This window comes from Aquarana catesbeiana, linkage group LG05 (assembly GCF_042186555.1).
Source record: "Aquarana catesbeiana isolate 2022-GZ linkage group LG05, ASM4218655v1, whole genome shotgun sequence".
In the NCBI taxonomy this organism is placed as follows: Eukaryota; Metazoa; Chordata; class Amphibia; order Anura; family Ranidae; genus Aquarana; species Aquarana catesbeiana.
The window spans coordinates 343,396,760-344,550,192 of NC_133328.1; positions in this window are offsets into that span (position 1 = coordinate 343,396,760).

Consider the following 1,153,433-nt stretch of genomic DNA (forward strand, 5'->3'; position numbering starts at 1 on the left):
GTAAGTCCATAGTATACAGCAAACAAAACATTTGTCCAAGCAACTAATTAAACTGGGCTCAGTACTTTTTGATTACAAACTTTTTTTTTTTTTCAAATATAAAGTTTATTAAACTCCACACAAGGGCGGGGAACCCACCAATACAGACAGTTACATTTGAGAAAAACCCGTGTTACAGTTGTAATGCGTAGAGAAGAGGTATACAGTGCAAAGCAGTACAGGTTTGATGACATAAAGTACACCGACATATGCAATGTCTACTATTAAGGTATGTTTTATGACAATCCTCATCTCATAGTAGAGTTATCTATTGGTGGTGGTCCTCACCCGACTTTCCACTTTACTTTAAAAAAGAAAAAAGAACCAAAGGTACCTATAAGGTAGCTAAGAGGTAAAAAGGAAAATAGAAAAAGAGAGAGAAAGGAAGGGAAAGAGATGTGAGGGGAAGGGTAAAAGGGGGGCGGGGGATACAAAGGGAGTAGAAGGGAAGAGGGGGGGGGGGGGGAAGACACGGCGTGATTACAAACTTTTTATTTGGAAGATCATGTTACACTCAAGATACTATAAGTACCAACCAACAATATACAAGATGTATCAAGTACAAAGAAATATCAAAAATAAAATAAAACACTATATAAAAAAAAACTGGTAATGGCTTGATAGCTGGTAGCAAAATCAGGTAACGGAAGGATAGTCTGTTTGATAGACCAAAACACAGAATGCAATCAATAGGGCACCACTATATCAGGTAAAGCATTGAGCACATACATCATGAAAAAAGGGAACTAGCATGTATTACAAAAAAGGGGTGTCCCAGTTATCCCATTTCTTGTTATAGAGATGCATAGTGTCATACAACGTGTGGTGAATACGTTCTGAGAGTTTGATCATTTCCATTCTATCTAACACCTGGGACCAGGTGACAGAGGCAGAATGCCAGTTTACTGCTGTTACCCAATGAATGGAAACAAAAAGAGTGTGTAATAGTCTTTCACAAGGGGTGGGAATGTCAGGAATTAGAGTAAAAAAAAAAAATCACATTTGCATCATTAGGGTGATAGGACATCCCACTATTAGGGTGGATTTCATGGCCATAATGGTTGGAGATCCTTGCAAATGTGGATAAAGGATCCACGATCTGGGCAGCCACAAAAACAAGATGGGGAAAATGAGGCATAAATAGAGTGGAGCCTAACTGATGTCATGTACCATCTACTGTGCAGTTTGATTGCAGTTTCACAAACTGTAATTGAATATGTGTTCTTAAGCATGTTACTGAGCATCTCTTCCCATTCAGGAGGTGAAAACATGAGACCTGATTCAACTTTCCCTTGGGTCATCGGTTTAGATTCTCTGTGAGAGAGCCTTCATTAAGGTAGCCATAAATACATGATATAATACCACTCTCTCTAGAAAGGGATTCACAAATATGTTCAAATTGAGTATATTGCATATGGGACATTAATGAGTAACCCCTATGGCAAATCATGAAAACTAATATCTCATATTTCTTAAATAAAAAGAAATTGTAAAAAAAATCAACCACTACAAAATGCTTGATTTGGATGTATCTAAACAACTCAGTAGAAGGTAAGTTATATTCTGATTGGAGTTGTGGGAACGTTTTAAAGTGAATATCTGATTTTAGGGATTTTAACGTAGTTAACCCAAGTGAGGACCATAGGGTCTCTGTTTTGAAAGGCTGGGGGAGAAGTTAGGGTCACCCACAAAGGTGGAAAGGGTGCGACTGGAGAGACCAAATTAAACTTCTTTTTGTATAGAGACCAAAGGTGGAGAGTTTGGGCTATGATTCTATTGAGGGGGGAGATGAGGCTTGCCTGTATGGACTTGGACCACAATAGGCCTGAAAGGTGATATAGGGAAATGGAATACATTTCAAATAATAGCCAGGGGATGTCCTTCCAGTTTCCATAGGCGCTTGATCTAGGAAAAATAGGGTGGTAATTACTGTGGAAAAGGGTTTGACAGGTAGGAGTGAGTTGTTGTATCCCAAGGTATAGGAAGGATTGAGTGCACCATGCAAAGGAAAAGTGTTGTTGCAATGAGGCAGTCAATTCCCCTGATATATTTATTGGCATGGCCGAACATTTTGATAGGTTAACACCTAGTCCTGATATATCCTGAAATTAATCCAATAGAGAGACCAAGTTGGGTAGTGCAATTACAGGATTAGATAAGAATAACATAAACTAATCAGCATACAGACTAAGTTTAAATTCTCTTGGGCCTTTGGAATAACATTTAATGTTAACATTCTCTCTGATAGATTTCACTAGGGGCTTTATCGTCAAGGAGAAGAGGAGTGGGGACAAGGGACAGCCTTGTCTGGTGCCTCTTTGCAGTGTAAACAATTGAGAGTTATTGCCTGGAAATTTTTATATGGCTCTGGGGAGCCTGATATAGTGCACAAAAACATTTGAGAAAATTCCCTGTGATACCATATCTCTGTAGCAAATAATCTAAGTATGACCAACTGAAACTGTCAAAGGCCTTGTAAATATCAAGGCTAAGGAGGAGTACTGACTAATGCCCCGTACACATGGTCAGACATTGATCGGACATTCCGACAACAAAATCCTAGGATTTTTTCCGTCGAATGTTGGCTCAAACTTGTCTTGCATACACACGGTCACACAAAGTTGTCGGAAAATCCGATCATTCTGAACGCGGTGACGTAAAACACGTACGTCGGGACTATAAACGGGGCAGTAGCCAATAGCTTTCATCTCTTTATTTATTCTGAGCATGCGTGGCACTTTGTGCATCGGATTTGTGTACACACGATCGGAAATTCCGACAACGGATTTTGTTGTCGGAAAATTTTATAGCCTGCTCTCAAACTTTGTGTGTCGGAAAATCCGATGGAAAATGTGTGATGGAGCCTACACACAGTTGGAATTTCCGACAACAAGGTCCTATCACACATTTTCCATCGGAAAATCCGACCGTGTGTACGGGGCATTAGAGTGCAGGTTTGCATCCTAAATGATATTGGTCACAAGACTTATGTTATCTGTAATCTGTCTACCCTAAATAAATCTGTTCTGCTCTGGGGAGATGATAGAAGTGATAACCAAAACCAATCTGCGTCCAGGGGGGATGACAGTGAACTAATGTCGACAGAATTGGCTAGGTTGTGGCATGATAGGGGTGAGAATTTTTCAGTAGCAGAATACAAAAGAGAAGGGTTAAAGTGGCAAAGGTTTCTACTGGTAATTGTTAGGTGGTTGGAGGGTGAGGAGGTGGAAAACTGGAAGAGAGTGAAACTAATAAGGTGGTGATCAGAGAGAAGAAAAAGTTTGTTGGAATGATTACACAGAGTGCATAAGTAAGAGTGCAAGGTCAAGGGTGTTTTCATCAGTGTGTAAGTAGAAGCATGTATCAATTGCTTCAGGTCAAAAGAGTAGGTTCGTTTCAGAAGTTTAGAGGTAGCTGGAGTGATAGTATTAACATGGATGCTGAAGTCACTGTGGATGATTTTGGGAATTTCAGAAGAGAGAAAGTAGAGTAGCCAGGCAGAGAAATCATCAAGGAAGGTATACCAGTCCAGGGGGGTGGTAAATCACAGCAATCCTTAAAGAAATTGGAGAAAATAGATGTATACAGTGAGCTTTAAATGAGAAGAACCTAAAAGGTGCTTTGTGGGGATAGGGGGATTCCCACTCCACCTCTTTTCTGTCCACTGGGTCTAGAAGAGTGAGTCCAGAGAAGACCACCATGGGAGAGGGAAGTAGGATGAAATTGTATGGATTGCGGCTGCTGCCAGAGGGTGTGGGGTGATTGGTGAATTGGGTGCAATTAATTAGGCTCATTATAAGATTAAATGATCACTGCCACACCACTTCCCATCATAAGACCATCCACAGAATAATCAGTAGTGTTTTCCTGTGCATTTGATGGTTGATGAATATTTCATTGCCTATTCTCCTTGGGGAAACATCTCCCATCTAAGTCACTGTGTTTGTTCTGCAGAGCTGAAAAGCATTCACATAAGTTTTGGGCATTAAAAATTAGAATTAAGCCTAATGTCCCCTTTATGTTCACTGTTGTCAGTTACTTCAAGATAACATTTGAGAGTGTAAAAGGCATATCGTCTAACATTTACTCATTTAAGGTGTCCATTTAATAAACAGTAATAATGCTTGCATTATCAGGGTTCTATCTTTTCACTATCACAGCGGTGTTTCACTACTGCTCTGAGGATGTTTTAACCCTTAATGCTGGCACATCCTGGCCCTTTAAGGGATTTCTGTTGTCAAGAGGCGGGGAGCGAGGTTTCTGATCATGTGACCGCCATGATTGGCTGTCACAGTGGTCACATTATTGGAAAGCTCCCGATCACAAGTAGATATTGGGAGCTTTCCATTAGCCGCCAGCAATTGTGCCAGGATAATACTACAACTGCAGCTGTTGAAAATGCAACAATTTCTGCAGCAAAAAACAAAACCCTCTCATAGAACACAGCTGTCTCTAGTGAGTTGTGTTGCCCTTTTCTGCTCTGTCTGCCAAGGAAATAGGTTTATGACATCTTCCTGGCTCTTTTCTCAGTGTTTCAAAATGTCTGACTTTGTGTTAAATGCAGGGGACTTTACTTCATGTTTATATTGGTGTTAAGACTCTTTTTACTTTTCATCATTTATCAAAGTGATATTAAAGGAAAGTTTTTTTTCTCTTAATAACAAACAAGTTATACTTACCTGCTCTGTGCAGTGGTTTTGCACAGAGCAGCCCCGATTGTCTTCTTCTTGGGTCCACCACCTGTTCTCCTGGCCCCTCCCTCCTGCCAAGTGCCCCAGAGCAAACAACTTGCTCTGGGGGCACCCAAGGAGGCTCACTACCGAGCCACTGCTCTGCGTGTTCATTCACACACAGAGCCGTGGCTCGGCCCCACCCACTCTCTCTCCTCATTGGCTCACTGACTGAGATTGACAGCAGCGGGAGCCAATGGTTCCCATTGCTTTCTCAGCCAATGAGGAGTTAGAGTCCCCAGAGAGCTGAGGTTCTCATGCACATCACTGGATCGGGATGCAGCTCAGGTAAGTATTAGGGGGATTGGGGGCGCTTCGGTACACAGAAGGTTTTTTACTTTCATGCGTAGAATGTTTGAAGGTAAAACACCTTGAGCCTTTAGAACCACTTTTGGCTGGTAAATTCATATTAGTTTTTCAATAGTTATCACAGAGAATACTCTCGGTCAAGAGAAGAGATGAGATATTTAGTTCCTACCTTATCACTGTTTATTAAACAACTCTCTAGGGAATTATCACCATGATTAGCTTAGAAAAGGGTTATCCCTACATTTCACATTTTATTAAATGTACACGAATGCATGCTTTTCTAAAATGTTCTTGTTTTTGCTTTTATTTTATGTAAACATAATACAAATTGACTTATTTTGATTACTTGAGGATAATTTATTTTTATATCTTTTAAAAATAGTTGATATATTAGTATTTGTTTAAGTAATTGAGCTTTAGGGAAACAGTGTTGTTTTTCTCTTATTATATTGTATTGTTAAAAGGTATGTGTCATTATAATTGGGCAAGGTCATTAGAAAAGTCATTTTTTTTAAATAACTGTTAATGAAATATTTATAGTGCTCACAGAGTTGACTCTAATAACCAGTAATTTGTGTGCATGAAATTAAACTGTAATTACTGTTAAATAAACACACATTATTGGTAGTTTAGTATGCTGCAATTATATAAATATTTTAATTGACCACTGTATTTATTAGAATGATAATAAAGCAGTGATTTTAATTATAATCTCATTTTAATTCATTATATGTTGCATTAAACATTTAAACTAGCAAAATCAACTTTTATGGTAACTACTTGTTTTCCTTGCCATTGTGTTAATTTAGAAACTAGCATCATTCCATTTTCATGTATAAATTCCATCTAAATCAATGAGTAAATTCCAAATTGCATAGAATAAAAGTAAGTAGTTTAATAATGATAGTCTAATGGTCACACAATAATTAGAATTTTTCTCCATTACTATAGCAACACCTTCATAGTAAATGGCTAATTAATTGCTTTTGGTAGTCACAGTAAATTATGCCAAAATGACAAATAATTCAAGTAGAATACATTATTATGACTTATAATAGTGGATTGAGTTCCACTAGAATGCATATAGGGACAACTTTGTTCATCTAAACTGAACAAAAGCAATTCATTTGCATCAATTTTCATTTTGTTTGTCCTCTACTTGCACTTGGTAGAAAAGTAAGTAGCATAAGAACCATGAAACATTTGATTTATAAAATAACATGAAAAAACTTCCTTAATATAACATATTGTAATGTACTTGCTTAATAGTTATAGTTACAGATGATAACATGTTCTTGAGTTTGGTTCATGGGCTGTTCATTGGACGAATGGTAAGTTTTAACATTTGGGAGCTTAAATCTGAAGCCCATTGAAGGCTATGGTGGAGAATCTGGAAAATCAATTCTGGACACTTTCAAGAATATTTGACATACAAAGGGCAAGAGAAGCTGGGCACTGAGGAGGTAGAAATGCAAAAATAAAAAAAAACACAATTTGGCAGAGCAAATGGAGCTCCTTTTTATACAACAAGGTTGACATGGGAAAAACACCAATCCTATCAACTAGATCAGGGATATGCAATTAGCGGACCTCCAGCTGTTGTAAAACTACAAGTCCCATCATGCCTCTGCCTCTGGGTGTCATGTTTGTGGCTGCCAGAGTCTTGCTATGCCTCATGGGACTTGTAGTTGTGCAACAGCTGGAGGTCCGCTAATTGCATATCCCTGAACTAGATGGTTGAAAGACACCTATAAGCTGTATTTGGTGTTACAGTACAATAGAATTCTCATGAACAGCGTAAGTGACACCATATTCTGGAATCACATGTTTTTACATGTTTAATTTTACATTATTCCTTGGCTTAAATACAGCAGCAGTATGAACACCTGATCTAAATCATTAAAACTAGAAATATATAGATTGTTAGGTAGCTTTTGCTTGTATCCATTATTCATTCATCCATGAATTAAATGGTAGGAGTAGCAGCCACAATAAATCTAAATGCTATAGGAAAGTTCCTTATTTAAAAAAAAAAAGTTAAAAGCCTCAACTTCATTCCAATTGGCTAGTGGTGTAACAGTTTGAGAGTTTTATTTCTGAGCTCCTTTTATTTCTCAGCACTACACTACATTGTCTTAAATGTTTAATAAATTATGAAAGCAGAGTGCACAAAAAACACTTCAAAGCCAAAATACCAGGTTGCAAGAATCGAATCATCTTCTGTCATAGTATCCCCAAGTTAAAAAAAAAAAAGACTTGAGGTATGTGTTTTGCATCAGGATAGTATGCAAGCCCTCAAATAGATGGCAAATTGAAGGCCCTGAAGTGTGGGGCTTTTTTACGTATATGCTGCCAACAGCACCATTGTGGTCTGCAGTCTCTGCTTGCAGCAGATCAGCCATGGTAAAGGAAGCATTAGCATACCACATGCATGGATGCATGCATGACATTGCACCAAAGAGCTCAGTAGGATCACAATCTCAATGAGACAAGTCAGCTGCAAAAGGCACATCCTCCTCATTTCTCAAGGGCACATAGCAGCCACTTTCTTTTGCTGCTGCTATTGCACCAATTTACTCCTCCTCATTCCTCAAAAGTGCATGCAGCCAGGTTTTTTGGCCTTCTAATATGCCCTTTTACTTCTCCTCCTCCTATGCACATATCAGCCATTTTAAATGAAATCATGTAGGCTGTTTCTACTTTTTCTACTACTCAAGGATGCATAGCAGCCATTTTTTTGAAAGACTGCTAATATGCCTCTTTCCTCCTCCTTTACTTTTGGCAATGAGGAAGAGCATGACACTAGCATTGAGGAGGGATTTATAATGCAAGGGGAAGGACAGTCGGCATTAAGAGAAGGTGGGGGAAATTTTACAGCCAGATGGAAGAGGAGGCAGCAGCAAAAAAGTGTTTAATCCTAAAGCCATAGCCTACCTGCTCTTCTCTAAATCTTTCTATGATGGTAAATTGGCCAGGGGAGTCTGGATCAACCCCTTGGCTGTCATAGACAATATAATGTGTTTGTGGCTGTTATGCACTTTTTTTGATTTGTTATTCAAATATTTCTAAAATGTACATACTACAAAATTATTTGGCTAATTTCTTTGTGCTGCAACCCCTTCCATATAATTTTATGGAACATTCCTGGTGCTTTTTCTTTTACTCTAGGGTGCATAGCAACCATATATTTTGGGCATACTAATGCTCACTTTTCCCACTCCTACCTCTCAGTAGCACATATCAGACATTTTTTTTAAATCTACTGATATTCCATTTGTATTCTCAGGCAACAGCAAATAAAGGGATATCATGCCAAAAGTTGGGAGGAGGAGTGTTGGGATGCTGAATTTTTTTGGGAAGACTTTGTGTACGCATGTATGTATGATCCCTATGTGATACAAAGCAAAAAAAAATGCAATGATCTACTGTGCCCCAGTCTGAGGCAGTCCTAACTCTAACCCTAAGCAGCACCTTGTTCTTATGCAAAAATTTTAACAGTGGGTTCCTTAAAAGATAAGGCCATCTCAGACTCTGGCTCCACACAGCTGATGATAGTGAGGTTTTCTTGACACTATTGGAACATGATTCTCTGATATAATGTAAAGTAGCTTTTTTATTTGGCCTAAAATTAATTTTTTGGCTCTTTTGACAATGTGGAGAGTGGGTATTAGCATTTAGGAAAACGTGGATATCAACATTTCAAAGGAGTTGGAGGTCTTACTCGGGAAACCCAATGAAAGAGAATTGGAAATAATAATTACCACAAAGAAAGAAAGCAGATCACTGAGGAGATTTTTCTTATTAAACCAATGAAATCTAAAGTATGTATCCAGTATGGAATTTAAAAAAAATGATCCACAATATGTGAAGTTAATGTATAGCCAATACACAGTGGGGTTGATTTACTAAAGTATATCATGCAAAATAAATGTTCACTTATCTTAGTAGGTCAGGTGAAGCTGTGTTCACTTTATTCATCTCATCATGTCAAGCAAGCATTTCCTTTGTACATGACTGGTTGTTCACACTTAGAAAATCATCTGCAGTATGTAAAGAATTGTTTGTGTATTTATGAGTGCTTTAATTCAAAACATAGTCAAAAATATTTTACAGACTCAATGAACACTATGGGATCTATTTAAAAAAAAAAACACTTTGGGATTGCCTCATTATTCACACAAATGTAAGAAATAATACTCATAATGTTTCTAATGTGTGATAATATCAGTTTCTATTTGTTGTCTTTTGAGAGCAAATACAAAAATCGATCCTGAGAGGAAAATAGCCATAGAAACGTTCAACCATAACCGTTAAAGAACATTCAGCAACAGAGAAAATAGCCTAACTACATTGGAGAGAACATTTGACCAGCAGGGTAAATATTATAAGGGAGACCTCAGAACTGTGTGCAAAGTATACGGAAAAACTTGTACAAATGGCCAAACAAATGAATGTTCAGCTGAATGAACTTCCAGCTGCAGCATGAAGTGGAACTTTTACCAACAGTGTTACTACTACTGCTAAATGTGACAGCTTCCTGTTCATGGCTACTGGTTGTTAGGGAGACAACACCTGCCAGCATTCTAACAGCCAGTGACTTATGCCCGCCAGGCACATTCAGCTTGCACCCAGGCATTCTGGCTGACATGTAAATGTAAAGAAAGGGCCAGTGTAAAAAAAAAAAACAAACAAAAAAAAAGTCACTTCCGGTCTAGTAAGAATTTTAGGGAGACCCCATATAAAAAAGAGGCCCTTATCATTAGCATAGGGACAAGGTGCTTTGCCAGGTCCTCCATGTTGAGGGCATGTGGCCTGACATGGTTCAAGAGGGTGGAGTGAATGCTTGGCCCCCTTTCCTGACCAGCCTTGAGTAAATGTCTGGAATATATTTTGTGTGGGGCCCCACATTTTCTTGTATTTTAATTTGAGTTCTCCCTTAAAATCTGTTCCAGACATGAATGGTCTAATATGGAGCTTAAGGGGGGACCCAAGTCATTTTGTTTTGTTTTTCTTCACAGGAGCCTCATTAAAATTCATACCAGACCTGTGTTTCCTGTGTAATTTTTTGCACTTTACTTATGTTTACATTGAAATCCCCAGCTGACGGAGATGTAAACAGGAGGAGGGCTCGATGCTTCATATCTGGTGGTCATGCCCTCTAATCCAGAACTTCTGGAAAATGGTTCACGAAACCATTACTACACTCACCTCAGACAACTTAAGTTTTAACCCAGCACAATACCTCCTACACTACAATTCAATCCCCAAAAAACAATACTTAAAATCTCTATCCATGTTTATGATAAATGCAGCAAGACACTGTATCCCCTGCCACTGGCGCTCGAACATCACTCCATCTAAAAAAGAATGGTTCCGGAGAATAAACAATATAGAAAAGATAGAAGAACTTATAAGTATATCACAGGAGAATATATTAAAATTTGCATCAACATGGTATAATTGGACTGAATTCAAAAACACACAGGCCTACAAAGCTGTTATTAATTAATAACAGAACCCTTCCACAAAAATAAATCATACAGTAATGCCAAAGAGACTAACAGACTACTGCAATAAATGAATCATCACTACTCATCACCCCCCTACCCCCCTTTTATATATTTTATATATGTATTAATTTTTTTATTTTTTTTTCCCATTCCCCCTCCCACCCCTTTCAGATAGGAATTTATTTCACCTCAATATTCATTACGCAAGAATGTTTAGATTTATGTTATGTCTATGCTTAGAATCTAGCTATTAATATTATCCAAATTATTTCAATATCAATATCTAATGTAAAGTTCACTACAACCCAAATGTAACTAAGATGATTATGTGATTATACAAATACTATGCTGTATTATGTTTTTATGTTCAACCAATGAAAATTTTGTGAATAAAAAAAAAAAAAAAGAAATCCCCAGCTGACACCTTAGGCTTTATTCACATGGCTGTAAAAAATGCCTATACAAGTTTTTTAAATTATGGATCTGAACACAGCTGCATTGTTTTCAATGGAGTCATTCACACAGGTAAGCATGCACTGCATTCAGATCTGTAACACATAATCCAAAAAATCTACATCTAAGAACATGCACTTTACATGCTTACACCTATAAGTGCATGTATACATGCTTGTAAGCATGTAAATTAGATCTAAACAAAGGGGGAAAACAAATGTTAATTTTTTTATGCATATACATGTAGCACCCTCTTGCGTGTGCTACTAGACGTGTCAGTAAAAGCATTTGTCTGGCTCTGTTCTGGGATAAACCTGAGTCACTGAATCTTGGTCAGGGTTTTTAGCGTTCAGGGCTGGATGACTCATCCTGGCAGATCTCTGGTGCCTTTCTCTGTTTCTAGAATGTTGGAGATTGTTCTGGAACTAATGGGCAGAGGTGAGGACTAGCTGCCTTAAATATTTAGGGGCCATTTTGCCAATCCCCAGGTTGGGGGCCTGGCAGGGAGCTAAAGAATCCCTTAAATAGACATGGGCCATGTCAGCAGGAGGGTTGGGTGGAAGATGGAGAAGCAGTGCTGAGGGAGGCTGTTTGTGGTCCTTGAGGGACCCTCATCAGGGGGTAACCTTCAGCTGGGCTGGAGTTCAGGAGGCTAGCCTGAAAGGATCCCACCAAAGGAGGCAGTTGGAATGATTCAAGCCAGGAAGGCAATGGAGAGAGCAAGGAGAGACAATGAGTAGATCAGCATGGTGCAGGGACAGGCAAGGGGAGAGACTGCTAGCTCTAGCAGTGCTCTTTAGGACAGTGGTGTTCTAAGTCTTTATCAAACCTTGCCCTGGGGAATCTCTATGTGCATGTCAGTCAGGAGTGCATGCAAATTTAGGGTTTGACATGTTGGGTATCTAATTACTCAGTGCAACCTTATCTTTTATATTTTGACAAAAAAATTGGGTATTTTATTGTGTTTGTGTTGCCTAAAATTAACTTTAGTGTATTTTTAACTTAATTTTTTGCATTTTCTAGACCTTTGTGGTAATATTGTGTGACGTAAAAAATGGGAACTACAGTACCACTATTTTTTTTTCTCTAAGGTGTCCATTTTCAGAAAATATATAATGCTTTGGGGATTTTATGTAACCTTCAGGCCTAAAAATTATTTTTTAAGCATGTGTGCAAAAAATTTCAAAAACGGCTATGGCAGCGAAGGGGTTAAATACTTTGAATAGGCCGCATTTTCAATAGGACCCACACACGCCAGCTATATGTAGAAGAAACAACATTACTTATTTCACTGAAAAAAGTTCTTAAAATAACGTAGGTAGTGTAAGCACCAGTGGTGGCCCGTCCATAGGGGGCGCCTGGGCGCCGCCCCCCCCCCCCCCCTCCAGGTAGCAAAAAAAAAAAGTCAAAAAAAAAAAATTTTTTAATACTGGCCCTTTAAAAAAAAAAAAAAAAGGAAAAAAAAGGTCCTTAAGTGCACTGTGTTCGGACGCCGGATACAGTGCGACGCCGGACACAGTGCACTTATAGGAAGCGCCACGTCTATGCAATCACGAGATTGCAGACGTGGCGCTGCATTTGCGGGCGTTTAGCCCGCCTTGGGGCGTTTTCTGAAGCGCCAAGTAGCTTCCGCCTGGCCATAGTAATACATACTACAGGCGCCGGGCGGAAGCTACTTGGCACTTCAGATTTGATTGACATCTGCCCTGAGTCAGATGTCACTTCCTGGTTCTCTCTCTCATTGCGCCCGAGAGAGGAAGCAGGAAGAATGCTGGTGCCAGTGTGAGGAGGAGGACACCGCAGGAGACCCAAGGTAAGTACCGCTGTGTGGAGAATGGGGGGGACACCTGCTGTGGGGGGCTCTGATGGGGGACACCTGCTGTGGGGGGCTCTGATGGGGGACACCTGCTGTGGGGGGCTCTGATGGGGACACCTGCTGTGGGGGGCTCTGATGGAGGACTCTGATGGTGGACACCTGCTGTGGGGGGACTTTGATGGGGACACCTTCTGTGGGGGGACTCTGATGGGGACACCTGCTGTGGGGGGACCCTTATGGGGGACTCTGATGGGGGACACCTGCTGCAGGGGGACTTTGATGGGGACACCTGCTGCGGGGGGACTCTGATAGGGACACCTGCTGTGGGGGGACTCTGATGGAGACACCCTGCTGTGGGGGACACCTGCTGTGGGGGGCTCTAAAGGGGACACCTGCTGTGGGGGGCTCTAAAAGGGACACCTGCTGTGGGGGGCTCTGATGGGGACACCTGCTGTGGGGGGCTCTGATGGGGACACCTGCTGTGGGGGGACTCTGATGGGGACACCTGCTGTTGGGGGCTCTGATGGGGACACCTGCTGTGGGGGGCTCTGATGGGGACACCTGCTGTGGGGGGCTCTGATGGGGGACACCTGCTGTGGGGGGGCTCTGATGGGGGACACCTGCTGTGGGGGGGCTCTGATGGGGGACACCTGCTGTGGGGGGCTTTGATGGGGGACACCTGCTGTGGGGGGCTCTGATGGGGGACACCTGCTGTGGGGGGGCTCTGATGGGGACACCTGCTGTGGGGGGAACTCTGATGGGGGACACCTGCCGTGGGGGGCTTTGATAGGGGACACCTGCTGTGGGGGGACTCTGATGGGGACACCTGCTGTGGGGGGGCTCTGATGGGGACACCTGCTGTGGGGGGACTCTGATGGGGACACCTGCTGCGGGGGGACTTTGATGGGGACACCTGCTGTGGGGGGACTCTGATGGGGACACCTGCTGTGGGGGGACTCTGATGGAGACACCCTGCTGTGGGGGACACCTGCTGTGGGGGGCTCTAAAGGGGACACCTGCTGTGGGGGGCTCTAAAGGGGACACCTGCTGTGGGGGGCTCTGATGGGGACACCTGCTGTGGGGGGACTCTGATGGGGACACCTGCTGTTGGGGGCTCTGATGGGGACACCTGCTGTGGGGGGCTCTGATGGGGACACATGCTGTGGGGGGCTCTGATGGGGGACACCTGCTGTGGGGGGGCTCTGATGGGGACACCTGCTGTGGGGGGGCTCTGATGGGGACACCTGCTGTGGGGGGCTCTGATGGGGACACATGCTGTGGGGGGCTCTGATGGGGGACACCTGCTGTGGGGGGGCTCTGATGGGGGACACCTGCTGTGGGGGGGCTCTGATGGGGGACACCTGCTGTGGGGGGCTCTGATGGGGGACACCTGCTGTGGGGGGCTTTGATGGGGGACACCTGCTGTGGGGGGCTCTGATGGGGGACACCTGCTGTGGGGGGGCTCTGATGGGGACACCTGCTGTGGGGGGACTCTGATGGGGGACACCTGCCGTGGAGGGCTTTGATAGGGGACACCTGCTGTGGGGGGCTCTGATGGGGGACTCTGATGGGGGACACCTGCTGTTGGGGGGCTCTGATGGGGGACACCTGCTGTGGGGGGACCCTGATGGGGGCTCTGATGGGGGACACCTGCTGTGGGGGGACCCTGATGGGGGCTCTGATGGGGGACACCTGCTGTGGGGGGTTTTGATGGGCGACTCCTGTTTTGGTGGGACTCTGATGGGGACACCTGCTGTGGGGGACACCTGTGGGGGGCTCTGATGGGGACACCTGCTGTGGGGGGACTCTAATGGGGGACACCTGCTGTGGGGGGACTCTGATGGGGGACACCTGCTGTGGGGGGCTCTGATGGGGGACACCTGCTGTGGGGGGCTTTGATAGGGGACACCTGCTGTGGGGGGGGCTTTGATAGGGAACACCTGCTGTGGGGGGCTCTGGTGGGGGCTCTGATGGGGGACTCTGATGGGGACACCTGCTGTGGGGGGACTCTGATGGGGACACCTGCTGTGGGGGGACTCTGATGGGGACACCTGCTGTGGGGGGACTCTGATGGGGACACCTGCTGTGGGGGGACTCTGATGGGGACACCTGCTGTGGGGGGACTCTTATGGGGGACACCTGCTGTGGGGGGCTTTGATAGGGGACACCTGCTGTGGGGGGCTCTGGTGGGGGCTCTGATGGGGGACTCTGTTGGGGCTGTGATGGGGGACACCTGCTGTTGGGGGGCTCTGATGGGGGACACCTGCTGTGGGGGGACCCTGATGGGGACACCTGCTGTTGGGGGGCTCTGATGGGGGACACCTGCTGTGGGGGGCTCTGATGGGCGACTCCTGTTTTGGGGGGACTCTGATGGGGACACCTGCTGTGGGGGACACCTGTGGGGGGCTCTGATGGGGGACACCTGCTGTGGGGGGACTCTAATGGGGGACACCTGCTGTGGGGGGACTCTGATGGGGGACACCTGCTGTGGGGGGCTCTGATGGGGGACTCCTGCTGTGGGGGGCTTTGATAGGGGACACCTGCTGTGGGGGGCTCTGGTGGGGGGCTCTGATGGGGGACTCTGATGGGGACACCTGCTGTGGGGGGACTCTGATGGGGACACCTGCTGTGGGGGGACTATGATGGAGACACCTGCTGTGGGGGGACTCTGATGGGGACACCTGCTGTGGGGGGACTCTGATGGAGACACCTGCTGTGGGGGGACTCTGATGGGGACACCTGCTGTGGGGGGACTCTGATGGGGACACCTGCTGTGGGGGGACTCTGATGGGGGACACCTGCTGTGGGGGGCTTTGATAGGGGACACCTGCTGTGGGGGGCTCTGGTGGGGGGCTCTGATGGGGGACTCTGTTGGGGGGCTCTGATGGGGGACACCTGCTGTTGGGGGGCTCTGATGGGGGACACCTGCTGTGGGGGGACCCTGATGGGGACACCTGCTGTGGGGGGACCCTGATGGGGACACCTGCTGTTGGGGGGCTCTGATGGGGGACACCTGCTGTGGGGGGCTCTGATGGGCGACTCCTGTTTTGGGGGGACTCTGATGGGGACACCTGCTGTGGGGGACACCTGTGGGGGGCTCTGATGGGGGACACCTGCTGTGGGGCGACTCTAATGGGGGACACCTGCTGTGGGGGGACTCTAATGGGGGACACCTGCTGTGGGGGGACTCTGATGGGGGACACCTGGTGTGGGGGGCTTTGATAGGGGACACCTGCTGTGGGGGGCTTTGATAGGGGACACCTGCTGTGGGGGGGCTTTGATAGGGGACACCTGCTGTGGGGGGCTCTGATGGGGACACCTGCTGTGGGGGGACTCTGATGGGGACACCTGCCTTGGGGGGACTCTGATGGGGACACCTGCTGTGGGAGGACTCTGATGGGGACACCTGCTGTGGGGGGACTCTGATGGGAGACACCTACTGTGGGGGGCTTTGATAGGGGACACCTGCTGTGGGGGGCTTTGATAGGGGACACCTGCTGTGGGGGCTTTGATAGGGGACACCTGCTGTGGGGGGCTTTGATAGGGGACACCTGCTGTGGGGGGCTCTGGTGGGGGGCTCTGATGGGGGACTCTGATGGGGACACCTGCTGTGGGGGGACTCTGATGTTGACACCTGCTGTGGGGGGACTCTGATGGAGACACCTGCTGTGGGGGGACTCTGATGGGGACACCTGCTGTGGGGGGACTCTGATGGGGACACCTGCTGTGGGGGGACTCTGATGGGGACACCTGCTGTGGGGGGACTCTGATGGAGACACCTGCTGTGGGGGGGACTCTGATGGAGACACCTGCTGTGGGGGGGACTCTGATGGAGAAACCTGCTGTGGGGGGGCTCTGATGGAGACACCCTGCTGTGGGGGACACCTGCTGTGGGGGGACTCTGATGGGGACACCCTGCTGTGGGGGGCTCTGATGGGGACACATGCTGTGGGGGGGCTCTGATGGAGACACCCTGCTGTGGGGGGCTCTGATGGGGACACTTGCTGTGGGGGGCTCTGATGGGGACACCTGCTGTGGGGGGCTCTGATGGGGACACATGCTGTGGGGGACACCTGCTGTGGGGGGCTCTGATGGGGACACATGCTGTGGGGGGGCTCTGATGGAGACACCCTGCTGTGGGGGGCTCTGATGGAGACACCCTGCTGTGGGGGGCTCTGATGGGGACACCTGCTGTGGGGGGCTCTGATGGGGACACATGCTGTGGGGGGACTCTGATGGAGACACCCTGCTGTGGGGGACACCTGCTGTGGGGGGCTCTGATGGGGACACATGCTGTGGGGGGACACTGATGGCAACTCTGATGTAAGGGGACAGAGGCTGTATTTGGGGGGGGGCAGAGGCTGCATTTTGGGGGGGGACAGAGGCTGCATTTGGATTTGGGGGGGAGACAGAGGCTGCATTTGATGTGACAGAGGCTGCATTTGATGTGACAGAGGCTGCATGTAAGAAGGGACTGCTGGGGACACCTGATGGCATCTGGTTGTAGGCGACGTGGCTAGTGACACACTCGGGGCTCCCACTGATTCTGCATTATGGTGAGTTGAACGATTTCATTTTATATTACAATGTAATAATAGTAATAATGAACTTCAATCATCCTGACACCATAACAACCATGGTGCTGGGATGATTGAAGCGCTAACACCAGGTGTTTGCAGTATCTTTATCTGCTGATTGTTAAACTGTCTAGAATACACATTTCTTTTGTTGTGTAGGATCTAGGCCTGCTGTCCCTCTCTCCCTCTCCCTCCATCCCTCGTTCATCTCAGACGCTAACCACACCACCTTAGAGCCACGCCCACTATTTCGCTGAAACCACGCCCATTTTCACCAAGTGGGAGGGGTCAAAAAGGAAGGGCGGGGTCTGGCGCCCCTTCATCCTAAAACTTCACCAGCCGCCACTGGTAAGCACAGTCTTTAAAATCTTTAATTTAGCCATAATATTAACAGGACCCGCACAAGCCAGCATTTAATGATGAAAAAAAATAAAATACAGGACCATAGTGTATTTTGTTTTGTGAAAAAAAACATACCTACATAGATAGTGAGTCTATAAACACTTTGACTAGGATCTACACAAGCATTTTTTAATCAACAAACAAATACAAGTGTACAGTGGGGAAAATAATTTGATCTCCTACAGATTTTGTAAGTTTGCTCACTTACAAAGAAATTACGGGTCTATAATTTTTGTCATAGGTGTATTTTAAAATGATAGAGACAGAATATCAACCAAAAATCCAGAAAAAAACAAATTATACAAATGTTATAAATTGAGTTGCAGTTCAGTGAGTAAAATAAGTATTTGATCAATAAACATCTAAATGATTCAGAGAAGGATTGGGAGAAAGTGCTGTGGTCCAATGAGACCAAAATTAAGCTCTTTAGCATTAACTCGACTCACCATGTTTAGGGTAAGAAAAATGCTGACTATGACCCTAGGAACACCATCCATACAGTCAAGCATAATCCTTTGGGGCTATTTCTCTGCTAAAGGTACAGGCCAACTTTGCCACATTGAGGGGGCCAATGGACTAGGCCATGTATAGGAATATTTTGAACCTTCTTCCCTCAGCCAGAACACTGAAGATGGGTCATGGATGGGTCATTCCAGGATAACAATGACCAAAAACATACCACCAAGGCAGAAAAGGAGTGGCTCAAGAAGAAGCACATTAAGGTTATAGAGTGGCCAAGTCAGTCTCCAGACCTTAATCCTAGAGAAAATTTATGGAGGGGGCTGAAACTTTGAGTTGCCAAGCGACAGCCAAGAAACCTTAAGGATTTAGAGAAGATCTGTAAAGAAGAGTGGACCAAAATCCCTCCTTAGATGTCTGCAAACCTGGTCATTAACTACAAGAAACGTCTTACCTCTGTACTTGCCAGCAAGGGTTTATCCATCAAGTACTAAGTCATGTTTTGTGTGGGGATCAAATACTTATTTTACTCACTGAACTGTAACTTAATTTATAACATTTGTTTCCTGACAGGCTCCATGGCAGCATATGTATGGGTTAGCCCTGCCTCCATAACTACCCTAAAGGACAACTCTACCATAAATCTTTGCTCTGGGCTACCAGTCGTGTTCCTTTTTTTGTCCTCCTCCGTAGGACCAAGTCCTTGGTTCTCCTACCTGAAGACGACTCCCTTGGGATCAGGATCGGCTGAGTGACACGGTGTCACATCCCTCCAATAAGCCTTGACTGTTTAGCAGGGTATGGAGTATATACACAGAGTAGCTCTGAAGAGCTGGAAGCCTGGCCGTGAGCAGGCGAGCACGCACAGGCCTGATTGCCTAGCTGTGACCATTATCTGCCATAAAGTCCGGTGTGTGTATATGGGATTCCCTCGGCTTAAGCAATCATAGGTGGAGAGGTAAGATGGACATTGCCTTCCATGGCAGCAGTGTTTGTATATGTTGTATTGGTTTTTACCTTTTGATCCTGTGTCTGTTTCCCTTCATTTCCTGTTGGTGTCTCTGTGCATGATGGCTGGTTCCTTCTGCGCTCCAGCCGCTGATCTCTCTTCCGAGTCCCGGCGTACGCTCTGCACATGCACGGTCCCGGAATGAAAATTAGGCCTGGTTCGCGCATGTACACGAGCGTCTCATGCCTGGCGCTGACGAAAGGTCAAGCAGTGCCACTTTTAAACCCAGGGGAAGCCTGCAGAGCCTCGGGAATGATCGTGGGCATGTGCGGCGACTTCCCCAGGCATCTGTAGCAGCTACCCCAGGTAGGTACTGACTTTCGGGGGATTGAATAATTCCTACCTGGTGGCTTATACTTTATTTTCCCACCTGCAGTAATCTACTGTGGATAACATGGACCCTTCACTGCCTCCTGGTGGCCAGTCCTCTCACAGCAGGTATGAATGTGGGACTATTCCGGTGTTCTACCTGCTGGGGGGGAGGAGAGTGGGGTACAGGGTACTAACTTTAATGTATTTGTTTTCCCTTTTCCTTTTCTTTCCCACAGCCATTCCAGGTCTGATCCACAGCACAGTTCCTGCAGAAGGAGCGGATCTTCGAAATCACACCAACGGCACTGTTCCTCTAGATCCAGGCACCGTGGATCTCCTAAGTCCAGACACAACAGTAAAGATCCTCACCACCCCCCTCATCTCACCCCAGCAAGGGGGCGGAGAAGTCATGTTGGGGATGTAGGGCCCCGGTCCCTGCCAGCATGACCGCTGTTTCTCCAAAGCAGCTGACAAGAGGGAGGGTACACACTAGGGATGAGCCGAACATCCCCCGGTTCAGTTCGCACCAGAAAATTTGCACGAACGTAAGAACCCCATTGAAGTCTATGGGACTCGAACGTTCAAAATCAAAAGTGCTAATTTTAAAGGCTAATTTGCATGGTATTGTCCTAAAAAGGGTTTGGGGACCCGGGTCCTGCCCCAGGGAACATGTATCAATGCAAAAAAAAGTTTTAAAAACAGCCGTTTTTTCAGGAGCAGTGATTTTAATGATGCTTAAAGTGAAAAAAAAGTGAAATATTCCTTTAAATATCATACCTGGGGGGTGTCTATAGTATGCCTGTAAAGTGGCGCGTGTTTCCCGTGCTTAGAATAGTCCCTGCACAAAATGACATTTTTAAAGTAATAAAAATCATTTAAAATTGCTTACGGCTTTAATGTAATGTCCGGTCCCGGTAATATGGATGAAAATCAGTGAGACAAATGGCATGGGTACCCCCCCAGTCCATTACCAGGTCTTTGGATCTTGTATGGATATTAAGGGGAACCCCGCACCAAAATTAAAAAAAGGAAAGGCGTGGGGCCCCAGGCCCTCTGAACAGCAGTATACAGGCGGTGCAAACAAGACAGGGACTGTAGGTTGTTTGTTAAGTAGAATCTGTTTGTAATTTTGAACTGGTACATTTTTAAAGTGTAGCTCCAGCCAAAAAATCTATTTTTAAGCTTTTTGGAAAACATAGAGAAGGGTTATCACCCCTGTGACATTTGTTTTGCTGTCTGTGCACCTCTTCAGAAGATTTTAACTCACTTTCTGTCCCAATGACAAATGTTTTTTGACAATTTAGGGTCTTTAGTGAAACAAGGATTGGTGATAAAGCATCAGTGGAGAGGAGACACGTTTTTCCCATATTAACTCTTACAGGAGAGAATTTCCCTTCCTAGGGGTAGATTTCATCTCACTTCCTGTTGTCTCCTTCCATTTGCAAGTAGGAGTCGTTTGTAAGTTGGACGTTTGAAAGTAGGGGCCTGCCCTATATACTGTACAGAAATTGCGGCCTTAGGTGTTGGTGTTTCCACAACACTGTAAGCCCTCACAGTTACTCTTGGTGGGCGCAGGAACGGGCTCTGCTGTGAAATATTAGATGAAGAATTGTAATTACATGCACTTGTTGAACAGGGTCAGAAAAATTGGGCCTTTGGTGGTGGTGGTGCTGGTGCCACAACACTGTAAGTCCTCACAGTTACTCTTGGTGGGTGCAGAAATGGGCCCTGCTGTGAAATATTAGATCAAGAATTGTAATTACATGCACCTGTTGAACAGGGGCAGAAAAATTGGGCCTTTGGTGGTGGTGGTGTTGGCACAACACTGTAAGTCCTCACAGTTACTCTTGGTGGGAGCTGGAATGGGCCCTGCTGTGAAATATTAGATCAAGAATTGTAATTATATGCACCTGTTGAATAGGGGCAGAAAAATTGGGCCTTTGGTGGTGGTGGTGCTGGTGCCACAACACTGTAAGTCCTCACAGTTACTCTTGGTGAGTGCACAAACGGGCCCTGCTGTGAAATATTAGATGAAGAATTGTAATTACATGTCCCTGTTGAACAGGGGCAGAAAAATTGGGCCTTAGGCACTGGTGCCACAACACTGCAAACCCTCACAGATACTCTAGTTGGAGCGCAGGAATGAGCCCTGCTGCAAAGTATTGCATCAAAAATTGTAATTACACGCCCCTGTTAAACAGGGGCTGAAAAATTGGGCCTTAGGCACTGGTGCTGGTGCACAGCACTGCAACCCCTCACAAATACTCTAGTTGAGTGCAGCAACGAACCCTCCTTGCAAAATATTGCATCAAAAATTGTAATTACACGCCCCTGTTAAACAGGGGCTGAAAAATTTGGCCTTAGCCACTGGTGGCGGCGCCCAGAACCAAAAATATTCTTACAAGCTATCAGCATGATCATTGAGGAGGAAGAGGATAGTCACTCAGCATAACAGGATAGTCACTCAGCATCAGCATAGGCAGTCTTGAAGGGATCTGACATTTCCAAAAAAATTATTTGGTTACATCAGCATCAGGTGCTTGGTAGCTGGTGGTGATCCAAGACTGGTTAATTTTTATGAAGGTCAGTCGATCGACCGAGTCGGTGGACAGGCGCACCCTGTGATCAGTTGCAAAACCTCCAGCAGCACTGAATGTGCGTTCTGAAAGAACGCTGGATGCAGGACAGGCCAGTAGCTCAATTGCATACTGTGCAAGCTCTGGCCAGTGATCCATCCTCAAGACCCAGTAACCCAGAGGATTTTTGTTGGGAAAGGTGTCCAAGTCAGACCTTGCCCCTAGGTATTCCTGCACCATGTAAAATAGACGCTGGTGAAGGGGGTGGAGTAGAGAGGTGTGGCAGAATCACCGCTAGTAGTATTTTGGAAGCATGGTGGCAGAACAACCTCCAACACTACTGCACCTTGTCCTGCATCCTTCCCAGCTGCCAGAAAAGTCACCCAGTGTGTAGTGAAAGATAGGTAACGTCCCTGTCCATGCCTGCTGGACCATGAGTCAGCGGTAATATGCACCTTACCACTGACCACCCTGTCCAGCGAGGCCAAGACATTGCCTTCCACATGCCGGTAGAGAGCCGGAATCGCCTTCCATGAGAAAAAATGGCGTTTGGGAACCTGCCACTGAGGAACCGCACATTCCACTAACTCACGGAAGGGGGCAGAGTCTACCAACTGAAAAGGCAGCAGTTTAAGTGCTAGCAATTTAGCCAAGCTAGCATTCAACTGCTGGGCATGTGGATGGCTGGGAGCGAACTTCTTTCGGCGGTGCAGCAGTTGGGGCAGGGAAATTTGCCTGGTACAATCTGACGTCAGTGTACCGATAGCAGATTGCCCCCAAGTACTTGGCAGAGCTCTGCGGTGTGATGCAGTCAGTGTGCTGCCCTTAAGCTGGCCCCTGGAGGGCATCCTGCCTCGTTGGTCATGTGCCTCCTCCTCCTCCTCCTCTCTCCTATCAGGCACCCACGTGGAGTCAGTGACCTCATCATCCCCTCCCTCCTCATCACTGTAGCAAAGCTGGCAGTATGCTGCAGCTAGGGGAACATGACTGCCAGATTGCTGTCCTTCTTGGGCACCCCCTCTCTCTGGGCTCACGTTACTGCCTTCCTCTAGCTGGGTACCATCATTGGAGCCTTCAAAACGCTGGGCATCCTCCTGGAGCATGTACCCAACACTGTGGTCAAACAGTTCGAGGGACTCCTCAGGAGGACATGGTGGGGCTAGGGAAGGAGTGACTGATGCCATTGAGCCGAGGGAAGAGGCCACGTTGGCAGCTGCTTTGCCAGACAAAGTACCCTGAACCTGGGTGAGAGAGGATGAGGAGGATGAGGACGGCTTGGTCATCCACTCTACCAAGTCTTCTGCATGTTGCTGCTCAACACGCCCAGCTGCCGAAAAAAAGTACAAGCGTGTCCCATGGCCACGTGCTGATGAGGATGCACCGTCTCCACGACCAGCACTGTTGCCTCTAGACGCAGAGTCTGCTTGCCCTCTTTTATTGGCTTGTGACTGTCTGCCTCTCCTTGTTGGCCTTCCAGACATACTAATGGCCTGCAGTGAGATGAAGCTGCACAAAGCTGGGATGTATATATATATATATACTGATACTGCAGCTAGCAGAATCAACTGCCTGCCTGTAATATTATTAATATGAGAACACCAGCAATTGTCTTCAGGTAGCTTTAGGTGCACACTGTGCAGAGGACACAATACACTAACTGTAAATACTGTAGCTGACTGCCTGTGGTATTAATAGGAGCAGAACAACAGCAATTGTCTTCAGGTAGCTTTAGGTGCACACTGTGCAGAGGACGCAGTACACTAACTGTAAATACTGTAGCTGCCTGCCTGTGATATTAATAGGATCAGAAGAACACCACTAATTTTATTCAGGTAGCTTTAGGTGCACACGGTGCAGAGGACACAGTGCACTAACTATAAATACTGTAGCTGTCTGCCTGTGGTATTAATAGGAGCAGAACAACAGCAATTGTCTCCAGGTAGCTTTAGGTGCACACTGTGCAGAGGACGCACTACACTTACTATAAATACTGTAGCTGCCTGCCTGTGGTATTAATAGGATCAGAAGAACACCACTAATTTTCTTCAGGTAGCTTTAGGTGCACACTGTACAGAGGACACAGTGTACTAACTGTAAATACTGTAGCTGCCTGCCTGTGGTATTAATAGGATCAGAAAAACAGCAATTGTCTCCAGGTAGCTTTAGGGGCACACTGTGCAGAGTACGCACTACACTAACTGTAAATACTGTAGCTGCCTGCCTGTGGTAATAATAGGATCAGAAGAACACCACTAATTTTCTATAGGTAGCTTTAGGTGCACACTGTGCAGAGGACACAGTGCACTAACTGTAAATACTGTAGCTGCCTGCCTGTGGTATTAATAGGAGCAGAACAACAGTGTAACAAGCCCCTGCTAGCTCGGTTCCACTCTCCTAACACTCCTCTGTGGCTATTGAATCAGATTGCAGATCACATCATCTGATGGTTCGGTCATCCGATGCTCCGGGAATCGAACTACAGCTATGTGCCGTTCTAATCCAGTTGTGATAGCTCAGAACAAACACCAAGCAGGCTGTATGTAAGTTGAAACAGGAATCTCACTTTTATTGGGTGCACACAACACACTTATATACAGAGCAGTTTGAACACCCCACCCCCAACAACCACTTTCCTATTGGTCAATTGTAAAGTACACATTAGTCCTCAATTAGGTCCTCTTGGCCATGCAAATGAGGACTTGAAACAGGGTCAGCAGGGATTGGTCTGATAGCTTGAATAGGAGGACTGATATGTGTAATGACACAGAGAAGCCCCAGGGAGTAATTAAAGTACATAAACAAACAGTCAAACACAGAACAATGCATTCCTTTCAGACCATGGAGCCGTCTGGAGGGGGTTAGCCTTAAAACAGGGCAGAAGATCCCTCCCACTGTGTAATAGAATCAAAAGAGAAATAGTTCAGTATTCAAAGATTCATGACAATACTCCCCCCTAGAAAACAGCCCAATAGCCACAGTGGGACCCCGAATGGGTCAACTCAAGGATGTTGGAAAAGTAGTCTTAAGGTTCCAACAGTATGAATGGGTAACACTGTAATATGGCAAGTACAATTTCCCAGAGTCTGTGTCTCTTGGGGGGATATGGACCTGAATCCAAAGTAACACCACCTCAGTGGTCCTCCGGCATACAGCTCACAAAGAGCACTGTTCCCCCAAATGCCAGGGCCCATGATCAGTCGGCAATAGGCTAGCATTCAGTCCTCTCCAAAAGCCTCTGTCCTGGCTCAGTCTGTCACATTTCTCCCTTGTCGACAGATGACTAACACAAGAAGAGACCCCAGACGGATTTACTCCAAAGTTAGTCCATAGTTCCAGTCCCCTAATGCCTGTACCCACACAGTACCCCAAACAAATTGTTCCATACAGAGCATTACTTACCCAGCCAAACTCTGCCTCTCTCAGAGAACACGCCCGCCACTGGGGATAGGCCTGGACTGGCCCTTCTCCCTAGACTCCTTTCAACCGCTGGAGAGAAGACAGGGTGACTGGGCTTACTCCGCCATGCTGTTGGGGATCTGGGCCGACTGCCCAGCATCCCTGGGTTATACAAGTGGGGACTGAAGTCCCATCCACTTTTAGTAGATGAAAATCCCCCAGTGCTTGCAAAGCATGGCTGACATCCTCCTGTCTCAGTGTCGCACCATTTTCTGGGGTTGTGTCAGTGGAGACCGAAGTCCCATCCACTACCACAGGAAATCCCTCTTCTGTTAGTTGAGGGCAGAGGACAGCAGCACTCTGCCCTGTTGCCAGCACTTCTGCTGGGGACTCCACATCTTCCGCTCTGGCTAACCGTTGGGGCAGGAGGCTGGCTTCCTCCACTCCCAAACTGTGTAACTGCCATTGGGGAGGTGAGCCAGCTGCTTCCTTTTCCAATCCCTCATCTGGCTGTTGGGATGATATGTCTGTGGTACTGTTTCCCAGGTGCATGGATCTTTGCTGGGGAGGAAAGGCCGCTTCCTCCACCCTGGCCAACTGCTGGGGAGGGACGAGGAACACCTCCTCTCCCTTCTCCCCATGTATCCTGATCTGCTGCTGGGAAGTGACCACCTCCTTTTCACCCTGAGCCTCCGGAACTGCCACAGATGTGGGGCAGAGGTCTGGGAACCTCTGTCCAGTGACCAGCGCTTCAGCTGGGGAAGTTCCTTGTGACTCCACAGATACTGCTGTTGGTGCTGGGCAGAGCACAGTGAAGATTGGCCTTAATAACAGCTCTTCTTCTGCTGGAGGCTCACCAGGTTGTTCATCCTCAGCAGAAAAGTCTATCAAATCCCCTGTCTCTGCAACTGGTGTCTGGGGATAAAGGTTCACCATCTCCTGTCTGTGGAACCTAGAAGATGCTATCAGTGCTGGGCAGAGGTTAGCAGAGTTCTGCCCTGTTGTCAGCACTTCAGTTTTGGGGATAGCGATCTCCAGATTTTCCACTGCCAATTCTCTGGCATTCTGCTGGACAGGCACATTCCTCCATCCAAGATCATCCAATGCAGAAACAGGTTCATCAATGTCGGTCAGCACTTGCTCCATCCACCATAAGACCTCTGCATCCATAGCTGCGGGGGCAGGTTGGCAAAGCACACTGTTACTCTGCCACATTGTCGACTCTTCAGCCAGGATTTCAGAGTTGTCAACTGGTATTTCCTGATAGTCCCAGGCAAAGGGAGCCCCACCCTGCTGCTGAGCAAAGTCTAGCAGCTCTCTGTAGGCGATCTCCAGCTCCCATTCCTGAATGGCCAGAAACTCCAAATCTTCCTGTGCCCAGTGCACTTCTGAGACATTCAGTCTTTGCTCTCTGTGCTCTATTATTTCCTCCAAACACCACTCCCGATCTTTACCAATGTCAGGGTCCCTGGACAGCCTCCAGTACAACAATCCCAGGCCATCATAGTCACAGCCTTCCGTGGGGCTGTCATCCGCTGTCCACGGGCACACTTGGGCTACATACCACTGGAGGCCTCTGTAGCTCTTGTCCAAACGTGCAATTGTGAAGTACACTTTAGTCCTCAATTAGGTCCTCTTGGCCATGCAAATGAGGACTTGAAACAGGGTCAGCAGGGATTGGTCCGAAAGCTTGAATAGGAGCACTGACATGTGTAATGAAACAGAGAAGCCCCAGGGGGTAATTAAAGTACATAAACAAACAGTCAAACAGAACAATGCATTCCTTCCAGACCATGGAGCCGTCTGGAGGAGGTTAGCCTTAAAACAGGGCAGAAGATCCCCCCCCACTGTGTAATAGAATCAAAGGAGAAATACTTCAGTATTCCAAGATTCATGACAAACAGCAATTGTCTACAGGCAGCTTTAGGTGCACACTGTGCAGAGGACACAGTACACTAACTGTAAATACTGTAGCTGCCTGCCTGTGGTATTAATAGGATCAGAAGAACACCACTAATTTTCTTCAGGTAGCTTTAGATGCACACTGTGCAGAGGACACAGTGCACTAACTGTAAATACTGTAGCTGCCTGCCTGTGGTATTAATAGGAGCAGAACAACAGCAATTGTCTCCAGGTAGCTTTAGGTGCACACTGTGCAGAGGATGCACTATACTAACTGTAAATACTGTAGCTGCCTGTCTGTGGTATAAATATGATCAGAAGAACACCACTAATTTTCTTCAGGTAGCTTTAGGTGCACACTGTGCAGAGGACACAGTGCACTAACTGTAAATACTGTAGCTGCCTGCCTGTGGTATTAATAGGAGCAGAACAACAGCAATTGTCTCCAGGTAGCTTTAGGTGCACACTGTGCAGAGGACGCACTACACTAACTGTAAATGCTGTAGCTGCCTGCCTGTGGTAATAATAGGATCAGAAGAACACCACTAATTTTCTTCAGGTAGCTTTAGGTGCACACTGTGCAGAGGACACAGTACACTAACTGTAAATACTGTAGCTGCCTGCCTGTGGTATTAATAGGATCAGAACAATAGTAATTGTCTCCAGGTAGCTTTAGGTGCACACAGTGCAGAGGACGCACTACACTAACTTTAAATACTGCAGCTGCCTGCAGTACTGTACTAATAGGATCAGAAGAACACCTCTAATTTTGTTTAGGTAGCTTTAGGTGCACACTGTGCAGAGGATGCACTAAACTAACTTGTAAATACTGTAGCTGCCTGCGGTACTGTACTAATGGGATCAGAAGAACACTAATTTTCTTCAGGTAGCTTTAGGTGCACACTGTGCAGAGGACGCACTACACTAACTGTAAATTCTGTAGCTAATAGGACTAATAGGATCAGAAGAACACCAGCAATTTTCTTCAGGTAGCTGTAAATACTGTAAAAACCTGCCTGCCTGTCAGTAGTAGGAAGAGAATAACAGGAACGGATCTAGCTAAACTGAATACAGTGTGTGTGTGTATATATATATATATATATATATATATATATAAATATATATATATATATATTATACATACAACAACTAGGATGTATATTTATATATGCAATACACTGTAAGTGCAGCTAACTGACTCGCCTGCCTACTCTACTTACTCTACCCTACTCTAACTTAAAGAGGAGTTCCACCCAGGGGGCCGTCAAAAAAAAATAAAAATAAAAGTCAGCAGCTACAAATACTGCAGCTTCTGACTTTTAATTGGGCACTCACCTGTCCCTGGGTCCAGCGATGCAGGGGATCGAAGCCCCGCTCGTCCCCCCCTCCGCTCGTCGGCGCCGGCATTTCAACTGTGGGCGCCGGGCTGTGGCTTCACAGCCTGGCACCCACTGCGCATGCGCGAGCGGCGCCGCGTGCCGTGATTGGCCGCTCAATCACCTGGGACCTGTAATGGGTCCCAGATGATTGACAGGAGGGAGGGAGCAGAGCGGAGCCCTTCCTGTGCCTGGGGGGGAAGTGATGTCACCGGCCCAGGCAAAGGAACAGGCAGACTACGAGGGACCACCTAGCAACAGGCATTTAGAGGTAAGTGAAAAAAAAAAATATCCAAATGTTTTTTTGTTTTTTTTTTTAGAATTTTTCCAGGTATTTTTGTTTTTTGGGTGGAACCCCACTTTAAATCAAATGACACTGTCTGTCTATCTATCTCTCTCTCTCAACGCCGGAACACACTACACAGGGCCACCGTGCAGGCGGCCTTATATAGTGTGGGGCGTGTACTAAACCCCCTGAGCCATAATTGGCCAAAGCCACCCTGGCTTTGGCCAATTACAGCTCGCTGTACAGACGGCGCTGTGATTGGTCAAGCATGCGCGGTCATAGTGCATGCTTGGCCAATCATCAGCCAGCAATGCACTGCGATGCTGCAGTGAATTATGGGCCATGGTCACTCGAATTTGGCGCAAACGACCCATATCGTTCGGAATTCGGCGAATGACCGAACAGGCAATGTTCGATTCGAACACGAAGCTCATCCCTAGTGCACACCAGCATCTTGAATCATTGGTTAAACGAGTCATGAGAGAATCCCTGCAGTAGAGAGAGGCTAGCAAGCCTCGTGACCCCCTGTCGGAGCCACTATGCTCTCCAATGGGACAGAGGTAGGCCCACGAGACATGGGAAACTTCCCAGCCAAGCCACTCATCCATTCTTCCCTCAGATAGCGAGTCGGAAGTAGAGGATCCAGGGATGGGCTTAGAGTATGCCCTGGTTGCCTCTTTGATGAGAGCTGTAAAGGAAGCTCTAAATTTGGAGGATCTTGTAACTTCTCCTCAGAAGCAGAAGAATTTCTTCAATCAGCTCAATAAGGAGCGTCAATATTTTCCATTCCTCATTGAAGTAGGTGACATCTCTGAAAAATGGGGCAAAATGGACAAGAAGAGTTCCATGTAGTCTAAAATTCTGAAGCTGTATCCCTAGAGGGAGGAAAAGGTTAAGCATCTAGTGTTGGCTCCCTTGGTGGATGCAGCACTGATGAGACTAGTTAGGTATGTGACTCTTCCTCTGGGAGACATGGTCTCCTTCAAAGATCCCTTGGAAAGGCGGATCGATTCCGATCTGAATCAGATTTACCTAACAGTGGGCATGGCCTGCAAACCGGTCCTGGCCTTGCCCACAGTATCTAAAGCCTTGGAATCTTGGTCGGACAGCGTTAACAAGACCCTCAGAGGTATCTGCAGTGAAGTGACTAGAAGCTCGCCTATTCAGAAAATCAGGCTGACATCCGCCTTTCTGGGGGAGGCTTCCATTGATGTCATCTGCCTGGTGGCTCGGGTTATGCTGGCGGCGGTCACGGCCCATTGTGCCTTATGGCTCCGTCCGTGGTTGGCGGAATCCAGCTTCCAAGCAGGTTTGGTGCCAAATTCCTTTTTGAGGGCACATCCCTTTTCGGCAACACACATGATAGTGCCATAACCCAGGCCACGGGGGTAAATCGTGTTTTCTCCCTCAGGATCAGTGCTTACAGAGCCAGTGAAGCACTTTTCCGAGAAGACAGAATACCAATTGCGCAAGAGAGGCACACAAGATCCTGGAAAGCTAGGCAGTCTTCATCTAAGAAATCCGCAAAGGATGGTTATCCCGGCAACTGGAATTACACTGCTTTTTGAGATTGGGCCCGCTCAGGCATGCCAGGTGGGGGCTTGTCTTCTCTGCCTTCGGCATGTCTGGGCGGCCTCAATCCAGGACTTCTGGACCGTCAAAACGGTCTCCTCAGGTCACACCTGGGTCTTAAGCAGCAGCCCCAGGCTCAGATTCATTCCTACGACTCTTCCATGGTCAGAAGAAAAAAAAGCAAATCCTTTTAGCCTAAGTAAGCTCTTTGTTGGAGCAAGGCGCAGCCATTCCTGTTCCAGATGGCGAACGAGGCAAGGGCATGTGTTCTCCTCTGTTCATGGTACAGAAAAAGAATGGCACATGGAGAAAGGTCATAGATTTGACTCATCTCAACCACTTAATCCGAAAAGAAAAATTCAAGATTAAGTTTTACTTATGATCCAGCAGTCGGTCCATCCAGGAGACTGGTTGGTATCGATCTGAAATACGCCTACTTCCACGCACCGGTAGCAACAGACTTTCAACAATTTCTTCACTTTGCAGTAGGCAAACAGCATTTACAATTCACCTGTCTCCCCTTCGGTCTAACAACATCACCATGTGTCTTCTCCAAGGTCTTGTTAGCTGTTGTGGTTTTGCTCCAAGTCAAAGGGGTTTGTCTTCATCACTACCTAGACGACCTCCTTCTCCTAGCTCAAAACAAAGGTCAACTTTTAGAGCACAAGAGCCTGGTCATCTCCACACTTCAAGAGTTCAGGTGGCTCCTGAGTCACCTGGAACCTACACAGTCCCTCGTGTTTCTCTGAGCTCACTTCAACACAGTGGAGGGCTCCATCTCGCTGCCCAAGGAAAAGATTGTAGTAGTCTGAGACTGAATCCACTCAGCCCTCGCTTTGTCTCATCTCTCCGCTCTCCAGTGTCTGAAGGTGATTGGCACCATGGCAGCTACTATTCCCATGGTGAAGTGGACACAGTGGCACACACAGCCCTTCCAAAAAGGGTTCCTCCATCAATAGAGGTCCGACAGTAAGAGCCAGCACATCCACCTTACTCCAGCTATGAGAGTGTCCCTCCTTTGGCAGCTCCTTGGGAAAAATCTTTGCAATTGCCACTCGATCATTCCCATCACATGGGTCACAATAACCTCAGGTGCCAGCAACAGGGGCTGGGGCGCTCAAAAGTAGCACAGGGCAGATGGAACGCCCCTTCTCTCAGGATTGTGTGCAACATCCTGGAACTACGGGCTGCCTTTCAGGTGCTTCTAGCATTCCATCATCTAACAAAGAACTACTCAGGGATGCTCAGGTTGGAACCCGCAGCTGGTCCCCGCTACAGGAGCTAGAGCCAATCATGAGCTGGGCTCAGAGAAACTTTTCCAACATCTCAGCAGCCTACATACCTGGGATCCAGAATGTACAGGCGGATTTCCTTTCTCATGTTCGGATGAACAATGAGTGTTCTCTCCACGAAGAGGTGTTCGAATGGCTCCTGACCCTGGGGGTATCTCCAGAAGTCAACCTCTTTGCATCCCCGTGCAACTACAGGTTGGCCAAGTACTACTCGAGGTTCCAAGACCCTCAGGCATATGGGATAGATGCTCTCATGGACCAGTGGAGGTTCCACAAGGCTTTACGCTTTTCCTCCGGTTTCCTCCAGTTTCTCCCCTGCATGCCAGAAGACATTGTTAGTCATTACCGTTTCTAAGGCTTCCACAAGGAATTTTCTTTGGGGGGTTTCTTCAATGCCCATCCTGCTGTACAATGTTGGTATATAGGGATTCAACATCCACTGTGACCAACAACGTATGTTCTCCTATCACCATTTCCCTAATTCTATTAATAAGGTCCTTACTATTCTTTAGGTATGCTTTGCCCCTAGTGGCTATAGGCTGCAAAAAGATATCAATATATTCTCCCAACCGAGAGTAAAGGGAGTCTATCCCACTTACAATAGGTCTGCCTGGGGGACTGGACCTTGTGGTGGATATTCCACTACACTCTTGTGCTAATAAAGGCCCTTCCACCATAATAGTATAATGCAGCCTTTTGATCCATGTCTCCCCTGGTTCCCCAGTAAACCTACATTACCACATTCTTACGTTATCAGCTCCATCAGCATGACTGCCTTTCTGAGCAGTCCCCCTTGCTTTTATTTCCAACAACACAAAAGCTATGACAAACAGGAAGTGATGGCTACAACAGCCAATCACTTCCTCAATACAAAATGACATCACAGGAAATGACCATATAAGGGCATGACCAAGTAAGGACATGACTTTCAAAACAGGAAATACAACAACCAATGAACGATGATTACAGGAGTCTTATGGGCCTGTCTGAGCAAAGACAGGCCACATGGATTTTAAACATGGACTCCATCTCCAACCATAACAACACAAAAGACTCCCGTATTTCCGCTGATAGGAATCCTTATTCTGTGCCGTTCCAGAGAACAACGCATACCGGGACTATTCTACTGTCTTTGTGGATGAGAGATTACCCGCATGCACAAACTATGGGTGGGCCAGTTAGCCTGATCCTCTACAGTAAGAGGTAAAGTCTGAGGTAGTGAGATGTGTTTCCTGGAATACAGCTATATCTGCCTTCAGGTGCTTTAGGTGGCGGAGAATCAGCATACGTTTGTTGGGCGAACAAAGCCCTTTAACGTTCCAAGAGACTACTTTCATAAAATTTCAGTAGTGAGGGGGGTCTTAATAGCATGGTGGGGAGTAAAGTAGTGAAAATTATGAATAGATTTATGTTGGCAGTTAGGGTGTCACCATGGAACCAGGGAGGGGGTAGAACAAAATAGAGTTTTAGAGAGGGGGGTTGAGAATGGAGAGCAAGATCACAGTATGCTAGGTAAACAGTACAACAAAAACATACCCAGTGGAGCCTGTACTGTATATCATCGAACAGCGTTACCAGGGGATGTTGCGATTCTCGCCTATGGAATGTGAAGTGAGACTCCATCCTAGAGAGCCAATGGAGTAGATAAATAGTATAGGCACCCTGGGTCAGTGTCGGGTGCGGGTATGGAGGTGTTAAGAGGCCTCTCCTTGCGGCTAAGTGCAGTGCGTTCCTGGATTTGGGAACAAGAAGCGCGGTGCCCAAAGAAGCACGGTTGGCCAGGTGCTTGTTTGCAGTTTGATGAGCTTCAGCCACTGAGGGATGGTCAATGCTGGCAAAGCAGAACTTGCAGTGTTCAGGTAAAAGGAGAAACCAGGAGACAGGCCAGGGGTCATACATGGATAAATCAGTCCAGAGAGAATACAGGGATGAGCCAAGGTCATGCACAGGCAGGGTCCAGGTACGAGCCGAAGGTCAAGCCGGGAGATCAGGATGCAGAAGCGGAGTCCAGAAATAGGCCAAGGGTCAAACCAGGAGATCAGGAAGCAAGGTCAAGGCAAGCCGGGTCACAACGGCTATTTACAGAACAGGAAGCAAGGTCAAGTACACAAGGGAGCTGAGAAGATAATTCAGCAACGTCCTGTGGTCACAGGCTGGTTTAAATAGGGCCACTGGCGCCAGCGTCTGTCACTCCACTTGCGCGCCGTATTGCACATGCGCCAATGCACGCTGATGCGGGGCCCACACTGGTGCACGTCTCAGGATCCTCCGTGGGTATCCATGGCAACATTGCCAATACTAGGACGGCCATGTCCCTGACAGTGCCCCCCCAAGGGGCAGCCTCCGGATGCTTAACCTAGACCATTTTTCAGGGTGCTTGTTACAGAAATTCTCAAAAGTCTTGGAGCATGAATATTAGCCAACGGTTCCCAAGAATTCTCCTCTGAAGAATACCCCTTCCATTTGACAAGAAATTGAGTCTGCCTACCTCTTTTTCGGCAGTCCAGGATGGCTTCGACTTCACATTCAGTGTCATTACCTATGGTGACTGGTGGAGGTGGCAACTCTTCTCTTCCTGAAAATGGACTTGGCACAGCTGGTTTCAGTAGGGAGACATGGAATACCAGATGGGTCTTGTAGCAGGCCGGCAAAGAGAGTTTAAAGGCCACAGGGTTCACTTCCCTCTTGATTTCGAATGGACCCACAAACCTTAAACTAAGCTTCCTGGAAGGACAAGAAAGTTTGAGATTAACAGAAGACAGCCATACCTTGTCACCCACCTTGTAGATGAGATTCTCCTTCTTCCTTCTATCATAGTGTTTTTTAAAGTCTTCCTGAGCCTTTCCCATGGTTCTTTGGAGAACTTGCTAATTAGTTTGGAGAAAAGTTATTCTATCCTGGACAGCTGGTACCGGAGATTCAGAAATGGTGTTGGGTAGAAAGGATGGGTGGAAGCCGTAGTTTGCCCAAAAGGGTGACTGCTTGGTGACTGTGTGAATGGTGTTGTTATAAGCAAAATCGGCACAAGGCAGTAAAGAGGCCCAGTCATCTTAGGAGAAGGAGCAGAAGCATCATAGATACTGTTCCAGAGTTTGGTTTGTCCTCTCAGTCTGGCCATTATTCTGGGGATGATAAGCAGAGGAGAGGCATAACTCGATTGACAAGATTTTGCAGAGATTTTTCCAGAAGCCGGAGGTGAATTGTACCCCTCTATCGGATACTATATTGTCAGGATGTCCATGTAGTCTCATGATCTCCTTTATAAAGATTTTTGCAGTATCCATGGCAGAAGGTGTACCGAGCATGGGTAGGAAGTGGGCCATTTTTTAAAGTCTGCCCACTACTACAAAGATTGTAGTGAAATTCTCTGATGGAGGGAGATCTACGATGAAGTCCATAGAGATATATTCTTCCAAGGCTGCTCTGGGACTGGTAAGGGTCTTAACAGACCCCAAGACTTGGTTTTGGGACCCTTGTTATGTTGGCACACCAAACAGGAATTTAATATATTTTTTGCGGTCAGATCTTAGGGAAGGCCACCACAGGTAACGTTGGGTGAGATCAATAGTCTTCCAGACCCCGAAATGCCTGGCCAGCTAATGGTCATGAAATCTTTTTAAGACCTGTATTCTGACTTCCTGGGAAACAAAAAATTTTGTCCTGATGCCACAGGAACCCTTTGTTTCTCCTTAAAGTTGTACTTCCTGGTTCCGTACACTGGAGAGAGGCTTGAACAATAGATGCTCTTAGGTTAGGCTGAATCAGAAGAAAGTTCTGGGAAGACAGAATTGTACCGAGAGTGGTTTCTTCAGGAGTAACTGGAAACATCAGAGCATCCGACTTTCCATTCTTTGATCCAGGACGATAAGAAATATGAAAATCTTGAAAAGAATAACACCCACCACGCTTGGCGCGGTCTTAAACGTCTGGCAGTCCTAAGGTATTCTAGGTTTTTGTGATCTGTGAAAATCATGATGGGATGTGCTGCACCTTCAAGTAAATACCTCCATTCCTCCAAGGCTGTTTTAATGGCCAAAAGCTCCCGATCTCTGACATCATAATTCCTCTCTGGTTGCATCACTTTCTGAGAGGAAAAAGCTACAGGATGTAATATGATTTAGGGCCTTGACGTTGAGAAAGGATAGCTCCCGTGGCCACTTCAGATGCATCGACTTCTAGCACGTAGGGTAATGTAGGATCAGGATGCTGCAGGACTGGTGCTGAGACAAATACTGTTTTAAGTCCGTCAAAAGCTGCTTGAGCCTGTGGGGTCCACTGGAACCTGGAATTTAAACGGGTTAGTTGGATATTGGGAGATATAATGGCTGAAAAGTTCTTAATAAATCCTCTATAGAAGTTTGAAAAAACGATAAATCTTTGGATGTCCTTTTTGTCTGAGGGGGCAGGCCAATCCAAGATCGCTTTTACTTTCTGGGGATCCATGGCCACTCATTTAGTGGAAATGACCAGACCCAAAAAGTGAAAAGTTTCCTTTTCGAAGTTGCAATTTTCGGCTTTCGCGTACAGTCCATGCGTTCTTAGAATAGTTAGTACCTTCTTCATGTGAACTCGATGGATCTTCAGGGTGGCTGAGAAAACAAGGATGTCATCCAGATATACAATGGGAAAGTTGTCAAGATGGTCTCGAAAAATATCATTCACGAAGTGCTGCAACGTGGCTGGAGCATTGCAGAGTCCGAACGGCATTACCAGGTACTCGAAATGACCGAAACGAGTTTGGAATGCCATTTTCCACTCATCCCCCTCACGGATGCGCACCAAATTGTAAGCACCTCATAAATCCAGTTTGGAAAAGACTCGGGCAGAACGGAAACGTTGGAAGAGTACCGGGAAGAGGGGGAGAGGGTAGCGATTTTTGATGGTAATCTTATTCAACTCTCAGTAGTCTACACAAGGTTTTATCATCTTATCCTTTGTCTTGACCAAAAAGATGCCGGCACCGGCAGGGGATGAAGAGGGACGAATAAATTATTTTTCCAGGTCCTCATTGATATAGGATCATAACGTTTCAAGTTCAATCTCTGATAAAGGGAAAATACGACCAAAGGGAATTTCGGAGCCAGGAAGCAACTCAATAGGGCAGTCGTATGAATGGTGGGGTGGAAGGGAATCTGCCCCTTTCTTATTGAACATGTCCAGGAATTCTTGATAGGCAAGGGGTACATGAGGATTGGCACAAGAAACTGGTTGTATGGACAGGCAGCTGGTAAAGTCCTTGGGTCTAGGGACATAGCAATGCTGCTGACAGTAGGCAGATGAAAACTGAACTTCATTCTTGAGTCAGTCAATTTCGAGGGTTGTGTGCTCGAAGCCAGGGGACTCCCAAAATGACCGGAAACAGGGGAGAGCACAACACATCAAAGCATATCAGTTCCTTATTGTCGGACTTGGTTGTCATAAAAATTGGCAGGGTTTCATGGGTAATCAGTCCAGCACTGGGTAGAGATCCATCAGCCAGATGAATTGTTAACTGCTGATTCTTAATAACCAGGGGAATTCCAAGTTTCTTGGCCAGGGCTAGGTCTAAGAAGCAGCTACAGGCCCTGGAGTCGATGATGGCTGAAAGCCGGATCTCTTCTCTTGCCACTGATAAGGAGATAGGGAGAACGGGGTGAGACCAGGTAAGTCCAGCTACTTGAGAGTGGGCAGGAGGCAGGTAGGGTGATCTCTTTGGCCTGAGGTAGCAATCTTGCAAGAAATGGCCTCTGTCTCCACAGTAGAAGCAACAATTCGCCTGTCGGTGGTAGAGCCTTTCTTCAGGTGACACAGCAGGATGGAACATACTAATCCGTTTGGGTCTGACTTCAGATTCAGGAAAGCTGGAGGGACCGGAAGCCAGGGAAAAGGGAGTTTCAGGCAGTTCTTGGGTTAATTGAAGATTCTGGGATCTTTCAGTGCGACGTTCACGGAGGCGCCTATCCAGTTGTATGGTTAGCTGGATAAGGCCCACTAGGGTATCCGGGATTGCAACCCTGGCCAGCTCATCCTTGAGGGTTTCAGATAAGCCCATATGGTATTGGTATTGGAGAGCAGCTTGGTTCCAGTAAGTGTCTGTAGCCCAGGTGCGGAAGTCCACTGTGTAATCCTCTGCAGGACGCTGTCCCTGCTGTAGGGTGTGCAGAGCATTTTCAGCTGTAACTGTGTGTTGGGGGTCGTCGTATAACTGGGCCATACCCCTGAAGAAAGAATCAACGGATTCAGTAATGGGGCTTTTCTGCTCTAATAGTCCATGGGCCCAAGCCTGGGGGTCTGCCAAAAGCAGGGATATAACGAAACCAACTTTAATATTCTCAAGAGAAAATGTTCTTGGTTGCAGAGCCAGGTATAGCAAACAGGCATCTTTAAAGGCCCTAAATTTTCCTTGGCTCCCCAAGAAGCATTTGGGAATCAGCACATGTGGTTCAGGAGGTGGACCCAACACTGTGAGAGGAGATTCCTGAGGTAGCACGTCAGACGAGGTACAGGTGGGGATAGAACTTGGATCAGGAGACACAGGATCTGAAGGTAAGTGTTGCAGATGACCCTCTAACTGAATGTAGGCACCTTGCAGCTTCTGCACTGCTTGGGTAAGTGCGGAGACCTGTTGGCACATAGCCTCTACAGGGGAAGCGCCTCTGTCGATCTCTGACATGGCTGGATTATACTGTCAGGTGAGGGTATGGAGATCGATATGCTAAGAGGGCTCCCCTTGCGGCTAAGTGCAGCGCGTTCCTGGATTTGGGAAGAGGAAGTGCGGTGCCCAAAGAAGCATGGTTGGCCAGGTGCTTGTTTGTAGTCCGATGAGGTTCAGCCACTAAGGGATGGTCAATGCTGGCAAAGCAGAACTTGCAGTGTTCAGGTAAAAGGAGAAACCAGGAGACAGGCCAGAGGTCATACACGGATAAATCAGTCCAGAGAGAATACAGGGGTGAGCCAAGGTCATGCACAGGCAGGGTCCAGGTACAAGCCAAAGCCAGGAGATCAGGATGCAGAAGCGAAGTCCAGAAACAGGCCAAGGGTCAAACCAGGAGATCAGGAAGCAAGGTCAAGGCAAGCCGGGTCACAACGCATATTCACAGATCAGGGAGCAGGATCAAGTACACAAGGGAGCTGAGAAGATAATCCAGCAATGTCCTGTGGTCACAGGCTGGTTTAAATAGGGCCACTGGCGCCAGCATCTGTCACACCACTTGCGTGCTGTCGTGCATGCACCGTATTGCTTGTGCGCGTGCACCAATGCGCTTCGGCGTGTGCTTGTCTCAAAATCCTCTGTGGGCATCCATGGAGGGTCTGGACAACATTGCCAGTACTAGGACGGCCATGTCCCTGACAGTCAGGTGGAAGTGATCTCAATTTGTGTAGGATAGACCGTGGTTGTGCGTTCCTGGAATAAAACAAAATAACAATGAACAGTAGAAAGGTAAATTTTGCTGGAATTAGGAGCATGCCTATTAGACTCATTTTAAATGCAATGCATTTAAGAGCATGGTTGTGGTAATAAAGAGAAATTAGTAATGCAGAGTGGATGACCCAGGATGGGGATCAACAGATTCTGCCAGATGAATTAGAGGCGTAACTTCTTAGCCAGGTCTTTCCTTGGGCTGCGTTGTTCTCTTGGATCGGTCATGCGGGGAAGGGGTGGGAGGTGCAGAGGTATCCATTGGAATATGGAGATATGCGTGAAGGTATTGCATAGCTTCCTAGTTCCTTCCACAGCTGTGTGATCCATGCAGCTATGGCTCTGTCAACTGCTGCAGTTATTGTGGGAGACAACAGAGCTGCCACTGCCTGGGATAAGCCCGCATATTGCTCCTTGGGTAGAGGGGCACTGCCGCCTTGTGATTAGCAGAGTTTGCAGGGGTTGTAGAGATGCAGGAGGCATCTGCTCAGTCCGCCATGTTGGCTGTGTGGAGGGAGAGCTCTGAGCCAGTGGCTGCAGCGGCATCAGAAGGGCCATGGACAAGGAATTTGTCCATCCACCTGAGACTCTGTGCGGGTGAGGGGCAGACTGGGAATCACTTACCATCCACGGGCGAGAGGGTCCGATTTTGTAAGATGTGTAGTCCGGAGCCACGTTCCTCACTCCCTCACATGAGGCACCAGCAGCCAACTTTACCTGGACCCAAAAAAAAATTTAAATTGTAACAAGCCCCTGCTCGCTCGATTCCACACTCCCGACACTCTTCTGTGGCTATAGAATCAGATTGCAGATCGCAACATCTGATTGTTCGGTCATCCGATGCTCCGGGATTAGAACTACAGCTATGTGCCGTTCAAATCCAGTTGTGATAGCTCAGAACAAACACCAGGCAGGCTGTATGTAAGTTCAAACAGGAATCTCTCTTTTATTGAAAGGAATACAGGCTCTTTTATACAGTAAAAGAAGAGGTGCATACCTCCTGCTCATATTACTCTGAACATACACCTGTGACCAGAAACCTAATTAACATGGGCTAATTAACTAATCCCTTTAGACAGCCTAGATGACTCAGACATGACCTTTAAGCCAGACTGGCTGTCTTGTAGCTCAGAAAACCCAATCAACATTATCACAAATCAACACAGACTCTTCTTCACACAATAGCAGAGTTAATTAACACAAACAACAATGGTGATCTAATGACTCTTAGATCCCATACTAGACTTATTTACAATACACATGCTAGCAGGCAACAGACAGACAGGTGGCTGGAATTGACATCAGCATCTCCTAACAGTTTTTGTCCCAGCATTATGAATCAGCCACTATTTCTAATATGGCAAATCCAGGGTCCCCAGAGTTTGTGTGTCCTGGGGGACCAGGACCCAAATCCACAGTAATACCACCTCAAGGGTCCCCAGGCATACAGCTCACAAAGAGCACTGTTCCCCCAAATGCCAGGGCCCATGATCAATCGGCAAGAGGCTAGCATTCAGTCCCCTCCAAAAGTCTCTCTCCCGGCTAGGTCTGTCACATTTCTCCCCTTTCGGCAGGAGACTAACACAGGAGGAGACCCCAGATGGGTTGACTCCGAAGTTAATCAGTAGTTCCAGTCCTCTAATGCCTGTACCCACACAGTACCCCAAACAAATTGTTCCAAACAAAGCCAACCTCTGTCTCTCTCAGAGAACATATCTGCCACTGGGGAGAGGCCTGGACTGGCCCTTCTCCCTGGAGTCCTTTCTCCCGCTGGAGAGAAGACATGGTGTCTGGGCTCACTCCGTCATGCTGTTGGGGATCTGGGCCGACTGCCCAGCATCCCTGGGGTATACAGGTGGAGACTGAAGTCCCATCCACCTTCACAGGAAATCCATCCTCTGTTAGTTGAGGGCAGAGTCTAGCAGTACTCGGCCCTGTTGCCAGCCCTTCTGCTGGAAACCCCACACCATATGCTCCGGCTAACTGTTTGGGAGTGAGGCCGACTGCCCCGCCTCCCTGGAACTCTGTAGTTGTTGCCGGTGCTGGGCAGAGGTTGGTAGCACTCTGCCCTGTTGCCAGCACTTCTGCTGGGGACTCCGCATCCTCTGCTCCAGCTAACCGTTGGGGCAGGAGGCTGGCTTCCTCCACTCCCAAACTGTGTAGCTGCCATTGGGGAGGTGATCCAGCTGCTTCCTTTTCCATTCCCTCATCTGGATGTTGGGACGATATGTCTGTGGTACTGTCTCCCAGGTGCACGGATCTTTGCTGGGGAGGAAAGGCCACTTCCTCCACCCTGGCCAACTGTTGGGGAGGGACAACACACACCTCCTCTCTCTTCTCCCCCTGTATCTGCTGCTGGGAAGTGATTGCCACCTTCTCACCCTGAGCCTCCGAAACTGCCACAGGTGTGGGGCAGAGGTCTTGGACCCTCTGTCCAGTTGCCAGCACTTAAGCTGGGGAAGTTCCTTGTAACTTTACAGATACTTCTGTTGGTGCTGGGCAGAGCACAGTGAAGTTTGGCCCTAATAACAGCTCTTCTTCTGCTGGAGGCTCACCAGGTTGTTCTTCCTCAGCAAAGTCTATCAAATCCCCTGTCTCTGCAACTGGTGTCTGGGGATAAAGGTTCACCATCTCCTCTCCGTGGAACCCAGAAGATGCTATCAGTGGGCAGAGCACAGTGAAGTTTGGCCCTAATAACAGCCCTTTTTCTGCTGGAGGCTCACCAGGTTGTTCTTCCTCAGCAGAAAAGTCTATCAAATCCCCTGTCTCTGCAACTGGTGTCTGGGGATAAAGGTTCACCATCTCCTCTCCGTGGAACCCAGAAGATGCTATCAGTGCTGGGCAGAGGTTAGCAGAGCTCTGCCCTGTTGTCAGCACTTCAGGTTTGGGGACGGCAATCTTCATATTTTCCACTGCCGATTCTCTGGCATGCTGCTGGACAGGCACATTCCTCCATCCAAGATCATCCAATGCAGAAACAGGTTCATCAAGGTCAGTCAGCACTTGCTGCATCCGCCATAAGACCTCCGCCTCCATAGCTGTGGGGGCAGGTTGGCAAAGCACACTGTTACTCTGCCACATTGTCAACTCTTCAGCCAGGATTTCAGAGTTGTCAACTGGTATTTCCTGATAGTCCCAGGCAAAGGGAGCACCACCCTGCTGCTGAGCAGAGTCTAATAGCTGTCTGTAGGCGATCTCCAGCTCCCATTCCTGAATGGCCAGAAACTCCAAATCTTCCTGTGCCCAGTGCACTTCTGAAACATTCAGTCTTCGCTCTCTGTGCTCCATTATTTCCTCCAAATGCCACTCCCGATCACTCCCAAAGTCAGGGTCCCTGGACAGCCTCCAGTATAACAATCCCAGGCCATTGTAGTCAAAGCCTCCATGGGGCTGTCATCCGCTGTCCACGGGCACACTTGAGCTACATACCACTGGAGGGCTCTGTAGCTCTCGTCCAACTGCATTTCTGCCCGGATCAGCCTGCTTAACTCGGCTGTCCACTCCTGGTTTGGCTGTTCCCCCAATAACAGCATTAGCACTTCATACTGCGACCAGTACCTTACATGGATGGAGGGGAGAACTTTTTCCTGGTTTCGCTGCTCACGGGCTAGCGCTTCCTTCCAGAGTTTGCAGCGGATAGAATCAAACCATCCTAACAGGACCTGCTCTGATACTGGTCCTCTGTGCTGTATCTGCATCTCTCGCAACCTCCTTCTGAATTCCTCTTCCATGGTGGCTGGTATCTGTACCTCTCCTCTCCAGCTATCTGGACCTTGGATCCAGGTGATGGTTTGGATGTGTTCACGGCAAGGAAGCACGATCCCACAGCTCTCAAGTAAGTCTTTCAGCGTGGCTCTCCTGCAGGCTGGTTTGGAGTGCCCCAGTAACTGGAGAGCAAATCCCACGGCTGCCAACCAATGTAACGAGCCCCTGCTCACTCGTTTCCACTCTCCTGACACTCCTCTGTGGCTATAGAATCAGATTGCAGATCACAACATCTGATCGGTCATTCGATGCTCCGGGATTAGAACTACAGCTATGTGCCATTCGAATCCAGTTGTGATAGCTCAGAACAAACACCAGGCAGGCTGTATGTAAATTCAAACAGGAATCTCTCTTTTTTTGAAAGTAATACAGGCTCTTTTATACAGTAAAAGAGGAGGTGCAGACCTCCTGCTCATATTACTATAATCATACGCCTGTGACCAGAAACCTAATTAACATGGGCTAATTAACTAATCCCTTTAGACAGCCTAGATGACTCAGACATGACCTTTAGGCCAGACTGGCTATCTTGTAGCTCAGAAAACCCAATCAACATTATCACAAATCAACACAGACTCTTCTTCACACAATAGCAGAGTTAATTAACACAAACAACAATGGGGATCTAATGACTCTTAGATCCCATACTAGACTTATTTACAATACACATTCTAGCAGGCAACAAACAGACAGGTGGCTGGAATTGACATCAGCATCTCCTAACAGTATTTGTCCCAGCATTATGAATCAGCCACTATTTCTAATATGGCAAATCCAGGGTCCCAAGAGTCTGTGTGTCCTGGGGGACCAGGACCCGAATCCACAGTAATACCACCTCAAGGGTCCCCAGGCATACAGCTCATAAAGAGCACCGTTCCCCCAAATGTCAGGGCCCACGATCGATCGGCAAGAGGCTAGAATTCAGTTCCCTCCAAAAGTCTCTCTCCCGGCTAGGTCTGTCACAAAAATCTAATCAACATTACACTTAATTTTTTTAAACAATAGTATTTTATTAAAATTAGAATATATAATACAAGGTTTAAAAGGGTACAACAGTTCAGAATAAGAATCTAAACATTAGGGTTATACATGATAAAGACAGTTGAAGTACAATTCAACTACATGAGAGAAGCAAAAAAGGTCACCATATATTTGGCGGGAGAGTTCTATTTATAGAATAACTATCATATTGTACACACTTGAATGAGTATAAAATATGTATTGCTAAATTAAGTGGAGAAAAGGGAGAATTTTTTGAAAAATAAAAAAAGGCCCTGGGTGACGTTAGGGGAGTATAGTTATTGTGACCCCCCCCCCCCAAAAAAAAAATTGAGAAGAGTGTTTGTGTGTGTGTATACATGTATGTGTGTATATATATATATATATATATATATATATATATAGATAGATAGATAGATAGATAGATAGATAGATAGATAGATAGATAGATAGATAGATAAGATAAGATAAGATAAGATAAGATAAGATAAGATAAGATAAGATAAGATAAGATAAGATAAGATCTTTTTCAAATAGTTAAACAGCCAAACAATGAGCACAGACCATTTCAAAAAAATGAATCAGCCATTGACCCATTTGTCATATTTCTCAGAGTATTTACATATAAACCAGGTGGTCCAGAGTTTATGGTATTTCTTAATTAACTCAGCAGGTAAAGCCACAGTTTCTTCAATAGCACACACCGATTCTACCTCATATAGCCACTCCCTAATTGATAGTGTATGAGTAGATTAGATTTCCAATGGCGTGGTATTATAGCCTTTGCTGTATTCAGTAAATAACTAACCAGAGAATGCTTATAGTGTTTCAGAGGGTAATCAGAGATATGTAGTAGGTAACAGGCAGGGGTAAGAGAGGGATCTGTGTCAGTAATTTGGACAATCCATTCACATACTTTTTGCCAAAAAGAGGTTTTCAGGGGAAAATCCCTTCATATGTGCAAGAGGGTGCCATTAGCCTGACCACATCTCAAAATGAGGTCCGAGGGAACCATTTTTTGAGTTTAGACGGGGTAGTGTACCAGTTGGTCAATATTTTATAAGAGGTCTCATGCAATCATGTGCTTATAGAGCATTTGTGTGCCAAAATGCAGGCATTGGTCCATTGGCTATCTGAGAATTTAGGCGAAGCATGGTTTCCCGGTGTACTCAAAATCTGTGGGCATCTTTTGTAAGTGAATGTTGAAGCCAGGAATGTTGAAGCCAGGAATTTACCAAGGAGGTAATTTTCCCTACTGGTTCGCCCCGCAGGCATAGGGTTTTAGCTGAGTAAGTGGTCTGAGAAATTATTTTTTGTGTAAAGAGGAATAAGGTTGGAGATAAGTCCAAAAGAGAGGCGCTGCCACCCTAGCTCTGTGGCAAATTTGTTGTATGATTTCAGTTTGCCTGAGGCCATGCAATATATTGTTAAAAGAGGCATAATTTCATCCTGCAGTGGAATGATCTCGGTTCCTATCCCAGAGGGGAAATCTGGGTTGGCTGCAAGGAGGGTGAGGGGGCCAGGGAAAGCAGAGATATTACTCCCTCTGGTAACCCTATGAAAAATTGTTAGAGTGGCTACAATTATAGGGTGTTGTCTAATATGTAGCAGGCATTTATCCCAAGGGATCCAGGATAGAAATCTTAAAGTTGCACCTAGTCCTTGTTACCAGCATGACAGCTCCAGTTGATTATCCTGGCTAAATGAGTGGCACAGTAGTAATATTTATAATTAGGAAGTCCCATCCCACCTTTAACTTTCAGGTGAGAAAAGTAGGTGCAGACTAATGTGGGGTTTACCTTTTTGTCCATCTGAAGTTGCATATGATCAAATGGAGCTGTATAAAAAACAAGCCAGTATCAAAATGGGCAAGGTGTGAAAAAAGTATAGCACTCTGAGCAGGATCGTCATTTTAATTATAATGACCTGTCTGAACCAGGGGAAGGGTTTAGCCATCCAGAGATCCAGGTCTTGTTTTATTCCTCAAAGTAAGGTAATAAAGTTATGCTTAAAAAAGCTCCAGGAGGAGGCGGAGCCTAGCGGAGCAGACATGCATTGTTAGAGCTCCACACCGCTGAGGAGAGAAGAGAAGGACAAAGCGGAGCCTGCAGGCTCAAAAGGTATCCATTTGAACCTTTTTGCCCCAGGGAACAAACTGTGAAAGTTTGGGCAGGAAATATGGTACTGGGAGGAAACCGTGGCAGAAATAAAAATCACCTCACAAAGAGCTCACAGGCACTCACTGCAGCTGAAGCAGCTCCAGTCACCTCACAAGATACAGCATCAGGGCGCTCTCACAGACAGAAAATGTCACAGCAAGACTCTCCATTTGAGTCAGATACAGAACAAATCCTCTCACAAACTTCTCCACAAGCCTCCTCAGTATCCCCAGTAATATTATTACAATTTGAAAAGATGCTTCATAAGGCTTTAAAACAAACCTCAGACCAAATAACAAAAAGCCTAACCAAAGAAATAAGAGAGCTGGGAAACCGCACCGCAGCCTTAGAAATAAAAATGGATGAAATTAAAATTACAACCCAAGAAAATATAACAGAATTGGAACAATTAAAAAAAGAGAATTTAATACTTCAAACTAAGCTCGAAGATTACGAAAATAGAGCCAGACGTTCAAACTTGCGCATAAGGGGAATACCTGAAACTGTGACAGACCTGCAATCTACTATTACTGCTCTATTACAAGAACTAAAGCCAGATATCCCTATTGAACGTTTAGAACTGGACAGAGTAAACAGAGCCCTCACAGCCAAAAAGAAAGATGGACCTCCACGTGATATAATCACAAAATTTCATTATTACAGAACGAAAGAACAAATACTAATTGCTGCAAGAGAAAAAAAGGAACTTAATTTTCAAGGACACAATTATCAAACTTTTGCTGACCTATCCCAACTTACTATTACTAAAAGACGATCCATGAAACCCCAACTAATGGAACTGCAACGCCACAACATTATGTATCAATGGGGCTTCCCCTTTTCAGTCAGATTTAACTACCAAGGTACAATTTACAGAAGCAGATCAGCAGATGAACTACAACAAACCCTTTTAAAATTAAATCTGACAGAACCCACAAGCAGCAACACTCCCACACGCAGAAGAATGGCGTCATCTTCACCTTCAGGCAGCACCCAGAAAATTTCAGAACAAAATGGGAATCATCATTCTCACAAAAGAGGCCGTTATGCCACATCATCCATGGACCAAGAAGATTCAATGGACTGACATCCTAATTCCTGATGTCTCTTCATTTATTATACTAAGAGATGGTTCTCTATAAAAAACCAACATTATAACTGAATGTAACTGCATTCTGATAGTCACACACTGTGTGGGATCATCTTACATTCCAGTTATATTTCTTATTACTTCTGATTCATATAGCCTTAGAATATATAAGTGAAATAAGGAAATTCTTGTTCAGTTATATATTATCAGGTAATAACAATAGATTTATTACTTTTTAGGACAAATATGTTCAATAATCCAGAAGTAATGGAAGCTTTTTCTTTCTTTTCTTAAAACAAATATATTATTACCTAACTAGTTCCTAGAATTATGTTTTTGTTTATTCTAATCTGAAGCAATACAACCTCAATTTTATGAGTTAACATATCTAAACAGTTACATATGAATAAAATATGTAATTGTTTACTCTAAAAGGGTTAAAATCCCAAAATAATTCAAACTATCTTCATCAATACCAAAGTTATTAACAGTACCTTTCTAACTGAATTATTTAGCCTAGGGCAAGACTAACCATATACAACCACCCTGGAATAAATAATTTCAACAAAAACTATATTCTGCACTCCAATTAATGAAACATCATTTTGATGTCTTTTGACATAGCACTTCTCTCCTGTAAGCGGAAGATCCGTGTACCCCCATTAGCCCTCCTCATTCTCCCAACCATATTATGTGGGAGTGTGACGAAGGCACCTATTCCCCTGAGAGAGATATTTATTCTCTTTCACGGGTAAATTGTGATTACTTGCAAAAAATAATTTATACAATGTATCATCTAATCTCATATGTTTTTTGTTTACTCTTTACTCCAGAATTCACTGGTTTCTTTTCTATCTATTCATCTCTTCAGTCCACACAGGTTGATCTGCGCAGTCAGCTCTGCATAACAAAAAGTAAGTCAAAACTATTTGATCTATTGCCATGGCACCACTGAATATACTTTCCCTGAATGTTCAGGGAATAAATGTCCCTCAAAAAAGGACCAAAGCCTTCCGTACTTTCCATAACAAGAAGGCTCACATAGTATGCCTCCAAGAAACACACTTCACCAAAGATTCTACTCCAAAATATATTTCTCCTTTTTATCAACAAATTTACACGGCTTCTGCCTGTACCAAGCAAAGGGGAACTCTAATTGCATTTCACCGATCCACACCATTCACCTTATCATCAGAAATTAAAGACCCAGAAGGTAGATACCTGATACTCATGGGTTATATAATGGATACAGCAATCACGGTGATTTCCTACTACGCTCCTAACAAACAACCTACACCATTCCTCTCACATATATTACAAGTGATTAATACACACAAAATAGGAACAGTAATAATGTGTGGGGATTCGAACCAGGTCCTCCTCCCATTTCTAGATAAATCACCTTTTACACCATCCAAAATAACCTCTAGATTACCTTTTTCTCAACTTCTTTCCAAATACAATCTGGTAGATTCATGGAGAGAAAGTAACCCAATGAAAAAGAAATTCACTTATTTCTCGCACCCTCATCAAACCTTCAACAGAATAGATCATATTTTTCTAACAATAGGAATGATACCAGAAATTATTGCATCAGATATAATTCCGATTCCGTGGTCTGACCATAATGCAGTATACACTACTATAGCCTCAGCCATACCAAAAGCGCATGACCCAACGTGGTACTTACCGGACATAATGCTCAAACACCCACTACATCAGATGGCCATTGAACAAGCTTTAAAGGAATACATATCAATTAATAATACAACAGACATCTCCCCAATAACACTGTGGGAAGCTCATAAGCCTGTCTTGCGTGGTACAATACAAAGACAAATGGCACTATTTAAACGGGAACGCAAAAATCTAGCAAAAAAACTAGAACTCAATTTTAATGCAGCCTACATATCATTTCAAGATAATCCATCTCAGAGTACAAAATCTCATCTGGAAAAATCTAGATTGGAATACGATCTATTTCTCACTGAGTCAGTTGATAAATCCCTCAAACGCTCCAAACACAATTTCTACATGAATACAAACAAACCAGGTACATATTTGGCTCGGGCATTAAATTCAACTAACAAATCTTTCAAACCAATACGTTTGAAATTATCAAAAAATGTTTACACTTGTAATCCAGTTAAAATAGTCCGTAAATTTCACTCACATCTCGCAACTTTATACAAGACAAACAATGAATTTAATCCTACAGAGGCTGAATCCTTCTTCTCAAAAATAACCTTACCTGAGTTATCTCAGAATCAAAAAAGCAGTTTGGATGAGCCTATAACTATAGATGAAGTTGCTAACGCCATAAAAGACCTAAAACTTAACAAAAGACCAGGCCCAGACGGCTACTCGGCTTTATACTATAAAACATTCTCAGAAATACTCTCTCCCATTCTCACTGAAACTTTTAACAAACTTCTAGATGGACATTCTTTTCGGCAAGAAACACTAATGGCAATTGTTTGTATGATCCCAAAACCCCTTTCTGATGATACTTCCTGTGTGAATTATCTGCCTATCTCTCTGTTAAACCTCGATATTAAATTATTAGCAAAAATAATAGCAAAACGCCTCAATAGCATTATAGGAAAATTAATACATAGAGATCAAGTAGGCTTCATGCCAAATAGACAGGCAGGCGATAATATACGCAGGGCAGTGTTATTGGCACATATTGCTAAAAAACGGAAAATCCCTTTATGTTTTCTATCTCTCGATATTAAGAGGGCATTTGACACAGTATCCTGGCAATATATGCAATATTCATTACAAAAATGGGGTTTTGGACCCCACTTTTTAACATGGATCAAAGCATTATATAATAAACCCAAAGCCTATATAAAATATGCTGGATACAAATCTGAAGCCTTTAATATCGAAAGAGGTACCCGACAGGGTTGCCCATTATCTCCCTTATTATTTGCCCTTATACTCAAACCCATGGCCCAATACATCAGAACAAACCAAACTATAACTGGCATTGAAGTAGGAGGTATTACACACAAATTATGTATATTTGCAGATGATATATTACTTTTTCTATCATCACCACAGGTCTCTGGTCCTAACTTAATACCAGCTCTTGATGGATTTGCAGCCCTATCCGGCCTTATGATTAATCCTAAGAAATGCCTAGTGCTTAATATTTCACTCACAAACATGGAATTGATCCCGGCTAGGGCTGCACTCCCATTCACATGGGCAGAAAAATCAATCCCATATCTTGGAATTCATTTAACAGCATCTCATTCTGACTTATTCTCAACCAATTATCCTTCTGTATTAAGACAGATCACAAATCTAATAAAACAATGGTCGCAACTTCCTTTATCCTGGATAGGGAAGATTAATGCAATCAAAATGACTATTCTACCCAAATTGCTTTATCTATTCAGAGTCCTCCCTATTCCAATTCCTTCCTATTTTTTGAGAATAGTACAAAAAAGAGCAACTTCGTTTATATAGGGCTCTTCTAAACCACGTATACCTATACACACACTACATCTTCCCAAAAATAAAGGAGGCCTGGGATACCCTAATTTTACTAACTACTACAGAGCAGCACATTTGGCCAGTCTGTCCAAATACCATGCAAAACAGGAAATCCCATTATGGGTATTTATAGAGGCTTCAGAAAATGACCCTCTATTAATATCAAATTTATTATGGCTTGATCCTAAAGACCGCTTTAAAATTCATAATCCCATAACTAAACACTTCTTATCTCTCTGGGATAAACTAAAAACCAAATATCAGTTACAATCTCCACACAATCCTCTCCTTTCTTTTATCAGAAATCCGGCCTTTTATCCGGCATGGATCTACCCAAATTCTTTTAAAGCTTGGACAACATCAGGCATTCAGACACTAAATGACTTCATAGCATCTAAATCATTCCTTTCATTCCCATCGCTTAGAGAAAAATATGATCTACCAAACTCTGAGATATTTAGATATCTCCAAATCAAAAATTTCTATACACCATTCCTAAAGGGGGATACACCATTATCCCAATTATCCATTTTTGAATCAATCTGTACAAAAGATCCATTTGCTAAAGGTACAATTTCATCACTTTATAATCAATTATATGGAGTAGCAAATCTTAATAGACCCTCTTACGTTCAGAGGTGGGAGGAGGACCTGGGACGAACTTTAGAAGACACGGACTGGTCTAACATATGGCTCACATCTAAGTCATCTTCACCCAACATCTTAGCACTGGAGACAAATTATAAAGTCCTAACTCGCTGGTACCTTGTACCCGCTAGAGTGGCAAAATATTCACCTAATACCTCAGCTCTTTGTTTTCGAGGATGCCCAGAAATAGGCACATATTTACACATATGGTGGACGTGCCCAGTAATCCAAACCTTCTGGAAGGAAGTCTTCGTGATTGCATCTAAAATATTTAAAAAAATAATACAACCAGATCCATATTTAACTTTACTTAATCTAAAACCGGAATGGTTAACACTCTCTCAATTCAAACTTATGATCCAACTAATAACGGCTGCAAAACAAACAGTGGCCAAGGCATGGAAATCTCCTACATTGGTACTAGCAGAAACAATTCACAGAATGAATAATACAATGTCCCATGCTAAGATGGTAGCCATCGATCAAAATCAAGTTCCAAAATTTGAAAAACTTTGGCATCCTTGGATAAAACAACAGTTCCTGTCAAACTTCAATGACTCTGTCCTGTTGCCATGGTAACAGATTAAATGACTTACAGAGACACCCATTCTAAGGCTTCAAAGAGAACTAAAAAGAATAATAAACTGACGAGCGGGACAACCTTGTGGACCATACCTCTACCTTTCAACCCTTTTTCTTCTTTCTCTTTCCTTTTCTCCACCTTACGATTAAAGCTCATTATCAGAATTTATTTGACCTATATACACTCTACTTGTAAACAATATGTATAGTAGGTATAAATCATTTAAATACCTACAAAAGTAACTAAGGAAATGATATATATCTTTAATTTAGGTTTACGTGAACCCAATGTTTAATATTTGAAATTTCATGATATTTACCTATATAAACCCTACTGTAAAACAATGAGCTTACTTTACAGATCCTTGTAAACTTACTTTATGTATCTTTATAACATTGTATACTCAATAAACTTCTTTTGACAAGGAAAAAAAAGCTCCAGGAGCTTTAGTCCTGAAAATACCCCCTTATCTTCTTTACATCCCATTGCAATGCTTTCTCTGAGTGACCTGTATATTAACTCCTTCACCTCTTTATCCTGCACATTAAACCCACTCATCTACATTTTTTCAGTTTGACATGTACATTAACCCTTTCACTTCCGTGACCCTCTGCAAGATCTATAAATTAATATTAACCAAATAAATAAAGACAAATAGTGGCGCTAAAAACTCAAATCTTGTGTTAAATGTTGTGTTAAATGTTGAGACTAAAAAAATGATAACTGAACGTGAATATACTCATATTTTGTGACTAAAAAGTCCTTACATGAGACATGATGTCTCAAACAGTCTTATGCAAAATCTTGATTTCTTCCACCACACCATGTGCACTTGGTGATTCCATTACCCTCTAGATATGAAGACACCAGATGAAGGTGCCTTGCATTTTCATGCTCAGCAAAAACAGCATCAACCCTCATGGGCTTAAACATCCACCAATTGTGAACCAGATGTCATTGGACTCTCCACATAAAATAAAAGTGTTCCAATAGTGTAATAACGTTGTGGTGAATTTATTGGATTAAAAAAACTTCACACATTGCACTTGCATGGAAACAGGTAAGTGAAAGCAGTATGTATCCACTTGCAGCAGAAAGTACTGGCATAATATGGTCACAGCGGACCCAACATGTGTAATCAGTATCGCAAACACACTAGAACGTGAACATCGGAATGCCATGTCCGGTATGCGCCAAACGTCAAATGGTTGCTGTACAGCCACTATCGATGTGTTTTGTCATCACGACTTGTTCATAGGATTGGCTGTACAGTTCGAGTTAGTGTATCCTTGGCGCAGTAGTGGAACCTCAAGTGTGTGTCAGGTACTCACCAAGGCCGGAATGCTGAGAGCGGCTCCCCTAGCAACTAGGTGCGAGATTCCCCTGAAGGTGGTACAGAGGGTATCAGGCATGGAGAGGCACGGGTTGCCAGCAGGTGTGCAGGTCACCAAGGTGTCACTAGACGTGTAGAACCCGTGTAGCATGGACCGGTTGCTAAGCTGGAGAGAAGGCTGGCAGGGACTCCAACACTTGACCTGGAACCAGGAACAGAGCTGAGGAGAAGCACAGGGTTAAGCAAGACAAGTCCTTTGGCAGGCCGAGGGTCAAACACCGGGTAATCATAGTAGCAAGCACAGGTTTAAGCAAGGTAAGTCCTTTGAGCAGGCCGAGGGTCAAACACCAGGTAATCGTAGTACAGGTTTAAGCAAGACAAGTCCGTTTAGCAGGCCGAGAGTCAAACACTGGAGAGAGGATCAGCAGTCGTCAATCAAGCCGGGGGTCAAAACACTGGAGAGAAGATAAGCAGAGAAGTCCTTAATCAAGCTGAGGGTCAAACACTGGAGAGAGGATAAGCAGAGTAGTCAAACGGTCCGGGTCACAATAGGCAGGAACAGGTATGCAGAGGATAAACGGGAACACTGGAAGCTGAGAAGACAAACCAGCAATGAGCACAAGGCATAGCTGCCTTTATATAGGCCCGCCAAGGGGACGTCCCGCTGTACATGCATGCGTTCGTGTGCCCACGTGTGCTAATCCGTTCGGGTCACGCGCTCGTACCCGCCGATCGTGTGCCCGTGCGTCCTGATGTGTAGCTCTACCGCGCAGGTGCACCGGGACGCGCCGATTCTAACAGGCTCTGACTGTGTTAACCCTCTGACAGTGCCCCCTCCCAAGGGGCAGCCTCCGGATACCCAATCTGGGCAAGATTTCTGGTTGTCTTCTGTGAAAATTACATATTAAACGAGGGGCATGTAAGTTGCTGGACGGTTCCCAGGAGTTATCTTCTGGAGGGTAACCTTTCCATTTAACAAGATATTGGATCTGTCCCCCCCTTTTTCTACAGTCCATTATTGCCTCCACTTCATACTCCATTTCACCTTCAATTTCATTTGGAGGAGGTGGTGGTTCCATTCTTCCAGAAAAAGGGCTAGGGACCACTGGCTTTAATAAAGATGCATGGAATACCGGATGTATCTTATATGTGACCGGAAGGGCTAATTCAAAAGCCACGGGGTTCACCACTTTCTTAATTTCAAAAGGGCCAATGAACCTTGGACCTAGTTTGTGGGATGGACAGGGCAGTCTAAGATTAATAGCAGATAGCCATACCTTGTCCCCAATCTTGAAACTTGGGTTTGGTCTTCTCCCTCTGTTATAGTACTTCTCGTAACTGTCTTGAGCCTTTTTTAATGGTTTCCTGGATCTGTAAAAAATTGGTTTGGATAAAGTTAATCCGGTCTTGTACTGCAGGGGTTGACACTTCAGGGAAAGAATCTGGCAAGAAGGAGGGATGGAAGCCGTAATTAGCCCAAAAAGGTGTTTGGTTGATGGCAGAATGAGTGGAATTGTTGTAAGCAAATTCCGCACACGGAAGGAGGGTGGACTAGTTATCTTGGGAACCAGAGCAGAAGCAACGGAGATATTGTTCCAGAGTTTGATTTGTTCTTTCTGTTTGACCGTTGCTTTGTGGGTGGTATGCTGAGGAGAGCGAGGTCTTTATTTCAAGGGATCTGCAGAGGTCCTTCCAAAATTTTGAGGTAAATTAAATACCTCTGTCTGATACGATGTTGTGGGGAACACCATGAAGCCTCACGATTTCTTTGATAAAAATGTTTGCTGTAGCCAGAGCAGAAGGGGTGCCCATCATGAGCAGGAAGTGTGCCATCTTAGAGAGGCGGTCAACCACCACTAAGATGGTAGTACATTTTTCAGAGGGGGGAAGTTCTACAATGAAGTCCATAGAGACCTCCTTCCATGGACGTTCAGGGACAGGCAAAGGTCTCAGGAGCCCCCAAGCCTTAGTGTTCGACCCTTTGTTATGTTGACACGTAATACAGGATTGGACATAGTTTTTACAGTCCTGACTCCAACCCGGCCACCAGTAGGAGCGATGAACTAATTCTGAGGTTTTCCGGATTCCAAAGTGCCCTGCCAACTTATGGTCATGGAAGTTCTGTAATACTTGCAGTCTCACTGGAGAAGGAACAAATATTTTATTTTGGGCCCACAGTAAGCCATCCCTCTTCCTTAATGAGGGTACTTCAGGTTCTGTGCATTGACTGGATGCCTCTTTAATGGCAGTTTTGAGATCAGGCTGGATAAGAAGGAAGTTATGTGGGGATAAGATAGTCCCAGGCTCAGTTGCCTCATTGACTTCTGGAAACATTCGGGAGAGTGCATCCGCTTTTCCGTTCTTGGAACCCGGTCGGTAGGAGATGTGAAAATTAAATCTGGAGAAAAATAATGCCCATCGGGCTTGTCGAGGTCGGAGTCGCTTGGCCGTTCGGAGATATTCCAGATTCTGATGATCAGTAAAGATCATTATGGGTTGGGACGCACCCTCCAGCAAGTACCTCCACTCCTCCAGAGCAAATTTTATAGCCAGTAGTTCTCGGTCACCGACGTCATAGTTCCTTTCAGGTGGGCTTAATTTGTGAGAAGCAAAGGCAACTGGATGAAGAAGGGCCTTCGGACCACACCGTTGGGACAGGATTGCACCTGTCGCTGATTCGGAGGCATCTACTTCCAGTACATATGATAAAGCTGGATCTGGGTGTTGTAGAATAGGAGCCGATGTAAAAAGATCTTTCAATTTATTAAAGGCTTCTTGGGCTTCTTGGGGCCATTGAAACTTGGCTTGCTGGCGGGTGAGTCGAGTAATGGGAGAAATGATTGAAGAGAATCCTCTAATGAACCTGCGGTAAAAATTGTCAAAGCCAACAAACCGCTGGATTCCCTTTTTATCTGAAGGAGCTGGCCACTCCTGGATGGTTCTAACCTTTTGTGGGTCCATTGCAACCCCTTTTGTGGAGATGATGAACCCAAGGAACTGGATAGTGGTCTTTTCAAATTCACATTTCTCCCCTTTTAAGAATAGGCCATGTTTCCTGAGAACCGAGAGTACCTTCTTTACATGGGTGCGATGTACTTCTAGTGAGGTGGAGAAAATCAAAATATCATCAAGATATACAATCACAAAGTTATCTAGGTACTCACGGAAAATGTCGTTGACTAGGTGTTGGAACGTGGCCGGGGCGTTGCAGAGTCCAAAAGGCATCACAAGATATTCAAAGTGCCCAAACCTGGATCTAAAGGCTGTTTTCCACTCATCCCCAGCACGTATCCGAACGAGATTGTATGCTCCCCATAGGTCTAGTTTGGTAAACACTTGGGCAGTTCTGAAGCGCTGAAATAGTTCAGAGATGAGAGGCAACGGGTACCTATTCTTTACAGTGATCTTATTAAGTTCTCTATAGTCTACACAGGGCCTTAAAGATCCATCCTTTTTTTCGACAAAAAAGATACCCGCCCCAGCTGGAGAAGAGGAAGGGCGGATGAACTTCTTCTCCAGGTTTTCGTCAATATAGGAACGAAGCGCTTCTAACTCAGTCTCAGATAGTGGAAATATGCGACCAAAAGGAATCTCGGATCCAGGTAAAAGGTCAATGGAACAATCATAGGAGCGATGAGGTGGTAAGCTGTCGGCCTTTTTTTTATCAAAAATGTCCAGAAATTCAACTGCAGGGACATGCTGAAGATTATCTGGTATTGACTGAAGGGCCAAGCAAGAGGGCGGTGTGCTGGTGGTAGGCACGAAACAATGTTGAGAGCAGTACATAGATGAGAAGCTTGTAACCAGGGGAAACCCAGGAACAGGGAACATAGGTGAGCTGATGATGTTAAAGCAAAGGAATTCTTGGTGGCCAGAGTCTGTGGAGGTGAGAATAGGTTTGGTTTCTTGAGTAACAAGTCCCGAACATGGTAGGGACATGGTAGGGATCCAGTGCTGCCTATCAATATCACCTACCAGTGCCCATCAGTGCCACCTACCAGTGCCCATCAGTGCCACCTACCAGTGTCACCTACAAGTGCCCATCAGTGTCATCTTATCTGTGCCTATCAGTGCCATCTTATCAGTGCCCATCAGTGTCATCTTATCTGTCCCTATCAGTGTTGCCTTATCTGTGCCCATCAGTGCAGCCCATCAGTGCCCATCAGTGCAGCCTCATCAGCAAATATCAAGGAGAAAAATTGCCCCTTTGCAAAATTTTATAACAAACTATTAGACATGTTTTTTTTTTTTTTCAAAAATTTTTGTCTTTTTTTGTTTGTTTGGCAAAAAATAAAAACCCCAGTGGTAATTAAATACTACCAAAAGAAATCTCCATTTGTGTGAAAAAAAAATGATAAAATTTAGTTTGAGTACAATGCAGCATGACCGCACAATTGTCATTCACAGCACTGAAAGCTGAAAATTGGTCTGGGCAGGAGGAGGGTTTAAGTGCCTAGTAAGCAAGTGGTTAAACACATTGATTAGGCTGTTTTGTTAACAGGAGTCACATCATCCAGCTGTGATAGAAAACAGCATTGTAAAAACCCTCCAAATTTCTGTAGGGAATAAGTTGAGAAAAAAGGACAGTGGCGTCAGAAGTAAAGTGCAAACAGTGTGCTATCAATCACAAGATTCTGAACAAAAGTCTATAGTTCATAAGTCCATAAGTGCAAACAATAGTCCAAGTAATGGTATAAAGGTGTATAGGAGGGTGGCTTAGAGCAGCATGAGGGGCAGCACCTTTGAGAGTGAAGCAGGTAACTCTGTGGGTATAAAAGGAAGCATAAAGGGGAGCCAGGCTAAGTGCAGCATTGTTACACCAATTTATTAAAACAAGACAAGGGGCAACTCACATGTTAAGCAAGTCAAGCAGGCATGTAATAAGTGTTGTGTTAGTCCTGGGTAGGTATGAGCCGAACACCCCCCTGTTCAGTTTGCACCAGAACATGCGAACAGGCAAAAAATTAGTTTGAACACGCAAACACCGTTAAAATCTATAGGACTCAAACATGAATAATCAAAAGTGCTAATTTTAAAGGCTTATATGCAAGTTATTGTCATAAAAAGTGTTTGGGGACCTGGGTCCTGTCCCAGGGGACATGTATCAATGAAAAAAAAAGTTTTAAAAACTGACGATTTTTCGGGAGCAGTAATTTTAATAATGCTTAAAGTGAAACAATAAAAGTGTAATATTCCTTTAACTTTCATACCTGGGGGGTGTCTAAAGTATGCCTGTAAAGGGGCGCATGTTTCCCATGTTTAGAACAGTCTGACAGCAAAATGACATTTCAAAGGAAAAAAGTCATTTAAAATTACTTGCGGCTATTAATGAATTGTCGGTCTGACAATACACATAAAAGTTAATTGAAAAAAACAGCATGGGATTTCCCCACAGAGGAACCCCGAACCAAAATTAAAAAAAAAAAATGGTGTGGGGGTCCCTCTAAATTCAATACCAGGCCCTTCAGGTCTGGTATGGATATTAAGGGGAAGCCCAGCCAAATTTTTTTTTTAAAAATGGTGTGAGGTCCCCCTCAAAATCTATACCAGGCCCTTCAGGTCTGGTATGGACTTTAAGGGGAACCCGCGCCAAAATTTAAAAAAAAATGGCGTGGGGGTCCCCCTAAATTCCATACCAGGCCCTTCAGGTCTGGTATGGATATTAAGGGGAACCCCGTGCCAAAATATAAAACAAAATGGTGTGGGGGTCCCCCTCAAAATCCATACCAGACCCTTATCCGAGCACGCAACCTGGCAGGCCCCCCCTCCTGAACCGTACCAGGCCACATGCCCTCAACATTGGGAGGGTGCTTTGAGGTAGCCCCTAAAGCACCTTGTCCCCATGTTGATGAAGACAAGGGCCTTATCCCCACAACCCTTGGCCAGTGGTTGTGGGGGTCTGTGGGCGGGAGGTTATCGGAATCTGGAAGCCCCCTTTAACAAGGGGACCCCCAGATCCCGCCCCCCCGCGCGAATGGTAATGGGGTACAAAAATACCCTTACAATTTCACAAAAAAAGTGTCCAAAATGTTAAAAATGATGAGACAGTTTTTGACAATTCCTTTATTTAAAGTCTTCTTCTTTCCATCTTCTTCGGGTCTTCTTCCTTCCTTCAGTTTCTTCCTCCATCTTCTTCTTCCTCTGGTTCTTCCTCCGATCCTCTGCTTCTTGCTCCGGTGTTCTTGTCCGGCATCTTTCTCCGTGGCGTCTTCCTCCCCGCTTCGTTCTTGGGCTGCTCCGCATCCATGGGAGGGTCCTGCTGTGTGACGCTTCTCTTCTTCTGACACTTCTTTTATAAAGAAGGGCGGGGCCACCTGGTGACCCCGCCCCCTCTGGCACACGGGGACTTTCCTATGGCTTTCCCTGTGACGTCAGAGGGGGCGGGATCACCCGTTATGTAACCGGGTGACCCAACCCCCTCTGATGTCACGGGGAAAGCCATAGGGAAGTCCCTGTGCATCAGAGGGGGGCGGGGTAACCGGGTGGCCCTGCTCTCCATTATTTAAGAAGTGTCAGAAGAAGAGAAGCGTCACACAGCGGGAGCCTCCCATGGATGCGGAGCGGCCCAAGAATGCCGGGCGAGAACACCGGAGCAAGAAGCAGAGGATCGGAGGAAGAACCAGAGGAAGAAGAAGATGGAGGAAGAAGACTTTAAATAAAGGAATTGTCAAAAACTGTCTCATCATTTTTAACATTTTTAACACATTTTTGGGAAATGGTAGGGGTACTTTTGTACCCCATTACCATTTCACACGGGGGGGCAGGATCTGGGGGTCCCCTTGTTAAAGGGGGCTTCCAGATTCCGATAAGCCCCCCACCCGCAGACCCCCACAACCACCAGCCAAGGGTTGTGGGGATGAGGCCCTTGTCCTCATCAACATGGGGACAAGGTGCTTTGGGGGCTACCTAAAAGCACCCTCCCAATGTTGAGGGCATGTGGCCTGGTACAGTTCAGGGGGGGGTGCTCTCTCATCCCCCCTCTTTTCCTGTGGCCTGCCAGGTTGCGTGCTTGGATAAGGGTCTGGTATGGATTTTTGAGGGGACCCCATGCCATTTTTTTATTTTGGTGCAGGGTTCCCCTTAACCACTTACCGACCGGCCACTGTATATATACATCATTACTTTAAAGATGGATATCTCGGTAACGGCAGCAGCCGCTGCCACAACCGAGGTATCCATCTTTAGGGCCGGCGGTTCTGTACACGATAATGGTGGTCTCTGCAGCAGGTTCACTGCAAGATCATCGTTATCAGCGGCGGGAGAGGTGCCACCCCCCTGCCCTCCGCCGCTTGCTGGAGCCATCGGTAGCGGCGGAGGCGATCGGGTCCTCTCACTTCCTCAGTATGGAGACGAGCGAGGCTAAGATGGCGCCCACCTGACTCCATACCATAGGACGGCCGGAGCGATGTCATTACGTCAGCCCACTTGTCTTAAAGGCACATTTTTTTTGTGTCACTGTTTTGAACGACTTTTTTTTGCATTAAAGTCTAAATATGAGATCTGAGGACTTTTTGACTCCAGATCTCATATTTAGGAGGACCTGTCATGCTTTTTTCTATTACAAGGGATTTTTACATTCCTTGTAATAGCAATAAAAGTGATCCATTTTTTTTCTTTAAACAGTGAAAAAATAAATAAAGTAAAATAAATAATAAAAAAAAAATAAACATTTTTTTAAAGCGCCCTGTCCCGACGAGCGCAGAAGCGAACGCATACGCGAATAGCGCCCGCATATGAAAACTGTGGTCAAACCACACATGTGAGGTGTTGCCGCGACCGGTAGAGTGAGAGCAATAATTCTAGCCCTAGACCTCCTCTGTAACGCAAAACATGCAACCTGTAGAATTTTTTAAACGTCGTCTATGGAGATTTTTAAGGGTAAATGTTTGATGCCATTCCACGAGCGGGCGCAATTTTGAAGCGTGACATGTTGGGTATCAATTTACTTGGCGTAACATTATATTTCACAATATAAAAAAAATTGGGCTAACTTTACTGTTGTCTTATTTTTTTATTAAAAAAAGTGATTTTTTTCCAAAAAAAGTACACTTATAAGACCGCTGCGCAAATACGGTGCAAAAAAAGTATTGCAATGACCGCCATTTTATTCTCTATGGTGTTAGAAAAAAAACAATATATAATGTTTGGGGGTTTTAAGTAATTTTCTAGTAAAAAAAACATGTAAACACCTAAAATCCAAAACGAGGCTGGTCTTTAAGTGGTTAATATCCATACCAGACCTGAAAGGCATGGTATGGAATTTAGGGGGACCCCCACGCCATTTTTTAAAAAATTTTGGTTCAGTGTTCCCCTGTGGGGAAATCACATGCTGTTTTTATCAATTAACTTTTTTATGTGTTGTCAGACCGACAATTCATTAATAGTCCCGAGTAGTTTTAAATGACTTTTTTTCCTTTGAAATGTCATTTTGCTGTCAGATTGTTCTAAACACGGGAAACATGTGCCTATTTACAGGCATACTATAGACACCCCCCAGGTACAAAATTGAAAGGAATATTACACTTTTATTGTTTCACTTTAAGCATTATTAAAATCACTGCTCCCGAAAAATAGCCCTTTTTAAAACTTCTTTTTGCGTTGATGCATGTCCCCTGGGGCAGGACCCAGGTTCTCAAACACTTTTTATGACAATACCATGCATATAAGCCTTTAAAATTAGCAATTTTGATTTCTCCCATAGACCTTTAAACGGTGTTCCGTGGCTTTCGAATTTGCCGCAAATACCCCAAATTGTTCGCTATTCAGCGAACTGGCGAACAGCCGACGTTTGAGTTCGACTCATGACTTCGACTCAAACTCGAAGCTTATCCCTAGTCCTGGGACTCTCCCCGGCAGTCCTGGTTGATGAGTGGCACCGGAGCACTGGAGCTGTCAAGCTGTAGTAAATAGTAATTGGCCAATTGCTGCATGGATCAGCAGGGAATGCAAGACAGCAAGATGGTGCCAGGCTGGACATGACATCACTCAGAGGGCCATGCTGATGTAAAAGGGGCAGTAACACATTTCCAAGCGTCCGCTTCTTTTTCAGACCCGGTGGACTGATGGGAAAGTCAATCTAATATAAGGGAAGGAATGGTTGAACTGGGTGGGCCTGGAGAAAGTAAGGTGGTAAAATCATATTCAGTGTATATTCTTGAGTAAAATGCAAAAGAATGTGCATTTGGGTAATTCCTTAATATAAAATAGAGTGTCTTTGTGTATTCTAAAATGTCAAAACCCATGATAGTCATATTATAGTATGAAAAAAACACATACTGTATGATAGGGAAATTGCATATTTCATATTCTTTATTGAGGTTGGCATCATCAATATCTAATAAAGCCTCTAATATCCTGGTTAAGGAGGCCATATAATGGCATAAGCATAGCTTTACCTTATACCAAAGAAATATCATTGTTGCTTACAAGGGGTGTTGGACAGGGGTGGTCTTATCCTTACATTTAAGTCTAAATACCACAGCCCAAACTGAAATAAGTGAGTCTCATCCAGAGCTCCATCATGTAACATGCAAGTGTCTGTGGTCACATGTGTAGCCATGCCCCCGTAGGGGTTGTTGAATGTTGTGGTTCACCTGTCACCCTGCCCAACTCAGTCCATAACAGTTCATAAGCTTTGTTTTTGGATTTGAGGGGATTGAACTTAGATGGGAATAGGACATTATGGGATGCCCAGAAGATTCAGTGTAACTTGATTGGGATTACTATATACACTCCTGTATATACACTCCAGTGTTCTCTCCAGCACAAACACTTGCTTAAGACCTCTTTCCTTCCCTCCTCCAGCACCTCACTTGCTGCATAGCGTTACTCCTCCAGCACTTCCCTTGCTGAAGGCTATTATTCCTCCAGCACTTCCCTTGCTGCAGACTGTTATTCCTCCAGACTAGCTAGCACCACATGGTTAGGCCTGACACTCACCCAGTCAGGCCTATGAATTGCCCTTTGCAGGCAGGGACCGCGTGCCCATATAGTGTAGAAAGTTCATGGTGCTAACTGTCCTCTTCCCCGCTACTAATCCCAGATAGCTCTCTTCAGGCACTGCCAGCCAGCCTGGCTGCACCGACCCCTCTCCATTGCCCTTCAGTCCACTCTCCTGGTTTTGCACCCATCTCAAACTGCAAACTCCCAGTTCTCTCAGGCGTGCATCCCCAGTCCTCCTGACTGTACTTCACTCAGATCTCTTCTCTCCTCCTGGATGCACCCGAGCCCTGGCCCAAGGTCACCCCTCCCAGACTGGGGAGCTCCCTGTGAGCCCCAACAGCCTCCACAATCTCACTCCAGCTCTTCCACCCGATAACTCCCCCCAGCTGGGCTGACCCTGGGTATTTAAGGAGGCCTGCTCCCTGCCATTCCAAGTTGAGGATTGGTCAAGGCTCCTCAAAATACCCCAAGCAGCTCCTCCTCTCTTTCTAGCACCTTCTAGAAAGAAGAGGGAGGTGACAGTGATGCTAATTGTGAGTCATCCAGCCTGGCCCTGAGCCACTCCCAGCTCAGAATGTAAACAAACAGGCCCCCAACTAGGCCTGCCTACATTTTCCTACTCTGCTAGATAAATCCTTGCTTTAGCACCTACCTAACTAAAGGGTGCTACACATGACAAAATACTGTATAACCTTATACAGATGAAATTTAAGTGGGGATGATGTATTTCAGTCAGGTATATGCTAGATTAATCACTTACGGACCGCCCGCCATTATTATACGTAGGATGTTTGAAGAGGGATATTGTTTGTTATGGCAGCAGCTAGCTGCCATAACCCTGGTATCTTCTTCTTCATCCGGCGGTCTGCTTTCATATAAAGGTGGTCTCTGCTGTGAATTTGCTGCAAGATCACTTTTACCGGCGGCGGGAGAGGGGCCCCCTCCTGCCACAGAGAGGGGCCCCCCTCCCGCCGCAGGGAGGGCCACCCTCCGCCGCTTACCGGAGCTGCCAGCAGTGGAGGAGGCGATCATGTCCCTCTCCCTGTTAGGTATGGAGATATGTGAGGAGAAGATGGCCCCCAACTGTCTCCATAGCTTTTAAAGCAACATTTTAAGATCTTATATTTAAGAGGTCCTGTCATGTTTTTTTTCTATAATAATAAAAGTGACACAATTTAAAAAAAAAAAGAGCAGTGTAAAAATAAAAAGATAAAATTAAATAATAAAAAAAAATTTAAACGCGCCCCGTCGCGCCGAGATCGCTTGCAGAAGCAAACGCATACATAAGTAGTGGCCGCATATGAAAATGGTGTTCAAGCCACACATGTGAGGTATCGCTGCTATCAGTAGAGCGAGAGCAATAATTCTAACCCTAGACCTCCTCTGTAACACAAAACATGTGACCTGTAGGATTTTGCTTGTAAGATCACTGTGCAAATACGGTGTGACAAAAAGTATTGCAACGACCGCCATTTTATTCTCTAGGGTGTTAGAGAAAAAATATATAATGTTGGGGGGTCCTAGGTAATTTTCTAGCAAAAAAAAAGATTTTAACTTGTAAACAAGAAGTCTGAAAAATAGGCCTGGTCTTAAAGTGGTTAAAAATGACAAACTGTTTATTTTTTTTTTAATGTAAAAAGTTCCACAATTGTTGCTTATAGTAACTGAGGATATCTGTGATGTATCAAAAAGTGTCTTGACACACTACTGTAGGTTTCTTATACCCCAGTCTGATGCTGAATCTGTGCTTGTTTAGCCTTAAGCAGAAGGTTTGGATTTTGCTTCCAACATACTGCAACCCGCATGAGCAGCTGAGTACATAGATTATAAATTGGGATGAACAAGTGTTAATGGACCATTCAGTGCCAGTGCAGGTGGCAATAACACTATGAGTTCTTCTCTCAAGTTAATGGCATGCCAGGCACTTGAGCACTCCACATTGAAAGCAACCGGTGATAGTCTGAAGTGGTGGTTTGCTATTGAGGGAACGTGTTTCAATGTCTTGTATTCTACTGGGTGCCAAACTGTTTTATTAGAGTGGGTGCTCTGTGGTAGTTGATCTTGGCCTGTGTTGTTAGATCTTTCTTTAAAAGTGGGTTAACTTTAAGCATGTGCCAGTGTTTTTCCAAGATCTTTTAATTGTCTGATGTTGGCCATTGTGGTCATGTGCGTAGTGAGTGGAATTTGTGTTGTTCTTTTCTGCAGACAATTGGCATTTGCTCTGGGTTAGCCATTTCACCTTTCCAAAAGGCTCCTTCCACTATATCCTTTGGATAGTGTTCAGCCAGAAAACAATTCTTCGGTACTTGAGCTAATGTTTCAAAGTCCATCTATAAGAAGTAGTTTCTCATCAGTCTTTTAAATTGACTGACTGGCACATTTTTGACCCATGGTCTGTGGTTGTAAGTCCAGATAGCTGTTGCTATCAACCTTTTTGAAAAAATTTCTAGTTAAAACCCTACAATCTTTGCTGCCCTCTAGTGTCACATCCAAATATTCAATGGTGTTAGGGTGGGCATTACCTGTGAACCAAAGTTAGAATATTTGCAAGATCACCTTCCAAAACTAGAATGTCATTTATATATTGAATCGTAGAATGTAATATTATTGAAAAATTGATTCTTGGAGTGAGGATTTTTATTATGTTCGAAGGGCCCATATACAGATTTGCATAACTGGGTGAACAATATGCTCCCATTGCTGTCCCACGTATTTGGAGATAAGATATGTTCAAGAAAGTGAAGTAGTTGTGGGTGAGGATAAATTTAATACAATCCAATAAGAAGTCAATCTGTTTCGGTGGCATCAGGGAATGTGTGCACAAAAAAGATTTAATTTCTTCTAAGCATTTTGTTTGATGGATATTTGAACTAAGCAGGTACATCAAGTGTTAGCCAATGTGTACTGGTGGACCATTTGATAGAGGCGAGACTATTCAGGAGATGGGGAAGGAAGGGACGTGTTTAATTATGATTTTGCAGGTGGTAGTCAAAGAACTGTGACAGGTTTGAAGTGAATGAGTTTATTCTGGAAAGGATAGCTCTTGCAGGGGGTGGGTTAAAGACATGTGCACTTTTGGTAAATGATAACACTTTTTTTAGCAGGATGAACTCTTCTTTGTATTTTGTGAGGAGGTTGTTTGAAAATACTTCTATAGAATCTATGAATTATTTGACAAAATTGTCTATAGGGTCTGTATCCAATTTTCTGTAATAGATTTTGTCCTCAATGATCTTTGCTGTTTCCACCCTGTAGAATACAAGACATTGAAACAAGTTGCCCCACCTACAAGCCACCACATCAGACCATCACCAGGTGCATCCAATGTGGAGTGCCCAAGTGACTGGCAAGACTCACAGTGGCACTAAATGGTCCATTAACACTTTTTTAAACTGTGCATACCTATTTATAGTCTATGTGCTCAGATCCCCATGCAGGTTGTAGTATGTTGGAAAAACAATCCAAGCATTCCACCAAAGGCTAAACAAGCCCAGATCCAAAATCAGTCTGCGGTATAAGAAACAGTGTATTAAGGCACTTCTTCTGTAAAGGAAATTTGTAAGTTCTGTATATAATTGTATTCTATTTTGTATGTATTGCACACTGCCCTCACTGTGCACAAGGCACTAATAATGTTTTCATTACATGTTTGCAGTCTTTCGAGTCCTGATTAGAATTAGTCTGCTAATGTTACGCCCCTTTCTACCATAAACGAACAATTGTAATATTAATGTGATGCCTACGTAATCATGTGTATAAAAACCTTCAATTGTGTCATAATAAAGCAGAACAGTTATTTGGAAAGATGTGAAGTGTGTCTTTGGTGTCTGATCCCTACTGCAGTAGTTATTAATTTGGAACCACTAATCAATATGAGGATAGGACTTGCCTATCTATAAACTGACCAGGTCAAGGTTTGCCTAGGAGGATTTAGAGGTGACCCTGAGAATCCAAAACGAGGAGCTTGAGACGATCCGGGAATTTCTGATAATCAGTCGGCTGAGGTAAGCCTTTTGCTTACATTTGAGTTATCAGAATTCCTTGATCGGTAAGGCATTTTCGGGTCAAAGGGTACCTATTTTACTCCCCTTAATCAAACTGTATTGATTGGTGGTTATATGTTATGTTGTCCCTGTCTACTGTCTGTACTATCGGAGTGTTATATATAAGAAAGGGAAGAATAGTGCTGTTCACAGGTATATGTAGTACACCTGCTAGATAAAGTAGTTTAGAGGTAAGAGGGTATAGGCACACGTAGAGAAGAGAGAAGACTGGCCAGTCATTATGGGCATTAAATTAAGTAAGGGAATGAAGAGTAAGAGACCCTCAAATGCCCAGCGCAAGAGGAGTGATATAAAAGATATCAACCAAAGGTGCGGTTCTGCCTATACTGAGCCCCTAGATTAATGGTTAAAGAGGACAGGGATCCACAATGGGTAACTGGGTTACCAAAGTCCACAGGGACTCAGAATCATGCGGAATAAACAGCTAGAGAAACATCTATGTGAGCAGGATGGATGAAGGGTGACAATTAACACTAGAAAGAAAGGGACATTTTCATGTTCAGTTGTGGGATGAATTTGGGGTCAGGCACTACAACTAGTTAAGTTAAAACAGAGAAATGAGAGTCAAAACAGAATACTTTATATGTTGTCAGAGAGGGAAGATGGGATGAACACTATGGCTGCCTGTCTGATCATAGAATCGTAAAGGCTAGAGTATGTGAAGTATGGGATTACAATACATGGGATACAAAGGATATCAGAACAAAATAAGGAAAACATAAGTTTAGCAGGGAAATATTAAAGAGTTAAAATTAAGTGAGAGGATGATATGCATGTGTTTTGTATAAATGGGAAAAATATAAGTGATTTTAGAGAGATATTCGTGTATGTGTGTGAATGCTGGAACCTTTAGTTCCATCTCTTGTGTGTGTCATGTATGCAGATGTGACCCCCTCCTTTGCGCTCTCATGAAAGAATTTAGCTGGGATGAGACATAAATGATAAGCTGGAAGGACACCATGCCAATTTCATTTTTTTTTATACAAAACATTTATAAAATAATGTGCTGGGTTAATTAATCTAATGATAAACAATGTGATCACAATTATTTTTTAATCTGTTTTCCAAACATGGTAAAATGAAGGTTACCGTGTATTACACAAATTGAATATCCTTTGATAGTGGAAACTAGTGCATTTAAAAAAGGGAAATTAAGTAAAATTAATTAAAATGTCCTAATTTAAGCAAATATATCTCTGGATATATATTAGAATTAGGGTGTGATATTGAGATTATCCCTTGAGTATTAATTTCTGATATGAGTTTAACAATTTTATCAATAATATAGATATATTGTAACTGGTTTAGACAACCATTGTTTGGAAATTAAATCCAGGTTATTGGGGAAATTTGTAAAAATGGGATTAGTTTAGATTAAGATAATAATTTGGTAATTTTGGTAATTTTTTTTTTTTTCCATCAAAGTTTATTGTGAAAAATCAAGAGATGCATCTGTGGAGACGCAGCTCCACCCAGTACAATACAGTATTAGAAATATCATCAGAAACAACATTGAACTTCAGTTATGTTGCAAGGATTAGTATAAACTGTTTATGATTACACAACTTCAAATTTTAGTAAAGCAGATAACAATGACTGTCATTCGTGAGTTCCGTATTGTCATTCAGAGAAAAAGAATAGTTGGAAAAGAAAGAGAGAGAAGGGTAGTAAGGATTAAACCTTCAGGTTTAATTAATGGGAAATAGTGTTCCTCATTTGACTGTTTTTCAATGCTTAGTTTATCATATGAGAGTTAACTTACAACCAGGTCCTATTTCATAACATCCAGATATGCCTGTGAGTATTTATATATAAGCCAAGGTGACCAAGTTTTGTGAAATCTTTCCACATTTTCTCCTGCTTGTGCAATAGTCTCCTCCATCTCATAGAACTCCACTATCTTATTGAACCATTCCCGTATGGTCGGGATTTTTGTAGATTTCCAGTACAGTGGAATGATAGCTTTGGCCGCATTTAAAAGGTGTTTGGTGAGTGAGTGTTTATACCTCTTAATGGGGAATTCCGTGACATGCAGGAGACATCCCGCTGCGTCCAGCTTTAATTTTGTTTCTGTTATTAAGTATATCATCTCCCTAACCTTTGCCCAGAATTTGTTCAGTACAGGGCACTGCCACCAAATGTGTATCAATGACCCTTTGTCCGAGTTACAACGCCAACAAGTATCCGAGTGGTCTGGAAACCAAGAATGTAGCTTTACTGGTGTGGCATACCATTGAGTGAGTAACTTGTATGCTGTTTCCTGCGTTCTTGTGCTCAGGGAGCATTTATGAGCAAAAACACATGCTTTCTTCCATTGTGAAGTCGACAACGGAATACCTAGTGCTCTCGACCAGCTCTCTCTGAGATCCCTCCCATCCCTGTCCTCCCCATTTTGAATCCAGCGGTATGCTAGTGATGTCACTTTGGAAATAGGTTCCTCTGTCTGACATACTGACTCTAGTTCCGTTAGTGGTCTGTTGAAATTGTGTTTCCTTTGTGTTCTGTTAAGGAAACTACGGCATTGCAAATAAGTCCAAAGCTGTAGATCGGGTAGTTTGTTTGTGTGTTTAAAGTCTGTAAAGTCCCTGAACTCTTGGTTGTGGAAACATTGTAGAGCTAGTAGGGGTTTATTTGTGTCATTTGTTTGTAGTGATCGGTTCCCCATACCCGGTGGGAAATTGGGGTTATTCTGTAATGGAGTTAGCGGGCTAAGGAGTGATGAGAAGTTGGTAAGTTTAGTTAACTTATGGAAAATTGCTAGGGTAGTGCCCACTAAGGGATGTGTCCTCATCTCCACTGGGAGACTGCCCCACTGAATCCATGGTGAGTATTTGATTGGTGTATGGCTTAATATTTCTTCTATTTCTACCCAATCTTTGATTGTAGAGTGACAATTCCAGTCTATTATCCTGGTTATGTGAGTGGCGAGGTAATAAGCACGGAAGTCTGGTATTCCCATTCCCCCTTTGTCTTGGGGCTTAGTAAGTCTGGAAATTCTTACTCTAGGTTTTTTGTGGGCCCAAATAAATTTCGTTTGAGTTGAGTGGAGCACTTTAAAGAAGTTTTGGGGGATTTTTATCGGTAAATTTCTAAATAAATACAGGACTCTTGGTAAAATAACCATTTTACAGATAGCTGCCCGTCCAAACCAGGAGAATCCTTTTGAGTGCCAATTTTGTAAGTCTGAGCATATTGTTTTCAATAGGGGAGTGAAATTATATTCAAACATTTGAGATATTTTGGGGGTCAGCCATATCCCTAGATATTTAAGCGCTGTGCCTACCCATTTAAAGGGGCAATTTGACTTGATAAGATCTAATTTATTTGAAGGGATCGAGATATTTAAAATTTCTGACTTGGCATAATTAATTTTGAGGTTTGAGAGATACCCAAAAATAGAGAATTCCTTCATCAGGGAAGGGAGTGAAATGTGGGGGTTCGTTATGAAGAACAACAAGTCATCCGCGTATGCCGCCACCTTGTATTCTTTTTTCCCTACCTCAAAACCCTGTATTGCCCTCTCTGCTACAATCCGTCTAATGAATGGCTCTAAGGTTAGGATAAATAGCAGGGACGAGAGGGGGCAACCCTGTCTCGTCCCGTTTTTGATCTCAACTGTATTTGAAAGGGAGCCATTGATCTTCAGTTGTGCAGAAGGGTTTTTATAGAGCATAGAGATCCAAGACATCATATTGTTTCCCAAGCCAATGAACCTGCATGTTTCTAGCATGAAATCCCAGGCTACGCGGTCAAAGGCCTTCTCCGCATCCGTGGACAGGAGAAGGCCCTTGAATTTCCGCACCCCGGCAGCATGCATTAAATTGAGCGTTTTGATAACATTATCTCTGGTTTCTCTTCCTGGCATGAATCCTGCTTGCTCACTTCCTATCAATCCGTGAAGTAGAGGTTTCAATCTATTTGCTATTATTTTTTAGATCAATTTCACATCTAGATTCAAGAGCGAAATTGGTCTGTAGCTTGCACATTCTGTCAGGTCTTTGTTTGGCTTGGGAAGGATTGTTATATGTGCCTTGAGGAAATCCGCTGGAATCTCCCTGGGCTCAGACAGATAGTTCAGAGCCCTTAGTAACAGTCCCAGCAGAGTTTCCTGAAATGTTTTGTAATAAATTGCCGTGAAACCGTCTGGCCCCGGACTTTTCCCCGTCTTTAGGTGTTTGATCGCTTGTTGTAGTTCATAAGCTTCTATGGGTCTTTCTAGTTGGGTAATATCTTCCTTTGACAATGTGGGAAGTTTAGAGTCTATCAGATATTGACGTATGGCTTGTAATCTCGATCCTTGAATTACGCTAGGTTTCTGTGGGTTGGGTAAGTTATACAAGGTTGTATAATAATTATGAAAGTGGTGTGCAATTTTTTCGGTAGTGATATCTAGATTCCCTTCTTTTGTTCGTATGCCTGAGATGTTTTGTTGTGTTTTCGCGTTTTTAATGGCTCTTGCTAATAAGCTTCCTGTTTTGTTACCATGTTCATAGTAGATTTTTTTTTTAAAAAACAGGAATCTTTTAGCTCTTGTGTCGAAGATCTGTTGAAGTGCCTTTCTATTATCTAAGAGTTCAATTGCCGTATGTTCTGTCAGGGATTGTTTATGTAGGGATTCCAGAGCGTGAATCCTCTCTGTTAGGGACTTAATTTTGTTTTCCCTCTCCTTTTTGCGGTGAGCGCCCATTCTAATGAGTTCTCCTCTGATTGTGCATTTATGTGCTTCCCATATTGAAAGGGGATTAACATCTGGTGTAGTGTTGGTTTTGAAGTAGTCTGATAGTGATGTCGCTGTTTGAGGGAGTGTAGTTGGGTCTGTTAACAGTGCTGAATTCAATCTCCAAGTATTTGTTTTGGGTCGGTGTTCTGTGAACTTCAACGATATTGAAATTGGGGCATGGTCAGAGAAGGTCTGTATCCCTATTTTAGCTCCTGAGACTATATCCAAGTCTCTTTGTGAAACAAAGACATAATCTATTCTTGAGTATCTGCTGTGGGGTATGGAATAGAAGGTGTAATCTTTCCCTTCGGGATAAATGAATCTCCAAGAATCTATTAGTTGAAGCGAGTTCAGTAGTGTTTTGATTTGTTTGAGTATTTTGTACGTAATATAGGTTTTGCCTGTGGACGTATCACTGAGAGGATTCAATGGGACATTAAAGTCCCCCCCTAAAATGATACATCCCGAACCAAAATCTTTGAGTTGTCCAACAATTTTACGGCAGAAAGTTAGGTGTGCTGTGTTAGGAAAATAAACATTTGCTAGCGTGATAGGCGTACCACAGCAATTCCCTTTCAGGAATATGAACCTTCCCTCTGGATCTATGAGTTTGTCAGTTAGTTCAAAGGAAGCATCCCTACTAATGAGTATGGAAACTCCCCTGGATTTTGCTAAGTCATTTGTTGCATGGTATGCCTGTGTGAAGAAAGAGTCTGTCAGCTTGGGGACTTGTTGAGTTTTGAAGTGTGTTTCCTGTAAAAACACAAAACGAGGTTTACCTTTTTTGAGTTCCTTTAAGAGGGTCTTGCGCTTTTCAGGAATATTCAGGCCCTTCGTGTTGTGAGAGATCACTGTAGGCTCATGTCCCAGGGATGAGTATGCCATCTTGAGGGCCCAGAGAGAGCTGTCGAGGCAATAACTGGAGAGAGAACTGAAGTTTCCAATATATTATACTTTACCCTTTAAAAAGTATAGGTGAGAAGAAATAAGGAAGAGAAAGCGTAGAATGAGTACTTTGAAAGTAAGAGTACTTAAAAAGTAAGAGAGAGATAATGTGATCTCCTTGGAAACCCTATGGGGCCAAGGTAGAATATTAGTGCCTCCTGCCAGGAAAATCCTCCCCTGTCAAGGGGCACTTTGTCGGAGCGCGATTGGCAGCCGCCCAATCACTTTGGTTAATCCAACTAATCAAATTAGATTAAATCAAATATATAACACTCAATTTGTGAGCAAAAACCAGCAGCAGCCATAATAAACATATTGTAAACAGTATTGGTCAACGATGCATCCTAATTGCAACAAGGAAGGTACTTACTACAACCCCTGATCTCTTTGACTCAGTTAATTTTACATGTAGAAATGTCGATGAATTATTTGGCCGTGCCTCTGTTCTCCTGAGAGATTTCAAGGCCCCCCTCCAAGCAGGGGTATCATCTTGTTGTCTGCCCTTTAGAGGTATTTTTAAATTGTATCAATAATTTGCAGTTTTACTTTGCTTTGTTTTTTTTTTTTTTTTTTTAAATTTTAAAGTTATTTCTTTCATCGACATTTCCATAGTCAATGCTTGCTGAAGTGCAATAACAACAGTCGTGCTTTATGAACCACATACTCCTGCTAGTATCATCTACTCTGTTATATTTGCTCTGCAGCAGTATTCTATCTATAAAGTTGGCCTAAGCCCTCATGGGGGGTAATAGCAACAGTCCCCGTAAGCATAAACTCCATCTAAAACTTCTGAACTACAAGAACTGGCCTTTTGTGTGTTGTTGATTCTTGATGTGTAGTTCCGTTCGACCAGATAAGACAAATCTAGCCGAAGTGTCTATGGTTGTTGGCATCAAAAAACTTTGGGGTCACCAATCATGGTATTATTTCAGGAAAGTTGCTCATCTTCCACCACGTAAGGTGTGATTGTCTGTGGACCTTTTCAGGCTTCTTCAAAGCCCCTGGAAGCTTGAGGTCTGTTATTAGGGGTTCCAGCCTGTGACCCTCCAGGGCGTGCTGATTTCATCTTCTTGGAGAGGCGTTTGTTGGGTGATGAGAAGGGGGATCTTTCCAATGGAGGTAGCATAAATTCTTGATACCACTCTGGTAGTTCAACCGGTTCCAGATGTAATGCTTGGCAAAAATCTGGGAGATCTTCTGGCGATCGCAAAGTATGCTGTCTTCCATTGTGGTTCACCAGGAGTGCGAACGGGAATCGCCATGAGTAGCGGAGATCCTTTTCTCTCAGCTTGTCAAGTAACGGTCTAAGAGCCCTACGGTTCTTTAGTGTGATCTGAGACAGATCGTGAAAGAGCATGATGGTTTCTCCATTGAAGACTATCTGGTCATTCCTGCGTGCTTTACGCATGATGTCTTCTTTTAAAGCAAAACTCTGCAAGCAGCATATGATGTCACGTGGTGGCATATTGTCAGGGCCTCTTGCTCTGAGTGCTCTGTGAGCTCTTACAAATTCAATGTCTGTCTCCTCTGGTCTTTCTAGCAGGCTGTTAAAAACCCTCTGTAAAGCTGGGGTTATTTGATCAGCCTCCACAGTCTCTGGGATCCCCCTCACCCTAATATTATTTCTTCTGCCCCTATTATCTAAGTCCTCGAGGTGTTTGTTAATCTCTATAAGTTGTTGGGACTGTGTATGAGTAACTCTGTCCAGGCGATGAAGAGCTTTATCCCTGCATTTGCCTGCGTGTTCTACCGTAGCCATCTTGTCTGTGAGAATCAACATGCTGGAATTTAGATCCGTTATCGCCGCCGAAAAGGTGGCTTTTATGTCAGCTGCAAAGCCTGACATGCCGGCATATGTCAGGGGGAGGTCAGGGTGAGGGGTAATCCTACCGTTCTCCTCAGCCGCAGATTGAGAGTCCTCACTGAAGTCATCCTCCGTTACATGCGGTGGCGCCATCTTGGTTCCTATCAGGCCTTCTCGTGCTGGCGGAGGGTTCCGGAACAAATCCTCAATGTTCCTTCCCTGGTAAGCTGCCGATGTGCGGCGGGATCTTGTGCGGGGTGTCCCTGTGTTCCTTCTGCTCATTATCGAGTGCTTTTGGTGCAAGGTAACGGGCTAAGGCTGCCTGGAAGCCGGAGCTCTTGTATTAAGCGTCCATCGCTGTTGCGCGCCAAGCCACGCCCCATTTTGGTAATTTTACATTTATTGAGTGAAAAAAAAAAAAAAGATTCAGATGAGGTTGTTAATTGGAATACAGCTGCCATAATATTTAACAAAGCCTAGATGGATGGGATACATAAGAAGTTTCTCTACAAAAATTAACTCTAAAGGGCTCATAATAACTTGATGTGCAGTCCATGATGTGAGAGTAATAATAAATAACATTTAAATATAACAGACCCATCACATCAAGTCCACACACCCTGTTAGGATAGATGCCACATGCAGCCAATTGTATAGTTTTTGATGTTGCTGAGAGCTTTCTGTTCTGTCATATACAGATTGTTGGTCCTTTTGTTTTTATTTATTTTTATTTTTGAAATCCAAAGCAGAATGTATGGCTTGTGAAATGATGTGCCCCTTTTCCTTGTAAGTGCCGTGGTATAAGCAGAATAATACTTTGGATTTATGGACATCTCTGCATGACCGCAGGGTATTGTTATCATTTATTATGTTATGACATCAAGAAAATAATGTCACATAGAATCTAAGGATTTGTGTTATCTAGCTAAAACTAACAGAGCAAGCAATGAGAAATTATACTATTGCCAGGAAAAAGTTGTCTTTTTGAAACATGAAACTGGGGTTTTTACATAAACAGCATAATAGAAAACAAGCCATTGTAATATATTTATGCAAGCTGGACCCAGCAATGAAGGGTTCACCCCGATATATCAGAGTCTGTAGCTTTATACAAAGGTGCTATTAGTCAAAGTTAGAGAAATTATTTTGGTCAAATATTTAATTTTAAAATGGTCTCACATTCTGCGCAGCAAATATACAGCTAAATAAATGTTTGTCTAATGAAAGGTTCAAAATATGAATTTGTTTTGTTTATGTACAAATCTAACAATGAAAAATGCATACATTTGAATCCAGCCACCTTATTGAGGAGTTTGGAGACAAAGGAAAACCACATGTGTTAAATTGATGACGTAGGAATCATCTGCTGTGAGCCCAGTGCAGGACACACTCCATGAAGACCCAGATATACATTTTTTTTGTAGATTTGATCCTGGTTTTATCCTGAGAATGGCAATACCCATACTGAGTATGCAGCTTATCACCCAGAAGGATACTCTGTATTCAGAGTCATTGGATCCTTTTTCCCCAGCTCAAGAAGCAGAGCTCCATGTTTTAGCAAAGCCTGTGAGCTATAAAAGAGTGTATATATTTATATAGATAGTCGAGATACAAAGAGCTTTTGGTTCCATTAGCAGGGCCAGAAGTTTGTTTTTTACTTTGACAGGTAAACCAATAAAGCATGCCAAGTTAATTGGCTGTTTCCAGCCTTCCAGCTTCTTGCTGTGGTAGCCATATTAACTTTAAAACTCACACATGGAAGCAGACTAAGCGACTAAGGATGCTGCATTTACAGCCCCGGACACTTGCTGGGTCTGTGCAACTCACAGATTCCATCCTAGTTCTGGCCCAGTATAGCTGGGATTAATAATTAAACTTTAAAGACCCCAGAACGAGAAGAACAAGTGGTCCACAGGGGGAAACTTCTTATGAAACAGGACTTTGGAAAAGGTGATCATTTTATGTCTGCCAGCCACTCTTTTCCCTCCAGCTTGACACATGGACCATGTTATCAGTCACAAGCAATTATGGCTGCCTTAGTAAATGAGCATGGGATAGAGCCAGGGTTCTCCACAGTTGTTTTTTAAATAACATACCACTTCTTGATTTACCTGTTACCAAAGGTGTTACCAAAAGCTGAACATCCCTTTCAGAGATTACAAAAAGATATATCCAGATACCCAAGTCAGGATAATAAGTGTATGCATTTTGTCTGTATGGACATGTTTTCTGGATGTCCAGTGGCAAATGCTACTGCAAAGGCCACAGTAAAAAGTGTTTTCAGAAGTAGTTTGCAAGTACAGAGTGCAGAATCTACAGAGAGTAATAGAGGACATCATTTGTATAGGAGAGTCCTTACTAGAAGTTTTGAGGTTTTATTTTTACACCCCCACTGTCTACAATGTAGCTGCAAAAGTAGAGTAAGAAACTAGAAAACTTTTGCCCGAATGTTTTATTACATTTTATTATGCCCCTCCCTCGACCTAAAAAAAAAAAAAAAAAGATTGGTCGCCGGACTCCCACTTTAACATGGCTAAACTACTTTTCAAATCACATTATATATATATATATATATATACATATATATATATATATATATATATATATATATATATATATATATATATATATATATATATATATATATATATATATATATATATATATATATATATCCCTTACAATTAAAGTAATTGAATCAAAAAGTACCCTTAGAAGTGTGTTTGGAAGTGTGTTACTCACTTGCTTATATTTTGTCTCAGCAGCAGCAGTCCTCCGTTTGGATCTCACAGAGAATGTTGCTGATCTTTTAAGGTTTTTGACAAAGTCATGTATGTGTTTTCTCCCCAATTCCAGATCCTAACAGTTTGGAAGGATCTAAAACTAAAGACAGGTGGCTTTTGGACTGTTAAGAGACATTTATATATAAGCAAATGTTTTGGAGACTCAATACAGCATCTATTTCATGTACAGTTGTGCAAAACTTGAACCTGGATCCACACCAGACACTACAAATGACTACATTAAAAAAAATCTCTGTGTTTGATTTGTTTCCCTCTTGCGATCACAGTCTAGGGTACTTTTTGATTCAATTACTTTAATTGTAAGGGATATATATATATATATATATATATATATATATATATATATATATATATATATATATAATGTAATTTGAAAAGTAGTTTAGCCATGTTAAAGTGGGAGTCCGGCGACCAATCTTTTTTTTTTTTTTTTTAGGTCATTGAGACACTTTGCTAATCCCAAAATAGTACTCACAGTTTGGGTGTAATATTTCCGCCTCTGTCTGTTTTCGTACTGAAGAATAACTTTAAAAATGTGATGCTGGCTGTTTCCATCTTGCTTGTGGGCATGTGAAGCCCACAAGCATTGATTTCCTGGATGCGGTAAATGCTGTTCATTCACAGCTTGTTCACACGCATGATCATTGTTCCCGCACTGAATCTTGGGAAGCCTGACACTAAGCTCCCAGGAGACAGTGCGGCATTTGAACATCTATGCAATTAACTGAAGGGGGTAAGATTATGTTAAAAATTTGAGTGGAACCCCGCTTTAAAGTCATGTTTGTCTTTTGTACGTCTTCCATTTTATGTAGAATTGTCTGTGTTTACATATGCTGATAAGTCAGCATGCCAACAATTAAGCTAGAAGGCCATTCTGGCCACAGGCGTATACAGCCAGTACTCTGTAAATATGTTTTATCAATCATTTGTTTTTCACAATGAAAAGTAATTTTGTAATGAAAAAGCTGCCCTCACTGTGCACACGGCACTAATAATGTTTTCATTACATGTTTGCATTCTTTCGAGTCCTGATTAAAATTAGTCTGCCTATGTCATGCCCCTTGTTACCATAAACGTACAATTGTAATATTAATGTGATACCTACATAATCATGTGTATAAAAACCTTCAATTGCATCATAATAAAGCAGAACAGTTATTTGGAAAGATGCAGAGTGCATCTTTAGTGTCTGTTCCCTACTGCAGTAGTTATTCATTTGGAACCACTAAACAATATGAGGATAGGAGTTGCCTATCTATAAAATGTCCAGGTAACTTCATACATCCCAACAGAGATGCACTGTTACTATCAGCAACGATTACTATTATTTATTTTTTTTATTTCACAATCAGTTCACATTCAATTTGCACCTCAGTGTTTCTGGAATACAGTCATGTTTACATGTGATAGAAATGAGGCAGAGACTAGAAACAAACTGCTCAAGCATTTCTCCCCCTCTCTCTCACAGCACTCACTGATAGCAGGGCCATCTTTAATATTGTTTGGACCCTGGGCAAAATTTTTCTTGGGGGCCCTCCCTGTTGGGGTACATGTATGTTCTAAAAGCAAGTGAACCCTCGTATGATATCCTGATTAGAGTGTACCTCAAAAACCCATTCAGATCTGGAGATCATTCCGAAAAGAAATTATGACACACACAAGGCATGCAATTCAGAAATGATCCACTCCTTTACTTCCCTATTTTCACTTATATAACCAACATGACATCACAACAAAAGTCCAACCCCTTCATTAATATATGCTAAATTTACAGACATTACATATACATAAGATGTTTAAAAAACACCTAAAAATAATACATGATTTCTTCATACAGAAACTATCAACAAGCAAAAACCTTCATGCGTCATTTCGGGGAAATCATGTTATTTACAAGGATTTGAAACTAACTTTTGATAGACGTCACATATACATATTCTTATAGCTAAAATAAAGGACAGCAAGCTAAAATATCCCTACAATCCCCTCTTTGATCACACATGTATATATATATGTATGATCTCACTTCCTTATCATGGCGATATTCTCAGCTTGCTTCTGATGATACATACTGAGATAAGTTTTATTGGGAGATGAGGGATCTAAAATGCGAGTGGCTCTATTAATAAGGCACATAATAAGCTTATACACAAGATAAAGGAAAAGGAAAAAGAACACAATAATGATTAAAATTATGGCAATATCCCTTATCCAAGAGAATATCCCTCCAAATCCAAAATTAACATTTCCAAAAGGACTCAAGGTCTGGGCTATGTTGCGAGCCTCTTGTTGCAGCTTGGCCACCTCTTTTCTATGCTGAGCTATCACATCATAATAATCTGGTACCTCTATACTGGTATTGTGTACCCAAGTACAACATTCATAATCCTCAGTCATTTCACATAATCCTGTAAGGGCTAAACTCATGCTTTCATTGGCTAAGTCATGCAACTCTAGTTGTTTTCTAATAGCCCTAGTTTCAACATTAAGTTAGAAATGTCATCAGAGTTCTTTTCCATTATCTCATCAATAATTCCTAAATAATTATTCAACCTTTTCATCAAAACTATTCCCCATCCTGCCCAGGAACGGAACCATGCCCAGGCCATAAACTTTTCAAGGAATAACTCTCTCTTGTTACGATGTTTTAATGGATACCTTGGGTGTATACTAGCTTCAAGTAAATGACTCCCATCACTATCACCTATCACCCCCATTATGGGCACCAGTGAGGCCAGGTAACACCAGCCTTGGACCTCTTGTGGAATCCAGGGATAACAAGTCTTTCCACAACAAACATAAGTGTGGTTACCAAACGAGAAGGGCGTATTCACAGCAGTCTCTTGATCTACTGCTGTAACTGCTGCTAAAACCTGAAACAAATGCTGTACAGGTTTACTACTTTCATCTTCAGAGGCAAGAATCTTTTCAAAATCAGCCCGTACTCTGACCTCATCGTGGTGTGTTTGATATAAAGAACAAGACTTCCCACTAGGGGCATAGCAATTAGAAATATTCAAAACCGATTGACTACAGGTATGAGCATTTCTAGTAGAATTCCCTAAATTGAAACACCAGGTAGGATTATGACTTCTATTGATGATGTGAAAAGAAATGGTGTCATTAGTTCTTCTGCTGACATTCAGAAGGTCAAGAAGAATCTCTTCTCTCAACAGGGGAGTAATATTTAAAGGTATAGCCATTAGGGGTATCCTAACAGTGCTAGGGTGCAGTTTACTACAGAGCCAACATTTTTGAAATCCTGATTTCTGAGCATAAGCATATTTAAATTTTAACAAAAGCATTTTATCAGCAAAATTATCCTCAATGTCTCTCTTGTTTCTAACTTGTATCACTGTAATGTTCTCCTAGTGGGCGGGAACACTATCAGGGTGATCAGGAACAGGAAGCAAAATGTTTTGCCAGAAGTCTGTGGTGAAATAAGCGAGGTCATCTTCTCTGGTCGGACCTGCTTTTCCAGGAACTCCTCCTTCATCTGCTTGGACTTCTGTTTGGGGGCCTCCTGTATTATGGATCTCCTTCCTGCTCTTGGGGCTTTGGGCAACCTTTTTCACTCGGCTGGCATGGATCCCGGACTAGCAGTTTTCCACCAGGATAGCCGTTCTGATCACTGCAATCACCATAGTAGGAGGTCCAAAGAAATACTCTTGCTTCTTATTTATGTTCAGCTGTTGGACCACCATGGTGTCTCCCTCCTTGAAGAGGTGAGTAGCTTCCTGTGAAGAAAAAAGAGAGGTGCGAGCAACATTTCTTTGACTGTATCCAATATTTCAACCAGTTTTCTTACATATTCTTCCTGTATTAAGTCTAAATCTCCCTTTTCTACCATTAAAGGTGCTCTGGCCTATGGGCCTTTCTTATCTTGTCTTTTATTGTTCTATTCATTCTTTCTACTATTCCTGAACTTGGAGGGTGATAGGGAATGTGAAACTTCCATTCTATCTTGAGAGTTTTTACCAAGTCCTGGCAGACCCTGGCTATAAAAGTTGGACCATTTGAGAACATGTCCACAATTATCAAAAAGATATTCCTGTCTTTTGCCTAGTTTGGGCCTGTATGTGAAATCAGCCGTGACTTGTATACCTGCGTGGCCTATTCCGTGGTACTGTGAATGCACTTGCTGTTGGTATACATGGTTTCCCCTCTTTGCAGACCTTGGATCTCTCTACACACCCTTTCCATTTCAGTCCCTTAACTCATAATTTGATGCATAATCCTAGGGATCTGCAAGTGACTTTTCAAAAGGGGATAGGACAGGTATCAGCATAACAATTTGGATGTCTGCTGTCTGTGAGATAGCAGCTTATTTAGCAGCAGGGTCAGCCAGACCTGCTCATTTCCCCTGGCTTTCTCTGTCTGTTGGCCTATGTATGCTCTGCAGTGTACTATAGCCTAGAGCAAGAACCATCCACAAAAACATTCTGTGTGTCCGGTAGTGCTGTGGACCTGGGTGATGTGTCTTGGTGAATGAGGTTTATGCAGTCATGTTATGGCACAACCTCATCCTGTTCTCCTTTTTAATCCTAAAAGGGCGTTTAAAATCACCTCATATCCGCTCAAACTCTGAGCAGACATGTGCTGTGTATGTACATTTTTCAACAAGACTGACACATTGTAAGTGATGTGAAGTGTGGCGTCATGTCCCAGAGTGAAAGAACCATCTCAACCACCATGGCACAAGACGCTTGAGCGCACCGGGACCATCTTTGAGAAAAAAACTACAGGGCGCAGTCTCCCACTATATTCCTGGGCCAGTACTCCCGCCATGGTTCTGCAATTTTCCCTGGCAAACAAGTGAAACATTTTGCCATATTCAAGGAGGCCGAGGCTCGGGCTGGTAACCATTATACATTTCAACATGGCAAAACATGGCAAAAACATTTAACATTTCATCAGACCATTTTACAGTATCAGACATTTCAGAGACATTGCTTCAAAAACATTGCTTGTCTCAATATATTGTCATTGAAAGAGCAGTCAGGTATCCATTGGCGGCAGTAACCAATCACACCTAGGAAGGTGAGCATGTCCTTCCTATTAAGTGGGCAGGGCAGACCCATTCAGAGCCGCAGCTCTTTTATGACTGACTCTTCTTTCTCCTTTTGTGAGCACAAATACTCAACTGTGGTTTTATTTTTTTTTTTTTTTTTGACAACATTGTAACTTTTCCTTAAACATTTTGTAACCACATACATGTAACCATTTCAATAAAGATAGGCTATCAGCTCGGCAGTCCTCCTCTGAAGAACTACAAATCAAAAAATCACCAACATACTGCAACAGTACAGAACCATGAGGGGCAGTCCAGGGCCCAAGGTTGACTTGGAGTACAGTGGCCATGTCTCCTCATCTACAGGGATGAGAAAAAAAACATTCTTTAAATCAATCACAGTAAAATACTCTGCATCGCATGGTATGGCGGTAAGTATTGATAGCACATCAGGCACTACTTGGGCAATTGGTACCACTAGGCTATTAATGTCCCTTAGGTCTTGTACAAACCTATAGTCACCGTTTGCCTTCTTTACTGGGAGTATTATAAGGCGAGACAATTTCCCTTAAGATTCCTTTCTTTAAAAAATCCTCTTTCTCTGTATGTAACTCCCTCTTTGTCCTTGCCCCTTTTCCTCTTTTTATAAAAATTTCCCCTTTGATTTCCTAAGAAATCATTTTGCTAATGTGTTGATACTGGTGTTTGTTTTAGGATGTCAAAACATCCTGCTGCGTCTTTTTCAATCAACGTTTTTTTTTTTTTTTTCAAGACAGAATTTAATAAGTCTGTATTTAAAGGACTGTGCATTTCATCTTAAGTAGGGATGAGCCGAACACCCCCCTGTTCGGTTCGCACCAGAACATGCGAACAGGAAAAAAGTTCGTTCGAACATGCGAACACCGTTAAAGTCTATGGGACACGAACATGAATAATCAAAAGTGCTAATTTTAAAGGCTTATATGCAAGTTATTGTCATAAAAAGTGTTTGGGGACCTGGGTCCTGCCCCAGGGGACATGGATCAATGCAAAAAAAAGTTTTAAAAACGGCCGTTTTTTCGGGAGCAGTGATTTTAATAATGCTTAAAGTCAAACAATAAAAGTGTAATATCCCTTTAAATTTCGTACCTGGGGGGTGTCTATAGTATGCCTGTAAAGGGGCGCATGTTTCCTGTGTTTAGAACAGTCTGACAGCAAAATGACATTTTGAAGGAAAAAACTCATTTAAAACTACCCGCGGCTATTGCATTGCCGACAATACACATAGAAGTTCATTGATAAAAACGGCATGGGAATTCCCCAAAGGGGAACCCCGAACCAAAATTTAAAAAAAAAAATGACGTGGGAGTCCTCCTAAATTCCATACCAGGCCCTTCAGGTCTGGTATGGATATTAAGGGGAACCCCGGCCAAAATAAAAAAAAAAAAATGACGTGGGGTTCCCCCTAAATTCCATACCAGACCCTTCAGGTCTGGTATGGATTTTAAGGGGAACCCCGCGCCAAAAAAAAAAAAAAAAACGGCGTGGGGTCCCCCCAAAAATCCATACCAGACCCTTATCCGAGCACGCAACCTGGCAGGCCGCAGGAAAAGAGGGGGGGACGAGAGTGCGGCCCCCCCTCCCTCCTGAACCGTACCAGGCCACATGCCCTCAACATTGGGAGGGTGCTTTGGGGTAGCCCCCCAAAACACCTTGTCCCCATGTTGATGAGGACAAGGGCCTCATCCCCACAACCCTGGCCGGTGGTTGTGGGGGTCTGCGGGCGGGGGGCTTATCGGAATCTGGAAGCCCCCTTTAACAAGGTGACCCCCAGATCCCGGCCCCCCCCTGTGTGAAATGGTAAGGGGGTACCCCTACCATTTCACGAAAAAAGTGTCAAAAATGTTAAAAATGACAAGAGACAGTTTTTGACAATTCCTTTATTTAAATGCTTCTTCTTTCTTCTATCTTCCTTCATCTTCTGGTTCTTCTGGTTCTTCTGGCTCTTCTGGTTCTTCTGGTTCTTCCTCCGGCGTTCTCGTCCAGCATCTCCTCCGCGGCGTCTTCTTCTCCTCGGGCCGCTCCGCACCCATGGCATGGGGGGAGGCTCCCGCTCTTCTCTTCTTCTCTTCTTCTCTTCTTCTTTTCTTCTCTTCTTCTCTTCTTCATTTTCTTCTCCGGGCCGCTCCGCAATCCATGCTGGCATGGAGGGAGGCTCCCGCTGTGTGACGGCGCTCCTCGTCTGACAGTTCTTAAATAACGGGGGGGGGGCGGGGCCACCCGGTGACCCCGCCCCCCTCTGACGCACGGTGACTTGACGGGACTTCCCTGTGACGTCACGGGGAATGCCACAGGGAAGTCCCGTCAAGTCACCGTGCGTCAGAGGGGGGCGGGGTCACCGGGTGGCCCTGCCCCCCGTTATTTAAGAACTGTCAGACGAGGAGCGCCGTCACACAGTGGGAGCCTCCCTCCATGCCAGCATGGATTGTGGAGCGGCCCGGAGAAGAAAATGAAGAAGAGAAGAAGAGAAGAAAAGAAGAAGAGAAGAAGAGAAGAAGAGAAGAGCGAGAGCCTCCCCCCCATGCCATGGGTGCGGAGCGGCCCGAGGAGAAGAAGATAGAAGACGCCGCGGAGGAGATGCTGGACGAGAACGCCGGAGGAAGAACCAGAAGAGCCAGAAGAGCCAGAAGAGCCAGAAGAGCCAGAAGAACCAGAAGAACCAGAAGATGAAGGAAGATAGAAGAAGCATTTAAATAAAGGAATTGTCAAAAACTGTCTCTTGTCATTTTTAACATTTTTGACACTTTTTTCGTGAAATGGTAGGGGTACTTATGTACCCCCTTACCATTTCACACAGGGGGGGGGCCGGGATCTGGGGGTCACCTTGTTAAAGGGGGCTTCCAGATTCCGATAAGCCCCCCGCCCGCAGACCCCCACAACCACCGGCCAGGGTTGTGGGGATGAGGCCCTTGTCCTCATCAACATGGGGACAAGGTGTTTTGGGGGGCTACCCCAAAGCACCCTCCCAATGTTGAGGGCATGTGGCCTGGTACGGTTCAGGAGGGAGGGGGGGCCGCACTCTCGTCCCCCCCTCTTTTCCTGCGGCCTGCCAGGTTGCGTGCTCGGATAAGGGTCTGGTATGGATTTTTGGGGGGACCCCACGCCGTTTTTTTTTTTTTTTTTTTTGGCGCGGGGTTCCCCTTAAAATCCATACCAGACCTGAAGGGTCTGGTATGGAATTTAGGGGGAACCCCACGTCATTTTTTTTTTTTAATTTTGGCCGGGGTTCCCCTTAATATCCATACCAGACCTGAAGGGCCTGGTATGGAATTTAGGGGGACCCCCACGTCATTTTTTTTTTTTAATTTTGGTTCGGGGTTCCCCTTTGGGGAATTCCCATGCCGTTTTTATCAATGAACTTCTATGTGTATTGTCGGCAATGCAATAGCCGCGGGTAGTTTTAAATGAGTTTTTTCCTTCAAAATGTCATTTTGCTGTCAGACTGTTCTAAACACAGGAAACATGCGCCCCTTTACAGGCACACTATAGACACCCCCCAGGTACGAAATTTAAAGGGATATTACACTTTTATTGATTGACTTTAAGCATTATTAAAATCACTGCTCCTGAAAAAACGGCCGTTTTTAAAACTTTTTTTTGCATTGATCCATGTCCCCTGGGGCAGGACCCAGGTCCCCAAACACTTTTTATGACAATAACTTGCATATTAGCCTTTAAAATTAGCACTTTTGATTTCTCCCATAGACTTTTAAAGGGTGTTCCGCGGCATTCGAATTTGCCGCGAACACCCCAAATTGTTCGCTGTTCGGTGAACTTGCGAACAGCCAATGTTCGAGTCGAACATGAGTTCGACTCGAACTCAAAGCTCATCCCTAATCTTAAGTGTTAAATCCGGCGTCTTGTGTAATAAAAGGAAAACTTTATATAACTAACTGCGCAGTTACTTCCTCTTTTTTTCCTCCGTGCTTTCTGCTTGTTTTAAAACTACGTGTTTTGTATTCTGACCCTCTACGGCGTGCGCAGCCTCTACAGCTTTCAACTTCTGCGTTGTGGTATGTAAGATTTAACCCTTAATTTACCATCCCATGACTCTGCTAAACCCATCGTGGACAATGTATGGGCTAGGACACTATAGGGAGCCTCGGTCCAGGCGATCTCCACAACACATATATTTATTTTTTCTTTCTAAATTAGATACTGAGTCTCTTTTTTCCTTTTTGCAGTATGCCAACAGGTTCAAACAGTGCCTTCAATTGCAGTAGTACTAATGCCACAAACAATTCCCCACTATCTATTACAGTCAGTGAGATATTAGTACTTGAACCCTGTTGGCAAAAAGCCAAATGTCCAAATTTTGCACCTGACTTCCCCTTTGCAAGAGATGTCAGTAGCAAAAAGAATTATTCAAATAGCATGTTTTAATCAAAAGTTATCCTCACCAATTTATGTATTACCTTAAAAAAGTGTTATTAACGCTCTACCCATATTTTAAATGGTAAAAACGTCCCTAATGTCACAATACTTCAAAGACCGGGGACAGACTTGATAAGTCTCCCCTGCTCTTCCAATAAGTGACATTACTCCCTGCACTGTCAATCCTTCTTAAAACACAAATTTGTGTAAACCAGTAATACAATCAGGACACTTTTGAAACCTTTTCTTTTTTTTTTTTTTTACCCTAAGATGACACTGAACATCTGATTACAGCAAGGCAAATAAAATATTTTTACTCACTGCATCAATGCCAGAATCATCCTGCCAACTATATATATATCTTATACTTTAGAGTCAAAGCATTTATATATAAATCATTAAAAGTCAGCATCAATACATCACCAAATATTGTAACATCACTCTACGTTTCATTATAATACAATGATAATGCAATGCAGTGGAAAGGTATCATCTTACCTTATGACACCTGACAAATTCCACACAGAAAAAAAGATGACCTTATTTTATCTACTTATTTTATTCACACAGGGGGGGGGCCTAAGCGAAAAAAGCAAAGAGGTTTGGGTCTTTCTGGCACACTCCATCAGATATCTTTATAAAACTTCTTACAGTACTGTGGGTTTCTCAGAACCCCTTGGACTATCTCAGAGTCCTTCTTTTTGGAACTATCTCAGAGTTCCTTTGGACTACTCGGAGCCCCTTTGGACTACTCAGAGTCCTTTCTTTTTAGAACTATCTCAGAGTTCCTTTGGACTTCTCAGAGTCCTTTCTTCCGTCACCCGAACGGAATTCTACGAGGTTCATAAATGTCTTTAACACTACACCTTCTGTTAATCCCATATAGGGAAACGGTCTTTTAAACTAAAGTCACGGCAAGAGAAATAATATTAATTAAATCAGACTCACCCGACTTAAATAATGACCATCCCACTTCTGACACCAAGCTGTTGGGGTACATGTATGTTCTAAAAGCAAGTGAACCCTCGTATGATATCCTGATTAGAGTGTACCTCAAAAACCCATTCAGATCTGGAGATCATTCCGACAAGAAATTATGACACACACAAGGCATGCAATTCAGAAATGATCCACTCCTTTACTTCCCTATTTTCACTTATATAACCAACATGACATCACAACAAAAGTCCAACCCCTTCATTAATATATGCTAAATTTACAGACATTACGTATACATAAGATGTTTAAAAAACACCTAAAAATAATACATGATTTCTTCATACAGAAACTATCAACAAGCAAAAACCTTCATGCGTCATTTCGGGGAAATCATGTTATTTACAAGGATTTGAAACTAACTTTTGATAGACGTCACATATACATATTATTCTAAGATGGATACATATTCTTATAGCTAAAATAAAGGACAGCAAGCTAAAATATCCCTACACTCCCCATGCAGTTTTTTCGCTCTGCTCCTGCTCTGAGACCTATAATAAATAGCAGCTGGAGATCAGATCAGGCAGCAATTGCGATTGGCTGTCAGAAGTTACAGTGTATAATTACCGCTCACTGTCTGGTTGCTAGAGGTTACAGCACACATTACGGCTCACTGATCAGTTGCTATAGGTTACAGCACATGATTTCTGCTTGTTGATTGGTTGCTAAAGATTACTGCACACCAATACTGCTCACGGGTTTGTTGCTAGAGGTTACTGCACATCATTACTGCTTACTGATTGGTTGCTAGAAGTTACAGCACATCATCTCCTCACTGCCTGCATACCATGGACTGGGGAGGTGAGGGGACCCATTAATAGACAGAAAACTCCTAGTGATCCTAGGACTCCTGGGATCAGTGGCAGTGCTGGGGGGAGGGGAGGGTTGATCAATGGCAATGCTGATTTTTTTACCGACTACCAATATAAAGAGGAGTTTTAACACTGGCCACCAAGATAATAGGAGTTTACACTGACCACTATTGTAATTGAAGCATTCACAGTAACCACCAATGTAAGGAGGGATTTACACTGACCATCAATGAAAGGGGGGCATTCACAATGGCCACTAGTATGAATGAAAGGATTCTACACCAAGTCCCAATGTAATGAGAAAATTTACACTGACCACCAATGTAACTAAGACATTTAGTCTGTGTTCACATTTGTGTGTGTCAGGAATGCATGCAAAATTGCTTTCCTGAGACCACAGAAATGTGCTGCCCTTTAGCAGATACACAGCAGTGCCATTAATTGTTAATGACACCCTCACGCATCTGCTGGCATGTGCCTTTGCACCGTGTGATTTTGAAAAAGGGTTTGGGACTTTATTCTACATTTGTAGTGCCATTCCACCGCTATTTACATATGAATGCCGTCACTATTTACATATCAATGCCGGTATTTACATGTAAACACAGGGTCTGCAGGTGAGTCATCTATACACAACAATAGGGCAGAGCTGGGCAGCATTAGTAACAGAACTTCACACTGAGATATCAGGACACAGCACAGGACTAAAATCTCAAGGGACGAGGGAATTTAAACTGGGATAGTTGGCAAGTATGAGGCAGCTGCTTTAGGCCTAACAACAATGACAGGGCCCAGGGCAGCTGCCCCTTTTGCTCTGCCTTAAAGACGGCCCTGACTGATAGACAAACACAGCAGGAATGTACAGAAGATCCTAAAATCTGATCACCACTGCAGCTGTCAACAGCTAAGCCTTTATGTAAATTGTAGTGACAGCTGATTGATCAGGTGTGAAGACATTATATCTCCTATCATCTATTTGGATCTGTAGAGGAGGACAGACATATTCATTTTTTTGTTTGTTTTGTTGAAATCAACAATATGTAAAGCAGTCAGCTTATCTGCATAATTGATGCATGATTTTCTGTGCCCCGCAGGGGATAGGAGATTAGGTTGATCTCAGCAGGTAGCACAGACAGCATTGCATTCTGTACCGGGATAAAGTCAGATGCTCCACACTGGCCATTTAATGCTTAGGTCTTGGCTGATTTCAAATTACAATATAATATCCCTATGCTGGCAGAAAACGCTTTTGTGAGTTTACTCCTAGGATGGACACAGAGAAACCTATGGCTGCAGGTCTCATTGTAAGAGAACTATAAGGTGCTTATAACTGCGGAGTCTGATAGTCCAGTATGGATGGTGTGCTACTTTCCGGACCCTGGGACTGCTGGGACATGTAGTTCTATATTGTCTGTGCTGCTTTCCAGACACTAGACCTACCCTTTTCCCAACTTTGTTGACCCTTTTTCTGTGGCAGTCACTTGCGGTCATAACTGGCCCAAGACTGATGTGTTCCTAGAGCCCTCAACGGATAGCCCTGTTTGGTCCCCTCTTCTTTGTGCCCAGAATCCTCCAGGCAACTCCCTGCCTGCCCTCTCTGCTGTATGCCCAGAATCTTCCAAGGATTGCCCTGGCTGTCCTCTCTGCTGTGTTCCCAGAGCCCTTCAAGTATTGCCCTGTCTGCCCTCTCTGCTGTGTTCCCAGAATCCTCCAATGATTGTTCTTCTTGCCTTCTCTGCTGTGTGCCCAGAGCCCTCCAAGGATTGACCTGCCTGCCCTCTCTGCTGTGTGTCCAGGATTCTCCCATTATTGTTTTGCCTTGCCTCTCTGTGCCAAGAATCCTCCAAGGATTGCCCTGTCTGCTCTCAATGCTGTGTGCCTAGAATCATCCAATAATTGTCCTGCCTGCCCTCAATGCTGTGTGCCTAGACTCATAATAATTGACCTGCCTGCTCTCTCTTGTGTGCCCAGAATTCTCAATTGATTGCCCTGCCTGCCTCTCTGCTGGTTTCCCAGAATCCTCCAAAGATTTGCCTGACTACCCTCATTTCTGTGTATCCCGAATCCCCCAAGGATTGTCCTGTCTGCCCTCTCTGCTGTGTGTCCAGAATCCTCCAAGGATTGCCCTGCCTACCCTCTCTGCTGTATGCCCAGTCTTTCCTGCTGCCTGCCCAATGTGTTCCATGTGCGTGCGAGGAACACTGACTGGGCTTGGGCCTCCAGGAGAGACCCTCTGCCTCCCATTGTCAGCTGCCTCTCTGCCTACAGCTCCCACTCCTCTTTTTCCCCTGGATCCAGCTGCGGTTATGGAGACACTGCCTCTATGGTTCCATAAGGAAAAGCCACCCAGCACCCAGACCACTTCACCAATGGCTGGGGCCCCCAAAGTCCTACATGTGAGTCCCTGAATCCTCCTGTCCTCCTCTGCTGTGCCCTACTATCTTCCTGGACACTTAACCCATGCTATATGCTATGCCATACTAACACTCTGAGGACCTCCCTCCCATTTGCTGTACCTGCCTGTGGCTCTGTGGACTGCTTCCTTTTGTGCTGTGGCACATTTCCTCTCTGTGGATGCCTAGCCCTTGCTGTGCCATACTACCGTTTTGAGGACCTGTTACATAGTAGGTGAGGTTGAAAAAAGGCACAAGTCCATCAAGTCCAACCTATGTGTGTGAATATATATCAGTATTACATTGTATATCCCTGCATGTTGCGGTCATTCAGGTGCTTATCTAATCATTTTTTTAAACTATCGATGCCCCCTGCTGAGACCACCGCTTGTGGAAGGGAATTCCACATCCTTGCTTCTCTTACAGTAAAGAACCCTCTACGTAGCTTAAGGTTAAAACTCTTTTCTTCTAATTTTTAATGAGTGGCCACGTGTCTTGTTAAACTGCTTTCCACGAAAAAGTTTTATCACTATTGTGGGGTCACCAGTATGGTATTTGTAAATTGAAATCATATCCCCTCTCAAGTGTCTCTTCTCCAGAGAGAATAAGTTCAGTGCTCGCAACCTTTCTTCATAACTAATGTCCTCCAGACCCTTTATTAGCTTTGTTGTCCTTTGTACTCGCTCCATTTCCAGCACACCCTTCCTGTCAGGGCTGGGCTCAGCCCTTCCTTCTCAGATCTGGCCGCTCAGCTGTCGGCTAATTGCCAGCTCCTATCTCTCCATATTTACTCAGCTGTTGATGATATCCTGCTCATCACTCCTGCCTACTTAAGCTGTTCAGCCCAGTGGATCTCTGCCTTCGCCTTGGTCAACATCACAGAAAGTCCTGCAATCCTGTTCAAGGCTAGGGATGAGCTGAACACCCTCCTGTTCGAGTTGGCAGCAAAACATGCGAACAGGCAAAAAATTCGGCAAGAACACACGAACATCGTTAAAGTCTATTGGACACGAACATGAATAATCAAAAGCAACATAAAAGTATGGTTGAACCATCAAACAATATAAATGTGCAGTCAAATAGAAAGGTGGAGCTCACCTCTCACCACATCCCAAAAACAAACAACAAGAAAATATGGACCCCAAAAGAGGGGTGGTGACCACAGGGATTTTAGGGGGGGCCCCCTAAAATCCCTGGGGTCACCACCCCTCTTTTGAGGTCCATATTTTCTCATGAATAATCAAAAGTGTTCATTTTAAAGGCTTATATGCAAGTTATTGTTATAAAAAGTGTTTGGGGGACCTGGGTACTGTCACAGGGGTCATGTATCAATGTAAAAAAAGTTTTAAAAACGGCCGTTTTTTCAGGAGCAGTGATTTTAATAATACTTAAAGTGAAACAATGAAAGTGAAATATTCCTTTAAATTTCGTACCTGAGGGGTGTCTATAGTATGGTGCATTTTTCTCATGTTTAGAACAGTCCCTGCACAAAATGACATTTCTAAAGGAAAAAAAGTAATTTAAAACTACTCACTGCTATAATGAATTGTCGGGTCCCAGCAATACAGATAAAAGGCATTGAAAAAATGACATGGGTTCCACCCCAGTCCATTACCGGCCCTTTGGGTCTGGTATGAATATTAAGGGAAACCCCGAACCAAAATTTAAAAAAAGATTGCATGGCCCTTCAGGTCTGGTATGGATATTAAGGGGAACCCTGCACCAATTTGTTTAAAAAAATGGCGTAGGGGTCCCCCTCAAAATCCATACCAGAACCTTCAGGTCTGGTATGGATTTTAAGGAGAACTGCGCACCAAAATAAAAAAAAAATGGCGTGGGGTCCCCCCAAAAATCCATACCATACCCTTATCCAAGCACGCAACCTGGCGGGCTGCAAGAAAAGAGGGGGATGATACAGCTCCTCCCCTCCTGAACCGTACCAGGCCCCATGCCCTCAACATGGGGATGTTGCTTTGGGGTAGCCCCCCAAAGCACCTTGTCCCCAAGTTGATGGTGACAAGGGCCTCATCCCCACAAGCCTAGCCCAGTGGTTGTGGGGGTATGTGGGCGGGGGGCTTATCGGAATCTGGAAGCCCAGATCCTGGCCTTCTCCCCTGTGTTAAATGGTAACGGGGTACAAGTACCCCTACCATTTCACAAAAAAAGTGTCAAAATGTTAAAAAAGTAAAGACAGAGCTTGGGGACAAGTCCTTTATTAAAAAAATAAAAAAATAAAATGTCCCACGATGTCCATTCATCTTCTTCTCTCACGCGCCTGAACCGAAAAAGAAGAAAAAAAACCTGAGACTGATCAGCCTCAATGGGAGGCTCCCGCCTTGACGCTTCTGTGCTTGTGACAGTTCTTATATAACGGAGGGCTGGGCCACTCGGTGACATACCGGGTGACCCCATCCCCTCTGATGTCACAGGGACTTCCCTATGGCTTCCTCCATGGTGTCAGAGCCACCCGTTTACGTCACCAGGCAAAGGTAGGGATGAGCCGAACACCCCCCTGTTCGGTTTGCACCAGAACTTGCGAACAGGCAAAAAATTTGTTTGGACACACGAACACCGTTAAAGTCTATGGGACTCGAACATGAATAATCAAAAGTGCTAATTTTAAAGGCTTATTTGCAAGTTATTGTCATAAAAAGTGTTTGGGGACCTGGGTCTGGCCCCACGGGACATGGATCAATGCAAAAAAAAGTTTTAAAAATGGACGTTATTTCAGGAGCAGTGATTTTAATAATGCTTAAAGTGAAGCAATAAAAGTGTAATATTCCTTTAAATTTCATACCTGGGGATTGTCTATAGTATGCCTGTAAAAGGGCGCATGTTTCCCGTGTTTAGAACAGTCTGACAGCAAAATGACATTTCAAAGGAAAAAAAGTCATGTAAAATTACTCGCGGCTATATGAATTGTCGGTCCGACAATACACATAAAAGTTCATTAAAAAGAAATGGCGTGGGGGTCCCCCTAAATTCCATACCAGGCCCTTCAGGTCTGGTATGGATATTAAGGAGAACCCCGCTCCAAAATTTAAAAAAAAAAGGCGTGGGGGTCCACCTCAAAATCCATACTAGACCCTTCAGGTCTGGTATGGATTTTAAGGGGAACCCCGTGCCAAAATTTAAAAGAAAATGGCGTGGGGTCCCCCTAAAAATCCATATCAGACAGTTATCTGAGCACGCAACCTGGCAGGCTGCAGGAAAAAAGGGGGGATGAGAGAGCGCCCCCCTCCTGAAGCATACCAGGCCACATGCCCTCAAAGCACCTCGTCCCCATGTTGATGAGGACAAGGGCCTCATCCCCACAACCCTTGCCCGGTGGTTGTGGGGGTCTGCAGGCGGGGGGACTTATCGGAATCTGGAAGCCCACTTTAACAAGGGGACCCCCAGATCCCAGCCCCTACATGTGAAATGGTAAGGGGTGTAATAGTGAGAGTCCCTGTTACCGTGAAAAGGGATGGAAAATGGACACAGAGTCTGCATGTTGGCAGACTGCAGTGCTACAGAGCATAGCTTTGAAAGGGAGAAAACTGTGTTGGCAGCTTTCTCCAGGTTTTGCTATGTTCCAATGGGGCTTTATAGTTTGGAGATCCCGCAGAGACTTGTGTGGGATGGGATCTCTAACCCTGTGTCCATGTCTTATGGAGAGCCAACAGGTTGTGTGCCCAGGTGCACACAGCCCATATAATGAGGGGCTAGTGAGAGCAGAGAGTGGAGGAAGGTGGAGTGTGTGCAGCTTGCTGCTGCAAGACAGACCTGTGTCTGAAAAGCTGTCTGCCCTGTGTGTGACTACATCCCTGGTAAGAGGGGACTTGGTGTCTGAAGGACTGGGAAGGTTGGGACGGCTAGAAGGGCCTGTGAGACCAGAGAAGGGTCTGGGAGGCTGGGAGAGCCGAGGCGACTAGCAAGTCCAAGGGGGCTGAAGGAAGTCCTGAAGTCTGGGGGACAGTAAGCAAACCCAGGGGTCTGGAGAGTTCTGTTGAGGCCAGGAGTAGGCTGGTTCAGCGGGGAACGGCAAGGCAAAGTAAGCCTAGGAGCCAGGAGGCTTGGCATTTTCGGTTGTATGAATTTACTGGAGAAGAACCCCTGTGTGAAATCCTGTGTATAAACTTTTATTTTGTTCCTGTGAATAAAAATGGGCTGCCATGCCCTCAAACCTGATAACTGACTGCTGTGGACTCACTACGTGAAGATGCATCTACCACTGAGCTAAATACCCCAATATTACAGGGGGTACAAAAGTACCCCTACCAGTTCACAAAAATGTGTCAAAAATGACAAGAGACAGTTTTTGGCAATTCCTTTATTTAAATGCTTCTTCTTTCTTCTATCTTCTTTCTTCTATCTTCCTTCCCATCTTTCCCCATGACGTCAGAGTGGGCGGGATCAGTGGGCGGGATCACCCGTTACGTAACAGGTGACCCCACCCCCTCTTACATCACGGGGAAAGCCTCAGGGAAGTCCCCGTGAAGTCCCCATGCGTCAGAGGGAGGCGGAGTCACCGGGTGGCCCCGCCCTCAGTTATTTAAGAACCATCAGAAGACAAGAAGCGTCACACAGCGGGAGCCTCCCATCATGGTTGCGGCGCGGCCCTAGAATGAAGAAGGGAAGAAGACACCGCGGAGGAAGTTGCCGGACGAGAACACCGGAGCAAGAAGCAGAGGATCGGATGAAGAACCAGAAGAAGAAGAAGAAGGAGGAAGAAACTGAAGGAAGATAGAAGAAAGAAGATGGAAAGAAGAAGCATTTAAATAAAGAAATTGTCAAAAACTGTCTCTTGTCATTTTTAACATTTTTGACACTTTTTTTGTGAAATGGTAGGGGTACTTTTGTACCCCCTTACCATTTCACAAGGGGTGCCAGGATCTGGGGGTCCCCTTGTTAAAGGGGGCTTTCAGTTTTTCATAAGCCCCCCTCCCGCAGACCCCCACAACCACCGGGCAAGGGTTGTGGGGATGAGGCCCTTGTCCTCATCAACATGGGGACAAGGTGCTTTGGGGAGGACCACAAAGCACCCTCCCAATTTTGAGGGCATTTGGCCTGGTACAGTTTTCCTGTGGCCTGCCAGGTTGTATGTTCGGATAAGGATCTTGTATGAATTTTTGGGGGGACCCCACGCCATTTTATTTTTTAATTTTGGTTCTGGGGTCCCCTGTGGGGAAATCCCATGCCGTTTTTATCAATGAACTTATATGTGTATTGTCGGACCGACAATTCATATAGCCGCGAGTACTTTTAAATTACTTTTTTTCCTTTGAAATGTAATTTTGCTGTCAGACTGCTCTAAACACGGGAAACATGCGCCACTTGTTTCACTTTAAGAATTATTAAAATCACTGCTCCTGAAAAAACGGCCGTTTTTAAAACTTTCTTTTGCATTGATCCCCTGGGGTAGGACCCAGGTCCCCAAACACTTTTTATGACAAGACCATGCATATAAGCCTTTAAAATTAGCACTTTTGATTTCTCTCATAGAGTTTTAAAGGGTGTTCCGCGGCTTTCGAATTTGCCACGAACACCCCAAATTGTTCGCTGTTCGGTGAACTTGCGAACAGCCGATGTTCGAGTAGAACACGAGTTCGACTCGCATTTAAAGCTCATGCCTAGGCAAGGGTTGTGGGGATGAGGCCCTTGTCCCCATCATGGGGACAAGGTGCTTTAGGGGGCTACCCCAAAGCACCCTCCCCATGTTGAGGGCATGTGGCCTGGTCAGGTTCAGGAGGGGGGGCTCTCTCATCCCCCTCTTTTCCTGCAGCCTGCCAGGTTGCGTGCTCGGATAAGGGTATGGTATGGATTTTTGGGGGGACCCCCACACAATTTTTTTATTTTGGCGCAGGGTTCCCCTTAAAATCCATACCAGACCTGAAGGGTCTGGTATGGATTTTGAGGGGGACCCCTACGCCATTTTTTTTTAATTTGGCACAGGGTTCCCTTTAATATCCATACCAGACCTAAAGGGCCTGGTATGGAATTTGGGGGGACCCCCACACAATTTTTTTTTAAATTTTGGTTCTGGGTTCCCCTTAATATTCATACCAGACCCAAAGGGCCTGGTAATGGACTGGGGGAACACATGACCATTTTTCTTTCAATTACTTTTATCTGTATTGCCGGGACTCAAAAATTCATTATAGCCGCGAGTGGTTTTAAATTACTTTTTTCCTTTGAAATATCATTTTGCTGTCAGACTGTTCTAAACATGGGAAGCATGCACCCCTTTACAAGCATACTATAGACACCCCCAGGTACGAAATTTAAAGGAATATTTCACTTTTATTGTTTCACTTTAAGCATTATTAAAATCACTGGTCCTGAAAAAACGGCCACTTTTAAAACTTTTTTGCATTGATACATGTCCCCTGGGGCAGGACCCAGGTCCCCAAACACTTTTTATGACAATACCATGCATATAAACCTTTAAAATTAGCACTTTTGATTTCGCCCATAGACTTTTAAAAGGTGTTTTGCGGCTTTCGAATTTGCCGCGAACACCCCAAATTGTTCGCTATTCGGCGAACAGGTGAACATTGAGCTTATCCCTATTCAAGACTTGCTTTGTTGACATCCCTTCTGGCTCCAGATCCTGCTTGCTGTTCCACTACATTGATCCCGGATTTCTGGCTTGCCTGACTATCCTTCCCTATTACTGAACTTTGGCTACATTTTGACTACGTTTGTTCTTTTTACTTTTATTAATAAACAAATGTGATTTAAATGTACTTCTGTCTCGGCCTGATTTCATGGTTTCTGACACTTCCTGAGGATTGGTGCCCAGAACTGGACAGCATACTCCAGGTGCGGCCGGACCAGAGTCTTGTAGAGTGGGAGAATTATCACTTTATCCCTGAAGTTAATCTCTTTTTAATACATGCCAATATTCTGTTTGCTTTGTGAACAGCAGTTTGGCATTGCAAGCCATTGCTGAGCCTACCATTTACTAGGACCCCAGGTCCTTTTCCATCCTAGATTTCCCCAGAGGTTCTCCCCATAGTGTATAGATTGTATTCATAATTTTTGCCCCCCAAATGCATTATTTTAAATTTTTCTACATTAAACCTCATTTGCCATGTAGTTGCCCACCCCATTAATTTGTTCAGATCTTCTTGAAAGTTTTCCACATCCTGCAGAGAAGTTATTGACCTGCTTAGCTTAGTATCATCCACAAACACAGAGATTGAACGTTTACCCCATCCTCCAGGTTGTTTATGAACAAATTAAATAGGATTGGCCCCAGCACAGAACCCTGTGGGATCACACTACCCACCCCGGATCATTCAGAATATTCCCCATTTATCACCACCCTCTGAACTCGCCCCTGTAGCCAGTTTTCAATCCATGTACTCACCCTATGGTCTATGCCAACGGACCTTATTTTGTACAGTAAATGTTTATGAGGAACTGTGTCAAATGCCTTTGCAAAATCCAGATACACCACGTCTACGGGCCTTCCTTTATTTAGATGGCAACTCACCATTCCATAGAAGGTTTATAGATTGGTTTCCCCTTGATGATCCTACTGTGGCCCTGTGGACTGTTTCCTGTGACGTTGTACTACCTGGAGAATCACCTCCCCTTGTCGTGCCTTATCGTTACCTTGTGAATGGTTTACTCGTGGTGTCCCCACTGCTACTCTGTGAGCTGCTTGTCCTCTGTATATTGTTTACCTTTTACCTGCTTAGGAATCATAGGTCCCAGTAAGATGAGGCTGTATTGAGAACTGGGAGTTTGAGGGTGTAGAGCAGAGATATGAAATTAGCGGACCTCCAGCTGTTGCAGAACTACAAGTCCCATGAGGCATAGCAAGACTCTGACAGCCACAAGCATGACACCCAGAGGCAGAGGCATGATGGGACTTGTGGTTTTGCAACAGCTGGAGGTCCGCTAATTGCATATCCCTGGTGTAGAGGAACTCTCAAAAACACATCCTCGGGGGCGTGGCGTGACCTCATCCATGATGGCGGTGTAGTCCCAGAGCTCTGGCACCCAGCGGGATAACACAGCTGCTCGCAGCAATTTCCAGTGACAGAAAATCATCCCACTGCAGCAGTTCAGCTCCTCACACACCTGGCGACATGCCCAGAACAAGGAAGGGCGAGCACCGACCTAGGAAGCTAATGGCATACTTCACTCAGCCACCGTGGCCTCATGGTCAAGATGGTGCTGGCTCTTCTTGTCCTGACACAGTGATCAGATCTCCAGCTAAACACAGTAACACTGCATACCAGAGCGAACGTCGCTCCCTGGGGAACTCACAGGTGTCTACCCCTCTGTATAGAAGCCCTGCTAAGAAAAAGCTCAGAATGGAGGGTACTGGAAAACAGCAATGTGAAATCGAGAACAGCAACCTGTTCTCGATACAACACTCAAGGATTAGGGATGAGCTTCGACTCGAACATTGGCTGTTCGCAAGTTCACCGAACAGCGAACAATTTGGGGTGTTCGCGGCAAATTCGAATGCCGCGGAACACCCTTTAAAAGTCTATGGGAGAAATCAAAAGTGCTAATTTTAAAGGCTAATATGCAAGTTATTGTCATAAAAAGTGTTTGGGGACCTGGGTCCTGCCCCAGGGGACATGGATCAATGCAAAAAAAAGTTTTAAAAACGGCCGTTTTTTCAGGAGCAGTGATTTTAATAATGCTTAAAGTCAATCAATAAAAGTGTAATATCCCTTTAAATTTCATACCTGGGGGGTGTCTATAGTGTGCCTGTAAAGGGGCGCATGTTTCCTGTGTTTAGAACAGTCTGACAGCAAAATGACATTTTGAAGGAAAAAACTCATTTAAAACTACCCGCGGCTATTGCATTGCCGACAATACACATAGAAGTTCATTGATAAAAACGGCATGGGAATTCCCCAAAGGGGAACCCCGAACCAAAATTAAAAAAAAAAAAATGACGTGGGAGTCCCCCTAAATTCCATACCAGGCCCTTCAGGTCTGGTATGGATATTAAGGGGAACCCCGGCCAAAATTAAAAAAAAAAAATGACGTGGGGTTCCCCCTAAATTCCATACCAGACCCTTCAGGTCTGGTATGGATTTTAAGGGGAACCCCGCGCCAAAAAAAAAAAAAAAAAAACGGCGTGGGGTCCCCCCAAAAATCCATACCAGACCCTTATCCGAGCACGCAACCTGGCAGGCCGCAGGAAAAGAGGGGGGGACGAGAGTGCGGCCCCCCCTCCCTCCTGAACCGTACCAGGCCACATGCCCTCAACATTGGGAGGGTGCTTTGGGGTAGCCCCCCAAAACACCTTGTCCCCATGTTGATGAGGACAAGGGCCTCATCCCCACAACCCTGGCCGGTGGTTGTGAGGGTCTGCGGGCGGGGGGCTTATCGGAATCTGGAAGCCCCCTTTAACAAGGTGACCCCCAGATCCCGGCCCCCCCCCCCCTGTGTGAAATGGTAAGGGGGTACATAAGTACCCCTACCATTTCACGAAAAAAGTGTCAAAAATGTTAAAAATGACAAGAGACAGTTTTTGACAATTCCTTTATTTAAATGCTTCTTCTTTCTTCTATCTTCCTTCATCTTCTGGTTCTTCTGGTTCTTCTGGCTCTTCTGGTTCTTCCTCCGGCGTTCTCGTCCAGCATCTCCTCCGCGGCGTCTTCTATCTTCTTCTCCTCGGGCCGCTCCGCACCCATGGCATGGGGGGAGGCTCCCGCTCTTCTCTTCTTCTTTTCTTCTCTTCTTCTCTTCTTCATTTTCTTCTCCGGGCCGCTCCGCAATCCATGCTGGCATGGAGGGAGGCTCCCGCTGTGTGACGGCGCTCCTCGTCTGACAGTTCTTAAATAACGGGGGGCGGGGCCACCCGGTGACCCCGCCCCCCTCTGACGCACGGTGACTTGACGGGACTTCCCTGTGACGTCACGGGGAATGCCACAGGGAAGTCCCGTCAAGTCACCGTGCGTCAGAGGGGGGCGGGGTCACCGGGTGGCCCTGCCCCCCCCGTTATTTAAGAACTGTCAGACGAGGAGCGCCGTCACACAGCGGGAGCCTCCCTCCATGCCAGCATGGATTGCGGAGCAGCCCGGAGAAGAAAATGAAGAAGAGAAGAAGAGAAGAAAAGAAGAAGAGAAGAGCGGGAGCCTCCCCCCCATGCCATGGGTGCGGAGCGGCCCGAGGAGAAGAAGACAGAAGACGCCGCGGAGGAGATGCTGGACGAGAACGCCGGAGGAAGAACCAGAAGAGCCAGAAGAACCAGAAGATGAAGGAAGATAGAAGAAAGAAGAAGCATTTAAATAAAGGAATTGTCAAAAACTGTCTCTTGTCATTTTTAACATTTTTGACACTTTTTTCGTGAAATGGTAGGGGTACCATTTCACACAGGGGGGGGGGCCGGGATCTGGGGGTCACCTTGTTAAAGGGGGCTTCCAGATTCCGATAAGCCCCCCGCCCGCAGACCCCCACAACCACCGGCCAGGGTTGTGGGGATGAGGCCCTTGTCCTCATCAACATGGGGACAAGGTGTTTTGGGGGGCTACCCCAAAGCACCCTCCCAATGTTGAGGGCATGTGGCCTGGTACGGTTCAGGAGGGAGGGGGGGCCGCACTCTCGTCCCCCCCTCTTTTCCTGCGGCCTGCCAGGTTGCGTGCTCGGATAAGGATCTGGTATGGATTTTTGGGGGGACCCCACGCCGTTTTTTTTTTTAAATTTTGGCCGGGGTTCCCCTTAATATCCATACCAGACCTGAAGGGCCTGGTATGGAATTTAGGAGGACTCCCACGTCATTTTTTTTTTTTAATTTTGGTTCAGGGTTCCCCTTTGGGGAATTCCCATGCCGTTTTTATCAATGAACTTCTATGTGTATTGTCGGCAATGCAATAGCCGCGGGTAGTTTTAAATGAGTTTTTTCCTTCAAAATGTCATTTTGCTGTCAGACTGTTCTAAACACAGGAAACATGCGCCCCTTTACAGGCATACTATAGACACCCCCCAGGTACGAAATTTAAAGGGATATTACACTTTTATTGTTTGACTTTAAGCATTATTAAAATCACTGCTCCTGAAAAAACGGCCGTTTCTAAAACTTTTTTTTGCATTGATCCATGTCCCCTGGGGCAGGACCCAGGTCCCCAAACACTTTTTATGACAATAACTTGCATATAAGCCTTTAAAATTAGCACTTTTGATTATTCATGTTCGTGTCCCATAGACTTTAACGGTGTTCGCATGTTCGAACGAACTTTTTTCCTGTTCGCATGTTCTGGTGCGAACCGAACAGGGGGGTGTTCGGCTCATCCCTATTAAGGATATATTCATATCATTAAGGAGCACTATCCATTCACTAGCACTAGCGATTCAGCTCTGATCTTAATGCTGTGAGTGACAGGGTGGATCATGTAGTAATTAAAATGGAGGAATATGCAACAATAAATGATCCAATTGATGCACACGGTAGAAGAAGAACAAAATTGGATAAAGGAAAAATTTACAGACCTAGAGGACAGGTCGAGAAGAAACAATGTGAAGATAAGGGGTATTTCTGAGTCTATAAAACCAGCTGAGCTGCCTTCTTTTGTCACCACATTGCTTTCTACCCTTATGCCAGATCTCTCCTCTATGAAAATCTCCATAGATAGGATCCAGCGCATTCCAAAGCCCACATTTATACTAGAACATATCCCTAGATATGTTATACTCCACATGCATTTTTATTAAACCCAAGATCGACTGATACAACTTACCCAAAATGGAGAACACCGTACTACTCATTATTTTCCAATTTTATGCGGATTTGTTGCAGCACACCCTACAACTCTGCAAAAATCTGAACAAAATCATTAAGTACTGCGGAATCATAACATCGGTTACAAGTGGGGATTCCTGACCAAACTGATCATTACTAAAGAAGGTTCTACACATGTAATTACCTCTCTTAACAAAGGCTTTTGACTTCTGAAAAATTGGAAAATTCTTCCTAGTGAACCATCTCCATCCTCTCCAGCCAGCAGCCCTAGCAGAATCCCATCGGATTGGCAACAAGTGAATGATACCTGAACACCTCCAAAAAGCTATTAAGTTGTTGCTGCTCTGTCATCTGTACTAGCAGCTCTGTTTTATTTCAATTTGGAGCCCTATTTCGGAGTTAACCACTTCAGCCCCGGAAGATTTTACCCCCTTCCTGACCAGAGCACTTTTTACAATTTGGCACTGCGTTGCTTTAACTGACAATTGCGCGGTCATGCAGCGCTGTACTGAAACAAAATTTGCATCCTTTTTTTCCCACAAATAGAGCTTTCTTTTGGTGGTATTTGATCACCTCCTGCGGTTTTTATTTTTTGCTCTATAAACAAAAAAAGCAACAATTTTGAAAAAAAAAAAACAATATTTTTTACTTTTTGCTATAATAAATATCCCCAAATGTAAAAAAAAAAAAAATTATGTCTTCATCAGTTTAGGCTGATATGTATTCTTCCAATAAGTGTCTATTCATTGGTTTGCGCAATGTTATAGCATCTACAAACTATGGGAAAGATTTATGGAATTTTTATGGCTATTTTATTTTTATTTTTTTACTAGTAATGGCGGTGATCTGTGATTTTAGCGGTACGGCGACATTGTAATAGACAGATCGGACACTTTTGACACATTTTTTGGACCACTGACCCTTATACAGGGATCGCCACCGCTGGCCACGTGCATCGGGTCCCCCGCTGTGCAGCACGCATGTGCGCCCTCTGGCGGCTCTTAAAGGGAACCCTGTACCCGTACGGGGTATTGTGCAGGGGTGCCATTCTGCCCCCGTAAAAAGACATGAGCTGGTTGGGAACCAGTTAAGCTCCCACTTACCTGATCAGATATGACCTGCACTTGGATTATTAAAACCCTCCTTTTTAAGTTTTTCTTGTTTATTTTTTCATTTCCTGTTGTTCTTCAGAAATTGTTATTATCATCCCACTCAGGAACTCTGAAATATAAATTGCTATCCAAACTTCTAACTCAAGCTATTTCAACAGACATCATCACTTTAGAGCCTTACGAACTTACTCCTCACTGTATGACCTCCATCTGGATCATATGTAAGTACATTCATCACTTGGAAATTAGCACACTACTGAATATCCACAATGCTGGTTAAAATAATCTAAATGAATGCACATGGATTAAACCTGGCAATTAGATCCTCCCTCTGGCGAGAGGTAGACTCTCTTTACTGTTACGTTATGTGCATCCAGACACATTTTCACAATTGCCTTCATGATTGCCTTTAAGGACTCAATATCATTCCCACCACATTTGGAACTATCAGACCTGATTCCTCATTATAGCATGTGACATCAATGCCACCAGATATACACTAGTTATGGTTTATGTCCCCAGTAAGCACCAAGTTTGTTTCTTGAATGGACTAATGAAGAAGATACAATAGATCCAATAAGGATCCTTACCGATCTGCAGGGATTTTAATGTTACACCTGACCCACAAATGGATTCTACAGCGGCACCCTTTAAGAGGTCTCTGTCCTTGACATCCTTTCTATGAACATGTGATCTATATGACGCATGGTGCTGTATCCATGCTAATGAAAGGGACTACTCCTTTTATTCTCATAGACATTGCAAATGCACTAGAATTGACCTGTTTCTGGCGGATAAGTGGCTTCTCCAAAAAGTTATTCAAACCAAAATCAACAACACAGCATGGTCAGACCATGCTTCTGTTTTTATTAATATTGGGGACACATAACTCCCATATTATCCAAAATCCATTCACCCAAATAATTTTGGAAGACCACCTCTCCGAATTTTTCCAGGTCAATTCCTGTTCTACAGACAACCCATTTGTGCTGTGGAATGCCCACAAGGCATATATACGAGGTTTATTTATCCAGTAAGGTGCAAGAATTAAAAAGCAGAAGCAGTGGCAAATCAATACTCTTTTATCAGAAATAGGTTCCTTAGAGACCCAAAACATAGTGAACCCCACCCTTCTCATTAGCGCAAACCTTTCTAATCTGCGTCATAACCTTACACTTATTCTGCTCCACACTTATGGGAAGAAAGAGAAAAGGATGAAAATGTCCTTTTACTCTACAAGCAATAAAGCAGGGAAAGCACTGGCACATAAATTACAAGGGCAACGTTTTTAGAAAAAGAATTCCACATTTGATAAATCCCACGTCTAAACAAAAGGTAATTGATCCACAAAAAAAAATTGCTGACTCTTTTTTAGTAAATACTATGGGGGTTATTTACTAAAGCTGGAGAGCACAAAGTCTGCTTCAACTCTACATACAAAACAATCCGATTCCAGGTTTTATTGCCAAAGCTTACCTGAAAAAATTAGAAGCTGATTGGCTACCATTCACACCTGCACCAGATTATGAGTGCACCAGCTTTAGTAAATCTTCCCCTATGAACGTCTTTACAATCTAAGCTGAGATAACTCCACTCCTCAACCCCCTCTCGTAGATATAGAATTTCTTTTTGCAGAAATTAAACTACCCCAACTCTCCTCTACCCAACTTTATGACCTAAACACACCCTTTTCCATACCTGAAATTCTAAAAGTAATAGATGGATTAACAAGGGAATACTATAAGAATTTTAAACTGATTCTGGGACCACATCTTTACAGAATATTCGATGCTGCAGCTGCCTCCACATCCTTTCCTTCTGAAATGTTGGAAGCATTAATTGTAACATTGCCTAAACCAGGTAACACACCGGTTGTACCCCAAAATTTCAGGTCCATTTATTTACACTGAAATTGATAGACATTCTGCCTACATTAATTGATCCAGAGCAGTCTGGCTTTACTAAATTCAGGCAAATATCAGACGCCACTAGGTGACTTATTGACATAGCCCACTTAGCGAGAAAACAACAGATCCTTCTCTGCTTCTGGCTTTGGATGCAGAGAAGGCGTTCGATAGGGTGCACTGGCGGTATTTAACAAAAGTGCTGGAGAGGTTGGCTTTTTCAGGACATGTGCTCTCGGCCATACTTGCCCTTTTCACCTCTCCATCGGCCTGGGTGTATACATCTGGCATGATATCCAGACCTTTCAAAATCACAAATGGCACTCGCCAGGGATGGATGCCCATTATCACCCCTGATATTCAACTTACTAATGGAGCCTCTTGCTACTAACATTAGACAAAATCCTAATATCCATGGCTTCTTCATAAAAGGATGTAAACATGCCATAAATCTTTTTGCAGACAACGTAATACTAATGCTTACAAATCTGGTGTCTTCCCTGGAACATGTATCTTGCTGTCAGGTCACCTGAGCCCAGGTGACAGATGCATCCCATTGGGGTCTGGAGTGCACCGCAAGGTAGTGTACCCTACAGCTGACTGCTGTGGATGGAGCTCTAGGATATACAGGAGAAAAGGTACTCTGTAGTACCTACACGGATGACTCTGGGAGCTAGAGCATGAGATTTCCCAGGGCGCGGAGTCTAAGAGCCAGCGGGTGTTTACCAGAAACTCCTAGTGGTGGGAATGGATTTAGCTGCAGTCTGGCTCCAGGTCACGAGCGCTAGGGCCACCCAGCTCATGGTAGACTACAGGGAGGTGGAAGCAGCAGATAGCGACAACAAAGGATAGTCAGGAGATGGCCGCCATAGTCGACCAAAGAAGTTGAGTGCACGTGCTCAGCGTCATATTCAGAGGTTGTCTTTGGGAAATAGACGTATGAGTGCTAACAGCATTGCTGCAGAGGTTGAAGGGGTGGGGGTCAGCCTGTACGCCGCACACTGCATCAAATTGGTCTGCATGGCTGTCGTCCCAGAAGGTAGCCTCTTCTAAAGATGATGCACAAGAAAGCCCACAAACAGTTTGCTGAAGATGAGCATATTAAGGACATGGATTACTGGAACCATGTCTGTGGTCTGATGAGACCAAGATAAACTTATTTGGTTCAGATGGCGTCAAGCATGTGTGGCAGCAAACAGGTGAGGAGTACAAAGACAAGTGTGTCTTGCCTACAGTCAAGCATGGTGGTGGGAGTGTCATGGTCTGGAGCTGCATGAGTGCTGCCGGCACTGCTGCACTACAGTTCATTGAGGGAACCATGAATGCCAACATGTGCTGTGACATACTGAAGCAGAGCATGAGCCCCTCCTTTTGGAGACTGGACTGCAGGGCGTTATTCCAAGATAAGTACCCCAAACACACCTCCAAGATGATCACTGCTTTGCTAAAGAAGCTGAGGGTAAAGGTGATAGACTGGCCAAGCATGTCTCCAGACCTAAACCCTATTGAGCATCTGTGAGGCATCCTCAAATGGAAGGTGGAGGAGCACAAGGTCTCTAATGTGCACCAGCTCCATGATGTCGTCATGGAGGAGTGGAAGAGGACTCCAGTGGCAACCTGTGAAGCTCTGGTGAACTCCATGCCAAAGAGGGTTAAGGCAGTGCTGCAAATAAAATGGTGGCCACACAAAATATTGATACTTTGGGTCCAATTTGGACATTTTCACTTAGGGGTGTACTCGCTTTTGTTGCCAGCAGTTTAGACATTAATGGCTGTGTGTTAAGTTATTTTGAGGGGACAGCATTTCTTCAGTGTTGAAAAGATGAAAAGATGTAATAAAATATTTACAAATATGTGAGGGGTGTACTCACTTTTGTGAGATACTGTATCTTTGAGAAAAACAAATCTATGCTAGATTGGAGAAGATATCTCAGTGTTTTCTTTTCAGATACACAGTGAAGTAAAGCATTACAATATTCATACTCCGCAACAAAATGCACCAATCTTTGGGAGCTCTCCCACAAAATTACTCAAAGATGGTATTTAACACCATATAGAATTGCCAAGTTTAACCCTTCCATATCTCCACTGTGCTGGAGGAACTGTTCCCAAGCAGGCACTATCTTCCACACATGGGCGTCCGCAGCATAAGGCAAGGGGGGGGCAATAGCCCCACCCTGGAATCGTAAGAAGGTGTTGAAGGCAGTTGCCCTGTGTTGCAATGGCCACCGCTGCTGGCCTGGGGCTGCTCTCTTCTCCGACTTATCACAGATACAGACATCCGTCCCTCCCTCCCTCACCCCCAGCCCGATCATCAGATTGGCTCTGCCGCTCGGGCCTCTGCTTGACATCTCGGCTGTTCCGTGATTGGCTGCCTGCCTGTGTATGTACATCACTATGCAGGTCTGGCCGGCGCGGCGCCGGCTCCTCCCATAGGTGTGTGCAACCAATTAGTGGCCGAAAATACGTAGCCAGTGCCTGGGCCCATCGCATCACAGGAGGAAATCCTGAAGAACCACAGGTAACAGCAGTGCTAGTTATATATACATACATACATACATACATGTACATTCTCTAGGCTATATTTATATGGGCATGGTATGCCTGAGACTGAGTAACTTCCATACAAAGTGAAGCTGCATTATCTCAAGAGCTATTTCACACTGCCATCTGGCCGCGTTATCGGTAAAGCGCGACTAGTTTTAACGGGGCTTTACCATGGTTTTAGCGACGCTATTCAGCCGCTAGCGGGGCGCTTTTAGACAATTTACCACTCATCTATTTCTGGCAGCTAAACAAGTAATACTTAGAATATGAAGATCTCCAGATCCACCAAAAGTAAATGATGCTAAACTCATTATACATATGAGCAGGGCTTTTTTTCAGCGGGAACGTGGGGGAACGCAGTTCCGGGACCTCCAACACCAAATGTATGTAATAGCAAGGGATGTGCCGGAGGGTCTATTGATGCTGTCTGCTGGGGGATTTATGGTCACTGGTGGGATCTGTTTTTGTGCGAGGGTCTATTATTGCTTGTGGGGATATGTTGTTGCTGGGGGGGTGTCTTATGGTGCTTGTAGGGATCTACTGTTGAGGGAGAGGTCTATTGTTGCTGGCTACTGGAGGATCTATTAATGCTTACCGCTGGGAGATCTATTGATGCTGCTGGGGGTGGGGTCTAATATTGCTGGGGTGGATCTTTTGTTGCTGAGGTTGGTATTTTGTTGTGGATGGTCCATTGTTTCTGTGTGGGACGGTCTATTGTTGTGTGGAGAACTATTGTTGCTGGGAGGGGGTCTGTTGTTGCTGGGGGGGACTATTGTTACTGGGGTGGGGACCATTGTTGCTGGGGGAGTCTATTGTTGTGTGAGGGATCTATTGTTGCTGAGGTGGGGTCTATTATTGCTGGGTGGGGAACTTTTGCTGCTTGGGAGGACCTATTGTTGTTGGGGTGGGGTCTATTTGTGGAAGGGGAATATATTGTTGCTTGGGAGGATGTATTATTACTGGGGTGGGGTCTATTGTTGCAGGCACCAGTGCATCTATTTTTACTGCTTTTCTTGTTATTAGACAAGAACAAATTCCATACAAATTATTTAGCAAATGATACGTGAGGCAGTACTGGGAGGTGGGTAAGGGGTGGAATCAAGGGACGGTGCTTGGAGGTGGGTAGGGGCGGAGACAAAGGGGGGACTCAGAAGGGGGGAGTTCCTGCACCTATTCTCTGAGAAAAAAAGCCCTGCATATGAGAGCATGTTAGAATCAATAAATGGGAAAAATAGAAACAAACAGTAAGATGGTATGGTCATAAGTTACTATAACCGTAATAAAGAAAGTGGAAAGCCATGGTTGATTGTGTTGTCCTTCCTTTGTGGCACAGTTTGTTCCCAGATGGGGTGTCTAGAGGAGTCGGACAACTCTATTCACCCAATGTTTAGTGCATAAAACTTGGTTTTGGTTTATTTGTATTAGTCATGATATACAGTATATGTATTTATTCATGTAATACTATTTACTATGTTTTGATATATGGCAGTCAATGCACATTTTTCTTGCATCATTGAAAACTTTGAATAAAAATTATTGAACTAAAAACACATCCTCAATCTGCCATTATGAGGTCATGACCCCCATCAGCTTAATATTATCCTTTTTTTTTGCTAGCCTATTTAAAAAAGTGCTGGGTTCTTTTTAAAAAGCTAATCTTGGTCTATGAGCCATTTCATGGCTAAATCCTATTTAAAACATTTCTTTGAAATAAGTATTTTTAAAATAATAAAACAAAAGTTTGATTCAAAAACTTATGTTAAAAAAATAATTAAAATTGATCCTAAACCATTATAGTTTCCCTTTAAAACATGCTGTCATTACAAAAATGTGCAGTAAAATAGAACTAGCAAAACTAGATATTCACAGAAAAACCACTGTAACATGAATAATACCCGTAGCAACAATACAAACTAATTCATGTATAATACAGAAAGTCAAAGTGAAGCTGCCACTTAGGAAATGAGTTAAGCCTCTCAGCAGAAAATCTTTCAATAAAATGACACACAAGTAAAATGCAAAAATTACTGTTTCTGTACTCACAAACAGAATAAAGTATTGAATGAATGCAATGCTAAATAACAGAAGCACAATGTTATAATAGCCCTAAGTCCAGAAAGACTGATATAAATAATTCTATTATATCTGTAGAATATCTTGTGGAGATTCCATCAAGCTAAGCAGCTTTGTTGATTTTCTGAAACCCAAAGTTTTCATTCAGAAATATCTAGGAAATATAATCAAAGGCCAATACTGATAGACCCCTGAAAAGGAACTGCAGATAATACTCATATAACAATATTTCCATTATATATAATTGGTAGTGTGCAAAAAAAAATCATATTGCCCATTTTTAAATTAAAGCAGAGTTCCACCCAAAAATGGAACTTCCACTTTAAGTGACGATGACCCCCTGACATGCCACATTTGGCATGTCATTTTTTTTGGGGGGGGGGGGCGGATACCCTCTTTTTAGAGGCATCAAGCTCCCACTTCCTCCCGGGGCTCTGCGGCACCTGAAGGAAGTTCATCTCTCCCCCCTCCCTCCCTGTAATCTTCTGGAACATGTCACAGGTCCCAGAAGATTGCCCAGCCATTCACAGCACGCATCGTGGCTCGCGCTTGTGCAGTGCGTGCCCAGCTGTGAAGCCATAGCTGGGCTCCCACAGTAAGAATGCCAGCACTGTGGAGAGGAGGGAGAGAGGATCGGGGCTTCGTACACCCGCCTCGCTGGACCATGGGACAAGTGAGTGTCCGATTATTAAAAATCAGTAGCTACACTTTTTTGCAGCTGCTGACTTTAATTTTTTTTTTTTCAGCGGAACTCCGCTTTAAGTAAAAGTGAATATAGTAGCTATCAGCTAGTTTTGAGGGCAAACAGTGTCAGTATTTGTGGATGCAAAAACAAGTGCATCGGTGAACAGAATTATTCAACAAACAGTATTGAGATGTATGAAAGGGGTCTCCTTGTTTCTTAGTGAATTCCTGTTGTGCAATAGAAGGCTACATTCACATAAGCAATATGGCTTGGTGTAAATTGCAATGACAGGAATCTACTGATTGCTGCTGCTGCAGTGAGTGTCTAGCTGCAGCCGCTGAGCTGATTCTCCTAAATGATAGGATGCCTGGTGGCCACAGCGATTTGTGGCCATCTGCACATCCAGCGATTACTTGCAGTGATTGCTACTGGATGCACACAAATGGCATGCAAATGAACACAGCCAAATTGCCTGTGTGAATGTAGCCTTAAGCCCTCGTTCACACTGCTGGTGGGTTTGAAAACGTACAAGTTCAGCTGAACAATTTCAAACCCGCATTTCAGTGTGAGTTAGTGGGTGATTTGAAAGACATCTGTGTGGGTTCATGCAAAAATGTCTATTGAAAATCACCCCCAAAGTCGCTAAAAGTAGTGCAGGAACTACTTTTGGAAACTGGTGCAGTGCCACAAAGTCGGCGTCGCAACGATTGGGACAATGCCGTTGCCGGCAATAGGCTGCGATTTGGCATGTGATTTGACTTGTCAAAACGCTCTGATGTGAATGGGGCTGAGGGAAAAAATTGATCAGGCTAATTATACAGGATGAACTTTCTTAAAAACTGCAATTTTTCTTATAAGGTAAGATAGCCACCGAAGGTGTCTGTTTATTGCACAAACACAACCATTTAGCCAATACATCCATTAATGTGATGTTATGATCATTCTACTGCTGTGTGTGTGTGTGTGTATATATATATATATATATATATATATATATATATATATATTTTTTTTTTTTTTTTTTTACTTTTTTCTTAACTAAGTGATTGAATGATAGAAATCAGCAGAGCTTCCCCTCATTTCAGAGCTTCACCTCAGATCTAGAGCAAATGCACAGTCTATTTTCCTTTAGTGAATCAACCTTCAATCCACAGTTTGACGAACAAATTGGTTGTAATCACCACATGATCTCTCCCACCATTTACACTAACAGCTCACCTTGATGTATTGACCTATGTGTTAAATAGGTCAAAAGCACTTTTCCCCTTTTAGATAGGATTATTTGCTGCAATGACTGGCTCTCCTCCTGATATGCCTAGTAGGACCCAGTTCATCAAGTCAAATAACACTCAAAAGGAACAAAGGAGGACCATAATCATGCTTATTGTTAAAAACTACTATTTTATTAAAATTCTCAAATAATATGCACTTACATGTGTATGCGCACATACAGTAAATCCAGGGCACAGATAAAAGCACAAATATGGCAGATACTGGCCCCTTAAGGAGCTAAAAGATCAATTTCCCCTTTCCTTGATGTGGTTGACCTCACTTCTGGTAAGTGATAACTTCACTTGCTCTGCCTAGATGTGTTTTGTCAGTATCACATTACTTTTTCAAGGGGTTCTACCCCAGTGATATGACAGCACTGCATGACTTCAGCTATGTAACCTAAACAATTAACACTTGCCTAGGCACCATGGTATAACAGTGAGAGAAATATGTAGTTAAAAACTCTTATCTTTTTTAAAAGCTATATATTTTTTTGTTCTGGCTTGTTTTTGGAAAATCAACATCTACCCTGGCACATTCCAAAGTGACTACAGTATATTACCTGCGTGGCTTTAAATCCTGGGGTAAGTTCTTGAATCTTATTAGAACTGAGGAAGTTAATTGAATAATTAGTGAAAAGTCTGCAACATTTCAAAACAAGTCTAGTTGAATGCTGCTAATTACTACTAGGAATACCATGACCCAGACAACCCAGCTACTCTACTTATTTTCAGTGATAATAATGAATAAAAGTCGTATGTGTATAGCCCAGCACTCATATTGTTCTCATACCAAATAAGTGTTCAAACTCTACCACTAAGCCCAGATGGGTGAAATGCATTGAGGGTAGGTCTTTCAAGTGAGAATGTGCATTGTCTGGCTCAATAAAGAAATGTCATCAGAGTATGACCTTCTCTTTCATGTTTGTTTATGCATGAAGCAAGAATGGGATTCAGAGGTCAGCAACCAGCATGTTCACAACAAGGAATGGCTTCATAGCAGTGAGACCTTGGGAGTCAGAAAGGTGAAAAGCAGTATATTGGATTTTAAGGACATGACTGAATATACAGATCTTAAAAAAAAAAAGAAAAAAAAAGTAAGAAAGCTTAAAGCATAGCTTCACTATTGTTGAGAAAAAAAACATTTCCCACTGGGCGATCTATGTACATTGCAGGAATCACTGTTTGTTCCTCTGTGCCTCTGTTCTGAGTGAGTCTAATGGGAGTGGTTTCATAATTATCAACCAGCTGCTGCAGCTGTAGGGCTCTAATGAGGAAAACTGCTGGGCCTGCATCCCTTTAGAAGTCATTTCCTACTGGGAGTATCTTACCAAAAATGACATTTTTGTTGCAGGGGATGCCAAAAATCTGACTTGTATCTTAGTGTAGACTTCTGGGAAAATCAGTGAGCCAATCACACAAACAAGAAATTATGTTTCTGGGGGGCATTCTGTACACATTCTGTGTACAGAACAACTCCAGGTAGCCATATTGCAGAAAATTACAGTGGCTGTAGATTGAAAAGGAAAGGTAATTTTTAATAAAATTCAATTACAATACGACTTGTGTCACAATTGTATACTCTAAATTATTTTTTCTTTATTTGCAATTTTTTTCCCATTAAAGTGGAGTTAACCTTTAATTTAAAGAAGGATCAGGAGGTAAAAAACATCTTAAAATATACAATTGTATCTGGCGCAAACATACAGCTGGATCCAAACTATTAGTAATGATTAAAGTATTAAAAACACACATAAGAGTCCAAAAAACAAATTAGTCCATTGTACATCCATGGTTATAGGGTGAGTGAATGTGTGTATTACCAGTGGTAGGCGGCAGCTGTCCTCAGAGTAATAGCCAGCTCTGTACAAACAAGAAAGAGGGAAAGAAAAGGGGAAGCACCACCTGGGTGCAGAGATTAAAAAGCTTTTAATAGTGCAAGGTAAATGACACTTACAGGATGGAAGTGATTGCAGGCTCAGGGTAGGGCTCCAAGGGTAGGAAAGAGATATCCTTCTGTGTCCATGGGGGTGTAGATGTCACTCTCCAGGCTATGCAGGTGGATGGGTGTTGGATGTACTCAGCCTCCTGTGGCCTCCAGGAAACAGGAACCAACAAACAGATTGGAACATGGCCCGAACGGCTGGAAGTGATGTCACCGGAACGAGTGAGGACCTGGCTGAATGGGAAAGGCAGTGTGGAGATCATAGGATACACGCTCGGAGTGCTAGCTCCTTCTACAGGCCTAGAGAGGAAATAGTCATCCAGGGCTATTTATAAGTGACCGGGAGCCGTGGAACCAAGGGTGCCAGCATGAGGATTTGGACAGTTCTTATAAAACAACAAATTTTGTCTCAAAGGATCAAAGAAGGCTTAAACATATTGTTTAAACCTTCTTTGATCCTTTGAGCCAAAATGTAACTGTAGAAAGAGCTGGAGCTCCGAGCGCCTAGCCTATGATCTCCACACAGCCTTACCCATTCAGCCTGGTTCTCTCTAGTCATTATAGGGTACAACAGGTGTACAAATGGCAAACTACCAAGTAGGAGCCTATTAATACAGTACTACAATTTAAAAACACACAACTCCGGAAAAAAAATTGAAAACCATAGGGGAAAAAACCTGTAAAAAAATACATGGAAAATAAGAAAATTTAATTTAAAGTGTTACTAAATCCACAACAGTAAAATCAGTATGTATATGCAGTAAAGCATGCTTGCTATACTCACTGTGGAACCTAAGGGGTTAATCCTCTGCATTGTGTAAAAATGTCCACTGTATCCAGTTTAGATATATCTGACTGTAGGCCATTCCTGGTGTACTGCTTCTAATATACTTCATATTTATATATAATACACACAGTCAGGTCTATAAATATTGGGACAGCGACACAATTCTAATCTTTTTGGCTCTATACACCACCAAAATGGATTTGAAATGAAACGAACAAGATGTGCTTTAGCTACAGACTTTCAGCTTTAATTTGAGGGTATTTATATCCAAATCAGGTTAACGGTGTAGGAATTACAACAGTTTGTATATGTGCCTCCCACTTTTTAAGGGACCAAAAGTAATGGGACAATTGGCTACTCAGCTGTTCCATGGCCAGGTGTGTGTTATTCCCTCATTATCCCATTTACAAGGAGCAGATAAAAGGTCCAGAGTTCATTTCAAGTGTGCTATTTGAATTTGAAATCTGTTGCTGTCAACTCTCAATATGAGATCCAAAGAGCTGTCACTATCAGTGAAGCAAGCCATCATTAGGCCAAAAAAAACAAAACAAACCTATCAGAGAGATAGCAAAAACATTAGGTGTGGCCAAATCAACTGCTTGGAACATCCTTAAAAAGAGAGAACGCACCGGTGAGCTCAGCAACACCAAAAGACCTGGAAGACCATGGAAAACAACTGTGGTAGATGACTGAAGAATTCTTTCCCTGGTGAAGAAAACACCCTTCACAACAGTTGGCCAGATCAAGAACACTCTTCAGGAGGTAGGTGTATGTGTTTCAAAGTAAACAATCAAGAGAAGACTTCGCCAGAGTGAGTACAGAGGGTTCACCACAAGATGTAAACCATTGGTGAGCCTCAAAAACAGGACGGCCAGATTAGAGTTTGCTAAACAACATCTAAAAAAGCCTGCACAGTTCTGGAACAACATCCTATGGACAGATGAGACCAAGACCAACTTGTACCAGTGATGGGAAGAGAAGAGTATGGAGAAGGAAAGGAACTGCTCATGATCCAAAGCATACCACCTCATCAGTGAAGCATGGTGGTGGTAGTGTCATGGCGTGGGCATGTATGGCTGCCAATGGAACTGGTTCTCTTGTATTTATTGATGATGTGACTACTGACAAAAGCAGCAGGATGAATTCTGAAATGTTTCAGGCAATATAATCTGATCATATTCAGCAAAATGCTTCAGAACTCATTGGACAGCGCTTCACAGTGCAGATGGACAATGACCCGAAGCATACTGCGAAAGCAACCAAAGAGTTTTTTAAGGGAAAGAAGTGGAATGTTATGCAATGGCCAAGTCAATCACGTGACCTGAATTCGATTGAGCATGCATTTCACTTGCTGAAGACAAAACTGAAGGGAAAATGCCCCAAGAACAAGCAGGAACTGAAGACAGTTGCAGTAGAGGCTTGGCAGAGCATCACCAGGGATGAAACCCAGCGTCTGGTGATGTCTATGCATTCCAGACTTCAGGCTATAATTGATGCAAAGGATTTGCAACCAAGTATTAAAAAGTGAAAGTTTGATGGATGATTGTTAATCAGTCCCATTTCTTTTGGTCCCTTAAAAAGTGGGAGGCACATATACAAACTGTTGTAATTCCTACACCGTTCACCTGATTTGGATGTAAATACCCTCAAATTAAAGCTGAAAGTCTGCAGTTAAAGCACATCTTGTTCGTTTCATTTCAAATTGTGGTGGTGTATAGAGCCCAAAAGATTAGATCTCCACTGCATACAGTTTATTTTTATCTGACTGCAGGCCGTTCCTGGTATACTTTTTCTAATATACTTCTGGCAGGCAGGTTATTCAGTTAGCTGCAGTGTATTTAAGATATAGAGATATAGAGATATAGATAGATAGATAGATAGATAGATAGATAGATAGATAGATAGATAGATAGATAGATAGATAGATAGATAGATAGATAGATCTATATATATCTATCTCGTGGCATTGGGGATTGTTCAGCTCAAGTGGATAGATGCGCTTTGGTGCAGTCCACATCAGAGAGGCATTTATAGTTAAGGGCCTGGTAGCCCACGTTTATTAAAGGGAAAAACAAAAGTCCATCCAGGAATCCCACGCAGGGGTCCAAGCTTCAATTAAATACACAAAATCCAAATGAAAATGCTAGCCCACCTGGCTACTCTTCAGCAGTACTGCTGCTATAGGTACAGGCCCCTCAAATGAGCTGCTTGGCTGCACACAGCTTCAAGCCCTTCAACGCACACAGCTTTGGGCTCCTTGGACGCACACAACTTCAAGCCCTTCAATGCACACAGCTTTGGGCTCCTTGGACGCACACAGCTTCAAGCCCTTCAATGCACACAGCATCTATTCTCACACAGAGACACTTACTAGCAGCCACTGTTCCAACTCCACCTTCCTCCTCCTTCTGCTCTCTCCAGCCCTTCATTATATGGGCTGTGTGCACCTGGGCACACACCCTGCTGGCTGTCCACAAGACCCAGACACAGGATTGGAGATCCCGTCCCACCCAAGACTCTGAAGGATCTCCAAACTACAGAGTCCTATAGGGAACTAGAAAAGCCTGGAGGAAACTGCCAGAGCAGTTTTCTCTGCTTCAAATTTACGCTCTGTAGCTCTGCACTTTGCTGATATGCAGACTCTGTGTCCACTTTAACCCCATTTTTTCATAGGGACAGAGCCTTGCTCTGCCACTATATATATATATATATATATATATACAGACAGTCTCATATATATTCGCATTTAGCTATATCTGACTGCAGGCCGTTCCTGGTATACTTTTTATAATATACTTCAGGCAGTGTACACAGTACACAGTACCGTGCACTCCTAGTGCAGTAGCTACTACTTTTCTGGTGGTGTACACAATACAGTACACCCATAGTTGTTATTACACTTCTGTTGCTGTACACGGTACCGTGCACCTCTAGTGCAGTTGCTACTACTTTTCTGGTGGTGTACACAATACACAATACAAAAAGTGCACCCATAGTTGCTATTAGACTTCTGTTGGTGTACACAGTACCATGCACACCTAGTGCAGTTGCTACTACTTTTCTTGTGGTGTACACAATACAGTACACTCATAGTTGTTATTACACTTCTGCTGGTGTGTGTACACAGTGCTGTGCACCCATAGGGCAGTTGCTACTACTTTTCTGGTGGTGTACACAGGATTATTTTTCACAGTACACAATACAAACAGTGCACCCATAGTTGCTATTAGACTTCTGTTGGTGTACACAGTACCGTGCCCCCCTAGTGCAGTTGCTACTACTTTTCTGGTGGTGTACATAGTACACAATACAAACAGTGCACCCATAGTTGCTATTAGACTTCTGTTGGTGTACACAGTACTGTGCACCCATAGTGCAGTTGCTACTACTTTTCTGGTGGTGTACACAGTACACAATACAGTGTAGTGTGGTTTTGCAAAACAAAATCTCCATCATGTCCGGAAGGCTACCAAGGAGAGGCAGACGCTCACAGGCCACTAAAAAAGGGCAAGCAGGCTCTGTGTCTACAGTCCACAGTGCTGGTCCTGGGCATGGTGCATCTTCTGCAGGTGGCCGTGGGGCACACGTGTCCTTTTTTTCTGCTGCTGGGACAAGGGCATAAAAATTGGGCCTTTGGTGGTGGTGGTGCCACAACACTGTAACCCCTCACAGATACTCTTTTAGGGCACAGGAATGGGCCCTGCTGTGAAATATTAGATCAAAAATTGTAATTACATGCCCCTGTTAAACAGGGACAGAAAAATTGGGCCTTAGGCAGTGGCAGTGGTGCCCTAAACCAAAAATATTGTTGTAAGCTAGCATCATCAAGATTGTGGAGGAAAAGGATAGTCACTCAGCATAGGCAGTCTTCAAGGGATCCCACATCCATAGAAAAATCAATCAGTTACATCAGCATCAGGTGCTTGATAGCTGCTGCTGATCCAAGACTGATTGAACCAATCAGACCTTGGCGCTGAAGACTGAAAAATTGTCTAAAGGCATCAAGGATGTGGAATTCCCTTCCACAGGCAGTGGTCTCAGCGAAGGGCATTGATAGTTTCAAGAAACTATTAGATAAGCCCCTTAATGACTGCAAAATATATACAATGTAATACTGACATATAATCATACACATAGGTTGGACTTGATGGACTTATGTCTTTTTTCAATCTCACCTACTATGTAACTATGTAACTCATGCACGGCATCTTTTTGCTTGCGTAGCCCCTTGAATGCTTACGGAGGACCACTGGTTCAGAGAACAAATCTGCAGAAGAGGCCATAGAGGAAGAAGAAGAGGAGGGGGTGGAGGAGAGAGCTGCGGCAGAATCACCGCTAGCATTTTGGAGGCATGGTGGCGGAACAAGCTCCAACAATACTGAACCCTGTCCTGCATCCTTCCCAGCTGCCAGCTGAGTTATCATGCCTGCTAGACCATGAGTCTGCGGTAATATACACCTTACTGCTGACCGCCCTGTCCAACAAGACAAGAACATTGCCTACCACATGTCGGTAGAGAGCTGGAATGGCATTCTGTGAAAAGAAATGGCATTTTGGAACCTTCAACTGAGGTACAGCACATTTCACAAATTCATGAAAGGGGGCAGAGTCTACCAGCTGAAAAGGCAGTAGTTGCAGTGCTAGCAATTTGGCCAAGCTAGCATTCAGACGCTGAGCATGTGGATGGCTTGAACCAAATTTCTTTTTACGGTTTAGTAACTGGGGTAGGGAAATTTGCCTGCTAAAATAACATGGTGGTGCACTGCTAGCAGATTGGCTGCAAGTACTTGGGACACCTATTGCTATTCCTTCATTCCTCACAGTGCAGGTTTTCGAGAGGACAGGAGGTATAGCAGAGTTGGAGATCCCAGATGAGGAGCAAGAAGAAGTCCGCCTTTTTCTTTGATGCGGGTCTTTCAAGTGCTGTTGCCAACGGACTTGTTGCCTTATGAGTTTATGTGAAATTTACATTAATAGCTGTAAAATACTGGAATTTTGAATATATTTAATTTAGCTTGTATCTATGTAGGGCGGAACATATTATCTTCACAGAAATCTCTGGTAGACCAGACAAGTTGGTGCCTAGGCTTGTGTATACAAACAATGGGATCCAAACCTCACTGTTTTACACATGCTCACTTCAAAGGATCCCATGCTGGGATATGCAATGAAGGGAGGCCATCCATAATCAATACTTAACTTCCAGGGAGAATTCAAGTTAAGCTCCTGCTCAAAATAGTCACAAGGATTTGCATTAAAGGAAAAAACTGCGCTATATCATAGATGAAAAAATGCATAGAAATCAATCAATGCAAAAATAAATAAAAAATAGCATCAAATTGCATCAAATCCTAAATGTACAAAATGATAGTAAAGTCCATAACCTCAGAAATCTAAAAAGTCTATAATGGAGATGGAAAGAGTCCCACGATAACTTTTCATAAGAGCCAGTGTGGAAAAGTAAGAAATTGAAAACACCCCCCACAGTGATCCTCCACCACCTAAAATATGCGCTTACCAGATTGCAAGCACAACAGGCACGTATATAAAGCCAAATCAGGGTGTGCGGCTAGCACTGGAGCAATCCTCTAGACAGCGTAATGGATGATACCTAAACAACCACGTAGTAGGCTGTATCCGGATCTCCCGCTATAGTAGAACATCCCTCTCTCCTTTGAAGATTTCATATAACTCTGGCACATTATCCATTTCTTTTTTTTTGCTCCAAATGGTTTACAAGAATGATGGTGTAATCATCTTGTACATGCCGCCATGCCCGTCTCCTCCCACCAGCTACAAGCTCTTGCCGCGCACAAAAGTTATCGTGGGACTCTTTCTATCTCCATTATAGACTTTTTAGATTTCTGAGGTTATGGACTTTACTATCATTTTGTACATTTAGGATTTGATGCAATTTGATGCTATTTTGTATTTATTTTTGCATTGATTGATTTCTATGCCTAGCTTTAATCTATGGTATAGCGCAGTTTTTTCCTTGTTGTTTTTTGTATGTTGTGAATATCTCACAGTTGAACTGCTGCTTTTTGAAGGGGTTTTATGATAGCGCGGTGATTTTTTGTTTTTTTGCATTAAAGGAGACTGACTTATGCAAAGTATAGGGATTGGACATGTAGCCAGTTCTTAACCAGGAATAGGGAAGCTCACCAATCAGAGCCACGCTATGCCAACCAGTGAGGAATCAGCTTGTAATGATATACACAGTCTAGATGGGAGGGAAACACATACTTTTATGAGAGAGCAACCATTAGAATGGAACCTTGGTGCAAAGGGTAATTATGGGAAAGGTCTGCATTTTACGTGTAACTAAATATGTTTGTAGATTAATGCTTTCAGGAATATACTCTATATTCCTTCATGTAATTCTCTTATTTTAACCTAATATTTTCTTCCTTGGTGTAGACTATAGATAGATGGTTGTGTATTAGATAGTAGAGATGGGCAAAAGGTTTGGCTCGAGCATAAGTTCGGGCCGAACTTTAGTTGTTCAGACGTTCGGCAAATAGCCGAACAGGTCATTTGACCGTTTGTTCGGCCCCCCAAACCGACCACAATGCATTGTGGCATTGAACAGTGCATTGCAGGCCCTGATTGGCTGAAGCAGTGAAAGATTCAGCCAATCAGGGCACAGAGCATGATTGGACACTGTCATCATGACTTTATCCAATCATGGCTCATTCCCGCCCCACAGTATAAAAGTATTCTATCAATGGCAGCCATTTTCAGTGTGATTTTGGTGTGGAGAGAGATAGAACAGGTCTCTGTTCATTGCTATTAGTTAGTGTGCTATACTGTGCTATTTTGCTTCAATTGTCAGTGTAGAATATTAGTTTAGTGTCAGTCTAGGGATAGTGTAAGTGTAGTGAGGAGGACCATCATTCAGCTTTTCATAGTATGCAGCTAGAGTAGGGACAGCTCAGATAGTTTCAGTGTAGTGTAGTGAGACTGTGTCATTCATACATACAATAGTGTGGAGTAGGGAGTAGGGACTAGGGAGTGGAGTAGGGACAACTCATATAGTTTCAGTGTAGTGTAGTGTAGTGTAGTGAGACCATGTCAGTAATCGACATTAGTATATAGCTAGAGTAGGGACAGTTCATATAGCTTCAGTATAGTGGCGGTTGAACACTGTCTATTTGATTGCATTACTGCCAGTTTAACACCATATCGTATTGCAAGCATTACTGTCAGTTTAATGCCATATAGTTTTGTGTGCGTTAATGTGTGCGTTAATGCCAGTTTAACGCCATTTAGTTTTGCGTGCGTTACTGCCAGTTTAACGCCATATAGTTTTGCATGCGTTACTGCCAGTTTAACGCCATATTATTTTACGTGTGTTACTGCATGCTTAATAGACATGTGCACACTGAAATATTTTGTTTCAGAATTTCGTTTTCGTCTGAAAAATACATTATTTAGTTACTCCCGAAATTTGTTTTTATTTATTTCGTTTTTCGTTAAATATTGCATTCGTCCGAAAATCCAAATGAATTAAGGTCGAATCTGTCATTGAAGGCTTATGGTGTCTGTCGAATGTTTAAAGAAGATTTGACGGAGCAGCTAAACAGTACGACGCCGTATAGTTTAGCTGCTCAGTCGAATCTTCTTAGAATTTTTGACAGACACCATAATCCAAAGATTCGACGTTTGGATGTTTTTCGCTGTCGAATGTTCTTCGTTCATGTTGAATGTATATAGTTCAAACAGAAAATGGACTGGTGATAGTGATCACTGATCAGACAGGTAACAAGATAGGGTATATAGAATCTATATAGAATCCCAATCTATAATATAGAATCTATAATAATAAATCCCCCCCTACAACACGGGCAGCCTCTGAGGCTATCACAACACTAGCAACACTAGTATCACTATCAAGTTCACTAACACAATAGCAGTAGATTATTATGAAAAAGTTAAGTTGAACTGTAGCTTGCTTCACTATTGTTCTGCTGCTGTGCTTATGCTTAATTACTAAATAATTCAGGTTCTCTGACAAACGAACCAGCTAAGATTGACTGTCTTCTGAAATGATTCAGTGTGTGTGTGTCTCTCTCTGCTAGCAATCGTAAGTGAAAGTAAGTTGGCTGTACGTGTGTACTTAGTTGTAGCTATTTTACTGCTCCTCCTCTTTGGTTACAATCAGCCAACAACATTCATCATTAGCATTATTTTTATTTTACTTCCCCCTCCCAATTCCAGCAGCGATCTTTTCTCTCTTTGTTGAATCTTTTCTCTCTATGTCGAATCTTTTCTCTCCATGTAGAATAATCTTGGACTAATAGAGCTAAGGTTAGGCACATTCAAACACAGGTTCGATGGGCACAGATTGTTATTGTCAGCATCATGTCGAATCTCCTATCTATATCGAACTGTTGTCGCAACAAAAACAAAAATAAAGCATTTGTTTATGTCGGATCTTTTGTTTTTCGGATTCTGCACTTTCGTTATCGTTTGTTAAAATGATAACAAAAATACCTGAAATTCAGACGAAAATGTATGCACATGTCTACTGTTTAATGCTATATAGTTTTGCGTTTGTTACTGCCAGTTTAACGGTATATCGTTTTGCGTGCATTACTGCCTGTTTAACGCCATATAGTTTTGCGTGCATTACTGGCAGTTTAATGCCATATCGTTTTGTGTGCGTTACTGTCAGTTTAACGCCATATTATTTTGCGTGCGTTACTGCCAGTTTAACGCCATACTGTTTTGCGTGCATTACTGCCAGTTTAACGCCATATAGTTCTGCGTGCGTTACTACAAGTTTAACACCATATAGTTTTGTGCGTTACTGCCAGTTTAACGCCATTTACTTCTGTGTGCGTTACTGCCAGTTTAACGCCATATAGTTCTGTACATCACAGTATGTTTGGTGCATTATATTGCAGTATATTATATTGTATCCGTGGATTGTGTCTGTGTAGTGTGAGTACTCAAATTAAAGTGCACCAAACAACTCTTTACAGTGATTAAAGTGCATCTACGTACAGATTTCAACTTCTCCTTTACATTTGCTTATAAGCACTGCCTCCTCCCTCCCAATAATGTCTGGGAGATCAAGAAGGAGAGGCAGACGTTCTCTTGGCACTGTAAGGGGGCCAGCAACAAATGTGTCCACAGGCAAAGGTGGACATGGTGGTCTGTCCTCAGGCAGGGCATCATTTCCTCTGTTTAGTGAGTTTGCCATCCAGCCACAGCATGCAGAGGAGGTGGTGGACTGGCTTACTAAACCTTCCTCATCCTCCTCATCCTCTGTCACACAAGCAGAGACAAGTGTGCAGTCCCTGCAGTTGCCAGAGTGGATAAACCTGCCTCCTTGTCCACATCTGTTCCTGCCATAACCCTAACATCAGCCATTGAGGAGTCAGCTGAGTTATTTGACCACAGCATCAGCCACTTGCTCCTTGATGATGCCAAGACATTACTGGATGCAGATGCTGGTTCTGAGGTTGAGGATGACAGGAACATGAGCCTAGAGAGAAGGAGGAACACTGGTAGACAAATTGGCATTCATGTTCCCCAAGCCTCAGCATATTGCCAAGTTGTCTCCAGTGGTAATGATGAAGATGGAGGAGATGATGATGATGATGAGGTCACTGATGCGACTTGGGTGCCAGATAGAGCAGAGGAGGAAACTGAAGGTGAGGCGGCACAACCCCAAGGAGATCGGCATCAAGAAAAAGTAGAGAGCAGCCACCCTATTCCATCACATTCTGCAGCTGTTATTTCCCGGCCCACTCCCCACAGCTCACCTGTCTGGGCCTTTTTCAGCACATCTGCAGTAGATCGCACTGTTGCTATCTGTAAACTTTGTCACAGGCACATCAAATGTGGCAAAAACACCAACCATTTGGGTACCACATGCCTAACAAGGCATTTAACTTCCAACCACTTAGCCCATTGGCAAGAGCACCTAAAAGCCACACAAAAGGGGCACAAATCTTTCCCTTCGCCTCCTCCTTACCCACTTCAGTCTGCCCGTGCGATACCGAGTCATTACCTTTCAGCATCCTTTGCTGACAGGGATGATGGTATAGCACAGGGTATCCAAGGTCCTAGCAGCTCATCTACCAGCAGCACACCCCCAGCTGTAGACTGTAGCTGGCAAATTTCTCTGCCCCATCTTCTGCAGCAGAAAAAAAAATACAGTCCCTGCCACCCTCATGCCCAGTGCCTGAATGCAAGCTTGTCAAAGATGTTGGCTCTCCAACTTCTGCCTTTCAACCTGGTGGATTCTGCCCCCTTCAGTGAATTTGCATTGTGCTGTACCACAATGACAGGTTCCCAGTCGATACTACTTTTCACGTAAGGCCGTTCCATCTCTCTCCATCTCTGTACCATCACATTTAAGGGAATTTTCTGGCATCGTTGGGCAAGGCAGTCAGTCATAAAATCCACCTTACTGCTGACACGTGGTCCAGGAAGCATAGGCAGGGATGATATATTTCTCTCACAGCAAACTGGGTATTGCTGCTTGCAACTCGAAAGGATGCAGGACAGGGCTGCAGCTTGTTGTGCCATCATGTCTCCATACAGCTGATGGTGATGATGCCAGACCTGTGAGCTCTACCCCCTCCTCCTCCGCCGCCATCTCCATGCCCTCCTCTGCAAAATTGTCCTATGAACATCAGGTACCCCCTAAGTGTTCAGAGGGCTTTTCCCAGAGTCAGGCTAAAAGGTGCCATGCAGTGCTTCAGCTGGTGTGTTTAAGGGACAGAAACCACACCGGAGCAGAGATTCTTGCAGCTCTGCAAGGACAGGCCCAGAGGTGGTTCACAACACGCCAGCTGGAGCCAGGAATTGTGGTGTCCGATAATGGCTCAAACCTCCTGTCCGCCCTTAGACAGGGAAAGTTGACACATGTGCCATGCCTTGCACATGTCCTCAATTTGGTGGTGGTGCAGCGTTTCCTAAGTACCCAGGGTTGCAAGCACTAAAGGGCTGCATGTACTAAAGCAGGCCAGAAGAGTCTGTAGCCATTTCAGGCGGTCATACACAGCCAGTGCTCGGTTGGCTGAAATTCAGCGGGAATTCCAACTGCCCATAAACCGCCTGATTTGTGACATGCCCACCAGGTGGAACTCAACTTTGGGAATGCTGCAGTAGCTATACATGCAGCAGAGGGCCGTCAACGAGTACTTGTGTCAGTACGGCACAACGACAGGCTCAGGCCACCTCAGATTTTTTTTCCCCACGCCAATGGCTGATTATTAAGGATGAATGCACTGTATTGTCACGATTTGAGGAGGCCACAAGGATGGTGAGCAGTGACAGAACATGCATCAGTGACACAATCCTTGTTGTGTTCCTGCTGGAGCAGACTCTGCATGGCATTTTGGACAGGGCACTGGAGGCAGAGCAGCAGGAGGAAGAGGAGGACTTCCTTTCCTCTCAAGGCCCACTTTATGCAGACACCATCTTTCCTATGTCACAGAACACACAGGAGGAGAGAGGGGAGGTGGATGAGGAGGAGGAGGATTCTGGCACTTTCATAGGCTTTGAAGAAGAGGAAGACATGCGTCAATCTGTAAGCAATTGCTTTCCAACCCCAGGACCCTTGGGAGTAGCACGTGGCTGGGAGGAGGAAGTTCCAGATGCTGTCATCCTGAGTGACCCCGAGGAGTCTGCTTCTCAAGCCTCTGCAAATTTGAGGCGCATGGGCAACCTCATGCTTCAAAGCCTGTGAAAGGACCCAAGAATACGTGGAATAAAGGAGAAGGATGATTACTGGTTGGCAACCCTCTTTGACCACCGTTATAAGGGGAAGGTATCTGAATTCATCCCGTCCCCACAGAGTGCAGAGGATAAAATCTCTTGAGGACACATTAAAGAGGATTTTATTGAACGTTTTTCCTGACTCTAGTAGGTTACAGTGTGGTGGAAAACATCCTTTTGAGTCTTCCGTTGGTCAAGAAAGGAGCATTGGAGAAGGCATCCACCTAAGTGAGGCATTTCGGAATTTTTTTAGTCTTCCACATCCCATCGGCAGCATCTGGATCACATGGTGGATGATTGCCTCTTAGCCAAAGCAGAGACGGAGAGCTTTCCAGCTGATGATCCACTGGCTTACTGGGTCATGAGAATAGACCACTAGCCAGAACTTGCCCAGTATGCTATTGAGTTGTTGGGCTGCCCTGCATCCAGTGTGCTTTCAGAACAGGCATTTAGTGCTGCGGGAGGTTTCGTTACTGATTACAGAACGCATCTGTCCACAGACTTTGTGGACCGTTTGACTTTTATAAAAAGCATCAGTCCTGGATTACCAGCTATGAAGTTCCTGATGCCAATGTCACTGAATAAGTCTTTTTGGGATGTGGAATCTCTGTAGGACTTCGAGGCTGCCTAGCTTTGAGGGTGTTTCATCATTTCATCTGGAAGAATGTTTTTGGTATAGGTTTCATGGGCACAATTAACACCCAAAGACCAATTTTTTCTGCACCTGTCTGACAGGTGCATATCATTGCAATTTTACAGCAAGGCAAATTCTTGCTTTCATCAAGAGTACCTCTATAGGGTTACGGTGGGAAGGCACCACCGACACCCAAAGACCAATTTTTCTGCACCTGTTTGACAGGTGCATATCATTGCAATTTTTTACAGCAAGGCAAATTCTTGCTTACATCAAGATTATCTCTATAGGGTTACGGTGGGAGGGCGCCACCGACACCCAAAGACCAATTTTAACGCAACCGTTACTTCTATCCAAAGTCAAAGTGACACCAGAATGTATCCAAGAAATCTCTAATCTTGTTCCCAGTGCACTACATTGTAGCCTCATCAAACACACTCTCTCCCCAGCTGTTGCTGAGCAAAGTAAAGGCAGCTTGCAGGAAAAATGTCATTTTTTTGGCTTTATAAATTCAATTATTGCTACAGCAGATTCTAGACATGGTACAGATCTGCCACTTTACAGTTAGACTAAGGGGACCCCCCTGGCACTATATTGGAAGGAATTTTTCATTTTTAGGCTTTCACTTTAAAAATCAAAAAATCACCGCTCATTTAAAAATTATGTTTTTCACACACTTTTTTTTATTGATCCATGTTCCATAGGGCAGGGCCCGGGCCCCTATAACCATTGTATGCCTATTTACTTTCATTTAAGCCTTCAAAATGGGCACTTTTGATATTTGACATTCTGGTCCCATTGACTTTAATGGGGTTCGTCATTCGGGTCCGAACGTTCGCAATGTTCGGAAGTTCTGGTCCGAACCGAACAGGGGTCCATCGGTCCATCCCTATTAGATAGACGTTCAACTACTCACCAATACATGTTGTTATTGTGTTAAAGCTTTCACTCATGGTCAAAGAACTCTCATTTAACCCAAATCATATCGGAGAGATATTAAATCTCAAATATAGTATACGGCAAAAAGACTGCATGGGAGGTTGTCATATGTCTGGTCAAGCATGTGGTGCCCAAGCGGCTGCTGTTGTGGCCACACTTGATCCGCTTCAGACATAGGTTGCAAACAGCAACGGTGCGATCTGCTGCACACGTGTCCAAAAAGGCCCACACCAAGGAACTTTATAAAATCAGCGGGGAGTCAGCAGCGCCCTGCACCTACGTAACTCTGCAGTGTGATGCAGTAGGGTGGCTGCCCTTAAGCTGCCCCCTAAAGGACATCCTGCCTCGTTGGAGTTGTGCCTCCTCCTCCTCTATTCTATCAGGTGCCCAAGTAGAGTCAGTGACCTCATCATCCCCCCCTCCTCGTCACTGGAGCAAACTTGGCACTATGCTGCAGCTGGGGGAACATGACTGCCAGTTTCTTGTCCTTCTTGGGCACCCCCTCTCTCTAGGCTCACTTTACTCCCTTCCTCAACCTGGGAATCAACATTGGAGCCTTCAAATCGCTGCACATCCTCCAGCAGCATGTACCCGACACTGTGGTCGAATAGTTCGGGGGACTCCTCTGTGCATGATGGTGGGGCTATGGAAGGAGTGACTGTGGACAAGAAACCGGTGGAATAGGCTGCTTTGGCAGCTGCATAGGAAGGAAAACTACTCTGAGCCTGGATGAGGAGGATGAGGATGGCTTTGTTATCCACTCCACCAACTCTTCTGCATGTTCTGGCTCAATAACACGGCCAGCAGCAGAAAAAAAAGGACAAGTGTGCCCCACGGCCACCGGCAGAGGATGCACCATGTCCATGACCAGCACTGTTGACTGTAGACACAGAGCCTGCTTTCCCTCTTTTAGGGGCCTGTGAGCGTCTGCTTCTCCTTGGTGGCCTTCTGAACATGATATATATCTTGTTTTGTAACACCGCAGTACACTGTATTGTATACTGTGTACACCACCAGAAAAGTAGTAGCAACCGCACTACGGCTGCACTGTATTGTAATTACAATTTTTGCTCTAATATTTCACAGCAGGTCCCGTTCCTGCGCTCAACAAGAGTATCTGTGAGGCTTTACAGTGTTGTGCCACCACCACTGCCTAAGGCCCAATTTTTCTGCCCCTGTTTAACAGGGGCATGTAATTACAATTCTTGATATAATATTTCACAGCAGGGCCTGTTCCAGCACCCACCAAGAGTAACTCTGAGGGCTTACAGTGTACTGTGAATAGGGCAGGCCGTATAGAATATACAGGTGGTCCCCTATTTTCAAACATCCGACCTACAAATGACTCCTACTTACAAACTGAGGGAGACAACAGGAAGTGAGAGAAAAGCTACCCCTAGGAAGGGAAATTCTCTCCTGTAAAAGTTAATATGGGGAAAAAGGTGTCTCCCCACTGATGCTTTATCACCAATCCTTGTTTCCCTAATAACCCAAAATTATCCAAATTCAATTGTTATTGGGACAGAAAGTGAAGTGAAATCTGAACAGGGACACAGACAGCAAAACAAATGATAAAGGGGTGACAACCCTTCCCTATATTATCCAAAAAGCTTAAAAATAGATTTTTTTGGCTGGAGCTACACTTAAAAAATGTACCTGTTCCAAATTACAAACAGATTCAACTTAACAACAAACCTACAGTCCCTATCTTGTTTGTAACCTGGGGACCGCCTATATACTGCTGTTCAGAGTATATAGGGCCTGGGGGCCCCATGCCTTTTTTTTTTTTATTTAGGTGCGGGGTTCCCCTTAATATCTATACCAGACCCAAAGGGCCCGGTAATGGGCTGGGGGGGGGGGGGCAACATTACATTACAGCCGCAAGCAGTTTTTTTCCTTTAGAAATGTCATTTTGTGCAGGAACTGTTCTAAACACGTGAAAAATGCGCCACTTTACAGGCATACTATAGACACCCCCCAGGTATGAAATTTAAAGGAATATTTCACTTTTATTGTTTCACTTTAAGCATTATTAAAATCACTGCTCCCAAAAAAGTTTTTAAAACCTTTTTTGCATTGATACATGTCCCCTGTGGCAGGACCCGGGTCCCCAAACACTTTTTATGACAATAACTTACATATTAGCCTTTAAAATTAGCACTTTTGATTTTTCACCGTTGAGTCCCATACACTTTAACGGTGTTCGCACAAATTTTTTGTCTGTTTGCATGTTCTGCCGTGAACCGAACCGGGGGGTGTTCAGCTCATCCCTATACAGCATCACCTTTAAAATATTGAGAAAACTATAGATTACCCATATAAAATAGATTTCACCTGTTAATGGACCAAATATAGAATGGGAAAATACAAAGAGGAAAGGATAACTGGGTCCAACTACCAGGCAGCTGGGACTTGATAGACCTCATATAGAGCCCCTAAACCCAATGCAGGGGAGACCATTAACAGGTCAATGGGCAAACTGGGGAAGATTGGCAGACCCAAGGAAGGACAGTGATGGTGGTGTGGGGGGGGTGACTTTAATTTGCGTTTTGCAGCACAAACCAAACAGAAAACCAATGTGCTGGACCTGAGTTTTAAACCTATATTAATAAATGTAATAATTTTATTGACCATAACAAGTTTGTGGTAAAAAGTATGCTTAAGGATTGGTTGACTTTGGTGGAGTCTTTAAAGTAAAAAATAGGAGACTGTTTAAAATTTGCATTCCTTTCTGGTGAAAAAAAATAAAATAAATAAATTTAAAGTAGCATCTAGAAAATGATTAATATCTCCAACTACAAAAGGTGGGACAGGAGGATGGCTTGTGATAAATTGAAACACACACTTGAGCACCTCCATATTAAAAGGAGGCAGAATGTAGACATTAACCAAGATACAAGTATGGTTATCCCATTAACACAGTATATATATATATATCTTTGGTAAATAGACGTATGAGTGCTGCCAGCGTTGCTGTAGAGTTTGAAGAGGTGGGGGTCAGCCTGTCAATGCTCAGACCATATGCCACACACTGCATCAAATTGGTCTGCATGGCTGTCATCCCAGAAGGAAGCCTCTTCTAAAGATGATGCACAAGAAAGCTCGCAAACAGTTTTCTGAAGACAAGCAGACTAAGGACATCGATTACTGGAACCTGTAATGACCTGTAATGACATTAGACCACCATGTCCTGTGGTGGTCTAATGAGACCAAGATAAACTTATTAGGTTCAGATGGTGTCAAGCGTGTGTGTTGGCAACCAGCAAGGAGTACAAAGACAAATGTGTCTTGCCTACAGTCAAGCATGGTGGTGGGAGTGTCATGGTCAGGGCTGCATGAGTGCTGCTGGCAATGGGAAGCTACAGTTCATTGAGGGAACCATGAATGCCAACATGTATTGTGGCATACTGACGCGGAGCATGATCCCTTCCCTTTGGAGACTGGGCCACAGGGCAGTATTTCAACATGATAATGACCCCAAACACACCTACAAGATGACCATTGCCTTGCTAAAGAAGCTGAGGGTAAAGGTGATGGACTGGCTAAGCATGTCTCCAGACCTAAACCTTATTTAGCATCTCTGGGGCATCCTCAAATGGAAGGTGGAGGAGAGCATGGTCTCCAACATCCACCAGCTCTGTGATGTCATCACGGAGGAGTGGAAGAGGACTCCAGTGGCAACCTGTGAAGCTCTGGTGAACTCCATGCCCAAGAGGGTTAAGGCAGTGCTGGAAAATAATGGTGGCCACACAAAATATTGACACTTTGGGCCCAATTTGGACATTTTCACTTAGGGGTGTACTCACTTTTGTTGCCAGTGGTTTAGACATTTATTGTGTGTTGGGTTATGTTGAGGGGACAGAAAATTTACACTATATAAGCTGTACACTCACTACTTTACATTGTAGGACAGTGTCATTCATTTCTTCAGTGTTGTCACATGAAAAGATAAAATAAAATATTTACAAAAATGTGAAGGGTGTACTCACTTTTGTGAGATACTGTATATATGTGTATATGTATAATTTTTTTTTTTTTTTTTCAGTTTCAGCTTTAGTGTTAGATATTTTGCATTTCTCAACTGCAAAACTGATGGACCAAATTATATGAAATATTTTTAAATCCCATATCCATCCAAATTTATAGTGTCGGTAACACACTCACACACACCACACAAACTGTGTGTATATAGTGTGTAGTGGAGTCCTCTTACACTCCTCCATGATGACATCATGGAGCTGGTGGATGTTAGAGACCTTGCGCTCCTCCACCTTATGTTTGAGGATGCCCCACAGATGCTCAATAGGGTTTAGGTCTGGAGACCTAACCCAATGGCCAGTCCATCACCTTTACCCTCAGCTTCTTTAGCAAGGCAGTGGTCATCTTGGAAGTGTATTTGGGGTCATTATCATGTTGGAATACAGTCTCCGAAGGGGGGGATCATGCTCTTCTTCATTATGTCACAGTACATGTTGGCATTCATGGTTCCCTCAATGAACTGTAGCTCCCCAGTGTCGGCAGCACTCATCCAGCCCTGACCATGACACTCCCACCACCATGCTTGACTTTAGGCAAGACACGCTTGTCTTTGTACTCCTTGCCTGGTTGCCAACACACACGCTTGACACCATCTGAACCAAATAAGTTTATCTCGGTCTCATCCGACCACAGGAAATGGTTCCAGTAATCCATGTCCTTAGTCTGCTTGTCTTCAGCAAACTGTTTGTGGGCTTTCTTGTGCATCACCTTTAGAAAAGGCTTCCTTCTGGGACGACAGCCATGCAGACCAATTTGATGCAGTGTGCGCAGTATGGTCTGAGCACTGACAGGCTGACCCCTTCAACCTCTGCAGCAATGCTGACAGCAATCATACATCTATTTCCCAAAGACAACCTCTGGATATGATGCTGAGCATGTGCACTCAACTCCTTTGGTCGACCATGGTGAGGCCTGTTCTGAGTGGAACCTGTCCTGTTAAACCACTGTATGGTCTTGGCCACCATGCTGCAGCTTAGTTTCAGGGTCTTGGCAATCTTCTTATAGCCTAGGTCATCTTTATGTAGAGCAACAACTCTTTTTTTCAGATCCTCAGAGTTCTTTGCCATGAGGTGCCATGTTGAACTTCCAATGACCAGTATAAGAGAGTGAGAGTGATAGCACCAAATTCAACACCTGCTCCCCATTCACACCTGAGACCTTGTAAAACGGAGTCACATGACACCAAGGAGGGAAAATAGCTAACTAGGCCCAATTTGGACATTTTCACTTAGGGGTGTACTCACTTTTGTTGCCAGTGGTTTAGACATTAATGGCAGCGTGTTGAGTTATTTGGAGGGGACAGCAAATTTGCACTGTTATACAAGCTGTACACTCACTACTTTTTTTTTTTTTTTTCTTTTTTACCACGTCAGAGAATAGTGTCTGGAAACTTATTTAGCTTGGCGTTCATTTACAGACCTCTTAAATTCACATCATAGTGGCAAAATTTTATTATCCCCATCCCCCCCCCCTTCCCCTCAACATGTTTCCTGAGCTTTAAGCTGAAATTACACAGGAACATAAATTAGAAATTAATTCACTGCCACTTGGTATGGACCTGTAGAGTCTCGATGCGGTTACCCTTAGCCAGTCCAGAGCCAATAATAACAGGGACTAAGGCGCTTCCCGCATCCGCTCCTCTATACAGTATATACTTAGTTCCATCACTCTTTCCCCTTACCCTCTCATCCCCCCCTCCCACGTCCCACTCCCCTCTACAGAGTACTCAGGGTTAGACTTACAACACCTTTAGTTAACAAACACAGCTTCTATTAACAATTATTTGTCAGATATAGACGAGCACCCAACAGGTTATATGCTGATAGACCCAATCCCTGGCTGCCTTGGGCTTTCATTGTTAAATACCACACTGTTATATTCTTCACTTCCTATTAAGAGCCTCCTACCTTCTCTAGCCATGGTCTCCACATTTTATTAAATTCCTTAAGATTGCCTCTCTTAATAAATTCTGTTCTTTCCCTACAAAGGGTTTCCTTTAATATAACCATCCAATCTCTCACTGTGGGGGGTTCCTTTGATTGCCATCTTAATGCGATAGTTTTCCTTGCTTGGAATGGACCTCTCAGAATTGCCAGTGTGGTACTCTTCCTCTCCCCCTGTATCTGTCTGTACCCCAAGATGCATACTTTAGCCTCTTTCTCCAGTACGATCCCAAATATATCTCTCAAACTATCAATCACCCCCTCCCAATAGCGAAACAACTTGGGACATCTCCACATCATGTGAATGAGGTCTCCCGTCCCCCAACATCTAGGACATCTATCATCAGATCTTCTTCCAAACTTAAAGAGATGTTGAGGTGTATAATAAGCTCTGTTTAACAACATCAAGTGTGATATCTTCTGTGGGGGGAAGACTGATATCAACGATCCCATCTCTAAGATTCTCTTCCACTGAGGCTGTGTTATAACCCCCACATCCTCTTCCCACCTGGCTTTTACACCGTTGAATAAGTCTTCACTGTTGGCTTCTTCACTCAGTTGATTGTATATCTTGGATATTAACCCCTTAGTCGGGGCTACCTGCAATATACTATGGAGTAGGGGCGTTTCATTCCATACTAAACTATCATTCCTAAATTGAGTTTTAAGAGCGTGTTCTAGCCAAAGGTACGTATAAAAGGAGCCCGGGGATAGGTTGAATTCACTTTCCAACTCTGAGAATTTCTTCAGAGTATTACCATTATACAGTTGTCTCAACTTTTTAATACCTCGGTCTTCCCACTCTCTTACTTTTCCTATCTTATGGATTTCCTGCAAATTTCGGTTGTTCCAAATGGGAGTATATTCATTACACCCATTATATATCATCTGGTTCTTGACTGTTTTCCATACTTTAGTTAACATTATAATTGTTGGATAGGTGTCGGGGAACGAGTTTGCTTCTAGAGCTTCTATTAATGTATTATGTGAGGCTCCCATTAATACGATTCTACCATTTGGGGTACCCCTTTCCGGGGCTCCGCACCCCATTAACTGCTGCAGTTGGGAAGATAGAAAATATCGCTGAGGATGAGGGAGAGCAAATCCACCCTCCCGTAGCGGGAGCTGAAGTATCCGTAGACGTATTATAGCTTGTTTCCCTCTCCATATCAGTTCCCTGAACAGGTTCTCGATTTAGTTGAACCACTTCTTGCAAATCCACACTGGAGAATTATGCAAGACATACAGCAATTGTGGCAGCCAAATCATTTTTATCAAACTGCATCTTCCTGCCACTGATAAAGGAAACCGTTTCCATATCCCTATCTTTTGTTTGAATTTCAACAAGAGTGGGAGAAGGTTTTTACTAATGTATTGGTTAGGATCCCTAGTCATGACGATTCCCAGATATTTCAATGCGTCCACTACTACCAGCTGGCACATTTCTTGCACTGTTATCAAATCAATGGGGTCTATGGGTAATAACTCGGACTTTTCCCAATTTATCTCGAGTCCTGAAAAGCTGCCGAACAACTCCATCATTCTCATTGCCTTTAACAGTGATTTGCTCGTATCCCCCAGAAAAAGCAAGATATCATCCGCGTACAGCGCGATTTTATCCTCACCCGTCCCTCTCTGGAAGCCGACTATCTCAGAACTCGCTCTTATAGAAATAGCCAGGGGTTCCATCACCAAGGCAAAGAGCAGGGGGGATAATGGGCACCCCTGTCTGGTTCCCCTCTCTAGTTCAAACCAGTCTGATAGGTCGTTATTAACTTTTAGTCTTGCCTTGGGTCTATCATAAAGCATTTTAATCCATGCAATAAAAACACTCACTACTTTACATTGTAGCAAAGTGTCATTTCTTCAGTGTTGTCACATGAAAAGATATAATAAAATATTTACAAAAATGTGAGGGGTGTACACCTATATACGCGTGTGTGTGTATGTGTATACATATATATTATTACCAATGGTTTTGGAACGCCTGCCTTTACACGCACATGAACTTTAATAGCATCCCACTCTAAGGCTCGATTCACATCTATGTTTGTTGCTTTTGAGCGTTTCTTCAGTGCTTTATGCGGTGCTTGCCTGGTTTTTGGACACGTGTTTTTACTGCGATTTTACAGTGATTTGCGTTTACATCCCTAACAACCAATGAGTCATCAGCTGTCAGTGGGCTTCTCGCTAACAACTGATGATTCGATTGTTAAGGACACGATGGCTGGCTTCCCGACCCCCTCCTTAGCAACCAGTTATATACAGTGAATGTACAGCTAAAAAAAAAAAAATTGCTAATTGCGGCAAAATCTCAGTAAAAAATGCAATACTTGTGTTTTGGATGCGGGTCCATTGAAATCTGTTACATGCAAAACGCTGCATTTTGTGGGGAAAAAATCCACCACCCTTTCCAAAAATGCACAAACATGCATTGATGTGAACGTTTGCATTGATGTTAAAATTTTTCCCTGCATTTCTGTAAAATGCAAAATGCATCAAAAAACGCATTTGTGTGAATGGAGCCTAAGTCCGTAGGGTTTAATGTGGAGTTGGCCCACCCTTTGCAGCTTCTACTGCTTAAACTCTTCTGGGAAGGCTGTCCACAAGGTTTAGGAGTGTGTCTATGGGAATGTTTGACCATTCTTCCAGAAGCGCATTTGTGAGGTTAGGCACTCATGAGGACGAGAAGGCCTGGCTCGCAGTCTTCACTCTAATTCATCTCAAAGTTGTTCTATCGGGTTGAGGTCAGGACTCTGTGCAGACTAGTCAAGCTCCTCCACCCCAAACTCACTCATCCATGTTGTATGTGTCGATTGAAGGTTTTATGGATGAGTTGAGGAGAGGGTAGAGAGTTGTTGTTCCAATTTTTTGATATAGAGAGTCTAGCTGCAATTCGAATGTGGGTGAGGCCTAGTAGAGCCAGCTGGGGTGTGATTTTTGTGGAGCTTCCAGTAACGTTGGTGAAGAGGGTTTGAACATATTGCCATAAGGGGAAGAGCTTTGGGCAGGACCACCAAATATGTATGGTGGATTCTATGTTGCCGCATTTCCTTCAGCCAGCAGAGGATTGGGAGGAGGAAAACAGACTAGTTTTGCAGGTGTTTGGTACCATTGGTAAAGCGATTTCTCTGTTGTTTCCCAGTGCCTTAGAGACTTTTAAGGTAAGGCGTGATGCTTGGTACCAAGTTGTTAAGTTTGCCGAAAAGGTTAGGGTTTGCTCCCACTTTTCCATAGCTGTTCATTTCTTGGGGCTCTGTATGTTACTAAGCACCTTATAGAAGAATGAGGATCCCTTAATGGGGTATGCAGGGTGTTTGTAGGCTCTGATAATGTCAGCTGTGAGGGGTTTGTCTGACCAAGTGATAAAAGTCATAGCCATGTCATTACTAAGGACGTTGAACTTCTCCTGTAGGTCTTGGAAGATACACAAGGATCCGTTATTTAGGATACTCCCAATTGTGCTGTCCCCAGCTGGTATCCAAGGAGAATATGACATGTCTGTGCATAGAGTTTCTAGTGCTGACAGAGGGAAGGTCCCTATAGTGTCTATTGACAGTCCCTTAGTTTGTTGGCAGATCGAGCTCCAGACTTTGATCTTTGCATTAACTGTGCAAAGGAAGGATGGTGCTGGTCGATGTTGTAACCAGATTGTGGCTAGCAGAGATTTAGTGGGGGAGCTGAAAGAGGTTTCTTCTATCTGAACCCACAGAGGATGAGAGGTGGATGACCACAAGTGTTGGGCTTGGTTTAGGAGGGTGGCTTTGCTGTCCCATATGAAGTTGTTGAGAGTATGCTGGAGCATATCAAGTTGAGAAGATAGTAATGGGACTGGGAGAGTCTGAAACAAGTATAACAGAGGAAGAAGAAATATTTTGGTTAGTGCTATTTTGCCAGCCCACAAGGCAGGGGTGGAGTGGAGAGAGGAGCAGAGGTCTTGCAGCTTCTTGAGAAGAGCTTCCTAATTCTTGTGGAGAGTATTACTTGAGGGGACAGTTAGTTGTACCCCTAGGTAGGTAAGCATCGAGGATGGGGCTCACAAAAATAGAGACAAGTGAGTGAGGGTGGATTTTGTATTATGATTTAGGTAGATGCCAGGCAGGTTGGATTTAGAGCAGTTGACTTTACAAAGAGAGTTTTCCAAACTGTGTGATAAGGTCATGAAGTGCTGGTAGGGACTAAAGAGGATTGGTCATGAATAAAATGACATTGTCAGCGCACAATTCTAACTCATGGGTAGTATCTCCGATTTGTAAGCCTGAGATCAATGGGTGGTGTCTAATAGCTTTTGCGAGGGGTTCCATCACATAGGCAAATATTAGTGGGGAGAGGGGGCATCCGTGTCTTGTACCATTTATAATTGCGAATAGGATGCATGTTATACTGGAGGTCCAAACGTTAGCGACGGATGGGAATATAGAGCACTGCTATGTAGATATTGCCTATGAATCCAAATTTTTGGAGGACAGCTTTAAGGTAGGACCAATGGACTCTGTCAAACACCTTCTCTACCTCCAAAGGAAGGAGCAAGGAAGGCATTTTGTGAAATTTGGCTCATTGTTTGAGATCTATAAACCTCCTTGTGCAATCCGATGCTTGCCATCTTGGGATAAAGCCAACATGGTCAGCGTGTATTAGTGCGGGGATGTACATTGAAATCTGTATAGCGAATATTTTTGCGTATATTTTCATTTGAATATGTTTTTATTGAGAAATAATACACAATAATACATGTAGAGAATGTCACGTATTGATAATAAAGGATAAAACATAGTCTGTTGCCATAATTGTCCTTACCCTGACATCTTTAAACTGATTTTCACGTGAAACAATTCCAGTAGGAAAACAAAACATCGGTATATCGAACTGAAATTTGACAGATATTTGACAAATATGGCCCAGTAAGAAGTCAACTCTGTTAAACATGACTAGCTAAATGTTTGTGATGTATTCCTTGGTATACCAGTTGGACCATGAAGACTATTCCTCTTGAACAGCACAAAGGTGAACTTTGCTGGAGGCAAACATGCATTCATATGTGCAATGCAATTGTGTGAGGGTAACTGCCTCAGAGAATGAAGGGCAGGTAGTAGAGAGACAGTTGCGGATGATGACTAACCTTGCAGATATCAGAATATTTGTAATAATGCACCTGAGTGAGGGAGGGAAATAGTCAATACCCAAATTTAATATGGCTAGCTCAGGCAATGGAATGATTTGGATGTGTGTAACTTTTTGGATTAATCAGAATATATTGGACCAATAGTCCAATAGGGCATTACAGGACCAGAGTATGTGTATGCCATGTGACCCACAGTCCCTCCAATAGAGAGGTGATAAGAATTAATCTATCATATTAAGTGGGGAGTTCTGTATCAGCGGAAGGTATTTTGGTAGGATAGTTCCCATAGACTAGAAGATTTAGAAGCCTTGAAAAGGGCGGTTAGGGTGGCTACCCATTGATCATCTATAAAAGAGGTTCCTAGATCCCGTTCCCATTTGATCTGGGAGTTAGATTTCATGCAGGATAGCTTACCTTTTAATAGTTGATAGAAAAGGGGGGGATGCCTTAGAGAGTTTGTCTGTCCAGAAATTCTGTGTTAGCTTGGGTATGTGTTAAATTATGTTAGGGGAGAGTAAAAGGCAATGAGTTATTTTGATGTACTGGAAGTAGTCAATAGAGGGTAAAGTAAGTTATTTTTGAAGTGTTGGAAATTGTTTCAATATCCCAGAAGCGTATACGTCTGATACCCATGTAATGTCTTTTGCCTGCCACGATTGAGTGTAAGATTGGGAGTCAGTAACATGATGGTGGTTAAGGGGATTGGTAATTGGAACAGAGATGCCTTGTGCTTTGGAGACTAGATGACACAATTCTGACATAGAGGCCATAATGATGGGTGAAAGGGATTTGTCTTTATTATGTAACTGAAGAGTGCTAATAAGCCAGTCATAAAGAGTAAGGCCAGGGACTTGAATAGCTTCTAGATCCCTGTATATACTCTGTAAATGAGGCATAAACCAAGTTTTAAGTTGTGCCAGTAATGAGGCATAATAGTAAACCTTGAGGTCAACATAGCCTAGTGGAGAGAGAGACAGCACGTCCTTGCCGAGGGAAATATGGGGCTCAGGTAAGGAAAAAATGGGGGGCTAGGGGGCCGGTCACTGCCAGGTGTTTTTTCACCTTAATACATAGGATGCATTAAGGTAAAAAATCAAGAGTGTTTACAACCCCTTTAAACTTCTTGAAAGCAGCCAATCTGCCCAGCCAGAATAGAGTCAATTTAGAGAGGTGTGATAGATCTGCTTGTAAGGACTGTAAAAAATGATACAGTTTTCCTGAAATAGAGATTTGGAGTTAGCTGTGACCTGTACTCCTAGATATTTAATGGAGTGTTTTACCCAAACATAAGGTAAGCGCGTAGTGAGGAGGGATTGAATATCTGGTGATATATTGAGTCTCAATATGTAGGATTTGGAACTGTTTACTTTGTAATATGAAATCTGACTTAACTCCCTCAGAATAGAGTGTACAGTATCTAGGAGGGAGGTTGGTGTGGTCAGCATCAAAATCATGTCATCGGCAAATAGGCTGATTTTGTGCTTTCTATCACCGAGTTTGAAACCAGAGATGTTTGAGTGGGAGAAAATGTTTTGGGCCATGGGTTCCATAAGAAGGTTGGAAATAAGAGGGGATAGGGGGCACCCCCTTGAGTGCCATTTGATATAGGAAAGGGGGTGTAAAGCATCGCTGAGCGGCAGACACAGGCTGATGGTTTAGAATAAAGTGCCAGAACTGTGGACAGGATAGGACCCTGAAAACCAAATTTTCTCAGAGTTTGCTCTATATACAACCAGTGGACCCTATCAAGCTCCTTCTCTGCATCCAAGGAGAGATGCAGAGAAGGTATTTTCTGATGGTTGGCAAGACTGATTGATCTGGGTTAATAAGCGTGGCTAGTATACCAATTCTCCTGTTTACTATAATCTTTGCATATAGCTTTAGATCATGGTTCAGTAACGAAATAGGATGAAAATTCTGGGGAGAGTTGGGTTCTTTACCGGGCTTTGGTAAGGTAATTATTTAAGCTGTTAACATTTTGGCAGTGAAAGAGGAAGAGAGTACAGCAGCATTGAACAGCGAAGTGAGAGGTTCCACCAGGATGATGGCAAATTGCTTGTAGTATTCAGCTACAAAGCCATCAGGACCAGGTGCTTTGATACTAGCTGATAATATAGAAAATTATTGCGTTACTCATATAAGGAAAAGTGAGCTGCCAGCACCAGCAATAAGACTAATTGCATATCAAATATGGAGGAAAAAGTGCAGCGTTGAAAACATTTAATGTGCCCTAGATATACACCTAGGGCAAAGTTGAGCACAATAAATGGTTGTGATGAAAAGTGCAAAGAAACTACTCCAAGTTATTTAAAAGTGTTTTTGTGAAAGTGAATATTAAGTGCACCAAAAATAAATCCAATGGGATCACAAATGTCAAAAGGTCGACTGGGGTATGAGCCTGCTGTCACACACTGCGCTATATATATAAGAACAATAATAACTTAAATGGACAAAAATTCAAATGCTTCATTATTAGTCCAACTCTGTAAGCATTTAAATTTTTGTCCAATTAAGTTATTATGGTTCTTGTACATATATTGTACAGGACGCCATGGCTGGGTCCTGGAAGGACGCTATGTTTCCCCCCCGTTTGGATTGTGGTCCCTTTAAGGGAAAAAAAAGGGTTAACTCACCTGTCAGAGGAAGTGGGTTTAAAACAAGACAGGAGGGGGCGTGGCTTGGCGTGTGGCTCGGATGGAAGCACACTAGAAGAGTCCATAAGTCACACAGCCTTACAGCCTGACACCCTGTCGCAGAGCCTTCAATGCCGGGCAGAAAGCTTCACACCACCCCGCAGACACTTTCCCGTCGTGGACAACAGCCATCCGTTGCCAGGAACATCGCCGATTTGTTGAGACAAACGCCGGCGGCGGGCAGCTGCACAGCCGGTCCCAAGATGGCGCCGATGCAACAGGCCGAGCTCCACGAGGAGGATTTCAGCGGTGACTCGGAATCTACTGAGGACACAGGTAGTGAACAAACCCCTGACCTATGCAGATATGTCCGGATTCACGGCGGACATCAAATCCACGTTTTCAGCCGCAATCACAGACCTGAAAACGAATTTAGTGGTTCTCTACTGAGAAACTGGCTGCTACAGAGCACGCAGGGAGGCAGAGAGACAAGGCCCTACACAGACTTGATCAGGTTACAGTCTCTCATGCACAACACTTCATTGACATGAATAGACACGTGGAGGACCTTGACAACAGGGGCAGGAGGAATAATATTAGGGTGCAGGGGATCCCTGAATCGGTAGAGGTGGACCAGATAACCCCAGCCCTTCAAAGGGTCTTCAACAGCCTCCTAGACAGGCAAGGAGAGACAGAAATAGAATTTGTCAGGGCACACAGGGCTCTTCGGCCTAGAGATCCTGATACTGCCCCTCCGTGTGACATAATATGCTGCCTACAGAACTTTCAACTGAAGGAAGATATAATGCGCAGAGCCAGAAGAAATGACAGGATCGGGATCTCAGATACACCTGGTGTTTTCCTTTTGCACTTATTGTGTCAGCGAATGGCCACCAACACGTTCTACGCACTCCAGCGGACCTTCCTGATTTCTGTGCTGGTCTAGGTCTAGACCTAATGGAACTCCCTGACTGGTACGCAGACTTTGCACTACCACCGCATGATAGGAGCCCGCCTCGGTCGCCATTTTGCACGCCAGAAAAGAGACTTTCTAAGAAGATGAAACAGGGGAGACCTGGAGGTTCCAAACTGGGCACCCCGAATCCGAGACCTGGGATGGATCGTGACCATGCAGAAGATTAAGGATCGGCTGATCCTCTTCTTATCTACCTTAGTGACTCAGCACCACTCACCAGTTCACTGACAGTCACAATTTTTCTGCATTTTTTCTTTTGGAACTCTCCACACTTCCTTTTTTTTTTTTTTGTTTTTCTCAGACCCTCCACTCAGCTCCTGCTCAGCTCCAAGTTAGGCTCTCAGCTGGGTGTGGTAATCGCATGGAGATCTAGAGCTCAGTGGAGGCTGTTTGTTAAAATACCAAAGACAAAATGTAATTCAACATTTCACAATACTGGACATTATGTTCTGCAGCCAATGGTGCACTGTTGGAAGAGAAGTTGTAGGTGGTCACGACACTTTGGAGGTGATGACCACGAGGGGAGATGAGATCGCATTATTGCAGTTAATTGTTTAAGAAACTATAATCACCCGTACACACGGTCGGACTTTGTTCGGACATTCCGACAACAAAATCCTAGGATTTTTTCCGACGGATGTTGGCTCAAACTTGTTTTGCGTACACACGGTTGCACAAAGTTGTCGGAATTTCCGATTGCCCAGAACGCGGTGACGTCAAGCATGTACGACGAGACTAGAAAAGGCCAGTTAAGAACCAAGCGCGGCACCCTTTGGGCTCCTTTTGCTAATCTCGTGTTAGTAAAAGTTTGGTGAGAGACGATTCGCACTTTTTCAGACTCGTGGCTTTCAGATCATTTTCTGCCGTTCAGTTTGTGCTTGTGGGTTTGTATCTGCTCTTCAGTGCGTGCAAGCAAGTTCCATGTGACTTTAATTAGTCATTGTATTCTTGTTCATTCGTTACTGTTTTTCAGGTCGCTCTTCACAGTCCTTGCTGTTCTTCAGTGCGTTCTGTTACTTCGTTCTGAGCAGCCGACCGTTTTCTAGCCATGTTGCGTATGCGTACTCCTCGTAGAGTTCGTGCTGTGCGGGGGCTTGATTTTGGGGTCCTGACCTTGACACAAGTCCAGTCCATGAGCAGGGTGGGGAGGAGTTCATGGACCAAGAATTGGTTGCTTCAGCGTGACCAGTTCTCTCATATGCCTTTGCTCCGTGAGATCCGTGAGAATAATCCTGATGATTTCAGGAACTTTCTCAGGATGACGTAATTGGATATGAGTTGAAAGGGGTGTTGCGCTCCCTACGGGGTTAATGGGATAGTGTATGGAAGGGGAAAGGGGTTGTCTGTTGGGTTATATTATGTCCAAAGGTGATATCCCCCAATCATAATCCTAGTAGAGGTACAAAAATTATATATGTATACACACAGCAAAAGTAATTAAACAAGAGGCGATCCACCACAATCCTACAGAGCATCCAGGGTGATTTCCGTAATGTTGAATTAAATTATTCCCAATGGCTCCTTGAAAAATCTCCTTTCCAGGAGATTTTTCAAGGAGCCATTGGGAATAATTTAATTCATAATTTAATTCAACATTACGGAAATCACCCTGGATGCTCTGTAGGATTGTGGTGGAGAGGAGATCGTGACCGTGATACCCCATGCAGCTTGTCTTTTTGGGGTTGGAGGATCTGGGGAGCCATTGGGAATACCTTAAACCAACAGTACGGAAACCATCTTGAATGCCCTATATGATCGTGGAGGAGAGCAGATCGTGATCGAGATACTCTATGCTGTTTGCCCCCCTGGGGTTGTTGGATCCGGTGAGTGGGGACCCAAAAGGGAGCACAAAAGTCACAGAAACCACCTGAGAGCACTCTAGTAACGGTTTTCTCCTGCTAAGAAAATTCCCTGAAACACTGTGTTTGAAGAGTTTTTCCACTTTAAGGACTATGACTATTACTAATTGATTTATATTTGCACCATTTAGGGTGAGGTGCAACCACTTGCTCACTGGACTTTGATCACTTATGTGATAACATTTTGCACTGTTTTAGGCAGAGTACACTATATGCTTAGTATTATCTGCACTGGATAGGTAGAGCACACATTAAGTTTTTTACGTTTATGGTTTGGATAATTATTTCACTTGTGGCGATGTATGGTGCAGACCTATCACAGATATAGGGGTCTCAGCACACATCCTTTACATATAAGGTCTTTTGTATTTGCACACAATCACTGAAGATCGCCTCTTGTTTAATTACTTTTGCTGTGTGTATACATATATAATTTTTGTACCTCTACTAGGATTATGATTGGGGGATATCACCTTTGGACATAATATAACCCAACAGACAACCCCTTTCCCCTTCCATACACTATCCCATTTACCCCGTAGGGAGCGCCACACCCCTTTCAACTCATATCCAATTACTCTGTGGAGGATCCTTAGGGAAACTCCTTTAGGGGGGCTGCACACCTATACGTTTGTTCTAAGCGCAGCTTCCATACTTATTTTTCTCAGGATGACGGACCCCGTGTTTCACCGTCTGTTGGCTTCGCTGACCCCTTATATTAGCAGGCAGGATACCTGCATGAGGCAAGCCATCACTCCGGAGCAGAGGCTCGTTGCTACCCTGCGGTATTTGGCGACAGGGAGAAGTCTGCAGGACTTGAAGTTCTCGACAGGCATCTCCCCCCAGGCTCTGGGGATCATTATCCCAGAGACCTGTTCTGCCATCATACAGGTCCTGCAGAAGGAGTATATTAAGGTAAGATTTTTATCCTTTAATCTCACATTTTTTTGTATTTAATGTTTGATAATATATTGTATTTCTTTCCTCATTCCCTAATGACCATGATTGGAATATGCTGTGAATGTCCCCTTTGTTCTCATGCATGCAGGATTTTTATGTAATTATTTTTTTAGGTCCTTCATACAGATTGGCCTTCAATAACCTCCCCAGCATGTTCTCTCCTGGCCCTATATTCACCTCATGTAGTCACTTAACAATGTATTTTATCAGCTCCATAGTAGTGCTTTACCCCAAACACCCCCTAAAATGTTTAGAAATGTTATTTTACCTTTAAATTCAGGCAGAGTGGCAGAGGCTTTTTTTTTGTGGTGTCCCCAAATCATTTTTAGTAACCCTCCCTCCCCCCAACTGGTAAGTCAGCTGATACCAATTCTCTATCTATCCTCAATCATCTATCTGCTGACTTTGCCAAACCCATACACACTATACCCATCTGTTTTTTGCTCTGATTTATGGATGAATTACCCAAAGCATGTAGTGCAAGGGCCTGCCTGAATACTTTCAAATGGTACTGTTTAAAGTTTTTGTATCCTATTATTATCTTGACAGGTAATAGCATAATGTCCAAATGTCCTCAAATGTGTACAATGTGTATTTATATCTTTGTATTATGACACTTCTTACCTGTCCAGTGGGCTGCCAATAGTGTAACTAAGGAGGGGCTGTTCCAAGTAATACCCTGTATTTAGGCATTCATCTCTCAATGAAGTGAAGAGGGTTACCTGTCCAAGATTTCCACACACCCCATAATGTTAGAAATGGCCCATGAGGGGGGGGGGGATATGATAGGTGTACCTTATACTTTGTCGTTGTTAAATTCCCCTTAATAAATGCTATCTGGAGGTTGCCCCATAATGTTTGTGCCTAATCTGCTTGCCATGTTTCTGAGCAAAAATAGTAATTATTTTTTTTTTCCCTCAACAGTTTCCTTCCACGCCACAGGAATGGCAGACTGTGGCCTCCCACTTTGCCCAGCGGTGGGACTTTCCTAACTGCGGAGGGGCAATTGATGGGAAACACATCCACATCGTCCCACCACCCAACTCGGGGTCATACTATTTCAACTATAAGGGGTTCAATAGTATTGTGATGGTGGTGGTGGTGTCAGCTAATTACGACTTCTTGTATGTGGACGTGGGGAAGAATGGTGGAGTCATCGCCCAGACGAAGTTCTACAGGCATCTCCAGAATGGCAGCTTGGACTTGCCAGCTCCAGAGGACAATGTGGAAGGACTCCCATTCATGTTCGTGGCTGATGAAGCGTTTGCGCTGGGGGACCACCTGATGCGGCCATTCCCGATGAGGACACTCACCCCGGAACAGAGGGTTTTTAATTACCGGCTGGCCAGAGCCCGAAGAGTGGTGGAGAACACATTTGGAATCCTGGCCAGCCGGTTCTGCCTATTTCTGACACCTATCCATATGGCGGAGTATAAACTGAACCATATTATACTGGCGTGCTGTATTCTCCATAACTTTTTAAGGAAACATTCGGCCAACTATGCTGGCTCATTTGCGCCTGAGGCCGGAATGATACATGAAACCACACTGACGGTGCTTGAAAGCGGCCGTCCTGGCTTGCCCTCCCTGAGTGCCCGTGATGTCCGGTTATGATACCTGGAGTTCTTTGCGGGTAGGGGGGCCATCAATATGCCAGCAAATATGTGAAGCCTTTTTATAATAAAAAAAAACAAAAAAAAGACATTCTTTGTGGACATTTACTGCTTGTGTTTGTTTTAGCTGACCCTGACAGAAATGTGTTGAGTCAAGAAAATGGCGTGATTGTGTAACCTTATACAAAGCACTGTTGGCTGTTATTTACTAAATGCAAAGACACATTTCACTACAAGTGCACTTGCAACTGCACTGAAACTACACTTGTAGTGCCAAGAGGATTTGCCCTTAGTAAATAACTCCCATTTGCTCTGCAAACAGCAATGACATCACCCCAAAAGTGTTGTAGCGTTGAGACAATAATCCACACATTCTTGATTAACAAACTTTTTTATACCTGCACAATCACATGTGCATTTACCAAAGGTTTTTCAAACAAACCAACATGTTTGTTGTATAACAATTTTTGGGGTAGCATTATCAAAAATAGAGAAATGTCCATTTACGATAAAACAGGCCTGTGTAAAACCAACAAGAAAGACACAAATCTTGAACTTACAAACTGTAGAACTTGAAGGCAATATCAGACATGAGTATTTACGAACTGTGTTTGATATTGCGTTCAGATGGTGTGAAGTCACCCCAGGAAAAGCCAAATTTGGAAGATGCACACCAATTTACGAATTTCAACATGTGCTAGCTGCCATCACGGGGGATCAAGGGACGTGTTTGGGATGAGAAACCCCTTCCTCTCAGCTACTTTATTATTGAGGAAGGGTTTGCACACCCAAAACGCGTCCATTGATCTCCCGTAATGGCAGATAGCACATGTTGACATACTGTGTGCATCCTCCAAATTTGGCTTTTGGAAAAATCACAAAAACATTTTGCACATTGTAGCACACCAAAAAACAAAGGGATTTGGAGGGGCTTTAAACTCGCCCCAAAACATCAATGATGTTTTTATTTTTTGGAATAACATCATTGATGTTTTTCTTGATGTTTTCCAATTGTAAATTACACCCCATGATCTCCCCGATCAGGATCGGGGCACTTTCGGATGTGAAAGGATCTGGATCCACAACATCACGATCACCTAAAAAGAGAGGAACCCCCCCAAAAAAATTAGGTCTCAAAAATCTGCCGGCATCCATCTCTTACCTGAGCCTGTGGTCGCAGACACTCACCTGTTGTGGTGACTAGTTCCACCACGTCTTCCTCCTCCTGCTCAGCTTGTGTTGGGGGGATTTCCCCTTCTTCCAGAGGGGGGTGGGCTCTGGTCTCCTCGGATGAGGGGTGTCCTCCGAGTCTTTTCTCCCCTATGTAAAACAAAAAGGTATAATTAGCACACAGATATTTGATGGCAGAACTATAAATAGGAAACATTGCTTGGAAGTGGGGTACAATTGGCAAGTTTAGCAGAGTTCCAAAATGTAGCATTTTCAGTGTCCTTTGTCAAGCTGCAATACTTTACCTGTTTGGTACAAGCTTCACAGATGTAGCACCCCCCTATAGTATACACTGGAGAACCTGTGTGGCCCCCTAATAAAAATGGTGTTCTTGTGTCCCACACTAGTGCTCCAGCGTCCAGATGTGTAAGCTGCTGATGAGTGTCCTCTCCTTACACAGAATCTAGTTTGCATTTAATTCTAGTAACAAAGCCATCTACACAACCAAATTCTTTTAAGACAAGTATAGGGCGTAAAAATGGTGGCCAATTGCATATGGCCTAAACAATGGTATTTTATAGTCCGACAGAAAAATGTTTGATGCGAACGAATAATGTGCCCATGAACATGAAAGTTGCCATTTTAAACTGTACAACAGTTCCTAAAAGCACATGGAGCAGCACGAACGTACTAAACATCAAAAGAATAGGAACACAGCACAACTACTTACTTTTTTGCAGCACTCTCCGGATCTTTCTGTACTGCTCATGTTCTCTTAATTTGAGGTCCAACCACCGCTTCCTGAGCTGATCTTTCGATCGTCGTACCCCGAATTTCCGGTGCAGACTCCTGACCATTTTCGCCATGATCTTGGCCTTTCTGATATTGGGGTTGGGGTAAGGTCCATACTTTCCGTCATAGTCGGCCTTCTTCAGGATGTCCACCATCTCCAACATCTCCCCAAAGAACATATTTGTGGCCTTAAATCGTCTCCTTCTGGATCGGGACGTTTCCGGATCCGTGCTTTCCTCCTCCTCCTCCTCCTCCTCCTCGTTGCTACAATTATCACGATCATGCTGTGTATCCGCCATGTGCTCTTCCCCCACTGCGCCGAACAAAAAGGGGCGGGGGAATAGACTAGAAAGAACGTCAGGGGCGGGCGGAGTTACACGCATGCGCAGTGTGTATAAAGCGTAACACGCGTGCGTCTTACGTACGATCTGTGAGCAGAGGAAGGAGCATCAGAGGCGCCGATCGTGATAACAAAGGTAGGATCTAAACTTGGGCCTATACTGCTTCGAAATGGAAGCGTATATTGTAACAAGATTAGGGGAGTTTGGCCTGACATTAGGGTTTGTCTTGTGTTGTGTCTTGCAGAGAAAATGGATGGGTTCAACGACCACAATTTCCTCCCCCTGTTCATAGACAAGTACAGGGATCTGCTCTGTCTGTGGCAGGTGAGACATCCTCATTATAATAATAAACAAAAGAGGCAGGCAGCGCTGGAGAAACTACTGGAGTTGGTGACGCCAGTGGTCCCCACAGCAACCATCCCCTATTTAAAAACCAAAATTGGTGGCCTGAGGAGCACTTATCTTAGGGAGCGCAAGAAGGTCACGGATTCCCAGAGATCCGGAGCTGCAGCAGATGACGTTTATGTCCCCAGGATGTGATACTATGAGAGACTGCGATTTCTGTCAGACCACACTGAAGTCAGGGAATCCCTCTCCACTCTTCCTTCCACTCTTCCTTCCACCGCAGCTGAAGCTTCCGATGTCCAACCTGGGCCTTCCAGCCAGGAAGAAATGGAGGAGCCCAGCTGGAGCCAGGTATAGCATTGTTCTACAGATTTCTGGTCAATAAATAAATTATGTTTATTAGATGTTATTATTGATCACTAATTGCTGATTGCAAAAAGTGTTTTACATATCAATAGACAGTAGTGGGCACCCAAAATTGGGACAAGAATGAAAAATGCTGGGCTCAGAAGGATAGTCTGTTATATTTGGTAACAGTCAATTTGCAACAGTCAGGAGGTGAAAATTGTGTGTGATTGATGAATCAAAAACTAAAACTATGTCCCTTTTTCATACACAGGAAGACCTCAGCCAGGAGGAGGTTGTGGAATGTGGCAGTCAGGAGGAGGCAGGGATTAGTGGCAGCCAGGAGGAGGCGGGGCTAAGTGTCAGCCAAGACAAGCCTGGGACCAGTCGCAGCCTGACAGAATCACAGGTTCCTCCCCTCCGCCTTCCATATAAAAGAGCCAGGAAGACGACTCCCGTGCATGATTCTGCGCTCAGGCTGATTCAGGAGGCTTCTGCGTCCTTCCGAGCCTTACCCACTCCTGAAGAGGCCTTTGCCTGCATGGCTGCCACAAAACTGCAGGGCATGCAGGAGGGTCAACGCAAGCTCTGTGAGGACCTTCTGTATAAAGTCCTACGTAAGGGGGTGAGTGGGGAACTAACACCCAAGAGTGAGTTGGACCATCCTCCTCCTCCTCCTGCTGCCACAACTCCACCACCAGAGCCACCGCGTGGAAGGAAGACAAGAGAGTGATAGCCCTGGGTTCAGTCTGGTCTGACAAAAGCTGCAGTCTCTTGTATGACCACAGCCTGGGGACACAGATGTCATCTGCTGCTTTCCGGATCTCTGGGACTTCTGGACCAGACTGCACTCCCTTAGATAAGGACTCCTCAGGCCACCAATTTTGCTTTAAAATTATTGATGTCTGCCCTGGGGGTCCAAGGCTTCACCCACTTCTGCTGTTTCTCCAGCGTTGCCTCCCTCTTTGTTTAGTTGTGACCCCTTACTAAAATTTTTTTAGGGAAATTCTACTCTCCTGTGTGTGTTTTAATCCAAAAAGGACAGTTTGTTGTTGACGATTCAGGTACATTTCTAACATAAAATGTGAAATTAACAAGGGACACCAACACCAAACAATCTCCGACAGATTAAATAGAACAACATATCAATGGTGTTGTGGTAACTTGACACAAAAAACACACACAAACGTTTACGTTACAAATAAAAATAAAAAAAAAAATAACACCCTTCAAAAAAATACAAACACAAAAGAGAATATACATTAAAGCCAAACAAAAAAAAAAAAATACAACAAAATTATGTTGTCAGATGTGAGAAATCAAAATATATTGAGGGAATCCCAATAAATAGTAACGAAATAAGTTTGTGAGAAGTCTGTGTGAATATGAGCAGCAAAACTACTTTATTCTTGTCACATTATAAAGAAGAAGAGAGTGCACTGTATTAAACCATTTTTAACATTGCAGCGTGACGAAAGTGCTGTATCCATTGCGAACGCTAAGTTTACCAGAACGAGCTGTTCCGTGTCGGAATTTCTTCTGAGCATGCGTGGCACTTTGTGTGTCGGAACAGGCCACACACGGTCGGAATTGATGCGATCGGATTTTGTTGTCGGAAAATTTTATCTCCTGCTCTCCAACTTTGTGTGTCGGAAAATCCAATGGAAAATGTCCGATGGAGCCCACACACGGTCGGAATTTCCGACAACACGCTCCGATCGGACATTTTCCATCGAAAAATCCGGCCGTGTGTACGGGGCATAACAGTTTAGCTGTCCCGCAGTTAGGGGAGCCTGGACCCCCTGTTTGTCAGGGTGAATTCATTATACTCTTATTGTAGCTTATATATAAGGCTGTGTGTTACATGGAGGCACGGTTAGCCAGTTATATTCCTAGACTAAACGTTTCTTTTCTGTGCATTGTTTTAGACGCAGGATAATATTATTTTTGTTCTCATACCGGGCGGCCGCCTCCATTTGCCCCACAAAGTGATCTGGTACTATCTGTAGACCACCAGACTATTTTCTCTAGATAGGGCCCTAGCTAGAGGTTAACCTAAGCTTTTTCATTTTCTCTATTCTTTTTTTTATTTTTTCTTATAGACCTTGACCAATCGCGTTGCCCGCTTTACGAATAAACTGACAGTGTGTTAGTATATATTTCAGGCACAAAGTTCACGGAACCACTTCTGAGTCTGCATCATGGCCTACTCATTCCTGGGACGCAACCCTACAGTAATCTCACATAACGTTCAAGGGTTGAACATACCGGAAAAGCATAACACATTGCTCAGAGAAATTAAAAAAGGTAAGCCACACTTTATACTGTTGCTTTAGACCCATTTTAAGACTGGGCATGTTCCCAGGCTCACTGAATCAACCTTCACAAAGGCATTTCATGCCACCAATGATCAGGCAAAAATGAAGGGGGTATCAATTCTAGTTAATAAGAATGCACCCTTTGAAATGACGGAACAACTGACAGACTCGGAGGGAAGGTACATTTTCCTGAAAGGGACATATGGTGACACACCCATCACCATAGCAAATGTCTATTTCCCAAATAAAGCTCATTTAACCTTCTGTACTCAGATGGTTCAGGAATTCACCTCAGGGTGTCTGATACTGGGGGGGGGGGATTTTAACATACCTTTGAATCCTCTGACAGACACCTCTAACGGATCTACTAGTATCAGATATAGGACACTGAAAAGTATCAAAAACCTTCTCCACTCACTCAAGTTGATAGATTCCTGGAGATTTCTAAACCCGACTGGTAGAGATTATACGTTTTATTCAACGCCCCATGAGAAATACGCACGGTTAGATTATCTTTTTATTTCACAAAATGATCTTCCAACACTCACAGAGGCCTGTATAGGCACTCAATCCATATCAGACCACGCACCAATAGCTTTAACCTTAGACTTGACGAAACGGTCACAAAAAGCCCAGATATGGAGACTTAACTCCTCCATACTTTCAGATCCTACCCATGTACACAAGCTGAGGGAATCCCTGAGAGACTTTTTCGATCGAAATAACACACCTGGAATGGACCCGCTAACACTTTGGGAGGCCCATAAGTGTAGGGGGGAACTGATTTCGATAGGCTCGAAGTGGAAAAAACAAAGAGAGAAAGAGATTACACACTGGATAGATCTCATTCGCTATCTGGAACATTTACACAAACAGTCCCTGTCGGTCAGCACGACCACGGAATTACTAAACACTAGGAAATCCCTGCAGAATCTCTTTGACACGAAGGCCAAACTCTTCTTGTTTTTCAAGAAAAAGATTTATTATGAGGAAGATAACAAACCTGGGAAGACATTAGCAAGGGCTTTAAGAATACACACACATAACACCAACATTTCCGGCATTAAACGAGCGAATGGCACGATAGGTGTCTCTACAGAGGCTATTGCAAAACATTTCCACGACTACTACACAAGTCTCTACAATTTACCGCAACAACACAAACTGCCAGGAATGACAGGTGACAGATCCCAGATCATTAGAGAGTATCTAGACAAAAGTGGGCTCCCGTCATTAGAGGACATAGAGGCCAATACACTTGAATGTCCAATAGACACAACTGAGATTAAACTTGCCATTAAAAATTTGAAACAAGGTAAAAGCCCGGGCCCGGACGGGTCCACGGCAATTTATTATAAAACATTTACAGATCTATTAACGGTCCCATTGGCAGCGGCCTTGAACTCCATGTCGGATTCCAAGGAGATAACACCTGACTTGCTCTCGGCATTCATAACGGTCATCCCAAAAGTGGGCAAGGACCCTCATGAATGTGCAAGCTACCGTCCCATATCCTTGCTGAATATAGACATTAAAATATTCACAAAAATACTTGCCAACAGACTGAAACCCTTCCTTCATAAATGAATTGGACCTGAACAGATAGGCTTCATGCCTGGTCGTGAGGCCAAGGACAATGTCATTAAGATTAGAACAGGCAACACAGAGGGCCGTCTCCTATCCACGGATGCGGAGAAGGCCTTCGATGGAGTGGCTTGGGACTACATGCTGGCCACTTGCAAACATGTGGGTCTGGACGCAAGGATGTTGGCTTGGATTTCAGCACTTTATCAAAAGCCCACGGCAAGATTAAAAATTAATGGCACACTCTCTGAGAGAGTCCACATTGCAAACAGTACAAGACAGGGGTGCCCTTTATCCCCTCTCCTGTTTATAATGTCCTTGGAACCATTCATCAGACAAACCAATTTAAACCCCTCTGTAAGGGGTTGGCATGTGAAGGATCGAGAGTTCAAGATTGCTGCTTATGCAGACGACTTTTTGTTCTTTATATCTAGGCCCCAAATTACTCTCCCCAACCTCATGAAGGAATTTGGACATTATGGTTATGTCTCTAACTTAAAAATAAACTATTCTAAGTCAGGAGCCATGAACATTTCGCTTCCCACCCACTCACTCTCTTCTGTAATGGACAATTCCCCTTTCAAGTGGGACCCTAAAAAACTGAAGTATTTAGGAGTTAATTTAACCCCACAGATCTCTTCATCTTATGATCAAAACTTCCCCCCCACTATTGAAAAATATTGAGAGAGACCTACATAACTGGCACTCAGAAACTTTTTCGTGGTTTGGTAGAGTGGCCATTATCAAAATGACCGTTTTGCCCAGGCTTCTTTACGTAATACATACATTACCGATTAAGTTGCCACCAAGTCTGTTTAGGACCTTAAGAACTTTGTTCTTGAGATTCATCTGGGCACATAAAAAACCAAGAATTACATTTGAATCCTTATTAAAAGTAAAAGAAATGAGGGGGCTCGGAGTACCCAACTTGAGAGATTACTACCTGGCATCACACATAGCGAGGATTATAGACTGGCATTGCCATCGAGACAGTAAAGATTGGGTGAAGTTGAAGATGGATCTCTCTCCCACACCACTTTCTTTTGCCCCATGGTTACAATGGTCAACTTACCCTGATGACCTAAAGCGTCACCCCATAACAGGAACCACTCTTAAATTGATTCATGGTTTACCTAGAGGTACCAAGATAATTTCTGCATTAGGCCTATTAACACCGATGAAAGATAACCCAGAGTTTATCCCAGGGATTAATAATTCTCATCTCAAATCACCTCTCACTGACAGACCTCTTCTGGCAGGTGAGTGCTATCATCAGGATAAAGTAAAGGATTATCAGGTTCTAAAGAGGGAAGATAACGTGACAGATCTACCCTTTTGGGTTTACTTACAAGCAAGAAGTTATCTTAAAGATAACCACAAGGGGGGAGACTTCTCTAGACCCCTGACGGAATTTGAGTCGGTGTGCCATAAGGGGGAACTGGTCAGCAGAACAACTTCCATTTCTTACGCTTGGTTACAGGATGCAAGGGGACCAGCTGATGACAGACTCAGAGGGAGGTGGTCTGATTCAACAATGGAAGAACGCTTGTATTTTATCACATAAGTGCTCCATCAGCACTAAGGTTCAAGAAACAGCGTATAAATTAATGACACAGTGGTTCTTAACACTGGTGAAATTAAACAAGTGGTATCCACAAGCGTCGGACCGATGCTGGAGATGCTTGAAGGATAGTGGTTCCTTGCTGCATATTTGGTGGCAATGCCCACTGATCGCTAGCTACTGGAACAAAGTCTTAGAACTAATCAAACTGATAACGGAGACAACTTTACCTCTGGATGCAGCTTGCTGCCTACTACACATCTCAAATTGGTCTCTAAAAAAATTCAAGCGTTCTCTCACAAGGCATCTACTAAATGCTGCCAAATCGCTTATTCCAATTCACTGGAAATCTAAGCGAGTACCAACAGTCACTAAGTGGCTGCATAGGGTTGCAGATTTCTATGAAATGGAGGATACTCTCGCCCAATCCAATGAGCGGGTAGAAAACTTTCTTGAGAACTGGCATCCCTGGAATGCATTCAAATATTCTAAGACTTTCAATGACATTAACAATGCTCAGACACATGGACTTGTTTAAGAGCGGAATGCATGTTTTTACATCAACAGGCTCTCATTGGCTCTATACAGCTGGGCAATGCGGTTGGTCACCTGTCGATATTTCTCTGATTATACAATGGTCATAAATTCTTTTTCCTTCTGTTTCTTTTTTTTTCACTCTTTCTCTTAAATCTGGCAAACAAATCGGATGACTCTCTTTATTACATCACCTTTGAGAAGAATAGGTCTTGACAAGGATAAGTGTGAGTGACAAGGGTCTTTAACATTGTTAAATTTTATACTAAAGACCACACTTAACAAAATTGAAATTAACTCTATTATATACCATAAGTTGTTTTCTTTCAGAGTTAATGTAAACTAATGTCGACCAAATATTGTTATGTAAGGATACTTGAAACCATTACAGTTTCCCTGATTTGTACTGACTTTTCAACTCATAAATAAACTTTTTGATGTTAAAAAAAAAAAAAAAAAAAACAAGACAGGAAGTTGTAGGTGAGTGTGGAGGAGTGTAGAGGAGACAGGATGGTGGATGATGGTTTTGTGTACAGCAATAAAAGTCAACGGCAGTGTCCTGCCTGGAAGCCTCCTGGCAGGGGAAGTTACCTGCGCCAAAATTCAAGGACTGTTTAACTGCGGTAGCAGTTCTGGACTCTTCAAGTCAGTGAGACTGAAAACTCTTTATTTTGTTTTTGCTGCTGTGAAGCTACTTAAGTTTAAAAAACCTCCTTTTGACTGAAAAGCCTGTGTCCTGCGATCTAGCTGGTTCCCCGAACTTTACAACTGGTGGAGAATGCGGACAGGACAGATTAACAGGCATTTTTCTTGCCGTTGGACTTAAACTGACATTTAAAATGACAGTACATTGGATTTATGTCCTGGGTTAAAGCTGCACAAACCCTGAAGGCTGAAGCAATGGTGGAGCTAATTAAACAGCTGTCCCTGGCTAATATGCAAGCACAGACTCGCCATGAGGAAGCTAATCAGCGCTTGGCAACCCAGCTGGAGGTACAACAAACTCGCCACAAAGAGGAGCTGGCTCTACAGCAAGAAAATACTCGCCTTTTGGTGGCCCAGTTGGCACCCCATCAAGCAACCCAGCAAAGGGTTATGCAGGCTCAGGTGACTGCCTTAAAAGAAGCAGTGCAGCCGCTTTCTCAGGGCCATGAGCAAGCGGCTGTTGCCCCTGCCAACCAGGTGACTGTGAGGGCAAGCCATTTTCTGCAGAAGTTGTCCCTGAGTGATGATGTAGAGGCATTTCTTGCTACATTTGAGAGGACAGGAGAGAGAGAAGAGTGGTCCCAGGACCAGTGGGCCAGCCTAATTGCTCCTTTCCTCACTGGAAATCCTCAAAAAGCTTACTTCGACCTGCCACCGGATGACGCTAAAGATTATCGAAAACTAAAGGCAGAAATACTGACTCATCTGGGGGTGACTACGGCCGTTTGGCCCCAACGAGTGCACCAATAGAAGTATCATCCAGATCAGCCACCCCGGTCTCAAATGCATGACCTGGTGCAACTGGTAAAGAAATGGCTGCAGCCCGAAGTGTTGTCTGGCCCCCAAATCGTGGAGCGGGTTGTGCTGGACCGATACCTAAGGTCACTGCCAGATGACCTTCAACGGTGGCACAGCCATGGATACCCCAGAACAGTGAACCTCCTTGTCGAGATGGTGGAACGATATACAGTGGTGGAGGATCTGCTTGGCCCTACCAAGCGCCATGGGCCCAGTCTGCCCGTGACCTGTTCGATCGACTGCTGCCCTTTGAAAGGACATCCCACGGAGCCCTGGAACCAACACCCCAGAAGGCCAAGAGTCACTCCCGGTACCTCCTCAGCGTTCTGTTCCTGTTTGGAGAGGAGGGGATGTACAATGTTGGCGATGTCATTCCTGGGGCCATACCCAGGCAAACTGCTCACTGCAGGAAGAGTCCATGGAATGCGGGGTTCTTCGGAGGGGGTCTTTTTATGCCCATAAAGCATGTACAACACATCTTGACCTTGGAGAGGGTAAATTTGAGTGTGAAGTCCGAGTGTACCACCTCCCTGCCCGGGCTTTGTTGGATTCCGGAAGCGTGGTAACCCTGCTTCCTAGAGTAATTGGGAAGATCGGACCAGTAAGCAAAACTTTAGGGGTTGTGTGCATTCACGGGGACACTAGAGAGTACCCTCTCATCTCGGTGTCCATCTCCACAGCATGTGGCACTGGTACTCAAGAGGTGGGGGTGGTAAAGAACTTGGTACATGATGTTATCATAGGACGAGACTGTTCATTATTTGCAAAATTGTGGGGACAAGGAGAACTACCTGAATGGTAGTTCCTGTTCCTGTCTGTTCCTGCTGTTGAGGGGAATAATCCTGAAATGCCAAAGGTTCTTAATGTGGATCAACATGATGAAAATACTAATGATTTGGTTAATGGTGATGAAAGTAGTGCTGATACTGTTAAGGATGTTAAGATGTGTGGTTCACAGACCTACCTGAACACTGAGGGGGGAACCTTCCCCACTTCAGGTAATGCTGGGGGAAGGGGATGAGAAAGTGGCCTCTACCCCTGCCCTGCCAGATTTGGGTGTTCCCCAGGGGGCATTTGGTACTGCCCAGATGCAGGACCCCATTTTGGCCCGTGCACGGGAACAGGTTGTAGTAGTAAATGGGGTTCCCCAAGAGCCAGGTGCGAATGAGCGGTGGCAATATGTAAAGAATTGCTTTATCAGGTTACCAAAGTGAGAGAAATGTGGTAGAACAATTATTGGTACCCCAACAGTATAGATGCAATGTTCTGGACCTGGCCCATGACGATGTTTTAGTGGGACACCTGGGAGTTGAAAAGATGGAGGCACGGATCACTGATCAGTTTTACTGGCTAGGTCTGAAAGCAGAGGTAAGGAGATACTGTGCCTCTTGTCCCACCTGTCAGTTGACCACTCCGGTGACCCACTTCCAGAGCCCTTTGGTCCCTCTGCCCATAATTGAGGTCCCATTCAAGGGGATAGCCATGAATATAGTGGGTCCCTTGGTAAAGTCAGCTGGAGGTCACTCCTACATACTGGTGATCCTCGACTATGCCACCCGATATCCTGAGGCGCTACCCCTGCGGAATACCTCCTCTAAGGCTATTGCCCGGGAATTATTCCAGTTGTTTACACGGACTGGTTTTCCCAAGGAAATACTCACGGACCAGGGCACCCCGTTTATGTCAAGGGTTATGGCTGATGTATGCAAGCTGTTCTGGATTAAACAGCTGTGCACATTGGTCTACCATCCCCAAACAGATGGGTTGGTCGAATGTTTTAATAAGAACCTTAAGTCTATGCTCAAGAGAGTGGTACAAAGGGATGGGAAAGACTGGGACTGCCTGTTACCAGCTCTCCTGTTTGCTATCCAGGAAATGCCCCAGGCCTCCACTGGGTTTTCGCCCTTTGAGTTGGTATATGGGCGGAGACCTCACGGACTACTGGACTTTGTTAAAGAGGAATGGCAAAGTGAACCTATTCAGCATAAGAGTGTTCTTGAATATGTCTCCCAAATGCAGGAGAGGATCTGAACTGTGATGCCCCTAGTCAAGGAACATTTGCAAAAAGCCTAGGAGGCTCAACGACGGGTCTATAAAAGGGCTGCTAAAATAAGGAACTTCCAACTGGGGGGTTGAGTAGCAGTGTTGATTCCCACTGTGGAAAGTAAATTCTTGGCAAGATGGCAAGGCCCCTTTGAAGTTGTAGAAAAAGTGGGAGAGGTAAATTATAGAGTCCACCAGCCAGGCAAGAGGAAACCATATCAGATATATCATGTAAAGCACTGGACAGACAGGGAACAGATGACCTCCCTGGCTAGTGCAAGACTTGAGCCTCGGGTTGGGGTGGAGAGTGTCCAAGTAGCAAATACCCTGTCTAAAATCCGAAGTCAGCAGGCAAAGGAGCTCTTGCAGAGAAATAAAGAAAAATTTTCAGACTTGCCAGGGCTCACTATTGTCAGAGCATGATATTGTCACGGAACCAGGAGTCAAAGTTTTTGTCCGGCTCTACCGCATCCCAGAGGCTCAAAGGAAGGCCGTTTCAGAGGATGTGAAGAAGATGTTAGACCTGGAGATTATTGAAGAATCACAGAGTGAGTGGTCAAGCCCGATTGAGTTGGTACCGAAGCCCAACGGGACTCTGTGATTCTGCAATGATTTCCGGAAACTTAATGAAGTTTCACGGTTTGATGCCTACCCCATGCCCCGGGTAGATGAGCTTATTGAGATACTAGGTCCAGCCAGGTATGTCACTACATTAGACCTTACCAAGGGGTATTGGCAAATCCCGTTGACTAAGGCTGCTAGAAAGAAAACTGCTTTTTCTACCCCAGAGGGGAATTTTCAGTACAAAAGAATACCTTTTGGATTGCAAACTGCTCCAGCCACATTCCAGCGAGCAATGGATAGGATTTTACGACCTCACCGGGAGTATGCCTCAGTGTACTTGGATGACATAGTTATTTTTAGCAGAGACTGGGAATTACACTTGCCCAAGGTCCAGGCAGTGCTGGACTCTCTTTGGAAGGGGGGGTTTACAATAAACCCTGAAAAATGTGCTTTGGGAATGAAGGAGGTGAAATACCTGGGCTATGTCGCGGGTAGAGGGGTGGTGAAACCTCAGGTCAGCAAGGTAGAGGCTATACAGAATTGGCCCCGCCCCCTCACAAAAAATCAGGCACGTGCATTCCTGGGCATGGTGGGATACTACAGGAGGTTTGTACCCAACTTTGCCACTTTGATGGCTCCACTGACCGATCTGACTAAGGGTCGGAAATCAGTTATGGTGGAGTGGAATGCAGATGCTGAGAAGGCTTTTTTGGAGCTCGGCACCGTGCTAATAACCTGTCCTACTAGCACCCAATATTTCAAAAGAGTTCATTGTCCATACTGATGCTTTCGATGTAGGATTGGGAGCGGTGGTGTCACAAGTTGTTCATGGCGAGGAGCACCCGGTAGTTTTCCTCAGTAGGAAGTTGACACCAGCGGAGAAAAATGACACTATAATTGAACGAGAGTGTCTGGCCATTAAGTGGGATCTGGAATCCCTCAGATATTACCTCTTGGGGAGGAAGTTTAGGCTGATTTCTGACCATGCCCCTTTAACATGGATGAGACAAGGTAAAGGGAACAATGCCAGGATTACTCAGTGGTTCCTGGCACTCCAGGAATTTAAATTTGTAGTGGAGCATAGGCCCGGGAGACTGCATCAAAATGCAGATGCCCTCTCCCGAGTCCATTGTTTTAGCTCTACTGTTGCCTCCACCTCCTTGGCGTTGTGGCACAGGGGGGGATATGTACAGGACGCCGTGGCTGGGTCCTGGAAGGACGCTATGTTTCCCCTCTGTTTGGACTGTGGTCCTTTTTAAGGGAACAAAAAGAGTTAACTCACCTGTCAGAGGAAGTGGGTTTAAAACAAGACAGGAAGTTGTAGGTGAGCGTGGAGGAGTGAAGAGGAGATTGTGGATGGTGGATGGTGGTTTTGTGTACGGCGATAAAAGTCAATGGCAGTGTCCTGCCTGGAAGCCTCCTGGCAGGGGAAGTTACCTGCGACAAAATCCAAGGACTGTTTAACAACGATAGCAGTTCTGGACTCTGCAAGTCAATGAGACTGAAATCTCTTTCTTTTGTTTTTGCTGCTGTGAAGCTACTTAAGTTTAATAAACCTCCATTTGACTGAAAAGCCTGTGTCCTGCGATCTAGCTGGTTCCCCGAACTTTACAACATATAGCGCAGTGTGTGACAGCAGGCTCATACCCCAGTCGAAGTCCCTTTGGACGAAACGGGTCGGGTACACAGCCTGCTAGACACCTTACACTGCCCCTGTTTTGCTAGTTCCTGTGATCACATTTTATGTACACATCTTGAGTGATGTTTGTACCAATTTTTTATTATTAAATATCATACATTGTTTTAATCTGCGCTATGTTGAGGCCTTCCTTTTTTTCTTTTATGATCCTTATTTTTCCCTGATGTGAGGAGAACTACATATAGCAGAAATATCGTGGTTGAGTCCTTGTTCCCTGAATTGCGGTCCGATCGGATTGCTGCAAGTGTACACTCACATCAGTCCAACTATAGGAGTTTGTGGCTTGTGATCCTGACCTCCATCCATGCCTGTTTGACCAACTGCCGCTGGCGTGTGTGTCCATATCTTAGGGTAAGAGTACCCATCCCTCCCCTGAGTGTTGGAAGCACAGTCCTGGGTGCCGTGTGTGAATATCACCTTGCATGCTTTAGGGACTTACCAATATCTGTGATCCATGCCTTCCTTGAGTCGTGTTGGAAGAATCTACTATGCTGTTTACTGTTTGATGGACTTTTTCATTGTCTCATTGAGTTAAAAGTTTATATGCATAGTCCTCTTTCTGATATAACATCACACCCGTGATTGGTTGCTATACATATATTTGTTGTACGAAAGTATTATTAGATTATGTGGTTATATGAAAGTATCAATAGATCATGCAATGTCATTTGACCTTTTGACATTTTTGATCCTATTGGGTTTATTTTTGGTGCACTTAATATTCACTTTCAGAAAAACACTTTTAAATATTTTTGAGTAGTTTCTTTGCACTTCTCAGCACAACCATTTATTGTGCTAACCTTTGCCCTAGGTGTATATCTAGGCACATTAAACGTTTTCAGCGCTGCATTTTGATATTAGAGACCAATTTAATTGGGGAACTGAGGATCTCTAATTGTGAATCCGACAACATAGTTAGTTGAATGGATTGCAAGAATGAGGCTATGGCAGGGAGAGATGGTTGTTTAGTATTGTAGTCATCCTTCAGATTGTATGAGGAATTACAGTATTCGCTAAAAGCATTAGCTATTTCTTGGGGATTAATCAGGTTTTCCTTAGTGATTAGGTGGTACATATAAGGGATGGTCGTTTTGGTATGTTGGCCTTTAATATGCTTAGATAAGAGTTTGCCTGCTTTGTTGCTGTTAGCATACAAGGTAGATTTAAGGTAGATTTAAAGTGTTTGTGGTTGTATTCAAATGTATCTAGCAATAGAGATCAGAGTTTAAAGGGTGGCCTAGTTTGTTTTTCAAGTGGTCAGTTGCTTGCTGTTTGTTCAATGTGTCCAGATTCTGGATTTCTCTTAAGAGACTGTCAATGCACTGCAATCTCTTTCTCTTAGCCCTGGAACGCTGTTGAATAAGGATGCCACACATACAGGCCTTATGAGCAGCCCATACCATGGGGGAGTTGGATACAGAATTATTTATTGTTGAGAAAGAAAGCTTCTGCATGGTCCTTCAAGACGGTGTTGTAAGGTAAAGATTGTAGAACGTGGGTGTTCTTGCGTCATGGTAAGGTACTGTAGGTGAGGAATGAGGAGAGTCCATGAAAGTGATGCTCACAGGAGAGTGATTAGGCCATGTGATAGAATGAATATGGGAGGTGGATATTTTTTGGAGGATTCACTGATCGGTCAGGAACAAGTAAATTCCTGAATGTGAGTTGTGACAAGGGGAAAAAAAGTATAATCACGCTCTGTAGCATGTTGACATCTCCCTAGTTCTTGTAGTTGGTGTTCTATCATGAAGGAATTGAAGAAGAGATTGTGGCGTCTGGCTGGAACAGAAGTGACCATACTGGTGTTCGGGGTTATATTGAAATCTTTGCACCACATAAGAGCCCCTTTTTGAACTGCGTATATCTTCTTCTTGAGTTTCCGCAAGAAATGCAGTAGATGAATGTTGGGTGCATAACTGTTGACTAGTGTAAAAGCAGAGTTGAGCTGAGAGAACACCAAGATTATAAAGCGACTAGCTTGATCCAGAGTACTATGATGTAGTTGGAATGGGAGAGTAGATTTAATTGCTACTATAACCCCTTTCTTTTTAGAGGTGGCATCAGCCAAGACAACATGGGGGATCTGGTTTTGGAAACAGAGTGGCAGTGACGAGGCATTCCCCTGTTTTCCTGCTGAAAAAATGCCCTAGCGAACATTCAAACAATAGTATAATTGACCTTAACGTGTATGTCCCACTATTGTTTCCTTAGTTTGGCATGCAGTGGGCAAATGATAAGAACCCCTGTCTGATTCTTATTACTGTGCAGGCTCTGTATAAGAGATTTCACCTCTATTCCTGTCCTGCCAACATAAAATTTTAATAAATTATGGATAGGTAGCCAAAAAGCTGCCAGCATAGTATGCTATATGGATTATTGCTGTTAATAGAAGTTGTTAGGAAAGAGCAGCAGTGCAGGCAATTAACTTTAAAACCCCTCCCATATCCAGGTCCCATAGCAACTGCATGGGCTGCTAGGGAGAACTGGGTGAACAGGGAAACCCAAACAATTTACTAAAAGAGTAGAGGCTTTACAAAGCATATATTACTGGTATGTACACCTGGGAACAGGGTTTCTTTCACTTAGTTTGGTGAATCAAAATGAACCCTAATATTTTAATATACTCAAGCATGTGCATGAGAAATTGAAAAAAAAAACACATAGTTTTTAGTTGTAAATAACTAGATGATTATGATCAGCACAGCTTCATCTCATTTACTAACCTAACTAACTCACTAACGTTGCACAGTAAATATGATTTACTCCTGTAGTTGAACTGAAATGAGATAAACAAAAATCATCACTCTAAACTGAATAATCATTGTGGCAAGGGGATACACTCTACTCATTTAATAAATCAACCCCTATTTACTATTAAAGTGAATACTAATAAGAAACTTAAAGGAAAACAACAAATAAGCAGTTGATTATTAAAAGTTTAACTTGTAATTTCTTTAAAAAATGTAAAATAATATGTAAAACTTTGAAAAAATACATAAAACTCTATAAATCACAATTACAAAAAAAGATTACAGAAGACAAACATTGAGGAGGCCCAAACCCGGTCTTCTTACCAGGTCAGAGATCCTGTAATGCTCTGGCAATGTGGCAAAACTGTTTGAAAAATATAGAAAAAGGAAATTATATACATGTTAAGAGCCTCACAACCAGTAAAACATGTTTAAAATAAACAATGCTGTGGTTAGGGTTACAACAAGATTGGTGTTGAAGAAAGAAAGCAGTCTACACCATAAACTTGGCCATGTAAATTCTTACATTGCTTGCCTTCTGGAGGGAAATAGATCTCCTCTAGGCTGGCTCTCTGGCCATTGCTCTCAGGGGAGGGTATGAGAAAAAAAACACAAAACAAAAAATAAATTGCAGTAAAACATTCAGATGAGAAAACAGCAACACAATATTGTGCTGTCTCATTCTAGCTTCACAATTCTTATGACCATTTTAATAAGATAGGTGTGGAGAGAAATAAAATAATATTCCCTCTATTCAGCTTTTATTTAATTTCTTGCATTTTCTTTCTTTCCTCCTCTTTATCCCATTTTCCCCCATCTTGCATGCTCACTCTCCTATAATTCCACCACTATACTATAGTTATTCTTGAGGGAAATTCAACTCAGGACACATAATAAAGATAGATAAGACAACTAGATTCCAAATAAATATTTTAATCTATAGCCAGGGCTCTTAAAATAGATAGTAAGAGGGGGTGGCCATGTGCATTAGTGGGTGGTGGTGGTGAGGAGGGGAACTGGAGCTTGGACATACAGAAGGCTAACAAATATGATATACATGAAGTTGAGGGGACTCTGTGAGACACGGGGTGAGAGGGTCAGGTTACCGCTTTGCATTATATCTTAATCTCTAATTCTATTCTTTTTTTTATTCATCTCTTTTCTGCAGTGTTTTGTTTTTCTCAGATTATCACTTATTATATATTACAGTCTCCTTCCATCTTTCTATTTTGTATCTCCCTTAAATTTTGGAAACATACATTACCATTGAAACAAACCTTCACTCAGATAGCAGTATCCATAAATAGGAAATCAAGCAGAGTTCTACTCTTTCTTAATATTGAATTAAAATGAAGCAGGTTCCACATCCCTGCTGTGGGACAGAGGGAGGAGTCTAGTAATGGCGTTTGTTCACAGCTAGAGCATGCAGGAGTGAACCAGGTCTCGCTCCCTGTTAAGTGAATCGACTATGACCTCCTGTTTTCATCCAGCTGCCCACCCCCCCAGTGGCGGTCCGTTCGCTCTTGCGGACAGGGAGACAACAGCCGAAGGTTCGCGCATGCTAGCCGGAGGTGCGCCGTCTGTGCTGGAGGAGCTCGGAACCTGTGTACCCCAAGTTTGGACTTCACGGGATAGGGCAGTCTCTCCAGCTGTCTGGCTTTGGTGAAGGGAACGAAGCAGAAAGTAAGCCGTCTTAACCTCAGATGCCCCCCACTCCCTGCTTCCCTCAGTAAGCCATACCAGCGACTCGGTCGAGCCACCAGCTTATAGTGAGAGTGGGAGGATGGAGGGCATCAGCTACCCTCCCCCGGGACATTTCTCCTCCTCTCCAGAGAAGGAGAAATGTCCCGGTGTGCAGTGGAGTGGGTAAGAGGAAGCGGATCGGCTTCTCCTGGGGACGTCACAGTGCTGCTTTGGGGAGCAGAGACCAGAGACTTTGGAGACTATCCCGATCCCGAGAGAGGAACCCCGTTCCTTGGCCGGATTAAGCAGTGGAGACAATGGAGACCACGAGTTGGCCACACTCCCCCCACCCTCCTATCCCCCGTCTCTCCTCATGCTCACCTGGACCTAGTAGGCAGTGAAGTGCAGCAAGACTGAAAAGACACACGCCTTGAAGAGCAGTGGTGCGGTGAGTACAGTATAAAACATTTGCAGATATGCTATACTGTAAAATGAACCTATGCTAATCTCATGACTAAGAACTGTTACCATCAATGCAACACCACAGCACCATAATATCACAGACGGGGTCACGTCACATAAGAACAGATATATTATAATTTTTTTATAAAACAAACAACCTTAGACAGACATAGGAGACAAATACAATTAATGGATAGAGCGACAGAGCGATAAAACTTGAAGAAGACAGAAATACTCTCACATCGCAGGAAAAATCCATGAAAACACTGTTTCCCTGGAGTATATAAATAATACATAACTTACCGCAAGGGTGAAGCGAAAGCTATAGGACCCCGGAAGGGTGCAGGATGGGACTGTAAGTTTTTCCTATGGATCAAAAAATGGACTTCACTTGCCTATGATAAATTATTAAACAAAGCAAGAGCAGAGGAGGGGAAGTGGAGAAGGGGGAAGGGAGAGGTGACAGAAGGAGGGAAGAGGGGAAGAGAAACCCACCATCCCTCCACCTGCCTTTCAACGTAAACCAGCTGAAGATCATACCTTATTAACTGAATATATTAATAACAGACTTTAATAAAAATAAGGGGGTTAGAGAAGAACAGTAATTCCCCGGGAACAATGAGGGGAAAGGCGGCCAGAGGAGGAGCAACTCCTAAATCACCCCACCTAAGTTTGACCACCAGCAAAGGGCCCAATGAATAAATATGTCACACAAGTAGGAAATGCAGAGAAGCAATCGACGGAAAATCAACAAACTACTAAAAGCAGTCAGATGGAGAATAAGGAGAAGAGGAAGGAGAAGGAAAAGAAAAAGATGCAAAAGAAAACAACACAAGAGAGTGACACACTTACAGAATCCAAATAGAACAAGAGCCAGATTTAGATTCTGAACCAAGAGATGAACAGCTGCAGCAAGATAACCTATCCTTACCGACTAAAAATTAAATCGAATCTATGTTCGCTGCCCTGGAAAAATCTTTGAAAACTGAAATGGAAAGAATTAATAAAAACTTTGGTCATATTCTTGAACAAGTGGAAGAAGTGGAAAAAATAACTGAAAATAACAGTATCAGTATGGGGAAATTAGAAGCAGAAATTAAATCCTTGAAAAAAGTACAACAAGAACAAGCATATAAAATAGAGGATCAAGAAAATAGGGACAGGAGAAAAAATATAAGGATACACGATGTGCCTGAGACCTCCCATCAAGAAGATCTAACAGAAGTCATAAAAAAGATTTGCAATCCTTTGATGACTAAAGAAATAACAAATCCAAAAAAAAATTGAGAGAACTCATAGGACAAGAAGGCCAAAAGAACTCCCACTGGAGAATCCAATTGGGAAGACAAAAATCAGCTATGGTAAAAACTGAGAGGGAAGTCGCCTATAAAGCATGAAGGAAATCACATTCAACTGTATCAAGACTTATCAGAGGAAACCCTGAAAAGAAGGAGAGCTTTAAAACCTTTATTGGCAACACTATGTGAAAATGAAGTTCATTACAACTGGGGTTTCCCTTCATGTCTAATTGGCAGGAAAAATGGACGAAAGGCCAGATTGAGATTCATAGAGGACACTGCGGGATTCTGGAGAAAATTGAATATCCCCATACCGAAAGACTGCACAGAAAAGAGTCTGGGATAACAATACAGTATAAATGGCTGCAATAGCAAACATTGATCTCAAACAGAAACTTTTTTTTTTCTTCTCTATTCCCACGAGAGACTAGGGAGGTGGGGGGGGCTGGGAGGGGGGGCGGGTCTGGAGGGCAGCATTAAAAGACTAAAATTAAATAACAGGGAGGTAGAGACTTGGACTCTTGGCATGCTTTGGTACCACCTCACTGGTAGTAGGTTGAGAGGAGTCCCGACGACGCCATACAGAACTCCACCTCAGGTCAAAGGGAGCAGGGGACAAGGAGGTCCCCAAGGGAGTGCTTCAGACCATAGGGTCAAGACACCAACTGATGGGGGGGAGGGGGGTAGTGTGATTATGGGGCGAGAGGGGAGGGTTTGGTGGGAGGGGGGTGCTGAGGAGATCTGTTTGTCCTCAATCACCTGTAAAAGTAAGAATACTAAGTAAGCCAAATAATGACAGATGTTAAGCTTATCACATACAATGTAAGAGGGTTGAACTCCCATGAAAAAAGACATATTGTGCTTAAAGAGTTGGAAAGGTACTTTGCGGACATAATTTCCCTACAGGAAACGCATATACCACTTGATTCAAATACTAAATTGTATTCACAGGTGATTCCAACTTGGTATTATGTGGACTCCCCAAATAAGAGGGCAAAAGGAGTCGCTATTGGCATAGCAAAAAAAAACTGTTTCATCCTGTAAGAAAGGAAGGTTGACCCAGAAGGTCGCTTTTTGTTTCTGAATGGGACTCTCCACGGAATTAAGTACACACTAGCAAACGTATATTGTCCTAACAAATGCCCAAAAAAATACTTAAATGGAACCCTGAACACTCTAACAGACTTTAAACAAGGACATTTAATCCTGGCAGGAGATTTTAATTTTTCAATGGATCACGATCTGGATAGTACGTCTTGTGCACCGTATTGAGAAAATAAACAATTAAAATTAATTAAAAAAAAAAATGCACACTCAACAATTACTTGATGTATGGTGAATATTACACCCAAGGAAAAAGGACTATACATTTCACTCTACAGTGCACGACACGTACGCAAGATTGAATTATTTATTAGTGGATCACGAGATACTGGAGCACGTTACGAAGGCAGCGATTGAAATAACCTCTGTCTCTGATCATACTCCGGTAACAATAAAAATAAGATTTAGAGATATGGAGCGGACAAAAGGGCTTTAGAGCCCGAACGAAGATCTTATAGATGATGAAGAAGCAGGAAGAATAATAAAGACTGAGATCGAACAATATTTTAGTATAAATGATATACCAGATGTGTCAAAGGCAACAATTTGGGAGGCCCACAAGGCCTACATCAGGGGGAAATTGATCTCCATCGGAGCTGGGAAAAAAAAAGAAAGAAATAAAAATGAAAAACATAATAAAGGAACTGTATGAACTGGAGCAAAATCACAAAACACAATTAGACACAGAAACACATCAGAAGATTATTATAAAAAGGGGTCAATTAAACGATATGATGGAGCAGGAAACTAGAAAAGTATTTAAGAATGTGGTGAAAGAAAGGTACATATAGGGAAATAAGCCCAGGAAATACCTAGCAAAAATATCAAAGGAAAAAAACTTTAAATTATATTGAAAAGATAAAAAATGAGATGGTGAAATGAAATATAAAACAACGGAGATAGCTCACGCCTTTTGAAACATATTACAGTGCATTATATGCAATTAGAAATGAGACACGAAAAGAGGAGGAAACTAGACAATCTAAAATACAGGAATGCTGCAGAAGTTAACCTACCAGAAATAACAGCAGAAAGTGCAGAACTACTAGATGAACCTATTCCTCAGGACGAAATTTACAAAGCTTTAAAGGAAACACCGGGGGGGGGGGAAGCCCAGGCCCAGACGGGTTTTCAATTAAATATTACAAAAGATTCAAAGAACAATTAGTTTCAGAACTATGTAACTATCTGAATAGAATATTTCAGTTATTCCAAAAACAAGGAAAGATAGAACTATTTGCTCCAACTATCGGCCCATAGCGTTATCAAATGCTGATATAAAATTATACGCAAAGGTTCTGGCATCTGATCTGATAAATGTTGACCAAGCCAGCTTTGTACCAGGAAGAGAGGGTAGGGATAATAGCATAAGAACCATGTCCCTAATGAACAAAGAGAAGGAGTGCAGGTCCCCAATGATTTTAATATTGATCGATGCCGAAAAGGCATTTGATCGAGTTGACTGGGGTTTTATGATGGAAACACTTCGGAGTATAGGGCTGGGACCAAGAATTAGGAGATGGATTAGCAACCTATATAATCACCCTACAGCCAGGGTGGGGGTCAACGGGAGTATGCCGTCTGCTTTTGAGATGTTCAACGAGACAAGGCAAGGTTGCCCGCTCTCGCTACTCCTGTACATAATTGCATTAGAACCACTATTAACAAAAATATGGAACAATGTGGATATAGGGGGAGTAAAAGTTAGAGAGGAAGAGCATAAATTTGCAGCATATGCAGACGACATACAGTAGGCGACCATGATATTGTGTCAATCTCGCCGCTGTTATCAGCGAGATTTGACACCTGCGAGCCCCGTCGCGGGAGCAGGCACTGAGCTGGCTCGCTCATCGGGACAGGAAAACTGTGTTTTTTCCTTTCGCAATGAGCGACAGGCATTGCTGACAGGTGTCTGGTATGAATCATGAGGGGGAACGCCACGCCAAATTTTAAATAGAAAACCGGTCGGTCAGGAAAGGGGGTGGGGATGAGCGAGCGCCCCCCCCCCAAACCGTACCAGGCCGCATGCCCTCAACATGGGGGGTGGGAGCTTTGGGGCAGGGGGGCGCCCTGCGGCCCCCCACCCCAAAGCACCTTGTCCCCATGTTGATGAGGACAAGGGCCTCTTCCCAACAACCCTGGCTGTTGGTTGTCGGGGTCTGCGGGTGGTGGGCTTATCAGAATCTGGGAGCCCCTTTAATAAGGGGGCCCCCAGATCCCGGCCCCCCACCCTATGTGGATGAGTATGGGGTACATCGTACCCCTACCCATTCACCTAGGGGGGAAAATGTCAATAAAAAAACACACTAGATGGGTTTTTAAAGTAATTTATTAGGCAGCTCCGGGGGCCTTCTTCCGACTTTGGGGGTCTTCTTCCGACTTCTCCACTCTCTCCTGTCTCTTCTCCCGGTGTCCGGCTCTTCTCCCACTCTCTGGTTCTTCTGCCGGGCTCCTCCGCTATCTTCTCCTCTTTTGCCACTCTTTTGCTAGCGGTGGCCCGGTCTTCTTCGCCATCTTGTTCCCTCTTCTCTTCTTCCGATCTTGACACAACACTCTGTCCCGCTGTAATGCTGTGTGCGAGGTGCGCAACGACTTTTTGGGAGACCCCCACACCATTTTTTCGGTGTAGAGGGTTCTCCTTAAAATCCATACCAGACCTAAGGGCCTGGTATGCCCATGGAGGGGAACCCATGCTGGTTTTTTATTTAAAATTTGGCGCGGCATTCCCCCTCATGGTTCATACCAGACACCTGTCAGCAATGCCTGTCGCTCATCGCGAAAGGAAAAAACACAGTTTTCCTTTCCCGATGAGCGAGCCAGCACGAGATGTACAGTACCCTGTCGCTGAGAACCAACGCAATGGGATCTCGCTGGAAACACATTCTCGCGGTCGGGTACTGTACTCCTATATATGACCAAACCAAGGCTGTCCTTACCCAGCCTAATAAAAGAGCTGAAAGAATACGGAGCACTTTCAAATTTTAAGATAAATCCCATAAAAACTGTAATATTGAACCTAGGAATAAATAAAATGGAGGACAAAAATTACTACAACAAGAATTCCCCTTTACTTGGGAAAAAGAAGAATTAACATACCTAGGAATTAAAATAACACCCAGTGAAGATAAGCTATACCAAGTCAATTTTATTCCACTACTTAACGAAATTAAAACAGAAATAAAAAATATGGCAAGGAGATCAATTTCATGGATAGGGAGAATAAACATGTTAAAAATGGTGATTTTTACCAAAAATAATATATAAATTTCAGATGCTCCTGATAGGAATACCATTAAACTTTTTTAAAGTAATAAAAACAATACTTTTGAAATACACATGGCAGAATAAAAAACCTAGGGTAAATAATAACTTGCTAACTAGGAAAAAAAAATGGAGGGATGGCACTCTTGGACATGGGAAGGTATTATAAGGCAATTATATTATAAGGCAAGATTAGTTGAACGGGCAAACATAAACACTAAAAAGAGATGGGTCTTAAAGATGGAAGACACACTTTATGAGACACAACTTCAAAAAATTATTTGGCTTCCACCGAAATATAGAACACATGGTAAAAAGACACATGAGATAACTAAAACAGTACTTAACCACTTTACCACTGGGCACTTAAACCCCCTTCCTAACCAGACCAATTTTCAGCTTTCGGTGCTCTCACATTTTGAATGACAATTACTCAGTCATGCAACACTGTACCCATATGAAATTTTCGTCCTTTTTTTCACACAAATAGAGCTTTCTTTTGGTGGTATTTGATCACCTCTGAGTTTTTTATTTTTTGTGCTATAAATGAAAAAAGACCAAAAATTTTGTAAAAAAATTAATTTTTCTTCATTTTTATTATAACATTTTGCAAATAAGTAATTTTTCTTCATAAATTTGGGCCAAAATGTATACTGCTACATATCTTTTGTAAAAATAACCTAAATTAGTGGATATTATTTAGTCTGTATGAAAGTTATAGAGTCTACAAGCTATGGTGCCAATCACTGAAAATTGATCACATCTGATCACACCTGATGTACTGAGGCCTATCTCATTTCTTGAGACCCTAACAAGTCAGGCAAGTACAAATACTCCCCAAATGACCCCTTTTTGGAAAGCAGACATTCCAAGGTATGTAGTAAGAGGCATGGTGAGTTTTTTGAAGTTGTTATTTTTTCCCACAATTCTTTGCAAAATTAAGATTTTTTTAATTTTTATTTTTTTTCACACCAATTTGTCATTATAACAGGTTATTTCTCTCACATGGCATGTCCATTACACAAATGACATCCCAAAATATATTCTGCTAAGTGACCCCATTTTGGAAAGCAAACACCCCAACGTATAATCTATGAGGCATAATGAGTCTTTTGAATGGTTCATTTTTTTCCAGAAGTTTTTGGAAAATGTGGAAAAAAAATGAAAGCGCATTTTTTTTACACAAAGTTGTCCATTTCTAAGATATTTCCAACACATAGCATGTACATAGCAAAAATGACATCCCAAAATATATTCTGCTACTCCTCCTGAGTATGGCGATACCACATATGTGAGACTTTTACACAGCCTGGCTACATACAGAGGCGCAACATTGAAGTAGCACATTCAGGCGTTCTAGGAGCATAAATTACACATCTAATCTCTCAACTACCTATTACACTTTTGAAGGCCCTGGAGCACCAGGACAATGGAAACGCCCACAAAGTGACCCCATTTTGGAAAGCAAACACCCCAACGTATAATCTTTGTGGCATAATGAGTCTTTTAAATGGTTCATTTTTTTCCAGTAGTTTTTGGAAAATGTGGAAAAAAAATGAAAACACATTTTTTTTACACAAAGTTGTCCATTTCTAAGATATTTCCAACACATAGCATGTACATAGCAAAAATGACACCCCAAAATATATTCTGCTACTCCTCCTGAGTATGGCGATACCACATATGTGAGACTTTTACACAGCCTGGCTACATACAGAGGCGCAACATTGAAGTAGCACATTCAGGCGTTCTAGGAGCATAAATTACACATCTAATCTCTCAACTACCTATTACACTTTTGAAGGCCCTGGAGCACCAGGACAATGGAAACGCCCACAAAGTGACCCCATTTTGGAAAGCAAACATCCCAACGTATAATCTATGAGGCATAATGAGTCTTTTGAATGGTTCATTTTTTTCCAGAAGTTTTTGGAAAATGTGGAAAAAAAATGAAAACACATTTTTTTTACACAAAGTTGTCCATTTCTAAGATATTTCCAACATATAGCATGTACATAGCAAAAATGACACCCCAAAATATATTCTGCTACTCCTCCTGAGTATGGCGATACCACATGTGTGAGACTTTTACACAGCCTGGCCACATACAGAGGCCCAACATTGAAGTAGCATATTCAGGCGTTCTAGGAGCATAAATTACACATCTAATTTCCTTACAATCTATCACATTTTTTAAGGCTCTTCATATTTCTAACACATAGCATGAACATACCAAGAATTACACCCTAAAATACATTCTGCTGAGCAAAGGGTAAACAAAAGATTACCTGTGGTTTTAGTAGTGCAGTTGTCCACAGGAGGAGAGCCCTGATCCAGGCAGCTGGCAGGGACATGGTCAGCGACAGTGAATGGAATTGTCCAGGCAGCAGGCAGGAATATTGTCCATAGTACAGGCAGGGATAATGTCCTTGTACAGTCCAGGGTCAGTGCAAGTAGAGACATTGCCAGCAGTGCCAAAATATTGGTCCTGGTAGTAAGCAGGAACATGGTCCAAGTAGCAGGCGAGGAAAGATTGGAGACAGGGGTAGAGGCTTCTCCCACCCAAATCTCTTTGAAGCCTCCGAGTCTCCAGACCCTAAATCTGGGAATGAGAAAACTAAAAAATTAGTTTTCTTCATCCAGAAAAACATTTCTGGAGCCCCTCACATATGTGAGACCCCTGTTTTCCCACTAGCATAGCAGGGTAAATGATCAGTCCAAGAGGCAGGCAAAAAACGTGGTCAAACAGTCCAGGGTCAGTTCCAGAGCAGGCAGAGGTAGGTACAATTTAGCGTTAGGCATAAGCTTGGTCGTATAACAGGCCAGGGTCAGTTCCGGAGAAGGCAGAGGTATGTTTATCGTTAGGCAGAAGCTTGGTCGTATAACAGGGCAGGGTCAGTTCCGGAGAAGGCAGAGGTATGTTTATCGTTAGGCAGAAGCTTGGTCGTATAACAGGCCAGGGTAGATTCCGGAGAAGGCAGAGGTATGTACAGTTCAGCGCAGTGGCATAAGGGGTGTGGAGGAAAATGACAGGAAATGAGAATTACGTTTACCATACTTCCCTAATAATGTAGAGAAGTATGGTAACGGCGGAAACATTCACCTATACAGAGGCCTGGTTGGGAAGGACAATCGGGACAATAAAACGATGTGTCTCTTCTAATTCCTCCTCTGGAGCACACCCGGCATCTCTTCTGACGTCTCTGGCCTGTTTCACGGGGGGATTTTGTCAGGAAAGTGGCGTTCGTGAAGTCTGCTCACGGAATCAGAGCGAATAATTTCTGGTGGGCTTTCAGGGTACAAAAGGGCGGAGATTACTTGTTCCTGGTAGTGCAGATAGGATACGGGGTTCTCTGTAGATTTTTGGTAGATAACATAAGTGTTATACATGGCCAAACTGAAAAAATAAATGGACACTTTTTTATACCAGTGATGGGATTTTCTTGTGGGAAGGTAGGGTTCAATCATCTGATCGTTGAAGTCCACTCCCCCCATAAACAAATTGTAATCATAAATACAAGCAGGTTTCTGGACTGGGCCGTTTCTTCTTGGGACTTCCATGTAGGTGTCATTATGGATTGTCGTCAGCATGTGGACGTTTCGTCTGTCACTCCACTTGACAGCTAATAGCTCCTGGTTCCGCAAAGCCACCATATCTCCTCGGTGTAGCCTTTCATTGACCAGTTTTTGCGGGAAGCCTTTTCTATTCGTTCTTACAGTACCACATGCTGGGGTGTCTCTCTGGTAAAGATTGCGGAAGAGGGGCAAACTTGTATAAAAGTTATCCACATAAAGGTGGTACCCCTTTCCAAGGAGTGGATAAACAAGCTTCCAGACAACTTTGTCGCTGGCTCCAATATATTCTGGACATTCAGGGGGATGCAGTTGGGTGTCCTTCCCTTCGTACACCCGGAAGGAGTAAATGTACCCCGTGGCTCGGTCGCAAAGTTTGTACATTTTTACCCCATATCGGGCCCTTTTGCTGGGGATAAATTGTTTGATGCCGAGCCTGCCGGAGAATTTTACAAGGGACTCATCCACGGAAATATACTGTTTGGGGGTATATAATTGGGGAAATTTTTCAGCGAAATAATTTAGGAGTGGTCGAAGTTTGAATAATTTGTCAAATGCTGGGTCATTTCGGGGAGGGCACTGGGTGTTGTCATTGTAGTGGAGGAAGCGCAAAATCATAAGGTATCTTGATCTTGGCATTATCGAAGAGAAGAGTGGCATGTGGTGGACGGGGTTAGTTGACCAATATGAGTACATTTCGTTTTTTTTGTGAGTCCCATTGTAAAAGTTAGGCCTAAGAAAATTTTAAATTCCTCTATGGTAAGCTCTCTCCACTCAAAGGGACGGGCATAACTAGAGCCAGGGTTGCTTACTATGTACTGCTGTGCATAGAGGTTGCACTGGGCCACAATGGACGATAGTAAGTCATCGGTGAAAATCAAATAAAAAAAATCAAGCATGACAAAATTATCGGTGTTCACCTGGACACCTGGCTGGGTAGTAAAAGGGGGGATATTTGCTGCTCCGGAATGAGCGGGAAGCCACAGGGGGTTTTGAAGGGCATAGGGAAGGGTGGCATGGCCTCTATCCTTTTGTGGCTGAGAGGACACCCTACTGGTACCTGGCCTTTGTTGCGGTGGCACTGCGCTGGAGGTGGACGGCACTGCGCTGGAGGTGGACGGCACTGCGCTGGAGGTGGACGGCACAGCTCTTGAGGTGGACGGCACATCTCTTGAGGTGGACGGCACAGCTCTTGAGGTGGACGGCACTGCGCTCGAGATGGTAGTAGGCTGCTGCTCCATGCCAGAATGCCTTCTTTTCACGGGCACACGTTCCTCTTCCAAATCTGTATCAGACTCGCTGCTTGTCACGGGTTCATAGGCTGAATCCGAATCGGACAAAGACTCAGAGAGCTCCCCGCTGCTCTTATCGGTCATGCTGAGACGCTGGTAGGCCTCCTCGGCCGTAAATAATTTTTTTGCCATACTGGTGGCTGGTGAGGTTGATGTGGCGCAGATGAGCACTGATGGGCACAGGTGGCACTGATGTGGCACTGTAGTGGGACTGGTGTGGCTCTGGTTGCACTGTAGTGGGACTGGTGTGGCTCTGGTTGCACTGATGTGGCTCTGGTTGCACTGGTGTGGCTCTGGTGGCACAGAGGTGGCACTGGTGGGCTCAGGCGGCACTGGTGGGCTCAGGCGGCACTGGTGGGCACTGGTGGCACTGATGTGGCACTGGTGGCACTGATGTGGCACTGCAGTGGCGCAGATGAGCACAGGTGGCACTGATGGGCAAGGGTGGCACTGATGGGCACAGGTGGCACTGATGTGGCACTGGTGTGCACTTTAGTGGTACTGGTGTGCACTGTGGTTGCACTGGTGTGGCTCTGGTTGCACTGGTGTGGCTCTGGTGGCACTGGTGGGCTCAGGCGGCACTGGTGGGCTCAGGCGGCACTGATGTGGCACTGCAGTGGAGCTGATGAGCACAAGTGGCACTGATGGGAACAGGTGGCACTGATGGGCACAGGTGGCACTGGTGTGGTACAGGTGTGGCACTGGTGTGCACTGTATTATCACTGGTGTGGCACAGAGGTGGCACAGGTGGTACAGGTGGCACAGGTGGCACAGATGTGGCACAGATGACCCTGTTGGGCACAGATGACACTGTTGGGCACTGTTGTGGCACTGTTGGGCATTACTGTGGCACTGTTGGGCACTGCTGTGGCACTGTTGGGCACTGCTACAGGTAGAAAAACTCACTGATTTTCACCATAAAGCTCTCCTCTCCTCTCACGCTGCATCGGTGTGAGGAGAGGAGAGCTGTAACCTCCTGATGACCCTGCTTTCCCCTTTTTGTTTACATTTGTGATCGCTCCGTCATTGGACGGAGCGATCACATGGTAAAGGGCCACTGTCATTGGCCCTTTACTGCGATCCGTGTTGCGCTGGGTCCCCTGGACCCGGCGAACACGGATGTTCCTGTGTGCGCGCCCGGGGGGGCGCGCGGGAGCGGTTCTCCGGGATCACGTCATATGACGTGATCCCAGAGTTATCCAGCCGCCCTGCAGCCGTCATTTGGCTGTGGGCGGTTGGCAAGTGGTTAAAATATGGGATACACTTTATCATAAAGAAAAATGGATATATAATTCTCTATTAATCTCATTAGTGGGCACAAATTTTTTCATACCAGGGAATGGGACACGGATGGGAAAGGAAATGGGAAATGCACAATTAAAGGATATCATAACTCACGGGGAAATCACGACAAAGCAGGATTTAATAATGACGCACGGGTGGTCTTCTTTAAAAGAATGGGAGTATCTACAAATAACACACTTTGTAATCCCCCAACCAATTAGAGAGCAGAAAGAGTTAACACCAATGGAAAAGCTCTGTAATGCAAAAAAAAAACCTGTAAAACACAGGATATCCCAAATATATGAAATATTAACTGCATGAGTGCAGCCCCCCCTTTAGCCTGGATAGGAGGAGCAGTGGGGATGGCTGCATATAGAACAATAATTCTTTTCATTTTCCCCCTGCAGTCTCTGAATACCTGCAAGAGGTAGAGGAGAAGCAGGCATTCCAAGACTGCAGGAGGAAGATGGAGAGAATGATTCTTCTATATGAAGCCGCCCCCACCGCTCCTCCTATCCTGCTTCTCTCTGCTGCCCCCCAGGCTCTCCACATTCCCCCATGCTCTCTGCTGCCCCCTGTGCTCTCCACTTCCCCCATGCTCTCTGCCACCCCCTCCCTGTGCTTTCCACATTCCCCCATCCTCTCTGCCACCCCCTCCCTGTGCTCTCCACATTCCCTCATGCTCTCTGCCACCTCCCCCCTGTGCTCTCCACACTCCCCCATGCTCTCTGCTGCCACCCCTTTGCTCTACACATTCCCCCCATGCTCTCTGATGTCCCCTTGTGCTCTCCACCTCCCCCATGCTCTCTGCCACAACCTCCCTGTGCTCTCCACATTCCCCCATGCTCTCTGCTGCCCCCCTGCCTGTGCTCTCCACATTCCCTCATGCTCTCTTCCACCACCCCCCTATGCTCTCTGCTGCCCCCCCCCCCGTGCTCTACACCTCCACCATGCTCTCTGCCACCCCCTCCCTGTGCTCTCCACATTCCCCCATGCTCTCTGCTTTGAGGGGGGTATGCGGGAGAGGGGGGGCGATGCCCTTCCCGGCATTGCAGAGCTATCTACAGGAAGGGATCGGGTGAAACACCCTTGTAGTTTTCATCACTGTACTCTGTGAGTGTTGCTAGCTATGTTGCATGCCCCCCCTCATGTATCTTTGCCGGAATAACTAACAAAAACTTTGCTTGTTAAGTTATTGAGAGGCTGGGGGTCATCCTGTCCCTGAAGAGGAACATGGCTGGGATGGGGGGGACTAATGCACACACATTCCATACCCAGGGAAATACTCAGGTTTACCACGAGCCTCTGAATTCAGCAGACTCTGTCGGGGAGGGAGGAACATTTCATGGTCCACTGACACATAAGGTCATTCATTTATGCTAACTGAAGCCTAATGAGAAGGGATTGTGGGGGATATGCCTAGTCAAGGTTAGGGATGATACCTAGAAAGTTAGCTGCAACTGCTCTGCTGCTCAAAGTTTATTGTTTAAATGTTGGTAAGATTCATACCATTTATTGCCTTATTATATGTTACACATGTTCAAGAATTGTTCAATATTGATTCTGGTCGATTTTCTGTTACAAGATATGACTCTAACAAGAGTCTGGGATGTATGGAGGGACCCGGGAGCTCGCTTCCTGGCTCTGTCTATCCACCAACCCACATAGGACTGCGCTCAATACCCAGTGTTTATCTGGAGAGCGTCTTAGCTAGTTTTATCTATACTAGCACCTTCTCTTGAAGCTGCACAGCTTTGTGATAGCCGTCTAAAGTTTTCCTGTCTCCCCGGGATAGTCTATCCCACTAGTCTACTTCTCCATCTTTGCCTCTTCCTTTTTTGTGCTTGACTGCCCCCACACATACCCCCTGTTCTATATCCCACATCCCCCCCTTTAATTCATGAACATGGATATACTGAATATAGTCTCACTGAATGCAAAAGGGCTGAACACACCTGAAAAGAGGCGAATGCTGCTTCATGATATGCAACGCATGGGGGCAGACATCGTCCTCCTACAGGAGACACACTTCAGGGTAAATACTCTGCCAATCCTAAAAAACAGGTACTACCCCACGGTATATCATTCCAGATAAACCGAAGCAAAATCCAGAGGGGTATCTATACTAATTTCAGCTAAGATACCGTGGAAACACATAGATGTAAAGACTGATAGGGAAGAACGATTTCTATTCCTGAAAGGTCTAATTGGAGACGTGATGATCACCTTAGCAAACCTTTATGTCCCAAACGACCATGAGGATAGATTTCTGAAACAACACTTAGAACATCTCATGCAATATACGGAAGGACAACTTATCATAGGGGGAGACCTAAATATCCCTCTATCTCCAACAGAAGACACCTCCACTGGAATGTCTTCGTCCTCACGGGACGTGCGCAAAAAAATCGCTACATCATTGCATTCTGCACAACTGATAGACGCTTGGCGCCTCTTTCATCCTGGGGAGAGGGATTACACATTCTATTCTAGACCACACCAGACGTATTCACGTATTGGCTAATTCTTGATCCCCCACAGATACCTACAAGCCATCAAAGACACTACAATAGATTCAATCACATGGTCAGACCATGCCCCGATAACCCTACGCTACACCATCTCAGACATTCATAACACACAGGGACAGCCATGGAGGCTGAACGAGAGCCTACTTCAAGACCCAGAAGTAATGACAGATATAGTGAAAGAGATAGGACAATACTTCGACATTAACTGTACCCCTGACTGCTCACCAGGGGTAATATGGGAGGCACACAAGGCTGTAGTCCACAGGGTTCTCATCAAACACGGCTCCCGACTTAAAAAACAAAGGACAGCACAACTGTCCTCGTTACTTCTCAAGCTACAGACACTAGAAACAAAACACAAGCAAGCTCCATCAGGACAAATAAACACTGAACTTGACATCACCCGCAAACAGATCACTGGCCTATTGCATTTTAAAGCCAAGGCCGCAATCCAAATTTGTAGCAAAAGAGTCTACGAATCAGGGAATAAGTATGGGAGACTACTTGCTCAGACCTTATGGGCACAAAAAATAGCATCGTACATCCCCCACATCATATCCCCCAAAGAACAGAAGTTATCCTTACCCAACATATCTCTCTAGAATTCAGATCTTTCTATAACTCCTTATACAACCTGAACACAACATCACCGACTCAAGAGATGACAGCGGAATACATAACCTCCTCCCTCATGCCAACCTTACCGTCAGAAGCTAAGGAATTATTAGATGTACCCATCAACTTATCTGAACTTCAAATGGCATTAAGTAAAACCAAACCGGGCAAGGCACCAGAACCGGACGGGTTCACCACTACATACTACAAAACACTACTCCCCTCCTTAGGTAAGCAAATGGTAGACCTGTTTAATGACCTTAGTTCAGGAGCTAAACTACATAGATCCTGCAAGCGCAGATATCTGTGATACCAAAAGAAGGCAAGGATCCATCCCAGTGCGGGAGTTACCGCCTAATATCCCTATTAAATACTGATCCTAAACTTTTCACCAAGATCATTGCCTCCAGGCTACAGCATCATTTACCCTACCTAATACATTTGGACAAAGTTGGCTTTATACCTACGAGAGAAGCCAGGGACAATACCACCAAAGTCCTAAACCTACTACACATAGCCAATAGTAAAAAAAAGCCCTGTGCATATTCCTTGGTACAGATGCTGAGAAGGCGTTTGACAGGGTGAGTTGGAGATTCATGTTTGCGACATTAAAACATATAGGCCTGGGCGATAAGATGCTAAGTTGGATTTCAGCAGCATACTCAGATCCAACGGCTAGAGTAAGGGCGAATGGCGTGATTTCAGATGCATTCCCGATCATCAACGGGACCAGACAGGAACTGGGATACTTTTTGCGCTGTCCCCGGATCCCTGCCTATACCATGTAAGATTAAATCCAGATATCTCCGGAATAACAGTTGATAAAACACAACACAAGATATCTGCTTATGCAGATGACCTGATGTTCTCAATAACGAAACCCGCCATCTCCCTCCCAAACCTAATGTGTGAATTCGATACTTATGGCAAGCTTTCGAATCTAAAAATTAATTTTAGCAAATCAGAGGCAATGGGGATAGGTATACCACAACTAGCACACCTTCAGGCCAGTTTCCACTTAAAGTGGACAGACAATGTCCTCAAATACTTAGGCACATACATCCCCCCGAAATAGTCCCAGCTCAACTTCCCACCTCTTCTAAAAAAATGTCCAGAAACTACTCAATCAATGGAACAGAGGCCTGCATTCTTGGTTTGGCCACTGTAACATTCTTAAGATGACAATTTTGCCCAAATTTCTCTACCTCTTACAGGCTCTACCTATACATATCCCCGCGGGGTACTTCAAACAAATTTGTTCAATATTCATAACATTCCTGTGTGCAGGTAAAAAACCTAGACTACACAAGAAGATAATCTCTCTTCCAAAACTTTACTGGGGCTTAGCCATGCCAGAATTCCACACCTATTACCATGCGGTACACTTACAGTAGGTGACCGCAATATTGTGTCAATCCGCCGCATTTCTCGGCGAGATTTGACACCTGCGAACCCCGTTGCGGGAGTCAGCGCCGAGATGGCTCACTCATTGGGAAAGGAAAACTTTTTTCCTTTCGCGATGAGTGACAGACAATGCTGACAGCAGGTCTGGTATGAATCCTGACAGGGAACGCCACGCCAAATTTTAAATAAAAAAATGGCATGGGTTCCCCCCCAGGGGCATACTAGGCCCTTAGGTCTGGTATGGATTGTAAGGTGAACCCCCTACGCTGAAAAATCGGCGTGGGGGTCCCCCCAAAATCCATACCAGACCCTTATCCGAGCACGCAGCCCGGCCGGCCAGGAAAGGGGGTAGGGACGAGCGAGCACCCCCCCTCCTGAGCGATACCAGGCCGCATGCCCTCAACATGGGAGTGAGTGCCTTGGGGGAGGGGGGCGCCCTGTGGCCCCCCACCCCAAAGCACCTTGTCCCCATGTTGATGAGGACAAGGGCCTCTTCCCGACAACCCTGGCCGTTGGTTGTCGGGGTCTGCAGGTGGGGGGTTTATCGGAATCCGGGAGCCCTCCTTTAATAAGGGGGCCCCCAGATCCCGGCCCCCCACCCTATGTGAATGAGTATGGGGTACATGGTACCCCTACCCATTCACCTAGGAAAAAAACACAGTACACAGATTTTAAGAATAATTTATTAGGCAGCTCCGGGGTCTTCTTCTGACTTCGGGGGTCTCCTTCCGACTTCTCCTGGTGTTCGGCCTCTTCTCCCGGGCCCCTCCGCTATCTTCTTCCATCTCTTTTGCCAGTGAGTCTGCTGGAGCTGTCTTGTCGCCGCTGTCTCGCCGCTTCTTCTCTTCTTCCGATGTTGACATGACACTCTCTCCGGCTGGAATGCTGTGTGCGCAGGGACTCTGGGATCACGCCCCCTTATGACGCCAGAGTCCCTGCGCATGCTGGGACCGTAATGTCACAAGGGGGCGGGGTCACCGCCTATATAAATGGCTCCGCAGCTCGCACACAGCATACCAGCCGGAGAGAGCGTCGTGTCAACATTGGAAGAAGAGAAGAAGCGACGAGACAGCGGCGACAAGACAGCGGCAGCAGACCGGGCCCCTCGCTGGCAAAAGAGCTGGAAGAAGATAGCAGAGGGGCCCGGGAGAAGAGGCCGAACACCGGGAGAAGAGGCCGAACACCGGGAGAAGTCGAAAGGAGACCCCCCGAAGTCGGAAGAAGACCCCGGAGCTGCCTAATAAATTATTCTTAAAATCTGTGTACTGTGTTTTTTTATTGACACTTTTTTCCCTAGGTGAATGGGTAGGGGTACCATGTACCCCATACTCATTCACATAGGGTGGGGGGCCGGGATCTGGGGGCCCTCTTATTAAAGGGGGGCTCCCGGATTCCGATAAGCCCCCCCGCCCACAGACCACGACAACCAATGGCCAGGGTTGTCGGGAAGAGGCCCTTGTCCTCATCCACATGGGGACAAGGTGCTTTGGGGTGGGGGGGCCGCAGGGAGCCCCCCTCCCCCAAGGCACTCACCCCCCACGTTGAAGGCATGCGGCCTGGTATGGCTCAGGAGGGTGGGTGTCCCCACCCCCCTTCCTGGCCGGCCAGGCTGCGTGCTCGGATAAGGGTCTGGTATGGATTTTGGGGTTGATTTTTTGGCGTAGGGGGTTCCCCTTACAATCCATACCAGACCTAAGGGCTTGGTATGCCCCTGGGGGGGATCCACGCTGGTTTTTTATTTAAAATTTGGCGCGGCATTCCCCCCTCAGGATTCATACCAGACAACTGTCAGCACTGCCTGTCACTCATCACAAGTTTTCCTTTCCCGATGAGCGAGCCAGCGTGACATGCACAGTACCCTGTCGCCGAGAAGCAGCGTGATGGTATCGCGCTGAAAACACAATCTCGCAGTCAGGTACTGTAAGTAGACTTATTGATTGGTGCCGACATAGGTATTCCAAACTTTGGGCGCAGATAGAGCAAGCACAGAGTGAGACCCCTTTGAATAGAGCTCCCTGGTGTCATGTAGATCTACCTTCGGAGGTTAAAAATCAACCGCTGATAGGCAACACCACCAAAATATGTGCACAGTTGATAGCTCAGAACCCTCTATCCTCCAACGATTCACCATTGCGCCCCATTTTAGGCAATCCCAACTTTGAACCGGGCTTTAGAGACATGAATTTCCGAGCCTTGAGAGAATCAGGGGTTATTTCAAGCCTCACATTTTAGTAATACGGGAAGATGAGAACAATCGCAGAACTCTCTGACCCGGCAGGCCAATATAAACTGGACTTCCTGAGAGCTCATCAACTAAGTCATTTTCCTGGCACCATAGCACCCCTTACCGCCACAAATCAACCTCTCATGATCTTGGAAGGGCTTTGTACAGAGACAGGCACTATACTTCATACTCTATCCCTTACTTACAACATGCTAATCACACCATCAGAAGAATATCAACTTCCAAGCCTAAACAAATGGGAAAGAGACTTAAATTGCCACCTGACCAACAAAAAAACTCAACATATTCTCACATTCACACACAAATCATCAATCTGCACTAAAATCCAAGAGACCAACTATAAAATCCTTACACGCTGGTACAGAACCCCATCACTACTAAACAAACTCTTCCCAACAACATCAGACCTATGCTGGCGCTGCAAAAGAGAAAAAGGAACCCTGTTACATATCTTCTGGTCCTGTCCCCGGATACAGAGCTTCTGGGGAGAGGTCCGCCAGATAACACAAAAATTCACTGACCGTGAAATTCCAGATGACCCAGCATACTTCCTACTACATGCAAATGACACCCCGACACGTGTATACAAAAAATCAGTAGTACATCACCTTCTAGACGCAGCTAAAGCAAACTTCGCTGGAAATCACAGTGCCCACCTACCATTGACCTATGGCTTCAAAAAATAGATGACATTAATAAAATGGAAGACCTCATCCTTACCAGCCAAGACAGACAGGAGACATACTCCAAGACATGGCAACTATGGAATATACTCTGAAGAGGGACAAGACCTCAGAGGAGGGGTTTCACCAGCTTAAAAAGACACTCGGTCTATCATTTCTGAAGGACACCGCACTCACTGAGGGAAAACAGGAGTCCATGTTTGTGAATCCCCCCTTCCCTCCTCAAACCCCCCCCTCTCAGTACCATTCACTTATACCCCCCCATCTTCCTCCTCCTTCTCTTCTCTCGCTCTCTAAGAGCACTGCCTACTACTACTACTACCTACTACTACTCTCTTCTATTTCTCAATATTTAGAAAAAGACAGGGAGCTGGGCTCGCGGGCCTATGATGACTTAACCCGCTGCAACTAGGAAACTGGAATAACCCCATATATGTGGGGTCCTGAACCAGGAATCTATAGATATCATATTAAAGTTAGGCATGACTAAGGAAGCCAGCCATACATTAGGACTCCCAATGCCCATCATTAAGGGTAAAGGCTGATGTTCTACCAACGTAACTAAAAGTATTTGCCTATGTACATGTACCTTTATTTATATATTATGTCTTTGTATTGATATCCTTTTAAATGTATTATTGTTGTGGTCATGCGGACCCGTTTCCTGATATAAATAAAAAATTTAAAAAAATTAAAAATTAGTTATGCCCATACAAGGGCAAATGATTAAGGTAGGCTAATGAGTTTCAAGGTGTTCCCTCTTCACCAGAGCCTTGGTAAGTAAAAGAAAGTCTGTAGTATGTGGTAGATATACATAGAGAGGGGTGGCTGATTAGGAGATGCATCCCATAGTGGGTGGTATAGTCTTCTTTACTCCAGAGATATCCACATCACATCACTCTACATACCATAGAATGAATGGTTGGTTTGTTATTTGTTGTTTGTTTGTCATCTGTGTTTGAACTTGTTGTAAGGCTACAGCCCATACACATCAGTTGCAGGCTAAAGGCAGTCTTTCTGGGAATTCTGCGATCCTCCTAGCAGAGTGCTGTCCTGTGTTGCAAGAGAAGTGTTAGCAGACTGCTAGCACTTCTCTTGCAACACAGGACAGACGACAGACAAACAACAAATAACAAACCAACCATTCATTCTATGGTATGTAATGCAATGTGATGTTGATATCTCTGGAGTAAAGGAGAATACATCACCAACTATGGGATACATCTCCTAATCAGCAACCCCTCTCCATGTATATCTACCACATCCTATAGACTTTATTTTACTTTCCAAGGCTCTGATGAAGAAGGAACACCTCAAAATGCGTTAGCCTACCTTGATCATTTGCCTTGTATGGGCATAACTAATTTTTAATGAATATCTTGTAACCTAGTTTGTATGAATTTGTATTAATTTATTTGTACTCATCTATTTTGTTTATGAATAAACTATATTACTTTGATTCATGCGTTAGATCACGCACCTTCCATCCCCTCATTTCCACTCTACTTCATGCCTACTACAGACTACTACCGACAGGAGTGCATTCTCATTTGTCATGGACAAGCTGTATCTCTCACAGACAGTATTTCTGTGAGGGAAACAGCTTGGATTGATGATGAATGCAAATACATTTGTACCTCCACCTCACCCAGATCCACAGTGCACCAGTAAAAAAAAACAACAGCTGAAAATGATGTAGACTTCCAAACCTGAAATGACTGTGTTTTTTTTTTTGTTTTTTTTTCTTCTGTCCTTTTTCTGAAAAGCTTGAAGCTATTTGTTTATGTTTTAAAAAGGATTCTGTTGAATATTGGGACAACTTTACTCCTGTGTTGATTTATCTTTTTAAGAGATGGGAATAAAGATTTGCTCTTACTTTCTATTTTCTTTTTTTTCTATTCTATTTTTTTTTTTATATTCACTTACAAGTAGTTGTGGAAAGTTTTCTGGTGTCATGACTTGCTAAGCTGGTCTATCTTCCTGCTATAGCTTATATTTTGGCTTTTACTCCCTTTTGCTATATAAATATGAGGCATGTCTTAAAATGTAATTCTTACTAACTGCAAGTAGAAATGATAGTTCATACATCTGTTCCTATCTTGCTTCTAATATTGCTACAAGCAAGAATGACAGCAACGTTATAGGCAAGATAGGAACAGATGACCATTGTAACAGTAAAGCTATTTTTCCTTTTTCTTCTTTTTTTTTCCGTAATAGTTTTTATTGAACATTTTCAAGAGTGTTAGAAACCACAACACAGATTACAAGAAAATAATTCAAAAACATGTATAGAGTCTTACTGTTTTGTACAACTAACTTGCAAAGTATATCACAGAGAACTAAAAAAAATAATATGACTGAGCTGTCATAGAGAGGCAAAGAGGAAAATAAAAAAAAGTGGGGGTGAGGAGGGGAGGGCAGTTGAAAAGAGTGTAGGAATGGGAATGCGAAATGGCAAGAAGTGAAAAAAGGTTTCCCCAGCCCGCCTTTGCTCCCCCATTGCAGGTCAGAGAATCAAAATTCATTGGGACATAATATCAGCATACTCAGGCTTTATTTGAAGGAGACTGACACCCTCATTTCTTGATGAAGTCCTCCAATGTGTGAGAATACACATGGGAATGTAAGCAGCACCTCTCCCTCCCTGTATACTAACAGTATTAATTTCTAATAAATAAAGACACTCAACGCTGAAGCTTGGTTAATAATTGGCCACATGTTTATTGCTGCAATATATAAATAAATTAAAATCCATGTAATCACTTTTATTAACCACTTCAGCCGTGGAAAGATTTTCCCCTTAATGACCAGAAAATCTTTTGCGATACGGCACTGCGTCGCTTTAACTAACAATTGCGCAGTCATGCGATGCTCTACCTAAACAAAATTGACCTTCTTTTTTACCCACAAATAGAGCTTTCTTTTGGTGGTATTTTATCACCTCTGCATTTTTATATTTTGCGCTATAAACAAAAAAGGCCTATAATGTTTTTAAAAAATATTTTTTTTTTTTACTTTCTGCTATAATACATATTCAAAAAAATATATATATAAAAAAACTAATTTAATCATCAGTTTAATCCAGATAACAGGTGCATGTGCACATTATTTAGCTGTGGTGTCTTATGATAAGCAATAAAGGTTCCTGGGCACAATCCCCTCACCAGATCCTGTATGCAATCAGCGCTCCTCAGACAGGCAATCGATCGTCTCTCTTGGATACAGGTGAGTCGCAGTGGTGTTCAGTCTCTGAGTTACTGCAGGGCATCCTTCTCCAGCATGGAGAATCTGTTCCTCTGGACTTGAGCTGCAAACGGTGTGCCCCTTGGTAGGCCGTGATCCCCATTTCACAGCAGCCGAGGAGATGCTCCTCTCATGGAGTCCAGGAATGAAGAGAGGCTTCCAGGCCTAGTTCCTGTGTCCTTATTGCCTCTCCCACCAACTTCCTTCTACCTGCAAGGCAGCCTGGGATTTGTAGTCCGCCTACCTACTTCAGTCAGCTAGGCTGCATTGTGCCAAGGGGTTGGGGGGGTGGGGAGCTTGTTGCTGACTTCTGCCAACAGTGGAATATTCCTGCGGGGGGCTAACTTACATAGAGAGAACCCCTTTTCTAGAACACTCCAGCTGATCATATGACCCTCTGGGAATTTTCCCGGTGGTCATGTGACATTCTGGGAAATTCCCCAATGTTACATGACCCCGTTTTTTCCTGCTTAAGAATCTAATAAATTTTTCTTAAAGTGACCCCTTTTTTTTAATATATATAAAAAACAAGTTGGAAGGGGGGCGGCCACATGTCCATGCTGTTCGGGCTCAAATACTTAAGCCCTCTCAGTCCATTCTTGCTAAATTTACCATATGCATGGCCACAGATTTCTGATGATGCTTATCAGGTACGGATGTATGATGCATTGGGTGGGGAGAAATCCACATAATATTGTATGTGGTGATATTCCTAATTATTTGAATTTCTGCGAAAGAAAGAACCCTTTAAGGGTGGGACTATGTAGGCACTAAACAGATGTCAAATACATTAAAAAAATTAATTTATTGGTACAAAAGAATAAAATCTAGTAAGAAATAAAAAGAGCATCATGTAAATATATATGAAGAGGTACAAAACAATCATAAAAATGATCTTTACCACTAATGCCCCGTACACACGGTCGGATTTTACGACGGAAAATGTGTGATAGGACCTTGTTGTCGGAAATTCCGACCGTGTGTAGGCTCCATCACACATTTTCCATCAGATTTTCCGACACACAAAGTTTGAGAGCTTGCTATAAAATTTTCCGACAACAAAATCCGTTGATGGAATTCCCGATCGTGTGTACACAAATCCGACGCACAAGTGCCACGCATGCTCAGAATAAATAAAGAGATGAAAGCTATTGGCTACTGCCCTGTTTATAGTACCGACGTATGTGTTTTACGTCACCGCGTTCAGAATGATCAGATTTTCTGACAACTTTGTGTGACCGTGTGTATGCAAGACAAGTTTGAGCCAACATCCATCAGAAAAAATCCTAGGATTTTGTTGTCGGAATGTCTGATCAATGTCCGACCGTGTGTACGGGGCATAACACGTTTCGATGAATCTTCTTCAGAGGTGTCAGAAATACAATGATACAGATAATTTGTCCAGTCATAAAGATTACAACAATAGTATCCCACTATGTTTTAAAAGTAAGATGGAGGGGCCACCAGACTGTGCTGGTGTTTATGCCCTGCCGGATGCCCACCACTAGGCCACACATGCCCCTGCCCAGGTATCACACTGCAAAAGATCCCCTAGTGGTCGCTGGAGCAGGAGAACACAAGGATCATGTGCAGTCTGTTGTAAAGACACCTAGGAAGCATGGTCCAATATTGTATATGGCGGTTGTAAAGACTAGAAATCTTAATTCCAATGGCAGTCCACTTACAGGATGCATTTATGGGACATAACCACCGCACATGAAGAAGTGTACCTTCATCAATGGCGTTTCGATAATGATGAGTAGAATTTATAAAGGAGGGAGGGCATTCTGTACCAGCATGTACAGAGTTTATGACAATTTTCATGCATATTAACATTTAGGGATGCCTTGTGTATGGAATTATGAAAGCTTTTCCAATCCTCAGAGAGGTGTATCCCCAACTCCTTTTCTAATGTTTCACAGTACTTTCCATTGTTTGCAGGAACATGGAAGGTCATGTAATTGTAGGTGGCAGAGATAATGCCGCATACACACGGCCGGACTTCCCAACAGAAAAAGTCCAATGGGAGCTTTTGGTCGGACATTCTGACCATGTGTATGTCCCATCTGACTTTTTCTGTTGACATTTCCAATGGACTCAGATATAGAACATGTTCTAAGTCTTTCCGTCGGAAATGCCAACGGAGTTTAGCCCGTTGGCAAGTCTGCCGTGTGTACGTGGCATAAGATGTCTTTGTGGTGTGTCTAAGTTAAAAAATAGATTCAAATGAAGTTGTCCTTCCTGAGGAACATGTAAGAAAGAAAAAACTCCATTTAGTGAGGTGCAGGGATTTCAGTAATGCTTTAGGTGAAACATTAAAAATGCAACATTTCTTTAACCACTTCAGCCCTGGAAGGATTTACCGCCTTTCTGACCGGGCCATTTTTTGCGATATGGCATTGCGTTGCTTTAACTGACAATTGAGCAGTCGTAGGATGCTGTACCCAAATAAAATTGACATCCTTTTTTTTCCACAAATAGAGCTTTCTTTGGTGGTATTTGATCACCTCTGCAGTTTTTATTTTTAGCGCCATAAACAAAAAAAGAACAATTTTGAAAAAAAAAACTATATTTTTTACTTTTTGCTATAATAAATATCAAATTTAAAAAAAAAAACAAAAACAAATTTCTTCATCAGTTTCTTCTTCTGTATTCTTCTACATATTTTTGGTAAAAAAACAGCAATAAGTGTATATTGATTGGTTTGCGCAAAAGTTATAGCGTCTACAAAATAGGAAATAGATTTATGGCATTTTTATTATTTTTTTTACTAGTAATGGCAGCAATCAACAATTTTTATCAGGACTGCGACATTGCAGTGGACAGATCGAACATTTTTGACACTTTTTTGGGACCATTGACATTTATACAGCGATTAGTGCTATAAAAATGCACTGATTACTGTTTAAATGTCACTGGCAAGGAAGGGGTTAACACTAGGGGCGATCAAGGTGTTAACTGTGTTCCCTAGGTGTGTTTCTAACTGTGAGGGGATAGGACTGGCTAGAGGAGGAGCCAGATTGATGTTCCTACTTAGTAGGAACAGATGATCTGTCTCTCCTGCCCTGTCAGAACAGAGATTTGTGTATTTACACACACAATTCCAGGTTCTGGCTCTCATGCCAGTGATCGCATGTGGCTGGTGGTGATCGCGCCCACTGGCCACGTGCAGCAGGTCTTCTGATGTGCAGCGGGTGTGCGCCTGCTACGGCTCTTTGAGGAGCCACCATACGGGTATGGCAGTTTGCCCAGCGGTGCCATTATGCTGACGTATATTGGCGTGAGCCTGTTGGCAAATGGTTAAATACTGTACTATGCCTGGAAGATGTCCTGAACCTGTCTGTGATGTGATGGATCTGTATGATGTATACAACCCTTTTACAGCAAAACTGACATTTACAAAAAGAAAAAATGCTTTTTTAAGTTGACAACAAGTGACAGCTTCCACCTGCTTAATTCTATTTATAAATAAAGCAGTGGATATTCCTTTCATCTTTACCAGACCCTTATCCTAGATGAGGGTCTGTTACAGGGACGTGCAGTCAGGGGAGGCAGGTGAGGCAAAGCTATGAACATAAAGAACAAAATAACAAAAAACAATTGAGCTTTGGGGGTTGTAGCTCGGTGACCTGGGGTCACAGAGAACGCAAATTTTTTTGGGGGGTTAGATAGTTGAAGTCCTACCCCACCACTGGTCAAACGACCTATGATTCCAGAGATACGGGGCTCCTTGCGCGGCCTATCAGAAGCTACATATGGAGCGGCCAGTTTAAATACAAGCTGGCAAACTCTGTTTGCAGAAGACTGAGAGGATGAGCTCACCTCACTTCTTGTCAGAGACACTGAGCTCATTGGACAGCTTGGAGTCTTGGACCAATGGTAAAGTATTATTAGTCCAAGCTGTCCAATAAAAATGCTGCAGTGGAGGCATGCCTCTCACTGCAATGTTATAGAAGGGAGCATGTGTCTAAAAGACAAATGTTTCGTTTCAGCCCAGCCCTCTTAACTACAAGGAAAAAACATGGGTTTATGGGTATATGATTTACCCACAATCCCATGTTTTTCTCACACAGTTAAGAGGGAGAATGAGAATCTGCTGCTATTGAAAAGGTACTGTTTTAATCAAGCTAATATGTTCATATGCTATATGTTATAACATAATAATTTATTATTTATCTATTTAATGTGAAATTACTGGTTGGAAGTAATAACTTCAAACTTCAGTAATTTGTCCATTAACCACTTGAGCCCCGGACCATTATGCTGCCTAAAGACCAGAGGTCTTTTTCCAATTTGGCACTGCGTCACTTTAACTTTTAATTGCGCGGTCATGCAATGCTGTACCCAAACGAAATTTGCGTCCTTTTCTTCCCACAAATAGAGCTTTCTTTTGATGGCATTTGATCACCTCTGCCGTTTTTATGTTTTGCGCTATAAACGGAAAAAGACCGAACATTTTGAAAAAAAATGATATTTTCTACTTTTTGTTATAAAAAAAATCCAATAAACTCAATTTTAGTCATACATTTAGGCCAAAATTTATTCGGCCACATGTCTTTGGTAAAAAAAAAGTTAATAAGCGTATATTTATTGGTTTGCGCAAAAGTTATAGCGTCTACAAACTAGGGTACATTTTCTGGAATTTACACAGCTTTTAGTTTATGACTGCCTATGTCATTTCATGAGGTGCTAAAATGGCAGGGCAGTACAAAACCCCCCCAAATGACCCCATTTTGGAAAGTAGACACCCCAAGGAAATTGCTGAGAGGCATGTTGAACCCATTGAATATTTATTTTTTTTGTCCCAAGTGATTGAATAATGACAAAAAAAAAAAAAAATATTTACAAAAAGTTGTCACTAAATGATATATTGCTCACACAGGCCATGGGCCTATGTGGAATTGCACCCCAAAATACATTCAGCTGCTTCTCCTGAGTATGGGGATACCACATGTGTTGGACTTTTTGGGAGCCTAGCCGCGTACGGGGCCCCGAAAACCAATCACCGCCTTCAGGATTTCTAAGGGCATAAATTTTTGATTTCATTCCTCACTACCTATCACAGTTTTGAAGGCCATAAAATGCCCAGATGGCACAACCCCCCCCCAAATGACCCCATTTTGGAAAGTAGACACCCCAAGCTATTTGCTGAGAGGCATGTTGAGTCCATGGAATATTTTATATTTTGACACAAGTTGCGGGAAAGTAACACTTTTTTTTTTTTTTGCACAAAGTTGTCACTAAATGATATATTTCTCACAAAGGACATGGGCATATGTGGAATTGCACCCCAAAATACATTTAGCTGCTTCTCCTGAGTATGGGGATACCACATGTGTGGGACTTTTTGGGAGCCTAGCCGCATACGGGGCCCCGAAAACCAAGCACCGCCTTCAGGATTTCTAAGGGCGTAATGTTGTGATTTGACTCCTCACTACCTATCACAGTTTTGAAGGCCATAAAATGCCAAGATGGCACAAACCCCCCCCAAATGACCCCATTTTGGAAAGTAGACACCCCAAACTATTTGCTGAGAGGCATGTTGAGTCCATGGAATATTTTATATTTTGACACAAGTTGCGGGAAAGTAACACTTTTTTTTTTTTTTTTTTGCACAAAGTTGTCACTAAATGATATATTGCTCAAACATGCCATGGGCATATGTGGAATTACACCCCAAAATACATTCTGCTGCTTCTCCTGAGTATGGGGATACCACATGTTTAGGACTTTTTGGGAGCCTAGCCGCGTACGGGGCCCCGAAAACCAAGCACCGCCTTCAGGATTTCTAAGGGCATAAATTTTTGATTTCACTCCTCACTTCCTATCACAGTTTTGAAGGCCATAAAATGCCAAGATGGCACAAAACCCCCCCAAATGACCCCATTTTGGAAAGTAGACACCCCAAGGTAATTGCTGAGAGGCATGTTGAGTCCATGGAATATTTTATTTTTTGACACAAGTTGCGGGAAAGTGACAATTTTTTTTTTTTTTGCACAAAGTTGTCACTAAATGATATATTTCTCACACAGGCCATGGGCATATGTGGAATTGCACCCCAAAATACATTTAGCTGCTTCTCCTGAGTATGGGGATACCACATGTGTGGGACTTTTTGGGAGCCTAGCCGCATACGGGGCCCCGAAAACCAAGCACCGCCTTCAGGATTTCTAAGGGCGTAAAGTTGTGATTTCACTTCTCACTGCCTATCACAGTTTTGAAAGCCATAAAAAGCCCAGATGGCACAAAACCCCCCCAAATGACCCCATTTTGGAAAGTAGACACCCCAAGCTATTTGCTGAGAGGCATGTTGAGTCCATGGAATATTTTATATTTTGACACAAGTTGCGGGAAAGTGACATTTTTTTTTTTTTTTTTTGCACAAAGTTGTCACTAAATGATATATTGCTCAAACATGCCATGGGCATATGTGGAATTACACCCCAAAATATATTCTGCTGCTTCTCCTGAGTATGGGGATACCACATGTGTGGGACTTTTTGGGAGCCTAGCCGCATACGGGGCCCCGAAAACCAAGCACCGGCTTCAGGATTTCTAAGGGCGTTAAGTTGTGATTCCACTCCTCACTACCTATCACAGTTTTGAAGGCCATAAAATGCCAAGATGGCAAACCCCCCCCCCAAATGACCCCATTTTGGAAAGTAGACACCCCAAGCTATTTGCTGAGAGGCATGGTGAGTATTTTGCAGCTCTCATTTGTTTTTGAAAATGAAGAAAGACAAAAAAAATGTATTTTTTTTTTCTTTTTTCAATTTTCGAAAGTTTGTGACAAAAAGTGAGGTCTGCAAAATACTCACTATACCTCTCAGCAAATAGCTTGGGGTGTCTATTTTCCAAAATGGGGTCATTTGGGGGGGGGTTGTGCTATCTGGGCATTCCATGGCCTCCGAAACTGTGCTAGCCAGTGAAGAGTGAAATCAAAAATTTACGCCCTTAGAAAGCCTGAAGGCGGGGCTTGGTTTTCGGGGTCCCGTACGCGGCTAGGCTCCCAAAAAGTCCCACACATGTGGTATCCCCATACTCAGAAGAAGCAACAGAATGTATTTTGGGGTGTAATTTCACATATTCCCATGGCATGTTTGAGCAATATATCATTTAGTGACATCTTTGTGCAAAAAAAAAAAAAAAAAAAAAAAGATTTGTCTCTTTCCCGCAGCTTGTGTCACAATATAAAATATTCCATGGACTCGACATGCCTCTCAGCAAATAGCTTGGGGTGTCTACTTTCCAAAATGGGGTCATTTGGGGGGGGTTTGAACTGTCCTGGCATTTTATGCACAACATTTAGAAGCTTATGTCACACATCACCCACTCTTCTAACCACTTGAAGACAAAGCCCTTTCTGACACTTTTATGATTAAATGACAAATAATTTTTTTTTGCAAGAAAATTACTTTGAACCCCCAAACATTATATATTTTTTTTAAAGCAAATGCCCTACAGATTAAATTGGTGGGTATTTCATATTTTTTTTTCACACAGTATTTGCGCAGCGATTTTTCAAACGCATTTTTTGGGGAAAAAACACACTTTTTTAAATTTTAATGCACTAAAACACATTATATTGCCCAAATGTTTGATGAAATAAAAAAGATGATCTTAGGCCGAGTACATGGATACCAAACATGACATGCTTTAAAATTGCGCACAAACGCGCAGCGGCGACAAAATAAATACATTTTTAAAAGCCTTTAAAAGCCTTTACAGGTTACCACTTTAGATTTACAGAGGAGGTCTACTGCTAAAATTACTGCCCTCGTTCTGTCCTTCGCGGTGATACCTCACATGCATGGTGCAATTGCTGTTTACATTTGACGCCAGACCGACGCTTGCGTTCGCCTTTGCGCGAGAGCAGGGGGGGACAGGGGTGCTTTTTTTTTTTTTTTCTTTATTATTTTTTTGCTTTTTTTATCTTATTTTTAAACTGTTCCTTTCATTTTTATTTTTTTTTAATTAATTTTATTGTTATCTCAGGGAATGTAAATATCCCCTATGATAGCAATAGGTAGTGACAGGTACTCTTTTTTTTTTAAATTGGGCTCTATTAGACCCTAGATCTCTCCTCTGCCCTCAAAGCATCTGATCACACCAAGATCGGTGTGATAAAATGCTTTCCCAATTTCCCAATGGCGCTGTTTACATTCGGCGAAATCTAAGTCATGAAATGCTCGTAGCTTCCGGTTTCTTAGGCCATAGAGATGTTTGGAGCCATTCTGGTCTCTGATCAGCTCTATGGTCAGCTGGCTGAATGACCGGCTGCATTTTCAGGTTCCCTGTTGGGACAGGAAAGCCAGAGAAAAACATGGAAGACGGTGGGGGAGGGGGGGCATTCCCTCCCACTGCTTGCAAAAGCAGTCTAGAGGCTAATTAGCCGCTAGGATTGCTTTTACATGAAAGCCGACCGCTGGCTGAAAAGAATGATACCAAGATGATACCTAAACCTGCAGGCATCATTCTGGTATAACCACTCAAAATCCAGCAACATACTAGTACGTTGCTGGTCCTTGTTAGGCATATATTGTAAACTTTTTTTTCATGCAGCCTGTGGGCTGAATGAAAAAAAGATATTGATCGGTGGGTATGCCCACCATTACAATACCTCCCTTCATCCACCCACTTCTAATGATGGGCATACATGCACCATTTATATATGCCGAAGCATGGGGGCATCCTCCCGCAAAAGGCAGGAGCAAATTGCTCCTCCACCCACTGCTGCCCCCACGCTTCGGCATATATGCTGAAGTATGTAACTGTGGTGGTGAAATCACCTCCGACAGCGCTGGAGTCACGGCTTTATATATCGTGGGAGCAAACGCTGTTGCTGTCAAGATAAATAAATCCGCGCTGCAACTGAATGGCGTACCTGCTAAGCAAATGATGGTTAACAATAAAACAAAGTAACATTACAGTATAACAGTAAGACTTACCATACCTGCAAAGCAAATACAAAAAAAAAACATAGTAAAAAATAAAACATTTAACGCAACCTGTGCCTAAAATATATATATGCCGAAGCATGGGGGCATCCTCCCGCAAAAGGCAGGAGCAAATTGCTCCTCCACCCACTGCTGCCCCCACGCTTCAGCATATATGCTGAAGTATGTAACTGTGGTGGTGAAATCACCTCCGACAGCGCTGGAGTCACGGCTTTATATATCGTGGGAGCAAACGCTGTTGCTGTCAAGATAAATAAATCCGCGCTGCAACTGAATGGCGTACCTGCTAAACAAATGATGGTTAACAATAAAACAAAGTAACATTACAGTATAACAGTAAGACTTACCATACCTGCAAAGCAAATACAAAAAAAAAACATAGTAAAAAATAAAACATTTAACGCAACCTGTGCCTAAAATATATATATGCCGAAGCATGGGGGCATCCTCCCGCAAAAGGCAGGAGCAAATTGCTCCTCCACCCACTGCTGCCCCCACGCTTCGGCATATATGCTGAAGTATGTAACTGTGGTGGTGAAATCACCTCCGACAGCGCTGGAGTCACGGCTTTAGATATCGTGGGAGCAAACGCTGTTGCTGTCAAGATAAATAAATCCGCGCTGCAACTGAATGGCGTACCTGAAAACAATAAAATGGTTACCAACAAAACAAAGTAAACGGTAAAGTATGAAAAATCTGAAAAGGAAACATGGTAAAACATAATAACAATAAAACATTGCAGAATAGAATAGAGTAAAAAAGAGAAGAACAATAGAGAGAGAATAGAGAGAGAGAGAACAATAAAACAACAACTATTTTTGGTTTTTTTATTTTATATTTTTTTTTGTTTTTATTTTTTTTAATTTTTTTTTAATTTTTTTTTTACACTTTTTTTTAGTAACTTTTAACTTTTGTAACTCGTTCCAGGTTTGGGTCTCTCAAAATGCAATGGCATCTTGGGAGACCCTGTGTTAGTGTGCCTAGTCTGTGCAGTGCTGAACCCTACGCTAATACTCAACTAATGTATGGTAGCGTTCAAAGCATTCACCCATGCAAAGACCAGGATTGCCAGGACAGGAGGGACAATAAGACCGGGTGTCACGCCTAAATCCGCGCTTGCTGCAGACACGACATCTTTTTTGGGGGGCTCGTTGGGTAGGGGTACTCGGGATGGCATAAAGAAAATGCCGCTCATGCAGCCGGCTTACTGCATTTGGTTGGGGAAGGTGAGGTAGAGCACCGTCTGGAAACAGAAGGGCTCTGACGATCTCTTCCTGGAATTTAAGGAAGGATCCAGTCTGTCCTGAAGCTCTGTATAGCACATGAGCATTCAGCAAAGCCAATTGAAATAAGTATACAGACACTTTTTTGTACCAGCGTCTGGCCTTACGGGCAACTAAGTACGGCGCCAACAACTGGTCGTTGAGGTCCACCCCTCCCATATTAAGGTTGTATTCGTGGACACAGAGGGGTTTCTCCACAACACCAGTCGCCGTAGAAATTTGGGTCGTCGTGTCTGCATGAAGGGAGGTGAGAACGAAAACATTCTTCTTATCCCTCCACTTCATAGCGAGCAAATTATTATACTTCAAGCAGGCTCTCTCCCCCAGCCTAAGACGGGAATCTACAAGCCGCTGGGGAAAGCCCCGGCGATTAGGTCGCACGGTGCCACATGCTCCAATCTGCTGATCAAACAAGTGACTAAAAAGTGGCACGCTCGTATAATAATTGTCCACGTACAAGTGGTACCCCTTTCCGAATAAGGGTGACACCAAGTCCCACACTATCTTGCCAGCGCTTCCTATGTAGCCAGGGCAGTTTGTCGGCTCTAGGTGACTATCTTTGCCCTCGTAAACCATAAATCTACATGTATAGCCTGTGGCCCTGTCACAGAGCTTATACATCTTGACCCCGTATCTGGCACGCTTGCTGGGAAGGTACTGTTTGAATGACAAGCGGCCAGAAAACTTAATCAGGGACTCATCAACGCAGACAACTTGATGGGGGGTAAACAAGTCTGCAAAACGTTGGTTGAAGTGGTTTACGAGGGGCCGAATTTTGTAGAGCCGATCGTATGCAGGGTCTCCACGAGGACGACAGAGTTCATTGTCGTTGAAGTGCATGAACCGCAAAATCTGCTCGTATCGTGCCCTGGCCATGGAAGCAGAGAACAAGGGTGAATGGTAAATTGGGTCAGTGGACCAATATGACCGCAACTTACTCTTTTTATTCAACCCCATGAGGAGGGAAAGGCCCAGAAAGGTCTTAAATTCGGAGACCGTAATTGGTCTCCAATCTCTGGCAAGGGAGGACTGGGGATTAGCGGCGATGTGTTGACCAGCGTATAAATTGCTTTGGTCCACAATAGATCTATAGAGATCTTCGGTGAAAAACAGTGAATAAAAATCCAGTGGCGTAAAGTCAACTGTTTCCACCTGAATTCCGGGTTGGCCAGTGAAAGGGGGAAGTACGGGTGCTGCAGAAGTGGAAGGTTCCCAATTCGGATTGGCCAATGCAGCAGGAAGGGCACTATGGGCACGATGGGCCTGTCTTTGTCTTCTTGGTGGCAGCGGGACACTACTAGTGCTTGCCACCTCGCCAGCTTGAACTGCACTTATGGGACTCGCCACGTCACCACGTGATACTGCAGTGCTGGATGTACGACCAGGGTGTACTAGGCCGCTGGTGCTTGCCAGTTCACCAGAAGGAGTAGCGGCGCTAGTACTTCTCTGCTCCATACGAGAGCCCTGCGGTTCTTGCACTTCAAGGACAGAAGAAGAAGAATGGGGTCTGGTACGCCTGACTCTAGCAGGGACCACAACTCTGTCGTCAGAGCTATCTGTCATGGAGCCGCTGTCCTCTACAGGTTCGTATTCTGAGCCTGAACTTGACAGATGAGTGACTTCCTCTTCACTATCTGTCATACTCAGAAACGTGTAGGCCTCTTCACTAGTGTACCTTCGATTTGCCATTTTGGCCTCTAAATTTAGGGGTACACTAGTGAGACTCACAGGCAAAAAAGCTCCTGACTGTTGGCGACTGTATAAAAACGCTACCAAAAAACTGTTAGCGATCGCAGGGATCAGGCCTGACTCTGCGAACGCTGCAGTTATGTGTGCTTAGTGTTTTGTAAGTGTCAGTTATCGATCGATACTGCACTTGGGTGGGCTGGGCAGGGCTGGGCCGAGGAGCAAAACGCAGGTGCTAGCAGGTATCTGGGCTGATCCCGCTAACACTGCGTTTCAGGGAACCCTAAACTGCTGGGGAGTATAGATCTGATCGGATCAGATATCGATCCGTTCAGATACTATAGCACTAAGGGAGGTGTATGCTGCGTGCGTGGGTTTTAGCGGTACTGGCGCTAACCTGACGCTGCCTGGGGCGACGCAGACCTTATCTGATCCTAAAAACTTAACTTCTATCACCGCCGGGCAATTAGGGGGTTAAACCTTTATAGGGTAATAAACGGCGGGTGCCCTAAAACTATAATAAACTATAATAAACTGTAATAAACTGTAATAAACTACAAAAAACAAACTAGCTAACCAGCGTCACCCGTAACAGTTATACGGTGATCGCTGGTGAAAGGGTTAACTAGGGGGCAATCAGGGGGTTAAAACCTTTAGCAGGTAGTATATGGGGGTCCCTGTCGCTATAAAACACTGACAGCGAACCTATATACTTACCTCCCTAACTAGCGTCACCTGTGTCACTAATACAGCGATCAGAAAAACAATCGCTTAGCGACACTGGTGACGGGGGGTAATCAAGGGGTTAACTTTTATTAGGGGGGGTTAGGGGGGTACCCTGGACCTAAGGGGGGGTACCCTAGACCTAAAGGGGGCTAACCTAACTGCCCTAACACTTCTAACTGACACAAACTGACACCAATGCAAAAAAAAAAAAAATGCTATTGGTGTCAGAGTGACAGGGGGTACAGGGGGGTGATCGGGGGGTGATCGGGGGGTGATGGGGGGTGACAAGTGTGCCTGGCGTGTTCTACTGAATGTGTAGTGTTGTGCAGACTTACTTGGATGTCTTCTCTCCTCGGCGTCGGATCAAAAAGACCGACTCGAGGAGAGATTACATCACTTCCTTTCCCTCTGTTTACATTACAGAGGGAAAGGAAGCATTTTCATTCGCCGGGAGCGATCGGGAGGGGGTGGCCAACAATGGATGGCCGCCCCCTCACCTCTCATCGCCCGGGAACAAATGGCGACCGCCTCGGGCACCGGGGGGGGGACCGATCGGACCCCCCACCCGCGGAAGGCAAATCACGTATATGTACGTGATTTTGCCTGTCCGTGCCACCTTGCCGACGTACATCGGCGTGAGGCGGTCGTCAAGTGGTTAAGCCACCTGTTTGAGTACAGATTTTGAAAATATAGTAAATTACCTTAAAAACAATATATAATAATTATTTGTATATTATTTACTTATGATAATTAACCCCTTGCCACCCAGGCCAATTCTGACACTTCTCTTCTACATGTAAAAATCAGAATTTGTTTGCTAGAAAATAACTCAGAACCCCCAAACATTATATATACACCGCTTGACGGTACAAAGCTCGTTTGACTCACCGCCAAGGGCCTGTGAGTCCACCTGATCTGGTAAGGGCATTATATATCTGTTCCTTTTGGGCCAAAGTCACCACTCTAAGGGAGGAATCCTACCTCTGAACAGGGATACGTTCAACAGTCCCTGCTCATCACAGCTTATTGAACTATTTATACCGAGATTGATTTCTAGTAACCCCATATCTAAGATGGTGGACTCTAAATATGTTTGTATTTTTGTATTTACCATCTTGATGGACATTTGATTATATATTTATTTATTTCAGTCTCCCTCTACTTTGGGAGGCATAGTACTTGGTATACATCATTGTATTAGCTTTAATAATATTTCGATTTCTATCTCTATTTTTCCTTAAGCTTCCTTTTTGTTTGATTATAACCTGGAGTTGAACCTCCAAGTACGAGTTTGATAGGTGTTCCATATTTTTCACGATACGGAACACCTACCTCCTAAATCTCCACTTATTTAGCACACAGATATAGACATATCTTTGCACGAATTTCCTCACTAATGTTGAATTCACCCATGGGGAAGTTCGGGTGGGGAAGGTAATATCTCCCTCACTCCAACTCCCCCCCATCCCCTCTTCCTTCTTTTTTGTACACACTTGAGGATTGTACATCCCTATCCCCGTGACAGGTTTAACACTACCTATAACGAGGTATCACCACCAGCGCCACACTTTATTTTATTTTATTTTTCATATTCACACGGGTCAAGTGGTTGTGTTGGCTGCTTTATTTTCTTGAGAGTTGGCGCAAATTTTTTTGTATATCCATATTAATATTTTTAACAGACACCCTAGAGAATAAAACAGTGGTCATTGAAACTTTTTATGTCACACCGTATTTGAGCAGCAATTTTTCAAACATGCTTTTTTTTGGAAAGCAACTGTTTCATGAATTAAAAAAAAACAATAAAGTTAGCACTTTTTTTGTATAATGTGAAAGATGATGTTACGCCGAGTAAATATATACCTAACATGTCAAACTTTAAAAATGTGCACACTGGTGGAATGGCGCCAAACTTTAGTACTTAAAAATCTCCATATGCGACATTGTAATTTTTTTTACAGGTTAATGTTTAGAGTTACATAGGAGGTCTAGTGCTAGAATTATTACTCTCGCTCTAACGATTGCAGCGTATGTAACCTGTGTGTATCAGGCTCTGATACTAGCCAGTGCCTCACCAGCCACTGACTTCGCCACACATTCCTGGTCTGTTATAGATGTTAATGGGGGACCCCACAAAAAAAGGCATGGGGCTTATCCCTAAAAATACATTCCAGGCCCTTATCCTTGATGAGAGTTTGCATGAATGTCAAGGAGGATTCCACACAAAAAAAATCAAGAATCAAAACTAGAGCCTTATCCAAGCATGCAGCCTGAATGGCAAATATAAGGGGGTGACAAGCATGCACCCCAGCCCCCAAAACTTTACCAGGCCAGACACATGACCTCAGCATGGGGGTACATTGTCATGGGAGACCCACCTTGCAAAACACATTGTCCCCATGCTGCTGAGAGCAAGACCTGAACAACAACTTTGGCCCAGTGATTGTGGCAGTCTGCAGGTGCGTGCTTATTGGAATCTGGACGCCAAACAAAAAAGGAGACTCCAGATACTACCACCCTTCATAATTATATACATAGGAGAGGTACCCCTAGGTATTTACACAAAAAAGTAAACAGTAAAAAAAACAGTGACACCTTCTCAAAAGGAGCACCTGTCGCTTATTTTACATTGAATTACATTGACTATGTCCCCATTGTTATAAGAAAACAAAGGGGGAGGGGGGTCTCCCGGGTGATATAATTGATCCAATATGAACTAAACTATTTACTTTTATTTTATTTACTTTCGCACCACCGGGCCAGGGTTGTGGGGAAGAGGTCCATTTTGTTATTAACATAGATATAGGGTGCTTTGCCTGGAGGATCCAATTGGCAAGGTAAAATCCCATCCTAAATAGAGCGGGGCAAATGCTCATATCCTCCCTATCCTGGCCAGCTAGGCTGCATGCTCAGATCAGGGTCTGGTGTGGAGGACCTTACACTTTTTTTTTGTTTGTTTGCGTGGTGTACCCTCTTAAGATCCATAAGTTTAGTATGAATATTGGGGAGGGAAGTTTACATTCTGATGTCAGCCTGGATTCCCAAGTTGATAATTGAATGACATGGGCAGGGATGAGTCATGGTTGTTAAAGGATATGTAAAGCTTCGTTTTTTTTTTTTTTATTGAAAAACAAAAAACAAACATGTCACACTTACTCCCTCTGTGCAGTTGGTTTTTGACAGAGTGGCCCTGATCCTCCTCTTCTGGGGTCCCTCCAAGGTGCTCCTGGTGCCTCCTCTTCTTGAGTGCCCCATTGGAGAGCCGCTCCCCCTTGGGGAACTCCTGCGGGCGCGTTCCCGTGTCCTGCTGCTGCGTCCATTGACACAGACAGCGAGACTTGGCCCCGCCCTGGCTCCTGTGTCATTGAATTTGATTGACAGCAGTGGGAGCCAATAGCTGCTCTGCTATCAATCTATCCAATCACCCCCATCGCTGAAAAGACCGGGTTCAGGTAAGTAAATGATTTTGGGGGGCTGCTGCATCACAGGAGGTTTTTCACCTTAATGCATAGAATGCATTAAGATGAAAAACCTTGTGGGTTTACAACCCCTTTAAGATGAAGGTGGCCACTGGCTTCCCAACAACCAGCTTTAGGGGAAGCTTTTACGCTGAATAGTGATAGTATTACCGCTGCTAAATGTTTCATTTCCAGCTGCAACCAGAGGTTCAACTTCAACTTGATAATCAGTTTAGTTAGGCCATTTGCTGAAGCTCTGCACAAGCAAAATTCAGTATAAATGTTCATACTGAACCGGTAGCTCATTCTCATTTATTAGATTAACTACTTCCTTATGTTGCATGCATTTTTTTCAAATACAAATTAAACTTTCCTAACAAGCTGTATACTGCATTTTAGGAAGGCAAATATTTTGGTGTGTGTGAATTTGATTTATTATGCTCATCTGATATGTACAGTTGAATACAATTGCTCAGTAAAGAATACCAAATAAACTTGTAAAGGAACAGGGAATCACTTCAGTTAAAAAACCTTTTTTTCTTTATTTGGCATGATTTTAGTTAAAACTGCTGACATGCAGGAAATGTCATGTTTTATTGAACCATTTCAAAGTGGCTTTTTGACTTCCAGTAACAAATAATAATTCAGCATTTTAGATAAGACTCTCAAAGCCATAAATGATTGTTTTATTTATTCTCATTTTTGATAAATGTACTTGGCAAACATCCTTCACATCACTTTGCAGTATGAGCCAAAAATCTTGCTTGACATAAAGATTAATTAATGTTCCTTTTGTAAAGCTAGGGATGTCGTTCTTGATGATGATGCATGTTTAGCAATATGGACAACTTGAATACAGTTTCTATATTTGAATAAATGTACTTTCTCATAGTTTGAGGTGACAAATGTTTACACAGCCTTAAAAAGAGAGTTAATGTCTTGAATAAGGATTTTTCCTTTATATTCTTGGCATTTATATTTGAAATTAAGGCCCTAGCAATAATGCAAAACCAACAAAAATGGATTACACATTCAAATTTTGTCATACCAGCAAGCAATGTCGCTATTGATGGCAGTGAAAATTGTACTCTTCCATAACACCACATAAAGCTTGAAGACATATCCCAAGCATGTAATTTAATGGATTAGTGTTTTCCCAATGTAGTATCAAAATGAAGGCCCCCTCTACACTGAACTTTATTTTTTACATTTTTTTGCATTGGTACATGTCCCCCAGGGCAGAACGTGGGTCTGTAAAGCACAGAAGGGTATGAAGTAAAAACCTTTTAAAAGGTTACCTTGGCAAAGCAAGAATGTAGTTGCTATGGGTAACCAAGTAGACAAATGCACTACAAGCAACCAGTTGTTCGGCATGGCACCTGGTAAAGTGACAGGTCCTTCGGTAGCGAGGGGGGTCATTGTTCAACTCCACCCTAGTGGTTGGTATCCAATCGCAACTGGATCTGAACCTGTGTTATGGAGATCTATGGCCAGGTCACATGAGTATGGAAGTGAAGTAGTTAATGAGCATACATGATATCCAAGCTATGTGCTCAACGAGACCCCATTCTGTTACTGGGAGTGAGGTAACAGAGGTACGCTGGCCTGGTGGAGTGGGCACAGGCTCAGCATGTACCTCCTAATACAACATGTATTAGTTACAGTGTGTAGTGACATGGGACAAGTCGCTTTTCAGTGGAACTCTGCACTTTATTACTACACTCAGTGAAAGCTCACCTCTAAATCCAAGAACTGCCTTATTGTTAGATTCTTCACATGACCACAGTCTCCACCTGGTTTCCGGTCATTGAGGAGCACGCTCCACATGAAGGGTACCCCCATATGCACAGGCATAGATGTCCTTGCCCACACCCTATCATCAACACTATTTTTTTACCCTTTGTCTTACACACACTGTCACGTACCTGGTTAGTGATTCTGAAGTGCAGAGGTAGACCTCTTGTACAGCTCTGGCTTTGGAACTACTGATAGCGAGACAGCAGTCACAGGAGCATGGTGATGTATGAGTGCCTGTAATCAGTCCAGTAATCTGTAAGGCTGCAGTGGGCAGGTGGATGCCACAGCAGGCAGGCTGATGGTAGCATAGCTGGCACAGAGCTTGGTAGGCTGAAGTAGACAGCTCAAAGCAAGAAGTCAGATGAGGACTTGCTGGACTAAGAGCTGGTAGCAGGCTGGATGAGCAAGATACAGGGTCAGGCAAGCCGGGTTGGTAACAGTCAGGCAGATCAGACATAGACAGTAAACAGCAGGATAATCAGGTCACAAGCTGGGTCAGTACCAGAGGATCAATCGGGCAGAATCAGGAGGCAGAAGCAGAATCCAAAAGACAAGCCGGGATCAGGGTATGAAGCAGACAAGCATAGGTTAGAGGTAAGCCAGATCAAGATCAGAGGTCACACAGAATCAGGAAGTCACACAGAAGCTGCAAACCAAACAGCAATTTGTCTATGCAGAGGCCCCGTTTAACCACCTCAATACTGGGCACTTTCACCCCCTTCCTTCCCAGACCAATTTTCAGCTTTCAGTGCTCTCTCACTTTGAATGACAATTACTCAGTCATGCTACACTGTACCCAAATGAAATTTGTATCATTTTGTTCACACAAATAGAGCTTTCTTTTGGTGGTATTTATTCACCACTTCATTTTTTATTTTTTGTGATATAAGTGAAAAAAGAGCGAATATTTTGAAAAAAAAAAAAACAACATTTTCTACTTTCTCTTTTAATAGAAACCAAAAAAATTAAATTTTGTTGAAATTTTAGGCAAAAATGTATTCTACCACATGTCTTTGGTAAAAAAATCCTGATAAGTGTATGATCATTGGTTTGTGTGAAAGTTATAGAGTCTACAAGCCATGCTACGCATTATTGAAAATGTATCAATCCTAATGCACTGATGGCCTAATGCACTGATCTCATTTCTTGAGGCCCTAAAATGTGAGGACAGTACAATAACCCCCCAAATGACCCCTTTTTGGAAAGAAGACAGTCTGAGGTATTTAGTAAGAGGCATAGTGAATTTTTTGAAGTTGAAATTTTTTCCCCACAATGCTTTGGAAAATTAAGAAATATCTATATTTTTTTTTTCTTCACTAAATTGTCATATTTACAAGTTATTTCTCACACACGGTGCAGGCATAATTGCAATTACACCACAAAATACATTCTGCTATTCGTCCTGAGTATAGCGATACCCCATGTGTGATACTTTTCCACAGCCTGGCCACATACAGAGGCCCAACATCCATGTAGCACCATCAGGTGTTCTAAAGGCATAAATTACACATTTCATTTCCTGAGTAACTATCACATTTTTGAAGGCCCTGGAGCACCACGACAATGGAATTACCCACAAAATGACCCCATTTTGGAAAGAAAACAACCCAATGTATATTCTATGAGGCATAATGAGTCTTTTGAACATGTCATTTCTTTCCACAAGTTTTTGGAAAATGTGGAAAGAAAATGAAAACCTATCTTTTTCTCACAACGTTGTCAATTCAGAAGATCTTTCTAACACATAGCATGTACATAGCCAAAATGACACCCCAAAATACATTCTGCTATTTGTCCTGAGTATGGCGATACTCCATGTGTGAGACTTTTCCACAGCCTGGCCACATACAGAGGCCCAACATGCAAGTAGCACCTCCAGGCTTCTAACACATAGCATGTACACACCAATAATTGCACCCCAAAATACATTCTGCTGAGCAAAAGGTAAAAAAAAGCTCACCTGTGGTTTTAGCAAGCAGGAATACCATTCCAGAGCAGTCAAAGCATTTGTCCAACCAAAGGAAATGTCCAGGAATTGTCCAGGCAGCAGACAGATATGGAAAAGTATGAACATGGTTCAGTACAGTCCAAGGTTTAGCAGGCAGTTTAAGTAACAGGCATAGGCATGACCAGTCCAGGTAGCAGGCAAAGGCATGGCCAGTTCATGTGGCAGGCAAAGGCATGGCAAGTTCATGTGGCAGGCAAAGGCATGGCCAGTTCAGGTGGCAGGCAGAGGCATGACCAGTTCAGGTGGCAGCAGGCAGCACTTTGTACATTGGGCCTTGGTCAGGTAAGACCTGAGGACAGGGGTAGAGGCTTCTTCCCACCCAAATCTCTACAAAGCCTCTGAGTCTCCAGACCCTAATCCCAGAAAACTAAAAACCCGGAGAAAAATGTTTTCTCCACTCAGAAAACCTTTTCTGGAGCCCCTCACATATGTGAGACCCCTGTGCTGTACAGTGGCAGGGCAAATGATCAGTTCAGGAGGCAGGCAAAAAGCATGGTCATTTAACAGTCTGGGTCAATTCACGTTGAAGGCAGAAAGATGTTTGGCAGAGGCATAGTCGTTGACAGTCCGGGTCAGTTCACGTTGAAGACAGAAAGATGTTTGGCAGAGGCATAGTTGATAACAGTCCGGGTCATTCACAGAAATGGCAGATAGTGGAAACTGGAAAAAAATCATCTTCACTTTACTAATAGTGTAGTGAAGTATAATAGCTCCGATAGCACGTTCCAATACAGAGGCCTGGCTGGCAGGGACATTGGGGACAGTAGTATCGGGTGTCACGGTGAATTCCTCTACTTGAACACACACAACATTTTTGGGGGGGGGGGTTGGGACTGTTTGGGTAAGAGGGAGGATTTCGGGAAAGTGCCTTTCATGGAGTCTGGCTAATGAATCGGAGCAAATTAGTTGAGGGGCGTGGCCTTGGGGATAGAGAAGGGCTGTGACAACATCTTCTTGGAATTTTAGATAGGTTAGGGAACTTTGGGTACACTTAGAAAAAATAATATATTAATTGAATAGGGCAAGTTGCATCAAATAAATGGCGACTTTCTTGTACCAAAACAGTGATCTCCTGGTGGTCAAGTAGGGCTACATCATCTGGTCGTTCATATCCACCCCCCCATGTATAGGTTGTATTCATGCACACATTTTGGCTTCTGTATGGGGCCTCTTCTTCTCTGAAGTTCATCAAGGTGTCATCATGTATTGTGGAAAGGATGTAGACATCTCTTTTTTTATCTCTCCACTTCCCCGCTAGTACCTCTTCAGTCCGCATACTGGCCATTTCACCCTGCTTCAATTTATTGGCGACCAATCTCTGTGGGAAGCCTTTGCGGTTGGTCCGTGCTGTCCCACAGGCCACAGTGTGCTTTAAGTACAAATGGCGGAAAAGTGAGAGACTAGTGTAGAAATTGTCTACATATAGGTGGTAATCTTTCCAAAGCAATGGTTGGATCAGCTGCCAGACAATTTTTCCACTTGTTCCCATGTAGGTAGGACATCCAGGGAGGTTTAGCTGTCTGTCTTTTCCCTCATAAATTATAAAGTCATATGTGTAACCCGTGGCCCTGTCACACGCCTTATAAAATTGTACCCCACGTCTGGCTCTTTTGCTGGGGAGGTATTGTTTTATTCCGAGTCTTCCGGTGAAGTGTACTAGGGATTCATCTACACAAATATTTATATCAGGGGTAAACATCTGCTTGAAGCTGGCGCAAAAAAAAATGATTAGGGGCCAAATTTTGAATAATTTATCGTAACTGGGATGATTTCGAGGAAGGCATTGGGCATTGTTGTTGAAGTGTAAAAATCTCATAATCATCTCATAACGGGTTCTGGGCATCAATGACGAATAGACCAGCATGTGGTGGATAGGTTGGGTAGACCAGTAGGAATGGAGTTCATTTTTTTGTCAGCCCCATGTTGAGGGTTAGGCATTTTAAATTCTTCCATGGTGAGGGGTTTCCAAACAAAAGGATGGGCATATGAAGAACTTGGATTGTTGGCTATATGTTGGCTGGCGTATAGATTACATTGCTCCACAATGTAGGTTAGGAGATCATTGGTAAAAAATAAATGAAAATAATAAAGTGGGGTTACATTTTCCGTCTGCATCTGAGGGCCTGGCTGGGCTGTAAAAAGGGGAATTACAGGTTCTACTGACGTATCGAGCAGCCATGTTGGATACAGTAGAACATCTGGGAGGCTAGTATGGACACTGCCTTGTTGATGGGATGCTCCATTGCTAGCATCTGGCCTATCTTCTAGGAAGGTTGCGGAACTGCTGGTGGATGCCTGCCTATCCCGGAGTGCTGCGCTGCTGGTGGATGCCTGCTGGTGGATGCCCTGGAGTGCTGCGCTGCTGGTGAATGTCTCCTCCTGCTCATTTCTCCTGATTCTCCTTGTTAGGATTCTATCTATCTATCCTCTGTTTCCATCTCAGAGCCACTGCCTTCCACTGGCTCATAGTTGCTATCCAAGTCTGATGGAGAGAATTCCCCACTACTCTCGTCCGACATACTCCGGAGTATTTGGAGAGCCTCCTCTGCGCTGTAAGATCTTTTCGTCATGTTGGCGGGCAGATGTGCCAGATGGCGGGTGGCAGATGTGTCAGATGGCAGGTGGCAGATGTGCCAGATGGTGGGCGGCTGTGCCAGATGGTGGGTGGCTAGATGTGACTGATGTTGGCAGGCAGATGTGCCTGATGTTGGCAGGCAGATGTGCCTGATCGTGGGCAGATGGCGGGTGGCAGATGTGCCAGATGTTGGCAGGTGGCAGATGTGCCACATGTTGGCAGGTGGCAGATGTGTCAGATGGCGGGCGGCAAATGTGTCAGATGGCGGGTGGAAGATGTGCGGGTGGCAGATGTGCCTGATGGTGGGTGGCAGATGTGCCTGATGGTGGGCGGCAGATATACCTGATGTTGGCGGGCAGATGTGCCTGATGATTGGTGGGCAGATGTGCCTGATGATGGCGGGCAGATGTGCCTGATGATGGCGGGTGGCTGATGTGCCAGCTGTTGATGGGCTAATGTGTCAGCTGTTGACGGGCTGATGTGCCAGCTGTTGACGGGCTGATGTGCCTGATCGTGGGCAGATGGCGGGTGGCAGATGTGTCAGATGGCGACTGCAGATGTGCCAGATGGTGACTGGCAGATGTGCCAGATGTTGGCAGGTAGCAGATGTGCCAGATGTTGGCGGGCGGCAGATGTGTCAGATGGCAGGCCGCAAATCTCAGATCGCGGGCGGCAGATGTGCCTGATGGTGGGCAGCAGATGTGCCTGATGATGGGTGGCAGATATGCCTGATGTTGGTGGGCAGATGTGCCTGATGATTGGTGGGCAGATGTGCCTGATGATTGGTGGGCAGATGTGCCTGATGATTGGTGGGCAGATGTGCCTGATGATGGTGGGCAGATGTGCCTGATGATGGTGGCCGGCTGATGTGCCAGCTGTTGACGGGCTGATGTGTCAGCTGTTGACGGGCTAATGTGTCAGCTGTTGACGGGCTGATGTGCCAGCTGTTGACGGACAGATGTGCCTGCTGTTGGCAGACAGATGTGCCAGTTGTTGATGGGCAGATGTTCACTGTATGATAGGTGTTTTTTCACTGTTTTGTGTTTTGGGGACACTGTGTTTTGGGGACACTAGCTGGGTGATCAGTGGGTAAACAGCAGACAAACAGCTATAAAACTCACTGATCTCCCGGCTGCAGCACAGATCTCTCTTCCTCTCCTCACTGACAGGCTCTGTGTGAGGAGAAGAAGAGATGAGAGCAGTTACAACGGCTCTCTATTTACATTACATGGCAACTGTTATTGGACACAGTCGTCATGTGACCAAGTGGGCCAATCACAGGGTCCTCCTGTGTTGTACCACTCCACTGTCTCTGGGGGGCACAGGCAGATTGGGATCGTGCCGCTGCGTGGGCACGTGGCGGCGCGTTCTCCTGTCAAATGCCACCCCTCCCCCCTGTTTACTTTACGATGGCTGTGATTAGACACAGCCATCATGTGGATCAGGAGGGCAAATCACATTGACCTCCTGCCGTTCTGAGATGCGGCATGTCAGGGTGACACACACGCATTGGGATCGCGCAGCTGCGCAGGAGCGCGCCTGCGCGATCCCGCTCCTTCTGAAGGACGTTCGGGAACATCCAGTCAGAAGGAGGAAGCTCCCACCCGGCCTTTTATGTGCAGTGGCCAGGTGGGAAGTGGTTAAATAGCCCACCTGGTGCCAGCATTAGTCGCAAGCGCGTGCATTAATGCGCGAGTGCGCATACGCATGTCATGAACCTTTGTTTGCATTAAGGACCTGCTTTCCCTGACACACACATCTGCACAATATGTATGCTCTTATAGCCTCCTATAAAAATCAATAAGCTTTTCCCTATATAAACAAGCCAAGCATTGGGTGCATCTAATTTCTTTAGTAAATGCTAGAGCATTGTGTTTACAGTCCCCACTACAGGTGCTCCTGGATCAGAACCCCAGAAGCGTATCAATTAATCTCCTGGGATTAGTACTGTCAGCACTGTCTGTGCTACACAGGAGAAGCTAAGTCGAGGTGCTGTTTTAAAGTGAAATTAAAGGCAAAAAAACCCAAACATGTTATACTTACCTTCTCTGTGCAGCGGTTTTGCACAGAGAAGCCTGATCCTCCTCTTCTTGCGTCCCCCCTCTGGGGCACCTGGCCCCTCCCTCCTGTTGAGAGCCCCCAGAGAAAGCAGTTTGCAATGAGGTTACCCAAGCAGAATCGCTCCCAAGTCGCTGCTCTGCATGGCCATTCAGACACAGAGCTGTGGCTCGGCATCACCTCCTCTCTCTTCTCAGTGGCTCACTGGTTGTGATTGACAGCAGCGGGCGCCAATGGCACCCACTGCTGCCCTAGCCAATGAAGAGGGAGAGTTCCCAGAGAACTGATGATCTTGTGCACATTGCTGGATCAACGGGGGAGCTCGGGGGGGCTGGGGGGGAGGCTGCTGTACACAGAGGGTTTTTTACCTTCATACATAGAATGTATGAAGGTAAAAAACCTTCAGCCTTTAGAACCACTTCAAGACAAGGCTGAGACTAATGGCATTTGGGATTCAAGAGGTCGACAAGCCAATACAATAAAACTACATTATTTACCTAATACTTTCTGATATTATTTGAAACTCTGTCAGTATTACACCGTAATTATTCCTTACAGGCAGTTTATCCCTTTCATGACTAAGCCTATTTTTGAAATTTGGTGTTTACAAGTTAAAATCCGTATTTTTTGCTAGAAAATTACTTAGAACCCCCAAACATTATATATATTTTTTTAGAAGAGAATCTAGAGAATAAAATGGCGATTGTTGCAATATTTTTTATCACACGGTATTTGTGCAGCGGTGTTTTAAAAGCAAATTTTTGGAAAAGTGACACTTTCATGAATTTTAAAAAATCCAAACAGTAAAGGTACCCCAATTTTTTTGTATAATGTGAAAGATGATGTTACGCCGAGTAAATAGATACCAAACATGTCACCCTTTATAATTGCACGCACTCGTGGAATGGCGACGAACTACGGTACCTATGAATTTTCATAGGCGACGCTTTAAAAATTTTTTACGGTTACCAGGTTTGAGCTACAGAGGAGGTCTAGGGCTAGAATTATTGCTCTCGCTCTGACGATCGCAGCGATACCTCACATGTGTGGTTTGAACACCGTTTACATATGCGGGCGTGACTTCCGTATGCGTTTTCTTCGCTGCGCGAGCTCGCGGGGACAGGGGCACTTTAAAATTTTTTTTTTTATTATTTATTTTATTTATTTTTGTACTTTTATAAATTGTGTTTAAAAATTTTTTTTTTTTTTTTACTTTTATTGCTGTCACAAGCAATGTAAACATCCCTTGTGACAGTAATAGGTGGTGACAGGTACTCTTTATGGAGGGATGGGGGGTCTAAAAGACCCCCCATCCCTCCTTTACACTTCAAAGTATTCAGATCGCCGAAAACGGCGATTCTGAATACTGTGTACTTTTTTAAATTCGGTGCCATTGGCAGCCGAGTAAATGGGAAGTGACGTCATGACGTCGCTTCCGCGTTTACAACAAGAAGGCTGGAACGAAGCCACTCACAGCTTCGTTCCAGCCCGCCCCCAGCCGCCGAAGATTCCCGATTGGACACCGGGCCTCCCGATCGCACGGGAGGCCCGGTAACAGCGGCGGGAGGCGGCGGGAGGGGGGGGATGTCCCCTCCCGCTCCTCCGGTATAACAACCGAGCGGCTTTTAGCCGCATCGGTTGTTATACTCGGGTAGCCGATCGCCCGCTGAAAACAACGGTACTGGGATGATGCCTGCAGCTGCGGGCATCATCCCGGTATAACCCCGGAAAGCCGAGTACGCATATGTGCGTACGGTCGGTGGGAAGGGGTTAAATATTTCAGGAGGAGACATGTTCAGCTCTTTAGCAGCATCCAGTGGTAGGGACTACCATTCTCAGCCTGGCTTACCTCTCTTAGTTTAAAACCCAACTCCAGCCTGCACAAAAAAGAAAAAAGATTACCCCTAATTCAAAATTAAAATGAAATGCAGCTCTGGCTGCTATACTCACATCCTTTCTGGTTTTATTCCCTTCAAACTCTAAAGGAACCAGCTCCACTAATTTTCAGGTTTCAGTATTATCTATATTAACCACTTACCCATTGGGCACTTAATCCCCCCTCCTAACCAGACCAATTTTCAGCTTTCAGCGCTCTCACATTTTGAATGACAATTGCTCAGTCATGCAACACTGTACCCATATGACATTTGTGTCCTTTTTTTCACACAAATAGAGCTTTCTTTTGGTGGTATTTAATCACTGCTGGGTTTTTTATTTTTTGCGCTATAAATGAAAAAAGGCAGACAATTCTGTTATAAAATTGTACAAATTTGTAATTGTTCTTCATAAATTTTGGCCAAAATTTATACTGCTACATATCCCTGGTAAAAATAACCCCAAATCAGTGTATATTATTTGGTCTTTGTGAAAGTTATAGGGTCTACAAGCTATGGTGCCAATCACTGAAAATTGATCACACCTGATGTACTGATGGCCTATCTCATTTGTTGAGACCCTTATAAGCCAGGAAAGTATAAATACCCCCAAATGACCCCTTTTTGGAAAGTAGATATTTCAATGTATTTAGTAAGAAGCATGGTGAGTTTTTGAAGTTGTCGTTTTTTCCCACAATTCTTTGCAAAGTGAAGATTTTTTTTTTTCCTTTTTTCCCACAAAATTGTCATATTAACAGGTTATTTCTCACACACAGCATATGCATACCATAAATTACACCCCAAAACACATTCTACTCCTTCTTCTGAGTATGGCGATACTACAAGTATGAGACTTTTATACATCATGGCCACATACAGAGGCCTACCATGCAGGGAGCACCATCAGGCATTCTAGTGACATAAATAACAAATTTAATTTCTTGACTTGACTATTTCTTGCACTTTGAAGACCCTGGAGCACCAGGACAATGGAAACACCCAAAAAATGACCCAATTTTGTAAAGAAAACACCCAAACGTATTATTATTTATTTATTTTTTAAATAAATTTTTATTAAAGAAAAGTAGAACAGAGTTGTACTTATATCACAAAATAGATACATTCTTGGAGATAAGACAACATAGGTTCCAGTGCTCACAGATTACAACGGATGTCTATAAGCCAATAAACCAATAAATGTCTCTGAAGATACATAAAGGGGAAATAAGTGGAAATGTGATTACTAAATAGCCAAAGGCTTCTTTCTATGTGAGCACTTGAATCAAAACATAAATAAGAAAAAACATTGCTTTGATTAGAAGAGAGGAATGAAGAAGAAAGAACAGCGAAGAAGGAATAGAGAAAATTAGATGATAGGAAAGAAAATAGATGAGAGAAAGAGGAAAGTAGATATGGTATGGGAAAGGATGTTGGGAGGGGAGGGAGGGGGTTGTTGGCATGCATGTTCATACATTGAAAAGTGTATTATTGAAAATCAGATGGCTATGCTTAATTGATAGGCTTAGGGGGTTTGCATTATAAGGTCCTTATAGGAGGAGGTGGATTGAAATTGTATCCAGGATGCCCAGGTTAACAAATGTTTCTTGGAAGCACCTCTAATATTGTGGGTAATACTTTCCATGAGATGCACTTCATCTACCTTTTGTAGCCAGATTTTTATAGAAGGGATTGTTGGCTGACCCCATAAAGTAGGAATTAAAGCTTTGGCGGTGTTCAGTAGGTGAGGAACGAATGAACGTTTATATAAACTTATGGGGGTTTTAGTAGCATGGAAAAGGATAGTCCATGGGTCATTGGGTATATTGACAACCGAAATCTGTACAGTCAGACTGCAAATGGCATCCCAAAAGGGTCAAATGATTGGGCAAAACCATCAGACGTGTGCATGGGTAGCTTTGTTCCCACAGTTCCTCCAGCATAATGGGGAACTGGCGGGGAACATTTGGTGTAGTCTAGCTGGGGTGTAATGCCACCTGGTAAGCAGTTTATAGTTGACCTCTGCATTTTTGAGGCCAAGGAGAAGGTATGGGCTAATTGTAGGATCTTATCTTTTTGGTTGTCTGTGAGGGAGGAGCCCAGATCTATTTCCCATTTAGCAAGGAAATGAGGAAAGTCAGGATTTTGAAGAGCAATAAGAGCTTTGTAGAATAGAGAAATACCATGTAGAGGGGGGTCTTTTGGATGAAATATTTCTTCTATACCATTTAAATCTTGTATACCTCTAAGCAGATGAGGGAGGGAACTTAAGAAGCATTGTAGTTGGTGGTATCTCTATTTATCAAGAAACGTGGCAGGTTTAGGAGCAAGGATCACATGTAATGGTTTAAGTGCGTTGCCACGGAGAACATGATGTAATAGGAGAGGCTCTTCCGATCCCCATGATTTAAATAAACCCGGTAAAAAATATTTATGGTTGAGGAGAGGTAATAAAGGAGAATCATAACTCCATGAGAATTTTTTGTGTAGGGCATCCCATATATCCAATGAGGATATGGTGAGTGCTGAAGTAGTTCGAACAAGATTCCTGCAAGAACGGGGTATCCAGGGGACTATTGAGAGATCTACACCACTAAAAAAATATTCAAGTTGAACCCATAATTTCGAATTGAAAGCATATTTCCAGTCAGCTAATCTGGACAAAACAACTTGATAGTATGCCTTAAAATTAGGAAGTGCCTATCCCCCAGAGCATTTGGAGTGAAACAATAGCTCTCTAGATATTCTGGAATGACTGTTCCTCCAAATAAATCGGGAAATCATGGTTTGTAAAATAGTGAAGAACCCCACAGGCACACCTAATGGGAGCATTTGAAAGATAAAGAGGATGCGGGGAAGTATATTCATTTTAATGATATTTACTTTCCCTAACCAGGTATGTGACAGGCTGGACCATTTTCGTAAGTCATCCCTAATCCTATTTAGCAAGGGGATATAATTATGCCGAAAAAGAGAGTGGGGATTAGAAGTAAGATAAACACCTAGGTATTTCATGCATTTCGATTCCCACTTAAAGGGAAAAAGGGGTTTAAGGGAAAGTGCCTCGGACTTGGGGATATTAATGTTTAAAATTTCGGATTTGGATAAATTTATTTTAAAGTTAGAGATTGATTGAAAGGCGGGAAATGCAGACATTAAGTTAGGAATTGAAATGTGTGGCTGCTGAATAAAAAATAGTGTGTCATCAGCATAAGCTGCATATTTATGGGAGCTTTTGCCTATTTGTATGCCGTGAATATTAACATTATTCCTAATTGTAGCTAGGAAGGGTTCTAAGGTATTAGTAAAGAGGAGAGGGGACAGGGGATAACCCTGCCTGGTTCCATTATGTAAGATGAAAGGGTCACTCAATGCCCCATTAATTCTAATTTGTGCTGTGGGGTTAGAGTAAAGGGATGAGATACGATGAAACATCTTAGGTCCCAGTCCAAAGTGTCGTAAAGTCATCTTAAGATAGTCCCAGTCCACCCTATCAAAAGCTTTTTCCGCATCAGTGGAAAGGAATAGGGTGGGCTGGGCACATCTCTGAACATATTGGATTAGGGAGATTGATCAAAGGGAGTTATCTTTTGCTTCTCTACTGGGTATGAAACCTGATTGGTCTGCGGAGATCCAACTAGGTAGCAGGGGGAGCAAGCGATTTGCCATTACTTTAGCAAATAATTTAATATCAATATTTATTAATGATATTAGCCTATAACTGTTACACAGTGTGGGGTCCTTATCAGGTTTAGGAATGACAGTGATATGAGTTGAGAGGGATTCTGGGCGTAGGCCTAAAGAGTGAGAGACTGAGTTTGCATAAGCAGTGGAGGTGAGGGAGCAAAATGTCGCTGAATGTTTTGTACTATAAAATAGTGAACCCATCAGGTCCTGGAGTTTTACCAGATGGGGAAGATTTCAGTGCGGCCTGGAATTCCTCAACCGAGAAATCCTCTTCCATTTCTTTAAAGCGGGAGTCCAGCGACCAATCTTTTTTTTTTAGGTCATTGAGACATTTTGCTAACCTCAAAATAATACTCACAGTTTGGGTCTAATATTTCCGCCTCTGTCTGTTTTCGTACTGAAGAATAACTTAAAAAATGTGATGCTGGCTGTTTCCATCTTGCTTGTGGGCATGTGAAGCCCACAAGCATTGATTTCCTGGATACGGTGAATGCTGTTCATTCACAGCTTGTTCACACGAATGATCATTGTTTCCTCATTGAATCTTGGGAAGCCTGACACTAAGTTCCCAGGAGACAGTGCGGCGCCGGGGAAAGGCAATAAACACGCCTACTCCCATGGGAGGAGAGACAGGAAGTGCCACAATAAAGTACAATATAAAGGTAATTACAGCGATAAAAAAAAAATTTGTGCGGCATTTGAACATCTATGCAATTAACTGAAGGGGGTAAGATTAAGGTAAAAATTTGAGTGGAACTCCGCTTTAAGGACAGATATGGGCAATTTAGGTAGGTTGGCGTCTTTCAAGTAGGAGAGCATGTGGCTTCTTCTCTCTTTCAGAGGCAGAGAGGATAAGTCGTTTTTAACATTGTAAAGGTCTGCATAGTACTCTCTAAAGGCCTTAGCCATGTCTGGAGTTGCATGGGCAAGCTCTCATGTTGAAAGTTTGATTTTGGGAATAAATGACTGCGACTGTTTAGCTTTTAATGATCTAGCTAATAGTTTACTTGGTTTGTTCCCCCACTCATAAAATTTCTGTGATAAGCGCTGGAATTTTCTCTTAGTGTCTAAATTGAGAAGGAATTTTAATTCCTCCCGTTTAAGTGTGAGGGATTGGAGGTGCTCCACATGCAGAGAGAGTTTGTGTTGTTTGTCAAGAACCGCTATTTGTTGTAGAACCTGATTAATTTATTGACAATGCTCCCTTTTTTTCCTGGCACCAAGCTCAATGAAACGGCCTCTAATAGTAGCCTTATGAGCTTCCCAAACAATGGAGGAAGAGGTGTCAGAAGGTTTGTTTTCCTTAAAGCATTGTGACAAATAAGAGGACAACATGGAAACCTCAGCTTCATTAGAAAGAAGGGAATCATTAAGTTTCCAGTTGTAAGTACGTCGTGTTAAAGAAGACATGGTCAACGTCATTGATACAGGTGCGTGGTCTGAGACAGATGCGGTGCCTATGTGAGTAGACTGTAGAAAGGGGAGATGAAAATGATCTAGGAACATGTTGTCTATTCTGGAATAAGATTGGTGTGTTGTGAAAAAATGTGAGAAATCCTTCTCCTTAGGATGGAGGAGGCGCCAAACATCCATTAATTGAAGGTCCAGAAGCCTCTTTTTGACAAATTTCAGGCATCTGAAAGAAATATTAGAGCGGCCTTGGGACGTATCCATTGTTGGGTCTAATGCTATGTTTATGTCTCCCGCTAGAATAGTGAGACCCTTGGTGAAGTGTGTCAGTTTAGTTAGGATTTGTGAGAGAAAAGTAGTCTGATTTTGGTTTGGACAATATACATTTGCAAAAGTACATTGAGTGTTACCTATGAAGCCCCTAAGGAAGAGAAAGCGACCATGATCATCTGCTAACATATCAGATAAGCGAAAGGATACACTTCTGCTAAACTCAATGGCCACTCCCTTAGCTTTATTGGTGTCTGATAAGCTGTAGTACCACTGCGGAAAGAGGGGTGAGGTCAATTTAACAGGTGTTGTGTGGGTTAAATGTGTTTCTTGAAGAAAAACAATGGAACATACGGCTTGTTTTAGTTCATGAAATATTTGGTGTCGCTTAGCAGCGACATTAAGACCCCTAACATTGTATAATGTAATCTTTAACGTAGCCATTGTTATAGCAAAGTGGGATCCTTTAGCCTACACTTCCATGCATGCCAACAGGAGGAGGGGAGGGGGGGAGAGAGGAAGAGTATTTGGAGAGAGAAAAAAAGAAAAGAAGAAGAGGATGAACACATATAGAAATCACATACGTGAATTAAAGAACTTGTGGGAAACATATGAATAACACGCAGAAATCTGCAGTGGTCCCATTGGGGAAAGAGAGAGCGAGAGGCCATCCAAATCCCTGAACAGGGATTGAATAGAACAACTGTAAGGTCGCTCGCCCTCGCTAACCCCAGAAGGAAAGGGGGACGGGGTTACGCTGTAGGAGAGGGGTACTGAGGGAAGTGCGCCCCGACAGCACACGGCCTGTGAAAATCAAATAACTTATAACTATAAATAAATAATTGGTTCCAGTTAAATAAGAAAATTATGTATGCAGGAACAGGATCAACTTAAACAATATGTATCCTACAAGGCAACACATGAGTAGACCAAACTGGAACAAGAACCAAATAACAAATGAAAAAAGGAAAAAAAATGGAAAATTGTATACTCACCTTTCCGTAATTTTCCTTTCCTGTCGTATCTTCATGGCAGCATACACTTTGGGTTGTGACTCCGCCCCTCACAACCTGATAGGACCACATAGCTATAAGTTGTAAAGATGGCCCCCACCCCAGTATTCTCCGTATATATATCACCTTAGACGGGTGGGAAATTGTATGCTGCCATGAAGATACGACAGGAAAGGAAAATTACGGAAAGGTGAGTATACAATTTTCCGTTTTCCTGTCGCATCATGGCAGCATACACTTTGGGGAGTAACTCGCAAAGACTGGGTGGGGATTCAAACTAAGTTTATTAATCAGAGAACAGAAGAATTGGCCTGGATAACGGCTCTTCCGAAATCCACTGTGGATAAACAGGCGGAATCCACTTTGTAATGGGTCATAAAGGTGTTCCTGGAAGACCAGGTAGCCGCTCTGCAAATTGTCTCCGCCGAGACTCTACAATATGCCGCCCAGGAGGTTGCCACTGCCCTGGTGGAATGTGCCCTTAAGCCCTTAGGTACTTGCTGACTGCTCAATGAATAGGCCTTTTTTATGGTCTTCACCAGCCATGACGCAATGGTGCGTGAGGATGCCGCTTGACCTCTCCTGAATCCATGCGGAATAATTAGGAGACTTTCCGTTTTCCTGATGGATCTGGTAGCTGAGAGGTACTCCAGGACATTACCCTTGACGTCCAGTGGGTGAGGATCGCCCTGTTCCGTGGTGAGTGCCGGAAGGTTAATCTCTTGGTTGAAGTGAAAGGATGAGGATACCTTGGGTATGAACCGGTCTGAAGGTTTTAAGACTAATCTGTCTGGCAATACTACCAGATATGGATCACTAACCATTAAGGCCTGCATCTCTGACACCCGCTGAGCCGATGTTATGGCTATCAGGAATGAGACTTTTAGCGTCAGATCCCATAAGGATATGTTCTCATTCGGAAAGAAGGGTTCCTTAGATAGAGCTTCCAGTACAACTGAGAGGTCCCAGACTGGGAAGGAAGGTTTCCCAGGAGGTCTCAGCTTTAGACAGGCCCATTGGAACTGAACCACAAGGGGATCTTGTGCCCATCTGACTCCTGTCAGGGCGGACAAGGCCGAGACTTGGACCTTTAGAGTACTTGATCTAAGACCCTTCTCTAGGCCTAGTTGAAGGAACTCCAGGACCTGTGACACCGATGGTGAGGATGAGTCCCAACCTTGCTGTTGAGCGAAGGCGGTAAACTTCTCCCAGACTCGCCTGTAAGTAATATTCGTGGTAGGTCTCCTGGCCTGGAGTAGGGTATCCACCACTCTCTGGGAGCATCCTTGCTCTAGGTACCTAGCCCTTTCAGCCTCCAGGCCATCAAATGTAGCTTCTCCGGGTTCGGGTGAAGAAGATGACCCTGGGAGAGTAGGTCTGGTGACAACGGAAGGGGCAGGGGATCTGCCGTATTCAGCTGTATCAGAGTGGTAAACCATGGCCTCCTCGGCCAGAAGGGAAATACTGCCACCACCAGTGCCGATGACTCCTTGAGTCTCAGGAGAAACCTCGTTATGAGTGGAGTTGGAGGAAAGATGTATCCTAGATGGAAATTCCAGGGGTGCAGGAGACAATCCGTCCCCTCCGCCGAAGGGAATGGTATTCTCGATAGAAATCTCCGACATTTCGCATTCTCTGGGGTTGCCGCCAGGTCTATCTCTGGAGGACCCCAAGTCCTGGATATGAGGGCGTAGGCCTGTGGGTTCAGAGACCACTCGTGATTGGAGGTGAAATTCCTGCTCAGCGAGTCGGCCAGCACATTCTGGACTCCCGGAACATAGACTGCCCTTAAGCTTAACAGGTTCAGTTGTGCCCACTCTAGAACAGGACGGACCTCCTGCATCATGGACCTGCTTCTGGTGCCCCCCTGCCTGTTGATATAGGCAACCGCGACCTTGTTGTCCATTCTTAGAAGAACATGTTTCCCTCTCAAAAGCGAGCCGAAGGACAGGAGCGCTTGGAATGCTGCTCTCATTTCTAACACATTCGACACTGTGTCCTGTGCCCTGAATGGCCAGCGGCCTTGGGCCGCAAAGTGCTGATGGTGGGCTCCCCACCCCTGCAGACTGGCATCTGAGGTCACCGTCTCCTGGTAAGGGGTGATTATGTGCTTGCACCTTCCTAGGTTGCGAGGCCGTATCCACCACAGCAATGACTGCTTCACCTCTTGAGGGATGTGAATCGACTGCGACATCGAAACACCGTTCCACTGGCGCAGGAAGGAAATCTGGAAAGGCCTCGAGTTCCATTGCGCCCACTGAACCATCGGAATGGTGGATGCCAAGGAGCCCAGCATACTGAGGCATGTTCTGGCTGGTAATCTCCTGGCCGAGATGGCCTTCTTCACTTTCTGAATCAGGGGGAAAATCTTCTCCTCTGAAAGTTCCACCGTGTTCTCTCTCGTGTCCAGCTCGGCCCCTAGAAAGACCATCCTCTGAGTGGGATGAATACTGCTCTTCTTCCAGTTTATCAGCCACCCTAGAGACTGTAAAGTGGAGACCAGGATTCCCCGATGCTGGATGAGAGACTCCTTGTTGTTCGAGAGAAGCAGGATGTCGTCCAGGTAATGGTGGACTCTCAATCCCCTCTCTCTCAAGTGGGCTATCACGGGCAATAGGACCTTCGTGAAGCGGAGGAATCTCTGGAACTCTGAGTGGATCGGGATATGTAAGTATGCGTCTTGCAGATCGATCGAGAGCATCCAGTTCCCCCCGATTTATTGCTTGAAGGATCGACTGGAGGCTTTCCATCCTGAATGTTTCTACCCGGATTGACTGGTTGAGTTTCTTTAGGTCCATAACAGGACGGAAGTCCCCTGACTTTTTTCGTACTAGAAAGAGTGGGGAATAGAAACCCTGACCTCTTTGGGATGGTGCGACTTCCACTATTGCCTGTTTCCTTAACAGATCCTGGATGTACTGGACCAAAGACAACCTTTTCTCCCTGGAAGGAGGAAGCCTGGTTGCGCAGAAGTGACCCCTAGGGGGGCGGTTCTTGAACGACCACCTGTGTCCGACCCGGATGGTGGATACTGTCCATGGGTCCTTTATCAATTCCGCCCAAACCAACCCGAATCTTGTGAGCCTGGCGCCCACTACCGCTGGTTGGGCGGACGTACCTTCAAAAAGGTTTCTGTTCATTGGAAGAAGGCGTTTTGGTTTTCTGAAATTTGAGGAAGGACGTCTGAGGGTTCTTCCAAGTTCTCCTGTACTCCTTCCCAGGCCTATAGGACTTTGCATCCCTGTATCTCTCCGGGAGATTGCGCTTGAAGGGAGGCGCTCTTTGTTGTTTTGGTCTTCTGTCTGAGGGAATAAGACCAGACTTCCCGCCTGTCACTTTGGATATTGCTGTATCCAGCTTTGCACCAAAGAGGTTAACTCCATCATATGGAATCCTGCACCAGTTGGACTTTGAGGCCGGGTCGGCCGACCAGGGCTTAAGCCATAACGCCCTCCTGGCCATTACCGTTGCTAGCATAGACCTTGAAGCGGACCTAATGGTGTCCACAGAGGCTTCCGCCACAAAGTCTCCTGCGAGACTGAGTTCCTGTAGGGCTTTAACAATCTGGTCCTGATCTGCGCCTTCAGCAACGAGCTTCGCGGTGTTCAAAGACCACTCGGAAATAGCTTTCCCGACTGCGGCCAAAGCCACTGCTGGTCTGCAGGCGCCTCCTGCAAAAACGTAAGCCCTTTTAAGGTCCGTGTCCACCTTCCTGTCCAGGACATCCCTGAACGTCACTGTGTCTTCAATGGGAAGCATCACATGCCTGGCTAGGCGCATCAAAGAGGCGTCCACCACTGGAGGGGAGACCAGGGGAGCTACTCTGGGCTCTTTCAGAGGATATAGCTTAGTAAGTCTGTTAGAAAGACTAACCTTCTTCTCTGGATTCTGCCATTCTTCCTTAATAAGCTCATCCAGTTCCTCTATAAATGGGAAGGCTTCAGGTACCTTCTTGAGATTCGGGAAATACTTCCTTTGCTTCTGCTGTACCTCCTCAGGTTCCTCCCAGTTAATCGCTTCCTTGACCGATTTTGCAAAGGGTCCTATGAGCGAGAAATCAAAGCCTGCTGCCGCTTCCAGTTCTTCCTCGTCTGATGGAAACTCTTGTTCCCTAGATGTACTAGGATGGGATGGTGAGGCGCTCAGGGCTGTAGCCTCCACATCTGGGGTTGAGATATGCGTAGCAGGGACCCCGGTAGGTTCCACAGTGACTAGCTCCTTCTCCCTGGTGGCTTCGTCCATACACCTGCGGTAGGCCAGCCTGTCTGGTAGAGCTGTGGCCCCGCATAACCAGCAAGCATTCCCCGCTGGATGGGGAGGATGTGCAGGAGACTGGCGTCTACGTGCAGGGGATCTTCTATAATGGGAATGTCTATGCCTGGAGTAGGAACGGCTCCTCCTACGGCTTCCCCTGTGGGCTGAGCGACTTCTGCCACGTGAGCGGCTTCGCCTATGGCTGGAGCGGCTTCTCCTGCGTGAGATCTCTCTTCGCCTTGACTTAGACGATCTTGATGACCTGGTAGGGCTGACCGATTAGGCAGCATTAGTACGATCCTGCTCTCTTTTTCAATCTTCACTACTTACCATGAACCCCCCCCCTTACCTATTGGGCTGATGGTGATCTGCTGGGGCAGCGGTCTCCATAGAAAGGATAACTGTGATATCCTGGAGGGATACAGGCAGGTGTAAACATGCAAGCAAACAAACAGAGGAACCAGGGGGAGAGAGAAACACTTACCCCAAGGAGGGAGCGTCAGAGGTGAGGCAGAGCTGATAGCAGAGTTGATAGCAGCGTCAGATATGCTCAGGAAGCTGGAGGCATCAGAAATGACATCTCTGAGCTTTTTAAATAAACCGTCATGGCCGCCGGGGTCATGAACCGGCCGCACATGTGCAGTAGCACCGAGCCGCTCTCGGCGCCATCTTGGAACCTGGCAAATGTGCCAGGATGCCCTAAAAACGTGTACTGAGCATGTGCGGAAGCGCTGAGACATCCGAGGACACAGGGATTGAGACAGAGGAGAACCACAGAGCCCAGCAAGCTGCACCAAGAGATGGAAAGACAGATGGAGACCGCTGCACACAACTAAGCCTGTTTAAGGCTTATACTGGAGCCGCACATACCCCTGAGACCACCAGAGTGGGGTTCCTTCCATCTAGCTCATTTAGAGGCTGTACAGGCAAGGACTTCCACCCAGGAGAGGCTAGAACCTGGCTGGGGCGAGTTCGGTAAGGGGGTGCTTCTGACATCTTCAGTCCTTCTCAGGTGAGGAAAAATAAGAGAATACTGGGGCGGGGGCCATCTTTACAACTTATAGCTATGTGGTCCTATCAGGTTGTAAGGGGCGGAGTCACAACCCAAAGTGTATGCTGCCATGATGCGACAGGAAAGAACAGTGGTCAATCCAATGGCAGGTCAACTTTGGCCAAGTATAATCATGCAAAAATAGAAAAAACTACGGCCAAAACTTGACTTTGTAGAAATAACCTGTAGGAAAATTAGTATCTACATTAGTAGAATTGGCATGGGTAAAAGAATGCACAATTCAACCATGTTTTTTGTGCAGAGCCTGGGAGAGAGGTTTGTCTTTTCTTTGAAGGGGTTTTTCTCCAAAGTGGATCCACTGGGTTTGAAAATTTGGGGATTGGGTCCTGCCAGCCTGGGAGCTCCATGGATGGGATATTAAGATCCTGCAAGAAGGTTAAAAGTTCCTCTGGAAATCTTAATGTATGAGAACGGCCATTTTTTGTGGCAATCAAACCCCATCTGTATGTTATCCCGTCCGAAAGCAGGTGATCAAGGAGCGGCTTAAGGGCTCTACGGTGGTCCAGATTATCCTTGGAGAGGTCAGGAAATATGGTGATGACTGCCCCGTCAAAGTCTATGTTAGGTAAGCCCCGCATCTTCATCATGATGGCATTTTTGTCTTCAAAGTAATGCAAACGACAGATAACGTCCCTGGGCTGGTCTGAATTAGCATTACGGGGTCTTAGGGCATGATGTACACGGTCAAAGCGCAGTGGTTCAGTGACAGAGTTACCCAGGATGGTATTGAAAATGCCTCATATAGATGGTTCGAGGTCATTATCTCCAGTTGCTTCAGGCAGACCTCTGACACGTATATTATTTCTACGGTTACGGTTCTCGAGGTCTTCGAGCTTGTACAGAGAGGCCCGATGTGCAAATGCCAACTGGGTAACAGTGTCCTGCAGTTCTTTAATGGCTAGGGCGTTTGTGTCCTGCAGTTGCTCCGTTTCCTCTACTCTGACCAGGATGTGTGACATATCAGCTCTAACAGCAGTTATTTCCTTTTTAATGAATTTCTCCAAACTGTGAAACATACCTGTGAGTTTTTTGAGACCGCTCATTAGTGTAGACATTTCTAAACCAGCAGGGGATCCAGGATCGTCCATAAGGTCTGAGCAATATGAGGAGGCCAGAGAGCTCTCCCACACAGAAGCAGCGTGAGATAAAGGAGAGGCGCTTTTTCTCGAGGTTCGGGCCTGGTCACCACGTGCGTTAGCCAAATATTGCTGAATGGAACCTGTGGAAACTGGAATGGACAATGACCTCTTGCCCGATCGTTTACCTGGGGCAGAATGGAGTGTAGGTGTTTTGGTGGGCATAGCTGGAACTATAGGGCCGATAGCTGCAAGGGGCACCTCTTACTCATATCAGTTCAGTGCCATGCATTCATCAAAAGTAGGCCGGAGCTGCGGACTTGCCTAGCAGTAGTGGCCGGCCCGGTGAGTACAGTTTCGTGCAGGCCTCAAGCAACTCCGTATGGGTCCAAATTCTGGGTTGCAGCAATATGTGTATGTCCCAACACTATAGGGGGGAGCCGGCTGAAGGATAGGTAGGTAAGCATCTCAGTACTCACCGCTTCAACAAAGTAAAGAAGGCCGGATCGGAAGGCCGTACAATAGCGTCAGGCCTCCGGAGGTTGGTGTTAGGATAGGGGATCCCCAGATGAGTTACCTCCGATGGATAGGTTCTCTTTGGCTTCGGATGGTAACCCGGTCAAGGAGCAGAAATACAGTTCGTCCGTGGTCTCCGATGCGGGGGAATAAAGAGCGGTGGGCTCCGGGCGTATGGTAGGCCCCAAAATGGCAGTGGATGTCTGAGGCCCGGAGCTGGCCATAGGCCCGAAATAGTTTAGCATAGCCACAAAGAGCAGAGACTCCACAGGGATTGTAGCTGAGGGTGTCCAGTCACTCTTGTTATTAAAAGGAGCTTAGGTGGGGTGGAGAAGAACAAGGATGGCTATGGATCTAAATATACTGAGCGGAGCACAGCTTCCACACGTCCTCCCTGTATCTCGTCCGGACACGCCCCCCCAAACATATTATCTATGAGGCATAATGAGTCTTTTGAACATGTCATTTTTTCCCACAAGTTTTTGGAAAAAGCGAAAAGAAAATGAAAACGCATTTTCTTTTTACACAAAGTTGTTCATTTATACAATATTTCTAACACATAGCATGTACATACCAAAAATTACACCCCAAAATAGATTCTCCTACTTCTCCTGAGTATGGCGATACCACATGTGTGAGACTTTTCCACAGCGTGGCCACATACAGAGGCCCAACATGCAGGGAGAACTGTCAGGTGTTCCAGGGGCAAAGATTTCAAATCTAATTTGACTACCTATTACAATTTTGTGAGGCACAGTAGCGGCACTGTAGTGAGAACTGATGTGGCATGAATGAGCATGAATGAGGCATGAATGAGCATGAATTAGGCATAAATGAGCCATGAATGGGGATAGATGAGCTGTGGATGGGGATGGCTGAGCATAGATGAGCCATGGATGGGAATGGATGAGCCATGGATGGGGAAGGATGAGCCGTGGATGGGGATGGATGAGCATGAATGAGCCATGGATGGGGATGGATGAGCCATGGATGGGGATGGATGAGCCATTAATGGGGATGGATGAGCCGTGCATTGGGATGGCTGAGTATGGCTGAGTATGGATGGGGATGACTGAGCATGAATCAGGATGGCTGAATATAGCTGGGGATGACTGGGCATGAATGAGTATGGCTGAGTTTGGATGGGGATGATTGAGCATGAATCAGGATGGCTGAATATGAATGGGGATGACTGAGCATGAATGAGTATGGCTGGGGATGGAAGGGGATGACTGAGCATGAATCAGGATGGCTGAGTATGGATGAGTATGGACGGGGATGGATGGGATGGCTGAGTATGGATGGATGGATGAGTGCAGGAATTGGCACAGAGCAGCGCTGTGGGCACTACAGATCCAGCCCACAGCGCTGCTGCAACCGATCTCTCCCCATCTCCTCTCACACTGTACCGATCAGTATGGAGAGGGGAAGAGCTAAGCCGGGCATGAGCCAGCTTGTTTGCAACTAATTGCTCCATCATTTGACGGAGCGATCACATGGTAAAGGGCCGCTGTCACCGGCCCTTTACCATGATCCATCCTCTGGACCCGGCGGACACGGATATTACCAGGGGGCGCAGGAGCAAGACTCTGGGAGGACGTCATAGTACGCCCTCCCAGAGTTATCGAGCCACACTGTAGCTGTCATTCGGCTATGGTGCGGTTGTTAAGTGGTTAAAAAGCCATGAACCCCTTTGACTTTTCCTGTTGTCCTTAAAATCTAGGATATTACTCACCTAATCAAGGCCATTGCGAGAATTGTTAAAGACCTAGGGAAATTTTTGGGCAGGCCAAGGAGGGCACTGATGTAGTGTGCATACAATGTCTTTACAATGTTGTTTAGGTATATCCGAATTACACAAGTCAAGGCTGCTATGTTTAGCAAACAAAAGACTAAAGCAGAGGAAGAAAGCCAACATAATAATCTAAGAATTCATGAAAGGAAGATGCAAAGCCTTAAAGGGCAGGTCAGCAGCTATTGCACTTAAGGTTAAAACATTGCAGTTTCTTATGGGGCGTACACACGGTTGGACTTTTCGGCTACAAAAGTCCGACAGCCCGTCCGACAAATTTCAACTGACTTGCGGCAGACTTTCTAACAAACGGACTTGCCTACATATGATCACACAAAAGTCTGACGGATTTGTACGTGATGACGTACACAGACTAAAATAAGGAAGTTGATAGCCAGTAGCCAATAGCTGCCCTAGCGTGGGTTTTTGTCCTTCGGACTAGCATACAGACGAGCGGATTTCTGGGTCCAGCGGAGTTACGACGTAAAGATTTGAAGCAAGTTCCAAATCTAAAGTCCGTCAGATTTGCGACTGGAAAAGTCAGCTGAAAGTCTGGGGAAGCCCACACATGATCGGATTGTCTGCCGGATTTGGTCCATCGGCGTCCGTCGGACTTTTGTAGCCGAAAAGTCCGACCGTGTGTGCGCCCCATAAGAATGAAGGATAATCAAAAAGTACACACAGTGCTCAATATCACGTTTAACGTTTACCTCCAGTCAAGACTTTTTTCTATTATTTTTTTTCAATCGTTTCTATTGAATTTGTCAAGTAACAACAAAGAAAAAGAAAAAAGAAAAAAGCACAAATGTATATACACACATTTTGCGTTATTATGCATTAGAATACACTATTAACGTATAGATGAGAATGGTATTCAATTTCAATTTATACTGTAGACAATCAGGTAGTTATGAGCTTTTATACTTGTTTGTCCATATTACTCAATTCCTGTCAAAATTTGCAAAAGAGGGAATTAATTGCCAATAAGCGTTCAAGGGTGTAGTTTTGTTGGATAGTTTTTGTTACATCAGGGATGTTGATAGTAAGGATATCCTTTCAGTTATGGAGTACTAAAGTTCGAGTAGCTAGGAGGGTGTGGGAGACAACAGATCTAAATGTATGGGGGGGACAGAAATAAAAGGAAAAAAAACTGCGCTAAGGTATATAACTATGTGTGATATACAAATATATACTAAACACCTAAAAACGTTAGGCAAAATGTGAAGAAGCAGCAATTCTCTTATATAGCAGCAATATAATAGAATACATTTAGAAACGTTAGAATCGCACTGACCTGTGAATGTGTATCAACCATAAATAAATAAATAAAATAGTGAATCATTGACAGTTCAATGTAAATAAGTTAAACATAGATAATAGTTCATACATCCCATAAACACCCAATCTCAATGGTTGTGAATGGAAGAACAAATTACTAAAGTGATGGAATTGTGAATCAAACTTAAATATACATAAAAATTAGAATAAAACTAAAAATAAACTGTCTCCGTGAGTGGCTGAAAAGAGCAACGTCCATCCGTGCACAAAATGGGAATCAAGTTCATCAAAATGAGGAAACTCTTCATCTGCTATATGACACAAATTGTGATCCACCTCTGCTATAGAAGAAATTACTTCTTACCAAACGGCCATGATCCTCCACTATAGAGGATCATGGTAAGCATATATGGCTGTGACTCTGGATACACCACACAAGCTGACTGGCTGTTGGGTCCTCAGATCACCTCATTGATAAACAGGCTCATAGGATGTACGCGATTCTAACGTTTCTAAATGTATGGGGGAAGTTTTCTATTCCTATGTGGAGAATTACTAATGCAGGGTTGGGGGAGGTTATGATTCCCGTGATTGATGAGATCAGCTGGAAGTGGTTGGAAAATACTTTGCAAGTCTGTAAGGAGTATATTGCCACCTATTGGTTATCCTAAGCATCATTTCCCAGTAGCCTACACAGTGGGATGCTTTTTGAAATGTTCGGAAGGCAGATTGCCATTCGTCATCTGTAAACATGGTACCCAGGTCTGATTCCCATTTCTTTAATGCTGTGCTTTTGCAGAATGATCATTTATCTTGGAAAAGGTTATAAAATAGTGATATGACTTTAATGTTGGATTTTTGGATTGAAAAATATTGCCATGCTTTGGATGGTACCTTATTGTTGGAATGGGATTTAAGCTTAGAAAATGTGCAATACAGATACATGTAAAAAGCATGTGGTTCGGCAAGTTCTACTCAGTTCTGCTGTTTTGGTTTGGATTCGGTTAATAGATCATGTATTGTTCGGATAACATAAGCTGGGAACTGTTTTACTGACAGCATTGGTATTTTTGCCTCAAGTAAACATAGAGGGAACTTGTATTCTACTGTGATAGTACACATATGGTGTTGGCTAAGGAGGAATCTCCATGCTTGTAAGGATACCAGTGTAGAGGGAGAGAGAGTACGAGCATCCCACAGCTTCCAGATGTCATCCATGAGGAAATTGGGGCTAGGGCTCTCTCAATTTCCACCCACAGCGGAGTGTTGTTAACCTCAAACTAATATTTAAGTTGGTCGAGTCTAACTGCCCACATGTAATCATAGATGTCTGCCAGTCCAACCCCTCCTACTTGCTTGTGTGGGATTAGGTTAGTTCAGGAACATCAAAAATGATAAAATGGAAAAGAGTTGGGACTTTTAGATGAAGCATGCGATTTGGAAACAAAGAAGAGCTAAGAAGGTCAAATGATATAAATTTATTAGTTATTGGACTAATGCGTTGAATGGGGCGCAGTGGTACACATTCCATAACCCATAATCCATCATGATTGGTAAATATATAATTGAAATATTGCACATTAAGAACATCAATCCTATAGCACATACATCAAAGTGGTTAAATTCATGTATAGATATATTGCAGAATAAGAATAAATACAATTATTTAAGTAAAAACATTACATTACAGAGTATATTAACACTGCATGGTGGAATGTGACCGTAGTATCTAAATCTCGATGCGTTTCGTGGCTGTCTTGCCACTCATCAGGCGCTGATGTATGATGAATATTTGTGGGACAAAAAATGATGTTCCAAAAGTTTGGTCAGGTCTACAATTTAAATGAAGGAAGAAAAGGAAAGGGATGTGTCGAAGACACACGCCCATACTTACGGGCCAGGTGATGACATGGGGCGCAGCAGCGGGTATGGAGGTGGCCGAGAGCTTCATCTGGCATGGGAGCTGAGGCGGACATAGCATGTGGTGATGCAGGGAAGCGTGAAGGGAAGCATGAAGGGAAGCGTGATGCCATGAATATAAGCCAAAAAGTGATCCTCACCCCAGGATCAATGGTTGCATGTGTTAATGTCAACTTAAAACGTCTATCACTAAATGTGAATACTATGAATACTATATAACATGTATAGGGTAAAAAAGCTAAAGGGTGTAATTACGTGAGAATAAATGTGAGATGGGGATATTGTGACACAGTGAATGTGATATATGACAGTGAAAACGTGTTGCGAGCATTGTGAGTGCTCCAACAGTGTGAGCACTGTCATGTATAGATAAAAACGAAAAAACAAAAAAATAGGTGTTGTGAAAAAAAGAAGAGAAAAAAAAAAGGAAAACCAAAACAAGTAAAATATGATGTACTGTGAAACAATACCTTGATGTGTTGAACTATATGTTCACTGTGCACTGTGCCGGTAGTGCCTGTTCCTATGTGCCAAAAGTGGTGTGTGCTGCACCGCAGCTGCATGATGCCGCCAACGTCACGCTGGCGACTATAAAAGAGGGGGTGGCGTCATCATCCGGGGAACCACTCCCCGGCGAGAGGCGCCAAAACTCGCTCCCTCCCATAGAACGCCAGGTGGAACATCTAGCTCTTTTGCCTCCCCATATGAACTTCCACATGAGACTCAACAGGAATTAAAGGTAATGGAAAGGAATGGGAATTGGTAACGCCCTGAACACATACAAGATTTGTGGGAGGATCGACACTTTAAATCCCGCTATTTTGCCTAGCCAGGATAATTTCTTCTTAGATATGTCTTTAAGCTATGTTTCCAATTTGGCTAGTAAGGGTTTGATGTTGGCATTAGCTAAGAATAGTGTTGAGTTTGTCAGGATTATGCCTAAATATGGTATGCCATTCTTGCTCCATGTGCAGGGGAGAGTCTGTTGTAGTTTGTTACTGATAATCTTCAGCAAACCCAGATTTAAAATTACAGATTTGGTGAAGTTGACTTTATAATATGAGATGTCGCCAAAGTCTATCAGCAGCTTATGTGCTAGTGGGAGGGAAGTTGGTGTGTTAGAAGGAGGATGACATTGTCTGCAAATACATTTATTACATGTGGATTAGAACCAAATTGGAAACCTGTGATTGAAGGATGTGCTCTAATTGCCTCCGACAGGAGTTCTATCATTAGGTTAAAGATGGTCGGGGGAAGTGGGCATCCCTGGCGAGTCCCATTGGATATGCAGCAGGGAGTGGATAGCATGCTAGAGGTATATACCTGTGCAGAGGGACAGGAATATAGAGCTAGAACCGCATTCAGTATAGGGCCCTGGAAAACAAACTTCAACAGTACCATTGACATAAAAGTCTAGTGAACTCTATCGAATGCCTTCTCTGCATATATAGATAGCAGCAGAGAAGGCATTCAAGTTGTTTCAACATGATGTATAATGTTTATTATCCTCCTGGTGGTGTCTGAGGTTTGCCTCCCCTTCACAAATCCCATCTGGTCGCGCTGAACAAGAGAAGGTATGAAATCTGTCAATCGTTTGGCTAACAATTTTGCATAGACTTTGATATTGGCATTTAAAAGAGATATATGTCTAAAGTTGGATATAGTGGTAGGAACTTTTCCAGGTTTAGGTAGTGTAACTATATACGCTTTCAGCATCTCCGGGGGGAAATATTGGCTTTGGTGCAGCCTTTGTAAAGACTGCTTGCATATATGGTGCTAATGTGCTGCTTTTAAAATATTCGTTAGAGAAGCCATCCGCTCCAGACGATTTACTGTTCAGCAGAGTGGCTATGACTGACTCTATTTCAGAAGTTGTGAATGGGGAGTTTATTTCCCAAATTTGAGTGTCTGAAACAGATGGGAGGTTCAGCCCCTGTAGGAAATTCTGTATATTCTCTGTTGTTGGTTGGGGGGTTGAGGAGTCCCTATGTAGATTGTATAGTCCGTCATAGTAATTAGCGAACTGGTTTGCTATGTCTTGTGGGTTGATGATTTTTTTGGTTGAGGGTAGAATGTATCAAGTGTGCTATTCTTGTTTTTAGTGCAAGATGCTTTGACTTGCCTGCTCTATTAGCATTTTATTAGAAGTTTAATTGTAAACGTCTAAGGTGTTTGTCATATTGCTGTGATAGAAGCTCTTTCAGATTCTCTCTGAGCTGTGAGAGCGTGTTGGCTAGAGTCATGCTGGGTGAAGCTTTGTTTTGGGTTTCTAAATTGCACATTTCTGAAAGTATAGAATTGAGTTTTGAGGTGTATTGTTTTTTCTCACTGAGCCCTATTTGTATCAGTATACCTCTCATGAATGCCTTATGGGCGTTCCATGGGATATAGGGGTCTTCTACAGATGTGTCATTGTTCTTAAAAAAAACCCAGAGGTGCTGAGAGAGATCATGGGGGAAGTTTGTGGTTCTTGCAGTAGCCTAACATTGCAGTGCCAGATGGGTGGGGAGGGGGAGACACCCTGTTCAGTAATAGATAGTGAGATTCCAGCGTGGACAGCCCACGTAATGTCATGTATCTGTGTGGAGGAATCTTTCTGTAGTATCCACTTCTCTGTTAAAAACATGTCAATGCATGAGTATAAGCAATGCCTGTGGGAAAAGAAGGTTTAGTTCCTTTCGTTGGCATGGGGCATCTCCATGCATTGAACAGTTCCTCTGTGTGAAGTAGATTGCGCAGCTATGCAGTGCTGTTTGGTTTGTGGGTTGAAGTGTACATCTTTGGATCAACAATCAGATTAAAGTCTCCACCTATAAGGAGATTGGCATATTGCATGGAGTGGACTCTTTTAGGAAATTTCCTTAGGAATTGGAGCTGATGTGAGTTTGGAGCATAAACCATTAACAGCATGTCTTAAATCTGTCTTAAATCTGCCATAACCAAGGCCTCCGCCTTCTCCTGGGCCCCTCAACTCAGACATGACGTATTTGAGCATTCATTTGACTTCTCCCTCTGCTATGCTCTTCCAGACCAAATTCACAATTTTATTTCAGATTTGAATTTCAAATTCCAGCATAAGATTAAGGAAGGAGACATGAGGATTAGTTAAAGAGAGGAGCATATCGTCTGCATAATCGGATAACTTATATTGCAAGGCTCCCATTTGCAGGCCAGATATATTCTCATTTAACCGGACCCGGCTCAAAAATTGTTCTAGTGTCAGGGCAAATAGGAGTGGGGAGAGGGACAGCCCTGGCGGGTACCATTGGCAATGTAAAAAGGCTCCATTACCATTAACTTTAACTGCAGCCCGTGGGGACGTATATACCCTTGAAATCCACTGAAGCATCTGCTCCCCGAGCTTCACGTGTCACAGAACCACAAACATAAACTCCCAATTACCGTGGTCAAATGGCTTTTTGGCGTCTGTACTTAGGAACACACAGGGGGTCTTAGTGTGATTTGCTAGATGGACCAAGATCTGACTTTAATGGTATTATCTCACACTTCATGAGTTGGGATAAATCCCACTTGGTCTAAATTAATTAACTGGGGAAGATGTAGCTGTAGGCGCCTAGCCAAGAGCTTGTTAAAGAGTTTAAGGTCAACAGTAAGCAACGAAATTGGCCAATAGCTGCTATATGAAGCCTTACCTTCTTTAGGGATAAACGGAAATGTGTGCCAAGAGGGCAGCAGGAGGAAAGGATGAAGATAGTCCTAGTGCATTCAACGTCTTCACAATATGTGGGCCAAGAATCATGAACAAAACGTTGTAATATTGTATGATAACCCCATCTGGACCAGGAGACTTACCCGATTTAGTTGAGCTCACCGCTGTTTGTAGCTCTTCTTTGGTAAAGGGTGCCTCTAGGTGGTGTCAGATAGAAGAAGATAGATGGGCCAAACAGGCTGAGAAGAGATGCTCCTCAATGTTAGATGAAGATGGAGGCGCCGTCGAAAGGTTGTACAGTGAGGAATAGAATTCCCCAAAAGCCAGAGAAATCTGTTTAGCAAGAGAAACCTTTAGACTGCTTGGGCTGACTATGTGAGGGACATAGGATGCCATTCGTTTATCACATAAGGTTTTCACCAGGAACCAACCGCACTTATCATTGAATTCATAGGAAAGTTTTCTGTAGGTCTGTAGAGCTGCTTTGGCTTTATAACGTAAAATATCCAACACTTGCCAATGTAAATGAAGCAGGCCCTTCTCTAGAGAGGGACTAGGTGTGCTCTTAAATTGAACCTCAAATTTTGGTATTCCAGACAGGGAGACTAACTTATATAGGGGGTGGCAAACTAACCAAGTATCCTGTGATTCAGGCAAACTGTGACCAAGCGAAATTTGCTGCAAACCCGAACCTCATTCCCTACTTGGCACGTAATCTGGAACACTAAATCCTAAATTTGAGGATTTGAAGTAATGGTAAATGTAAGGGTGTACATTGGATCAATTTTTTAAATACAATTGCTCCATACAGTTTGAACGTGGATCTAGATCTTTGTTTATATAAACGTTTTAAGAAAGATTCTTTTCCAGTTTTGAGTGTTGGTTGAATAGATTTTTATGTCTATGTATTAAAGCTATATATATATATATATATATATATATATATATATATATATATATATATATATATATATATATATATATATATATATATATATATATATATATATATATATATTGTATATATGTCTTTCAGATTTGATAATAGGATGAACTACAAGAGGATAATGAGATTATTGGTCGTTTTGAATAGCCATTTTCTGAGTCTATGGTATAAAATTAGTACTTGTAAACATTAATTAAATTGAAGTTGAAAATAATTAGCCATATTGATTCCATGTGTGATGATACCTGTGAATACATATAAAGCAAAGGATTGGGGTTAAAACTTTCAGATGTGTTCTGACTGATCTAAGGAAGGGCGTGAACAAACCAGCCCGAAACGTAATCTTCATCTGAACAGATGATTGTAACTATTTTGTCTTGAATGACTTTGTTTGCTTTGTAATCTTCTTTTAACGATTCAATGAAATAAAGCAACACACTTTTAAGTGCAGCAACTTCTTGAACTTTCTTCTTATACTATATATGTATATATATATATATATATATATATATATATATATATATATACACACACACACACACAGTATCTCACAAAAGTGAGTACACCCCTTACATTTTTAAAAATATTTTATTACTTCTTTTCATGTTACAACACTGAAGAAATTACACTTTGCTACAATGTAAAGTAGTGAGTGTACAGCTTGTATAACTGTAAAATTACTGTCCCCTCAAAATAACTCAACAAACAGCCATTAATGTCTAAACCGCTGGCAACAAAAGTGAGTACACTTGTATACATATACACTATACTACCAAAGTATTGGGATGTCTACCTTTACATGCACATGAATTTTAATGGCATCCCAGTCTTAGTCCGTAGCGTTCAATATTGCGTTGGCTCACCCTTTGTAGCTATTACAACTTCATCTCTTGTGGGAAGGCTGTCCACAAGGTTTAGGAGTGTGTCTATGGGAATGTTTGACCATTCTTCCAGGAGCGCATTTGTGAGGTCAGGCACTGATGTGGGGGAGAAGTTACCGTATTTATTGGCGTATAACACGCGCCGGCGTATAACACGCACCCCAAGTTTAGGAGAGAATTTTAAGGAAAAAAACTTTTAGGAGCGAAGTTTAAGGAAAAGAAACTTACATTAAAATGCCCATCAATGCAGCCTCATCAGTGTTCATCTGCAGCTTTGTTAGTGTCATTGCAGCCTTTTCAGTGTCAGTGCAGCCTTGACCCTGTGTCCATTGCAGCCTTGTCAGTGCAGCTTTGCCCCAGTGCAGCCTTGTCAGTGCAGCTTTGCCCCAGTGCAGTCTTGTCAGTGCAGCCTTGCCCCAGTGCAGCCTTGTCAGTGCAGTCTTGTCAGTGTAGCTTTGCCCCAGTGCAGCCTTGTCAGTGCAGCCTTGCCCCAGTGCAGCCTTGTCAGTGCAGCTTTGCCCCAGTGGTCAGTGCAGCCTTGCCCCCAGTGTCCATGCCTACCACCACCACAGCCGCTGCTACCGCCATACACATAGCTGCATGTAGTTTTAAATATGGCACCGCGGAGTTCGGAGGGACTCGGCGCCGGCAGAACTGAACGAACGCCGCCGAGATACACATAGTCGAGTGTATTCGGCTCTTTCCGGCGCCGCTCACAGTCCCGCCCAGTCCCGCCCTATGATGGACATAACACAGGTCCAATGGCGGGACTGGGCGTGAATGTGAGCGGCGCCGGAAAGAGCCGAATACACTCGACTATGTGTATCTAGGCTCTGTGATTTCGGCGGCGCTCGTTCAGCTCCGCCGAGTCCCTCCGAACTCCGCAGCGCCATATTTAAAACTACTCGCTATGTGAATGTCTGCGGCGATCGCCGCCGATAGCTCACAATTAGCGGGGATCGGCGTATAACACCCACCCACGATTTTCCCCTGATTTTAAGGGGAAAAAAGTGCGTGTTATATGCCGATAAATACGGTACTTTAATTCATCCCAAAGGTGTTGAGGTCAGGACTCTGTGCAGGTCAGTCAAGTTTTTCCACCCCAAACTCGCTCATCCATGTCTTTATGGACCTTGTTTGTGCACTGGTTGGTCATATTGGAACAGGAAGGTACCATCCCCAAACTTTTCCCACAAAGTTGGGAGCATGAAATTGCCCAAAATGTCTTGGTATGCTGACTTCTTAAGAGTTCCCTTCACTGGAATTAAGGGGCCAAGCCCATCCCCTGAAGAATAACCCCACACCATAATCCCCCCTCCACCAAATGATTTGGACCAGTGCACAAAGCAAGGTCCATAAAGACATGAATGAACGAGTTTGGGAATGGAGGAACTTGATTGGCCTGCAGAGAGTCCTGACCTCAACCCAAAAGAACACCTTTGGGATGAATTAGAGTGGAGACTGCGAGTCAGGCCTTCTCGCCCACATCAGTGCCTGACCTCACAAATGTACTTCTGGAAGAATGGTCAAACATTCCCATAGACACACTCCCAAACCTAGTGGACAGCCTTCCTAGAAGAGTTGAAGCTCTTATAGCTGCAAAGGGTGGGCCAGCTCAATATTGAACCCTACGGACTAAGACTGGGATGCTATTAAAGTTCATGTGCGTGTGAAGGCAGGCGTCCCAATACTTTTTGTAATATATATATATATATATATATATATATATATATATAAAACCAAGAGATAGTACAAAGGTCAAAGGAAACAGAACATATTGGAAATATGTTATTTGTATTTACACAAAAGGCAGTAGACCAAGAGTCACTGTAAGTGTTTGATGTAAAGAGTATAGCATACATTATTTACTCTCAGTCTCAAATGTCTCTATATCCCAGATGTAATTCATCACAATCCTATTTACAAACATGAAAAAATAATCTCCTATAAAAAAGTACAATTATATTTGACACATCAGCTTTTTGATAGTGCATATAAGTAATCCCAGAGCTCTGCTCATATTCAGCAAAGTAGAAATTTGAATATGATTGCTAAGTTTATATAGCAGCTTTGACCTAAAGTGTTCTTGACTGTTGAAATGATACGTTAAGTAACTGTGTTAAGAAGTATTGGTCATTTTATATAGATCAAAAACAAGTTTTCTAATAATAAAACAAGCCGGATAGAATGTATAAAATTGTATTTTGATGTGAAATAATGATGCTGCTGGACCCTTTTTGTGCCATATATCTGTCAATTAATAATAGACTGGAAATAGAAAATATTACTTTGATTTAACAATAGTGGTTATTGTATTTAGACATAGAAACTATTATTTTATTGAACACTTGATTTCTTATTAGTGAACTGAATGTGGCATGCAAATTATAAGTCAATCAAATACAGTTAGAAAAGTAGTAGCAAGTTATTTAAAAATAGTCTAGCTTGTTACTTTAACCACTTAATGACCGGAGAATTAGCCCCCTTAGTGACCAGGCCATTTTTTGCGATACGGCACTGCGTCGCTTTAACTGATAATTGCGCCGTTGTGCGACACTGTACCCAAACAAAATTGATGTCCTTTTTTTCCCACAAATAGATCTTTCTTTTGCTGGTATTTGATCACCCCTGCGGTTTTTATTGTTTGCGCTATAAACAAAAAAAGACCGACAATTTTGAAAGAAAAAAAGTTTTACTTTTTACTATAATAAATAGAAAAAAAAATGCAGAAAAGCAAATATTTTCATCAGTTTAGGCCAATATGTATTCTTTGATTGATTTGCGCAAAAGTTATAGCGTCTACAAAATAGGAAATAGATTTATGGCATTTTTATTATTACATTTTTTTACTAGTAATGGCAGAGAGCATCGATTTTTAGCAGGACTGTGACATTGCGGTGGACAGATCGGACACTTTTGACACTTATCTGGGACCATTGACATTTATACAGCAATCTGTGCTATAAAAATGCACTGATTACTGTATAATTGTCACTGGCAGGAAAGAAGTTAACACTAGGGGGCGATCAAGGGGTTAAATGTGTTCCCGGGAGGTGTTTCTAATTTTGGGGGGAGGGGACAGACTGGGAGTACAGAGAGATTACTGTTCCTAATCACTAGGAACAGACGATCACTCTGAACTCCCCTGACAGAACAGGGATGTCAGGTTACCTGAGTCCAGGTGACATATGCACCCCGTTGGGGTCTGGAGTGCACCGCAAGGTAGTGGACCCTAACTGCTGCGGATGGAGCTCTAGGTGATACAGGAAAGCAGGTACTCTGTAGTACCAACACGGATGAAACTGGGAGCTAGAGCATGAGATTTTCCAGGGCGCTGAATTGAAGAGCCAGCAGGTGTTCACCAGAGGCCCCTAGTGGTGGGGATGGATTTAGCTGCAGTCTGGCTCCAGATCCTGACCCCTAGGGCCTCCTAGCTTATGCTCACGGTAGACTACAGGGAGGTAGAGAGGAAGCAGCAGACTGCGACAACAAAGGATAGTCAGGAGATAGCCAAAGATCGTGGTAACAAGCAGGTAAGGATAGTCAAGAACAAGCCAAGATCGGTAACCAGAATCAGACGTAGAACACAGAGCAAGTAACACACGAAAGCCAAACACACAATATTGATCAGCAGGGCTGGTTGCATTGCACAGGTTAACCGGTTCCCGACCATGTCACGCAGATATATTGTGGCACAATGGCTCTCTTGGGTGAAATCCTGTACTGGTATGTCCTACGCTTTTCCAGAGGGCGCTGCACAGCAGGGGACCCAATGCGTGTGGCCGGCGGGCACGATCACCACCAGCCACACACGAATGCATGCACGAGCGCCAACACGGGGATTTGTGTGTGTAAACACACAAATCCCTGTCCTGTCAGAGGCCTAAACTGGTGAAGAAATGTGTTTTTTTTTTTTTTAAACGGGGGATATTTATTATAGCAAAAAGTAAAAAATATTTTTTTTTTCAAAATTGTCGCTCTTTTTTTGTTTATAGTACAAAAAATAAAAAACGCAGAGGTGATCAAATACCACCAAAAGAGAGCTATATTTGTGGGAAAAAAAAGGACGCAAATTTAGTTTGGGTACGACCGTGCAATTGTCAGTTAAAGCAACGCAGTGCCAAATTGTAAAAAGTGCTCTGGTCAGGAAGGGAGTAAAATCTCCCGGGGCTGAAGTGGTTAATATAGAGTTCCCTGATAGGGGCTGGGGTGGAGCCATGCTTGAGGAGAGATTACTTAAGCAGCCAGGTGATAGTGGCCTGGCTGGTTCTTAAGCTGAACAAATGGAGAGGTAAGCTGACAGACAAACATTACTGCATATCCATGAGAGGGGATCTGTTTGTTTACATTGACAGATCCCCATTCTGGCTCTCTGTGGAGCGATCGCGGGTGGACGGCGGACATTGCGGCCGCTGGCCACATGCATCAGCTCCTTCACCTTTCTGCTGGCGGGCGCACGCCCGCTGAAGCTATTAAGCGGACCTCTGCACAGCTATGGCGATTCATGGGAATGAGCTGACTCACTGTCGTATAATGACAGTGGCTGGGCGGCAAGTGGTTAATATGATTTTAATCAATATGTATATAAAGTGGTATTTAGGCTTTAGGACACATTTTTCCCAAACATTACATGCAATGCTGAAAATGTCAATTTACTATCCCGTTGTGCCTCAAAAAGCAGAAAAGCTCAGTAAATACTGAATAAAATGGCATTAAAGTTATTTCACAAAAGGAAATACGTAAATAAATGCATGCAGCACATTAGTAGTAGTCCAGGCATTGGGTATTTAAGGAATGGATGACTTTGGCCACCACACCTCAATGGGCAGGGCATGGAAATGTTTAAAAAAGGGAACCAATTCACAATCAAATGAGCAATTGGAGAGTCTTCATTGACATTTGGCAGCTGAACCTAGCATTGTTCTCACTACCCTAATGGAGCTTTTTGAGGCTAATTTGTTGGAATGCCAAGCCATTCAAAGGAGGGCAAGGAGAAGAGTGGTTACAATGTGTCAACATTCATTTAGCCACTTGCTGACCAGTCGCCATCATTATATGGCGGCAGGTCGGCTCATTACCACAAATCGCCGTAGGTGTATGTCGGCTCCTTTAAGAGCCATAGCAGACGCGCATGGGGGACCTGATGCATGTGGCTGCGATGTCCACTGGCCACCTGCAATCGCAGGAAAGAGAGCCAGAACGGGGATCTGTCAATGTAAACAGACAGATCCCCGTTCTGACAGGGGAGGAGAGAGAGATTGTCTGTTCCTAGTGATTAGGAACAGCGATCTCTCTCCTCCTCCAGTCAGTCCCATCCCTTCACAGTTAGAAACACCTCCCAGGGAACACATTTAACCCCTTGATCACCTCCTAGTATTAACCCCTTCCCTGCCAGTGATATTTACACAGTAATTAGTGCATTTTTATAGCACTGATTGCAGTATAAATGTCAATGGTCCCAAAAAAGTGTCAAAAGTGTCTGATCTGTCCGCCACAATGTTGCAGTCCCACTAAAAATTGCAGATCGCCACCATTACTAGGAAAAAAAAATAATAATAATATGAACATGAGACCTTAAATCACCACCAGTTTTTTCCTAGAATAAGTGAAGATAAGCAAACAAGTTAGACTTCATAAGATGTACATTAAGAGAGATGACGTGACATTTACTTGACAGAAAATCAAGACATTTGTAGTCATGCTTTACAATGTCAGTACACACAAACAATCAGACTAACCTTTCCTTCCTGTCCAATTGTCAGAAACCATGAAATCAGGCCGAGACAGAAGTACAGTTAAATCACCATTGTTTAATAATAAAAGTTAAAAATGTCGGGACCAAGCAACTTTTCATATACAAGAACCAGACTTGCTACTAAGCCCACATTTTCTGCATTGCATTGCCAACCATCTGAACATTTCCTCTCCTAGTCAGGGGTAGTGGTAATTTTCTTCACAATGCTATTACTCAAACTTTCTTGCTGTCTACTTTTCTTGGGTCTTGATGTAGGTGGCTTCATGTAACCGACACTGCTGTCACTGCTGTTCATCACCCCAGCGCATGTAAGTTAGGTCTGTAGCGTCATCAATAATTTCAGTACTGCTGATGGAGTTAAATGCTGTTTTCTTCTCTCTTCAGTAGTGGTCCTTTGTGAATCTCATTCTTCGCCATTCTCCAAGATGGTGGAAATTTGTGAAAGACATATCTGCACATTTACATGACATGTTTACTTGTTTGACTTTACCATACTCAAAGATTGATGCTAACCTTGCTTATTTTTCTTCCAGATGAACCAGAGTTTGAGGGCAACCTGCTGATTTCATGATTGGTTCTTCTCTGACAGTGTTGTCATTGGGGCACTATAAAAACCACAAATATTATTTTAAGTTGCTTAGGATTTCGCTTTACTTTTGAGATTCCAACATTCCATCTACTGTTCATACACTTGGCTGGTTTTAAGTATTCCATCTATCCTGCAAAAGTTTTTTGAATGCATCCTTCAACTACAATAGAATCACAAAGTTGAGCACAATTAGTTGGACAAATGTGAAGTATTTTTTATTTGTACATGGGTAAATACCTTCACAATAATAAGTTATGCCACTTACTGTAATTTCCCGTTCTGAGGTGTATTTCCCCTTATACACAGTAAATACTAAGAATAGCCAGCAACTCCAAACGTTTTTGTTGCTTCTTAATTGGTGCATAAGAAAACCAGACACTATTCCAAATGGATCAAACCATCCCAGACAAATGAGGAGCAACAAGAAAATGTAACACAGGTGATTTTCAATGACAATAATGAGGACAATGTCAGGAATGTTGTAAATTTCTCCCACACTGTTTTGTCTGCCTCTGAAACTTCCCTTCTTTCGAAGGTATTGTCTTTTGTGCCTTCCACCAGATTTTTTAACACTTTGTTAGATGTGACTAGATTTGTCCGCAACCTGTTTTTGAGAAAGCATTTTTCCACTGATGATCCTACTGCAATCTACCAGGAAGAAATCTTAAGCACAACTGATGTGACTAGCTTTAACTTTCCAGATATTATAGCTAGATCTAATTTGGAGAGACTGCAGTCGTAGTCTATTGGGGGCTTGTATGGTGTTGAGTCAGACACTTTACAGAAGGGAAATAGGTACTTTTATCCAGTACACACTCACAGTACAGCTGTAGAAACTTTCCAGGCTTTTGTAGAGAGGGATCTTGTCCAATTCAAAGAGAAAGTGAGGGCAGGACCAACACATATGACAAATCATAACTTAACTAGAGATGAAAAGTCTGCTTTAACTAACTTGAAAACCCATAAGGATATTGTAATACGGGAAGAAGACAAAGGAGGGCCTGTTGTCATTCTCTCAGCTGAGGACTACAGGATGGAAGCACTACGACAACTAAGTGATAATACTACATATCGGACTTTGAAAAGTGATCCAACACCTGTCTGTAAGATTCAGTTGTCTGAACTCTTGGACAGAGGGTTGGAAATCAGGGTTTTAACCCCTAAGACAGCAGAATATCTCTTGGTTGACTTAGTGATTAGTAATAATATTCCATCATCTGCCAAAAGATTCATAAAACAGTTTATCCTGTACAGGAATGACCCATAGTGGCAGGTATTGGATTCCTCTTTGAAAGGCTTGGTCAATGGGTTGATCAGTACCTACAACCTTTAGTAACTAGACTGCCAGGGTATATCAAGGACACTTCAGTGTCCTATCACATACACAAGATGTAGCATGGCAGAATAGTTACATTTGGGTCACTATGAATATAAATTGTTGTACTCTTGCATTCCTCATGATCTGGTGATAACTGCATTGGAATTTCATTTGCAGCATTACAGTTGATATGACTTAAATTTGAGGGAACTTATTATTATGTCAGTACGTTTTCTTTTGGAGCACAACTATTTTATGTTTGACCAATCCTATTTCTTACAATGCAAGGGAGCCTCCATGGGCGCTAAATTTTCTCCATCCTTGGCAAATCTCGACATGGGCTGGTGGGAGGAAGAGTTTTTCTTCTCATACACCAACCTATGTAGCATTGCTATTAAATGGTATGGTCATTATATTGATGATCTGATTCTCTGATTCTCATTTGGGGCAGTGCTGTTATGGATCTTGCCTCCCTTGCACGCCACATGAACAACACTTCCCTCAATTTGGAGTTTAATATTGAGAGCAATGCCAATACTATCAATTTTTTGGATATTGTTCTTGTGGGTTATGGCAGTAGTGGAGAGATACATGCACATACATTCTGCAAGGAGTGCGCTGGGAACTCATTGCTTCTTGAGAGCAGTTGTCCCCCAGGGCACACCACTCGGTCAATACCCATTGACAAATGCATTAGAGCCAGACGAAACTGTTCTGACAAGTCCAGCTTTGAGAGGGAATGTAGTAACATCACACACAGGCTCAGAGAGTGTGGATACAAAAGATGGACAGAGCAATTCATATCGTTGCTGCCAAGGACAGATCAAAGCTTTTAGATGGTGCATTACATCGGGGGCGGGGTCCTGTCCACATTGTGCTGGTGGATATAATCCTGTCACCTTTGTGACCACATATTCTCTAGATTTTGGATCTGTAAAAAATATAATTTCAAAACATTTACCTCTTCTAAACATAGATCAGGATTTGGCATCTGTCATTTCTTCAGGGTGTATATTTTCTAGTCGCCGAGTCAGCACCCTGGGCAGCACCCTTGTCCCCTAACTTGAATTGTTCATCCCGTCATACAGGGACTTGGCTGCGTGCTATGGGATCATACTCCTGCAAAACTAGCACCTGCCACTTTTGTGATAAACATGCCAGAAATCACAAAGCTTTTGTCTCTTGTACGACTGGCTAAGAGTTTGTCATAAAAGACTTTATTAACTGCAACAGCAACAATGTAATTTACCTAATAGTATGTACAGCTTGTAAATTACAATATGTTGGCTGTATATATAGACCTATGAGAGTCAGAATCAGTGAGCATATCCATGGGGCCTCTTATGTTAAGGATAAGGGTCTATCCCATATCTGAAGACTTTTTAAATATGAACATTCTGGTGACATGGGATCTTTTTCATTTTGTGGTTTGGAAAAAGTCAGAAAACCACCAAGGGGTGGAGATTTCCACCACAAAATGTTAGAAAGAGAGGTCTGGTAGATTTTCAATCTAGAACACCATCTGGTTTAAACTCAAGATATGATGTAGATTTGTTTCTCAAATAGTCCCTGCATGTGACTACACATTTCAGCAAGACTACATATTCCAGCATGAGACGACATATCCCAGCATGTGACTACATATTCCAAAATGGGACTACATATTTCATTATGACTATATATTCTAGCATGGGACTACATATCTCAGCATAACTACATATCCCAGCATGACTACACATATGGCTTGAACTCAAGATATACTGCAGACTTGTTTCCTATTTAGTTTATTTGGAGGAACCTTTTTGTCTTGTTTTACAAATTTTTTGTCATTGTCTACTGTGTAGGTATTGTGTATAAACACACATCCATTGCTAGAAAGTATTTTCCATGTTTGTATTGCCAAGTGCTACATCTCACTTTCTGTTTTGGGTGTCTCTTAATTGCTGTTTCAACGAGATAATTCATTGGAAGATGTGGTTTGGCAGTATATATGTTCTGTTTTTTAACTTGAAAATTGTGCTGTGATCAAGGCTTTTAAGCTGGAACACATGAGCCGCTTTGTATTTTTACTCACTTTTTTTATGCACCAATAAAGAAGCGACAAGGACATTTGGAGTTGCTAGCTCTATTTTTTGTATTTATATTTGTACTGGTGTGAGAGAGCATCAGAGCCAGAGCACCCACTGTGGATTTTATCAAAAGCCTGCAATGGACTTACACTGATTCTGAGTATTGCATTATCTGATTTTACCAGTGTAATTTCCCCTTGGTCTTTTCTGGAGTGCACAGTTTGGGTGCCTACAAATGAAGAAAGAGTGCATGATTATTTCAACATGAAATTCCCATAAACATATTTGAAGCAAACTATTACATTGTATGTGAGAGAGCATTTAAAGTCGTATGGTTTAGGATTTGAAGGAAGCTATTATAACTTACCTTCAGAACATTATTTCTTGTTCCCCTGTCTTACTCCAGGGCAAACTTATGATGTAGCATCTACTGGACACAATAGAATTATGTTAGTTACAAAATTTGACCATATACATATGTGGGTATGATTAGAAATACATACTTACATTTGACCATGGATATGTCAAGGTTGCAGCAGTTCAGCAGGTGAATTATGTTCTGTGTTTTTGTCCTGTTTTAAAAGAAATACTAAAAAGATTTACAAGGAGAAGCTAAATGATCTCATGCACCTTTAATAAGAGAACAAAAAACAAATGTAATACAGTACATAAGCATGTATTGTATATATCTACCTCTAAGAAAGAAAACAAAGTAGATATGGCGCTGTTCAGTTGTTATAAAAACTGGTTTGAAATTTAAATGTGTGTGCTGCTCCCTTTCATAGGAGAAGAAATTGAGGTAGGAAAGGGGATGGTGTGTAATGATAGGTGTTCCTGGTGAGTGGTAATTAAATGAGTCTTACTCAAAATATATGTGCACAGTTAGTTAAAATATTTAGTATAAAGGCTGGGTATGTGTTCATTAATATGTGTATTCAGTGTGAGCCCACCGAAGGAGATGTATGACCCCAGGAGGGGGTGAGGGATCTGGTGAGTGCAGTCATAATAGAAGCACGAATAAGGCATGCACAGAGTGTTGTTTCACTGGAAAGCTCACCAGAGGATCCCTTCACTGGCACAAGAGCACTTTAGAACTCCATTTTGTTATATAGTAGCTGTTTATATACACCAGCACTTTATACTAATATTATATATTTTTTTTTTTTCCATAATAATTTTTATTGAAAAAAAATATGCAAGGTAGTAGCTTGTACAATAACATGGGTATTATATAGAACTTTTTGTCACAATATTCTCAAATATATATATATTACATAAATACAAACATGTAAATGCCAATTCAGGATTTCAATTAGTTTTTGACAAACTCGTGTGACTCTATACATAACCTTTGATGGGGTGTTCAGAAGGATTCTTATGACCCCTTTATTAGGTTAGGGATCTTAGGTAGGAAATGAGGAAAGGGGAAAAAAAAAAGAAGTGCGTGGGGGATAGGGAGGTAGAATAGAGAAGTGTGGGAACTGGGGAAAAGAATGGCGGGTTGGGTAGGGGAGAGATAGTAGAGTTTTGAGGGGTGGATAGCAACAGAAGTCGTGGTCCATCCAGTCCCCTCTATAGGGCATTGTCACCCCGACCTGACCTGAACTGTTTTTAATTCTTGATGGTCTAATAAAAAGAATATTCAGGAGCTATACGTGTTATAGCGTTGAGATAATTTGAAATGTGTCCAACAGGCCCATGTGGTCGTAAATTTTTGGATTCGTTCTTGTGAAATGTGCACCAGCTCCTCCATCTCCTCTATCTTAGAGATCCTCCGGAACCACTCCCCAATCGTGGGAGTGGAGGTGGATCTCCAATGTGTCGGGATACATAGTCTAGCTGCGTTCACCAGGTGCATAGCTAATGATTTAAAGTACTCGTTTTTAGTCAGGTGAGTGTGATGTAGGAGATATTGGGCAGGGGAATAGGTCAGGGAGTATGTTGGGATATGTGAGATGAGGTTGTGGACTTCTTTCCAGAATGGCTGTATGGAGACGCAGTTCCACCATATGTGCAGCATTGTGCCTTTTGCTTTCCCACATCTCCAGCATGTGTCTGGGATGGTTGGAGAGAATTTATGTAGAAGTGACGGAGTCCTCTACCAGCGTGTTTGAATTTTATAGCCATTCTCCTGAATGGCTACATTAAGAGAGCCCTTATGTATATATTCGTTGATGCGAGATCAATCCTCCTCCGTGAAGGTCATCTGAAGGTCTGCTTCCCATGCTGTGTGTGCGGAGTCTGGAGTGTAAGAGGTATCTTCTATAAGTGTGTTGTACATGTACGAGATTAGGTGTCTTTGTGGGGAGGATCTGGTGCATAGTTCCTCAAATGGAGTTAATTGTCTAGTCCAAGTCAGTGTCGTTCCTTGAGTCGATAAGAAGTGTCTGATCTGTCGGTATGTTCAAAAGGGGAAGGATTTGAGGAGGGAAGAGTCAACTATGTTCTCATATGATCTAGGGGTCTTGTCTACATAGAACTGATAGGCTAACATTCTGTTGTGTGGCCATGTCAGGTTTGGAAAGGATGATGAGAGCCCTGGGGTAAACTCAGGGTTGCCTCTCAATGGGGTTAACGGGCCTGGTACAGAGGAGATTGACCTGATTTTAATTGTTCCTCTAAAGGAACTTAACGACGCTGAGATGAGAGGATGCGTCAATATCTCCTGTGGCACTTGTCTTGGAGCGATCCAGGGGAGAGACTCCAGTGGAAGTTGAGAGATCAATTTCTCCAGGGTAGCCCAAAGCTTACCCGGTTCATGGACATTCCAGTCCATGATTCGGGCAAGGTGGCTCGCTAGGGAGTATTTGTGGAGGTCTGGAAGCCCAATGCCTCCGTTAAGTCTTGGCCGCGTGAGCCTAGCGAATTTGATGCGTGGAGGGGAACCTTTCCATAGGAACAGTGTGCACATCTTTCTATATGCTGCAAAAAAGGATGCTGGAAGATGAATAGGTAGGCACTGAATAATATAAAGAAATCGTGGCAAGGTTATCATTTTTAAAAGAGCGGAGCGGCCAAACCAGGAGACATTAAGGTTCCCCCATTCTTTTAGGTCAAGTTGCGCTTTCTTTAAGACCTTAAGGAAATTAACCCTGTATATGTCCTCTAATTTAGTGGTGATTTGGATACCTAGGTAGGTTATTTCCTGTTGGTTCCACTGGAAGGGAAAGGAAGATTGGCAACATTTAAGTTCCTGTGTTGTAAGGGTGATATTCAAGGCTTGGGATTTCGCATAATTAATCTTTAGATGCGATAAGGTTCCGAAATGCTCTATATCTTTGAGTAAATTAGGTATAGAGGTGGTTGGGGAGGTCAGGGAGAGTAGAATGTCATCTGCAAAGGCAGATACCTTATACTCCTTTCCTTGAATTGTCAGACCTGTGATATCGGAATTGTCTCTTAGTCTGTTAAGGAGAGGTTCCAAGGAGAGTACAAAAATTAATGGTGAAAGGGGGCAGCCTTGCCACGTGCCGTTTCTTATAGGGAAGGCGTCCGACAGGTGGCCATTTACTCTTACAGCTGCACTCGGATTAGAGTACAGCGCTGAGATGTGGGATAACATGCGTGGGTGAAGACCGATCCTCTTCAGGACCTCCCCCATATAATCCCAGGCCACTCTGTCGAACGCCTTCTCAGCATCCAAAGACAGAAAGAACCCTCGGGTTTTTGTGGTCGTGAGCCAGTGGTGGATATTTAATGCTCTAATGGTATTGTCCCTGGCCTCTCGTCCGGGGACAAAACCAACCTGATCTAACGAGATAAGGCTTGGCAAGAAAATGGACATTCTGTTGGCTAAGATTTTGGCGTAAATCTTGATGTCCATATTGAGTAGTGAAATAGGTCTGTAGTTTTGTACTCGTGTAGTGTCCTTTCCCTCCTTAGGGATTACTGTTATGTGTGCCTCCAACATACGTCCCATGTTCATCGTGGGGTCCGCTAAAGAATTAAAGGTGGTTAACTTTTTTGGAGCTAGGGACTGGACGAAGCATTTATAATATTGCAGGGTGAACCCGTCTGGACCCGGACTTTTACCCGATTTCTTCTGTCGTATGGCGGTCTGCAGTTCTTCAGTTGGGAGGGGCTGCTCTAATTCTTCTGCTTGTGTCTGTGAGATTGGTTGTGGGCCATATTGGGTCAAGAAACTCTTTATAGCTTCCGTTCTGCGTAATGCTTGTTCAGAGTTTGAATTGGGGGTCTTAAGGTTATATAGACTTTTGTAGTATTGTTCAAACGCATGGGCTATGTCTTCATTTTTAGATAGTGAAGTGCCCAGTTGGGTCTGTATGTGGTGAATTGTGTTAGACGGGCTAGAGGTACGTACTGCTCTGGCCAGTAATCTACCACACTTGTTGCCTTGTTCATAAAAGACTCGTTGGTGGAGAACATACTGGCGTCTGGTGCGTTTACCTAGTTCTTCTAACAACGTTGAGCGTGAATGCATCAGTTCCTGCAATGTCTGTTGTGAGTGGGATTGTTTATGTATGGTCTCCAGTCGCCTAATGTTGGCGATCAGGTTATCTATGGTGACCTGATGCAACCTTTTTACCTTCACAGCCTGGGCCATCAGCTCCCCCCTGATCACACATTTGTGAGCTTCCCACAAAGTAGTAGGAGATATACCTGGGGTGGAGTTCTCCCTGAAATATGTGTCAATACTTGCTGTCAGGCGTGTGGTGAACTCTGCATCTTTTAGTAGGGAGGAGTTAAGTCTCCATGTTTTTGTTTTGGGGGTCAAGTCCGGGAAGGTCAGGGTAACTGAGATAGGGTGGTGGTCAGAAAGAAACATAGGGTAGATTGTGGCCTGTGTGAGGTAGGTTAAGTCAGGTTGGGAAAGGAAAAGGTAGTCCAGTCTTGAGTATTTTTGAAAAGGGATGGAATAGAAGGTGTAGTCCTTCACGGAGGGGAACATTGTGCGCCATGTGTCGTGCAGCACTAGACCTTGAAGTTGTAATTTAATTTGTCTTAGGGCTCGGTAGGATAGCGTTGAAGTTCCTGAGGAGGTATCAAGATTTGGGTTAAGGGGTACATTGAAGTCACCTCCTAATAGTACAATACCCTCTTTGAAGGAGATCAAAAGGTCGCATACTTTCCTAAAAAAAGATACCTGGTGTTAATTTGGAGCGTATATGTTTGCCAATGTTATCGGCTTAGAAGCATAGGTACCTTTAATAAATACAAATCTACCCTCAGGATCCAGTAGGGAGTCTGAGAGCTTAAATGGGGCCTGTTTAGAAACAAATATGGAAACTCCTTTTGTCTTAGCTATGGGATTGGTGGAATGGAAGGCAGTTTGGTATATGTGATTGGAAATTTTTGGAATGGAGTTAGAGCGAAAATGAGTCTCCTGTAGGAAGATGAATTGGGCCTTTTGCTTGGTAAGAGAGGACAGGACCTGTGAGCGCTTTTCAGATACATTAAGACCTTTTGCGTTGAGAGAAACACACTTCAACGCTAGAGGAGCACGGTGAGGCATTTTCTTTTACTCTTTTTTTTTTTTCCTTTTTTAAATTTGTAAATAAATGGATTTCGAAATAAAGATCAAGACCCGGGTGTTTATTTATCTTCTCTAAAGATTGTCAGTTCACGTCGGGGTGGTCCAGCCAGTAGCTGCGAAGTGTGTTGGGGTAGAGCTTGTGGGGAGTCAAAAAGATAGAGAAAAAAAAAAAAAGGGGGGGGGGGGAGTCCAGAGGTAAAAAAAAAGTTAGAGGGATAGGGAATCAGTGGGGGCAGATAAGGTATAGGGTGGAAAGAAATACCAGAGGTGGAAACAGAGGTACCAATCCACCTATAAAATAGGAAACTGGTTGGTCAGCAGACTAACTCTTAGTGCTGCTGCTGGGGGTTGGTGAGTGTGTCTGGGGTCCTACTCCTTGGCCATAGAGAGGAGTGTGAGTAGATGGTGGTGTAAGAGGGAACAGTGCAAAAATGAAAATAAGAATGGGATGATTGCATCCTGTCAACAGTAAACTCAACATAAATATCCTGAGAGCCTGCCAGTGGGGAACAGATATAGGTCTAATATCTGGAAACTGAAAACTGAAAACTGAGGGAGATTCAGAACATATGTTATACATAAACATAGATATCATGACTCATAGATCCATTTACTCGCCTCCTCATCTAGGTTTTATGGGGGCTTCACATCGTTATGCATGTGCATTCTAATCCCCCCCCCCCGTTCGAAGGTGTATAGGGTCATGTAACCGTAACTCCCCATCTTAGAACTAGACAGTGAGAATAGGGGTATGGGATATGGGACCACCCCACCTCCTGAGGTTTTCGGGGGTTACCTTCTTATTTATATTATACAGGCTTCTGTATTGATGATTCGTATTAACTCTTATGACATTATAGCATTATAGCCCTATGAGCCCCCGAGGCATACTGTGCGGCTTCCTGTTCATGATTATCAGGGTAGTAAGTAATATCCTAGAGTATTGTTCATTTAGTATGTCTCAGTGCCATTGTCATCTACATTGAATGGAAGATAGAGGATAGTTGTGATTATAGAGAAAAAAGGGAGCTGCATGTGTCTGCCTCGGTGACTCCCAATCATCATACGTATTCATATGTTAAGGGTATACTGAGATAGTTAGCACATATATCCGTATGAAAGGGGGTTGGATATTGAGGGATGAGGAAGGGAGGGAGGTATAAAATGGGGAGGAAGGAGGGGGGAGAGGGCCGGGAGAGAGGGTTGGGGTTAAAGGGAGGGAGGGGAAGGGGTGGGAGAAGAGAAAAAAGGGGGTAGGAGGGTCGGGTGAAGAGAGAGGGAGATAATGGGGGAAAGGAAAAATGAGGGAGGGAAGGGGGAAGGTATGGGTAGGAATAGGGGGGAGGACGAAGGTGTCTCTAGGAAGAAAAATGTTAAACCGGTTACTTTACCAATACAGATATACCGAGTCCCAGATATCTAAGAGCAGTGTATGTATTCATCTTACAGAAAAGTTGTCTCCCAAGGTGTTGATGAGTATGCAGTCGTTGAAAGACCCAGTGTATGGGAAGAGTCTCAGGTGTAAGATGTGCTAGCTTCTTAACGTGCTGAGAAACCTCAGCTGTCTTGGGGGAGGCAGGAGAGCACGTCAGCTGTAGACTTGGAGGTTGTGGCAGGTAATGCAGAAGTCTCAAGAGTCTGGTTTAATGGAGGTGTCTCGATTCCTCGCTGCATGGTCAGACAATATTCTTTCCGCGTGGGTCTATAAGGGTTTTTTGCTCTAATTATGAGAGTTCCGGTCAGGTGATTTCTGCAGACCCTTGGTTAGAGTCATAGTGCAAGATTTTTAAAGGGCAAGGCAGCGGCAAGGAAGTCGTGGTCTTCTCTGCATAAATGAGGTTATACACAGTTCTAGCGTGTTTAATGGAGATGAGCCATAAATTCCATAAAATAAAAAGATGAAAACTGTGAACCAAAACAGGAAGATGAATCTCTCTTGATGAAAACAGACCTACTTGGATAGTGTCAGGATATCAAAAAGAAGTGAAAATGGCTTTGTCAGGCCTCCTGGTGATTCCTGCGGGGGGTTACAGGTTGTCCCCTGGCTTGGTATTCCAGGTCCCGTCGGGAGGAATGTGCTCTGGGAGAGGGGGGTCCCGATCTCCTGCGTCTAGAGCGATGTCTCTGTGCTTTGGGTGAGGGGTTGTGTGTTACCAGCTTCCACGGCTCAGATGGGAAATGGAACGCACACCAATCCGGAAGATCTATCGCTGGTAGATCGAGCTGCTCACAGAAAGCCTGAAGGTCGTCTGGTGATCTTAAGAGGGCAGTGCAGCCTCTAGCGGTGGCGGACAGGCAGAACGTGAATTTCCAGCGATATTGTATATTCCGCGCTCTAAGTTGATCCAGCAGGGGGCGCAGGGCACGCCTGTTCTGTAGTATGGTTGGAGAAAGGTCCTGAAAGAGCTTAATTTCAGTGCCATTGTGGTGTAAATGGCCTCTTTCTCTAGCTTTTCTCAGGATTTTTTCCTTGAGCGGGAAGTTCACTACACAACAGATAACATCTCTCGGGGGCTCATTATCTCGGGGGGGGGGGGCGGCCTGAGGGCCCGGTGCAGTCTCTCCATCTCAATTGGGGAATCTGGTGGCCGGTCTAATAAATCATTAAAGATGGCACAGATAGCCTGGGGTAGTGAGCCTGCTTCCAAGTTTTCCGGTACCCCCCTGACATGGATATTATGTCTCCTGCCCCTATTGTCGAGGTCTTCGACTTGGTGGTGTAAATCATAAACATATGAGAGTTGGGCATCATATGTGTGCTGTACTTGCCTGATGGCAGCTGTCTGCTCCACGTCCGTTATGCGGGCCGCCACCGCTTGAATGTCCATCTTGAGGTCTAAAATTGCCGCTTTCAAAGTGCCCGTAATATTGTTGGTGATGTCCATTGCGACATGCTGTAGATCCGACAGGTTAACTGCTGGGCTGGAGCGGAGAGCTCGGGTAATCTCGTCCTCCATCTGAGAGTCTGAGTCCTGACTGAGGCCTGAGGCCTGTGGTGTCTGTTCAGCCTCGTGGTTGCCGGAGCGAAGTGTCCGGAATATCTCCGGGATGTTGCGGCTGAGCTGTGTAATCGTCTCTTTCGGTGTCCGGGAGGCCGAGACACTCCTGTTGGATTTCCCCATCATGGATTAGGGCGATTATTCCCCGTTGAAGGCTGCTTTTACTCCTTGGGTAGCCGGAGCTCTGTATTCAAGCGGCCATTCCGGACTCCAGCCAAGCCACGCCTCCCTAATATTATATTTTTTGTATTATACTATGGTTATTAATTTGGTATTTATTGCATGTTAGAGGCATTATTATTTATTAATATTGCATAGTATTTGCATATTATAGTAATTCAAATTTCATTTGTTGTTTATGACACGTTGCATTTAATATTGTGTCAGGTTCACGGACCACCAGTTTACTGACATTCAAATTCAAGGGCTCATGCACACCGTATGCACATATTAATGAACATATACCCAGCCTTTATACTAAATATTTTAACTAACTGTGCACATATATTTTGAGTAAGACTCATTTAATTACCACTCACCAGGAACACCTATCATTACACACCATCCCCTTTCCTACCTCAATTTCTTCTCCTATCAAAGGGAGCAGCGCACACATTTAAATTTCAAACCATTTTTTTATAACAACTGAACAGCGCCATATCTACTTTGTTTTATTTCTTATTCACTTACTCCACCTAGTGAAAGTAATCGGTAGAGGCAGCAGTTCCTTTAACTATTTCCTACCTCAAGCAGTACTTATTCCTTTGCGCGGTGACTTTCTTCCTTTTCTCATATATTTACCTCTGTTGTAGATGGAAACTCTTGGATGTTTGGAGCTGTAAAAACATAAATAAAAACAAATAATTATATATTTAATGTTACCAAAAGTACTGAGGAATTAGGTGAGAGAGATGTCCTTTTTTCCCCTTTATCTCTTTTTCTTGTGTCCCCCTAGCCATGACAATTGTGTCCTCTTTAATTTGCCATTCCAGTGCAATGGCAAAACATATGCAGAAAAATATCTATTTTCAATAAAATGATTCATAATGCCAGAATGACGCTTTGGGGTTGATTCACTAAAACTGAGGAGTGCAAGATCTGGTGCAGTTCTGCATAGAAACCAATCAGCTTAAAGTTTTTTTTTGTCAAAGCTTAAAGCGGAGTTCCACACAAAAATGGAACTTCCACTTTTCGGAACCCACCCCCCTCCGGTGTGACATTTGGCACCTTTCAGGGGGATCAGATACCTGTCTAATACAGGTATCTTGCTCCCACTTCCGGGCATAGATACCCACACCACCCACGGGTATCTACGCCACCCCCCCCCGCCTTGTGGGAGACACACGGGTCCCAGGAGACAGCAGGGACCAGTGGGAACGTGCAGCGCAAGTTGTGCATGCGCAGTAGGGAACCAGGAAGTGAAGCTTACCGAAGATGGCAGCGGCAGCACCCGAGTCCCGAGGGACAGATTGGGTTTGGGTGCCGACATCGCGGGCGCCCTAGACAGGTAAGAGTCTATATATTTTAAAAGTCAGCAACTGCAGTATTTGTAGCTGCTGACTTAAAAAAAAAAAAAAAAAGTGGAACTCCTCTTTAATTCAACAAGCTAAAGTTCTTCATTTGTAGGCACCCAAACTATGCACTCCAGAAAAGGGGAAATTACACTGGTTAAATCAGATAATGCAATGCTCAAAATCAGTGTAATGCCCTGTACACACGATCGGACATTAATCGGACATTCCGACAATAAAATCCATAGATTTTTTCTGACGGATGTTGGCTCAAACTTGTTTTGCATACACATGGTCACACAAAGTTGTCGGAATTTCCGATCGCCACGAACGCAGTGACGTAAACCACGTATGACGAGACTAGAAAAGGGCAGTTCTGAATCAAACGCGGCACCCTTTGGGCTCCTTTTGCTAATCTCGTGTTAGTAAAAGTTTGGTGAGAGACGATTCGCGTTTTTTCAGACTCGTGGTTTTCAGATCGTTTTCTGCTGTTCAGTTTGTGCTTGTGGGTTTGTATCTGCTCTTCAGTGCGTGCAGCGAGTACAATTGACTTGTCGTTGTGTTTGTTTGTTACTGATTTTCAGGTCGCTCTTCACAGGCCTTGCTGTTCTTCAGTGCGTTCTGTTACTTCGTTCTGAGCAGCCGACCGTTTTCTAGCCATGTTGCGTATACGTACTCCTCGTAGAGTTCTTGCTGTGTGGGGGGTTGGTGTTGGGGTCCTTACCTTGACACAAGTCCAGTCCATGAACAGGGTGGGGAGGAGTTCATGGACCAAGAATTGGTTGTTCCAGCGTGACCAGTTCTGTCATATGCCTTTGCTCCGTGAGATCCGTGAGAATAATCCTGATGATTTCAGGAACTTTCTCCAGATGACAGACCCTGTATTTCACCGTTTGTTGGCTTTGCTGACCCCTTATATCAGCAGGCAGGATACCTGCATGAGGCAAGCCATCACTCCGGAGCAGAGGCTCGTCGCCACCCTGCGGTACTTGGTGATGGGGAGAAGCCTGCAGGACTTGAAGTTCTCGACAGGCATCTCCCCCCAAGCTCTGGGGATCATTATCCCAGAGACCTGTTCTGCCATCATCCAGGTCCTGCAGAAGGAGTATATTAAGGTAAGATTTTTATCCTTTAACATCACATTTTATTGTATTTAATGTTTGATAATATATTGTTTTTTTTCCTCATTCCCTAATTACCATGATTATAATATACTATTATAAAATATATAATATTAAAAAATATTTTTTTTTTTTTAAATGTTGTCCTTCATACATATTTGCCTTCACTTACCTCCCCCAGCATGCTCTCCTGGCCCTATATTCACCTTGTGTAGTCACTTAACAATGTATTTTGTCAGCTCCATAGTAGTGCTTTACCCCAAACACCCCCTAAAATGTGTAAAAATTTGATTTTTGCTTTAAATTCAGGCAGAGTGGCAGAGGCTTTTTTTTGGTGTCCCAAAATCATTTGGAACCCTCCCTCCCGCCAACTGCTAGCTTAGCTGATAACAATCCTCTATCTGCTGACTTTGCCAAACCCATACACACTATACCCACCTCTTTTGTGGTCAGATTTATGGATGAATTCCCCAAAGCATGTAGTGCAAGGGCCTGCCTGAATACTTTCAAATGGTACTGTTTAAAGTTTTTGTATCCTAATATTATCTTGATAGGTAATAGCAGAATGTAAAAATGTGCTAAAATGTGTACAGTGTGTATTTATATCTTTGTATTATGTCACTTCTTACCTGTCCAGTGGGCTGCCAATAGTGTAACTAAGGAGGGGCTGGCCAAAGTAAGACCCATTATTTAGGCATTCATCTCTCAATGAAGTGGAGAGGGTTACCTGTCCAAAACATCTCCCCCCATAAAATTTTACAAATGACCCATGAGAGGGGGGGAATCTGATAGGTGGACCTTATCCCTTCACCTTGATCCCCCGTGATGGCAGCTAGCACATGTTGACAATCGGCAATTTGTGTCTTTAATACTCCCTCAAATAAATGTTATACTGATGTTGGCCAAGAATGTTTGTGTCTAATCTGCTTTCCCTGTTTGTGTGCAAAATGATTAATTTATTTTTCTTGTTTGCAAAATGATTCATTTATAATTAATTTATGTGCAAAATGATTAATTTATTTTTCTTGTTTGACTCCACAGTTTCCTTCCAACCCACAGGAATGGCAGACTGTGGCCTCCCACTTTGCCCAGCGGTGGGACTTTCCTAACTGCGGAGGGGCAATTGATGGGAAACACGTCCACATCATCCCACCACCCAACTCAGGGTCATACTATTATAATTATAAGGGGTTCAATAGTATTGTGATGTTGGCAGTGGTGTCGGCTACTTATGAGTTCCTGTATGTGGACGTGGGGAACAATGGCCGGATGTCCAATGGTGGAGTCATTGCCCAGACGGAGTTCTACAGGCATCTCCAGAATGGCAGCTTGGACTTGCCACCTCCAGAAGGACTCCCATTAGTCTTCGTTGCTGATGAAGCGTTTGCGCTGGGGGACCATCTTATGCGGCCATTCCCGATGAGGACCCTCACCCCGGACCAGAGGGTTTTAATTACCGGCTGGCCAGAGCCAGAAGAGTGGTGGAGAACACATTTGGATCATGGCCAGCCGGTTCTGCCTATTTCTTACACCCATACACATGGCGGAGTATAAACTGAATCATATCATCCTGGCAAGCTGTGTTCTCCACAACTTTTTAAGGTGAAATTCTGCCAACTATGCTGCCTCAGTTGGCCCTGAGGCCGGAATCTAAGTAAATGAACCAACCCTGACAGCGCTTGAAAATGGCCATCCTGGCTTGCCCCCCCTGAGTGCCCGCGAGGTCCGTCTTAGATACCTTGATTACTTTGCGGGTAGGGGGGCCATCAATATGCCAGACAATGTCTGATACATTTTTAAAATAAAAAAATCATTTTAACTTCTAAAATCTACAGTGACATTTACTGCTTGTGTTTCTTTTAGCTGACCCTGACAGAAATGTGGGGAGTCCTGAAAATGTCATGATTGTGTAACCTTAAAAATAACTGTTGGGTGTTATTTACTAAAGGAAAATACACTTTGCACTACAAGTGCACTTGAGCCTGCACTGAAACTGCACTTGTAGTGGAAAGTGGATTTGCCCTTAGGAAATAACCTCCATTGTCACTGAAAACACCAATTTTACCTTAACAGAATTTTAGGAGCATTGAAACAATAATCCACACATTCTTGATTATCAATCTTTTTAATACCAGCACAATCACATGTGCATTTCTAAAAGGTTTTTAAAACAAACCACATGTTTGTTGTATAACAATTTTTTCGGTAACATTAATAAATATTGAAATGTCCATTTAAGGTAAAACAGGCATGTTCAAACAAACAAGAAATACACAAATATGGAACTTACAAAGTTCAACTTTTGTAGAAATTGAAGGCAATATCAGACATGAGTATTTAGAAACTGTGTTTGATATTGCGTTCAGATGGGGTGAAGTCACCCCTGGAAAAGCCAAATTTTGAAGATGTACACAAATTGCCGATTGTCAACATGTGCTAGCTGCCATCACGGGGGATCAAGGTACGTGTTTTGTGGGTGCAACCCCTTCCTCTCAGCTACTTGATTATTGAGGAAGGGGTTGCACCCCCAAAAGGCCTACATTGATCTCCCGTGATGGCAGATAGCACATGTTGACACACTGTGTGCATCTTCAAAATTTGTCTTTTCTATAAAGTAGCAAAAAATGTTAAAAATTTTTACTTAACAAATACCACAAAAAAGGAAGGGATTTGGAGGTGTTTTAAACTCTCCCTAAAACATCAATGATGTTCCTCATTTTGTTTTTAACATCATTGATGTTTTTCTGGATGTTTTCCAAGTTCCTATTACACCCCATGATCTCCCCGATCAGGATCTGTGCACTTTCACTGGTGAAATGACCTGGATCCACAACATCATGATCACCTAAAAATAGAGAAACAAAAACACACCATGTATTATAAATATGCCGGCATCCATCTCTTACCTGAGCCTGTTGTGGTGACTATTTCCACCACGTCTCCTTCCTTCTCTGCTTGGCTTTGGGGGGTTTCACCTTCTTTGTGAAGGCGGGGGGGTCTGTTGTTTCTTCTGCTGAGTGGTGTCCTCCGAGTCTTTTCTCCACCATGTAAAAAAAAAATAGGTATACTTAGCACACAGATATTTGATGATAGAAAGAGGAATATGAAACATTGATTGGAAGTGGGGTACAAGTGTCTATTTTGGCAGAGTTCCAAGATGAATAAATATTGTTTTCCTTTGTCAAGCTTGAATACTTACCTGTTTTGTACAAGCTTCTCAGATGGAGACACCCCTATAGTATACACTGGAGCATCTGTGTGGGCCCCCTAATAAAAAGGGTGTTCTGGTGTCCCCCACTAGTGCTCCAGTGTCCAGATATGTAAACAGCTGCTGAGTGTCCTCTCCTTACACAGAATCTAGTTTGCATTACATTCTAGTTACAAACCCATCTAGACTCCAAAATTATTTTAAGAGAAGTAGGCTAGAAAAAATGTATTCAAATGCATATGGCCAAAACAATGGTGTTTTCTAGGCCGAACGAACAATGTTTCATATGAACGAACAATGTGCCCATGAACATGAAAGTTGCCATTTTAAACTGTACAACAGTAAAGAAAAGCACATGGAGCAGCACGAACGTAATAAAAATAAAAAATAGGAACACAGCACAACTACTTACTTTTTTGCAGCACTCTCCTGATCCTTCTGTACTGCTCGTGCTCCCTGATTTTGAGGTCCGACCACCGCTTCCTGAGCTGATCCTTGGATCGTCATACCCCGAAATTCTTCTGCAGACTTTTGACTACTTTTGCCATGATCTTGGCCTTTCTGACATTGGGGTTGGGGTAAGGTCCATACTTCCCATCATAGTCGGCCCTCTTCAGGATGTCGACCATCTCCAACATCTCCCCAAAGGACATATTTGAGGCCTTAAATCGTCTCTTCCGGGATCGGACGTTTCTGGCTCTGGGCTTTCCTTCTCGTTGCTGTAATTAGCACGCACCTGCTGTGTCTTCACCATGTGCTCTTCCCCCACTGCGCCGAACGAGAAGGGACGGGGAATAGACTAGAAAGAACGTCAGGGCGGGTGGAGTTTCACGCATGAGAAGTGTATATAAAGTGTAACACGCGTGTGTAGTACGCACGATCTGTGAGTGGAGAAAGGAGTATCGGAGGCGCCGATCGTGATAACGAAGGTAAGATCTAAACTTGGGCCTATACTGCTTCTAGATTGAGGCCTATATTCTAACAAGATTAGGAGAGTTTCGCCTGACATTAGGGTTTGTCTTGTGTTGTGAAAAAAAGAGGAAAGAAATAAAACTAGGCTCACTTATCTCCTTCCAACCCAGCGCAATGAGTTTCCAAACAGATTAACACATGCTGGCACTGTGATTAATCACAATAAGAGAGAAATATATTATCTGGCTGCCACTTAAACTAAAAAATAAATGAATGAATATGAGATACAACAGTCTGTCACATTAAACAAACAAATGTGAAAAGACATATAATATCAAAGCGGCGCTCCTGTCAAATTGCTGAGAATTGACACAATTGCATATAGGGTAAATGCACATAAAGTCGCTAAACATTAAATCACAGATCTGACAAGTGCTGAGAATTGACACAATTGCATATAGGATAAATGCACATAAAGTCGCTAAACATTAAATTGCAGATCTGACAAGTGGATAAACGTGAAGGAAAAGTTTGTGGCTAGCTTCATAAGTGAATAAAGAAGTGGAGATGGTTGGATAGTGCACCAGTCACCGTATTCAAACCCGTGCTCCACACGCCCCTCTGGGGTTCAAACTCACCACAAAGTTGCAGATAATAAGCATTCACAATCTCCCACTGAGTTACTGCTGGCCCGGCTTGGAAATCCACATCATCAACGTATATAAGGAAAAAAAAAGACAGGCTCCACATAGAGTAGTACTATTTTCCAAAGGATTTATTAAAGATGTGTGTTGTCCAAGTTGTATATAAAAAAAACCTTTCTGTTTCACATAACTGCCTTCAATATCCTCTCATCCAGTGACTTAGTGTCAGGTTTCCAAGCTGACAGTGCTCAGCCAAAGGAACGAAAATGGATCAGAAATGCCAAAAAGCTGTGCGGGAGACACTGTTAACCAGTGAGCCACTCAGTACAAATCCTTCCCAAAAACTATGCTGGACATTAGAGCGCAGTATAAAGTCGGAAAGACGAAGTCGATCAGGGAATGATCTCATGGCGTATTGAATAGATCTATTTCTACTGGATTTGTACTGAGTGGCAAGTTTTATGTGAAAGAGCAAGTTTTTTTTTTTATATAAAACTTGGACAACACACACCTTTAATAAATCCTTTGGAAAATAGTACTACTCTATGTGGAGCCTGTATTTTTTTTTCCTTATATACGCTGATGATGTGGATTTCCAAGCCGGCCCAGCAGTAAATCAGTGGGAGATCGTGAATGCTTATTATCTGCAACTTTGTGGTGAGTTTGAACCCCAGAGGGGTGTGTGGAGCACGGGTTTGTCTTGTGTTCTGTCTTGCAGATAAAATGGATGGCTTCAATGACCACAACTTCCTCCCCCTGTTCATAGACAAATACAGGGAGCTGCCCTGTCTGTGGCAGGTCAAACACCCCCAATACAATAATAAACAAAAGAGGCAGGCAGCGCTGGAGAAACTGCTGGAGTTGGTGAAGTCGGTGGTCCCCACAGCAACCATCCCCTATTTAAAAGCCAAAATTGGTGGCCTGAGGAGCACTTATCTTAGGGAACGCAAGAAGGTCACGGATTCCCAGAGATCAGGAGCTGCAGCAGATGCCATTTATGTCCCCAGGCTGTGGTACTATGAGAGACTGCAATTTCTGTCAGACCAGACTGAATTCAGGGAATCCCTCTCCACTCTTCCTTCCACTCTTCCTTCCACCCTATCTTCCACCCCAGCTGAGGCTTCCAATGTCCAACCTGGGACTTCCAGCCAGGAAGAAGTGGAGGAGTCCAGCTGGAGCCAGGTATAGCATTCTTCTACAGATTTCTGGTCAATAAATAAATAATCTTTACTAGATGTTATTATTGATCACTAATTGCTGATTTAATAAAGTTTTACATATCAATAGAGAGTAGTGGGCAAAAATAATTGGGACAAGAATGAAAAATGCTGGGCTCAGAATGATCATCAGTTATATTTGTTAACATTCAATTTGCAACAGTCATGAGGTGAAAATTGTGTGTGATTGATGAATAAAAAACTAAAACGATTTCCCTTTTTCATACACAGGAAGACCTCAGCCAGGACGAGGAGGCTGTGGAATGTGGCACACAGGAGGAGGCTGTGGAATGTGGCAGCCAGGAGGAGGCAGGGGTTAGTGGCAGCCAGGAGGAGGCGGGGCTAAGTGGCAGCCAGGAGAAGGCCGGGCCCAGTAGGAGCTTGACAGAATCGCAGGTTCCTCCCCTCCGCTTTCCAACCAAAAGACCCAGGAAGGGGAGTAACGTGCAGGATTCAGCACTCAGGCTGATTCAGGAGGCTTCTGCGTCCCTCAGAGCCACTCCCACTCCTGAAGAGGCCTTTGCCTGCATGACTGCCACAAAACTGCAGGGCATGCAAGAGGGTCAACGCCTCCTGTGTGAGGACCTTCTTTACAAAACACTAACTAAGGGGGTGAGGGGCGAAATCACACACAAAACCCACCTGTGTGAGTTGGACCATCCTCCTCCTCCTCCTGCCACAACTCCACCACCACAGCCACAGCGTGGAAGGAAGACCAGAGAGCGATGGCCTGGGTTCAGTCTGGTCTGACAAAAGATGCAGACTCTTGTATGACCACAGCCTGGGGACATACATGTCATCTGCTGCTGTTCAGGATCTCTTGGACTTCTGGACCAGACTGCACTCCCTTAGATATGGACTCCTCAGGCCACCAATTTTGCAGTAAAATAATTGATGTCTGCCCTGGGGGCCAAAGGCTTCGCCAATTTTTGCTGTTTCTCCAGCGTTGCCTCCCTCTTTGTTTGGTTCTGATCCCTTAATAAAGGATTTTGTGTTTCAATTATAATTTAATAATATGTGTGTTTCCCTTCAAAAAGGACAGTTTGTTTGTAAGGAGGCAGGTACATTTCAAACATACATTCTGAAATTAACAAGAGATACCAACACCATGCAACCTCCTTGAGATTAAATAATACAAGATAATAATGGTGTGGTGGTAACTTGACACACAAAACACACCCAAAAATATTCAGGATGTAAAATCAAAAAGTAAAAAAAAATAAAAACACGATCAGGCTTGAAAACAATACAAACCAAAAAAAAATATATATCTTTTTTGTCAGATGTGATAAATCAAAATATATTGATGAAATCACGATAAATAATAAAGAAAGAAGTTTGTGAGAAGTCTGTGTGAATATCAGCAGCAAAATTATTTAATTCTTCTAGCATTATAAAGAAGAAGAGAGTGCGCTGTATTAAACAATTTTAAATATTGCAGCCTGAGGAAAGTGCTATATCCATTCCGAACGCTAATTTTACCAGACCAAGCTGTTCCGTCTCGGAATTTCTTCTGAGCATGCATGGCACTTTGTGCGTCGGAATTGTCCACACACGGTCGGAATTGATGCGATCGGATTTTGTTGTCAGAAAATTTTATAGCCTGCTCTCAAACTTTGTGTGTCGGAAAATCCGATGGAAAATGTCCGATGGAGCCCAAACACGGTTGGAATTTCTGACAACACGCTCCGATCGCATATTTTCCGTCGGAAAATCCAACCGTGTGTACAGGGCATAAGTCCATTGCAGGCTTGTGATAAAATCCACAGTGGGTACTCTAGCTCTGATGCTCTCTCTCACACCGGTACAAACATAAATACAAAGAATAGAGCTGGCAACTCCAAACGTTCTTGTTGCTTCTTTATTTTTGCATAAAAAAAGGCAGTAAAAATATACAGGGGCTCATGTGTTCCGGCTTAAAAGCCATGATCACAGCACAATGTCAAGAAGCTGATTGGCTACCATGTACAGCTGCACCAGATGTTGCACTCTCCAGTTTTAGTAAACCAACCTCTTTATCTCCAGAGCAATAAATAAAAGAAATGTATCAGATATACAAAATATGCTGTATGTAAACCAAAATTCCTTCAGGATGCAACTGAAAGCTGGTGTTCCTGATAAAATGTAATATGAAAGGTCTACAGCATTTATAACTACTGTGTTTATTAGAAACATTTGGAGTACACTAATCTGTATGCATCTTTATTGACTATATAAACAATTCTGTTTAGCAAATACTTTTGGTGTCCAATGTCACTGCTTATTACAATGTTACATTACCCATTATACAGTTTGACAATTTCACACTCTAATGCCCCGTACACACGATCGGACATTGATTGGACATTCCGACAACAAAATCCATGGATTTTTTCCGATGGATGTTGGCTCAAACTTGTTTTGCGTACACACTGTCGCACAAAGTTGTCGGAATTTCCGCTTGCTAAAGGCCAGTTCAGAAACAAGCACGGCACCCTTTGGGCTCGTTTTGCTAATCTCGTGTTAGTAAAAGTTTGGTGAGAGATGATTCGCACTTTTTCAGACTCGTGGTTTTCAGATCGTTTCTGCTGTTCAGTTTGTGCTTGTGGGTTTGTATCTGCTCTTCAGTGCATGCAGCAAGCTACGCGTGACTCAGTCATTGTGTTCTTGTTCATTCGTTACTGTTTTTCAGGTCACTCTTCACAGGCCTTGCTGTTCTTCAGTGCATTCTGTTACTTCGTTCTGAGCAGCCGACCGTTTTCTAGCCATGTTGCATATACGTACTCCTCATAGAGTTCGTGCTGTGCGGGGGCTTGGTGTTGGGGTCCTTACCTTGACACAAGTCCAGTCCATGAACAGGGTGGGGAGGAGTTCATGGACCAAGAATTGGTTGCTTCAGCGTGACCAGTTCTGTCATATGCCTTTGCTCCGTGAGATCCGTGAGAATAATCCCGATGATTTCAGGAATTTTCTCCGGATGACGGACCCCGTATTTCACTGTTTGTTGGCTTTGCTGACCCCTTATATTAGCATGCAGGATACCTGCATGAGGCAAGCCATCACTCCGGAGCAGAGGCTAGTCGCCACCCTGCGGTACTTGGCGATGGGGAGAAGCCTGCAGGACTTGAAGTTCTCGACAGGCATCTCCCCCAAGGCTCTGGGGATCATTATCCCAGAGACCTGTTCTGCCATCATACAGGTCCTGTAGAAGGAGTATATTAAGGTAAGATTTTTATCTTTTAATATCACATTTTATTGTATTTAATGTTTGATAATATATTGTATTTCTTTCCTCATTCCCTAATTACCATAATTGTAATGTGCTGTGAATGTCCCCTTTGTCCTCATGCATGCAGGATTTTTCTTTATGTAGCGCTGGTAGATTTACAATCTACCGCAGGTTAGGTAAATTTAGTAAATTGTGTGTTAGGAAGGTTAAAGGTTCGCCTCTGTTCCAGCTTGGCTGACGTTGTGTGTGCTTCCGTGCTGACCGCTGGTTGTCGCTGTTACCACTGGTCAGTGTTGGAAAGGCAACGTGTTGAAGTGTATAGATGCTCCTCTGTCTCGGAGACAAGCTCGGTGGAGGTGGTCCTCCGAGTTGCATTCTGGGAAGAGGGTATTTATGGGACAGACGCCATGTTCTAGGGTTCGTTTTTCAGCCACCTGCTGGCCCTCCCGGCCGACAGGTATGTGTTAAGGAGCTACCTCGTGGTCCTCCGATCGGGAGGTCCACGATACATCGGCGCAAGGGTGGGTCCAGAGGCTTGTCTGGGGCCTACCACCGCGGCCGAGGAATGGTCCTGAGCTGTCGGTCATGTGTGACGAAGTTGAATGGCCGAGGAGATCCCAGGGGAGGACCCGTCTTGGAGAGATCATGCAACGTGCTGGTCTATAGAGGGGCCTGGTGACTCGGTCGAAGGACATATCCAAAAGAAGTAACTATACAGCATGGTGTTGCCGGTTCGGCTTAAAGGTTAAGGCACTGTGACTGACTTTCACTGCAGAGAAAATCTGATACATTCTGTGGCAGAGGATCATACAGATTTACCCCCCAAACGAGTCTGTGGCAGAGACTTTTGATTCGTGCTGCGTGCTGGCTGCTAGACCGGTGAGAGAGGCCTATCCAGACGAGCAAGGAGTGTGTCCCACAAGGGGAGCGCATTCCACCTAATTATTTGAATTCTACCAGGACATTTGTCGCTAAGATTCTATAAGAAGATATTTGAGTTTCTCCTGAAAGTTTCCTTTTCCACCTCTTTCCTGCTACTTCCTAAGGTTTGTTTGTTCAATAAAGCATTGAAAACGTACTCCAGTGTTGGTGCGTGTGTCGTCCAGAAGCAAACTCAACGGAACCTCTAGACCAGTGCCGGTGAAACCAAGGGAAGCAAGGTGAAGGTAACAGACCCGCTTAAACTAGCAGCTCCACCGTGAGTTAGTTCTACATTTAATTTTTTTTTGTCCTTCATACATATTTGCCTTCACTTACCTCCCCAGCATGGTCTCCTGGCCCTATATTCACCTCATGTATTCACTTAACAATGTATTTTATCAGATCCATAGTAGTGCTTTACCCCAAACATCCCCTAAAATGTTTTTAAATGTGACTTGTGCTTTAAATTTAGGCAGAGTGCCAGAGGCTTTTTTGGGGGGTCCCCAAATCATTTGAACCCCCCCAACTGCTAAGTCAGCTGATACCAATTCTCTATCTATCCTCAATCATCTATCTGCTGACTTTGCCAAGCCCATACACACTATATCCCATCTCTTTTGTGCTCAGATTTATGGATGAATTCCCCAAAGCATGTAGTGCAAGGGCCTGCCTGCATACTTTCAAATGGTACTGTTAAAAGTTTTTGTATACTATTATTATCTTGATAGGTAATAGCAGAATGTCCAAATGTGCTCAAATGTGTACAATGTGTATTTATACCTTTGTATTATGACACTTCTTACCTGTCCATTGGGCTGCCAATAATGTAACTAAGGAGGGGCTGGCCAAAGTAATACCCATTATTTAGGCATTCATCTCTCAATGAAGTGGAGAGGGTTACCTGTCCAAGAGTCCCCCCCTATAATGTTAGAAATGGCCCATGAGAGGGGGTGGGGGAGGGGGAATCTGATAGGTGTACCTTATACTTTGGTCTTTAAAAACACCCTCAAATAAATGTTATCTTGATGTTGGCCAAGAATGTTTGTGTCTAATCTGCTTTCCCTGTTTATGTGCAAAAAGACTATTTTTTTTTCTTGTTTGACTCCACAGTTTCCTTCCACGCCACAGGAATGGCAGACTGTGGCCTCCCACTTTGCCCAGCAGTGGGACTTTCCTAAATGCGGGGCAATTGATGGGAAACACATCCACATCGTCCCACCACCCAACTCGGGGTCATACTATTTCAACTATAAGGGGTTCAATAGTATTGTGATGTTGGCGGTGGTGTCGGTTACTTGCGAGTTCCTGTATGTGGATGTGGGGAAGAATGGCTGGATGTCCGATGGTGGAGTCATCGCCCAGACAGAGTTCTACAGGCATCTCCAGAATGGCAGCTTGGACTTGCCACCTCCAGAAGACAATGTGGAATGACTCCCATTCGTCTTTGTTGCAGATGAAGCGTTTGTGCTGGGGGACCATCTTATACAGCCATTCCCGATGAGGACCCTCACCCCGGACCAGAGGGTTCTTAATTACCGGCTGGCCAGAAGAGTGGTGGAGAACATGTTTGGAATCATGGCCAGCCGGTTCTGCCTATTTCTTACACCCATACACATGGCGGAGTACAAACTGAATCATATCATCCTGGCCTGCTACGTTCTACACAACTTTTTACGGCAACATTCTGCCAACTATGCTGGCTCAGTTGGGCCTGAGGCTGGAATTCAAAATGAACCAACCCTGACGGCGCTTGAAAGTGGCCATCCTGGCTTGCCCCCCCTGAGTGCCCGTAATCAAATCTTTGGTGACATTTACTGCTTGTGTTTCTTTTAGCTGACCCTGACAGAAATGTGGTGAGTCCTGAAAATGGCGTGATTGTGTAACATTACAAAGCATTGTTGGGTGTTATTTACTAAAGGCAAAGACACTTTGCACTACAAGTTGAAACTGCACTTGTAGTGCAAAGTGAATTTGCCCTTAGGAAATAACCCCCATTGTCACTGAAAACACCAATTAGAGCACAACAAAAGTGTTGAAGCGTTGAAACAATAATCCACACATTCTTGATTAACAATCTTTTTAATACCAGCACAATCACATGTGCATTTAGAAACAGTTTTTAAAACAAACCAACATGTTTGTTGTATAACAATTTTTGGGGTCACATTAGAAAAAGTAGAAATGTCCATTTAAGATAAAACAGGCATGTTTAAAACCAACAATTGGTAGAACTTGAAGGCAATATCAGACATGAGTATTTACAAACTGTGTTTTGATATTGCGTTCAGATGGGGTGAAGTCACCCCTAGAAAAGCCAAATTTTGAAGATGCACACCAATTGCTGAATGTCAACATGTGCTAGCTGCCATCATGGGGGATCAAGGGATGTGTTTTTGGGGTGCAACCCCTTCCTCACAGCTACTTTATTATTGAGGAAGGGGTTGCACCCCCAAAACGCGTCCACTGATCTCCCGTGATGGCAGATAGCACATGTTGACACACTGTGTGCCTCTTCAAAATTTGGCTTTTCGTAAATATGTCAAAAAATGCTTAAAATTTTTAGCTCACAAAAAGTGCAAAAAAAAGGGATTTTGAGGGGTTTTAAACTCTCCCTAAAACATCAATGATGTTCCTCATTTTTTGTTGAACATCATTGATGTTTTTAAGGATGTTTCCAAGTCCCTATTACACCCCATGATCTTCCCAATCAGGATCTGTGCACTTTCCGAGGTGAAATGCCCTGGATCCACAACATCACGATCACCTAAAAAGATAGAAACAAAAACACACCATGTATTATAAATATGCCGGCATCCATCTCTTGCCTGAGCCTGTGGTCTCAGACACTCACCTGTTGTGGTGCCAATTTCCACCACGTCTTTCTCCTCCTGCTTGGCTTGGGTGGATTTCACCTTCCTCCAGTGGTGGGGGGTCTGTGGTCTCCTCGGATGAGGGATGTCCTTCCAGTCTTTTATCCCCTGTGTAAAAAAAAAAAAAAAATAAGTATACTTAGCACACAGATATTTGATGGCAGAAATAGGAATATGAAACATTGCTTGGAAGTGGGGTACAATTGTCTATTTTGGCAGAGTTCCAAGATGTAGAATTTTTAGTGTCCTTTGTCAAGCTTGAATACTTACCTGTTTTGTACAAGCTTCACAGATGGAGACACCCCTATAGTATACACTGGAGCACCTGTGTGGGCCCCCTAATAAAAAGGGTGTTCATGTGTCCCACACTAGTGCTCCAGCGCCCAGATGTGAAAACTGCTGCTGAGTGTCCTCTCCTTACACAGAATCTAGTTTGCATTTCATTCTAGTTACAAACCCATCTACCCAACCAAATTATTTGCAGACAAGTAGGCCATAAAAAATGTGGGTAAATGCATATGACCAAAACAATGGTGTTTTCTAGGCCGAACGAACAATGTTTTATACGAACAAATAATGTGCCCATAAACATGAAAGTTGCCATTTTAAACTGGATAACAGTTAAGAAAAGCACATGGAGCAGCACGAACGTAATAAACATAAAGAATAGGAACACAGCATAACTACTTACTTTTTTGCAGCAATCTCCGGATCTTTCTGAACTGCTCGTGCTCTCTTAATTTGAGGTCCGACCACCGCTTCCTGAGCTGATCTTTCGATCGTCGTACCCCGGTGCAGACTCTTGACCACTTTCACCATGATCTCGGCCTTTCTGACATTGGGGTAAGGTCCATACTTCCCATCATAGTCAGCCCTCTTCAGGATGTCCACCATCTCCAACATCTCCCCAAAGGACATATTTGATGCCTTAAATCATTTCCTTCTGGATCGGGATGTTTCCTCCCCCTCCTCCTCGTTGCTGTAATTAGCACGCACCTGCTGTGTCTCTGCCATGTGCTCTTTCCCCACTGCGCTGAATGAGAAGGGGCAGGGAATAGAATAGAAAGAACGTCAGGGGCGTTCACGCATGCGCAGTGTGTATAAAGCGTAACACGCGTGCGTAGTACGTACGATCTGTGAGCGGAGGAAGGAGTATCAGAGACGCCGATCATGATAACGAAGGTAAGATCTAAACTTGGGCCTATACTGCTTCTACATTGAGGCCTATATTGTAACAAGATTAGGAGAGTTTTGCCTGACATTAGGATTTGTCTTGCGCTGTGTCTTGCAGAGAAAATGGATGGCTTCAATGACCACAACTTCCTCCCCCTGTTCATAGACAAGTACAGGGAGCTGCCCTGTCTGTGGCAGGTGAAACATCCACATTATAATCATAAACAAAAGAGGCAGACAGCGCTGGAGAAACTGCTGAAGTTGGTGAAGCTGGTGGTCCCCACAGCAACCATCCTGCACTGCAATGTTTTAAATAGTTTAATACAGCGCACTCTGTTCATCTTTATAATGTGAGAAGAATAAAGTAGTTTTGCTGCTCATATTCACACAGACTTCTCACAAACTTATTTCTTTATTATTTATCGGGATTCCCTCAATATATTTTGATTTGTCACATCTGACCAAATTTTCTTTTTTTTTTTTATTTTGTATTTTACTCCATAATATTTTTGTGTGTGTTTTGTGTGTCAAGTTACCACAACACCATTATTATCTTGTATTATTTAATCTCAAGGAGATTGTTTGGTGTTGGTGTCTCTTGTTAATTTCACATTGTATTTTTGAAATGTACCTGCCTTCTCACAAACAAACTGTCTTTTTTTAAGGAAAACACACATAGGCAAGTATAATTGAAAGAAAAATTCCTTTATTAAGGGCTCAGAACCAAACAAAGAGGGAGGCAACGCTGGAGAAACAGCAGAAATTGGCAAAGCCTTTGACCTCCAGGGCAGACATCAATTATTTTCCAGATCAGCTCAGGAAGCGGTGGTTGGACCTCAAATTAAGAGAGCATGAGCAGTACAGAAAGATCCGGAGAGTGCTGCAAAACATTAAGTAGTTGTGCTGTGTTCCTATTCTTTATTTTTATTACGTTCATGCTGCTCCATGTGCTTTTCTTAACTGTTGTCCAGTTTAAAATGGCAACTTTCATGTTCATGGGCACATTATTAGTTCGTATCAAACATTGTTCGTTCGGCCCAAAAAACACCATAGTTTTGGCCATATGCATTTGACCACATTTTTTAGGGCCTACTTGTCTGAAACTAATTTGGTTGTGTAGATGGGTTTGTAACTAGAATGAAATGCAAACTAGATTCTGTGTAAGGAGAGGACACTCAGCAGCAGTTTTCACATCTGGACGCTGGAGCACTAGTGTGGGACACAAGAACACCCTTTTTATTAGGGGCCCACACAGGTGCTCCAGTGTATACTATAGGGGTGTCTCCATCTGTGAAGCTTGTACAAGACAGGTAAAGTATTCAAGCTTGACAAAGGACAAGAAAAATGCTACATCTTGGAACTCTGCCCACAAAAAAAATTGTACCCCATTTCCAAACAATGTTTCATATTTATAGTTCTGACATCAAATATCTGTGTGCTAAGTATACCATTTTTTTTTACATAGAGGAGAAAAGACTCGGAGGACACCCCTCATCGAGGAGACCAGAGACCCTCCACCTCTGGAAGAAGGGGAAATCCACCCAAGACAAACAGAGCAGGAGGAGGAAGACGTGGTGGAAATTGGCACCACAACAGGTGAGTGTCTGCGACCACAGGCTCAGGTAAGAGATGGATGCCGGCATATTTATAATACATGTTTTTTTTTGGTTTCTATCTTTTTAGGTGATCGTGATGTTGTGGATCCAGATCCTTTCACCTCAGAAAGTGTACAGATCCTGATTGGGGAGATCATGGGGTGTAATAGGGACTTGGAAAACATCAAGAAAAACATCAATGATGTTCTTCAAAAAAATAAGAACACCATTGATGTTTTAGGGAGAGTTTAAAACCCCTCCAAATCCCTTTGTTTTTTGGTGTGCTACAATTTTTTTACATTTTTTGACAAATTGAAGAAAAGCCAAATTTTGAAGATGCACACAGTGTGTCAACATGTGCTATCTGCCATCACGGGAGATCAATGGACACGTTTTGGGGGTGCAACCCCTTCCTCAATAATAAAGTAGCTGAGAGGAAGGGGTTGCACCCCCAAAACACGTCCCTTGATCCCCCATGATGGCAGCTAGCACATGTTGACATTCGGCTATTTGTGTGCACCTTCAAAATTTGGCTTTTCCTGGGGTGACTTCACCCAAAATCTGAACGCAATATCAAACACAGTTTGTAAATACTCATGTCTGATATTGCCTTCAAGTTCTACCAAATGTGAACTTTGTAAGTTCAAGATTTGTGTCTTTCTTGTTGGTTTTAAACATGCCTGTTTTATCTTAAATGGACATTTCTACTTTTTCTAATGTGACCCCAAAAATTGTTATACAACAAACGTGTTGGTTTGTTTTAAAAACCTTTTCTAAATGCACATGTGATTGTGCTGGTATTAAAAAGATTGTTAATCAAGAATGTGTGGATTATTGTCTCAACGCTACAACACTTTTGTGGTGCTCTAATTGCTGTTTTTTGTGACAATGGGTGTTATTTCCTAAAGGCAAATCAACTTTGCACTACAAGTGCAGTTTCAAGTGCACTTGTAGTGCAAAGTGTCTTTGCCTTTAGTAAATAACACCCAACAGTGCTTTGTAATGTTACACAATCACGCCATTTTCAGGACTCACCACATTTCTCTCAGGGTCAGCTAAAACAAACACAAGCAGTAAATGTCACCAAAGATTTGATTATTTTTTTTTTTATTTGAAAAAGGTTTTAGACATTGTCTGGCATATTGATAGCCCCCTACCCTCAAAGAATTCAAGGTATCTTAGCCAGACATCACAGGCACTCAGGGGGGGCAAACCAGGACGGACCCTTTCAAGCGCCGTCAGGGTTGGTTCATTTTGAATTCCGGCCTCAGGCCCAGCTGAGCCAGCATAGTTGGCAGAATGTTGCCATAAAAAGTTGTGTAGAACACAGCACGCCAGGATAATGTGATTCAGTTTGTACTCCGCCATATGTATGGGTGTAAGAAATAGGCGGAACCGGCTGGCCATGATTCCAAACGTGTTCTCCACCACTCTTCTGGCTCTGGCCAGCCGGTAATTAAAAAACCCTCTGGTCCGGGGTGAGGGTCCTCATCGGGAATGATTGCATAAGATGGTCCCACAGCGCAAATGCTTCATCCGCAAGGAAGATGAATGGGAGTCCTTCCACATTGTCTTCTGGAGGTGGCAAGTCCAAGCTGTCATTCTGGAGATGCCTGTAGAACTCGGTCTGGGCGATGACTCCACCATCGGACATCCAGCCATTGTTCCCCACGTCCACATACAGGAACTCATAAGTAGCCGACACCACCGCCAACATCACAATACTATTGAACCCCTTGTAGTTGTAATAGTAGGACCCCGAGTTGGGTGGTGGGACGATGTGGACGTGTTTCCCATCAATTGCCCCTCCGCAGTTAGGAAAGTCCCACCACTGGGCAAAGTGGGAGGCCACAGTCTGCCCTTCCTGTGGCGTGGAAGGAAACTGTGGAGTCAAAACAAAATAAAGATTAGTCATTTTGCACATAAACAGGGAAAGCAGATTACACACAAACATTCTTGGCCAACATCAAGATAACATTTTTTGGAGGGAGTTTTTAAAGACCAAAGTATAAGGTACAACTATCAGATCCCCCCCCCCCCATGGGCCATTTCTAACATTATGGGGGGGAGCTCTTGGACAGGTAACCCTCTCCACTTCATTGAGAGATGAAAGCCTAAATAATGGGTCTTACTTTGGCCAGCCCCTCCTTAGTTACACTATTGGCAGCCCACTGGACAGGTAAGAAGTGTCATAATACAAAGATATAAATACACACTGTACACATTTTAGCACATTTGGACATTCTGCCATTACCTATCAAGATAATAATAGGATACAAAAACTTTAAACAGTACCATTTGAAAGTATACAGGCGGGCCCTTGCACTACATGCTTTGGGAAATTCTTCCATACATCTGAGCACAAAAGAGATGGGTATAGTGTGTATGGGTTTGGCAAAGTCAGCAGATAGAGGATTGAGGATAGATAGAGAATTGTTATCAGCTGACTTAGCAGTTGGGGGGAGGGAGGATTCCAAATGATTTTGGGACCCCAAAAAAAGCCTCTGGCACTCTGCCTGAATTTCAAGCACAAATCACATTTTTACACATTTTAGGGGGTGTTTAGGGTAAAGCACTACTATGGAGCTGACAAAATACATTGTTAAGTGACTACATGAGGTGAATATAGGGCCAGGAGACCATGCTGGGGAGGTAAGTGAAGGCAAATATGTATGAAGGACAACAAAAATAATTACATACAAATCCAGCATGCATGAGGACAAAGGGGACATTCACAACATATTCCAATCAGGGTAATTAGGGAATGAGGAAATAAATACAATATATTAGCAAACATTAAATACAATGAAATGTGATATTAAAGGATACAAATCTTACCTTAATATACTCCTTCTGCAGGACCTGTATGATGGCAGAACAGGTCTCTGGGATAATGATCCCCAGAGCCTGGGGGGAGATGCCTGTCGAGAACTTCAAGTCCTGCAGGCTTCTCCCCGTCGCCAAGTACCGCAGGGTGGCAACTAACCTCTGCTCTGGAGTGATGGCTTGCCTCATGCAGGTATCCTGCCTGCTGATATAGGAGGTCAACAAAGCCAACAAACGGTGAAATATGCGGTCCATCATCCTGAGAAAGTTCCTGAAATCATCAGGATTATTCTCACGGATCTCACGGAGCAAAGGCATATGACAGAACTGGTTACGCTGAAGCAACAAATTCTTGGTCCATGAACTCCTCCCCACCCTGTTCATGGACTGGGCTTGTGTCAAGGTCAGGACCCCAACACCAAGCCCCCGCACAGCATGAACTCTACGAGGAGTACGTATACGCAACATGGCTAGAAAACGGTCGGCTGCTCAGAACGAAGTAACAGAACGCACTGAAGAACAGCAAGGCCTGTGAAGAGCGACCTGAAAAACAGTAACGAATGAACAAGAACACAATGACTGAGTCATGCGTAGCTTGCTGCATGCACTGAAGAGCAGATACAAACCCACAAGCACAAACTGAACAGCAGAAAACGATCCGAAAACCATGAGTCTGAAAAAGTGCGAATCGTCTCTCACCAAACTTTTACTAACACGAGATTAGCAAAAGGAGCCCAAAGGGTGCCGCGCTTGGTTCTGAACTGGCCTTTAACAAGCGGAAATTCCGACAACTTTGTGCGACAGTGTGTACGCAAAACAAGTTTGAGCCAACATCCGTCTGAAAAAATCCATGTATTTTGTTGTTTGGAATGTCCGATCAATGTCCGATCGTGTGTACGGGGCATTAGAATTCTGGCACCGCAGAGAGGAGGGGAAGAGGAGCGGGGCTTTGTATGCCTGCATGGCTGGACCGTGGAACAGGTAAGTGTCTGATTATTAAAAGTCAGCAGCTACACTTTTTGTAGCAGCTGACATTTAAATGGGTGGAACTCCGCTTTAAAGCCAATTTCAGCAATGGAATGCTATATTCAAGGAAAGTCTATAGGTTTTGCAATTGGAGATAATGAAAATGGCATAAACCATATGCCACACATTTAAATAAGTAGTGGTTTTATGTTGTATAACTACACAGTGATGCAAGGTATTATTAAAAAAAATGCAAACTTGAACTACTATATGTTCATATTGTTTAGGTTGACTTTATCTAGCCTTTCATAGGCTTTGTTATGTAACTACTTTTGAAAAAGCTTATTGAACAAACTATAGCTACTACATTCCATTTTCAGAGAGAATTTTAAACTTAGAATTAAAGGGAAATTAAACTGCCAGTTTTTAGGCACTTTCAGCAGCTGATTTAATCACTTACTTTAGTAAGTGAGCTTCCTTTTCTATTAATCCTTGCCTATTTTCCAGTTTAGGCTGGTGCCAACCTCTGCCCCAGGCTACCGGTTTCAGAGTGTCTCCTTTCTTTTGTAACAGCCTGTGGGGCCACCCTTGAATGCAGGGACTAGAGTTGTGTCTCTGTACACTGTGTGTATCAATAGAAACACACAGCCCCATAGTCTAGGTTGGCCAAGTACTCCCTCTGGCTTCCCACTCAAATTTCCAAGTGAACATACTGACCAAAGACAGCACTGTTAAATGTTACCACTTAGAAATATATGTGAAAATCTCACGCTAATTATAAGTGTAGACTGCTGCACTTTTACCACTCCTTGGATACAAGGAGATAATGGAAAAAAAACTTGAAAATATAAAAGGTTGTGCTGTCTTAGCAATGAAAACAAATTCTTATAAAAAAATAATAACAAACACAGTGTATCAACTGGTGAAAAATAAAAAGTTCAATAAACAAGTGTCCATGTGTACAGTATCAAAAAATTATTCCATTGGTATTCCACCAACTGGATGTGCTATCCACCGTTCCCAGTAATAATTAAGTATATCAATCCAAATGAAAATATAATTGGCCTCTTACCAACTCCCGATGATCTCTAGATTATAAGAGATCATCTAGCGCATGAGGTAAGTAAATGCCCGATGCCTGGCCACATCCTCTGTGTGTCTCCCGAGATGGATGGATGGATGGATGGATGGATGGATGGATCCGACAGCTCCCAGCTCAGCATCCCTACACCACTCACTCGGGAATATTAGGCAGTAGAGAGAGGATGATCCAGCATGGAGATCACCAACAAATCTGGATGCTCACGTCACAGCTCGAAGGAGCTGTGACACGATAAGCATCCAGATTTGTTGGTGATCTCCATGCTGGATCATCTACTCTCTACTGCCTAATATTATTATCTCTGTTGTAAGTGCATATTTTAGCTTAAATAAACCCCTTGTTTTTACATACTATGCGATGAGCCTTCTTTCTCTGTTCCCTTAGCCTGCACACACACCTGAAGCACAGTGATCATCCTAAGTGAGGCAAGCTGTGCTGGGACACTGTGGAGTATACTTTCAGTGTGGAGTCACAGTCCAGAGTGAGCGGTGTGGGGATGCTGAGCCGGGAGCTGTCGGATCCATCCATCTTGGAGGTCAGGAGACACACAGTGGCATCAGGCATTTACTTACTTCATTCATTAGAATGTGTCATTCTTATAATCTAGAGATCATCTGGAGTTGGTAAGAGGCCAATTTAATTTTCATTTGGATTGTTATACTTTATTATCACTGGGAATGGTGGATAGCACTTCCAGTTTGTGGAATACCAATGGAATAATTTTTGATACACATGTACACTTGTATATTGAACTCTATATTTATCACCAGTTGATACACTGTGTTTGTTATTTTGTTATAAGAGTTTTTCTGTTTATGAGACAGCGCAGCCTTTTATATTTTCAAATGTTACCACTTACCGGTGAAGACCAGAAATTTAGGAAAGCTGCACTGTGAGAGCAGGAGCCAACAGCATTTAGTGTTGTAGATTGCATGTGCTGGGGTAAGCTTTTTTAGCAAATAAATACATTACTGTGGAATGTTTTTTTTTTTTGCTCAATGTGTTAAGCTAAAAAATGCTTGGAGTTCAATACTATTTCAAAAACCCCTCATTATAGTGTTTTGTAGATGTTTTGGTTTGGCATTTAATATGTTTTTCACTATATAGTATAACCTGACAAATTAAACATGGTATTTTAAATAATATTTTTTTAAATTATAAGATGGCACTGGAACAGAGAAATACAATGCCCACAACCCTTTACTACATCAAACAAAGTTCTATCTCCTTCCAAAAGCAAAAACCTCTGATTTAAGAAATTAAAGTAGCTGTGTGTTCGCTAAAGCACTAAAAGCTGAACTTCAGCCAAAGAACTAAACAGACAGATAAAATACATTATTGGGAGATGTTTTACCTGCCAAGGACTTTGAACTTATGTCTATCCAGGCATGATATGTACATTTAGCCTTACAGACTATAAAACCAGGTTGGTGACATGACCTGTTTCAACTGCTAAATAGAAATGCAGCCTGGTTGCCTTCCAGCTCCCACTTGTGACTGAACAGCGAAGGAGCATCTGTACATTAATAATATTACACAGAATTTATTTAGCACCAACAGTTTGTGCAGCATATTATACTATAAATGGAGACAGTACAATTGTAATAAAGAGCAATACAAAAGCATTAGGAGGGCCTACACGCTTATAATCTAAAGGGAGGGGTAGGTGGTACAGAATGTATTAGCTGTGGGGGATGATCTAAGATATTACAACCTTTTTTGACATCAAAAGCTTATATTCATATGGGAAAAAGAAGTGTAAGGCCTCTAGATTTATTACAGGAGGGCAAAAATGATTCTTTTACTGTGAGGGTAAAAAATATTCAGTCAAATATTTTATCACTTGTTCCACACAGTTTGTGATTTATGGTTTAAGTTGTCCATGTAGCCTCATCCACATGGACAGGATGATTAGAACCATGCATACCAGGTTTAGAAAACATAGGCGGCTGGTTGAGGATAGAGATCTGGATCATAGTGTCACAAGACATTTTTCTTGATATCATAATAGTAGCACTGAAGGTCTAAATTACTTGGTATTGAGGCGGTTCACAATGTCCTATCAGGAAAAGAAATATTTTATCAACTGTATAGTAGCGAGATGTATTGGATATTCATACCCAAGAGGGGCCTTCTTGTTAACCACTTCAGCCCCAGAAGGTTTTACCCCCTTAATGACCAGGCCATTTTTTGCAATTTGGCACTGCGTTACTTTAAGTGACAATTATGCAGGCGTGCAATGCTGTACCCAAATACAATTTATGTCCTTTTTTCTCACAAATAGAGCTTTCTTTTGGTGGTATTTGATCACCTCTGCGGGTTTTTTTCATGCTATAAACAAAAAAAGAGCAACAGGGGGCATGGCTTGGCGCGTGGCTTGGATGGCAGCACATTGACAGAGCACCGGCATTCACACAGCCTTAACACCTGACACCCGACTCTCTGCCTAACAAATGACGGGCAAACGGCTTTATAATACGCACTGCTCCCACGTTCATGCCTCCTGTACGTTTGTCTCCGAGCTTTGCAATCCCACCCGTGCCTCCCTCACCTCCCATGCCTCCTGATACCGAGTTGGTCAGTGAAGGTGAACCCATGCACTTGGATTTCACACATCTCACTGCAGATGAGAGAACCTTTAGAAGGAGGGAGAGATTGTGCCTTTATTGTGTGCACTTTTTGAAGTCTTGTCCTACCCGTCCAGGGAACACCTGAACCTTGAGGTCCTGTCACAGACAGAGCTTAGGTGGCATTGTTTCATCCCTGGTTTCAGTCACCCTTTCTTGGGCTGAGTTGTCCATCAAGATACAGGCTCTAATCGACTCTGGGGCTGCAGGCCTGTTCATTGATGCTGCCTTTGTATCGAAGCACTCAGTCCCGCTGCAGCTGCGTGACACTCCACTTGCCATTGATGCTCTTGACGGGAGACCTCTACAGCCTGCCCATGTGACTCATGAGACGGTTCCGTTGTCCATGGCCGTAGGGGTTCTTCACCATGAGATAATCCAATTCCAAGTTATTTCTTTACCTAAGTTTCCGCTGGTTATTGGTTATCCTTGGTTACAGAGGCACAACCCCTCTTTTGATTGGCTCAGTGCTGAGGTTCTCTTCTGGTCACCACAATGCAGTGAGACATGCTTCCAGAAGGTATCCAAGGTCCTGTGCACCTCTTCACTCTCCTCCCTGCCAGAGGAGTACCGCAATTTTAGTGATGTCTTTGAAAAAGGTCAAGCCAGTAGTTTGCCTCCACACGGGCCGTATGATTGTGCAATTGACCTTCAACCTGGTGCCATACCCCCTCGTGGCCCAGTTTACCCTTTGTCGGTCTTGGAGTATGTTGCAGATGACCTTTCTCAAGGTTTCATCCACAAATCCCCATCTTCTGTTGGTGCTGGTTTCTTCTTTGTGAAGAAGAAGAGTGGTGAACTGAGACCTTGTATTGATTATAGGGGTCTCAATCATTTCACGATTAAGAATGCCTATCCGATTTAGTTGATTACGGAGTTATTTGACCGCCTCAAGGGAGCAATGGTTTTCATGAAGCTTGATTTTAGAGGGGCATACAATCTCGTGAGGATTAAGGAGGGCGACAAGTGGAAAACTGCGTTTAATACCAAAACAGGCCATTATCAGTACCTCGTAATGCCTTTTGGCCTTTGTAACACCCCAGCAGTTTTCCAGGAATTTATTAATAATGTCCTCTGAGATTTGTTGCAGTTATGTGTGGTGGTTTATCTCAATGATATCCTCATATTTTACAAGTCCCTGGGGAGCCACCACACAGATGTCTGTTGTGTGGTTCAGAAACTAAGAGGGAACAATCTCTATTGTAAACTGAAGAAGTGTGAGTTTCATCGTGAACATGTTAATTTCCTGGGTTATGTCATTTCCACTGCTGTTTTTTTGATGAACCCAGAGAAACTTTCTGCAGTCCTACAGTGGCCCCGACCCATGGGTTTACATCCTGTGCAGCGTTTCCAGGGCTTTGCCAACTATTATTGGAAGTTTATTCATAACTTCTCGTCTCTGGTCAAGCCCCTGACTGATATGACCAGAAAGAACTGTAACCCACAGAGTTGGTCTCCAGAGTCCGTTAAGGCCTTTGAGAATCTCAAGGCCACCTTTGTTTCTGCTACTGTGTTGGCACATCCTGATGCTACGTTACCTTTTATCCTTGAGGTTAATGCTTCTAAGACTGGTGTTGGCGGCCTTCTGTCTCGACGACCTACCTCTGAGAGCGCTATGCATCCTCGTGGCTACTTTTCCAAGAAATTGTCAACTGCAGAGTGCAATTACGAGATTGGTGACAGAGAGCTGTTGGTGATCATTGAAGCCCTGAAAAAATGGAGACATCTCCTCAAAGGTACCACTGTGCTGGTTCTCATTCTTACTGACCATAAGAATTTCACATTCTTGTCTGAGGCTAAACGTCTCTCTCCCAGAAGGGCGCGATGGGCTCTATTCTTGTCAAGTTTCAATTACATTGTCTCATTCTTACCCAGTACTAAGAATGTAAGGGCTGACACTTTGTCATGACAATTTTCCTCCACTTCCATGATGGAGTCGGTTCCGGTTCCTTTGATTCCTCCTCATCGTATTCTGGCTATGGTTCGCACCAGTCTAACTTCCCCTTTGGGTGACAAAATTCCTGCTGTTCAGGTCCATGCTCCTCCTGAGAAACCTTGTGACCGCTGCTTTGTCCCAGAGAGTCTCCATACTGCCGTGCTCCAGACCTACCATTCTCCCAAGGCTACTGGCCCCCCTTGGAAGAATCAACTCTTTTGGGCCATTTCCCAACAATTTTGGTGGCCTAGTCTATGTGCTGATGTAAACGCCTTCATAGCTGCCTGTTCCATGTGTGCTCAGAGTAAGACTCCACAACATCTTCCAGTGGGCCTTCTATAACCCATACCCAATGGAGAGAGGCTTGACCGGTTCTCCAAAATGTCTCATTGTCAGGGCCGGCCTGGGAATAAAAACCCGCCCTGAAAATAATTTCATACCAGCCCCATAGCATCATTATACCAGCACAACATCATAACCATCATAATGTCATTATTTTCTTGTTCATAAAAAGGGAAAACCATGCATTTTAAAGCACATTTGCAGAACGTATTATATAGATAAGAATATATGAAAGCACAGAGGGCTAGGGAGATTATATATATATATATATATATATATATATATATATATATATATACATTAAATTTCAGTTAAAAGTAGTAAAAGTGGAGAAATCATCAAGGGGGACACCTGGGACTCTGGGAATGTGGGGGGAGGACTCTGGTGACCAGAGACCACCGTCCGCAGAAAGAATACACTAGGGTAAGCTGGGGGCGTGGGTTAATGATATAGGGGGGAACCTTTATATCAGTGCCCCCTTACATTATTGTATTTACTCCTCCTTACATCAGTGACCTCCCCTCAGACTGGCCTGGTGGCACTGTCACTGATCTCCTCTCAGGTGCACCTTGCAGGGATCAGTCAGTTGGCTCCAGCTTGGTGGCTCTGGTTTTCCTATAGTCTCCTCTCCACAGTCCACACACGTCTGACTTCTCCCATGATCCTCATCCCAGCAGTGCTCCCATTCTTGAATCGTCTCCAGACTTCCTCAGAGACTGCAGACATGATATAAGACAAGAGATGGTCAGAGGTTTCGGACATGATACAAGAGATGGTAAGAGGCTGCAGGCATAGTACAGGAGATGTCAAGATGTCAGAGGCTGCAGGCATGGTACAGGAGATGGTCAGAGACTTAGGACATGATACTAAAGATGTTAAGAGAATGTAGACATGATACGGGAGGTGGTCAGAGACTGCAGACATGGTACAAGAGATGGTCAGAGACTGCGGACATGATACAAGAGATGGTCAGAGACTGCGGATATGATATAAGAGATCAATGCAGCCTCACCAGTGCCCATCAAATGCAGCCTCACTGTGCCTGTCAATGAAGCCTCACTATGCCTGTCAATGCAGCCTCACTGTGCCCATCATTACAGCCTCAATGTGCCCATAATTGCCGCCTCACCGTGCCCATCATTGCCGCCTCACCGTGTACATCATTGCCGCCTCACCGTGACCATCATTGCCACCTTACTGTGCCCTCATCGGAGCCTCAAAGTGCTCTCATTGCAGCCTCACCATCATTGCAGCCTTACTGTGCCCATCATTGCCGCCTCACCGTGCCCATCATTGCCGCCTCACCGTGCCCATCATTGCAGCCTCATCGTGCCCATCATTGCAGCCTCACATGCCCATCATTGTAGCCTCACCGTGCCCATCATTGCAGCCTCCCTGTGCCCTTCATTGCCACCTTACTGTGCTCTCATTGCAGCCTCCTTCACCATCATTGCAGCCTTACTGTGCCCTCATTGCAGCCTCCCTCACCATCATTGCACCCTTACTGTTCCCTCATTGCAGCTTCCCTCACCATCATTGCAGCCTTACTGTGCCCTCATTGCAGCCTCCCTCACCATCATTGCAGCCTTACTGTGCCCTCATTGCAGCCTCCCTCACCATCATTGCAGCCTTACTGTGCCCTCATTGCAGCCTCACCAGTCAGTGCGTGCATTACACACAGTGGGCATCTCCCGCTGTGTCACGGAGCTGAGTGTGAAAAGTTTGGCCGCGCTGTTATAATAGTCCCGCCTTCCTCCTAGACCAGCTCCTGTGATAGACAGAACACTGCGCCTATCACACGAGCTGGTCTAGGAGGAGGGCGGGACTTTTATCACAGCGTGGCCAAACTTTTCACACTCAGCTCTGTGACACAGCAGTCTCCCGCTGTGTGACAAGTAGGCAGGAGGAGGGGGAGGAGGAGGGAAGGGAGCACTGCAGCCACAGCATAGATCAAAGCGGCCCAAGGGCAGGCAGTCTACTGGGAAATGTCCCGGTATCCCGGTTGGCCAGTCCGGCACTGCTCATTGTATTCCACTTAAGAACTTGTCCACTTCTAAGGAACTGGCTTCCATTTTTGCTCGGGAGCTCTTTCGCTTACATGGGCTAACCAAGGTTGCCTCGGGCAGGGGTAGTAAGTTTGTGTTCTAGTGAGCACTTTGTGCACCGTTGGGAATTCAGCTTGCCTTTTCCTCTGCGTATCACCCGCAGTCTAATGGGGCTGCAGAATGAGCCAACCAGTCCTTGGAGCACTTCCTACGTTGCTATATTTCTGACCATCATAACAATAGACCTATTATCGTGGGCAGAGTTTGCTCACAATAGTGCCTTGAATTCTGCTTCCCGATTGTCCCAGTTTATGATGAAATATGGTTTCCAACCTTCCATGTTGCCTGACTCATTTGTTCCGCAGAGTATTCCTGCATTAGAGGAGCATCTCTTTGGTCTTTGTTCCACTTGGGCACAAATCCAGGAGTCTTTGTGACATGGCAATGATAGGTACAGACTCCATTCTAACCACAGACGCCTGCCTGCGCCCTCCTACCAGGTTGTGGACCGGGTCTGGCTGTCAACTCGCAACCTCCGACTTCGTGTTCCCTCACTGAAGTTCGATTTATTTTCGGTTTATTGGGCCTTTCTGTATTCTTCGCAAGATTAACCCAGTGGCTTACGCATTAGACCTTCCTTCTAATATGCGTATTTCATATGTATTTCATGTTTCCTTATTAAAACCTTTGGTCTGCAACCGCTTTACCACCTCAATGCCACATCCTCACCCTGTACAGGTTGAGAACCATGAGGAGTATGAAGTACAGTCAATTGTTGACTCCCGTAGGTTCCGTGGGTGCATACAGCACCTGGTGCATTGGAAGGGGTACAGTCCGGAGGAACGCTCTTGGGTCTCGTACATGCCCCTGTCCTCCTCCGTGATTTCCATAGACATTTTCTGGTGGTCCTCCAGGCTTGAGGGGCTCAGCCCTTCCTTCTCAGAGCTGGCCACTCAGCTGTCGGCTAATTACCAGCTCCTATCTCTCCACAGTTACACAGCTGTTGATGATATCCTGCTTGTCAGTCCTGCCTACTTAAGCCGTTCAGACCAGTGGATCTCTGCCTTCGCCTCGGTCAACATCACAGAAACTATCTCCTGTGATCCTGTTCAAGACTAGCTTTGTTGACATCCCTTCTGGCTCCAGATCCTACTTGCTGTTCCTCTACATCAATCCCTGACTTCTGGCTTAGCTGACTATCCGTTCCGGTTACTGAACTTTTGGCTATGTTTTGACTACGTTTGTTCTTTTTACTTTTATTATTAAACAAGATTTAACTGTACTTCTGTATCAACCTGATTTCATGGTTTCTGACACTGAGCTGAAGTGTTCTAGGGTCTTTTGGACAACTGGAAGGGATGATTTGAGATTGGTTAAGGTGATGATGATATCATCTGCGAAAAGGCCCAATTTTTTTCTACGTCCCCGATTTTGATAACCGTTATTGCCGCTGTAGACCTGATGGTTTGTGCAAGTGGTTCCATTACCATGGCAAAGATCAAGGGGGAAAGTGGGCACCCTTGTCTTGTGCCATTGGTGATTATAAAGGGGTCTGATGTTATGCACGCTTGGGGAAGAGTATAGATTCAGGATGGCTGATAGTATTGCCCCAGACAAACCAAATTTGTCTAGTACAGTTTCCATGTATGTCCTGTGAACCCTGTCAAATGCCTAATCTGCATCAAGTGACAAGAAGAGAGAAGGCGTTTTGGTTGTGTTCCACCCATTGTGTTAGATCAATGAGGCATCTGGTACCATCTGAGTCTTGCCAGCCTGGTATAAATCCCACCTGGTTTGGGTGGATTATTTGGGGGATAATCAAAGAAAGACACTGTGCTAAGAGTTTCACATGTAGTTTGGTGTGTGTATTTAGGAGTGAGATTGGGCGGTAATTAGCCAAAATGTCAGGGGCTTTGTCGGGTTTCGGTAATGTAATTGGAATAGTGATTGAAAGTGAAAGTGTTAAAGATTGAAAGTGTTACATAGATATGGGGTGATCAGGTCAGAGAATTGTTTGTAGTATTCGTTTGGAAACCCATCTGGTCCAGGGGCCTTATGTAGAGGTAATTGTCTTATGGCTTTAATTATTTCTGTTGAGGATAAAGGTGTTGACAGGGATTCTAGTTGGGTGGAAGAAAGAGGGAAGTTGGATGGACGAGAGGAAAGCTTCAATATCTTCTTTCTTAAGAGGGGCTACCTGTTCTGAGTCTTTAAGATTGTACAGTTTAGCATAAAATGCAGAACTCATTTGCTATCTTATTTATTATTATTATTATTTAATCGTTTACCTTGGGAATTCATGAGGAACTGGATCTTTTTGTTAGCTTACTGTCTTTTTATTTGTTTGGCCAGGAATGCTACCGGTTTGTTGGCTGAGGTGTAAAATTGAAGTTTTAAACGTTTAATATAGTAGTCAAATTTTTCATGAAGGTGTTCACTAAGTTGGTTTCTGAGGTTTTTTTAGATCTAGGGACATTTTGGTGGATGGTGATTGTTTGTTAACATATTCTACGTCTCATATTTGTTTTTATAGGTTTTCTGTAGTGGCTGAGTGATTTTTCTTTTCCTGCGCTCCCAATTTTATGACCAGACCCTGTAAAAAAGCTTTGTGTACATGCCAGATAATCATCAACTGAGTGTAGATTGTGTTCAAAATACCGTAGTTCCTAACCACTTAAGCCCAGGACCATTTGGCTGCCTAAAGTCCAGAGGACTTTTTACAATTTGTCACTGCGCTGCTTTAACTGGTAATTGCGCGGTCATGCAATGCTGTACCCAAACAAAATTTACCTCCTTTTTTCCCACAAATAGAGCTTTCTTTGATGGGATTTGATTGCCTCTGCTATTTTCATTTTTTGCGATATAAATGGGAAAAAAACAAAAATGTTTATGAAAAAAATTATATTTTCTTTTGTTATGAGAAAAATCCAAAAATAAAATACAAACTAGGGTACATTTTCTGGAATTTACACAGCTTTTAGTTTATGACTACCTATCTCATTTCTTGAGGAGTTAAATGGCAGGGCAGTACAACCCCCCCCCCCCCCCAAATGACCCAATTTTGGAAAGTAGACACCCAAAGGAAATTACTGAGAGGCATGTTGAACCCATTGAATATTTTTTTTGTCCCAAGTGATTAAATAATGACAAAAAAAAAATTACAAAAAGTTGTCACTAAATGATATATTGCTCACACATGCCATGGTTATATCAGGAAATAGCTTGGGGTGTCTACTTTCCAAAATGGGGTAATTTGGGGGGTTTGAACTGTCCTGGCATTTTATGCACAACATTTAGAAGCTTATGTTACACATCACCCACTCTTCTAAACACTTGAAGACAGAAAGCTGTTTCTGACACTTTTTGCTTATATGAAAAAATATTTTTTTTTTTTGCAAGAAAATTACTTTGAACCCCCAAACATATATAAACATTATATATTTTTTTAAAGCAAAGGCCCTACAGATTAAAATGGTGGGTGTTTCATTTTTTTTTTTTTCACACAGTATTTGCGCAGCGATTTTTCAAACGTAATTTTTTGGAAAAAACACACCCTTGTTGGGCATATATTGTAATCTTTTTTTTCATGCAGCCTGTGGCCTGAACAAAAAAAAGAGATTGATCGGTGGGTATGTCCACCATTAGAATACCTCCCTTCATCCACCCACTTCTAATAAAGGGCATACATGCACCATTTTGTTTTTAACTGTGGTGGTGAAATCACCTCCTACATCGCTGGAGTCATGGCTTTATGTATTGTGGGAGCAAACGCTGTTGCTGTCAAGATGGATAAATCTGCGCTGCAGCTGAATGGCGTACCTGCTAAGCAAATGATGGTTAACAACAGTAAAACAAAGTAACATTACAGAATAACAGTAAGACATACCATACCTGCAAAGCAAATACAAAAAAATAGTAAAAAATAAAACATTTTTTAACGCAACCTGTGCTTAAAATATATATATGCCAAAGCATGGGGACATCCGCTCCAAAAGTTAGGAGCAAATCGCTCCTCCACCGCTGCCTCCCCCCATGCTTCGGCATATATGCTTTTTTTTTAACTGTGGTGGTGAAATCACCTCCTATAGCTCTGGAGTCATGGCTTTATGTGTCATGGGAGCAAACGCTGTTGCTGTCAAGATAAATAAATCCGCCCTGCAGCTGAATTGCGTACCTGCTAAGCAAATGATGATTAACAATAAAACAAAGTAACATTACAGTATAACAGTTATGCCCCGTACACACGGTCGGACATTGATCGGACATTCCGACAACAAAATCCTAGGATTTTTTTTGATGTTGGCTCAAACTTGTCTTGCATACACACAGTCACACAAAGTTGTCGGAAAATCCGATCATTCTGAACGCGATGACGTAAAACACATACGTCGAGACTATAAACGGGGCAGTAGCCAATAGCTTTCATCTCTTTATTTATTGTGAGCATGCGTGGCACTTTGTGCGTCGGATTTGTGTACACACGATCGGAAATTCCGACAACGGATTTTGTTGTCGGAAAATTTTATAGCAAGCTCTCAAACTTTGTGTGTCGGAAAATCCAATGGAAAATGTGTAATGGAGCCTACACACGGTCAGAATTTCCGACAACAAGGTCCTATCACACATTTTCCTTCGGAAAATCCAACCGTGTGTACAGGGCATAAGACATACCATACCTGCTGTTAGGTACCTGATAGTAGAGCCTGACTGGTAGAAGAAGACCTCTCTTACAACTCTGGTTCAAGAGCCACTGGAGTGGGGACAGTGGTCTCGTGAGCACAGCACGGTAGGAGTGCCTGGGGAAGTTGCAGCAGCTAGTACTGTAGCAGGATGGAGATCCTCCAGGGATGGCTGGGCACACACATAGAGCAAGGCAGCAGAGAGGTCAGACAAGCCGGGTCAAATGAGTAATCAGGCAGGCAGATTCAGCAGGCTTCAGCAGGCAAGCCGGGATCTGGATAGGAGAAAGCAGAGAGGTCAAACAGGAGCCAGGTCCGTAGGTAAGATCAGCAAGCAGGTTGCAGGTTACTAGGCACAGAGCTGCAGATGAAACAGATGAAACAATTCTTTTAAAGGCCCTTTGGCGCCAAACGGTGCTAGTGCGAACCCGCGTGCACTCACTGTGCATGTACACGCACCCGCTGCGCATGCACGCACACCTGGCGTGCGCTGAAGCACACAAAGATACAGGCGCTGATGTTCAAACTGGCCAGGGGCGTGCACGCATGTTCGCCCATTCTGTGCTGGCAGGCCCCTGACACCTGCAAAGCAAATACATAAAAAAGTAAAAAATAAAACATTTTTTAACGCGACCTGTGCCTGTGCTTCGGCATATATGCTCTTTTTTTTAACTGTGGTGGTGAATTCACCTCCTACAGCACTGTAGTCATGGCTTTATGTATCATGGGAGCAAACACTGTCAAGATAAATAAATCCACGCTGCAGCTGAATGGCATACCTGAAAACAAAAAAAGGTTAACAATGAAACACAATAAAACATTGCAGAATAGAATACAGTATAAAAGAGCAGAACAATAGAGAGAGAATAGAGAGAGAGAGAGAGAGAGCAATAAAATGACAACTATTTTTGTTTTTTTTTATTTTATTTTTTTGTGTTTTTTTTTTTTTACTTTTATTTGTAACTGTAATGGTTCGTTTCCAGGTTCGGGTCTCTCAAACTGCGATGGCATCTTGGGAGACCCTGTGAAAGTGTGTCCTAGTCTGTGCAGTGCTGTACCCTACGCTAAAACTCCACTAGTGTATGGTAGCTTTCAAAACATTCACCAATGCAAAGACCAGGATTGTCAGGACAGGAGGGACAAAAATAGCAGGTGTCACGCCTATATCCGTGCTTTCTACAGACACAACATTTTCTTTGGGGGGCTCGTTGGGTAGGGGTACTAGGGAGGACATATGGAAAATGCCTCTCATGCAGCCGGCTTACTGCATTTGGATTGGGATGGTGAGGTGAAGCACCGTCTGGTAACAGAAGGGCTCTGACAATCTCTTCCTAGAATTTAAGGAAGGATCCAGTCCATCCTAAAGCTCTGTATAGCACATGAGCGTTCAGCCAATTGAAATAAGTATACAGACACTTTTTTGTACCAGCGTCTGGCCTTACGGGCAATTGGGTATGGCGCTAACAACTGGTCGTTGAGATCCACCCCTCCCATATTTTGGTTATATTCGTGGACACGGAGGGGTTTCTCCACAATACCAGTCACCGTAGGAATTTGGACTATTGTGTCTGCGTGAAGGGAGGACAGAACGAAAACATTCTTATTATTCCTCCACTTCACAGCTAGCAAATTATTACACTTCAAGCAGGCTCTCTCCCGCAGCCTTATCTGATGATCAAACAAGTGACTAAAAAGTGGCACGCTCGTGTAATAATTGTCCAAATACAAATAGTACCCCTTTCCGAATAAGTGTGACACCAAGTCCCACACAATCTTGCCAGCGCTCCCTATGTATTCTAGGCAGTTCTCTGGCTCTACGTGACTATCACTTCCCTCGTAAACATTAAAACTATATGTATAGCGTGTGGCCCTGTCACAGAGCTTATACATTGTAACGAGCCCCTCTGCTCGCTCGATTCCACTCTCCCGACACTCCTCTGCGGCTATAGAATCAGACTGAAGATCGCAACGTCTGATGATTCAGTGATCCGATGCTCCGGGACTAGAACTACAGCTATGTGCCGTTCTAATCCAGTTGTGTAGCTCAGAACAAACACCAGGCAGGCTGTATGTAAGTTATAACAGGAATCTCACCTTATTGACAGGAATACAGTCTCTTTTATACAGTAAAAGAGGAGGTGCAGACCTCCTGCTCATCTTACTCTAACAATACACCTGTACTAACCTAATTAACATGGGCTAATTAACTAATCCCTTTAGACAGCCTAGATGACTCAGACATGACCTTTAGGCCAGACTGGCCATCTTGTAGCTCAGAAAACCCAATCAACATTATCACAATAGCAGAGTTAATTAACACAAACATCAATGGGGATCTAATGACTCTTACTAGAGACTTATTTACAATACACATTCTAGCAGGCAACAGACAGGTGGCTGGAATTTACATCAGCATCTCCTAACAGTATCTGTCCCAGCATTATGAATCAGCCACTATTTCTAATATGGCAAATCCAGGGTCCCCAGAGTCTTTGTGTCCTGGGGGACCAGGATCCGAATCCACAGTAATACCACCTCAATGGTCCCCAGGCATACAGCTCACAAAGAGCACCGTTCCCCCAAATGCCAGGGCCACGATCATTCGGCAAGAGGCTAGCATTCAGTCCCCTCCAAAAGTCTCTCTCCCGGCTAGGTCTGTCACATACATCTTGACCCCATATCTGGCACGCTTGCTGGGAAGATACTGTTTGAAAGACAAGCGGCCAGAAAATTTAATCAGGGACTCATCAATGCAGACAACTTGATCAGGAGTAAACAAGGCTGCAAAACGTTAGTTGAAGTGGTTTATGTGGGGCCGAATTTTGTAGAGCCAATCGTATCCAGGGTCTCCACGAGCATGACAGAGTTCATTGTCGTTGAAATGTATGAACCACAAGATCTGCTCATATCGTACCCTGGCCATGGAGGCAGAGAACAGGGGCATATGGTAAATTGGGTCAATTGACCAATATGACCGCAATGTACTCATTTTAACGATGCCCATGTCAAGGGATAGGCCCAGTAAGATCCTAAATTCGGAAACCGTAATTGGTTTCCAATCTCTGGTAAGGGACAACTGAGGATTAGAGGTGATGAATTGACCAGCATACAAATTACTTTGGTTCACAATAGATCTATAGAGATCTTCTGTGAAAAACAGCGAATAAAAATCAAGTGATGTAAAATCAACTGTTTCCACCTGAATTCTGGGTTGGCCAGTGAATGGGGGGAAGTACGGGTGCTGCAGAAGTGGTGGGCACCCAATAAGGACAAGGACACTATTGGCACAACGGGCCTGTCTTTGTTTTCTTGGTGGCAGTGGGACACTACTTGTGCTTGCCACCTCACCATCTTGAACTGCACTTATGGGCCTTGCTACGTCACCACGTGATACTGCAGGGCTGGATGTACGACCAGGGTGTACTAGGCTGCTGGTGCTTGCCAGTTCACCAGAAGGATGAGCGGCACTAGTACTTCTCTGCTCCATATGAGACTCCTGTGGTTCTTGCACCTCAACAACAGCAGAAGAAGAACGGGGTCAGGTACGCCTGACCTTGGCAGGGACCACAACTCCATCATCAGAGCTATCTGTCATGGAGCCGCTGTCATCTACAGGATCGTGGAAATCGAATATTCCATGCTTAGGATCAATATCAACAAGGAACTGCAGCCCCCCAGGCAAACTGGAAACACCGAAGTGAAATCCACGTACTACAATGTATTCTATTATGGGAATGGCGCTGTTCACAGACAGTAGAAAAATCAAAAAAACAAAAAAACAAAAAACACCCAAAAAATGTGAATGAGAAAATATTAAAAAATGTGAATAAAATATTAAAAAATATTAAAAAATTATTTTGTTGAAAAAGAAAATGGACAATGTGTGTGGAGTGTGCACCAAAGTCCACAACTGACTAAGTGAGGGATTCTTGCTGAAATCCTGCAAGCTATTCCATTGTGTGTTTTACATAAGATATGAGTCTGCAATTCACTACCACTGGTGAAAGAATTACAAAATCATACAAAGTAAAAAATAGATAAAAGTGACATTGAAAATTATATCAACATTTGAAGATCCCACTCACGTGCCCAGTGACATAAAAAGTACATGTAAATAGACCAAATAATAATGAACATCTGTAATCCCTCTTGACATAAACCGTGAGAAAAAATGTATATAAGTGCAAACAGAATATGTGTATGTAGGAGATGGATTAATCAAAAAATTTATAATGGTGAATAGGTGCAATCAAAATGATATATAAAATAATGTATGTGCTGCAACCAAAATCGTCCAATGTAAATGTCCAATAAATGTGAAGGAGATCCCTCTACACAGATGGTAGGTATATCCAACAGACTTGTAATCCCCAGCGAATTTTCAATAATGATGTGTCCGTGTTTGGCAGGCCCCCACTTGTGCCCTCACTCATCAGAAAGCCCAACCCCTGCAGGGGTGAAGGGCATGAATAGATCCTGTGGCCGGAATCCTGGACGCCCGGAATCCCCCTCTCAGGTTCAGCGAGCTCCTTCCCTCTAGATCCACAGTGTTCTGTCAGCTGACTTTTAAACTTCTAGAAATTGCTACAGTTGATCAGGTGATCCAACGAACCGGATCAGATGGATCTCTGGTTAGGGAGATCAAACATCTACAGGATCGTATTCTGAGCCTGAATGTGACAGATGAGTGACTTCCTCTTCACTATCTGTTATGCTCAGAAACGTGTAGGCCTCTTCATTAGTGTACCTTCGATTTGCCATTTTGGGCTCTAAATTTACTGATACACTAGTGAGTCTCACAGGAAAAAAAGCTCCTAGGCTGGCAGCAACTGTATCAAACGCTACCAAAAAACTGTTAGCGATCAGGTCTGACTCTGTGAACGCTGCAGTTATGTGTTTAGTGTTTTGTCAGTGACAGTGATCGATCGATACTGCACTTTGGTGGGCTGGGCTGGGCGGAGGGGCAAAATGCAGGTGCTAGCAGGTATCTGGGCTGATCTCGCTAACACTGCATTTTTGGGAACCCTAAACTGCTGGGGACGCTAGTATAGATCTGATCCAATCAGATAGTGATCCGTTCAGACACTATACTACTAAGGGAGGCGTATGGTGCGTGCGTGGGTGTTAGCGGCACTGGCACTGATCTGACGCTGCCTGGGGTGACGCAGACCCTGACTGACCCTAAAACCTAAGTGATATCACCCGCCAGGCAATCAGGGGGTTAAACCCCTATTGGGTAATAAACAGCGGGTTCCCTGATGCTGTAAAAAACAAACTAACCAGCGTCACCCGTAACACTTATACGGTGATCACTGGTGACAGGGGGTGAAAGGGTTAACTAGGGGGACAATCAGGGGGTACCTTTATTAGGTAGTATATGGGTGTACCTGATGCTATAAAAAGCTGACGGTGAACCTAAATAACTGACTGGCTACCTAGTGTCACCCGTGACACTAATACGGCCAGAGCAGGTACAAGGGGGGGGCAGAAGGGGGAGATTCCCTGGGTGGTACAATTTATTGGGGCTGGGGGGGTGCAGCAAAGTGTCCTTCTAAAAGGTGGCTAGACTGGAGTGATTGCTCAGAGGCTCCAGCCACTATATCCTGCACTTGTAAAGATGTGCCAAAGGGAGTGCGCTGAGTCCTGCACACCCGACACAAGCCTACACAGACAAGCTTTTGATTTGCCTTGCGCCCTGTCAGCGGAGATTCTCCCCCTGACAGCCACTCTGTACTGTAGTCCCAGCCCAGTGTGATGTCACCAGCTGGGAGGAGCCAATCTCCTCCCACCATGATGGGAGAGAGGAGATCAGACCTCCCACCGTGATGGGGGGAGCAGAGAGCACAGCGTGATGGGAGGAGTAGAGAGTGCAGCTTGAGCCGCAACCTAGAGGAGCCGAGGAGGAGGGACTAAGCTCTGCAACGTGCAAGATCTCAAGTAAGCCCATACTATTAATACATATTAGTAAATCAACTACTTAGTTTGGTTGGAGGGGGCGGGGGGTTGATGGAGGCCAGTCAGTGGGGGGGTGTGGTGGTGCTGGCAGGGTGTCTGGCTGGTCGCTGGCTGAGAGGAGGAGGATTCTAATTAGAACATAGAACATTTAGTGTTCTGACTCTCTACCTAATGGATAATATATTACCTCTGAAAGTATTTCAGCTACAGTCTTCGTTCACATTCAGATGACCAGTGCCAGTAAATGAACCCCTTTGTGCTGCATAAATGGCACCAGTATCAGTGTTACACTGGTGCCACTAATGCAGCACAAAGGGGTTAATTAACTGGCACTGGTCATCTGAATGTGAACGAAGACTGTAGCTGAAATACTTTCAGAGGTAATATATTATCCATTAGGTAGAGAGTCAGAACACTAAATGTTCTATGTTCTAATTAGAATCCTCCTCCTCTCAGCCAGCGACCAGCCAGACACCCTGCCAGCACCACCACACCCCCCCACTGACTGGCCTCCACCAACCCCCCGCCCCCTCCAACCAAACTAAGTAGTTGATTTACTAATATGTATTAATAGTATGGGCTTACTTGAGATCTTGCACATTGCAGAGCTTAGTCCCTCCTCCTCGGCTCCTCTAGGTTGCGGCTCAAGCTGCACTATCAGAAATCATTGGCAATACATTAACCCCCTCATGCTGCATTTTACAAATTGAGTCAAACACCAGTAATAAACACGAAGTCCCAATGTGCTAAAAAAGGTTCTTTGGTAACATCCGCACCATCTCCAGGCGATGTCTCCGTCTTCATTGGATAGATTGATAGCAGTGGCAGCAGGTGCCCCCAGAAGAGGAGGATCTGGGATGCTCTGTGTAAAACCCTTGCACAGAGCAGGTAAGTATAATATGTTTGTTATTTTTATTTGAAATATGTTTTTACAACTCTTTTAAGGTTAGTTGGATAGCCCATCTTGTACTTAAAGTGGATCTTCACGGCATCTGAACACCACAAACCAAAAAAAATATTTAATTAATTTTTAATATTCAAAGCAAACTCACCCATCCATCTATGTCTCTATGCTCTATTTTGGTGAGGAATCTCTTTGAAAAACACCCCCTAGAATTTCTGGCCGTGGCCATCTTTCGTAAGGGCAAATGATTCATGTGGCATTTACTTGTAAATGTAAATAAAAAGAATAAACCAAGTAAATATGGTATATTTTCTTATCTATTTACTAATGCTATCAGCATAAGGATTAAAACTATTAAGTATTGATTGGGAGAGTGAAGTTCCACTTTAACGTTCTTTGGATATTTTAAATGTTGAAGCTGCTTACTATGTTTTATTTTTTTGCACATATACTGTATGTTTTTAGATATTTTAGTCTGAATTCTCTGATTTACCATTGCTGCATGAACATCCAGTTTTGACTGGAGTTTGCTTGGTATTATTGTTCTCTAAAGAATGTCCAAAAAACCATCTGGGGCAGAATTCCGAAAATGAAGAAAATTAGGAGAAGAGGAAGCCACAAAGTTATCTTAACAGTGGCAGAAATGGTTGAAACAAAGCACAAGCAATGTTTCTCTGAATACCACCACATCAGAAGAAGTTGCCAGCACAAGTTCTGCAACTGACAATACTTCAGCCACAAATATCAATGTCATCACCCTAGCTCAAGAGATGATTGCTGTCAGTGAGGCTGATAAAAGTTTGGAGAACATGTTTTGTACAGAAGAGAATGACAGCGAGCCATTTGTTTCTGAAGCCCAAGCAGCAGAAAAGCAAACGTCAAGTGAGCCCTCTTTAGAGGATATTTCGCCTCGATGGTCTTCAAGAGCAAGTGCAATAAAAGCTTTATTTACACAGATCACGATATATGTGAAGCTCTTACGAACATTATAGAAAACTAGTCAAATCCCAAATCCGTATCAACATCTGAAAGTCTTCTGCTGCAGGTTAATTATCGTTTTTTGTGTACGCTGTTTGTGTGGAACAGAATCTTGAATCAGGTTGATCGAGTAAACCAAGCTATCCAGGCCAAAGGGATTTCCATACTACAGGCATCCTATATGATTGATGGCTTAAGATGCACTTTTCAAGAAATGCGTAATATGGATGTCCAGGAAATATTTAATTATGCTGCAGAAGTATGTGAAAAACTTCAGATTCCTGCAACATTTCCACCAAAGAGGCAAAGAAAACCTAAAACCAGAGCTTTTACGATTCCCATGATGCTCAGGTCAACCTGAGTGAAGAAGACCATTTTAGAATCGACTTTAACCAGGTTTTTGATGTTCTAATCGCTGACATGACATGGAAGTCACAAACACTAATGGAAACATCCCAGGACTTTGAATTCCTCTCTGGTCCTGTTCTTGTCACAAGGACTGTGACAGATTTACAGAAAACTGCATTTAACTTGGCTTCCAAGTATAACAAAGATCTGGTTGGCTTGGAAATTTCTGCTGAGATTGAAAGCTTTATATTTTTCATTGAGTCTATACTGTCAAAATTAAAATCTGCGACACCTCTTGATCTGTGTCAGAAAATACACGACTATTCTCTTACTGCTTGTTATCCGAATATTGAAACAGCATTGAACATTTTTTTGACTCTTCCTTTTACTGTTGAATCTTGTGAAAGGATATGTGTTGGGGTGGGGCGAGTGCGAAAATACCATCCCTTCTATAGAGGCACCATCCTGTAAATATATGCAAATGTGTTCCTAAAAAAAGTATATAGAACTGAATGGGACTTTAATTGTGCCTCTTATGCCCTGTACACACGGTCGGATTTTAGTTAATGTTTTATAAAGGATGTCCTCACACATGAGGCGTTGGCCCTCCCGCATGTCCTGCAGTTTTGTGGCAGCCATGGAGGCAAAGGCCTCTTTACAAGTGGGGGTGGCTCTGAGGGACACAGAAGCCTCCAGAATCAGCCTGAGTGCTCAATCCTCCACGTTACTCCCCTTCCTGGGTCTTTTGGTTGGAAAGCGGAGGGGAGGAACCTGCGATTCTGTGAGGCTCCTACTGGGCCCGGCCTTCTCCTGGCTGCCACTTACCCCCGCCTTCTCCTGGCTGCCACTTACCCCCGCCTCCTCCTGGTTGCCACATTCCACAGCCTCCTCCTGTGTGCCACATTCCACAGCCTCCTCCTGGCTGAGATCTTCCTGTGTATGAAAAAGGGACATCATTTTAGTTTTTTCTTCATCAATCACACACAATTTTCACCTCATGACTGTTGCAAATTGAATGTTAACAAATATAACAGACTATCATTCTGAGCCCAGCATTTTTCATTCTTGTCCCAATTATTTTTGCCCACTACTGCCTGTTGATATATAAAACACTTTATTAAATCAGCAAGTAGTGATCAATAATATCTAGTAAGCATCATTTATTTATTGACCAGAAATCTGTAGAACAATGCTATACCTGGCTCCAGCTGGGCTCCTCCACTTCTTCCTGGCTGGAAGTCCCAGGTTGGACATCGGAAGCCTCAGCTGGGGTGGAAGATAGGGTGGAAGGTTGAGTGGAAGGAAGGGTTGAGAGGGATTCCTGACTTCAGTCTGGTCTGACAGAAAACAAAGTCTCTCATAGTACCACAGCCTGGGGACATAAATGGCATCTGCTGCAGCTCCGGATCTGTGGGAATCCTGGACCTTCTTGCGCTCCCTAAGATATGTGCTCCTCAGGCCACCAATTTTGGCTTTTAAATAGGAGATGGTTGCCGTGGGGACCACCGGCTTCACCAACTTCAGCAGTTTCTCCAGCGCTGCCTGCCTCTTTTGTTCATAATTATATTGCGGGTGTTTCACCTGCCACAGACAGGGCAGCTCCTTGTGTTTGTCTATGAACAGGGGGAGGATGTTGTGGTCATTATAGCCATCCATTTTATCTGCAATACACAAGACAAACCCTAATGTCAGGCTAAAGTCTCCTAATCTTGTCCCAATATAGGCCTCAATCTCTAAGCAGTACAGGCCCAAGTTTAAATGTTACCTTCATTATCACGATCGGCGCTTCCGATACTCCTTCCTCCGCTCACAGATCATATGTACTACGCAGGCGTGTTACGCTTTATATAAACTGCGCATGCGTGAAACTCTGCCCACCCCGATGTTCTTTCTAGTCTATTCCTTGCCCCTTCTCGTTCGGCGCAGTGGGGGAAGAGCACATGGTGGAGACACAACAGGTGCGTGCTAATTACAGCAACGAGGAGGAGGAAAGCCTGGAGCCAGAAACATCACGATCCCAAAGGAGACGATTTAAGGCATCAAATATGTCCTTTGTAGAGATGGTGGAGATGGTCGACATACTGAAGAGGGCTGACTATGATGGGAAGTATGGACCTTACCCCAACCCCAATGTCAGAAAGGCCAAGATCATGACTAAAGGTGTGAAGAGTCTGCACCGTAATTTTGGGGTACGTTGATCCAAGGATCAACTGAGGAAGCGGTGGTTGGACCTCAAAATCAGGGAGCACGATCAGTAGAGAAGGATCAGGAGAGTTCTGCAAAAAAGTAAGTAGTTGTCCTGTGTTCCTATTCTTTCCTTGTCAAAAGAAGTTTATTGAGTATACAATGTTATAAAGATACATAAAGATACATAAAGTAAGTTTACAAGAATCTATAAAGTAAGCTCATTGTTTTACAGTAGGGTTTATATAGGTAAATATCATGAAATTTCAAATATTAAACATTGGGTTCACGTAAACCTAAATTAAAGATATATATCATTTCCTTAGTTACTTTTGTAGGTATATAAATGATTTATACCTACTATACTTATTGTTTACAAGTAGAGTGTATATAGGTCAAATAAATTCTGATAATGAGCTTTAATCGTAAGGTGGAGAAAAGGAAAGAGAAAGAAGAAAAAGGGTTGAAAGGTAGAGGTATGGTCCACAAGGTTGTCCCGCTCGTCAGTTTATTATTCTTTTTAGTTCTCTTTGAAGCCTTAGAATGGGCGTCTCTGTAAGTCATTTAATCTGTTACCATGGCAACAGGACAGAGTCATTGAAATTTGACAGGAACTGTTGTTTTATCCAAGGATGCCAAAGTTTTTCAAATTTTGGAATTTGATTTTGATCGATGGCTACCATCTTAGCATGGGACATTGTATTATTCATTCTGTGAATTGTTTCTGCTAGTACCAATGTAGGAGATTTCCATGCCTTGGCCACTGTTTGTTTTGCAGCCGTTATTAGTTGGATCATAAGTTTGAATTGAGAGAGTGTTAACCATTCCGGTTTTAGATTAAGTAAAGTTAAATATGGATCTGGTTGTATTATTTTTTTAAATATTTTAGATGCAATCACGAAGACTTCCTTCCAGAAGGTTTGGATTACTGGGCACGTCCACCATATGTGTAAATATGTGTCTATTTCTGGGCATCCTCGAAAACAAAGAGTTGAGGTATTAGGTGAATATTTTGCCACTCTAGCAGGTACAAGGTACCAGCGAGTTAGGACTTTATAATTTGTCTCCAGTGCTAAGATGTTGGGTGAAGATGACTTAGATGTGAGCCATATATTAGACCAGTCCGTGTCTTCTAAAGTTCGTTCCAGGTCCTCCTCCCACCTCTGAACGTAAGAGGGTCTATTAAGATTTGCTACTCCATATAATTGATTATAAAGTGATGAAATTGTACCTTTAGCAAATGGATCTTTTGTACAGATTGATTCAAAAATGGATAATTGGGATAATGGTGTATCCCCCTTTAGGAATGGTGTATAGAAATTTTTGATTTGGAGATATCTAAATATCTCAGAGTTTGGTAGATCATATTTTTCTCTAAGCGATGGGAATGAAAGGAATGATTTAGATGCTATGAAGTCATTTAGTGTCTGAATGCCTGATGTTGTCCAAGCTTTAAAAGAATTTGGGTAGATCCATGCCGGATAAAAGGCCGGATTTCTGATAAAAGAAAGGAGAGGATTGTGTGGAGATTGTAACTGATATTTGGTTTTTAGTTTATCCCAGAGAGATAAGAAGTGTTTAGTTATGGGATTATGAATTTTAAAGCGGTCTTTAGGATCAAGCCATAATAAATTTGATATTAATAGAGGGTCATTTTCTGAAGCCTCTATAAATACCCATAATGGGATTTCCTGTTTTGCATGGTATTTGGACAGACTGGCCAAATGTGCTGCTCTGTAGTAGTTAGTAAAATTAGGGTATCCCAGGCCTCCTTTATTTTTGGGAAGATGTAGTGTGTGTATAGGTATACGTGGTTTAGAAGAGCCCCATATAAACGAAGTTGCTCTTTTTTGTACTATTCTCAAAAAATAGGAAGGAATTGGAATAGGGAGGACTCTGAATAGATAAAGCAATTTGGGTAGAATAGTCATTTTGATTGCATTAATCTTCCCTATCCAGGATAAAGGAAGTTGCGACCATTGTTTTATTAGATTTGTGATCTGTCTTAATACAGGAGGATAATTGGTTGAGAATAAGTCAGAATGAGATGCTGTTAAATGAATTCCAAGATATGGGATTGATTTTTCTGCCCATGTGAATGGGAGTGCAGCCCTAGCCAGGATCAATTCCATGTTTGCGAGTGAAATATTAAGCACTAGGCATTTCTTAGGATTAATCATAAGGCCGGATAGGGCTGCAAATCCATCAAGAGCTGGTATTAAGTTAGGACCAGAGACCTGTGGTGATGATAGAAAAAGTAATATATCGTCTGCAAATATACATAATTTGTGTGTAATACCTCCTACTTCAATGCCAGTTATAGTTTGGTTTGTTCTGATGTATTGGGCCATGGGTTCGAGTATAAGGGCAAATAATAAGGGAGATAATGGGCAACCCTGTCGGGTACCTCTTTCGATATTAAAGGCTTCAGATTTGTATCCAGCATATTTTATATAGGCTTTGGGTTTATTATATAATGCTTTGATCCATGTTAAAAAGTGGGGTCCATAACCCCATTTTTGTAATGAATATTGCACATATATATATATATATATATATATAATGCTATTGAGGCGTTTTGCTATTATTTTTGCTAATAATTTAATATCGAGGTTTAACAGAGAGATAGGCCGATAATTCACACAGGAAGTATCATCAGAAAGGGGTTTTGGGATCATACAAACAATTGCCATTAGTGTTTCTTGCCGAAAAGAATGTCCATCTAGAAGTTTGTTAAAAGTTTCAGTGAGAATGGGAGAGAGTATTTCTGAGAATGTTTTATAGTATAAAGCCGAGTAGCCGTCTGGGCCTGGTCTTTTGTTAAGTTTTAGGTCTTTTATGGCATTAGCAACTTCATCTATAGTTATAGGCTCATCCAGACTGCTTTTTTGATTCTGAGATAACTCAGGTAAGGTTATTTTTGAGAAGAAGGATTCAGCTTCTGTAGGATTAAATTCATTGTTTGTCTTGTATAAAGTTGCGAGATGTGAGTGAAATTTATGGACTATTTTAACTGGATTACAAGTGTAAACATTTTTTGATAATTTCAAACGTATTGGTTTGAAAGATTTGTTAGTTGAATTTAATGCCCGAGCCAAATATGTACCTGGTTTGTTTGTATTCATGTAGAAATGGTGTTTGGAGCGTTTGAGGGATTTATCAACTGACTCAGTGAGAAATAGATCGTATTCCAATCTAGATTTTTCCAGATGAGATTTTGTACTCTGAGATGGATTATCTTGAAATGATATGTAGGCTGCATTAAAATTGAGTTCTAGTTTTTTTGCTAGATTTTTGCGTTCCCGTTTAAATAGTGCCATTTGTCTTTGTATTGTACCACGCAAGACAGGCTTATGAGCTTCTCACAGTGTTATTGGGGAGATGTCTGTTGTATTATTAATTGATATGTATTCCTTTAAAGCTTGTTCAATGGCCATCTGATGTAGTGGGTGTTTGAGCATTATGTCCGGTAAGTACCACGTTGGGTCATGCGCTTTTGGTATGGCTGAGGCTATAGTAGTGTATACTGCATTATGGTCAGACCACGGAATCGGAATTATATCTGATGCAATAATTTCTGGTATCATTTCTATTGTTAGAAAAATATGATCTATTCTGGTGAAGGTTTGATGAGGGTGCGAGAAATAAGTGAATTTCTTTTTGATTGGGTTACTTTCTCTCCATGAATCTACCAGATTGTATTTGGAAAGAAGTTGAGAAAAAGGTAATCTAGAGGTTATTTTGGATGGTGTAAAAGGTGATTTATCTAGAAATGGGAGGAGGACCTGGTTCGAATCCCCACACATTATCACTGTTCCTATTTTGTGTGTATTAATCACTTGTAATATATGTGAGAGGAATGGTGTAGGTTGTTTGTTAGGAGCGTAGTAGGAAATCACCGTGATTGCTGTATCCATTATATAACCCATGAGTATCAGGTATCTACCTTCTGGGTCTTTAATTTCTGATGATAAGGTGAATGGTGTGGATCGGTGAAATGCAATTAGAGTTCCCCTTTGCTTGGTACAGGCAGAAGCCGTGTAAATTTGTTGATAAAAAGGAGAAATATATTTTGGAGTAGAATCTTTGGTGAAGTGTGTTTCTTGGAGGCATACTATGTGAGCCTTCTTGTTATGGAAAGTACGGAAGGCTTTGGTCCTTTTTTGAGGGACATTTATTCCCTGAACATTCAGGGAAAGTATATTCAGTGGTGCCATGGCAATAGATCAAATAGTTTTGACTTACTTTTTGTTATGCAGAGCTGACTGCGCAGATCAACCTGTGTGGACTGAAGAGATGAATAGATAGAAAAGAAACCAGTGAATTCTGGAGTAAAGAGTAAACAAAAAACATATGAGATTAGATGATACATTGTATAAATTATTTTTTGCAAGTAATCACAATTTACCTGTGAAAGAGAATAAATATCTCTCTCAGGGGAATAAGTGCCTTCGTCACACTCCCACATAATATGGTTGGGAGAATGAGGAGGGCTAATGGGGGTACACGGATCTTCCGCTTACAGGAGAGAAGTGCTATGTCAAAAGACATCAAAATGATGTTTCATTAATTGGAGTGCAGAATATAGTTTTTGTTGAAATTATTTATTCCAGGGTGGTTGTATATGGTTAGTCTTGCCCTAGGCTAAATAATTCAGTTAGAAAGGTACTGTTAATAACTTTGGTATTGATGAAGATAGTTTGAATTATTTTGGGATTTTAACCCTTTTAGAGTAAACAATTACATATTTTATTCATATGTAACTGTTTAGATATGTTAACTTATAAAATTGAGGTTGTATTGCTTCAGATTAGAATAAACAAAAACATAATTCTAGGAACTAGTTAGGTAATATATTTGTTTTAAGAAAAGAAAGAAAAAGCTTCCATTACTTCTGGATTATTGAACATATTTGTCCTAAAAAGTAATAAATCTATTGTTATTACCTGATAATATATAACTGAACAAGAATTTCCTTATTTCACTTATATATTCTAAGGCTATATGAATCAGAAGTAATAAGAAATATAACTGGAATGTAAGATGATCCCACACAGTGTGTGACTATCAGAATGCAGTTACATTCAGTTATAAATACAGGTTTTTTATAGAGAACCATCTCTTAGTATAATAAATGAAGAGATATCAGGAATTAGGATGTCAGTCCATTGAATCTTCTTGGTCCATGGATGATGTGGCATAACGGCCTCTTTTGTGAGAATGATGATTCCCATTTTGTTCTGAAATTTTCTGGGTGCTGCCTGAAGGTGAAGATGATGCCATTCTTCTGCGTGTGGGAGTGTTGCTGCTTGTGGGTTCTGTCAGATTTAATTTTAAAAGGGTTTGTTGTAGTTCATCTGCTGATCTGCTTCTGTAAATTATACCTTGGTAGTTAAATCTGACTGAAAAGGGGAAGCCCCATTGATACATAATGTTGTGGCGTTGCAGTTCCATTAGTTGGGGTTTCATGGATCGTCTTTTAGTAATAGTAAGTTGGGATAGGTCAGCAAAAGTTTGATAATTGTGTCCTTGAAAATTAAGTTCCTTTTTTTCTCTTGCAGCAATTAGTATTTGTTCTTTTCGTTCTGTAATAATGAAATTTTGTGATTATATCACGTGGAGGTCCATCTTTCTTTTTGGCTGTGAGGGCTCTGTGTACTCTGTCCAGTTCTAAACGTTCAATAGGGATATCTGGCTTTAGTTCTTGTAATAGAGCAGTAATAGTAGATTGCAGGTCTGTCACAGTTTCAGGTATTCCCCTTATGCGCAAGTTTGAACGTCTGGCTCTATTTTCGTAATCTTCGAGCTTAGTTTGAAGTATTAAATTCTCTTTTTTTAATTGTTCCAATTCTGTTATATTTTCTTGGGTTGTAATTTCAATTTCATCCATTTTTATTTCTAAGGCTGCGGTGCGGTTTCCCAGCTCTCTTATTTCTTTGGTTAGGCTTTTTGTTATTTGGTCTGAGGTTTGTTTTAAAGCCTTATGAAGCATCTTTTCAAATTGTAATAATATTACTGGGGATACTGAGGAGGCTTGTGGAGAAGTTTGTGAGAGGGTTTGTTCTGTATCTGACTCAAATGGAGAGTCTTGCTGTGACATTTTCTGTCTGTGAGAGCGCCCTGATGCTGTATCTTGTGAGGTGACTGGAGCTGCTTCAGCTGCAGTGAGTGCCTGTGAGCTCTTTGTGAGGTGATTTTTATTTCTGCCACAGCTTCCTCCCAGTACCATATTTCCTGCCCAAACTTTCACAGTTTGTTCCCTGGGGCAAAAAGGTTCAAATGGATACCTTTTGAGCCTGCAGGCTCCGCTTTGTCCTTCTCTTCTCTCCTCAGCGGTGTGGAGCTCTAACAATGCATGTCTGCTCTGCTAGGCTCCGCCTCCTGCCCCCCGTTCCTATTCTTTCTTTGTATTACATTCATGCTGCTCCATGTGCTTTTCTTTACTGTTGTACAGTTTAAAATGACAACTTTCATGTTCATGGACACATTATTCATTCGTAGGAAACATTGTTCGTTCGGCCAATAAAACACCATGTTTTGTCCAGATGCATTTCAATACATTTTTTCTGGCCTACTTCTCTTAAAATAATGTTGTTGTCTAGATGGGTTTGTAACTAGAATGAAATGCAAACTAGATTCTGTGTAAGGAGAGGACACTCAGCAGCTGTTTACACATCTGGACGCTGGGGCACTAGTGTGGGACACCAGTACACCCTTTTTATTAGGGGGCCCACACAGGTGCTCCAGTGTATACTATAGGGGTGTCTCCATCTGTGAAGCTTGTACAAAACAGATAAGTATTCAAGCTTGACAAAGTGAAAAAATATTTCTTCATTTGGAACTCTGCCAAAACAGACAACTGTACCCCACTTCCAAGCAATGTTTCATATTCCTATTTCTGCCATCAAATATCTGTGTGCTAAATATACCTTTTTTTTGTTTACATAGGGGAGAAAAGACTCGGAGGACACTACTCATCAGAGGAGACAACAGACCCCCCACCTCATGAAGAAGGGGAAATCCCACAAACACAACATGAGGAGGAGGAGGGAGACGTGGTGGAAATTGTCACCACAACAGGTGAGTGTCTGCGACCGCAGCCTCAGGTAAGAGATGGATGCTGGCATATTTATAATTGTAATGAGCCCCTGCTCGCTCGGTTCCACTCTCCCGACACTCCTCTGTGGCTATTGAATCAGATTGCAACGTCTGATGGTTCAGTCATCCGATGCTCCGGGAATTGAATTACAGCTATGTGCCGTTCAAATCCAGTTGTGATAGCTCAGAACAAACACCAGGCAGGCTGTATGTAAGTTCAACCAGGAATCTCTTTTATTGAAAGGAATACAGCCTCTTTTATACTGTAAAAGAGGAGGTGCATACCTCCTGCTCATATTACTCTGAACATACACCTGTGACCAGAAACCTAATTAACATGGGCTAATTAACTAATCCGTTTAGACAGCCTAGATGACTCAGTCATGACCTTTAAGCCAGACTGGCCGTCTTGAAGCTCAGAAAACACAATAAACATTATCACAAATCAACACAGAACTCTTCTTCACACAATAGCAGAGTTAATTAACACAAACAACAATGGGGATCTAATGACTCTTAGATCCCATACTAGACTTATTTACAATAAACACATTCTAGCAGGCAGCAGACAGACAGGTGGCTGAAATTGACATCAGCATCTCCTAACAGTATTTGTCCCAGCATTATGAATCAGCCATTATTTCTAATATGGCAAATCCAGGGTCCCCAGAGTCTGTGTGTCCTGGGGGACCAGGACCCAAATCCACAGTAATACCACCTCGAGGGTCCCCAGGCATACAGCTCACAAAGAGCACCATTCCCCCAAATGCCAGGGCCCATAATCGGTCGGCAAAAGGCTTGCATCCAGTCCCCCCCAAAAGCCTCTATCCCGGATGAGTCTGTCACAATAATACATTTTTTTTTAAATATATTTTTAGGTGATCTTGATGCTGTGAATGAAGGTCATTTCACCAGTGAAAGTGTCCAGATCCTGATCGGGTGTAATAGGGACTTGGAAAACATCAAGCAAAACATCAGTGATGTTCAAAACAAAATGAAGAACATCATTGATGTTTTAGGGAGAGTTTAAAACCCCTTGAAATCCCTAATTATTTCTGCTTTTTTTGCCTGAAAATTGTATGCACATTTTTGACATATTCTCGAAAAGCCAAATTTTGAAGATGCACACAGTGTGTTAACGTGCTATCTGCCATCACGGGAGATCAATGAATGCATTTTGGGGGTGCAACCCCTTCCTCAATAATAAAGTAGCTGAGAGGAAGGGCTTGCACCCACAAAACACGTCCATTGATCCCCCATGATGGCATCTAGCACATGTTGACATTCAGCAATTTGTGTGCATCTTCGAAATTTGGCTTTTCCAGGGGTGACTTCACCCCATCTGAACGCAATATCAAACATAGTTTATAAATACTCATGTCTGATATTGCCTTCAATTTCTACAAATGTTGAACTTTGTAAGTTCCAAAAGTTGAACTTTGTGTATTTCTTGTTAGTTTTAAACATGCCTGTTTTACCTTAAAAGGAACTTTCTACTTTTAATGTGACCTAAAAATGTGTTATACAACAAACATGTTGGTTTGTTTTAAAAACCTTTTATAAATGCACATGTGTTTGTGCTTGTATTAAAAAGATTGATAATCAACAATGTGTGGCTTCTTCTTTCAATGTTCAAAAGCATTTTTTGTTGTAAAATTGGTGCTTTCAGTGACAATGGGGGTTATTTACTAAAGGCAAATCCACTTTGCACTACAAGTGCAGTTTCTGTGCAGTCTCAAGTGCACTTGTAGTGCAAAGTGTATTTGCCTTTAGTAAATAAAACCCAACAGTGCTTTATAATTTTACACAATCACGCCATTTTCAGGACTCCCCAAATTTCAGTCATGGTCAGCTAAAAGAAAGACAAGCAGTAAATCTAAGCAAATATTTGTTCAGTTAAAACATTTTTTTTATTTAAAAAATGTCTCAGACATTGTCTGGCATATTGATGGCCCCCCTACCCGCAAAGTATTCCATGGCACACTGGGGGGGCAAGCCAGGACGGCCAGCTTCAAGCGCTGTCAGGGTTGGTTCATTGAGATTAATTCCGGCTTCAGGCCCAACTGAGCCAGCATAGTTCACAGAATTTCTCCCTAAAAAGTTGTGGAGAACACAGCAAGCCAGGATGATGTGATTGAGTTTATATTCCGCCATGTGTATGGGTGTAAGAAATAGGCAGAACTGGCTGGTCATTATTCCAAACGTGTTCTCCATCACTCTTCTGGCTCTGGCCAGTCGGCATTTAAAATCCCTCTGGTCCGGGGTGAGGGTCCTCATAGGGAATGGCCACATAAGATGGTCCCCCAGCACAAATGCTTCATCTGCAACGAAGACGAATGGGAGTCCTTCTGCATTGTCTTCTGGAGGTGGCAAGTCCAAGCTGCCATTCTGGAGACACCTGTAGAACTCTGTGTGGGTGATGACTCCACCATCTGACATCCGGCCATTCTTCCCCACGTCCACATACAGGAACTCGTAAGTAGCCGACACCACCGACAACATCACAATACTATTGAAACCATTGTAGTTGTAATAGTAGGACCCCGAGTTGGGTGGTGGGACGATGACCATCAATTGCCCCTCCGTAGTTAGGAAAGTCCCACCACTGGGCAAATTCGGAGGCCACAGTCTGTCATTCCTGTGGGTTGGAAATAAACTATGGAGTCAAACAAGAAAAATAAATTAATCATTTTGCACATAAACATGGAAAGCAAATTAGACACAAACATTCTTGGCCAACATCAGTATAACATTTATTTTAGGGAGTATTTAAAGACAAAGGTATAAGGTCCACTTATCAGATTCCTCCCCCCCTCTCATGGGCCATTTTATAAAATATGTGGGGGGAAGATGTTTTGGACAGGTAACCCTCTCCACTTCATTGAGAGATGAATGCCTAAATAATGTGTATTACTTAGGATAGCCCCTCCTTACTTACACTATTGGTAGCCCACTGGACAGGTAAGAAGTGTCATAATACAAAGAGATAAATACACTCCGGGAAAGAGGGGGGAAGAGTGAGAAATCCCCAGTTGGTTAATTTTTTGTACCCATCTTTGGGTGTAAGGATTGGAATTATTTGTTGATGATAGGTGACCAACAATTTAGTAGGAAAGCCCCACTTGTAAGTGATTTTCCACTCTTGGGGGATAGAGGTGTCCGGAGTGAGGCTCTTCGCATTTCCATGGTGGCCTTTGAGAGATCACTGAACAGCAGAATATTAGTGTACGGTGCTGGTAATGGTTTAGTGGTTTTGGCTGCATGGAGTACTTGTTCCTTGATATGAACGTGGTGTACTCATGTCAGGATATCTCTTGGGGTTTCTGGGGGAAAGTGTGCAGGCTTAGCAATTCTGTGCACCCGATCAATGGTGATGTCTCATGCATTTAACCAATGTAATAATTGCGAAAACAGTTGCTGTAGGTAAGGAGTGATCTCATTTGTCTTTATTGATTCAGGGACACCTCCAAAATTGATACTGATCCTCTAAATCAGCTAATTTTAATTTAATATGATGTATTTCAGATGCATGGTGGTCATGTGCGTCTAGTAGCTCATTATGTGCTTTAACATGGTCATGCATGTTCTCCTCAAGCACGTCAGCTCTTTCTTTCAAACGGTCCACCCTGTCATGCATCTGGGAGACTGAGATTTGCAGTTCCCTGTGCAGGTCTTTTTGCAGTGTAAGTAGCATGGATTTTAACATTGCTTCTGTTGCAGGGTTATCTGACACAGGGATGGCTGCTAGAGCTGGAGTATGCTCTGTGTCGGTGGCCAGATTAGCCCACAGTTGTTTTTTGGGCTGGGGTTCTTTGCTGGGGGAGAGGGCAGTGGAGTCAAGCCTCCATCGTGGTGCGCAGCAGGCCAATCCCCCCACATTACCCACTTGTGATGTTATATCTGGAATCTTTTTGGAGTGTACTCATCTTTTGATATTATCAAACTTTTAATGAAAAAAAAGAGCAACAATTTTGAAAAAAAAAAAATTTTTTACTTTCTGCTATAATACATATCCAAAAAAATGTAAAAAGAAAAACACATTTCTCCATCAATTTAGGCCAATATGTATTCTTTTACATATTTTTGGTAAAAAAAAATCCCAATAACCGTATATTGATTGGTTTTTACAAACGTTATAGTGTCTACAAACTATGGGATAGATTTATGGACTTTTAATATATATTTTTTTTTTAATCAAAAGTATTTTTAGCTATAAAGGGTACATACGAAAATCACAGTATTGTGGACACAGACGCTATATTAACAGAGGAAAGGAACAAAACAAAAACGGTTTGCAGCTAGGTAGAGAGCTTGTTACTTGTACGTATCATAAAAATTATATTGCGCCGCTAAAAAACAGTCCAAAGAGGTCTGAAGAATGGGAGAAGTCAAATCACCAGATACAGTGTAGATGTAAAAAGGGCACTCATCACCACATGATAATGTAGTCTGCTTACCAGAAGGTAATATGGATTAAGCATGTATGAATATTTCTCAATAGCATCCAGCAAATCCAGCTCCCTCGTTACCACCCCCTCGTTACCACAGACAGCAACCTCCGTGTAACTTCCTTCACAATTCTATAACTCCCAGTAATCGCATCAAAGATGGGGGCTGGAGTTCAGCGTTAACATTAGGTATAAACAGGATTCTTAGCATTGTTTGAGTCCACCTGCCTTCTGCGGTGCACAGCACATAAAAGAACTGGAGATGTCCTCACACCCACCGCCTTTAACATTCACTGAACTCCATGGGCTTAGCTCCCCAAGTGTGCACTGATGCCTAACTGTTTAATCAAGTTTATGAACTTGAGAATATAATTTTTATGTGACTTTTTGTTTGTTATCAATTAACTTTGCTGGCTGCTTGCTTATATATTTAGTTCAGCGCAATTTTTTTTCTTTTATGATTCCACTTGTACATATCAGCCAGTATGTTGGTGTAGTTAAAGTATAGGCAGTATGCCTAGTTTTAGGTTTACTCCTTATCGGAGCATGTCAAACAAAAACAAAACATAAACTTTCAAGAAAGAACTAAATATAGTTGGTTTTAGCAGTTATGTTTGCCTCAACTCATTTGTGGATGTGTTATTCAATGTCTTTATACAGGTGTCCTGAGTGTATATATATGTATTTGCTCTTATTCTTTTTTTAGGGTTGTATCACTGGTGATAAAGGGGAGTGGTGGCAGTGGTTACCGTAGGTTTTGAGAGGGTAGGTGATTTTCTTAGTAGTCATTGTAAGGAGGGGGAGGAAGGGAAGATAAAAGGCCCAGGATACAAGATTATATGCCTGTTGGTTTATTTTGTTAAAGATTAAGCCATAAGTTTGGAATATTCATCAATAGTGATAAAATGTTGCCAGTAGGACCATATTTTCCTGAATTTGGAAGGGGTATCATTCACTTGATGGATGAATTCTTCCATAGCAGAGGTTTTTTGTGTGCATCTTACCCACTCTGTTATGGTTGGAGAGTCTGAGGAGTGCCATTTGGCAGGTATGCACATATTTGCTGCTCTTACAATGTGAATGGCTCGCAAGCGTAAGTATACACCTTTCAGCATAGTAGAATGGTGCAGTAGAAATTGGGCTGGCGTGTAGTTTACAGTAAATGTGGTTATTTGGTTTCTAAGTCTGTGTACTTCTTTCCAAAATGGTTGTATAAGAGGGCAGGACCACCAATTGTGGAGGAGCGATCCCAACTCCTTGCCACAGCGCCATCACTGGGGGGGGAATTCAGGCGATATTTTATGAAGTCTGAGTGGGGTCTTGTACCTTCTGGAGATTTTTTAAAATGCGTTTTCTTGTGCAAAGACAATGACCGTCCCCTTATGGATGTATGTGTAGATATTTTCCCAGTCTATCTCTGAGAGGTCAATGGACAGATCCTGCTCCCATTAGCATCTAGCTAGATTCCTTTTGGGGTTTTGATCTGCAAATAGCAGAGCATACGTGTCAGATATCAGACCTGTTTGGGGTTCTGTTTTTAGGCACATTGCTTCAAAAGGTTTGGTCTTTTGGGACCAGTCTGGTCGGGGATGAGATCTTTTGAGGAAGTCTTGTACTTGAAAATAGTGGGAACGATTGGTTGAGCATCCGGTAGGACAATACCGAAAGAGAAATGAAATGGCCTCTCTCATAGAATTGTTCCACACGGATATTTGGATGTGGCCATGTATCTGCGAGAAAAGTTGCGGATATACCTGGGGAGATGTTTGGATTTTGACGAAGTGGCATCATAGGGCCTAAGGTGGATGAAATGTATTTTCGAAAGGCTGCCTGGAAGGTTATTAACGTGGGATTTATCAATAGGTGGTTCCTGCAGTTTAATGTGATGCATTTGGGGTTAGCCAGGGAAGTTGACGTAGTGGAATTTGGGACATAATATGTTCTAACTGGACCCATGCCTTGACGTCGGAATGTATGTTTCAGTCGATTACTCTTGCTAGTTGACATGCTCTGTAGTATTTCAGAATATCTGGGAGGCCGATTCCACTTTTTAATTTAGGTATCGTCAGTTTCTGGAAGCTTAATCTGGGTTGAGTGGAGCCTCATATAAAGTCTTTACAGGCTCTTCGGTACATGGAGAAAAAGTTAGGAGGTAGTTTTATAGGTATGGTCTGTAGTAGATATAATATTCTGTGAAGGACGTTCATTTTTATAATCGCAGCTCTACCAAACCAGGAAAAGAGACCAGTGGACCATGATTTCAGGTCACGTTGTATGTTCTGTATTAGTGGAAGATAATTTTTGTTGTATAGATCTCAGAGTGCAGAAGGTAGTTGAATACCAATATAGGTAATTGTGTCTCTATTCCACTTGAATGGAAAGTTAATCTGACATTGATTCAGTGTTTCCTGGGGTAGTGTGATGTTTAATGCGTTGGATTTTGAAAAGTTGATTTGCAGATTGGATAGGAGTTTAAAATCAGTGAGGTCTTTAAGCAAATTGGCAATTGTAACTAGTGGTTCAGAGAGAAAAAGCAGGACATCGTCAGCGAATGCCACCAGTTTATAAGTTTGGTGTGCTATCAGTATGCCCTTGATGTCAGGGTTAGTTCTAAGGCGTCTAAGTAGGGGCTTGAGCGTGAATACAAAAATCAGGGGGAAGAGGGGACAGCCTTGGCGTGTTCCATTTGTGATTGAGAAGGCATTTGACGGGTGACCGTTTACTGGAACCCTCGCTGTCGAGGTAGAATAGATCGATAGGATGAAATTCAACATTTGTTTGTGTAATCCAATAGTTTTTAGTGTCTCCTCCATATAGTCCCAGGCCACTTTGTCGAATGCCTTCTCAGCATCCAAGGAAAGGAAGAAGCCCATGTGGCAACTGGAAGATAGCCAGTGATGGATATTGATGGCTTTGATAGTATTATCCTTTGCCTCCCTGCCTGGTATAAAACCAACTTGGTCCAGGGAGATCAGTTGCGGTAGCAAGAGAAGCAAGAAATTTGCTAACATTTTGGCAAACCATTTCAGGTCTATGTTTAGTAGCGAAATGGGTCGGTAATTGGTAAATAAAGACGGATCTTTCCCTGATTTGGGGATCACCGTTATGTGTGCTTCTAGGAGTTCTCTGGGAGGGGCATTTGGTGTGGAGTAGGAGTTAAAAGCTGTCAAGAAGTGGGGGAGTAGGAGGTCTGTATATGTTTTGTAATATCCTGCAGTGAGTCAGTCCGGACCCGGGCTCTTGCCTGGTTTCATTTTTTTGAGAACTAATTTGGCTTCTTCTATTGATAATGGCCATTCTAAGTCTTGCGCTATGGCCGTAGGAATTGGTTCGGGGCTATAATTGTGTAGGAAATCTTTGATAGACTGCTTTCTTGGGGTATTCGCCTCAGGGGAAGTAGGAGGAAAAAGGTTATATAGTTGTGAGTAATATTGAACAAATTGTTTTGCGATGTCAGGATTAGAGCTGTGTTTGTGACCTGAAGAGTCTGTTAAGCAATGTACCATTGAGGCTGCTTTCTTTGCTTGTAATTCCCTGGCTAGGAGCTTGCCTGCTTTGTTTCCATATTCATAAAAGGTTTTTTGAGAGAACATGTAATTATGTTTTATTTTTTGCCCTAGTTCTTCCAGGAGTTCCATCCTGGCATGTAGCAGGGAGTATAAGGTAGAGGTGGCCTGCATTTTTTTTTTTTCTTTTTTGGTGCTCCTTCTAACTCCTGGATGTGAGTAGCTCTGAGATGTGAGCCTGTCTGTCTCGTTTGGCAGCAGCCGCTATTAGAACACCCCGTATGACACATTTGTGCGCGGAGGTTTCAGGGGAGTTATTTTTTGTGAAATATTGTTTGAGACGGAGCGTAACATCAGCTACAACAGCTGAATCTGTGAGAAGTGCGGGATCCAGCCTCCAGGACGTAGGGCAGGTCAGGACGTCTGGAAATGCTGGGTGAGTGAGAAGGGATGGTGGTCAGACAAAAACATTGGGTCAATTGATGCTCAGTGAAGCATTGGTAGGTCATTTTGGGATATAAACAAGTAATCCAGTCTCGTGTAGCGTTGGTGTGGGTTGAAAAAGAAAGTAAAATCTCTGCCGTTCGGGTTTAATGTACACCAGGAATCATGCAACAGCAGTTTGCGTAATGTTCCTTAATTGCTTGTAGGGCTGTGTATGGAAGGGAGGAGGCATCATTGAAGGTGTCTTGGAGCAGGTTCAGGGATACCTTAAAGTCACTCCCTAGAATAAGGGTGCCCTTCTGAAATGTTGTGAGTGTCTGGGCTTTAGAACGAAAGATCGACACTTGATGTCTATTTGGGGCATATATGTTGGCTAAGGTAAGCTGTTTACCATGTCCTTTTCAAAAATAGGTATCTGCCCTCTTTGTCAAGTAGAGTATCAGATATTTTTAAAGGACAATGTTTAGCCAGGAGTATTGAAACACCTTTAGATTTAGACGTTTGGTTAGTTGCGTGATAGATCACGGGATAGTAACGATTCATTAGTTTAGGGATGGAGTCTCTGCCTTATTTCTTTGCATTGTGAGAAGGAGTTGGGATTGTTTTTCGGGGAAGTTGAGGCAGCGTGCGTTGAGCGAGATAATTTTGAGAAGAGTTTTGTTGTTGGTGATTGGTGTAGAGGCCATGGTTCAATTATAAGTTGCTCGCCTGAACTGGAAGTTGGAAAATTGAGATTTCCGTTAGTCTTGCTAATTAAATAAGCTTTCCGTGATAGGGGAAGGAGGGAGCGAGGAGGAAGTAGAGAAGAGAAAGGAGAAAAAAAGAAATGGGGGGAGGGAGAAGTGGGTTCAAGAGGGGGAGTGGGGGTTAGTGAAGGGGGGTTCGGGAGAGTAATATCCGGCGACAGGTGAGCGTCTGCTCACTTGTCCGGGAAGGGTGTTTACCCTGTGAACGTTAGTGCCGGAGGCATTCGGTGGTGTTGATAGACTATGTGTTGATCGTTTGTGCTATAGAGAGCAACCACTGTGTGGGAGGTGGTGTTCTTAGAAGAGTCGAGTCAATAGAGTACCCTGCCAAACAAGAAGCCACTGGAATAATGTAAGAGTAAATTTGAGGAGGTAATGTGTATGGATCTGTTGAAAGCATGTTTGTTCTAAGCGGGGTAGATTAGGGTCGGGGACCACTAGGGCGGGAGTTTCAGTATGTCGGTGTGGTGAGAGGGTAGGCTGAGCCTGATAAGATGGAAGAAAGTAGTAAATATATATATCCTGGATCCTGCGTGACGTGGAAACATTTGTTCCTGTGCATTAAACCTTGTTACACTAGTATCAAAACTATACTATAAAGCATTCAAAGTAGAACCATACATTTACTAATCAGATATCACATATAAACATTAGCTGGTTAACCATAACTATAGTAAATTCCCTGAGGAAGCAGGTGGAAGACTGGGACCACACAGTCAAAGCGCCCATTGATAGTTTAACGTTAAAGCGATAGTTTGTTTCCCTTTCACGCATAGTTACCAGTTTCGTGGTGATCTGGATGAAAGAGCATCTGGTATAAGCTCCTCTATAAAAGTGTTGAGAGGAAGGTGAAATTAGGGTATGCATAGTATCAGAGTGTCAGTTGGGGATTAAGTAAGGCTAAAGAACTAAGAATTACTAGTGTGTCATTAAGCTTATTTGTATAGCAAGGAGACACCTAAATCATATATATAGCACATCTTTAGATTTTAGATTGCGGCCTCTGTGTGAGGATTCTAGATGGTGGGCGCTCTGCGAGTGTAATCCTGCAGGACATGGCTCCCCATTGACTTTCATATTCTTGATATATTTATAGTCACAGGTATATGAGGTATACAAGATTTTGGGGGTTATTTACGAAAGGCAAATCCACTTTGCACTGCAGGTGCACTTGAAAGTGCACTTTCAAGTACAGTCGCTCTAAATCTAAGGGGTAGATCTGAAATGAGGGGAAGCTCTGCTGATTTTATCATCCAATCATGTGCAAGCTAAAATGCTGTTTTTTATTTTCCTTGCATGTCTCCCTTGGATCTACAGCGACTTTACTTCCAAGTGCATTTTCAGTGCACTTTCAAGTGCACTTGCAGTGCAAAGTGGATTTTCCTTTAGTAAATAACCCCCTTTGATAGATGACAATATAGAGTGTTGGTCCATTGTGTAATGCAATAGTATGAACTACTGCCAGAGTAATCCGATGTGTTAACATAGCTATGATAAATCAGTCCCTTTTCTGTTTCTATATGTATACCATGGGTTAACAGTCTCGTCAGGGTCCTTGAGAGCTATGTTATTCTTGTCAAGTCAGTGCGCACAGCTCTTGGTGTCAGTAGGTGGCGCCAGAGGCCTAAAGTATACATGTGCACAGATAGGCAATTGGTTGACTTGAAAGGTGATGTTGGAGAGATTTCCTGATGAGGCTGTTGTAGCCCTCCTGTAATTTTAATTCCAATAGTCTTTGAGTATCAAGACATACAATTAACATCAGTACGGGGCATTAGTAAAATAAAATTTATCCTATACCATTTACCGGTTATATAGAATGCAAAAGCATATCTTGTATCAGCTAAATGTTTCAAGAATGTTTTAAGAATGTTTTAAGATTTGTGTTTTCACTTATATAAACTTAAACCAGAGTATAACATAAGAACATGTGGGGTTATTTACTAAAGGAAAATCCACTTTGCACTACATGTGCAAACTACAAGTGCAAAGTGCACTTGAAATTGCACTTGGAAGTGCAGTCACTGTAGATCCGAAGGCATGCCTCCCAACTTTTTGATATGTGAATGAGGAACACCTATCAGCAAAAGTATGCAGGCATAGGGAATCCCTTGGCACGCCCCCTTAAAGCAGAATTGTACAGAAAAACAAGATTGGTTAAACCCACAAGTGCTTTTTTTTACCACTAGTATTCCTTTATATTGGCTTTTGGAATTTACAAATGCAGCAATTTAGAAATCAGATGAAAGGTTTAGCACTGGGAATCACTTTTTGATGGATAAAAAGTGCATTTTATATACAACTTTATAGATCAGACCAAAATGAGGGACAAATGAGGAGGAAAGAGGGACAGAGGGACATTGCTCCAAATCAGGGACAGTCCCTCAAAATCAGGGACAGTTGGGAGCTATGTCCGAGGGGGACATGCAAGGAAAATAAAAAACAGCATTTTAGCTTGCACATGATTGGATGATAAAATCAGCAGAGCTTCCCCTCATTTCAGATCTACCCCTCATTTCAGATCTACCCCTCAGTGCAATTTCAAGTGCACTTTGCACTTGTAGTTTGCACTTGTAGTGCAAAGTGGATTTGCCTTTCGTAAATAACCCCCATAGTCATACTATTAACTCAGTTAAACTAAAAGATTGAGAAAAGAAAAAGAAGATATAAATATACAGTCTCTGGATCTTAAGTATATTATTGCTTGCTATTACCTTTTGCTAGTCATGTTATACTATTCTACCCATTGGTTCCATCTGGGGCACATACTGTACCTAGGTAGTTACCTTGTGTTGAAGCAAACATCATTTCATATGTAGCATGGATGTTTGTCGTTTCTATTACCTCTGTATTCGGGGGTGGTCTTAGGTCCTTCCAGTGTCTCATAATTGACAATCTAGCACTAAGGAGAATATGCATTACTATGACTCTTGATGCGGCTGGGATGGACTCTATTCCCAAGGATGGAATAGCCACCCCAGCAGAAAGAGGAACCTGTGTCCTTATGAGTAGCGTAATCAGCCTGAATAGCCCTCCTGTAAATTTACCTTACTAGCCACAAGGTAACACCAGAAAGGGTAATTGTGAAAATATTCTTGTCTTTGATTCCTGAGTCAGGACCAAATAATCATACTGCATAAAGGGGGTTGTTTACTACAAGTGCAAACTACAAGTGCAAAGTGCACTTGAAATTGCACTGAAAGTGCACTTGGAGGTGCAGTCGCTGTAAATCTGAGGGATAATTCTGAAATGAGGGGAAGCTCTGCTGATTTTATCATCCAATCATGTGCAAGCTAAAATGCTGTTTTTTACTTTCCTTGCATGCCCCCCTCAGATTTACAGCAACTGCACTTCCAAGTGCACTTTGCACTTGTAGTTTGCACTTGTAGTGCAAAGTTAATTTGCCTTTCATAAATAAACTACAAGTGCAAACTACAAGTGCAAAGTGCACTTGAAATTGCACTGAATGTGCACTTGGAAGTGCAGTCGCTGTAAATCTGAGGGGTAGATCTGAAATGAGGGGAAGCTCTGCTGATTTTATCATTCAATCATGTGCAAGCTAATTGCTATTTCCCTTGCATGTCCCCCTTGGATCTACAGCGATTGCACTTCCAAATGCGTTTTCGGTGCAATTTCAAGTGCACTTTGCACTTGTAGTTTGCACTTGTAGTGCAAAGTGGATTTGCCTTTCGTAAATAACCCCCATAGTGTCATAGATCATGTAGACTTTTCTTTTAACCTTAATTAGGAGGACTCACAGGATTGGGTGTAGAGAACTTACATGGATTTAATATAGACTAGAGAGACTTATTGTCATTGCATAGTCTTATTGTAAGCGTTAGAAATCAATGCGGGATAACGCTTCCCATGTATGGTGTGTAAGTTTGAAATTATCCTCAACCTGAGGGGAAGTACGTTCAATCAGACCGCTAGCACCTGAATTGGCGTGTGATGAATCCTGTGAGCCCACCTGATAATCACGGACCTAAAGACATCTGAGGGAGAAATGAACAAACAAGCAGGTTAATAGTGCCTATGACAATAAAAGGACCTCATAAAGAAAATCTTATTATCCTGAGACTGTACATGGGGGCAGTATGGGAAGGCCACCAGGGTGTCTCGGAGTAGGTTCATGATGGTGATCCTCACACAGGTATGTATGATGGTATACACTGTTCGTGGTGCAAATAGGGCAGTTGTATAGTTCAGCTTGGTTAGGCATTAGGGGAGTATCTGAGGTGGGGTAACATTTCAGTAAGCGAGGAATCAGGGATCGGGGGCAATGGTAGCTTGTTAATACCTGACGTGTTGGTTTCCCTGTAGTAAAAAGGTGGGGGAAGTAGGTGTCCATACCGCAACTGCAGTCAGGAAGGGGAAGCAACTGCATGGCAAAGATTGGCTTGGGGAGAAAGTCTTGTATGTTGCGAGGTAGTCTCTTCATGGTTTGTTGTGGACATAGTGGCTTAGGGGTGAGAGGGGAAGAAGCAAAAAAGGGAGGTATGTTGCATTTTGACACTGTTTCACGCAGCCGCATGTCACATCAGGGTAGAAGGTAAGAAAGAGAGACATAACAAGAAACCTGAGTACTTATCTGATCAGTAAACATGAAGACTGTTGCCGGGATAGTTGTCATGGCGTGCCCTTTGAGATTGTGGGGATTTAGTTGGGCTCAGAGAGTGCTGCAGAGCCATCAAAGCAGGGATGGACCTTGCATCAGAAGGTGAGCGATGTCTCCAGAATCATGTTTCTTGCACCTCCATCTGTTTGCCTCTGGATGAAGGAGGTATTGTGTCAGGTGCACGAAATTCAGCGAACCAGTTGGGAACTTCGACTTGCGGTATGTTAAATGTCACACAGAAAGCATAGTGATCTTCTGGGACCCTTATTAGAGCTGTACAGCCTTGGACCCCTTTGGCCTGTAGGACGTCCAGAAGAGGACGGAGATCCCTGTGGCGTTGGAGGTCGATGGCAGACAGATGTTGAAAAATATGGATTTCATTACCTTCATGAGAAAGCTGGATTCTGTTGCGGTCTTTTTGTAGGATTTCCTCTTTAACCTTGAAGTCTGACAAACAGCATACTATGTCACGGGGTGGGTCTGCATTCCTGCCTTTTGGCTTGAGGGCTCTCTGGATGCGTTCTATCTCTATAGGGGTGGTAGTGGGTCTGTCTAAAAGGTAGTTGAATAGGCCAGATACTGTGGACAGTAGCTGTTCAGGCTCAACCGCTTCAGGGAGGCCCTCAGATTTTGTCTCCTTCCCCGGTTGTCCAGATCTTCCATGTGGCACTGTAAGTCATGCAGCTGCAAGTTGTGTGTATCCACTTTATGATGGATCCGACAGATGGTCATGCTGTGCGCTCTACCTCATGCACTCTCCCTGCCAGCACCTGGATGTCATGACGGAGGTCTGTGATGGCTGCTGACAGCGCATTTTTAATATCCGCCGCTATAGTGAAGAGATCATTTAAGCTGGGCTGCTATCGTGGATGCTGCAGTCCCTTGGCAGGGAGAGAAGGCTGGGCTGTAGGAGTCGAGCTGGCTGCGGTCTGGTCTGGAGGGGAGGGAGAGGTCTGTGACATTCCTGCCATGTTGCTTGCCTGAGTCCTAAAGATTTAGGGGATATTTTAGATTATACGCCCGCTCGTGTCCTGGGGAGAGTGGGAACAGGTAGCGGAGGAGCCGCAGCAAGAGGTCCCCATGGTGGATGGCAGGGATGCTTAAAGTAAAACCTCCGATAGAGCAGGATTATGGCCGAGGTCGGCTGGGGCTCAGCATTCAAGCAGCCATCTTCTTTCATGGCAAACCACGTCCCTCTCAGACTTTTAATTTTTTTATTGTTTTTACTGGTAATGGCAGCGATCAGCGATTTTTTTTTTTTTTTTGTGGTGACACTTTTTGGGGACCAGTGATAACAATAAAGTGATCAGTTCTACAAAAATGCACTGATCACTGTATAAATGACACATACAGGGAAGTGGTTAACATCAGGGGTGATCAAATGCTTAAGTGTGTTCTCTGCAAGTGTTTTCTAACTGTGTGGGGGGTGGACTGACAGGAAGAACCCAGAAATCACTGTTTCTGATTACTAGGAACAGAAGATCTCTGTGTACTTCCCTGTCAGAACGGGGATCTGTCTTGTTTACATCTCTGTGGAGCGAATGAGGGTGGCTCCCCCTCTGTGCAGTGGGCACACGCATGCTCCCACAGTATCTAATGCACAAAACAACATAGAGATATGTTGTTTTGCGCAATAGAGCTGTTGTGCTGCAGCATATATGCGGTGAGAAGTCTTGAAGTGGTTAAAGAAATGTCAGATAGGCAGGTTAACAAATAGTCCCCAGGGGCATCCACGGGCTTGGATGACCAACTGTATAATCCAGGCAATTCTGTGTGCTGTTCTCTGCCATGCTCAGTCTCTGTTCTGTGTAATCTTACAGGTTCAAAGAGAAATGGACAGAATGGCCAAGTTTAAAATGTTTGTTCTTCCCATAATACTTTATTATTTTTGTGCCCTTTCTATACTTTTCTATACCATTACCTAATTATTTTATTGCCCTATTTGCAACACATGTTATCCAAATTTATCTGACTGGGTAAAAGAGCTAGGTGTTCACATAAGCTTTTTATTAAATACAAACAGGCCATAGGCATTGGACTTCCAGATTTTAAGGATTATTTCTCAAATGCTATTTTAGATCATAGTTCTGGTTTACACCGAATGTGGGAAAGAAATCATTTAACACTGAACAAGAGTATGTGGACTTGCAGTCCCTAAAACACCTATTGCTGGCATATTCCCCGACCCATTTCACCTTCCAAACAACCCATTCTACCATCTGTGCTACTCTATAGGCATGGAATCATTTTCAGAAAACTACTATTTCACAACAGTCAATGAACCGCATCCCTCTATCCTTAGGTGTATAACATTTTCTGATTCCCCATCTATCCTTAAGAGGCTGGCCTACAGTGAGCAATGACTACTAGAGATGGGCTGAACACCCCCTGTTCACTTTGCAGCAGAACTCCCGAACAGGGGAAAAGTTCTAACCTCGTTGAAGTCTTATGCCGTGTACACACGACCGGACTGGTCCGACAGATCAAATCCGTCTGACAATCCGACCATGTGTGGGCTTCATCGGACCTTCAGCAGACCTTTTCTGTGTCGAAAATCAGACGGACTTTAGATTTGGAACATGTTTCAAATCTTTCCGACGAACTCGAGTCCGGCCGAAAAATCCGTTCGTCTGTATGCTAGTCCGACAAACAAAAAAGGACGCAAGGGCAGCTATTGGCTACTGGCTATGAACTTCCTTATTGTAGTCCTTTCATACGTCATCACGTTCAAACCAACGGACTTTAGTCCATTCGTGTGCGGGCAAGTCAGGTCGTTCAAAGGTCCGTTGTAACTCCGTTGAAAGTCAGTCGGAAAGACCGTTGAACCTTTGATGCTGAAAAGTCCCCTTGTGTGTAAGCGGCATAAAGGAACCGAACACAAAAATTCAAAAGTGCCCATTTTGAAGGCCTATATGCAAGTAATTGGCCATAAAATGGGTATGGGGGTATGGGTACTGCACTGGGGGACATGTATCAATGCAAAAAAAGTTGTAAAAACAATCATTTTTTCAGGAGCAGTGATTTTAATGATGCTTAAAGTGCAATAATAAAAAATGAAAAATTCCTTTAAATATAGTGCCTGGGTGGTCCCCTCCATCTGTCTGTAAAGTGGCACATCTGTAGCATACATAGAACATGTTGTAGCAAAAATGAAATTTCCAAAGAAAAAAACAAGTCAAATCACATTTAAATTAACTCACATTTGCAATTGCTGGCACCCGGCTAATTAAAAAAAAAAAAAAAAAAAAAGAAAAAACCCAGAAAAAATAAAGAAAACAAGACAGTTGGGACAGGGGGGCAGAGCCCCCCTTCCCCAAAGTACCCACCCCCCCATGTCAAGGACATGTGGCCTGGTATGGTTCGGGGGGGCCCTTGCTCCTGACCTGCCATGCTGCATGCACGCTCCTGCTCCCTGCATTGTTCTCCTATTGAATGGCTGCTGCAAACCTTCCCAGGAAGTTTGTGTGTGCAGGAGGAAGGAGCAAGCAAGTTTCAGGAATCAAAGGAATACGGTTGGGATCTACAGTGTGTATACCCTGGTGGACTGGCGCTCTAGAATACAACAGTCATACGCATTACCCTTGCAGGGGTGATGGGATGCGGTGAGTGGGGACCCTTGAGGGGGAGCACTTAAGTCACCTGGATATCCCTGCAATAATTTAGGTCACTTATGATGATTTCTGCCATCTCTACCACACCACCTGACCAATAACTATATGTGGACTGTTTTTTTACCTACCTTCACTTATATAACCGTGTATACATGGTGTTTGGGGTTCTGGACACTAATTAACTTAAATTTGCATTTCTATTTTTATTTTTAATTTGGTTTTTGTTTTTTTATATTTTTTGGATGCACCACTTCTGGACACCTATATTTATAATTTATGTGCAACAGCACATCATATGCACTTTCCTTTTTTTATATTGTTGAGACATCAGGTCTTGTATATTTTTTTCTGGTGATATTTATGCAATATATGCACTTAGCAATATATATTTGTAATGGTACCCTTGTGATATTATATTTTCTATTCACGTATTTGGATGCACATAGCACATGCACTTTTAGGGTAGACCTTGTGGTTTTGCAATGTAGGAATAAATTATAGCAAGTTTTCATTTTTACCATTCACATGACCTTATAGGTCTGGTGTTAATCACCTTCATACTACCTCTGCTCTGCACAATAGATATTGGGTACAGGATATCAGGTTGTTGGTTAATGTATATGTAGGGCTAGTCCCTATCACACGCTCAATATAGCCCCTTTTCCTTGTATTATATGGGTAAGTGCCACACACTCCCATTTTCTTTTTATTTCTGTTACTGTCTAGAGCTCTTCTTCGGGAAGCTCTAGTAGGGGAGGCAGCTACCTTTAATTCCTCTAAGTTTCTATTCTTTTTTTTAATCTTTACCTTTTTCTCTATTTGTCCTAAGTGCGGCTATCTTCTTTATATTCTTTTATGCTTAGATAAGGGTCTGGTATGGATTTTGGGAGGGACCCCATACAATTTTTTGAGGGAAAAAAAATGTAACCGGCAATTTTTTTTCAGCTGTCAGTGGGGAAACCCATTGACAGCTGATGACTCATCGTTTGTTAAGGAAACCGTGGCTTTCCGGCCCTGTTCCTTACCAACCAGCTTATACTGTGCCCTGATTGGGCAAAGCTTTGCCCAATCAGGGTGTGAAATGCACTGTGTAGTGTGCAAATTCAGGTGTTGGATGAACTCACGCATGGGCCAAACCGTTTGCCCAACACTAATTACTACATCCAAGATACACCTGACCGGAGTATTAGTCCAGTAACGTATTTTGTGTAACAGCCCTTCTTTCCCTCCTCTGAATTTCTAACACACGCCACCTTACAATCCTACTTTAGATACCTTTTAATCATCTCTGTACATTCCTACTAGAGCCTTTGACTCATCCACAGACAATAGATGCTGTAAAAGATGCAGATCCGTAGAATCAATAATTCATGTTATAGGCCTGTCTCATCTATATAGCTATTAGAAGGGGATTTATAGGTTGATTGCCTCCATCACAGGTCTTGTTTTAACACCTGCACCAGAACTAGCCCTCTTAACTAGCCCTCCCACCTGACCTATGACCCATTGTTACGCATGTTCTTCTAGCGGCTAGATTGGCAATTACTAAAGGATGAAAAACGAATGAACCACAAAGTAGTTTAGAAGTTAAACTACACCTGGCTTTCACATTTACATATGAAAAATTATGTATAATTAGTTTCAAATGCAACAATTTCAAAAGATCTGGGCAACATGGGAAAACTTAACAAAGCACCCGTGAATGACAAAACCCAGTAGTAACATCGAAATGAACCTCCTCCCTCTTTAAATGTGTGGTGGGATGCACCACTGAATGCACACAGCAGTTTCCGTTTCCTTTCTTCCTTCCCCTCTCTGTTCACCTTATTTATGTTATTGTTTTTTTCTGCGATATGATATTGTCAGCACTTGAAGTTTGACATCAGGTTTCTTTATGCCAATTGTTATTATTGAGTAGGCATATCTTCCACAAAGCCATGGTTTGTAATGCTGATGACTCCTTTTTTGAGCTTTGTCCAAAGGATTATATCCTTGCATTAATCTGACAGTGTTTTCAAAGGTAAAACCTTAGGATTCCTCCGATTGTAAGGATAGTCCATGAATATCCAGTATAGAGTGAATCATTTTGCAGGAGAGGTTACATCATCACCAAAACAAAAATTAACGGACACACTGGACACCCTTGAGGTGTACCATTGACGATAGAAAAAGAATTAGAACGGGTACTGTTTGCTTTAACTGCAGCGGTGGAATTTGAAAAAAATTACCTGATTCCCTTGCCACATATTGGGACCTAGTCCTTTATACAAAGTGGTTTCTGGATGAAATTCCAGTTCTAGGTTCGAAAGGTATTATTCCTTGCCTCCCTAACAGGGATAAAGCCAAATTGATCAGGATGAATTAAAGAAGGTAGGAGCAGAGGAGAAAATGTGTGATAATTTTGGTAAACAATTTTAAGTATATGCTCAACAGCACTATTAGTTGATAATTGCTACAATCACCATGGTCCCTATCATCCTTTGGTATCGCTGTGATATGTGCTGAAAGAGCATCTCAAAAAGAAGAATAACCTTCAAGATTAAATTATAGGCACCACAAAACTACATTATTAGGATACATTGAAATAATTTATAATACATCAAAGTAAACCCATCAGAACCTGGTACTTTTCTACTAATTATTGCCTTGATTGGGGTAACCAGTTCATCCTCCGAAGATTTACACTTCCAGAACCTCAGCTTTCCTTGTGTATTTTTTGTGTTTGGGATTGTTGGAGTTCCCCCATAATTGATACATAGATGCATAGGTGTGCGCACACTATTGCATTAGGGTGTGCATCCCAAATCTCAAACACACATGCCTTTCTCTGCAGCCTCAGCTGCCCTGGATAATGAATGAATGGGAAGTGATCTGTGCTAACCAGCTTCCTGTTCATTCAGAAACTGAAGCATAGTAAACACAGTTATGAATGGACACAGTGAGTGAGTGTGTTCACTGTATTCATTTAGAAGGGGAAGGGGGTGGTAAATTACATATTTACCAGCCCCTTCCCCCAATCTCCATTCTGAAACATGCCCTGCAGCAGCTGAAAGGAGGGAAGCCAGCAGCACTGTGGGGCGGGTGGGAGCAACATAGGAGGGAGGGGTAGCCCATGGAGTAGTGGGAATCTGCACCACACGTAGTGATTAGGGTGTGCCCAGGCACACCTGGCACACCCCCTGCGCATACCTATGCATAGATGTGTTTTATTTGGAATATTAGTGACATGTTGTGTTTTAATAATGGGAGGAGAACCCAGTCTGCAACAATTTTTCTCTTAGTCATCTTCCAGGATGGCACACCTGAGAGATGAGAGGCTCCTCCCTACAGGAAACACAATCAATCGACAGCTGTTTTAAGTCCCCACCCTGCCCCTTGATCCTCAGTTTTTGATTGTGTTTCTCCCTACAAAGCGAAACCGTTTGTTTTTTTCCAAATGACCTGAAGCCTGAGGCTGGTGGTCCCCCCCTGGGAGCCGGACCAAATGCCTGGGAAGGCCTACGGCCACATCACCCTGAAAGTGAAAGAGGGCGCCGCCTGCCCGATCTCGTATGATCTCAGAGGCTAAGCAGGGTCGGGCCTGGTTAGTACCTGATGAGCCTCTGGGTCTGGCCGGATATATTTATCCTTCCTGGGGGGTTCCCCTATCCTTTCCTCAGGGGGGGCAGCAGAAACTGGAAGAGCCCCCCTGAGAGCTGAAGGCCCCTGGGTACAGTGGTGTCCCCAGAACTTCAGGGGCCTTTTTCCTGTCTCCCCCCCTTACCTGTCCGGGCGTCCGTTCAGACAGGGGTGCTGGCTGTCAGTTCTTTCCAGGGCCCCCGACTCCTGGGCCCCTGGTAGCTCGCGTGGGCTGCTGGGGAGGGCGCCACCTGAACGACCCACGTTCTTACCCAGGAGGGAAGGCTGAGAGTCAGCAGGAGCAGGCGCCCACATCCTCCTTTCGAGGAGGCACCAGTTCACTACGGTGGATGTCTGCCTAAACCACCTCAGAATGGAATGAGGAACGTACGGCATTGCCCCCCCAGGTGTATATATTGACTGACAGGACACAGCCTAACCGTGCAGCTCCCTACGGGGACAGCAGTTGGGGGGGCACTTTAGTGGCTATCCTCCTTGCGTGTGGACCAAAGGATGGAAAAGCAAGCCCGGTGGCTGTGGAAAAAGGGGAAGACGACAACAGTGAGTACTTTCCTTTACCTTGGGAATTTAGCTGCAAAATCCCCAATCCCAGCCAGATGGTTTCTGGGCATTTGAGATCATCTCCCCTGGGATCTGGATTCAAATAGCCCAGAAGCTTCTGCTAAAAACACCAGCTACAGCTCCCTCTTACATCAGAGATGCTGTATGGTGGACAAGTGGTGCAGAGGAGCGAGTGTGCCTAAACCACCTCAGATGGGAAAGAGGTAGGTAAGGCATTTCTTCCCCTTCCCCCTGTACTGAGTGGTACCGTGCAGAACCTGGGGTCTGCATAACAAAATAGCCCAGAAGCTACTGCTAAAACCACCAGCCACAGCTCCCTCTTACAGCAGAGATGCTGTATGGTGGACAAGTGGTGCAGAGGAGCGAGTGTGCCTAAACCACCTCAGATGGGAAAGAGGTAGGTAAGGCATTTCTTCCCCTTCCCCCTGTATATACTGAGTGGTGCAATGCAGGACCTGGGGTCTGCATAACAAAATAGCCCAGAAGCTACTGCTAAAACCACCAGCCACAGCTCCCTCTTACAGCAGAGACACTGTGGTTATCACAACAGTAGGTTGCCAGCCTCTCCCTACATGTCCGGTTGTGGGACATTAGTAGGGATGAATAGAGCGAAGGAGGGGGGCCTGGTAGATACAAAGAGTTCCTTACAGGCCAGGTATACCACTGAACAATTTATGGATTGTGCAATGGTTGAAGGATTCAGGGGTAAGCTCTCCTGGTCAGCAGGTGCACTAGGTTATATGGCCCTATTAGCCCAGCTGCTAGGCTTCTGAAGTCATAAGCTCCAACCTCCCACTCCACCTTTACATTGTGGTTATATTATAGTGCAGGAGGTAAGAAAAACCTTTTTGTTGGTTTGGGCTACAGTCAACTCAGTGACAGATCTAAAGGCAATTTACCATAAATCGCTTCCTATATCCTTTAATTAAGGATTTTCTGTGCAAACATATGCAAGAGCTAGATAGATACATGATTGCTTGTTTAATGCCTGCAGGTGGCTATTTTCCTCCAGGCTAAATTGGTGACCACCTTTTCTAGAGGCTGTCCTAAATTGGTCTCTAGGGCTGGGCTCATTGAGACTTTAGTTTCTGATCAGCCCCACCTGTGTGTGAGCTAGCCAGCGTTTGCTCAGTCTACGGAGGTACTATAGTAAGGTGTCCAACCATTTTAGGATTTGTTCCTTCACTGGGGGTGAAGTGTTAGTATCTACAGCCCAGGCTATGCCTAGGGATCAAATTGCCCTGTTTGGTTATTTCATAAAGGGATACACCATGAATCCTCCTTGGTTGCACACCAGTAGACCTCAGTAGTGAAGGTTTGTCCTTGCTGGGATGTTTTGTGGCACAGCAGAAATGCACATTGAGATATGTGACATTTCTGCTCATAAGGGGTATATTGCTGTACATCAGAAATGCACTGCACTGAAGCTTGGTTGTTGTCTGTTTATATCCTAAAGGTACTGCCTTATTTGGCTACAGATCAGAAAAATACAACAGGGAAGGTGGTCTGTACTTTCTGGTCTTGTGACGCATGGCGGAAATGCACATCATTGAGTCTTGTGACACCTCTGCTCAGATTTGTTATATTGCTGCAAATCAGACATACTCAAAATTGAGTTCTGTCTGGGGTTTTTTGTGTCCTGTATTACTGCCTTATTGGTTGCTTATTAGAAAGGCAGTAGTGAAGATTGATGGTCCTGAATTGTTGGGAAATACAAATTGAACCTGTGCCAGGGGTAGTTTGGTACTGCCTTTGGTAATCGGTGCAGCCCCGCAAAGTGGTGTCGGGCTGACCGTGCTATTAACGGCAAAGGCTGCCGATTTTAGGCATGCGATTTGACATGTTGAGTCGCATGCCAAATCTCTTCAATATGGATGTGCTATCTCTATTCAGATTGTTATATTGTTGCACATCAGATATATACAAGATTGAAGGTTGTCTGTCCTTTTATGTCTTACATTTACTGCCTTATTGGCTGCATATCAGAAGGGACACAGCAGTGAGGTTGCTTGTCCTTTTCTGATTTTGTTTTTGCTGCCTCAGCAGGGAGACACATTGAGGGTGGTGGCGTCTCTGCTCAGTATTGGTATAGTACTACACATCAGACATACACAAAGATTGAAGATTGTTTGTGTCCTGTATGTTCTATATTTACTGCCTTTATCGGCTGCATATCAGAAAGGCACAGCAGTGAGGGGTGTCTTTTCTGTTTCTCATTGTTCTACCTTGCTGCTTCTTAAGGATACACAGCAGGGGGTTGTTGGCTTCACGCCTCCAGGGAGATACAGCATTGGGGACCCCTCCCTTGTTCAACCTGAAAATTGCAAGTTACCTGTGACCTGTGAAATCTTGAGGTCTGTGGATCCAGAAAGCAGGGTCTGCTTGGTGGTGCTGCGACCTGGAGTTGCACAGACACGAATGGTTCCCATTGGAAGCCATAGTGTATGACTTTTCTCTTGTGTTTTGCGGTTGCAGGTTGGGTCGCACAGGTGTGGGAGCCCTAAGTTTTATCTGTCCCTTCTGGTTGAGGTTTTGCTACACAACAAGAATAGACATTATGGAGTTATTGCCTTACTTTGCAATACACCAGAAAGATCGCAGCTAGGAAGGCTGTCTGTTTTTATGTGGCTGCACAGCAGAAATACTCAACATTGAAGCTTGTTGGTGCTTTCTGTTTCAGATTCCCTTACCTTACTGCACTTCAGAAAAACACAATGCTGCAGGTTGCTTGGGTCCTTTCTGTGTTGGTTCTATGTGACTACACTACAGAACTGCATAACAGAAAAAATATTGTCTTGTGTGCCATATTGATCTTATAACTGTATTTGGTGGTTCGTCAGAAATATGCAACATAGAAGTTTGGGTCTTTCTGTCTTATATTTATGGCCCTGTTTTGCTGTACATCAGTAAAACTCCACCGTAAACAGGACTCCTGTCCTTTATGTATATATATCAGTTATGACCTAGCTAGCTGCACTTCAGAAACATGCAGCATTTAGGGTCGGTTCACACTGAGGCAGCACGACCTACAGCGCGACTGCCTCAGGCGACCCAGGACACAACTCAGCGGCGACTTGCGAAACGACTTCTGTATAGAAGTCAATGCAAGTCGCCCCCAAAGTCGTACAGGAACCTTTTTCTAAGTCGGAGCGACTTGCATCGCGCCGATTAGAATGGTTCCATTGCACAGAACAGGACGCTACTTGTCAGGTGACTAGGTCGCCTGACAAGTCGTCCCAGTGTGAACCAAGGCTGAGGGTTTGCGTGTGTCTTAATGTTTTTTCATTGGCTACACATCAGAAAACCAGACTGTGAGGACTGTTTGTCTACATTGAAGTTCAGATTTGGGTCTCTCCCATATTTGATATGTTGGTTTAGCTAGCCACACTCGGATACACATTATTGTCTATGCTTGTGTCCTTTCTGTCTAAATCTATTGTGCTGGGTCCACAATCTATGATCTTTTTTAATTTGTGATATTAATAATGCATGTATCACCTTTTGTATTTCAGCCCTCTTTTCTGTGGAGGGGCCTGGAGTTCTGGCTGCAGACGTCACATGTCAGAAAGCCTCAGCCCCTTACATTCAGGAATGCTGGAACCATTTCCTAGGGTTGAAGCCCAGTAGGGTTATAGGACACTGGAGGAAGGCGATAAAGAATCACCCTGCTTAGTAAGAACTTGGGAAGTTCTGTTCAGAGGAGTATTATGACCTGAAGATGAAGTATAAAGATGTATACCCGACCGAATAGGTTACGGCTCGGTGCATGGCCTTCATCTCACCCTTCTAGCAGAACTAGATGTGGCAGTATAAGTGTTATACTCCTGCTATGAACTTTATTCTCCTGAAGTAGGCACTCAGGCGTAAGTAAAGCCACAGAGTGGGCATGCCTTAAACCCAGGGATCAAGCCTTGGTTAATCTATTACCCTTAAGTAGGCTTCCCTTTAGTCTTTGCTGATGTAAAGATAAAAATGAACAAAAAAGGTTGTCTGTTAGGGACCCACCTTTTTTTGCAGTTTTAATTCCCTGAACAGGGTAGTGTTAAGACAGGCCCTCTTAGTGATCAATGAGTGTCCTTGTCTTACAACACAGGTCTCTGATTAATCTTTAGGGGTTCTAAGTAGCACCTACAGTCACAATAGGCCATGGTTGTTAGATGTGTGAGACAGGCAACATTGCTAACCTACAAGTTTAACATGTTTTCTGATTCCATCTTTAAGAGCCCACTCCACCTAGGTCCTGCATCCGAAGCGGAGAAGGCAGGGACATCGGTGGAGTAGACCTGCAGACCAGCCGCATGATCCAGCTATAATACCTTCATCAAGCATATGGAGTGGAGGTAAAACTCACTGCAGAACCAAGGTCCGCCAAGAGGGTCTTGCAGTGGTCCCACCCTAAGGTAGGCCTGAGGTACTTGATTATCCTCTCAGGTGTGCCGTCCTGGAAGATGACTAAGAGAAAATTGACAGTTACTTACCGGTAACTGTTTTTCTAGGATATCTTCCAGGACGGCAGGCCTACTTCCCGCCCGTTGGAGGAGGGAAAATGGTAGAACACTAGAAGGTGAGTACCTATAAGGAGTGATTTCCCTTGTGAACCAGGTTCAGGAGTTACTTCTCTACAAACTGAGGATCAAGGGGAAGGGTGGGGGCTTAAAACAGCTGTCGATTGATTGTGTTTCCTGTAGGGAGGAGCCTCTCATCTCCCAGGTGTGCCGTCCTGGAAGATATCCTAGAAAAACAGTTACCGGTAAGTAATTGTCAATTTTTACACTATGTAGGCAATGTATGATTTTTACACAAAGGATATTTACCAATAAGAATCATATCTATGACAGTTGTGAAGAAAAAATATTACTGTATTATTTTTGTTTTTACTTTTTGTTGTGGTGGTCCTCTTTAATGTGCCATGTCCCTTTAAGGGATCATATCTGGGATTTCTAGAGTTGGAGTTCACCCTTAACTGATATATAGATGTGTTCCATTTGAAATAATAGAGATAATATATATTGGGAGGAGAGCTCCATCTGCAGCAATTTTTTATATTATGTAGGTGATGTATGGCTTTTATACTGGGGATATGTATCAATGAGAATCTCATGTATGACAGTTGCGAAGTAAAAATAACTATGGTTTTTATTTTTGTGACTTTTTAATTGTTGGTGGAGATCCCCCTAAGGTAGTATGCCCCTTTGAGAGATTGAATTTCTGCAAAAAAAAAAAAAGTTTTTCGGATGCCTATTTACACATGGGGTAAAGGTTTAAGGTGATGTGCTTGCTCAGTGTAGGAAATTATTGTATTGGCATGTAAAACATATGGCTTGACTAACAAGTATATTTACAGTATTTAAAAGGCCTGTGGGATAAGGCATGTGCAATCTGTCCCTGAAAACACCAGAAGGGCTAAACATGTAGGACGTGGTTGGTTTTGGAGCAGAGTCTGACCTGCTGGCAGCTTGTTGTGTGTGGTTGGAGCCCACAGTACCACAGTATTACTGAATATATACAAAAGAGAAGGTGGATTTGAGGAGAAAAGTGGACTGAGTGAACCCATTATTGGCTGGATTAGGCAGATTGTAATGCAAAACCAAAGTTTGCTGCCAAATAGTGTCTTGTGAGTAGCTATTGTTTGCGGTGGAGGAGAACACAACGTGGATACACAAATTGGAGGAGAAATTTATTTTGGAAGAAAGCACTTTTTCCTGAATTAACTTTGTTTGCATGTGGATTTTGTTGCACTTGAGCTTGTTTAACTACATGGGACAGTTTACTCATTGGAATACACTAGACACTTTATTGAATATACACATTTTACTGCACACTGACTACTTTATTATATGAAATTACAGCACTGGACATTTTTTCATGGTATTTATAAAATGTGCACATTATTTTTCATTTTTTGGGACACTTTACTATTTGGATTATTTTTTTTTTGTATTTTACACAAGGAAGTTACACAGTGTATTACATTGCTAAAAGGGGACAGCATAGTTACCATTTATGGGTTATATTCTGAGAGCTTTTTAGTAACATCAGTTTTCCCTTTTCCAGATATTTGTTTTTTTACATTTTTTTTTCACACGGGGCGCAGACTATTGGTTGGTAATCTAGAAGGTTATCAATGGCTGAGTGTCCCCTGCACTCAGTAAAGCCATCCATTTCAGATGAGCAATAGAAGGAGAAATGCCCTCTCACATCATGTAATATACCTATTACCATCATTCTCAGATACTGGCTCATGCATGCCCTAGCTAAGGCTGGGATCCCCTTACTTTCAATGGTACCCAAATTGTGGAGCGAAACTTCTTTTGGATGATGGGCATCCCATGATTCTGTTTGTGTGATTTTGTTGGTCGACAATTGTGACAAAATCTTGCCGTGGTTGGGGTTCCATGCCGTGCGCCGCTAAAGTGTTCTGGTTTGGCTTGAAGAAAAGGTGGCAACCCTATGTAGGAGCCATATATGACACATGTGTAGTTGGAATGCCCTTATTAGATCCTGCAGAATTCCTGAGGTTGAAGACAGTTGAATATCTTTCTTTTTTTAGTGACAATTAATGAATTCCATAACCCTTTTGAGACTCAGAGTGACCGACAAACAAACCTTTCTTAGCAAAAGGTTTCAATTTCATATGCATTTCTTTAGAAAGATGTGGGTTTTCTTTGCTTCCAAAGATTTTAGTGTTTTCAGGTTTCTTTCTATTCCATAGCTCATATGGAGTTTTTTTCCAGGTAAGCGGTTTTGGAGATTGCAGGCTGTCATTGACCTATCCACTCAAAAAAGCATGCTTTTGCCACTTTCACATAATGTGAAGCTCATTTTCTCTCATATTTGTTCTGAAGGAGAAGTTGGCCACACTCCTAAAATTTAATCACTGACAATGCCTCCAAACTTGTGTCAGTCCGATCTGCTTATAACTAGACTGGTGCAAGACAGACAGGATTCCCATGTCAGGCTTTAATAGACTTCAACAAAATGATGACAGTCTGCACACAGACACTGACTTCCTGTTGCATAAATGTGAATGAGATTGATAAAAGATGGCATCAGCTCCTGTTCTCTGCCTGTAGAGAACTCCTTAGATGCATTTCATCCTTTTCAGGGCTTAATTATAGAGCCAATCTGCAGCAAGGACCACTGGCGATTATATAGCATTATAGGCCGCAAATGGACAAAATCTAGACAGATCACTTGTGAGTTCAGCAGCTCCACCTGCTGCTTGGAGGACAAACCTGCAGGATTTTCAATATTATACTAAGTCGGGAAAATCACAGTGTACTGTATGAACTTTCAAAATGGCACATTAGTGCCATCAAAAGAACACAAAGCAAAATGATTGTTAATGGAATTATAAACATTGGGTCAATGAAGAAGTAAATGGCAGGCCATTTTATTGTCAATAGTAAAAACAGAGGGAGGGATTTGAAAGGCATAGGTGGGTCAGCCAGCATCACTGGCCAGCTTGTTAACATTCAGCAGTCAGGCAAGAAAACTGACAGTTGTGGTGTGCGTGCAACAGAAGCAGGATTGCCATGGTTGGGTAATCTTGTTAGTGTCAGTGGGTAATCTGGGATGACATTCATCATTGTGGTTGATGCTGGATCTACATTATTGGACAACATGATCGATGATGAAAGTACACCATGAAACACGTTTTTTTTAATCAATTAAATAAGTTGTCATAGTGTGGACGTGTTTATTTATTCTGTTTGTCTTTTTGTTACTGAGTGACAAGGGTTTTTACCACTTGGCCACTGGGAACTTATACTCCCTTCCTAACCAGTCCAATTTTCAGCTTTCAGTGCTCTCACACTTTGAATGACAATTACTCAGTCATGCAACACTGTACCGATATGACATTTTTGTCCTTTTTTCACACAGAGATTTATTTTGGTGGTATTTAATTACCGATTTTTATTTTTTGCATTATAAAAAAGGACGGACATTTTGTAAAAAATGCATTTACTTTGTTATTGTTATAAAATTTAGCAAATTAGTAATTTGTCTTCATAAATTTTGGCCAAAAGTTATACTGCTACATATCTTTGGTAAAAATAACCCAAATCAGTGTATATTATTTGGTCTTTGTGAAGGCTATAGAGTCTACAAGCTATGGTGCCAATCATTGAAAATTGATTGCACCTGATCACACCTGATGTACTGACAGTCTATTTTATTTCTTGAGACACTAACAAGCCAGGAAAGTACAAATATGACCCTTTTTGGAAATTAGACATTTCAAGGTATGTAGTAAGAGGCATGGTGAGTTTTTTCAAGATGTCAATTTTTCCCACAATTCTTTGCAGAATTGTCATATTAACAGGTTATTTCTCTCACACAGCATATGCATACTTTTAACTACATCCCAAAACACATTCTGATACTTGTCCTGAATATGACAATACCACATGTGTGAGACTTTTAAACAGCCTGGCCACATAGAGAAGTTCAACATGCTGGGAGCACCGTTGGGTGTTCTAGGGGCATAAATGACACCAGTGTTTCTCAACTCTAGTCCTCAAGGCGCCCCAACAGGTCATGTTTTTAGACTTACCATTATTTTGCACAGGTGATTTGATCAATTAGTAATTAGTAATTACCACAGCCATTTCAGCTGAGGGAAATCCTGAAAACATGACCTCTTGGGGCACCTAGAGGACTGGAGTTGAGAAACACTGAATTACACATCTAATTTCTTGACTACTTATTACACTTTTAAAGGCCCTGGAGCACCAGAACAATGGGAGCACCCACAAAATGAGCAAACTCCCCAATGTATAGTCTATGAGACATAGGGGGTCATTTACTATAGAGCTGTGCCGCTAATTAGCGCTAATTGCCAGTAATTAGCGCTAATGAGCTCTAAAACGGTATTCACTGTAGCGCTGGTGAGAAAATACTCCCAAAATCGAATTTACTATAGTTCCCTGAAACCAAATAACGCCCAAACCCTTACTCTGCTAAAACCTGGAGTAGTGCACATGGAAATAATGTTTAGAGCATGATATAATTGCCTAAATAGTACTGAAATATGTGGTGTATTATTTAAAGATAATCTGCTTTTAAACTGTGTGAAAAAGTGATTTCTACGCTGAAATATCTTTAAAACTCTGAGAAGTGAAAAATTCCCTGTTTTGGACAACTAGGCGCCAACACAACTGAGCATGCTCAGAACTGAAAATAACTCTCATTTTAACTCAAGTGTCTTTTTTACCTGGCGCTATAGTAAATACCAAAATGAAAGCTAATTAGAGAGCATTTTTTTGAAGTGAAAATCTGCTCTATTCTAGTCCAAATCAAGTTTCAGCCATTGATTCTAATGGAACAATTCTAACTGTCACAAAAAAAACCTTTTAATGTTGTGATGAAATGTATCTTTCGCTGAAATAAGTTTTCCTTTGCAACATTGTTGCTTCTACTTAAAATATTTTCTTTTTAAGAATACTAGAATGTGGAATGTTTTGATGTTTTGGTAAAATATATTTTTCTCTGTCACTTTCACTTGTTACTCTTCATCTCACAACAATCTTTACCCAAACTCACACAGGTGTCTTTACAATCCACAAACAATACCATTGCTGATGCATAGTTAAAATGAATCACATTTTTTTTTGCTTTTTATTATTTCCAAATATTCATAATTTGAGCCCAAAAAATGTGATATGTGTACCAACATCAGAAAGCAAAATGTAATTCCCAAAAATTTGAGGGTAATATTCTACTCTCACCCACAAAAAAACACCAAATATCACAGAATAAATCAAGAAGAATAACTCTTGAGTAATGTAATTCCATCACCTGTATGTCTAAAGAAATGCAGTATTTATGTGTAGTTATGTGTAGTTATGTGTAGGAGATTCTCACACGTGGCAGCTCTGTGGCTTAGAGGTTAGAACTTCTGATTAGTATCCCTGAGGGTCTGGGTTCAAATCCCAACCATGTTGCTTCATGTAGAGAAGTTGTCTCATTTCCCAGCTCCTATACCTATGTCTAAATGTAGTATTTATGTGTAGGAGGGTTCCACCACCATTGTAAGTCTTTTCCAGATACACTATTTAGCCAAAAGTATTTTTTTTTTTTTTTTACTATTTATTGAAAAATAAATAACAGTACAAAGGTATCAAATTGGCAAAAAAACAAAAGAGATAACACAACAATGTTAATAACATTAGAAGCGAGATATACATGTACCTGCCACAGAGTCGGCTTCAAAATAAAAGTGTAAACGCTGATAAACTCAAGGGCATCATTAAACACTCTATCTCCTAGAAAATGGCTGCCGGAGGTCAGGCTAGGGAAGCTAAAGCTCGCAGGTACCAGGGCTCCTCAAGGGTAGGCCACGCACCCCGAACGGGAACCTGCTGTGCGCAGACCAACCGAGTGGAGCACTGGAGGAACAAAAAGACCTTCCCTGGTCCCATCCTGAACTCACGGACCACCCATCGTTGAACAAAACAAGAACTCTGTCGCAACAATTAGTAATATTATGAGCCCAACAATAATGTAAGAAATAGTATCACTTATACAGGGGGCAATCCCCAAAAAGTAGAGATGGTACATGCTAAACCACTATGTTGTGGATTTTTTCCATTCTTAGGGTGCATAGCCTTAACATGTAATTAAAGGAAGAATAAAGAGTGAAGGAGAGTTCTGCAAGGTACGTTACTCTCAACCTGTGCAAATAACACTTAATGGGATTTAGAAAGAAGACAGTAGGAGGAAAGGGAGAGAAGGAGGAAGAACAGAGGGGTAAAGTGGGGGGAGAGAGGAAGAGGTAGGAGAATGTTAGGAGCAAGAATCCTCGCCGAGAAAGAGGAGGGCCCGGAGCCGTCCAGAACCTAGGGGTTACCAAGACATTATACAGGATCAGGTAAGAGGTGGTATACCCAAGAAACGAGCCCAGGGTTCCCAAATAACTCTGAATTTATCAGAGGTGTCTAAAATTCTGCTTGAGACCTTCTCCTGTGTCATAATCCAGGAAATTTTCTGTTTGGCCTGGCGAAGGGAAACCGAAGGTTTTTTCCAGGCGTGAGCTAGCGTAATCTCGGCCCCAAGCAGGATGAAGTGAATCAGAGACCGAGACAATTTAGGTACCTTCGGGATGTTATCATTTAAGGGGGCTATGGTGGGGCTTTGTTGGACTGCAAAGCCTGTGGATTTGCGGATGAGAGAAAAAATTCCATTCCAAAACCCTCTAATTTTGGGACATTCCCAAAATGTGTGAAGTAGGGAACCTATATGGTCAAAACCTCTGAAACAGAGGGGCGATGAATGTGGATAAAATTTAGTAATTCGGGTGGGTACCAGGTACCACCTGGTTATGACTTCAAGATCCGCCTCCATCAGAGAGGAACTAAGCATGCCCTTAAAGGATCGGGAGACACAAGTATGCCAAGTATCCATGTCCCAATCGAGTAACAGATCCCGCTCCCATTGCAACATATAATTCGCTTTCTCCTGGGGCTCCGCTAGCGCAGAGTAGATTAGGGAAATTCCTCCCCTTACACCCATGGCTGAGGAGCACCAGAATTCGTAGGGAGTAACCGATAGCGGGGCTGTCGAGCTTTTCCAGACCCCACGCAAAAAGTGTGATAATTGGTAATAGCGGAAAGTCTCTGATGCTGGCATCTCCAATTTAGAGATGCAGTACTTAAGTGAAATGGGACCAGAGTTAATGAAGAATTGCCCTATTCTGTAAAGGCCCTTGTCGAGCCACCACCTAAAGGCCTCGATGTTCATGCCCGGCTGGAATTGTGGGTTGTGGAAAATGTGTGCCAGGGGCAACCATGGGGAGGTGAGGTAATGTTTTTTATATAGTGTGTCACACAGGGCCATTGAGTGAGACAAGGAGGGGGAAAGAACCGGGGGTCTGTCCTTTTGTGGTCCCCAAACCAGGAAGTCTAGAGTATGGTTGGGAGTGGCCTGGCGTTCAATATCAACCCAATCAGGCCTAGGGCCTTTAGAGTAAATAGCTGAAAATTGGCAGAGTTGTGCGGCTTGATAATACCACCATAAATTGGGGAGGCCTAGGCCCCCTTTTTTCTTTGGTCGGTATAGCACCTTTTTGGAAAAGCGATGTCCCCCCCCCCCCCCAGATAAATTTGGTGATTGAAGCCTGTAGATTGTCTAGTGTGTGTTTTCGGATGGGAATAGGTAGGGAGCGAAAGAGATATAGAATCCTAGGAAGTAATGTCATTTTGACCGAATTTATTCTACCTAACCAGGACATCTTATACCGGGCCCCATGTGCGAGATCATCGGAGAGTTTCTTGAGCATTGGGGGGTAATTGTGGTGGTAGAGACGTTCTATTTTCGCTGATAAGAAAATACCTAAGTAGGGTAGGGAGGATTCGCAACAGGTGAAGGGAAAGTGGGTCTTGAGCCTCTCCACCAGCTCATGGGGGGTGGAAATATTCAGAGCCATTGATTTGGCCATGTTGACCTGAAGTCCCGAAATGCAGTCAAATGAGTTAAGTAGTTGTAGAATGTTGGGGGTGGAGATGAGGGGGGAGGTGACAAACAGGAGGACGTCATCGGCGAAGAGGGCGCATTTATGAGTCTTTTGGCCACATTGCACTCCATGGATATCAGGGTTTTGTCTTATGGCCAGAGCCAAGGTTTCTATCGCTATTGCGAATAGGATCGGCGAAAGAGGGCAGCCTTGTCTAGTCCCCTGCAAAATAGAGAATTCTTCAGAAAGGTGGCCTTGTATTTTAATACGTGCTTTAGGGGAGGAATAAAGGGACGATATGGTGGTAATGAAGTCCGGGCCAAAGCCCCATTTCCGTAAAACAGTAAAGAGGTATGGCCAGGTGACCGCGTCGAAGGCCTTTTGGAGGTCTATTGAAAGGACATATCCTGGTTGAGAAGGCCCCCCATCCCATGACGATTGCATGAGGGAAATTAAGTCTACCGCTCTCCTAATCTGGTCCGGCCCCTATCTTCCGGGGATAAACCCTACCTGGTCCTTATGGATATAGTTAGCAATGAAGGAAGCCAGTCTGTTTGCCAGAATTTTTGTCATAATCTTTAAATCAATATTAATCAACGAGATTGACCTATAGTTGCATACGTCACTGGGGTCCTTACCCTGTTTGGGGATTACTGATATGTATGCCAAGTTGGCTGTCTGTTCCAGGGGGGACCCTGTGCGAAGAGAATTAAAGAGGCGGGCCAGATAAGGAGAGAGGGTATCTGAAAAAGCTCTATACTAATGTGCGGAGAAGCCATCAGGGCCTGGGGCTGATTCTGTTTTGAGGTTCTTTATGACTTCATGAATTTCCTCCACCCTGAAGGGGGATTCCATAATGGACTTATGGGAGTCCGAAAGTGTAGGAATATCTAGGCTATTCAGGAAGGAATCAATAGAGTCTGAGTTGTTAGGGTCGGGGGCTGAGTATAGCTTAGAATAAAAAGCCTGGAAGGTTTCCAATATCTTTTGGGGGTTTTGGGTGAGAGTTCCCGACTGGGATCTGATCTTGGGCAGTGAGAAGGTTTTTATTTTGGGAGATAGTTTATCAGCCAACTGGGGACCAATTTTATTTGCTTGGATATAGAATCTGCCACTTAGCCAAGTCAGATGTTTGTCTGCATTGGATGTAAGGGCCAGATTGAGCGCTACTCGGGAAGCTTCCAACTTGGTCAGGGTTGTGGAAGATGGGTCAGCTTTATGGGATTTACTGAGGGAATTGAATTCCCTTTCCATTTGCAAAATATCCGCTTTCCTTTCCTTTTTGAGTTGAGACGCCAGTTGGATCATTTTCCCTCTCAGGACGGCCTTGTGTGCTCCCCAGAGAACACTAGGAGAAATGTCTCCTGTATCATTGAGACGGAAAAATTCCTTTTTCTAAAATTATGCAGTGGACAGGGTTGGATAGTAGTGATTTACTTAGGCGCCACTGTGGAGGCCCAGAGGGTGAAAGGGAGCAGGAGATTTTAAGTGTCACTAAGGAGTGGTCTGACCAGGGGACGTCCCTGCGCATGCTGGGACCATAACGTCGTAAGGGGGCGGGGTTACCGCCTATATAAATGGCTCCGCAGCTCGCACACAGCATTCGAGCCCGAGAGAGCGTCGTGTCAACATCGGGGAAGAAGAAAAGAAGAGAAGAAGCGGCGACAAGACAGCGGCGACAAGACAGCGGCGGCAAGACAGCGGCGACAAGACAGCGGCAGCAGACCGGGCCCCTCGCTGGCAATAGAGCTGGAAGAAGATAGCGGCGGGGCCCGGGAGAAGAGGCCGAACACCGGGAGAAGTCGGAAGGAGACCCCATGAAGTCGGAAGAAGACCCCGGAGCTGACTAATAAATTACTCTTAAAACCCGTGTACTGTGTTTTTTTTATATTGACACTTTTCCCTAGGTGAATGGGTAGGGGTACCATGTACCCCAAACTCATTCACACAGGGTGGGGGGCCGGGATCTGGGGGCCCCCTTATTAAGGGGGGCTCCCGGATTCCGATAAGCCCCCCGCCCACAGACCCCGACAACCAACGGCCAGGGTTGTCGGGAAGAGGCCCTTGTCCTCATCAACATGGGGACAAGGTGCTTTGGGGTGGGGGGGCCCGCAGGGCACCCCCCCTCCCCCAAGGCACCCACCCCCCCATGTTGAGGGCATGCGGCCTGGTACGGCTCAGGAGGGGGGGCGCTCGCTCGTCCCCACCCCCTTTCCTGGCCGGCCGGGCTGCGTGCTCGGATAAGGGTCTGGTATGGATTTGGGGGGGACCCCCACGCCGATTTTTCGGCATAGGGGGTTCCCCTTACAATCCATGCCAGACCTAAGGGCCTGGTATGCCCCGAGGGGGGAACCCACGCCGTTTTTTTCATTTAAAATTTGGCGCGGTGTTCCCGCCTCAGCATTCATACTAGACAGCTGTCAGCACTGCCTGTCACTCATCGCGGAAGGAAAACAAAGTTTTCCTTTCCCGATGAGTGAGCCATCTCGGCGCTGGCTCCTGCGACGGGGCTCGTAGGTGTCAAATCTCGCAGAGAAGTGCGGCGAGATTGACACAATATCGCGGTCACCTACTGTAGCTGCTTGTTCCACAGTGGAGTAAGGGGGCTACCCGGGGGGGCCTCTTGGAAGAACCCGGGGTAGGTGTCTCATGCAGAGGAGCCAGGGTCTGTGAGATCAGGCCTAGTTGCAGGAGCAAGTGCTCCCCATCCTGGAAGTTGGAGAAGTGGTAGGGGACATCTTTGAAGTGAAATTGAAGGCGAAAAGGGAACGACCAGCGATATTTGATGGAGTTTTGGGCGAGTATTACCAACAGTGGCTTGAGAGCTCTTCGTTTTTGAACCATGGCTGGCGAGATGTCCGGTGCCGGTTCCGCTCGATCTGAGAGCTCTGGGGAGGATAAGGGCCGGAGCAGTGCGGAGCTCTCGATTAGAGCGTCTCCTCGGGAGTCCCGCGCATGCGCACCCACACACACATGAACTTTAATGGCAGCCCAGTCTTAGTCTGTAGGGTTAAAATTTGATTTGGCCCACCCTTTGCCGCTAGAACAGCTTCTGGGAAGGCTGTCCACAAAGTTTAGTGTGCCTATGGGAATGTTTGATCATTCTTCCAGAAGTGCATTTGTGAGGCCAGGCACTGATGTTGGATGAGAAGGCCTGGCTCGCAGTCTCTACTCTAATTCAGCCAAAGGGTATTCTATCAGGTTGAGGAAAGGACTCTGTGCAGGCCAGTCAAGTTTCTCCACCCCAAACTTGCTCATCCATGTCTTTATGGACCTTGCTTTGTGCACTGGTGTGCAGTTATGTTGGAACAGGAAGGGGCTTTCCCCAAACTGTTCCCACAAAGTTGTGAGCATGAAATTGTCCAAAATGTCTTGGTATGCTGACGCCTTAACTGGAACTAAGAGGCCAAACCCAACCCCTGAAAAACAACCCCACATCATAATCCCCCCTCCACTAAATCATATGGACCAGTGCACAAAGCAAGGTCCATAAAGACATGGATGAGTGATTTTGGGGTGGAGGAACTTGATTGGCCTGGACAGAGTCCTGACCTCAACAGAACACCTTGGAGATGAATTAGAGAGGAGACTGTAGGTCAGGCCTTCTCGTCCAACATCAGTGCCTGACCTCACAAATGCACTTGGAAGAATGGTCAAACATTCCCATAGACACACTCCTAAACCTTGTGGACAGCCTTCCCAGAAGAGTTGAAGCTGTTATAGCTGCAAAGGGTGGGACAAATGAGTTTTGAACCCAATATACTGGGATGCCATTACAGTTCATGTGCGTTTAAAGGCAAGCATTCCAATACTTAGGCCAATATATTGTATATTGCTTGTGACACTAAGCATGGCTATGGACTTAGGGCTGGTTCACACCACAGAGATGCAGAGAACATGTGTGAGGCTGCCTTGTGGCTAAGTGGGTAGCAGTTCTGTCTAGCACCTGGAATGTTGGTTCAATTCCCCAACGTGCTAATCCTTGTGTTGAAGTTTATATGTTCTCTGTGTGGGGTTTCTCACCACAATCCAAAGACATGCTGGCATTTTATTTGTCTCCTGTCAAAATCGGTTCTAATGTAAGAAAGTTTATTTTGGACTTTATATTGGAAGCTGTTGTTGATGTTAATGTTTGTTAGCACTAATCATGCCCAGGGACTTGGACATTTCAGATTTTAGGGTTTACACTGCACAGGTACATATACTTATAAAACAGTTGCTGTGTTTATGTGGATGCAAATAGACTTTGATCTTTGTCCTGTAGTTGGAGATTTGATGCACATAGCCAAGGGCTAACACATAGTATTATGTGTTCCTGCTCATCAGGTGCAATCACTTTAGACATACATGAAGAGATAGATTGAAAGATACTGGTGGGCGTGTACTTGGGGTGTCAGTGTGCTAACAATACATCCTCTCTTATATAAAGGCCCGCAGTAGAGGGGTTTGTTTGGCCTGAGAAGTTCAGGTTTTTTGCTGTGATTTGTGGGGGAGAAGGAATGATATAATGATATTGTACATATTGACAAATGCCCAACTAGGGATATTTGATGAAATTCTTGTGCATTTTTTCAATCAAAAGTGGGTTTATGTTGCCATGCTGTCAATGTTGTATGTGTATTGTTCCTGTCTGATCATGCAAATATCATTTGGAAGAATCTGCTGACCTACTCTTTTTGATCTTGTTGTTTAATCGTGTACACTGAAATGCAGCTTCCAGCAGAACATGGTCACCAATGTATGTATTTGTGGATTTGTGGGCTGGTGGTGGGTGTTTTGAATAAGTCTTTTGTAATATTATGTTGGAATGCTTTGTAAGAATGACTGTTAAGTATGTTTCTATAATCTTGCAGATAAAAATGTGATGTGTTGCCCATTATACACTGAAATTAAAGCTGTGTCCACTCTAAGGTTTTGTCAAATTTTAGATTGAGCAGGACCCTTAAAATCCCATTGCTAAATTTAGCACCATATATCCTGTCCAATTTTTTTTGAAGCTAGTAAATGAATGTAATTTTTTTTTCTGCTGGTAAAATAAAAGTATATTATTGAGCTTTGTTGTGTTTTTTTTTTTTTCTCTTCTACTTTTCTTTCTCTTTAGTTTTTGTCGGTGGTGGTTTTGGGAAAGTGCAATATCTCTTATATTTTATTTCAATATGTATTTCTGCACCAAAAAACTAATCTCTTTGCCTTGGTTCACATTGTTCACATTCACTTGAAGTAGCGTGACTTCAAAGTAGCAAGGTCAGCGTGATTTCAGGTGCTACTTGATAGACATCCGTGTGGCTTCATACACAAATGTCCTATTGAAGTTGCATCTGAAATTGTCAAAAGTAGTGCAGGAACTTTTTTAGCAAATTGGTGCGGTGCCAAAAAATCGGTGTTGCATCGATTGGAACAGTGCCATTGCTGGCAATAGTCATGCGATTTGATCTCTCAAATCACATGACAAATCGCTCCAATGTAAAACTAGGCTTCTGCACACCTGCAAGTAAATGATAAAGGTGGAATCTTTATATATAACAGCTGTGGAGAATTGCAGGTAATGAATGCAGCTGGTGGATGGGCAGTGTTGTATGTGTCAGCTTTAGTTCACATTGGTGCGATTTGACATGTCAAAGCAGTGGCAATTGCACTGTTTTAATTGGTGCAACTTTGGGGTGCAATTTGTATTGATATCACAGATGTCTCTGAAATTCCTCCTGCAGTTGGGACTGACATGCGGGAATGAAATTGTGTGATTTCAGCTTAACGATTTCCTCCCTCTGTCAGTGTAAACCAGGGCTCAAACTGGGACTTTTGTTTTTGTCATTCACCTGCTGCTAACCCAGGGACACCATTTCTTATCGAACGCCTTTAAATATCATAAGTAGAAATACAAATTTGCATATCTGCAAATAAACAAAAATAATAAAATTCTAATTGTGGTTGCGATCAAATATTCGCAGCAGCAATCAAAAAAGTGTGGTTTTGCCTTCTGACCCAGAAATGAGTCATTGTAATCACCCAGAAGTTCCTGTGCTGGTCAGGATTTTCATCTAGGTTGATATGGCGAGGTCCCTCTTAAGCAAAGAGGAGGTGCTGCTCATTTTCCGGATAAGGGTATGATATGTACTTGTGCTTAATCAATGTGGGGTTCATTGATTTGTTTGGCATCCCCACACATTTGCTTCTGGCCCATGTGCACCAGGGATGAGCCAAACACCCCCCGGTTCGGTTCGCACCAAAACATGCGAACAGGCAAAAAATTTGTGCAAACACCATAAAAACCTATGGGACTCGAACATGAATAATCAAAAGTGCTAATTTTAAAGGCGTATATGCAAGTAATTGTCATAAAGTCATTTAAAAGTACTTGCGGCTATATGAATTGTCGGTCCAACAATACACATAAAAGTTAATTGATAAAAACGGCATGGGTTTTTTTTTAAAAATGGCGTGGGGGTCCCCCTAAATTCCATACCGGGCCCTTCAGGTCTGGTATGGATATTAAGGGGAACCCCGCACCAAAAAAAAAAAGGCGTGGGGTCCCCCTCAAAATCGTCTAGTATGGATTTAAAGGGGAAGCCCGCGCCAAAATTTAAAAAAAAATGGTGTGGGGTCCCCCCAAAAATCCATACCAGACCCTTATCCGAGCATGCAACCTGGCAGGCCACAGGAAAAGAGGGGGGACGAGAGAGCGGCCCCCCTCCTGAACCGTACCAGGTCACACGCCCTCAAAATTGGGAGGGTGCTTTGGGGGGTCCCCCCCAAAGCACCTTGTCCCCATGTTGATGAATACAAGGGCCTCATCCCCACAACCCTTGCCCGGTGGTTGTGGGTGTCTGCGGGCAGGGGGCTTATTGGAATCTGGAAGCCCCCTTTTAACAAGGGGACCCCCAGATCCCGGCCCCTCCTGTGTGAAATGGTAAGGGGGTACAAAAGTACCCCTACCATTTCACAAAAAAAGTGTCAAAAATGTTAAAAATGACAAGAGACAGTTTTTGACAATTCCTTTATTTAAATACGTCTTCTTTCTTCTATCTTCTTTCTTCTATCTTCCTTCGCTTTCTTCCTCCATCTTCTTCTTCTTCTTCTGGTTCTTCTGGTTCTTCCTCCGGTGTTCTCATCCGGCATCTTCCTCTGTGGCATCTTCTTTCCTTCTTCTTCTCAGGCCGCTCCGCATCCATGATGGGAAGCTCCCGCTGTGTGACGCTTCTCATCTTCTGACGTTCCTTAAATAACGGAGGGCGAGGCCAGCCAGTGACCCCCACCCCCTCTGATGCATGGGGACTTCCCTGTCTGCCCCCTCTGACATCACGGGGAAAGCCTTGGGAAAGTCCCCGTGAGTCAGAGGGGGCAGGGTCACCGGGTGGCCCCGCCCTCCATTATTTAAGAACCGTCAGAAGACGAGAAGCGTCACACAGCGGGAGCCTCCCATGGATGCAGAGTGGCCCGAGAAGAAGAAGGGAAGAAGACGAGGCGGAGGAAGATGCCGGACAAGAACACTGGGGGAAGAACCAGAAGAACCAGAAGAAGAAGATGGAGGAAGAAACTGAAGGAAGATAGAAGATAGAAGAATGAAGAAGCATTTAAATAAAGGAATTGTCAAAAACTGTCTCTTGTCATTTTTAACATTTTTGACACTTTTTTTGTGAAATGGTAGGGGTACTTATGTACCCCCTTACCATTTCACACAGGGGGGGGCAGGATCTGGGGGTCCCCTTGTTAAAGGGGGCTTCCAGATTCCGATAAGCCCCCCACCCGCAGACCCCCACAACCACCGGGCAAGGGTTGTGGGGATGAGGCCCTTGTCCTCATCAACATGGGGACAAGGTGCTTTGGGGGAACCCCCCAAAGCACCCTCCCAATGTTTAGGGCATGTGGCCTGGTACAGTTCAGGAGGGGGGCACTCTCTCGTCCCCCCCTCTTTTCCTGCGGCCTGCCAGGTTGGTGCTCGGATAAGGGTTTTTTTTTTTTTTTGGTGCGGGGTTCCCCTTAATATCCATACCAGACCTGAAGGGCCTGGTATGGAATTTAGGGGGACCCCAAAGGCATTTTTTTAAAAAATTTGGTTTGGGGTTTCCCGTGGGGAAATCCCATGCCGGTTTTATCAATTAACTTTTATTTGTATTGTCGGACCGACAATTCATATAGCCGCGAGTACTTTTACACTTTTATATTTAAAATTTTTATTGTATTGTAAGAAGAAAAGGGAATACAAAACATCGCCAATTGGGCATACCCTGGCGTTATTATGCACACATAAACAGCAAAAATGGTAAGGGAATACTTATAAGTAGCCTCTATCAATCTGCATCAAATCTAAAGGTTTAGCATTAGATAAACATTTGTATAACAAAGACATGGAAAAGCTTATCATATCATTGTAGCGGTCTGTTGGCCTAGTGAGGAGGTGAACTCCGCTGGGTAATAATGGTACTGGGATAAACAATGGGAATTGCATTGATTAACATAACGAGGTGTTGTAGGGGTATGTGATGGGGAGGGTGAAAGATGTGAGATCCACTCCAGGGAAAGTTAATATTGCTAGCACAGTGGGGAACTTCTCGGGTCAGAGATCCAGGATTTCCAGGTATTATTAAATCTATTAAATCTATTGGCAAAGGAAAACTCCATCTGGAAGTGCAGGTTGAGTAATCGGATGGTATCTTTTATTAAGGGCGGGTCGGTTGATTTCCATTTCTTCGCAATCGTTAGTCTTGCTGCTATTAGGATGTGTGTGACCAGCATTTGTAAGTGTTTCGGCCATGCGGGGATTGAGAGTCCCAGGAGCAGGTCGAGTGGAGACATTGATGGGGATAAACCACACAGAGATCCAATCAGTTTCTGCACTTTCCTCCAAAAATTCCTGACGAGGTGGCACTACCACCATATGTGTGAAAGAGATCCAGTTTTATCACAGCCTCTCCAGCATTTGGGTGAGGTATTCGGGTATATTTTCTCTAGCCTTTCCGGGGTAAAGTACCATTTGTGAAAAAGCTTTTGTAGTGATTCCCAATGGGTAATACAGTGAGATAGGCGTAGAGGCAGTGTGAGGGCTTTCTGCCACTGTAGAACTGGAGGTGGATGATCCAACAAAGAGGACCAATACTGCGTGGAGGAAGATAGGAGGTAGGTAGCTGGCTTGGTGAGCAGTTTATACGCTAAAGAGATTCCTTTGGTCTTGGATGCATCCAGGTTGTAGAACTTGATCAGGGAGAGCAAGACACAGTCCGAGGAGGACCAGCTCAATTTTGACAGGCTGGATCTAATCCGCAAGTAGAGAAAGAAAGTGTGTTTGGATAGACCAAACTGTTGTGTTAGATGTTCGAAGGTATGCAAACCTGAAGGTGAGAAAAGCATATCAAAGCTTGTGATGCCGGCTTTTGTCCATTCCGAAAGGGGTAAGTCTGGGGATATAAGGTGTATCGCCTCCATGGGTAATGTTGTTAGAGTGTCTACTGAAATCGACCAGTGAGTTGCAGTAGTGCGGACCAGACTCTTATGGAGGACGTGATGGTATCGAGAGGGTATCGCTTAGGATGCAGGTTAAGCCATAACGCGGCGAGGAAGACTTTAGTGTTCATAAGCAGTATGGTGGCTTCAATTTGTTTCCAGGTTGTATGATGGTTATCTGACCACCAAGATTTTAATTGACCTAAAATAGTTCCTTGGTGATATGTATCACCGAGGAACTATTTTAGATCAATTAAAATCTTGGTGGTCAGATGCTTGGATGTCTGGTGCACCCAAGCCGCCGTGTTGAACTGGGGTTACAAGTATAGCTTTTTTTACTCTAGGTCATTTTTGTTGCCAAATGAAACATTAATGATCCCTTGGAGTTTCTTGATCTGGTTTTGTGCAAGAGGTAGGGGTATTGTACGAAAAAAATATAAAACATGGAGAAGTAAATACATTTTTGCCTGAGCTACCCTACCAGCCCAAGAGGCTGGAACCTTACTCAGTTCTTTTGCTAGCCATGTGAGCTTGCCCACGAGGTCTTCTAGGTTGGTTCTCAATAGTATCCGGCTAGGGAATGTTAGATGGATTCCCAAATATGGGAGAAAGGAGTTGGGGGCCCAAGCAAATGGCGAGGTAGAGTTAATGGAGTTCACAGTCTGAGGGTCTAGGCCAAGATTAAGCATTAGGGATTTACTGTGATTCAACTTATACATGGATACGGCACTGAACATCTCCAGGACTCTTTGGACTGCAGGAAGGGACAACAAAGGATTGGTTAGGGCTATAATCACGTCATCTGCATATAGGCCAATTTTGTGATCAACGTCTCCAATTTTTATTCCAGAGATCGATGGGTCAGATCTAATGAATTGTGCTAAGGGTTCCATTATCATGGCAAATATTAGAGGGGACAGCGGGCACCCCTGTCTGGTACCATTAGTAATCTGGAAGGGATTGGAGAGGACACCCGAAGTCCAAATGCGTGCAGATGGGTGAGTGTACAAGCCTAATATGGAAGTAAGAAAGGTGCCCAACAGTCCAAATTTGCGGAGCACTGCTTAGATGTACGGCCAATAGACCCTATCGAATGCCTTCTCTGCATCCAAAGATAGGAAGAGAGAAGGCGCTCGAATATGCTCCGTCCATTGGATAAGGTCAGTAAAACGTCTATTTCCATCTGAGGCCTGTCTGCTGGGCACAAATCCCACTTGGTCAGGGTGAATAATCTGGGGGATGATAGTGGAGAGGCGTTGTGCTAGGAGTTTGGCATAAAGTTTAATGTCTGTGTTGAGGAGTGAGATCGGATGGTAATTGGCAGGGTTGTCTGGAGCCTTTCCAGCTTTGGGAATGGTGACCACTAAGGCATCGAGAGATTCCTTAGGGATTATACCTGTGGTAGCAAATTGGTTGTACATGTCACATAGATGGGGGACTAAGGGTTGGGTGAAGCGTTTATAGTACTCATTAGGTAGTCCATCAGGTCCTGGTGCCTTATGTAGTGGTAAGCTTTTTATCAATTTTTAGATTTCATCTTGTGAGAAAGGAGCTGCTAAGAGGTCAAGTTGTTCTGAAGAAATAGAGGGGAGGGAGATAGAGGATAGAAATTTTGTTATGTCAGTTTGGGAGGGAGCAGATTGGGGGTCCGTTTCTGTAAGATTGTAAAGTTTTGTGTAGAAATTGCCAAATTCATTGGCAATATCTAGCGGATTAGTCAGACATTGTTCTCTCTTGTTGGAAATATGTTTTTTAAATTGTCTGGCCATAAATTTCCCTGGTTTATTGGCTGATGAGTAGGTATATAATCGTAGTCTCTTTATGTAATAGTCAAAGTTTTTGCAGAGGTGATCACTGAGCTGGAGTCTAAGATTTTTAAGTTCTAAGGAGATATTACTAGAGGGGGATCTCTTGTTCGTGAGTTCAAGAGATGGAATTTGTTTTAGGAGGGACTCAGTAGTATGGGAGTGTTGTTTTTTTGCTTGGGCCCCAAGTTTTATGAAAAGACCCCTTAGACAAGCCTTATGAGCATTCCAGAGAATAGCGTGATCAGTTACAGAATTTACATTTTGCTGGAAATAATTGTCAATCTCTGACTGTATCTGAGAGTCAAAAGTGGGATTGTTAAGGAGGGAGGTGTTCAATCTCCAAACCGTATGTCTGGTGGTTTGTGAAGGGGATGCTAGCTTTATCGTGACTGGAGCATGATCAGACCACGATATAGTTCCTATATGGGAAGCGGTGATAGACTGTAGTAGATGCTTATCTGTTATAAACATGTCAATACGAGAATAAGATTGATGTGGTGGGGAGAAGTAGGTGTAGTCTCTCTCCATATCGTGCATGCACCTCCAGGAGTAGTATAAGTCCTCCTGTTTAAGAATAGTGGATAACGCTGAGGGCCTACATCGTAAGGGATTGGAAGTATCTAGTGAAGGGTCAATTACTTAATTAAAGTCTCCACAAATTATTAAGGGTGAAGATCTAAAAGGAGTCAATTTGGCAAGGAGATTGGTATAGAATTTATTTTGGGCAGTGTTGGGGGCATAAATGTTGAATAAAGTGAGAGGGCGGTTGTCAAACGTGGCTGATAGGATTAAGAATCTGCCATCCTCGTCACTTTCACAATGGTGGAGTTTGAAATCCATTGCCGCATTAATGGCAATCATCACTCCTCTCTTTTTCTTATAGGCGTTCGCAAAGAAGCAGTGGGGATATTTTTTGTGAATACATTGGGGTTGTTTGAGTTTAGAAAAATGTGTCTCTTGAACACAGATTACATCTGCATGTTGTTGTAATGCTTCCTTCCATAGAAGGTTGCGTTTAAATGGCGAGTTTAGGCCTTTTACATTAAGGGAGGTGATTGAGAGCGTCATGATAGCAGAGCAATTATGAGGGCCTGGGCAGAGGGAGAGAGACTTCACCTACCGCTGACAGTTGGGAGATACACAGACAGATAAATCAATGCTGTATGTGCTACAGGTAGTTAAACAAAAAACTAATCAGTTGCTAAAGTACAAACAATTTTAAAATTCTGAAAAAGAAATAAAACAGTTATTGGGTAATCTGTAATGATATCAAAAGTCAAAGAACCGTGTGCTTAGCACAACTGTAAACCTGAGGGGTGGTGATAACAAAGAGAAAAGTGTTTCGCCCAGGCTGGAGATGAAAGAGACTGGGGACCTGGGCTTATACTTAGGTCATATTTTGTTGGACACTTTAGTTGCCGCTTTTTTAGAATCCAATGGTTTGTATGAGGGGATAGCTTGTTCCATTTCTCTAGGAGGAATGGGGAGGAGACCCCAGTTGGCGAGTTTCTTGTAGCCATCTTTCGGAGTGAGAATAGGGACGATCTTTTGTTGGTGAGTAACCAGCAATTTCGTTGGGAAGCCCCATCTATACACTATTTTTTTCTGCTGGAGAAAAGATGTAACTGGGGCAAAAGCTCTGCGCATTTCCATTGTGGCAGGAGACAGATCAGTGAATAGTTTAATATTAGTGTAAGGGGCCGGCAGGGGTTTCGGAAAGAACTTGTTCCTTGACATGGAAGAAATGTATGCGCGCCAAAACATCTTTAGGGATGTCATCTGAAAGGTGTGGCGGTTTAGCGATTCTGTGGGCCCGGTCAATTAACGTATCACGGGTGTTGAGACGTGGGAGTAAGGCGGAGATGAGTTGCTGCAAGTATAGTGTTATTTCGTTTGGTTTGACCGACTCAGGAATGCCTCTGAATTTGATATTGTTTCGTCTAGAGTGGTCTTCTAAATCCACTAATTTCATTTTAATGTGGTGGATTTTTTCCGTATGGTGATCATGTGCATCTAACAGCGCGTTGTGAGCTTTAGAGCAATCCTGCAAATTTTGTTCCAGAGCATCTGTACACTCTTCTATGCAGTCTATCCTGTCATGCATCTGGGATATTGATAATTGAAGCTCCCTATGTAAATCCTGCTGCAGTGTAAGAAGCATAGATTTCAGTGTTGCTTCAGAGACAGTGTTATCAGTGGCAGGGATAGCAGCCAGGGAGGGAGCAGTTTGGGATCCATGTGTCCCTGCAACAACATGAGACCATAGTTGCTTTTTAGCATGTGGCTCCTTGTTTGGGGAGTGTGCAGGGGAGGTAGCCAGCCTCTTACCTCTGTCAGGATGAAGTCCTCCTAGGGGCTCCTCTGGAGGAGGGTGGGTGTCCATACTTTCTTTTGTGGATGCTGTGGCTGGGTCTCCTTGACGAGGCAGTGCTGTAGGGGCAGCAGGCAGGCAGAGCCATTATAGGAGCCGTTGCTGATACTGGCATCGGCGCCATCTTGGGTCCCTTGCATGGCGGCGGCAGATAATAATCAGTTAGGCGGTGGGGATTCGGCGGCTTGTAATGCCGCAGCGACATCCCCGGTCCTCCCACGCTCCGGTGGTGTAAGCTGTGGGGAGGAAGGTAGCTGAGGGTTGCCGTTCTCCAGGCCGTGGAGCGGAGCTTGGAACTCAGGCAGCCATCCTGGTCCGCAGCAGGCCACGCCCCACAGCCGCGAGTACTTTTAAATTACTTTTTTTCCTTTTGAAATGTAATTTTGCTTTCAGACTGTTCTAGACACGGAAACATGCACCCCTTTACAGGCATACTATAGACACCCCCCAGGTACGAAATTTAAAGGAATATTACACTTCTATTGTTTCACTATAAGCATTATTAAAATCACTGCTCCCGAAAAAACATCCATTTTTAAATTTTTTTTTTTGCATTGATACATGTCCCCTGGGGCAGGACCCAGGTCTCCAAACACTTTTTATGGCAAAGAACTTGCATATAAGCCTTCAGTGAGAACTTTGGATTTTGCAGGTTCGAGCCCCATTGACTTCCACTAATCCAGCATATGTGATCTGACAGGCATTATTGCCGGCAATAGCTCTGCTTTGCATTTGCATTAGCGATGACTTTCTGAGAGTTGAAGTCTTTCTGGCCTTTTTTGAGAGCTATTTTTTGGTACTGCAGGATAATTTTTTGGCGCTATAGTAAATGACCCCCATTATGAGTGTTTTGAACATGTCATTTTTTTTTCCACAAGCTTTTGTTAAATGTGGAAAGAGATAAAAACACATTTTTTACGAATGTTTTACACATTTTTATGGCACTGATGGGCACTGATGAGAATCCACTGATAGGGTGGCACTGATGAGCACTCACTGTTGGGCACTGAAGTGCACTGATGTGCACTATTGGGCACTAATGATCACTAATAGAGCACTATAGTGGCACTGATGAGCACTTTAGTGGCACTGATGAGCACTCGTGGATGGCACTGTAAGGCACTGATGTGCACTGTAGTGGCACTATAAGGCACTGATAAGCACTGTAGGGGCACTGATGAGCACTGTGGTGGCATCGTAGGGAACTGATGAGCACTGTAGTGGCACAGTAGGGCATAGTTGGCACTGTAGTGGCGCTGTAGTGCACTAATAGCACTGTAGGGGCACTGCTATGGCACTAATGGGCACTGTAGAGGCATTGATAGCACTGTAGGGGCACTGATGTGACACTGATGAGACTCCTGTGGCACTGATGGCACTGTGGTGCACTGATGTGACACTGATGAGCACTGTGATGGCACTAATGAGCACTGTGATGGCAATGTGATGGCACACCAAATGCAGCCATCTCAAACTGCTGTACTGTGTCTCCCTCCTAGAGTTAGCTGAACCGGACATGAAGCCGCGGACCCAGCGATCATGGACACTTACGGATGCATGCGAGAAGTGGGTGCACAGGAGGATGTTAATAGACTTCAGCTATAGTGTGGTCGGCAAGTGGTTAAAGAGGGGCTTCCAGATTTCAAAGTCTTCCCCCTTGCAGAACTTCACTGTGTGGGTGAGCACCTTTTTTACATCAACAGCACGGCAATATGCTTTGCCCTGAGACCCCAGCAAGGCACCCTCCCCATGTTGAGGGCATGTGGCCTAGTATAATTCTGAAGGATGAGGTGCACACTGATTGCCACCCTCTTTTCTGGCCATCCAGGCTGAATGTTCAGATAAAGGTTTGATGTGGAATTTGAGGGGGAACCTATGTCTCTTTTATTACAGCCTTTTCTGTGGAGTCCCCCTTAAAATCCATTTCCAGGGCAGAAGCCTATGCTTTTTTTTTAAGGCTGGCATTATTGACTATATACTGTATGGCCATAACATCTATGGTCAATTACATCATCCAGGATTCCTCAGCCTCTTTGCTTACAAACAGAAGCAAGCGGGGAATCTGAATTGTCATTTAGCTGCAAAAGTTTTTTTTTTTTTCTTTCAAGCTGTCACTTTTGCTTTAGTACATCTTCCAGGTGTGTCAATTCATACACAGGTTTAAGGCAACATCAAGCCGGTGTTTTGAAGAAATTGTACATTTTACAATTACCTTTAAACCGTTTTAGAAAAGCTCCTTTCCACTAAACAAAATTTTTTTAATCTTTTTTGGCAATGATTCCCCTGTCTTTCCATGTATTTGTTTGACAACTCTTTGCCTATTAGCCTATTAATAGTTTTGCTTATTAATAATTGGCAAATTGCAGATTTTTAATGAGTTTACCAAATGACTTTGCAATCCCAAACACATTCAACCATCACTACTCCTAATGAGAGTTTGATAGAAATTGGCGAATGGCAGGACAGTTTTATATCAGCAGGGACAGTCTTAAAGAACCACTGACCAATTTATATGCAAGAGTCAAAGCAGACCTATTAGCCCTACAAATGGCCAAAATCTTCTAAAAGAATTCACTATCCCATAGACTACAAAGAAATTTGCCACTTAGTTCCGATTTACGGAGTTTCAAAAATAATTTGCCTAGCGCTCAGTGAATGAAACCCTGGAAGTTTTTGTCCTTCCTGTTCCAACTGAGTGAAGGCACTGCTGGTTATAAGATAATTTGTCCTGTTCTCTCAAATATACTAGAGGCTTTGTATTTTAGTTGCTAAGTATATAAGAGTATATAAGAGGGCTACACTGTAAAAAAAAATTGCATTGCAGAGATCAGGTGGCTGTTAAAGTGATGATTTTTCAAAACGGCAGCTTGACAAACAAGAACCAGGGGACATATCAAGGTTATAACTAGAGTAACAAACATGGTTTGCAATATATGTACAGAAGCTCACAGAGACCAGCAGGAAACTTTTGCTCAATCACAGGTATGGCTCACTGAGTAGTCTTTGTAGTTGCTTTAGATTACAGATTGCTTAGCATTTTCACACTATGATACAAATGAAATTTCAGACATAACATCAGCAAAACACAGTGGTGCTTTAGATATCTATATAGCATATATATAACATTTTCTGTATAGAAACTAAATTTTATACAGCTGCATTACTGATGTGCATCTACCTAGTATAGCCAAAGTCAGTAGCCAGTGTGAAGTTATTTGTAACATATACAGCTATCTTTGTTCTGCAGACCATTTAGAAGTATTTCAGAATTCAATTGCATTGATCACTGTTAACCAGATGTATGTCAAAGGGACAGTTTGTTGGGGCTTGTGTGTCTTGGTCATTAAGATAAGTAAACAATTTAAAAATTTTCTTGAAGTGAGAAAGCATTTAGTATGTAATTCAGTGCCTGATATACTTAAAAATGTGTCTGTACGTACTAAATCCCTAACATCATAATCACAAGCACAGTTTAAAAAGAGCAGATAGGAATCAAATTTTCCTGGCTCTGGAAAAGCTACACTTTGCTGACAGTGTTTTACTAGGATATCCATAGATAATACCAAATAAATAAATACGTAATACGTTTTCTATTTCAATCATTTTTATTGAATTTTCAAAGGAAAAGAAATATATTACAACAGTAAGTTATAATACAAAAAAAGAAGGGAATACTCCATGGAGTGGTTAAAAACGAAATCCCCAAGATGGCGGCCAAACCTCCGGAGCCAGACGACTCCGTGCAGCTCTCTGCAGCAGACCCTGCATCTCCAGTGGGCAGCCTGCACCAGTTCCTAACCGACCTGGTAAGCCCTATGGCCATTGACTCAGATACTCTGATTAATAAATTCCGCTCCATAGTTCGAGATTAAATTACTATGGCCTCTCACAAGCTCTCTGCTAATCTAGTAAAAGGTCTTAAAGAGCTAGGGCACTGCACTAATCAGTTGGAGCACGTATGGACTTAGCAACAACAGTGCTTGAGGGGCACAAAGAGGAAGTTGATAAGTTTAATACTGAACTTGAGAGTTTGCAGGATAAGCTAGAGGATGCAGAAAACAGGGCCCACAGGTCATTACTGACTTGCAATGTACTGCCACTGCCTTTTTTCAGAAACTTGCACCTGAGATTCCCCATGAACGCTTGGAGTTCGACTGCTTTCACAGGTCCCTCGCCCCTAAAAAAACTGAGTGCCCTCCAAGAGATGTTATTATCAAGTTCCACTATTATCGTACCAAAGATAATAGACTCCTGCAGGCAGCAATTGCCTGTCAAGACTTCTCCTTTCAGGGCAACCCTCTTCAACTTTTCGCAAGTTCCCTCTCTGGTTACCATCGCCAAGCGAAGGAACCTGAAACCTTACCTACAGGTCCTACAAACACAAGGAATCAGGTACAGGTGGAGGTTCCCCTTTAAGCTCTCGTTATCCCACCAAGGCCACCAGTACCATGCTTCTTCTCCATCTGACCTGTGGCGGCATTTTCAAGAACTTCAATTTGACTTACCCTCTTCCCAAAAGGAGGCACCATCCTCATCTGCTTGCCCGGGATCCTCTCAGCTCTCTCGCAAGTCCTCCCAGCTGTCTCAATATGGCTCCCAAGTGCTTTGCTCTCTTCAAGCACAACGCTTTCAGGATGTGCCCACCGGATGACAGAGTTGACTAAACCTAATTTGAATGCTTCTTTTCTTCTACTCGGAGTCTGACACTCTTACCTGTCCAACTGCTCTCATCACCCACTATGGGCTCTGATCCATGTTTTGCCACTAGCCTTATTGCGCTGGGGCCTGATGGCCTAAGTACTTCTGCCTTATGCCTTTTCTTTACCAAATGTCATCCACTGCCTCCAGATAACCCCTACCACCCCCTTTTTTTTTTGCTTTTTTGATGAGTAGTGTTACTATATGCAGGTCTCTTACCCTAAGCTGCCCCAATTGTGAGATGGCAGCAATGGGCTATGCCGACCTGGAACTTCATTTTCAATATTGGAACTTGTGTTTGTTATGTTTTTTTGTTTCCGTCTCCCTTTTCTTTTTCTTTTTTTTAATTTAGTTATCTTTTACTGTATATGCTCTTTAAGTGTTATTGGTGGTGGGGGCATTCTGTTGCTTGCATGGGTGATTTACCCTGTGGGAAACTGGATGCCATCACCTAGTTCTTGGTGACTCCTTGCCTATTGTGGGCTACAAGATGTGACCTTTCATCCAAACGTTGAGACCTGGCAGACCCAGGCTTTAATACTTAGTGCATCTCTGATTTATGGCAATCTTTCCCTCGTTAAGGTCATCTTTGCATGTTCAGGTTACCATTGTGGGCTTATTGCCTGTATATTGGCTCCCCACCATGGGTTCCCCTGCCTATGCATGGGTATCCCTGGGCGTTGATAGCCAATCTTAGCTTATTTTGGTTGATACTGTTCTCTGTTTCTGCTGTGCCTTTTAAATAATTTATCCATGTAATATGTGCCTAATTTTCTGTTGTAAGTTTGACTTTAGAAGTTGCCAAGTGGTTCCGATGGGCCACTGCTCCCCAAGATGGGCCGAAACTTGACCAGGACAAACGCCACCCCTCCAGTGGGCCTTTTGTCTCACCACTAGTTACAGCTATGTTGTATAGACCTCTTCTATACCGAGTACCATTCTGTCTTTTCATGTTTTATTACATGATCCTCTCTTCTTGCCTTAAGCTCAATTCCCTTTCTTTCCCACTAGCTTTGTCTTTCCTTGAGTCCATGGGGATTGTGTCCGGAGGAATCGTTTTATATTTTTTTCCCTATTTGCTATGACGCTAAATTGGTTGTCCCTGAATGTTCAGGACATAAATTCTCCTAAAAAACGGGTGAAAGTTTTTAAATATCTCAAGAGACAGCAGATAGATATAGCCTGTCTGTAAGAAACACATTTTTCAACAACCTCTTGTCCTCTTTGGCCTGAATAAACAAAGAGGGGTACTCACTACCTTTTGTAAATTTGTTCCCTTTAGTTGCACTGATCTGGAGGGTAGGTATCTTTTGCTTCAGGGTACCAATCAGGATACAGAGGTTACCATTATGACTTATTATGCCCCTAAATCTACCCTGGGACCTTTTCTGACCCATGTCTGTTGATTGTTGGCGTCCCATCAAAGAGGTACTCTCCTTCTTGCGGGAGACAAATACCCTTTGGAACATGCAGCTCCATCCCCTGATGCCAAGAAGTTTGCTCGTTCTTTACAGTCTCATGATTTGGTTGATCTCTGGAGAGAGCTTCAACCCCTGGGTAAAGATTGCACGTATTATTCCCAACCCATCACTCTCACTCTAGAATAGATCATATGTTTATGCTCAGGAAGCATCTCCCCTTAGTGGTATCCACTTCTATCCTTAGGGCCCTTTCACATTTGCGGACCGTACATTAGATTAGTTCAGTCACTTTTTTTATCATCAGTTGTTGTCAGTAAACATCAGTTTTCATCCATTTTCATTTCCGTTATACATCCGTTGTCATCCGTTTTACATCTGTTGTCATCCGTTTTACATCTGTTGTCATCCGTTTTACATCTGTTGTCATCCATTTTACAACCGTTGTCATCCGTTTTTCATCCGTTTTGCATACGTTTATGTCTGTTTTTCATCCGTTTATGTCCGTTTTTTTTTTTAGAACTGTATTTAATCAGTTTTTCATGAATTATGGGAATTTTCCCATGATTCTTTGTTTTCCCCAGCGTGCATTGTGCTTCCCATGCTGCTTTGTGGTTTCAGCTTGCTTTGTGCTTCCTGATTCCTTGCTGTAGTGTGCGTGCTTATTTACAGCAATGATTCGGGCAGATTTTTTGAGCATGTGACATTATTTGTCATGCTATCTTATTTGAGGAGACAGAAAAGCATGACTAGGAAGATTTCTGCAATAAGACACAGGTACTGGACACATCCCATGCTGCTCAAGAGGCCCACTGAAGGGTTTTTTGCTCTGCACTATGCAGATCTGCGATGTTTCCCACAAATTGTTTTTCATTTTACCCGAATGTCTGTACCAACATTTGAATTTTTATTAGAAATGTTGCATGCCCATTTGGAAAGGATGAATACGGATATGAGATGTTGTGGGCCTCCAGAGGAGCGACTTCTACTTACCCTGAGGTAAGCCAGCCAGCCTTTCTGCTTGATTATGTCCAGCATAATGTAGGATTTCTTTCATCGTTCGTTCTACTCTTCCTAGGTTTCTGGCATCTGGACTATCATATACGTCCCTTAACCACTACTTTTTATTGGGAACCTCTACAATTTCTGGAATTGTGCACAACACCTGTCAAGCAATATGGGAGGAGCTTTGGTGTACTGCAATGCCAGTTCCAGATACATCCATGTGACAGGAAATTGCAAATGGGTTTGGAAGAAGACCCAATTCCCTAATTGTGTTGGAGCCTTGGATGTGAAACATATCCGAATTCAGATGCCACCTGGATCTGGCTCACAATATTTTAACTATAAGAAATGCTTCTCCCTTGTGCTTATGGCAATCTGTGACAGTAATTATAAGTTTGTAGCTGTAGATATTGGGGCGTATGGACGTACTGCAGACTCAAGAGCGTTTACAGCATCAGAAATGGGGAGAAGACTACTTGAGGGCCACTTTCATTTGCCATCAGACAAACCTCTTCCAGGAACTGTAGGGCCAGATATGCCACATGTGCTTGTAGCTGATGAGGCATTTCCGTTTTCTAGGTATCTCCTAAGGCCTTATGCCAGGCACAATCTAACTCCCCCCCAAAAAAATTTTAACTATCGGTTGAGTCGTGCAAGGCGCCTTATTGAATGCACTTTTGGCATTTTGACCAGCAAGTGGCGCATATTCCATACAACAATTCAACTGAGCCTGGAGAATGCCGAACTAGCTATACAAGCATGTTTTGTCCTCCATAACATTATATGTGAGAAAGAAGGAATTACTGTTGAGGAAGAGGACGAGATTGATTCACCTTCTGTGCGGTTTACCGAACTGCGACCCAACAATTCATTCCTTACCATGCGTGATACGTTTGCAAACTATTTCATGTCCCCAGAGGGAGAGGTTCCATGGCAGTATCAACATGTGTAAAAACACTTTCTCTATTAGATACACATTGTTAGTACAATGTTTGACCCCCTTTTGGTACCCTGCATTGTATTTGTTTTCCCACAGAAAATGGAAATTCAATAGTTTGAGCCCGGGTTCACACCTATGCGAATTAGATGTGCATTTCCCCGCATATAATTCGCATAGTAGGAGAATGTGACTGGCTCCCTATGGCGCCGGTTCACATATCTCCGGGGCGGCTGCAGAGCGCACTGCACAAAAGCGCTGTGCATCTTTGGCTCTGTTTCAGGGCCGAATTCAGGCATAGAATTGGCCCTGATTCATCCCTAAAACGGGGGAACAGGGACGCACAGCGCGGCTGTGCGATCCGCAGCACGTTGTAGTGTGAACCCGGGCTTAAGAAATAATACATTTTCACGTTAGCAGTATAGCAGTCGTGTGACTTCTATCAGTGTATAATTAAAGCTTGTAGTTTTCATTCTTCTAGTGCCAACATTGATCATCACTGACCCTATGACCATCACATTCTTTTGTATCAGTTGTTTTTGGTTTATATAGAGTACAATAATAAAATTAAAATTTCCATGCAGTCAATTATTTTTATTAATGGCATAGACAATGACTGCAACATATATCACAAAAATAATTAAACTGTACAAACATATTTTTTAGAAAAATATAACACATAAAAAAACATCTAGTGCTGCAGTGCAAACTTGGTGGCCAACTACAACGGGGCAACTTAAAATGGGGATTCTTGATCCTGATAATAAGGACTGTGGGAAGTGGGATTGGATGACTGGGAGGAATTACCATATGAATTGGCCTGGAAACTGGAGGACTCATAGGTGGGTGCCACTTGAGGTGGGGGTACTACATTTTGGGCAGTGGTGGCTGGTGCACGTTGGTGATGGGGATAATGCCTGGGTGGTATGGATGCTGAAATATATGTTGTGGAGCTTTCTCACTATGGTATGGACATTGGTGATGGCTAATGACTGGTGGAATGGGATCTCCGGACATTGCAGCCCTTATGCACACACCAGTAAAATTAAAGATTGCCATTTTGAACATCCATTTTACGAGCAGTGAGAACTTTAACTAGATGGTGGTACAGATTTTTAACAAAACTAGCATCCTAGTTATTGGGGTCTGAAAATGCGTTGTTGGTATCAGCCCTTCTTATTGCCCTCATCTCCTCCATAAATGTTAACATGGCACCATCCATGTCACGTTTGGGATGTCTATGATGTTTCCTGCCTCTCGATGCGGTAGCTTCAACAGAATGAATCTAAGTGGTGGAACATTTATTAGCACATTTTATTTTGTCAACATTTCAAAATGAGGCATTTTATATAGGATACTTACAGGCACACGTTGTCTTTCAAGCATGGCTGTTGCTGTCGATTGGGAAGACAGGTTTTCTTCTGGACCTTGCTCGTTATGTACAACTCCCATGTCTTCCTCTGGTGCAGGCTGGGTATCCACTGCATCCCCCTCCTCTTCTGTTTCTGAAATGTTGCTGGTGGTACTGTAAAATATTTGTTCATAGGTGGATTACAGGTCAGTACAGTAGAGTTATTACAATACATAGATCCATGTGTGTCATTACTGTTAAAGTAGTTGTAAATCCTTACAGACCACTTTTACCTACAGGTAGGTGCAAGACATATCTCCTAAACCTACACAGTTTAGGATATATTTGCAGAAAACGCATAGACAACGAGACAATGGTGCCTGACTAAGTGTGCCATTTCTGAAGGTGATCGTGCCGTGACTGGTGGCTCCCGTGCGCATGAAGTCATTGCGGCTATGGCCAGTCACAGCACCGGAGCCACGACACCCGGAAGTCACTCCAGGAGTGATGGCGGTGATGGAGGAGGGGAACGAGGACCGCTGCGGGGGCTTCGATCTCAGGTAAGTAATTCATAATGAGCTAGTATGCTATGCATACTAGCTCATTATGCCTTTGTCTTGTAGTTTTTTTTTATGGTTTACTTCCTCTTTGGAGTATATGATTTTTTCTACTAGGCCAAATCATTTAATATAGGGGAGAAATAATGTATTTACTTAACTTCTTAAGTTCATCACACTTCTCAAGAAGTCCAGTATCTCAAAGAAGGGGCTTTTTTTTTTTTGGACGATCCTGCTCCGCTCCGACTTTCTTTAGCTTCCTCATTAAGCTCCCGCCTATAGCAGTCCCTAAGGGATCTCCACCTTGTCATGATTTTTTCGCCTGCATAGGAACAGTAGACACAATGAACTCATAGAACTCCAACATGACAATTAAGTATACTATTTCAAACCCATATGTGGAATACAGTGCTTTTTAACAACTATTTTTGTCAGTTTTACATATATGTAAGCCAATAAAAAGGCTTAACTAGAAGTACTGTAAATATCTCTGCTCCGTTTAGGAGATATTTGCTGTACACTGTGGGATGTCATCGTGGCAGGTGACGTGGCCAGGTGACATGGCCAGGTGATGTGGCAGGTGACGTGGCCAGGTGACATGGCAGGTGATGTGGCAAGTGACATGCTAAATACAAAAACACGCTAAACGAGGCTCAACGCGGCATGAAAATGCGGCAAAACAGGCATTTCTAAATGCCAGTTTCAAGCTTCGTTCAGAACAGTTTGCACCTGTGAAACGTGTACGTGGTGCCTAATGTAGGAGAAGAGTGCTGGAATTTGCATGGTGAGTTGGACTACAATTATCCGGATGTTGACATATGGGTGTACTACAAGTTTAACCATGCCAACCCACCCCCATCCCACAAACTGCTTACCACGTATCCGACGCTGTCTATTACTGAGCGACAACCAGTTCGGTGTGACCTCCTTGAATATTTCTTCCCATTTCATGCTTGTGATGTTTCAGTCACTGTATTCTGCACTTCTTTTGTCCTATAAACCTGGTCTGGCATGCACGAGGTTGATGAGCTGTTCATGGGACACATCTCTGTCCATTTCTTCACTTTCTCCTCTCTCCAGTCACTAGGCAGCACGTGCTTGTGCATGTGACTTTTCTAAAGACCACTACCTGGGTCATAGGTTAATTGTAATGTATGAATATTAAATTACATATTTTGATGAAAAACAGATTTCAGCGGATTGGATGTTAACGGATTGTCAACATATGTTCTTCGTCCAATCCGTTTTTTTCTTACGGAAGAAAAATAGGGTTTTCTTCCGTCCAAATAAATGGAGCTTAATGGAGACGGATGTTAAAGGACATTAGTGGATGATCATCCGCTAACGTCCGCTATCCCATAGAGAAGCATTGATGTCTGTTTTAATCCGTAAACGGATGTATGAAAAAACGGACGAACGGTCCGCACGTGTGAAAGGGCCCTTATGGTATAAATATTTGAAACGTGATCAGTCCTGATGTGCTCAAGAGAAATCTATTTCAGGGGAAGTGGCGCTGTTCTAAAGTGATCAGTAATAAGTGAACCCACTGTGCTATTAAATCTAGACAACTCTCCATAAAAGTGCAAAGTGCTTAAAGCAGATATATAAAATCAATAATATATAAAAGTTTAAAAAATGAAAATTCATGAAAAATAAAAATCCCAATAACAGTGATAATACCCCACATCAAATAATTATATGATGTGACATACTAAATAAAGGGGGGTAACTTAATTAATTAAAAGTGCCCCCATAGTGAATACAAAGAAAAAGCTTAAGGCAGGTGAAAGCCAAAAAATGAAAAAAAAGATGTAAATATGTAAAAAGTGGCATTAATTAATATCAGAAATAACGTAAAAAAAGTCCAAACAATTATACGTGTGTATATAACTATACACCAAAAATAGTGTTCTGTGAGTGATGATCCATGCATAAATAATATTGGTGACTCTTCAATATTCCCCGCCTTCCTCCGCAACACCCACTTGTGCCCGCACTCACCAGAGCGCCTAACCCCTGCAGGGGTAACAGGTGTGTTAGCTGAAATCCAGTAGCGGTGTCCCCTTGTGGTAGATAGCCCCTCAAGTGGGTGCCATAGTCTTCCACCTCTCCACAGAAGTCTTTCTCCTCTTCTGCCACTTCCAACAATGTCTTCTTTCAACTTTGTGCCACATAGAACTTCCAGTCTTTATTCCAGATCACTTGAGAGGGGTGTGGCTGTGGAGTGGCTGTGTGTGAGTGCGGGCACAAGTGAGAGTTGTGGAGGAAGGCGAGGTATAAACATTATTTTTGCATGGATCATCACTCACAGAACACTATTTTTGGTGTATAGTTATATACACATGTATAATTGTTTGGACTTTTTTTACTTTATTTTTGATATTCATTAATGCCACTTTTTACATATTTACATCTTTTTTCATTTTTTGGTTTTCACCTGCCTTAAGCTTTTTCTTTGTATTCACTTTGGGGGCACTTTTTATTCATCAGGTTACCCCCCTTTATTTAGTATGTCACATCATATCATTATTTGATGTGGGGTATTATCACTGTTATTGGGATTTTTATTTTTCATGAATTTTTATTTTTTACACTTTTATATATTATTGGTTTTATATCTACTTTAAGCACTTTGTACTTTTATGGAGAGTTGTCTAGATTTAATAGCACAGTGGGTTCACTTATTACTGATCACTTTTGAACAGCGCCACTTCCCCTGAAATAGATTTCTTTTGACCTCTGAACCTCACTGAGGTGATGTTCCTTGTTAGGGGGGCTGCAGTTCTTTTTTTCTCCTAAGCGCGGAAATTTGGTGTTTTTTTACTGATGTGCTCAAGGCCTATCTCATTTCTTGAGGCACTAAAATGTCAAGACAGTAAAAATAACCCCTAATGATACCCTTTTGGAAAGTAGACAGTCCAAGGTAATTATTGAATTACATCTTAATAATAATTTTGTAAATCAGGAAAAGAAATACAAATACATTTTTTAAAATACTGTAACCATAGCAGTACGGGGTCACTGTATGCATGTGAGTAAAATTATAGGGGTCTGATAATGTTGAGTTATATATACATGTATGAAGCGCCTGTCACTTTAAGAATTGATAATATGCTTGATTTGTTTACTTTCCCTAGATGTTCTCCTTTTTCTTTGTTTCAATTCTTTGGAAAACGAAACTATAGGATATGTGACTGATATATATGACTTCATTATCAAAACCAGTCTGAACCGACCAAATATTGCTGAAATGTCTTTTTTTTGAGAGTCACATGATGTAACCACCCATTTAACTGTTCCCTTGCTACTAAGAAGATATGTAGGCTTAGTGCTTATGCATATTAAAAAAGTATAAATTGTATATCCCGTAGATGTAAGCTCAGAAACACTTTCACTTTTGCTTGCTTATAGTAGCAGAGAACTGTGTTGTATTTCTCCACTGCAGTGAAAAAAAAAGCACCTACTTATCTTATCTGGACTCACTACCTCATCATCTAAATGTTTTGTTTTGAGACCCTTAAACTGGATTTAACACATGTAAAAAAAATGTTTTTTTTTTTTTTAAATGTTTTTTACATACTGTGACAAGAGCAGTGCAGTGCCATAATGACACTGTACTGCTCTGGGAGGTGATCAGGAATTTTTTAAACTATGATAACTCATCACAGTGATGATCACTGTTTCCAACAATGTATTTTTTTTAATGGCATCCATTCATGTGCCATTGTGTATAATTGTGATAGCTCTGACTGGCCACAGCTACCACATGGTACAGGTCCACTGTGATTGGCCCCGTACCATATTTTCACTGTGTCAATCCCAGAGATCACAAAAGTACCCAATAAATATCTATAAATGACAAGCCATTGTATACAATTGACATGTGATCACAGTGATTGGTCACAGTGATTACATGGTACCAGGGCTGGCCCGATACAATGATATGTCTTCGGATCACAGATCACACCCCTTTGCGGCTTCTAGCACACGCACAAGGCGTGCGAGTAGGAGGACGTCATATGATATCCTCCTGGGATAATGGTACTCCTGCCATGCTGTATTATTATAATAGACAGGGCCAGTGGTGGTTAATTTCACTATGAATGCATTAGTGAATAATTCATATAATAATTATCGTGATGATTATTGGTTAGAATCAGTGCTGCAGCTGAGTCCCAGTTTCTAAAATTAGAGATGTGTTTGTAAAAATTAAGAAATATGGAATTTTATTCAAGGCCATGCTGTTATCTTACAGTATATAGTTCATACAGTGCCTTCTCATGTCAAACACACTTTGCACATGTTTTACTCCTGCATAATGCAAACAAACACAAGTCTACATATAAAAATAAACTGTTAAATAGATAAAATGTTATTTTATCTACCTAATAAAGTTATAATTATGTATAGACTTTACAACACTTGAAGTCCTTTTACTTGTGTGGACTCATTATTCTGTTTATTTAATTTATTTTGGTCTTAGGGGTATAGTTATAAAGTAGTGGCTGTGAATTAATTTAAGATTCACTGCAGGTGTTTCTTCCTAGTTGATGTCTTTTAAATAGCAGTGATTGATGTGGTGTTTTGTAAATGTCAAATTTAGCACTGATATTAATGCCTGGTACACATGATGAGATTATCGAATGATCGTCCGTTTTTTTTTTTTTTATGCATGCTAATCTCAGATCGAACCTGAAGAGTTTACTACAGTAATGTAAATTTTAATACAACAGAATAAAAATTTGGAAGTGATGTCATGCGTTGTAGTGTATTTGTATTGCATTTTCGAATGATAACTGTATTGATTAAACGAAACGTTCTTTCATCGTACGAAAAAACATTTTGTGCATACCAAATAATATCAGATGAACTGTCCTGACCAGATCTCAAAAGCTCTGTACTAACGGTCAGATTATTGTACGATCGCTCAGGAATCTGTATTTTTCATATGATTTTCTGATCGTGTGTACGGGGCTTGAGCCCTGGTTCACATTGATGCTACTTTGAAATCATGCCCACTTCACTTGAAGTAGCACGATTTCAAAGTAGCAAGGTCAGCGCGATTTCAGGTGCTACTTGATAGACATCTGTGTGGCTTCATGCACAGATGTCTATTGAAGTTGCACCTGAAATTGGCAAAAGTAGTGCAGGAACTACTTTTACAAATTGGCGTGGTGCCGCAAAATCTGTGTTGCACCGATTGGAACAGTGTCATTGCCTCCAATAGGCTGCAATTTGTCAAGCAATTTGATTTCACAAATCACATGACAAATCACTCCAATGTGAATCTAGGCTAAGGGGCATATATATAAAGAAGTGAATCAGACATTCACCAAACGTTTACTCCAGGTAAATCTTCCAGACTCATGTTTTAAATGACACAGATTGATTCACCACAAGTGAATGTCTGGTGAAAGTTACACTCACTGAATTATACATTATCTCCATATGAGTGATCTGTTAAAAAGCTCTTGTAACATGTGAGTTGTCTGTAACAGACGATAACACCTTCACCATCTCTTACAAAATTGAAGATCATAGGGTTGATTTACTAAACCCGAAGAGAACAAAATCTGGTGCAGCTGTGCATGGTAGCCAATCAGCATCTAACTTTAGCTTGTTCAATTAAGCCTTGGCAATAAAACCCGGAAGCCAATTGTTTTTTTTTTTTTTTTTTGCAGAGCTGCACCAGATTTTGCACTTTCTAGTTTTAGTAAATCAACCTCAATATCTTAACATTTAGGTATGTTTTGGCACCATCTGGGATTTTTGAATACAGCAGCAGAAAAAAACATGTTAAACATTAGCTTTCTTTGAACTGGTTAAACTGTGCAATTTAAAACACTGCTATTTGTGTTAAGCCACTTTCAGCCATTATTACCTTTTCCTCTACCATTTATCTAAAGCCTGGTACACACTATAATTTCTTTTTTGTTCAACCCTGCGGGCTGAACAACAAAAAAAAAAAAGACAGATCGCTGTACTAACACAAGTGATGTTAGTACAGTGAGCTCCCCTGCTGTGCTATTGTGTTCTGACCGCCCACCCCCGCCAGGATACACTGATTAGCCCTTACAGCCATTGGCTACTAGCGCTGATCAGATGTCAATCGGATGCTAGTTTTCCAGCATTCCTGTTTGACAGAAGCCAGTTGTGAGACTGGCTTCTGTCGGACAGGGAGCTGTACACACTGGCTGAAAGTTGATCCTTCCAAACTGACCTTTTTTGAATGAATGAATGAATGAATGAATGATTTATAAATGAATGAATGAATGATTTATAAAGCGCTGCAAATGCGAACTGAATCGCGAACAACGATCACCCTCACTGAACCAAAGCAAAAAGAGGATATCGACACAAACATCACTCAACCACCGAATTTCTTTTTGTCCCCAATCACCATAGACACAACCAAAAACATCATCAGAAGCCTTCGAGACAGCACATCACCGAACGACATCATCCCCACTAAACTGCTTAAAGAATGTTCCGACATCTTGGCCCCTATCCTAACACAGCTCATAAATCAATCATTCAAAGAAGGGTCTGTGCCAACCTCCCTCAAGCAAGGCATCGTCAAACCTCTGCTAAAGAAAGCCAATCTCGACCCTAAGGACCCTAACTGCCGCAGACCAATAACTAGCCTCAACGCCATCTCCAAGATTATGGAGAAAGCGGTAGTACAACAGCTACAACACCACCTGGACACACACCTCCTCCTGGACCCTCTGCAATCAGGCTTCCGCCCAGGCCATGGCACAGAAACAGCACTTCTCAAAATATGGGACAACGCCCTTGAAGCAGCAGATGACGGAGAACAGAGCCTCCTGGTACTGTTAGACCTCAGCGCAGCATTCGACACAGTGAACCACAATACTTTACTTGTCCGCCTCGCTGAAGTAGCTGGAGCTACAGGTTCTACTCTAAAATGGTTTACATCCTTCCTAGAGAATCGCTCCCAGACAGTGAAACTAGGAACATTCACCTCGGAAACCCGGGCAGTCTCCTGCGGAGTCCCTCAAGGATCACCCTTGTCACCAGTACTATTCAACATATACATCTGCCCACTTCTCAATATCATCAGGAAAACCGATCTTTGCTTCCACTCATACGCTGACGACACCCAACTCTACCTTCGTATCAACGGACATAAAGACCTTCATCAGCAATTACAGAAATGCCTCTCCTTAATAGACGACTGGATGACCACTAGCTCCCTCAAACTCAACGGATCAAAAACAGAACTTCTTCTCCTACAGGCTAACAAAAATTCCAAAATAAAGACTACATGGACACCTCCCACCATCCTTGGACAGACCATCTCCCCAAGCACCAAAGCCAAGAGTCTCGGAGTCATTTTTGACTCAGGAATGACAATGGATGCACAAATAGGATCAGTGGTGAGCGGATCCCACCATCTCCTCCGCCAACTACGTAGACTCATCCCCTTCATTCCAGAAGAGGACAGAGCGGCAGTTGTAGGAACAATCATCAATTCCCGACTCGACTACGCAAATTCGCTCTACGTAGGACTACCCCAATATCAGCTTGTGCGCTTACAACTCATCCAAAACATGGCGGCAAGACTGTTAACAGGAAAAAAACCCTGGGAATCCATCTCCCCCTCTCTAAAGAGCCTACACTGGCTAACCGTGAAGAATCGGATCACATTCAAGACCCTCTGTCTCACCCACAAATGCGTACAAGGAAACGCCCCACCATATCTCCGCGAGAAAATAAAACACTACACACCGAATCGCAGTCTTCGATCAGCTAACCAAAACCTCCTTACCATTCCCAAATACCGCTACAAAGCAAAGGGAGAATGAAGATTCGCAGTCCAAGGATCTCGACTATGGAACGCTCTTCCTACCAACATCCGCATGGAAGAAAACCACCAGGCCTTCAGAAAAAAACTAAAGACCTTCCTTTTCTGAGAAACTGACATCAGAGAATGCATCCAGCACCTTGAATGTGTACTCAGCATTGGTCATACGTGAACCAATTCCCCTATCTACACGTTCAATGTGGATGGGGGGAATCCTCCCTGCTGTGCATTTGTATTCTGGCAGGGAGCCTTCCCACTGGCAGAGTACAATGATCAACAATAGCTGAGAGATTGGTTTTACTATCTATTGGTTGACTTGTGCACAACCAGCTAGCCCACACATGGATCAAAATTCAGCTGGTCCCTGCTGAAACAGTCTAATTTTGATCCATGTATGGCTGGCTTAAGAATAATCCTTTAACCTCATTTTAATTAGTGGGTCCAATATTCACCATGAAGACACTGTTTACAGTTCTTTAAAATGTGGGCTAGAGCTGGGAAACTGGAAAAAACAAATACTTAAGGCCTATTAAAAACTTTTTTTTATAAGGCGTTTTAGGCATTATGTACACATGTAACATGGCTGTATTTATGTTTTAAGAACACCAGGGAGAAGAGAAGAGACACATAATAAATGAATAGATTAGATCAGATCGATAGATAGATATCCTAATTAAATAATATAAATGTTAAAAAGCAAAAACACAAAAAAAGTAAAAGTGTGATTGTATGGAATATAGGTTTAATGATCTGCATCTTATCATAATAACATGATGCTGGACCATTAATTTTATCGCTTTCTGCACAAAGTAGTTATATTTTCAAACCGTGCAAAATATATCCCCTTCTTATTACACTAGCTAAGAGCATAAAGTAATTTTAAATCTGATGAGATTTAATGCCCTTCGTTGGCCAAAGAAACAATATGTATAAAAAAAAAAAAAAAAAAAGTTCAAAGCAGAATATTATTTTATTGAATATCAAAACAATGCAGTTTCTGCATTTAATATATACACAAAAATAAGTTAACCACTTTGCTGCCACCAATGTAAGGGTTCTGATAGCAAAGAACTGCTTGCAACGGGTCAGCACTTAGTAACCATAACATCAGCAGCATTTTCTAAGCCTGCAAGCTCATGGTCGCTTTAGCAACCATGAACTTATTCTCAAATAGTACCTGGCATATTAGTATTTTACTGAGTGGATGTAATCAGCAGTTAAAAATAATTCATACACGTAAAGCATCAAAGTAATGCATAAACTTGGCTGCTCTATTGCAGCTCTCTGCACGAAGTTGTGAATGAGATCAGGCAGTTGAATGCCTGCTGATCACATACAAAATGTCCTTCTTTTTCCTGTCCTGTGTCCCCTTCAGTGCCTTCCTCCAGTGTCCCTTTCTCTGCTTCCTCCCATCAGTTAACACTCCTTCTAATTGGTGATCACAGTACCTGTCCTGTCACAGGTTCAATCTTACTGATTGCTTAAACAATCAGTGTGCTTTCAGCGTGCAAAAGGTAAACACCTCTGTGAATATGATCTGGTAGCCAAACAGCTACTGAATCCCATTCACAACCCTCCAGTGCACTGGCTGAAACATCTGTGCAGCTCTGTAGATGTAATCTGGCAGCCAAATATGCCAAGAAGGTTGTGGCTGTCCCACTTTAACCTCTGTCACTTGACCCTCTTGCAGTTCTCCGCAGTTTTTACCTGAAATTCCTGACCATCAAAATGGCACTCTGATGTGATTTAGAAAAAATACCATTATTACTGTATATAAAGTACCATTATTATCTTGTATTTACTATCATTCATATTGAAGATCAAAGGAGTTACCATTTATCTGCATATATGATATCAGTCAAAGGTATTTTACAAAAGTTTTGAAATACATTTTGTTCCTATTTAACCCCTTTTAAACCTTTAATTAACCTTAATCAGCTCTGATGAACCCCTTTGCAGTTTTGCTTTCTTCTTTCTTTTTTTTTCTTTCAATTTTACCATTTCATAAAAAGGCACATAGTTGTCTTGGTCCGTACTTGGAGACTCTAAGACAACTCTTAATCTACTGTTAACAATCTTAATTTACTGTTATACGTCCATGACCTATAGATTCTAAAATTTGAATGTTTGCACCTGAAGTCTTAGACAAACCCCCTTAACCTGAAAACCCTTTTTCTTAAAAAGATACCCATATTTATCAGTGTATAACACGCACCCTAATTTTAAGAGGGGAGTTCCAGGAAAAAAACTTTCCACAGCACACGGACCCCCTGCACAGCACACGGACCCCCCGCACAGCACACGGACCCCCTGCATGGCACACGGACCCCCTGCACAGCACAGTTCACAGCCCCCTTTCATTATAATTTCTGCCCCCCTGCACTCCCAGGAGACCCCCAGCCTCCTGGGACAGCATTGCCAGCCTGCTCTAAAGTTGAGAAAATATTACGGCCAGCCCCTTCTTATACACCGCTCACCCTGTGTCACTGTCATTGTAAAACAAAGCTTCTATATACCTCAATTAACACCGCTCTCTCGTGCACCCAGTCATGTGACTCTCCTCTGCTGTTTCATTGATGGTCACATGACCGCTCTCCTCCTCCAATCAAAAGCTACACTGGAGGAGGCAGAGCGGGAGGAGGAGAGCGGCCAGAATGTGCGGCGTTACTTGAGTTATTACAGTCTTCCATTTATATTGAGATTGACACAGGAGGAGCATTTTATGAGAAAGGGCTGACAATGATGTTTTCTAAAGTTTTTAAAGTATGGCAGCGCTGTCCCAGAGCCAGGAGAGACAGGGCGGCCAGCCTGACACCCTCCCAATGGGTGGCACCCGGGGCAGACAGACAGATTCCCACCCCCACGTAGGTAAAAATAAATATATTGGTGTATAACCAAGGCAAGGTTTACCCTCTATTTTTAAGGTAAAAAGGTAAATGTTATATGCCGATAAATATGGTATTTAACCACTTCCCGCCCGCCCTATAGCGGATTGACGTCCGGGAAGTGGTTCTGTTATCCTGACTGGGCGTCATATGACGTCCAGCAGGATAACATGCCGCAGCGCGCCCCCGGGGGCACGCATCGCGGCGATCGGTGGAGCGGTGTGTCAGTCTGACACACCGCTACACTGATCTTGGTAAAAAGCCTCCGGCGGAGGCTCTTTACCACGTGATCAGCCGTGTCCAATCACGGCTGATCACGCTAACAATAGGAAGAGCCGTTGATCGTCTCTTCCTCACTCGCGTCTGACAGACGCAAGTAGAGGAGAGCCGATCGGCGGCTCTCCTGGCAGGGGGGGTCTGCGTTGATTGTTTATCAGCGCAGCCCCCCCTCAGATCACCCCACTGGACTACCAGGGATGCCACTAGGACCACCAGGGAAGGGGCAACGTGGATGGCCAGGTATGTACCCCATGGCCATCCACATGTGCCCAATCTGTGCCAATCAGTGCCCACAAATGGGCACAGATTGGCACTATTATGTCAATGATCTGCCCAGCAATGCCCAGATCTGCCCAGCAATGCTTTATCAGTGCCACCTGTCATTGCCCATCTGTGCCACCTGTCATTGCCCATCGGTGCCACCTGTCAGTGCCCATCTGTGCCCATCAGTGCCCACCTATCAGTGCCCATCAGTGCCACACATCAGTGCCACACATAAGTACCCATCAGTGCCACCCATATATACCAATCAATGCCACCTACGAGTGCCCATCAGTGCCGCCTATGTGTGCCCATCGGTGCCACCTATGAGTGCCCATCAGTGCCGCATACCAGTGCCGCCTATCAGTGCCCATCATCAGTGCCCGTTAGTGCCACCTCATCAGTGCCACCTCATTGGTGCCACCTCATCGGTGCCCATCAGTGCCGCCATATCAGTGCCCATCAGTGCAGCCATATCAGTGCCCATTATTGAAGGAGAAAGCGTACTTATTTACAAAAAAATTTAACAGAAACAAAGAAAAACTTGTTTTTTTTCGAAATTTTCGGTCTTTTTTTATTTGTTGCGCAAAAAATAAAAACCGCAGAGGTGATCAAATACCACCAAAAGAAAGCTCTATTTGTGGGAACAAAATGATAAAAAATTTGTTTGGGTACAGTGTAGCATGATTGCGCAATTGTCATTCAAATTGCAACAGCGCTGAAAGGTGAAAATTGGGCTGGGCGGGAAGGTGTCTAAGTGCCTGGTATTGAAGTGGTTAATGTCTAAAGTTCTTCATTTTCGATATCGCACAAATTTGCTTAGAGAACTGGTGGTGCTGGTGGTATGACCGGTATCGCCTATATGTTGTGGATCTACTTTTACCCACTGTTTCTACAGTTTGGTTTTACTTTTCATGTACTGTCTACATTGACTATGTCAAGTCACACTCCCATCTATCTACCCTTATATTGACAGAAATTGGACAATGTTCTATTTCAATGTTTGTATTGCTTATTCTCTGAAAATCTTCAATAAAAAATATGGAAAAAAAAGAAAGAAAGAAAAGGCACAGTTTTAAATTCACAAATATTTATATTTTACTAACATTACCACTTGACCTCTGGAGGATTTCCCCCCTTTATGACCAGGCCATTGTTTGCGATACGGCGGTGTTACTTTAACCCTTTCATGACTAAGCCTATTTTTGAAATTTGGTGTTTACAAGTTAAAATCCGTATCTTTTGCTAGAAAATTACTTAGAGCCCCCAAACATTATATATTTTTTTTAGCAGAGAATCTAGAGAATAAAATGGCGATTGTTGCAATACTTTATGTCACACGGTATTTGTGCAGTGGTGTTTTAAATGCAACTTTTTGGGAAAAGGTACACTTTCATGAATTAAAAAAAAAACAAACAGAAAAGTTAGCCAAATTTTTTTGTATAATGTGAAAGATGATGTTACACCGAGTAAATAGATACCAAATATGTCATGCTTTATAATTGCACACACTCGTGGCGACAAACTACGGTACCTAAAAATCTCCATAGGCGACATTTTAAATTTTTTTTTTTGCAGTTATCAGGTTAGAGTTACAGAGGAGGTCTAGTGCTGGAATTATTGCTCTCGCTCTGACGATTGCGGTGATACCTCACATGTGTGATTTGAACACCGTTTACATATGCGGGCGTGACTTCCGTATGCGTCTTCTTTGCTGCGCGAGCTCGCGGGGAAGGGGGCACTTTAAAAAAAAAAAATTTTGTATTTATTTTATTTATTTTTATATTTATTAATTGTGTTTTAAAAAAAAAACTTTGATCACTTTTATTGCTGTCACAAAGAATGTAAACATCCCTTGTGACAGTAATAGGTGGTGACAGGTCCTCTTTATGGAGGGATCGGGGGTCTAAAAGACCCCCGATCCCTCCTTTGCACTTAAAAGTATACAGATCGGTGATTCTGAATACTGTATATTTTTTTTAAACCGGCGCCATTGGCAGCCTAGTAAACAGGAAGTGACGTCATGACGTCACTTCCGTGTTTACGATTAGGAGGCTGGAACAAAGCCGCTCACAGCTTCGTTCCAGTCCGTCCCCAGCCGCTGGAGGCGGCTGATTTGTCATCGGGCCTCCCGATGGAACGGGAGGCCCGGTAAGAGAGGGGGGACGTCCCCTCCTGTTCCTCCGATATAACAGCCGAGCGGCTTTTAGCCACATTGGTTGTTATACCAGGAAAGCCGATCACCCGCTCTACAAAACAGTACTGGGATGATGCCTGCAGCTGCGGGCATCATCCTGGTATAACCCCCGAAAGCCGAATACGCACATCTGCGTACGCTCGGCGGGAAGGGGTTAACTGACAATTGTGCAGTCATGCAAAGATGTACCCAAAAAACATTTATGTGCTTTTCTCCCACAAATAGAGCTTTGTTTTGATGGTATTTGATCACCTCTGCATTTTTATTTTTTGCGCTATAAAGCCTATTCAATAAAAAAAAATAAATAAATAAAAATGTATTTATTGTCTTCTTGTCTGCCTTTAGCAATCTTCTCTCCTTTCTCTGGCCAAGAACTGGATTATTTACCATCCGTCTGGAACCCCTCTATCCAGGCACACATGGCTAAGCTTTTATCCAAGTTTAGAGGGATGAATCCGCTTCTTCTTCTCCCCTCACTCCATGTGGGATCAGACTGTGAAAGGAAGAGTCGGATTAGCTCTCATTCATCAGCTCATTTGGTAGTGAGAAACCCCCAGATTTTGGAGAAACCTATGCAACCACAACTGATCGATATTGTAGCACTGCTAATGTCTATGCATGGCAAGAATGGGGAACTGCCCATTTATTAACTATAGCAAAACAAGTGTCCTCACGTAGGGCGCTCTAACAAGGGGCAAAGCACAAACAAGGGAAGTGGGTAGAGGGAGGGTGAGGCGGGAAAAAGAAAAGGTGGGGAAAGAGAGAAGGGTGTGCTGTCTATTGGTCAGACCTCGTAGGAGAATGTTATGGTTGATTTGTGCACGGAAAGTTGCCCACTCCCATATATTTGGCCCAGGGATCCCAAGTCTCCCGGAACTGGGTTGAGGTGTCCAGTATGGAGCTCACCAGCTTCTCTTTGGACATTATCCAAGATATTTTGCATTTAGCTGCCACAAATTAGCTATGGTGAGTTTAGTGCCTAGTAATATAAAAAATATTAGTTTTTGAGAAAATTTTGGGACCCTGGGGATTGTCTGGTTAAGAAGAGCTGTCAAGGGAGACTTGGGAACCGTCAGTTCCGTTACTTTGGAAATTGTTTGGACAATTTTGTTCCAGAAGCTTCTGATTTTGGGACAATCCCACCAGATGTGCATCATGGTTCCCCTCATTTGGCACCCTTGGAAGCATAAAGGGGAAACTGATGGGAACATGGTGGAGAGCCTGGAGGGGGTCATATACCATCTGGAGATTACCTTCAGACTGGCTTCTTTTAGTGATACATGTAACGAGCCCCTTGCTCGCTCGGTTCCACTCTCCTGACACTCCTCTGCAGCTATAGAATCAGATTGCAGATCGCAACATCTGATTGTTCGGTCATCCAATGTTCCGGGATTAGAACTACAGCTATGTGCCATTCTAACCCAGTTGTAATAGCTCAGAACAAACACCAGGCAGGCTGTATGTAAGTTCAAACAGGAATCTAACTTTATTGCAAAATACAGGCTTTTATACCCTAAAAGTGGAGGTGCAGACCTCCTGCTTATATTACTCTAACAGTACAGCTGTAACCTAATTAACCTAATTAATATGAGCTAATTAACTAATCCCTTTAGACAGCCTAGATGACTCAGACATGACTTTTAGGCCAGACTGGCCATCTTGTAGTTCAGAAAATCCAATCAACATTATCACAATCAACATAGACTCTTCACACAATAGCAGAGTTAATTAACACAAACAACAATGGGAATCTAATGACTCTTAGATCCCATACTATAGACTTATTTACAATACACATTTTATAAGACAACAGACAGACAGGTGCTGGAATTTACATCAGCATCTCTTAACAGTATCTGTCCCAGCATTATGAATCAGCCACTATTCCAATATGGCAAATCCAGGGTCCCCAGAGTCTGTGTGTCCTGGGGGACCAGGACCCAAATCCACAGTAATACCACCTCAAGGGTCCCCAGGCATACAGCTCACAAAGAGCACCGTTCCCCCAAATGCAAGGGCCCCCGATCGATCGGCAAGAGGCTAGCATACAGTCCCCTCCAAAAGTCTCTCTCCCGGCTAGGTCTGTCACATTTCTCCCCTTTTGGCAGGAGACTAACACAGGAGGAGACCCCAGATGGGTTGACTCCGAAATTAGTCAGTAGTTCCAGTCCTCTAATGCCTGTACCCACACAGTACCCCAAACAAATTGTTCCAAACAAAGCATTACTCACCCAGCCAACCTCTGCCTCTCTCAGAGAACATATCTGCTGCTGGGGAGAGGCCTGGACTGGCCCTTCTCCCTGGAGTCCTTTCTGCCGCTGGAGAGAAGACAGGGTGTCTGGGCTCACTCCGTCATGCTGTTGGGGATCTGGGCCGATTGCCCAGCATCCCTGGGGTATACAGGTGGAGACTGAAGTCCCATCCACCTTCACAGGACATCCATGCTCTGTTAGTTGAGGGAAAAGTCCAGCAGTACTCGGCCCTGTTGCCAGCCCTTCTGCTGGAAACCCCACACCATCTGCTCCGGCTAACTGTTGGGGAGGGACGACGAACACCTCCTCTCCCTTCTCCCCCTGTATCCTGATCTGCTGCTGGGAAGCGACCACCTCCTTCTCACCCTGAGCCTCCAGAACCGCCGCAGGTGTAGGGCAGAGATCTTGGACCCTCTGTCCGGTTGCCAGCGCTTCAGCTGGGGAAGTTCCTTGTAACTTCTCAGATACTTCTGTTGGTGCTTGGCAGAGCATAGTGAAGTTTGGCCCTAATAACAGCTCCTCTTCTGCTGGAGGCTCACCAGGTTGTTCTTCCTCAGCAGAAAAGTCTATCAAATCCCCTGTCTCTGCAACTGGTGTCTGGGGATAAAGGTTCACCATCTCCTCTCCCTGGAACCCAGAAGATGCTATCAGTGCGGGGCAGAGCGCAGTAAAGTTTGGCCCTAATAACAGCTCTTCTTCTGCTGAAGGCTCACCAGGTTGTTCTTCCTCAGCAGAAAAGTCTATCAAATCCCCTGTCTCTGCAACTGGTGTCTGGGGATAAAGGTTCACCATCTCCTCTCCATGGAACCAAGAAGATGCTATCAGTGCTGGGCAGAGGTTAGCAGAGCTCTGCCCTGTTGTCAGCACTTCAGGTTTGGGGACAGCAATGTTCAGATTTTCCACTGCCGATTCTCTGGCATTCTGCTGGACAGGCACATTCCTCCATCCAAGATCATCCAATGCAGAAACAGGTTCATCAAGGTCAGTCAGCACTTGCTGCATCCGCCATAAGACCTCCCCTCCATAGCTGCAGGGGCAGGTTGGCAAAGCACACGTTACTCTGCCACATTGTCAACTCTTCAGCCAGGATTTCAGAGTTGTCAACTGGTATTTCATGATAGTCCCAGGCAAAGGGAGCACCACCCTGCTGCTGAGCAGAGTCTAACAGCTGTTTGTAGGCGATCTCCAACTCCCATTCCTGAATGGCCAGAAACTCCAAATCTTCCAGTGCCCAGTGCACTTCTGAGACATTCAGTCTCCGCTCTCTGTGCTCCATTATTTCCTCCAAACGCCACTCCCGATCACTTCCAAAGTCAGGGTCCCTGGACAGCCTCCAGCATAACAATCCCAGGCCATCATAGTCAAAGCTATCTGTGGGGCTGTCATCCGCTGTCCATGGGCACACTTGGGCTACATACCACTGGAGGGCTCTGTAGCTCTCGTCCAACCGCATTTCTGCCTGGATCAGCCTGCTTAACTCGGCTGTCCACTCCTGGTTCGGCTGTTCCCCCAAAAACAGCATTCGCACTTCATACTGCGACCAGTACCTCACATGGATGGAGGGGAGAACTTTTCCCTGGTGTGGCTGCTCACGGGCTAGCGCTTCCTTCCAGAGTTCACAGCGGATAGAATCAAACCATCCTAGCAGGACCTGCTCTGATACTGGTCCTCTGTGCTGTATCTCCTCTCGCAACCTCCTTCTGAATTCCTCATCCATGGTGGCTGGTATTTCTCCTCTCCTGCTATCCTGCTACCTTGGATCCAGGTGATGGTTTGGATGTGTTCACGGCAAGGAAGCACGATCCCACCATTCCCTCCATGGCTCTCAAGTAAGTCTTTCAGCGTGGCTCTCCTGCAGGCTGGTTTGGAGTTTCCCAGTAACTGGAGAGCAAATCCCACGGCTGCCAACCAATGTAACGAGCCCCTTGCTCGCTCGGTTCCACTCTCCCGACACTCCTCTGCAGCTATAGAATCAGATTGCAGATCGCAACATCTGATTGTTCGGTCATCCAATGTTCTGGGATTAGAACTACAGCTATGTGCCGTTCTAACCCAGTTGTGATAGCTCAGAACAAACACCAGGCAGGCTGTATGTAAGTTCAAACAGGAATCTCACTTTATTGCAAAATACAGGCTTTTATACCCTAAAAGTGGAGGTGCAGACCTCCTGCTCATATTACTCTAACAATACAGCTGTAACCTAATTAACCTAATTAACATGAGCTAATTAACTAATCCCTTTAGACAGCCTAGATGACTCAGACATGACTTTTAGGCCAGACTGGCCGTCTTGTAGTTCAGAAAATCCAATCAACATTATCACAATCAACATAGACTCTTCACACAATAGCAGAGTTAATTAACACAAACAACAATGGGAATCTAATGACTCTTAGATCCCATACAATAGACTTATTTACAATACACATTTTTTCAGACAACAGACAGACAGGTGCTGGAATTTACATCAGCATCTCCTAACAGTATCTGTCCCAGCATTATGAATCAGCCACTATTCCAATATGGCAAATCCAGGGTCCACAGAGTATATGTGTCCTGGGGGGCCAGGACCCAAATCCACAGTAATACCACCTCAAGGGTCCCCAGGCATACAGCTCACAAAGAGCACCGTTCCCCCAAATGCAAGGGCCCCCCCATCGATCGGCAAGAGGCTAGCATACAGTCCCCTCCAAAAGTCTCTCTCCCGGCTAGGTCTGTCACACTTTGAGGATACCTTTGAAAGATCTAAAAAATGCTCTGTGCCAGGATTCCTGTGCATCCTCCTCCCATGCCAGCATATACAGAGATTTCCGGTCATTAAGAGCAAGTGACAAATAGATTATGGAAATCCCACCCCTCTGCTCCATGAGTTGTCCGCACCATTGTTCATAATGGGTTAAGTGAGGTGGTTAAGGTTTCGTACTCCAGATTGAGTGTAGATAATGTGATAATTGTCGGAATCTAAACCTCTCTGAATTGGGGAGATCTAGAGTCTTAATACAGTGGGTAAGGGAGATAGGTCCTGCAGAAGTGAAATAGTGCCCGATCTGGTACATTCCCTTATCCAGCCACCATCTAAATGCTCTGATGTCCATGCCTGGATGAAAATCAGGGTTATGGAAAATGTGTGCTAGGGGTTTACATTGTGAGATCAGTAAGGGGGAGTTCCGGAGCATGTCCCATATCGCTAAGGCATGTAACAGGGAAGGTGATCGGATGGGAGGCCTGGTTTTAGGAGGGCACCAGAGGAGAAAGTCCAGGGTGAAGGATGGAACAGCTTGCCTTTCCATAACTACCCAGTCAGGTTTAGCCGTTTTAGAGTATACTGTGGATATCTGGGCTAGTCTAGCTGCCTGGTAATACCAGAAAAGATTAGGGAGGCCCAATCCCCCCTTATTCCTCAGTCTGTATAGGGTTTGTCATGCAAGGTGGTGCCCAGACTTGCTCCAGATAAATTTAATCACTTTACTTTGGAACGCTGAGAGGTGGTCCTTTCTAATGCAAATTGGGAGAAGTCTAGGGAGAAGGGTCATTTTGATGGAATTTATCCTGCCCAACCAGGCGAGTTGATATGGAGACCACTGTTTGAGATCCGATTCAAGTTTTTTATAGATAGGGGGATAATTAGCTTGGTATAATTGTTCAAATTTGGGTGTGAGATTTATTCCGAGATAACGTATAGAGGATTCACTCCATGAAAAGCGAAAGGAATCCTTCAGCTGGGCTACCAGAGACGGAGAGAGATGTTGAGCGCTTGTCACTTAGTGTAGTTAACTTGTAAACCCAAGATCCTAGCGAAGTTATCCAGGAGTTTACATATAACTGGTAAGGATGTGGCAGGGGAGGTGACGAAGAGGATGAGATCGTTAGAAAATAGGGCACATTTGTGGATTTTAGGTCCACATCTAACCCCTGCTATGTCTGGGGTTAGCAATTTCTAGAGATTCGATTGCTATAGCGAAGATTAGCGGCGACAGGGGACATCCCTGTCGTGTTCCTCTCGCTATTTTGATGGGATCCGAAAACAATCCTTGTATTTTGATCCTAGCCTCGGGAGTAGAATAGAGAGATCTGAGGAGCCCAGAGAATCGAGGGCCGAAGCCCCAAATTTCTAGGATGGTAAACAGGTAGGACCAAGAGACAGAGTTGAATGCCTTTTGTAGGTCTAATGCCCCGTACACACAGTCGGATTTTCCGATGGACAATGTCCGATCAGAGCGTGTTGTCGGAAATTCCGACCGTGTGTGGGCGCCATCGGACATTTTCCATCGGATTTTCCGACACACAAAGTTGGACAGCAGGAGATAAAATTTTCCGACAACAAAATCCGATCGCGTCAATTCCGACTGTGTGTGGCCTGTTCCGACGCACAAAGTGCCACGCATGCTCAGAAGAAATTCCGAGACGGGACAGCTCGTTCTGGTAAACTTAGCGTTCGCAATGGATACAGCACTTTCGTCACGCTGCAATGTTCAAAATGGTTTAATACAGCGCACTCTCTTCTTCTTTATAATGTAACAAGAATTAAGTCGTTTTGCTGCTCATATTCACACACACTTCTCACAAACTTTTATTTGTGTTTTTTTAGTGGGATTCCCTGAATATATTGTTATTAGTTGTCACATCTGACTTTTTTTTTTTTTTTTTTTTGTATTTTCAGCCTTTTTTTTTCTTTAATGTTTGGATTTTTTCCAAGGCTGATCTTTGTTCAATGTTATTTTTATTTTTACTCCAGAATATTTTTGTGTGTGTTTTGTGTGTCAAGTTACCCCAACACCATTGATATCTTGTATTATTTAATCTCCAGGAGATTGTTTGGTGTTGGAGTCCCTTGTTCATTTCACATTGTATATTTGAAATGTACCTGAATCCTCACAAACAAACTGTCCTTTTTGAAGTAAAACACATAGTAGAGTATAATTCAAAACAAAAATCCTTTATTAAGGGATCAGAACCAAACAAAGAGGAAGGCAACACTGGATCAACAGGAGAAATTAGCGAAGCCTGGGACCCCCACGGCAGACATCAATTCTTCAACATCAAAATTGGTGGCCTGAGGAGTCCATATGTAAGGGAGGGCAGTCTGGTCCAGAATTCGCAGAGATCTGGAAAGCAGCAGATGACATCTATGTTCCCAGGCTGTGGTACCACAAGAGGCTGCATTTTTTGGCCGACCAGACTGGATCCAGGGCAATCACTGTCTGGTCTTCCTTCCACGCTTCCTTCCGGGCTGTGGCTGTGCAGTTGGAGATGTGGCAGGAGGAGGAGTAGGACCTGGAGGAGGAGGAGGACTGGGGGGACCTGGAGGAGGACTGGGGGGACCTGGAGGAGAGGGAGGAGGAGGAGGAGGACCTGCAGGAGGAGGAGGACCAACGCAAAGGTGTGTCTGAGGTGTAATTTGGCCCCTCATACCTTTCTCCAGAGCCTCCGATATGAGGGCCTCACACATGACTTTTTGGCCCTCCTCCATCCTCTGCATTTTATATGCTATGAAGGCAGCAATGTTCTCCTCCATGGTGTGGGGTGCTCCAAGGACCTCTGTAGCCCTCCAAAAGAATCCTATAGCAGCCTCCTCTAGGGTACTCCTCCTACTGCCACTTTCTCTTTTCAGGGGGGGTGGAGGGACCTGCAGATCAGCCAGCCGGCTCGGCCCGGCCACCTCCTGGCTGAGACTTCCCTGTGTATGAAAAAGAGACATGGTTTTAGTTTTTGCTTCATCAATCACAATCCTAAATTACTACTCCAAACTAACATCTAGTTAACATCATTGATTGTACAAGCAGAAATATTTACAGAAATGCTATACCTGGCTCAATCTGGGCTCCTCCACATGTGGCCTGGAAGGCCCAGGTTGGGCGTCAGAAGCCTCAGCCGGAGGGGGAAGGAAGCGTGAAAGGAAGACTGGAGAGGGATGACCTGGGTTCAGTCTGGCCTGCCAGAAAGTGCAGCCTGTCATAGTACCACATCCTGGGGACATAGATGTCATCTGCTGCTCTGGATCTCTGTGAATCCTGGACTTTCTTGCGCTCCCTTAGATATGTGCTCCTCAGGCCACCAATTAATATCTTTAAATAGGTGATGTCTGCCGTGGGGATCACCTGCTTCACAATTTCACACAATTGCTCCAGTGCTGCCTTCCTCTTTGCTTGGTTCTTGAAATGGGGGTGTTTAATCTCCCACAGACAGGGCAGCTCCCTTAGCATCTCTAGGAATACTGACATGAAGTCATTACCTTTGAGTAGCATATCCATGTTCACTGCAAGACACAACACAAGACAAAGCCTAATGTCAGACAAAACTCTCCTAATCTTGTTACAATATAGGCCTCAATCTAGAAGCAGTATAGGCACAAGTTTGTCTCTTACCTTCGTTCTTACGATCGGCGCATCCAATGCTCCTTCCTCCGCTCACAGATCATACGTAATACGCATGCGTGTTACACTTTATACACACTGCGCATGCGTGTAACTCTGCCCGCCCCTGACATTCTTTCTAGTCTATTCCCCGCCCCTTTTCGTTCGGCGCAGTGGGTGAAGAGCATGATGGCGGATTTAGAGCAGGTGTGTGCTAATTATAGCAACGAGGAGGAGGAGGAGGAAAGCCCAGATCCAGGCACGTCCCGATCCAGAAGGAGACGTTTTAAGGCCACAAATATGTCCTTTGGGGAGATGTTGGAGATGGTCGACATCATGAGGAAGTCCGACTATGACGGAAAATATGGGCCTTACCCACACCCCAACATCCGAAAGGCAAAAATCATTGCTAAAGTGATCAAAAGCCTTCACAGGAATTTCGGGGTACGAAGATCTAAAGATCAGCTCAGGAAGCGGTGGTCAGACCTGAATTTGAGAGAGCCAGAGCAGTACCGAAAGATCCGGAGAGTGCTGCAAAAAAGTAAGTAGTTGTGCTGTGTTCCTATTCTTTCTGTCTTTAGTCCGTTCGTTCTGCTCCATATGCTTTTATTAATTGTAACGTTTAAAAGGGCAACTTTAATGTTCATGGGCCCATTATTCGTTCGTATCAAACATTTTTCTTTCGGCCTCTAGAACACCATTGTTTAGGCCATATGCATTTTAACACATTTTTTGGGGCCTACTTGGATGCCAAATATTTGTTTGTGTAGATGGGTTTGTTACTAGAATGAAATGCCAACTAGATTGTGTGTAAGGAGAGGACACTGAGCAGCTGTTTTCACATCTGGACACTGGAGCACTAGTGTGGGACCCCAGAACACCAGTTTTATTAGGGGGGCTACACAGGTGCTCCAGTGTATACTATAGGGGGGGCTACATCTGTGAAGCTTGTATTAAACAGGTAAAGTATTGCAGCTTGACAAAGGGCAATAAAAAATATACATCTTGGAACTCGGCTAAAATAGACAATTGTACCCCACTTCCAAGCAATGTTTCCTATTTCTAGTTCTGCCATCAAATATCTGTGTGCTAATTATACCATTTTTGTTTTATATAGGGGAGAAAAGACTCGGAGGACACCCCTCATCCCAGGGGAACACAGACCCCCCACCTATGGAAGAAGGTGAAATACCCCAAACCCAAGAAGAAGAGCAGGAGGAAGAAGAAGATGTGGTGGAGATTGGCACCACAACAGGTGAGTGTCTGCGACCACAGGCTCAGGTAAAAGAGATGGATGGTGGCAGATTTTTGAGACCTTTTTTTTTGTTCTTTATCTCTTTTTAGGTGATCGTGATGTGAGGGATAGAGAACGCTTTACTTCTGAAAGTGCCCAGATCCTGATCGGGGAGATCATGGGGTGTAATGCCGAACTCCAAAACATCCAGCAAAAAATCAATGATGTGATTAAAAAAAATAATAACATCATTGATGTTTTGGGGCGAATTTAAACCCCACAAAATCACTTGTTTTATTGTGGTCCAATCTTTAAAAAATTTTTTCAATGTTTTGAAAAGCCAAATTTGGAGGATGCACACAGTGTGCCAACATGTGCTATCTGCCATCACGGGAGATCAATGGACGCGTTTTGGGGGTGCAACCCCTTCCTCAATTATAAAGTCGCGGTGAGGAAGGGCTTGCTCCCCCAAAACACGTCCCTTGATCCCCCCTGATGGCAGATAGCACATGTTGACATTCTGAACTTGGTGTGCATCTTCCAAATTTGGCTTTTCCAGGGGTGATTTCCCCCCATCTGAACGCTATATCAAACCCAGTTCCTAAATACTGATGTCTGATATAGCCTTCAGGTTTTACCTAATGTGAACTTTGTAAGTTCAAGTTTTTTGGCTTTCTTGTTGGTTTTACACAGGCCTGTTTTATCTGAAATGGATATTTCGATTTTTGATAATGCTACTGCAAAAATTGTTATACAACAAACATGTTGGTTTGTTTTAAAAACCTTTGGTAAATGCACATGTGATTGTGCAGGTATAAAAAAGTGGCTTACTCAAGGGGCGTGGCTTAGCGCATGGAGGAGTAGGACGCTCGTTCCTGGAGCTCCCGCACACGCCGCACATACTGAGGCTCTCAGCGCTTCCCAGCACATCCATCCAAGCCTGATATGGGGAGGAGAGGTGGGGGAGACAATCAACGTTCCTCCGATCCACATCTTTCAGGTGACATTGACCGTTTTTTCACCCATTTGGGCCACAATCGCTCCGACCCCCCCCCCGTCCAAGATGGCGCCGGCCCGGACCCCAGGCACACATGCGGCCTCACAGGGAGCAGGATCACAGCGCTCCTCACCCCATATGAAGACCAGGCAACGTGCCAGATCCCCCCCTGACTCAGAGACAGGCTCGGTCCGCTCTGCAGGGCATTCCCCTGAATCCCACAGATCCTATGGATGGGACATGGAGGCATACATTAAAGCACTCCCCACCAGACATGATTTTGAGGCCTGTGTGCAAAGACTGGAACGTTCATACAAACAAGAAATGACTGAACTGCGCAGAGATTTCACCAATAGAATTGAGGAAGCGGAACACAATATAGAAGAAAATACATCCACCCTGCATGCGCATGACACCATCCTACATGAACATACCCTCCAGATCCAACAGCTGATGTACCATCAAGACGACCAGGAAAATAGGGCCAGACGTAACAACATACGCATACGCGGCCTACCCGAATCGGTTGATACTAAGGACTTAGCCCCTGCAGTAACTGCCTTGTTCAATGAGCTACTCCAGAAAGACAAAGACGCCCCTCTGGAACTTGACCGAATCCACAGAGCTCTAGGCCCCAAGAATCCAAATTTAGAGCACCCTAGAGATGTGATCTGCAGAGTTCACTTTTATGCAGTTAAAGACGCCATCATGCAAGCCGCACGCTCTCAAGCCGCAATACACTTCAATGGCACCGCTGTGTCCCTGCTTCCTGATATATCCAAGCTGACTCTGGACATGCGACGTGCCTTAAAACCCCTTACCGGAGCCCTACAAGCAAAACAAATCAAGTATCGTTGGGGTTTCCCCTTTAATCTGTTTGCATCTCATGAAGGGAAATCGGCGACTTTTCGCACGCTGGGGGATCTCCCCCGGTTCCTCGGAACTTTTGAATTACCACAGATCTCCATCCCAGATTGGCCACTTCACGCAGCCACCCCTGGCTTCAAACCTGCAGCAGGATGGCAGAAACGCACGAAGACGAACAAGAGATCCAGATCAGATTTCCCTACTGCAACAGATGGATGAAATCAGTTTAAGGATGTCTGACTTATTTCCATAGTTTTCTCACAGGTCCCAGACCAGTGCAGATGTACCTGATTGCAGCTACTGTTGGAACATTTTATTATTAACCTATTTTCTTCTTCCCTACACACAGGTTTTGTGTCAATGTTCCATTCCTTTTGCCCCCTGAGAGGGGGGATTGCATGTGATACAAGCCACATGCCCCTCCAGCCCTTAATCATCCTCAACCTTACCTCCTCCCCCCCCATCCCCACCACCCTTCCCCTCTCCCCCCTCCCCTCAAATATCCCTTGTTGAATCTGTTCATACTTTATAGCTGGATATGAAAGCCCTCTGGGTTGCTTACAAGCTGAGTTGTTATAGGAGATAGGTCCTCCTTAACTGAAATGTGTACCTATTCAATATTTACATAGCAGCACAGAGTTCTGAGAAGTTATGATTATAGTTTTTATTTTCTGCATTTTTGATAAACGTGGCCCGGCGTGTGCGGACTCCTCTGTGCATAAGCCGCTGTACCCCCCAATTAGGCCCTTCAGCGCCCACAGCGGTTTTGGCTGAAATGTTGTTAACAACACTACTAGTGAGGCTTTTTCGGCCTCGTTTTTCTCTTTTTTCCTCTACATATCTTTTCTTATTACTCCACTTAATTTTCTTCTCTGGTTTCGCCACTAGAGGTCTCCCCTTTCCCCCTTTCTCTCTCACCTCCCTTCCTTTCGAGACAGCGAGCTTCTATGGTCCCCATTATTATACACATAGTAAACTTACTCCTACATGGCAATACAACCCTCCCTAAAGATATCCTCGCTGAACTGCAGGGGGCTTAATATCCCAGAGAAGAGACGACAAATATTATATCATTTTCATAAAATAAAAACCCAAATCCTCCTCCTGCAGGAAACTCACTTTAGAACAGACAAATGCCCACAAATTTTCCATAAACAATTTCCTGTTTGGTTTCATAGCACCAATCCCTCCGCAAAATCTAAAGGTGTCTCTATAGCATTTCACGCCTCCTTCGCTCCAGATGTCCTTGATACTAATATTGACCCCTTGGGAAAATATATCTTTCTTAAATTGTCCTATCTGATTACCATTTATACTGTCATTAACATATACTCTCCTAACCAGAATCAACAACAATTCCTTTCTTCGGTGATCTCCCGTCTGAAAAGATTCTGCACGGTCAACATGATCCTGGGAGGGGACCTCAATGCTGCCCTCATACCTCGTCTTGATTCATCCACTGGTAAGTCCTCGATCTCCCCGACCTCCCTGACCAACATCAGAACACTTCTATCTGATTTATCCTTAGTAGACACCTGGAGGACGCTACATCCCAACACTAAAGACTACACATTTTTCTCTCCCGCACATAATTCTTACAGTAGACTGGACTACCTCTTCGTATCCCAATCACTCTTAGACTACTCACCTTCAGCCTCTATTGGTCTCACCCTTTGGTCAGACCATGCCCCCATACACTTGAGTTTAGGATATATTCCAACACGCAAACAGAACTCCTCCTGGAGACTCAACGATAATTTATTATTTGATCCCGTATGCTCGCAGGACATTATACAGACCATTAGACACTTTATCATAGACCATGCCCAAGACACCACTAACTCGCTCACCAAATGGGAGGCACTCAAATGCGTACTCAGGGGCAAACTAATCCAACATGGAGCTCGACTGAAACATGCCCGCACTGCGGATATAACACGACTTCTCTCCACTATCGCCAAACTAGAAGAATCGCACAAAACAGACCCAACTAACTCATCCCTCCTAGAACTCTCCAATGCGAGAAGAGACCTCCTGCTTATTTTCGCAGAAAAGTCCCTAATCGCCAAAGGACGGTTCAACCACTACTCACAAGCCAATAAATGTGGTAGACACCTAGCGAACACCCTCCAACCCCACCAAACCAGACGAACTATACCATTAATAAACTCCCCTGTTAAAGGTAAACTCATGCAGAACTCAGCAATAGCCGAGGAATTCCGTAGATACTATTCCACTCTTTATAATCTCACCCCACAGAACCCACGTACCACACCCACCCCACAGGACCTGTCCTCATATATTCAAGAGACAGCACTCCCATCTCTCCCACCCTCAGATACGGAGGACCTGGAGGCCTCCCTGGAGGCCTCCCTCTCCGAGGAGGAATTTCTAACCGCTATTAAAAATCTCAAAAATGGCAAAAGTCCGGGTCCAGACGGATTCTCTCCCCGCTTCTATAAAACGTTTGCGCCACAACTATCCCCACTACTAGCAAAAGCATTTAATGCCATTGATCAAAACGTTGCCCTTTCCCCATCCATACTCCAAGCCCAGATTGTTGTTATCCACAAACCCGGAAAAGACCCCTCCATTTGCCCTAATTATAGACCGATATCCCTTCTAAATATTGATCTAAAACTATATGCTAAGATCTTGGCAAACCGCCTCTCCCCTCTGTTACCACAAACTATACATAGAGACCAAGTAGGCTTCGTTCCTGGCCGTGAAGCCAGGGACAATACCACCAAGACCATACATCTAATCACATATGCTCACCGCCATCACATACCTGCTTGCCTTCTCTCCTGTGATGCAGAGAAGGCCTTTGATAGGGTCAGCTGGCCTTTCCTTCACGCTACCCTTTCCCAACTAGGTCTTGGCCCGAAAATGCTGACACGTATCATGTCCCTTTATTCGACACCCTCCGCCACAGTACTAGTAAATGGAATCCAATCAGAAAAATTTATGATATCTAACGGTACCAGACAGGGCTGCCCCCTTTCCCCCCTCCTATTCGCCCTAGTAATAGAGCACCTAGCACAAGCCATAAGATCTAACCCCAATATACAGGGGATACAAACCCCCTCGTCCCACTGTAAGCTCTCCTTATATGCCGACGATCTCCTTCTCTACGTCACACAACCCCATATCAGCATACCCTCCATATTGGCTGAGTTAGACAGATTTGGTAGTCTTAGTAATTATAAGCTAAACATCTCTAAAACAGAAGCCCTAAACCTTTCATTATCACACGCTACCCTCACCTCCCTCAAATCAAACTTTTCATTTCAATGGCGACCTACCTCCATCTCATATTTAGGCACAGCTATACCCAAACAAACCTCTGACATATACGCCCTGAACTTCAGCCCCTTAATACAAAAACTTAGGAAGTTGACCGAAGAACGGACAGACCTGCCTATATCCTGGATGGGACGTATCAACACATTAAAAATGGATATACCCCCCAAATTATTATACCTATTCCAAGCCCTACCCATAGCACTCCCCTCTACGTATTTCCGTGCCCTCCGCTCTATGGCTATCAAATTCATCTGGAAGGGCAATCACCCAAGATTGAAACACAAACTCTTATGCTCTCCTATCACAAAGGGAGGTTTGGGCCTACCTGACTTTGAAACATATCATACGTCAGCAGTCCTATCCCGTATCCTAGAGTGGTTCCCTCGCCCTATAGCCAAAGCCGCCACGACAGTTGAGCAGGATTTATCTACATACGACCTACGAGCACTTCTTTGGGGCTATGACAGGATATACAAATCCCTATCGACGTTATCCCCCCTTACTAGGGACGCACTGACAATTTGGTACCGCAAAAGGGACACATACTCACTATCCTCGGAACCTAGTCCCCTTACTTCCTTGTTTGACAACCCAAACCTTCCTGAAGGACACTCAACCCACTCTTTAGACATATACAATAGGGACTTATGGCCCACTGCACGCCAATTTGTCGACCACACCCTAAGCACTTTTATTTCCACCCCAACAGTCGTCAATCCCAAGATAACATGGCTCACTCGAAGTCACCTAAACTCCTATTGCAAAACCCTACACGATTCCAGACAAACTCATAGACCCCTGACCGGGTTCGAACAACTGTGTACCCTCTCCGAGACTCCACGTCATACCTTATCACTGATATATAAATCAATTATAGACCATACCCACGAAGCGTTACCTAACTACACTACTAAATGGTCAGTGGATGTCGGGAAAGACATAACTGAGGCAGAATGGGGAAAAGCCTTCCTTTTCACGAACAAAACCTCCGTATCAAGCTATACACAAGAGAAAAGCTACAAATTGTTGTCGAGGTGGTATCGAGTCCCATCCACTCTCAGGATCATGTTCCCATCGAACTCAGACAGATGCTGGAGATGCAACACAATGGAAGGTACTTATATACACATCTGGTGGGAATGTGATGTTCTTCTCCAATTTTGGACTCAAATTTTCCAAATTTACTCTGACGTCTATAACAAACCACTATTACCATCACCCTCTATCGCCCTCCTATCCATTCTCCCAGGGACAATCAAATCACAAAAAAACGGCCTTCTGAAATTTTTTGTTAGCGCTGGTAGACAGCTCATACCTAGACACTGGAAAACCACTACGCCCCCCTCCCTGATTGAATGGGTGGGAGAGGTAAACAACTACATGCTAATGGAGGAAATGCAGGCCAAAGCCCTAGACAAGTATGCTAAATTCTCCTTCGTCTGGAGTATCTGGAGGACTTACTCTACCTCAGACAAATTCAAACAAAGGCTTTCGACTAAGAACCCCACATAGGAAATGAAAAAATCATACCCATTATACCTATTATTTACAGTAAAGACCTTATACATAGACAGAAGCTCGCTGTCTCCCCTATCCCCCACCCCCCCCTCCCCTTTTATCACTTTTCTATCCTACACCTATCTTGCCTTCTTCTATTCTGTCTTCCTTTCTTCTCCCTTTTTTCTTTTTTAGGTCTCCGATATAATCTCTCTAGATGCAATATAAACATAAGATCTCCCATGGAAATGGAGATCTGAATTTCTGTTACTAACCAAACTGTTGAAACTTTTGTACACATTGATTATTCTAGACTGCCTATGTCCAGGGATGCAGCAGGCTCCCAAAGGGGCATCCCAGCATAGCTTAGTCAATATTGATATGTAAACAATCACTTGGTATACGAGTTTACTGTAATACTTCACTTATAATAACCTTGACGCCTGTAAACGTTTGCACTAATTTAATACTTAAAAGATATAACTGTTTATTAGGAGACTATATGTCAGGTTACTGACAATGTTTACACTACTTTATTCTGTTTTTTTTTTGTATTTTTATATTTTTGTGAAACATCAATAAAAACTTATTGAACCATAAAAAAGTGGCTTACTCAAGAATGTGTGGATTATTGTCTCAACACTACAACACTTTTGGGGTGATGTAATTGCTGTTTTATGCAAAAATGGGGGTTATTTCCTAAGGGCAAATCCACTTTGCACTACAAGTGCAGTTTCAGTGCAGTTGCAAGTGCACTTGGAGTGAAATGTGTTTTTGCATTTAGGAAATACCAGCCAACAGTGCTTTGTATAATAAGGTTACACAATCACGACATTTTCTGGACTCCACACATTTCTGTCAGGGTCAGCTAAAACAAACCCAAGCAGTAAATGTCCACAAAGAATTTCTTTTTTTTTTTTTATTTGAAAAAGGCTTCACATATTGTCTGACATATTGATAGCCCCCCTACCTGCAAAGAACTCCAGGTATCGTAACCGGACATCACGGGCACTCAGGGAGGGCAAGCCAGGACGGCCACTTTCAAGCGCCGTCAGTGTTGTTGGATGTAGGATTCCGGCCTCAGGCCCAACTGAGCCAGCATAGTTGGCAGAATGTTTTCTTAAAAAATTATGGAGAACACAGCACGCCAGTATTATATGGTTCAGTTTATACTCCGCCATATGGATGGGTGTCAGAAATAGTCGGAACCGGCTGGCCAGGATTCCAAATGTGTTCTCCACCACTCTTCGGGCTCTGGCCAGCCGGTAATTAAAAACCCTCTGTTCCGGGGTGAGGGTCCTCATCGGGAATGGCCGCATCAGGTGGTCCCCCAGCGCAAACGCTTCATCAGCAACAAACACAAATGGGAGACCTTCCACATTGTCCTCTGGAGTTGGCAAGTCCAAGCTGCCATTCTGGAGACGCCTGTAGAACTCCGTCTGGGCGATGACTCCACCATCGGACATCCGGCCATTCTTCCCCACGTCCACATACAAGAAGTCATAATTAGCCGACACCACCGCCAACATCACTATACTATTAAACCCTCTTATAATAGTACGACCCCAAGTTGGGTGGTGGGACGATGTGGACGTGTTTCCCATCAATTGCCCCTCTGCAGTTAGGAAAGTCCCACCGCTGGGCAAAGTGGGAGGCCACAGTCTGCCATTCCTGTGGCGTGGAAGGAAACTGTTGAGGAAAAAACAATAAACATTACTATTTTTTCACAGTAAACATGGCAAGCAGATTATACACAAACATTATGGGGCAACCTCCAGATAGCATTTATTAAGGGGAATTTAACAAGGCCAAAGTATAAGGTACACCTATCATATTCCCCCTCCCCCCTCTCATGGGCCATTTCTAACATTATAGGGGGGGGGACTCTTGGACAGGTAACCCTCTTCACTTCATTGAGAGATGAATGCCTAAATACAGGGTATTACTTGGAACATTCCCTCCTTAGTTACACTATTGGCAGACCACTGGACAGGTAAGAAGTGTCATAATACAAAGATATAAATACACATTGTACACATTTGAGGACATTTGGACATTCTGCTATTACAAAAACTTTAAACAGTACCATTGAAAAGTATACAGGCAGGCCCTTGCACTACATGCTTTGGGGAATTCATCCATACATCTGAGCACTAAAGAGATGGGTATAGTGTGTATGGGTTTGGCAAAGTCAGCAGATAGATGATTGAGGATAGAGAATTGGGATCAGCTGACTTAACAGTTGGGGGGAGGGAGGGTTACTAAAAATTATTTTGGGACACCACAAAAAAAGCCTCTGCCACTCTGCCTGAATTTAAATCAAAAATAACATTACCAAACATTTTAGGGGGTGTTTGGGGTAAAGCACTACTATAGAGCTGATAAAATACATTGTTAAGTGACTACATGAGGTGAATATAGGGCAGGAGACACCATGCTGGGGAGGTTATTGAAGGGCAAATATGTATGAAGGACCGAAAATAATAATTACATAAAAATCCAGCATGCATGAGGACAAAGGGGACATTCACAGCATATTCCAATCATGGTAATTAGGGAATGAGGAGAGAAATACAATATATTATCAAACATTCAATACAATAAAATGTGATATAAAAGGATAAAAATCTTACCTTCATATACTCCTTCTGTAGGACCTGGATGATGGCAGAACAGGTCTCTGGGATAATGATTCCCAGAGCCTGGGGGGAGATGCCTGTTGAGAACTTCAAGTCCTGCAGGCTTCTCCCTGTCGCCAAATACCGCAGGGTAGTGACCAACCTCTGCTCCGGAGTGATGGCTTGCCTCATGCAGGTATCCTGCCTGCTAATATAGGGGGTCAGAGAAGCCAACAAACGGTGAAATACGGGGTCCGTCATCCTGAGAAAGTTCCTGAAATCATCAGGATTATTCTCATGGATCTCACGGAGCAAAGGCATATGAGAGAACTGGTCATGCTGAAGCAACCAATTCTTGGTCCATGAACTCCTCCCCACCTTGTTCATGGACTGGACTTGTGTCAAGGTCAGGACCCCAACACCAAACCCCCGCACAGCACGAACACTATGAGGAGTACGCATACGAAACATGGCTAGAAAACGGTCGGCTGCTCAGAACGAAGTAACAGAACGCACTGAAGAACAGCAAGGCCTGTGAAGAGCGACCTGAAAAACAGCAACGAGCAGGCAAGATCACACAGAAAACTCTGATACGGACTGACTGCACGCACTGAAGAGCAGATACAAACCCACAAGCACAAACTGAACGGCAAAAAACGATCTGAAAGCCATGAGTCTGAAAAAGCGCGAATCGTCTCTCACCAAACTTTTACTAACACGAGATTAGCAAAAGGAGCCCAAAGGGTGCCGTACTTGGTTCTGAACCGGCCTTTTCTAGTCTCGTCGTACGTGGTGTACTGACCGCGTGGTTGTCAATCGGAAATTCCGACAACTTTGTGCAACCGTGTGTAGGCAAAACAAGTTTGAGCCAACAAAGTCCGACCGTGTGTACGCCCTATAACGACATCAGCATACCAGCTTGTGCATGACCGCCATCCCACCCAGATTGTAAGATAGAAACCACACCCACTGCTCTTCTGATTTGATCAGGGCCTTGCCTTCCGGGTATGAACACTACTTGGTCCTTGTGAATATAAGTTCCAATGAAAGATGCTAGATGATCGGCCATGATTTTAGTCATTATTTTTAGATCGGTATTAATCAAGGATATAGGCCTATAGTTCGCCTGGGTCCTTATCTGGTTTTGGGATGACGGTCATGAATGCAGCATTTAGCTGCGTGTCTAGGGGTTTCCTTTTGGTTTTGAAATTAATTAATTTAGCCAAATATGGTGCTATGGTATGAGCGAAGGCTTTATAGTAGGGTATCGAGAACCCGTCTGGGCCTGGGGCAGAATTTCTCTTTAAGTTTTTAATCACCTCTAAGACTTCCTCCGTAGTGACTGATCCTCCAATAGGGTGGGTATAGGTAGATTTTCTAGGAATTTAGGTAAATCAAGGGGTTCTTTTGTCCTTTGTTCGCTGTATAGGTTAGCATAGAATTTGTGAAAGGCTTCCATTATTTTAATGGGGATAGCCGTAGGTGGTTGACCCGCTATTTTTATTCTGGGGAAGGTGTATGTGCCGGTGCCCGGAGTGAGTTTGGAGGCCAAGAGAGATCCTGGTCTATCCTTCTGATGGTAGTATTTCGCCCCTTGCCAACTGATACTTTTTTCTGCATTAGCTGTTAGTGCTAAATTAAGTTCAAGGCCAGCTGTTTTGAGGTGGGACATAGGATCGAAGGCTACATTTGAGTCCCCGCCAAAAATTATGGAGCCCTCTAACAGGGGGCCCAGTGTCTTGAATAGGGATGAGCCGAACACCCCCCCTGTATGGTTCGCACCAGAACATGCGAACAGGAAAAAAGTTCGTTCGAACACGCGAACACTTTTAGTCTATGGGACACGAACATGAATAATCAAAAGTGCTAATTTTAAAGGCTTATATGCAAGTTATTGTCATAAAAATTGTTTGGGGACTTGGGTCCTGCCCCAGGGGACATGGATCAATGCAAAAAAAAGTTTTAAAAATGGACGTTTTTTCAGGAGCAGTGATTTTAATAATGCTTAAAGTCAAACAATAAAAGTGTAATATCCCTTTAAATTTCGTAGCTGGGGGGTGTCTATAGTATGCCTGTAAAGGGGCGCATGTTTCCTGTGTTTAGAACAGTCTGACAGCAAAATGACATTTCAAAGGAATAAAGCCATTTAAAACTACTCACGGCTATTGCATTGCCGGTCCGACAATACACATAGATGTTCATTGATAAAAATGGCATGGGAATTCCCCACAGGGGAACCCTGAACCAAAATTAAAAAAAAAAAAATGACGTGGGGGTCCCCCTAAATTCCATACCGGGCCCTTCAGGTCTGGTATGGATTTTAAGGGGAACCCCGCGCCAAAAAAAAAAAAACGGCGTGGGGTCCCCCCAAAAATCCATACCAGATGTCATTTTGCTGTCAGACTGTTCTAAACACGGGAAACATGCGCCCCTTTACAGGCATACTATAGACACCCCCCAGCTACAAAATTTAAAGGGATATTACACTTTTATTGTTTGACTTTAAGCATTATTAAAATCACTGCTCCTGAAAAAACGGCTGTTTTTAAAACTTTTTTTTTGCATTGATCCATGTCCCCTGGGGCAGGACCCAGGTCCCCAAACACTTTTTATGACAATAACTTGCATATAAGCCTTTAAAATTAGCACTTTTGATTTCTCTCATAGACTTTTAAAGGGTGTTCCGCGGCATTCGAATTTGCCGCGAACACCCCAAACTGTTCGGTGTTCGGCGAACTTGCGAACAGCCAATGTTCGAGTCGAACATGAGTTCGACTCGAACTCGAAGCTCATCCCTAGTCTTGAATAGGTTACTGAAGAATCTCAATTGTCCTGAGTTGGGGGCGTAATAAGACACCAAGGAGTAGAGATGGCCTTCAATTGTGCCTTTGATTAGAACATATCTCCCCTCTGGGTCCCGCAGCTCCGAGTGCAGAGAAAATCTGCAGTTCTTTGATATAAGAACAGCTACCCCTCTGGTTTTATCTTATGCATTAGCAAGATAAAACAGGGGGAACTGGGCATGCATGAATGTGGGTTGGTACCGGATCGGGAAGTGGGTTTCCTGTAGGAAAAGGACATCTATTTTGCGTGATTTCATATAGTCCAGTACTTTCCTATGTTTAGAGGGTGAGTTTAATCCCTTGGCATTGTGGGTTGCTACTCTTAATGAAGTAGGTGGTGGTTCAGAACTAGCCATGGCCATCCATTGTCACTTACCTGGTGGAGGTATTTACATTGATCTAGAGACTGTACAGGGATGGGGATGAGTAGCTTCCTGTAGGAGGAGTGAGCACCAAAGGTCCGACAGCTAACTGCAAGAGAAAGAGCTGAATAGAAAGGAGAAGGGGGAAGAAGGGGGGAGGTAAGGAGGGGAGCCCAAGCCCTTTAGGGGCCTGAGTGAGCAGTGAGTGGAGTTAATCCCACTGCCCAACAACATGGTAATCATATCTAATCCCTGCTGACAGGGTGGACACCTAACCCAGGGAGGAGGTGTAACCAAATCTGTGGGGTATGGGGAGGCGCGGCCTCACTGCCCTAACCTCGGTGCACCTTTGATTTAACCACTAAATGAAAAAAAACAGCATCTCAATTTGGGGGACCAGGAAGACCCGGGAGCCCACCCCCCAGTGGCCCTCCCCCCCAAGAAAGAAATAGGAGGGAGGAACGGGCCATCCAGGCATCCACCACTGGGAGACCGGTCCACAACTGTGTGCTGAGTAAATACACTTTGAGTATGAAAAAACAACAGAACATCATCATTAACCTCTGCGAACTCAAACTGAAGCCTGGAAAAAGTAACAACAGAAAAAAAAAAAAAATTTGGAAAATGAGCAATGAAAAATAGAAAGTCTTAAGTAGGCTGTAAATGGCTGGCTGAACTGTGACAATAGCTCTTGGCGTGGATGCTCACTCAGGAGTTAATGAGGAGATGGCTAGAGAAATGAGCAATAAAAATATCAAATAAAAATCTTTAAAAATGAGAAGGAAAAAAAACCCAGGACAGATTAGAGGATAGTCCGCCCCAGTATCTCCTGGAGTACAGGAGGGGTACTACTGAGGAAGTCCATTTGGAACGAAACCCAAAAGCTTGACTCGGAGTGTCATGGAGGTCTGGTGCCCTTGGGATGTTTGAATTTAGGTTTGTCCCAAACATTTGTTAAAGGGCTCGCTGGAGAGGGACGCTTGGTTGATCCTGCCAGGGAGTTGGAGAGGTCCATTGCTGCTTCTTGTGAGAAAAGGCAAAGTTCTAGAAAGAGTCGTTCACCTTCCTGGAAGCTGTGAAAGGAGTGCGTTTTGCCTTTATAGTCAAACCTCAGTGCAAAGGGAAAGGCCCACCTGTATTTAATATCACGTTGTGACAGGATGATAAGTAGGGGTTTCAGGGCTTTCCTTTTTTGTATCGTGGTCGGTGAGAGATCTGTAAACACTTGAATGGCATGACTGCGGCATGTGAGAGGGTGTTGATATCTACACCTCTTCATTATCTCTTTTTTCACCAAAAAATAGTGGAGTTTTACCACGATATCCCTGGGTGTACCATCCTTCCTCGGGGGGTCCTAGAGTTATGTGAGCCCGATTGATTTCCAATTTGTGCGAGGAAATATCAGGGATCAGCTGTTTGATGAAATCCTGCACCACAGATATGGTGTCAGTGATCGATTCTGGGAGTCCCCTGATCCTAAAGTTTTCCCTTCTAGATCTGTTCTCCAGGTCATAGATCTGGGATAGTGCAATATCCAGTTGATCTTGCAGTACCTGGATGTGGTCAGAGTTCTGTCTGGTTTTTGATATTGTTTGGTCAAGTTTATTTTCGATAACTTCCATCCTGGAGCCTAGGATCTGGAAGTCCTCCCTGATGTCCCTTGTAATTTTGGCAGCAGTCTGAGCCAAGCCCTTGTCTAGTAGTGCTGAAAGTTGAGAGAAGAGATCAGGGGCTAAAAGCATTGTGTAGGGGGTTATGTCTGTCAGGGCAGGCCTGATGGCAGTGTGAGGTGATGTAGGCCCAAGGGGACAGTGCAGGAGATCCTCCATGGATTGCTCAATAAAGGTTCCGTGAAGGCTGGGGAGTGAGCCATGGGCATCATGGTACTCACGGGTGTCCCAGGAAGGTGGGTTCTGACCACTGAGGCATATGATTGCCTATCTCACGGGGTCTCCTCTGTGTTCAGTGCGTGTGGCTGCATGACGCCTACCATCTTGGATTTGGCCAGCTCCGTAATGGCCCTGAATTGTGGCTCCAGATCTCTCCTGAAAGCTCCCGCTGACATGAGTGTGCTCTCCGATCATTCCACCGGTGGATGGGGTCGGAATCACAGCCTCCGGAGCGCTAGGTGCACGGGTGGTTAAGGCAGCGTGGAGCTCCTGGCTTAAGCGGCCATCTTGGAGTGGTCCGCGCATGCGCCTCGTAATATCACAATCTTATGTACATAATACATATACCAGCAAAAATCAAGTAAAAGAAGCGTGGTATGTGGAGCCAAGCAGGGGTACATAGCCTTCTTTTAACCACGCTTCTTTTACTTGATTTTTGTGATCACGCTATGTACACATCTTGAATGATGTTTTGTACGTTTTTTTATCTATTTTATTTGATAAAATTTTTATCTTGGAATCATCTGCACTATGTGGAGGCTTTTTTGTTTTATCGTTTTCCCATGACTCATGTGGTCGTTTGGATGACAGCAAACATTCACCTGCTGGAGCCCTTACTGTGACAACTTATCACCGACCCTCTTGGACGCCGATGCGGGTATACATCATCTTATCTGCAGGAGTTCTGGGTGGAGAGTTCGTTTTGGAAGATTGTTTCATGCTCGATTGACCCACCGCCTCTGGTGAGTGTGTCCACATTTTGGGGTAAGAGTACCCATCGCCCCCCCGGTGTTGGATGCACATACCAGATTGTTGTGTGTGGAACTCACTCCCTACAATGCATATTTACCATCTTTTTTCACAAAAACGATTGCATCTTTATAGTTATCTTTAAGAGATTATATACCTTTCATTAGATGTCTCCATGGACTTTTTCTATGTTCATTATAGACACATTGTGATACTGATTAACATTCATGTGTAATCATTATATGGGCTATATGCATTCTATATGATTGTGCCATGCATATATGAGCTTACCCTTTGTCTCCATTTATGCACTTAGTACTTTCATTGTTATTTATGCACTGAGCACTCTCATTGTTATTCATTAATGTACATTCACAGTACCATTTACCACTCACCAGTGAATATCCACCCCAGAGGTTACCCTTGGGGTGTTATATTCTCTCAGCTCTGCAATTTTTTATTCTATACACATTTGTCTGCTAGTTTTTTTTTTTTTTATATTAGTAGCGCAACTTTTTCCTTTATATATTTTGATACATTGAAGGCACAAACCTGTCTTTGATGCTGCATATTATGTGAGATCATGGTGTCCAGGTGAGAGTATATCTGGTGATTACACAGAAAGTTGGATGAAGTATGAGCACACACTGATGATTTTTCACAGAGAAGCATCATACAGGATACAAGATATATGTTTAAGAGACTGTTAAGGAGATCAATGTTTATTTATTAATGGTATATGTATTATACACATAAGATTGTGATATTGGTTGAAATCTAGAAAGCGCGGCACTACATTGGTTAACTTTGGCTGTTAACGCACATACATGAGAGTGGGTAATGTGCAAGCTGCTTTTTTTATTTATTTATTTATATTTTTTGCGAATTTGATAGCAGCTCACCAGGCAACAATTGATATAAGTTCCAATGGTCCACAGTCAGTTTTCTTAACTGATACATATAATAAATTAATAGCTGCAAATTACCCAGCTATGCTTGGCAATTTAAAGTCAATTTTTCTTGCCACTAGGGATAAATTTAATCTTTTCTTATTTGCATTGCGGAAGTCAAAATGACCATCCTGGGGGGTGTAGCTTCACTGCATAGTGTGCTGGCCTTTCAAAGAAGGATTCAAAAACTCATAGCGACTCCAGCTACCTGCTCTCACTGTTGCAGACACAACAAGCAACTTGGGCCCTGCAGACTCAAAGACTTCTTCTCAAAATCTGTATCTGAGGATTCTTAAGATGGTGCATGAATAAAGAGTCGATCACCACTCTCAGAATCCCCGACTCCTGACAACATAGCAAATCTTACAATGAGCCTGTAGATGCTCATGATGATTACTCTGAGAAACTTCAACAACTCAGAGATAAAATTGCTGATCTGGAAGACCAGTCTAGGATGAATAAAACGAAGCTTAGGGGCATTCCTGAATAAGTAAACCCTTTTGAACTGGTATCATATACCTGCTTCTTTACAGAAAGGTTTTCTGGTTTATAAACATTTTTTGACGTTATAGAGCAAATAATGTCAACAGCCAGAACTCACTACCTGATCCACATGCTCATCTTTCTCTGTTTACAGGAATTTTGGTTAAAACAGCTCTTTTTTGTTTTCTGTTCTAAGTTCTTGCTGGTATTACTAATGTACAGTATATGGTATGGTATACTCTCTAATTCCTATAAAATGCAATCCCATCTGTTTGTAATCTATCCTCATTGGTGTTGTCCCTCTCCAGTGTCTTAAATACAAATTAGCCTATTTATATCATATCCTCCTTCAAAAAGCAGTGGCAATCAAAATAACCTCAACCAATGTCAAGGCACGCAACACTCCCCAATGCTCCAGAAGTCCTTTTGTCAAAAATTACATCATTTGTGTACAGGAAACACATTTTAACAACCTCAACCCCCCCAAAAAGTGTCAACACAAGAATTTATCACATCATTTTTTTGCTAATGCAGTTAAAGAACAAGAAAGGAGTGATGATGGCTATACAGAATATGATTTCCTTCCTTTCAACTACACCATCTGGAAATTGATGTTAATGGCTGGTATATCATTCTATCAGCCTATTTAAAAACCAATATATAACCATAGTTATTCTATTTGCACCCTTCAGACATAAAAAGAATCGCCGGGGGCGTGATATAGCTCTGTTCCATGATGGCCACTTGAACTGAATCCTCCTGCACAACGAGCTCCACTAGCACCACAAACATGGGGAAGAACGATCCGATCATCCCGGCTTCCCGCAGCCTCAAGGACCCACTCTCCCAATCCACCAGTAACATACCAGCCATGATCTGCATTGCCTCAGGAGATGGCCATGCAACCTCAGGGATGGAGCAGCCTTGCATAGCAAGCAAACCTGCACCAGCTCAGTGGGAAATCTGAAGTACAGCTAACTCAGTCACACAGTCTTTATGCCTCACAGACTTACAGGCTGTAGCAGAGTACATCAAAGCAACCTTATCAATGGCGATTACAGATTTAAGAGCAGATATTCATTCCATTGCAGCTCAGATGGGGATAATCAAGCAGACTGCTACCCCCAATGCCGATGCCATCAGGCAAGCACAAAGGTCCTCAGACACAAACCTCTCCCACATTCTAGAAATTCAAAGGCACCTGGAAGACCTCAATAATTGGGGTCACAGTCACAACATTTGCATCAGAGGGGTCCCAGTGACAGTAGATCAGCAGCTCATTGAGAAAACTGTCACAGGTGTCTTCAATGATTTAATGGACAGACCAGCAGACTCCCCCATTGAGGTAGAGAGAATACACAGACCCAGGGGACGCAAAAATGATCCACCTAGGGACATAATATGCTGCCTAGTGAATTTTCCACTAAAAGAAGCAATACTTAGAAAAGCAAGGGAGCATAACTGTGTTCTCCTAAATGGGTCTGAAATCAAATTATTTCAGGACCTATCCACCATTACTCTTCAACACAGAAGAGCTTTACGCCCCCTGCTGGATGAACTCTGCACCAAAGGAATGCCATACAGATAGAAATTCCCCTTTTGTCTGTCGGGTACATGGAGGGGTCACACAGCTAACCTCCGTACGCCTAATGACCTACAAGCATTCTGCAACTTGCTGAGTATTCCCCTAATTGAAGTGCCAGATTGGTACAGTTAATTTTCCATCTCTGAAACTTGGAAACTTGGATTGAGGTATCCAACAACTGCACCCCAAGAGAACAAAGACACCAAGACCGACAACTGAATATATAGTCAAAGATATCTTAACTGGTATAGCTTATGACTGTTCCAAGATATGCTAATACCAGACACTAACTTATACTTTCAGTTATCTTTCTTTCTAGCAAAGCATGAAGATGACCCTAGAAGAACTCTGAAGCCCTTTAGGACTCACAGGAGTAATTTCGCAATTCACTAAGTAGTCCGCAGTGAATTCATACTATGCATAGCAAGTATATTTTGTCTACCCATTTCCTTTCTTCAAACTCTATGTATAATTAGATAAACCACTGCCAGCTTTACTGTTCAATATTGACAAAGCTGTCGGAATCTATCCAAAAAAGAAACAAACCCTAGATCCTATTTATCAAGATCTCATAGTATATACTTGGCACATAATTGTTATCAATAGAGGGCATTACTCCTCATTAGGTTTTGCGATGCCCATAATAAAACTTCACGACTGATCATTAAGAGGTCTGTTGTAGATTCAGGATAGTACTAGTTTTCTTCATATCTTATCATCCCATGACATTTACAAGGGAGCAGTCCTCACTCAAACCATCCCCCTTCTCTTATCTAAAGGAGAAGGGGAGAGAGGGAAAAGGAGGGGGTGGAGGGGAATAAGGGGAGTTGATGAAGGTAACCCCAGATATCAAATACCTTTCAATTGTTATTATTCCTTCTCAACCTCATCTTTCTACCCCTCCACTAAAATAATGCTCTTTAATTGCATTCTTCCCCAAAGGTTACATAAAGTATACAGTAACTACACTAAAATTAACAATAATAAGAATGGCTCCTTTGTTCCATTTGATATATATCTTGTATAACTTCCTACTGGTTTGTAATGATTTACCAGTCATGACTGACATATTTAGTTATTATAGAGCGTAAGGTAGACCCCAAGTTCTGTTAGCAAAAATTATATAGTATACCTCATCACCACTTAAAGCCTTATACATTTGTTAAAGTTTAACCTTAGAATGTTGAAAAGTTAAGTCATTAAGCTCACTAGAGTAAAACTAATACTCTATTCTTATGAAATATTGTAGTTGAATAACTCTTTTCTGGTTAAGATTTTTTAGAATATTTGACTGGTTGTCCAGTTATGTTTTACATATTTCATCACTGACGGGGGGTAAGAGAAGTTTTTATTTATTACCACCCACCTTCAGTAGGTTATATCTTACGGTTTCATACTAAGTATTCCATATGTTATCAGTTTTTTGTTCACTTCTTATATCAAGAGTACTATTCAATATACACTGCCCTAGTGGTCAAAATCTCACGTTCTCTAACAGAACCCATTCCAAGAACTGGCTAAAGGGTGTTTAGGTAAAACCAAATGACTAAATTACCTTCCATATGACTATAATATGGTTGACTTCATATATCTATAAAGGTCTCTTCAGCAACACTGCTTAAGTATTTTGCCTTCTTTCAAAGTAAACTGCTGACTACAGGTTAACAAAACTTACCAAACCACAGACTCATCACTCATACCTTGTAAATACTAACCCAACTTACTACTTCTACTTGCTAACTCCCGATTACCCTTTTTTACCCTTATCCATATGCCCAGCTCCAATCTTGCAGGAATCTGTTCCCTATCGGACTTAACTAGAACCCGAACCCACCCAGAGGGATACAACTATCTTCTCTGACCCGTCCGGATCATTAACCCTCTTTTTACACTTTCCATACACTAGGCAGAATAGCCGGCTTATCTCTGCATCCGGTTTAGACTCCCCTGCCCTCTCTATTCTCCTAGTAAGCACCTTTTTTTCAACCTTGTTCCCTCTCTTTCATCCTCTCACACCCCCCTCTATTTTTTCTCTTCTCTCTTTTCCTCTCCCCTTCCCACCTGATACCCCTCTTTCTCTGAAAATAAGAATAAATTTAACAAATGCAGTCTCCTAATCTAGGAAAAACCCACACCTGAGTTCTTACTTGACAATATAAGCTAACCAACTTACCAATCCTCACAATGTCTTCACAAAATCTCCAATCCACTAGTCTTTCATTGAAAATGGTATCCGTTAGCACCAAAGGCTTAAACATTCCTGAAAAACGCTCTCTCTTTCTCCGAGAATTTCATAAACTCAAGGCAATATTGTTTGCATTCAGGAAACACTTTTTGACAGACAAAATTCCCAAACTCTCAGACAGGGAATTTCAACTTGTATTCCATGCTACAAAGAATCTAAAACAAAAGGTGTTTCCATTCTTATGTCAAAATGAAGACCCTTTCAACTAGTAGATTCAATGTACGATCAGGCAGGTATATATATTTTTCTTAAGGGAAATATCGGTTAACGGCCTATCACAATCGCCAACATCTATGCTCCTAATATTAAACAAGTCACATTTTTTCGCCAAATTGGGGACTTGCTGTCCTCATTTTCAACTGGGATTCTTATTCTCTGGGGAAATTTTAACACCCCTCTTAATCCACTCCTAGACACATCCTCAGGAACCTCAGCCATGCCCCACAGAATGCTAAAACAAATTAAACGGCAACTTCAAAATCTCATGCTACATGATACTTGGAGAACATTGTATCCACAAGACAAAGACTATACATTCTTCCCATTCCTACACCAGAAATACTCACAAATCGATTACTTTTTCATATCTCAAGCTGACATTCCCTTTTTACAAAAAGCTACAATAGAGCCCATGACACTCTCAGACCATCACCCGATCACCATTCAACTAGTCTTCCCATAAACTATCTCTAGAATGAAAACCTGGAGACTCAATACCTCCCTACTCAAAGATCCAGTAGATACACTAAGATTCACTACAAGCCTCAGAGAATACTTCTCTTTAAATGAATCCACAGAGACATCACACCTTACTCAGCACACAAATGTGCCACGTGTGGTGAGTTTCTAAAAGTTGCTTCCAAAATTAAGAAAGAACGCCAGGCTAAAATTCTGTCCCTTATAACTTGCATACGTACACTAGAAATTACTCATAAACTAAATATAGCTTCTGAGACCCACCTTGTCCAAACAAGACTTCTCCTTCTTGAGGAAGTCAATATAAAAACCAAAAGACAATACATTCTATGACACAAAATCTACTATGAGCAAGGTAATAAAAGTGGTAGACTCCTTGCCAAATCAGTACAAAATAAAAAGTGTAGTGCCACAGTTCATCATATAAAAGACAACCAGGGAAATCTACACTCCTCCAATGAGGATATAGCACACCAATTCGAACAATACTACCAATCGTTACACAATATCCCTTCCATACCCAAATGCCCATACAACACTGAAACAAGAACCCTCACTATCCAAGACTTCCTTAAAAAATACGGCTCCTCTCCAATCTCTATGGATTCCTCTCGTAAACTTAATGTCCCCCTTTCAGAAGAGGAATTTGAAAAAGCTCTCAAAGACATGAAAGTCGGTAAAGCACCCGGCCTCCCGCTACAATATTACAATATGACGGGACCAACGCTTTCTTTTATGCTTGTATTTTACCTTGCAAATGTGAGTACATTATTTTATCAGCTTTAATAAAGTTTCCTTATACGGTTTTACACTATGGGCATTCCTCCTCTCTTTTATATGTAAAAAGGGTAAAACAACATTTAAAAGTACAGACCGGGGACACCCAGGAGTGCTACACAGTGGCAAATACTGTGACTGCCTGCACCCCTGCAGGGGGAAGCAAATCCGGTGAGTGCAAGCAGAATAAGAGCACGCTGTTGAAGCACAATTACCAAGCCAGCACCTGGACAAGAAGTTTCCCATATAAATTTGTTTTCTTATCCAACAATACTGGTTTTCAAGCACACAAGTCACTTTTTTGTATAATTCAGCACAAGTCACTTTGATGTAACACCAGCACATCTTATGCACTATTTGCACGTTGTTATTTTTCATATAGATAATGTAATATAAGACTGTGGCACTTTATTCTGAAATTTCATCCACATTACGATGAGGTAAAAATAGGCATTATGCCCAGTACACACGGTCGGATTTTCCGACGGAAAATGTGTGATAGGACCTTGTTGTCGGAAATTCCGACCATGTGTAGGCTCCATCACACATTTTCCATCAGATTTTCCGACACACAAAGTTTGAGAGCAGACTATAAAATTTTCCGACAACAAAATCCGTTGTCGGAATTTCCGATCGTGTGTACACAAATCAGACGCACAAAGTGCCACGCATGCTCAGAATAAATAAAGAGATGAAAGCTATTGGCTACTGCCCCATTTATAGTCCCAACGTACGTGTTTTACGTCACCGCGTTCAGAACGATCGGCTTTTCTGACAACTTTGTGTGACTGTGTGTATGCAAGACAAGTTTGAGCCAACATCCGTCGGAGAAAATCCTAGGATTTTGTTGTCGGAATGTCCGATCAATGTCCGACCGTGTGTATGGGGCATTAGAGTGAGATTAGAACTAACAACTGTTTATTGACATAAACACAGATTTTAACCAAAATTATTCAAGCATTTAATTTTGGAACACACTCCGACAAGAAACCATTATTATTTATTTTCAAGTATACACAGGAATTTTTGGAATTTACACATACTATTGAGGATCCTCACAAATAAAGCAATCACATCAAGCACCAAATAGGGTAATTGTCTATTACAGAAAATTTCATCCCATAAGGGCAGCGCCATTTCTACTCTTGCTTTCCACACACTTTCTAATACACCCCACCTAGGTGGAACTGTATTCGTAGAGGCAGCAGCTCCATATCTCAGGAGTGCCTTAGCCACTGCACGGATTTGCCATATACATTCTGGAAGTACTATGTACCCAAAAAAAACCCCAAAGACACCTCATTTCAGAATTGTGTTCCTCATTATTCAAAGACTACTCAGCATTTTTTAGCAACTCATGTTTAGTTTGGGACCAAGATCTTAACATAAACTTCACCGATCTTGAATGGAAATATATCTGCTTTCACATACACAAGGGCTCCCTTAATGTATTCATTCAAGAATATGGATTTAAAGTCCTCTCGAGATGGTACAGAAAGCAGGAGCTGCTTAAAAAATCTTAAAATTCAATTCCTAATAGATGGGTGCGATGCAATGCCGAGGATGGATCAATGTTACACATATGGTGGTCAAGCCCGATAATCCAAACATTTTGGAAACTAAAACATAACACTATTCTTTTGGTCACTTTAGAAAATATTGAATTCTCCCGGGCCAATACCTGCTTCATCATACTGTCATCCCAAAGAGGCGTTACCTCAAATCACTTGCAATGTTTATGATAAATGCAGCTAAACATTGCATACCCTCCCACTGGCTGTCAGGTCACCTGAGTCCAGGTGACAGATGCACTCCGTAGGAGTAAGAAGTGCTCCGCTAAGGTAGTGGACCCTAGGACTGACTGCTGCGGATTGAACTCTGGGAGGTTCAAGAAGCAGGTCTACTGGAGCACCAACACAGATCCCACTGGGAGCTAGAGCACAGAATCCCCAGGGCGCGGAGTCTATGAGCCAGCAGGTGTTCACCAGAGCCTCTAGTGGTGAGGATGGACTGTGCTGCAGTCTGGCTCCAGGTTGCGGCCCCCAGGGTCTCACAGCTCACACTCACGGTAGACTACAGAAGAAAGAGAAAGGAAGCAGCAGGCTAGAACAACATGGATAGTAAAGAAATAAGCCAAAGGTCGGGACAACTAGCAGACAAGGATAAATATAGAACACACCAAAGGTTAGGGTCACAAGCAGACAGGGATAGTTGAGAACAGGCCAAGTTCGGTAATTGGAATCAGATGTAGGAGACACAGCAAGTTGCACACGAAAGCTAAACACACAATGGTTGATCAGCAAGGTTGGCTTGCAATGCACAAAAAAGAAAGGAGACATAAGATGATACATTACCCACACAGCCCATATGTGACCATGTTATCCAGACCATGAGGCTAGGAGAAAAACCAAATAATCTGTTTTCCAATTTATACACACTTGTAAAATCCAACCCCTCCTCACCCCCCTTCATTGCCACATTCCTTCAAGGGTGAGGGGTTGCACATAAGCCAGGTGGTCACACTTGGCCAACTGGAGGTCTTTACATGTCATAAACCCCTCTCTGCCCAACCCCATTTAAGTAAAACAAGTTTGGTAACATTACTTTTCCCAGTCAGCCTCACAACCCCCAAGTGATTCCCTCCAGGCAAGGGAGAGTACATCTATAAACCAGGTGGTAAACTGACACTATAAACAGAGCTTAAACCAGAGCTGTTTTATGATGTCAGCTGTTCTCAGAATGTCCAGGCAATTTCCTGACACACTGCTTTAAGTCATATTGCATGTCCATTTATGAATGTTGATTATCATTGAAGGTAAAAATCATAGGCCTCACATTTCCAGATCAGTTCCCCCTGAAGTTCATTCTTGAACTGATGCCCTCCCTCAATGATCTTGCACCCACCCACAACAGCCCAGAAGGCCCAACTCCCTAACCACCACCACTGCGGCCTCCTCTTCTTGTCTTGAGCAGGACGAAACCCATCAAGGTAGACTTGAGACAGCAACGAAATCCTGGTGCCTTTGAGACTTCACATTCGACCCATGAATGCCTGTACTGTAATGTTTCTTCGCCCCTCTGCCTTGGAAGAGCAGAACTCCAACATTGATGGCGGGATCCTGGCATCTTTTAGTCCCATAACTTGGGAATGCTGTGTGATGTTTGCAAAGATTGGATCGGACCACGAGACAACACTGTTCAGCATGGTGAAGGAAAGTCAAGGACAGTCTAGTCATTGTCCCTTGGTCTTAAGATATGTTGTGGTGGTTTTTGTTGCTTCTTCAGGTGGTGGTAGGGCGGGCCTCCAGACAGTCGTGCATGAATACAAAAAAAAAAAGAGAATTTCAGTATACAGTTATTGAAGGACTGCCAGACAGGAGTAGTGTGGCCATTAAGGCTAAATACTTATAAGGGGTATAATGTGGATGAGAAGAGTGGGATCCCCACAGGGTACAGAGTCTAAGCAACAGCCAGTATCATCCATGGCTCTTGATGGTAGGGATAGTCAACACTGCCTGCTATTGCCAGGGCCCTAGGTTCACCACACCTGCTCACAGGGCTCAGGTTAAGGCAGTAGGTGGACTAGGGGAGGTAGAATTACATTAAGACATAAAAACTGAATGTCCAGGGATACTTTGGTTAAAATATGGTACTGGCGGGCAGGAAAAGTCTTTTTTAAACAAAAATGATATGACTGATGTCTTAGTTACATTATCTTGAGAAGATAGATGATAGAAATCAAAGAAAAAAACCTAGAGATCATAATATTAAAGAAGAAAAAGGAACGGAAGAGAGATGAGTAATGAAAATGAACAGGAAAAATAGTGGAAATAATGAAAAAAGAAACAAAAAACTACAGATTTAATGCTGCGCCAACCAAGACGGTTAAAGAGCCTTGAATCTGTATTAAAAAAAACGAATACATCGGTTGAAATAAATAAATAAAATAAAAAAAAAATAAAAAATAAAAAAATAAAAAAAAATAACAAATGTAGTTCCTTTAAAAAAAAAAAAACTCCTCTGCCATACTAGTAATTAGCAGTATTTTTGCAGGTCAGGTCACAGATATTAACAAGAGGGATAAAATAAAAAATAATAAAAAATGATTCAAACTTTTAGAATTTAGGTAAGCCTGACTGCACTTTATTACTCCAAATGGAAGAGGCTTATCCCTAGAACACAAAAAAACAAGAAAAATATAGTTCTAGGGTCCTCTCTTAAATGCGCAAATTCTTTGTACTGGTCTGGATTGGATCAGGCTTCCTCAGAGATTTGTTTCTGAGTTAGTGGCCTTTCTGTTCCTTGAGAGAAGATACGTCGTTGAGGTACACATTCTCATAGCTTTGGTGTTCATTCTCCTGATAGTAATGCACATTATTACTTGCATCAGGAAAAGCAATAAGGCTGCACAGATTAGGACAACAACAGGGTGGAGAAAAATGTTTAGGAAAGCTGTAGCGTTAGGACTGTATCCACATAAACTTTCCCACCAGGAAATCTTAACGGCTGCGTCTAAAGCACAGGATACTTGGATCAATCTAGTTTGATCATGGGTTAGTTGTATGGTGGCTTGTTTCTCAGCATCTCTTAGCACATTTAATATTTCATCCTGTTGTCCGAAATCCATCAGCCAAGCTTTTAACTCAGCCCCAAATCCCAGAGGAAGTTTCTGTAAATGTATGGGGGTATCAGGTTTGATATCAAGACTTTTCTCTGGGGTGATAATGGTCCGCCCTTGTGTCCCTGCTATATCTATTCCAAGGACAGGGGAAGATGTGCAGTAGACTCCCTGAGGTAGTGTACCACGCTGATTACAGTTCAACCCACATGTAGAATATAGGGCGTCACTGGACGTTTGATACCAGCACCAGTACCCTGGTCTCAGGTCTCAAGTATTTTAACTTTATTTAAGACCAGTTGGTACACTACCCCGGCATCCACTAGACGTGACCCCCTCTGTGCCAGCATTGTTGCCTTTTCCCATAGCACAACACCTTCCTTTCTCCAGCACTCATCAGTACCTGTCATCTGAGGCTGTCCAGACTCAAACCATCAGAACAAGATGGACTCCAAGGTGTAACCCAGTAGAGTCTGATAGGATAGTACCCAGATTGACCGTGATATCTGCACAATGTTCCATCCCTGCCATTAGGGATGAGAACAGTGCAAGTTAGATTTTTGACGATCCTGGAACTGAGTCATCCACCAATCTATTACGACTCATAGGCAGCCTGGATACTACCCCCACCTGCCTGTCCTTGCAAAATGATGCTGGACAGAGCAAGTTGGCTTTCCTAACCCCTTCCCTGATATGTAGCACAAGACCCCTCAATGTGATCCTGAGTATCTCCATAGTGTTTTAAGGTACCCAGTGCCCCACCTCCAGCTCCAAAGACAGTCTCCATTAAGCCTCTCTTTCCTAAGGATGGGAAATACTGAAAACCACCTGCCACCAGGTACACTTGTTTCTTTATAGAGGCTGCACACCTTATGGGGCACTGGTCTTCCTGTCATACAGGACACAGACCACTAGTTAAGGTACGCAAGGAGTCTAGGACAGGAAGGACACCTATGGGTATTAACTGAGGAGAATACAGCATGCCCACACAACTCCATCCCTGTGCCTGGATTTCAGAGACCATGCCCAGGGTATACAATGCACCTCTACCTATGGTTAGGTTCAAGGAACACTCTAGTTCCATGACTAACGTTACATCGGTATTCTTTAGGACACAGAAACAAACTCGTTTATGTCCCAAATAATACCCAGGTGCTTCCTTCCCAGCAATGACCTCTCCATCCAGAACACAGAGTGCAATATCTTCCCAACATTTTTCGCTCACCACCATGTATTGACCTGGCCTATAAAGGACATCATGGTCATGCTTCCGACAGAGGGAAGTATCAACTTGCCTCCAGCTTCCATCTTCTCTGATCCCATGTGGGTAATTTAGCCTCAAATGAAACAAGATAGAATCCTCAGTCAGTAAGCCCATTGATGCCACCAAATATACAGACCGAGTCTGCACTTCTGTATATGGGATCATACAGCATAACACCTTTCACAATCCAAACTAGTACAGCCCATACAGGCATTCGACCACCACTTTGGATTAGTGTAAGCAACGTGTTTTGGCAAAGTCTTATTAAGCGGTGATGCTAACTCATCAGGCTACTGCCCTTAATACAGAGACTGTACAATCAGCTTAATGCTGTTTAAAAATTCCGCCTGCCGCTGCGTGCACGCCAGAGCCAATGAAAGATTTCTGTCCTATTCCATCACACTCTCTACCAACCTCTCAATACGGTTGAGAAAATCGGGAGCCACTTTACCCTGGGTATTTATGTGACTTTGTTGAATGTTATCAAGGATGCCACCAATCTCTCTGAGTAACAAAGCCCAGCTTACTGTCTGAAGCTATGGCTGCAATTTTGTTCCTCAGGAGGCCGATGTCCACTCCATTAACAACACCCATCCCATCTCCTATTCCCCCAATATAGTGCTGAATACATCCCTCCTCTTCAGGTTACTCCTCAGACATACGCATCCTGCATGAACCTCATTCTGTGTCTGCACATCTCTGGGAGTAAGTCACTGGTACAATGACCGTACTTGATTCAGTGTATACTCAGCACATATAGGGTAATAGGTTTCTAGCAACCACTGTGAGATGTTGCAGCGCCATGTGGTGAAGGCATACTGTACCCTGGTAGCCAACGTTTGTTCCCTTTATCTAACGGAGCATGCTCCTATGTGTATTCACTGGCATTACCTGTGCAGCGTTTCAACCTCTCAGGTGAGACATCAACCAGGCTCATCTCCCCCATGTCCAGTAACCGAGAACTTCTCTGTAGGACTGATAAGACTGAAATACCGCCCCCACAAGGAAGTTTTCACCCTGTTGATGTGTCACCTGGCACCCTCTAGTCTGGCGAACCTACACCTTATTATGCATAAGTGCCAGTCTCCTGGGTACCTGCACAATATTACTTCCGTTATGTCAATACATGTCATACATTAAAACTTTTCTTCTTTCAACTTTTTATCGGAAGTGAGGGCCCTTGGAACAGCCAAGAGCTGGGAACACCCCATACAATACGTGCACAACTCTTCTCCAGACTTACTCAAAACTCTGCAGGAAATTGGAAAACAAAAATTGTATAATGTGTATCCAGCTCGAAGAACTGCTGCTACCAAACACAAAGAAAAATCCCTTGCAGCACTGAGGCGCCGGGATTACTGAACAGTAGCGGGTACATGAGCCGATCGCTGTGCCTTGAAACTCACAGATATTAGTGACAGATATGCCACAGACACATTAGACAATTGGTAACACATAGCCACTTAAAAACAGTGTCACTGGGCAGGAAGCAGGTTTCAAATACACTTGGGGACACATAGATCGCTAGGGACATTAACATACTTTAGCCTAAGGCAAAGAGCCACTCTTGAAAAGTAAGCACTGGCTGGGTGTGTAACTAATTACAATAACCGGAGGGGGGGGGTTAAGCAGTTTTAAACAAATCTACTCAAAAGTCAGCATAGCCACTGTTTTTCTAGAATTGGATCAGAACATACAACACTTAGGTAGTCAAAAACACAGCTGAATGGGCTGACAAATAGAAGAATCAACTAGGTAATGGTGCTGAAACCAGAAAAAAATAAAAAAATTGTCTATGGAGGGTGTGATATTCTTTGTTCTGAAAGCCATGAAACCCAATTATCGAATCTGAGGGATAAAACACCAATACAATTTAGTAATAAACATTCAATTTTTCGCCTAGAAACAACAAATCAATATTTATATACCTGTAACAAGACATTAGCCTATAACACCCAAATATACATTACATAAACAGTGCACTTTTTTTAAAATACCAAAAAATTGTTGAGCTCAACTTATCATTAATATGTATTACTTAATACACATTAATACCAAGTGGATTTTTGTTTTTTTATGGTATACCAATAATTCCCCCCCCCCCAAAAAAAAAAAATTATTCACCATGGTGAGAAAAAAAATGAGCAACCCATAATAAATCTTTTAGCAGTACCATTTATCTACAGGTTATTAATACCTCACCACCAACCTCTTGCAGAACTGACTCTGGAAAACAAACACATAGATAATTATCTTGGCTCAGGTAATTTGCATGTCAATACAGTTTGCTTTACACTTTCACTGACCTGGTCAGAAAGAAGGGGGGTCATTTGGATGGGCTGTTAGCAGCTGAGAACAAATGTCACACAACACGACATATATTGCATATTCCACACACACACTCACACAATTAGCTAGGTCAAAGATGACCTCTAGACATCACACATATCAGCATGTTTTCTATAATAACCTGTACTTCTTCTTAAACCCATAACATCTGTTTGGTAAGGTTGAAATTCTTTCAGAGATCCTTCCCATTTCATTAGCCTCTTCTCCGCCTGTATGGATGCATTCTCAGGATTTTGGAATGGGACCCATGATGTAGGCGGTTCATGCTTTGTACACCTAGGCCACTTTGCAAAGCGCACTGAGTACACTTCGTAATCACATCTTGTGGTCCTGTTTAGATTATGCTTACCAACTTTTTGACTGGAACTGGATAGACAGAATCTCGCGATGTGGCCAAATAAACCACATAAGTGACATTTTATCTTATTTAAAGTGGTACAACATCTCTTAACAAAAGGCTTTGTTTTAGATGACTGTGGCATGGCCTTTTCTGGATTAGTAGTTTTTACCTGCGGCTTACAAAGTACAGGGGCAATTTTTAAAGAGCTCTTACCTTCCTGGGATTTATTCTTGTTGGTACATACCTTAGGTGTGGAGGACGTCCCTCTGAATTCAACCCTACCCAAATCAGTTACCCTGTTATCTTCTCTATCTGAAAACTGAGCCCATGGCTCCTGGCAGCCGACAGATAATGGTTTCATTTCACCTTCTGCATCCTTTATGGGGCGTACACACGGTCAGACTTTTTGGCTACAAAAGTCTGACAGCCTGTCTGACAGACTTTCGACAGACTTTTGGTGGACTTTAAACTGACTTTCTAACGACCGAACTTGCCTACACACGATCGCACCAAAGTCCAATGGATTTGTACGTGATGACGTACACCGGACTAAAATAAGGAAGTTGATAGCCAATAGCCAATAACTGTCCTAGTGTTGTTTTTGACCGTTGGACTAGCATACAGATGAGCGGATTTCTGGGTCCGGCGGAGTTAGGACGTAAAGATTTAAAGCAAGTTTCAAATCTAAAGTCCATCAGATTTGCGACTGGAAAAGTCAGCTTAAAGTCGGGGGAAGCCAAAAAGTCCAACTGTGTGTAAGCCCCATTAGTCTTTTTCCCAACTGATGAATGTCCTCCTGTAATATTTTGTTTTCTAGTACTAATTGCTGATGGATAGCCTCAGAATTTGACATAGAAGCATCTAAAGTATGGATGTTACCTTGGGTTATTTCTAGCGCTTCGTTTAGGGATTTAATTTGCACTTTCAAATGTTCATACTGTTTTGCTAACCACCTGGCCCCAAAGATTAGCGGTGTTTTTCCCGTGCGCTTACTACAGCTTCTTTCAGTGAAATTTTATTTCACATCCTCTCCCGTCTGTGGGATAGAAAGTGTCCCTTCTGCCTGAAGACTTTCCTCCCTTAATGCCAGCATGGCCATTTCCTCTCCATGTCGTGGTGGCCTACTGTGTCTTGGAGCTCTACACTCCTTCTTGAAGTGTCTGGGTCTGTGGCAGTTGAAGCAAACCAGTTTCCCTTTTGGTTTTTGGTCGAGATCTGCACTGTTCAACTGATCAGTGACAATGCAGATCCTTTGAGGTTTCTGTAACTCCCAATCTGCTATATTCCTTTCAATAGCAGTTGCAAGTGACAACAAAGAGGAGAGGGGCTTATCTCTCCAGTCTGGATTTGCAGTCATCAATTTTTCTCTGATGTTTCCTCTCAACCCGGTCATGAAGCAATGTATCAATACGGATAATAGGGCACTGTTAGTAATGTCGTCACCTGCCGATTCCATGGCTTGTTTAAAGTGATTGTAGTATGTCATACAATCTTCCTGTGGACCTTGGATCACTCCTGACACCTTGGTCCAAGACTGGGGACGATAGACTGTTTTAATCAACTGCACCAATTGCATAGTGGGTATATCTCCTAGATGGCTGGATTCAACATACAGGGTCCGTGGGATATAAGTTTTACTGAGGATTTCATCCAAGTCCCCATCTCCACAAATCCTTTTCATTATTTGAAGCATATCACCCCAGTTTGCATTGTAGCTTGCCTGGATATCCAGCAGCTCTCTGGCAAATTTAATGGGATCTGTCCTTGGATGGGGGATAACACTCAGAAATCCCTTCATCTCAGAGGGAGTCCACGGCACATAATGTGTCATCTTTCCCGTGGATCTCCCACTGTTGTCATAAACCACCTGTTCTCTTACAGGATACAAAAATAAGCCCCTTTGAAGACGTCTACTAATGACGAAACATGTAGGGCGTGGCTACGTTGTAAGCCGTCACGATTGCCCCATGTTATGCACGGGTTATTACGATTTTTATATGCCGGCTTGTTTTTAATTGTATTTTCACCTCACGGAGCGTGCACTCTCCGTTGCGGTCTGTACTTTTATTTAATAAATTCCGAAACTTTTTACACTATTGGAGCTCCGCTCTTTTGTTTTTTCCTTTGCCACACTGGGAGCAAGAGAGCTTTCCTTCCCCCCCTCTCCAGGCGTTTCACTTGGACCAGCCCGGATCGGAGACAACATTCCTAACAGCTGCTGGGGAGATCTTCTCATTACATGGTCCCTGCAGAGGGCAAAAATCTGCATGCCTGATAGACCCTGCCAAGGAGGGGGTCCAACACGGAGGGTAAGAGTCCACCTTTATCACTTTCTCACTTATTGGAGTCACCGCCAGTGGATTTGCACCATCCTGCACATCTCTCTCCTTTGTCAATCCACTCATAGGGGGATTAGTTGCTGCTGAGCTGTATAGTGGATGGAAGCTTTTTTTCACTGATGAACTTTTTATATTTGAACCCATGGACTGAGTTTGTTTGATTTTCAGATTTTCACGCTATTAATATCATTGTATTTCACATTAACACATTTTTTGTTTCTTCTTTTTATTTGAGTTTTTATGTTTTGCACTTATATATTTTTACCACTCATGGAGTCATTTACTTGCTCTCAGTAGATTGTGGTTTTTACTACTACCCACATGTATTCACATCTATGTGTGTATTTTCATATAATTAGCGCACTTTATTTATTTTTTATTTCTCTTACAGGATAGACAGATGCGTCATCTGAAAATGATATCAGTTGTGGATTGGTCTTTTGGGATTCCGTCTCAGAATCCCAATAAGACTATGGAAGACTGTTGCTGCCAGGTGGGGGCACTTTATCCAACTGTAAAGTGCCATGTAGCGTGGCATCAACAGTCCCATGGTACACCGGTGTACCCACATTGGGTGATATCCTTTCACCCTTAGAGTGACACCACACAAGTCCTTGCTGTGGGGTGCTAGTTACTTGGGGGTATAAAGGTACATAGGCCGTGTACTCTGTAGCAGAACTGCCCATATTGCTTACAGCAGCGGAATGGCTAGTTAACTGCCGTCTAGGGGAGAATGCTGGCTTGCGGTCAGTAATATGGTCTCTGGAACTAGGGAAACTTTTCTCCCTTGATTTCAGCATTCCCTTCCCCTGGCTTGCTGCGCTATCTCTTTCCTTTTGTTTCAATTCTTCACATGACGTGTTTTTCTGTGATTCATTGGGGGTTTTAAATGGGGTATTAAACTTGGCAGCAAGTTGTGGCCTCCTCTTTTTGTCATCTGTTGATAGATGACAATTCCTATCAGTTTCTGTGTATTTTGCCAACAAGGACTGGGCGATTGTATAAGGCCCCAATCCTGACAATTCCTCATCACCCCCCTGTTTATCACTGTCACTACTCTGGGGATGTGGGTCTTGTGGCTGTCCCTGCTTGTTAATACTACTCAGCATCATTTGGTGTGTTTTCTCCTTAACTCCCATTGTAAAAACATTAATTTCCTCCATCTTATTCACCGACTCAAGCATCCATATAACCCAAGTATCTTTTTCTGTTTCAATGTTTTTATTGAAATTTTGCAATACAAGTATATTATGAACAAAACATACCACTTAATACTCCTCGATGACCAAGGCAGTCAAAAGAGGGAGATACATAGCAGGAACAACATAGCACTTACACAGAAGATGTATCAAGGTAGAGCAAAGTTCCTGGCTAGTTTACTGTCTTAGAAAAGAATTGTTAATTTCCGTTAGAAGAACGGACAACCTGAGAAGAATTTTAAACTGGGGACTTCCCCCAGGAAGGCCCCCGAGATCATCACTCCACCCCCATGGGAGCACACTGTGGAGCGCGAGAGCTTCAGGGTTCCTACCAAAGGGGATGTCTCCCCACCTCCTGTCAGATCCCCCGGGAAAGTGCTCGCACTGGAAAGAAACCCAGGCGCAGAAGCCCCCCGGACGGAGCTGACAGACACATCGTCCAGGATAGCATCCTAAGGGTAACTGGCTGCCATCTGGGCTGATACACTATGTGAGTAGTTTAGGACAACCTAAAAGAACAAATGAGGAAGTTTTGGCCTAGGAAGACCGTTATTAGCCATTAGCTGGAATAAGAGAGATGAGGGTAGAGCATGAAAAGAAAGAGTAGAGAGGAAAGATGAAGAGAAGAAAGGGAGCCAAAAGTAGAGAGAGGGAGGGAGGTGGGGTGGGATCAATGGAGAGAGGTGGTAATCTTGCCGGACTCTCCCCTACATTAGCAGATGACCTGGGTAAAGTGAAATACCGACATACCTAGCCCAAGGTTCCCAAATCCCTTCAAAACGTGGGACCGTGTCACGCAGTTTAGCGACTATTTGTTCCTGTGACATTATCCAAGAGATCTTCCGTTTGGTGGCCGATATGGACACCGAAGGAGTTTTCCAGGCTTTCGCTAGAGTAACTTTGGCTCCCAAGCACATAAAGAATATAAGTTGTTGTGTGTTTTTTGAAGTGTTGGGTATTTTGCAATTCAATAGAATGTATGTGGGGTCCTGTGGAACCACTGCCCCAGATACTTTCCTTAGGATATGGAGGAATTTGTTCCAGAAACTCCGTATGTGGGGGCAGGTCCACCAGATGTGATGCATCGTGCCAATATGGCCGCAACCTCTGTAGCAGAGGGGGGAGGAGTCCGGGAATATCCTGGCAAGCCTGGCCGGGACGTAGTACCATCTAGTAAAGATTTTAATGTTAGCTTCAATCAAGGCTATATTTAAGATACCTTTCGATGATCTGCTGAAGGCTTGGAACCACTTCGCAGGGTCCCACTGGATGTCCAGGTCCGATTCCCAGGATCGAGCGTATACCGGGGTGTCCGTCCTATCTGCCAGGGACGCGTAGATAATGGATATCCCACCCCTTTGGAGGGCAGACGAAGAGCACCATAGCTCATACATCGTGGCCTTAGGAGTGTTCGTCTTGTCAGTACAAAGTGAGTGGAGAAAGTGGCGTATTTGTGATAGTCGAAACTTTTCTGAGGTAGGCATTTCCAGAGAACTCAAACAATGGCCTAATAAAATAGGGCCATTGGGAGTAAAGAAGTGTCCTATTCGAAAAAGGCCCTTGTTCAGCCACCAATGAAATGCATGAATGTTCATCCCAGGGGGAAAGTCAGGGTTGTGAAATAGGTGTGTGAGAGGCCTTAAGGGGGAAATCAAGTTGGCGTGGGTATGCAATTGGTCGCAGAGGGCTAGGGAGTGGGACAAAGTGGGGGCTAAGATGGCCGGTCTGTGTTTGGGAGGTCTCCATGTTAAGAAGTCGAGAGTGAAATGTGGTACCGCTTGTCTCTCAATGGAGATCCAATCTGGTCTGCAGGATTTAGTGTAAATGGCTGAGAACTGTGCTAACTGTGCTGCCTGGTAATATAGCGACAAGTTTGGTAGTCCCAGGCCCCCTTGTGACCGAAGTCTGAATAATATTTCTTTAGCAAAGCGGTGGCCCCTGTCCCCCCAGACAAACCTAATCACCCCGGACTGAAATTTGGTCAAGACCGATTTTTTAATCGGTATTGGAAGTGATCTGAACAGGTATAGTAGGCGAGGCAGGAGAGTCATTTTGACTGCGTTGAGTCTACCTAACCATGTCAGGCCCTCCCCCGACCATTTCCGTAGGTCCTGCTCTAGGGAGCGGAGCATGGGGGGGTAGTTAGCGGCATATAGGTCTCCAATGTTTTTCGTCAGCTTGATACCCAAATAGGGGATTGAGTGGCTAGCCCATGTGAAAGGAAAGTGTGGTCGGAGTTGGTCTATGAGAGGTACTGGGACCGAAACATTTAGGGCCACCGATTTAGTCACATTCACCTGAAGACCAGAGATGAGACCGAAGTCTCTCAAAAGTCTAAGGACATTAGGTGTGGATGTGAGAGGAGCAGTGAGCAACAAGAGCATGTCGTCAGCAAATAGGGCGCATTTGTGAACGTCAGGACCACATTTCACTCCCTGGATATTCTCGTTCGATCTGATGGCAATAGCCAGTGTCTCGATTGCAATAGCAAAAATCAAGGGTGAAAGGGGACAGCCCTGTCTAGTTCCCCTACGAATATTGAAGGGTTCCGAGTAATGGCCCATTAGTCGCACCTGTGCTGAGGGTGAGGAATATAAAGTGTTAATAATCGTGCGGAAACCGTCGCCAAACCCCCAGCGTTCTAGAATGTCAAAAATGTAGGGCCACGACACGGAATCGAAGGCCTTCTGCAGGTCCAGCGACAGCAAGAAGCCCTCTTGTCCAGGGCCTCCGTCCCACCGGGACTGCAGAAGGGAAATCAAGTCGATAGCTCTGCGAACCTGGTCCGGTCCCTGTCTCCCCGGGATGAAGCCCACTTGGTCCCTATGTATATAATTAACAATAAAGTTAGACATCCTGTTTGCCAGGATTTTAGTCATTATTTTGAGATCGTTATTGATTAAAGAAATAGGGCGGTAGTTGCCCACCTCGCCTGGGTCTTTACCCTGTTTAGGTATGACCGAGATAAAAGCCGAGTTTAAGTCGCTAGGGATAGGGGTTCCATCCCGGAGGGAGTTGAAGAACCGGGCCATGTAAGGAGCCAGACGAGGGCCAAATTTCTTGTAATAACATACCGAAAAACCGTCTGGACCCGGGGCAGAGTTTATTTTCAAGGATTTAATCGTTTCTAAGATTTCGTCGGAGGAGAAGGGGGCGTCTAGCAGGTCGCGGTGTGTTTGCTGTAGTTGGGGTAGGTTAATGTCTTGGAGAAACCGCTCTCTGGCCTTGGAATGAGTGTGGGGTACTGTCTCATAAAGATGTGAGTAATAATCGTGGAATGATTTCATAATGATGGTAGGATTTTGCGTTATATTACCCGATGAGGCACGAATTTTGGGAAATACCAAGGTACGGATCCTCGGGCTAAGTTTAGTAGCTAGCCTAGCGCCTATCCTATCCGATTGGTAATAGAAATGCGCGCCGGACCACCGTAAGTGTTTCTCTGCGGAAGTGGTGAGCGAGAGATTGAGTTTCACTCTAGCTGAGTCAAGTTTGGCCAAGTTATCCGGAGTAGGGTGTTGTTTGTGGGCTTTACTCAGCAAGCGGAAATCCGCAGTGAGGCGCGAGACCTCCGCCCTGCTTTCTTTTTTAAGTTGTGAGGAGAGTTGTAGGATCCTGCCCCTCAACACCACCTTGTGTGCAGCCCAAAGACATCCCGGGGAGACTGACCCCGTGTCATTCTCACTGAAGTAGTCGGAAAGGGCTTTGTCTAGAAGCGTGCAATGGGTTGGGTTGCTTAGAAGAGTTTCATTAAGGCGCCATCGGAAGGAGCCCTTCTAGCCCGACCCACCCTTGAGTGACATAGACATTATCGAGTGGTCGGACAGTGGAGTGTCATAAATTTTGGAGGAGGTTACTCTCGGGATTACGTGTGGTGGGACAAATATGTGGTCAATCCTAGAGAAGGTGTGGTGGGGGACCGAGTAGTGCGTGCAGTCTCTAGTTTGGGGGTTAATTTCCCTCCAGATATCGATCAGGCCAAAAGATCGGACTATTTGCGCCACCCGAAGGCTACGTTTGGGGGGCCGTTTCGATTTGGGCCGCAGGGGGTTTGATTTGTCAGAGGAGTAGTCAAATGGGGTATTGGAGTCTCCCCCCAATATTACTGTGCCCACGTAATGCGGTTTGAGTACCTTCAGTGTGGTGTCAAAAAAGGCGTCTTGGTGTGTGTTGGGCGTGTAGTATGAGACAAACGTGTAGGCCTCACCATTAATCATACCAGAAACTAGTATGTAGCGTCCCTCTGGATCTTTGATAGTGCTTGCATGTACGAATTGAGTTCTGTTGGAGAAGCAGACTGCCACTCCTCTCGTTTTGTTGTCAGCATTGGCAATGTGGAAGTTCATGAAGCTTTTGTGCAGGAATTTGGGCTGATAGGAGGCGGGGAAATGAGTTTCCTGAAGCAGAACTACATCAGCCTTCAGAGTGTGAAGCTGTTGCAGTATTTTGCGTCTCTTCACAGGGGAGTTAAGGCCTTGTACGTTGTGGGAGAGGATCTTAAGTGTCCCAATCAGTGTGGTGGAGTCAGTCATGGGGAGGCCATGTGTGTGGTGCTAAGTGTTTGTGATTCTCACCTGATGTCCCAAATGTCCCTGGCAGATAGGAGACATCCCCAGCAGCAAGACGGGCTCGACCAGTGGTGCAGCAGACGGGAGATCCCGTGGGAACCTGTAGCTGAGGAGGAGGAGGGAGGAGAGGGGGAGGGGATGAGAAAGGAGAGAAGAGCAGAGAAAAGAGGTAGAGAGGAGTGAAAAAGAGAACCATTAGATATCGTGACCAAAAGTTTTTACCCATAACCCAACGGACCAGCGAGGGGCCCTCCCCTGCCTGGACCGGCACCCAGAACAAAGCAAAAATTCTGCGACCCAAGGGTCGAGAGAGTCTGGGTCCGATAGGTGAGTGAACAAGGGTTCAGCTATCGGAGCCAGAGAGAGGCACACTACGACCACTCCGGTCAACGCCGCCTCTGATTGAAATCGTGGCAGTACATAAACAATGCAATGCAAGCCCTGCTATCACATGGTAATAGTGATCAAAAAGCTTCGAATATTTTGGGAGGATAAGAGAAATAGGAAAACAAAAAAGAAAACATTATAAAAAACGGAACAGAACAACCTATTCCCTGGAAAATCTGGACCCATGGGGATCCGAAAGGAAGTCCTGGGGAGAACTCAGAAGAGGAAAGTCACCAAAAAGCTGACATCAAGTTAGTCGTCAGCATCGACCCAGGGGAGGATCAAGAGCAGAGACTGTTGATGCTGCGGGACCACTCATGGGGGGAAGGACTCTTTCGATCGCTTGGAAAGCTGTTTCTGCCACACCGGCGAGACTGGGCTGGTGGGGGATGTTCTCTTGACAGACGATGCTCCTCGGGAGGCAGAAGACTGTGGGACGTCCTGAGTGATCAGACCCAGATGAAGAAGCAGACGTTCCCCTTCTTGGAACGTTGAAAAATTGTATGGTTTGTTGCGGTATGAGAAGTTTAATCTCAGCGGGAAGGCCCATCTGTAGGTGATCTCTTTGTTCGACAGAACTTGTAGGAGCGGTTTCAGGGCTCTTCTCTTTTGAACGGTATATGGAGATATATCAGCGAAGATTTGGACCTGATGACCTTGGAACATCAGTTTCTCTGCTGACCTGGAGAGCTTCATCACTTCTTCCTTGACTGCATAGAAATGCGGTTTCACGATGATGTCTCGTGGCAGACCGTCTGAGCGAGGTGGTTGTAGCGCCCTGTGGGCTCTGTCGAGCTCTAAGCGATGAGCCGGAATATTGGGGATTAAACTTTTGATGAAGTCCTGAACTGCCGTGTGGGTGTCTTTGATAGATTCGGGGAGCCCCCTGAGGCGAAAATTGTAACGTCTCGACCTGTTCTCGAGGTCATCAATTTTGGAGGTGGCGGATTCCAGTTGGTCCTGGAGATCCTGGATTCTGGAAATATTTTGGTTAAGTCTCAGTATGGCCTGGTCAGATTTTTGTTCGATCGCTTCAATCCTGGCACCAATCTGCTGCAGATCTGCATGTATGGAAGCAGTGATCTGTGTAGCTGTGTGGGATAGGCCCTTAGATAACATCTGGGAAAAAGCAGCCATCATGGAGGGGAAATCAGTAGGGGAGGGAGGGAGATCTCTGGCCTGTATGTCCCAGGAGTCCGGACTGTGAGGTAAATCCAGCTGAGGGGTGAGAGCTGCCCCTCCAAATGTCCTCCGTAACAAAGAGTCAGTGGATGCTGGAGAGGGGAACCCCGGGAGAGTACTCACTGTGGCATCCGATGCTTGTGAGGACGGTGGGGCCCCTTCATCCTGATCTGCAATAGATTCTGACAGGCTGGGCAGGCCGTGTGAGGAGACGGCCGCCATTTTGGGATGGCCGGGCCGCTCCAGGGATCCGTTCAGGGCGTCTATGAGATTCCGCCTGGAGGAAGAAAGAGACATCCAGGTGTGGCTAGAGGTGTCCCCAAGCTGCTGGGACAGGAGCCGGGCCGGAACGAGGGCTTGCACCGCTGCTATAGACGGCGTTAGATCAGGGTGGCGCGGAGCTCCCGGGCTAAGCGGCCATCTTGGACGCTGCCGCGCATGCGCCTCTCACCAAGTATCTTTTTCATATGGCCATGTCATCTTTTTGTGGTGAGCACGGTACAGACTTTCCCATTCTTTAAGTTTAAATGTACCTTTCTTAGAAAAACTTGTTTTTGTCCATCTATCCCATTCACAAATACATTTTACAACCCAGGGCCCATATTTATCTATCATCTCTTCCCTTGGGGTCATTTGATAGGGTTTACCCCATTCAGACCCCCTCTGTGAAGCGATTCGATTACCCATCCTTATGGATACTGGACCTTGAACTGATTCCCCAACCTTTTTACAGGTTGCCTTTACTCCAGAGGTAGCTACTCTCTGGCCAAGAATTGGGGGGACAGGTCCCGCCCCTGTCAATGTTGCTGCTTTTTTTATTTCACTACTTGCCAGAACAATATTTTCCCTGTCCTGGCTATAGTCCTTTAAAAAATGAGCCTGGAGATTTCCCAAACTAAATAATAGTTTAATCCCCCCCGTGGACTTTTCTGAAGTACTCTAAAAGAAATGCTTAACGAAAGGCTATTGCTAATGATTAGCACAAACTTGGATAATCAGGACCCTATGCATGCTTGTAGTACAGGAGGCAGTAAACTGATGCACACCTAATTGCAATATGATTTGTATCTGTTACATTATAGCCACTGTTCCCAGGTTTACTTACAAAGCTTACAATCCCCAGTTAGTAATTGCAAAGAGGAAAGATTCATACCTAAGATCATTCAGTGTGATTTAGTCTCTGTTTCCACTGATGCAATTTGTCATGCAAATTTGGACACAAAGTCGCATTACAAGTAGCAGCCCATTGAGTTCAATAGCACCCGTTCCAATCTATGCGACTCAAAGATGTAGCGACTCTGAAAGGGTACCTGCACCACTCTGATGCGACTCTGGACCACAGTCACATTAAAGTCGCACCTCAGTCACATTCAATCGTGCGACCTTAGAGTTGCATCCGTGGAAACGTAGCTCTATGTCCACCGGTGCATTTCAATCACAATGATTGGCCTAATCTCATTCAAAGGGTCAACTGAAATTGCTTTTTGGCAGTGAGCACATTTCCTTTTCCACTGCCTCCAAGATTCCAAATGGAGCACTCATCATTCGCACTTACAATTTCATTTTATATATACACAATATTCAAAATCAGTCTCATCAAAATATTCACATAGACAAAAGGTAAAAAAAGGAAAGTTCTGAGAAGGTTTTTTAGTCTGGGTATTCAGATGGGAGAAAGGTAAACACAAAACCAGCTCTGTCTTCCATACAAGAAATCACATTCACCCCAACATTAAACTTCCTCACACAGGGCACCATCTGACATGGCTACTTTTACCTACCTCACTTAAATGGAGTGATTAAACCTTTGTCTATGCAAGAATTCAAAACAAATGATAACAGTGTGAAAAGGGATAACAATCTAATTTATTCAAACTTACTATTGTACAGAAAAGAAGCTTGTAATATTGTTATAAAGGACATTCAAGTGCTATCAGTACATCAGAACAAATTGTAGGATAGGAAAAGTTATAGAAAAGAAAAGAGACATAAGATGATACATTACCCACACAGCCCATATGTGACCATGTTATCCAGACCATGAGGCTAGGAGAAAAACCAAATGATCTGTTTTCCAATAAATACACTTGTAAAACCCAACCCCTCCTCACCCCCCTTCATTGCCACATTCCTTCAAGGGTGGGGGTTGCACATAAGCCAGGTGGCCACACTTGGCCAACTGGAGGTCTTTACATGTCATAAACCCCTCACTGCCCAACCCCATTTAAGTAAAACAAGTTTGGTAACATTACTGCTCCCAGTCAGCATCACAACCCCCAAGTGATTCCTTCCAGGCAAGGGAGAATACATCTATAAACCAGGTGGTAAACTGACACTATAAACAGAGCTTAAACCAGAGCTGTTTTATGATGTCAGCTGTTCTCAGAATGTCCAGGCAATTTCCCGACACCCTGCTTTAAGTCATATTGCATGTCCATTTATGAATGTTGATTATCATTGAAGGTAAAAATCATAGGCCTCACATTTCCACATCATCTTTCAATTGAAATAGATACTAAATAAACACCTTTTCCGCTAATTCTCCTCATGGTCCTTAAGGGGCCTTGGTTGAATTGAGGGACCAATCATTTCACCTAGTAATAAATGTTAACCCCAAAATGTTTTACTTCACCTTTACTTCACTTGTACATGCTCTAGCAGAGAGAGAGGGGATTCTGGAACCCCCTTCCCTTCCCACCTCTGTCTCCCTCTCCCTCCTCCTCCCTTTCCCCCTACTCTGTCTTCTACAATTTTACCTCTTCCTCCTCGCTTTATTAAAAAAAACAAAACAAAAAAAAACAAACCCATCACCCTTTTTTTCAAACAATATCTTTAAAAAAATGATATAGCCCTAGATTTTATATTGATATTAACAAACCAACCCTATTTCATGGTTATTTCTGAGTAGAGAATAATACATTGAGCAAAACCGTCATGAATATCAATGTTCTTTACTAAATGCTCTTTTCTAATCCTCTAAACTCATGGGATTCAATCAACTACCTGTCAAAGTCATGTTGTATTAGACAAGGTTCACATTGGAGTGATTTGTCGCGCACAGCCTATTGGAGGCAATGACACTGTCCAATCGGTGCAACACCAATTTTGCGGCGCCGCACCGATTTACAAAAGTAGTTCCTGCACTATTTTTGCCAATTTCAGGTGTGACTTCAATAGACATCTGTGCAGGAAGCCGCACACATGTCTATGAAGTAGCACCTGAAATTGCGCTGAACTTGCTACTTTGAAATCGTGCTACTTCAAGTGAATTGGGCGCAATTTCAAAGTAGCAACAATGTGAACCAGGGCTTAATGTCAAATTGTGAGATTTGTTACATGTATGTATCTTTAACTTTAATAAAAACTTTATGGAAAAAAAAAATAATCCTATGCTTGTCTCATGCACACACTCCGAAAACACAAAACTAAGCACTGAATTATCTTTGACATTTCAAAAGTTGTTGAAGCTGCTATAGACTCCCCCAGTAAATCTTAAAAATGTTCCATTGTCCTTTTTCTTTCCAACTTAGCTCAAAAGATCTATATGACTTATGACATTGTCTTCATGACACCTTTTATTTAAATGCTCAAAATGACCATCCCACCTAAAATCTGTTATCTTTTGAGCATCTAACTGAGGTATTTTGCACTTATTTTATAGATATAACAAAACACTTATATATATTTAAAGCAGTAGTAAACTCTGCCTCCCTAATCCTTCAAAAACATAAGACCAATAGTGTAACTCTTCATATGACAAATTGCAATGTTATTTTCTACTAAATCTTCCATTTCAATGTTTTTTTTTTTTGCTGTTTTTCTTAATGTGTTTTTGCGCCATATTGGTTGTGGTTTTTCACTTCAAGTATGATTATATTTCATCCCTTTATATAGCATGAGTGTCTGTATTTCACAAATGTACATTAGGAATTAGCCAAGCCATTACAACAATGGGTCAACAATCTTGCGATATTGCAAAGCAATTTCAAGAAAGCTGATGACGGAGGCATGGCAAAAGGATGTGTGGATTGACGGCACACTGAGGGTGTCATGCCTGGGAGACAAAATGAACATGCACCAATGACGTTAGTACACTAAGGGCACTTTCACACTGAGCAGCGCCGAGCGTCATTGGTAAAGCGCCGCTATTTTGCTGTCGTCTTTGCGGCAATTTTTGGCCATTAGTGGGCTGCTTTTAACCCCTGCTAATGGCTGAAAAAGGGTTAGGCGCTTTGTCGGCACTTCGGCGGTGCTGTCCATTGATTTCAATGGGCATGGGTGCTTTAGGAGCGGTGTATACACCGCTCCTACTGCGCCCCAAAAGATGCTGCTTGCAGGACTTTTTTGATTGACCTGCCAGCTCACCGCTCCAATCTGAAAGCCCTGGGGCTTTCAGATTGGAGTGAAAGGAGAGGCGCTTTATAAGCTCCTTGCAGGTGCTATTTTTAGCTCTATAGCACCTGTAAAGTGCCTAAGTGTGAAAGTGTCCTTAAGATCAGGGTAGTAAGGTGTAAGTAAGAGCACACTGCTTAACATGGAGACATTTTTGGAATGAAGGTTTACTACCGCTTTAACAACAAAATGTGGAAAATAAGGAAAATTAATTGTTAGAATTTACATACACTTTAAATGTATCTAATTGTGCTTGCAAGCAGTGTAACTACCTGCTTAGTGTCACCCCTGTGCAGCAAAGCTCACACTGGTGAAAAGAGAAATAACACAAGGAGCCAATTATTTTTGCTTTTGTGCAAGCAGTATAGAAAAATAGAAGAGGAACAGCAGAAAAAAAACAAAAATTGGTTCATTGAAGGGTTCATGCATGGCCGCAGGATGTGTATGGCTCTCTAACCTGTTCTGCACCCCTCAAGCACTATTATCTTGAAAATAGCACTCCTTCAACTCCGTACTGACTCCCATCCACAAGACAGCTTACCGAAGTTAGTGTAGATCTCCTCTATGCTGTCAAAATCAGCGGGTAAGTCCCAAGGCAATGGCCCAAACTCCTCTCATTATACCCATGGCAGCTCCTTCATCCCCACACGTGGGAGCTGTGCATCATGCTTTGCCATCTCTACATATCCCGCCAAGTTTAGAGGTTGTACAGGTAAGCTCTCTGCTTTTATGTAGCCCTGTCCATCTCCCCCACAGCCTTCAATACACCCTGAGAAAAAGAGTGCTTGTAATGTAAATATAGATATGGCTAATAATACTTTAATTAATCAGCAATATAACCAGCCTCTGAATCCTATTGATTTCCTTACTTCAGCTTTCACACCACCAGCTCTTTTCACCCATTCAGGGGATTCTCTTTTATTTGCCGATTTGCTAAGTTATTACAGCACGAGCTGCACATAATGGCCTCTGACTTGACGACGAAATTAAAACAAGACTTTCATGGGCTAGGCCAATGATTTGATGCCTTTGAGCTGAAAATAGATGAGTTGTTCAGAATTCATCTCCAATCTCAGTGCTACAACTTGAAGAAGCTTATGCTAAAATAGAAGATTTGGAGAATCGTTCACGACGCTATAATTTTCGCATTCAAAGTGTATCAGTATCTGTTAATCATATTGACGACGCAGCACAATTCTTAATGCACAGTGCTCTTCAGGATGCAGATAATCTTCATTTGGAGATTGAAAGGACCCATAAAGCCCTGATAGTACTAAAACCTGCAGGTCCACCCAGGGACATTATTGTAAAACAACATTTCTACCGAACCAAAGAAGCAGTTATGCATTATGCAAGAGACAATCCAGAGCTGGAATTCCAGGAACATAAAAAAAAAAAAAGTATTTTCAAACCTTGCACCTATAATGATCTAAACGAGAAAGATCTTAAAACCTCTCCTACTACCACTGACTTCTCGCAATATACGCTATTGCTGGATGTATTCTATCAAACTCTCATTCACCTTTAAAGGACAAACTCACTCCTTTTCCACACTGTCTGAAGGTGAACTATTACTAACTGATTTAATCTTCATTTCCACCTCCCCAACCAATCATGTCTAATGGATCTGCACTGTTACATACTACTCTGGTTGCCTACTTCAAAATAATTCACCATTACTTATTCTCTGACTTGACTAATACCAGTCGACCTCTTTTTTGGAAAACTTTGCTCTTGCTGGAATTGCTGGAACTCTTAATTGACTTGTCATTTTGCTGAATAATTATTTCCATGATTTTTTTTTTATATATACTGTGTGTATATATATATTATATATACACACACAGTATCTCACAAAAGTGAGTACACCCCTCATATTTTTGGAAATTTTTTTTATATCTTTTCATGTGATAACACAGAAGAAATTACACTTTGCTACAATGTAAAGTAGTGAGTGTACAGCTTGTATAACAGTGCAAATTTGCTGCCCCCTCAAAATAACTTAACACACAGCCATTAATGTTTAAACCACTTGCAACAAAAGTGAGTACACCCCAAAGTGAAAATGTCCAAATTGGCCCCAATTAGCCATTTTCCCTCCCTGGTGTCATGTGACTTGTTAGTGTTACAAGGTCCCAGGTGTGAATGGGGAACAGGTGTGTTAAATTTGGTGTTATCGCTCTCCCTCTCTCATACTGGTCATTGGAAGTTCAACATGGCACCTCATGGCAAAGACCTCTCTGAGGATCTGAAAAAAAGAATTGTTGCTCTACATCAAGATGGCCTAGGCTATAAGAAGATTGCCAAGACCCTGAAACTGAGCTGCAGCACAGTGGCCAAGACCATACAGTGGTTTAACAGGACAGGTTCCGCTCAGAACAGGCCTCACCACGGTCGACCAAAGGAGTTGAGTGCACATGCTCTGCATCATATCCAGAGGGTGTCTTTGGGAAATAGACGTATGAGTTCTGCCAGCATGGCTGCAGAGGTTCAAGGGGTGGGGGGTCAGCCTGTCAGTGCTCACACCATATGCACACACTGCATAAATTGGTCTGCATGGCTGTCGTCCCAGAAGGATGATGCACAAGAAAGCCCGCAAATAGTTTGCTGAAGACAAGCAGACTAAGGACATGGATTACTGGAACCATGCCCTGTGGTCTGATGAGACCAAGATAAAATTATTTGGTTCAGATGGCATCAAGCGTGTGTGGCGGCAACCAGGTGAGGAGTACAAAGACAAGTGTGTCTTGCCTACAGTTAAGCATGGTGGTGGGAGTGTCATGGTCTGGGGCTGCATGAGTGCTGACGGAACTGGGGAGCTACAGTTCATTGAGGGAACCATGAATGCCAACATGTACTGGGACATATTGAAGCAGAGCATGATCCCCTCCCTTCAGGGACTGGGCCGCAGGGCAGTATTCCAACATAACGACCCCAAACACACCTCCAAGACCACCACTGCCTTGCTAAAGAAGCTGATTGTAAAGGTGATGGATTGGCCATGCATGTCTCCAGACCTAAACCCTATTGAGCATCTGTGGGGCATCCTCAAGCGGAAGGTGGAGAAGCGCAAGGTCTCTAACATCCACCAGCTCTGTGATGTTGTCATGGAGGAGTGGAAGAGGACTCCAGTGTCAACCTGTGAACCTCTGGTGAACTCCATGCCCAAGAGGGTTGAGGCAGTGCTGGAAAATAATGGTGGCCACACAAAATATTGACACTTTGTGTCCGAATTTTCACTTAGCAGTGTACTCACTTTAGTTGCCTGCGGTTTAGATATTAATGGCTGTGTGTTGAGATATTTTTAGGGTACAGCAAATTTACACTGTTATACAAGCTGTACACTCACTACTTTACATTGTAGCAAAGTGTCATTTCTTCAGTGTTGACACATGAAAAGATATAAAAAAGTTAGCAAAAATGTAAGGGGAGTACTCACTTTTGTGAGATACTGTATATACTGTATATATTCAGTTATTATACTTCTTATGATTTTATTATTTATTTATTTTATCACTATTATGATTTTATTATTTGTTATTATTTTTTTGTAAAATGAAGAGAGAAGGAAAAAGACAAAAGGAGAAGAAGGAAGGGAGGAGGAAGAGAAAGGCTCCAAGATCCACTCTTCCCCTCCCCTCCATCATTCTACAGCTGCCCCACACCCCACAGTTTACAGTCTTTTATGAACCCCCACAAATGAGAAAGGCAGATATGGTCTCTCTCAAAGTGCATTTATTGTGGAAACAGTCATTTGTGGGTAAACCAATATGCTGCTAGTTTCTATCATACTGAATGTTTTTGAAAAAGCCCCACAATGGCTGCTGTCAGTCCCATCAGCAGAATAATTGGCAGAAACCAGTGGGAACCAAGTACACCAATCAAGTTTTTCTCATGGAAGAATTACGGTCAAAAAGCCATCCCTCCCACATGAAAACAAGGCTAAGTGACTCAACTATGCATGAAAACACAGGAACTGGGGTGTAGAAAAATGGCAGCAGGTGCTCTGGACCGATGAATAAAAATTTGGCTGTAGCAGGAGGCAGTTTGTCTGCTAAAGAGCTGGAGAGTGGTACAATTATGAGTGTATGCAGGCAACAGTGAAACATGGTGTAGGTTCCTTGCAAGTTTGGGGGTGCATTCCTGTGCTGGACATACAGCCAATGTCATTAAGAACTATCATTATTATTATTACCACTATACAGGATTTATATAGCATCGACAGTTTGTGCAGTGCTTTACAACAGTAGGGCAGACAGTACAATTACAATTCAATTCAATACAGGATGAATCAGAGGGCCCTGCTCATTATAGCTTACAGTCTAGGAGGGAGCGTCAAGTGATACAAAAGGGTAATAACTGTGGGGCATGAGCTGATGAAGAGAATAAAAGAACAGTTTCTAGGCGGAGGCAGGGTAGGCTTCTCCGAAGAGAAAAGTTTTCAGGGATTGCCTAAAAGTAGACTGACAGATTAGGGTAGGGTATTCCAGAGGATAGGAGAGGCTCGGGAGAAGTCCTGGAGGCGAATATGGGCGGAAGTAATGAGGGAGCTAGAGAGAAGGAGGTATTGGGAGGAACGAAGCTGACGATTAGGTTGGTGTTTTGAGATTAGACTAGTAATGTTGCTGGGGGCAGAGTTGTGGATGGTTTGTTATTCATTGTTAGTATTTTGAATTTAATTTGTTGGGTGAGTGGCAGCCAATGGAGGGATTGGCAGAGAGGGGTAGCAGACACTGAGCGGTTTGTAAGGTGGGTGAGTCTGGCAGCAGTATTCATGATGAACTGAAGAGGGGAAAGTCTATTTAAATGTAAACCAATGAGGAGGGAGTTGCAGTAGTCGAGGCGAGAGATAACCAGGGAGTGAATCAGGAGCTTTGTGGTTTCATTGGTTAGGAAGGGACGTAGTTTGGAGATGTTGCAGATGTTGAGGTGGCACACTTTGGAAAGGGATTGGATGTGGGGCTGAAAGGAAAGTTCATAGTCCAGAATAACACCTAGCACCCTGACTTATGGGTTGTGCCATTGCTCTTGACAGAGAAGTCAGAGGAAGAGGCACATGGGGGAGGAAATATTATGAGCTCGGTTTTGGACAAGTTGAGTTTGAGGAAGTGGTGTGACGTCCAGACAGATATGTCTGTTAGGAAGTTAGTGACTTGTGAGGAGACCAATGGAGTGAGTTGAGGGGTGGAGAGATTGATTTGGGTGTTGTCAGCGTAGATCATAATTGTAAGGAAGAACAGGGATTCCTGGAAGTGATGGTTTGGCCTCCACAGAGCCCTAATCTCAACATTATGACGTCTGTCTGGGTGTCAGGTCACCTTGAGGCTGGGTGACAGATGCACACCGTAGGGATCAGTAGTGCACCACAAGGCAGTGGACTCTACGGCTGACTGCTGCGGATGGGAATCCAGGTGGTAAGGAAGGCAGGGCCGCTGGAACACCAACACGGATCCCACCAGGGTTAGAGCGTAGGATTCCCTGGGGAGTCTAAGAGCCAGCAGGTGCTCACCAGAGCCTCTAGTGGTGAGGATGGACTGGGCTGCAACTGGCTCCAGGTCGCGACCCCCAGGGTCCCCCAGCTCACACCCACAGTAGGCAACAGGAGGATAGGGATAGTAAAGGAATAAGCCAAGGTCAGGGCCACAAGCAGACAAGGACAACAGAGTTCACGCCAAGGTTCAGGGTCACAGGCAAACAGGGATAGTCGGGGAAACGCCAAAGGTCAGGGTCACGAGCAGACAGGAATAGTAGAGAACACGCCAAGGTTGGTAACAGAAACAAACGTAAAGCACACAGCAGGCAGGAACAGGAAGCCAAACACACAAGGGTTGAACAGCAGGGCTGGCCTGCAGTGCAGAGGTTAATATAGAGTTCTCTGATAGGAGCTGGGGTGGAGCCATGCCAGAGGAGAGTTAATAAAAGCAGTCAGGTGAGAGTCAGCTGGTCTTTAGAGATGAACACATGGAGACAGGTAAGCTGATAGACAAAACTCTATTGCATAACCATGACACTGGGATTACATGAAGAGACAGAAAGATATGAAGAAGCCCACATCTTCATAAGATCTGTGGTTAGGTCTCCAAGATGTTTGGAAAAAACGACCTCCCGAGTTTCTTCAAAAACTTTGTGTAAGAATATCTAGAAGAATTGATGCTGTTTTGAAAGCAAAGGGTGGTCACACTAAACATTGATTTGATTTGATTTGAGTTTCCGTTCTGTTCATTTACTTTTTATTTTGTTAATTGATATAAAAAAATAACTATTAACAGTTCTATTTCTATTTTATTACACACAGATGCAATGTATCAGCAATTTTTTGTAAAATATCAAATTTGAGGTTGCTTCAAGTAAAAAGATACAAACATGTCAAGCCCTAAAATTGAGAATGCTCATAAAGGTGAATAACTGGTATATAAAATTTTCCGGAGGCCCTTAGCCTTTAAAGGCCATTAGTTTAGAGTTAACTAAAATTGATTGCCCCAGAATTATTGCTCTCACTTTGGCATATATGTGTAGTGCAGTCAATGTTTTCATATGTAGGCACTCCTGGCTGTGTGTTTACATTTGTAAATATTGTGTATATGTGAGGCAGGAGGGGATCTACATTTTTTTGGGGGCTGCTGACTTTTAAAATAACGACACTCACCTGTCCCCGAATCCAGCAGTGTCAGCATCCGAGGCCAAACTGTCCCCCGGTCCTCGGCAGCTGCCGCCACCATTCTCTGTGAGGAAATCAGGAAGTGAAGCACTGCGGCTTCACTTCCCGATTCCCTACTGTGCATGCGCCTCCTAACTGGTCCCCACTATCTCCTGGGACCCACGTGTGTCCCAACAGACAGCGCAGGGGGACAGGAAGAGGCATAGACTCCCATGGGAGTCTATGCCGGAAGTGGGTGCAAATACCTGTCTCAGGTATCTGCACCCCCCTCCCCCCTGAAAGGGGCCAAATGTGACACCGGAGGGGGGGGGTCCCGAAAAGCAGAGGTTCAATTTTTGTGTGAACCTCCACTTTAAATACATTTTGACTTGATATATAAGTGATGGCTTGATATACAAGTAGCGTCATGTCACAATTGAGTATAAAAGAGAAGAGAGGCACCTCTAAGTGTAGCAATATGGTTACATTTAATGAAGGTACAACACTTAGCAACTCCCATGGTTGAATAAAAGAGGCACATCTAAGTATGCAGGAATCTGGGGTGTAGCTGTCCACATAAACCATCCTCATCACCGCCATCGACATCATCCCTTCCACTCTACACTCCACGAGCGGTTCAAGCCACGCTTTCAGATCGCTCTACTGCAGGGTAGTCTTTATGGTCATGATTGCAGACTGACAGTGGTGAGAGCCGGCGGTGCAGGGGATGGTCTATGTGGCCAGCTTTACCCCGGATGCCTGTATACTTAGATGTGCCTCTTTTAATCATCAACCATGTGAGTTGCTAAATGTTGTTTCCTTCATTAAATGTAACCATATTGCTACACTTATACCCTGTACACACGATTGGATTTTCTAATAGAAAAAGTGCGATTGGATTGTGTTGTCAGAAATTCCGATCGCGTGGGCTCCATCTGACTTTTTCCATCTGAATTTCCGACACACAAAGTTTGAGAGCAGGATATAAAATTTTCAGACAACAAAATCCGATCGTTTAAATTCGGATCTTGTGTACACAAATCTGACGCACAAATAAATTAAGAGATGAAAGCTATTGGCTACTGCCCTGTTTATAGTCCCGACGTATGTGTTTTACGTCACCGCGTTTAGAACGATCACATTTTCCGACAACTTTGTGCGACCGTGTGTATGCAAGACAAGTTTGAGCCAACATCCGTTGGAAAAAATCCATGGATTTTGTTGTCGGAATGTCCGATCAATGTCCCATCGTGTGTACAGGGCATTAGAGGTGACGCTCTTCTCTTTTATACTCTGTAGCTTCTGATGGATTTTGCTTCTAATCCCCTTGCGAAGGCGTCCATTTGTGGATGGACATTTTTTGGTTACGCAACCTGGTCACATTGCTATAATCTTTTTATATGGACTATAAACTGAAGGACCTATGAATAAATGGTTGTTGAACGAATCATGTGAATTTTCCATTATTTCTTATGGGGAAATTTGCTTTAATATACAAGCGCGCTGGATTACAAGCATGTTTCTGGAACGAATTATGCTCGCAATCCAAGGTTTTACTGTATATTTAAAAAGTATGTTGTGTATGCTTCCAAATATCTATTTTCATGCAGACTCATGTCTTCACTATAGTTGAGTACAATATTTTCAATAAATACGTGTAAAAGTTGTTGGTTTGCACATATCATTCTCACAGGTGTTAGCAAGTTTTATAAAGTATCCATAAATGTTTATTTTCTCCTTGTTAGTAAACTGCTTTTCATATACGCATTTATAAAAAAAAAAAAAAAACTCAATTAAACAATTTCACATGGCTTTAGTACATTAGAATCATTTTGATTGACTGCAACAAAGTGCTTGTTCCTAAACAAAGGTTAAAAGCTTTTAGTATGACAGTGGATTGCATCTCAGTATGGGGCTTGAAAGTAGCAAGAAAAAAAAAATAAGAACACAAAATACAGTGATTTTACCAGAGGGAGGTCAAAAGTATTCTTTTAAGTTGTGAAAAAATAGGTAAATTATTGTTGTTAGTGGTTCTCATTCATCTGAAATGCCATGTCATTACCAAGACATTTTTAATCAATTTTTTAATTTTAATTCTTAATGTTTCTTTATGTTTTGCACTCACACATTTATTTAATATCTTGTGAAATAACCCACCACCTATATTAAACAGAATAATAAGCTGGTGAGCGGTGATGCATTTAACCCAAAGTGGAATTCATAGTGGAAGGGACCATTATGCCGAAGGTGAAATCTTACAAAGTTTATGAACTTTAAATCACTATACTTTGTACCATTGTGAAATGATTTGCTCAGTTTTGCGTGCTTTAGAACGTCCTACTTAAAAACCACTTAAGGACTAGCCTCGTTTTGGATTTTAGGTGTTTACATGTTTAAAACAGGTTTTGAAATACTTGTTTTTGCACCGTATTTGCACAGTGGTCTTATAAGCGCACTTTTTTTTGAAAAAATTCACGTTTTAAATAAAAAAATAAGACAACAGTAAAGTTAGCCTAATTTTTTTTATATTGTGAAGTATAATGTTACACCAAGTAAATTCATACCCAACATGTCACGCTTCAAAATTGCGCCCGCTCGTGGAATGGCGTCAAACATTTACCCTTAAAAATCTCCATAGGCGATGTTTAAAAAATTCTACAGGTTGCATGTTTTGTGCTACAGAGGAGGTCTAGGGCTAGAATTATTGCTCTCACTCTACTGGTTGTGGCGATACCTCACATGTGTGGTTTGACCAACGTTTTCATATGCAGGCGCTACTCACGTATGCGTTCGCTTCTGCGCACAAGCTCGTCGGGACAGGGCACTTTGAAAATTTTTTTTTTTTATTATTAATTTTACTTTATTATATTTATTTTTGCACTGTTTTTTTTTTTCTTTTAAATTTGGATCACTTTTATTCCTATTACAAGGAATGTAAACATTGTAATAGAAAAAAGCATGACAGGTCCTCTTAAATATGAGATCTGGGGTCAAAAAGTCCTCAGATCTCATATTTGGACTAAAATGCAAAAAAAAAGAAAAAAAAAATTGTTTGAAAAAATTACAAAAGAAAAATATGCCTTTAAGACATATGGGCGGAGCTGACGTCATGACGTCACTTCCGCCCTCCTATGGTATGGAGATGGGTAGCGGCCATCTTAGCCTTACTCGTCTCCATACCTCAGCAGTGAGAGGACCCGTTCTCCTCCGCCGCTACTGACAGCTCTGGTAAGCGGCGGCGCGGGAGAGCGGCGGGAGGGGGGTGGCACCTCTCCCGCCGCCAATAACGGTGATCTCGCAGCGAACCCACTGCAGAGACCACCATTATCGTACACAGAACCGGCTCCTGTAAAGATGGATACCTCAGTTGTGGCAGCAACTGCTGCCGTTACCGAGATATCCATCTTCAAAGTGCCGACGTATATGTACAGGAGCCGGTCGGTAAGTGGTTAAAAAAAAATGGATATCACAAATAGGTTTGAACTTTGAATTCTGGTAGACCATGAGTTTGACCTGAACTGTAGCTAATTACCAATAATGCATTTCCTGACCTTTGAACTCTTTTTTTCCTAAGGTGATATAGACCATATTAATGTTAATTTATCTAACAGAAAGGATTTGAAACTCAAAGCATCATTCACACCCAGAGGGTATTTAGCTTTCAAGGTTTGAATCCAGCATGTTTTACACAGCAACATCCTTTTACTGAATTTTGAGCGTGCAACATAGTGTTGACTGCAGTGGGCTTATAGTGTATTGGCTGGAGTGCTAAATTGTTGAATAAAGATTTCTGCATCCAGAAAATAAATCATATTCTTGTCATAATTCATTGTACGTTTCAGGTTCAAAGTGTTAATACTTATTGTTCTCATAAGGGCATTGTCTATGTACTTGTACCAGGCTAAAATGTGTCACAGGTACATAGACAAGGCCTCATCAGAAAAAAGGCTACGCTCTCACCCTCCCAGGAAAAGGTTGGCATACAATTCAGTACAGCAAATCCCCATCCCTACCCCCTGCACTTGGAGGTAGTGGGGTTCCATAAACATGAACACGTTCCATGTTAATATATGTCTTAATAGTTTCAGAATGAATTGATTAAAGGGCCAGGAGAATTCCTCCTGTTCCCTCAAAAAATACTCCACTGTTCTAATGCCCTGCTTGTGAGGTATTCTAGAATAAAGGGCCTCAGAGTCTATAGCCACTAGCAGGGCATTCTCAGGAAAGTTTATATATAGTTTTCAATAATTCTATGGTGTCCCTCACATACAGTATGAGGATAACCCTCTTACATGTGGGATTAAATCAAAATCATTGAGAATATTATTATTATTATACAGGATTTATATTGCACCGACAGTTTATGCAGCACTTTACATCTTGAGGGTAGACAGTACAAACAAAATACATTTTAATACAGTGGCAATCAGAGGGCTCCACTTGTTAGAGCTTACAATCTAAGAGGGAGGGTCAAGAGATACAAGAGGTAATAGCTGTGGGGGATGTGCTAATGTAGAAAATAAATGTACAGATGTTAGGTGGGGGCCAGATAGGCTTCTCTGAAGACATGAGTTTTCAGGGATCGTCTGAAAGTAGACTAAGTAGGAAATAGTCGGACAGATTGGGGTAGAGCATTCCAGAGGATGGGAGAGGCTTGTAAGAAGTCCTTGAGGCGAGCATGGAATGAGGTAACAAGGGAGCTAGAGAGCAGGAGGTCTTGGGAGGAGCGAAGAGGATGATTTGGTTGATATTTTGAGACCAGGTTAGAGATGTAGCTGGTGGCCAGGTTGTGGATGGCTTTGTAAGTTACTGTTAGTATCTTGAATTTCATTTTTTGGTTGAGTGGCAGCCAATGGAGGGATTGGAAGAGAGGCTGTCTGGGCTGGGCTCTCAGCCCTTCCTTCTCTGTGCTCAGGTTGCTCAGCTGTCGGTTAATTGCCAGTACTCATTGTTCCACAGTGGCTCACTTGTTGATCATCTCCTGCTCATCAGTCAAGCCCACAGCCAGCCCCTTCTGGCTATTTAAACGGCACAGTTCATTTCTTCAATGCCTTCGCCTTGGTCAACATATATAGAGGCTCTCTGCTGTGTTCCTGTTGAAGACTTGCCTGGCTGATGACCCTTCTGGTTCCTGAGCCTGTCTGCTGCCTCTGACTATGCTGATCTCTGGCTTCCTGATTTCCTGGCTTGTTTTGACTACTCATTTTGACTACTGAACCCTGGCTATGTTTTGATTACGTTTACCAGTGGTACCATATTTACCATTCAATTAGAAAGTGTGATTTTTACTGCATTTTCTGTCTCCGCCTGTTTCATGGTTCCTGACAGAGGCATAGCAGACACCGAGCAGTTTGTAAGGTGGATGAGGCTGGCAGCAGTGTTCATGATGGACTGAAGGGGGTATAGCCTATTTAGAGGTTTTTGTGAAGTATTGCTGTGTGTATAAGACACCGCTGGACATAAATAAACATGACGTGTAACTGCACTTTTGTTAAGGAGAATATTATCATGTTATATTAGTATTTTGTACCAAAGGGTAATTATAAAATATCATACATTGAGTTTTATATGTTCTTTACATATGCACTTTTAACATTTTACCTAATATTATTGTATGATTTAGCTAATCTTGCAATTTTGTATATCTAGGATATCTATAATATTTACATACTGTTTGTGCTGTTCTAAAAGGCCCTGATGAATCGAGGTTCCCGCAAAACACGTAGGCCACACTTCCTATATTCCCAGGAGTTGCACAAGCTTGGTCAACTTAACAGTAAATTGTATCTTTATTCAGATTGTCATGTTTTTATTATCTCCATCTAAGGATGGCAAATAAAGAATTTGTATATCTTTTTAAAAAAACATTGGGTTAAAAATCATTATTCACTTTCCACCGAGGCACATGCAAAGTCCTACTCCATGTCCTTCCAATTTGCTATTTAGAGGTAAGCCAATATGGAGGGAATTGCAATAGTTGAGGCGAGAGATGACCAGGGAGTTGATTAAAAGCTTTGTGGTGACATTGGTTAGGAAGGGGCATACCTTGGAGATGTTGAGGATGTTGCGGCAGCAAGCTTCGGACATTGATTGGATGTGAGGCCAAAAGGATAGTCCAGAGTCAAGAATTACACCTAGGACCTTGGCATGGGGGGATGGGTTGATAGCTAAGCTGTTGATTTTGACAGAGAAATCCGTAAGGTGGCATGTGGGGGGGGGGGTATCATGAGCTCAGTTTTGGATAGGTTGAGTTTGAGGAAGTGATGTGACATCCAGTCTGATATATCTGTTAGTAAGTTGGTGATGCATGAGGAGACAGATGGACTGAGTTGGGGGTGGAGAGGTAGATTTGGATGTAATCTGCATAGAGATGATATTGAAAGCCATGGGAGGCAATCAACTGAACCAGGGAGGAGGTGTAGATTGAGAATAGGAGAGGTCCAATAACAGAACTATGGGGGACCCCGACAGAGAAAGGAAGAGGAGAGGAGGAAGTAAAGTTGTAAGTGACACTGAAGGAGCGGTGGAATAGGAAGGATGAGAACCAGCGAAGAGTGCAGTCATGAAGACCAAAGGAGTGAAGTTTTTTTTTGAGGAGGGAGTTATCCATTGTATCACTCTGTCCTCCGACCATGTACATGACAATTAGTTTTAGGAAAAGTAGGACTGTTAGGAAACCTGCTGGATGTATATGATCTGAAAACATATAGTCCCTTTGGTCTCAACATAGATTAGGACATTACCTGCTTCATTAATAACAGTTAAGTTTATTGAAATAAGGTAAGTTAATTGTCCTGCCTTCATTTTAATGTTTATAATTTTTAATATTATTTTGCAATATTTGTATATGTGTATATTTTTTATATTATTTTGCAATATATTTGTATTTTTATACTGTAATGTAATTTTATGCAATTTTTAACGATATTGTCTTTATGTAATTTTTGCAATTGGGGGATTCTGGCTGTCTTGTTTGTTTTTAGTTTAGGTGAGCCATGTTTGCTGTTTATTTTTATATAACATTATAGAGTGGCCTAAAAATGAGTACAATGCAAAAAAAACAAAGGAAAAGAAAAAAATGTCTCCATAAGATAGTAAAGCCCAGGTTATGGTGCTGACAAGTAATATACATACAGTACATCAGATTCTCTCAGGAGAAAATATACTTGCATTACATACAGAGAAATAGTAAAGCAGGTAACTTGACACACAAATATAAACCTGTCTTTTGCCAAACCATTATGCAAGTATGAATGTGTATAAATTGAGGTCCAAGATCCCTGCACCTCTAGCAACGAGCTTGTCCTATGTGCTACCAATCAAAGGTACACTAAGGCACTTACAGTCTCCATTGAGTCTAATATGCCTCTCCCTTTACTGGTTGTCACAAGTTTATGTATGGTGACCTGGAACTTAAAAAAAAAAGTCTGCACACAGAAAATCCGATACAGTGTAAGCATTGCCAATTTTTGCAAGAGTACTAAAGAAATATGCGATTAAAATACCATAGGTTAAATATATATATATATATATATATATATATATATATATATATATATATATATATATATATATATACAGTATCTCACAAAAGTGAGTACACCCCTCACAGTCTTGTAAATATTTTATTTATATCTTTTCACGTGACAACACTGAAATTACACTTTGCTACAATGTAAAATAATGAGTGTACAGCTTGTATAACAGTATAAATGTGCTGTCCCCTCAAAATAACTCAACACACAGCCATTAATATTTAAACCGCAGGCAACAAAAGTGAGTACACTGCTAAGTGAAAATGTCCAAATTGGACCCAAAGTGTCAATATTTTGTGTGGCCACCATTATTTTCCAGCACTGCCTTAACCCACTTGGGCATGGAGTTCACCAGAGCTTCACAGGTTGCCACTGAAGTCCTCTTCCACTCCTCCATGACGACATCACAGAGCTGGTGGATGTTAGAGACCTTGCGCTTCTCCACCTTCTGTTTGAGGATGCCCCACAAATGCTCAATAGGGTTTAGGGCTGAAACATGCCTGGCCACTCTATCACCTTTACCTTTACCTTTATTTCAGCTTCTTTAGCAAGGCAGTGGTGGTCTTGGATGTGTGTTTGGGGTCGTTATCATGTTGGAATACTGCCTGTGGCCCAGTCCCTGAAGGGAGGGGATCATGCTCTGATTCAGTATGTCACAGTACATGTTGGCATTCATGGTTTCCTCAATGAAGTGCAGCTCCCCGGTGCACTCATGCAGCCCCAGGCCATGACATTCCCACCACCATGCTTGACTGTAGGCAAGACACACTTGTCTTTGTACTCCTCACCTGATTGCCGCCACACACACTTGACACCATCTGAACTAAATAATTTTATCTTGATCTCATCAGACCACAGGGAATAGTTCCAGTAATCCATGTCCTTAGTCCGCTTGTCTTCAGCAAACTGTTTGCGGGCTTTCTTGTGCATCATCCTTCTGGGATGACAGCCATGAAGACCAATTTAATGCAGTGTGTGCATATGGTGTGAGCACTGACAGGCTGACCCCCCACCCCTTCAACCTCTGCAGCAATGCTGGCAGCACTTATTTGTCTATTTCCCAAAGATAACCTCTGGATATGACACAGAGCACGTGCACTCAACTTCTTTGGTCGACTGTGGTGAGGCCTGTTCTGAGCAGAACCTGTCCTGTTAAACCGCTGTATGGTCTTGGCCACCATGCTGCAGCTCAGTTTCAGGGTCTTGGTGATCTTCTTATAGCCTAGGCCATCTTTATGCAGAGCAACAATTCTTTTTTTCAGATCCTCAGAGAGTTCTTTGTCATGAGGTGTCATGTTGAACTTCCAATGACCAGTATGAGAGAGGGAGAGCAATAACACCAAATTTAACACACCTGTTCCCCATTCACACCTGAGACCTTGTAACACGAATGAGTCACATGACACCAGGGAGGGAAAATGGGTAATTGGGCCCAATTTGGACATTTTCACTTTGGGGTGTACTCACTTTTGTTGCCAGTGGTTTAGACATTAATAGCTGTGTGTTGAATTATTTTGAGGGGACAGCAAATTTACACTGTTATACAAGCTGTACACTCACTACTTTACATTGTAGTAAAGTGTAATTTCTTCCGTGTTGTCACATGAAATTATATAATAACATATTTACAAAAATGTGAGGGGTGTATTCACTTTTGTGAGATACTGTATATATCTTGGCTTAGGTGTCGGCCCTGAATAAACTGTGTAGAGACCATCCCCGTGGTCTCCAACCAGTTACCCCACAGCTTTGTAAATTTAGCAGGGCATTCACTATGCTTGTATACTAGATGTTCCCACATTACAATTTAACTTACCACGTTCACCCATAAGGAATGAATTAGGTGGGCTGGGGAAATTCACTTCTGGGCAATGAGCTTGCATGCTATGAACAGTAAACAAAGGATAGCCATAAATATCTGTGGGGTGTAGAGTTCCTCACCCAGCTATCCCAGTATGCATACAGTATCTTGGGGTCGGGCAGCAGGTTAGTAAAAATATCATATTATTAGGGGGAGAGTCCCTTCTGTGCAAGTTTAAAAGTTTCTGAAGGGTGTGGTAGATTCAGTGTATAATAAAGAGATGTGTAAGTTTCTGTGTTGCAGAAAGAGATACCTGCAATACATTATTAAGAATATTGGTCCAACCAGCATCAGTTAAAGGTCCGTTATCCATTTGCCAGAGATCTCTACATTTTAGAGTTAGAGATTTTGATGATTTTTGTAATAATGAGCTATAAACAGCTGAGATTTGTCCCCACTTAGATATTGTAGACAGTGTTTGGTTAAGAATAGTGGGTGTAATGAGTATCCAGGTAGTCAACTTAGCTTGTGCCTGAATAGCATGGCAGAACTATAGGTACTGAAAAAAGAACTCTCTAAGAAAAACCTTCAACATATATCAAACAACAATGGAGGAAGCCGAGTGTCTGTTATCAATTTAAAAGCCTTGTCTTTGCAGCGCTATATGTTTACTATTTTTTTAAAGAAACAACCAAAAGTGACTTAACTTCCATAGAGTCTAGGGGCATGTAGGATGCAAAGTTATAGATTTATTTAGTATTACTGGGGAGTGATTCGATAACCCTCTAGGAAGGTAATAAACCTGGGGCAGAAATGAGAGTGTCAGATTGTTACCAAAAATCAATTCATGATAAGGAGAGATGCATGCATAAGAAGCAAGAGAATTGGGCATCTAATGGGTGACATAGTCTCCACAAATCTATTTAAATATTTATTTACTCCAATTTCAGAGATATGTTAAGCAAATAGTGTGGGTTTCCTGGGATCCTAAGGTTGAAATTGTTTAAAATTTAAAGTAGCATCTAGAAAATGATTAATATCTCCAACTATAAAAGGTGGGACAGGAGGATGGCTTGTGATAAATTGAAACACACACCTGAGCACCTCCATATTAAAAGGAGGCAGAATGTAGACATTAACCAAGATACAAGTATGGTTATCCCATTAACACAGTATATATATATATATATATATATATATATATATATATATATATGGAAGAATGGTCAAACATTCCCATAGACACACTCCTAAACCTTGTGAACAGCCTTCCCAGATGAAGCTGTTATAGCTGCAAAGGGTGGGCCAACTCAATATGGAACCCTATGGACTAATACTAGGATGCCATTAAAGTTCATGAGCATATAAAGGCAGGTGTCCAAATACTTTTGACAATATAGTGTATAACTATCTAAGAGAGCATTTCTCTTATTTTAGATAGATGCCCTTTCATGTCCTGTTGGATCATAAACCTTAAAGTGAAGGAAATACTTCAAATCTGACACAGGAAGGAAAAATAATTATCTTGACAGGGGTTTTAAGCAATGTTTATATATATATTTAAATACAAATCATGGCAACAAACCTATAGCTAACTTGTAGTAAGATATTTACTCATTAAGTCACTAATGCAGTGCTCTTTGTCATATGGATCTTCAGCAGCCCTCTAAACTTTTGTAAGTATGCCCAAATGCCATTTTGATGTGGAGAATTCTGACACTTTTTGCTAGTTGTGAAGTTTTGCACTCCCTCCATGCACCACATTTTTCTAAATGCCTATTGCTATTATAAGCTGTCATACTGGCTAATAGGAATACAAAGACAGGAAGGACTTGGCAAGCCTCAACTTCCCCAGGGAGTGCCAAAGATTTGCCCATTAGAATGACCTAACATCTGTGCTTAATATCAGGAGCATAGATATGTCTGCCACATGGACTGTTGAGATATAAAGACATTCCAACATTTCCAACTAACATATATTGAGGTATCCATCACTATTTGTATACTGATTGCCACATACAAGCAGACTTTGCACTTGAGTAGACATTATTTACGCATTTTTTTATGCTGCACAGCACAGGCTCTGACATAGAGTTACCAGACTGTTACAGCTCTTTAAACATTTATTTAGGTTTGTCCACCTGCTGAACTTCCAGCATCTGCAGATGGAAGTTATAAATGTATAAGAAGTATCACACCTGCCACCCATGGTGCCTACCGCAAAAAAAAAAAATAAACTAGACTTAAAAAACAGGAAAAAATGGCATGGCACCCCCCAGAAAATCCATACTAGTCCCTTTTATAAGCATGCATCAAGGCCTGATGTGTGGGGAAGGAGCCTGAACATGGCATCAGTAAGGAGCTTAGGCTAGGAACGCCAGGAGATCCCATCCTTTTCATGTCCATGTAGAAGCAAGATATTCATCTCTACAAGCTCTAACATCCTCATCATCCATACCATGCTGTAGACCCATGGAAGACCTTACCTCCACATCGGTGGCCAGAGTCCTGGAAGAGGGTGTCGGTGGAGGAAGAAAGAAAAGCTGACGCGGCCATATACCCCGTTCTGAGCTTGTGTGTGAGAGATACTGTCTCGGCATGCAGGACACGAGTGAAAGGAGCTCGGCCGGGTGAGAAGGGACTCACGAAGTTCGGAGGAGCTGACGGAGGATTGAGGCGGGGCCACTCTGAGGGTCAGCTGGGGAGCACTAGGTAGCTCCAGGCCGACCAAAGAAGGGAGACCTGGCAGCATGGCTCAATAAGTGGGTGAGGACTGGTGTGAAGGCAGCCACACACTGAAGATTGCCCCCCATAATACACCATAAAACATCTAAAAGCCCATCTCCCTATATAGGGGTAGGATAAACGAAGGAACCCTACAGTAGTGGAAAAACAAAAAGCCCCCACCTAAAGAGTCAATCCTCACATATAAGGAGTGGTGAGTGATCTATTTTCTTTGATCTTTTTGCTGTATATAAACTGTGAACTTGTTTTTAGCTGTATATAAATGCGGTACATAGCTGCCTAAAATATCTGAAAAGGGGGTCTCACCCATATACACCAAAGGGGAGTGCCATGGAGTTAGGGAATTGGCTAAAGCAAGCAAACAAGGGGTGGAAAAAGGGACTTTATCCTGGGGTATAGAAGGCGATAGTTTAAATATATGAGAGACGAAAATAAAAATGGTGTGTGGCTGAAGAAGTGAAGAAGAGGAGATAAAAAGGGACACATACTAATATCTGGACTAGTTCAATAGTATGCTAACCACTAGAAAGAAGTTTACAGGAGTAAAAGGGAAGGAAAACCACAATGAAGGGGAAACCAGAAAAAGGAAGTGGAGGCATAAAATCACCCAAAATAAGTGCTAGCCCTGGAACAATAAAATAATACACGTCCCAAAAAGAAAACAACAACAAGTAAATCACTGAAAAACAGTTGGGAGCCAGTGGGAAATGGGACAGGAAATAACAAAAGTGGACAAAATAGGACTTGGGGGGGGGGATAAGCACGGAAACATATCTAGAGATGGAAAGTGACTTTGAAATTGGAGGCATGGAAGAAAAAGGGTTAAAAGCTCAATTGCCTACAAAGTTAGAAATGGCGGATATGTTTGCAAAATTAGAGCACGCCTTAAAAACTGAAATGCTTCATGGTGACATGAGTCAGAAACTGACATGAGTAGAAGACACAGAAAAGAGACTGGACACTCATAATCAAGTAATAAATAAACTACAAGATGAATTGAAAATCTTAGAAATAGAACAAAGGAATGTGGCATATAAATTATATATAAATTAGAAGATCAGGAAAACCAAAACAGTAGGAAAAAAACTTGAGAATCTGAGGCCTACCAGAAGTGACACAAGGAGAGAATTTAGTTCATATAATGAGGAAAATATTTAACCCTCTATTAGGCAAACCAGTGTCTGAACCATTAATAAAAAAAAAGAGTGCATAGGACAAGAAGACCTCAAAGTGTAGCCATGGAAACCCCAAGAGATATAATAGTGAGGTTTCACTATTATGAAGACTAAGCACAAATATTGGGAAGCCTGAGGGACATGTCTCCATTAAAATATGAACGTGTGAATCTTCAAATCTTTGCTGATTTATCACCTGAAACACTAATAAGAATGAGGCGCCTTAAACCACTTCTGGAATAGATGCATAAGCATGACATACATTATAATTGGGCCATGCAGTTAATCTAAAAAAATGAAAGCTTCCTGTTATGGATATTCCTGGCTGGTTGGATACAAGAAAAGAAGGACTACAACTGGAAGATCAATGGCAATTAGCCCCTAAAAGGTGTGTTGCATCAAAGAGACAATAAGATGGGGACATAAAATGTGGAAATTAAGTAGATAGGATATATACAAGGACAAGAGGCAATTGGTTCCCAAGAAGAATGTGCCATCAAAAAGACTATAGGAAAGGGACTCTAAATAAGGGAATGGAAATTGATAGGAAATATACAGGTATAAGGTCTTGATAAAAATCATTGAGAAGAAATAGAGAGAGAATAAAATATTATGTAAATAAAGAGATGGGGTACCTGAGCAACTGGCGGGCTCAAGACCTTCACTCCTGAAGGGGTAAGGAGGGTGGGCGTAGCAAGGGCGCCAGACAGAGCATCACCCAAAATAGGAGTAGATAAATGAGAAGATACTATAGAAGAATGAATGAAAAAAAAACAAAGATCTACTCTGGGACCATGACTGGGTCTGAATTCCTGAAGTATAAGATCATGAGTTTGGGGACGAGGGGAGGAAGAGGGTGGGCAAAAAGGAAAAATAAATTGTAAACTATGCTGAAAACTCCACATTGTCAGAATCTCCGCTCTTCCCTCTTCCTGGTTATACTCAATTATTCCGAGTGAGTTACCCTAACATCGGAGCATGCCTATGGGTGAGTACAGCGGAAGGGGAATGTAGAGGTGGGGAAGAGAATGGAGAGGAAAGGATAACATGGCAACATTTCAAATTTTTTAACTTATAATATGCATGGATTAAATACCCTACAAAAAGACTCTAGATCTTAAAAGAAATGAAACACTATTCAGCGAGTATAGTCTTCTTACAGGAATCACATATCTCACAGGACACACATGTAAAATTGTATACAAAACATCACCCGAAACGGTTCTACAGATATTCTATAACTAAAAATGCAAAAGGAGTAGCAATAGGGTTTGCAAAAGAATTAAAATTCTCAATAGAGGATAGAAAAATTGATCCAGAAGGATGGTATATGTTTCTGAAGTGGAAGTTACAGGAGATGGAGTGTACATTAGCTAATATATATATAGCCCTAATAAAAACCCATCAAGATTTTTAAAAGGTGTCCTGGAAAAGTTAATGGATTTCAAGAAAGGTAAATTGATTGTGGCAGGGCACTTGAATTTCTGCATGGATCCACAGGTAGATAGTACCTCACAGGAATGGAACTCATCAACTCTCGATGGTGAAGAAAAAATTGCACCAATGTCAACTGGTGGATGTTTGGAGAGTTCAACATCCTAGCGTAAAAGATTATATATTTCACTCCCAGGTACATGGGACTTACTCTAGGTTAGACTATATAATGATGGAGCATAGATTGCTGGACTTAGTTGTGAAATCATCTATTGGCCACCCCCAGTGATAATGGAAATTATGGGAACCCAAAGTAAAAAGAGTACATGGAAGTTAAATGAGGAACTAATACAAGATAAAGAGGTAGAAGATAAAATAAAAAAAGAACTAGAGCAATTTCCTGTTGAACAAAACCCCAGGTGTCAAAGGCCACAATATGGGAAGCCCATAAGTTTTACATTAGGGGCATTCTGATCATAATAGGGACAAAAAAAGAGATAAAGGAAAATTATTATGAGGAGGTTAATAACAGAAATATATGAGCTGGAAAAATCACATAAAAAGAAAATAGACCCAGAGGTCCAGCAGGCTCTGGTGTTAAAAAGAGAGGAATTAAAAGAACTAATGGAACAAGAGATGAGACAGGTGTTTAATAGAGTGGCGAGGGAAAGATACCAATGTGGGAATAAATCAGGAAAATATTTAGCAAGAATATTAAAAAATAAAAAATATGTAAATTATATAGAAAGGATGAAAAATATTAAAGGAGAGGCTGTATATTGGACATCAGAAATAGGAAGGGTATTCTATAGTTTTTATAGCGCACTGTATTCAGTGAGGCAAAAGGGATCAAAGGAAGCTGAGACAAAAAGAGCACAAAAAATACAAGAATATCTTAAAGATGCAGGCCTTCCTAAAACTCCAACGTAAAGATTACAAGCTTTAGAAAATCCAATAACACAGGATGAAATTAAAATAGCTTTAAAAAACACAGCAACAGGGAAAAGTCTGGGACCTGATGGGGTCACAATTCGTTACTATAAAAAGTTTAAAGAGTAATTAATAGTAAGTTGATACCTGAATGGATCCCTGCATATCAGACCAGGTTTATCCCGGGAAGGGAAGGTAAAAACAATGGGATAAGAACACTGCTTCTGTTGCAAAACTTGAGAGCTGAAAGGTCCCCAGTGTTACTCCTGTTAATAGATGCCGAAAAGGCATTTGACAGGGGATTTATGATGGAAACAATAGAGGCAGTGGGACTAGGCCCAAAGATGGTTGACTGGATTAAAACATTATACAACCATCCTACACCTGTAAAGGTAAATGGGAGTCTGTCTCCACCCTTTGAATTGTTTTTAGACCTGGTAATGGGATACAATTTGGGGATTGGATTAAAGATAAATACGCACAATTAAAAGACATAATGAAAAAAGGGGAGTTTTGCACATATCTGGAATTGAAACAGAGAAGGGAAGTAATGGTTTTGAATGAATGGAGGTATTTGCAATTAAAACACTTTCCTATAACATTACCTCAACCAATTAGAACTGAGGAGGACTTATTACCATTTAAACCACTGTGTAATTCACAGACAAACTTAAAACATTGTATTTCCTAGATCTATAAAATATCAATGGAGATGGTGGAACCGAGAATACATTCATTCATTTAAAAATGGGAAAAAGAATTAGGATCACGTTTAAAAGGGTATCAATTAGGTAAAATACTGAGAGCTGTATATGGATTGGCGACGGATATAAACACAATAGAAATGAATTATAAATGCCTGGCAAGGTGGTATATAAAACATGCTAAAACACAAAAATACCAACCAGTTGAAATCAGCAATGTGCTTGGAGGGGGTGTAACCAGAAGGGCACTATGGCCCACATATGGTGGTACTGCCCAAAGATATGGGCCTAATGGCAACAAATACAGCAATATATAGGTGAGATTACGAGCATAGATATCCCAGATTATCCTTGGTTATGTTTATTTCACAACACTAAAAACACAATAAAGCAATATAAGAAGTCAGTAATATCTTATTTAATAAACGCTGCAAAAGAAGCCATCCTAAAAAGGTGGTTAGACTCAGAAAGTCCTACAATAGAAGACTGGCTTAAAAGAGTAGAACATATATATATAAAATTGAATACTTGAGTTGTAGTGAAGAAGATCAGATAGAGAGATTTGCTATCCCATGGGAAACATGGGAAAAATACAAGAAAACAAGGAAGTACCCTGAGATATAGATATAGTAGGGGAGGGGATGGTCAGGAAAGAGAGTGAGGGTTGGAGTAAAAAAATAGTAGTACCAGAGTGGAGGATGGGGGGGGGGTTTAAGAGAACGAGGGAGGGGGAGGGGGATGGTAAATGGGGGTTATTGTCATATGAATGTTTGAAATATGGTATGTTTTATTCTTTTCTTGAATTTTGTAAATGGAATATTTAATAAAGAAGTTAAATAAAAATAAAAAAATAAGCATGCATCAAGGATAAGGGTCTGGTTTGGATGTTGAAGGGGATCCCAGCCTCTAGCTACTTTGCTTACAAACAGAACAAAGCATCTGGAAAATGTAATTTAGTGAAAATATTTTTTTTTCTTTACAGGTATGCCATTCCACATGCAGGTTTTCAGGCATCCATCCCCCCCAAGCATGTTATGCAAAGACATAAAATACAAATGTACTCTAGTGCAAAAAAGTGAACTAGTACTCATGACTAGGGATGAGCCGAACACCCCCCTGTTCGGTTCGCACCAGAACATGCGAACAGGAAAAAAGTTCGTTCGAACATGCGAACACCGTTAAAGTCTATGGGACACGAACATGAATAATCAAAAGTGCTAATTTTAAAGGCTTATATGCAAGTTATTGTCATAAAAAGTGTTTGGGGACCTGGGTCCTGCCCCAGGGGACATGGATCAATGCAAAAAAAAGTTTTAAAAACGGCCGTTTTTTCAGGAGCAGTGATTTTAATAATGCTTAAAGTCAAACAATAAAAGTGTAATATCCCTTTAAATTTCGTACCTGGGGGGTGTCTATAGTATGCCTGTAAAGGGGCGCATGTTTCCTGTGTTTAGAACAGTCTGACAGCAAAATGACATTTTGAAGGAAAAAACTCATTTAAAACTACCCGCGGCTATTGCATTGCCGACAATACACATAGAAGTTCATTGATAAAAACGGCATGGGAATTCCCCAAAGGGGAACCCCGAACCAAAATTTAAAAAAAAAAATGACGTGGGAGTCCCCCTAAATTCCATACCAGGCCCTTCAGGTCTGGTATGGATATTAAGGGGAACCCCGGCCAAAATTTAAAAAAAAAATGACGTGGGGTTCCCCCTAAATTCCATACCAGACCCTTCAGGTCTGGTATGGATTTTAAGGGGAACCCCGCGCCAAAAAAAAAAAAAAAAAAAACGGCGTGGGGTCCCCCCAAAAATCCATACCAGACCCTTATCCGAGCACGCAACCTGGCAGGCCGCAGGAAAAGAGGGGGGGACGAGAGTGCGCCCCCCCCTCCTGAACCGTACCAGGCCACATGCCCTCAACATTGGGATGGTGCTTTGGGGTAGCCCCCCAAAACACCTTGTCCCCATGTTGATGAGGACAAGGGCCTCATCCCCACAACCCTGGCCGGTGGTTGTGGGGGTCTGCGGGCGGGGGGCTTATCGGAATCTGGAAGCCCCCTTTAACAAGGTGACCCCCAGATCCCGGCCCCCCCCTGTGTGAAATGGTAAGGGGGTACATAAGTACCCCTACCATTTCACGAAAAAAGTGTCAAAAATGTTAAAAATGACGGGCCGCTCCACAATCCATGCTGGCATGGAGGGAGGCTCCCGCTGTGTGACGGCGCTCCTCGTCTGACAGTTCTTAAATAAGGGGGGGGGGGAGGGGCCACCCGGTGACCCCGCCCTCCTCTGACGCACGGTGACTTGACGGGACTTCCCTGTGGCATTCCCCGTGACGTCACAGGGAAGTCCCGTCAAGTCACCGTGCGTCAGAGGGGGGCGGGGTCACCGGGTGGCCCCGCCCCCCTTATTTAAGAACTGTCAGACGAGGAGCGCCGTCACACAGCGGGAGCCTCCCTCCATGCCAGCATGGATTGCGGAGCGGCCCGGAGAAGAAAATGAAGAAGAGAAGAAGAGAAGAAAAGAAGAAGAGAAGAGCGGGAGCCTCCCCCCCATGCCATGGGTGCGGAGCGGCCCGAGGAGAAGAAGATAGAAGACGCCGCGGAGGAGATGCTGGACGAGAACGCCGGAGGAAGAACCAGAAGAGCCAGAAGAACCAGAAGAACCAGAAGATGAAGGAAGATAGAAGAAAGAAGAAGCATTTAAATAAAGGAATTGTCAAAAACTGTCTCTTGTCATTTTTAACATTTTTGACACTTTTTTCGTGAAATGGTAGGGGTACTTATGTACCCCCTTACCATTTCACACAGGGGGGGGCCGGGATCTGGGGGTCACCTTGTTAAAGGGGGCTTCCAGATTCCGATAAGCCCCCCGCCCGCAGACCCCCACAACCACCGGCCAGGGTTGTGGGGATGAGGCCCTTGTCCTCATCAACATGGGGACAAGGTGTTTTGGGGGGCTACCCCAAAGCACCCTCCCAATGTTGAGGGCATGTGGCCTGGTACGGTTCAGGAGGGGGGTGGGCCGCACTCTCGTCCCCCCCTCTTTTCCTGCGGCCTGCCAGGTTGTGTGCTCGGATAAGGGTCTGGTATGGATTTTTGGGGGGACCCCACGCCGTTTTTTTTTTTTTTTTTTGGCGCGGGGTTCCCCTTAAAATCCATACCAGACCTGAAGGGTCTGGTATGGAATTTAGAGGGAACCCCACGTCATTTTTTTTTTTAAATTTTGGCCGGGGTTCCCCTTAATATCCATACCAGACCTGAAGGGCCTGGTATGGAATTTAGGGGGACTCCCACGTCATTTTTTTTTTTTAATTTTGGTTCGGGGTTCCCCTTTGGGGAATTTCCATGCCGTTTTTATCAATGAACTTCTATGTGTATTGTCGGCAATGCAATAGCCGCGGGTAGTTTTAAATGAGTTTTTTCCTTCAAAATGTCATTTTGCTGTCAGACTGTTCTAAACACAGGAAACATGCGCCCCTTTACAGGCACACTATAGACACCCCCCAGGTACGAAATTTAAAGGGATATTACACTTTTATTGATTGACTTTAAGCATTATTAAAATCACTGCTCCTGAAAAAACGGCCGTTTTTAAAACTTTTTTTTGCATTGATCCATGTCCCCTGGGGCAGGACCCAGGTCCCCAAACACTTTTTATGACAATAACTTGCATATTAGCCTTTAAAATTAGCACTTTTGATTTCTCCCATAGACTTTTAAAGGGTGTTCCGCGGCATTCGAATTTGCCGCAAACACCCCAAATTGTTCGCTGTTCGGTGAACTTGCGAACAGCCAATGTTCGAGTCGAACATGAGTTCGACTCGAACTCGAAGCTCATCCCTACTCATGACCCAGAAAGAAAATGGTAAGTTTGGAGAGACTGGATTATACCATTAAAAGTCCTGCAACAGTTCTTAAAGTGTTACTAAACCCACAACAGTAAAATCAGTCTGTATATGCAGTAAAGCATGCTTGTTATACTCTCTGTGGAACCTAAGGGGTTAATCCTGTGCATTGTGTAAAAAGACTGTTTGATCCTGTATGCACAGATCCTCCTCTTCTTCCACTGACTCCGGAACAGGTCCAGCTAAGACATAGTTACTGGAGTCAGGCTGCACATGTTCAGTTTGTTGTGTACTGCTAGAGAGTTGTTTTTTTGTGTGTGTGATTAGCACAGGGCCAATCAGCACTGTCCGGACAGAAGGTTTAGGGGTCCTGCATCCTGATAGGACAGCTCAGTGCAGTATGAAAACTCCTCCTACTGGCATTACCAGGAACTGATAGAAATCACAAGACTGCTATAAACTGCTATATACACTGCTGATGGGAAAAGGTATTAAGCAGTTTATATTTATTAAAATAATTGCATTCATGTGTTCTGCATACTTTGGGAGACCAGATATAGTGAATGCAGGGTCTTGGGTTTAGTAACACTTTAATATTTCAAGAAGTTGTCCATAGAATGATGTCTATAAAAAAAAACATGATCATATAGATGAAATTGGCTAAGTGATGTATTCACTCCAGAGTCACATAAATCCAGCTGGCATAGACATTAGGAAACACAAGCACAGAGTGCAGGAAGGTGTCAGTATATGAAGCGTTTAATAAACAATAAAAAATATATATCCAATTACACGGTGAACTGAATAAAGCAGCATAGTAACTCAGCAGTGTGTGGTAATCCTTATCAAACACCTCTACAGAAGCAGCAGCAAGACAGAAGCAGGAGGGATCCACAGTTTGAAGCCAGCTGACTCTCCAGCAAAGCCAGCACTGGCTGCAGAACTGCAGGAGCAAAAATGGAAGCAATGTGAAATCAGGCAATGAGCTTCTGAACAATATGACCCTTTCTCAGATTGGATGAGAGGAACTCAGTTAAGGAGACAAATAGTAAGAATAATAATAAAAACACACAAGTACATACATTACTGCTAAAGGAGGATGTAGGCAATAAGGAATCCATCCATCATCACATAGAGGCAGTGCATAGTCCATACCATGCCGCCTCCTCCCCAGTGCCCTTCCTGTTAGACAGGAGCAGACTGGGAAACACATGGGATGCATCCATAGCATCTAGTGAGCGTTGTGGAACGCACGCTAGATCGCCATCTTGAATACACCGGAAGTATTTTCCACACGTGCTGCAATGGTTTGTGGGCTTGGCTCTCATGATGGGGGTCATATCTTTTATAAATATGTGAGGAGCAGCAGTGGAGGGACACCCCAGACGATGTCCGTGGAGACAAAACGCATCGGGACGATCCCCACTACTGCCTAATTGATTTTATATCAGCGCTGTTTTTCCGCACATCTATGTGAGTTATTTTCATTTATTAAATTTATTCTTGTTTTACGGAATTACGCTATGGTCCTTTTTCGTTTTCCTCTTTGATACTCTCTATATGCCCATGGATTTTTGAGCTTCGGTCTGTCTGTGGTACTACATTTCTCGTGATTCCACCTGGCTGCCATCTGCATACAACTGTCTGACGACATTGATCCAGGGTCCATCCAATTATACTCAAGCCTGTTTGACACGCAGAGCGTATGCTCTGACGTGTTCAAACTATCTGGTAAGCCTCCCCTTTACTTGGTGGTGGTTTTTCTTCACAAGTGTATACATTCACTGTGTGCAAGATTTCCTCGCACTCAGACTGGGAATAGATTCACATCTACTATTACTTATGGACTTTTTTATTTAAAGAGTATTGATTGTGCATATTATTTTTATTTAGCACTTTTATGCTGTTATTCCAGTGTTATTTGCATTTATGTATGGCCTGCACTTGGCACATCATTATTTAGTGCTACACTTTTTTATATTTGTATAGGCAATAAGAAATAAAAATGGAAATTACAAAAAATAAATAAAAGCAATAGTGCAAATATTCAAAACCATGACATAGGGCATACAGGACCAGACCTCAATAATACAAATACACATAATAGTGTAGTAAAAAGTTGGTCAAATCAAGCCATGACATATAAAAACATTATATAAAACTGTGTATATACTAATGCTAATATATGTTAATATAATATACTGTAAATATACACAGTTTTATCCACAGCTGCTGCCGTAAGGACCTCTCTGTCCACTTGGCCATGTCTTACAACTGGTAAGGAAGGGAGCACAGGATGTCCCTGAGCTCATTGTCATCCACCCAGGTGCTGAGGAACTGATGCTTCAGAGGACTCTGACACAGGTTCTTTAGGAGCTTCAGGGTGGGCAACGCTGATGCAGAACGTGCCTTGGTGGCTGTTTGAAAAGAAAAGCCTGCAATCATGGAGCTCTGATTATCTTGCTAGCCTGATGTGGGCATGCAAACATGGGCCATCTTGTCCAAGTTCTGCTTTGAGCATGTGGAATTCTCCTTGATCAAATAGTGATCATTTCCTGCAGTTCCATGGTGTCCTTGGTTTTTCTCTATTTGGACATGAGTGAAAATACGGTCTTCTTTTCTTTTATTACTACTGTAAAAGCCTGTGGTGGTGCAGGGTTGTAGGAATTGGTGCCCTTCTATCTGTTTTTAATTGAGGAATATTACCTGTTTCCTGCCAAACTGCCTACCCAAAAACAAATGCAAGTATACAGATTTCCACATATTATATTTGTTACTTACATTTAAAATGTTTCTTTAACCACCTTCAATATCCAAACTACTTTTATTAACCTACACAGTAGGCTTTTAACCTTTGTATTACTTAAAGGAGAACTGAACTGTTTAGAATGCCTTGTTCTGCACTATGTGTCTTTGTGTGGAGGGAAAGTGAAGTGAAAATACTGCGCCAACTTTAAATGTAAGCAGCCAACACAACAATCAGACTGATTGTGGATAAGATGTGTAATAAAAGTGCAGCGCTAGTGGTGTGTATGCTACACATATGCTTAACCAGAATACAAATCTGGAAGCAAAATGTGCTGCAGATACACTGATGAAACACTCTATAAAAGTGTATAAGTGTTATAAAAAACACCCAATGGTCATCCAATTACGGTGACCATAAGAGAACAACTATACAAATGAACTTATATATAGTGCAAAAAAATATAGTGACAAACAATATAATAAAATAAAATAATAAAATATGTGGATCTTAATCCAACTATAAAGTGATATAGAGCGAAACGTGTTCAACATGTGTAAATTTAAAAGTGTGAACAAGGTGAGTCAAATAATAAATCTAAATTAAAAAGAATAAAAAATATGGGCAACCTGGATGTCATAAAAACTGAAATCCTAATCCTGAAATCCTAATGGATCTTCGACTGGGGTATATCTATATATCTATATATATATATATACCTATACCCCAGTCAAAGTCTCCTAAGATGAAACGCGTAGGGTTGCTATGCTCGCTGAGCCACAAATTTATTGCGCTTTTTATCTGTCTATGATACCGGACTTTTATTATAAGGCCCCTGCCTTTGGGTGTTAAAATTTTATTTTAAATACATTTTTTTACTATACTTGGATTTACACTATCTGGAGGCATTCTCTTTTTTCAATTCTATAGCATCATTACCACCACGGAGAGGACTAAAGCATGATGACCGGTATTTGAAACCCTGCGGATCGCTGATATGAATAAGAGTTCTACTCATGTCCATTATATTTCGGTGGTGAGTAAGAACCTATGATCAAAATATCGACCATCTGATGATAAGCTTATCCATCACACCCTCCTGGACCTCATCTATACTACCTTTATTCCGGTTCTTCCGGTACAAGCTCATTTGACTCACCACCAGCGGCCTGTGAGTCCACCAGTTCTGGTAAGAGTACCATATCTGTTTTCATTTACTCTTGGATGTTGATCGTATCACCTGGGACTCCAGTTTGATAGTAGTATATATTAAAATACTACTATCAAACTGGAGTCCCAGGTGATACGATCAACATATACAAATACAGCATATACACCTATCAGTCTGCCTTCACCCGCAGGAACTTTAATTTCATTGTAACAGTATGGACTTTCGACCGTCCCAAACCTAGGACATTTTATTTACATTTTATTCAATGCTAGTGGGTAGTCAAATAATATTGTGTGATATACTTGCATTGACAACCCAGTGTACTGACCCCATAGGTCATTTGAACCACACATCAATATACAACCTGGTTTGGGTTCACAGGACAATTGAATATTGTTTTGTTACATTTATTCATTGTTGCATTGTTTAGTTATCACCCAATTTATGTAACATCCAGCCTTTGCAGATAAGGATTTAAGTTTTTTTTTTTTTTGGTTTGTTTAATATCTTTTTATTGAACAAAAGGCATATAGACATAAGAAAGATACAATGACATAATAAGTCATTAGAAATAGGAAATAGGGAGCCTGGTCCCCTGCCAGGCTACCACAAAAGACATAAGGGCTGTTTGGACTATCGCGGTACAGTAAAACAATACATTATGATTATATAACAAATAGACAATTGTAAAAGATAAAAATGATTTATTTATACAAAAATGTTGGTCAGTGACAAAATAAAAGCATAACAATAATTAATATGTGAAATGAAAGTTGAATCCGCACAATGAAAATAGGTACAGGTGGAGTATAGAACTGTTGCCTCTACAGGTGCAAGTCCACCTGAGTGGAATGTACTGAATTAAGAGAAAAATGGATGTAGGTGTGGCGCTGTTCTGGTAGGGTGAATAATTAGTGATAAACCACTATTAACTGGCAATGTGTTGTGATAATATCTAGGTGGTGTTACAACCTCTGGTGGCTATTTAGAAATGTGGTAACAATAGATAAAGGGACTAATTTGTTACTAATATTCCATGTGTGAATTGTCCCGTGTGAATAGCAACCAAATATTTGATCAATACTAATATCTACAAAAATATATGAAAAATTATTTAAAATATGCCCAATATAACATACTATACATTAGTGGACCTGGTAACAAAGTGCATATACAGAAAAGTGCTTAGTGAAAAAAAAAGGGGGGGGTGCTAATTAGCAGATTGACAAAGTGATTTGTGCTCAAAACAATAAAAGCCAGTGCTTGCTGGAAAAACAATATTGCTTTAAAAAGTCTTATTGTGTGCACAAATAGTTTTGTGCTTAGAAAGAATGAATCCCTCTAGAAAAACAATATTGTTAAAAGCGGATCTTCTTGTTCCAGTACTGGCTCGTGATGGTGCTGCTTAATCGTGCTCCTAATGTGCATACACTCACCAAATAGCTTCACATCTACAGGGGTATTGCACTGTCACAGTATTTGCTACTGTGTAGCAACTCCTGGCAGTTCCGGTTCGTGCTTTTAATGTTGTTTTATCGATTTATGGTGTGTTCTCCATGGTAATGGTAAACAGCAATGGAGATGGGTGTGGTTGGAGATTATATAACATGGCTCCTAAGTGCCCATAGGGTAAACATTAGAATTAATACAAATAGAAATATAGGCCAATAGTGGTGCGAAATCTTAGGGAGACTGGCATGAGAAATTGGCCCTTGAGTTGGTATGGGAATAGGCGGGCCCATAATTCTGCATATATCTGAAGGATAAATGACTTGGTAACACTTGCAAGAAGAAAAAAAATTGTAATATTGATATAAAGAAAGGGGGAAGTAAAATAAGAAGAAAGAAGAAAGGAGAGGAGGAAAGAGGGAGGAGATGGGGGAGGGGAGGGAGGGGTGGGAGGCTGGCGAACATGATAGCATATCTATAATCAGCTCAAAAATGAGTACAAGGAAGCAACTGAAAATTCAAGGAGGTAAACCTTAGGTTGGACTGACCCGAATAGGGTGGTTAAGAACTCTGGGGTGTCGAAGAGATGATGTCTTTATAACAAAAGGAGGTGAGGAAAGAAGACCAAGGGGCCCATGTTAGGGCAGGACTTTCAGTGGTTCCCCTTGCTATATGGGTGAGTTTTTCCATGAGATTTACTTCGGTCATCTTTTGTAACCAGGTTTTCATGGAAGGGGTTGTAGGTTGGCTCCAGAGAGTAGGAATGAGGGCCTTAGCCGCATTTAGCATGTGGGGAATAAGCAAGCGTTTGTATCTTCCAATGGGATTTGGGGTGGCGTGAAAAAGTATGATCCAAGGGTCCAGAGGGAGGAGAACGTTAGTGATCTGGTGGATCAGATCTATTACCTTAAACCAAAATGGGCGTATGAGGGGGCAAGACCACCAAATGTGTGCGTGGGTGGCAACCTCTCCACAATTCCTCCAGCATAGTGGGAAAGTGGTTGGGAACATTCGATGGAGTTTGGCTGGCATGTGGTGCCATCTGGTGAGAAGCTTGTAGTTGGACTCCATCATAATCAAGGCAATTGAAGAGATATGTGCAAGTTGAAGGATTTTATCTTTCCTCTTGTCTGAAATAATGGATCTGAGGTCATCTTCCCATTTGGTCAGGTACGCAGGGTATTGGGTGCTTTGAAGATCAGTAAGGGCCCTGTAGAACTGTGAGATACAGTGTATTGGAGGGTCCTCGTGGGCGAATACGGATTCAATTCCATTGAGATCTTGGATGCTTTGTAAGGGCTGAGGGAGGGGAAGAAGGAAACATTGCAGTTGGTTGTGCCTCCACTTGTCCATGAACGTGGGTGGTTTGGATTTCAAAATTTCAGACAATGGTTTAATAGTATTTGAAAGAAGAACATGGTGTAGCAATAGGGGAACCTTTGGTGACCAAGATTTAAATCCTGGATCCAAGAGGCCAGGCATAAAGTGTTTATGATGAAGGAGAGGCATCAGAGGAGAGTTGTGAGACCAGTTACTTTTCTTATAAAGTCCATCCCACACATCCAGGGAGGATACGGTGAGGGGTGAGGAGTTGTGGGAGAGTTTTCTAGAGGATTGGGGTATCCAGGGAGCGGTGGATAGGTCAGCACCGCATAGAGAATATTCTAACTGTACCCAGAGTTTGGATGTGATGGCATATTTCCAGTCTGCAATACGTGATAAAACTACAGCGTGATAATAAGCTTTAAAATTAGGGAGGGCAGAATAAATATCATAAAAATGGATATACTCCCCAAAATATTATATATTCTACAAGCGATACCCATTTTCCCCTCAACAATTATTGTGAAAAAACTGCACAGGGTGATAGGGCAGTTTGTCTGGGCGGGTAAGACTCCCAGAATTAGCAGAGCAGTGTTAAACAAAACTAAGAAAGACGGGGGTCTCGCTCTCCCAGACATAGCAATGTATCTCAGAGCAATACTGGTAACTAGAATAGTAGATTGGTTCCACAATAGGGATAGTAAACAGTGGGTGAGGCTTGAAGAAGAGATCAAAGTCCTAAAACTGAAATCATTACCTTGGATTAAAAGAGAGCAAAGACCGCTGGATGGCGATATGCCCTCTTTAGTTGTATCAACACTTAAAGCATGGGATATCATGATAAAGAGGGGGTTCGGATCTACCTATAGAGGTCCTATGACCCCACTATTTAGCAACCCAGAATTTTCACTGGCACTGGAATCCAAAACATTTCTTAAATGGAAGAGATGTGGTGATACTAGGATAGTAGAAACGATGGAAGAGAATAGAATCCTTCCATTGGAGGCTATGGGAGTGGAACACAAAAAAGAGTGGATGCAACATGGGCTACTCCAAAGGTATATTTCATCTCTGATAAAGGATTCCGTAATAGATAGGCCCCTGACAGTCTTAGAAAAAATCTTTCTACAAGAACATAGACCTGTTCATATCTTATCTAAGGTTTATAAATATTTGATTTCAGAAAAAAAGGTCAGGAGATAACCTATATCAAGAAATGGGAGGTAGAGCTTGGGATAGAAATCCCCAGGAAAAGATGGGAAAAGGCAATTATAGTAACTCACAAACTTTCAATATCTGCCAAACATCAGGAAAGAAACTATAAAATTTTAGCCAGATGGTATAAGTGTCCTGTGGATTTACATAAAATAAATCCCGATAATATGGAAGTTTGCTGGAGGTGTCATGAAGCTCAGGGCACAATGTCACATATCTGGTACTATTGCTCTGAAGTCCAACCATTTTGGCAAAAAATATTTGAGATTTATAGAGCTACGACTGGGATCGATTTATATCCAGATATACAAGTGACAGTATTATCTATGATCCCAGGATCAGTGAAAAACATAAAGAAGGGATTATTGAAATATTTCTTGATAGCAGCAAGAACTATTATAGTGAGAAAATGGAAAAGCACAAGGGTGCCCTCTGTGGTAGAGTGGGAATGTGAGATGGCGGAGATGCGTGCCTTGGAGGAAAGAATGGTGATAGAAGAGGGGTAAAAAAAACAAATATTAAGAACCTGGTCCAGATGGGAAGAGTTTAGAGCCTCCTCGCTGCTTCTGAGGGTGATAGAGAAGCCTAATGAAGCAAAATAGGATGGGACCCCTTTGTTTTTTTTTTTTTGTATGAATGTGTATGATGGGGGTGGGTGGGGGAAGGGTGGTGGGATGGTTGGATAAATAGCATGGGATACACATCCTCGAATTAATCTTGTAATGAGTTAAAAAGAGATATGAAAAAGGTTCTGATAATGAAATATAGGTTCATGTAATGTCTTGGATGTGTATATTTTTTATAAAAAATTGTAAAATTGTTTTGATAAATAAAGATCATAAAAAAAAATAAAAATTAGGGAGAGCCAGCCCTCCTTAGGATTTGGAGCGAAAAAGAACTGCCCTGGAAACTCTAGGGTGGCTGTCCCTCCAAATAAAGCGCGCGATCATGGTCTGAAGTAAAGTAAAGAAGCCTATGGGGACCTTCAAAGGGATCATTTATAAAATGAAAAGAATACGGGGTAGGATGTTCATCTTGATTATATTAACTTTGCTTAACCAGGAATGAAAAAGGGAGGGCCATTTCCTGAGGTCCGTTCTAATGCTATTCAACAGTCGGATATAATTATGCTTAAAAAGGGAGTGAAGGTTGGAAGTGAGATAAATACCTAGATATTTCCTTGTCAAAAGAAGTTTATTGAGTATACAATGTTATAAAGATACATAAAGTAAGTTTACAAGGATCTATAAAGTAAGCTCATTGTTTTACAGTAGGGTTTATATAGGTAAATATCATGAAATTTCAAATATTAAACATTGGGTTCACGTAAACCTAAATTAAAGATATATATCATTTCCTTAGTTACTTTTGTAGGTATTTAAATGAATTATACCTACTATACATATTGTTTACAAGTAGAGTGTATATAGGTCAAATAAATTCTGATAATGAGCTTTAATCGTAAGGTGGAGAAAAGGAAAGAGAAAGAAGAAAAGGGTTGAAAGGTAGAGGTATGGTCCACAAGGTTGTCCCGCTCGTCAGTTTATTATTCTTTTTAGTTCTCTTTGAAGCCTTAGAATGGGTGTCTCTGTAAGTCATTTAATCTGTTACCATGGCAACAGGACAGAGTCATTGAAGTTTGACAGGAACTGTTGTTTTATCCAAGGATGCCAAAGTTTTTCAAATTTTGGAATTTGATTTTGATCGATGGCTACCATCTTAGCATGGGACATTGTATTATTCATTCTGTGAATTGTTTCTGCTAGTACCAATGTAGGAGATTTCCATGCCTTGGCCACTGTTTGTTTTGCAGCCGTTATTAGTTGGATCATAAGTTTGAATTGAGAGAGTGTTAACCATTCCGGTTTTAGATTAAGTAAAGTTAAATATGGATCTGGTTGTATTATTTTAATACCTAGATATTTCATATGTTTGGTTTCACAGCGAAAGGGGAAGAGGGGCTTCAGCTGGTCGGCAATTTACTGGGGAACGGTTATGTTCAATATCTCAGATTTTGATAAATTAATTTTGAAGTTGGAAATGGTTCGGAAGTCAGAGAAGGCTGACATTAGATTTGGAAGTGAAATACGTGGCTGTTGAGTGAAAAATAATATATCATCAGCATAGGCTGCATATTTGTGTAAACTGTTTCCTATTTGGATGCCATAAATATTCTTATTGTGTCTAATTGTGACCAGAAGGGTGCAAGGGAGATGGCAAAAAGAAGGGGGGGGCAGCCCTGTCTGATTCCATTGTGTAATATGAAAGGATCACTTAATGAGCCATTTCAACGGATCTGTGCGGGGGGGTTAGAGTAAACAGAAGAAATGCGGTGATACATCTTGGGGCCCAGACCAAAGCGAAGGGTTGTTTTAAGGTATTCCCAGTCCACCCTGTCAAACGCTTTTTCAGCATCTGTAGAAAGGAGGAGGGTGGCCTGGGAATATCTGCACAAATAGTGTATCAGAGACAGGGATCGTAAGGAATTGTCTCTGGCTTTTCTATTGGGTATAAAACCCGTTTGGTCAGCTGTTATCCAGTGGGGGAGTAGGGGGAGCAGTCTATTTGCCATGACTTTTGCGTAAAGTTTAGTGTCAATGTTTAAAAGAGATAAGGGCCTATAACTACCACAAAAGGGTGGGATCCTTACCAGGTTTAGGGATGACGGTGATATGGGCAGAAAGAGATTCTGGGCATAGGCCAGAGGCGTGTGAAATGGAATTGGCATATGCTGTGAGACGGGTAAGGAGGGTATCACTGAACGTTTTGCAATATAAGATGGTGAAACCATTGGGTCCTGAAGGGGAGAATTTTAATGTGTTTTTAAACTCTTCAATGGTAAAGTCAGCTTCCATGTCTTTAAGTGCCGTGCATGATAATTTTGGGAGATTACCCGCTTTCAGGTAGGAGAGTATGTGTTTGCGTTTATCTGATTGTGGTAGGGTTGCTAGGCTACCTTCAACATTATATAGTTCACCGTAGAATTATCTAAATGCTTTAGTGATTTGTGGCATAGCATGTACCAGCTCGCCTGACGGGAGTTTGATTTTAGGTGTAAAAGATAAGGTTTTTTTTTGCTCTGAGGGATCTGGCCAACTGTTTACCTGGTTTGTTTCCACATTCATAAACCTTTTGTGAAATTAAATGGAATTTCCTTTTAGTATCAAGGTTGAGAAGGACTTTAAGTTCTGCTCTTTTAAGAGTAAGAGCTTCAAGATGTGCTGCTTGCATTGAAAATTTATGAAAATGTATAATTTATCAAGATCAGCAATCTGGTCTAGGATCTGTTTGAGTTGTTGGCCATGCTGTCTCTTTTTCCTCACACCGAGTTCAATGAAACAACCCCTCATAGAAGCTTTATGAGCTTCCCAAAGAACAGAGGGCGAGGTTTCTGAGATTGCGTTCTCCCTGAAATACTTGGTCAGGGAGGTGGATAACATGGAGACCTCTGTTGAATTTTAGAGGAGGGAGGCATTAAGTTTCCAATTGTTGGTGCGTTGAGGTATAGTGGGCCAGGTCAAGCAACCAAAACAGGAACATGGTCTGAGATGGATGCTAAACCTATACTAGGGGAACGTAAAAGGGGAGGTGGTAAGTGGTCTAGAAAAATGTTGTCTATTCTGGAGTAGGATAAGTGTGTTTAAGAAAAGTGGGAGTAATCTTTATCTTTGGGATGAAGTAAGCGCCAGATGTCTATAAGTTGTAAGTCTAATGCCCTGTACACACGGTCGGACATTCCGACGACAAAATCCGTCTGATTTTTTCCGACGGATTTTGGGCCAAACTTGTCTTGCATACACGCGGGCGTACACAGTTGTCGGAAAATCCGATCGTTCTGAACGTGGTAATGTAAAACACGTACGTCGGGACTATAAAAGGGGCAGTAGCCAATAGCTTTCGTCTCTTAATTTATTCTGAGCATGCGTGGCACTTTGTGCGTCAGATTTGTGTACACACGATCGGAATTTAAACGATTGGATTTTGTTGTCGGAAAATTTTATATCCTGCTCTCAAACTTTGTGTGTCGGAAATTCCGACGGAAAAAGTCAGATGGAGCCCACACACGATCGGAATTTCCGACAACACAATCCGATCGCACTTTTTCCGTCGGAAAATCCAACCGTGTGTACAGGGCATAAGAGTTTTTTTTGACCTGCGCAATTCGCTTAAACAGGATATTAGAGCGGCCCTTTGAGGTGTCAATAATGGGGTCTAGGGGTATATTTATGTCCCCTGCCAAAACAATCAGACCTTCCGCAAAATGTGATAGTTTTGTGAGAAATTGGGTAAAGAAAGAGGGTTGGTTGTGGTTGGGGCAATACATTCACTAAGGTACACTGAGTGGTGCCTATGTAACCTCTGAGGAAGAGGAAGCGACCATGATCGTCCGCTAACATTGTGGTGAGGTGAAAAGATGCACTGTTACTGAACCCAATGGCTACTCCTTTGGCTTTATTGGTGTCAGACAAACTGTAGTACCATTGTGGAAACTGTTGCGAGTAGGGCTTAACGGGTGTTGAGTGGGTCAAATGCGTTTCCTGGAGGAAAGAAATTGAACAGTGTGAGTTTTTCAATTTGCGCAAGACTTGATGCCTCTTTGCAGCCACATTGAGGCCCCTTACATTATAGGAGAGAATCGTTAGAGTAGCCATTGCATCAGTTAACAGCGAATATTCAGCCTACATAACCACGTTTGCCAGCAGGAAGGGGGGAAGGGGATATAGGATAGGGAAGAAAAGGGAAGACCAATGAGAAGAAAAAGAAAAAGAAGGACATGTACAGAAGGAACAATTACATTCTGTAATACTGAAGGGAATAAGGGGATATTCATGCAGAAATCTGCAGTGGTCCCAGTGGGGAGAGTGAGCAGCTATTATGGACTCTATCATGAGGCCAATAACAAAAGCACAGAACCTGCCCATTCTTGCCAACCCCAGGAGGAAAGGGGCAGGGGACATATGCCCTAATAAAGGCATGAGTAAAGAGCAGTAGGTTCCATCAGTATACAGCCTCTGAGGAGTATTATTTATAAATCAAAACATAAACTTTAGCAATGCAAACCAAAAAACAAATTAACCTTACAAAGCGGTTCCGAGATCATCACTGTGTGACCGCATATTGGGGGGTAAAACAGAAAGTCAGAACAGTGTTTAAACTGGTCATAATAGTGTGTTGGTAGACCGAGCACAGGAAAGTCCAGGATAGGGGTTCAACATCAAAACATGGACTGAGGTGAAACTAAGGTAGAGCTACAGTCAATACAAAACAAGGTGTAGGAGAGAAAAACAAAATAAAATTAGGTGTGGATATGCGTGTATCTCACCCATTTTTCTGAGAGGAGCCTGGGATAGAAGCACGCTTCTGCTTAAAAGGAGTTTTCTGCCATTGGGAGGCCTGAGGGGCTGAAAAAGTAGGTATGGGGTTTTGCCACCCCGGAAGCTCCATTGGTTGTAGGTTCAAATCGTGAAGGAAGGTAGGTAGTTCTTCGGGGAACCGGAGCGTGCAGGAGCGGCCATTTTTGGTAGCTATCAGACTCGCGGGGAAGCCCCATTTGTATGTAATCCCGTCTCCCCTCAGGTGGTCTAGAAGAGGTTTTAGTGCTCGGCGGCGGTCAAGGGTTTCCTTGGAGATGTCAGGGTAGATATTGAGTACTGCCCCATCAAAATCAATGTTAGGAGTGCTTCTCAGCTTGGTCATGAGTCATTTTTATCTTCAAAATAATGAAGGCGGCAAATAACGCCCCTGGGCTGGTCAGATGTGACATTGCGTGGCCTCAGAGCACGATGAACCTAATCTCAGATCGGCAGTGACAGGGTTGCCCAAAATGGTGTTGGGAACGAGATCGAGGGTTCTAAATCATTGTTCCTAGTGGCAGACCGCGGATGCGTAGATTGTTTCTATGATTGCGGTTCTCGAGGTCTTCGAGTTTGTACAATGAGGCCCTGTGAGCAAATGCTAGTTGAGTGACAGTGTCCTGCAGTTCTTTAATGGCTATCACATGTGAGTCCTGGCGCTGCTCTGTCTCCTCAAGTCTGACCAGGAAATGTCAGCTCTCACACCAGAGATGTCTTTTTTGATGGATTTCTCCATGCTGCGGAACATACCAGCCATCTCTTTTTTTAGTTCACTAACCAGTGAGGACATCTCGGAACCTGCAGGGGATCCAGGGTCGTCCATCAGCTCCGAACAGCAGGAGGAGGCAGGGGAGCTTTCACGGATGGAGGAGGCGTGTAAGGATGGTGAGATAATCGACCTTGCGGTTTTGGCCTGTCCGCTATGTGTGCTGGGACTGGCTCTCTACTAGGGATGAGCTTCGAGTTCGAGTCAAACTCATGTTCGACTCGAACATTGGCTGTTCGCAAGTTCGCCGAACAGCGAACAATTTGGGGTGTTCGCGGCAAATTCGAATGCCGCGGAACACCCTTTAAAAGTCTATGGGAGAAATCAAAAGTTCTAATTTTAAAGGCTAATATGCAAGTTATTGTCATAAAAAGTGTTTGGGGACCCAGGTCCTGCCCCAGGGGACATGGATCAATGTAAAAAAAAGTTTTAAAAACGGCCGTTTTTTCAGGAGCAGTGATTTTAATAATGCTTAAAGTCAAACAATAAAAGTGTAATATCCCTTTAAATTTCGTACCTGGGGGGTGTCTATAGTATGCCTGTAAAGGGGCGCATGTTTCCTGTGTTTAGAACAGTCTGACAGCAAAATGACATTTTGAAGGAAAAAACTCATTTAAAACTACCCGTGGCTATTGCATTGCCGACAATACACATAGAAGTTCATTGATAAAAACGGCATGGGAATTCCCAAAGGGGAACCCCGAACCAAAATTAAAAAAAAAAAAATGACGTGGGAGTCCCCCTAAATTCCATACCAGGCCCTTCAAGTCTGATATGGATATTAAGGGGAACCCCGGCCAAAATTTTAAAAAAAAAATGACGTGGGGTTCCCCCTAAATTCCATACCAGACCCTTATCCGAGCACACAACCTGGCAGGCCGCAGGAAAAGAGGGGGGGACGAGAGTGCGGCCCCCCCCTCCTGAACCGTACCAGGCCACATGCCCTCAACATTGGGAGGGTGCTTTGGGGTAGCCCCCACAACACCTTGTCCCCATGTTGATGAGGACAAGGGCCTCATCCCCACAACCCTGGCCGGTGGTTGTGGGGGTCTGCGGGCGGGGGGCTTATCGGAATCTGGAAGCCCCCTTTAACAAGGGGACCCCCAGATCCCGCCCCCCCTGTGTGAAATGGTAAGGGGGTACAAAAGTACCCCTACCATTTCACTAAAAAACTGTCAAAAATGTTAAAAATGACAAGAGACAGTTTTTGACAATTCCTTTATTTAAATACTTCTTCTTTCTTCTATCTTCCTTCATCTTCTGGTTCTTCTGGTTCTTCTGGCTCTTCTGGTTCTTCCTCCGGCGTTCTCGTCCAGCATCTCCTCCGCGGCGTCTTCTATCTTCTTCTCCTCGGGCCGCTCCGCACCCATGGCATGGGGGGGAGGCTCCCGCTCTTCTCTTCATCTTCTTCATCTTCTTCTCTTCTTCTTTTCTTCTCTTCCTCTCTTCTTCTCTTCTTCATTTTCTTCTCCGGGCCGCTCCGCACCCATGCTGGCATGGAGGGAGGCTCCCGCTGTGTGACGGCGCTCCTCGTCTGACAGTTCTTAAATAACGGGGGGCGGGGCCACCCGGTGACCCCGCCCCCCTCTGACGCACGGTGACTTGACGGGACTTCCCTGTGACGTCACGGGGAATGCCACAGGGAAGTCCCGTCATGTCCCGTGCATCAGAGGGGGGCGGGGTCACCGGGTGGCCCCGCCCCCCGTTATTTAAGAACTGTCAGACGAGGAGCGCCATCACACAGCGGGAGCCTCCCTCCATGCCAGCATGGGTGCGGAGCGGCCCGGAGAAGAAAATGAAGAAGAGAAGAAGAGAGGAAGAGAAGAAAAGAAGAAGAGAAGAAGATGAAGAAGATGAAGAGAAGAGCGGGAGCCTCCCCCCCATGCCATGGGTGCGGAGCGGCCCGAGGAGAAGAAGATAGAAGACGCCGCAGAGGAGATGCTGGACGAGAACGCCGGAGGAAGAACCAGAAGAGCCAGAAGAACCAGAAGAACCAGAAGATGAAGGAAGATAGAAGAAAGAAGAAGTATTTAAATAAAGGAATTGTCAAAAACTGTCTCTTGTCATTTTTAACATTTTTGACAGTTTTTTAGTGAAATGGTAGGGGTACTTTTGTACCCCCTTACCATTTCACACAGGGGGGGGGCCGGGATCTGGGGGTCCCCTTGTTAAAGGGGGCTTCCAGGTTCCGATAAGCCCCCCGCCCGCAGACCCCCACAACCACCGGCCAGGGTTGTGGGGATGAGGCCCTTGTCCTCATCAACATGGGGACAAGGTGTTTTGGGGGGCTACCCCAAAGCACCCTCCCAATGTTGAGGGCATGTGGCCTGGTACGGTTCAGGAGGGGGGGGCCGCACTCTCGTCCCCCCCTCTTTTCCTGCGGCCTGCCAGGTTGCGTGCTCGGATAAGGGTCTGGTATGGATTTTTGGGGGGAACCCACGCCGTTTTTTTTTTTTTTTTTTTTTGGCGCGGGGTTCCCCTTAAAATCCATACCAGACCTGAAGGGTCTGGTATGGAATTTAGGGGGAACCCCACGTCATTTTTTTTTTTAAATTTTGGCCGGGGTTCCCCTTAATATCCATACCAGACCTGAAGGGCCTGGTATGGAATTTAGGGGGACTCCCACGTCATTTTTTTTTTTTAATTTTGGTTCGGGGTTCCCCTTTGGGGAATTCCCATGCCGTTTTTATCAATGAACTTCTATGTGTATTGTCGGCAATGCAATAGCCGCGGGTAGTTTTAAATGAGTTTTTTCCTTCAAAATGTCATTTTGCTGTCAGACTGTTCTAAACACAGGAAACATGCGCCCCTTTACAGGCATACTATAGACACCCCCCAGGTACGAAATTTAAAGGGATATTACACTTTTATTGTTTGACTTTAAGCATTATTAAAATCACTTCTCCTGAAAAAACGGCCGTTTTTAAAACTTTTTTTTGCATTGATCCATGTCCCCTGGGGCAGGACCCAGGTCCTCAAACACTTTTTATGACAATAACTTGCATATTAGCCTTTAAAATTAGCACTTTTGATTATTCATGTTCGTGTCCCATAGACTTTAACGGTGTTCGCATGTTCGAACAAACTTTTTTCCTGTTCGCATGTTCTGGTGCGAACCGAACAGGGGGGTGTTTGGCTCATCCCTACTCTCTACGTGGCGAGGAATCATTTGATGGAGCCGATCGCAGCCTGGTGTGAAGCTGATGACTTACCGAGTGTTGAGCATGATTCGGGTGTTTTAGAAGGCATTGCTAGAAGCTTTTAGGCCGATGGATTTTTCTGCAGACTGTTTGAACTATAATGATGTTCTTTTTTATGAATTTAATGATAAATTTAGATGCATAGTGAATTTCCCTGAAGAAACGGAGGCACATCTCTGCAAAATGTGTTGGATTACCGTGCATCGATAAAATCCATCAATGCTTTTATTGCAAATAAGTAGCACTGGCTCACTGTTAGACTGATGTTATTTTTCTTATGCTTAAACATATGTATACATACCCATATTATTTATTTTACCTATTTTTGTACAATACAAATATCTTTTTCAAAATTTATTTTGTTTTGTGACCACCTCACTGACTACCTCATATACTTAAAATTCCTAATTGTTTTAGGATAGGGGGTATCCCCCTCCCATCTCTTGTTCTTCTAATATATATATATCCAGGATATAGATAAGGTGTGTCCCTAGATCTGGCTTAATATGATTTAGCTACTTACTCTAAATCTTCCCAGACCAACTGTCAGAGGTAGCAGTGCCTTAGATCTAACTATGCAGATATACAGCTATGAGGCTGTAGGGACTAGAATGCTTAGGCACACTCAGATACCAGGAAGCAATGGTAATTTTTTAGAGCACTGCTTAGGTACAATTAATATGATGATGCCTATATGATCCATATAACACAGAAAATCCTTTTAAGTTCAGGTCCACTTTACAAAGTTAATATCTGCTAAAGGTGACCATGAACTCCCATGTGCTGCACAGCTAATTGACTGAGGCAAAGAGATGGTTCAAGGAAGATTCCTACCCATTTTGTGTAGGTCTTGAATCAACATGGCCAATGTACACTTTGTAGGAGGGAACATTTTTATGAATGAACAAGTCAAAATGCACACATCATATATGCATTGGTGTGCAGATTTTGGTTTATTTTTTTAATTCAAATTTTGTAAAGGAATGTTGCTATACAAAGATTGTTTATAAAACATTACAGAATTGTGCAATATATAATGTATCAAGGAACATGCAGATGTCCTTTTTTCTGTTTTGTGACATATAATGTATCAAAAGAGTATATTTTGCGCTAACCATATGTAAAAAAACAACAAAACGGTGCAGCTGCTCGTGTAGGTCAAAAATACAAAAAGGACCCAAACAAAGTAACAAAAAAATACAAGCGCGCCACCAATAACTATGTATCTGAATACAATGTATACAACTACATTTCCGTGATTCACCACTATTCTCATGAAGAAATGTTTTAAAAAAATAGATACATTTTTCAAACTAGATGAAATATCTTGTTTATGCAAAGTGTTTATATGTCATAAATAAGGAGCAACTAATTTACTCCATTTACTTTTACTTATACCAATGGGTTAAACGAAGAACTACTCAAATGGTGAAATATAAGTAAAAAGTTACCAAGTGCCTATTAAAACTAGTGCTTATGTGAAAAAAATCAATTGTATTGATCTATGCGTTCATAATCTTTCAACACACCAATTAAATTACTTGTTCCTCTTTAAAAAAATAGCAGAAATAAACACCCTTGTGATGTGTCATAAAAGATAAAGTCCATATGAGGATATCTTGTATTGTAGATCAATCATGAATCTTCTGTTTTGGAACAAACAAATAAATGATCTTCCCGCTATAGGTAAAGTAGAAATGCCCGCTTACCGAATCTGTAGGATCTCAAATTATAGAGATCTTAAAGGCTTAAAGGGGGGTTGTGACCAGTCCACACTGTTTTAACAGAGAGCACCAACATGCCTCCATCCCAATATATGCAAAAAAATACTAATAAGAGGATAGAAGCAGGACTTTGCATGAGGCATGTGGGTGAATATGTTGGACTGAATGGTGAGTGTTGTAGTGTAAGAGATAAAAATGAATGTAATCTCCACAGATGGTCGTATAAGATAGTCATGGTATAAGAGTTTTAATGGCATAGGTACTTGAGCCAAATACAGTCATAAAAGAACACATTTAAGACCATAGTAAAACGTGTAGACAACAGTATATAAACAAGCAAAGTTCATAAATTAGTTGTACAGTTGCAAGAAAACATATACATTGTACAATAAATAGGTGCATCAATAGGTCTAAACTCAACGCGTTTCTTGGCTTGAAACCAGTCATCAGGAGTCCGATGCATTTTAACTGTATTGAAACAATAAGATATCTATTACTGTATGAACAGATGTTTGTAGGAAAGATATACTGAAAATGTAATTTTCTGTATACTCACAAGTTATGCATTAATTAATGATTATCTATGTGTTACAATGTGGTATTTTATCTGGGTCCATAGAGTCTCCCCCGGGGTTGAGGCAGAGAGCACACCCCCCAATGAGCCGCCAGCCACGGCAGCCCAAGTGACACAAGCACCCATGAAACCGGCAGGCAGGGACATCTGGCGAGGCCAAGGAATGTAGATGAACTGGGGAAAAAATATATAGTGGTAAGGAAGGGTATGTGAGCTGATGTATAGGTGGTGATGGAGATGGAATAGGTGAAAGCAACATAGCATAGCCCTGAATGTATGAAGAGGAACTGGAACGTAACAGGTGTGAGAGTTGTTGGTGAGATAGGGAGTATGTACAGCAGTGAGCCATTGCTGAGATGGATGAGCCAGAGTGGCAGAATGTGAGGAAAATTACCTGTGTGGTGAGTGCCAAGCCGGACCAGATGTCTGACATGCATGACGGGATCGCAGGGTGCCCAGCCAGAGACTGCCTTTTGTTGCCGCGGATCAGAGGCGTGCTCCCGCCAACGTCATGCGCGGGCGTAATGACGTGGTAAGAGGAGGGAAGGGATAGCCAATCAATGCGGCCCCCCACCATCCCATACAGCGCCTAAGCCCGGAGGAGGAAAACCACTGAGCATCCCGTGTGCGGCGGCATGGACGCCGCAGGCGGGATGTAGGGAGCATGACGCCGATGCGCTGAGGCCAGGGCCCACCCATGTCGTAGACAAGAGGGTGATGGGTCCTGGGCTGGGCGCGTCGCAACCCCGGGGAGTGGACAAGACGGATCCCAGCAACACAAGTGTATAGAAAATAAATGGATGACAAGTATATAAACTGGGAAAAGGAAAAAGAAAGCCAAAGCAACTCAAGAGTAAGTGCAAAAGCAAAAGCAAAAACAGGCATTTCTTTGCCTTGAATAAAAACAATATAACAAAGAAGACAATAAGGTGACATATTCAATCATTGCACAGGATACACTCTCTGTGCAAAGAAATATAAGTTATAAAAAACTTTAGCCCTGAATTGAATCAGTATTTGTCTGACTAAAGGAAAGCAACAAAAATAATAAGTAATTACAAATAAAGATAAAGATAAAAATAAAAAATATTTGCCCTGAATTGAATCAGTTATTTGTTTGGCTAAAGGGAAAAAAAAAAGGAACTTTAGCCCTGAATTGAATCAGTGATTATTTGACTAAAGGAAAACAAAATGAACAAAAATGAAAGAAAACAAAAGCAGTTTTAGCCCTGAATTAAATCAGTGTGAGTTTGGCTAAGGGAGGATAGCAGAACCAAGGCAAGAGGAAAATAATTGCGAAAAGTAAACATATATGTATCAATTATGGAAAAAACTATGAGACGTAGGGAACAAACCAAGGGCGGAATTGTGTTATACTGTGTTGAAACAGTATGATGTAAAGAAGAAGGCCTATTGACCTATTGATGCACCTATTTATTGTACAATGTATATGTTTTCTTGCAACTGTACAACTAATTTATGAACTTTGCTTGTTTATATACTGTTGTCTACACGTTTTACTATGGTCTTAAATGTGTTCTTTTATGACTGTATTTGGCTCAAGTACCTATGCCATTAAAACTCTTATACCATGACTATCTTATACGACCATCTGTGGAGATTACATTCATTTTTATCTATTACACTACAACACTCACCATTCAGTCCAACATATTCACCCACATGCCTCATGCAAAGTCCTGCTTCTATCCTCTTATTAGTATTTTTTTGCATATATTGGGATGGAGGCATGTTGGTTCTCTCTGTTAAAACAGTGTGGACTGGTCACAACCCCCCTTTACACATGATAACCAGGGTGGCAGACACCCGCTTTCTGTGACCAGACTATTCCACCTATCCATGCCCACACATATTCACCACAATTTACCCCTCACTCATGCTTTGTTTTCTTGTCCCATTCCCTATCCCACTGTTCACTAGATACATTGCTAGTCTCTGTTTCTTTTCTTTCTTTTCTCCTTCTCTCTTTTCCTTTCTGGTTATATCTTTAATCATTTCATAGAGACCTATGGTCCTCCTCTTGTTCATTGACTGATCTCAAAGCAAGAGTCGTATATATACAATCTTTTGTTTATACATTTTCATTCTTTGTAACTGCATTCGCATATTGATCTTATACAGTATACATCATTAGCTCTTTCTTCTGTCCTATCCATCGCTTCACAATTTCCCCCCTTCTTCTTTACATCATACTGTTTCAACACAGTATAACACAATTCCGCCCTTGGTTTGTTCCCTACGTCTCATAGTTTTTTCCATAATTGATACATATATGTTTACTTTTCACAATTATATTCCTCTTGCCTCGGTTCTGCTATCCTCCCTTAGCCAAACTCACACTGATTTAATTCAGGGCTAAAACTGCTTTTGTTTTCTTTCATTTTTGTTCATTTTGTTTTCCTTTAGTTAAATAATCACTGATTCAATTCAGGGCTAAAGTTCCTTTTTTTTTTTTTTTTTTTTTTTCCCTTTAGCCAAACAAATAACTGATTCAATTCAGGGCAAATATTTTTTATTTTTATCTTTTTCTTAATTTGTAATTACTTATTATTTTTGTTGCTTTCCTTTAGTCAGACAAATACTGATTCAATTCAGGGCTAAAGTTTTTTATAACTTATATTTCTTTGCACAGAGAGTGTATCCTGTGCAATGATTGAATATGTCACCTTATTGTCTTCTTTGTTATATTGTTTTTATTCAAGGCAAAGAAATGCCTGTTTTTGCTTTTGCTTTTGCACTTACTCTCGAGTTGCTTTGGCTTTCTTTTTCCTTTTCCCAGTTTATATACTTGTCATCCATTTATTTTCTATACACTTGTGTTGCTGGGATCTGTCTTGTCCACTCCCCGGGGTTGCGACGCGCCCAGCCCAGGACCCATCACCCTCTTGTCTACGACGTGGGCGGGCCCTGGCCTCAGCGCATCGGCGTCATGCTCCCTACATCCCGCCTGCGGCGTCCATGCCGCCGCACACGGGATGCTCAGTGGTTTTCCTCCTCCGGGCTTAGGCGCTGTATGGGATGGTGGGGGGCTGCATTGATTGGCTATCCCTTCCCTCCTCTTACCAAGTCATTACGCCCGCGCACGACGTTGGCGGGAGCACGCCTCTGACCCGCGGCAACAAAAGGCAGTCTCTGGCCGGGCACCCTGCGATCCCGTCATGCATGTCAGACATCTGGTCCGGCTTGGCACTCACCACACAGGTAATTTTCCTCACATTCTGCCACTCTGGCTCATCCATCTCAGCAATGGCTCACTGCTGTACATACTACCTATCTCACCAACAACTCTCACACCTGTTACGTTCCAGTTCCTCTTCATACATTCAGGGCTATGCTATGTTGCTTTCACCTATTCCATCTCCATCACCACCTATACATCAGCTCACATACCCTTCCTTACCACTATATGTTTTTTCCCCAGTTCATCTACATTCCTTGGCCTCGCCAGATGTCCCTGCCTGCCGGTTTCATGGGTGCTTGTGTCACTTGGGCTGCCGTGGCTGGTGGCTCATTGGGGGGTGTGCTCTCTGCCTCAACCCCGGGGGAGACTCTATGGACCCAGATAAAATACCACATTACATTCATTTTTATCTCTTACACTACAACACTCACCATTCAGTCCAACATATTCACCCACATGCCTCATGCAAAGTCCTGCTTCTATCCTCTTATTAGTATTTTTTTGCATCTTAAAGGCTTGTTGCATTCGCCTGCCGACATCTGTGATCTCCACCTGGGTAGTAATCCAGAAAGTTTTTCCTGTTTTTTTTCAATGGAATAACCAAAAGACACTTTCTTTGGGTTCAGGTGTTAAACTTCCACAACTGTGGGAGGGAAGGTCAATTATCTTCCCTCAATCCTCCACACATCCAGACCCCTCTGTGAAAACAAAACGGGGGAAACTCCATAGTGTAGATGTAAAAATGTATTAAAAGTCACTTGTAATTCCACAGCAATTGCACACAGCACTAAGAACACAGCATTTTGGAAACTGCAAGCCAAAAAGTCAAATCAAATTGCACAGCAACATCACCGCAAATAGTGCACAGCAAAGGGAACTGGATAAAAATGTTTCACAGGCAGTAGAGGGTTGAGCCTTCTCACTGCATAGGGAAAAAATGAATAAAACGTGATGGCATCACAGCCACTTGCTCCATCTGATGCGCGTTTCCCCTCAACAGGCTTCCACTGGGAACGGAGACATGAATATGCTCTGACACAGCACGCCTGTATATTCAAATGGCAGGAGAGACACCGGAAGTAGCAATTAAGCTTATCATCCAGTTGTCATTTAGCACACCTTTGCTTTTCTTTCCACCTAGTTCAAAAATTGACTAAAAAAATACATTTAGAAATATCTAAAAAATATCCTATTTATCCTCAAATAAAAACATAACTGGAAAAAAGAAATAAAAACCAAAAATCCTAAAAAATCCCAAAAAAATACATAGTTACATAGTTACATAGTAGGTGAGGTTGAAAAAAGACACAAGTCCATCAAGTCTAAACTATGTGTGTGATTATGTGTCAGTATTTCGACAATACATTACATACACTTTTCCGGGGCAGCATTTAAAAATGTGTCTGTTGGATATATTTGATTTTTCTCTTTAACTTTGCATTTCCGGTTTATTATACATATACATATACCTGAACAACACCTGAATTCTAGTTCCAAAGATCCACTTCAGATAATATATTAATTACATATCAGATATATAATCAGGAACTCAGTTGAAAGTTGTGCAGCAGTCCATTTCCCCTGATCCTGAATTCACAGTATATACATATGAATTATTCATAAATTTTGAAAAAAATGAAAAAATATATATTTTTTTTTTTTTTTTGTGAAAAAATTATTATTTTATTATTACAATTCTAAAAAATCAAAACAAATTTTTATTAAAAATATTTATCAACATGAAAAAAGCAACACTGTTGTTATCTCAGTAAAATCAGTTTTTACCCACAAAATCCCATTAATGAAGTCTACCAGAGAGTAAATGTCTTGTACAAAATATATGACTAACATTGAGAAGTTCTTTATTCATCTATTATCAATGTAACAATTAATGTCCCATTCTACATTGAGTCCTAGGGGATTGTAACACTGGAGGTCATATATCCACCTAGTTTCACGACGAGAGATAAACCTTCTGAGATTGCTTCCTCTCCAGTGGGGGTATATTTTTCTATTGCTATTACTTTAAGAAGAGTTGTGTTTCTATTATAGTTACATAGTTACATAGTAGGTGAGGTTGAAAAAAGACACACGTCCATCAAGTCCAACCTATGTGTGTGATTATGTGTCAGTATTACCTTACATATCCCTGTATGTTGCGGTCATTCAGGTGATTATCTAATAGTTTCTTGAAGCTATCAATGCTCCCCGCTGAGACCACCGCCTGTGGAAGGGAATTCCACATCCTTACCGCTCTTACAGTAAAGAACCCTCTACATAGTTTAAGGTTAAACCTCTTTTCTTCTAATTGTAATGAGTGGCCCCAAGTCTTATTAAACTCTCTTCTGCGAAAAAGTTTTATCCCTATTGTGGGGTCACCAGTACAGTATTTGTAAATTGAAATCATATCCCCTCTCAAGCGTCTCTTCTGCAGAGAGAATAAGTTCAACGCTCGCAACCTTTCCTCATAACTAAGATCCTCCAGACCCTTTATTAGCTTTGTTGCCCTTCTTTGTACTCGCTCCATTTCCAGTACATCCTTCCTGAGGACTGGTGCCCAGAACTGGACAGCATACGGTGTGTTCTAAAATGTTTTGACACACTATGTCCTAAAAAGCCTCTTCTAATATTGCTCAGATGCTCTCCTATTCTGATATTGAGAGCGCGGGTTGTCCTCCCAACATACCGTAACCCGCATGGGCAAATGAGCAAATAAACCACTCCCACAGTTCCACATGTGACGAATTCCTTAATATTATATACCTTATTTGTAACATTGGATGCAAAAGTAGAAGTTTTTATCGTTTGGGAGGTTTTACACACCTTACACCTCTTGCATGGATAGAAACCCCTAAGATCACCAAACATGCTGATCCTTGGGGGTCGATCAATTGCACTAGGTGCCAATTTGTCCTTTAAGGTCTTATTTCTTCTATAGACAATATTGGGTCTGCTAGGTAAAAGAGGGCCTAGAATTGCATCTCCCTTAAGGACATTCTAATGTTTCTTCATTATTCTATTCACCCACCAGTGCTGGGAGGAAAAGGTGGTGATAAATGCCCATTCAAAGCCATTCTTTTTACCATCTTTCAGGTTTTTGTTTATGGGCTTTTGGAGTTGCTCTCTTTCCATGTTCGCTGTTTTAAGAAGCTCTTCTTCCAATATTTTAGAATCATATCCCTTATCTTCAAACCGTTTTTTTAGAACCTTGGCCTGAGTATAAAAATCCCCAATAAGTGAACAGTTTCTTCTAATCTGCTGAAATTGGCTTTTTGGTATAGCCTTAAGCCAATTAGGGTGATGGCAGCTCCCGATAGGAATGTACCCATTCCTATCGGTCACTTTAAAAAACGTTTTTGTAAATAGTTGCCCCGCGTTTTTAGTGATCGTGAGATCAAGGAAGTTAATAGAAGTTTCACTATACTCATACGTAAAACCAATACCCCATAGGTTGGAATTAACTTTATTCATAAAGGACTTCAATGTTTCCGCATCCCCTTTCCAGAGGAAGAAGGCTTCATCAATGAATCTATGCCAAAACAATAGGCGGGTATGTTCACCTGTGAAAATTTGGTCATTTTCCCATAATGCCATAAAAAGATTGGCGTGGCTGGGGGCAAATTTTGCCCCCATCGCCACACCAGTACATTGTAAAAAATATTGCCCATCATAATAAAAATAATTATGTTCCATTGCAAATTTTAGTAATCTTAAAATAAGATCTCTCAGGGGATGTTCTATCAATTCTTCTTTGCTTAAGAAATATCTAGCTGCCATAAAGCCCAGGTCATGATGAATATTGGTGTAGAGTGAAGAGATGTCTGCTGTCACCAATAAGACATCATCCTCTATTTTTAGCTGTGATATTTCATTGATGATCTGTAATGAGTCCTTTAAGAATGCTGGGGTCCTCATTACTAACGGTTGTAGAAAAAAATCTACAAACTTACCTATCCTCGATGTAAGCGAATCAATGCCACTTACTATCGGTCTACCTGGTGGCCGTGATGGATTTTTATGTATTTTGGGTAGATAATAGATAATTGTCATTTTTGGTGCCAGCGGAATCAAGAATTCCATTTCCTTTTTGTTAATAATACCTCTCCGGAAGCCTTCCTGAATCAATATATTTATTTATTATTAAAATTCTAAAAAATCAAAAAAAAATTTTATTAAAAATATTTATCAACATAAAAAAGGCAACACTGTTGTTATCTCAGTAAAATCAGTTTTTACCCACAAAAATCCCATTAATGAAGTCTACCAGAGAGTAAATGTCTTGTACAAAATATATGACTAAAATTGAGAAGTTCTTTATTCATCTATTATCAATGTAGCAATTAATGTCCCATTCTACATTGAGTCCTAGGGGATTGTAACACTGGAGGTCATATATCCACCTAGTTTTACGACGAGAGATAAACCTTCTGAGATTGCTTCCTCTCCAGTGGGGGGTATATTTTTCTATTGCTATTACTTTAAGAAGAGTTGTGTTTCTATTATGGTGTGTTCTAAAATGTTTTGACACACTATGTCCTAAAAAGCCTCTTCTAATATTGCTCAGATGCTCTCCTAGTCTGATATTGAGAGCACGGGTTGTCCTCCCAACATACTGTAACCCGCATGGGCAAATGAGCAAATAAACCACTCCCACAGTTCCACATGTGATGAATTCCTTAATATTATATACCTTATTTGTAACATTGGATGCAAAAGTAGAAGTTTTTATCGTTTGGGAGGTTTTACACACCTTACACCTCTTGCATGGATAGAAACCCCTAAGATCACCAAACATGCTGATCCTTGGGGGTCAATCAATTGCACTAGAAGCCAATTTGTCCTTTAAGGTCTTATTTCTTCTATAGACAATATCAGGTCTGCTAGGTAAAAGAGGGCCTAGAATTGCATCTCCCTTAAGGACATTCTAATGTTTCTTCATTATTCTATTCATCCACCAGTGCTGGGAGGAAAAGGTGGTGATAAATGCCCATTCAAAGCCATTCTTTTTACCATCTTTCAGGTTTTTGTTTATGGGCTTTTGGAGTTGCTCTCTTTCCATGTTCGCTGTTTTAAGTAGCTCTTCTTCCAATATTTTAGAATCATATCCCTTATCTTCAAACCGTTTTTTTAGAACCTTGGCCTGAGTATAAAAATCCCCAATATGTGAACAGTTTCTTCTAATCCGCTGAAATTGGCTTTTTGGTATAGCCTTAAGCCTTAAGAAACAAACCAGGGAGTTTTTTAGGGTGATATCAAAGCAGAAAAGGAAGACTAAAAGAGGATGCAGGGGAGGAAAACAGATCACCCAAAAAAAGAAAGAGGTAGATAACGGAGGAATTTGAGTGGCATAACTCTAACTGAAACTGAACAAAAAACTTTAAATTTAGGACTTAAATTTGCTCCTAAGCAGGGTAAATTCCAAATGTTCATAGATCTTCAAAAATACGTAAGGAAATTAAGCATAAAGCAATATTTTTTGTCCAATCCTATCGTTAGAAACTCTGCATCTCAGGTAAATACTGGGAGCAGGGCTGCTAGGGGGACGGGATTAAGAAATGCTTCTCTTTTTAACACCCCTGGTAAACCAGCTCCCAGTGTTGCAGTTTTTAAAAATTTGGTGATGCAAGACCTACAAAAAGCACATTTTAAAAACACTAAACAGACTGATATCAGTAGAGGAATAGAAACCTTATGTGAAAAAAAAGAACTTATAATACGCCCAGCGGACAAGGGAGGAGGCATTGTCCTCCTCAGGAAACAAGATTATCTGGAGGAAATGAACCACCTACTATCTGATAGGGAAATCTATACTATCCTGAAATGTGACCCCACTTTGGGATACAAAAAGCAATTAAATATATTGATTCAGGAAGGCTTCCGGAGAGGTATTATTAACAAAAAGGAAATGGAATTCTTGATTCCGCTGGCACCAAAAATGCCAATTATCTATTATCTACCCAAAATACATAAAAATCCATCACGGCCACTAGGTAGACCGATAGTAAGTGGCATTGATTCGCTTACATCGAGGATAGGTAAGTTTGTAGATTTTTTTCTACAACCGTTAGTAATGAGGATCCCAGCATTCTTAAAGGACTCATTACAGATCATCAATGAAATATCGCAGCTAAAAATAGAGGATGATGTCTTATTGGTGACAGCAGACGTCTCTTCACTCTACACCAATATTCGTCATGACCTGGGCTTTATGGCAGCTAGATATTTCTTAAGCAAAGAAGAATCGATAGAACATCCCCTGAGAGATCTTATTTTAAGATTACTAAAATTTGCAATGGAACATAATTATTTTTATTATGATGGGCAATATTTTTTACAATGTACTGGTGTGGCGATTGGGGCAAAATTTGCCCCCAGCCTCGCCAATCTTTTTATGGCATTATGGGAAAATGACCATATTTTCACAGGTGAACATACCCGCCTATTGTTTTGGCGTAGATTCATTGATGATGCCTTCTTCCTCTGGAAAGGGGATGCGGAAACATTGAAGTCCTTTATGAATAAAGTTAATTCCAATCTATGGGGTATTAGTTTTACGTATGAGTATAGTGAAACTTCTATTAACTTCCTTGATCTCACGATCACTAAAAACGCAGGGCAACTATCTACAAAAACGTTTTTTAAAGTGACCGATAGGAATGGGTACATTCCTATCGGGAGCTGCCATCACCCTAATTGGCTTAAGGCTATACCAAAAAGCCAATTTCAGCGGATTAGAAGAAACTGTTCACATATTGGGGATTTTTATACTCAGGCCAAGGTTCTAAAAAAACGGTTTGAAGATAAGGGATATGATTCTAAAATATTGGAAGAAGAGCTTCTTAAAACAGCGAACATGGAAAGAGAGCAACTCCTGAAGCCCAAAAACAAAAACCTGAAAGATGGTAAAAAGAATGGCTTTGAATGGGCATTTGTCACCACATTTTCCTCCCAGCACTGGTGGGTAAATAGAATAATGAAGAAATATTGGAACGTCCTTAAGGGAGATGCAATTCTAGGCCCTCTTTTACCTAGCAGACCCAATATTGTCTATAGAAGAAATAAGACCTTAAAGGACAAATTGGCTTCTAGTGCAATTGATTGACCCCCAAGGATCAGCATGTTTGGTGATCTTAGGGGTTTCTATCCATGCAAGAGGTGTAAGGTGTGTAAAACCTCCCAAACGATAAAAACTTCTACTTTTGCATCCAATGTTACCAATAAGGTATATAATATTAAGGAATTTGTCACATGTGGAACTGTGGAAGTGGTTTATTTGTTCATTTGCCCATGCGGGCTACAGTATGTTGGGAGGACAACCCGCGCTCTCAATATCAGAATAGGAGAGCATCTGAGCAATATTAGAAGAGGCTTTTTAGGACATAGTGTGTCAAAACATTTTATAACACACCATAATAGAAACACAACTCTTCTTAAAGTAATAGCAATAGAAAAATATACCCCCCCACTGGAGAGGAAGCAATCTCAGAAGGTTTATCTCTCGTCGTGAAACTAGGTGGATATATGACCTCCAGTGTTACAATTCCCTAGGGCTCAATGTAGAATGGGACATTAATTGCTACATTGATAATAGATGAATAAAGAACTTCTCAATTTTAGTCATATATTTTGTACAAGACATTTACTCTCTGGTAGACTTCATTAATGGGATTTTTGTGGGTAAAAACTGATTTTACTGAGATAACAGTGTTGCCTTTTTCATGTTGATAAATATTTTTTATAAAAAATTTTTTTTATTTTTTAGAATTTTAATAATAAAATAATATTTTTTTCACAAAAAAAAATATTTTTTCATTTTTTTCAAAATGTATGAATAATTCATATATATATATACTGTGAATTCAGGATCAGGGGAGTTGGACTGCTGCACAACTTTCAACTAAGTTCCTGATTATATATCTGATATGTAATTAATATATTATCTGAAGTGGATCTTTGGAACTAGAATTCAGGTGTTGTTCAGGTATATGTATATGTATAATAAACTGGAAATGCAAAGCTAAAGAGAAAAATCAAATATATCCAACAGACACATTTTTAAATGCTGTCCCAGAAAAGTGTATGTAATGTATTTTTTTGGGATTTTTTAGGATTTTTGGTTTTTATTTCTTTATTCCGGTTATGTTTTTATTTGAGGATAAATAGGATATTTTTTAGATATTTTTAAATGTATTTTTTTAGTCAATTTTTGAACTAGGTGGAAAGAAAAGCAAAGGTGTGCTAAATGACAACTGGATGATAAGCTTAATTGCTACTTCCGGTGTCTCTCCTGCCATTTGAATATATAGGCGTGCTGTGTCAGAGCATATTCATGTCTCTGTTCCCAGTGGAAGCCTGTTGAGGGGAAATGCGCATCGGATGGAGCAAGTGGCTGTGATGCCATCACGTTTTATTCATTTTTTCCCTATGCAGTGAGAAGGCTCAACCCTCTGCTGCCTGTGAAACATTTTTATCCAGTTCCCTTTGCTGTGCACTATTTGCGGTGATGTTGCTGTGTAATTTGATTTGAATTTTTGGCTTGCAGTTTCCGAAATGCTGTGTTCTTAGTGCTGTGTGCAATTGCTGTGGAATTACAAGTGACTTTTAATAAATTTTTACATCTACACTATGGAGTTTTCCCCGTTTTGTTTTCATAGAGGGGTCTGGATGTGTGGAGGATTGAGGGAAGATAATTGACCTTCCCTCCCACAGCTGTGGAAGTTTAACACCTGAACCCAAAGAAAGTGTCTTTTGGTTATTCCATTGAAGAAAAACAGGAAAAACTTTCTGGATTACTACCCAGGTGGAGATAACAGATGTCGGCAGGCGAATGCAACAAGCCTTTAAGATCTCTATAATTTGAGATCCTACAGATTCGGTAAGCGAGCATTTCTACTTTACCTATAGCGGGAAGATCATTTATTTGTTTGTTCCAAAGCAGAAGATTCATGATTGATCTACAATACAAGATATCCTCATATGGACTTTATCTTTTATGACACATCACAAGGGTGTTTATTTCTGCTATTTTTTTAAAGAGGAAAAAGTAATTTAATTGGTGTGTTGAAAGATTATGAACGCATAGATCAATACAATTGATTTTTTTCACATAAGCACCAGTTTTAATAGGCACTTGGTAACTTTTTACTTATATTTCACCATTTGAATAGTTCTTCGTTTAACCCATTGGTATAAGTAAAAGGAAATGGAGTAAATTAGTTGCTCCTTATTTATGACATATAAACACTTTGCATAAACAAGATATTTCAGCTAGTTTGAAAAATGTATCTATTTTTTTAAAACATTTCTTCACGAGAATAGTGGTGAATCACGGAAATGTAGTTGTATACATTGTATTCAGATACATAGTTATTGGTGGCGTGCTTGCATTTTTTTGTTACTTGTGACATATAATAACATAATAAATCTCAAATTATACCCACCATTGTCACATTGTCATATTTTGTTAGGACTATGTTGAGAAACCTTACCCATTTTCACTTTTCACAGAGAGTGGGCATGGTGTGGGTACAGGGGAAGGGAATGAAAGATATAGAAGACAGATGGAAAGGTGGGGGGGACAGAAATATTAAGCAGGGAGAGGGAAGATAGAGGGTGGGGGGTGGGGAAGGGGACATTTAAAGGAACCTGGAATAGGTGGGGAGAAAGGAATTATGTTTTTAGACATCTATGGTGGGTTACAGTCAGCATGCACTTTGCTCCAATGCAGGGAGGAGAAGGGAGAGTGATCAGTCCTCTGTGATGAAGGCTTTATACTCTCAGGACCTGGATCACCTGTTGGTGACAAGGTGCTTCCTAGAGTAAGAGGTTGTTGTTCCAGTGTCCACCAGCATGTGTCTCCCAGGAGCCCCCAGATTCCAGTAATCAGTCTCCGCCTGATGCTGGTTGCTGGGAGGGTATTTATTCCCTCCTCTACTATAACACTTCACTTCAGTGTTTTGCTTTGCTGCAAGATACTGCTTGTCACTTATCCCGAACCTAGATTCTGATCTTGCTCCTGCCCTGCATCCTGAAATTTGCTGCCTATTTTTTTGTTCCCTGCATCTCCAGTTTTGATTTTTATCCATGTTCCCCACTTTTGCACATATTGTTTATAGTTAATTTGTTAGGCTTTTCCTGTTTCTTGTTAGGCATTTCAGTTATATGGTGGTGGTTTGCTTGTATCTTCATGTTTGCTGTGTTTCCTGTTTGCTGGTGTTTGGTTGTTTGTTTGTTTTTTTACCATTAATAAATGTGTATATATATATATATATATATATATATATATATATATATATATATATATATATATATATATATATATATATATATATATATTGGCCATCCCTGCTGCTGATTCCTAACATAACACTGAAGCCTACTAACAACCAGATCAGCTGCAACTGGGAACTGAGAGGTATTTGCTGTCCTTTCTGTTAAGATGCAAGAAGGGAAGGCTTTTTGTTGTGTGAAATTGGCATTGAAGAACAAAGATTATTGCTGCCAGATTTTGAAGAATTGCACTAGTCAAAGCCTGTTGGAATACATTCAGGTAGCGCATGCCTTAGCTGATCAGAACACATTTTCAGCTGGAGAAATACAGTCTTTGGTTCGGGTTTGTTCTGAATTAGCTTTGCCTGCTACATCCTATGGCCATGATGATTTCACCATTTCCTTTAATATGCCTTAGGTTGAGTTGCTGGTATGGTTGCTGGAAGATGACACAGCTTACTTCTTTGAGCACTACTATACTACTATAGTATTTATATACTGTATAGCCTAATAGACAGTGCTACAACTGTCAATGTAAATTAATAATATACACTGGGATTTTTTGGAAAAGGTCTGACAGCTGCACTAGGGAGTTCAGTGTGAAGGCATGGCCATCATTCTGAACCTGCAGGTGGAACAGAAATCCTAGCGAAACACTGACCCTGCACGTTGTATCTTTTCCAAGAGAGTTTTGAGCATATGGCATCTCTGAAGAGTACACATTGAGATGTCTGAAAATATGTATACATATGCCTTATCAAAATCTATAGGCCCTGTGAAGTGTTCCACCTAGTATGCTTCTGTGATCCAGAAAATAAGGCTGGGCCTTGTGTGAAGCTGGCACAGTATTACACTCCAGGCTTGGCGTGGTATGCGGTTGGAGCCAAAGTAGTCTGTGATTGCAGGACCCTAGAGCATCTGGTTCTGGAATATTTTTCCTTTGCAATGGGTAATATGGGTGAATAAAGACTGTTTTTCATTTCTTATAGGCCAACTGATGCAGATCTTTATGAAGGTGCATTCTCACATCACCATAGTTGACCACAACATTTCTTGTGTACCATTACCAAAAATATGAAAGTTTGTGCCAACCCTAATAAACTGCAAAAAAGTTAGTTAATCTATGGCAGCGTATTCTATCTCACATGCCCGAGGTCCAGCCACCATTCTGTCTCAGGGTGGTGGCACCTGATGTAAGTTGTTTCGTACCAGAATTTATTCTGACATATGAGGATGTTATGAACTACTGTGATACCCCTGAGATCCAGCCGCCATTCTTCCTGTAGTTTGGCGGCATCAGATGTAAGTTGCTGTGACCCAGCAGCATATGTCATAGCATTTTATTTTTGTGGACCACTGTGTGTTTTTAATTGTTTTATATAATTTTCCTTGTCAAAAGAAGTTTATTGAGTATACAATGTTATAAAGATACATAAAGTAAGTTTACAAGGATCTATAAAGTAAGCTCATTGTTTTACTGTAGGGTTTATATAGGTAAATATCATGAAATTTCAAATATTAAACATTGGGTTCACGTAAACCTAAATTAAAGATATATATCATTTCCTTAGTTACTTTTGTAGGTATTTAAATGATTTATACCTACTATACATATTGTTTACAAGTAGAGTGTATATAGGTCAAATAAATTCTGATAATGAGCTTTAATCGTAAGGTGGAGAAAAGGAAAGAGAAAGAAGAAAAAGGGTTGAAAGGTAGAGGTATGGTCCACAAGGTTGTCCCGCTCGTCAGTTTATTATTCTTTTTAGTTCTCTTTGAAGCCTTAGAATGGGTGTCTCTGTAAGTCATTTAATCTGTTACCATGGCAACAGGACAGAGTCATTGAAGTTTGACAGGAACTGTTGTTTTATCCAAGGATGCCAAAGTTTTTCAAATTTTGGAATTTGATTTTGATCGATGGCTACCATCTTAGCATGGGACATTGTATTATTCATTCTGTGAATTGTTTCTGCTAGTACCAATGTAGGAGATTTCCATGCCTTGGCCACTGTTTGTTTTGCAGCCGTTATTAGTTGGATCATAAGTTTGAATTGAGAGAGTGTTAACCATTCCGGTTTTAGATTAAGTAAAGTTAAATATGGATCTGGTTGTATTATTTTTTTAAATATTTTAGATGCAATCATGAAGACTTCCTTCCAGAAGGTTTGGATTACAGGGCACGTCCACCATATGTGTAAATATGTGCCTATTTCTGGGCATCCTCGAAAACAAAGAGCTGAGGTATTAGGTGAATATTTTGCCACTCTAGCGGGTACAAGGTACCAGCGAGTTAGGACTTCATAATTTGTCTCCAGTGCTAAGATGTTGGGTGAAGATGACTTAGATGTGAGCCATATGTTAGACCAGTCCGTGTCTTCTAAAGTTCGTCCCAGGTCCTCCTCCCACCTCTGAACGTAAGAGGGTCTATTAAGATTTGCTACTCCATATAATTGATTATAAAGTGATGAAATTGTACCTTTAGCAAATGGATCTTTTGTACAGATTGATTCAAAAATGGATAATTGGGATAATGGTGTATCCCCCTTTAGGAATGGTGTATAGAAATTTTTGATTTGGAGATATCTAAATATCTCAGAGTTTGGTAGATCATATTTTTCTCTAAGCGATGGGAATGAAAGGAATGATTTAGATGCTATGAAGTCATTTAGTGTCTGAATGCCTGATGTTGTCCAAGCTTTAAAAGAATTTGGGTAGATCCATGCCGGATAAAAGGCCGGATTTCTGATAAAAGAAAGGAGAGGATTGTGTGGAGATTGTAACTGATATTTGGTTTTTAGTTTATCCCAGAGAGATAAGAAGTGTTTAGTTATGGGATTATGAATTTTAAAGCGGTCTTTAGGATCAAGCCATAATAAATTTGATATTAATAGAGGGTCATTTTCTGAAGCCTCTATAAATACCCATAATGGGATTTCCTGTTTTGCATGGTATTTGGACAGACTGGCCAAATGTGCTGCTCTGTAGTAGTTAGTAAAATTAGGGTATCCCAGGCCTCCTTTATTTTTGGGAAGATGTAGTGTGTGTATAGGTATACGTGGTTTAGTAGAGCCCCATATAAACGAAGTTGCTCTTTTTTGTACTATTCTCAAAAAATAGGAAGGAATTGGAATAGGGAGGACTCTGAATAGATAAAGCAATTTGGGTAGAATAGTCATTTTGATTGCATTAATCTTCCCTATCCAGGATAAAGGAAGTTGCGACCATTGTTTTATTAGATTTGTGATCTGTCTTAATACAGGAGGATAATTGGTTGAGAATAAGTCAGAATGAGATGCTGTTAAATGAATTCCAAGATATGGGATTGATTTTTCTGCCCATGTGAATGGGAGTGCAGCCCTAGCCGGGATCAATTCCATGTTTGTGAGTGAAATATTAAGCACTAGGCATTTCTTAGGATTAATCATAAGGCCGGATAGGGCTGCAAATCCATCAAGAGCTGGTATTAAGTTAGGACCAGAGACCTGTGATGATGATAGAAAAAGTAATATATCGTCTGCAAATATACATAATTTGTGTGTAATACCTCCTACTTCAATGCCAGTTATAGTTTGGTTTGTTCTGATGTATTGGGCCATGGGTTCGAGTATAAGGGCAAATAATAAGGGAGATAATGGGCAACCCTGTCGGGTACCTCTTTCGATATTAAAGGCTTCAGATTTGTATCCAGCATATTTTATATAGGCTTTGGGTTTATTATATAATGCTTTGATCCATGTTAAAAAGTGGGGTCCAAAACCCCATTTTTGTAATGAATATTGCATATATTGCCAGGATACTGTGTCAAATGCCCTCTTAATATCGAGAGATAGAAAACATAAAGGGATTTTCCGTTTTTTAGCAATATGTGCCAATAACACTGCCCTGCGTATATTATCGCCTGCCTGTCTATTTGGCATGAAGCCTACTTGATCTCTATGTATTAATTTTCCTATAATGCTATTGAGGCGTTTTGCTATTATTTTTGCTAATAATTTAATATCGAGGTTTAACAGAGAGATAGGCCGATAATTCACACAGGAAGTATCATCAGAAAGGGGTTTTGGGATCATACAAACAATTGCCATTAGTGTTTCTTGCCGAAAAGAATGTCCATCTAGAAGTTTGTTAAAAGTTTCAGTGAGAATGGGAGAGAGTATTTCTGAGAATGTTTTATAGTATAAAGCCGAGTAGCCGTCTGGGCCTGGTCTTTTGTTAAGTTTTAGGTCTTTTATGGCGTTAGCAACTTCATCTATAGTTATAGGCTCATCCAAACTGCTTTTTTGATTCTGAGATAACTCAGGTAAGGTTATTTTTGAGAAGAAGGATTCAGCTTCTGTAGGATTAAATTCATTGTTTGTCTTGTATAAAGTTGCGAGATGTGAGTGAAATTTATGGACTATTTTAACTGGATTACAAGTGTAAACATTTTTTGATAATTTCAAACGTATTGGTTTGAAAGATTTGTTAGTTGAATTTAATGCCCGAGCCAAATATGTACCTGGTTTGTTTGTATTCATGTAGAAATTGTGTTTGGAGCGTTTGAGGGATTTATCAACTGACTCAGTGAGAAATAGATCGTATTCCAATCTAGATTTTTCCAGATAAGATTTTGTACTCTGAGATGGATTATCTTAAAATGATATGTAGGCTGCATTAAAATTGAGTTCTAGTTTTTTTGCTAGATTTTTGCGTTCCCGTTTAAATAGTGCCCTTTGTCTATGTATTGTACCACGCAAGACAGGCTTATGAGCTTCCCACAGTGTTATTGGGGAGATGTCTGTTGCATTATTAATTGATATGTATTCCTTTAAAGCTTGTTCAATGGCCATCTGATGTAGTGGGTGTTTGAGCATTATGTCCAGTAAGTACCACGTTGGGTCATGCGCTTTTGGTATGGCTGAGGCTATAGTAGTGTATACTGCATTATGGTCAGACCACGGAATCGGAGTTATATCTGATGCAATAATTTCTGGTATCATTCCTATTGTTAGAAAAATATGATCTATTCTGGTGAAGGTTTGATGAGGGTGCGAGAAATAAGTGAATTTCTTTTTCATTGGGTTACTTTCTCTCCATGAATCTACCAGATTGTATTTGGAAAGAAGTTGAGAAAAAGGTAATCTAGAGGTTATTTTGGATGGTGTAAAAGGTGATTTATCTAGAAATGGGAGGAGGACCTGGTTCGAATCCCCACATATTATCACTGTTCCTATTTTGTGTGTATTAATCACTTGTAATATATGTGAGAGGAATGGTATAGGTTGTTTGTTAGGAGCGTAGTAGGAAATCACCGTGATTGCTGTATCCATTATATAACCCATGAGTATCAGGTATCTACCTTCTGGGTCTTTAATTTCTGATGATAAGGTGAATGGTGTGGATCGGTGAAATGCAATTAGAGTTCCCCTTTGCTTGGTACAGGCAGAAGCCGTGTAAATTTGTTGATAAAAAGGAGAAATATATTTTGGAGTAGAATCTTTGGTGAAGTGTGTTTCTTGGAGGCATACTATGTGAGCCTTCTTGTTATGGAAAGTACGGAAGGCTTTGGTCCTTTTTTGAGGGACATTTATTCCCTGAACATTCAGGGAAAGTATATTCAGTGGTGCCATGGTAACAGATCAAACAGTTTTGACTTACTTTTTGTTATGCAGAGCTGACTGCGCAGATCAACCTGTGTGGACTGAAGAGATGAATAGATAGAAAAGAAACCAGTGAATTCTGGAGTAAAGAGTAAACAAAAAACATATGAGATTATATGATACATTGTATAAATAATTTTTTGCAAGTAATCACAATTTACCTGTGAAAGAGAATAAATATCTCTCTCAGGGGAATAAGTGCCTTTGTCACACTCCCACATAATATGGTTGGGAGAATGAGGAGGGCTAATGGGGGTACATGGATCTTCCGCTTACAGGAGAGAATTGCTATGTCAAAAGACATCAAAATGATGTTTCATTAATTGGAGTGCAGAATATAGTTTTTGTTGAAATTATTTATTCCAGGGTGGTTGTATATGGTTAGTCTTGCCCTAGGCTAAATAATTCAATTAGAAAGGTACTGTTAATAACTTTGGTATTGATGAAGATAGTTTGAATTATTTTGGGATTTTAACCCTTTTAGAGTAAACAATTACATATTTTATTCATATGTAACTGTTTAGATATGTTAACTCATAAAATTGAGGTTGTATTGCTTCAGATTAGAATAAACAAAAACATAATTCTAGGAACTAGTTAGGTAATAATATATTTGTTTTAAGAAAAGAAAGAAAAAGCTTCCATTACTTCTGGATTATTGAACATATTTGTCCTAAAAAGTAATAAATCTATTGTTATTACCTGATAATATATAACTGAACAAGAATTTCCTTATTTCACTTATATATTCTAAGGCTATATGAATCAGAAGTAATAAGAAACATAACTGGAATGTAACATGATCCCACACATTGTGTGACTATCAGAATGCAGTTACATTCAGTTATAAATATAGGTTTTTTATAGAGAACCATCTCTTAGTATAATAAATGAAGAGATATCAGGAATTAGGATGTCAGTCCATTGAATCTTCTTGGTCCATGGATGATGTGGCATAATGGCCTCTTTTGTGAGAACGATGATTCCCATTTTGTTCTGAAATTTTCTGGGTGCTGCCTGAAGGTGAAGATGACGCCATTCTTCTGCGTGTGGGAGTGTTGCTGCTTGTGGGTTCTGTCAGATTTAATTTTAAAAGGGTTTGTTGTAGTTCATCTGCTGATCTGCTTCTGTGAATTGTACCTTGGTAGTTAAATCTGACTGAAAAGGGGAAGCCCCATTGATACATAATGTTGTGGCATTGCAGTTCCATTAGTTGGGGTTTCATGGATCATCTTTTAGTAATAGTAAGTTGGGATAGGTCAGCAAAAATTTGATAATTGTGTCCTTGAAAATTAAGTTCCTTTTTTCTCTTGCAGCAATTAGTATTTGTTCTTTCATTCTGTAATAATGAAATTTTGTGATTATATCACGTGGGGGTCCATCTTTCTTTTTGGCTGTGAGGGCTCTGTGTACTCTGTCCAGTTCTAAACGTTCAATAGGGATATCTGGCTTTAGTTCTTGTAATAGAGCAGTAATAGTAGATTGCAGGTCTGTCACAGTTTCAGGTATTCCCCTTATGCGCAAGTTTCAATGTCTGGCTCTATTTTCGTAATCTTCAAGCTTAGTTTGAAGTATTAAATTCTCTTTTTTTAATTGTTCCAATTCTGTTATATTTTCTTGGGTTGTAATTTCAATTTCATCCATTTTTATTTCTAAGGCTGCGGTGCGGTTTCCCAGCTCTCTTATTTCTTTGGTTAGGCTTTTTGTTATTTGGTCTGAGGTTTGTTTTAAAGCCTTATGAAGCATCTTTTCAAATTGTAATAATATTACTGGAGACACTGAGGGGGCTTGTGGAGAAGTTTGTGAGAGGATTAGTTCTGTATCTGACTCAAATGGAGAGTCTTGCTGTGACATTTTCTGTCTGTGAGAGCGCCCTGATGCTGTATCTTGTGAGGTGACTGGAGCTGCTTCAGCTGCAGTGAGTGCCTGTGAGCTCTTTGTGAGGTGATTTTTATTTCTGCCACGGTTTCCTCCCAGTACCATATTTCCTGCCCAAACTTTCACAGTTTGTTCCCTGTGGCAAAAAGGTTCAAATGGATACCTTTTGAGCCAGCAGGCTCCGCTTTGTCCTTCTCTTCTCTCCTCAGCGGTGTGGAGCTCTAACAATGCATGTCTGCTCCGCTAGGCTCCGCCTCCTGCCCCCCCGTTTTATATAATTTTAATCTCTTGTTGGAAATAAATACTACACTATAAGCCTTTTCTCTCTGGTATTGGCGATTCACTGTCCGGATGGATCCAAATGAGTTTTCCTTCTGTCCATGTCTAAAGTCGGAAGAATATTCATATTCAGTAAATGCTGCATATACCCCTTGAAAGGAGGAACAGAAAGTAATTAACAAGTTTTGCTGTTCTATATGCTAGACAGTAATTGGCTCTGGTGAGTTTGCACTCTTTATGTTTAGTGGAGGCAAGAATACCAAGGTGGAGGTTCCCACATTGCTGATCACCTCTGTTTTCCTATGAACTTTATTATCTGTCAACGTTTTAAAGGTCACTTTTTTTCTTGCACCATATATATATGGTGTAACACTACGTCACTAATGTTTTTGACTACATCAGTGATTATTATTCACTTGATTCTTTATTTATACTTTTTTGATACATAAGGGATCATTTTAATTATTTGAGTACTGCATTTATTTACACCTAACCCTAAAAAAGTCATGGGGGTCTATTGACCAATGTTTGCACCCAAGATTAACACAAATTTTACCCAAGATTTTCTTATTTTTTTATTGAATCTTCATGTGAAAAATAAGTGAATTATGGGTGGAAGTTTGGTGACACTTGTGTGAAAACATTTACTGTAAAATATACACATGGCTAGTATGCCTATTTGATTGTATTTATTAAATAAATTTGGCTTTTTGTTTTTTATTTATAAAACACAAAATCACATTTTTATCTTTGTGTCCATTAGACTCTACAAACAGACAATTGCTCCGCTATTAGTCCTGAAAGTAACTTTGCTGTTCCATTTATTACAGAATAGAAATATCAATTTGTTTATTCTAAAGCAAAAAATCCCTGTGAAAGCAGTAACAACCCTAAAATGTAAACATTTGTCCCTGTAATTAAGGAGTAATTGAGAAATGTTGTTCAACTGTGAAGTGGATAAATAAATCAAATATGATATAGCAACTGTATAAATATTGTAGGTATTACACATCGATTGTGAAATGCTTAAAGTAAAATATCTATCATTCTTTGATTGGAATGTTTAGACTGCACTTACCTGAAGTGAAAAAGAAAAGTGGATTGCCAAAAAATCCATAGTGAGAGCAGTGCTTATTTTATTCTTTTTTCCTTCTTCTGCTGATGAATGTTTGGATATTGAATTTCAGATCTCTGCCAATATGGACTTTCCACTGTTCTATGAAGAATAATTATATTTTTTTCCTGTAGCTTGCATTTTTTATTCTTTTCATTCTTGAGTTTCGTATTTGTACAATATATTGAACTTTTATATAAATATTGGAGATTTGTCACGGCAAGGGCAATTCTGTAAAAACATGGTAGAGAAGGAAGAAAAACATCCATATCTATGAAAGAAAAGAAAGCAAATTCAATTGCAGTTCAAGTATTCCATCTAAGAATTGCTCTAGATCTGTATTGCTATATTCGAGGAGACACTTAATCCTTTTTTTTCTCCTTGGTTTCAGAGAACATTCTTAAAATGAGAAACTGTTCTTTCATGTTATGGGCTGTGACTTTTTCTACCTTAAAATATTATATACAATTTTTCCTTCATATTATATAGTTTAAATGATACTGCCTTATGCAAAACAGAAAAAAATGCACATGCACATGTACAGAAACATACTTAATGCTTATATTGCAATATATACTGTATAATGTCTGTATTTTGTTGGGTGAAGAAAAAAAATCCAGGAGAATCCTACATATTCGTTACACTGAAACAAAATATTCATTAAAGTGGAGTTCCAGCCACAAACATTTTTTTTTTTTAAAGTCAGCAGCTACAAACACTGTAGCTGCTGACTTTTAATAAGGACAGTTACCTGTCCTGGGAGCTCACGATGTTGCCCCCCCAGGCCGATTCGTCCATTGGATTGAGTGCAGGCACAGCTATTCTAACTAAGGGAAACCGGCAAGGGAGCCTTGTGGCTTCATACCCCGATTCCTACTGCGCATGTGCAAGTCACGCGGTGCTTTGAGATTGGCCAGCTTGTCTTCTGGGGACACAAAGGTCCCAGAAGACAGGGGGACTCGCTGCACAAGAGGACATGATGTCCTGCGTCTAAAAGTGGGCGGAACTCCACTTTAAATAAGTTTTTGACAACTGAAAAAATAAATCAAACCAAAAAAAAAAAAATACTGTATAACTGGACTGTTAGGCTTGGTACACACTGCTGTGACATGGGATCTGACTTGTGAGATCTCCAGTCACATGACATGTCAAATTCAATGTTTCCCTACAAGAGTCGTCTTAACTGATACTAAACAAGACACTCTGGCTTTAGAAAAAATTCCTGCACTTCTTTATTTCCTGCACTTCTTTGGTCTGACTTGGGTGCGATTTCAGTCCTTGTACAAGCTCCTGAATAGCATCAGATTATGTCAGAAAGAAGTCACAGGGCAAAGCCACAGGCAAAGTTATACGACTTTGCCATTGCAGCAGTATGAACCGAGCCTTACTATCTGAAAATATTACAGCAGGGGGGCAGGAGGCGGAGCCTAGCGGAGCAGACATGCATTGTTAGAGCTCCACACCGCTGAGGAGAGAAGAGAAGGACAAAGCGGAGCCTGCAGGCTCAAAAGGTATCGATTTGAACCTTTTTGCCCCAGGGAACAAACTGTGAAAGTTTGGGCAGGAAATATGGTACTGGGAGGAAACCGTGGCAGAAATAAAAATCACCTCACAAAGAGCTCACAGGCACTCACTGCAACTGAAGCAGCTCCAGTCACCTCACAAGATACAGCATCAGGGCGCTCTCACAGACAGAAAATGTCACAGCAAGACTCTCCATTTGAGTCAGATACAGAACAAATCCTCTCACAAACTTCTCCACATGTCTCCTCAGCATCCCCAGTAATATTATTACAATTTGAAAAGATGCTTCATAAGGCTTTAAAACAAACCTCAGACCAAATAACAAACAGCCTAACCAAAGAAATAAGAGAGCTGGGAAACCGCACAGCAGCCTTAGAAATAAAAATGGATGAAATTGAAATTACAACCCAAGAAAATATAACAGAATTGGAACAATTAAAAAAAGAGAATTTAATACTTCAAACTAAGCTCGAAGATTACGAAAATAGAGCCAGACGTTCAAACTTGCGCATAAGGGGAATACCTGAAACTGTGACAGACCTGCAATCTACTATTACTGCTCTATTACAAGAACTAAAGCCAGATATCCCTATTGAACGTTTAGAACTGGACAGAGTACACAGAGCCCTCACAGCCAAAAAGAAAGACGGACCCCCACGTGATATAATCACAAAATTTCATTATTACAGAACGAAAGAACAAATACTAATTGCTGCAAGAGAAAAAAAGGAACTTAATTTTCAAGGACACAATTATCAAATTTTTGCTGACCTATCCCAACTTACTATTACTAAAAGACGATCCATGAAACCCCAACTAATGGAACTGCAACGCCACAACATTATGTATCAATGGGACTTCCCCTTTTCAGTCAGATTTAACTACCAAGGTACAATTTACAGAAGCAGATCAGCAGATGAACTACAACAAACCCTTTTAAAATTAAATCTGACAGAACCCACAAGCAGCAACACTCCCACACGCAGAAGAATGGCATCATCTTCACCTTCAGGCAGCACCCAGAAAATTCCAGAACAAAATGGGAATCATCATTCTCACAAAAGAGGCCGTTATGCCACATCATCCATGGACCAAGAAGATTCAATGGACTGACATCCTAATTCCTGATATCTCTTCATTTATTATACTAAGAGATGGTTCTCTATAAAAAACCTATATTTATAACTGAATGTAACTGCATTCTGATAGTCACACACTGTGTGGGATCATGTTACATTCCAGTTATATTTCTTATTACTTCTGATTCATATAGCCTTAGAATATATAAGTGAAATAAGGAAATTCTTGTTCAGTTATATATTATCAGGTAATAACAATAGATTTATTACTTTTTAGGACAAATATGTTCAATAATCCAGAAGTAATGGAAGCTTTTTTTTTTTTTTCTTTCTTTTCTTAAAACAAATATATTATTACCTAACTAGTTCCTAGAATTATGTTTTTGTTTATTCTAATCTGAAGCAATACAACCTCAATTTTATGAATTAACATATCTAAACAGTTACATATGAATAAAATATGTAATTGTTTACTCTAAAAGGGTTAAAATCCCAAAATAATTCAAACTATCTTCATCAATACCAAAGTTATTAACAGTACCTTTCTAACTAAATTATTTTGCCTAGGGCAATACTAACCATATACAACCACCCTGGAATAAATAATTTCAACAAAAACTATATTCTGCACTCCAACTAATAAAACATCATTTTGATGTCTTTTGACATAGCACTTCTCTCCTGTAAGCGGAAGATCCGTGTACCCCCATTAGCCCTCCTCATTCTCCCAACCATATTATGTGGGAGTGTGACGAAGGCACTTATTCCCCTGAGAGAGATATTTATTCTCTTTCACGGGTAAATTGTGATTACTTGCAAAAAATAATTTATCCAATGTATCATCTAATCTCATATGTTTTTTGTTTACTCTTTACTCCAGAATTCACTGGTTTCTTTTCTATCTATTCATCTCTTCAGTCCACACAGGTTGATCTGCGCAGTCAGCTCTGCATAACAAAAAGTAAGTCAAAACTATTTGATCTATTGCCATGGCACCACTGAATATACTTTCCCTGAATGTTCAGGGAATAAATGTCCCTCAAAAAAGGACCAAAGCCTTCCGTACTTTCCATAACAAGAAGGCTCACATAGTATGCCTCCAAGAAACACACTTCACCAAAGATTCTACTCCAAAATATATTTCTCCTTTTTATCAACAAATTTACACGGCTTCTGCCTGTACCAAGCAAAGGGGAACTCTAATTGCATTTCACTGATCCACACCATTCACCTTATCATCAGAAATTAAAGACCCAGAAGGTAGATACCTGATACTCATGGGTTATATAATGGATACAGCAATCATGGTGATTTCCTACTACGCTCCTAACAAACAACCTACACCATTCCTCTCACATATATTACAAGTGATTAATACACACAAAATAGGAACAGTGATAATGTGTGGGGATTCGAACCAGGTCCTCCTCCCATTTCTAGATAAATCACCTTTTACACCATCCAAAATAACCTCTAGATTACCTTTTTCTCAACTTCTTTCCAAATACAATCTGGTAGATTCATGGAGAGAAAGTAACCCAATGAAAAAGAAATTCACTTATTTCTCGCACCCTCATCAAACCTTCACCAGAATAGATCATATTTTTCTAACAATAGGAATGATACCAGAAATTATTGCATCAGATATAATTCCGATTCCGTGGTCTGATCATAATGCAGTATACACTACTATAGCCTCAGCCATACCAAAAGCGCATGACCCAACGTGGTAGTTACCGGACATAATGCTCAAACACCCACTACATCAGATGGCCATTGAACAAGCTTTAAAGGAATACATATCAATTAATAATACAACAGACATCTCCCCAATAACACTGTGGGAAGCTCATAAGCCTGTCTTGCGTGGTACAATACAAAGACAAATGGCACTATTTAAACGGGAACGCAAAAATCTAGCAAAAAAACTAGAACTCAATTTTAATGCAGCCTACATATCATTTCAAGATAATCCATCTCAGAGTACAAAATCTCATCTGGAAAAATCTAGATTGGAATACGATCTATTTCTCACTGAGTCAGTTGATAAATCCCTCAAACGCTCCAAACACAATTTCTACATGAATACAAACAAACCAGGTACATATTTGGCTCGGGCATTAAATTCAACTAACAAATCTTTCAAACCAATACGTTTGAAATTATCAAAAAATGTTTACACTTGTAATCCAGTTAAAATAGTCCATAAATTTCACTCACATCTCGCAACTTTATACAAGACAAACAATGAATTTAATCCTACAGAGGCTGAATCCTTCTTCACAAAAATAACCTTACCTGAGTTATCTCAGAATCAAAAAAGCAGTTTGGATGAGCCTATAACTATAGATGAAGTTGCTAACGCCATAAAAGACCTAAAACTTAACAAAAGACCAGGCCCAGACGGCTACTCGGCTTTATACTATAAAACATTCTCAGAAATACTCTCTCCCATTCTCACTGAAACTTTTAACAAACTTCTAGATGGACATTCTTTTCGGCAAGAAACACTAATGGCAATTGTTTGTATGATCCCAAAACCCCTTTCTGATGATACTTCCTGTGTGAATTATCGGCCTATCTCTCTGTTAAACCTCGATATTAAATTATTAGCAAAAATAATAGCAAAACGCCTCAATAGCATTATAGGAAAATTAATACATAGAGATCAAGTAGGCTTCATGCCAAATAGACAGGCAGGCGATAATATACGCAGGGCAGTGTTATTGGCACATATTGCTAAAAAACGGAAAATCCCTTTATGTTTTCTATCTCTCGATATTAAGAGGGCATTTGACACAGTATCCTGGCAATATATGCAATATTCATTACAAAAATGGGGTTTTGGACCCCACTTTTTAACATGGATCAAAGCATTATATAATAAACCCAAAGCCTATATAAAATATGCTGGATACAAATCTGAAGCCTTTAATATCGAAAGAGGTACCCGACAGGGTTGCCCATTATCTCCCTTATTATTTGCCCTTATACTCGAACCCATGGCCCAATATATCAGAACAAACCAAACTATAACTGGCATTGAAGTAGGAGGTATTACACACAAATTATGTATATTTGCAGACGATATATTACTTTTTCTATCATCACCACAGGTCTCTGGTCCTAACTTATTACCAGCTCTTGATGGATTTGCAGCCCTATCCGGCCTTATGATTAATCCTAAGAAATGCCTAGTGCTTAATATTTCACTCACAAACATGGAATTGATCCCGGCTAGGGCTGCACTCCCATTCACATGGGCAGAAAAATCAATCCCATATCTTGGAATTCATTTAACAGCCTCTCATTCTGACTTATTCTCAACCAATTATCCTCCTGTATTAAGACAGATCACAAATCTAATAAAACAATGGTCGCAACTTCCTTTATCCTGGATGGGGAAGATTAATGCAATCAAAATGACTATTCTACCCAAATTGCTTTATCTATTCAGAGTCCTCCCTATTCCAATTCCTTCCTATTTTTTGAGAATAGTACAAAAAAGAGCAACTTCGTTTATATGGGGCTCTTCTAAACCACGTATACCTATACACACACTACATCTTCCCAAAAATAAAGGAGGCCTGGGATACCCTAATTTTACTAACTACTACAGAGCGGCACATTTGGCCAGTCTGTCCAAATACCATGCAAAACAGGAAATCCCATTATGGGTATTTATAGAGGCTTCAGAAATTGACCCTCTATTAATATCAAATTTATTATGGCTTGATCCTAAAGACCGCTTTAAAATTCATAATCCCATAACTAAACACTTCTTATCTCTCTGGGATAAACTAAAAACCAAATATCAGTTACAATCTCCACACAATCCTCTCCTTTCTTTTATCAGAAATCCGGCCTTTTATCCGGCATGGATCTACCCAAATTCTTTTAAAGCTTGGACAACATCAGGCATTCAGACACTAAATGACTTCATAGCATCTAAATCATTCCTTTCATTCCCATCGCTTAGAGAAAAATATGATCTACCAAACTCTGAGATATTTAGATATCTCCAAATCAAAAATTTCTATACACCATTCCTAAAGGGGGATACACCATTATCCCAATTATCCATTTTTGAATCAATCTGTACAAAAGATCCATTTGCTAAAGGTACAATTTCATCACTTTATAATCAATTATATGGAGTACCAAATCTTAATAGACCCTCTTACATTCAGAGGTGGGAAGAGGACCTGGGACGAACTTTAGAAGACACGGACTGGTCTAACATATGGCTCACATCTAAGTCATCTTCACCCAACATCTTAGCACTGGAGACAAATTATAAAGTCCTAACTCGCTGGTACCTTGTACCCGCTAGAGTGGCAAAATATTCACCTAATACCTCAGCTCTTTGTTTTCGAGGATGCCCAGAAATAGGCACATATTTACACATATGGTGGACGTGCCCAGTAATCCAAACCTTCTGGAAGGAAGTCTTCGTGATTGCATCTAAAATATTTAAAAAAATAATACAACCACATCCATATTTAACTTTACTTAATCTAAAACCGGAATGGTTAACACTCTCTCAATTCAAACTTATGATCCAACTAATAACGGCTGCAAAACAAACAGTGGCCAAGGCATGGAAATCTCCTACATTGGTACTAGCAGAAACAATTCACAGAATGAATAATACAATGTCCCATGCTAAGATGGTAGCCATCGATCAAAATCAAATTCCAAAATTTGAAAAACTTTGGCATCCTTGGATAAAACAACAGTTCCTGTCAAACTTCAATGACTCTGTCCTGTTGCCATGGTAACAGATTAAATGACTTACAGAGACACCCATTCTAAGGCTTCAAAGAGAACTAAAAAGAATAATAAACTGACGAGCGGGACAACCTTGTGGACCATACCTCTACCTTTCAACCCTTTTTCTTCTTTCTCTTTCCTTTTCTCCACCTTACGATTAAAGCTCATTATCAGAATTTATTTGACCTATATACACTCTACTTGTAAACAATATGTATAGTAGGTATAAATCATTTAAATGCCTACAAAAGTAACTAAGGAAATGATATATATCTTTAATTTAGGTTTACGTGAACCCAATGTTTAATATTTGAAATTTCATGATATTTACCTATATAAACCCTACTGTAAAACAATGAGCTTACTTTATAGATCCTTTAAACTTACTTTATGTATCTTTATAACATTGTATACTCAATAAACTTCTTTTGACAAGGAAAATATTACAGCAAAATATATTAAAAACATGTCAACAGCTATATTCCCTTACTGAAAATTTAATTGAGCTGTATAAAACTTGCATGTGTACCTATCCCCAATAAGTGCCCCATATCATCTCCATATCTTGGGACATCCCCATAATACACATTGATAACAATGTTACAAACAGTTTTTTTAGAAAAGCTTATGTCCTCAACTCAGCAGAGGGAAGGGGTTTAATATCCCTCTATAGCTCTCATCATAACTTACAGAATAAAATATAAAAAATAGAGCAATTAATCCAAAAGGATCAATTTTATATTAGGTTTACATTGCTGAACAAAGAGCTTTAAAGTGGTTGTAAAGTCACAAATCTCAAATCCTGGAAGCCCCTCTGTGTCAGGAATCATGAATCAGATGGAGACAGAAAATTCAATAAAAATCACACCTTTTAATATAGTGGTAAAAATGGTAAAAATAGCAAACATACTCAAAACATAGCCAGGGTTCCATAATAAAAGTGGTTAGTCAGTGCAAGCCAGTAAATCAGGAAGCCAGAGATCAGCATAGTCTGAGACAGCAAACAGCATCAAGAACCAGAAGGGATGTCAGCCAGGCAAGTCTTTAACAGGAACACATCAGAAAATCTTCAGATATGTTGACCAAGGCGAAGGCATGGGAGAAATGAACCAGGCCATTTAAATAGCCAGAAGGGGCTGGCTGACGAGCAGGAGATGATCACCAGGTTAGGCACTGTGGAACGATGAGTGCTGGCAAGTAACTGACAGCTGAGCACTGAGAAGAGAGGGCTGAGCCCAGCCCTAACACCTTGTTACAGAAAGATATACTGTGCTGTATCAGTTTTTTAAAATTATGCAGCAAAATACCTTATTTCATAGTGCCGCTGTGTGCTCATGTGACCTAACGCTCAGCTTCCCCGATCTGAGGACTACAGTGGGAGGGGCCGAGATTCCCCATTGACAGCAGTTGGTAGGATAGGAGGAGAGTGGCAGGAGGTCATGTGAGCTCAAAGTAACACTCTGAAATAAGGTATTTTACTGCAAAATTTTTAAGACACACAGCACAGTAACAGAGGGGCCTCCAGGATTTGGAATGCGTGATTTTACAGCCATAGCAGTGGGAGGGGAGTGGCAGGAAGTTGATGGCTAACACCAGTGGAGGGTGACGCTCCATTTTCTTGGGGGGGGGGGGCGGCCTGCGGCCTTCCCAGCCAGCCACCCACCCAGTCAGCCGATCTCTCCCCCGACACTCGCTCAATCAATCAATCACCGCTCCCTCATCACTCAATCGCTGCATCGCTTGCCCGTCACCTGCCAGGCCCCCTGCCAACCCGCACTTACCCCATCCAGATTGTGGCTTTGTCGGCTTCCCCCCTCCTCCTGGCCAATCATGACTTAGGACTCACATCCAATCTGGGTCTTAGGACTCCCAGCCAATCGGGTCTCAGAACCCGCTTCCTGATTGGCAGAAGGAGAAACAGGAAGAAATTAATTAATATTAATTTGCTAATGTCAAACAACTGGGTGGGCTCTGGGCGCAGTGATCTGCACTCCAAGCCCACCCTTTTTAAAGCTAATTAGAGCCTCAGGCTCTAATCATGTGCTTCAAAAAAAAAAAATTGAATTCAATGCGCCTGATGCCCTGCATGTAGATTAGGGTCCGGGCTCATGGATTAGGGGGGTGGCACCTTTGCACCCTGCATGAGTGGTTACCACTGGCTAACACACAGACTCCAGAGCTGACAGGCAGACAGAGAGGGAGAGGGGGAGAGGGAAAGAATAGGCTGGTGGAGGCACACAAACTGGTCACTGTATCAAGGATCAACAGCCATGATTACCGTGATCAGCACACTAATGGGGGCACAGGAACAAGCAGAATCAACCAGGTATTTTACAACATAGAGAGGGACAAATTACAACACACAAGCACTATGCTGTATATCCTGCTTTAAAGAAACAGGATTTTTTTTTGTTATAACCACTTTAAGGCTTATGTCAGTCCATTTGGAGGTTAATAAATGCGGGTGTATGTCTTGAACAGTAAGTTGCCATTCTACTGAAAATCCACAAATGAACAAAGTAGATATAATATCACTGGGCTTTCAAAGGTCCAAGGCTTTTTTTTCTCAGAATATAGTACCAATGATTTTTTCAGAGATCCAGAGTTTCATTTCCATGCAGGTAAGAAGAAGAATAAAGTGTAATCCAACAACTATTTACACACAATTACTGATTATAAATGAACCAATTCTCATTAGAACCAAAAATGGATGCTGCAATATAAATCATACTAAATATTTGCATTCATGGAGTAAAAAGGAAGTATTCACTATGTACAGTATGCTAAAAATCTGAATCTTTTGAATGACTATACTAGGTCAAGCAGATCTCCAAGGTTCTATTTCAAAAGCAAATGGTTTCAAACAGATTCCAAGGAACACTGTTGATGTGCAATATCCACCTTTAAATGTGCTTGCAAAAATGTGCTTTGTGCAAAAATGCACCCATAAAATAAACATCAAATGTCTCTAGCTGCTATGGCCATCCTTAGTGGGTGTCTGCATGTCCCACACCTCTAATTCCCTGTACACACGGTTGGACATTGATCGAACATTCCGACAACAAAATCCTAGGATTTTTTCCGACGGATGTTGGCTCAAACTTGTCTTGCATACACACGGTCACACAAAGTTGTCAGAAAATCCGACCATTCTGAACGCGGTGACGTAAAACACGTACGTCGGGACTATAAACAGGGCAGTAGCCAATAGCTTTCATCTCTTTATTTATTCTGAGCATGCGTGGCACTTTGTGCGTTGGATTTGTGTACACACGATCGGAAATTCCGACAACGGGTTTTGTTGTCGGAAAATTTTATAGCCTGCTCTCAAACTTTGTGTGTCGGAAAATCCGATGGAGAGTGTGTGATGGAGCCTACACACGGTCGGAATTTCCGACAACAAGGTCCTATCACAGATTTTCCGTCTGAAAATCTGACCGTGTGTACGGGGCATTACACTGAGGGAAACAAAATAACACTTCAGCCCCAAAGCAAGATTATTAGTAAAACTTGCAGAAATCCTAAAACACCCATTTTAGAGACTATAGGGTTCAATGATTCTTCCCCACATACTGCTACTTATTTGCTTCTACACAATTGTCCTATTAGTGAAATTATTTTATTTAGGAATAGCCATTTTAGTACCAGACTGTAATATCACTTCATTACTAAGCCATATTGTAGTTTTCAGTGCTGCGGTAGTTTACTAGAAATTACTTGGCCATGCTTTACCCACATAGAGCCTTATTTTATAGTATTTAAAAGAGAAGTGTGGGGGAAAAAAAAAAACATTCATACTCATCTATGTTGAACGATGCTGCAACTGTCCCTTGCTGGCTCTGAGCCTGAGAACTGAGTGATCATATCACTGCTGATCGCTCAGTTCTTGGTTTCAGTGAGCAGACATTGGTGACTGTCAGTCACCAGCTCCCCGTTCTGCCCCTTCAGCACTCACTGGCGCACCTGGCTGGAGAGGTGGCAGGAATGGCTCTCTCAAGCTGGTTAGGCACCTGGGTGGATCCCAGCATTATTGTCAGGATCCCTGCAGAGCTTGGACTGGCTCTGTGATATTACTGGGTCTAGGTCACAGGAGTGCAGAACCAAGTGAGCTTTGGCCATACATAAGCTTAAAATTTCTGAAAAAAATTAAATATTTTTTTCTGCTTTGGCACATGTCCCCCAGGAGGGCAGTGCATACCCCCATGTATTTTTTGTCAATCTCTTGCCTATTAGCCTAGATAATGACCAGAACTGTTTTTTAACATTTGGCTTCAATGAGGTTTGGATTGCTTGAACTGAACCCAGGTTTACTATGATTGCTTTTTACAGTGATCATCTGATTACTGAAATAAGCAATCATTTTAATGAATGACATCCATTCATGTGCCGTTGTGCACTATTGTAATTGGCCACAGCTATCACATGATACAGGTCTGCTGTGTTGGCCCTATCTGTACCATGTGATCGCTGTGACCAATCACAGAAATCATAATAGTACATAATGAATGGCTATCAATATAAAGGCACTGTGAACTATTAACATATAATCGCTGTAATTGATCACAGTGATCCCATGGCATAAAGGCTGGCCCGGTAAAATGATCTGTGTTTTGCTTTGTCCAGTGCTATGAGGTGCACACCTGGAGTGTGTCAAATGACATCCACCCAGGATAACACTGCTCCCGTCCCCGACCATCATTTTACATTAGACCGGATGGGAAGTGATTAATGTTATATACATTAATTAACTTTTAGAATCGACTTTTTCATTTCAAAAAAGTTTCATAAAAAGACTTCTGCAAAAGCTGTGGTATGTCCCACTTATCAAGATACAGTAAGTAAACCAGTGTAACGAGCCCCTTGCTCGCTCGGTTCCACTCTCCCGACACTCCTCTGCTGCTATAGAATCAGATTGCAGATTGCAACATCTGATTGCTCAGTCATCCAATGCTCCGGGATTAGAACCACAGCTATGTGCCGTTCCAACCCAGTTGTGATAGCTCAGAACAAACACTAGGCAGGCTGTATGTAAGTTCAACCAGGAATCTCTTTTATTGCACAATACAGGCTCTTTTATACACTAAAAGTGGAGGTGCAGACCTCCTGCTCATATTACTCTAACAATACAGCTGTAACCTAATTAACCTAATTAACATGAGCTAATTAACTAATCCCTTTAGACAGCCTAGATGACTCAGACATGACCTTTAGGCCAGACTGGCTGTCTTGTAGTTCAGAAAATCCAATCAACAGTATCACAATAGCAGAGTTAATTAAACACAAACCACAATGGGGATCTAATGACTCTTAGATCCCATGCTAGAGACTTATTTACAATACACATTTTAGCAGACAACAGACAGGTAGCTGGAATTGATGACATTAGCATTTAACAGTAGGAGTCCCAACGGTATGAATCAGTCACTATTCCAATATAGCAAATCCAGGGTCCCCAGAGTCTGTGTGTCCTGGGGGACCAGGACCCCAATCCACAGTAATACCACCTCAAGGGTCCCCAGGCATACAGTTCACAAAGAGCACCATTCCCCCAAATGCAAGGGCCCACGATCGATCGGCAAGAGGCTAGCATACAGTCCCCTCCAAAAGTCTCTCTCCCGGCTAGGTCTGTCACATTTCTCCCCTTTCGGCAGGAGACTAACACAGGAGGAGACCCCAGACGGGTTGACTTGGAAGTTAGTCAGTAGTTCCAGTCCTCTAATGCCTGTACCCACACAGTACCCCAAACAAATTGTTCCAAACAGAGTATTACTCACCCAGCCAACCTCTGCCTCTCTCAGAGAACATATCTGCCACTGGGGAGAGGCCTGGACTGGCCCTTCTCCCTGGAGTCCTTTCTGCCACTGGAGAGAAGACAGGGTGTCTGGGCTCACTCCGTCATGCTGTTGGGGATCTGGGCCGACTGCCCAGCATCCCTGGGGTATATAGGTGGAGACTGAAGTCCCATCCACCTTCACAGGAAATCCATCCTCTGTAAGTTGAGGGCAGAGGCCAGCAGTACTCGGCCCTGTTGCCAGCCCTTCTGCTGGAAACCCCACACCATCTGCTCCAGCTAACTGTTGGGGAGGGACGACGAACACCTCCTCTCCCTTCTCCCCCTGTATCCTGATCTGCTGCTGGGAAGTGACCACCTCCTTCTCACCCTGAGCCTCCGGAACTGACGCAGGTGTAGGGCAGAGATCTTGGACCCTCTGTCCGGTTGCCAGCGCTTCAGCTGGGGAAGTTCCTTGTAACTTCACAGATACTTCTGTTGGTGCTGGGCAGAGCACAGTGAAGTTTGGCCCTAATAACAGCTCTTCTTCTGCTGGAGGCTCACCAGGTTGTTCTTCCTCAGCAGAAAAGTCTATCAAATCCCCTGTCTCTGCAACTGGTGTCTGGGGATAAATGTTACCCATCTCCTCTCTGTGGAACCCAGAAGATGCTATCAGTGCTGGGCAGAGGTTAGCAGAGCTCTGCCCTGTTGTCAGCACTTCAGGTTTGGGGACGGCAATCTTCAGATTTTCCACTGCTGATTCTCTGGCATTCTGCTGGACAGGCACATTCCTCCATCCAAGATCATCCAATGCAGAAACAGGTTCATCAAGGTCAGTCAGCACTTGCTGCATCCGCCATAAGACCTCCGCCTTCATAGCTGCGGGTGCAGGTTGGCAAAGCACACCATTACTCTGCCACATTGTCAACTCTTCAGCCAGGATTTCAGAGTTGTCAACTGGTATTTCCTGATAGTCCCAGGCAAAGGGAGCCCCACCATGCTGCTGAGCAGAGTCTAACAGCTGTCTGTAGGCAATCTCAAGCTCCCATTCCTGAACGGCCAGAAACTCCAAATCTTCCTGTGCCCAGTGCACTTCCGAGACATTCAGTCTTCATTCTCTGTGCTCCATTATTTCTTCCAAACGCCACTCCCGATCACTCCCAAAGTCAGGGTCCCTGGACAGCCTCCAGTATAACAATCCCAGGCCATCGTAGTCAAAGCCTTCCATGGGGCTGTCATCCGCTGTCCACGGGCACACTTGGGCTACATACCACTGGAGGGCTCTGTAGCTCTCGTCCAACCGCATTTCTGCCCGGATTAGCCTGCTTAACTCAGCTGTCCACTCCTGGTTCGGCTGCTCCCCCAAAAACAGCATTCGCACTTCATACTGCGACCAGTACCTCACATGGATGGAGGGGAGAACTTTTCCCTGGTGTTGCTGCTCACTGGCTAGCGCTTCCTTCCAGAGTTCACAGCGGATAGAATCAAACCATCCTAGCAGGACCTGCTTTGATACTGGTCCTCTGTGCTGTATCTGCATCTCTCGCAACCTCCTTCTGAATTCCTCATCCATGGTGGCTGGTATCTCTCCTCTCCTGCTATCCTGCTACCTTGGATCCAGGTGATGGTTTGGATGTGTTCACGGCAAGGAAGCATGATCCCACCATTCCCTCCACGGCTCTCAAGTAAGTCTTTCAGCGTGGCTCTCCTGCAGGCTGGTTTGGAGTGTCCCAGTAACTGGAGAGCAAATCCCACGGCTGCCAACCAATGTACCGAGCCCCTTGCTCGCTCGGTTCCACTCTCCCGACACTCTTCTGCTGCTATAGAATCAGATTGCAGATCACAACATCTGATTACTCGGTCATCAAATGCTCCGGGATTAGAACCACAGCTATGTGCTGTTCCAACCCAGTTGTGATAGCTCAGAACAAACACCAGGCAGGCTGTATGTAAGTTCAACCAGGAATCTCTTTTATTGCACAATACAGGCTCTTTTATACACTAAAAGTGGAGGTGCAGACCTCCTGCTCATATTACTCTAACAATACAGCTGTAACCTAATTAACCTAATTAACATGAGCTAATTAACTAATCCCTTTAGACAGCCTAGATGATTCAGACATGACCTTTAGGCCAGACTGGCCGTCTTGTAGTTCAGAAAATCCAATCAACAGTATCACAATAGCAGAGTTAATTAAACACAAACCACAATGGGGATCTAATGACTCTTAGATCCCATGCTAGAGACTTATTTACAATACACATTTTAGCAGACAACAGACAGGTAGCTGGAATTGATGACATTAGCATTTAACAGTAGAAGTCCCAACGGTATGAATCAGTCACTATTCCAATATGGCAAATCCAGGGTCCCCAGAGTCTGTGTGTCCTGGGGGACCAGGACCCCAATCCACAGTAATACCACCTCAAGGGTCCCCAGGCATACAGCTCACAAAGAGCACTGTTCCCCCAAATGCAAGGGCCCACGATCGATCGGCAAGAGGCTAGCATACAGTCCCCTCCAAAAGTCTCTCTCCCGGCTACGTCTGTCACAACCAGTAACTTGGAAAAGCTACAAAGCATCTTAAACATTACTGAAGAAACAGACTAACTACTACTAAATGAAATATGGCATGGATAAATATCAACCTAGTGTTGAACATCCTACAACTTCTCTTAATACATTTCTTTGGCTAGTCCTTACAATAAGTTATTTTTCATAGAACTTGTTACAAGCTTAAAGTGGTTCTAAAGGCAGACTTTTTTTTACCTTAATGCAATCTCTGCATTAAAGTAAAAAACCTTCTGCATGCAGCCAATACTGGGGCAAGGTCTTCCAGCACCCAGGATGAAGACGAAGAATGCAGAAAAGAGCCTTTCTAAAAATCACACTGCACTAAAATGCATGGTACTTTGTTATTATGCATTTAACCACAGGTGAATGAGTGCAAAAACAAGACATGTGTTGTGCCAATAAGCATTAACATTGCCAATGCACACGTGTAAAAGGGCTGTGTGTGTTTGTGTATTGCAGGAATTTTGCACACATTCCTGCAATGCACAAATGTCTACCTAGGGAAGGAGGAATTCATCCAAATTCAAAGAGATCTGGTTGCTAAAATTTGCTGAGTTCCAAATCTCTCTCTAAAAAAACATTACAGTAGGCCAATCACATTCACATTTTAAGTAAAATAAAATAAAACCACTTAACATAATGTGTCCTTATCAGTGTCCCCCTTTACATCAGGAGTCGGCCTTTTTTTTTCCAATAGACTTTATTGAAGAAATTAAGCAATACAAGGCATAGTGAATGTGACAGGTCATTGTCCCATGTCACCAGAATTGAACGTTTAAAAAAATAAGTAGTGTTTACAAAAATGAAGAGCAAGAAACAGGATTTGTCTAGCATAGCGCAGAGGTGCACCGGGGGAGTACAGGGTGGATTATAGTGTAGAAGTAGTGAAAGAATATCTGGGATATTCATTGTACCCCAATCTCCCATATCTGAGGGGAGGGGGGATCAAAGAAAAAAGACAGAAGGCAGAAAGTATAATGGGCGGCACAGTGGTGTAGTGGGTAGTACTCTCGCCTAGCAGTAAGAAGGGTCACTGGTTCAAATCCCAACCACGACACTACCTGCCTGGAGTATGCATGTTCTCCCTGTGCCTGTGGGTTTCCTCCGGGTTCTCTGGTTTCCTCCCACACTCCAAATATATGCAGATAGGTTAATTGGATCCTGTCTAAATTGTCCCTAGTATGTATGAATGTGAGTTAGGGACCTTAGATTGTAAGCTCCTTGAGAGTAGGGACTGATGTGAATGTACAATGTATATGTAAAGCATTGCATAAATTGACAGCGCTATATAAGTACCTGAAATAAATAAATAAATAAATAATAAACAGAATTCACATCAAACAGAAAATAAACCATCAACAATTGAGAACTGGATGGATTCTGCTAGCTGAAAATAAATCGAACATTTTGTGAGGGGTGGAGTGGAATAGTACACCTGTTTCTCCGAGATGAAACACCTGTAGCTGAAGTATAGATCAGGGGCAACGTGCTATCCTCTAATTTAAATGAGAGAAGAGAGAGCTTAAAGTGATTGTAAAGGATCTTTTTTTTAAATAACAAACATGTCATACATACCTCCACTGTGCAGATCGTTTTGCACAGAGTGGCCCTGAACATCCTCTTCTGGGGGGACCCCCAGAGGCTCTCGCGGCTCCTCACCACATCAGATAACCCCCAAGGAGAAGCGCTCTTCCGAGGGGGTTACCTTGCTGGCGCGCTCCCAAGTCCTGCATTAGCATCCACAGACACGAATGCCGGACTCGGCCCAACCTCCGGCGCACGCGTCATTGGATTTGATTGACAGCAGTGGGAGCCAATGGCTGTGCTGCTATCAATCTATCCAATCAAGATATGGGACAGCGCGACCCCGCTGATGAGATGAAGGGGCTCAGGTAAGTAAAACTGGGGGGGCTGGGGGACCAGTGACTACCAGGTGTTTTTTCACCTTAATGCATAGGATGCATTAAGGTGAAAAAACACGAGGGTTTACTGCCCCTTTAAGGGGAATCTTCCTTGCCATAGAGCATTTGCGAGACCTTGTGATATGAGAATGAGCTATCAAATGCCTCTATTTCCTCCTTAGTAGGGACGAGCTTTTGAGTTCGAGTCGAACCCATGTTTGACTCGAACATTGTATGTTCGACCGTTCGTTGAATTTCGAACATTATGGACTGTTCGCGCCAAATTCGAGTGGCGCGTCACGGCCTATAATTCACTGTGGCATCGCAGTGCATTGCTGGCTGATGATTGACAAAGCATGCACTATGATCCGCATGCTTGGCCAATCACAGCGCTGTCTGTACAGAGAGCCATAATTGGCCCAAGCCAGGGTGGCTCACGGGGTTTAGTACACGCCCCACACTATATGAGGCCGCCTACATGGCAGTCTTGTGTAGTGTGTTGGGGCGGCAGCGGAGAGATAGACAGAGAGACAGTGTCATTTGATTTAAGTTAGATAAAGGAGGCGGGTGAGTCAGTTAGCTGCACTTACAGTGTATTGTGTATATATATGCATCCTATATCCTATATATGCACCCTAGGTGTTGTGTGTATATATATATATATATATATATATATATATATATATATATATATATATAAATATATATACACTGTATTCAGTTTAGTTAGATCCGTTCTTGTTATACTCTTCCTACCGACAGGTAGGCAGGTGTTTTTACAGTATTTACAGCTACCTGTTGGTGTTCTTCTGATCCTATTAGTACCACAGGCAGCTGCAGTATTTACAGTTAGTGTAGTGCGTCCTCTGCACAGTGTGCACCTAAAGCTAACTAAAGAAAATTGGTGGTGTTATTCTAATCCTAGTAGTACCGCAGGCAGCTGCAGTATTTGCAGTTATTGTAGTGTGTCCTCTGCACAGTGTGCACCTAAAGCTACCTAAAGAAAATTAGCGGTGTTCTTCTGAACCTATAAGTACCGCAGGCAGCTTCAGTATTTACAGTTAGTGTAGTGCGTCCTCTGCACAGTGTGCATCTAAAGCCCCCTGAAGAAAATTGGTGGAGTTCTTCTGATCCTATTAGTACCACAGGCAGGCAGCTACAGTATTTACAGTTAGTGTACTGTGTCCTCCGCACAGTGTGCACCTAAATCTACCTGAAGAAAATTGGTGGTGTTCTTCTGATCCTATCAGTACCACAGGCAGGAAGCTGCAGTATTTACAGTTAGTGTACTGCGTCCTCTGCACTGTGTGCAGCTAAAGCTACCTGAAGACAATTGCTGTTGTTCTGATCCTATTAATACCACAGGCAGGCAGCTACAGTATTTAGTTAGTGTACTGTGTCCTCTGCACAGTGTGCACCTAAAGCTACCTGAAGAAAATTGATGGTGTCCTTCTGATCCTATTAGTACCACAGGCAGGCAGCTACAGCATTTACAATTAGTGTACTGTGTTCTCTGCACAGTGTGCACCTAAAGCTACCTGAAGAGAATTGGTGGTGTTCTTCTGATCCTATTAGTAACGCAGGCAGCTGCAGTATTTACAGCTAGTGTAGTGCGTCCTCTGCACAGTGTGCACTTAAATCTAACTGAAGAAAATTGGTGGTGTTCTTCTGATCCTATTAGTACCTCAGGCAGCTGCAGTATTTACAGTTAGTGTAGTGCGTCCTCTGCACAGTGTGCATCTAAAGCCCCCTGAGGAAAATTGGTGGTGTTCTTCTGATCCTACTAGTACCACAGGCAGGCAGCTACAGTATTTACAGTTAGTGTACTGTGTCCTTTGTACAGTGTGCACCTAAAGCTACCTGAAGAAAATTGGTGGTGTTCTTCTGATCCTATTAGTACCACAGGCAGGAAGCTGCAGTATTTACAGTTAGTGTACTGCGTCCTCTGCACTGTGTGCAGCTAAAGCTACCTGAAGACAATTGCTGTTGTTCTGATCCTATTAATACCACAGGCAGCTACAGTATTTAGTTAGTGTACTGTGTCCTCTGCACAGTGTGCACCTAAAGATACCTGAAGAAAATTGATGGTGTCCTTCTGATCCTATTAGTACCACAGGCAGGCAGCTACAGTATTTACAATTAGTGTACTGTGTTCTCTGCACAGTGTGCACCTAAAGCTACCTGAAGAAAATTGGTGGTGTTCTTCTGATCCTATTAGTAATGCAGGCAGCTGCAGTATTTACAGCTAGTGTAGTGCGTCCTCTGCACAGTGTGCACTTAAAGCTAACTGAAGAAAATTGGTGGTGTTCTCCTGATCCTATTAGTACCGTAGGCAGCTGCAGTATTTACAGTTAGTGTAGTGCGTCCTCTGCACAGTGTGCACCTAAAGCTACCTGAAGAAAATTGGTGGTGTTCTTCTGATTCTATTAGTACCACAGGCAGGCAGCTGTAGTATTTACAGTTAGTGTAGTGCGTCCTCTGCACAGTGTGCACCTAAAGCTACCTGAAGAGAATTGGTGGTGTTCTTCTGATTCTATTAGTACCACAGGCAGGCAGCTGCAGTATTTACAGTTAGTGTACTGTGTCCTCTGCACAGTATGCACCTAAAGCTACCTGAAGAGAATTGGATGGTGTTCTTCTGATCCTATTAGTACCACAGGCAGGCAGCTACGGTATTTACAGTTAGTGTACTGTGTCCTCTGCACAGTGTGCACCTAAAGCTACCTGAAGAAAATTGGTGGTGTTCTCCTGATCCTATTAGTACCACAGGCAGGCAGCTACAGTATTTACAGTTAGTGTACTGTGTCTTCTGCACAGTGTGCACCTAAAGCTACCTGAAGAAAATTGATGGTGTTCTTCTGATCCTATTAGTACGACAAGCAGGCAGCTGCAGTATTTACAGATAGGGTACTGCGTCCTCTGCACAGTGTGCACCTAAAGCTACTTGAAGACATTTGCTGTTGTTCTGATCCTATTAATGCCACAGGCAGGCAGCTACAGTATTTACAGTTAGTGTACTGTGGCCACAGCACAGTGTTAAACTAAAGTTACCTGAAGACAATTGCTGTTGTTCTGATCCTGTTAATACCACAGGCAGGCAGCTGCAGTATTTACAGTTAGTGTACTGTGTCATCTACACAGTGTGCACCTAAAGCTACTTGAAGAAAATTGGAGGTATTGTTCTGATCCTATTAGTAACGCAGGCAGCTGCAGTATTTACAGTTAGTGTAGTGCGTCCTCTGCACAGTGCGCACTTAAAGCTAACTGAAGAAAATTGGTGGTGTTCTTCTGATCCTATTAATACCTCAGGCAGCTGCAGTATTTACAGTTAGTGTACTGTGTCCTCTGCACAGTATGCACCTAAAGCTACCTAAAGAAAATTGGCGGTGTTCTTCTGATCCTATTAGTATCACTTGCAGGCAGCTGCAGTGTTTACAGTTAGTGTACTGCGTCCTCTGCACAGTGTGCACCTAAAGCTACCTGAAGGCAATTGATTTTGTTCTGATCCTATTAATACCACAGGCAGGCAGCTACAGTATTTACAGTTAGTGTACTGTGTCCTTTGTACAGTGTGCACCTAAAGCTACCTTAAGAAAATTGGTGGTGTTCTTCTGATCCTATTAGTACCACAGGCAGGCAGCTGCAGTATTTACAGTTAGTGTACAGTGTGCACCTAAAGCTACCTGAAGACAATTGCTGTTGTTCTGATCCTATTAATACCACAGGCAGGCAGCTGCAGTATTTAGTGTACTGTGTCTTCTGCACAGTGTGCACCTAAAGCTACCTGAAGAAAATTGGTGGTATTCTTCTGATCCTATTAGTAACGCAGGCAGCTGCAGTATATACAGTTAGTGTATTGCGTCCTCTGCACAGTGTGCACCTAAAGCTAACTTAAGAAAATTGGTGGTGTTCTTCTGTTCCTATTAGTACCGCAGGTAGCTGAAGTATTTACAGTTAGTGTAGTGCGTCATCTGCACAGTGTGCACCTAAAGCTAACTGTAGAAAATAGGTGGTGTTCTTCTGATCCTATTAGAACTGCAGGCAGCTACAGTATTTACGGTTAGTGTACTGTGTCCTCTGCACAGTGTGCACCTAAATCTACCTGAAGAAAATTGGTGGTATTCTTCTGATCCTATTAATACTGCAGGCAGCTGCAAAGTTTACAGTTATGCCCCGTACACACGGTCGGATTTTCCGATGGACAATGTCCGATCGGAGCGTTTTGTCGGAAATTCCGACCGTGTGTGGTCTCCATCGGACATTTTCCATCGGATTTTCCGACACACAAAGTTGGAGAGCAGGAGATAAAATTTTCCGACAACAAAATCCGATCGCATCAATTCCGACCGTGTGTGGCCTGTTCCGACGCACAAAGTGCCACGCATGCTCAGAAGAAATTCCGACACGGGACAGCTCGTTCTGGTAAACATAGCGTTCGCAATGGATACAGCACTTTCGTCACGCTGCAATGTTAAAAATGGTTTAATACAGCGCACTCTCTTCTTCTTTATAATGTGACAAGAATTAAGTAGTTTTGCTGCTCATATTCACACACACTTCTCACAAACTTTTATTTGTGTTTTTTTAGTGGGATTCCCTGAATATATTGTTATTAGTTGTCACATCTGACAGTTTTATATTTTTTTTATTTTTTTTTTTTTTTGGATTTTCAGCCTTTTTTTTGTTTTAATATTTGGATTTTTTCCAAGGCTGATCTTTTTCAATTGTTATTTTTATTTTTACTCCAGAATATTTTTGTCTGTGTTTTGATATCTTGTATTATTTAATCTCAAGGAGATTGTTTGTTGTTGGTGTCCCTTGTTCATTTCACATTGTATATTTGAAATGTACCTGATTCCTCACAAACCAACTGTCATTATTGAAGTAAAACACATAGGAGAGTATAATTCAAAACAAAAATCCTTTATTAAGGGATCAGAACCAAACAAAGAGGAAGGCAACACTGGATCAACAGGAGAAATTAGCGAAGCCTGGGACCCCCACGGCAGACATCAATTCTTCAACATCAAAATTGGTGGCCTGAGGAGTCCATATCTAAGGGAGGGCAGTCTGGTCCGGGATTCGCAGAGATCCGGATAGCAGCAGATGACATCTGTGTCCCCAGGCTGTGGTACCACAAGAGGCTGCATCTTTTGGCCGACCAGACTGAACACAGGGCAATCGCAGTCTGGTCTTCCTTCCACGCTTCCTTCCGGGCTGTGGCTGTGCAGTTGGAGATGTGGCAGGAAGAGGAGTAGGACCTTGAGGAGGAGGAGGACTGGGGGGACCTGGAGGAGGACTGGGAGGACCTGGAGGAGAGGGAGGAGGAGGAGCAGGACCTGCAGGAGGAGGAGGAGGACCATCCCAAAGATGTGTGTGAGGTGTAATTTGGCCCCTCATACCTTTCTCCAGAGCCTCCGATATGAGGGCCTCACACAAGACTTTTTGGCCCTCCACCATCCTCTGCATTTTATAGGCTATGAAGGCAGCAATGTTCTCCTGCATGGTGTGGGGTGCTCCCAGGACCTCTGTAGCCCTCCAAAAGAATGCTATAGCAGCCTCCTCTAGGGTACTCCTCCTACTGCCACTTTCTGTTTTCAGGGGGGTGGAGGGACCTTGATATCAGCCAGCCGGCTCGGCCCAGCCACCTCCTGGCTGAGACTTCCCTGTGTATGAAAAAGGGACATAGTTGTAATGTTTTGCATCATCAATCACAATCCTAAATTAGTACTCCCAACTAACATCTAGTTAACATCATTGATTGGACAAGCAGAAATATTTAGAGGAATGCTATACCTGGCTCAATCTGGGCTCCTCCACATGTAGCCTGGAAGGCCCAGGTTGGGCGTCAGAAGCCTCAGCCGGGGGGGAAGGAAGCGTGGAAGGAAGACTGGAGAGAGATGACCTGGGTTCAGTCTGGCCTGCCAGAAAATGCAGCCTGTCGTAGTACAACATCCTGGGGACATAGATGTCATCTGCTGCTCCGGATCTCTGTGAATCCAGGACTTTCTTGCGCTCCCTCAGATATGTGCTCCTCAGGCCACCAATGAAATCTTTAAATAAGTGATGTCTGCCGTGGGGATCACCTGCTTCACAATTTCACACAATTGCTCCAGTGCTGCCTTCCTCTTTGCTTGGTTCTTGAAATGGGGGTGGGTAATCTCCCACAGACAGGGCAGCTCACTTAGCATCTCTACGAATACTGACATGAAGTCATTGTCTTTCATTAAGATATCCATGTTCACTGCAAGACACAACACAAGACAAAGCCTAATGTCAGACAAAACTCTCCTAATCTTGTTACAATATAGGCCTCAATCTAGAAGCAGTATAGGCACAAGTTTGTCTCTTACCTTCGTTCTTACGATCGGCGCGTCCAATGCTCCTTCCTCCGCTTACAGATCGTACGTAATACGCACGCGTGTTATGCTTTATACACACTGCGCATGCGTGTAACTCCACCCGCCCCTGACGTTCTTTCTAGTCTATTCCCCGCCCCTTTTCGTTCGGCGCAGTGGGTGAAGAGCATGATGGCGGAGTTACAGCAGGTGCATGCTAATTCTAGCAACGAGGAGGAGGAGGAGGAAAGGCCGGATCCAGGCACGTCCCGATCCAGAAGGAGACGTTTTAAGGCCACAAATATGTCGTTTGTGGAGATGTTGGAAATGGTCGACATCATGAGGAAGTCCAACTATGATGGAAAATATGGGCCTTACCCCAACCCCAACATCCGAAAGGCCAAGATCATGGCGAAAGTGGTCAGGAGTCTTGAGAGGAATTTCGGGGTACGAAGATCGAAAGATCAGCTCAGGAAGCGGTGGTCGGACCTGAAGTTGAGAGAGCCAGAGCAGTACCGAAAGATCCGGAGAGTGCTGCAAAAAAGTAAGTAGTTGTGCTGTGTTCCTATTCTTTCTGTTTTTATTACGTTCGTTCTGCTCCATATGCTTTTATTAATTGTAACGTTTAAAAGGGCAACTTTAATGTTCATGGGCCCATTATTCGTTCGTATCAAACATTTTTCTTTCGGCCTCTAGAACACCATTGTTTAGGCCATATGCATTTTCCTACATTTTTTTTGGGCCTACTTGGATGCCAAATATTTGTTTGTGTAGATGGGTTTGTTACTAGAATGAAACACAGGCAGCTGCTGTATTTACAGTTACTGTAGTGCGACCTCTGCACAGTGTGCACCTAAAGCTACCTGAAGAAAATTGGTGGTGTTCTTCTGATACTATTAGTACCACAGGATGCTGCAGTATTTACAGTTAGTGTAGTGCGCCCTTTGCACAGTGTGCACCTAAAGCTACCTGAAGAAAATTGTTGTTGTTTTTCTGATCCTATTAGTACCGAAGGCAGCTGCAGTATTTACAGTTAGTTTACTGAGTCCTATGTACAGTGTGCACCTAAAGCTACCTGAAGAAAATTGGTGGTGTTCTTCTGATCCTATTAGTACCACAGGCAGGCAGCTGCAGTGTTTACAGTTAGTGTACTATGTTCTCTTCACAGTGTGCACCTAAAACTACCTGAAGAAAATAGGTGGTTTTCTTCTTATCCTGTTAGTACCACAGGCAGGCAGCTGCAGTGTTTACAGTTAGTGTACAGCGTCCTCTGCACAGTGTGCACCTAAAGCTGCCTAAAGACAATTGCTGTTGTTCTGATCCTAATAATACCACAGGCAGGCAGCTGCAGTGTTTACAGTTAGTTTACTGTGTCCTCTTCACAGCGTGCACCTAAAACTACCTGAAGAAAATTGGTGGTGTTCTTCTGATCCTATGAGTACCACAGGCAGGTAGCTACAGTATTTACAGTTAGTGTACTGTGTCCTCTGTACAGTGTGCACCTAAAGATACCTGAAGAAAATTGGTGGTGTTCTTCTTATTTTATTAGTATCGCAGGAAGCTGCAGTATTTACAGTTAATGCACTTTGTCCTCTGTACAGTGTGCACCTAAATATACCTGAATAATATTGTTTGTGTTCTTCTGATCCTATTAGTACCACAGGCAGGCAGCTACAGTATTTACAGTTAGTGTACAGTGTCCTCTGTACCGTGTGTACCTAAAGATACCTGAAGAAAATTTGTGGTGTTCTTCTATTCCTGTTAGTACCACAGACAGACAGCTACAGTATTTACAGTTAGTGTACTGCGTCCTCTGCACAGTGTGCACCTAAAGCTACCTAAAAACAATTGCTGTTGTTCTGATCCTATTAATACCACAGGTAGGCAGCTGCAGTATTTACAGTTAGTGTACTGTGTCCTCTGCACAGTGTGCACCTAAAGCTACCTGAAGAAAATTGGTGCTGTTCTTCTGATCCTATTAGTACCGCAGGCAGCTGCAGTATTTACAGTTAGTGTAGTGCGTCCTATGCACAGTGTGCACCTAAAGCTCCCTGAAGAAAATTGGTGTTGTTCTTCTGATCCTATTAGTACCACAGGCAACTGCAGAAATTACAAGTTAGTGTAGTTCGTCCTCTGCACAGTGTGCACCTAAAGCTACCTGAAGAAAATTGGTGGTGATCTTCTGACCCTATTAGTACCGCAGGCAGCTGCAGTACTTACAGTTAGTTTACTGTGTCCTCTGTACAGTTTGCACCTAAATCTACCTGAAGAAAATTGGTGGTGTTCTTCTGATCCTATTAGTACCACAGGCAGGCATCTGCAGTGTTTACAGTTAGTGTACCGTGTCCGCTGCACAGTGTGCACCTAAAACTACCTGAAGAAAATTGGTGGTGTTCTTCTGATCCTATTAGTACCACAGGCAGGCAGCTACAGTGTTTACAGTTAGTGTACTGTGTCCTCTGCACAGTGTGTACAAAAAGCTACCTGAAGAAAATTGGTGGTGTTCTGATCCTATTAGTTCCACGGGCAGGCAGCTGCAGTATTGACAGTTAGTGTACATTTTCCTCTGTACAGTGTGTACCTAAAGCTACCTGAAGAAAATTGGTGGTGTTCTTCTATTTCTGTTAGTACCACAGGCAGGCAGCTGCAGTATTTACAGATAGTGTAGTACGTCCTCTGCACAGTGTGCACATAAAGCTACCTGAAGAAAATTGGTGGTGTTCTTCTGATCCTATTACTACCACAGGCAGGCAGCTGCAGTGTTTAGGGTTAGTGTACTGTGTCCTATGCACAGTGTGCACCTAAAGCTACCTGAAGACAATTGCTGTTGTTCTGATCCTATTAATAGCATAGGCAGGCAGCTACAGTATTTACAGTTTGTGTACTGTGTCCTCTGCACAGTGTGCACCTAAAGATACCTGAAGAAAATTGGTGGTGTTCTTCTATTCCTGTTAGTACCACAGACAGACAGCTACAGTATTTACAGTTAGTGTACTGCGTCCTCTGCACAGTGTGCACCTAAAGCTACCTAAAAACAATTGCTGTTGTTCTAAACCAATTAATACCACAGGTAGGCAGCTGCAGTATTTACAGTTAGTGTACTGTGTCCTCTGCACAGTGTGCACCTAAAGCTACCTGAAGAAAATTGGTGCTGTTCTTCTGATCCTATTAGTACCGCAGGCAGCTGCAGTATTTACAGTTAGTGTAGTGCGTCCTATGCACAGTGTGCACCTAAAGCTCCCTGAAGAAAATTGGTGTTGTTCTTCTGATCCTATTAGTACCGCAGGCAACTGCAGAAATTACAAGCTAGTGTAGTTTGTCCTCTGCACAGTGTGCACCTAAAGCTACCTGAAGAAAATTGGTGGTGATCTTCTGATCCTATTAGTACCGCAGGCAGCTGCAGTACTTACAGTTAGTTTACTGTGTCCTCTGTACAGTTTGCACCTAAAGCTACCTGAAGAAAATTGGTGGTGTTCTTCTGATCCTATTAGTACCACAGGCAGGCATCTGCAGTGTTTACAGTTAGTGTACCGTGTCCGCTGCACAGTGTGCACCTAAAACTACCTGAAGAAAATTGGTGGTGTTCTTCTGATCCTATTAGTACCACAGGCAGGCAGCTACAGTGTTTACAGTTAGTGTACTGCGTCCTCTGCACAGTGTGTACAAAAAGCTACCTGAAGAAAATTGGTGGTGTTCTGATCCTATTAGTTCCACGGGCAGGCAGCTGCAGTATTGACAGTTAGTGTACATTTTCCTCTGTACAGTGTGTACCTAAAGCTACCTGAAGAAAATTGGTGGTGTTCTTCTATTTCTGTTAGTACCACAGGCAGGCAGCTGCAGTATTTACAGATAGTGTAGTACGTCCTCTGCACAGTGTGCACATAAAGCTACCTGAAGAAAATTGGTGGTGTTCTTCTGATCCTATTACTACCACAGACAGGCAGCTGCAGTGTTTAGGGTTAGTGTACTGTGTCCTATGCACAGTGTGCACCTAAAGCTACCTGAAGACAATTGCTGTTGTTCTGATCTTAATAATAGCATAGGCAGGCAGCTACAGTATTTACAGTTTGTGTACTGTGTCCTCTGCACAGTGTGCACCTAAAGCTACCTGAGGAAAATTGGTGGTTTTCTTCTGATCCTATTAGTACCACAGGCAGGCAGATGCAGTATTTACTGTTAGTGTACTGCGCCTCTGTACTGTGTGCACCTAAAGCTACCTGAAGACAATTGCTGTTGTTCTGATCCTATTAATAGCATAGGCAGGCAGCTACAGTATTTACAGTTTGTGTACTGTGTCCTCTGCACAGTGTGCACCTAAAGATACCTGAAGAAAATTGGTGGTGTTCTTCTATTCCTGTTAGTACCACAGACAGACAGCTACAGTATTTACAGTTAGTGTACTGCGTCCTCTGCACAGTGTGCACCTAAAGCTACCTAAAAACAATTGCTGTTGTTCTAAACCTATTAATACCACAGGTAGGCAGCTGCAGTATTTACAGTTAGTGTACTGTGTCCTCTGCACAGTGTGCACCTAAAGCTACCTGAAGAAAATTGGTGCTGTTCTTCTGATCCTATTAGTACCGCAGGCAGCTGCAGTATTTACAGTTAGTGTAGTGCGTCCTATGCACAGTGTGCACCTAAAGCTCCCTGAAGAAAATTGGTGTTGTTCTTCTGATCCTATTAGTACCGCAGGCAACTGCAGAAATTACAAGCTAGTGTAGTTTGTCCTCTGCACAGTGTGCACCTAAAGCTACCTGAAGAAAATTGGTGGTGATCTTCTGATCCTATTAGTACCGCAGGCAGCTGCAGTACTTACAGTTAGTTTACTGTGTCCTCTGTACAGTTTGCACCTAAAGCTACCTGAAGAAAATTGGTGGTGTTCTTCTGATCCTATTAGTACCACAGGCAGGCATCTGCAGTGTTTACAGTTAGTGTACCGTGTCCGCTGCACAGTGTGCACCTAAAACTACCTGAAGAAAATTGGTGGTGTTCTTCTGATCCTATTAGTACCACAGGCAGGCAGCTACAGTGTTTACAGTTAGTGTACTGCGTCCTCTGCACAGTGTGTACAAAAAGCTACCTGAAGAAAATTGGTGGTGTTCTGATCCTATTAGTTCCACGGGCAGGCAGCTGCAGTATTGACAGTTAGTGTACATTTTCCTCTGTACAGTGTGTACCTAAAGCTACCTGAAGAAAATTGGTGGTGTTCTTCTATTTCTGTTAGTACCACAGGCAGGCAGCTGCAGTATTTACAGATAGTGTAGTACGTCCTCTGCACAGTGTGCACATAAAGCTACCTGAAGAAAATTGGTGGTGTTCTTCTGATCCTATTACTACCACAGACAGGCAGCTGCAGTGTTTAGGGTTAGTGTACTGTGTCCTATGCACAGTGTGCACCTAAAGCTACCTGAAGACAATTGCTGTTGTTCTGATCCTATTAATACCACAGGAAGGCAGCTACAGTATTTACAGGCAGTGTACTGTGTCCTCTGCACAGTGTGCACCTAAAGCAACCTGAGGAAAATTGGTGGTTTTCTTCTGATCCTATTAGTACCACAGGCAGGCAGATGCAGTATTTACAGTTAGTGTACTGCGCCTCTGTACTGTGTGCACCTAAAGCTACCTGAAGACAATTGCTGTTGTTCTGATCCTATTAATACCACAGGAAGGCAGCTACAGTATTTACAGGCAGTGTACTGTGTCCTCTGCACAGTGTGCACCTAAAGCTACCTGAAAACAATTGCTGTTGTTCTAATTCTGTTAATACCACCGGCAGGCAGCTGCAGTATTTATAGTTAGTGTACTGTGTCCTCTGCACAGTGTGCACCTAAAGCTACCTGAAGAAAATTGGTGGTGTTCCTCTGATCCTATTAGTACCGCATACAGCCGCAGTATTTACAGTTAATGTAGTGCGTCCTCTGCAGAGTGGGCACCTAAAGCTACCTGAAGAAAATTGGTGGTGTTCTTCTGATCCTATTAGTAACACAGGCAGGCAGCTGCAGTATTTACAGGTAGTGTAGTGCATCCTCTGCACAGTGTACACCTAAAGCTAACTGAAAAAAATTGGTGGTGTTCTTCTGATCCTATTAGTACCACAGGCAGCTGCAGTATTTACAGTTAGTATAGTGCGTCCTCTGCACAGTTGGCACCTAAAGCTATCTGAAGAAAATTGGTGGTGTTCTTCTGATCCTATTAGTACCACAGGCAGCTGCAGAATTTACAGTTAGTGTAGAGCATCCTCTGCACAGTGTGCACCTAAAGCTACCTGAAGAAAATTTGTGGTGTTCTTCTGATCCTATTAGTGCCACAGGCAGGCAGCTGCACTATTTACAGTTAGTGTAGTGCGTCCTCTGCACAGTGTGCACCTAAAAGCTACCTGAAGAAAATTGGTTGTGTTCTTCTGGTCCTATCAGTACCGCAGGCAGCTGCAGTATTTACAGTTAGTGTAGTGTGTCCTCTGCACAGTCGGCACCGAAAGCTACCTGAAGAAAATTGGTGGTGTTCTTCTGATCCTATTAGTACCCCAGGCAGATGCAGTATTTACAGTTAGTGTAGTGCGTCCTCTGCACAGTGTGCACCTAAAGCTACCTGAAGAAAATTTGTGGTGTTCTTCTGATCCTATTAGTGCCATGGGCAGGCAGCTGCAGTATTTACAGTTAGTGCGGTGCTTCCTCTGCACAGTGTGCACCTAAAGCTACCTGAAGAAAATTGGTGGTGTTCTTCTGATCCTATTAGTTCCACAGGCAGGCAGCTGCACTATTTACAGTTAGTGTACTGTGTCCTCTGCACAGTGTGCACCTAAAGCTACCTGAAGAAAATTTGCGGTATTCTTCTAATCCTATTAGTACCGCAGGCAGCTGCAGTATTTACAGTTACTGTAGTGCGTCCTCTTCACAGTGTGCACCTAAAGCTACCTGAAGAAAATTGGTGGTGTTCTTCTGATCCTATTAGTACCACAGGACGCTGCAGTATTTACAGTAATGCCCCGTACAAACTGTCGGATTTTCCGATGGACAATGTCTGATCGGACCGTGTTGTCGGACATTCCGACCGTGTGTGGGCTCCATCGGACATTTTCCATCGGATTTTCTGACACACAAAGTTTGAGAGCAGGCTATAAAATTTTCCGACAACAAAATCCGATCGCGTCAATTCTGACCGCGTGTGGCCTGTTCCGACGCACAAAGTGCCACGCATGCTCAGAAGAAATTCAGAGACGGAACAGCTCGGTCTGGTAAACTTAGCGTTCGCAATGGATACAACACTTTCGTCACTGTGCAATGTTAAAAATGGTTTAATACAGCGCACTCTCTTCTTCTTTATAATTTGTGAAGAATTAAGTAGTTTTGCTGCTCATATTCATACAGACTTCTCACAAACTTCTTTCTTTTTTATTTAGCGGGATTCCCTTAACATATTTAGATTTGTCACATCTGACAACATTTTTTTTGTGTTGGTATTTTTTGTTTTGTTTTTAAGGCAGATTATTGTTTTTTTGGTTTGTCTTTTTTTCAAAGCTGATCTTTGTTTAATTGTATTTTTAGTTTTACTCCAGAATATTTTTGTGTGTGTTTTGTGTGTCAAGTTACCACAACACCATTGATATCTTGTATTATTTAATCTGTAGGAGATTGTTTGGTGTTGTTGTCTCTTGTTAATTGCACATTGTACTTTAGAAATTTGCCAGAATCGTCACCAACAAACTGTCCTTTTTGGATGAAAACACACATAGGAGAGTATAATTTTCCCAAAAAATTCCTTTATTAAGGGCTCACAACTAAACAAAGAGGGAGGAAACGCTGGAGAAACAGCAGAAATGGGTGAAGCCTTGAACCCCCAGGGCACACATCAAGTATTTTCAAGCAAAATTGGTGGCCTGAGGAGTCCTTATCTAAAAGGGAGTGCAGTCTGGTCCAGAAGTCCCAGAGATCCGGAAAGCAGCAGATGACATCTGTGTCCCCAGGCTGTGGTCATACAAGAGACTGCATCTTTTGCCAGACCAGACTGAACCCAGGGCCATCACTCTCTGGTCTTCTTTCAACGCTTCCTTCCACGCTGTGGCTGTGGTGGTGGAGTTGTGGCAGCAGGAGGAGGAGGAGGAGCATGGTCCAACTCAATCACGTCGGTCTTGGGTGTTAGTTCCCCACTCACCCCTTTACTTAGGACTTTATAAAGCAGGTCCTCACATAGCTTGCGTTGACCCTCCTGCATACCCTGCAGTTTTGTGGCAGCCATGCAGGCAAAGGCCTTTTCAGGAGTGGGGAAGTCTCTGAGGGACGCAAAAGCCTCCTGAATAAGCCTGAGTGCAGAATCCTGCATGTGAGTCGCCTTCCTCGCTCTTTTGTATGGAAGGTGGAGGGGAGGAAACTGCGATTCAGGCTGCGACTTGTCCCAGGCTTCTCCTGGCTGACACTTAGCCCCGCCTCCTCCTGTCTGCCACTAACCCCCGCCTCCTCCTGGCTGCCACATTCCACAGCCTCCTCCTGGCTGAGGTCTTCCTGTGTATGAAAAGGGGACATAGTTTTAGTTTTTTTATTCATCAATCACACACAATTTTCACCTCCTGACTGTTGCAAATTGAATGTTAACAAATATAACAGACTATCATTCTGAGCCCAGCATTTTACATTCTTGTCCCAATTTTGGGTGCCCACTACTGTCTATTGATATGAAAAACACTTTTTTCAATCAGCAATTAGTGAGCAATAATAACATCTAATAAACATCATTTATTTATTGACCAGAAATCTGTAGAACAATGCTATACCTGACTCCAGCTGGGCTCCTCCACTTCTTCCTGGCTGGAAGGCCAAGGTTGGACATTGGAAGCCTCAGCTGGGATGGAAGGAAGAGTGGAAGGAAGAGTGGAGAGGGATTCCCTGACTTCAGTCTGGTCTGACAGAAAACGAAGTCTCTCATAGTACCACAGCCTGGGGACATAAACATCATCTGCTGCAGCTCCTGATCTCTGGGAATCTGTGACCTTCTTGCGCTCCCTAAGATAAGTGCTAAGCAGGCCATCAATTTTGGCTTTTAAATAGGGGATGGTTGCTGTAGGGACCACCGGCTTCACCAACTCCAGCAGTTTCTCCAGCGCTGCCTGCCTCTTTTGTTTATTATTGTAATGGGGGTGTCTCACCTGCCACAGACAGGGCAGCTCCCTGTATTTGTCTATGAACAGGGGGAGGAAGTTGAAGCCATCCATTTTCTCTGCAAGACACAACACAAGACAAACCCTAAGGTCAGGCCAAACTCTCCTAATCTTGTTACAATATAGGCTTCAATTTCGAAGCTGTATAGGCCCAAGTTTAGATCTTACCTTCGTTATCACGATCGGCGCCTCCGATGCTCCTTCCTCCACTCACAGATCGTACGCACTACGCACGTGTGTTACGCTTCATACACACTGTGCATGCGTGTAACTCTGCCCACCCCTGACGTTCTTTCTGGTCTATTCCCCGCCCCTTTTCGTTCGGTGCAGTGGGGGAAGAGCACATGTCGGATACACAGCAGGTGTGTGCTAATTATAGCAACGAGGAGGAGGAGGAGGAAAGCCTGGATCCGGAAACGTCCCGATCCAGAAGGAGACGATTTAAGGCATCAAATATGTCCTTTGGGGAGATGTTGGAGATGGTCGACATCCTGAAGAAGGCTGACTATGACGGGAAGTATGGACCTTACCCCAACCACAATGTCAGAAAGGCCAAGATCATGACGAAAGTGGTCAAGAGTCTGCACCGGCATTTCGGGGTACGACGATCGAAAGATCAGCTCAGGAAGCGGTGGTCGGACTTCAAATTAAGAGAGCATGAGCAGTACAGAAAGATCCGGAGAGTGCTGCAAAAAAGTAAGTAGTTGTCCTGTGTTCCTATTCTTTATGTTTCTTACGTTCGTGCTGCTCCATGTGCTTTTCTTACAAGTGTACATTTTTAAATGGCAACTTTCATGTTCATGGGCACATTATTCGTTCGTATCAAACATTTTTCTTTCAGCCTATAAAACACCATTGTTTTGGCCATATGCATTTGGCCACATTTTTTACACCCTACTTGTATGAAACTAATTTGGTTGTGTAGATGGGTTTGTTACTAGAATGAAATGCAAACTAGATTCTGTGTAAGGAGAGGACACTCAGCAGCAGTTTTCACATCTGAACGCTGGAGCACTAGTGTGGGACCCCAGAACACCCCTTTTATTAGGGGGCCCACACAGGTGCTCCAGTGTATACTATAGGGGTGTCTCCATCTGTGAAGCTTGTACAAAACAGGTAAGTATTCAAGCTTGACAAAGGACACAGAAAATGCTACATTTTGGAACTCTGCCAAAATAGACAATTGTACCCCACTTCCAAGCAATGTTTCCTATTTATAGTTCTGCCATCAAATATCTGTGTGCTAAGTATAGCATTTTTGTTTTACATAGGGGAGAAAAGACTCGGAGGACACCCCTCATCCGAGGAGACCACAGACCCCCACCTCGGGAAGAAGGGGAAATACCCCCAACCCAAGAAGAGCAGGAGGAGGAAGACGTGGTGGAAATTGTCACCACAACAGGTGAGTGTCTGCGACCACAGGCTCAGGTAAGAGATGGATGCCGGCATATTTTTGATACCTGTTTTTTTTTGGTTTCTCTCTTTTTAGGTGATCATGATGTTGTGGATCCAGATCCTTTCACATCAGAAAGTGCCCAGATCCTGATCGGGGAGATCATCTGCTGTAATTTACAATTGGAAAACCTCAAGAAAAACATCAATGATGTTATTAAAAAAAATAAAAACATCATTGATGTTTTGGGGCGAGTTTAAAACCCCTCCAAATCCCTTTGTTTTTTTGTGTGCTACAATGTTAAAAATGCTTTAGCGATTTTTAGAAAAGCCAAATTTTGAGGATGCACACAGTGTGTCAACATTTGCTATCTGTCATCACGGGAGATCAATGGACGCGTTTTGGGGGTGCAACCCCTTCCTCAATAATAAAGTAGCTGAGATGAATTGGTTTCTCCCCCAAAACACGTCCCTTGATCCCCTGTGATGGCATCTAGCACATGTTGACATTGGGAAATTTGTGTGCATCTTCCAAATTTGGCTTTTCCTGGGGTGACTTCACCCCATCTGAACGCAATATCAAACACAGTTCCTAAATACTCATGTCTGATATTGCCTTCAAGTTCTACCAAATGTGAACTTTGTACGTTCTAGATTTGTGTCTTTCTTGTTGGTTTTACACATGCCTGTTTTATCTTAAATGGACATTTATCTTTTTTCTAATGCTACCCCAAAAATTGTTATACAACAAACATGTTGGTTTGTTTTAAAAACCTTTTCTAAATGCACATGTGATTGTGCAGGTATTAAAAAGATTGTTAATCAAGAATGTGTGGATTATTGTCTCAACGCTACAACACTTTTGTGATTAAGTAATTGCTGCTTTATGTGAAAATGGGGGTTATTTCCTAATGGCAAATCCTCTTTTCACTACAAGTGCAGTTTCAGTGCAGTTTCAAGTGCACTTGTAGTGCAAAGTGTCTTGCCTTTAGTAAATAACACCCAACAGTGCTTTGTAAGGTTACACAATCACACCATTTTCAGGACTCCCCACATTGCTGTCAGGGTCAGCTAAAACAAACACAAGCAGTAAATGTCAACAAAGATTAGCTTTTTTTGGTTTTTATTTGATAAAGGCTTCACAAATTTGCTGGCATATTGATGGCCCCCCTACCCGCAAAGAACTCAAGGTATCTTAACCGGACATCACGGGCACTCAGGGAGGGCAAGCCAGGACGGCCACTTTCAAGCGCCGTCAGGGTTGTTTCATTGATCATTCTGGCCTCAGGCCCAACAGAGCCAGCATAGTTGGCAGAATGTTGGTGTAAAAAGTTATGTAGAACACAGCACGCCAGGATTATATGATTAAGTTTATACTCTGCCATATGGATGGGTGTCAGAAATAGGCGGAACCGGCTGGCCATGATTCCAAATGTGTTCTCCACCACTCTTCTGGCTCTGGCCAGCCGGTAATTAAAAACCCTCTCTTCCGGGGTGAGGGTCCTCATCGGGAATGGCCACATAAGATGGTCCCCCAGCGCAAATGCTTCATCTGCAACGAAGACGAATGGGAGTCCTTCCACATTCTCTTCTGGAGGTGGCAAATCCAAGCTGCCAGTCTGGAGATGCCTGTAAAACTCCGTCTGGGGGATGACTCCACCATCGGACATCCGGCCATTCTTCCCCACATCCACATACAGGAAGTCTTAATTAGCCGACACCACCGCCAACATCACAATACTATTGAACCCCTTGTAATTATAATAGTACGACCCCGAGTTGGGTGGTGGGACGAAGTGGACGTGTTTCCCATCAATTGCCCCTCCGCAGTTAGGAAAGTCCCACCGCTGGGCAAAGTGGGAGGCCACAGTCTGCCATTCCTGTGGCGTGGAAGGAAACTGTTGAGGAAAACAAAAAAAACTTAGTATTTTTGCACATAAACATAGAAAGCAGATTAGACACAAACATTCTTGGCCAACATCCAGATAACATTTATTAAGGGGAATTTTACAACACCAAAGTATACACCTATCATACCCCCCCTCTCATGGGCCATTTCTAACATTATAGGGGGGGAATCTTGGACAGGTAACCCTCTCCACTTCATTGAGAGATGAATGCCTAAATACAGGGTATTACTTGGAACAGCCCCTCCTTAGTTACATTATTGGCAGCCCACTGGACAGGTAAGAAGTGTCCTAATACAAAGATATAAATACACACTGTACACATTTGAGCACATTTGGACATTCTGCTATTACCTATCAAGATAATAAAAGTATCCAAAAACTTGAAACAGTACCATTTGAAAGTATACAGGCAGGCCCTTGCACTACATGCTTTGGGGAATTCATCCATACATCTGACCACAAAAGAGATGGGTATAGTGTGTATGGGTTTGGCAAAGTCAGCAAATAGATGATTGAGGATAGATAGAGAATTGGGATCAGCTGACTTAGCAGTTGGGGGGAGGGAGGGTTACTGTCACGGAACGTCCCACACTCCGCTTGAGGGAGGGACATGCTTGGGATACATGCCACCGGAGGGCTTTGTAGCTCTCATCCAGCTTTATCTCTGCCCAGACCAGCCTGCTTAATTCATCTGTCTGCTTCTTGTGTGGTTTTTCTCCCAAAAACCGCACCCGCAGTCCGTACTGCGACCAGTACCTTTCCTCGATGGAGGGGAGAACTTTTCCCTGGTGTTGCTGCTCACGGGGGCTAGCGCTTCCTTCCAGAGTTTGCAGCGAATAGAATCACACCATCCCAGCAGGACCTGCTCCGATACTGGTCCTCTGTGCTGTATCTGCATCTCTAACAACCTCCTTCTGAATTCCTCATCCATGGTGACTGGTATCTGTACCTCTCCTCTCCTGCTATCTGGACCTTGGATCCAGATGGAAGTTTGGATGTCCCAGACTGCAGGAAGCTTTCCCGCTGAATGCCACCAATGTCACGGAACGTCCCACACTCTGCTTGAGTGCTTCCATCATCTACCACTTCCTCCCAGTCTGTATACAGATATCAGATATTCCAACCTCTCTGAGCACAAAACAAGGCGACACTTGCTTGTTGCTACCATGAACTGTTTATTTAGAATCAAAATTACAAGACTTTATATGTCGTTGGAACCTCCTCTAACAATACAACTGTAACCTAATTAACATGAGCTAATTAACTAAAAAATTTACCCAGACCAGATGACAGACTTGTGGGCACCGAGCTTCACACAGTAGTATAAACACAATAGCTGGAGCTAATTACAATTAACAATACAAACAACAATCTCCCCCCTCCTCAGCCTAGTCATCAACAGTTCATCTCCTAGCCAGTCCTGGAGGCTAATGTGATCAGCTCACTCAATTAACAGGTTGAGTTCAGAATCAACCAAACCAATAATAGTCTCTACATACATCCTGGGAGATATTGTGGACAAATATTACTGTCCCCTTTTAAGTAGTCCAAGATATATTTTCTCACTCACCCTGTGCCAGGATGGCACAGTATGACTTAGACATAAGATGTATTCTGAGTTCCACGGGCCCTCCCGTCACAGTTACTAAAAATGATTTGGGGACACCACAAAAAAAAGCCTCTGGCACTCTGCCTGAATTTAAAGCACAAATCACATTTCTAAACACTACTATGGAGCTGATAAAATACATTGTGAAGTGACTACATGAGGTGAATATAGGGGCAGGAGAGCATGCTGGGGAGGTTAGTGAAGGCAAATATGTATGAAGGACTAAAAAAATAATTACATAACAATCCAGCATGCATGAGAACAAAGGGGACATTCACAGCATATTACAATCATGGTAATTTGGGAATGAGGAGAGAAATACAATATATTAGCAAACATTCAATACAATAAAATGTGATATTAAAGGATAAAAATCTTACCTTCATATACTCCTTCTGCAGGACCTGGATGATGGCAGAACAGGTCTCTGGGATAATGATACCCAGAGCCTGGGGGGAGATGCCTGTCGAGAATTTCAAGTCCTGCAGGCTTCTCCCTGTCGCCAAGTATCGCAGGGTAGCGACGAGCCTCTGCTCCGCAGTGATGGCTTGCCTCATGCAGGTATCCTGCCTGCTGATATGGGGGTCAGCAAAGCCAGCAGACGGTGAAATATGGGGTCCGTCATCCGGAGAAAGTTCCTGAAATCATCAGGATCTCACGGAGCAAAGGCATGTGACAGAACTGGTCACGCTGAAGCAACCAATTCTTGGTCCATGAACTCCTCCCCACCCTGTTCATGGACTGGACTTGTGTCAAGGTCAGGACCCCAACACCAAGCCCCCGCACAGCACGAACTCTACGAGGAGTACGTATACACAACATGGCTAGAAAACGGTCGGCTGCTCAGAACGCAGTAACAGAACGCACTGAAGAACAGCAAGGCCTGTGAAGAGCGACCTGAAAAACGACCTGAAAAACAGCAACGAGCGGGCAAGATCGCACAGAAAACTCCAATAGGAACTGACTGCACACACTGAAGAGCAGATACAAACCCACAAGCACAAACTGAACCGCAGAAAACGATCTGAAAGCCACGAGTCTGAAAAAGCGCAAATCGTCTCTCACCAAACTTTTACTAACACGACATTAGCAAAAGGAGCCCAAAGGGTGCCGCGCTTGGTTCTTTTCTAGTCTCGTCGGACGTGGTTGACGTCACCGCGTTGTTGGCGATCAGAAATTCCGACAACTTTGTGCGACCATGTGTACGCAAAACAAGTTTGAGCCAAAATCCTAGGATTTTGTTGTTGGAATGTCCAATCAATGTCCTACCATGTGTACAGGGCATTAGTGTAGTGTGTCCTTTGCACAGTGTGCACCAAAAGCTACCTGAAGAAAATTGGTGGTGTTCTTCTGATCCTATTAGTACCGCAGGCAGCTGCAGTATTTACAGTTAGTGTAGTGCGTCCTCTGCAGAGTGGGCACCTAAAGCTACCTGAAGAAAATTGGTGGTGTTCTTCTGATCCTATTAGTACCGCAGGCAGCTGCAGTATTTACAGTTAGTGTGGTGCTTCCTCTGCACAATGTGCACATAAAGCTACCTGAAGAAGGTTGGTGGTGTTCTTCTGATCCTATTAGTACCACAGGCAGGCAGCTGCACTATTTACAGTTAGTCTACTGTGTCCTCTGCACAGTGTGCACCTAAAGCTACCTGAAGAAATTTGGTGGTATTCTTCTGCTCCTTTTAGTACTACAGGCAGCTGCAGTATTTACAGTTAGTGTAGTGCGTCCTCTGCACAGTGTACACCTAAAGCTAACTGAAGAAAATTGGTGGTGTTCTTCTGATCCTATTAGTACCGCAGGCATCTGCAGTATTTACAGTTAGTGTAGTGCATCCTCTGCACAGTGTGCGCCTAAAGCTACCTGAAGAAAATTGGTGGTGTTCTTCTGATCCTATTAGTACCGCAGGCAGCTGCAGTATTTACAGTTAGTGTAGTGCGTCCTCTGCACAGTGGGCACCTAAAGCTACCTGAAAAAAATTGGTGGTGTTCTTCTGATCCTATTAGTACCACAGGCAGCTGCAGAATTTACAGTTAGTGTGGTGCTTCCTCTGCACAGTGTGCATCTAAAGCTACCTGAATAAAATTGGTGGTGTTCTTCTGATCCTATTAGTACCACAGGCAGGCAGCTGCACTATTTACAGTTAGTGTACTGTGTCCTCTGCACAGTGTGTACCTAAAGCTACCTGATTGGTGGTATTCTTCTTTTTTTTTTTCTTTTTGTTGCTACTTCAGCGATTTCCTTGAGAGGTATTAAAAATCACCATTTAGCTTATTTTTGTCCCCTCTCATTATCATCACATCATAGTAGCGTGGCCTTTTAATAATTTTTATAAATTTAAAAAAAAATCTTTGTTTATTCTTTACAAAATTAACCAAACACACCACCAAAAACCATCCCATAGTATGCTTCGTGGCATCTCAACCCCATCCCCCCCCCCCCTGCAGTCGTGCTTCCAATAAAACATGTATCATTGCAAGAACTTCTCAGCAAATCTCCCTGTTTTTTTAAAGAATCTCCACTTTGCCCACTTATCTCTATCCAGGTCTGTTTCAATTTCAGGCCAAGTGTCTTCAAACTCCCCAGCCTCTAAAATATAGGTTTCAATAATCCTTATTAACCATTCTCAGATATTAGGGCCCTCAACCTCTTGCCATTTTTTGGGGATTAGAATTTTTGCAGAGTTAAGTAATACTGGAATTAGAGATCTATTGTTTTTTCTAGCGTGGCCTTCTGTCCCATGGAACAAACACACCCAGGGGTCCACCTTAACCTCACTACCCGTTATCTCCTGTATGATCTTTATCACCTCCTGCCAGAATTTTTTTATAATTGGACACTCCCACCAGAGGTGGGCCATCGTTCCCCTAATCACGCACCCCCTCCAACAGTTTCCGGAAGTTTCCGGTTGAAGCTTATTTATTCTATCTGGTGTCATGTACCATCTGGCAAGACATTTGAAATTAGCTTCTGTCATTCTCGTGTCCATGGCTATTTATGTGTTGCGTTAAAAATGGCCTCCCAAGTCACTCCGCTAGGTGCAGATCCCAGTTCGGATTCCCATTTAATGCAATATGACGGTTCCACTGCTTCCCCTTCCTCCCGCAATAATTTATATAGTTCTGTTATGTTCCTTATTGTTCTATTCTTCAGGAATCATTTCTCCAATGGCCTGAGGTTATTCTTATCTCTAATGGGACCAGGGAGGCTTTTAATAAAGTACGCAAGCTGGTTATATTGCCACGTGTCTATTTTCATTAAGTCCTTGAGCAAGTCTAACTCCTGAAAAGTGACAATTTTACCATTTTTCATTATATCTATCAATTGTGTGTCCTTATTTTTTATCTAATTCCCTCCCACTTCCCTCATCCCTGGCTGAAAAAACTCATTATCTTTTAAATAATTAAATGGCAAGTTAAACTCCCATGCATTTTGTTTGTGTAACTGATCCCATATCTTCAAAGTGTATCTTGTTATATTGTGTGCCTTGGGGCCTAACTTCCTAAAGAGTGGGGGATTTCAAATTAATTGGTGTAGTTTTGCATTACTCAACTCTTTTTCTAAGTTTACCCATCTTTTATCTATCAATTCCTTTCCCCAATCTATCACCATGATAATACTATCGCTCTGTGATATTTTTTAAAGTCTGGAAGAGCCAGACCACCCTGTGCTTTACCCCTGGTCAGGACTTTGAAAGCAATCCGTGGCTTCTTATTTTTCCATATAAATCTAGTGATAATATTATTCAATACCCTGAAAAAGGTCTGTGCTAATGGGATTGGGAGTAGCTGCATTTTATACAGGATCTTCAGGGCCAGGGTCATTTTAACCATATTTACTCAACCGATCCAAGAGATCGGAAGATGCATACTTTTTTAGTTTCCTGCTGGATCTCATCAAGGAGTGGGATATAGTTTAAGAGATACATTTTCCTTTGGGAATTTGCTAAGGTAACTCCCAGATAACTAATTTTTTTACTCCACGGAAAATGGAATATTTCCTTAAGTTGAATTACTTCTTGTCTATCAACATTGATATTTAAAACTACTGATTACTAAGGTTAACCTTATAATTTGATAGCTCTCTGTATCTCCTTAGGGTAGCAAGTAAGTTGGGGATCGAGATTCTCGGCTTAACAATGTAGAACAATATATTGTCGGCAAAAGCAGAAAGCTTGTGTTCATCACTCCCCACTACGCAAACGCCTATGTCCGGGTTCTTACGGATCGAGGCCAGTAGAGGTTCCAGGGTCAGGACAAACAGGAGGGGGGACAGAGGACACCCCTGCCTGGTCCCGTTTTCCATTTTAAACTCCGCCGATGGTGTCCCATTTACTCTAACAAATGCCGAGGGAGATTTATACAGTGCATTAATCCAGTTCAGCATAGAATCAGCCAGACCCACTGCCCTCAACGTCCTCAGCATGAATCCCCAGTCTACTCTGTCGAAGGCTTTCTCAGTGTCAATCGACAGAAGCAGACCGGGGGTCCCATTCGCTTTCATCGCATCCATAACCAGGAGCGACCGGACACCATTGTCCCTCCCCTCTCTCCCAAGAACAAAACCCGTCTGATCTGGATGGATCCAATACGACATTTTCTCCTTTAATCTACTGGCTAATACCTTGGCGTATAATTTAATATCTGCATTCAGCAGTGCTATCGGCCTATAGCTTGAACACAGCGAGCTATCTTTCCCTTCCTTAGGTATTAGTGTTACTGACGCAGTCAGTGCCCCCTCACATAACTCTTCCTGACCCCCAACCCATTCCAAATCTGGCATAGCTTAGGAATCAAAGACTCCTTGAATTTTTTATAAAAATAGGTTGTGAAGCCATCTGGCCCTGGACTCTTACCAGAGGAGGAAGCTTTCAAGGCCCTCTCGATCTCTTCAACAGTGATCAGCCCCTCCAGTTCTTTTGCAACACTGTCTGGGAGACTTGGTAAACCTGCCTCCTTTATAAACTCATCCATCTTATCCTCTCTTTCCATGATACCTATCCCACCTTGATTAACCTTATAAAGGGATGCATAATAACTTTAAAACTCTTCGGCTATGTCTCTGGAAGTATATTTCAGTACCCCCTTTTTGTTTTGGATACTATCTATATAATTGGCCCCTCCTTTCCTCTTCAAAACTGATGCCAAGTGCTTCCCCGCCTTATTACTCCATCTGAATCTCTCTTTTAAATTTGTTTAAAATATGCTTAGATTCTATCCCCATTAGGTCTTTTAGTTCTTATCTTTTTATTATTAGTTGATGTAAGAGCACATTATGACTCCCTCGAGCGGCCTTATGTATCTGTTCAAGGTGATGTATTTCTTCTATGAGATCTATTTTCCTTTTTGAGCTTGCTTTTTTCTCATTTGCCCCTACTGAGATCAGAATGCCCCTTATGTAACCTTTAAACGCCTCCCACTGATCCAGAAATCTCACCATTGTCGTTAAGCGAGAAAAAAACATCGATTTCTTCCTGTATTTTGCGACTGATGTCCGGGTTATCGATGAGCTTTTCATCCAAATGCCATGAAAATGGGGACCTCCGGAAACCCGGGATCCCCACCCTCATCAAGACTGGGGCATGGTCAGACAATGTGATGACTTCGATCTTTGTATCCTTGACATATTCTAACAATCTATGATCAACCATAAAATAATCGAGCCAAGAGTAGGACCCGTGGACTGAAGAAAAAAAAGTGTAGTCCCTGTCCTTCGCATGCTGTACTCTCCATGCGTCGATCATTTGGCAGTTATGCAACTTGTGCCCAATTTTTTTTAATAACTTCTCACTTACTCCCTGTACTCTGGCTGTACTGTCCAATATTGGATCTATGCAGAAATTGAGATCTCCTGCCAGAATCACCTCGCCTGCCCTAAAATTCATCAACTTGTTCAAGACCTGGGACAGGTATTCGATTGGATTTTTATTAGGGCAATATATATTTGCCAGAGTAAAAATCCTTTCTCCAACCCTAACCTTTAAAAAGAGGTAGCAACCCTCCAGATCTGCACTCCTCTCCAAGAGCGCAAAGTTGGTCTTTTTGGAGAACCCAATTGCCACCCCTTTGGCCCTCTTTATCGGAGAATCACTATAGAACCAATTAGAGAAGCAGTTGGAAAACAATTTAATGTGTGTGTCCTGTGAAAGGTGGGTCTCTTGTAGAAACACCATATCTGCATTGAGGTGCTCCAATTCTCTTAGAACCTTCTGTCTCTTGTGCGGGGAATTCAACCCTTTTACGTTATAAGTCAAGCAAGTGAACTCGGTCATTTATTCTTTGGGTATAACTTCATTGCAATGACGCATGAAGCACTTTGGACCCCTCTGCGGAACCTCTGCAGGACCAGATCCCACCCCCCCAAACCCCCCCACATCCCAAACCCACCTCCCCCCCGACGAATATCCAGCTCCTGTGGACCCTATCTATCTTCAGTTCTTCCTCTGGACCTCTGTCTAAGATTGGGTTGAAGATAGTTTTTATTTTGGTGGGCAGGTCTTCACCATGTTGTTCCGGTAGGGCACGCACTCTTAAGTTTTGTCTGCACTTTGATTTTCTTGCTCTTCTATTTTGTAGAGTATTGGGCCAATTGTAAATACCTTATTTGCTGTTTCAACTCAATTATTTCATGATTCTGTTTCTCTGTGCCATCCTCCACTTCTTCCACACGTTTTAGCAAGTGGCCCATATCAGTTCTGACATTGAGAATCTCAGATTTAATAAAATTTTCCAATTTGGCGAACATTTCTAACATTTCAGTTTTTGTTGGTAAAGGTTCCATTGTGCTTCCTTCCACCAGGCTATTATCTGTCCCTACCTCGCCGTGTGACCCCCCGAGAGCGCCTTTCTATTTCCCGGGATCTTTCTTCTTATCCTTCTCTCCCTGCTGTTTGGTTTCTTGAGCTGGGCTCCTAGGGCTTCCCAGGTTTGCCTCCTTCAGATATTTTTGAATGGAGCTTGAGTTGAGACTTTCTCTTGGTTTCTTTGCTTCCGCCCCTTTTTGAGGGCGCCCTCGCATGATCACCACCACTCGCCAACCTTTACTCTCTCTCTGGTACTATTGAGCTCTTTCCCTTCTCTTTCTGCTCTCCCCCCTCTCCACTCTCCGCACTCCGTGCCCACCTCACTCTCCTTGGTACGCACGTGTCGCAGAGCCGTGCGATTCTCAGTGATCAATTTTTCACTCTAGTGCCTATAGAAAATCATTTAGCACTTATATCACTAAGTGGCATTAAACAGTTCAAGGCTAGCCATTTTTACATATTCATTTGGTAGGAAAAAGTTCCAGCAGAAGGCAAAACATTCCAGCATTGATAATATTTAAAAGCCTTTTTTTTTTTTTTTTTTTACAGTGGGTATCTTATTGCCTACTTTAGCACGGTCACCTCCATGCACCAATTTACCATCGAGCCTCCGTATAATCACTAGACAATACACATATATTTATGCAGACCTCTGCGACCGATGCCCGGCATAATAAAATCCTCCTTAAGTCCTGCTTAAGGTTGCTACAGATCTCTACAAGTAATCTACATGTTACCTTAAGAGATGCAGGTCGTCTCACCCGTAGGGACCCTGTAGGGCATCACTTACAGCTACAGTACTGGCCAACTTCTCAGGTTAGACTTTGCTGGAAAACTCCAGCCCACCTCCGACCCTGGCGAATCCTTGGCTGTATTTAGGGAGCAGGGAAAGTAGCCTCCATCAAAGCACTACCACGCGCTGCTTTTTTTTCTTTTTTTTTTTTGGGGTACCATACGACTGACGGTGTAGCTAGGGTGGCGGCTCCAACCAAACCACAATCTGGAGGGAGGTGGGGGAACGTCCGGCCAGCTCATGGACGGCTCTGGGAGATCCTCACCCCAGGAATAGGTCCAGTGAGGCAGGGGGAGAGGGGGAAGAAGAGCGCACTCGACCCGCACGCGGCTCCTGGGAAAGCCCGGGTTCCTCGGTTGCACTGGTCACCCTACCTAGATCTCCGGCAAGGCAGTTGGCTCTCCGCTTCGTGTGCAGCTGTTTTTTCTCCCATCTCGAGCGGATCAGCCGCTCTCTTCCACATCGCCGCCATCAGGCCCTCCCCCACATTGTGTGCATCTGCTGCAGCTCTGAATCTCTGGGAATCCTGGACTTTCTTGTGCTCCCTAATATATGTGCTCCTCAGGCCACTAATTTTGGCTTTTAAATAGGGGATGGTTGCCGTGGGGACCACCAGCTTCACCAACTCCAGCAGTTTCTCCAGCACTGCCTGCCTCTTTTGTTTATGATTATATTGCGGGTGTTTGACCTGCCACAGACAGGGCAGCTCCCTGTACTTGTCGATGAACAGGGGGAGGAAGTTGTGGTCATTGAAGCCATCCATTTTATCTGCAATACACAAGACAAACCCTAATGTCAGGCTAAAGTCTCCTAATCTTGTCTCAATATAGGCCTCAATCTATAAGCTGTATAGGCCCAAGTTTAAATGTTACCTTCATTATCACGATTGCCGGTTCCGATACTCCTTCCTCCGCTCACAGATCATACATACGACGCATACGTGTTATACTTTATGTACACTGCGCATGCATGAAACTCCACTCGCCCCTGACATTCTTTCTAGTCTATTCTGGAGACACAACAGGTGCGTGATAATTACAGCAACGAGGAGGAGGAGGAAAGCCCGGAGCAAGAAACATCACAATCCCGCAGGAGAAGATTTAAGGCCTCAAATATGGCCTTTGTTGAGATGGTGAAGATGGTTGACATATTGAAAAGGGCCGACTATGATGGGACTATGATGTGAGAAAGGCCAAGATCATGGCGAAAGTTGTGAAGAGTCTGCACCGGAATTTTTGGGGTACGACAATCCAAGGATCTACTGAGGAAGCGGTGGTCGGACCTCAAATTAAGGGAACATGATCAGTATAGAAGGATCAGGAGAGTGCTGCAAAAAAGTAAGTAGTTGTCCTGTATTCCTATTCTTTCTTTTTATTACATTTGTGTTGCTCCATGTCCTTTTCTTTACTATTGTACAGTTTAAAATGGCAACTTTTATGTTCATGGACACATTATTCGTTCGTAGGAAACATTGTTTGTTCGGCCACTAAAACACCATGTTTTGTCCAGATACAGTTCAATACATTTTTTATGCCCTACTTCTCTTAAAATAAGTTTGTTGTCTAGATGGGTTTGTAACTAGAATAAAATGCAAACTAGATTCTGTGTAAAGAGAGGACACTCAGCAGCTGTTTACACATCTGGGCGCTGGAGCACTAGTGTGGGACACCAGAACACCCTTTTTATTAGGGGACCCACGCAGGTGCTCCAGTGTATACTATAGGGTTGTCTCCATCTGTGAAGCTTGCACAAAACAGGTAAGTATTCAAGCTTTACAAAGGAAAATATTTCTTCATCTTGCAAAATAGACAATTGTACCCCACTTCCAAGCAATGTTTCACATTCCTATTTCTGCTATCAAATATCTGTGCTAAGTATACCTATTTTTTCACATAGGAGAGAAAAGACTCGGAGTACACCACTCATCAGAGGAGACCATGGACCCCCCACCTCCAGAAGAAGGGGTAATCCCCCAAACCCAAGGAGGAGGGAGACGTTATAGAAATTGTCACCACAACAGGTGAGTGTCTGCGACCACAGGCTCAGGTAAGAGATGGATGCCTGCATATTTATAATACATGGTGTGTTTTTTTTTTTTTTTCTTTTAGGTGATCGTGATGTTGTGGAAGACAAATGTAATTTCACAAGTGAAAGTGCCCAGATCCTCATCGGGGAGATAATGGGGTGTAATAGGGATTTAGAAAACATACAGCAAAACATCAATGATGTTCAAAACTAAATGAAGAACATCATTGGTGTTTTAGGGAGAATATAAAACACCCAGAAAACCCTAACTTATTGCAGGTTTATTGTTGTTTTTATGACTAATTTTTGACATATTATAGAAAAGCCAAATTTTGAAGATGCACACAGTGTGTCAACATGTGCTATCTGCCATCACGGAAGATTAATGTTCGCGTTTTATGGGTGCAACCCCTTTCTCAATAATAAAGTAGCTGAGAGGAAGGGGTTGCACCCATAAAACATGTCCATTGATCCCCCATGATGGCAGCTAGCACATGTTGACATTAGGAAATTTGTGTGCATCTTCAAAATTTGGCTTTTCCAGGGGTGACATCACCCCATCTGATGAACGCAATATCAAACACAGTTTATAAATACTCATGTCTGATATTGCCTTCACTTTCTATAAATTTGAATTTTGTAAGTTCCAGAGTTGTGTATTTTTTTATTGTTTAAAACATGCCTGTTTTAACTTAAAAGGCAATTTCTACTTATTATTATTGTGACAAAATTGAAAAATTGTTATACAACAAACATGTTGGTTTGTTCAAAAACCCTTTTAGAAACGCACATGTGATTGTGCTTTGATTAAAAAGATTGATAATCAACAATGTGTGGCTTCTTCTTTCAATGCTCAAAAGCATTTTTTGTAGTATTAAGTTGTTGTTTTCAGTGGCAATGGGGGTTATTTACTAAAGGCAAATCCACTTTGCACTACAAGTGCAGTTTCAGTGCAGTCTCAAGTGCACTTGTAGTGCAAAAAGTATTTTCCTTTAGTAAATAAGACCCAACAGTGCTTTCTAATTTTACACAATCACGCCATTTTCAGGACTCCCCAAATTTTGGTCATGGTCAGCTAAAAGAAAGCCAAGCAGTAAATCAAAGCAAATGTTTGTTCAGTTTAAAATATATTTTTATTTAAAAAATGTCTCAGACATTGTCTGGCATATCAATGGCCCCCCCACCCGCAAAGAATTCCATGTATCTTAGATGGACCTCACGGGCACTCTAGGGGGGCAAGCCAGGACGGCCAGCTTCAAGCGCCACCAGGGTTGTTTCATTAATATAAATTCCGGCCTCAGGTCCAACTGAGGCAGCATAGTTCACAGAGTTTCTCCTTAAAAAAATGTGGAGAACACAGCAAGCCAGGATGATGTGATTGAGTTTATATTCCGCCATGTGTATGGGTGTAAGAAATAAGCGGAACCGGCTGGCCATTATTCCAAACATGTTCTCCACCACTCTTCAGGCTCTGGCCAGCTGGTAATTAAAAACCCTCTGGTCCGGGGTGAGGATCCTCATAGGGAATGGCCGCATAAGATGGTCCCCCAGTGCAAACGCTTCATCCGCAACAAAGACGAATGGAAGTCCTTCCGCATTGTCTTCTGGAGGTGGCAAGCCCAAGCTGCCATTCTGGAAATGCCTGTAGAACTCCGTCTGGGCGATGACTCCACAATCCGACATCCGGCCATTCTTCTCCACGTCCACATACAGGAACTTGTAAGTAGCCGACATCACCGCCAACATCACAATACTATTGAACCCCTTGTAATTATAATATAATATAGTTGGGAAAGTCCCACCGCTGGGCAAAGTGGGAGGCCACAGTCTGCCATTCCTGTGGGTTGGAAGGAAACTGTGGCGTCAAACAAGAAAAAACATTTTAATCATTTTGCACATAAACATTGAAAGCAGATTAGACAAAAACATTCTTGGCCATCATCAGTATAACATTTATTTTAGGGAGTATTTAAAGACAAAGGTATAAGGTCCACCTATCAGATTTACTCACCCCTCTCATGGGCCATTTTAAAAATTTTAGGGGGGGAGATGTTTTGGACAGGTAACCCTCTCCACTTCATTGAGAGATGAATGCCTAAATAATGTGTATTACTTTGGCCAGCCCACTGGACAGGTAAGAAGTGTCATAATACAAAGATATAAATACACACTGTACACATTTTAGCACATTTTTACATTCTGCTATTACCTATCAAGATAATAATAGGATACAAAAACTTTTAACATTACCATTTGAAAGTATTCAGGCAGGCCCTTGCACTACATGCTTTGGGGAACTCATCCATAAATCTGACCACAAAAGAGGTGGGTATATAGTGTGTATGGGTTGGGCAAAGTCAGCAGATAGAGGATTGGTATCAGCTGACTCAGCAGTTGGGGGGGAGGGTTCCAAATGATTTTGGGACCCAAAATAGAACCTCTAGCATGCTGCCTGAATTTAAAGCACAAATCACATTTTACACATTTCAGGGGGTATTTAGGGTAAAGCACCACTATGGAGCTGACAAAATACATTGTTAAATGACTAGACAAAGTGGATATAGGCCCAGGAGAGCATGCTGGGGAGGTAAGTGAAGGCAAATATGTATGAAGGACAAAATAAAAAAAAAAAAAATCCAGCATGCATGAGGACAAAGGGGACATTCGCAGCATATTACAATCATGATAATTAGAGAATGAGGAAACACAAACAATATATTATCAAACAATATATACAATAAAATGTGATGTTAAAGGATAAAAATCTTACCTTAATATACTCCTTCTGCAGGACCTGAATGATGGCAGAACAGGTCTCCGGGATAATGATCCCCAGAGCCTGGGGGGAGATGCCTGTCGAGAACTTGAGGTCCGGCAGACTTTTCCCCATTGCCAAGTACCACAACGTGGCGACTAGCCTCTGCTCCGGAGTGATGGCTTGCCTCATGCAGGTATCCTGCCTGCTGATATAAGGGGTCAGCAAAGTCAAAAAACTGTGAAAAATGGGGTCCGTCATCCTGAGAAAGTTCCTGAAATCATTAGGATTATTCTCACGGATCTCAAGGAGAAAAGGCATGTGGCAGAATTGGTCATGCTGGAGCAACCAATTTTATGGTCCATGAACTCCTCCTCGTCCTGTTCATGGACTGGGCTTGTGTCAAAGTAAGAACCCCAACACCAAGCCCCCGCACAGCATCAACTCTACGATGAGTACGTACACGCAACATGGCTGGAAAACGGTCGACTGGTCAGAAAGGGGTAACAGGACGCATTGAAGAACAGCAAGGCCTGTGAAGAGTGACCTGAAAATCAGTAACGAACGGACAAGAACACAATGAAAAATCAATGGGAACTCACTGCACGCACTGAAGAACAGATACAAACCCACAAGCACAAAGTGAACACCGGAAATACGATCTGAAAACCACAAGTCTCAAAAAGCGTGAATCGTCTCTCACCAAACTTTTACTAACACAAGATTGGCAAAAGGAGCCCAAAGGGTGCCGCGCTTGGTATTGAACTGCCCTTTTATAGTCCCGTCGTACGTGGTGTACGTCACCGCGTTCTTGACATTCGGAAATTCCGACAACTTTGTGTGACCGTGTGTATGCAAGACAAGGTTGAGCCAACATCCGTCAGAAAAAAACGATGCATTTTGTTGTCGGAATTTCCAATCAATGTCCGACCGTGTGTACAGGGCATAACTGTGAGGGCTTACAATGTTGTGGCAACACCAACACCTAAGGTCCCAATTTCTGCAGAGTATATAGGGCAGGCCCCTACTTTCAAACATCCAACTTACAAACAACTCCTACTTGCAAACAGAAGGAGACAACAGGAAGTGAGATGAAATCTACCCCTAGGAAGGGAAATTCTCTCCTGTAAGAGTTAATATGGGAATAACATGTCTCCTCTTCACTGATGCTTTATCACCAATCTTTGTTTCACTAAAAACCCCAAATTTTCAAAAAACATTTGCCATTAGACAGAAAGTGAGGTGAAATCTTCTGAAGAGGTTCACAGGCAGCAAAATAAATGGTACAGGGGTGATAACCCTTCCCTATGTTTTCCAAAAAGCTCAAAAATAGTTTTTTTGGCTGGAGCTACACTTTAAAAATGTACCAGTTCAAAATTACAAACAGATTCTACTTAACAACAAACCTACAGTCCCTGTCTTGTTTGCACCACCTGTTTACTGTTGTTCAGAGTATATAGGGCCTGGGGGCCCCACGCCTTTCCTTTTTTAAATTTGGGTGCGTGGTTCCTCTTTATTTCCATACAAGACCCAAAGGGCCTGGTAATTGACTGGGGGGTGGGGGGTACCCATGCTGTTTATCTCACTGATTTTCATGCATATTGCCAGGACCCAACATTATATTAAAGCTGCAAGCAGTTTTAAATTACTTTTATTCCTTTAAAAATGTCATTTTGTGTAGGGACTGTTCTAAGCATGGGAAACATGTGCCACTTTACAGGCATACTATAGACACCCCCAGGTACGATATTTAAAGGAATATTTAACTTTTTTTTCACTTTAAGTATCATTAAAATCACTGCTCCCAAAAAAAGGCATTTTTTAAAACTTTTTTTTGCATTGACACATGTCCCCTGGGGCAGGACCCGGGTCCCCAAACTCTTTTTAGGACAGTAACTTGCATATTAGCCTTTAAAATTAGTACGTTTGATTTTGAACGTACGAGTCCCGTAGACTTTAATGGGGTTCTAACGTTCGCGTGAACTTTCAGTCCGTTCGCAGGTTCTGGTGCAAACCGAACCGGGGGTGTTTGGCTCATTCCTTCTCCTGAGAGAAAGTGGAGCACATGAAGGCCTGCCATCTTAGGTAGAATCGTTTCCTGGAAGTATTGTGATTTAGGTCTGTGGTGAGTTTTTCCTTGTATAGTAACATCAATAGTTCCAGTTTCATCTGTGAAACTTTTTATAAATAGGAAGAGGTCCAGTTTTTTAACCACTTCCATACCAGGCACTTTCCCCCCTTCCTGCCCAGGACAATTTTTAGCTTTCAGCACTGTCACACTTTGAATGACAATTGCAACATTGTACTCAAACTAAATTTTTATCATTTTCTTCCCACAAATAGAGATTTCTTTTGCTGGTATTTGATCACTTCTGCGGTTTTTAATTTTTGTGCTATAAATGAAAAAAGACTGACAATTTAAAAAAAAACTGATGGGCACTTATGGGCACTGACAGGCAGCACTGATGGCACTGATAGGCTGCATTGATGGGCACTGATAGGCGGCACTGGATAGGCAGCACTGATGAGGAACTACTGACAGGCATTACTGAGTGGCACTGATTGGCATTTTGATGGGGCACTGACAGGCATTACTGATGGGGCACTGATTGGCACTGTTGTGGACACTGATCGGCACTGTTGTGGGCACTGACAGGCGTTTGTTATGGGAACTGAGGAAATCCGCTTACCAGAATTCCCTGGTTCACGCGATGATCAGCTCTGATTGGTCACATCTGATCACGTGGCAAGAAGCCTCTGTCAGAGGCTCCATACCATGATCAGAGTTGCGGTGTGTCAGACATTCACACAGCACCTCCAAACGCCGCACTGCGTGTCCCCGCGGGGGCGCGCTGGCTGTGTTATCCTGATCATGTCATATGACGTCTGGTCAGGATATTACAAGCACTTTGCTTGCCATCATTTTGCTAAATGGCGGGCGGCAAGTGGTTGAAATAGGTCTCCTGCCCACTAAGAGGCAGACTAAACTCCAGTCCTTGTGTCGGGTATGAATGTTTGGGGACCACGTCAGGAGTTCTTTGTCCCTGAAACCGAAAATTAGAAGGCGGGGATCTTTGGCAAGTTGAAGCAAGGTTATCCCATGGATGTAGGATATGACTTGGACCCAGAAAGTAGATCTATATATTTGCAAGCCTAAAAGTGGTGAGTTAGGGAAGGTTTTGGCTGGTGGCAGAGAGGGCAGGAGGCAGCCTGAGGATTTTTTTTTACCGACAGGAAGGGTATGTGGGCACGATGAAGTATTTTCAGGTGAGATTCTCTCCAAGACTCGGGGTCAGCTGAAGGATTTTGTTGTAACTTTACAGTAGTTTGTCAAGAAATTCTGCGTCTGGAAAGTCTTTTCCCCAATTTTGCCACTGATTTTGAGGCAAGAGGCGGAGTAGTGTCAAGGATCAAGGGTTTTTAAATGTCTGAGATAGTTTATGATCCTTCTGTAAGTAGACGATCTAGTAAAGTTATTCAAAATCTCTTACTGCCTACCTCGCACGTGGTACAAATGAAGCTGATGCATTGCCAGTAGTAAAAAAACATGAGTCTTAGGTAGGGAGAATCTTTCTGCTATGACCGTGAAGGCGTGAGGTGTTCCAGATTCCAGGTCACACAGAGACGAGAATTCAGTAAGACCTTTTTGTTGCCATAGAGAGAAGACTTTGTTGTCCATCCTCTTTCGTGTCTCTCTCCAGGCTATGACTGTATCTCTCAGAAGTAGGTTGTGTTGAAGGTCTAGGTGGATAGTTTTCCATTTGCAGTGTAGTAGAGCCACTAGAGAGTATGGGTGGGCCATTACAGACACCATAGGGTAGTTCGAGTAGCGGGAAGCCTTTGAAATCCAGTCTAGGCCTATACGGAGCAAGCAGGCTAGGTTATACATCCTGACATTTGGGAGGCTAATACCACCTTCTCTTCTGGGAGGTAACGTTTTCGAATTGCTATGCGTGGCTTTTTTTTCCACCAAATAAATTTAGAGATATTTCTGTTCAGCAGCTGGATGTCTTTATGTTTTAGAAGTAGGGGAATTGTTTGTAATGGATACAAGAGCCAGACGAAACTGACCATCTTACATAAATTACATCTCCCCTGAAGTGAAAGAGGTAGATCCATCCAGTTCTCCAATTCTTGAGGAATTAGAGGGGGAGAAAAGTAGAGGGGGATAATTTAGAGTGTATAATGAGGATAGGAGTTTACCTCTCTTGATGCCCAGGTTATGTGTGATCTGGCTATGGTGAAGGGTGAGTGGTGGGTCCAATGAGGGTTTGGTGAGGCGCCTAAAGAGAGAATTTCACTCTTGTTATAATTGATGCGAAGGCCCGAGCAGAGTTTAAATTCATCAAAGGTTTCCTTAATAGTGGTCATGTCAGAAGCGGGGTTTGCTGAAAATATGAGCATGTCATCCGCGAATAATGCAGTATGCAGTTCGCAGTCACATACAGTATATGTATTCCATGTAAAGGGGCCTGTCCATTTAAATATCTGGAGAGTGGTTGTAATTCTCAATTGAAGAGCAATGGTGAAAGGATGTACCCTTGTCTCGCTCCGTTGTAGAGGCAGAATTCATCAGTGAGGAGGCCTGCCATGATCAGCCTGGCCGCAGGAGAGGTGTACATTTATTTTACAAGGTGGTTAAAAAGAACCAGTAAAGCCTATTTTTGATAATACCAATGAAAGCCAGCCAAAACTGAAGTTATCAAAGGCTTTCTCCGCGTCTAGAGTGATGATGGCAAAGTACCCCCTGGTTCGATTTAGGCTTGTTCCAAAACCATCATGACTTTCCAAATATTTAGTGTGGCTGTTCTCCCTTTCACAAAACCTGACTGGGCAGGGTGTATTAAGGATGGAATAATGGTGGGGAGTCTGGTGGCAGTAATTTTTGAGAGAATTTTGATGTCTAGGTTTAAGAGTGATATAGGCCTGTATGAGCTTGGCTCAAGGGGGTCTTTACCTTTTTTTGAGAGGAGCTTGATTCCCTGTAGGAAGGTAAGGGCCTCCTGCCCATATGCCGTTATTTACACTGAGAAGGGTAGGCTTGACCGTTTCTCTGAGGGTCCTATAGAATTCACCTCTGAATCAGTCAGGGCCGGGTGCTTTGTTAGGGGCTAAGTGTCGGATAGTCATGGAGAGTTCTGGCAGAGATATTTAGAGTTTCTAGTTGGGAGGGAGAGATTTTTTGGTAACTAGCTTATCTAGGAATTTTTGAGCTATACTTTTGTCAATAGGATCAGGGGCGTATAGGAAGGAATATAAATGTAGCATAACCTTGTTGACTTCTGAAGGTGTGGCTTTAATGGTACCTGAGGTGTTTCGTAAAGAGGTGATGTGGGTGGGGCTATGTGGACCTATGCAAAGCCTCGCTAGAAGCTTACCTGCTTTGTTACCGTACTTATATAATGTGGCATCTATATGTGCATGTTTGGGCAGCTCTAGAGTGTCTGCCCAAGAGTTGAAGGCCCGTTTGGCTGTGTGCCATACAGCCTTATTTGCTGGGTAGTCTTCTGTGGAGAAGGAGCGCTGAGCAAGCTTGAGGCGGGAGCTTGCTTCCCCATAACTTGTGAATGCATGTTTCTTGTATGAGGCGGCATTTGAAATGACCCTACCCCGGATATAGGCCTTTCTTGCTTCCCAGAATAAGTTGGGGTTGTCCGTGTGAGTTGAGTTGTCAGAGGAATATTCTTTCCAGGCCTTATATGACTGAAAATCAGTAATGTTATGTAAGTAGGATGGAAATAGCCATAAGCGGGGATTGGATTGGGAGTTTGAGAGTTCAAGTAATACTGAGATTGGGCCATGATCCAATATAGCAATATCATGGATCTCTGTCCCTGAAATAGTCGAGTCCCTGTCCCTGATGCTGTCAGTGCAGAAAAAGTAGATTCTAGTAAATACGTTATGGGGAGGAATAAAACGTATATTCTCTGTCAACCAGGTGGAAGAGCTGCCACACTTTGTTGAGGTGGAGGGAGGACATTGTATAGGCAAAATAGGTTTGATTGAGTTCTCTGGTGGTTTTATGTAGACTTTTGAGTGTGGATATATTGTCTGTAGGGTGCAGAATAGAATTAAAGTACCCACCTATTATGTGTGAGATATGTGGTGATTTTAGCACTCTGGTCAAAAGATCCCCAAATAATTGTTTCCCAGGGCTGTTGGGTGCATACACGTTTGAAATCAGAAGTTCTCTATTACTGAAGCGTACATGGGCTGTAAGAAAGTGTCCCTGATTATCAGAATCCACAGAAAGAATTTCTCAGGGGAGGTTCTTGTGGATCAGGATGAGCACCCTGGCCTTTCGGGCCGACTGCGTCAGAGCCCAATACCGTGCCAACCCAGACTTTCTTCATACGATGGAAGTTAAAAGATGTTAATGGGATTCCTGTTACAGGGCAATGTCAGTTTTTAGTCTCTGGAGGTGTCTTAAAACCTTAGTCTCTTAACTGGGACCTAAGCCCTTTCACATTCCATGAAGTTACTCTCATGGGGGGTTTTCTTGAAAAGGGATATGAGCAGATATTGAGGATGGATAGGCATTACCTGGTGTGAGGGTGGTTGTTTTGATGGATAATAGTGAGGAAGGATCCTTATGTGGATTGGTTATACTCCGGGTATTGATCTGATGTGAAGGAGTAGGAATTGTAGGTGCATCGTGAGGGGGTTAACACGAGGGAAAAACAACGTAAATAAACCATACAAAAGAGCATCCATGAGACTGCTCTTTTTTCCATATGGATCACTGTATGAGCCAGCTTCTCTTGACTGACCCAGTGCAAGGTACATGGATATGCCAGTTTGATCAGGGGTATATGTGTAGCGGACTTGGGTCATTAGGAAAGGAAGCATAGCAGGAGCATGCAGTGGGACCCGTAAGGAAAGATTGTGATTCAAAGTCTGGAAGGGTAACAATAGCATGTCGGTTGGCGATGCAAGGCCACTGAAGAAAGAAAAGTAACAAGTATAACATTGAAAATTGCCATAATAAAAACAAGCAGCGGTTATTCATTTACCCTTACGATATTTGAATAGAGTCACCATGAGCAAGGTGTCAGCGATGATTGTAGCGAATATTTGGACCAGAATATCTTAAGCATTTTGGGGAGTCCTTGCGTGGTTGGGTTGGGCTTCCGCGTGTAATGATCGCAGGTACATCTCAGCCTCTGATGGGTCATGAAAAGAGAGCTGATCTCTGTTCGGTGCCTTGAGGCAGAGAGTGGCGAGAAAGGCCAGGGTGAATTTGCCTTGTTACTGGTGAAGAGCCGTGCAGATCTTTTGGAAGGCTTTCCTTTGCTTGGAGACTTTGATGGAATAATCGGCAAAAATCAGGATCTTTATTCCGTCGGTTTGTAGGGACCTGGAGTGCCTGTATTTTTGCAAGATGGCAGCTTTGTCAGCATAATTTAGGTATTTGGGGATGATTGAGTGGGGAGATGTGTGGTCCGCAAAGTATACTCCCATGCAATGAGCCCATTCACTGTATAGGGGCCTGGTAAGCCTAGCACTTCAGGAATGCGCCAGGCACAACATTCTGTAATGGCGGCCGATTGCAAAGACTCTGGGACCCCCACAAAGTGCAGATTACTGCGTCGCTATCTTTTCCAGGTCTTCCAGCTCCTGGAGTATATATTGATTTGTTTTATCCTGTGCCTGTTCTGTAGATTGAGCCTGGTACAGCTCCTCTTCCATAGAGGAAATTCTCTGCTCAGCCTCATTAAGCCAAGTGGCATGTTCCAGTAATTCTTCTTTATGAAGTGGTATCCCTGCGCTGACAGCCTTCTCAACTGTGAATGTTATGGTGGGGGCAAGGAGTTCAGCCACATCCTGAGCGATCCTTTCCATGTTGCTGTCCTCTTGGTGCTGGAAGGGAGGGGCAGAGTTGACACTCACCTCCATGACAGGCGCCTCCGCCATGTTTGAGAGCGGATCCGCGATGTCAGACGAGCATTGGGCGGAGTGTGATCGCGGACCGCTTTTATCTAAAAAACGGTCCATTCATGTGGGGAGGCTCTGCTGGGCAGATTTAGGGGCAGAGTCACAGAAGCTGTCGTGGAGCACAGCTACCTCATGTGGCGCCAGAACTGGAAGTAGAGGAGCCTCCTTTACATCAGATGTCCCAGTCAGAGTCCCCCTTTACATTAGGTGTCCCCATCAGCACCCCTCTTCAAAATTTGGTGTCTCAATCAGAGCCCTCCTTTACATCAGGGGTCCCCTTTACATCAGGTGTCTCAGATTCCCCCACCCTATCAGGTGCGCCAATGAGAGTCCCCTTAAACATCAGGTGTCCACATCAGCATCCCCCTTTACATCAGGTGTCTCAGTCAGAATCCCAACTTACATCAGTGCTCCCCTATCAGTATGCCTCCATATATCAGCGGGCCAATCCCAGTGCCCCCTTACACAATGTGCCCTCATCAGAGTGCCCCCTTACATCAATTGTAACCCCCATTCCCACTTATACTCACAGTACTCCTGGAATGAAGGCAGCTTCTCCTTCCTCTCTCCAGACAAGGGGAGAAAGGAAGGATAGTCTGCCTTCACTCCTCAGTGCTGCGCTGAGCCTGAGATGAGTTCTCAGTGTCAGCTGTCTATTGCCCCCTGCAGACTGGAGGGAGGAGAAAGCCTAATCTTCTTTCCAGCAAGTGTCAGCAGCTTCTCCTTGTGACAGGAGTGAAATCACAATCACTCCAATCAGTGTAGTGCAGAACCAGGAGTGCCCCCACCCTCAACACAGCATCTGGGTCCTACAAGCAGCTTCTCCCACCCTTGTACTGGTCCTACATGCAGCTCTCACCCAGCCCCTTCTTATACTTACCTGAGCCCGATTTTAATCAACTGATGTGCATGAGAGCAGCAGCCCTCCCTCCCTCCTTATTGGCTCAGAGACCGCAGTGGAAGCCATTAGCCCTTGCTGCTGTCAACTACAGACAGTGAGGAGAGACCATGGGTGGGGCCAAGCCATGCTCTGTGTGTCAATGTATACATAGAGTGAGGCTCTGGAGCAAGCATGCATGAGTGCCCCCAAAGCAAGCTGCTTGCTATAAGGGCACTCGGTGAGGGGAGGAGCCAAGAAAACCGTCGGGAGACCCAAGAAGAGGCGTTTTAGGGCTACTCTGTGCAAAACCATTGCACATAGCAGGTAAGAATACCATGTTTGTTATTTTAATTAAAAAATTAGCACTTTAACCCATTGCAGCCTGGCCTATAGTAAATTGAAGGCCGGGTGGGCCTCTCATTGATCCAGGTGGACATCCACCAGGCACAGCAGATGACTGTTCACTGTACCGACCAGCTGCTGGTACCATGTGACCACTGTAACCAATCACAGGAGGTCACATGACAGTTGTAAACAATGGATGGCTTCCTTTTAAGCCATCCATTATATACAATTGTGTTGCTAGCTGTGATTGGTCACATTGATCACATGGTACAGACTGGACCAATCATGACTCGTCTGTGCCATGTGTTAATCTGTGCCATGTGAGACAAAACAAACTAAATGAATTCAGTAACATGCTTGCATATAGCAATGACATTCATTCCACATTCAACCACTGGCTACAAAAGTGAGTACACTGCTAAGTGAAAATGTCTAAATTGAGCCCAATATTTTGTGTGGCCACCATTATTTTCCATAACTGCCTTAACCCTCTTGGGCATGGAGTTCAGGAGACATGCTTGGCCAGTCCATCACCTTTAACCTCAGCTTCTTTAGCAAGGCAGTGGTTGTCTTGGAGGTGTGTTTGGGGTCGTTATCATGTTGGAACACTGCTCTGCGGCCCAGTCTCTGAAGAGAGGGGATCATGCTCTGCTTCAGTATGTCACAGTACATGTTGGCATTCATGGTTCCCTCAATGAACTGTAGCTCCCCAGTGCCGGCAGCACTCATGCAGCCCCAGACCATGACACTCCCACCATGCTTGACTGTAGGTAAGACAAATTTGTCTTTGTACTCCTCATCTGGTTGCTGCCACACACGCTCAACACCATCTGAACCAAATAAGTTTTTCTTGGTCTCTTAAGACCACAGGACATGTCTTAAGCAAACTGTTTGCTGGCTTTTTTGTGCATCATCTTTAGAAGAGGCTTCCCTCTGGGACGACAGCCATGCAGACCAATTTGATGCAGTGTGCGGCGTATGGTCTGAGCACTGACAGGCTGACCTCTTCAACCACTGCAGCAATGCTGGCAGCACTCATATGTCTATTTTCCAAAGACAACCTCTGGATATGACACTGAGCACGTGCACTCAACTCCTTTGGTCGACCATGGTGAGGACTGTTCTGTGTGAAACCTGTCCTGTTAATTCGCTGTATGGTCTTGGTCACCATCCTGCTGCTCAGTTTCAGGGTCTTGGCAATCTTCTTATAGCCTAGGCTATCTTTATGTAGAGCAACAATTCTTTTTTTCAGATCCTCAGAGAGTGCTTTGTCATTAGGTGCCATGTTGAACTTCCAGTGACCAGTATGAGAGAGTGAGAGTGATAACACCACATTTAACACACCTGCTCCCCATTCACACCTGAGACCTTGTAACACTAACAAGTCACATGACACCGGGGAGGAAAAATAGCTAATTGGGCCCAATTTGGACATTTTTACTTAGGGGTGTACTCACTTTTGTTGCCAGCGGTTTAGACGTTAATGGATGTGTGTTGAGATTATTTTGAGGGGACAGCAAATTCACACTGTTATGCCCCGTACACACGGTCGGATTTTCCGATGGAAAATGTCCGATCGGAGCGTGTTGTCGGAAATTCCGACCGTGTGTGGGCTCCATCGGACATTTTCCATCGGATTTTCCGACACACAAAGTTGGAGAGCAGGAGATAAAATTTTCCGACAACAAAATCCGTTGTCGGAAATTCCGATCGTGTGTACACAAATCCGACGGACAAAGTGCCACGCATGCTCAGAATAAATAAAGAGATGAAAGCTATTGGCCACTGCCCCGTTTATAGTCCCGACGTACGTGTTTTACGTCACCGCGTTCAGAACGATCGGATTTTCTGACAACTTTGTGTGACCGTGTGTATGCAAGACAAGTTTGAGCCAACATCTGTCGGAAAAAATCCTAGGATTTTGTTGTCAGAATGTCCGAACAAAGTCCGACCGTGTGTACGGGCTATACAAGCTATACACTCACTACTTTACATTGTAGCAAAGTGTCGTTTTCTCAGTGTTGTCACATGAAAAGATATAATAAAATATTTACAAAAATGTTAGGGGTGTACCTACTTTTGTGAGCTACTGTATATGCAAACAAAATGTGTAAAAAAAATACTGAACACTTTCCCAGAGTAGTACAATGTTACTATAGTAATTTAGCGCTGGTAGATTTTAATCTACCGCTGAAAGGTTAATCTTGTGGGGTTACTTGTTAGAGGAAGTTAGATTTGCCTCTGTTCCAGCTTGGCTGAGTTGCATGTGATTCCACACTGTGCCGGTGGGTGTCGTTGTCACCATTGGCTGGTGTTGGAAGAGCAACGTGTTGAAGCGTATGAGTGCTCCTCTGTCCCGGAGACAACTCGGTGGAGGTGGTTCTCCGAGTTGCATTCTGGGAGAGGGTATTTATGGGACAGACGTCATGTTTGGGAGTTTGTTTTCCAGCCACCTGCTGGCCCTCCTGGCCGACAGGTATGCGTTAAGAGTACCACCTCATGGTCCTCCGTTCCGGAGGCCCGCGTTGCTGCGGCGTGTGGGTGGGCCCAGAAGCCTGTCTGGGGCCTACCACAGCAGCAAAGGAACGTTCCTGAGCTGTCTATCCTGAGTGAAGAAGCTGGACAACTGGGGAGATCCCAGGGGAGGACCCGTCATGGAAGGATCATGCAGAGTGCTGGTCTGGAGAGGGGCCTGGTGACTCGGTTGGAGGACGTATCCTGAAGTAATCTTACTGCATAGTACTGCCGGGTTGGCTTAAAGGTTCAAGTTCTGTGTCTGAATTTCATCTTAAACCAATACATCCTGTGGCAGAGGATCGTACGGGTTTTATTCCAAACAAGTCTGTGGCAGAGACTTTTGTTCATGCTACATACTGGCTGCTAGACAAGTGAAAGAGGTCTATCCAGGCGGGCAAAGATTGGGTCCCACAAGGGGGAACGCATTCAACCATTCAACCGCAAGTGTTCAGCTCCAGAGAATGTCCTAAAGAGTATCAAGAAAAGGTATCTGAGCTTCCCTGCGACTTTCCTTCTGCCTCTTTCCTGCTACTTCCTTTATTGTTTGTTCATTAAAGCACTGGAAAATCTACTCAAGTGTTAGTGTCTACATCGTCCAGAGGTAAATTCAACAGGACCCTAGACTTGGTGCCGGTGAAACAGAGGTGTCAAGAGTGAAGGTAACAGCCCACTTTAAACCAGCAGCTCCACTGAGAGTTAGTGCTACAGCAACATTATATTGCTCTGGTCAAAGTGTGTTAAAAAAAAATGAAAAAAAACCCACCACACCCATTATATGTCGACGCTGTACTGCACTGACAAAAAATTACAACTTCAAAAAACTTGCCATGCCTCTTACTAAATACCTTGGGGTGTCAACATTCCAAAAAGGGGTTGTTTGGTGGATATCTGTACTGTCCTGACATTTTTGGGCCTCAAGAAATTAGATTATCAGTACATCAGGATTGATTAATCTTCAGATAAATACCTTAGTTTGTGGACTCTTTAACTTTTCTACAGTCTAAATAATATACATTGATTTGGGTTATTTTCACCAAAGAAATGTAGCAGAACACATTTTGGCCTACATTTATGAAGAAGGATTATTTATTTGCAAAATTTTATAACAGAAACAAAGAAAAACTTTTTTTTTCAAAAATTTTTTTTTATTATTTATTTAGCAAAAAATAAAAAAAATCCAGTGGTGTCTAAATACCACCAAAAGAAAGCTCTATTTGTGTAAACAAAACAATGAAAATTTAGTTTGGGTACAGTGTCGCAAGACTGCACAATTGTCATTCAAAGTGCGACAGCACTGAAAGCCAAAAATTGGCCTGGGCAGAAAGGGGGTAACAGTGCCTGGTATTGAAGTGGTTAAAAACTAAGTCCACCTTTTTTTCTTCTAAATTCCAGCTGCCTTATGTACCAATATATCATTAATGTATCTATTGTAGAAAAGAATATATTTTTTTTTAATTATATGACATGATTTACCTCAGCCTCCAGTGTCTCCTATAGAAAACTCCTCGAGGGGCGTGTCCGGACGTGCAGCTGGAGAGACGTGTGTGAGCCAAGCTCCTCACGGCCCACAATAATCTGGAGCCATCCTTTGTCTCTGCTCATCCCATCACAGACACAAACTGCACGTTTTGCTCCCAGACCACTGCCAATCGGTCCTGGGGGTATATTTCTGCCTAATATCAGCCAGATCCTCTCCATTTTTCCCTTTGTCACCGGGACCCTCCGCCGCCATCTTGGGGCCTGCAAGCAGGCTCTCCGCCCTGTACCTCTGGAGAGGTGGATAGATAGATCGAGTGGTCTGGTGGATCGTGTGGTCTCTGAGGGACGGGCGGATTGCATTGTGGACACGGAGAGGCCGCGGGGTTCCGTCCGGCGGCCGATCTGAGCAAATTGCGGCCTATCAATCAGACGCGGACCGCGGCCTGGATTACGGACGCTCTCCCGGGACACTGTGAGTAAGACATCCTGCAATATCCCTTACAACCGGGTCCCCAGGAGACAAAGGCCTACCTGATCCTCTGTTCCCACATCCCCGGGGGAGTTCTGGAGACCCGGGGCGGCCGTGCACACATCCCCGGCGGCCGTCCCTTAGGATAGTCCGCGGCTTCGGCCTACCTCTGGAAGCCGGCGGCCATATTGGGACTCCAATCTGTTCCCAGTGTCACCCATCTCACCCCTTAGGCTGCACAGGATCACACAGAGTGCGGGGGACTGTGAATATTATCTCCTCTCTCCCAGTAAAATGATGGGGAGGAGGGGAGGTGCAAACAGGGGGATTTGAAGATCCAGATGAAGCTTGCTACCACATATGAAAAAGATCCAGCTTAAATAATCTCGGCGCATGCGCGGCCGGCGATGATGGTGGACGCTCATTAGAGAAGCTCCGGACCCGCTCCTTCCATCCCCGGATCCTGCTCCACAACACTAGCATTAATAGATCCAGGATCCACTGGAAAAGACCCCGGAATACCCCGGGCACCTCATGGGGAAAATAGGATCCCAGCGACACGGATACCAGGGGTTTGTCCCGCCTCCGACCTCCCGGCCGGCTCAAAACATGGAGCGGTTCCTGTATAGGCCGCAATCCCCGGCCTCAAGTAGCCAGACGGCTACAGCGCTCGCCGCGGAGCGAACAGCAGATGCAGTGGCCACTGCACCGGATCGCTCTGCACACAGCCCCCTATCCCAGGAGACACCCTCCTTTGCACAGCAACAGAGAAGGGAGACTTCACACAGCAACTATAGAGAAACAGAAGAACATACTGCAGACCTCCTTGCTGATCATCCTGCATCATCCACAGGTACTTCCATATCTACCCCCCCATTCCCAGACAACTCAGTCACAGTTACAGTTGCGGTGCTGGACTCAAAGCTACAGTCCCTGCTACAGGACCTGACTCGTAACTTTACAGTAGCAGTAGGGAAACTGGCCCAGGAGTTACGAGGGGAAATCGATCAACTTGGTGATCGAACAGATACCTTAGAATCCAAATTTGACGAACTGGTGAAATACGTACACGTGCTTGAAGAAGACAACGTGACACTCAAACAAAGCATTTTTCAGGTCCAATCACAGCAGGAGGACCTTGAGAACAGGGAGAGACGTCAAAATGTGAGAATACGTGGAATTCCGGAAACAGTCCCTGACAAAGAAATACGTCCCTATCTCCTAGGACTGTTTGTCGCTATGGCTCCACACATTCCGGATATCGATTGGAGGCTAGATAGGGCCCATAGATCCCTAGCTCCGAAACCACCCCCTGGCACCAACCCGAGAGATGTAATCGCTCGCCTCCACTACTACGAAAGCAAAGAAGCTCTCATGACGGCCACGCGAAATAAACATCGCATTGAATATAAAGGCGCTAAACTCCAAATATTTAGTGACCTATCTCCCATCACTCTCGCCAAAAGACGCGACTTACGGCCAGTGACCATGCACCTACAACAACATCAAGTCGCCTACAGATGGGGTTTCCCCTTTCGCCTCTCAGCCTCGAGAGATGGCACTCAATATTCAATGCGAGCCTTACACGAGTGTGAGGCCTTTGTCCGTAACTTGGGACTGCCGCCCATCCCTGAAGAGGAACTTCCCCCACCACCACTAAACACGACCCCCGGCCCTCTTCAACCACTTACAACGATCTGGACCCCGGTTCATCGGAGACGTCAAAGAAACCTTTCCACTCCTCAACGTCCGGCCTCAGCTAGACTACCTACCTGAATTTATCCCACACAAGGAGAAACAGCTCCTCAACATTTCACTCCTTTTTTGGCTGCCGTCTTCCTCGACACCTCGAGGGTTTGATAGCGGCACTATCCTGGTATCCGCAGAGAGAGACCTCCCCATTTCAGTCCTTGATGGCCTAGGTTAACGGCAACTGTTCCAGTCTTGGACTTCCATTCCTCGGCCGAGAAGATCCCATCTCTCTCTTTGATTTTCTTTTACTCTCCCCCAGAATTTAAAGTTTAAAGCTTGCGTACACAATTTTCTTTTCCTTTTGGAGGGAGCGGGTACCATCCCGCCCTTGTCGCTGACCGACATGCTCCTCTACAGGTCTATGGCTGCTAGCCAAGACTTCCTGAAGATTTTTACACCTTCAGGCTTACAAAATGTTTTTTTTTTATTTTTATTATTATTATTGTTATTTTTTGGACCTTTTTTTATAGTTCATATTTTTCCTTTCCTCTTTTTTCCTTTTTTCAAACCTAGGCCCTTTTTTGGCCTGAATATATACTTAACATTTTCTGGTTATTTTGTTATTGTATATTTGCTCACTGTCTACATGCTAATTGAGAAATGTGCAAAGATTTTACTAACTAATTTACACTGGTTAAACATGCTGTTACTTATTACTAAGATTTCACTAGCTGTAAATTGCTTGTCCTCCTTATGGCTCTGAAGGTCTTCTCTTCTCTTCGGAGACACACTTCCGAACGGGTGGCTCCTTTAAGTTCACTTCTAAATTATTTCCCAACACATTTGTAGCCTCTGACCCATCTGGGAAAGCAGGAGTAGCAATTTTGCTCAAGAACTCATGCCCTATAAGAGTAATTGACTCCAAATTAGACCCCCAGGGACGATTTGTCATCCTGAACTGTGTTCATTTGCAAACAAAACTCAAGTTAGTTAACGTATATGCACCCAACTCTGGACAGATAGGATTTCTCACTAAAGTCCTTGAGGAGGTACAAAACTCCCCTCACCCATTTACGATTGTGGGAGGAGATTTTAACATGTGTATGTCTGCCAACAAAGATAGACTAAATCTTTTAATCTTTATAGGTTATCTACCTCTTTCCGCAAATTAATTCGCACCCACAACCTGTTTGACTCTTGGAGAGTGAAACATCCCACTGGTAAACAATTCACCTTCTACTCCCCCCCACACAAAGGATACTCTCGCCTTGATTATTTCCTACTCTCCGCACCCTTACTATCTCACTTAGTAGTCTCTGAAATTGGCCCAATTACATGGTCTGACCATGCACCCATAACTTTAGACATATCCCTACATGTAGCATCCCCCAAGACATGTCACTGGAGACTTAATGAATCTCTCCTGAAAGACGAAGGCACCAAACAACGTCTCCAATCAAAATTGATTGAATACTTCAAGTTTAATGAAGGCTCTGTCTCAGACACTTCCATAATGTGGGAGGCCCACAAGGCCTTCTTCAGGGGTGAGTGCATCTCTGCTGGATCGCATAGGAAGCGTGATTCGCTCCAACAAAAATCTGAGCTACTGACCCAGCTGCGTTCAGCCGAGGTGCACTTGCTTCGAGCCCCCACAACTGCCCGTTTAAAGGAGGTGATAAATATCCGTAACAAAATTAAGTCCTTAGACATGAATAAAATATCCAAGGCCATTCTATGGTCGAGGCAAAAATTTTACGAGTATGCTGACAAACCCCACAGAATGCTAGTGAACAAACTGAAGCCACGTCCAAGTCTCTCTATCCCTGATCATTTAACACAACTGGATGGAACTCCCACCTACTGTCCCCAATCCATGTCTAGGGTCTTTGGAGATTTTTACAACAAATTATATAACTGTTTAAACTCTGACCCACATACCCAATTCACACAAGAGAAATTTGATTCTTTTATCTCATCTTTGAAGCTCCCACAAATATCATCAGACCAGTGCTCCTCATTAAATGCTCCCATTACCACTGAAGAATTAACCGAAGTGACTAAACTGCTCCCTTTACATAAATCCCCAGGCCCAGATGGACTCCCCTACTCTTACTACAAAACCTTCCTTCCTATCCTATCTCCACATATGCTAAATTTGTATGCCTCCTTACTAAAAGGTACAATACCCCACCCCCAATTTCTTCATGCCCATATCATAGTCATACCAAAACCAGATCAAGATCCTGCTGTCCCTGACAACTATCGTCCTATAGCCCTACTAAATTCCGACTATAAAATTTTCACCAAAATCCTGGCAAACAGACTCTCCAAAATTTTACCATTTTTGATAAATAGAGATCAGGTAGGATTTGTCCCCCTGAGACACGCAGGGGACAACACCAGACGCACCATAGATCTTGTCGATTTACTAACTAGAACTAAAACCCCGGCAGTAATACTTAGCTTAGATGCACAGAAAGCATTTGATCGCCTTAGCTGGCCTTTCATGTTTGCGATCCTGTCCAAATATGGTTTCTCAGGTCCCTTTATACAGGCCCTTAGATCCCTATACTCATACCCTACCTCCCAAGTACAACTTGCATCCTACTTATCTCCCACATTCCCCCTCAGCAACGGTACTAGACAAGGGTGCCCTTTGTCACCCCTACTTTTTATACTTAGCTTAGAACCCCTAGCCACAACAATCCGCGAAAGTCCCTCCATTACAGGAGTACGCTTACGTCAGTTAGAATATAAATTATCCCTTTTTGCAGATGATATCCTTCTAACACTTACTCAACCACACACGTCCCTACCCTCGTTACATAAAATTTTAAACACTTTCAGTGAAATCTCTGGGTTTAAAATTAATACCACCAAAACAGAAGCTCTCCCCATAAATATCATACCAACTAATCTGAACACCCTTAAACAGAACTACAACTATCACTGGAGCTCCACATCCTTAAAATACTTAGGTGTCCGGATTACAGCATCATACTCCTCACTATATCAGGCGAATTTCCCCCCCCTATTCCAAGAAATTAACCGCCTATTGAATCACTGGACCGCTTTGCCCATCTCTCTCCTGGGACGTATAAATATTCTAAAAATGTCTATCCTTCCTAAACTACTGTATTTATTCGAGACACTCCCAGTGGCAATACCAATGTCTCAGTTGAAAACGCTTCAAAGAAGAAGCCTCCGTTTTATATGGAACAACGCCTCACATAGGGTGGCGGGCTCAGTGGTCATGGCACGTAAGCTTAAAGGGGGCCTAGGTGCCCCTGACTTCATCAAATACTACTATGCTTCTCACCTAAGGGTTCTTACCTCGTGGACCAACAGAACTGCCCCAAACAGATGGGCGGACATAGAAATGAGCATAACAGCCCCAGTACATCCGTGCTACATGCTCTGGCCGTCCACGACCAAATATATGCCCCAGCTGAGAACTCTATGCCTGGCCCCAATGCTCTTTACACTGGCAATATGGAAGAAATGCTCCGCTAAATACTCACTATCATCCACAAGTTCACCTCTTACTAATATCCTTTTTAATCCAGACATCCCAGACAGTCTGTCCTATGAACGTATGATGCCCTGGACTAAGGCCGGGATTTTTCAACTACGACAACTAGTCAATCCAGCCACAAGACACTTACTATCCTTCGAGGACCTTAACAAACAACACTAATTACCCAAAACAATATTTTATTCATACCTCCAAATCAAACACTTCTTTTCTACCAAAAACCCCACACTATCTTTAGATAAACCTACCCAATTCGAAATGCTATGTGCTACAGGCCCTCATGAACCCCAACTGATATCCACCATTTATAGAATACTCCATGAGGCCAACCCCCTAAAAATAGATACGCATTATTATATGAAAAAATGGTCACAGATTCTCCAACATGACATATCTCTCCTAGACTGGGACAAGATTTGGATCTCCATCTCCAAGAGTTCCAGATGTATTTCCCACAAAGAAATAGGTTACAAAGTACTTATGTTTTGGTATAAAACTCCAGAAAGACTACATGCGGCGGATCCGTCCATATCCCAAATATGCTGGAGATGTAATAAGAAAGTAGGCTCCCATTTTCATATCTTTTGGGAATGCTCTTTGGTTACGCAACTTTGGGAGCAGATCCAAAAGTTATTAGAGAAACTGGTGGGAATCCTCGTTCCCCTGGATCCCATATATTATCTACTTGGTCTTCCCTATCAAGGTCTTCACAAAACAAAACAGAAACTGATGTCATACGTATTACTAGCAGCTAAAAAAACTATCCCCAAACTTTGGCTATCCACTTCCCCTCCCACCCTACCACATACTCTAACCATCTTAATGGATATGCGTAGAATGGAACATCTAACTGCCATTGTTGAAGGTTCCATACAGAAATTTTCTATCATCTGGCAACCTTGGGACGACTATGATGACAATAGTACGACAAATGAAACAGGATGAAATGATAGACGTCTATGGCAATAAACATTTTATATCTCTTGGGCTAACACACACCTTACCCCTCTGTTTGTGCAAATTCTCCTCAACAAGATTTCCTTTTCCTATAGGACAAGTAATGTAATCACAGTAGATTCGCCTAATTAATAACCAAAGGTTCTTATCACTTGTTATTCCTAACCTTACAGTTGTAGTGTAAGATATCCTATGGTTCCTGATAAGGTCATGCACTCTCGATAGACAGTATTGAAGCCTCATGTTTTCCTTTTTTTTTCTGAATGTGACAACGATGTTATTATAAATGTCATGAAAAATGTTAAATAAACAATTTAAAAAAAAAAAAAAAAGAAAACTCCTCTATTACTACCTGCTGTCCATCCTGGTATTTGGGATGGGAAAACTGTTGGTGTACTAAAGAAGTAGTTCAGTAGCTGACCTTATTAACACACACCCTGTACCTCCCCCCTTCCAGGAGGTTGCTCTTGCCCACCTCTGCAGTTTCATGCTTCTCCAAAGCAAGAAATGTCTGTGAGCATTGTCAGTGAGCATTGATTGTTCCTTTGGCAGAGTGTGCAGTGGCTGAGTGATCACATAACATCCTATATTGAGCAGGGCTGTAGCATTGAAAACAGAAGTGTGCCTCTTGGAAATCTGTAAAGCTTACCATACACTACACAATCTGATTATACAATATGCAATGCATGGAGCCTATCCAATTGGATGCAGAGTGATTGGATAGATAGGTGTGTCCTCCTATTATATAGTTTTGGTAAATCTAAAGGTGATTGTACAGAGATTGTGCCATCTGATTGTATGGTGTATGACCACCTTTATACACCTAAAATGAACTAGTTGCGCTAGTTAAGCCTGACATTTATTAGAATAAGTCATATGAAAGGTCTGTAGGGCTGTAGAATATGTGATATATTAAATAAAAGGAAATTACCCTTTCAAGCAATTATACAAATATTATATATATTTTGAAAAAACTTAGATGTGGTTAAAAAATAACATTAGGATTCTAAACATTATGCCAATTCCACCTTTTCTTTTTACTGTAGAACAGTTTTCATAAATGTCTGTCAATGTGTCTTTAAGCCAGCTAATAGAAAATGAGCTATTTGCATAACTGTGCCACATTTTCCTTTTAGATAAGCCTTTGTTCATATCATATACTAATTCCTTTTTTTTGTCACAATATTTTAGCCATTGACTAAACATGACACTCATTGTCATTAGACTGACAAAGACAAATCATTGCTAGAATGCATTATATGAAGTTAATAAATGAATTACTCATCTTTATACAATAATGGACATTTAATAGGGGTAAGCTGCTGGAAATTGCTTTCTGGCATAGAGCTGCATAGTAAACACAGAGCCAACTTGTCTCATTATCTTTACCATTAATTGTGCAGCTAAAAGCTTGAGTTAATGAAAAACAGAAACTGCAAAAACAATCAAATATGGAGACTATATTGACTGCAGTGAGATAATAATCATTGGAAAGCCTATACCAAGATAACCACTCTGCAAGAAATTAGATTTAAAGAGGTAAAACAGATGCAGCAAATAAAATATTTCGTCAGCAGTTTGCATCATTGTAAAACGTACATCTTTGTGTAATTTAAAATGTCACTGTATGTTAAAACTACAGCTTAATTAAATGGCTTGTTTTTAGAACTTCTATAATACCTGTAAATTTTGTGTTATAATAATTTTATAAATAAACAAACGGAATATTTTATACATAAATGACTGATATGAAATCTTATTTCATCTCTGTATGTGGCATGTGTAATTGTAAAATTAGGTGTTACATTTTTAATGTGGTTGCAGTTGCTGAATGAGCTGTCAAGTGTTCATGCTATGCATCACCAATGAGACAAGTGGGTGAAATCAAATTTTAATTAGAGAAGCATACATAATGACTACAAATAGTATAATTACTTCCACTCCAAGGTTTTGACAATGGCTGCTTGTAATCTATGTAAAAATAAATCATGATCTTACAGCACTAGGAAAAAGGTAATAAAGTAACTTCAGTAATTGTGTTTTTCACCTTAAACAGTTAATATTACAGTATTTAAGAAGACATTACTGTTTGAAATAATCAACACACCCAGTTGCCTTGTTAGCTTCAACACCAGTGATGGCTGGTGGTATTTTTGGTGGGGCGGAAAACAGTTAACCCCCCCCCCCCCCGGATGGGTCAGATCAGGTCGGGTTGGTTGGTGCACTTACCTCAACCATGGGTGGCTTCCCTGGCTCTCCTCCGTGGGCATCATGAGCTGCCATCTCCTTCCCCTGCTCAGCGGCTTCTGTCTCCTCCCTCCTCCTCGGACTGCCAATCAGAATGCTTCTCTTTTTGGCCAATCGGGAAATGCGTCTCGCACCTGCGCTTCCTGATTGTCGTGATTCAGTGTAAGAATAGAGAATTTTCATTCCCTACTCTAACACACCTGGGTGGGCTCTGAGCGCAATGCTCTGCGTCCAGAGCCCACCCTATTTTGAAGCCTATTAGAGCCTCTGGCTCTAATCAGGTGCTAAAAAAAAGGTTGCTGTAATTCATGCACCTGGCGTCCTGAAAAGGGCCGGACGCATGAATTAGGGGTGGTGGCAGTGAAGGGAAGGGGAGGCGGCTCCGTACGCCCTTAATGGACAGGCCGCCCCTGTTCAACACATTACTGTAACCCTGTAAATATCTGACAAAGAGGATGTGTAATCAAGATGAAGTGAAAGAGTGATGCCCCGTACACACGGTCGGACATTGATTGGACATTCCGACAACAAAATCCTAGGATTTTTTCCGACGCATGTTGGCTCAAACTTGATTTGCGTACACATGGTCGCACAAAGTTGTCGGAATTTCCGATCGCCAACAACGCGGTGACGTCAACCACGTACGACGAGACTAGAAAAGGCCAGTTCAGAACCAAGCGTGGCACCCTTTGGGCTAATCTCGTGTTAGTAAAAGTTTGGTGAGAGACGATTTGCGCTTTTTCAGACTCGTGGCTTTCAGATCGTTTTCTGCGGTTCAGTTTGTGCTTGTGGGTTTGTATCTGCTCTTCAGTGCGTGCAAGCAAGCTACGCGTGACTTTGTCATTGTGTTCTTGTTCGTTCGTTACTGTTTTTCAGGTCACTCTTCACAGGCCTTGCTGTTCTTCAGTGCATTCTGTTACTTCGTTCTGAGCAGCCGACCGTTTTCTAGCCATGTTGCGTATATGTGCTCCTCGTAGAGTTCGTGCTGTGCAGGGGCTTGGTGTTGGGGTCCTGACCTTGACACATATCCAGTCCATGAACAGGGTGGGGAGGAGTTCATGGATGAATTGGTTGCTTCAGCGTGACCAGTTTTCTCATATGCCTTTGCTCCGTGAGATCTGTGAGAATAATCCTGATGATTTCAGGAACTTTCTCCGGATGACGGACCCCGTATTTCACCATTTGTTGGCTTCACTGACCCCCTATATCAGCAGGCAGGATACCTGCATAAGGCAAGCCATCACTGCGGAGCAGAGGCTCGTCGCTACCCTGCTGTACTTGGCGATGGGGAGAAGCCTGCAGGACTTGAAGTTCTCAACAGGCATCTCCCCCCAGGCTCTGGGTTCATTATCCCAGAGACCTGTTCTGCCATCATCCACCTCCTGCAGAAGGAGTATATGAAGGTAAGATTTTTATCCTTTAATATCACATTTTATTGTATTGAATGTTTGATAATATATTGTATTTCCTTCCTCATTTCCTAATTACCATGATTGTAATATGCTGTGAATGTCCCCTTTGTCCTCATGCATGCTGGATTTTTATGTAATTATTTTTTTAGTCCTTCATACATATTTGCCTTCACTTACCTCCCCAGCATGCTCTCCTGGCCCTATATTCACCTCATGTAGTCACTTAACAATGTATTTTATCAGCTCCATAGTAGTGCTTTACCCCAAACACCCCCTAAAATGTTTAGAAATGTGATTTGTGCTTTAAATTCAGGCAGAGTGCCAGAGGCTTTTTTTGTCTTGTCCCCAAATCATTTGGAACCCTCCCTCCCCCCAACTGCTAAGTCAGCTGATACCAATTCTCTATCTATCCTCAATCATCTATCTGCTGACTTTACCAAACCCATACACACTATACCCATCTCTTTTGTGGTCAGATTTATGGATGAATTCCCCAAAGCATGTAGTACAAGGGCCTGCCTGTATACTTTCAAATGGTACTGTTTAAAGTTTTTGTATCCTATTATTATCTTGCTAGTTAATAGCAGAATGTCCAAATGTGCTCAAATGTGTACAGTGTGTATTTATATCTTTGTATTATGACACTTCTTACCTGTCCAAGATTCCCCCCCCCATAATGTTAGAAATGGCCCATGAGGGGGGGGAGGGGGAATATGATAGGTGTACCTTATACTTTGGTGTTGTAAAATTCCCCTTAATAAATGTTATCTGGATGTTGGCCAAGAATGTTTGTGTCTAATCTGCTTTCCATGTTTATGTGCAAAATTACTAAGTTTTCTTTGTTTTCCTCAACAGTTTCCTTCCACGCCACAGGAATGGCAGACTGTGGCCTCCCACTTTGCCCAGCGGTGGGACTTTCCTAACTGTGGAGGGGCAATTGATGGGAAACACATCCACATTGTCCCACCACCCAACTCGGGGTCATACTATTATAATTACAAGGGGTTCAATAGTATTGTGATGTTGGCGGTGGTGTCGGCTAATTACGACTTCCTGTATGTGGATGTGGGGAAGAATGGCCGGATGTCCGATGGTGGAGTCATCGCCCAGACGGAGTTTTACAGGCATCTCCAGAATGGCAGCTTGGACTTGCCACCTCCAGAAGACAATGTGGAAGTACTCCCATTCGTCTTCATTGCGGATGAAGCATTTGCGCTGGGGGACCATCTTATGCGGCCATTCCCGATGAGGACCCTCACCCCGGAACAGAGGGTTTTTAATTACCGGCTGGCCAGAGCCAGAAGAGTGGTGGAGAACACATTTGGAATCATGGCCAGCCGGTTCCGCCTATTTCTGACACCCATCCATATGGCGGAGTATAAACTTAATCATATAATCCTGGCGTGCTGCGTTCCACATAACTTTTTACGCCAACATTCTGCCAACTATGCTGGCTCAGTTGGGCCTGAGGCCAGAATTCTAAATGAAACAACCCTGATGGCGCTTGAAAGTGGCCGTCCTGGCTTGCCCTCCCTGAGTGCCCGTGATGTCCGGTTAAGTTACCTTGAGTTCTTTGCGGGTAGGGGGGCCATCAATATGCCAGACAATTTGTGAAGCCTTTATCAAATAGAAAAAAAAAGCAAATATTTGGTGACATTTACTGCTTGTGTTTGTTTTAGCTGACCCTGACAGCAATGTGGGGAGTCCTGAAAATGGCGTGATTGTGTAACCTTATACAAAGCACTGTTGGGTGTTATTTACTAAAGGTGTAGACACTTTGTTTATGTGCAAAATTACTAAGTTTTCTTTGTTTTCCTCAACAGTTTCCTTCCACCCCACAGGAATGGCAGACTGTGGCCTCCCACTTTGCCCAGCGGTGGGACTTTCCTAACTGTGGAGGGGCAATTGATGGGAAACACATCCACATTGTCCCACCACCCAACTCGGGGTCATACTATTATGACCCCGAGAAACTGCACTGAAACTGCACTTGTAGTGCAAAGAGGATTTGCCCTTAGGAAATAACCCCCATTTTCACAGAAAGCAGCAATTACATCACCACAAAAATGTTGTAGCGTTGAGACAATAATCCACACATTCTTAATTAACAATCTTTTTAATACCTGCACAATCACATGTGCATTTACAAAAGGTTTTTAAAACAAACCAACATGTTTGTTGTATAACAATTTTTGGGGTGGCATTATCAAAAATAGAAATGTCCATTTAAGATAAAACAGGCATGTATAAAACCAACAAGAAAGACACAAAACTTGAACTTACAAAGTTCACATATGGTAAAACTTGAAGGCAATATCAGACATGAGTATTTAGGAACCGTGTTTGATATTGCCTTCAGATGGGGTGAAGTCACCCCTGGAAAAGCCAAATTTTGAAGATGCACACCAATTTACGAATGTCAACATGTGCTAGCTGCCATCACGGGGGATCAAGGGACATGTTTTGGGGGAGCAACCCCTTCCTCACAGCTACTTTATTATTGAGGAAGGGGTTGCACCACCAAAATGCGTCCATTCATCTCCCATGATGGCAGATAGAACATGTTGGCACACTGTGTGCATCCTCAAAATTTGGCTTTTCTAAAAATTGCTAAAACATTTTTAAGATTGTAGCACACAAAAAAACAAAGTGATTTGGAGGGGTTTTAAACTCACCCCAAAACATCAATGATGTTATTATTTTTTTGAATAACATCATTGATTTTTTTCTTGAGGTTTTCCAATTCTAAATTACACCCCATGAATGCCCCGATCAGGATCTGGGCACTTTCTGATGTGAAAGGATCTGGATCCACAACATCACGATCACCTAAAAAGAGAGAAACCAAACAAAAACAGGTATCAAAAATCTGCCGGCATCCATCTCTTACCTGAGTCTGTGGTCGCAGACACTCACCTGTTGTGGTGCCAATTTCCACAACGTCTTCTTCCTCCTCCTGCTCTGCTTGGGTTGGGGGTATTTCCCCTTCTTCCCGAGGTGGGGGGTCTGTGGTCTCCTCAGATGAGGGGTGCCCTCCGAGTCTTTTCTCCCCTATGGTATAATTAGCACACAGATATTTGATGTAGCATTTTTATTGTCCGTTGTCAAGCTTCAAGACTTTACCTGTCTTGTACAAGCTTCACAGATGGAGACCCCCCTATAGTATACACTGGAGCACCTGTGTGGCCCCCCTAATAAAAAGTGTGTTCTTGTGTCCCACACTAGTGCTCCAGTGTCCAGATGTGAAAACAGCTTCTGAGTGTCCTCTCCTTACACAGAATCTAGTTTGCATTTCATTCTAGTAACAAACCCATCTACACAACCAAATATTTTTCATACAAGTAGGCCCTAAAAAATGTTGGCAAATGCATATGGCCTAAACAATGGTGTTTTATAGGCTGAAAGAAAAATGTTTGATACGAACGAATAATGGGCCCATGAACATGAAAGTTGCCATTTTAAACTGTACAACACTTAAGAAAAGCATATGGAGCAGCACGAACATAATAAAGACAAAAAGAATAGGAACACAGCACAACTACTTACTTTTTTGCAGCACTCTCCGGATCTTTCTGTACTGCTCGGGCTCTCTTAATTTCAGGTCCGACCACCGCTTCCTGAGCTGATCTTTTGATCGTTGTACCCCGAAATTCCGGTGCAGACTCTTGACCACTTTTGCCATGATCTTGGCCTTTCTGATATTGGGGTTGGGGTAAGATCCATACTTCCCGTCATAGTCGGCCTTCTTCAGGATGTCGACCATCTCCAACATCTCCCCAAAGGACATATTTGAGGCCTTAAATCGTCTCCTTCTGGATCGGGACGTTTCCCGATCCAGTCTTTCCTCCTCCTCATTGCTATAATTAGCACGCACCTGCTCTGACTCCGCCATGTGCTCTTCACCCACTGCGCCGAATGAAAAGGGGCGGGGAATAGACTAAAAAGAACATCAGGGGTGGGCAGAGTTACACGCATGCGCAGTGTGTATAAAACGTAACACGCGTGCGTAGTACGTAATATCTGTGAGCGGAGGAAGGAGTATCGGAGGCGCCGATCGTGATAATGAAGGTAACAGCCAAACTTGGGCCTATACTGCTTCTAGATTGAGGCCTATATTGTAACTAGATTAGGAGAGTTTTGCCTGACATTAGGGTTTGTCTTGTGTTGTGTCTTGCAGTGAAAATGGATATCTTGAACGATACCGACTTCATGGCAATCTTCATTGACATGTTCAGAGAGCTGCCTTGTCTGTAGGAGATCGACCACCCACATTATAGGAACCAAACAAAGAGGAAGGCAGCGCTGGATCAGTTGTTTGAAATTGTGAAGCAGGTGATCCCCACGGCAGACATGACCTATTTGAAGATCCTAATTGGTGGCCTGAGGAGCACATATCTAAGGGAGCGCAAGAAAGTCCAGTATTCGCAGAGATCTGGAGCAGCAGATGACATCTATGTCCCCAGGATGTGGTACTATGACAGGCTGCATTTTCTGGCAGGAAAAGACTGAACCCAGGTCATCACTCTCCAGTCTTCCTTCCACGCTTCCTTCCCCCCCAGCTGAGGCTTCTGATGCCCAGCCTGGGCCTTCCAGGCAGCAACATGTGAAGGAGCCCAGCTTGAGCCAGGTATAGCATTTCTCTAAATATTTCTGGTTGTCCAATCAATGATGTTAACTAGATGTTAGTTTGGAGTACTAATTTATGATTGTGATTGATGATGCAGAAACTAAAACCATGTCCCTTTTTCATACACAGGGAAGTCTTTGCCAGGAGGTGGCCGGGCCGAGCAGGCTGCCTGATATGCAGGTCCCTCCCCTACACCTGCAAAGAGAAAGTGGCAGGAAGAGGAGTACCCTAGAGGAGGCTGCCATAGGCCTCTTTTGGAAGGCTACAGAGGTCCTGGGAGCACCACACACTGTGGAGGAGGACTTTGCTGGCATAATTGCGTGTAAAATGCAGCGGATGGAGGAGGGCCAACAACTCATGTGTGAGTCCTTAATTTTGGAAGCTCTCAATAAGGAGTTGAGGGGCCAAATAACATCTGCTACCCACATTTGTGACCTCACACATGGTCCTCCTCCTCCAGGTCCTTCTACTTCCCTCCTCCTTCTCCTCCAGGTCCTACTAGTCCTCCTCCTCTTCCAGGTCCTACTCCTCCTCCTGCAACATCTCCAACAGCAGAGCCACAGCCGGGAATGAAGCGTGGAAGGAAGACCAGAAAGTGATGACCCTGGATCCAGTCTGGTCTGCCAAAAGATGCAGCCTCTTGTGGTACCACAGCCTGGGGACACAGATGTCATCTGCTGCTTTCCGGATCTCTGGGACTTCTGGACCAGACTGCACTCCCTTACATATGGACTCCTGAGGCCACCAATTTTGATGTTCAAGAATTGATGTCTGCCCTGGGGGTCCAAGGCTTTCCTTATTTCTGCTGTTTCTCCAGCGTTGCCTCCCTCTTTGTTTGGTTCTGAGCCCTTAATAAAGGATTTTTGGTTTCAAATATACTTGCCTATGTGTGTTTTCCTTCAAAAAGGACAGTTTTTTGTGAGGATTCAGGTACATTCCAAAAATACAATGTGAAATTAACAGGAGACACCAACACCAAGCAATCTCCTTGAGATTAAATAATACAAGATATCAATGGTGTGGTGGTAACTTGACACACAAAACACACACAAAAATATTCTGGAGTAAAACTAAAAATAAAATAAAACAAAGATCAGCCTTGGAAAAAATACAAACCTAAAATATAAAAAAAATCTGCCTTTAAAAAAAAAAAAAATAATAAAAATATTTTTGTCAGATGTGACAAATCAAAATATATTAAGGGAATCCCGATAAATAATAAAGAAAGAAGTTTGTGAGAAGTCTGTGTGAATATGAGCAGCAAAACTACTTCATTCTTCTCACATTATAAAGAAGAAGAGAGTGCGCTGTATTAAACCATTTTTAACATTGCACCGTGACGAAAGTGTTGTATCCATTGCGAACGCTAATTTTACCCGACCGAGCTGTTCCGTCTCGGAATTTATTCTGAGCATGCGTGGCACTTTGTGCATTGGAACAGGCCAAACACTGTCGGAATTGACGCAATTGGATTTTGTTGTTTTATTTTATAGTCTGCTCTCAAACTTTGTGTGTCGGAAAATCCGATGGAAAATGTCCGATGGAGCCCACACACGGTCGGAATGTCCGACAACACGCTCTGATCGGACATTTTCCATCGGAAAATCCGACCGTGTGTATGGGGCATTAGAGTTCTATTTTTTTAAAGTATATCTTAAAATTTTGAATAAAACATGGGAGGGGAAAACTGCTGCCAGTTTTTTTGGGACCTATGGCTCAGACAGATTTACCTTCACTCTCTGTCCTGAAGACTTAACATGAAGTTAAATGATGTATTTCCCTTTTAGCTGTCACAGAAACAAGTGCCCTCATTACCCCATGGGAAAATGTACCTTTTATTCTTTTTTGGTGGCAACTGAAAATTTTGGATGTATCCTCATTTTAATTCCCAGTGATATTGGTCATCAGGAGAATTAAAAGGAGTGAATCTCCCTAACGGGAACACAGACAACAAAAAAAGCCCAACAGTGGTGGGTTGAGGGATATCATTTTTATCCTGGTTCCAAGACCCAGTGAGTCACTAAAAGTAAGATAGTTAGAAGACAATCAGTGATTAATGATTTTATTAGATACTACTATATATACGCAGTGAAAAATGGGATAGTCATACTCCAGATGATGTCTTATCAGACAAAACATATCAAGTTGATGTTCATCCAACAACTGCATTCGATTACTATGATTATTGGATTTTATGATGACATGCCTGTTTTCTTCCCATTGGATGTAAGTGTAATATTCTTTTAATAAATTCAATATAAATGGTTTTATGACAATTGACCTACTGAGTGAGAAGTTTACCTTGACTGATGTGGGAATGGATGTTGGATCCGTTTTAAAATCTGTGAGAACTTAGTCTCCTGATGCCCGTCTGAGTCTGATGCCCACAGTTTTAAAGGCTGTGAGAGCTTAGTCTCCTGATGCCCATTTGATGCTATGTTAATAACATTTGAGTCCACACTAACCTATATACTGGTGACGGCTTACACACCGTGGTGATCTTCGGAATATAAAGGCTTTCTTCAGTCAGTATGGGAGTTTGATACACTTTGGGCTTATTACATTTTTCTTTTTGATGTCACGTATGGACTATAATTTATATACATAAGTGAATGGTCCAATCTAGATAGGATTGTATGATACACCATATGTCTGATCAATATGTGTCACTTTCTGAATAAGTCACTGTATATTAATGTACATGTATAGCATAGCAGTTTTAAACTTTCTATAAACATGCATGATATTTGTCAAATTGTGGTGTTTGCAGCTGTTTAATCTGTAGGTCTATAACGCAGTATACTATTGTAACTTACTAAAAAGTAAATAAGATCCATTTTGCATCCTTGTTCAAGGTCCTTGACTCAACAGAATGTGTCCAGGATCATAATTACATTGCTAGAACCTGTTTAGTTAAAAACAGTTATAATTGGTCATTTCTAGGGTCCCGACCCGTACTTATCATTTTGTCTATAATTGTGCTTGCTAGTCTAAGCAGCATCAGCTTTAGCAAGCATTTACCAAGCATTTGAAAAGCTTTGAACAGTTCCCTAAGCACTTACAGCATCAGCTCTAACCAAGTTGCAATGCATGCAAATCTTAAAACTAGTAATAGGGATAAGCCGATGTTTGAGTTGAACATCGGGTGTTCGCCCATTCGCAGAATTTAGAAAATGATGGGGCATTCGTGGTAAATTTGAGCGCCCGTGGAACGCCCCATAGTGCACTGCGTGATCGTCAATGCACTGCGAGATAGCAGTACATTAACGGCTGCTGATTGGCCAAAGCATGCTCCTGACCTACATGCTTTGACCAATCACAGCATGCCCTGCTGTGAGAGCCATGATTGGCCAAAGGCAGGAAAAGATGCGCTACTTTACAGGCAGACTGAGGAGACCCCCCCAGGCATGATATTTAAAGCAATATTTAATTTTTATTGTTTCACTTTAAGCATTATTAAAATCACTTCTCCTGAAAAAATTTCACTTTTTAAAACATTTTTGCATTGATACATGTCCCCTGTGGCAGAACCCAGGCCCCAATACACTTTTTATGGCAATAACTTGCATATAAGCCTTTAAAATGAGCACTTTTGATTTTTCATGTTCGTGTCCCATAGACTTTAATGGTGTCCGTACAAATTTTTTGCCTGTTCGCATGTTCTGCTGTGAACCGAACTGGGGGGTGTTCAGCTCATCCCTAGCTATTCACATTTAACTTGACTTGTCCTGTACTGTTGAACATGTTTTTATTCTTCTTCCATCAGCTTTTTTCAGTTCTTAGAAGTGTCTGAAACATACCCTAGCATCTAAAGATACACAGTTACTCTGATTACCATGATTTTGTCAAGGGAAATGTTGATTATTAAAGAACATGATGTTCTTTGAATGTTTTTGAAAACCCCCTGTTAGTGACTGAAGGTGTGTATTGCAAAATCACCAGGGTGGAGATGTTAAAGGGGTTGTAAAGGTTCCTGTTTTTTCACCTTAATGCATCCTATGCATTAAGATGAAAAAACATCTGACGATTACCGGCCCCCCCCAGCCCCTCAATTTACTTACCTGAGCCCTGGAAAGTCCTGTGTCGCAAACGCACTGGTTCTTTGCCCGGGGTTCTTGGCTCTTCATTGGATAGATTGATAGCAGCACAGCCATTGGCTCACGCTGCTGTCAATCGAATCCAATGACGCGGACACCGGGGGGGCGGGGCCAAGTCCTGCACTCAGCGGCTATGGATGCAGAATGCAGGACTCGGGAGCACACCCGCAAAGTTACCCCCCGGGAGAGGGGGGATAAGCAGTGTCTTATGTCTTAACCACTTCAGCCCCGGAAGGATTTACCCCCTTCCTGACCATAGCACTTTTTACAATTTGGCACTGCGTCGCTTTAACTGCTAATTGCGCGGTCATGCAATGCTGTACCCAAACGAAATTTGCGTCCTTTTCTTCCCACAAATAGAGCTTTCTTTTGATGGTATTTGATCACCTCTGCCATTTTTATTTTTTGCGCTATACACGGAAAAAGACTGAAAATTTGGAAAAAAAATGATATTTTCTACTTTTTGTTCTAAAAAAAATCCAATAAACTCAATTTTAGTCATACATTTAGGCCAAAATGTATTCGGCCACATATCTTTGGTAAAAAAAATGTCAATAAGTATATATTTATTGGTTTGCGCAAAAGTTATAGCGCCTACAAACTAGGGTACATTTTCTGGAATTTACACAGCCTTTAATTTATGACTGCCTATGTCGTTTCTTGAGGTGCTAAAATGGCAGGGCAGTACAAAACCCCCACAAATGACCCCATTTTGGAAAGTAGACACCCCAAGGAAATTGCTGAGAGGCATGTTGAGCCCATTGAATATTCATTTTTTTTGTCCCAAGTGATTGAATAATGACAAAAAAAAAAAAGTTGTCACTAATTGATATATTGCTCACACAGGCCATGGGCATATGTGGAATTGCACCCCAAAATACATTTAGCTGCTTCTCCTGAGTGTGGGGATACCACATGTGTGGGAATTTTTGGGAGCCTAGCTGCATACGGGGCCCCGAAAACCAATCACTGCCTTCAGGAATTCTAAGGGCGTACATTTTTGATTTTACTCCTCACTACCTATAACAGTTTTGAAGGCCATAAAATGCCCAGATGGCATAAACCCCCCCCAAATGACCCCATTTTAGAAAGTAGACACCCCAAGCTATTTGCTGAGAAGCATGTTGAGTCCATGGAATATTTTATATTTTGACACAAGTTGCGGGAAAGTGACAATTTTTTTTTTTTTTTTGCACAAAGTTGTCACTAAATGATATATTGCTCACACAGGCCATGGGCATATGTGGAATTGCACCCCAAAATACATTTAGCTGCTTCTCCTGAGTATGGGGATACCACATGTGTGGGACTTTTTAGGAGCCTAGCCGCGTACGGGGCCCCGAAAACCAAGCACCGCCTTCAGGATTTCTAAGGGTGTAAATTTTTGATTTCACTCTTCACTGCCTATCACAGTTTCGGAGGCCATGGAATGCCCAGGTGGCACAAACCCCCCCAAATGACCCCATTTTGGAAAGTAGACACCCCAAGCTATTTGCTGAGAGGCATGGTGAGTATTTTGCAGCTCTCATTTGTTTTTGAAAATGAAGAAAGACAACAAAACATTTTTTTTTTCTTTTTTTAATTTTCAAAACTTTGTGACAAAAAGTGAGGTCTGCAAAATACTCACTATACCGCTCAGCAAATAGCTTGGGGTGTCTACTTTCCAAAATGGGGTCGTTTGGGGGGGGTTTGTGCCACCTGGGCATTCCATGGCCTCCGAAACTGTGATAGGCAGTGAAGAGCGAAATCAAAAATTTACGCCCTTAGAAAGCCTGAAGGCGGTGCTTGGTTTTCGGGGTCCCGTGCGCGGCTAGGCTCCCAAAAAGTCCCACACATGTGGTATCCCCATACTCAGGAGAAGCAACAGAATGTATTTTGGGGTGTAATTTCACATATTCCCATGGCATGTTTGAGCAATATATCATTTAGTGACAACTTTGTGCAAAAAAAAAAAAATTGTCTCTTTCCCGCAACTTGTGTCACAATATAAAATATTCCATGGACTCGACATGCCTCTCAGCAAATAGCTTGGGGTGTCTACTTTCCAAAATGGGGTCATTTGGGGGGGTTTGAACTGTCCTGGCATTTTATGCACAACATTTAGAAGCTTATGTCACACATCACCCACTCTTCTAACCACTTGAAGACAAAGCCCTTTCTGACACTTTTTGATTACATGAAAAAATTATTTTTTTTTGCAAGAAAATTACTTTGAACCCCCAAACATTATATATTTTTTGAAAGCAACTGCCCTACAAATTAAAATGGTGGGTGTTTCATTTTTTTTTTTTTTTCACACAGTATTTGCGCAGCAATTTTTCAAACGCATTTTTTGGGGAAAAAACACACTTTTTAAAATTTGAATGCACTAAAACACACTATATTGCCCAAATGTTTGAAGTCGTGAATGGCGTACCTGAAGACAAAAAAAGGTTAACAATTAAGCACAGTAAACGGTAAAGTATAAAAAATTGCATACCTGAAAAGCAAACATGATAAAACATAATAACAATAAAACATTGCAGAATAGAATACAGTAAAAAAGAGCAGAACAATAGAGAGAGAATAGAGAGAGAGAGAACAATGAAACGACAACTATTTTTTTTTATTTTATATTTTTGTTTGTGGTTTTTTTTTTTTTTTTTTTTACACTTTTTTTGTAACTGTAACTGTAACTTTTATAACTGTAACCGGTTCCAGGTTCGGGTCTCTCAAAATGCGATGGCATCTTGGGAGACCCTGTGAAAGTGTGCCTAGTCTGTGGAATGCTGTACCCTACGCTAATACTCAACTAGTGAATGGTAGCGTTCAAAACATTCACCAATGTAAAGACCAGGATTGTCAGGACAGGAGGGACAATAATAGCGGGTGTCACGTCTATATCCGCGCTTGCTGCAGACACAACATCTTTTTTGGGGGGGTTAGTTGGGTAGGGGTACTCGGGAGGACATAAAGAAAATTAATCTCATGCAGCCGACTGATTTGGTTGGGGATGTGAATGGGGGAAGTACGGGTGCTGCAGAAGCGGTGGGTTCCCAATTAGGATTGGCGAATGCAGCAGGAAGGGCATTATGGGCACGACGGGCTTGTGTTTGTCTTCTTGGTGGCAGTGGGACACTACTTGTGCTTGCCACCTCACCAGCTTGAACTGCACTTATGGGACTCGCCACGTCACCAAGTGTTACTGCAGTGCTGGTTTGACTACGACCGGGGTGTACTAGGCCGCTGGTGCTTGCCAGTTCAATAAAAAGCTACCAAAAAAACTGTTAGCGATCACAGGGATCAGGCCTGACTCTGCGAACGCTGCAGTTATGTGTTTAGTGTTTTGTAAGTGTCAGTGATCGATCGATACTGCACTTGGGTGGGCTGGGCTGGGCTGGGCGGAGGGGCAAAACGCAGGTGCTAGCAGGTATCTGGGCTGATCCCGCTAACACTGCGTTTTTGGGAACCCTAAACTGCTGGAGATGCTAGTATAGATCTGATCGGATCAGATATTGATCCGTTCAGATACTTTACCACTAAGGGAGGTGTACGGTGCGTGCATGGGTGTTAGCGCTACTGGCGCTAACCTGACGCTGCTTGGGGCTGGTGCTTGCTAGTTCATCAAAATGCTACCAAAAAAACTGTTAGCGATCGCAGGGATCAGGCCTGACTCTGCGAACGCTGCAGTTATGCGTTTAGTGTTTTGTAAGTGACAGTGATCGATCGATACTGCACTTGGGTGGGCTGGGCTGGGCCAGGCGGAGGGGCAAAACGCAGGTGTTAGCAGGTATCTGGGCTGATCCCGCTAACACTGCATTTTTGGGAACCCTAAACTGCTGGAGACGCTAGTATAGATCTGATCGGATCAGATATTGATCCGTTCAGATACTATACCACTAAGGGAGGCGTATGCTGCGTGTGTGGTTGTTAGCGGTACTGGCGCTAATCTGACGCTGCCTGGGGTGACGCATATCACCGCCGGCGATCAGGGGGCTACACCTTTATTCGGTAATAAACGGCGGGTGCCCTGACACTATAAAAAATAAACTAACTAACCAGCGTCACCCGTAACAGTTATATGGTGATCAGTGGTGAAAGGGTTAACTAGGGGGCAATCAAGGGGTTAAAACATTTATTAGATAGTATATGGGGGTCCCTGTTGCTATAAATCGCTGACGGCGAACCTAAATATTTACGTTCCTAACTAGCGTCACCAGCGACACTAATACAGCGATCAGAAAAATGATTGCTTAGCCACACTGGTGACGGGGGTGATCAAGGGGTTAAAACTTTATTGGGGGGGTTAGGGGGGTACCCTAGACCTAAAGGGGGCTAACCCTAACTGTACTAACACAGTAACTGTCACAAACTGACACCATGCAGTAATCAGAAAAAAAACAAAAAACAAAAAAAAACCTGCTTGGTGTCAGTGTGACAGGGAGGGGGGTGGGGTGATTGGGGGGGATCGGGGGGTAATCGGGGGGGATCGGGGGTGTAATGTGTGCCTGGCATGTTCTACTGTGTGTGTGTTGTGCACTCACATTACAGTCTTCTCTACTCGGCGCCGGAACGGAAAATGCCGAGCCGAGGAGAGATGACATCATTTCCTCTGCCTCTGTGTACAATACAGAGGCAGGGAAATGATTTGATTGGCCAGGAGTGATCACGAGGGGGGTGCCACGAATGGATGGCCTCCCCCTCACCACCAATCGCTGGGGAGGATTTGCCGACCGCCGCAGGCACCGGGGGGGGTCCGATCGGACCCCCCCACCCGCGGGCAGGCAAGGACGTACCTGTAAGTCCTTTTGCCTGCCCGTGCCGCTCTGAGGACGTATATAGTCGTGCGGCGGTCAGCAGCTGGTTAAAGTGACACTAAAGGTTTGAATATTTTTTTTTTTTTAAATAACTAACATGTCTTACTTACCTCCACTGTGCAGCTCGTTTTGCACAGAGTGGCCCCCGATCCTCATCTTCTGGGGTCCCTCGGCAGCTGTCTCGGCTCCTTCCCGCTTCTGATAACCCCCTCTGGGAAGCGCTCTCCCAAGGGGGTTACCTTGCAGGCAAGCTCCCGAGTCCTATATTCTGCGACCATGGCCGCCGACTACAGGACTCGGCCCTGCCCCCTGGCCCTTGCATCATTGGACTTGATTGACAGCAGCGCGAGCCAATGGCTGTGCTGCTATCAATCTATCCAATGAAGACCCGAGAAGACCGAGCAAAGGAAGAGTGCACTTGTGACGCAGGACTTTCCAGGGCTCAGGTAAGTAAAATGGGGGGCTGGGGGGCCAGTGATCGTAAGATGTTTTTTCACCTTAGTGCATAGGATGCATTAAGGTGAAAAAACATGAACATTTACAACCCATTTAAAGCTAAACTCCAACTTTCTTTTCACTAGAAGTGAATGGAATGATCAGTCACAGCATAGATCATACCTCTGTGCCATGTTGCTCTGTTGTCTGCAAATCCTCTGATATTCTGGGTTTAGTTGTGGCTTTGTACCATGTGACAGGCTGTGTAGTCTGATTGTAGACTGAAGGCCTTTCAGACATTTCATGCTTCATCTCTAGCCTAGAACACACCCCTCTTGTAGTCTGCAAATTATGTAACTTCCTTCACAGCTCGGATGGTGGGTGGGAATGAATACATTCTAATTAACATTCAGTCCCACCCAGTCACATGTACAGGAAGAGTACAAACCTCCTAAGTTCCTCCTCACAGATAACAGCATTATTCAAAAAACAGGAAAGCCCTCCATATAATATATACAGCCTTTTGCAAAAGCTAGGTGTACTGCTGCTGAGAGGGATGAGTAGATAGCCCTGGTACACACAGCACCACATGAAAGTCACGTGATTTCCAGCGCAACTATCACTATCACACAGAAAATGTATTCTTTTTCTTGCAAATTGCCCTGTATTCGGAAACTCGCAGATGTGAATGAATGGTAACTCAAGCACGACGTGCATTGCCACGTGTTTTTGAAATGCACAGCAAAGCACAAGTTTTCTGTGCGGGTTGCCACTCGTTTGGAAATGCACAGAAGAGCATACATTTCCTTGCGGCTTGCTGTGCATTTGGAAACATGCAGAGGCAAACAAATGGTAACGCAAGCACGATGAGCATTGCTGTGTGTTTAGGAAAAGCATGGCATGGTATGCATTTTCTTGTGGGTTGCAATGCATTTAAAAACATGAAAATGCAAAAAAAAAACCTTGCAAATGCAAAAAAAAGAAATGCGCAGATGCAAAAGAAAATTACTGCAAGCGTGCTGCGTGTTTGCGCGATGCGCAATCTCATTTGGTTTTGAAATGCATGACAAAGCACATATTTTCTTTCCTGGTTGCTGTGCGTTTTTGATATGCATGAAAAAGCAGGCTTTTTTATTGCAGGTTGCTGAGTGTTCAGAAATACGCAGATGCAAACAGGTGGTAATGCAAGCGAACCATACATTCTCATTCTCTGTTTTCAAAATGCTCACCAAAGCGTGCATTTTCTTGTGAGTTGCCTGCATTCGGAAATGCACAGATTATTATTATTATACAGGATTTATATAGCACCAACAGTTTGCGCAGCAATTTACAATGTTAGGGCACAGATGCAAACAAATGGCAATATAAGTGTGATGTGCATTGCCGTGTGTTTTCAAAATGTGTGGCAAAGTGTGTGTTTTTGTGCGGGTTTCCGTGCATGTGTTGCTATGTGTTTTTGAATCGTACAACAAAGTGCATGTTTTCTGTGCTGGTTACATTTGGAAATGCGTAAATGAGAGTGCAGCCTAAATGGTAAAGCAAGCATGACATACATTGCTGCTCATTTTCAAAACACATGGCAAAGCATGCATTTTTTAATTGCAGGTTGCCCTGCGTTTGGAAACAGGCAGATGCGCATGAATGGAAACGCAAATGTGATGCGCATTGCCACGCATTTTTGAAACACTCGGCAAAGCGTGCATTTTCTTTTGGGTTGTAATGAATTCAGAAACACACAGATGAGAACACAGCCTAAATAGGAAGTGGGACATGTATTGCCACGCATTTTAAAAAAGGCACAACAAAGCATGTGTTTTCTGTGTGGGTTGCCATGCATTTAGAAACATGCAGATGCGAACTCGGCCTATGTGGCATTGTGTGAGCGACACATGTTTGGTGGGTGTTGCCATGGGTTTTTTCTGTGTGGGTTGCATGAGCAAGCAAGCTGGAGTGCCCTCTTAGCAAGTTGCAGTGGAGGAAGAGGATGATCTGGGCTGCTCCATTATACAGAGCAGGGAAGTATAACAAACCATTACACAGAGCAGGGATGTATAACACACCATTACACAGAGCAGGGAAGTATAACACAATATTACACAGAGCAGGGAAGTATAACAAACCATTGCACAGAGCAGGGAAGTATAACACACCATTACACAGAGCAGGGAAGTATAACACACCATTACACAGAGCAGGGAAGTATAACAAACCATTACACAGAGAAGGGAAGTATAACACACCATTACACAGAGCAGGGAATTATAACACACCATTACACAGAGCAGGGAAGTATAACACACCATTACACAGAGCAGGGAAATATAACCAGGGCTTTTTTTCTCAGAAAATAGGTGCAGGAATTCAACCATGACCCCCAAAACCCCCCCCCCACACAAACAAACACCCTCCAAACTGCATAAAATAGTGGGTGTGGTCACATCTTACGTCAAACAGTGGAAGGGTCTAAAAGGGACATTAAATACCAGGGGCGCCTTATGTACAGGTGGCACAGTTCATGGGGGAAGTGTTACCCACAGATTGCAGAGTTCAGCCTTCTTCCACAGCTGCTTACCTCTGCATGTAACCCCCCACCACCACCGCCCTGATCTTCTCCCTTCCTGCTTAAAAGCTCCACCATCTTCCACATATCTTGTCTTATTAGGCTGAAACACCCAGCCAGCTCTAGTACCTCCTTGCACATTGTAGGTGGCTCTGTCTCTCTCACTTGCAGGGAGATCATCCAGTGGGGGTGTCAGGATATGCACTGCACCCAAGGCACCTGCATCTCCCTTGTCCCCATCCTGCACTCAGTGGGAGCCACGCAAGAAATTGGATCTGTGGGAGTCATTGGGAGACAAGCTGTCACTTGTAAACACAGAAGACAGACTTCTGTGATTTCAAGTGATAGTGGTGAGTCAGGATGGGCTTGGGCATGTTCACACAGCCCACGTGCAAAGCCCACCAGGAAGTCGGCACAGCACTGCACTAATCACAGGCAGTGAGACATTTCCCGATCTCTGCAGCCGCACATCGGGAAAATGTCTTAATGCCTGTGATTAGCACAGCGCCATACCGACTTCCTGGTGGGCTCTGCACATGGGCTGTGCGAACATGCCTGAGCCCATCCTTAGTGGTGAGCAGAGGGCCTGAGCCAGAGGTAGTGGATCTGAGTGGAGTTCTGCTATAAGTCCAATTAAATGTGACTAGCTACTACTAGCTATACTATGTGCTGAATAAATGAGAATCTCGCAGATTTACAAATATTAAAATGTAAGTCTTAATAGAAAGATAGAGGCAGCCATTGCTGACCTCAATTTTAAATAGGTAGCTTTTTTGGCTGTTAATCTGACCCATTAACTCCATTACTTTGAGACGGTTCCCAGAAAAAGCGTGTAGATTGGTAATGTGGGAGAAAGTCAAAAATATGTAAAGTAGAAATTAAGGCAAAACCTTGTTAATTTCATTTTGGATAAAGTAAAAGAGGGCTATAACCCATGTCAGTTTTTTTTTAATTTTTTTTATTTGCCATCTGTGTTCTATTGGGGAGATTTTCCTTCACTTTCTGTTCCATAGACAAAACAGGAAGTGAAGAAGAAAATTTCTTCAATATGTGTGTCACCACAGTCACCAGAACTAGTGTTACCTTTGGAAGATTTCTCCTTCATGGTGTTCTGTCCACCAGATGTCTTGCTGATGTTTTATACTGGTTATTTGTACCTGTGTTGTTAAATTTACATGCAAAACATGTAATTTACTTAAGACAATCATATGTGATGTGCAGGCTCCATCTAGCGTCCCTTTTTGGTATTGCTGCAGTTCTGTTAATTGTTGTATGTGTAAATAGGAAGTTGTCAGCATGCAGGGAATTCTGGGAAGACAGGAAGTCAGCCATCCACCATTCTTTTAACACATTGCAAGAAGCAAGTCACGCATTTCTCTATCTATCACCATCACCCCTTAGAGAACTTAAAAAGTAAGTTTTTATTATCTCATCTTGTACTGTATATCATTGTTTATGCAATGTATGCTGTATTGTATGCAATATTGTCTATTTCTGTTATTCTTTAGTTTCACCTGGCTTGTCCTAATAAAACTGAGATCAAAGAAATATGGTATTTACAGTTATTGGGATGAGAACGTTTAGCTTTCTGCTCCTTGAGACAGAACAGTGAAATTTTGAAGCTGACCTCTGAAGGGAACATAAGCTGAATTCGGAAGTCTGTACAGCCCGTGGCTACGCAGTACCCATACAGTCAGAAGCCTTAAAGATACAGGCCTGCGGCAGGCGAAGCAAGCAGCCACACTACACAGAGACGTGCTCTGTCAAGCAGCAACAACACTAGAACGGTCTCTATACAGCAAAACAGCTTCTTCCCTGCAGTCATGTCTCACAGTGGGACATCTTCTTACAAAACAAGTTCACGAGCAAGCTCATCTAAGTCATCTGTCGCAAATGCAGCAGCTATTGCCCATTCAAAAGCCGAAGCAGTGAAAGCCAGGGCCGCATCCGCAGACCAAGAGTTGTAGATGAAAAAAGAAAAGGCCCGCCTTGATGCAGAAAAGGTGAGACAGGAACAAGAGAGAGAGAAGGAAAGAGTACACATTGAACAAGAGAGAGAGAGGGAAAGAATACGCCTGGAAGAACAGCTAGCCCAGCAGGAAGCATCTCTGAAATTGCAGCAAGCTATCTTAGAAGCTAACATGGAGAAGCTGGCAGTAGAAAGAGACACTGCCGCCACCATTGCAGAAGCAGAAGCTTTAGAAGCAGCCGTCTACGATGAGCCAAGACTAGGCAGCAGCATACCGGGTCTAGAAGAGGACCAACAAGATTCTTTGCAATGCACGTCAGATTATGTCTACCAGAACTGGGACCCAAGCAGCATCCCACAACAAGAAATTAAATATGACGTCAGTGAGTCACATCAAATAAAGCAGCAACAAGATGACCTGGGACCACAGCACTACAAGCAAGAAAAATCTGACAGAGTCCCAGACTTTCCAGTCCCAACCAAACCTTCTACTCCACAAGGTACCCAGCCTTCATACAAGCATCAAACTCCAGTCTCCACTCCAAAGGTGTAGGCAACGAGCAGGTACGAACTGCCAACCTTAAGCAAGTTTGAACCCAGCACGCCTAAAGAAGAGACTTTTACCAGGTATGTCTTTACACAGCACCACAATACACCAGCAGCCTACCCCAATGCCAATCAGGCTACTGTAGACTTTGCCATGTCCCTGGCCAAAAGAGAGTTAGTTACCCAAGGACTTGTCAAATTTAGTGATCACCCTCAACACTACAGGGCATGGCGATCCGCTTTCCAGAGTGTCATTCAAGGTCTAGATCTATCCTGCAGGGAACAGATAGAACTCCTCGTAAAGTGGCTTGGCAATGATTCTGCTGAACATGCCAAAAGGATCAGAGACATCAATATAAACCACCCTGAGATAGGCCTTACAAACATCTGGAACAGACTGGATAGATGTTATGGCTCACCAGAAGCTATAGAAAGTACACTGTTTAAAAGGATAGAAGACTTCCCAAAAATACCTAGCAGAGGTTACCAAAGACTCAGAGAATTCAGTGACCTGTGTATGGAGTTACAAGTTGCTAAAGCAGAAGGAGATCTACCTGGCCTTTCTTATCTTGACTCTGCTAGAGGTATTAACTCCTTAGCACAAAAACTTCCTTATGAGTTACACGAAAGATGGATTACTCATGGCTGTAACTACAAACGAGAACACAATGTGCCTTTTCCACCCTTTAGTGAGTTTGTGGACTTTGTAGACAGACAAGCAGGAATGGAAGATGACCCCAGCTTCATTTTTCCAGTGTCTTATACCACTTCTTCTGGCCCTAAACAGCTCAGAGCTCCAGTAGCAGTGCACAAAACTAACATTTCTTCCCACAGATTTGCAGAGCCTCAGCGAGAAGATCAAGACAGCGACCCTGCTAAGTTCTGCCCTCTACATAAGATGCCACATCCTCTTCCAGAATGCAGAGCCTTCAGGACAAAGACCATCAAGGATCGTAAAGCTCTCCTCAAAGAGAACAACATCTGTTACAAGTGCTGCTCGTCTTCCACACATTTCGCCAAGGACTGTAAGGTCAGCGTCAAATATACAGAATGTGACAGCAGAGAGCACAACACAGCTCTACACCCAAGGTCCACTCCAAGAACTTTCCCACCTGTTCATAGGGACAAGGAGCAAGACGGGGAGACTAAAGTATATATAAGACTAAAATATATATATATAATGTCTTGGGGCTCTGAGTAATTTTCTAACAAATAAAATATGATTTTTACTTGTAGTAGAGAAGTGTCAGAATTGGCCTGGATGGAAAGGGGTTAATTACCATAAGTAATAAACAAATAATTATTATATATTGTTTTTAAGGTAATTTACTATATTTTCAAAAACTGTACTCAAGCAGGTGGCTTAATGGACAAATTACTGTTACAAATTATAACTTCAAACCAGTAATTTTGCAGTAAATAGATAAATAATACATTATTATGTTATAACATATAGCATATAAATATATGATTTAGCTTGATTAAAGCAGTGCCTTTTCATCAGCTGATTCTCATTCTCCCTCTTAACTGTGGAGAAAAACATGGGATTGTGGGTAAATATTATACCCATAAACCCATGTTTCTTCCTTGTAGTTAAAAGGGCTGGGCTTGAAATGAGCATTTGTCTTTTATGCCCCGTACACACGGTCAGATTTTCCGATGGAAAATGTCCCATCGGAGCGTGTTGTCGGAAATTCCGACCGTGTGTGGGCTCCATCGGACATTTTTCATCGGATTTTCCGACACACAAAGTTAGAGAGCAGGCTATAAAATTTTCCGACAACAAAATCTGATAGCGTCAATTCCGACCGTGTGTGGCCTGTTCCGACGCACAAAGTGCCACGCATGCTCAGAAGAAATTCCGAGACAGAACAGCTCGGTCGGGTAAAATTAGCGTTCGGAATGGATACAGCACTTTTGTCACGCTGCAATGTTAAAAATGGTTTAATACAGCGCACTCTCTTCTTCTTTATAATGTGAGAAGAATGAAGTAGTTTTTGCTGCTCATATTCACACCAACTTCTCACAAACTTATTTCTTTATTATTTATCGGGATTCCCTTAATTTATTTTGATTTGTCACATCTGACAAAAATATGTTTGTGTTGTTTTTTTTTTTTTTAAAGGCAGATTTATTTTTTATTTTAGGTTTGTATTTTTTCAAAGGCTGATCTTTGTTTTATTTTAGTTTTAGTTTTACTCCAGAATATTTCTGTGTGTGTTTTGTGTGTCAAGTTACCACAACACCATTATTATCTTGTATTATTTAATCTCAAGGGGATTGTTTGGTGTTGGTGTCCCTTGTTAATTTCACATAGTATTTTTGAAATGTACCTGAATCCTCACAAACAAACTGTCCTTTTAGAAGGAAAACACACATAGGCAAGTATAATTGAAACCAAAAATCCTTTATTGAGGGATCAGAACCAAACAAAGAGGGAGGCAACGCTGGATAAACAGGAGAAATTAGCGAAGTCTTGGACCCCCAGGGCAGACATCAATTCTTGAACATCAAAATTGGTGGCCTGAGGAGTCCATATGTAAGGAAGTGCAGTCTGGTCCAGAAGTCCCAGAGATCCGGAAAGCAGCAGATGACATCTTTGTCCCCAGGCTGTGGTACCACAAGAGGCTACATCTTTTGGCCGACCAGACTGAACCCATGGCCATCACTTTCTGGTCTTCCTTCCATTCTTTCTTTCCAGGCTGTGGCTCTGCTGTTGGAGATGTGGCAGGAGGAGGAGTAGGACCTGGAGGAGGAGGAGGACTAGTAGGACCTGGAGGAGGAGGAGGAGGACCTGGAGGTGGAGGAGGACCATGTGTGAGGTCACAAAGGTGGGTATCAGATGTTATTTGGGCCCTCAACCCCTTATTGAGAGCCTCCAAAATTAATGACTCACACATGAGTTGTTGGCCCTCCTCCATCCGCTGCATTTTACACGCAATTATGCCAGCAAAGTCCTCCTCCACAGTGTGTGGTGCTCTCAGGGCCTCTGTAGCCTTCCAAAAGAGGCCTATGGCAGCCTCCTCTAGGGTACTCCTCCTCCTGCCACTTTCTCTTTGCGGGTGTAGGGGAGGGACCTGCATATCAGGCAGCCTGCTCGGCCCGGCCACCTCCTGGCTGAGACTTCCCTGTGTATGAAAAAGGGACATCGTTTAATGTTTTGCATCATCAATCACAATCCTAAATTAGTACTCCAAACTAACATCTAGTTAACATCATTGATTGGACAACCTGAACTATTTAGAGGAATGCTATACCTGGCTCAATCTGGGCTCCTCCACATGTTGTTGCCTGGAAGGCCCAGGTTGGGCGTCAGACGCCTCAGCTGGGGGGGGAAGGAAGCCTGGAAGGAAGACTAGAGAGTGATGGCCTGGGTTCAGTCTGACCTGCCAGAAAATGCAGCCTGTCATAGTACCACATCCTGGGGACATAGATGTCATCTGCTGCTCTGGATCTCTGCGAATCCTGGACTTTCTGGTGCTCCCTTAGATATGTGCTCCTCAGGCCACCAATTAGGATCTTCAAATATGTGATGTCTGCCGAGGGGAACACCTGCTTCACAATTTCCAACAATTGATCCAGCGCTGCCTTCCTCTTTGTTTGGTTCCTATAATGTGGGTGGTTGATCTCCCACAGACAAGGCAGCTCCCTGAACATGTCAATGAATATTGTCATGAAGTCTGTATCATTCAAGATATCCATTTTAACTGCAAGACACAACACAAGACAAACCCTAATGTCAGCCAAAACTCTTCTAATCTTGTTACAATATAGGCCTCAATCTGGAAGCAGTATAGGCCCAAGTTTGTCTCTTACCTTCGTTATTACGATCGGCGCCTCCAATGCTCCTTCCTCCGCTCACAGATCGTACCTTTATACACACTGTGCATGCGTGTAACTCGGCCCGCCCCTGCCGTTCTTTCTAGTCTATTCCCCACCCCTTTTCATTCGGCGCAGTGGGTGAAGAGCACATGGCGGAGTCAGAGCAGGTGCGTGCTAATTGTAGCAACGAGGAGGAGGAGGAGGAGGAGGAGGAAAGCCCGGATCCAGAAATGTCCAGATCCAGAAGGAGACGATTTAAGGCCACAAATATGTCCTTTGGGGAGATGTTGGAGATGGTGGACATCCTGAAGAAGGCCAATTATGACGGGACGTATGGACCTTACCCCAACCCCAATATCAGAAACGCCAAGATCATGGCGAAAGTGGTCAAAAGTCTGCACCGGAATTTCGGGGTACGCCGATCGAAAGATCAGCTCAGGAAGCGGTGGTCGGACCTGAAATTGAAGAGAGCCTGAGCAGTACAGAAAGATCCAGAGAGTGCTGCAAAAAAGTAAGTAGTTGTGCTGTGTTCCTATTCTTTTTGTCTTTATTACGTTCGTGCTGCTCCATATGCTTTTCTTAAGTGTTGTACAGTTTAAAATGGCAAATTTAATGTTCATGGGCCCATTATTCGTTCGTATCAAACATTTTTCTTTCGGCCTATAAAACACCATTGTTTAGGCCATATGCATTTGCCAACATTTTTTAGGGCCTACTTGTATGAAAAATATTTGGTTGTGTAGATGGGTTTGTTACTAGAATGAAATGCAAACTAGATTCTGTGTAAGGAGAGGACACTCAGCAGCTGTTTAGACATCTGGATGCTGGAGCACTAGTGGGGGACACAAGAACACCCTTTTTATTAGGGGGCCCACACAGGTGCTCCAGTGTATACTATAGGGGTGTCTCCATCTGTGAAGCTTGTACAAAACAGGTAAAGTATTGAAGCTTGACAAAGGACAATAAAAATGCTACATCTTGGAACTCTGCCCAAATAGACAATTGTACCCCACTTCCAAGCAATGTTTCATCTTTAGATTTCGGCCATCAAATATCTGTGTGCTAATTATACCATTTTTGTTTTACATAGGGGAGAAAAGACTTGGAGGACACCCCTCATCCGAGGAGACCACAGACCCCCTACCTCTGGAAGAAGGGGAAATACCCCCAACCCAAGATGAGCAGGAGGAGGAAGAAGACGTGGTGGAAATTGACACCACAACAGGTGAGTGTCTGCGACCACAGACTCAGGTAAGAGATGGATGCCGGCAGATTTTTGATACCTGTTTTTGTTTGGTTTCTCTCTTTTTAGGTGATCGTGATGTTGTGGATCCAGATCCTTTCACATCAGAAAGTGCCCAGATCCTGATCGGGGAGATCATGGGGTGTAATTTAGAATTGGAAAACCTCAAGAAAAAAATCAATGATGTTATTCAAAAAAATAATAACATCATTGATGTTTTGGGGCGAATTTAAAACCCTGCAAAATCACTTTGTTTTTTGTGTGCTACAATCTTAAAAATGTTTTAGCGATGTTTAGAAAAGCCAAATTTTGAGGATGCACACAGTGTGCCAACATGTGCTATCTGCCATCACGGGAGATCAATGGACGAATTTTGGGGGTGCAACCCTTTCCTCAATAAAAAGTAGCTGTGAGGAAGGGGTTTCTCCCCCAAAACACGTCCCTTGATCCCCCATGATGGCAGCTAGCACATGTTGACATTCGTAAATTGGTGTGCATCTTCCAAATTTGGCTTTTCAAGGGGTGACTTCACCCCATCTGAACGCAATATCAAACACAGTTCCTAAATACTCATGTCTGATATTGCCTTCAAGTTTTACCATATGTGAACTTTGTAAGTTCAAGATTTTTGTCTTTCTTGTTGGTTTTACACAGGCCTGTTTTATCTTAAATGGACATTTCTATTTTTGATAATGCCACCCCAAAAATTGTTATACAACAAACATGTTGGTTTGTTTTAAAAACCTTTTCTAAATGTACATGTGATTGTGCAGGTATTAAAAAGATTGTTAATCAAGAATATGTGGATTATTGTCTCAACGCTACAACACTTTTGTGGTGATGTAATTGCTGTTTTCTGTGAAAATGGGGGTTATTTCCTCAGGGCAAATCCTCTTTGCACTACAAGTGCAGTTTCAGTGCAGTTTCAAGTGCACTTGTAGTGCAAAGTGTCTACGCCTTTAGTAAATAACACCCAACAGTGCTTTGTATAAGGTTACACAATCATGCCATTTTCAGGACTCCCCACATTGCTGTCAGGGTCAGCTAAAACAAACACAAGCAGTAAATGTCACCAAAGATTAGCTTTTTTTTATTTGATAAAGGCTTCACAAATTGTTTGGCATATTGATGGCCCTCCTACCCGCAAAGAACTCAAGGTATCTTAACCGGACATCACGGGCACTCAGGGAGGGCAAGCCAGGACGGCCACTTTCAAGCGCCATCAGGGTTGTTTCATGTAGAATTCTGGCCTCAGGCCCAACTGAGCCAGCATAGTTGGCAGAATGTTGGCGTAAAAATTTATGTAGAACACAGCACACCAGGATTATATGATTAAGTTTATACTCTGCCATATGGATGGGTGTCAGAAATAGGAGGAACCGGCTGGCCATAATTCCAAATGTGTTCTCCACCACTCTTCTGGCTCTGGCCAGCCGGTAATTAAAAACCCTCTGTTTCGGGGTGAGGGTCCTCATCAGGAATGGCTGCATAAGATGGTCCCCAGCGCAAATGCTTCACCCGCAACGAAGATGAATGGGAGTCCTTCCACATTGTCTTCTGGAGGTGGCAAGTCCAAGCTGCCATTCTGGAGATGCCTGTAAAACTCCATCTGTGCGATGACTCCACCATCGAACATCCGGCCATTCTTCCCCACGTCCACATACAAGAAGTTGTAATTAGCCGACACCACCGTCAACATTACAATACTATTGAACCCCTTGTAATTATAATAGTACGACCCCGAGTTGGGTGGTGGGACGATGTGGACGATGTGGACGTGTTTCCCATCAATTGCCCCTCCGCAGTTAGGAAAGTCCCACTGCTGGGCAAAGTGGGAGGCCACAGTCTGCCATTCCTGTGGCGTGGAAGGAAACTGTTGAGGAAAACAAAAAAAATTTGTATTTTTGCACATAAACATGGCAAGCAGATTAGACACAAACATTCTTGGCCAACCTCCAGATAACATTTATTAAGGGGAATTTTACAACACCAAAGTATAAGGTTCACCTATCATATCCCTCCCCCCCCCTCATGGGCCATTTCTAACATTATAGGGGGGGGAATCTTGGACAGGTAAACCTCTCCACTTCATTGAGAGATGAATGCCTAAATACAGGGTATTACTTGGAACAGCCCCTCCTTAGTTACACTATTGGCAGCCCACTGGACAGGTAAGAAGTGTCATAATACAAAGATATAAATACACACTGTACACATTTGAGCACATTTGGACATTCTGCTATTACCTATCAAGATAATAATAGAATACAAAAACTTTCAACAGTACCATTTGAAAGTATACAGGCAGGCCCTTGCACTACATGCTTTGGGTAATTCATCCATACATCTGACCACAAAAGAGATGGGTATAGTGTGTATGGGTTTGGCAAAGTCAGCAGATAGATGATTGAGGATAGATAGAGAATTGGGATCAGCTGACTTAGCAGTTGGGGGAAGGAAGGGTTAATAAAAATGATTTGGGGACACCTCTTGCACTCTGCCTGAATTTAAAGCACAAATCACATTTCAAAACATTTTAGGGGGTGTTTGGGGTAAAGCACTACTATGGAGCTGACAAAATACATTGTTAAGTGACTACATGAGGTGAATATAGGGCAGGAGAGCATGCTGGGGAGGTTAGTGAAGGCAAATATGTATGAAGGACAAAAAAAATAATGACATAAAAATCCAGCATGCATGAGAACAAAGGGGACATTCACAGCATATTACAATCATGGTAATTAGGTTTATGAGGAGAGAAATACAATATATTAGCAAACATTATATACAATAAAATGTTATATTAAAGGATAAAAATCTTACCTTCATATACTCCTTCTGCAGGACCTGAATGATGGCAGAACAGGTCTCCGGGATAATGATACCCAGAGCCTGGGGTGAGATGCCTGTCCAGAACTTCAAGTCCTGCAGACTTCTCCCTGTCGCCAAGTACCGCAGGGTAGCGATGAGCCTCTGCTTCGCAGTGATAGCTTGCCTCATGCAGGTGTCCTGCCTGCTGATATAGGGGGTCAGCGAAGCCAGCAGATGGTGAAATATGGGGTCCGTCATCCTGAGAAAGTTCCTGAAATCATCAGGATTATTCTCACGGATCTCACGGAGCAAAGGCATATGACAGAACTGGTCACGCTGAAGCAACCAATTCTTGGTCCATGAACTCCTCCCCACCCAGTTCATGGACTGGACTTGTGTCAAGGTCAGGACCCCAACACCAAGCCCCCGCACAGCACGAACTCTACGAGGAGTACGTATACGCAACATGGCTAGAAAATGGTCGGCTGCTCAGAACGAAGTAACAGAATGCACTGAAGAACAGCAAGGCCTGTGAAGAGTGACCTGAAAAACAGTAACGAACAAACAAGAACACAATGACTAAGTCAAGCGGAACTTGCTTGCACACACTGAAGAGCAGATACAAACCCACAAGCACAAACTGAACCACAGAAAACGATCTGAAAGCCACGAGTCTGAAAAAGCGCGAATCGTCTCTACTTTTACTAACACGAGATTAGCAAAAGGAGCCCAAAGGGTTCCACGCTTGGTTCTGAACTGGCCTTTTCTAGTCTCGTCGTACGTGGTTGACGTCACCGCGTTGTTGCCGATCGGAAATTCCGACAACCTTGTGCGACCGTGTGTACGCAAAACAAGTTTGAGCCAACATCCGTCGGAAAAAATCCTAGGATTTTGTTGTCGGAATGTCCGATCAATGTCCGACTGTGTGTACGGGGCATTAGACACATGCCCCCCTTCTATGACACTGCAGTGAGAGGCGTACCTCCACTGCAGCATTTTTTTGGGCAGCTGGTCCAAGACTCCAAGCTGTCCAGTGAGCTCAGTGCTTCTGACAAGAAGTGAGAGGCACTGTAAGCTCAACCTCTCAGTCTGCTGCAAACAGAGTGTGTCAGCTTGTATTTAAACTGGCCTCTCTGTATGTAGCTTCTGACAGAGGCTGCACAAGGAGCCCCGTATCTGTGGAACCATAAGTTGTAGGAGCCCCAAATTCTGACCAATGGTTGGGGTTCTGTGACCCCCATGGCAGGAGAGGTTCTACCTCACCTGCCTCCCTTGACTGCACGTCCCTGCCCTGACCCCTACACTCTATGCATTACACATCCCTGACCAGTAAACTGTGTGTTATACAGTACATTATTGATGCGCTTTAAATAAATAGTGCACAATATGCTGCTGCGACTAAGCTTAAATCCAGGAATAAAAAATGCATACATGTAAATAAAATAGATAAATAATTATGGTGCTAATACATGTGTTAAAATTGCCAAAATAAATCTTCAAATTGGTGATGTGACGGTGAATATAGATAAAATAATAATGACAATCTGAGTACAATGTCCAGGCAGAGATAAATAGTGGGGGAAAGTAAAAATAATTAAACAGTTCCTTCCCTTAATCCAGATTGATTGACTCACTGGGTTAGATCGTTTGTATCAGGATATTTAGTTTTTCTTGCATCCCACTTTAGCCATAATACTGCTGGTGATTCGGCTCTCAGGATAAAGGTTTTATGCAAAGCAAGCAAAGAAAAAATAGATAATTGTGCAGTGAACTTACTAGATAGTACACAAGCAAAACAGGGACAAGAGATACACTCACAAACTCCCGGTCTATTAGAAGCATTCAAATATGCAGATTGCAGTCAGCCGCTGTGGACGAGGTTTCCCATAGAGAAACAGCTGCTGTTAACCTTCAGGTGTATTGCAGCACTGAACGTCCTAAGCTCCTCCCACACGTTGCATCACTGACACGTGACTTTCTCAAGGTTCCTTGAGAAAGTCACATGTCAGTGATGCAACGCGTGGGAGAAGCTTAGGACGTTCAGTGCTGCAATACACCTGAAGGTTAACAGCAGCTGTTTCTCTATGGGAAACCTCGTCCACCTTCCCCCCACACACACACATATCAGTTCCCTCTGTACCCCCCTGCACATCTGTCCCACTCTGTACACAGTGCAATGCACTATAAACTTGACAGCAGAGTAAATGTTTTTTTTCATATGATTGGTTGCAGCACTGAGCGTTTTGCCTGTGTTTTCACTATACCTGAGCCAGAGTCAGTGATGGCTTCACCTCCAGGTGAACGGCGCTGCTGCCTGTGTCTACAACAGATCCCTGACCATTAAAGAAGACGGGGGAGCGGATATTGTGGCAAGCCCAGAGTTACATGCAGGGCTTCCATCTCACCTTCCCCGGCCGGTTTCATTGCCCATACAGCACTTCCAGCCGGCTGATCTTTGTCCCGTCTCTCTCCCCTCCTCTTCTCACTGCCGCTGCTAGGGTGGCACTGCAGGCTGGGTATAGAGTGGTCCGGGATGTCTTCACAGATGCAACAGCTCCCTAGCCTGGTGCCATAAGGCAGGTTTTTTCCAAAATGACGGTCCTGCAGGTATTTTAATAATCCGAATCCCCAGCGAGTGGCTGGGGATCCAGATTTTGCCGCCTCCCCTACCCTGGCGCCCTAGGAAGCCACCTGACCTGCCTATTGCTAGCGCTGGCCCTGACCATCAGTCATTACTTCCTTAGTATCCCTGAAACAAACAGGTTTTATACCCTCTAGAGAAATCACAGAAAATATTCATTTAGCAACTAATTCCATTCAAGATGCAACTATTTGGGGCGTGGTTGAAAGTCGACACCTCAACAGTACCAATCTACACTTTTCTTGGCCCTGGTACAGTCCTATGAGTACGGTCCAATTGTTATTTCACCCCTAGTTAATAGACGTGGTACATACAGCTCATGCAGAGTTGTTTTTACTGTTTTTTTCTTTTTCTATTTTTGTGTTATAAGCTTGCACTGAAGCTATGCTGTTGTAGCGTCTAATCAAGACTTACATAATATTGCTTCTACTTTTCACCACAACTTCTTATCCATTTTAGTTTCTCTCTTAAAGCGGAGTTCCAATGTATAAAACTTTTTTTTTTTTTTTGCTAAATGACAAAGATGATGTAATCAAAATTTAATACTCACGTTTGTTGTTTAAAATAAATCATGATGCCCATTTTATTTTAAAAAAGCAACTTAAAAATTGTCATCCTGAATGTTCTCATCTTTCCTGTGTGCATGTGAAGCCCACAGGCATCCTCTTCCGGGATACGGTGCTGCTGATCAATCAGCACGTTCTATCCCCGATCTCGCGCATGCGCAATCACCCTTTATCGGAGCGCCGTCAACTGCTCAGGTTGCCATCACAATGGGCGTTGGCGTCAGAAGTGCCTACCCCCATTGTGATGGCAACAAAGCCCTCGACGCTGCCCACTGACTCCTGGGAAATGATGACACACGTCTCCCAGAAGCAGTAGCGAGCGGAGGCGCCGAGGGAAGTGACATCAGGAGCCCAGGCACTGAAGAAGGCAGATTTCATGGGACCACATAGCAACATGGAAAAAAAGGTAAGTAAAAAAAAAATTTGCAATTTTTTTAAATTGATTTCATGCACATTCATGACATTTTGTTTTTTGGGGTGGAACTCCACTTTAACCTCCATTCAACTCCCTTCTTCAACTGCCGCAATGACCCTCGATTGATGCAACATCCCCAAATACCTCCATCAGCAAACACCTAAGGGACTTTTTCTAAATTAATGCCTCCCTGAACACTAATCCAATCCTACTTTGGTCTACACACAAGGCCTACATTTGAGACACCCTAATCGAACTTAGTTCCAAGGCCAAAATTTTAGACACAATCAACACTTTAGAACTAACAAACAAATCTAACCATACGCCACACACTAGTGACAAAATATTCCAAGCAATGGAATATGCCCTTAGGACACTCCTGTCCTCACAACATGCTAAATTACTACAAAAAGTACTAGCTAACTTTTATGCTTCAGGAAACAAAGCAGGAAAATTACTAGCAGCACAAATTAAACAACACAAATTTTACCCTCTTAAAGCCTATTATAGTACATTGAACAATCTTAAGGATGACTGTAATGACTCAACCCACTGATTCGGGCATCGCAAGCTTTCTAAATTCCCTACAGTTACCTCAACTGACTAAACACCATCTAGATAACCTCAATGCTCCTTTCTCAGTTCAGGAAATTGAAAAAGCTATCATATCACTTCCTAATGGTAAAGCTCCAGGCCCAGATGGCTTTTCAGGCGAGTATTATAAAATATTTTCTACTGTTTTAATCCCACACCTACGCCAGACATTCAATGCTGCTGTGTCCTCAGGCAAATTTCCAAATGAAATGCTTACTACATCATCACCCTTCCTAAACCAGGGAAGGAGTCGGTAACCCCACAAAATTTCTGCCCAATCTCCTACTAAACACAGATTTTAAACTATATGCAAAAATAGTGGCACAGAGACTGGCCCTATTATACCACAATTAATACACACAGACCAAGTTGGTTTCAGATTAGGAAGCCAAGCACCTGACACTACTCACAAGATCATCAACCTGCTACATTACACTGAATCAAAGAATGCTCCAGCCTTGTTACTAACACTCGATGCAGAAAAGGCATTTGATAGAATCCACTGGGGATATCTGAGACAAACTTTCAAAAAGTTTGGCTTTCAAGGCAACATTCTTTCCGCTATCACGGCCTTATATACCACACCCACAGCTAGAGTTTTCTCAGATGGGGTTCTATGGGACGCCTTCAAAATCTCCAATGGGACAAGACAGTGGTTCCCCCTCTCCCCCTTAATATTCACCCTATTAATGGAACCATTGGCACAAAAGATATGTAGCAATGGCTCCATTTTAGGTATCTCCATAGCAGGCCATAAATTCAAATATACGCTATTTGCAGATGACATCATTTTGACTCTAATGGAACCGACTTCTTCCCTACCAGCAGTTTGTGATATACTAGATATGTTTAATTCTTGTTCATATTATAAAGTCAATGATTCCAAGTCAAACGTTCTCTATGTAAATGTACAAGACTCTACCAAACTTCTTCAATCCAAATTCCCCTTTCAATGGGTACCATCCTCTATGCCGTATCTGGGCATCTCCCTGACCTCTTCTTCCTCCAAGCTGTTCACGCACAACTATGTTCCCTTTTTAAATACATGTAAACAAGAACTTTACAACATAAACAAACATTATCTTTTATTGGCAAGCAGAATGGCGGCATTTAAAAAGGTTTACGCTACCTAAACTTCTGTACCTATTCAGAGCTTTACCGATCAGGATTCCACCATACTTTTTTAAATCTCTTAAAAAAAATTCTAAATGCCTACGTCTGGCTTAACAAAAAACCATGCCACAAATACGCCATCCTTATCCGACACAAAAATGCGGGAGGCGTGGGCTTCCCAGACATGAAAGACTATCATACAGCAGTGATACTAGACCAACTTAGACATTGGTTCACACCCGCATTTAATAAACAGTGGAGGCACATAGAGCAGGCATTTTTTACAAGAGGAGATCTGAGTACACTCCTTGCAAACTTTATATCAAAAACTCACACCAAACTGGACCACCCAACTATATCAGCAGCAATTTCAGCGTGGAGACTTTTACACAAAGATACGGATGTTGACAAGCCTAGCACGTGTATCCCTGTACTGCTGGAACTATTCTCATTCATATTGCCCACCCAATTTATCCCTCAAACACTGGTCAACACTTAGATGCACCCCAAAAGTGCCCACCCCAACAACACTGGTGCAGAACAACAAACTCCTCCCATTCTCAGTTCTTCAAACTGAACACAACATACCCTCACAAGGTTTATTCACATATAGACAAATCACCTCATACCTTGAAAAAAAAAAAACACCCCAACAATAACCATACCAAAAAAGCTTGGGCCTTTTGGTCTTCTGAGTCCATTAAGCAGAAAGGTATTTCTCTCTTCTACAACCTCCTACAGACCAAAGATGTGTTTGTGAAAGATTCAGCCCTCAAAAGATGGGAGCGAGACCTAAATGTCTCATTCACAGAAAACCAATGGCAGCAAGCCATCCAATACAACTACAGCTCTTCTAAATGCATATCCCAAAAACTCCATCATAAATTGTATCTAACCCCTGTACAGATGTGCAAATTTGCAAATTTAGACAATGACAAATGCTGGTGGGGTTGTTCTCAAACGGGCTCCTTACCAAATATTTTGTGGGGCTGACGCACTTTTTGGAAAAAAGTTTTTTCTTTCATATCTGAGGTCACAGGATGTTTAAAAATCCCCTTCCCCAGCCCTAGCTATACTCAGTATAGAAATCAACAATTTCCCAAATAATCACAGAACCTTGGTCATGCATATATTGTTTGCAGCTAGATTTATGATCAAACGTAAATGGAGATGCACTTTGGTCCCAAATCTTTCAGATGTAAAACTCCAACTGAACCTCACTAAGGAATCTGAAAAATGCTCAGCTCTTCAGTCTGGCACATTGCAAAGTTTTTAATAGCACGTGGGAAACATGGCTTCACTTTCAAAGAGACAATGATTAGACTATAACTGACATAAATTAACAAATTTCTTACATGACATTGATTGTTGATTGCTTGATAACTCCCCAGTTGTTCCCTCCCCAGATGAGTCCATACAACTACCAAGAAATGTTCTGCAACTGTGTTTATGCTCTTTCCTTTTTTGAATGTTATTTACGAATTACTGATAAGACTATGCTGTGTAAATCTGTATGCCACTTTATTATTGCTACTTCCATGTTTTGTTCCTTCTCAAGAAACTCAATAAAGAATATGTTAATAAAAGATGCTGGTTTCACTTGAATCTTTGATTAAGGATTCTCCCTTTTGCTCTTTCTTCAAACCCGAACAACAATGTAACCTCCTATAATCCAGAATATTTTCTGATGCACGAGGGCACCACAATACCTCCACGGAATAGGATATACAGGAGACATCTATCACAGCAAGTGGAGAGTCCCATCCACAATCCACTGCAGGTGGACCACCCCTGTAAGGGTCCCGGGAGCTGGACATACTGGAGACATCCAATGCAAAAAACAGCTAGCGGAAAGTTCCATCTATAACATACTACAGGCACACTACCCCTGCAGGGGTTCCGGGAGCTGGATAGCACAATAATTTTTTGCACCTTCTAAAGAAGTCCTGGATTTGCTACAACAGGAAGGGAGCAGAGCCCAGCAGAAGCCAGCCAAAAACGCAGACCCAAGGAACGAGTTAGCTCTAACTAGCAGCTAGCAGCTAACTAGCACATACCAACCTGCTTCCCCATTGAGAACGTCAATGTATGACGAAACGCGTCTGGGAGGGACGTGCTGACATCACCACGTTGCCATATTGAGGACGGGAGAGTGTCTGAAGTGCCGGCCGGCTCCGTTTTACCTTCGTTTTATACTTTTCATGTTCTTGTAAGTGCTACTTTATTTTTAATAAATCAAGAAGTTATACAGTATTACGCTATTGGCTCCTTTCTATCATATGTGCACTGCTGAGCCTGGATCCACTGTAGCAGGATGTATCCTCACCATTCCTAATAGGAGCTCGTTTGTGATTTCGTTACATCTGTCTATCCCATTTGGGGTTCTGGTAAGCAGGATCTCCCTAAGGTTTGCTGCTGCCTTTATTTGGTGTTTTCCATGTATGGTGATCAGTCTCTGGCTAGATTTACTCTGCTCACAATGTTTTTCTCATCTGGTAAGTAGCTTGCACATGTGATTTGCTGCACCTAGAGAGATTTATATCTTTTCCTGGTGACTATTACAGGCTTTTTTCCTTCTATATCTAGTAAGCAGAACTGGGTGTCATTCACGTTTTTTAACTTATTCATTCTGGTAGCTACATTTTGCATGTTTGCCTGACACTCATACAATCACCCCCAGTTGTTGTCACTTACACTAGATTTCTTATGATCACATATGATTTTTTGGGATAAGATTGAGTGTTGCACATTTTTAGTTTTTGAACTGTTTTACATATCAGTATTACGCTATGTTTGTGTCATATTTTTTGCTAACCTCTGTGGACTGAATACGCGGGACGAGTGTGTTTATCCTGCCTCACCGGGATCGATCATCTCAAGGCCCAGGCTGGGTTTAAGCCACTTGCCCCGATTTGGCTTACTTCTGGTAAGCACATTACCTCACGAAGTGTTCCAGATTTATGCCTTTTCATCACATATTTATTTTGGATGAATTCCACGTCACTCATTTATGATAAGACTTATTTTGATTCATACAAGGGACTATTAATTGCACACGGGACTACACTTCACAATATTGGTTTTCATTATGTTGTTCGTTTATAGCGCGGTTTCTCTGTTATAAATTTTGTTTTGGTGTGCCTCACTTGTAACCACAGCTTGTTATATAATTTTTTTTTCCAAGCGCAGTTTTTTTCTTTTAATAGTAAAAATATGCCTTCCAAAACACCCAACTGGTTGAAACTCAGGGTGTGGAGGCTAAGCTGCTGTTTAAAAAACAATAAATACACACAATAGTATATAAACATATGATTCATAGATAAAATAGTCATATACTAAAAACAGATGACAAAAAACAGTTAGCTGTTAAATACAAACAAACAGTTCTAAAAAGAAATAAAACCAGTGCTGGGTAATCTACATTGCAATCAAAAATCAGAAAAACATGTGCTTAGCACAACTTTAAACCTGAGGGGTGGTGAGGAGAAGGGATAGGTGTTTCGCCCAGGCTGGATATAAGTAGATCTAGGGACCTGGGCTTAAACCATGGTCAAGTTTTTTGGGATGTTTTAGCCGCCGCATTTCTGGAATCAGATGTCTTGTGGGAGGGAGTAGCTTGGTCCACTTCTCTGGGAGCGATGGGGAGTAGACCCCAGTTGGCAAGCTTTTTGTAGCCATCTTTTGGAGAGAGAATAGGGATGATCTTTTGTTGGTGGGTGACCAGCAGCTTCGTAGGGAAGCCCCATTTGTACACTATGTTTTTCTGTTGAAGAATGGAAGTAACAGGGGAAAAAGATCTGCACATCTCCATTGTGGCAGGAGACAGGTCAGTGAACAGGTTGATATTAACGTAAGGGGCTGGCAGGGGTTTCGAGGATCTGGCGGCGGAGAGAACTTGCTTCTTAACATGGAAGAAATGTACATCTCTAGGAATGTCATCTGAGAGGTGTGGCCATTTAGCAATTCTGTGGGCCCGGTCAATTAGACTGTCGCGGTCGTTTAGGCGTGGAAGTAAGGCGGAGATAAGTTGTTGAAAGTAAGGTGTTATTTCATTCGGTTTGACCGATTTCAGGGCTGCCTCTGAATTTGATGTTGTTTCGCCTTGAGCGGTCTTCTAAATCCGCTAATTTCATTTTAATAAGGTGGATTTCTTCCGTGTGATGTTCATTCGCATCTAACAGTTCATTGTGCGCATTAGAGTAATCTTGCAGATTTTCTTCTAGAGCGTTTGTGCACTCTTCTAAGCAGTCTATTTTGTCATGCATCTGGGATAATGACATCTGGAGCTCTCTATGCAAATCCTGCTGCAGTGTAATAAGCATAGATTTCAACATTGCTTCAGAAACAGTGTTTTCAGTAATAGGGATAACAGCCAGGGAGGGAGCATTTTGGGATCCGTGTGTCCCTGCAACAACATGGGACCATAATTGCTTCTTTGCATGTGGCTCCTTGTTTGGGGAGTGTGCAGGGGAAGTAGCCAGCCTCTTACCTCTGTCAGGGTGAAGACCTCCTGGGAATTCCTCTGAAGGGGATGAGTGTCCATGTTGTCCCTATTAGAAGCTGTGTCTGTATTTCCCTGAACAGGAAGCGCTGAAGAGGCAGCAGACAGGCACTCTGTGTTGTTGTGAGGGAGATCGCCGTTGCTTTCGTCTGCGCCATCTTGGGATCTCTGCATGGCGGTGGCCGTCGGATAGTAGTCTGTCAGACGGCGGAGATTCGGCGGCTTGTATCGCTGCATCGACATGCCCTGGAGTCTGCCCAGTCCTCCCCTGCTTTGGCAGTGTAAGCAGTGGGGAGGAAAGTAGCATAGGGTTGACAGTATCCAGGCCGTGGAGCGGAGCTCGGAGTTCAGGCAGCCATCCTGATCCACAGCAGGCCATGCCCCAAGAAGGTTGTTTTTAATGAGGTGGTCACTCAGTTGGTTGTAAACCAGGCGTTCAAGGAGTTTAGAGGAAAAGGGGATCAAGGAGATAGGGTGTAGGTTGTTAAGATTGGTAGGGTCCAAGGACGGCTTTTTAAGTATGGGGGTGACCAGTGCATGTTTTAGAGCATTGGGGAAGATGCCAGAGGTGAGGGAGAGATTGAAGATGTGGGTTAGAGAGTGTAGGATGGAGTCAGAGGGCGACCGTAGCATATGAGAGGGAATAGGGTCCAGGGGACAGGTGGTTAGGTGGGCGATAGAAAGGAGTTTAGCAACTTCGTCTGTAGTAGCAAATTTGAATAGGGGGAGTGTCAGTTGTACCTGTTGACATGGGGTCTTAGCTGGGGGAGATACCTGTAGAGTGGAGAATTAATCATGGATTGTATCAATCTTGTTTTTGAAGTGATTAGCGATCTCCTGGGCAATGAGTGAGTCAGTGGGTGGAGGCGGTGGAGGACAAAGTAGAGAGTTGAAGGTAGAGAAGAGTTTACGGGGACTGTATGAGATGGTGTTAATAAGAGCTGTAAAATAGGTTTGCTTGGCAGTGTGGAGAAAAGAATAGTATTTTTGGAGGGCAGATTTGTATTGGTTGAAGACTTATGCCCCGTACACACGGTCGGATTTTACGATGGAAAATGTCCGATCGGAGCGTGTTGTCGGAAATTCCGACCGTGTGTGGGCTCCATCTGACATTTTCCATCGGATTTTCCGACACACAAAGTTGGAGAGCAGGAGATAAAATTTTCCGACAACAAAATCCCTTGTCGGAAATTCCGATCGTGTGTACACAAATCCGACGGACAAAGTGCCACGCATGCTCAGAATAAATAAAGAGATGAAAGCTATTGGCCACTGCCCCGTTTATAGTCCCGACGTACATGTTTTACGTCACCGCGTTTAAAACGATCGGATTTTCCGACAACTTTGTGTGACCGTGTGTATGCAAGACAAGTTTGAGCCAACATCTGTCGGAAAAAATCCTAGGATTTTGTTGTCGGAATGTCCGAACAAAGTCCGACCGTGTGTACGGGGCATTAGTCTTGTGCCACAGATGCTCAAGAGCGTGACTACGTTTTTTGAGAATTTTAGTGTTATCTGTTTGCCAGGGTTGTAGGGGTCGAGGCCTGATTCTGCGTGTAGTGAGGGTAGCGAGCTTGTCCAGGGTGGAGGACAGGGATTTATTGTAGATGGACATGGCTTGGTTGGGGCAGGACAGGGGAGAGATTTTGTCATAGAGGTGGTCAGTAGCAGAATAGAGGAGAAAGGAGTTGAAGTTGCGAAAATTTCTACGGATGATGGTTAGGCGATTGGAGGGAAAGGTGGTGGAAAACAGGGGGAGAGAGAAACTAATAAGGTGATGGTCGGAGAGAGGAAAAGGATTGTTTGAGAAGTTGCATGGAGTGCATAGGTAGGAGAATACAAGGTCAAGGATGTTGCCATCAGAGTGAGTAGAAGCCTGTACCCATTGCTTCAGGTCAAATGAAGAGGTTAGACTAAGAAGTTTAGAAGTAGCAGGAGTGTTTGTATTAGCAGGGATGTTGAAATCAACGAGAAGGATTGTGGGAATTTCTGAAGAGAGAAAGTAGGGTAGCCAGGCAGAAAACTCATCAAGGAAAGTCGATAATGGTCCAGGGGGGCCGGTAGATCACAGCAATTCTTAGGGAAGTAGGAGAGAATAGATGTATACAGTGGGCTTCGAATGATGAGAGGGAAAAAGAGGGAGGAGAGTGAATAACCTGGAAGGTGCTCTGGGGGATAGGAGGAATCCCACTCCACCTCCCTTGCATCCATTAGGCCTAGGGGAGTGAGTCCAGTGAAGGCCACCCTGGGATAGGGAAGCAGGAGAAGGGGTGTCAGATTTGTGGAGCCAGGTTTCGGTGAGAGCAAGTAGATTAAAGGAATTAGTGACAAAGAGGTCATGAACAGCAGTGAGTTTGTTGCAGACAGTGCGGGCATTCCAGAGGGGAAGAAGAGGAATGGAGACTAAAATGCGTAGATTGCAACTACTGCCAGAGGGTGTAGGGTGATGGGTGTGTTGGGCACAGTTAAATAAGGGAGGCCCAGGGTTTGGGGAAATATCTCCAGCGGTTAGGAGAAACAGAAGAGTAAGGGAGGTAATATGAGAATGTGATTTGTATGAGGAGACATGCTTCAGTATCTATTCATTTACTTTACATTGGAGTTGAATTCAGTGTGTGGCAAGACCTGCATGCAATATTATATTTTGGAGTGAGTTGTGCTCTATCTCTGCCAGCACCTGAATACAGAGTGTAAACCTGGTAGACTGATACTGCAGGCTTTGTTATAGTATTTGATTAAAATTAATTTGCCACATATGGGGCACATTTACCCCTTTCCTGCACAGGCCAATTTTCAGCTTTCTGCACTATTGCGCTGTCACACTTTAAAAAAAAATTGCTGTCGTGCTTATGAGAATACTTTTTCCGCACGATAATAATGAATGAGTAACTTTTAACCACTTTAAGACCGTACTTATTTTTCAAACTTGTTTACAAGTTAAAATCTTTTTTTTGCTAGAAAATTACTTAGCATCCGCAAACATTATATATTTTTTTTTCTAACACCCTAGAGAATAAAAAAGCGGTTGTTGCAATACTTTCTGTCACACCGTATTTGCACAGTGGTTTTACAAGCGCACTTTTTTTTTTAAAAAATACACTTTTTGAATTAAAAGTAAAGTTAGCCCAATTTTTTTTTTTATATTGTGAAAGGTGATATTACACCAAGTAAATTGATACCCAACATGTCACGCTTCAAAGTTGCGCCCGCTCGTGGAATGGCGACAAACTTTTACCCTTACCCTGTAAACATCTCTTGTAATAGAAAAAAGCATGACAGGACCTATTAAATATGAGATCTGGGGTCAAAAAGACCTCAGACTTCATATTTACACTTAAATACAATAAAAAAAATGAATAAATAAAAATGTTTGGAAAATTTTTTTTAAAAAATTTGCTTTAAGAGCTATGGGCGGAAGTGACATTTTGACATCGCTTCTGCCCTGCAATGGTATGGAGCCGGGTGGGGGCCAGTTTCCCCTCACTCAGCTCCATGTCTAACATGGAAGAGGAAACGATCGCCTCTGCCGCGATCTGAAAGCAGACTGTATGCTTAAGAAAAGGACACCGGGGTTATGGCAGCTATCTGCTGTCATAACAACGATATTCCTCTTCAAAGTACCACCAGGCGGTCCGGAAGTGGTTAAGCGATAATATTTTTTACGATACAAGATCAATCAATATGAACACAGACTAAAAATAGGAGATTTATTCACCAGAATTCACACCAAATAGTTATATTTATTGATTGACAGAAACAAACGTTACACAAAATATTAAAAACCAATTGAAACACCCGCTAATGGGGGTGTTGTACTTTTTAATTGACACAGAAATTATAAAAATTCCCTGTAGTGTCAATAACCGTTTATATATGATGATAAGACAGAGGTATCACCACGATCGTGAGATCAAGAGCACTAATTCTAGCCCTTAATCCTCTTGTATTTTATTGTATTATAACTGTATTGTCTCCCTTTTATATTGTAAAGCGCTGCGTAAACTGTTGGCTCTATATGTCTGTATTCCACAAATTCAACCACTACTATACTGCAGGTAAGTAAGTGATCAACAACGTGAAAAAAAAATAGACGCCTGCTATGTCAACAAAAAGAAAAAAAATTGTATGAAATGAAGCTATAGAAAAATCTACAAGGTGGCTATCAACTCAAGAGAAATAGATGTTTAACTGTTTAATCAAAATCAATAATGAATATTTTAAAATAAAACAATTGAATATAAAGTAAAAATCAACACAATATAATTACCCTTTCCAAAACGGCTGCTAGTCTAAAATGGTGGTTACCAGAGTTTTAAAATGGCTGTGGTGGTTTCCAAGATGGTACCTGCTTAAGGCAGAGCTGCATCTTGCGTCCTCAGCATTTCAGAGTATAAGGCATCAAGGAATCTTCATGAATTTGGGTGGGATTACAAGTATGGTTAAGTTTATGGAATGTATGAAGTTGATGGATGAAGTGTCTGTGTGTGTCCGAGTCCCCCCCTTGGGTAATGGTCAGTGGTCTTAAATACCACTTTGAACAATGGACTGAATTTTCATAAACCTGGCCCAGAAGGTGCAACTTCTTTTTCATTGGTGGAAAGATCTATTGATTACCTTTTTGTAGATTTAGGTAATACCTCTTTCAACCATCAAGTGTGTGGAAAATGTTCAATGGGAGCTTGATGTCAGAAATTCCGACAATGTGTAGGCTGTGTAGGCTCCATCAGACATTTTCCGTCGGAATTTCCGACACACAAAATTTTAGATCTGGATCTCAAATTTTCCGACAACAAAATCCGTTGTCGTAAATTCCGATCGTGTGCACTCAATTCCGATGCACAAAGTTCCACACATGCTCGGAATCAAGCAGAAGACCCACTATTGAACTTCATTTTTCTCGGCTCGTGGTACGTGTTGTACGTCACCGCGTACTTGGCGATCGGCATTTCCAACAAGATTTGTGTGACCGTGTGTACACAAGACAAGTTTGAGCCAACATCCATCGGAAAAAATCCATGGATTTTGTTGTCGGAATGTCCGACCATGTGTACGCGGCATAACATTAAGCAGTCATGCAACATTGTACCCAGACTACATTTTTAGAATTTTGTTCTCACAATTAGAGCTTTCTTTTAGTGGTATTAACCACTTGGCATCCGTGCTATAGCCGAATTACGGCCACAGCACTGACCTGAATTTCCGGGAGGCCGTCATATGACGGCCTCCCCTTTGCACACTCCCTGCACGCTGTGATCACCGAGTCACTGAGACTCGGGTGATCACAGATCCAAGTAAGGGACCGATACCGGCCCCTTACCACATGATCAGCTGTCAGCCAATGAGAGCTGATCACATGATGTAAATAAAAGCTCGGTAATGGTTTGCCAGTGCCCCCCTTGCCAGTGCCACCTGCCATTGCCACCTGCCAGTGCCCACAGTGCTGACCAGTGCCACCTATCAATGCCCACAAGTGCCACCTATCAATGCCCACCAGTGGTGCCAATCAGTGCAACCTAGCAGTGCTGCCTATTAGTGTAACCAACCAGTGCCGATCAGTACCCATTATTGCCACCCATCAGTGCCCATCACTGCCACCCATCAGTGCCCACCACTGCCACCTATCGGTGCCCATCAGTGCCGCCTCATCAGCATACATCAATGAAGGAGAAAAATTACCTGTTTGCAAAATTTTATAATATTTAAATATATAAATATATATTTTTTAAATTCTGTATTTTTAAATTTTTTTAACAAAAAATAAAGACTGCAGAGGTGATCAAATAACACCAAAAGAAATCTCTAACAAATCTTAGCCCTAAAATTTGTACCTTATCCTTCCCCAAAATCCTATTAAGATCATCGAAACGTTCCATGATTTTTACTTTAAGATGTATATTGCTATAAATTTTCTCCTACGAAGACCCACTATCCTAGCTCCCACGCTTTCCCACTCCCTAGTACTCTGTGACGGGTTACATAAACAAGCTTAGAGAAATGGAGGCGCCTCTGGGTGCAGACTTTTAAATCAAATTAATAAAAAGGCAACAACAAGGTTTGTACTCACATTTTCGAAGAGGGTATCAAGCATAAAAACAATCCCAAAGCAATCAAGGGGGTCTGTGAGGTCATCTCTCCCAGCCATGGATATGTATCTTCTGTCTTGTTCCCGAAGCGCTGGATGTATGTTGGCCGACAGCGAGGGAGAACGCCAGAGCGAGGCTTGAGAAGCAAACAGTGATCCGGGCACGGGGTGATGACGTCACACACAGTGCGACGCGTTTCCTGAGCTGGCTAGCCGTGAGTGACGTGATGGCTGCGCTCCTTTGTCAAGCTGATACAACATGATCGCAAATCCCTGGTTTCTCATATATCTATTTATATATATACGTATATATATATATATATATATCTATATATATATATATATATATTTCCATTTATATATTTTTTTCCATCTATTTTTTTCTATTTCTTATCTAACCGTCCCCCTCTGTTTTCTTTTCTTTCTCCTTTCTCCTTTTTTTATTTCACTTCTCTCCTTTATTATTTTTATGCCCCCTGTCATTGCTGACACTTCCATGCACAGCTTCTCTGGCCACTCCTCCCCTTCCTCTTTTTCCTCTGTTCCCCTCTGTTCCCCTCCCCACTGTTTTACATATATACCTCCTCCATAGCCCCTTGCCAATCAGCTTGACAAAGGAGCACAGCCGTCACGTCACTCACGGCTAGCCAGCTCAGGAAACGTGTTGCACAGTGTGTGATGTCATCACCCCGTGCCCGGATCACTGTTTGCTTCTCAAGCCTCACTCTGGCGTTCTCCCTGGCTGTCGGCCGACATACATCCAGCGCTTCAGGAACAAGACAGAGGATACATATCCACGGCTGGGAGAAATGACCTCACGGACCCCCTTGATTGCTTTGGGACTGTTTTTATGCTTGATACCTTCTTCGCAAATGTGAGTGCAAACCTTGTTGTTGCCTTTTTATTAAATTGTTTTAAAAGTCTGCACCCAGAGGCGCCTCCGTTTCTCCTTGTTTTACAGTGTCTTTTTGGGATCATGGTTTTCACTCCCACCGGAAGGCTGCCATGAATGTGGACTATACATTTTACTTCCATCACCCATTTTGCTGTGTCATATCATGGACTCCATCTTCATATATAAAGGGGGCTTCCAGATTCCGATAAGCCTCCAGCCCACAGACCCCCACAACCACCGGGCAAAGATTGTGGGGATGAGGCCCTTGTCCCCATCAACATGGGGACAAAGTGTTTTGGGGGCTACCCCAAAGCACCCTCCCAATGTTGAGGGCATGTGGCCTAGTACGGTTCAGGAGGGGGGGCACTCTCTCATCCCCCCCTCTTTTCCTGCGGCCTGCCAGGTTGCATGCTCGGATAAGGGTCTGGTATGGATTTTTGGGGGGACCCCACGCCGTTTTTTTTCTTAATTGTGGCACTTGGTTCCCCTTAATATCCATACCAGACCTGAAGGGCCTGGTATGGAATTTAGGGGGACCCCCCATGTAATTTTTTTTTTTTTAATTTTGGTTTGGGGTTCCCCTGTGGGGAATTCCCATGCCATTTTTATCAATGAACTTCTTATGTATTGTCGGACTGGCAATGCATTAATAGCAACGAGTAGTTTTAAATGACTTTTTTTACTTTGCAATGTCATTTTGCTGTCAGACTGTTCTAAACACGGGAAACATGCGCCCCTTTACAGGCATACTATAGACACCCCCCAGCTATGAAATTTAAAGGGATATAACACTTTTATTGTTTCGCTTTAATCATTATTAAAATCACTGCTCCCAAAAAAAGTCAGTTTTTAAAACTTTTTTTGCATTGATACATGTCCCCTGGGGCAGATCCCAGGTCCCCAAAAACTTTTTATGACAATAACTTGCATATAAGCCTTTAAAATGAGCACTTTTGATTATTCATGTTTGTGTCCCATAGACTTTAACGGTGTACGCGTGTTCGAACACATTTTTTGCCGGTTCGCATGTTCTGGTGCAAACCGAACAGGGGGGTGCTCGGCTCATCCCTACTCCAGACACTATCCTGTCTCCAGGGAATTTTCTTCTGCTTCAGGGAAATCTGCTCTCACAAATTAAGCAAGCTTCCACAGGTCTAGGATCTTCCGTTGGGTCAGAACTACAGATTAGAGATGGGTTGTGTCAGGGATCTACCAGCGTCAGACCTGGGCGCTTGCATGCGCCTATGCGCCGGCACGCCCCTGTGCAAACACGGCAACAAACTGCTACTGTTTCCATGCATCAGCGTGGCGCTCGGGCGCAGGCGGGTGCGTGGTGCATGTGCGCGCGCGTTAGTGCTGTTTTGGCGCCAAAGAGCGCACAAGAGTTCCCCTCTTCCATGGGTGCATTGCTGCTTCATCTCAGCTCTGTGATTCCTGTTAAACCTGCATCTGAGTGACTATTACCTGATTTGACCCGGCTTGTCTGACCATCCGTCCTGCTCCAACTCGACCCGGCCTGCCTGACTACTCTGCTGCCTCTACCAGATACTGTTGCCAACCTCTGCTTGACTACCAACTCTGCCTCTGCCTGCCGTGATTACCTGTCTCATCTACCTGCCGATCCGGACTGTCTGACTCTGCTTGTGTCTGCTGTTTGCTCTTGCTGTTGCACCTCCAGCTCCTGTGTTCTCTGCAACTCCAGTGTGTCAGCCTGCTGCTTCCAGTCACCACCTTACCTGCAGTCCAGCCATCCCTGGAGGGATCTCTACCTCTATCAAGCATCATAGACTACACTCCAACAGGCACTCCTACCCCACTGCACACAGGAGACCACTGTCCCCACTCCAGTGGCTCCTGAACCAGCGTTGTATGAGAGGTCTTCTCCTACAAGTCAGGCTCTACTACCAGGTACCTAGCAGTATGAAGCAGCCATGACTGAGCCTGCAGGAGACACCTCTCCGATGAAGGAATTATGCACACACCTCGCGGCCCTTACTCAAGCTGTGCAATCCCTTCAGGATAACTATAACAGATTGGAAGGACAAGTTCAGAATCTTGCAGGGTCTAACCCTCCGGCCTCCTCTTCAGCCGCAGCTCCTGTACAGACTGCTCCAGCCCCGTCAGTTGTGATGCTTCCACCTGAACCAAGGGTCCCCATCCCTGAGAGATTCTCTGGAGACCGGGCTAAGTTTCAGGCCTTTCGCAACGCCTGCCAGCTCTTTTTTGCACTACAGCCCCAAACCTTCTCGCTGGAAGTCACCAAGGTGGGGTTCATGATTTCCCTCCTACAAGGGGAACCTCAGACCTGGGCTCATCGATTACTTGAGGGGGACTCAGTTCTAACCCAATCTTTGTCATCCTTTTTTGAAGCCATGGCGCAACTATACAAGGACCCTCAACAGACTGCCACAGCTGAATCAGCTCTGTTTGCGCTCCAGCAAGGCCGCAGACCAGCTGAGGACTATGTCACTGGCTTCAGATGCTGGAACGCGGACACTCAGTGGAATGATGCGGCCCTGCGTCACCAGTTCCGCATGGGTCTATCTGAAGGATTAAAAGATGAACTTGCCCGAGTGGGTATACCAAATACCCTTGAGGCCTTGATCTCCTTGACCATTCAAATTGACCATCGCCTCCGGGAGCGTCGGTCTGAACGCTCTGCTCTACAATCCCGCTCGGCCTGGATGACAGCAAGAGCACCGGTTCCTGCGGCACGCTACTTACCCTCACCTAGTATGAATCCAGTTAATGCCACGCCTGACACTTTGGAACCTATGCAATTAGGACTGATGCCACCTGCCTTGTCATCCGAAGAACGTGCTCGACGTCGGCAACTTAATCTGTGCCTCTATTGTGGTGGAACCGGGCACTATGTCCTTAATTGTCCAGTTAAAATAAGTAAGTGCCCATCTCCTGTGTATACCAGTCTCTCTGCTCTGTCTGCGAATTCTACCCACCTTGCCCTTCCTCTCTCATTACAGCTCCAAGAAGAGATAATCCCGGTCAATGCCATCATTGACTCCGGAGCGTGCAGCTGCTTAATTGATTTAACTTTTGCCAGCCAACATAACATCCCGTTATGGACTAAGACCCATGGACTCTCTGTATTCCTAGCTGATGGTTCCCGCATTCGATCTGGACAAGTTACTCAGGAAACCCTGCCTTTGTCTGCTACCACTTCCTCCCAACATAAGGAACTGCTGGTTCTTGATGCCATCACCTCTCCTATGTTTCCCATTATCCTGGGCATTCCCTGGCTGCAGGCTCACAATCCACACATTCACTGGGCGTCTGGAGAAGTAAAATTCCTGTCATCCTACTGTCAAGAACACTGTTTAAAGAAAGATCTGGATCCTCCAGCCACTCTGCTTTGTCTGGACACCGAACAGAAAATTTTCCAGGCCATACCTAAACAATATCATGAATACATTGATGTTTTCAGTAAGAAGGGGACAGACTCTCTTCCACCTCTTCGCCCCTACGATTGCCCCATCGAGTTGCTGCCAGGATCCAAAATTCCTTTCGGACACATCTTTCCTTTATCAGAAAAGGAACAAGAAGTACTAAAGACGTATATAGATGAAAACCTGGCCAAGGGCTTCATACGCCACTCCACCTCCCCAGCTGGTGCCGGAATATTTTTTGTCACCAAAAAGGACAAATCTCTCTGTAACGAGCCCCTTGCTCGCTCGGTTCCACTCTCCCGACACTCCTCTGCTGCTATAGAGTCAGATTGCAGATCGCACCATCTGATTGCTCGGTCATCCGATGCTGCGGGATTAGAACTACAGCTCTGTGCCGTTCTAACCCAGTTGTGATAGCTCAGAACAAACACCAGGCAGGCTGTATGTAAGTTCAACCAGGAATCTATCTTTATTGACAAAATACAGGCTTTTATACACTCAAAGTGGAGGTGCAGACCTCCTGCTCATATTACTCTAACAATACAGCTGTAACCTAATTAACCTAATTAACATGAGCTAATTAACTAATCCCTTTAGACAGCCTAGATGACTCAGGCATGACCGTTAGGCCAGACTGGCCATCTTGTAGCTCAGAAAATCCAATCAACATTATCACAATCAACATAGACTCTTCTTCACACAATAGCAGAGTTAATTAACACAAATAACAATGGGGATCTAATGACTCTTAGATCCCATAGTAGACTTATTTACAATACACATTTTAGCAGACAATAGACAGACAGGTGTTGCAATTTACATCAGCATCTCCTAACAGTATCTGTCCCAGCATTATGAATCAGCCACTATTCCAATACGGCAAATCCAGGGTCCCCAGACATACAGCTCACAAAGAGCACCGTTCCCCCAAATGCAAGGGCCCCCGATCGATCGGCAAGAGGCTAGCATGCAGTCCCCTCCAAAAGTCTCTTTCCCGGCTAGGTCTGTCACACTCTCCGCCCATGTATAGACTACCGAGAACTGAATAAAATCACGGTCAAGAATCGGTATCCCCTACCCTTGATACCTGAACTATTCCAGAAATTAAGGACTGCCGTCATTTTTACTAAACTTTTTACTAGACCTAAGAGGGGCATATAATCTGATCCGTATCCGGGCCGGGCACGAATGGAAAACAGCGTTCCGAACCCGATTCGGGCATTATGAATACTTAGTTATGCCCTTCGGACTCTGCAACGCCCCTGCGACTTTCCAACACCTGATTAACGATGTTCTCAAGGATTTTCTAGATGTGTTTGTGATCACATACCTGGATGATATCTTGATTTTTTTGGAATCTCTTGATCTGCATCGAGAACATGTCTGCAGAGTGTTGGGTCGTCTCCGCTTACACAGACTTTATGCAAAAGCGGAGAAATGTGAGTTCGAGAAACAGAGCATTCAATTTCTGGGGTTAATTATCTCTTCAACTGGCATCAAGATGGACCCGCAGAAGGTTTCCGCTGTTCTGGACTGGCCGGTACCCCTGGACAAGAAGGGAATTCAGCGGTTTGTCGGGTTTGCAAATAGGAAGTTCATCAGGGGGTTCTCAGCCATAATTGCACCCATCACGCAGTTGACCAAACAAAATACCCGTTTTTCCTGGAATCAACTAGCCCAAGATGCTTTCGAAAACCTCAAAAGACTGTTTACCTCAGCACCAATCCTCAGTCATCCTGAACCATCTTTATCGTTTATTTTAGAGGTTGATGCCTCTGAGATAGCGGTAGGTGCAATACTTTCGCAATGTAAAGGTAGCAAAGATGTAATGCATCCTGTAGGGTTCTTCTCCCGAAAACTCTCCCCTGCGGAGAAAAACTATGATGTTGGTGATCAAGAACTTCTTGCTATTAAGACTGCACTGGAGGAGTGGAGGTACCTGTTGGAGGGGGCTATGCATCCAGTACTAATTTACACTGACCATAAGAACCTGGAATATTTACGATCTGCTAAACGGCTAAAGCCTCGACAAGCTCGCTGGGCCCTGTTTTTCTCACGTTTTTCCTTTCATATTACTTATCGGCCAGGTTAAAAAAATATTAAACCAGATGCACTATCACGAATGCATGACAATCCTAAGGACTTATCTACTCCTGACACCATCTTACCTGCAAACAATTTCTTGCTCCTACAAACAGATTTACTCTCCCAGATTAAGGAAGCATCCTCTGATTCAGCCAGGCCTACAGGGATTACTCTGATAAACAGAGATGGACTGTTCTGGAAAGGAAGCCAAATTTTTGTCCCTGAAGAGGTTCGGGTCAAGGTTTTGATGCTTCTTCATGATCATCCACTGGCGGGCCACTTTGGAGTTCGCAAAACCCTGGAACTTGTGCAGCGTACATTCTGGTGGCCCAATCTGAAACCTTAAAACCTTTACCTGTACCCGATAGACTGTGGAAAATGATTTCTATGGATTTTATTGTGGAGCTTCCATGTTCTGAGGGGTGTTCAGCCATCTTTGTGGTGGTGGACCGTTTAACCAAGATGGCTCATTTTCTGCCTTTAAGGGGAACCCCGTCTGCCATCGAAACTGCTCGTATATTTGTCAAGGAGATCGTCAGACTTCATGGAGTTCCTGTAAACATAGTTTCAGATAGAGGGGTACAATTCACCTCACATTTCTGGAGAGCCCTGTGTGAAACCCTAAAAATTGAATTGGCCTTATCCTCGGCTTATCACCCTCAAACTAACGGGCAAACTGAAAGGACCAATCAGACCCTTGAACAATACATCAGATGCTTTACATCCTTCACACAGGACGTTTGGGTATCCCTGTTGCCTTTAGCAGAATTTGCTTACAATAATGCCAAACATTCTGCCACCGGTCAATCCCCTTTTTTCGCCAATAATGACTTTCATTTAACCTATCTACCCGATTTCCTTTCAGAGTCTTCAGTTCCGGCAGTACAGAGTACAGTGGATTTCCTCAGTCACAACAACTGGATGTTGCAGGAAACAGTGTCCAAGGCTCAGGCAGATGGTAAGAGAATCTTCGACCGAAAAAGAAGAGGGGAGTTGAACTTACAGATCGGCGATCAGGTATGGCTTTCTACCAATAATATCAAATTAGCACGTCCTTCTAAGAAGTTGGCACCTAGATTTATGGGACCTTTTCCGGTCAAGAGAAAAATTTAAAAAACAAAGTCTCTTATGAACTGACCTTACCTGATTCACTTAAAATACACCCGGTATTCCATGTATCTCTGCTTAAACTTGCTATACCTGATCCCTTCCCTGGTAGAGGAACTAGACCTCCTGAACCTATTGTAATTGATGGCAGCGAGGAATTTGAGGTTGAGGCTATCCTTGATTGTAGGAGAAGGCAAGGACAAAATCAATTCTTAATCAAGTGGAAATGCTACGGCCCAGAAAGTAACTCGTGGGAACCAGACAGTAATGTTCATGCTAGGCGTTTAGTTCGCGCCTATTTCTCTACCCATCCTGAGAAAAGAAGGTTTATGGGCATCCGGAGGCTGCTCTTTGGGGGGGCAATGTCAGGGATCTACCAGCGCCAGACCTGGGCGCTTGCATGCGCCTATGCGCCGGCGCGCCCCTGTGCAAACACGGCAACAAACTGCTACTGTTTCCATGCATCAGCGCGGCGCTCGGGCGCGCGCGCGTTCGCGCCGTTTTGGCGCCAAAGAGCGCATAAGAGTTGCCCTCTTCCATGGGTGCATTGCTGCTTCGTCTCAGCTCTGTGATTCCTGTTAAACCTGCATCTAAGTGACTATTACCTGATTTGACCCGGCTTGTCTGACCATCCGTCCCGGCCTGCCTGACTACTCTGCTGCCTCTACCAGATACCGTTGCCAACCTCTGCTTGACTACCGACTCTGCCTCTGCCTACCGTGATTACCTGTCTCATCTACCTGCCGATCCGGACTGTCTGACTCTGCTTGTGTCTGCTGTTTGCTCTTGCTGTTGCACCTCCAGCTCCTGTGTTCTCTGCAACTCCAGTGTGTCAGCCTGCTGCTTCCAGTCACCACCTTACCTGCAGTCCAGCCATCCCTGGAGGGATCTCTACCTCTATCCAGCATCAGAGACTACACTCCAACAGGCACTCCTACCCCACTGCACTCAGGAAACCACTGTCCCCACTCCAGTGGCTCCTGAACCAGCGTTGTATGAGAGGTCTTCTCCTACAAGTCAGGCTCTACTACCAGGTACCTAATAGTATGAAGCAACCATGACTGAGCCTGCAGGAGACACCTCTCCGATGAAGGAAATATGCACACACCTCGCGGCCCTTACTCAAGCTGTGCAATCCCTTCAGGATAACTATAACAGATTGGAAGGACAAGTTCAGAATCTTGCAGGGTCTAACCCTCCGGCCTCCTCTTCAGCCGCAGCTAATGTACAGACTGCTCCAGCCCCGTCAGTTGTGATGCTTCCACCTGAACCAAGGGTCCCCATGCCTGAGAGATTCTCTGGAGACCGGGCTAAGTTTCAGGCCTTTCGCAACGCCTGCCAGCTCTTTTTTGCACTACAGCCCCGAACCTTCTCGCTGGAAGTCACCAAGGTGGGGTTCGTGATTTCCCTCCTACAAGGGGAACCTCAGACCTGGGCTCATCGATTACTTGAGGGGGACTCAGTTCTAACCCAATCCTTGTCATCCTTTTTTGAAGCCATGGCGCAACTATACGAGGACCCTCAACAGACTGCCACAGCTGAATCAGCTCTGTTTGCGCTCCAGCAAGGCCGCAGACCAGCTGAGGACTATGTCACTGACTTCAGATGCTGGAGCGCGGACACTCAGTGGAATGATGCGGCCCTGCATCACCAGTTCCGCATGGGTCTATCTGAAGGATTAAAAGGTGAACTTGCCCGAGTGGGTATACCAAATACCCTTGAGGCCTTGATCTCCTTGACCATTCAAATTGACCGTCGCCTCCGGGAGCGTCGGTCTGAACGCTCTGCTCTACAATCCCGCTCGGCCTGGATGACAGCACGAGCACCGGTTCCTGCGGCACGCTACTTACCCTCACCTAGTATGAATCCAGTTAATGCCACGCCTAACACTTCGGAACCTATGCAATTAGGACTGATGCGACCTGCCTTGTCATCCGAAGAACGTGCTCGATATCGGCAACTTAATCTGTGCCTCTATTGTGGTGGAACCGGGCACTATGTCCTTAATTGTCCAGTTAAAATAAGTAAGTGCCCATCTCCTGTGTATACCAGTCTCTCTGCTCTGTCTACGAATTCTACCCACCTTGCCCTTCCTCTCTCATTACAGCTCCAAGAAGAGATAATCCCGGTCAACGCCATCATTGACTCCGGAGCGTGCAGCTGCTTAATTGATTTAACTTTTGCCAGCCAACATAACATCCCGTTACGGACTAAGACCCATGGACTCTCTGTATTTCTAGCTGATGGTTCCCGCATTCGATCTGGACAAGTAACTCAGGAAACCCTGCCTTTGTCTGCTACCACTTCCTCCCAACATAAGGAACTGCTGGTTCTTGATGCTATCACCTCTCCTATGTTTCCCATTATCCTGGGCATTCCCTGGCTGCAGGCTCACAATCCACACATTCACTGGGCGTCTGGAGAAGTAAAATTCCTGTCATCCTACTGTCAAGAACACTGTTTAAAGAAAGATCCTCCAGCCACTCTGCTTTGTCTGGACACCGACCAGAAAATTTTCCAGGCCATACCTAAACAATATCATGAATACATTGATGTTTTCAGTAAGAAGGGGACAGACTCTCTTCCACCTCATCGCCCCTACGATTGCCCCATCGAGTTGCTGCCAGGATCCAAAATTCCTTTCGGACGCATCTTTCCTTTATCAGAAAAGGAACAAGAAGTACTAAAGACGTATATAGATGAAAACCTGGCCAAGGGCTTCATACGCCACTCCACCTCCCCAGCTGGTGCCGGAATATTTTTTGTCACCAAAAAGGACAAATCTCTCTGTAACGAGCCCCTTGCTCGCTCGGTTCCACTCTCCCGACACTCCTCTGCTGCTATAGAGTCAGATTGCAGATCGCACCATCTGATTGCTCGGTCATCTGATGCTCCGGGATTAGAACTACAGCTCTGTGCCATTCTAACTCAGTTGTGATAGCTCAGAACAAACACCAGGCAGGCTGTATGTAAGTTCAACCAGGAATCTATCTTTATTGACAAAATACAGGCTTTTATACACTCAAAGTGGAGGTGCAGACCTCCTGCTCATATTACTCTAACAATACAGCTGTAACCTAATTAACCTAATTAACATGAGCTAATTAACTAATCCCTTTAGACAGCCTAGATGACTCAGACATGACCGTTAGGCCAGACTGGCCGTCTTGTAGCTCAGAAAATCCAATCAACATTATCACAATCAACATAGACTCTTCTTCACACAATAGCAGATTAATCAACACAAATAACAATGGGGATCTAATGACTCTTAGATCCCATAGTAGACTTATTTACAATACACATTTTAGCAGACAATAGACAGACAGGTGTTGCAATTTACATCAGCATCTCCTAACAGTATCTGTCCCAGCATTATGAATCAGCCACTATTCCAATATGGCGAATCCAAAGTCCCCAGACATACAGCTCACAAAGAGCACCGTTCCCCCAAATGCAAGGGCCCCTGATCGATCGTCAAGAGGCTAGCATACAGTCCCCTCCAAAAGTCGCTTTCCCAGCTAGGTCTGTCACATTTCTCCCCTTTTGGCAGGAGACTAACACAGGAGGAGACCCCAGACGGGTTGACTCCGAAGTTAGTCAGTAGTTCCAGTCCTTTAATGCCTGTACCCACACAGTACCCCAAACAAATTGTTCCAAACAAAGTATTACTCACCCAGCCAACCTCTGCCTCTCTCAGAGAACATATCTGCCGCTGGGGAGAGGCCTGGACCGGCCCTTCTCCCTGGAGTCCTTTCTGCCACTGGAGAGAAGACAGGGTGTCTGGGCTCACTCCGTCATGCTGTTGTGGATCTGGGCTGACTACCCAGCATCCCTGGGGTATACAGGTGGAGACTGAAGTCCCATCCACCTTCACAGGACATCCATCCTCTGTTATTTGAGGGCAGAGTCTAGCAGTACTCGGCCCTGTTGCCGGCCCTTCTGCTGGAAACCCCACACCATCTGCTCCGGCTAACTGTTGGGGAGGGATGGCGAACACCTCCTCTCCCTTCTCCCCCTGTATCCTGATCTGCTGCTGGGACGTGACCACCTCCTTCTCACCCTGAGCCTCCGGAACCGCCGCAGGTGTAGGGCAGAGATCTTGGACCCTCTGTCCGGTTGCCAGCGCTTCAGCTGTTGAAGTTCCTTGTGACTTCACAGATACTTCTGTTGGTGCTGGGCAGAACATAGTGAAGTTTGGCCCTAATAACAGCTCTTCTTCTGCTGGAGGCTCACCAGGTTGTTCTTCCTCAGCAGAAAAGTCTATCAAATCCCCTGTCTCTGCAACTGGTGTCTGGGGATAAATGTTCACCATCTCCTCTCCGTGGAACCCAGAAGATGCTATCAGTGCTGGGCAGAGGTTAGCAGAGCTCTGCCCTGTTGTCAGCACTTCAGGTTTGGGAATTTTCAGACTTTCCACTGCCGATTCTCTGGCATTCTGCTGGACAGGCACATTCCTCCATCCAAGATCATCCAATGCAGAAACAGGTTCATCAAGGTCAGTCAGCACTTGCTGCATCTGCCATAAGACCTCCGCCTCCATAGCTGCGGGTGCAGGTTGTCAAAGCACACCGTTACTCTGCCACATTGTCAACTCTTCAGCCAGGATTTCAGAGTTGTCAACTGGTATTTCCTGATAGTCCCAAGCAAAGGGAGCATCACCCTGCTGCTGAGCAGAGTCTAACAGCCGTTTGTAGGCGATCTCCAACTCCCATTCCTGAACGGCCAGAAACTCCAAATCTTCCAGTGCCCAGTGCACTTCTGAGACATTCAGTCTCTGCTCTCTGTGCTCCATTATTTCCTTCAAACACCACTCCCGATCACTTCCAAAGTCAGGGTCCCTGGACAGCCTCCAGTATAACAATCCCAGGTCATCGTAGTCAAAGCCTTCCGTGGGGCTGTCATCCGCTGTTCATGGGCACACTTGGGCTACATACCACTGGAGGGCTCTGTAGCTCTCGTCCAACCGCATTTCTGCCTGGATCAGCCTGCTTAACTCGGCTGTCCACTCCTGGTTCGGCTGTTCCCCAAGAACAGCATTCGCACTTCATACTGCGACCAGTACCTCACATGGACGGAGGGGAGAACTTTTCCCTGGTGTCGCTGCTCGCGGGCTAGTGCTTCCTTCCAGAGCTCACAGCGGACAGAATCAAACCATCCTAGCAGGACCTGCTCTGATACTGGTCCTCTGTGCTGTATCTCCTCTCGCAACCTCCTTCTGAATTCCTCATCCATGGTGGCTGGTATTTCTCCTCTCCTGCTATCCTGCTACCTTGGATCCAGGTGATGGTTTGGATGTGTTCACGGCAAGGAAGCACGATCCCACCATTCCCTCCACGACTCTCAAGTAAGTCTTTCAGCGTGGCTCTCCTGCAGGCTGGTTTGGAGTGTCCCAGTAACTGGAGAGCAAATCCCACGGCTGCCAACCAATGTAACGAGCCCCTTGCTCATTCGGTTCCACTCTCCCGACACTCCTCTGCTGCTATAGAGTCAGATTGCAGATCGCACCATCTGATTGCTCGGTCATCCGATGCTCCGGGATTAGAACTACAGCTCTGTGCCGTTCTAACCCAGTTGTGATAGCTCAGAACAAACACCAGGCAGGCTGTATGTAAGTTCAACCAGGAATCTATCTTTATTGACAAAATACAAGCTTTTATACACTCAAAGTGGAGGTGCAGACCTCCTGCTCATATTACTCTAACAATACAGCTGTAACCTAATTAACCTAATTAACATGAGCTAATTAACTAATCCCTTTAGACAGCCTAGATGACTCAGACATGACCGTTAGGCCAGACTGGCCATCTTGTAGCTCAGAAAATCCAATCAACATTATCACAATCAACATAGATTCTTCTTCACACAATAGCAGAGTTAATTAACACAAATAACAATGGGGATCTAATGACTCTTAGATCCCATAGTAGACTTATTTACAATACACATTTTAGCAGACAATAGACAGACAGGTGTTGCAATTTACATCAGCATCTCCTAACAGTATCTGTCCCAGCATTATGAATCAGCCACTATTCCAATACGGCAAATCCAGGGTCCCCAGACATACAGCTCACAAAGAGCACCGTTCCCCCAAATGCAAGGGCCCCTGATCGATCGGCAAGAGGCTAGCATACAGTCCCCTCCAAAAGTCTCTTTCCCGGCTAGGTCATTCACACTCTCCGCCCATGTATAGACTACCGAGAACTGAATAAAATCACGGTCAAGAATCGGTATCCCCTACCCTTGATACCTGAACTATTCCAGAAATTAAGGACTGCCGTCATTTTTACTAAACTTGACCTAAGAGGGGCATATAATCTGATCCGTATCCAGGCCGGGCACGAATGGAAAAAAGCGTTCCGAACCCGATTCGGGCAATATGAATACTTAGTTATGCCCTTCGGACTCTGCAACGCCCCTGCGACTTTCCAACACCTGATTAACGATGTTCTCAAGGATTTTCTAGATGTGTTTGTGATCGCATACCTGGATGATATCTTGATCTTTTCGGAATCTCTTGATCTGCATCGAGAACATGTCTGCAGAGTGTTGGGTCGTCTCCGCTTACACAGACTTTATGCAAAAGCGGAGAAATGTGAGTTCGAGAAACAGAGCATTCAATTTCTGGAGTTAATTATCTCTTCAACTGGCATCAAGATGGACCCGCAGAAGGTTTCCGCTGTTCTGGACTGGCCGGTACCCCTGGACAAGAAGGGAATTCAGCGGTTTGTCGGGTTTGCAAATAGGAAGTTCATCAGGGGGTTCTCAGTCATAATTGCACCCATCACGCAGTTGACCAAACAAAATACCCGTTTTTCCTGGAATCAACTAGCCCAAGATGCTTTCGAAAACCTCAAAAGACTGTTTACCTCAGCACCAATCCTCAGTCATCCTGAACCATCTTTACCGTTTATTTTAGAGGTTGATGCCTCTGAGATAGCGGTAGGTGCAATACTTTCGCAATGTAAAGGTAGCAAAGATGTAATGCATCCTGTAGGGTTCTTCTCCCGAAAACTCTCCCCTGCGGAGAAAAACTATGATGTTGGTGATCAAGAACTTCTTGCTTTTAAGACTGCACTGGAGGAGTGGAGGTACCTGTTGGAGGGGGCTATGCATCCAGTACTAATTTACACTGACCATAAGAACCTGGAATATTTACGATCTGCTAAACGGCTAAAGCCTCGACAAGCTCGTTGGGCCCTGTTTTTCTCACGTTTTTCCTTTCATATTACTTATCGGCCAGGTTAAAAAAATATTAAACCAGATGCACTATCACGAATGCATGACAATCCTAAGGACTTATCTACTCCTGACATCATCTTACCTGCAAACAATTTCTTGCTCCTACAAACAGATTTACTCTCCCAGATTAAGGAAGCATCCTCTGATTCAGCCAGGCCTACAGGGATTACTCTGATAAACAGAGATGGACTGTTCTGGAAAGGAAGCCAAATTTTTGTCCCTGAAGAGGTTCTGGTCAAGGTTTTGATGCTTCTTCACGATCATCCACTGGCGGGCCACTTTGGAGTTCGAAAAACCCTGGAACTTGTGCAGCGTACATTCTGGTGGCCCAATCTGAAAGACTTTTGCGAAAAATATGTCAGCTCCTGCCCTATCTGTACCCAGAATAAGACATCCAGGAATCGAGCTTGGGGCCTGTTAAAACCTTTACCTGTACCCGATAGACTGTGGAAAATGATTTCTATGGATTTTATTGTGGAGCTTCCATGTTCTGAGGGGTGTTCAGCCATCTTTGTGGTGGTGGACCGTTTAACCAAGATGGCTCATTTTCTGCCTTTAAGGGGAACCCCGTCTGCCATCGAAACTGCTCGTATATTTGTCAAGGAGATCGTCAGACTTCATGGAGTTCCTGTAAACATAGTTTCTGATAGAGGGGTACAATTCACCTCACATTTCTGGAGAGCCTTGTGTGAAACCCTAAAAATTGAATTGGCCTTATCCTCGGCTTATCACCCTCAAACTAACGGGCAAACTGAAAGGACCAATCAGACCCTTGAACAATACATCAGATGCTTTACATCCTTCACACAGGACGATTGGGTATCCCTATTGCCTTTAGCAGAATTTGCTTACAATAATGCCAAACATTCTGCCACCGGTCAATCCCCTTTTTTCGCCAATAATGACTTTCATTTAACCTATCTACCCGATTTCCTTTCAGAGTCTTCAGTTCTGGCAGTACAGAGTACAGTGGATTTCCTCAGTCACAACAACTGGATGTTGCAGGAAACAGTGTCCAAGGCTCAGGCAGATGGTAAGAGAATCTTCGACCGAAAAAGAAGAGGGGAGTTGAACTTACAGATCGGCGATCAGGTATGGCTTTCTACCAATAATATCAAATTAGCATGTCCTTCTAAGAAGTTGGCACTTAGATTTATGGGACCTTTTCCGGTCAAGAGAAAAATTTTAAAAACTAAGTCTCTTATGAACTGACCTTACCTGATTCGCTTAAAATACACCCGGTATTCCATGTATCTCTGCTTAAACCTGCTATACCTGATCCCTTCCCTGGTAGAGGAACTAGACCTCCTGAACCTATTGTAATTGATGGCAGCGAGGAATTTGAGGTTGAGGCTATCCTTGATTGTAGGAGAAGGCAAGGACAAAATCAATTCTTAATCAAGTGGAAATGCTATGGCCCAGAAAGTAACTCGTGGGAACCAGACAGTAATGTTCATGCTAGGCGTTTAGTTCGCGCCTATTTCTCTACCCATCCTAAGAAAAGAAGGTTTATGGGCATCCGGAGGCTCCCCTTTGGGGGGGCAATGTCAGGGATCTACCAGCGCCAGACCTGGGCGCTTGCATGCGCCTATGCACCGGCGCGCCCCTGTGCAAACACGGCAACAAACTGCTACTGTTTCTATGCATCAGCGCGGTGCTCGGACGCGCGCGTTCGCGTTAGTGCCGTTTTGGCGCAAAAGAGCGCATAAGAGTTCCCCTCTTCCATGGGTGCATTGCTGCTTCGTCTCAGCTCTGTGATTCCTGTTAAACCTGCATCTGAGTGACTATTACCTGATTTGACCCGGCTTGTCTGACCATCCGTCCTGCTCCAACCCGACCCGGCCTGCCTGACTACTCTGCTGCCTCTACCAGATACCGTTGCCAACCTCTGCTTGACTACCGACTCTGCCTCTGCCTGCCGTGATTACCTGTCTCATCTACCTGACGACCTGGACTGTCTGACTCTGCTTGTGTCTGCTGTTTGCTCTTGCTGTTGCACCTCCAGCTCCTGTGTTCACTGCAACTCCAGTGTGTCAGCCTGCTGCTTCCAGTCACCACCTTACCTGCAGTCCAGCCATCCCTGGAGGGATCTCTACCTCTATCCAGCATCAGAGACTACACTCCAACAGGCACTCCTACCCCACTGCGCTCAGGAGACCACTGTCCCCACTCCAGTGGCTCCTGAACCAGCGTTGTATGAGAGGTCTTCTCCTACAAGTCAGGCTCTACTACCAGGTACCTAACAGGTTGCTTTGGCACGAAGACAATATTGACATACCCGAAAGCCTACGAGTGCCCATATTGGAGCTCTGTCATGATCACGCACTGGCTGTGCATTTCGGTATAACCAAGACCACTGACCTGGTACAGCGTCCTTTTTGGTGGCCTCAGGTACGTGAGGACTGCAAGAAATTTGTGGAATCCTGTACAACCTGCATTAGGAGTAAGGGTTACAAAACCAAGGCTTGGGGGCTACTAAGACCTCTACCTGTCCCAGACAGGCCATGGAAGATGTTATCCATAGATTTTATTGTCGAGCTGCCCCCGGCGGGGGGCCACACCATCGACTGTCAAAGATGGCCCATTTTGTTCCAATGATGGGTACTCCCTCAACTTCAGAAACAGCACAAGTGTTCATTAAAGAAATCATCAGACTCCACAGGATGCCAGCCAATATTGTCTCAGATCGGGGGGTACGGTTTACCTCACGATTCTGGAGGTCTTTGTGCAAAGCCCTGAATATTGAAATGTCGTTCTCTTCTGCCTATCATCCCCAGACTAATGGGCAAACAGAGAGAACAAATCAAACTCTCGAACAATATCTACGTTGTTTCTTCCCTTCCTGAATGTACAGTACCTGCAGTTCTGGAAAAATTTTATTTCTTTGCCACCAACAACCAAATATTACAGGAAACCAGGACCCAGGAACACAACAAAATAACGTTTGACAAGAAAAGACGAGGCGAACTGTTACTTGCACCCGGTGACCGGGTATGGTTATCTACAGTGAACCTTAGGTTGGCCTGCCCTTCAAAGAAATTGGGTCCCAAGTTTTTGGGGCCATTCCCTTTCAGAAGGAAGATTAATGAGGTGGCATATGAACTAGAACTTCCTGACTCACTTAAGATCCAGTGACATCTTGTCAGTAATGACAAGATGTGTCATTACTAAAACCTTCCATTTTCAATTCATTTCCAGGTCGAAGTACGGATCCCCCTGATCCTGTTTTGGTAGATGGTGAGGAGGAATTCGAGGTAGAGTCCATCTTGGACTACAGAAGGAGAAATAATCAAGATCAATTCCTGATTAAATGGAAGAGGCTTGGACCCGAATAAAATTCTTGGGAGCCCGAGGGTAATATCCATGCTGAGAATCTGTTGCAATCCTTCAAGAGATCTCATCCCGAAAGGATTGCCCGAAGAGGCATCCGGAGGCTGCCCCTTGGGGGGGCAATATCAGGAAGATCCTGCCATTAATTGGCATCCCAGGCTCACTGGTGCGCGTTTTGTGGGCGCCATTGCACACGCACGTGCGCACATGTGCACGTGCATGCACGGGTGCGTGCACGCGCATCCCTGTTGGTGCCAGGCAGGCTATTTAAACCTATCAAAACAAGGGGGAGAGAAAAAAAGCAGTTCATCAAGGAGGAACAGGCAATTACCAAAATATAAGTAATGTTTATTGAAAATTCACTTTAACACCCATCAAAAAAATATGGTTTAAAACCGGGTACCACCACCAATTCTAAAAAATGACAACATTGTCATGGAGAAACACAGATGGCCATCACACACATGTACCATGCACACCTCCTATCATATAGATACAAAATGATGTCTCCTAATAGGTCATCAAACATGAAGCTGATGGTCCTGATGGGTATCAGAGTTACAGCTAATAATAAGTGGGGAGAAGGTGGATGGAAATGTAGCCATTAAGGAATCGTGTCCACTATGTGAATGTCAATGGAAAGGGGAAGTGACGGTAACCAGATTGCTGGTGGGGCAGTAAACACTGCTGTCCTTGTCTATAAAAGTTCACCATGAACATTCAATACTGTGGGACACAGATAGCAAGGAAGGGAAGTTCCTGTGTGTGAGGAGCTATGAGCCCAGAATGCAGTACATTGTCCACTACACTTCCCAGGTCTAACACCATGTTTCCCAAATACCATCATTGGGACCTCACTGATGACACCATCCCTATGGGCGGAAGATAGCCTGATTAGCCAGCTGGAGATGATATGAGCACAACACAGCTCTCCTTTTTGATCGGTGTGAACATGCCAGTGCTCAGTCACCTGCGCTCCCCTTGTCTCTCCCCTTGGATGGCCGGACTCCCGGGTCGGCCGCCCACGGGCGTGATTACCCTGCCGGCGGCATCCCTCATCACCTTCGGACATTGCGTGCGGGGTGGGCGCATGTGCGGGTCGCATGTGCGTGCGGCCTCATGATGTCACGTATTTTACGGCGAAGGTGACGACAGATGTCGGGGCTTCGCCTTGATGGATGCCGAGGGAGCCACACGAGGCCTGCCAATGGCGGCCACAGTCTCCCTCTACACTCCGGGGTTAAGGGGCGGAAGAAACGATACCTGTTGTTAATTTCAGTACTAATTAAGGACACTATTTAATGAGGGTGGATTTGGGTGTTATCCCTCCACTTCCTCCTTGGATGGCCAGACTCTTTTCCTCAACAGTAGGAGTGAGTAAGAACTTATGATACATCTGATTAGCAATGCTTTGTCAGACCCCATAGAATAATATTTTACTTATATTTAATTTTGATTTATGTGCACACCAGCTCTGGATGCCGTAGACTTAGATACTTGGCAATATCATGCACTTTTTCCTCAAATTCACACATCACACATACACTCTTTTTTGTTTTGTGTTGGTTTTTATTTTATTCATTTATTTATTTATTTTTTGTTTCTCTGCTGTTCAAACACTCACTTGCATCATTTTCATGCACATTCTTTTTTTCACATAGACTTAGATATTTGGCAATATCATGCACTTTTTCCTCCAGCATTTAAGGACAAGGTCATCCCTGACATATTCTATATTGGTTATACCAACATAGTCACTTTACTCATTTTATTATCCTTCACATGATCAATTCAAGCTGTAATAGATTATTACAACACTTTCTGACCGCCCAACAGTTAAATCTAACTACTAACCTATATGGGTATATTCAGGAGCTAACGCTCTGACAATTTTCGTAGGTTCCGGCCCCACCCCCCCAGTGGTGTGTTGGTGGGGGGGCAATTATACGTGTGACTCCTTGCAAGCCATATCAAGTGGATTCCTGTTCCCTATTCTTCCTGGAGTGCTGCTACAGGCGGGCACACTGGATGGTCTGGCTGCTGTGTGGGGAGGCTCTGATCGAGGGGTACATCCAAACTCAGTGGTAATTATGTGCAAAGTGCTGCTAAACAAACTTGCCTATGCTGTAATTCTTTTAAATAAGCTGGACATACTGTTATAAAAAAAAAAAAAAATTTTTCTTTTTTCTGTAGCAAACTCATCCTCTGAAGAGACCCCAAAATTCATGGGTCGAAACGCGTCAGGATTGTTATGCAATAGCCTTATCATATGCTGTGTATAACCTATGTTTGCTATTATATGTATTTGGTATGGGTATTTTCCCACTGGAGCTCCCAATTTATATTTATATGTTGTTACATTCATTCATTACCCTTCAATAAAGCACTTTAATATTTTATTTAATGCCTTGTTCATATCTATGGTTAGCTGCCTAAAAACCCCGCTCGGGGGACCTTTTCCCATTTTTCTTGTCCATATTGGGGTGAGCAGCATTGACTCCTTAATGTGTCTTCCCTCTTTGCTATACAAATTTGGGTGGTTAAACACCCCTTCCCCCATTTGACACATGGGAGTTAGACATGAGCTGTGCACTGTCTGTTCTCCTGTATATATCCCTCTGTGTTAATCCTAGATACCACATTAGATTATATCCATATATTTTCCAAAAATGTGTTAAATCGCATGTTAAATCGCACATTAGGATTTTAAGTAGACTCTCAATAAGAGGACTAAATTGGAATTATATTTCTTCCCTTGAGCTCACTAAATCAGTTACGCTCTTGTATTGTGAGTCTGTATTATTATTATACTTAATCGAGTCTATAATCCATAGCCTTGTTCGTGGTTGCGAATAGAGTAAAATCGCATCGCAACCGTGAGCAATGAGGGATCCACTGGATCCGATGCAAATTTCCTTATCTGGGTTGTTATACATTTACTATTTTGTGTATCTGGGAGATATTTTTGTGTATTTGAGAGTTATGTCCTTTCAAACAAATCTATTTAAACGTTGAAATTATGTTGCCATTTCTGGGTTGTTGTGGTTCTTACATACTTTTGGGAATATTGTTAGAATTGTCAGTGCGCAGTTTCTAATGTTTACTTTGTATTATCAATAAGTAATTATGTAGAAAACTTTTGTTATTTGTTGTTTTTCACAAATCGCATATGTGAGCTCGTTTGTGTGTCTCTCGATCGGCGCCTCCCCGCTTGCAGCTTGCGCCATCGGGGCCCCTGTGATGCCTGCACTGTCGCATGCTCCCTGGGTCGGGGATCATGTTCCCTGATGTGTCTTCCCGGCAGGGTGGGGAGCTCAGTCACCTGCGCTCCCCTTGTCTCTCCCCTTGGATGGGCGGACTCCCGGGTCGGCCGCCCACGGGCGTGATTACCCTGCCGGCGGCATCCCTCATCACCTTCGGACATTGCGTGCGGTGTGCGCGCATGTGCGGGTCGCATGTGCGTGCGGCCTCATGATGTCACGTATTTTACGGCGAAGGTGACGACAGATGTCGGGGCTTCCCCTTGATGGATGCCGAGGGAGCCACACGAGGCCTGCCAATGGCGGCCACAGTCTCCCTCTACACTCCGGGGTTAAGGGGCGGAAGAAACGATACCTGTTGTTAATTTCAGTACTAATTAAGGACACTATTTAATGAGGGTGGATTTGGGTGTTATCCCTCCACTTCCTCCTTGGACGGCCAGACTCTTTTCCTCAACAGTAGGAGTGAGTAAGAACTTATGATACATCTGATTATCGATGCTTTGTCAGACCCCATAGAATAATATTTTACTTATATTTAATTTTGATTTATGTGCACACCAGCTCTGGATGCCGTAGACTTAGATACTTGGCAATATCATGCACTTTTTCCTCAAATTCACACATCACACATACACTCTTTTTTGTTTTGTGTTGGTTTTTATTTTATTCATTTATTTATTTATTTTTTGTTTCTCTGCTGTTCAAACACTCACTTGCATCATTTTCATGCACATTCTTTTTTTCACATAGACTTAGATATTTGGCAATATCATGCACTTTTTCCTCAAATTCACACATTACACATACACTCATTTGTTTTTTTTTTGTTTTTTTTTTTTTCTGTTTCAAACACTCACTCGCATCATTTTCATGCACATTCCTGTTTTCACACATATTTTACATGTCATTATTCACTGTGCACATCCTTCACTTCTCTTCCTATCACTGCCATTGTCAGCATTTAAGGACAAGGTCATCCCTGACATATTCTATATTGGTTATACCAATATAGTCACTTTACTCATTTTATTATCCTTCACATGATCAATTCAAGCTGTAATAGATTATTACAACACTTTCTGACCGCCCAACAGTTAAATCTAACTACTAACCTGTATGGGTATATTCAGGAGCTAACGCTCTGACAATTTTCGTAGGTTCCGGCCCCACCCCCCAGTGGTGTGTTGGTGGGGGGGCAATTATACGTGTGACTCCTTGCAAGCCATATCAAGTGGATTCCTGTTCCCCATTCTTCCTGGGGTGCTGCTACAGGCAGGCACACTGGATGGTCTGGCTGCTGTGTGGGGAGGCTCTGATCGAGGGGTACATCCAAACTCAGTGGTAATTATGTGCAAAGTGCTGCTAAACAAACTTGCCTATGCTGTAATTCTTTTAAATAAGCTGGACATACTGTTATAAAAAAAAAAAAAAATTTTTCTTTTTTCTGTAGCAAACTCATCCTCTGAAGAGACCCCAAAATTCATGGGTCGAAACGCGTCAGGATTGTTATGCAATAGCCTTATCATATGCTGTGTATAACCTATGTTTGCTATTATATGTATTTGGTATGGGTATTTTCCCACTGGAGCTCCCAATTTATATTTATATGTTGTTACATTCATTCATTACCCTTCAATAAAGCACTTTAATATTTTATTTAATGCCTTGTTCATATCTATGGTTAGCTGCCTAAAAACCCCGCTCGGGGGACCTTTTCCCATTTTTCTTGTCCATATTGGGGTGAGCAGCATTGACTCCTTAATGTGTCTTCCCTCTTTGCTAACATGCCAGTGCTTATACTCGGGTGAGATCTCTCCTTTTTCATATCCTGTATAGAACTGCTTTCTCAATTTGCAATGTGCACTCCACGCATGAGCACTGATGGTTTACCCATACAGCCATACTTCCAAGCCTGCTCTAACCTTCCAGGGCTCATAGCTCCTCACACACAGGAACTTGCCTTCCTTGCTATCTGTGTCCCGCAGTATTGAATGTTCATCGTGAACTTTTATAGACAAGGAAAGCAGTGTTTACTGCCCCACCAGCAATCTGGTTACCGTCATTTCCCCTTTCCATTGACATTCACATAGTGGACATGATTCCTTAACGGCTACATTTCCATCCACCTTCTCCCCACTTATTATTAGCTGTAACTGATACCCATCAGGACCATCAGCTTCATGTTTTATGACCTATTAGGAGACATCATTTTGTATCTATATGATAGGAGGTGTGCATAGTACATGTGTGTGGTGGCCATCTGTGTTTGTCCATGACAACGTTGTCATTTTTTAAAATTGGTGGTGGTACCCGGTTTTAAACCATATTTTTTGATTGGTATTAAAGTGAATTTTCAATAAACATTACTTATATTTTGGTAATTGCCTGTTCCTCCTTGACGAACTGCTTTTTTTCTCTCTCCCCTTGTTTTGATATGCGTAATTAATCTAGAGGAACGCAGCTATACTATGACCTGAGTGCCATTTGTGCAAGCAATTATCCTCATCACTCACAGGCACAGAAACTATTGAATCTCTGCTTGCTCTTACTATACTGTTTAGCAGAGCCCTCAGTTTTGTTTTTATTTTCGTGTTGTTTTCTAAGTGGGCTATTTAAACCTGCCTGTCACACTCAGTCTCCGCTGTCTGCTCTACAGCGTTCTGTGTGTGTTACCTGATCTCATCTGAGACTACCTGTTAATTGACCCGACTACCTGTTTGTGACCAACCCAGCTATCTGCCTGCATCTGACCTCCGGCTTGCCCTGACTATTCTCTTGTGTTATCCTTGGTACCTTTGCTGTCCGTCTGATACCGATCACTGGCCTGTTTGATGATCCTTCTGCCTGATTCCTGATATCTGCCTACTTGCCTGCTGTGTTCCTGGTTCCAGTCCACCATCCAGCCTTCAGTCTGCTTATCTGCTGTTTGATCCTGGTTCCAGTCCAGCATCCAGACTCCGGTCTGCTCACCTGCTGTTGTTCTTGGTTCCACTCCAGCATCCAGTCTCCAGTCTACTTGCCTGCTGTGTTCCTGGTTCCAGTTCTGCATCCAGTCTCCAGTCTACTTGCCTTCTGTATTCCTGGCTCCAGTCCAGCATCCAGTCTCCAGTCTACTTGCCTGCTGTGTTCCTGGTTCCAGTCCAGCATCCAGTCTCCAGTCTACCTGCCTGCAGTTGTTCCTGGTTCCAGTCCAGCACTCCAGTCTTCTGCCTACTCACCTGCTGTTGATCCTGCCAGGCACCCATACCGCTCGTCACTCCTGTGCTCCCTGTCCCCATTCCAGAGGGTCGTGCGTGGGAGCCGTAAGGGAGGTCTCTCTCTGCAGTTCGGGCACAAAACCCACCAGGTACTTGACAAAAGTCCTCTGGGTCACTAAGGACGACATGATCCGCAGCCACCTCCTCCCAGCCACGTACAAGTCCATGGGTTTCTTTGGACCGTAAATGATCCCTTGAAGACTGCTGCTGATGCTGAGTGCCAGGCTCCACCTTCATGCAGACACAATACTCCTTCTCCTCCTCCTCATCCTCTTCCTGTGTGATCGGCGGGCACGCAGGAACACTGTCTGGATAAAGGGGATCTTGAGAGGTAAGGAAATCCTCCTCTTCCTCCCTCTGTTCTGCCTCAAGTGCCCTGTCCATTATTCCACGCAGCATGTGCTCCAACAGGTGGACAAGAGGGACAGTGTCACTGATGCATGCATTGTCACTGCTCACCATCCTTGTGGCCTCCTCAAATGGTGAGAGGACAGTGCATGCATCCCTGATCATAGCCCACTGGCGTGGGGAAAAAAACAAGGTCCCCTGACCCTGTCCTGGTGCCATAGTCGCATAGGTACTCATTGATGGCACTCTGCTGCATGTGCAGCCACTGCAGCATGGCCAACGTTGAGTTCCACCTGGTGGGCATGTCACAGATTAGGCATTTTTTGGGCAGGTTAAATTCCTTTTGGAGGTCAGCCAGCCGAGCACTGGCATTATATGACCTGTAGAAATGCACACAGACTTTCCTGGCCTGCCTCAGGACATCCTGTAAGCCCAGGTACCTGCCCAAGAACCTCTGCACCACCAAGTTAAGGACGTGAGCCAAAAAGGGCACATGGGTCAGTTATCCCTGTCGGAGGGTGGAGAGGAGGTTGGTGCCATTGTCGCAAACCACCATACCTACCTTAAGCTGGCATGGCATCAACCACCTCTGAACCTGCCCATGCAGAGTTGACAGAATCTCTGCCCCAGTGTGGCTCCTGTCCCCCAAGCACACCAGTTCAAGCACCGCATGGCAACTTTTTGCCTGCGTGCTTACGTAGCCCCTTGAACGCCTACGGGGCACCGCTGGTTCCGAGGACAAATCAGCACAGGAAGAGGCAATGGAGGAAGAAGAAAAGGGGAGGTGGAGGAGAGAGGTGTGGCAGAATCCCCACTAGTAGAATTTTGGAGGCCTGGTGGCGGAACAACCTCCAACACTACTGCACCCTGACCTGCATCCTTCCCAGCTGCCAGAAGAGTCACCCAGTATGCGGTGAAAGATAGGTAATGTCCCTGTCCATGACTGCTGGACCATGAGTCAGCAGTAATATGCACCTTACCGCTGACCCCCCTGTCCAGCAAGGCCAAGACATTGCCTTCCACATGCTGGTAGAGAGCCGGAATCGCCTTCCATGAGAAAAAGTGGCATTTGGGAACCTGCCACTGAGGAACCGCACATTCCACAAACTCACAGAAGGGGGCAGAGTCTACCAACTGAAAAGGCAGCAGTTGAAGTGCTAGCAATTTAGCCAAGCTAGCATTCAACCGCTGGGCATGTGGATGGCTGGGAGCAAACTTCTTTCAGTGGTGCAGCAGCTGGGGCAGGGAAATTTGCCTGATACAATCTGACGTCGGTGTACAGATAGCAGATTCCCCGGAAATACTTGGCTGTGACACACCTAATTCTACACCTTCATTCCTCTCAGTGCAGGATTCAGAGAGGACTGAAGGTATAGTGGGGTTGGAGATCCCAGCTGATGAGGAGCAAGGAGAGGTCTGCTTTGTTCTTTGGTGTGGGTCTTGTAGGTACACTTGCCAACGAACTGCATGGCAGGTCGACATATGTCTGGTCAAGCATGTGGTGCCCAAACAGGTGATGTTCTGGCCATGCGAGATACGCTTGAGACATATGTTACAAATAGCAGCAGTGGGATCTGATGCACTCATCTCAAAAAAGGCCCACACCAAAGAACTTTTGGAATAACACGCAGAGACAGCAGCACCCTGCACATGCGGAGCTCTGCGGTGTGATGCAGTCGGTGTGCTGCCCTTAAGCTGGCCCCTGGAGGGCATCCTGCCTCGTTAGAGATGTGCGTCCTCCTCCACATTTCTCCTATCAGGCACCCACATGGAGTCAGTGACCTCATCATCCCCTCCCTCCTCATCACTGGAGCAAAGCCGGAAGTATGCTGCAGCTGGGGGAAAATGATAGCCAGATTTCTGTCCTTCTTGGGCACCCCCTCTCTCTGGGCTCACGTTTATGCCTTCCTCTAGCTGGGTACCATCATCGGAGCCTTAAAAACACTGGGCATCCTCCTGGAGTATGTACCCAACACTGTGGTCAACAGTTTGGGGGACTCCTCAGGAGGACATGGTGGGGCTAGGGAAGGAGTAACTGATGCCATTGAGCCAAGGAAAGAGGCTGCGTTGGCAGCTGCTTTGAAGGACAAAGTACCCTGAGCCTGGGTGAGAGAGGATGAGGAGGTTGAGGACGGCTTGGTCATCCACTCTACCAAGTCTTCCACATGTTGCGGCTCAACATGGCCAGCTGCCAAAAAAAAGGACAAGCGTGTCCCACGGCCACATGCTGATGAGGATGCACCGTCTCCACGACCAGCACTGTTGCTTCTAGACACAGAGCCTGCTTGCCCTCTTTTATTGGCTTGTGACTGTCTGCCTCTCCTTGTTGGCCTTCCAGACATACTAATGGCCTGCAGTGAGATGTAGCTGTACAAAGCTGGGATGTATATATATACTGATACTACAGCTAGCAGAATCAACTGCCTGCCTGTGGAACTAATAGGATCAGAAGAACACCACCAATTTTCTTCAGGTAGCTTTAGATGCACACTGTGCAGAGGAAACAGTACACTAACTGTAAATACTGTAGATGCCTGTCTGGGGTATTAATAGGAGCAGAACAACAGCATTTGTCTTCAGGTAGCTTTAGGTGCACACTGTGCAGAGGACGCAGTACACTAACTATAAATACTGCAGCTGCCTGCCTGTGGTATTCATAGGAGCAGAACAACAGCAATTGTCTTCAGGTAGCTTTAGGTGCACACTGTGCAGAGGACGCAGTACACTAACTGTAAATACTGCAGCTGCCTGCCTGTGGTACTAATAGGTTTAGAAGAACACCACCAATTTTCTTCAGGTAGCTTTAGGTGCACACTGTGCAGAGGACGCAGTACACTAACTTTAAATACTCTAGCTGCCTGCCTGTGGTATTAATAGGATCAGAACAATAGCGATTGTCTTCAGGTAGCTTTAGGTGCACACTGTGACGAGGACGCAGTACACTAACTGTAAATACTAGAGCTGCCTGCCTGTGGTACTAATAGGATCAGAAGAACACCACCAATTTTCTTCAGGTAGCTAAAGGTGCACACTGTGCAGAGGACACAGTGCACTAACTGTAAATACTGCAGCTGCCTGCCTGTGGTATTAATAGGAGCAGAACAATAGCAATTGCCTTCAGGTAGCTTTAGGTGCACACTGTGCAGAGGACGCAGTACACTAACTGTAAATATTGAAGCTGCCGGCCTGTGGTATTAATAGGATCAGAACAACATAAATTGTCTTCAGGTAGCTTTAGGTGCACACTGTGCAGAGGACGCAGTACACTAACTGTAAATACTGCAGCTGCCTGCCTATTTTACTAATAGGATCAGAAGAACACCACCAATTTTCTTCAGGTAGCTTTAGGTGCACACTGTGCAGAGGACACAGTACACTAACTGTAAATACTGTAGCTGCCTGCCTGTGGAATTAATAGGAGCAGAACACCACCAATTTTCTTCAGGTAGCTTTAGGTGCACACTGTGCAGAGGACGCACTACACTAACTTGTAAATATTGCAGCTGCCTGTGGTACTAATAGGATCAGAAGAACACCACCAATTTTCTTGAGGTAGCTTTAGGTGCACACTGTGCAGAGGACACAGTACACTAAGCGTAAATACTGCAGCTGCCTGCCTGTGGTACTAATAGGATCAGAAGAACACCACCAATTTTCTTCAGGTAGCTTTAGGTGCACACTGTGCAGAGGACACAGTACTCTAACTGTAAATACTGTAGCTGCTTGCCTGTGGTATTAAAAGGAGCAGAACAACAGCAATTGTCTTCAGGTACCTTTAGGTGCACACTGTTCAGAGGATGCAGTACACTAACTGTAAATACTGCAGCTGCCTGCCTGTGGTACTAATAGGTTTAGAAGAACACCACCAATTTTCTTCAGGTAGCTTTAGGTGCACACTGTTCAGAGGATGCAGTACACTAACTGTAAATACTGCAGCTGCCTGCCTGTGGTACTAATAGGTTTAGAAGAACACCACCAATTTTCTTCAGGTAGCTTTAGGTGCACACTGTGCAGAGGACACAGTACACTAACTGTAAATACTGTAGCTGCCTGCCTGTGGTATTAATAGGAGCAGAACAACAGCAATTGTCTTAAGTAAATAATAAAAATTTTCCTTCGCGCTGGTGGATGTGGGAAAAAAAAATAATACTAAATGGTGTAAAATAATAAATGTAAATATTGCAGCAAAATAAGAGTGCTCACACAACCACTTAATAGAGTAAATGTTCAAATAAATTTGGAGCAATATTATCAATGGTGATGTGAAAACTAATATATAGTGGTGGCTGTAATAGTAGTCGCTAGGATAAACGATCTCTGTGTTAGAACATATGTCAGTTACCACTATTTGACAATAAAGTGATGGTGCTGTAATAAAGTGAAAACGTGCAAGTATCTAAATTGCCAAAAAAATGATCATAAAGTGCAGGCAAGCTGGGATACCATAAATGAATTATCGTGAATAAATACTGGTGAATAAAAAATCCTTATAAAAATCCTTATAAAAACTGATTAATTAATATAAAATCCTTATAAAAAATCCTTATAATTATCTTTTTGATGGGTTGCACTTTATATTAATCAGTTTTTATAAGGATTTTTTATAAGGATTTTTTATTCACCAGTATTTATTCACGATAATTTATTTATGGTATCCCAGCTTGCCTGCACTTTATGATCATTTTTTTGGCAATTTAGATACTTGCACGTTTTCACTTTATTACAGCACCATCACTTTATTGTCAAATAGTGGTAACTGACATATGTTCTAACACAGAGATCGTTGATCCTAGCGACTACTATTACAGCCACCACTATATATTAGTTTTGTCCCTATCCCACCATTTTTCACATCACCATTGATAATATTGCGCAAAATTTATTTGAACAATTGTCTTAAGTAGCTTTAGGTGCACACTGTGCAGAGGACACAGTACACTAACTGTAAATACTGAAGCTGCCTGCCTATGGTATTAATAGGAGCAGAACAACATCAATTGTCTTCAGGTAGCTTTAGGTGCACACTGTGCAGAGGACACAGTACACTAACTGTAAATACTGAAGCTGCCTGCCTATGGTATTAATAGGAGCAGAACAACATCAATTGTCTTCAGGTAGCTTTAGGTGCACACTGTGCAGAAGACGCAGTACACTAACTGTAAATATTGCAGTTTCCTGCCTGTGGTAATAGTTTTAAAAGAACACCACCAATTGTCTTCAGTTAGCTTTAGGTGCACACTGTGCAGAGGACACAGTACACTAACTGTAAATACTGTAGCTACCTGCCTGTGGTATTAATAGGATCAGAGCAACAGCAATTGTAAATTTGTAAATACTGCAGCTGCCTGCAGTACTAATAGGATCAGAAGAACACCAACAATTTTCTTCAGGGAGCTTTAGGTGCACACTGTGCAGAGGAGGCACTACACTAACTTGTAAATACTGCAGCTGTCTGCGGTACTAATAGGATCAGAAGAACAGCACTAATTTTCTTCAGGTAGCTTTAGGTGCACACTGTGCAGAGGACGCACTACACTATTTTGAAAATACTGCAGCTGTCTGCGGTACTAATAGGATCAGAAGAACACCTCCAATTTTCTTCATGTAGCTTTAGGTTCACACTGTGCAGAGGACGCATTACACTAAAATATAAATACTGCAGCTGCCTGCGATACTAATAGGATCATAAGAACACCACCAATTTTCTTCAGGTAGCTTTAGGTGCACACTGTGCATAGGACGCACTACACTAACTTGTAAATATTGCAGTTTCCTGAGGTACTAATAGGATCAGAAGAACACCACCAATTTTCTTCAAGTAGCTTCAGGTGCACACTGTGCAAAGGACGCACTACACTAACTTGTAAATACTCCAGCTTTCTGCGGTACTAATAGCATCAGAGAAACACCACCACTTTTCTTAAGGTAGCTTTAGGTGTACACTGTGCAGAGGACGCACTATACTATTTTGAAAATGCTGTAGCTGTCTACAGTACTAAAAGGATCAGAAGAACACCAACAATTTTATTCAGGTAGCTTTAGGTTCACACTGTGCAGAGGACGCACTACACAAACTTGCATATATTTTAGCTGCCTGTGGTACGGATAGGATCGGAAGAACACCACCAAATTTCTACAGGTAGCTTTTTAGGTTCACACTGTGCAGAGGACACACTACACTAACTTGTAAATTCTGCAGCTGCCTGTAATACTAATAGGATCAGAAGAACACCACCAATTTTCTTCTTGGTAGCTTTAGGTGCACACTGTGCATAGGACGCACTACACTAACTTGTAAATATTGCAGCTACCTGCGGTACTATTAGGATCAGAAGAACACCACCAATTTTCTTCAAGTAGCTTCAGGTGCACACTGTGCAATGGACGCACTACACTATTTTGAAAATACTACAGCTTCCTGCGGTACTAATAGGATCAGAAGAACACCACCAATTTTCTTCAGGTAGCTTTAGGTGCACACTGTACAGAGGACGCACTACACTAACTTTTAAATATTGCAGCTGCCTGCAGTATTAATAGGATCAGAAGAACACCACCAATTTTCTTCAGGTAGCTTTAGGTGCACACTGTGCAGAGGACGCACTACACTATTTTGAAAATACTGCATCTGCCTGCAGTACTAATAGGATCAGAAGAACACCACCAATTTTCTTCAGGTAATTTTAGGTGCACACTGTGCTGAGGACGCATTACACTAAATTATAAATAATGCAGCTGCCTGCAGTACTAATAGGATCAGAAGAACACCACCAATTTTCTTCAGGTAGCTTTAGGTTCACACTGTGCAGAGGACGCACTAAACTAACTTGTAAATACTGCAGCTGCCTGCGGTACTAATTAGTTTAGAAGAACACCATCAATTTTCTTCAGGTAGCTTTAGGTGCACACTGTGCACAGGAAGCACTACAATAACTTATAAATTCTGCAGCTGCCTGCGATACTAATAGGATCAGAAAAACACCACTAAATTTCTTCAGGTAGCTTTAGGTGCACACTGTGCAGAGGACGCATTACACTAACTTATAAATACTGCGGCTGTCTGTGGTACCAATAGGATCAGAAGAACACCACCAATTTTCTTCAGGTAGCTTTAGGTGCACACTGTGCAGAGGACGCACTACACTATTTTGAAAATACTGCATCTGCCTGCAGTACTAATAGGATCAGAAGAACAACAACAATTTTCTTCAGGTAGCTTTAGGTGCACACTGTGCAGAGGATGCACTACACTCACTTTTAAATATTGCAGCTGCCTGCAGTACTAATAGGATCAGAAGAACACCACCAATTTTCGTCAGGTAGCTTTAAGTGCACACTGTGCAGAGGACACACTACATAAACTTGTAAATACTGCAGCTGCCTGCGGTACTAATAGGATCAGAAGAACACCACCAATTTTCTTCAGGTAGCTTTAGGTGCACACTGTGCTGAGGACACATTACACTAAATTATAAATACTGAAGTTGCCTGCGGTACTAATAGGATCAAAAGAACACCACCAATTTTCTTCAGGTAGCTTTAAGTGGACACTGTGCAGAGGACGCTCTGCACTAACTTGCAAATATTGCAGCTGCCTGCGGTACTAATAGAATCAGAAGAACACTACCAATTTTCTTCAGGTAGCTTTAAGTGCACACTGTGCACAGGACGCGCTACATTAACTTGTAAATACTGCAGCTTCCTTAGATACTAATAGGATTAGAAGAACACCACCAATTTTCTTCAGGTAGCTTTAGGTGTACACTGTGCAGAGGAAGCACTACACTAGTATGAAAATACTGCAGCTGCCTGTGCTACTAATAGGATCAGAAGAACACCACCAAATTTCTTCAGGTAGCTTTAGATGCACACTGTGCAGAGGACGCACTACACTAACTTTTAAATACTGCAGCTTCCTGCTGTACTAATAGGATCAGAACAACACCACCAATTTTCTTCAGGTATCTTTAGGTGCACACTGTGCAGAGGACGCACTACACCGTTTTGGAAATACTGCAGCTGCCTGCGGTACTAATAGGATCAGAGGAACATCACCAATTTTCTTCAGGTAGCTTTAGGTGCACACTGTGCTGAGTACGCATTACACTAAATTATAAATACTGCAGTTGCCTTCGGTACTAATAGGATCAGAAGAACACCAACAATTTTCTTCAGGTAGCTTTAAGTGCACACTGTGCAGAGGACGCTCTACATTAACTTGTAAATACTGCAGCTGCCTGTAATACTAATAGGATCAGAAGAACACAACCAATTTTCTTCAGGTAGCTTTAAGTGCACACTGTGCAGAGGACGCACTACATTAACTTGTAAATACTGCAGCTGCCTGCGGTACTAATAGGATCAGAAGAACACCACCAATTTTCTTTAGGTAGCTTTATGTGCACACTGCGCAGAGGACGCACTACACTATTTTGAAAATACTGCAGCTGTCTGCAGTACTAATAGGATCAGAAGAACAACAACAATTTTCTTCAGGTAGCTTTAGGTGCACACTGTGCAGAGGACGCACTACACTCACTTTTAAATATTGCAGCTGCCTGCGGTACTAATAGGATAAGAAGAACACCACCAATATTCGTCAGGTAGCTTTAAGTGCACACTGTGCAGAGGACACACTACATTTTACTTGTAAATACTGCAGCTGCCTGCGGTACTAAGAGGATCAGAAGAACCCCACCAATTTTCCTCAGGTAGCTTTATGTGCACACTGCGCAGAGGACGCACTACACTATTTTGAAAATACTGCAGCTGTCTGCAGTACTAATAGGATCAGAAGAACAACAACAATTTTCTTCAGGTAGCTTTAGGTGCACACTGTGCAGAGGACGCACTACACTCACTTTTAAATATTGCAGCTGCCTGCGGTACAAATAGGATCAGAAAAACACCACCAAGTTTCTTCAGGTAGCTTTAGGTGCACACTGTGAAGAGGACACACTACACTAACTTGTAAATACTACTGCTGCCTGTGGTAATAATAGGATCAGAAGAACACCACCAATTTTCTTCAGGTAGCTTTAGGTGCACACTGTGCAGAGGACGCACTACACTAAATTGAAAAAAATGCTGCTGCCTGCAGTACTAATAGGATCAAAAGAACACCACCACTTTTCTTCAGGTAGCTTTAGGTGCACACTGTGCAGAGGACGCACTACACCGTTTTGAAAATACTTCAGCTGCCTGCGGTACTAATAGGATCAGAAGAACACAACCAATTTTCATCAGGTAGCTTTAGGTGCACACTGTGCAGAGGATGCACTACACTAACTTGTAAATATTGCAGCTGCCTGCAGTACTAATAGGATCAGAAGAACACCATCAATTTTCTTCAGGTAGCTTTAGGTGCACACTGTGCTGAGGACACATTACACTAACTTGTAAATATTGCAGCTGCCTGCGGTACTAATAGGATCAGAAGAATACTATCAATTTTCTTCAGGTAGCTTTAAGTGCACACTGTGCACAGGACGCACTACATTAACTGTAAATACTGCAGCATCCTTAGATACTAATAGGATTAGAACACCACCAATTTTCTCCAGATAGCTTTAGGTGTACACTGTGCAGAGGAAGCACTACACTATTATGAAATTACTGCAGCTGCCTGTGGTACTAATAGGATCAAAAGAACACCACCAAATTTCTTCAGGTAGCTTTAGGTGCACACTGTGCAGAGGACGCACTACACTATTTTGAAAATACTGCAGCTGCCTGCGGAACTAATCGGATCAGAAGAACACCACCAATTTTCTTCAGATAGCCTTAGGTGCACACTGTGCAGAGGATGCACTACACTAACTTGTAAATACTGCAGCTTCCTGCGGTACTAATATGATCAGAAGAACACCACCACTTTTCCTCAGGTAGCTTTAGGTCTACACTGTGCAGAGGACACACTGCACTATTTTGAAAATACTGTAGCTGTCTGCAGTACTAATATGATCAGAAGAACACCACCAATTTTCTTCTTGGTAGCTTTAGGTGCACACTGTGCAGAGGACGCACTACACTATTTTGAAAATACTGCAGCTGCCTGTGGTACTAATAGGATCAGAAGAACACCACCAATTTTCTTCAGGTAGCTTTAGGTGCACACTGTGCAGATGACGCACTAAACTATTTTGAAAATACTGCAGCTGCCTGCAGTACTAATAGGATCATAAGAACACCACCAATTTTCTTCATGTAGCTTTAGGTGCACACTGTGCAGAGGTGGCAGTACACTCACTTGTAAATACCATAGCTTTCAGCTTTACTGATAGGATCAGAACACCACCTATTTTCTTCAGTTAGCTTTAGGTGTACACCGTGCAGAGGACACACTACACTATTTTAAAAATACCGTAGCTGTCTGCAGTACTAATAGGATCAGAAGAACACCAACAATTTTCTTCGGGTAGCTTTAGGTTCACACTGTGCAGAGGACACACTACACTAACTTGTAAATACTGCAGCTGACTGTAATACTAATAGGATCAGAAGAACACAACCAATTTTCTTCAGGTAGCTTTAAGTGCACACTGTGCAGAGGACGCACTACATTAACTTGTAAATACTGCAGCTGCCTGCGGTACTAATAGGATCAGAAGAACACCACCAATTTTCCTCAGGTAGCTTTATGTGCACACTGCGCAGAGGACGCACTACACTATTTTGAAAATACTGCAGCTGTCTGCAGTACTAATAGGATCAGAAGAACAACAACAATTTTCTTCAGGTAGCTTTAGGTGCACACTGTGCAGAGGACGCACTACACTCACTTTTAAATATTGCAGCTGCCTGCGGTACTAATAGGATAAGAAGAACACCACCAATTTTCGTCAGGTAGCTTTAAGTGCACACTGTGCAGAGGACACACTACATTTTACTTGTAAATACTGCAGCTGCCTGCGGTACTAAGAGGATCAGAAGAACACCGCCAATTTTCTTCAGGTAGCTTTAGGTGCTCACTGTGAAGAGGACACACTACACTAACTTTTAATACTACTGCTGCCTGTGGTAATAATAGGATCAGAAGAACACCACCAATTTTCTTCAGGTAGCTTTAGGTGCACACTGTGCAGAGAACGCACTACACTAACTTGAAAATACTGCTGCTGCCTGCAGTACTAATAGGATCAAAAGAACACCACCACTTTTCTTCAGGTAGCTTTAGGTGCACACTCTGCAGAGGACGCACTACACCGTTTTGAAAATACTGCAGCTGCCTGCGGTACTAATAGGATCAGAAGAACACCACCAATTTTCATCACGTAGCTTTAGGTGCACACTGTGCAGAGGATGCACTACACTAACTTGTAAATATTGCAGCTGCCTGCAGTACTAATAGGATCAGAAGAACACCTCCAATTTTCTTAGGGTAGCTTTAGGTGCACACTGTGCTGAGTACGCATTACACTAAATTATAAATACTGCAGTTGCCTGTGGTACTATAGGATCAGAAGAACACCACCAATTTTCTTCAGTTAGCTTTAGGTGCACCCTGTGCAGAAGACGCACTGCACTAACTTTTAAATACTGCAGCTGCCTGCGGTATTATTAGATTTAGAAGAACACCATCAATTTTCTTCAGGTAGCTTTAGGTGCACATTGTGCACAGGACGCTCTACAATAACTTGTAAATTCAGTAGCTGCCTGCGGTACCAATAGGATTAGAAGAACACCACCAATTTTCTTCAGGTAGCTTTAGGTGCATACTATGCAGAAGATGCACTACACTATTTTGAAAATACTGCAGCTGCCTGCAGTACTAATAGGATCAGAAGAACACCACCAATTTTCTTCATGTAGCTTTAGGTGCACACTGTGCAGAGGACGCACTACACTAACTTGTAAATATTGCAGCTGCCTGCCGTACTAATAGGATCAGAAAAACACCATCAATTTTCTTCAGGTAGCTTTAGTTGCACACTGCAGAGGTGGCAGTACACTCACTTGTATACACCATAGCTTTCAGCTTTACTAATAGGATCAGAAGAACACCACCAATTTTCTTCAGGTAGCTTTAGGTGCACACTGTGAAGAGGACACACTACACTAACTTGTAAATACCACTGCTGCCTGCGGTACTAATATGTTCAGAAGAACACCACAAATTTTCTTCAGGTAGCTTTAGGTGCACACTGTGCAGAGGATGCACTACTCTAACTTGTAAATATTGCAGCTGCCTGCAGTACTAATAGAATCAGAAGAACACCACCAATTTTCTTCAGGTAGCTTTAGGTGCACACTGCGCTAAGGACGCATTACACTAAATTATAAATACTGCAGTTGCCTGCAGTACTAATATGTTCAGAAGAACACCACCAATTTTCTTCAGGTAGCTTTAGGTGCACCCTGTGCAGAGGACCCACTACACTAACTTGTAAATACTGTAGCTGCCTGCGGTATTATTAGGTTAAAAGAACACCATCAATTTTCTTCAGGTAGCTTTAGGTGCACACTGTGCACAGGACGCACTACAATAACTTGTAAATTCAGTAGCTGCCTGCGGTACTAATATTATCAGATGAACACCACCAATTTTCTTCATGTAGCTTTAGGTGCACACTGTGCAGAGGATACAGTACACTAACTTATAAATACTGCGGCTGCCTGCGGTACCAATAGGATCAGAAGAACACCACCAATTTTCTTCAGGTAGCTTTAAGTGCACACTGTGTAGAGGACGCACTACATTAACTTGTAAATACTGCAGCTGCCTGCGGTACTAATAGGATCAGAAGAACACCACTAATTTTCTTCAGGTAGCTTTAGGTGCATACTATGCAGAGGATGCACTACACTATTTTGAAAATACTGCAGCTGCCTGCAGTACTAATAGGATCAGAAGAACACCACCAATTTTCTTCAGGTAGCTTTAGGTGCACACTGTGCAGAGGATGCACTACACTAACTTGTAAATATTGCAGCTGCCTGCGGTACTAATAGGATCAGAAGAACACCATCAATTTTCTTCAGGTAGCTTTAGTTGCACACTGTGCAGAGGTGGCAGTACACTCACTTGTATACACCATAGCTTTCAGCTTTACTAATAGGATCAGAAGAACACCACCAATTTTCTTCAGGTAGCTTTAGGTGCACACTGTGAAGAGGACACACTACACTAACTGGTAAATACTACTGCTGCCTGCGGTACTAATAGGATCAGAAGAACACCACCAATTTTCTTCAGGTAGCTTTAGGTGCACACTGTGCAGAGGACGCATTACACTAACTTATAAATACTGCAGCTGCCTGCGGTACTAATAGGATCAGAAGAACACCACCACTTCTCTTCAGGTAGCTTTAGGTGCACACTGTGCAGAGGATGCACTACATCGTTTTGAAAATACTTCATCTGCCTGCGATACTAATAGGATCAGAAGAATACCACAAATTTTCTTCAGGTAGCTTTAGGTGCACACTGTGCAGAGAATGCACTACTCTAACTTGTAAATATTGCAGCTGCCTGCAGTACCAATAGAATTAGAAGAACACCACCAATTTTCTTCAGGTAGCTTTAGGTGCACACTGCGCTGAGGACGCATTACACTAAATTATAAATACTGCAGTTGACTGCGGTACTAATATGTTCAGAAGAACACCACCAATTTTCTTCAGGTAGCTTTAGGTGCACACTGTGCAGAGGACACACAACACTAACTTGTAAATATTGCAGCTTCCTGCGGTACTAATAGGATCAGAAGAACACCACCACTTTTCTTCAGTTAGCTTTAGTTGTACACTGTGCAGAGGTCACACTACACTATTTTGAAAATACTGTAGCTGTCTGCAGTACTAATAGGATCAGAAGAACACCAACAATTTTCTTCAGGTAACTTTAGGTTAACACTGTGCAGAGGATGCACTACAATAAATTGTAAATACTGCAGATGCCTGCGGTACTAATAGGATCAGAAGAACACCACCACTTTTCTTCAGGTAGCTTAAGGTGCACACTGTGCAGAAGATGCACTGCACTAACTTGTAAATATTGCAGCTGTCTGTGGTACTAATAGGATGAGAAGAACACCACCAATTTTCTTCAGGTAGCTTTAGGTTCACACTGTGCAGAGGACGGACTACACTAACTTGTAAATACTGCAGCTGCCTGTGATACTATTAGGATCAGATGAACAACACCAATTTTCTTCAGGTAGCTTTAGGTTCACACTGTGCAGAGGACGCACCACACTAACTTGTAAATACTGCAGCTTCCTGCGGTACTAATAGGATCAGAAGAACACCACCAATTTTCTTCAGGTAGCTTTAGGTGCACACTGTGCAGAGGACACACTACACAAACTTATAAATTCTTCAGCTGTCTGTGGTACTAATAGGATCGGAAGAACACCACCAATTTTCTTCAGGTAGCTTTAGGTTCACACTGTGCAGAGGACGCACTACACTAACTTGTAAATGCTACTGCTGCCTGCGGTACTAATAGGATCAGAAGAACACCACCACTTTTCTTCAGGTAGCTTTAGGTTCACACTGTGCAGAGGACGCACCACACTAACTTGTAAATACTGCAGCTTCCTGCTGTACTAATAGGATCAGAAGAACACCACCAATTTTCTTCAGGTAGCTTTAGGTGCACACTGTGCAGAGGACTCATTACACTAACTTATAAATACTGCAGCTGCCTGCGGTACTAATAGGATCAGAAGAACACCACCACTTTTCTTCAGGTAGCTTTAGGTGCACACTGTGCAGAGGACGCACTACACCGTTTTGAAAATAGTGCAGCTGCCTGCGGTACTAATAGGATCAGAAGAACACCACTAATTTTCTTCAGGTAGCTTTAGGTGCACACTGTTCAGAGGATGCACTACACTAACTTGTAAATATTACAGCTGCCTGCAGTACTAATAGGATCAGAAGAACACCACTAATTTTCTTCAGGTAGCTTTAGGTGCACACTGTTCAGAGGATGCACTACACTAACTTGTAAATATTACAGCTGCCTGCAGTACTAATATGTTCAGAAGAACACCACCAATTTTCTTCAGGTAGCTTTAGGTGCACACTGTGCAGAGGACACACAACACTAACTTGTAAATATTGCAGCTTCCTGCGGTACTAATAGGATCAGAAGAACACCACCACTTTTCTTCAGTTAGCTTTAGTTGTACACTGTGCAGAGGTCACACTACACTATTTTGAAAATACTGTAGCTGTCTGCAGTACTAATAGGATCAGAAGAACACCAACAATTTTCTTCAGGTAACTTTAGGTTAACACTGTGCAGAGGATGCACTACAATAAATTGTAAATACTGCAGATGCCTGCGGTACTAATAGGATCAGAAGAACACCACCACTTTTCTTCAGGTAGCTTAAGGTGCACACTGTGCAGAAGATGCACTGCACTAACTTGTAAATATTGCAGCTGTCTGTGGTACTAATAGGATGAGAAGAACACCACCAATTTTCTTCAGGTAGCTTTAGGTTCACACTGTGCAGAGGACGGACTACACTAACTTGTAAATACTGCAGCTGCCTGTGATACTATTAGGATCAGATGAACAACACCAATTTTCTTCAGGTAGCTTTAGGTTCACACTGTGCAGAGGACGCACCACACTAACTTGTAAATACTGCAGCTTCCTGCGGTACTAATAGGATCAGAAGAACACCACCAATTTTCTTCAGGTAGCTTTAGGTGCACACTGTGCAGAGGACACACTACACAAACTTATAAATTCTTCAGCTGTCTGTGGTACTAATAGGATCGGAAGAACACCACCAATTTTCTTCAGGTAGCTTTAGGTTCACACTGTGCAGAGGACGCACTACACTAACTTGTAATGCTACTGCTGCCTGCGGTACTAATAGGATCAGAAGAACACCACCACTTTTCTTCAGGTAGCTTTAGGTTCACACTGTGCAGAGGACGCACCACACTAACTTGTAAATACTGCAGCTTCCTGCTGTACTAATAGGATCAGAAGAACACCACCAATTTTCTTCAGGTAGCTTTAGGTGCACACTGTGCAGAGGACTCATTACACTAACTTATAAATACTGCAGCTGCCTGCGGTACTAATAGGATCAGAAGAACACCACCACTTTTCTTCAGGTAGCTTTAGGTGCACACTGTGCAGAGGACGCACTACACCGTTTTGAAAATAGTGCAGCTGCCTGCGGTACTAATAGGATCAGAAGAACACCACTAATTTTCTTCAGGTAGCTTTAGGTGCACACTGTTCAGAGGATGCACTACACTAACTTGTAAATATTACAGCTGCCTGCAGTACTAATAGGATCAGAAGAACACCACTAATTTTCTTCAGGTAGCTTTAGGTGCACACTGTTCAGAGGATGCACTACACTAACTTGTAAATATTACAGCTGCCTGCAGTACTAATATGTTCAGAAGAACACCACCAATTTTCTTCAGGTAGCTTTAGGTGCACACTGTGCAGAGGACACACAACACTAACTTGTAAATATTGCAGCTTCCTGCGGTACTAATAGGATCAGAAGAACACCACCACTTTTCTTCAGTTAGCTTTAGTTGTACACTGTGCAGAGGTCACACTACACTATTTTGAAAATACTGTAGCTGTCTGCAGTACTAATAGGATCAGAAGAACACCAACAATTTTCTTCAGGTAACTTTAGGTTAACACTGTGCAGAGGATGCACTACAATAAATTGTAAATACTGCAGATGCCTGCGGTACTAATAGGATCAGAAGAACACCACCACTTTTCTTCAGGTAGCTTAAGGTGCACACTGTGCAGAAGATGCACTGCACTAACTTGTAAATATTGCAGCTGTCTGTGGTACTAATAGGATGAGAAGAACACCACCAATTTTCTTCAGGTAGCTTTAGGTTCACACTGTGCAGAGGACGGACTACACTAACTTGTAAATACTGCAGCTGCCTGTGATACTATTAGGATCAGATGAACAACACCAATTTTCTTCAGGTAGCTTTAGGTTCACACTGTGCAGAGGACGCACCACACTAACTTGTAAATACTGCAGCTTCCTGCGGTACTAATAGGATCAGAAGAACACCACCAATTTTCTTCAGGTAGCTTTAGGTGCACACTGTGCAGAGGACACACTACACAAACTTATAAATTCTTCAGCTGTCTGTGGTACTAATAGGATCGGAAGAACACCACCAATTTTCTTCAGGTAGCTTTAGGTTCACACTGTGCAGAGGACGCACTACACTAACTTGTAAATGCTACTGCTGCCTGCGGTACTAATAGGATCAGAAGAACACCACCACTTTTCTTCAGGTAGCTTTAGGTTCACACTGTGCAGAGGACGCACCACACTAACTTGTAAATACTGCAGCTTCCTGCTGTACTAATAGGATCAGAAGAACACCACCAATTTTCTTCAGGTAGCTTTAGGTGCACACTGTGCAGAGGACTCATTACACTAACTTATAAATACTGCAGCTGCCTGCGGTACTAATAGGATCAGAAGAACACCACCACTTTTCTTCAGGTAGCTTTAGGTGCACACTGTGCAGAGGACGCACTACACCGTTTTGAAAATAGTGCAGCTGCCTGCGGTACTAATAGGATCAGAAGAACACCACTAATTTTCTTCAGGTAGCTTTAGGTGCACACTGTTCAGAGGATGCACTACACTAACTTGTAAATATTACAGCTGCCTGCAGTACTAATAGGATCAGAAGAACACCACCAATTTTCTTCAGGTAGCTTTAGGTGCACACTGTGCAGAGGACGCACTACACTAACTTGTAAATATTGCAGCTGCCTGCGGTACTAATAGGATCAGAAGAACACCACCAATTTTCTTCAGGTAGCTTTAGGTGCACACTGTGCAGAGGACGCATTACACTAACTTGTAAATACTGCAGCTTCCTGCGGTACTAATAGGATCAGAAGAACACCACCAATTTTCTTCAAGTAGCTTTAGGTGCACAATGTGCAGAGGACACACTACACTATTTTGAAAATACTGCAGCTGCCTGCGGTACTAATAGGATCAGAAGAACACCACCAATTTTCTTCAGGTAGCTTTAGGTGCACAATGTTCAGAGGATGCACTACACTAACTTGTAAATATTGCAGCTGCCTGCGGTACTAATAGGATCAGAAGAACACCACCACTTTTTTTCAGGTAGCTTTAGGTGCACACTGTGCAGAGGACGCACTGCACTATTTTTAAAATACTGCAACTGCCTGCGGTACTAATAGGATCAGAAGAACACCACGAATTTTCTTCAGGTAGCTTTAGGTGCACACTGTGCAGAGAACACACTACACTAACTTGTAAATTCCATGTGTAGTAAGCACCGTGCTACTTTCGTTTATGGCAATGTCAGTATGTTTTCCAACCAAGAAAATGGCTGCGCACATGACCTTTCAAAAAATGGCCGACATAATATTACACTGTGCTATAAGAAAATGGCCGCCCATTAGGAACAATGCTAGAGACTATTTAAAGACATGATTGTGCCTCCCCTGTATCCCCTGATGAAGTCACGTGATTGGGTGATGTCACGCGTAGGGACGGGATAGGCACTGACACTGACCGAGATTGACGAGCTCACCGCTCGTAGGAGATAGATGCGATGTCTGTTTACTCAATGTGAGTACATGCTTTTAATCTTTAATAAAAACTACTTTGCTTGAAATACTACACTATCCGTTACCCCTCTGTTCTTTTAACATCTGTTCTGCTGTCACTGAGGTATCAAGGCACAGGAAGCATCCACTTTGGTCCAGGGACCCCAAGGAGAGACAACCTCCTCCAGTATTTGCTTTTAATGCGATTTTCCCATTACCGCAAGGTAAGGGGCCACTACCCACCTGTGTGTGTTTATGCACGAAGAGGATACACACCCTCTCTCCTTCAGCACCCCACTTTTGCTATTTTTCACATTGGACTTTTTTTTAAAGGATTATTATCACTGAATGTTTTAATCATTTTCATTTCCCTGGTACACACGTTTGTTTGTGTTTGGATTGTTTTTTTTTTTTATTATTTTACCCATTATGGTGGTATCTTTTGCAATGTGACTGATAGATTTATGTCACACAACACCTTGCACATTTTATGTGATTTTGCACAGTACATAGGATTTTCATATCGTTGTGGTTTTCACATTTACTTATTGGCACTTTATGCTTAGAATTGCACATGTTGCTATAGTATCACATATGTATAATGATTATTATTTTTTTGTTTGGTCCCTGCATATATATTTTTGCTGTTTTTTGCATACATCTGTATTTAAGTTCAGGTTTGCATATTATTAGATATTTATGATTTTGCACCATATTTTTCTTACACGGCTTCAGAAGATATTGTGCGTGAGACCTGCATTATCAACATTTTTTGTTTTCCTTATATGATCCTGTAGCTAATAGCTTTTAGTTTTCATAATACATCTACCTTATGCTGCCACCTGTTATTATATTCTCTCACTCCACCAGGTTAGCGCAGCACCTATTTTTATGTTTTTATTCACTCATGGGCTTTGTTTGACCCCATTCGGTGCTTATAGCTGTCCATGTGTGTATCTCTTTCCCACGGTAGCGCAGGAATAACCCACACTATAATTTTCTTCAAGTAGCTTTAGGTGCACACTGTGCAGAGGACGCACTACACTAACTTGTAAATACTGCAGCTGCCTGTGGTACTAATAGGATCAGAACACCTCCAATTTTCTTTGGGTAGCTTTAGGTGGACACTGTGCAGAGAACGCACTACACTAACTGTAAATACTGTAGCTAATAGGACTAATAGGATCAGGAGAACACCAGCAATTTTCTTCAGGTAGCTGTAAATACTGTAAAAACACCTGCCTGCCTGTCAGTAGGAAGAGAATAACAGGAACGGATCTACCCTGTTTCCCCGAAAATAAGACCTAGCATGATTGTCTGTGATGGCTGCAACATAAGCCCTACCCCCCAAATAAGCTCTAGTTAAAGTCTTTGTAGGTCTTATTTTCAGGGTAGGGCTTATTTTCAGGGAAACAGGGTAGGGCTTATTTGGGGGGTAGGGCTTATATTGCAGCCATCACCGACAATCACTCTAGGTCTTATTTTCGGGGAAACAGGGTAGCTAAATTGAATACAGTGTATATATCTATACAGATATATATATATATCTATATAGATATCTATATCTATATCTATATCTATATCTATATCTATATCTATATGTAGATAGATATAGATATCTATATAGATATAGATAGATATAGATATCTATATAGATATAGAGATATATATATATATACAACACCTAGGGTGCATATATATATACACAATATACTGTAAGTGCAGCTAACTGACTCGCCTGCCTACTCTATCTAACTTAAAATAAATGACACTGTCTCTCTGTCTATCTCGCTCAACACACTACACAAGGCCGCCACGCAGTTCATTATTCCATCATTCACACAGTCACACCTATGCAATATTAAACACTATTAAACACTTTCTCTATCAATTATTTCCATTATTATCATGATTATTTTTTCCTCTTTTTTACCATTTTTATTTTTATTTTTATTTTTAGTATTAACTTCCGATTTTATCCTATTTTTAATTTTTTTACCTTTTTATCTTTATTTTTATTCATATTTCCCATTTATTTAAGTTTATTTTATTTTATTTCCACCTTTATCTCATCTTATTTTATTTTGTTTATTTTCTTATTTTTTTCTTCCTTCTCTTTCTTCTTTTTATTCTAACCTTTATCTCACTTGTTCTTACCTTATCTTTATCTACTTTTCCTTTTCCCCCTTTCTCTATCAAGGTATGAATTTTTATCATTACGAATTTTTATCATTATATGTTATTCTAGTCATGTATTTTTTTCATCACATGCCACTTTTAATTGCTATCACTTGCTCAACATTATTCCCCTAAATACTTAATATTGTTAGTACTTCCCGCTGACGCCACTGCTTAGCGATGAGCGCCAGCCTATATATATGATGCAGATCCCATCAGCCTATTAGATATGAAGAAATTGCGGATGCATTGAAACGCGTCATCTGACACGTCCAGACGCCATTTCCGCTGCCTCCACTCCAGTGCATTGTGTGCTTCATGCAGGTCCTCTTCCCATTCTGGCTTCCGGCGTCTGAAATGATCCCTGCACCACCTTGCTGACACCAGGGTCTCCAGGTTCCCTCCATGGTAGAGCCTCCACCGAATGGGAACAGCACATCATGGACAGCCTCTGAACATCTACTACAGCACTTTTTTTACCACCTTGGGACCTTTCACTGTGAGCCGCCGCGGTCTTGTTAATGGGCTATCCTCATGCCTTTACATGCTTTACCCTCATTGAGCCTTTGTGAGTAGCCATTTGGCCGTTCTTTTTTACATTTATTTATTAAAGTTTTACTGGATACTGCACTTAGATTGCCTCACCTTGTTTTTTCTCCACATTGCCTTCCAGAGTTTTTGCTTCTTCTCCCAAGGGAGCTGCCACTGGTGCCAAGTGTCATTTCCTTTTGAACTTTCCATCACCATTTGGGACTTTACTTTCTTAGCGTATATGCGTTTATATATTAACATTATTCTTTCATATACGCATACACCACGGTTTTAGACCTTCATGTTTGGACACTAACTTGTTTATATTATCCTTATTGTCTTCCATGTTTGGCTGGTTCCTTGCGCCATTTTTCTTTTGTTGTTATTACATCTTACTTTATAAATGACATTTCGGCCCGCATGCCATCTATGTGTGCTGTTAGGGTGGTTTGGCACATGTATATGGCCTCCATTATTTGTTTCAGGGAGGGCTCCCCTTCTCCTTCCGCCAGCGCTGCATCCCCCAGATCTGTGTGGGACAGCCTGTCCAAGGAGAGGCCCCTTCTCAGTCCTCTAGGTCTGCAGGGCAGTGGGCTTACCTCAATGGAGGTAGTGGGGGATTGAGTTGCTCCACTCTGCTGTGTGCTGCCTGGGCCCTGGTCTGTCTCCTCATGGCGGCCGCCATCTCGGGACTCCCATGCAAAGCGTGACAAACGTTCTGCAGCCGAATCAATGGGTGCCAGCACATATTTTACCATCTCCCACTGTTCTGCCCACTTCCAGGGTGTATTAGAGTGCTGGTGTTGATCACGATCCATGTCTCTGACACTCAGGTTGATCGTGGGAGAATTTGTCCCAGCCGGAGCTCTCACTCAGTGCTGCTTACATGTCCGTCGCTTGCTCCACCCCCCATGTTGGTTCAATTTAGACACAGTGTTTTCCATTGTGTGTTCCATGTCTTCCAACCTTCCATCAAGGTCTTTGCGGAGATCAGAGATTTTGCTGCTTATATGAATGTTCAAGCTTTTAAAAATAGGCCTCACATTTTTGGCGGTTCAAAAGATGAGAGTGCTGGGAGCTGTGAGAATCCCAATGAAAGCAAGAGCCGAGACCATCATCCTATTGCTGCATGCACTCATCCATGTTCACTTGGAGGGATTTGTAAAATGATGCTAAGAAAACCAGTTATACCCCTTCTGCACTTTAAAAAAGTTAATTGTGCCCTCCACCTATGTTATAGGGTCACTGGAATGAAAGGTACATGATTTGTCAATTTTGAAAATAAGGAAGCTTCCTATTGATTTTTGATGGTGCTACTTTATTGGTGTTTCCCAACTTGGTCAGGGAAATCTTGAAACATCGTAAAGCACTGTAACAGCTCCTGGACAAACAATGTTCAACTAATATTCCATACTACTGGTGGCTTCCATCTTGCCTCATTGCAGGCAAAGATGGAAGCACCTATACTCATTGTCTCCTTGAAGGCCTAGAAGATACTGAGGACCCTGCGCTTCCTGGTAAGATATTATCTCTACTCTCTTTATGCTTCCAGAGGACCAATGACACAAATAGTGGACAGTGCCCAAATGCGTCACTTTTCCATGATTAAAATACTACCCTGAGAGGAAAACACTTTTCACTGTACTGTTCTGTGCTGCCTGTTGCTGAGTCCAGTGTCTAGGCACCCTCATACTGAAATTAGGTTTCATCATAGTTTGACATTTGATTCACTCAAATATACGTTGCATTATCTCAACTATACGTTGCACTCATGGTCAATGATGCCTCCCTACTGAAGACTTCGGGACTTAGGGCTTTACTTTAAAGTGGTTCTAAAGGCAGGTTTTTTTCCTTAATGCATTCTATGCATTAAGATAAAAAGCCTTCTGTGTGCAGCAGCACATCTCAGCCCCTCTAATACTTACTTGAGATCCATCTCTATCCAGTGATGTTGCAGGAGTGTCTCAACTGCCTGAGACTCTCCCTCCCCATTGGCTGAGATGGCAGCACAGTACCATTGGCTTGCGCTACTGTCAATCAAATTTAGTGAGCCAATGAGAAGAGAGGCCCGGCCACGGCTCCATGTCTGAAGCTGCTTGCTGGGGGGGCACTCGGCAGGATGGGGGGGCATGGAGCACTGAAGAGGGACCCGAGAAGAGGAGGATCTTGGCTGCTCTGTACAAAACCACTGCACAGAGCAGGTAAGTATAACATGTTTGTTATTTTTAACAAAAAAAAATTACTTTACAATTACTTTAAGCGAACACAGCACCAAATATCAATGTATTATGTTCATATTGTTTGTACCCTTTACTTTATGCTTCTCTCCTATCCTGGTTTTATTTTCTGTTCTGACTCTATTCCTGCTTGCTCTTACTCCTAAAAGGAGTCTGTATTTCTACTTGACTATGAAAACCATGAAATTTGCCCTGTATAATGTAAGGTGACTGGATATCCAAGGTAAGAGACACCAAGTGTTCAGAGAATAAAACTGTCTCTCTGTGATATGGCTTGTCTGCAAGAAACCTATCTCACTCATAACAGCAAGATTTAACTCAGTATACTAACCCTATTGGTATTACTGTATAGCCTATCAGATATGAACAAAGCCAAAGGAGACCCCATAAGTATTCATGGAAAAACTCCCTTTGTTTTATTGGATATTGTTGCTGATATTGATGGGAGATATACAGTATGTTTCTGAGGGATTCTATTGTGAATTTGATATGTACATTAGCCAATTCTTATTTTCTAAACCAACACTAAAGTACATTTCTCTCACAAGGCTTATTTAAATGAACAGACTCCATCTTAGGATATTTTTCCCATGTGTCCTCAAATAATTTGCAAGTTGAGTATAAAACTTAAATTTTTTTCATACAAAGTATATAAAAATCGAGTATCAAGATACAAATTTAAAAACATTGTTCTCATTTTGGGACCCAGTATTGTAGAGCAAACAATTGCATGTTACACTTATGCTTGGTATCCTCCAAGATTGGAGATGGAGAGATAGTTAATCCTCAGTAAATGGTAAGTCCTCTACATATTTTGCAGAAATCGCTATATCAGGAGGAGTAATATTAAACAAAGTCTGTAACAGAAATATAATGACATGAGAACAAATGAACATATAGCAAATGATACAACAAAAATGTGGGGAGACATAATAGCAACACTGTCCCTTACCAATGAGGACCAACACAACTACAAATGTACCCCTACCATTTCACAAAAACGTGTCAAAATGTTAAAAATGACAAGACACAGCTTGGGTACAAGTCCTTTATTAAAAAATAAAAAAATAAAAAGTCCCATGATGTCCATTTATCTTCTTATATCGCTCCGCCGACGGACCAAAAAAGAAAAAAAAAATCCACCACCGATCTGCCTCCATGGGAGGCTCCTGACATGTGAGGCTATATTGCCTTTGACAGTTCTTAAATAACTGAAGGCGGGGCCACTCGGTGACGTACCCTGGTGACCCTGCGGCCTCTAATGCCACAGGGACTTTTCTATGGCTTTCCTGTGGCGTCAGAGTTGGCAGGACCACATGGGACATTTTTATTTTTTATTTTTTATTAAAGGACTTGTACCCAAGCTGTGTTTTGTTGTTTTTAACATTTTGACACATTTTTTGTAAAATGGTAGGGGTACATTTGTAGCCCATTACCATTTCACACAGGGGGGCCAAGATCTGGGGGTCCCCTTGTTAAAGGGGGCTTCCAGATTCCGATAAACCCCCCACCCACAGACCCCCACAACCACTGGGCAAGTTTTAAATGACAATTCTTCCTTTAGAAATGTAATTTTTCTGTGGTACTGTTCTAAACATGGGAAAAATGCGCCACTTTACAGGCCTACTATAGACACCTCCCAGGCATTATATTTAAAGGAATATTTCATTTTTATTGTTTCACTTTAAGCATTAAAAAAATCACTGCTCCCAAAAAAAAAAAGAATTTTTTTTGCCACATGTCCCCTGGGGCAGGACCCAGGTCCCCAAACACTTTTTATGACAATAACTTGCATATAAGCCTTTAAAATGAGCACTTTTGATTATTCACGTTCGTGGCCCATAGACTTTAATGGTGTTCGTGTGTTCTGCCAAATTTATTGCCTGTTCGGTATGTTCTGGTGCAAACCGAACCAGGGGGTCTTCGGCTCATCCCTACTCAGGATCTCATGAAAAGCAGACAGCTTCCTGAAGACGCTTGATTGGATGCAAAACATGTAGAGGCTTCTGACGTCACTTTCTGCCCCAACCCGCACCATATCGAAGCTTGGACCACATGCCGATCCCGGGAGATGGAACAGCGCTAGCTAGCCCCAAAAACACTGATGGAAAGACCCTGTGCCGGTCTATAGGCACTGCATTTGTGAGTGTAAATTTTATTTACCTAATTTATTGATTGAATACATTTTAAACATGTTGCGCAATGATGGCTGTGTGCTTTTCATGCGATCCTGAGATTAATGTGGTGGTGCATTGAGTGATCACTGGCAACCAATTTGGGAATATTCAGACATACTTATATGAGTGGAGTGGTTAACCCAGCATAAACCAAAGGTGCATTTTTTCCGTGTTTCTGGTGAGTGTCCATTTTAGAAGGCGGTGGTGTCTCACGAATTGGTGAAAAGTTTTCCAATCACGTATGTGAATTTGTACATGTGGGATTTGGATAATCAGCTTCTGAAGAGGATTATTGGAACTGTTTGTTGAACACATGATGAGTTATTAGATTTTTTTAGATTAAGAATAATTTGTTTTGACAAATTAATTTATTTATAATTTTTGATGAATCACAGATAAAAATTGTTCACGGTTGTTTGTGGTAAGATACATATATTATTGAGGGTTAGCGCATTTTTCTATATATCTACATTATTGCTGGAGCTGGTCTATTTGCATACATGGAGCATGGAGTATGGAATGAGTGTACCCCTATATGGATGTGGCAGACCCCGGCTATAAATGGCTGATTTGTATTTGTGTCCACTACCATGAAGCCTTCTAATTCTATATATATGGGCATTCATTTTTGAGCAGACTTATCAGCCTTCCTAGAATACTTGTTTATACATGTTGAATGCTAACATTTAGAGTGCTTACTGGTACCAGTAGGTTTTTTGTTAATTCTTGGTCAAAATGTTTTACTTTGCCCATGCTTTTAACATTTTACCAATAAAGATAGTTGTATTTGATTTACTTTTGTTTCATGTTCCAATGACTCCTCCCAACGTATATTATTTTTTTCATTATTTACTTTCTTCATTGTTGTCACTGTTCTCTTTTGGTACTAGGCATCTGTTTTAAGGATGTTTTTATCAGTGCTGTCCATAATAAACACTTAAATTAATTTGAGTGCATTTTTCTACAAATAATATAGATTTGATAAACAATAGCACAATTATTGTGTGACATAAGCAATTGCCATGATTTTCTTCTACAGGGTTGTTGCTTTCAGAAAACACTGTATATAAAATTGTGTGGGTTTTAAGTAATCGTAAGGCCTAAAATGTGCATGTTAACATGTGTGTAACAACAACAAAAAAAAGGCTCCTGCAGTCAAAAGGTTGAATCTGTTAAAAAAGGTTAAAAAAAATTGCAAGTGTGTTACTGGCAGGACCATGAAGAAAAAATTAAGAAAAACATGTCTCATAAAAAGAAAACAAATGCAGCCACTACATCTAAGGACAAGTAGGTTGTAATATATTATATATGTTTTTCTCTTGGGTTTTGATTGCTTTAAATACAGTACATAGGCAAAAGTAGTCTGTATGTAGAAATGTAAAATGAGCCAATGTGATTCTATGCACAATGACAGGTGAACTGCTCAGCCCATCTTTAAACTTAATCTCTAGACATATATCCTTGGAGGAAAAGTATGTGAAGATTTAAGCATCACTTGCTATTTCTAGAATGCGTAAAGAAGCAAATGCTTATTGAATTGATAAAGGTAAAGGTTATTTTCCTAACAGTAGAAAAGGACTCTGAAACACCTTCAAATTTTAACCATGTCATTTACCTTTGTAATCTTCCAATCAAATTGACAGAATTTCTCTTTGGACACTGGGGTTTGGACATTTTGTCTTTTCTTTTTGATTTGTGGGTTCTGTGAAACTGGGATAAGCACCTGTCAGAGTTGAAAGTTTATATTTTTTTCTTTTATATAAAACATATACATGGCTTGTGTAGTGAGCATATCTTTAAAGCATCACTTCTGGCAGGTGAATTTTAGTTAGTCATTGCCATATAGGAAAAGAAAAAGCTGTATTAGTTGCATCCTGAAAACACTACAGAATCCTTATAGGGCTTCTTTTAGTTTTTGATCTCTATGAGCAGGAAGCTTTTGCAACTCCATTAGGCTCTAAAACCTTTCTCCATAGCTTTCTCAGAAGAAAAGAAATATATACTTTATAGAAATCAAGCAGAGTGTGCATGTCTCCTATTTTCCTCAAACACAAAGGATGGTCAGAATTATACCTGCAAACTATTTCTACCCTGAAAGCCTAAAGCTGAACAGCTGTGGTCTAAAAACTTTGTACGACAAATAACACTTCTGTTTTACGTATTTCCAAAGTCTATCACTTAAGTTGCTTCTACTGTTAAAGTCACAGAAGCTTGTAAACATTACAACTCTACAACTCTTGCAATATGGATTTCAGATCAGAAAAGGACTAGAGATTTTACCTGGGGGCTTAGAGCTCAATTGTCATTATTGTGATTAATTTTTTTTCAATCATCGATTCTGTATTAGGTTTTTATTTAATGTACAAAAAAAGAATAATGAATACAAGGAATTGTTAATCATTTGTTACAAGGTGTCACCAATATACAGCCATACAGCAGCAAAATGAAAGCATACCTCTGATAACTCATCACAATAGTTAACAAATGTTTACCATTAACTATTACCAGTAATCATTTCCACAGATAGACAGTGAAATCCTGTCTAGAAGTAATCACATCTATGTAGCACACAGTGGTTAGTCAAGTAAAACAGATAAGGAAAGAGGTTACATCTAGAATGTTTAGGCCATGCAATCCACTTATAGATACATTTATCATAGGTATTGAATTTAATAGCCACCGATCCTCCCATGGAGAATTGGATGTTAAATTGGTTTTAAACCCTTACCTACAGGTAAGCCTATAATAAGAGCAGTGTGCCGGGACCATTGTGGGGGCTTCGATCTAAGGTGAGTATTTCATAATGAGCTAGTATGCTATGCATACTAGCTCATTATGCCTTTTTTTTGTTTTTGATTTTATTATTATTATACAGGATTTATATAGCGCTAACAGTTTGCGCAGCGCTTTACAACATGAGGGCAGATAGTACACTTATGCCCCGTACACACGGTCGGATTTTCCAACGGAAAATGTGCGATCAGAGCGTGTTGTCGGAAATTCCGACCGTGTGTGGGCTCCATCGGACATTTTCCATCGGATTTTCCGACACACAATGTTTGAGAGCAGGCTATAAAATTTTCCGACAACAAAATCCGATCGCGTCAATTCCGACCGTGTGTGGACAATTCTGACGCACAAAGTGCCACGCATGCTCAGAAGAAATTCCGAGAGGGAACAGCTCAGTCTGGTAAAATTAGCGTTCGCAATGGATACAGCACTTTCATCACGCTGCAATGCAAAAAATGGTTTAATACAGCGCACCCTCTTCTTCTTTATAATGTGAGAAGAATAAAGTAGTTTTACTGCTCATATTCACACAGACTTCTCACAAACTTCTTTCTTTATTATTTATTGTGATTCCCTCAATATATTTTGATTTGTCACATCTGACAAAATTTCTTTTTTGTTGTTTTTTTTTTTTCAAGGCTTTTTTTTTTTTTTTTTTGGGTTTGTATTTTTTTCAAGGCTGATCTTTGTTTTTTTATTTTTAGTTTTACTCCATAATATTTTTGTGTGTGTTTTGTGTGTCAAGTTACCACAACACCATTATTATCTTGTATTATTTAATCTCTTAGAGATTGCTTAGTGTTGGTGTCCCTTGTTAATTTCACATTGTATTTTTGAAATGTACCTGAATCCTCACAAACAAACTGTCCTTTTTTAAGGAAAACACACATAGGCGAGTATAATTGAAACAAAAAATCCTTTATTAAGGGCTCAGAACCAAACAAAGAGGGAGGCAACGCTGGGGAAACATCATAAATTGGTGAAGCCTTGGACCCCCAGGGCACACATCAATTCTTTTACTGCAAAATTGGTGGCCTGAGGAGTCCATATCTAAGGGAGTGCAGTCTGGTCCAGAAGTCCCAGAGATCATGAAAGCAGCAGATGACATCTATGTCCCCAGGCTGTGGTACTACAAGAGGCTGCATCTTTTGCCAGACCAGACTGGACCCAGGGTCATCACTCTCTGGTCTTCTTTCCACGCTTCCTTCCCGGCTGTGGCTCTGGTGTTGGAGAAGTGGCAGGAGGAGGAGTAGGACCTGGAGGAGGAGGAGGAGTATGACCTGGAGGAGGAGGAGGAGGAGGACTATGTGTGAGGTTACAAATGTGGGTAGCACATGGTATTTGGCCCCTCAACCCCTTATTGAGAGCTTCCAAAATTAAGGACTCACACAGGAGTCATTGGCCCTCCTCCATCTGCAGCATTTTGCAGGCAGTTATGCCAGCAAAGTCCTCCTCCACACTGTGGGGGCTTCTCAGGGCCTCTGTAGTCTTCCAAAAGAGGCCTATGACAGCCACCTCCAGGTTACTCCTCTTCTAGTTAACATCATTGATTGGACAACCATGAAGATTTAGAGGAATGGTATACCTGGCTCAAGCTGGGCTCCTCCACATGTTGCTGCCTGGAAGGCCCAGTTTGGGCTTCAGAAGCCTCAGCTGGGGGGAAGGAAGCATGGAAGGAAGACTGGAGAGTGCTGGCCTGGGTTCAGTCTGACCTGCCAGAAAATGCAGCCTGTCATAGCACCACAGCCTGGGGACATAAATGTCATCTGCAGGTGCTGATCTCTGGGAATCCTGGACCTTCTTGTGCTCCCTTAGATAAGTGCTCCTCAGACCACCAATTAGGATCTTCAAATAGGTGATGTCTGCCGTGGGGATCACCGTCTTCTCAAATTCCAGCAATTGATCCAGCGCTGCCTTCCTCTTTGTTTGGTTCTTATATTCAGGGTGGTTTATCTCCCATAGACAGGGCAGCTCCCTGAACATATTATTATTATTATTATTATACAGGATTTATATAGCGCCAACAGTTTACTTAGCGCTTTACAACTTGAGGGTAGACAGTACAAATACAATACACTTTGATACAGAAGGAATCAGAGGGCCCTGCTCCTTAGAGATTACAATCTAAGAGGGAAGGTCAAGAGATACAAGAGGTAATAACTGTGGGTGATGTGCTGATTGAGAAAATAAATGTACAGTTGTTAGGTGGGGGCCAGATAGGCTTCTCTGAAGAGATGAGTTTTCAGGGATCGTCTGAAAGTGAATAAAGTAGGAGAAAATCGGACGGTTTGGGGTAGAGCATTCCAGAGGATGGGGGAGGCTCTGGAGAAGTCCTGAAGGCGAGCATTGGATGAGGTGACAAGGGAGTTTGAGAGCAGGAGGTCTTGGGAGGAGCAAAGAGAGCGATTAGGTTGGTATTTTGTGACTAGGTTAGAGATGTAGCTGGGGGCCAGGTTGTGGATGGCTTTGTAAGTTATAGTTAGTATCTTGAATTTAATTTGGTGACTGAGTGGCAGCCAATGGAGGGATTGGCAGAGGGGTGTAGCAGACGCTGAACGGTTTGTGAGGTGGATGAGCCTGGCAGCAGCATTCATGATGGACTGAAGTGGGGATAGCCTATTTAGAGGTAAACCAATGAGGAGGGAGTTGCAATAGTCAAGGCGGGAGATGACCAGGGAGTGGATTAGAAGCTTTGTGGTGACATTGGTTAGGAAGGGACATATCTTAGAGATGTTGTGGAGATTGAGGTGGCAAGTTTTGGATAGTGATAGAATGTGGGGTCGAAAGGTTAGTTCAGAGTCCAGGATTACACCTAGGACCTTGGCGTGGGGAGATGGGTTGATAGTTGAGCCGTTGATATTGACAGGGAAATCAGGGGAAGTGGCACCTGAGGGAGGAAATATCATGAGCTCGGTTTTGGACAGGTTGAGTTTGAGGAAGTGATGTGACATCCAGGCTGATATGTCTGCTAGTAAGTTGGTAATGCGTAAGGAGACAGATGGATGATATTTAAAGCCGTGGGAGGCAATCAATTGACCCAGGGAGGTGGTGTAGATTGAGAAAAGGAGAGGTCCAAGAACAGAACCTTGGGGGACCCCAACGGAGAAAGGAAGAGGAGAGGAGGAAGTAGAGTTGTAAGTGACACTGAAGGAGCGGTGGGATAGGTAGGATGAGAACCAGCGAAGAGTACAGTCACGGAGACCAAAGGAGTGGAGTTTTTTGAGGAGGAGGGGGTGGTCCACTGTGTCAAAGGCAGCAGAGAGATCCAGGAGAAGTAGTACAGAATAGTGTCCATTGGCTTTAGCCATTAGTAGGTCATTTGAGAGTTTAAGGAGAGCAGTATTATCAATAAACATATCAATGAAGATTGGCATAAAGTCCTTATCTTTCAAGATATCCATTTTCACTGCAAGACACAACACAAGATAAACCCTAATGTCAGCCTAAAGTCTTCTAAACTTGTGCAAATACAGGCCTCAATCTAGAAGCAGTATAGGCCCAATGTTAAATCTTACCTTCGTTATCATGATCGGTGCCTCCGTTACTCCTTCCTCCGCTCACAGATCGTACGTACTACGCACGCGTGTTACACTTTACGACATCCTGAAGAGGGCTGACTATGATGGGAAGTATGGACCTTACCCCAACCCCAATGTCCGAAAGGCCAAGATCATGGCAAAAGTGGTCAAAAGTCTGCACCGGAATTTCGGGGTACGTCGATCGAAAGATCAGCTCAGGAAGCGGTGGTCGGACCTAAAATTAAGAGAGCACGAGCAGTACAGAAAGATCCAGAGAGTGTTGTAAAAAAGTAAGTAGTTGTGCTGTGTTCCTAGTCTTTTTGTGTTTATTACATTCGTGCTGCTCCATGCGCTTTTCTTAACTGTTATCCAGTTTAAAATGTCAACTTTCATGTTCATGGGCACATTATTCGTTCGTATCAAACATTTTTCTTTCGGCCTATAAAACACCATTGTTTTGGCCATATGCATTTGCCCACATTTTTTAGGGCCTACTTGTCTGAAAATAATTTGGTTGTGTAGATGGGTTTGTAACTAGAATGAAATGCAAACTAGATTCTGTGTAAGGAGAGGACACTCAGCAGCTGTTTACACATCTGGATGCTGGAGCACTAGTGTGGGACACAAGAACACCCTTTTTATTAGGGGGCCACACAGGTGCTCCAGTGTATACTATAGGGGTGTCTCCATCTGTGAAGTTTGTACAAAACAGGTAAGTATTGAAGCGTCACAAAGGACAAGAAAAATGCAACATCTTGGAACTCTGCCAAAACAAACAATTTTACCCCACTTCCAAGCAATGTTTCATATTTATAGTTCTGACATCAAATATCTGTGTGCTAAGTAGACCTATTTTTTTTTACATAGGGGAGAAAAGACTCGGAGGACACCCCTCATCCGAGGAGACCAGAGACCCACCACCTCTGGAAGAAGGTGAAATCCACCCAAAACAAGCACAGCAGGAGGAGGAAGACGTGGTAGAAATTGGCACCACAACAGGTGAGTGTCTGCGACCACAGGCTCAGGTAAGAGATGGATGTCAGCATATTTATAATACATGGTGTTTTTTGGTTTCTATCTTTTTAGGTGATCGTGATGTTGTGGATCCAGATCCTTTCATCTCAGAAAGTGCACAGATCCTGATCGGGGAGATCATGGGGTATAATAGGGACTTGGAAAACATCAATGATGTTATTCAAAAAATGAAGAACATCATTGATGTTCTAGGGGGAGTTTAAAACCCCTCAAAATCCCTTTGTTTTTAGTGTGCTAAAAATTTTTGACATTTTTGACAAATGTGAGAAAAGCCATATTTTGACGATGCACACAGTGTGTCAACATGTGCTATCTGCCATCACGGGAGATCAATGGACACGTTTTGGGGGTGCAACCTCTTCCTCAATAATCAAGTAGCTGTGAGGAAGGGGTTGCGCCCCCAAAACACGTCCCTTGATCCCCTGTGATGGCAGGTAGCACATGTTGACATTGGCTTTTCCTGGGGTGACTTCACCCCATCTGAACACAATATCAAACAGTTTGTAAATACTCATGTCTGATATTGCCTTCAAGTTCTACCAAATGTGAACTTTGTAAGTTCAAGATTTGTGTCTTTTTTGTTGGTTTTAAACATGCCTGTTTTATCTTAAATGGACATTTCTACTTTTTCTAATGTGACCACAAAAATTGTTATACAACAAACATGTTGGTTTGTTTTAAAAACCTTTTCTAAATGCACATGTGATTGTGCTGGTATTAAAAAGATTGTTAATCAAGAATGTGTGGATTATTGTCTCAACGCTACAACGCTTTTGTGGTGCTCTAATTGCTGTTTTCTATGACAATGGGTGTTATTTCCTAAGGGCAAATCCACTTTGCACTACAAGTGCAGTTTCAGTGCAGTTGTAGTGCAAAGTATCTTTGCCTTTAGTAAATAACACCCAACAGTGCTTTGTACGGTTACACAATCACGCCATTTTCAGGACTCACCACATTTCTGTCAGGGTCAGCTAAAACAAACACAAGCAGTAAATGTCACCAAAGATTTGAGTTTTTTTATTTGAAAAAAGTTTTAGACATTGTCTGGCATATTTATAGCCCCCTACCCGCAAAGAATTAAAGGTATCTTAGCCGGGCATCATGGGCACTCGGGGGGGCAAGCCAGGACGGCCACTTTCAAGCGCCATCAGGGTTGGTTCATTTGGAATTCCAGCCTCAGGCCCAACTGAACCAGCATAGTTTGCAGAATGTTGCCGTAAAAAGTTGTGTAGAACACAGCACGCCAGGATAATATGATTCAGTTTGTACGCCACCATATGTATGGGTATAAGAAATAGGCGGAACCGGCTGGCCATGATTCCAAACATGTTGTCCACCACTCTTCTGGCTCTGGCCAGCCAGTAATTAAAAACTCTCTGGTCCGGGGTGAGGGTCCTCATCGGGAATGGCCACATAAGATGGTCCCCCAGCGCAAATGCTTCATCCGCAACAAAGACAAATGGGAGTCCTTCCACATTGTCTTCTTGAGGTGGCAAGTCCAAGCTGCCATTCTGGAGACTCCTGTAGAACTCTGTCTGGGTGATGACTCCACCATTGGACATCCGGCCATTCTTCCCCACGTCCACATACAGGAACTCATAAGTAGCCGACACCACCGCCAACATCACAATACTATTGAACCCCTTGTAGTTGTAATAGTACGACCCCGAGTTGGGTGGTGGGATGATGTGGACGTGTTTCCCATCAATTGCCACTCCATAGTTAGAAAAGTCCCACCGCTGGGCAAAGTGGGAGGCCACAGTCTGCCATTCCTGTGGCATGGAAGGAAACTGTGGAGTCAAACCAAAAAATAAAAATTATTCATTTTGCACATAAACAGGGAAAGCAGATTACACACAAACATTCTTGGCCAACATCAAGATACCATTTATTTGAGGGAGTTTTAAAAGACCAAAGTATAAGGTACACCTATCAGATTCCCCCTCCCCCCTCTCATTGGCCATTTCTAACATTATAGGGGGGGCTCTTGGACAGGTAACCCTCTCCACTTCATTGAGAGATGAATGCCTAAATGGGTATTACTTGGAACAGCCCCTCCTTAGTTACACTATTGGCAGCCCACTGGACAGGTAAGAAGTATCATAATACAAAGATATAAATACACACTGTACACATTTTAGCACATTTGGACATTCTGCTATTACCTATCAAGATAATAATAGGATTCAAATACTTTAAACAGTACCATTTGAAAGTATTCAGGCAGGCCCTTGCAATACATGCTTTGGGGAATTCATCCATACATCTGACCACAAAAGAGATGGGTATAGTGTGTATGGGTTTGGCAAAGTCAGCAGATAGATGATTGAGGATAGATAGACAATTGGTATCAGCTGACTTAGCAGTTGGGGGGAGGGAGGGTTACAAATGATTTAGGGACCCCCCCAAAAAAGCCTCTGGCACTCTGCCTGAATTTAAAGCACAAATCACATTTAAAAACATTTTAGGGGGTATTTAGGGTAAAGCACTACTATGGAGCTGACAAAATACATAGTTAAGTGACTACATGAGGTGAATATAGGACCAGGAGACCATGCTGGGGAGGTAAGTGAAGGCAAATAGGTATGAAGGACAACAAAAATAATTACATAAAAATCCAGCATGCATGAGGACAAAGGAGACAATCACAGCATATTCCAATCATGGTAATTAGGGAATGAGGAAAAAATACAATATATTATCAAACATTAAATACAATAAAATGTGATATTAAAGGATAAATCTTATCTTAATATACTCCTTCTGCAGGACCTGGATGATGGCAGAACAGGTCTCTGGGATAATGATCCCCAGAGCCTGGGGGGAGATGCCTGTCGAGAACTTGAGGTCCTACAGGCTTCTCCCCCTCGCCAAGTACCGCAGGGTGGCGACGAGCCTCTGCTCCGGAGTGATGACTTGCCTCATGCAGGTATCCTGCCTGCTGATCTAGGGGGTCAGCAAAGCCAACAAACTGTGAAATACGGGGTCCGTCATCCGGAGAAAGTTCCTGAAATCATCAGGATTATTCTCACGGATCTCACGGAGCAAAGGCATATGACAGAACTGGTCACGCTGAAGCAACCAATTCTTTGTCAATGAACTCCTCCCCACTCTGTTCATGGACTGGACTTGTGTCAAGGTCAGGACCCCAACACCAAGCCCCCACACAGCAGGAACTCTACGAGGAGTACGTATACGCAACATGGCTAGAAAATGGTCGGCTGCTCAGAACGAAGTAACAGAACGCACTAAAGAACAGCAAGGCCTGTTAAGAGCGACCTGAAAAACAGTAACGAACGAACAAGAACACAATGACAAAGTCACGCGTAGCTTGCTGCACGCACTTAAGAGCAGATACAAACCCACAAGCACAAACTGAACAGCAGAAATGATCTGAAAACCACAACTCTGAAAAAGAGCGAATCGTCTCTCACCAAACTTTTACTAACACAAGATTAGCAAAAGGAGCCCAAAGGGTGCCGCACTTGGTTCTGAACTGGACTTTTCTAGTCTCATCGTACGTAGTGTACGTCACCGCGTTCTTGGTGATCGGAAATTCCGACAACTTTGTGCAACTGTGTGTATGCAAAACAAGTTTGAGCTAACATCCGTCTGAAAAAATCCATGGATTTTGTACTCAGAATGTCCGATCAATGTCCGACCATGTGTATGGGGCATTACAATACAAATCAATACAGGAGGGATCAGAGGGCCCTGCTAATTAGAGCTTACAATCTAGAAGGGAGGGTCAATTGGAACAAAAGGTATTAACTGCGGGGGGGTGAGCTGATGGAGAAAATGAAAATACAGTTGTTAGGTATGGGTATGGTTGGCTTCTCTGAAGAGAAGGGTTTTCAGGGATCGTCTAAAAGCTAATAGAGTAGGAGTTAAGCGGACAGGTTGGAGTAAGGCATTCCATAGGATTGGAGAGGCTTTGGAAAAGTCCTGGAGGCAAGCATGGGAGGAGCTAGAAAGCAGAAGGTCTTGAGAGGAACAAAGAGAACGAGTTGGTTGGTATTTAGAGACTAGGCTAGTGATGTAGCTGGGGGCTAAATTGTGTATGGTTTTGTAAGTAGTTGTTAGTATTTTGAATCTAATTCGTTTGGTGAGCGGAAGCCAGTTGAGTGATTGACAGAGAGGGGTAGCAGACACAGAGCAATTGGTAAGGTGGAAGAGTCTGGCAGCAGCATTCATGGTGTATTGAAGAGGTGATAGACTATGTAGAGGTAAGCCAATGAGAAGGGAGCTGCAGTAGTCGAGGCAAAAGATGACCAGTGAGTGAATTAGGAGCTTGTTATGTCATTGTGTCAGGTGAGGGTATGGAGATCGAGATGCTAAGAGGGCTCCCCTTGCAGCTACGTGCAGAGTGCCCCTGGAGTTGGGAACAGAGAGCGCGGTGCTCAGAGAAGCATGGTTTACCAGGTACTTTCTTGTAGTCAGATGAGCTGGCTACTGAGGGATGACTGCAACAGGCTGAGTTGAACTTGCTGTGTTTGGAAATTTGAGGAACCAGGAGCCAGGCCAGAGGTCATACAGGATAAGTCAACCCAGAGCATAAAAAGGTGACGAGCCAAGGTCATACACAGAACAAAGCAAAGTCCAGATGTAAGCCAAGGGTCAAACAGGATGATCAGGAATTGAAGCAGAGTCCAGATGCAAGCCAAAGGTCAAACCGGGTGCTCAGGAACAGAAGCAGGGTCCAGATGCAAGCCAAAGGTCAAACCGGGAGATCAGGAAGCGGGATCAAGGAAAGCTGGGTCAACAATGGGTAATCCACAGATCAGGAAACAGAATCACAAGGCACACAGGGAAGCTGAGATAATCCAGCAATGTTCTGTTGCTAATGGCTGGCTTAAATAGCTGCGTTGGCGCAAGCATCTGTCAAGCAACTTGCGTGCCGGTGTTCGCCAGTGCGCGCTGATGCACGGCGAGTGTTCCTCCATGTCTCAGAACTCTCTGTGGGCGTCCATGTTGGTTCTGGGCAACATTGCCAGTTCTGTGATGACCATGTCCCAGACACATTGGTTAGAAAGGGGTGTATTTTGGAGATGTTGTGGAGGTTGAGGCAGCAAGATTTGGACAGTGATTGGACATGGTGCTTAAAGGAGAGTTTAGAGTCCAGAACTACACCTAGAACCGTGGCATGTGGGGATGGGTTTATAGTTGTGCTATCGATTTTGACAGAGAGATCAGGGCAGGGGGAAAGGGGCATATGGGGGAGGAAAAATTATAAGTTTTGTTTTGGATAAACTGAGTATGAGGAAGTGGTGTGACATCCAGACTGATATATCTGATAGTAAATTAGTGATATGTGAGGAGACAGCTGAGGGGTAGAGAAATAGATTTGGGTGTTGTCAGCCTAGAAGTGGTATTGGAAGCCATGGGAGGCTGACCAAGGGAGGATACATATTTGTTTTTTTTGTGGGTTTACAACTATTTTATCATCACTAGTCAATCCATTTGGTGTAAGGGACTTCTACTTTCTAGTAATATTTATTTTTGTGGCTAATAGTAAGCAGTGGCAGTATGTCCATTAAGGGTGCATGGGCGCCACCCCCTCTCTCCAGTCACCCCCTCTATGACTAATGGATAGATTCATGCATTACATAAATCGATTCATGGCCACGCCACCACCCCCTATTCAGGCATCCGGCCCCTTTTTTGGATGCTGGGCACCTGAATTACAGCAGTGGGGTGTATTTTTGAAGCTTCTGATTAGAGCCATAGGCTCTAATAGTGTCAGAAATGACAAAATCAGGCCGAGACAGAAGTACAGTTAAATCACACTTGTTTAATAATAAAAGTACAAAGAACAAACGTAGTCAAAACATTGCCAAAGTTCAGTAATCGGAACGGAAAGTCAGCCAAGCCAGAAGTCAGGGATCAATGTAGTGGAGCAACAAGCAGGATCTGGAGCCAGAAGGGATGTCAGCAAAGCAAGTCTTGAACAGGAACGCAGGAGATAGTTTCTGTGATGTTGACCAAGGCAAAGGCAGAGATCCACTGGGCTTAACAGCTTAAGTAGGCAGGGCTGACGAGCAGGATATCAACAACAGCTGAGTAACTGTGGAGAAATAGGAGCTGGCAATTAGCCGACAGCTGAGTGGCCAGCTCTGAGAAGGAAGGGATGAGCCCAGCCCTGACAGTACCCCCTCCTCAACAACCCCTTCCCCCTCAAGGGACCACCAGGCTTGAGGGGAAAACCTCTATGGTAATCACGGAGGAGGACAGGGACATGTACATCTGAGGATGAGACCCAAGAGCGTTCCTCCGGACCGTACCCTTTCCAACACACCAGGTACTTATGCACCCATGGAACCTACGGGAGTCAGCAATGGACTGTACTTCATACTCCCCATGGTTCTCAACCAGTATAGTGTGAGGACGTGGCACCGAGGTGGTAAAGCAGTTGCAGACAAAAGGTTTTAACCACTAAGCTACCGCCCACCATCATATGACGGCGGGACGAGGCAGCTCTTATTCTGGGCGGACGTCATATGACGTGATCGCCCTCCCGAGCCACTAGGGGGGTGCGCGCCCGCTGCATCGCTCGGGGCCCGGTGCGCGTGCCCGGCAGCCGCGATGTCCGCCGGGCACCTGTAATTGCCGGGTAACAGAGCAGGACCGTGGATCTGTGTATGTAAACACAGATCCACGTCCTGTCAGAGAGGAGAGGAGAACAATGGCGTGTCCCTTGTACATAGGGACACCGATCGGTCACCTCCCCCAGTCAGTCCCCTCCCCCCACAGTTAGAGTCACCTCCCTAGGACACACATTAACCCCTCGATCGCCCCCTAGTGTTAACCCCTTCCCTGCCAGTCACATTTACACAGTAATCAATGCATTTTTGTAGCACGTATCGCTGTATAAATGTGAATGGTCCCAAAAATGTGTCAAAAGTGTCCGATATGTCCGCCGCAATATCACAGTCACAATAAAAATCACAGATCGCCGCCATTACTAGTAAAAAATAAATAAATAAATTTAAATGCTATAAATCTATCCCCTATTTTGTAGACGCTATAACTTTTGCGCAAACCAATCAATATACGCTTATCGCAATTTTTTTTAACCAAAAATATGTAGAAGAATACATATTGGCCTAAACTGAGGAAAAAATTTGTTTAAATTAAAAAAAAAATTGGATATTTATTATAGCAAAAAGTTAAAAATATTGTGTTTTTTCAAAATTGTCCCTCTTCTTTTGTTTATAGCGCAATAAATAAAAAACACAGATGTGATCAAATACCACCAAAAGAAAGATCTATTTGTGGGGAAAAAATGATAAAAATTTCATTAGGGTGCAGTGTAACATGACCGCGCAATTGTCATTCAAAATGCGACAGCACTGAAAACTGAAAAATGGCTTGGGCAGGAAGGGGGTGAAAGTGCCCTGTATTGAGGTGGTTAATAAGGAGACATGAAATACATTCGAAATACGCATATTAGAAGGAAGGTCTAATGCTTAAGCCACTGGGTTAATCCTGCAAAGAATACAGAAAGGCCCAATAAACCAAGGTGCGAACTTCAGTGAGGGAACACAAAGTCGGAGGTTTGTGAGATGACAGCCAGACCCTGTCCCCAACCTGGTAGGAAGGTGCAGGCAGGCGTCTGCGGTCAGCATGGAGTCTGTATATACCATTAACATGTCGCAAAGCCTCCTGGACCTGTGCCCAAGTGGAACGAAGACCACGGAAATGCTCCTCTAACACAGGAATACTCTGCGGAACAAATGAGTCAGGCAACATGGAAGGTTGGAAACCATAATTCACCATAAACTGGGCAATCGGGAAGCAGAATTCAAATCACTGTTGTGAGCAAACTCTGCCCACGGTAATAGGTCTGACCAGTTGTTATGATGGTCAGAAATATAGCAATGTAGGAATTGCTCCAAGGACTGATTGGCTCATTCTGTGGCCCCATTAGGCTGCAGGTGATACACAGAGGAGAAAGCAAGCTGATGAATTCCCAACTGTGAACAAAATGCTCGCCAGAACCGGGACACAAACTGACTACCCCTGTAGAAGACAATCACCTTGAGTAGCCCATGTAAGCGAAAGATCTCCCGAGCAAAAATGGAAGCCAGTTCCTTATAAGTGGGCAACTTCTTAAGTGGAATACAATGACACATCTTTGAGAACCGGTTAACCACCATAAGGACAACAGTGTTGCCTTGGGAGTTGGGTAACTCCACAATATAATCCATAGACAGGTGGGTCCAGGGCCTCTCTCCATTGGGTATGGGTTGTATGAGGCCCACTGGAAGGTGTTGTGGAGTCTTACTGTGAGCACACACAGAACAGGCAGCTATGAAGGCAGTTACATCAGCATGTAGACTAGGCCACCAGAATTGTTGGGAAATGGCCCAAACAAGTTGATTTTTCCTAGGGTGGCCAGCTGCCTTGGGAGAATGTTAAGTCTGGAGCACGGCAGTACGGAGACTCTCTGGGACAAAGCTGCAGTCACAAGGTTTCTCAGGAGGAGCATGGACCTGAGCAGCAGGAATTTTGTCACCCAAAGGAGAATACGATCAGGAGGAATCACAAGAACCGGAATCGACTCTAACTTGGAAGTGGAGGAAAACTGTTGTGACAAGGCGTCAGCCCTTACATTCTTAGTACCGAATGAGACAATGTAATTGAAACTTGACAAGAAAAAAGCCCATTGTGTCTTTTTGGGAGAGAGGCATTTAGCCTCAGACAAGAATGTGAGATTCTTATGGTCAGTAAGAATGAGAACCGACACAGTGGTACCTTCGAGGAGATGTCTCCATTCTTTCAGGGCTAAAATGATCGCCAACAGATCTCTGTCACCAATCTCCTAATTGCACTCCTCAGGTGACAATTTCTTGGAAAAGTAGCCACAAGGATGCATAGCGCTCTCAGAGGTAGGACGCTGAGATAGAAGGGCACCAACACCAGTCTCAGAAGCATCAACCTCAAGGATAAAGTGTAACGTAGAATCAGGATGTGCCAACACAGGAGCAGAGACAAAGGCAGCCTTGAGACTCTCAAAGGCCTTAACGGACTCCGGAGACCAACTCTTTGGATTACCCTCCTTTCTGGTTATATCAGTCAGGGGCTTGACCAGAGATGAGAAGTTACGAATAAACTTCCGATAATAGTTGGCAAAACCCAGGAAACTGCAGAGGGCATAAACCCATGGGTCAGGGCCACTGTAGGACTTCAGAAAGTTTCTCTGGGTCCATCGAAAAACCAGCAGTGGAAATGATAAAGCCCAGGAATTTAACCTGTTCACGATGGAACTCGCATTTCTCCAATTTACAATAGAGATTGTTCTCTCTTAGTTTCTGAAGCACACGACAGACATCGGTGTGGTGGCTCTCCAGGGACTTGGAAAATATGAGGATATCATCGAGATAAACCACCACCTATAACTGCAACAAATCGCAGAGGACATTATTAATAAATACCTGGAAAGCTGCCGGGGCGTTACAAAGGCCAAAAGGCATTACGAGGTACTCATAATGGCCTGTTCTGGTATTAAACACAGTCTTCCACTCGTCGCCTTCCTTAATCCTCACGAGATTTTATGCCCCTCTCAAATCAAGCTTTGTGAAAACCGTTGCTCCCTTGAGGCGGTCAAATAACTCCATAATCAACGGAATTGGATAGGCATTCTTAATCGTGAAACGACTGAGGCCCCTATAATCAGTACAAGGTCTCAGTTCACCACTTTTCTTCTTCACGAAGAAGAAACCAGCACCAACAGAAGACGAGGATTTGCAGATGAAACCTTGAGAAAGTGTGTGTGCAACCTACTCCTCCATGGCCTTATCCTCCAAGAACGACAAAGGGTAAACCCGGCCACAAGGGGGTATGGCACCAGGTTGAAGGTCAATTGCACAATCATATGGCTGGTGTGGAGGCAAACTACCGGCTTGACCTTTGTTAAAGACATCGGTAAAACCGCGGTACTCCTCCGGCAGGGAGGAGAGTGAAGAGGTGCACAGGACCTTGGCTACCTTCTGGAAGCATGTCTTACTGCATTGTGGCAACCAAGAGAGAACGAGAAGGGGGAAAGAGGGGTTGTGCCTCTCTAACCAAGAATAAACAATAACCAGCGGAAACTTAGGACAATGGAACGTCTCATGAGTCACATGGGCAGGCTTTAGAGGTCTCCCGTCAGGAGCCTCAATGGCAAGTGGAGTGTCATGCAGCTGCAGGGGAATTGAGTGCTTCAATACAAAGGCAGCATCAATAAACAGGCCTGCAGCCCCAGAGTCGATTAGAGCCTGTATCTCAACAGACGACTCAGCCCAAAAAAGGGTGACCAAAACCAGGGTCTTATCCTTCTTGATAACTGGGGACGAAACAACGCCACCTAAGGTCTGTCTGTGACAGGACCTCAAGGTTCGGGTGTTCCCTGGACGGGTAGGACAAGACTTCAAAAAGTGACCTGTCTGAACACAATAAAGGCACAATCTCTCCCTCCTCCTAAAGGTTCTTTCATCTGCAGAGAGACGCGTGAAACCCAAGTGCATGGGTTCATCTTCACTGACTGACTCGGTACCAGGAGGGATGGGAGGTGAGGGAGGCACGGGTGGGACTGCAAAGCTCAGAGGTAAATGTACAGGAGGCTTCCGCAAGCTCAGAGAAAGAGAGTCTTTCTCTGAGTCTGGAGTCAATGAGGATGGCAAACGCGATCAACTTCTCAAGCTCAGTGGGTATATCCCAGGCTGCTATCTCATCCTTGATGGAATCTGAGAGACCATGAGAAAAAGCAACCACAAGGGCCTCATTGTTCCAAGCAACTTCTGCTGACAGAGTATGGAATTCAATGGCATAGTCGGCAACAGTTCTCGTACTCTGTTTGATGGACATGAGGCATTTGGCATCAGAAGCGGAGCATGCGGGAACATCAAATACCCTTTTAAAGGAGGCCACAAGCTCAGGGTAACTCAAGACAACAGGTTTCTGCGTCTTCCACAGAGGGTTTGCCCAGGGGCCAAGGCTCTCTCAGAAAGCAAAGATATCATGAAACCTACTTTGCTTCTGTCCATGGGAAACGCCTGGGGCAGCATCTCAAAGTACATCTCAACCTGGTTGAAAAACCCTCTGCATTGGACTGGATCGCCCCCAAATCACTGGGGAAGCAGAGCGGAACCAGACATATCTCTTATAGCCTGCACAGAGACTGGCGCAGCAGCAGGGATGGTCTGCAAGACAGGTTGTACCAAAGCAGCCACAGGGGAAGATTCCAGGTGAGCCTTGCGACTCAGGAGCATTTGTAACGCCATAGTAAACTGATCCATGAGGTGATCTTGCTCATCCAATCTGGAAAAAATATTAACAACAAGTGTATTGACTGTATCTTCTGAATTCATCGCCTTCGCCTACTGTCAGAAACCGTGAAATCCGACTGAAAAAGAAGTACAGTTAAATCACACTTGTTTAGTAAAAGTAAACAAAACAAACATAGTCAAAACATAGCCAGAGTTCAGGAACCAGAATGGATAGCCAGACAAGCCAAACATCAGGGAGCCCGAGATGAGCTTAGTAAAACAGCAAGCAGAATCTGGAGCCAGAAGGGATGTCAGCCAAGCAAGTCTTTAACAGGAATGCAAGAAAGCGTCCCTGTGATGATGACCAAAGGCTAAGACAGAGATCCTCGGGACTGGATAGCTTAAGTAGGCAGGACTGACGAGCAGGATATCATCAACAGCTGAGTAACTCTGGAGCGATATGAGCTGGCAATTAGCCATCAGCTGAGCGGCCAGCTCAGTGAAGGAAGGGCTGAGCCTGTCAGCTCCGGTCCTTTAACAACAGTGTCAAAGATAGCGCAATCAGCACCATTCAGCCGACAACATCTCGCATAAAGGCAGAGACAACCGAGACAGCAGAGTTTGTGAGGTACATACTTCACAGAGAGCTCACAGAGACTGGTCTTACAAGTTTTGATGACAAACCTGAGAGCTATAGAAGTTGGAAATGTGCTTTCAGAACTACAATCAGTGATCTTGGTATTACAGCTGCTGAAGAATTGGATTTGCTGATCAGATGGCTTGGTCCTTTAGCTGCTGCATGTGTTAAACCATTAAGATTGGTTTTCATGGACAATCCTACAGCAGGCCTCACAGCTGCATGGGATCGACTAGAGCAAAGTTGTGGCAGTCCAGAAGCTATAGAAAATGCTTTGTTCATGCCTTTGGAAAGTTTCCCAAGGATATCTGGTAAGGACAACAAGGAGTTCCAGAGACTGAGTGACCTTCTCCTTGAGCTTCAGCTAGCCAAGACAGACCTAAAACTACCTGGACTCAGTTACCTTGACACTGCAAGAGGGGTAAACCCAATCGTCTCCAAGCTCCCGTATGGTTTACAAGAGAAATGGTCTGCACTAGGGTCATCATACAAAAAGGAGAACAAGGTTTCTTTCTCTCCATTCTCTTTCTTCTGCAAATTCATCAGGAAAATTGCAGAGACCAAGAATGATCCAAGTTTTTCCTATGGTGAGTACAGTCTCTTCTCACCCTTTCCTAAGAGTACCAGTCTTTAGGGCAACTATAGAAGCCGCAGAGGACCAGTATCTGTGAAAAAGACTGACATCCTTCCCACTCCTACCACAGTTGTGGCCACAAACAAACAGTAGGAAGAATGAAAACCCTAACAGACAGAATCCCATTCACACGAAGCCACACCCCCTCAAAAAATGTATTGACTTTAGGAAAAAGCCTCTTGAAGAGCATAAGGAGCTTATAAAGACATTTAGGGTGTGTTTCAGGTGCTGTGCTTCTACAGAACATTTTGCAAAGGACTGTAATGTGTTCACCAAGTGCATAGAGTGTGGCTCTGAAAAACTTGTGCAAGCCCTCAAGGTTGTGCCGAGCCCAGCTCAGCACAACCTGCTCCTCCCAGGTTAAGGTATGGAAGGGAGAATACAGACCAAGTACCTAATTCTACCATAATTTCTTCATCCTGCACTGAAGTTTGTGGAGAAGACTGCTGTTATAATTCCTGTGCTAAAATATGCTTGGTGAACATATACTACAAGGATCAACCAGAAAAGACTCTAAAGGCGTATGCTATCTTAGACGATCAGAACAATAGATCACTTGCAAAATCAGAACCGTTTAATCTATTTGATATAAAAGTCAAAGCTCATCCTTATACCTTGGGTACCTGTAGTGAAACTACAGAGGTTTCTGGAAGAAGGGCTCGTGGACTCATGGTGTCTTCTCTCAAATGTAACTTGCAATTACCCCTACCTACACTTGTTGAGTGCAATCAGATACCTGCTAACAGGGAAAAAATCCCTACTCCAGCTGCTGCTTTCCATCACCCTCGCCTGAAGGTAATAACAAATGAGATACCACCGCTGCTCAGATCCTTCTTCAGTTAGGAAAAGACATTCAAATGTCGTGTACACACGGTCAGAATTTCCGACAACAAATGTTTGATGTGAGCTTGTTGTCAGAAATTCCGATCGTGTGTAGGCTCCATCGGACATTTGTTGTCGGACTTTCCGACAACAAAAAATTGAGAGCTGTCGGAAATTCCGATCGTGTGTACACAATTCCGATACACAAAATTCCATGCATGCTTGGAATCAAGCAGAAGAGCCGCACTGGCTATTGAACTTCATTTTTCTCGGCTCGTCATACATGTTGTACGTCACCGCGTTCTTGACGTTCTGAATTTCTGACAACATTTGTGCGACCATGTGTATGCAAGACAAGTTTGAGCCAACATCCGGAAAAAAATCCAGGATTTTGTTGTTGGAGTGTCTGATCGCGTGTACGTGGCATAAGGGTTCACAAGGTAAACAGACAAGTCAGTGGACCCCCAGATGCCCCATTTGCTCAGCGCACAGATCTAGGTTGGGTCATCATAGGCAATGTCTGCATAGTCAAAATGAAGAGACCTACCAACATGTCATCATTCAAGACAAATGTTCTGCCAAATGGCCGAAACACTTACTTTGAGCCATGCCCACATCACTACTGGGTGAAGGAGAAGATATCCAGCCACGAATGGCAACATGGTATCTAAGGTAACACAAGCCCTTTCTCCTGCCACGATGATGACTTTGGCTCTACAGTGTTTAATGCAACCAGTGAAGATGACATACTGGCTCCTTCAATGGAAGACAAAGGATTTCTTCAAGGTAATGGACAATAGGTTCTTTCAAAACTACTCCAATAACTGGGTAGCACCCCTACCTTTTTGTCGCCCAAGAGAGATAGTGTCCAACAACTTGCAGCGGGCCATCAGTAGATTCTCCTCCTTAAAGTTGAACTTAAGAAGGAAACCAGAGATGCAAAAGCACTTTGTGGATATTATGCAAAATATATTTGACAGAGATCATGCAGAGCCTGCACCCCCACTAAAGGTGGGAGAAAATGCTGTCAAACCTTAGACTGCAGTCAGGAACAGTCAGGAACTTAGAATGCCTTTCACTCTGAGGACTATGCCACTAGTCTAAAAAAAACTTGATTTAGGTACAGATGTGCCTCCTGCACAGTGAAGTCTGGGGTTGTTGTGGAACATCAAACAAGACACATTCACTTTCCAAGTGTCAACTTGTGACAAACCCAATGGGAAAGAAAAAACACATATGGGAGAGATATGGAGGCTGCACACCCCGAAACGAGTAATAAAAGAAGATTCCCCCAAGGGGTTTTTTAGCAGCAATATAACAAGGTCCAAAATGAAATGAGTAAGAACATTCTTTATTAAAAAATTCAAATGTCATGTTGCAATTAAAATATAAGAATACCGGCTATAGGATACATTACATATTCCATGGTACAGTGATGCAAATACAATTATACACAGTATTCCATTGTTGACTGTTTAACTGTGTAGGGAACCCAATGCATTTCGACCTTTGCAATTATGGTCTTCCTCAGGGGGATGATTTGCTCTAAAAAGATACACATGAAAATCTCAAAATTTTTTACATATTAAGTTATGCACCAAAATAATTATAAATAGTAGTGCTATATTTACCACTTGAGAATGGGATGGGTGATTTCATAGGCGAGAATATTTCTAAAAGATAGGTGAGTGATGCGGGAGGCTCTGTGGTTCTGCCCGTTTCACCCAAGGAAGAAGGACCCAGCAACAAAAGGGCTTGCAAGGAGCCAAACTCTGGACACCCTCAGAGAGGCAGAAGAAGCGGCACCTGCGGCAAATTCCCATGCGACAATAGTATGTTAGATAAAGAAGATCAAGCAAAATAGTAAATAACTGGAATATAAATAGGCTGGAAAGTGCCTATTAAATTATGTATAAATAATGTCAGTGTATAAGCTCATTGTCAATGTTAATTAATATTATATAGACTCATATTTAAAAATCATAATAAAAAATGAAGGTTGATAAATATTATCATATAGGTAGTGATTGTTGTATTTAATAAGGGGAAAATGAAAATTATGTGATAATATTGATGAAGGTGAAGATGTCAACCATTTAAGGACTATCAAATGTAGTAGTCAAAAAAATGAAATAGTGTAAAAATAAATACAAGTAAAAATAAAAAAATAGAAATAAATATAAAATGGTGAAGTGATAAACCTAATTGTGTGAGTAGGTGATGACCACCCACTGTGTGCTGGTGGAAATATTAAGACAATACATTAAGTAAGCAACAGCTACCATGTATTGTGACAATACAAAAATTACAAAAAGTGGCCCTAAACCAAATGCAATATAAGGAAAGAGTTTTGTATATATTTATTTATGTATTAAATTACTTATTAATTCTTATGCCCTGTACACATGACCGGTTTTCCCGTTGGAATAAACTCTGAAGGTTTTTCCGACGGAGTTCTGATGGAATTCCACTGAAACTGTCTTGTGTACACACGATCACACCAAAGTCCGACCGTCAAGAAAGCGGTGACGTACAACACGTACGACGGGACTAGAAAAAGTAAGTTCAATACCCAGTGCACCACCCTTTGGGCTCCTTCTGCTAATCTTGTGTTAGTAGAAGTTTGGTGAGAGACGCTTTGCGCTCTTCAGACTCCTGCTTTTTCAGATGGTTTTACTGCTGTTCAGTTTGTGCTTGTGGGTTTGTATCTGGTTTTCAGTGCGTGCAGTCAGTTCGTATCTGTTTTTCAGTGCGTTCTTGTCTGCTCATATTCAGCTCGCTCTTCACAGGCCTTGCTGTTCTTCAGTGGGTTCTGTTAAGTTCGTTCTGACCAGCTGACCATTTTGAAACCATGTTGCGGGTACGTACTCGTCGTAGAGTTCATGCTGTGTGGGGGCTTGGTGTTGGTGTTTATACTTTGACTCAAGCCCAGTCCATAAACAGGGTGAGGAGGAGTTCATGGACCAAGAATTGGTTGCTCCAGCGTGAACGATTCTCTCATATGCCTGTGCTGCGTGAGATCCAGGAGAATAATCCTGATGATTTCAGGAACTTTCTCCGGATGACGGACCCTGTTTTTCACCATCTGTTGGCTTTGCTCACCCCTTATATTATGAAGCAGGACACCTGCATGTAGCAAGCCATCACTCCACAGCAGAGGCTAGTCACCACCTTGTGGTACTTGGCAACTGGGAGAAGTCTACAAGACCTCAAGTTCTCTACAGGCATCTCCTCCCAGGCTCTGGGGATCATTATTCCAGAGACCTGTTCTGCCATCATTCAGGTCCTGCAGAAGGACTATATTAGGGTAAGTTTTATCCTTTAACATCACATTCTATATATTTAATGTTTGCTAATGTATTGTATTTATTTCATCATTCCCTAATTACCATGATTGGAATATGCTGTGAATGTCCCCTTTATCCTCATGCATGCTTAAATCTTTTAATGCTCCTTTTTTGGCCTACATGCATATTTGCCTTCACTAACCTCCCCAGCATGCTATCCTGGGCCCATTTACACCTAGCCTAGTCACTTAACAATGTATTTTGTCAGCTCCATTGTAGTGCTTCACCCAAAACACACCCTAAAATGTGTACAAATGTTATGTGTGTCCTTAAATTCAGGCAGAGTGCCAGAGGCTTTTTTTGGCTCCCAAAGTCACCTCAAACCCTCCCCCCTAAAATTTTTACAATGGGCCATCAGAGGGGTGAGGAATCTGATAAGTGGACCTCATATTTTTGTGTTTAAATACTCCTTAAAAAAAAAGTTATACTGATGTCAGCCAAGAATGTTTTTGTTTAATCTGCTTGCAATGTTATGTGCAAAAATACTTATTTTTTTTTCTGTTTCGACTCCACAGTTTCCTTCAATGCCACAGGAATAGCAGACTGTGGCCTCCCATTTTGCCAACCGTTGGGACTTTCCCAAGTGTGGAGGGGCTATAGATGGGAAGCACATCCACATTGTGCCACCACCCTATTCGAGGTCTTACTATTATAACTATAAGGGGTTTAATAGTATAGTGTTAATGGCAATGGTGTCGGCACAATATGAGTTCCTCTATATGGATGTGGGGAAGAATGGCTGGATGTCGGATGGAGGAGTTGGAGTGGCATTGCCACCTGATGCAGACAATGTGGAAGGACTCCCATTCGTCTTTATTGCTGATGAAGCGTTCAGTCTGGGCGAGCACCTGATGAGGCCAATTCCCCCAAAGGACCCTCATCCCGGAGAGGAGGGTTTTTAACTACCAGCTGGCCAGAGTGAGAAGAATTGTTGAGAATACCTTCGGGATAATGGCCAGCTGGTTCCGCCTGTTTCTGACAGCAACACAAAATTACTTCAAAAACTGGTATTGACCATTGAAAGAAAAAGCCACACATTGTTGATTAGCAAAGTTTTTACTGTGTGCACATTCACATGTGCATTCTAAAATTTTTGGGTAAAATAATTTTTGATATTTTTTCAATTTTTTTACTTTTTTTTGTTCTAAATAGGCACGTTTAGTTTAATAACATAACATACAAAACTCTGGAACTTACAAAGTTCAATGTAGAAAAACAGAAGGCAATATCAGACATTATAGTATGTCCAAAATGTCTGGATATTGCCTTCATCAGATGGGGTGATGTCACCCCTGTAAAAGCCAAATTCTGAAGATGCACACAATTTGGGAGTCAAAATGGGTATTTCCCTCCTGATCCCATGCCTAATGTCAGCATGTGCTATCTGCCATCATGGGGGATCAATGGAAGTGTTTTGGGGGTGCAACCCCTTCCTCTCACCTACTTCATTTGGGAGGAAGGGGTTGCACCCACAAAACTCATACATTGATATCCCCTGATGGCAGATAGCACATGTTGACACACTGTGTGCATCTTCAAAATTTGGCATTTACTAATCACAAAAAATTGTGTTTTTATAACAGCAATAATTCTTAAAATGGTTGCATTTTGAAGATCTTTTAAATTCGCCCTAACATTTCAATCATGTTCTTCATTTGTTGTTCAAGAAAATTTAGTTTATTTCTTATGATGTCGATTTCACGATTCCGTGTCATGATGTCCTGGATTAGGAGTTGTGCACTTACACTTGAAATGTCGAGCTCGTCATACAGCAAAAATTTCTGTGCAGACTTTTCACAACTTTCGCCATGATTTTGGCCTTTCTCACATTTGGTTTTAGATACGGTCCATTCTTCCCATCATAGTCGGTCGTTCTCAAGATGTCCACCATCTCCACCATCTCACCAAAGGACATATTTGAAGCCTTAAATCTTCGCCTCCGAGATCGGGACGTTTCTGCCTCCGGGCTTTTCTCCTCCTCATTACTGGAATTACTAACACACACCTGCTGTGTCTCTGCCATGTTGCTCCTACTGCGTGCCAAAGAGAAAGGGTGGGGAATACACTAGAAAGAATGTCCGGGGCAGGCGACGTGGGCAACGCATGCGCAGTGTATATAAAGTAACACGTGTGTGTCGTACGTACATTTGGTGTGCTGAGAAATAAGGATGAACGTTCTAACGAAGGTAAATTCTTAACTTTGGTACATCAGTGGCATATACTGCCTCAAGATTGAGGCCTATATTGGGATAAGATTATAAGAGTTTAGGCTGACATTAGTGTTTTTGTCTTGTGTATTGTCTTACAGAAAATATGAATCACTTTAAGGACCCAGAATTTATGGCCAGTTTTATTGACAAGTACAGGGAGATGCGGAATTTGTGGGAGGTAAAACGCAGCTTATATTATAATAACCGAGCTAGGAGGTCAAAACTGGAGAAACTTCTGGAATTTGTGAAGACTTGGGTCCCCGATGCAACCATCGCGTTCTTGGAAAAGAAAATTGGGATCTTGAGGAACATGTATAAGAAGGAGCATAATAAGATCCAGAAATCACTCAGATCAGGAGCATCAGCAGCGCAAGTGTATGTACCCAGGCTGTGGTACTTCAACAAACGGTTTCTGGATGACCAGATTGAAGCCAGGAAATCACTTTCTACCCTTCCCTGCAGCCTTCCCTTCACCCTTCCCTCAACCCCAGCAGAGGCTGACGAGGAACAACCTGGGCCTTCCATCTTGGAAGAAGTGGATGCGCCCAGCTGGAGCCAGGTATATTATTTTTAGACATATTTATTGTCCTAATATTAATGATGTTAACTAGATGTTATAATTGATAACAAATTAACAGTTTAAAAAAAGTGATGTATACATATCAATAGACAGTAGTGGCCAAAAATGTTTGCGACAAGAATGAAAAATGCTGGGGTCAGAATGATAGTCTTTTCTATTTATTAACATTCAATTTGCAAGTCATGAGCTGAAAATTGTGTGTGATTGATGAACCAAAAACTAAAACTATGTCCCTTTTTAATACACAGGATGAGCTCAGCCAGGAGGAGGATCTGAAAAGTGACAGCCAGGAGGAGGCCATGCCCAGTGGCAGCCAGGATGTGGCCGTGCCCAGTGTCAACCAGGAGGAGGGCGGGCCCAGTGTCAGCCAGGAGGAGGACGGGCCCAGTAGGAGCCTCACACAATCCCAGGTGCCTCCCCTCCGCCTTACAACAAAAAGGCCCAGGAAGGGGACGATGATGGAGATGGCAGCACTGGGCCTCATTAAGGAAGCAAGCGATGTCCTCAGGAGCCACCCCGACGCTGAAGATGCCTATAGCTGCTATCTAGACACCAGATTGCTTAAATTGGAGGAGGACCAATGCCTCCTCTGTGAGGGAATTATTGGTGAGGCCCTAAAGAAGGGGTTGAGGGGCCAGCTGACAGAGAACAGCCACGTATGTGAGCTTGCCCATCCTCCTCCTCCTTCCACAAGTCCACCACCAGAGCCACAGCCTCCAAGGAAGGCTGCAGGGAAGGCTGCAGGGAAGGCTGCAGGGAAGCATGGAGGGAAGGCTGCAGTGAAGAGAAGAAAGTGATGACCTGGCTTCATTCTGATCTGAAAAAAGATGCAGGCTGGTGTAGTACCACAGCCTGGGGACATATATGTCATCTGCTGCTGGTCCTAATCTCTGGGATTCCTGGACCAGATTGTGCTCTAAATTTTATGGACTCCTCAAGCTACCAATTTTCTTTTCCACAGACTTTATGTGTGCCCTGGGGGCCAAAAGGCTTTGCAAATTCCAAAAGTTTCTCTCCAGCGTTGCCTCCTTCTTTATTTTGTTACCCAGAATAAATGGAGATTTTATTTTCTGAAAATACTTGCCTATGTGTTTTTATTCAAATAGGATAGTTTGTTTGTGAGTAGGCAGGTACATTTCTAAAAGACAATGTCAAATTAACACCAATCTCCTTGACACACCAATCTCCTTAAGGTTAATAAAAAATACAAGATAATAATGTTATTGTGGTAACTTGACACCTACAAAATAAAATTATATATGTAGATCACTAGAAAATAATTTTTCAATAATCCAAAAAAAGGAGATCTTGATGAAATAAAAAAAATAAAAGATGACTATAAAAAATAATTGTAAACATTATTATGGAGATCAGGCTTTTAAAAAATACAATGTTATTCATGAGATCAGGATAAATAATCAAGAAATAAGTTTGTGAATATCAGCAGCAAAACAACTTCATTCTTCGAGCATTATAAAGAACAATAGAGTGTGCTGCATTAAAAGATCACAGAATTTGCTGCGTGAGGAATGTGCTAGCTCCATTCCGAATGCTAGTTTTACCGCACCGAGCGCTTCCGTCTTGTACTTGCTTCAGAGCATGCATCGTTTTTGGTACATCGAAACCGCATACAGATGAGCGGTTTTCCCGATAGGAATTGGTTCCGTCTGAAATATTTAGAACATGTTCTCTTTCTAGGTCCGTCAGAATTTTTGATGGAAAAAGTCCGATGAGGCATACACATGATCAGAATATACGATGAAAAGGTCCCGTCGGACTTTTTCTGTCAGACATTCCGCTCGTGTGTACCGGGCATAAAATGCTAACATAGTTATAACAGGTCATAAGTTCAATGTAGTCCAATACCCAGGTGCAAATGTGCATGAGGGGATAATAGCTATATAGGTAAATAAAATTGAGTAATTATATTAGGTATAGTTAGAATTGGATATAATACAAAGAACATGATCTAAACTGACCCAAAAGCAACTTGAGCAAAGGGCCAGTTGATCTGCTATGATTGGATTCTTACATTGGACCATGCATGAGTAGTGACTGTCCATTCGGGCTTGCATGGGGTCATGAATTGATCCTCATGCTGCCATGTATTTATATGTTGTTTCTATATTTAGCAGATTGGGTAAATGCCTGCAGGTGCCGCCCCCCTCCCCCCCAAAGGTTAAGGTGTCCTGGCAGCCAAAAGGATGTCGGCCACCGATAGAGCGTAACCCCCGGAGTCTATACCAAACCTACATACATAAGTATAAGTATATTGTCAGTGACATCAAACATACAAAATTAATTCACGTTATGCAAGTTGTATTAAATTTACTTTAGTATTCCAAGAATCCTGTACTTGTTTCGTACTCTACCTGTGGCACTTAATAGATCAGACCTGTTGTTATTTCAGAAAAAGCTATTGCAGTATGTATGGGGTGACAAGAGGCCCAGGGTGAACAAGCACACTCTCTTCGCACCTAAACAGAAGGGAGGCCTAGGACTCCCTAACCTACAAAAATACTTTTATGCGGCCCAATTGGCCCAACTCACTAAATTCCACTCCCAACAACCTCAGACAATCTGGATGGCTATAGAATCATATTCCTGTCATCCCAAACCAATCTAGCATATGATGTGGCTGCCGATGAGAGAAAGGCTGATGATCTTGTGCCCTTCCCTCTCTCTATCCCTAGGTATATGGGATAGACTGACAAGGACCCAAAAATTTAAGTCACCCCACAATCCATTAGCACCCCTCTTGCGAAATGGAGAGTTCACCCCAGGTCTCACCCCCTCCGTATTTGAATGGTGGTCTAATAAGGGTCTTTTGCAGATTGCAAATCTCTGCGATCACAAGGGAATGCTATCCAAACAAGTGCTGATAGAAAAATACCAACTACTGAACTCTTCAGATATAACCAAATCTACCATTATATGCAGACCCTTTCACGCAAAGGTGATCTTACAACCATGTCACCTATGGAAAATACGTGCCGCTAATTTGATAAAATTCGAGGCCATATATCCGCCATATACACCATTTTGACACACACCATTGCAAACCTGCCTTATATGACCCAATGAGAACTAGATATCGAGGAAAACCTGGAAATAGAACAATGGCATTTGTTGGCACTGGCTGCTTCCAGGTCACTGATTAATACTTCAATAATAGAGCAAATTACAAGGTGTTATTAAGGTGGTGCTTGGTGCCGACCAGACTGGCCACCTTTGTTCCCGAGGCATCCTCCAAGTGCTTTCGGGGATGTGGTCGGGAAGGGATGGCATATCATATCTGGTGGCAATGCCCCAAAGTACGGAGATTTTGGATCAGAGTTTATAACTTTATATACTCCCTTACACAGATCAACCTGACCAAATCTCCAAAACATGCACTCTTAGGTTGGAAGATTGAAGAAGTTTCCAAAACCCAAAGACGCTCCTTACGCTTATATTCATAGCAGCCAAAATTACAATAGCTAGGAACTGGAAGTCAGCAGTCCTATCGTTTGACCAAATGAAACATAAACTTTCTTGGCTCATGTTAAATGAAAGACTGACAGCAATTGTGCAGGACAGTCTCCTAAGGGGCCTAGCACAGAGCACGGAGTCCTTCCTCCCCCTCTTCTTTTTTCTCCCCCCTTCGGTCTCCTTTTTTCTCAGAGACTCTGGTGTTCTTGGGCTGGGGTCCACCACTCTGCGGTCTGGGGGGGCGAGGTATCCTCGAATTTCTGTTGGGGTGACCTGCTTTCCCTGGTGTTGGGAGTGTGCCCTAGAGCCCTAACTATATAAATGTTATAGGATAACAAGATATGATATGAAGCTCAACTCGGAGGGCTTATACCATAAAAAGTTGACAGTTTTTACAAATAAGATGCAAATCGAGGATAAGAAGACAAAAGAGAAAGTGTTATCCTCCCTCCTCTGAGGGGGAGGAGGGTTATCCGGGATTGTGAGAAATGCTTCTCCTGTTTATGAAAATCATACACTGTAGAAATCAATGCCATGGTCCTTACTCTTTATTGTGAAAAACTTGAATAAAAATCATTTAAAGATAAATTTACTTTAGTCATATCTACTGCAATAGAGATGACCAACGTAGGTATATTTGCACAGAAGCTGTGTGTTGGTGCAATATCACCATCTCTTAGAGGGTATAGTTAAAATTAATTATATAATCATAGTAGATAATGCAATACAGGAGACTACTTTAGGTTTTCCTGATGCATAAGGGGCAAAGAGATTCAATGGAATCTGGTCCCCCTACTCGAGGTCAGGTTTGTTCCCTGACACAAGGTTTGACCGTTACTCCTGAGAGTTACTCATTGTGGATAAGCGGTCTACACTATAGAGATGGAGAGATTGGAAAACACCACACAGCTAATGGCCTTGTCTCTCATGTGTCGTGGGGGATGGGGTGTTTAACCACCCGAAAACATACAAAATGGGAAAGAAAAAACACATATGGGAGAGATATGGAGGCTGCACACCCCAAAACAAGTAATAAAGGAAGATTTCCCCCAAGGGGCTTTTTAGCAGCAATATAACAAGGTTCAAGATGAAATGAGTAAGAACATTCTTTATTAAAAAATTCAAATGTCATGTTGCAATTAAAATATAAGAATACCGTCTATAGAATACATGACATATTCCATGGTACAGTTATGCAAATACAGTTATACACAGTATTCCATTGTTGAATGTTTAACTGTGTAGAGAAACTGACGTGTTTCGACCTTTGCAATTATGGTCTTCCTCAGGGGGATGATTTGCTCTAAAAAGATACATGTGAAAATCTCAAATTTTTTTACATATTAAGTTATGCACCAAAATAATTATACATAGTAGTGCTATATTTACCACTTGAGAATGGAATGGGTGATCTCATAGGCGGGAATATTTCTAAAATATAGGTGAGGGATCCAAGAGGCTCTGTGGTTCTGCCCGTTTCACCCAAGGAAGAAGGACAAAGCAACAAAAGGGCTTGCAAGGAGCCAAACTCTGGACACCCTCAGAGAGGCAGAAGAAGCGGCACCTGCGCCAAATTCCCATGTGACAATAGTATGTAAAGAAGATTAATCAAAATAGTAAATAATTGGAATATAAATAGGCTGGAAAGTGCCTAGTAAATTATGCATAAATAATGTCAGTGTATAAGCTCATTGTCAATGTTAATTCATATTATATAGACTCATATTTAAAAATCATAATAATAAATGAAGGTTGATAAATATTATCACATAGGTAGTGATTGTTGTATTTAATTAGGGGAAATGAAAATTATGTGATAATATTGATGAAGGTGAAGATGTCAACCATTTAAGGACTTTAAAATGTGGTAGTCAAAAAAATGAAATAGTGTTTCAAATGCAATATAAGGAAAGAGTTTGTATATATTTATTTATGTATTAAATGGCGTATTAATTCTTAAATGCTAACATAGTTATAATAGGTATTAAGTTCAATGTAGTCCGATACCCAGCTGCAAATGTGCATTAGGGGATAATAGCTATATAGATAAATAAAATTGAGTAATTATATTAGGTATAGTTAGAATTGGATATAATACAAAGAACATGATCTAAACTGACCCAAAAGCAACTTGAGCAAAGGGCCAGTTGATCTGCTATGATTGGATTCTGTACTTACATTGGACCATGCATGAGTAGTGACTGTCCATTCGGGCTTGCATGGGGTCATGAATTGATCTTCATGCAGCCATGTATTTATATATTGCTTCTATATTTAGCAGATTGGGAAATTGCCTGCAGGTGCCGCCTTCTCCCCTCAAAGGTTATGATGTCCTGGCCACCAGGATAAGCGGCTCACGTGTGGCTCCCTCGGTGTCCCAGAAGGTGAGGCCCCGACCAATGTCCTCACCTCCGCTGCAATGCGCATGATGTCACAGCACTGTGAGCACGTCGGGTGAGACCCTTGCATGCGCACTTCACTGCAAACAGTCCATAGGTGATCAAAGGATGCCGCTGGCAAGGTATTGCTCACCCTGGCAGCCAAAAGGATGTCGGCCACCTATAGAGCGTATGCAGGGAGATGCGGACCAGTTCCACATCCCCCACTTTGGAAGTCCAAAGTGATGCCAGAATCCATCCAAGGGGGCAGGCAAGAAAAACACAAACCCTTGTGACAAACCCTTCACTAAGAGAGGAGTCCTGTCAGTGGTGAATAGCATCTATGATTCACAGGGTTTCCTTGCTCCAGTTAACATTCAAGGTAAGGTTCTGCTAAGACAATTATCTACTGAGAACATAGACTGGGATACTCCTTTGCCCAGTGAGAATCAACACAAGTGGGAAAGGTGGATATATTCTTTGAAGTCACTAGAAAAACTTCAGATCTCCTGTTGCTGTGTTCTAGGTCTCATTTCAACTGCTAACGGGAGAGAGATTCATATTTTCTCCGATGCATCAGTTGAAGCTATTGCTACAGTAGCCTATTTGAAGACCTCTGAAATGCATGGAGAATCCATGCATTTCAGAGTAGTTCTGTATATTTCCCTAATCTTCCTGTCTCTGATTTATTTGCTCAGTATACCACATTGCTGTAACCTCTTTCCATGTGGCTTACAACACCAACGTTTTTCTACCTATGAATATCCATTAAACAGAACATTCAAAAGGATTCATCTTCTATCGCTCCTCACAGTGAGTTTATAAATTAAGTTAAGCTGTCTGAATTGATACAAGGGATAAATAGAACATCAGATCATGTAAGCCCTATATGAAGCTGGAGATAAAGTTTATGGCCTTGTAGTTGAGTCAGAACATCTACACAGAGTATGCCTGCAAGCCACTAACTGCCTAATCTAGCACAAGTTATCTCTAGCTCTGTCCACTCCAACACGTTACATACGGCCGCAGTGTAAGCAGCCTTATATAGTGTGGGGCATGGACTTAGCCCCCTGAGCCATGATTGGCTAAAGGCACCCTGCCTTTGACCAATAATAGCTCTCACATCAGAGAGTGCTGGGATTGGCCAAAGCATGCAGGTCAGGTGCATGCTTTGGCCAATCATCAGATATCAATGCACTCGCAGTGCCTAATGGGGTGTTCTGCGGCATGCAAACCCCCCAATGATGTTCGGAATTTGGCCGATGTTTGAGTCTAACTAACATTCGACTCGAACCGTGGGACCATCCCTACTGCCTTGACCTAGAGACATTCAATATAATTGAATCATGTATATTCTTATGTGTTTGCCCATTATTTGAATGTGAGTCCATATATTTATATTTCTCATAAAATTACTTTTTCATTACCATGATTATTTGTATACATTGCATGTATTGATTGATGTATATTTTACAGAGATCCTTCTAAACTTCTAAACTATGTAATTGATGCTCACCCCCTAAGGAAGACATATATCGTAAAAACACGTTAGAGTTCCATGCGTTTGCATCATTTAACGACATCATACAGTTCATATATTGCCTTTTCATACCTGGCAGCTTTTTTTAGCTACTAATTAAGTGTTCTTGCATAGCAAGACCACTTACTGTTATCTCACATATATATTATTATTCTTATTAAGTGTTCTTGCATAGCAAGACCACTTACTGTTATCTCACATATATATTATTCTTCTTATTATAGCCAAATTTACCACCCTAACTCCTCCCACAGTTTTTACACTACATAGACAAGTAATATACCGAAACGTGCGGATTGTTCCCGAATGGTGTGCTATTACTTTGTGGAACGTTTCGCCGAATGGTTCACGAAATATCGTCATTTTTGCGGCGAAATTGGTCCCATAGGAATGAATGGGGAAACTAGAGTGGGAGATGACAAAAGCTGGAAAATCAGAACATGATTTCTAAACTGCCGCCACTCCCTCATTTTCAAGCCCACCTACACAAATCTTATATCAAAACGTTCAGCTATCCCTGCTGCCACTAAACATGTCCACGGCTAAGCCATAGTCCTGATAGTTTTCACAATATGACCATTTGTTTGCAACTCACGCCGTCCATTGACATTCATTGAAACTACACTCTAGCCCCCTCCAAATTTGAAGGGCAATTTCTAAACTGCGACTGTGCCTTCATTTTTAATATTTCAGAGACATACTATACATCAAAATCTAGGTCTGGGTCTTGTGATTCTCACAATATAAAGATCTTCGCTGTAGGATGTATAGTTTTTAAAATACGGCCATTTGTTTAGAGGTCATTTCAGGAAATTTTAGCCATTAATCAGAGTGTACTGTTAGTGTTTGTTTTGTTGCCATGGTTACCAAAGCTTCTGTTATACACAGGGGGGAAGGTGGCTGGAGCATCTCAGCTGATTACAGAGCCGGGGGGAGGGGACAGACACACCATGTACTGATTTATAATAGAGGAATATGATGGGGCAGTTTTGATGGGGTAATTCTGATGGGGCAGTTTTGATGAAGCAGTATTTGGGAAGCATAAACAGGGCATGAGCGTTGCTAGGAAACAGTGGTTGTAAACACAAGATGCTGAGACACTCCAAATGCATGTGACTTCATCTGCTAGACTTGATAATGCTTGTAGACTCCTCCCACAGTTTTCACACTACAGAGACAAATAATATACCGAAACGAGCGGATTGTTCCCGATTGGTGTGTTATTACTTTGTGGAATGTTTTGCCGAATGGTCCACGAAATGACGTTTTTGCGGCGAAATTGGTCCCATAGGAATGAATGGCGAAATGTTCAAAACTAGAGTGGGAAGTGACAAAAGCTGACAACCCCATGATCAGCCAAAACATTATGACCACCCCATGATCAGCCAAAACATTATGACCGCCCCATGTAAAAAAAAAAATATTTTTGAAAAAAAAAAAAATTTTTTTGAAAAAAGTAAAAAAATAATTTTTGAAAAAAAAAAAATCATTTTTGATAAAAAAAAAATATATTTTTGAAAAAAAAAATATTTTTGAAAAAAAAAATTATTTTTGAAAAAAAAAAATATTTTTGAAAAAAAAATTTCTTTTAAAAAAAAAATTATTTTTGAAAAAAAAATATATTTGAAAAAAAAATATTTTTGAAAAAAAATTATTTTTGAAAAAAAAATTACTTTAAAAAAAATAATAATTTCGAAAAAAAAATTATTTTTGAAATAAAAAAATTCATTTTTGAAAAAAAAAATTACCTTTGAAAAAAAAAATTACTTTTGAAAAAAAAAATCATTTTTGAAGAAAAAAAAATCATTTTTGATTAAAAAAAATTCATTTTTGAAAAAAAAAAATTACTTTTGAAAAAAATGTTCAGCTCTTTCAGCGAATGATGGAACTTTTTTACTACTATTTATACTTTTTAAAATATTAAGCTTTTTAACACTTTTCACAGTTACTCAAGCCACTCCACCCCACCCAGTTACTCCACCCACTCCAGTTGTAGAGGCAAGAACACTTTCACAATTTCCCCAGAAATTGTACCTCTTCTAGTATTAAGTGTTCTTGCATAGCAAGACCACTTACTGTTATCTCACATATATATTATTCTTATTATTATAGCCAAATTTACCACCCTAACTCCTCCCACAGTTTTTACACTACATAGACAAGTAATATACCGAAACGTGCGGATTGTTCCCGAATGGTGTGCTATTACTTTGTGGAACGTTTCGCCGAATGGTTCACGAAATATCGTTGTTTTTGCGGCGAAATTGGTCCCATAGGAATGAATGGGGAAACTAGAGTGGGAGATGACAAAAGCTGGAAAATCAGAACATGATTTCTAAACTGCCGCCACTCCCTCATTTTCAAGCCCACCTACACAAATCTTATATCAAAACGTTCAGCTATCCCTGCTGCCACTAAACATGTCCACGGCTAAGCCATAGTCCTGATAGTTTTCACAATATGACCATTTGTTTGCAACTCACGCCGTCCATTGACATTCATTGAAACTACACTCTAGCCCCCTCCAAATTTGAAGGGCAATTTCTAAACTGCGACTGTGCCTTCATTTTTAATATTTCAGAGACATACTATACATCAAAATCTAGGTCTGGGTCTTGTGATTCTCACAATATAAAGATCTTCGCTGTAGGATGTATAGTTTTTAAAATACGGCCATTTGTTTAGAGGTCATTTCAGGAAATTTTAGCCATTAATCAGAGTGTACTGTTAGTGTTTGTTTTGTTGCCATGGTTACCAAAGCTTCTGTTATACACAGGGGGGAAGGTGGCTGGAGCATCTCAGCTGATTACAGAGCCCGGGGGAGGGGACAGACACACCATGTACTGATTTATAATAGAGGAATATGATGGGGCAGTTTTGATGGGGTAATTCTGATGGGGCAGTTTTGATGAAGCAGTATTTGGGAAGCATAAACAGGGCATGAGCGTTGCTAGGAAACAGTGGTTGTAAACACAAGATGCTGAGACACTCCAAATGCATGTGACTTCATCTGCTAGACTTGATAATGCTTGTAGACTCCTCCCACAGTTTTCACACTACAGAGACAAATAATATACCGAAACGAGCGGATTGTTCCCGATTGGTGTGTTATTACTTTGTGGAATGTTTTGCCGAATGGTCCACGAAATGACGTTTTTGCGGCGAAATTGGTCCCATAGGAATGAATGGCGAAATGTTCAAAACTAGAGTGGGAAGTGACAAAAGCTGACAACCCCATGATCAGCCAAAACATTATGACCACCCCATGATCAGCCAAAACATTATGACCGCCCCATGTAAAAAAAAAAATATTTTTGAAAAAAAAAAAAATTTTTTGAAAAAAGTAAAAAAATAATTTTTGAAAAAAAAAAAATCATTTTTGAAAAAAAAAAATATATATTTTTGAAAAAAAAAATATTTTTGAAAAAAAAAATTATTTTTGAAAAAAAAAAATATTTTTGAAAAAAAAATTTCTTTTAAAAAAAAAATTATTTTTGAAAAAAAAATATATTTGAAAAAAAAAATATTTTTGAAAAAAAAAATTATTTTTGAAAAAAAAATTACTTTAAAAAAAATAATAATTTCGAAAAAAAAATTATTTTTGAAATAAAAAAATTCATTTTTGAAAAAAAAATTACCTTTGAAAAAAAAAATTACTTTTGAAAAAAAAAATCATTTTTGAAGAAAAAAAAATCATTTTTGATTAAAAAAAATTCATTTTTGAAAAAAAAAATTACTTTTGAAAAAAATGTTCAGCTCTTTCAGCGAATGATGGAACTTTTTTACTACTATTTATACTTTTTAAAATATTAAGCTTTTTAACACTTTTCACAGTTACTCAAGCCACTCCACCCCACCCAGTTACTCCACCCACTCCAGTTGTAGAGGCAAGAACACTTTCACAATTTCCCCAGAAATTGTACCTTTTCTAGTTAAGTGTTCTTGCATAGCAAGACCACTTACTGTTATCTCACATATATATTATTCTTATTATTATAGCCAAATTTACCACCCTAACTCCTCCCACAGTTTTTACACTACATAGACAAGTAATATACCGAAACGTGCGGATTGTTCCCGAATGGTGTGCTATTACTTTGTGGAACGTTTCGCCGAATGGTTCATGAAATATCGTCGTTTTTGCGGCGAAATTGGTCCCATAGGAATGAATGGGGAAACTAGAGTGGGAGATGACAAAAGCTGAAAAATCAGAACATGATTTCTAAACTGCCGCCACTCCCTCATTTTCAAGCCCACCTACACAAATCTTATATCAAAACGTTCAGCTATCCCTGCTGCCACTAAACATGTCCACGGCTAAGCCATAGTCCTGATAGTTTTCACAATATGACCATTTGTTTGCAACTCACGCCGTCCATTGACATTCATTGAAACTACACTCTAGCCCCCTCCAAATTTGAAGGGCAATTTCTAAACTGCGACTGTGCCTTCATTTTTAATATTTCAGAGACATACTATACATCAAAATCTAGGTCTGGGTCTTGTGATTCTCACAATATAAAGATCTTCACTGTAGAAACACAAGATGCTGAGACACTCCAAATGCATGTGACTTCATCTGCTAGACTTGATAATGCTTGTAGACTCCTCCCACAGTTTTCACACTACAGAGACAAATAATATACCGAAACGAGCGGATTGTTCCCGATTGGCGTGTTATTACTTTGTGGAATGTTTTGCCGAATGGTCCACGAAATGACGTTTTTGCGGCGAAATTGGTCCCATAGGAATGAATGGCGAAATGTTCAAAACTAGAGTGGGAAGTGACAAAAGCTGACAACCCCATGATCAGCCAAAACATTATGACCACCCCATGATCAGCCAAAACATTATGACCGCCCCATGTAAAAAAAAAAATATTTTTGAAAAAAAAAGTAATTTTTGAAAAAAGTAAAAAAATAATTTTTGAAAAAAAAAATCATTTTTGAAAAAAAAAAAATATATTTTTGAAAAAAAAAATATTTTTGAAAAAAAAAAAATTATTTTTGAAAAAAAAAATATTTTTGAAAAAAAAATTACTTTTAAAAAAAAAATTATTTTTGAAAAAAAAATATATTTGAAAAAAAAAATATTTTTGAAAAAAAAAATTATTTTTGAAAAAAAAATTACTTTAAAAAAAATTATTTTTGAAATAAAAAAATTCATTTTTGAAAAAAAAAATTACCTTTGAAAAAAAAAAATTACTTTTGAAAAAAAAAATCATTTTTGAAGAAAAAAAAATCATTTTTGATTAAAAAAAATTCATTTTTGAAAAAAAAAATTACTTTTGAAAAAAATGTTCAGCTCTTTCAGCGAATGATGGAACTTTTTTACTACTATTTATACTTTTTAAAATATTAAGCTTTTTAACACTTTTCACAGTTACTCAAGCCACTCCACCCCACCCAGTTACTCCGCCCACTCCAGTTGTAGAGGCAAGAACACTTTTCACAATTTCCCCAGAAATTGTAGCTTTTCTAGTTATTCTTATTATTATAGCCAAATTTACCACCCTAACTCCTCCCACAGTTTTTACACTACATAGACAAGTAATATACCGAAACGTGCGGATTTTTCCCGATTGGTGTGCTATTACTTTGTGGAACGTTTCGCCGAATGGTCCACGAAATATCGTTGTTTTTGCGGCAAAATTGGTCCCATAGGAATGAATGGCGAAATGTTCAAAACTAGAGTGGGAGGTGACAAAAGCTGACAACCCCATGATCAGCCAAAACATTATGACCACCCCATGATCAGCCAAAACATTATGACCGCCCCATGTAAAAAAAAAAATATTTTTGAAAAAAATAAAAATTAATTTTTGAAAAAAAAAATATTTTTGAAAAAAAAATATTTTTGAAAAAAAAATATATTTTTGAAAAAAAAATTACTTTTGAAAAAAAAAAATTAAAAAAAAAATCATTTTTGAAAAAAACAAAATTCATTTTTGAAAAAAAAAATTTCATTTTTGAAAAAAAAAATCATTTAAAAAAATCATTTTTGAAAAAACAAAAAAACAAAATCATTTTTGAAAAAACAAAAAAACAAAATCATTTTTGAAAAAAAAAAATCACAAAGCTCTGAGGGGAATTATAGCTCCTCTCACACAGCTCTAAGGACAATTATAGCATTATAGCTCCTCCCACACAGCTTGGAGGGAAGTTATAGCTCCTCCAATACAGCTTTGAGGGGAATTATAGCTCCTCCCACACAGCTCAAAGGGGAATTATAGCATTATAGCTTAGCATTATAGCTCCTCCCACACAACTCTGAGGGGAATTATAGTTTCTCCCACACCGCTGTGAGGGGAATTATAGCTCCTCCTACACAGCTCTGAGGGGAATTACAGCTTAGCATTATAGCTCCTCCCACACAGCTGAGGAGAATTAGAGCTCCTCCCACACAACTCTGAGAGGAATTATAGTTTCTTCCACACCGCTGTGAGGGGAATTATAGCTCCTTTTAAACAGCTCTGAGGGGAATTATAGCTTCTCCCACACAACTCTGATGGGAAATGTAGCTTCTCCCACACAGCTCTGAGGGGAAATATAGCTTCTCCCACACAGCTCTAAGGGGAATTATAGCTCCTCCCACACAACACTAAGGGGAATTGTATCTCCTCCCACACAGCTCTGAGGGGAATTATAGCATTATTGCTCCTCCCACACAGCTCAGAGGGGAGTTATAGCTCCTCCCACACAGCTCTGAGGCGAATTATAGCTCCTCCTCCAACACAACTCTGAGGGGAATTATAGCTCTTCGAACAAAGCTCTGAGGAGAATTATAGCTCCTTCCACAAATATCATCATGCCATCTAAAGGAAAGAGATCTAAAGCTGCAAAGATACGCTGGACTAAACTGGATCCGGAGCCCCACAGCAGCATAGTGGATATGGAGGTTTGTGACAGTGAATGTGCCCAGGAGGTACATAGTGAACCTGTGGTGTCATTTTCATGTTCAACTCAGTGTCAAGTTCAAGAGCACAGTGACAGTGTGATGGGCACTTCTGAAAACCATGGCATGCAAGAACCATGTGTACCAAGTGAGATTTCTGTGCAGGCATCATTTCATCAGGGTCATCATGGCTATGGAAGGTTAAGGAACAAACAGTGTACATGCATGGCTCTGACATTTTTGGCATACCACAGTGAGCTTGATGATGTGAGAAAGGGTGATCTTGATCAAATACTGAAGAAGGGCAACAGCTTGTATGGCTCAACAATAAAACAGCTAAAACAAAGAAATGTCTATCAGCATCAACACTTGACAATGGAAGAAGTGCCCCTCAGAGTCAACACTGACAAATATGAGTATAACGTTGTTAAATCTCCAGTGTTATCGGGATGTATGAGAGACACGGTAGACGGTGACAACCAAGGTTGGTTTGTTGACCTCTCCACAAGACTTCAGTGCCTCAATGCAGATGTTACACATGCACTTTTTATAGTAGTGCCATATTGCATTGCATTGTTCAGAGACAAGTCTGGGAGATATGGACTGTTTGATTCTCATAGTCGAAATAAGGATGGACTTCCTGCCACTGGAAAAGGAAAAGCTGTTATGATCACTTTTACACATTTGAGTGATATGGGGGCAAGGATTTATAAGTTGTATGAATTGCTCCTTACAGACACCAGAGGCCCTATTGATGGACTGCAGTATGACTTCATGCCAGTCTCATTTCATCGTGCAAGACGTCTGTCAGATGGTTTACTGTCCCCACTGGTGCAATCTGACAAACCACATAATGCAAAGCATGTGGAGAACAAAGTGACACAGATGACCAAAGATGTAACACACACTGGATTCCCAGCCAGCAAGCATTCTCCACGGTCAGTTGATGCGAAATCCTCACAGGGCATATGGAAGGACAGTAAGGCATTGTCCAAATTAAATGCACAGAGACGACAAAAACTGAAGACAAGACACAGAAATGAAAGAAGGCGTGATTTCAAGGCTACAAAGATGTCTGTCACCAATAAGAAAAGGACATACATCACCAGCCGATACAGAGCAGATGCTGATTTTAAGTTGAAGCAGAAGCAATATATCATTCGCAAATATGCAACAGATGCCAATTTCAACTTGAAGCAGAAGCAATACATCACCAGAAAATATGCGACAAATGCAGATTTCAACTTGAAACAGAAGCAGTACACCACCAGAAAATATGCGACAAATGCAGATTACAACTTGAAGAAGAAGCAATACATCACCAGAAAATATGCCACAAATGTCGATTTCAAGTTGAAGCAGAAGCAATACATCACCAGAAAATATCATAATGATCCTGCTTTCAGAAAACGTCACTTGCAACATTGCATGAGTTACATGAAAATGAAGCGTCAAACTCAAGCAGATTTTCGCATAACCCATAAGATGCAATGTGCCTTCAAAATAAGAATGAAATACAGACGATGGACTCGTGTCATGCGGGAATGCAGTCAACCAGTGGACAACAGCCTAATGCAGACAGCTATATCCACTTTCCATGAATGCATTAAAGCTGGGCCAACATTTGTGTGCACGATGTGTCATCGCACCCTTTTCCCTAACCAAGTGAAACATTGCATTCACAGCAATTACAAGAAGAATCTACACATTGTTGCTGCCTGTTTGACAGGGAAATATGTCCATGTGTGCAACAATCACTGTCAAGGACCTGAACAATGCACCGTACCAGATGAAAGGACCAAAGAATGGATTTGTCACAACTGTGATTTACAGTTAAAAGCAGGACACAAATCATCCATCGCTGTAGCTAACAACATGGAGCTGGCGCCCATTCCCCCAGAGCTCTGCGATTTGAATGTGCTGGAAAGACAACTTTTGGCCAAAATACTGCCATTTGCCAAGATCATCACACTTCCCAAAGGTCGACAGGCAGCTATACATGGCGCTGTAGTGTGTGTGCCATCCGAGGTGGAAACCACGGTCAATACTCTACCAAGATCGCACACCAAATCCCAGTTACACAGAGTGAAGCTGAAAAGACGTCTGACTTACAAAGGCCACCAGCTGTTTCATTATGTCAACATGGGAAATGTAGTAGCAGGTCTGTCAAAACTCATTGACACACACCCCGACTACAGTGACATTTCAATTAGAGTGGATGAGACAATCGCTGATGATGATGATAATGATGATGGGATGGAACTCGACAGTTGTGACGAAACTGAAATGATGGAGATACTTGAACGCATCGAAAATTGTGATCCATCAGAGGTACAGTCTGCATGCTGCTTCTGAGCAACAGGAAGGCCATGACCAACAACCTCCCAATGCAGAGGATGAGAAGGATACACTAAGACCTGGAATTGGCCTAGACAGTTGTTTGCAGCCATCTGACCTTGGAGAGGAAGCACTGACACACGGTGATGGAATATTCAGCATTGCACCTGCACAAGGAAACACACCTGTCAGCTTCTTTAAAGTTCCTAGGCTTGAGGCAATGGCTTTCCCTGTTCAGTTCCCTACTGGACAGAATACATTGGACCAGGCAAGACAAGTCAAACTGTCCCCGAGCATGTATTTCAATGCAAGGCTTTTTTGTGTTGATACTCGTTTTGCAAGAGACACAAGCTACCTCTTCTTTGCGCAGTTTGTCACAGAAACACACATGGCCAAAAGCAGCATGTCCATCCAGTTAAGGAAAGGAAAACCCAATACCAGGGATGGACAGAAAATATCCAACAAGCTGCTACAGGACAAGTGTGAGGTTGAGAGGTTGGTGCGAAACCGAGATGCCACAAGGTTCATGCAACCACTGAGAGGGAGTCCAGCTTACTGGGATAAAAATCTGAAGAATTTGCTAGCCATGGTCAGACAATTGGGTAAGCCAACATTTTTTCTTACCTTCTCTGCTGCAGAATTCAGATGGCCAGAGGTAATAACGGCAATAAAGGCACAACAAGGTCAAAAGGTGGATTTTGCGGGGCTAGACTGGGCTGAAAAGTGTGACATTCTTCGAGGCAACCCAGTGACCACCATGCGCATGTTTGACAAACGGGTTGATGCTCTGATGCGAGAGCTGCTGTTGGGTCCTGCACAGCCAATTGGTGAAGTTATCGATTACTTTTACCGGGTTGAATTTCAGGCGAGAGGGAGCCCTCATATACATTGTCTCTGTTGGGTAGCAGGAGCTCCTATATTTGGACAAGACAGTGATGACAAGGTGTGTGCCTTTATAGATCATAACATCTCATGCCAGCTGCCTGATGAAGCCAAACAGGCCTTACTTCACAGATTTGTAACAGAACTTCAAATGCACAGCAGATCTCATTCAAAATCATGCAAGAAAGGTAACAGAGTATGCAGATTTGGATTTCCAAAGCCACCTATTAGAAAAACGAGGATAACTTACCCGATGCCAGAAGAACAAGGAGATTGTGCAATGAAACCACAAGCAGCCAAAAACAAACTGAAACCAGTCTGGGATTTGCTTAATAACCCAAAAGTGCAGCTTGAAGACATGTCACAGCTACTGGCACAGTGTGATATGACTTTGAATCAGTACAACTCCTACATTCAGGCATTGACCTCCTCAAGCGTGATTCTAATGAAGCGTGATGTCAAGGACTGCTGGGTGAACAACTATAATCCACATTTGCTGACGGCCTGGAACGCCAACATGGACATCCAGTACATTCTTGATGAGTATGGTTGCATCATGTACATGTTGTCCTACATATCCAAGCCAGAACGGGAGCTGAGTGACTATCTCAAAACAATAGTCAAAGAAATGAGCCCAGAAACAGCGACAGAACGAGAAGAAATGAAAGAGGTTCTTCAGGCTTATTCAAAACACAGAGAGGTCAGCGCCCAGGAGTCTGTGGCCCGTACGTGCAGCCTGAAAATGAAGTCTTGCTCACGTGAGGTTGTTTTTCTGCCAACTGGTGACAACGCACTGAAAATGAGTATCCCGCTCAGTGCATTGCAGAACAAACCAGCCGATTCTCTTAATGTGTGGATGACGAGTTTTGTCGACAAATACAGAGCCAGACCTGAAACACCAGAGTTTGAGTCCATGTGTCTGGCAGACTTTGCATCCCATTACAGGGTTGTCTATGGCAAGCAGAAGGAAGATGGCAAGCAAAAGGAAGACAGCAAGCATGTCAGCCTATTGAATGAAATGGGAATGATTCAAAAACGCACGAGAGGGAAGCCTGCAATCATCAGGTACGCACGCTTCTCAGAGAAGAAGGACCCTGAGAACTACTACGGCAGACTGCTTAAACTGTACCTCCCCCACCGTTCAGAGTCATCACTGAAAACTGTAAGGTTCCCAACACACCAGGATTTTTACAAAGGCGCCTGTGTGAGCTTACCAGGAGAAGAAGCAATCCAAGCAGTGTCTGCAATTGTTACCAGCAACCAAAAGAAGTTCGAACAACACAACAAAATTGTGGAACAAGTCTTGGATGACTTTGTAAAAAACGGACCTGTTGAAGATGCTTGGAACACCTTTGCCCCAGAAGCTGAGTTGGATAGGTTGGAATGTGTAGAGGAACGCAAAGAAGGGGAGCCACTTCATGAGAATGAACAAGATGATGTTCCGGAGTATACACGTCACAAACAAACAGGTGGAATTGCGCTTACTGTGAAAGCCCCACAAATGTGCCCTGATTTCCTTCGGAAAATGTACAGAAACCTTAACCGGACACAAGCTCAGACATTCTACTCAGTTTGTGACTGGTGCACTAACCGTGTGCGTGGCCTAAATCCTGACCCATTCTATTACTTTGTCACTGGTGGTGCAGGGACAGGCAAATCACACCTGATAAAGTGCATCTATGCTGAGGCGACAAAGATACTCTGTAAACTTACCAGACTACGTGAGGAAGCAGACATATCCATGCCCAGCGTTTTACTAACTGCATTTACAGGAACAGCAGCTTTCAACATTTCAGGCAACACATTGCATTCTCTGCTGAAGTTGCCAAGAAGCTTGAAGCCACCCTACCAAGGACTTGGAAATCTAATAGATGAAGTGAGGGCACAGCTGTCAAATGCGGAGATCATTGTTATTGACGAGGTGTCAATGATTTCAAAGCCCCTGTTTGCCTACATCAACTGGAGATTACAGCAAATCAAAGGCAGTAAGAAACCTTTTGGTGGTATGTCAGTACTAGCAGTAGGAGACTTTTACCAGGTCCCCCCGCTGGGAAAAAGTAAGCCACTCTGCGTGTTTGAGGAAAATACCAATGACGTCTGGAAAGACAACTTTCAGATGATCACGCTGACAGAGATCATGCGACAGAAGGAAGACATTTCATTTGCTGAGCTTTTGAATAGAATCAGATTCAAGCAGAAGACTGGCACCTTAAGCAATGATGACAAAGCTCTGCTTGCTCAGGCTTTTACAGATCCCACCCACTGCCCTAATGACGTGCTACACATATTTGCCACCAACAAAGAGGTTCACAAACATAATGCTGCAACTGTGTCTGTTCTCCATTCAAACGTCACCAACATAGATGCCGACGATTACAGAAAAGACCCTAAGACAGGAGTGATGCTGAGGCAACACCAACCTTTCAAAGGACACAAAGACAATCTGATTGACACACTGCAAGCAGCTGAAGGTGCCCGTATCATGATCACAAGAAACATTGATGTAGAAGACGGGCTTGTTAACGGGACACTTGGCAAGATTGCAAGAATAATCATCCAGACTGAGAATGGTGCTACTACGGTAAACAAGCTTGGGCTTGTGCTGGACAATCCAAATGCAGGACAGAGATACCGTAACAAGTTGTCTTGTGATGCTGACAACTTGGTCTACATAGAAAGGGTAGAGGAAAACCTGAGACAGAAAGGAGTTGTTCGCAGGCAGTTCCCCCTGAAGTTGGCTTTTGGATGTACGATTCATAAGTGTCAGGGGATGTCGATACAGTCGGCAGTGGTCTCATTGAAACGGGTCTTCCAACCGGGAATGGCCTATGTTGCTCTGAGTAGAACGACAACACTACAAGGACTGTACATAACCGACTTTGATGAGAAGAAGATCTTTGCTGATCCTGAAATCACAGCTTCCCTGGATTCAATGAAGAATGCATCACTGGAAAGTGTTATGCCCCTCTTAAAGTTTCTACAGACAACAGACAAACAGCAAACATTAACAATTATCCATCACAACACGGAAGGATTACCAGCTCACATTGAAGATATCAAATCTCACCATGAGTTGACACTTGGAGATGTTTTATGTTTCACTGAAACTCATCTCTCAGGCTCTTCTGTTGCTGAAAGTCTCCAGCTGGAGGGCTACAACCTGTTCAAACGCAACAGACACCTCTCGTACACAAACCTTCCTGACATTGCAAGTAAAAGTGGCGGAGGTGTCGCCTTGTATGTCAGAAACCATTTCAAGGCCTATGAAAAGCAGTATCATCACAATGTGACTGACTTGGAGTTCTTGGTTGTCAAACTGGAGTCCCCTGTACAAGCTTTGATCGCTGTCGTTTACAGGCCACCGGATTACAGTATTGGCCAATTCCTTACTAACCTGCTGGGCCTCTTGGAATCTTTGGAAATAATGGATTGCCAACCTATAATACTCTGTGGAGATTTCAATGAAGATTTTCTGTGCAGAGAAAAGAAGCCAATATCTGACCTTCTTCACTCAAGAGGATATACTCAACTGGTCTGGGCAGCCACCACAGAAAAAAACACACTGTTGGATCACATTTACATCTCCAGGGTGCAGCAGTGTCTCCAGTCAGGAGTACTGCACAGTTATTACAGCTACCATTATCCTGTGTATTGTGTTTTGAGCAGTGGTTGTGAACACGCTTAGAGCCTGCATAAACAGGGCATGAGTGTTGCCAGGAAACAGTGGTTGTGAGACAGTGGTCATCAAACAGATAAAGTGGCAATGAGGGTCAGTTTACGTGGCCATAGTTATGTGGGACCATTTACAATTAGCTAAACATCATTCTCTATATTTCATGTTCGGTGTACTTGTTAGACACTGAACTCACTTACTCCCCCCCATCCATCACAGACATCTGTCCTCATCATATAGTAAGAGGAATACCGCGCTGTAGTGCACCCAAAAAGGGTACCTGTTCATGAAATATTGTGAATGACCAAATAGGGGATAACCAAAATAGTGATGAAAATAACTTAGTGAAAAAAAATAAAAAAAAACTACATAATAACAAAAGCAGCCACTCTATGTGAGATACACACACTAATACAACAATATAACAAATATAGCAGCACTGTAAATAGGAGTAAATACTAGTACCAGTGTTGAATAGGACTAATTGGTTAGAACCCAAATTAAATAACTAACACAGTTCTTGAAACCTAAATCAATAAGTGTTCACTGGACAGTCCTAACACAGTGAATAAAGTCCAAATAAATGTTGTGAAAATACATAGGCTCAGACCCCATTTTTTTAAAGCAGGAAATGTAAAATAGAAAAAATTCCTCCACCGCACCACGGTGGTAGCTGAAAATAAAATGCGCGCTTACCAAACGGCAAGCACAAGGGGGCTTGCGACCTTAACCCGGTCAGGGCCTTTCATTGGATGGGCTTCTAGGAAACGACATGCCACTTCATACAGCCAAAGGGTGATGATACCACTAGTCCACCAAGTCACAGGAAATCACTCTTATCATGGAGATTAATAAAAGACTCCTAGCTGGGGGGTTGTTCTCATTTAGGGGTACCCCGGGAAAAGAGAGGGAAACAACATAGCGTAATCCTGGTTTTGAGGTTTATTAAAAGAATTAAAATAACACTTACAGTGTAGCAGATTCAAATAAGCATAAGAAGCCGGCTGGCTAAAACGATCACCCGTCCTACAGACGGTAGATGCAGCACGTCAGCTCGCCCTATCACACTGTCCTCATCACACTCACCCTCTCCTTCCTGTGCTATAGCCTGCTTGCTGATTAGTAAGACAAAGAAACAGCAAGGAGCAAAACTGCAGAGAAACTGAAAATTTGTAAGGGTTTAAAGTATATGCTTTAATGAATTGCCTTGTATCCAAAAAGTTCAAAAAGTTGACTGTTCAAAATGTTAATGTTAATGTTAATGTATAACGGAAATATACCGCCAGTTCGCTTGTGATGCAATATATTGAAATTATATGTACACTGTGTAAACTGTTTTTGACACACTTGATTTTGGGACGCGAGTCCGTCAGGTGCTATGCTTTGGCTGGGGCGGAATAAATCCTGGTAACCCTTAAGTCTGTGTCCGACAAAGTCATTTACCGATATTTCTACCTTCTACACCATTAGCACTTGTGCACTTTTTAAATTTGATCAATCAATTGGTTAGTGTAATGTTTACTATCTTTACTCACTACAAACACTCCACACAGTTACTCTGCCCATCTGCCCAGTTCAACCTTTCCACAGTTACTCCAACCACACAACAGTTACTCCAGGCACTCCCCCCAGTTACTCCGCTCACTCCAGATGTAGAGGCAAGAACACTTTTCACAATTTCCCCAGAAATTGTACCTTTTCTAGTTAAGTGTTCTTGCATAGCAAGACCACTTACTGTTATCTCACATATATATTATTCTTATTATTATAGCCAAATTTACCACCCTAACTCCTCCCACAGTTTTTACACTACATAGACAAGTAATATACCGAAACGTGCGGATTGTTCCCGAATGGTGTGCTATTACTTTGTGGAACGTTTCGCCAAATGGTTCACGAAATATCGTCGTTTTTGCGGCGAAATTGGTCCCATAGGAATGAATGGGGAAACTAGAGTGGGAGATGACAAAAGCTGGAAAATCAGAACATGATTTCTAAACTGCCGCCACTCCCTCATTTTCAAGCCCACCTACACAAATCTTATATCAAAACGTTCAGCTATCCCTGCTGCCACTAAACATGTCCACGGCTAAGCCATAGTCCTGATAGTTTTCACAATATGACCATTTGTTTGCAACTCACGCCGTCCATTGACATTCATTGAAACTACACTCTAGCCCCCTCCAAATTTAAAGGGCAATTGCTAAACTGCGACTGTGCCTTCATTTTTAATATTTCACAGACATACTATACATCAAAATCTAGGTCTGGGTCTTGTGATTCTCACAATATAAAGATCTTCGCTGTAGGATGTATAGTTTTTAAAATACGGCCATTTGTTTAGAGGTCATTTCAGGAAATTTTAGCCATTAATCAGAGTGTACTGTTAGTGTTTGTTTTGTTGCCATGGTTACCAAAGCTTCTGTTATACACAGGGGGGAAGGTGGCTGGAGCATCTCAGCTGATTACAGAGCCCGGGGGAGGGGACAGACACACCATGTACTGATTTATAATAGAGGAATATGATGGGGCAGTTTTGATGGGGTAATTCTGATGGGGCAGTTTTGATGAAGTAGTATTTGGGAAGCATAAACAGGGCATGAGCGTTGCTAGGAAACAGTGGTTGTAAACACAAGATGCTGAGACACCCCAAATGCATGTGACTTCATCTGCTAGACTTGATAATGCTTGTAGACTCCTCCCACAGTTTTTACACTACAGAGACAAGTAATATACCGAAACGTGCGGATTGTTCCCGATTGGTGTGCTATCACTTTGTGGAACGTTTCGCCGAATGGTCCACGAAATATCGTCGTTTTTGCGGCGAAATTGGTCCCATAGGAATGAATGGCAAAATGTTCAAAAGGAAATGTTGCTAGGAAACAGTGGTTGTAAACACAAGATGCTGAGACACCCCAAATGCATGTGACTTCATCTGCTAGACTTGATAATGCTTGTAGACTCCTCCCACATTTTCCACACTACAGAGACAAGTAATATACCGAAACGTGCGGATTTTTCCCGATTGGTGTGCTATTACTTTGTGGAACGTTTCGCCGAATGGTCCACGAAATATCGTCGTTTTTGCGGCAAAATTGGTCCCATAGGAATGAATGGCGAAATGTTCAAAACTAGAGTGGGAGGTGACAAAAGCTGACAACCCCATGATCAGCCAAAACATTATGACCACCCCATGATCAGCCAAAACATTATGACCGCCCCATGTAAAAAAAAAAATATTTTTGAAAAAAATAAAAATTAATTTTTGAAAAAAAAAATATTTTTGAAAAAAAAATATTTTTGAAAAAAAAATATATTTTTGAAAAAAAAATTACTTTTGAAAAAAAAAAATTAAAAAAAAAATCATTTTTGAAAAAAACAAAATTCATTTTTGAAAAAAAAAATTTCATTTTTGAAAAAAAAAATCATTTAAAAAAATCATTTTTGAAAAAACAAAAAAACAAAATCATTTTTGAAAAAACAAAAAACAAAATCATTTTTGAAAAAAAAAAATCACAAAGCTCTGAGGGGAATTATAGCTCCTCTCACACAGCTCTAAGGACAATTATAGCATTATAGCTCCTCCCACACAGCTTGGAGGGAAGTTATAGCTCCTCCAATACAGCTTTGAGGGGAATTATAGCTCCTCCCACACAGCTCAAAGGGGAATTATAGCATTATAGCTTAGCATTATAGCTCCTCCCACACAACTCTGAGGGGAATTATAGTTTCTCCCACACCGCTGTGAGGGGAATTATAGCTCCTCCTACACAGCTCTGAGGGGAATTACAGCTTAGCATTATAGCTCCTCCCACACAGCTGAGGAGAATTAGAGCTCCTCCCACACAACTCTGAGAGGAATTATAGTTTCTTCCACACCGCTGTGAGGGGAATTATAGCTCCTTTTAAACAGCTCTGAGGGGAATTATAGCTTCTCCCACACAACTCTGATGGGAAATGTAGCTTCTCCCACACAGCTCTGAGGGGAAATATAGCTTCTCCCACACAGCTCTAAGGGGAATTATAGCTCCTCCCACACAACACTAAGGGGAATTGTATCTCCTCCCACACAGCTCTGAGGGGAATTATAGCATTATTGCTCCTCCCACACAGCTCAGAGGGGAGTTATAGCTCCTCCCACACAGCTCTGAGGCGAATTATAGCTCCTCCTCCAACACAACTCTGAGGGGAATTATAGCTCTTCGAACAAAGCTCTGAGGAGAATTATAGCTCCTTCCACAAATATCATCATGCCATCTAAAGGAAAGAGATCTAAAGCTGCAAAGATACGCTGGACTAAACTGGATCCGGAGCCCCACAGCAGCATAGTGGATATGGAGGTTTGTGACAGTGAATGTGCCCAGGAGGTACATAGTGAACCTGTGGTGTCATTTTCATGTTCAACTCAGTGTCAAGTTCAAGAGCACAGTGACAGTGTGATGAACACTTCTGAAAACCATGGCATGCAAGAACCATGTGTACCAAGTGAGATTTCTGTGCAGGCATCATTTCATCAGGGTCATCATGGCTATGGAAGGTTAAGGAACAAACAGTGTACATGCATGGCTCTGACATTTTTGGCATACCACAGTGAGCTTGATGATGTGAGAAAGGGTGATCTTGATCAAATACTGAAGAAGGGCAACAGCTTGTATGGCTCAACAATAAAACAGCTAAAACAAAGAAATGTCTATCAGCATCAACACTTGACAATGGAAGAAGTGCCCCTCAGAGTCAACACTGACAAATATGAGTATAACGTTGTTAAATCTCCAGTGTTATCGGGATGTATGAGAGACACTGTAGACGGTGACAACCAAGGTTGGTTTGTTGACCTCTCCACAAGACTTCAGTGTCTCAATGCAGATGTTACACATGCACTTTTTATAGTAGTGCCATATTGCATTGCATTGTTCAGAGACAAGTCTGGGAGATATGGACTGTTTGATTCTCATAGTCGAAATAAGGATGGACTTCCTGCCACTGGAAAAGGAAAAGCTGTTATGATCACTTTTACACATTTGAGTGATATGGGGCAAGGATTTATAAGTTGTATGAATTGCTCCTTACAGACACCAGAGGCCCTATTGATGGACTGCAGTATGACTTCATGCCAGTCTCATTTCATCGTGCAAGACGTCTGTCAGATGGTTTGCTGTCCCCACTGGTGCAATCTGACAAACCACATAATGCAAAGCATGTGGAGAACAAAGTGACACAGATGACCAAAGATGTAACACACACTGGATTCCCAGCCAGCAAGCATTCTCCACGGTCAGTTGATGAGAAATCCTCACAGGGCATATGGAAGGACAGTAAGGCATTGTCCAAATTAAATGCACAGAGACGACAAAAACTGAAGACAAGACACAGAAATGAAAGAAGGCGTGATTTCAAGGCTACAAAGATGTCTGTCACCAATAAGAAAAGGACATACATCACCAGCCGATACAGAGCAGATGCTGATTTTAAGTTGAAGCAGAAGCAATATATCATTCGCAAATATGCAACAGATGCCAATTTCAACTTGAAGCAGAAGCAATACATCACCAGAAAATATGCGACAAATGCAGATTTCAACTTGAAACAGAAGCAGTACACCACCAGAAAATATGCCACAAATGTCGATTTCAAGTTGAAGCAGAAGCAATACATCACCAGAAAATATCATAATGATCCTGCTTTCAGAAAACCTCACTTGCAACATTGCATGAGTTACATGAAAATTAAGCGTCAAACTCAAGCAGATTTTCGCATAACCCATAAGATGCAATGTGCCTTCAAAATAAGAATGAAATACAGACGATGGACTCGTGTCATGCTGGAATGCAGTCAACCAGTGGACAACAGCCTAATGCAGACAGCTATATCCACTTTCCATGAATGCATTAAAGCTGGGCCAACATTTGTGTGCACGATGTGTCATCGCACCCTTTTCCCTAACCAAGTGAAACATTGCATTCACAGCAATTACAAGAAGAATCTACACATTGTTGCTGCCTGTTTGACAGGGAAATATGTCCATGTGTGCAACAATCACTGTCAAGTAGGGATGAGCCGAACACCCCCCTGTTCGGTTCGCACCAGAACATGCGAACAGGAAAAAAGTTCGTTCGAACATGCGAACACCGTTAAAGTCTATGGGACACGAACATGAATAATCAAAAGTGCTAATTTTAAAGGCTTATATGCAAGTTATTGTCATAAAAAGTGTTTGGGGACCTGGGTCCTGCCCCAGGGGACATGGATCAATGCAAAAAAAAATTTTAAAAACGGCCGTTTTTTCAGGAGCAGTGATTTTAATAATGCTTAAAGTCAAACAATAAAAGTGTAATATCCCTTTAAATTTCGTACCTGGGGGGTGTCTATAGTATGCCTGTAAAGGGGCGCATGTTTCCTGTGTTTAGAACAGTCTGACAGCAAAATGACATTTTGAAGGAAAAAACTCATTTAAAACTACCCGCGGCTATTCCATTGCCAACAATACACATAGAAGTTCATTGATAAAAACGGCATGGGAATTCCCCAAAGGGGAACCCCGAACCAAAATTAAAAAAAAAATATGACGTGGGAGTCCTCCTAAATTCCATACCAGGCCCTTCAGGTCTGGTATGGATATTAAGGGGAACCCCGGCCAAAATTAAAAAAAAAAAATGACGTGGGGTTCCCCCTAAATTCCATACCAGACCCTTCAGGTCTGGTATGGATTTTAAGGGGAACCCCGCGCCAAAAAAAAAAAAAAAACGGCGTGGGGTCCCCCCAAAAATCCATACCAGACCCTTATCCGAGCACGCAACCTGGCAGGCCGCAGGAAAAGAGGGGGGGACGAGAGTGCGGCCCCCCCTCCCTCCTGAACCGTACCAGGCCACATGCCCTCAACATTGGGAGGGTGCTTTGGGGTAGCCCCCCAAAACACCTTGTCCCCATGTTGATGAGGACAAGGGCCTCATCCCCACAACCCTGGCCGGTGGTTGTGGGGGTCTGCGGGCGGGGGGCTTATCGGAATCTGGAAGCCCCCTTTAACAAGGTGACCCCCAGATCCCGGCCCCCCCCCTGTGTGAAATGGTAAGGGGGTACATAAGTACCCCTACCATTTCACGAAAAAAGTGTCAAAAATGTTAAAAATGACAAGAGACAGTTTTTGACAATTCCTTTATTTAAATGCTTCTTCTTTCTTCTATCTTCCTTCATCTTCTGGTTCTTCTGGTTCTTCTGGCTCTTCTGGTTCTTCCTCCGGCGTTCTCGTCCAGCATCTCCTCCGCGGCGTCTTCTATCTTCTTCTCCTCGGGCCGCTCCGCACCCATGGCATAGGGGGGAGGCTCCCGCTCTTCTCTTCTTCTTTTCTTCTCTTCTGTTCTTCTTCATTTTCTTCTCCGGGCCGCTCCGCAATCCATGCTGGCATGGAGGGAGGCTCCCGCTGTGTGACGGCGCTCCTCGTCTGACAGTTCTTAAATAACCGGGTGGGCGGGGCCACCCGGTGAACCCCGCCCCCCTCTGACGCACGGTGACTTGACGGGACTTCCCTGTGACGTCACGGGGAATGCCACAGGGAAGTCCCGTCAAGTCACCGTGCGTCAGAGGGGGGCGGGGTCACCGGGTGGCCCCGCCCCCCGTTATTTAAGAACTGTCAGACGAGGAGCGCCGTCACACAGCGGGAGCCTCCCTCCATGCCAGCATGGATTGCGGAGCGGCCCGGAGAAGAAAATGAAGAAGAACAGAAGAGAAGAAAAGAAGAAGAGAAGAGCGGGAGCCTCCCCCCTATGCCATGGGTGCGGAGCGGCCCGAGGAGAAGAAGATAGAAGATGCCGCGGAGGAGATGCTGGACGAGAACGCCGGAGGAAGAACCAGAAGAGCCAGAAGAACCAGAAGAACCAGAAGATGAAGGAAGATAGAAGAAAGAAGAAGCATTTAAATAAAGGAATTGTCAAAAACTGTCTCTTGTCATTTTTAACATTTTTGACACTTTTTTCGTGAAATGGTAGGGGTACTTATGTACCCCCTTACCATTTCACACAGGGGGGGGGCCGGGATCTGGGGGTCACCTTGTTAAAGGGGGCTTCCAGATTCCGATAAGCCCCCCGCCCGCAGACCCCCACAACCACCGGCCAGGGTTGTGGGGATGAGGCCCTTGTCCTCATCAACATGGGGACAAGGTGTTTTGGGGGGCTACCCCAAAGCACCCTCCCAATGTTGAGGGCATGTGGCCTGGTACGGTTCAGGAGGGAGGGGGGGCCGCACTCTCGTCCCCCCCTCTTTTCCTGCGGCCTGCCAGGTTGCGTGCTCGGATAAGGGTCTGGTATGGATTTTTGGGGGGACCCCACGCCGTTTTTTTTTTTTTTTTTGGCGCGGGGTTCCCCTTAAAATCCATACCAGACCTGAAGGGTCTGGTATGGAATTTAGGGGGAACCCCACGTCATTTTTTTTTTTTAATTTTGGCCGGGGTTCCCCTTAATATCCATACCAGACCTGAAGGGCCTGGTATGGAATTTAGGGGGACTCCCACGTCATTTTTTTTTTTTAATTTTGGTTCGGGGTTCCCCTTTGGGGAATTCCCATGCCGTTTTTATCAATGAACTTCTATGTGTATTGTCGGCAATGCAATAGCCGCGGGTAGTTTTAAATGAGTTTTTTCCTTCAAAATGTCATTTTGCTGTCAGACTGTTCTAAACACAGGAAACATGCGCCCCTTTACAGACACACTATAGACACCCCCCAGGTACGAAATTTAAAGGGATATTACACTTTTATTGATTGACTTTAAGCATTATTAAAATCACTGCTCCTGAAAAAACGGCCGTTTTTAAAACTTTTTTTTGCATTGATCCATGTCCCCTGGGGCAGGACCCAGGTCCCCAAACACTTTTTATGACAATAACTTGCATATTAGCCTTTAAAATTAGCACTTTTGATTTCTCCCATAGACTTTTAAAGGGTGTTCCGCGGCATTCGAATTTGCCGCGAACACCCCAAATTGTTCGCTGTTCGGTGAACTTGCGAACAGCCAATGTTCGAGTCGAACATGAGTTCGACTCGAACTCGAAGCTCATCCCTACTGTCAAGGACCTGAACAATGCACCGTACCAGATGAAAGGACCAAAGAATGGATTTGTCACAACTGTGATTTACATTTAAAAGCAGGACACAAATCATCCATCGCTGTAGCTAACAACATGGAGCTGGCGCCCATTCCCCCAGAGCTCTGCGATTTGAATGTGCTGGAAAGACAACTTTTGGCCAAAATACTGCCATTTGCCAAGATCATCACACTTCCCAAAGGTCGACAGGCAGCTATACATGGCGCTGTAGTGTGTGTGCCATCCGAGGTGGAAACCACGGTCAATACTCTACCAAGATCGCACAGCAAATCCCAGTTACACAGAGTCAAGCTGAAAAGACGTCTGACTTACAAAGGCCACCAGCTGTTTCATTATGTCAACATGGGAAATGTAGTAGCAGGTCTGTCAAAACTCATTGACACACACCCCGACTACAGTGACATTTCAATTAGAGTGGATGAGACAATCGCTGATGATGATGATAATGATGATGGGATGGAACTCGACAGTTGTGACGAAACTGAAATGATGGAGATACTTGAACGCATCGAAAATTGTGATCCATCAGAGGTACAGTCTGCATGTTTACCGGCTGCTTCTGAGCAACAGGAAGGCCATGACCAACAACCTCCCAATGCAGAGGATGAGAAGGATACACTAAGACCTGGAATTGGCCTAGACAGTTGTTTGCAGCCATCTGACCTTGGAGAGGAAGCACTGACACACGGTGATGGAATATTCAGCATTGCACCTGCACAAGGAAACACACCTGTCAGCTTCTTTAAAGTTCCTAGGCTTGAGGCAATGGCTTTCCCTGTTCAGTTCCCTACTGGACAGAATACATTGGACCAGGCAAGACAAGTCAAACTGTCCCCGAGCATGTATTTCAATGCAAGGCTTTTTTGTGTTGATACTCGTTTTGCAAGAGACACAAGCTACCTCTTCTTTGCGCAGTTTGTCACAGAAACACACATGGCCAAAAGCAGCATGTCCATCCAGTTAAGGAAAGGAAAACCCAATACCAGGGATGGACGGAAAATATCCAACAAGCTGCTACAGGACAAGTGTGAGGTTGAGAGGTTGGTGCGAAACCGAGATGCCACAAGGTTCATGCAACCACTGAGAGGGAGTCCAGCTTACTGGGATAAAAATCTGAAGAATTTGCTAGCCATGGTCAGACAATTGGGTAAGCCAACATTTTTTCTTACCTTCTCTGCTGCAGAATTCAGATGGCCAGAGGTAATAACGGCAATAAAGGCACAACAAGGTCAAAAGGTGGATTTTGCGGGGCTAGACTGGGCTGAAAAGTGTGACATTCTTCGAGGCAACCCAGTGACCACCATGCGCATGTTTGACAAATGGGTTGATGCTCTGATGCGAGAGCTGCTGTTGGGTCCTGCACAGCCAATTGGTGAAGTTATCGATTACTTTTACCGGGTTGAATTTCAGGCGAGAGGGAGCCCTCATATACATTGTCTCTGTTGGGTAGCAGGAGCTCCTATATTTGGACAAGACAGTGATGACAAGGTTTGTGCCTTTATAGATCATAACATCTCATGCCAGCTGCCTGATGAAGCCAAACAGGCCTTACTTCACAGATTTGTAACAGAACTTCAAATGCACAGCAGATCTCATTCAAAATCATGCAAGAAAGGTAACAGAGTATGCAGATTTGGATTTCCAAAGCCACCTATTAGAAAAACGAGGATAACTTACCCGATGCCAGAAGAACAAGGAGATTGTGCAATGAAACCACAAGCAGCCAAAAACAAACTGAAACCAGTCTGGGATTTGCTTAATAACCCAAAAGTGCAGCTTGAAGACATGTCACAGCTACTGGCACAGTGTGATATGACTTTGAATCAGTACAACTCCTACATTCAGGCATTGACCTCCTCAAGCGTGATTCTAATGAAGCGTGATGTCAAGGACTGCTGGGTGAACAACTATAATCCACATTTGCTGACGGCCTGGAACGCCAACATGGACATCCAGTACATTCTTGATGAGTATGGTTGCATCATGTACATGTTGTCCTACATATCCAAGCCAGAACGGGAGCTGAGTGACTATCTCAAAACAATAGTCAAAGAAATGAGCCCAGAAACAGCGACAGAACGAGAAGAAATGAAAGAGGTTCTTCAGGCTTATTCAAAACACAGAGAGGTCAGCGCCCAGGAGTCTGTGGCCCGTACGTGCAGCCTGAAAATGAAGTCTTGCTCACGTGAGGTTGTTTTTCTGCCAACTGGTGACAACGCACTGAAAATGAGTCTCCCGCTCAGTGCATTGCAGAACAAACCAGCCGATTCTCTTAATGTGTGGATGACGAGTTTTGTCGACAAATACAGAGCCAGACCTGAAACACCAGAGTTTGAGTCCATGTGTCTGGCAGACTTTGCATCCCATTACAGGGTTGTCTATGGCAAGCAGAAGGAAGATGGCAAGCAAAAGGAAGACAGCAAGCGTGTCAGCCTATTGAATGAAATGGGAATGATTCAAAAACGCACGAGAGGGAAGCCTGCAATCATCAGGTACGCACGCTTCTCAGAGAAGAAGGACCCTGAGAACTACTACGGCAGACTGCTTAAACTGTACCTCCCCCACCGTTCAGAGTCATCACTGAAAACTGTAAGGTTCCCAACACACCAGGATTTTTACAAAGGCGCCTGTGTGAGCTTACCAGGAGAAGAAGCAATCCAAGCAGTGTCTGCAATTGTTACCAGCAACCAAAAGAAGTTCGAACAACACAACAAAATTGTGGAACAAGTCTTGGATGACTTTGTAAAAAACGGACCTGTTGAAGATGCTTGGAACACCTTTGCCCCAGAAGCTGAGTTGGATAGGTTGGAATGTGTAGAGGAACGCAAAGAAGGGGAGCCACTTCATGAGAATGAACAAGATGATGTTCCGGAGTATACACGTCACAAACAAACAGGTGGAATTGCGCTTACTGTGAAAGCCCCACAAATGTGCCCTGATTTCCTTCGGAAAATGTACAGAAACCTTAACCGGACACAAGCTCAGACATTCTACTCAGTTTGTGACTGGTGCACTAACCGTGTGCGTGGCCTAAATCCTGACCCATTCTATTACTTTGTCACTGGTGGTGCAGGCACAGGCAAATCACACCTGATAAAGTGCTGAGGCGACAAAGATACTCTGTAAACTTACCAGACTACGTGAGGAAGCAGACATATCCATGCCCAGCGTTTTACTAACTGCATTTACAGGAACAGCAGCTTTCAACATTTCAGGCAACACATTGCATTCTCTGCTGAAGTTGCCAAGAAGCTTGAAGCCACCCTACCAAGGACTTGGAAATCTAATAGATGAAGTGAGGGCACAGCTGTCAAATGCGGAGATCATTGTTATTGACGAGGTGTCAATGATTTCAAAGCCCCTGTTTGCCTACATCAACTGGAGATTACAGCAAATCAAAGGCAGTAAGAAACCTTTTGGTGGTATGTCAGTACTAGCAGTAGGAGACTTTTACCAGGTCCCCCCGCTGGGAAAAAGTAAGCCACTCTGCGTGTTTGAGGAAAATACCAATGACGTCTGGAAAGACAACTTTCAGATGATCACGCTGACAGAGATCATGCGACAGAAGGAAGACATTTCATTTGCTGAGCTTTTGAATAGAATCAGAGTCAAGCAGAAGACTGGCACCTTAAGCAATGATGACAAAGCTCTGCTTGCTCAGGCTTTTACAGATCCCACCCACTGCCCTAATGACGTGCTACACATATTTGCCACCAACAAAGAGGTTCACAAACATAATGCTGCAACTGTGTCTGTTCTCCATTCAAACGTCACCAACATAGATGCCGACGATTACAGAAAAGACCCTAAGACAGGAGTGATGCTGAGGCAACACCAACCTTTCAAAGGACACAAAGACAATCTGATTGACACACTGCAAGCAGCTGAAGGTGCCTGTATCATGGTCACAAGAAACATTGATGTAGAAGACGGGCTTGTTAACGGGACATTTGGCAAGATTGCAAGAATAATCATCCAGACTGAGAATGGTGCTACTACGGTAAACAAGCTTGGGCTTGTGCTGGACAATCCAAATGCAGGACAGAGATACCGTAACAAGTTGTCTTGTGATGCTGACAACTTGGTGTACATAGAAAGGGTAGAGGAAAACCTGAGACAGAAAGGAGTTGTTCGCAGGCAGTTCCCCCTGAAGTTGGCTTTTGGATGTACGATTCATAAGTGTCAGGGGATGTCGATACAGTCGGCAGTGGTCTCATTGAAACGGGTCTTCCAACGGCCTATGTTGCTCTGAGTAGAACGACAACACTACAAGGACTGTACATAACCGACTTTGATGAGAAGAAGATCTTTGCTGATCCTGAAATCACAGCTTCCCTGGATTCAATGAAGAATGCATCACTGGAAAGTGTTATGCCCCTCTTAAAGTTTCTACAGACAACAGACAAACAGCAAACATTAACAATTATCCATCACAACACGGAAGGATTACCAGCTCACATTGAAGATATCAAATCTCACCATGAGTTGACACTTGGAGATGTTTTATGTTTCACTGAAACTCATCTCTCAGGCTCTTCTGTTGCTGAAAGTCTCCAGCTGGAGGGCTACAACCTGTTCAAACGCAACAGACACCTCTCGTACACAAACCTTCCTGACATTGCAAGTAAAAGTGGCGGAGGTGTCGCCTTGTATGTCAGAAACCATTTCAAGGCCTATGAAAAGCAGTATCATCACAATGTGACTGACTTGGAGTTCTTGGTTGTCAAACTGGAGTCCCCTGTACAAGCTTTGATCGCTGTCGTTTACAGGCCACCGGATTACAGTATTGGTCAATTCCTTACTAACCTGCTGGGCCTCTTGGAATCTTTGGAAATAATGGATTGCCAACCTATAATACTCTGTGGAGATTTCAATGAAGATTTTCTGTGCAGAGAAAAGAAGCCAATATCTGACCTTCTTCACTCAAGAGGATATACTCAACTGGTCTGGGCAGCCACCACAGAAAAAAACACACTGTTGGATCACATTTACATCTCCAGGGTGCAGCAGTGTCTCCAGTCAGGAGTACTGCACAGTTATTACAGCTACCATTATCCTGTGTATTGTGTTTTGAGCAGTGGTTGTGAACACGCTTAGAGCCTGCATAAACAGGGCATGAGTGTTGCCAGGAAACAGTGGTTGTGAGACAGTGGTCATCAAACAGATAAAGTGGCAATGAGGGTCAGTTTACGTGGCCATAGTTATGTGGGACCATTTACAATTAGCTAAACATCATTCTCTATATTTCATGTTCGGTGTACTTGTTAGACACTGAACTCACTTACTCCCCCCCATCCATCACAGACATCTGTCCTCATCATATAGTAAGAGGAATACCACGCTGTAGTGCACCCAAAAAGGGTACCTGTTCGTGAAATATTGTGAATGACCAAATAGGGGATAACCAAAATAGTGATGAAAATAACTTAGTGAAAAAAAATTACAAAAAACGACATAATAACAAAAGCAGCCACTCTATGTGAGATACACACACTAATACAACAATATAACAAATATAGCAGCGCTGTAAATAGGAGTAAATACTAGTACCAGTGTTGAATAGGACTAATTGGTTAGAACCCAAATTAAATAACTAACACAGTTCTTGAAACCTAAATCAATAAGTGTTCACTGGACAGTCCTAACACAGTGAATAAAGTCCAAATAAATGTTGTGAAAATACATAGGCTCATACCCCATTTTTTTAAAGCAGGAAATGTAAAATAGAAAAAATTCCTCCACCGCACCACGGTGGTAGCTGAAAATAAAATGCGCGCTTACCAAACGGCAAGCACAAGGGGGCTTGCGACCTTAACCCGGTCAGGGCCTTTCATTGGATGGGCTTCTAGGAAACGACATGCCACTTCATACAGCCAAAGGGTGATGATACCACTAGTCCACCAAGTCACAGGAAATCACTCTTATCATGGAGATTAATAAAAGACTCCTAGCTGGGGGGTTGTTCTCATTTAGGGGTACCCCGGGAAAAGAGAGGGAAACAACATAGCGTAATCCTGGTTTTGAGGTTTATTAAAAGAATTAAAATAACACTTACAGTGTAGCAGATTCAAATAAGCATAAGAAGCCGGCTGGCTAAAACGATCACCCGTCCTACAGACGGTAGATGCAGCACGTCAGCTCGCCCTATCACACTGTCCTCATCACACTCACCCTCTCCTTCCTGTGCTATAGCCTGCTTGCTGATTAGTAAGACAAAGAAACAGCAAGGAGCAAAACTGCAGAGAAACTGAAAATTTGTAAGGGTTTAAAGTATATGCTTTAATGAATTGCCTTGTATCCAAAAAGTTCAAAAAGTTGACTGTTCAAAATGTTAATGTTAATGTTAATGTATAAAGGAAATATACCGCCAGTTCGCTTGTGATGCAATATATTGAAATTATATGTACACTGTGTAAACTGTTTTTGACACACTTGATTTTGGGACGCGAGTCCGTCAGGTGCTATGCTTTGGCTGGGGCGGAATAAATCCTGGTAACCCTTAAGTCTGTGTCCGACAAAGTCATTTACCGATATTTCTACCTTCTACATCATTAGCACTTGTGCACTTTTTAAATTTGATCAATCAATTGGTTAGTGTAATGTTTACTATCTTTACTCACTACAAACACTCCACACAGTTACTCTGCCCATCTGCCCAGTTCAACCTTTCCACAGTTACTCCAACCACACAACAGTTACTCCAGGCACTCCCCCGAGTTACTCCGCTCACTCCAGATGTAGAGGCAAGAACACTTTTCACAATTTCCCCAGAAATTGTACCTTTTCTAGTTCTTATTATTATTATAGCCAAATTTACCACCCTAACTCCTCCCACAGTTTTTACACTACATAGACAAGTAATATACCGAAACGTGCGGATTGTTCCCAAATGGTGTGCTGTTATTTTGTGGAACGTTTCACCGAATGGTTCACGAAATATCGTCGTTTTTGTGGCGAAATTGGTCCCATAGGAATGAATGGGGAAACTAGAGTGGGAGATGACAAAAGCTGAAAAATCAGAACATGATTTCTAAACTGCCGCCACTCCCTCATTTTCAAGCCCACCTACACAAATCTTATATCAAAATGTTCAGCTATCCCTGCTGCCACTAAACATGTCCACGGCTAAGCCATAGTCCTGATAGTTTTCACAATATGACCATTTGTTTGCAACTCACGTCGTCCATTGACATTCATTGAAACTACACTCTAGCCCCTTCAAATTTGAAGGGCAATTTCTAAACTGCGACCGTGCCTTCAATTTTAATATTTCAGAGACATACTATACATCAAAATCTAGGTCTGGGTCTTGTGATTCTCACAATATAAAGATCTTTGCTGTAGGATGTATAGTTTTTAAAATACAGCCATTTGAATTACTGCACAGTTGTTAAATCTATCATTATCCTGTGTATTGTGTATTGAGCAGTATTTGTGAAGCATAAACAGGGCATGAGCGTTGTTCAGAAACAGTGGTTGTAAACACAAGATGCTGAGGCACCCCAAATGCATGTGACTTCATCTGCTAGACTTGATAATGCTTGTAGACTCCTCCCACAGTTTTTACACTACAGAGACAAGTAATATACCGAAACGTGTGGATTGTTCCCGAATGGTGTGCTATTACTTTGTGGAACGTTTCGCCGAATGGTTCGCGAAATATCGTCGTTTTTGCGGCGAAATTGGTCCCATAGGAATGAATGGGGAAACTAGAGTGGGAGGTGACAAAAGCTGAAAAATCAGAACATGATTTCTAAACTGCCGCCACTCCCTCATTTTCAAGCCCACCTACACAAATCTTATATCAAAACGTTCAGCTATCCCTGCTGCCACTAAACATGTCCACGGCTAAGCCATAGTCCTGATAGTTTTCACAATATGACCATTTGTTTGCAACTCACACCGTCCATTGACATTCATTGAAACTACACTCTAGCCCCTTCAAATTTGAAGGGCAATTTCTAAACTACGACCGTGCCTTCAATTTTAATATTTCAGAGACATACTATGTATCAAAATCTAGGTCTGGGTCTTGTGATTCTCACAATATAAAGATCTTCGCTGTAGGATTTATAGTTTTTAAAATATGGCCATTTGAATTACTGCATAGTTACTACATCTATCATGGTCCTGTGTATTGTGTATTGAGCAGTATTTGTGAAGCATAAACAGGGCATGAGCGTTGCTAGGAAACAGTGGTTGTAAACACAAGATGCTGAGACACCCCAAATGCATGTGACTTCATCTGCTAGACTTGATAATGCTTGTAGACTCCTCCCACAGTTTTTACACTACAGAGACAAGTAATATACCGAAACGTGCGGATTGTTCCCGATTGGTGTGCTATTACTTTGTGGAACGTTTCGCCGAATGGTCCACGAAATATCGTCGTTATTGCGGCGAAATTGGTCCCATAGGAATGAATGGCGAAATGTTCAATGTCATTTAATTGGTGTGCTATTACCTTGTGGAACTTTGTGAAAAGCTGAAATATACCAGTGTGAATCCGGCCTCAATGTCATTTAATTGGTGTGATATTACTTTGTGGAACATTTCGGCGAATGGTTCACGAAATATCGTCGTTTTTGCGGTGAAATTGGTCCCGTAGGAATGAATGGCGAAATGTTCAAAACTGGAGTGGGAGGTGTCAAAAGCTGACAACCCCATGATCAGCCAAAACATTATGACCGCCCCATGAAAAAAAAATTATTTTGTGGAACATTTCACAGAATGGTTCACAAAATATCGTTGTTTTTGCGGTGAAATTGGTCCCATAGGAATGAATGGTGAAATGTTAAAAACTAGAGTGGGAGGTGACAAAAGCTGAAAACCCCATGATCAGCCAAAACATTATGACCGCCCCATGAAAAAAAAATATTTTTGAAAAAAAAAAATCATTTTTGAAAAAAAAAATCATTTTTGAAAAAAAAATTAATTTTTGATAAAAAAATAATTCATTTTTGAAAAAAAAAATTCATTTTTGAAAAAAAAAAAAAATTCATTTTTGAAAAAAAAAAAATTCATTTTTGAAAAAAAAAATCATTTTTGAAAAAAAAATTTCATTTAAAAAAAAAAAATCATTTTTGAAAAAAAAAAAATTCATTTTTGAAAAAAAAAAAAATTCATTTTTGAAAAAAAAAATTCATTTTTGAAAAAAAAAATCATTTTTGAAAAAAAAATTTCATTTAAAAAAAAAAAATCATTTTTGAAAAAAAAAAATAATTTTTGAAAAAAAAAATTCATTTTTGAAAAAAAAAAATTCATTTTTGAAGAAAAATAATTCATTTTTGAAAAAAAAAACCTTTTGAAAAAAATGTTCAGTTCTTTCAGCTTATGATGGGAATATACTATTTATACTTTTTAAAATATTAAGCTTTTTAACACTTTTCACAGTTACTCCGCCCACTCCAGTTGTAGAGGCAAGAACACTTTTCACAATTTCCCCAGAAATTGTACCTTTTCTAGTTTTCCATATGATATTAATATTAATGTTGTCACCCTCTTCTCAGGCTTGTATTAAATTAAATATTGTCATTTTAGCTTACATCTTTCTGTAGAACCATATATATTTTTTGTTTTTTGTTTTTTATGCCTGGTATCGTATAGTCCCAAAAATCCCCCCTAGGTCTTTCCCCTTGCAGGTCACTCTTCATAATCTAGGGATAAATACCCATGTATTTTAGGGTTAGGAACACACCATTGTATGACAAAATCAGATTTGTCTTCTGTCTTTCGTGAATCCATGCTGTCTGTTGCTTTAAAATATTTTTTTTTTATCAGCAAGAACTCATCTATGTGGTCTTTTATAAAAGTCTCCAGTACCTTCTCAAATATAGAAGGGAAACTAACAGTATATAGTTAAAATGTGAATAATGGTACAGCACTACCCTAATGAGCATAAATTAATTATTTCAGAGCTATATGTGAATCCTATTACAGGGACAACAACACATAATGAAGAAAAACAGTGGAGACACTATTGTACACCAGTGTCACTTTAAACATAATAGTGAAAATCAAATGCAATAAACCACCGCTGTGATAACAGTGTCCATACGTAGGTAATTACATGCAAAGGGAATTTATGGGTCCTGTGTTAACACTCAAACAACACCCCCAGTGTCCCTTCACCACCACCACTCTTATGCGCTCACCTCCACTCTGGACGTAATACAGGTCATCATGCGCCTTTTACTTTAAGGGGTATACAGATCCTCTAGTGGATAGCAAAATCCTCTGTTAGTGCTTTTAGTAATCCCTGGCAGTCCTTGGATCCTGGCTGGTGCTTGCAGTGTATTCTGTGATGATCCTGAGTAATAAATCTCAGAAACACAGCAGGTGACTTTCGTAAAGGGAATAGGTCCCGGTGACATCTCAGGGCTTTATATAATGAATAACAATTACATTAATACAGTCACCATTTTGTTATAACCCGCTGCCAATGCACTCTATTGAATAGCAGGTGCCATTTTGCTGTAGTCCTCCCATAGCATGTATCAGATATCTCACTGCACAGGTATAAGGGAGGGAGGTATAAGGGAGATGCTAATGACCATTACATAACACTAGCATGGTCAGTGACGTCACATGTGACATTGCCAGGTGACCCCGCCCCTTACCTATATAATAACTGTCAAATAGCAGGGCCTGCAGTCGGCGGTTTAGCCTTCATTGCGGGCGGAGCGGTTATTTATTTATTTATTTTTTGGGTCCAGCAGTGGCGGCGTGCATCATGATTGATGATGGATCTACATTAGGGGACATTGTTTTTAAAGGAATACTCCCTGTCACAGTGTCACCAAGTACAGTGTAGAGATTTTGTATTAATCACTATATTGGTGTCATTTGTGACGCTAAACATCGGTAGGGGCAGTTAGCGGTAGTTAGCATCAGTGTCATATAGGTTTAGGGTACACGCTATATATTCCCTCATAGAGGTTTAACCCCTTTATCACCCCCAGTTAAAGTGGTGTTCCACCCAAAAAAAAAATGCATAAATGTGCCTAAATAAAAAAAAATTGGAAAAAGTTTTTTTTTAGTCACCTCTAAATGCCTGTTGCTAGGGGGTCCCTCGTAGTCTGCCTCCTTCAGTGCCTGTGCTGGTGACATCACTTCCCCTCAGTGCAGGAAGGGCTCAGCTCTGCCCCCTCCCTCTTGTCAATCATATGGGACACGTGACAGGTCCCATATGATTGCACGGCGAATCACAGCACACAACGCCGCTCTCGCATGTGCAGTGGGTGCCCGGCTGTGGAGCCACAGCTGAGCACCCACAGTTGCAATGCCGGCGCCACTGAACAGAGGGGAAGACGAGCGGGGCTTCCGATCCCCCGCATTGCTGGAACCTGGGACAGGTAAGTGTCCGATTATTAAAAGTCAGCAGCTGCAGTATTTGTAGCTGCTGACTTTTAATTTTTTTTTTTAGTGGGAACTCCTCTTTAACCCTTCCACTCCCTATTACAGTGTCATTAGTACAGTGTACAGATTTTTTTCCTGATCACTGTATTAGTGTCACAGGTGAAACTAGTTAGCCAGTTAGCATCAGCGTCAGTTAGCGTCACACCCAGACAGCGTCAGATTTTAGCCCTTTGATTTGCAGTAACACTAACACACATACACTATATACTGTACCTCATTACAAGTATAGTGTCTGAACAGATCAATATCTTTGATCTGATCAGAACTATAGTAGCATCCCCAATAGTATAGTGTTCCCAAAAATGCAGCATTAGCAGAATCAGCCCCGACACCTGCCAGCACCTGCATTTAGCCCCTAAAACAAGTGCAGTATCAATAGATCACTGTCACTTCCAATACACAGCACACAAAACCGCAGCGTTAGCAAAGTCAGGCCTGATCTCTGCTAGCACTAGCAGTTACATTTATTTGTAGGGGTTCAAGCAGTCTCTGACAACCAGGTGCTTTTTTTCTTGTGAGTCTCACTAGGTACCTATAAATGTATTGGCCAAAATGTCCAAACAGAGGTACACTAGTGAAGAGGCCTACACGATGCTGAGCATGACAGATGAGAATGAAGGGGAAGTCTCACTGTCAGAATCAAGCTCAGTATTTGAACCTGTAGAGAGCAGTGGCACCCTGACAGATAGCTCTGACGATGGAGTAGTGGTTTCTGCTAAGGTCAGACATACCCGACCCCGTTCTTCTGTTTCTGAGGTGCAACAATCGCATAGTTCTCATATTCAGCAGAGTGCCAGTACTAGTGCCGCTCAAACTTCTGGTGAACTGGCAAGCACCAGCTGCCTAGTACATCCTGGTCATAGACAAACCAGCACTGCAGTAACAATTGATGAGGTGGCGAGTCCCAGAAGTGCAGTTCAAGCTGGTGCGGTGGCTAACACAAGTGGTGTCTCGCAGCCACCAAGAATTCAAAGACAGGTGTGTAGAGCCCATAGTGTCCTTCCTGATGCACATGCAAACCCTGATTTGGAGCCCACTACTTCTGCAGTGCCCGTACTTCCCCATTCACTGGCCAACCCAGAATTCAGGTGGAAACAGGACATTTCACCCTCCTTGGCTTTTAAGAGCTATTTTTCACAGAAGATCTGTACAGATCTATTGTGGATCAAATTTATATGCCGATCAATTTATCGCTGCAACCCCAAATTTGACCCTTGCCAGAGAATTTGCATGGAAACGTATTACTGTTTCCGAATTTAGAACCTTTCTGGGCCTATCCCTCATCATGGGCATTACTAAAAAGAGTGAGTTGTGGTTTTATTGGTCCACTGACCCAATTCACCATATGCCCATGTTCTCTGCTGCCATGGCCAGGACTAGATATGAACAAATCTTGCAGTTTATGCATTTAAATGACTATGAACTTAGTCGTCCTCGGTGTGACCCTGGACATGACTGGCTGAACAAAATTCGGCCCCTCGTAAATCACTTCAACCAAAAATTTACAACCTTGTATAGGCCCCAACAAGCTGTCTGCGTTAATGAGTCCTTGATTACATTTTCTGGCCACCTTGTTTTTAAGGATGGGCAAATGGTTCAGCCTGAGCATAAGTTCGGGCTGAACTTGCGTTGTTCGGTAGTTCAGCGAACAGCCGAACACACGGGTCTTTCGACCGTTTGTTCGGCTCCCCGAACTGACCATAATGCATTGCGGCGCTGAACAGTGCATTGCAAGCCCCGATTGGCTGAAGCAGTGAAAGCTTCAGCCAATCAGGGCAAAGAGCACTGTCAGAGTCATGATTGGACACTGTCGTCATGACTTTATCCAATCATGGCCCACAGTATAAAAGTATTCTTTCAATGGCAGCTATTTTCAGTGTGATTTTGGCGTGGAGAGAGATAGAACAGGGCTCTGTTCAGTGCTATCAGTTAGTTAGTGTGCTATACTGTGCTATTTTGCTTCAATTGTCAGTGTAGAATATTCGTTTAGTGTCAGTCTAGGGATAGTGTGAGTGTAGTGAGGAGGACCATCATTCAGCTTTGCATAGTGTGCAGCTAGAGTAGGGACAGCTCAGATAGTTTCACTGTAGTGTAGTGAGACTGCTTCATTCATACATACAATAGTGTAGAGTAGGGACCACTCATATAGTTTCAGTGTAGTGTAGTGAGACTGTGTCAGTAATCTTTACATTGTTGTATAGTTAGAGTAGGGACAGTTCAGATAGTGTCAGTGTAGTGACAGTTGAACACCATCTATTTGATTGCGTTACTGCTAGTTTAATGCCATTTACTTCTGTGTGCGTTACTGCCAGTTTAACGCCATATAGTTTTGCGTGTGTTACTGCCAGTTTAACGCCATTTACTTCTGTGTGTGTTACTGCCAGTTTAACACCATATAGTTCTGTGTGCGTTACTGCCAATTTAATGCCATATAGTTTTGTGTGCATTACTGCCAGTTTAATGCCATTTACTTCTGTGTGCGTTACTGCCAGTTTAACGCCATTTACTTCTGTGTGCATTACTGCCAGTTTAACGCCATATAGTTTTGCGTGCCTTACTGCCAGTTTAACACCATATAGTTCTGTGTGCGTTACTGCCAGTTAAACACCATATAGTTCTGTGTGCATTACTGCCAGTTTAACTCCATTTACTTCTGTGTACGTTACTGCCAGTTTAACGCCATATAGTTCTGTGTGTCACTATACGTTTGGCGCATTATATTGTATTATATTATAGTGTATCCGTGGAGTGTGTTTGTGTAGTGTGAGTACTCAAATTAAAGTGCACCAAACACCTCTTTACATTGATTAAAGTGGATCTAAGTACAGATTTCAACTTCTTCTTTACATTTGCTTATAAGCCCTCCCAATAATGTCTGGGAGGAAAATAATGAAAGGCAAATGTTCCCTTGGCACTGTAAGGGGCCCAGCAACAAATGTGTCCACAGGCAAAGGTGGACAAGGTGATCAGTCCTCAGGCAGGGCATCATTTCCTCTGTTTAGTGAGTTTGCTATCCAGCCACAGAATGCAGAGGAGGTGGTGGACTGGCTACTACTAAACCTTCCTCATCCCCCTCATCCTCTGTCACGCAAGCAGAGACAAGTGTGCAGTCCCCTACAGTTGCCAGAGTGGATAAACCTGCCTCCTTGTCCATTTCTATTCCTGCCATAGCCCCAACATCAGCCATTGAGGAGTCAGCTGAGTTATTTGACCACAGCATCAGCCACTTGCTCCTTGATGATGCCCAGCCATTACTGGATTCAGATGCTGGTTCTGAGGTTGAGGATGACAGGAACATGAGCCTAGAGAGAGGGAGGAACACTGGTAGACAAATTGGCATTCATGTTCCCCAAGTTGTCCAGTGGTAATTATGAAGATGGAGGAGATGGAGATGATGATGATGATGATGATGATGAGGTCACTGATGCGACTTGGGTGCCAGATAGAGCAGAGGAGGAAACTGAAGGTGAGGCGGCACAACATCAAGGAGGCTGACATCAAGAAAGAATAGAGAGCATCCACCCTATTCCATCACATTCTGCAGCTGTTATCTCCCGGACCCACTCCCCAAAGCTCAGCTGTCTGGGTCTTTTTCAGCACATCTGCAGCAGATCGCAATGTTGCTATCTGCAAACTGTGTCTCAGGCACATCAAACGTGGCAAAAACACCAACCATTTGGGTACCACATGCCTAATAAGGTATTTAACGTCCAGCCAATCAGTCCGTTGGTAAGAGAACCTAAAAGCCACACAAAAGGGGCACAAAACTGTCCCTTCTCCTCCTCCTTACCCACTTCAGTCTGCCCCGTGATACCAAGTCATTACCTTTCAGCAGCCTCCACTGACAGGGATGATGGTATAGCACAGGCTGTCCCAGGTCCTAGCAGCACATCTGCCAGCAGCACACCACCAGCTGTACACTGTAGCCGGCAGATTTCTCTGCCCCATCTGCTGCACTGGAAAAAAAAATACAGTCCCTGCCACCCACATGCCTAGCGTCTGAATGCAAGCTTGTAAAGCTGTTTGCTCTCCAACTTCTGGCTTTCAGCCTGGTTGATTCTGACCCCTTCCATGAATTTGCACAATGTGCTGTACCACAATGGCAGGTTCCCAGTTGCTACTACTTTTCACGTAAGGCTGTTCCATCTCTCTACTATCACATGGAAGGGAATGTTCTGGCATTATTGGGCAAGGCAGTCAGATGTAAAATCCACCTTACTGCTGACATGTGGTCCAGCAAGCATGGGCAGGGACGATATATTTCATTCACAGCACACTGGGTAACGCTGCATGCAACTCAAAAGGATGCAGGACAGGGCTCGGTGCTGCAGCTTGTTGTGCCCCCACATCTTCATACAGCTGGTGGTGATGATTCCAGACCTGTGAGCTCTACCCCCTCCTCCTTCTCCTCCTCCGCCACCTCCATGCCCTCCTCTGCAGAATTGTCCTATGAACATCAGGTACCCCCTAAGCGGTCAAAGGGCTATTCCCAGATTCAGGCTAAAAGGTGCCATGCAGTGCTTCAGCTGGTGTGTTTAGGGGACAGGAACCACACTGGAGCAGAGATTCTTGCAGCTCTGCAAGGACAGGCCCAAAGGTCATTCACACCACGCCAGCTGGAGCCAGGAATGGTGGTGTCCAATAATGGCTCAAACCGCCTGTCTGCCCTTAGACTGGGAAAGTTGACACATGTGCCATGCCTGGCACATGTCCTCAATTTGGTGGTGCAGCATTTCCTAAGTATGTACCCAGGGTTGAAAGATGTACTAAAGCAGGCCAGAAGAGTCTGTTGCAATTTCAGGCAGTCATACACAGCCAGTGCTCGGTTGGCTGAAATTCAGTGGGCATTCCACCTGCCCATAAACCCCCTGATTTGTGACATGTCCACCAGGTGGAACTCAACTTTGGGAATGCTGCAGTAGCTATACATGCAGCAGAGGGCCGTCAACGAGTACCTCTGCCAGTACCTCTGCCATTGACTGCAGCCAATCCCCAGATGACGTCCGCTAGTGACGAAACACGTAGGGAGGAGTCTGCATCTCTGACGTCATCACGCTTTCATCTTCGGAGGAGTTGGTTTACTGGCGGTTAGCGTGTGAAGGAAGCCTCGAGAGATGCCGCCGTTCGGATTCATTGCTTTGCCCGCTTATGATTGCTTTCACTCAGCCATCTTTTTGTAAGTGCAAATCTGTTTGAGTTTAATGCATTTTATATATGTACTGCACTATGGGAGTCCTTTCTGCTTTATATTTTGAGTAATATTTCCAACCACAGATGGAGCAGCCCCTGGTCCCTCTTATCCCTTCTGGTGACACGGATGCCACAGCCCTGGAGTTCCTTTAAGGTTTTTTGGGAGACCATAATTCCCTGGGCTTGGTGAGACCAACATATTGGTCTTAACAGCTGGTAAGGAGACAACTTACTCACCTAGGTGTTTCACTTCATTGGATAAGGGCCTCCTTTCTCATCACAGTGCCGATCGCACTTTCACTGACCACCCCCCTTTTTTCTTTTGTAAATGTATTGGAATTTTGAATACTACCATTGTGGATTACACTGATCCACATCTGAGGATCACTAATGACATTTTGTTTGTGTGTTTATCAATTATGTATATGTGATTTTAAATGTCACTTGGGTGAATTATTTCTCTTAATATTAGCACAATTTATTATTGTCTGCTTTAGTTTTCTGGTTCAGTATGTTTTCACTTAATTTATATTTCTTCTACTTCAAGAATTTAGCGCTGCACTAATATATATATATATATATATATATATATATATATATAATATGGATGAAAATCAGCGAGACAAATGGCATGGGTACCCCCCCAGTCCATTACCAGGCCCTTTGGGTCTTGTGTGGATATTAAGGGGAACCCCACACCCAAATTATAAAAAGGAAAGGAGTGGGACCCCCAGGCCCTATATACTCTGAACAGCATTATACAGGCGGTGCAAACAAGACAGGGACTGTAGGTTTGTTGTTAAAGAGAATCTGTTTGTAATTTTGAACTGGTACATTTTTAAAGTGTAGCTCCAGCCAAAAAATCTATTTTTAAGCTTTTTGGAAAACATAGCAAGGGTTATCACCCCTGTAACATTTGTTTTGGTGTCTGTGCACCTCTTGAGAAGATTTCACCTCACTTTCTGTCCCAATGACAAATGTTTTTTGAAAATTTGGGGTTTTTAGTGAAGCAGGGATTGATGATAAAGCATCAGTGAAGAGGAGACATGTTTTTCCCATATTAACTCTAATGCCACGTACACACGAGCGGACTTTTCAATGGACTAGGTCCGGCGGACCGGACTCCGGCGGACAATTCGACTGTGTGTGGGCTCCAGTGGACTTTTTTTTCCCAAAAGTCCGACAGTCCTAGAAATAAAACATGTTTCAAATCTTTCCAAGGGACTCGAGTCTGGTCGAACAGTCCGCTCGTCTGCATGCTAGTTCGACGGACAAAAACCGACGCTAGGGCAGCTATTGGCTACTGGCTATGAACTTTTTTATTTTTGTCCGGTCATACGTCATCACGTACGAATCCGTCGGACTTTGGTTGATCGTGTGTAGGCAAATCCGTTCATACAAAAGTCTGTCAGAAAGTCCGTCGAAAAGTCCGCCGGACCTAGTCCGTCGAAAAGTCTGCCCATGTGTACGCGGCATTACAGGAGAGAATTTCCCTTCCTAGGGGTAGATTTCATCTCACTTCCTGTTGTCTCCTTCCATTTGCAAGTAGGAGTCATTTGTAAGTTGGATGTTTGAAAGTAGGGGCCTGCCTTATATACTCTGCAGAAATTGGGGCCTTAGGTGTTGGTGTTGCCACAACACTGTAAGCCCTCACAGTTACTCTTGGTGGGCGCAGGAACGGGCCCTGCTGTGAAATATTAGATCAAGAATTGTAATTACAAGCCATTGTTGACCAGTGGTAGAAAAATTGGTTCTTTGGTGGTGGTGGTGGTGGTGGTGGAGGTGGCGGTGCCACAACACTGTAAGTCCTCACAGTTACTCTTGGTGGGCGCTGGAATGGGCCCTGCTGTGAAATATTATATCAAGAATTGTAATTACATGCACCTGTTGAACAGGGGAAGAAAAATTGGGCCTTTGGTGGTGGTGGTGGTGGTTGTGGTGTTGCCACAACACTGTAAGCCCTCACAGTTACTCTTGGTGGGTGCAGGAATGGGCCCTGCTGTGAAATATTAGATCAAGAATTGTAATTACATGTTCCTGTTGAACAGGGGCAGAAAAATTGGGCTTTAGGCACTGGTGCCACAACACTGCAACCCCTCACAGATGCTATAGTTGGAGCGAAGGAATGAGCCCTGATGCAAAGTATTGCATCAAAAACTTTAATTATACACCCCTGTTAAACAGGGGCTGAAAAATTGGCCTTGGGCACTGGTGCTGGTGCCACAACACTGCAACCCCTCACAGATACTCTAGTTGGAGCGCAGGAATGAGCACTGCTGCAAAGTATTGCATCAAAAATTGTAATTATATGCCCCTGTTAAACAGGGGCTGAAAAATTGGGCCTTGGGCACTGGTGCTGGCGCCACAACACTGCAACCCCTCACAGATACTATAGTTGGAGTGTGGGAATGAGCCCTGCTGCAAAGTATTGCATCAAAAATTTAAATTACACGCCCCTGTTAAACAGGGGCAGAAAAATTGCCACAACACTGCAACCCCTCACAGATACTATAGTTGGAGCGCAGGAATGAGCCCTGCTGCAAAGTATTGCATCAAAAATTGTAACTATACGCCCTTGTTAAAGAGGGGTAGAAAAATTGGGCCTTGGCCACTGGTGGCGGTGCCCAGAACCAAAAATGTTCTTACAAGCTATCAGCATTAAAATTGAGGAGGAAGAGGATTGTGACTCAGCATAACAGGATAGTCACTCAGCATCAGCATAGGCAGTCTTGAAGGGATCTGCTGTGTATGCAGCCACTGCAGCATGGCCAACGTTGAGTTCCACCTGGTGGGCATGTCACAGATTAGGCGGTTCTTGGGCAGGTTAAATACCTTTTGGAGGTCAGCCAGCCGAGCACTGGCATTGTATGACTGCGGAGATGCACACAGACTTTCCTGGTCTGCCTCAGGACAGCCTGTAAGCCCGGGTACCTGCCCAAGAACCGCTGCACCACCAAGTTAAGGACGTGAGCCAAACAGGGCGCATGGGTCAGTTTTCCCTGTCGGAGGGCAGAGAGGAGGTTGGTGCCATTGTCGCAAACCACCATACCTGCCTTAAGCTGGCGTGGCGTCACCCACCTCTGAACCTGCCCCTGCAGAGCTGACAGAATCTCTGCCCCAGTGTGGCTCCTGTCCCCCAAGCACACCAGCTCAATCACCGCATGGCATCTTTTTGCCTGTGTGCTTGCGCAGCCCCTTGAATGCCTACGGAGCACCGCTGGTTCCGAGGACAAATCAGCATAGGTAGAGGCCATGGAGGAAGAAGAAGAGGAGGGGGTGGAGGAGAGAAGTGTGGCAGAATCACCACTAGTAGAATTTTGGAGGCGTGGTGGTGGAACAACCTCCAACACTACTGCACCCTGTCATGCATCCTTCCCAGCTGCCAGAAGAGTCACCCAGTGTGCAGTGAAAGGTAGGTAACGTCCCTGTCCATGCCTGCTGGACCATGAGTCAGCGGTAATATGCACCTTGCCGCTGACCGCCCTGTCCAGCGAGGCCAAGACATTGCCTTCCACATGCCAGTAGAGAGCTGGAATCGCCAACCATGAGAAGAAGTGGTGTTTTGGAACCTGCAACTGAGGAACCGCACATTCCACAAACTCATGGAAGAGGGCAGAGTCTACCAACTGAAAAGGCAGCAGTTGATGTGCTAGCAATTTAGCCAAGCTAGCATTCAACCGCTGGGCATGTGGATGGCTGGGAGCGAACATCTTTTGGTGGTGCAGCAGCTGGGGCAGGGAAATTGCCTGATACAATCTGACGTCGGCGTACCAATAGCAGATTGCCTGCAAGTACTTGGCTGTGACCCACCTAATTCTACACCTTCATACCTCTCAGTGCAGGTTTCAGAGAGGACTGAAGGTATAGTGGGGTTGGAGATCCCAGCTGATGAGGAGCAAGGAGAGGTCCGCTTTATTCTTTGGTGTGGGTCTTTTGGTAAGCTTGCCAATGAACTGCATGGCAGGTTGACATATGTCTGGTCAAGCATGTGGTGCCCAAGCGGGTGATGTTTTGGCCACGTGAGATACGCTTGTGACATATGTTACAAATAGCAGCGGTGGGATCTGATGCACTCGTCTCAAAAAAGGCCCACATCAAAGAACTTTTGGAATAACGCGCAGAGACAGCAGCGCCCTGCACATGCGGAGCTCTGCGGTGTGATGCAGTCGGTGTGATGCCCTTAAGCTGGCCCCTGGGGGCATCCTGCCTCATTGGAGATGTGCCTCCTCCTCCTCCTCTCTCCTATCAGGCACCCATGTGGAGTCAGTGACCTCATCATCCCCTCTCTCCTCATCACTGGAGCAAAGCTGGTAGTATGCTGCAGCTGGGGGAACATGACTGCCAGATTTCTGTTCTTCTTGGGCACCCCCTCTCTCTGGGCTTACATTACTGTGTTCCACTAGCTGGGTACCATCATCGGAGCCTTCAAAACGCTGGACATCCTCCTGGAGCATGTACCCAACACTGTGGTCAAACAGTTCGGGGGACTCCTTAGGAGGACATGGTGGGGCTAGGGAAGGAGTAACTGATGCCATTGAGCTGAGGGAAGAGGCCGCATTGGCAGCTGCTTTGCCAGACAAAGTACCCTGAGCCTGGGTGAGAGAGGATGAGGAGGATGAATGAATGAATGAATGAATGAATGAATGAATGATTTATAAAGCACTGCAAATGCGAACTGAATCGCCTCAAGGCGCTGGATGCATTCTCTGATGTCCACTTCTCAGAAAAGGAAGGTCTTTAGTTTTTTTCTGAAGGCCTGGTGGTTTTCTTCCATGCGGATGTTGGTAGGAAGAGCGTTCCATAGTCGAGGTCCTTGGACTGCGAATCTTCGTTCTCCCTTTGCTTTGTAGCGGTATTTGGGAATGGTAAGGAGGTTTTGGTTAGCTGATCGAAGACTGCGATTCGGTGTATAGTGTTTTATTTTCTCGCAGAGATATGGTGGGGCGTTTCCTTGTACGCATTTGTGGGTGAGGCAGAGGGTCTTGAATGTGATCCGTTTCTTCACCGTTAGCCAGTGTAGGCTCTTTAGGGAGGGGGAGATGGATTCCCAGGGTTTTTTTCCTGTTAACAGTCTTGCCGCCGTGTTTTGGAAAGGATGAGGACGACTTGGTCATCCGCTCTACCAAGTCCCCCGCATGTTGCGGCTCAACACGGCCAGCTGCCGAAAAGGACATGCTTGTCCCATGGCCACAAGCTGATGAGGATGCACCGTCACCACGACCAGCATTATTGCCTCTAGACACAGAGCCTGCTTGCCCTCTTTTATTGGATTGTGGCTGTCTGCCTCTCCTTGTTGGCCTTCCAGACATACTAATGGCCTGCAGTGAGATGTAGCTGCACAAAGCTGGGATGTATATATATATACTGATACTGCAGCTAGCAGAATCAACTGCCTGCCTGTGGAACTAATAGGATCAGAAGAACACCACCAATTTTTTTCAGGTAGCTTTAGGTGCACACTGTGCAGAGGACACAGTACACTAACTGTAAATACTGTAGCTGCCTGTCTGTGGTATTAATAGGATCAGAACAACAGAAATTGTCTTCAGGTTGCTTTAGGTGCACACTGTGCAGAGGACGCAGTACACTAACTGTTTATACTGCAGCTGCCTGCCTGTGGTACTAATAGGATCAAAAGAACACCACCAATTTTCTTCAGGTAGCTTTAGGTGCACACTGTGCAGAGGACACAGTACACTAACTGTAAATACTGTAGCTGCCTGCCTGTGGTATTAATAGGATCAGAACAACAGCAATTGTCTTCAGGTAGCTTTAGGTGCACACTGTGCAGAGGACACACTACACTAACTGTAAATACTGCAGCTGTCTGTGGTACTAACAGGATCAGAAGAACACCACCAATTTTCTTCAGGTAGCTTTAGGTGCACACTGTGCAGAGGACTCACTACACTAACTGTAAATACTGTAGCTAATAGGACTAATAGGATCAGGAGAACACCAGCAATTTTCTTCAGGTAGCTGTAAATACTGTAAAAACACCTGCCTGCCTGTCAGTACCTGTCAGTAGGAAGAGAATAACAGGAACGGATCTAGCTAAACTGAATACAGTATATATATATATATATATATATATATATATATATATATATACAACACCTTGGATGTATATATATACACAATACACTATAAGTGCAGCTAACTGACTCGCCTGCCTACTCTATCTAACGTAAATCAAATGACACTGGGGTTACTATAGGGTTACGGGGGAATGCGCCACCGACACCCAAAGACCAATTTTTTTGCACCCGTTACTTCTATCCAAAGTCAAAGTGACACCAGAATGAAACATCAAAAATCTCTAATCTTGTTCCCAGTGCACTACATTGTGACTTCATCATACACAGTGGCTCCCCAGCTGTTGCTGAGCAAAATAAAGGCAGCTTGCAGGGAAAATTTCATTTTTTTGGCTTTATAAATGCACTTATTGCTGCATCAGATTCTAGACATAGTACAGATCTGCCACTTTACAGGTAGACTAATGGGACCCCCCATATATTGGAAGGAATTTTTCATTTTTATGCTTTCACTTTAAAAATCAAAAAATCACTGCATTTAAAAATTACGTTTTTCACAAACTTTTTTTTTTATTGATACACGTCCCCCAGGGCAGGACCTGGACCCCTATAACCATTGTATGTCCAATTACTTGCATATAAGCCTTCAAAAAAAGGAGAGAGCCTGCTTGATGTGTAATAATTTGCTTGCAGTGAAGTGGAAGGACACACAGAATGTTTTCACAGATACCACAGTACAAAATACAATGGCGACTAGTGTTCTTGAGAAGCCCCTCTGTATCCACAAATACAACCTTAACATGGGAGGGGTGGACTTCAATGACCAGATGATTGGGCCATACTTAAGGCCAGACGCTGGTACAATAAGATTGTCTGTATACTTATTCCAATTGACTCTGCTGTGCTATACAAAATGTCAGGAAGACGTGGATCCTTCCTAACATTCCAGGAAAAGGTCATCACAGCCCTTTTGTTTCCAGAAGGTGCTGTCACCCAAATTCACAATCCAGATGCAGTGAGCCTACTGCGTGAGAAGCATTTTCTGGATGTCCTGCCTGGTACCTCTACCCAAAGAGGACCCCAAAGAAGATGTTGTGTCTGTAGAAAATGTGGATATAGGCGTGACACCCACTATTTTTGCCCCTCCTGTCCTGGCCAGCCTGGTCTCTGCTTCAGGGACTGTTTCCGTCGCTACCACACACTAGTGGAGTATTAGTATAGGGTACACTTTCACACAGGGTCTCGAAAGATGTTAGATGGCTATAAAATTTTGAAAGACCTTAACCTGGAACATATATAGTTACAATAAAAGTGTAAAAATAAATAAAATAAAAAAGCCAAAAATAGTTGTTGTTTTATTGAGTTAATATTCCGTTCTTACTGTTTTACTGCACTTTATACTATACTGTAATGCTTTATTGTTACTGTGTTTTTTGTTAACCATTGTTTGCTTTGCAGGTATGCCTTTTAGCTCCATCACTGATTTGTTTATTTTGACAGGAACAAGGTTTGCACTCACAATACATAAAATCAGCAACTTCAGAGCTGTAGGAGGTGATTTCACCACCACAGTTAAAAAAAGAGCATATATGATGAAGCATAGGGGCTGGGGTGGATATAGGGGTGGATCGCTGCTATGCTTCGGGACATGTTTTTTACTCTTTTTTTGGCACAGATTTCAGTTAAAAAAAGTTGTTTTTTTTTTTTAGTTAATGTTTTATTGATACTATGTGTTTATTGTTAACCATTGTTTGCTTTGCAGGTACGCCATGTAGCTGCAGCACTGATTTGTTTATTTTGACAGCAACAGGGTTTGCTCTCACGATACGTAAATCAGCAACTCTAGCTCTGTAGGAGGTAATTTCACAGCCACAGTTAAAAAAAAAGCATATATGTGGAAGCATAGGGGCTGGGGTTGACATAGGGGCGGGTTGCCCCTATGCTTCGGCATGTATTTTTTATCACTTTTCTTGGCAGGGATTTCTTCATCCACATCAATCAATGTGAATGGAGGAATCTGTTAGTTTCTCTTTTTTCGTTCAGCCCAAAAAAAAAAGAACATTACAATCTATGCCCAACAAGGACTAGCCATGTACTGGTATGTTGCTGGATTTTGAGTGGTTATACCAGAATTATGCCTGCAAGTTTAGGCATCATCTTAGTATTGCTTTTTTTTTTTCAGCCGACAGGCAGCTTATATGTAAAGCAATCCTAGCGCATAATTAGCTGCTAGGCTGAGTTTAGAAGCAGTGGGAGGGGACGTCCCCCCCTTCCCGCTGCCTTCCATGGTTTTCTCAGCCCATCTGTCCCACCAGGGAACCAAAGAATTTAGCCAGTGGTTCCACCAGCTGACCATAGAGCTGATCAGGGACCATAATGGCTCCAATCATCTCTATGGCCTAAGAAACCGGAAGCTATAAGCATTTCATCATTTCGATTTATCTTATCTTATCACACCAATCTTGGTGTGGTCAGATGCTTTAAGGGCAGAGGAGAGATCTAGAGTCTAATAGACCCCACATTTTTCAAAAAAGAGTACCTGTCACTATCTATTGCTATCATAGGGGATATTTACATTCCCTGTAATAACAATAAAAGTGATAAAATAAATAAATGAAAGGGACAGTGTAAAAAATTAAATAAAAAAGCAAAATATCACTGAAATAATAGCATCCAGACTACAATTACACCTCCCCTACTTAATACACTTAGATCAGGTGGGCTTTGTGCCAACCAGGGAAGCAAGGGACAACACCATTAAGGTCTTCAACCTACTCCACACGGCCAACCTCAACAAAACACCGAGCGTATTCATAAGCACCGACGCTGAAAAAGCGTTTGATCGTGTAAACTGGTCTTTTATGTTCGAAACGCTTCGATATGTAGGAATCGGCAACATCATGATGAGATGGATAAAGGCAATCTATACAATGCTGACTGCTAGGGTCAGGGCAAATGGCGTGACCTCCGACCTGTTCCCAATCACCAACGGGACGAGGCAGGGGTGTCCCCTCTCACCCCTCCTCTTTGCACTATCTCTCGAACCCTTTCTGTGCCATGTCAGACTGAACCCGAACATCTCGGGAATTACCATAAACCGAACTCAATATAAGGTGTCTGCATACGCAGTTGACCTGATGTTTTCAATTACAAAACCAACAATATCCCTTCCCAACCTACTTAAAGAGTTTGATCTATATGGTACCCTCTCCAATTTGAAGGTCAACCTTACCAAATCAGAAGCCATGGGGGTGGGAATCCCAAAATCACAGCTTCCACATCTCCAATCTAGCTTCAATCTGAAATGGACTAATACGGCACTAAAGTATCTGGGTACACAAATTCCCCAAACGTTGTCCCGTATATATGAATTAAACTTCCCACCACTACTAAAAATGGTCCAATCACTTCTAAATAACTGGGGCACGGGGCTACACTCCTGGTTGGGATGTTGTAACATACTAAAGATGTCCATACTCCCAAAATTCCTCTACCTTATGCAGGCCCTGCCCGTCCACATACCTGCAGCCTATTTCAGGAAAGTGCAGTTGACATTTATGGCATTCGTCTGGGCCAAACAAAGACCACGGCTCACGAACAAAATACTAGTCCTCCCCAAGCTGTCTGGCGGACTAGCACTCCCAGATGTCCATGCCTACTACCAGGCAGTACATCTGGGGAGATTAATAGACTGGTGTCGTCACCAGGAAACCAAACTATGGACCCAATTAGAACAAAACCAAAGTACAGTTCCTCTTCGGAGGGCTCCATGGTGTTGCCCAGCTATCCCGAGATTAGGAGACACCCACTAATAGGAAACACTATACTAATCTGCGCTTGGCTGCTCTCTCAGGCAACCGTGTCCTCACCAAACTCCCCTTTATATCCAATATTAGGGAATCCTTTGTTTGCACCGGGCTTGCAGGATGCAGGCTTTGGGAAGCTAGTTGAATCGGGTCTACACCAAGCCTCCCATTTTAGCTCCAGAGGACGTTGGAAAACAATTACAGAACTTACTGAATCCACAGGCCCATTTCGCCTGGACTTCCTAAGGGCGCTTCAGTTGAGCCACTTTTTTAAATCTATTCCACCCCCTACGAACATTCAACTACTCACCACATTTGAGGACATATGTTCGACACCGAGGATACTACCACATACACTCTCTCTGCCTTACGCCCTCATGAATACTCCCACACCAGATTTTGTCCCACCGGGCTTACTTAAATGGGAAAAAGAACTAAACTGTAGTTTTAGCATAACCAAAAAACAACAAATCCTTAGATTTACGACAAATCTTTGATATGTGCCAAAACTCAAGAAACAAACTACAAAATTTTATCACACTGGTACAGAACCCCAGCACTTCTACACAAATTCTTCCCAAGGACATCTGACCTCTGTTGGAGATGCCAAGCAGAAAAAGGGACACTATTACATGTATTCTGGTCGTGCCCTAGACTGACAAATTTTTGACAGAAGACGATACAGAAATTTACGGACTATAACATTACTGACGACCCGGCATTTTTTCTCTTACATGCATCAACTATACCCACAAAGATATATAAAAAGTCGGTGATGGGGCGTGGCCAGCGCGCGGACAAGATGGACGTGTGAGTAATGAGCTCCACACACAGGACTATTCACACTGCGTCTGCCTGCGAAATCCCGCATACCGGAGCCGTGACCGCTTATCCGTTGCCACCGCGGATCATGGCACAAAAAAGAAAAGAGAGCCGGCTCCCGCAAAAACTCACGGAGTTCTCGTACCAACCGGCAGTGAGGAGCGGGCAAAATGGCGCCACGGGAGGAACGTCCACAGCAGCTCTGACAGTGTCTACCTCTTCTCCACAGCCTGGGCAGTCGGACCACTCTCCATACAACCCTGAAGCGCTCCCACACAGCAGGAAAGCACCACAGCTGTCCCCACCACGTTCTCCTGCTTCCAGCAGCCCAGCTAAAGCCCGTATGAGATTGGATCCCTCTGCTGAGCATAGTGAGGTAAGCCATACTCCTCACATGCCTGTCACAATGACTCAATTACTGCTTTCCCCCACTATGGGGCAACCAGTAATAGATACCACATTAAAGGACATGTTGGTGTCACTGAGGAGCTCCCTTCAAACTGACATGCTGTCTATAATGCAAAACATAGGCCACAGTTTAACTCTAATGGAGGATAGAATCATTCACATTGAAACCAATGTCAGTGGCATTACTTCCACAGTAAATGACATAATTGACACACAAGAGACCCACATGCAAGAAACCAAGTGGATAAAAGACAAGTTGGCGGACATTGAGGATAGATCTCATCGAAATAACATTAAAATTTGCGGGATATCGGAATCGGTACAACCATCTGATCTACCCTCATATGCGCGCGGCCTGATTAAATCTCTCATGCCTGAATTGAAAAACATAGAACTGGTCATTGACTGCATACACAGGCTCCCCAAACCATCCTTCTTACCCGCGGCGGTTCCTAGGAATGTGATTCTCCGCATCCATTTCTATCATGTAAAGGAACAGCTCATGCAAAAAATGAAGGTCTCGGGAAACCTACCAGACACATACGGTCAGCTTCAAATTTTTGCGGATCTCTCCCAACACACACTAAGTCGCCGCAGGCAACTCAGCACCATCACGAAGGCACTACGCAATCACAACATCCAATACCAATGGATAGCACCAGCAAAAATGTCTATAACTCACAACGGGTCTAAGCATATTGTGACCACACTCCAAGAAGGTCTACACCTCCTCCAGAGATGGCGTATCATACCGGATCCACCTGCAGCATCACCCATGGATCAGAGCAATGCGGAGAGTCAACAGAACCAGCCATTGCCTCTGAGATCCAACGGTCATCACCCGAGCTAAACTGCGACCGCAGGAACTCCCACCTCTACATGGTTCTGTGTCTCAAAAATCCAAGTTCGGCTTCAGAAACTTTTCACCCCAAATCGTTTGACTTCCCTGGCACCGGTTGTGGCCAAAAACAGGAAGTCTTTTCTAGGCTATTGACCTAGATTTTTTGTTATACCTTCATTTTTCTTTTCCCTTTTATTCTCTCTCTCTTTCCTCTTAACATCTTATAACTACTATTACTAGTTACCAGCCACATCTTTTAAAAAAAAAAAAAAATTCATAGAAGTACTAAACTCCAGCAGAACTTACTACTATTTCTACCGAGATATTTCCTCATGGAACATTCTAAATTCCTCAAACTCACCTAACCACAACTTTTCCATATAATCCACTACCACAATGACCATCTAAATCCTAACCATAAACGCAAAAGGTCTCAACCATCCTGCCAAACGATCCTCTCTATGGAAACTTGCAGAAGAATCCAAATGTGACATTCTCTGTGTACAAGAGACCCACTTCCATGCTTCCAATCCGCCACGCTGCACGCACAAGAATTTCAGTACTACCTTCTCTGCCTGCGCTTCAACCAAAAAGAAAGGCGTCCTTGTTGCTATTAAAAACAGGCTTACCTTTCAGCTCCATACCTGCGCAACCAATGGCATCCCTAGGGGGGGCCAGAGGGGGCCCTGACCCCCCCCCCCCAACATTATGCTGTGCCCCACCATGTGCCCCCCAAATAAATTTTTTTTTTTTTTACAAAAAATCAATGTCTAAGAGGGAGAGAGTCCCCAGTCAGCTCCTGCGGGTGATTCCTCCCCCCTCCCTCTGCTTGCTGACACTGCATAATGCGAGCGCTCACACAACCATGGCCGCCCGATCTGCTCCTTCCCCTGCATCCTCATTGGCAGGGAGAAGAGCGAGTTGCAGGAAGGACTCCACCAGGACTCTCAGTTACTGAAAAAACAGACTGATTTCTCCCATCCTTAGGACAGGAGAACCAGCCTGTAAATTCCAAGAGATGCCAGACCAGAGCAATCAATAGCAGGGGCAGGACAGCAAGTGGAGGCTGGGGAACCCCACAGTGGCAGAACACCAGGGCCCGGAGGCAAGACAACCTTTTCAATCCTGATAGTTCTCCAACTGCGTTGGATCCTTATATTTTCTTGGTATGTAGGTGACATATATATCTTGTTTTCTGCCACCCTGGGGGACCCCAATACAGTAGGAAGGGAGCTCACTGCAGAACATGTGAAAGGGCCATTGTGGGGTCATAGTAAAGGGTCCCAGTATATATTTATATATCTATAGATATCTATATATCTATAGATATATATATCTATATATCTATATAGATATATATATATATATATATATATATATATATATACCCTGTTTCCCCGAAAATAAGACCTACCCTGAAAATAAGACCTACAAGGCTTATTTGGGGGGTAGGGCTTATATTGCAGCCATCACCGACAATCACGCTAGGTCTTATTTTTGGGGAAACAGGGTATATATAGATATATATATAGATATATATCTATATATATGCATTTTATAGTTGCCCCCCTACTTTTGTCCCTGTCCCCCATGTGCCCCTCTAAATATGAAAGCTCCATCAACGACGCTGTATACACCATAGTTACGGTATATACGCCTAATACACATCAGCTACGCTTCTTACGTAAGCTCCACAAGAAAGTCAGTACGGTGCAACAAGGAGCAACCATATGGTGCGGTGATTTTAACATCACCCCAGATCCCATCCTAGATTCCTCTTCCTCCTCAGTACGTTGTAAACCCTCCCTGGGTCCACTGCTTCCCGTTTTCCAACTATACGATGTATGGAGATGTCAACATGCAGAAGAGAGGGACTATACCTTTTTCTCACCCAGTCATAATTCCTACTCTCGCATCGATTTCTTCCTTCTCTACCAATGGACTTTACAGAAAATATCGGCATCCACCATCCTACTCACTACATGGTCTGACCACTCACCCGTAAGCATTACCATAGAGGACATTGCCAGCCCTTCTCCGGCATACATGTGGCGAATGAACACACGGTTACTTCAATCTCCCGAATACTCACCGCTTATCTGCCAAGAACTTGAATCCTTTTTTCTAACAAACAATGACTCAGTATCTGATACCTCGATATTGTGGGCTTCCCACAAAGCTTTTATGAGAGGCATATTTATTCAGCTTGGTGCGAGGGACAGGAGGCGAAGGAGGCAGCGGGTTGATGAGTTGCTAAAAGATATTCAAAGCACTGACACACTAAATAAACAACAACCACACCCTGATCATAAATCTAAACTAATTAAACTACGTCTAGAACTAAGATTGCTTCTTCTAGAAAAATTTGACATAATCCAAAAACGCTGCAAAATGCACTTTTACAGCTCTGGTAACAAAGCTGGAAAACTCCTAGCCCAACAAATCAAAAGGGCAATGTGTTAAAACCCACATACCCTTCATCTACCACCCTACCACAAACGAAAAATTAAGGAACCCGCAAAATATGGCTGATGCATTCAGCGCCTATTACAGTACCCTGTATAATCTTAAAAACGAACCTTCCCTAACGCAACCAAATCACACCGCCATCCTAGTGTTTTTGGACTCAATGCAACTTCCACACTTAACTGATAGGCAAATAGAAACACTAAACATACCTTTCACCATTTCAGAAGTCGACAAAGCCATAGACAGCCTACCAAAAAACAAATCCCCAGGTCCAGACGGCTTTGTAGGGGAATACTACCAACAATTCAAATCTATCCTGAATGAGTATCTTGTCCGAATGTTCAATGACCCTGCTTCCTCTGCCTCCTTTCCTCAAGACATGTTAAAAGCATTGATTGTGACGCTACTGAAGCCAGGGAAGGACCCCAATACCCCGCAAAATTTCCGTCCCATATCTTTATTAAACCATGACATAAAACTATACGCAAAGATCATAGCGAACAGATTGATTGACCTTCTTCCAACCTTAATCCACCCCGATCAATCGGGCTTCACAAAAGGTCGCCAAACCTCAGACGCTACCCGGAGGATGGTTAACATCATACATCACGCTGAGAAACACGAAATGACTTCTCTGCTCCTGTCTTTGGATGCAGAGAAGGCATTTGATCGAGTACACTGGCACTATCTAGACATGGCTTTACAGAAATTTGGTTTTCAAGGTCATATACTTTCAGCGATAATGGCACTTTATTCCCATCCCTCAGCTCAAGTCTATTGTTCTACCATGTTATCCAAACCATTTGACATAAGTAATGGCACCAGACAGGGATGCCTTCTTTCTCCCCTCCTCTTTAATATAGTTATGGAGCCATTAGCAGAGCAAATAAGAACCCAAAGTACCATCTCAGGTTTTAAAATCGGAACAACTGAACACAAAATCAATCTTTTCGTGGATGACATTATTCTCTTACTGACTAACCCCGCCAACTTCCCTGGCGTCGGTCCAAAACACTCTATCTGATTTCAGCAAGGTCTCATATTATAAAGTAAATGACTCTAAATCATTTATTCTGCCCCTAGGAATTCCTACTGCACACCAATTGGAATTGGAAACCCAATATCCATACACATGGGCTAAGGAGTCCCTCTCCTACTTAGGTTTAAAACTAACCAGAAAAACATCCTACCTTTACTGAGCCAACTTTACTCCTTTCCTGAACAACCTCCCAAAAGAATTGGAACAATTCCCGAAATTTGCCTTATCATGGTCGGGTAGATTGGCAGCATTTAAAATGCTTAAACTACCACAACTACTCTACCTATTTAGGTCATTACCAATCCCGATTCCTGGCTCCTTCTTTACTTCTCTACAAAAAATACTCGGACACTACATATGGCAAAAAAAAAGAGCGAGATGCTCTCGCGCCACTCTCATAAAACCTAAACTGTTTGGAGGAGCGGGACTCATCCACTTCAGAGATTACTATAACGCTGCACTACTTGCCCAAATTAAAGCATGGTTCACTCCCACTTTCACCAGTCCCTGGTTAGACATCGAAGCATACCAAGTCCCTGGCAGGACCCTCAGTGTCTGGCTACTCAGTTCACTTCACAGGACCATACGGAAAATTAATTTTTCACCTACCATTGTTGCCTCCAGATTAGCATTTAAATACCTACTAAATAACGCTTCCAAGGGAACCTCCCCCTGTAGAATACCGCTGTCGATCTCTGTATTCTCCATACTCATACCCAATCTCTCCACACAAACATGGCAGGACAAAGGCATTGGTTTTGTCTCAGACCTTTACTCTAACAATCTCCTTCGACCCTTCACATCACTAAAAGACTTGTTCCACCTCACTCCGCTGGACTACTATAAATACACACAAATAACACACTGTCTACTTCGCAATCCGCACCTACATACTGACGTACATCCACTCGTCTGGACATATCTCTCCTCACTTACAGCAAACACGAAAGGTATATCCCTGTTCTACAATATGTTAGAGGACAAAACATCATTTAGTAAATCTCCACCATTATTAAAATGGGAAAGAGATCTTGGATGCTTATTCACTGAATCCCAATGGTGAACAGCACTCAAAACTAACTACAAAGCCTCTAGATCCTCCAAACTCTGGGAACTAGTTCACAAAATTAACCTCAGATGGTACATTACTCCCTCTATGATCCACACATATGACCCCACCACACAACCACTCTGCTGGAGAAACTGCGGAGAAATAGGAAGTCTATTTCACCTTCTCTGGCAATGTACACACACAACTACACTTTGGCAAGAAGTATTCCAAATCATCACTGAAGTGACAGGATTATCGCTTTTTCCCTCACCAGAGCTAGCGCTCCTGAACATCAATATGGAAAACATACCTTACTGCTTCCACACTATAATCACCCACACTCTTTTGGCTGCCAGACTCACCATTGTCCGCCACTGGAGAACCTCAGACAGCTTGAGAAAAATGAAGTAATAACCCTGGTACACACCCATGGGGCTTATGAAAAAATGTTTGCTACATGTGAAGGCCGCTTGTCTTTAATATCCAAACAATGGTCACACTGGCAAGAGTGGCATGACAAAACAAATACGCCCTGATATGATATCTGCTGTTAATGTTTCTCCAAGTTCTTCAATTATATTCTTAAAGGTTCACTGGATCCACAGGTGAAGTGTGTTCCAGGCCCCCTATGACACAGTTTGCTCCCAAATGGGATGTCTGGGGGTATTGGACTGCACAGCTCACTTTACTTTAAGCACTTGTTATGGATACTATGTTTGACCATGATTGGTAACTTTATTCTGACATATACATTCATTCATGTATACTTCATCTTACGCTTTAATGTATAACAAAGATTGTTAACTATCATTACTTCTAAAACCTCAATAAAAATATTGAAACATAAAAAGTCGGTGATCCAACACCTTCTGGACGCAGCAAAAGCCTGTATCCCTTTGCATTGGAAGTCCCCAATTCCAACAACCATAGATGTGTGGATCAAAAAAGTAGAAGAAATAAAAAAAATGGAAGACCTCATCCATACTGCACAAAACAGACAAGAAAAGTTTTCCAAAACGTGGCAGTTATGTAATGTGTTCATATACTCAAGCGAGGGCCAGACACTACAAGAACCCTCTATAACCCACTGAATAACCACAAGGCAAATTAACCTTTACACTCTAAACTCCATATACAAGATAGATGATATTACAGTTATAACTAAGCGAATCCTTCAACTACTCCATGATCGCGGGGAACATTTCCCCCCACCCCCCTTCCCTCTTCTCTCCTCCTTTCACTCTTTCTCTCCTCCTAATCTTAGGACTCTGCTACAATCTTTGGGAAAAAAGGAAAAAGAAGGGAGGGAGCCTGGGGGATCGCACTAACCTAACTCACCATACCATAGGAAATACAAATATTCTTATCCATGGTGGGGAGGTGCCCGATATTTATGGCACATCTCACAGTGACACCTCAGTAACGCTGCACAGTGAATGAGAATGTTTTTTGACTAATACTGCAGTTGAGCCCACCAAGATGTATACAATTACCTTTCAATAACAATGCTTATTGTATCATATGGCTGTGTTACATGCTCTGTTTGATGATGTTTTTTTCTTTTCTGTATATTGTTTTGTGTCGGTCCATGTGGGCCCCCTTGCCTGTTATAAGTAAAAAATTTAAATAAAAAAGCAAAATCAATAATTAAAAAAAGAAAAGAAAAAAAATTAAAGCACCCCTGTCCCCCCATGCTCGCGCGCAAAGGAAAGCACAAGCATTGGTCTTGTGTCGTATGTAAACAGCAATTGCACCATGTATGTGAGGTATCACCATGAACGTCAGATCAAGGGCAGTAACTTTAGCAGTAGACTTCCTCTGTAAATCAAAAGTGGTAACCTGTAAAGGGTTTTAAATAGGTATGTAGTTTGTTACCACTGCACGAGCATGCGCAATTTTAAAGCATGTCGTGTTTGGTATCTATGTACTTGGCATAAGATCATCTTTTATATTTTACCAAACATTTGGGCAATGTAATGTGCTTTTGTGCATTAAAATTCAAAAATGTTTTTTTTTTTCAAAATTGCGTTTGGAAAATCGCTGCGCAAATACTGTGTGGAAATTTTTTTTGCAATACCCACCATTTTATTCTGTAGGGCCTCTGCTTTAAGAAATTATATACTGTTTGGGGGTTCAAAGTAATTTGATAGAAAAACATTTGTTTTCATGTAAACAAAAGGTGTCAGAAAAGGCTTGGTCTTCAAGTGGTTAGAAGAGTGGGTGATGTGTGGAATTACGCTTTTAATGTTGGGTATAAAATGTCAGGACAGTTCAAACACCCCCAAATGACCCCTTTTTAGAAAGTAGACACCCTAAGCTATTTGATGAGAGACATGTTGTGTCCATGGAATATTTTATGTTTTGCCACAAGTTTCAGGAAAATGACCAACATGTTATTATTTTTTTTACACAAAGTTGTCACTTAAATGATATATTGCTCAAATATGCCAAAGGTATATGTGAAATTACACCCCAAAATACATACTGCTGCATCTGCTGAGTATGGGGATACCACATGTGTGAGACTTTTTGGCAGTCTAACCTTGTACAGGACCCCAAAAATCAATCACCGCCTTCAGGATTTCAAAGGGCATGAATTGTTGATTTCACTTCCTCACTATCTATCACAGTTATGGAGGCTCTGAAATGTCAAGATAGCACCAAACCCTCCAAATGACCCCGTTTTGGAAAGTAGACACCCAAACCTATTTGCTGAGAGGTGAAATTACACACCAAAATACTTCTGCTGCTTATGGGCAAACCACATGTGTGAGATACCACATGCCTCTCAGCAGATAGCTTGGGGTGTCCACTTTCCAAAAAGGGATCATTTGGTGGGGTTTGGTGCTATCTTAACATTTCAGGGCCTCCAAAACTGTGATAGGTAGTGAGGAAGTGAAATCAACAATTTATGCCCCTTGAAATCCTGAAGATGGTGATTGGTTTTCGGCACCTGTACATGGCTGGGCTCCCAAAAAATCTCACACATGTGGTATCCCAATACTCAGGAGAAGCAGAATATATTTTGGAGTATAATTCCACATATACCCATGGCATGTGTGATAAATATATAATTCAGTGACAACTTTGTGTAAAAAATATTTGTTTTTTGTCACTTTTCAATCACTTGTGACAAAAAAAATGAAATATTCAATGAGCTCAAACTGCCTCTAAGTAAATTCATTGGAGTGTCTACTTTCCAAAAAGGGGTCATTTTGGGGGGTTTGTATTGCCCTGCCATTTTAGGACCTCAAGAAATGAGATAAGCAGTCAGAAAGTAAATGCTGCGTAAATTCCAGTAAATTCCAGTAAATATACTGTAATTTGTAGACACTATAAATTTTGCGCAAACCAATAATTATACGCTTCTTGAATTTTTTTTTACCAAAGACATGTGGCTGAACACAATATGGCCTAAATGTATGACAAAAATTGAGTTTGAGTGATATTTTTTATAACAAAAAGTAGAAAACATCTTTTTGTTCAACATTTTTGGTCTTTTTTCATTTATATCGCAAAAAATAAAAATCTCAGTGGTGATTGAATACCACCAAAAAAAAGCTCTATTTCTAGGGAAAAAAGGATGCAAATTTAATTTGGGTACAGCACTGCATGACTGTGCAATTAGCAGTTAAAGTTGCACAAAATGAAAAATATGGTCTGGTTGTTAAGGGTGGGGGGGGGGTAAACCTTCTGGTCCTTAAGTGGTTAAATGAATTTTTTCATTTTTATTGTTTCACTTTAACCACTTCAATACCAGGCACTTAGACACCTTCCCGCCCAGACCAATTTTCAGCTTTCAGCGCTGTCGCAATTTGAATGACAATTGCGCGGTCATGTTACACTGTACCCAAACAAATTTTTTATCATTTTGTTCCCACAAATAGAGCTTTCTTTTGGTGGTATTTGATCATCTCTGCGGTTTTTATTTTTTGCGCAACAAATAAAAAAAGACCGAAAATTTTGAAAAAAAACAAGTTTTTCTTTGTTTCTGTTAAAACTTTTTTGTAAATAAGTACGTTTTCTTCTTCAATGACGGGCACTGATATGGCTGCATTGATGGGCACTGATACGGCGGCACTGATGGGCACCGATGAGGTGGCACCAATGAGGTGGCACTGATGAGGTGGCACTGACGGGCACTGATGATGGGCACTGATAGGCGGCACTGATGGGCACTGATAGGCGGCACTGATGGGCACTGATAGGTGGCACTGGTATGCGGCACTGATGGGCACTCATAGGTGGCACAGATGGGCACTTATAGGCGGCACTGATGGGCACTCATAGGTGGCATTGATGGGCACTCATAGGTGGCATTGATGGTTACTTATGGGTGGCACTGATAGTTGGCACAGATGGGCATGGATGGGCACTGATAGATGGGCACTGATGGGCACGGATGGGCACTGACAGGTGGCATGAATGGACACTGATGGGTGGCACTGATGGCACTGCTTGTTTGCAGTGATGCCCCTAAGGGTGGCATTGCTGGGCATCACTGCAACATAATGGTGCCAATCAGTGCCCATTTGTGGGCACTGACTGGCACAGATTTGGCACACTGGGCACATGTGGATGGCCATGGGGTACATACCTGGCCATCCACATGTTGCCCCTTCCCTGGTGGTCCTAGTGGCGATCCCTGGTGGTCCAGTGTGGTGATCTGAGGGGGGGCTGCGCTGATAAACAATCAGCGCAGACCCCCCCTGCCAGGAGAGCCGCCGATCGGCTCTCCTCTAATCGCGTCTGTCAGACGCGAGTGAGGAAGAGCCGATCAACGGCTCTTCCTATTGACAGCGTGATCAGCCGTGATTGGACACGGCTGATCACGTGGTAAAGAGCCTCCGGCGGAGGCTTTTTACCCAGATCAGTGTAGCGGTGTGTCAGACTGACACACCGCTCTACCGATCGCCGCGATGCGTGCCCCCGGGGGCGCGCTGCGGCATGTTATCCTGCTGGATGTCATATGACGTCCAGTCAGGATAACAGAACCACTTCCCGGACGTCAATCCGCTATAGGGCGGGCGGGAAGTGGTTAAGCATAATTAATATTACTTCTCCTGTAAAAATCATCGTCTAAAAAAAAATGTGCATTGATACATGTCCCTCAGGGCAGTACCCGAGCCCCCATACCCTTTTTATGGCCAATAACTTGCATATAAGCCTTCAAAATGGGCACTTCTGATTTTTCAAGCTTGGGTCCCATAGACTTTAATAGAGTTCATAATTTGGATCTGAACATTTGCGATGTTAGAGAGTTTTGGTGGCAACCAAGCCAGGGGGGTATTTGGCCCAACTCTACTCCTCAGCATGCTGTGGCTGGATAGCATGGGCAACATCCCTAAACAGAAACAAATGTGCCCTGCCTGAGGACGGACCACTTCCACCATTGACTGTGGACACAGATGCTGCTGGCCCCCTCATAGTGGCATGGGAACGTCTGCCTCTGATTGTTGGCCTCCCAGATATGATGGGGGGCTTATTACCCAAATTGAATAGAAACTGGGAAATGTGTGATTGGATGCACTTTATTGAATGAAAAATGTTGTTTGGTGTGCTTTAAATTGAGGACTGATGCTGACAGAAATGTAAAATCTATTAAAAAAAAGGGGGAAACACCAGTGTCGCAGTCAGAAAAACTGTGGCTGACAATTTAAAAAAGGGAGCAGGCAGGGGACAAAAAAGACAACCCCCTAAAGAAAACCCCAAACAAACACCACAACAAAAAAGGGTATACAGCACTGTACACAGCACGAAATGTTATGTAATACTGTGTTAAACACTGTACTATACTGTACACAGTATACTGACACACTATACTAACATACTAGATTAACACTACACTATACTGACACACTATACATTCAGAGTTACAATAAGTGAACACACTAACTCACTAGTAGAGTTGGGCAAAAAATTTGAGCCGAGCAAAAGTTCGGCCAAAACATTGCCTGTTCGCCCGTTTGGCGAACACACAAATTTGGTGTGATGTTCTCCTACGGAGCACCCCGCAATGCACTGCATACTTCATAGTGCATAGCTGTTTTTTAAGGAGTGGGCTGGTAAGCCGGCTGCTGCATTCTTAACAATGGATGATTTATCAGCTTTGAATGGGCTACCCCGCTGACAGCTGAATGAAAAGAAAAACATTGCCAGCAATAGAAAAAAAAGTGAAAAAAAATGGCATGGGGTCCCCCCAATCCATACCAGGCCCTTCGGGTCTGATATGGATTTTAAGGGGAACCCTATCACCAAAATTTACGGCATGGGGCCCCCCAAAATCCATACCAGACCCTTATCCAAGCATGCAGCCTGGAAGGACAGAAAAGGGGGGGAGAGCGAGTGCCCCCTTCTGAACCATACCAGGCCACATGCCTTTAACATGGGGGCGTGCTTTGGGGCAGGGGGTGACTCTGTTCCCCCTGCCCCAAAGTACATTGTCCCTATGTTGATAGGGACAATTTCAGGAAAGGGTCCATCCGCTGGTAATATATATCATTTGGCGTGCAGTACTGGGGTCCACCAGCAGGTGTCTCCTGGCAGTTTGAAACGGTCAGGGGAATCTTTCCCTGCTGGTGTTATTTCATCTTTTGGCCGCAGTACTGACGTCCACCAGCGGATGAATCCTGGCAGTATGGAGCAGACAACATTCCCTGCACTCAGGTGTTACATGAAGACAATTATTGTCAGTCCCATAAATACCCGGCAAGCCCTCAGATGCTTGCCTTGGTATCTCTTTCCTTGAGCCCTGACCTGCAGCCTGTATCCTCTTTACCTGATTCCTGATTCCTGATTCCTGAAACCTGAGACCTGATTCCTGAGACCTGATTCCTGAGACCTGATTCCTGTTGTTCCTGTTCCCTGTCTGTTTCCTTGCTCTGGACCCTGAGCCTTGTATCTGACCTGTCCCTCCTGTGATCCATCCATCCTCTCTTTTCCTGTTTGTTTCCCTTCCCCAGCTGCTGACCTCCCGTTGACGACCCTGGCCTGGCTCTGTTTATGATCTCAGTATTTCCCTTACTTGTATATATTTGTTCTGTTATTATTTGTGGGGTTTTGTTTTGTATTGGTTGTGATGCACTGAGTGATATTGGAGGTGGTTGTGTTATATTTATTCATTTATCTTTAATAAATCATTTATATTTTCACTTATACACGTCTGGGTTTCCTCTGTTGCAGTCCACACAGTTCTGGTCTTATCTGGTATATGACAGACAAGGACCTCTTCCCAACAACCCTAAGCGGTGTTTGTGGGGGTCTGCAGGCAGGAGGCTTATCAGAATCCCTAAGCCCCCTTTAACAAGGGGGCCCCAAGATCCCAGCCTCCCTTTTATGTGAATGAGTAGGGGTACATTGTACCCCTACTCATTCACCAAAAAAGGCAGTTTTTGACAATTCCTTTACTAAAAAAATAAAACAACAATGTTGCCTGATGTAGATTCGTCATCAATCACAATGCCCACTGCTCCGCGGGACACTAAAAAAAGAAGAAAAGATGCTACGGCCACAATGAAGGCTAACCGCTGAATGCCTGCTCCACCATTTGACAGTTCATAAATTGGTAAGAGGTGGAGCCACCCAGTGATGTCACCTGGTGGCACTGCCCTCTTGTGATGTCACCAACCCAGCATGCACCGGTCAGTGACATCACAGGTGGGGCAGTGCGGGTTTAGGAGTGGGGCGTTCTCTTATCCCCCTTTTCCTGACCTGCTGGACTGCATGCTTGGGGGGACCCCATGCCCTTTTAAAAAAAATTAATTGATGTGGGGTTCCATTTAAAATCCATACCCGACCCAAAGGGCCTGGTATGGATTGGGTGGACCCCCTTGCCATTTTTTTTACATTTTTGCATTGTCGGCAATGGTATTGTATTGCCAGTAATATAAATGTATTTTTTTTCTTTATAAATGTCAGTTTTGCTGCAGCAGGTTCTATCCACGGTGAAGATGCACCACTTTACAGGTAGACTAAGGGGACACCCCCCAGGCACTATATGTAAGGGAATTTTTCACTTTTATTGTTTCACTTTAAAATCACTGCTTCTGTAAAAACAATCGTTTTTAAAAAACATTTTTGCATTGACATATGTCCCCCAGGCCAGTACCCGGGCCCCCATACCCTTTTTATGGGCAATAACTTGCATATAAGCCTTCAAAATGGGCACTTGTGAATTTTCAAGTTTGAATCCCATAGACTTTAATAGGGTTTGCGGTTTGGGTCCAAACTTTTGCGATGTTCAAGAGTTCGGGCACGAACCAAACTGGGAGGGGGGGTGTTTGGCCCAACTCTCCTCGCTAGTAGAAAACTGAGCCCTGCTCTATCTATCCCTACTTTAACAACACACTGCAAATTGTTCCTATGGGAAGGAACCTTTTATAGTGTGGGGTGGGAATATAAGCACTGTTCTGATTGGACAAAGTCATCATCACTTTATCCAATCAGAACAGTGCTCTGTGACCTACTTGGCAAAGCCTTGCACCTGACCTGTGGTCAGGTACAAGGTTTCATTCAAAAAGTGTATTGTGGGGCACTCAGCGGGCAAACATCCCGCCGAGTGCCCCACAAATAAGGGTGTTTGCCAAATGGGTGAACAGGTGATGTTCAAGCCAAACTTTTGCTTGGTTCTAACCGTTCAACCAACACTAAAGGTGAGGGGATTGAGGGACGATATGTTTCACCTCTCATGCTTCCATATATGGGAAACTAAGGTGGAATCTGGTTCAGGTTTTCTGGGCCACCTTGCCTGTGTGGGATTTAAACTGGGTTTTGCTTCCCACTTGTGACCAGCAGTAGATGGAATAAATAAGAAAGGATTAGAGCAAGAGGTTGCTCTGGCCTGGCACTCAGGAAGCCACCCTGAGATAGGGACACATGTGGAAATGAAGCTGACTATAAGTCAGAATTTTAAGAAAAGACCTGCCATTTGGACTACCTTTTTCCACTTGATCTAACCCTTAATAACTGTATAGTTGTAGCCTCCCTTTAGTTAGTAATTTTTAGGATTACTATGCTCTGTATGCTGCAAAGTATGTAAGATACTATGGTTTTCTCTACTTGGTATGCTGTTCTAAGAGGTATAGAGTGCAGAACACTGACTTTTGTACATTATGTTTCTCTACTCCTCTCAATTTTCTGTACATATATATCTTACACCTCATTACTATGTACACTGTGGTGTGCATTAAATAATAAATACTACATATTATTAACCACCAGGATTATGTTTTATTAATAGACACAGATAGAGACAGATTTATTAGCAATTCTAAAAAGGTTTTAGAACTTCAGAATTAACCCCTGTTCAATGTATGGGTACATTTTTGCTAGCTAATTATAAGGAGCATCCAATCTGTTTGCTGCCCAACAAGCTGGTGACATTATAATACGATTCTAATTGATATAAAAAAGTGTATTTGTGTGATACATGCATTTGAGGGGTAGAAAGAATATGGTGGTCATGCTTGGACCTCCTATAATGCTAAATTGCATCTTCCTGCTTTTACCTATAAGCTAATGGCATTTGGGATATAGTACTACACAGTCCACCACGCACAGAAACCCAGGCCCATGCATTATTTTCCTATAACCTGTGCTGCATTACATTGTTATGAATAGTTAAAATTAAGTAAAAATGACTGTGCAGCTTACTAATGTAGTGCTGGTAGATTTTTAATCTACTGCTGATAGGTAAATTTAGTGGGTTATCTGTTCATACATAGTCAGATTTGCCTCTGTTCCAGCTCGGGTGAGTTGCATGTAATTTCACACTGTGCCTGTGGGTGTCGTTGTTACTATGGGCCAGTGTTGGAAAGGCAACACGTTGACGTGTATGAGTGCTCCTCTGTCCCGGAGATAACTCGGTGGAGGTGGTCCTCCGAGTTGCATTCTGGGAGAGGGTATTTATGGGAAAGACGCCATGTTTCAGGGTTTTTTCCATCCACCTGCTGGCCCTCCTGGTTGACAGGTATGCGCTAAGAGTACTGCCTTGTGGTCCTCCAACAGGGAGGCCCACGGCGCTGCGGCGTGTGGGTGGGCCCAGAGGTTTGTCTGGGGCCTACTACAGCGGCAGAGGAATGGTCCTGAGCTGTCTATCCTGTGTGAAGAAGCTGGACAACAGGGGAAGATCCCAGGGGTGGACACGTCATGGAAGGATCATGCAGAGTGCTAGTCTGGAGAGGGGCCTGGTGACTCAGTTGGAGGATGTATCCTAAAGTAATCTTACCGCATAGCACTGCCGGGTTGGCTTAAAGGTCTTGGTGCTGTGTTCGCTGTTCATTGAGAACCAATACATCCTGTGGCAGAGGATCATATGGGTTTTATTTCAATCATGTCTGTGGCAGAGACTTTTGTTCGTGCTACATACTGGCTGCTAGGTTAGTGAGAGAGACCTATCCAGGCGGGCAAAGATTCAACTCTACAAAGAGAGTATATTCAGCTACAAGTTTTTTTGTAGAGGAGGGAGGAGAGGTATTTAAACAAATTAAACTGTAACTAGGATTAAAGATGAGCTCTAAAATATTAATTTAAATTAAATTCCATGTTGTACAAAGAAGGTGTTTTATATGAAAGGTTATTTATGGAATAAAAGCTTAATGTTTGGCTTTAAGTGATACTAAAGTCTCCTTTTTTTTCTTTAAAAATAATAAACATGTTATACTTACCTGCTCTGTGTAATAGTTTTGCACAGAGCAGCCTGGATCCTCCTTGGGTCTCTCGCTGGCCCCTCCCTCCTGTCTAGTGCCCCCACAGCAAGCAACTTGCTATGGGGGGGCACCCAAGCTGAGCCGCCCCTCCGTGTGTCCATTCAGACATGGAGTCGCAGTTCAGTCTCTCCCCCTCTCTTTCCTGATTGGCTATCTGACTTTGATTGACAGAAGCGGGAGCCAATGGCACCACTGCTGTGTCTCAACAAATCAGTAAGGGAAGTACTGGATGGCCGAGGTACTCTTGCACATCGCTGGATAGGGATGGGACTCAGGTAAGTATGCTACACACAGAAGGTTTTTATCTTAATGCATAGAATGCAATAAGAAAAAAAAAAACCTTTTTCCTTTACAACCACTTTAAGCTGAGCTGCACATGCTCTTTTTATCAACAGTTTAAACAAAATGATTGTTATTGCTTCCTTTCAATGTTATTATGATCATTTATACCCCTTTCATACAACTAAAGTAAATATAAAATAAAAATAAATGAGGTCGATTATATTAATATATTTAATTGTTGTGAAAATGTTTTTACATATTACTATGTACAGTTAAACATTGAGTTTTTTTTTTCTCAATATTTACAATAATTTTTGGTTTGAAAGCAGTTTCCGTATGCTCATTATGCCTATTAAGCACAGATTTTCCCTTACATCTGAAAGAGAAAGATGCAACACATACTGTACTTTTTGATTCAGTTTCATGTGGAAGATCATTTAATGTATCTAAAGATTTGTGAAGAGGACTATAATTAGAGGAAGATGACAGTTGTTCTCACACCAGCTATATTTCAGCGTGCACCTTCATAAAAATAATGAGGCTTTCAAGTGAATGTTATCATACATATAGCAAGATCTGCTTTTTCAAGCTTCCTTTCTTATGCAGCTTGTCCCAGCAACGTTTGAAAGAAAAAAAGAAATAAAAGTGCTATTATAGTGTGCACATAAGCCACCTTAAATTATGTCAATTACATTCAATGCACTCCCCTAATCCCATCATAAAATAAATGTTAGACATCCCCTAGTTAGGTCTATTTTACAGTACCTCAATAAAACTCTGCTGGTCAATTTTACATTGCTGTATCCTCTTCAGTATCTTAAAGTATAAATAAAGACAAAACTTTTTTCTTGTTTCGGATAGAGTAAGGGAAGGTTATAACCCCTGTCAGTTTTTTTTTTTTTTTTCATCTGTGACCTAATTGACTTACACTAGGAGGGAATCTCTGGTTGTCACCAGGGTTACCAAAACTAGTGCTCCCATTGGAAGATTTCTGTTTTATTCCTGTTCTGGTGACGACCATAAATGTGGGATTTTTTTTCACTTTCACTGTCAGTAGAAAGTGTGGATCTCCCTAACAGGGGCACTGACCGCAACAATAATCTGACAAGTGTTTTAATCCCTCTCCACTCAAGAAGATGCCCTCATTGGGTGAAATGTGTTGAGGCGGGACATACGGCACTGACAGCACATCTAGTGATGTCACTCTCTGTAAGTGGAATGCATGCTGGCTCTGATACCCAAAACAGCAGTGCCGCTGGATATACTGAGTGCCAATATATGGGCACTTATTAATGTGAGTGTGTTTCTTAAAATTTGTTTTATGGGGAAAATTTTAATAAACCTATTGCGCAATGAGCACTTTGTTTTTGTGATCTCCCTACACTAACCTTAATCAGCTTAGGAGGACAGCGGAGTGGTGATGGATCGCTGGACTGGTGGATTTGGATCAGTGATTTATTGTCCATAAGAAGTGAGTTCTGATCCTACATAGCGGTAGATTCACAGGAATTTTGGTAAGTTACCATCCGGTGGGGGTGTGTAGCATGCACTTTGAAAATTATAGCATTCAAACAGTCACAGACATGTGTGCACAGTGGTTTTAAGGACTCAAACAAACATTGTGTGAATTCAGCAAGAGCATAGTGAAGTTTTTGATTGAACGTAGCATGTTTTTTTCCGCATTACACTGCAGCAGATTTTTTTTGTATTTGTTGATGTTTTACTTTTAACATATTTTCTTGTGTAATAAGGGTTACTGTAGTTTTAATTATATATGTTCTCATAGCACTGCGCCAATTTTTCACATTGTATATCACACGCACTACAAGACAGCTTTGAGGCTTAACACTGATGAATCAAAGAGAAACCATTCTATTAGGTCATTCTCACAGCCCAAAGGTATGACCAAACCATCAATATCAGTACAAAAAAACAAGGTTGTCAACCTGTGCAAAGAAATTAGTTAAATTAGTTAATTCTTCTTCGAAAGATAGAAAATGTCATACCTGATAATAGCAGACACCATCCTTGCAGTTTTGAACCCAGTAGTTATGCTTTTGAATTTGGCAAACCTAAGTCCCTCTCCAGGCTATATACGTAATTCTGACTATATGGGATAAGGCCCACCAGATGTACACAGTTTAAAATCAAAATGATCATTTTCACCATCCATGCCTGGCTGGTACATTGCAGCATCTTTATCTGTTTTGCCTAAGCTCCATTTTGATGGTGGCTTCGGTACTGACAGATTGAAAAACCCATGACATTAGTCAGACAAAAAAAACAGTTTGTCATGTGATAATTCTGTTCTTAGAGCAAAAAAGAGAGAGGTATTGTTGCGCTACTTTGTTTTGACAAACGATCCCATTTTGGGCCCTGTCCTTCCCCCTAGAGCCAGTGTTACATTTAGAGGGGCCCCCTCACTACGAAACCATATTGCACATAATGTGATTGGGGCCCCCGTTAAACCTTCGTTCTTTCCTGAAACTAAGGGTTACCATCCCTGCAAAAGATGCAACGTATGCGTGCACAATCTCTTGGGACGAAAAAAATCCGAGACATTCCAATCCACAGTTATTTCAACTATTTACCATCTGAAACACTTTGTGACGTGCACAACACGTTACATAGTGTATCTTATTACATGTTCATGTAATAAACAATATGTAGGACGGACAATTAGAACATTCAGTACTAGGGTCAACGAACACATTACTGCCATTAAACTGGGTCGTACTAACCACAGTGTACCTCGTCATTTCCTTCAGTTCCATGACAGGGACCCGGGAGGTACTAAGTTTCAGATTATAGATAGGTTTGTTCCACACTGGAGGGGCGGCCCACGCATTAGGGGAGTGTCCAAGCTGGAAACTTTCTGGATCTTCCAATTAAAGAGCTATTCCCCTTATGGGTTAAACGTTGAATGGGATGTGAATGCATTTATCAATAAATCTTAAAGATCCCATTGAGGTTTTCGGTGGCATGTACAGTTCTTGTTCGTACGATCCCGGGTTGTGCTCACCCCCGGGGTCGTCCGACAAGTCCTCTATAGGTTCTCATGGATATGGAAGTTTGCGGGTTAGTTTACAGGATGTAGCATTGAGGTTTTTTGTTTTTCCTTTTTTCCTTTTCTTTTTCATTTTTATAACCGTAGACCATGGATATTCTGGTTTGAGAAACATTGATTATGAAATATCCAGAGTTAACTTGTTGTTTCCATACTGAGGGGTGGTCTGGAAACAACAGGCTATTTTAACATATGAATGTACTATAAGGAAGATATAATTACAAAATTAAGGCAATTCATGTTTCTGTAAAATAGGGCCATTTAAATGGTTTGGGTGCCTAGCCTTACAATTTTTAATATTCTCAACTTTTTATTGTAATTTTATTATTATTTGTACTGTTATTGGTGTCCCCCTTGCCTATTAGCACTCCATTGGTGCTTCCGGTGACACAGGAAGTAACCAGGAGAGGAGCGCTTGACCGGGCTGTGCAATGACATTGATTGCAGACAGTGAGGGGAAATCAGCCCTCCTCCTGCTCTATCTCCTCTCCCTCAGTTGGGTTAACTGAGAGAGAGGTTTGGAGCACAGCCACGGCCGCGCGATGATGTCAGCATCGAGTGCACCAGGTTACCTAACCCATGTAGCCTCCATTAACCAGAATCCTTCTTGGGAAGGTCATATGATCCGGCCCGGGAGGCGGTGATTGGCCGGAGATGTCACGTGTCCCGCGGCTGTCATGTGTCCCGTGGGGTGACAGGTGCTGGATGCCGGTCTCAGATTGGCCGATAGGAAGTTTGGGAAGTGCTTTACACAGCTGGTCTATGTTATGATAGACACGGTTGCCTGTTTCTGATTGGCCGGGTAATGGCCACGGGACAAGAGTCACACAGCTGATTACTATTAGATGCATTATTATGGCTATATGTACAGCGTGGTCTCGGGTATCTAGCTATATGCCCCTGTAGATGGACTTTCGTCCGAAACATGTCGGGTTGCTGACTGCTGTTACCCTGTTACCACGCTAATAACCAATCTTTTTTATTCAACTTGTGATCACTTGTTCAACTTTTTTATCTGATGCCTATGAAACGTCTGCTGTATTGCCGATGATTTCAAATAAACCTGCTTTTATTGGTTCATGCACCATGTGGAGATTCCCTTTTTTTCCCTATGTGGATGACATTGTGATGTGGTGAGAACTACATCCTTTCGGCTACCAGCATACTGGGAGAGGCGAATCCACCCGATGACTCACGGTCTATCTCGTCCCTGAAAGTCGCTTTGGATGCAATTTCCGGTATTGTCCATTGGCACGTCTCAGCAAGTTTCCAGTGAACACCCATAGGATCATTTGGATCCGCAAGCCCTTATGACACCCCGCCGTATGGTGAGAGTGTCCATCCCTTCTGGTAAGCGCATTCACCTTACTACTTCTATATGAAATCTGTATGCAGGAAGATTGTCCACCAGATGTAACAATCGATACGGGATCTCCTCAGTGCAACGTCTACACAGTGTTATCGCTACAGTTTTCTTTTATGTATGGACTGTATTTCTTTTAAAATTTATATACCACTATATATTGATTTGATGAAGGGTGATATATATTACTCATAAAAGGTGATTTATTCGTGTAGGCACTAAACTTATACTTTGTTGTCTAGTTTCACTTATACTTTTTGAATCACTATTACACTCCTATGGATGAATACACATATTACCTATGAAAGGTGATACTTTTGTATAATCACAGAAAATGCATGTTTACTGACACTTAGCACTGCATTCATTTATTTATCAGATCATTCTGTTCTTGCCATATAATTGGGATACAAAATGACACTGACTTCATAGTTCCTCTGAACCAAGCTCTAATGCCTCGTACACACGATCGGACTTTCCAACTGTTTCTTTCCAAAATGTTGGCCAACAATTACGAATGTAGTGACGTACAATACGTACGTGATATCTCCATTACGAGCGCTAGTTTTACAAGTCTGAGTGCTTCCGGCTCATACTTAATTCTAAGCATGAACTTTTGTATGACCAACTTGTGTACACATGATCGGAAAGTCCGACAACAAAGTTTTGTTGGCAGAAAATTTGAGAACCTGATAGCCAACATTTGTTAGTGGAAAATCCGACAACAAATGTCCAATGGAGCATACACATGGTTGGACTTTAGGTCAACAAGCTCATATCCAACATTTCCCGTCGGAAAATCTGATCGTGTGTACGCAGCATAAGATTAACAGAACATCTTGCACAACAAATTTGAGCACTAATCTTACAAACAAATTATAGTTTTTATGCTTTCTTAACAAGTCCAGTAATAGCTTTAAAGGCTAAGTTCACCTTTTTGGGCAAAATGTCACTTTTTTATAATAAATAGAAGCCTTTTCTAATCATCTTTCTGCCCAAGCCATCCCAGTGTTCTTATCTCTCACTTACCTCATCCACAGAAGCTTTAGTTTAATTTAATTTATTTTTTTTCTGCTTCCATCACTTCCAGTAGATCATATCCCATCATGCACTGCATCACATAGTAGAGTGTGCTTACCAGTCTGGAGCACAATTTCCTCATTACTATCCCACCTTTTGTTTTATTTTCATCCACTTTCTGTACAAACCCCTTTAGAGCTACCATCAGCTATGTAGTGCAAGGGCCTGCCTGATTTGATACAAATTGAACCAATTGTTCAAGTGGGTCCTACTACTCCATAGTTTTGGTAAATCTAAAGAAAATTGTACAGAGATTGTACAATCATATTGCATAGTGTATGGTCATCGTTATACAAATACATAGGAGGAAGTGGATGGAGACACTCAGCTGTCAGGCCTTGTTCAAATCTCCACAACAGTGAGAACACCCAGTTTTTTTCTTCGGCCTTTTGGAGCGTTTCCACTTGTCACGCATAGGGTAGCCCATTAACTTTAATGGGCTACCCTACACACGGCAAATGCCCTAAAGAAGTTCCAGAACTTTTTTAAAGCAGAGAATGGTGCATGTTTACTGCACTTTTTGGTGTGCTTTCAGTGTGTTTGTCACATGGCAGACACTTGCCTACTAACATTTAATTGCACTGCAAGTGTGATGCGTGTTTGCAGCATGTTTCCAAAATGCTTTGCAAAGTGTGTTTTCTGCTACACAGATGTGAGTGGAGCCTAATTGTTTTTGTGTAAACAAATTAATTTCACTACAATACAATTCAGTACAGGAGGAATCAGAGGGTCCTGCTTGTTAGAGCTTACATTTTAAAAGGGAGGGTCAAGTGACACAAAAAGTAATAACTGTGGGGGATGCACTGATGGAGAAAATAAAAATATGGTTGTTAGGTGGAGGTCGGATAGGCTTCTCTGAAGAGAAAGTTTTTCAGGGATCATCTAAAAGTAGACAGAGCAGGAGATAGTCAGACAGATAGGGGTAGGGAATTCCATAGGATGGGAGAGGCTCTGTAGAAGTCCTGGAGGTGAGTATTGAAGGAGATGGCATGGAAACTAGAGAGCAGGTGGTCTTGGGAGGAACAAAGAGAAGGATTTGGTTGGTATTTTGAGACTAGGTTAGTGATGTATCTGGGGGCCAAGTTGTGGATGGCTTTGTAAGTTTATGTTAGCATTTTGAATTTAATTTATTGGGTGGGTGGAAGCTAATGTAGGGATTGGCAGAGGCATGGCAGACACTGAATGGTTGGTAAGGTGGATGAGTCTGGCACCAGCATTTATGATAGACTGAGGGGGGGATAGCCTATGTAGAGGTAAGCCAAAGAGGACAGACTTGTAGTAGTTGAGGTGAGAGATAACCAGGAAGTGAATTAGGAGCTTTGTGGTGTCATTGGTTAGGAAGGGGTATATTTTGGAGATGTAAAGGAGGTTGAGGTGGCAAGCTTTGGACAGTGATTAGATGTGGGACTGAAAGGAGAGTTCAGAATCCAGGATTACACTTAGCACCCTGGCATGTGCTGATGGGTTGCTGGTTGTGCCATTGACCTTGACAGAGCAGTCAAGAGAAGGGGCATATGGGGGAGGATATAGTATGAGCTTGGTTTTGAGTGGATTCAGTTTGAGGAAGTGGTGTGACATCCAGACTAATATGTCGGTCAATAAATAAGTGATGTGTGAGGAGAGAGAGAGAGATAAATGTAGGTGTCATCAGTGGAAATGATATTGAAAGCCATGGGAGGCTATCAACTGACCCCGGGAGGAGGTGTAGATGGAGAATAGGAGAGGTCCAAGAACAGAACCTTGGGGGACCCAGGCAGAGAAAGGAAGAGGAGAGAAGGAAGTAGAACCTTCAACCTTGAACATATATTAATGCAGTATAAAACCCTAAACCAAAAATTGATTATAGTGCAGCTTACCAATCATTAGATGTGGTGGCTGCATCAGTTTTCTTTTCTTTACCTTTTTTCCTTCTGTTTTCACCTACTGATATGGTCAGTAACATACCGTCTGTATTAGTAAGACACAATCCTTGAGGAATTTAGAAAAGGAGGCACAGCAGACAGCCGCATTGTCAATCTGGGGGAGAGGGTAGTGTTAAATATATTAACAGATTTAGATACACTAACAAGTTGAAACCAAACTCCAGCTCACACGTTATAATCAGTTACAGCAAATTTTTGTTTTCCTTTTTGGATAAAGGTTTTGCATAAATAAACAAAAGCTGATCATCTTAATCACCCTGCCAGTGTTAATTGGTTGGTCTCATTCAAATAAACTGATACATTCTGGCCAGATCGCCAGATCAGCCTAAAAAAGAAGAGTAATAAAGCCATCACAGGAATAGTAAGCTACCATAAAATAAATGCTTGCTTTTGGGTTTAATACTGCTTTAAGTTGCAATTTGTTTGCATCAATACAAATATTTACTTTACATCACTTTCAGAACAGTGAATCTGAGAAATAGTTATTAATAGTTGAAAAACTGCTTTCTATAAAATAAACTGTCCATGAACTATCACATCTAGGTTTCTTCTTATTTGATAGCAATGCTTTACCTTTGATAAGTACACCATATTTACAAGTACATACTGAAAATACATTTGTATGTTTTATGGTGAGAACATTTTCATCAAGGTTGGTGCACTGCCACACTATCACTTTGAATGACAATTACTCAGCCATGTAATAGTCATGTAATACGGTACCAACAAGAAATTGTAATCATTTTTTTAGTCAGATACAGCTTTCTTTTTGTGTTATTTAATCTATGCTAGCTTTTTATTTATTTATTTATTTATTCGCTATATAAATGAAAAACAGCCTAAAATGTTGAAAAAATATTTTTTCTTAATTTTGCAAATACATAATCTTTCTTCATACATTTAGGCCAGAATGTATTCTGTTAAATATTTTTAGTAAAAATAATCCACAGCAGTGTATATTAAATATTATATCCACAGCAGTCTTTGTGAACGTTATAGTGTTTACAAACTATGGTATATGAATATGAAAATTGATCAGTCCTAATGTACTGACTGCCTGTCTCATTTCCTGAGGCCCAAAAATGGCAGGACATTAAAAATACCCTCCAAACGACCCTTTTTGAAAGTAGACAGTAAAGGGTATATAATAGGAGGCATGGTGTGTTTTTGAAGTTTTCATTTTTTGTCACAATTTTTTGGACAAAACAATGTCAATTGAACAATTCATTTTTCTCACACAACGTAGTCATACGTACAATTACATCCCAAAATACATTCTTCTATACCTCACAAATATGGGGATACAACATCTGTGAGACTTTTTCACAGTTTAAATGCATAGAGGGGCCCAAAATGCAAGGAATTCAGGAGTTCTAGGGGCATAAATTATCTTACACATCTAATTTCCTGACTACCTATTACATTTTTGGAGCACCAGGACAGTAGAAACACCTGCAAAGTGACCATTTTGGAAAGCAAAGAGTGAAAGAAGGAGAGATGAAAACCAACCAGGAATGGGGGAACCCTACTGTCTGTGTCACATCCCAAAATATAATTGGAGAAAAACAGATAGGCCCCAAGGATAGTGCAGACACAGAAAGAGTGCAAGTTAGGATACACCCAAATAATATGTAAAAATATATAGGTACACTTTATTGGTACAAAGTAGACAATTATAACAATGAGAATGTACAAATATAAAACAATAGTACATCTTAATTGGAGATAGAACAAGCTGCTAGACTTAAATCACCAACATGTTTCGGAAGCTAAAAAGAAATATTTTTGACATATGTATATCCTTGTTCAAGGTTAATAGAAAAGCAGACTATTCCATATTCTATCGAGAACAAAAAAGGAAGAGAGAGGGAATATTGTATCAGTATTGTGAGTAAATAATTTACAAACAATAGGTTAAAGCATGGTAGTATTACAGCATATGTGGGGTTTAAACAGAAAATGTCTATTCGTACTTACAGATGTATGTTCAAATCTTAGAGACATGCACATCAGTGGATGAAACGTCAGGCCAAAGGTATTTCACTCAGCTGTGCCTCAAAGCTTAATTTGTATGATTTTGGTATACTAGGAGATAGATCCCATGAGTAGTAAGTAAATCCCATAAGTGAGATGTGAGCTTGGATACACTAAAGCCGAGCTCAAAGAGGGCAGGTATAATGCTTGTCCTAGAGCAGTCCACCAAAGCTCACGAGGATACCCCACAAAAGAGGGGGAGATGGATATCTAAAAGTATGATAGGATGTAGGTATCAAAATGACAGGCATGGTAGTGTCAGCTGACCGCTCCCTCAGACACCTGTCACGTCGTCCTGATCCATGCATCTGTCTCCAATTGGCATCCCCCGGCCGATGCTGCGTCCGGCGTCACCGTGTCTAGCGCGGTGATGTCAGACGTCGACACGGCTACCAACACGGAGGTGGGCGGATCAGCCAGGTGATGTAGGTGCCCAGTGCGCATGTGCAGAGAGATACTGTCCACACTAGAGTCTCTGCCAATGCAACCCTGAACAGGGAGCTGCCCCAAAGGTGGCAGAAAATCGCCACTGAAGGGGCCCCACGTGTCGGGGAGCCTCGGTGGTTCACCAAGGACAGTCAAACCTGCCTGAACTAGCTGAGGGGTAACTCAAGTGTGGGCACAGCTCAGATTTTAACCCAGGTCAATCTCAGGCCTCACTGTGGCCATGAGGCAAGGTGGCATTGAGATGGTATATCCACCTGAGCTCCCCTTGGAGGAGGAGTTTATCGAGGTCCCCTCCATGGGTGCCCGGGTGTACTCTATCCAATACCAGTACTCTGATGGTAGGGCAAATACCATTGTGGATTTGTGACACATGTCTTCCTAGAGGTACATCAGGGTTGCTGGTTTGCATAGCCCTGATGTGGCAATATAATCTTTGCCACAACTTCTGTATGGTCTTGCCCACATAGAAACAATTGCAACTGCACATCAAAAGATAAACAACTGCGGTTGTTTGGCAGTTGGAAAAGTGTCTGGGCATGTAGCGCATTCCATAAGGTAAATAAATATTCCTTCTAGAGTCCATATATTTGCAGTATGCACATGAACCGCAGGGAAAGGTTCCCCGCGTCTTACAAGGGTCTCCCCCCCGAACCTTGAAACTCACTTTTAACTAACATGTCACCCAAAGAGGTGGCACGTCTATATGTTAGGTTGGGAGCAGGAGGTACGTATGGTCCCCCAGTGGGATCCGATGTAAAAAGATGCCAATATTTCCTGCAATTTTTTCTGATAGATGCGTGGTCATTGGAGTAAGTGGTAATGATACGGCTGTGAGTTTCAGGTGTTTTGTTTTTGACACTCAATAACTCGTGTCTATTGATATTGTCTGCCCGCTTAAAGGCCTTCTTAGGATTTTTATGGCTATATCCTCTATCTAAGAGGCGTCTTTTGAGATTGTTAGCTTCCCATTTGAAATCTGAGTAACTGGAACAGTTACGCTTAATCCTTAAGTATTGTCCATAGGGAATGGATTGGATAAGAGGTCTGGGATGGAAACTGGATGAGTGAAGAATGGTGTTGCCTGCAGGGGTTTTTCTGTAAAGTTTGCAAGATAACATATTTGTGTCACTCTTGAATATTTCTACATCCAAGAAAGTGATCCTTGAAGGATCAGCAATCATAGTGAACTTGAGATTAAATTCATTTTGGTTTAAAGCTAGCAGGCAATCATCCAGTAGTTTCAATGGTCCATCCCAGACCACAAAGATGTCATCTATGTACATGTGCCACATGACAATGCGGCACAGGTACATAGAGAGATCCTCGTCGCAAAAGATGGTTCGTTCCCACTCCCCCAGGTACAGATTAGCATAGCCAGGGGCACAACAGGTGCCCCTGGCTACGCCCTGCAACTGGAGGAAGAGTCGACCATCGAAAGAAAAAACATTACGTTTCAGAATGAAGTCTAGGGATAGCAGAATAAAGTAATTAAAGGAACTTTTTGTGACCTAAAAATTTTTAGCATTTTTTGACATATTTGAGAAAAGCCAAATTTTGAAGAGGCACACAGTGTGTCAACATGTGCTATCTGCCATCACGGGAGATCAATGGACGCGTTTTGGGGGTGCAACCCCTTTCTCAATAATAAAGTAGCTGTGAGGAAGGGGTTGCACCCACAAAACACGTCCCTTGATTCCCCGTGATGGCAGCTAGCACATGTTGACATCCAGCAATTGGTGTGCATCTTCAAAATTTGGCTTTTCTAGGGGTGACTTCACCCCATCTGAACGCAATATCAAACACAGTTTGTAAATACTCATGTCTGATATTGCCTTCAAGTTATACCAAATGTGAACTTTGTAAGTTCAAGATTTGTGTCTTTAGTGTTGGTTTTAAACATGCCTGTTTTATCTTAAATGGACATTTCTACTTTTTCTAATGTGACCCCAAAAATTGTTATACAACAAACATGTTGGTTTGTTTTAAAAACCTTTTCTAAATGCACATGTGATTGTGCTGGTATTAAAAAGATTGTTAATCAAGAATGTGTTGATTATTGTTTCAACACTCCAACACTTTTGTTGTGCTCTAATTGGTGTTTTCACTGACAATGGGGGTTATTTCCTAAGGGAAAATCCACTTTGCACTACAAGTTCAGTTTCAAGTGCACTTGTAGTGCAAAGTGTCTTTGCCTTTAGTAAATAACACCCAACAATGCTTTGTAATGTTACACAATCACGCCATTTTCAGGACTCACCACATTTCTGTCAGGGTCAGCTAAAAGAAACACAAGCAGTAAATGTCACTAAAGATTTCAGTAGGTAATTTTTTTTTTATTTGAAAAAGGTTTCAGACATTGTCTGGCATATTGATAGCCCCCCTACCCGCAAAGTATTCAAGGTATCTTAGACGGACATCACGGGCACTCAGGGGGGGCAAGCCAGGATGGCCACTTTCAAGCACCGTCAGGGTTGGTTCATTTTGAATTCCAGCCTCAGGCCCAACTGAGCCAGCATAGTTGGCAGAATGTTGCTGTAAAAAGTTGTGTAGAACACAGCACGCCAGGATCATATGATTCAGTTTGTACTCCGCCATGTGTATGGGTGTAAGAAATAGGCGGAACCGGCTGGCCATGATTCCAAACGTGTTCTCCACCACTCTTCTGGCTCTGGCCAGCCGGTAATTAAAAACCCTCTGGTCCGGGGTGAGGGTCCTCATCGGGAATGGCCGCATAAGATGGTCCCCCAGCGCAAACGCTTCATCTGCAATGAAGACGAATGGAAGTCCTTCCACATTGTCTTCTGGAGGTGGCAAGTCCAAGCTGCCATTCCGGAGACGCCTGTAGAACTCCGTCTGGGCGATGACTCCACCATCGGACATCAGGCCATTCTTCCCCACGTCCACATACAGGAACTCGTAAGTAGCCGACACCACTGCCAACATCACAATGCTATTGAACCCATTATAGTTCAAATAGTACGACCCCGAGTTGGGTGGTGGGATGATGTGGATGTGTTTCCCATCAATTGCCCCTCCGCAGTTAGGAAAGTCCCACCGCTGGGCAAAGTGGGAGGCCACAGTCTGCCATTCCTGTGGCATGGAAGGAAACTGTGGAGTCAAACAAGAAAAAAAAAAATTGTCATTTTGCACATAAACAGGGAAAGCAGATTAGACACAAACATTCTTGGCCAACATCAAGATAACATTTATTTGAGGGAGTTTTTAAAGACCAAAGTATAAGGTACACCTATTAGATTACCCCTCCCCCACCCCCTCTCATGGTCTATTTCTAACATTATAGGGGGGGGAACTCTTGGACAGGTAACCCTCTCCACTTCATTGAGAGATGAATGCCTAAATAATGGGTATTACTTTGGCCAGCCCCTCCTTAGTTACACTATTGGCAGCCCACTGGACAGGTAAGAAGTGTCATAATACAAAGATATAAATACACACTGTACACATTTGAGCACATTTGGACATTCTGCTATTACCTATCAAGATAATAATAGTATACAAAAACTTTTAACAGTACCATTTGCAAGTATACAGGCAGGCCCTTGCACTACATGCTTTGGGGAATTCATCCATAAATCTGACCACAAAAGAGATGGGTATAGTGTGTATGGGTTTGGCAAAGTCAGCAGATAGATGATTGAGGATAGATAGAGAGTTGGTATCAGCTGACTTAGCAGTTGGGGGGAGGGAGGGTTCCAAATGATGTGGGGACCCAAAAAAAAGCCTCTGGCACTCTGCCTGAATTTAAAGCACAAATCACATTTAAAAACATTTTAGGGGGTGTTTGGGGTAAAGCACTATTATGGAGCTGATAAAATACATTGTTAAGTGACTACATGAGGTGAATATAGGGCCAGGAGACCACGCTGGGGAGGTTAGTGAAGGCAAATATGTATGAAGGACAAAAAAATTACAGAAAAATCCAGCATGAATGAGGACAGCATATTACAATCATGGTAATTAGGGAATAAGGAAAGAAATACAATATATTATCAAACATTAAATACAATAAAATGTGTATTAAAGGATAAATCTTACCTTAATATACTCCTTCTGCAGGACCTGGATGATGGCAGAAAAGGTCTCTGGGATCCCCAGAGCCTGGGGGGAGATGCCTGTCGAGAACTTAAGGTCCTGCAGGCTTCTCCCCGTCGCCAAGTACCGCAGGGTGGCAACGAGCCTCTGCTCCGGAGTGATGGCTTGCCTCATGCAGGTATCCTGCCTGCTGATATAAGGGGTCAGCAAAGCCAACAAATGGTGAAATACGGGGTCCATCATCTGGAGAAAGTTCCTGAAATCATCAGGATTATTCTCACGGATCTCACAGAGCAAAGGCATATGACAGAAATGGTCATGCTGAAGCCAACCAATTCTTGGTCCATGAACTCCTCCCCACCCTGTTCATGGACTGGACTTGTGTCAAGGTCAGGACCCCAACACCAAGCCCCCCGCAAAGCACGAACTCTATGAGGAGTACGTATACGCAACATGGCTAGAAAACGGTCGGCTGCTCAGAACGAAGTAACAAAACGCACTGAAGAACAGCAAGGCCTGTGAAGAGCGACCTGAAAAACAGTAACGAACGAACAAGAACACAATGACAGAGTCACGCGTCACTTGCTGCACGCACTGAAGAGCAGATACAAACCCACAAGCACAAACTGATCAGCAGAAAACAATCTGAAAACCACGAGTCTGAAAAAGCGCAAATCGTCTCTCATCAAACTTTTACTAACATGAGATTAGCAAAAGGAGCCCAAAGGGTGCCGTGCTTGGTTCTGAACTGGCCTTTTCTAGTCTCATCATACGTGGTGTACGTCACCGCGTTCTTGGCGATCAGAAATTCCGACAACTTTGTGCGACCGTGTGTACGCAAAATAAGTTTGAGCCAACATCCGTCGGAAAAAATCCATGGATTTTGTTGTCGGAATGTCCGATCAATGTCCGATCATGTGTACGGGACATAAAAGGTTAGCAATCTAGGGTGAGAAGTACGAATGAAGTCAAGTGTTTGGAGATGGTTTTGTTCTGAAATGCCTCATCCACATATGCATAAAACTTGTTTTTAAAGGTCTCAATCACATCGGTGCCAACCGGGCGGTTCCAGTCCCATTTACTCAAAATCTTCATGCACATATGACAGTACTTGTCATTGTCCATCAAGACTATGTTCCCCCTTTGTCCAACGCCTTTATGGTAATTTCATGAAATTTTGAAGGGCAGCTCCCTAAGATCCACAAACACACTAGTGACCCTCCAGGGAGACCAATAATCTCGGGTAATGGTGCCATTACGGAAAACTTATCACGCCTTGTGGATGAGCATATTAGACCCTTTGTTCTCTTCATACCTTCCTACATACGGGATATGGGACACCATACATACGGGACACCATTCACCTGTTACAAATTATTGAGGGTGTACAAATATCAGAAGGATGCATTTTGGCCAGTATCGATGTGGAAGCTCTTCATATCTCAATACCCCACTCTAAGGGGCTTGCATGTATGTATAAGGTTCTCTCACAGACCAGCCACCATGAAAGTTCCTTTAATGACTTTATTCTGCTATCCCTAGACTTCATTCTGAAACATAATGTTTTTTCTTTCGATGGTCGACTCTTCCTCCAGTTGCAGGGCGTAGCCAGGGGCACCTGTTGTGCCCCTGGCTATGCTAATCTGTACCTGGGGGAGTGGGAACGAACCATCTTTTGCGACGAGGATCTCTCTATGTACCTGTGCCACATTGTCATGTGGCACAGGTACATAGATGACATCTTCGTGGTCAGGGATGGACCATTGAAACTACTGGATGATTGCCTGTTAGCTTTAAACCAAAATGAATTTAATCTCAAGTTCACTATGATTGCTGATCCTTCAAGGATCCCTTTCTTGGATGTAGAAATATTCAAGAGTGACACAAATATGTTATCTTGCAAACTTTACAGAAAAACCACTGCAGGCAACACCATTCTTCACTCATCCAGTTTCCATCCTAGACCCCTTATCCAATCCATTCCCTATGAAAAATACTTAAGGATTAAGCGTAACTGTTCCAGTTACTCAGATTTCAAACGGGAAGCTAACAATCTCAAAAGGCGCCTCTTAGATAGAGAATATAGCCATAAAAATCTTAAGAAGGCCTTTAAGCGGGCAGACAATATCAATAGACACGAGTTATTGAGTGTCAAAAACAAAACACCTGAAACTCACAGCCATATCATTACCACTTACTCCAATGACCACGCATCTATCAGAAAAATTTGCAGGAAATATTGGCATCTTTTTACATCGGATCCCACTGGGGGACCATACGTACCTCCTGCTCCCAACCTAACATATAGACGTGCCACCTCTTTGGGTGACATGTTAGTTAAAAGTGAGTTTCAAGGTTCAGGGGGGAGACCCTTGTAAGACGCGGGGAACCTTTCCCTGCGGTTCATGTGCATACTGCAAATATATGGACTCTAGAAGGAATATTTATTTACCTAATGGAATGCGCTACATGCCCAGACACTTTTCCAACTGCCAAACAACCGCAGTTGTTTATCTTTTGATGTGCAGTTGCAATTGTTTCTATGTGGGCAAGACCATACAGAAGTTGTGGCAAAGATTATATCGCCACATCAGGGCTATGCAAACCAGCAACCCTGATGTACCTCTAGGAAGACATGTGTCACAAATCCACAATGGTATTTGCCCTACCATCAGAGTATTGGTATTGGATAGATTACACCCGGGCACCCGTGGAGGGGACCTCGATAAACTCCTCCTCAAAGGGGAGCTCAGGTGGATATACCATCTCAATGCCACCTCGCCCCATGGCCTCAGTGAGGCCTTTAGTTTTAGGTCGTTCTTACCAGGCTTTACCTCAGGCTCGTTTGATAAAGACATGTAATTTTATTATTCACCTTTTTTCCCTTTTTTTCTTTCCCTCTTCACTGATTTTGATAGCATATGTTTGTTGACCAATGAGCACATGAATCTTTTTTTTTTTGTTTGTTATTTGTTTAAAATGTCATACTCTATTAATCATATACTATTTTTGTTTATTACAGATACTGTAGTAACAACAAATCTCTCTGTACAGATGACAACCGATGACCTGGGTTAAAATCTGATCTGTGCCCACACTTGAGTTACCCCTCAGCTAGTTCAGGCAGGTTTGACTGTCCTTGGTGGACCACCGAGGCTCCCCGACATGTGGGGCCCCTTCGGTGACAATTTCTGCCACCTTTGGGGCAGCTCCCTGTTCAGGGTTGCATTGGCGGAGACTCTAGTGTGGACAGTATCTCTCTGCACATGCGCACTGGGCACCTACATCACCTGGCTGATCCGCCCACCTCCGTGTCGGCGGCCGTGTCGATGTCTGATGTCACCGCGCTAGACGCGGTGATGCCGGACGCCGCATCGGCCGGGGGATGCCGATGGGAGACAGATGCATAGATCGGGACGACGTGACGGGTGTCTGAGGGAGCGGTCAGCTGTCCCTCCACAGCACCTGTCTCCGCCCCCTCCTCCCCTTCTCTATTGATTCCTACATACTACTAATTGCTGTTATTGCATTCACCTGATCTCTGGGCATATATATCCTGGTTGAGAATAGCACCAGTTGCTGCACAGCCAGGAAACGCCACAGACTCCTGTAAGCAAGCTTTGTTCACTGTATCCCAGGTAATACAAACATGGCATAAATGCTCTACTATTGATACGTCTTTTTTGCAATCTTTTGGCCCATATATACACTACCATGCCTGTCATTTTGATACCTACATCCTATCATACTTTTAGATATCCATCTCCCCCTCTTTTGTGGGGTATCCTCGTGAGCTTTGGTGGACTGCTCCAGGACAAGCATTATACCTGACCTCTTTGAGCTCGGCTTTAGTGTATCCAAGCTCACATCTTACTTATGGGATTTACTTACTACTCATGTGATCTATCTCCTAGTATACCAAAATCATACAAATTAAGCTTTGAGGCACAGCTGAGTGAAATACCTTTGGCCTGACATTTCATCCACTGATGTGCATGTATCTAAGATTTGAACATACATCTGTAAGTACGAATAGACATTTTCTGCTTAAACCTCACATATGCTGTAATACTACCATGCTTTAACCTATTGTTTGTAAATTATTTACTCACAATACTGATACAATATTCCCTCTCTCTTCCTTTTTTGTTCTCGATATAATATGGAATAGTCTGCTTTTCTATTAACCTTGAAGAAGGATATACATATGTCAAAAATATTTCTTTTTGGCTTCCGAAACATGTCGGTGATTTAAGTCTAGCAGCTTGTTCTATCTCCAATTGAGATGTACTATTGTTTTTATACTTGTACATTTTCATTGTTATAATTGTCTACTTTGTACCAATAAAGTGAACCTATATATTTTTACATATTATTTGGGTGTATCCTATCTTGCACTCTCTCTGTGTCCGCACTATCCTTGGGGCCTATATGTTTTTCTCCATTTTGGAAAGCAAACACTCCAAGGTATCTTCCAAAGGGCATAGAGTGTCTTTTTTTTGTATATGAATTTTTATTGAGTTTTGGAATATTACAAATGCAAAATCATAGGAATGTTCAAACAAGGTAGCACAAGCAGTGTTACATGGACATTAAACTTATGTTAGTAATACAAACATGGAACAAAAATGCTTATAATCAGTGTTAATACTGTAGTATGTAAATGAGTATAGTGGAAGAAGGAGGGAAGGAGGAAAAGGGGAAGAAGAAAAGAGGGTAAGGAGAGCACAGAGTTGACAATATTTCATTAATCTTTTATTCGGATCAGGATTAGACCAGGGTTGGTTACAGATGGTTACAGATGTTCATACTATATGTTTAGAGTATCAACGTTTCCAAGGAAGCCACAAATTAGAGAGTTTAGAGTGTGAGTGTCTCATAGAACATTAAGGATTCATACGTGTGGTGGGCAATTACATCTGTGACTGTTGGAGTAGAGTTTGTCTTCTAGTGCCTGGCGATAAGCAATCTGGTTGCTAGGAGAATGTGTGTAGTCACTAGTCTAAAAGTTGGTGGAATAAGTACAATATTTATGTTCAGAGTAACTAGTTGAGAAGTCAGTGATATGCAAAGCTGTGAAATGTCATTTAGCATGGCCTCTACATCGGCACATAGGTTTTTCAGACAGGGACATGTGTAATTTGGATAATCTCTGTGGTGTCAGGTACCATCTCATTGATATTCTTTATGTTAGTTTCCATAATAAAGTGCACCTAGTAGATTTGTAGATTGAGCTCAAGGCTGTCTGCCTTTGTTGTTCAGTAAAGTGTACTTGGAAATCTGCCTCCCAGTCCCTATAGGGTTTAGATTTATTAAACACTTTCTTTTCTTGTAGGGTAGAGTAAATTAATGAAGTTCCTTTGGATGTAGTACTGTTTGTGAAAAATTTATTCCATAAACCAGTAGATAAAGCACCTTCCAAGTGAGGGTAGGAGACAACGTTGAATTCTGTAATAGCAGAGGAAGTCATTGTTCGGAGTGTTGTATAATTATATAATGCTTGAATTTGCGTAAAACTTTTGTGGTGCACTTTAGTACACAGTTCAGAGGTAAGGATGAGCTGAACACCCATCGGTTCAGTTTGCACCAGAACTTGCGAACAGGCAAAAAATTTGGATGGACACGCGAACACCGTTCTATGGGACACGAACATAAAAAATTAAAAGAGCATATTTTAAAGACTTATATTCAAGTTATTGCCTTAAAAAGTGTTTGGGGACCTGGTTCCTGCCCCAGGACATGTATCAATGCAAAAAAAGTTTTAAAAACTTACATTTTTTTTGGGAGCAGTGATTTTAATAATGCTTAAAGTGAAACAATAAAAATGAAATATGCAGGGCGTGGCCTGGCCGCACACGAGAATGGCCGCCTGAACACGGAGCTCCGCTCCTCCACAGAGCTACTCAGCAGCATCCAGCGCTTCTACCTAGCCCATCATCCCCCCATAGAGGGACAGCTGACTCCTAGCATCCCCAGGAATATGACCCGCGGCCGAACCGACACCCACGGATCACGGAAACTGTTAGATTTTTACATGAGGGCCGCCAAGACACCAGCCCAAGATGGCGCTGGCAGGGACGGAGCTCCCTCATCACAGACAGCACGGGAAGTGACCGCGCAAACTGATGACTTTATCTCAGACATGGAGGAGTCTGTAGAGCAGCAACCACAGCCAGCCTACTCTCCAGCAGATAGAGGTAAGAGGTCTGCAAACTCCCCAGTGCACTCTCCCACAAAGCCTCCCCCTGTGAAGAGACAGCATGGTGCTGAAACCTGTAGTACCATATCGGCTGATACACCCACAGCATCCCTAGCTGCATATACAACAACAGATAATCCAGCCTCAGAACACACACTAAAAGCAATGCTGCTCTCCCTACAATCTGATATGCAAAGAGAGTATAGATCCTCAATTAATCATCTACTTGATAGAGTGGATGACCTGGAGGACCGTATTGATCATATTGAGCAGCACCTGTCAGCAGCTACCATAGCCCATAACACCACTGTAGACATACAGGATGAACACGCAGAGGCTATTCAACAAATGCGTCTTAAAATCGCCGACCTTGAAGACCGCTCCAGACGGAATAATATCAAAATTAGGGGAGTGCCAGAAGCCATAACACCTGCTGAGATAACCCCATACCTGCACCAATTATTCCGCAAAATCTTGCCGACATTGACGCCGCAAGACCTTCTCATTGACAGAGCCCATAGAATTCACAAACCACAGCACCTACCTGAATCTCTGCCCAGAGATATCCTGGCTCGAGTCCATTTTTTTCATTCTAAGGAACAAATTATGAGAGCAGCAAGATCTTTCCGCAACCTCCCTGAACCTTTTTCCAAAATACAACTCTATAATGACATTTCTGCGGCCACCTCGCAAGCACGCAAAGCCTTTACTCCAGTTACGTCGATCCTCATGGAACACAAAATCACATATAAATGGGGATTTCCCACCAAACTACTTGTCAATTATCAACATCAACAGGTCGCAATTCTGACACCCAAAGATGGGATTAAACAGTTGCATAACTGGTGAATTGTCCCCAATCCGCCTTCAACAACACCTCCAAACAAGCGATCCTCCAGGATTTCCAACAAATGGGTGGCGAAGGATTAACTCTAGTTGTCAGATTACATAGGGATAACCTCCCAGGTCGTCCCTAAACCCAGCTGGATATCACTTGCTTTAAAATTGTGGAGGAGTACCTCCACTACTGGTTGACTTACCTCGCCCTACTGCTATAGTGTGCAAAGCACACAGCATTTTCTTAAGTTACTATATTTCTCCTTTTTATGTTTGTAACAGATTTGTTCATCTAAGTCTATGAAATCTCTATAACAGTTCTGATTACTATATAGAAGTCCTATTTTTTTTTTTACTGTCTATTTACATAAGCAAACAATAAACACATTACTAATCCTAGAAAGTTCGGTTACCTGCTACTCATACCTTTACAGGTTAGAACGTTCTCAGTGTCACCTTGACATCTACTTACAGCTACACATGTCACTCAAAATCACCTCCCTTAATGTCAAGGGTTTAAATAGCCCATGCAAACGATCCATGCTATGGAGGGAAGCGATCTCCCAACGCACCGATATATTATGTATTCAACAGACACACTTTTCCTCAATCAATCCACCACGCTGCACCCACAAATTATACCCACATATTTTCCACTCTCAAACTAATAAGAAAGTAAGAGGAGTAATGATAGCAGTACGGTCTACCGTGTCCCTCTCAGTTTCAAACATAGAACAAGATCCCTCTGGCAGGTACCTAATACTATCGGCTCATTTTAACAACAAACCTCTGATAATAGTTAATCTTTATGCCCCGAACACCCACCAAAAATCCTTTTATAACGCTATTATAAAAAAAATTAAACATTACCCGAGAGACCAAATTATCCTATGTGGCGACTTTAATGATGTACTTGACCACTCACTTGATACTTCCACCTCAAAGAGGAGAAGATCCACTGCCCTCTCCTCTATTGTACTCTTAGAAGAGTTCTATGACCCCTGGAGATGTCAACACGGCACTGAGAAAGATTTCACCTTTTACTCCAACTCCCAAAGAACCTATTCAAGGATCGACCTGTTCCTGACATCCAAAGTACTACTACAATCCATTACCACCTCCTCTATTGGAGTGATATCATGGTCTGACCATGCCCCTGTATCTATCACACTCAACCTATCACCCGCCACCACATCACACAAATTGTGGCGACTAAACACTTCCCTAATTAGTACCAAGGACAGTAGGGAGCAGGTTAAATCCGTGATCAATGACTACTTTACCCTAAATGAAGGCTCTGTATCTAATCCTACCACGCTTTGGAATGCTCACAAATCTGTCGTAAGAGGGACTCTACTAAAAATGGGAGCCCAGGAGAAGAAAAAACGCAACGCAACCCTTAACACCTTCCTAGACAATATAAGAACCCTAGAAAGACGTAATATACAATCACCCTCAGAGGCCACCCATGACGAACTCCGAAAACTCAGTTCTGATCTAAGCTCATATCTTCAGAGCGGACATGATTTTTATATGTGGAAACTAAAACTTACCTGGTACTCCCAGGGAAATAAGACAGGAAAGATTTTAGCGCAACAATACAAACGTAAGGCAGCTCAATCCAAAATCCCTTTTCTCATAGACTCTAATGGTCATAGGCTTACCAACCCCAAAGACATAGCCGATTGTTTTAGCTCCTTCTACTCTAAATTGTACAACTTAAATCAATCCCCCACTGAGACGCAGCCTACTGGCACAAATATTCTAAACTTTCTTTCCAAATTAAGTCTCCCCTCCCTAACCCCAACACAAGCAACAGACTTAGCCCAACCCTTCTCAATCCAGGAAGTCCGGAGCGCTATTAAGGCGCTACCATCACACAAAGCCCAGGACCAGATGGCTTTGGAAATGAATATTATAAAACATACTGCGAGCAATTAATTCCACACCTTTGCAACTCATTAAATAGATTCCTTGCTACCAGAGAAATTCCAGCCGAATCACTAGAAGCCACCATCTCCACCATCCACAAACCAGGAAAATCCCCCCATGACCCGGCTAATTATCGCCCCATCTCACTTCTTAACACTGACCTCAAGATATATGCCAAATTATTAGCCACACGTTTATCAGAACACATGCCTTACCTTGTACACCCAGATCAGGTAGGCTTCATCCCCCAACGTCAGGCCTCTGATGGCACCCGTCGCTTTGTGGATCTCATTCACTGGGCTGAACATCACCAGACGCCTTCTCTGCTGATCTCTCTTGACGCAGAGAAGGCGTTTGATAGAGTCCACTGGAGCTATCTAGAAGGGGTACTGAGAAAATTTGGCATAGAGGGCAAATTTTTGCAAGCCATCCTAGGTCTCTATTCCTCACCCAGCGCTAAGGTATGGACTTCAGGCATTCTATCTAATTCCTTTGCAATCACCAATGGTACTAGACAGGGGTGTCCACTCTCGCCCCTGATCTTTGCCTTGGTGATTGAGCCCCTAGCCCAAACCATCCGCACAAACCCCCTCATTTCAGGGATTCTGGTTGGAGACACCCATCACAAAATAGGGCTTTATGCAGACGACGTTATTATTGCACTTACTGACCCTCTAAATTCGCTCCCCATTTTATCTCAAGTACTTGATGATTTTAGTAAGATCTCAATGTATAAACTGAACCACTCTAAGTCATCCATGATTGGCATTTCAATATCACCCTCAATCAAAATGGAGATTTCCAAGGCTTCCCCCTTCTCCTGGGCCCTCGGCTCCTCAATGACATATCTGGGCATCCAACTTGTATCCCCTTCCTCCACGCTCCTTCGCACTAACTTATCTTCCCTTAATCAGAAACTACTAACCATAACTTCGGCTATGTCATCCATTACAGCATCATGGGCTGGACGAATAGCCCTGACCAAAATGTTTCTTCTCCCACATGTTCTTTACTACTTTAGAACACTACCATTACCGATATTACCGAAAGAACTATCCAAAATACAACAAATTCTTAACTCCTTTATTTGGGCAGCTCGCAAACTACGACTGAAAGCTTCAATACTCTCCTCTTCTACTACCTGTGCTGGGATGGGTGCACCCAATATCAAAAGGTACTATAAAGCAGTCATCTTAGATCAAGTAAAGCAGTGGTGGTCCTCGCACCCTACTACACTGTGGCATCAAATTGAATCAACTGCTATAAAGAGTACCCCACAACTAGTATTGTCAGCAACTTGGATGAACTTCCATGCTCCGCGCTCATACCTTCCTATGGTCAATGCCTTTATCGCAACATGGAAAGCTGTATGTCACACCTATCAAGGAATACACACAGACACCTTGAAACTACTTCCATTTCTCGCATTGCAGCTCCTATCTCCGAATTTAACTATTCAACATTGGTATGAAGCTGGAATTAAGACAATTGGAGACCTATACCTCCAATTGAACCTCAAAAGTTACCAACAACTCTCCAGGGAATTCGGTCTATCAAGCAAAGATTTCTACATCTATCTCAGGATCCGACATATACTTTCAAAACTGCCTACTTCTACAGAAATGACCTCCAGGGACCTGCTCTCCTACTATGTTCACTCCACCAACAAAGTCAAGGGCATCTCCTACATCTACACTCTACTCTCACGAACAGTAACCACACACAAACCAGCGAATGTACTATACTGGGAATCAAAATTAAAGTCCTCCTTTCCTACAGAAGAATGGTACCGAACTCTTCGCCTCCCGGCTATCTTTTCCAAAAATGTATTCCACTGGGAAACCCTCATGAAGATCTACCATAAATGGTACTACACACCTGCTAGACTGGCATACATATTTCCTTCTCAATCTTCAAAATGCTGGAGGAATTGTGATGAAACTGGGGACATGTTTCATATATGGTGGGATTGTCCTATCATAATACCATTTTGGAAACGAGTATCTGCATTAATCATTAACACAACTAACATCTCCCAACAATTAACTCCACAGATGGCTCTCTCCCACCAACTATCACATCTCTCATTAACACGCTTATTGAGCACTGTCATATGGAATATCTTTTTTCCAAAGCTAATCTGACAGGGGACAAATTCCATAGACACTGGTCCCCATGGTTAACACACACTAGAAGTATAAAACTCACCTGACTAGTACACCGCTCTGTGTTAAACTACTTCACTCATAAGAACTGGCCCCTAGTACGATCTAGACTGGATAGAGCCAATAGTGAACACCTCCTTTGTGTGTCTCTTTATATAACTGTACAATCCAAGGCTTACTAACGATTTCTGAATATACGCGAGAATGTTTAATCAGCTTTCCTACTCCTGTTTCATTCATACTAACACCTCTCTCTAATCTATCTCTTTAATATGATCTCAACGCTTCCCCCATTAGGGGTAAGCGGACGAGATCTTTGATACTCCCTGAGTTCACCCAGTTAGACATCTTAATTGTTAACTATATAATCTTGCTTTCTCAATTATAGGTGTGTGTAGGTATGGGGCTGATGACGCTGTCCTTCCCCATGACACAGTCTACTCCCAAGGGGGTGTATGGGGGAGTCCGAATAGTGTCAAACGCCCTGTACTCAACAAGCGGCTCTTATGCATATGTGACCTAGTACACTTGTTCCTTCTCTCCTGTAGTCTGTATTCTCAGTTCGATTGTATTTACAAGTTTGATTGTACTCACAATTTTGATTGTACTTGATCTATACCATCTTATAGCTGATAATGTCTATCACTTGTTTATTCTACTGATAAACCATAATAAAAACGTAAATTTAAAAAAAAATGAAATATGCCTTTAAATATCATGCCTGTGGGGTGTCTATAGTATGCCTGTAAGTGGCACAGTTTTCCCGTGTTTAGAAAAATACCACAGCAAAATGACATTTCTAAAGGAAAAAAGTCATTTAAAACTGCTTGCGGCTGTAATGAATTGTCGGGTCCCGGCAATATAGATAAAACACATTGAAAAAAACAACATGGGTCCCCCCACTAGTCCATTACCAGGCCCTTTGGGTCTAGTATGAATATTAAGGGGAACCCCGAACCAAAATTAAAAAAAAAATTGAAGGGGGGTCCCCACAAAATCCATACCAGCCCCTTTAGGTCTGCTATGGATATTAAGAAGAACCCTGCACCATTTAAAAAAAATGGGGTAGGAGTCCCCCCCAAAATCCCTTCAGGTCTGGTATGAATTTTAAAGGGAACCCTGCACCAAAATAAAAAAAATGGTGTAGGGGTCCCTCCAAAATCCATACCATCATGCCCCGGGACTGTGATGTAATAAGGGGCGGGGTCACTGGGTGACATCACCCAGTGACCATGCCCCATCCCTATATAAGTCGTTGCGGACCGCGCACACTGCGTTACAGTGGGAGAGAGCATCGTGTCAACATCGGAAGAAGAGAAGAGGGAAGAAGACGGCGGAGAAGACCGTGCCACCGCTAGCAAAAGAGCGGGCAAAAGAGCAGATGATAGCGGAGGAGCCCGGCAGAAGAGACTGGAGAGCGGGAGAAGAACCGGAGAGCGTGGAGAAGAGGCAGAGACCCCAATCAGAAGAAGACCCCCGGAGCTGCCTAATAAATTATTTTAAAAACCTGTCTAATGTGTTTTTTTATTGACACTTTTTTCCTAGGTGAATGGGTAGGGGTACGATGTACCCCATACTCATTCACATAGGGTGGGGGGCCAGGATGTGGATGCCCCCTTATTAAAGGGGGCTCCCGGATTCCGATAAGCCCCCCGCCCGCAGACCCTAACAACCAACGGCCAGGGTTGTCGGGAAGAGGCCCTTGTCCTCATCAACATGGGAACAAGGTGCTTTGGGGTGGGGGGGCCGCAGGGCGCCCCCCTGCCTAAAGCACCCACCCCCAATGTTGAGGGCATGCAGCCTGGTACGGTTCAGGAGGGGGGGCTTGCTCGTCCCCACCCCCATTCCTGACCGGCGGGCTGCGTGCTCGGATAAGGGTCTGGTATGGATTTGGGGGGACCCCATGCCGTTTTTTTGGCGTAGGGGGTTCCCCTTAAAATCCATACCAGACCCAAGGGCCTGGTATAGTCTTGGAGGAGGAACCCATGCCAGTTTTTTATTTAAAATTTGGCGCGGAGTTCCCCCTCAAGATCATCTGAGCACAGGTCACATGCCAAAGCCGGATCATGCAAGACGGCGATCCAACTTTCATCCGATGATAGTCAATGGGCTGTAGTAGGATAAATGTCGGACCAAAGTAGTACAGGGAGCATTTTCAAAGTCGTACCAACTTGTGTCAGACCAGTTAGGATGGCTCCCATAGGGAAACATTGATTTTCACATGTCATGTGACATGAGCTCCCAATGTCGGAGCGTTTGTGTGTGAACCCGGCCTTAGAGAGAAAATCTCTGATGTGTAGACTTGGGCTGATGGTGTTGAGTATAGAGCCATAATGGCTGAGAAGATGCGCCCTTGGAATCCAAACTTGCAGAGTGTTGCTTGTTTGTAAGTATGACCAGTGTACTTTATCGAAAACCGTCTCTGCATTCAAAGAGAGGAGCAGAGAAGGTGTTTGTGTATTGTCAGCATTGTAAATGATGGTAATAAGTCTGCGGGTGGCATTGAACCTTTATCGTCCTTTCATAAAACCAGATTGTATAAAAAAAGTGAAAGAAACCGCGCTGTCTTAAACAAAAAATAGTAGCTGCCAGCACATCAGCCTGTGAAAAAGTAAACCAAATAAAATAGTATAGTGCAGCACTAATGCAATGAAAAAAAAAAACAGTGAAGATATCCCAGTGAGAAATTGGGGTATATATAAGTGCAAATACAATAATATTGTTAAACCACAATATTGTTGAAGTGTAGATCAACAGTGATAGTGTATATAAAGTGCATACAGTCCACATATCACATCAAAATGGTGACTATAAATGAATGTGAACTGGTTTTCTGTAGATAATCCACCACCGTAAGGCAAGAGGCTTACCAGACAGGTTGAACCCAACAAGGCGTATGCCTGATGAGTTAACCAAGCTTTTGGTGTAACACACCCAAGGGGGTACAGCAACCACGACTTCCAATCTAGACCGAATCGGATGTGGATCTGTGACCATTATGACATCAGTGAGTATCCACCATATGAATAGCAACCGGAATTTGTGAGCAGTTCCTCTCAGTGTGACATATGGCAAAAGGAGAAAAAATTGGGCCACATAGTGTGATTCCATTTAGATGTAAAACATTTATTGAAAATGCTAAAATGGTCACTCACATTTGAGAGGACATTAAAAGCATTTGGATAAAATTAAAGCAATGCAGTGGCATTAGCAGAGCCCATCCCATCAGCTATGCCTTTAGGATCTGAGTTTAGCTTTAGAGATAGGATGATAGAGATGTGAGATTTTGGATTTGCTATTATATCCCTTGATTCTATTGGCCATGGCTTTTTCTGCCTTGTTTCCTGTGGAGTAATGTTTAGCCTTAAACTTTTTCTGGGCTGCTCTCAGTTTTTGTCTGAGGAGTCGTAATCTTTCTTTCAGGGAGGGGTCAGGGTTTGTTTGGTTTTGATTTTCTATATTTTTAATAGAGGATGTGAGGGTATCTAGGAGCTGTGATCTCTTCCTCTTCTCTCTGGCACTAAATTGAATAATGATCCCTCTAATGAATGCTTTGTGGGTGTTTCGCAGAGTAGCATTGTTGGAGGTAGTTCCTTCGTTTATCTTAAAGAATTCCTCTAGGCATTCTCATAGATAGGTGGAGTAAGTGGGCAAGTGTAGGATCGATGAGTTAGCTCTCCAAATCCTCGTAGTTGGGACAGATGGTAGAGTGTCAATGGTAATAGTAACGGGTGCATGGTCAGACCATGTAATTGTAGATATAGATGAGTTTGGCCGTGTGAAAAGAAGGAATAGTCACGTTCAGTGGTATGGTGACATCTTCATACATCATACAAGTCATTGTTCCTTATGAAAGTTCCCATTGGGGAAGGAAGTCTGTTGGTATTTGAAGAAGTGTCCAGTTGATCATCTGGTACAATGTTGAAATTGCTGCACATAAGGAGTTGCCCTTGCCGAAATTTGTTGATTTTTTTTTCATTAATTTAGTTAAGAATCTTATTTGCCTGGAGTTGGGAGCATATACATTTACTATTGTACACCTGGGGTTGTGAAGGGTGCAATCTAGAGCAAGGTATCTGCCATCCACATTAGCTAGGCTATCATGTAGCATAAAGGCTATTGTGTTTTTGATAGCTATCACTACTCTGTTTTTCTTAGTAGGGCCCGAGGCCTGGAAGATATGGAGAAAGTCTTTGTTGGTGCAGTGTGGTTCTTCATTGGTTTTAAAGTGTGTCTCTTGTATACATATGATGTCACTCTGAGATTCTTGTGCTGTACGCCACAGGGATGCCCTTTTTTGCTGGATGGTTCAATTCCTTGGTGTTAAGCGGCAGGAAATTTGGCATTTTGTGGAGGGTTAAGGCAGCTGTATAGAGTGTGGTATTACTCACAGTTAGATGAGAATAAACATTCAAGTTTGATAGAGTGAGTTCTAGATTTCTCTTCGGAACCAGGGGTTACTCAGGAGATGTTTAGATGAAGCTTGACTTGAGTTTCCTCTTATGCTTTCAGGAAAGTGGATACGGATAGAGAAGAAAGTGAAAGGTCACTGGATGAAATAAGGTTTTATGTTAATAATGCGACATTTCACCTGCATGCAGGTGATAACCCAAGTGCAACCAAAAAAGAAAAAACAACAGAAGACAGCAGTGAGAGAATGGGGTACAAGTACATAAAACTATTTGCAACGAGCAAGTTATCCAACTGGAATGTAGAACTGTACTGTACAATACTTTGGGGCCACTACTCTGGCATGGGTTTGTGATTGCTAACCTGCTAGCTTCCATAGGAGGGATGATTATTCTCCCTGCAGTTGGATTGGGTTGACGTAGGTGGGTCAGGAATGATTCCCCAAGTGTGCAGTAGCTGGAGGTTCTCTTCTATGGTGAAGATGTTGTGTTTTACTCCATTTTTGGTGACCATTTTTTTGGTGTTGAAGCCCCATTGGTAGGGGATCTTGTGGTTGTTGAGTGGTTTAGTAGTGGTGTTTAGTTGATGCCTCAGTTGGCGAGTATATTGAGAGAGACCTAGTTTCAGTTTGGCATATAGGGTTGGAAGTTGACCAAGATGTCTCACCTTCATCCGGAGTTGATCTTTGGTGTGGAAAAAATGTATTCTCATTAGAACATTGCATGGAACTTCCTTGGGGAGGTGAGTGGATTTAGGAAGGCAATGTATGCAATCAATAATGGTTTCCATGGGTGAAAGATCAGGTAACAGTGTTGAAATAAGCTTTCTGGCATATGTATTAAGATCTGATGGAAGAACATTCTCAGGTATGCCCCTTATTTTCACATTGTTATGGTGCAATCTATCTTCTATCTTCCATTTTGTCTCTCACCCACTGCTGTTCTTCACAGGTATGATCATGGGCATCTACAAGATCATTTACAGTTTCAGTAATTTCCCCTAGTTGATTTTCTTTATGGTAAACTCTCTGGTCCATGGATTGCATTGCTGAGGAAAAATTGGTAAACATGGAGCAGATGTCATTGTGAAGGGAGCTTTGAAGAGAAACAAGCATCTCTTTTATAGTGGTATTTCAATTTAAATGTATCACCACAAGATGGCGTTGTGGATACAGATAGGTATGAGTGTGCCAACATCCTAAATATATGATCACATGCTTTCTGCGTTGGTTGCTTCCCAAGGGTTTTTTGGGGGGTAGGGGTGAGGGGCAGACTCCTAGACATGTTAGTTTTTGTCTACACTATTATTAAATGATTGTTACATCCTCAGTTCAGATACATTATTCAGCTGTCTTTATTTGTTTTTTGATTATTTTTATTGTTTTCATGTATATATTAGACTGCAAGATCCTGAAGAAGCGCTTAAGGGCATGTAACATGTTGAGTTTTATTCACTACGTCTCTACCACCAACCAGCTGCTTCTTCCATTTGACACATTCTCATTTTAAATCATTATTGGTCAATCTGTTCCACTGTGGTAATAGTTGTGTTAAGTGGTGTAAGCATCATTTAGACCAAACACCATGTTTTGTTTTTAACATGTCATGTCAATAATGTGAATTTTAAAGGTTAATAAAAGTTAATTTTGTATTTCAACACTACAGATGTGCCTCTAAAGTCCATGTTTCCTTCTTTTGAATAAATCTTTCATAGTGGTGTCTAGGACAGGTTGATTTGTGGTGGGGAATGCTGCTATAGGCGATAGATGGGCTGACTGTGTGGGTATATACTCAGATACAGGGCTCATCTCATGTCCTTGGGGGTCTGAATGTAGTCGCATCCTCAACTTGGCTGGGCTGGTGCTGGCAGATAAGAATGGAGAGGAAGGAGAGGAATTCAAGGGTTCTTTCTGAGTGGGGATTTCCAGGATGTCTGCATCAGGGAGGTCTGTGTATGCTTCAGCTGAGCTGTGTGCAGGGCTTCGGGCGCCATCTTGGATTTTTGCCCCCTGCGGCTGAGAGAAGAACGACATCAGTTTCTTGGGCTGATGGTATTCTTTTCATTTGTGGTTCATGCTGGGTAGGTTGCCAGGTGTACTGGTGCCTTCCACTGTCACTGTATCCTCTCTGTGTAGCGGTGATGAAAATGTACAGTAATTTGTGAAACAAGTTTTTGGAAAAAAGCAGAAAAGAAAATTAAATTTTATTTATTTTTTTACACAAAGTTGTCAAATAATAAGATGTTTTTAACACACATCATATGTATACTTAGAATTACACCCCAAAACACATTATTTTACTCCTCCTGTACGGTGATACGATGTGCATGAGACTGTTTGACAGCCTAGCCATATAGAGGGGCCCAAAACCCAAGAAGCACCTTCATGCGTTCCAGAGGCATAAATCATGCATCTAATTTTCTGACTACTTATCACATTTTTGTAGGCCCTGGAGCACCAAGACAGTGGAAACACTCACAAAATGACCAAATTTTGGAAAGCAAACATCACAAGATATTTTCTAAGAGGCATTGTGAGTCTTTTGAAGCCTTCATTTTTTTGTCACTTTTTTTTTAAAAATACAGCTAAAAATACATTCTGCTACTCCTTCTGAGTGTAAGGATATCACATGATGTGGACATTTATCACAGGGCTGGAATCACCTGGGAGACCTTAAGGATCACTGGTGTTCACAAAGTGCTGATGGTAACAGAACAATGGATGTTACTAGAAAGATACAAAGAGGCAATTGGAATATGCTGGTGACACTGAGAATGCAGGCATAACAATGGAGACATGTGGAGTACACAGGGGTTAATCAGGGGTTAAAGGATAGGGTAACTAAGATTAGGAACTTGAATCACTCTGGGTCACTCAGAGGACAGGGTAGCTTGGAACTCAGAACTTGGTGTCACTCTTAGGGTTCAATGGAGGACACACACCAACTTTCTTGGTGTGGCCCAGAATCTGGAATACATGCGGGGAAACTCAGACCTCCCTCTCAGGGCAACAGAGAACCCGCAATGAATGTAGAGGGGCTAGACTGTTTTTTAATGAATTATTTATTCATGTCAAAAGTTAGGTCGTAAAGGGAGAGTTGAATAGATGATACAGTATACTCATTTGACATGTACAAAACAAAGTATTCACAATAGTACATATAACGAGGAAGAAAAGAAAAGTAAGAAAAGGGTAGAGAAGGGGTTAAGAAAGGTAGTTGGAGCCAGTGGAGCCTTTATAGTTATCAGTGGTTCTTTATTCAATCCAGTAAACCAGGTATTGCAGAATTTTGTAATATCTTTAAGGGAGTTAGTAAGATCCTCCAAGAATACTCAGGCACAAATGTGGGAGTGAGAACAGTTTAAAGGAAATTCAGTATTATAAATATTCCTCCTCCTGCAGCTTTGAGTTCTTACTAACATCATTCAATGCTTGTATGATATATATGATCACATCCCTAGCCGCACCACAGAAAGAAATATCCGTAACATGCTGCTTGATATCAGCAACTGTAATAATTCACAACATAATAGTAACTAAAATACATACAAATCAGTGTAACAATCTAAACAAAAAAAAAAGTGCAATAATGGTGGGAAACTCCAAACTAAAAAGTTGTTTTACTTTAAGTTAACTTCTGTATTATTCTCATTTTGATGTGTATTACATGTTAAATCACATATCATTGTAATCTGTATTGCAAACATCTATGGGGGGGGGGGGGTTCCACCATCCCTGCTAAGTTTCATTTGTTATGTCTTAATTTCAGTTTGTGCATTATATGTGATGTTACATATCACAGAGATTAGTATTGTGGTAATATTGAAGTTTATTGAGATTTTCATACATTAGAGGGTTCCACCATTATTGTTACAGTATTGATTAGTAAAGTAGCACTGCACTTTTTTGTTTATTTTTCTCATGCTGAATTGCAGATGTTTACTTATGCCACATTCTAATGTAAATCAGCATGTCCCAACTTTTTCATTCTGTGGTGCAGCTAGGGATATGCTCATATACACCATACAAGCACTGAATGCTGTTGGAAAGATCTCAATGCTGTGGGAGGAGGAACAATTATATTACTGAATCACAGCAAAATACAAAGGAGGCTAGAGAAGATGGGGATGGGGCTGTGGGTGAGGGAGCGGTCTGGGGATGTGGTGGGATGGTTGGTCAGGGGATGGGGTGGGATAGGTGTATAGGGCTGGAGGGTAAAATGAATGCAGTGGATGATGTCAGTGGACAATGGATGGGCAGTGGATGGTGTCAGTAGGGCAGAGGATGGTGTCAGTGGACAATGGATTGGCAGTGGATAGTGTCAGTAGGGCAGTGGATGGTGTCAGTAGTGTAGTGGAATGGTGTCTGGGGACATTAGATGGTGTCAGTAGGGCAGTGTATGGTGTCAGTGGACAATTGATAGACAGGGGATTGTGTCAGTAGGGCAGTGGATGGTGTCAGTGGGGCAGTGGACGGTGTCAGTAGGGCAGTGGACGGTGTCAGTAGGGCAGAGGATGGTGTCAGTAGGGCAGTGGATGATGTCAGTAGGGCAGAGGACAGTGTCAGTATTGCAGTGAACGATGTCAGTAGGGCAGTGGATGGTGTCTGTAGAGCAGTGGACGGCGCCATTAGGGCAGAGGAAGAGCAGAGTATGGTGTCAGTAGAGCAGTGAATGGTGCCAGTAGGGCAGAGGATGGTGTCAGTAGGGCAGAGGACGGTGTTATTAGGTCAGAGGAAAGTGTCAGTAGAGCAGTGGACAGTGTAAGTAGAGCAGTGGATTGTGTCAGTAAGGCAGAGAACGGTGTCAGTAGGGCAGTGGATGGTGTCAGTAGGGCAGAGGATTGTGTCAGTAGAGCAGTGGATGGTGTCAGTAGGGCAGAGGAAAGTGCCAGTAGGACAGATGAAGGTGTCAGTAGAGCAGTGGGCAATCTCAGTAGGGCAATGGATGGTGTCATTAGGACAGTGGATAGTGTCAGTAGGGCAGTATAAGGTGTCAGTAGGGCAGTGGATGGTGTCAGTACGGCAGAGGACGGTGTCACAGATGGACATAGATTTAACTCCACAGCTGCCAGGGAGGGAGCTGATCACAATTAACCCTTCAATGGCTGGGCACCTTTACTATGTAACCAGCAGCCACTCCTTGAGGCTTGCTGGTTATTTACACCTATCATTTCTCACAGTCAGTGTGGGGAGTGGGAGGGTCAGTGTAGGGGTTGGGGTCTGTCAGTGGGGACAGGGGCTATAGAGTTAAGTGTGTGCAGCCTGTGTGTCTCTGGGGACGGTCACTGTTACCAATAGTGATGATCCATGTCTGACACCACCTCCACTGGCCAGTGCAGAGTCTGGTCTGGTCTGCGAGTGCCATCTGCCCACTACAGCAAGCAGGGACGGAAATACAAGTCCCTGCTTGTTGGAGAGAACTACAAATGTGATGTGGCAAGACCAGTGGCTGAAGGAACAGGAGGCATAGCAGCCAACGGTCTTCCAAACAGAAAATCCCTGGCAAGTAGCGGTTTTGTTTGAAAGTTACCAGTCTATTACAGAGATACTACTAAACTTAGAAGATGGATGGCATGTTTGATGAAGGTAGGAGATCAGCAGCAAAGACATGCAAAAAAGTTTTTGCCTGGAACTCTCATTTAAATGGAGAAGGAGTTTGCCAGGCTAGGAGAAGCTGCACAGATGAATACATTATTTATCAGATGAGGCCCAGCAAAGCCTATACCTTTCAATTTTGTGCAGCAGCCAGATAGAAATGAACATTTATTCAGTGGTACTACAGGTACTAGAACAGCTATAGGTAACAGTTCAGCTTTGTATGTCTGTGGAATAATAGGTGATAGACCAGTTTTACAACTGCTCTGACACACCTGCCATTGACCTGGTGGAAAAATTGCTGAAGGGCTACAATAAAGTGCACACGGTTCTAATAAATTAATTTTGGAGGAAGACCCAATATAAAATACTGCACAGAACATATTTCCCAATTACTGCCTGTAATTCCTCTTATACAACATCAAAATCCCAAAATGTCACTAAACTTGATCCGCCTTTGCTCACATTTAAGGACATGTTTTATCACCTCCTCCTTTTTGGATCAAGTAAGGAACACACAGATCTAAAAGAAATACAAAGCACATAAAGATTCAAGGAAGAATATACATGACTGTTACAATTAGACAATATTTGCTTATATTGGACATAAGCTTTAAGCCAACCTTTTAATATACTGTGTTTTATTTCAAGGTAAAATCTATCTATACTGTGAGCAAGGTAAACCTCAGTTTTAGTCTTACCCTCCCCTAAGAAGGACTAGCCAGCAAAGAACAGTTTTGTACCTTAACTTTTTCCACATTGGCAAAGCAAAGATTCACTTGAAGAACCATATTCCAGAATGTTCAGGTGAATCTGGCAAATGTGCTTGAAAATATGGCAAATGTACAATAAAAGCTACATTTGCTAATTTAAACAATATTCCCTCTTCATTTTTAAATGCATAAATATTTATATGGTTATTTATGTACTGCTTATTTATAGGGTGGAACAATACTGTATCTGTAGGCTTACATTGAATACATAATCTTTTTGGAGAGAGAACTCATACAGTCATTCAGGATAAGTGAAGAGAGAGGTAAATAAAAAAATAAAAAAAACAATTGAAGGTGAATTGTGATTTATGCAAAATAAAATAAACACATCCTCCCATCCTATTTCCTTTAAGTCTGTATTTTTTCTTAGAATGATTGATCTGAGTGATTTGAAATATTAATATATTTATTCACACATCATGCAACAGTTTTAAATTAAATTGATACCACTAGTATTTATTATTTATATATTCTGCTTTGAATCCTTGGCGAATTCTATTATCATTTATGCAAAGGTTTATTTGAGTGGCAGATGTTTCTTTAAAAAGTGTCAGGAAGAAAAAGAAATAGACAAATAGGGTTTAATTCACTAAAGGGAAACCTGTGATGCAGCTACATTTGCTTGCTTTTTTGTATGCAGATGAAAATGCCAATTGCATACCCAACTTTCTGTGTACAGTAAAACCTTGCTTTGAGAGTAACTTGGTTTGGGAGCATTTTGCAAGACAAGCAACATTTTTTAATACATTTTGACTTGATATACAAGCGATGTATTGATATACAATTTGTGTCATGTCACAACTGAATATAAAAGAGAAGAGAGGCACCTCTAAGTGGAGCCATACAGTTAAATTTCATGAATGTACAACATTTAGAAACTCACATGGTTGATGATTAAAACAGGCACATCTAAGTATGTGGGCATCTGGGGTAAAGCTGTCCACATAGACCGTCCTCCTCACTGCCATTGACGTCATCTCTTCTACGCTGTGCTACGTGAGCAGTTCAAGCCATGCTTTCAGATTGCTCTGCTGCAGAGTAGTCTTCCCGGGCACAATTGCAGACTGACATCGGTGAGAGCCGGCGGTGCGGAGGACAGTCTATGTGGACCGCTTTACCCCAGATGCCTGTATACTTAGATGTGCCTCTTTTAATCAACCATGTGAGTTGCTAAATGTTGTACCTTCATTAACCACTTCAGCCCTGGAAGATTTTACCCCCTTCCTGACCAGAACACTTTTTACAATTTGGCACTGCATTGTTTTAACTGACAATTGCGCGGTCATGCAACGCTGTACCCAAATTAAATTTGCGTCCTTTTTTTCCCCACAAATAGAGCTTTCTTTTGGTGGTATTTGATCACCTCTGTGTTTTTTATTTTGTGCGCTATAAACAAATAAAGAGCAACAGTTTAAAAAATATATATATATTTTTTACTTGCTATAATAAATATCCCCAAATTTAAAAAAATATAAAAAAATCTTCATCAGTTTAGGCCGATATATATGGCTGATATATATTCTTTTACATATTTTTGGTGAAAAAAATTGCAATAAGCGTATATTGACTGATTTATGCAAACGTTATAGCGTAACACTAGGGAGCAGTCAAGGGGTTAAACGCGTGTTTCCTCAGTGTGTTTACACACAAATCCCCATGCTGGCGCTCGTGCATGCGATCACGCATGGCCGGCGGCGATCGCCAGCCACGCGCATCAGGTCCCCTGCTATCCTCCCCGCCGCGCATGCACTCTGACGGCCGAAAAGGGGAAGGACATACCCATATGGAATTTCACCTAGGAGAGCCATTCTGCCACAGTATATCTGCGTGAGCCAGTCGGGAACTGGTTAAATGTACCCATATTGTTACACTTCGAGGCACCTCAACTCTTTTATACTCTCTAGCTCTTTCTGGTTTTTGCTTCTTATCCCCTTGTGGAGGCTTCCATTTGTGGATGGATATGTTAAACCATAACATGTCCAACTTTTAACATTGCTATAATCTTTTTATAGCTTTTAGCTTTCGGAACAAATTATGCTGGCAATCCAAGGTTTTACTGTATTTAAATAGTTTCTCCTTATCTAATTATACACACATGTCACACCAAGTAGACATGTGCAGAACGAAAAAAATTGTATTGTTTCATTTCAAATCGTTATTTACATAACTTTGTTTAGTTAAATTTGTTTAATCTGTTTGATTCGTTTTCGGAATTTGTTCCATTTATTTGTATTCAAATTGATTAAAATTTTCCAAATTCAAATTCAAATACTTTTAGAATTCAAAAAGTTTTCAAACTGGAATAGTTTTTGATTTGTTTTCCAGTTTCCAAAGAGAATAAAATAGAAAAGAAGATAAAGGAACAGAATAGAAAAAAGTAATAGAATGGAAAAAAATATAACATATAATAAAATAATAGAATATAATAGAGTAAAACAGAACAAAATAGAATATAAAATAAAAGAACAGAATATAATAGAATATAAACAAATAGAATCGAAAATAATAAAAAAGAATATAATAAAATAGAAACAATATAACCATCTTCTGAAATTCAAATAGAAAAGAATAAACTACAAAAGAATAGAATAAAAAAAAACAATAGAATATAATAGAATAGAAAGAATATAACCATTTCCCACAATTCAAATGGAATCAATTTGAATTTGAATAGAAAATAATAGATTAGAAGAGAAAAAAAACTGTATAGAATAGAAAGAATATAACCATCTTCAAATGCTAATCTAGTCTTTTCTATTCTATTCTATTCTATTCAAATTTGAATGGATTCTGATTGAATTTTAGGAAATAGTTAAATTCTTTCTATTCTATTCTGTTTCAATGTTTTTATTGAAATTTTGCAATACAAGTATATTATGAACAAAACATACCACTTAATACTCCTCGATGACCAAGGCAGTCAAAAGAGGGAGATACATAGCAGGAACAACATAGCACTTACACAGAAGATGTATCAAGGTAGAGCAAAGTTCCTGGCTAGTTTACTGTCTTAGAAAAGAATTGTTAATTTCCGTTAGAAGAACGGACAACCTGAGAAGAATTTTAAACTGGGGACTTCCCCCAGGAAGGCCCCCGAGATCATCACTCCACCCCCATGGGAGCACACTGTGGAGCGCGAGAGCTTCAGGGTTCCTACCAAAGGGGATGTCTCCCCACCTCCTGTCAGATCCCCCGGGAAAGTGCTCGCACTGGAAAGAAACCCAGGCGCAGAAGCCCCCCGGACGGAGCTGACAGACACATCATCCAGGATAGCATCCTAAGGGTAACTGGCTGCCATCTGGGCTGATACACTATGTGAGTAGTTTAGGACAACCTAAAAGAACAAATGAGGAAGTTTTGGCCTAGGAAGACCGTTATTAGCCATTAGCTGGAATAAGAGAGATGAGGGTAGAGCATGAAAAGAAAGAGTAGAGAGGAAAGATGAAGAGAAGAAAGGGAGCCAAAAGTAGAGAGAGGGAGGGAGGTGGGGTGGGATCAATGGAGAGAGGTGGTAATCTTGCCGGACTCTCCCCTACGTTAGCAGATGACCTGGGTAAAGTGAAATACCGACATACCTAGCCCAAGGTTCCCAAATCCCTTCAAAACGTGGGACTGTGTCACGCAGTTTAGCGACTATTTGTTCCTGTGACATTATCCAAGAGATCTTCCGTTTGGTGGCCGATATGGACACCGAAGGAGTTTTCCAGGCTTTCGCTAGAGTAACTTTGGCTCCCAAGCACATAAAGAATATAAGTTGTTGTGTGTTTTTTGAAGTGTTGGGTATTTTGCAATTCAATAGAATGTATGTGGGGTCCTGTGGAACCACTGCCCCAGATACTTTCCTTAGGATATGGAGGAATTTGTTCCAGAAACTCCGTATGTGGGGGCAGGTCCACCAGATGTGATGCATCGTGCCAATATGGCCGCAACCTCTGTAGCAGAGGGGGGGTAGTCCGGGAATATCCTGGCAAGCCTGGCCAGGACGTAGTACCATCTAGTAAAGATTTTAATGTTAGCTTCAATCAAGGCTATATTTAAGATACCTTTCGATGATCTGCTGAAGGCTTGGAACCACTTCGCAGGGTCCCACTGGATGTCCAGGTCCGATTCCCAGGATCGAGCGTATACTGGGGTGTCTGTCCTATCTGCCAGGGACGCGTAGATAATGGATATCCCACCCCTTTGGGGGGCAGACGAAGAGCACCATAGCTCATACATCGTGGCCTTAGGAGTGTTCGTCTTGTCAGTACAAAGTGAGTGGAGAAAGTGGCGTATTTGTGATAGTCGAAACTTTTCTGAGGTAGGCATTTCCAGAGAACTCAAACAATGGCCTAATGAAATAGGGCCATTGGGAGTAAAGAAGTGTCCTATTCGGAAAAGGCCCTTGTTCAGCCACCAATGAAATGCATGAATGTTCATCCCAGGGGGAAAGTCAGGGTTGTGAAATAGGTGTGTGAGAGGCCTTAAGGGGGAAATCAAGTTGGCGTGGGTATGCAATTGGTCGCAGAGGGCTAGGGAGTGGGACAAAGTGGGGGCTAAGATGGCCGGTCTGTGTTTGGGAGGTCTCCATGTTAAGAAGTCGAGAGTGAAATGTGGTACCGCTTGTCTCTCAATGGAGTTCCAATCTGGTCTACAGGATTTAGTGTAAATGGCTGAGAACTGTGCTAACTGTGCTGCCTGGTAATATAGCCACAAGTTTGGTAGTCCCAGGCCCCCTTGTGACCGAAGTCTGAATAATATTTCTTTAGCAAAGCGGTGGCCCCTGTCCCCCCAGACAAACCTAATCACCCCGGACTGAAATTTGGTCAAGACCGATTTTTTAATCGGTATTGGAAGTGATCTGAACAGGTATAGTAGGCGAGGCAGGAGAGTCATTTTGACTGCGTTGAGTCTACCTAACCATGACAGGCCCTCCCCCGACCATTTCCGTAGGTCCTGCTCTAGGGAGCGGAGCATGGGGGGGTAGTTAGCGGCATATAGGTCTCCAATGTTTTTCGTCAGCTTGATACCCAAATAGGGGATTGAGTGGCTAGCCCATGTGAAGGGAAAGTGTGGTCGGAGTTGGTCTATGAGAGGTACTGGGACCGAAACATTTAGGGCCACCGATTTAGTCACATTCACCTGAAGACCAGAGATGAGACCGAAGTCTCTCAAAAGTCTAAGGACATTAGGTGTGGATGTGAGAGGAGCAGTGAGGAACAAGAGCATGTCGTCAGCAAATAGGGAGCATTTGTGAACGTCAGGACCACATTTCACTCCCTGGATATTCTCGTTCGATCTGATGGCAATAGCCAGTGTCTCGATTGCAATAGCGAAAATCAAGGGTGAAAGGGGACAGCCCTGTCTAGTTCCCCTACGAATATTGAAGGGTTCCGAGTAATGGCCCATTAGTCGCACCTGTGCTGAGGGTGAGGAATATAAAGTGTTAATAATCGTGCGGAAACCGTCGCCAAACCCCCAGCGTTCTAGAATGTCAAAATGTAGGGCCACGACACGGAATCGAAGGCCTTCTGCAGGTCCAGCGACAGCAAGAAGCCCTCTTGTCCAGGGCCTCTGTCCCACCGGGACTGCAGAAGGGAAATCAAGTCGATAGCTCTGCGAACCTGGTCCGGTCCCTGTCTCCCCGGGATGAAGCCCACTTTGTCCCTATGTATATAATTAACAATAAAGTTAGACATCCTGTTTGCCAGGATTTTAGTCATTATTTTGAGATCATTATTGATTAAAGAAATAGGGCGGTAGTTGCCCACCTCGCCTGGGTCTTTACCCTGTTTAGGTATGACCGAGATAAAAGCCGAGTTTAAGTCGCTAGGGATAGGGGTTCCATCCCGGAGGGAGTTGAAGAACCGGGCCATGTAAGGAGCCAGACGAGGGCCAAACTTCTTGTAATAACATACCGAAAAACCTTCTGGACCCGGGGCAGAGTTTATTTTCAAGGATTTAATCGTTTCTAAGATTTCGTCGGAGGAGAAGGGGGCGTCTAGCAGGTCGCGGTGTGTTTGCTGTAGTTGGGGTAGGTTAATGTCTTGGAGAAACCGCTCTCTGGCCTTGGAATGAGTGTGGGGTACTGTCTCATAAAGATGTGAGTAATAATCGTGGAATGATTTCATAATGATGGTAGGATTTTGCGTTAGATTACCCGACGAGGCACGAATTTTGGGAAATACCAAGGTACGGATCCTCGGGCTAAGTTTAGTAGCTAGCCTAGCGCCTATCCTATCCGATTGGTAATAGAAACGCGCGCCGGACCACCGTAAGTGTTTCTCTGCGGAAGTGGTGAGCGAGAGATTGAGTTTCACTCTAGCTGAGTCAAGTTTGGCCAAGTTATCCGGAGTAGGGTGTTGTTTGTGGGCTTTACTCAGCAAGCGGAAATCCGCAGTGAGGTGCGAGACCTCCGCCCTGCTTTCTTTTTTAAGTTGTGAGGAGAGTTGTAGGATCCTGCCCCTCAACACCACCTTGTGTGCAGCCCAAAGACATCCCGGGGAGACTGACCCCGTGTCATTCTCACTGAAGTAGTCGGAAAGGGCTTTGTCTAGAAGCATGCAATGGGTTGGGTTGCTTAGAAGAGTTTCATTAAGGCGCCATCGGAAGGAGCCCTTCTCGCCCGACCCACCCTTGAGTGACATAGACATTATCGAGTGGTTGGACAGTGGAGTGTCATAAATTTTGGAGGAGGTTACTCTCGGGATTACGTGTGGTGGGACAAATATGTGGTCAATCCTAGAGAAGGTGTGGTGGGGGACCGAGTAGTGCGTGTAGTCTCTAGTTTGGGGGTTCATTTCCCTCCAGATATCGATCAGGCCAAAAGATCGGACTATTTTCGCCACCCGAAGGCTACGTTTGGGGGGCCGTTTCGATTTGGGCCGCAGGGGGTTTGATTTGTCAGAGGAGTAGTCAAATGGGGTATTGGAGTCTCCCCCCAATATTACTGTGCCCACGAAATGCGGTTTGAGTACCTTCAGTGTGGTGTCAAAAAAGGCGTCTTGGTGTGTGTTGGGCGTGTAGTATGAGAAAAACGTGTAGGCCTCACCATTAATCATACCAGAAACTAGTATGTAGCGTCCCTCTGGATCTTTGATAGTGTTTGCATGTACGAATTGAGTTCTGTTGGAGAAGCAGACTGCCACTCCTCTCGTTTTGTTGTCAGCATTGGCAATGTGGAAGTTCATGAAGCTTTTGTGCAGGAATTTGGGCTGATAGGAGGCAGGGAAATTAGTTTCCTGAAGCAGAACTACATCAGCCTTCAGAGTGTGAAGCTGTTGCAGTACTTTGCGTCTCTTCACAGGGGAGTTAAGGCCTTGTACGTTGTGGGAGAGGATCTTAAGTGTCCCAATCAGTGTGGTGGAGTCAGTCATGGGGAGGCCATGTGTGTGGTGCTAAGTGTTTGTGATTCTCACCTGATGTCCCAAATGTCCCTGGCAGATAGGAGACATCCCCAGCAGCAAGACGGGCTCGACCAGTGGTGCAGCAGACGGGAGATCCCGTGGGAACCTGTAGCTGAGGAGGAGGAGGGAGGAGAGGGGGAGGGGATGAGAAAGGAGAGAAGAGCAGAGAAAAGAGGTAGAGAGGAGTGAAAAAGAGAACCATTAGATATCGTGACCAAAAGTTTTTACCCATAACCCAACGGACCAGCGAGGGGCCCTCCCCTGCCTGGACCGGCACCCAGAACAAAGCAAAAATTCTGCGACCCAAGGGTCGAGAGAGTCTGGGTCCGATAGGTGAGTGAACAAGGGTTCAGCTATCGGAGCCAGAGAGAGGCGCACTACGACCACTCCGGTCAACGCCGCCTCTGATTGAAATCGTGGCAGTACATAAACAATGCAATGCAAGCCCTGCTATCACATGGTAATAGTGATCAAAAAGCTTCAAATATTTTGGGAGGATAAGAGAAATAGGAAAACAAAAAAGAAAACATTATAAAAAACGGAACAGAACAACCTATTCCCCGGAAAATCTGGACCCATGGGGATCCGAAAGGAAGTCCTGGGGAGAACTCAGAAGAGGAAAGTCACCAAAAAGCTGACATCAAGTTTGTCGTCAGCATCGACCCAGGGGAGGATCAAGAGCAGAGACTGTTGATGCTGCGGGCCCACTCATGGGGGGAAGGACTCTTTCGATCGCTTGGAAAGCTGTTTCTGCCACACCGGCGAGACTGGGCTGGTGGGGGATGTTCTCTTGACAGACGATGCTCCTCGGGAGGCAGAAGACTGTGGGACGTCCTGAGTGATCAGACCCAGATGAAGAAGCAGACGTTCCCCTTCTTGGAACGTTGAAAAATTGTATGGTTTGTTGCGGTATGAGAAGTTTAATCTCAGCGGGAAGGCCCATCTGTAGGTGATCTCTTTGTTCGACAGAGCTTGTAGGAGCGGTTTCAGGGCTCTTCTCTTTTGAACGGTATATGGAGATATATCAGCGAAGATTTGGACCTGATGACCTTGGAACATCAGTTTCTCTGCTGACCTGGAGAGCTTCATCACTTCTTCCTTGACTGCATAGAAATGCGGTTTCACGATGATGTCTCGTGGCAGACCGTCTGAGCGAGGTGGTTGTAGCGCCCTGTGGGCTCTGTCGAGCTCTAAGCGATGAGCCGGAATATTGGGGATTAAACTTTTGATGAAGTCCTGAACTGCCGTGTGGGTGTCTTTGATAGATTCGGGGAGCCCCCTGAGGCGAAAATTGTAACGTCTCGACCTGTTCTCGAGGTCATCAATTTTGGAGGTGGCGGATTCCAGTTGGTCCTGGAGATCCTGGATTCTGGAAATATTTTGGTTAAGTCTCAGTATGGCCTGGTCAGATTTTTGTTCGATCGCTTCAATCCTGGCACCAATCTGCTGCAGATCTGCATGTATGGAAGCAGTGATCTGTGTAGCTGTGTGGGATAGGCCCTTAGATAACATCTGGGAAAAAGCAGCCATCATGGAGGGGAAATCAGTAGGGGAGGGAGGGAGATCTCTGGCCTGTATGTCCCAGGAGTCCGGACTGTGAGGTAAATCCAGCTGAGGGGTGAGAGCTGCCCCTCCAAATGTCCTCCGTAACAAAGAGTCAGTGGATGCTGGAGAGGGGAACCCCGGGAGAGTACTCACTGTGGCATCAGATGCTTGTGAGGACGGTGGGGCCCCTTCATCCTGATCTGCAATAGATTCTGACAGGCTGGGCAGGCCGTGTGAGGAGACGGCCGCCATTTTGGGATGGCCGGGCCGCTCCAGGGATCCGTTCAGGGCATCTATGAGATTCCGCCTGGAGGAAGAAAGAGACATCCAGGTGTGGCTAGAGGTGTCCCCAAGCTGCTGGGACAGGAGCCGGAACGAGGGCTTGCACCGCCGCTATACACGGCGTTAGATCAGGGTGGCGCGGAGCTCCCGGGCTAAGCGACCATCTTGGACGCTGCCGCGCATGCGCCTTTATTCTATTCTATTGTATTGTTTTTTGAATTGTATTCTTTTTCTATTTGTTTATTCTATTCTACTATTTTCTATTCTATTCTATTCTATTCTATTCTATTCTATTATTTTCTATTCAAAATTATTTGAATTTCAGAAGATGGATATATTTGTTATATTCTGTTCTATTCTGTTGTTTTTTTTTCTATATTATTCTGTTATTTTTTATTCTAATCTATTATTTTCTATTCTATTTGAAAATTCTAATTTATTCTATTTTAATTTTGAGAAATGGTTATATTCTTTCTATTCTATTTTATTCTATTCCATTATATTCTATTGTTTTCTTTAATTCTATTCTATTCTATTCTATTCTATTCTATTCTATTCTTTTTCTTTGTATTCAAACGCATTCTATTTGAAATTCAAATTTCAGAAGATATATTCTTTCTATTCTATTCTATTCTTTTTTATTTAATTTTAATCTGTTGTATTCTTTTCTATTCTATTCCTTTATTTTCTATTCTATTATATTTTTATTGGAAATTGGAAAACAAATTAAAAACAAATTGAATTCAAAAAATGATTCCAATTCAAAAACTTTTCGAATTTGAAGACTATTTGAAATTGATTTGAAAACTATTTGAATCGATTATAATTTTAATTTTGGATTCGTTTTAACTTCGGTACTATTGTAATTTGAAAAAATATGGATACATCCAAATTTCCAAAAACGGAAAATGTGTCCAAATTTCGATTCGGAATGAAACAAACTGCATATGTCTAACACCAAGCATACAGGCTGGCATTCTTACATAATTAAGGCAAGTAATATGCATTTTCCTGCCCTACAAATGCCAGCCAACATTTATGTCAGCATTGCAGTTGATTTAAGATGCCAGTTGGCACCAGCACTACATTCTACTAGGTGTCCTAGAGGGAATTGCAACTTGTAGAGTCTAATGCTGCGTACATACGAGCGGACTTTCCGGCATACTTGGTCCGGCGGACCAGAGCCCGCCGGACAATCCGACTGTTTGTAGGCTCCAGCGGACTTTTGGGAAAAAGTCAGCCGGACCTAGATTTGAAACATGTTTTAAATCTTTCAGTCAGACTCAGTTTCTGACGGAAAGTCCGCTCGTCTGTGTGCTGGTCCAACAGAACGCCCGCTCGTCTGTATGCTGGTCCAACGGACCAGATATGACGCAGGGGCAGGGTATTGCATTTCGCGCTCGCTGCAATAGGAAAAACAATTTTTCCTATTGTGGCGAGCGTGGGGCATACCAGGCCCTTAGGTCTGGTATGGATTTTAAAGGGAACCCCCTACGCCGAAAAAATGGCGTGGGGTCCCCCCTAAATTCCATACCAGACCCCGATCCGAGCACGCAGCCCAGCCGGTCAGGAAAGGGGGTGGGGACAAGCGAGCGCCCCCCCTCCTGAACCGTACCAGGCCGCATGCCCTCAACATGGGGGTGGGTGCTTTGGGGGAGGGGGGCCCCATGTTGATGAGGACAAGGGTCTCTTCCCGACAACCCTGGCCGTTGGTTGTCGGGGTCTGCGGGCGGGGGGCTTATCGGAATCCGGGAGCCCCCTATAATAAGAGGGCCCCCAGATCCCGGCCCTCCACCCTATGTGAATGAGTATGGGGTACATGGTACCCCTACCCATTCACCTAGGGAAAAAGTGTCAATAATAAAACACACTACACAGGTTTTTAAAATAATTTATTAAACAGCTCCGGGGGGTCTTCCTCCGGCTTCGGGGGTCCCTCCGGTTCCTCTTCTCCCGGCGTCCGGTTGGTTCTTCTCCTCTCTCTCTGGCCTCTTCTCCCGGTGTTCCAGTTCTTCTTCTGCCGGCTCCTCCGCTGTCTTCATGCTGCTCTTTTGCCAGCGGAGGTCTGGACTTCTGGGCTTCTTGTCTTCTTCCCTTTTCTCTTCTCCAGATGTTGACACGACACTCTCTCCGGCTGGACTGCTCTCTAAGCGCTCCGTTGTGACTTATATAGGCGGAGACCCCGCCCCCTTATGCCGTCACAGTCCCTGGGCATGCTGGGACTGTAACGTTTTAGGGGGCGTGGTCAACATCACCCAGTGATAATGTATCCATTTTCTCTGCAAGACACAACACAAGACAAACCCTAATGTCAGGCTAAACTCTCCTAATCTTGTCCCAATATAGGCCTCAATCTATAAGCAGTATAGGCCACTAACCACTGATGCCCCAAGTTAAAATTGTACCTTTGTTTGCTACTCTGTCCTCCACTCACAGCTTGTACATATGACTCATGCGTGTTATGCTTTACATACACTGTGCATGCGTGAAACTCTGCCCCTGTCCTTTTTTCTAGTGTATTCCTCGCCCCTTCTTTTTTAGCGCAGTGGGAGAGCACACGGCTGAGACAGAGCAGGTGCATGCAGAGAGCAGCAATGAGGAGGAAAGCCCGGAGCAAGGCAGTTCCCGATCCAGGAGGAGATGTAAGGCCTCAAATATGTCCTTTGTAGAGATGGTGGAGATGATGGACATCTTGAAGAGGGCAGACTATGATGGGAAGTATGGACCTTACCTAAACCCAAATGTGAGAAAGGCCAAGATCATCACTAAAGTTGTAAGAAGTTTGCACAGGAATTTTGGGGTACGACGTTCCAAGGAGAAATTGAGGAAACGCTGGTGACATGGACATTCATTGTACTGTTCATTTAAGCACAAGAGAATCCATTTTGTTCTCACTGTTGAAATGTGTTCTGTAACCTTCACCTAACACACAGACACTTCTCCTACTAAACGCTCTCTACCCCCCCTCCCTTCTCAAGGTTTTACTTTTGCAATTGTTCTATTCGCTAGTTTTTAATAATATATTTCTATTTGTTAGCTTTTAATAACATATTTCTATTTGTTAGTTTTTAATAACATCTCATAAATTTTTCACTGAACGGACATTTTAAACACAGTGATTGAGTCCTGTGAATCTGTTCCTGCAGCTGCAGTATTAACTTTGTTTTAGAGTCCCAATCAGAAATCAGTCATATCAGCTTGGCGAGTCATAACAGGAGTTTGGCAGAGTCTCCAGAAGGAACCGCGCTTCGATCGGGATCTTCGGGAAATGCAGACCTCAAATGCCGGCTAGGTAAGCTGCCCTTAAGCTTGCTATATTTCTGCCTTTTCCTATGTATCCTATCTGTCGGTTCTCAAGGAAACCAGACCACTCTCGGACCTTTCTGGTTGGGTAACGTGTGTGTGTGAATGTGTATGTGTCCCCCTTCACGGGTTGGACTGTGTGTGGATAGGGAAAATCCTCTGCAGTTCCCTGCGTTGACTCCTTGTGGGCGACCTGGGTCAGAGGCGCATGGTAGGGTCAGATAAAACTCACAGAGAAGAGAAGAGATGAGGAGGGTCTCTTAATGAGTGTTTTGTCTATTGTCATAAACCCCTTCTATCCACGTACATAAGTGGAGACTATTCTTGTAAATCTGCAGATTTGCTGTACTATTTGTTTTAGAGGCAAGAGGGTATAGGCACAAGTAGAGAAGACTGGCCAGTCTGACATTCATCAGCTTCTTATTAAAGCAGTGGGAAGCAACATGTCTGGCTATATACTTAAAGAATGTGGTGTAGACGTCAAAAATCTAGGTAAGATGGTTAGTGGACGGGAGGTTTGTGAGAAATTGAAGGAAAAATTGCCCCAAATATATGGACAAACCAGACATGCTGAATTTATGAATGCTAAACAAGGGAAAGAGGAAGCAGCAGGGGCTTATTGGAGGCGGTTAAGCGATATGGCTGAGGAAGCAGGCATTAAAATAGAGGAAGAGAAGGCGGGAGAAACTGCAAGTCCATCTACACAACCGGTGAAACAAAGGTTTCTTGATGGTTTAATACCCCAGTTGAAAGAAAAGTTGTTCACAGCAAGGCCTGAGGCAGGCAATATGTCTATTCGAGACGTCCTGCCTATCCTGTTATCCATAGAAAACAGGATTAACCAAAAAGACAGCAAACCCAAGGTAATGTACATGGGGAAGCAGAGAGGAAGAGGAAGAGGCAAAGGCAATTTTAGAAATCATGGCAATCGGGGACCAATTATATGCTACAATTGTGATGGGGAAGGACACATAGCCAAATTCTGCCATCTTCCTGACCGTAGACTGGAAAAGAGCTTAGAGGCACCTCATGCTGATCCCAGTTCTCTGCCAAAAGCAGTGGATCAGGCATAGGAAAAGGGCATGCCAGTATCAATCATGTTAAATAGGGGAGCCAATGGTCCCGAGGCCAGAGTAAAAGTATTTTTACAAGAACTCCCCTATCCTGGAGGAGAAACAGAATTAACCTGTTTAATTGATACTGGTGCAAGCCGAAGTGTTTTTAATATAGAGGACTTACCTCCAGGATTATTATCTACAAATGTTATCTCTCGTGTTGGCCTAACCGGGACCTCTACTGATTTGGTTGAGTCCAAGCCACTTAAATTCAGGCTAGGACAGCAAACAGAAATTGTCACTAAAGTGTTAATTTCAGACACAGTTCCTACCAATCTTTTGGGAGCTGACATTTTGAACCAAATTTTAGCAAACATAGACTACACTCCTACAGGAGTCCAAGTGGTCAGTAGTCTTTCAGGAGAAGTTTTAAATTCTGCCTGTGAAGTATTTTTAATCCAGGACTCCACTCCACCATTTCCACCAGAATTGAAAGTGATTCCCGCTGAATTATGGGCCACCAGCAAATATGATGTAGATCTGCTGGATTGCACCCCAGTCATGATAAAAATTAAACCAGGAGCCCATCTCCCACAGATTAAACAGTACCCACTGAGTATTGCTCAGACTGAGGTGATAGAGGATCAAATCACTCAACTGAAAGCAGCACGGGTTGTTGTACCAATTAAGTCCCAGGTCAATACACCCCTGTTCCCAATTGCAAAGAAGCCAGACAAGAAGGGTGGGCAGGTGACATACCGCATGGTGCATGATTTGAGAGCCATTAACAATATAATAGAGGCAGATACCCCGATCGTACCTGTGACAGACATAGCCAGAACAGAGGCTGTTGGAGAGGACTGTATGCAAGCCTGTTGCCTTTTGATTATGGGCCCTGGATTTTCAATGGAACAATACTCTTTGTGAGGTGAATGAGAAATCCAGTCTGAACTGTACTAATCGGACTCCGTCGTGTATATATGTATATATTGTATGGGGACTCCTTACTGTAGATTTGTGTCCCTGAAGAGGGAGGGGGGATTCCTCCAGCAGCCCCCTGCTGATAAGACTGATTCATTCTGTTGGGACACATCCTGTGAGGAGATACTGGTGTCATCAATTCCAACTACCTGTGTTTATGTTAATTGAATGAGCTGATGACATTGTCCTCTATACAATGTAGGAGACGGGACGACTGCTATTGTGTTGATATAACTGTGTGAAGCTCGGTGACCACAAGTCTGGGCGAAAGGTCATGTCTCAGTCACCTAGGCTGTATAAAGGCTTAGATAATTAGCTCATGTTAATTAAGTTACAGTTGTATTGTTAGAGGAGGTTCCAACTGCATATAAAGTCTTGTAATTTTGATTCTAAAAAAAGTGAGTTCTTGGTAGCAACAAGCAAGTGTCGCCTTGTTTGTGCTCAGAGAGGTTGGGATATCTGTATACAGACTGGGAGGAAGTGGTATATGACGGAAGCACTCAAGCGGAGTGTGGGACGTTCCGTGACATTGGTGGCAAGCAGCGGGAAAGCTTCCTGCAGTCTGGGAAATTTAAACATTTAAACCTCTACCTGGATCCAAGATCAGGATTGCAGACTTCAGTCACCCCAGCAGAGATATGGACCTGGCATCAGAATTCCCGGGGCTGCTGCGAATCATCCTTTCAACATACACCAGGACTGTGTCTGAGGATGAATACCTGGAGCTTAGGCAGCAAATTCGGGTGGAGCTCTGGATTGCAGCCCTCCGTCTCGCTGGTATAAAACAGGGCAAGTGCTTTCCAACCCAAGAGCAACGGGCCAGTGACCAACGGGCATTGCGGATGGCATTCCTGGGAGAGCAGCCCCAGGAGCAATGGGTGACTAAGTTGGACAGGTTGGTCCAGCAGGAGATAGAGCTGGACAATCGTTATCGGGCTCTGCAATGGCACGCAGAGGAGGGATATTTAGGGGAGACGACAGAATGCTCTCCAGAGGGATATGACTTTGGTGGCCCTGGCTTGCTGTGGGAGAACCTTACAGATCTTTTTATGTTTGGCGATGAAGGGGAACCTGACCTTGAGGACCTGAAAGAATATAGAGAGTCTATGCTCGGTCTTGCAGGGGTCTCAGAGCTCAAACCTGATCTGGACCATTTGCTAAGGAAGGAACAGCATCTGGAAAGGGCATACAGGAAACTGCTAGAACAAGTTCAGCAGCATGCCAGAGAATCAGCAGTGGAAAATCCGGAGATTGCCGTCCCCAAACCTGAAGTGCTGACCACAGGGCAGAGCTCTGCTAACCTCTGCTCAGAAATTATAGCATCTTCTGGCTTCCATGGACAGGAGATGGTGAACCTCTATCCCCAGACATCAGTTGCAGAGACATGGGATTTGATAGACTTTTCTGCTGAGGAAGAACAACCTGATGAGCCTCCAGCAGAAGAGCTGCTATCAGGGCCAAAGTTCACTGTGTTCTGCCCAGCACCAACAGCGGCTTCGGCCTTCTTGAGAGAAGAGGTAGTCGGCCTTTCTCCCACAACACTGACAGGGACATGTGATTTTCTGCCAGCAGCATCTATGGAGTTAAAACAAACTTCTCCAGCTGAAGATCTGGTAACTGAACAGAGAGTCCAAGACCTCTGTCCCACACTTTTACCACTTCCAGAGACTGGGGATTTAATAGACGTTTCTGTAGAGGAGGACCACCTGGCAAACCCCCAGCAGAAGTGCTGGCAACCGGACAGAGGGTCCAAGATCTCTGCCCCACACCTGCAGCAATTGTGGAGGCCCAAGGTGAGGAGGTGGCAGTCTATCGCGAGCTACAGATCAGGATCCAAGGAGAGAATGCAGTCATCACCTCACAACTGCAGCTTGATCTGGTGTCGGTTGATGGGGCTTCAGTCCCCACCTGTATACCCCAGGGATGCTGGGCAGTCGGCCCAGATCCCCAACAGCAGGATGGAGTTAGCCCAGTCCCCCTGTCTTCTCTCCAGCGGCAGAAAGGATTTCAGGGAGAAGGGCCAGTCCGGGCCTCTCCCCAGCGGCAGATATGTTCTCTGAGAGAGGCAGAGGATGGCTGGGTGAGTAATACACTGTTTGGAATAATTTGTTTGGGGTACTGTGTGGGTACAGGCAGTAGAGGACTGGAACTATGGACTAACTTCGGAGTCAACCCGTCTGGGGTCTCCTCCTGTGTTAGTCTCCTGCCGAAAGGGGAGAAAAAAGATAAGATGAGCCCTTATCAGATTGTGACCCACACTTATTCGTAGATGGTTCCAGATTTTACACTGATGATGGTCAGCCACACACAGGGTTTGCTGTAACCACTACAGACACCATTTTACATCAGGAAGCATTGAAACCCCAAATGTCAGCACAGGAAGCGGAGTTGTGTGCTGTAGTCAAAGCATGTCATCTCCTAGAGAATCAAAGGGGAAACATCTACACTGACAGCAGATATGCATTTGGAATAGCCCACGATTTTGGGCCTATCTGGAAAGCACGGAACTTTCTGACTAGTGCAGGGAAGCCAGTGAGACATGCAAAACTCATAGAGTGGCTATTTGAGGCTTTTCAGAAACCAGCAGAAGTTGCCATCTTGAAGGTAATAGGGCATGCAAGGGGAAATTACATAACAGCCAGACGAAATGCTTTAGCGGACCAAGCGGCAAAAGATGCTGCCCTTATGGCATTTGGAGTCACACCCACTGTAGGGGTCGCCCAGGTAATGGGGACAGATTCCCCTCATAAAGAGCAGTGGGATGTAGAAACTCTAATTCAGTTGCAGAACCAGGCCCCTGATGAAGAGAAGGATAAGTGGATCAAATATAATGCTACCCAAAATCAGCAGGGCCTGTGGAGTGCTGACAACAGGTGGTGTCTACCCAGAAGTTTGTACTCAGTTTTAGCACAACTGGCACATGGCGTCAGTCATCTTGCTAAGGGCGCGATGGTGGCACTTACTGACTGCTATTGGATAGCACCTGGATTTAGTGCATTTGCAGCCAGGTTTTGTGCTTCATGTCTCACTTGTGCTCTGTACAATGCAGGGAGGCCTGTCCATGTTCCCCAAAAGCATTCTCCTAAGCCAGATTTCCCTTTCCAAAGAATTCAAATAGACTACATTCAGATGCCCAGAATAGGCATCTATGAGTTTGCTTTAGTGTGTGTTGACATGTTCTCAGGTTGGCCCGAGAGCTGGCCAGTAGCTAAAGCAAATGCAAAAACAACAGCAAAGAAAATTTTGAATGAAATAGTTTGTAGATATGGAGTTCCTGAAACTATTGAGAGTGACAGAGGAACCCATTTTACTGGGGAAGTAATGAAAAAGGTAATGGAAGCCCTTCACATACAGCAAGCTTTCCATACACCTTATCATTCACAAAGTAGTGGTAAAGTTGAGAGACTTAATGGAATTTTTAAAAACAGATGTGCAAAAATTAAAGCAGATACAGGAAAAGGATGGGTGGAAGCTTTGCCATTAGCCCTATATTCTGTATGAACTACCCCTAAACAACCACATGGGCTGTCCCCTATGAGATTTTATTTGGAGGGCCACCCAAAACAGGGCTATATTTTCCCCAACAGCTGCAGGCTTCTCACTCTAATCTGTTAGAATATGTTCAGATTTTGCAAAGAACATTGAATAAAATACATGAAGGTGTTTATAAATCTATCCCCGACCCAGATTCTGTTTCAGGTATTCACAGAATCCAACCAGGTGACTGGGTGGTGGCCAAGCGACACGTCAGAAAGCCACTAGAACCAAAATTTGACGGACCACATTTGGTGCTTTTGACAGCCGGTTCTGCTCTCAGGTTGGAAGGAAAGCCCACCTGGATTCACGCCAGTCACTGCAAGAAAATTTTGAAGTGATGATATCCTTTGAAAAAATGATGATAATGTTTCTTTTCTTTTTGTTGTTTGTGAGAACTCAGACATGGAAAAATAACCCTTTCATCCAAATGTTAATCTAATACCCATGATAGCAATGCCTCTCAATTTCACTGATCTAAACAGAACCAGAATAAATGGCTCATACATCGTCTCCATAGCTAATGAGCACAGATCAGTAACTTTGATGGTTTCAAAACAGATAAACACTCCACATATTTGTTTAAACATTACATGCCCGTTTAACACTAAATGTACATGGTTGGGCAATTCAGATTGCACTGGAGCAAAAATTACAGTTTTTCCGAGGAAACTATGGTCAATATTATTATATCCCAGATCCAGAACTAAATAGAACCCTTTATAGTACAAATTGCTCACAGTTCCCAATATGTGAAAATATCGGTTACCTGAGGTTCCATGTTATTGCTTCCAGTTTTTTAGGAGAAGGCATACCGTCCATACGTAGAGGGTTATATTATATATGTGGAAATAAAGCTTACGCCTGGCTTCCTACTAATGTTACAGGTACATGTTATATTGGGAAGTTAGTACCTGCTTTGGCTGTTCGCAAAGATACAGTGCGACCAGATCAAAGTCCAGAATATCCTTTAGTGTTCAAAAGAGAGCTATTCACTGAAGGTGACATGGCATGGTCATGGTTCCCTTCCTGGACAGGATGGGGAATTGAAGCAATGAAAAGACTAAATAATTACACTAGAATTGTAGATGAGATTATTAACCTTACTACCACTGATATAGGTTTATTAAATGAAGAAATGGCTCAGCTTAAAAAGTAGTATTAGAGCACAGATTAATGCTAAATTATCTTACTGCAGCTCAAGGTGGGATGTGTAAGGTATTTCGCACTGACTGTTGTATATACATTTCTGATAATGAGGACATTATTAAAGGGCATCTTGCTAAGATAAGAGAACTACAGAATAAGGCCAGAGATATTGCTAAAGATGGATGGAACCCCTTTCAGGGTTTAGGAGGTTTTGGTGATTTTTTTTTTTGGCATAGCAACATGGTTACAGAAACTAGGCGCTTACATTGTGATGTTCCTATTTCTCATATTTGTTATTTACTTCCTCATCAGGCAATGCTTCTGTGTGACTACCCGCTGTACCAACAAATGTACCACCAGCCCTGATGAACCCATTATTGTGAGAAAGCTAGGAGAGAGCTGAACAGGACGCCATCTCTCTGCGCCAATGTAACAGGAGTTACCAGCAATCGGCTGAATGTAACGCGGAGAAGAATGGTGTCAAATAAACAAAAGGGGGGAAATGACATGGACATTCATTGTACTGTTCATTTAAGCACAAGAGAATCCATTTTGTTCTCACTGTTGAAATGTGTTCTGTAACCTTCACCTAACACACACAGACACTTCTCCTACTAAACGCTCTCTACTCCCCCCTCCCTTCTCAAGGTTTTACTTTTGCAATTGTTCTATTCGCTAGTTTTTAATAATATATTTCTATTTGTTAGCTTTTAATAACATATTTCTATTTGTTAGTTTTTAATAACATCTCACACCACCCCTTTCTTATCTATGTATAAAATAACATGTAATAATAAATTTTTCACTGAACGGACATTTTAAACACAGTGATTGAGTCCTGTGACTCTGTTCCTGCAGCTGCAGTATTAACTTTGTTTTAGAGTCCCAATCAGAAATCAGTCATATCACTGGTCAGACCTGAAATTGAGGGAGCACGATCAGTATAGAAGGATCAGGAAAATGCTGCAAAAAAAGTGAGTATTTGTTGTGTGTTCCTATTATTATCATTATTACTTTAGTGCTGCTCCATGTGCTTTTCTTTACTGTTGTACGGTTTAAAATGGCAAATTTGAGGTTCGTGGGCACAGTAACCATTCGTAGTAGATATCGTTCATTCGACCACTAATACAACATTTTGGCAGATGGAGGTTAACTACATTTGTTCATGCCTATTTGTATGAAAAGAAGTTTAGTACATTGTTGTCTAGATGTGTTTGTAACTATAATGAAATGCAAACTTGATTCAGTGTAAGGAGAGGACACTTAGCAGGTTGTTTACACATCTGCACGCAGGAGCACTAGTGTGGGACACAAGAACAACCTTTTTGTGATGTCCCACGTAGGTGCTCCAGTGGATACTAGGGGTCTCTCCTTGTGTGAAACTTTAACAAAACAGGTAAGTATTCCAGCTTTGGAAAGGGAAAAAATCATATCTTCAGCTTGGAACTCGGCCAAAACAGACAATTTGACGAAACTTCAAAGCAATGTTTATATTCCTATTTCTTGCCTCAAATATATGTGTGCTAAGTATGCCTTTTTTTGTATTCACATAGGAGAGAAAAGAATCGGGACATCTGAGGACACCAGGAACCCCACACCTCCTGAAGAAGGGGAACTCCCCACACACCAAGAAAATGTGAATTTGGAGGTTCAGGAAGTGGGTGAAATGGTGACCACAACAGGTCAGTTTCTGAGACCACAGCTTCAGGTAATAGATGTATGCCTGCATATTTATAATACATGGTGTGTATTTTTTTTTTAGGTGATGTGGATGTTGTGGAAGAAGAAACTCACTTTAACAGTGCAAGTGCACAAATTCTGATCAGCGAAATAATGGTGTGCAGAGGTGAATTAGAGAAGGTCAAGGAAAACATCAATGATGTTAAAAAAAGACTCACCATCATTGATGTTTTAGCCAAAATCTAGCAAAAAATCAAAAATTAAATGTTTTCGTTATTTATATGTTTTTATATGAATTTTAAAGTAATTTGAAAGCCAAATTTTGAAGATGCACCCAGCACATGTTGTGTGTCGACATGTGCTATCTGCCAGCATGGAATATCATTGTACGTGTTTTGTGGGTGCAACCCCTTCCTTGCAATAAAGTGAGTGAGAGGAAGGGTTTGCACCCCCGAAACACGTCCATTGATCCCCCATGATGGGATCTCGCACATGTTGACACACTGTGTGTTTTGTGGCTTTAGAAAAATAGATGTAGGGAAAAGACACACATTTTAGACATGGGATCATGATGGAAATCTACATTTTTGAGTCCCAATTTGTGCGCATCTTCAAAATTAGGCTTTTACAGGGGTGACATCACCCCATCTGATAAAGGCAAAATCAACACAGTTTTTACATAATAATGTCTTATATTGCCTTCACTTTATCAAAGTTGAACTTTGTAAGTTCCTGAGTTGTGGATGTGTATGTTATGGTTTTAAACATGCCTGTTTAACCACAAAAAAGGTTATATGCTGTCAAATATACATGTTATACACCAAAGATGTTGGTTTGTTAAAAAATCCTTTTGTAACACACATGTGAATGTGCTTTGAGTAAAATGTTTTATACTCAACAATGTGTGGCTTTTTCATTCAATGCTCAATACCAGTTTTTGGAGTAAGTTGGTGTAGTTACAGTGACAATGGGGGTTATTTACTAAAGGCAAATCCACTTTGCACTACAAGTGCACTTTCAGTGCTGCTTCAGTGCACTTTCAAGTGCACTTGTAGTGCAAAGTGCATTTGCCTTTAGTAAATAACCCCCACATTTTAGGGGCTCCAAGCAATTAATTCATGGAGTTGAAAAGGATGATTATTTTGATCATTAATGCATTACATACATTAACAACAAAAACATTGTGTGTGTGTGTGTGTGTGTAACAGACCCATAGTACAACATAATAGTTAGCTGAAGAAGAAATTGTCACTTCGTGTATCAAATAAGTTATGTTTGCACTATTGAAGAAAATGCCCAAAAAAGGCCATTGGAGAACCTAGGAGACAGATAAAATAAACAGAAGCAGTAAATAAAATGAAATATAAGTTCTGTTGTTAACAACAAATTTATTTGACATATTTAAACAGTATCTGGCATATCAATTGCCCCCCTATCTGCGAAGTACTCCACATAGCTTTGCCGTATTTCGTGGGCGATTTAGGGGGAAAAGCCAGGATGGAGAGCTTCAAGTGCTGCCAGGTTTGTTTCCAGTGAGCCGTCCTCAGTTCCAACCAGATAGTCAGATAGTTGGCTGCATTTTTTCTTTAAAAATTGTGCAAAATGCAGCAGCAAAGAATAATGTGGTTTAGTTTATTTTCCGCCTTATTTATTGCAGTAAGGAATAGGCGGAACCGGCTGGCCATTATGCCAAAAGCATTTTCAACCACTCTTCTGGCTCTGGCCAGCTGGTATTTAAAAACTCTCTGGTGCGGGGTGAGGGTCCTCATAGGGAATGGCTGCATAAGATGGTCCCCCAGCGCAAATGCTTCATCTGCCACAAAGGCGAATGGAAGGCCTGCCACATTGTCTTCTGGAGGTGGCAAGCCCAAGCTGCCATTCTGTAGCCATCTGTAGAACTCTGTCTGTGTGAGGACTCCACCATCTGACATCTGGTCATTCTTCCCCTCGTCCACATTCATAAGTCCCCGACACCACCGCCAACAACACTATACTACTATACCCCTTATAGTTATAATAGTACGACCCCGAGTTGGGGGGTGGGACGATGTGGACGTGTTTCCAATATATTGCCCCACCACAGTTGGGAAAGTCCCACTGCTGGGCAAATTGCGAGGCCACAGTCTGCCATTTCTGTGGGTTGGAAGGAAACTGTGGAGTCAAACAAGAAAAAATTGTACTTTTACACATAACATTGCAAGCAGATTAGACACAAATATTCTTGGTCAACATTAGTATAACATTTATTGAAATTAGTATTTAAAGACAAAAGTGTAAGGTCCACTTATCAGATTCCTCACCCCCTCTGATGGCCCATTGTAAAAATTTTATGGAGGGGAAATGTTTTGGACAGGTAACCCTCTCCACTTCATTGAGAGCTGAATGCATAAATAATGTGTATTACTTTGGCCAGCCCCTCCTTACTTACACTATTGGCAGCCCACTGGACAGGTAAGAAGTTTCATAATCCAAAAATATGAATACACACTGTACAAACTGAAGCACGTTTTTTTACATTCTGCAATTACCTATCAAGATAATTGGAGAACAAAACTTTAAACAGTACCATTTGAAAGTATTCAGGCAGGCACTTGCACTACATGCTTTGGTGAATTCATCCATAAATATGACAACAAAAGAGGTAGGTATAGTGTGTATGGGTTTGGCAAAGTCAGCAGATAGAGTATCAGTGTCGGTTGACTTAGCGGTTGGGGGGAGGGAGGGTACAAAATGAGTTTTGGCCCCCCAAAAAAGCCTCTTGCACTCTGCCTGAATTTAAGGACAAAAATAACATTTGGACACATTTTAGGGGGTGTTTAGGGTAAGCACTACAATGGAGCTGACAAAATACATTGTTAAGTGAGTAGGCTAGGTCTGTATGGGCCCAGGATAGCATTCTGGGGAGGTTAGTGAAGGCAACTATACACGAAGGAAAAAAAGGAGCATTGAAAGCTTACAGCATGCATGAGGACAAAGAGGACATTCATAGCATATTACAATCATGATAATTATGGAATGATGAAATAAATACAATACATTAGCAAACAATAAATACATAGAATGTGATTGTGACAGAACCCACTGTCACTGTGTGTTTTGGAAGGGACTGTGGGCTGGCCTCCTGTCCCAGAAGAGACTGAGAGACTTGGGGACAAAATGGCATTGAGATATGACAAGGCTATTGAGAGTGTTCCTAACTGTGTTTAAAGGTGTATGCTTTTGTATTTAATAAACAGTTTATGCTCTGCATGTTTAACCCTCAACACCTGTGTGTAGGGATGAGCTTCGAATCTGAGTCGAACTCATGTTCGACTCGAACATCGGCTGTTCGCAAGTTCGCCGAACAGCGAACAATTTGGGGTGTTCGCGGCACATTCGAATTCGAACACGCTTTAAAAGTCTATGGGAGAAATCAAAAGTGCTAATTTTAAAGGCTTATATTCATGGTATTGTCATAAAAAGTGTTTGGGGACCTGGGTCCTGCCCCAGGCGACATGGATCAATGCAAAAAAAGTTTAAAAAACGGCTGTTTTTTTTAGGAGCAGTGATTTTAATAATATTTAAAGTGAAACAATAAAAGTGTAATATCCCTTTAAATTTTGTACCTGGGGGATGTCTATAAGATGCCTGTAAAGGGGCGCATGTTTCCCGTGTTTAGAACAGTCTGACAGCAAAATGACATTTCAAATGAAAAAAAAGTCATTTAAACTACTTGCGGCTATTAATGAATTGTCGGTCCGACAATACACATAAAAGTTCATTGATAAAAACGGCATGGGAATTCCCCACAGGGGAACCCCGAACCAAAATTTTAAAAACAAAATGACGTGGGGGTCCACCTAAATTCCATACCAGGCCTTTCAGGTCTGGTATGGATATTAAGGGGAACCCCAGCCAATTTTTTTTTTTAAATGGCGTGGGGTCCCCTCAAAATCTATACCAGACCCTTCAGGTCTGGTATGGATCTTAAGGGGAACCCCGTGCCAAAATAAAAAAAAAGGCGTGGGGTCCCCCCAAAAATCCACACCAGACCCTTATCCAAGCACGCAACCTGGCAGGCCGCAGGAAAAGAGGGGGGGACGAGAGAGCACCCCCCCTCCTTAACCATACCAGGCCACATGCCCTCAACATTGGGAGGGTGCTGTTAGGTACCTGGTAGTTGAGCCCGACTGGTAGAAGGAGACCTCTCTTAAACGCTGGTTCAGGAGCCACTGGAAGTGGGAACAGTGATCTCTTGAGCACAGTGGGTAGGAGGGCCTGATGCTGGTTCCAGCAGAAGCAGATACTGGAACTGGAAGGACGTCCCTCAGGGATGGCTGAGCTGCGGATGCAGGTAGGCTGGTGCAGACCGGTAGGCAGGCAGGTGGATGATAAGGCAGCAGCAGGATCTGAGGCTTGGCAGAACAGGCTGGAAGCAGCGTCACAGGACACAGGGAAAGCAGGGTCAGACAGTGCGTTTTGGCAGGAGATCAGGCAAGTAAATAGCAAGAGGGATGATCCAAGAATAGTCAGGCAGGCAGGAGTTTGGCAATGGGTCACAAGATATAAGCAAGGTCAGGCAAGCCGGGTCGGATAGGAGACTGGAGAATGGTCAGACGGAGCCGGGTCACTAGCAATACAACACAAGCAGGATACAGGAACTCAGGTGCAGAGCTGCAGACGAACAGCACCTGACAGCAGCATCTGACATTCTTTTAAAGGGCCCTTGGCGCCAAAACAGGGCAAGCGCGAACGGGCGCGCGCATGCACTCGCGAACGCGCGTACGGGCACACGCGGGAGCGCTCCAGCGCCCCCTGGTGGAGAGTTAAGCGGAACTGCCCTGGAAAGGCCCTTTGTGCACCTGCATGCACGCATATTAGCCCGACGGCCACTGATATGCCCCTGACAGGTGCTTTGGGGTAGCTCCCCAAAACACCTTGTCCCCATGTTGATGAGGACAAGGGCCTCATCCCCACAACCCTGGCCGGTGGTTGTGGGGGTCTGCAGGCGGAGGGCTTATCAGAATCTGGAAGCCCCCTTTAACAAGGGGACCCCCAGATCCCGGCTCTTCCCCCTGTGTGAAATGGTAAGGGGGTACAAAAGTACCCCTACCATTTCACTAAAAAAACTGTCAAAAATGTTAAAAATGACAAGAGACAGTTTTTGACAATTCCTTTATTTAAATGCTTCTTCTTTCTTCTTTCTTCTATCTTCTATCTTCTATCTTCCTTCAGTTTCTTCCTCCATCTTCTTCTTCTTCTGGTTCTTCTGGTTCTTCTGGTTCTTCCTCCGGTGTTCTCATCCGGCATCTTCCTCCGCGGTGTCGGCGTCTTCTTCCCTTCTTCTCCTCGGGCTGCTCCGCATCCATGATGGCATGGAGGGAGGCTCCCTCTCTTCTCTTCATCTTCTTCTCTTCATCTTTTTCTCTTCATCTTCTTGTCTTCATCTTCTTTTCGGGCCACTCCGCATCCATGATGGCATGGAGAGAGGCTCCCATTGTGTGACGCTTCTCCTCTTCTGACGGTTCTTAAATAACGGGGGGTGGGTCCACCCGGTGACCCTGCCCCCCTCTGACGCACAGTGACTTGACGGGACTTCCCTGTGGCATTCCCTTTGATGCCACAGGGAAGTCCCGTCAAGTCACCGTGTGTCAGAGGGGGGCGGGGTCACCCGGGTGCCCCCCCGTTATTTAAGAACCATCAGAAGAGGAGAAGCGTTACACTCTGATTACACTTTAATCCTGGCCAGGAATACAGATTGCCTTGATCAGCCTCTCATTCCTTCTTCAAATAGTACAGGTAGACCAGGGAAAGGAGCAGTACTCACTCCCGGCTTGTGCTTGCTCCACTGTGGAGCTTATAGAGAACTCCCACAGTTACATAGTTGGTAAGGTTGAATATAGACATCAGTCCATCCAGTTCAAATTGTGTGTATGTATTATGTCTCTACTTCCCATGTCCCTGTATATTGTGTTCAATAAGATGCCCATCTAAACATTTTTTAAATTAGTGACATTTCCTGCTGAAACCACTTATTGTGGAAGAGAGTTCTACATCCCTTCTGCTCTAACAATAATAAAAAAAAAACCTTATGAAGTTTAAGGTTGAACTGCTTCTCGTCCAACTTAATTGAATGGCCACTTGTGTTCTTGAGTGACCTTAGACTGAATAGTTCCCCCCAATGATGGAAACACCATTTAGATATTTGTATATCGCTATCATATTCCCTCTTAAGTGTCTCTACCTATTCTTATTTGGACTCTCTCCAGTTCAAGGACATCCCCTCTCAGAACTGGAGACCAGAACTGGGTGGCATACTCAAGATGTGGCCCAAAGTAGTAGAATTATAGTTTTATCTCTTGAATATGTACCTTTATTAGTGTATGCTAATATTCTACTGACCTTGCTTGCTGCAGCATGACATTCATTGTATGTAATTGCTGAGTCTATCATAAAATGGGACCCCCAGAACTTTTCCATTCTTTATTCCCCCAGAGGTTCTCCTCCCAGCGTGTAACATGCATTAATATTTTTAGCCCTCAAGTGCATTACTTTACATTTCCCTATATTAACTTAATTTGCCATGTGTTTGCCTATACCTCTATTTCATACAGGTCTTTCTGTAGAATCGCTATATCCAATTATGAAGTTATAGTCCTGCTTAGCTTTGTATCATCAGCAAACGCTGAGATTGAACTATATGTCCAAACCTCTATATCATTAATGAAGAATTTAAACAGAATTTCTCCCAGGACAGAGCCCTGGGGTACCCCACTTATAACTGCAGACCATTCAGAAGATACTCTATCACCACCCTTTGGATGCCTCCTTGTAACCAGTTTTCTATCCAGGTACACATACTATTGTCAATGCCAACAGACCTTAAATTTTGAATTAAGCGTTTATACTTTGGCGAAGTCTAGCTACACTATATCCACTGGCCTTCCTTTATCCAGATTATAGATCACTTCCTCATAGAATGGTAATAAGTTAGTCTGGCAATATCTTTTTATAAATCCCTGCTGGTACTACTAATGATACTATTCTTATCTACAAATTCCTGGATATGGTCCCTTACCATCTCCGCCAATACTTTACAAACTATTGATAGGATGACTGGCCTGTATTTTCCAGGTTATGTATCTCAGCTAGATGGAAAGGGGGTAAAGAAATAGGTGCCTTCTAAGTATAAACTGTAGAAATGATATGGTACAATAAAAAAAACACTCACATTGAGGTTAAAAACGATCAGCATGAGGAAAATCCTGCAGCGGTGCATCTCCTTGCTTGCTGGTGCAACTGTAATGGATGTGAATAATAATGATATCAGGTGTTACCAGGTGAGGTATATTAAAATGTATATTTCAAGCTCTTTATATCTGTATCAGAAGTTTTGAAATGTTAAAGAGCCTTAAGACTTTCCAGATATTTTGCTACTTCCTCTTTTTCTGTCTGGGGCCAGACCGCATTGAGTTATCAATACACTGTAGCTTCCTGCAGCTTCCTGTTGCTTCCCCATCCATCTCCCAGAAGTCGTACCAAGACCAGACATGACGTCAACATATAATAATAGCTTTGATTAATTGTTAAGTTTCTTGAAATTATTGCTAAATTTGCTAAAACTGCTAAAAAACTCAGACAATGTCACAATAACGTGTTTTGCAAGTGTTTTTGTCTGGCGAAAATGTATAAAAACGTGGAAAGTGGAAATAAAGATTATTAGAAGTTTTTCATTCTGAACTAAGTGTCAGAGCATGATCATTTCATCATGGCATGCATGCTTTAATTTGATAAAGAGGTAGATATAATAATTTCAGAAATTTTATTCTGCATCCAAAACATTTTGGCGCCCAATGTGGGGCTCAAGACTAGGATCCCAGGTAGCCGATACAGAAGGGACCAGAAGCCATCGCGGAAATACAGGAGGAGACTGATCAACTCTAGAAATGGTAAGACACTTTTGATATCTTGTATATCTAGTCTACTGTTTATCCTGTATCCGTGGCTGGTCAATCTTTGTGCCCATATCGGCTTCCTGCGATCCTCAAAGACAGGTATTAATCTTGCCTCGAGTCTGTTGATAAGTTAAAGAGCCTGCAAATTATATCTACCACCTGTTTTGTTCTGTTCTGTTTTGTTGATCGATCATTGTGTTTTGTGATGGCTGTTGGGAGTTGGGGATTGCTTATATAGTCATGGATGACGGATGAAATTAGTTGACGTAGTTAAACTTCTCCTGGGACTAGGAGAAGGCATCAGAACGTGGTTAAACTCCTCCTGAGGGGATAAAAATAAATAATTGTGCAGGAAAAGCACAGGCACAATAAGTATGGAAGTACGGCCAACCGGGAAACCTAGGGGGGGGTCGTCAGGAACACGCACAGTGGCGTGGGGGATCCCGTGACAGTTTGAGTGATCCTGTACTCCATTGCAGCCGTCACATATCTTGTTGTTGGTTGTTGGTCACATTTTGTTGTTGGTTGATTATGTCATGTCCTAAATATGTTTGTGGTCTGTTATTTGGGATACATGAAGAGGGCTGCAGGTTGATTGAAGTGGTAGAGCCAGGATATAGGGCTGATTCTCTTGGTTACAAACCCCTACTGCCACATACTCCACATTTATTGGTGTTCAGATTGAATGTGCATTATCCAGTAAAAATTGTTGTTGGCAAATCACTGGAAGTAATAGAGGCTCAAACTAGAATAACAGGATGTGCAGCCGAAAGGTGCCCCTTGCAAGCTGAACAACCGGAAGGGTTAGAAGAAGGGGAAAGAGACAGAGTGAGAAGTTTGGGTATTGAGTTGGGACATGTAAATGAGATTTAAAGTGGTGCATTGATTAATAATTACTGTACTCCTTATCTGTTTGTTAATTGGCTTGTTGAGGGTAATAAGTAGTCATGTATTACCCGCCCGCTCCCTTACCTGTGGCCACCTGAGTGGACAGGGCTGTGACTGGTCTACGTTTTGGGAAGACGCGTGTCTTCCCAAAACTTCCCAAAAGGAGATTTGCATGGCAGTCGAACACTGTAGATGTTCTTTTCTCTCTCTCTCTCTATCCATTTTGTCTTTTGTCCTCATCAACTTGAGACTGTGATATGGTCTGAACCGGTACCAGGTGACGGATAGAGGATTGTCAGACCCTTGAGTCAGGACAGCCTCATGACCCGTTAAAATCCTGAGCAGACACACATAAATATTACAGTCATCAAGACAGATTGTAGCAAGATAGTGTTATATATTGGAAGGTGGTCTGAAAGAGGACAGGTGGTGGTCAGAGGATTGTCGGACCCTCGAGTCCAGGACAGCTTCATAAACTGAAGGTCTTCTACCAATCATCTTGACAACTACAGACTTTTGATTCTTTATTTCTGAATGTTGGTCACTGAAGTTTTCTCATTTAATTATTGACTGGACGTTTTTATGACAGCTACATAGGCTGTTATGGTATTTCACTATTTATAATTTGCATATGTGTCACCACATCATTTTTAAGGTTTCCAAATTCATCACTTTTTGAATGAGGATTAGTGAGAGAGTACCTCTTGATCCCTTTTTCACATTGGGTATAGTCAGGGGTTCGTACCAGTACTGCCTTTAATGTTGGTTGGTCCCTTCTGATTAACCCACGTATTTATGTATTATTTTCACTAGTCTAACACACAAGTTGTTTTGGTGTTTCATTAATACACTTTATTGGACTATTTTCCTCACGGATTTCCATTCTGTCAGGCCTTGTCCACTAATGTACATGATTATTTAGCGCCACACTTATGTACCCATTATCTCTTCACAATTAGTCTGATTGTTGTGTTGGCAGCTTCCTCTCGTTTTAGTTGGCGCATTATTATTTATTTATTTGTTTCAAGTTACGTATTTAGACTTTTATAGTGCTGCCCCTATTTGACCTTCCTGAGTCATCCGCGTCCACCATGGATGTATTTGACTACCGCACCAACCGCTCAGTAAATACTGAGGGGGTGTTTACCCTTATTAAAACAGATACTGAATTAGGAGGTTTATTCCTCAGATTGAAGAACCTTATGGTATCCGAGCTCCACTTAGATTGGGATATCGTTTTTTTGGAGCAGTATACCAAGGAACACATGGTCCCTAGAGGCCTAAGGTGGAACGTATACCCACAACAGGGAGATCTTGAATTAGAATCTTGGTTTCGTTATTTTAATGAAGTGGGGATCTCTCTTTTAAAATTTCTAGTGGACAAAAAAAGAGCCAGAATGATAGTCATAGATAGAGAGATAAAGGAAATCAAAGAAAAACTGATTCCCTTTAGATCCTCTCCAGAATATGTCACACATTCTACCGCCCTGAGAAATCTCCTTGAGAAGGAAGAAAAAGATCAGAAGATTAAGAAACAAAAAAAATATACCAGGGATGTTAATGACTACAAAAATGGGAATGTTTTTTCCTGGCAGAATAGGGATGGTGAACTGGTTGCCCCCGAGAACGGCCCCTGCCAGATGGAAGTCTCGGAGCAACAACTTCCCCACCCCCAACCACCGTTGAAAAATACAGGTGTGACAGACCGTAGGGCCGCTGACCATTATCGGTTGGCCCCCCCCATACACCCAACCCACACCGGAGGGGACCCCCGACACACCCTAGAGGTAGGGAGAGAGTGGGGAGAGGGAGGGGGAGAGGTCAGAGAGATAGGTCCTCTCACTATGAGGGCCAGAGACTGACACCGAAAAGAGATAACTACCACGACAGATATAATGAACAATATGAATATTCTTATCCACAAAGGACGCCTATACGTACGTTCAATAGGTATTCCCCTTTGAGAGAGGACAGATCACGTGAGAATCTTAACTCTTATCATCCATATAGAGAGACGGACTACAGTTATTATAACAAATCTCCTTTTAATTATAACCAGCCACAACCAGGCCCCTCCTACCAAGGGGATTTTCCCAAAGAACAAGTGAGATTCAAGCGAGCCATAGACGGAAACGCGGGACCAGAGGGGGGAGGCGCTCCCGACAAAAGAAAAAGGGTCTGACAGAAAGTGGGATATTTAATCTGAGTAAAACTTCTCTTTCGGAAGCAGAACTTTTGGTCTTGGAGAAAGGCCTGAAGTTTGCTCCTCCGAATAAATTAAATAAATTTAACACTTTTATAGACATCCAGAAATACGTACGAAAACTAAATGTACAGAGATATATCATCTCTAACCCCACCGGACCGAAAACAGAGACCAATTCACATATAGTCCATTCAGGACTCTCAAACCCTTCCCTCTTCAACCCCCCTGGCCCTACTGCCCCTTCCATTAAAGTGTTTCGGGACTTAGTTCTACAGGACCTGGACAAATTACCATCTAAAAGAGTATATAGTAACCCCACGGTAAGAATCGGACTTAAGGAACTATGCGAACGTAAAGACTTAGTTATCCGCCCCGCTGATAAGGGGGGGGGAATAGTTGTATTGGATAAAAATGATTACCACTTAGAAATAACTAGAATCCTGGGGGATACGGACACATACTCTAGGATCTATACCAACCCCACAGTATCCTTTAAGAGGTCACTCACGGACTTGGTGGATACTGGTTTCCAACTAGGTATCCTAAATAATAAAGAAAAAAGTTTTCTTATTCCGACTGCCCCGAGAATCCCGGTAATCTACTATTTACCAAAGGTACATAAAAGTGTTACCCAACCACCTGGCCGCCCCATTATTAGCGGCATTGAGTCCATTACTTCCCGCATAGGGAAATACATAGATTTTTTCTTACAGCCCATTGTACGATCTACACCATCCTATCTCAGGGATACTAAAGATACTATCTCCAAACTCAATAATATAACTTATAGTAAAGACCTACTTCTTGTTACCGCTGATGTAACGTCGTTATATACTTCCATACCTCATGATGAGGGATTGGCTGCAGTTGAACTCTTCCTATCTAGAGAGGATTCTATCCCAAGAACCCAGCAGAGATTCATTATGGACCTGCTGAGGTTCGCGACTACACATAATTATTTCTGGTATAACGGAAATTTTTATATACAACGAAAGGGAGTGGCTATGGGCGCTAAATTCGCCCCTAGCCTGGCCAACATTTTTATGGCCCGGTGGGAGGAGGATGTCGTCTATGCCCTCGATCCCCCGGAGTTAGCTCTCTGGGCGAGGTACATAGACGACATCCTCCTCCTCTGGAGAGGGAGCGTGGATACCTTACATGCTTTTTTGAAGAAACTCAATGATAACAAGATTGGGATTGAACTAAAATATGAGATCAGTGCTTCATCTATCCATTTTTTGGACCTAGAAATAATGGTAGTTAATGATCACCTAGAGACTAAAACATTTTTTAAACCAACCGACCGGAATGGTTACATTCCGGTCGATAGTTGCCACCACGCCACGTGGCTGAAATCGGTGCCACGTAGCCAATTCACACGGATTAGACGTAACTGTAGCAACCTTACTGAGTACTTCCAACAGACACAAATTTTAAGGTCCAGGTTCATCGATAAGGGCTACGACCCCGGAGATGTGGACAGTGAAATTATGAACATCGCTCAGATTAATAGGGAATCTTTATTGATGGGACACCCCAAAAACAACTCTGATAATAAACACAAATGGTCTTTGCTGACTAATTTCTCCATACAACATAAACAGATCAAAGCAATCCTAGCTAGACACTGGAAAGTTCTTAAGAATGACCCAATACTGGGTCCGGTCCTTCCTGAACGAAGTGGTATTATTTTTAAAGGGGCTCCTTCCATTAGAGGCCAAATCGCCGCTAATGTTATCGATCCCCCTCCGATTCGTTCATTTTTTCACAATATGAAGGGCTTTTTCCCTTGTAAACGTTGTAACGTATGTCTGCACAACATCAATGGACGCAGACGAACGGAGACATTCACCTCCACCTTTACGGGGAGGGAATACCAGATAAAACATTTCTTGACATGTGAGACCAGATATGTGGTCTATTTGATCACATGTCCCTGCAAAAAACAGTATGTAGGCCGGACCATACGTACATTATCAGTGAGAGGTAATGAACACATAGCTAATATTAAAAAAGGCCTTACGAATCACAGTGTCCCTAAACACTTTTTGCAATGTCACAACCAAAATCCGAATGGTATTCAGTTCCAAGTTATTGATAAATTTATTCCACATTGGAGGGGCGCGTCGATGAAAAGGGGCGTGTCCAGATTGGAAACTTTCTGGATACATCAACTAAAATGTTACCTACCTTTTGGCCTCAATGTCGACTGGGATATAAATGCTTTTATTAACCAGTCGTGATAGTTACACTAGTAGTCCTCTCTCTCTGAATCTTTGTACTTCTAATCCTTTTTGCAATTTTATGTTATTTGTATTTTTTATTTTATTTTCATTTTGCATATTCGTGTCAAGATGGGGCTTTGGGGTTATAATTAGCTGAATATATTTTCCCCCCCTTTTATACATCATTTGTTGCTAATAATATGTACCTATTTTACCGTTCTCCATAACCCCTATTTTGGTTGATTTTGATTAGCCGGTTGGAGCTATACATTATATTGGTATAGTTTATTTAGGTACTCTCTAGGAATTTCGTGAATTTTATACATTTCTGCAGTATGGTAACATATTGTATTACTAGCCAGTATAAGGTTATTGTATCTAGCGACGTTTGAGCCATGTTATATCAAATTTCTTTTTTCTTTCCCCTTTAGAGGCTGGACCGCATATGCGTGCCAGCCTTCACAGTACGTTATGTGTATTTTCATTGACGGACTATTATGTTTGCGTCCCAGGTTCAGGGAGGCTTGGTTCACATGTGCGTTCCACCCTTCGTCACTTCCGGAGATTACGGAACTGACGTCGCACACGTCTTCCCAGTGAGCGCTCCCACGTGACGCATCTGCGTCCCACCTTTCGTCACTTCCGACGGCTACGGAACTGACACCATGGACGGTCTGTCAGTACCGCCCCTTCATGGACGCTGCGCATGACGCCTCTAGCATTTGGGCCATGATTGGCCCTGGGAGGTGACACGTATGGACGTTGCCTTCCATCGGGGAGGTAGACGCTGCCCACGCTACACCTTGATGGGACCGTCCATAGAGAGGCTTGGTTTGGAGCCAGGTTCTGTCTCTTCGTGATTGGCGGTTCCCCTATTTTGACGCCCTCTTCCGGATATCCCGGAAGTAACGGCACACATGGCACAAACAGCTGCTACCATTAGGTAATTATGAGTTTTATATATATATACAGGCATTTGTGGCGGACAGTCATGTACCCCAGTTGAAGTCCCGTAGGACGAAACGCGTCGGGTGGTTATGCCTGTCTTGCCACTTTTATCTTATAGCGCTTTTTATTGTCTATACCTGACTGTGAGTGTCCGGGTTAAGGCGTGTTGTTTAACCTTCGCTTTATTAATAAATGCTTCTGAGTAAGCGGATTTACACTATGGGGTGGTTTCCTTCTTTTAAAACCCCATTTTGAGGACCCATACCTGGCCTTCTGAAGCGGCTTTTTTGTGAACATCCTCCGATTGAACCCTTGCAGACCGGGAGTCATCACTACTTGAGAGGTCGGTTGGTGAGTGTCGAGGGTCCCCTCCAACCCCTCCAACTGTCGTGGAAGTCTTCTCCCATATCCTTAAGCCTGTTAGACCCCCAGGCCGCTGGCCGAGGGGTCCACCATTTCCGGTAAGAGTATGTTTTACCTATTCCATCTTGATATATGCTGAGCCCCTTGTCCTGTGGATGCCATCCCTGGACTGAAGGTCTTCTACCAATCATCTTGACAACTACAGACTTTTGATTCTTTATTTCTGAATGTTGGTCACTGAAGTTTTCTCATTTAATTATTGACTGGACGTTTTTATGACAGCTACATAGGCTGTTATGGTATTTCACTATTTATAATTTGCATATGTGTCACCACATCATTTTTAAGGTTTCCAAATTCATCACTTTTTGAATGAGGATTAGTGAGAGAGTACCTCTTGATCCCTTTTTCACATTGGGTATAGTCAGGGGTTCGTACCAGTACTGCCTTTAATGTTGGTTGGTCCCTTCTGATTAACCCACGTATTTATGTATTATTTTCACTAGTCTAACACACAAGTTGTTTTGGTGTTTCATTAATACACTTTATTGGACTATTTTCCTCACGGATTTCCATTCTGTCAGGCCTTGTCCACTAATGTACATGATTATTTAGCGCCACACTTATGTACCCATTACAGCTTCATAAAACCGCCATACAAATCCTGAGCCTGGACACATAAACTTCCCAATAGCTAACGATGGGGCAGAAGTTAGAGAGACCTAAAGAGGGTAGTTTGGCTTGTGATTTGGTATTGGAGCGAGAAGGAGAAGATGCTATCAAGGAAGGGAAGAGATTGGCAAAAGTGTGTGGGGTCACTAGGCATTTGGGTGGTTGGTTAGAGCCGAATGAATGGCGTACTCTTTTAAGAAGGGAAAGGGGTTTGTTGTGGGGCCATGGGCTGCTGCGAACAGCAGACGCTTGGTTCAAAGTTGCCAAAGCCATTCATGAAGAAGGATGGATAGAACATGAAATATGTCAGAATGGTTGTATTATGTATGTGTACAAGAAGCCAGAAAAGGGGTCAAAAGCTAAGACAGACAGACAGCCACCGCCCTATAATGGTGTCTGGACCCCAGGAAGTACACACTCCCAAAACGTTACTGCCCCTCTGCTACAAGTGACAGAGGAGCCTGTGACACCTCCTCCACCGTGCTTAATAGTAGACAATGTGCACTTGTCTTTATACGGCTCAGGTGGTTGTTGTCACACACGCCTGACCCAAACTGTATCACTGCCCCCACCAGAACCTACCCACATACATCTGGCGATAGACTAGTCCTTGTTATCGTATTACAGAGCTACCCCAGTAGTGACAAGTGTACATTCTGGGAAAGACTCGGACAGCTCCCAAGGGGGGAAACACAGACACTCGAGTCTCAGGAGGTCCCCCCTTGGCCCTCCTGCCCTAATAGACCTAGGACTAAGGACTCAGACTCTACCCGACCTAACGCTAATAGACTAGGGGACCCAACCTTAGCCCCCACCCTGTCCCTCCTCTTAAAGTCCCGACCAGGGTCACGCTGGCCCTGCCAGGATGTACCAAGCTGACAGGCATGCTGGAACAGGTACAACCCCAAAACGACAGACTGTTACATTGTAAGGCACACCCTGCATGGGATCCATCCCCATGTATGACTCATCAGCTGGGGAATGGGTTTCTTTGTGCCATTGTCCAACCTCACATGTGACCTCCTATATGGTGACATACCTTTACAGTCCCTCTTACGCCCCTTGCAATCCAGCAACCATTACCTAGTACTTTCCCTGAACCCCCTTTTAAATGGGTTCCTGGACCCTCACACCACCAAAGACAACAACCTCAATACGGTCCTTTCTCTTCACCACTGAAAGTTTGAGAGTCTGACTTTAAGGAGATTCTCTAAAACAGTGAATGTAGCAAATGTGCTATATTTATGCAAATTGTACTTGTGTTTCAGCTGTATTAGCAATAACTGATTTTAAAATGAAGTTTAAAATGTTCAAATTCAATTGAGAATATATTTAACAGTATTATGAAGAAAGAGGAAGTTAATGCTCTGGGCGTTATGCCGAGAGAAGAACGAAAGAGGAAGTGTTTTCCTCACTTAAATCTCACTTAAGGCTCATTCACATCTGAGTATTTAAAAAAAAACAAAAAAAAAGGGAAAAGAAAACATTTATTCTGTATGTATTCATATATGCACTCTGAAACGTCTGATGCCTATATTTGTATAGGAGATCACACGAGGAAAGGCAAATCTGTTGAGAAATAGCACAAGAAGTTTACTGATTTGGGTTTTAGTGTGCTGAACAAAGACACATATTAGTTTTAATTTATTTCAGATCTTAAAGAGTTAATCCGAAAGGGTCTGAGTATAGAGTATAAAGCTAATGGAGCTTGAAACGCTAGTAGCTAGTGGAGCTAATGGAGTAGTTGTTAGCTATAGAATCCTCACAGAGCAGTAGAGAGTAGCTCCTCTCATAATGGCTTTGGACACACCCTATCTGCGCCCATTAGTACCAACTCCACGTGTCTGCTACAACTGCGGAAGTCCTGACCATTCCAGAAGAAGACCTAGCCGTTCCAGAAGAGAATACCGAAGACAGCAGAAGCTTGCCCACAGGCCCCAACTGTGACCCACGTGAAGATGTCCAATAGGAGACATGACATTCCTCCCCCACCCCCCTCCAGACCATGTAGACTTTCTCCACTAGGATTCCAGCAAAACTGTATCACTTACCCCTACAATGGTATCCTCTGAGGACTCAGGAGGTCCTCTCACAAAAATAACTACCACAAGTGTAATTAGGACAGAAGAACTATCCTTGTTCTTATCAGACATTGACATAACATGCGTAGGGTTTCATGGAACACCCAGGAAAAACCCCTTTACACGCCCTTTACAGGTGGGCAACTTTCCTGATCTACTAGCAAGATTTGTGGTCTCTTCCACATGCCCCTTAAATCTTTTAGGGGCTGATGTCTTATCCAGACTCCAGGCTTCCATTTCATTCCAACCCGATGGTGGTGTTCTGGTCTCCCCACCGTTGACCATCGATGATGCCTCAGCACTGTGCTCTGTTCCCCTTTTTGTTATCATTGGATGCATAATGTGAGGTTGGAATCCCGAATCCCAAAAGAGGTTCTGGATCAAGTCCCTACATGCCTGTGTGCAGCTAAAGCCTGGGGCCCCCTTTGCCCAGAAGACCACAATACCCCTTGAAGCCAGCTCAAGCTGCATCTATTTCAAAGCAAATTGAAACCCTTCTGTCAAATGGAGTTCTGATACCCTGCACATCTCCGTGCAACACACCACTGTCCCCAGTGAAGAAACAAACTGCAAAAGGAGAGCCAGAAAAACACAGAATAAGACCTTAGGGCGGTGAATGAAGTTATTGTATTGGAGACACTTATGGCGTCCCTGGGCGGGAAACCCACACACCTTGCTGGCAGGAATACTGCCCACAGCAAAATACTTTACAGTAGAAGACTTAGCAGGACTGTTATGCCACAAGGTGTCCAGAACTCCCCTTCTCAATCTACCAAGGTAATGGCCCTCATTCTGGACTACTGGATGAAGTTACAGCCGGACGTTATACTCCTTAAGTATGTAGATGACTTCCTGCTCTGTGCAGATACCCTTGAGGATGCCTTAATCTTTTCCGAAAGTCTCCTCCAACACTGGGCAGAGTAAGGATTTAAGGCCTTAAAGCAAAAAGTCCAGAGAGAAAGTGAATTTCCTAGGCCTCTGCATCTCCCAAGGTACCCGACATCTCACTGAAGAAGGAGTTGCTGCAATCAAAGCCATCCCTTTGCCTCAAGAATGAATCCCAGAAGCCTCCCTCTTGACGCGACCCCTCTATGATGTCCTTTCTTGCTTTCTCCAAAAGCTGTGTATTTTGAAACTCTGAAGGAGATCCTTTTAACAGCCCCCGCTTTGGGACTAAAAGACTTTCAAACTGTTTGTCTCAGAGAGACAAGAACATGCCACAGGAGTTTTGGTTCAGACCCATAGCAACAGACTCAGATCCATTGGGTATTACTCCTGTCAACTGGATTCAGTGGCTTCATAGCCGTCTTTGAAGTACAATGCCCCTCATGACGTAGCTACCATACTAAACCAAGTACAGCCCAAGCACCTGTCTTCAGCAAGACACCTCAGACTTCAGTGTGCCTTGCTCATCCCTGATAACATCACTCTCCTCCGATGTTATACTCTCAACCCATCCACTCTACTTCCACTTCTTGAGGGGGGGATCCTTTTTAGAGAAGGATGCTAAGATGCTCGTCTCACCGCTCATGACTGTTTCGAGGTGATGAAAATGGAGACTTCACATTTACCGACAGTCAGTGAAACAGCCCTTGAGAATCCTGACTTGACAATCTTTGTGGATGGGTCTAGGTATGCTGACAGCATTGGACAGTACCACACAAGATACGCAGTCACCACCGAAGATGCAGTTCTTCAGGCTGGATTTCCAAGAAGCACAAGGCATTCACCTGGCAGATACTGCTGCAGAACAAGCTGCAAACAGAACACAAGAAGTTGTCAGTGGATTGGATGTACCCATCCCGGATGGTACAGTGGGTACCCCTGAAGAAATGGTACAGACCACCATGATTCTACAAGACTTTCTTGTGAGCAGGACCCATCTCAAGGAGCAGCAAGAAGCAGCTGATAAAGAAGAAGAAGAAGTGTGAATCAAGAAAGGAGCCACAGAAACTGAAGAGATCATGGAATTAGACAAGAGGCCATGCCTGCCACAATCAATGTTTCCTGCAGTGATACAGTGGGCCCACGGTGCCTCTCATCTGTCAAAAACTTTGATGAATGCCCTGATAAATAAATACTACTTAGCCCCGGGGATTACACCACTCACCAACAACTTTTGCAAGTCATGCACTATTTGTGCTAAATGTAACCCAGAAAGAACGGAAAAGGTACCTTTGAAGTATCTAGCAAAGGCCCAGGACCCCTTTCAAAGGATACAGATCGACCACGTCCAGATGCCAAAGAGTGGCTGATATGAGTATGCACTGATTGACAGAAAAAAAACCACGGCGAAAAGACTTTTAACGGAAATAGTGTGCAGGTATGGTGTCCCGAGGTTATAGAGAGTGACCAGGGGCCGGCTTCCACGGCCTCAGTAACCAAGGAAATATAGGCAGCTCTAGGGGTCACATTATCTTTCCACACCCCATACCATCCTCAGAGCAGTGGGAAGGTGGAAAGATTAAATGGCACAATAAAATCTAGGATGCTAAAAATGTCTCAGGAAACAGGGAATGAGTTGTCCAGATAGCCTGCCCATAGCCTTATTCAATGTTAGGTACACTCCAAGGGGAAACCATGGTCTGCCACCCTGTGGGATAATATTTGGTTTAGCCCCCAGACTAGGTTGTTATTTCCACAATAGTTGTAACTCCAATCTGATGTATTAACTGATTATGTGACTGCTTTATCTTCAAGAATTAATGTCCATTTGGAAGTATTCTCCTCCATTCCAGATCCAGAGCGAGATACAGGATCACACAAGTTGGTTCCCGGAGACTGGGTCCTGGTAAAGGAGTTTGTGAGAAGGCACACCCTTGAACCCAGATATGATGGTCCTCTACAGGTTCTCCTAACAAGTGCCACATCAGTCAAGGTGGCCAGAAAGAATACGTGAACACATGCCTCCACTGCAAGAAAGTTCCTGTACCTGAGGAAGAGGCCAAGGGAACCAAATGATTCTGTATATCCTTTTCATAGGAACACTGGGGGTATAAACCTGAAAACGCCCAAAACAGGAAGGACAAAAATGGGAAGTCACTCTTAGATATAATGACAATCAACAACATACAGATCAGCCTTACACCAAAGAGTTCAGGCTGACCATTGAGAATCCTAGCCCAGAAGACAGTGGGACCTATGTTCTGAGCCTATGGTGGGGAAGTGGGTATCCCGGTTTTAGAAAGCCTTTCCAACTGAAAGATATGTTCAATAATCCTGAGTGGGGAGTTCCCCAATCCATATCTAGCTCAAACCCCCTGAGGCCCCACATACAGAAGTTAGGGGACATGGTGGCCATAGCAGACCCTACCTTTAAGGACACGATGGCCGTAGAAACCGGGTTCTCAGATGTCAACTTGTGGCTAGAGTGAATGATGTACAATGCAGAGGGGCTAGGCCTCATCTGGGAACAGTACCGCTAAACATACCCCCTGAACATGAGACATGTTTCCTTAGCCTGTTTACCAACACAACCACTAACCACTCCCTGTGTGAACATTGGAAGGAGGAATTTCCCATAGTCACCAAAACTCCCAAGCCAGGAGAAAGTATCACCATATACCCTGGCAATTACACATGCCATGGACGGTATCAGGGAATGGGAAACCCTTTGGAAATTTCACTAGGGGTTACTGTGGATCTTATAGTGAAACCTCCATAGGTCTAGTACAAAAAGTCCAGTCCTTGGGAGACATACACATTTGTCCAGAGACCACTCCACAAATAGAACCAGACTTAAATGACATACCCAGGCTTAACAGGAGGTGTAGGAGTGCCCCAGCCAGAAGCTTTGGCCCTCATGTATACATAGACAACATAGGGGTCCCTAGAGGGGTCCCAGATGAGTTCAAAGCAAGAGACCAAGTAGCAGCAGGATTTGAATCTTTGATCTACATCATCACTGTAAATAAAAATGTAGACTGGATAAATTACATCTACTATAACCAACAAAGGTTTGTCAATTACACTAGAGATGCACCCCAAGGTTTAGCCGAACAACTAGAAGCGGCGTCACATATGGCTTTCCAAAACTGCAAGGCCTTAGATATGGTCCTAGCTGAAAAGGGGGGTGTGTGTAAGATGGTGCCTAAAACAGGTACATGTTGAACCTACATCCCAGACAACACTGGCCCAAATGGTAAGGTGACTTTGGCCATCAGGAAACTTGAGGATTTGTCCGAAGAATTAAAAAATAATTCAGGTCTCACCAACCCTTGGGATCAATACTTCACCTGGGTTAGGGGAGGGTGGCAGGGATTACTAACACAGATAGGAATAACCATCCTGATAATCTTGGTGACCTTGGCTGTCATAGTTTGCTCTATTCTCCCCTGTCTTAAAAAAAAATGTGTAGGGAAAGTTATTGACCAATGTTCTTTTGCTTTGCTTTTGTGAATCAGGAAATACCAGATGAAAATTATGAAATGCACTCTGTTACAGTCACCTCCCCTCAAGATGCAACACCATAAGGTTACAGGAACAGACAGCACATGACTGCCCCTCCCAGCTGTATCGAGTAGGGTAATGAATTAGTCATTGCTTTCCTCTATATACAGTTGAAAAAATTGCAAGGGGAACGGGCCGGGGGGGGTGAGTTTTTCTAGTGTAAGGGCCAGATTCTTAAATAGACATTTTCAAGATGGGAACTGTAATGGATGTGAATAATAACGATATCAGGTGTTACCAGGTGAGGTATATTTAAATGTCTATTTCAAACTCTTTATATCTGTATCAGAAGTTTTGAAATGTTAAAGAGCCTTAAGACTTTCCAGATACTGTGCTACTTCCTCTTTTTCTGTCTGGGGCCAGACCGCATTGAGTTATCAATACACTGTAGCTTCCTGCAGCTTCCTGTTGCTTCCCCATCCATCTCCCAGAAGTCGTACCAAGACCAGACATGACGTCAACATATAATAATAGCTTTGATTAATTGTTAGGTTTGTTGAAATTATTGCTAAATTTGCTGAAACTGCTAAAAACCTCAGACAATGTCACAATAATGTGTTTTGCAAGTGTTTTGTTTTTGTCTGGCGAAAATGTATAAAAACGTGGAAAGTGGAAATAAAGATTATTAGAAGTTTTTCATTCTGAACTAAGTGTCAGAGCATGATCACTTCATCATGGTATGCATGCTTTAATTTGATAAAGGGGTAGATATAATAATTTCAGAACTTTTATTCTGAATCCAAAACACAACAGGCTGTGTCACTCAGGAAACGATAGAAAGCCGTCCGCCGTCTCTATGCACTCTGTAGCTCTGATGGTAATACAGAGCAGAGGTCCGAGGAGCTTGGGGACCGCAGCAGTGTCTAACATCACCGGAAGTGTTTGCAACGCCATTTCTGAGCCTACGCACTGTCAGTGGAATGGACAGGCGCGCTCCTTTGTCAAGCTGCATATGCAGGAATTCAGCATGCTATATATAGAGTCCAACATCTTGTGGTGATAAAAGGAAATGGCAGGTGATGATGAATCACAGGTGAAGAATAATGTGGTCATACAGGTGGGGGGCCATCTAGTGGACATACTGGAAATAGTGAAAAAAACAACGATAACCAATGTAATGTACTATATATTGAGAATGGGAATTACCACAGAGACAAAAAAAGAGGAATGGAACAATAGAAGGTGGCTAAAATATAAACAAGGATAACATATGTGTGATAAATCTTAAAATATAGGCAAAAAAGCATTTAGACTTGATGTAAGTATTGGACATTCAGCTCATCATGGGGGATCATGAGGGGATACTAATGTGGTGGTAATTTAAAAAATAGGGACGAGGGGGCCAAATGGTGGACAGGTTCCATGTATAGGCAATAGCAACATGATGATCTAAAGTCATGTGTATGGGTAAAATAGGGATCAGTATATATAAAAAAAATGAATTAATTAATAAATAATGAACTGTCTGTGGTGTACACATATATTGGTGTGAGTATGTGTGATGGCCTGAAAATAGTTAAAGATCTAGACTGCTAAAGAGAGAAATGATGTATGGCGGATATAAGATACCCTAAATGGTGAGAGGGGCCATAAATCCATAATGCCAGCCACAAGCCTGGCCCGGAAGCATGGAGACAGGTCTCTTGAAAACCATCAGGTGGGGGAGGATTTTTTGGGGGGTTTTGGGGAGGAAAAGGGGAAGGAAAATTACAATTAACGTAAAAGTGTATCCCGGACAATATACTTACAGGTACCGAACCAAAAACACCCACCACCCTAGTGGCCAAGATCACCTAACACCTAAAAATATTTATATACGATATCAAGGTGATCTGGAATAAAAATGGAGGATAATGGTTAGAATGGGGAGGAAAAAGAACCTGAGGTAGTATAATAGCAAATATGTATTATAAGATGGTAGAGACCTCTAGTTCCTTGTTTAACCCTCTAGGTGAGAGGTTATCTAAAGAATAGAGCCAGAAAGTCTACCTCTCACAGAGTCAGTGAAGCCTCTCTGCTTCAGGGAGACTTTTTGGTATCTGTTCAACAACCCAGACTTCTAGGCCCTGGGTACATTTTTGGTGGCACTGTGCAAAGTGGAGAGGGATACTGTGTTGATCTGTTCCCTCTTAAGTGTTAACCAAACCACTGTCTGAGGGAACATTTAGTATGTCCTATATACAGTAATTTACATGGGCAAGTAATGCAGTACACCACAAAATAGGAGGAACAGTTGTAAAATTTAGCGATTTTTTGCGTTTTGCCTTTTGATGAAAATTCCTTTTTCCCGTGGGTGACAAAGGCACATATTTTACAAAGTGCCTTTTTGCACTGATACATGCCGATGAGGGGGGCGAGGCATAGTTAGATGAGAGGTTCGTTTGGGCTGTAATTTTCTGGGGGCAACTTTATTTTTGAATTTGGGAGCTCTGCCATATGTGACACGAGGTTGGGCGGGAAGAATGGCTTTGAGGTGTGGATCCTATGTTAGGATATTCCAGTGTTTTTCAAGGATATGCTCCATGTTCCAATATTTTTGATGGAATTTAATTATGAACAGTGTTAAATTGTCAAAGGTTTCTTTATAATTACGTTCAGGTTTGCCATTGGGATAAAACATGTGTGCTTACTGTATAAGGGTATTGGGATAACCCTTATCAAGTCATTTTTTTTGTCAAAAAAGTTCTCTGTTCCATATAATCGGTAGTAATAGTACAGTTTTTTTGCAGCCGACAAAATTGGCCCTTGGGAATGTTTTTGGTCCAGGCAGGGTAATGACAACTGTTATAGTAAAGTAACAAATTGCCTGCCATGGGCTTAGTGTAATTTTTGGCTTGGATTACTGATTTATTGTGGCTGACTTCAAGATCAAGGAAGGCTAGTTTATTTTGATCCTGGACAAAGGTGAATGAAAGTCCAAACTGATTGTCATTGCAGTGTTGTACAAAACCTTTAATAAGGTCAGAGGGGCCATCTCAGATGATTTTGATATTATCGATATGGCGTCCAAAAAATGCCAAATTGGTGAGGTATGGACGTGTAAAGAGGGTTAATGTCCAATGAAACCCAGGAATAACTAGATTCCATGAGTATGGCTCAAGTAGTTCTACTAGTGTGTACTGTCTCTGATATGGGACTGGGGATTCTGCACCAGAGGTTGCAGAAATTGGTCCATTGAGAAGCTGGTGGTGATGCTATCCATATATCAGGAACCATGAATCAGACTGAGAGAGAAGTAAAGTTAAATCACACTTGTTTAAGAACAATAGAGGTGATGGGAGGAGCAGACGTGTGAGGTGAGAGCTCCCTCACACACTCGGACCAGAGAGAAAGAGCTGCACCTGACATGCTTGATTAAAAGCAGACAGTCACAGCTTCAGCTGTTTTTTTGAACATAGAGACAGAAGGTGAAAGGAGCGGAGAAAGCGAAGGAACCATTGCGGGGGAGGAGGGGGAGGAGATGACCTCTCGTAGGCTCGCAGCCCTTCAGCCAGCTGGGGGAGGAAGCAGGAGTGTGAATGGTGGACTGAGGGCGTACATGATGCTGGAAAGAGGGAAGAACATCGGAGGCACGGCAGGAGCAGGGATGCGCCGGTACGGAAGCCCTGATACTGGAGGATTTCAGGGGAAAGCCGGTCACGGCTCACCCATGCTACATACTGCACATATCCACAGCCCACAGAATTGGAGCCCACCAACAAATGGGAGAGGCAGGGGGATGTCTGGAGGGGGAGAGGAATGGATTGGAGGTAGTGGCAGCGGACATACAGCGCCCACCAAACTGGAACAAAGGAGCAGCCCACAGACATTCAAAGGTATGGAATAAATTTGGTGGGGGAATGAACTTAAAAATGAACATAAAAAAGGCAAGGAGGTACAATATGAGCTGGGGGATGCCCTGATAGAACAAAAGTTGGAGATATTAAGGCCTCTTAAGGATACAGAGACACAAATAGCAAAGAAATCAGGAACCACCCCAAAAGTAACCCCAAAAGAAAGCTCAAGTGATCCACTAATAACTGACACTCCATTAGCAGATCCAGAAGGAGACGGCCAGGGCTACGTGGAGGTAGAGGTGGGACTCCTAGAGACAGATCATAAATTAGAAGAAGGAATAACATCACGCGCATTCCCTGCTGGGCTGATGGAAGGCGCCGCTAAGGAGTATATACTCCGCACAGAGGACAATGAGACAGAGACAGAACCAGTAAGGAGCGGCAATGAACAGGACTTTAGAGATATTAGAGAACTGATAAGAGCATTACCCACAAAAACAGACATACAAGAACTGATATCCACAGTGGAGAGGTCATGTAAGCAAGCAGTGGAAGACCTCAGGGAAGAAATAGTGGCAGTGGGAAATAGAGTGGAAGTGCTGGAAGAAGGCCAAGATCAAATTAAATAAGCTATGGGAGAAGTTCAGAATATCATTAACCGCTTCCCGACCGGCTCCTGTAGATATACGTCGGCAGTATGTCACTTTGAATTTGCCACCGTGTGCACGCACCCACGCCTGCCGCAAGCTCCGTGAGTTGGGTCGTGGGTCCTGCGGACTCAATCGTTGCGGGGATACCCGCGATCGCCTAACGGAGAGTACGAACGGGGAGATGCTAATGTAAACAAGCATCTCCCCGTTCTGCCTAGTGACAGTGTCACTGATCTCTGCTCCCTGTCATCGGGAGCAGAGATCAGTGACGTGTCACATACAGCCCATCCTCCCTACAGTTAGAACACATCCTTAGTACTGACTTAACCCCTCCCCACCCCCTAGTGGTTAACCCCTTCACTGCCAGTGTCATTTACACAGGAATCAGTGCATTTTTATAGCACTAATGTATAAATGACAATGGTCCCAAAAATGTGTCAAAAATGTCCGACATGTCCGCCATAATGTTGCAGTCACACTAAAAATCACTGATCGCCGCCATTAGTAGTTAAAAAAAATACTAATAAAAAATGCCATAAAACTATCCCCTATTTTGTAAACGCTATAACTTTTGCGCAAACCAATCAATAAAGGCTTATTGCGATTTTTTTTACCAAAAATATGTAGAAGAATACATATCAGCCTAAACTGAGGAAAAAAAATGTTTTTTAAATATTTTTTGGGGATATTTATTATAGCAAAAAGTAAAAAATAATGCGTTTTTTTCAAAATTGTCGCTATTTTTTTGTTTATAGCGCAAAAAAATAAAAACCACAGAGGTGATCAAATACCACCAAAAGAAAGCTCTATTTGTGGGAAAAAAAAGACGTCAATTTTGTTTGGGAGCCATGTCACACGACCGTGCAATTGTCAGTTAAAGCGACGCAGTGCCGAATCGCAAAAAACACACTGGTCAGGAAGGGGGTAAATTCTTCCAGGGCTGAAGTGGTTAAACAGCAAGAAGATATGTTGAATACATATAGAGACCAATTAGATGATATCGAGAACAGGGACCGCCAGCAGAACATAAGGATATGGGACCTACCTGAGAAATATAATAATAAAGATCTGATAGCAACAGTACAGAAACTTTTCTCACAGATTTTGGGGCCGAGTATGTTGGAACCAGTGGAAATAGATAGAGTCCACCATATTAACCCTCTTGTAAAGCAGAATAAAAAAAGGCCAAGGGATTGTATATGTAAAATTCATAAATACTCCGTGAAGGAGATTATAATGAGGACGGTACTGGACACACCCTTTTTTAAATTTGAAGAGACACGGGGAAGTGAGGCGGCAGCCTGAGGCGGCGGTAATGTCTCCTTAGAGCTCCGCTCCTTGGGATTGTTAACTGGAGGACTACAGGTCCCAGTGCCACTAATATTTACAAAAAACGGGTCACTGCTCACCCCAACTCAGCCAGCAACCTAAATAATGGTCCTAAGAGGTCAGAAATCTACTTTTAAAAAAGGTATTTCTAAAGAAAAGATACACAGACTGGTGTCTGAGATGGCAGCATCTTCCTCTCCCTCACAGCGCAGCAGCTCACACAGGACACAGCCTCTGCCTCACAGCAAAATAACACAGGCTTCTAAGGGTGAGTCAGTGTGTGACCAAAATGTTTCACAAATTACAACACAGCCTGATATGTTCAAACAGTTTGAATATATGCTCCAGAAAGCTCTTAAACAGACTTCTGACCACATTACAGATATGTTAACTAGAGAAATTAGAGAGCTGGGTCAAAGGACTGCAGACCTAGAATTGAGAATGGATGAAATTGATACACGCACTCACAATTCTATGACTGAAATTATGTCACTGAAGGAAGAAAACCTCACACTTCAGTCACGTTTGGAAGATCAGGAAAATAGAAATCGTCGATCGAATTTGAGCATCAAGGGGATCCCTGAATCTTATTTAGACTTGCAGACAACAGTCACAGCGCTGTTTCAGGAATTAATACCTGAAATTCCCATTGACAGGCTTGAATTTGACAGAGTACATAGAGCCTTAGCTCCACGCAAATCCTTTGGCCCTCCTAGAGATATCATTACCAAATTACACTACTACAGAACCAAAGAACAGCTTTTAACAGCAGCCAGAGGTAAAGATCTCCTCAGCTTTCAGGGCCACAGTTACCAGCTTTTAACTGACCTTTCCCCACTTACAGTGGCTAAGAGACGTGCACTCAAACCTCAATTACAGATACTTCAGCGCAATCAAATTGCTTACCAATGGGGATTTCCTTTCTCTCTTCGTTTCACACATCTGGAAACCAAATACGTTTGTCGCTCCTCAGAAGATTTACAATCGATCCTGATCGACATAGGGTTAGCCGAAGAAACCCTGACAAAGAACCAGCCCAGCAGAAGTTTCATCTCTCGATCATCACAGCAAAATAAAGCCACAGGATCCAGTTCTGCATCCTCGTCATATCAAAATCTCAGCAAGCGTGGTCATTATGAACATTCACCTCCCACCATTGTGGACTCAATGGACTGACTTTCCAGTTCACACAAATTCCTCATACTTTCTTCAGATTCCCAGCTTCTTATGCTGGTTAATTTCCTTTAAGTGTTAAGCTCATGAATAAAATGAGCTCTGACTATATGGTTTAGTTATGATATTAGTGTGTGAAGGGAGGGGGTAGGGAAAGAGGCAAAAATGAGTAAAATTATTATTTTTTTTTTTTTTGTTGATTTTTTTTTTCCCATTTCTCTTTTTCCTCTTTACTCTACCTTTTTTTTTGTTAAAAAATAAATAAACAAATAAATAAAAAGGTAAAAAATGGTAATAAAACTATTAGTTATTTAATAATATATTAATATTCTAATAATTCCTGTGGTCCTCCGGTGTTGTTAATCCCATAGGAATTTTTTGCTGCCCTTTTTTTACCACCTACAGAGACCCTCTATTTCTTCTATGGGGGACTCTGCGGGTGGTCCAGGATCCTCTCAGGGAGTATTATATACTCTCCTGAGATGCTCCCATACCCTATACTCTAACTTTAGTCTAATGATACTTGGTCTACATATGGCAGTGGTTCTCAACTCCAGTCCTCGGGACCCACCAACAGGCCAGATTTTAAGTATTACCTTGGGGAGTTGCAGACTAGAATACTGCAATCACTGAGCAGCAAGTGATATCACCTGTGATGTATTTCAGCTATCTTGCAAACCTGGCCTGTTGGTGGGTCCTGAGGACTGGAGTTGAGAACCACTGACATATGGGGTTTTTGTTTTTGTACTCTCTTACTTCTTCTTTTTCTAACTTTTTCTATTCCCCCTTGATCCTCCGGCTGGTCGTCCTGGCTCTTGGTAAGCACCTTATCTACTATGATATATTGTTTATTCTACTTGGTTTATGGCCCCTATAAATGTTTTGTCATTAAATGTACAAGGGTTTAATATTCCACATAAACGTACAAAAGCATTACGCTCATTTGCATTAAAGAGAGCTAACATTATCTGCTTACAGGAAACCCATTTCACTGATAAGATTTATCCCAAATTTCTTTCATCCTCATATCCACAATTTTATACAGCCTCTGCCACGGTTAAACAGCGTGGAACTCTGATTGTTTTTCACCGTTCCACTCCGTTCAATCTGAAATCACAATTATCTGACCCTGAGGGACGTTATTTACTTTTAACAGGTTTTATTTCTGATAATCCTATTACAATTTTTTCATATTATGCACCTAACAAACATCCAACTGCCTTCTTGTCTCATCTTTTACATGTAATTGAAGCTCATAGGAGTGGTACAGTTGTTATCTGTGGAGATTCCAATGCAACTATATTCCCATTTCTGGATAACTCTCCCTCAAAACCTAACACGGGTATTAAAAACTTGACTTTTCAACACCTACTTAACACGCATGGTTTAGTTGACACTTGGCGAGAGATGGATCCTGCCAGTAGACATTTTACTCACTATTCATACCCACATAAGTCTTTCGCATGAATAGATCATATCTTTACTCCATCTAGTATGTTACCAGAAATCATTTCATCCAAAATTGTTCCTCTTCCGTGGACTGACCACTGTGCAGTAATTACTACTATTGCTTCCACAATTCCCAGATCACATGACACAACTTGGTGCATAAATGACTCTATACTGACTCATCCCTCTCACCGTGTTGAGATTGAAAAAGCATTATCAGATTATATAACGTCTAATGACACGGGTGATATCTCTGCTCTTACATTATGGGAAGCCCATAAAGTGGTTATTAGAGGTAGACTCATACAACAAGCTACTATTCTCAAAAGAGAACGTAAAATTCTGTTTGCAAAACTTGAATCCACCTTTAATGACTGTTACCAGACATTTCAATCCTCTCCGAATGCTAACAACAGCACTAAACTTGAAAGAGCTCGCCTAGATTTAGATCTTTTTCTGACCGATTCAGCAGACAAACTCATACGCAAGCGCCAACATATTCAATACCTTAAAGCAAATAAACCCGATACGCTTATGGCTAGAATCCTGAAGAATTCACAACACAATCAAACACCCATAAAGCTAAAAATATCCAGAGAAGCATATACCAGTAATCCAGTAAAGATTCTCGAGATATTTCGTTCTAATTTAGCCAAATTATATTCCTCATCTCCTAATTTTGATAAGTCCAAAGCTGATGTTTTATTTTCTAATATTACACTTCCTAACCTCGACCAGCTGCAGAGAGATCAGCTAGAAAACACGATTACTGACAATGAAGTGTTGAAAGCTATAAAATCCTTAAAATTACGTAAGAGACCAGGCCCAGATGGCTTTTCAGCAGCTTATTATAGACAGTATGCACACATCTTAACACCAGTCTTAACCAAAGCCTTTAATTCGATTCTTGAAGGGCATTCCTTTAGAACAGAAACGCTTACTTCTATTATAGCAATGATTCCCAAACCACACTCTGATTCTACCTCTTGGACTAATTACCGTCCTATATCTCTTCTTAATCTAGATATAAAACTATTGGCTAAAATCATGGCCACCAGACTAAATTCTATTATAGGACATCTAATTCATAAAGATCAGACAGGCTTCATGCCAAAACGCCAGGCAGGTGATAATATCAGACGTACACTTTTACTTATCCATGCAGCTAAATCTAGACAGATCCCAGCTTGCCTGGTGTCTCTAGATATAAGGAAAGCATTTGACTCTGTCACATGGCCATACATGGAATATACTCTCCAAAAATGGGGTTTTGGTGATCACTTTCTATCCTGGATTTCCTCTTTATACAATAATCCCAGAGCATATATTAAATATTCCGGTTATAAGTCAACAATGTTTGACATCAAAAGAGGTACCAGACAAGGTTGCCCCCTTTCCCTATTACTTTTTGCCTTATTAATCGAACCTTTAGAGCAATTAATTAGAAATACCCCCGATATCAAAGGTATTGAATTAGGTGGTCACAATCATAAATTATGTCTCTTCGCAGACGATATTCTCGTATTTTTGTCACGTCCACATATATCTACCCCTAATTTATTACTCACACTTGAAAACTTCACCCAAATCTCAGGTCTATCCATCAACCCTACAAAATCAAATGCGTTAAATATCTCTTTATCACAAACTGGACTTCAACAAGCCCAAACTTCCTTACCTTTCAACTGGGTTCCGAAACAACTCCCATATTTGGGAATACAAATCACAACTTCCCTTAAATATCTTTTTGCAGTTAACTACTTGCCTCTTCTAAAACAAATTACTGCTCTTATGAAACAATGGGCTTCTCTTCCGTTATCCTGGTTGGGAAGGATTAACGCTATTAAGATGTCAATACTACCAAAATTTCTATATTTATTTAGGGTACTTCCAATACCAATACCATCCTATTTTCTAAGACTTACTCAACGTAGAGTTATATCATTTATTTGGGGTAACACCAAACCTCGCATATCTAAATCTACATTGTATTTGAATAAACTGAATGGGGATTTGGGGATACCCAATTTTTCTTCTTATTATAATGCTGCGCAAATTGCACTTCTACCCAAATATCACGCTATGGTTGAAACACCCCTTTGGGTTGCTGTTGAATCGGTAGACAGTGATCCTATCTCAGTGGCAAATATGTTATGGCTAAACACTGCTGATAGGATCCACCTTACTAATCCAATAACAAAACATACCTTGACTATTTGGGATAAATTCAAACATAATCTTAAATCTCCACATAATCCTCTGCTTTCATTTCTCCATAATCCAGCCTTTTATCCTGCTTGGAAATTTCCAAGATCATTCTCTGCATGGTCCACGGTAAATCTTACCCGTTTATGTAATCTATCATCCTCATCTAATATTCATGCCTTTCCTGTATTATGTGAAACTTACGGTTTACCTAAAAAAGAAATATTTCGCTATCTACAGATTAAAATTTTTTATGAACCACTACTTAATACAGGTTCTACTCTCAATCAAATGACTCAATTTGAACGTATCTGTATGAGCGACCCGCACATCAGAGGTCTTATCTCACTATTATATCACCAATGTAATGTGACTTCAGGAGAAACTCTACCCTCATATGCTATTAAATGGGCACAGAATATTAATCAAAAACTGGATGATAAAGATTGGTCTAATATATGGTTAGCCACCAAAACTTCCTCTCCTAACTGTTTTGCTGTAGAAACGAATTATAAAGTTTTAATGCGATGGTACATGGTACCAGCTAGAATAGCTAAATTCGCTCCCTCATATTCTCCTAATTGTTTTAGAGGTTGCGACATGCCCGGTACACATTATCACATATGGTGGCAATGTCCTGTTGTTAAAATATTCTGAAATAACATATTTCTTATGGCCTCTAAAGCCTTGGAAATCACAATTCCTCCAGATCCCACCATGGCTATTCTAAACCTAAAACCTACCATGCTCACTCACACTCAATTTCTTTTATTTATCCAACTAAGTACTGCAGCCAAACAAACCATTACCAAGGCATGGAAGTCTCAAACTCTAATCGTGAACGAAGCTAAACACAGAATGAATAAAGCACTCATACAAGCAAAGATGACAGCTATTGAAGATAATAAAATTGATCTATTTAATAAGATATGGCAACCATGGGTCAAGCACTACTTTCCTGCTGACTTTGACCAATCTTTGTTATTACCACACTAGGTTATATAATATATTCATTAAATTTAATTGTATATATTCCATGAGCCAGGACGCCACCCCAGGTTTCCCTTTCCTTCTCTCTTTCTTCTCCCCCCCCCTTTTCTTTTTTTTGTTGTGTAATATTTTCTAGGGTATATACTGTTTGAATATATGAGATACATATTCTTTTCATACTTTTTCTATTGCTCATCTTACAACTAGACAACTATATCTAGCCAAATCATTTTTATTTCTATGCCATACTTAAAATGTGTATAACATAATAACAGTTGTAAGACGGTTCTATGTATAATATTATACTGTAAAGCTTCTGGAAATATGTGATATGTATCCATGTATTATATTCTTTTATTCTTTTTTCTTTCTTTCTGAAAACTCAATAAATATATTTAACAAGAAATTTGAAGAGACACAAATTGCTTTATTTCCTGACATAACACGCAGAACTTTAATGCAATGCAAAATGGTGCGTCCATTACTGGAAGCAATGCGGAAGGCTGAAATTAGATATAGATGGGGATTTCCTTTTGGATTAATAGCCACACGAGATGGGAAAACGGCGGTACTCCGTACAAAAGATGATTTAAAAAAGTTTGTGGAGATATTGGACCTCCCGCTAATTGACTTTGCAGATTGGAGAAGAAACAATATAAATAGCATAATACAACGCCCTGAACCTTGGACTCAAGTTCCAGAGAAAAGTCAACAAAGGACTTAAATAAAGAATTTAAATAGAAATTTTCCGAAGCACTGAGGAGGAGACGGGGGAGGGGAGGGGGGATGGGGGAACATCTTTTTTTTTCCCTTCCCCTTTTCTTTTTTTTTTACCCCCCCTTTTTTTACCCCCTTTTTTTACCCCCCTTTTTTTCCTTTTTTTACCCTCCTTTTTTTTACCACCCTTTTTTTTCCCATTTCTTTCCTCCCTTTCCTCCTTAGTGCCGAGCATAGAAAAATTGTAATAGAATAAAAAAGAAAGCAACTATATAGAAAGATATTAGAAAGAATGGTGCGGGGTATAAATGAGGGAAAGGGTACCCTCAGTACAAATAGGTAGGTCCTGATGAGGGATTGGATAATCTGCATTAAGCAGAGGGGTGGAAGGGTGAAGGTAAGACAGGGAATGCCTGCGGGGGATTACCCTCCTGGTAGATGGTACACCCTAAATATCAGGGTGTTATGTTGTGGTGGATGTGGATTTTTAGATTTTAGTACAAATTCCCTAATAGAAAAGGAAAAGATAATAGTTGGCAATGAGTTAAAAAAGCATAGATTCTATATATTTTTGGAGAAAATAAATGATGGATAACTCACTGAAGATTATGGCATATAATGTAAGGGGGTTGAGTTCATCCCAAAAAAGGGGCCACCTATGGCAGGAGGTGCGTCACCAGGCGGTGGATATAATCTACATGCAGGAGACGCACTTCATGCCGGGATCGGTTCCTAAGCTATCGTTATCTCACTATAACCAATGGTTCCATACACTCTCTCCTATCGCAAGGGATGTATCTATAGCTTTTGGGAAAACATGTCTATTGATTTCCACAGCAGTACAAACAGACCTAGAGGGGAGGTTTTTATTTATTAAAGGAACTTTGTATAGGTTTTGTTATACGTTTGCTTCCTTATATGCCCCAAACAATGGCACGGTAGACTTCCTATTGAAAACGTTAAGAAAGTTGGAGAAGTTCAGGGAGGGATGCGTAATTTTGGGGGGATTTTAATACTATTCTGGACCCTGAATTAGATACTACATCAAGAAAAACTGTTTTCTCTTATAAAGCACTTAAAAAATTTAAAAAATATTTACAAAGTCTCCACCTGGTGGATGGTTGGTGGGTCTTTAATGAGAGTTTGAAAGACTATAGCTACTACTCAAAGACCCATAAAGTATATTCTAGATTGGATCTATTCATGGTGGATCATTATTATCTGGAATATGTTAAAGGCCGTGACAATAGAACCAATAGCAATCTCTGATCATGCACCAGTGGTGATGAAGTTTCTTCCGGTATCTGTGAGTCAACGGGAGAGAATATGGCGATTAAATGAGTCATTGTTAAATGACGAGCAGATAGCAGAGGATATACGGAAGAAAATGATAAGTTATTTTGAAGAAAATATAGCAGGAGAGGTATCAGAACAAATGATATGGGAAGCCCACAAGGCCGTCATTAGAGGGGAGCTGATAGCTCATGGGTCGCGAGTTAAGAAAAAGAAAAAGAAGGGGATTTATTAAGAAATATACATGAGTTAGAGATCAAACATAAAAGCAGTCTAGACCAGTGATGGTGAACCTTGGCACCCCAGATGTTTTGGAACTACATTTCCCATGATTCTCCACTACACTGCAGAGTGCATGAGCATCATGGGAAATGTAGTTCCAAAACATCTGGGGTGCCAAGGTTCGCCATCATTGGTCTAGACCCTGAGGAAGTTAAACAGCTGGAAATGCTTAGAATAAAACTCTCCACATATCTTGATAGAAGGGATAAGGACAAATATAGATTCTTTGCACATAGATTTTATGAACATGGGAACAAATGTGGTAAACTATTAGCCAGACAATTAAAAAAAAACAAGAAATTTCCCACGTTCATAATATACGAATAGGTAATAAACAGATAATAGACACAAAGTCCATAGCTATGGAATTTGAGCAGTTCTACAAGGGCCTATATAATATCCAACCAAATTTGTCAGGATTAGAAGAAGGGATTCAAGTGGAGGAAATTAGAATTTATATTAAAGAATCTGCATTATCACCCCTCACTTTGGAAGTGGTGGAGAGGTTAGAGGAGCAGATTATGGTAGAGGAAATAAAAAATGCAATAAAAAATTTACCAATGGGGAAGAGTCCAGGGCCGGATGGTCTAACAAATGCATATTATAAAAAATGTATTAATATCTTGACTATACCAATTTGCAATTATTTTAACCAACTTACAGCTACCAACCCGTTACCCCCAGAAGCTTTGCTGGCTTTTGTGACAGTAATACCAAAACCTGGGAAAGACTCACAATACTGCGCAAACTATAGACCTATCTCCCTTTTGAATTCAGATACCAATAATTCAGGACCTAATAAAACACCAAGGGTAGTGCTATCAATGGATACCGAAAAGGCTTTTGATAGAGTGAACTGGATATTTATGATGGAAGTACTAAGAGGAATAGGGCTGGGGGAACGGATGATGGGGTGGGTATCAGCATTATATGCTGGACCAAGGGCAAGGGTAAAAGTTAATGGGACCCTATCAGGAGGTCTGGATATACGAAACGGTACAAGGCAAGGGTGTCCACTGTCCCCAATATTATTGGTCCTCATGTTAGAACCTTTCCTATGCAAAATAAGGGAAAAAAAGGAATAAGGGGAGTAGAAATAGGATCTAGGGAGTACAAAGTATCAGCTTACGCTGACGATTTGTTATTTTTCCTTTCAAAACCCCAAGAATCCATTAAAGAAGTGATGCAGGAGGTGATAAAATATGGGAAATTATCAAACTTTAAAATAAATGTGGAGAAATCGGTATTACTACCCTGTCATATGCCATCACCATTAACTACATCTCTGCAAAGCAAATACCCATTTATCTGGAACAGGAAATCTTTGTTTTATTTGGGAGTACATATATCTGCAGCTGTAAAACTACTATATGAACAAAATTATAGTCCCCTACTTGCCAAAATAATAGAGGATTTGCTTAGCTGGAAAGGACATATGTTAACAATGTTTGGGAGGATCAACACCCTTGAAATTAACATAATACCTAGATTATTATATATACTGTACACAGTACCCATACCACTCCCCCCAGTATTTTTTTAAAAAGGTACGTAAAGAATTCTTATCCTTCATATGGAAGAATGGAAGAGCTAGAATAGCATATAACATCTTACGCAGAAGGAAAGAGGAGGGAGGAGTAGGGTTGCCAGACATTGCAATGTATTACAGAGCAATGACTCTGGTATGCATACTAAACTGTCATGACTCTGAAAACAAAGCATGGGTGTTGATTGAAAAAAATATGGCAGAAAGGGATTTAGCGGGGGCACCATGGATACCAGCCAAGGACTGGTATGGACATCTCCATTAACTTGAAACACACTGGCACACTGGCAGAATAAATAAAATGGGTAAATATGCTCCTAAAACATCTCCTTTAGCCCCATTGGGGGGTTATCCATGGTTCCCCCCTGGAGAAGAAAAGGGAGCGCTAGGTCCATGGGAATCAGGAGGGAACACAATGTGTTTGAGATATGCCCCCCTAGGCACTCTTATGTCCCAAGTAAAACTGATATCATTACAAGGAGACATGAAGATGGCAGGATGGAGATATAACCAAATGTGAAACTTTAAAAAAAAAAAGAACACCAAATAAGGCCCCAAAATACGTTAACCACATTTGAGAAGATGTGTAGGAAGATATCAGAACCCAATCATTTATTGTCACAGATGTATAAACTAATGCTTAGCGAACAAGAAACCACAACACCATATTTTATTAAAGAGTGGGAAAATGAACTAAACTGTACATTTACCCCATCACAAAGAAAAAAATTAATAGAAGTAACACACTCATCAACTGTAAGTTCATCTATTCAGGAAATGTCATACAAATTTTTGACTAGATGGTACAGAACCCCGGTGCAATTAGCACAGATATATCCAAATGCAGATATTCGTTGCTGGAGGGGATGTAAAGATAGGGGTACATATCTTCATATTTGGTGGACATGTCCTAAGATCAAGGTATTTTGGGAAGAAATAGCCCCATGGATCAAAAGAATGTCAAATAAATGTATAGAATTAACACCAATACATTTCCTGTTCCACGGGACTATTGGATCCACAAGATCTTATAAAAAATAGTCTCACAGCGCATTTACTAAACCCGGCAAAGAGGTTAATACCCAGGTACTGGAAACAGGCTACATGTCCCACATTAGGAGAATGGAAAAGGGAGGTGGAGGAGATGATGGAGGCAGAAAGGTGGGTTTATAAGACCAGAAATAAACAGGACAGATTTGAAAAAAATATGGGAAAAGTGGGAAAACTGATAAGGTGTTAGATAAAATTAATTAGAAGCCATTGCCGGAAGTCAAGACAAACTCTAAAGGGGAATTTTATAATGGGGAAAAAAAAGTAGGGAATGATCCACAACATTTCTTTTATATCTTTTTTTTTTCTGTATTTGTTGTTTGCTGATAAGACTATTAAATTAAATATGCTGATTATACGGGATGGCTCCCTCTGAGGCATTTGCTTACCTCTTCCACTCTCCCTCTTCTCCCCCTTCCCTTACCCCTCCCTTTTTTTTTCCCTCACGTAATAAGTTAATAATATACACAAAGCACAAGCACTTGAAATTTTTTTGAATTATTATAATATACTCATAAATGAGGGAGGGGTTTATCCCCCCCTATCCCCCTCCCCTTTTTTTCTCATATTTAATAGGTAATAACAGAGGTAGAGCACAAGCACTTGATATTTTTGAATTTTTATATAATCAACTAATAAATAGGGTAAGTTTTCTCCTCACCCCCTTCCCCCTGTTTTTTTTCTCTCCTTTTCATGTAATAAGTTGATAAAATACACAAAACACAAGCACTGGAAATTTTTTTGAATTATTTTATAATGCATTTATAAACGAACGAGGGGAGGATTTACCCCCCCATCACCCCCCCGCCTTTTTTTTTTTCTTTCCACACATAACAGGTCAATAAAATATATATATAGAGCACTAATATTTGAATAATTTAAATAAGTTTTATAACACTTTCATAAAATTGGAGTTTTTGGTTTTACTTTCTTTCACGTGTAATAAGTTAATGACACATATAGAGCACAGCACTTGAAAGAAGGTCTTTTCCCTTTCTTTCAAAATTTTTTTTTTCCCTCTCCTTTAACACATATTAAGTCAACAATGTATATAGAGTACACTATTGGAAAATCTTAAATTATTTTTATAGCACTCTTATAAAATTGGGGCTTTTTTTTTCTCTTTTTTTTTTTTTTAGGGTATGGGGGAGGGGGTGTAGAGGGAGCCATCCCTCTTGTTGGCGTGTATCTATAAACCAGGATATTGAATATTGTCCTCTGTCTTGGGGAGATGAGTCATGTAAACGTTTATTGTAATAAGAAAAAAATGTTTAACAAAGAATGAATTATAAAAAAAAAATCACACTTGTTTAATAGTAATAATAAGGTAAACAGAGTAAGCGTAGTCAAAACAAGCCAGAGTTCAGTAACCGGATCGGGTAGTCAGCCAAGCAAATGTCAGAGAGCCAGGATTAATGTAGTAGTACAGTAAGCAGGATCAGGAGCCAGAAGGAACATCAGCCGGGCAAGTCTTCAACAGGAACGCAAGAGAAAGTCACTGTGATGTTGACAAAGGCGAAGGCAGAGATCAAGTGAGCTGGACGACTTTAAGTAGGCTGGACTGACGAGCAGAATCAAGAACAGCTGGGTAAATGTGGGGAAATGGGAGCTGGCAATTAGCCGACAGCTGAGTGGTCAGCTCAGAGAAGGAAGGGCTGAGCCCAGCGTCTGCGGTCAGCATGGAGTCTGTACCTATAGTTAGCAAGTTGCAAAGCCTCCTGAACTTGTGCCCAAGTGGAACTAAGACCACGGAGATGCTCCTCTAACGCAGGAATACTCTGCGGAACAAATGAGTCAGGCAACATGGAAGGTTGGAAGCCATAATTCACCATAAACAGCAGGAGTTCAAGGCACCGTTGTAAGCAAACTCTGCCCACAGTAATAGGTCTGACCAGTTGTTATGATGGTCAGAAATATAGCAACGTAAGAATTGCTCCAAGGACTGATTGGCTTGTTCTGCAGCCCCATTAGACTGCAGGTGATATGCAGAGGAGAAAGCAAGCTGAATTCCCAACTGTGCACAAAAGGCTCACTAGAATCGGGAGACAAACTGACTACCCCTGTCCGAGACAATCACCTTGGGTAGTCCATGTTAACGAAAGATCTCCCGAGAAAAAATGGAAGCCAGTTCCTTCGAAATGGGCAGCTTCTTAAGTGGAATACAATGACACATCTTTGAGAACCAGTCAACCACCATAAGGATAACAGTGTTGCCTTGGGAGTTGAGTAACTCCACAATGAAATCCATAGACAGGTGGGTCCAGGGCCTCTCTCTATTGGGTATGGGTTGGAGGAGGCCCACTGGAAGGTGTCGTGGAGTCTTACTCTGAGCAGACACATGGAACAGGCAGCTATGAAGGCAGTTATATTAGCCCATTGACTAGGCCACCAGAATTGTTGGGAAATGGCCCAAACGAGTTGATTCTTCCCAGGGTGGCCAGCTGCCTTGGGAGAATGGTAAGTCTGGAGCATGGCAGTACGAAGACTCTCTGGGACAAAATAGCGGTCACAAGGTTTCTCAGGAGCAGCATGGACCTGAGCAGCAAGAATTTTGTCACCCAAAGGAGAAGAAAGACTGGTGGGAACCGTAGCTAGAATACGATCAGGAGGAATCACAGGAACCGGAACCGATTCCAACTTGGAAGTGGAGGAAAATTGTCATGACAAGGCGTCAGCCCTTACAGTCTTAGTACCAGGTAAGAATGAGACAATGTAATTGAAACTTGACAAGAAAAGAGCCCATCGCGCCCTTCTGGGAGAGAGGCGTTTAGCCTCAGACAAGAATGTTGGATTCTTATGGTCAGTAAGAATGAGAACCGGCACAGTGGTACCTTCGAGGAGATGTCTCCATTCTTTCAGGGCTAAAATGATCGTCAAAAGCTCTCTGTCACCAATCTCGTAATTGCACTCTGCAGGTGACAATTTCTTGGAAAAGTAGCCACACGGATGCATAGCGCTGTCAGAGTTAGGATGTTGAGAAAGAAGGGTGCCAACTCCAGTCTCAGAAGCATCAACTTCTAGGATAAAAGGCAACGTAGGATCAGGATGTGCCAACACAGGAGCAGAAACAAAGGCAGCCTTGAGTCTCTCAAAGGCCTTAATGGACTCTGGAGACCAGCTCTGTAGGTTACTGTCCTTTCTGGTCATATCAGTCAGGGGCTTGACCAGAGATGAGAAGTTATGAATAAACTTCCGATAATAGTTGGCAAAGCCCAGGAAATGCTACAGAGGACGTAAACCCATGGGTCAGGGTCACTGTAGGATTGCAGAAAGTTTATCTGGGTCCATCGAAAAACCAGCAGTGGAAATGACATAGCCCAGGAATTTAACCTGTTCACATGGAACTCGTACTTATCCAGTTTACAATAGAGATTGTTTTCTCTTAGTCTCTGAAGCACACAACAGACATCTGTGGGGTGGCTCTCCAGGGACTTGGAAAATATGAGGATATCATGGAAACCACCACACATAACTGCAACAAATCTTGGAGGACATCATTAATAATTTCCTGGAAAACTGCCGGGGTGTTACAAAGGCCAAAAGGCATTACAAGGTACTCATAATGGCCTGTTCTGGTATCAAACGCAGGTTCCCACTCGTTGTCCTCCTTAATCCGCACAAGATTGTATGCCCCTCTCAAATCAAGCTTTGTGAAAACTGTTGCTCCCTTGAGGCAGTCAAATAACTCTGTAATCAACTGAATCAGGTAGGCATTCTTGATCGTGAAACAATTGAGACCCCTATAATCAATACAAGGTCTCAGTTCACCGCTCTTCTTCTTCACAAAGAAGAAACCAGCACCAGCAGGAGACGAGGATTTGCGTATGAAACCTCTAGAAAGTGCATCTGCAACATACTCCTCCATGGCCTTATCCTCCAAGACAGACATGGGTAAACTCGGCCACAAGGGGGTATGGCACCAGGTTGAAGGTCAAGTGCACAATCATAAGGCTGGTGTGGAGGCAAACTACCGGCTTGACCTTTGTCAAAGACATCGCTAAAATCGCGGTACTCCTCCGGCAGGGAGCAGAGTGAAGAGGTGCACAGGACCTTGGCTACCTTCTGGAAGCATGTCTCACTGCATTGTGGTGACCAGAGAGAACCTCAGCACGGAGCCAATCAAAAGAGGGGTTGTACCTCTGTAACCGAGGATAACCAATAACCAGTGGAAACCTAGGTGAGGCAATAACTTGGAATTGGATTATTTCATGGTGAAGAGCCCCTACGGCCATGGACAATGGAACTGTCTCATAAGTCACATGGGCAGGCTGTAGAGGTCTCCCGTCAAGAGCCTCAATGGCAAGTGGAGTGTCACGCAGCTGCAGCAGAATCAAGTGCTGCGATACAAAGGCAGCATCAATTAACAGGCCTGCAGCCCCAGAGTCGATTAGAGCCTGTATCTCCATGGACGACTCAGCCCAAGAAAGGGTGACCAAAACCAGGGGCCTATCCTGGATAACTGGGGACAAAACAATGCCACTTAAGGTCTGTCCATGACAGGACCTCAAGGTTTGGGCATTCCCTGGACGGGTAGGACAAGACTTCAAAAAGTGACCTGCCTGGCCACAATAAAGGCACAATCTCTCCCTCCTCCTAAAGGCTCTCTCATCCACAGTGAAGCCCAAGTGCATGGGTTCATCTTCACTGACCGACTCGGTACCAGGAGGCATGGGAGGTGAGGGAGGCACGGGTGGGACTGCAAAGCTCGAAAGCAAGCTCAAGCGCTCCTTAAAAGAGAGTCTTTCTCTGAGTCTGGTGTTAATGAGGATGGAAAACGTGATCAAACTCTCCAGCTCAGTGGGTATATCTGGGGCTGCTATCTCATCCTTGATGGAATCCGAGAGACTATGAGAAAAAGCAGCCACGAGGGCCTCATTGTTCTAAGCAACCTCTACTGCCAGAGTAAGGAATTCAATGGCGTCTTCGGTAACAGTTCTTGTACTCTGTTTGATGGACATGAGGCACTTGGCAGCAAAAGCGGAGCATGTGGGAACATCAAATACCCTTTTAAAGGAGGCCAAAAAGTCAGGGTAATTCAAGACAACAGGTTTTTGCATCTCCCATAGAGGGTTTGCCCAGGCCAAGGCTCTCTCAGAAAGCAAAGATGTCACAAACATACTTTGCTTCTGTCCGTTGGAAACGCCTGGGGCAGCATCTCAAAGTAAATCTCAACCTGCCTGAGAAACCCTCTGCATTGAACTGGATCGACCCCAAATCGATGGGGAAGCAGAGCGGAACCAGACATGCCTCTTATAGAAGTAATATTCGAGCCGGGTGCCTGCACAGGGACTGGCGCAGCAGCAGGGACGGCCTGCAACTGCAACTCAGGTTGTACCGGAGCAGCACAGTAAGAGTTTCCAGGTGAGCCGTGCAACTCAGGAGCATTTGTAACGCTATGGCAAACTGATCCATGCGGTGATCTTGCTCATCCAATCTAGAAAAAATATTACCAACAAGTGGATTGACTGTATCTTCTGAATTCATGGCCTTCGCCCATATCAGGAACCATGAATCACACCGACACAGAAGTAAAGTTAAATCACACTTGTTTAATAATAATAATAAGGTAAACAAAGTAAGCATAGTCAAAACAAGCCAGAGTTCAGTAACCGGATCGGGTAGTCAGCCAAGCAAACGTCAGGGAGCCATAGATAAATGCAGTAGTACAGTAAGCAGGATCAGGAGCCAGAAGGAACGTCAGCCGAGCAAGTCTTTAACAGGAATGCAGGAGAAAGGCACTGTTATGTTGACAAAGGCGAAGGCAGAGATCAAGTGAGATGGACGACTTTAAGTAGGCAGGACTGATGAGCAGAATCAAGAACAGTTGGGTAACTGTGGGGAGATGGGAGCTGGCAATTAGCCGACAGCTGAGTGGTCAGCTCAAAGAAGGAAGGGCTGAGCCCAGCCCTGACACCATAGCTGCAATGATGAGTCTACCTGGGGGTCTTTCTGAATTTTTATGGATCTTGGGTATGTGATATAGGTATGGGGTATGGTAAAAATCTCGGTGAAGAAAGGAAGCTTCTGTTTTGTCAAGGATGCCACTAGAAAGGGCATCCTTAACTAACGACTCTGCTTCAATATTGAATGCAGGAAGTGGGTCTTTGGACAGTTTGGTATATGAAGAGGAATCAGATAACAACCTGTGTGCTTCTGTGTGATATAGTCTGATTTGTTGAGAATGACTATACCACCACCTTTGTCAACTGTTTTTATGACTATGTTGGGATTGTCCATTAGATTTATAAGGGCAATGTTCTCTTCTCTGGATAGATGGCCTAGGTATTTATGTTTGGACGAGGGTGGCTGTTGACAAAGCCTGAGGAAATCTGAGTACACTACTCTGTAGAAAGTGTCTATAAAGGGACCTTTTAGAATAATTGAAGAGGTGCTAAATGTCACAGAGTACACGCTAAACTGCCCCACATCCCAAGTAGCAAAACATTGAAAAAATCAGGTTTCCTCTGAGTGGGACTTTTTAGAAAGGGGTAGATAGCACAATGGGGTATGAAAACGATATATAAAAAGTATATAAGATTTTATTCAGAAACATAGGTTTAAAATAATGAGCACATATATACACTACACATATCAAAAGGTCAAAATTAAATACTGGACAGGACTAGTCATACAATAACAGTTCAAAGAAGACAGCTGATAATCGCAGAGATCTGTTAGGTTGATAGTGAACACAACAGAAAAAACCCAACGCGTTTCAAAATTGCTATTTCTTCATCAGGGGTGTATGCGATTTTGTCGAAGAACGTGCAAACGTCTGCAATTTAAACAAATGAACACAAATTAAATGCGTAATATTGATTATACACAAACTAGTAGGTACGTATATAATCACACCGTACTTTGCATTTTAATGTGTTTAAAAACTGACCGTGCAAACTGTGTAATTCTTGAATTGGTTTCCTATCCAGGATTTGTCATTTAAAAACAGTGTGTGTTGCAGCTGTCAGCTTGCGAGGCCCCTGGCCCGACGGGGTAGATCAATGCACCAGCACAGGTGGATAGGTCCAACGGCATCAGGAGGGGGAACAAAAGCAGAGTCCCACACAAAAGACAACCCAGGTTGGCCCTCCGAGGTATACCCCTTACTGTAAGAGTATAGAGAAAAGAAGGAGACAGAGAGGTGGCATGTGTTAAGTTAGTTCATGAAACTGTCACCCACCATAAATCCACCCAGCAAAAAATATATATATGAAGTTAAGTATGCATGCATCCATGTACATACATATATGCACACACGAATATATATATGTGTATCTATACACATACTGTATGTGCACCTAGACAATTCCAATAGTGAGTGATTAACTAACATAATGGTATATACCTTGCCGGGAGGCGGTCAAGTGGAAGGGGGGAAAAACAGGTGCAGAAACCAACAAGCAAGGACCTGTTTGTGTGCAGCTCTACAGACACATGGATCAGGAAACTTAAGTAACGCCCAACAGATTGATCTATAATAATAAGCAATTTTTTCATAATCTACAGGACCCGCATTTGGCCTCAGTGTGATCTCAGATCCAAACTCTTATACGCCCTTGATTAATGGGCCTTTATTCCTATTGAAAGGAGGTAAAACTACCCCATACTTTTCTACCTATTTACCTCTACCTCGATGGAGGCTATAAAAATACTTTGGATACATTCCATCAAAGCTCTATACACCATGCTCAGGGGACGCGTCTGATGGGCAGTATGTGTCAACATGTTTGTCTTCTTTTAACCCTTTGGAATGCATAACCAATATCTATAGATACCAATGTAAGTGTAAACGAAAAAATATATATTTATGTAATTCTATGTTTTTTTGGTTTGATTTTTATGCATATTTACTATATATATGTTGTATATGCCATTTTCCACACAGAAATCTCTATTTAAAGCTTACAATCACCCCTGAAGAAGGAGGCAAAAAGCAACTCTGAAACGCGTCGGGTGCAAGCGTATTGGTATCACTAGCTTTAGATCTATGGAATTGCATTCCCTGTTTTTACCCATGTCATTTGTTTGATGTTTACTTGAGAAACTTTTTTGTAACGAATAAACTGGCGTTTTACTCTATATACTCTCCTAAATATTCCTTCATATGTGCCTTTAAAGTCCACCAGGGGAATTTTCTCTGTTTCAAATTTTGAATTTAGGATGTGGCACAATCTGCAGATAATTAGCCGATCAAACCCCTGTTTATAATAATAAGCAAAGGGCATTGCATCAAAGAGAGGCAGCCATTGATGACAGCCATAGGAGTGCACAAGGCATAATGCCTGGGCTCCTCCTTAGTTAAGTTATGGTAAACGCAAAAAGTAGCCAAAGTTTTAAAAGCAAAAAGTATTAACTGATGGGTCTGAGAGCTCAGTGATGCAGATCCTGGCTTGTGTCCACCCTCACAGCGAACAGACAGCAGCTGGAGGGTGGAGGGGTTTAAGACAGCATGAGTGACTAGCGAGGAGCCAATCACTACATGCCTACGCTCGGAGAGGCGGGGCTAGCCGGGGCATCCCCCGAGATGGCGGCGTGCAGATGGCGCCTCTCAGCACACCAGGGGGCGTGTGGATAGTGACGCACTGCTCCCTGAGGATGCAGTGACGTCAAGCCCTGGGATCCCATGTGTAAAGGGACCGTTTGACCAATAGGGATAGAATATGGACTTGAGCGTGAAATGACTAATGGGGGGGAGTAGCTAAATGTTGGGTGAATAAAGATAGATCATTATTGGGATGGGAATTTTCTTGATGAAGTAGTTCCAGGGCATCTATAATATCTATATCAAAATCAAATTCTGTAGGGCTTGGCGTGGATGTCTCAGGTGTCTCTATAGGCACCTTACTAGGCTTGGTTTGGTTTTTAAGGTTTTTAACCTGAAAGAATCTCTTCAGAGTGAGATTCCTGATATAACGATTAAGATCTTTAAAAAGAATATAGGGGTTGGGTGGGTTGGATGGAGCAAAATTAAGGCCACGGCTAAGTTGCAATTTTTCAGCTTCACTCTGTGGGATTTCATTTTTGTGTCTTTTATTTCTTTCTATAACCCCTCTGCAGCCTCTTCTGTGAATTTTCTTTCTTGGGTAGGGATGAGCCAAACACCCCCCTGTTCGGTTCGCACCAGAACATGTGAACAGGTAAAAAATGTGTTCGAACACGCGAACACCGTTAAAGTCTATGGGACTCGAACATGAATAATCAAAAGTGCTAATTTTAAAGGCTTATATGCAAGTTATTGGCATAAAAAGAGTTTGGAAACCTGAGTCCTGCCCCAGGGGACGTATATCAATGCAAAAAAAGTTTTAAAAACGGTTGTTTTTTCGGGAGCAGTGATTTTAATAATGCTTAAAGTGAAACAATAAAAGTGTAATATTCCTTTAAATTTCATACCTGGGGGGTGTCTATAGTATGCCTGTAAAGGGGCGCATGTTTCCCATGTTTAGAACAGTCTGACAGCAAAATGACATTTCAAAGGAAAAAAAGTCATTTAAAACTACTCGAGGCTATTAATGAATTGTCGGACCGACAATACACATAAAAGGGAAACATGCACCCCTTTACAGACATACTATAGACACCCCCCAGGTATGAAATTTAAAGGAATATTACACTTTTATTGTTTCACTTTAAGCATTATTAAAATCACTGCTCCCTAAAAAACGGTCGTTTTTAAAACTTTTTTTTGCATTGATACATGTCCCCTGGGGCAGGACCCGGGTCCCCAAACACTTTTTAAGACAATACCATGCATATAAGCCTTTAAAATTAGCACTTTTGATTTCTCCCATAGACTTTTAAAGGGTGTTCCCCGGCTTTCGAATTTGCCGTGAACACCCCAAATCGTTCGCTGTTTGGCTACCTGGCGAACAGCTGATGTTTGAGTCGAACATGAGTTCGACTCAAACTCGAAGCTCATCCCTATTCTTGGGCATTGGACAGAAGGGGGTCCTTCACTAAAAAAGTTACCTTATTGGAATTGGTGATGTTGGAAGATGATATGTCATGGTGAACTGGATGAGCTGGTATGTCTACCAGGGAGAAATGGGGTCCTGTGTGGGATTCAGGTGTTGGTAAGGTACCCGAGCTGGATTGCTCGGGTGTGGTGTTGTGCTCGATGGGACTGGATGGGGTAATGGTAGAAGTTCTAGCACTACACATGTCCGAGACAACAGGGGTCTTGGGCAAAATGGTTCTATTGTTATAGAACTCATTAAGGCAATCTATAAAAGTAGTGTTAAGCGTTTTGGAGGAGGGTGGCCTCGTGTGTTTGGGTAATCTGGTTGGATGACCAGATGAGGAAGGGGTAAGGTCAGGCAGATAGATGGATCTCATTTTTTCGGATGATCTGATAGGTTGATCCAACGTAGGTAGAGTGCGGGTGAGAGAAGGTCTAGAGATCTGTAATGCCGCGTACACACGGTCGGACTTTTCGTCTACAAAAGTCCAACGGACGCTGACGGACTAAAGCTGGCTGGTAATCCGATCGTGTGTGGGCTTCTCCGGACTTTCAACGTACTTTTTTAGCCTCAAATCCGACGGACTTTAGATTTGAAACATGCTTCAAATCTTTACGTCGTAACTACGACGGACCCCGAAGTCCGCTCGTCTGTATGCTAGTCCGACGGACAAAAAAACGACGCATGCTCATAAGCAAAAACTAAACGGAAGCACTCGGTCTAGTAAAACTAGTGTTCGTATTGTAGGTAGCACATTCATCACGCTGCAAAATCTGTGATCGTTGAATGCAGCGCATTTTATTTCTTCTTTACGAATGCTCTAAAGAACGAAGGTGTTTTGCTGTTCATAATCAGAGTTCTCCCAAACTGATTTCTGGATTCTTTTTCTCTTTGATCTCATGAATGATATAGTATGCTTTTTAAAAACAATGTTTCCATACTAATAATACTTTTTCCCTTTTTTTTTTTTTAGGTTTGTAAAGTTACCACAAAGAACCCATTATTCTATTTTTTTTTTTCTAGTGATTATTTTTTAGTTTTTAGATAAAGTTAACCCAAAGCACCGTTTTTGGTTATGTAGATTTTTTTATTTTCAAGACTTACCACTTGAACATTATTAACATTAGTAATGTATTTTTGGTGTGTTTTTTTCAAACTCAATGAGATTGTTGTCCCTTGTTAATTTAACATTGTGTGTAAAATCAATGATTTAAAAGAAAACACATAAAGTCTTTGGCTAAACTCAAAAAAGATCCATTTATTCATGGTCAAAATAAAATAAAGAGGAAGTCAACGCTGGCAAAAGTCGGTGTACAAGAAAATTGGGATCTTGCGGAGTCCATATAAGAGGGAGCACAATCTGGTCCAAGAATCCCAGAGATCAACAGCACCAGCAGATGATCTAGATGTCCCCAGACTGTGGTCCTACAACAGCCTGCGTCTTCTGTCAGACCAGACTGAACCCAGGTCATCACTTTCTTCTCTTCCCTGCAGCCTTTCCTCCACGCTGCCCTGCAGCCTTCCCTGTAGCCTTCTTTTGAGGCTGTGGCTCTGGTGTTTCAGTTGTGGCAGGAGGAGGAGGAGGAGGAGGAGGAGGAGGAGGGGGGGCTGCCTCATGTAGTTGGGTGTTTCGTGTTAGCGTGCCCTGCAGCCCCTTATGGATTGTTTCCCCAAATAGGCGCTCACAAATGAGGCGCTGCTCCCAATCCATCTGAAGAAGCCTGCTGGCTAAGTAGCAGCCATAGGATTCTTCCACTTCGGGGGGGCTCCTTAAAAAACGGGTGGCCTCTTGCATGAGGCGCAGGGATGCGTCCTGTGTGACCATCCCCTTCCTGGCCCTTTTTTTGGGAAGGTGGAGGGGAGGCACTTGGGATTCGGTCAGGCTCCTACTGGGCCCAGCCACCTCACTTGGCCCAGCCACCTCACTGGGAGCAGCCACCTCACTGGGAGCAGCCACCTCACTGGGAGCAGCCACCTCCTGCCTGACACTGGGCCCAGCCTCCTCCAGGATGATGGTGAATCCGGCCTCCTCCAGGCTGTCCATGGGCCCGGTCTCCTCCTGCCTGCCACTTTCCCCACATTCCTCCTGGATGGACTCATCCTGTGTATAAAAAAAGGACAATAGTTTGAGTATATTTTTTTGGGTTCATCAATGACACACAGTTTGCTTCTCATGAATAGCAAATTCAATGTGAATACATCTCTTTAATAAAAGAGTCTAATCAGACACCCTAATTATTTCAAGCAGGTGCCAAACATATTTAGCCACTACTGTCAATTGATATGTATACACAATTTTGAGTGCAAAATTATTTTAGACAATTATAACATCCAGTTAACATCATTAATATTAGTACAGTAAATATTTGTTAAAATAATTTACCTGACTCCAGATGGTCATATCCGGTTCATCCAGGATGGAAGACCCAGCTTGCTCCTCATCAGCCTCTGCTGGGGTGGAGGGAAGGGTGGAGGGAAGGGTGGAGGGAAGGGTTGAAAGTGATGGCCTGGCTTCATTCTGGTCATCAAGAAAACGGAGTTGATTGTAGTACCACAGCCTGGGTACATAAACATCATCTGCTGATGCTCCTGATCTCCTTGATTCCTGGATCTTCTTATGCTCCCTCTTATACATGTTCCTCAAGACCCCAATTTTCTTGAGCAATGTCTCCATTGTTGCTTCCGGGATGGTCGCCTGGACAAAGGACAGAAGTCTCTCCAGTGTTGACTTCCTCACATGCTTTGCATAATACTGAGGGTGTTTCACCTCCCACAAATTCCTCATCTCTCGATATTTAGAAATAAAAGCTGTAAGGAACTCTGGATCCTTAAATAGGGGATTCATTATATCTGGAAAAGATAAAGTCACAAGACAAAAAACACTTATTATAGGTTTCTGCTAACCCCTCATCATCTTCTCCCTATGTAGGCCTCATCAATCTATCAAGCCATATAGGCCGCTTGCTACAAAGTCATGACCATAAAACCCAAAAAAAATATATTTAAAATTACCTTTGTTTTGTAACGTCCTGGTCCACTATCACCTACGCACAGAACGTACGTACGACACGTGCGCAAGGGCCCTCTTCATACACTACGCATGTGTGAAACTCCGCCTGCGTCGCCCGCCCCTGACGTTCGAAATTAACTCATGTTCTCCGCCCCCTAATTCGACGCACAGAACGTACGTACGACACGTGCGCAAGGGCCCTCTTTATACACTACGCATGTGTGAAACTCCGCCTGCGTCGCCCGCCCCTGACGTTCGAAATTAACTCATGTTCTCCACCCCCTAATTCGACGCACAGAACGTACGTACGACACGTGCGCAAGGGCCCTCTTTATACACTACGCATGTGTGAAACTCCGCCTGCGTCGCCCGCCCCTGACGTTCGAAATTAACTCATGTTCTCCGCCCATTTTTTGTTACGGCGCGTAGTGGGGTAAATAATGGCGGAGACACCTGATATGTTGACGACCTCAGGTAGTGGAGACAGCCCGGAGGCCGGAACGTCAAGATCTGTGAGGCCTAGATTTAAGGCCTCTAATATGAGTTTTAAAGAGATGGTGGAGATGGTGGCCATTCTTCACAAAGACGACTATGATGGGAAGTATGGGCCGTACGCACGGCCAAATTTGCGCAAGGCCAAAATAATGGCGAAGGTCGTGGACACTTTGCAGGCATCTTTTGGGGTCCAGCGCTCCAGAGATCAACTTAGAAAAAGATGGTCTGACCTGAAACTCAGGGAGCCGGATCAATACAGACGTATCCGGAAAGTTCTTAAAAAAAGTAAGTACTTGTCGTGTTTTTCTCTTGTGTTTATTACCTTGTATACTGCTCCATGTGCTTTTCCTTCCTATACGATTTTTTTGTTCATCGTTTTAAACGATCTTTTACTAAACCTCGTTACATATCTATAGATAGATCTATCTATCTATATATATATATATATATATATATATATATATATATATATATCTATATAGATATAGATATATATATATATATATATATATAGAGAGATATATATATATATATAGAGATATATATATATCTATAGATATATATAGATATAGATATATATCTATATATATAGAGATAGATAGATAGATATATATATATATATATATATATATATATATATATTAATTATATATATAGAGAGAGAGAGAGAGAGAGAGAGAGAGAGAGAGAGAGAGAAAAATATATATAGAGAGAGAGAGAAATATAGAGATAGATAGATATAGAAATGTAAAACATTCTTTTGGAATATTTTAAGTTAGCTTTTTTTTTTTTCTTTACATTTAGTTAGATATTTAGAGATTTTGTTCCAGATATAGAGAGAGAGAGATCAAAAGATTATTAACTATATTTTGAGATATTGATATCTAGATATCTATCTATACGATATGTCTTTATAATTTTAAATATTGAGGTAAAATAGGAACTCTACACAAACCACTTCACTACAAATGTTGGAAAATTACTATGTACTAAAATATCTGTGTGCTAAGTAGATTAATAATTTTTTGTTTCACATAGGGGAAAAATCACTCAGCCAACAAGAAGACAGTCCACCCCAAGCCAAACATGATTGGGAAATCAGCCCAAGTCCCACTGAGGATGTGGAGGAAGGAGAGGTGGGCGACATGGGCACCCCACCAGGTGAGTGTCTGACACACCAGCTTACGGTAATCTATGCATGGCTGCCTTTTGTTTAATGTAATTTGTCTACTCTATTTTAGGGGATCTGGTTGTGCTTGATTCAAGCAACAGTGCCACCCCCGAGGATGTGGAGGAATTATGCTACATGGGCACCCCACCAGGTCAGTGTCTGAGACAACAGCTTTATTATGGTAAGGTAAACTATGTATGTGTGCATATTTCTAAATACATTTTTTGGTTTCATTCCACTTTAGGTACAAGAAGTAACTATTTCACCTCAGAAAGTGCCCAACGGCTAATTGGTCAAATAATGGCCTGGAATAAGGACATCGATGAAATGCGTAATCGGCTGGATCGTATGCAGCAGGAAATGAAGGACATGATTGATGTTTTGGGTCGAATCTAAATGCCCTTTTTGAAACCCCAAAACATCAATCATGTCCTTCATTTCCTGTTTTGCTGACCCCATTCTGGGCCTTCTCTTTATTTTTTTGGCTGAACAGAAATGGCTGTTTAACCCAATTTAAAAAAGGAGGGCTGTTTCTCGTAAATACCTAAAAAATCCACAAAAAAATAAAACTTGATTTTCTCAAAAACAAAAAAAAAAAAAAAAAAACTTGATTTTAAAAAAACCAAAAAAATAAAAAAACTTGATTTTAAAAAACACCAAAAAAAATAAATAAATTGATTTAAAAAAAAAAAAAAAAAATTGATTTTCTCAAAAACCCCCAAAAAAAATAAAACTTGATTTAAAAAAACCAAAAAAAAGAAAAAAATTGATTTAAAAAAACCAAAAAAAATACTAAACTTGATTTTAAAAAAAACAAAAAAAAAACAAAAACTTGATTTTAAAACAAAAAAAAAAAAAAAAAATGTGATTTTCTCAAAAACCAAAAAAAAAAAAATAAAACTTGATTTAAAAAAACCCAAAAAAAAGAAAAAAACTTGATTTGAAAAAAAACAAAAAAAATAAAAAACTTGATTTTTAAAAACAAAAAAAAAAAAAAAAAAAAAAAAGCCTGTTTGCGAAAATCAAAAAGCCAAAAATATTTTTTTGTGGATTAGGGAGAAATATTTAAATATAATTATATTTTGCAAAATTATTAAGAGATCATTATATTTTTGTCTATGAACATTTTATACTAAATGCAGAACTGAATGCATAACAACCATTAATAAAAACATCTCCTTATAGGAATTAAATAAATGTGTGGTTTGTTATTTCAATGCTCAGTATCAGTTTGGTTATAATTGTAAAAAAGTTGTTTACAGTGGCAATGGAGCTTATTTAGACATTTAAAATTAAAATACAGTTGGCACTACAACTGCTCGACCATAACCTAGGAGACAGCCCAAAAGAAAGGCAAGCAATAAATATAATGCAAGATTTCATCAATATTTTTTTTATTGTAAAAAATTAAATATCCTGGCCCATTGCAATGGCCCCCCTACCCATAAAATAATTAACATATTGCTGTCTAACTTGACGGGCACTTTGGGGGGCCAAGCCAGTACGGACAGTATCCAGGCCCGTAAGGTTGGCATCTATTTGTCCGGCCTCAGGCCCAACTGTGCCTATATAATTCTGAGAATGTTTGTTTAAAAAGTTGTGCAGAATGCAGCACGATAAAATTATAAAATTAAGTTTGTATTCCGCCAAATTAATGGCTGTTTGAAACAGGTGGAACCGGCTGGCCAGAATTCCAAACGCATTCTCAACCACTCTTCTAGCTCTGGCCAGCCAGAAATTAAAAACCCTCTTCTCCGGGGTGAGGGTTCTTTGGGGGAATGGCCTCATGAGGTGCTTGCTGAGAGCGAAGGCTTCATCGGCAATGAAGACAAAGGGGAGTCCTTCCACGTTATCCGCATCAGGTGGCAATCCCAGGCCACCACTCTGGAGACGCTGGCAGAACTCCGTCTGGGCAAATACTCCTCCATCCGACATCCGGCCATTCTTCCCCACGTCCACATATAAAAATTCATAGTGTGCCGACACCACCGCCATTAAAACAATACTGTGGAACCCCTTATAATTAAAATAGTATGACCCCGAATGGGGTGCTGGCACGATGTGGACATGTTTCCCATCTATGGCCCCTCCACAATTGGGAAAGTCCCAACGGCTGGCAAAATGGGATGCCACAGTCTGCCATTCCTGTGGCGTTGAAGGAAACTGGGGAATCAAACAAGAAAACCAAAATCAATTAATTTGTAAGCTAACATTGCAAGAAAATTAGACAATTAAAAACATTAGTCCCCAGCATCAGTATAACATTAAATAATTTAATTCTTCTGGAATAACTAATATGGAAAGGCACACTTATCAGATTGCTCACCCCCTCTGATGGAACATTGATTACATTTTAGGGGGTTGTGAAATCCCTAAAAAAGATTACTTTTAGGACACGCAGGAATTTAGGGACTAAAAAGGCTACAAGACTGCAGTTGTCGCACTCTGCAGGTGCAGTTGCTAACCAGCTTACAGTAAATGAGGTAATGTAAAAAGGCATTCATGTTGCAAGGAGTACACAATCACATGCAAGGGCAATTAATGAAAACACTTTGAGGCTTGCATATGATTTGATGATGGAAATCAGCAGAGCTTCTGCTCATTTACTAAAGCACTGGAACAAATGCACTTGTAGAGTGCACATGCATTTAGCAAAGTGCAACATATATTTGCTTGAGACAAATCAACACCACAGAACATTCAAGCAAATTTTTACGAGGGTGGGGGGGGTTGTGAAATCTAGCTAATTGCTAATTAGCAGCACACTATTTGGAGTGAGTTTAGGGGGGGGGGTTGTGAAATCTAGCTAATTGCTAATTATAAGCACACTAAATACACTCAAACAAAATACATTCAAAATGAGTAGACTAGGTGGATATGTTCACATCACTGCATGCTGGGGAGGTTATTGAAGGAAAATATACATGCATGACAAAAAATAACAGGAAAAAAATCCAGCATGTGTGAGGATAAAAAGGGGACATTCACACTATATTGCAATGATGGTAAGTAGTGTTTGAAGCAAGAAATACATTACATTATCAAAGATTACATAAAAGAACATGTGATGCTAATAAAAGAAAAATATCTTACCTTAATATAGTCCTTCTGCAGGACCTGGATGATGGCAGAACAGGTCTCTGGGATAATGATACCCAGAGCCTGGGGGGAGATGCCTGTCGAGAACTTAAGGTCCTGCAGGCTTCTCCCTGTCGCCAAGTACCGCAACGTGGCAACTAGCCTCTGCTCCGGAGTGATGGCTTGCCTCATGCAGGTATCCTGCCTGCTGATATAGGGGGTCAGCAAAGCCAACAAACGGTCAAAAACGGGGTCCGTCATCCGGAGAAAGTTCCTGAAATCCTCAGGATTATTCTCACGGATCTCACGGAGCAAAGGCATGTGACAGAACTGGTCACGCTGAAGCAACCAATTCTTGGTCCATGAACTCCTCCTCGCCCTGTTCATGGACTGGTCTTGGGCTGAAGAATAAACTACAGCACCAAACACATACAATGCACGAGCTCGACGACGAGTACGTACAGGTAACATGGTTTCAAAACGGTCGGCTGGTCAGAACGCACTTAACAGAACGCACTGAAGAACAACAAGGCCTGTGAAGAACGACCTGAAAATCAGGAACGAGCGGCCAATAAAACAAAGATTTCTCAATGCCAACTGACCAAACGCACTGAAAAGCAGATACAAACCTCACAAGCACAGTCTGAACAACAGTTAAAACGAACTGAAAAATACGAGTCTCACAAGCGCGAATCGTCTCTCACCAAACTTCTACTAACACGAGATAAACACGAGATTAGCAGAAGGAGCCCAAAGGGTGTCGTACGGGCTATTGAACTTCCGTTTTATAGTCTCGTCGGACTTGGTGTACGTCACCGCGTACTAGGCTGTCGTACTTTTGTGTGGTCGTGTGTAGGCAAGTCCATTCGTAAGAAAGTCTGCCGCAAGTCCGCCGAAGGTACGCCGGAAGTATGTCGGACAGGCTGTCGGACTTTTGTAGGTGAAAAGTCCGACCGTGTGTACGCGGCATAAGGGGTTACTAGTGAGAAGGGATGGATGGTATGGATTGATGACTAGTTTTATTTTTCCATAAGATCATTTTATCATGTGTGTAATCATCAAGGTGTCGGTGGAATTTGCCTAGTTTCGTTTTGATGAGAAAATCCTCCTTTTTCTTAGTGTTGTTAATGAGAGTGTTGAACCATGTCAAAGGAACACAGGTTTTAGTATCAATGGGAAAAAAGGGGGTTGAATCGCGTTAAAAATGAATAGCGATCATATATATCATCGCCAACCCAAATGTTGAAAAGTAGGTGAAAAATCCCTATTGGTGCATTAAACATGAAATTCAAAACATATTAACAAATTAATGATCAATCAAATATACAATAATATATATAAAAATCCATATACAAAGAGATGAGTGAATCACCCAAGTGATGTAAAGATGAAAACTCAAAAAAAGTTCCAAAGGATCAGATGAACATAAAATCTTGCTGTGAGAAGAAAAAAGTGCTTGTTCCACCACCATAAATGAGACTGGCCGCTTACCAGAATCTCATGATCCCCCGTTACAGATTATCAGAGAGAGCTGTTTGTCAGTATTGATTCGGAACACGACCAATGGACCAGAAGCCTTATACCGGGATGAAACATCAGAGACCTTGGTACCGTACTAAAGATGTTCACACTGACAGGTACTCAGACATCAGCCCACAGCAATACGAATATGGCATGAAAAATAGAAAGGCTCCATATAGTGTAAAATCGTTGGCTTTATTAAAATGGATAAAAGAATTAAACTCACGTGCTAGTAGACAATAGTAGGCGCTTAGTATAGTCTGAAGTGCTGGCCGAGAGCTCGCAGACAGCCCGTCCTACTGGAATCAACAGCGGCAATAGGAGGTGACGAGAACACGTCGTATCACGTTAATATCAATGATATCCTTTGTTAATATTTGTACTTGGTGTACAAATTGCTCAATTCTGGATTGTCTGTGCCAAGACAGGATCTCCAACCATTTTGCAGTGCAAAAATTCGGAGACACCAGTCCATTCTTTTGCACAGTCTGGTTCCAAGAAGGGATATAGTTGCGTCACTCTCAAGCCCCTCAGTGAGATATTAGATTTTAGGTATAAATTCAAGAAAAAATTGTCCCACCATTGGATGTTGGCTGAATGAATGAGTCTTTCTAATTTTTTAAATTTACCACACAAGGTATATCTCATGTGGCCATGAGGTCTAATATTGGGAGAGAACAAGGATGGGGTAAGGTGGCATGAAGATCATTTAAAATATGGTATTGATGTGATTTTATATCTGTCAAAAATGACATAGTGCTTATTGTATTAAAATAAGATGCACAATAAAAAGAAAATGTTGAACCATAATATGGAAACAATAATACGCAGCAGGTAATTCAACAAATGTAAACAGCATGCAGTGCAAAATGAGCTTCTATTATACAGTGGAAATGGGTGTGGTTCTGGCACAAACTGTAGTTCAAATGATGCCAGAGAACCTGAGTCTGTGTTATTGTAATGGGTGTGGATCAGGGTAAAGAAAGAAATGCCTTCTAAGTATGAACTGTAGAAACTTTATTGTACAATAAATAAAAACACTCACATTGAGGTTAAAAACTATCAGCATGAGGAAAATCCTGCAGCGGTGCACCTCCTTGCTTGCTGGTTTAACAGGCTGTGTCACTCAGGAACCCATAGAAAGCCATACCCCGGCTCTGTGCACTCTGTGGCTCAGATGGTAATACAAAGGAGAGGTCTGAGGTGCTGGTGGACCACAGCGGCGTCTGACATTTTCCTCCCCATTCTAACCATTATCCTCCATTTTTCTTCCAGATCACCTTGATATCGTAAATAAATATTTTTTAGGTGGTTGGGTGATCTTCGCCACTAGGGTGGTGGGTGTTTTTGGTTCGGTACCTGTAAGTATATTGTCCGGGATACACTTTTTTAAGTTATTTGTAATTTTTCTTTCTCTTTCTCTCCCCATAACCCCCCAAAAAATCCCCCCCTCCTCCCACTTGATGGTTTTCAGGAGACCTGTCTCCACGCTGCCAAGCCAGGCTTGTGGCTGGCTCCATGGATTTGTGGCCCCTATCACCATTTATGGTATCTAATATCCGCCATACAGCATTTCTCTCTTTAGCATTCTAGATCATTAACTATTTTCAGGCCATCACACATACGCTCACCAATATATGTGTACACCATAGACAGTTAATTATTTACTAACCTCATGCCCAGTGTCCCTATCAGTTTTTTATATATATACTGATCCCTACATTCCCTTATTTTACCCATACACGTGACTTTAGATCATCATGTTGCTATTGCCTATACATGGAACTTGTCCACCATTTGGCCCCCTCGTCCCTATTTCTCAAATTACCACCACATTAGTATCCTCTTATGATACCCCATGATGGGCTGAATGTCCAATACTTACATCAAGTCTAAATGCTTTTTTCCCAATATTTTAAAATTTATCACACATATTTTATCCTTGTTTTATTTTTATTTTAGCCACCTTTTATTGTTCCATTCCTCTCTTTTTGTTCCCGTGGTCGTTCCCATTCTCACAATGTAGTACATTACATTTGGTTATCATTGTTGTTTTTATTGTTATTTTCAGTATGTCCACTAGATGGCCCCCCACCTGTATGACCACATTATTCTCCACCTGTGTTTCATCATCGCCTGCCATTTCCCCCATCACTACAAGATGGTGGACTCTATATATAGCATGTTGAATTCCTGCATATCCAGCTTGACAATGGAGTGCGCCTGTCCATTCCACTGACAGAGCGCAGGCTCAGAAACAGCGTTGCAAACACTTCTGGTGATGTCAGACGCTGCTGCAGTCCACGAGTGCCTCAGACCTCTCCTCTGTATTACCATCTGAGCCACAGAGTACACAGAGCCCGGCAGATGGCTTTCTATGGATTCCTGAGTGACAAAGCCTGTTGAACCAGCGAGCAAGGAAAAGCACCACTGCAGGATTTTCCTCATGCTGATCATTTTTAACCTCAATGTGAGTGTTTTTATTTATTGTACCATAAAGTTTCTACAGTTCATACTTAGAAGGCGCCTCTTTCTTTACCCTTTTTCTACATGTTTTGGAGCGTGCTTCTGCTATCCTGAAGATGCCTGCCCTGAGTTATGGACCATTTCTTCTTCATCCCTGGATATCACCATCCATCTTGCACAGTTTGTGCTCTCCCATGATCCACACCCATTACAACAACACAGACTCAGGTACTCTGGCATCATTTGAACTGCAGTTTGTGCCAGAACCACCCCCATTTTCATCTCAGCTAGATACCATGTTAGCTTTATGTTAATCTGCTGGTACCATTCCAGTCAGTAAGCTTTCCTTAAAGTGGATATAAACTCTCCATATACCCAGTGAAGTGAACAGCCCCAGATGATACACAGGGATGAAACAAATCTCCCTACATAAGTTTTACATGCATATCTGCTGTTTTCACCTTGATATACTGTTTAGAAAGTGCACATCTTGTTACAATTTTCTCTTCCTGGTTCCCCTGTAGGAAGCTATTATTGCTAGACACTGTGAGACAGCTGATTGGAAGAAAGGCACACACCTCCTCCCCACACATGCAGAGGTTGCCTGTGTATAGTTTAGCATGCTGCTAATCTATTTATAGAAACCTCCCCCGACACACACTCCTGACTCAGAGAGCTTGTCAAAAGTTGATAACTTGTCAGGCTGATAACAAAGGGACAGAGCAGAACAAAGCTATGGGACAGAGCTTTGAAGAGAGATAACAAAAACACTGCAGATATATGTGCCCAGCTCAAATTTCATGACATCAACTTTAAAGATTAGGAACAATGGTTTAGCAATGACCTGGCAAAGTTCTTAAGGGCTCTTGTGTGCAAGCCATCTGGTCCTGTCAGTGCATGCAGACTGGTTAGTTTCATGGGTTGCCTAATGAGGTTTGCATTTGGGGATGTGCCCCCCTTAAGTCTGCCAGCACTGCCCTTCCCAATGTTTAACATAGGGAAAATGGAAGAGATATAGGATAGCTTAATTATACACCTTCCCAACCACTCATAGTGAAAACACGGGCAGTAACTTTTTAAGGCAGCAGTGTGAGGAGCTCATTAACCCTTTTGTAGCTGGATTAAGATCTTGGCTAAACACCAGAATTTAAGATCTTGATCAAATAAATAAATAAATATATAAATAAATAAATGATTAAGCGCATCTACACTTTTCATGCAATTCTGCAGCCAAATATATATCAGTCTTGAAGCAATATATAATCAATCTTAAAATATTGGGAATAAATATCAAGTTGCTACATAAATTAATTGCCTAAATCACAGTGGATACTTGAATTAAACATCACTGACATGACAAATAATAAAAATGATAAAAAAGTAAAAACTATGAAGTAAGAATTAATTGTAGTGTCATAAAAAATAATTAGAGTAAAAACGAATAATGGTATCATAAATCAATACATTATGAACGTATAAAATGAGTGTCATAAAACTAACCAATGAAATAATAATAAATTGAATGTTGTTAACTAAACTTACAAAAGAGAGACACACCGGATCACTAAAGGCTAAAATTATAGGACTGTGCTAATCTCTATATCCTCATTTAACCCTCCATGAGCCATACTTTTTATTATAAACATCCAATACGTCTCTCCACTACACAGACGATTGAACCTTTATTTTTCTGTAAGATTTTTTCCGTAGATTGAGGAACCTTCAGTACTGCTATTGTGTTATCACAAAAAGTGTCTTGGGACACTATAAAGAGATACCTATCTTTCACTAACTAATGGTGTTCCCCAAATCTGGTGTGCATGGTTCTAATGGTCCGGCCTTTGCATAAGAGGCCACACAGACAACATAAACCATAGATGAACAACTGTGTAGAGCAGGCAATAAATTGATTGACTAAATATTCCTTACCCTCAGAATCCAAAAATTATTTTTGCCCTTGTGTAATAAATTGACATGCCTTTTTCCAGTTTGGAATCTTGTAGCAGGATAGGCCAATGCTTATTTATAATTATATTAATGGTTCTAAACTGCCTATTGTAATTGGTAATAATGGTGAGTTGGTTGAGATTTTTGATGTAGTATTCTGTGTAGCTGGACCAACCCTATGCTTAAGGTATTTATCAAATGTCTCATTAACGTACCCATTTTCATATCACTTATAGAAATTTTTTTTTTATTTCAATTGATTTTTATTGAAAATGATAAATTATAAAAGTGACAAAATGATAAAAGCAACAAAAAAATATGAAATACGGATACTAACAGTACACGCAATACGCCATTCAGCGATTTGTATGGTTTATTAATTTACAACAATAGTAAGGAAGAGCTCATATCTGTAATTCCTTTAATTCATTATACCTGATAATGGATATATAATAAAGGTGTATTTGAACATGTCACATTAGTATAACATATAACAAGTATCAAAGATGTGTAAAGAAATGTGAATAACTATAAGAAATTTAATATAAGTAATAAAAAGTAAAATGAAGGAGCATGAAGATTTACATTTTGTGTAGTGGTAATACCAAAAGTCATGTGTGAACATCTAAGGTGTATGTTTAAGGACGTTGGGTTCGATCATACCAGTTGTTCCATGGTTCTTATAATGAGCCAACTGTTTGTTGTTTACCAATCAAGAATGCAAACAATATTTTGTATGTGGCTTGGATGTGGGTTAATTGAATAATTTCATCTATGGTTGGTGTATGGGGGTGCGCGGTTCTGTTGACTGCTTTACTAATTTGATTCCTACCTATGAATGAGAACTGCAGCTTAGGGGTATAGGGAAGCGCAGTATTTTTTATTGTTTTTGGTGTTTGGGGGTGACTCCAATGTCTTACCAAAGATAGGTGAGTTGCTAATAATATATGGATTATTGGTTTTGGGTCGTAAATTATTTTGGGTGGTACTATATCTAGACCCAGAGAAAACAAGGCTGTCCCTGGAGAAATAGAGATTGAGATCCCAAAGATTTCCCTTATTAGTCAAAATACTCTTATCCATAGAGACAATACTTTTGGGCAAGACCACAGAATGTGGTAAAGGGTGCCTACTGCTCTGCATTCTCCCAAGCAGTTGGGCGAGGTCTGTGGCACAAATTTAGATACCCTATGGGGAGTTAGATACCAGCACAGTAAAATCTTCTGAGTCAATTCCCAGAGGTTCATGCTTTTAGTAGCAGAATAAGTAGAAGTAAGTGTGTACTGCCATTGCTCAGAGGTGTACACTTCCCCTAATTCTTGTTCCCAGGCCCTGATAGGAGAGGATTTGATAAAATTGTCCTTGATATTCAATACATTGTACATTAGGGAAATGCCTTTAAGTTTGGAATTAGGATTGGTAAGAAATTGGACAATTTTCTATGGCAATGAAATATTGAATGATTGATTGGAGCATAAGAAATTGGTTATTTGAAAGTGTTTGATAACCATTGGGGGATATATTATATTCTGCTTGCAGGGTTCTAAAGGTTTTAATGGCCGGTCCTACCATGATACCATCCAATGTTTTAACCCTTTTGAATTCCATTGAGTGACTGATATGTCCGGAATGATACATGGAAGCCTCACACCACAGAGATGCAGAGAACATGTGTGGGGCTGCCTGGTGGCTAAGTGGGTAGCAGTTCTGTCTAGCAGCACCTGGGATGTTGGTTCAATTCCCCAACATGCTAATGCTTGTGTTGAAGTTTATATGTTCTCCTGTGTGGGTTTCTCACCACAATCCAAAGACATGCTGGCATTTTATTAGTCTCCTGTCAAAATAGGTTCTAATGTAAGAAAGTTAATTTTGGACTTTAGATTGGAAGCTCATTGCAGTCAGGGACTGATGTTAATGTTTATTAGCACTAATCATGCCCAGGGACTTGGACATTTCAAATTTTAGGGTTTACACTGCACGGATACATATGCTTAGAAAACTGTTGCTTTGTTTATGTGGATGCAAATGGACTTTGATCTTTGTCCTGTAGTTGGAGATTTGATGCACATAGCCAAGGGCTAACACGGTTGCGAATAGTATTATGTATTCCTACTCATCAGGTACAATCACTTTAGACATACATGAAGATACAGATTGAAAGATACTGGTGGGCGTGTACTTCTATTGGGTGTGTCAGTGTGCTAACAATACAACCTCTCTTATATAAAGGCCTGCAGTAGGGGGGTTTGTTTGGCCTGAGAAGGTCAGTTTTTTTGCTGTGATTTGTGGGGGAGAAGGAATGATATTGGGAGATTTGATGAAATTCTTGTGCATTTTTTCAATCAAAAGTGGGTTTATGTGACCATGCTGTCAAAATTCTTGTGCATTTTTTCAATCAAAAGTGGGTTTATGTGACCATGCTGTCAACGTTGTGCGTGTATTGTTCCTGTCTGATCATGCAAACATCGTTTGGAAGCATCTGCTGACCTACTCTTTTTGATCTCGTTTAATCGTGTTCACCGAAATGCAGCTTCCAGCAGAACATGGGCACCAATGTATGTATGTGTGGATTGTGGGCTGGTGGTGGGTGTTTTGAATAAGGCTTTTAATATTATGTCAGAATGCTTTGTAAGAATGACTGTTAAGTATGTTTCTATAATCTTGCAGATAAAAATGTAATGTGTTGCCTGTTATACACTGAAAATAAAGCTGTGTCCGCTCTAAGGTTTTGTCAAATTTTAAAATTGTAAGCTCCTATGAGCAGGGCCCTTAAAATCCCATTGCTAAATGTAGCACCATATATCCTGTCCAAATTTTTTTGAAGCTAGTAAATGAATGTAAATTTTTTGTTTTTCTGCTGGTAAAATAAAAGTATATTATTGAGCTTTATTGTGGCGTTTTTTTTTTTTTTATTCTACTTTTTTCTCTTTAGTTTTTGTGGGTGGTAGTTTTGGGAAAGTGCAATATTTCTTATATTTTATTTCAATATGTATTTGTGCACCAAAAAACTAATCTCTTTGCCCTGGTTCACATTGATGCTACTTTGAAATCGCGCTACTTCACTTGAAGTAGCACGATTTCAAAGTAGCAAGGTCAGCGTGATTTCAGGTGCTACTTGATAGACATTTGTGTGGCTTCATACACAAATGTCTATGGAAGTTGCATCTGAAATTGGCAAAAGTAGTGCAGGAACTACTTTAGCAAATTGGTGCGGTGCCACAAAAAAAGTTGCATCGATTGGAACAGTGCCATTGCTGTCAATAGTCATGAGATTTGATCTCTCAAATCGCATGACAAATCGCTCCAATGTGCTTCTGCACACCTGTAAGTTAATGATAAAGGTGGAAGTCTATGCCACACAGACCAGCCATCAGCAAGAGAGAAAAAGACTGTGGGACAGAGGAGGACGCTATCCCGTATGCCTATACTGAGTTCTCTACGCCGGACTATTTAAGTTTGAAATGTGAGTGATTTTAATACCAATACGCTATTAAATGTACAGTTTACTAAGAGGCGCCTTTCTTGTTGTTTTTCTTTTTCTTTATATATAACAGCTGTGGAGAATTGCAGGTAATGAATTCAGCTGGTGGATAGGCAGTGTTGTATGTGTCAGCTTTAGTTCACATTGGTGCGATTTGACATGTCAAAGCGGTGACAATTGCACTGTTTTAATTGGTGCGACTTTGGGGTGCAATTTGTATTGCTATCAGTGCAGAAACCTGCACAGATGTCTCTGAAATTCCCTCTGCAGTTGGGACTGACATGCAGGAATGAAAGTGTGTGATTTCAGCTGAATGATTTCCTCCCACTGCTAACCCAGGGACACCATTTCTTATTGAACGCCTTTAAATATCATAAGTAGAAATACAAATTTGCATATCTGCAAATAAACAAAAATAATAACATTCTAATAGTGGTTGCGATCAAATATTCGCAGTAGCGATCAAAAGAGTGTTCCACCGCTTGATCGTTCTTACGGGAGGCGAGAGAGAGTCCTCCCTCCCGCCGCCCTCCAGTGCTTGTACCGACTCACTGCTACGACTGGTGAGTCGGTCACAGGATCCGCCAGCCCCGGATGTTTAGCATAGAGATTTCTGGCTGACCAGATGGTCGCCGGAGTCTCTATGATCGTTCGGAGGCTGGGCGTGATGTTATGACATCACGCCCAGCCTCTGTATTAAAAAAAACAACGCCGCTTCGGCTGGGAAGCGGAGATCTTTTTTTTTAATTTCAGGCTTCTAAGCGTAGAGGTGAGATGTGGGGTCATATTGACCCCACATCTCATTGTAAAGAGCACCAGTCATGCTTATTCCTATTATAAGGGATGTTTAAATTCCTTGTAATAGAAACAAAAGTGATAAAAAAAAATTTTTGGAAAAAAAAGTGTCAAGCTAAAATAAAAAAGTAAAATTAACAATAAAAAAAAAAATTAAAGCACCCCTGTCCCCGTGAGCTCACATGCAGAAGCGAACGCATACATAAGTCCCGCCCAGATATGAAAACGGTGTTCAAAGCACACATGTGAGGTGTTGCTGCGAACGTTAGCATGAGAGCAATAATTTTGGTCCTAGACCTCCTCTGTAACTCAAAACATGAAACCAGTAAAAAATTTTAAAGCGTCGCCTAAGGGGATTTTTAAAATAGCGAAGTTTGGTGCCATTCCACGAGCGTGTGCAATTTTGAAGCATGACATGTTGGGTATCTATTTACTTGGCGTAACTTCATCTTTCACATTATGCAAAAACATTAGGCTAACTTTCTTTTTTTTTTTTTAAAGCCCAAAACTTTTTTTCCCTAAAAAAACGCATTCGAAAAATTGCTGCGCAAATACCATGCTAGATAAAAAGTTGCAATGACTGCCATTGTATTCTATAGGGTCTCTGCTAAAAAAACATATATAATGTTTGGGGGTTCTATGTAATTTTCTAGCCAAAAAATTATGATTTTTACATGTAGGAGAGAAATGTCAGAATTGGCCTGGTAGGCAAGTGGTTAAAGGCTATGTGACACGAACATGAATAATCAAAAGTGCTAATTTTAGAGGTTAATATGTAAGTTATTGTCATAAAAAGTGTTCGGGGACCTGGGTCCTGCCCCAGGGGACATGAATCAATGCAAAAAAGTTTTAAAAATGGCTGTTTTTTCGGGAGCAGTGATTTTAATAATGCTTAAAATGAAACAATAAAAGTGTAATATTCCTTTAAATTTCGTACCTGGGGGGTGTCTATAGTATGCCTGTAAAGGGGCGAACAGTCTGACAGCAAAATTACATTTCAAAGGAAAAAAAGTAATTTAAAACTACTTGCGCTATTAATGAATTGCAGGTCCGACAATACACATAAAAGTTCATTGATAAAAACGGCATGGGAATTCCCCACAGGGGAACCCTGAACCAAAATTTAAAAAAAAATTGCATGGGGGTCCCCCTAAATTCCATACCAGGCCCTTCAGGTCTGGTATGGATATTAAGGGGAACCCCAGCCAAAATTTAAAAAAAAAATGGCGTGGGGTCCCCTCAAAATCTATACCAGACCCTTATCCGAGCACGCAACCTGGCAGGCTGCAGGAAAAGAGGGGGAACTCCGGCCAAAATGTTAAAAAAAAAATGGCGTGGGTCCCCCTCAGAATCTATGCCAGACACTTCAGGTCTGGTATGGATTTTAAGGGGAGCCCCGCACCAACTTTTTTTAAAAAATGGCGTGGGGTCCCCCCCAAATATCCATACCAGACCCTTATCAGAGCACGCAACCTGGCAGGCTGCAGGAAAAGAGGGGGGACGAGAGAGTGCCCCCCCTCCTGTACCGTACCAGGCCACATGCCCTCAACATTGGGAGGGTGCTTTGGGGTAGCCCCAAAACACCTTGTCCAATGTTGATGGGGACAAGGGCCTCGTCCCCACAACCCTTGTCCGGTGGTTGTGGGGGTCTGTGGGTGGGGCGCTTATCGGAATCTGGAAGCCCCCTTTAACAAGGGGACCCCCAGATCCCGGCCCTCCCCCCTGTGTGAAATGGTAAGGGGGTACAAAAGTACCCTTACCATTTCACAAATAAACTGTCAAAAATTTTAAAAATGACAAGAGACAGTTTTTGACAATTTCCTTTATTTAAATGCTTCTTCTTTCCTCTATCTTCTTTCTTCTATCTTCCTTCGGTTTCTTCCTCCATCTTCTTCTTCTTCTGGTTCTTCTGGTTCTTCCTCCGGTGTTCTCGTCTGGCATCTCCTCCGCGGCGTCTTCTTCTCTTCATCTTCTTCTCCGGGCCGCTCCGCATCCATGATGGCATGAAGGGAGGCTCCTGCTGTGTGACGCTTCTCTCTTCATCTTTTTCTCTTCATCTTCTACTCTCACCTTCTTCTTCTTCTCTTCATCTTCTTCTCTTCATCTTCTTTTTGGGCTGCTCCACATCCATGATGCACGGAGGGAGGCTCCCGCTGTGTGACGCTTCTCCTCTTCTGACGGTTCTTAAATAATGGAGGGCGGGGCCACCCGGTGACCCTGCCCACCTCTGATGCACAGGGACTTCCCTGTGGCATTCCCCGTGACGTCAGAGGGGGTGGGGTCACTGGGTGGCCCCGCCCTCCGTTATATAAGAACCGTCAGAAGAGGAGAAGCGTCACACAGCGGGAGCCTCCCTTCATGCCATCATGGATGCGGAGCGGCCCGGAGAAGAAGATGAAGAGAAGAAGACACTGCGGAGAACACCAGAGGAAGAACCAGAAGAACCAGAAGAAGAAGAAGATGGAGGAAGAAACTGAAGGAAGATAGAAGTAAGAAGATAGAAGAAAGAAGCATTTAAATAAAGGAATTGTCAAAAACTGTCTCTTGTCATTTTTAACATTTTTGACACTTTTTTAGTGAAATGGTAGGTGTACTTTTGTACCCCCTTACCATTTCACACAGGGGGGAGGGCCGGGATCTGGGGGACCCCTTGTTAAAGGGGGCTTCCAGATTCCGATAAGCCCCCTGCCCACAGACCCCCACAACCACCGGGCAAGGGTTGTGGGGATGAGGCCCTTGTCCCCATCAACATGGGGACAAGGTGTTTGAGGGGCTACCCCAAAGCACCCTCCCAATGTTGAGGGCATGTGGCCTGGTACGGTTCAGGAGGTTGGGGTGCTCTCTCATCCCCCCCTCTTTTCCTGCGGCCTGCCAGGTTGCGTGCTTGGATAAGGGTCTGGTATGGATTTTTGGGGAGACCCCACGCCATTTTTTTTAAAATTTTGGTGCAGGGTTCCCCTTAAAATCCATACCAGACCTGAAGGGTCTGGTATAGATTTTGAGGGAGACTCCACACCATTTTTAAAAAGAAATTTGGCCGGGGTTCCCCTTAATATCCATACCAGACCTGAAGGGCCTGGTATGAAATTTAGGGGGACCCCCACGTCATTTTTTTTTAAATTTTAGTTCGGGGTTCCCCTGTGGGGAATTCCCATGCCGTTTTTATCAATGAACTTTTATGTGTATTGTTGGACTGGCAATTCATTAATAGCCGCGAGTAGTTTTAAATTACTTTTTTTCCTTTGAAATGTCATTTTGCTGTCAGACTGTTCTAAACATGCGAACATGCGCCCGTTTACAGGCATACTATAGACACCCCCCAGGTACGAAATTTAAAGGAATATTACACTTTTATTGTTTCACTGAAAGCATTATTAAAATCACTGCTCCCGAAAAAACGGCCGTTTGTAAAAAAAAAATTGGCATTGATCCATGTCCCCTGGGGCAGGACCCAGGTCTCCAAACACTTTTTATGGTGAAGAACTTGCATATAAGCCTTCAGTGAGAACTTTGGATTTTGCAGGTTCGAGCCCCATTGACTTCCACTATTCCAGCATATGTGATCTGACAGGCATTATTGCTGCAAAAGCGCTGCTTTCCATTTGCATTAGCACTGACTTTCTGAGAGTTGAAATCTTTCTGGCTTTTTTGGAGAGTTATTTTTTGGTACTGCAGGAGAATTTTTTGGCGCTATAGTAAATGACCCCCATAGTAACATATAAGTGAAGCACGCTAACAGATCACAAAAAGCCACACATCATACCACAATATAAAAAAATTAAAGAGCAGATTAGAAACAAAGTAATATACATGTTTCGGTCTAGGAAGGGTTTCAAAGATATTTCTAAGGCTTTGGAACTCCAGTGAACCACAGGGAGAGCCATTATCTACAAATGGAGATAACTTGGAACCGTTCGTGAACCTTCCCACGAGTGGCTGGCCTCCAAAAATTACTCCAAGAGCAACAACGACTCATCCAGAAGGTCATAAAAGAACATAGAAAAACATCTAAAGAACTGCAGGCCTCACTTTCCTCAGGTAAGATCAGTGTTCACGATTCATCAATAAGAAAGACAAATAGAGTCAACCAGCGCAGACCATAAAATCCTAACTAAAAGCAGCTGTAGTACTGAGGGTAAATTTATCAAATCCCAAAAAACATACAAATAAAAGGCAGTACAGCGCATACATAAATAATAATAAAAACAATCAATAAAAGTCCATATGCAAGTGGTAAATGCAGAAGAAATCCAGCAATTCCTCCGGTGACATAAGTGACATGGAAAACATGCGCAAAACTAACGTGACTGGATCGTGACATCACCCGCGCTCTGCTCGTCTATCCTATGTGGATCATCCATCCACACTCATGCTCGTATCCTTCGCACTGGGGCACAAGTGCAATGTTTTGTAAGTGTTTCCACTATTTACAATAAATTTTTTAGCAGTATTCAGAGAGCACTAGATTTCTTTTTACATCTTTTCCATGTGATTACTGCAAACGTACCAGTTGCTGATGTTTGATCAAGTCCTATATGCATCTCCTCCTGCCATTATCCCTGTGAAGGAACTGCTGTTTTGACCTGACTGATTTACTCAGGGGTCCATCTGTAGAGGTGAGCGGCTTGTGTCACTGAAGCTGGAGGTCCCTTTCACTACAGTCACTCCGCATGTTTTCCATGTCACTTATGTCACCGGAGGAATTGCTGGATTTCTTCTGCATTTACCACTTGCATATGGACTTTTATTGATTGTTTTTATTATTATTTATGTATGCGCTGTACTGCCTTTTGTTTGTAACAATAAGAAAGAAACTGGGCAAAAATGGCATCCATGGCCAAAGCTGACCAAAAAGAACACAAAGTTTGTGACCTCAAGCTCAAGTGCACTTTGGATATGCAGCAGGACAACGATCTGAAACACATCAGCAAGTCCACCTCCAAATGCTTTAAACCAAAGCAAAATTTTAGTTTTGGCGTGGCCCAGTCAAACCCCAGGCTTAAATCCAAGTGAGATGCTGTATCATGACCTTACACAGGCCGTTCATGCTGGAAACCCTCCAATGTGGCTGAATTAAAACAATTCTGCAAAGAAGAGTGGGCCAAAATTGCTTCACAGCAATGTGAAAGACTCATTGCCAGTTAACGCAAATGCTTGATTGCAGTTGTTGCTGCCAAGGGTGGCACAACCAGTTAGTAAGTTTGGGGGCAATTACTTTTTTACATAAAGCCAGGCAGGTTTGGACAGCTTTTTTGCCTTAATAAATGAAACCATCATTTAAAAACTGTATTTTGTATTTACTCGGGTTATCTTTGCGTAATATTAAAATTAGTTTGATGATCTGAGTAATTTAAGTGTGACAAATATGCAAAAGAATAAAAAATCAGAAAGACGGCAAATACTTTTTCACACAACTGTAAAAGGAATCTTGTTTTTTTGTCCTTGGTCCTTTACTTTGTATGCTAGCCATTTCCCTGCCTTGTTACCAAATGCATAGTGGTTCATTTTTAACCTCTTATGCCCTGTACACACGACCGGTTTTGCCGTTGGAATAAACTTCGAAGGTTTCTACGACAGAACTCCGATGGAATTCCATTCAAGCAGTCTTGCCTACACACGGTCAAACAAAGTCCGACCAAAGTCCAACCATCCAGAACGAGGTGACGTACAGCACGTACTACAGCACTAGAAAAAAGAAGTTCAATAGCCAGTAGCCAATAGCTTCTGTCTTGTACTTGCTTCAGAGCATCATTTTGGTCCGTCAGAACAGCATACAGACGAGCGTTTTTTCTGATAGGAATTGGTTCCATCGGAAATATTTAGCACATGTTCCATTTCTAGGTCTGTCAGAATTTTCGAAAAAAAAAGTCCGATGAGGCATATACACGATCGGAATAGATGATGAAAAGCTTCCATCTGACTTTTTGCTGTTGGACATTCCGCTCGTGTGTACGCAGCTTTAGTTGCTTTTTCAAAGTCATTAAGTAATAGTGCTTGTAGGTCATGGCGTAAGTTAAATAATTTTGGGGCTAGGGCAGGAGAGGGTTTTGTTTTGTTTTGCACTCCTATATTTTGAATTTCTTCAATTATGTAATTGATATGTTTTGTCCTTTTGCCCTTTGCCTCTAATTTAATAAAGAATCCCTAATGAATGTCTTATGGGCGTTCCAAAGTGTGAAAGGGCTGTTCACAGATGTATCATTGTTGGAGTAGACATGAGTTGGCTCTCCATATAAGGGTGGTATGGAATTGTTAACAGGATCGAGGCATGGTCAGACCACATGATATTGTTGATAGTGGTGGTAGTAGCTTTCTCCAACAGCCATTTATCCAGTAGGAATAAATCGCTGCGGGAGTATGATCGGTATGGGTTTGAAAAAAAAGTAAAATCTTTCTCACTGGCATGGAAACAACGCCAAGAACTATACAGTTTTTGTGCTTGAATGCAGCATTGCAGTGATGGGGTGTGTCTCCATCTACAGGATGTAGAATACATAGTAGAGTCCTGAGTGATATTAAAATCCCTGCAAAGGAGCAATCTGCCTTTTAGGTGTTTCCGGGTGGATTTTAATAGTTTGTTAAGAAACATATTTGATGTGCGTTAGGCACGTATACATTCACGAGAATGAGTGTTGTAGAATTGATGTCACAAACTATTATAAATGACATGCCCTGGGTAAGGTGAAGTTGACTGTGTCTTTAATGGCCGTCAATACACCTCTCTTTTTTGTGTTAGCATTGGCAGTGAAGACATGAGGAAAGTTTCTATGAGTACATTTGGGTGGTGTACTATCACAGAAATGTGTCTCCTGTACACATAGAACATTACAGTGGAAACACAGAGCTTCTTGCCATAAGGATTTGCTTTTAACAGGGTGATTGAGGCCATTTGCGTTAATAGAGAGAAATGTCAATCCCATTGTTTAGCTGTGAGAAGTTGCAGTGTGAAGTGAAAAGTACATTTACTCACTGTGGACTGTGGGTGCCCTCTAGTGGCTGAATCCAGAAATGACCTGATTTCAGTGGTGTGCACCATAGGTCCTGATAAGGAAGTTTTTGAAGATACTGTCAGGATCACTTAAGTGCTCCTGCTCCTCCTTCCAGCATATGGGTTTTGGCTATTGCATTCTCCCTGTTTATGTCCACCTGCAAGCTGATTGATATGGTCAGTCACCTGTTATAAGCAAGCCAAATGCTCTGTCGCTTGCTTGTGATAGAGACAGTGATACCTGTGTTGTTCCTCATCGAGCCCCCCATTTGTCTGTCCTGTTCTGCTAGTTTGGATTTCCCTGTGTATGACCTGAATCGGATATTGGACTTTTCCATGAACTCACCCTGCCTTTTTCCTGGACTGTCATTGAACCACGCTATCTGTCTGCTAACTGCAAGTAGTCTGTTTGTTTGCTTAGTTCGCATTTGCCCTGGCGTGGTGGCCAGGCACTATAGCATTGTTTTTAAATCCTGGGTGCAACCAAGTACCGGTAGGCCTGCTAGCCTTAAGGGAAAGGGGGCTGCTATAGGTGAAGCACACAGTAGCTAGCTATAGTGTCTGACCACCTGCGTTGGGTAGACATGACAGATACAGGTAAATGACCATGTTCAAAAGGGAAAAAAGAAAAGTAAGTTGAACAAACAAAATATGCGATTAGCATTTGTATCAATCCACAGCTGAAAAATAACAATAACACGAAGATAGGTAATGAACCCATATTTTGCTGCTCAAGTTAAGTGGGGGTGTCTTAACCACTTGCCGACCGCCTAACACAGATATACTGCGGCAGAATGGCATAGGCAGGCAAAATCACGTACCTGGTACGAGATCTGCCTCCCGTGGTCGGGGGGCGCATCGTGCCCTCCGGTGCCCGAGGCAGTCGGCTTCGTTAGGGGAGCATTCCAGGCTGAGGGGGAGGCCACTTATTCGTGGCCACCCCCTCGCAATCGCTCCCAAAAAATGACAATCTTCCTCTGCTGCTGTAATGTAAACAGCGGCAGAGGAAGTGATGTGATCTCTCCTCGAGCCGGTCTTTTCGTTCTGGCGCCGAGGAGAGAATACATCGATGTGAGTTGCACCAACACTACACTACCAGTAGAACACACTAGGCACACTTTTCACCCCCCCATCACCCCCGATCACCCCCCTGTATCCCCTGTCACAGTGACACCATTAGCAGGTTTTTTTTGCATTAGTGTCAGTTTGTGACAATTATAAGTGGTAGGGCAGTTAGGGTTAGCCCCCTTTAGGTCTAGGATACCTCCCCTAATAAAGTTTTAACCCCTTGATCACCCCCCATCGCCAGTGTTACTAAGCGATAGTTTTTCTGATCGCTGTATTAGTGTCACAGGTGAGGCTAGTTAGGGAGGTAAGTATATAGGTTCGCCGTCAGTGTTTTATAGCGACAGGGACCCCCATATACTACCTAATAAAGGTTTTAACCTCCTGATTGCTCCCTAGTTATCCCTTTCACCAGTGATCACCGTATAACTGTTACGGGTGACACTGGTTAGTTAGTTTGTTTTTTATAGTTTCAGGGCACCCACCGTTTATTACCTAATAAAGGTTTAACCCCCTAATCGCCCGGCAGTGATATAAGTTAAGTTTTAGGGTCATATAAGGTCTGCGTCGCCCCAGGTAGCGTCAGGTTAGCGCCAGTACCGCTAACACCCACGCAAGCAGCATACACCTCCCTTAGTGGTATAGTATCTGAACGGATCAATATCTGATCTATACTAGCATCCCCAGCAGTTTAGGGTTCCCAAAAATGCAGTGTTAGCGGGATCAGCCCAGATAGCTGTTAGCACCTGTGTTTTGCCCCTCGGCCCAGCCCTGCCCAGCCCACCCACGTGCAGTATCGATCGATCACTGTCACTTACAAAACACTAAGCACACGTAACTGCAGCGTTCGCAGAGTCAGGCCTGATCCCTGCGATCGCTAACAGTTTTTGTTGGTAGCATTTTGATACAGTCGCTAACAGTCAGGAGCTTTTTTGCCTGTGAGTCTCACTAGTGTACCACTAAATTTAGAGCCCAAAATGGCAAATCGAAGGTACACTAGTGAAGAGGCCTACACGTTTCTGAGCATGACAGATAGTGAAGAGGAAGTCACTCATCTGTCAGATTCAGGCACAGAATACGATCCTGTAGACGGCAGCGGCTCCATGACAGATAGCTCTGATAACGGAGTTGTGGTCCCTGCCAAGGTCAGATGTACCAGACCCCGAACTTCTTCTTCTGTCCTTGATGTGCAAGAACCACAGGTCCCTCATATGGAGCAGAGAAGTACTAGCGCCGCTATTCCTTCTGGTGAACTGGCAAGCACCAGCGACCTAGTACATCCTGGTCGTACATCCAGCACTGCAGTAACACTTGGTGACGTGGCGAGTCCCATAAGTGCAGTTCAAGCTAGCGAGGTGCCAAGCACAAGTAGTGTCCCGCTGCCACCAAGAAGACGAACACAGGCCCGTTGTACCCATAGCGCCCTTCCTGCTGCATTCGCCAATCCTAATTGGGAACCCACCACTTCTGCAGCACCCGTACTTCCCCCATTCACTGGCCAGCCCAGCATTTAGGTGGAAACAGTTGATTTTGCGTCACTGGATTTTTATTCGCTGTTTTTCATCGAAGATCTCTATAGATCTATTGTGGACCAAAACAATTTGTACACTGGTCAACACATCGCCACTATTCCCCAGTCCTCCCTTGCCAGAGATTGGAAACCAATTACGATCTTTCTGGGCCTTTCCCTCCTCATGGGCATAACCAAAAAGAGTGAGTTGCGGTCATATTGGTCCACTGACCCAATTCACCATATGCCCGTGTTCTCTGCTTCCATGGCCAGGGCATGATACGAGCAGATTTTGCGGTTCATGCACTTCAACAATGAACTCTGTCGTCCTCGTGGAGACCCTGGATATGATCAGCTCTACAAAATTCGGCCTCTCGTAAACCACTTCAACTAACGTTTTGCAGGCTTGTTTACTCCCCATCAAGTTGTCTGCGTTGATGAGTCCCTGATTAAGTTTTCTGGCTGCTTGTCATTCAAACAGTACCTTCCCAGCAAGCGTGCCAGATATGGGGTCAAGATGTATAAGCTCTGTGACAGGGCCACAGGCTATACATGTAGTTTTATGGTTTACGAGGGAAAAGATAGTCACGTAGAGCTGATAAACTGCCCTGACTACATAGGAAGTGCTAGCAAGATTGTGTGGGACTTGGTGTCACACTTATTCAGAAAGGGGTACCATTTGTACGTGGACAATTATTACACAAGCATGCCACTTTTTAGTCACCTTTTTGATCATCAGATTGGAGCATGTGGCACCGTGCAACCTAATCGCCGGGGCTTTCCCCAGCGGCTTGTAGATTCCCGTCTTAAGCTGGGGGAGAGAGCCTGCTTGCAGTGTAATAATTTGCTCGCTATGAAGTGGAAGGATAATAAGAATGTTTTTGTTCTTACCTCCCTTCATGCAGACACAACGGTCCAAATTACTATGACGACTGGTGTTGTGGAGAAACCCCTCTGTGTCCACAAATATAACCTTAACATGGGAGGGGTGGACCTCAACGACCAGTTGTTGGCGCCGTACCTAGTTGCCCGTAAGGCCATACGCTGGTACAAAAAAGTGTCTGTTTATTTATTTCAATTGGCTTTGCTGAACGCTTATGTGCTATACAGAGCGTCAGGACGGACTGGATCCTTCCTTAACCCTTTCATGACTAAGCCTATTTTTGAAATTTGGTGTTTACAAGTTAAAATCCGTATTTTTTGCTAGAAAATTACTTAGAACCCCCAAACATTATATATATATTTTTAGCAGAGAATCTAGAGAATAAAATGGAGATTGTTGCAATATTTTATATCACACGGTATTTGTGCAGCAGTGTTTTAAGCGCAATTTTTTGGGAAAAGGGACACTTTCATGAATTTTAAAAAAACAAACAGTAAAGTTACCCAATTTTTTTCTATAATGTGAAAGATGATGTTACACTGAGTAAATAGATACCAAACATGTCACGCTTTATAATTGCACGTGGAATGGCGACAAACTACGGTACCTAAGAATTTCCATAGGCGACGCTTTAAATTTTTTTTACGGTTACCAGGTTAGAGTTACAGAGGAGGTCTAGTGCTAGAATTATTGCTCTCACTCTGACAATTGTGGCGATACCTCACATGCGTGATTTGAACACCATTTACATTTGCGGGTGCGACTTCCATATGCGTTTTCTTTGCTGCGTGAGCTCGAGGGCGCTTTAAAAAAAAAATTTTCTTATTTATTTTATTAAATTTTATATTTATAAATTGTGTTAAAAAAAATGTGATGACTTATATTGCTGTATATATATTTGCTGCGGGAAGGGCTTAAATTCCAGGAAGAGATCGTCAGAGCCCTTCTGTTTCCAGATGGTGCTCCACCTCACCTTCCCCAACCAAATGCAGTAAGCCGGCTGCATGAGAGGCATTTTCTTTATGTCCTCCCGAGTACCCCTACCCAACGAGCCCCCCAAAAAAGAAGTCGTGTCTGCAGCAAGCGCGGATATAGGCGTGACACCCGCTATTATTGTCCCTCCTGTCCTGACAATCCTGGTCTTTGCATTGGTGAATGTTTTGAACGCTACCATACACTAGTTGAGTATTAGCGTAGAGTACAGCACTGCACAGACTAGGATACACTTTCACAGGGTCTCCCAAAATGCCATCGCATTTTGAGAGACCCGAGCGTGGAAACGGTTACAGTTAAAAAAGTTACAGTTACAAAAAAAAGTGTGATAAAAAAAACAAAAATAGTTGTTGTTTTATTGTTCTCTCTCTATTCTCTCTCTATTGTTCTGCTCTTTTTTACTGTATTCTATTCTGCAATGTTATATTGTTATTATGTTTTTATCATGTTTGCTTTATAGGTATGCAATTTTTTAATACTTTACTGTTTACTATGTTTTATTGTTAACCATTTTTTTGTTTTCAGGTACGCCATTCAGCTGCAGAGCGGGTTTATTTATCTTGACAGCAACAGCGTTTGCTCCCATGATACATAAAGCCACGACTCCAGCGCTGTCGGAGGTGGTTTCACCACCACAGTTCCGACGCACAAAGTGCCACGCAATGGATACAACACTTTCGTCACGGTGCAATGTTAAAAATGATTTAATACAGCGCACTCTCTTCTTCTTTATAATGTGAGAAGAATGAAGTAGTTTTGCTGCTCATATTCACACAGACTTCTCACAAACTTCTTTCTTTATTATTTATCAGGATTCCCTTAATATATTTTGATTTGTCACATCTGACAAAAATATTTTTTTTTTTTTTTTTTTAAAGGCAGATTTTTTTTTTTTTTTTAGGTTTGTATTTTTTTAAGGCTGATCTTTGTTTTATTTTATTTTTAGTTTTACTCCAGAATATTTTTGTGTGTGTTTTGTGTGTCAAGTTACCACAACACCATTGATATCTTATATTATTTAATCTCAAGGAGATTGTTTGGTGTTGGTGTCCCTTGTTAATTTCACATTGTACTTTAGAAATGTACCTGAATCCTCACAAACAAACTGTCCTTTTTGAAGGAAAACACACATAGGAGAGTATAATTGAAACCAAAAATCCTTTATTAAGGGCTCAGAACCAAACAAAGAGGGAGGCAATGCTGGAGAAACAGCAGAAATTGGCGAAGCTTTGGACCCCCAGTACAGATGTCAATTCTTTAACATCAAAATTGGTGGCCTGAGGAGTCCATATGTAAGGGAGTGCAGTCTGGTCCAGAAGTCCCAGAGATCCAGAAAGCAGCAGATGACATCTGTGTCCCCAGGCTGTGGTACCACAAGAGGCTGCATCTTTTGCCAGACCAGACTGAACCCAGGTCATCACTTTCTGGTCTTCTTTCCACGCTTCCTTCCCGGCTGTGGCTCTGCTGTTGAAGATGTGGCAGGAGGAGGAGTAGGACCTGGAGGAGGAGGAGGACTAGTAGGACCTGGAGGAGGAGGAGGAGGAGGATAAGTAGAAGGACCTGGAGGAGGAGGAGGAGGACCATGTGTGAGGTCACAAATGTGGGTAGCAGATGTTATTTGGCCCCTCAAACCCTTATGGAGAGCTTCCAAAATTAATGACTCACACATGAGTTGTTGGCCCTCCTCCATCCGCTGCATTTTACAGGCAATTATGCCAGCAAAGTCCTCCTCCACAGTGTAGGGGGCTGTCAGGGCCTCTGTAGCCTTCCAAAAGAGGCCTATGGCAGCCTCCTCCAGGGTACTCCTCTTCCTGCCACTTTCTCTTTGCGGGTGTAGGGGAGGGACCTGGATATCAGGCAGCCTGCTTGGCCCGGCCACCTCCTGACTGAGACTTCCCTGTGTATGAAAAAGGGACATGGTTTTAGTTTCTGCATCATCAATCACAATCATAAATTAGTACTCAAAACTAACATCTAGTTAACATCATTGATTGGACAACCTGAACTATTTAGAGGAATGCTATACCTGGCTCAAGCTGGGCTCCTCCACATGTTGCTGCCTGGAAGGCCCAGGTTGGGCGTCAGAAGCCTCAGCTGGGGGGGAAGGAAGACTGGCGAGTGATGACCTGGGTTCAGTCTGGCCTACCAGAAAATGCAGCCTATCATAGTACCACATCCTGGGGACATAGATGTCATCTGCTGCTCCGGATCTCTGCGAATCCTGGACCTTCTTGTGCTCCCTTAGATAAGTGCTCCTCAGGCCATCAATTAGGATCTTCAAATAGGTCATGTCTGCCGTGGGGATCACCGTCTTCATAAATTCCAGCAATTGATCCAGTGCTGCCTTCCTCTTTGTTTGGTTCTTATAATGTGTGTGGTTTATCTCCCAAAGACAAGGCAGCTCCCTGAACATATCTATGAAGATTGCCATAAAGTCGGTATCTTTCAAGATATCCATTTTCACTGCAAGACACAACACAAGGGGGGCGTGGCCTAACTCCGGACCAGAATGGATGCCTAATCCGCTCTCTCCAGCACACAGGAGCAGCTAAAAATGAGCACAGGTGATATCACACCAGTCCCAATCATGGGAAAGGGAGACCGGAGCTCCTCATCAGCCCGAGAACCCCCTGATCCAAGCCAGCATCCTCAAAACAACATCCCCACAATGTTCCGGACATCGCAGGGAGAAGGCCTCAAAGCCACGGCCTCGCCTAAACCACCCGGCCCGCTCAGCGGCTCCGGCCTCACAATAGACGGCGCGATCGGCGCTCAAAGCTCCACATCACAGCCTGCATCTCCTCTACCCCACAACCCTCCAGCCTCACAAACACTCTGCCTGTCAGATCTACAAGCAGTGGCCCTGGACATCAAAGCCACACTGTCTGCAGCCATCACAGACCTCAGGACAGACATACAGAGCATTGCAGCAAGGATGGGATCGGTGGAGCAGGCCACAGCACGTCACGCAGAGGCCATAAAGCAGGTACAAAAATCTTCTGACATACACTTAAACCATATAATTGAAATTCATCGCCACTTAGAAGACCTTGATAATAGAGGAAGAAGGCATAATATAAGAATCAGAGGGGTCCCAGAATCAGCAGACCAAAACCCCGTAGAACACACTGCTACAACCATATTTAACGATTTACTTGACAGACCCCCAGACTCCCCCATTGACTTTGAAAGGATTCACAGAGCCCTCAGAGCGAGAGGAAGGGATACTGATCCTCCCAGGGACATAATATATTGGTAAAATTCCCTCTGAAAGAAGCCATTTTAAAAAAGGCGAGAGAGAAAAATAGAGTGCTGTTTAATGGAAACGAGATAAAACTATACCAAGACTTGTCAAACATCACATTGCAGCAACGCAGGGCTCTGCATCTGATTCTCGACCAACTGCGTACCAGAGGTATTCCATACAGGTGGAAGTTTCCTTTTTGTCTTTCAGCCACCTGGAGAGGTCACACAGCACTGTTACGCACACCAGACGACTTGCAATCTTTCTGCGAAACACTAAACATTCCCCCAACAGAAGTTCCAGATTGGTATAATTCATTCATGCTGAATGACATGTGGATCGAAGTAACAAACAACTACACTCCCAGAGCCCAGAGAAACAGAGATAGACGCCGCAGATCACCTTCATCTCATCAAAACAGAAGAGGAGCAAACCAAGGAAGTCCAGGACTCTCCCCACCTAGACGCAGAGATCGCATGGATAGACAAGACCAAATGGACAGCTGAAACTCAAACATCCACAACTAACACAGTTGTCACTCTACGTACGCCTATCTTCAATCAACTACCAATCATCTATAAGTCCTTTATTCTTTCAGTTGAAACATCTTCAAACCACCCAACAAGAAAATATCCAACCACATAGATAAAAGTTTTAGCTTAAAAGCTAACTGTCTACCTATTTTTCCCCCTCCCTCATGTTTGCATTTTTTTTCTTTTTTTTTCTCTTTTTCATTTTCTTCTTTTTTATTGTTACGGTGTGACGATGTTACACAAGAACAGAAACAAATCAATACACCCAAGTTCAATAGCATATATGCAGATTTCCTGGACAGAACTATCAACATAAGGGTATGCTAGATATGTCTGAACTAAAAAATGTCTGACTGTAAGTACGGTTTTTAAAGAACATTTATCTTGTTACCCAGAGGTACATTAAGATATGGCTATATCTTATACTTCTTTAACTATTGACCATCAGCCATACCTGAATATTCAGGATACTTTAATATAACAAAATGAGCAAAAGTTATTGTGGTTATGAATATCTTAGATTCATCTAGGTTAAAAATGTTTCAATAATGCTTTGATATACTTTAAAAGGGCTGAATAACAACCATTACATGTTACATGTTACATGTTACGGTTAATATAGAGGATGTTTATATTTAACATAAGAAATAGGCATGATAGTGGATCACTTTGGACTCACCTTAATTTAACTTACATAAGGTAACTCTCCTTCACAGAAATATTTTTTCCAAAATTAACTGATTAGGAGGTAACTAACACTGCTAAATAATACTCCTAACAACAGTTGAATTCTTGACAATACATGATTATTAAAATAAATAAATAAATAAATAATTTAAAAAAAACAAAAAAACAAAAAACAAAACTTTTAATATGAGACACTTCGACCACCATAATGCCTTATACTTACATTACCTTTCTTTGAAGGAACAGAGTTTTTTGCAAGTTTGTTTGTTGCATTTAAGTTTAATAGACTACGTAAACAATATGGTACTACTTAATTTGCACTAAAATTTTCCATAGGATATGCAGAACAGTCCCCTTAATTACAAGAAGCTCTAATTTCCTATGATAAGGGCTCCCCCTAGTGGATATTAAGTATAATCATCTGGGTTATTATTTTTTGCTTGCACCTATTAATCCCATCACAATTTAGAGTTCAGGAAATGTCTTTATATGACAGGGTTCAATATAATCACATTGCTGTATACAGATATTCAACTGCTCCAAATCTACAACCCACACATAAATTGCAATTAATATTTCAATATCTCCCACGTTCAATATGTTTTACATACACCCTGTAATATCTGATCAATACAATTAGATAGCTGCTCCAGAGTGCCAAGAGTTTTAGTAAACAAAGGAAGAAAAAAGAGAAAAGGACAGAAATAGTCAAATTGAAATCCATCTGATCCTACTTAGACCTTGCTCCCACACAAGGAGTGAAATAATTTTCACTCTTTGAACTTACCGGACCTCTCTAATAGGGTAGATTAGCTGGTCTAAACCTACCTCCGGAACACTTCTCGATCCTCTCCTTGAGGAAGGAACCCCCCCCCCCTTTATTTTCCTTTTTTTTTTTCTCTCTTCTTACCCCCCTTGAAACCCAGGGCAAGTTCATCAGACCTAGAACAAGACATACAGATAAGTAAAACCTCACTATACTCCTGAGTCCAATTACCCTTTCTTTTGGATACAGAAATATATCCAAAATGCCTATTCATAAACAGCAGACCATCTCAACATCAATTAAGCTAATTTTAGTGAATGCTAAAGGACTTAACATCACTGAAAAAAGAACCAAAGTCCTCAATGAATTTCATAAACTCAAAGCAAATATCATTTGTATACAAGAAACTCACTTTAAAGCTAATAAAGTTCCCAAATTGCAGGATAAAAGATTTCCAACGGCATTTCACGCCACCAATCCTGAAGGGAAAACAAAAGGAGTCTCTATTTTGATCTCCAAACAATCTCCTCTTCAGATTCACGACACAATGCTTGACCCAGGGGGAAGATACATATTCATAAAAGGGAAGTTAGGACCTCATCCCATCACAATAGCTAACATATACACCCCTAATTCAAAGCAGGTAACCTTCTTTCGTAAAAAAAAGGACCTATTAACAAACTTCGCAGCAGGCATAATTATCTTAGGGGGAGACTTCAATGCTCCATTAAACCCGCTCATAGATACCTCGAATGGTACATCGAGCCTTCCTTATAAAGCGTTGAAACAAATCAAACTCCAGCTACAGGAGCTAATGTTACATGACACCTGGAGAACCCTAAACCCTCAAACTAAAGACTTTACCTATTTCTCTACAGTCCATCAAAAATACTCTAGAATTAATTACTTTTTTATCTCGCAACCAGACCTAGACTTACTGACAGACTCAACAATCGAAACCATGACTTTATCCGATCATCATCCAATTACCATAACATTAACTTTCCCAGAAAAATCTACCATAACTAAAACGTGGAGACTTAACACCTCAGTCTTGAAAGATCCTATAGATGTAATACATTTCAATGACAAACTAAACGAATACTTTTCACTAAATGAAAATGACGAGACATCTTTGATTACACAGTGGGAAGCACACAAATGTGTCATGAGAGGTGAATTTATAAATAAACTAGCCAAACTAAAGAAGGAAAAACAATCCAAAATTAGATCGTTATTAGATCAAATTCATAAACTAGAAATAACCCATAAAAGAACTGTGGCAATCTCTACATTTGAAGACTTAACTAAAGCAAGAACTCTACTATCAGAAGAGTTGAACATGAAAACTAAAAGACAATATATCTTAAGACACAAGATATATTATGAGCAAGGCAACAAAAGTGTAAGGTTGCTCGCAAAAGCAGTCAAAAACAAGAAAGTTGCTTCAACAATTCACCAAATAAGAGACAAACAAGGCAAACCACACTCCTCAAAAGAGGAGATTGCTAAACAGTTCGAACTTTACTACCAATCCCTATATAACATTCCATCTAATCCCAAATGCCCACAAAATTCAGACAAAAGAACAAAGCTTATTCAAGAGTTCCTAGAGAAATATTGCCCACCCCAAATATCAAAAAACACAGCACAAGACCTAGAGACACCTATAACTGGCCTGGAATTTGATAAAGCCTTAAAAGATATGAAAATAAGCAAGGCACCAGATCCAGATGGACTACCCCTTCAATATTACAAAACGTTTACCAACATACTAAAACCAAGATTCTTGAAAACCTTTCAATCACTATATTCTGAACAACATCCCCCCAAGCAACTACTGGAAGCACATATAACTGTTATACCAAAAGAAGGCAAAGATACGACTCAGGTTACTAACTATAGACCAATTTCCCTAATTAATGTCGACATCAAGATGTATGCCAAAATACTAGCAAATAGACTATACCCCTGCTATCTTCCCTTATTTCCTTAGATCAAGTAGGCTTCATCCAGGGAAGAGAAGGTTGTGATAACACAATTAAAGCAATAAACATAAACCACTGGTTATCAACCCAAAAGAAACAGGGTTTCTTCCTGTCTCTTGATGATGAAAAGGCATTTGACAGAGTGGCCTGGGACTTCATTGATGCAACGTTAAAACTTATAGGGATCCTACCCCAAATGAGATCATATATCAAAGTACTATACTCAAATCCAACAGCACGAGTTTGAGTCAATGGCCACCTGTCAAACGCCTTCAACCTTCGCAATGGCACAAGACAGTGATGCCCCCTCTCACCCCTATTGTTTGTCCTCACATTAGAACCACTATTAAATAAAATTAGATCCAATCCAGACATCAAGGGTATAGAAATTCACAAACACACGTATTTGCTGATGACATGCTTTTATCCCTCTCAGAACCCCATATCTCCTTACCCAATGTCATCCAAGATTTAGAACATTTCCAATTACTCTCAAACTTAAAAATTAATCACTCAAAATCTAACACCTTGAATATCACATTACCCCCAAACTCAGTAGAATTATGTAAAAAACTTCCCTTTTTCGTGGGCCAATCAAAGTATAACATATCTTGGAACTGAAATCCCTACAAATTTAAATGATCTCTTCAAACTCAACTATTTACCCATTCTAAAAGATTCACAGGATGATTTAAAAAGATGGGATTCTCTCAATATATCTTGGTTTGGTAGAGCTTCTCTGGTCAAGATGACAATTCTACCTAGATTTTTGTACGTGATGCAAACAATTCCCATTAGACTGCCATCTTCATTCTTTAATTCCTTCCGCAAAGCATGCTCTATCTTTATATGGAGGAGCAAACCTCCCAGAATCAAATTTACCAGACTAAACTTACCCAAAAATAAAGGAGGGATAGCTCTGCCAGACCTTCAAAAATACCACCAAGCTGCTCTCCTGACACGAATAGTAGACTGGAACATTCACCATACAGTTAAAGACTGGGTAACACTAGAGCAAACACTTTTCTCCCACCAAATAAACTTTCTTCCGTGGATTCGTCCAACGCACCACTCAAAAAACATCAAAGCCCACCCCCTCATAGGTCCCACACTTGAAATATTTATTAACACCTATAAAAAAAACAACCCATTTCCTTGGATGAGTCCTCTAACACCATTAAGAAACAATCCAGATTTTCTCCCAGGTACAGAAAAAAACTTTCTTTCTAAGTCATGGCCACACAAAGAAATTCTGGTCAAACACTTCTTTAAAAATGGAAAACTCTTATCAAGAGATGAAATAAACAAAGACAGTGACCCTCCCCAGATCTCTCAATGGAATTACATACAAATTAGACATTACTTGACTAGCAACGAGTTAACCCAACACTGGACTAGACCTCTTACAACACTAGAAGACCTTTGTACAAAAACAACCCCACAGAGACATATCATTTCTATTCTCTACAACTCGCTCTTTGTGAGTAATTCTGAATTCTCCAGTTCGTCATGTCAAGCTTGGGAACAAGACCTCAACCTAAACCTATCAGAGGAAAATTGGGAAAAAAATTTTATGTACGCACATAAAGGTTCTCTTAATATCGCTACTCAAGAATGCGGCTTTAAAATCATCACTAGATGGTATAGAACCCCCACCCTATTGCACAAATTCTCCCCCCAGACCTCTGACAGGTGTTGGAGATGCAAACATGAGGAAGGCTCGATGATACACATCTGGTGGACTTGCCTGCTTATTTAAAATTTTTGGAAAATGGTCCACGAAACTGTCACGTCAGTCACCTCAGAAAACTTAAGTTTTAACCCAGCACAATACCTGCTACACTACAATTCAATACCCAAAAGACAATACCTAAAATCTCTAACTATGTTTATGATAAACGCTGCAAGACATTGTATCCCCTGCCACTGGCGCTCGAATTCTATTCCATCAAAAAAAGAATGGTTTCGCAGAATAAACAATATAGAAAGTATAGAACAACACATAAGCATATCTCAGGAGAAAATAACTTATTTTGCTTCAACATGGTATAAATGGATAGAATTCAAAAACTCTCAGGCATACAAAGCAATCAATATTTAATAACAAAACTACATTTAATAAATAAGGATCATAAGAAGGTTCAAGAAAATGATACGGAAATAACATGTCATTTATTCACTCCAATCTGTACCCCCCCTTTTTTTAACTCCCCCCCCCCCCCCATGTTTCTTCCCTCCCCATCACGACACAACTCAAGTTAGTTAATAATTACTACTTCATTTCAAGATTTTCTTGATGCTACCTGAAAATATAATTAGCATAAAAAAAATTGTTTTTGTAACTGTATACAACCATAATGTATTCATATACTGTCCTTAACTATATTTAATCCAAATGTCATATGTACTATTTTTATGCAAATGTACCACTACAACGGTGTTATGTCATTACATGTTCAATCAATAAAAACTTTTGTGAAAAAAAAAAAACAACACAAGACAAACCCTAATGTCACGCAAAACTCTCCTAATCTAGTTACAACATAGGCCTCAATCTAGAAGCAGTATAGGCCCAAGTTTGGCTCTTACCTTCGTTATCACGATCGGCGCCTCCGATACTCCTTCCTCCGCTCACAGATAGTACGTACTACGCACGCGTGTTACGCTTTATACACACTGCGCATGCGTGTAACTCCTCCCGCCCCGATGTTCTTTCTAGTCTATTCCCCGCCCCTTTTCGTTCAGCGCAGTGGGTGAAGAGCACATGGCAGAGTCAGAGCAGGTGCGTGCTAATTATAGCAAGCCCGGATCCGGAAATGTCCCAATCCAGAAGGAGACGATTTAAGGCATCAAATATGTCCTTTGGTGAGATGTTGGAGATGGTCGACATCCTGAAGAAGGCCGACTATGATGCAAAGTATGGACCTTACCCCAACCCCAATATCAGAAAGGCCAAGATCATGGCGAAAGTGGTCAAAAGTCTGCACCGGAATTTCGGGGTACGACGATCGAAAGATCAGCTCAGGAAGCGGTGGTCGGACCTGAAATTAAGAGAGCAGTACAGAAAGATCCGGAGAGTGCTGCAAAAAAGTAAGTAGTTGTGCTGTGTTCCTATTCTTTTTGTCTTTATTACGTTCGTGCTGCTCCATGTGCTTTTCTTAAGTGTTGTACAGTTTAAAATGGCAACTTTCATGTTCATGGGCACATTATTCGTTCGTATCAAACATTTTTCTTTCGGCCTATAAAACACCATTGTTTAGGCCATATGCATTTGCCCACATTTTTTAGGGCATACTTGTATGAAAAATATTTGGTTGTGTAGATGGGTTTGTTACTAGAATGAAATGCAAACTAGATTCTGTGTAAGGAGAGGACACTCAGCAGCTGTTTTCACATCTGGACGCTGGAGCACTAGTGTGGGACACAAGAACACCATTTTTATTAGGGGGCCCACACAGGTGCTCCAGTGTATACTATAGGGGGGTCTCCATCTGTGAAGCTTGTACAAAACAGGTAAAGTCTTGAAGCTTGACAACGGACAATAAAAATTCTACATCTTGGAACTCTGCAAAAATAGACAATTGTACACCACTTAATCAAATATCTGTGTGCTAATTATACACCCCTCATCCAAGGAGACCAGAGACCCCCCACCTCGGGAAGAAGGGGAAATACCCTCAACTCAAGAAGAGCAGGAGGAGGAAGAAGACCTGGTGGAAATTGGCAACTCACAACAGGTGAGTGTCTGCGACCACAGGCTCAGGTAAGAGATGGATGCCGGCATATTTATAATACCTGTTTTTTTGTGGTTTTCTCTCTTTTTAGGTGATCGTGATGTTGTGGATCCAGGGCTTTTCACCTCGGAAAGTGCACAGATCCTGATTGGGGAGATCATGGGGTGTAATTTAGCTTTGGAAAACATCAAGAAAAACATCAATGAGGTTATTCAAAAAAATAATAACATCATTGATGTTTTGGGGAGAGTTTAATCCAAATCCCTTTGTTTTTTTGTGTGCTACAATGTTAAAAATGTTTTAGCGATTTTTAGAAAAGCCAAATTTTGAGGATGCACATAGTGTGTCAACATGTGCTATCTGCCATCACGGGAGATCAATGGACGCATTTTGGGGGTGCAACCCCTTCCTCAATAATAAAGTAGCTGAGAGGAAGGGGTTGCTCCCCCAAAACACGTCCCTTGATCCCCCGTGATGGCAGCTAGCACATGTTGACATTCGTAAATTGTTGTGCATCTTCAAAATTTGGCTCTTCCTGGGGTGACTTCACCCCATCTGAAAGCAATATCAAACACAGTTCCTAAATACTCATGTCTGATATTGCCTTCAAGTTTTACCATATGTGAGTTCAAGATTTGTGTCTTTCTTGTTGTTTTGAAACATGCCTGTTTTATCTTAAATGGACATTTCTATTTTTGATAATGCCACCCCAAAAATTGTTATACAACAAACATGTTGGTTTGTTTTAAAAACCTTTTCTAAATGCACATGTGATTGTGCAGGTATTAAAAAGATTATTAATCAAGAATTTGTGGATTATTGTCTCAACGCTACAACACTTTTGTGGTGATGTAATTGCTGCTTTCTGTGACAATGGGTGTTATTTCCTAAGGGCAAATCCACTTTGCACTACAAGTGCAGTTTCAGTGCATTTTCAAGTGCACTTGTAGTGCAAAGTGTATTTGACTTTAGTAAATAACACCCAACAGTGCTTTGTATAAGGTTACACAATCACGCCATTTTCAGGACTCACCACATTTCGGTCAGGGTCAGCCTTCAGGTCTGGTATGGATTTTAAGGGGAACCCCGCGCCAAAAAAAAAAAAAACGGCGTGGGGTCCCCCCAAAAATCCATACCAGACCCTTATCTGAGCACGCAACCTGGCAGGCCGCAGGAAAAGAGGGGGGGACGAGAGTGCGGTCCCCCCCTCCTGAACCGTACCAGGCCACATGCCCTCAACATTGGGAGGGTGCTTTGGGGTAGCCCCCAAAACACCTTGTCCCCATGTTGATGAGGACAAGGGCCTCATCCCCACAACCCTGGCCGGTGGTTGTGGGGGTCTGCGGGCGGGGGGCTTATCGGAATCTGGAAGTCCCCTTTAACAAGGGGACTCCCAGATCCCGCCCCCCCGTGTGAAATGGTAAGGGGGTACTTACTGTTGTATATGTTGTAATATGTTCACCGTTTTATGTGGGACATTATTATTATACGTACACATACAGTGAATATTGACCAGGCCAGAATTCAATTGACAATGGTTGGTTTGTCCAAGTCAACTGAATTTTAACATATCAAGGGGACAGCTGAAGACTCTTTGATGTGTTGATCTTATGCAAGTCTACCTAGGTGTGTGAGGTGAGGTATGGTCTTGAAACCTAATTGAACATTTCAAAGGGTACATTGTTTAAAGGACCATAGAAGAAGTATTTATTGATGGTAATTAGACTTGAGGGGCTAACAATAGGATCAAAGAGTATTTTGGGTTGACCTAGCAGAAACTCCCTCCTAGTGGACTAGTATTTCATAGAGGACATTCAAGCTGGCACTTAGTTTAAGTTAGGCTTGTCTGTGTATGGCTGGGAACACACAGGCCTAGGAATATGGGTCTCTGAATTATATCTACTCTGTCGGATTTTTTTGTCATCTGTGGACTTTATTCTGTGTTGGAAGTCAATAAAGTGCATCTCTCTGGAAGAATTGGGTTGCTGCGGAAGAGTACTTACATCATCATCATTATAATAACCACTAATTAATTATCATACCACTATACTACTACTATCCACTCTCTACCTGTACCATACTACTATACCCGATCACTACATTGGTGCCGTTCAAGCGACCAGAAGAGCATTTTCGGACTTAGTAACAGAAGTCGGTGGTGACAACAATCCTGTGAGGTGGACAGAAGTCTGATGAGGAACCAAGAGCTGTGCTGTGACTCTAATGTCTGGTTGTGACATAAGAGAGTCTGATCTACAAATTTAAACAAGTTGGGAACTCCAGAATTATTCTCTGGAGACTGGAAACAACAACAAAAAAAAAGACTGTGTCGTGTACCAGAAGACCTGGAAGCTGAAGGAGTAACTAATGCGGTGAGTAAAATATTTCTTTTTTTTTTTAAATTATTAGTAATATAGTCAAAATGCTTACTCAGTGTGAAGCTAGTGTCAGTTCTGATAAAGTTAACAGATGGGTATTAAAATGTATTAAGCGCCATGGCGGTCCTTATGAAATTCCAGAAAAATGTAAGCAGACGTGGACGATGATGAAGGAATTTTTAGAGAAAAATGTTTTTGATAGCAAAATTTCAGAAAGTAAAAGAAAAGGTTGCATTATACAGGGCTTGTTATCTTGCTGTTTAACAATGGAAAGTTCTTTGAATGGTATGGTTGAGGAAATTGCGCAGTTACAGAAGGCAGTTTATAATAGCAACAATGTTTGTGAGAGGTTACAAAACCAGACACTGAGACAGTAAATTTAAAATTGCATGCAGTTACCATTGGTGAAGCCTTAATTGAGAAATCTAAACGTTGTGATGAATTATTAGAGGAAAATGAGAGATTAAAATTAAGAATTATGGAATTAGAGAAGAGATCTCAGGAATGCAGATATGCATCAAATCTTGGATTCAGCTATCTTCAGCAAAATACAGACACAGACTTTCTATCAAATGAAACAGAACCTCATATTAAATCTGATAATTCATTACCAGCTGCCCCCACTGTGACTACCACAGTTTATAACAATAATAATAATACAGGTGAAGTTCAGCTTGTAATGAAGCCTTTGAAATCAAAAGAATTAGACGCAATTCTTAAAGAAATAGGAATGGTTCCATACCATGATTTAAACAGATTTTTAAAATGGTTTTGTGATGTGCAGCAGGTCAGAGATATGTACAATCTCAACCCATCTGACTTAGAAAGAGTTTTGCAACATTCTGTAGGAAGTGGTCTTTGGATGAGAATTAAACAGATCTGTATTCAGCCTCTGAGGACAAGGGACATATTACTGGAATTATTATGTGTTTTGTATGGTGTACGTTCTGATGTTACTATTCATGGGAAGATCCAACAAATGCAAAATGAATCTCCTTATGAATTGTCACACAGGATAGCAACTATTATGGAATTATTGGTCGGTAATAATCTTGCATTTGAGCATGGGGGCTTGATACATATGAGTATGTTTCTAGATGCGTTGCATGAAGATATCAAACAAAATATTTTATTAGTTACCCCAAATCCTCATGATTTAAAAGACATGTTATTGAGAGCAGCCCATTTATGGAGAAAGTCAAATGAGCAGGCTGTCAAAATTGATTTAGCCACATTGTTTAGGACAAATACTGAACATAAAGATCAGAAGATAATATCCTATGATAACACCCAGAGAGGACACACCGGGTCATACATAGGTGATATTAATATGAAAAACAGAGCTGAACAAAATAATAATAAGAAAAGGTCCAAGACTTGGATATCGTTTTCTCAGTTAGAATAGAAATATGACCACCTGAAGATTGAGTATGACAAGATGAGAGGGGAACGTGATAAATTATTAGAGCAGTTGAAGGGAGTACAGGGTGTCATGAATGTACAATATGTACATTCTCCAGATCTGTTTTTGAATGCAGATGACACTTCTCTAGCAGTGGGGGTGAATTAGCTTCGTACTGTATATGTGTAAATAGTGTTTTGTTTTAACTTCAAACAACGTTTAAGGACCTTGCTAATTAGTTTTGTTGGAGAGTTTCTTTGTCTTTCAGATATTGACATTTAAATGATGGTGAATAGCAGAAGCACAGTCTGAAATTGCTGGCTAGTGGGGGAGAAACGCTGAATAGACAATATATCTCTATACAAGGAATTATAAAGCATCAAGCAATGGACCTTTTTCCTTTTTCTTCAACACCCTAATTTTTAATTTTTCTCCCTTTTCCTGATATATTTTGCTTTTCATTTTTTATTTTCTTTATGTTTTATTTTCTTGAACTTTATCTTAAAACCAAAGAGAAGCATTTAAACCTAAAATAATTTTCATGACATCTGTACATATTACATAATGCGTATTGATCAATATATTTGACATCTAAGGTGAGATGCTGCACAATGGCTTGGCAGAGCATAAATTTAGTATGTTGGGTGGTTTTCCTAAATTTATAAGAGGGGTGAGTGAAATTCATCACTCTAGTCATGATTTGAAACTTTGTTGATTCAGTTGTTCATAATATGCTAAAGGCTATGACATATATGGATGAAAAAGACCTTTCTACCTTTCATGGTGAAGATACTGGCAAGAATTTCCACTGCCGCTTTGTCTGGATAGAAGATCTGATAAACACTGATGACTATCTGAACCATTGTGTGGGGGTATATCTATATGTATATGTTGGTATACCATTCAGGTGTAATTATGGACTGAATGATCCAAGTAACTGCTTTATTGAAGGCAATGAGGGGTCGGCCTACAGCAAATTACAAAAGCAAATTGTGGCTGGCAACCAACAAAGATGGACTCATGAATGTCAAGTGCAAGGAAATAGTTTGCAGCACAGTTTTTACTGCCATATCCAAACCTTTTCTACCTTGAAAGTGAGTGCTGGTACATTGATAGTTCTTCTTACTATAAAGATGAAAGTAGAGTGTTTGCGTAAAAGCATCTTTAAAAAAGGAAAGCTTGAGACTGGAGATGAAAAGAATCCTGGACTTATGTGGATTGGAGCTCCCAGAGCAGAGCATACCAAGTTAATTTCGGTGAGATGGTGAGAGATGTGATGAAGACAGACCGAAGAATGGACTGTGACATCAGCTCGTCTTTGCGCAATATTCAAGATCTTGATGTGATATAATAAGGCCTAACAGCTTTATGGGCCACTGATGTTTACCAAATCCTTTTCCAGTCATAGTATAAAAGTTATATTATCTAATAACTATTTCATGGGGATATTTTAGAGGCTGGTGAAGACAGATGTAACCAGTTTCAACTTCATATTTTATATGAGCCATTGTAAAGCATCCAGTACCTTTTTTTTGTTGTTTGATTTATGGGTAAGTTCTAGTAGTTAGAACCGACCCAAGTGGGGGTATATGTTGTAATATGTTCACCGATTTATGTGGGACATTATTATTATATGTACACATACAGTCAATATTGACCAGGCCAGAATTCAATTGACAATGGTTGGTTTGTCCAAGTCAACTGAATTTTAACATATCAAGGGGACAGCTGAAGACTCTTTGATGTGTTGATCTTATGCAAGTCTACCTAGGTGTGTGAGGTGAGGTATGGTCTGGAAACCTAATTGAACATTTCAAAGGGTACATTGTTTAAAGGACCATAGAAGAAGTATTTATTGATGGTAATTAGACTTGAGGGGATAACAATAGGATCAAAGAGTATTTTGGGTTGACCTAGCAGAAACTCCCTCCTAGTGGACTAGTATTTCATAGAGGACATTCAAGCTGGCATTTAGTTTAAGTTAGGCTTGTCTGTGTATGGCTGGGAACACACAGGCCTAGGAATATGGGTCTCTGAATTATATCTACTCTGTCGAATTTTTTTGTCATCTGTGGACTTTGGACTTTGTTCTGTGTTGGAAGTCAATAAAGTGTATCTCTCTGGAAGAATTGGGTTGCTGCGGAAGAGTACTTACATCATCATCATTATAATAATCACTAATTAATTATCATACCACTATACTACTACTATCCACTCTCTACCTGCACCATACTACTATACCCGATCACTGCACTTACCCCTACAATTTCACTAAAAAACTGTCAAAAATGTTAAAAATGACAAGAGACAGTTTTTGACAATTCCTTTATTTAAATGCTTCTTCTTTCTTCTATCTTCCTTCATCTTCTTCTTCTTCTGGTTCTTCCTCCGGCGTTCTCGTCCAGCATCTCCTCCGCGGCGTCTTCTATCTTCTTCTCCTCGGGCCGCTCCGCACCCATGGCATGGGGGGAGGCTCCCACTCTTCTCTTCATTTTCTTCTCTTCTTCCTTCTTCTCTTCTTCATTTTCTTCTCCGGGCCGCTCCGCACCCATGCTGGCATGGAGGGAGGCTCCCGCTGTGTGATGGCGTCTCCTCGTCTGACAGTTCTTAAATAATGGGGGGCGGGGCCATCCGGTGACCCCGCCCCCCTCTGACGCACGGGACATGATGGGACTTCCCTGTGGCATTCCCCGTGACGTCACAGGGAAGTCCCGTCAAGTCACCGTGCGTCAGAGGGGGGTGGGTTCACCGGGTGGCCCCGCCCCCCGTTATTTAAGAACCGTCAGACGAGGAGACGCCGCCACACAGCGGGAGCCTCCCTCCATGCCAGCATGGATGCGGAGTGGCCCGGAGAAGAAAATGAAGAAGAGAAGAAGAGAAGAAGAGAAGAAGAGAAGAAGGAAGTAGAAAACGAAGAGAAGAGCGGGAGCCTCCCCCCATGCCATGGGTGCGGAGCGGCCTGAGGAGAAGAAGATAGAAGATGCCGCGGAGGAGATGCTGGACGAGAACGCCGGAGGAAGAACCAGAAGAGCCAGAAGATCCAGAAGAAGAAGATGAAGGAAGATAGAAGAAAGAAGAAGCATTTAAATAAAGGAATTGTCAAAAACTGTCTCTTGTCATTTTTAACATTTTTGACAGTTTTTTAGTGAAATGGTAGGGGTAAGTACCCCGTTACCATTTCACACGGGGGGGGCCGGGATCTGGGGGTCCCCTTGTTAAAGGGGGCTTCCAGATTCCGATAAGCCCCCCGCCCGCAGACCCCCACAACCACCGGCCAGGGTTGTGGGGATGAGGCCCTTGTCCTCATCAACATGGGGACAAGGTGTTTTGGGGGGCTACCTCAAAGCACCCTCCCAATGTTGAGGGCATGTGGCCTGGTACGGTTCAGGAGGGGTGGGCTGCACTCTCGTCCCCCCTCTTTTCCTGCAGCCTGCCAGGTTGCGTGCTCGGATAAGGGTCTGGTATGGATTTTTGGGGGGACCCCACGCCTTTTTTTTTTTTTTTGTGTGGGGTTCCCCTTAAAATCCATACCAGACCTGAAGGGTCTGGTATGGAATTTAGGGGGAACCCCACGTCATTTTAAAAAAAAAAATTGTCCGGGGTTCCCCTTAATATCCATACCAGACCTGAAGGGCCTGGTATGGAATTTAGGGGGACCCCCACGTCATTTTTTTTTCTTTATTTTGGTTCGGGGTTCCCCTGTGGGGAATTCCCATGCCGTTTTTATCAATGAACTTCTATGTGTATTGTCGGCAATGCAATAGCCGCGAGTAGTTTTAAATGGGTTTTTTCCTTCGAAATGTCATTTTGCTGTCAGACTGTTCTAAACACGGGAAACATGCGCCCCTTTACAGGCATACTATAGACACCCCCCAGCTACGAAATTTAAAGGGATATTACACTTTTATTGTTTGACTTTAAGGATTATTAAAATCACTGCTCCTGAAAAAACGGCCGTTTTTAAAACTTTTTTTTCCATTGATCCATGTCCCCTGGGGCAGGACCCAGGTCCCCAAACACTTTTTATGACAATAACTTGCATATAAGCCTTTAAAATTAGCCCTTTTGATTATTCATGTTCGTGTCCCATAGACTTTAACGGTGTTCGCGCGTTCAAACAAACTTTTTTCCTGTTCGCATGTTCTGGTGCGAACCGAACAGGGGTGTGTTCGGCTCATCCCTATTGGCAGACCCCTGGACAGGTAAGAAGTGTCATAATACAAAGATATAAATACACACTGTACACATTTGAGCACATTTGGACATTCTGCTATTACCTATCAAGATAATAATAGTATACAAAAACTTTAAACAGTACCATTTGAAAGTATACAGGCAGGCCCTTGCACTACATGCTTTGGGGAATTCATCCATAAATCTGACCACAAAAGAGGTGGGTATAGTGTGTATGGGTTTGGCAAAGTCAGCAGATGATTGAGGATAGATAGAGTATTGGGATCAGCTGACTTAGCAGTTGGGGGGGAGGGAGGGTTAAATATAATTTGGGAACACCACAAAAAAAAGGCCTCTGCCACTCTGTCTGAATTTAATGCACAAATCAGATTTCTAAACATTTTAGGGGGCGTTTGGGGTAAAGCACTACTATGGAGATGATAAAATACATTGTTAAGTGACTACATGATGTGAATATAGGGCAGGAGAGCATGCTGGGGAGGTAAGTGAAGGCAAATATGTATGAAGGAGCAAAAAAAAAACAAAACATAAAATTCCAGCATGCATGAGGACAAAGGGGACATTCACAGCATATTACATCATGGTAATTAGGGAATGAGGAAAGAAATACAATACATTAGCAAACATTATATACAATAAAATGTGATATTAAAGGATAAAAATCTTACCTTCATATACTCCTTCTGCAGGATCTGGATGATGGCAGAACAGGTCTCCGGGATAATGATTCCCAGAGCCTGGGGGGAGATGCCTGTTGAGAACTTCAAGTCCTGCAGGCTTCTCCCCGTCGCCAAGTACCGCAGGGTAGCAACGAGCCTTTGCTCCGGAGTGATGGCTTGCCTCATGCAGGTATCCTGCCTGCTGATATAGGGGGTCAGCGAAGCCAACGGTGAAATACGGAGTCCGTCATCCGCAGAAAGTTCCTGAAATCCTCAGGATTATTCTCACGGATCTCACGGAGCAAAGGCATATGACAGAACTGGTCACGCTGAAGCAACCAATTCTTGGTCCATGAACTCCTCCCCACCCTGTTCATGGACTGGACTTGTGTCAAGGTCAGGACCCCAACACCAAGCCCCCACACAGCACGAACTCTACGAGGAGTACATATATGCAACATGGCTAGAAAACGGTCGGCTGCTCAGAACGAAGTAACAGAACGCACTGAAGAACAGCAAGGCCTGTGAAGAGCGACCTGAAAAACAGCAACGAACGAACAAGAACACAATGACTAATCAAAGTCATGCGTAGCTTGATTGCACGCACTGAAGAGCAGATACAAACCCACAAGCACAAACTGAACCGCAGAAAACGATCTGAAAGCCACGAGTCTGAAAAAGCACGAATCGTCTCTCACCAAACTTTTACTAACAAGAGATTAGCAAAAGGAGCCCAAAGGGTGCTGCGCTTGGTTCTGAAATGGCCTTTTCTAGTCTCGTCGTACGTGGTTGACGTCACAGCGTTCTTGGCGATCGGAAATTCCGACAACTTTGTGCGACCGTGTGTACGCAAAATAAGTTTGAGCCAACATCCGTCGGAAAAAATCCACGGATTTTGTTGTCGGAATGTCCGATCAATGTCCGACCGTGTGTACGGGGCATAAGTCTTACTGTTATACTGTAATGTTACTTTGTTTTATTGTTAACCATCATTTGCTTAGCAGGTACGCCATTCAGTTGCAGCGCAGATTTATTTATCTTGACAGCAACAGCGTTTGCTCCCACGATACATAAAGCCGTGACTCCAGTGCTGTTGGAGGTGATTTCACCACCACAGTTACATACTTCAGCATATATGCTGAAGCATGGGGGCAGCAGAGGGTGGAGGAGTGATTTGCTCCTAACTTTTGCGGGAGGATGCCCCCATGCTTCAGCATATATATATACGGTGCATGCATGCCCATCATTAGAAGTGGGTGGATGAAGGGAGGTATTGTAATGGTGGGCATACCCACCGATCAATCTCTTTTTTTTGTTCAGCCCACAAGCTGCATGAAAAAAAAGTTTACAATATATGCCCAACAAGGACCAGCAACATACTAGTATGTTGCTGAAATTTGAGTGGTTATACCAGAATGATGCCTGCAGGTTTAGGTATCATCTTGGTATCATTCTTTTCAGCCAGCGGTTGGCTTTCATGTTAAAGCATTCCTAGCGGCTAATTAGCCTCTAGACTGCTTCTTCCATGTTTTTCTCTGGCTCTCCTGTCCCACCAGGGAACCTGAGAATGCAGCCGGTGATTCAGCCAGCTGACCATAGAGCTGATCAGAGACCATAATGGCTCCAAACATCTCTATGGCCTAAGAAACCAGAAGCTACAAGCATTTCATGACTTAGATTTCGCCGGATGTAAACAGCGCCATTGGGAAATTGGGAAAGCCTTTTATCACACCGATATTGGTGTGGTCAGATGCTTTGAGGGCAGAGGAGAGATCTATGGTCTAATAGACCCCAATTTTTTTAAAAAAGAGTACCTGTCACTACCTATTGCTATCATAGGGGATATTTACATTCCCTGAGATAACAATAAAAATGATTTAAAAAAAATGAAAGGAACAGTTTAAAAATAAGATAAAAAAGCAAAAAAAATAAAGAAAAAAAAAAAAAAAGCACCCCTGTCCCCCCTGCTCTTGCGCAAAGGCAAACTCAAGCGTCGGTCTGGCATCAAATGTAAACAGCAATTGCACCATGCATGTGAGGTATCACCGCGATCAGATCAGATAATTTTAGCAGTAGACCTCCTCTGTAAATCTAAAGTGGTAACCTGTAAAGGCTTTTAAAGGCTTTTAAAAATGTATATAGTTTGTCGCCATTGCACATTTGCGCAAAATTTTAAAGCATGCCATGTTTTGTATTCATGTACTCGGCCTAAGATCATCTTTTTTTATCTCATCAAAAATTTGGGCAATATAGTGTGTTTTAGTGCATTAAAATTTTAAAAAGTGTGTTTTTTCCCCCAAAAATGCGTTTGAAAAATCGCTGCGCAAATACTGTGTGAAAAAAATGAAACACCCACCATTTTAATCTCTAGGGCATTTGCTTTAAAAAAATATATAATGTTTGGGGGTTCAAAGTAATTTTCTTGCAAAAAAAAAAATATTTTTTTCATGTAAACAAAAAGTGTCAGAAAGGGCTTTGTCTTCAAGTGGTTAGAAGAGTGGGTGATGTGTGACATAAGCTTCTAAATGTTGTGCATAAAATGCCAGGACAGTTCAAAACCCCCCCAAATTACCCCATTTTGGAAAGTAGACACCCCAAGCTATTTGCTTAGAGACATGTCGAGTCCATGGAATATTTTATATTGTGACACAAGTTGCGGGAAAAAGACACATTTTTTTTTTTGCACAAAGTTGTCACTAAATGATATATTGCTCAAACATGCCATGGGAATATGTGAAATTACACCCCAAAATACATTCTGTTGCTTCTCCTATAGTTATCATTTGGGGGGTTGTACTGCCCTGCCATTTCACCCCCTTAAGAAATTACATATATAACTAGTTATAACTTTTGCGCAAACCAATAAATATACGCTTATTGACATTTTTTCTACCAAAGACATGTGGCCGAATACATTTTGGCCTAAATGTATGACTAAAATTGAGTTTATTTGATTTCTTTTTATAACAAAAAGTAGAAAATATCATTTTTTTTCAAAATTTTCAGTCTTTTTCCATTTATAGCGCAAAAAATAAAAACCGCAGAGGTGATCAAATACCATCAAAAGAAAGCTCTATTTGTGGGAAGAAAAGGATGCAAATTTCATTTGGGTACAGCATTGCATGACCGCGCAATTAGCAGTTAAAGCGATGCAGTGCCAAATTGTAAAAAGAGCTCTGGTCAGGAAGGAGGTAAATCCTTCCGGGGCTGAAGTGGGTAAACTAAAGTTCATCCTCCATCTCCCAGGGAATTTGGATATCCTTTCTTAATCCTGACTTGGTTAAATTGATGATAGGCAACTCCTATCCTCATATTGATTAGTGGTTCCAAATTAATAATAACTACTGCAGTAGGGAACAGACACAAAAGATACACTCAGCATCTTTCCAAATAACTGTTCTGCTTTATTATGATGCAATTTAAGGTTTTTATACACATGATTACGTAGGTATCACATTAATATTAAAATTGTAGGTTTATGGTAACAAGGGGTGTTACATAGGCAGGCTAATTCTAATCAGGACTCGAAAGAATGTAAACATGTACTGAAAACATTATTAGTGCTGTGAGGGCAGTGTGCAATACATACAAAATAGAATACAATTATATACATAACTTACAAATTTCCATTACAGTCTCCCCTCTTTTAATCAATATTTTGATCACTAACCATACCTGCTATCACCTTTAACCTGGAACCTCCACATGCTTATGTGGAGGTAGTCCTGGCCAAAGAGGCAAAAAAACTCCATTGTGGAGAAAATAATAGCTGAGCAACTTTTTCATTACAAAACGACTTTTCATTGTGAAAAACAAATGATTGATAAGACATATTTACAGAGTACTGGCTGTACACTCCTGTAGCCAGAATGACCTTTTAGCTTAATTGTGGGGATGCTGACTTATCAGCATATGTAAACACAGACAATTCTACATAAAATAGAAGACGTACAAAAGACAAATCTGACTTCAACATGGCTAAACTACTTTTCAAATATATATATATCCCTTACAATTAAAGTAATTGAATCAAAAAGTACCCTAGACTGTGATCACAAGAGGGAAACAAATCAAACACAGAGATTTCTTTAATTTAGTCATTTTTGCAGTGTCTGGTGTGGATCCAGGTGACTTTTCCTTCAACTTTTGCAAAAACTGTACATGAAATAGATGCTGTATTGAGTCTCCAAACATTTCCTTATATATTAATGTCTCTTAACAATCCACAAGACACCTGGCTTTAGTTTTAGATCCTTCCAAACTTTTAGGATCTGGAATTGGGGAGAGAAAACACATAAATGAGTTTGTCAAAAACCTTAAAAGATCAGCAGCATTCTCTGTGAGATCCAAATGGAGGACTTCAGCTGCTGAGACAAAATATAGGCAAGTGAGTAACACACTCATAAACCAAATCCCATAGGGAGAGAGTCCAACATCCCCCTTAGAGGCTTGATAAAATATAAGAAAACATTCAGGCCAGAGTTTTCTAGTTTCTTACTCTACTTTGTCCGCTACATTGTAGACAGTAGGGGGTGTAAAAATAAAACCTTTAAAACTTCTAGTAAGGACTCTCCTATAAAAATGATTTCCTCTGTTACTCTCTGTACATTCTGCTTTTTTTTTATATATTTACAAACTACTTCTGATAACACTTTTTACTGTGGCCTTTGCGGTAGCATTTGCCACTGGACATCCAAAAAACATGTCTATACAGACACAATGCATACTTGTAAGATCCTAACTTGGGCATCTGGATATAATTTTTTGTAATCTCTGGAAGGGATGTTCAGATTTTGGTAACACCTTTGTTAATAGGTAAAACAAGAAGTGGTATGTTATAAAAACAACTGTGGTGAAGCCTGGGTCTATCCCATGCTCATTTACTAAGGCAGCCATAACTGCTTGTGACTGATGCAACGGTCCATGTGTCAAACTGGAGGGAAAAGAGTGACTGGCAGACATAAATGATCACCTTTTCCAAAGTCCTGTTTCATAAGACGTTGCCCCCTGTGAACCACTTGTTATTCTCATTCTGGGGTCCTTAAAGTTGAATTACTAATCCCAGCTATACTGGGCCAGAACTAGGGTGGAATCTGTGAGTTGCACAGACCCATCAAGTGTCCGGGGCTGTAAATGCAGCATCCTTAGACACCTGGTCTGCTTCCATGTGTGAAAATTAATATGGCTACCTCAGCAAGAACCTGGAAGGCTGAAAACAGCCAATCAAATTAACTTGGCATGCTTTATTGGTTTACCTGCCGAAGTAAAAACAAACTTATGGCCCTTCAAATGGAACCAAAAGCTCTCTATATCTCGACTATCTATATAAATATACACTCTTTTTATAGCTCACAGGCTTTGCTAAAACATGGAGCTCTGCGTCTTGAGCTGGGGAAAAAAAGGATCCAATGACTTTGAATACAAAGCATCCTTATGGGTGATAAACTGCATACTCAAATCTATAAAAAATGTAATATCTGGGTCTTCAGGGAGTGTGTCCTGCACTGGGCTCACAGCAGCTGATTCCTACACCATCAATTTAACACATGTGGTTTTTCCTTTCTTTTGAATAAATGTACGCGTTTTTCATTGTTAGATTTGTACATAAACAAACTCATATTTTAAACCTTTCATTAGACAAACATTTAGTTAGCTGTATATTTGCTGCGTAGAACATTGGACCATTAAAAATTAAATGTTTTACCAAAACAATATATAACTTTGTCTAATAGCACCTTTGCATAAAGCTACAGCTCTGATATATCGGGATGAACCCTTCATTACTGGGTCCAGCTTGGATAAATATATTACAATGGCTTGTTTTCTATCATGCTGTTTGTGTAAGAACTGCAGTTTCATGTTTCAAAAGACAACCTTTTCCTGGAAATATTATAATAAATGATAACAATACCCTGCGGTCATGAAGAGATGCCCATAAATCCAAAATATTCTTCTGCTTATACCACTGTACATACAAGGAAAAGGGGCACATCATTTCACAATCCACACATTCTGCTTTGGATTTCATAAATAAAAATAAATAAAACAAAAGGACCAAGAATCTGTATGATGGACCAGAAAGCATCAAAAACTAAAAAAAAACAACTGGCTGCAGGTGGCATCTATCCTAACAGGGTGTGTGGACTTGATGTGATGGGTCTCTTATATTTAAATTTTATTTATTATTACTCTCACATCATGGACCGCACATCAAGTTATTATCAAGAACCTTAAAATTTAATTTTCGTATAAAAACTTCTTATGTATCCCATCCATCTTGGCTTTGTTAAATATTATGGCAGCTGTATTCCAAATAACAACCTCATCTTTTTTTTTTTTTTTTCCCTCCCTCCCCCCTCCCTCCCCCCTCCCCCTCCCACCCCTGTGCACTGCCCATGGTCTTATTTAGTGGGTAGTTACATCTTGATTTTTTCCGCATAACTCCATGTTTTTTTAAACTCCTTCCAACATTTCCAATTGTCTACTTCTCTCTTTTCCTCTTTATACAAAGAAAACTGCTCCATGGTGTGGGTCTCCTCCACGGCATTTATCCAGTCCCACACCTCTGGACTTTCTTTTCCCCACCAGTTTTTGGGGATTAATCTTTTTGCTGCATTCAATAGATGTGGAACCAGAGATGTTTTATATTGTTTCACACTTCCTTCTATGCCATGGAAGAGAACCACCCATGGGTCCTCCTTCACCTCTATTTTTGTAATCTCCTTTATCAAACTCAAGATTTTTTTCCAATATTTCCCAATTACCGGGCAACTCCACCATAAGTGAGCCATAGTGCCCATCTCTCCACATCCCCGCCAGCACTCTGCCGATTTCCCCTGTTGGAATTTACTCATCCTATCTGGTGTTGCGTACCACCTTGCCATACATTTATAATTCATCTCGGCCGTTTTTGTATCTGCCGCTGAGCTATGGGCTAGACGGAGCATTTTATTAATCGTGTTCGTGTCTTTTTGTGTTCCCAACTCTTTTTCCCAATTTCTGATGAATGTGGGTACCTCTGCTTCTTCTACTTTTAATAATAGTTTATATAGCTTAGATATTGTGTTTTTTGTCTTTTCCGCACAACATAATTTTTCTATTTCTGTTAAGTTTTCTCCAGATCTTATTGGTTGAGGTAAATTTTTCACAAAGCGATCTAGTTGCATGTACCTCCATTCATCTATCACCCATGTGTCTGTGTTTTCTTTCAATTCAGCTATTGTGACTATTTTCCCTTTTTTAAGTATTTCTCTAAGCTGTACTTTATCTTTTTTTATCCAATTCCCCCCTATGTCTCTTTTCCCTGGTGCAAAATATTCATTCTCCTTTAATTCTATCAGAGGAGAATTAAAAGTCTTATCTAACTGTTTATATGCTACCTCCCATGTTTTTAAAACTATTTTTGTCAAACCGTGTGTTTCCTCATCTACCGTTCTGTGACTCGGAGGGTTCCAAATTATAGATCCCAAGCGTGTTTTACTGTAGTGATTCTCTATATTCACCCATCTTTTTTCTTGGTTATCCCTAGCCCATTCTATTGCTCTTGACAAAATTATTGCTTTGTAGTATTTTAGGATATCTGGGACCGCGAGGCCTCCTTTGGCTCTGTCTTGTTTTAGTGTCTTGAGAGATATTCTTGATCTTTTGTTCTTCCATATTATGTTAGAGATTATTGATTTCAGCTTTCTAATATATTCCTGTGGGAGTCTAATGGGCAACATTTGGAGTTTATACGTGATCTTAGGTAAGAGGACCATCTTTATGGCGTTAATACGCCTAATAACAACCTCATCTTAATCTTTTTTCTCTCAATAAGGGCTTATTGTATAAATGTAAAATTCTAAAATTGTTATCTTAATCTAAACTAATCCCATTTTTACAAATTTCCCCAATAACCTGGATTTCATGTCCAGCCAAAGGTTGTTTAAACCAGTTTCAATATATCTATATTATTAATAAAATTGTTATACTCCTATTAGAAATGAATACTCATTATTACTTAATTTTACTTAATTTCCCTTTTTTTAAATGCACTGTTTCCACTATCAAAGGATATTCAATTTGTGTAATACACGGTTAAATGTAACCTTCATTTTACCATGTCTGGAAAACAGATTCAAAAAATAATTGTGATCACATTGTTTACCATTAGATTCGTTAACCCGGCACATTTTGTTATAAATGTTTTGTCTAAAAAACTGGAATTGGCATGGTGTCCTTCCAGCTTATCACTGACCTCTCATCCCAGCCACATTCTTTTATGAGAGCACAAAGGAGGGGGTCACATCTGCGTACATGACACACACAAGCAATCAAACTAAAGGTCCCAGCATTCGCACACACATATACCAATATCTCTCTAAAATCGCTTACATTTTTCCCATTTGTACACAACACATGCATATCATTCTCTCTCATTAATATTTCTCTGCCTAAATTCTGCTTTCCTTATTTTGTTCAGATATTTTTATATCTAGCTTCTATGATCAGACGGCCAGCCAGAGTGCTCATCCCATCTTCCCTCTCTGACAACATATAAAGTATTCTCTTTTACCTCTCATTTCTCTGTTTTGACTTTACTAGTTGTAGTGCCTGACCCCAAATTCATCCCACAACTTAACATGTTTCTGTCTAGTGTTAATGTCACCCTTGATCCATCCTGCTCACATAGATAGCTGTTTCTCTAGCTGTTTACTCTGCATGATTCTTAGTCCCTGTGGACCTTGGTAACCCAGTTACCCATTGTGGATCCCTGTCCACATTAACCATTAATCTAGAGGCTCAGTATTGGTGGAACCGCACCTTCAGTTCATATATAGCGCTCCTCTTGCGCTGGGCATTTTTGAGGGTCTCTTACCCTTCATTCCCTTACTTAATTTAATGCCAATAATGACTGGCCAGTTTTCTCTACTTGTGCCTTTACCCTCTTGCCTCTAAATTACTTTATCTAGCAGATGTACTACATATACCTGTGAACAGCATTATTCTTCCCTTTCTTATCTATAACACTCCGATGGACAATAGACAGTGACAACATAACATATAACCACCAATCAATACAGTTCAATTAAGGGGAGTAAAATAGGTACCCTTTGTCCCGAAAATGCCTTACCGATTAAGGAAGTCTGATAACTCAAATGTAAGCAAAAGGCTTACCTCAGCCGGCTGATTATCAGAAATTCCCGGATCGTCTCAAGCGCCTCGTTTCGGATACTCAGGGTCACCTGGAAACCCCTCCTAGGCAAAGCTCGCCATGCCGACTTGGTTAAATTGATGATAGGCAACTACTATCCTCATATTGATTAGTGGTTTCAAATTAATAATAACTACTGCAGTAGGGAACAGACACAAAAGATATGCTCAACATCTTTCCAAATAACTGTTCTGCTTTATTATGACACAATTTAAGGTTTTTATACACATGATTACGTAGGTATCACATTAATATTACAATTGTAGGTTTATGGTAACAAGGGGCGCTACACAGGTAGGCTAATTCTAATCAGGACTGAAAAGAATGTAAACATGTACTGAAAACATTATTAGTATTGTGTGCACAGTGAGGGCAGTGTGCAATACATACAAAATAGTATACAATTATATACAGAAATTACAAATTTCCTTTACAACCCTTACCAGGCAATTGTACTTCTGCAAGTTTTTTTTGGTAAACTTTTTCCACTCCTGATCTAGATGGTTTGTGTTTTTGGGTGAGGAGGAAGGAGCAGGTTATCCAGGGATTATCTGCCAGGATTTATGCAAAGACAGGCCTTTTTCCAAGAAGTCTATGACATAAGAGAATCAGTCTTTGGTGACAGTGATTTTCGTAGAAAAATCCTACCTGTAACTGATGTCATGGTTCCTTAGGGCTTTGGTAATGGTGTTGAGATTTCTCCCCTTCTGTAGTGTATACTGGGACAAATTGGCATAGAATTGTAATGACGAATATTGAAAAGGGATATAATCTTTTATGAGCATTGCAGACATAAGCTTTTCTTTAATATGAAAAAAGTGTAGGCGCAGAATCTCATCTCTGGGGATGTGGTCTGAAAGGTGGGAAGGTTTTGGGAGGCGATGGACTAAGGAATCCCCTTATTTTCATATTATTCCTTCTGGATCTGTCCTCAATGTCTGCAATTTTTGCTTTTACCCACTCCTCATCCTTTCCCTCAGAGTCATCCACTAGATCATTAGTGGTGGTAGCGAATTCCCCCCATCTTATTTTCTTTATGATCCATCCTGGATTCAACAGCTTTTAACTCATTGTTCAATTTGTGCATACAGGACACCAGATCAGCTTGGAGAAAGCTTCTTAGAGACATCAACATGTCTTTCATAACCGTGTTTAGCACAGGTTGATTTGAAGTTGGGAACTCCTCAATGGAGTCAGGTAGCTCCCTAGTGTCCTCCCCTGAATCCACAGTGTAGCTCACCTCATGGCCTTTTTGTTTTGAGTCCATCCTAAATCTGGACTTTTCTGAGCTTCCAGATAGCAGTGTGGAGGAGCCTGACTGATGGTTGTGTGGTGATTCGCTGGAGGAGGCATGTATGTCCTGCTGGGATGCTCGTGGTGCCATTCTAGGAGTCGGGGTGGAGGGCCCACTGACGCCATCTTGTCTGCTGCCTTGTTGCTGTTGAAGGAAGAAAGTTTCTGAGCCTTTCTTTCCTCCTTGTGCTTCCTCGTCATGGTCGCGGGTGTCTAGGGTGCAAACCGCAGGCATGGGGTGACGTGTGGCGGGTCCTGGAGGTTGATTTGGAGCCATTCTTATCCCCTGCTCAGCCGGAGCTTCTATTTCAGGCTACCATCTCGGATCATGGCAAGCTCAGCCCTCCGAGAAATTTGTTTTTTTAATAATATACTTTGTTCCTCATAATAATAATAATTTTTAGTACAGTTGAATCTGTGCCTCTGAAACTGACTGGAAGGGATGTTTATGGTTTATGTTGTGCATGTGGCCTCTATATAGGCAGGGCCATTTGAACCAAATCACAACAGCAGTACTGAAGGTCTCACATTGGTCTCACGTTGTTTGAATCTAGGTCTCACATTGTTTGAATCTAAAAGAAAACAAAAGTTCAATCCTCTAGGTAGTGGAGAGACATATTAGATCTTCATGTTAAAAAGTATGGCTCCGAGATGGTTAAATGAGGACAAAGGGATCAGCACAGAGCTGTAATTTTAGCCTTCAGTGATCTGGTGTGTCTTTCTTTGATAAGATTAAATAATAACATTCAGTTTTTTATTATCTCATTGGTTATTTTTGAAACTAATTTTATGATTGTATAAGGTATTGATTAATAATATCGTAATTAATTTTTACTAAAATATTTACTAAAATAAAATAAAAGGTAAAAAGAGTAGAAACTGCACTAATTAAAACAGATGCCAATTTTCAAAGCAGCAACTCTTCTGTGAGATACAAGCACAGTCTGAAACATAGTAGACAATTACAGAGTTGCACTGTTTAAGTGATTATACTATCAGTGACATTAAAAAGTCTAGAAATATATAGGGATATTGAAGAATTTCTTAATCCTCGCTATCATCCGCCACCTAGAATGCGTGACCTCTAGAAGCACCACCACCAACACAGATAAAAGTGCTCACTGACCAGCTCGCACAGACCTCCTATTACGGATGGTCAGTGACAATTGTGGTTATACAGCCTGGACCTCTGGTACCATCAGAGGGTCCTCTCACAGCATCCGACCAACCATCCGGAGAATGGTGTGATAAATAAACCCGAAATACAGAAGGCTCCACATAGTGTAAAATCATTAAAACTTTTATTGGCAAAGCTCAAAAATTGCACTTACATCAACAGAAGTAAAAATTTGCCTTTAAAATATGTTCACCGGCCGGCAGACCAGCATACAACCTGTCCTTCTGGGACTCGTGGACAGCGATGATGTCAGCATGTCGCTCCGTCCTATGTGTTTCGTCATACGATAATGTTGTCGGGCGATGTGCTGCATCATCAATTAAATACAATGCAACTAAACCAAGCTTCGATCTGAGTCTCAGGTGGCCAATTAGATCAACTTTACAGGATCTAACCCCAAATAAAGCTCAGTTTGCAATCTTATAGTAAACTTATAGTGACTAATTGAAAACTATGGAAAATAAATAAAAAAGTGTTTAAACAGATCGTTCCCAATGTGATCCCGAGACTAATAGGGCGTACACACGGTCGGACTTTGTTCGGACATTCCGACAACAAAATCCTCTGATTTTTTCCGACGGATGTTGGCTCAAACTTGTTTTTCCTACACACGGTCGCACAAAGTTGTCAGAATTTCCGATCGACAACCACGCGGTCACATACACCACGTACGACGAGACTAGAAAAGGCCGGTTCAGAACCAAGCGCGGCACCCTTTGGGCTCCTTTTGCTAATCTCGTGTTAGTAAAAGTTTGGTGAGAGACGATTCGCGCTTTTTCAGACTCGTGGCTTTCAGATCGTTTTCTGCCGTTCAGTTTGTGCTTGTGGGTTTGTATCTGCTCTTCAGTGCGTGCAAGCAAGTTCCGCGTGACTTAGTCATTGTATTCTTGTTCGTTCGTTACTGTTTTTCAGGTCGCTCTTCACAGGCCTTGCTGTTCTTCAGTGCGTTCTGTTACTTCGTTCTGAGCAGCCGACCGTTTTCTAGCCATGTTTCGTATGCGTACTCCTCGTAGAGTTCGTGCTGTGCGGGGGCTTGGTGTTGGGGTCCTGACCTTGACACAAGTCCAGTCCATGAACAGGGTGGGGAGGAGTTCATGGACCAAGAATTGGTTGCTTCAGCGTGACCAGTTCTGTCATATCCCTTTGCTCCATGAGATCCGTGAGAATAATCCTGATGATTTCAGGAACTTTCTCAGGATGACGGACCCCGTATTTCACCATTTGTTGGCTTCGCTGACCCCCTATATTAGCAGGCAGGATACCTGCATGAGGCAAGCCATCACTGCGGAGCAGAGGTTGGTCGCTACCTTGCGGTATTTGGCCACAGGGAGAAGTCTGCAGGACTTGAAGTTCTTGACAGGCATCTCCCCCCAGGCTCTGGGGATCATTATCCCAGAGACCTGTTCTGCCATCATACAGGTCCTGCAGAAGGAGTATATGAAGGTAAGATTTTTTTCCTTTTATATCACATTTTATTGTATTGAATGTTTGCTAATATCTTGTATTTCTTTCCTCATTCCCTAATTACCATGATTGTAATATGCTGTGAATGTCCCCTTTGTCCTCATGCATGCTGGATTTTTATGTAATTATTATTTTAGGTCCTTCATACATATTTGCCCTTCAATAACCTCTCCAGCATGGTGTCGCCTGCCCTATATTCACCTCATGTAGTCACTTAACAATGTATTTTATCAGCTCTATAGTAGTGCTTTACCCCAAACACCCCCTAAAATGTTTGGAAATGTTATTTTTTATTTAAATTCAGGCAGAGTGCCAGAGGCTTTTTTTTGTGGTGTCCCCAAATTTTTTGTAACCCTCCCTCCCCCCAACTGCTAAGTCAGCTGATCCCAATTCTCTATCCTTAATCATCTATCTGCTGACTTTGCCAAACCCATACACACTATACCCACCTCTTTACTGGTCAGATGTATGGATGAATTACCCAAAGCATGTAGTGCAAGGGCCTGCCTGTATACTTTCCAATGGTACTGTTTAAAGTTTTTGTATCCTATTATTATCTTGATAGGTAATAGCAGAATGTCCAAATGTCCTCAAATGTGTACAGTGTGTATTTATATCTTTGTATTCAGACACTTCTTACCTGTCCAGTGGTCTGCCAATAGTGTAACTAAGGAGGGTCTGTTCCAAGTAATACCCATTATTTAGGCATTCATCTCTCAATGAAGTGAAGAGGGTTACCTGTCCAAGAGTTCCCCTCCCCTATAATGTTAGAAATGGCCCATGAGAGGGGGGGAGGGGGAATATGATAGGTGTACCTTATACTTTGTTGTTGTTAAATTCCCCTTAATAAATGCTATCTGGAGGTTGCCCCATAATGTTTGTGTCTAATTTGCTTGCCATGTTTCTGTGAAAAAATAGTAATGTTTATTTTTTTTTCCTCAACAGTTTCCTTCATCGCCACAGGAATGGCAGACTGTGGCCTCCCACTTTGCCCAGCGGTGGGACTTTCCTAACTGCGGAGGGGCAATTGATGGGAAACACGTCCACATCGTCCCACCACCCAACTCGGGGTCGTACTATTATAATTACAAGGGGTTTAATAGTATAGTGATGTTGGCGGTGGTGTCGGCTAATTATGAGTTCCTGTATGTGGACGTGGGGAAGAATGGCCGGATGTCCGATGGTGGAGTGATCGCCCAGATGGAGTTCTACAGGCGTCTCCAGAATGGCAGCTTGGACTTGCCACCTCCAGAGGACAATGTTGAAGGTCTCCCATTTGTGTTTGTTGCTGATGAAGCATTTGCGCTGGGGGACCACCTGATGCAGCCATTCCCGATGAGGACCCTCACCCCAGAACAGAGGGTTTTTAATTACCGGCTGGCCAGAGCCTGAAGAGTGGTGGAGAACACATTTGGAATCCTGGCCAGCCGGTTCCGATTATTTCTGACACCCATCCATATGGCGGAGTATAAACTGAACCATATAATACTTGCCTGCTGTGTTCTCCATAATTTTTTAAGAAAACATTCAGCCAACTATGCTGGCTCAGTTGGGCCTGAGGCCGGAATCCCAAATCCATCAACACTGACGGTGCTTGAAAGTGGCCGTCCTGGCTTGCCCTCCCTGAGTGCCCGTGATGTCCGGTTACGATACCTGGAGTTCTTTGCGGATAGGGGGGCTATCAATATGCCAGACAATCTGTGAAACCTTTTTCAAATAAAAAACAACCAAAAAAAATTCTTTGTGGACATTTACTGCTTGTGTTTGTTTTAGCTGACCCTGACAGAAATGTGTTGAGTGCAGAAAATGTCGTGATTGGGTAACCTTATAAAAAACAGTGTTGGCTGGTACTTCCTAAATGCAAAAACACATCTCACTACAAGTGCACTTGCAACTGCACTGAACCTGCACTTGTAGTGCAAAGTGTATTTGCCCTTAGGAAATAACCCCCATTTTTGCATAAAACAGCGATTACATCACCTCAAAAGTGTTGTAGTGTTGAGACAATAATCCACACATTCTTGAGTAAGCCACTTTTTTATACCTGCACAATCACATGTGCATTTACGAAAGGTTTTTAAAACAAACCAACATGTTTGTTGTATAACAATTTTTGCAGTAGCATTATCAAAAATCGAAATATCCATTTCAGATAAAACAGGCCTGTGTAAAACCAACAAGAAAGCCAAAAAACTTGAAATTACATAGTTCACATATGGGAAGGCTATATCAGACATGAGTATTTATGAACTGTGTTTGATATAGCGTTCAGATGGGGGGAAATCACCCCTGGAAAAGCCAAATTTGGAAGATGCGCACCAATTTACGAATGTCAACATGTGCTATCTGCCATCAGGGGGGATCAAGGGACGTGTTTTGGGGGAGCAAGCCCTTCCTCAACGCGACTTTATAATTGAGGAAGGGGTTGCACCCCCAAAACGCGTCCATTGATCTCCCGTGATGGCAGATAGCACATGTTGGCACACTGTGTGCATCCTCCAAATTTGGCTTTTCTAAACATTTAAAAAAATTTTAGAAGATTGGACCACAATAAAACAGGTGATTTTGTGGGGTTTAAATTCGCCCCAAAACATCAATGATGTTATTATTTTTTTTAATAACATCATTGATTTGTTGCTGTATGTTGTGCAATTCGAGATTACACCCCATGATCTCCCCGATCAGGATCTGGGCACTTTCAGAAGTAAAGCGTTCTCTATCCCTCACATCACGATCACCTAAAAAGAGATAAAGAACAAAAAAAAAGTCTCAAAAATCTGCCACCATCCATCTCTTTTACCTGAGCCTGTGGTCGCAGACACTCACCTGTTGTGGTGCCAATCTCCACCACATCTTCTTCTTCCTCCTGCTCTTCTTCTTGTGTTGGTGGTATTTCACCTTCTTCCATAGGTGGGGGCTCTGTGTTCTCCTGGGATGAGGGGTGTCCTCCGAGTCTTTTCTCCCCTATGTAAAACAAAATGGTATACTTAGCACACAGATATTTGATGGCAGAACTAGAAATAGGAAACATTGCTTGGAAGTGGGGTACAATTGTCTATTTTAGCCGAGTTCCAAGATGTATATTTTTTAGTGGCCTTTGTCAAGCTGCAATACTTTACCTATTTGGTACAAGCTTCACAGATGTAGCCCCCCCTATAGTATACACTGGAGCACCTGTGTGGCCCCCTAATAAAAATGGTGTTCTGGGGTCCCACACTAGTGCTCCAGTGTCCAGATGTGAAAACAGCTGCTCAGTGTCCTCTCCTTACACACAATCTAGTTGGCATTTCATTCTAGTAACAAACCCATCTACACAAACAAATATTTGGCATCCAAGTAGGCCCCAAAAAATGTGTGAAAATGCATATGGCCTAAACAATGGTGTTCTAGAGGCCGAAAGAAAAATGTTTGATACGAACGAATAATGGGCCCATGAACATTAAAGTTGCCCTTTTAAACGTTACAATTAATAAAAGCATATGGAGCAGAACGAATGGAATAAAGACAGAAAGAATAGGAACACAGCACAACTACTTACTTTTTTGCAGCACGGATATTTCGGTACTGCTCTGGCTCTCTCAACTTCAGGTCTGACCACCGCTTCCTGAGCTGATCTTTAGATCTTCGTACCCCGAAATTCCTGTGAAGGCTTTTGACCACTTTAGCAATTATTTTTACCTTTCGGATGTTGGGGTTGGGGTAAGGCCCATATTTTCCGTCATAGTCGGACTTCCTCATGATGTCGACCATCTCCAACATCTCCCCAAAGGACAAATTTGTGTCCTTAAAACGTCTCCTTCTGGATCGGGACGTGCCTGGATCCGGGCTTTCCTCCTCCTCATCCTCGTTGCTAGAATTAGCACGCACCTGCTGTAACTCCGCCATGTGCTCTTCACCCACTGCGCCGAACGAAAAGGGGTGGGGAATAGACTAGAAAGAACGTCAGGGGCGGGCGGAGTTACACACATGCGCAGTGTGTATAAAGCATAACACGCGTGCGTATTACGTACGATCTTTGAGTGGAGGAAGGAGCATTGGATGCGCCGATCGTAAGAACGAAGGTAAGAGACAAACTTGTGCCTATACTGCTTCTAGATTGAGGCCTATATTGTAACAAGATTAGGAGAGTTTTGTCTGACATTAGGCTTTGTCTTGTGTTGTGTCTTGCAGTGAACATGGATATCTTCATGAAAGACAATGACTTCATGTCAGTATTCATAGAGATGCTAAGGGAGCTGCCCTGTCTGTGGGAGATTACCCACCCCCATTTCAAGAATCAAGCAAAGAGGAAGGCAGCACTGGAGCAATTGTGTGAAATTGTGAAGCAGGTGATCCCCACGGCAGACATCACCTATTTAAAGATCTTCATTGGTGGCCTGAGGAGCACATATCTAAGGGAGCACAAGAAAGTCCAGGATTCACAGAGATCCGGAGCAGCAGATGACATCTATTTCCCCAGGATGTTGTACTACGACAGGCTGCACTTTCTGGCAGGCCAGACTAAACCCAGGTCATCCCTCTCCAGTCTTCCTTCCACGCTTCCTTCCCCCCCGGCTGAGGCTTCTGACGCCCAACCTGGGCCTTCCAGGCTACATGTGGAGGAGCCCAGATTGAGCCAGGTATAGCATTCCTCTAAATATTTCTGCTTGTACAATCAATGATGTTAACTAGATGTTAGTTGGGAGTACTAATTTAGGATTGGGATTGATGGTGCAAAACATTACAACCATGTCCCTTTTTCATACACAGGGAAGTCTCAGCCAGGAGTTGGCCAGGCTGAGCCAGCTGGCTGATCTGCAGGTCCCTCCACCCCCCCTGAAAAGAGAAAGTGGCAGTAGGAGGAGTACCCTAGAGGAGGCTGCTATAGGATTCTTTTGGAGGGCTACAGAGGTCCTGGGAGCACCCCACACCATGGAGGAGAACATTGCTGCCTTCATAGCCTATAAAATGCAGAGGATGGAGGAGGGCCAAAAAGTCTTGTGTGAGGCCCTCATATCGGAGGCTCTGGAGAAAGGTATGAGGGGCCAAATTACACCTCAGACACACCTTCGCGTTGGTCCTCCTCCTCCTCCTGCAGGTCCTCCTCCTCCTCCTCCCTCTCCTCCAGGTCCTCCCAGTCCTCCTCCAGGTCCCCCCAGTCCTCCTCCAGGTCCCCCCAGTCCACCTCCTCCTCCTGCAGGTCCTCCTCCCTCTCCTCCAGGTCCCCTCAGTCCTCCTCCAGGTCCTCCCAGTCCTCCTCCTCCTCCAGGTCCTACTCCTCCTCCTCCTCCTGCCACATCTCCAACTGCACAGCCACAGCCCGGAAGGAAGCGTGGAAGGAAGACCAGACAGTGATTGCCCTGGGTTCAGTCTGGTCGGCCAAAAGATGCAACCTCTTGTGGTACCACAGCCTGGTGACACACATGTCATCTGCTGCTATCCGGATCTCTGCGAATTCTGGACCAGACTGCCCTCCCTTACACATGGACTCCTCAGGCCACCAATTTTGATGTTGAAGAATTGATGTCTGCCATGGGGGTCCCAGGCTTCGCTAATTTCTCCTGTTGATCCAGTGTTGCCTTCCTCTTTGTTTGGTTCGGATCCCTTAATAAAGGATTTTTGTTTTGAATTATACTCTCCTATGTGTTTTACTTCAAAAATGACAGTTGGTTTGTGAGGATTCAGGTACATTTCAAATATACAATGTGAAATGAACAAGGGACACCAACAACAAACAATCTCCTGGAGATTAAATAATAAAAGATATCAATGGTGTTGGGGTAACTTGACACACAAAACACACCCAAAAATATTCTGGATGAAAAATAAAAATAACATTGAACAAAGATCAGCCTTGGAAAAAATCCAAACATTAAAGAAAAAAAAAGGCTTAAAATCCAAAAAAATAAAAAATAAAAAATATAAAACTGTCAGATGTGACAACTAATAACAATATATTCAGGGAATCCCACTAAAAAAAAACACAAATAAAACTTTGTGTGTGAATATGAGCAGCAAAACTACTTAATTCTTGTCACATTATAAAGAAGAAGAGAGTGCGCTGTATTAAACCATTTTGAACATTGCAGCGTGACGAAAGTGCTGTATCCATTACGAACGCTAAGTTTACCAGAACGAGCTGTCCCATCTTGGAATTTCTTCTGAGCATGCGTGGCACTTTGTGCGTCGGAACAGGCCACACGGTCGGAATTGATGCGATTGGATTTTGTTGTCGGAAAATTTTATCTCCTGCTCTCCAACTTTGTGTGTCGGAAAATCCGATGGAAAATGTCCGATGGCGCCCACACACGGTCGGAATATCCGACAACACGCTCCGATCGGACATTGTCCATCGGAAAATCCGACCGTGTGTACGGGGCATAATACTGTAGTAAGAAGTGTAATAAGAAGTGTCGCCAAAGCACCCACACACCGCTACCATATATATTAGGACTCTCTTTCAACAAAAGGGAAATGTCAGCGGTAATCACACGGGGTGACAGCACTATATTAAGAAGGCTCCTAATTTTCAGAACCACTTATAAACATTTTCCTTCCTTATGGGTGCCATCAGCTGACCCTACCCAAATTCAATATTTATTCCATTGTAGAACTGTCTCAAATAACCAAATGGCCGATACTGTTTAAGCTAATGCGGGACTGATTCAAATGTTCAACAGCAGGGAGTGTTAAATTATAGGATCACAACAATTCCCCAACTAAAGTATTTTCTGGGGGGTATAAATCAGTATAACAAAAAAAAAACAGACAACAGCAAGTATTGTCATTTATTAAATGGGGTCACACCATTATAAATCAGCCAGAGTAACATCTAGTGGATAGAAACCATATAACATCAACATGTATTTCCATATAAAAACATCATTAACGCCATTAGGTTAAATTAAGATAAATAGAATTAAACAGCCTAAATTAGTCCAGAATCCCTATACTTCCCATTATATTGACAAAGGGACACACAATGACAAAACTGAATGCTTTGATATATACAGTACATCAAGACTGATATATGTTTGGCTGAGGAGTCGCATAAAAAGTGTAGATCACAAACAAAATATTCCGGCGCTATACAGTAGGTACTCAAGTGATGAAGATAGTGGAACAAAACTAAAAACCCTTTGCACCTTAGAGGAAAAAATATGAGCTCCAAGAATGCCCAGATATTTAGATCCAACCACAAAATTCCTCAATGAGTAGTGCTGAGGAATATGAGTCTGTGCAGCCACAATTTAGTACTCATAAGGCTGATGGCTGGTATATGTAGTCCCACAAGGATGGATGGCCAAAAAAGAATTAGTGTAAACATAAAAAATGTATTGGTCAAACAATGTTCATAAACAAGCAGAAAGACTCTTGTTAAAAGCAGACTGTCTATGTTGATGTCAATAACAGAATTACCATTGCCCCAAGTGGTATAACAAAAAAGGCTGGATCCACATACCATATAAAAATATGGTGCTGGAGAGGAAACAGTGCATTTCGAGCATGGCCCATCCTCAGGTCATGTCCTGACCTGAGGATGGGCCATGCCCAAAACGCACCTTCATGACGACAGCCTTGTGAGAGACTGCCCTACAGAACAATTGCCATCCCTTGGTAAGCATACTACAGTGGATTCAGTGACTATTGTAGCCCCTGACATCATATGCGGCGCACCGCCCCGAGCCCCAGCCAGATAAACCCAGCCTGTGTCTCCTGCCTCCAGCCCTGGGCTGATGAGTGGGCTTGCGGCTTGAGGATCAGTGCATAACGGGGGCTCCACAGCATCACCCTAACAGCATCTGGTTAGTTCACCATGAAGGAAACTGAGTGACTCTGCCCGGGTGGATTATCTTCCTTCTCCTCTCCAGCACCTGCTTGTTATATGGAATGGGAATCCAGCCTTTTTTGCTATACCACTTGGGGCAATGGCAATTCTGTTATTGACATCAGCATAGACCATTTTGCTTTTAACAAGAGTTCTTCTTCTCTTTTATGAACGTTGTTTGACCAATATATTTTTTATTTTTTTTTTTTTTGTAATAAAAGTTTTATTGAAATATCAAAGAGTTGTAACAATAGTGTACAAAAACTGTTTTACACATACTACGTAGAGCATGATCAATATTGTCAATTGCCCCAATGCAAAATGTGACAGCAGTTTAAGCAGACATCTAGTGCATAAAAAAAAAAACTGTTATGCCCTGTACACACGGTCAGATTTTCCGACGGAAAATGTGCGATTGAAGCGTGTTGTCGGAAATTCTGACCATGTGTGGGCTCCATTGGACTTTTTCCATCGGATTTTCCGACACACAAAGTTTGAGAGCAGGCTATAAAATTTTCCAACAACAAGATCTGATCGCGTCAATTCCGACCGTGTGTGGGCAATTCCGATGCACAAAGTGCCACGCATGCTCAGAATAAATTCTGAGACGGAACTGCTCGATCTGGTAAAATAAGCGTTTGGAATGGATATAGCACTTTCGTCAGGCTGCAATGTTTTAAATTGTTTAATGCAGCGCACTCTCTTCATCTTTATAATGCTAGAAGAATGAAGTAGTTTTGCTGCTCATATTCACACAGAGCTCTCACAAACGTCTTTCTTTATTATTTCTGTTGATTTCATCAATATAATATTTGTATTTGTCACACCTGACTCAAATTTTTTTTTTTTTGGTTAGTATTTTTTTTAAGCCTGATCTTTTTTTTTTTTAACTCCAGAATATTTTTGTGTGTGTTTTGTGTGTCGAGTTACCACAACATCATTATTATCTTGTATTATTTAATCTCAAGGAGTTTGCTTGGTGTTGGTGTCTCTTGTTAATTTTCACATTGTATTTTTGAAATGTACCTGCCTCCTCACAAACTGTCCTTTTTGAAGGAAAACACACATAGGCGAGTATAATTGAAACAAAAAATCTTTTATTAAGGGGTCCTAACCAAACAAAGAGGGAGGCAAAGCTGGAGAAACAGCAGAAATTGGTGAAGCTTTGGCCCCCAGGGCACACATCAATTATTTCCAGCAAAAATTGGTGGCCTGAGGAGTCCATATCTAAGGGAGTACAGTCTGGTCCAGAAGTCCAAGAGATCCTGAACAGCAGCAGATGACATGTATGTCCCCAGGCTGTGGTCATACAAGAGCCTGCATCTTTTGTCAGACCAGACTGAACCCAGGTCATCACTTACTGGTCTTCCTTCCACGCTTTCTTCCACGCTGTGTCTGTGGTGGTGGAGTTGTGGCAGGAGGAGGAGGAAGAGGAGGATGTTCCAACTCACACAGGTGGTTATTGGGTGTGGTTTTGCCCCTCACCCCCTTAGTTAAGGCTTTATAAAGAAGGTCCTCACACATGAGGTGTTGGCCCTCCTGCATGTCCTGCAATTTTGTGGCAGCCATGCAGGCAAAGGCCTCTTCATGAGTGGGGAAGGCTCTGAGGGACGCAGAAGCCTCCTGAATCAGCCTGAGTGCTGAATCCTGCACATTACTCCCCTTCTTGGGTCTTTTGTTTGGAAGGCGGAGGGGAGGGACCTGCGATTCTGTCAGGCTCCTACTGGGCCCTGCCTTCTTCTGGCTGCCACTAACCCCCGCCTCCTCCTGGCTGCCACATTCCACAGCCTCCGCCTGTGTGCCACATTCCACAGCCTCCTCCTGGCTGATGTCTTCCTGTGTATGAAAAAGGGACATAGTTTTACTTTTTTATTCATCAATCACACACACTTTTCATCTCACGACTGTTGCAAATTGAATGTTAACAAATATAACAGACTATCATTCTGAGCCCAGCATTTTTCATTCTTGTCCCAATTATTTGTGCATACTACTGTCTATTGATATGTAAAACGCTTTATTAAATCAGCAATTAGTGATCAATAATAACATCTAGTAAACATCATTTATTTATTGACCAGAAATCTGTAGAAGAATGCTATACCTGGCTACAGCTGGGCTCCTCCACTTCTTCCTGGCTGGAAGTCCCATGTTGGACTTCGGAAGCCTCAGCTGGGGTGGAAGATAGGGTGGAAGGAAGAGTAGAAGGAAGGGTTGAGAGGGATTCCCTGACTTCAGTCTGGTCTGACACTAATCGCAGTCTCTCATAGTATCACAGCCTGGGGACATAAATGTCATCTGCTGCAGCTCCTGATCTCTGGGAATCCTGGACCTTCTTGCGCCATAAGATAAGTGCTCCTCAGGCCACCAATTTTGGCTTTTAAATAGGGGATGGTTGCCGTGGGGACCACCGGCTTCACCAACTCCAGCAGTTTCTCCAGTGCTGCCTGCCTCTTCTGTTTATTATTGTATTGGGGGTGTTTGATCTGCCGCAGACAGGGCAGCTCCCTGTATTTGTCTATGAACAGGGGGAGGAAATTGTGGTCATTGAAGCCATCCATTTTATCTGCAATACACAAGACAAACCCTAATATCAGGCTAAAGTCTTCTAATCTTGTCCCAATATAGGCCTCAATCTAGAATTAGCATAGGCCCAAGTTTAAATGTTACCTTTGTTATCACGATCGGCGCTTCCAAAACTCCTTCCTCCACTCACAGATCGTTCGTACTACTCACGTGTGTTACCCTTTATATACACTGCGCATGCGTGAAACTCCGCCTGCCCCTGACGTTCTTTCTAGTCTATTCCCCGCCCCTTCTCGTCGGGGTAAGAGCACATGTCGGAGACACAGCAGGTGCATGCTAATTACAGCAACGAGGAGGAGGAAAGCTCGGAGCCAGAAACATCCCGTTCCCGGAGGAGACGATTTAAGGCCTCAAATATGTCCTTTGGGGAGATGTTGGAGATGGTCGACATACTAAAGAGGGCTGACTATGACGGGAAGTATGGACCTTACCCCAACCCCAATGTCAGAAAGGCCAAGATCATGGCGAAAGTTGTCAAGAGTAGGGATGAGCCGAACACCCCCCTGTTCGGTTCGCACCAGAACATGCGAACAGGAAAAAAGTTCGTTCGAACATGCGAACACCGTTAAAGTCTATGGGACACGAACATGAATAATCAAAAGTGCTAATTTTCAAGGCTTATATGCAAGTTATTGTCATAAAAAGTGTTTGGGGACCTGGGTCCTGCCCCAGGGGACATGGATCAATGCAAAAAAAAGTTTTAAAAACGGCCGTTTTTTCAGGAGCAGTGATTTTAATAATGCTTAAAGTCAAACAATAAAAGTGTAATATCCCTTTAAATTTCGTACCTGGGGGGTGTCTATAGTGTGCCTGTAAAGGGGCGCATGTTTCCTGTGTTTAGAACAGTCTGACAGCAAAATGACATTTTGAAGGAAAAAACTCATTTAAAACTATTGCATTGCCGACAATACACATAGAAGTTCATTGATAAAAACGGCATGGGAATTCCCCAAAGGGGAACCCCGAACCAAAATTAAAAAAAAAAAATGACGTGGGGGTCCCCCTAAATTCCATACCAGGCCCTTCAGGTCTGGTATGGATATTAAGGGGAACCCCGACCAAAATTTAAAAAAAAAAATGACGTGGGGTTCCCCCTAAATTCCATACCAGACCCTTCAGGTCTGGTATGGATTTTAAGGGGAACCCCGCGCCAAAAAAAAAAAAAAAAAACGGCGTGGGGTCCCCCCAAAAAACCATACCAGACCCTTATCCGAGCACGCAACCTGGCAGGCCGCAGGAAAAGAGGGGGGGACAAGAGTGCGGCCCCCCTCCCTCCTGAACCGTACCAGGCCACATGCCCTCAACATTGGGAGGGTGCTTTGGGGTAGCCCCCCAAAACACCTTGTCCCCATGTTGATGAGGACAAGGGCCTCATCCCCACAACCCTGGCCGGTGGTTGTGGGGGTCTGCGGGTGGGGGGCTTATCGGAATCTGGAAGCCCCCTTTAACAAGGTGACCCCCAGATCCCGGCCCCCCCCTGTGTGAAATGGTAAGGGGGTACATAAGTACCCCTACCATTTCACGAAAAAAGTGTCAAAAATGTTAAAAATGACAAGAGACAGTTTTTGACAATTCCTTTATTTAAATGCTTCTTCTTTCTTCTATCTTCCTTCATCTTCTGGTTCTTCTGGCTCTTCTGGTTCTTCTGGTTCTTCCTCCGGCGTTCTCGTCCAGCATCTCCTCCGCGGCGTCTTCTGTCTTCTTCTCCTCGGGCTGCTCCGCACCCATGGCATGGGGGGGAGGCTCCCGCTCTTCTCTTCTTCTCTTCTTCTTTTCTTCTTTTCTTCTTTTCTTCTTTTCTTCTCTTCTTCTCTTCTTCTTCATTTTCTTCTCCGGGCCGCTCCGCAATCCATGCTGGCATGGAGGGAGGCTCCCGCTGTGTGACGGCGCTCCTCGTCTGACAGTTCTTAAATAACGGGGGGGCGGGACCACCCGGTGACCCCGCCCCCCTCTGACGCACGGTGACTTGACGGGACTTCCCTGTGACGTCACGGGGAATGCCACAGGGAAGTCCCGTCAAGTCACCGTGCGCCACCCGGTGACCCCGCCCCCCCCGTTATTTAAGAACTGTCAGACGAGGAGCGCCGTCACACAGCGGGAGCCTCCCTCCATGCCAGCATGGATTGCGGAGCGGCCCGGAGAAGAAAATGAAGAAGAAGAGAAGAAGAGAAGAAAAGAAGAAAAGAAGAAAAGAAGAAGAGAAGAAGAGAAGAGCGGGAGCCTCCCCCCCATGCCATGGGTGCGGAGCGGCCCGAGGAGAAGAAGACAGAAGACGCCGCGGAGGAGATGCTGGACGAGAACGCCGGAGGAAGAACCAGAAGAACCAGAAGAGCCAGAAGAACCAGAAGATGAAGGAAGATAGAAGAAAGAAGAAGCATTTAAATAAAGGAATTGTCAAAAACTGTCTCTTGTCATTTTTAACATTTTTGACACTTTTTTCGTGAAATGGTAGGGGTACTTATGTACCCCCTTACCATTTCACACAGGGGGGGGGCTGGGATCTGGGGGTCACCTTGTTAAAGGGGGCTTCCAGATTCCGATAAGCCCCCCGCCCGCAGACCCCCACAACCACCGGCCAGGGTTGTGGGGATGAGGCCCTTGTCCTCATCAACATGGGGACAAGGTGTTTTGGGGGGCTACCCCAAAGCACCCTCCCAATGTTGAGGGCATGTGGCCTGGTACGGTTCAGGAGGGAGGGGGGGCCGCACTCTTGTCCCCCCCTCTTTTCCTGCGGCCTGCCAGGTTGCGTGCTCGGATAAGGGTCTGGTATGGATTTTTGGGGGGACCCCACGCCGTTTTTTTTTTTTTTTTTGGCGCGGGGTTCCCCTTAAAATCCATACCAGACCTGAAGGGTCTGGTATGGAATTTAGGGGGAACCCCACGTCATTTTTTTTTTTAAATTTTGGTCGGGGTTCCCCTTAATATCCATACCAGACCTGAAGGGCCTGGTATGGAATTTAGGGGGACCCCCACGTCATTTTTTTTTTTTAATTTTGGTTCGGGGTTCCCCTTTGGGGAATTCCCATGCCATTTTTATCAATGAACTTCTATGTGTATTGTCGGCAATGCAATAGCCGCGGGTAGTTTTAAATGAGTTTTTTCCTTCAAAATGTCATTTTGCTGTCAGACTGTTCTAAACACAGGAAACATGCGCCCCTTTACAGGCACACTATAGACACCCACCAGGTATGAAATTTAAAGGGATATTACACTTTTATTGATTGACTTTAAGTATTATTAAAATCACTGCTCCTGAAAAAACGGCCGTTTTTAAAACTTTTTTTTGCATTGATCCATGTCCCCTGGGGCAGGACCCAGGTCCCCAAACACTTTTTATGACAATAACTTGCATATTAGCCTTTAAAATTAGCACTTTTGATTTCTCCCATAGACTTTTAAAGGGTGTTCCACGGCATTCGAATTTGCCGCGAACACCCCAAATTGTTCGCTGTTCGGTGAACTTGCGAACAGCCAATGTTCGAGTCGAACATGAGTTCGACTCGAACTCGAAGCTCATCCCTAGTCAAGAGTCTGCAGAAGAATTTTGGAGTACGACGATCGAAAGATCAAGGAAGCGGTGGTCGGACCTCAAATTAAGGGAGCATGAACAGTACAGAAGGATCAGGAGAGTGCTGCAAAAAAGTAAGTAGTTGTCCTGTGTTCCTATTCGTTATTTTTATTACGTTCATGCTGCTCCATGTTCTTTTCTTTACTGTTGTACAGTTTAAATTGGCAACTTTCATGTTCATGGGCACATTGTTCGTTCGTCTGAAACATTGTTCGTTCGGCCTAGAAAACACCATTGTTTTGGCCATATGCATTTGAATACATTTTTGCTAGCCTACTTCTCTTAAAATAATTTTGGTGTCTAGATGGGTTTGTAACTAGAATGTAATGCAAACTAGATTCTGTGTAAGGAGAGGACACTCAGCAGCTGTTTACACATCTGGACACTGGAGCACTAGTGTGGGACACAAGAACACCCTTTTTATTAGGGGGCCCACACAGGTTCTCCAGTGTATACTATAGGGGTGTCTCCATCTGTGAAGCTTGTACAAAACAGGTAAGTATTCTAGCTTGACAAAGTGACAAAAATATTTCTTCATCTTGGAACTCTGCCAAAATAGACAATTGTACCCCACTTCCAAGCAATGTTTCATGTTCCTATTTCTGTCATCAAATATCTGTGTGCTAAGTATACCTATTTTTTTTTTACATAGGGGAGAAAAGACTCGGAGGACACCACTCATCTGAGGAGACAATGGACCCCCCACCTCATGAGGAAGTGGAAATCCACCAAAGACAAGCAGAGGAGGAAGAGGGAGACGTGGTGGAAATTGTCACCACAACAGGTGAGTGTGCGACCACAGGCTCAGGTAACAGATGGATGTCGGCAGATTTATAATACATGGTGTGTTTTTGTTTTTATATTTTTAGGTGATTGTGATGTTGTGGATCCAGGTCATTTCACCAGTGAAAGTGCACAGATCCTGATCCGGGAGATCATGGGGTGTAATAGGGACTTGGAAAACATCCAGAAAAACATCAATGATGTTCAAAACAAAATGAAGAACATCATTGATGTTTTAGAGAGAGTTTAAAACACCTCTAAATCCCTTACTTTTTTTTGGTTTTTTGAATCTAAAAATGTTTCAGATTTTTTGACATATTCGAGAAAAGCCAAATTTTGAAGATGCACACAGTGTGTCAACATGTGCTATCTGCCATCACGGGAGATCAATGTAGGCGTTTTGGGGGTGCAACCCCTTCCTCAATAATAAAGTAGCTGAGAGGAAGGGGTTGCACCCCCAAAACACGTCCCTTGATCCCCCGTGATGGCAGCTACACATGTTGACATTCGGCAATTTGTGTGCATCTTCAAAATTTGGCTTTTCCAGGGGTGACTTCACCCCATCTGAACACAATATCAAACACAGTTTATAAATACTCATGTCTGATATTGCCTTCAATTTCTACAAAAGTTGAACTTTGTAAGTTCCAGATTTGTGTATTTCTTGTTGCTTTTAAACGTGCCTGTTTTACCTTAAATGGACATTTCTACTTTTATTAATGTGACCCAAAAAATTGTTATACAACAAACATGTTGGTTTGTTTTAAAAACCTTTTATAAATGCACATGTGATTGTGCTGGTATTAAAAAGATTGATAATCAAGAATGTGTGGATTATTGTTTCAATGCTCCCAAACTTTTGTTGTGGTAAAATTGTGGTTTTCTGTGACAATGGGGGTTGTTTGCTAAGGGCAAATCCACTTTGCACTACAAGTGCAGTTTCAGTGCAGTCTCAAGTGCACTTGTAGTGCAAAGTGTCTTTGCCTTTAGTACATAAGACCCAACAGTGCTTTCTAATGTTACACAATCACACCATTTTCAGGACTACCCACATTTCAGTCAGGGTCAGCTAAAAGAAACACAAGCAGTAAATGTCAGCAAATATTTTAGTAGTTAAAATTAGTTTTTTATTTAAAAAATGTCTCAGACATTGTCTGGCATATTGATGGCCCCCCTACCCGCAAAGTATTCAAGGTATCTTAGACGGACCTCACTGGCACTCAGGGGGGGCAAGCCAGGATGACCTGCTTCAAACGCCATCAGGGTTGGTTCATTTACATAAATTCCGGCCTCAGGCCCAACTGAGGCAGCATAGTTGGCAGAATTTCTCCTTAAAAAGTTGTGGAGAACACAGCAAGCCAGGATGATGTGATTAAGTTTATACTCCGCCATGTGTATGGGTGTAAGAAATAGGCGGAACCGGCTGGCCATGATTCCAAATGTGTTCTCCACCACTCTTCTGGCTCTGGCCAGCTGGTAATTAAAAACCCTCTGGTCCGGGGTGAGGGTCCTTCTCGGGAATGGCCGCATAAGATGGTCCCCAGTGCAAACGCTTCATCCACAACGAAGACGAATGGGAGTCCTTCCACATTGTCTTCTGGAGGTGGCAAGTCCAAGCTGCCATTCTGGAGATGCCTGTAAAACTCTGTCTGGGCAATGACTCCACCATCTGACATCCGGCCATTCTTCCCCACGTCCACATACAGGAAGTCATAAGTAGCCGACACCACCGCCAACATCACATTACTATTGAACCCCTTATAGTTGTAATAGTATGACCCCGAATTGGGTGGTGGGACGATGTGGACGTGTTTCCCATCAATTGCCCCTCCGCAGTTAGGAAAGTCCCACTGCTGGGCAAAGTGGGAGGCCACAGTCTGCCATTCCTATGGGTTGGAAGGAAACTGTGGAGTCAAACAAGAAAAAAAAATAATCATTTTGCACATTAAAACATGGAAAGCAGATTAGACACAAACATTCTTGGCCAACATCAGTATAACATTTATTTTAGGGAGTATTTAAAGACAAAGGTATAAGGTCCATCCAACAGATTCCTCCTCCCCCCACTCTCCTGGGCCATTTGTAAAATTTTATGGGGGGAGATGTTTTGGACAGGTAACCCTCTCCACTTCATTGAGAGAAGAATGCATAAATAATGTGTATTACTTTGGTCAGCACCTACACTATTGGCAGCTACATTGGACAGGTAAGAAATGTCATAATACAAAGAGATAAATACACACTGTACACATTTTAGCACATTTTTACATTCTGCTATTACCTATCGAGATAATAATAGGATACAAAAAATGTAAACAGTACCATTTGAAAGTATTCAGGCAGGCCCTTGCACTACATGCTTTGGGGAATTCATCCATAAATCTGACCAGTAAAGAGGTGGGTATAGTGTGTATGGGTTTGGCAAAGTCAGCAGATAGAGGATTGGTATCAGCTGAGTTAGCAGTTGGGAGGAGGAAGGGTTCCCAAAGTTTTTAGGACACCAAAAAAAAAAAGCCTCTGGCACTCTGTCTGAATTTAAAGCACAAATCACAATTTTACACATTTTAGGGGGTGTTTAGGGTAAAGCACTACTATGGAGCTGACAAAATACATTGTTAAGTGACTACACGAGGTGAATATAGGCCCAGGAGAGCATGCTGAGGAGGTAAGTGAAGGCAAATATGTATGAAGGACAAAAAAAAATTACATAAAAATCCAGCATGCATGAGGACAAAGGGGACATTCACAGCATATTACAATCATGGTAATTAGGGAATGAGGAAAGAAATAAAATATATTAGCAAACAATACATATAATAAAATGTGATGTTAAAGGATAACAATCTTACCTTCATATACTCCTTCTGCAGGACCTGGATGATGGCAGAACAGGTCTCCGGGATATTGATCCCCAGAGCCTGGGGGGAGATGCCTGTCGAGAACTTGAGGTCCTGCAGGCTTCTCCCCATTGCCAAGTACTGCAGGGTGGCAACTAGCTTCTGCTCCGGAGTGATGGCTTGCCTCATGCAGGTATCCTGCCTGCTGATATAAGGGGTCAGCAAAGCCAACAAACGGTGAAATATGGGGTCCATCATCCAGAGAAAGTTCCTGAAATCGTCAGGATTATTCTCACGGATCTCACGGAGCAAAGGCGTGTGACAGAACTGGTCACACTGGAGCAACCAGTTCTTGGTCCATGAACTCCTCCCCATACTGTTCATGGACTGGACTTGTGTCAAGGTAAGGACCCCAACACCAAGCCCCCGCACAGCACGAACTCTACGAGGAGTACATATACGCAACATGGCTAGAAAACGGTCGGCTGCTCAGAAAGAAGTAACAGAACGCACTGAAGAACAGCAAGGCCTGTGAAGAGCGACCTGAAAATCAGTAATGAACGAACACAATCACAAGTCAATTGTACTGGCTGCACGCACTGAAGACCAGATACAAACCCACAAGCACAAACTGAACAGCAGAAAACGATCTGAAAGCCACGAGTCTGAAAAAGCGCGAATCGTTTCTCACCAAACTTTCTCTAACACGAGATTAGCAAAAGGAGCCCAAAGGGTGCCGCGTGGTTCTGAACTGCCCTTTTATAGTTTTGTCGTACGTGGTGTACATGACCGCGTTCTTGGCAATCGGAAATTCCGACAACTTTGTGCGACCGTGTGTATGCAAAACAAGTTTGAGCCAACATCTGTCGGAAAAAATCCATGGATTTTGTTGTCGGAATGTCCAATCAATGTCCGATCGTGTGTACAGGTATTATATGTTATGAACAGAAATGGTTAGTAAACCATAGTTTTCTTTTTGAGAATAGAATAGAGATCAGTAGTATCATATAAAGGGAGCAGAAAAAAAAAAAAAGGGGAAAAAAGTGGAGGGGAAGGGGGAGCATTAGGTTTTAAATCTTAAGTAACGTTCAGTTAAAATTATGGTTATAAAGGTAGTTAAGTTCCATCAGAACAAAGTTTACTAATACAGTATATGTCCAGATATATCAGGAGACATGACTTTCAGAAGAGATAAAACAATGAGGCATATCTTCAACAATCAGAAGCCATTCAGCCATTTCACATTCTATCATAAGAATCAGAGTATTTGAAAAGAAATCATGACCTCCACAATTTATGTAATTTTTCTGTATTTTCTGAAGCAATAACAACTGTCTCTTCCATTTTAATAATTAAGTCTACTGCGTGTAGCCATTCTGCCACAGTGGGCACTTGTGTAGTTTTCCAGTGTTTTGGAATGATAGATTTCACCACATTCGGCAGATGGCGCTCAATTGATTTTTTTTTATATTTGCTTAAGGAGTAATTGGATATGTTTAGAAGGCAGCATTCTAGTAGTAAATTTTAGTCTTGTCTCAGTTATTGAATAGATCTTTGTATAAATATTATGCCAAAAGTGGTACAAAGACAGGCATTCCCACCATATGTGCAGCATAGTACCTATGTCATTGCCACAGCGCCAGCATGTTTCTGGGGCTTCCGAGTACCATGCATGCAACTTGGCTGGGGTGAAATACCAGTTAGTCAGTAGTTTATACGAGGTTTCTTGATAGCTGGAACTGATAGAACATTTGTGTGCTAAGATGCAGGCATTAAGCCATTGATCATCTGTGAATGTTGTTTTGAAAGCTGACTCCCACACCTTCCTATGTTTGCTAGTGGAATATCCAAGATTAGATTGCAACCAATTGTACATCAAGAGGTCGCTTTTCTTATTTGGTCATCCATCCTTGTGGGACTATATACTGTATACCAGCCATCAGCCTAATGAGTACTAATTTGTGGCTGCACAGACTCATATCAATCAGCGAGGAACTTTGCGATTGAATGAAAAGTGTAGATGCACTTAATTATTTATTTATATATGTATTTATTTATTTGTTTGAGATTTAGAGTTCAAGTAATTTGCAAAGATCTTAATCCAGATACAAAAGGATTAATGAGCTCCATCCCCCTCACACTTACAGGGTTACTGGTCTTGTCCATGAGCATTTGGGAAGGTATATAATCAAGTCATCCTATAGCGATTATTTTGTCCCTATATTACACATCGGGAAGGGTGGTGTCGGCAGACTTGAGAAAGAGGGACATGCTCTGAAATACTTCATCATCGGGAGTGGCTAAGCAATCTCTACACATTGACAGTTCTTTGCAAATTCTGTAGTGCAGCAGGCACAAGAGTGAATGCTGCTCTTTTCCCCAGTCTGCCTGCACTATATGAAGATGGAGTGAGAGGCTGCTTCAGACATGCTGTATCCTCGGCCAGGATTAAACAGTGATTAGTGAGGGATTGTTGCTGGTGCACTCTTCATCAGGCATATGTGAGTGCATCATGTTTTTGTTAATTTCTTCAGTTTAATAAAGTGTTTATTGCACTGGTTGTATGCTTTCCTTTTTGTTTTCTTTTGAATCTGCAGATCACCAGAGCCTCGAGAAGGGCCTTCTGAACAAACCATAGGATATGATTTGTCATCTGCACCATTTTGTCAATAAATGAGCAGTAATTCAGAAGCTCAGTGAGTTTCCTAAAGTAGACTTTTAGGGTGCCTATCTCTTTTTTCCCCGCTGGAAGCTCTTCACAATAATAGAGCAACTTATGGGGCTATCTCCTTTCCTCAATAGCATTGAAAGAGGCAAAATCAATCATGTAAGGTTCCTAGAGGATCTTGCCAAGTTTTGTTTCAAACTGGATATCCTAAGACCTATGCTGACGGGGTGAAAAGACAACTGGATTTTTTCCAGGGTGGATAGAAATCAATTATTTAAAAAAAAAATCAAAACATATTTCTTTGATTTAAAATCTGATTTTTTAGATTTTTATCAAATTTATTTTAATAAAATGCTTTTGAATATAAAAATCTAAAGATAGTTTTATATTTAAGATACATTAATAATTTAGTTTATTCAGCATGAAATTGAGCTTAGTTACTGTATGTAGCATGAGGCTGTATATTCTGCAATATTTACATTTTTGGTAAACTTCTTCAATAAATCCAAGCTTTGCAAGCTGAGATAACATGCACTCCATTGATGCATTCACACATTTCACAGTAACTATGAGATAAAACAAAGTTCAGAAATATTTCTTTATCCCATTGTTTTGCAAATCTATGTACACTACAAGCTTATTATTAAAAATAGGAAACATTCATTTTGTTTGCAAATATTAAAGATTCTAATGACCAGCAAGAATGAGTCCTTTCTGATCCATCATGGCAGCGCCTGTTAGTGGGCATCCACTCACCTGCTGCTGCCATGTTCCTCACCTTGCTGTGTCATTGCTGCATCACCATCCGTCCAATTAAAGTGAATGGGGCTGTTGGTGAGTCAACAGCGGGTCAGAGGAGGAGCTGCTATGGGACAGAGATGACAGTTGCTCTTTAAAAATTGATGATTTAAATCAAGTTGATTTAACCAATTCAATACCAGGCACTTTCGCCCCTTCCTGCCCAGTACAATTTTCAGCTTTCAGGGCTGTCGCACTTTAAATGACAATTGTGTGGTCATGTAACACTGTAATCAAACTAAATTTTAACAATTTTCTTCCCACAAATAGAGCTTTCTTTTGGTGGTATTTGATCACCTCTGGGTTCTTTTTTGCTAAACACATTAAAAAAGTCCAAAATTCTTGAAAAAAGTTTTTTTTTTAGTTTCTGTCATAAAATTTTGTTTTCTCCTTCACTGACGGGCACTGATGAGGTAGCACTGATGGGCACTGATGAGGCGGAACTGATGGGCACTAATGAGTTAGCACTGATCAGGTGGCACTGATGAGGAGGCGCTGATATGTAGAATTGATGGGCACTGATAGGCGGCACTGATATGCAGGACTTATGGGCAACGATAGGCAGCACTAATATGCAGCACTGATGGGCACTAATAGGTGGCACTAATGGGCACTGATAGGAGGCACTGATAGGCACTGACAGGCAGCACTGATGGGCACTGACAGGCGGCCCTGATGGCCACTGACTGGCACTGATAGGTGGCACTGATTGGCACTGATGGACACTAATAGATAGCACTGATGGGCAGAACTGATGATGGGGTACTGACAGGTGGTACTGCTAGACACTGATTGGCACTGTGATGGGCACTGATTGGCACTGTGGTGGGCTCCGAATGGCACTGTGGTGGGCACTGAGAGAATTTTTTGAGGGGGCACTGACTGGCAGCTGTTGGGCACTGATTGGCAGGTGATGGTCACATCTGATGGGGGCTGTACTGATAATCAATGTGCTGATTATCAGCACAGACCCCCCTCTGACAGGGAGAGCCAATGATCGTCTCTCCCTGTCAGCGCGAACCAAGGAATGCCATTTACTGGAACTTCCTGGTTTACGCGGTGATCAGCCTCTGTTAGAGGCTCCTTACCACGATCAGAGATGCGTTATGTTATCCTGCTGGACGTCATATGATGCCCAGTCAGGATAACAGAACCACTTCCCAGCCATCAATCTGCTATAGGCCCGCGGGAAGTGGTTAAATTACACGTTTTTCTTAGTGATTTAAATCACAATTTAAATCGACTTGATTTAAATCAAATTCACCCTGATTCTTTCACTTTCTCCTTGCATCAGACATGGCAGGAAGTACCATGGACTTATAAACAGGCAGTCAATAAATATCAGAGTGATGGTTCTTATTGAGTCTCATACTCAATACCTGTAAGGACTAGGGATGAGCTGAACACCCCCCTGTTCGGTTTGCACCAGAACATGAGAACAGGAAAAAAGTTTGTTCGAACATGCGAACACCTTTAAAGTCTATGGGACACGAACATGAATAATCAAAAGTGCTAATTTTAAAGGCTTATATGCAAGTTGTTGTCATAAAAAGTGTTTGGGGACCTGGGTCCTGCCCCAGGGGACATGGATCAATGCAAAAAAAGTTTTAAAAAAGGAAGTTTTTTCAGGAGCAGTGATTTTAATAATGCTTAAAGTCAAACAATAAAAGTGTAATATCCCTTTAAATTTCATAGCTGGTGGTTGTCTATAGTATGCCTGAAAAGGGGCGCATGTTTCCTGTGTTTAGAACAGTCTGACAGCAAAATGACATTTCAAAGGAAAAAAGTCATTTAAAACTACTCGCGGCTATTGCATTGCCGGTCCGACAATACACATAGAAGTTCATTGATAAAAACGGCATGGGAATTCCCCACAGGGGAACCCCGAATGAAAATTAAAAAAAAAAAAATGACATGGGGGTCCCCCTAAATTCCATACAGGCCCTTTAGGTCTGGTATGGATATTAAGGGGAACCCCGGCCAAAATTAAAAAAAAAAAATGACGTGGGGGTCCCCCTAAATTCCATACCAGATCCTTCAGGTCTGGTATGGATTTTAAGGGGAACCCCGCACCAAAATGAAAAAAAAACAGCGTGGGGTCCCCCCAAAAATCCATACCAGACCCTTATCCGAGCATGCAACCTGGCAGGCCGCAGGAAAAGAGGGGGGGACGAGAGAGCGCCCCCCTCCTGAACCATACCAGGCCACATGCCCTAAACATTAGGAGGGTGCTTTGGGGTAGCCCCCCAAAACACCTTGTCCCCATGTTGATGAGGACAAGGGCCTCATTCCCACAACCCCGGCCGGTGGTTGTGTGGATCTGCGGGCGGGGGGCTTATCTGAATCTGGAAGCCCTCTTCAACAAGGGGACCCCCGGATCCTGGCCCCCCTGTATGAAATGGTAAGGGGGTACTTACCCCTACCATTTCACTAAAAAACTGTCAAAAATGTTAAAAATGACAAAAGACAGTTTTTGACAATTCCTTTATTTAAATGCTTCTTCTTTCTTCTATCTTCCTTCATCTTCTTCTGGTTCTTCTGGCTCTTCTGGTTCTTCCTCCGGCGTTCTCGTCCAGCATCTCCTCTGCGGCGTCTTCTATCTTCTTCTCTTCGGGCCGCTCCGCACCCATGGCATGGGGGGAGGCTCCCGCTCTTCTCTTCATCTTCCTCTCTTCTTCATCTTCTTCTTCATCTTCTTCTCTTCTTCATTTTCTTCTCCGGGCCACTCCGCACCCATGCTGGCATGGAGGGAGGCTCCCGCTGTGTGACGCGTCTCTTCTTCTGATGGTTTTTAAATAATGAGGGGCGTGGCCACCCGGTGACCCCGCCCCCCTCTGACGCATGGTGACTTGACGGGACTTCCCTGTGACGTCACAGGGAATGCCACAGGGAAGTTCCTTCATGTCCCGTGCGTCAGAGGGTGGCGGGGTCACCGTGTGGCCCCGCACCCCCGTTATTTAAGAACCGTCAGAAGAGGAGACACGTCACACAGTGGGAGCCTCCCTCCATGCCAGCATGGATGTGGAGCGGCCCGGAGAAGAAGATGAAGAAGAGAAGAAGAGAAGAAGATGAAGAGAAGAGCGGGAGCCTCCCCTCCATGCCATGGGTGCGGAGCGGCCGAGGAGAAGAAGATAGAAGACGCCGCGGAGGAGATGCTGGACAAGAACACCGGAGGAAGAACCAGAAGAGCCAGAAGAACAAGAAGAAGAAGAAGAAGATGAAGGAAAATAGAAGAAAAGAGAAAGAAGAAGCATTTAAATAAAAGAATTGTCAAAAACCGTCTCTTGTCATTTTTAAAATTTTTGACAGTTTTTTAGTGAAATGATAGGCCCTTACCATTTCACAGGGGGGGGGATCTGAGGGTCCCCTTGTTAAAGGGGGCTTCCAGATTCCGATAAGCCCCCCGCCCATAGACCCCCACAACCACCGGCCAGGGTTGTGGGGATGAGGCCCTTGTCCCCATCAAAATGGGGACAAGGTGTTTTGGGGGGCTACCCCAAAGCACCCTCCCAATGTTGAGGGCATGTGGCCTGTTATGGTTCAGGAGGGGGGGTGCTCTCTCGTCCCCCCCTCTTTTCCTGCGGCCTGCCAGGTTGCGTGCTCAGATAAGGGTCTGGTATGGAATTTAGGGGACCCCCACGTCATTTTTTAAAAAAATTTTGGCCGGGGTTCCCCTTAATATCCATACCAGACCTGAAGGGCCTGGTATGGAATTTAGGGGGACCCCCACGTCATTTTATTTTTAAATTTTGGTTCGGGGTTCCCCTGTGGGGAATTCCCATTCCATTTTTATCAATGAACTTTTATGTGTATTGTCGGACCGGCAATGCAATAGCCGCGAGTAGTTTTAAATGACTTTTTTCCTTTGAAATGTAATTTTGCTGTCAGACTGTTCTAAACACGGGAAACATGCACCCCTTTACAGGCATACTATAGACACCCCCCCAGCTATGAAATTTAAAGGAATATTACACTTTTATTGTTTGACTTTAAGCATTATTAAAATCACTGCTCCTGAAAAATCGGCCGTTTTTAAAACTTTTTTTGCATTGATCCATGTCCCCTGGGGCAGGACCCAGGTCCCCAAACACTTTTTATGACAATAACTTGCATATAAGCCTTTAAAATTAGCACTTTTGATTTCTCCCATAGACTTTTAAAGGGTGTTCTGCGGCATTCGAATTTGCCGCGAACACCCCAAATTGTTCGCTGTTCGGCGAACTTGCGAACAGCCAATGTTCGAGTCGAACATGAGTTCGACTCAAACTCGAAGCTCATCCCTAGTAAGGAAATCAGAGACTCCCATCTATATAGGTTTATGTTTAATAAATGGAAAAAAGCTGCTGATGAGTGGTGATAAGGCTTTTCACAGCTTATCACAGTGATACGTTGCTAGCAAGGTGTTTAATAAACAGTGATAAGTCAGGTAGGAGCTAAAAATAAGGTAATTTATTGTTTCTTCTCCTCACTGCTACTGATCCCATCCCCCCCACCAGCACTGTCATTCATTTCATTTCACCCAGTACTGCCACTGTTCACACCCTCCCCCCACCCTCAGCCACCCATGGGTGAGCGATAGTGATGTGTAGTAACCTCTAGCAACTAGTCAGTGAATGGTAATAATGTGCAGTAACCTCTAGCAATCAGTGAACATTGATTGCAATCAATCAGTAACTGAAGCAGGCTAAATATAACTAAAAGACATTGAGAAACTGGTAGCTGTCATTATTTTTGTAAAGGCTGCTCAGTCTAAAATGCTCAGGCCTATTTTTTGTTATAGTCCGGGCCTGGTCATGAGGTTAGCTGGGGGGATGAGGGGTTGGGAAGTGACCAGCTAGTAATGCCTGTTATCTTGGGATGGAAGTGGCCTAATGGCTTTGGAAGCTAGTGAAAAAAGCAGTCTGCACCGCTGGCTGCAGAACCCTGTCAGCTGTTTCTGTACAGAGAGATTGCCAGTGCAGGAGAGAAGGTAGTGTGTGTTTGTTCATTCCTTGATCTTTTCATGCACAGGACAAGACAATGCAACATTAAGTATTCTACATTCTTTTATCTGCCTGTTGTTGTCATGTCTTGGATGTATGGTCGAATTTAAATAGAATGGAACAGTTTCAACAGATTGGAACAGAGGTACTGTATATAAAGAAACACTGTAGGCAGATACATTTTCTTTTTATTTTCAAAATATTTTTATTGAATTTTTCAAATGTACATGGACAAGTACATGGACAAAATGCAATAAACAGTATATAAATGACATATTACTGAAATTGGATCTATAAAAGGTACGCACAGAACAGGGTGCGTGAATTCCAGTTTAAGGCAGAATAAACAGTGGAAAAATCGAACATAGATAATACGAGCAGTAAGATATATCCATAACAAAATGCATATGAAATAATAAAGAAGGGAGAGGAGATTGGGGAGTGGCCTGACCTGGCATGAAGATGGACGCTTAGATCTGAGGCTCCCGCTACCTCACCACTTGCTATCAGCCTAACAGAGGTAAAAACACCCCAAACCTAGCCAGCTAGATGGGAACTGCATCACAGAACTCTTCCGCCTCCCGTTCCCGATCCCCCAGGAACAATTTTGGACCCAGGGACACAATATACCCAAAATGTTCCGCTCAGGCCGGGGGAACATGGCGTCTTCCCGCCACAGGCAATCACAGACGTCGGCTCCCTCACTAATGGGGACGTCTTCATCTACCCTCCAGCAATATCCTCCAATAGGGAGGGTGTAGAAGATGCCCCATTACCGCACCTGAACATCATTGATCTGCGGACCATTGTCGCTAACATAAAAGATACCCTTTCTGTGGGTATCTCAGAACTCAGACTGGATATCCACACGCTCACTGACAGAGTTCAGGCTGTGGAAAAAGTATGTGCAGTATGAAACACAGCTCCGCAAGACCACTCATCATGTCGACACTAACACCCTTCAGATGAGGGATATGCAAAGGCACCTGGTAGACCTCGACAATAGGGGCAGACACCACAATTTATGGGTCAGTGGAGTACCAAAAATGATTGAGGGGGATCATATAATACCAACGATCATTGGGTTATTCAATGAGCTCCTGAACAGACCACCTCAGACTCCCGTTGAGATGAAGAGGATACACCAAGCGCTGAGACCCAAAGGAAGAGACACTGATCCCCCAAGGGACCTCATCTGCTGCATAGTCGATTTTAAACTTAATGTGTGTATAGGCAATAAAATCATAAAAAAACACAAAAATTATGCAAAGTCTCTTAATATCTTATTGCAGCAGCGCTATGTGTCAAAAACCGCCAAGACACACATCAAAAAATAAGATGACCCAGTAGAAGAGAAGATCAAGGAAAAGCTTGAGCAGCTGTGTTCTGTAGGAGTAAGGAGCTTCTTCCACCCAAAAACAATCACCTCATGAGGGGGAATCAACCCCTATGGGATTATACTCACCAGAAATTCAGCATATAAAAGCCTTTGTATGTATTTAAAAGCAGCTTTCCACCTCCTCTGTACGGCCACCAGATGTCAGTATCACTCTCGGTTCATGCAGCATAACATATGGGAGGAATAAGATATCTACATAGCGTAATATTGCTAAAATAGTTTATTTCAAAATATCCAAAATATCCAAACACATCCCCCTTATTCAGATCTGCGTACCAGAAATTCAAATAAATAGAGCATTCGTATTAAAGTGCACTGTGCCTGAAACCACGGCTCCCGGGAAGTCCTCCAGCGTAATCACTGTGTGTAGCGAACCACATACTTCCTGGTTGTTCTCCAGTGCGTGGAACGCACGCGTCACTTCCGGTAGATTACGTCTCTGACGCGTTTCGTCACTTCCAGATGTCGTCTGAGGGCATAATCTACCTTGTAATTGGCCGGTATTTATACAAGTGACAGACTCACTAGCCAATCCGATGAGTCCTGCTGGCTAACCCCTGCTGTGCTTATATCTATGTCTAGGGAACTGTCAGCAATGGGAGATAATAGAAACAAAACCCATATCACTCGGAATTTCACTAACAACCGGACACTCAAAGGAAAGTGACCCCCATGCAAATGACAAAACTATACCTTACATGCATTTACAACAAATACAAATGTTAATTATGCAGGTATTATTCTATATGTAATGCTTCGGGAGATATATATAATTTTAAAATGGGATATGTATACATATACCAACCTGCCAGGCTAGTTTATCCTGTTTTAACAATCTGAAAAACTTCATAAATTATTTCCATACTGGGCAACTGCCCTCAATGTTGGTATGAGCCCCAGGATAAACATGCATGGAGGATGCAATAAAATGGCACAAACATTTAAAATGGTACATGATCCACATAGTGCAAGAAATATAGACAATGTAAAATTATATAACTAAACGGTTAATATAAAACCTACAATGGAGACAATGAAGTATCCATAATCTAAAAAATATATATCTGCAATCTAAAATATTATTAAAATACATCTACAGAATAAATCCACCGGGTTTCGTGTTTTGACAGTTCTTGGATGTGATTTATACCCCTCCAATGAGTTTGGAGATGTTCTACACCCCAAAATTCTAACCCCGTAGGATCCATATTGTGCTTCAACTTAAAATGTAATGAGACATTATGGTTCTTGTAACATATTTTAATGTTATGAATGTGCTCAGCGATTCTAACTCGTAGCAATCTTTTGGTGTGACCTATATAAACCAGGCCGCAGGGGCATTTTAGAGCATTTTTGGAATTTAGGGGGACCCCCATGTCATTTTTTTTTTTCAATTTTGGTTCGGGGTTCCCCTGTGGGGAATTCCCATGCCGTTTTTATCAATGAACTTTTATGTGTATTGTCGGACCGGCAATGCAATAGCCGCGAGTACTTTTAAATGACTTTTTTTCTTTGAAATGTCATTTTGCTGTCAGACTGTTCTAAACATGGGAAATATGCGCCCCTTTACAGGCATACTATAGACACCCCCCAGCTACGAAATTTAAAGGGATATTACACTTTTATTGTTTGACTTTAAGCATTATTAAAATCACTGCTCCTGAAAAAACGGCCGTTTTTAAAACTTTTTTTGCATTGATCCATATCCCCTGGGGCAGGACCCAGGTCCCCAAACACTTTTTATGACAATAACTTGCATATAAGCCTTTAAAATTAGCACTTTTGATTATTCATGTTCGTGTCCCATAGACTTTAACGGTGTTCACGTGTTCGAACAAACTTTTTTCCTGTTCGCATGTTCCTGTGTGAACCGAACAGGGGGGTGTCATCCCTACTGGCCTGTCCTGCATCCAGCGTTCTTTCTGAACGCACATTCAGTGCTACTGGAGGCTTTGTAACCGATCACAGTGTACGCCTGTCCACAGGCTCTGTTGATGGGATCACATTCATAAAAATGAATCAGTCTTGGATCACCAACTACCAAGTACCTGATGCTGATGTAACCAAATGATTTTTCTATGGATGTGGGATCCCTTGAAGACTGCATATGCTGAGTGACTATCCTATTATGCTGAGTGACTATCCTATTCCTCCTCAATTTTCATGATGCTAGCTTCTAAGAATATTTTCAGTTCAGGGCACCACCACCACTACCTAAGGCCCAATTTTTCTGCCCCTGTTTAATAGAGGTGCGTAATTACAATTTTTGATCCAATATTTCACAGCAGGGCATGTTCCTGCGCTCAATAAAAGTATCTGTGAGGCTTTACAGTGTTGTGCCACCACCATCCCCACCACCACCTAAGGCCCAATTTTTCTGTCCCTGTTTAACAGGGGCTTGTAATTACAAATTTTTGATCTAATATTTCACAGCAGGGCCTGTTCCTGTGCTCAACAAAAGTATCTGTGAGGCTTTACAGTGTTGTGCCACCACCACCACCACCGCCTAAGGCCCAATTTTTCTGCCCTTGTTTAACAGGGGTGCGTAATTACAATTTTTGATCTAATATTTCACAGCAGGGCCTGTTCCTGCGCTCAACAAAAGTATCTGTGAGGCTTTTCAGTGTTGTGCCACCACCACCACCACCTCCTAAGGCCCAATTTTTCTTCCCCTGTTTAACAGGGGCACGTAATTACAATTTTTGATCTAATATTTTACAGCAGGGCCTGTTCCTGCACTCAACAAAAGTATCTGTGAGGCTTTAGAGTGTTGTGCCACCACCACCTCGTAAGGCCCAATTTTTCTTCCCCTGTTTAACAGGGGCACGTAATTTCAATTTTTGATCTAATATTTCACAGCAGGGCCTGTTCCTGCACTCAACAAAAGTATCTGTGAGGCTTTACAGTGTTGTGATACCACCACCACCACCACCGCCTAAGGCCCAATTTTTCTTCTCCTGTTTAAGAGGGGCATGTAATTACAATTTTTGATAAAATATTTCACAGCAGGGCCTGTTCCAGCACCCACCAAGATTAACTGTGAGGGCTTACAGTGTTCTGGTACCACCAACACCTAAGGCCCAATTTTCCGCAGAGTGTATAGGGCAGGCCATATAGTATATATAGGCTGTCATGGAACGTCCCACACTCCACTTGAGTGCTTCCGTCAGTATACCACTTCCTTGTAGTCTGGATACAGATATCAGATATTCCAAATGCTTCCAAACACAAAACAAGGCGACACTTGCTTAGATGCTAACATGAACTAACTTTTTTTAGAATCAAAATTACAAGACTTTATATGCCGTTGGAACCTCCTCTAACAATACAACTGTAACCTAATTAACATGAGCTAGTTAACTAAATCATTTACCCAGACTAGGTGACTACGTCTCCTAGCTCATTGAGTATTCAACACACATTACCATAAGCATCAACACAGGGTTAACTAGAACAAACAACAATGAGTTGAATACCCTTAGAACCTGTTGGAAGCCAGACTAAACTCATTTACATTAAACACATTATAGCTGACAACAGACAGGTGAGTGGAGTTGATGACATTAGCATCTTCTCACAGTATGAGTCCCACAGTATGACTCACTATTGCTACTATGGCAAATACAGGGTCCCCAGTGTCTGTGTGTCCTGGGGGACAAGGACCCGAAGCCAAAGTAACAACACCTCAAGGGTACCCCAAATGCCAGGGCCCATAATCTGTAGGCAAGAGGCTCACATTCAGTCCCCTCCAAAAGCCTCTATCCCGGGTGAGTCTGTTACATTTCTCCCCCATCAAAAGTTGACTAACAAGGTCCCAGACCTCCACCTGGTCTGGACACGCGTTAGTCAGGCTGAGTGAACTCACAAAGTCTGTCCGCATGATCTCCTTTCTTGGCTGCAAGGAATAGTTGACCTCAGTAGGTGTGAGGCAGAGGTCATTGACTCTCTGTCCGTCTGTCAGCGCTTCATCTGGGTGGTGTTTACCATTCCATGGCTTGGCCTGTTGCTGGGCAGAGGGGCCCATTGTGCCAGTTCCCTGAAGCTGAGAAGAAACTATAGGTGATAGGCAGAGGCCAGCGGTGCTCTGCCCTGTTGCCAGCGATTCAGCTGGGAGTAGCAGCTCCACTACATCAGCTTGTCATCGGAGAGAGGGGCCAACTGCCCCGGCTCCCTGGATCTCCACAGTTGTTGCCGGTGCTGAGCAGAGGTTGGTAGCACTCTGCCCTGTTGCCAGCACTTCTGCTGGGGACTTCACACCCTCTGCTCTGGCTAACTGTTGGGGCAGGAGGCTGGATTCCTCCACTCCCAAACTGTGTAGCTGCCATTGGGGAGGTGAGTCAGCTGCTTCCTGTTCCATTCCCTCATCTGGCTGCTGGGACGACATGTCTGTGGTACTGTCTTCCCGGTGCACAGATCTTTGCTGGGGAGGAAAGTCCGCTTCCTCCTTCCTGGCCAACTGTTGGGGAGGGACAACACACACCTCCTCTCCCTTCTCCCCCTGTATCTGCTGCTGGGAAGTGATTGCCACCTTCTCACCCTGAGTCTCCGAAACTGCCACAGGTGTGGGGCAGAGGTCTTGGACCCTCTGTCCGGTTGCCAGCACTTCTGCTAGGGTTTGCTAGGTGGTTCCTCCTCTACGGAAACATCTATTAAATCCCCAGTCTCTGGAATTGCTAAAAGTGTGGGGCAGAGTTCTTGGACCCTCTGTTCAGTTTCCATATGATGTGTTAGATAAAGTACTATGCGTCACTAATAAAGCAATTGATATCAAGCTCTATGTTGAGGCCTTTGGGGGAAAGTACATCTACAGAATAAATCCACCGGGTTTCGTGTTTCGACAGTTCTTGGATGTGATTTATACCCCTCCAATGAGTTTGGAGATGTTCTACACCCCAAAATTCTAACCCCGTAGGATCCATATTGTGCTTCAACTTAAAATGTAATGAGACATTATGGTTCTTGTAACATATTTTAATGTTATGAATGTGCTCAGCGATTCTAACTCGTAGCAATCTTTTGGTGTGACCTATATAAAACAGGCCGCAGGGGCATTTTAGAGCATTTATGGAATTTAGGGGGACCCCCATGTCATTTTTTTTTTTTCAATTTTGGTTCGGGGTTCCCCTGTGGGGAATTCCCATGCCGTTTTTATCAATGAACTTTTATGTGTATTGTCGGACCGGCAATGCAATAGCCGCGAGTACTTTTAAATGACTTTTTTTCTTTGAAATGTCACTTTGCTGTCAGACTGTTCTAAACATGGGAAATATGCGCCCCTTTACAGGCATACTATAGACACCCCCCAGCTACGAAATTTAAAGGGATATTACACTTTTATTGTTTGACTTTAAGCATTATTAAAATCACTGCTCCTGAAAAAACGGCCGTTTTTAAAACTTTTTTTGCATTGATCCATATCCCCTGGGGCAGGACCCAGGTCCCCAAACACTTTTTATGACAATAACTTGCATATAAGCCTTTAAAATTAGCACTTTTGATTATTCATGTTCGTGTCCCATAGACTTTAACGGTGTTCGCGTGTTCGAACAAACTTTTTTCCTGTTCGCATGTTCCTGTGTGAACCGAACAGGGGGGTGTCATCCCTACTGGCCTGTCCTGCATCCAGCGTTCTTTCTGAACGCACATTCAGTGCTACTGGAGGCTTTGTAACCGATCACAGTGTACGCCTGTCCACAGACTCTGTTGATGGGATCACATTCATAAAAATGAATCAGTCTTGGATCACCAACTACCAAGTACCTGATGCTGATGTAACCAAATGATTTTTCTATGGATGTGGGATCCCTTGAAGACTGCATATGCTGAGTGACTATCCTATTATGCTGAGTGACTATCCTATTCCTCCTCAATTTTCATGATGCTAGCTTCTAAGAATATTTTCAGTTCAGGGCACCACCACCACTACCTAAGGCCCAATTTTTCTGCCCCTGTTTAATAGGGGTGCGTAATTACAATTTTTGATCCAAAAATTTCACAGCAGGGCATGTTCCTGCGCTCAATAAAAGTATCTGTGAGGCTTTACAGTGTTGTGCCACCACCATCCCCACCACCACCTAAGGCCCAATTTTTCTGTCCCTGTTTAACAGGGGCTTGTAATTACAAATTTTTGATCTAATATTTCACAGCAGGGCCTGTTCCTGTGCTCAACAAAAGTATCTGTGAGGCTTTACAGTGTTGTGCCACCACCACCACCACCGCCTAAGGCCCAATTTTTCTGCCCTTGTTTAACAGGGGTGCGTAATTACAATTTTTGATCTAATATTTCACAGCAGGGCCTGTTCCTGCGCTCAACAAAAGTATCTGTGAGGCTTTTCAGTGTTGTGCCACCACCACCACCACCTCCTAAGGCCCAATTTTTCTTCCCCTGTTTAACAGGGGCACGTAATTACAATTTTTGATCTAATATTTTACAGCAGGGCCTGTTCCTGCACTCAACAAAAGTATCTGTGAGGCTTTAGAGTGTTGTGCCACCACCACCTCGTAAGGCCCAATTTTTCTTCCCCTGTTTAACAGGGGCACGTAATTTCAATTTTTGATCTAATATTTCACAGCAGGGCCTGTTCCTGCACTCAACAAAAGTATCTGTGAGGCTTTACAGTGTTGTGATACCACCACCACCACCACCGCCTAAGGCCCAATTTTTCTTCCCCTGTTTAAGAGGGGCATGTAATTACAATTTTTGATAAAATATTTCACAGCAGGGCCTGTTCCAGCACCCACCAAGATTAACTGTGAGGGCTTACAGTGTTCTGGTACCACCAACACCTAAGGCCCAATTTTCCGCAGAGTGTATAGGGCAGGCCATATAGTATATATAGGCTGTCATGGAACGTCCCACACTCCACTTGAGTGCTTCCGTCAGTATACCACTTCCTTGTAGTCTGGATACAGATATCAGATATTCCAAATGCTTCCAAACACAAAACAAGGCGACACTTGCTTAGATGCTAACATGAACTAACTTTTTTTAGAATCAAAATTACAAGACTTTATATGCCGTTGGAACCTCCTCTAACAATACAACTGTAACCTAATTAACATGAGCTAGTTAACTAAATCATTTACCCAGACTAGGTGACTACGTCTCCTAGCTCATTGAGTATTCAACACACATTACCATAAGCATCAACACAGGGTTAACTAGAACAAACAACAATGAGTTGAATACCCTTAGAACCTGTTGGAAGCCAGACTAAACTCATTTACATTAAACACATTATAGCTGACAACAGACAGGTGAGTGGAGTTGATGACATTAGCATCTTCTCACAGTATGAGTCCCACAGTATGACTCACTATTGCTACTATGGCAAATACAGGGTCCCCAGTGTCTGTGTGTCCTGGGGGACAAGGACCCGAAGCCAAAGTAACAACACCTCAAGGGTACCCCAAATGCCAGGGCCCATAATCTGTAGGCAAGAGGCTCACATTCAGTCCCCTCCAAAAGCCTCTATCCCGGGTGAGTCTGTTACATTTCTCCCCCATCAAAAGTTGACTAACAAGGTCCCAGACCTCCACCTGGTCTGGACACGCATTAGTCAGGCTGAGTGAACTCACAAAGTCTGTCCGCATGATCTCCTTTCTTGGCTGCAAGGAATAGTTGACCTCAGTAGGTGTGAGGCAGAGGTCATTGACTCTCTGTCCGTCTGTCAGCGCTTCATCTGGGTGGTGTTTACCATTCCATGGCTTGGCCTGTTGCTGGGCAGAGGGGCCCATTGTGCCAGTTCCCTGAAGCTGAGAAGAAACTATAGGTGATAGGCAGAGGCCAGCGGTGCTCTGCCCTGTTGCCAGCGATTCAGCTGGGAGTAGCAGCTCCACTACATAAGCTTGTCATCGGAGAGAGGGGCCAACTGCCCCGGCTCCCTGGATCTCCACAGTTGTTGCCGGTGCTGAGCAGAGGTTGGTAGCACTCTGCCCTGTTGCCAGCACTTCTGCTGGGGACTTCACACCCTCTGCTCTGGCTAACTGTTGGGGCAGGAGGCTGGATTCCTCCACTCCCAAACTGTGTAGCTGCCATTGGGGAGGTGAGCCAGCTGCTTCCTGTTCCATTCCCTCATCTGGCTGCTGGGACGACATGTCTGTGGTACTGTCTTCCCGGTGCACAGATCTTTGCTGGGGAGGAAAGTCCGCTTCCTCCTTCCTGGCCAACTGTTGGGGAGGGACAACACACACCTCCTCTCCCTTCTCCCTCTGTATCTGCTGCTGGGAAGTGATTGCCACCTTCTCACCCTGAGTCTCCGAAACTGCCACAGGTGTGGGGCAGAGGTCTTGGACCCTCTGTCCGGTTGCCAGCACTTCTGCTGGGGGTTTGCTAGGTGGTTCCTCCTCTACGGAAACATCTATTAAATCCCCAGTCTCTGGAATTGCTAAAAGTGTGGGGCAGAGTTCTTGGACCCTCTGTTCAGTTTCCATATCTACAGCTGGAGAAGTTTGTTGTAACTCCACAGATACTGCTGTTGGTGCTGGGCAGAGCACAGTGAAATTTGGCCCTAATACCAGCTCTTCTGCTGGAGGCTCATCAGGTTGTTCTTCCTCAGCAGAAAAGTCTATTAAATCCCTTATCTCTATAACTGGTGTCTGGGGATAGATGTTCACCATCTCCTGTCCATGAAACCCAGAAGATGTTATCAGTGCTGGACAGAGGTTAGCAGAGCTCTGCCCTGTGGTCAGAACTTCAGGTTTGGGGATGGCAATCTTCAGATTTTCCACTGCCGATTCTCTGGCATGCTGCTGAACGTGTTCTAGCAGTTTCCTGTATGCCATTTCCAGATGCTGTTCCTTCCTTAGCAAATGGTCCAGATCTGGTTTGAGCTCTGAAACCCCTGCAAGACCGAGCATAGCCTCTCTATATTCTCGCAGGTCCTCAAGGTCAGGTTCCCCTTCATCGCCAAACATAAAATGATCTGTAAGGCTCTCCCACAACAATCCAGGGCCTCCAAAGTCATATCCCTCCGGAGAGCATTCTGTTGTCTCCCCTAAATATCCCTCCTCTGCGTGCCATTGCAGAACCCGATAATGATTGTCCAGCTCTATCACCTGAGGGACCAGCCTGTCCAACTCAGTCACCCATTGCTCCTGGGGCTGCTCTCCCAGGAATGCCATCCGCAATGCCCGTTGGTCACTGGCTCATTGCTCTTGTGTTGGAAAGCACTTGCCCTGTTTTATACCAGCGAGCTGGAGGGCTCCAATCCAGAGCTCCACCCGAATTTGCTGCCTAAGCTCCAGGTATTCATCCTGAGACACAGTCCTGGTGTATGTTGAAAGGATGATCCGCAGGAGCCCCAGGAACTCTGATGCCAGGTCCATATCTCCGCTGGGGTGACTGAAGTCTGCTATCCTGATCTTGGATCCAGTTGGAGTTTTAGATTTCCCAGACTGCCGGAAGCTTCCCGCTGCTTGCCACCAATGTCATGGAACGTCCCACACTGCACTTGAGTGCTTCCGTCAGTATACCACTTCCTTGTAGTCTGGATACAGATATCAGATATTCCAAATGCTTCCAAGCACAAAACAAGGCGACACTTGCTTAAATGCTAACATGAACTAACTTTATTTAGAATCAAAATTACAAGACTTTATATGCCGTTGGAACCTCCTCTAACAAAACAACTATAACCTAATTAACATGAGCTAGTTTACTAAATCATTTACCCAGACTAGGTGACTATGTCTCCTAGCTCATTGACTATTCAACACACATTACCATAAACATCAACACAGGGTAAATTAGAACAAACAACAATGAGTTGAATACCCTTAGAACCTGTGGTAAGCCAGACTAAACTCATTTACATTAAACACATTATAGCTGACATCAGACAGGTGAGTGGAGTTGATGACATTAGCATCTTCTCACAGTATGAGTCCCAACAGTATGACTCAGTCACTATTGCTACTATGGCAAATACAGGGTCCCCAGAGTCTGTGTGTCCTGGGGGACAAGGACCCAAAGCCAAAGTAACAACACCTCAAGGGCACCCCCAATGGCAGGGCCCATAATCTGTAGGCAAGAGGCTCACATTCAGTCCCCTCCAAAAGCCTCTATCCCGGGTGAGTCTGTCACACAGGTGGTCCCCATTTTTCAAACATCCGACTTACAAATAACTCTTGCTTACAAATGGAGGAAGACAACAGGAAGTGAGAGGAAATCTACCCCTAGGAAGAAAAATTTTCTCCTGTAAGAGTTAATATGGGAAAACGGTGTCTCCCCACTGATGCTTTATCACCAATCCTTGTTTCCCTAATAACCTAAAATTTTCAAAATCTAATTGTCATTGGGCCAGAAAGTGAGGTGAAATCTTCTGAACAGGGGCACAGACAGCAAAACAAATGTTACAGGGGTGATGATAACCCTTCCCTATGTTATCCAAAAAGCTTAAAAATAGATTCTTTGGGTGGAGCTACACTTACAAAATATACCTGCTCCAGATTACAAACAGATTCAACTTAAGAACAAACCTACAGTCCCTATCTTGTTTGTAACCCGGGGACTGCTTGTATACTGCTGCTGTTCAGAGTATATAGGGTCTGGGGGCCCCAAGCATTTTTTTTTAAATTTGGGTGCAGGGTTCACCTTAATACCCATACCAGACCCAAAGTGCCTGGTAATGGGCTGGGGGGGGGGGGCAATATTACATTACAGCCGCAAGCAGTTTTAAATGACTTTTTTTCCTTTAGAAATGTCATTTTGTGTTCTAAACATGGGAAAAATGTGCCACTTTACAGGCATACTGTAGACACCCCCAGGCACGACATTTAAAGGAATATTACACTTTTATTGTTTCACTTTAAGCATTATTAACCACTTGACCACTGGGCACTTAAACCCCCTTAATAACCAGACCAATTTTCAGCTTTCGGTGCTCTCACATTTTGAATGACAATTACTCAGTCATGCAACACTGTACCCAAATGAAATTTTTGTCCTTTTTTTCACACAAATAGAGCTTTCTTTTGGTGGTATTTAATTGCCACTGGGTTCTTTATTTTTTGCACTATAAAAGAAAAAAGACCAAAAAATTCTGTAAAAAAATGAATTTTTCTTTGTTTCTGTTATAAAATTGTGCAAATTAGTAATTTTTTCTTCATATATTTTGGCCAAAATTTATACCGCTACATATTAGGGATGAGCCGAACACCCCCCTGTTTGGTTCGCACCAAAACTTGCGAACAGGCAAAAAATTTGTTCGAACACGCGAACACCGTTAAAGTCTATGGGACACGAACATGAATAATCAAAAGCGCTAATTTTAAAGGTTTATATGCAAGTTATTGTCATAAAAAGTGTTTGGGAACCCGGGTCCTGCCCCAGGGGACATGGATCAATGCAAAAAAAAGTTTTAAAAACGGAAGTTTTTTTCGGGAGCAGTGATTTTAATAATGCTTAAAGTGAAACAATAAAAGTGTAATATCCCTTTAAATTTCATACCTGGGGGGTGTCTATAGTATGCCCGTAAAGGGGCGCATGGGCAGGACCCAGGTCCCCAAACACTTTTTATGACAATACCATGAATATAAGCCTTTAAAATTAGCACTTTTGATTTCTCCCATAGATTTTAAAGGGTGTTCCATGGCATTCGAATTTGCCTCGAACACCCCAAATTGTTCGCTGTTCGGCGAACTGGCGAACAGCTGATGTTCGAGTCAACCATGAGTTTGACTCGAACTCGAAGCTCATCCCTACTACATATGTTTGGTAAAAATAACCCAAATCAGTGTATGTTATTTGGTCTTTGTGAAAGTTATAGAGTCCAAAAGCTATGGTGCAAATATTTGAAAATTGATCACACCTGAAGTACTGACGGCCTATCTCATTTCTTGAGACCCTAACATGCCAGAAAAGTACAAATACCCCCCAAATGATCCATTTTTGGAAAGAAGACATTCCAAGGTATTTAGAAAGATACATGATGAGTTTTTTGAAGTTGTCATTTTTTCCCACAATTCTTTGCAAAATCAAGATTTTTTTTCTTTTTTTTTCACCAAATTGTCATATTAGCAGGTTATTTCTCACACACAGCATATGCATACCACAAATTACACCCCGAAACACATTCTGCTATTACTCCTGAGTACGGCGATACCACATGTGTGAGACTTTTACACAGCGTGTCCACATACAGAGGCCCAACATGCACGGAGCTCCTTCAGGCGTTCTGGAGCACCAAGGCCAATTATGACATTTATCTCCTACATGTAAAAATCATCATTTATTTGCTAGAAAATTACATAGAACCCCAAAACATGATATATTTTTTTTAGCAAAGACCCTAGAGAATACAATGGCCATCGTTGCAGCTTTTTATCTCGCACGGTATTTGCGCAACAATTTTTCCGAACGCTTTTTTTTGGAAAAAAAACAGTTTTGTGCTTTAAAAAAAAAACAGTAAAGTAAAGTTAGCCCAATGTTTTTACTTAATGTGAAAGTTGAAGTTATGCCGAGTAAATAGATACCTAACATGTCACCCTTCAAAATTGCACACACTCGTGGAATGATGCCAAACTTCACTACTTAAAAATCCCCGTAGGCGACTCTTTTAAATGTTTTACTGGTTACATGTTTTGAGTTACAGAGAAGGTCTAGGGCCAAAATTATTGCTCTCGCTCTACAGATCACAGCAACACCTCACATGTGTGGTTTGAACACATTTTTCATATGTGGGTGGGACTTATATATGCGTTCGCTTCTGCATGCGAGCACACGGGGACACGGGGAAACATTTTTTTTTTTTATTGTTCATTTTATTTTATTTATTTTAGTTTGATGCTTTTTTCCCCCAAAAAAAATTTTTGATCACTTTTATTCCTATTACAAGGAATGTAAACATCCCTTGTAATAGGAATATGGCATGACAGGTCCTTTTTACAGTGAGATATGGGGTCAATAAGACCCCACATCCCACCTCTAGGCTGGGAAGCCTGAAATAAAAAAAAAAGATCCTGGCTTCGATCGTAGCGGTGAGTCGGTAGAAGCACCTGAGGGTGGCGGGAGGGGGGACACGTCCCCTCTCACCTCCCGTAAGAATGATTAAGCAGTGGAACAGCTGCTATGATCATTCTTATGTAGGGAATCGCCAGCTGAAAAAGCTGATATCTGAATGATGCCTGTAGCTGCAGGCATCATTCAGATATCCCCGCACAAAGTCAAGGACGTCGTATGACAGGCGGCGGGCGGGAAGTGGTTAAAACGCATTTTTTTTTAACACAAAGTTGTCCATTTATACAATATTTCTAACACATAGCATGTACATACCAAAAATGACACCCCAAAATAGATTCTCCTACTCCTCCTGAGTACGGCGATACCACATGTGTGAGACTTCCACAGCCTGGCCACATACAGAGGCTGAGTACAGCCGAGTATGGCTGAGCATGGCAGAGTATGGCTCAGCATGGCTGCGCATTGCAGGGTATGGCAAAGTATGGCAAAGTATGGTTGGGTATCACCGAGTATTGCAGAGTATGGCTGGGTATTGCAGCGTATGGCTGGGTATGGCAGAGTATTGCAGATTATTGCGGGGTATTGCAGGGTATTGCAGGGTATTGTGGGGTATTGCAGAGTATTGCAGGGTATTGCAGAGTATTGTGGGGTATTGCAGGGTATTGCAGAGTATTGCAGGGTATTGCAGGGTATTGCAGAGTATTGCAGGGTATTGCAGGGTATTGCAGGGTATTGCAGAGTATTGCAGGGTATTGCAGGGTATTGCAAGGTATTTCAGAGTATTGCGGGGTATTGCAGAGTATTGCAGAGTATTGCAGAGTATTGCAGGGTGTTGTGAGGTATTGCAGGGTATTGCAGAGTATTGCAGGGTATTGCAGAGTATTGCGGGGCATTGCAGAGTATTGCAGGGTATTGCAGAGTTTTGCGGGGTATTGCAGAGTATTGCAGAGTATTGCGGGGTATTGCAGGGTATTGCGGGGTATTGCAGGGTATTGCAGAGTATTGCAGGGTATTGGAGGGTATTGCGGGGCATTGCAGAGTATTGCGGAGCACTGCAGAGTATTGCGGGGCATTGCAGAGTATGGGCAGGGTATTGCAGGGCATTGCAAAGCATTGCAGAGTAGTGCTGGGTATTGCAGAGTATTGCGGGTTATTGCAGAATAGTGCTGGGTATTGCTGAGCATGGGGGGGATGGCTGAGCATGGATGGATGGATCCATGGATGTGACTGTATTTGTCACTGAGAAGCGCTGCGGGCACTACACATCCAGCCCACAGCGCTGCTGCCATCCGATCCCTCCCCCTCTGTACCGATCGGTACAGAGAGGGGAGGGAGGAACCGGTGTCATGATATGACGCCGGTTTGTTTACATGTGATCGCTCCATCATTTGATGGAGCGATCACATGGTAAACGGCCGTGATCAGCGGCCGTTTACTGGGATCCGTGATGTGCCGGGTCCTCTGGACCCGGCGGTCACGTATGTTCTCGGGTGCGCACCCCAGGGGGCGCGCGAGATCAGGATTCTGGGAGGATGTCACTGTACGCCCTCCCAGAGTTATCCAACCACCCTGCAGCCGTCATTTGGCTATGGGCCAGTTAGTAACTGGTTAAAACCACTGCTCCCGAAAAAACTGTCATTTTTAAAACTTTTTTTTGCATTGATATATGTCCCCTGGGGCAGGACTCAGGTCCCCAAACACTTTTTATGATAATAACTTGCATATTAGCCTTTAAAATTAGCACTTTTGATTTTTCACATTAGAGTCCCATAGACTTTAACGGGGTTTGCGTGTTCGCACAAATTTTTGGTCTGTTCGCATGTTCTGCCGCAAACCAAACTGGGGGGTGTTTGGCTCATCCCTATTAACAAATTGTAATAATATTTAGACAGGTTAACCAGGAGGAAGAAAATGCATTACTCATGACCATAGTTCAATAAATGAATAAACCAATAATCCATTGGAGCATTTATATAAAAGATCAACCTATTGCCTAAAGATAACTTTATAGGTTAATCTGTGTGAGGGTAACTCCCAGACATCCTTTTCTGGGCCTAGAAGCGTAGATTTGTGATAATAGGGGAGGGGGCGGAGGCGAATCCTTGATGTCTATGGTGGATTGGGTTGGGCTTATTAGCCAGGTTTTATAGGGAGGGATAGACCTAGCAAAATAAAAGTCTTTTAGCTGTGAGGCCCAAATCGTTGCTGCTGACTATTATGCGTGAGTCCCATATGTGGCTTGGTGTCGTCTGCATTACCTTATCTGTGTATCTGTGTAGTTCTATCCATGTCGCTAATGGAATATTTGTTTGGTATAGCTGCATTCTGGGGAGTTCACTAGGGGGAGACAATGAGGTATTTTTACTTGTTCACCTAAGGCATTAGTAGGGGATAGGGATGAACTGAACACTCCCTGGTTCGGTTCGCACCAGAACCTACGAACGGACCGTAAATTCACACAAACGTTAGAACCCCATTGACATCTATGGGACTCGAACATTCAAAATCAAAAGTGCTAATTTTAAAGGCTAATTTGCATGGTATTGTCCTAAAAAGGCCCGGGTCCTGCCCCAAGGGACATGTATCAATGCAAAAAAAAGTTTTAAAAACGGACGTTTTTTCGGGAGCAGTGATTTTAATGATGCTTAAAGTAAAAAAAAAGTGAAATATTCCTTTAAATATCGTACCTGAAGTGTGTCTATAGTATGCCTGTAAAGTGGCGCGTGTTTCCCTTGCTTAGAACAGTTCCTGCACAAAATTACATTTTTAAAGGTATAAAAGTCATTTAAAACTGCTTGTGGCTTTAATGTAATGTCGGGTCCTGGCAATATGGATGAAAATCAGTGAGACAAACAGCATGAGTACCCCCCCAGTCCATTGCCAGGCCCTTTGGGTCTTGTATGGATATTAAGGGGAACCCCGCACCCAAATTAAAAAAAGGAAAGGCGTGGGGCCACCAGACCCTATATACTCTGAACAACAGTATACAGGCGGTACAAACAAGACAGGGATTGTAGGTTTGTTGTTAAGTAGAATCTATTTGTAATTTTGAACTGGTACATTTTTAATGTGTTTAGCTCCAGCCAAAAAATCTATTTTAAGCTTTTTGGAAAACATAGGGAAGGGTTATCACCCCGGTGACATTTGTTTTGCTGTCTGTGCTCCTCTTCAGAAGATTTCACCTCACTTTCTGTCCCAATGACAAATGTTTATAGAAAATTTGGGGTTTTAGTGAAACAAGGATTAGTGATAAAGCATCAGTGGAAAGGAGAAACGTTTTTCCCGTATTAACTCTTATAGGAGAGAATTTCCCTTTCTAGGGGTAGATTTCATCTCACTTATTGTTGTCTCCTTCCATTTGCAAGTAGGAGTCATTTGTAAGTTGGATGTTTGAAAGTAGGGGCCTGCCCTATACACTCTGAAGAAATTGGGGCCTTAGGTGTTGGTGTTGCCACAACACTGTAAGCCCTCACAGGGCCCTGCTGTGAAATATTAGATCAAGAATTGTAATTACATGTCCCTGTTGAACAGGGGCAGAAAAATTGGGCCTTAGGCACTGGTACTGGTGCCACAACACTGCAAGCCCTCACAGATACTTTAGTTGGAGCGCAGGAACGAGCCCTGCTGCAAAGTATTGCATCAAAAATTGTAATTACACGCCCCTGTTAAACAGGGGCAGAAAAATTGGGCCTTAGGCACTGGTGCAGGTGCCACAACACTGCAACCCCTCACAGATACTCTAGTTGGAGCACAGGAACGAGCCCTGCTGCAAAGTATTGCATCAAAAATTGTAATTACACGCCCCTGTTAACCACTTGAGCCCCGGACCATTATGCTGCCTAAGGACCAGAGGTCTTTTTCCAATTTGGCACTGCGTCGCTTTAACTGCTAATTGCGCGGTCATGCAATGCTGTACCCAAACAAAATTTGCGTCCTTTTCTTCCCACAAATAGAGCTTTCTTTTGATGGTATTTGATCACCTCTGCAGTTTTTATTTTTTGCGCTATAAACGGAAAAAGACCGAAAATTTTGAAAAAAAATGATATTTTCTACTTTTTGTTATAAAAAAAAATCCAATAAACTAAATTTTAGTCATACATTTAGGCCAAAATGTATTCGGCCACATGTTTTTGGTAAAAAAAATGTCAATAAGCATATATTTATTGGTTTGCGCAAAAGTTATAGCGTCTACAAACTAGGGTACATTTTCTGTAATTTACACAGCTTTTAGTTTATGACTGCCTATGTCATTTCTTGAGGTGCTAAAATGGCAGGGCAGTACAAAACCCCCCCAAATGACCCCATTTTGGAAAGTAGACACCCCAAGGAAATTGCTGAGAGGCATGTTGAACTCATTGAATAATTTTTTTTTGTCCCAAGTGATTGAATAATGACAAAAAAAAAAAAATATTTACAAAAAGTTGTCACTAAATGATATATTGCTCACACAGGCCATGGGCCTATGTGGAATTGCACCCCAAAATACATTCAGCTGCTTCTCCTGAGTATGGGGATACCACATGTGTGGGACTTTTTGGGAGCTTAGTCGCGTACGGGGCCCCGAAAACCAAGCACCGCCTTCAGGATTTCTAAGGGTGTAAATTTTTGATTTCACTCTTCACTGCCTATCACAGTTTCGGAGGCCATGGAATGCCCAGGTGGCACAAAACCCCCCCAAATGACCCCATTTTGGAAAGTAGACACCCCAAGCTATTTGCTGAGAGGCATATTGAGTCCATGGAATATTTTATATTTTGACACAAGTTGCGGGAAAGTGACACTTTTTTTTTTTTTTTTGCACAAAGTTGTCACTAAATGATATATTGCTCACACAGGCCATGGGCATATGTGGAATTGCACCCCAAAATACATTTAGCTGCTTCTCCTGAGTATGGGGATACCACATGTGTGGGACTTTTTGGGAGCCTAGCCGTGTACGGGGCCCTGAAAACCAAGCACTGCCTTCAGGATTTCTAAGGGTGAAAATTTTTGATTTCACTCTTCACTGCCTATCACAGTTTCGGAGGCCATGGAATGTCCAGGTGGCACAAAACCCCCCCAAATGACCCCATTTTGGAAAGTAGACACCCCAAGCTATTTGCTGAGAGGCATGGTGAGTATTTTGCAGCTCTCATTTGTTTTTGAAAATGAAGAAAGACAAGAAAAAACTTTTTTTTTTTTTTTTTCAATTTTCAAAACTTTGTGACAAAAAGTGAGGTCTGCAAAATACTCACTATACCTCTCAGCAAATAGCTTTGGGTGTCTACTTTCCAAAATGGGGTCATTTGGGGGGGGGTTTGTGCCACCTGGGCTTTCCATGGCCTCCGAAACTGTGATAGGCAGTGAAGAGTGAAATCAAAAATTCACGCCCTTAGAAAGCCTGAAGGCGGTGCTTGGTTTTCGGGGTCCCGTACGCGGCTAGGCTCCCAAAAAATCTCACACATGTGGTATCCCTGTACTCAGGAGAAGCAGCAGAATGTATTTTGGGGTGTAATTTCACATATTCCCATGGCATGTTTGAGCAATATATCATTTAGTGACAACTTTGTGCAAAAAAAAAAAAATAAAAAAATGTGTCTCTTTCCCGCAACTTGTGTCGCAATATAAAATATTCCATGGACTCGACATGCCTCTCAGCAAATAGCTTGGGGTGTCTACTTTCCAAAATGGGGTCATTTGGGGGGGTTTTGAACTGTCCTGGCATTTTATGCACAACATTTAGAAGCTTATGTCACACATCACCAACTCTTCTAACCACTTGAAGACAAAGCCCTTTCTGACACTCATTGTTTACATGAAAAAGTTATTTTTTTTTGCAAAAAAATTACTTTGAACCCCCAAACATTATATATTTTTTTAAAGCAAATGCCCTACAGATTAAAATGGTGGGTGTTTCATTTTTTTTTCACACAGTATTTGCGCAGCGATTTTTCAAACGCATTTTTTGGGGAAAAAACACACTTTTTTAAATTTTAATGCACTAAAACACACTATATTGCCCAAATGTTTGATGAAATAAAAAAGATGATCTTAGGCCGAGTACATGGATACCAAACATAACATGCTTTAAAATTGCGCACAAACGTGCAGTGGCAGCAAAATAAATACATTTTTAAAAGCCTTTAAAAGCCTTTACAGGTTACCACTTTAGATTTACAGAGGAGGTCTACTGCAAAAATTACTGCCCTCGATCTGACCTTCGCGGCGATACCTCACATGCATGGTGCAATTGCTGATTACGTTTGACGACAGACCGCCGCTTGCGTTCGCCTTAGCGCGAGAGCAGGGGGTGACAGGGGTGCTTTTTTTTTTTTCTTTATTATTTTTTTGCTTTTTTATCTTATTTTTAAACTGTTCCTTTCATTTTTTTTTTTTTTTTTAATCATTTTTATTGTTATCTCGGGGAATGTAAATATCCCCTATGATAGCAATAGGTAGTGACAGGTACTCTTTTTTGAAAAAATTGGGGTCTATTAGACCCTAGATCTCTCCTCTGCCCTCAAAGCATCTGATGACACCAAGATCGGTGTGATAAAATGCTTCCCCAATTTCCCAATGGCGCTATTTACATCTGGCGAAATCTAAGTCATAAAATGCTCGTAGCTTCCGGTTTCTTAGGCCATAGAGATGTTTGGAGCCACTCTGGTCTCTGATCAGCTCTATGGTCAGCTGGCTGAATCACCGGCTGCATTCTCAGGTTCCCTGTTGAGACAGGAGAGCCAGAGAAAAACACGGAAGACGGTGGGGGGGGCATTCCCTCCCACGGCTTGTAAAAGCAGTCTAGAGGCTAATTAGCCACTAGGATTGCTTTTACATGAAAGCCGACTGCTGGCTGAAAAGAATGATACCAAGATGATACCTAAACCTGCAGGCATCATTCTGGTATAACCATTCAAAGTCGTGAATGGCGTACCTGAAGACAAAAAAATGGTTAACAATAAAGCACAGTAAACGGTAAATTATAAAAAATTGCATACCTGAAAAGCAAACATGATAAAACATAATAACAATAAAACATTGCAGAATAGAATACAGTAAAAAAGAGCAGAACAAGACAGAGAGAATAGAGAGAGAGAGAGAACAATAAAACGACAACTATTTTTTTTTATTTTATATATATATTTTTTTTTTTTACACTTTTTTTGTAACTAACTTCTATAACGGTAACCGGTTCCAGGTTCGGGTCTCTCAAAATGCGATGGCATCTTGGGAGACCCTGTGAAAGTGTGCCTAGTCTGTGCAATGCTGTACCCTACGCTAATACTCAACTAATGAATGGTAGCGTTCAAAACATTCACCAATGCAAAGACCAGGATTGTCAGGACAGGAGGGACAATAATAGAGGGTGTCACGCCTATATTCGCGCTTGCTGCAGACACAACATCTTTTTTGGGGGGTTCGTTGGGTAGGGGTACTCGGGAGGACATAAAGAAAATACCTCTCATGCAGCCGACTGCATTTGGTTGGGGATGTGAATGGGGGAAGTACGGGCGCTGCAGAAGCGGTGGGTTCCCAATTAGGAATGACGAATGCAGCAGGAAGGGCACTATGGGCACGACGGGCTGTGTTTGTCTTCTTGGTGGCAGCGCGACACTACTTGTGCTTGCCACCTCACCAGCTTGAACTGCACTTATGGGACTCGCCACGTCACCAAGTGTTCCTGCAGTGCTGATTTGACTACGACCGGGGTGTACTAGGCCGCTGGTGCTTGCCAGTTCAATAAAAAGCTACCAAAAAAACTGTTAGCGATCGCAGGGATCAGGCCTGACTCTGCGAATGCTGCAGTTATGCGTTAAGTGTTTTGTAAGTGACAGTGATCGATCGATACTGCACTTGGGTGGGCTGGGCCGGGCAGAGGGGCAAAATGCAGGTGCTAGCAGGTATCTGGGCTGATCCCGCTAACACTGCGTTTTTGGGAACCCTAAACTGCTGGGGACGCCAGTATAGATCTGATCGGATCAGATATTGATCCGTTCAGATACTATACCACTAAGGGAGGTGTACGGTGCGTGCGTGGGTGTTAGCGGTACTGGCGCTAATCTGACGCTGCTTGGGGCTGGTGCTTGCCAGTTCACCAAAATACTACCAAAAAAACTGTTAGCGATCGCAGGGATCAGGCCTGACTCTGCGAACGCTGCAGTTACGCGTTTAGTGTTTTGTAAGTGACAGTGATCGATCGATACTGCACTTGGGCTGGGCCGGGCGGAGGGGCAAAAAGCAGGTGCTAGCAGGTATCTGGGCTGATCCCGCTAACACTGTGTTTTTGGGAACCCTAAACTGCTGGGGACGCTAGTATAGATCTGATTGGATCAGATATTGATCCAATCAGATACTATACCACTAAGGGAGGCGTATGCTGCGTGCGTGGGTGTTAGCGGTACTGGCGCCAATCTGACGCTGCCTGGGGTGACGCATATCACCGCCGGGCGATCAGGGGGCTAAACCTTTATTCCGTAATAAACGGCGGGTGCCCTGACACTATAAAAAATAAACAAACTAACCAGCGTCACCCGTAACAGTTATACGGTGATCAGTGGTGAAAGGGTTAACTAGGGGGCCATCAAGGGGTTAAAACATTTATTCGGTAGTATATGGGGGTCCCTGTCGCTATAAAACGCTGACGGCGAACCTAAATATTTAGGTCCCTAACTAGCGTCACCAGCGACACTAATACAGCGATCAGAAAAATGATCGCTTAGCGACACTGGTGACAGGGGGTGATCAAGGGGTTAAAACTTTATTAGGGGGGGTTAGGGGGTATCCTAGACCTAAAGGGGGGTAATACTAACTGTCCCAACACTGTAACTGTCACAAACTGACACCAATGCAGTAATCAGAAAAAAAAAAAACTGCTGGTGTCAGTTTGTGACAGGGGGGGGTGATTGGGGGGGAATCGGGGGGCGATCGGGGGGGGGATCGGGGTGTTTAGTGTGCCTGGCATGTTCTACTGTGTTGTGTAGTGTTGGTGCACTCACATACCTGTCTTCTCTCCTCGGGCCGGAACGGAAATTACCGAGCCGAGGAGAGATGACATAATTTCCTTTGCTGCTGTTTAGCATACAGCAGCAAAGGAATGATGTGATTGGCCGGCGGCGATCGCGAGGGGGGGCCACGAACGGATGGCCTCCCCCTCATCTCCGATCGCCGTGGGACAAAAGACGACCGCCTCGGGCACCGGGGGGGGTCCGATCGGACCCCCCACCCGCGGAAGGCAAATCACGTATATGTACGTGATTTTGCCTGTCCGTGCCACCTTGCCGACGTAAATCGGCGTGAGGCGGTCGTCAAGTGGTTAAACAGGGGCTGAAAAATTGGGCCTAAGGCACTGGTGCTGGTGCCACAACACTGCAACCCCTCACAGATACTCTAGTTGTAGTGCAGCAACGAGCCCTGCTGCAAAGTATTGCATCAAAAGTTGTAATTACATGCCCCTGTTAAACAGGGGCTAAAAAATTGGGCCTTAGCCACTGGTGGCAGCGCCCAGAACCAAAAATGTTCTTAGAAGCTATCAGCATGATCATTGAGGAGGAAGAGGATAATCACTCAGCATAACAGGATAGTCACTTAGCATCAGCATAGGCAGTCTTGAAGGGATATGACATTTCAAAAAAAAAATATTCGGTTACATCAGCATCAGGTGCTTGGTAGCTGGTGGTGATCCAAGACTGATTCATTTTTATGAAGGTCAGTCAATCGACCGAGTCGGTGGACAGACGCACCCTGTCATCAGTTACAAAGCCTCCAGCAGCACTGAATGTGCGTTCCGAAAGAACGCTGGATGCAGGACAGGCCAGTAGCTCACTTGCATACTGTGCAAGCTCTGGTCTGTGATCCATCCTCAAGACCCAGTAACCCAGAGGATTTTCGGTGGGAAAGGTGTCCAAGTTAGATCTTGCCCCTAGGTATTCCTGCACCATGTAAAACAGACGCTGGCGATGGTTGCTGGAACCGATCATACCTTGGGGCTGCGGACTAAAAAATTGTCTGAACGCATCAGTCAGATGGCCATCTTCTCCACTGCTCCTTCTTTGACTGACCGAAGCCTCAGCAGCACGTTGTCCAGGAACAGGAGTTTGTAACCTCCCGGTCTCTGGGAACGCGTTCCACAGACCTTTCTGCAAGAGCTTTTCCTCCTCCTCCTTGTCCTCTTCCTGTGTGATCAGCAGGCATGCAGGAACACTGTCTGGATAAAGAGGGCCTTGAGAGCTAAGGAAGTCCTCCTCTTCCTGCCTCTGTTCTGCCTGAAGTGCCCTGTCCATTATTCCAAGCAGCGTGTGCTCCAACAGGTGGACAAGGGGGACAGTGTCACTGATGCATGCACTGTCACTGCTCACCATCCTCGTGGCCTCCTCAAATGGTGACAGGACAGTGCATGCATCCCTGATCATGGCCCACTGGTGTGGGGAAAAAAAAACAAGCTCCCCTGACCCTGTCCTGGTGCCATATTCACACAGGTACTCATTGATGGCCCTCTGCTGCGTGTGCAGCCGCTGCAGCATGGCCAACGTTCCACCTGGTGGGCATGTCACAGATTAGGCGGTTCTTGGGCAGGTTACATTCCTTTTGGAGGTCTGCCAGCTGAGCACTGGCATTATATGATCGGCAGAAATGCACACAGACTTTCCTGGCCTACCTCAGGACATCCTGTTAGCCTGGGTACCTGCCCAAGAACCACTGCACCACCAAGTTAAGGACGTGAGCCAAACAGGGCACATGGGTCAGTTGTCCCTGTCGGAGGGCGGAGAGGAGGTTGGTGCCATTGTCGCAAACCACCATTCCTGCCTTAAGTTGGCGTGGCGTCAACCACCTCTGAACCTGCCCCTGCAGAGCTGACAGAATCTCTGCCCCAGTGTGGCTCCTGTCCCCGAAGCACACAAGCTCAAGCACCGCATGGCATCTTTTGGCCTACGTACTTACGTAGCCTATGTACTTGCGGTGTGCCTACGGAGCACCGCTGGTTCCAAGGTCAAAGCACAGGAAGAGGCCATGGAGGAAGAAGAAGAGGAGGGGGTGTGTCAGAGTCACCAGTGCTGGCATTTTGGAGGCGTGGTGGCGAAACAACCTCCAACACTACTGCACCTTGTCCTGCATCCTTCCCAGCTGCCAGCAGAGTCACCAAATGCGCCGTGAAACTTATGTAACATCCCTGTCCATGCCTGATGGACCAGGAATCAGTGGTAATATGCACCTTACCGCTGACATCCCTGTCCAGCAAGGCCAAGACATTGCCTTCCACATGCCGGTAGAGAGCCGGAATCGCCTTCCATGAGAAAAAGTGGTGTTTGAAAACCTGCCACTGAGGAACTGCACATTCCACAAACTCACGGAAGTGCTAGCAATTTTGCCAAGATAGCATTCAACCGCTGGGCATGTGGATGGCTGGGAGCGAACTTCTTTCTGCTGTGCAGCAGCTGGGGCAGGGAAATTTGCCTGGTACAATCTGACGTTGGTGTACTGATAGCAGATTGTCCGCAAGTACTTGGCTGTGACACACCTAATTCTACACCTTCATTCCTCTCAGTGCAGGTCTCAGAGAGGACTGAAGGTATAGTGGGGTTGGAGATCCCAGCTGATGAGGAGCAAGGAGAGGTCCTCTTTGTTCTTTGGTGTGGGTCTTTTAAGTATGCTTGCCAACGAACTGCATGGCAGGTCAACATATGTCTGGTCAAGCATGTGGTGCCCAAGCGGGAGATGTTTTTGCCACGCGAGATACGCTTGAGACATATGTTGCAAATAGCAGCGGTGCAATCTGATGCACTCATCTCAAAAAAGGCCCACACTAAAGAACTTTTGGAATAACGCGCAGAGACAGCAGTGCCCTGCACCAGCTGGCATCCTGCCTCGTTGGTGATGTGCCTCCTCCTCTCTCCTATCAGGCACCCACGTTGAGTCATTGACCTCATCATCCCCTCCCTTCTCATCACTGGAGTAAACCTGGCAATATGCTGCAGCAGGAGGAACATGACTGCCAGATTGCTGTCCTTCTTGGGCACCCCCTCTGTCCAGACTCACGTTACTGCCTTTATCTAGCTCAGTACCATCATCAGAGCCTTCAAAACGCTGGGCATCCTCCTGGAGCATGTACCCAACACTGTGGTCAAACAGTTCGAGGGACTCCTCAGGAGGACATGGTGGGGCTAGGAAAGGAGTCACTGATGCCATTGAGCCGAGGTAAGAGGCTGCATTGGCAGCTGCTTTGCCAGACAAAGTACCTGGGTGAGCGAGGATGAGGAGGATGAGGACGGCTTGGTCATCTACTTGACCAAGTCTTCCACATGTTGCGGCTCAACACGGCCAGCTGCCGAAAAAAAGGCCAAGCGTGTCCCACTGCCATGTGCTGATGAGGATGCACCGTGTCCACGACCAGCACTGTTGCCTCTAGACACAGAGCCTGCTTGCCCTCTTTTATTGGCTTGTGACTGTCTCTGCCTCTTCTTGTTGGCCTTCCAGACATACTATTGGCCTGCAGTGAGCTGCACAAAACTGGAAATACTTCAAAGAGCCTACACAAGCACCTGGCTGCAGGTAGCTATACTGTAGGTGAGACTGTGCAGGGTACACAGTACAGTAACTGGAAATGCTTCAAAGAGCCTACACAAGCACCTGGCTGCAGGTAGCTATACTGTAGGTGAGACTGTGTGGGGTACACAGTACAGTAACTGTAAATACTTCAAAGAGCCTACACAAGCACCTGGCTGCAGGTAGCTATAATGTAGGTGAGACTGTGCGGGGTACACAGTACAGTAACTGGAAATACTTCAAAGAGCCTACACAAGCTGCACAGCAATCCATTACTAGGCCCTCTGGGTCTGGTATGGATTTCTAAGGGGAACCCCGAACCAAAATTTAAAAAAAAATTTGTGTGGGTCCCCCTAAAATCCATACCAGGCCCTTTGGGTCTGATATGGAAATTAAGGGGAACCCTGCGCCAAATTTAAAAAAAAGGCATAGGGGTCCCCCCAAAATCCATTCCAGACCCTTATCTGTGCACGCAACCTGGGTAGGCCGCAGGAAAAGAGGGGGGACAAGAGAGTGCCCCCCCTCCTGAACCATACCAGGCCACATGCCCTCAACATGGGGAGGGTGCTTTGAGGTAGCCCCTCAAAGCACCTTGTCTCATCCCCACAACCCTTGCCCAGTGGTTGTGGGGGTCTGCGGGTGAGGGGCTTATCAGAATCTGGAAGCCCCCTTTAACAAGGGGACTCCCAGATCCCGGCCTCCCCCCGTGTGAAATGGTAACGAGTACAAATGTACCCCAACCTTTTCACAAAAAAGTGTCAAAATGTTAAAAAAGACAAGACACAGCTTGGGACAAGTCCTTTATTAAAAAATAAAGAAATAAAAATATCCCACGATGTACATTTATCTTCTTCCTATGCAGCCTCCCCATGTTGAAGGCATGTGGTCTGGTACGGTTCAAGAGGGGGGTGCTCTCTCGTCCCCCCCTCTTTTCCTGCAGCCTGCCAGGTTGCTCAGATAAGGGACTGGTATGGATTTTGGGGGGGACCCCTACGCCATTTTTTTTTTTAATTTTGGTTCGGGGGTTCCCCTTAATAGTCATACCAGACCCAAATGGCCTGGTAATTGACTGGGGGGATCCCATGCTTTTTTACAATGAGTTTTATCTATATTGCCAAGAACCGACAATTCATTACAGCTGCGATCAGTTTTAAATGACAATTTTTTCTTTAGAAATGTCATTTTGCTGTCGTACTGTTCTAAACACTGGAAAAATGTGCCACTTTACAGGCATACTATAGACACCCCCCAGGCATGCTATTTAAAGTAATATTTCATTTTTACTGTTTCACTTTAAGCATTAAAAAAATCACTGCTCCTGAAAAAAACAACCATTTTTAAATTTTTTTTTGCATTGATACATGTCCCCTGGGGCAGGACCCGGGTCCCCAAACACTTTTTATGACAATAACTTGCATATAAGCCTTTAAAATTAGCACTTTTGATTTTTCATCTTAGTGTCCCATAGACTTTAACGGTGTTTCGGCAGCTTTCGAATTTGCCGCGAACACCGCATATTGTTCGCTGTTCAGTGAACAGGCGAACATTGGGCTCATCCCTACTATCTAGATAGAGGGCATTGGAGGACACACCTGTTAGGTGGTGGCCCATGTGAAGTTTATGTAATAGCTGGAGTAGTATTTCTTTACTTGGTTCGGATGACCCGCAGGAACAGCCGTCCCACTGGGGAATGGGATTTGGCAATATATTCATAAATTTAAGAAATGTTTGGTGTCTCACAGGGATGGATTGAGAGTAGTGGCTGTGAGAAAATTAGCCCGAGTGTATATTATGTTTCCACTCTAGTGGTTAAGGTACCATGTGTCCCCTTGGATCATCAAATGAATGTTTTGTGTGGCAGTAACATTTTTGATTAAAGAGGGGTTCCAGCCGCTATATTTTTTTTTAAAAGTCAGCAGCTACAAACACTGTAGCTGCTGACTTTTAATAAAGACACTTACCTGTCCAGTGAGCCCGCGATGTTGGCCCCCCGAGGCCGATCTATCCATCGGATTGGCTGCTGGCGCCTCCATCTTAAAGAAGCCTTGCTGCTTCACTGCCCATTTCCTACTGCGCATGCGCGAGTCACGCAGCGCTTTGTGAATGGCCCCATTGCTTCCTGGGACACACACAGTTCCCAGAAGGCAACGGGGCCGCTCACCGAAGAGGAGGAAGCGCCGCGATGTAGGAAGAGGCAGATTAGGAAGACTGCCTAGCAACAAGGGTTTCAGGTAAGTTAATCATTTTTTTTTTCAAATGTTTTTTTTTTATTTTTTTATGATTTTTGATGCTATTTTTTATTTTAGGGTGGTCCTCCACTTTAAGTACCGACGGGTCACCCTCCGAGCCCAGCCCACTCAGGTGGGAAGTTTGATAACATAACCATTACATTACTCAATAGCATAGTCAAAAAAGGAAGGATAGAGTGACAGTGACATAAACTCAATGTAAGAGAAGAGAAAAAAAGTAGAAAGAAGAAGAAAAAGAAAAGGGAGGGGGGAGGAGTAGGGTGTAGAATTAAGAGGTATATGTCATCGTACAGAGACCTTAAGCATCTTGTGTGAAGAGGGTGTCCAAATCTGAGTGGTAGTTGATATGTCCAGGAAGATCGTTTCCACCCTGTATGATAGGCAGTTTGGTTGGTAGTTCGAGCCTGGTAGTGAAAGGTGAGTACCGCTGCAGCATTAGGTGTGGTCAGAAGATGTCCATTCCAGTTAGGGGGGGTTAAACCCTTATGGTAGGATTAATAGTAGGAGATGTGCTTCATACTATTTGGGGATAGTGAGTCCAGGTAGACAAGCAGAATTAAGGCAATGGTATCTAGGGTTCAATGTGCATAAGAAGAATAAAGGGGTAACAGATTTAACAAAGTGAGCAAAACTTAACTGAATCATGAGGTCATCACTGCGTTTGGTTAACGATCACAGCGAGTTCTGCGAGTTTGAGGTGCTTTCATGGGGCTCGGTCCCCGATAGGCATCAGGAGTGGGTTGGTGAGAACGTGCTTCTGAAGGCGATCATCGTCTCTGGTAGTGGACTTCCTGGGTCTCCATAGGTTCACCTCTGGGTTGTGTGGTCACGCAGCCGGCGGGCGGAATTCAGTGTACTAATCCGGTACTTCCGTCAATGGAATATCCAGTGTGTCACAAAAGTGACAAAGGTCTTCTGGCACCCTGAGGAGAGCAGTGCAGTCCTGCAATGTTGCTGACAGGCAAAAGGGGAACTTCCACCTGTAAGGAATACCTTTTGTGCGAAGGACATCCAGAATGGGCCGGAGTTCTCTGCATCACTGGAGCGTGATATTGGAGAGATTCTGGAGCAGGCACAGCTCTGTGCCATTATGTGATATCTGGGTTTTATTCCGCGCTTTTCTCAGGATTTCTTGTTTGAGCTGATCTATTATATGGCAAATTACATCCCTGGGTGGATCCGATTCCCTACCTCGTGGTCGGAGGGTGCGATGTATTCTCTCCATCCCTATTGGAAAGGTAGGGGATCTTTCCAAAAGGTTGTTAAAGAGGCCTGCCACTGTTGTTTGTAGTTGATCCGCAGAAACAGTTTCTGCAAGGCCTCTCAGTCTCAGATTGTGGCATCTGCCATGGTTGTTAAGGTCTTCCATATGCCTGTTAAGATCACAGAGTTGCAGGGAGTGTGTGTCAATGGTTTGTTGGGCCCTGCGGATCATGGTGGATTGCAATGCGTTACACTTTCTACCTCCTGGACCCATCCCGCAATTGACTGGATGTCAAAAAATCTGTGATCGCTGCCGTCAGGGTTTCTTTAATTTCCACCACAACTGAGCGGAGGTCCTTTAGACTGGGGTGTTGGTGCGGTGTAAGGATGATTTCATTAGGAGGAGAGTGTGAGAGGGATATTCCCGCTGGTATCTGGCTCGTAGGTGGCTGCCTGCTCTGTGTGAGCGCCATATTAGCTGCCTGTGACCAGAACATTTCAGGGATGGTCATCTGTGTGAGCGCCATATTGGCTGCCTGTGACCGGAACATTTCAAGGATGGTTTGGGTCATTCTGCCACTTAAATTGCAGGAAGAACATGGCTGTGAGGCGGAGGAACTGCGGGAGGATGTCCCCATGGTTTTTTGGGTGTGTTTTTTACCCCTGTGGTAGCCAGAAAATCGTCTCTGTCAGTGGGAGCCTGGGAGTTAAGTGGCCATCATCCTCCGAGGTCAAGCTACGCCTCCTCAAATTTCATCTTATTCTGATCCCTACTGTTAATCACTTTGTATGCTAAATAGAGATTGGTCAAACACCCCCTGGTTCAGTCCATGCCAGAACTCTCAAACATTGCAAAAGTTGTGACTAGGGATGAGCCGAACACCCCCCGGTTCGGTTCGCACCAGAACCTGCGATCGGACCGAAAGTTCGCACAAACGTTAGAACCCCATTGACGTCTATGGGACTCGAACGTTCGAAATCAAAAGTGCTCATTTTAAAGGCTAATTTGCATGGTATTGTCCTAAAAAGGGTTTGGGGACCCGGGTCCTACCCCAGGGGACATGTATCAATGCAAAAAAAACTTTTAAAAACGGCCGTTTTTTCGGGAGCAGTGATTTTAATGATGCTTAAAGTAAAAAAAAAAAAAAGTGAAACATTCCTTTAAATATCGTACCTGAGGGGTGTCTATAGTATGCCTGTAAAGTGACGCGTGTTTCCCGTGTTTAGAACAGTCCCTGCACCAAATGTCATTTTTAAAGGAAAAAATCTAATTTAAAACTGCTTGCGGGTTTAATGTAATGTCGGGTCCTGGCAATATGGATGAAAATCAGTGAGACAAACGGCATGGGTACCCCCCAGTCCATTACCAGGCCCTTTGGGTCTTGTATGGATATTAAGGGGAACCCCGCACCCAAATTAAAATAAGGAAAGGTGTGGGGCCACCAGGCCCTATATACTCTGAACAGCAGTATACAGGCTGTAGGTTTGTTGTTAAGTAGAATCTCTTTGTAATTTTGAACGGGTACATTTTTAACGTGTTTAGCTCCAGCCAAAAAATCTTTTTTAAGCTTTTTGGAAAACATAGGGAAGGGTTATCACCCCTGTGACATTTGTTTTGCTGTCTTTCCTCCTCTTCAGAAGATTTCACCTCACTTTTTGTCCCAATGGATTGGAAAGCATCAGTGGAAAGGAGAAATGTTTTTCCCATATTAACTCTTACAGGAGAGAATTTCCCTTCCTAGGGGTAGATTTATTCTCACTTCCTGTTGTCTCCTTCCGTTTGCAAGTAGGAGTCGTTTGTAAGTTAGTTGTTTGAAAGTAGGGTCCTGCCCTATATACTCAGCAGAAATTTGGGCCTTAGGTGTTGCTGTGGCCACAACACTGTAAGCCCTCACAGGGCTCTGCTGTGAAATATTAGATCAAGAATTGTAATTACATGCCCCTGTTGAACAGGAGCTGAAAAATTAAGCCTTAGGCACTGGTGCTGGTGCCACAACACTGCAACCCCTCACAGACACTCTAGTTGGAATGCAGGAACGAGCCCTGCTGCAAAGTATTGCATCAAAAATTGTAATTACACGCCCCTGTTAAACAAGGGCTGAAAAATTGGGCCTTAGGCACTGGTGCTGGTGCCACAACACTGCAACCCCTCACAGACACACTAGTTGGAATGCAGGAACGAGCCCTGCTGCAAAGTATTACATCAAAAATCGTAATTGCACGCCCCTGTTAAACAGGGGCTGAAAAATTGTGCCTTAGGCACTGGTGGTGGCACCCAGAACCAAAAATGTTCTTACAAGCTATCAGCGTGATGATTGAGGAGGAAGAGGATAATTACTCAGGGATAGTCACTCAGCATCAGCATAGGCAGTCTTTGAAGGGATCTGAGATTTCAAAAAAAATAATTCAGTTACATCAGCATCAGGTGCTTGGTAGCTGGTGGTGATCCAAGACTCATTCATTTTTATGAAGGTCAGTCGATCGACCGAGTCAGTGGACAGACGCACCCTGTGATCGGTTACCACGCCTCCAGCAGCACTGAATGTGCGTTCCGAAAGAACGCTGGATGCAGGACAGGCCAGTAGCTCAATTGCATACTGTGCAAGCTCTGGCCAGTGATCCATCCTCAAGACCCAGTAACCCAGAGGATTTTCGGTGGGAAAGGTGCCCAAGTCTGATCTTGCCCCTAGGTATTTCTGCACCATGTAAAACAGACGCTGGCGATGGTTGCTGGAACCGATCATACCTTGGGGCTGCGGACCAAAAAATTGTCTGAACGCATCGGTCAGACGGCCACCTTCTCCACCGCTCCTTCTTTGACTGACCGAAGCCTCAGCAACACGTTGTCCAGAAACAGGAGTTTGTAACCTCCCAGTCTCTGGGAACGCATTGCACAGACCTTTCTGCAAGGCCTCCCGAAGATGTTTCATCCTCTGCTCCCTCTGCGATGGCAAGATAAGGTCCGCAACCTTACCCTTGTAACGTGGATCAAGGAGGGTTGCCAGCCAGTATTGGTCCTTCTCCTTGATACCACGAATACGAGGATCCTTACGCAGGCTTTGCAGGATCAGGGAGGCCATGCAGCGTAGGTTTGCTGAGGCATTCGGTCCGGAGTCCTCTGGGTCACTAAGGACGACATGGTCCGCAGCCACCTCCTCCCAGCCACGTACAAGTCCATGTGTTTCTTGGGACTGATCCCTTAAAGACTGCTGCTGATGCTGAGTGCCAGGCTCCACCTCCATACTGACACAATCTTCCTCCTCCTCCTCCTCCTCCTCCTCTTCCTCCTCGTCCTCTTCCTGTGTGATCGGCGGGCACGCAGGAACACTGTCTGGATAAAGGGGGCCTTGAGAGCTAAGGAAGTCCTCCTCTTCCTGCCTCTGTTCTGCCTCAAGTGCCCTGTCCATTATTCCACGCAGCGTGTGCTCCAACAGGTGGACAAGGGGGACAGTGTCACTGATGCATGCACTGTCACTGCTCACCATCCTCGTGGCCTCCTCAAATGGTGACAGGACAGTGCATGCATCCCTGATCATGGCCCACTGGCGTGGGGAAAAAAAACCAAGCTCCCCTGACCCTGTCCTGGTGCCATAGTCGCACAGGTACTCATTGATGGCCCTCTGCTGCGTGTGCAGCCGCTGCAGCATGGCCAACGTTGAGTTCCACCTGGTGGGCATGTCACAGATTAGGCGGTTCTTGGGCAGGTTAAACTCCTTTTGGAGGTCCGTCAGCCGAGCACTGGCATTATATGACCGGCGGAAATGCACACAGACTTTCCTGGCCTGCCTCAGGACATCCTGTAAGCCCGGGTACCTGCCCAAGAACCGCTGCACCACCAAGTTAAGGACATGAGCCAAACAGGGCACATGGGTCATTTGTCCCTGTCGGAGGGCAGAGAGGAGGTTGGTGCCACTGTCGCAAACCACCATTCCTGCCCTAAGTTGGCGTGGCGTCAACCACCTCTGAACCTGCCCCTGCAGAGCTGACAGAACCTCTGCCCCAGTGTGGCTCCTGTCCCCCAAGCACACCAGCTCAAGCACCGCATGGCATCTTTTGGCCTGCGTACTTGCGTAGCCCCTTGAACGACTACGGAGCACCGCTGGTTCCGAGGAAGAGGCCATGGAGGAAGAAGAAGAGGAGGGGGTGGAGGAGAGAGGTGTGTCACAATCATTAGCATTTTGGAGGCGTGGTGGCGGAACAACCTCCAACACTACTGCACCTTGTCCTGCATCCTTCCCAGCTGCCAGCAGAGTCACCCAATGCGCCGTGAAACTTAGGTAACGTCCCTGTCCATGCCTGCTGGACCATGAGTCAGCGGTAATATGCACCTTACCGCTGACCGCCCTGTCCAGCGAGGCATGGACATTGCCTTCCACATGCTGGTAGAGAGCCGGAATCGCCTTCCGTGAGAAAAAGTGGCGTTTGGGTACCTGCCACTGAGGAACCGCACATTCCACAAACTCACGGAAGGGGGCAGAGTCTACCAACTGAAAAGGCAGCAGTTGAAGTGCTAGCAATTTTGCCAAGCTAGCATTCAACCGTTGGGCATGTGGATGGCTGGGAGCAAACTTCTTTCGGCGGTGCAGCAGCTGGGGCAGGGAAATTTGCCTGGTACAATCTGATGTCAGTGTACCAAAATCAGATTGCCCACAAGTACGTGGCTGTGACACACCTAATTCTACACCTTCATTCCTCTCAGTGCAGGTCTCAGAGAGGACTGAAGGTCTAGTGGGGTTGGAAATCTCAGCTGATGAGGAGCAAGCAGAGGTCCTCTTTGTTCTTTGGTGTGGGTCTTTTAGATACGCTTGCCAACGAACTGCATGGCAGGTCAACATATGTCTGGTCAAGCATGTGGTACCCAAGCGGGAGATGTTTTGGCCACGCGAGATACGCTTGAGACATATGTTGCAAATAGCAGCGGTGCGATCTAATGCACTCGTCTCAAAAAAGGCCCACACCAAAGAAATTTTTGAATAACGCGCAGAGACTGCAGCGCCCTGCACATGTGGAGCTTTTGGGTGTGATGCAGTCAATGTGCTGCCCTTAGGCTGGCCCCTGGAGGGCATCCTGCCTCGTTGGTGATGTGCCGCCTCCTCCTCCTCCTCTCTCCTATCAGGCACCCACGTTGAGTCAGTGACCTCATCATCCCCTCCCTCCTCATCACTGGAGCAAACCTGGCAGTATGCTGCAGCAGGGGGAGCATGACTGCCAGATTGCTGTCCTTCTTGGGCACCCCCTCTGTCTGTACTCGTGTTACTGCCTTCATCGAGCTCAGTATCATCATCAGAGCCTTCCAAACGCTGGGCATCCTCCTGGAGCATGTACCCAACACTGTGGTCAAACAGTTCGAGGGACTCCTCAGGAGGACATGGTGGGGCTAGGGAAGAAGTCACTGATGACATTGAGCCGAGGGAAGAGGCCGCTGCTTTGCCAGACAAAGTACCCTGGGCATGGGTGAGAGAGGATGAGGAGGATGAGGACGGCTTGGTCATCCACTCGACCAAGTCTTCCGCATGTTGCGGCTCAACATGGCCAGCTGCCGAAAAAAAGGCCAAGCGTGTCCCATGGCCACGTGCTGATGAGGATGCACCGTCTCCACGACCAACACTAGACACAGAGCCTGCTTGCCCTCTCTTATTGGCTTGTGACTGTCTGCCTCTCCTTCTTGGCCTTCCAGACATACTAATGGCCTGTAGCTGCACTAAGCTGGGATATATATATATATATATATATATGTACTGATACTGCAGCTAGCAAAATCAACTGGCTGCCTGTAGTATGAGAACACCACCAACCTTCTACAGGTAGCTTTAGCTGAACACTGTGAGGTGGACGCACCCCACTAACTTGTAGGTTTAGCAGAACACTGTGAGCAGGACGCACTGCACTAACTGTAAATAGTCTAGCTGCCTGACTGTGGTACTAATAGGATCAAAAGAACACCAGCAATTTTCTTCAGGTAGCTGTATTTACTGTAACAAGACAAGCCTGCCTGTCAGTAAGAAGATAACAGAAACGGATCTAGCTGAACACTGTGAGCAGGACGCACCCCACTAGCTTGTAGGTTTAGCTGAACACTGTGAGGTGGACGCACCCCACTAACTTGTAGGTTTAGCTGAACACTGTGAGCAGGACGCACCCCACTAACTTGTAGGTTTAGCAGAACACTGTGAGCAGGACGCACTGCACTAACTGTAAATAGTCTAGCTGTCATACTGTGGTACTAATAGGATCAAAAGAACATCAGTAATTTTCTTTAAAATACTGTAACAAGACAAGCCTGCCTGTCAGTAAGAAGATAACAGGAACGGATCTAGCTGAACACTGTGAGCAGGACGCACCCCACTAGCTTGTAGGTTTAGCTGAACACTGTGAGGTGGACGCACCCCACTAACTTGTAGGTTTAGCTGAACACTGTGAGCAGGACGCACCCCACTAACTTGTAGGTTTAGCAGAACACTGTGAGCAGGACGCACTGCACTAACTGTAAATAGTCTAGCTGCCTGACTGTGGTACTAATAGGATCAAAAGAACACCAGCAATTTTCTTCAGGTAGCTGTATTTACTGTAACAAGACAAGCCTGCCTGTCAGTAAGAAGAAAACAGAAACGGATCTAGCTGAACACTGTGAGCAGGACGCACCCCACTAGCTTGTAGGTTTAGCTGAACACTGTGAGGTGGACGCACCCCACTAACTTGTAGGTTTAGCTGAACACTGTGAGCAGGACGCACCCCACTTACTTGTAGGTTTAGCAGAACACTGTGGGCAAGACGCACTGCACTAACTGTAAATAGTCTAGCTGCCTGACTGTGGTACTAATAGGATCAAAAGAACACCAGTAATTTTCTTTAAAATACTGTAACAAGACAAGCCTGCCTGTCAGTAAGAAGATAACAGGAACGGATCTAGCTGAACACTGTGAGCAGGACGCACTGCACTAAATGTAAATAGTCTAGCTGCCTGACTGTGGTAGTAATAGGATCAAAAGAACACCAGTAATTTTCTTCAAAATACTGTAACAAGACAAGCCTGCCTGTCAGTAGGAATATAACAGGAACGGATCTAGCTGAACACTGTGAGCAGGACGCACTGCACTAAATGTAAATAGTCTAGAAGATAACAGGAACGGATCTAGCTAAACTGAATACAGTGTATATATATATATATATATGCAACACCTGGGATGCATATATATACACAATACACTTTAAGTGCAGCTAACTGACTGACTGTCCTGCCTAATCTAGCTAACTCAAATGAAATGACACTGTCTCTCTCTCTCTCTAAGCACACCGGAACACACTGCACAGGGCCGCCGTGCAGGCGGCCTTATATAGTGTGGGGCGTGTACTAAATCCCCTGAGCCATAATTGGCCAAAGCCTCCTTGGCTTTGGCCAATTATGGCTCTCTGTTAAGGCGGCACTGTGATTGGCCAAGCATGCGGGTCATAGTGCATGCTTGGCCAATCATCAGTAAGCAATGCACTGCGATGCCGCAGTGAATTATGGGCCGTGACGCGCCACACGAATTTGGCGCGAACGGCCCATATCGTTCGCAATTCGGCGAATGATCGAACAGCCGATGTTCGAGTCGAACATGGGTTCGACTCGAACACGAAGCTCATCCCTAGTTGTGACCCGAACCACGAACCCCATCTCAGTCTATGGGACCCGAACTTGAAAAATCAAAAATTCCCCATTTTGAAGGTTTATATGCAAGTTGATGGCCATAAAAATGGTATGGGGGCCCAGGTGCTGCCCTGGGGGACATGTACCAATGCAAAAAAAAGATTGTTTTTAAAGGTGCAGTGATTTTAATGATGCTTAAAGTGAAACAATAAAAATGAGAAATTCCTTTAATTATAGTGACCCTTAGTCTGCCTGCAAAGTACCATGTATAGAACTTGCTGCAGCAAAACTGACATTTATAAAGAAAACAAAAATTACATTTAAATTGATTTTCCCTGCAAGCTTTCTTTATTTGCACAAGCTGGAATTTAGATGCTGGGCATGTGGGTGAAAGAGAGTGTATTTTTTATTTTATTTTTTGATACAGCAACTGGGGCAGATAAATTTGCTATACTCTACAGCTGGTGGTTTGCTGCTGGCAGATGTGTTGCAAGGTCCTGTGACACCCTTTGCTATACCATCATCCCTGTCATTCGAGGCTGCTGAGAGGTTATGAGATATAGCGGGGTTTGACATGAAATGTGAGTTGTGAGGAGGAGAAGAATTGTGCCCCTTGTTTGAGGCTTTTATGTACTCTTGCTAACGGGCTGAGTGGTGGGAGGTTAAATGCCTTGTCAAGCATGTGGTACCCAAATGGCTGGTGTTTTTCCATGCTTGATCTGCTTGTGGCAGAGATTGCAAACTACAACAGAGCGATCGGCTTCACATGTGCTCAAAAAGGCCCAGACAGCTGAGCTGTTGGAGGTGGGCTGGGAGATAACAACTCCACAATTTGATGCAATAGGGTGGCTGCTCTCTACTGTTCCATGATGGCTGCCTCTGGAGGACATCCTGCCTTGTTGGGGTTGTGCCTCCCCCGACTCTCCTCCTCTGCTCTATATGGCACCCAAGTCAGGTCAGTGACCTCATCATCACTGGAGCCAACTTGGCAATACACCACGGCTAGAGGAACATGATTGCCAATTTGTTGTTTATCTGTGTTCTCCCCTCTCTATAGGCTCATGTTAGTCCCTTCCTTTACCTCAGAACCAACATCAGAATCAAGTAATGTCTGTGCATCCTCAAGAAGCAAGTGGCTGACACTGTGTTCAAATAACTGACTCCTCCGTGTATGATGCTGGGACAATGGCAGGAGGAGATGTGGACAAGACAGACGAATAAGCCATGGACAAGGAGGCAGAATAAGCCACTCTGGCAGTTAGAGTGGACTGTGCACTAGTGTTAGCTTGGGTCATAGAGGATGAAGAGGATGATTTAGTAAGCCAGTCCACCACCTCCTCTGCATGCTGTGGCTGGATAGCACGGGCAATATCACTAAACAGAGACAAATGTGCCCTACCCGAGGACAGACCACATCCACCTTTGCCTGCTGACCCCCTCATAGTTGCATGGAAATGTCTGCCTCTTCTTGTTGGCCTTGCAGACATGATGGGGAGGGGGTTATTACCCAAATTTTATAAAAAATGGGAAATGTGTGATTGGATGCACTTTATTCAATGAAAAGTGGTGTTTGGTGCACTTTAAATTTAGGACTGATGCTGACAGAAATGTAAAAAAACGAAAACAAATAAAAAAGGGGCAACACTACCATATCTGACTTTTCTGTTCTCTATTCATCTTTCCTCTTCATTACCTTTTTCTTAACATACTCTCCCTCTCTTTCCTATTCTCTTTTTCTGTCTGAGAATTTTCTCCCCTTTTTATCCCCTTTTTTCTTCTGTTTTCTTTTTTCATCACTCTATCCTTCTTTCTTTCTGTCAGCAGCCCTTTTGTAATTGTCTCATATTTTATAGTCCAAGATGAGGGTTTCTACTTAAAAAAACCACACAAAGTCCGGCGCTCAGGATATTTGCATAGAAAACAAAAAGCAATATGCAACAGGCGTAAATTGTATGTTTTAATAAACCAATGAAAAACCTTTTCATAGATAATATTCTGAGGTAACAGTAGCAACTACTGGTGAAACCAAGTAAAGAAGCACTGTAATAAAAAGCACATACTCATAGAGGAGAACATACACACAGTAACACAGTGTAAAAAGGTGATTTCTCACAATGATAAAATTGAATCAATAAATATCAGCATATACTTGAATCGGAAGACAGTCAGCCTTGGACAACGGGAGACTAGCACTGGAGATCTATCCAATATGATTATGTCCCACGAGAAACACTGGGTAAACTGATGGAAGCCAAGTTCAGGCTTAAACAGGTAACAGGTAACAGTGGACGAGATGTTGGGGTGAAACAAAAAGTACTCACAGCCAAAGAAAGGTGCACGAGACTGCCTCATACCTTGGAGAGGCTGGCGTTATGTGGGGGAGCTCGCTGGCTCAGGCAGATGATGAGGAAGCCGCGGTGTAGAGGTGCATAGCTCCGCCGTGTGGAGAGCAGCCTGGCCGGAGCTTCATGGCTGTTGCGGATGACGTCAGCATGGAGAAGCCGCTGTAGCGCCGAAGAGTGTAAACATACCGCTAGTCAAATGGAAGGTGTCTCCACAAGGGTGAAGCCTCTGTGATGGGAAAAGGTGACACTGCGCTGAGAGAGAAAACTGGATCTGGGAAACCAAGCAAGGGGGAGAAGGTGCTGGCGGCAGGCTGATGGAGCTCACATCTGACTGCCCAGCCGGGGAGATAGCCAAAACAACATGTAGGCAATGAAAAAATAAAAAATTAAAGATTAAAACAAAAAAGGGAAAAAAAAACTGGTCTGAAGAGTATAATCCCAGATGGAATGGTGGAGGTGATGAGAAACCGCCAATGCTGGTTGAAGGGCGACTTCACAAAAAAAGTGGATGCATGGGTGAATAGATCAAAAGTCACAGTGACAGGCTCCCGCTGAGGTCTCTGCCAATAGGTTGCCTTGACGACGCGTTTCACGCATGAGCGCTTTGTCATAGTCAAGGGTATAGGCAACACACAGGGTTTAAATAAAAAATGTAGATTAAAAGGAGGGGACATGGTGGGCGGGGGAAAAAATAAAAAGGGACAGAAATTTAACCCATTGTGGGGATGGGGGAAAAAAAAAAAATTCATGATCTCCAATGTTAGCCCCCATCCTCCAAGACACCAGCAATGGATAAATATACAGTATTTAACATATATATAAATATAAATAGACATACAAAAAAACATATTTAAAAAATATTTAAAAATACATAAAAACCAGGGTACATGTCTAGGGAACATATAAATTACACTTGAACATAACATTTTCAAAAAATTGTCACTTTTCCATAAAAAATCTTAGAAACTCTCTTAAGAACCTTTAGTGCAAGCCTCTTGGAGTCTCTCAGGAACCGTTTTCATTAGAAAATTCTATCAGTTTAGTCTCATTCTCATTTATATTATTATTATTATATAGAACATAAATCTTTATTATTATTCTGAAAAAGGTTCAACCTCTCATTAAATTTTCACAAAGCTACATGTTTCTAGTTCTTCATTCAACCCCTTTGGGGCAAGCGCGTCAAACATGTAGATCCAAAAGACCTCACGCTTGCACAACAATGAGAATCTTTCATTATTGGTTAGCGTACCCTTGGGGATCGTTTCAATAACAAAGACCTCCAGAAGTCTAATGTCCTTGTCATGGAAACGTGAAAAATGCCGGGGTACACTGTGTTCAACACACCCCTTGGAGATGAGTCTACGGTGATCACCCACTCTGGCCCGCAGGGCCCGAATGGTCCGGCCAACGTAAACCAACCCACATGGGCAACGCAGAACATATATGACAAAATCAGTAGAACAGGTGATAAATTGCCTGATCTCGTATTTTTTGCCTGTGTTGGTTATGATAGTCTTAGTGCCATGAGCAATAAATTGGCACGTAAGACACCCCCTCTTTTTGCACTGAAATATTCCCTTTCTGTCGTGAAAATACGATCTATTATCAAGAGGAGATTTGGAAGATTTATCTATTATTTTGCTGGGTGCTAGCAAGTTTTTTATAGTACGTGCTTTTCGGAACGTCACCTGTGGAACCTATGATCTGTTTCTATCAGTTACAGTTTGTCTGGCTGCACGGGTTATTTTTGATGGTTTTCCCTCTCTACATTGTGCATGTGCTGTGTGGAATATAGAGATTTTATGTGTTATACAGCACATGTGTTGCTATAAACTTCTTGGGTGGTCCACCACTGGCGCTGGGTTATTATTTTGTGTTTTTTTTAGGGTTTCTACTTGTTGAGTGTGATGCTTCAGGACATTCAGCACATACGCCCTGGGGGGTCTCGATTTTCTTTGAACCCTAGCCGGGCCTGGTCTGGTGCTCAATCCCTCCCCTTATCCTCACCGGAAGACGATGTGAGTGGGGGGAATTGTGCACTGTATTTAAACACCTTGTCTTGTGGCGCCATGTTTTTGCACCCAATCTTATCTTGGATAACCCTCCTGGCTGACTTCTTACTAGCATTGTTATTTAAAGTCTTATGAATATTATGTTATGCGCTGTTGAAGTCATGTGACAACTGTATAAGACTGTTTGTACTCTTCCTACTTGTTTTCTAATTATTTTATTCAATAAAATCTTTATGAAAAAAAAAAAAAAGGGGGCAACACCAGCGTCGCAGTCAGAAAAAACACAGCTTACAATTTAACCGCTTCCCGACTGGTGCACGCCGATGTACGTCGGCAGAATGGCACGGCTGGGCAAATGGGCGTACACTCTCTAGCAATACACACCAAACTGAGCATGTGAACAGTGCCCCCAAGGCTCTGTTTTATCAGGTGATAGATTGGAGACAGTGAAAGAAGGGGAGAATCAGGGAAGACAGGATTAAACGTATTTTACACAATGCAGAGGATTAATCACTTCCAGGTTCCACAGTGAGTATAACAAGCATGTTTAACTGCATATACAAACTGATTTTATTGTTGTGTGTTTAGTAACACTTTAAGTGTGCCTTTAATACCTGGTTTGGTCCTATTTTCTTTGATATAGCGATACTACAGGGTACTAAGTATTACTTTCAGTGATTTCCTGTGATATTGATTGTTTGCACACTCAACCTGGTGTATTAGAGGGGCTGAGATTTTTAAGAAAAATTTTATGCAAAAGAACAGAGGACCCATCTTAATCGATGGCTCCTACGGGGGTAGCACTACACATACAGTATCTCACAAAAGTGAGTACACCCCTAACATTTTTGTGTGACAACACTGAAGAAATGACACTTTGCTACAATGTAAAGTAGTGAGTGTACAGCTTGTGTAACAGTGTAAATTTATTGTCCCCTCAAACTAACTCAACACACAGCCATTAATGTCTAAACCGCTGTCAACAAAAGTGAGTACACCCTTAAGTGAAAATGTCCAAATTGGGCCAAATTAGCCATTTTCCCTCCCTGGCGTCATGTGACTTGTTAGTGTTACAAGGTCTCTTGTGTAAATAGGGAGCACGTGTGTTAAATTTGGTGTTATTGCTCTCACTGGAAGTTCAACGTGGCACCTCATGGCATAGAACTCTCTGAGGATCTGAAAAAAGAATTGTGGCTCTACATAAAGATAGCCTAGGCTATAAGAAGATTGCCAAGACCCTGAAACTGAGCTGCAGTACAGTGGCCAAGATTATACAGCCGTTTAACAGAGCAGGTTCCACTCAGAACAGGCCTCGTCATGGTCGACCAAAGAAGTTGAGTGCACATGCTCAGTGTCATATCCAGAGGTTGTCTTTAGGAAATAGATATATAAGTGCTGCCAGCATTACTGCAGAGGTTGAAGGGGTGGGGGGTCAGCCTGTCAGTGCTCAGACCATATGCCGCACATTGCATCAAATTGGTCTGCATGGCTTTCATTCCAGAAGGAAGCCTCTTCTAAAGATGATGCACAAGAAAGCCCGCAAAACAGTTTGCTGAAGACAAGCAGACTAAGGACATGGATTACTGGAACCATGTCCTGTGGTTTAATGAGACCAAGATAAACTTATTTGGTTCAGATGGTGTCAAGCATGTGTGGTGGCAACCAGGTGAGGAGTACAAAGACAAGTTTGTCTTGCCTACAGTCAAGCATGGTGGTGGGAGTGTCATGGTCTGGGGCTGCACTGGGTAGCTATAGTTCATTGAGGGAGCCACAAATTCCAACATGTACTGTGACATACTGAAGCAGAGCATGATCCCCTCCCTTTGGAGACTGGGCTGCAGGGCAGTATTCTGACATGATAATGACCCCAAACACACCTCCAAGATGACCACTGTCAAGGTGGAGGAGCGCAAGGTCTCTAAGATCCACCAGCTCTGTAATGTCGTCATGGAGGAGTAGAAGAGGACTCCAGTGGCAACCTGTGAAGCTCTGGTGAACTCTATGCCCAAGAGGGTTAAGGCAATGCTGGACACTTTGGGCCCAATTTGGACATTTTCACTTAGGGGTGTACTCACTTTTGTTGCCAGCAGTTTAGACATTAATGGCTGTGTGTTGAGTTATTTTGAGGGGGCAGCAAAATTACACTGTTATACAAGCTGTACACTCACTACTTTCCTTTGTAGCAAAGTGTCATCTCTTCAGTGTTGTTACATGAAATATATAATAAAATATTTACAAAAATGTGAGGGGTGTACTCACTTTTGTGAGATACTGTATATAATACTGTATATAAGGTGGAAGGAGATACCTAGATATCTTTTGGATTAGTTGATGCCAACTCTTTCAGATAAGGTAGTAGCTAAGATAACACTTTGAAGTCTATGCCCCTAGGTAAAAGTCCTGGTTCTGATGGCTAAATATTATATTATCAATGAACAGATTGTGTCCCTCTATTTCTTCAAAAAGGCAAATGCTATATCTAATTGGTCATTCTTTCATCAGGAGGCATTGACAGCCCACGTTGTGGTTATTTTGAAAGAAGGAAAAGATTAAAGTGGTTGTAAAGGCAGAAGGTTATTTTATCTCAATGCATTCTAATTATAGAGCCTTTGCCAAAGTTTTGTTTCTGTCTATTTACTAATTTGGGGGATGTTTTCACACTTACACAGCACAGGAAGGATTACTCAACAGGTATACAAACAGCTTTTTGCAAACTATCATATATAGCCTTTATACATTTCTAAAGAACTGATAAAACAAGACAACTTAGAATCCATGTTCATCGTAGAAAAACAGTGTACAGTAAAATTTCAGCCTGATAATAACACATTAATAGAAATTTAGAAAATACAGGGATTAACTGCCTCAATACTGAACACTATCTCCCCCTTCCTGCCCAGGCCAATTTTCAAATTTCACTGCTGTCACACATTGAACGACAATTACTCAGTCATGCAACACTTCACCCAAAGAAACATTTTATCATTTCTGTAGACAGATAGAGCCTTCTTTCTGTGGTATTTAATCACCACTGGGTTTTTTGTTTTTTTTCTATACAAATTAGAAAGACTTAAAGTTTTGAAAAAATTTCCCTTTCTTAGCTTCTGTTATAAAATATTGATAATAAGTAATCTTTCCTCACAAATTCAAAAAATAACTTAAATAGATGTATATTATTTAGCATGTGTGAAAGTTATAGATTCTACAAACAATGGTATATATATTTAAAAAATGATCAATCCTGATGTACTGATTGCCTATCTCATGCCAGGACAGTACAAATACCCCCCACCCATGACCCTTTTTTGGAAATTAGACACCCCAAAGGATTAGTAAAAGGCATGGTGATTTTTTTTAACTTGTATTTTTCTACCCACAATTCTTTGGGAAGTGAAGAAATTTTAAAAAATGTGCTTAATTTCCATCGTTGTAAAAAGACGGAAAGCTAGACAAGCACATATTGCTGAACTAACTATTTAAGTTACTCAAAGAATTTACTATGAATTCGGGAACAAATCAATTAGATTACTCGCTAGGGCCCTCCAAAACAAAAAAGCTACCTCGACCATCCACTCGATTTCAGATCCCTCAGGTCGCAAAATAGAAACTTCCACTGGCATAGCATACCAATTCCAACAATTCTATTCCAAACTCTATAACCTGCCCACCCCTTTGATGACGGACCCCACCCAAGACATGAAGAAATTGATAGAGGACTTCTTAACCCAATATGGCCCACAACCCATCTCAGACGAAAAGGCGGCAAATTTTTATCAAACCACTTACATGGGAAGAAACTTAAGCACTTAAACAAATAAAACAATAGCACTTAAACAAATGAAACTGGGCAAAAGCCCAGGCCCAGACGGCTTTTCCACTAGTTATTACAAAACCTTCAAAGACATGCCAATCCCTCACTTTCTGAACACTTTTAATGCCGTGCCCACCTCCCCCACTGACATTCCAGACATCCTAGAGGCCCACATTACTGTGATACCCAAACAGGGAAGGGACACAACATTGGTTTCAAACTATAGACCCATTTAACTCATAAACGTCGACGTGAAATTATACACGAAAATATTGGTGAACCGCATACTTCCTTTACTCCCCATATTGGTGTCTTTGGATCAGGTAGGCTTTAACCCCGGCACGAGGCCCGAGATAACACCCTGAAGGCCATCAGCATACATCACTGGCTGTCATCATCTAACACTCCGGGCTTTTTCCTTTCCCTTGATGCGGAGAAGGCGTTCGACAGAGTGGCATGGGACTATATGACGGAATCATTACGCAAAATGGGGTTTCGAGACCGTATGCTTCAATATATTCTCGCCCTTTACTCATCCCCAACTGCAAGAATCAAGGTCAATGGCCACCTGTCGAACGCCTTCTCCCCTTCGAACGGAACGCGGCAGGGATGCCTCTTATCACCCATTATATTCATTCTCATGCTGGAACCCTTGCTTCATAGGCTTAGAACTAACCCATCTATCAAAGGGGTCATAATCAAGGATAATCAATATAAATTGGTCGCATACGCGGATAAAATCCTTCTATTTCTCACTGACCCCATAACCACAATTCCCAATCTCCTAAAGGACTTCTCTCTTTTCAAATCCCTCTCCAATCTTCAAATCAATTTTGCCAAATCTAAAGCCCTTAATGTTTCTCTACCAGCCTCCTTAATGGCACAATGCCAGGATAACTTCCCTTTCAGATGGAAAGCACAGGCCATCACCTACCTAGGAATTCAGCTACCACTTAAATTAGACGACTTCTACTCCAGAAACTTTTTACCCATTATTAAGACTAAACAAAAAGACCTCCAAGAATGGAAAAAGGGCACTTTTATCATGGTTTGGGAGGTCAGCTATATTGAAAATGAACATACTCCCCAGACTCTTATTTCTGCTGCAGACGGTACCAATTAAACTTCCCCCCTCTTTCTTCACCACCTATAAAAAATTATGTTTGAAATTTATATGGGCTGACAAACATCCACGTATTAGATGGAAAAAACTTGTGACACCCAAACTGAAGGGAGGTATTGGTCTTCTGGACATAAAAAAGTACTACTGGGTATGCCATCTGGCCTGAATTGTTGACTGGCACCTGCACAGCAGACTTAAGGCATGGATTGGCCTCGAGGAGACGTTTGCCCCATTCCCAATCCATCATCTCCCATGGATTAGCTCTCACGGAACCCAGAGGGAGATCTTGTCACAACCTCTAATTGGCCCAACTTTACAGATCTTCCGTACTGTCTGCAATAAGATGGCTATTGCTACCTCACCCGGTCCTCTGACCCCAATTGACCGAAACGCGGACTTTCCCCCCGGGTATGACACAATTGCGTAATACCGACAGGCCCATAAAGCACTCGATCAGAGCAGGATCCCTCTTCGACGAAGGGAAGATGATCTCTTACCAAACCCTTCTGTCCAAATTTCCGGACACAGACATTCCTTTCTTTACATTCCTCCAGATCAGACATGTCCTGCTTAATTCCACTCCGCTCCCCCGATGGGACAGAGATCTAACGCCCTTAGAAGCTATGTGCACCAGATCCGAACCCCAAAGACATGTCATATCGGATATGTATGCCCTACTATTTGCTAAAATCTCTACTAAAGACGACACTGTCAGCCAAAAATGGAAAGAAGAACTAGATACTAACCTAACTCAAGAAGACTGGGAACACATCTTCACCCACATACATAAAGGATCTCTGAATGTGTCTGCACAGGAAAACGGCTACAACATTATCTCACGGTGGTATAGAACCCCCGATAAAATCCACAGATTCCACCCCAGCATCCCACCACTATGCTGGCACTGCAACAGTGCACGCGGATCATTGTTGCACATATGGTGGGAATGCCCCCTAATCCAACCCGACTGGAAAGAGATAAACCATCTGACCTCACAAATCACGACATACACCCCGGACTTTACCCCAGCCCAATATTTACTCCACCACACTTCCATCCCACAAGGGGCATACAAAAAGTTCCTCACCCTACACCTGATCAATGCAGCAAAACTCTGCATACCCACTCACTGCATACCCGAATGGTTACGTAGAGTGGATAAGATAGCTGAGATGGAGGATTTAATCCACCAGGCAAGAGATACCTCTTCTAAGTTTCATACAATATGGGCATGCTGGTTGTATTTTAAGGAATCCGCAGAACACCGTAGACTCCTTTCTGAATCCCAGTAGCTTGACCTGAGGGGTAGAACCGTCTACCTATTAAATGAGCCAGAGACATCTTCACAAATTCTCCCCCCCTCCCTCTATACCCTTTTACCCAATGTATATACCCCTACCCCCTTTAATCAAATATTGACTTCATAGACAGAACTTTATTTTAGGACCATTACACATAACTCATATGATATTAACTGGATAGAGATGTATTATCCAAACCACTCTGTTGACAGCATCACACAACCAGGAGATCGGTAATAGGCACCTTAAAGCCAGGCAGTGAAAGCTTCCACCCAGACACAGTTAGTTCCCAACGGGGGTGTTTGGGTGATGTGGCTAACTACCGGATCTCACTGAGTAACGCTCGATCTGAGGCAGTACAGAGCCCTTCAAAAGGATATGATGTTCCATTACAGTTTAAAGATATCTTAAAGTTGTACCTGTTCTAACTGAGTTACATAAGTTATCACTTGCTTATACTTCTGCTGTATTTTATTTGCACACCAAAACTGTCAAGACATCTCAACAGATCTCTAGATTCCGAGATTGTAATGATATTTTGCCAAATGTCATATTGTTTGTACTATGCAAAACCTTCAATAAAAACATTGAAACAAAAAAATTAGCTTTTTTCACTAAAGTTTAATTTTAACAAGTTATTTCTCAAACATAGCATAGGCATACTTGCAATTACACCCCGACACAAACTTAGCTATTCTTCCTGTGTAATAGGATACCACATGTGTGAAACTTTTTCACAGCCTAGCCATATAGAACTGAAAATCCAAGAAGCACATTGGGTTTTCAATTCGCATAAATTAAGGATCTCATTTCATAACAACCTATCACATTTTTGAAGGTTCTGGAGCACTAGGACAATGGAAACACCCAAAAATGAAAACATTTTGGAAAGCAAGCACTCTAACATATTTTATATGAGGCATATTGAATCTTTTGTACATTGTAATTTTTTTTTGCCACTAGATCTTGGAAAATGTGATAAGAAAATTAAATTGTATTTGTTTAACACAAAGTTGTCAATTTATAAGATATACACGCAGCATGGACATACCAAGAATTGCACCCCAAAATATATGTTGCTACTCTTCCTGAGTATGGTAATACAACATGTGTGAGACTTTTTCACAGCCTAACCACATAGTGAGGTCCAACATCCAAGGAGCACATTCAGACTTTCTAGGGGCACAAATTACACATCTAATTTTGTGACTACCTATCACATTTTTGGAGGCCCTGGAGCACCAGGACAGTGGAATACCCATACAATTACCACATTTTGTAAATCAAACACCCAACATATTTTACATATGCATAATGAGGCATAACATAGGCATAATGAGTCTTTTGAAATTGTTATTTTTGCCACTTTTTCTCTTGCCTTTTTTTTGAAAATGTGGAAAGAAAATGAAAATGTATTTTTAACACAAAGTTATCAATTTAATAAAATATGTTTAACACATAGCTTGGACATACTAAGCATTACACCCCGAAACACATTCTACTACTCTTACCACATGTACACGACCTTTTTAATTTCTGGATTGATTGTGTACCCAACATTGCAATCTGTGTATCACAAAAATCAACCTGCACTCTACTGAAAACAATGTACTGTAATGGTTGCCACTGTATGAGTGATTTGAGAATATAACTTAGTTTATCTTCACCTACAGCAGTCATTGTTCCTAAAAGCCAAGCAGGCCTAATCTACTGGTATATGACTACCCACATGGCACAATGCTATATTTACTGGCTAGGAAGTACAGGAGGCTGAGCAAAAAGTAATCAAAAGATTTCCTGTGGCTCTAATAGTTCAGTTTTCCACAGATGATGGCTGGGACTGGTGTCTCTCAGAACTGTAGCCAGTTGGATGTGCAGATAGGTAAGTACTGGTGCCAGGCTGAGAAGTGGCCAACAAACAGTCAAAGGATTGGTCCAGGTAGCAAGCAGGAACATGGTCAATAAAAAGGCCAGGGTCAGTTTAGGAAGCAATGTAGTCAGCTAATTGTTTTCTGCAGTGTGTTACTGATAGTGGCAGTGATATCTAAGGCAGGTATAAAAGTGGGAAGAGTAAGGGTAATCATAAACCATCTGAAGATACAATTTAACATTATTATAAGTTATTACATTTGGATTCAAGTGACAAGTATGAGTTTGCATACAGGGCATGCAGGGATTTTTCGCAAAGGGGGCAGCTCTAGCATAGGTGATGCACCTGTTGCCTCTCAGTCTCAGGATTTTAGATGTATGGGTTTGCAGAATGATGATGATGGAGTATAGGGATCTTCAGTCTAGCCCAAAAGTTCTTATTTAACATAAGATCACCGTCAGACTGGTCTGTGCAGCTGCCCTATGGCTAACACCAAGCTTATCATTTTATTTTTTCTTCCCTGCCTAATATTTCAATTCACCAACAGAAATCCTATTCTCCTAATTGTATTAGTGTCATATTTTGTCGATGTCATTGCTGCCCTTGGTATGGAGTTAGCCATCATATCATCCAACAGTGATTAAGGCAGTGATAAAGGTGTAGAGATGGATTCTAGTAGTAAATACAAACATAAAGACAACACTAGTTCTGATGTTTACTGATTTTAAGTACCAGTGAAGATACACTGAAATGGCAGCTGGTGGAACCTCTTTGCACTGCCATAAATAATCAAATCGAGTCTGTTGGAACAGGCTACAAAATTTATCAGCAACATAGTCACAATCTTCAGTTTAATGCTGGAGGAAGCACTCACCAAGGTAATGCATATAGGCAAAAAAGAAAAATTGCCTCCAGGTCCTACTCACCTTGCAGCTAATGTTGACCAATACAAAAATGCAGCAGGAAATCATTAATTGCCATGATAATCTATATTACAGAGGAGGAGAGTACATGTTGGGTCCATACAACTTTGCTATCATGGAAGACTGAAAACTTGCTTGTTTGGATTCCAAGAAACATAGAATGGTCAACAAATACAGGGATGACTTATGAATAGTCCTGCTCTGGAAGTAACACTACCAAAGCTAAATTATTTTATCACAAAGGAAGCTAGAGTGAAATGTAACAATCAACACAGTTTTCTGTAGCTTTCACAGCTCAGATAGCTGCCATCACTGCCTCTGAGGACCAGGCTTCCATCTGCTTCCATTTCACTGAGAAACTTTCATTGCATTGCCACTCCACAATACACTGTATGATTATTAGTGCCCTGCAGCAGCCGTCACCACAGTCTGCTTGATATAATGATCATTTTTCCAGCTACGGTGCCATACCAAATTACCAGACTAAACTCATGGGCATTCAGCAGACTATGGTGACTACTCACAGTATATCAATGCCTATTGGTAGAAATTGTTCTTGGTGTGGTGTTTTGGTCCAAAAGTGAATAATAATGTGTGCAGCAATTGAATTTTATCTCTCTTAATGTGACCATAACAATTAACCCCAAATTGATTGTTATCATACTTAACACAATCATAAAAATAAACCCTTTACCTCCCCAACACTGAAACTTAACCCATAACCTAAATCTGGAAATGAAATCTTAAGACTTATTTGACCCTAGCACTTAAACCGATATTCCCCTTACTTTAGCTTTAACATAAAAGATCCAGAAATGTATATGGTTTATTCATTAATATTTATATAATCAGAAAAGAGAAAAAAATGCATATTTACAATGCTTGTCTGCATGAGCCACCTGAACACCAAAGATCCAAATTAAAGAAATACCCATTGGAAGTCATTTACTATAGCACCGCGGCTCTAATTAGTGCTAAATCGAATTCACTATAGTTCCCTGAAAACAAATAGCCTCCAAACCCTTACTCTGCTAAAACCTAGAGTAGTGCACATGGAAATAATGTTTAGAGCATGATATAATTGCATAAATGTTACTGAAATATGTGGCATATTATTTAAAGATCATCTGCTTTTAAACTGTGTGAAAAAGGAATTTCTACACTGAAATATCTTTAAAAGTCTGAGAAGAGATAAATTCCCCGTCTCTGTACAACTAGGTGCCAACACAACTGAGCATGCTCAGAACAACAAATAGCTCTCATTTTAGCTCCAATGTCTTTTTTACAGGGCGCTATAGTAAATACCAAAATGAATGCTGTATTAAAGAGCATTTTTTGGGAGTGAAAAGTGGCGCTATTATAGTCCAATGCAAGTTTCAGCCATTGATTCTAATCAATAAACGAATCCCCAAATAAATCCTTTTAATGTTGAGATAAAATCTTTCTCTGAAATACATTTTCCTTTGCAACATTGTTGCTTCTATTTAATCTATTTTGTTTTTAAGAATGCTAGAATGCTAGAATGTAACTTTCACTTGTTACTCTCCATCTCACAACAATCTTTAACCAAACGCACACAGGTGTCTTTACAAACCACAAACAATACCATTGCTGATGCAAATTTAAAATGAGTCACAATTTTGTGTGCTTCTTATTATTTCCAAATAATCATACTTTGGGCCCAAAAAATGTGATATGTGTAAACTGTTGTGGAAATTTGTATTAATGTATGTTGTCAGATGTCCCCCAGTGTCAGTTTTGCTGTAATACGCTCATGTGAGCGTGTTTGCACATACAGACATTGGTTGAAGACCATTGGCTGCGGAAACCTTCCAGTAAACACAGCAGATCTATTTGCTCTTTTAAGGATGTTCATTCATGCCCCACCAAGGGGGGGGGGGGCACTTCATGGTGACTGCATTTACACTCCTAGTAAGCAGATCTGCGTACATGGGAACCATAGCATAACCATACAAAATGATTGCCCACTGAGCCATGATAGAGTATGGCTCGCGTCATTGGTAGCAGTGGGAGTGTGCACACGATCGTGTTCAGAGCCATGTAGTGTTCAAATTGTGAGACCCTTTGTGTCTCACAGGATGCTTGCCACATGGCTCTGCACACGACCATCTGCACACATCACTACTGTAATTCTATTTGCATATATACATGTGTGTGATTGGTTCTTTTGAAAGAATACAAGTGTCTGATTGGCTGATTCTGAAGCCACCACCTTCCTTTGTTGTTCATGCTTATAGTATAAATAAACTGAGCTGCCTATTCTATGGGGGATTCTGCTAAGCTCAACGTGATACCAGCATCTGTGTCTGTGTTACTTGGAGATAAACAAGAGCGCTTTCCCAGAATTATACAAGAGAGCTGTTTTTGTGCTTTTAAGTGCAAAGAAATTATTTGCTTATTAGGAGAAGCTTAAGATTTCCCAGACAGTTTAGGAGGGCCAGAAAAGAAGCCAACAGATCTTCCTAATTCAGCAGACCTCCAGTGGGAAAAGACATCCAGAACCAGAACCAGCAAAGGCCGGCCTGTGATAAGACAACCATATTTCAAGTTTTTTAACATTTTTGCTGTTCTGTGTTTGGGATCTTGATTCTCTGTCCGCTATATGGGGTAAGATCTGCTAGGCAAAGAATATTATGTTTTTTGTCACTTTCTGTATAATGGCAGTACTTTAATTGTAGGTTATATTTTTGTCATTGTAAGTAGGTCTATTAATTGAGGGAACACCTATATTTAAATCCTCTATAGGTCCCATTTAATACAAACCTAAAGTGAATGCTGTGTATGACTGAGCAGGCTGTGTAACTGTATGCTGTGTAATAAGTTTGTGATATATATGAGAAATAGAAATGTATGAATTATGATGATTACCTATGTGAGGGACAAGTAGATTGCATGAGTCTTGTAGATTGTTTAACTGACTCAAGACACGGATGGTTCATATTGAAGTAATTTTTAAATGAATTTGTAGAAAGCGTTGGTTTGAAATTGGCTGCCGCATATTCAAGTGGCCTTGTGGCTGAGAGGGGAAAGGGCGGCCATGCATTGCTGGGACATGTCTTACAGGATTCTAGGCAATAACATGGGGGAGTTCTTTTGTTTTGAGATGAAAAGATCATGCATGCAACCATCCCTGTTTGTATTTCTCTTGTTGTCTTGTTCTTGTGGAAGCTAATGCCAGAGTTAAGTATATGACCTTTCCTTGGGAACAAGAGTGTATGTTTGAGCCATGTTATTTTGTGTTTTATGTAACTTTGGGATTTTTTCCCGAGTTTATGTAGCCTAAAGTGTGTGTCTGTGGTTAAGTGTGCATTCTCAATTGTTTTAGTCAGTTTTTGTGGAGAACGTTTTGGTTTCTAGTGAAGAAATCTCAATTTGTGCTGGTTTTGGCGGGATCAGCATCTGCATTTCAAATGTTTGTTTCACCATGTGGTCCAATTTTTGTCGGCCGTTTTGTTATAGTCATCACGTAGCCCAGCTTTCGTCAGCCATTTTGTCGTGGCCCGGTTTTTGTTTGTTGCAACTTTCATGTCTGTTGTGTTTTGGGTTTTGGGTGGAATTGCTCTGCTTTTGGTCCAGGTTTCTAAGTTTAGTGTGAGTAGTACGATCTGTTCTGTGTTAAAAAGGTGATTTTGGTTTGTAGAGGTGCAGTTTTGGCCTTGTTATACAGGAGAAACCGCATTTGAAGGATTTTATACTGTTTAGCCTGTAAATCATCCCAGAGTGGAAATTGCTCCAATTTCAGGGGTGAGACACCGGGAACTGAGAAACTGTTTTGTTTAAATGTTAAACTTACTGGTTTAAATTGTTTTTCCACTGTTGGATTTCGAAGACACCGTTTTGTCATTGCAAATGGTGTAGGCAAAATTTCCTTTTAAGTGAATTTTGAAGTCAATCTTTTCAGGTTTAGCTATTTTTGTACTTTTTACATACTTTTCAGTACAACTTTTGCATTTTTTTTTGTATTGAATTTTGGTTTTAAGTGAAATCTCTACTTTGCAGTGAATTTCAATAGTTAGTAAGACTAACTTTAACTGTGAGTTTTTGTACTTTTATGCCCAGTACACACGGTCGGACTTTGTTCGGACATTCCGACAACAAAATCCTAGGATTTTTTCCGACGGATGTTGGCTCAAACTTGTCTTGCATACACACGGTCACACAAAGTTGTCGGAAAATCCGATCGTTCTGAACGCGGTGACGTAAAACACGTACGTCGGGACTATAAACGGGGCAGTGGCCAATAGCTTTCATCTCTTTATTTATTCTGAGCATGCCTGGCACTTTGTCCGTCGGATTTGTGTACACACGATCGGAATTTCCAACAACGGATTTTGTTGTCGGAAAATTTTATCTCCTGCTCTCCAACTTTGTGTGTCGGAAAATCCGATGGAAAATGTCCGATGGAGCCCACACACGGTTGGAATTTCCGACAACACGCTCCGATCGGACATTTTCCATCGGAAAATCCGACCGTGTGTACAGAGCATTAGAGGTGTGTGTTTTTTTAATTTTATTTTTAATTATTTGGGCATTTTCTTTGAGTTTCTCAGAGGGCAATTTATGCCCCCGTCCCCCCATTGTTTTGGGTTTTATTGCTTTGGCTGAGTTTTGTATTGTATAGCCTGAAGTAGAAAGGAAAGGCTTTGGTTGACCTCCTTGAGTCATCTTTTTGCAGGCATTTCAGTGGTCTGACTGCCCAGGGAGATATTGGAGTCGAGGGGGATTACCTCCCATTTGCAATACGGGGGGGTTATTCCACACTTTTCTGGACAAAAGGTTTTTAAAATTGTTGAAGTCTCCTATATGATGTTAGCCATAGATTTTTTTAATGTCTTGACAGCCATAAGATGAAGTTCAGGGAAGATGAAGCTAGGCTTCCCCCTCCCTCTTCCTGTCCATTGATATGTAAATAAACCAGTTAGATGGGTTTTTAGAGCTGAGTAGACAACAGGAAGTTCTTTTCAGGTATGCAACAGGAAGTTCTTTACAAGATGTGATGTATCAACAGGGAGCTTGGGGTCTTTTGAAACAAACATGTGGACAAAGGGACTTGTGTTTGGAAGGATAAAATCACTTTGGTTTATAAATTTAATCCCAGTTGTTTTGTGACGTTTTATACTGTACAGATATCTGTACAGATAGAAGCCATAATATTGCCATAATATTGTTTTAAATAGTGGAGGATTTAATTTAGAAGGCTGTATATCGTTAGACCGGTCAGGCCATGTACAATAGTCGGAATTCCGGTGCGCGATTGTATTAGCATAAACATGAGGAGTAGTTCTCTAGCAGCCCCGGTCAGGTCATGTATACTAATCGAAATTCCGGGGGTCAGTTATAGTGATAAAGGCACAAACAATAACTGCTCCAAAAAAAAAGCTCAGGGTTCTCTGGATGCAGAGTTCGCCAAAAAAGTCATTTGAATTGTATAGGCAATGGGCCGTCCATGCAGGGGTGGGAACCAGGCACCCCAGTCAGACAGCTGCATAGGACATGAAATCTGGGTATGGGGCTAAGGCCATTAGACCCCTTAAAGATTGGCATATATGGTCAGAGGGTACAGTAAGGAGTATTCCTTTGGAAGGTACTTTTGTTGTCTGGAGGTACGAGACCCCAGAATAAAAATTCCTTGGAAGAAGATCGGCTGTGGCTTCAGAAATCTGTAATGAGTGGGTTGATGGATGTGTAGTACACGCTTGTGTGATTAAAATTCTCATGCCTGTTTTTGAACTTTGTGTGGCTGGCCCATGCATTTGCTAAAAGAGTTTTGGGGAACTATGAAATATCTTCCCCACATTTGTATCTAAATGTTTGTCTCATGTTTTAGTCTTTTCATTGTTTGTATGTAGTAACAAGAATATGTTTAAACCACTGCGGCCCTCTTACGCCTTTGCGGCTGTTGTATTTTTGTAGGAACGTGAAAGTAAGGGTAATAGAGGGTTCAGTTGTTGTGGGTTTTGAGGAATCTCAGTGACAATTTACCAATGTACACAAGTGTTGTATTGTTTACCATTCTTTGCAGGTTAAATATAAAGGATAGAGTAATAACCCTTTGTGTCTCACAGGATGCTTGCCACATGGCTCTGCACATGACCATCTGCACATGTCACTTCTGTAATTCTATTTGAATATATACATGTGTGTGTGATTGGTTCTTTTGAAAGAATACAAGTGTCTGATTGACTGATTCTGAACCCACCACCTCCCTTTGTTATTCATGTTTATAGCATAAATAAACAGAGCTGCCTATTCTATGGGGGATTCTGCAAAGCTCAACGTGATACCAGCATCTGTGTCTGTGTTACTTGGAGATATACAAGCGTGCATTATACAAGAGAGCCGTTTTTGTGCTTTTAAGCGCAAAGAAATTATTTGCTTACAGGAGAAGCTTAAAATTTCCTGGACAGTACCAACATCAGTAATCAAAATGTAATTCCCCAAAATTTGAGGGTGATATCACTATTCTACACTCACCCACAAAGAACCACCAAATATCAGAGAATAAATCAAGAAGAATAACTCTTGAGTAATGTAATTCCACCAACTGTATGTCCAAAGAAATGCAGTATTTATATGTAGGAGGTTTTCATACGTGGCAGCTCTGTGGCTTAGAGGTTAGAACTTCCGCTGAGCATCTGGGTTTGAAACCCAAATATGCTGCTTCATGTAGAGAAGTTGTCCCAGGTCCTAAAGCTATGTCTAAATGTAGTATTTATGTGTAGGAGGGTTCCACCACCATTGTAAATCTTGCCAGATACACTATCTAGCCAAAAGTATTGGAACAACTGCCTTTACACCAGGGATATGCAATTAGTGGACCTCCAGCTGTTGCTATACTACAAGTCCCATCATGCCTCTGCCTCTGGGTGTCATGCTTGTGGCTGTCAGAGTCTTGCTATGCCTCATGGGATTTGTAGTTCTGCAACAGCTGGAGGTCCGCTAATTGCATATCCCTGCTTTACATACTCATGAACTTTAATGGTAGCCCTGTCTTAGTCTGTAGGGTTAAAATTTGATTTGGCCCACCCTTTGCGGCTAGGAAGGCTCTCTACAAGGTTTAGTGTGTCTATGGGAATGTTTGATCATTCTTCCAGAAGTGCATTTGTGAGGCCAGGCACTGATATTGGATGAGAAGGCCTGGCTCGCAGTCTCTGCTCTAATTCAGCCAAAAGGTGTTCTATTTTTGGTTGAGGTCAGGACTCTGTGCAGGCCAGTCAAGTTCCTCCACTCCAAACTCGCTCAACCATGTCTTTATAGACCTTGCTTTGTGCACTAGTGTGCAGTCATGTTGGAACAGGAAGGGGCCATCCCCAAACTGTTTCCACAAAGTTGGGAGCACAAAATTGTTCAAAATTTCTTGGTATGCTGATGTCTTAAGAGTTCCCTTTACTGGAACTAAGAGGCCAAGCCCAACCCCTGAAATACCACCAAATGATTTGGACCAGTGCACAAAGCAATGTCCAGCTGCCCGCTGGCTAAATGGGTAGCAATTCTGTCTTGCAGCATTAGGACTGCTGGTTCAATTCCCCAATGTGCTAATGCTTGTGTTTATATGATCTCCCTGTGTGGGTTTCTTACCACAATCCAAATACATGCTGGCATTTTACTTGTCTCCTGTCAAAATAGCCTCTAATGTAAGAAAGTTAGTTTTGGGCTTTAGATTGGAAGCTCATTGCAGCCAGGGACTGATGTTAAATGTTTGTTAGCACTAATCATGCTCCTGGACATTTAAAATTGTATGGTTTACACTGCACAGGTACATATGCTTAGAAAACTGTTGCTTTTTTTATGTGCATGCAAATGGACTTCAATGTTTGGCCTGTAGTTGGAGATTTGATGCACATAGCCAAGGGCTAACACAGTTGCAAATAGTATTATGTGTTCCTGCTCAGGTGCAATCACTTTAGACATGAAGACACAAAGGGGATCATTTACTATAGCGCCGCGGCACTAATTTGCGCTAATTAGCATTAGCATTAACGGTATTCACTATAGCGCTGGTGAGAAAATACTCCCAAAATTGAATTTACTATAGTTCCCTGAAACTAAATAGCGCCCAAATCCTTACTCTGCTAAAAGCTGCAGAATTGCACATGGAAATAATGTTTAGAGCAAGATATAATTGCCTAAATGGTACTGAAATATGCACTATATTATTTAAAGATAATCTGCTTTTAAACTGTGTGAAAAAGTGATTTATACACTGAAATATCTTTAAAAGTCTGAGAAGAGATAAATTCCCCGTTTTTGTACAACTAGGTGCCAACACAACTGAGCATGCTCAGACCTGAAAATAGCTCTCATTTTAGCTCAAGTGTTTTTTTTATCAGGCGCTATAGTAAATACCAAAATTAGCACTTGGCTAAAATGCGTTTTTGAGAATGAAAATTGTCGCTATTATAGTCCAATGCAAGTTTCAGCCATTGATTTTAATGGTACAATAAATAAATACTTTTAATGTTGAAATTAAATGTACCTTTCTCTGAAATAAATGTTCCTTGCAACAAGGTCGCTGCATCTATTTTGTTTTTTCTCATCTATTTTGTTTTTAAGAATACTAGAATGTGGAATGTTTTGATGTTTTGGTAAAATATATTTTTCTCTGTCACTTCCACTTGTTACTCTCCATCTCACAACAATCTTTACCCCAAACTCACACAGGTGTCTTTACAATCCACAAATAATACCATTGCTGATGTAAATTTAAAATGAATCACAATTTTTTGTGCTTTTTATTATTTCCAAATATTCATAATTTGAGCCCAAAAAATGTGATATGTGTACCAACATCAGAAATCAAAATGTAATTCCCAAAAATTTGAGGATAATATTACTATTTACTACTAATATCACTATACTCTCACCCACAAAGAACCACCAAATATCACAGAGTAAATCAAAAAGAATAACTCTTGAGTAATGTAATTCCATCACCTCTCCAAAGAAATGCAGTATTTATGTGTAGGAGGTTCTCATCTGTGTCAGCTCTGTGGCTTAGAGGTTAGAACTTCTGCTGAGGGTCTGGGTTCAAATCCCAAACATTCTGCTTCATGTAGCGTTGTCTCATCTCTCAGGTCCTAAAACTATGTCTAAAGGTAGTATTTATGTGTAGGAGGGTTCCACCATCTTTGTAAATCTTGCCAGATAAACTATCTAGCCAAAAGTATTGGGACGCCTGCCTTTACACACACATGACCTTTAATAGGCAGCCCAGTCTAATGCCCCGTACACACGGTCGGACATTAATCGGACATTCCGACAACAAAATCCTAGGATTTTTTCCGACGGATGATGGCTCAAACTTGTTTTGCGTACACACGTCGCACAAAGTTGTCGGAATTTCTGATTGCCAAGAACGCAGTGACGTAAACCACGTACGACGAGACTAGAGAAGGCCAGTTCAGAACCAAGCGCGGCACCCTTTGGGCTCCTTTTGCTAATCTCGTGTTAGTAAAAGTTTGGTGAGAGATGATTCGCGCTTTTTCAGACTCGTGGTTTTCAGATCGTTTTCGGCTGTTCAGTTTGTGCTTGTGGGTTTGTATCTGCTCTTCAGTGCATGCAAGCAAGCTACGTGTGACTTATTTGAGTCATTGTGTTCTTGTTTGTTCGTTACTGTTTTTCAGGTCGCTCTTCACAGGCCTTGCTGTTATTCAGTGCGTTCTGTTACTTCGTTCTGAGCAGCCGACCGTTTTCTAGCCATGTTGCGTATATGTACTCCTCGTAGAGTTTGTGCTGTGCGCGGGCTTGGTGTTGGGGTTCTGACCTTGACACAAGTCCAGTCCATGAACAGGGTGGGGAGGAGTTCATGGACCAAGAATTGGTTGCTTCAGCATGACCAGTTCTGTCATATACCTTTGCTCCGTGAGATCCGTGAGAATAATCCTGATGATTTCAGGAACTTTCTCCGGATGACGGACCCCGTATTTCACCATTTGTTGGCTTTGCTGACCCCCTATATCAGCAGGCAGGATACCTGCATGAGGCAAGTCATCACTCCGGAGCAGAGACTTATCACCACCCTGCGGTACTTGGCGACAGGGAGAAGTCTGCAGGACATGAAGTTCTCGACAGGCATCTCCCCCCAGGCTCTGGGTATCATTATCCCAGAGACCTGTTCTGTAATCATCCAGGTCCTGCAGAAGGAGTATAGTAAGGTAAGATTTTTATCCTTTAATATCACATTTTAGTGTATTTAATGTTTGATAATATATTGTATTTCTTTCCTCATTCCCTAATTACCATGATTGGAATATGCTGTGAATGTCCCCTTTGTCCTCATGCATGCTGGATTTTTATGTAATTATTATTTTGCTCCTTCATACATATTTGCCTTCACTTACCTCCCCAGCATGGTCTACAGGCCCTATATTCACCTCATGTAGTCACTTAACAATGTATTTTGTCAGCTCCATAGTAGTGCTTTACCCCAAACACCCTCTAAAATGTTTTAAAATGTGATTGGTGCTTTAAATTCAGGCAGAGTGCCAGAGGCTTTTTTTTTGGGTGTCCCCAAATCATTTTTAACCCTCCCTCCCCCCAACTGCTAAGTCAGCTGATAACAATTCTCTATGTATTCTCAATCATCTATCTGCTGACTTTGGAAAACCCATACACACTATACCCATCACTTTTGTGGTCAGATTTATGGATGAATTCCCCAAAGCATGTAGTGCAAGGACCTGCCTGTATACTTTCAAATGGTACTGTTTAAAGTTTTTTTTATCCTAATATTATCTTGATAGGTAATAGCAGAATGTCCAAATGTGCTCAAATGTGTACAATGTGTATTTATATCTTTGTATTATGACACTTCTTACCTGTCCAGTGGGCTGCCAATAGTGTAACTAAGGAGGGGCTGTTCAAAGTATTACCCATTATTTACGCATTCATCTCTCAATGAAATGGAGAGGGTTACCTGTCCAAGAGCTCCCCCCCATAATGTGTGAAATGGCCCATGAGAGGGGGTGGGGGAGGGGGAATCTGATAGGTGTACCTTATACTTTGGTGTTTAAAAATTCCCATTACTAAATGTTATCTTGATGTTGGCCAAGAATGTTTGTGTCTAATCTGCTTTCCATGTTTTAATGTGCAAAAAGACTATTTTTTTTTCCTCCACAGTTTCCTTCCATGCCACAGGAATGGCAGACTGTGGCCTCCCACTTTGCCCAGTGGTGGGACTTTCCTAACTGCGGAGGGGCAATTAATGGGAAACACGTCCACATCGTCCCACCACCCAACTCGGGGTCATACTATTATAAATATAAAGGGTTCAATAGTATTGTGATGTTGGAGGTGGTGTCGGCTAATTATGAGTTCCTGTATGTGGATGTGGGGAAGAATGGCCGGATGTCCGATGGTGGAGTCATCGCCCAGACAGAGTTTTACAGGCATCTCCAGAATGGCAGCTTGGACTTGCCACCTCCAGAAGACAATGTGGAAGGACTCCCATTCATCTTCGTTGCAGATGAAGCCTTTGCGCTGGGGGACCACCTTATGCGGCCATTCCCGATGAGGACCCTCACCCCGGACCAGAGGGTTTTTAATTACCGGCTGGCCAGAGCCAGAAGGGTGGTGGAGAACACATTTGGAATCATGGCCAGCCGGTTCCGCCTATTTCTTACACCCATCCATATGGCGGAGTATAAACTGAATCATATAATCCTGGCATGCTGTGTTCTACATAACTTTTTATGCCAACATTCTGCCAACTATGCTGGCTCAGTTGGGCCTGAGGCCGGAATTATAAATGAAACAACCCTGATGGCGCTTGAAAGTGGCTGTCCTGGCTTGCCCTCCCTGAGTGCTCGTGATGTCCGGCTAAAAATCCCTTAAGTTCTTTCCGGGTAGGGGGGCCATCAATATGCCAGACAATTTGTGAAACCTTGATCAAATAAAAAAAAATTAAGCAAATCTTTGGTGACATTTACTGCTTGTGTTTGTTTTAGCTGACCCTGACCGAAATGTGGTGAGTCCTGAAAATGGCGTGATTGTGTAACCTTATACAAAGCACTGTTGGGTGTTATTTACTAAAGGCAAATACTCTTTGAACTACAAGTGCACTTGAAACTGCACTGAAACTGCACTTGTAGTGCAAAGTGGATTTGCCCTTATGAAATAACACCCATTGCCACAGAAAGCAGCAATTACATCACCACAAAAGTGTTGTAGCGTTGAGACAATAATCCACACATTCTTGATTAACAATCTTTTTAATACCTGCACAATCACATGTGCATTTAGAAAAGGTTTTTAAAACAAACCAACATGTTTGTTGTATAACAATTTTTGTGGTGGCATTATCAAAAATAGAAATGTCCATTTGAGATAAAACAGGCATGTTTCAAAACAACAAGAAAGACACAAATCTTGAACTTACAAAGTTCACATTAGGTAAAACTTGAAGGCAATATCAGACATGAGTATTTAGGAACTGTGTTTGATATTGCATTCAGATGGGGTGAAGTCACCCCAGGAAAAGCCAAATTTTGAAGATGCACACCAATTTACGAATGTCAACATGTGCTAGCTGCCATCACGGGGGATCAAGGGACGTGTTTTGGGGGAGCAACCCCTTCCTCTCAGCTACTTTATTATTGAGGAAGTGGTTGCACCCCCAAAAGGCGTCCATTGATCTCCCATGATGGCAGATAGCACATGTTGACACACTGTGTGCATCCTCAAAATTTGGCTTTTCAAAAAATCGCTAAAACATTTTTAACATTGTAGCACACAAAAAACAAAGAGATTTGGAGGGTTTTTAAACTCCCCCAAAACATCAATGATGTTATTATTTTTTTGAATAACATCATTGATGTTTTTCTTGAGGTTTTCCAATGTTAAATTACACCCCATGATCTCTCCAATAAGGATCTGTGCACTTTCCGAGGTGAAATGCCCTGGATCCACAACATCACGATCACCTAAAAGAGAGAAACCAAAAATAAAACAGGTATTATAAATATGCCGGCATCCATCTCTTACCCGAGCCTGTGGTCGCAGACACTCACCTGTTGTGGTGCCAATTTCTACCACGTCTTCTTCCTCCTCCTGCTCTGCTTGTATTGGGGGTATTTCCCCTTCTTTCCGAGGTGGGGGGTCTGTGGTCTCCTCGGATGAGGGGTGTCCTCCGAGTCTTTTCTCCCCTATGTAAAACAAAAATGGTATACTTAGCACACAGATATTTGATGGCAGAACTATAAAGATGAAACATTGCTTGGAAGTGGTGTACAATTGTCTATTTTTGCAGAGTTCCAAGATGTAGAATTTTTAGTGTCCTTTGTCAAGCTTCTATACTTTACCTGTTTGATACAAGCTTCACAGATGGAGACCCCCCTATAGTATACACTGGAGCACCTGTGTGGGGTGCTCCAGTGTAGGGTGTTCTTGTGTCCCACACTAGTGCTACAGTGTCCAGATGTTAAAACAGCTGCTGAGTGTCCTCTCCTTACACAGAATCTAGTTTGCATTTCATTCTAGTAACAAACCCATCTACACAACCAAATATTTTTCATACAAGTAGGCCCTAAAAAATGTGGGCAAATGCATATGGCCTAAACAATGGTGTTTTATAGGCTGAAAGAAAAATGTTTGATACAAATGAAAAATGTGTCCATGAACATGAAAGTTGCCATTTTAAACTGTACAACACTTAAGAAAAGCACATGGAGCAGCATGAACGTAATAAAGACAAAAAGAATAGGAACACAGCACAACTACTTACTTTTTGCAGCACTCTCTGGATCTTTCTGTACTGCTCGGACTCTCTTAATTTCAGGTCCGACCACCGCTTCCTGAGCTGATCTTTCAAACATTGTACCCCGAAATTCCGGTGCAGACTTTTGACCACTTTCACTATGATCTTGGCCTTTCTGATATTGGGGTTGGGGTAAGGTCCATACTTTCCATCATAGTCGGCCTTCTTCAGGATGTCGACCATCTCCAACATCTCCCCAAAGGACATATTTGAGGCCTTAAATCGTCTTCTTCTGGATCGGGACGTTTCCGGATCTGGACTTTCCTCCTCCTCCTCGTTGCTATAATTAGCACGCACCAGCTCTGACTCCGCCATGTGCTCTTCACCCACTGCGCTGAACGAAAAGGGGAGGGGAATAGACTAGAAAGAATGTCAGGGGCGGGCGGAGTTACACGCATGCGCAGTGTGTATAAAGCGTAACACGCGTGCCTAGTACGTACGATCTGTGAGCGGAGGAAGGAGTATCGGAGGCGCCGATCGTGATAATGAAGGTAAGAGCCTAACTTGGGCCTATACTGCTTCTAGATTGAGGCCTATATTGTAACTAGATTAGAAGAGTTTTTCCTGACATTAGGGTTTGTCTTGTGTTGTGTCTTGCAGTGAAAGATACCGACTTTATGGCAATCTTCATAGATATGTTCAGGGAGCTGCCCTGTCTTTGGTTCTTATAATGTGGGTGGTTTATCTCCCAAACAAAGAGTAAGGCAGTGCTGGATCAATTGCTGGAATTTGTGAAGACGGTGATCCCCACGGCAGACATGACCTATTTGAAGATCCTAATTGGTGGCCTGAGGAGCACTTATCTAAGGGAGCACAAGAAGGTCCAGGATTCCCCGAGATCCGGAGCAGCAGATAACATCTATGTCCCCAGGATGTGGTACTATGACAGGCTGCATTTTCTGGCAGGCCAGACTGAACCCAGGTCATCACTCTCCTGTCTTCCTTCCACGCTTCCTTCCCCCCCAGCTGAGGCTTCTGACGCCCAACCTGGGCCTTTCAGGCAGCAACATGTGGAGGAGCCCAGCTTGAGCCAGGCATTCCTCTAAATATTTCTGCTTGTCCAATCAATGATGTTAACTAGATGTTAATTTGGAGTACTAATTTATGAATGTGATTGATGATGCAAAAAGTAAAACCATGTCCCTTTTTCATACACAGGGAAGTCTCAGCCAGGAGGTGGCCGGGCCAAGCAGGCTGCCTGATATCCAGGTCCCTCCCAGCCACCTGCAAAGAGAAAGTGGCAGGAAGAGGTGTACCCTGGAGGAGGCTGCCATAGGCCTCTTTTGGAAGGCTACAGAGGCCCTGACAGCCCCCCACACTGTGGAGGAGGACTTTGCTGGCATAATTGCCTGCAAAATGCAGCGGATGGAGGAGGGCCAACAACTCATGTGTGAGTCCTTAATGTTGGAAGCTCTCAATAAGGGGTTGAGGGGCCAAATAACATCTGCTACCCACATTTGTGACCTCACACATGGTCCTCCTCCTCCTCCAGGTCATACTAATCCTCCTCCTTCTCCAGGTCCTACTAGTCCTCCTCCTCCTCCAGGTCTTACTCCTCCTCCTGCCACATCTCCAACAGCAGAACCACAGCCAGGAAGGAAGCGTGGAAAGAAGACCAGAAAGTGATGACCCTGTGTCCAGTCTGGTCTGGCAAAAGATGCAGGCTCTTGTATGACCACAGCCTGGGGACATAGATGTCATCTGCTGCTTTCATGATCTCTGGGACTTCTGGACCAGACTGCACTCCCTTAGATATGGACTCCTCAGGCCACCAATTTTGATGCTAAAGAATTGATGTCTGCCCTGGTGGTCCAAGGCTTCGCCAGTTTCTGCTGTTTCTCCAGCGTTGCCTCCCTCTTTGTTTGGTTCTGAGCCCTTAATAAAGGAATTTTTATTTCAATTATACTCGCCTATGTGTGTTTTCCTTCAAAAAGGACAGTTTGTTTGTGAGGATTCAGGTACATTTCTAAAGTACAATGTGAAATTAACAAGAGACACCAACACCAAGCAATCTCCTTGAGATTAAATAATACAAGATGTCAATGGTGTTGTGGTAACTTGACACACAAAACACACACAAAAATATTCTGGAGTAAAACTAAAAATAAAATAAAACAAAGATCAGCCTTAAAAAAAATACAAACCTAAAAAAAAATAAAATAAATTATGTCTTAAAAAAATAAATAAATAAATAAAACAACACAAAAATAATTTTGTCAGATGTGACAAATCAAAATATATTGAGGGAATCCCGATAAATAATAAAGAAAGAAGTCTGTGAGAAGTCTGTGTGAATATGAGCAGCAAAACTACTTCATCCTTCTCACATTATAAAGAAGAAGAGAGTGCGCTGTATTAAACCATTTTTAACATTGCACCGTGACGAAAGTGTTGTATCCATTGCGAACACTAATTTTACCAGACCAAGCGGTTCCGTCTCGGAATTTCTTCTGAGCATGCGTGGCACTTTGTGCGTCGGAACTGGCCACACACGGTCGGAATTGACACGATCGGATTTTGTTGTCTGAAAATTTTATAGCCTGCTCTCAATCTTTGTGTGTCGGAAAATCCGATGGAAAATGTCCGATGGAGCCCACACACGGTCAGAATTTCCGACAACACGATCCGATCGGACATAATCCTTCGGAAAATCCGACTGTGTGTACGGGGCATATCTCTCAATTCACACTAATGCGTTTTTTGATACATTTTACATTTTGCAGAAATGCATGGGAATTTTTTAACATGGGTTCCTATGGAACATGTTCACATCAATGCATTTTTGTGCATCTGCGTTTTTGGAAAGGGTCAGGGACTTTTTTTCATGTAAAATGCAGCGTTTTGCATGTAATAGAATTCAATGGACCAGCATCAAAAATGCAAGTACAGCGTTTTTACAGCTTTTTGCTGCATTTTTGCTGCGTTTTTGGCTTTTTTTTTACACTGTATACAGTATAAAAAAAAACTGTAAAAAAAGAAATGCAAAACGCTGCAAAAACGCCACAAAAACGCTGTTCAAAAACACGGCAAGCACCGCAAAAAACACTGCAGAAATGCTCAAAAGCAACATGCATAGATGTGAATCGAGCCTTAGTCCGTAGGGTTAAAATTTGATTTGGCCCACCCTTGGCAGCTAGAACAGCTTCTGGAAGGCTGGGAAGCTTGTCCACAAGGTTTAGTGTGTCTATGAGAATGTTTGACCATTCTTCCAGAAGTGCATTTGTGAGGCCAGGCTTGCAGTCTCTACTCTAATTTAGCCAAAAGGTGTTCTATCGGGTTGAGGTCAGGACTCTGTGCAGGCCAGTCAAGTTCCTCCACCCCAAACTCGCTGATCCATGTCTTTATGGACCTTGCTTTGTGCACTGGTGTGCAGTCATGTTGGAACAGGAAATGGCTTTCCCCAAACTGTTCCCACAAAGATGGGAGCATGAAATTGTCCAAAATGTCTTGGTATGATGACGCCTTAAGAGTTCCCTTCGCTTGAACTAAGGGGCCAAACCCAACCCTTGACTAACAACCCCACACCATAATCCCCCCTCCACCAAATGATTTGGACCAGTGCACAAAGCAAGGTCCATAAAGACATGGATGATTGAGTTTGGGGTGGAGGAACTTGACTGGCCTGGACAGAGTCCTGACCTCAACACAACCAAACACCTTGGGGATGAATTAGAGTGGAGACTGTAAGCCAGGCCTTCTCGTCCAACATCAGTGCCTGACCTCACAAATGCACTTCTGGAAGAATGGTCAAACATTCCTATAGACACACTCCTAAACCTTGTGGACAGCCTTCCCAGAAGAGTTGAAGCTGTTGTAGCTGCAAAGGGTGGGCCAACTCAATATTGAACCCTACGAACTAAGACTGGGATGCCATTACAGTCCATGTGCATTTAAAGGCAGGTGTTCCAATACTTAGGCTAATATATTGTATATTGCTTGTGACACTGAGCATGGCTATGGACTTAGGGCTGGTTCACACCACAGAGATGCAGACACCATGGGTGAGGCTGCCTGCTGGCTAAGTGGGTAGCAATTCTGTCTAGCAGCACTTGGGTTGCTGGTTCAATTCCCCAACATGCAAATGCTTGTGTTGAAGTTTATATGTTCTCCCTGTGTGGGTTTCTCACCACAATGCAAAGACATGTTGGCAACTTATTTGGCTCCTGTCAAAATAGTCTCTAATGTAAGAAAGTTAATTTTGGACTTTAGATTGGAAGCTCATTGCAGCCAGGGACTGATGTAAATGGGGGTTATTTACGAAAGGCAAATCCACTTTGCACTACAAGTGCAAAGTGCACTTGAAATTGCACTGAAAGTGCACTTGGAAGTGCAATCACTGTAGATATGAGGGGAAGTTCTGAAATGAGGGGAAGCTTTGCTGATTTTATCATCCAATCATGTGCAAGCTAAAATGCTGTTTTTTATTTTACTTGCATGTCCCTCTGGGATCTACAGCGACTGCACTTCCAAGTACACTTTGCACTTGTAGTTTGCAATTGTAGTGCAAAGTGGATTTGCCTTTTGTAAATAATCCCCAATGCTTGTTAGCACTAATCATGCCCAGGGACTTGGACATTTAAAATTGTAGGGTTTACACTGCACAGGTACATATGCTTAGAAAACTGTTGCTTTGTGGATGCAAATAGACTTCGAGCTTTGGGCTGTAGTTGGAGATTTGATGCACATAGCCAAGGGCTAACACAGTTGCAAATAGTATTATGTGTTCCTGCTAATCAGGTGCAATCAGATTGAAAGATACTGGTGGCCGTGTACTTCTATCGGGTGTGTCAGTGTGCTAACAATACAACCTCTCTTATATAGAGGCCTGCAGTAGGGGTTTTTTTTTGGCCTGAGAAGGTCAGTTTTTTTGCCTGTGAATTGTGGGGAGGAGGGCTAAAATCTTCCTTACGGAGTGCTGCTCGGCTTCCTAACTTAAGATCAGGTGTCATATTTGCCTAGGTTTTGAGTTGGGGGTGTTCTGGGGGCCCCTCTTCTGGGGGGGGACCCCCGGATAAACGAGAGGTCAAAGAAAGGCAGAACCAAAAAAGGATGTCGGCATGTCGCGAGGTCCGATATGTTTGCGAAATTCTATGAGAATCCAGGTAAAGCCTGAATATCGTGGTGAAGTGGGTCTGAAGACGATCGCTGTGGATGTTTTACAGAAGTTGCTGAATTTACAGGTCAGTGATATATTAGCTCTCCAAGATTTTGTGGTCAGTGGTCAATATGATGTTTCTTTTCATACTGAGGATACCTGCCAAGCTGCATATGAGAATTGGGTGAAGGCGGATCTGGGAGGAAATTTGCTAACTAAGAAGATGGACGTCAGTTTATTGTTTGATCCTGGATTGAAGACCATGACTGTACATTGTTATAATCCTTTTTTGGAGCCGGAATTGGTGAGACAATTTTTGTTACGGTATTGTGTGGGGGCTGATCGAGGAGAGAAGCTTTATAACCAGTATGGCATGTATAGAGGTAAACTGCGTTTTAAAGTACGCATGAAGAGGGACGCATCAGGTTTTTGTGGAGTGTGTCACCCTCCCCCGGCATTTATCATTGCTGGGGAGCGGTGTACTGTTTTCTATTCTGGGCAACCCCGTTACTGCAGGGGGTGCTTTCAGTATGGACATATTCATGAGGACTGCCCTTCTAAGCTTTGCTGTAGAGTGTGCTTGAAGCCGGGACACAATGCAGCGGAGTGCAAGGAAAAGAAATGTCATCTGTGTGGTTCAGGGGAGCATATGGTCAGAAACTGTCCGAAAATAGTGGGGAGGAAGATGTTCTCGTATGCGGAGGCTGTGCAGAGATGGCGGTTTACAGGGCAGAATGTGAGCCGAGAACCGGAGGAGCAGGAGACTGAGCGGGCAGATGATGGGGGTGAGCAGGTGGCCGGCACGGAAGGTAGAAAGGCGACCCCCCCCCAGACGCTGAAAACCCCGGTAGTAGCTCCAAGGAAGGTGTTGGACAGGAACTGCAAGGGAGTATGGGTAAAAGTGGAGTGAATATTAATCTGACAGAGGGGGATAATGAGATGCAGGTTGGTGAGGCAGAAGAAGCTGTGGCGGATGAAGGCATGGAGGGGGGGTGAGTGGAGTGTGTGAAGAACTGATCGCTTTGATAAAACAGGTAGAGGCAGAACAGGAGAGTCAATATGTAGATGAGGAGCTTGGTGAGGTGGAGCAGGAGAGTGAGGCACAGAGAAAGAAGCCTACATGGGACTTGTCTCTGGGTTCGAGCCCAGGTGGTGGTGGGTGTGTACTGCCAAGTTTTAGTATGGATTCACAAGTGTCAGATGATTCAAGTGGAGCAACATCACCATTGGGCTTGGTAGGTTCTCCTGCCATGCAATATTTGGAGAGTGAATCAGTTGATCCTCTTGTAAAAGGTACAGGGAACAGAAGTGGAAAACAGCTTCCTGATGGAGGGGTTTAGTGTGTTCTGCAGGATTTTTTTGATCCTTCTCTTGGCTTTGTCTATATGTAGTGTGAATGTGAGTTCGATTGGATCTGTCTATCGTCGTGCAGCTGTTTTGTCTGTGTTGGCTAAGATTGAGTGTGATGTCTTGTGTTTGCAAGAGTGTGGTTTGTGGTATGCTCCAGGCCATGGGGACTGGTCTGCAGGACCAGCGATTTGGTCTTGTGCTGCAGAAAATAGAAGTGAAGGGGTGGGGGTGCTCTTTAAAAACCCAGAAATTAAAGTTGAATCATGGAAGGAAGTGGTGATAGGAAGAGTTCTGAGTGTAATGTTTACCTACCTGGAAGAATCCTTTAAGTTGGTATGTGTTTATGCACCAGTGCGAAAAAATGCCAGGATGCATTTGTTGGAAATTTTGAGGCTCAACCTTGCGGGGAAAGGAAAGACCATTGTTGCTGGAGACTTTAATCTTATTAGGACTGCTGAAGATAGAGTAGGCCAAGGTGAAAGCCAGACCGATGTCACCAGCACAGCTTTTAATGCAATTTTGCAGGATTTTTGTTTGCAGGATGGAGCGGTTTGCTACTATGGAAATTGTAAAGCCCCAGCAACCTTTTTTTCAGATAAGGGAAGTGTGAAATCCCGAATTGACTTTATTTTAGATTCCAGGGCACTGAAGGTCGTAGAGTGGAAGCAATGGGAGGTGTCTTTCTCCGACCACCAGGTTTTGGTGGGAAAGTTTATTTTTGATCAAGATGTCAAGTCTGGGAGAGGAATCTGGAAATTTAATAATCTGTTATTGGAAGACCAAGGGATTTATGATAAGTTTGCTCTGCAATATAAATTGTGGTTGGGAAGGAAGGGGGATTTTGAATCCTTTTCCGAGTGGTGGTACTGGCTGAAGGAGTGAATCAAGCTCTTCTTTCTTCAAGCAGGTGTAAAGGAGGCAAGGAAAGAGAAACAAGGGAGGGCTCTCCAGCATAGGTTAAGACTCCTGCTTAAATTAAGGCAGGGAGGCTGGGAGTTAGAAGAGGAGATTGAAAAGCTTCGGGAGGAGATAAAGAAAGCTTGGGTGATGAGAGGGAAGAAGCTAATCTTCCAAGCTAAAGTGAAGGACATGGAGGAAGGGGAGACATGTTCGCGGTTCTTCTTCAAGAAACTCTTGAGGGGATGCAATGTGATGGTGCAGGGACAGGAAGTGAATGGTGAGAAGGTGATGGAGGCAGTGAGTGAGTTGTATACGGATTTGTTTGCAGGCGGACGTGGAGTAAGTGCTGAGGAGATGTGAGAGTATTGTGAGAAAGTGGATGCAAGATTGTCTGAGGAGGATAGGTTTGGTATATGTGTGGTTGTGTCTGAGGAGGAAGGGAGGCGAGTGATAGATAGGATGAACCGGAATAAGACACCTGGGAAGGATGGGTTGACTGTTGAGTTCTTTTGTAAAGCGTGGGAGGTGATGAAGAATGAGGTGTGTGAGTTGGTGAGACTGGTGTTTGAAGTGGGGGAGATGCCAAAGTCCTTAAGGGAGGGGGTGATTACCCTCATCTATAAAAAGGGCGACAAGGGAGACATTCGGAATTACACTGTTGATCGTTGACTACAAGATTGTGGCAAGATTGATTGCCGATCGAGTCAAGCTTGTGATTGGTGAAGTGATTGGGGAGCAGCAGGTGTGTGCGGTTCCTGGTCGCCGAATTTCTGACAATCTATCGTTACTAAAGGATGTCGTATACTACGCGCAATCTAACAACTTGCCGTGCCTTCTCGATTGACCTTGAAAAGGCGTACGACAAAGTCTCCCATCAGTTTCTGTTTCAGATTCTGGAGGTCCTAGGGTTTCCGGACCAGCTGATGAAGGTTATCGGAGGACTATACAAAGGTGTCTCAAGTCAGGTTTTGGTCAACGGTACCCTAGGGGGGAGTATCCCTGTAATGTCTGGTGTTAGGCAGGGGTGCCCCCATCGCCTTTGATGTTCATCTGCGTGATGGAGCCATTACTGAGTGCAGTGAAGGATAAGGCATTCAAGGGTGTGTTTGTGCCTGGCAGTGGTGGAAGGAGTGTGAAAGTGTTGGGGTACATGGATGATGTTGCGTTGGTGGCTGGTGGAATGGCTAATGTGCGGCGTGGAAGATTGCAGGTGAGTCTGTTCTGCAGTGTATCTGGGATTAGTGTGAATTGGAGTAAGTGTCAGGTGTGTAGTGTGGGCCATGATGTGGAGGTGAATGAGGGACGCAGTCAGAAGTTGGAGAGGATGCAGGTGCTGTGTGTTTTGACAGGGAGTTGAGGGGAAGTCGCAGTTTTCAGAAGGTGACTGAGCGAGTGGAGGAAAAGTTGTCTATGTGGCGGATGCGTGAATTGTCCTGCACCGGGAAAGTTCTGATCATCAAGTCCGTGATCCTTCCGATTATGTTGTATGTCTCTGTTATATTCCTGCCTCCTGATGATTGGGTGAGGAAGATGACGAGGCTACAGTTCTTGTTCTTTTGGGGAGGGAGGATGGAGAAGTGTGCAAGGGAGAAGATTACTAAACCAAGGGCCAAAGATCGGGGACTTTTTGATGCTGCATTACTGGGTGACGTTGATAAGGACCCTAAGAGGTAATGGAATCGGGAAGGAGATGATGCGGTACCTTGGAAGAAGATTGTTTACAAGATGGGGACTCTATAGGCGGGCCCTGGAAAAGCCACAGGCATGGGTCGTTCCTCAGTATTTTTTGGTCCTAACCAAGATCTGGGAAGGATGGAGGTTGGGGGGGTCTGGGGAGGGAGGTTGGTGATAAAAAAAACTTAAAGCTTGGATTGCTGGGGAGATTTTTCCTGATGGGATACAGTACTTAAGAGAGAAGGAAAGTGTGCAAATCTGGAAGAATATGAGCACAAGAGGAGTGACTAACTGCCAAAGGGACATATCCTGGATGACCTTTATGGGGTGTCTGATGACCATGAGTTTTATGAAAAGTAGGGATTTGGTAAGATCGGAGTTGTGTCCAAGGGAGGGCTGTGGGGGATTGGAGGACGTGTTCCACGTGTTTTGGAACTGTGTCTTTGCTAAAGAAGTGCTGGGAAAGTTGTAGAGCTTCCTGAGGGAGGTGGTGGGGGTGGTTTTTGTAAGGGAGGAAATGGTGGTTCTGGGTTTGTGGAGATTGGAGAAAAATGCAGCCAGGAAGGCGTGGCGCTTTTCTGTTGTCTACAAGGAAGTAATGTGGGATGTTAGGAATATATGGGTAGGAAGGAAGAGGCTAATTTCTGTAGAAGATGCAGTGAGGATATTTTTGGCTAGGATGTATATTGTTTATCTTTTTGATGTGAAAGGTATGGGGGAGGAAGAAGCTGGGAGATATTGGAAGAGCGATAAGTGGAATGTCTTTTGATATATTTGCATGATTAACATATGCTCTGTATTATCAACTTGTTTGGTCATATGATGTGAAGGACGCAGTCACTAAGTACTGACAGTATATGTGTGTTGTCCATTTACTGAATTGACAAAAAAAAGAAAAAATTGTGGGGGGGGGGGGATGATATTGTGCAGAATGACAAATGGCCAACTAGGGTTGTTTGCTGAAATTCTTGTGCTTTTTTTTCCATTTTAAGTGGCTTTTTGTGGCCATGCTGTCACTGTTATGTGTGTATTGTTCCTGTCTGACTATGCAAACATGGTTTGGGAGTATGTGCTGACGTTCTACTCTTTGAGCTTATTGCTTAATCATGTACACAGAAATGCAGCTTCCAGCAGAACATGGTCACCTATGTATGTGTGTGCATTATGGGCTGGTGGTGGGTGTTATGTATTGAATAAGTGCCTTTTTTAATATTATGTTGGAATGCTTTGTAAGAATAATGACTGTTAAGTATGTTTCTATAATCTTGCAGATAAAAGTGATGTGTTGCCCATTATACACTGAAAGTAAAGCTGTGTCCACTCTAAGGTTTAGACACATTTTAGATTGTAAGCTCCTATGAGCAGGACCCTTAAAATCCAATTGCTAAATGTTTTGCTAAATGTAGCACCATATATCCTGTAGAAATTTTTTTTTTTTTTTTCATTCTTTTTCTTTCTTTTAATTAATTTTTGGGGCTGGTGGTTTTGGGGTAGTGCAATCTTTTTTATCTTATAATTTCTATATGTATTTGTGCACTAAAAAAGCTAGTCTCTTCGCCCTGGTTCACATTGATGCTACTTTGATATCGGGCTACTTCACTTGAAGTAGCCCGATTTTAAAGTAGCAAGGTCAGCATTATTTCAGATGCTACTTGATAGATATCCATGTGGCTTCATATAGATTTCTATTGAAGTCACACCTGAAATCAGCAAACGTAGTGCAGGAACTACTTTTGCAAATCAGTGCGGTGCCACAAAATCAGTGTTGCATCGATTGGAACAGTGCCATTGCTGCTAATGGGCTGTGTCTTGGCATGCAATTTGATCTCTCATATCGCTCCAATGTAAACCTAGGATTCAGCACACCTGCAAGTAGGTGATAAAGGTGGAATCTTTATATATAACAGCTGTGGAGAATTGCAGGTAATGAATTCAGCTGGTGGATAGGCAGTGTTGTATGTGTCAGCTCTGGTTCACATTGGTGTGATTTGACATATTAAATCAGTGGCAATTGCACTGTTCTAATTGGTGCGATTTGTATTGATGTCTGATGTTGCCCCCACAGTCGGGACTGACATGCAGGAATTAAATTATGTGAGTTCAGCTGAACGATTTCCTCCTGCTGTCAGTGTGAACCAGGGCTCAAACTGGGCCTTTTGCCTTTGTAATTCACCTGCTGCTAACCCAGGGACACCATTTCTTAAACTCCCTTAAGTTTACCTTCAAATATATGTAGAAATACAGATTTGCATATCTGAAAATAAAATACTAATAGTGGTTGAGATCAAATATTCGCAGCTGCAATCAAAAGCATGGTTTCACCTTCTGACCCGGAAATTAGTCATTGTATGCACCCAGAAGTTCCTGTGATGGTCAGGATCTCCATCTAGGTGGACATGGTGAAGTCTCTTTAGCAAAGATGAGGTGCTGCTCATTGGCCGGTTAAGTGTAGGATATGTACTTGTGCTTAATCAATGTGGGGGTGGATGTGGTGGTTGGATTTGGTGTGGGTGGGGTTCATTGATTTGTTTGGCATCACCACGCATTTGCTTCCGTCCCATGTGCACACATCATTTCCTGCATTTGTTCTGCTGATGTAAATCAGGAAGTACTATGCAAGTATAAATGAGAGCTCCTTTTTATTAAAATATTTATGACTTGTTTCACGGTTGGGCGAATTTTCCAGCAAATTTGAACCTTTGAGTTGCATGACAAGTTGTACCACATGATTCTCAATGATAACCATTCATATCTGTGCTACTTTAAGTCGCACCAACTTCAAAGTAGTCCCTGTACTACTTTCGTGTGACTTTCATGCGACTTGAGGTATATCGGGTACAATATTACACAGGCATTCCCAGAAGTTGGGGCCAAGTTGCAGCGGCAAAGTGGCAGCAAAATAGTGTGACTTTCAGGTCACAGCAGTGTGAATGAGATTCAAGGATAACACCTTTGAATTTGGCCTTATTGTCACTTGTGCATCCTGAAAGTGTAGCAAATTCGTCCCTGCACTACCTTGGTTTGACTTTGATGCGATTTGAGGTCCATACACCACAAGATTACACAGACATTGCTTCAAGTCATGGCAAATCTGTGCAATTGGGGCCTTATTCAAAGGTGTTATCAATTAATCTCATTAGGTTACTTTCACACTTGAGTGACTTTTCATGCAGCTTTGGACCTCAGTCACATGAAAAGTTGTCCCCCATGATTTCCATTCATATTTCTTAGAGCTGCACGATTAATTGTCATCGTGATTTTTTCCCCTTCGTGATCTTGAAAAAAGCGTTTCACGATTCTTGCTATGCAAAGAATTCTCTCTGCTCTTCTGAAGCCACAGCCGTCAAAAGAAAGGAATAGAAAAACTGAGAAGTCTGCCAAGAATTTGAACATTTTTGAGGCTGGGTTCACACTGGTGCGACACGACAGCCATCCTACTCTGGATCCGACTTTGCCCTGCAACATGAAGCTGGCATGCGTCCGACTTTCAATAAACTGGGATCCGACTTGGATCACCGCCAATGCCCGGCACTGTGTTTGGTATGAATCTTGAGGGGAAAATCCGCGCCAAATTTTAAATAAAAAAACCGGCATGGGTTCCCCCTCCAAGAGCATACCAGGCCCTTGGGTCTGGTATGGACCTTAAGGGGAACCCCCCTACGCCGAAAAAATGGCGTGGGGGTCCCACCCAATCCATACCAGACCCTTATCCGAGCACGCAGCCCGGCCGGTTAGGAATGGGGGTGGGGACGAGCAAGCGCCCCCCTCCTGAACCATACCAGGCCGCATGCCCTCAACATGGAGAGTTGGGTGCTTTGGGGCAGGGGGGCACCCTGGGGAGAGCATCGTGTCAACAAGGCAAGAAGGCAGAAGTCCAGGCCACTGCTAGCAAAAGAGCTGCAGAAGATAGCGGAGGAGCCGGCAGAAGATCAGGACACCGGGAGGAGACGCCGGAGAGACCCCTGGAGTCGGAAGAAGACCCCGGAGCTGTCTAATAAATTACTTTAAAAACCTGTGTACTGTGTTTTTTCATTGACACTTTTTTGTCGCTAGGTGAATGAGTAGGGGTACGATGTACCCCATACTTATTCACAAAGGGTGGGGGGCCAGTATCTGGGGGCCCCCTTATTAAAGGGGGCTCCCGGATTCCGATAAGCCCCCGCCCACAGACCCTGACAACCAACGGCCAGGGTTGTCGGGAAGAGGCCCTTGTCCTCATCAACATGGGGACAAGGTGCTTTGGGGTTGGGGGGCCGCAGGGCGGCCCCCCTTCCCCAAAGCACCCACCTCCCCATGTTGTGGGCATGCAGCCTGGTATGGTTCAGGAGGCGGGGGCCGCTCGCTCGTCCCCACCCCATTCCTGACCGGCCGGGCTGCGTGCTCAGATAAGGGTCTGGTATGGATTTGGGGGGACCCCCACGCCATTTTTTCGGCGTAGGGGGGTTCCCCTTAAGGTCCATACCAGACCCAAGGGCCTGGTATGCTCTTGAAGGGGGAACCCATGCCGTTTTTTTTTTTTTAATTTGTCGCGGAGTTCCCCCTCAAGATCATCTGAGCACAATTCGCATGCCGAAGATCCGACTTTGATCCAACTTCAATGATAGTCAATGGGTTGAAGTAGGATCAAAGTCAGACCAAAGTAATACAGGGAACATTTCTAAAGTCGGAATGACTTGTGTCGGACCAGTAAGGATGGCTCCCACAGGGAAACATTGAATTTCACACGTCATGCGACATTAGCACCCAATGTCGGAGCGTTTGTCGGACCAGTGTGAACCCAGCCTTATCGGTGAACTTAACTAGAAACATTGTAACAATTTGTGTGTAAGTGAGGAAAGTTTACTACTTAAACACTAAACCTTTTTCTGACATTTGTTGGTTTCAGGGTAAAATCATTTTTTTTTGCTAGAAAATTACTTAGAACCCCCCAACATTATATATATTTTTTTGGTAGAGACCCTAGAGAACAAAATGGTGGTTGTTACAAAATTTTATGTCACACTGTATTTGCGTAGCGGTCTTTCAAATGCAATTTTTTTGGGAAAAAATTACTTTAATGAATTAACAAAAAAAAAAGTTAGCCCAATTTTTTGGGGATAATGTGAAAGATTTTACGTCGTGAGAATCGTGATCTTTTTATTCTAAGCAAAAAAATTGTGATTCTCATTTTGGCCAGAACCGTGCAGCTCTAATATCTATGCAACTTCACCCATGTTCACATAGCTCTGAATTAACATGTCAAATTGCAGGCCAAATCGGCGCCTATTGACGGCAATGGAACTGTCCGAATTGGTGTGACGCCACAATGATTCCCAAAAGTAGTTCCATCACTACTTTGGGTGACTTCAGGGGGTTATTTCTTACCTCCCAACTTTTTGAGATGGGTATAAAGAACACCTATTAGCAAAAGTAGGTAGGCATAGGACACCTTCTTAAAGGAGAACAGTTGGGACCTATGTGATTTCACTAGACATCTGTGCAGGAAAGTGCACTGATGTCTCTGAAATAGTTCACAAAGTTGGGCTGAGTCACACTTGTGCGACTTTGGACATCAGAGTCACATGACAAGTCATACCCCATGATTTTCAATGTGTACCATATATATCTGTGCAACTTCAAGTAACACTGACGTCAACATAGTCCCTGTACTACCCTGGTCTGACTTTGATGCGAGTTGAGGTCCCTAGACCTCAAGTTTACACAGGCATTCCCTGAAATTGCGGCAAAATTGCTGATGCAAAATCGCGGGAAAGTTGAGTGCCTTTCCCTGCGACTCCTGCATCCATAGACCTCAAGATTAGACAGGCATTGCTTAAAGTCGCATCAAAATCTCGCAACTTTCAGGTCGCACAAGTGTGAAAGGGGCCTAAGTCACTGTGCTGAGTACTATTATACCTAGAATATAAAGTAGTCCCACCATCAAACACTAGTAAACCTATGTTCTCAATATGATTGTGCTCAAATGGCTGAAAATCACACAGATGGTATCACCTACTGAAAGCTTGCATTAGACTCAGCAGCATATGCTGAAAAGAGGTGAATGCCTATTAGCCAATGCCACATCAGCATGAGCATGGTTGTTACTATAATATTAATGCCTGAAATGCAAAACATTATTGTATAGAATCAAACATTAGTAAATGTATTTTCTCTGTAGGTATGTGCTCAGCTCTGTAGTATAGCGGTATATCCTGCTGCCCCCAAAGGTTCAAACCATGAGTTCAAATCCCACTGACAGCATCACCTCCTGGAAGTGTGCATTGTCCTCAGGAGCATAATTAGCCAATGCACATCAGCTTGGTTTATTCCATATTTTAACTCTTCAAATGCATGCAATGGTATGTACTTATTTAATAATATGGTATGCAATTCCAAAAGTCAAGGAAAAAAATGTTGTAGGGTCCCCCCAGTACATACCAGGCCCTTCGGTATGTTTAAGGGGAACCCCACACCAAAATGTAAAATAAATTTGATGTGGGGCCCCCCCAAAATCCATACCAGACCCTTATGCGAGCATGCAGCCTGGAGGTCAGGATAGGGGGGGACGAGTGAGCACCCTCCTCTTCTGAACCTTACCAGGCCACATGCCCCAAAGCACCTTTTCCCCATGTTGATGGGGACAAGGGCCTCTTCTGACAACCCTGGTCGGTGGTTGTCGATCTGCGGGCAGGGGGTTTATCAGAATCTGGAAGCCCCCTTTAACAAGGGGGCTCCCAGATCCTGCCCCCCTATGTGAATAGGTATGAGGTACATTTTACCCCTACCCATTCACCAAAAAAAGCAGTGAAATGTAAAAAAATCAATAGCTGGTTTTTGACAAGTCCTTTATTGTAAAATAGCTCCGAGCTGTCTTCTTCCCTGAGCCATCTTCTCCAGACGCTGTCTCGCCCTCCATCTTCTCCCTGAGCTGTAGTCTCCCAGAGCCGTCTCTCCTGCCGCCGCCATCTTCTCCATCTGCTGTGTTCTTTTGCACCGCTGGTTACCCGCTAATAAAAAAAAGCTGCTCTTCTTCCGTAGCGGTCTTCCTCCGCTGTGTTGTCACTCGCTGTGTGGTGCCACTTACATAGCCATGGAGCGGACTTTCCGCGTGACATTATCGGATGGCCACAGAAGACCACCACAAGAAGAGTGGCTTTTTTTTTTAGTGAGTAACCGCTGCGTGGAAGAACACATCAGCGGGAGAAGACGGTGGCAGCAGGAGAGACAGCTTGTGGAGAAGAAACATCAAACACTAGTGAATGTATTTTCTATGTATGACTGCTGCGCCCAATAGGCTAGTGGTCAGCACTTCTACCTTGAAGAACTCAGGCTTTGAAGGTCTCATGGGTTCAAATCCCACAGAGAAATATTAAAAGATTGACTTGGTGAAAAAAGGCAAATAGCTATTAGCCAAAGCTGCATATGCTGAAAATAGATGAATGCCAATTTGCCAATGTACTTTAAATTTGGCTGATTCTATTATATTAACTCTTCAAATGCATGCAATGATATGTAAGTATTCAATACTATTATGGTGTGAAATTCCAAACACCACACACTAACTAATGGGCAGATTAAATTTTTTTGTTTGTTTATTTTAATTCTCTTGTGCACTGAAAAAATAGACACAGCTGGAGGATGGTATTTGAACTTGTACCATGAGTGCTGTGGAGACATCTGAGCAGACCACTAAGCCATTGTGCTAAGTACAAAACCTGCATAATAGCGTAGTATGATTAAAGAATGAATATAAATTACCGCTTTATAGTCACCTACATTAAAAAAATAAAAAACAACATACAACAAATAGGTAACCTAAATGTTTAATACATGTAACTTTACAGAATAGCAGACATTACTATGTAATAATCATTCATAACTGCATTTGTTAGCAAAAGAAGGAAAAAAACTAGGAATACTAATTGCAACATACATCAATAGATGGACACGAGGTAGAGCACATCTCACATAAAAATGTTTCTTTCACATACATGGATCATGGTTACAGTGCAGTGCTATATAACAACTTGGTAGGAATTGGCATTTGCATATACGTGGAAGCGCTAATTAGCGCCGACTTAGAATTTACTAATGCGTATTTCTCGCTAATAGCGCTAATTTGCATTCGCCTGTTGAAAATTTTATTTGGCTAAAATGGGAGCTGCTATTTGCCATAGTGCCCAGTACTTCCTGATGCTATAGTAAATGACCCCCAAAGAGACAGATTGAAAGATACTGGTGGGCGTGTACTTCTATTGGGCATGTGTCAGTGTGCTAACAACACAACCTAAGGTTGTACCTCTTATATATAGAGCTGAAGTAGGGGAGGTTTGTTTGGCCTGTGCAGAGGCCAGGTTTTTTGCTGTGATTTGTTGGGGAGAAGGAATGGTATTATGCATATTGACAAAAGCCCAACTAGGGCTGTTTGCTGAAATTTGTGCATTTTTTCCATCAAAAGTGGGTTTATGTGGCCATGCTATGTATGTGTGTGGATTGTGGGCTGGTGGTGGGTGTTATATTTTGAATGTATGCCTTTTTTAATATTATGTTGGAATTCTTTGTAAGAATAATGACTGTTAAGTATGTCTCTATAATCTTGCAGATAAAAATGATGTGGGCTGGTGGGTGAGTAGTTGTACTATGAAATGTTACCCGTTATGCACTGAAAGTAAATCTGTGTCCACTCTAAGGTTTAGACAAATTTTAGATTGTAAGCTCCTATGAGCAGGGGCCTTAAAACCCCATTGCTAACTGTTTTGCTAAATGTAGCACCATATATCCTGTAGAATATTATGCTAGTAAATTAATGTACATAATTTTATTTCTGCTGGCAAAATAAAAGTACATTACTGAGCGTGTTTGTTTTTTTTTTTTTTTTCTATTCTTTTTAATTAGTTTTGGGGGTGGTGGTTTTGGACAAGTGCAATCTTTCTTTTATAATTTCTTTATGTATTTGTGCACCAAAAAAACTAATGTCTTCAGCACACCTGCAAGTAAATGATAAAGGTGGAATCTTTATATTTAACAACTGTGGAGAATTGCAGGTAATGAATTCAGCTGATGGATAGGCAGTGTTGTATGTGTCAGCCCTGGTTCACATTGGTGCGATTTGACATGTCAAATCAGTGGCATTTGCACCATTCTCATTGGTGCGGCGCCGCAATTTCCAAAAGTAGTTTCTGTGCTACTTTTTGGCGACTTCGGGGTGCAATTTTTATTGACATCAGTGCACAGATGCCTCTGAAGTTCCCCCCCATGGTGGGGACTGACATGCGGGAATCAAATCATGTGAGTTCAGCTGAACTCATACGATTTCCTCCCGCTGTCAGTGTGTACCAGGGCTCAAACTGGGCCTTTGTCTTTGTAATTCACCTGCTGCTATCCCAGGGACACCATTTCTTATCGAACTCCCTTAAGTTTACCTTCAAATATCGTTATATGTAGAATGACAGATTTGCATATCTGCAAATAAACAAAAATTAAAAAATACTAATTGTGGTTGCCATCAAATATTTGCAGCTGCAATCAAAAGAGTAGTTTCACCTTCTGACCTGGTAATGAGTCATTGTAATCACCTGGAAGTTCCTGTGCTGGTCAGGATCTCCATCTAGGTGGACATGGTGGGTAAGTGTAGGATATTTACTTGTGCTTACTCAGTGTGGGGGTGGATGTGATGCTTAGATTTGGTATGGTTGGGGTTCATTGATTTGTTTGGCATCACCACACATTTGCTTCTGGCCCATGTGCACACATCACTTCCTGCATTTGTTCTACTGATGTAAATCAGTAAGGAATATGCAAATATAAATGAGAGCTCCTTTCTATTAAAATATATATAACTGGTTTCACAGTTGGGCGACTTTTCCAGCAAATTTGGACCTCTGAGTTGCATGACAAGTTGTACCCCATGATTCTCAATGATAACCATTCATATCTGTGCTACAACTTCAAACTAGTCATTGAACTATTTTGGTGTGACTTTCATGTGACCTGTGGTACAACAATATTACACAGGCATTCTCAAAAGATGGGGCCAAGTTACATCAGCAAAGTGGCAGCAAGTGTGAATGAAATTCATGGATAATACCTTTTGAATTAGGCCCTATTCTCACTTGTGCATCTTGCAAGTGGGTCAAATTCATCCCCGCACTACTTTGGTTTGACTTTGATGCAGCCTGAGGTCCATATACTTCAAGATTACACAGGTATTGGTGGCACAAGTGCAAATGGGGCCTAATTCAAAGGTGTTATCAATGAATTTCATTAGGTTTCTTTTACACTTGAAAGTTTTAATACAACTTGAAATCCATAAGGCCCCTTTCACACTTGAGCGACCTGAAAGTCCTGTGATTTTGCAGTGTTTTTTGCCTCAAATTTGATGTGATTTGAAGCAATGCTGGTGTAATCTTGAGGTCTATGGACGCAGGAGTCGCGGTGTGAAAGGGGCCTTAAGGCTGGTTTACACCGCTGTTCTGTCTGACATCGGATGTGATTTGCCCCGCACTGCAAATCACATGCGATATCTGTGTGATGCAAACTCAGCCATACAGATTGTATGGTTGAATTTGAATTGCATTTGAACCAAACTCGTACAGGACCCTTTTTTTGGTCTGCAGCAGAATCGGATCGCATGGGTGTTGTCTGAATTTTATGTTCGCTCTGCGATATGCAAACTGATTAGATTTCTACTGACACTCCCAGCAGTTTGCATATGGCAGTGTGAACTGCCTGCGAGTTGTATGTGATGCAGGAACTGCATGTGTGTGAACTGGCCCTGACCCTAGGTTCACACCCATGCATTTTTTTAGTGCATTTTGCAGTTTGCAGAAACACTCCACAGTCCATTTAACATTGTTTCCTATGGTACTAGTTCACATCTATACGTTTTGCGGCCAGTGCTTTTTGGAAATGGTTGGAGATTTTTTTTTCACGTGATTTGCGGGTAATAGATTTCAATGGAACCACACCAGAAACGCAACTGTTGTGTTTGTGATGCGATTTTCGAAGTGTTTTGCATCTTATTTTAACCGTGTATATAGCTGGTTGCTAACCGGGGGGCCGGGAAGCCAGCCACCATGTCCCTAACAACTAATGAGTCATCAGCTGTCAGCGAAATTCCCACTGAAATTTAAAAAAAAATGCCAGCAAAAAAAAAATCACAAAAAAACTGCATGGGCTTCCCCACCAGGTAATAAAAATACCAAGTAAAAAATCCATACCAGACACTTATCCCAGCACGCAACCTGGCAGGTCGCAGGAAAAGTGGGGGACAAGAGAGCATCCCCCCCTCCTGAACCATACCAGGCCACATGCCCTCAACATGGGGAGGGTTCCCCAACCCTTGCCCGGTGGTTGTGGGGGTCTACGGGCAGGGGGCATATTGGAATCTGGAAGCCCCCTTTAACAAGGGGGCCCCCAGATCCCGGCCCCCCTATGTGAATTGGTATTGGGTACCCATTCCCCAAATGAAAGCAGTGAAATGTGACAAAAAGCCTTTTTTTTTTTCCTTTAAAAATGTCATTTTGCTGTGGTACTGTTCTAAACATGGGAAGGATGTGTTACTTTACAGGAATACTAAGGACACCCCCAGGCACGATATTTAAAGGAATATTTCATTTTTATTGTTTCACATTAAGCATTATTAAAATCCGTGCTCCCGAAAAAACACCCATTTTAAAAACATATTTTTCCAACTGATACATGTCCACATGTCCCCTGGGGCAGAACCCAGGTCCCCAAACCCTTTTTATGGCAAAGAACTTGCATATAAGCCTTAAAAATTAGCAATTTTGATTTTTCATGTTCGTGTCCCATCGACTTTAACGGTGTTCGCACAAATTTTTTGCCTGTTCGCAAGTTCTGGTGCAAACCGAACAGGGGGTGTATGGCTCATCCCTACCCAATAGCCAATGGCACATGAGCATGGTTGGTACCATAATATTAATGCCTCAAATGCAAAACATTGTATAGAGTGAAAACAATCAAACATTAGTAATAGTATTTTCTATGTATGATTGTGCTCAGCTCCATAGCATAGTGGTAATCCCTGCTACCTTCACAGGTTCAAGCCATGAGTTTGTATCCTCCAATGGTATCACCTCCTTAAAACATACATTGTACTTAGCAGCATAATTAGTGGATGCACATCAGTTAGGTTTATTCCATCATTTTAACTCTTCAAATGCATGCAATGGTATGTAATTATTCAATAATATTATTGTGTGAAATTCCAAAAATCCAGCTATTCAAAAACCAAGGAAAAAAACAGTGTAGGCCCCCCATCCGAAGCCCTTCGGATCTGGTATGCCCACACTAAAAAAAAAAAAAAAAAAAAATGGTATGGGGTGCCCCCCGAAATCCATACCAGACCCTTATATGAGCAAGCAGCCATGGCAGGCCAGAAAAGGGGGGGGAGCAAGTGCCCCTCCTGAACCATATCAGGCCACATGCCCTCAACAAGGGCCTCATCCCCACAACCCTTGCCCGGTGGTTGTGGGGGTCTGCAGGCAGGGGGCTTATCAGAATCTGGAAGCCCCCTTTAACAAGGGGGGCCCCCAGATTCCACCCCCCATGTGAATGGGTATTATGTACCCCTACCCATTCGCCAAAAAAAGCAGTGAAATGTGACAAAAGACAATAGCCGGTTTTTGACAATTCCTTTATTAAAAATGTCTTCTTTCCCCTGCTTCTTTCTCCAGTCTTCTCTTTCTTCCTCCAGCTTCTTCTTTCCTCCTTTTCTTCCTCCATCTTCCTCCAGTCTTGTCCATCTTCCTCCGGCTTCTTCTTCCCCTGCTTCGTCCTCCGGTCTTTCTCCTCTGCCACTCCTGCCACCGACCTGCTGAACATGAAAACAATGACCCTCCTCCAATGCTGTGGCCAGCCGATCTGTCTGCTTGCATAGTGCACATTTCATATATAACTATGGGGCGTGGCTGCCGGATGATGTCAGCCGAAGACCTCACCCCCTTGTGACATCAATGACCCATTATACCCCGGGCGGTGAAGTCACAAGGGGCGGGGTCTCGGAGTGATGTCACCCACCCCATCGCAGCATCGGAGGAGGTTCATTTTTCGAATGACCAGCGGGAGCAGCTGCTGGAGCAGCGGTGGTGGAGAAAGACCGAAGGATGAAGCCAGAGAAGAAGAAGCCAGAGGAAGATGGAGAAGACCTGAGGAAGAAGCGGAGGAAGATGGAGGAAGAAGTGGGGGAAGAAGAAGCTCTAGGAAGGAGGAAGAAGCTGGAACTTGATGCACTATTTTTGCACTGTTTTTTGGATTTTTTGGATTTTTTGCCTATGCTGGAACTATTTATTATATACTTTTAGATTTTTCAGATTTTTCATATTTTCTATATCACTTATTTTTTTTAACACATGTTGAATTGATATAAGACTTGTGGCCCCCATCCATCCATTTGTTTGATTGTGGATGGGAAAGTGGACCAACATGGGATTTGAATTATGATATGTCACTAACTGCACGTATTAGTTAATGTTATTTGGAGACTGGACACCACATTGTTTACGGGGGGGATTTCTATTTGGGCAGATTCCTCTCTGTTATAGGTGGTGACGTTTACTGAATTTTCTATTGAATTTTCCAATTTTATTTTAATTTATCTGTAGTATCCACATTGGTTTGGATGGTTAGCTACACCTTATATATATTTAAGGGTATGGTATGGGATTGCAAACATTAGCACGGTTCACTAGGTTTAAGAGGTGCACACTCACATTCACTAATTAATGGTGTCTGGCTGAGTGAATGTCGCTCTGCACATATGAGTACGGATTAATTTATGTTTACTTTTATATTTATTTTTATTAGGAACCCTGATAAAGGTAGCGCCACTTACCCCTATCTATAATCTCTTCTCCTCATGCTGTCAGCATGAGGAAGAAAGTAACAATGACCAGGTTCAGTTTACATCCATGATCAGCTGTGATTGGACATCATGTGGTAAAGAGTCGCTGATTGGCTCTTTACCTCAATCTGTGATCACAGAGTGCGCCACCCATGCCCAGAAGCAGGTGCACAATGGGCGCAGTCACGGGAGGCTGTAATATGATGGCTTCCTAGAACTAGCCGGCTGTGCTGTAGACATCATTGGGCGAAAGTGTGAACAGCAAGTGGTTAAAAAAGGAAATGTAATTTTAATAACTTTAAATTACAATATGGCTTGTGTAACAATCTTGTACACTATTTTCATTTTTTCATTTGCTATATTTTATTTCACAAAAGCGGAGTTACCCTTTAAATTACCCATTAGTATTAAATGTATCTGCTGAAAATTGGATCAAGACCCATATTTGCGCAAACTTGCAAACATATTTCATGTTATACATACTTTACAATAACCTTTTCATTTTAAATAGGCTTTTTTGAAACAAAAATCAAACAATAATATAGCTGCCTTAATACTAGATAGATAGATAGATAGATAGATAGATAGATAGATAGATAGATAGATAGATAGATAGATAGATTTTGGTATAAATGTCTGGCACAACTAGATAAAATCAACGCATGTAAATGTTTCTTACAATTTTTAAGCCATCACAACTTTTACTATACATAAAAAGATCAAGAAACATGTTTTCTTTTTAGTTCAGAAGTGAAATACTGACAGGTTATGGCTTTAAAGCATACTACTGAGGTCTGATTAAGAAAGAAGTATATATTGATGTTACATAACATGATCCAAGATAGTAAAAAGTGGTGCTGAAATATAACTTTAAAGGATAACTGTACTTTTAAAGCACATTTGGTCTTTTTATACATCCACAAATACCATATAGCGTTTCAAATATAATAACCTTTTACCTTTGCCTTTTTTTACTTTCATTTGAGAGTTGTCATGCATTGACTCAGGCCAGTATGAACATTGTTTGCTTTGTAACATGTCTACAGACCAAAACGGAGAGCAAAAAAAAACATAAACAATCTGTTTGAAGCTGAACTCCAGTGATTACTACTCATTTTTAATTTTTACATATGGTCAGTGAAAGTTGTAAATCACTGTAGTAGCTCAAGCTACCGCAGAGATGGTCGTGATGCACAGTACATACAGGGGGTACTTGCTCAGAATTGCCACCATTCAAAGAATGCCTTGCATTTTTCTCAATGAGTGCAAAGTGTTTTCTGAATAGACAAAGTGGAGAGGAGGATGTCATGGTGATCTCCACCTTGTTCAGTCAAATAATGTTGCGTATATTGAGAAACGTTCAAGGTAATCTCTGAATAGTGCCAAGTAAGTGACCCACTGTGGTTACTATGAAGAAGGGCAGGCACTCAGAAGACTGCTGCTATCGCTTTAGTAGTTTGAGTACCTTTCTATAAAAAACAAACAGTTTTTTTTCTTAAAAGCACTAGCTACTTTACTGTAATGAAAGGGAATTTTATGTATCTATTCTCAAGGCAAAGCACAGGAAGTTGTCCATATCTTGTGTTTTGATAATTACCCAAACTTTACACAAGGTTTAAATCTTCCTTCCTATTTCCTCTGTTTTTTACAATACAGAAATCATTCATCCTGCATCAGCAGAGTAGCAAAAGGAAGGCCTATGTTCTCCACGTTAATCTGAGCTATAGAATCAAATTAATTGTTTTTATTATTTACTGGCAATGCAAGGTGTTATTTGTCTACACACGTGCGCACACGCCCTGATCTTGTGGGCACACCCCCAGGCCTATTTAAACCTGCACTGACACTTGCAGTTTGCTGGATTATCAAACAGCTCCTGTGTTCCTGTGCCTTGTTTACTCTGAAGACCCCTGCTTTGACCTCTGCTTGGCTTTACCTGTGTACCTGTTTATCTCCTTGCTCAGACCCTGGCTTGGCTGACTACTCTGATCCTCTGCCCTCTGTGTATGACCCGGCTTGTTCCTGTACCTCTCTCGGACTGTCTTCTGTTATCTGATCCCTGGCTTGGCTGCGGACCCTGTTCCTGGTTTACCCTGCTGTTGCTGCTCAAGACTTCTCTCCGCACGGTTGCCACAACACACTCTAGCTACTTACAGCCAACCAGCCAGCTTGCAGTATTCCTGGCAACACATGCACCTCTGTGCATCGCACCCCCTGTATTAAATCTAGGGAAGTGCTGCACTCAGCCGCAAGGGACACCCTCTCAGCAACCCGGTCTCACACTACAGACTTGACGGTATAATCCAGCCATGACTAAGGCCGGAAGAGGTGCGTCCCCATTAGAGACTTTGTGTCAACAAGCCACTATTCTGACCCAAGCAGTTCAGAAGTTACAGGAAGGCTATCTTCAACTAACAGATAAGTTGCAACACCTGTCAGAGTCATCTGCTCATGGACAATCCTCTGTGGCTCCCTTGATGATGTTCCTGCCTCCAAAACCCTGAATTCCCATTCCGCAGTGATTCTCCGGAGACCAGAAAAAGTTTAGATCCTTCAAGACTGCCTGCCTATTGTACCTAGCCCTGCAACCCCAGACTTTTGCTTTAGAGACGGTTAAAGTTGGGTTCCTCATCTCTTTGCTGTCCGATGAACCTCAGGCCTGGGCCCATAACTTATGGGAACAAAAGAGTCTAGTCATTTGCATGATGGACGCATTCCTGGTGGCTATGGCACAACTCTGAGGATCCCCTGCGTACTGCCACTGCTGAAGCCGCCCTGCATTCTCTGCAGCAGGGTAGGCGACCAGTAGAGGACTATACCATGGACTTCCATCGGTGGTCCGCAGACACAGCCTGGAATGAAGCAGCTTTACTACACCAGTTCTGCCTAGGACTCTCTGAATCCCTCAAAGATGATTCGGCCAGGATCGGGATTCTCACTACACTTGAGGGTCTCATCCAATTATCCATCCAACTGGATCAACGTTTGCGGGAGAGACAGTCTGAACAATCATGAACTCCTGTTCACTTCCCCCTATTGCCAACAACATTGTCTCATTCCTGAATCCAGAGATACTACCAGTTGTCTGACAGTCCAGTCTGTATCCCCTACAAACCAGGATGTACCCCGGGCGTACCACAAATTCCTGGACGTCTTTGATAAGAGAGAGGCCGATGTTCTACCACCACATTGGCCAAATGATTGTCCTATCGAACTGCTTCCAGGGGCCGAAATTCCATTTGGACGTATATTCCCCCTCTCTGAAGTGGAATTGGGAACACTACGACAATACATAGATGAAAACCTGGCAAAGGGCTTCATCCATCCTTCTTTCTCTCCTGCCGTTACCGGCATTATCTTTGTCGGAAAAAAGGATAAGACTTTAAGACCATGTGTGGACTATAGGGAACTAAATAAAATCACCATGAAAAAACAATATCCACTTCCACTGGTCCCTGAACTCTTCCACAGACCTTGTTCAGCCCAAGTGTTCACCAAACTCGACCTCCGGGGTGCCTACAACTTCATTTGCATCCATGAGGGCGATGAATGGAAGACGGCATTCAGAACGAGGTTCGGGCACTTTGAGTATTTGGTGATGCCGTTTGGGCTCTGTAACGCTCCGGCTACTTTCCAGCACTTCGTAAACATCTTCCGGGAATATCTTGACTACTTTGTCATCTATCTGGATGACATCCTTATATTCTCAACCACCTTGGAGCTCCATTGGACTCACGTAAAAACAGTATTACTCGCACTAAGGAAACATGGACTTTACGTGAAAGCAGAGAAGTGTGACTTTGAAAAGAAGTCCATACAATTCCTAGGGCTCATCTCCACCGGTGGTGTAGCTATGGATCCACAGAAAGTGCAGGCAATCCTAGACTGGCCAACTTTGTCAGACAAGAAGGGTGTACAGAGGTTTGTAGGTTTTGCAAACTTCTATAGAAGGTTTATAAGGAACTTTTCTTCCATCATTTTGCCCATAACCCAAGTAACCCGCCTACATGTTCGCTTCCTGTGGTCCCTCCAGCCCAATCTGCCTTTGAGAAACTGAAGTCTTTGTTTACCTCTGCACCAATTCTTTAACATCCTGATCCTGCCCTGCCCTATATTTTAGAGGTTGAGGCCTCAGAGGTAGCTACAGGAGTAGTACTTTCACAGTGCCTGGGACCCAAGTTTCTGCTTCACCCTGTCGCCTTCTCCTCCCGGAAAATGAGCCAGTACGAGAGAAATTACGACGTAGGTGATTGTGAGCTTCTGGCCATTAAGACAGCCTTAGAAGAGTGGAGATACCTTCTTGAGGGAGCCACGCACCCTATAATGATATTCACTGATCACAGAAACCTCGAGTACCTCTGCACTGCCAAATGCCTGAGACCCTATTAAGCTTGCTGGGCTCTGTTCTTTTTAACAATTTAACTTTCACATCACCTACCGTCCTGGTTCCAAGAACGGCAAGGCCGATGCTTTATCCAGAATGTTCCCTGATACTCCAGAAGAAACAACGTCCAGTACGATCTTGTCTCTACAGAATTTTCTTTTGATTCAACCCGATCTAAGGTCTTCTCTTGAACGGGCCTCCCTCCAATGCCAGGCACCAGAGACTTCCTCTTTTTTTTTTTTTTTTGATTTAAGGTTTTTATTGTATTTTAAGAAGGGAAAAGGATACAGAACATCGCCAATTGGGCATACCCTGGCGTTAATATGCACATATAAACATCAAAAATGATAAGAGAGTACTTATGTGTAGCCGCTATCAAGCTAGATCAAGATTAAAGGATTAGTCTTAGATAAACGTTGGTATAACAAGGACAGAGACAAGCTTATCATAACATTGTATCGGTTTGTTAGCCTAGTAAGGTGGTGAACTTCCAAGGGCAATAATGGTATTGGGATAAACACAAGGGAACTGCATTGATTATCGTAACGAGGTTTTGTAGGATTGTGTGATGGGAAAGGTGCAAGATGCGGGAACCACTTGAGGAAAAGTTAACAATTGCTAGCACAATGGTGAACTTCTTGGGTCAGAGATCCAGGATTTCCAGGTGTTAGTAAATCTATTAACGCACAAATTGGCCTTGGCAAAGGAAAACTCCATCTGGAAGTGCAGGTTGAGTAATCGAATGGTATCTTTTTAGTAAGGGGGGTCTGTTAATTTCCATTTCTTAGCAATCGTTAGTCTTGCTGCTATTAGGATGTGTGTGACCAGCGTTTGTAAATGTTTCGGCCATGCGGGGATTGAGAGTCCCAGGAGCAGGTCCAGTGGAGACATAGATGGGGATAAGCCACACAGAGATCCAATCAGTTTCTGTACCTTCCCCCAGAAATTTTTGATGAGGTGGCACTCCCACCATATGTGTGCAATAGATCCGGTTTTATCACAGCCTCTCCAGCATTTGGGTGAGGTATTCGGGTATATCCTCGCTAGCCTTTCTGGGGTAAAGTACCATTTATGAAAAAGCTTCTGTAATGATTCCCAGTGGTTAATACAGTGAGATAGGCATAGAGGCAATGTGAGGGCTTTTTGCCATTGTAGAACTGGAGGTGGGTGATCCGACAAAGATGACCAATACTGTATGGAGGAAGATAGCAGGTCGGTAGCTGGCTTGGTGAGAAGTTTATATATTAGAGATTCCTTTGGTCTTGGATGTATCCAGGTTGTAGAACTTGACCAGGGGGAGCAAGACACAGTCCGAGAGTGACCAGCTGGATCTAATCAAGTAGAGAAAGAACGTGTGCTTGGATAATCCAAATTGCTGTGTTAGATGTTCAAAGGTATGTAAACCTGAAGGCGAGAAAAGCATATCAAAGCTGGTGATTCCGGTTTTTGTCCACTCCGAAAGGGGTAAGTCTGGGGAGATAAGGTGTAGTGCCTCAATGGGTAGTGTTGATAGAGTGTCTACTGAGATCCCTCTATTGAATTGTAGTAGTGCGGACCAGACTCTTATAGAGGACGTGATGGTATCTAGAGGGTATCGCTTAGGATGAAGGTTAAGCCATAATGCGGCGAGGAAGAGTTTAGTGTCCATAAGCAGTATGGTGGCTCCAATTTGTTTCCAGTTTGTGTGGTGGTTATCTGACCACCAAGATTTTAATTGGTCTAAAATAGTTGCTCGGTGATATGCTTGGATGTCCGGTGCACCCAATCCTCCCTGTTGAACTGGGGTTACAAGTATAGCTTTTTTCACTCTAGGGCACTTTTGTTGCCAAATGAAGCTATTAATGATCCCTTGGAGTTTCTTGATCTGGTTTTGTGCTAGAGGTAGGGGTATTGTACGAAAAAAATATAAAACATGGGGAAGTAAATACATTTTTGCCTGAGCTACCCTACCAGCCCAGGAGGCTGGAACCTTACTCAGTTCATTTACTAGTCGTGTAATCTTGCCCACGAGGTCTTCTAGGTTGGTTCTCAATATTAATCGGCTGGGGAATGTTAGATGGATTCCCAAATATGGGAGAAAGGAGTTGGGGCCCAAGCAAATGGTGAGGTAGAGTTAATGGATTTTACAGTCTGAGGATCCAGGCCAAGGTTAAGCATTAGGGATTTACTGTGATTCAGCTTATACATAGACACGGCACTGAAGAGTTCAAGGGCTCTTTGGACTGCAGGAAGGGACACCAAAGGATTGGTTAGGGCTATAATCACGTCATCTGCATATAGGCCAATTTTGTGATCAACTTCTCCAATTTTTATCCCTGAGATCGATGGTTCAGCTGTAATGAGTTGTGCTAAGGGTTCCATTATCACGGCAAATATTAAAGGGGACAACGGGCACCCCTGTCTAGTGCCATTAGTGATGTGGAAGGGGTTGGAGACGACGCCCGAAGTCCAAATGCGTGCAGATGGGTGGGTGTATAAACCTAATATGGCAGTAAGAAAGGTGCCCAACAGTCCAAATTTGCAGAGCACTGCCTCCATGTATGACCAATAAACCCTATCGAATGCCTTCTCTGCATTCAAAGATAGGAAGAGAGAAGGCGTTCGGGTATGCTCCGTCCATTGGATAAGGTCAATAAAACGTCTGGTTCCATCTGAGGCCTGTCTGCCGGGCACAAATCCCACTTGATCAGGGTGAATAATCTGGGGGATGATGGTGGAGAGGTGTTGTGCAAGGAGTTTGGCATAAAGCTTAGTATCTGTGTTGAGAAGTGATATCGGACGGTAGTTGGCAGGGTTGTCTGGAGTCTTTCCCGGTTTGGGAATGGTAACCACTAAGGCATCAAGGGATTACATAGGGATTAAACCTGTGGTAGCAAATTGGTTGTACATGTTAGATAAATGGGGGACTAAGAGTTGGGTGAAGCATTTATAGTACTCATTGGGTAGTCCATCAGGTCCTGGTGCTTTATGTAGTGGTAAGTTTTTTTTTTTTTTTTTTATCAATTTTTGTATTTCGTTATGTGAGAAGGGAGCTGCTAAAAGGTCAAGTTGTTCTGAAGAAATAGAGGGGAGGGAAATAGAAGATAGAAATTTTGTTATGTCATTTTGGGAGGGAGCAGATTTGGGGTCTGCTTCCATGAGATTGTAAAGTTTTGTGTAGAAATTGCCAAATTCATTGGCAATATCTAGCGGATTAGTTAGACGCTATCCTTGAGAACCAGTGAGAAAGGCTATTCTCTTTTTAGAAATTTTATTTTTTAAATTGCCTGGCCATAAATTTCCCTGGTTTATTTGCTGATGAGTAGGTATATAATCTAAGTCTTTTTATGTAATAGTCAAAATTTTTGCGACGGTGGTCGCTGAGCTGAAGTCTGAGATTTTTAAGTTCTATGGAGATATTACTAGAGGGGAATCTCTTGTTCGTGAGTTCAAGGGATCGGATATGTTTTAGGAGGGACTCAGTAGTATGGGAATGTTGTTTTTTTCACTTGGGCCCCAAGTTTTATGAAAAGACCTCTTAGGCAAGCCTTGTGAGCATTCCAAAGAATAGCGTGATCTGTTACCGAGTTTACATTTTGCTGGAAGTAATTGTCAATCTCGGACTGCACCTGAGACTCAAAAGTGGGGTTGTTAAAGAGGGAGGTATTTAGTCTCCAAACCATATGTCTGGTGATTTGTGAAGGGGATGCTAGCTTTATCGTGATTGGAGCGTGGTCAGACCACGATATGGTTCCTATGTGGGAAGCGGTGATAGACTGTAGTAGATGCTTATCTGTTATAAACATGTCAATTCGAGAATAAGATTGATGTGGTGGGGAGAAGTAGGTGTAGTCTCTCTCCATATCGTGCATGCACCTCCAGGAGTCGTATAAGTCCTCTTGTTTAAGAATAGTGGATAATGCTGAGGGCCTAGATCGTGAAGGATTGGAAGTGTCTAGTGAAGGGTCAAGTACTTCATTAAAACCTCCACAAATAATTAAGGGTGAAGATCTAAACGGAGTCAGTTTGGCAAAGAGGTTGGCATAGAATTTTTTTTGGCCTGTGTTGGGGGCATAAATGTTGACTAAAGTGAGAGGGCGATTGTCAAAAGTGGCTGATAGGATTAAAAATCTGCTGTCTTCATCACTTTCACAATGGTGGAGTTTGAAATCCATTGCCGCATTGATGGCAATCATCACTCCTCTCTTTTTTTTCGAAGCGTTCGCAAAGAAGCTGTGTGGATATTTTTTGTGACTACATTGGGGTTGTTTAAGTTTGGAAAAATGTCTCTTGAACACAGATTACATCTGCATGCTGTTGTAATGCTTCTTTCCATAGAAGGTTGCCTTTAAATGGCGAGTTTAGGCCTTTCACATTAAGGGAGGTGATTGAGCGTGACATGAAAACAGAGCAGTTATGAGGGCCTGGGCGGAGGGAGAGAGACTTCACCTACCGCTGATAGCTGGGAATTACACAGAGAAACAAATCAATGCTGTATGTGCTATAGGTAAATGAACAAAAGACTAATCAGCTACTAAAATACAAATACAAGCAATTTGTAATCCTGAAAAAGAAATAAAACAATTGTTGAATAATCTGTAATGATATCAAAAGTCAAATAACTGTGTGCTTAGCACAACTTTAAACCTGAGGGGTGGTGAGAAAAAAAGAGTGTTTCGCCCAGGCTGGAGATAAAGAAAGGCTGGGAACCAGGGCTTAACCTTAGGTCATATTTTTTTGGACGCTTTGACTGCCGTGCTCTTAGAATCTGATGGCTTGTGTGTAGGGATAGCTTGTTCCATTTCTCTAGGAGCAATGGGGAGGAAACCCCAGTTGGTAAGTTTCCTGTAGCCATCTTTTGGAGTGAGAATAGGGACGATCTTTTGTTGGTGAGTAACGAACAGTTTCGTTGGAAAGCCCCATCTATACATTATTTCTTTCTGCTGAAGAATAGATGTAACAGGGGCAAAAGCTCTGCGCATTTCCATAGTGGCAGGAGACAGATAAGTGAATAGCTTGACGTTAGTGTAGGGGGCCAGCAGGGGTTTCAAGGATCTGGTAGCGAAAAGAATTTGTTCCTTAACATGGAAGAAATGTATACGCGCCAAGACATCTCTAGGGATGTCATCTGAGAGGTGTGGCGGTTTAGCGATTCTGTGGGCCCGGTCAATTAGAGTGTCGCGGGCGTTGAGAAGTGGGAGTAAGGCGGAGATGAGTTGCTGCAGGTATGGTGTTATTTCGTTTGGTTTGACCGACTCTGGGATGCCTCTGAATTTGATATTATTTCGCCAAGAGCGGTCTTCCAAATCCGCTAATTTCATTTTAATGTGGTGGATTTCTTCCGTGTGGTGCTCATGTGCATCTAGTAATTCGTTGTGCGCTTTAGAGTAATCCTGCAAATTTTCTTCCAGAGCATCTGTACGCTCTTCTATGCAGTCTATCCTGTCATGCATCTGGGATATTGATAATTGGAGCTCCCTGTGCAAATCTTGCTGCAGTGTAAGAAGCATAGATTTCAGTGTTGCTTCAGAAACAGTGTTATCTGTGGCAGGGATAGCAGCCAGGGAGGGAGCATTTTGGGATCCCTGTGGCCCTGCAACAATCTGGGACCATAGTTGCTTTTTAGCATGTGGCTCCTTGTTTGGGGAGTGTGCAGGGGAGGTAGCCAGCCTCTTACCTCTATCCTGGTGCAGTCCTCCCAGAGGCTTCTCTGGAGGAGGGTGGGTGTCCATACTCTCTTTTGTGGATCCTGTGGCTGGGTCTCCTTGGCAAGGCAGAGCTGTAGGTGCAGCAGGCGACCAGGGCCGTTATGGGAGCCATTGTTAGTGCTGGCGTCGGCGCCATCTTGGTTTCCGTGCATGGTGGCGGCCGCCGGATAGTAATTGGTCAAGCAGCAGGGATTTGGCGGCTTGTAACGCCGCAGCGACATGCCCTGGAGTGTCCCTGGTCCTCTTACGCTCCGGTGGAGTGAGCTGTGAAGAGGAAAGTAGCTGTGGGTTGCCATTCTCCAGGCCGTGGAGTGGAGCTCGGAACTCAGGCAGCCATCCTGGTCTGCAGCAGGCCACGCCCCCAGAGACTTTCTCTTTAAGAAGCCAGGAGGGTATCTCTGGTATCGGGACAAGATCATTGTCCCACAACAAGCCAGAATCCAGGTCTTACAAACTTCACATGATCATCAACTTGCTGGCCACTTCGGTGTATGGAAGACTATGGATCTTATTCAGTGATCCCTTTGGTGGCCTACCTTGAAAACCGATTGCAAAAAGTATGTAAGCTCTTGCACTACCTGCCAGCAAAACAAGGGGACCAACATTAAGTCTTGGGGTCTGCTACGTCCTTTGTCGGTACCAGAACAACCATGGAGGAACATATCTATGGACTTTATAGTAATGCTCCCCCCCTCTGAAAGATTCACAACAATCCTAGTTGTTGTAGACCATCTGTCCAAGATGTCACACTTCATGCCTATGATATGTACTCCTTCTGCTGCAGACACAGCAAAAGCTTTCATAAGAGAGATAGTCAGACTTCATGGCCTTCCTGACAGCATTGTGTCTGATAGAGGGGTCCAATTTTGCAAAGTTTTGTCTATTGATGTATGTCTATCATCTGCCTATCACCCCCAGAGCAACGGTCAGACTGAAAGGACTAATCAGATCGTAGAGCAATATTTATGCTGTTTCTGCTCCATTTCCCAGGATGACTGGTCCTTGCTACTCCCCTGTGCGGAGTTCACATACAATAATTCAGTACACTCAACCACTAATCAATCAAGGTTTTGGTCCAACTATGGGTTCCATCCTTCATTTCTACCTAATGTCATTCCAGAGACCTCAGTCCCAGCAGTTCAAGACAGGATAAAATCCATTCGGGCTAATTATCAAACTCTCCGGTTAACAATGCAAAATGCTCAAGAGGACTACAAGGAACAATATGACAAGAGGGGGGAGAGCCCTAGCTTTAAGGTTGGAGATGAGGTTTGGCTCTCCTCGGCAAATCTTAAACTTCCTTGTCCCTCCCGGAAATTGGGACCAAGATTTATTGGCCCATTCAAGATTAGACGGGAGATTAATCCAGTAGCTTTTGAACTGTCACTTCCAAGTTCTTACAAAGTGCACCCTGTGTTTCATGTCTCCCTACTTAGTTGTTATCTCTAGTCCTTTTTCAGGAAGGAAAGAAGATCCTCCGCCTCCAGTTTCTGTGGGAGATGAGACAGAGTACGAAGTTGAAGCCATCCTGGACTGCCGCCGGAGAGGTAGGATCATTCAATTTCTTATAAAGTGGTAGGGTTATCCAGCAGAAGAAAGTTCTTGGGAACCTGCAGCCAATATACATGCTACTAGACTTCTGCAGAGATTCTGAGTTTGATACCCTGAAAGATGGGCCTGGTTGGGCATTTGGAGGCTGCCCCTTGGGGGGGGCACTGTCAGGGAAATGGCCGTGTTGTGGGCAATTCCTCCAGTAACCATCATGGTGGTGCCAGGCGAGTTTCCGTGTACCTGTGCGCACATAGATGCGAGACAGCCAGACCACGGCAGTCTGTGTGTGCCGGTGCGCGCACACGTGCACATGCCCTAATCTTGTGGGCAACCCCGCCTGGCCTATTTAAACCTGCCACTGACACTTGCAGTTTGCTGGATTATCAAACAGCTCCTGTGTTCCTGTGCCTTGTTTACTCTGAAGACCCCTGCTTTGACCTCTGCTTGGCTTGACCTGTGTTCCTGTTTATCTCCTCGCTCTGACCCCGGCTTGGCTGACTACTCTCTGATCCTCTGCCCTCCATGTATGACCCGGCTTGTTCCTGTACCTCTCTCGGACTGTCTTCTGGTATCTGATCCCTGGCCTGGCTGCGGACCCTGTTCCTGGTTTACCCTGCTGTTGCTGCTCAAGACTTCTCTCCGCACGGCTGCCACAATGCACTCTAGCTACTTACAGCCAACCAGCCAGCTTGCAGTATTCCTGGCAACCTGTGAACCTCTGTGCATCGCACCCCCTGTATCAAATACAGAGAAGTGCAGCACTCAGCCGCAAGGGACGCCCTCTCAGCAACCCGGTCTCACATTACAGACTTGACAGAGCCATATATATGGCTCCCTGCTTTCTTTTACAGACTTCTAAGCGAACAAGTTGGTGCCCCGGGTACTTCCTAGGTGATGATGTCACATAGGCTTCTCCCACCTAATGTGTTGTGTTCCCTTGGACTTCCTCAAAGGTCAGGCTTATATATAAGCCACGACACATATCACCATGGAGAATAACAACAATGTGTCATGCGCTCCACGACCATCCTAAAGCAATCAGCAACAGAGAGAACATCCATGGTGGCATAACTCCAACTCCCATAATCTATATCAAAATAATCTTTAGGAGTCAATCCCTGTATAATTTTTTTTTTCCTTCAAATAAAAGAAATCCGGCTAGCAAAAAGAAGTCCTTGGATTTGAAACATTGAGATGAATATCCAGATCTTGACCACGAAGATCTCTTTATACTGACACTAACTAACTAACTAACTAACTCCAAAGTTCTTTTGTCCATAATCACCAATAAAGCCGGGATCTGGCAAGGTCAGTGTCTTTCCCAGTTTATCCACTGTAGTAATGAAATATACAACATCCTCTTTTCCGGGCCTGCAGATAACTACTTTGTCAGCATAGATGTGCCGACCGAAGTTGCAGTGCATAAAACATCCACTAAAACGTTCATCCATTTTAACAGAACATCCAGTCTTTCGGAAAGGCTTAGGCACAGACCAATAGTCCCAAACAGCTTCAATCACTTGCATTATGTCCTGAGGTACATAGGGGAACTCCAAGCCATATTCCGTAGCTACATACTTGTTCAACATTCTCTGCAAACGTGCAAGTTTGGGCAAGGATCTGTTTTTCCCCATGCCAGGAGGCACACATGAATCCAATGATTTGCTCACCATAGACCCAGCCGGTGTCTGAAGTGAACTAACAACTTTTGACAATGTCTCATTTACAGTGCTGTGTGGCTCCACACAGGGTGATGTCTTCCCAGAACTCAGGGCTGTCCATTCAGGGAAAGTCATAGCAGAGGCAACATTCTCGCCTTGTGCCCATAACATCTCTTGTGACATAGTCTCAAATAGGTCATCATCACCGGAAAGATCCAACAAGGATTCTATTTCCGAATCTCCCAGTTCTTCTGCTGGCAGATACTTATTTACAGTCCCAGATACATTCCCATCAGCTGCTTACCCGTTCCTGATGTGGACTTTGTTGGATCCGGTTCGGGTAGTCTCTGGGGTAGGCCTCGGCAAGCCTTCACATATCCCACCTTCCTCTGGACAGGTACAACAGACAGGCGTGGTGGACACAGAATTCAAAGCAATGTCCGCTGATGAGACGACGACAGCAGTGTCTCTCTCCGGAACATTCTCGGCAACAACAGGCAAAGTGGTGGCCTGCCATTCTCTATCCGTAGTAGTAGCAGCTTCTACTGTGGTGATACCTGTTGCCCAATCCATTCTATAAGCACGGGGCGACATGGTAGGTTGCTCCACCACAAACAAATACTCTCCACATTGCGGACATCGGCCACACGGACGGAGATGTACGGCCAGCCCTTCACATCGGTGGCAGATCATGCCCAGTCCTTCAATATCTCCTGCAGAACAAACCTCCCCTGCAGCTTCAGACGAACACCAGTGTCCGTAAGCAGGGTTCCGGTCAGTACAATACTCGACACAGTGCTTGCAGGGAACATTCTTGGTCCCATTGTCTGCATCGCTGAAAAAGACATGGCCACACTCTGATCTTCTCAGCACGATCTTGAGGCCTCTCTTCTTCTCTGGCGCCAAACACACACACACGTCCCACGCGGTAACAAGTAGGGTAAGCTCCTCCCACTTGTTCTGATCACGTAGCTCCCGGGCTTTTACTAGCGCCCGCCACCTACGCATTCAGAAATAAAGTCCTGCAACTTTTAACCTCTTCTCTTCCTGAAAAATTGACAAAGTCCAGCTCTCAACGTAAACTCCCGGTGAAACACCTCTCTGGGTTGCGAGAATTGATAGTCAACAAATCCCGGATGACGCCCCCACATGTAGCACTAACTCTCGGTGAAGCTGCTGGTTTAAGCTGGCTGTTACCTTCACTCTCGATACCTCTGTTTCACTGGCACCGGGTCTAGGGTTCCGTTGAGTTTACCTCTGGACGATATAAGCACCAACACTTGAGTACGTTTTCAATGCTTTATTGAACCAAGTAACGAAGGAAGTAGCAGGAAAGAGGCAGGAGGAAAACTGCAGGGAAGCTAAAATACCTTTCTTTAGGTTTCTTTAGAACATCCTTTAAAGTTGAATACTGTAATTGAATACAATCCCCTTTTGTGGGACACGATCTTTGCTCGCCTGGATAGGCCTCTCTCACCTGCCTAGCAGCCAGCACGTAGCAGGAACAAAAGTCTCTGCCACAGACTTGCTTGAATTAAACCCGTACAATCCTCTGCCACAGGATGTATTGGTTTGCGATGAATGTCAGACACAGTACTTGAACCTTTAAGCCAACCCGGCAGTACCATGCAGTAAGGCTACTTCAGGATACATCCTCCAACCGAGTCACCAGGCCCCTCTCCAGACCAGCACTCTGCATGATCCTTCCATGACAGGTCCTCCCCTGGGATCTTCTCGGTTGTCCAGCTTCTTCACTCTGGATAGACAGCTCAGGACCATTCCTCGGCTGCTGTGGTAGGCCCCAGACGGGCTTCTGGGCCCACCCACGTGCCGCAGTGACGCGGGCCTCTGGAACGGAGGACCACAAGGTGGTACTCTAACACATACCTGTCGTCCAGGAGGGCCAGCAGGTGGCTGAAAACGAACCCCTAAACATGGCGTCTGTCCCATAAATACCCTCTCCCAGAATGCAACTCGGAGGACCACCTCCACCGAGTTGTCTCCGGGACAGAGGAGCACTCATCTGCTTCAACACGTTGCTTTTCCAACACCCGCCGATGGTGACAACGACACCCACCGGCACAATGTGGAACCATCAGCCAAGCTGGAACAGAGGAAAATCTAACTTCCTATAATGAGCAATTCACTAAATTTACCTATCAGATGGTAGATCATAAATCTACCAGCGCTACATAAGCAATGTCCCAACAACCCATCAATGAACAAAATGATCCTCTGCTGTTGGACTCCCATCACAAATGACAGTTCCTTAGCTGGCTGCTGGAATGTAAACAGCAGTGCTGGAAAATCTGGCTGATGTTATTGGCAAACCTTGGCCATAATATATATGGCTAATGATGTCACCTGAGATCCCCAGTCACTTTGTTTAGAAACATAAGAAGGCTGGGCTCAGAAATGTCATTTGGTGATGGTAGTTTTTTTTTTTTTTGGAGTATACCCTGTGTGACAGACAGCCCCTGTCAGTGATAGATGGGGCGTATCTGCCATGCAGGATCTTGAGGGTCTTAAGATAAATGAGTGACAGTGAGAGGTATGTAGGCAGCAAGGGTTTAAGCACTGGCCACACCTTGCTCCCCCACCTGAGGTATAATTTTGACTTACCTGAGTGTAATCAGTGGTGGTGCCGAGAGAGGAGATACAGGCTGTGAGGGAACATGCCTGCAGGACTGAAGCAGACCCAGTGAGGTCTATCTGTTAGCCAGGAGGCTTATATTCATTTAATGGGCATTTGCTTTGGGACTATATTTTTCTATCCCATGCAAGGGAAGCCTTTCTGTTTTCTTTATTTGCTGATCAAAAAACATGGGCAGGAAGCCCTTAACCTTGCATACGGCTGTATTACCTGTCTTAAAACTCTTCACTTGGAGCTAATCACCCACAATTGATGGAAATGGATGCGTGCAATCCCTCTACTGATCCATGCTGTTTGCTGGCTACACTGTGTACCTGTTAAAAGACTGCATTGAATTAAGCTGTATGAACGTGGTGTCAGCAGTGTTAAAAGGAGCAGCAGTGTGTGTCTAAACCACTTAAAAGCACTTTGTACTGCAGAGTAATTGTGAATCTGCAGCATGGAGGACTTGATAAAGGCCTTGGTCCAAATTAATGCTGCACAGCAAGAAACTAATAGAATATTGGCTGCACAGCAACAAGAAACCAGTAAAATGCTGGCTACTCAGCAGCACCAAAACCAATTAAATGTTGGCTGCTCAGCAGCAGCAAGTGACTGCTTTGGCGCAGACAGCTGGGGCTCAAAAGGCTGCACTGGCTCAGGTAACGGAGGCACACGTGGCTGCTAGGGCTCAGGCAGCTGAGAAAGACCAACAGGCCTTAGCAGAAGTACTCCAGTGGATGCCAGCCCAGACTGCAAATGTCTCCACATGGTCCCCCAGGACCCCCCCTGGCAGGCACCAAAAGTCACCTTCTATAAAAGATGACATCCCAGAATGATGTGGAAGCCTTCCTATATACTTTTGAGAGAACTGCTGAGGGGCAGGCCTGGCCTAAAGACCGCTGGGCTGTGCTTGTTAGCAGGCGACTCCCAAAAGGCACACTTTGACTTGTCCACTGAGGATGCCCGAGGTTATGACAAACTAAAAGCTGAGATCTTGCTGTGTCTGGGTATCACTGCAACAGTGAGAGCGCAGCGAGGGAAGCCCCAGAGGAACCTGTAGGCATCCCCAGTGTTGGCGGTGCAGTGAATGGGGTCACATCGCTGCTAACTGTCCCTTGAACCCTGAGCCTATGGAATGCTGCTGGGGAGGGGCCAGGATGGAGCTGTCAGCATGGAGGAGCAGATGAGAGGAGTATACCACACCGCACGCCATACCAGCGCTTTCATTTTCTCACAAGTGAAACCTTGATTAGGATGGTGCACTCACGCACCTACACAATGTGAGTACCCCAATAGGTGAGTTTATATTTGGAATAAACATTTGTTTTGCAATGTTACACTATATGGAGTTTCTTTTCTTTTCATTTATGAAATGGAATGCTGTTAACTGAGTAAAGTGGAGGACAACATCATCATATCTGTTAGAGCCCAGGGGTGGCTCCCAAGCATGATTTTACATAGTTTAGGTACTGTGTCACACGCTCTGAGGTGAGCGCATATGCTTTTGGGGGTCACTGGAGGAGCACAGGAGCATGTTATATATTTTCACTTTTTGGATGAGCATGATGGATATCACTGGAGATGGACACTATATTTATGCACTTTACAATTTTTATTTATGAACTGTATTGATCACTTTATTGAAAGAGTGAGCACTCTTTTCAGCTAGAGTTCGCACTTGAAATTTTGGTATGATTTTTGTGCACATTATACTTTGTAGACTATATCACTAAATACTTGTCACAGATCGCAATTTACTGTATATTGATTTTTTCGATTTTTTTTTTTTTTCTCACATATTGATTGTTATTTTTTATTATAGTTTTTCTAGCGCAGACACACTTACTCGATTATATTACTAGTCGCTGATCCAGACATGCCGAGCTCTGTTGTAAAGATAAGCGGGAAAAGTGTGCGTACCCTCCTGGACTCTGGAAGCCTGGTCACTCTAGTCCATACACGGCTGGTGGACCCTGAATAGCTGACCCAGCATCAGGTAGGAGTGGTATGTGTGCATGGTGACTGTAAGAAGTACCCCACAGTGCAGATGACCTTTGAAACCAGCTCAGGATCTGTTTGCCATGAAGTGGCTGTGTCCCCTATTCTATTGCACAGTGTAATATTGGGAAGAGACTTTCCACTGTTTCAGGAACTTTGCAGTGGGAAGGAAAAGAGTCTGGAGCCTGGACTTCCTAGTGGTACTGCAGGGGGGAACCCCAACCCCTTTGAACCAAAGGTTGATGAAAATGCTGTAGGGGTGACCCCTTATTAAGATGTGTCTTTTCCCCTAGCAGTCTGTGTGGGTGAACCGGTGGCGACACCTGAGACCCTAGAGTTGCCTGGTGCACCCAAGCTAGAGGTTTCTCGGGACAACTTCAGGACTTCTCAGTTACAAGATCCTACACTCATACAAGCCCTGAAAAATGTTAAGATAAACAATGGGACCCCCGGTAGCCCCAGGGCTGGAGAATGTGTTTCCTCATATGAAGCTTAACCATGACATGTATCATATTGACAACATTTGGGGTGAGGTTGTGGAACAACTCATGGTACCTGGCCCCTATAGGAGGACAGTACTGAACTTGGCCCATACACATCCCCTGGGTGGTCATCTGGCCTATGAAAATACCAAAGAACATGTTGCACAGCATTTCTTTTGGCCTGGGATACATGCCGACGTATAAAACTATTGTGAGTCATGCCCTGAGTGTCAAAAGGCAGCCCCTATGCCCCATTACTGTAGCCCACTGGTGCCTTTGCCTGTGATAGAGATTCCTTTTGACTGAATTGCCATGGACCTGTTAGAGCCAGTAGTTAAGTCTGCCAGAGGCTATCAGTACATCCTAGTGGTCATGGACTATGCCACCCGGTAACCAAAGCTGTTCCCTTAAACACTTCCTCCAAGACTATCGCCAGAGTTGTTTCATATGTTTACCCGTACTGGGATCCCAAAGGAGGTTCTAACCAACCAAGGGACTCCTTTCATGTCAAAGGTAATGAAAGAATTGTGCAAATTGTTCAGTATTAAGCATTTGCATACTTCAGTTTACCACCCTCAGACAGATGTTTTAGTAGAACGGTTTAACAAAACCCTCAAGAATATGCTAAAAACATGGTGGCTAAAGATGGAAGAGACTGGGATAGGCTACTGCCATATCTGTTGTTTGCAATTAGAGAGGTCCCCCAGTCTTCCACTGGGTTTTCACCCTTTGAACTTTTGTATGGTAGGAATCCCCAAGGGTTGCTGGATGTTGTTAAAGAAACCTGGGAAACTGAAACTACTCCCTACCGGAGTGTCATAGACCATATCTCAGCCATGCAGGATAGAATTGCTTCAGTAATGCCCCTTGTTCGAGAACACATGTACCAAGCCCAAGAAGCACAGAGTCGAGTGTACAATAGGTCGGCGAAGTTTAAAACATTCCATCCGAGAGATCACGTACTTGTTTTAGTCCCCATGGTGGAAAGTAAGTTCCTAGCTAAGTGGCATAGACCCTATGAAATACTGGAAAAGGTCGGGGAGGTAAACTATAAGGTATACCAACTAGACAGGCGAAAGAAAAAAGCAGATCTATCATGTAAATTTAATTAAAGCATGTAAAGACAGGGAAGCTCTCCTAGCCCTGGGTGATCAGCCACTTAAGAGTAGGACATAAGTGAGGTTCAGATACCTGAGTCTATGTCAGTGTCCCAACAGCAGGAGGTGAGGGAGTTTCTACAGTGCAATAAAGGCTTCTTCTCAGACTTGCCCGGCTGCACAAATGTAATTAAACATGACATTGTCACTGACACCAAGGTTCAAGTGTGCCTTAAGCCTTATCGTAATCCAAAGGCCCTGCAGACAGGCAGTAGCCAAGGAAGTTCAGAGATGTTCGACCTGATAGAGAAGTCCAAAAGTGAATTGTGTAGTCCTATAGTCTTGGTTTCCAAACCAGATTGGTCCTTAAGATTTTGCAATGACTTCCGGAAACTGAATGAGGTGTCAAAGTTTGATACATATCCCATGACCCAGGTTGATGAATTAGTGGAGAAGTTGGGCCCCACCAGGTACATAACCACTCTTGATCTCACTAGAGAGTATTAGCAGGTTCCTCTGACAGAGGAAGCAAAAGAAAAAAACACTTTTGTAACACCTGAGGGATTATGGCAGTATGTGCGAATGACCTTAAATTCCCGCTACATTCCAACAGATGATGGATGAGATCCTTAGCCCACATCGCTATTCTGCAGCCTATCTAGATGATGTGGTTATCTGGAGCACAGATTGGGAAAGTGACCTACCCAAGGTTCTGGCTGTCCTAAACTCCATTAGAAATGCCACCTTAACCGCAAACCCAAAGAAGTGTGCCATAGGGTTAGTAGAGGCCCGGTATCTGGGATACACCAAAGGGTGGGCCGAATCAAACCCCAGGTCCATAAGGTAGAAGCCATTGAAGACTGGCCTACTTTGGCAGCTAAGAAACAAGTGAGAACCTTCCTAAGCATGGTTGGGTATTATCAGTGGTTCATCCCAAACTTTGCCACAATGGCAGCACCCTTAACTGACCTCACCAAAGGCAAAAGCTCCTCGGTAGCCATTAAGTGGAATCCTGAGGCTGAAGCAGCTTTCCAAAACCCGAAGGAGGTCCTGTGTAAAAAGCCTGTGTTGGTGACCCCAGACTTTAACAAAGAGTCCAGTCTGATGCCTCAAGTATAGGTCTGGGGCTGTCTTGTCACAAATGGTAGGCGGAGAAAAACACCCGGTGGTTAGGGATGAGCTTCGAGTTTGAGTCAAACTCATGTTTGACTCAAACATAGGCTGTTCACAAGTTCGCCGAACAGAGAACAATTTGGGGTGTTGGCGGCAAATTTGAATGCCGCGGAACACCCTTTAAAAGTCTATGGGAGAAATCAAAAGTGCTAATTTTAAAGGCTTATATTCATGGTATTGTCATAAAAAGTGTTTGAGGACCTGGGTCCTGCCCCAAGGGACATGGATGAATGCAAAAAAAAGTTTTAAAAACGGCTGTTTTTTTCGGGAGCAGTGATTTTAATAATGCTTAAAGTGAAACAATAAAAGTGTAATATCCCTTTAAATTTCGTACCTGGGGGGTGTCTATAGTATGCCTGTAAAGGGGCGCATGTTTCCCATGTTTAGAACAGTCTGACAGCAAAATGACATTTCAAAGGAAAAAAACTTATTTAAAACTACTCGCGGCTATTAATGCATTGCCGGTCCGACAATACACATAGAAGTTCATTGATAAAAACGGCATGGGAATTCCCCACAGGGGAACCCCGAACCAAAATTTAAAAAAATGGCATGGGGGTCCCCCTAAATTCCATACCAGGCCCTTCAGGTCTGGTATGGATATTAAGGGGAACCCCGCCCCAAAATTTAAAAAAAAATGGCGTGGGGTCCCCCAAAAATCCATACTAGACCCTTATCCAAGCACGCAACCTGGCAGGCCGCAGGAAAAGAGGGGGGGACGAGAGAGCGCCCCCCCTCCTGAACCGTACCAGGCCACATGCCCTCAACATTGGGAGGGTGCTTTGGGGTAGCCCCCCAAAACACCTTGTTACCATGTTGATGAGGACAAGGGCCTCATCCCCACAACCCTTGGCCGGTGGTTGTGGGGGTCTGCGGGCGGGGGGCTTATCGGAATCTGGAAGCCCCCTTTAACAAGGGGACCCCCAGATCCCTGCCCTCCCCCCTGTGAGAAATGGTAAGGGGGTACCCCTACCATTTCACTAAAAAAGTGTCAAAAATGTTAAAAATGACAAGAGACAGTTTTTGACAATTCCTTTATTTAAATGCTTCTTCTTCTTTCTTCTTCCTCCCATCTTCTTCCTCCCATCTTCTTCCTCCCATCTTCTTCCTCCCATCTTCTTCCTCCCATCTTCTTCCTCCCATCTTCTTCCTCCCTTCTTCTTCCTCCCTTCTTCTTCCTCCCTTCTTCTTCTGGTTCTTCCTCCCTTCTTCTTCTGGTTCTTCCTCCCATCTTCTTCTGGTTCTTCCTCCCATCTTCTTCTGGTTCTTCCTCCCATCTTCTTCTGGTTCTTCCTCCCATCTTCTTCTGGTTCTTCCTCCCATCTTCTTCTGGTTCTTCCTCCCATCTTCTTCTGGTTCTTTCAAAATCTTTTATTGGTTTTGTACAAAAACAAGAAAATATATAAGATAAAATACAATACAGGATTTGAAATCACATATCATGTAACATCCTCTGATACACAAGATATGCCTGCTGGGGCTAGAGCATTAGCATTTTATAAGGCACATTGAATATGATTAACTATGGTGTATAGGAATCAATGCTTGAAACCTTGCAACTGATGTAAACATAGAACGTGTTCCCTAGGGGGATTATCTGACGTCTAGAGAGGTACTAGGGGATCCCACCGGCACCCCTAACGGGATCATGCTGTGCACAGTGTGAGCCCCCCTCCTCTCCTGGTCAGGGATTGACCAAGGGCCCTAGGGTCTCAAAGATCTATATAATAAAGCAGTGGAGATTACCACCTATCCGAGAGAAATGAGCTACGAGATGAGTAATGATTGTCTCAAAATGGAGGAAAACTGGTCAGAAAACACAATACAGTCATTACCCGCTGAACTATCCTAGTTTCCCCCAGCAGAGGGACTGGATCAATCAAAAATACATTTGGAAGGACAGAAAAGAGGAAGAGGAGAAAGGAAAAGAGTCAGAGGAATGTTAGCCGACCGTCTGGAGGGGCCCCCGCCTCATAAATTGACCCCTGTTAGTTTTGGGGTGGGACTCCTGGTATGAGAGAGATGCCGACGAAATTTGCCCAGGGCTCCCATATGGCTTCAAATTGCTTAGTTTTGTCATCTAAGATGCTAGCCAGTTTCTCTTGGGCCATGATCCATGAGATTTTGTGGATAGCCGCTTTCACCGAGACTTTGGGCTGTTTCCAGGCCTTAGCAATGGTGAGTTTTGCACCTAAGAGTATGAAGTGTGTCAGTTTGCGTGAGCTCTTCGGCATCCTGGGAAAGTTGTCATTAAGAAGAGCTATGGTCGGGGATTTCGGGATTTGGATCTGAGTCGTTTTCCTTATCGGGGAAAAAATCTTGTTCCAGTAGGGCCTTAGTCTGGGGCATTCCCACCATACATGGGCCATTGTGCCCACTAGCTGACACCCTCGAAAGCACCTGGGGTCAGCTGTTGGGTACATTCTGGAGAGCTTGACAGGTGTGAGGTACCACCTTGTTAAAACCTTAACACCTCCTTTGATTAAGGAAATGTTTTTGATGCCTTTAAAGGCTCTGTCGAAGGAGCATCTCCATTTAGAGATCTCCCATTCAAAGGCTAGATCCCTCTTCCAGTCCAGCATAAAGGGGGTTTTTTGGGGGTGCAAGGGTAGTGACTGGTAGATGACAGAGATCCCCCCTCTCTGTTCAAAGGAGCGACCACACCATACTTCGTATGGCGTAAAGGCGTTGTGTGAGGGGATTCCCCCTCTCCAACGTTGACAGAGGAAATGTCTAATTTGGTGGAATCTGAAGTGCTCAGAATGCGGAATTTCCAGTTGCCTTATACCTTGCTCCAAGGAGATAGGACCCTCGTTCGTGAAAAAATGTCTGATTCGATACAGTCCCTTGTCCAGCCACCAACGAAAAGCCTTAATATCCAACCCAGGGGGAAAGTCAGGGTTATTGAAGATGTGTGCTACAGGAAGACATCTAGAGATTAATGCCGAATTTTTTCTTAGATTATCCCATATATGGAATGATTGAGATAAGGATGGGGAGAGAATTGGGGGTCTCTGTTTGGGAGGGGTCCAGAGGAGATAGTCCAGGGTGTATGTGGGGACAGCCTGTCACTCTATTTGAATCCAGTCTGGTTTCTCTGCCCTGGAGTAAACCGTGGACAGTTGGGCCAGCCTGGCCGCTTGAAAGTACCAGTGAAGCTGAGGAGCCCCCATGCCACCCTGGTCTCTTGGAAGGAATAGGGTTTTTTGTTGAAATCTATGTCCTCTTCCCCCCCAGATAAATTTGGTGATCTTCTTTTGGAAATTGGAAAGGTGTTCTTTGGTTATATTTATCGGGATGGCCCTGAAGAGGTATAGCAGTCTGGGAAGAAGAGTCATCTTCACAGCATGAACTCTGCCCAGCCAGGAAATTTCACCCTTGGACCAGGCTCCCAGATCAGCTGTTAATTTCCGGGACTGTACCCCCTAAATTTGGCGGGAAATTTAGGGGGTACAGTTGTTCTGTTCTAGCTGGAAGTTTGATTCCTAAATAAACTTTCCATTGGTCATTTCATTTGAAATCAAAGGAGCTTTTAAGAGCGGCGACCGTACCCGACTGCAGGGAGATGTTTAAGGCAGAAGATTTAGAGTAGTTCACCTTGAGGCCTGAGGTGCTAGAGAAATCTTTCAATAATTTACATAAATTAGGGAGTGAAGTGATAGGGGACGTTATGAACAGGAGCATGTCATCGGCGAAGAGCCCACACTTGTGGACTTGTTCCCCACAGGATACGCCGTGAATGTTGGGGTTTGATCTAATCGCTATTGCCAGTGTTTCGATGGCCATAGCAAAAATGAGAGGGGAGAGAGGGCAACCCTGTCTCGTCCCTCTCGTTATTTGAAGGGGTTTGGAGTATTGTCCCTGCAGTCGGATTATTGCCGCCGGGTTGGAGTAGAGGGATCTTAGTACCCCTAGGAAGCTAGCCCCGAAACCCCATCTCTCCAGGATGGAGAAAAGGTAAGGCCATTCGATCGAGTCGAAGGCCTTATGTAAATCTAATGACAACAACATACCTGCTTGTTTTGGGCCCCCATCCCAATTTGATTGGAGAATGGAGACAATGTCCACCGCTCTCCTAATTTGATCTGGACCTTGCCTTCCTGGGATGAAGCCTACCTGGTCTTTGTGAACGTACTGCTTGATAAAGGAGGCTAGTCGGTTGGCTAAGATTTTAGTGAGTATCTTGAGATCGTTATTGATAAGGGAAATGGGCCTATAGTTCTCTACTTCTTCGTGGTTCTTATTCGGTTTGGGGATTACTGTTATGAAAGCCGTATTCAAGTGGGGGTCCAATGGGGATCCCGTTCTCTTAGAGTTGAAAAATTTGGCCATGTGTGGGGCCAGTATATCCCCAAACTTTTTGTAATTAGGGACTGACAAGCCGTCCGGCCCGGGGGCCGAGCCTGTCTTGAGGTTTTTGATAACTTCCTTAATTTCGTCTGAGGAGAAGGGCTCCTCCATCAGGTCCCTGTGGTCTTTGGAAAGGGATGGCAGTTTGACATTCTCGAGGAAGGAGGCGGTCGAACTGTCGCTCTGTGTTTGCGTGGCTTTGTATAAGCCTGAGTAGAAGTCATGGAAAGCTGTCATGATTTTGGATGGATTGGCCGTGGGGGGTTGACCCGCTATGCGCACTTTGGGGAAAGTGCGAGATTGGAACTTGGGGGAGAGTTTCGCGGCTAGCATTGTCCTGACTCTGTCTTTGTGGCAGTAGAATTTAGCACCGCTCCATCTAATGTGTTTTTCAGCTTTTGCCGTTAAAGCTAGGTTGAGTTCCAGTCTAATTGTGTCTAATTTGTCATTGAGGTCTTTAGATGGGGATTTTTTATGTTCGGTTTTTAAAGCTATATATTTTTGTTCCAGCCTGAGAATGTCTATCATCCTCTCCTTTTTAACTTTAGTGGCTAGTCTGATAAGCTCGCCACGGACCGAGGCCTTGTGGGCTGCCCATATTGTTTCGGGGGAGATGTTACCCACATCATTTAACCGAAAATATTCCTTAATCGCATCCACTACTAATTTGGCTCGAACTGGATCCCCCAGGAGAGACTCGTTCAGTTTCCAGTAAGAGCCACCACTGCGCGATAGGACATTTTTCAAAGTCAGGAGGACCATTGAGTGGTCCGACCAGACTATGTCTAGGATTTTGGCTTTGGTGGCAAGAGGGATGAGATTAGTCTGGATAAGAATGTGATCTATCCTTGCGTAGGTCTGGTGGGGTGAGGAGAAGTGAGTAAAGTCCCTGGAGGTGGGATTCAGTTCCCTCCAAATATCTGCTAACCCCTGGGAGTGAATCATTTTAGCTATTCTGGTGCTTAGTTTGGTGGGGCGTGTCAGTTTTCCTTTGAGAGGGTTGGTTTTGTCTAGACCCTGGTCAAACGCTACATTTGAGTCCCCACCCCAAATGACTTTCCCCTCCAGGAGGGGGCCAAGAGTTGCAAAGAGGTTCTGGAAGAAGGATGCTTGACCCTTATAAGGGGCGTAGTAAGAGATTATGGAGTATAGTACTCCCTCCAGAGTGCCCTTTACAAGGATGAACCTACCCTCTGGGTCTTTAAGGTCAGAGATATGGTTAAATTTGCTATTTTTAGAGAAAAGTACTGCTACCCCTTTGGTTTTGTTTGGTGCGTTGGCCATGAAGAAAGATGGGTAAAAGGCGTGTAAGAACTTGGGACTGCATCGAATCGGAAAGTGCGTCTCCTGAAGGAGCACTACATCCAGTTTGAGGGATTTATAATGGTCTAAGGCAACCCTTCTTTTCCTGGGAGAGTTGAGCCCCTGCACGTTGTGAGAGGCGACCCTAAGGTCCAGGCCCTTAGACACTTGATCAGTCATGGGAACAGAGAGAGGAGTGATCACCGGCCCAGCAGCCGCCTACCTTGTGATGGGGAGAGTTCCTTGAGTACGAGAAGGTGGACGGGTCCGTGCTATAGTAGCGTGCGGGAGGGACCGGGGAATCTCCAGACGGCCAGCTAGGAGAAAAAGAAAAGGTGAGAGGAAGAGGAGGGAAGAAGGAGGAGAGACAAGTAAATAAAAAAAAAACAACAACAATAATGACAAAATCTGTAGCGACAAGGGTCTTCTAGAAGGACCCGTGGAGGATAGCGGTATGTCAGGCCGCTTAAACTCCAATTTCCCTCGTCCATATTGGCCGAGAGAAGTCTCACTCTTCGGGGGCACAGTGGTTGCCCTCGAGGTGAGAGGAGGCGCATGGGTACCACCCCGGACCCATGCTTCTAAGGAACCGTAACTATATACTATTTGCATAACGTGGTGTAAGATCTTCATCTCAATAAGTGCAATTTGTTACTGCTATTTCAGTACAGTAAAAACTTTCATGGAGACTGTAAAAGGGATTCAAGCCGAGCTAAGAACCCAAATAAACCTGATAATAAAAAGTAACAACGGGGAGAAGATAATTAAATGTCATGGGAGGAGCATGACCATCTACCTTAGGTGACCTGCAACCTGGTACCTGGATCTGAAAAGGAAATTAGTTATTGAGGGCTATGAGGAACTGAGGTCTCAGTGTTATAAGTCTCAGATTGGGATGGGAAGAGAACTCTCTTCCGCCTCGAAAAGGCCAAGGGATCACAAGAACTGTTCTCCGTAGGATGGACACTTCAGGGGATTTCATCCGTAGACGTAGTCCCATCTGTAAAAGAAAATTAAGTTCAATGACCTGTGTCCGAGGCCTCGTTGGGGTCTTGGGATTGAAAAGAGGAGCGTTAGCTCATTCAAAGAAGGGGGAACGTCCCCCACAGGAAAGACCGTGGAAGGCCTGGGTGCGTAAGAAGGGGGTCTTCTTGCTCCGTTAAGGGGGCTTGCCATCTTTGCTCCTCTTAGAGGGGCCCTTGATCCAGAGAGGTGAAACTGGGCTGCCTGGGGGGGGGCGTTTGGTTGAGCCCATGGCAGATGAGGAGAGCTCCATGGGGGCTTCCTGGGAGATCAGCTTGAGGGAGAGGAAAAGTTTTTCACCTTCCGGGAGATTGGAGAAAGTGTGGGTCTTGCCTTGTATGGAAAACTTTACAGCGAAGGGGAAAGTCCAGCGGTATTTGATGTCTCGTTCCATCAACACTGACAGGAGGGGTTTGAGGGTGCGTCTTCTTTGGATGGTGGATTGAGCGAGGTCCGCAAAGACCTGAATTTGGTGACCCTGGTGTTGGAGCTTGGGCTTCAGGCGAGATTGTCTCATTACCTCCTCTTTTACCGCGTAGAAGTGCGGTTTAACTATTATGTCCCTCGGGGACCCGTCTTTCCTCGGGGGACCCAGGGCTCTGTGCGCCCTATCCAGCTCCAGCCTATGCGGCGGGATGTTGGGGATGAGGTCCGAGATAAAGTCCTGCACCGTAAGGGGGATATCCGTGAAGGATTCAGGAAGGCCTCTAATTCGGAAGTTGTACCTCCTAGACCTGTTCTCAAGTTCGTCAATTCTTGATAGGGCCGTTTCTAGCTGTTCTTGGACTGACTGGAGGTGTGCGTCGTTCTGGTTGGTTCTGGCGACTGTATGGTCAATTTTGTCTTCCATCGCCTCCATCCTAGAGCCCAGGTTAGAGAGGTCTGATTTAATAGCATTTGTGATCTGGGAGGCATTGTTGGCTAGGCCCTTTTCTAAAAGGGTAGAGAATTTGGAGAAGAGCTCCTCTTGCATGACAGATATGTCCTGAAATGTGTATCCAGGTGGGGAGCCTGCATGGGAGGAGAGGTGAGGGGGTATACCTGAGGGAGAAGCACCATCTTCCCCCTGCTCACTGCTGTGAGAGTCTCTGAGAGCAGCCTGTGGAGCTTGGTGCTGGGGCATGCCCTGGTGCGCGGTCTGGAGCGTGTTGTGGCCTCCCTGTGTTGCCTGGGCATAGGTCAGGGTCGGAGGGGTGAGGATGGGACGCTGCTCTGACCCCTTGTAAAGTGAGGCTGTGTGAGGCCTAGCAGTGTCCCCATCGGCGGCCATCTTGGTGGACCCGTCCGCCGCCACCGCTGCAAATTGCGGGCCCAGATCTCAGCGGGCTTGTGTGCCGGCCATCTCACCGTGTTCCCTCGCTGTTCCGCGAGCGGGGGGAGTGCTTGAGAGCGTCCTCCTCCTGCTGGGGCCGGGGTTATGCCGCTCGTCGGTCCGGGGTGGTGCAGAGCTCCGGGCTTAGGTGGCCATTACGGAGCTCTCGCGCATGCGCCCTATCTTCTTCTGGTTCTTCCTCCCATCTTCTTCTTCTTCTTCTGGTTCTTCCTCCGGTGTTCTTGTCCAGCATCTTCCTCTGCGGCGTCGGCGTCTTCTTCCCTTCTTCTCCTCGGGCCGCTCCGCATCCATGATAGCATGGAGGGAGGCTCCCACTGTGTGACACTTCTCCTCTTCTGACGGTTCTTAAATAATGGGGGGCGGGGCAACCCAGTGACCCCGTCCCCCTCTGACGCACGGTGACTTGACGGGAACTCCCTGTGGCATTCCCCATGACGCCACAGGGAAGTCCCGTCAAATCACCGTGCGTCAGAGGGGGGCGGGGTCACATTTTTAAAGTGTAGCTCCAGCCAAAAAATCTATTTTAAGCTTTTTGGAAAACATAGGGAAGGGTTATCACCCCTTGTGACATTTGTTTTGCTGTCTGTGCACCTCTTCAGAAGATTTCACCTCACTTTCTGTCCCAATGACAAATGTTTGGATTGGTGATAAAGCATCAGTGGAGAGGAGACACGTTCTTCCCATATTAACTCTTACAGGAGAAAATTTGCCTTCCTAGGGGTAGATTTCATCTCACTTCCTGTTGTCGCCTTCCGTTTGCAAGTAGGAGTCAGTTGTAAGTTGGATGTTTGAAAGTAGAGGCCTGCCCTATATACTCTACAATTGGGGCCTTAGGTGTTGGTGTTGCCACAACACTGTAAGCCCTTAGTTACTCTTGGTGGGCACAGGAATGTGCCCTGCTGTGAAATATTAGATCAAGAATTGTAATTACATGTCCCTGTTGAACAGGGGCAGAAAAATTGGACCTTAGGCACTGGTGCCACAACACTGCAACCCCTCACAGATACTCTAGTTGGAGCACAGAAATGAGCTCTCCTGCAAAATATTGCATCAAAAATTGTAATTACACGCCCCTGTTAAACAGGGGCAGAAAAATTGGGCCTTAGGCACTGGTGCTAGTGCCACAACACTGCAACCCCTCACAAATACTCTAGTTGAGCGCAGCAATGAACCCTCCTTGCAAAAGATTGCACCAAAAATTGTAATTACACGCCCCTGTTAAACGGGCTGAAAAATTGCGCCTTAGCCACTGGTGGCGGTGCCCAGAACCAAAAATATTCTTACAAGCTATCAGCATGATCATTAAGGAGGAAGAGGATAGTCACTCAGCATAACAGGATAGTCACTCAGCATCAGCATAGGCAGTCTTGAAGGGATCTGACATTTCAAAAAAAATTATTCAGTTACATCAGCATCAGGTGCTTGGTAGCTGGTGATGATCCAAGACTGATTCATTTTTATGAAGGTCAGTCGATCGATCGAGTCGGTGGACAGGCGCACCCTGTGATCGCTTACAAAGCTTCCAGCAGCACTGAATGTGCATTCCAAAAGAACGCTGGATGCAGGACAGGCCAGTAGCTCAATTGCATACTGTGCAAGCTCTGGCCAGTGATCCATCCTCAAGACCCAGTAACCCAGAGGATTTTCGGTGGGAAAGGTGTCCGAGTCAGATCTTGCCCCTAGGTATTCCTGCACCATGTAAAACAGACGCTGGCGATGGTTGCTGGAACCGATCATGCCTTGGGGCTGCGGACTAAAAAATTGTCTGAACGCATCGGTCAGACAGCCACCTTCTCTACCGCTCCTTCTTTGACTGACTGAAGCCTCAGCAACACGTTGTCCAAGAACAGGAGTTTGTAACCTCCCAGTCTCTGGGAACGCATTGCACAAACCTTTCTGGAAGGCCTCCCGAAGATGTTTCATCCTCGGCTCCCTCTGCAATGGCAAGATAAGGTCTGCAACCTTACCCTTGTAACGTGGATCAAGGAGGGTTGCCAGCCAGTAATGATCCCTCTTCTTGATACCAGGAATACGAGGATCCTTCTGCAGGCTTTGCAGGATCAGGGAGGCTATGCAGCTTAGGTTTGCTAAGGCATTCGGTCCGGAGTCCTCTGGGTCACTAAGGACGACATGATCCGCAGCCACCTCCTCCCAGCCACGTACAAGTCCATGGGTTTCTTCGGACTGTAAATGATCCCTATAAGACTGCTGCTAATGCTGAGTGCCAGGCTCCACCTCCATGCTGACACAATCCTCCTCCTCTTCCTGTGTGATCGGCGGGAACACTGTCTGGATAAAGGGGGCCTTGAGAGCTAAGGAAGTCCTCCTCTTCCTGCTTCTGTTCTGCCTCAAGTGCCCTGTCCATTATTCCATGCAGCGTGTGCTCCAACAGGTGGACAAGGGGGACAGTGTCACTGATGCATGCACTGTCATTGCTCACCATCCTCGTGGCCTCCTCAAATGGTGACAGGACAGTGCATGCATCTGTGATCTTGGCCCACTGGTGTGGGAAAAAAAAACAAGCTCCCCTGACCCTGTCCTGTTGCCATAGTCGCACAGGTACTCATTGATGGCCCTCTGCTGCGTGTGCAGCCGCTGCAGCATGGCCAACGTTGAGTTCCACCTGGTGGGCATGTCACAGATTAGGCAGTTCTTGGGCAGGTTAAATTCTTTTTGGAGGTCAGCCAGCCGAGGGCTGGTATTATATGACCGGCGGAAATGCACACAGACTTTCATGGCCTGCTGCAGAACATCCTGTAAGCCCGGGTACCTGCCCAAGAATCGCTGCACCACCAAGTTAAGGACGTGATCCAAACAGGACTCAGTCAACTGTGTCAGTTGTCCCTGTTGGAGGGCGGAGAGGAGTTTGGTGCCATTGTTGCAAACTACCATTCCTGGCTGAAGCTGGAGTGGCGTCAACCACCTCTGAGCCTGCCCCTGCAGAGCTGACAGAATCTCTGCCCCAGTGTGGCTCCTGTCTCCCAAGCACACCAGCTCAAGCACCGCATGGCATCTTTTGGCCTGCGTACTTGCGTAGCCCCTTGAACGCCTATGGAGCACCGCTGGTTCTGAGGACAAAGCACAGGAAGAGGCCATGGAGGAAGAAGAAGAGGAGGTGGCGGAGGAGAGAGGTGTGTCAGAATCACCAGTAGTAGCATTTTGGAGGCATGTTGGAACAACCTCCAACACTACTGCACCTTGTCCTGCATCCTTCCCAGCTGCCAATAGAGTCACCCAATGCGCCGTGAAAGATAGGTAATGTCCCTGTCCATGCCTGCTGGACCATGAGTCAGCAGTAATATGCACCATACCGCTGACCGCCCTGTCCAGTGAGGCCAAGACATTGCCCTCCACATGCCGGTAGAGAGCCAGAATCGCCTTCCTTGAGAAAAAGTGGCGTTTGGGAACCTGCCACTGAGGCACCACACATTCCACAAACTCATGGACGAGGGCAGAGTCTACCAACTGAAAAGGCAGCAGTTAAAGTGCTAGCAATTTAGCCAAGCTAGCATTCAACCACTGGGCATGTGGATGGCTGGGAGCAAACTTCTTTCGGCGGTGCAGCAGCTGGGGCAGGGAAATTTGCCTGGTACAATCTGATGTTGGTGTACCGATAGCAGATTGCCCACAAGTACTTGGCTGTGACACACCTAATTCTATACCTTCATTCCTTTCAGTGAAGGTCTCAGAGAGGACTGAAGGTATAGTGGGGTTGGAGATCCCACCTGATGAGGAGCAAGGAGAGGTCCTCTTTGTTCTTTGGTGTGGGTCTTTTAGGTACGCTTGCCAATGAACTGCATGGCAGGTCAACATATGTCTGGTCAAGCATGTGGTGCCCGAGCGGGTGATGTTTTGGCCACGCGAGATACGCTTGAGACATATGTTGCAAATAGCAGTGGTGGGATCTGATGCATTCATCTCAAAGGCCCATACCAAAGATCTTTTGGAACAACGGGCAGAGACAGCAGTGCCCTGCACATGCGGAGCTCTGCAGTGTGATGCAGTTGGTGTGCTGCCCTTAAGTTTGCCCCTGGAGGGCTTCCTGCCTCATTTTTGATGTTCCTCCTCCTCCTCTCCCCTATCAGGCACCCACATGGAGTCGGTGACCTCATCATCCCCTTCCTCCTCATCACTGGAGCAAAGCTGGCAGTATGCTGCAGCTGGGGGAACATGACTGCCACATTGCTGTCCTTTTTGGGCACCCCCTCTGTCTGGGCTCACATTACTGCCTTCCTCTAGCTGAGTACCATCATCAGAGCCTTCAAAACGCTGGGCATATACCCAAAATTGTAATCAAACAGTTCGGGGGACTCCTCAGGAGGACATAGTGGGGCTAGGGAAGGAGTGACTGATGCCATTGAGCCAAGGGAAGAGGCTGCGTTGGCAGCTGCTTTACCAGACAATGTACCCTGAGCCTGGGTGAGAGAGGATGAGGAGGATGAGGATGGCTTGGACATCCACTCTACCAAGTCTTCCGCAAGTTGCGGCTCAACATGGCCAGCTGCCGAAAAAAAGGACAAGCGTGTCCCACGGCCACGTGCTGATGAGGATGCACCGTGTCCACGACCAACACTGTTGCCTCTGGACACAGAGCCTGCTTGCCCTCTTTTATCGGCTTGTGACTGTCTGCCTATATATATATATATATATATATATATATATATATATATATCTATATATATATATATATATATCTATATCTATATCTATATATCTCTGATTATACAGCAGCTAGCAGGATGCTTGCCTGTGCTATTAATAGGATCAGAAGTCTCCAGGTAACATCAGGCTCTCAGAACTCTCACCTTAATGAATATTAAAACAGGCATCGTTATTGGGTATCTGTTTCTAGATCTGTAGACAGCGTCACAATTTTGCCCAAACCATTCTCATCCATTCATCAGGGCTTTGATCTTTTCCTCTCCGCTCTCAATGTAGCACACTTGCCTGCTTCTGTTCTACTGTGTCCTTGGAATACTGATCAGTCCCAAGGCCTGGGGTTGACCAGAAATTATATTGGCCACCTGAACCTTGGTGGGTGGTGCCTGCCGGGCTGCAAGTCTGGGGGGTGAGCGCTGCCTGTTTACACAGAGTGGGGATCTCCTCCATCTCCCACTTACCCGGCATGGCTGAGTGACATATGAAGTCCTGCCTCCTGGACCGACTCCCATAATGGACATCACACTGGTCCAATGCTGAGATGTGTGTTGTCCATCATAGGAGCCGGTCCAGGGGGCAAGACTTAGTGTGACAACGGCTGCACCAGGTAAGCGGGAGATCCCCACTCTGTGTAACCCAACAGCTCTCCTCTCTCCCTGTGCACTGGCAAGGCTGCATTGATGGGCACTGGTAAGGCTGTGCTAATGGGCACTGTGAGGCTGAGCTGATGAGCACTGCTGTCTGATCAGGCTGCATTGATGGGCACAGGTAAGGTTGAGCTGATGGGATGGACACTGATGGGCACTGATCAGGCTGAATTGATGGGCACTTGTGCTGAGGCTGCATTGATTTGCATTGGTGAGGCTGCATTGATGGCCACTGATCAGGCTGCATTGGTGGGCACTGATCAGGCTGCACTGATGGGCATTGATCAGGCTGCACTGATGGGCATTGGTGAGGCTGCATTGATGGGCACTGGTGAGGCTGCATTGATAGGCACTGATGAGGCTGCATTGATAGGCACTGATGAGGCTGCATTGATAGGCACTGATGAGGCTGCATTGATAGGCACTGATGAGGCTGCATTGATAGGCACTGATGAGGCTGCATTGATAGGCACTGATGAGGCTGCATTGATAGGCACTGATGAGGCTGCATTGATAGGCACTGGTGAGGCTGCATTGGTGGGCACTGATGAAGCTGTATTGATGGGCATTGGTGAGGCTGCATGGATGGGCACTGATCAGGCGGCATTGATGGACACATTGATGGACACTGATGAGGCTGTACTGATGGGCACTGGTGAGGCTGCATTGATGGGCATTGGTGAGGCTGAGTTGATGATCACTGATGGGGTGGCATTGATGGGCACTTGTGAGGCTGCATTGATGGGCACTGGTGAGGCTGCATTCATGGTCATTGTTGAGGCTGCATTAATGGGCACCAATCAGGCTGCATTGATGTGCACTGGTGATTGAGGCTGCACTGATGGGCACTGATGAGGCTGCACTGATGGGCACTGATGAGGCTGCACTGATGGGCACTGGTGAGGCTGCACTGATGGGCACTGGTGAGGCTGCACTGATGGGCACTGGTGAGGCTGCACTGATGGGCACTGGTGAGGCTGCATTGATGGGCACTGGTGAGGCTGCATTGATGGGCACTGGTGAGGCTGCATTGATGGGCACTGGTGAGGCTGCATTGATGGGCACTGGTGAGTATACTACACTCTTCAAATGTGCTTTAAAATGCATTATTTTCCCTTTTATGAACAAGAAAATAATGATGCTATGGTGTTGGGCTGGTATAATAATGCTATGGGGCTGGTATGTTGTACAGCACTGGAACAGGCCATAGCCCAGCCCACATTGGGCAGAGGTGAGGAGGGGCATTGGGTACAGCTTGGGCTGGACTTACTTTAAAATGTGGGAGGCATTATCAAATTTATCTTCGGGCTGAAGCCCCTGGTCTTTTTCCCACCTAGCAACACCCCTAAGTGACATATTGCCATTCATGGTCTTGTATGCTGTATGAAGTTTGGCAACCAGCTGAATGCAGTTTGTTGATCTGTTGCCAAAACAAAATTCTCATTGTCATCCTTGAATGCTTTCCAGGCAATTTTCTACAAATACATTTTTAAACTGCTTGTTATTAAGGATGTACCTAATCTGTAGGCCAACAAGAACACTTTCTTTAATCTTGGTATCAGTTCTTGGAAAAATCATTCTTCCTTGTTCACAGAATTTTTTATCAGTCAGAGCTTTTTTGTGACATGGAGGGAAAACTATCTTTGTTGGGTCAACAAGTGCTTTATTTGCCAGATTTTTCTGTCCTGGAACTACATTTTTCAGAATGGGCATTCTTTTAAAAACAATGCACAGCTCTCCCATTATAGCAAGAGTACTTATTGATATCCAAGCTGCATTCCAAGCAGCAGAGCCAACATTTTTAGATCTCCACAGATATTCCAGTTGTACTTGGTGTGCTGGATGTGCTTTGATAACAGTTCAATGTTCTCATATGTTTCTTTCATATGTGCAGCTTAGGCAACAGATATTGCAAATTGCAAAAACAGAAGATTGCTATAAAATGGTATGTGATAGATTCAATTACAGGTTATTTTGTATTAGAGTGAATCTATAAAATATACCAAAAGTGTTTAGGAAGCTAAATCTTTGTTGTCCAGTGTTTCCTGAGAGTTATTGTTTATTTAACAATCTTGCATTATTTATGTGGCAAGTACAATTTGTGGTCCTTTTCAAGAATGTTGTTGGGTTAGTGTTATCATATTAGTGCCATAGTCTTGCTAGTGGTGTGTGAATAGCTCTTTACCTACGTTAATTATGATACAGGAGGTTTACATTACTTTTAGATTTAATTGCATCAATCATTAAATAGGCACATGTAACTTAAAATACTCTGTTGAAATATCTGTGCCTAATTGTTTTTACAGCATGTTATTTTCATTGCTGTTAAGCCAGAAATGTTATTTACAGTACCTGCCATTTGTGTATGAAATGCTAAAGTTGCAACTGTTTTTAGATAAAGGAATAGAAATACCAGGGATACTTGATAATATTAAGTAGTTTAAAATATAGACTCTGATTTAATATTGTTGTACAGAATCATTTTAAATCCCAATGGAGTGACAATAATTGTATTGTGTGTTATTGCCATGACCTAGCACATAATAATATGAATAGAATTATTTGGTATAATTTAATAGTATAGAGTAGTAACATACCATATTCATAATTTGATTTAACCAATATTTACAATTTTGCATCTTTAAAAATGATGAGACATGAATTCAGAAAATTTTGAAAAAGACAGTAATTAAGTTTGCATTACTAAATTATGGCCAGAAAATAATTAGAGCACAAAGTAAAAGAATGCCAAGTTGGCAAAAAGGATAAATTAGTTAAGATTATGAAACTTTTGTGCAAGACAATGTTTTCACCCCCCGCTAGTCACAGTTGGAAATTTTATAGCTGAATATGTTTACAGCAAAAAGCTAGCTAAGAAAGTGTAAAGACAATTTTTTTGAATGCTTTCTGCTGTAATGCATCCATCCATCCGTCCATTTATCCATCCATCTTTCATCAGTAAAGTAACATATCTGTATTTGATATACAACGTGTAATACATATTTGTATGTAATAGCTTGCTAAAGCAAATTAATTTACTGCATAAAAGACATGTTACCCTCAGATTATTTTGTTCTGTGTATATTTTTACTCATATGGGTACATTTCATAACCCTAATGTTTAAAAACATTGACCCATTATTATCAGAGACATGTTTCCAGTTGTCTGAGCTAGGTATTCAGCAGTCACCTGCATTACAGATAACCATCTAGAGCTTGATTGGGTATTGAATGGTTGGTTATAGGTTGTTCTTTACTAGCTTATGATTCTGGATGTTCTGCTACCTCACCCATGGTTTCCTGTAATGTGATTCTTTTTCCTCTCTTTGGGTTTTTTATTCTTCTGATAGTCCCTTCCTTTTGCCATACACATGCATCAGTTTTCATTTTATGCTGGAGAAGCATTTCTAATAGGCCTACACCTTTTTTAAGTTTCACTTTCAAGTTGTACATCATTATTTTATTGGGGAGTAACTCTTTCGACTGCACTCAGATTTACCTTTTTTGCAGACCTCCTCTTGTCTTGACTTCACATTTATGCCCTGTACACACGGTCGTTTTTTCCGACAGAAAAAATGCAATCGGATTGTGTTGTCAGAAATTCTGATCATGTGTGGGCTTCATCAGACTTTTTCCGTCTGAATTTCCGACACACAAAGTTTGAGAGCAGGCTATAAAATTTTCAGACAACAAAATCCAATCAGTTAAATTCCGATCGTGTGTACACAAATCCGACGCACAAAGTGCCACGCATGCTCAGAATAAATTAAGAGATGAAAGCTACTGGCTACTGCCCCGTTTATAGTCCCGACGTACGTGTTTTACGTCACCGCGTTCAGAACGTTCAGATTTTCCGACAACTTTGTGTCACCATGTGTATGCAAGACAAGTTTGAGCCAACATCCTTCGGATAAAATCCATGGATTTTGTTGTCGGAATGTTCGATCAATATCCGATCGTGTGTACAGGGCATAACTCTTCCTACTTTGCCTTACTTCATGTCTATTGCTGGTGCCTTCTGGCAGTGTTGCAAAAAAAAATATTGATTCAGAGTAGGATATCACCTTTCATAATTACTTTTAAACAGTTATTTGGTCACTTCCAAACTAGCTCTAGTATTTCTAATAGAAATCTAGTTAAAATGTGTTGTGTAAAGATATCCTGTCTGTATAAATGTGCTGCAAATGCTTGCAATGGTCCATAAATCTGATAGAATAATTGGATACTTTTTGTAAATACACTTTGAGTATTTGTTGCCTGTTACTGAAAAAATAAAAGGCCCTGCAATGCACAGTAGCATTTTACAACAAATTACTGTAACATATCAGTGTGAATGGATCTTAAAGTTCCTAATCTAGTGTTTTCTCCAAAGGATCTTTAACAACTTCAGTCCTGGGAACTTTTACCCCCTTCCTGCCCAGGCCATTTTCAGCTCTGTTACACTTTGACTGACAATAGCATGGTCATGCAATGCTGTTCCCAGAGGGAACTTTTATCATTTTTTTTACAAATAGAACTTTGTTTTGGTGGTATCAGTCTTTGCAGATGACACAGTTATGCTGTGGGATAACATCCTTACAAGCAATATTTTTTACTTTTTGCTATAATAAATATCCCCCAAAAATATATAAAAAAACATTATTTTTCCTCAGTTTAGGCTGATACATATTCTTCTACAAATTTTTGGTAAAAAAAAACTGCAATAAGCGTTTGATTGGTTTGCACAAAAGTTATAGCGTCTACAAAATAGGGAATAGTTTTATGGCATTTTTATAATTTTTTTTTAACTAGTAATGGCGGCGATCAGCAATTTTTAGTGTGACTGCGACATTATGGTGGACACATCGGACACTTTTTGCGCTATTTTGGGTCCATTCACATTTATACAGCAATCAGTGCGATTAAAAATGCATTGATTACGGGGGGCAGGAGGCGGTGCCTAGTGGAGCAGACATGCATTGTTAGAGCTCCACACCGCTGAGGAGAGAAGAGAAGGACAAAGCGGAGCCTGCAGGCTCAAAAGGTATCCATTTGAACCTTTTTGCCCCTGGGAACAAACTGTGAAAGTTTGGGCAGGAAATATGGTACTGGGAGGAAACCGTGGCAGAAATAAAAATCACCTCACAAAGAGCTCACAGGCACTCACTGCAGCTGAAGCAGCTCCAGTCACCTCACAAGATACAGCATCAGGGTGCTCTCACAGACAGAAAATGTCACAGCAAGACTCTCCATTTGAGTCCGATACAGAACAAATCCTCTCACAAACTTCTCCACAAGCCTCCTCAGCATCCCCAGTAATATTATTACAATTTGAAAAGATGCTTCATAAGGCTTTAAAACAAACCTCAGACCAAATAACAAAAAGTCTAACCAAAGAAATAAGAGAGCTGGGAAACCGCACCGCAGCCCTAGAAATAAAAATGGATGAAATTGAAATTACAACCCAAGAAAATATAACAGAATTGGAACAATTAAAAAAAGAGAATTTAATACTTCAAACTAAGCTCGAAGATTACGAAAACAGAGCCAGACGTTCAAACTTGCGCATAAGGGGAATACCTGAAACTGTGACAGACCTGCAATCTACTATTACTGCTCTATTACAAAAACTAAAGCCAGATATCCCTATTGAACGTTTAGAACTGGACAGAGTACACAGAGCCCTCACAGCCAAAAAGAAAGATGGACCCCCACGTGATATAATCACAAAATTTCATTATTACAGAACGAAAGAACAAATACTAATTGCTGCAAGAGAAAAAAAGGAACTTAATTTTCAAAGACACAATTATCAAATTTTTGCTGACCTATCCCAACTTACTATAACTAAAAGAAGATCCATGAAACCCCAACTAATGGAACTGCAACGCCACAACATTATGTATCAATGGGGCTTCCCCTTTTCAGTCAGATTTAACTACCAAGGTACAATTTACAGAAGCAGATCAGCAGATGAACTACAACAAACCCTTTTAAAATTAAATCTGACAGAACCCACAAGCAGCAACACTCCCACACGCAGAAGAATGGCATCATCTTCACCTTCAGGCAGCACTCAGAAAATTTCAGAACAAAATGGGAATCATCATTCTCACAAAAGAGGCCGTTATGCCACATCATCCATGGACCAAGAAGATCCAGTGGACTGACATCCTAATTCCTGATATCTCTTCATTTATTATACTAAGAGATGGTTCTCTATAAAAAACCTATATTTATAACTGAATGTAACTGCATTCTGATAGTCACACACTGTGTGGGATCATGTTACATTCCAGTTATATTTCTTATTACTTCTGATTCATATAGCCTTAGAATATATAAGTGAAATAAGGAAATTCTTGTTCAGTTATATATTATCAGGTAATAACAATAGATTTATTACTTTTTAGGACAAATATGTTCAATAATCCAGAAGTAATGGAAGCTATCTCTTTCTTTTCTTAAAACAAATATATATTATTACCTAACTAGTTCCTAGAATTATGTTTTTGTTTATTCTAATCTGAAGCAATACAACCTCAATTTTATGAGTTAACATATCTAAACAGTTGCATATGAATAAAATATGTAATTGTTTACTCTAAAAGGGTTAAAATCCCAAAATAATTCAAACTATCTTCATCAATACCAAAGTTATTAACAGTACCTTTCTAACTGAATTATTTAGCCTAGGGCAAGACTAACCATATACAACCACCCTGGAATAAATAATTTCAACAAAAACTATATTCTGCACTCCAATTAATGAAACATCATTTTGATGTCTTTTGACATAGCACTTCTCTCCTGTAAGCGGAAGATCCGTGTACCCCCATTAGCCCTCCTCATTCTCCCAACCATATTATGTGGGAGTGTGACGAAGGCACTTATTCCCCTGAGAGAGATATTTATTCTCTTTCACGGGTAAGTTGTGATTACTTGCAAAAAATAATTTATACAATGTATCATCTAATCTCATATGTTTTTTGTTTACTCTTTACTCCAGAATTCACTGGTTTCTTTTCTATCTATTCATCTCCAGTCCACACAGGTTGATCTGCGCAGTCAGCTCTGCATAACAAAAAGTAAGTCAAAACTATTTGATCTATTGCCATGGCACCACTGAATATACTTTCCCTGAATGTTCAGGGAATAAATGTCCCTCAAAAAAGGACCAAAGCCTTCCGTACTTTCCATAACAAGAAGGCTCACATAGTATGCCTCCAAGAAACACACTTCACCAAAGATTCTACTCCAAAATATATTTCTCCTTTTTATCAACAAATTTACACGGCTTCTGCCTGTACCAAGCAAAGGGGAACTCTAATTGCATTTCACCGATCCACACCATTCACCTTATCAGAAATTAAAGACCCAGAAGGTAGATACCTGATACTCATGGGTTATATAATGGATACAGCAATCACGGTGATTTCCTACTACGCTCCTAACAAACAACCTACACCATTCCTCTCACATATATTACAAGTGATTAATACACACAAAATAGGAACAGTGATAATGTGTGGGGATTCGAACCAGGTCCTCCTCCCATTTCTAGATAAATCACCTTTTACACCATCCAAAATAACCTCTAGATTACCTTTTTCTCAACTTCTTTCCAAATACAATCTGGTAGATTCGTGGAGAGAAAGTAACCCAATGAAAAAGAAATTCACTTATTTCTCGCACCCTCATCAAACCTTCACCAGAATAGATCATATTTTTCTAACAATAGGAATGATACCAGAAATTATTGGATCAGATATAATTCCGATTCCGTGGTCTGACCATAATGCAGTATACACTACTATAGCCTCAGCCATACCAAAAGCGCATGACCCAACGTGGTACTTACCGGACATAATGCTCAAACACCCACTACATCAGATGGCCATTGAACAAGCTTTAAAGGAATACATATCAATTAATAATACAACAGACATCTCCCCAATAACACTGTGGGAAGCTCTTAAGCCTGTCTTGCGTGGTACAATACAAAGACAAATGGCACTATTTAAACGGGAACGCAAAAATCTAGCAAAAAAACTAGAACTCAATTTTAATGCAGCCTACATATCATTTCAAGACAATCCATCTCAGAGTACAAAATCTCATCTGGAAAAATCTAGATTGGAATACGATCTATTTCTCACTGAGTCAGTTGATAAATCCCTCAAACACTCCAAACACAATTTCTACATGAATACAAACAAACCAGGTACATATTTGGCTCGGGCATTAAATTCAACTAACAAATCTTTCAAACCAATACGTTTGAAATTATCAAAAAATGTTTACACTTGTAATCCAGTTAAAATAGTCAATAAATTTCACTCACATCTCGCAACTTTATATAAGACAAACAATGAATTTAATCCTACAGAGGCTAAATCCTTCTTCTCAAAAATAACCTTACCTGAGTTATCTCAATCAAAAAAGCAGTTTGGATGAGCCTATAACTATAGATGAAGTTGCTAACGCCATAAAAGACCTAAAACTTAACAAAAGACCAGGCCCAGACGGCTACTCGGCTTTATACTATAAAACATTCTCAGAAATACTCTCTCCCATTCTCACTGAAATGTTTAACAAACTTCTAGATGGACATTCTTTTCGGCAAGAAACACTAATGGCAATTGTTTGTATGATCCCAAAACCCCTTTCTGATGATACTTCCTGTGTGAATTATCGGCCTATCTCTCTGTTAAACCTCGATATTAAATTATTAGCAAAAATAGCAAAACGCCTTAATAGCATTATAGGAAAATGAATACATAAAGATCAAGTAGGCTTCATGCCAAATAGACAGGCAGGCGATAATATACGCAGGGCAGTGTTATTGGCACATATTGCTAAAAAACGGAAAATCCCTTTATGTTTTCTATCTCTCGATATTAAGAGGGCATTTGACACAGTATCCTGGCAATATATGCAATATTCATTACAAAAATGGGGTTTTGGACCCCACTTTTTAACATGGATCAAAGCATTATATAATAAACCCAAAGCCTATATAAAATATGCTGGATACAAATCTGAAGCCTTTAATATCGAAAGAGGTACCCGACAGGGTTGCCCATTACCTCCCTTATTATTTGCCCTTATACACGAACCCATGGCCCAATACATCAGAACAAACCAAACTATAACTGGCATTGAAGTAGGAGGTATTACGCACAAATTATGTATATTTGCAGACGATATATTACTTTTTCTATCATCACCACAGGTTTCTGGTCCTAACTTAATACCAGCTCTTGATGGATTTGCAGCCCTATCCGGCCTTATGATTAATCCTAAGAAATGCCTAATGCTTAATATTTCACTCACAAACATGGAATTGATCCCGGCTAGGGCTGCACTCCCATTCACATGGGCAGAAAAATCAATCCCATATCTTGGAATTCATTTAACAGCATCTCATTCTGACTTATTCTCAACCAATTATCCACCTGTATTAAGACAGATCACAAATCTAATAAAACAATGGTCGCAACTTCCTTTATCCTGGATAGGGAAGATTAATGCAATCAAAATGACTATTCTACCCAAATTGCTTTATCTATTCAGAGTCCTCCCTATTCCAATTCTTTCCTATTTTTTGAGAAAAGTACAAAAAAGAGCAACTTCGTTTTTATCTTCCCAAAAATAAAGGAGGCCTGGGATACCCCAATTTTACTAACTACTACAGAGCAGCACATTTGGCCAGTCTGTCCAAATACCATGCAAAACAGGAAATCCCATTATGGGTATTTATAGAGGCTTCAGAAAATGACCCTCTATTAATATCAAATTTATTATGGCTTGATCCTAAAGACCGCTTTAAAATTCATAATCCCATAACTAAACACTTCTTATCTCTCTGGGATAAACTAAAAACCAAATATCAGTTACAATCTCCACACAATCCTCTCCTTTCTTTTATCAGAAATCCGGCCTTTTATCCGGCATGGATCTACCCAAATTCTTTTAAAGCTTGGTCAACATCAGGCATTCAGACACTAAATGACTTCATAGCATCTAAATCATTCCTTTCATTCCCATCGCTTAGAGAAAAATATGATCTACCAAACTCTGAGATATTTAGATATCTCCAAATCAAAAATTTCTATACACCATTCCTAAAGGGGGATACACCATTATCCCAATTATCAATTTTTGAATCAATCTGTACAAAAGATCCATTTGCTAAAGGTACAATTTCATCACTTTATAATCAATTATATGGAGTAGCAAATCTTAATAGACCCTCTTACGTTCAGAGGTGGGAGGAGGACCTGGGACGAACTTTAGAAGACACGGACTGGTCTAACATATGGCTCACATCTAAGTCATCTTCACCCAACATCTTAGCACTGGAGACAAATTATAAAGTCCTAACTCGCTGGTACCTTGTACCCGCTAGAGTGGCAAAATATTCACCTAATACCTCAGCTCTTTGTTTTCGAGGATGCCCAGAAATAGGCACATATTTACACATATGGTGGACGTGCCCAGTAATCCAAACCTTCTGGAAGGAAGTCTTCGTGATTGCATCTAAAATATTAAAAAAAATAATACAACCAGATCCATATTTAACTTTACTTAATCTAAAACCGGAATGGTTAACACTCTCTCAATTCAAACTTATGATCCAACTAATAACGGCTGCAAAACAAACAGTGGCCAAGGCATGGAAATCTCCTACATTGGTACTAGCAGAAACAATTCACAGAATGAATAATACAATGTCCCATGCTAAGATGGTAGCCATCGATCAAAATCAAATTCCAAAATTTGAAAAATTTTGGCATCCTTGGATAAAACAACAGTTCCTGTCAAACTTCAATGACTCTGTCCTGTTGCCATGGTAACAGATTAAATGACTTACAGAGACACCCATTCTAAGGCTTCAAAGAGAACTAAAAAGAATAATAAACTGACGAGCGGGACAACCTTGTGGACCATACCTCTACCTTTCAACCCTTTTTCTTTTTCTTTCCTTTTCTCCACCTTACGATTAAAGCTCATTATCAGAATTTATTTGACCTATATACACTCTACTTGTAAACAATATGTATAGTAGGTATAAATCATTTAAATACCTACAAAAGTAACTAAGGAAATGATATATATCTTTAATTTAGGTTTACGTAAACCCAATGTTTAATATTTGAAATTTCATTATATTTACCTATAGAAACCCTACTGTAAAACAATGAGCTTACTTTATAGATCCTTGTAAACTTACTTTATGTATCTTTATAACATTGTATACTCAATAAACTTCTTTTGACAAGGAAAAAATGCATTGATTACTGTGTAAATGTGACTGGCAGTGAAGGGGTTAACCAGGAGGGGGCACTACAGGGGTTAAGTGTGTCCTAGGGAGTGATTCTAACTGTGGGGGGATGAGCTATGTGTGACATGACACTGATCACCGCTCCCAATTACAGGGACCTGTGATCAGTGCCAGTGTCACTAGGCAGAATGAGGAAATGCTTGTTTACATCAGCATTTCTCCATTCTTCCTCTCCGTGAGATGATCACGGGTATCCCCACGGACATTGAATCCACGGGACCCCTGGTCGGACTCACAGAGCTCACGCAAGTGGTTAAAGTCTATGGGACACGAACATGAAAAATCAAAAGTGCTCATTTTAAAGGCTTATATGCAAGTTATTGCCATAAAAAGTGTTTGGGGACCTGGGTCCTGCCCCAGGGGACATGTATCAATGCAAAAAAAGTTTTAAAAAGTCTGTTTTTTCAGGAGCAGTGATTTTAATAATGCTTAAAGTGAAACAATAAAAATGAAATATTCCTTTAAATATCGTGCCTGGGGGGTGTCCTTAGTATGCCTGTAAAAGTAGCACATGTTTCCCATGTTTATAACAGTACCACAGCAAAATGACATTTCTAAAGGAAAAAGTAATTTAAAACTGCTCACAGCTGTAATGTATTGTCGGGTCCCGGCAACATAGATGAAAATCACTGAAAACAACGGCATGAGTTCCCCCCAGTCCATTACCAGGCCCTTTGGGTCTGGATTGAATATTAAGGGGAACTCCGCACCTTAATAAAAAAAAAATTGTGGGGGTCCCCCCCAAAATCCATACCAGGCCCTTCAGGTCAACCTGAGCCGAAATTTTTTTAAAAATGGCGTAGGGGTCCCCTCTAAAATCCATACCAGACCCTTATCCAAGTGTGCAACCTGGCAGGCCACAGGAAAAGAGGGGGGACCCTCCTTAACTGTACCAGGCCACATGCCCTCAACATGGGGAAGATGCATTGGGGTCGCCCCCAAAGCACCTTGTCTCCATGTTGATGGGGACAAGAGCCTCATTCCCACAACCCTTGTCCAGTGGTTGTGGGGGTCTGCGGGCTGGGGGCTTATCGGAATCTGGAAGCCTCCTTTAACAAGGGGACACCCAGATCCCACCCCCCCATGTGAATGTGTATCGGGTACATTGTACCCCTACACATTCCCCATCAACATGGGGACAAGGTGCTTTGGGGTGACCCCAAAGTATCCTCCCCATGTTGAGGGCAAGAAGAAAAAGAAAAATCCCCTATGTGGTGGAATTTTAAGGCACAATAATTTTCTAAGAAGATTTTAGTAGAGTGTTTTAATAATTTCAAAAATATGTATTAGAGAAATGTATAGAAAACGTAAAGAAAATAAAAAATTTGAGGGCATGTGGCCTGGTACGGTTCAGGAGGGGGGCGCTCTCTCGTCCCTTCCTCTTTTCCTGCAGCCTGCCAGGTTGCGTGCTCAGGAAAGGGTCTGGTATAGATTTTGGGGGGACTCTTATACCATTTTTTTAAAATTTTGTCTCGCGGTTCCCCTTAAAATCTGTACCAGACCTGAAGGGCCTGGTATGGATTTTGGGGGGCCCTATGCCTTTTTTTATTTTGGCGCTGGGTTCCCCTTAATATTCATACCAGACCTAAAGGGCCTGGTATGGATTTTGGGGGGACCTTACACAATTTATATTTTTTTAATTTGGGTGCAGGGTTCCCCTTAATATTCATACCAGACACAAAGGGCCCCTGAGGGCACACAAGCATGGAGGGACTGGGGCAACGTCATATGACATCACCCAAGAACGAGAGAGCCACCTTGAGTGCCCATCAATTGTCTATATGGCGGGTTGAAGGTGGTCAAAGATCTTTAAATAGACTGAGAAAGTGAGTGTGCCTGTACCACTTGAGTTCTGGCACCTTTAACCTACCAGAATCCCCTTGAATCCTAAAGCTTTTTGACATGTGATAGATTGTCTTGCAATTGCTGCTTTGCTTTGCAATCCACTTAGTCAATCAAATGATATCACATTTGCTGTTTGCTCAACGTTACGGGGAATTATATGGTTTAGAAACCATTGTGTTTATATCATATTTTATTTATGAAGCTTTTTTCTCACACTATGACATGACAATAGAGGTACTATCTTTGAAGTTATGTTGAAAGACCCCAAAAGGCGTATCATTTTGAACAAAAAAAGTATTAGATTGTGAATGTTTTCAACCTTTGTAATTCATTTTTATATGGGTGTTAGTGGGGGGCTAATCAAAGCAAAAAAAAACAAAATGTGATGTTTCTAGTTTTTTTATGTATATAAGTAAGTAATGATGCTTTAAAATGCTTTACACTGATACCCCTACTGTATATATGACAATACCACATAAGTATGTCTTAGTCACTTGGTGGGAACATGGCAGGACCCAGAAACTAGGATTTGACTGTCAATGGCCACATCATGTCAGTAGACCTTGCAAGGTTTTTTTGGCAAGAGGTGTAACTTAGAGGTGTAGACATGAATTTTATAAAATGACGGCTTCCACAAGCACAGTGATGGCATGGTAAAAATGTCATCGAACAATATTTGCCGCTACCTCTCCTGTATACAAGTTTGCCATAAGTGTATGTCTTGGTCACTTTTTGGGAACATGGCAGGGCCAGAAAGGAGTGTATTCTGATTATTGAAGCTGAAAACTGTCATGTCAGTTTTCTGGCATTGTATTGCATTTACAGTTGCTTCTGCATAATATATATTTTAGTTTTTGTTGTCTACCTAAATGTATTACACCTCACCTTTTTTCAGGAAAAAAAAATTTTAATTTGGTATCAAATTTGAATACTTGCACAGTATTTTTTTTATTTAACTTTAAAGAACAAGGTTACATGTTAGAACAAGGTCACAAGAAGAAAGTAATGGTACAGTGCATATTTGAAAGAACAGTTACCATGTTACATATCATTGTTTTGACAATTATAGTTCTCTATCCAGATACTCCAGATTTCACTAAAGAAATCAAACGTTAGAGAGTTGATAGCCAACAATTTTTCATGTGTATCATTTTGGTGAATCCAGCTTAACACAGCAGAGAGGTTTGGAGCTTGAGGCAATTTTCAGTGTCTGAGGATCATAGAGCGGGCAGCTAGTAGGATGTGGATGACCAACGATCTAAATCTGCGTGGATATTTGTCTATACCAAGACCCAGTACTGCCGAGGCAGGACAGGGAGGTGTAAGTATCCCCGTGCATTTGGAGATCAGTTGAAATGTTTGCCTCCAAAACTTTTGACAGTGGGGCACTCCCAGAGAATGTGCAATAAGTTACCCACCAACACATAGGGGAGTAGGAATTGGAGAATTTTGCCAGCCTAAATGGGGTGTAGTATCATCTGTTGGTCATTTTTAAAGTCGTTTCCAAATGAGTGGCACAGTGCGTTGCTGAAGGTTATTTGCCATTGGTGGGGGGAGAACAAGGTTTTAAGGTTTTTTTGGGGTGTATTGCTAAAGCCGGTGGTGGATGTGCAATAAGAAAATGAGATATGCATGCAGATGTGAATACTTTGTGTTGTAGTTTGTATTCCTCTTCTAGTTTTTTTGAGTTTTGGGAGTGCCCTAGGCAGGCCCGGATTTACTCCCTTTGCCGCCCCAAGGCCGGGTCCTTCAATGCCCCCCCCCACACACACACACACACACACACACACACACACACACACACACACACACACACACACACACACACAACGTCCTTTATCGATGACTTCTACAATAGATCAATTAAAAACATATCTCCACACACGAGAACACTGAAAATAACTGGCTTTTGATACTGATGCTTAACATCAGACCCCTGCTTCAGCATGGCATTTCTGAAGTCACAAACTTTCTATCCTAGGGCCCCTAGGATAGAAAGTTTGTGACTTCAGAAATGCCATGCTGAAGCAGGGGTCTGATGTTAAGCATCAGTATCAAGGCTTCCAGAACAGTAGCAGGGAATGACACATTTAGTGCTGGGTTATGTCTTGTCTGCTGTTTATTAAGGTGGATGATAGTGAGTTCCCAAGGTTTCCACATGTCGCTTAGGAGGAGTAGCCTAATATCCACTGTTGGCATTAGGGGCAGTTCTATTTCTACCCACAATGGGGCTTCTTCTACTGGGAACCAATGTTTTATTTGGTCTAGCTGTGCCGCCCAGTAGTAATCTCTCAGGTCTGTTAGTCCTGCTCCACCCATTGTTCTGTGTTTAAGGAAGCAGTTTTGCACCCATCTGGCTCTCTTCCCTCTCCAAATATATTTTGCAAGGAGACTCGAGGAGGGGCCCTGAATAGAACAGAGAGTTGGGGTAATATAGTCATCTTAAAGGCCGCTAGTCTGCCATACTATGTTAATTCAAATTGCAATAGGTGTTGGAGTTCTTTGGTAATTTAGGCAATCAGGGGTTTAGGGTTAGCGGCAGCTAGGCTAGCTATGTTGGCCATAACGGTGATGCCTAAGTATGGTATCCCCGCCTTACTCCAAGTGAATGGGAGTTGTTGTTTGAGGCTATTTCTGGATTTGGTTTTCACCCCAAGGTCTAGGATCAGGCACTTTGCAGCGTTGACCTTATAGTAGGATATATTGCCAAACTGGGTTAGAATTTGGTATGCATGGGGGAGGGAAATCTTTGGTTTGGTCAAGAGGAGAATGATATCATCAGCAAACAGATTAATTTTGTGTGAACTAGCGCAAAACTCAAAACCCGTTATAGATGGGTGAGAATGAACTGCTTCAACCAAAGGCTCAATAATCAGATTGAATATCATGGGAGAGAGTGGGCATCCCTGTCGAGTTCCATTGCATATATTGAATGGCTTGGACAAAAGGCCAGAGGTGTATACTTGTGACGAAGGAGTGTAAAATAGTGCCAGTATAGCGGAATTGTTTTTACCTTGGAATCCAAACTTCGTTAATACCATTAACATGTATTGCCAGTTGACCCTGTCGAACGCCTTCTCTGCATCAATGGATAGCAGCAAGGAAGGTGTTTGTTTTTTGGCATGGTGGATTATATTTAAGATCCTCCTAGTGGCATCTGTGGTTTGTCTACCAGAGACAAACCCCATTTGCTCCTTCCTAATCAGAGTAGGGATCATATTCATCAAGCGCTTGGCAAAAAACCTAAATCTCTTAATTTAATAAAGATATGGGGTGGAAATTAGCAGGAGTAGTGGGGTCCTTCCAAGGTCTGGGGAGGGTAACCACGTAGGCTTTTTGCAACTTCGGGGGAAAGGATGATGTTTGGGAGGCTTTATTGAAAACAGCAGTCATGTATGGGGTAAGAATGTTTTTTGGGGAAGCCATCTGGCCCTCTGGATTTTCCATTAGGGAGAGTTTGTATAGTTTTAGACACTTCTAAGGGAGTAATTGGGGTGTTCAAGAGCTGCAGCTGTCCATCGGTCAATTTAGGAAGGTGTACTCTTGCCAGAAATTGTTGTATATTTGCAGAAGAGGACTGGGGAGTCTGAGGGTCTATTTTTAAATGATAAAGTGTACTGTAATATTTAGCAAATTCATCTGCTATCTCCTGTGGATTAGTTATTTTGTGTTTTAGAGAGGGATGAATGAGATGGGAGATTCTCGATCTGGCTTGTAAAATTTATATTCTAATAGCAAGGTATTTTCCCGCCTTATTGGCTTGCAAATAAGAATTTAATTTTAGCCTTCTAAGGTGTTTGTCATATTGGCCTGCCAGCAGTGATCTTAGCTCTCTTTTAAGTTTGGAAAGGGAGTCAAACTTTTTGCGAAGGGTGCTCTTTATTTTGTGACTCCAGAGTATGAATCTTTAAGAGAAGGTTAGAGAGTTTGAGGATGTATTGCTTTTTGGCTATGGCTCCTTATTGAATACAAATACTCCTTATGAAGGCCTTGTGGGCATTTCATAATACCCATGCATCTTCAACTGACATATCATTGGTTTGGAAAAACTCCCAGAGATGCTGAGTTACAGCTGTGGCAATTTTGGGATCCTGATTTTGGGATCCTGTTTTTGTTTACATTGCAACGCCAAATTGATGCTTGGCCAGGCAGTGCCTGCTCTTCTATTGACACAGAGATCATAGCATGGTGAGACCAAGTAATTCCATGTGTAGAAGAGGAGGAAATTTTCTGAAGCAGCAATTTGTTGGAGACAAATTGTACCTACTATTGCATAGATCTATGTCTGGGGGAGTATAAAATGTAATCTCTCTCATCAGCATGGTGGCACCTCCAGACAGTGTAGACCTCCTCTGCATGAAACAGGGACCTTAGCAATTGAACTTGACCTTTAGTGGGTGAGTTAGAATCCAAATGAGGGCCAACCATGAGGTTGAAATCCCCGCACATTAGGAGATGCCCACATTTAATAGACGTTACAATTTTAAAGACTCTCCGCATGAAGCAAATTCGGTGGGAATTAGGTGCGTAGATAATAACCACAGTGTAAGGTTTACCATTCATATTACAAGTAAGAATTATGTATCGTCCTTTGCTGTCTGGAACAGATTTTCAGTTGGAAGTCGACAATGTTCCTAATGGCCAATAGAACTTCCTTTTTTTTTTTTCAGATGTGCAAGCTAAGAAGATATGGGGGTAGTCCCTATGGGTGCAGGTAGAAATTGCCGATGCATGGAAATGGGTCTCTTGGACACTTACAACATCAGCTTAAGCTTGGGAAGCCTCTTTCCAAAGTGTGAAACTTTCTGCTGGATGATTCAGGCCATTTGCGTTAATGGAGATGCATTTAAGCGGCATTATTGGCCATAATAGAGTTCACCTGTAATGTTGTGGATCGTGGAGTCTTGGAGAGGAGAGGGTACTGTAGTTGAGTAGCAATTCTGAGTGATGTAGTACAGTTTACTGTAGGTTGGTTCTTTCATGGAGAATCTTGTACCGGTTAGGGTTGCCACATCATTCCTTTAATCCAGGACACACATTAATTACACAGGTTCTGTGGCTGATTAAGGTAGTAATTAAACTCACTTGGTGCCTTATCTGCATTAAATCTGCCTCAGAACCTGTGTAAATAATATATGTCCTGGATTAAAGGGTTGATGTGACAACCCTAGTACCAGTGAGCCAGGGATTAAGAGGAGCAAACATCCGTAAAAACAGGAACAAGGAAAACAACTTAGAAAAAGTGCCTGGTAGGTGACCAGTGAGCAGGTTTATCTGCAAAGGCATGTGAGGGGACCTAAGGAGTGTGCACAACACATTTCCCATGGTCAGGGACTAGATATGTAGTAGTAGAGAGAACTTGGGGTTCAGCAACCTCCGGTAGATTTCTTGGATGAATGCTTGTGGGATACAACTTGCCATTCACCATCGAGGGGTTCTGGCCTGGATGGTTGAGGATCAGCAGGAGAATCAGGGGGTATATCCCATTGTCTAAGGGCTTGTAGGCCTTCCTCCATCGACGACACCAAGGTGGTTGCCCCATTGTGGGCAATTGAGAGGAATGCTGGGTATTTCCATCTATGAGGGATTTTGTGGTTCCTCAAAGCTTTTGTGAGTGTTGCAAGGTTCCTATGGTGTTGAAGGTGTGTTGTGGTCAGGGAGCAGTTGCAATGTGGAGTAGCACTCCAGACTGGTATCAGCTTGCCTAAAGGTGGATATGATTTTTTCTTTTGTTTGGTAAAAGTGCACCCTTAGGAGAACATCTCTTGTTACATCAGGTGGTAGGAAAGCTGGTTTCGGCAGTCTGTGGTTCCTGTCTATGGCCAGCTTGGCTGTTGGAATTGACTGGACCAGTGCCGAAAAGAGATCTTGTGTCTACTACTGTCGCTGACTGGGAGGAACAGATTTGGGGACCCCTCTAATCTTAATATTACTCCTCCTTGATCTGTTCTCCAAATTGGCTATTTTTGCCTTAAGACCCAAGATTTCTTCTGCGTGGGCCGAATCGACATCCACCAGTGTGTTGATGTGGTGTATTCCCCCATGCCCAAATTCACATGATCAACTCTGTCTCTTATGTCTTGCACTTGAGTGCAGAGTTGGCTCACACAGGAAATGAGATCTGAATGCAGGGAGGACCTTAAGGAGATCAGCACCTTCTTCATCATAGTGTCCAAGATGGGCTGTCCCAGGGTAGGGAAAGCGTCTATAGGGTCAGTTGCAGATGGGTAGGAAGAAGGCCCAGAGATAGAGGTCTGCACTGCACTCACCTCCATGGCCAGATCTTGTGGTGTCTTTTGTGGGGAGTCCCGGCGAGGTTTAGTCCTCACTGGGCTCCTGGTGGAAGGAGTGAAGGCTCCAGATGATCCCCTGTTGCCCAGATTGCCGATTGTTTGTCCGCATGGAGTCTGATTAGGGCTCTGAGAAGGAGCTGTTGCAGCCGTGGACCACAGTGCAGCTCCTGGGAAGGAATCGCATCTCCAGGTGGATGTGTGGAAATGGCACTCTCCTCAAGATGGAAGCATCAGGTGCAGGGTAAGCATATAGCAATTAGAAGAGGGAAGGCCTGGACAGCCGCTTTCCAAAAAAAACACCTTTATTGTGCAAAATAACAAAAGTACAAACCACAGCAGGGTACAGGAAAAGAAAGCTGACGTGTTTCACACTCTCAACATTGCTTAGTCATAGCTATACAACCACAAAACTTTGCTACAAATATATACTAGTGCATATTAAACATGTGGTCAATTGTGTAATTAATTGAAACTAATCAATTATTTAAATGACATTTGGTTAAAACCAACATGTAAGGTTGAGTATAGGGGCACATATATGTATCTAGGTGAATTAACTTAAAGTGAACCTGAAAAATGAAACAATCCATTTAATATAACTATAAGTGCTGGATGAATGTGCATGTATAGTGCTATCAAAAAAATTGTGTTTATTATTGTATAATGTTACGCATTCATATACATTCAATAAATACATACATTAGAGACATATACATATATAAAGTGCATTCGTATAGAAAGGAAAAATATGTGTCTGTGTCTATATAATAAGTGTACAATGAAACACTAAATACCTAGAATGCTACCTACATGTATATAGGTGTAAATATGAGAAAATAAACATTATTTGTATGTGCATATAAAAAAATAATACATATGTGATATAAAAACATAAATTAAAATGTAAATATCAAATACATGCACAAAATTCATTATGTGCATACGTACCCATTCATTCAGTAGCCACAAGGAGTTATAAAATCCAATATGAAATAAATTCTATGGTTTAAATGTTTTGATAATAATATAATCATTCATATGGATGGGCAAAAAGAATGAATGGATATGGAAAATATAGTAGAAACCTCAAGATTGGGAGTAAGGAGGAAGAAAGAACCACGCTGAGATTGGATGGAGACTGTATATCAGAAAATGCAGTTCTATAAATGAGAATAATCTCTGTATTGAATGTATATGTAGATCGATGTAAATATAGAACAAATTGAGTGGGACACAAGAAGTTGAGAGATGTTTTAAAAAGAGGGAAAATTGAGGAATATACAGTATCTCACAAAAGTGAGCACACCCGTCACATTTTTGTAAATATTTCTTTATATATTTTCATGTGACAACACTGAAGAAATGATACTTTGCTACAATGTAAAGTAGTGAGTGTACAGCTTGTATAACAGTGTAAATTTGCTGTCCCCTCAAAATAGCACAACACCCAGCCAATAATGTCTAAATGGCTGGCAACAAAAGTGAGTACACCCCTAAGTGAAAATGTCCACATGGGACCCAATTAGCCATTTTCCCTCCCCGGTGTCATGTGACTCTTTAGTGTTACAAGATCTCAGGTGTGAATGGGGAGCAGGTGTGTTAAATTTGGTGTTATCACTTTCACTCTCTCATACTGGTCATTGGAAGTTCAACATGGTACCTCATGGCAAAGAACTCTGTGAGGATCTGAAAAAAAGAATTGTTGCTCTACATAAAGATGGCCTAGGCTATAAGAAGATTGCCAAGACCCTAAAAATGAGCTGCAGCATGGTGGCCAAGACCATACAGCATTTTTATTTTTTTTTACATCCTTCTTTTTATTGAAAAAGCTTCATTAATAAAATGCCAACATCCATCAAGTCATTGAATTTTCACCATTTATACACAAGGCCAAAACACCAATAAATATAGATATTCAAATTTTTTTCCCCCTTTTTTTCTTCCCCCTACCACCCATTTACCATCTCACTTCACCCCCTCCCTCCCTTCCTCCCTACAACCCTCTTCTTCCCACACACACACCATCCAACCCTCACACAACCACTAACATCCTACCCCTCTTCTTATAAATATACTTCTCCTTACTAATCACCTCCCTTACTTCTTTCACCCATTCTGCTGCCGTTGGGGGATCTTTTGTCTGCCATTTCCGTGCAATTAGTTTTTTTCCTTGAAACACCTAATCATTGCAGTCTGTGTGTCCCTTAATATCCCTTTTTCCTCCACCAGGCCCATTAGACATGTCTTGGCCTCCATGCCCAGTGATGTCTTAAACACAGAATTTATTTTGTCCAGAACACCCTTCCAGTACCTATGCAGCTTTGGGAATCGCCAGAACATGTGTACCAAGTCCCCTCTCCCTTCCCCGCGTCTTTGACACATAGCATCAGGCTTCTTTCCAAACCTAAACAACTTCAGTGGTGTATAATATGTCCTGTATATCAAATACAGATGAGAGACTATCTGTGAAGGAGTGATGGAGATCCTGAGCCCCAGTGCCAGAACATGTTCCCACTGACTATCCGACAATGGCCCAACATCTCCCTCCCATTTAATCCTATTTTTATTTTCCACCGTACCTTCCTGACCCGTCACATTCAAACACCCATACAAATCAGAAATTAATCCTTTTGTAGAGCTAGCATTAACCAGCTTCCTCAAACAGGACATTTCACACCACACTGGTTTCTTCCCACTGAATTGTGCTTCTAGGGCATGCCTGATTTGCAGGTACCTGTAAAATGAATGATTGGTAATCACACATTCTTCCACTAACTCCTGGAATTACTTTAACTTCCCAGCCTTATATAGCTGTGCCAGACAATGAATACCCTGCCGGTCCCATTCTTCTATTATCCCCATTATTTTAAGTTCATTTAAGTTTTTATTATCCCATAATGGGGAAAACTCAGAGAAGCCAGTATAATCCAACATATTCTTGACAGACACCCAACTTTTGACCATCATCTGAGTGGTGGGGCACTTGGTACCAAAGCAGTCTGCCTCCATCACCTCTACTATTGTGTCATGGCTAGTATCATTCAGCAATAAATTACACCCTGCTCCCCTATCACCTGACCTATTACTGCCTCCCACATACTGCATTTGGGACGCCAGGAAATAATGCCTTGAATCCGGCACTCCCATACCTCCCATCTTCCCCGGCCACCGCAGCGCCTGCCAGCTGATCCTTGCCACCCCATTTTTCCAAATTAACTCTCTAAACACACTGTCCATTTTTTTAAACCAGTGCTTAGGGATCCACACTGGAGAGTTATGTATTACATATAATATTTGTGGCAACCAAACCATCTTAATTAAATTGCAGCGCCTGGCGACTGAGAGAGGCAGACGACCCCACACCCAGCTTTTCTGTTTTATTTTTCCATAAGCGGAACCACATTTCCAGTTATGTACTGCCCTGGATCTCTTGTTATGGTAATATCCAAATATTTAATTTGGCTTACTACTTTAATTTGGGATATTTGTTGTGGGAGTAGCTCTATGAGAGGATCTATTGGCAAAATTACAGATTTTTCCCAATTGTTAGCCCAGAGAAATGACCAAATTCCTTAACTATACCCATAGCTACCTTCAGGGAAGCCTGTGTATCCCCCAAGAACAACAAAATATCATCCGCATACATAGCGACTTTCTCCTCCCCCCTCCTTCTTTTAAAACCCTGTATCTCTTGGGCAGACCTCAAAACGATAGCCAATGGCTCCATTGCCAGGGCAAAGAGCAGGGGCGACAATAGACACCCCTGTCTCGTTCCCCTCTTCTATTGAAACCACTCCAAGCATTCACCATTAACCCTAACCTTGGCCCTTGGACTGTCATATAATAGACTAAGCCAGTGGACAAAGTTAGCGCCAAACTGAAATTCCGCTAGAACCTTCCACATATAATGCCACTCCAGACAATCGAAGGCTTTAGCTGCGTTTAATGAAAGAATGGCTCTTATGCCACTATTCTCTATTGGCAATTGCATATTTAGGTACACTCGCCTTATGTTCATGCTTGTAGATCTGTCCGGTATGAACCCGGTTTGGTCTGGATGTATTACTTTAGAAATTATTTTATTCAGCCTTGTTGCTAAAGCTTTTGCCAAGATATTCACATCTGAACATAACAGCAATATAGGCCTGTATGAAGACACATCAAGCAGGTTTTTCCCCTCTTTCAGCAAAACAATTATTATAGCTTCCGTCATAGATGTGGGTAATTTCTTGTCCACCACAGGTCCGTTAAATGCCTCAAAGTATAGGAAGTAAAACATCCCCATACTAAAATATTTCTATGGGTAGACCGTCAGGTCCCAGTGCTTTCTGATTTTCCATGTCTGCTACTACCCTTTGCAACTCTTCCAATGTCAATGGGGCTTCCAACATTTCCCTATCTTCTTCTGGCAGGGGGGTTATTTTCAGTTTCCCCAAAAAATCCCACATTTCCCCTTCTACATTTGTTTGTAGCGTACTATATAGGTTTTCAAAATAATTTTTTAATTCTTCTAGTATTTCCAGGGTAGCTTTTTAAAATGTTTCTTCCTTACCCTCAATTGCTGGTATAGTAGCTGAGGGGCCATTTACCTTAACAATCAGAGACAAAGTTTTCCCAACTTGCTCACCTTCTCCAAAAAAAACTCTGTCTCTGAAATGCTTTTTTCCTTTCCATTTTCTCTAAGATCGCGCTCCCATAGTCATCTTGCCTCTCCACCCAGGTTTCATAACTAGCTAGGATTGGTGCCTCCACATATTGCACTTCAGCACTTATCACCCTCTCTTTTGCTTTTATCAAACCATACCACTTCTCTTCCCCCCTTGTGCACCCACACATTCACTCCAACCCCCTCCCCACACCCTTTCCCCCTCCTACTCCCCCCCCCCCCCATCCATTTATTCATTACCCCTTTGCCCAATTTTGGGCCCAACCTAATGGCTTCTATTGTGACCGTCATAACCCCCTAAAGTGAGATTTCAGTGCTACCCGAACCTAGTAAGAGGGGACCTATCCCCAGCATATTCAATGTGAATATAAGTATAAACTCCCCCCCGCCCCCCTATTTACATATATATTTAACCCATCATAAGTCCTGGAGAGGAATAGAGACAAAAAAAAAAGTCCCGGACCTTAAATTGAGAAAGTCACTGTAGGCTACTGGTCTTCTCAGATTTTTTCCCCCCGCTGTAATCTTCCTTCGTTCTTCTCTAGCCATGCTGTTACTTCTGTAGGGGCATTAAAAAACCTAACTTCCCCAGAGCTGATATTCGTAGACGTGTGGGATAAAGTAACGCATAATTTATACTATGCTGTTGTAACCTACGTTTACACTCTGCAAACTTAGCTTTTTGTCTCTGTAACTCAGGGGAAAAGTCTGGATATATTGATATCTTTGTTCCGTTATGCTGTATATTCTTCATCTCTCTTGCTTTCTGTAGGATAGTAACTTTATCTCTGAAATGCAGAAGTTTAAAAATAAGGGGTCTTGGATATCCCCCTGAAGACGGGGTCCTGGAGGCAACTCTGTGAACGTGCTCAATCGCAGAAAAGCCTGAAAACGAATCTTTACCAAATTTCTCCTTTAGCCAGCCTTCCATAAATTCTATAGGATTATTTCCTTCACATCCCTCGGGGAGACCCAGGACCCTTAAATTCTCTCTACGTAACCTATTTTCCATACTGTCCATTTTCTGCAAACTTGAATTTAGTTGGTCCCTCATAAGTGATACTACTTGTCTTAATGGATACACATCATCCTCCAACTGACTGAGCCTTCCCTCAAGGACAGTTGTCCGGGTACAAACCACTTGTACTTCATGTTTTAAAGCAAGTAATTCATCTCTAATACCTTTAAGCTGGTCAGATAAATCAGATATTGATGACTTAGCTCCTTCTCTGCTGCTGGTACTGGCACATGATTTCTTTCCTCTGACTCTGTATTTAAGCTGGGTTCCCCCTCCAGGCCCCACTTGCCATAATATCTGATGGTGTAGCTATTACATCCCCCGCTGCTGAGGCTTGACTTCTCCCCCCAGGGTGTCCCACCTGGCACTGCACTCCTCCCCCTGCTTTACCACTCTTCTTAGGTGTCTGATTTGGTGTGTGTGCAAAGCGCTCCAATTTAGCTGCCACTTGATTTGACTTCTCCTTTTGGCCACTCTGTGCGGGAACACCTGCTCCATCCTGCACTACCGCCTCCTCCGTCCCCCTCTTCCTGGTCATACTGGCACAATCACCTCCACCCTGCCGGAACACACAAATGTCACTAGCGGCCGCTTTGTCCTGGATCTGTGAGCCTCCCACTCTCACTGGAATAAACGCTGCTGTTACCTTACCCAAGATAGCTTCAGGTGAATGTGCAGGCTACTCACCACTCAGACACTGGGACCGACACTCTGTACAGCGGTACTGTGTTCCCTGCATATGTCACTAGCGGCCGCTCTATCCTGGGTATGTGCGCCTCCCTCTCTCACTGGGATAGACGCTGCTGGTACCTTACCCGGGAGTAGGGATGAGCCGAACACCCCCCTGTTCGGTTCGCACCAGAACATGCGAACAGGAAAAAAGTTTGTTCGAACACGCAAACACCATTAAAGTCTATGGGACACGAACATGAATAATCAAAAGTGCTAATTTTAAAGGCTTATATGCAAGTTATTGTCATAAAAAGTGTTTGGGGACCTGGGTCCTGCCCCAGGGGACATATATCAATGCAAAAAAAAGTTTTAAAAACGGCTGTTTTTTCGGGAGCAGTGATTTTAATAATGCTTAAAGTGAAACAATAAAAGTGTAATATCCCTTTAAATTTCGTACCTGGGGGGTGTCTATAGTATGCCTGTAAAGGGGCGCATGTTTTCCGTGTTTAGAACAGTCTGACAGCAAAATGACATTTCAAAGGAAAAAAAGTCATTTAAAACTACTTGCGGCTATTAATGCATTGCCGGTCCGACAATACACATAGAAGTTCATTGATAAAAACGGCATGGGAATTCCCCACAGGGGAACCCCGAACCAAATTTTTAAAAAAAAATGATGTGGGGGGTCCCCCTAAATTCCATACCAGACCCTTCAGGTCTGGTATGGATTTTAAGGGGAACCCAGCGCCAAAATTAAAAAAAAAAAAAAAAAAAAACGGCGTGGGGTCCCCCCAAAAATCCATACCAGACCCTTATCTGAGCACGCAACCTGGCAGTCTGCAGGAAAAGGGGGGGATGAGAGATCACCCCCCCTCCTGAACCATACCAGACCACATGCCTTCAACATTGGGAGGGTGGGAGGGGGGCCAAGGGGGCAAAAGAGCTGGACCACTGCACTTAAATGCAAATTTGAAGTAAATGAAATAATTCTATAAATAATAGATAGAGACACAATAAATAGAATTATAATTTGAATTGGGTAGAAAAACATGATACTTATTTAATGGAACAAATATAGAAAATACACACAAAATAGTGAATAATAATAAAACCCATTGGCTTGTAGGGAGGGAGAAGAATTAAAAAAAAAAAAAAAAAAAAGGGAGAGGAGAAGAAGGCAGAATATGGAAACCAACCCAGGGAGAATGAGACATGGAAGGCAAGCATTAAGTGGAGTTAAAGAAAGGGCTTAAAACTTAGGCTCTCATTGAATCCAGGAAATACTGTAGCTTTGAGATCATAGATCCAGGGAGCCTCAAGCTGTAACAAAGTACGATCAACACTGCCCCCTCTGGAATCTGGGAGGACATGTTCAAGTGCCAAAAATTTGATAAATTGGGGATTAAATTCATGATGTATGCCAACATGTCGGCTAATGGCCGTGCCCATCTTACTTTTCTTAACTGGTTTGATATGATCTCTTATTCGTTTGAAAAACTGTTGCTTCGTCTTACCAATGTAGAAGCCACCACACAAACACTGGGCTATATAGATAACCCCTGGTGTCTGGCAGGTGACCCTACATTGGATGGAATGCCATTTACCATTTGGGAGTCTAAATTTAGTTTTTCGATCGCCAAATTCACTAACATCACAGGTCCCATAAGGAAAAGTGCCCCAATTAGTTTGGGTTGTTGATACAGGGGTAATTTCAAAATGGCTATGGACCAAACGGTCCTTTAAGGACGGAGCTCATCTAAACGTGATCTCAGGAAAGTCTTTGATATATTTCCTTGCAATAGGGTCTTCTAACAAAAGTGGCCAGTATTTAGTCAGTATTTGTCTGATTTCTTTGTGTTGGCTTGAATAACGGGTGATGACTCTTACTGTGTTAGATTTAGCAGCCCGTTTTTGGAAAAAATCAATTAACTTCTATTTTTTTTGCATTAACCCGATTAAACGCTTTTTTTGAGACAGGCATGGCTATAACCTCTAATTTTTAGTCTATCATAGAGATCCCTTGCAGCAATTTGGAAATCAGAGTCCTTGCTGCAATTTTGTTTCAGCCGTAAGTACTTGCTGTAAGGAAAGCTTTTGACTAGAGAAGCAGGATGAGAGCTTTGAGTGTGGAGAATAGTGTTACCAGCTGAAGGTTTCCTATATCATGATGAATCTAATTTGCCTTGTGCATCAATTGAGATGACCAAATCCAAAAAGCTGATGTTACTCTGACTACAGTGCATGGTAAATTTCAAATTGAAATCATTGTGACCTTAAGTAGTGCGTAGAAAGTGGGGGTCTTCGGGTCCTCCACAATCAGAAAATTGTAAGTATTTTGATCAATGACACCTTGATGGTAAGCCTTGAAAATAATAGCACGATATTGTGTACTGAAGTTGTCAATAACTGTTTTTGAAATGGGGTGATACCAATTACGATTCATTAAGATTTTTTTTTACACATGGTTACATATTGGGAAATCCCCATAATAACCGGGTTTCCACCTTTGTAGGAAGGCTTGATTATTATTTCCGAATTAGATTGTAGAGATCTAATATCGCGTTTTTGTTGTGGGGTCAAGTTGGAGGACATGGTAGAACAAACCTTGAATCTTCAATCGCTTCAGAAGTTTGTTGGATGAATGCCCAAATATTGGGATTCATATTCAAAAGTAGGAAAAGCCTAGATTTAGGTCTGAAGGATTGAGGGGGGGGGAGGCACGCCAGCGATCGGCAGCGCTGGTGGAGGGGCCAAGCCAGCATCATCCTCAGTGGCGTGTCCCTCCTCCCAAAGTTCCATTCAAACCCTCCAAGGCCTGATGTTCCTCAACATTTTCCTGAAAATTTGAACTGAGATCTGATGAATGTATTTCTAATGGAAACTTGTCAAAATAATCCTATATAAGAGCCTACGTGCAAATAAATGCAGGTCTTTGATCAGTAAAAGTTTGTCAAATTGAGAATCAGGGCAGAAAGTTAGTCCTAATTATAAGACTTGTGTTTCAACATCTGTTAAAGCATAAGAAGACAGATTAATAATAGTTGCTGGTCACTAGATGTGAGATTTGACTGGGTGGCTGATAAATCAAAGGTGTGCCAATGTGTTATTCCTTCCCTAAAAAAATAGGTGCTAGTTTAATGTCTTATGGTAAAGGTGTTCCTGACGGAGAGATAATTACCTCTGCAGTACTTACCTTGTTAATAGTATTCGAGTGCATAGGAGACACAGTGATCGAAGTGGAAGGTGCCAAAGAAACAATTGTATGCAAGGCCGAAACTTGAGGGCCACGAGTGACCGGTAGTGAAGGGTAGGGTAATGAACCCAAACGTGCAGGTGCTTGTTTTGAGTGAACCGGTTGTGAACGACATGAAGATGAATTACCAAGTTGATGTGTTAATGATTCGGTGGAAGCCGCATCCGAATTGCCCTTGCGTTTTTTGGACAATCTATCATCCGAAAGATCACGGTAGATGGTGGATTGACTAGAAGAATGAGATGAAGATGAGGAAGACAAGTTAGAAACATTAACATCCTTTTTTATGTTACGCTCATTCGTTATATAAGGAGGTCTTCTCTTCACATTTGTGTTTTGGGCCCATTTATAGGCAAATCCATTGGTGTGTGTACTCATATCTCGTATGAATTTATTCTCTTTTGTTCGGATGATATCCAAAGTGTACCTTTCTATATGTGTTTTAAGCTCTTGCTCCTTTTTCTTAAATCTAGTGCTTGTAACTATGAGTTCATAGTCCTCATACCACTTGAAGATGGAGTCATCGAGTGATTTTAACTCTGCATCATATTGCGTGCAAAGTAAAGACCTCATACCAAACGAGCAAGATTGTAGATTTGTCTCCCAACTAGATTTTAAAGGTTCCTCTATCTTTTTCAGATTGGGAAATATTTGTATTCTAAGTCCCCAAGGGTCTATGTTATCTGTGTATTTCTGGAAATACTTCTTATGCCAAAATGTCCTTACTTTACATTCTAAGAGGCGTTGCAATCTAAGGAAGGCCTGGTCCAAGTCCTTATCGGAAATCTCCCCTGAATGTTGGGACTGCTGGATTTTGTCCATAAGGCCTTCCCAGGCCTCCCCACTGAAGGTGGCCATATTCGAAAAAAATGAAGAAAACAAAACAAAGGTTATAAACAGGAGAAACAGAGAAGGGACTAATAAAAAAAAATCAATAAAAATAGGGAATATCTTAAGGAACAAAGCTCTCATAAGCCAAAAAACAAGAATTTATGCAGATGTGACAATGAAAAATTTTCCTCATCAGCAAAACAAAACAATTATTTATTTATTTAAACGTTTTAGATAGTTGTTGTGTTGCCGTCAAGCAGACCAGAGATGAAGTGTATTTAAACACTAATCAAAATAAAGAACAAAAGGTTGGTCTGGTTCACGGTACAACACCCAATTAAAAAGGCACCTCATCCCAAGTAATAATGAAGCAAAAAGGGGAGGGTAGAGGATTCTTGCAGTGAAAACAGAATGATAGAGAAAGATAATGACTTAAAAATGTACAAAATAAATGTTATCATTACAAAAGTTTTTTTTAAAAATTACAAAATACCAAAAGAATTGTTCACAGTAATAACAATGGTATAGTGGTCATATTAGTAGGTAGGTTCAAGCCAAAATGAATGCATTGCACATTAACCCAACATGTTTCGCTGATTGCTTCTTCAGGGGATGTGCAATTCAGAGAAAGATTGGCATAAGAAACTAAACAAATATAGAAACAAAGAGTTATTGTGGCAAAAAATGTTATAATCGCATTGAATATCATGAAACAAATCGTATAAGTGAGCAGGATCTCTACTATAAACAACACATACAGAACCACTCACCCTACAAAAAATTACCACCAAAAACAAACGACAGCTGGGTTCAAACAATCCCTCAAAGATCCCCTGATACATGGGAGATGGTCAAATTTGTGGTCATAGAGGACAGAAGGACGAGACTATAGAACAAAGAATCGTAGTGTTAATAATTGATCTGAGAAAGATATCTGATTGCAGTGAATATAAAGTAGAAAGAAGGGACAAATGTCTCATATAATAAATACTTAAGGTAATCTATTTTAAGGCACATGGAGTAGAAAGGGATTTTAGAGCAACTTTGAACTACCTGCATGATGTTAAATGCAGGGAATGGTGCTAAAAAAAGGGGAAAAATAAAATAAACAAAACCTAAGGTTCAGTAGAAGGAACTGTTACTTTAAAGTATCTGTTTGAGAAATAATGTGGATAAGAGTTTTAATATAGAAAAAAAGGGAATTTTATTGAAAAACGCGGAAGGTAAGCGATTAGTTTTGAGGTTTAATTCATAAGACAGTGTCTCTAATACAACCTGGTTTATAAAGAGGAGGGCGCCAATTGCTAAGGAGCCTTAGCTTGTGGAAATAGGTTTTCACCATGTATGCTATAGTGAGACTTATGAAAGAAGAACCTAGTAGGTAATAAGTTGCATAGAAAAAGTAGAATAGAGATAGCCATCAGTTGAAAAGCTTACCAATGTCACAGATGCCGCTCGATGGAGTCTTACCCTCCGGCTCTGGCTGAGTAAACAGCCAGACAAGCCGGTCTTATCTGTCCTCCATCGAGCCGGCATCCGACGTCACCGGCTCGATGCAGACGAAAAAACGCCAGCGCGCATGCGCAGAGCGCTGAGGGAGTCCCTATGACTACAATACCCAAAAGGCCCTGTGGAGGAGGGAGGAGTCGAGTCCATCCACAGTTAACGTGGAACGGATGTGACACCAGCCCATCACCAAAGCAAGAGGAAAATTAAGGAGGGGGGCAAGGGGCAAAAGAGCTGGACCACTGGAAAGCTCTCTGGCCCATCTGTGTGTCTAAGTATAAACCCAGCTCGCTTAAATGCAAATTTGAAGTAAATGAAATAATTCTATAAATAATACAGATAGAGACACAATAAATAGAATTATAATTTGAATTAGGTAGAAAAACATGATACTTATTTAATGGAACAAATATAGAAAATACACGCAAAATAATGAATAATAATAAAACCCATTGGCTTGTAGGGGGGAGAAGAAGAAAAAAAAAGGGAGGGGAGAAGAAAGCAGAATATGGAAACCAACCCAGGGAGAATGAGACATGGAAGCCAAGCATTAAGTGGAGTTAAAGAAAGGGCTTAAAACTTAGGCTCTCATTGAATCCAGGAAATACTGTAGCTTTGAGATCATAGATCCAGCGAGCCTCAAGCTGTAAGAAAGTACGATCAACACTGCCCCCTCTGGAATCCGGGGCGACATGTTCAAGTGCCAAAAATTTGATAAATTGGGGATTAAATTCATGATGTATGCCAACATGTCGGCTAATGGCCGTGTCCATCTTACTTTTCTTAATTGGTTTGATATGATCTCTTATTCGTTTGAAAAACTATCGCTTCGTCTTACCAATGTAGAAGCCACCACACAGACACTGGGCTATATAGATTGGATGGAATGCCATTTACTATTTGGGAGTCTAAATTTAGTTTTTCGATCGACAAATTCACTAACATCACAGGTCCCATAAGGAAAAGTGCCCCAATTAGTTTGGGTTGTTGATACAGGGGTAATTTCAAAATGGCTATGGACCAAACGGTCCTTTAAGGATGGAGCTCATCTAAACATGATCTCAGGAAAGTCCTTGATATATTTCCTTGCAATAGGGTCTGCTAACAAAAGTATTTAGTCAGTATTTGTCTGATTTCTTTGTGTTGGCTTGAATAATGGGTGATGACTCTTATGCCCTGTACACACGGACTTTCCGACGGAAAATGTGCGATCAGAGCTTGTTTTTGGAAATTCCAACCGTGTGTGGGCTCCATCGGACATTTTCCATGAGATTTTCCGACACACAAAGTTTGAGAGCTGGCTATAAAATTTTCCGACAACAAAATCCGATCAGGTCAATTCCGACCATGTGTGGAAAATTCTGACGCACAAAGTGCCATGCATGCTCAGAAGAAATTCCGAGACAGAACAGCTCGGTCTGGTAAAATTAGCATTCGGAATGGATAGAGCATTTTCGTCAGGCTGCAACGTTTAAAATAGTTTAATGCAGCGCACTCTCTTCTTCTTTATAATGTTAGAAGAATGAAGTAGTTTTGCTGCTCATATTCACACAGACTTCTCACAAACTTCTTTCTTTATTATTTCTCGTGATTTCATCAATATATTTTGATTTGTCACATCTGACAAAAAAATCTATATATTATTTTTTTTTGGTTTGTATTGTTTTCAAGCCTGATCTTGTTGTTAATTATTTTTTATTTTTTGATTTTACATCCTGAATATTTTTGTGTTTTGTGTGTCAAGTTACCCCAACACCATTATTATCTTGTATTATTTAATCTCAAGGAGATTGCTTGGTGTTGGTGTCTCTTGTTAATTTCACATTATAGTTTACAAATGTACCTGCCTCCTCACAAACAAACTGTCCTTTTTGAAGGAAAACACACATAGGCGATTCTAATTGAAACAAAAAATCCTTTATTAAGGGCTCAGAACTAAACAATGAGGGAGGCAACGCTGGAGAAACAGCAGAAATTGGCGAAGCCTTTGGCCCCCAGGGCACACATCAATTATTTTCCTGCAAAATTGGTGGCCTGAGGAGTCCATATCCAAGGAAGTGCAGTCTGGTCCAGAAGTCCCAGAGATCCTGAACAGCAGCAGATGACATCTGTGTCCCCAGGCTGTGGTCATACAAGAGCCTGCATCTTTTGACAGACCAGACTGAACCCAGGGTCATCACCCTCTGGTCTTCCTTCCACGCTGTGGCTCTGGTGGTGGAGTTGTGGCAGGAGGAGGAGGAGGAGGATGGTCCAACTCACTCAGGTGGGTTTTGTGTGTGATTTCGCCCCTCACCCCCTTAGTTAAGACTTTATAAATAAGGTCCTCACACAGGAGGCATTGGCCCTCCTGCATGCCCTGCAGTTTGGTGGCAGCCATGCAGACAAAGGCCTCTTCAGGAGTGGGGGTGGCTCTGAGGGACGCAGAAGCCTCCTGAATCCTGCATGTTACTCCCCTTCCTGGGTCTTTTGGTTGGAAGGCGGAGGGGAGGAACCTGCGATTCGGTCAGGCTCCTACTGGGCCTGGCCTTCTCCTGGCTGCCACTTAGCCTCTCCTCCTCCTGGCTGCCACTAAACCCCGCCTCCTCCTGGCTGCCACATTCCACAGCCTCCTCCTGTGTACCACATTCCACAGCCTCCTCCTCCTGGCTGAGGTCTTCCTGTGTATGAAAAAGGGACATAGTTTTAGTTTTTTCTTCATCAATCACATAAAATTTTTACCTCATGATTGTTGCAAATGAATGTTAACAAATATAACAGACTATCATTCTGAGCCCAGCATTTTTCATTCTTGTCCCAATTATTTTTGCCCACTACTGTCTATTGATATGTCAAACACTTTATTAAATCAGCAATTAGTGATCAATAATAACATCTAGTAAACATCATTTATTTATTGACCAGAAATCTGTAGAACAATGCTATAGCTGGCTCCAGCTGGGCTCCTCCACTTCTTCCTGGCTGGAAGTCCCAGGTTGGACATCGGAAGCCTCAGCTGGGGTGGAAGGAAGAGTGGAAGGAAGAGTGGAAGGAAGGGTTGAGAGGGATTCCCTGACTTCAGTCTGGTCTGACAGAAATCGCAGTCTCTCATAGTACCACAGTCTGGGGACATAAATGTCATCTGCTGCAGCTCCAGATCTCTGGGAATCCGTGACCTTCTTGCGCTCCCTAAGATAAGTGCTCCTCAGGCCACCAATTTTGGATTTTAAATAGGGGATGGTTGCTGTGGGGACCACCAGCTTCATCAACTCCAGAAGTTTCTCAAGTGCTGTCTGCCTCTTTTGTTTATGATTATAATGCGGGTGTTTGACTTGCCACAGACAGGGCAGCTCCCTGTATTTATCTATGAACAGGGGGAGGAAGTTGTGGTCATTGAAGCCATCCATTTTATCTGCAAAACACAACACAAGACAAACCCTAATGTCATGCGAAACTCTCCTAATCTTGTAACAATATAAGCCTCAATCTAGAATCAGTATAGGGCCAAGTTTAGATCTTAACTTCGTTATCACGATCAGCGCCTCCGATACTCCTTCCTCCGCTCAGATTGTACGTACTATGCATGCGTCTTATGCTTTATATACACTGCGCATGCGTGAAACTCCGCCCGCACCTGACGTTCTTTCTAGTCTATTCCCCGCCCCTTCTCGTTCAGCACAGTGGGGGAAGAGCACATGGTGGAGACACAACAGGTGCGTGCTAATTACAGCAACGAGGAGGAGGAGGAGGAAAGCCCGGAGCCTGAAACTTCACAATCCAGAAGGAGACGATTTAAGACATCAAATATGTCCTTGGAGAGATGTTGGAGATGGTCAACATACTGAAAAGGACCGACTATGGTGGGAAGTATGGACCTTACCCCAACCCCAATGTCAGAAAGGCCAAGAGTGGTCAAAAGTGGTCAAAAGTCTGCAGAATAATTTTGGGATACGAGGATCGAAAGATCAGCTCAGGAAGCGGTGGTCGGACCTCAAATTAAGGGAGCACAAGCAGTACAGAAGGATCAGGAGAGTGCTGCAAAAAAGAAAATAGTTGTCCTGTGTTCCTATTCTTTATTTTTATTACGTTCGTGTTGCTCCATGTGCTTTTCTTAACTGTTGTACAGTTTAATATGGCAACTTTCATGTTCATGGACACATTATTCGTTCGTATGAAACATTGTTTGTTCAGCCTAGAAAACACCATTGTTTTGGCCATATGCATTTGAATACATTTTTTAGGGCCTACTTCTCTTAAAATAATTTGGTTGTGTAGATGGGTTTGTAACTAGAATGGAATGCAAACTAGATTCTGTGTAAGGAGAGGACACTCAGCAGCAGTTTTCACATCTGGATGCTGGAGCACTAGTGTGGGACCCAAGAACACCCTTTTTATTAGGGGGCCCCACACAGGTGCTCCAGTGTATACTAATAGGGGTGTCTCCTTCTGTGAAGTTTGCACAAAACAAGTAAGTATTCAAGCTTGACAAAGGACAAAAATATTTCTTCATCTTGGAACTCTGACCAAACAGACAATTGTACCCCACTTCCAAGCAATGTTTCATATTTCTGCCATAAAATATCTGTGTGCTAAGTATACCTATTTTTTTTTACATAGGGGAGAAAAGACTCAGAGGACACCCCTCATCCGAGGAGACAACAGACCCCCCCATCTCAGGAAGAAGTGGAGACCCACCAAAGACAACAGGAGGAGGAGGAGGAAGGAGACATGGTGGAAATTGTCACCACAACAGGTGAGTGTCTGCGACCACAGGCTCTGGTAAGAGATGGATGCCGGCATATTTATAATACATGGTGTGTTTTTGTTTCTATCTTTTTAGGTGATCGTGATGTTGTGGATCCAGGGCATTTCACCTCTGAAAGTGCACAGATCCTGATCGGGGAGATCATGGGGTGGAATAGGGACTTGGAAAACATCCAGAAAAACATCAATGATGTTCAGAAAAAAATGAAGAACATCATTGATGTTTTAGGGAGAGTTTAAAACCCCTCAAAATCCTGTCCCTTTTTTTGCTTTTTGGGATCTAAAAATTTCTAACATTTTTTGACATATTCGAGAAAAGCCAAATTTTGAAGATGCACACAGTGTGTCAACATGTGCTATCTGCCATCACGGGAGATCAATGGACACGTTTTGGGGGTGCAACCCCTTCCTCAATAATAAAGTAGATGGTAGGAAGGGGTTGCACCCCCAAAATACGTCCCTTGATCCCCCGTGATGGCAAGTCGCACATGTTGACATTTGGCAATTTGTGTGCATCTTCAAAATTTGGCTTTTCCAGGGGTGACTTCACCCCATCTGAACGCAATATCAAACACAGTTTATAAATACTCATGTCTTCAATTTCTACAAAAGTTGAACTTTGTAAGTTCCAGATTTGTGTCTTGTTGGTTTTAAACATGCCTGTTTTACCTTAAATCGACATTTCTACTTCTAGTAATGTGTCCCAAAAAATTGTTATACAACAAACATGTTGGTTTGTTTTAAAAACCTTTTACAAATGCACATGTGATTGTGCTGATATTAAAAAGATTGATAATCAAGAATGTGTGGATTTTTGTTTCAACGCTTTGTTGTGCTCAAATTGGTGTTTTCTGTGACAATGGGGGTTATTTCCTAAGGGCAAATCCACTTTGCACTACAAGTGCAGTTTCAACTGCACTTGTAGTGCAAAGTGTCTTTGCCTTTAGTAAATAACACCCAACAGTACTTTGTAATGTTACACGATCACGTCATTTTCAGGACTCGCCACATTTCTGTCAGGGTCAGTTAAAAGAAACACAAGCAGTAAATGTCAACAAAGATTTTAGTAGTTAAAATGATTTTTTTATTTGAAAAATGTTTCATTGTCTGGCATATTGATGCCCCCCTACCCACAAAGTATTCTAGGCATCTAAGACGGACCTCACGGGCACTCAGGGGGGGCAAGCCAGGACGGCCACTTTCAAGCGCCGTCAGGGTTGGTTCATTATGAATTCCGGCTTCAGGCCCAACTGAGCCAGCATAGTTGGCAGAATTTTGCCTTAAAAAGTTGTGTATAACACAGCACGCCAGGATGATATGATTCAGTTTGTACTCCACCATGTGTATGGGTGTAAGAAATAGGCAGAACTGGCTGGCCATGATTTCAAATGTGTTCTCCACCACTCTTCTGGCTCTGGCAAGCCGGTAGTTAAAAACCCTCTGGTCCGGGGTGAGGGTCCTCCTCAGGAATGGCCGCATAAGATGGTCCCCCAGCGCAAACGCTTCATCAACAACGAAGACGAATGGGAGTCCTTCCACATTGTCTTCTTGAGGTGGCAGGTCCAAGCTGCCATTCTGGAGATGCCTGTAAAACTCCATCTGGGCGATGACTCCACCATCGGACATCCGGCCATTCTTCCCCATGTCCACATACAGGAACTCATAAGTAGCCAACACCACTGCCAACATCACAATACTATTGAACCCCTCATAATTATAATAGTATGACCCCGAGTTGGGTGGTGGGATGATGTGGACGTGTTTCCCATCAATTGCCCCTCCGCAGTTAGGAAAGTCCCACCGCTGGGCAAAGTGGGAGGCCACAGTCTGCCATTCCTGTGGGTTGGAAGGAAACTGTGGAGTCAAACAAGAAAAAAAAATTAATCATTTTGCACCTAAACAGGGAAAGCAGATTAGACACAAACATTCTTGCCCAACATCAGTATAACATTTATTTTAGGGAGTTTTGAAAGACCAAGGTATAAGGTCCACCTATCAGAGTCACCCTCCCCCCTCTCATGGGCCATTTCGAACATTTTAGGGGGGGAGATCTTTTGGACGGGCAACCCTCTCCACTTCATTGAGAGATGAATGCCTAAATAATGTGTATTTGGCCAGCCCCTCCTTACTTTACACTATTGGCAGCCCACTGGACAGGTAAGAAGTGTCATAATACAAAGATATAAATACACATTGTACACATTTTAGCACATTTGTACATTCTGCTATTACCTATCAAGATAATAATAGTATACAAAAACTTTAAACAGTACCATTTGAAAGTATACAGGCAGGCCCTTGCACTACATGCTTTGGGGAATTCATCCATAAATATGACCACAAAAGAGATGGGTATAGTGTGTATGGGTTTGGCAAAGTCAGCAGATAAATGATTGAGGATAGATAGAGAATTGGTATCAGCAGACATGGGGGGAGGGAGTGTTCCAAATGATTTGGAGACCCCAAAAAAAGCCTCTGGTACTCTGCCTGAATTTAAAGCACAAATCATATTTTAGGGGGTATTTAGGGTAAAGCACTACTATGGAGCTGACAAAATACACTTAAGTGACTACATGAGGTGAATATAGGGCCAGGAGACCATGCTGGGGAGGTAAGTGAAGGCAAATATGTATGAAGGACAAAAAAAATAATTACATAAAAAACCAGCATGCATGAGGACAAAGGGGACATTCACAGCATATTACAATCATGGTCATTAAGGAATGAGGAAAGAAATACAATACATTAGCAAACATTATATACAATAAAATGTGATGTTAAAGGATAAAAATCTTACCTTAATATACTCCTTCTGCAGGACCTGGATGATGGCAGAACAGGTCTCCGCGATAATGATCCCCAGAGCCTGGGGGGAGATGCCTGTTGAGAACTTCAAGTCCTGCAGGCTTCTCCCCGTCGCCAAGTACCGCAGGGTGGTGACTAGCCTTTGCTCCAGAGTGATGGCTTGCCTCATGCAGGTATCCTGCCTGCTGATATAGGGAGTCAGCAAAGCCAACAAATGGTGAAATACGGGGTCCGTCATCTGGAGAAAGTTCCATCATCAGGATTATTCTCACAGATCTCATGGAGCAAAGGCATATGACAGAACTGGTCACACTGGAGCAACCAATTCTTGATCCATGAACTCCTCCCCACCCTGTTCATGGACTGGACTTGTGTCAAGGTAAGGACTCCAACACCAAGCACAAACTCTACGAGGAGTACGTATACGCAACATGGCTAGAAAACGGTTGGCTGCTCAGAACGAAGTAACAGAACGCACTAAAGAACAGCAAGGCCTGTGAAGAGCGACCTGAAAAACAGCAACGAGCGGACAAGATCGCACAGAATAATCCAATATGAACTGACTGCATGCACTGAAAAGCAGATACAAACCCACAAGCACAAACTGAACAGCAGAAAACGACCTGAAAACCATGAGTCTGAAAAAGCGCGAATCGTCTCTTACCAAACTTTTACTAACATGAGATTAGCAAAGGGTGCCGCACTTGGTTCAGAACTGGCCTTTTCTAGTCTCGTACATGGTGTACATCACCGCTTTCTTGGCGATCGGAAATTCCGACAACTTTGTGCGACCATGTGTATGCAAGACAAGTTTGAGCCAACATCCGTCGGAAAAAATCCATGGATTTTGTTGTCGTAATGTCCGATCAATATCCGATCATGTGTACGGGGCATAACTGTGTCAGATTTAGCAGCCCGTTTATTGGAAAAAATCTATGAACTTCTATTTTTTGCATTAACCCAATTAAATGCTTTTTTGAGACAGGCATAGCTATAACCTCTAATTTTTACTCTATCACAGAGATCCCTTGCAGCAATGTGGAAATCAGAGTCCTTGCTGCAATTTCGTTTCAGCTGTAAGTACTGGCTGTAAGGAATGCTTTTGAATAAAGAAGCAGGATGAGAGCTTTGAGCGTGGAGAATAGTGTTACCAGCTGAAGGTTTCCTATATAATGATGAATCTAATTTGCCTTGTGCATCAATTGAGATGACCAAATCCAAAAAGCTGATGTTACTCTGACTACAGTGCATGGTAAATTTCAAATTGAAATCATTGATTGAAATTATTCGTAAGAATTCATTCAATTCAGATTGAGTCCCAGACCAGAAAATAAGGACATCGTCTATATACTGATGCCAGGCGATGACCTTATCATGAAGATGATTCAAATCCTCTCTAGAGAAAACTTCCTTTTCCCACCCCCTGGTACAGGTTTGCATACGATGGGGCACATTTAGTCCCCATCGCAACTCCCTGTACTGTGACATACTGAAGCAGAGCATGATCCCCTCCCTTTGGAGACTGGGCTGCAGGGTAGTATTACAAGATGATAGCGACCCCAAATACACCTCCAAGACGACCACTGCCTTGCTAAAGAAGCTGAGGGTAAAGGTGATGGACTGGCCAAGCATGTCTCCAGACCTAATCCCTAGCAAGCATCTGTGGGGCATCCTCAAATGGAACGTAAAGGAGCGCAAGGTCTCTACCATCCACCAGCTCTGTGATGTCATCCAGGAGGAGTGGAAGAGGTCTCCAGTGGCAACCTGTGAAACTCTGGTGAACTCCATGCTCAAGAGGGTTAAGGCAGTGCTGGAAAATAATAGTAGCCACAAAAAATATTGACTCTATGGGCCCAATTTGGACATTTTCACTTAGGGGTGTACTCACCTTTGTTACCAGCGGTTTAGACATTAATGGCTGTGTGTTAAGTTATTTTTAGGGGACAGCAAATTTACACTTTTATGCAAGCTGTACACTCACTACTTTACTTTGAAGCAAAGTGTCATTTCTTCAGTGTTGTCACATGAAAAGATAAAATATTTACAAAAATGTGAGGGGTGTACTCACTTTTGTGAGATACTGTACATCACAGCAAAAGCTGTATGGAAATGTAAATGTATATGTGTGTGTGTGTGTATGTATATATATATATATATATATATATATATATATATATATATATATATATATATATATATATATATATATATATATATATTGTCTATGTATAGGACCTCATGCGACTATTTGGCCAATATTGTATTGCTATTACCTCAAACTGGCATGTACTATGGCAAGTAACCGAGATATGTATCCTATGAAAAACCTAAATAACCTAACTTAAAACCTAAATAAATCTGTCGATGTGATTGATCGATATGTTCTGAAACAATGTAGTAAATCAGTTAATAAGCTTGGCATCATCCTAGCATGTATTTCAACGAATGACCAAAGTATGTATCCTATAAACTACATTAAATTAATCGGTCAATCAAATCGATCGATGTGTTTAGGAGCAATGTTATGATTCAAATAATAAGATCAATTTGTGTCTAAATGATAAAAAAAATGCTGGCATGTACCCATGTCTATCTATCCTCAAAGGGGGGGGGGGGTGGAAGGAAGGAAGGGGAAGGGGGAAGAAAAATGAAAAAAAAGTAAACAGTAAAAACCTGAATAAATAAACATAGGGGAAAATACAGTTTGAAAAAAATGTGTGTATCTCATACTACATGTTTGGCCGCAGTATTAATTTGAATAAGTAGCTTGAATTGCATCCGGGTAAGTGAAGCTGGTTTAAGATTTAAGAGTGCAATGGCAGGGTCTGGGGCAATAGAGATATCTAAAGCTTTAAAAGCCATTGCAAATATATTTTTCCAGAATTCTTGAGCCACCATATGTGGAAGTGGATACCTGGTGAAGAACAACCTCTAAAGCAATTATTGGGATAAGATGGAGTAAATGTTGCTATTCTAGCTGGTACTAGGTACTAGGTACCACCGTGCCAGAACTTTGAAGTTGGTTTCCAAATCATAACAATTAGGAGATGATGATGTGGTTTCTAACCAAATATTGGACCAGTCATTGATGTCAAACATTCGTCCCATATCCTGTTCCCATTTAACAGTATAGGATGGAAGTACCTCGTTAGGAGTAGTAATAAGAATCTGATAGACACATGAAATCAACCCATTAACATGTGGGTCACTTATACAAATGCGTTCTCATTGAGATATATGATTAAGTGCTGTACTGGACTTAAGAAGAGGCATGTAGAAATTCTTGAGATGAAGTCACGAGCGGTGACATAACGCGTAAGGCGTGGCGGATAGCAGACGTAACCAGAAGTCACGTAAGGAGGCGCCCCAAACGCCGATCCTTTTACATATGCAAATTTTTTATGTTTTTAATGTAAGAGACCACCTTGTAGCTTATTAATAAAGTGTTTTGACTTTACATACTACATCATTGGAGGCTTTTCTTTCTTCCTTTCTTATCCCACGGGGCCGTTTGAGCCTGGATGGAACCTGCTCTAACAGGTTGGCCATTGCATAAGGAGCGGAGAGGAAAAGACCTAAGCCAATACCAGCAGATGGAAATGTTCGAACACCATTGAGAGGAAACACTCAGTCCCTATATATGACACCTTATTGATGCCTGATTCCTTCGGGTGGAAGGTGAGAGTTCTGAGAGCCTAATATTATCGCCATATAGCCCTGTGTCAAGACATCTAAGAACATCCACCCAAACCTATTGATCAACTGGTTTCCAGCCCACTCATGAAGCTCCACATTTTCTATTTATTTATTCACCTGTGTATATTATGAACTGTAGGTATGACACATTAGCACCAAGCATTATTCACTTGTGTTGCACATATATATTGGTCACTGTGGTTTTATATATTTGTTGTTTACCTTTTTATAGGACTTTTATGGTTTATTATTCATTATTTGTTTATTAATCTATTTTACAATATGTGTGATTAGACTTTATGCGCGAGATCCCTATATATCCGCCTAATTCGATACACTTGACATCTGGGTTGGATCTAATTAATTGTGCCAAAGGTTCTATAAGTAAAGCGAAAAGCAGCGGGGATAAGGAGCATCCTTGCCTTGTGCCTCTTCTCATATCCAGCATTGCTGATTTGTAGCCAGCGTATTTGATATAAGCCCTGGGATTATTGTAAAGAGAAGAGACCCAAGTCAAGAAGTGTTTACCAAAACCCCATTTTTGGAGAGTATATTGCAAATAAGGCCAAGTGACTGGGTCAAATGCCTTTCTGATGTCTAAAGATAGAAGGCAAGTTGGGATATGTCTAGATTTGGCTGCTTGAATGAGTAATGCCCTGTACACATGGTCAGACTTTCTGACGGAATATGTGCGATCGGAGCTTGTTGTCAGAAATTCCGACTGTGTGTGGGCTCCATCGGACTTTTTCCATCGGAATTTCCGACACACAAAGTTTGAGAGCAGACAACAAAATCCGTTCGCGTAAATTCCAACCGTGTGGACAATTCTGACGCACAAAGTGCCACGCATGCTCAGAATAAATTAAGAGACGAAAGCTATTGGCTACTGCTCCATTTATAATCCAGATGTACACGCTTTACGTCACCGAGTTCAGAACGATCGGATTTTCCGACAACTTTGTGCGACCATGTGTATGCAAAACAAGTTTGAACCAACATCCGTCAGAAAAAATCCATGGATTTTGTTGTCAGAATGTCCAATCAATGTCCGATCGTGTGTACAGGGCATAAGAGTGTTCATCTAATATTATCTCCTGCCTGTCTCTTGGGTATAAAGCCCATTTGATCTTGGTGTATTAGGCGGCTTATAATAATGTTCAAACAGGACGCAAGGATCTTGGCTAGTAATTTAATATCTAAATTGAGGAGGGAGATGGGACAATAATTAGTCCAGGAAGTGGAGTCAGAACGTGGTTTGGGTAGCATAACTATGATAGATGTTAATGACTCAGATTGAAACGAATGACCTGACAAGAGAGAATTAAGGGCTCTGGTTAAGACTGGAGTTAAAATGTGCTCCAAATTTTTGTAGTATGATGCTGAAAACCCATCCGGGCCTGGCCTTTTATGTAGTTTCAATCCTTTTATAGCAGTCTGAACTTCATTAGTTGTAATGGGGCGCTCAAGTCTCTCTCACTGTCAGTGGCGTCTCCAGCTTTCATATTTAGGGGGGCACATGGGGGGACAGGGACAAAAGTAGGGGGGCCAACTATAAAAATGTGTGTGTGTGTGTGTGTGTGTGTGTATGTATGTGTGTATATATATATATATATATATATATATATATATATATATATATATACACACATACAGTGCCTTGAAAAAGTATTCACACCCCTTGAAATTTCCCACATTTTGTCATGTTACAACCAAAAATGTAAATGTATTTTATTGGGATTTTATGTGATAGACCAACACAAAGTGGAACATAATTGTGAAGTGGAAGGAAAATGATAAATGGTTTTCAAAATTGGCACCTGGAGCGGATCCTATATCTGGCATCCCACCCCCAGGTGGACAGGCAGCGCACCGTACCTTGACGTCAAGTGATGTTAGGGTAGTATACTGACAGATTGGGGTGATATAGTGCCAGGTTAGGGTGATATACAATAGTGCCAGGTTAGGTGGTAGTGCCAGGTTAGGTGATATACAATAGTGTCAGGTTAGGTGGTAGTGCCAGTTTAGGTGATATGCAATAGTGCCGGTTTAGGTGGCAGTGGCAGGCTATGTGGCAGTGCCAGGTCAGGTGGTAGTGCCAGGTTAGGTAATAGTGCCAGGTTAGGGTGGTAGTTTCAGATTAGGGTGGTAGTGCCAGGTTAGGTAATAGTGCCAGGTAGGGTGGTAGTGCCAGGTTAGGTAATAGTGCCAGGTTAGGGTGGTAGTGCCAGGTTAGGTAATAGTGCCAGGTTAGGTAATAGTGCCAGGTTAGGTAATAGTGGAAGATTAGAGTGGTAGTGCCAGGTTAGGCAATAGTGGCAGGTTAGGGTGGTAGTGCCAGGTTAGGTAATAGTGCCAGGTAGGGTGGTAGTGCCAGGTTAGGTAATAGTGCCAGGTTAGGGTGGTAGTGCCAGGTTAGGTAATAGTGCCAGGTTAGGTAATAGTGCCAGGTTAGGTAATAGTGGAAGATTAGAGTGGTAGTGCCAGGTTAGGCAATAGTGGCAGGTTAGGGTGGTAGTGCCAGGTTAGGTAATAGTGGCAGGTTAAGGTGGTAGTGCCAGAGTAAATACATGGCAACATGAATAGATAAGAGTCCTGTTCCCCTCTTCCTCCATCACCTGCACTAAAAGCATGAATCTATGACTGTCCCTGCTGCTGCAGAACCTCCTTCTCCCCCTCCCTGAAGTAAACATAAAGAAAAAAAACTCACATGGGTGCTGTCAATCTGAGGATTGATTCTGGCTTCTTCTTCCTGGAACTGTAATCAAAATGTTGCAGGTGGTAGGGGAAGAGGGAGGTGCTGCAGCACGGACAAAGCATTGCAGGCTCACCGTGCCCATCATTGCTGCCTTACTGTGCCCATCATTTCCACCTTACTGTGCCCTCATTGCAGCCTCACCGTGCCCATCTCTTTGCTGCCTCACCGTGCCCATCTCTTTGCTGCCTCACCGTGCCCATCTCTTTGCTGCCTCACCGTGCCCATCTCTTTGCTGCCTCACCGTGCCCATCTCTTTGCTGCCTCACCGTGCCCATCTCTTTGCTGCCTCACTGTGCCCTCATTGCAGCCTCACCATGCCCTCATTGCAGCCTTACTGTACCCTCATTGCAGCCTCACCATGCCCTCATTGCAGTCTCACCCTGCCCATCTCATTGCCGCCTCACAGTGCCCTCATTGCCGCCTCACAGTGCCCTCATTGCAGCCTCACAGTGCCCTCATTGCAGCCTCACAGTGCCCTCATTGCAGCCTCACAGTGCCCTCATTGCAGCCTCACAGTGCCCTCATTGCAGCCTCACCGTGCCCTCATTGCAGCCTCACCGTGCCCTCATTGCAGCCTCACCGTGCCCTCATGATAGCCTTACCATCGTTGCAACCTTAGCGCTGTGTCACGGAGCTGAGTGTGAAATCATGTTCCGCCAAGCTATGATAAAAGTCCTGCCCTCCTCCTAGACCAGCTCGTGTGATAGACAGATCACTGCGTCTATCACACAAGCTGGTCTAGGAAGACTTTTGTCATAGTGTGGCAGAACATGATTTCATAGCTCCATGACACAGCAGTCTCCCACTGTGCTTGTGCATGAGAAGGAGGGAGGGGAGCGCTGCGCTGCAGCCACGCATGGCATAGATCCAAAGCAGGCCCAGGGCAGGCAGCCTACCGGGAAATGTCCCGGTATCCTGGTAGGCCAGTTCAGCCCTGTTGAGGGGGCACATGGGGGGGCCCAATATGATGGGGGGGTCAGGGCCCCCTGTGGCCCCAGGCTGGTAACGCCTCTGCTCGCTGCTCATTATCAAGAGTGGAGAGCTTAATATTAGAAAACAGCATATTTGCATTAGTCCGATTCAAATCTGTAGCAAGGGAATATACTTTAGCTGAATTAGAGTGAAACACCTCTAGTATTTTAACTGGGTTACTAGTATATGCGTCTCGGGACGTTTTCAACCTTATGGAGGTCCGTATTTGATTTATGGATTTTAAACTTCTTGCCATAGGGCTGTTAGGTTTATTAGCTTTAAGATATTGAATATATCGGTGTTTGCGTATAAGTTTGTCTGCTGAATCTGTTATAAACAGATCCAAATCTAGACGGGCTTTATCTAGTTTAGCATTATTAATGGTATTCAGGGATGATTGAAATGCATTATGACAAGAATTAAAAGTAGCTTCCAACTTTTTAAACATAAGTTTATGTTCTCTTTTAAACTTTGTTGCTTGTTGTATTAATCTGCCCCTAATGACTGCTTTATGGGCTTCCCATAACGTGAGGTCAGAAATATCTCCCGTATCATTTGAAGAAAGATAGTAATTTAGTGCTCCCTTGATCTAAAGTCGATGGAAAGGATGAGCTAATGTAGAGTCATTGATACACCAAGTGGTATCATGTGACCTAGGTATTGTAGACGCAATAGTGGTGCATATTGCACAATGGTCTGACCATGTAAATGGGATGATGTTAGATGACAAAATTTCAGGAATCATACTAGAAGGGACTAGAATATGGTCAATGCGTGAAAAAGATTTATGTGGGTAAGAGTAATGTGTAAAACGCCTACTAGTAGGATTAGTTTTGCGCCATGTATCTACCAAACCGTGTTTAGTAAGTAAATGTTGAAGATTTAACTTATTGGAGCTGGTGATAGGGGCTGGGGGAGACTTATCTAAAAAAAGGAAAAACCGTTGCATTTGAATCTCTGCATAGGATTACCATACCAAATTTGTGTGTTTCCACCACTTGGAAAAGATGGTATAAGAAAGATTCTGTTTTTTTATTCGGAGCATAGTATGATATGATTGTAATAGCTATATCTGATATATATCCAGTAAGAAGTATATATCGACCCTGGATCATTCAGTTGTGTTAGAAGGGTAAATGGCATAGAGCAGGGAAACCCTATAAGATTCCTGCATTGTTTTATTGTGGTAGAGGCAGTATAAAATTGTGGATAAGAGGTTGAAAGAAATTTAGGGGAAGCTTTGTCAGTGAAGTGGGTTTCCTTCAAACAAATTATGTGTACCTTCCTGGCTGAAAAGGATTGCATTGCTTTTGTTCGTTTGTGTGGAATATTGAACCCTTGTACATTCAGGGACAGAATGTTTATGGGAGCCATAACAAGTCAAAATTGACTATCCCAAAATAAGAAATGTGGTTTGAGACTAGAGTATTGGTCACTACTTTGAGAGAGAGAAGAAGAAAAGAAAGGATAGAATAAGGATAAATAATGTTCAGTCGAATAACCCTAATATGAAAATACTTTGATGTTAAACAGTAAAAAAACACTAGGGTGTGGGAGCATCTCATAGGAGTAATTAAGACTCCTAAAGGCTCCAAAGCCATCATCAGAATCTTGCATAATAGAAAGGGTCTGAAGGTGGCAAAAGGGGCACCAAGAAGTTCCAAAAAAGGACAAACTTTGCCTATAAACTTCAATAACAGATGCAATTTTAAATAAACAAACTAACAAAGTCATAACCAACCAGAAAATGACCTCATTAGAATCAGTAGCAGAAAAATATATATATATAAAGAAAAATAGGTAGTGGATAAGACACTATCAATTAAAGATAGCCTGTTTTTAGGAGAAAATAGTCAGAAAAATGGACAATTATTTTCCATCTAGTAAAAATGTAGAAAACATTTTTAAAAAAGGGAATATTTTAGAAAAGAAGCAACTGAATTATAACTCTTATTATAATTCAGGCTAACCAAGAACATTTTTTAGAAAAACATTGAAACATTTATCAAAAAAAAAGTATAAACAAGAAGACCATGAATCTGAAATTATGGTATCGTATGAAGTAAGCTACTTTAGTCAGTGTATTATCCTGGAGACCTGAAAGAAGGAAATAAACCAAAAAAATATGAAAATCAGTCCATCGATTCTTCGTTATTAGGAGTCGGATTTTCAAAGCGACCCCATTTATGCAAATTCTGACGTGAAGATTTAGATGGGTTCGGGTCTGCTGCTGTATTGTGCTGAGGGGATCTGGAAGCTGATCTTCTACGAGACTGGTCTTTAGGCGGGCTTGGTCTGCTAGGCCCATTTCAATCAAGGCTGACTGTAATGCAGCGTACACACGGTCGGACTTTTCAACCAGACTTCGTGTGTGGGCTTCTCCGGACCTTCAGCTGACTTTTTCAGTCGCAAATCTGACAGACTTTAGATTGAAACATGCTTCAAATCTATACGTTGTAACTCCGCCGGACCCAGAAATCCACTCATTTGTATGCTAGTCTGACGGACAAAAACCTGACGCTAGGGCAGCTATTGGCTATCAACTTCCTTATTTTAGTCTGGTGTACGTCATCACGTACAAATCCGTCGGACTTTGGTGTGATCGTGTGTAGGCAAGTCAGTTCGTTAAAAAGTCCATCGGAAGTCCATCAAAAGTCCGTCAAAAGTCCGCTGGAAAGTCTGTCGGGCCAGTCCGACCGTGTGTACGCGGCATTAGTCCTCTAAAGAGAGACATGCATATCTAGTTTCTAAATGTGTAAATCTGAGAGAGAAAAGGAACCCCAAATGATAGGTGATTTGATGATGTTGAAGTATTTGTAGCTGGGGTTTGAGAGCGCATCTTTTAGCCACTGTAATAGGAGATAAGTCTGCAAAGAGCTGATATACTTGACCCTGGAAAATGAGGGAGTCCTATCCTCTAGCTGCTGCAAGCAATTGCTCTTTTGTGTGATAGTAATGCAGCTTAGCTATTATGTCCCTAGGAGGGCCATTTGGCTTGCGGGAGCTAATGCTCTGTGCACTCTGTCCATCTCTAATCTCTCCACAGGAATACCAGGTTGTAATTCCTGAAATAATGCGGTTATAGTAGCTTGCACATCAAGGACTGTCTCAGGGATACCCCTAATCTGGGACTAAACTAATCTACTCTAAACGGGACTGTAATATAACATTCTCTTCTTTAAGATTCCTAAATTCAGAAATATAGTGCTGTATTTGGCTTTCAATATCATCTACACAAATTTCTAATTCAGCTGTTCTCAGACTCAGCTCTCTTATTTCTCTTGTCAGTTTATCAGTAATGTGGTCTGACGTCTGTTTTAGAGCTTTCTGTAACATACGTTCACATTTTTTAAATATGTCAGCTCTGTTTGTGAACCTCCAGATTCAGAGTCCGACTCCCCAGGGACATCCAAAGTAGTTAGACTGATTTTCAAAGGTTTAGCCTTTTGTGAAGTATTAGTCTGTGAGGAGACTGCCGCCTCCATCTTGGAAGATGGCCGAGGCAGCGCTTCTTTACTAATGCCGGTTTAAAATTTTGATTTTGTGCCCTTCAAAACCATATTTAGTGATACCTGAGGCTTTGAGGAGTGTTTTGCTGGTGTTATTTCAGACTTTTATAGTCTCTGGGACCTGTAGTAAGCCAGTATTACTGTCCTGTCAGGCTTCCGTGCATGCGCCCCTTCCTATCGGATTTTATAACTCCTTGTGGCTACTGAATGAATGGGTACAGATGCACATAATGAATTTTGTGCATGTATTTGATATATACATTTTAATTTATGTTTTTATGTCAAATATGTATTTATTATTTTTTCATATGCACATACAAATAATTTTTATTTTCTCATATTTACACCTATATACATATAGGTAGCAGTCTAGGTATTTAGTGTTTCATTGTACACTTATTATATAGCTAAAGATACATATTTTTCCTTTCTACGCGAATGCACTTTATATATGTATAGGTCTCTAATGATGTATTTATTGAATGTATATGAATGCGTAAAATTATACAATAATAATCACAATTTTTTTGATAGCACTATACATGCACATTCATCCAGAACTTATAGTTATATAAAATGGATTATTTCATTTTTCAGGTTCACTTTAAGTTAATTCACCTGGATGCACATATGTGCCCCTATACTCAACCACACATGTTTGTTATTAACCAAATTTAATTTAAATAATTGATTAGTTTCAATTAATTACACAATTGACCACGTGTTTAATATGCACTAGTATATATTTGTAGCAACGTTTTGTGGTTGTATAGCTATGACGAAGCACTGTTGAGAGTGTGAAACGCATCAGATTTTTTTTCCTGTACCCTGCTGTGGTTTGTACTTTCGTTATTTTGCACAATAAAGGCTTTTTTATTGGAGTGCGGCTGTCCAGACCTTCCCTCTTCTAATCACAGTGCAGCTCTGGATGGAAAAACCCCGCCAGCTTGCGGGGTTGTTGTGGCTCCTTGCAATGTCTAGTCATGGTGAGGTGGCTCTGCGATGTGGGTCCATGGTCTTGGGGTCAGTGGCGGGTGTCGGAGCCCCGAAAAATGTGTCTGTCCCGGGCGGCCGAGCAGAGCTACTCATTCAAGTGGCCATCTGCTGGCTCGGTTCGCCACTCCCCCTCCACTTGCACAGTATTTTAACCCATTCAATACTGAGCACTTTCACCCCCTTCCTGCCAGGCTGATTTTCAGCTTTCAGCACTGTCACACTTAGGATCACAATTGTGCGGTCATGCAACACTGTACACATATGACATTTTTTTATAATTTTTCAAGACAGAGCTTTATTTTGGTGATATTTAACCACATCAGTTATCCTGACTGGGCATCATATGATGTCTATCAGGATAAGCCACCCGCGCGCACTGTCAGGGCTGGGCTCAGCCCTTCCTTCTCAGATCTCTGTGCTCAGCTGTCGGTTAATTGCCAAATACTCTTCCTTCCACAGTGACTCACCTGGTCTTCATTTCCTGCTCATTAGCCAGAGCTGCTGTTTATATAAACTCCTTGGATCAGATCTTCTGTGCCTTGGTCAACATATCTGGAGTCCCTCTGCTATGTTTTCCAATGAAAGACTTTTGCTTGTCTGATTTTCCTTATGGTTCCTGATCCTGTTTGCTGCACCCAACTTCTCTGATCTCTGGACTCCTGTTTCTCTGGCTTGTTCACTTCTGACTACCCGTCCTGGTTACCGAACCCTGGCTATTTTTTTACTATGTTTGCTCTGTTTATACCATTTTACCATTTTATTAAATAGTGTGATTTTTACTGCACTTCTGCCTCAGTCTGATTCATGGTTCCTGACATACGCCCCGTCCACACTGCATCTACAATCTCGGTAAAGAGCCTATGAAGTAGGCTCTTTACCGTGTGATCAGCTGGTCACATCATAACCAGGAAGTGCTATTTATCGGCTTTTCCTCTATTCGCGCTGAAAATGCGCGGGAAGAGGAGAGCCGATCAGCAGCTCTCCTGACGCGGGGGCCTGCTCTGATAATCAGCACATTGATTATCAGTGCAGACCCATCAAGGATGGCCACAAGTGCCCCGCCACGGATGCCAATCAGTGTCCACCAGGGATGCCAATCAGTGCCCATCAGTAATGCCTGTCAGTGCCTCCTCATCAGAGCTGCCTATTAGTGTCATCTACCAGTGCCCATCAGTGCTGCCCATTGCCCATCAGTGCCGCATATCAGTGCCACCTATCAGTGCTGCATATTAGTGCCCCATCTGTCCATCAGTACCACCTCATCAGTGACACCTCATAAGTGCCCATCAGTGAAGGAGAAAATTTACTTATTTACAAAATTTTATAACAGAATTATTTTTTATAACAGAATTTTTTTTTTAGTTTTTTTATTTGTCTAGCAACAAATAAAAAAAACCCAGTGGTGACCAAATACCACCAAAAGAGCACTCTATTTGTGGGAAAAAAAATTAAAGTTTCATATGTATACAGTATAGCATGGCCGCGCAATTGTCATTCAAAATGCGACAGCTCTGAAAGCTGAAAATTGGCCTGGGCAGGAAGGGGGTAAAAGTGCCCTGTATTGAAGTGGGTAATCACCAGTGGGGGTTTTACTTTTTTACAAATGAAAAAAGACCAAAAATTTTGAAAAGAATATTTTCTTAGTTTCTGCTATAAAATTTTGCAAACAAGTAATTTTTCTTCACTGATGAGCACCGATGAGGCTGCACTGATGGGCACTGATGAGGCTGCACTGATGAGGTGGCACTGATAAGCAGCACTGATGGGCACTAATGAGTATGCACTAATAAGGCGGCACTGGTGGGCACTGATAAGCTGCACTGATGATCAGGACACTGATGACCAGTGCCTTACTTATCAGTGTAAACAATCTAATGACAGACTTGCCACTTATCTGCAATCCTTTCCCCACACAGACACAACGTGTGAGGAAAAGACTGCTGATAACTGACAAGTTTGTTTGCATGTGATCAGCACAGCTACATGGTAAAGCCTGTTTCACACCTATGAATTTTTTAGTGCATTTTCAGTTTTGCAGAAACACACTACAGTCCATTTAACATGGTTTCCTATGGGTCATGTTCACATCTGTGCATTTTATGGAAAGGGCCAGGGACTTTTTTCTGGTTTTTGGTTCCATAGACTTCAATGGAAGTGCATTGAAAAACGCAAAATGCACATCGAATATGCAAACTGCAACCTACATATGTGTGAACCAGGCCTAAAGGGCCAATGTAATTGTCCCTATACCTCGATCTGTGATCAGTTGTGTCCAAAAGGCACAGTGATCACAGAGCATGCCAGATGCATGCCCAAGGGGGCGCATGGGAGAAGCATTCTGGGAGGATGTCCATGGATGTCCTCCCAGGATGAGAGAGTCGGGCTGCAGCCATATTTTTATACAAAAATCAGAAGAAATGGGAACCCCACCTAATAGTAGTGTGTAGTACTCGCCCTGTATGTACAGGGGGCGTGTAATCAAAATATAGTAAACAAGAGTAAAAAACAAAAAATAATGGATTCTACAAACCCTAGAGTTAACTACATGAGTTATTACATCAAAAAGCTATACAAAATATTTCTACCACAAACCCCAAAGTCAAAATCCACCAAAAAGATTTCTATCCCCTCCCTTACAAAAACCTCTAAGTACCGCCCCCTGTACGGGACGATGGTGCACCCCTTGTAAAAGAACCAAGGGGCGGAAGGCACAATACCCACAGGGGGCTCAACCCACCCAACCCAATACAAAGCACCCCCCCCTTTATTCCCTTAAATGATGGCTCTAAGCTGTCTAATCAAGGACCCCCATAACTCATTCCTAAAACGGGGCAGTAATCAACTTTGTAAATACAAAGGACATATAACACACTACCCCGTAATGGGATGGAAATACACTGGCCGTTGTATGTCCACACTCTACTAAACCCACAGGAAAATCTGCACTGTTGTAAGTCAGTCAGTCATGAAAAAAATGGGGCTGATCAAAAAAGATTTTTAGGATAGACACACCGATATTCGATCAACGTTAATTCACCCAATATGCAGCTTAATACGCACAAGACAGGTAAGATTCAACCAAATAAATGGTCAGCCCTGCTACTATGGCTTGAAATGGACTATCCATGTGGGAAGAGGGAATGCTGAAGTACAGAGATGATTGAAGCAAGAAATAAATGCTGTATGAGGTCAAATGTCCATACACTGCACTTGAAAGGTTGCCACAGTATGAGGTGTAATAAAGCATAACAGCATAAGGGAGTTCCTGCAGCATGCAGATAATTCCAATCTATCACAAATGTAGACAGAACTTCTCACAGCTTCAATATGCTCAGTGTACTCACAGACCTCACAGATCACCATTCACAGACTCCACGGAGGTGGTCGGATGGACTTTTCTGGTCAGAGCATCAAACACTCGGGTTTAAAGTCCCTGAAATTTACAGTGGCTAGGCCAAATTAAGGGGGGGGGTGCATGTCCCAGCGTCAAAAGCTGTCACTTACTTAAATATAGGGCCACAATCCATCCTTAATAATTCTAAACAAAGCCAGGTGCTATTAACCCATCATTTAAAAACAATTATAATGACAATAATACAAGTGCACAACCCACTTAAAAAATGCATACACTCCTCAACTTCCGGTTCCGGCGCCGCATGGAGTAGCTGCGTTCTCCTTCAGCTCCCGCAGCACGATCCCTAAATCAGCCTAAAAATACATGCCCGTCCCCCCTCTTGCTGCCTGCAGCATCCCCGGGTATCCCCCCACCTCCTGGAAACCGGCCTGTATCCGAAAAACGGCACGGACCTAGACTCGGACGCAACGTACCTCCGGGCCTAGCCGCAAATTGAGGCCCCGGCTTGGACTGCGCGGACATCGCAATCCGGATTAGGGCCTTGTTACCACCAGCCTGTCTCTCTTCTGCTGCCTGCAGCCCTATCGAGAGCCCCCCGCTCTCCCATGGTCCGATCTGGGCCCAAGAATCGGCGCCTGATCCCACACGGCCTCCATCCGGCATAGCCGAAAATCGAGGCCCCAATCACAGCCTACTCGGAAGCGCGATCCACAACAGGGCTTCCACACACGGGCCTGCCTCCCTCTCCCAACAGCCAGTATCCTCCTTGGAGGCCATCTGCTCACCTACGGACCACTTTGTTGAGAAAACCGGTGCACGCTCACACACAACCGCCACAAGCCCTTCGTCCCAGTCCCAAATTGAGGCCCCGGTCTCGGCCTTCCCAGATGACACAGTGGACAACCCTGACATGCAGGTGAGCACTCACACTACACCGCCCTCCTCACTCCAGACGTCTCTCTCCCAGCACTCTGCCTCCTCCCCCCGCACCTGGGGGAAAGCAACACTGACCGTATAGCCCAGGCTGTAGCAGCTCTCCTGTCCCCCATGATCACCGCCTCAGTGGAAAAGGCGGTAGATGCGGGGATGAGGCAAATCAAAGCACAATTGGGGGAACATTCCACCAGACTCAACAAGGTGGAACACTGCATATCAAGCCTGGAGGAAGAAATCTATCAGGCGCAAGCCACCGAACAAGGTCAAGATAAGACCAATCAATACATACTCCAAAAACTAGATGATTTGGAGAACAGATCCCGAAGGAGCAATTTAAGATTCATGGGGGTACCAGAATCTTTACAGTCCTCGGCCCTTGCCAAATTCTGTGCCAAACATATCCCAGAGGCACTTGGTCTTCCTGGCCCTTGCATGGTCGAGCGGGCCCACCGCATGGGTACCTTCGCCCCTAACCGCAAATCTCCCTTCCCGATCATCGTGAAGTACCTCAATTACGCTGACAAGACCACCATCCTACAAAAGTTCAGGCAAAACAGATCTCTCCAAATTGATGGTGTCAAAATTCTGATCTTCGCAGACTATTCTCTGGAGGTCTCAAAAAAGAGGAAAGCATTCCAACACATCTGTACAACACTGTATCAGCGACAGATGAAGTTCACACTGGCCTTCCCTGCAACCCTCTGCCTCCAAGCCCCCAATGGGGACCAGCTATCCTTTCAGGACACCTCTGAGGCGGAAGCATTCCTGTGTACTCTGAAAGCTGATGCACACTCTGTCTCTCCGCCCAAAGTTTTCCCAAGCAACCGACCTCTGGAGCAGCAAAGCCCAAGGAAAGACTCCCCGAAACACTTCAGATCATCTGGGTCTGTTCATCGCACCACCCCACGCTGATATGTTTTTTTTTTTCTTTTCTTCCCTATCCATATGGACACAAGCGATGCTTCTTCCATGCTACCTAAACCTATGCTCGCTGCCTACTCAGGTATTTAGCTTGTAACCAAGTGACTGATTTTCTTTTTTCTTCAGGTTCTGTCATGTGTTTGTTGTTACATCCTTCTGCACCTCCATTATTTTGTCTTTATTACTTTGCAACACCTCTTATAACCTCACTGTGTAGGCTTTCCTCCTGATCCCACAACCGTGCACATCATGTAACCACATTAAGTGGGGCTAAGTCCTAAAAGGCACTCGTTTACAGCAACGCCTGGATCGTTAAGGAGAGCTGGTCTACACAGGGACTCTATGCAGAAAAAAGTGAAGTTCTTTCAATGTTCTGTTATGGTTCTCTTACTTATCCTTACTTTGTTTGGTTCCCCCTCCTCTACTCCCTCTCCTTAGAGACATCCTTCTAACACTAGCCATCAAGGCAACACCTCTACCTCATAGTCAGCGCACCCTGCCACACAATGACAGGTCTTCCTTCCTCCTCGGGTCTCCACTTGATGTAAACAGTAGATCTTCCCATTACTCACACATAACCTCACCCACATGAAAGTCACCTCTTGGAACGTGAAAGGGCTTAGGTCCCCCTTTAAGAGACTCAAAATACATTGCCACTTGAAAAGACTTAAAACTGATATTGCCCTGCTCCAAGAAACTCACTTATCTTCCTCTGACTTCCACCACATGAAAAAACTCTGGGTGGGGACGGTACTGGGCTCCAGCGCAATTGAGCGTAAAGCAGGGGTTCTCATTTTGAACCATAAAAACCTCCCCCATGAGGTGATGTCCATAGATACCCATAGCCAAGGCCGCTTCATATCTGTACGCATAAAATTGGGAAACCGGGAACTAGTGATCTCCAATATATATGCCCCGAACAGTCCCAGCAAGCAATTCTTCAGTGAGCTGTCCACCTAGCTACTACGCACTCCACACCTACCACATATAGTTGGGGGAGACTTTAACACTATCATGCACCCGACTGAAGATAGATCTTCCTCCAACCGACTACAATCAGCACCCATGTCCCCTGAAATTACCCACTTTGCATCCACTATGGATTCTATCCATCTTCAGGACGTCTGGCATCTCCATCACCCAGTGGATAGAGACTACAACTTTTATTCCAACTCTCATCACATCTTCACTAGAATCGATTATCTCTTCTGCACTGACGGTCTTATCCCAACGATCTCAGAGGCGACTATCCACGATATTGCCGTATCGTTATCCATAGACACCCCTGACTTACGTCCCACTCCCCACCTTCCTTCATACCTTCAAAATAACTCAGATTTTCAACGCTACATGGAGGAAACTTGGTCTGAATTCTCTGCAGCCAACTCTCCCCAAGCGGACAACCCAAACCTTTTCTGGGAAGCTGGTAAAGCCTTCATCAGAGGTCGCATCATCTCATATGCTGCTTCTTTCAAGAGAAACACCTTGGCAAAACATAAAACAGCCAGTGCTAACCTGCGCTTGGCGCAACATGCTCTTTATGCTAGGGATTCCCTCAAGAACAGAGAACACTGGCAGGTAGCAAAAAGGACATTTGACACATGGGCGGATACCTTAGAACGGACACACAAGGCCCAGTTGGAGGCCACCCTCCATAAATTTGGCAATAAAGCCGGCAAATTACTAGCAAGACTTTGCAAAGGCCCATTTAGTCCGACACACATCACCTCCCTGCGGGACACTGTAGGCAACACAACATCCTCACAACATGATATAAACGGAAATATGATGCAATACTATTCCTCGCTATATGCCACCGACCCCATTGACAGGAACGCCGCCAAATCCTTCCTAGACGATCTGTCCTTGCCCTCGGTCTCTCCCTCCCAATTGGAAACCCTAAATGCATCTTCCAGCCAGAAATATCCAACGCCATTCGAAACCTAGCCCCTTCCAAGGCTCCAGGCCCTGATGGTTTTACAGGGGAATTTTACAAGACCCTACAATCTATAACTGAACCCGCTCTTCTTGCAATCTATAGTGGCATATGGTCTGGTGGTCCCTATCTACAAACCGGAAATCAGGTCATCATTAAACTACTTTTGAAAAAAGGCAAAGACCCCCAGGAGTCTGGCTCATACGACCCATCTCACTCCTAAACTTAGACGTTTAGTCTCCAAAATAGTGGCCTCCAGACTAGCCGACATTATTCCCTCTCTGATACACCCAGCCCACTTAGATTTTGTGAAGGGCAGAAGGCCACTATTAACATTTGTAAAGTAATGATTGCTCTAGAACATGCCAAACATAACCCGGGGGGATCATGTCATCATCACCATGGACACGGAAAAAGCTTTCGACAATGTCAGCTTCGAATGGCTATCAATGGCCCTATCTAAAATGGGCTTTGCAGGCCCTTTCACGCACCTTGTACATGCCATTTACGCCTCCCCGGTGGCCAGGTTGGTGGTGGCTGGCCTCCTCTTGGATGAATTCCGCCTGCATAAAGGCACAAGGCAGGGCTGCCCTCTATCCCCTCTCCTCTTCAATATCGCACTGGAACCCCTTTCTCAATATCTCACACAAAAATCCCCACTACACGGAATCAAAATAGGCTCGCAAGAACTCCGCACATCGCTCTTCGCCGATGATATCCTCATTTTTTCTGCCAACCCCTCCTCTGACATGTCCACCGTCAAAACAGTTTTTGACAAATTCAGACTCTGTTCGGGCCTTCGCATTAACTACAGCAAGAGCGAAATCCTCCCAATAGGAACTCTATCTACACCTCCCTGGGCTCATCACTCTCTTTTCTCGGTAGCCATCTCCTACATAACATATCTCAGTATTAAGATAGGGAAATTGCCTTCTTCCATCTATCACCTTAACTATCCACCACTGATCAAAAAAATAACTCAAGAATTGGGTAACTAGATGGATCTGCCTCTTTCGCTCCTGGGAAGATGTCACCTAATAAAGATGGTCAGTTTTGCTCGATTACTATATCAGCTCCAAACGATCCCCCTGCTTCTGAAGCACAAAGATACCTCATCCCTTAACAAAGTCTTCTCCAAATTTCTGTGGCACAACAAGAGGCCGCGTATAGCCTTTAAAAAACTCTATCTTCCCAGATGCGAAGGAGGTATTAGCCTACCAAATATTAGAGCATATAACCTTTCTTGCCTATTGAGGGTAGGTTTAGACTGGATATCGCAATTGTCTCGATACTCCAACTATTCCCTGGAATCCTTGATGGTCCACCCCTACTCCTTGGTGGCCCTTCTCCACTGCAGATGGAAATCCACTCCTCCACCCCTACAACACAATCTCCTTCTCAGAGATACGGCCAAAGCTTGGAGGGAAATCAGAAAAGCGCTAAAACTATCACCCTTTGTGTCCAAGTATCTCCCGATCCAAGGAAACCCTAGCTTCCCACCGGGGCTGGAATACAAACCTTTTTCTATCTGGCGACAAAAAGGCCTCACAAACTTTTCCACCCTATGCAACATGGAAACAGGACGACCTCATAAATTCTCGATCATTGCAGAAGCATACTCCCTCCAGCAATCCCATACCTTACACTAAGCACAATGCATTAGTTTCCTATGGGATTCATGCAGAGAAGAACATAAGAGATTTCAGACATCCTTCGCAGACCTGCTATTACTAGGTGACTCTTATAAAATCTCAAACATATATAAGCCTTTCTTGTTAAAATCTACTCCCTCACTTGCTTCCTCGTCGGTTGCCAACTGGGGTAAAGTTTTTCCTGACTCAGACATAGTGGAGAAGATCCTTCAAGGATATAACAAAACTCAACAGCTGATCCCCAACGAGATCTGGAGGGAAACTCAACTAAAGATCATACACCCCGCTTACATACCTTTCCTCTCAGAAAACACTGCCCAAGGTGCGGCCTGCTGCCCCATGTGTCACCAGCCGAAACCTTCCCTTTCCCACTGGTTTTGGGCATGCACCTCTATATCCTCGTTCTGGAACCAAGTCATCTCCTACATCTTCGATATAACGTTGCTAGAAATACCTAAAGACTCCTTATTCCTCATCTTCAGATACTGGGACGCCCAACTGTTACCATGGTCCCCAACCACTCACCCCTTCTATAAGGACTGGATTTTGATCAGTCTCTTATCAGCCAGGAGATTAATTCTAAAAAACTGGACCTCTTCGCTATGCCCTCAGATCCTACAGCTTTTAAAACCTGCTCTACAAGGACAAACTCAACACTGATTTTACACAAGCAAACTCCTACGCACGCTTCTACTCCAGATGGTGGGCTTTCATGCAATCAACATTATCACAAGAGGAACTGCAGAATTTAGAAAATTCTTCATTCCCCTACCACGAGTCTCCCACGACCACTCCTGAGGAGGAAGTTTCTTATACCTTTAGCCCCACGCCTGTGGTACCAAATGCTCCCACTGTCACCCAACATGACCACCCCCTCTCACATTCGTCTACTTCAGCCAATTCCACTTCTCCCAAAGGGGACATAGCCCATTCATGCAACCCAGCCCTAGAGGCTTTTTCCTTCTTCATTTCTCTCTGATTCTCTATCTCCTCTTTGGTCAATGTAATGGTGTTTTTTTTTTTAATTGTTTGTTTATTGAAAGTTTACCATGTTATACAATGATATAACAATATACACACATATTAAATGGAATAACATAAGAAAGAAGTCCATCTCAAGGAAACCACTTCATCACATTCTATGAATAAACAAGGGTAGGAATAGTATAACTAGTGATTGACATATAAAATATACACATCTAGTGTAGGAGAGAAAAAAAAGACCAGCATTAAATTATTCTAGGTATTGGTTAGCTAAATGAACATCATGTCTGATTGGGTTTCTCCAAATTATATTCAGAAGCATCCCACGGTTCCCATGTTTTATCGAAACTAGGAAGGGTTTCTTCAATAATAGCCGTAAGATGTTCCATCCTATGAATATCACCTGTGTTATTTAGAAATTGAGCAAAAGTAGGGGGAGCTTTGGTCAACCAGCATTGGGGAATGGCCCGTTTAGCTGCTAGTAAGACGAAAGCCATCAACTTCCTATGGTGTTTGGACATTTTTGGGATCGGAAGGCCTAGCAGAAGGTGTATTGGGTGAAAGGGGATAGAGATGTTCAAGATCTTCTCTAATGATATGTGGATCTGTATCCAAAAAGGCAATAGAACGGGGCAATCCCAAAATATATGATAATGTGTGCCTATGGACACACCACATCTCCAACATAAGCTTGAAGTTGTCAGTTTATGCTTCAACAAGAAATCTGGAGTCCTATACCAAAACATACAGACTTTGTAGGCTGTTTCTTTGTGGGTCACACATCTGGATACTTTTGAAGTAGCTTCCCAAATCTCCCTCCATTCTTGTAGAGCAATAGGCCGATCTAAGATGTGGGACCATTTACGCATGTATGCGTGGGTGTGTTCTGTAAGGGGGGGAGTTTCTTGCAGTATTTTGTATATAGTGGAGATCAGGCCGGGTTCATGAGGGCCTCTGGAGCATGTCAATTCAAATTGTGTAGGTATAGAAAGTGTCAGTTGTGGTAGTTTTTTGGAGAAAAAATGTTGAATTTGAAGAAATGAGTAAAAGAGATTCCGCGGAATTCCATGTTTGAATTGTAGTTCTGAAAAGGTAAGTATTTTGCGTGTTATCGGATGAACTATATGGCGTAGCTGGAATATACCTGCTTTTGTCCAGGGCAACATGGCTTCATAGGATAGGCTATCCGGAATGTCTGGATTAAAGGTGATGTTTATTAAAGGGGAACAATGGGATGTGAGTGAAAATTTGCCCGAACATTTTTTCCAAATTGAGAGGGTAAAGAGCATTGGATTTAGGCATATCTTGCGTAGTTGGGCGAAGGATTTATCCGTAGATGGCCATAATAAACTGCATGGATGAGCTGGGATTGTAATGCTCATCTCAATTTCGGACCAGTGGTTAGGAGCAAACCTAGATGTCCAAGAGGCTATAGCCCTCAAATGTGTAGCATAATAATATTTGATTATATCTGGTGCTCCTAGGCCTCCTCTATTTTGGGAAGTTAGAAGTACTGAGCTGGCCACTCTATGTGATTTATTATCCCATATAAAATTTAGAAAACTTCTCTGTAGGATTTTGAGCGAGACAACGGAATCATCACTGGCAAGGTTTCGAAAAGGTATAAAAGTTTTGGGAGGATCGACATTTTAAGGACGTTTATCCTTCCTAAGAGGGAGAGAGGGAATTTCGTCCAGGTTTTCAATAAGTTGTTGATTTCAGTGACCATAGATGGAAAATTAGCTTGGAAAAGGGTAGAATACGAAGGGGTCAAATAGACTCCAAGGTATTTTAGTGACTTAGGACACCATCGGTAGTTAAAATTACCTTGTAGGGTCGAGAGTGCATCTTCTGAGATATTAATAGGGAGTGCTTCTGTTTTGGTTGAATTGATTTTATCCCCAAATAAGGCTAAAGTTGTGTGAAGTGAGGGAAGTGATATGTGAGGATGGGTTAAAGTTAAGAGGATATCGTCTGCGAAGAGTGATAATTTGTATTCCCGTTGTCTCAACCGGACTCCACTTATGTCTGGATGGGATCTAATAGCCTCTGCCAGGGGCTCTAAACTAAGGATAAAAAGAAGGGGAGATAGGGGACAGCCCTGGCAAGTACCATTAGTTAGAGTAAATAATGGAGATATATGGGAAGCCATCTGCACTTGGGACGAAGGAGAGGAATAAAGTGCTTTTAACGCTTGTACAAAGGGACCGGAGAAGCCATATTTGACCAATGACCAATTCAAGCGGTCAAACGCTTTCTGAGTGTCTAGGCTAAGAATCAAGGCAGGCTTCTTAGTTTTCATCAGGAGATCGATAAGATCGATCGTTCTCCTAGTGTTGTCTCCTGCCTGTCTAGAGGGGACAAACCCGACCTGGTCCCCATGTACAAGTGACGGGAGGAGCTATGTGTGCTATGCCCACGTTCACACACCGTTCTGGAGGAGTGATGGAAGAGAGAATGATGAGGTGTAGGAGTCCCAATATGGCTGCCGGCTTCCGGGTGTAGGCCGAAGCCGCGGTCTTTCCTAAAAGGCTGCCGCCTGAGTAGGTGCAGCTCCTATCGGGGCTTCGTGTGATCTACTGGGCACAGGGGATGAATCAGCAAGTGGACGCTGTCAGGGGCTTCCGCTATACAGGGAGGTGGTAGGAAGATTGTTGTTACTCACTGTGGCCACTGATGAGACCGGGAGCTGGAAAGACAGGCCGCAGGCTTCGGCGCGGTGTTAGGCCGTATTGCAAGCGGAGCTCAGATACCCTCCGGTGGATCCCAGATAGCCGATTGCCGCTGCGGAGACAGCCGATGCCCGCCGAGGGTGAGGCGGATATGTTCTTTGGGATGGCTATTGAATTGCCTGCAGGACGTAGAGTGCCAGGGAGAAGGGACCGCAGGCCTCAAGATGGCGGCGGGCCTCGAGGCCGGATAGTAAAGGACCGTCACAGGGTAAGCTCGTCCGAGCCAGATATGCTCCCAATAGGCATTTGTAATTGTTGCCTTCAATGTCCTGAAGGATATGCCAGAGCAAGTGGTGTAAGCCGGGGTGTAGCAGTGGCAGGATGGCGGTGGATTGTCCGGATGACAGCTTTTCTATAGATTGCTGCACCTGGGTGAGGAGGGTGAGGCTGGCCCTGTAGGCCTCAAGATGGCGGCGTCCGCGGGGATGTGGAGCAGGCCGTCAGGGATCCCCAGATGGGTTCTCAGCCGATCTGTCCCCTCCAGAGATGGAGTCACAGGTGGGTGAGGATGGGCGGCTTTTCGTCCCGCAGATCGTGGCACTCTAGGCCGGCAGATGCTCGAGGCTCTGTAGGCCTCAAGATGGCGGCAGGCCGCGGCTGTGTGGAGCAGGCCACGGGCCGGGTGGAGGCCCAATCAGCTGGCCAGGCTCCTCGATACAGGCTGGAGCTAAGGTAAGGGATGCCCAAGGACAGATGGGTGGATATTGGAGGCTCTGTGGGCTTAGGATGATGGCGGGCCGTGGCTGTGCAGATTGGGCCGGGTGGAGATCCCACCGTCCGGCCGAGCTCCTCAATACAGGCTGGGGCTGAGTGAGGGGATGCCCAGGGACAGGTAGGGTAGATTTGGCAGCTCACCAAGGTTGTCTGTGGCAAGGATGGCGATGGATTGTGGCAGGATTTGCGGAGCTCTACACCAGCACGTCCTCCTCAGTTCACATCGGGACACGCCCCAATGTAATGGTGTTTTGCTCCCCCCAACCAATTTTCCTCCCCTTCCCTCCTCCCCCTCACCCCTGTACTTTTCTTACCACCAGTAGCTCGCTGGAGACCCCCAGTGTTAATCCATCCAGTTATCTCCACATGGTTATTGTATTTGTGATACCTGTTATCTCATACCTGAGAAATTAGTCTCCATCAATGTTTGCAAATGCTTAGTTTACTGGTTTCTGTATACTGTCACGAGAATATAATGTTATGAGAAAACTGTATACCCATTATTGTGATACCCTGTATTGACTTATCTTTTTCAATAAAATCTATTGAAAAAAAATGCATATGTGTGTTTTATATATATATATATATATAGATATCTATATCTATAGATATAGATATATAATATCTATATCTATAGATATATCTATATATATCTATAGATATAGATATATATAGATATCTATAGATATATATATATATATATATATATATATATCTATAGATATATCTATAGATATATATATATATATATATATATAT